We start from the raw sequence: 1,144,447 nt of genomic DNA, 5'->3' as shown, positions 1-1,144,447 counted from the left end.
TGATTTCTTCCCGGGTTCTCAGACTTGTGTGAGGGATGCATTGTCTTGCAGGAACAAAATTTCTGCTGGATGCTTGTGAGGCCGAACTAGTCGGAAACGCTTCTTGAGGGTTTCCAGGGTCCTGATGTACGCTTCTGAATTGATGGTCGCACCTCTTGGCATCACATCCACAAGAATGACCCCATCACTGTCCCAAAAGACAGTCATCATGACTTTTCCGGCGGAGGGAGTTGTCTTAAATTTCTTCTTTCTCGGTGATTGAGGATGATGCCACACCATTGACTGCCTTTTTGTCTCCGGCTCAAAGTGGTGTATCCAGGTTTCGTCACCTGTAATGATCCCTCAGAATCAAAACGTTCCAACAATTCGGAAGAAATTATTTTCCTTTGAATCCTGTGGTCTGCTGTGAGACTTCGTCGAACCCATCTTGCACACACCTTCGAATATCCGAGAGCCCGGATAATTGCAATCACACTTCCATTGCTGACTGAAAGCTGTTGGGCCAATTGTCGAGTTGTGATGCGCCGATCCTCACGAATAATGGCATCCGCGCGGTTCAACACGTCTGGAGTGGTGGCTGTGGGAGGACGTCCAGAGCGCGGCAGATCACGGAGCACGGTTTCTTCACTTCCTGAAGCTTTAACTCTCTTAGCCCAGCGACCAACGGTGCTCCTATCGACTGCACAGCTTCCATACACAGCACACAAACGTTTATGAATGTTCACCACAGTTTGTTATTCCGCAACAAAGAAATCAATTACAGATCGTTGTTTCTAACGAGAGTCGTTCACAGACGCCATTTTAATAGTTCACTACAGCTCCGTCATCTATTTCACGCTAATTTCTCCCAAACCGTAAATACCCGGCTGACCATACTCATGTTAAAATGAGGTCATGGATGGGTCAAGGACGTAGCAACACCACTACAAGAATGCACAAACTGTTTGAGAATAAGAGTCCTCAAACGCTTTCAAGGTCATTCGTATTACAATTTTTCACGCATATACATAGAGAACTGTACGTATCTGAGCGTCATTTACAGACATTTAGAGGTCATGGATATGTCAAGGTCTTGTATAGGTCGCAATATATATATTCAGGGCCCACATTGTGTTGTGATAGATTGTTAGGTTGGGTTGGGTTGTGTTACGTTAGGTTAGGTTCAGTTGGGTTGGGTTAGGTTAGGTTGGGTTAGTTTAGGCTAGGTTAGGTTAGTTTAGGCTAGGTTAGGTTTGGTTAGGTTAGGTTATGTTAGGCAGTGTCGTGTTACTTTGTGTTACGGTGATTTAAGTTGTTGGATTGTTTTAGATTAGTTTAGTTTAGGTCATGTCTGATCAGTGTGTTCCATTAGATTAGGTTATGTGTCAGAGAGAGGACTTTGAATTTCTCAAGGTCATATGTTTCACGCTTATTTACCGCCAAACGGTGAATACCTGGATAACCATACTCATATCAGAATGAGGTCAGGTAAAGGAAAAGGTCATATGTTAGTCACAACATTATGGGCCCCCTAGTTTCCCAGATATTGATAATTGAAATTCTCAAGGTCATATCTTTTAACACTTTTTTCTGCCAAACGGTGAATACCTGTTTGACCATACTCGGGAAAAAGTGAACCCACGTATAGGTCAAGTTCATATGAAAGTCACGATAAAATCGACCCACTAATTTCCCAGATGCGGGTCTTTAAAATTCTCAAGGTCATATATTATGCTTTTATCTGCCGAACAACAAATAGCTAATTATTCATAATCATGTCAAATGTGGCCATATATAGGTCAAAGTCATATGTTAGTCACGACGAGATCGGCCTAATTGTCTGCCAAACGACAAATAGCTGATTATCCATACTCATGTCAAAATGGTGCCATTATAGGTCAAGGTCATATGGTAGTAAAGAAATCGGCCGAATAGTTTGCGAGATTTTATTTATTTAGTGTTCCGTCTGACGACAGGTCCATACGAACAGGATCCTTCCATCCTTTTCTCGGACTGGGACCTGTTCATATACGTTTTTGGCAGATGATCCAGAAGTGGTTTGCCATTGCCTTCTTCTTTGTGTGAATGGAGTAATTGTTGGGATGCCACGGAGAAACCGGGGAAGCCCCCGGAGGAAAACTCCGTGTTGCCTAGACCACGGCCTTGCCCAACACAAGTTATAAATTCTGGCACCGCCGGGAATCGAATCCGAGACCCCAGGATTACAAGGCCAGCGTTCTAACCTCTAGACCTTTATATATATATATTATATATATATATATCCAGGGCTCACATTGTGTTGTGATAGATTGTTAGGTTGGGTTAGGTTAGGTTAAGTTTGGTTAGGTTGGGTTAGGTTAGGTTAGGTTAGGTTAGGTTGGTTTAGGTTAGGTTTGGTTAGGTTAGGTTAGGTTAGGATATTTTAGGTTGGTTTAGGTTAGGTTTATTTAGGTTATTTTAGGTATGTTGGGTTAGGTTTGGTTGGGTTAGGTTAGTTTAGGTTAGGTTATTTAGGGTTATGTTACTTTATGTTAGGTTTTTTGGTTAAGTTGGATTAGTTTAGATTAATTTGGGCAAGGTCAGATCATTGTGTTGGATTTGATTAGGTTATGTGCCAGAGAGAGGTGAGGTCAGGTAAAGGAAAATGTGTTATGGTAGTCTCAGCAAGATCGGCCGACTAGTGTCCCAGATATTGGTATTTGAAATTCTCAAGGTCACATTTTTTCAGGCTTATATCTGCAAAACTCTGAATACCTGGTTTACCATACTCAGCAAGATCGGCCGACTAGTGTGCCAGATATTGGTCTTTGAAATTCTCAAGGTCATTTGTTTTTCACACTTATTTCTGCGAAACGGTGAATATCTGGTTGACCATACCCGTGTCAAAATCAAGCCACGTATAGGTCAAGTTTATATGGAAGTCACAACCAGATCGGCAGAATAGTTTGCCAGATACGGGTCTTTAAAATTTTCAAGGTCATATCTCTTCTCGTTTATTTCTGCTAAACCGTAAATTCTTTGTTGAACATACTCGTGGCAGTATGAGGTCACGTAGACGTCAAGTTCTTACGGAATTGACGACAAAATCGGTCTACTAGTTTCCAAGATATGGGTCTTTGAAATTATCAAGGTCATATCTTTTCACGCTTATTTCTGCAAAACGGTGAATACCTGGTTGACCATACTCGTGTCAAAATCAAGCCACGTATAGGTCAAGTTTATGTGGAAGTCAGAACGAGTTCGGCAGAATAGTTTGCCAGATTTCACCCGTATTTCGGCCATACCGTACATCCCTGCTTCACCGTACTAATGTCAAAATGAGGTGACGTAAAGATCAAGGTCATATGGAAGTCACGATAAGATCGGTCCAGTAATTTTGCAGATACAGGTCTGTAAGTTTCTCAACGTCATATCTTATCACTCTTATGTCTGCCAAACCGTAAATACCTGGTTGACCATACTCATGTCACTAGGAGGCCATGTATAGGTGAAGGTCATATGGAAGTCACGACAAAATAGGCCCGCTAGTTACCCAAATATTGGTCTTTGAAAGGCCATTCGTAGTACTATTTTCTCACGCATATACGTACTTTTACATGCTTGAAAATTGATGTTTCCCGCGTTATTGTACTGTGTTTCAAATGATTCCAATAGATGACGGAGCTGTAGTGAACTGTTAAAATGGCGTAAAACCGTACAAGTTGATGGAGACTATGTAGAATAATAGTATGTGTAGAGGAAACATTAATTTATATTGTCACTAGATTTCAGCCATCTTGAATAAATATATTCTGAAGAAAAAAATGTGGGACATTATTTAATGAGCGACCCTCGTAGCTACACCAACTGATCTGTACTTCTTCGTTACTTCTCGCAGGGGCTAATGTGGAAGAGTGAGGGAGATAATAAAATATCGTATCTCTCGTGCATAAATTAAAATTCGTGGGAGATACTTATATGTTTCTGTGGTGACAAAGGGAAAATTCAGGAACAGCTAATTTAGTATACAGGGTATAATTTTCCTGCCATAATGACTGGTTATTTAACAACCATTTATCAACTGCTATGGCTATAAAGCGTCGTTTCATCTGTAGTACTGAGCACCTGTCGGCAGTGAACACGGGAGTTCTTGGAACAAACCTCGTTCTGCAGAGCTTTATCATAAGTTAGTATGACCTGGCCGCTCCTGTGAGTTGTGGTCAGAAATGTGAGGGTTGTAAGTGGATTATATTCTCTGTTTTACGGTCCCCACACAACTATACTTCGGGTCGGTAACGTAACTAGCTTATTTGTCGATCCAAAGTGTCATTGGTTTGACGTTGGAACTACATTTACACCTGTTTCAAAATGATTCCCATTATGAATCAGCCATCTGTCCGACATAGCAAGTGCACAGACACGAAATTCAATGTGAAGTAGACAGCGTGACCATATTCAGCCCAGCAAGACTCCCTAAATTTATGCAACCCTAGGGTTTATCGTCCTCATAAAAAAAGCTGTCATTGGATCCCGTTTCCCTGACTCAGTTTAATATTATCTTCGCATCTATGGCTAGACAGACGAACTGGTCCTTTGCTTAAGGTTTTATAACCCAACTCTTATGTACATCACTTTCTTCTGGTGTTCGTGTTATACGTCCCCTTCACTCTCATCTTTCTTTGGACTCTTCTGAACACCATAATGAACCTTTGGGTTCCATAAAAGCCGTCGAATTTCTTGTGTAGCTGAACGTACTATAAACTTTTCAAGAAGGAATCTGCTCAATGAAGTTAGTTAAACTCATCCCTGTGTCAGTATGTGCACGCGAGAGAAATGAGATATTTAACGACGTTGTACTAAGTACAGACAACCATGTGACGTTGGATAAAATGTGAAGACTGGCTCAGTTCTGGCTCTTGAGAACACAGTCATGAACATTCAGGTCCCATAAAAAGTGGGATTACCTTCACAGGCTGATTGATAATGACTGTTCCTTACTTTCGAGTTTTACGATTAAAATTTTTAGTAAATAATTAGTCATTTGTATGTAAAGTCGACACACATCTGTAGAAGTAGCCGAAGTAATACAATCGAGGCCTATTTAAAGCTTCAATAATGTTATCATGATTATGAAAATCATACTTTATCTTATGTTTTCATTGACTAGGTTTCACAAACTTTCAATTAATTATTGTGTTCTAATTGGAAGAAAATCCCGTATCTTACAATTATATTTTCCTAAACTGTTCCCGTAGACTAGCTGCGTTAACACGTAGCTACAAAAGTATTCCAAATGGTAGTAACCATGATTTCTTCAGCGTAACGACCTTCACCTTGGTAAGATTTAAAGTTCTCATGAAGATGGCTGTCTTCTGGCTTGTAGCGCCGCGTAGTCTTGTACAAGTTTACCGACGTTTCAGAGGTACTTGCTGCCTTTGTCATCATCAGCCCCTAATTAAATAATCTAATACTATAATTTTCGAATACCAAAGATCAGAACGAAAAAATGAACTGCATAGTAATTTTCTCAAGTTTGTGTTTATTGTAAGCAGCTAAATTGACCACAGAACGGAAAATAAAAGCAAGCAGAAGCTGAACGTATCTGCTGTTGAACAGAGCGTACAGTTCTGTATCACGTGAGAGTCACACACTCCTCTTAATCAAATACTCCCTCTGTCTTCTGCTTCTTCTTCATGAAAGAGGCAAAAAGGCGTGGTTGTCATAATTCATCACATTCATTAATTACACACTGTCTGGGTTTTTTGTCCCGGTCGCCGAATGGTACGCTGGGGAATAATGGCAGTAAAACGTAGCTGCGGGTGTTGGGTTGTGATTGAAGAAAGCTCGCAATAAAAGAGTTTGGCTCATTCACTTGTCTTTAACTAACTGTCAAACGATACCTTCAATATCCTGTCTCCACTAGTGACCTCGACCATATCCATTGCTCGTTCATTTTACACTGGCCACAACTAAGAAGCAGGACAGTACGCAATTATTAAGCGAAAAAACATCTAAATCGCGATCACAAAACACCGGAGTTGAATTCCGGTAAATCTTATCTTGATTAAGGTTTACGGTCAGAAAGCATTTAGGTTAACTAGAGGAATGTCTGTGAGTTCGTGTCTGTTGGTCTATCTAAATGTCCTCCCATCTGCCGCGCCATGAAAGTTTATTAAACTTCGTCTGCAAAACTACAAGTAAATGTAGTGTTAGTTTCAGCTATGTCGACCAATCTGGACTGATGCTTTACCTGAACTTCTTGTCTTCATCTCAGTGTCTCGCCAAACAGCAAAATATTTCAGACGAATATTACACAACTTAGTGAACTACCTATATGTCTTGTAAAGCAAGCAGACTACGTGCTGTGTACAGTTTGAGCAATTCAACAAATATAATCTTATTATGATTAAAACTCATGCTCATAAGCGGGGCTTTTTGATTCCAATCCAAATTCCAGCCACCTACGGAACTAAAAATCCCTTAGGACAATAAGACATAAGAATCTAATCAGAAAACAAGATTTATGCCAGGGAATCGGGCAGAAAATCTATGCAGTAACATGCAGTTATTATTAATTCTTAGATCATGCGAAATTAAAATCTGAAAGCTTGTTTTCAAATACTTTTAAAACAATAGCTATCGCTTCTCCATATTAATGGATTCACTTCTGCTAGCCGTCCTATGCTGCACAATATTTGTCGCTTATCATGTAATTCCACGTCTGTAAAACATAGAGAAAAGATTAACGCCTGACACATCACTCTATCAGTTACTCAAGACTTCTTAAGTAAACCTCAGTATTTTGAACTAAAATCTACTAAAAATCTGCAGTCCACTGAACACGACTAAATTCCTAAAAATATATGTTTTAGAAATCACGTTCTGGCAAATTGCAGACGGAAAGAACAGCGCCCAGCATGTCACTTCAATGAAAAATATTGTTCTGTTTGTCTTTACGCTGCAGAGTGATTATCTCTCTGTAACAGGAGCCTGGATCTTCAACGTTTCTCTTTTGTGCGTTTTATCTTCTCTTCTACATTAATATTTACATTCTTCCTTGGCACGGTTCTTGTATCACTTTTCATCCTATTCTTTTCATGCTCTTCTAAGTTCACAATTTTTATTTACTGGTTTTATTTTTGTACAATGTACGTAAATATGTAATGGGAAAGTTGTCCGTCCGTCCGTCCTCATGATTTATCTTCCTAACAAACTATAAAACAGACATCATCCAAGGAGTCCTGAAAAGTTCCTATACGTTACGTGGCTTCTGAAACAGGAAAGATAAAAACTCCTTATTTCAAATAGCTAAAGGACTGACGAAAATCTACAAATTCTTATCAAATGGAGCTAAAAACAAAAGCCTGCAAAACACATAATCACCTTTGTTGGCACTTCGTTGTTCTCCACCCCAGAAAATGGACAAAAAATCTTTCGATCGTGTGTGAAAGAAAATGTCAGTCAAGGTCCCGAGTCGGATGCGAGCCACGAGCGACAGGATGTCTACAAGGAATTGTCTTCTCCCCGGTTAAAAAGAAAAGAAATCCGTGTGATAGAAGTTCTGATTCAAAAACCTATAAAAGGGTTCGTTCGAGTGCAAACCAGAAGTACGAACCGCCATATCCTGTAGTTTATGTGTCCGTAGCAGATTTACTCCGAGCCCATAAACGAAGCATTCAGCCTTACTGAGATAACAAACTTTCAGTAGTCTAAAAACATTTTTATTATCGTTGTTCAATATGTATCACTAGTTTTATAGAGCAGTCTTTTCAAGCACAATGAAATGATCCAAAATATTGATTTTCCTGGTGAAAAGTTTTCAGGAGCAGAAACAAGCAAATCCCCTCGTTGACCCAGTCGGAGCAGCACCAGCAAAGTTTTATCACTGGCAAGAAAACTGTTTCCGGTTGAGAAAACCATCCACTTAATGGTGGATAAACACCAGCACATGGCTTAGTCGCCAGTCCCCCTTCCTCGCACCATCCTGACCCTCGAAGCGTCAACCGTCTTCCGGAACACGAATCTTCTGAATAAGGACGCTGTGTGTTAGGTTAGGTATGTTTGTAAGAACATGACACCTGAGTCTGACGCAGTGCGGACCTCCTATCGGAACCCCTCACAATAACAGATAAGGTACAGAAGCATTAACACCAGAAAGCACTTCGTAGCAAAGTGCAACTCAGAAGTAACGCGAATCAAACTGTCGATTTGATTAACTGTAAGGCACTGACAAACATTGAAGGTCTATGACAACGAACAGCTTAGAACATTTACACAGTTTCTTCATAAATAAATGCCATTACAGTACATTTATGACAATTACGTTTATTTACTTTATTATTTATTTGCGTCAGTCAGTGCAGCATTGCTTTCTTCGCTGGTGCAAAGCCATTTCATATGTCTGCTCTCATTGGTTATACTTCTGGGGAAGAATGTGCAAGTCAATTACATACGAAATTACATTGAACCCCTGGTATTAGGCGGACACAACCTCTGTACAGACACCTCAAAAATAAAATATAATAAATAAAATCATCGAACCATTAAGTACCTATTTGGCACAATGCCTTTAGGAAATAAAGAAAGAAAGAAGACTTATTACAGCACAAGTAATTTCTGTACTTGTTTAAATAGCAACCTTCCTTAACGAATTTATGCTAAAGATTACTATTCTGTCTCCAGACTGTTCGCCTGCAACCATTAGAAGTCCTGGAATAACAGATCAGCCGAGAGACTTCCATCGAAGCAAGCAGTGTCGATAGGCAGTATCGATCGATCTCTATGGATTACAGCCTTAAAGCGTTTCTTACAGTATTTTTTTTATTTAAACAGGAACCTACGATCAAACTACAAATTTGATCTATTCAATTAGCAGGGCTAAACCTTCACTACAGAACTTGTAATCCAGAAACATCTACTCCAATAGTTAAAGCTTCAATAAATGTCTTCTTTTCACGTGTGGCTATTCAAAGCGAACAAAGTGAAAGGATTGTAGAGGATTTTCATCTTTATCTCTTGAACTCTAACTTGGATACAAAGGTTCATTCTGCATGAAAGACTAACAATTGTAGCACTTCATTAAATACGAGCAGTAGGGATTACAGGTGTCTTAAACAACAGATAGCTGTTGAAGTACATGCAGAGAAAGACAACCCCGTGTTTTGTTAATGAGTAACTTGAGTAGGCCACACCTTTTTGTTTACTTCCACAAGTACTTACAAGTACAACACAGTTTATTTCATCTCTTAGTCTCACTCTGTTTGAAAACTGTCCACTTTTCCTCCGCTGATTTTATACTATTTGTTTTCTGGAGAAAACGTTTTACGTGGTTTCGCGATTATGATGGCCGACTTCTGGGTTATTAACGCCGTACAGTCTGGCAGAAATTTACCGACGTTTCAGAGTTGCTTGTTGCCTCCATCATTAGGGCAATGAGTACTCGCAAGCACCCCAGAAAATTCGGTAAATTTCTACCAGACTAGACGGCGTTAGCAGCCCGGACGACAGGCGTCTAACACACGCTGCCGTGGGAACCTAAAATCCTAATTTTAGGTGGCACATCTCGTCGGTATCTGGGATACTTAAAGCTCGAATACAAGCACAGAGACCGACAGTCAAAACTGGCATTGATGGGCTGTGGTTTTACTCGGTGCCTCCAGTTACATGAAGGTATGATACTTTGAAATAGCACTTGATTCCTTCGGGCAAGTCCAATCACACAGTATCGGCACAAAAAAGCATCGTAAAACAGTTTAGCAACCGTCCAAGCAAGCAAGCAACCAACCAACAAACCTCTAAATCCAAAATTCCTCGTAATACAGAAAGAAATGTTCTTTAGAAACAAACTGTAAAAAGTAAGGAAACATACAGTTAAATATCACTGACAATATGTTCAAAATGAACTTCCAGTCACGGAACAATGATATTTGACCCAAAGGAAATACGCGTCTTTGAAAACTGAAAGTTGGTGTTAGTGTTGTAAGTTTTAAACCAGTAACGCGAGCCGTAGAGGTTACTTATCGATTCAGACCGCGTCTGCAAGCGAGTCGGTGCATTAAAAGTGTGTATATTGAATAAGCCCTTACTTCCAATCAGTATCCGAACCGCGCTCAATAAAGAAACGTTGCCTGAAGCTGTTTTAATGTCAAATTGAGCAAGTTCGCCAGCATTCTCTCCTTTTTTAACTTTCATGTCTCTCACTGACATTGCAAGTCCCGTAGGTATACCTATGAATTTTATGAGGCTTCAAGTAAATTTGAAATTCCTAGTCCTTGTTTACGGTGCTTTTACAGGACAGAGAAAAAATATTTTAAAGCCTAGTGCTAAGTATTGCATTTTTTATTTGTGTCTTTTACGATTCTTACTGTAAACAGCTATAATTTCCTTAAACAGCGTTAACAAATTGATCATTGCAATGGTGAAGTGCGAGGGTTTCTTTGCTGTTCGGACTGAATTATTAAACACTGTTTAGGCGAGCTTCTGGTTTAAAGGGTTAACACGTAACAATACAATTTTCGCTTTGGTTAGAACGCTTTCAGAACAAGGCTTTTGCTTGCGGGCAAACTTGACATACTGCAAACTGGTTGTGGTGGTTAGCAATACTGCTTCACTTTCTTGAGGTCTTGGCTTCGAATCTCAACTAGTAAACCAATTATTATTAATGAGCTATGAGTCTGTCAGTGTGGGCTCGTGGTAGAATATTTACTGCTTAAGAGACAGGCTACGCAGACAAATCAAGAGATCTGTGTACGCCACGTTTGGTCAACGAGGCTTGTTGTGGAGCTACATAAGCATCCAACGCATTGGATTAAATCCAATCAGTTCCATGATCTAAACAGCAGGAGGGAACCATGTTCGACGAACTAATTACTTCATCTCCACAAATAACTGCATTCCTCAGTGCTCCGAAAATGTTTCACATGCCTGGTACTTCGAGGTTGAAATCTAAGAGTCCATGTTCGTATGTGATGTCGGTCAGAGCAAGTTTTCAGGTTCTACAACGTGTGACCAGTTTTCATACTAACACTTCCATGAATTTAAAATTATTTTAAATGTATTACTGTATGACAACATTTCAGCTTGCGATGTTTACAACTGGTAAAAGAAAATTAAATAAAACAAATTACTATAAAGAGAAAATCGTAATCTACAATTAAATTTATTTGCAAAAAGGAATGATGTAATACTCTGAGGCACAAATTTAAGAGTTCCTGAAAATAAGTGGCAAATTACCGATGCGCCTTATAAAGTTAAAAAGTTTGCTGCCCGTAACATGTCCACTAGGTGTATCAAATGAACTGGAGTCATACGGTTAGTAACGTGGATAATCAGACCGGCTTTCTAGTCTAAAAGTTTCAGTGGGCTTCCTCAGACCTTCCCCTAAAATGCCGGGATATCATATTAACTATACTCGATCACTGTTACTCCTAAACAGCCTACCTTTAGAGACCGAAATATCTATAATATATTAAAGCAAATTAGTATTTCTCACCTTGTAACACGCACATCGCAATTTGCCTGCGACTGACATTTTATTTGTTACAGATTCAGGTTAACAGAACTGTCTGTCAGAAGTCACATTTTACACCGCTCTGCTTCGTATTATGTAAAACAATGTACTAAGTAGTCTACAAAATAAAATAGCCTAAGAGCCGAAAATTGCAATATTTTGTTTTGAAAATAAACAATAAACTCCCACTGAAGAACTACAAGCAGAGAAATTTAACGATTTGAAGCCGATGCTCGTTTTAATATTTAAACATTTAGTCCTTACGTCAAGGAAAAGAATTTATAACCATTACAAGGACCAACAGATTAAAGCTGTCTGCTCTGAGACTCATATTCAACCGAAAAATATATTTCGTGAGCAAAACGCAAAAATAATGATTATTGAGCCAAGTGGTACATAGGGTTCTAATACACTGATAGAGATAAAACGTCGGTTATCAGTCTCTCTCTAACATGTTATACGAAAAGCGTGGGGAATTTCTTCAATCCGACAGAGAGCTAGTTCCCCCATACGTGACGCCATGCGTCGTGACCGCGTAAGGGCTAGAACAGGCAACGACAGCTTCCCACCGATTCATCATTTGTAATCGTCCTACTAAATCTCGTTCAACATTATGAAACCTCAGATGGTGTAACATCGTCGTGAAGAACCGAATAAATAAAAAGCAGCAACCACAAAGTGTGGATGACAATTGTGGAGTGGGAAAATCGAATACCCGATTACTTATGTTATCTGGTAGAATGTGGTGTTGAGAAGATACGGCTCTAGAAAGAGGCAACTATGGCCTACTAGATGGTATGGTCTGACGACAATAATAAATACTTCAGGCAGAAGGCCTTGCCGATAATCGTAATTTGTACCAACAACAAACACGTTTGATACGTTTCCGCTCCATGTAAGTACATTCATATTTACTAACCAATATTCTTACTGTATAAGACTTGAGGCTTTCTTCCAGCGACTAAATGCAATCAAATCTTCTTGGGCTACAAGCCGCGTCAAAATGGAATCGTAGTCCAACGTTTCAGAGTGTCTCTGGAACTTAGGACTACGACTCCATTTTGAAGAGATTTTATTGCAATATTCTTATTTGTTCATTCACTAATGCTATATGTAATACCGAGGTTAATCAGTGACAAATGTACTAAGACCATGACAGGCTCCTACTGGCCTGCTGTGAACAGGACAAGATATAATAGTAACTGGCACTGCCTTATTTAATGTGATTTCGCAAATTCCTTGAAGGGACTGAATAAAAGTACGGGAAGCTAGTGCCCCGCCCCAGATTCGAAGGTGTACGTAAGTCCAGAACACATGTCACACATGTTACGATGTCTGTATGCTGCTCATTTGAAGTGTAATTTCCACGAAAATGGCTGTCGGTGGTTTGTACAGCATGGAAAATATTTTATTTCCAAAATTAATATTTTATAATGTTACAATAATGTGTTGTTTGATGGAGAGTCATTTCATTATTTCACGGTAATTGTAAATTATTAAACATGTGGAAACTGTAGCCTTGGGCATGTTGACCCACAGAGTTAAATTGTGCGCTAAACACGCTCTCCACTACCCCAACAAAAGGTACCCAAATAATACTAAACGCAGGGCTTCAGCGTAATCCTTTACTCTGAAGGACTTAAAATACAAACCTAAATTACAAGTGTTTGAAATGCAGGAAGGAAATATCTGGCTCCACGAAAGATGAAAAGGGAAATTTAAGATAATATCATAACGAGAACTTTGTGTACGAAGACTGATACTAAGTCAGGCTGAGTGATAAGAAATACTTGAACAATTTAGGTTGGAAAGCCCCTCAAAAACCGTCTTTTTGGATACCAAGACTGAAAAGAGATAATCATAATACAAGCAAGACAAAGGTAGAATTCTCACAGCGGTGAATATGATAAAGATGGTTGTCTTCCGGGTCATCGCCCTGATGATGGTTGCAGCAAAAACCTCTGAAACATTGAAAAATGTCTACCAGATTACGCTGCACTACAACTCAAAAGGCAGCCATAAAAGATTTTAAAGGCTGGGAGGTAGGTTGAATCAGACAAGATCTTGTTTCAGGCGGGCCTCTTTGAACCTTCGCGTTCCACTACCATAGATTTATTTAGTAAGCCAGTCCGTCATTCTGTCAGTCACGTTACACATAAAATTTGTACTTCCCATACCGATACGTTTAGTCTATTCAAATCGAACAAGAAGCCAGAACTACGAGCAAACTGATATTCCGACAGAAACCAGTGTTCCGAAATTAACGCACATAGTCTACTGGAAACACAGACATGTGGTCTCTTTGCAGCAGTACGAACCGAAGTCTACAACAGTAGCTCTGCCTGTATGCATGAATGAATATGCGAGTGTGTATGTGCACACAGGTACGTAGTCCTGTATCAGCATTGCCCTCCTTTTACGCACAGCCATATAACCGGATATGTGGAATGTAGGTCCTGCTATACGTATCCAGAGACTAACGATAGGCAGAACACAGAAAATTAGCATACAACTGAGCCATATAACAGTAAACTAAAGGAAAATTGGGGAGAGTACATGAGAAATATCAGGTGGGCTCTTTCATAATTCGGGATGATAATAAGAGGTTACATTAATGAAGACAATCGAGAAACAGAGGACTGGAAGGTAGTGGTTGAGATAAAAAAACAAAATACAGACAATTAATTTTAAGGCGGAGTTTTAAGTTAATCTATAATTTAAATAAATTAATAATAAGCTATAGGTTAGAGTTAAGTTAAGCAACATGTACGAAACGATATAAGGCAGAAGGTAAGTGGAAAGATCAGGGGGTCATTCTCCAGACTCTGAAATCTTTGACAGACTGAATGAATATATTACATCATACCATGTAACCAGAGATGAAATGTGGTTCTTGGTTTATGAAAATTTATTACTACGCCAGTTACACCACGTCAAATGGGAGAACTGTTATGAATGATGATGTGGAAGAAAACGTGCGTGGCCTATTTTATATTAAGTTGCCAATGTTTGCCTGGAGGGTCAGAAAGTTTTAAGTCGGGATAGCCGGCCAGGCCCCCAGGCATTTCGAATACGAAGCAATAATTCTAGCGACTAAACTGCGCTATGCCCAGGCCAAAGGCAGAATCACCGTGAATGGTATAAGTTGGCCAAGAAAGAGCCAAGTGGGGATCGTAAGATTCAGGGCTATGACACAGGCCTACTGTCTGTATAAAGACTAAAAATGACCTGAAAACCAACTTCCGAAACGTCGTCTACATTAAAAATGCCTCAGACAATGAGCAATGTTAAATATTAAGTTCGTACAACGAAAACCATTGTTGCAAACCTTTATGGCATTTCGTTACAAAACATCGCGCGAAAGAAGATGGAATAGTACTGCGCATGCGTACTGTGGTATGACAGACAGACATGTTTCTAGCTATAGTGCGCCCAGCAAATATACTTTCACAAAATCCGAAAGATTTTTCCTCGCGTTAAAAAACTTCGTCCGACTTTGGTTCTCGTATTGAGTCAATTGAAGCTTTACGCTGTATTTGTCTGAGCACAAGCATAACGTAATTCTTTGATTTATTCATAAGTCTCCCTCGGATTGTTCATTTGAGGTTTCCGAATCAAAAATATACTTGAATTTCTCGTTCAACCCAAGTCTCCCGCCCCATTTCACCAATGAAAGGCAGTAAGCCTACATAGCAGGAATATAAGAACAATCACTTAAAATTATCATTGTCAGGACTTTTTCCATCGTCTGTTATTTAAAATCACGACGTTTCGGAGGCTGGTTCTGTCTCCGTCTTCAGGTGAGAGGTACCTACTCTGTTGGGTCCCTTAGATAGAGCTAGTCTCTGTCACTGGACAATATAAGTCGTGCAATTATTTCAACTTATCCACCCAAGTACGAGTTCTGTGAGTAGATTATAATACTTAAATGTTAAAATAAAAATTATAAAACTGCTCATACAGCTCTGTAAGCGACCAGTTCTGAAACCGCAAAAAAGTGACATAAAATCCCTGTCACCTGAAGACGGAGACAGAACCAGCCTCCGAAACGTCGTGAATTTAAAGAACAGGCGATGGAAAAAGTCCTGACAATGAATAGTTTTAAGTGTAAACTACCGTCGTCGAAACCCTTTAGAATTGAATAAGAACAATCAATAGACACGAATCTATTAACTGCAACGGGAATTGAATAAAGTTTTTAAAGCTACAGCATAGCTTCAACAGAGATTTCCCGTGGCTGCTGTGAATATCGCGTGGCTATCATCTCAGCTTTGATTAATTACCCCCCAAGTGACCAGCTCTGCATGAGTACTACGCGTCAGTTGGCATGAATTGCACAAGAGAAATTCGGTAATTTGCGTCTACATCTCTGCAACGGGATTCGCAGCTGTGAACGCAGGGAATGCTTGTCCGGGGGTCGGGGAGCGTTTACAGACGACGGCTTGAGAAGAATGACACCGACGGCTCAACAAAACTGACAAATTTTACGGACGGCAGTAACATTCTACATTTAAATAACTGCTAAGTTGAAAGTCATCGTCACTAAACAAATTTATTGATGTTGAAATATTCAGTCAGATCACTGTAATCCATATACACGAACCCTACATTTTAATATCATAGACTGACAATGTTGTTTTTCTGGGTTGTGATGCTGTGTAGACTCGTAAGCACCTACGAGGGCTTTAGTCATAAAAATGGAGACAGTATGTTTCTCAAAATCGCTGGTATCTACCTACGAGACTACAACCTAGAACAACATTGTAATTTTAAAAGCCGTAAAAACCTTACATCTTACATATTATACACTAACCACAGTAAATATCAAAAAGGAGATTACTGTACTGGAATAAAGCTATTCAGTAAACTTCGTCCCACTATAAAACGCCCCTCTATACGATTGTCCAAGTTCATGAATCAAATTATCAGATATAATATTTTGGAAATAAAATTTCACGTAGTACTGAATGACTGAGTGTTGTAATGTAACCGTTCAATGTATTCTAGTGTCGGTCTTTGCTAAAGTCCGAATTAAACTAGAATCTAATTAATAAATAGCTATGGGCTATGAACACAGAACACAGAATTTGAATCTGTGTTTTGGTATCAAATATTTGCCTTAGTATGAGCGAGTTAAACTGGTCGCTGTTTGCCAGAACTCTGGACTTCATTCAAAGTAATGGAGTGTGTAAAGTCAGATAACTAAATCGTCACATTACTTCCATTGACGTCATGAGATTTCTTGGTTCATATTTTAAATAAATTTATTTTCGAAGAATGTTACTTTCTGAAATGTTGCGTCATGCAGTGTGGTACGAGTTTACCGACGTTTAAGAATGCTTTAACGCCCTTTATAATGCCCGTAACGATGTTTGCGTGCAGGTTATTAGCACATATACCTACTGCTTTCACGTTTGAAAGAAAGAATTAACAGGTCCTCAGGGCGACATGAATGAAGATGGGTGTCTTCTAGGGCGATGCCTGCTAGATAATGAAAGACGTTTCAGAATCGCTTACTGTACCAGATTACACGCAACAATCCAGGAGACAGCCATCTTCATACTCGCCTTCGTGAGAATCTCAAATCTAATTAATTTATTTATAATGCATTCGAATATACATGAATTAGCGTATCCCATACATGCACATACAATTTAGATAACTTATGATAAATAAAAACTTAAGAAAATGTTAACTGAGTTGCTGAAGTAGGCATTTGTTTCGATATTTAAACTTACGGACATCCATCTAAAGTCGAAGTAATTCCTGGACGCTTTCATTTGCACTTATCATGCGAATGCACACTAAAACACTAAATGAGTCCCTCTTTAAAGAACCTGCCTTCCATCATAACAGGAAGTAAGATATGGAGTATATATTATATTCTTTGTATTTTACGAGTATAGGCTAGTGTAATTTGCAACAAATTTGGAATAATATTCAATTTTGTTTCAACATCCTAAGCTTTCAAAATTCCCTTGTTCTTTTTAAATTCCTGTCGATTGAATTCAATAAAGGCAGGCACAAATTTTAATCGAAATATCCATAAATCTATACGCAGGGAAATACAGACATTCAAAACTTTATTTAATAATAAGTGGTGGGTTTTGGCATTAATTTATCGCTCATCTTTTGTTCCTGAAATACCTACTGATGGTGTATGGACTGTAATATTTACGTAGCTCGACAAGAGCCGGGCGGAGTGAAAACAAAAATGGTTTACAGAGTTTCTTTCTGAAGGGGATGGGACATAAAAAATAGCTGCTATCTTCAATATTGCCCTAGTTTCGAGGAATTAAGTTATTCAATTGGTTTGACTACTTGTCAGGAAACATTACAATCATGACTTTACACACACGCGCGCCAGGCAAAGCCTCTGAATAGAAATATCAACTAAGCTAATAATAAATGACTGATGAATTACATATAAGTATAACAGAGCTAAAAAGCTAAAACAAAATATATTGCCAACTTTTGAAGAAGAAAAAATGAAACCAGCTGGATTTAACACGTTCACTGGATGCGAAGTATCAGACTTACGAAACCATTAAGTCATAAACCACATTTATTAAGAAACCACGGAAGGGCGTTTAGAGACTAAAATCTAAATGGGTCAATTATAGACCTAACTACTTTACTACTACAACTACTACTTATTATTAATAACTACCCAATTAAAAGTTCATAACAATTTATTAGTAAATTTCGAAAAATGCGTTTGCCTCCGTTTAAGTTAAAGTAAGCTGTAGCGAATTAACTTAACTTTGTAGTAGTACCCGAATTCTTGCTGAAAACGCTGAACGTCAAATTCAGACTGTCAATGCTCCTTGGATGTGAATAAACAAACATTTTTTCTCGCGAATAACTTTAAATTCCGATACGTATCAATTTATGTTAAATCGATAATCACAGAAATAATTAAATTCCCAGGTGTTCTGTAGCACCAGCTACATGACGAATTAATATAAAAATTATTCACATGGAACATAACACATCAACGTGACGTAAAACTGGAGTATGGAGACAACTTTCTGCAATAATGACAGCATCCTTAATTATCGTGTTTTGAGTTCTCGGTGCAGCAGGCAGGTGATTACGACTGAACCCACTGAAAAGTCAACTCCGCTATATGGATCCTTCATATTCGTTTCCTCATTAATACAAGATATGGTATGCACACATATACGTTTACTGTGTCAAAATTTCGCTTCCGTTATGTTGTTAAATATCAACGAATTTGTTTTTAACCTTTATTTCCTCTAAGGTATTACAAACAGTGATGAAGCTAAAACGTTGAGTAGCCTTCTAAATGTCAAGTTTCAATTCAATTTGTAATTCTTATTAGATGGTAAACATGTTTCCTTCCTAGAAACATGCCTATGAATTTAAACAGGTATTTGCGTCTGTTACCAGAAAAGAGACTGCCGAAAGGTCATGACTGTATAAGAATTATAATTTATTTGCCGAATATTTTCGGTTATTTTTGTGTCATCTATTTCATCAATGTTGTATTTTTATGTGAAAAACAGAAAGGGCTGCAATTATTATTTAGATAATTATCACCACCATCTCCATAATTAAGGTGAGAAAGTGGGAAAGTGTCTTCTGGGTTGTGCGCCGCAAAGTCTGGCAGAAGTTTGCCGACGTTTCAGACGTGCAAACAACCATCTTCATGCTCGCCTTCTCCAAACCTGAAACTTCACTGGTAAGTTTATTATTATTAGTGTTCTGTCTGACGACAGGTCCAGATGAATAGGATCCTTCCATCCTTTTCTCGGACTGGGACCTGTTCATATACGTTCTTGGCAGATGATCCAGAAGTGGTTTCCCATTGCCTTCTTCTGTGTGTGAATGGAGTAATTGTTGGGATGCCACGGAGAAACCGGGGAAGCCCCCCGGAGGAAAACTCCGTGACGCCTAGACCACGGCCTTGCCCAACATAAGTTATAAATCTGAGCACCACCGGGAATTGAACCCGGGACCCCAGGATTTCAAGGCTAGTGTTCTGACCGCTAGACCACTTGGCCTACTCCACTGTAGAGGACCTTTCAGCTTCTATTATTATTATGGTATTTTGTAGTATTTAATTTTGTAAGTTTTTCTATTTTTTATTGTTTAATGTTTTTATTTAGTATTATTGAATTGAATTATATTACTTAGGTATCGTATTTAGCCCATTTACTTGTGAAATATTATTCGATAAATGAATTGAATTATTATTATTATTAATATGGCACATTTACATATTTAGTTTCATTTATTTGTTTGTTTTTGTATTTGTAATGTTTTACTTTTATTATTATTGAAATAAATTTAATTATTTATTATATTTTATCCTGTACTCTGGTTTAGTGCTTGGCTGTTATTGGCCTTATTTGGCTGTTGTCAAGCACTTAAATAAATTAAATGAATTGAATTATATAATTTCATGAACAGATACAGCAGCTGAGTACATTTTAATCAGTACGATTAATAATGAAGTTTCTGTTCATCATATTTTAAGGCGCGTACTAGTAGATTAATTAAACAAAGTTTGCCACCATCATGAAGTTTGTTACAGAGACAGAGATCCGTACGTATAGCGGGAAAATGAACTGTTATTGAACGCTCTTTCCCGGTCACTAACGGTTTTACTGCTCACTGGAGTAGGATTTTGAATTGGTTTTCTCTCTACTGTACACAAAACACATTCCTGATTAGTCTCTCGCAACAATGGACCACGCCAACAGCTGCCATTGCTACGCTTTAGCTACAGCAGTCGTACTAACAGTTCTTACTGCAAGAGTAACATAAGAAGATTCGAGAAGAAGTAATCTCGTCCCAATCGGGTATCTCCAGGCCAGAAATTGGTCGCTACTGCAATTAGAAACATAGATTTAAATTCGGGATATGCGAAATGCGAAGCATCACAATGCATGTTATGCTGAGAGAAAGGTCACCCAGAGCATTCGTCCATTTGCATAAATTCAATGGTGTAGCAATAAATAACTGGAGCTGGGGTGACAATTTGTGGTTTTTATGCATATGAATAACGCCATTCTGAATCGATTTAGGGCAGGGTAATACGATGACGTGATAGAGATTTTAGCTTTGCGGGATGGTATTTAATTCAGGGGTTCAGCGGCCCAAATACGAATCGTTCACACCGTCAGCAGCATGTAACAGTTTGATGTTTGCAAAATTTATAAGCTCTCACCACTAACATGAAACATTTTATTGTCCGAAAGGATGTTTCCTAATCAAAATAACTCAATTTAATTTCATTATTAGAGTTTTGCTATCATCAAGTCCCTGTGACAGGCAAACACTAATAAATATGTTCATCAAATACAAACACGTGAAAACCCAACTAAACTAAGCTGATCGTGATGATTATGTTTATAGTTATAATGGTGATAGTGGTGGTAGTGAAGATTATGATGATAAAAGTTGGTTATCCTCAGTAAAATATACGACATTGTTAATAGAAAATTACTAAAAACAACAACAAAAATCGAAGAGCTTAAATGGATTGGGTGTATAACAATAATAATTCTGTGTAGGCTATCATGCACGAAAATTTTTCCAGCACACAAATTCAACAAGAGACAAAATAACTCTTAAAAAACTGTAGAAAATCTACACCAATTGTTTATAATGTGGAAGACTATTTGTATGAATACAACAGAACATTGACTCCATCATTATATTCCTCTCTGAAATGTGTACATTACAATGTGGAACGTTCGTAAAAAAAAATTCACTTCTACTAACAGGAGCGAAGTGTATATTCATTCGCTTAGGCCCTTATTACTCTCATGTAGCACACATACACCACTAAACCACACACTGTGGTTATCTAATCAGATTTAAAGACATATTAACGTATTCATTCATGACGTTCTGGACCCTACAAAAATTAACCCATTTCTCGATTTACGAATACGTGCCTAGCGACGGAAGATCCTGCCATCTGCCGGTGAACTCTGCAGTTACTTTGCGCCGACAACGCAGAACCAAATTGAAATCGCCATTGGTACCTTGATACAATTTCCTTAGACCCACCTTGAAAACCTGAAATCTCACGTTAGGTGCTTGAAGTATAACATAGAGTTATGAAGCATTTTATTAAAAAGACGATCTGAAGAACTAAATGTGAGTAGTTTGTCACTAAACTGTTTGGGGATGTTAAGATTGATTCGTTTTAGAATACTCGTTATCATCTGCTTCATATATTTGTTTATGTTCACAATACTGAATTTGGTATGTGTGGTGTTTTGTTTATAATAACTTCATTGTAAAGTTACAGGCAAACTCTTAACTTCCTAAATTATGATTGACTTCTTTGTATAAAAATGTACTGTACGTAACTGCATATAATTGTGTTTAATATGACAGCCTTCCATGTAGGGTACTCTGTTATCATCATCATCATCATCATCAGACTAATAATAATAAGAACAAAAACAATAACGATAAATTATTCCTCCTGGTACGAAATTATGACAATGTCTTGCGGAACAAAAACATTAGCAGTTGCAAATTTATTTGATTTTACTACGGGCTAAAGAACTGGAATTCGATTCCCGACTAGGGTAGACATTTTTCTCGTTACCACCTCCTCCAGGCCGACTCTGAGACCACCCGGCTTCCTGTCTAATCGGTACTGAAATCTATCTCTGGTGGTAAAAAGATCACAACGTGAAACTAATCACTCACTTCCATCTAGTGCCGAGTTAATAACACGTAGAGCTATACTTCCACTTCCCCATACTTTTCATGGAACAGTACTTAATTAAACGCCAAAGAAGACAGCTATTTTACGTAACCTGAGTTTCAATAAGGACCTAAAATGAAAATTAGTTGGCAACGACATTCGTATTTCATCTAAAATGATTTTACGTAAACTGAATTGTCCACACGCACACACAAGGGATGAGTTAAAAGCTCGTAAATCGCTTTTATAGCTTGTTCTTCCCTCAAACTTGTTGAATCACAAAGAGACTTTATGTTCTCTAGCGTGTAGCATTTAACAAATGGTTGTAATATTCTGGCACAATGGACTTCCTAGCTTCTGGACAGAAGCCATTTTCTAAGCAGCACATGTCAACACGACACAGGATCTGCCTGATTCCTTCACGCTACTGCCTTTCTCTTTCCAGATGCCTCGGCTTCGCTCTGTTCTGTGAGACACCAGAGACCTCACCTGCACATTAGGCTACCATATAGGGTAAGGTCCTTAGTACCCTACGTAGGATTCGAATACGACCAGCGTTCTGTTCAGCTGAAGACAGCGCGGTCACCGGGTTCGGGCATATCCGATTACAAATCCAATTTTCAAAATTTTAAAAAAAAAAATTAAAATTCCGATACAGAATCACGAAATGGTATAAAATTTGTTTCATTTGATTATGTTAAAGCGAGACTTTGGAGCGAATAATATATAGTAAAAAATAATAAATAATATTGTAGAAGCTGAATGCTGACAAAAAAACACTATGTCCAGAACAGTTTTCCGTTACTTGTAATATACGAGGCACGTCCACAAAGTAAGTTTCCCTGGGGCCGTTTACAGAAACAAAACACAATTTCATGGAAATATTTATTGCAACAGATACAGCAAGTGTCCAGCTATTTTTCAACATATTCGCCACCGGAATGGAGACATTGGTCATACCGTGGGACCAACTTTTGAATACCTGTGTCGTAGAAGTCTGCCGCCTGGGATTGGAACCACTGTGTGACAACCATCTCCGCCTCTCTGTCATTCTCAAAACGCTGACGCTGACCGGACAGGAATTTCTTGGGGTGTAGGAAAAGATGGAAATCACTGGGAGCGAGGTCCGGGCTGTAGGGTGAATGATTAAACACCTCCCAGCTGAACTCCTGCAGGAGACTTGCTGTCCGTCGAGCCGTGTGCGGCCTAGCGTTATCACTGACCGCACTTCACAGTCGGCGGGAGCTGGAATAAGAACCTCCATCTTCAACAGCTGCAACGATGTTACTGTGAGAACGCGGGAAGTACCGTTAGTGCATGCGCCATGCTACGTCATTGCTCTATCACGTACGCACAGTCGCTTCGCGCAATATAAGGTTTGCTAGCTGTGGGACGAGTGGGAAACTTACTTTGTGGACGCGCCTAGTATATTAGGTCGTTAGTGCCACATATTTCACACTGTTTATTGCACATCTTGAGATGAGTCCTCTAACCTTGGTCTTCGATCTACTGTTTTACAGCGCTGTAATTCCGATCAACATAACCTATCGTAATACAACACCACCACAACAGGATGCCTTGGGTTTTGTGTTTTGTGGAGAAGAGTGCTATCAAGGCGCACGTAATGTATCGCGGTTGGTAGTTGACTACTTGTTCTTCTCAACTAAATTTTACTTTTACATTTTAGGCAGTAACTTCAGAAGCGATACGTTTGTATTCATGGTTTACAGGTGGGGTCTAAAACCTGATGCTCGCGATGCGTATGTGGCCCGTCATACACGTAATTTGAGAATCAGCCAGTGCGTGAAGTAGAAATTTTTTACTACTCTCGCGGAACACATGCATTATCTGAGCGTAAGAACAAACACTCTGAAAAAATAAAACAATTAAAAATGTATATGTAGGCCTAAAACAATAAAATCGTGCCATGGCGAAAAGGTACTGTTCCGGTTTGAAACCGTGTGTCACAGAAGAATTTATTGCAAGATACGCCATTTTCAAGCAAATATAAATACTATGATTTGCGCTTCATGCAGAGTGAAGTTTATATCAAACTGGAAAAAAACACAGACTTAAATTCTTTCAGGGGTTTCAATACACAGCCCAAAACAAAATTCTGTTAAAATCCGTAGAGTAGCAAAATTTCAGAAAGAAACATTCGGATAGACAAACAGACGTGGGGGCAAATACAACTACTGCTTCTCCATTATGAATGAGTTCATTTTATACATTTCATGCAAAGAACTCATAAAACTAAAAACTGGGTTTCCTGAAACGCGCTGTGTAAGCGAGTGTGACTTTCATAACTTTTTACGGCGTCAATAAATTGTCCAGTTCCACTGTTTTTTACTTTCCAGATGCGAAAGCAGTCTGTCCCTGAGACTTCACACTATTCACCGTAGTCACACATGTTAAATTCATATGGTGACATGTGATAGACACTAAAATCTACTAAGTCACTACCTATGAGTACATGATGTCAAAGACGAATTCTTTATTGAAGCCAGGCTTAACCCGAAGATCTGTGACGCTGTGCTGCATAATCTGTTTACCTGCGTTCCAAAGTTGCTTACTACTTCCATTATCAGGGTATGAGAACCTGAAATATTACCAGGTTTGAATTTCTTTAGAAATAATGCCGATTACAGATAACACAATGTATTCATATTAAGACCATTCAAGAATTCGTTTGCCGGATATCAGGAAATTTAGGGCCGTCTTTCAGAGTCAGTCTCTGGATGTCCATAGTGATTACTGGATTACGTTTTGTTACTAAATAGTGTACAAAATGATTAATAAATATTGGCGTTTTGGGCCTTTTCTTATGAACAAGGCTGTATATTCAGCGCATTTAAATAGATATAGTAAATCTTACAGCTAACACGACTTTACATGACTTTGTGTTAATTACACATGTGACAAATAAAGAGTTATCGTTATTTCAAATAAATAGATGCCATATTTTTATATGTTGAGATTATGAATGGAATGACAATCGGTGCTGATGTCATCACGAAAAAAAAATTCTATTAAATCATTTTCTAACGCGTGTACTCATTGAACTAACTCCTATTTCTTAGTTTGTTCAGCATGTTCGCACGTTTTATTGAGACGACGAATCCTACATGTAGTTTTAGTTCACTTAATGGCACTGTACCAAATGCACAAGTTGTTTACTTCTGATTAAAAAATGTAAACATATCCGTGAATATGGAATTTGGAAATGTATGTGAGGAACCCAGTGTATTATACACTTGCATTTTGTAGTAATATTCGATTTCATAATTCATACTAAACTAGGTGTCTCCCGAAAATAGCGCGGAACTTTTAATCACTACAAATTGAAGTACGATGGGGACACACGACGATTATATCTCTAGGAGGGAAACCGGTAAAGCCTTGCCACTTATTATTAATCCACTTGAAATAAGTGCTAAGATTAGCTTCCCTTGACAAAACAATTTTCTTGCATGAATTAGTTGTTTTAGAAAAATAAAGTGATCGATATCTCAAAACTTAACCTTTCCATTTCCGCGAAAACAATGTGTAGATGGTAAGTCGAAAACCACAGTACTTTTCAGAAGTTACAATTTTATAGCATAGCATGAATTAATTACGTTCACTTAAATGGATTTAGCGCTTTACAGAAGCAATTTGACTTACTCTCTCGAGTAACGCATCATCACAATTCTTGACATACCAAGAATACTTCTATTGATGTTTAGGAGCATACCGTATGTAACAATTCCAAAATTATGGATGTCATAAGGTCTATACTGGAAAGGAAGAAGACGAAGATGGATGCAGTGTCGTAAAGTGTTTTACCCGCCATTGTATCTCCCTTTCTTCCCGTTCGTAAACGAAATTTGTAATACAATATTTCACCACGAAATGCATCAGCGTCTGAATTTCATTGTTCCTTAACTCAGTGGAACACTCATTCCTTCTGCAGAAGCTAACATTCGTTCAACTAGTCAATGAATGCACAATCTTTAATGATATCCGAAGTTTAGTTCCCGCTTAAATATGGCCGTCTTCTTTCATGTTCGCTGTGGAATCTCTTCTGAAACTTTGGTCAGTATTAGCGGAGTACAAGGTGCTACATCCTATAAGACAGAAAACTTCATATTCATTGCCGTGAGAACCTAAAATCTCACATTAATTACCGTGTTTAAAAGAGCTGGCTACTGGGAACTATAGTCGGCCCAGTAGTTTTTGGCCGGTGGAGAAGCTGGCGGACGGGCCTACTCTGTGTACCTGAGGTTGCACGGTCAGTGTATTTCTTTTGTTTGGGCGTTCAGTCCGATAAGCTCCTCCGTGCAGTCAGCATTATACTAAGGCACAAGTGACTCGCTCCTAGCCTTCCCCTTGAAAATTCCACCGGCCAAAAACTACTGCGCCGACTATACCCGGGTCTCTGAATTGGCTATATAGATTTATATTTATCATATAAGTTACACACAAAATTCCTACATTTGATCTCTTCATGCAAAGTATATCTATTGCTACAGCGTGTTTTAAAAGAACTATTTTATTAAACATTAAGAATTCTGTATCGGTTACGAGTAAGAGCACACAGTAAGTAACACAAACACAGTTTTCAGGACTGAATATGTTGCAAGGTTAAGTGCCGTGAAGATACGCGTACAAATTAATTGCAACAGAAAAACAGTTACAAAGCATCAGTAAAATCGCAGCGTAGCGGAAGGTACTTCAGCCGCTGAACCGCCTCGCTAGCAAAGGGACAGATTTCATCTTACAGAAAAGCCAGAGCGATTTTACAAGGGAGGTTTTCGATTACGTTAGAGAGGTATGTCCTGTAATAGTGTTGAAGAGTTGCATACTGACGTATACAGCTGATCACCGTTAACACGACTGAACCTTATGTGAGTGCATTTTTCTACTATCTTTGATATTCGGCAGGGACGATACAACTGTTAGGTCCGTTCGCAACTAAACTTGAAAAACTCAGCCTCTGTAGCCGTAACCTGTCCATCTATCCGCATGTAACTCGAGAAAATCTGAACGGATTTTCATTACATTTGATACTAACGAGTTTTACTAAATTCTGTCGACACATTTCAATTTTGTGTAAAACAGGACAACAATGACTGGTTATTTATATGACGAACTACGTGCGTTTCTGCGCAAAACATGACTGGGTGGGGAATCCCTAAACTACCTTGTGCCAGTCGGTACGAACCACAGCCGCGAGAATCTCTGCACTGGGTTACAAGTTGAGTTAACTTTTACGTTTTTGTAACAAGGGTTGTGCTTTACGGACAAATCTGACATACTTTATCTATTTCCAGTTCTTCACTCTAGTTTATGGCCGTCGTAAACATGAACATCAGTTCACAACCGAGACACATTACACCGAAGCGAATAAAAGTGAAAACCAAAGGCGGTGTCTTTGTAAGCTGGCGGCAAAGGACGTAGTCATAAGATAACAAATAGGGGCATTAAGCTGGTCTTATTTCTTCCTGATAACAAAAGCCTATAGGAACAACGATGTTTTGAGAAGTTTCCAGGGTCAAGTTTTGATCATGGTTAGAACAACAATACCACTACCTGCAATAAAGAGATTCCCTTTTCTTGTAATATTCTTGATAACATACTTTTTTAAACACATAAAGTTTTCAAAATTAAATTAAATAATCCCTAAATTATCCGAGGCCAATTAACTGGGGTATACCTCTCAAATTTGTTATTGGCACAGCACTTAGAAGAGGGATGATGATCAGTGTTCAACATCTTGTCCAGGGAGCAAAGCAGAGTATCTGAAACTATTTATGAAGAGGGATACAGAGCCATCTCCAAGTGACGTTACGTTTTATGAAATAATTTACGTCTTCATTTATATTCTGTGATATTCCAAAGCCAGTCGTTTACTCTGATATCATAGAATCTTGGTCAGTGCGTGGGTTCTGATCCCTAACTCACGCGTGGGCAAACGTGGGTTCGTTTCCCCCCCCCCCCCCCCCGGCCCGCCCTTTGCAATTTTACTCTGCAGGTGCTCTGTTTAAAGCTTTAAATATCTCAGGCATGCAAATCATGTTTGAGTAGGAAACATTAATAGCGATAATTAACCGAATTCGCCACATTTGGACATTAAGTTCGGTATTAAATTCAGAAAATGTTTCGGCTATTTATATTTCTTTTATAGCAGATTTGTGAGTTTTCCTGAATTATTGAACGCACTTGAGTTACAATAAAATTCCAAGCATATAAATAACGCAAAATGTCTCATACACATATATTAATTTTGTTAAATTCTTCGATCTGCGCCTTTTTAACATGGTGTGACATTTATTTAACTAGGCAAAGGTACCGTTTCTTTCTTTCTGGACAATTTGTTCTAAGAGCCCGCCCCCAAAACATTAAGTGCCCCATGTTACTTTTATCGTACTTCAGCCGTGTAACAGACGGACGTGCTGCATGAATGCTCACTTTCTGCAAAGCAGACAGGCGCTAAACAACACAGATGAAATCGTAAAATTAAAGTTTATGCGACTTCCTACATTTCCTGTTGACAGAAGCGAACGTTCACGACATATATTGCTGTCACTAGCGTAATGTTTACATCCTTCGCTGACTTAATGGTCATTTTCTCCGTAATAAAGCTGCAATCAAGACTCAACTTTTACGATCTTTTGGGGATAGTAATAAACCAAACAAATGATTCTACACTCATACGGCTTTCATCCCTTCCGTAAATAAATAAATAATATATATACGTAGAAAGTGGAGATATCTTTACCATATTTTTAAACGCGTTGCTTGTTATTTTGCACATTTCTGGGCCTTCATGTGCATTTATTACTTATAAATTAATTGAAAAACTAATCGCAATGTAAAAAAAAAAAAAAAAATTGTACCGTTAAATATTCGCCATATCGATAAATGTTTAAAACAAAAACATTACATCTTAAATGGATCACGTAAAGTACAAATTACATTTTTTGTTACTGATTTAAATTTTGTATTTCAGTTTCTGATAGACTGAATATCAAAACGATACTAAAGTAGAACTCCTCTTCATTTAAAAGTGGTATTTTTTTCAGAAGCGAATCACACATGAATGAAATTTCTGCATAAAATGAGGTCGAAACGATTCCTTTTGATTCATTCGAAAACTTCACTTTATACTCTGCCATATTTTCGTTGTTCTTGGCAAATAGGACATATTTGATTCCACCCTCCGCCTTTGAACCTGCCCCAGTACACAGTCATTCTCGCATCTGAATCAAAATGAATAATAGTGTATGTAGATTCGTTAAACAGCCTGTGAGAAATCATTATATTTCCGAAAAAATATATATAGTACAATGACTAACACAATGAATTTACATGAAATGTAGCAGCTTACAAACGTAAATTGTAGCACATTAAATCTGCAAATATCTTCCCGATATTTGAGCATTTAACGGCAGAGATGAATGCCGTGGTCTTCTAAGCTGTGACTTCACCATGAAGATGGAAGCAATATGTTTCTCCGAAACGGTAATAATCAATAACAAGACCACACGTCGTTACAGGAATTAAATACCCCACTCACCCTGCTTTTGTGATCTATAACCCTATAATACTGATGGGTGTAACTGAAGTCGGACGCATGGGGTCGGGTAATGGAGTTTTAAATTGAATTCTATAAACCTATTGAAACGCCAAAAACACTACACCAACAAGAGTTGAAAGGTGGCAGTAAGACTTCTCTATCAGACAATTTGAGGCTGATGATACGTGAATCTGACATAAACTAATTTTCCTACGTGGATGAAGATTAATAGTATTAGAAGTTTTTTTATGGAAGCTGCTTCGTTTTCAATCAAACGGGGCTGCTGTCTGCTCCAAAGCGTAATGAGTCAACTGGAGAATGAAACCTGTTACAGTAATTGCATCAAGATGGGCGGGACATTAGCAATACATGAAAATTAAAGGGCACAGAACTTTTACGGAGGGTCGCGCTCTTGCTTTGTTATCACGAGATCTCTACTTCGAAGCTCGGCTCTGAGACCGGCTATCATGATATTTGTCTGGTTTTCACCAGTTCGTCCGAATATATTATGAGATGGATCCTTAAAATAGGCCATTATCGACTTCTTCGACATTCTTTCCATTTCATCGCTCACAAATCAGCGTACCACTATTCGACGCCATATGGCAAATACAAAAACTTACAAGCGTCGTCTATAAATAAACGAAGAAGTGGATAGAGGACGTTGGTTCGTATACTGTTACAGTAGCTATCATGGATGGGAGGATTACACTGAAATAAAAATTGGGCTGATCAGCTACATCAAGATTAATGTGATGAAATTCAAGGCCCCATGGCAAAGAGTATCGAAAATTCATATGTGAACACTTACAATCGAGAGAAAACGGATGGTGCAGATATAACGGCAATGATCATACAAGTGAAGAATTGCTACTCAATGTGGTCCTCTTTCGGAGTTAAACATCAGACTTTTCTTAAAACAACTTGAACGTTTAAATAACTGTGACTTAACAGCACCTATCACTTCGAAACTTAAATAAATTAAGATACGAACATATTTTCCTGTATTAAGTGAGCGAATTTTTTTAGAACATAAGGACTGTCGATCTTAGGAGAGACGGACGTGAGAACATAAACTGGGCTTAAGTGGCTCAATTTTTTGTGAGCACGGTAACAAATCTTTCGGTTCCACAAACGCATGGAATTTTTGCCAGTCAAGAAATTCCCCGTCTTCTAGAAGCCAAAGGTTCATTACCGTGTTCACAAGAGCCCGCAATGTCATCATACTCAGAACGATTAAACGACATGAAGGTTTATAACGAGTGGGAGTCACAAACAGAACCACAGAGATGGCGTCAATACAATTCTTCCGGACACAACACTCGATCAAAACCAGCGAAAGGCTTCTATGAAGACCAAAGTTATTCGACTGTAACACACAACATGCATTCTGTTAAACCAGACGATGGCAATCCAATCGTATCGGCCAGATCACGCGGTGTATCATCCACTCCTTCAACCGAACAAAATGTTCTGGACGTCAAACACAGTAATTTCGCGCCTACGTTTCTCAAAACGTGTAATCGACATGACAGATTGCCAGGGAAACTCGGCTTGTCTCTGCTCTACCCGCTACTCCTTCGCCCACTTGTCAGTTGGTTTTCATATACAGTGACATCCAGTGTCATGTAGTGGAAAAGACAGCAAGGTATATCGGCACGGTAATATGACCTGATGTTCCCTGACACACTGTCTTCGAGAAAATGGCAGATAAAATAAAACACAGTAGCAAATATTCTCAAGAATTAAGGAGACACGTGAAATCACTGTACTGCTACTACTATTACTATTCTACTGCTATTGTTATCATCACGTACTTAGTTCAGATTTGTTTCCCTACTTCTTTATTATTTTGTATTATTTATTTTATTTTCTTGTGCTGACTCTGTAATTGGCTCCTGTTGCTGTTGAGTTAGTGCGTTAAAATAAACAACAATTAGATGTAAACTGAATTATTATTATTATTATTATTATTAATAATATATTAATTAGTGTTCCCTAGGCGGATTATTTGTTTTTATTTATATTTCTTCATTTTTTGCTCTGTGTTAATATTGTTTCTATTTTGGGTTTGCCTGTACTTGGCAGTTACATTTAATACTGCACATGTATAAGTTTAGTTAATCTGTTTGTGTACTATTTTTCATTATTATTTCACTATTATTGTATGTATTATCAGTGTTTGCCTGTTATTGGCTTCTTGCTGTTGGCAAACACGTAAATAAATTAATTGAATTGAATTGAATATTATTATTCAATATATTCATCGTTTTACGGGGTATTAGCTTCTATGTACCTGAGACAGACCTTGCCCCTGAGGTACTCAGTACAACAGCTATTTCCGAAATACATTTTGTTTTTAATATGTTACATGTATTATAAAGTTTTATTATTATTATTATTATTATTACCATTCTGTTTTTCCCCTCCTCTATTGTGCTGTATCTGCAATTGGCCTCCTGGCTGTTGATACCGCACACTAATAATAAAGAATTCAATTGATTTATACGTACTCTAAAATAACATCCAACACAAAACATAATGCCTCAAAGTTGGATGTGAGGTTCTCACGGTGGTGAGTCTGAAGGAGGCTGTCTTCTGGATTATTGCGCCGTGTAGACTTGTAGAAGTTTACCGACGTTTCAGAGGTCCTTGTTACCTCTATCATCAGGGTGATGACTCATCATCCTGATTATATACCTAAACTCTCCTTTCTCATTGTACGACTTAATAGTTTTGCCAACGTTCCGAACACGAATTTCCGTCACATTTTACTTTATTACATCAAACATTGCATTAATTTGTTGTTCTATGCATATATTTTCTTTCTTGTACTGGCTATTAACACAGCTCCCAAAAACATTACCTGTCTGCGTGGGTACAATCTATTTACATGTTTTAATTACCAGCACATGGAGGAAAGAGGAGTTAGCAATACTCCCTCCATGCATGCGGGGACACAGCATCTACCAAAAGGGTTAGTTATTATGTGTGGAAAGCACGTTTCTACATTATCACATTCCTCGAACCCAGAAACATGAACAAAACATCTTCAATAAAAGGATTGTCGTAGAACTGTTACTTTCGTCTTTGTCCATAGCCTAAATTATGAAATTAACCCTTCGGAATCTGGATTCTGCGTTCGTCTTCAGAAAACGATCTCTGGTTGAGCTAGACTCAAATCTGGTCTGAGGCTATCTCAACAACTTTACTTTCAGACGCTGAGTTCGTAAAAATAAATATAAAATAAAACATACAGACGTAAACTAAAAGTTCCAGTCATATTATTAATTCTTAGATATCTCTGGAACAATTCAGACTCATATTTTTATAGTCATCTGAAGTTTAAGAGAAGCGATTTAAGTACAACTGCTCAATAAATTAGTGTAGTAACTTACTTATCACTTTTCAGTAATAAGATCTGAACTGTCGAAACGGGGTACAACAAAACACAACAAGGCCTGACTGATTCCAAGAAAACACAAAACATTTATTTTCGTAAAGATAATCACGTTGGAAAGGTAACAAAATTTTCATACTATTCTGCACTTTCAAGGTAATTAATAACGCAGCTACCTGAAATGTTGAACAAAGCCGTATTAACTGCAGAGACTGTCTGATATCGGCTGAGATAATAACTATGAATGTTGGGAAAACCGGAGATAACTGAGCAGAAATCAGTGGCATCCTCTTTAAAAATACCGCCTGGGAATTCACCTACAACTCAAGGCAGGCACAAAAATCACTCAGTTCTGTCAACCATTCACACGGCCGGGATTCTAACCAGTTCCTGCCTGTTATTCTCGATGCGTCTCATCGCTTGAAATGTATTAAAAGTTGATCGAAGTTCAGATATGCCATTCTGACCGTAAATTAACGGGTTAAATGTTCAATGTACATAAACGCTAATCAGTACACTAAACATACGCAGTGAGTGGCTTTCTAGAAATAGACTTCGAATGTTCAGAACCAGAACACTGACAGAATCGTCAGTTCCCTTCAAAACAAATTTTCACTACATATTTCCTTAGAACCAATTTTAATATTATCCTCCCGTTTTCTCCTAAGTCTTAAAGGAGCCACTGTCCAAGACGTTTACTCACCGACATGAGATATTTCTTGTCTCCTCCACATGAACTGTTTCTCCAGCCCATCGTAACAGCGTAAAATAAAGTATAGCTGCCTTTCGAGTATGTGTTGCAAAAAATCGTTCATAAATAAATCGATTCTTCTCGACCTTCTTTGCTTTAAGTAAGAGTTCAATGCAAATGCTCACAAGAAGCCAAGAAGTACTTACCTCCTCCTAATTAAAACAGGAAACGCGTGTTTAAGATTTAGTTTGATCTCTGTGTCATAATTCAAAAAATTACATTCTGCATATGTACGTACAAATCGTTAAAGCTTCTAGAGAAATGGAATAAAACAATTTTCAGCTAAAAATTGCAAAGTTTTGTTATTAAAATTTCAGTGACAGAAGTAAAGAAATTATTTGTTCAGAGAACGACAGGCGGACAAATGCGCGCATTAAAAAACAGCCTTGTCCGTGTCGGAGAGTAAGAACCGGAAACATAATGTGAGAGCAAACAAACACACGTCGGACATACAGAACATTCATTCAGCAGAGTTCCGTAAAGCAGATATAGGTCAGATTCGCACAACACTGTACTCTATGTCCAAAATACTTAAAATCATACTTACACTCAAGGCCTGAAACTGTAATCGGATAACAGCACATTAACTGGACATTAAAACATGCATCGGCAGTCAGCACCTGCGAGAAGACTCGAAATCCTAATAAAGCATTCGTCTTTATTACGCCGTCTCCTTTACAGGAGGTTTAATAAATCATAACGGTGTATTTTAAGTACTTAATTCCATTAATTAAGCATGTTTCCACGTGACAAAACTCAGTATAATATTCACGTTACAGAACTACTGTGTAAACTCAGGGTCAGGGATAGGACTCCTGAGATACATTCCAATATCCCTCAAAAGGACATGACTATTCCACAGACAACGAAAATATCTTCAGATTTCCAAACCATACTTTCATCAGCAACAAGAATATGAACTGCTGGATAAGAAATGATAAAATAACTTTGATTAAGCAACGTTTTCTTAATCGTACTGCCTAGGGGTTTAACACTGACAAACCTACAACACACAAGAAGCTATCCCACATACCCCATAGGGAGTAAAAGCTGTGACCGAGTATGTGACAGCCCACTCTGAGTTCGATTCTCGAGCAGGCGGACCTGAGATAGACTTAGACTGGACTTTTGGCGATTACTCCAGTTTATATGCAAGGAAAGGGGCCTAAGTTAGTCTTGTTTCGGTAGCGCCTTCCTTAATCGGAATTTATAATCAAATTGTATTGAATTTTCCCGAGTTGACGGTTAGGATCGCTAGTTCGGGCCACATCTGGGGGGGAGATTTGTTTGTTCCACCGGGCGACTGCCTGGCGCCGGCTACGTGACCAGTAGAATGGGTGATTTTATGATCGGTGGCTCGACTTGGTGGGATAAGTAAGCTCTTCCAGATGTGTTTTAGCCGTTAGAAGACTTAGGATAAATCACGTCACTAACCACCAATGGGTTTAAAATGAGCTATCGGCGGCAAATTTGTAAGGTTAGGGTGATGAACAACTCAACCAATGAGAACACTCTTCAGATTCAAAAGTGTTGCTGAACGCGGTGTGCGTCCAGCAAGGGGCTTCCAAAAATCACATACACAGCAGTATCGACCGCGGGTAGTCCTGCACTCGGCGAGGAGAGAAGGAAAGAATAAAAGTGAACTAATACAGAATTATCGGACTACATCCCCTCGAATCCCGCCGCCTCGCACCTTGCCCCTGGAACCCTTCATAGCCACCACGTATATTCCCTGAAGGCGAGAGTCCATGTCTTGAGCTACCAAAACGAAACCCAACAGAAAACACCTTGTAACCAGCCGGGCGACCTGATGGAAAGTTTGGAGTGAAAGGACGGTTACAAGTATTTACTTCAGATCAGAATTAACGAGGATGTCACACATGTACAGCACTGCAAATACTCCGTGGGGTTTGGCCCGAAATTATGTAAAACACGAGCGACAATGCACCATAAACGATTTTCTATTATAGAATCTATGGTTACCATAAATTTTGAAGTCGGCTGAGTTCGACGCTTCCCGCGAGCAAAAATATCTCTGAGCGATCCGCCATCAGTCGACGCTCACATTTTTACTAACGTAATTCGCTGTAGCTTGTTATGGAAGCAAAATTTCGTACTTGATATGTGATTAGGTTTAGATGAAGGGCAGGTGGGTCAGATAGTGGACAGATGGAGATGGGAAACCCTCTCCATGGACTCCAGACTTAACGTGGTGGGAGGGCTGGCGTGTCTCTTTGATCCACAGGGAACTGCTGGATCATAGAGACTAGAGTAGCGGTAGTCCACGCGAAACTATTCACGTGCATTTCCAGCGTTAATTCTGAAAAAATTGATTTAATACGCACTGGATACCTGATCAGATATAATCTGTTGATTTTTAATAAGCCTACAGTCGCGTTTTCATTCTTTAGTTTATTTGAAATTTGTTACGACTTACGGGCCTCGCCTTGGCATCTAAATTAAATTGAGAAGTTCCTAGATATTCACTATCGAATTAAGTGGACCGTTATTAGACGCTTCGAAAATCTATTTAGGAAGCTATACAAATCCGAAAACAGTTTAAAAATAAACTTTCATTATTAAGGCGTAAGACCCAGAGAAATGTAAACCACATTTCTGAAAATGCATAAAATATTTACATATTTTATGTTTTCAAATCCTATAGTAGTTTTCTGGCCGCTGTTTTGTAAGCCTTGTCTAAAGTTTACCGTTGTGAAATTTTCTTTTCCTTGAAGTTTGTTTTAAGTGACTACGTACCAAGTCAACTTTTCTTGTACTTCGTCTTCCAAACGACCTTTTACCACGCACTGAGCCTTGTACTTTCTTCCTAAACTTCTGTCATTAAATATCTGATCGTCTTTAAACCGGAGCCGTGATTGGTCTCAAATTAAACGCGGTTTTAATTTTTAACACAAGTTCAAACGTATGATTCAGTTAACAATAACAATAACAAAAATTATAATTTAGTTTACGCAATCTAGAAACGTATTGGTTGTTCGAGAGTTCAACTCGCCTCTCGGCCATGCCTTATGTGCCCCTACCGTGTAGAAAGCGGACCTTCCTAAGATTTGATGACAGTCATGGTCATTAGTATCATAAACTCCATTAGTTCAGCTTAAACCCTTAAATGCTTTCGCGGTGTTTTACCAACGAGAAATTTAAATACGGGCCGTGTGTAAGTCCGTGCCTAAAACATTGTTTTTAAATACTCATTACATTTACTGGCTTCTAGCACGTTCTCTTTACTTATCCAACACTGCCATTTTTGAGAGACTTCCGTGCAACGGTCATTACTAGAAGCAATGTACTAAGCGTAGAATAAAATGCTTAACTTAAAAAGCTTTCCTGTGCACAAAAGTTCCTTCTCTGTCTAAGCCACCTGAGAATCTAACGAGGGATTATCATAACGAGCCTAAAACATCACTGAGACTTTGACAAAATAGTGTAAACCATGGCAAATTGTAGCAATGGTTTGTAATTTCAGAGCTAGTCATTTCAAGAAGAGATTTCTTGTATAAAAATGGTTGTATCCTGGGTTATAGCGACATGTAGTCTGGTAGAACGTTTCAGAGCTACCTGATGATGGAGGTAGTAAGTACCTCCGAAATGGTGGTGAAATTCCACCAGACTACACGTCGCTACAGCCCAAAAGACAGCCATCTTCGTTTCCACCACCGTGAGAACCTCAAATCCTACTGAGATTTTGCGTACTTTCAAGAAAAGACATAAACTGACTACCTCATTTTCCCTACGTTTTTCAAGGGTACGACTCATGCATCATCTGTCCCATAATAGTCCTGTCAATATAATGGAAATAAAAACCATTCACTAAAAGTGGCACAAAAACACTACATTCCATAACGTATGTGAGACTCCAGTGCGTGCTACATAGCCCATTCATCACGTCGTCTTTTATAATTCCGGAAGTATTAACATGACAATAGAAACCCGCATGAACGTGTTTTATTGGCAGACTGTTGTTAGATAATGCCAGATGGGGGGGGGGGGAGCAGCCTGAGGAAATGCGCGAAGATTCCCTCATGTCCTCTGTCGAGAAAGTCCGAAAACAGAGTAGACGTGCCAATAGTTCAGACTGACAAAATACTGCAACTGACAAACAGAGTTATAGGCTATCAAGTGCCAATTAAGATTTGTACACACGTACAAATCCTAATGACAAATTCTGCGAGCTAGGATTTTGAATTCATACAAAGCTTCCAGTTCAGTATATGAAAACATTCAACAGAACTATAATCATTATGATAATTATAATAATAATAATAACTCCTGTGTACAGCGTCCGGAAGTGGCCTTGTCCAATTCCCCATTTAGCAATCATAATTTCATTAAAAACTGAGTAAACGAGAAAATGGTAACTGATTTCGACGATGATTTGGACTCGGGATAACGCTAAACCCAGTCTCCAAACTTTATTCAGTTTCGCTCGTCGGGTTTTATAGTTGTACGTCTGTCTCTTTTACCAGCTTCTGAGGGCAGAGCTTTGGCGCATGGTCGACCGACGCCTTCACTAACCTCAGCATCGCTCGCGCACTCGACAGTCGGGCGTCGGATGTGGTATCTGTGTGAAGTGCTCGTGCTTGGTGGCAGGTAAGTGGCTATAACGTTACATCGTGGCTTGGAAAGAAACACGTAAACATTTTTAGTTTCATGGTGATTGCCTGCTTGACCTCGTGATTGTGGTACACATGTGGCTTAGGTCTAGCCGACACGAAACCACAGAATAAAACAAAGAAACTAAAAACGTTAAATCAGAAATACTACGACAGATATAGACTAAATTAATTCAACTCTGGAATTTAAAAAATGGCGAAAATTTAGACTACTGCGTAATTATTTTAATTTTTTTAGCTGCATCACATATTCTTTCTTAATGAAATCACGAAAAATATTTCCTGCAGTCCTGAACGTTTAATTTCAAGATTGCAATGCATTTAATAGGGCCTACACTTATTTCCAAGTACATTCTTTACCATTTATACACCCTACTGGTCTTGTTGTTTTAGTGGATAAACGCACTGTACAGAGATATATCTTTCCTTTATTTCATTTTTATAATTACTAGGACATAAAACAAGTGGCGAAACGTGTTGGATGGAGGAAGATATCGTGACAGAAAAAGGAAGAGTGCTTTTGTCTCTAGCGATTTATGCCACCGATTTCCCGTTAACATCACACAGGAAACCTATTCCGAAAACTAGAAATATACTGCACGTCTGTACATAATTTTAAATAGATAATTTTATCGCATATACTTTTTAAATTTACTTTTCTGAAAAATGATATTGAAGATAGATTCCACTCCAACTTTAAGAACGGCTCACATATTCCACAAGTTTAAAATATTAGACGTCGTAAATTGTCGATAAAAATATTTTCTGCAGTACCACAGCAACACAACGTATTTTGGTTTCTAGACTAAATAGGTTTTCCTTGAAAATGTAGCATGTACAGAAAAAGTACACCAATTATTCGCAGCGCCTCCAAAACTGAAGCATTAAATTTATGATTATTAATTATGGGATGCTTTATAGAATATTTTAGGCTAGAAACAAAATAATCTTTTACGAAATTGGTTCAGTATTAAGAGTGTTTCAACTATTCTTACAGGTCCTTTCTCTACTTTCTAAACGAGTCTAAAACAAACATAATCGAGTAAAATAAATTACTAGAATGCGTTATTTATAACTTATCCCCTTGGAATTTTCCATCCTTCCACGTTTTTGAGCCAACAACATTTCGGAATTTTTTTCTATTTCTTTCATCGGGTAAAATATTCTGCTCTGTTTGGCTCCTTCATAGAGCTAGCCCCCAATCCCAGTTTCATTCTAAGAAATTTTTAGTTTTTGGTTTGAATAATGTTTCATAAATTACAGGTTGTTGAATGGTACTGACATGACTGTACCATGGAAATAGATTTACTGGGAAATACCTTGGCTTCAGCCAATAACTAGTCTAATGGAATGCCACGTCGTATGACAAAGGCAGGGTAGCGTACAGCGGCATACAACTCGTACTGAGTTTCGTGAAGATCGTTCAATAAACAGATAACGAGCACTAGGAAACAAAGTAAGGCATGCAGTACTTTACGAAGAACATGTCACACAGAATTTTTAATGCAGTAAAATGATTTTTACGGTTGCCTGGATATGAGCATATCGAATTTTGGTGGGGAAAATCTTAAAATTAAGACTCCTACTGAGTCGCAGCATCGAATCCCGTTTAGGACATGGACGTATAAGTAATCATTGCCACAGTCCAAGTTCTGACTTGCGATGGCCTGAACGCAAATGAAATATTGAGGACAGATTACACCCTGGTCTTATCAACCCACGAAGTTCGGATAGATACCGGAAGTGTATAGTATTTCTATTTTTCCCCCTGTTTAGAGCAGACATCAAAAACATATTTAATTTTGCTTACGCCATCTCTTATACCAGCGCTGACTGTTAGTGGGACCACATAATTTTATGGTTGATCCCTCCAAATACAGGAAGGAATAGATAATGGACACCCAGCAATTTTTTGTTCTCTCAGGGAGATTTGCGAAGATACGCATTACGAAATTTCGCTCATACGAACTTTTGAAATGAAGGGCATGTCCTCTGCTTGGCTCGCCATCCGAAATATTCCAAACAAGGTCGAACACGTACTTTTGAAAGCGCAAACAAAGAACACAACGTCATCAGTAAAACTAAATGAAGTACAAGTGTCAGTTCGTGAATTTTATTTTTAAAATATATTTAATAATCTGTTTCCGTCGCTTGTATACTTTGTTTCAGGCAATAAAATGGTTGATTTCAAATTTTCTTTAGAAATTTTTTGATCCTTCGGGATCGTAACCTCCAATTATAACATTGCGCTTATGAGAATTACTTTACGAACTTTCTTAAGGAACGTAACCTTTCATAACAGCGGGGACTGGCTGTATAATAGAAAAACAACAGAAATTTACATTAATAAAGTTTATTGATCTGTTATTTTATATTATTGTCCTCTGAGCCATACGTAATAATACAGATCATGAGGATGTTTCAAAACGAATTCCTTGGGAGAATATTTGACTTACCAGAGCGGAAGTAACAGGAGACCGGAAAAAGTACGTAACAAGTCCATTATCTGCACGGTTCATCAGATATTATTAGGGCGATAAAATCAAACAGGATGAGATGAGCGGTGTATGAAGTACGTTTGGGGGCGATAGGAAATGTGTAAAAAAGTGCAAGTAAGAAAGATTGAAATGAATAGGCCACTTCTGAGTTCTAGGCAGAGATGAGAGAATATTAATAAAATCAATCAAGAACGTGTACGAAGGTGTGAACTGTTCTCAGTTGTCTCAGGATAGGAAACGGTGGAAATCTGCAAAACACAATAACTAGTCTTAGGATCTGAGGCGGGTATTTTCTTGGCCAACCGAACAACTAGCAAGTCCTCGGAAAGATTCGTGAAGTTCGCCAAAGGTTATGAACACCGTATGCAGCAAATTTATTTACTTATCCAATGTACAGACGACGAAAACTTGTGAAGGGCTGGCAATATAACTAATGTGTTTGTATACGTGCCATTGAAATATCAACGGGTACACACCATAGCAGGTTAGTTATGCCTTGGTTTGTGTTGATGCTTTATGCCAATTATTTTCTCGTGTCTCTTCGCTTCAAACCGACTGTGCTGATGGCACTAACAATTGATTTTCTGCCACAATATGACAGAACTTTAGCACACTTTAGAGTATATTTTCTATGTAAACTTTAATAAAACGCCAGCAAAATATTATGTCAATTAAGAAACATCCGAGTAGGCTTATGAATTGCCTTTATTTTCTTCCCTGGACTTACAATCGTACTTTTTCGACGCACTTAAAAATTGTTACAGAAAGATGTTACTGAATTCTTACACTACGTTGTGTTCTCACCATACGAAGTAAAATTTGAGGACTAAAATTAAGCCCGACTTAGCTTAGTTTTTGTTCTGTAAAGTAAGCTGGATGCATAGTATATCCATAATCCAATACATATGTAAGCTCCTTAATGACTGTATAAAAATTTTCTTGGATATTATCCATCGTCTAGTAAATATAAAACGTAAAACGACGTTTCGGAGATGGGACTCTATCTCCGTCTTCAGGTTCCTACACAGTTGGGCCCACTAGATAGAGCTAATCCCTATCTCCGGACAAAGTAAAAAAGTGAAAGTCCCGGAATAAAAAGGCATCACCACACCATCCATCCGTGGGATGTAAAAGAATAGTTAGTAGAAATCAAAATTCATTAAACACGATAAAGCCAAAAAAACAAAAAACTCACAAAAGTTGGGAATAAATACACATGAATATCAGCTCGAAACTCGATGCCCAACTTGGATTTCTTCAGAGATGACAGGTATCCAAATAGGAGATAAATCCAAACTAGGCTTCAAGAAGTTTTAGATTTGATATCCATAATGACTGTCTATCAATTTACCGAGTTTAAAGAAATCTGGTACAAATGTATACCACTACAAGCAAACCTACCTCTGCACGTCCTAATTTCCTGTTATAACCAGTAACAACAGCAGTGCGATGTTCTGAGGTGCTGAAATCATGTACACAGTTCAATAAGGCCAATGAAATTGTGTTTCGTCAGATATTCGAGATAAAAACTGTTTTTGTTTTGCATGGCGAAAACGCGAAATACACAGGCCTACGTTTTTTTTCATTTCAGAATACATTATTACGACTGTAACTTAGCGTGCATTAGACTGTAGCATATCAAATAACTGTGCAACGCACTTTCTTTGTGTAGTGAAATTCGCAAACGGGCTTTGGAAAGAACATAAAGGTTCTATGTGACAACTTTCAGGCACAAGAAATCTATCTACGGAAATTATAAACACTTATATCAATGACCTACAAGTGAATGAATTCCGCGGAAAAGAGTCCTCTTTAAGAAGCTGGCAGTTGCTCTTGTATTCAATAAATTCCCCGACATTCACAGAAACCGAAAGCATTCCTTTATTACAGTATCTAGATTAACCAACCATTGGTCTATATTCTGGGCTAGATGAATCTCAACTTATTTACTTAAGATTCATGTAAATTTCATTACCCATCTACTTTTATGTCGCCCTAGTGGTTACTTCCTTCCAGGGTTCCGAACAAAATTATGTATACATTTATCATACTTATGTATGCCACATGCATCGCCAATCTCATACTCCTTCACTCTGATCTAAAAGTATCCTGATTCTTATCTCGTCTGCTGCTTTACGTAGAAGTGCCACACTTGCTACTGACCTCGTAACCATTCCTTAAAATATTTTACAAGAACTGGATCTGATGCAAGATTTTGAAAGAAAAAATTTAAAATAATATGTAACTGAAGTAATTTGATCATAGTTGAATAAATTCGTATTTGAATTAGCAGTTTTTTTTAACGGTGCCCGGAGGTATTTCTTGGCCCTAGAATGCAACGGGAAGACTATTAGTGTCCAAAGGCCCATCCTGACTTAAAACATCAATCTCAATGTAATTTTCATTCATGATCGTCCGAGTCTTATACTTGAAAATGTGTTAATAATTAATACTTTCTTCGTGGTTCTAAATAACGAATAACAAAAAAGTTTCATAAAAGCTGTTTCCAAATATTACAATGATCTTTCGCTTACTAATAGCTCTCATTCTTTTTAAACAAATTTAACAGATTTGCATTACTTACAGAATTTAAAAGTAATTACGAAACGAGTATTTAAAATAAAATGCAATCTTCAGTTTAGGAAGAGTGTCTACAGAAGCCAAGGAACATCGCTTTCATCCACAATTTTTAAGATACTGGAGAGGGAACACAGATGTAGCGATAATTACTGCGACAGGAACCACTTTCTCTTACCCTATGACGCAATTGGATTGGAAAGAAGCAGCGCCGACGTGATTAAATTACTATTTTGTGGGCAAGATAATAAAATCATAGATAACAATGTTCTACAGCATTAGCATTATGACTTGATTCAACAAACTGTTCTAACCTTATCTCATGCACGACAGAATATTGAATAGCTTTGTCAACAGCGCCACGATTTTAACAAAGTAGATAATGACTCTCCTGGTTCACTGCTCCCGGGAAACTGCTTATCTATCAACATAGGTGAATATGACCAACTATAGCGGACCCCAGTAAACAGTACTTACATACAATGAGGTGGCAAACTGGTGTTGTATGTCTCTATTTACATTAAAATCATGAATGGAGTTAGTGCATTTGGCTTTAGTTGCTGAGGTAGATCAGAGAGATCCAGACATTATTCCTTCTGCAAAAGTACAAAACTCTGACGCAGAAATATCCTGAAACATCAAAATGTAATAGAAAAATATCACTCAGATTTATAATCAGGCGTTTTTCGGTTCTGGCGTGTCAAAGCATCAGAAGATAGGATTTGAGGTTTTCACGGCGGTGAGTGTGAAGATATTCTCTTCACCACGGAATTGAATCTTAAGTACACATGAATTTACTCGGCCACAAAGGCCTATTAAAAATATGTTTGCTGTTATTTTACTTTATACGCGTGATTCTGATATGTTTCAGTTAATAATGTTTTATGTATCCATAATTCCTCCGTACGAACAGACAGCCTATGTTTACGTCCATTTGCACTAATATCACTCTCGCGGTATCTGATAAGCCGGTAAACAGCATTTTTAGTGAGTACAATACGAAGACATTTCTCGATGACGTACTTTAAACAGTAACATAACAACATCCAGAAAAACAAAAAATGTTGACAAGAAACACTTTAAAGATTACTGTTCCGTGGGATGTAGCACCGTGTAGTCTGGTAGATACTGGCCGACGTTTCAGAGAAATGTATTGCCTCTATCAGCTGGATCATCATCTTGAAACTTGGAGCAGTAAGTTCCTTTAACACATCGGTCAATATCTACCAGACTTAACGATATTTAAACTATTCATCTTTACGCCAACGAAAACATTGTATAACCATTACAAGGATAAACCGGTTAATTCTGTTTAAGAAAATAGCCGCTGTTTACTCTAAAAATCATATGAAACCTATTTAATATACACTGTGTGTAAAACACAGATTTACTTATCGTTAAACTTGGTGACACTTACAGTTACCACTAGGCTTTGGAAGTTTAAATAACTAGAAAACTGTGTACTTGTTTTCAATGAATGAAAATGTATTTCGTGGTTTACTTTCAAATGTTTATTGCCAAATAAAGGAAACCCACTACATTCCAGCACAAACTGTAATCATAACATCAGATACCTACAATTCTTCCTAAATATGTAGGTCAGGTTCACATACTGAAATGCCACGCTACAATTACTGTAATCAAGTCGACCGTAATTCGCGTGGCAATCATTATGCTATTTACTACTGTAATTGGAGTGGTCTTAATATGCTGCATTATTTTTAATATTATAAAACACGAATCTTATGTAAATAATATTCCGTTCCTAACTTCAATGCAACACAAATATCTGTTGAATACTCTGTGGGCTAAATGTTGAGTTACTTAACTAAAAAATATTAGATACGCCGTCACCAGAGTGTTGTTATGTAGTCTTACACACAAAATAATACTTTTATTAGCTTAACGAGTAATATTTTTATGATTTTTTTTATAAAAAGTGATTACCTATGAACAACATGTTTCGGCCTAACAGACATCATCAGGCTTATTTACGACAGGCCAGTTGAAACGGAAAGCTACTGTATCCAATAACCTAAAAGATCGCTCATTACTTCACGACACTAGTGGGAATTAAAAATAAGGATCGTTAAGAAGCGAAATGCGTATCTGCCCCGTTTTCCAAAACTCCTAACGTATGTTCTCCCCTTACCGCAAGAGACCAAACAGGGCTATGTATTGACATTTACTATTTTAACAGGGCTACATACGCCTAGTCATTTTTCATTTTCGCGAGATTCAGGTTTTCACGGCGGCAAATATGACGAAGCTGTCGTCTGGATTTTCGCGCCGTGTATAATAGCCGTCACCGAACTCCAAGCTTCAAGGCCACGGAAGGACTTCACCCCCTTATCACGTGGCTCTAATCCACCATTACAAAGTCGATAGTTTTGCTATGGTGCAAGTTCTAAACTGTCTTCACTCCGACGTTCGTATTACAAATTTGCCAAATATTGCTGTGACCTTGAAGTATGCAATCCGGTGACTGCTACTACAGTCTAAAACGGATTCTACCCGACTAAACGGCACAACAACCTAGAAGACAGCCATCTTCATCTCTCATACGAATGCCAATAGATTAGTGATCATTTAGCGTTGTTAATTAAGCTAAATACCATTCTGTTGTTTAGTTCTGAATTATTTCGGTCCCGGGATTGTAATATAGGCTTGAATCACATCTTGAATTCCATTCTGTAATCGCGCGTGGTTCTTCTGCAAGCGATAACTGGATCTTATTTGATTCCTCCGTTATTAAGGTACTGCTAAAAGAGTAGGCGTACTGTACGTTAAATGGTTGCTCAGAAATCCCTAAGTAGATATCTCGAATCAAATTCACAGACGATGCGATTAGTTTCGTATTTCATTACACACTAAAGCAAACTTATTTATTAAAGCATGAAATGTAATTGTATTTTAAATCTAGAGCACTGCCTTTCTTTTGGCTAACTGGACACCGGAAAGACGAACATCTGTATAAACCTTACTGCAAAATAATTATCTTGGCTGTCAATTATGAAAATCTTGGTCTATTTTCTATTAAATCTCATACAGTTGACCAATTCAAACGATAAAGACCAACATCGCCAGCTCCTCAAAGCTCGTGTACAGTTTCTTAATTCACTTTACAAAACAAGATACGGCCTCAAAAAGAAAAACTTATTTTCATAGAATAGTTGTCTGTTCAACATGTGTATTTAAATGTCTTGATTCGTTATTCAAGCCAACTGTAAACGTTAATCATTCTGAGCATTTTATTGTTTCAATTCAACAACGCGTTGTAATGCGGACTTGACGGCTGACTCTGAATCAATTATTTCCCTGATCTGTAGTCGTTATTATCAAAGGGTTTTCACATAGATCATGTTTGGTCACATCTATAGCCAAATTTCAATAAACTGTTAAACATTATTAACAACAGCAAACACGCATAACCAGTATTACTGGAATTCCCTCATAAACCTAAGCATTTTGCATCTCCAAATGGACATTTCATCCGTTACATTTAATATTTCACGCAAACGGACAATTATGTAAGCTCACTGTGCTCGCAAATCTAGGTGTGGTGTCCTTTGTTCTCAGACACCAGCCCGTTAGTCATCCCTAGTTTATAGAAGAAACTTGTCCATTAAAAGGCACTTGGTCCATTAAAGCAACAGTCTAAATGCCAGTCCATTACTTCAAACTCGGTAGAACACAGGTTCCTACGTTAGCCCGCACAGTCTGAAGTCACTAGTTCAAACCGTGTTATACAGTGCGTTCACTGATAAAGTTGGACGCAACTGTCATTCTTAAAAGTTTATTTTTTCCGATATGAGTCAAGCGTTGCTCCATAAAAAACAATAAAATTAACTAACTGTTTTTCAGAAAATTCCAGTCGGGAACCTGGAGGACAGTTGCGCTCAACTTCATCAGTGAATAGAATTTAGTCTAAAATAGGCTCCTTTTACCAGTATATCCCGTCGTAAAATAGACTACAGAACAAAATGAAAAATATAACAAATCTGATTTTAACTCATTCAAACCTTTCTTTGATATTTACTTTCGTTGCGATCTTCAGCTGAAACAAATTACCCATTTCGTACAATGGCTACTGTAATTACATAACATTATATCAATAAATTAAAAATGGTCCTTAAAACTGTTCAATCTAAATTAAAACTAATGCAGGTCGATAATTCTTTGTATTCAATTAAAAAAATCGATTTATCGATTCTAGAGTCGTTTCTTGAATAAACGGAGTAATTTTAACAGGCATTCCATATCTGCTTAGTCGCGTAGGGATACAAATAAGTCAAGCGGCATTTGAGCACTGTGTGTACATTGGTTCTCTTTAAATAAAAGTGAAATCGATACTGTTTTCACTTCCGGGATCACAAACGGAATCGTATCAAATGAAACTGACACGGTGTAATAAACAAAAGAGATGCAATCTGTAACAGAAGAAATGTCCTTACAGAAAAATAGAATTAAGCGACGTTATACATCGCTAGAGAACTGGGTTTTGTTTCGCAACACGATGAAGGAAATGGGACAAATTAAATGAAACCCGGCTTTCTGTATCCCGGAAATCCTAACAACAGAAGCACGAGCTATCGTTTACTATTACAGGATTTAGAAGCGAGCGTTTTGAAGAGGCACTCTCTTGGTGGCGCGAATTGTAAACAATGTAAATTCGTGAAAGTTGCCTTCGTGTACCTCTTGCTTTGTGTTTGTGTAAAACAGGAACGTAGACTGCAGGTGTTGAGAGCAAGGAGCCGAGGGGAAAGTTTGGAAATAAGAAGGTGGCAAAGACTGTCGAAAAGTGCACGATAAAGAGCTCCAAAATTTTTAATTCTCACCAGATATTACTAATATGACTAAATCAAGGATAATGAGATGAGTGGGACATGTGGAGCGCATGGTGGGATGATAAACGTGTACAAAATTACTCGAGAGATCCAGGCGTAGAAAGGCGTATAATATTAAAATGGATCGTTTCATCTGACTCGGAACAGATGCCAGTGGTGGACTCTAGTGAGCAGGATATTGAACTTTCGTGTTCAATAAAAGGAGAAGATTTCTTGGCTAGCTGAGCGACCATCAGCTTGTAAAGAACGATTCTACTCCATCACGTTCGTTAGTTTCGTTTCGTCCCAAACGTCCCTGAAATCGACCATAGCGGTATCGATTCTTACTTACTCTTGCTTTTCAAAATACTTTTCCCTCCAAAATGTCTGTGATCCGAGGCTTTCACGGCGCTTAAAATGTGAGTTCTGGTTTATGATGTCCTGTAAACTTGCAAGTGGTTACAAACACTTCGGATAAACATATCGACTCAATCTTCAGAGTAGAACATAGAGGCGATTTGTTCCTCTGAAACACTGGTAACGGCCTATTAGACTAACAGACATCATCACTCAAAGGACTCGTATCCATACGCACGATCTCGATTTTTCAACCTCAGAATTAATTATGAGGTAGTGAATATTCTACTTTAGTGACGGATCTGGCCATCGCTTGGCAAAACAGAGGCACGTGTAGACACATTCATGCTCCAAAGTTTTAAAACAGTGATCGTCACAGGGGTCAGCGTAACAATAAAAGCAATAATGAGGCAATGCCTTCATAAGGTTTTGGTGGACATAGTTCTTAAAAATCTCTCACTTGAAGATGGAGAAGCAGACTGGAGGATACTTGAGGATGAATATAATAAAAGCAGGCAGTGAGGATTGACCGTGTCGAATAGTAGATCTCGAACAAACGGTGTTGTACCTTCGAGTTCCAGTAGCGGAGAGTCAGTCAGAATACTCGCTTAAGTTCATGACACCCAAGGGAGGCAAGAACCAGGTCTATGTTATGCAGTGACATGTACAGGCTCGTCACACGGTACCATAAATCTGGATGAACCTCCTCTTTGCAAAATGTTCAAGTTCTGCTATTCCCCTGTCATCTAAGCTCGGTGTTCTGCATAAACCGTGATGAATTGTAACTGCATCAGGAATATGGCTGATTGCTCTCCAATTCATAAAGCAAACTATATAATTAATCATGTCCTGTGGCCCACTGCTTTATGTATCACACGAACTGCAAACAATTTATTTGCATCATCCCATGAGCCTACAAAGGTTATAGGCGTATTGTTACGAGTACACTTACAATTTCAACAGGGATGATTTGGGCAGATCTATGCGGAAGACAAGATAATTATTGAAAAACGAAAGAACGTGGACAGAACCTAGCGTCATGACTGTATGGCTATTCGCCTGCAATATTTATGAAGATACTGAGAAAAATCACGAAATATGTCACATCAGGATAACCGGTCTCCGGGTTATGATATCAATCCAGAACACGACCCAGCAGTGCTAATGACGCGACTCGACGTTAGGCTTACAGAGAAATTACGGCATTTTTCAGGTAGTTTTCTTGACACGGCACCTGAGATTGTTAGAGCACTGAAATGAATAATGATAGAATGGGCTGTACATGTAGCATATACATGGTAAACCATTGCATATAAAATTCGGTAAGGAAAATGTCTACCTGCGAGACGGAATAAAAAAATTTGAGTACAATATTAAGATGGATCTTACGGCTATATAATACACTGTGTACACCACAGGTGGATTGAACTGGCTCACGATCTTGTCCAATTGCGGGATTTAATAATGGTCATATTGAAATTTCGATTTTTTTCGTTTGTTGGTTGCTTGGTTGGTTTGTTAGAGACAACATACATCATACAGGTATACCTAAAAAAACGAAGTCTGCAAGAACTATAAATTATAGTATTAAGTGGAGATTGGCATTAACAGGTTTAAAATTTCCAACTATTTCGCCATTTGGTTAAATGGTTAGTTCGTTTCGTGATACTCAACTACTTAACAGTAACTGTATTAATGTCTTGTTTGCGTGTTGAAAGATGTAAGATGGCGTGTACTGATTAGTTTATTTTGCAGGAAATGCAGCTTCAATTTGTTACTTTGTAATATATTATAATTCAATAACTTTGTCCCTCCATTTTTCCTTCAAATTTTAATTTAAAAGATATGACATTAGGAATTTTAAAGACAAGTATCCAGGAAATTAGTGGGCCGATTTTGTCGTGTCTTCCATATGACCTTGACCTATACGAGACCTGATTTTGACATGAGTATGGTCAACCAGGTATAAACGGTTTCGCAGAAATAATGTTAAATACCCTTATCTGGGAAACTAGTAGGCCGATTTTTTCGTGACTTCCGTATGACGTTGACCTATACGTGACCTCATTTTGACATGAGTATGGTCAATCAGGTATTTACGGTTTGGAAGAAATAAGCGTGAAAATATATGACCTTGAGAATTTTAAAGATCTGTATCTGGCAAATTTATGGGGCGATTTTGTCCTGAATTTGCCATGACGTTGGCCTAACGGTGACATCAACGTGACAGGAGAATAAGCACTCTGATAACTACGGTTAAGAAGATGTGAGGATGACAAAAAATGAACAAAATATAATTTCGAAATTTCAGCGGCACGAGTATCACGCAACCTAACCTAACCCAACACATGCTGATCTGACCTGCCCTAAACTAACCTAACCTAACTTAACCCTCTACATATCAAGGGACGTTTATACAGCTTAGTGTACATAAATTAATTAGTTTAAAATGATAAACGAGTTGAATATTCGTATGTGGTTCACTTAAAGACGTCAGTAACTAAGGTCATATAGCGTCACATTATGGTATAAATAACGAATTATTAATTGAATTGGGCAGTATAAGGAAGAAAGTGGTCGTGACCTGATTTAACACTCCGTCCTGACATGTATATTAAGAAGTTGATAAAATTAATACAAAGCGGGAGTGGTAACCACTCGTCCACCGCGGACGTTCGGTATCAAGTTAAATAGAAAATTAAATAAATAAATGTACTATTCAAATGTGTTGTCAACTAAACATACTTTTAATAAATCACTTAATAACAGGTTTGTTGGTAAATTAACAATGCTATATTAATAGTTCTCAAACAGCTTTTAATGGTGTACCTCTATTTATTATTTCAATTGTGTGTGAAGAAAGAATTTCTTTTTTAATTTACGCTTTTACGGCGGTCAAAATGCGAATTGTGGAGTTATGGGTGAAACTCAGTTTAGTTCTGTAGGTGGTTGCCAACATTTCGGGAGCATTAAGTCTCCATCGATCATTAAACAAGTTGATACGTGCCTCTAAAACGCTTTTAAACCGAATGAGTCTTCAGGTTCTTGAGGCGCTGTATGAATATTGCTGTCTTCAGGGTTGTTGCGCCGTGCAGTGTGCTACCTCCGAAATCTTGGCAAACTTCCACGTGACTGCAAGATGCCAAAACCCAGAAAATTTCAATCCATAAACAATAGTAATCATGAATATTCAGACATGTGCACCTGGGAAGTCCTAAAGATTTAGCCTGAGGAAACTATTTTTCTGTCCCAAATCCCTACAAAGCATTGTTTCTTGCAAGTTTAGTAGAACCTGCATCCTCGAGACTCTCTGGCCCACACCGCACATCATCAGGGGCTCAGCTGATAAAATAAGAACGCCATTGGCCATGTGCGCCATTATGCTTTCTTCCAAAAAAATGTTTGTTTCCTTCCTCCTCTCATACATTAGCTTGTTGAAAGAGAGATGATCAGTAAAATGGAAAGTTGTGACGTTCTGTTAGCAACCTGCTAATGTTCTTACATGTTGATGATTGCTGTCCTTTCAGAAAAGGAATTTCCGTTTACAACACCTCGTGTGATTTATAAAGATCTGCTCAATTTAATGTGTTCAAACAAACAACGTCGTAAAGCACACGAACTATAAAGGATGAACCACTTATATTTCCTGGCCTTTGTGTATTCGCAGTGCGCTGAAAGTAGTACAATATCCCACATTTGTGTCTTAATTTTTCAATTTTCGCCAGTCCATGAGTACGTACTGACCATTGTGGCATTTCCCTTCCCATCATGCAATAAAATTTTCATAACGTGATGCTTACAATCTACACTAATTCGTTTGACACCCCCTCCCCAACCAACACGCCCACATTAAATAAAATAGAACAAAAAGCTCATACTGCCGTTTAGAGAAAATGTATCACTTCCTTCATAAAATATTTAAAAGTATTTAATTATGTTTCACTGAGCAATTTGCAGTTATAGAACGTAATTTTTTCCACTGCGGAGATTAGCTATATGACGTCGAATACGGTGCGAGGACGACTGTAGACACTGAATTAGAAATTAAGCTGGAGAAATTAGTCATTCTTTTCAAGTTACTGTGTTGGCTTTGGTGACGGCCACAGTTTTATAACAAACAAATAATGCCCTTGTAACCTTTCTTTCGCAGTACTAAGCCTTCATTTTATTTCTTTTTCATCAAGACAAATTTCTACTCTAAACTCCCGTAAAGTCTATTATCTATAACACGAAATTTCAAGAACTTTTAATTCACACTAAAATAATAAATGTCAAATTTATTTTATCTGAGATACTGTGACATATGTGGCATTTGCCGTTAAAAAAAATGCACCACCTATTACGGACTGAAATGAAGTAAAATTAATTTCTTCTATTATTTCAACAACTTAACCAATTTCAACGCCATCAGTGTTGCAAAATGTTCGACAAAACTATGAAATTGATAATTAGTTATTGAACGAGTGGTCCCAGTTTAAAAACAGTGCAAATCTGTATCATAATTTGGAGTGCACAGCCATACCAGATGTGTTCTATATGACTCTGAATCCCTCATTAATTTTATTATCATCGTAGCAGATACAACAAACTAATATCGCCAGAAAAAATACATGGCACTCACAAATTAATTCAGTTTTTAGGAAGCCAACCCCCTGCTCAAACATTGCACAGCATAGGGGCAAAAAGTATATGTCTACTCGCAAGTCATTAAATATAAAATAAATCTAAAACATGTTCAACAAAACCTTTTCGATATCTAGAGTGCATTTTACATTACATACCAATGGGTTATTAGACTATGATCTTCAAGTTTGACAAAGTTCGATTTAAACTCTATAAGTTATGTATTACTGTAAACCAATAAGTTAAAAAATAATACTTTAAAACTCTTACTGTAGGTTCGCAATACGTAAGTCATCAAATTACCATAAAGTAAAAAATTCACACACATATATGATCTTCCTATTATGTTTTCATTTCATATCTACGTGATAATAAGTCACTGAAAGTGAATCCCTACGTTTTACACAGCCGATTACAGAATTTCCCGTGACGCGGCCAAGACCAAAACGTTTTGTATAAAACAGAATTTGGCGTATTTCGGGAATATAAAGATTAGTGCTTCGCATTATATCATGTACGCAGATCACTTGACCTTATCGTCTGATACGTGAAACAATTAACATGCCCTGAAGGTGGCGCCAAAACGTTCATCCGAAACGTTGCTGATCAACTACAATATTAAATGGCGTTAGCCCTAAATACCAAATTCTAAACAAATTCCTCCATCTTTTCCACAGTACATTCAAGTTATATTTTTCTCCTGCAGTGGGACAACTTGTTTAACAAACAAACAAAAAGACTGAGGAACCAACAAGCAAACAAAGCAACTTATGGCACAGCGTCTTCTTCATGGGTTGATAGTTATTGCTATTCCAGAATTTCCCTGCTTTTGTTGAATCTAAAAGTTCAGAATGTTTTCATTAACGTAAACCATTAGACACTACATCTCAGCCAGTATAAGCCGATTCATACTTTACACTCTATTTTTCAAACATGCATGTTAATATTATCCTCATATTTACGCCAAAGTTCCCCAAGTAATCTCTCCATTTTATCACCAAAATTATGTATGCTACACGTCTTGCCCATCTTTATTTAATCACGTAACAATATCAGGCGAATATTCAGCGTTACGTAATTTCCCCCGAAAGTTTGTAATTTAATATTTTTTTCATTTAATTCCTTCGTGAAATTCAAGTGAGATAAATGACTGAAGATTGTGCACAACAGTTGAACATTAAAGCCGAAAGTTAACTGTATGTACCTGCTGGATTAATAACCAGTAACGATGTATTTTGTGTTTCTGGGTTTTGTATGATTCTCATTGCAAATAGGGATTATTCCTTAAACGGCAATAACCATATGATTTTTGTGACGGTGAAGTGGTTTCTTTGCGGTACGTTCTGAATTCTGAACCATTGATTACGCGATCTTCGGCTTCAAAAGGTCAAAGAATTCAGAGACATGTCATCGACCAATGTGAACCAAAATTAAATTTACCGGACAATTACAACATCCACTGAGCATTTCAGAAGATTAAACTTCCTGCTGGATGGACACAACTTCTATTTAAACGCTGTCTTCGTCACGACTACGCGAACACAACACTTAGCTGAGCACTGAGGGCGTCGAGTTCAGTGCTCGTAAATTTAATTACTTAGAAATCTATAACAGATGCACGGCAATTATAACTCACTTCAGGAAATTGAGCAGCGACAGTTCCACCTCCTGAGAATGGCACCACCGGTAACAGATGACAAAGTCCCGTGGGAGAAGCGTGTCAGGTATTCCAAAACACTTAAAACAATTAGAAGCGTTTGTAAGTAACTAACAGTCTAAAGATGACATGTCTTCTGGGATGTTTGTTGACGTTTCTGAGGTGCTGCGATGATTATCTCCCTGATGATGGAGGCAGCAAACAAGCCTCAAACGCCGGTACGCTTCTACCAGACTGCACGCGCAATACCTCATAATACAGCCATCTTCACTTTCGCCGCCGTTAGAACCTGAACTAGTCGTCTAATTCCACAGCCTCCTTGTAAATTATAGACTTCTATCTAACGGAGCACTTGCACTCTTAAGTGACTAAGGAAAGCTATGAAAATTGGCGACATCTGAATAAGAGTCTATTACGTTAATCATAAATGGAATAATAATGGTGTTTATACACCTTTCCACTATATTCCAAATATGTCATACAATTCAATTTGTTTTCTTCCATGAAGAAACTAGTCGATTTCTTTGTTGGTTTATTTGACGACTTGAGTGTTCACACCCCTTTAACTTGTTATTGACATAACAACCATTACAATTTCGTTCCATTCAATAATTCTTCATTCCAATAGACTTTTACCACTACATGTTATTTCAAGAATAAAGAGCTTAAGTGCTAATGTACCGACAAACTACTGAGCGGTGTAACGTAAGAAAACGTCCTCTCGTTTAATTAAAGATTCTAAAAGTATTGTATGCACTTTAATATTCTTTGAAATTTAAAAAAGTATACAACCTATTAAAACATATATAAATGGTATCTTAATTTCAAATTATAACAGTCCACTATTTATAAGAGTCACTGAAGCAATGATAGTTAATTTTTAAAAGCTTATTGAAGCGAATAAAACTGAATGACTCCTTAAAATAAAAATGCAAGTGTTAGTACCTAGAGGAATAACAGCTAAATGAAAGGGTAACCTCGTTTCTTAGCTTGTGTATAGCGCTAATTTATACTCGTTTTAATGCGTATCAGTGGAAGTAATCTCCAAATTTAGCAGAGTACTAAGATGAAACCCCCCATGCTCGAAACAGAATGTACTAAAATGTCTTTAACAATGTAGAGAATTCAGTTTCTAGATATACACAAATTACGCAAAGAAATACAATATAAACAAATTCGAGAAATCATTATTTTTTTTTAATTTCATCTAGAAAATTTATCCTCCTATCTACTCCCCACAAAATTAAAATTTCATACATCTAGCATTTCTTTAGTTGTAAAATTCGGCTTCTTGTTCCGACATAAATCAAAACACGTACAGTATGTGAAAACAAAATACCAAGAAGAATATTAAGGAGAAATAAACTGTGTGTAAAACGAAAATAAAATACGTGTTGGGGAACACAGCTGTTATAAACACACACAAGCGTGATTAAGAGCAGTAATATGGTAAACATAAAATAGTCCAATTTTCACTGAAGTATGTGTCAGTGTAGTAAAAACGGGCTGGTCACTACATTTGTAAACACTGTATTTCTTCGATTTTAAGACGCCATCAAATTTAAGATGCAAGCTTGATAAAGAATAGGTTTCCAGGAAAAAGAGGCTGTCGGCTGTAATTAGTAATATGATTTCAGAAAAATATATATATTATGTCGATATTTAAGCATAAAACCTATTTGCATTAATACCTTCGGAATCTTTTCTGTTACTACCTTTGCATTTAGTGCCCCGTTACTAGTGTTATGGACATTAAGATTTTCCTTGCGCTTTAGTCATGCAATACAAATTTTCTACAACGGCCCTTAGACACCGTCAAATGCAAGACGCACCCCGATTTTATAAATTTTAAAATTCTCAAAAATAGAGTTTTAAAATCGAGGAAATGCGGTAAGTAACCTGACCTGACATATGGATGATTGTAGAAGGAAAATTCAGATAAGTAATTCATATTCAAACAAACACTCTTGTTAACATTGTTGTAACATTGTTAATAATAAATATGTATTGAAATAAAATTTACATTACCACCTGGCATTAACTATCAGGGCAGACCAATGAAAAGTATTTAACTTCGATGTTATGGACGATTCGATTCCTTGGCATCGGGAGACGATATGAAGGTGTTTGTACTCCAGGTTAGGGAATATATTTACGTCATGTTGGCTGAACCGCTGTTTCTCATTCTGAAAATTTTACTTCCACCGTAATAAAAGTAAGTACAACCATTTGTTTCGTTGATACACGACCGCTCTGTAAAGCTCTACGGCCAACAACAAACCTGCTTCCGACAAATTGTCTTTGCTTGAGAATGCGAAACACTTTACGTTCTGATATGTATGAGATCTTGGTACAATGTTTATGGGACCCCATATTAAATAAAATAACAGAGCACAATAATGAAGCAGTTAGAACTTGAAACGAATATCTATGAACAACTGCACCATATAAATAACATTTCATTAAATTCTAACATCCACAAATATACGTAAAAAACGTATGAACGATATTCAGAATCTTGTATTAAACGAAATTATTTTAACGTATTTCTCCCCACATTCTACCTAAAAAATAATGAACCACAGACGCACTGGTTTCATGTTGCTTGCGGCGTGTGCTGTATAACTGAAATGGTATCTCAAATACACGTTTCATGCATCCCACCCCAACGCGACCTACAGGCCTATACAAGCATATAAATATATTACATGCATAATTTAATACAAAGGTAACACTACTGTAATTACTGGACTTCTGGGATAATATTTCAACCAGAAATTAATTAAAACCACATTTTCTTACTTATAAATCAATTATAGTATTCTGATGAAATGGATATGGTTCCCTTAATCTCATATTTTCGTACAACTTAATTTTGTCGGGAAGTATAGATTTCAAGTTGTTACATATATTTCAGGTCCGGGTTTTAAACCCATAGACCCGTAGTCATTAAGACACAGAATTTCCATCTGTGCAGACGAAAATGCGAGGAACCAGTTGAAATCGGCCGCTGGCAGTGTCAGACGCTTGTGGAGAAACGTTGGTGCAGAGCGTCAGAGAACCAAAACTTTCCAGGAGCCATTACACAAAGAAAATGTGTCACGTGACGCCGATTCCAATAATTTAACTACTGCGCACTTCCTTGTTACCCTAATGTCGCATTTATAATTTATGTCTTTCAAAGAAGAGTCACCTTTTTCCTGCTAATTTATATGGATGCAATGTAACTGATTCTGAGGTTAGAAACAAAGTTTATTGTTGTTTCTGATAGAAGATTCTAAATAGAAACCCACATAATCATTCCTCTCGTTTGTATGTGTGAAGAAAGGAAATGTAAAACACGTACTGTTAGTTAATTTAAAGGAAGATCTTCTAAGCCAACAAGTTGTATTGTATATTTGTGTTGTTTCTTTTTACTTTAATACATGTAGAAAACCAGTCACAAATTAAAACAGCTGCAATTAGTAAGTAGAATTTACCAACTCAAACAAGCAATAAATTTTTCTGACAACGCAAAATTGTGACATCAAGACACTCTGCATTACATTTCATACAGCAGGTAGAACCAAATTATTGAATCGTACTTTAAGTAAATAATTTTTTGCGAAATACAATTATTTGAGTATATTATTACCTGTTGCATTTGAAATTTAAAACATGGCGTGATGATGAGGCAATTAATCTATGTGTTGAACGTTTACTGCAGGTGATTAAAACGTGTTTATTATTTCCACAACCCATGCATATGTTACTGGTTGAAATTGTAACATTAATCTATAAATGCGAAATCAATGTTTTTGAAGATTTGCATAGTAAGGAAACTAAATTTCTAATATTACGAAAGTGCTATTGTTTACGTATCATTGCATGTGTTTAGTTAAAATGTGACAGTAAGTGATATTTTCGCTATGCAATTTATTTTCAGGTTGGTCTTATAAAGAAGAACCCATTCCTTGAACAAAGGTAGGGTGATTCCAAAGTTATGATGGCTGACCTGTCTCCCTGGAAGGTGACGAACATCAATAATACTGAGTATGACACGCCAGAGTCCTCGACTGACAACTCTTCTTTCTTTAAGTGGAAAAGTTTATCTTCTATTAATGACGAATATGCAACAAATATAATATTTATGGAACATCCCGAAGACATGTTGAAGCCATGGATCATTAATCCCCTCTTTTTTAACATAATTATCACTCACTCTATCACATTTATTTTTGGTCTGGTTGGCAATATTGTAGTCGTGATGGTTATGCTGGGGGACAGAAAGTCCCGCAGTGCTACCAACTTGTTCCTCGTGAGTCTAGCTGTGTCCGACCTTCTGCTGCTTCTGGTGTATGCACCGCTCGAGACGTTGCAGTATTTCGTGATGCAGTGGGATGAGAGTGCAGCTGTGTGCAAGATGGCGATGTACGCGTTACTGCTGTCTGCTATTGTGTCTGTCCTCAACCTCGCCGCGGTCACGTTCGAGAGGTGAGTCTACGTCCCTAAAAGACTTTACCGCGCTTTGCTGACTGTAGAACCCCCGACAAGAAGGCGTGGCATCAGGATTTCAAATGTGTAGTGAGGAAAAGGCTGATATAAATCATTCCTGTTATTCAGCAGAGCGAATTGCACTGTACGGAAGAAAAACACACAACGCTCGAAACACGTGCTTCTGCGTATTCGCACATCCACGGTTTACTTCTGTATTATGAGGAGCATCAGTATGCTATCCGCGACCAAATTTCAAAGCGTTGAACCTTCTTCAGGCTAATCAGATAATTCTGGCGCCAGTTTGACATCAAATGGCGATTGTTACGTTTCCCGTTGTTATATGCGTTTTCGTCATACGCGGAGATTCGCAGGAACACAACCCATCGTGCATCACGAGAGCCAGTTGTACACAAACTGACGTGCCGTAACTCTTCACTGCCAAATCTGAATAAACCAATTTTTGTGGTTTAATTTCGTTTATCGCGCTGGTGCCACGACATATTTCCCAGACTGTACAGTCTAATAAAAATGTGGCATAGCAACACCTGAACAGATTTCACGACAACTTGTATCTAAATAATTCCTTGTCGTTCATATTTAACTTTACATTTCACCCGAAAATTTAACCTCCTGTGAAAACTGTTAAATAACCCAAGAATTAATTAATTCTCCAGGTTTAACAGTCAAAATATTCTCTTGCGTTTAAGAGAAACGTGGAAGTGATTTCTGTGAAACAAAGCAGTCTTAAGGCAAAATTGGAAAAATCGTAAGTTCCAACTGGAAGTAGGACCCTTCTTTTGTTTTCCAAAAACGTTATTTTCACTCACAATACAGATAACTTGCAACACATTTTCCTTATATTTTGTTACACGTGTTATAAAAAATAAATTTTAAGATCTCAGTACGTTCCATATTTCGTGTCGTCCATAGACCCGTCTTAAAAATCAATTACTAAACTAATTCCATGGATAAAAGTCTGTTCTGAGAATATAATGGTTGATTAAGACATTTCCCGCCTTTCATGGAACCGAATAAGTTCCTACCGTGCTCATTAGAGACCCTATAATATTAGCCGACTGGTAACAAACATTATAATGACAAAGTAATATAATTAAAATAATTCTAAATAAAACAATTAATCCTACATTAATTCCCAATCTTGTAAAACAATCTGAACATTTCACGCCTTAAGGAGACACGTTTAAAAGGAAATCGATGCTTAATTTTGGGCGAAATGTAGGCCTACATGATGGCAAGTAATCACTTTCCAGATACGGCCGCCTTTACTTCATTCAAATGAACTCCAAGACCTGTTAAGTAGCAGGCTAAATGGACCCCAGAGCTCTTATGCTAATGAATAAAGTTAATCCCACCCCCACCCCTTTGGAAGTTCAGCCCTGTCGCTAAGTCTGTACCAGTGTATTAAATGATATCCATGGTACAGGCTCTGTACACTTCATGAACTGTGAATTACATTTGTCTGCTAGTTCATTTTTCAGAGCGTAGAGACTTCCACGTCTATGAAAATGTCACGGTAACAAAAATACGACAACTTATTAATATTCCAAGACCTTGACCTTTTCTTGAGATAAGTTTTAAGAACGGTTAACTTTTAAAATTTAAATTTGTATACTCGTGCAATAATACCATTAAATGCATAGCAAGTTCCTGAAACATTACCGGTTTCAAGTGGTTACCAACTTTTCCGGGGAACATGTCACCTCCATCTTCTGAGCCGCTGCCTACCACATCATTTCCAGTTAACTGTTTACTAATCATCATTAAAATATAACTTTACTGAGGACTCATTATGTTCGATCTGAAGCTAAAAATACCGAAATCAGAGATCACATGTCATAACACGTTTAACATCGATTCATTATTCGACTGAGGAAAACATTCACACCCTACACCGTATGTTATACGCAATAGACACCGCTGTTTTTAAATATTCAATGACGATGGATCACGTAAAGTACACTTGTTGCAAAATATCAATACAATTCTCCTACAGCGAATCTAAGCAGAAATATAATTCTCACCTTTGCTATGTTCCGTTTCCCCGAAATTAAGTAACAAACTAACGTGCTGTGATATGTGTTAAAACGCTTCCACTGTATGACACGCCAGAAAAACAAATTTCTTTCAATATCCCATCACTGGGCTCACCTAATTGTGAAGTACCCTTCATTCATCACGCAATTCACATTTAAACTACATATCCACCCAAGTGATAGTGACTTAATCCGAATAAATAGCTATGTACCTAGGTACAAAGTTAGGCAGTTATTTAAACTTACAAATAATAAAAATACCTGACTAATCAACAGAATATGAGCCCGATATTTTTATGGTGATGAAGATAAAGAATCCCAAGTTCCCCTCGGAAGAACCCCAGCTGAAAGGTTAATTAAAGTTACTTATTAATTAAGTACTAAAACCTGACTTTTTAAATAAAAGAACACACCCCGATAACTAAACTTACCAAGGACCTAAGTGGGTTTTGAAATTTTCACGGCGATGTAAGTATAAATAGTGGTCTTCTGGGTTGTTCGACCCTACAGATGGAGACAGTATATTCATACGAGGCGCTAGTATATAATCAACGTCTACACGGGACAATAACCGGGAAATCTAAAGAAGATAAAATATTCAGGAAGTTCTAGTCAACCTTTGTCCTAAACCCCTACAAAACATTGAGGATCGGTTTCATCGCATACGTAGATGGTCACTCAACATTTATTCAGACGAAACGCTGGCATCATCCGACGCATCTACACGGCGTCAAAACCCAGAACAATAACATCACAAAGTGCAGAAGAACTTCCTCTTCAGATTACAACATTGGCTTCAACCTTCCTATGACAGTCAAATGCAGTCTGTAATGAACTTCAAGTAAAATCTGATGGAGAATGGAAAACGACTGTCAAGCTGAAAATGAACATTACAAAGATCACTGAAGGAGACGAGAAGAATGACTCGTGCCACAATAATAGAGCTTCTACGATCTCTAGATTCGGACATTCATTTTCGGTATTCATAATTGTGAAGTTGGTACAGGATTTTTATCTGTCTCGAATGAAACACTGAGAAATAGATTAAGTTGGACGTTGCATTATGAAGAAACGCACACTTCGAAATACTGTATTAAATAATTTAATTTTGTTTTCAGGCAACTTCCCTGAGTAAAACAAAGCTGGATTACATTTACGCTGTGGTATCATTGGTCCAGACAAATCAGTCTTGAATCCACTGACCGTGCCTTCTTAATACCTGGTCACACACATCGCTGTGATCGGAATTTTTGTCACAAAAGATAGGAAACTTTTACAGTTTGATGAATGGTGTAATGTTATTAAAAATTAGCAATACGGGGAAGCAATCCATGGTGACACAAACCGATCAAGAAGAAGACACACTTTAAGTCACAGATTGTTTCATAGATAAAACTGAGCAGTCTGTGATGATGACAGTCCCCTAGACTTCTCCAGAGACGTCTCATTCTAGTTCATTATTGAAAAGATATATACAAAATATTTGCAAAGCACTCAGTTCATGACAAATATGTCCCTGTTACTACATATAAAGAAACATGGAAGGTCAGTACGTATTGACAGGTTGAAGCAAAAATATTCTGGACGTTTCCTACTCTATCGAAGGGAGATTATAAATGGATAGACGATTAAAGATGTTCAAGATCTTGTTTTATTCCTCCAAATTATCATGATATAAATTTGAATTTGCAGTTTAAGTGAAGATGACTGTGATAATGTCTTTAAGGACAATAATTAGTTTTCATTGTGTAATAAATCAATTTAATGTTATTTATTTTTATAATTCCTACAATGTTTAATGACCCTCCCTGACAATATTTATGAAACATTTACTTCCCTTCTGAAATAAAAATGATAAAAAGTACGTTTTTCACAGAATGTATCAATAATCAGTTATGTTTGTAACTATTAAAATTCGGGATATATTGCTGTTCACGAACGCGGGTGGCGTCGAATTTTCCAGTCGATTATCAGTTTCATATGCCGAATTACAGAGGTTTACGAATATATATGACTTATCTATATTTTTAAACCAACTGACCTTAACATAAATCACACATAAACAAACCAACAAACACACTTGAATATAAAATCTGAATCTAAACAAAGCCGAAGCCGCTACACGTTAACTGCAATAAGATACAAATAGTACCAAATGGTTTATTTTGCCTGTCATGTGCGTAACTGTCTCTCATTCAAATGGGGAATGTTTTAATAAGAGCTCAAGCGTTCCAAAAGTGTTCTCCACGCCACATAACGGGCGGTGACGTAAGCAAGTTCTTTTGTCGATTGATAACCACGGCTCAAAACAACTGTGGATTTAGACCACTCTTACTCAATAATGACATAGCAACAGTGGTATCCAAGGTCACTGTTGCAGTAATGTGATCTGAGGCAGTTTCTCAGAGTCTTTAATGACCTACGTATTTTCTCACAATGACAATGCCTTCGGTTCTAATCGTTGCTCACCAATGTGCTTCAACGACGACTTCTACTCCCATTGTCGCTACCACGTGTTTCAACAGTAACCACATGGCATGCGGGTTGCTTAATACTTAGGAAGAAGGCGACACACACAGACATATGGACGGATCCATAGGTACGCAAGAGAGTGATAAACACCTAAAAGTAACATGTAATTTCTGATCTCTTTCCTATTTTTTGCGTTCACAGATTTCGACCTCTAGTTCTGACAAATTGAATCCCTTGCCCATTTAGTAAGATCCATCTGACGGGCGACTGAGCCATCGCAAGACGTTTGCCAGAACAGTCGAGTTGCGGACATACAACCATGCAACGGACTGGATTCCAACCCACCATTTCTGTGATGTAGCAGTCACAAGACTTACCCACACACCTTACATTTAAGCCTCGTGCCTGTTTGTTTCAATATGAAGAACTGTTCGTATCAAGAAAATGTTTTCATAAAGTTGCCGTGCTGTCTAATCACACTATATACCTGCCGTATTACACTGCTTATGTTTACATGATCTAAAATAATAAGCAGGCCCCTCGACATAACAGTACTTCATACTTCTCACTGAATTCCAGAACTCTCCATTACATATCATTCCAGTCCCTTACCTTTAGCCAGTCTCCTTCGGCTGCAGTATCCGTTCCACACTGAATGTCGTCTGTTGTCAAGGCTTTACAAATTTAACTACTATAACACATGTCAAATTATATTATTCCACACTTTAGCACACTACTATCACGTCACTTTAATTAGAAAACGTATTATTAAACGAAATCTCAAACTTCGTTTCGTTACACGTCTCGCCCACACGGACCGAACTTCGTTTCTTTCCGATCTGTCATTCGTCACAATTCGGAGATCACTTCGGAAAGTTATGCTTGTTGCAGGGCCCACTTCATTTTCATAGAGAATGTTGCTCGCAGAGCGAGAGAGTTCATAATAAGGCCGTTGTTTTCTATACAATTACGTCCAAAATGAAACTGGGTTTAGTCTAGACATACAATCCTTGAAAATTTAGACACCAGAGGGAAATTACAATCGTTTTCTATAATCTTGTGTGTTTTTCTGAGACGGAGAGACGTTGTAGTTCCTTCACCCTTCTTTCATTCATTTCTTGTCTCTTATTGGCCTACTCCCTCAGTCTTCCCTCCCTATACAAATGCCTCCACTGCCCAGCATCGCCACTTCAGCCCTGAAGATGAAAATAATTTGTGTCTGCGAAACGTTGACATATATATATATATATATATATATATATATATATACACACGAGTCTACTCGGCGCTAAGACCCATAAATAAAACAGTAATTAATATTATTTGTTATTATTATTATAGGAGTAACTGGAGCTGTCTCCAAGTCATTAAAAAATATTTGGGCGAACACGACATTAGGGTACTTCTGAAAACTGTCATTCTAGGATCATCATACATCATTCGAAAGACCCTGATGTAAAATATATTGTCATCCCTAACAACAAAATTACATAATACATGTAACACGTATTAAAAACAAAATGTATTTCGGAAATTGCTGCTACACAGTGTACCTCAGGGGCAAGGTTTGTCTCTGGTACATAGAAATAAATACCCTGTAAAATAGTGAATAAATTAAACAATAATACTGCCCAACAACGAATCCTTTAGTAATGGTCGAAAAATCGAATACTTCTACAGGATTACAGCGCACAGATAATCACGAATGTAGATTAACACTGTATGAGGTATTAGAACCAGCGATCTTTTTGTTCAAGACAGCACAAAGCTGTCATTTTCATGTTATGTCTCAATAACTGATTGAATATTTGTGGGTACTGTTAATCGGCTAATGTTTTATTTTTCCGACAGGCCTTGTATTAGTAAAGAGGGCCTATACTGATTGAAGCTTCAACACAAAAATCTTCAAAAAGAATACGGAAATGACGTCACGAAATAAGAATACCCATAAAATTGTTAGTCTAGCACTGTGCACTGACAGTCTTTTGCGAATAATGAAGGGTGTAAAACGTTTATGACTAACAGCCACCAAGTTCACCGTTTCTCGTATCGCTGTTTTTTCCATTAGCATTTGTTTACTTTTTATGACGCGCGTCTCAATTGTGCTCATATTCTTAACAGGTTATGTAGATGAGAGGGTAGTGTGTCTGCACTGTATTAAGGTTAATTAAATTTACCTTCGCACGAGGGACCACTTGATATCTGAGAACAACAGCTTGTTCTTCTGGAAATATCGATAATCTGAATATTTTGTAGAGATGCCTGGCTTGTTAACAAATGAAACGTCGATACATTTGGTAGTTTCTATGTTCACGTGTAAATGTTTTACAATGTTCATTAAATATAAACTGCCTGATAATGCGATAAATACTCCACTCTGATCTTGTTTTTCTGATAACTTTTAACGAATCTACTAATTTGCATTAAATTCAGCAGAAAGTTAATATGCCATCTAGACGCATTTATTTGCCTGTATATGATCATAATAATTATTCCAGGTGTTTCTATGAGAAATGGGTTAACAGCCCTTTCTAAAAGTCGTCGACCTATTAAAATTTTTATTCACATTAGCCACTGTGGACGGTAAATTTGAATGGGTAATATACATTTCAGGCAAATTTCTGAGTAATTATCAGCTGCAAAAGAGGAATTTCAAACGAAAACTTCAAAAGTATTCATTCAGACATATTTTATTAAGTCGCTAAATTTTTTTTTCCACATAACGATCGTCAAATAATAAATTGGACTTCATGGTTATAGTACATCCAAATATATGTTACTATTAGGGTACAAGAATATGTGTATTTTATACTTCAATAACAGAGTTCCCGCTGTTTTACTACAGGCAAATTCAATAACAACATTTATCAATTTCTCTTTCCCGATAGATTGTCATAGGCGTGATCATTTGATATCTATCGTCGATTATCACAGAAAATGATTATTATCCCTGTTCCCAAGAACATGCCTTTACAGTGATTTATAGAAATTATTTATTCGTCAGGATTTTACCTATTCCCTCCGCACGAATGTTTTTCTTTGTTTGTCATCAATCTTTCGACTGATTTGATGCGGTCCTCCATTTTCGCCTATCTTGCGCCAATCTCTTCATTTCCACATATTTTTTGCAGCCCACATCCTCTAAAATCTGAGTAGCATATTCCAATTGTTGTCTCCCCTTACAATTCTTCCCTTCCATTACTAAATTAACCAATCCTGGGTGCCTCAGAATGTGTCCCACCGTCCTATCTCTTCTTCTGGTAAGATTTTTCCTCTCCAGGTTACAACTATCACATCTAATTCTTACTTGCAGAAACAATTTTGTGTGTGTGTGCTCTTCCAGTACCACTGCCATAACAAACATAAGTTGTTAAAATCAGTGTTTCTAACTTAGCGATGATTTTTACAGGTTCATTGTGATCGTGTTCCCGATTAAGTCTCGGTCACTGTGCACGATCAGCAACTGCAGACGTGCGATCTTGCTGGTGTGGTGTTTGTCTCTATTACTCACGTCACCTGTCATCCTGACAAAGGTAAGTCTAGTGAGCTGTCTACGGAGCGCGCACAAAACAAACACGGAGCCTACTCTAGAGTAAGCCGATGGTTGCAACGATTTTCAAAATTCTGAACACAAACACATAATACATAGACAATTATTAAATTCTTTGTATGTGTGACTAAGATAAAACATTTCGGTACTTACAATAATAAATCAGACATGCATTCGCACAGAAATTAAAATTAAATTAATTCGGGGAATGCTTGCTACCATAAAGTTCGAAATCTTTTGTCTGCTGTCCAAAAACATAAATATAAAATAAACAAAATTATATTTTCTCTCACATTAAGGGGATGATATTATTCTGATCCAGAAGAGGGCAGAAAGTGTAATCCGAAAAAGCTGACTAATTCGATGTAGTGGAGTCCTTCCAGTAGCTAAAATTCACTCTCCTAGCCAAGAAAATTGCCTCCTTTTATGTAATCCTTAGATTCGTTGAAGATTCTGTTCACTATAGCCCGCTACTGGGCCCTGTTATGATCCGTCTTAATCTTATTTTCCCATTTATGCCTTAGTCTTCAAAGTGAGCATCTCCTACATTTCTCGAGCTCTTACGAGCATTTCCATATACTTATCATTTCTTACAACCGCGCAACATGTCTCTGACTTAATTATCGTTAACAGTTTCGACTGAATAGTTCATAATAGTGAATTTATTTTCCATACTTATTTCCCTTTTTAGCGTTAAATGTTATCAGCACTTTTCCTCAAACAACTTCCATGTACTTTCTTTTATTCCAGTGAGAGACTAAATTTTACAGTGCATGTAATACCAGTATACAAAAGAATAGTTTTTGTGCTTCAGTCTATAGGCAGGACACGTGAACTTAAAGGCTTCCAAGAGCAGCGAGCATTTCCCAAACAGAATCTGTTCTTAATTGTATCATGAACATCATTTTGATTTGTTACCAAGTGACACAAATTTAAAATGTTATTAATGTTCAGATCAAAAGCAAAAGAATGTTATTTAGGCTATTGTCATCTTAATATAAATTTAAAATGCCTCGCTTTAGTAAAACAAGAACTGAACAAAAATTTTGTTTGGGAAAACACATTATACAGGACCTATTTAAGAGACAGAGCTATTAATGAGGAGTTATATTAAAATTTAACCTCGGAAAACACGATATGAAGATAAAAGTAAAAATTGTAGAACCAGCTTAGGAAAAAAAACCGGAGTTCTAAGGCGGTTATGAACTGTCGAGATGTTACAGCATAGAAGTTATGTAAGAAGTCTGTAATTAAGTATAGGCCATGTACCAAGGACTTAGTGACATTAAACGGCATGGCGGTTTACCAAGCCTTCAAGTGCTTCTTTTCTCTTTATGTTAAATTTCTCGAGTTAATTTAGACACTGAAGTCCGTCCTATGTTCCTTTATAATATCGTCTGCATAAAGCGGTATAATTAATTAACTTTCTCATTATTAGTTCTACACGAAGTCAGCCATTTTAAATCGTTCTTTCCTTTGTGTCAAAGAAATGAGAAGATAATGAAAATGTAAAATGTAAAATGTGTAGTAAAAATACTACAAACATCATTAAAGTCTAAATCAGGGATAAGATGTATTTAAGGAGCCAAGCAACGAATTTCTAAAATTGTATGAAAGTATCGCACAGACTACAAGTCTTTATGCAAGAGTTTTGAAAGAGCTGGCATGAAAAATGTATGAATAATTTATTAGAAAGAGGCTTGTCCTGGCTACAATTACGAAGCTCAAGAAGATGGCAGACATATATCTGCGAAACATACGCACGCACTCCATCAAATAAGAAGCAGGAATTTGAGTACGTATACCGAATAAACTTCACGCAGAGAAATATTAAGGTAAAGCCAAAATAGTCTCTGATACTTAATTACACACTACGTCAGGCAGATGGGCACTGGAGGTGTATATCCACGCATTTTTACCGTCTTAAATGCATGGAGGTGAGTGATTAGCTTTACGCCCCAGCCGCTTTAACCCCAGTACCAACTGAATAAGAGGCGGTCTGGACGCTGTGGCGTAGTGGAAAACGAACCCCGGTCTTCCAGCCCACAGCCTAGTCACTACATTGACTGAGCTATACTGAATTATTGAATGTTAGAGCAGGCTGTGCATTTCGTTGCTACTGTGCTTTCAAATGAGTGATCAGAAAGAAAGTAGTTCGGATAATGTTATAAATATTAATTATGTAAATATTTGTGTAATTTACGTATTAATTGCTCAATGAATATTTTATAAAAAAACAAAATATAAATAATTCAATTACTTTTTTATTTATTCATACACCCAATATTTGTTTGCTTTTTATTTTAACGTCAACAGTTATTGAAAATGCCACTTGATCAATTGCTAAATTTTATTTGAAAATTCTGAGTCTTTGAACATTCTAACAAATACGGAATGAAGGCCACAGCAATACAAAGTCCAGGTCAAATGTGAGCTTTTTATCCAATGGGAAGAAGTACGATAACTGAGGAGGATAATAAACTGTAAACTTCAGGAATAATATTCCCGTAAGTGATTGTCGTCGCTAATAAATATTTTTATGAAGTTTTCATAAATACAATTCAAGACAGTGCTACATACCCGACAGTAGTAAAGTTATCATTTATCAAGAGAGTACCTATGTTCTCGGAAACGTTCAGAAAATACCCTTCCGTAGGGCGAAACGTATTAAACATCAGGTGAAGACTCATCGTAAGCGTTAATTTCTTTCTTGTAAAACAAACTGAAATTTTATAAATAAAATCACGATTTGCGGCATACGCGGAAGAAATAAACAATGGACTTGGTAAAACCACGAAAGCTACAGACAGAAAAACGAGTTACAAGCTAAAGGAACTCATTCCTTGTGAAATTTCGTACTAGATAATAAATGTGACTGGGTAGTCCCTCTGTGATCGTGTTGAAAGCTTCAAATCGTATGTAAGTGTAATGTTAGCTGTGTGTAAATTATTCTTTGAAGTGACATTTATCAATAAACTGTTATAATTTATTTTCTCTGTATATTGCTAAGGGGTTGTTAATTTTGCTTTCAGCAAAATGTTTGATTTAGTGAATATTCATTGGAATGAACATGTTCTATATGTTGCAGATTAATAGCTAATTTCTCGATCCAAAAAGAATTACTTTTTATATTACAGTAGACAGTCCTGTTCCCAACTCATCTGAATATCTGTCATCTACACTTTGTAATCACGAATGTATCTGCGACTCCATTTTCAGAATCTTCCCAATCACTTCTTCCTTATGTTCACATTTATTTATACTGACAGGCGTGTTGCATACACGTGGTGTATTTATTAGACAAATAATAAAGTTCTCACCAGCGAAAGTTTATTAAAATATTTCTTACAAGTAAAAATACTAATACAGTAAACTCCCGATTATTTGGGTTGGTTGAGAAATATATTTTCCCAGATAATCGAAACCCTGGATAATCCGCAAAAAATTAAAGAAAACATGTAAATGTAACAAATACGTAAATTTAACACAGACATACACTACTTAAGCTTTTAAAACTTCACTAATAAGAAATGATTTTATATCAAATTTCACATAGAACATACCAAAAATTTTTAGAAAGGATTCCAACGCATAGTAATAATGTTCTCTTGTCGTAAACTTCAGATTTTAGCAACAAATGCTTTGTGTTAATACATTCAATAATATGTCATTGTTGTATTTATTCCTTTATTTTTAAAGGCACTATCTTTTACGACAGATTTTCTAAATTAATTTTAATTTCAGCCTAAACCAGATATACCCCGGTAATCCGCCCCCGGGTAATCGGGAATCTACTGTATTCTTAAATCTAAGAATATAAAAATTCAATTAAGCTTGAAACGGAATTGCTAAAGTCGTTTAATACATTTTACTAAAAGTTTATTAAATATATGCGACTTTATACTGAATGAAATTATTTTTGTGTTCGAATACAAAATATCTTTCTTGTACTAAAAGCGTGAAAATATTTCTCACCTTTAAACATATATTTATGAGAAATTGCAGCGAGCAAACTTAGAAGCCTTTACGACGTAAGCGAGTGCTGTAAGCGAGACAAACAGTACGTGAGCGGCAAGGGAATTGTCGCATGTTGCTCTAAAATTTTTATATCTTACATGTGCATAAACATGACGGAGTCGAAATCTTTTCAGGAAATGTCATCATAAATGTTCACTCCGAGGGCGACACATTTGATTCCGGGAGGTAAAGTTGGTATAAATCTCAGAGAAGTTGTTATATTTCTACACTTTATTTATCCTTCAAACTTTCTTTAACCTTTCGAGAAACAGACATAGCATCTGGTGTTCATATCAAGGGTTAAAATCAGTTACCATGGTGTATTTTATTAAAATGGTAGAGATTCCCTCGCTCTAGAATACTAAGCAAGTGATTTCCAAACTGTGCGTTACACTGACAGCAGGCATCTCATCCTTACAGAATACTTCCTTCTCGAAGTTATAAAACTTGTCGCAAACTTCTTCCAAGAAAAACACAGTATTTTAAATATTACAGTTTAGACAACGAAGCATACGGTTGAGTGACAAGGCTTGTAATAATATGACAGTCAGCTCGAATGTCGACTGATCCTGGCTGATTTTTGTGAGTGTACTCATTATGTCAAAGCGAATGCTTAGGTACTACCTTAAAGTACGCTGAGACGGCTTTCTACGTTCTAGAACACGTACTTAATATTTTGAGAATAAATAAAGGGCATAAGATGAAGATAGCTGTCTTCTGGGTTGTTGCCCTGATGATGGAGGCTGCACGGATCTCTGAAACGTCGGTATATTTTACCAGATTACACGGCGCAATAACCGAGAAGACAGCCATCTTCGAACTCACCGCCGTGAGAACAGCAAAACTCTCAAGGGACAAGATAAATGATTTAAACACAGATAAATACTTAACGATATAGTATTAATTGAGGACAATTTGAAATATTACAAATTAATTAAAAACTGTCGTTTCCAGGCCCTCGAGAATCAAACTTGTGGACTTCAACGTTCTACGACAAAACAATCTGAAATGACACATACGGTAGAGCAATTATGGTTCAGTGTATAACTCACTACGTGACAAAGAATCTCCTTTGATCTGTTCCTAGTTGCTCAGGAGGTCACATACCAGTTTAATTTATTTACCATATTCACTCCCATTACTATAAATTCAAGTGTTACTATTTTCCCATGCACTCGTAGTCTCTTCTATCTTCAATTGAGATTTCTAACAAAATTTTGGTAAAAGATTGTTGTTTCCCTCAATCAAGCTACAAGTCCGGCCCATCTGTTCTTACATGGCTTAATCGTATCAATAACAGGACACATAATGTAAAGCCCCTCATCATTAATTTTCTCACTTCGCAATAAGTTACGCTCTTGTCTTGGACGAAACACCCTCTACTCTAACTCTGGATTGTGTATAGGTTGCTTTATGCCATTTTTGCTAACTTTAGGTGACACAGATTCTTGGCCGTCTTAATGCGTTTTTGCTTTGCACCAGACAGCAAGTGAGTTCACTCAGCCAGTAGAGGCGCTGCCTTCCAGACTCTTGGTGACCGAAGTGTGACGGAGCAGAGTGTTTATTTTAATCGTATCAGCCGCGTTAGATCAGCTAACACTTTTAAAAAAATGTAGTCATCTGTCTCACTTTCGTGGTTTAGTGGTACTCCATACATTGGCAAAGAACAGAAGCGATCAGATAAAATCCATCGTTAGCCACCTCCATTCACCCAGGCTTTGTTATGCTCGCCGCAAACGTAAGCCTCAACTAGCTGTCTAACAACGCCTAGCAAAAAGGAGTTATCCTTTCGCCTTTATTTTGCATAAGACAAAGTTTTATTATTGTATTTAACGAGAAGTTCTAGGATGAAGCATAGGTTAGAACAGGTTTCTTATTTACTTCATTGTACGCATTATTTCTGCATTAACAAAGGCTGGAATTTTGTCGGCTATGTTAAGTTAAACTGGTTTTAAAAGTTTAATTCTTTGCTGCTTCATAATAATCATTTTATCAATACAAGAACAATCTTTTACAATCTGTTTATTATGTAATTAATATCAGGTTTTAAAATATAATAGACTATAACACGCGACATATCTTGGCAACATCTGTGTCACATCAGAAATTGGCTACATCAACGATTAAGGCCACCGAAGATTTGCAGAGACTTTTTTTGGTAGATTTTTATACTGACTCCGTGATTTTCTATCATTTCACGTTAATGTGGTAAGAATTGTATTCGTACTATGTTTACGAACTGCATCTACCGCTGTAGACTTTTGCCCTCCAAATGAAAATTCATTCCCTGTATGTGTCAATGCAATTAAAGATATAGAGTTTCACTCGTCGGAAGGCAGAATCGAAACCAGGACGAACAAAAACACAGCACGGATTATGTTAGGTTAAGGAAAATAAAACTGTTTTGTGTTAATGTAGGTTATGTTGCCTCATGTAAAGTTACTAAATATTATAATATCAGTTTCTCTGAGATACATAATGTTTCTCAGATTTCGTTATGTGTGTTGGTATTTGCCTCAGTTAAACAAATTTATTTAGAGAATTTCTCATGTGTTCAGAATTATTGCTATTTCAAGAAGAGACAGACAGCACTGTACCTCAATCAAAGCCAATAAAATGTACGTAGTTAATAATTTGTCATTGCAAAATTATTATACTTTTCCGCTAAGGTATAGTCTCCATTGGAGAGTTTAACCGAAATCCGATAATACGAGTAGATTCGGGAACTAAAAAAAGATACGCTTGCTTAAAAACTTGTTTGGTTCACATAAGCGACTGTCAAAATTAAAGAAAGCTCTGATGTGAGCGGAAAGTTCAAAGATTATACAATATTTCGGTTGGATAAAGTTCTTTAAATATTTAATGGACAAAAGAACACGTGAGATGGCATGAAAATCCTCCTCGAACAATGGGTTGTATTGTAAAAATTTAATCGAATTTTCGACTGTTCAGTTCACTATGTTCTTGTGCCCACAGGAGACATTTACCATAGTGTACAGCAACAATGTGACCAACGTGACCCTGCACTACTGCAACGAGACGCAGCAGAGCGGGAAATTCGCGATTTACCAGTTCTTGGTGTTGTTCTTTGTCCCCGGAACGCTGATGGTCGTGTGCTACACGTACGTGATCCGGGAACTTTGGCGCAGTACCAGAAGCATGCAGGTGCTCACAAACAGCGTGAGGTAAGGCATCTGGCGATGTATGGCGATTAGGTTAATAATTTATCTGTGCAAATTACAAAGTAATAAAACCACTGGGTAACTGATCAATGGCTAGAAATCGAACTAGGCAGATCTCGATTGTGATTCCTGCGAGTTACTGGTCGTTAAAGTTGGGATGAATTTTTAGGGTGAATTTCATAGTCTACTTTTCCACAAAGACTAAGACGAAACGTATCAAAGCATTTCACGGTCTTTCTTTGGCTAGAGTAAGTGTCTGTATTGCAGAATTCGAAAATCCGCCATTTCTGAATCGTTGAAACTAGATTTGGAATTATGTGCTGCCTAATACTCGAAGTGGTGATACCAGCCAAAACGAGAACACCTATCTTGAGATCTAGGCATTTTATTTCTTTCAGTAAAATATTGTGGTATATATTGATTTCTTGTGTATCATAACACAGTCGTAAAATGTCGAAGAGTTGGTAAACAGACTTTGACTCTTGACTCCTCGCTCAATGTGGCGTCGTATTTTCGTATTTCTAAGATATGAAATGTTTTATTACTTCACGGATGACGTCTTTCTTTGGAAATGGCTCCTATAAGTTCAGAAATATCGGTCATCTATTAAATCATATTTTCGATCCATTATCGTAACGGGGACATGCTGTGGTTTCAAGGTTTTCCAATGTTTTGGCTAACAAAGCAGTTTCCATTTTCAGGAAGAGTCTTGAATATGAAAACTGCAATGTCTGCCGAAGCGTTGCAATTCCATCAACACAAGACGCAGCTAATCACTTAAAGACCCTAGTAAACATGAGGGATACCTACGCACATAGTGCCTTGCATACTTACTCTTGCTGTAATATTTCTTCAGCATGAAGTCCAAGCTGCACAACGGTTCTGCTGAAGGGACTTCAGGACAGTTTCATATCAGCAATGGAGCTACAACTTGCAGGACTGCTCTTATGAACAGGGTGGGAAGGAAGCACAGGGGAGACGACGCAAGGAAAGCACGGAAACAGGTTTGTCCTTGACTTTACGCAAAAAGTATGAAAACATCAGGCAAGTTTTAATTTTGCTGCCAGATGAGTCATCATAATATCTTTCTGGTCTGTGAATGCAAATGGTCTTATAAACGATTCGATACAGTCTTCGAGTTATATCTAGGCTGGCCACTTCCTGTACATTGAAGAGTTGTCGAAAGTGGCTCCCAGGAGAAACTATTAAATTGTGGTAAATTGTTTGTCCACTTTTCAGGAACTTATATTTTTGTCAAATGGAGGTCTGACAAAAACTTCAGAACATAGTTAACACGCACAGCTACCACTTCTCTTCACTCTTGCTGTCACTAACCTATGCTATTTCCGTTTGTTTGTTGCAGGTGATCAAAATGCTCATCCTAGTGGTAGTCCTATTCTTAGTGTGCTGGGGCCTACCCATCATCATGGAAGTCATCATCAAGTTCAATCTGCATTCATTTACTCCCACAATGTACACACTTCGTGTAACTTTCAATCTTCTGCCTTTTATTCACGCTTGCATGAATCCTTTTATCTATTCATTTATGTCCAAAAATTTCCGTCGTTCTTTGCAACGTCAATTAGAAAAGTTGGGTTGCAGGAAAAGGAGGCGAAGTGGCAGTGACGTCATGACTGGCCACGGGTCCTACTCACGAGCCAGTAGAATACAGCGCGGTACTACCACAGTGCAGGGTTTAAGACACAAACCTGGGCGTGCCTCGACTTCTTCCAGTACTACCAATTGTCTCACCGACCTAACTAAACCCACAGACACTGAACAAGCTTTGCTAACACTGCATTCCGCAACTTCGGCTGTGTGAGTGCAGATAAACGCTTTTAAATCCCCAGAGTCTTTTGTACTAAAACTGTCTAAGAATATAAGCATTTGTAGAGACATACTTTCATTTTATAGGTATTAACCCGTAGCATAACAAACATTGAGAGGCGGGACGCGTCTACGTTCTGAAACTGTATTATCGTCGAAAAATATCGAACATAAAAACATCGCTAGGATCGGGCTGTGGCACAAAAAATGTAGTTGCAGGCTTACATAATTCTGAGGATTCTGTGACAAAACGGCCTAGTAGTATTACCCATTAATATCTCCCACAGGAAATATTGAAAGTAGTTTCATACTCAAAACTATTAGTGTTTTTAAATTCAGTGGGCGAGAAGAAAGACGAAACGGCGGCTGAAGTTGTTCACTTCAATTACCTACATGTGGCAATGACGCACATTCATTTTATGCTCTCAACCACGGCAGCTCACTCTGACCTCTCACCAGATACCTATATTCATAACATTGTAGAAACCATGCTAACTACTGGTCACCTGTTCACTTGTACCACTGGTTTGCATGAAATGACTTAGTGTAGGGTCTTCCTTGAGAACTTTGTCATTACTGTCACTCAAATTTCGTGTGATGAAGCCCAACATTTTTCAGGTAGCAGAACGGCCGTAGTCTTTATAATAGCCCGCTTCATATTAGTGCTGAAGAGGTTGCCGAAGCAACACGGCGCTGTCCTCTTTTCGTCAGAGGCTTGCGTTGAGTAAATTGTTCTTATGTTTAATTAAAACATTCTTAAGTGTTTGACTGCGAAGTAACTATTACTCGTGGATAAAATAAGAGATTATTAAACAAATAGGATGTCTTTCCCTTCTTTAACTTGATTCATGTCGCTAGATTTAAAGAGACTTTACTTTTATATCCAGCAGAATATTCTCGTAATTTATCATTTACTTCCATAATCTGCTTACATGATAACTTCAAATCTTAATAAAGGGGTGCTTAAGACCTGGGTAACTCGACCATTGTTGCCGGGTTTTCTTTATACAAATGATCATTCGATCAATCGATAGTCTCCATATTATTTACAAAACACCTCACTTTGTAACTGCAGTTTATATTCGACAAGAGTATCAATATTTTAATGTATCTTATCTTTGTGGATTGAATAAAGCTTTCTCATTATAGAAAAATGTGTTTCTATGGAAGAAAAAATTAAGACATGTGTTTTAATTAAATTTTCTTGCCAAAAACATGTAAAAATTTGCGTTGCTGTTACTTCATTTTTCAGCTTTTTATGGCATTACAGAAGCATCTTGGACTCTATCAACCGTTCTAATTTTAAATAAAAACGATGTTTCGGAGACTAATTTGTCTCCGTACTGAGGTAAAAGCCAATCTATTGAGCCCAATCGACACAGCTACTAGTCCCTTGCTTGGTCATATTCCAATCTCTGAAACGTCGTTTTTAATGAACATAAAGCAGGATTTGAGGTTTTCACTGCTGTGAGTACGAAGATGGCTGTCTTCTGGGTTGCAGCGTCGTGTAGTCTGGTAGAAGTTTACCAGTGTTTCAGAGGTCGCTGCTGCCTCCATCATCAAGGCGGAGAAACTAATCGCCCTGATGACGATTAATGCAGTCCTAGTTTTATTGTAATAATAAACATCGTCGCAAATCTTCAGATTTAATTTTCTTAAATTCTTTATTGGTTTATTTAACTAAATAAGTACGTAAGAAGTAGTGTAAACAGTCCACTGAAGCTCAAAGGGGTACGATTAATTTCGTATATTAATCCCACTCTCTTTCTTCGTCTTTTCCGTAGCTTTGTTCTTTTCTTGTCCCTCTCACATTTCATTCGTTTTCCTCAGTCCTTCTAAATCTTACTTAATACCACATCAAAGGTGAGGCAGAAATTCAACAAAACAAAATTCAAACTCAAGGAAATGGAACCAGAAATCCAAATGCATGTCCATACACTTTTAATGATACAACAAAACACACTTTATGTATAAATGATTAACATGGCTTTGAAAATCTTGACTTCCAAGTACGTGTAAACAAAAATTTGACACATTACTAAGTACAATTGATTTTTGTAGTTTTGCATGCTACAAAAAAGGAAGGACAGATATACAAAAAAACTACATTTTAATGTAGAATATTTGCACGTGACTGTACAGCTAGTAAATAGACTACAAACGTGTTTCAATTCACACAGGACTCAATTCGTAGGTGGCAGAGACTAGAGGACAATGCTTTGCAGTTTTTTTAATGATGTAAATACTACAATAACAGCAAACTCCCTACAATTTTTGCAAAAATATGAGATTTCGTCACCTTCCACATCAAATACGTTAATTTATTTCCCAAAACCTGATTAACACAGTTAAATACACAGGCAAGAAAAGGAAATGCACTTACTAGAGCAAGGACTCACAGAAGGCAACACAAGACACCTTGACAACTTCTCACATTCAGTTATGCTTTTTTATTCACTAAGTGAACACACACAGTCATCTAAGCAGATATTAAGTCAGCTTTGTGTGTGTAGAAAATACCAATCCTTAAAGAATCCTTTACATTAAATCTCCACTCCTGTAAGACAGGAAGTGAATTTCAATATAGCGGAAAATGGCAGCACAACTTCGCTAAATTTCTAATCGCTTCTCTCAACACACCTTGAAGACAACAAACAGCATAGCAATCAATTCATTATTAAAAAAAAACTCGTCCATACTACATTCAGTTTCACTAATAAACCAGTGCTATTGCTTACAATAACTAAAAATATAACATTTTATTTTTAACACAAATTTTGTGTTACATTTCCCCACCAACTCCTACATAACATTCTACGTCTATACGAATTTCCTTAATCATGCACCACAGGATAAGAAATACACAAAAACACTTTAAGTATTTGATCCCATTTAGTATGTCTTTAATTTTCTATTAAAATACTTCTATAGCGTCCTTTCTATATTAAGTGGAACACTTATTCTAAAAATGGTTATATTACTTACAAAGCAGTAAATCACGACATAACTGCAAATCTTGCAGCATATAAAAAAATTAAAATTCCTAAATTTTATTACATTTAAACTCACACTTTGAATGTGGGAGATCAACTTACGCCTACCGCCAACAGATGCAGAACACTTCCCTAAGCACAATTCTAAAGGAAAATTTGATTCCAAGAAACACAAACCGGGCCTTGCGACGGGCCGATCCCTTGTCCAAGGAGTCCCTCCGAATGTCCATAGATGAAGCCAACTAAAAAGTTGGGGACCCGTAAAGGGTACCGGAAAATGTACAAACATTGTTAAACCGGAAGGAGGAGGAGGGGGAGGAGGAGGAGGAGGAGGGGGAGGGGGAGGAGGGGGAGGAGAAGCAACAACACAAACCGATGGGATGTGAATATAAGCTTCAGCTAAAATCATTTGAACTTCTGAATATAGTTTAAGTTCAGTAAATGCCACATTATGTAAAAACTGCAACAAATATCATGCGTTATAATTATAATACACATATCAGGTAATAAGAGAGATTCTACAGATGAATGAGAAAATGTGCATAATTTTGTAACTTAAAATCTTACAGCACGATAATGAAACCCAGGAAAGACACCGAGGAACCATAAATTGTGCAGAATTACTCAAAATAATATTTGAGTTAAAATAAAGAAAGTAAATAAATTACGGAACTAATGAGACAAAAGGTGAAGAGAGAATTATTATACAACATAATTATTTTAGAAGTTGTCTGACACTCAAGATTATCATGTTATTTACATCGATTTAAATTTTTATAAATATTTTTAAGATTTATCGATCTGAGAAAATGTCTAAGGTGATCCTGTAGAAATCGATGAGAGAAAGATTTTATACACTTCTTGAAACGCAAAGAGACATCCTTTTAAATTCCAAACAATGTCTTAAGTACACTTTCTCTGGTTGAGCATAAAAAAAGTTTACAGTTCAAAATGATATTTAGAGAAATGTTAAGAGATGTTGGGTTTTCAAACATTCTTTACTGGCACCCTGGCAATAACAGTAACATTTCAGTGACTACTTCTTTCGAGTTAAAAATGTGTTTACCTATCCAGTGCGAGTGACATTTGAAATACAATACTGAATACCATTCAAGCTCGTTAATGCTGCAAAGAGAGTTTCCACACACAATTATGAGAGTTTAATGTATTTCTTGTTCTAATACCTGTGCCAAATAAACATGCAGCAACATAGCAGAGAACCCAAAATTACCACTTGGTTGATATATATATATATATATATATATATATATATATATACAGTGTGTCCACAAAGTCCTTTCGGGGTTTTGAAAAATTGTGGCACGCAAACAAATTGAGCTAGCCACATGCGGTTTGCGGCAGATTACAGTGAAACTCTGGAACATGGTGCTCCACCTCATTGGGGTCTGCAGGTACGCGCTGTGCCTAGACAGGACATTCCAGGAAGATGGATCGGCAAAACAGGTCCAATGCCTTGGCCTCCACGTTCACCAGACATAACACCACTGGATTTTTTCCTGTAGGGTTATGTCAAGAGCGATGTGTTCCAAACACCTGTTAATGGACTTGATGACCCGTATTAGGAATGAGATCTCGGCTATTCCAGCGGACATGCTCCACAGAACATGGCAAGAGCTCGAATATCGTCTGGACGTTCTCCGTGCTACCAAGGGAGCCCACATCGAGGTCTACTGAGGTCAGTAAAAAACTTCCAGAGTTTCACTGTAATCTGCCGCAAACCGCATGTGGCTAGCTCAATTTGTTTGCGCGCCACAATTTTTCAAAACCCCGAAGGGACTTTGTGGACACACTGTATATCTGGAGGCAAAATTTGACGGCACAAGGGTCTTAGTCACTCTCGCAAGCACAATGTTCTGCTACATATTAATCATTAGAATTTTATAAGTCTATGAACATCTAAAATACCAAGTACCAGGATTTGAATAATACTGTAACCAAACATAAAAAATTGACAAAATGGTCAATTGACATAAATTTATATGCATTATGATCATTCCCTCAGGTACTGCCTAGTCTTCCTTAAGAATGAAAAGTTTTGCAGACTTTCTATAGCTTAACCTTCCACTTCATTCACGTTGCATGTTGCAAGTCACAATTCTGAAATGTCTATTCATTCAACCCATTCATTTCATGATTAAAAAAACTACAGTAAAACCTCTCTAACTTGGACACTTGCGGTTCCACGATAATGTGTCCAACTTACAGAGGTGTCCAAGATAGAGGGAAATGGAAAAATTATCCTTTCAAATTGTGGTGTAATGACAATGTGGTAATTGTATATTATTATGGAGCCCTTCCCAAAAAGGAAATTATTGATAAGAAAAATCAAAAAGTTAAATTATTTTTTTACAAATTTTGTTTTGAGTAAATTAAACTTGCATGGATAAGCTCAAAGGGAAGGACACCAATACTTTACGTTTACCGACAATGTAATCTATTTACTTACATAATCTAACCACTGTAGGCTTGCTTGAATGAAGAATTAATGACAATAATAATAATGTTTTGAAACCCACTCTCATGGTTGCACATTACATCCAAGACTCAATGAAATTTTAAATGTTCAGAATGTATTTTTTTAAGCTCAACATAAGATGTCACTTATTTGTTATGAAAAACCCGTTACAAGACACTGCTTTTTTGCTTTTATCTTGGAATTTGCCATCCTCTTACTAATTTTTGCCGTAATTAATTGGAATAAATTTTCAACCATTCCTTGTTAGTTATGAGCGAAGGCATACCGTTCCAATTTATGTTAACACTGTTTAATTCAGTTTCAAGCATTGTACTGACAAAGTTAAAACTCCAGTGAGGGGTTTAACAAAGGAATAACTATACACTTCCACTGCATTCCGATGATGTGTTCAATGTCTCACACCCTCAACCATAAGCTAATCCTAAGGTAGAAGGCATTCATCAGTCAGAAATTCAAAAGAACAAAATACTAACTGTAAACGTTTCCCATAAAGGCATTGAAGCTAAGTGCATGCTTGCACCTGTCCAACTTAAAACAAAAGGGGTGACCAAGTTCCAGGATAAAGGGGTGTCCAAGATATAGAGTGTTGTGGACATGTAAAATTATGGGATATTCGCCGGTTCCAATTAAAAGTGTCCAATATAGAGGGGTGTCCAGGATATAGGGGTGTCCAACCAGAGGGGTTTTACTGTATACACCAATACTCTCATAAATATGTTACTACCTGTCTAGCATTTACCGATTTTTAAACTGAGATCTATCATCAGATATTCTGATGCATAAGAAATGTATCACAATAAGGCAAAATAATCGGATGAAATTACATGTTAAAACTGTATTTGACTGAACCACACATGCTTGAACAATCCGCAATAGAGAAACAAATCTGATACAGAGCGAATAACAGAGTTTATTTTGCAGTTCCTAACTCTGCACTGCAGATAATTTTCCTGGGTGCTGCGGAAGCCGTGTCCACACCCATCACAAAAAATGTTTAAAAAACTGCTTATTTTTTAGGATCTTTTATGAAGTTTCATTCAATTCATTGATAAATCTATAATTTGGACTTCTATCTACTCTTTGGTATAGGTTATGTTCAGATAGTTAAAAGTTATATATGTGAGAGTCGTCAAGCAGGGGCTGTAACATCCCTCCATGCTATATCTCATTTCCTACATTTCCGTAACATTTTCAAACTACAGAAAAGCATAACTGCTCTTGTCAGCATAGTCTATGCTCAAAGCATTAGAAGAGAGATCATTCTAGACAACTAGACCATTTCTTCCAACAATATGAAAGACGTATGTAAGATTTGAGGTTTTCACAGCAGCGAGTATGAAGATATCTAAAATATATAATAAAATTCAGGTCAATACACAAACTTTATTTAGATGTTAAAATTTAAAATTTAAATGTTAAAATTTAAAATTCAAATTTGCGCCATTCATCACTATAACGATATTACAATAGAGCGCTTTCATTCACTTCACTACATGTTTCGATGCAAAGCATCATCTTCAGGTGTTGTCTTTTAAAACTATTTTATATTATAATGCATGTCTTTCAATATATTCGTCCGTTTTGTTCATTATTGTAGCATGTGTTCCGTTGATCCTCCCGTTTTACGCATCTTATGTTTGTTTTGATTATTCATAAGTCGTGTTGTGAATAATCAAAACAAACAAAAGATGCGTAAAACGGGAGGATCAACGGAACACATGCTACAATAATGAACAAAACGGACGAATATATTGAAAGACATGCATTATAATATAAAATAGTTTTAAAAGACAACACCTGAAGATGATGCTTTGCATCGAAACATGTAGTGAAGTGAATGAAAGCGCTCTATTGTAACATCGTTATAGTGATGAATGGCGCAAATTTGAATTTTAAATTTTAACATTTAAATTTTAAATTTTAACATCTAAATAAAGTTTGTGTATTGACCTGAATTTTATTATATATTTTAATCATAAAACACAAACATGACGCATGTAAACCTTAAAATGAAGATATCTGTCTTCTGGGTCGTTGCGCTGTGTAATCTGGTCGATGTTAACCAACGTTTCAGCGGTTGTACTGCCTCCGTCATCAGGGTGATGAACTACACAGCACAACAACCCAGAAGACAGAAATCTTCAATATGAAAGACCCTTCTGTCCTCATCTTTAAGGAAGTGACAAAAGGTGAGATTACATACGATGCCTGAAGATGAACGCAAAAGGTTCCGGTGAAACATCAAAAGCTTCTTCCAATACCATATGGTAAAATCATCAAATCTTTCAAGTCCATACTCGTTGTCCTTGGGTACTACAGAAAACTACCACACAAAACTGACATTTGAAAGTGGTAAAGCTAATTCAAAGGGAAACCTATTACTATACTGGAAGCATTTAATTTGTCTGTTTTTGCTGTGCCACTTCCCTTACGCCAAATACATTTTACGATCTATAATTTACATAAAAGAATTCCAAAAGACAATGCTGGAATGTTATTAAGATTATACCAACCAACAGCAAACTTACAATCATCATCATAAAATGAGCACACGTACTTATTATACACGGGAAATACACGAAGAACTGGGAAGTTTCTGCTCCAGAAGACAAGAAGAGAAGTCACTGCCACTCAGCATTCTCCCCAATACAGTAATTTGTTACCTTAATTATTCACATTACATAGAAATGAACATAATTGTAAAGTTAAACCCAAAACCTGGCATCTCATAATGGCCTTTAGCACATGGGAATTGAAGAGTTAATTCAGAAGAAGAAACTATCAAGGAAACATAACAAAAAATATCATGAAGATTTCTGTCTTCTGGGTTGTTGCACTGTGTAGTCTGGTCGATGTTTACCAACGTTTCAGAGGTCATACTGCCTCCGTCATCAGGGCAATTCATAGCGGAGGTAGTATGACCTCTGAAACGTTGGTAAACATCGACCAGTCTACACAGCGCAGCAACCCAGAGGACAGAAATCTTCATACTCACCGCTGTGAAAACCTCAAATCTTACAAAAAATATCATGTTCACTATAATATACAAGACGCTACACCGTATAAGATTTGAGATTTCCACAGCAACGACGATAATGACAATGTTCTTCTACGATCTGACACTGTGCGGACTGGTCGGTAGATGCCATTGTTTTGGAGAAACACACTGTCTCCATCTTCCAGGCTGAAGTGTTGATGCTGGGGTTCATAGGAATCACAGGGATTACAGGGGGTGGCAGGAAGAGAAGTCTGAAGGAATCGGTGAATCAGGATGAAAAGAGGTAGTGACTGAGCTGGGCCAATGACAAGACTCCACACAGGCATCAGAGAAGTGGAAGCAGATGGAGGGTAGAAAAGAGGAAGGCAGACTAGAAGAACATCAGCATTACCCAACAAATGTAATCCTTAGAATTTATTACATCAAGTGCAAACATGTGGGTTACTCTAAAATAATCAACAATACACAAGGAAAATGCCACGTGTAACAAGACTTCTGCTACCGAGTGACTCTTTCACTATTTTTACAAATATCTGACAAATTAATATAAGACAATAATGCTTAAACAGTAATTCCCAGTACCTATGAACAAATATTCTCTCTCAAGACACTAAGACAAATTACTGTTGTCTTAATAACCCACTTCATATCTCAGTTACTCCAACACTTCAAACACAAGAAATTTCTTCATGAAGTGAAACTTCAATCATAATGAAATAAAGCATTACAATATGACAGAACATTGACAAGTGAAGCATCACAGCCTAACAAATGACAGTTTTCAGAATAATGAATCAAACACAAATGCTGACATTTAACATCCCATTTGTACCTTGCAGAACTATGATTCTTGGGCTGGAAGCAAGAACAGCGATCGAAATTGGTTACATACAAACCTCAAGGCTTTATAATGATGTATAATGCTTTGGTAAACTTACCCATCAGTCAAGAGACATTGTGGCCCAGATTCTCTCTAAATAAATGATCACTCATTGCCTGAATCAGATTTTTTTTTATATCCTGTACACACCATTCAGCATGGTGCACATTGGTGGTTAGCAGGATTCACAACCCATCAGTACGTGGGTTCGATCGGGACCGCGACATTTAACGCTCCTGCTGTGACCCCCTTTTTACGAAATGATGATGAAAGTAGAGTAATTGTTGGGATGCCACGGAGAAAGCGGGGAAACCCCGGAGGAAAACTCTGTGATGCCTGGACCACGGCCTTGCCCAACACAAGTTGTAAATCTGAGTACCGCCGGGAATCGAACCCGGGGCCCCAGTATTACAAGCCCAGCGTTCTAACTGCTAGACCACCGTGGCGGTGCCTGAATCAGATAAGATATATTCATGAATCTTTTTTTAACATACAGGATGAATCATAAGTTGCTTTACCAAGCTTGCAATCACCATGTATGTATTCAATATTTAACATAAACATAAAAAAATCAAGAAAACATATCCATGGTTAGCACATTTTACACTAAGCATTCAATCAATGTCTGAAAACTGTCTCAGTAAAGCTCCATATGATCCCCCGTGTACATGAAAAGCGCCGAGTCAACCTGGAAACGTTCACGCAGCAAAAGAAAGGCACAGACAACGTGCATTAGAGAGTGGAATGTTTACCCTCTTAGAATTCAAAGTCTACAGTCGTAATGCAAATATCATAGTCTAAAAGTGTTCTGTTTACATCTCAAATTCACTCTCTCTCAGGCAGATTCTCCACACTAGCACATACCTCCTCTTCTTCTTCATCATCCTCACTGAAAAGCTTCTTTGACAGTTTCTTCACGCTCTTGCGACCAGGTAGACTATTAGATTCACTCCTGCGACCTTTGAGTTTAATTCTGACCTTCATCGAGTCATTGTCAGAGTGTACTTCATCATCTACAGCAGGCTGGCCTGAGTGACAGAAACAATAAAACACAAATCTACAATCCGACATATTTTCCTGAAAATGAGAATAGCGTACATTGTGAAACTTAAAAATGTGAGATCTGTGGTGAAGATGTTGACTGTGGTCTTCTAGGTTGTAAGTGGCTATCAATGTTTCAGAAGAATGTTGTAATGAAAAAAAGAAGCGAAATTAAATTCAATATAGAATTTAAATTATTTCAATTAAAATAATTATTACCAACTGCAAACATTAAAACTCAGGAAGATTTCTGTCTTCTGGGTTGTTGCGCTGTATAGTCTGGTTGATGTATACCAATGTTTCAGAGGTCATACTGCCTCCGTCATCAGGGCGCAACAACCCAGAGGACAGAAATCTTCATACTCACCGCTGTGAAAACCTCAAATCTTACATTAAAACTCAGGTTCAGACTTCAAAAACTAGGGTCAAGTCATGTTCATTTCTTTGTTCTCACCAGTACATTCACGAGATCATAAAATCCATAACCATTAAAAAATAATTTTAATTGAAAATTACAAACAGTTAATTTCTATATTAAACCACATGAAAAACAATACTGTTTATCCAAATATCATATATGCTTTTCCCAAAAAATGTCAATATAAGTGACATGGACAAACACAGGTGTTGGAAATTAAAGAAACAAAGCAGCTGCAATCATTTACTGCCTATGAGTAACTGAAGGTGCAGAACAAACAGTCAAACCTGCCATGGCCAAAAAGTCTGCTGAAGTGAATGAAAACTGATCCAAGACTGAAGAAAAAGATAATAAAATTTATAGAAGTGTAAGAGGCATCTTCCATTATAACTACAAGGTCCATGCTAGGGTTCAATCTGTAAGAAATCTTTGTTTCTCCCATATACCATTCAGATGAATATTTGCTGCAAGGAAACCTCTTGCTTATTTAACATAATTCTATTCCTTCAACTGGGCAAAACTGTGATCTTCCATCATTCTAAGTACACACATGGTCACTTGTCAAAGAAAACAAAAACAATCATAAATACAACAAGTTAATTTCTTTGTTACAGACTTCATATATCATCTTTTTAAGATGCCTTAAAAATCTTAAAACCTTAACAAACCACTGTTTTGAATGATGGAGTGTCCTTCGTCTTCAGGTAAAAAAAGGGTACCACAAGATCAGGAACAGTTCAGTCTATTAAATCAAACAATACATGTAACCTTCCCTTTCTTTACTTCAAGATGAGGACACACTCACCCCTTGAACTACAGTAATTATTTTAGGTTTTAAGATCCTTCTAAGGATTTAAAGAAAAGAAAAGATAAATGAATAACGTCAAAAATAAAGAAAGAAGTACCACAATACCATCACCAAAGATATTCAAAGAACTACAACTGTCATCTCTAATGCTTTCAGGCTCACTTTTACCATTAAAAAGGAGGGGATACATTCTTCCAAAATAAAAACACCTAAACCATCATAACCTAGAAGACCACAACTGACAAACCTAAAAATGGTTGAAGATCTAACAAAAAATGCCAGATAGCGAAACTGCACTGCACCTGTTACTTAACAGTGAATAAAATTTAGGCTTGGAAATCTATCACAACTAAACGTTCATTATACATTTTCAGCAATTTTTATCACATAGAATAAGTTTTAAAGGTCTGCTGAAATACACTGTAATAGAATTTCAATGTAAAAATTGCTACTTACGTATTGTTACTGATCGACGGCTGTTTTCTGCCTCTACACTCATTAAACAGTCATCTGAAATAGGAAAAGACCAATCAATCATCCACTTGAAATTATACATTCACACAAAAACAGTGCCATACAATGCATTAATAACAATTTTATATAAAAAAACATTCAGTTGTCTTCAGTGGAAAGTCGTGACATCATGAATTAGGATCTAGAACAGCATAAATCTGAAAGAGAATGTATATTTATTAACTACCCAGAACTGTTAAGTTTGTACATGACCTCATGTACCCTCATAACGAATAAAATGTTTCTGTATATTTTGTATTCTGACGTTCTACATGAACTGTCTGTATACAAAGACAAGACATTTCCAGTATACAGAAAAGCTAGCCAAATATGAATAATGAATGTTGAAAGTACAGCACAACAGTGACTGGACAGCATGCAAAGTGTGAAACATAAAAATTCTTTTAAAAACTATCAGATTTTGTGTGTGCTATGATTGTATAAAAATACTGTTTCAAATGATGAGTAACCAAACATTCTTGCAATGATTACAATAACCTCAAATATTCTATATAAAACTCCACCCTATTTAAAAAACTAAAGAAAAAATTCATACATATATTTATTCTTCAAGTCTATACACAAACTATATTAATATTGATGTTAAAAATTAAAATTGATATAAATATTTTGCGCTATTCATCGTTTCCTCGATGTTACAATTTGCGCTATATATTACAACATGTTTCAATGTCTCAGCATCATCTTCAGGTTTTATTTTTAAAACTATTCAATATTTTTTAATGCACGCTTTTCAGTATTTGTAGATTGTAGGTTGTAGTTGTGGATGTTCCTTTTTTCTTCTGATTCTTTTGCATATTATGTGGCGTATTATATTATTTGTTCATTATTTCTGTGAAATTATCAACAATATAATTAACATTATTAATATTAATTATATGTAAATGAGTTTGGATATTGTTATAAAAATTCACTATAAACATAGAAGCACAATAACATACCAGGAGTTTGATGTGTCGTGTGTCCTCGGCTGGTCAGGTCTGATCAGGTGAATGTCAGTTCATAGACTGGTTTGGTGTACTGATATAATAATTATGAACAAAAACCAAAACACAAAATACATAATAAAAATAAAAACAAAAACGAAAATATTCAAAACAAATGGGCCACCTTCACGTATGTAGGTAAAGAAACTAAATACATATCTAAAATATTCAAAAATAATAATATAAAAGTTGCATACAGAACAAAAAATACAATAAAAAACATCTTAAAACAAAAACAACAATTAGACACAAAAAACCAATACGAACAACCCGGCATATATAGATTAAAATGCATAGATTGCCCTTTAACCTACATAGGCCAAACAGGACGTACCTTTAAACAAAGACACAAAGAACACATAACAGCCATCAAACATAATAAGGATTACTCAGCTTATGCAAAACATATATTAAACACGGGGCACACATATGGGGGAATCGAACAAACATTGGACATTATAAAAATCGTGCAAAATAGACGACATAGAGAAACTATAGAAAAATACTATATACAACGTACACACAAACAAAATATTGCGCTAAACGACAACAACCCATATTTAAATAATCCTATATTTAACACAATCCAGGTTATTGACCCAACCCCCTAACACCATTTCTACCTATATATACGACCCACATCAGTACACCAAACCAGTCTATGAACTGACATTCACCTGATCAGACCTGACCAACCGAGGATACACGACACATAAAACTCCTGGTATGTTATTGTGCTTCTATGTTTATAGTGAATTTTTATAACAATATCCAAACTCATTTACATATAATTAATATTAATAATGTTAATTATATTGTTGATAATTTCACAGAAATAATGAACAAATAATATAATACGCCACATAATATGCAAAAGAATCAGAAGAAAAAAGGAACATCCACAACTACAACCTACAATCTACAAATACTGAAAAGCGTGCATTAAAAAATATTGAATAGTTTTAAAAATAAAACCTGAAGATGATGCTGAGACATTGAAACATGTTGTAATATATAGCGCAAATTGTAACATCGAGGAAACGATGAATAGCGCAAAATATTTATATCAATTTTAATTTTTAACATCAATATTAATATAGTTTGTGTATAGACTTGAAGAATAAATATATGTATGAATTGAAAACACAAACATGACGCATCTAAACTATAAAGAAAAAATAACAAGGTAAACACAAGCAAATAAAAAATTAATAAATAACTAATTTTGTCATGTCCCAACCAGGATTTTCTTCCCCCTCCTCTTCCTCTTCTTCTTCATCCTCTTCTTCAGCTGGTTCTGAATCCTGTTCCAGTCGAACTCGGGCATTTGCAAACACTGTCTCCAATACTATTGAGTCTTCATGAATCAGCGATGCTTCTTCATTATACTTCTGTGCATTGCGACACATCTGAATGAAGTCACGTTCCAGATCGAAAAATGAGCTATACTAAAACACAGAAACACACGTTGTAAGCTGGCAGTAGTTACACTTAATACCATAATGGTACTGGCCACACTGGATATATAAGAACTAGAAGGAACATGTTACTTTTTTAATTACCTACTACAGTCTGACTACGGTGAATTTGTTTGCAAAAAATAAGCAAAACACTTCATATGCAACATACTGCACAAAAACATGTTACAAATAATTTTGTTACCTTAAAAACTTCACTCTAATTGCTGGTATGATTATCCAGAAAAATTCTAGATAGCATAACATTCAAACTTCAAAATATGACATAAAAACAAAAATGACAGTCTGAAAATTCAACACAAATCTGTTAAAAAAAGTTATATAACTTGATGTACCAGGTCTGACAGAAGCCAACATATGTATTAAGTCACTGAATTCTAAATTAGGTCCATACAAGGTGTAGCTTGCAGGCAATAAAAATGCAGAGTTGCATTCCAATGCTGCCATACACAAATTATCACTGTGACCAAAAACAATTTAATTTCATTCAAGAACCTTGTGAATGTTCATTCCTTTCATTAGGGTAAGGAAATGGATTGAACAGAACTGTATTAAACTAGTGTTTTCTAAGTGCAAGCCAAGCCATGCCCCCCCCCCCCCCCCCCAAAGAGCCATGAAGTTTTTGTAATACATATAAACTGCTAAGAAAAAAACATATCAGTTACATAAATATAACAACAGAAAAAGTTCTTCATACACATCAATGAAATGTATTAGTACTTACTTTTTTGAAACCTGCGAATCACATTTAAATTACTTTTATAGCTTGGGTGGACCTTGAAACATTTCTTCGAATCAACTGAACTACAGACTAAGATAGTTCTGGAACCAGTGTACCAAATAATGCCCATGCAAGTTTTGATCTGCAAAACTTACCTTATTTTCTTCCAGCCTTTGCTGTATTTTTTTAATATCAATGGGCCTCTTTATAATGTTATAATAGCCTGGGAGCTCCTGCTTGGAAGGTAGCTTCATAAAGGGTCCACTCAGTGTTCGACCATCACTGAAACACGTACATGACCACTTAATTTCAAGCGCTCCTCAGTAGCTTATCCTGACTTGTGAGTAATGGGTAATTGGTACCATAATTTTACATCACAAACTTCTGCTAAAAAGCCTATGAACACTATACCAATCCTAACAGCAAGAAATCAGAACTTACCGATCAGTGTACTTAATCACAATGTTCACGAGTTTCCGCATTTGTTTTTTTATTTTGCTATTCAACATAGATCCCTTTTCAAGGGGAGGCCTCCCACGTCGTTTCTTGACATGGGACTGCTCTACTACCATCACAACAGGTGGTCCTACCACTGTTGCACTGCTCCCACTTCCAGGATCATCCTCATCTTTCCGCTTCCGCTTGCGGAACTTCTTTCTTGCAGGTTTTCTTTCTTCTTCATCCTCCTCCTCAATTCCTTCATCAATGGCCTGAAACATGAAGTGTAATAATTATCGTGCATATGATCTAATACTGTATGTTCCAAAATTATCTTTCCTATTTAACCCTTTGTCAAATTATACCTGGAACATTAGCTTGTATGGGGTATGAATGAGAGGTATGTAATCTCCAATATTTTGTAGTACAATTCAAGGAGATTCATTCGCACACATGAAATGTAATATATGTATAGTCTTCACTTTTCTCATTCCAATAATGTGGAGTGGAGTTTTTTAAGTAACATCTGATGACATACTCTTCAAGAAAAACATCAACAAGGCTACATCCTGAAAATGTATAGCCGTTGAACTGAGTTATTATTCCGTAACTTTGTAATTGTCTAACAGCATCCTCAAGAACGAGGATTTATGAGAGAAGGGAGAGGAAGAATACATGGCATAATTTATTACTGTGTCTTGGCATTCATCTGAACAAACTGTGGAAAACCACAATAAACCTCAGTCACAACACAATGAACAAGGTAATTAAATTAATGAGTCACATGAATCAATAATGTGCTAACCTGTCCAGTGTTTCAGATAATGCACATTTATCAGCACAGCCTCTATATTTGATCAAACTGAATACAGAATAATGTGCAGAAAGCCTACAATGCTGTATGTGTGGGAATCTTCCAACATGATACAGAAACTCTTTGAAATGTGCTACAAGACGCTGTAAACTGCATTTTTTTTATGATTATTACCTACAGTTTAAGTTTTGAAATAGGAAAATGCATTTTGGATCATGCTATATGGTAAAGGTAAAGTTATTTAAGAAAGATAACTCTGATGATTACACACAAACACTAGAGAGAATTGTAGGGAAATAGAAAAAAACAAATCCTGACATAGTACACATCACTAATCTCATATCAGTTGCCTGTGTCCACATTAGGAGAGGACCAAATGCAATATCATTTATAAAAGACATTATTACCAGGTCTTACTTGATGCATGAAGAACAGAAATCTTTATTTTCCATTACCCTGCAATTCATTCCACTATATCCACTAACACTGTCACCACTAACATCAAAACAAAACCTTTGCAGCTGATACATCATAATAAATGTACTTTTAATATTATATGCTCTTTACTCATATTGCAACAGATGCAAACAAAACCACAGAACCTCAGTACACTCAGCCCTCCTGTAACATGAATTCACTATTATGCAACTTTTCCTTACAAAATTTGTTAATGTGGATCAAACAAATAAAATGGGAGTAAGATCTGTTGATTCTTAGTGTATGTAGCAACCCTTTTACCATCAACCCCACATGTGCCCTTTGCACAGGCTTCATATCAGCCAAGCCAAGCTCAGAAGATTAATATTCAGTAGTGTGAACATCTGCATTTCTGCTTCTGATTCCCAGAAGAACGTTTTTTGTCAACTGCATGCATTAGGATAACCTCGCCAAACACCTGAAATGTATGTGCTAGTGAAATGAGGCAGTGAAAGGGTTTATGACACTTCTATGTTGCAACAGATGAAACACTGTGATGGTAAAGTACAGCAAGAAGGGAGAGATACAGCTATCATGCATCCATTTAACTGGAAGCACAAAAAAAAACCTTAAGCAGTTTCCAAACCAAAGATCAATACAAAATGTGTTATGACAGAGCTAACATACCGAGTGAAATAAAATAATTCAGCAGTTTTATTCTACTGCCTTACTAGACACAACCAGTTCCTCAAAACTGAATTTTACATTACTTGGCATTTCTTCAGAATGCATGTGCCATGTTACAGATGGGCCAATGTATATGAGCATGCCATCAAAGCATAACATAAACTGAAGGACAAAAAATGACAAAAGCAATCACCACATTCCGCACCACTACTTTATAGCGAACAACACTCACAACTACAGAATTAATATGGAAAAAAATCTGAGATGACACAAATTAATAAAAAATATTGGTCCTACTTTTCACAAGATTATACAAGGACAAAACCTGGTGTTATCTTCTGTCAATGTCTCTGTGGGCCCTTGCTCTGGTAAGTGCTCCTTCTTTTCTCACCTATCCAATACAGTATATAAATTAAGACCATTAATATGAAGCATGCTCACATGATCATATTGAAACAAAGCAATGAAAATATGTTTCATGACACATGACACAGACTTCTGAAAGGGTTAGAAAAATTAAAATTACTATGAAGTATTTAATATATGGACCCTAAACACTGTTGTTGTTTTTTTCAATAAATAATGACTATGCCTTAATTTACCTTCAGCCATTCCTTCTCTGTCAGACTGTCAGTGTAATCCACTTCCTTACGTTGGCGAGATCCTCGCCCATAGTAGCGTTCTTCTTCTTCCTCTGCTGTCCACTTATCTCCTTCTTCATCCTCTTTCACAAGCCATGTTGGCAACTCCTGTTCTTCCATTAGACGAGGTCTGCGGTCTGAGCCAAGTTTAGAGTCCTCACGACGACGTTCTAGATCCATCTTCTGAAACAACTCAAATTCGGTCTCGCACCGAGCAATCATCTGGTTCACTGTCTCATCATCAGGCACTTCATTCTCTTCCTGCAATATAAGTGGTGTTATAAGGTAAATGAATTTCAATTCCAAACTAAACTATGTAAAACACACTTTCATTAGCAATTCCTAACCACAAAGCAATAAAAAATGCCCTGAATTTAGTCAATAAATAGTAAGAGGCCCCAATACAAAATTCAATCAGAATCTAACCAACACTTGCACTGACAAATGTGGCAAAGAATCGCATTTAATTAATTAAGCTGTCCTGCTACCACCATGTAGGCACTTGAGGGGAGAGTGGTAAGCATCAGCTTTACCCCCAGGGAAAGGACCCACTGGACAGGAAGCTAGGTAGGCTCCACAGCCAGTCTGGATGCAGAATGCATTTTACCAGAATTCAATTAGACCTCAAGTGCAATACAACCCAAAAATTAGAAGTCTAAAACTGACAAGAAAAAAACCTTACCTCATTCAACCAACAAGCATAATTCTTAAGTTTTGCATTGCCAATGTATTTTTTAAGACCTGCATAGTTAATGCTGCATTCTAATAACTTACAATATGTTTCAGATTAGAACAATGGAGAATATTTTATAAATTATACAAGAAACATTAATTTTGAGTTTCTTTCATTTCATTTATCAGAATTTTAATTGCCTCATCATCTGCCTCATCCTGGTGAAGAATCGTTTTGAGGAACTGCTGGCGCTCTGAGCCTGTTGACTTCTGATCAAACATGCCAGCCTGAATCACTTTCTCATCCATGTTGAGTTTGTAACGTGCAGCTGCTAGAATACGTTCCTCCACAGAATTTACTGTCATGAGTCGGAGGACCCGCACTTCATTCTTCTGACCAATACGGTGCGCTCGATCCTGGGCTTGCAAATCCTAAGAAATGTATGTTACAAACCATAATTACAACTCTGTGTTTTGTAGTTATGCTTTGCACCTTATAGATTTTAATGCAATAAGATCTTTGGAGGGAAACTTGAAACATAAGTTTTACTCAATGAAATGCTCATAATCAGAAATTTCTTTGTGTGACACATGGTTTAGATTTGTTCTTTACATGTCACAATTAGCATATAAGTCTCTCACTATTGCAATATCAACAGAAAACACTCTGTACAACACACAAAACTATGTGTAAAAATAATGTAGCAAAAACTATGTTCTTTGGCAAAACAGTCATGCTTAAGTGGCAGTCTGATAAATTTCCATCTAGATCTGAATGTGTTAAAAGAAAACATGTTAGAAGTATGATAATTCATAAAAAATATATAAATAACATGTAATATTTTAGAAGTTACTGAATGCACCCCCTCCCAAAACACAACAATTTTATAATTATTTCATATGAGATTATGATCAGCGATATGATACCTGGATATGAACTGAGAACTTATAACTGAGTTAAATTTTGAATGTCACTACATCCTGTACAGAGTACTGTCAAGAAAGATCACATTTTGGGCATCATATGCCTCATTTTGGAAAACAATTGTAGTTAATTACATTGTCAAATGTAGGTACCGAAAGTTCATATATGAATGTAAGTCTTTCATAAAGCTTATCTTCTTATGTGCATGCTTTGATCCAATTGCTAATTTCCCAAAACCTTTCTCACGTTATGTTAAAACAAGATACAAAACACAAAGTTTGTTCAAACACCATACAGGACAGGAACAGAGAAATCCCCATGTTAACAAGTTTGTGACAACACAATCTCAAATCTCTGATACAGCTTAAAAATGAGAAAATATAATGGAAAAGAAAATTAATTCAATTAACATGTAATAATGAGGGACATGACCAAAGCTACAGTACTTTCAAATGCACAGTATAATTGAGCTTGTTATTTCAAGGTTCCACTGTGTTATATTAAAGGTTGGGGTTATATATAGCAGTTAATGAGATGCTGTATAATTACAAATAAATTGTGAGGGGTGCCAGAGGAAGTGGTAGTGGTTATTTCAAGGTACAGTAAAATCTGAATTAACCATCCAATGTCTGCGCTGTTTGTACCGACACCTTAAGTAAATATGCCTGAACTAAAGCATGTGGTTTACTTAGAATCTGAGAAACCTGAGGGACAGTAAATATAATAGTGACTTATATATAGTGCACAGTATTTAAGTAATTTTTAAGTGAAACTGAATTTTTATGTAATGTGGTAAAACACCTGAACAGTATTTTAAGCTAATGGTTCTGTTATGTACATACTCTACTGCCCTTCTGTCTTTCAAAACATAAAAACAATATTTTCAGGGACTTAATGAGTAATTTCATTTTCCTTCACTTTTGTTTTCCTCTTGTAACAAGTAGAACTGTAAATTGAAACTAAACTGTTGGAAAGCCAAAATATACCATTTCCCATTCATCTGAGACAACAAAGCTTCTACTGCACTATCCTTTAATTTCCCTTAGGGAATTAAATAAATGTATGAAAAATACGTTAGGCCACATACTTTCCAAATGCACGTCTGGAATGTGACTGTTGCACCAACCCACTTAGTGCAGTTCTGCAACAATTACCTGGTGTGGATTCCAATCAGAGTCAAAGATGATGACAGTGTCAGCAGATTGCAAGTTCAGACCCAGTCCTCCAGCTCGAGTGCTCAACAAAAACACAAAGTAATCAGAACCAGGACTGTTAAACTTGCGCAGAAGTTCACCCCTGTCTTCTGCCTTCGTGGTGCCATCCAAACGCAAATAGATAAACCCACGCCAGCCAAGGTAGTCCTCCATAATGGTCATCAGCTGCGTCATTTGACAGAAAAGCAGTACACGATGACTGGTTGCCTTCAACTTTGGCAAAATGCGATCAAGCAACTCAAATTTTCCTGATGCTCGGTACAGATCTGGCCTGGGAAAGAATGACATATCAGTAATAAACGATTAAATGCTGATTCTTATATGTTCCCACCCATTACACTGGATGCAAAATACATCTGATCCTGGACTATATCACAGTAAGAGGGGAAGGGAAGATGGAAAGGGCAAGGGGCAGCAAGACAATGTATGCACTATTGCTTGATGGTCTTCCCCTCCCTTCATGTACCTCATTTGGCTGGCCACCAACATGTGTACACATAACAGTCCAAGAAGATCAAACATATCTTGCTACATGCATAATGAAATTAGCTACACAATGTACCTGCAATATTCATACACCAAAACCTTGTGAAGTGTAGGAGTTCTCTCCCTCTTTTCTTTTCTCCCCCTTCAGTACTATGAACACCCAAACAGCAACAAAGGTACAACTTACCAAACTGATTATATAATTATAACAGTACAAATTCAATGCAAGTAAAGAAAAAAGAGAAAATACCACATGAATATAACAAATGTAGGGGTAGAAGAACATTTATGTGCTTCAATATTATTTTGTTAAGACTAATACAACATTACTTTCAGAAATACTTACCCTATTACAACACTTCCATGAATGCCAACATGGTCACAATATGCCTTCTCAATGTGCTGAAACATGAATGGATGGTTGCAAAGTTTACGAAGCTGCATGATGGTATTCATAAGGGCTTTGGCCCCACCCTTCCCTTGCTTTCCTTTCTCAGATCCATCAGTTAGAAGGACGCCCTTACTCTGCATGTGGCTGCAAACAATCATTTAACACTACCTTGATTATTAAAGCCACGGGGGATAATATTTTTTTGGAAATGGTAAGATGCAGAAAATGTATGTACAATTTTCCACAATTTTACATGGAGTGTCCACAATGAAATTGTCATTGATGGCCTTCTGGGTTGTAATGTTGTGTGATCTTGTAGATGCTCATCATCATTTCAGAGGAATGTATCATCTCCATCTTCAGGATGATGGTAACCATCTACAAGACCACATGGTCCCATAATCCTGAAGACCACAACCAGTACCTTCATGACTGTGGCATTATGCCCATATACAGGAATAACATTTTAACACCACCAATTAAAAATGGTAACCTATTATAAAACATTTCCCACCTGTAAAGCACTCTCTGCAGCCCTGACATGTCACACTTGATGATGTACTCTACTTTGTCTGGTAACTGCGACTCGACCTCCTTCTTCAAACGACGAAGTAGGAATGGGCGCAAAACTTTATGCAAACGACGGATAATCAATATTGTTTCTTCTTCATTCAGTTCAACCTGTCATAAAAACTGTAGTTAAATTCTGCTACATAATGAACAGATATTTAAAGTAATTTGAGATTACATATATCTGAAATAAGAACAGCATATTTTCAGAATTACATACAGGCAAAGATTAAATAATGGAGTCAAATTTTCTACAAACAGCTTCATAAAGAATGAAGTGTCAACATCTACAAATATCACCATAAACACAATGTCTGGACAGACTTCTTGGTGCACCCTACAAAATCTGTTTTGCATATCATGTTATCCTCAGTAAGCAGATCAGAATTTAATCTTGCACATAATTGAAAGCACACACTATTTTCTAAGGGCCTGCTATAATGATACAGTGCGATGATTTAGAGAATGCATTGCCATTCATTATTTAGACTTATAGATGCTCTCAATGTATACAGCAACTTGCCTTCTCTCCTGTTGTAGCAAAAGGAGCATTGAACCACTGCTCAAAGGTACTGACTGACTTGAAGATTGAGGGAAGCAGAAAGTTCAGAAGTGCCCAGAGCTCAGGCAACTTGTTCTGTAGAGGGGTGCCGGTAAGCAACAAACGATGTGGAGCCAGATAGTGTGTGTTCAGAACTTGCGTCAATTTGCAATGATGGTTCTTCATGCGGTGTCCCTCATCAATAATCATGAACTTCCAACGCAACTATAATCAAGAACATACTTCCAAATACCTCAATAATCATACCAGAATATTCACTTCTTGTTTAACTCTGTGCAAAATGCAGTGATGGAGAAACAATATTAAAAATTTTACTTGGAGAAATAGATGCTTCTACCAAACATATGTTGCAAACCAACAAATACTTCATTTACCCAGTGACAATTTGAGCAGTAGCTATAATCAATGTAACTGAATTGATTAATTCATAACAAATGTAAATTCACAATTGCTGGTATCATGAAGGTAAGTTTGATCTTGCTGCCTTCTTCAATATTTACTCAGGTACCATTACATAACATTTAGACTGAGGATAAAACTAATTATTAAACTTAATAGGCTGTTAGATCCCACTGATTCTTTTCAATGCAGACAATTAAAATAATTAAACACCTAACTCTGTAACATTTGTGTTTTGGATTAAAGAAAACTCAACAATCAAGCAATATTTTCATTGAAATTCCAGTTTAACTTAACTACAATAATATTTATCCTTTCAAGCAGGTAAAAAGAGAACGCACCATTAAAATCAACAGAACACAAAAACATTATTACTGGTCTCATGTAAGTCACACCTAATCCCTGAGACTGTCACTCTTTACTCTAAAAATATAATTAAAAATCAGAATAAAACCATATAGGCAAAAGAACAAACATTACAGTTTTGTTATAATAAATGGTAATTTAACTAATAGGACCTACTAACAACAAAGCCTACCACTGGACACAATCCTGAGCGAGTTTTTTGTCTCGCCATCCAAGCCATATGTCAAGTCCATCATAACCTCCATGAACTGTGTAATTAATGAAGTTCCCTGTTATGTAACATCCTAAACTGCCCACACACTCTATCGCTCTTCAGTCCCAGATTTCCCCGAGTACTACGTTTTCAGATATTTGTAAAACTAAGAGATCTTACAATTTCATAACGATACCAAATAACCAGCAAATTAGGTGTTCACATCTTTTGGTGTGCTGGAAAGCAGATGTGATGAAAACAGGGTCTGAACTAAATAACAACAATTTACTATATTTTCCTAATTTCAGCAAGGCCTCATCCTTCAAAATCATGATGCAAAAGCAAGCCATGACTCGTAAACGTCACTAGAAAACCTACCTTGGCGAGCACAGCTTTGTCCTTGATGATGTACTCATATGTTGTGAGCAGCACATTGAACTTGGTGGCACGCATCTGGCTTTGTATTGTACGGCGCATGGCTGGAGAGCCCTTGTATGCCACGACAATCACAGATGGGGCCCACTTCTCAAACTCCAGCACCCAATTGGATAGTGTGCTGCATGTAAACAACCATAATAACGTATGCGACCTTAAATAACGTACTACACATGCATACTGTTATAAAGTTAGAAAATAAATTAATATTTTCCCTCACCCACATCTGCATTTTTCTTTTGTGCCTACAATTTGCAGTAACAGCATGTATTAACTTTTTCTCAAAATATTTCAAGATTCAATGTCTGTATGATTTATGTTTGGTGATACAATTTTTTCTTTTTGGAATTTATTACAACACTAAACAACAAATTTTAATGTATTTTCATTTTCTTCCTCTTTTTTCTTTTCCCCTTCATTTCTGAATGATATTAGATACTTTCAGATATCAAATCAAATATAGGAAAAAGTATCTTGATTCAAACATCAGTTTTTCACTCATCAACTTTGACAGTTTTCAGACATTTGCTGTGTACAACTGCTGAAACTTACTGGTTTCAACTTACAGAAAGTTTATTCTTCTAAATACTGAAACATATAGCAAATTCTTCAAGTACTTACGACAAAGGCACAATGATGAGATAGGGTCCATTGACTCTCTTCTTTTCCATCAGGTATGTGATAAGTCCAATGGTTTGAATAGTTTTCCCCAAACCCATTTCATCTGCCAGGATCCCATTCAGATTGTTGTTATACAGAGATACCAACCACTCCAGACCCTAAACAAAAGTAAATAACTTAGATTATTAACTGTTTCTGCCACTGTTAACACTGGATGTTACAATGTCATACTTCACAAATGAACTCCTATGGCCCACACAGTAAACTGTGTGCAAGTGATGAAAAAGAATAAATAAATCAAAATATTATACTGTAATTAAAAATAAATGAATCAGCTCTATTACACTGGAAACCAATGTACGCTATCGCCCTCTCTCAAGAATTTCATTATGTTCACCCTCAACACTCAAGTAGGACCAAATTCCTTAATGAGCATTTTAAAAAGGTGCTTTTCATTCAACATAAAAGAAAATGGCACATTCATACATTTAAAAGTCTATCTGAATTACTAAGAAAAATGAAGTACTGTTGTTATAAATTCTATCACAAACCTTATTTTTAAACCACATGAATTGGATCAAGCCTGTTATTGTACTGACAACTGTAGTCTTCTGGATTGTGATACCATGCAGACTTGTAGGTGTCTGCCAACATTTGTGGAGAAATGTATCACCTTCATCTTCAGTCCACCCTGAAGATGGAGGAGATGAGGTCCTTCTAAATTTCTACACCTACAAGACCAAATGGCATCACAGCCCATCAAGTGACCATCTAAAATTTTACCTCTGTGAGAACCTCAAATATCCTCAAATGTATTATGACAAAAATTACAATATAAACATAAATTTTGAAAAGATACAAGAATGACCAAAATTCATGTATTGGTTTCATGATGCTAAGCCTGTAACATAATGAATATCAAACACACAGATACATTTTATTTATTCTTCATCAATATAAACTTTGAATTCAGGATAGCTATACATATCTCAGCACCGACTGCTGCATGAATATAATCTTAAAAGAAAAGGTTTAAATTTATTTAACAGCAACTGTTCCCTCATTATAAAATACTTTTCACAATCTTGTACTTGTGTTGACTTCTATGACTTCTACTGTCACATCATTTTCATTGCTTTTAATATTTTTTTGCTCTTTCTACTTTCTTTTGCCTTTCCCTTTTCAAAATATTCTTTTTTATTTGTTTTGACATATGGCTTTTTACTCTTAACTTTTAAACTTCTCTAACAACTATAATTTTATATATATGTAGGAAAACAGGCAGTGACGCCTCACAAACTGTAAAAGACTATGCAAAATTTAAAATTCTGTTAATTCAACATCTGTTCAAGAGTTCATTCTATCCATCCTTTCACTGCAGCAAAATTAAATGGTTGTAGCATACAACCCATTGGCCAATCTGTACAGTGAATATTTCTCAATCTTAAATCCCTAAATCTTTTAATCCAAATGAAAAAATACTTCAAATTTAATGTGAACCACCAAGCTCCACGTACCCGTATCTGGTATTCTTTCAACTTGCCATTCACCATTACTGATGCCTGCTCTGTCACCTTTTCTGTAATTGTATGAGCAATGCTGAAAAAAAAAAATTATGCACAGTATAGATAGTATAAACTCATTAATTTAACATTACTAAACTGAAAGTAAGAGATACAGATCATATATTGTAGATACAAAACATTTCAACTGACATGAAATCAGTCACCATTAAATCCTGCTTGTAACGAAATCTGTTTCTCACAGAGGTTTCAAAATAGAACCAAAATGTCCAAGGTCCAATGAAACCCTTACCTCAACAGCCAGGCTCATGTCACCTAGAACTCATACCCAATCAAAATATCTTGAACACAAATTGCATATATGCAGTAAAAATTACACAACTGCAACCCACTTAATTCAAAGCATATCACGTTTTCCTTACATTTTGAATTAATAAAGCTGTACTGTACATAAAATCTGTCAACAAGCAGAAACACAGTCTCACAAAACAATTAACATTTACTCTTTTAATATTTTTGAGATTTTTCAAGACTGCAATAATACACAACACTAGATTGAAATGTTGACACAAGCAGAAGATTAACTCTTAGGGGTATATATTAACCAGTAGGGCTATAATCACAGAATCTCACCACTTCAATATTTAAACTACTCTTTACCTAACATATCACGCATCAAGCGACAGAGCTTTCAAGTACAAATGGTGCAATAGTTTGTCACCTGGTAAAGATAAAAGTGCAAAACACTGTCTTCATATTTAACATACGCCTGTAAACACTTCCAACAATTTGTTAACATATTTTACAAATAAAAATTTGAAGTAAAATATCTGTTACAACCTCATGATCCTTCCTCCATCTTTGAGTATCCCAACTCCCGACATTTTAATGTCACAAAGGTCGGTAATATACTTGGTGTCATATGTCACAAACACACTGAATTTAAATGTTCCTTAACCCTTGTGCCAAGCCATCATTTTACCACTGCTTTCCTAAAATAATGTAATTTTAAGGCAGACACTGGAACTCATTACGAGGATTAGGTTATAATGTATGTTATAAATATTAAATCGCTAAAATTAAATATTCAGTATTATATTTATAAAGCACGCTGCTTAAAATTTATAAGTGTTAGCAAAAGTGTAAAAATAATGCTCAAAACACAAAGCTTTCCAAAGCACAGCAACCATTTGACATTGCATACAACTCCAAGTTCTTCATACTACAAGGTAGCACTCTGGTGAGCAACAAGAATGCCTTTATAGCTCAGGAAATGGAGAATATTGTTCTTTAATGTCAACTAAAACAGAATTCTGCTATATGTGGTAACACAAACTTTCAACTACAGTGAAACCTCGATGCATCGTTTTCGGCGGGAGTGGGAAATAAAAACGATGAATACGGGAAAACGATAGGTGTGGGAAAGCATTAAAATTTTTAAAACAAACAATGTTTCTCTTTCAAAGTTACTTATTTTTACCAAAAAAGTCTTTAATGGACAACTGGTTTGTCGAAACTTTACGTTTTAGGCCAAACAGAGCCCTTTCCACGTTCAAAATGTTTTCCTCGTCATGTTCACTAATATTATGCGCATAAAAGAACGACTTCACTTTTGCCAATGCTTCGGCAAAACTCAGCACAGCTTCGGGCTCGCATTCGTCGTCTTCCTCTTCCTCACCACTCCCGCCCCCTTCGCAAACAATAACAGGAAGAATGGAAATACTATTACTGCCGAACTCAACGAAACGTAGCTGTACCACTGAACCACTGGAAACGAGATGAACCAGAAGAATGAAAAGTGTTGCCCGCCTTTCCTTTATACTTATAATAAAAGCATTTGTGATGAAATTCACACTGCACATGCCATCTGGCATCGCTGGAACGAAATATGAGTGCACCCTAATTAAACTCATAAAATTTCTGACAATGAGCACCGCCATTCACTCCAACTATCACCCCTGCACCGCTGACCCCTCATTCCAAAAGAATCTGTGCTGGTTGGGCGACATAACACGTTACCGCTACTGTGTATTCCAAAAACATTGTGCGTCTTTCGGTATTAATTTATCTCAAAACCCAGCATTTTAATTTCTCAGAAACGATCATTGCGGGAAAATTGTGGGCCGGGACTAAGATTTTTGAACGATCGATGCGATAAAACGATAGTTCGAGGAACGATAGAAGCGGGAAAATGTAACATTATTTTATATGGGATGTATCTGGGACCGAACAAAACGGACGATGCATCCGGGAAAACGATAGTTCCGGGAACGATGGATAGAGGTTTCACTGTACATTCAAATGCCATAGCAATAGGATTAAAGAAGATGACTGCCTTCTAGGATGCTGTGCCATGTAGATGCATAGAAATGTATTAACAATTCAGAGGTTCTTACTGTCTCCATCATCAGAGTGATGATGCAGGCAGTGACCAACTCTGAAACGTCAGACAATTTCTATGAGACTCGTGGCACAGCATCCTAGAAGGCAGTCAGTCATCTTCATACAATCTGCTATGGAAACCTGATATCACACATTTTACCGAAGTTATCCTTCTGTATGTTTACATACCTATAATATGTCTGTTCCTCTGTAAAGTTCTTGTACTCATCATCCTCCACTTTGGCCTTCTGTATCACAACCTTTGCTTTCTCTTCTTCAGACAACTTGGAATTCAATGAATTACCATCCCTACTCTTCTTCACAACTACATGCAACAGACATTTTGTCTTACATTAGTATTAAATAACAATAAATACATTTACACTTATTCAGAATAATTACCAGAGTATCATAAACCAGCACATAAAGAATCCTCAGGCTGACAAGTCTGACAACGTACAAAAACACATATCTACAAATGACACATTATATATAAAAATGTGCAAACATAAAACATTAAATCCATGGCTCTTTGTCAACCTTATTTATGTAGCCAATATTTACTGAAATACAATCAAAAGAGGTATTTACAAATTCATGCTTGATTGTAGTCCATGTAAAAATTTGAACCAATCCTAGTATAGAGGATTTGAGTTTCTCACTGTTAAGTACGAAGATGGCTATCTTCAGGGTTGTAGTGCCATGTAGTCTGGTAGAAGTTTACCAACATTTCAAACATCCTTCTACCTCCACCATCAGGGTAATGAGTACACTCATCACCCTGATGAGTGCAACCCAGAAGAGATCTATCTTAAATTCTGAATAATATATTATTACCAAGAGACGATTAATACAACTACTTATTCATTACATTATACCCTACCAGTACACACATAGAAGTGTAGAAAATGGGGCACATTCTCCAACCTGTTTCCACAAACAAAAAGAACAGAGTAGCCAGATAATTTAAAAAATAGTGAGTAAAAAAGAAAATTAATACATTCACACCTCTGTCCTCGTCTTCGTAATCATCACTATCATCATCCGATACATCGTCATCTTCATCCTCATCATCATCTTCACGTGGGGCAGCCTCCCATCCAGGGTGCATGTCAAGCCACATCTGGAACTGACTTGCCAGAGGAGCCTCATCTCCACAGAGAATTTTCCCTAATACAGAAAAACCAGCAATTCATACTTCAAGCTGTGTTGAACCATGTTTACTTGTACATCTAGACTGGTACTCAATGGTGATCCCCCAAACCATCCATTTTTCTTTTAACTTGACTCAAAATTTTGAACAGTTCGCACATCACTAGAATTGATACAATAATAGATTCCTCCCACCGCATTTCCTTCTTATTCCATACAGAGCAAATCTTACTCGATCGTGACTAATGATAAAAATGTCAGTATACTTGAATCTAAGCATGTTCTCATGTTCCGTAATATTGGAATCTTGCAGTAAATAGAGGAGACTGTTTAAGATGTGAGGTTTTCACAGCAGTGAGTATGAAGATTCTGGGTTGTTGCGCTGTGTAGTCTGGTCGATGTTAACCAACGTTTCAAAGGTCATACCAGACTACACAGTGCAACAACCCAGAAGACAGAAATCTTCAGAGGAGACTGTTCTTTGGTGTAGAGTAAGGTTGAATTTCACAGTACACAGAAATGCACAGACATCGCAGCTAAACACCAGGTCAATAGGGTTAAACGTAAAAATTTATTATGTGGCAATACAACAATTTATTACTGATATTTTAATAGCATCAGCACCAGAAGATGACAACATTTTAGTTGAAACTTGAGTAATAATTTTATTTGCATGTACTGACAGATGTGACACAAAAATAATGCAAATCTAAACAACAGTTAACATATTATTACAACATGAAGATTTTTGGCAACTTGCAGTACTGCCACTTGCCACTTAGCTTTCAAGTATATTACTAACCAAGTATACCCTTACTAAAACATCATATGTAATCAACTGATTTCACATTAACTATAAGCCAGCAGCAGAAGCAGAGCATAGGATTTTGAAGTCATGAGTTTCTACTGTTCATAACTGGGATCTTTCAATTTTTTAATGAATCAATCAATTAAATACAAGCACCTACATGGAAGATTACACACAGCAACCACAGCTCATCATGAGATACTATGGTCAAGTAAATGTCTGACCTGAACTCATCAAATGAGATGACATGCAAGGATAAAATTCATTTATGGAAACAAAGAAAACAATAAAATATTGTAATTGCGTCATATTGTGATCCGTATATTAAAATGTATATTAGAAAATTACAGTCACTCACAATTATAATAATAAAATAATATTAAAAGGTTTAAAATATCATTTTAATACACTACTAGTTTCGGCTGTATTCAGCCATCGACGGGTGTATGCATTATAAACCTATCACCATTTTACTGATTTTTAACGTTATTCATATTTTCACTGTCTTCATTCTTGATGGTATTCATGTTCTTTACCGTTTCTTGTTTTGTTGCACTATCATTAGTCCTTACAAGGTTTATATTTTGTATTTTGTGTTGGCATCATTTTGTGACTGTGAATTAAAAGTTTTAATTCCATTAATGACAATTGAAAATAGAGAATATTGAATATAGAAAACAAAATAATTGGTAAAAATAAATAGTAATATAATAAAAAACCAAACATAAAAATAAACATGTAAACTCACCCAAGAAGCAATATCCCACTCGTAGTATGTGAACGGAGAATACTGGACTGTACAGGATTGGAGCTGGTAACTGACTGTGGGGCTAGTGGGTGAAAGGTGGTTTGTCCGGGTCGGGGTCAAGGTACTGAAGTGTTTTGAAGATAGGGTTATTAAGTTCAATACCATTGTCATTGAGGCATAAGTTTTGTTTATAATTTTGATATATGTAATATTTTTCTATTGTTTCCCTATGTCTTTTGTTTTTTACTATTTTCATTATGTCCATTGTTTCATTGATTGTATTATATGCATGTCCTGTATTTAGAATGTGTTTAGAGTATGCGGAACTATCTTTATTGTGTCTTATTGCTGCTATATGTTCTTTGTATCTTTGTGTGAAGGTGCGACCTGTTTGACCTATGTATATTAGAGGGCAATCTTTACATTTCAATTTATATATACCTGGTAGTTGATATTGGTTGTTTATGTTTGTAATTGGTTTTTGTTTGAGGATGTTTTTTATTGTGTTTTTAGTTTTGTATGCTGTTTTTATTTTATTTTCTTTAAATAATTTAGTTATGAATTTGGTTTCTTTACCTATGTATGTAAAAGTGACCCATTTGTTTTGTATGTTTTCGTTTTCGTTGGGTTTTGTTGTATTATTAGGTTTTTTATTTAGTTTATAGCTACAGTAGGGCTCCGCTTTACGGCGCTCCGCTTTACGGCGATTCGCTAATACGGCGCTCAACAGCTGAGTCAGAGAAGTGCGTCCGGCGCCATTTTCTCGTCGCTGATTCAGTCTGTTTACAGCTTTTGTGCGCTCCGCGTCTCTCTGTATTTCTGGCAATTTTTTTAGTTATTACAAACTGTATATTTATATAATATTTTTGTGTTACTACAGTGTAATTACAATGGCGTCAAAGGGTAGTAGCGATAAAAAGAGGAGTCGTAAGCCTCTTACTTTAAATGCCACGTTAGAGATGATTAAACTTCGTGAACAAGGCATGTCTATGGCTTCCAAACCATCACCAAAATGAATAAGATTCGTTGAAGAGTCAGATGATGAAGATGCGCCATCTCCTTCATCCTTCCTACTATAAGCATATCAATTTTCAAATTTATATTCACCAATCACTATAAGCTGAGGACAATGTGTGTATTACTGATATTCATTTAACTTTCATATCATTTTCTTAGGCCTAGCGCTATTGTGCACTTACTATATGATAGTGTAACATCTTATTAGGCTTTGATATGCATTTGCAAGTGAAATAAGGCAAAGATCCGCTTTTCGGCGATTTTCGCTTTACGGCGGGGGTCTGGTCCCTAACCCGCCGTATAAGCGGTGCCCTACTGTATTATATCCGTTTTCTTTAAGAATTTGTTGAATAATGTTTAATTCTATTTGTTTGTTTTTTATAGATATTGGGTATATATTTTTTCTGTTTAGTAGGTAACTTATAGCCATTTGTTTGTGTTGTGCCTCATCCTGTCACCCCATCGAACACAATCCTGTACAGTCCAGTATTCTCCGTTCACATACTACGAGTGGGATGTTGCTTCTTGGGTGAGTTTACATGTTTATTTTTATGTTTGGTTTTTTATTATATTACTATTTATTTTTACCAATTATTTTGTTTTCTATATTCAATATTCTCTATTTTCAATTGTCATTAATGGAATTAAAACTTTTAATTCACAGTCACAAAATGATGCCAACACAAAATACAAAATATAAACCTTGTAAGGACTAATGATAGTGCAACAAAACAAGAAACGGTAAAGAACATGAATACCATCAAGAATGAAGACAGTGAAAATATGAATAACGTTAAAAATCAGTAAAATGGTGATAGGTTTATAATGCATACACCCGTCGATGGCTGAATACAGCCGAAACTAGTAGTGTATTAAAATGATATTTTAAACCTTTTAATATTATTTTATTATTATAATTGTGAGTGACTGTAATTTTCTAATATACATTTTAATAAAGAAAACAATGAAAATAACTGCTTGAACAGTACTAGGTAGCAGAGACACTACTACAATTATAAAAATAATTACATATTAGTCATACTGCATGACAAGGGATGAGTAACTGCGATGAATTAGAAAGGACTATGATGGTACTGGCCTTTCTCACAGATACTAATCCAGCATTCACTCAGAGAGTCTGATGAAAAACAGTTTTCAAACTGCAACACTAATTTATATTCAGAATTTGTCTTTCACTTCTGTTTAGCACTTCTGCAAAAGAATTCTTCCACTGGATAAATTTAATTGATTTTATCTACTAAATATGTGCCCAGATCTGTTGTAAAATACAAATCAGGACATCACGGCATTCAATCTATCTTTACTACGTTTCAGTTACTTTTAGAAACGGGCTGAAAGCAGTTTGGAGCACATAATCGCAGCTGAGTACACACTTTCACTTACCACTGGCTGTTTCCATTACTGTGACTCGCACATCAGACATCTGTGAACTTTCATCATTCAGCCCATCTATCATCTCACCATCTTCTGATCTCTTCTTTTTCTTCTTCTACAGCATAGATAAAAGTTAAAACAATGTAAGAGCTTAAAAATACATTAATATTTATAGCACATATATGAAATAAATATTATATTAATATAAATACAAACTGCAAAAAATGGAGCTGCTAAAACAAGTCATGTCCTTAAAACTAACCCTGAGGGAGTCACATGACTATTAAAAGAATTATAGCTTGGATCTTGTTTAGAAAACAATTCCCACTAGCCAAAATAAGAGACTTGAAGTTGAGACAATGCATATGCATGGCTCAGGGTAAAATAATCTGTGCTACTTTTAAGTGTAGCAAATGCAAAGTCACTTTACATGTGGACATGCATTTTGTGGATTACCACACAAAGCCAATGCTGTACAATATAAACAATACTTAAATTAAATCATACAAGCACAAATGTAACCTGCCTTCCTCTCCTTTTGCTCACGCTGTTTACGACGTTGCTCAACTTTGTGCTGCTTCACCATTTCTGTGAGATTGCCTATATATTCATCCGTCTGTGATAACAAAAATGCAAGCCGTTTGTCTTTCTTCTGATCAATCAGCTTCCTGTTTAACAAAAGATAATAACCATGTATGAGTTATATTAATCATACTTTGCACATTCATGTGTGTTCAACCTTTGTAAAACTTACTTAAAAAATGTCATTGCTATCAAGATCTTAAAGTTAATATTGCGATCATGACAACACAATCACACCTATATCACGTTATACATGTTACTGTCAACAGCCAATTTAATTAAATGGTAAATACCTTAATGCAATCTGGTAAACAAGTTCAGAACTGTAATAGCATTAAAATGGTGGAATTTTAACTGGGAATACTTCAGGGAAAATATGTCTATTTAAAAGTTACTACATGTCCATGTTAATGTATGGAGCAAAAAATTTGGACTTGAACCAAGGCAGATATTAGTAAATTAGTGACAGCATAAATGAGAAATAAGAAAAAACAAAAGAAGACAGAATAATAAATTAAAATATTAAAGAGAACAATTAAACATACAAAATAAAATAAATAACAGAATAAGATAGCATAGATATGATTTCAGAATTAATGAGGAGAGAATTCCAAAGGTTATAGACATGGATGTAAAAGAAAAATGCCCAAGAGGGAGATATATCAAGATGGGAAAAGTTACAAAGGATATAATTTCAGCTTTCAGTATGTGATTATTTTCAAGTTAGCTATTACAGTGAAACCTCAATGCATCGTTTTTTGCGGGGGTGGGAAATAAAAACGATGAATACGGCAAAACGATAGTTGTGGGAAAGCATTAAAAATTAAAAAAAAAACCCTGAATGTTTCTCTTTCAAATTTACTTCTTTTCACCAAAAAAGTCTTTGATGGACAACTGGTTTGTCGAAACTTTACGTTTTAGGCCAAACAGAGCCCTTTCCACGTTCAAAATGTTTTCCTCGTCACGTTCACTAATATTATGCGCATAAAAGAATGACTTCACTTTTGCCAATGTAGCATGTGCTTCGGCAAAACTCTGGCACAGCTTCGGGCTCGCATTCGTCGTCTTCCTCTTCCTCACCGCTCCCAACCCCTTTGCGAACAATAACAGGAAGAATGGAAATACTATTACTGCCGAACTCAACGAAACGTAGCTGTAGAAGGCACTGAACCATTGGAAACGAGATGAACTAGAAGAATGAAAAGTGTCGCCCACCTTTCCTTTGTACTTATAATAAAAGCATTTGTGAATGCACATGCCATCTGGCATCGTTGGAACGAAATATGAGTGCACCCTAATTAAACTCATAAAATTTCTGACAATGAGCACCGCCATTCACTCCCAACTATCACCCCTGCACCACAGACCCCTCATTCCAAAAGAATCTGTGCTGGTTGGGCTACATAACAGGTTACCACTACTGTGTATTCCAAAAACATTGTGCGTCTTTCGGTATTAATTTATTTCAAAATTCAGCATTTTAAATTCTAAAAATATCGCATAAATTTCGTTATAATTTCTCAGAAACGATCATTGCGGGAAAATTGTGGGCCAGGACTAAGATTTTTGAACGACTGATGCGATAAAACGATAGTTCGAGGAACAATAGAAGCGGGAAAATGTAACATTATTTTATATGGGATGTATACGGGAACGAACAAAACGGACGATGCATCCGGGAAAACGATAGTTCGGGGAACGATGGATAGAGGTTTCACTGTATTTATTTAATCTGTTCAGATAAATTTGCGGTGCGCAATGCAGTTATTTTATTTGAATTTGCATATTTGATAAGGGATGGGAATAAGAAAAAATAAAAACAATTTCCTATGAAGAGAACCTCAACACATCACAAGCAGTGACAAACATGGGGCTGATGTTTCCTTGGTAAAACAACTTCGACTGCTTGCATACCTTCATGGCATTTGACAGAAGACACTGCATAACACTGCATATTTTCTGTTTCTGCCGTAAAAATGTTCACATACTGCTTAGTTATTTATAAGCAATATTTGATGAGAATTATGGGTTAAAGTTAAGATAAATATGAGGCTTATAATTTCTGCATTTTCTGCAACTGGAACCATTTTCCATCTATCCCAGGAAATTGTAAATGAAGGGTTACATCATATGTGGACTGCATATGAATGAAAATTAACCATATTAACCAATAAATAAATAACACCATACCTGTAACCTTCCTCATCCTCTGCCATGAGTCTCCTCATCCTCTCCTTCTCAATCCTTTCCTGTTCTTTCTTTTGTTCACGCTCTGCATTAGCATGATGGTTTAACACTGCACGATTTAGTCTCAAGATCTTGGCAATGTTGTTTCTGTGGTACTCTTTCAAGTCCTTTCCATGCTGCAGAACAGCATTCAAGTATTCCTGGCAACAATGGATCAAATACATTACTACTAGAATCGTTTTCTACGTTCACCATTAAAAATAGGGTGTTTGTTTTGACTATTTTGGTGCCAGTGTCAATATATCCCATGAGCAAAGATCATAATGCAACATTTCAATCTGCAATAAAAATGCACACACCACAATTATTTAATTTGATGAGTGCAACTTTATAAAAGATGATACGAAATGTGCACTAGTTCAAGTCTCGGGGGAGAAGAAATTTTTTCATGAACTTTCGACCTGTGTATGTGACCGGTGCCAACCCAGCATCGTGAGGAAATTGGGGAGCTACAATAAGTAGCGTAATCCGGTCATGAAAGCTAGCAATGGCTGGGGGTTCGTCGTGCTGACCACACGTCACCCTATATCTGGTTGGATGATCGTTCACCTCTTCTTAGGCATGTGAACGTGAGGCCAGCAGTCAAGCTAGTCGACTTTGGCTCTCTGGAGCTGTTATGCCACGGATTTAATTTTTATAACAATAATAATGTCCAAATTACTGAAAATGTATCCAGTCAACAATGTGACCAATGCAATATTCTCACTATTAATCTTGGAACCAAAAGTATTCAAGTCACAAACTAAGATGTTTCATTGTTATTTTTTGTATGGAGTGGTGCTGTTTAACTCAGTAAGTACAAGAACTTGCATAATGCTACACAATATCAATAAGAAACTGAAGATGAAATGAATACAAAGTTTCACTACATAATACACTTCTCTCCCAAAATCCAACCTCAGCATCTATGCCATGGAAGGAGGTAGCACCAAACCGAGGACTATTTGACTGGATAATGGGCAAAAATACAGCAAAAGGAGAGAAGACCCAACATAAACCCTGAAAATGACAATAAATAGGGGTTTGTGAGGTTGTAATAAGCCCAGCAAATTTACAGCAGAGATAAAAAATCTATTTTTTATATATATATATATATATATATATATATATATATATATATATACACACACACACACACACACATAAAAAACAAATACACAAACCAGAATTAAATGGATAATATGAAATTCATGCTTGCCAAAGAGAAACTATAAAATCACTAGGTATGGTTGGAATGGGTTGTTTTGTATGGGTGCGAAACATGGTCTCTCACTCTGAGGGAGGAACATAGATTGCATGTGTTTGAGAATAAGGTGTTGAGGAGGATTCAGCTTACTTGATGTTTCTGCCGGCGCTTCCTTTCTGCCTCCAGTTTCTGCTGCTTCTCTAACTTCTCAGTAGCCCGAGCTTCACGGAGACCTTGGCGTTTTGTTCGTTTGTAAGTTTTAATGTGACAAGAAGTTTCTAACATCGTGTCCTTTCTTGTGCATGCCACAACCTAAATACAATAAAAGACAATGATTGCAAAATATTTTATATCTAATAAGCAACTTTTGGTGGGCTCAGTGTGTTACCTGAAATACTGAGTTCATTACATGGTCTAAAAATTCATTCCAACTTGTGTTTTGTCCACAGGGGCAATTCTCCAACACACTGCCATTTTAGTAAAGTTACTGCACACACTCATTTGTCCATAAGGAGAAAATACCTACAGGCATGCATGCATGAACACACACACACACTTTTATGATTCATAACTATCCCACTAGATAGAAGTTAATTAATTCATCAGTAGCCTTATCACCATCTGTTCACAGAACAAGCTATTGGCTAGCACACAGATTACTTACCTGAGATGACAATGATTATTAGAAACAGTGTCCTCCAGTATTCAAGAATATTATTTCAGATCAGTGCAACAAATTGTGTGACATGTTGGGAAGATAACATTCCATGTCTTGAATATCATTCTGTTTGTAAGTGTAAATCTTCCATAATGCATGATTTTTTTTTCATATCCAGTACACACCATTCAGCATGGTGTGCATTGGTGGTTAGCAGGATTCACGACCCATCAGTACATGGGTTCGATCGGGACCGCAACATTTAACGCTCCTGCTGTGACCCCCTTTTTGCGAAATGATGATGAAAGTAGAGTAATTGTTGTGATGCCACGGAGAAACCCTGGAGGAAAACTCTGATGCCTGGACCACGGCCTTGCCCAACACAAGTTGTAAATCTGAAGCACCGCCGGGAATCGAACCCGGGACCCCAGTATTACAAGCCCAGCGTTCTAACAGCTAGACCACTATGGCAGTTAATGCATGAATTATTTCTGTAGACTTTCCTCTCTCTCTCCCCCCCCCCCCCCCCAAAGTTTACCCACAGAAAAAAACCACATTCAATCAGATCCAGGAAGCACAGCAGTCAAAATCCTCTGTTCGTTTATACATTCAATAAAATCAGCATATCCTGTCACTGAATCTTCTGTGACATCTACTGGTATACTATCTTACTATAAAAATTTGTGATTAGTCGTTGTCTTCAACCAATTTGTCGTCAAAAAATGACGTCATCAACAATGCCAACAGATATTTGTTTACTCGGCATTGTTGTGGAACACAACAATGTCGAGTAAACAAATATAACGCTTCACAACAAAGAAATAAAAAAATATCAAGCCAGTCGCACTATCACTGCTCCAGAAGGAACACTTCGCATTCTTGAATATTGACTGACAGTTGGCCTAAAACATCAGAAAAGTGAAAGAAGACGTTATCAAGTATTTGAAGTACAAACTCCAACAACTTCTGAACAGCGACGTAAAGAACTACAACATCAGACATATTTAAGAAATAAAGAAAAGCGAAAAAAGACTTACATTGATAAACGAGACCATATTAACGACACACGTAGAAAAACAGACGAAGATTTGCAAGGGTGGGATTGGACGTAGAAAGTTGTCTGACCAAAAACAGTTTGCCTCTGAACAGCGACGTAAAAACTCAAACATCAGACATATTTAACAAATTTAACAAATAAAGAAAAGCGAAGGAAGACTTACATTGATAAACGTAGAAAAACGTATTCAATAAGAACAGAAGAGCAGAAGAAAACAAAAGAAGACTTGCAAGGGTGGGATTGGGCGTAGAAAGTTGACTGACCAAGAACAGTTGACCTCTGAATAACGACGTAAAGAATTAAAACATCAGACCTACTTAACGAGTAAAGAAAAGCGAAGGGAGATTTACATTGATAAACGCAGAAAAACTTATTCAACAAGAACAGAAGAAAACAAAAGAAGACTTGCAAGGGTGGGATTGGGCGTAGAAAGTTGACTGACCAAGAACAGTTGACCTCTGAATAACGACGTAAAGAATTAAAACATCAGACCTACTTAACGAGTAAAAAAAAGCGAAGGGAGATTTACATTGATAAACGCAGAACAACTTATTCAACAAGAACAGAAGAACAGAAGAAAACAAAAGAAGACTTGCAAGGGTGGGGTTGGACGTAAAAAGTTATCTGACCAAAAACAGTTGGCCTCTGAACATCGATGTAAAGAACTAAGATATCAGATCTATTTAACAAATAAGGATAAGCGAAAGAAGACTTACATTGTTAAACGAGACCATATTAACAACACACGTAGAAAAACAGACGAAGATTTGCAAGGGTGGGATTGAACGTAGAAAGTTGACTGACCAAGAAGAGTTGGCCTCTGAATAGGGACGCAAAAACTTAAACATCAGACCTATTTAACAAATAAAGAAAGACGAAGGGAGAGTTACATTGATAAATATAGAAAAACGTATACAACAAGAACAGAAGAGAAAAGGATAAAACAGACGAAGATTAGCAATGGTGTTGCTGGACGTAGAAAGTTGACTGATCAAGAACAGATGGCCTCTGAACAGCGACGTAAAGAACTAAAACATCAGAACTATTCAACAAAAAACAGAAGAGGAAATAAAAAAGAAGACTTACAAGGGTGGGGTTGGACGTAGAAAGTTGACTAACCAAGAACTGTTGGCCTCTAATCAGCGACGTAAAGAAGTAAAATATCAGATTACAGGAAGCGCTCCGAAAGGATGAGTAGTCGTTGTCGTCAAAAAATGACGTCATCAACAATATAACCTTATATTTGTTTATACACGGGGGTTAGTTTAGCGTCTTACTCAAGATTTTAAAACGCAAAAAACTCACTTCGGGGGGTTGGTCAAGTGTTTAAACCCCCCATTCGGGGTGGTTAGTTTAGTTTCTTACTCAGGGGTTAAAACACTTGAATGAGACACTAAACTAACTCCCCTTCGGGACTAACCAAGGTTGGTTGCGTTTTACAGACTTGACACCCCCCCCCCCCCTAGGAGCTCCGAAAGGAGCGCCCTGCTCTAGTTTTACTCAAAATTCTCAACAAAGTATGTGCATTGTTAACACTCACTATGGCTGGATACTGCAAATGGCAAAGAATGCTCACAGCTACTTTGTCATAAGAACAAACATACAATGATTCAGACATAAATTGTGTACTAATCATTGCACCAGCATGTTTACACTGACATAACAAATGCCAACTTATTCCCTAAATATTCATTTAATTATCTAGATGCACAATAAGAACTTTAGAGATCAAAATCCAAATGTTCCAGAAATCACAGAATTTCTTACAACTGTGTGCAAGATGCTTGGATGATGGACACCATTTTCAGCAGCTAATTAACATCACATAATTAAAATGGCCTTAAAACAATTTTCAAGCATTTTACAATAAGATTGTAAAGCAGTGTGTTATCTTAACCAAGAGAAGCTGCCACTAGCCAGTGTCCTGCACTGCAAACAGATGATAATAAGGCTGCAAAACAAAGGATTGAAACTATCTGTACTTTCGATTTTTACGTCCAGACGTAGTTAATTCTTCATTCAAAGCCACTTTTGCATGCACAAAAACTGTCTTATTTTCTTTAATTGCATGTTATTTCATATCCTGAAACACTTGCCTCTGTTCGCAATTGTCGCTGGAAGTTTAACAACCTCAGAGCACGCAGCTCAATTTGTGCTTTAATTTTCAAATCTTCAGCCATGACAGTTGGTAAATTATTCAGTTCTTCAATTCGGTGTGCAATTCTTGCAGCCAACCTACAAACAGAAACATTTTTATTACAATTGCAAAGCAAAAGTTTAACACACAAAACCCTGAATTCAACCTTTCAGTACCAGTCTCCAAAAACATTAAAATGAAGTTTGTCCCGCTACGTGCCATACAGGCGCTTGGGGTGAGTGGAGGTATAGCTCCTCTCTTTCTTGACCTCAGCATTAGATGGGGGTGAGTGGTCAGCATCACGCCCCGGACGGCTATACCCCCGGGAAAGGACCCCGGTACCCATTGGACAGGAGGTCTGGACGCAGAGGCTAGAGGAAAAATCCTCTGCCCCCGTCGGGGGATCGAACCCACAAAAATCAGCCAAAACACTGTTTTGCAGCTATTAAGACAACACAATCCTGGGACTGCTACAAAATTGTTACATATCAACCACACCATGCCAGACTAACAGACCTGTTCTGACTCCACTATTTTTCAAAATCAGATTACAATTGGTTTAAATGGGTTGCCTATCATAAGAAAACAATAAAATACCGAAATCTCTGTTACAGCGCCATGTATGAAGTACCTGTATTTTCTGCTACTGCTAGCATAATTTGCCGACTTCACCAGGAAGAGGAAGTTGCATATAACAAATCCAAGATGCAAATAAGAAGCACCAATCTGTGTGATAATGACACACACTTTCTTTAAATGACTGATTCAACTGTTTCTGACATTATAGGAGCTAATAAGCTAGAACCCACCTGTTTTCCCTCTCCTGAAGTATGATCAGGGGATCAAGCCCTGCAGGTTTGGCTATGGGGGTCACCCGGTTCTGTTTCTGTTGTGGTGGCGGTTGTGCAGCAGACTGGGCACTTGCTGCTGGTCCTGAGGAAGGGAGAGAACGAGGGCACTGCGTTGCAGATGTTGGCTGTACTACCGGAGTCCCAGTACCTGCACCGGTGCCAGGGGATGTGCTTGTGGTTGGAGATGTGCCCACTGTCTGTTGGCCTGGTGATGGAGCAGGCTGACCTGGAAGTGGAGACTGGCTCGGTGGCTGACCTCCTACTGGGCCAGGAGCTCTCATTGGCTGCTGCATCACTCCACCTACTGCACCTGCTCACACACAACTTACATGATTTCTCCCTCACCTATTTCTATATATAAATATATATTTTACCCATGTTTACACATAATGGCAATGTGTCAAATGGAAGCTTGTGTGGAATATCAGACTGTTATGAACTGGAAGAAATATGACTGCTGGAACAAGTTGAGTCTATGATACTGATTATGATTACTAGATAATCACAGGATGGTTTATTATGGCATGCACTACAATGGAGAAAACAATATCACTAACATACCAACAAGACAACTTCAGGTTAGCCTCCAATTATTCTATTCCAAACTCTTTCCTATTTCACCAGCATGTGTAATGAAAATGTTTTTTTCACACATCTTCCTATTTGCAACCAACTTACCTGGATCTAATTGTTGTGGCATCCGCTGAAGGGGGGCAGGATCTATCCGTTTCCCTTGTACAGCCAGAGCCATCTGACTCGTCAGTGGCTGGTTACGTGCTAGCAGTCGGTATGCCATAATCTGCACTCGCAACTGCTGCAGTTGAAGAGAACTGAAGATGTACTTTGGAGTTCCATCAAGAAAACCACCTGGTCCCTGCAAGCAAGTCTGCAACTGAGCACTATGAATATTTTTCAGTCATATTGTTACCATTTTTTTTTCAATTAGTTCCTGTAACTCCTAAGTGGAGCATAGGGTCTCCTTTCGGAGGTTTCATGATCTTAAAAGCGTGCATTTAAGAGTAGTGAGTGACCAGCCCATTGACTCTGCACAATTTCTACTCACTCCTGATTAACTGCCAGAGCCATCTAGCAGTGAAGCAGTAAATCAGGAGAGACTTGGGTGAGAAAGGGCCACTGAATTTTGCTTACCAAACATCTCGTATCATGCTCGCAAGGTTCTTTTACATGCCGTAAATCTATGACATGGGACCGCCGGCTTTACTTCCCCTCCGAAGGAAGTTGTGCTGCGGATTTTTTATCACCCTTAAAAAATCCATCGACCTCGGCCAGGATTGAACCCGCGAACCTTGGGTCCAGTGGCGAGCACGCTAACCACTAGTCCACCCATTGTTACCAATATTGAGCAATTAAACATAGAGCATAAACTGGTGTAAGACATGTTGGTATTCCAGCAAACTTTGTTATACAAAAATTCAGTTATTCCACATTATTTTTAAAAATAAACTGCGGTTCTGTCTTATGGGTTTCTAAAATTGCCATGATTTTATTTTTCACTATGCTTGCAAACTACTAGATCAAAAACAAATTTTCAATGAGCTTGATGTCTACATAAATTCTTCGTTTTCAGTCAAAATCCCAACCTCGACAAGCTTTGTGAGTCACCTGCAAGAACGCAGCAATCATGACTGTTTTTTTCCTTTTGATGATACATCTATAAAGTTCTATAACACAACTTTGGTCCCAATCAAGCATACAATGGAAATATGTTAATACACAGGCAACATAACATATAAACATTCCACTTGGTAGGAGATACCACATGTGCTCCATATACCTGCATTACTCGTGAAGGATCTGCTTGGCCTGGGGAACCGTAAGAAACCTGCCGAGCACGAAGGGCCAAGAGCTGTGAATATCGGGGATCACTCTGCATACCCTTTTCTTCCATAGCTCCAATCGCCCTCTGCAGAGCTTGGTATGTATCTTGTGATGAGGACTGAGGAACCATCTACAAAAACAGGAATACAGAAAAATAAACTGTCATGAACAAGTCAAAGCATAGTAACAAATTAAAATGAAAAATTTGACACATATCATAAATATTTTATTACTGAAACAGCAGAAATCAAAGACGCTTCTTTCAGGATAAAACTACAAAATGTAACACTTCAATTCCTAACAGGAAAACATAAATATGAGAGAGAAAAACAAGAAAGGTAGCATGTTACATTACATATACGTACAATATTGACCCTATAACAGAAGTACTACATAATACTAGCCAAGTACATGATACAGCTAACAAAGTACTGACAAAAAACACAACAAACATGTAATCAGGTTAAAAATTAAAATTTTAAAATCACTACTTATATGGGTCAACTGTTACAGTCTAATACAGTACCACCTTTATGACAAATAACAGTCTCTGCCAGGAATTAGAGAAATGCTCAAAGGGGGGTGATACACCCAACAAAATAAAAAAAAACAGACACTGGTACTTTCCTAAACACATGTTTGGTCATCCTTTGAATTGTATGGCCTTTCACACAGTATAACTTTAAAATGTTTGGCCTATATTAACACCAACAACTTTTATTCACAATCGTTATAATTTATAAGACATGTTTCAGTCCTACTAGACCATCATCAAAGCCTCATGTACAATTTCTCTACATGCCGCACATACAAAATTTCATAAGTCCACCACTGGATTATGCATGTTTTATTATTTATGTTGCACATTATTATACTCAGTGCTCATTCCATTTGTGGATGACTGGTTTGTACTTCCTATAGCATTTAATATATTCTAACACAAAACTGTCTCAATTCATTGAAACTACTCCAATGGTTTCCTGAGGTGTATAGATATTACAAGGGGTATTTGAGTTACTAATCTGCAAATACTCTTCAAACATATGTCAAATCAAAAGAGCTAATTTGTCATTTGTTTCTTAATAATCTGTACTGAATTAATAAATACTACAGATGTAAATAAAAATCAATTGTTACATCACTTCTGCATACTGTAAATGGTTTCAACAAACTGGATCTTATTTTATAAACAAACCCTAAAAGCTTTATAGATACATCAAATTATGTACCAATAAGTGATGACATACAGTTTCTCTTTCCACTTAATATACATGGCCAACCTTTTGCCCTTCGACTCTCAATGTCTGTGGCCTCTGCACTGGTCCTCTCATTTACACAACATACAATATAAACATTATAATTATAATTAATTAATCTTATTACCTCCATATTGAAATTAAAAATTTTCACCTTCATTATAAAAGAACTAAACAATTTAATTTTTAATTTTACAGAAGACATATAATTTGTTTTTACTGGCTTCTGTATAGTCAATATAGGTAAAATTTGTATAAGGAAAAGGAGATCAGTGAACATTACTTTTAAGCCATAAAAGGTTGAGACAAAGTTTTACTGCTTACCTGCCCTGACATTTGTGGACTGGGCAGCATTCCACTAGGGCAAAGAGATTGCTGTTGGTAGCCCATGTGGCCATGTGTGTTCAAATGCTGATGTGAGGGAGATGCCACTTGTCGGCCAGGACTGGGTGGAGGTCCTGGAGACATCACCTGCTGTGGAGGGCCCATCGGGGATAGGACCTGCTGCTGTCCTTGAGTTGGAGGAGGTGGCGTCTGGGGAGGCGGCATGGGGGAGGGAGTCTGTGGGGGAGGTGGGCCCATCGGTGAGGCCACTGGTTGTGGCTGAGCAGCACCAGAGCCGTGACAATCCATTGATTGTGTCACATAAAATGAACCTGCAAGGATAATAACCTTTAAAGCTCATAAAATGTATTTGTTCGAAGATTTCCGTCTTCTGGGTTGTTGCGCCGTGTAGTCTGATCGATGCGATGAATCGCCCTGATGACGGAGGCAGTATGACCTCTGAAACGTTGGTTAGCATCGACCAGACTACACGGCGCAACAACCCAGAAGACGGAAATCTTCATAATCACTGCTGTGAAAACCTCAAATCTTACATGTATTTGTTCCATTCCAACCCATGCAATTGTAATTACACATTAGTTACAGACAAAATAACTTGTCAAATTGTACATTAAATATTAAAATCACAATTAAAAAGATTTTAAACACATTATCAAGAATGTTTATTTCATTTTCTTTCTGTTACATTTAAATAAATATAACACAATGGCTAGAGATCCAAATAATTTCACTCCTTCAACTGAACATACCAACAATAAAACTTACATGCGTCCTGTATAACATTTCACTCAACACTTCAAAAATCATTCTGCTCATATGTAATGACTTTAAAATGAAGTTCCAACTTTCACAAAACAAATTAGAATCAACTGGTTCAAAAAGGAAAGAAATTCTCATAACAGGGTGCAGGTGCTACTATTCAATCCAATATGGAAATTATTTTATAAATACTGGTTCCTTATGTATGTAATACAAAATTTCCCACCTGACATGACATCACACATCAATTGTATTTCATTTAATGAATGAATTAATGAATAATAATAAAACATGGGCAAGTTTGTCTAATTTCAAAAATTTTAAATTAAAATTTGTCATTACATAAGAGTTCTCTTTACACGTAATTTTAAGTTCAGCGTATATGGTTTCATAGCACAACAGCACTTCTCTGTATAAAATTAGCCCTTTTGTATTTGTGGAATAATTTTACTAATAATCATTATACAACTTCAAAACCAACAATACTATCATACCAAACACTGAATAATATAAATTAAGAACAAACATTAATAATATGTTACGTAAAATCATAACACGTTTAAAGGCATTTTGTGGAAGCCATTAGTAAACATGGAGAGTAAGTGAAACATGGCACAAAACCCGTTGCTACAACATAACCAATGCCCAACAGAAACTAAGCCGTGTATATCAGTATACGGTAAGCATAATGTACAAGCCTAATAAACGAGAAAATATTTTATTCGCCACAATGTATCACGATAAGATAACACGTATACCTCAGTTATTTCATACCAAAGGCCAGATATTAGCTGCAAATGAAGTTCTTACACCTCTTCTTCTTCTTCAATTCCACATACCTGTTAATTTCAATTATGAAGATTCAGTCAATCACCAAAATGTACATTAAACTAATTTTTAACATGACAACATTAAAATTATACATAAACCTAAAGCATTAACATGTTAACAGAATAGGTTACGCAACCATCAAACGCAGGAGCAAATACAGACATACCAACTGACAGATTCCAAAAATATAAAGGCCGAATGCCTTGTGAAATATCCTATCAGGTTATCGTAAAGATGGAACTTTCGTGGAAAGTCTTAGATTGTAAAAGCGAAAGGTTATTTTATCAGAGTGAAATGGTTTTATTCAGATCATCTGAAGTGTAAATGAAATGTAGTCTTGTCACGTCATCTGAGGGGAACAAAATAAATCGTTTTCATGGCCGTGAAAACCTCAAATCTCATCTTAAGAATATATGTTAGTACCTATCCCTTTCGATTACGATAAACATCATTTCTAAGGTCTACGATTACTGTGTTCGAAGAAATTTTGTCGTATGGCGTAAGAATTTTCGCTATTTACGCCAGCATTCTCTTCCTCCATTTCATACCGTATCACATATGACGGAATATATGAACGAATCCTATTTAAAAAATGACAGTGGAACCACGGTTCCGGAGAATCTGACGTAAATACGTCTTTGTATTTAAATTATATTTTGGCAATAAATAAAATGAAAGGAAGTTTATATATTAGCTTTATTCTAAACATTCCCTTTATACATGCTTTACAATGGAGTAAATAGTTTGATTAAGACATTGCTTAATTACCTATCCCTCATACGTTCAGCATTACTTTTTGGTATTTTGGGGGGAACTTCAGGTTCATTATTTAATATTTCTATTTTTTTACGTTTTCTGTACTCTCATATATTCTGCATTACAGACTTTTAGCTCAATGTCTTCCATCTTGTATCTCTACATAGTATGACGGAACACACAAACACAGCAGTAGCGTGAAGTGCGATGCGCCTTTATTTGTATAAATAAATGTTTGTAGAACCTAAACCATTTGTGATATGTAAAATCTGAAAACAGATATGGAAAGCTGAAGAGGTAATACGTATTTCGTACGCAATATGTCCAGATCCATCTCTTACGGTTTTCGAGAGGCGGGCGCTTAACGCGAAGAACAATAATAATAAATAGGAATCCCTCACCTCAGACTTTGTTCAATTATAAGAGACCACGATGTCCACCCACAATGACCAATTTAATCAAAACTAAAATGGAGAGAGTGGAGGGCAGTATCACGGATTTTTTAATAATTATTATATATGATAAGTAATTGATATTCTAAAACGTTTTTAACAGCACAATATTATCTACTCTACCACGCACTTCTTCTACAAGCGATTCACAGCTCTCTTTTCCCCAATAACGAAACGGCAGTAATGAAACACAACAATGCCGAATAAACAGACGACATAACAATTAGTTTCTTAGGTAAAGGAGTTTATTTATTTAGTGTTCTGTCTGACGACAGGTCCATATGAACAGGATCCTTCCAACCTTTTCTCGGACTGGGACCTGTTCATATACGTTCTTGGCAGATGATCCAGAAGTGGTTTGCCATTGCCTTCTTCTGTGTGTGAATGGAGTAATTGTTGGGATGCCACGGAGGAAAACTCCGTGTTGCCTAGACCACGACCTTGCCCAACACAAGTTATAAATTCGGGCACCGCCGGGAATCAAACCCGAGACCCCAGGATTACAAGGACAGCGTTCTAACCGCTAGACCACCGTGGCTTGAAGTAAAGGAGTAAAGCATTGTTATGCACGCAGGAGTTCATATAAAAGCTGACCATTGTCGGTCCATATTTACACAGTTGGTATGGATCTTACACACTTTCCTAACGTTGTTTTGTCGAATGGCCCTTCCGTATAGACGTCAAAAATGACAAAACAAGTCTACATTATCCTATATTTACAATAACCGTTTCTTAATGTAACGTTTTCATTGTCGTATAACCTGGCAGTCCCATAATATAATAAAATGTACTGCAGTTACCATATTAATTAATATACCCCAAAAGTACTGAGCATATTATTACTTTCCAGAAATTTATTAATTTCATTGTTCAACTGAAAGGTTTAAAAGTATGCCAGAATAACTACACTGAATGTTTTAAATAAAAATAACCACTTGGGAACAGGCTTTTACTTCGGTTTTGCCAAAGATAAAACTTCAGGAATGTGAAGAATACTAGTCTCCATCATGGTTCAAAGTCCATATTAAGATGCAAGTTCCTTTTGCCAACCATTCTAATTACACCATCAATGAAGGTACATGATGCACTGTATGGATACTGCAACCTCAGAAATGGATTCTACATTCTTGCCTAGGTCAGTAGAGGCCAGGAAGGTCATCAGAGACCAAATCTGGAGACATCAGGTACAAGCCAGTGCAGTAATACATGTCAGTATTATAAAGTAAACACATAACTTTCATCACTTCACTAAATGTTTGTATCAAATCATGTCCATACACATTTTATTAGAAACTCTTAGTACCTCTGAATAGCTATTTTATACCAGGGGCCATTTTGTAAAAATGTAAATATACATGCATAATTCTTCAGTACAAATTCTACAGATTTCTTTAAATTAAATCTATATTTAATCTCCAAAATCAAAAGATATTTTACAATTTTCAGTTTCATTATGTGAATGATGTTTGAGCCTTCCACAATTTTTACCTCATCCACATATTTAATAATCCATCTAAGCTTTTTCCAACCTAAAAAGACATAAAGCATTAAAAGATTATCCCGAATATGATCAAAATATTCACATTTTTACCGAGCAGAAAACTGCACAAAAACATCAGATATTTAAATAACTTACCAAATGAGGTCATGCAAAAATTTAATCACAATAAACACTGAAACCATTTCTATTTCTTTATATTTGTTGTACTTGTAATTTTTATAATTCAACTAGTCAAGAAACGTTTATGTCTTAGAGGCATGTACAAAAGAATCTCAAGCCTGACAGAATAGAACTGGTTTTCAAAAAGTTCACTTCCTTATGTATACCCTAATAGCAAACTACCAAACTCTTCAATATACAAGCCTTATGTAGGCAGTCTTTCTCCTTTATATGATGCATCAAAATTATACCATGTTTGGATTAATCAACACTGAGCTCAAATATTTCTAAGGCATTAAGAATGGAAAAGGAACTGATAGATAAAACTTGCAACAAACACATAACCACACAATGAATAAGGAATTGGTGGTGAACATTAATCACATTCTGATTTTTCTGCAGCAAAGATAAGCCATAGCATTCCATAATAGAGTTTGGCTACTGGAGTGTACTTCTGAAAGGATCTCATTATAATGCAGCATAATAATATGGATTGATGTAGAAGAATGCTATGTATGTAGTTTAAAATTTATCAGATCCATTATATATAGAATATGACAAAGCACAACATAACCTAAAATATTTTTAATCAGGGTCTTTTCTCTGGCAATACATAGTGGTGACACCTCAAAACAAAAATAAGACAATTAGAAATCCATTACTAAAAATAAGGGATCAGCAAAGATTAATTCAGTTATGATAACTTCTTAAACGTTAGGTTTAATGAACACTGGATCAACATGGCTATGCAAAGTTGGAAGAAGTCTCATGTCTGGTGTCTTTGTCCCCTCCTGTCAAATTTTGAAGGGTCCATTTTACTATCATCCTCCCATATACATTTATGTCTCTCCCCTTCAGGTCTTCCAAATAAAATTTTTGTATACATTTTTCATTTCCCATGCTAAATGAAATATCCACCTTCTCATCCCAAATTTAATCATGCAATTTTCAAACTCACATAACAGATAAATTAGTTGTTTTTGCAGTAAATTCTCAATTTAACGAATTTTGGATTTAACAAACACTACCTGGCATTGCAAATTTTTTAATGTGAATGTGCATTTAATTACCTTTGCACTATACTGTTCTAATGAATGCTGTGTGTCACTGTAGGTGTACAGTCCATATTACAAATAGAGTTCCTAATGAAAATGATGGTCTATGGATGCATTACTCTTTGCTGAAATTCTGATTACCTCTAGACATCTCTATCTGTTGCTATGGACCAGAAATTAAATGTTGGTTACTTTTGATACGAACCTGCATGCACTAACAAAACCCAGCACCATAAAACAAGGAAGAAAATGCTTCTTCACGTTCTGCAATTTTAAATTCTGCCACGTCTTGACCAGATAATTCAGTAGTATGCTAAAGTCACGTGGCTAAAGAGGGCAGGACTTTTGACTATGACTGTTCCAACAGCTGCATGTACTGACAACAAATTTAAAAAGTGGCTAAACAGGATTTACTTCAATTCATTATGTCCTTCAGAATGTGGTATTCTGGGTTATGACACCATGTAATAATGTAGGTGGTTACCAGTGTTGTGGAGGAACCTGCTACGTACACCTTCAAAGTAGTGAGTAAAGCTGGGTTGTGGGAGGGTTATATAGGAAAGATGGAATGATTAGGCTGTGGGGAACAAATGAGACTGGCTAGTCAGAACTTGGGATGGGGACAAAGAGATATAGCTATAACTGAAAGGAACCTACTTTGGTCGCATTAAAATGTCTAATAAAAAGAGGATAATTTGAAAGCTTATGTAACCACACTGTAAAAATTGAACACTAAATATGTCATGATATCATTTCTTCACCTATTCTATTCATACAGCTTGGTCCAAATAAAATGGAAAATACCACCACAAAACACATAAAAAGTATCATAGTCACACATGTTCCTCTCATAAATATATCCAAATTCATTGCAAATCTAAACAAACTCATCCATCAGTTCCATCACCATTCCATACAAACCCAACTGGTGATTCAACTACTAATTTCCAGTTGTTAGGACACAACATAATAGATTGATAAGGATTTCTAACATATCCACCTTCTGAGAGAGCAAAAGTAAAGAAAATAAAGTTAATAGGATCAATGATGTTCAGATAACCACAGACAGATAAAAATAAAAAACTTATCACAATTTGATTGAATGTACAAATTCTTGTCTCACTATATAGCAATCTAATTTCTATTCAGATCAGTTTCTTGCCTTCACATTGACAGCACACCATTTCCTGTAAAGGTAAATGATTATATTGTAAATCAGAAGTTTGTAGGGAATTAATCGTGACCAACTGTAAGGCACTATTCCATTTGTTTTGGATATCGAATGCAGAGTAAATATTTCCCCAAAACCTGACAGCAATCAGCAGGTTGGCCAAACAGCTTCCGTCAAATTATGTGGTACTTATTATAGAATATACTGGATGAGGAACCAGAATGTATTCAGTTGATATCTTTTTGAATTACTTTATTGGTGAAGTTACCAATAACAGGGTACTCCTCCCTTCAGATATGAGTACCTCTAAGAATGATGACATTACACAGCATTTACATTTATCTTCATAACACACAGCAAGAAGTTCAATTTAAATGGACACCCTGTTAACCCCATCATGATTATGAACATAAGTTTTGCCACATGGAACAACACACTCTTATGGATGCAACAGTTCTGTAAAGGTACAGTGCACTGAAATATCTTCTTTACTTTCAGTCAATTGATTTCAGAAATGCTGTGATTCAAATATAACTAACTAGATGCCTTACCGAACCCGAAGGTTCATCACCGAATTAACCAAAGGCCTCCACCGGACCCTGTCCTGGGCCAACAAAATCCAGTATCCTTCCACTCCTATCTCCCATAGATCCCGCTTGATATTATCCTCCCATCTACATCTAGGTCTCCCCAGTGGTCTCTTCCCCTCTGGCTTCCCAACCAATACCCGGTGCACACCTCTTGTCCCATCCATGCGCGCTACATACCCCGCCCATCTCATTCTTCTTGACTTAATCACCCTGACAATGGGGGAGGAGTACAGATTTTTAAGCTCATCATTATGCAGTTTTCTCCATGCCCCATCATCTTCTCTCCTAGGCCCAAATATCCTCCTAAACACTCTATTCTCAAAAACCTGCAATCTGTGTTCCTCCCTCTGAGTGAGAGACCATGTTTTGCACCCATACAAAACAGGCAAAATTATTGTTTTGTATACTTTAATTTTCAGGTTCTTAGAATTCAGACGGGAAGACAAAATATTCTGAACCGAGAAGTAGCAAGCATTTCCAGAATTTTGTCTTCTCCTAACTCCTCATGAATATAATTTTAAACTGTTATTGCTGTTATCAAATATTTGAACTCTGTGACACTTTCAAAGGATTTATTAGCCACCCTAAGATAATTCTGCCAGCCTGTCTGCTGACGAAGAGACACTAACATGTACTTAGTTTTTTCTGAATTTACTTCTAGCCCCACCTGTCTACTAGCTTCTAGTAAAACTTCTGTGTTCCTCTTTATTGTATTTATATCATCCTCCAATAATGATTTAAATATATGAAAGGAAAATACTTAATTTATAGAATTAAGAAGGAATGTCAACACAAGCTGCCAGACCAAGCTTGTACACTGCTAGCTTATTGAATTTTTCATTTTCAACAAATCAGAAATTTCTGCTTCACGTCTGCACTTCAATATTAAAATATAAATAAAAATATATAAATGAAGTTTCAATTTGACAAAACTTTACACCTCACTAACTTGTGCCCAATGCCAACTACAGGTTCCATACTAACCTTTTCTTAAATTCAACAGGATCACAGTGCAAACCAAAACAGAAAAAGGGAAACTGCATGACAAAAACATTAAACAGTACTAATAACCAAAAGCATTGGAATTAGGCAGTGTTTTGATACTTCATTATGTTCAAACTGTAATGACACAACACACTTACATAATCACAGGCAATTATGAGATGAACAGGCAACCCTACCACATTACTAATCCCAATTAATCCAATGGCTGCTCAGTGGTTTGGAAATGTCCTGAACTTCAGGAACGAAAGTAACAGTACATCCACAAGGCCCAAACTCTAAAAATTATACAAACAAACTGTTTACAATAAAATACAATATATTCAAAAATATTCATAAATAAATCATGCAAAGTGACACAAATTCTGATGTTAAATATGACCATTTGCAGCCAAAGGATTAAATTGAGATAAAGTGTTACAACAAAACAATGAGTTTAACTTATAAATGAAATAAATACAATTATTTTTACACAAAACAGCTGCTACCAGCATGTGATGTACCAGGGTTTTTTTTTTGTTTCTATGATCAATTCTGGGGGGAGGGGGGGGGGGGGGGGGAAATGAACTGAGCAAACTGAGAGTCTCATTTATAAAACAGACACTAGATACTTAAAAAATACTCACTCAATTCAGTATCATCAGTGAGAGTTTTAAATGGACAGCATCAGACAAGTGTAAAAGAATCATATATTCAATAAACAAGATTACTCAATTCTTCATACCTCAAAAACAGCACTAGAATAAATCAATAATTCAACTTAATCACATGTATGTTGAGAGCACAGAAATGTGTGCGATTTCAGAAAAATCTGTAACAGTACTAAATTAAATATTTACAAAGAAATATTTACAGAAACATCAGCAATTCCAGGAAAAAAGAATATCATGGTATTAATTTTTACCATTAGGCATCAATCAATTGCTTTTGTTCAGAATCTTCCACATTTGTCATGTTCTTGCTTGCTGGAAAAATATCTGAAACAAATTACAGTAAAAATGTACAGTTTGTAACAATAATAAATTTATTAATGTCACATGTTTATAGTGCATACTGTTAATATATCCTATTTTTTCATATAACATAACTATGTGCTGCAATATCATTCTTAAATTACAGTAGCTGAGCTGGTCAAGAATCTTCCGCCCTGTTATGGAACCCAACGTTTCAATATCATGCATAAAAGTCTGGCAGCAGACCCTATTCTCAACCAGTTGAATCGAATCTCCACCTTCACATCCTACTTCTGTAAGATCCATTTTAATCCAGGTCAATCTCGCTACACACACTTCCACTATCTGTGCTTTTGCATATCTGTGGTTTTATTTCAGTATCATGAGGAGCTTCAATATCCTATCCACAGCCACAGCGGAAGTTGCTGCACAAGCCCAATGAGATGCACATGCAGTTTCACTGACTTGCCCTACCATTTTGACTCTGATGACTACAAATTAATGCCTTTCATTACATATCAGAAAATTCACAGGTATGTTATGTTTCCCATTCTACATGTTTTTTTATATGCATGGCAATTCACAGGAATGCAACCCTGCATATAACAAGAGTCACTTATATAATCCTCAAAGCATGATGTTCCCATACAATCTCTTATACTGAAGATTTTTGAAAAAAATGTGTGCATCTCACTTTCCCCATGTGATCTACATACCTCACCCAACTCATCCTTGACTTAATAACCCAGCAGTATTTGGTGAAGAGTACAAATTATGAAGTTCTTAATTATGTAATTTTCTTTGCCATAACTCCAATATTCTCCTCAGCACTTCATTCTCAAACAGTTTCAGTCCATAAAATGTAATAAAAGAGCAAATTTAAATGGACAATGAGCATCACAGAATATACTAGGTACTAAGAAGCATGTGGAGATGTCACAAACTTATTATTTTTCACAAAGGGATTTCCAACTGTACTGGATACAGGAAATATTCTAAAGAAACGTATGTTTTTCTGACTTGGCTTAGTTAGGACAAAAATATTCTTTTTTCTAATGGTCACTTTGTATCCATGAATTTAGCAAGACTTCAGTCACTGTGTATCAGTTCATAAAGATAAGAGTTTAATTTTATAATTCTGTGATGCTAATTGCTAACTGTCACTGTAGAGTGATGGGTACTGCACATTTTCTTGGAATAACAAAGGAAAACAGCTATTTTTCCTAATTCATTACAACAGTCCATTTCTATTTAAAAGTAATAGGAAGTACCACAAAGTGTGTGCACTGCATGTCAGTACTACCCTCAGCAGCAATTATTCAGCTGTAACATGGCTAACAAGGCCTTATCCTTTCAGAAATGAATACACAACAATAAGCTGAGGATAAATTTAACAGGACAATTATCGGTTTTATTTTGTGACCAGAAGGAAAGAAATTAATTCTGAATCAGATCAAGCCAGGTGGACTAAGGATAACTGGGTACTGGTACTGGGAACGACCCGTTCTTCAAGTGCCTGAGCACTGCGGGTCCCAACTTTTCATTGGCTTGATCTATAGGCATTTGGTAGGAGTCCTTGGACGAGGGATCGGCCCGTCGCAAGGCCTCTACCTATACACAGGACAGCACAACACAGAAAAACGCAGACAAACATCCATGGCTTGAGTGGGATTTTAACCCACGGTCCCAGCAACCAAGCAGCAGAAGGCCCACGCCCCAGACCGCGCGGCCACTGCGGACCCCTAAGAAGGATAATGCACAATTGATACTTAACTAATTAACTCAAAATATCAATTTCTTCCACTTACTTTGACATAATTTTTGAAGACTTTGTTTTCAGCTTTGAGGGCCTGGCAATACTCATCTATAAGCTGCGGAGAGATCTGAAGAGTTGGGAGGTATTCTGTATGGAGGTAGCTGACAAACTCATCCCCCTGGAAGAAAGTAAATGAAATTCCACATGAATTATTCATGTTTCACAATACAATTTTGATGAAACTTGATCACTTTAGTCTGATAAAACAAAACTGAAAAGTCTAAAATTTTCAGAAATTTACAGAAACATATACATATTATCTTTCCGAATAACAGCAAAGTGTTATAATTTATTATGGAGCAAATATAAAGGAAATCAGTAGGATTATTGGTTTTCACAGCAGGGTTAAAGATGTCTGTCTTCTGGGTAGTTGTGCCATGTAGTCTGGTAGAAGTTTACCAACATTTTAGAGGTCCTTGTTGCCTCCATCATCAGGGTCACTCATCACCCTGTTGATGGAGGCAGCAAGGACCTCTGAAACGTTGGTAAACTTCTACCAGACTACACGGTGCAACAACCCAGAAGACAGCCATCTTCATAAAGGAAATCAAACAGCATTAATTCTCAAAGTAAGCAGCCATATCTCATAACCATATAACACATATGACAATATTAGATATCCTTACATAAAGTAGTGTATGGAATAAACAACAACATGCAATAATATATTATTCACATAATTTCATTACATACCTCATTTATATTTATTTTGTTCCCTGAGATTTACATCTGAAACATTTTAAACTATTTTTTGACACACAGTTGCCACAGCCAGATCAATGGTTACATACCTGGGCTACTACTGGGGCATAATTGATTATAAACCAAGGTCTGCACCTACACTTGCATACAGCAGTAATGAAAAGAGTCCACTTAACCTTCAATTATAATTTCTCCATAGATTCCTGCTTGTAAGACATATTTCATAAATCTACTGCCCTTCAAATCTCAGACATAATACACCTAGAAGATGAATAAGGATTTCTGTGATAAACATGAACAGATGTGGCAAACTATGGAGATGATGTGGTAGGTATTCAATATGCATAGGGGGTCAGTAAAGAAGCCAAAAGGGATGATCTGTAGATGACAAATGAGAATTGCAGAAGCTGAGATTAAAGGGAGGAACACATGACATCCCCCTTTGCATCCCAGCATCAGGGCATGACTGACTTACCTTTATGGGATAAGAATCAATATAAATTAAACAACCGAAACATAGTAACAAGGCATAACATAAATGCCACCGATCAGAGCACAGAAGACAGATGCAGTAAACATAACATTGAAGTATGTACCAAATCCAGAATACCCCTATTTTATTTACTCCCCTGCATTTTTAATTATTACTTCTATGATAAACAGTTGACAGATTTATTTATAAAATGAACAGCAAATTTCAACTTACACGTCTCTGCAGGATGGCCTTCAAACACATGGCACTCTCTGCCAATGCCAGTAATGTCTGAGCATCAGAGAGATCAAATGTGGACTTAAGGGGTGCCATAAAGCATGCAGGAACTATGTTCTTGTATATGAACTGTGTGAAGTCATCAGGCTGCTCCTTACCACCCCATAAGTCCACCAATTTTCGCAGGATTGAGAAGCACGTTTTCTGAGCCTGAAATAAAAAAAACACAAAAAATTAAAAAGCTGTTCCACACAAGGTTTTAAGTTTTTGCATGACTTACCAATGCTATCACCTTCAGAAGTTATGTAACGTTCAATGAGATGAGCAAACATATATAGTAACCCTTAAAAAACAGGGGTTAAAGCAATCATGGTCCATGTAAATACAATAACCCAGCATTTGCCTTAAAGAACTGAGGAAACCAATTAGATATCTGTCAGAAGAACTGGTGCCATGACATAGTTGAGACTCGACAGCTCCAAAACACAAACTGGCCATTCTCAGAATACCTGCCACAATCATTTCTAATTCAATCAGCAATAATGAAGATGCCTTCAAAGATGTAAAGTTTCCAAAATAACTGACCTCATCAACGCAAATATTTTCTATAGACAGATACAAAGACTGAAATTTTGTATTCTAGGCATTAAGTTTGGGACTGATTTTAAATAGTTCTTTGGGTTGTGTGTAACTGCATTCTGTGAAATTGTCAACAAAGTGAATGAACTTTAGTTTAAATTAATGTCTGTCTCATGTCATTATATGTCCATGTCCAAAAATGGGAGTCACCTTTTAAAAAATATGACTTCCAAGAGTGTTTCTACAAAATTCCCATGTCCTAACGCCACTTTTTGTTACATACCATGCCATTATATTTGACACTATTATTCCAGAGACAATCCAAATACAACTATTACATTACATTATTTTATATATTTAATTCTTTACATGTTTCAGCCTTACCAGGGCCATCGTCAGGAAAAATATGTGCATTGCTACGAGAAGTATGTAGTAATATAAAAATCAAAAGGATAGTAAGCCAAAATCACATAGTAAAAGTAGGAAACATCCATTTAACAAGATTTAAAATACATTAAAAATATATAAGACTAGTATTTTTATATCAATTGCAGTAAAAATCTCAAGGTATTTTTTTGTGCAACAGAGCTAAAAATCAACACAATAATTTCCCTCAAAATGTTAGTCCCCATTATATTTATGTTTGTGTACAATTATGCAATAATCCTATGTGTTCACATTCAGTTCATGCATGAGAAGATATGAGTTGATATATAATGCATGGAGTACCATTAAGATCTGGGAAGAAAAGCCATGACCTATGCCAAGGTAATTATCCTGTTATTTGCCTGGACAAGCTGAGAAAAATTATGAAAAATCTAAGACAAGGCAGTTTGAACTCTGACTGAGGCTCACACCAGATACTTACAAACATATCTGCCATATTAGCATGCATAAGCCAACTTACCACTGGATCTGGGAAATCTACAGCTCCACGAATGATACTCATCATCACCTGCTCAAGGAACCGGCTGTCCTGAGCATTCAGAACCTCTGAAACATTGTTTGTGACAACAGCAGCAATGAACTGGAAGTAGTTGCGTTGGAGTAACTGCTTCTCCCGTTTCCCTTGCTCATCATTTTCTTCAATAGGCAATGATTGTGCAGAGAAGATTGCATTCACAATTGGCATGAAAACTTGCTGCAGGAATGGAATCACTTCCTTCTGAAACACCCAGGACAACTGTTCTTTTCAGTTGTGGTGTACCCTGGTCAACCTAATTCACTGAAGCTATCATAATTTAATTGAACTGTGAGAAGAAATTAAATATAAATTTCCAATTTCAGAAGACAGTATTGAAAGTACTAGTTTTATGACAGCCATGTAAGCCTGTAATCAATAAAATGTCTGCGGACCACTACTATATGTGACTGAGCCAGCACCTGAGATGCCTCTAACTATAAACTCCACTAGTTCTTCATTTAATTAAAACAGACCAGTCAATAAAAAACTTCTGTATTAATTTCTATTTTGTGAGATAAAAGGAACCCAACGGTACAACTGCTTTCACTGAATATACTCCCACATAATGTTTCTTTGCAAACAAATTATAATCTGAAGATACCTGTCTTATAGGAAATCTAACTTCAAATTAAAAGCTTCCTGTAAAGCCACTTCATTCAAGAGATTTTATGGAGAAAGACAAATGGACACACACATACTGTACAGGGTGAATCTGTTCATTCAATGTCAAATAAGAGCATATGGCATGGTGATCAGTGGGATATCAGGTAAGGAAGTATATACTATCCAAACTATACACATTTCCCAGCTGCAATACTTTGTAGCTTGCTGTCTGAAGCAATTTTTTAATTTACAAAGTATATGCAATTGTTTTCCTTCTATACACAAACCAGTGATGTAGGCAAAACACACTGTTTGCCCCTGGCTATAGCACAATGCCTGTTTCATATACAGTATTCATTACCCTGTTGAACTGTTTTAATTGTTAGAAACCTGCCTAACAAATTAAAAAATATGTATGAAGACAAAAATCTACATAAAACAATAATTAAAAAAAATTATCAGTAACAGAATGCAAATAAAGTTTGCAACACTACTAAAAGCAGAATAAGACAACTCAAAATCTAACTTACTTTAAATTTTGCAATTATCTGTACAATCAACGGCACATATTCCTGAATGCTCCGTATGTCATTGCCCTTTAGAAGACCTTCTGATGCCCGTGGAACATAAGGAAGAAGTTCTTCTTCCAGGCACACTACCATCCTATGAAGGAATTGCCGCACTCCACTCTGAAGTACTTGTGACTGTGTTGGAATCTGATAAAAGAAATAGATAAACTTCACTTTTCTTGTATGAATAAACATGAAATTCTATTAAATCCACTCACTACATCTATCTATTTCTCTTTCATAACCAGTACCTATCTCCTGCAAAGCCTTTCTAAACACCATGGTCCTGAATAATTGAAATATAGTCTGGAAGTCTGACAACTCCGTTGCTTACAGATAAAAATGTTTAATGCAAAACTGTCACTACATTGCACACACTAGCATATTTGCTGTTCATATATATAGTGGTATGAGCCGGCATAGCTCAGTTAGTAAAGTGACTGGTTATGGACTGGACGTCCGGGGATCAATCCCTGACAGACAGAGGATTCTTCCTCTAGCCTCTGCATCGAGACTAGTTCTGGGGCCCACCTACCCACCCTCCTATTCAATGGGTACCGGGGTCATTTCCAGGGTAAAGCGCAGCTGGGGCACAATGTTCTACCAATATCAAAGCCTGCAATCATGCAAGTGAATAACATTGGTGGCAACTAATAAATCAGAAGGTACAAAAAAGGTACAACGGTCTTGTGGACAGTAATAGTATGCAGACTTGTAGGCATATACCAAAATTTTGGAGGACATACTGTATCGCCACCTTCCAAGCTAAAGATTGGAGGGGGGGGCACATTCCTCCAAAATGTTGGTATCAACTGATAAGTCCACAAGACCATCATCATTTCCACTACTGTGAGAACTTCATACCTATTGCAAGAGGCACATGGTTTAAAGAATATAACAACATCACAAAGTGTGTTACCTGCAAGCAGTTAAGGAAAACCTTTGTGGCCTCAACAAATACAGGCACACAACAACAAGACTTCATCGTCTGATGGTTTGTAAATGCTTTGCTGGCACGGCTAGTGACAGCCATAGCATGGCACAGGGTCTGAGCAAATAGCTGCTGCTTCCGTTCATCTGTCTCCACTAGCAACTGAGTCACCAATGTCTTGAACTTCTCCATCACAGGAATCAGCATGTTTGACATAAGCATCCCTTTTTGCTGAAAACACAATCATGTATTTATTTTAAAAATTACCTGAAATACATCTACAGAACCCTGAAGATGGTTCTCAAAGTGTTGGTGTTTTCTCCATTAACCACCTCACACAGCTAGTAGCCTGAGAAGAATTCATTATACCTAAAATATATCTAGCGATGAGAAATAAATTTTAAAATCAGCCAATATTATTATTTATAAAACTCAGCATTAGGGCATAAGAATTAAAAGCACTAAAATCAGATAATATTTTGCCTTAGTCACTAGTTTCTAATGCTGCATTCCTCCATTAACAGGCTTTTTTAAGCATAGTAAAACCATCTTAAATTGTGTACAAATAAGTAAGTCAATGTAATTGTATCCACTGTTGTTACTATCTGACACATTTTATAAACTTGCTTAATGATCAATTTTATCATAGTATTTATATACATAATCATGAGTGGTACCTGGTAAACTGAAATAAGCATCTGTTTTAAATGTTTCAAAAAGATTTACAAGTGACACTTTACTGACACTTTTAGTGAGTGATAATAAAGTTAACCATTTACATGTTAGGTGAACTACAAAATATTATGTGGTGTTAAGTAGTTTATGTAATATCATTAGCATAATGAAGCACTACTACAGTACATAGAAAATTAAATTTCCCTGAATGTAAAACAACTCCCTCTCAAAATTTTAGATTTTTGAAAAAAACAAAAACATTTATATCAATATTAAAATTTACCAGATTCACACCATTTAATATTCTGAAATTGAATAAGTATAATGGTGTTCATGCATGAGTGAGAATATCTTTGTTTTAACAACATTAACACATTTTATTAACAAAAAGTTAGACCATAAAACTGTTTATGTGGAAGTGGCACACTTCTAATGTTCTTTAAATTTCCTCCAGCATGACACTTATTTCAGTAACGCTACGTTCCTGTGTAATAGTACAATTGTTGGTTTCTTCCACATAGTTCATAACAATTAACATAAGTTCAAGTTGTAACTGCACTGTATCCCTTTCAATGATTGCGACACTACAGAACCTTTAGTTACTGAAAATGCTTAGTTAAGTAAACCATAAATACTGATCTTGAAATGAGACACAATGTTTGAAAGCATAAAAATTCAGAGTTTAAAAGTGAAAAAAAGTAAAGTACCAAGTACCTGAGCATCAAAAGCCCCAGACACTATCATCACTGCTGCAGCCTCATACAAATACAGTTGGTCATCTTCACTAATAAGGCGTGATCCATTTTCGGGGGGATTAAGAATCAACAGGAATTGCAGGGGTCCTAAAACTTCCTTTATATATGGTTGTATCAGTGTCCTGGAAACAATTTGATATTAATAAATCAAATTGGCAGAAAACATCTAGAGGGACAATTATTGTTCCTGTTTCAGATCATATACACTTTACACAATACTTATTAGTAATATAAGCAACATTTTGTTTTTAACCATTCAGCCAATACAAGCTGGAGTCACTATTATCGGCCTAAACAAATTCATAAACATTACAACCGTATCTGTCCAGTACAAATTCATCTTAGAAGTCACTGCGATTTAATACAAGTTTAATGAAATCTTAACGGGCAACTGGCTGTGAGTATAAAATCAGTTCCCAATATTTCAGAGATTGTCTCTGCCTCCATCATCGTGGACTGATGACACAGCTGTACATTGTATTTATACATACTATGAAAGCTACGAAAACTTTAAATCTTATATGATTATATTTTTAGTAACTGGAAGAGGAAAGAACAGAGATTATAGTTTTATTTAAGTCTGGTCTGAGGTCCTGAGAAATGAGAAATTAACAAGTTTAACAATTGAATAAGCAAGGTTTAGTAGTAATGTCAGTACCTCAGTTCTGGACTTTATACATGCTGATGACAAAATTGTAAAATCAACAGTTTCTTGGTCTGCATTGTTCACTACCGAAATGTTTATTATACCACCAAAACACCATTCACCTTACATTTATAACTTACACATTCAGTTATAATCCCATGGATGGTGGCTTCACACAACTGGCACCTTGTCACAGTCCAGTAACCAAATGTCCAAACCCATTGGTCCTTGTGTACTGAGGATTACTGCCACAAATACTTTGACCACATTAAATAAAGACTTCAAAAATAAGGAACAAGGTGTGATGCTGTCTGTTGCAACATTTAAGATTTCTACATACTTAAGCTGAGTGGTATTCTGATGGTATAAATTAAACAATTTAAAATTGTAAAAGCTGTGGACAACATTCAGAAGTTCCTTTCAAAAACATACGACATCCTGACGTAGACCTCTATTGACTTGTATTTTCACAAATATTAGAGAAGAGTAACAATATGTTGCAGATGTAACCTTGTACATACATTTTAATTACATGCAACTGGCAATGCAATAAAAACTACATTCCTGTACTTTACTCACAGAAACAGTATTTATTGCCAGTATGTTATAATGTTAATTAAAATAGTTTCATATACCATAACCAGCAGGAACCGTCTTATACACAAATTTATTAATTCAAAATTATTTAATTTGAAGTTCATGTTTTTCAGCCTTTTTCTAAGAACCAAAAGATTAAAATACACAAAATAAAAATTTTGCCTGTTGTTTTGTATGGGTGCAAAACATGGTATTTCACTCTGAGGGAGGAACACAGATTGCATGTGTTTGAGAATAAGGTGTTGAGGAGGATATTTGGGCCTAGGAGGAAAAATGATGAGGTGTGGAGAAAATTGCATAATGATGAGCTTAAAAATTTGTACTCCTCCGCCAATATTGTCAGGGTGATAAGTCCAGAAGAATGAGATGGGCGGGGAATGTGGCGCGCATGGATGGGGGCAAGAGGTGTGCATCAGGTAATGGTCGGAAAGCCTGAAGGGAAGACTAAATGTAAATGGGAGGATATCAGGTGGGATGTATGGGAGATAGGAGTTGAAGACTGGATTTTGTTGGCTCAGGACAGGGTCTGGTGGAGGAGGATTTGGCCAATTTGGTGATGAACCTTCGGGTTCTGTAAGTCATCTAGTTAGTTATTTTTCAGCCCTGACCACTTCAAATTCATTTGGGATTTTCTGCAGTTTCAAAATTTCTCAATTTATTGTCCAATTTTCTCCTTCAATATGCCAATTTGACCTGGTCTATCCCCACACAGACAAATCTTTGGCTTTACCCAAATATTTTCCCTTCTAAAAGGAAATGAATTTATTGTAAAGACAAATAATAACAATAATATAAAACAACCAAAGCAGGGGAGTGAAGGGAAAATTAAATTTAGACTGGCAAAGAAAAAAATTCCACCAACAGGCATTATTATAACTAACACTCTGTATCATTTAGTGTGCCCTAAAGGGATTCAGAAACACACTATGGAAACAGCAGCTCTACTACCTATTACTTGTAGCTTCCCCTGTCAGAAAAAAAAACACTTGTGCAGTACTCATTAAGTAACACCAAGCAAAAAAGTTTCATAAACACCAAAACACTAAACCAAAGATAAATTTTAAAACAATCTTGATTTCAAATACTTGCCTCAGGCACTTGACAAAACGTGAAAATAAATAAGAACAGCGGCTGCGGACAAGAGGACTACTGTTCCTCACACCACGTTGGTCAAGGAAGGATGTTAACACATATGGAATGTGTTCTGGTTCCGTGTTAAAGAACTTCTCATATCGCACAACAGTCTCAACATACTGCAGTGTAACAGCTGGGTGTGGGTGGTAGCTCACATCACAAGTAACCAATGTATGCATCATTGTCTGCATGGCTGATACTTTAGTCTGAAATGTTACAGATTTAATTTCAAAGGAAACCCCAACAAAAGATGGTCCATGTATGTATACTATCTTATTATCTCAAGGATATGATTAACTAAGTTTTAGTACACCAGGAACACCAGAATCACTTAGCTTGGTCAACATTTTAGAGGTATATATAAATCTGATTAAATATTGAATGCAGCTACAGAGTGAACAAAAAGTCATGAAACCCATTAGAGCAATTATAATGGTTCAAAGAATCCAAAACAAAAATACATGAAGCATTAGTGACTGCACATAATATCCCTGACCTCTGGATTTTTCATAGTTTGCACCAGTTGTGTGTAGACAGCCTAACAGAAATGCTGTCTTTTTCACACGTGCAATATGTGACTACTATTGAACAATGCCTAATTTCACATTCTTTATTAGTCTGTTAGATTGAATTTCTTAATTCACCATGCAAGATAAATTAAAAATATTTTATTTTATTAAAAGAATGTTTCTGTGGCAGAGAAGTGTAAATAAGCATTACAAACGCTTTTCAGTGTTGGATGAAGAATCTGTGGCAAACATCTATAAACGTATGTTACGATCTCCAGGCAAATATCTGAGAAACTTACTCAACAAAGTGGGTCATCATATGGACATGAACATAAGACAACAAATATTCTGAAGTTTCATCCTTCTCATACACACATTATGCATAAATTCAAGGAACATGACCAAGGCAAAAGATTTAGAACAATAATTACAATTAAAAAAAACTAAAATTGTCATAATCATAATTGTATATACTTAAAAAACAGTATCATCTTTGGGTTGTGCAACTTTTCTATCACCTTAAACAAAGGCATGTGGAAAATAAATGATCAGCCAGTCAGCATTAATTTCATACCTACAGCCAGAGCTAAAAGTCAACATACTATTAGGAAAGCACAAAATATAAAGTATACTGTATTGTACACGAGGTGCAATCGAAAAGTTTCAAGACTGTGTCAATAGAGGGTAAACCGAATGTAGTACGAGCTTCTGCCGCTAGGGGGTGCGGCCTACATTCATAGTGAATCAGTGTGCCAGCCAGCATCATCGAATTAGCATTTGTTTCTTAGTTACGGGCGTTTTGGTAGTGCATTACACCGACCCTCCTGCGATTTCGGAATGGCGTGTGCATCAAATTTTGCCAAAGACTCGCCAAAACGGCTACGGAAGCCTATGAAATGCTAAAGCAAGCATTTGGGGAGGCCTCAATGGGTCATGCACAAACTTTTGTGTGGCATTCACGTTTTAAAAATGGCCGAACCTCTGTCGATGATGACGAGCGTTCTGGACGACCATCTTCGAGCACAACGCCCGAAAATGTTACGAAGATTCGGCAGGCCATTCACGAAGATCGACGTTGTACCATCAACAACTTGTGCGACATTGTTGGGATAGGCTATGGGACCTGTCAGCTGATTCTAAAGGAAGAACTCCACATGCGACGCATCCTGTCTGAGGACCAGAAGCAGAATCGACTTCTCGTTTCTCAGGAGCTCAAAGATCCTGCAAGAACCGACCCCAACTTCCTTTCTAAGCTCCGTGTGACTTCTTCCTCTTCCCAAAGATGAAAATTCAGCTAAAGGGAAGGAGATTTGAGACGATAGAAGAGATTCAGGCAGAATCGCAGATGGTGCTTGACAGGCTGACAAAGAAAGATTTCCAGGGATGCTTCCAGGCTTGGCAGCGGCGCTGGGATCGTTGTGTTCACTCCCAGGGGAACTACTTCGAGGGTGATGGATGAATTTAATACCTGAGATAAGTGTACGGGTTTTTATACGCGCAGTCTGGAAACCTTTCGATCGCACCTCGTATCTCTACACAGCAATCCTTGATAAGCTAACTGTCACTGGGCTAATCAAGAAGTTCATTGCCTTCTATGGCATGTATTAAACGACAACAAAAAACTGGCGGGAGTCTTCGAATAATATTTTACGTGAGTTTATGACACATTCACATTTACATATAAAATCCAGCTGCAAAGAAAATTGGACTGTACATAATATACACCATTCTTGGATCCATTACCTCATTCTTTCTATAACTAGAAAAACATAAAATTCCTACAATCAAATTCTGTTTCACACACAGAACAAATCAGCATCAAGATTGCTAACAATCTGGTTGTATTAATTTATTATAAAACTGTCATAATTTAAGGCACAAATGGCCTTTAAATTAACATACATGATCACCAGTGAAATGGTTGCCACCAGATGCTGGAATAGCTTCACCCATCAGATACAGTAAATAAATTGCAATCTCGACATCTTCAAAGGAGGTAGTTCTCCATTCACACAGTGTGTTGGTTGTGAACTTTGTCACATATTCAATCACCAACTCTTTATTAACCCCTGCCAAGTTGTCAAATAACACTTTTAACTGCTTTCTGAAAACAAAAAGCAGATCAATAAGATTCAGCAAGAATTTCCAATTTTCAATCACCATCATTCATTTCACTAGTGCACCAAACTACATAGTACAGGAAATTATGATAGCACAACTAGAAATGTATAAAATATATTAAATCTTAGCACTGTGTGACCAATCTTGTTTTACACTTCACCATACTAGAAAAATCCACCTAGTGAAAGAGAATTACAAATTGTGCACGACAGAGAAAATTTCAAGATAGAGAAACATATTAGTTGCACAGTTGGACAGAAAGATAAAGCTCTGTTAATGGTGAAAATAAAGAATGCATAATTATAATTACAAATTATTGTAACTTGCATCATGATACTAACATTTTTTATGTAATTTCTGGGAATTATGTGTTGTAAAAAGTTTGTACATTGTTTAATAATTTACTTACATCACTTGCTGAACATTCTAATTCAGGGTTAAGGTAAGTACTAAGCTTAGGACTTTTGCTTCTCCTCCAGGTTACACTTTTACAGAGTTTTCACCATTTTTTATCAATCCCCAGAAAAGTGAAATACCTGGTTCCAGTGTAGAATGTTCAGAAAATTATTATTTAAGTACCACATTAATATAAGCTTTAGAGTGGTCAGGGACATCCTGTATGGTATTCTTGCCAGCATTTTTCTACTGTGACATTGACAGGTGCCTATTATGAGATGCATACTCTCTCATAATTGTATATGTTAACCCAAGGGTAAGAGTGCCTACAATGGTAGTATAGACATCATTTGGGGGGGGGGGGGGGGGAAACTGAAAGTTTTTTTGATGTTATTCTTATTTTTATTCTGTTATTGTCAGGCAAAACGTTTTCACACATGATAAGTAACGTACAGTATTCACTTCAAAAATAACCTGTTATCTTCAGTAATTATTTGAATTTTATTCAACATGACACTGTCTATGATATTTAGAGTTGATACTGATAATGATAGATGATTCACCAAAGAAATATGAGTCCTCAATTGTGTGTTAATGTCCCATAGTACACTAAGTCCTCCTTCTAAGGAAATGGTGTTTCTTTTGTGCTTCCTTATCAAAGAAGCATCAGCATCAGCTAACAAATTAAATAATACTAGCCAGTAAATCAAACATGAATGAACAAAACTATGTGCATAAAACAAAACAAACCAATTACTACCAAATAAAAAAGTATTTAGCTGTCATAAATTTGATTGCATATAGAAGTCTGTACATATGCAATATAATCAAATCATGCGAACTGATAGCATATGTGTATTCAATTATTTATTATTTAAGTGCTGTATCAACAGCCTGATGGCAAATTACAGATACAGCACAGAGATAAACTCACAAACACAATAAAAACATAAAAGGTAAAACAAGCAATATATAAAATACATTGATATGGAAGTAAATACACAAGAAAATTGCTACTAAATATATTAGGATATTTGTAAAAATAACTTGAATCAATTAAGTAAATTATACTATTATAGAATGTGAAGAAGTGTGACAATTTTTGTCTCGAATATGTCCAAATCCCTGCAGATGACATTAGCAGCTGATGCGCATCTAGCAGAAGGACTGTTTTTGATCAAAGGGCTAAAACTGAACATAAAAAAATCTCTCAGATTCCGAGCAGGAATGCGGAGACCGACAGCTTCCAGAAGGGAAGGACAACATTTAAAACTGCGATAAACCTGTGCAAGGAACAGTGCATCACTACAATGCCTTCTCTTATGCAGGGTCTGGAGTTTTAAAAACTCTAATGCATCAGCATAGCTGTAATGCACTTGGGGGAGGAAACGATAATAGCAAAGGGCTGCAAACTTCTGCTGGATACGTTCCAATTTGTTGGCATCAGTAGTCGTAATAGAATTCCAAACGACCGAGGCGTACTCAAGCTTGGATCTAACTAAGGTTACATATAACATATACAGGCAATCGAGAGAAGAGAACGAAAAGGTTAATGTGCGAACAAGACCCAGCAACTTAATACAATGTGAAAATATGTGGTCAACATGGTTATGAAATCGGAGCTTAGAGTCGATAAATATTCCCAGGTCTTTATGGTGTCGGTACGTGTTATGGAGGACTGAAAAAGTTTGTAATCAAAGATCTAAGTAGTGGTTTTCCTGGAGAAGGAAATTACTGTAGTTTTACTAATATTGAGTTTCATGAAGTTAGCAGTGCACCAACCTTGTACAGAGTCAATGTCAGTTTGAAGTACATTGCAGTCGGAAGATTTAATGGCACGAAAAATTTTGATATCATCAGCGAATAGAAGGCATTTAGAATGATTTAATTACTTGACATATGTCATCAATAAACAAATTGAAAAGTAGAGAACCCAAAACATATCCCTGTGGAACACCAAAAAGGACCACAAAAGGAAACAAAAAAAATTCCAGAAACGCGAACCTGGGATTGTCTATTGGTTAAGAAACTATAAAACCAATTTACATAACCATCAAAAATAATAATAATAATCCATAGCATAACAGCTCCAGAGAGCCAAAGCCGACTGCTGGCCTCATGTTCACATGCCTAAGCAGAGGTGAACGATCATCCAACCAGATATAGGGTGACATGTGGTCAGCACGACGAACCCCCAGCCATTGCTAGTTTTCATGACTGGATTACGCTACCCATTGTAGCTCCCCAATTTCCTCACGATGCTGGGTTGGCACCGGTCCCATACTCTGGTTGAAAATCTCATGAGAAATTTCTTTCCCCGTGACTCGAACCAGCGCGCATCCGTATCACTGGATGATGCCTCAGACCGAGCAGCTAATAACTTCCAAATATTTATGATGGTATAAATTCTTGATGTCTCATACTAAATACATCAGTGACAGTTAAAAATGAAGCATGGGGAAAATAAATGTTAAGTTTATCTGGATCCAAAACATGATTTGTCTTCAGAGTGCATACAGAAATCACCCTGCCAGTAACAAAAACAGCAGCATAACAGGACAAGGTGTTCAGAGGGTAAGTGAATAGACAGAGTTTTATGGTACAGAAAAATCATGTCAATTTTTATGCACTAGTTCATAAAATTAACCTGCCCCAGGTAAAAACATAATTTTCAAGCATTGCAATTATCAGTCTACTTCAACTTCTCCATCAAAAATCAAAATGTGCCTCAGAATGATACAGCTAACATCTTCACCTGAATTCCTGGAATGTGGCCTCATCTTCCCCCTCTTGCTCAAAGCGATATGATTCATCATACTTCATTTTGTACACAATTGTAAGTAGAAGAGTATGCGCATAACCGAGCTGTTCCTCTGTTTGCATCACCTTTGCCTTCAGCATCTGTTAACAGACATTACAACTTATTTTACTTGAAGAGACCTCACATAACAGTAACAATTCAGATTATGAATTGGCAGTTAAAGTCTATCAACCCCCCCCCCCCCCAAAAAAAAAAACAGATCTAACTGGTATACATTTACATGTGACTTACATTCCTAAATAATAAACTATACACTAAAACTGTAGAGAAAACATGAAATAAAATGCACATGATATGTTGGGATTTAGGTTTAAGAACCACAAATATGTGCAAGACAATAAGCAGTTTTTATTACACCAGAGGAAAAGTCTGAGGATTATAATTAATTAATGGCAATAACATTTAATGACTGAGTTTTAAAGAAAGTGCTTTTTAGTTAAAGGAAGTATCTATACCCAGTGCTTAAAGTATTTTTATTTAAAGTAACAAAACTAAAAAGTGCTATGAAAACTGACTCAGAAGGTGATGGTAACAGAAGTGAGAAGTTGTGGTAGAATAAGAAAGTAATGTTCTAACCTTAAAATTCATGCAGCATTGTACTATACAAAAGTGCATCCATATCACATATATAAGGAAGGGGTCACAATTACAGTAAAACCTTTATTTAACATTCAACTAGTTATCCCTCATTTAATATTCCAAGTTTATAACCCTAAAATTAAATGTCACCCATTTAAGATTTTCAACATCATACATAAACACACTGAACATACATAGGGTTGATGTACTCAAAAATATGAGTTAAACCAAACCAATACAAGATGCATACTTCAAAATGTACACAAAAAAAAGAAGGCAATGTGAGGGTAAGAAAGCTCTCAATTTATTTCTTAGAATGGATTTATAGAATGTAAGGAGATTAGTAATCAATATTTTTACAATTCATCAGTTCCCAACAAAGACAGACAGTAAATTTTTAAGACCAAGAAAGATATTGTAATAACATTAACAGGACAAGGAACAGTTCAAATGTCTGAAAGTGAGTTTCACCTGATAAATTTTGTATTTAAAAATAAAAGAACTTGAAATCAAGGCAAGGACTATTCAAGAAATTTTTTATGAAATAACTTCCACACAAATAGCAACAATGGTGACAAAATTATAAATAATGTTGGCTGCAGATACATCAGGCAGTACTAGAGAATGTATCAGTTTTGGGCATAAGAGTTAAATTTACACTGACAAATTACTCATTTTTAAGTCGAAAATGGTTACATATTCGTTTTGTAAAAATGTGCTCAACAGCAACATCTGTAAGACTTATAATACATCATAAGCTTTCATAAAATTATTATTTTTAGTTCTGAGAGCTAAGTCTGTTGCAATGAAACGGTGTGTACATTCACCCTCCTTATTTTAGAATTAAATTTCAAGAAAAGGGAGGAAATCAATCAAACAAACTGTAAATTATGGTACTTAAATGTTGAATTACATGGTATAGAATCTTCTTTCAGGAATTGATAAGTCTTTCTTCAAAAGCTGATGGTAAATCTGTCAGTACAGAAATTCCCTCTTGCAAGTTCATCAATGTCATCACAAGAAGTGCAATTTTAGGTTCTCACAACAGCAAGTATGAAGATGACTGTTTGATGATGGAGGCAGTAAGCACCTCTAAAATGTCAGTCAATTTCTACAAGACTGCATGGCACAACATCCCAGAAGGCAGTCACCTTCATCCTCACAAAAACCCATTAACAGACTTGACAAGCTCAATCATTAAAATAACTGGACAGGAAAAGTATACATACCCTACCTCATAATCGACAGGTGCTAGACACAGTAATCAGATTGCTACCTCTATCTACAAACAATGTTTAGATACATCTTTTGGATTCTATACAAACAGGAATTAACCTCAATTTTGACTTGACTCATTTGCTTATGTACAATAATCAATTAGTTAAAAGAAATAAGTAAGTAGTAAACTCATCATAACTAATTATGACAAGTAGAAATAATTACTGAAGAGACACTAGCCCTTTTTTCACAAAAGTATTGACATCATTTGTATACAGCAACGAAACAATTTTTAAATTAAAAAATAAAGGAATGTCAAGATTAATGTCACAGAGAAATAACAGCAAATTTCAAATAATACTCACATGGATATACTCTTTAGCAAACTCCAGAACTTCTGCAGACACATCATCATAATCATTGCTGAGGAACTGAATCATAATTGGGACTTTACGCTCGACTGCATTCTGCAGCAATGCAACCTGCTCTACAGATCCTGATTTTGATAGTCTAAAAAAAGAACAGCAGGTCTCAAAAGGTATACTTGGATGATAGCCTACACAAATATTAAAGACTACATTTTGACACAATTTAATGTGAGTAAAACTTCCAAACCTTAAGAACATTCTCTCAGGTCTGTTTCTTAATTCCATGGCAGTCTTTCTCGAGAACCTAATAGTCCCTCAGCTGCCTTTCATAAAATCCACTAACCCTCCCTGTCTAACTCTCAAGCTGAAGGACCACTCCTTTTCAAGTGTACACAACTCTTCACATTGTCTAAATAAATACAGATGTTAATTTCAAAACCTGAAAATTGCCAGTTTAAAAAATCAATATATAACTAATCAAATAATTGTGGATTGGCATACACTGTTTTTTAAATGATCAATTCTTAAAAGGATATTAGCCTTCAGTCTTCCTACACATATTCAGTCAATGTTAAAAACCCTGTTTTAATTCATAACACTCACTTGTTATGTGCATCAATTAGATTGAGTCCTATCCCATTCACCAAATGTGATAGCTTGCATGAAAAATCAGTCTCATCATCCTGAAAATAACAAAACAAACTTAACTCTACAGTTACACAACTATACTCTGTAGCCAACACAGAAATGGCCATCATGCCTTACTAAAGTAAAAAGGAGTGATGAAAATGAGAACCGTAGTACAGTGCCCAGCACTAGTTTGTTACTGCATTCAGTCATACCACTCAGTTACACAATAGAAGCAGGAGTTGGTTCAGAAGTTCTGAAACATGTCCCTGTTAAAAATGCAAGTTATAATGCATAATCAAATTACAAGTACACAGTAAAGAAATATATAAGCAAAACAAAATATAAACCCTAAGACCAGTAAAGGGACCAAAACAAAAATCAAACCGGGCCTGAACAGAAATCTCTTTTAAAACTATGAGTTCAGGTCTTCTTATGTATAAAGTGTCCTGGTGCTTAGGGTATAGAAACTTCATATTTATATGCTCCACAGTTACTGAATAAAAAAATTGCTAACTAACTAAAACAACAAAGAAAATAAAAATGTCTTACATCACAGAAACTGCCACAATAGTAAAATGTTATAAAGCAGTTTTAAGTTCATGTGCAGGAAACAAAATCTGTTATGAGTTCATGTACACCAAATAACATTGACTTGAATTTACATACATCTAATCTAATTAAATTTCACCTCAAGAGGTTTCAGAATGCCAGAACTCTGCAGGACGGGAACCAAAGTTTCAATCAATTGCAGCTTGTCCAGTGGCTCCATTCCCTTGCTGATAATGTCATGCAAGCAATCAGCAGCAGATTCCCGTGACTCAACCACACACAGTAAGGAGAGAAGCAGCTCAATGAAACGAGCATTGGCCACCAGTCCTATATCAATCCATGATACATATGCTCCAATAATTTCTAAACACTGATTTACAAGTTCCGGGTTGCTCGTTTCATAAGTTTTCTGAAAATACAAATCAGCAGCTAAAATATAAATAAACTCATTGTTCCAACTACAAAAACAAGATCAATTAGTAGAACAGAGGCACCTGGAATAATCTAATGTTGATATCTAGGTACAAAACACTATCATACAAAGTCAACAAACCCACATCACTGATTCCAATGTAATTTACAAAGAAAATAGATCAACACAATATTTAAAACCTGCCAAGTATATCAGATACTAATGCATCAGTGACATACATTAGGAAAGTTCATCTGCCTGTTTCAAGACATGTGGACATAATATGGTCCGAAGCTAAATGATGTTTTCTGAATTCTAATTTAATTTATCATTTACACATTAAAGTAAATAAACACTCAATATCTCAGCTCTTAACTCGAATTATCCATTATTTATTATTCATCAAATAATTTTAACACTAGCATATCCAGTAAGAATGAACACTTTCTGCACATCAACATGACATAAAGCAAGACATCAAATACTCCGTGTTTATTTCATAAGAACATGGCAAAAGATCAAGATTAATAGAAACATAAATAAAAATTGAACAGAAGCACAAAGTCTGCAATAGCTCTTTCACAACCAAAACAATGTAAACAAAGGCAATCAAGCTCCACACAATCATAAAAGGATCAATGAATAGCTGAAGCCAACTGAATCCACTTAGGAGCACTCTAAATGGCTAAAACTGATGACTGCATGACTTCATACAAAAATTTTTATGCAGGAAGAATTCATTATAATAGTCAATGGGAGAAAGTTTATTAAGTGAAAATTTGTTATCTGATTACTTTGTTATGTGGGAGTAAACTGTAATGCTTAACAGTATATTTGTATTGCCACAGACGTTGACAGATAGCAGGGTGGTATCTAATTAGTATATTCCTTAGATATTACAATTGTAAATGTTCCAAGCATTTGTGGGCATAATATGAAGGTGGTGGTATAAAGGGGCTGTACTGGGCTCTGACTACACTTCATGGTAACCCAATAGGACATGTAACATCTGCCACAATTATGCCCATTACAAACTTCTGTAACATGAAGAAAAAGGGAAGAAGGGGATTATAAAATGTAACATGTTACTTAGGATGCCATTCCTCCAAACAGGATTTGACAACTGTCATTCACAAATCAAAAGTTCAATAACTATGGTAAAAATCAAAAATCTGAGATTAATGATACCAAGTTAAAATACTCACAAGAATGTGGTACCATGATTCAACCAATTTTTCTACACAGCTTCCTCTCATAGCATTTTTTATTGCAGCATTTCTCTCTATCTCTTGATGTGTATGAGTAATATCTTGGTCAGCCACCTCAAAGACAAAATACTTATTAATTTCTTATCATATATGGACATATTTAAAAATGGATACTGTTACGATGGATATTCCAGTTGCAACCACAATAAAGGTAAAATGATCACTGGTGTTAAACTAAGCACCATGCCATGCAGATTTATGGGGGGAGTAGAAATAAGTACCATACTTTAATTTGAAGTTCAACTTCAATGGGCCCACTACCAATGTTAAATGTCCTCCATTCAAGATTTCACTCTACATTATGTTTAAATACAATTTCCTGCTCCCTCCAAAGAAATGTCAAATAGTGGTTTCACTGTACATAAATTTATGTTCATCCTTGTCCTTAAAGTGTTGAATAAATATTTAAAAAATATTGCAATGCACATTTGGATAAAGATAAAATGTGTGTGTTAGTTTACTCTAAATTTTTCTTTGACTCATAAATACACAGATCTTAAAAGAAATGATAAAAACAATTTTTCACAACGATAAACTCAGTTTTAACATATAATTTAATTACCAAATCTATACAGCGTTTCTAAATTATGCATCATAAACAGAAGGTGAGCTTCAGTGTCAGCATGAGTAAAAAATATCCAATACACACAGGTCCAGAAATTCTTCTGTAAAATGTTACAGAAGATAAAAGTTCAAGAACACATTATGTTGCTAGGCTGGTTCAGTCAGGATGTTGCACAAAGATGTTAAATGTGTGGGCAGGAATCACTGAAAATCATCCCACTTGTCCATGTATCTTACCAGTAAAACTTACTAGTCCCTGATACCTGCAATTCTGCTACAGACATTTACCTTAGTTGTTGAAGGATGTTTTGTTGTGCTTAAGACAATGGATGTAGTTTTCATACAGAACATATAAGTCCAGCTGCATATAAGTGGATAGGCAGGCATTATCATGGATGCTGACCTGGTTGTGGGCCCAAGGTTCCACCACCATGGTCACCAGACCTTAATTGGACGGACATTTACTCATGGAGTTTCATGAAAACGTGGTTTATTCCAACACCACTGACACCAGACAGCAAATCTGGCAATGCATACAAGATACAGCAAACAAAATTTGTTCGATATCAGGGGTGACTGAACATAAACCTTGTTCTGACAAGCTGATGTGTGTTCCACGGAGGGAATTCTGAGCACTTGTAGTCTTATGTGTAACAAGTAAATACTCCCTCAGTCAAGCATTTGCATTTTAGAGATGATGAAGCAATATACCCTTGAAATCTTATTTTCTGCAAACTTCTACAGGAGCATTTCCAGACCTGTGTTCACTGAACCTTTTTGACTCATATCCATGACCTGAAGCTCCCCTATCATTTATGACACACAGTTCAGAAACACTGTACAAATAAATGCAAGCATTCTATAAAATAACAAAGATGCAGCAATATATACATACCTCACTGTCTATAGCTTTGAGCACTCTTACATATATATCTACAGCTTGGGGTCCAAAGCTCAAAGTTTTAATGAGGTCACCAAAGAAGTCAGTCCAATGTAATGGATAATCACGGACAAACACAAGGGCAAAAACCTGGGCTGCTTTGTTACGCAGAAATATTGCTTCCTGTCTCCCAAGCTGTGTGCACTGCAAGTAAGAATAGATCTCATCAGTTGTAGAAATAGTTACATTAAACTTTTTCTTTCTATCCACTTATGATTCTACCATTTATATTTTTATGTGATAGCAATTCAACCGTGTTTAGTATAATTCAAGTCTGAATGAGGTTTGTATGCAGACACTTTAGACAAAGATGTAAATCAAGATCTATGAGGTAAAATGATTTAAAATGTCCTCCTCAACCATATAGCAAGACTCCACAGAGTACAAGAGATGTTAATTCTTAATGACTAATTAACAGCACAGAAATTTTCCTTGAAAAGTTGAGTTATACCTGTAGTTGAATCCAGCGGCTAAGAAATTCACGCACACGTTGCTGGTCGGCCAGGTTCTCATTGTTATAATGGTTCCTAATGTAATGCTCAACCACTTGAAAGCAGAAGAATCTGAGTTGGTTATCCTGAGTCATCCCCCTGGTTAATGTGCTCATACAAAACTGCCATCCAGTCTCAGAATTCTTCAGCTGCTCCAAGTAAGCAAGAGCCTGCAATCAACACTTAACTGTACCTTCTTCGGCTGTTCAGCTCTGCTTCTAACGTTCTGTGTATAAAATCTCTAAAAATCCTCTCCTACTTTAATGTCAATTTTCCTTCACATCCCAAGAGTTGTAAATCAAAGTGGACTTATAGGAAGACACCAATGTTTTGGAGAAACATGGAATGGAATTGGCTTAATGGCTGTGAAAATTCAGTGCAAATAGTGACAGTATTGTGGAAATGGGGACTTATGATTCAATTCCATCAATGGCATTTTCTTAAAATTGTAAAATTTCAAATACTGTTACTAGGAGACATAAAAGTTATCACTGCAGTCAGCTTCTTGAGGGAACTGCTCAATCCTCCTTCATGGACATAACAATTCTGGCACATAGAAGAGACCACTGTGCATTATAAAAAGTGGTATTATGTTATCTGTAATTTTTATCTAAATCAGTCTGGTAGTTCATTTAATACAGAAATGTATGTTAGTTGTTGACAGTCTGTTTACACAAGTAAAAATTGTATCCCTTGAAACTCCTTAGACAGAAATATATGTTTATTAAAGTATTCAAGTTAAATCATCATTAACAACTGGTAAATAGTAGCCAAATTAATACTGTCACCAAATATTTGACGAAAGCTATAGCAAAGACAGATACTACAGACAATTTGCAAGACATTCTTGTTCCCATAATAACTGAGCAGGAGAGTCATTTGATGTAACTTACATGCTGTTGTGAAACTACATCTGTTTTTGGCTCCAAGTTTTGTAAAACTTCTTCTTCCATCACATGGGGCCCAAACACTGGAATGGATCAAAAATGAGTTAATAGTTTATCTTACACCACCCACCAGTAGACATCTAGCTGTACTACTAAAACTGAAACAAATATTTTTTGTTACATTTAAGGACTATAGTTCATGACACAGTTTACATAAATGTGTACTGCAAGGTTTCCTTTTACAGAACTAAAGATATTACACAATATGATGCAATACAGCAATAAAAACCATATGGCTTAAAACACCACATTAAAGAATATATATTTATGCATGAAATGGATAACTGGAATAGAATTCTATCACCTGATGTTTCAGGCAAGTTCACTTGTTGCAAATTATTCACTCTGATTCATGCAAAGTTGCCCAGTTAGAGACCTCTGATCAGCTAATATGAGGAGCAGATGCCACATGCCACTCACACAAATTATCCATGATTTAAACAATGTATTCCAGCAAGAGGACAGTGAGTTTCTGAATGTGCAGGAGCAAAACCCATTTTGCTAGCGAAGTGGTTTGCGTTTTGCTTGTTTGTCCCACAGTATTTAATTATTTTTTTCCCAAGACAGGCACGTGTGTTATAATAAATTATTTATGAGTTAAATTTTCTTATTCTTAAAACAGAGTTTTAGGAATGCTGCAGTTCAAGTAACAAGTATACCATCAGCATGCCATGAAGCAAATTATTATGGAAGTTTTCTTCTACACACCAATATTTCCACCTTCAGCAACATATAATAGACACATCAGAATTATACAACTCTACTAAAGTCACTCCATGCGTAATCTTGTTTAAGGACTCCATAAATTAAACACAACTATAAAGAAAATCTGAAAACAGGAATGGACAATCACATTCACATTTCTACTGACAGACGTAATTACATCCATCCAATGCATCAGATAGCTAAGAAACCATCTAAATTAAAACGACGGATACCACAAAAATGACATCCAACAGCATGTTTTTAAATTTTTGTCAAAATATATGCTGAAAGTGCTATTACACGACTCATGTTGCATATCTATTTCATCAGAAAATTGCAAATACACAGAAAAGCATAACACTATGCAGAACTGTGTTGTGTTACTTCTTCCATAATAGGGCAGAATTAAGCAAATGTCACATTACTTTTTACTTTGCTAGATCCAAACTCTTGAGCCCATAATCCACGTTGTCTACGCCAACAAAACAACCGCCATCTTGGGAACGAAACATCTGTGCCAAACGCACAGACGTGAATTAAAAGAACAGATGTACCTCGAACGATATCGAAACCTTTGTTTTCGAACGCAAGTATAGTAGAATCAGCGATATAATATGTATGAAATCACAGAAAATCAAGAAAATATTTGTGGGGAAATACTATTGATAGAAAGCAGAACCAAAAAGTTACAGTGGAACCACGGTTCCGGAGAATTTGGCGTAAATACGTCTATACGGAAAGGAAGTTTATATATTGGCTTTATTCTAAATATTTCTTTTATACATTCTTTACAATTGAGATAATTTTGATTAAGACATTGCTTATTTAACTTGAATTAGTTACGCTTGATGGATTCTTTACCTCGGATTGACACACATGTGAAGTGTTCGGAAGTGTATTTATGGATAAATTTAATCACATTCAGCTAAATGGGCAGTTATTTCAGAACAGATGGTACATAGGAGGTATAAAAAGTTGACAGTGGAACCACGGTTCCGGAGAATCTGACGTAAATACGTCTGTGTAATGAAATGTAATAAATCTTATGTAAGATAAGTACTTGTGATATTCTAAAACGTTTTTACCAGCACAAAATTATCTAGTCTATGACACACTTCTTCTACAAGCGATTCACAGCTTAGCTCTTTCCGCAATAACGAAAGCGGATTGTTGACGGCAGTAATGTAACACAATGCCGAGTAAACAGATGACACAACAATTAGTTTCTTAGGTAACATAACAATCCACACAGGAGTTCATATAAAAGCTGACCATTGTTATCGGTCCATATTTACATTGTTGATATGGATCATACACAACTTCGTTACGCTTTTTTGCCGAATGACCCTTCCGTATAGACGTATTTACGTCAAAAATACTTCTGTAAGGTTAGGGATGTCTCAGTTGAGCAAGAAGGTACAGGGTTATGTTGGATTAATGTTTGGTTCAAAATACCACTGTTTATTATTTATATATTTTTTTGAAACAAAGTTGAAACTAGGAAAATTATTGAGACTCATTGTACAGCCCAGCAGTGTGCAGTAATTGTTGAAATGTTATTTCACAAACAATAGCTCAATTTCATTGATGCCAAGAAAATTATGCAGACATTTTTACACCTGAACAGCTACAGCTAATCTTGACACAGGAGTTACTTATTTTTCTGTAAAAGATTGAAGATGATACAAACATCTCAGCCAAGAGATCGTGAAAAGCGCATAGTATACTCCTGTGCTTCACGACATAATTAATTATGCACCACCCTACACATAGTGTGGTTTAGCAGTAAAAACTGCTAACTGTAATGTACTATGAAATGTTTCCCCTGAAGGAAAGTCTCATCAAGGAATCTGCATAAAAATGTGTTCTTTAACTTTTATTAGGCTAGCCTGGTTGTCCACAGACAAGACTTAACTTTTCTACCTCTAAGTACACACTACTGCCAAACATTCAACAACCTGTTCAGTTTATATGCACATACTTCTGTTAATATTTTTTTGTAAACTGTTCTCATAAAATGGATAAATTATTGATGTTGAAGTAAAATGTCTTAATACTTCAGCAGAACTGTTGGTAAAGTCAAGTAATCACATAAAAGAAGTTCCTCTGTATTTGTGACATTTAAATTTTAATAAATATGATATTCTGCACTTCCTTTATAAAAGTTGTAATTTTATTTTTGTACAAATACAGAATTATTTCACATACAAATAATATGCACTAGTAATTTCTTGCAAGTGGATGCTCTGCAAAGTATCCATAGCTCTTGAATACCTGTTTTGCCACTTTCTTGTAATTGTAGTCATTGTTTATTACTGGACCATCATCAATGTCAAGAATGTTCCTCTTTACTCGAATATAAGCATCATGGCAAAATGTATGTGCCAAAGTTATCTGAAAGCAGAAAAATTTGTTCTAGAAAATTTATAACTGCATAATTTTCCATATTTAACCGAGAACAATATGACCTTAAATCAAAGATGAGACTACAGACTTCAAAACAAAGGAAAAATTAGTGTGCTTATAAATTACAAACATTTTGTACACTGCATCCAAATGCAATACAAGTATAATATTCAATTCTGTCTATTCTATGTGACTTGCATTGTAAAATTCTATTAATTCTATAGATATTTTCTAATTTCTTATTTGGAGTACATCCACTATGTAAATTCTTATCCATTGTATAACAATGGCCTAGGACTATTAGTGCAACAATGACCTCAGATCACTGAGAAGCAACGACCTAATGACACTGTTGCTTAACAATGACTTACAAGACATTATTGCAATAATGAATGTGATGTGGCATGAAGAATGTCTTTGGAATGTCAGGGTACTGAAAAGAGTACACCTTTCCAAACTTATTCAAGGATGATCCTGCACTAAGAAATTACTTACATATATCTGTACAAACTTACCAAGGCTACAAAGCATTGACTCATCAATTAAATGTCCTGAGGTGCATAAAATTTTATGTAGTGGTAGTGAAGTCAAGAGTTCAACCAATACACATCTCATGAGGAATTAATAAAGAGAATACTTTCTCAAGCTTTGTATATAAAATGTTCAAGCTCCAGATAAAACATCTCTATGTTCATGCATGACTGACTGTAAGCGAGCAGCAAAGAGGAAAAAGTGCTGCGCGCGCGCACACACACATATAAAAGCAGCAGCAGCAGCTATTCTATTAACTCCACACTTCTAGCAATGGGTCACAACGAAATATAACGTTAACAGTATCAACAATAACGATGGGTGAGACATACCAAGGAAGACATAATAGAGCAAGGGTTCTCAGCTTTTGCCATACTGTATTTGATAAACCAGCATCAAACATAAGGCCTTTCAGTCTGTGTTTCTTTAAATGACTGCCACACCATCAGACCACTAAATCACTATCTAACCATGCTAAATCCAGCATGACCTGGAACTACGGAGGGCAACTTACAAGACATTTGGTAACTACAGCACTTACTTATTTACTCTATCTCAGATTTAGCATGTTACTTACCTCTTCAGCTGAATTCTGTAATCCAATGCAATATGACCGTGATGCACGCCCTAATACAGCAGTCATAGCATAAATGTCAATAGCAACATCTGCAAGTCTCTTGAGCATCATCTGTTGGTCAATGACGGCTTTACCATGATGTAACAAGACAGTTTCTACCCCATACTGCAGACGCAAGACACAGTACTCCAGTAATTTTGCTGATCCCTGAAAAAAAATAAGGTTTCAGTTTTCATATGTTAAACACGAGATCCTGGTTATTAACCAACACAATATTTGCCTGTCTATTGGAAAGAAAGCAGTCAGTACCTGTAACGAAGGGTGCAGGTATCCATCCAAGCCCAGATTCAATGTCGGTGAATCATTAACTTGCCGTCTTTTCTGCCAAATTGTGTAAAAGAAAAAATTAGGATTCATAAGAGGATTCCTCATCTTCTTTGTTACTTCTTTCAATTCTATTCCAGCATACTGAATTCCTGCAAATCAAATGTTCATATATTTTCACTAAACAATTTTGAAACTGTTTATACACAATTCAGCATGAAATATTTCAGAACATATCATGTGCAGTCATCTTTCAATATACTCTTATATCATGGTTTCTGTCATTCTCTAACCAGGCAAGAGCCAGGTTAATTCACTATGATGTCCAGTTTTCCCCATTTTACATTAAACAACAGCTACAGATGATGCAGTGTTATTGAATAAACAATATATAATTAATAGAAAACAATTTGTGTACCCATCAATGCGATGAAAATTCTTAAAATCTCATTTGTTCCTTCAAAAATCATAGTAACGCGGGAGTCTCTGAGGATGCGTTCATATGGGTAGTCCTTCATGTACCCCATTCCTCCAAGAATCTGCAGACATTCACTGACACCATACCAGCAGCCTTCAGAACTGAACACCTGAAATTATAACTAATTCTGTCACTCAAGTACTGTACATGTATCACAGTGGGAGAGAAAAAAGGCACTATAATCATTAAATGTTAGACACTCGAATCTCATAATTTTAATTTTGGTCCATACTGGAAAATATGCACAACTTATTTCTAACAAACCTCCAGTTGTGGACTTAAAACATTCATGTCTTAGTGATATTTTTTCCTTAAATTTCATACTGTTATTTCTCATCAAACCAGCTGTTCAAAGAAGAACCTATACAAGTGGGTTGCCAGCTTGGTTTCTCAAGATCCTACGGAAAATTGAATATCATATGGCCTACAATTTCATTTTTATAATTAATTAAAATGTTTGTGGGTTATTCAGTCTTATGCACTGCATAAATGTAACATTTCACATTTATTATACTTTAGTGATGACCATAAATTTTTAATACTGTTACACTGAACATTTAAGTATGCCAAGGGAAGTCATATTATATCACTTAAAGATAAATTTTCATAATATCAAATTATTATGCAGTAATGAAATGTTCATAGTAGGATATGAAAAAGAAATTAAAACATTTGTATTGATTTATTAGGGTGAAGAAAGTTCAGCATTTATTCATCTTGCTTAAATTTATAAAAAATTAAAGTAAGTCCTGACAGAAGATATTTATCATTCAGTTATACTTATTATTTTCTGTTGATTATCAACTTCATAATTACATTAAATCATATGTTTTACCTTCACTATAGCAGCCTCAACAGCACAATCTGGATTTTCATAGGTGTCTAACATCCCAGCAGTTAGGTAAGCCATGCTCTCCATTGCATAAGTCAGACATGTGATTTTTGCAAATTTCTCTTGAATCAATTCAAACTCTGCCAACGGTTTACCAAACTGCTGCCTGTTGATGGCATGCTCAGCAGTCCAACCTATGAGCTTCTTCAGAACACCTGATTCATAAGGAAAATCACAATTACCATAATGAAGACATTTCGTGGCAACTAAACTTGGCAATCAGCCATGTCAATGTGACCAACGTTTCAGGAACCATCTCCATCCCCACCATCAGGGTTCTGATATTCTGATCAGAACTCTGATGATGGGGATGGAGATGGTTTCCTGAAATGTTGGTCACATTGTGTAACCAATTGACATGGCTGACTGCCTACAAAGATTTTATAGATATTCATTATTTCTCAAGTTTATTTACTGTTTCTTTGTAAACCTGAACAGCAAAAAATATGTCCTGCTGAAACTGAACATTTTAAAACATTATTTTTATTTCCACATTTTGTTTATCTTGATTTTATTATTCCAATTTTCCTGTTTTAGCACAGGCTTCATAATTCCTTCTTCCTGTTAATGACTGTCCTCTGAAACTAAAGTTGCCCTCTGCCTTAGCACAATGACATAATGGTATTTAGGTGTGGAAGTAAAACTCCAAGCACTCCAAACCTTACTTATTTCTACTTCATCATGTTACAAGGAGTAATTTGTTGGGGGAAATTCGACAAATAACAACAAAGTGCTTGTAGAGACTATTAGCAGAGTGATCAGCTTCATACTCTTGTTAAGTTTATCTCCAGTGCCAGATTGGGGAATGGGGTTTCGGACTGGTGTGGATGTACAGAAATGTTCCTGCCTGCACTGAAAATTGAACCCCAGAATCCCAAACTATAGTCAATGAGGTAACTGAGTTATCCTGGCTCATTAATGTCCTCTCTTAGTTACAATAGTATAAAGTTAATTCAATCACAGTTGCTGATGTATATTTTTTATTGTCTTTGTTTTGCTCTACACTGCTATTACTTTTACTTCTATTTTAAATTACCATAAGTCCCATCCACAGTAAATAATAAAACAAATGTCATCTGATAAATAATAAAACAAATGTCATCTGATGAGCGTGCTATTGATATATTCAACTTCTCTCAACACACAGCCAGCATGTACTGCACTCAGTCCCTCCTCCTAAAATTCCTAAAATGCATAATTCTGCAAACCATGGATTAGGACCAGGACTTGCTCTGACTCAGAATTATACAAAGCATCTTTTTGCAGATGTTAGCATCTTTCTTTCCTCATGGTAAATAATTGGTCTCCAAATTTTCATACTTTTCACAGGGCAGCATAATTATTCCTATTTATTCTTAATGCAATTGTGTAATTTTATTCTGTACTGAATTTGTTATTTTTAATTTTGATTTACATTTGTTAACCATATCACAGAGTGAATATCAACTGCCATGCTAATAAGATGAAAAGAAAATTATTAGCATACCTGCTGAACCAGAGCCCATGCCGAAGCGTCCACTATTTAGAATGTTCATTGCTACTTTGAAACCATCACCAACTTCACCTAAGATATTTTCAGCTGGAACTGGAGTATTTTCAAAATTCACCTCAAAAAATAAATTACAAATATTAGCAAATAAAATGGGACTTTCATGTTCCTGTTGTAAATTCATTGCAAAATCCACAGCTCACACAGAATGTACTCTTCAAAATACACACCTAGCCCTTATATTCATGGAAAACCATTGCCATTTTGAACTGGTATTAACAATCTGCTCTCTACTAGATAAATCTGAAAATACTGAAAATTTAAAACTGTGACAGATTGTGGTTACTTATTGCCATGATGATGGAGGCAGCAAGGACCTTGAAAATTACACGGAACTACAACCCAGAAGATAGCCATCTATGTACTTATCAACATGAGAATCTCAAACTCTACTTTGGTTATGGTTGTTACTCCAAATTATTGAAACAAAAAATCAGACACAATGAAACCCCTATTTAACCTTTTAGGTCTGTACAGAAAATATAAGGGCTGTTTAATAAACACTGAGAATGATTTTTTGTAAAATGTTTGAAGTCTTAAGGGAACTCATTTATGGTGGTTGGTAGCACCAACAAGTATAAGTCAGCATGTGGAGTTACATATCACTGCATGTTTAGTTGTGCTTGTCCTGTGACCTTGATTACAAGCTACAGCTATTTCACCCCCAAAGCCACACATCCATTATGATTGATGTTAAAGCATAACAACATGCTACATTGCAGAACAGTTCTCAAAACCCTCATGGACCATATCAGAAGAAAACAACTGGAGCTTGTTGAACACTGGATGCTTCATCATTACAATGCCAGATCACGTGATGCAAATAATGTCATTCAATTTTTGACAAGGGCATTCTGTATACCCCCACTCTCCCTACAGCCCATATCTAGTGCCTTGTGATTTATTTGTCCCCTACACTAACATGGTAGCTTCGAAGACAGTGCTTCCAGACTGCAGATGTTGCAGTCTAAGCTGTGAAGGTGATTTTAAAGATGATGTCCAAAAATGGCTTCAGCCATGTCTCTGATGAGTTGCAAAAATTCTGAGAAAAATATCGATTTCAGGGGAGCCTATTTTGAAAAATAATGCACTTGTAATAATTCAGAATACAGGAGGTATGTTTTAAAAAAATCATTCTCAGTCTTTATTGAACAACCCTCATCTATATCCCAGTAAGGAATGTATGTTCCTGGCCAAATGGGAAAATGCTGAGGTAAGTCTAAAGAGTTCTGATGATGGTGTGTTTTTAACAAATAACCAAGATAATAGACAAAGTCCAAAACAATGGTGAAGCTTATCAGAATATGTTATTTTACAAAATTAAAATTTATAAAAACACGAAGTTTGATAATTAGCACAATGAAAACACAAAATTACTTTGAAACAGCACAACATGCATACAAAGACTGAGCGGAGTGAAGGACCATGCTACGTAACAGTTGCCAGTGGCATAAAATCATTGTAAACATGTATGCCTGACCTTAACATGCCATTTTGTATATGGTAAATATTTCTTTATCTGAAAACATTATGTCAAGCACACTATTGTTTATGGCATTAAAATAAGAAGGCCTTTCATGCATGGCTTGCTGGTTGAGGCTTTGTACTGACTGACTGTTATTCTCCCTGCTCCCTTTCCTTCACCTACTCTCATGTGCCTGAGTCCAAACTCACAGATTCATGCTAGCTACTTCTACCATTCAGCTGAAGATCTTGAATGCAAAATTGGCTACATACAAGTTCAATGCAAAAAAGTCCATTCAACACTAAACCAAGGCTGTTAAAGTTCGAAATAAAATGTGGGTAAAACCTCCCATCTGAGAAATACTGAATAATAAAAAAACATTACATATGGTGGTTGAGATTTAACCAATGCCAAATTTAATGTAAATCTGTTCAGTAGTCTCAGACATAAAGCATACAGGCACATGGATAGACATAATGACATGAACATACTTCATGCACTCTGGCGAAGAAAACTAAAAAGTATATGCATATATTCTATAAACAGACTTATGGTTAGAAATCTAAACCTTACCTCACAAGTGTTTGATCCTCTGATTCCTAATTTATCTTCTGCTTTTCCACTGGTTACACCACCAAAATTCCTCTCAACTAAAAAAGCTGTCACAACATCCTGCTTTTCTCCTATATGGCCAGTTATCTGTAAAAAAAAGTATAATAAATAAGTTCCTAGTACTGGATTACCTTAATGTCAATCAAAGAAGAATATAACCCCAAGCAAGCTCATGTAATTCACATCAACACAAGCAAGATTCATGTTAATATTACTCTTCACTGATCAACTCTTTCCATTTTTACAGAGTTTCTTATACAGCACTGCTTGCTTGCAAAAGCTTAAGAACATTTTTTGTTGCTGAATGTTTTAACTAGCAATGTGTTCTGTGAGGACAATCAAGATATGGTTTTTTATGTTTTGCAATATACTTATTTTCAATTCAAATACCATCAACCTGTAAAGCCAGGAATTTAAATTTCCTGTCAACAGAGCTAAACATATTAACAAATTACAAAACACAAATCTGCAACATAATCATAATGTAATGCTAGAATAAGAAAGTAATAAAGCATTAAAATTTCAAAATTTATAAGTACAACATAAGAAATAGAAACTAGGCTCATAATAAAATCAGAACATATACTAAAGGAGTTTTAATCGCCCTGATGACGGAGGCAGTATGACCTCTGAAATGTTGGTGGAAATTTACCAGACTACACGACGCAATAACCCAGAAGACAGCAATCTTCAGACTCACTGCTGTGAAAATCTCAAATCTTACAAGTTTTATTTCTGTCCGTACAACAAAAGAAATATTTCATTATAACTTTAAAGCTGCTCAGGCTGCTCATGTATTGTCACATGTAATTACTAAACAAGTCACAAATAAGTACACAATACCAATTATCTAATTCTGAACATCACACAACATTCAGTAATTATACTTCACTTTTATAACTCTCAGGCAAAAAGGTCCACCCAAACCTGAAGTAAAAGCTACTGAAATATGAACAGCTTTTCATTTGTTGCTAAAACACTTTCATTTGTTTCACATACCTCTGTTTTTGCAAAAACTGTAAACAAGTTCGCAATGCCACCATTACTGATCCAAATTTTGCTTCCATTCAATATCCATGTATTTTTGTCATCAGACAGTTGTGCTCGTGTTTGGATGGAAGCAGCATCAGATCCACTTCCAGCTTCTGTGAGACAAAATGCTGCAATCCACTCCCCTGTTGCTAGACGAGGAAGATAGCGACGTTTCTGTTCCTCATTACCAGCAATGAGAATTCCCTGAAATTAAAATAACTGCTTATCAAAAAAAGTGGCTTCCTGCTGGTCAACAGACAGGTTATAATGGGGAGTACAAGAGTGCTTTCAGCTATGGTAAACATGCTGGCAAACATATAGCAGTGTATGAAAATTAATTTGAAGGTGCTTTAGAGCAAAACATAGGCCAAAGATCTGCCAGGTTTATAATATGGTGACAACTTCCTTATGCTTCTTTTACTCACATAACATTGTTTTTTAGTCACACTATTTACTGACAGATATCTTGTATTTTTATTGGTAAAGTTAAAAACAGGCCGAAGCTGAAGGTTAATTTTACAAGGAGTATGGTTGCAGATGACATGTGGTGTGGACTAAAGTGCAGTCACCATACTGAAATGATGTATAACTATCTGGATCCTCCTGTCATTAAATGGCACATTACCAGCACTGAACACTGAAAATATGAAGCAGTAAAATCGAACCTTGAGTCCTATGGCTTGGTGTGCTGCTAGTGTTACTGCAATTGATCCATCTATTGAAGTGACCTCACCTAACCGGGCATACTCGGTGGCATTCAAACCTAAACCACCATATTCCTCTGGAATTTGCTGACCAAATAAACCAAAAGACTTCAACTGATCTAATGTTTCTTGAGGGATATGACCAGTTGCATCAATCTTTTTGGAGTCAACTATAACAGGAAACCAAGAAGTATAATTCATTATTAAAATTCAAAGCAAAATTACACATTTCCTTTGTGTTAAGCATGAAATTTATATTATGTTACTAATTATCTGTTGAAAAATGCTGTGTGGAGTTTCCTAACTTTCTGGTGCCCTACTGCATCATCTACAATACTCACTTTCCACATACTCCACATAACCTGAAGAATATGTTTTGAACCAATCTGGCCATCACTAGGTTCAATTCCCTGCTCCTATGTCATTACATTAAAGACCTCCTCCCTGATGGTCAGAAATAATAACTAGATATTAAAACATTTATAATTATAAATGTACAATGTCATAGAAACAGGAAATTTAACCTGATGATGGTCATATTGGTTTGAAGCACTGAAACACGTTGTCCAAGTGAACGGACAATGAACAATGTATGTATTTGTGTGGGTGAAAAGTATTGGAAGAAAAACCAAGAATTCAACATAACATACAGGAATGCCACACTACAGACAAACTTGAGAAGAAAACTACTTTCCCCAAGAACAATATACTAAATTTAATTTATTCTTGACTTCTCCATGGATGCAATTTAAATGTTAGTCATCATCATCTAGCAGTTAATGAGTAATGCCAGTTTACCCATCATTCAAAAATCCTTTTAAAAGTAATCCCCAATTTCAAAATCCACAAACTTTTGTTCTAGTGTCTTTCTGGCTTTTGGATGGTTTGAACAGTGCTGATACAGTACACCGCTCTTAGAAAGTATAAAATTTGTTGATGTTGTTTACTGCAATGTCAATAGATGTATTATCTACCTTCACACAATGGTTTTTTTCCTGTATTCTGAAAATGATACATGAAATATATACTTGGTTGCATATTACATTATCATATAACACTGCTTTCACCACATACACACTCTGCTTACAATTACCACTATAGCATTTCTACAGAACTATAGGCTGAAGCTCTCATAGTATTTTTATGTCACTTTATCATATCAAGTCATTCACCATTACAGAATAAATCCTCTTTCCTATCAGAAATTTTTGTGTTATTCGGTTACATTTAAGTAAGTCTTCATCTGTGAATATCTAAATTTAAATAAGTACATACTACAAATAATTTATGCCATTAACACCTGAAAAGTACATTCTGTAAAACTGGATAAATTTAATATGAAAAGAAAGAAGTGTTTAAAGAGTGGTGGGACACAAACACTTGCATCTTGCCACGAGATTTCAATACCACAGATACTCAGCAGTTCATGTCAAAACATGACAAGAATTCAAACATGCCAGTTGCAAACAGTAATAACATATAACCTATACATAACATAACCTTGTCAAAATATAAATCAATGCATCTCCTTTCTGCGCTCCAATTTTCAAAACTTCATTAGATCATGGCTTGTGAATGATATGTAAAATTCCATACATATCCCAAAATTTGTACTGAGATACGCGTAGTTGGGTTGGGCTTGATACGCATAAAGGTGTTCTCAGTTGCTGCTGTTACTACTAGCAGCAATATAACAATATGAGGGTGTCATTAAATATAGTACAAAAACAATCACCATCAGAAAAAAATCTCTCAATGGGTGCAACCATTTCATTAAGTGTTTGTAATCGTTCCTTATCAAGAACCTCGGGATAAGTAAGAATATCACTGTCGAACTTCCCAAGGAAAATGTTCTTTGCAAATGGAAATTTCTGTTGTTTCTTCTTGACTGACGGCGATACAGCATTTTTGCTCTCCGCTGCAACTGTCTCTTGGGACACAGAGTGACTGTAATTTTGTTCTGCTAAGAATGACAAATGCGGCCTTGTAGTTCTTCTAAACATCAAATTGGCTGCAGCAGGCATAAATATTACCTTCGTAGAAGCCATTTAATCACAAGAAGCTCACGTCTACCCACAAAACTTCCACCCACCTCTTTGAACTACTCTACCAACTGATTTTACTAGTTATTCACATAGCCACTGGAATCAGGATTGCCAATAGCCCAATTTAATAATATCAACCCTGAACCCCTCCAGCGCACATGGCACGACATGTGGATGTAGCTGACAGGAAGGACGTTTGGAAAGTTCATGTTCAGCAGGTAAGCCGAGGCTGTCCCTGAAAAGGCAGTCAAGTAGGCGCAACGAGATGACCAATACCCTGGCTGAGGTTTTCCGTGTTTTTCCTCAGTTAAAAGGCAAATACCACGGTATAATTCAAGAGGCAAACGGCCGGCTTCCCCCAGTCACCGAGGCCTGCAGCTGAAGTGATTCCCCCCCAAAGTCGCAGGTGTCTTCAGCTGAAGCGACCTCACCCGCTCTGGGTTCTAACCCCAGAGAACCAACCAAATTCCTTTGCACAAAGGACAAGTTGACTGACGTGATAACCTCTCATCAGCAGCAACAGACCCTAGTTTGAATAGTCGAGGCTCCCGCCACAACACCCCCGTTATCGTATGCAAATTCCCGTTTCAGTTATAAGGCTCTGTTTACCATTTCCAGTAATGCGTTTCCTACGCAGGAATGGTGTTACCTAGCAAGGGACGATGTCTTACGCTAGCGCGGGACTCCGCTCTTAGCTTTTTCGTTGGTTTTTGGAATGTTCGGCGGGCAAGGTAGGATGGAATGGTTTTCACCAGGTAGAACGGGTATTTGAGAACGGTTTGTTTATAAAGGAGGCCTTTGACCACATCCAGGAAAATTTCTGTTGAACCTTTCGAGGCGGGCTAGCTGCAGCATCATGCTCTCTGGGTCAAAAACCAAACTGCTCATCACCCAGCAGCCCTCGCATGTTTACCTCCTGTAGGACCATAGTTAGTAGGATTTTCTCAAAGAGTTTGCCGACTGTGTCAAGAAGACTGATGGGTCTGTAGGAAGAGGGTAGCACGGGTCCTTCCCCAATTTTAGTATGGACACCACACAAGCATGTTTCCATGCCAGTGGGAAGTACTGCTTGCGGAGGACTGCGTTACACACTTTCATGAGAAAGGTTATCACATGCTCAGAGGAGACGCACAATCCAACACAACTGCTTGATTTGGTTATTTGCACCAGAACACTAATTAGCCTATAAGAAATACAACTGTGGTCAATAATCCTCTGTAATTGTCCTTCATATGGGTTTGAAACATGCTGACCTTTTCCATGTGTAACCTGATAGCAACATAATAGATGTAGCTACCAAAGCACGTATAATAAACATTTCCTGTCCATGGTGAAAGACAATTTTAATTCTTGAAATTAAAAAATGTACAGTGAGCTGGGCTGCACTCCATTAGTTAGAATAAAATCAGTGAGAGAGCACACACAAAATGAACTGGCAGGCTGGGTGTGATCCATGAGCTAGAGATGCCTGGTCTAATGTGAATGAGTAATACAACTATATCGTCTAGTCATAAATTTATCTCAGTATGAAAAATTCAAAATCAGGCTGCTAACACATTTTCAACTGAAGATGGCTCTCTTCTGGAATGTTGCACCACATAGTCTGGTAAATACTGGCTGATGTACAGAGCAGTATACTGCCTCCATCATCAAGGCAGTCAACATCCCAGAAGACAGCCTAGAAATCCTGAAAGAATAATCAGTTTCCTCCTGGACAGATTGCACATGATCATCAGCTGTAATAACACTAACTAACTAGATGGCTTACCAAACCCTAAGGTTCATCACCGAAATAACCAAAGCCCTCCACCGGACCCTGTCCTGGGCCAACAAAATCCAGTCTCCTTCAACTCCTATCTCCCATAGATTCCACCTGATATTATTCTCCCATCTACATCTAGGTCTCCCCAGTGGTCTCTTCCCCTCTGGCTTCCTAACCAATACCCGGTGCACACCTTGTCCCTTCCATGCACGCTACATACCCCACCCATCTCATTCTTCTTGACTTAATCACCTTGACAATACTGGGGGAGGAGTACAGATTTTTAAGCTCATCATTATGCAGTTTTCTCCAGACCCCATCGTCTTCTCTCCTAGGCCCAAATATCCTCCTCAACACCCTATTCTCAAACACCTGCAATCTGTGTTCCTCCCTCAGAGTGAGAGACCGTGTTTCGCACCCATACAAAACAACACTGTAATAACACTGCTGAACCTAAATCATACACATGCAGGAGAAACCTGAAGCTGTACAGGGCATGCAGTGGTATCCATTGCCACCTACAAATGCATCATAGTTCTTACAGTAACTTTGGTCCAGTTACCTACATGGAAAAAATATCAAGAGCACCATACAACCTCGAATAATATTCACCATGTACAGGCAACTCTCAGTTTACGAACGAGTTCCATTCCAAGACGTTCATTATACGTTTTTGTTCGTTATGTGTATCTTGCATTCCTGAGCTTTTACGATATGTATCGTATACGTTAGCAGCCATTTTAAAGCATTAAAACCCTGTACTAAACATCGAATGGTCTATACAGTATGTTTTATTATAATGTATGTATGCATTATGATTTATCGTATATGATACGTAATGTAAAATAAAATAAGCAAATAATAATAATAAAACAATATATCGTACTTGTTAATTTTAATTAGAAATATAAAGTTACAAAACAGAAATAAAAAAATGAGTACTAACATAATATATGTTCCTTTGAAAGGGTTACAAAGTTCAAATAATTGGGAACAACAATAACAAATCAAAATGACACTCATGAGGAAGTTAGGAGATTAAATTCTGGAAATGCATGCTACTTCTCAGTTCAAAATACTTTGTCTTCCAGTCTGATTTCTAAGAACCTGAAAATTAAAGTATACAAAACAATAATCTTGCCTGTTGTTTTGTATGGGTGCGAAACATGGTCTCTCACTCAGATTGCAGGTGTTTGAGAATATGGTATTGAGGAGGATATTTGGGCCTAAGAGGGAAGACGATAGGGCGTGGAGAAAACTGCATAATGATGAGCTTAAAAATCTGTACTCCTCACCCAGTATTGTCAGGGTGATTAAGTCAAGAAGAATGAGATGGGCGGGGCATTTAGCAAGCATGGATGGGACAAGGTGTGCACCGGGTACTGGTTGGGAAACCTGAGGGGAAGAGACCGCTAGGGAGACCTATACGTAGATGGGAGGATAATCTCAGGCAGGATCTATGGGAGATAGGAGTCGAGGGAGACTGGATTTTGTTGGCCCAGGACAGGGTCCGGTGGAGGGCTTCGGTTAATTCGGTGATGAATGAAATGCGACGTTCGTTATAGTGAATGTTCGTAAACTGAACATTCTTTAACTGAGAGCTGCCTGTACTGTAATACTGCTTATATTGTAGAGTGCAGAGGGAAAATAAATGCTGAGAACCAAATACTAGAAATTACATTAAAATAGTCTACTGTTTGGCCTGAAGCCCTTGTCAGTCCCTTTTCCTCTTCTATTTGCAACACAAACCTGTTATAATTTTTATAACACAGATTTGGTAATTTAAATACATTCACAACAAAACAAAGTAAAATGGTGTATTATACAGATGAGTTTATGAATTCTCTTTATTGTTTCTGAAAATGTTACACATGACCTTTAAAGTTGTTTGGTACTATGTTCAACTCTTAATTCCAACAACCGCAAAGAAACAAGGACAACACACCTAACGCAAAGCAATGTTTTAACTGCCAAAACAAAAGTGACTACACAGATATAGTCAGCAGAGTGCCTTAGCTCAAGGCTAATTGGAAACATATGTATACATAAAAAACGAAAAAAAATTAAATGAGCATGAAGAACAATGGAAGTACAACTTCACTAATGAAGAATCTAAAAATTCCACTTCAGTTTTTCAAAAAAATCCACAACTAAGGCAAGACCACATTTTCAAGGGGAAAGAGAACAGCTATAAGTATTTCCTTTGTCAATTCTCCTATAATGTGTAACAAGTCAACAAAATTATCCTGACATGGGATCATTTTTAATTACACTGTAATAATTAGATAAGTACACATACAAAATGTCTACTTTTTTGCTTAGTGTTTTTAGTGATAAAGTAATTCAACATAAATAATGCACTGTTAATAATCACAACTACTATAACAAATTAATATTTTAGCACACTAAAATGATTGTACAATACAGTGTAACTTCTGAGATACAAATTTATAATTAATATCATTTATATTTAAAGTAAATTCAGTGTGACTGTATGGAAGGAGTTGAACATGGAGTGTCTCTTGCACACAGTAAGGACAAGAATAAGTCAGCTACACAAAGACCATCATAATGAACAGCACCTCCAAAGTGTCCTTTGTCAAAATCAAGAACTATTATTACTCATCCCAGCAGCCTAATTCTGTTCCACATAAACTCTTTGTTACCCCTCTAAAAAAGTTCCACCTTGATGAAATATTCTTAAAACTTTGCATACCGTGTAGTGTATTACAATATAAATAAGCACACAAACAACTATTAACACTATAAAGAAGACACTATTGCCATATGAGTTTCAACCTTAAAGGGTCATCATCAGTGGCATCAGGGAAATCAATTCATTTAATTAAATGGCTCAAACTTGATTTAGAAATTTTTTAATTAAATGAATTGATTTCCCTGATGCCACTGATGATGACCTTTTAAGGTTGAAACTCGTATGGCAATAGTGTCTTCTTTATAGTGTTAATAGTTGTTTGTGTGCTTATTTATATTGATGAAATATGCTCGCACACACAAACACTCACACAGTTTTACACTGGAGATGCTTTTACATATCACTGGACACAATTACAACCATCAATTTCACTTCTTTGCCAACTCATTTGACAACCAGTCCAAACCTTCATACAAACCGTGCCCCTGGATGGCACATGTAGCCTGAATGTACCACTGCAATGAGAATAAAACAATATCAGTGATATTATGATTGAAGCACAAACCTTTAGCAACATAACAAAAATTACAGACTTTGCATGTGTCCATAATTTTGGCAGACATAAGCATATATGGATAATAATAAAATAAAATCTTAAAAGAACAGTTTATGATGAAAATGACTAGTCTTAACAAACTCGTGCTATTAATATCTATGGTCCACTGCAACAGGGACTTCATCATTTGCTCAAAACTACCATGGAAGTCATTAATAACTGCTTGATCTCCAACAAGCCTTTTGCAGTATGCTGCAACCTCTAAAAGCAGCAAAGCTGTTTTATGAGAAATATCACTTACATGACGATTACGTAGTTGGTTCAACCCCAGTTTATCTGTAAGCTCAGCAGCACTCATCGCATTTGGCAAGTCCTGTTTGTTTGCAAATAACAACAGAACTGCATCACGGAGTTCATCTTCTTGAAGCTGTGAACCACAAAATTTACATTCAAATTAAATTTACATCCACAATTAGAGACTGATTATACAGTTTCTGCAAGTGCAATGTTATAATTTGGGGTTGAGTTCCTGAATTAAAGAAAAATTATAAAGAATTAAAAAATCAATATTTTATTGCCTAAAACAAAACATAAAGCAATAAAAACTGATTACTAAACATTATATAAAAATTATTTTTTGTCTGGTAACACTAACACTACTACTAGAACTTTCCCTCTTATCAACAATTATTACTGGGTATAAACCATAAAATTGTTTAAAAACAGCAAAATCTTTCATAAAGCAGAGCATAAGGCAAACTGACACATGCTCTTCACCCGTTTTCAATGACTAACTGAAAGATGTTTCATCCTTTGTTAGCATTTTCATTAGCATGTATTCAATTTTGATTAGTACATTTCAGATGTGTGAGTTCATGTTTAAATGATGAGCCATGTGGGTATATGCTTCATTACAAAACTTTCTATGAGCAAAATTTTGTAATTCAAGGACAACTGAATTACAAGTCTTCAGTGGTAACGGATACAGTGAACTCATGTTATTCATTATTAATCACATGAATATCTATCTTTGAAAAAGCAAGAAAAATAGATATTAATTGCCTAATTTGTAGTGAAAGAATTTCAGTATTCAAGGCTTTAAATTGAAACACCATTTCAGTTCAAATTATTAAGGGGTCTGTGTCAATTTATATGTGCATGAAAAAGCAAGGGAAGTTAAGGAAATTACAACTGGAAGGAGGACAAATCTTACTCCAAAGTGTACTTCAGTTACAGAATAAACTAAAGGAAGCAGTGACTGGAGCAAGCTTTTCATGATATATAACACTACAAAGCACAATAAACCACTTTCAAACAGTGAATTTGTGAAACAATGCATGCTGGATGTAGTTGATGCAATCAGAATAAACAGAGTAGCATGTTGAAAACATTAAGTTGATCCAGGAGAACTGTACATCATATTAAATGATTGAAGGACTTGCAGACAAAACTCAGATATTCAAAACATCACTTAATATCACTGGATGACATTACTGATGTATCACAGCTTAATTACCCCTTAAAAGGGCTTAATAATCAATAAATCAGGAGTTGGGGTAGCTTAGTCAGTACAGTGACTATGGACTAAATGACCGGGGTTCAATTCCCAGCAGAAGCAGAGGATTTTTCTTCTAGCCTCTGTGTCCAGACCATTTCTAGGGCCCACCCAACCTCCTATCCAATGGGCGCTGAGGGTAAAGCACAGCTGAGGCATGACACTGACCACTCACTCCCACCTAGTGCCGAGGTTAAGAATGAGTAGGACCTATACCTACTTCCCCCCCCCCCCCAGTCTACATGGTATGTAGTGAGAGTTTTGTCTTTTACCTTTTTCAATAATTAATAAGTCTGCATTTGTGAGTATTGTATGATTCTCAGCATAAACAGTGATTATTTTTTTAAACAGCATTAACCAAGTGATTTTAGTAATACAAAGGTAGTGTTTTCTGTTGAGGTATGGGTGGAAGTTTTAAATAGCACCTAGACAAGCTTCAAGTTAAAAGAGGTAACTGAAATTTATACAAAGTGCAAATGACAAGTTTGTTGGCATCACTAAATTACTTTCCATGGCTCTTGCAGGACTAGAGTAATATTCCTTGTTATAAGGGAAATCATTTACTTCCTGACCAATAAATCTGGTTTTATGTCATGTGTTATCACTTACTGTGACATATCAGCATTCTGATGAGATAATGAGAAGGATGAAGTATGTAAGATAAAAGTCGCTTAGAAAATTAGCAGTGAAATACTTTCATGAAGAACGTTAAGAATCTAGTATTGATTGACAGGTGTGGCATGCTACTGGAATGACTTACATAAGAAAGACAGTTTTTAAATGCTTTCATAATTGGTCTTAGAAATGCTATAATGTTAAAAGGCTTGGTGTGAAAAAGAGAAATAAAGAATTAAAGAAAAGCTATTACTTCTTTGAAAGTTCTGTATGCTAAGAAGCGCAAAAGTAAAGTTGGTGATACAAGGTTTCAATGGATAAAAATTATTACATTATTCTGCACTAACATTTATTGGAATTAACCCACTACCTTGAGTTTTAGGTGTTCTGTGGCTATACATAAAATGAAGATCATTATATGGCCACATAATGCCTGTCCACCCACTTCATTTGAAAGTTCACATTTTTCATCCATTCATCTTTACCCCTTCAAAAATTCACCTAATCATGCATCTATCACTTGCCAGTCATTTGAGAAACTTGATAATGAATTATAAAGAAACTTGGGCAGATTTTAAGCTTGTGACTTTGCACCTGATTGCTCTACTGCCATGAAAGGAAATTGCAAGCCAATATCAATATATAATAAACATGCAGAATACAAGGTAGTTAATTTCTTTACACATTTGTAATTAAAACCTTTACCATGTTCTGAAGCTCCTTCTCTGCCTCAGCAATCCTTTCCCTGTCATTAGAGTCTACTACAAAAATCAGTCCCTGAGTATTCTGAAAGTAGTGCCTCCAGAGGGGCCTGATCTTGCCTTGCCCACCAACATCCCATACAGTGAAGCATATGTTTTTGTACTCCACAGTCTCAACATTGAAACCTGCCAACACAACAAAATAAATTACAAATCAGCATGAATAAAGCACAAATCAGACACCAGAGTCAGCCTTATTAATCTGCAACTAAATAACAAAAATAGCTGACCTGATTATAAGTGACAAAAGATTTTCAAAGTAGTGTAGAAAGATGGCACAGACTTAAAATATCAATCTTACATGTGCAATAACAAGAAAAGAAGCACAGCAACACTATGCCATTCACTGACTAATCTCAGTCAATTCCAGACACCTTTTACTTTTTATGCTCGAAAAAGCTTGTTTTTGTAAGCAGAAATCCTTCAACATTGCCAAAAATTAAGTGTTCTAGCAATTTATCTTTCTTATAATATGGCTTCACTTGCAATGGCAATGGAAATGTTAACAAATGTGAACACGTAAGCACTGAAAACTACTTCAAACTGGCTGGCAAGACAACTGACTAAAAATTAGCTCAACATCAACACCAAATATCTTCTACTCAGCAGTGGGATGATTCAGTATTGCATAAATTTTAAATGAAAATATTTAAATCTTCCATTATCTTATCACATATATGATGGTGCAAGCAATAATGTAAGAGTAACAAGAACTATCCAATGCAACTAAACAAAATTACAAATTATGGCATCTATGACAAAATTACAACTGCATGAACTCCAAAATAAAATTTTTCTCATTATTTCAGTTATACTTACCGATAGTTGGAATGGTGGTAACTATTTCTCCTAGCTTCAACTTGTATAATATTGTTGTTTTCCCTGCTGCATCCAGTCCAACTAAGTGGAAAATGAAGAACTTGATATACTTAACATGATACCGAATTTTATTTGTGCTACTCAAAATACCTACACAGAATTAGGTCTGCTTGCTGAATAATTCCTGTTATGTATCACAACACTTTTGCTTCAGGTATAATACATGTTTTATACAACATGTAAACTATTATTTAAATAAAGTGGTAACATTTCGCAGTTGTTAAAACAGTCAGTGATGCGCAAACTGACACACTTCCTATATCTTTCGAAGTATATCAATAGGTTAGCAAAGAAAATGTTGAAAATGACATCCACATTACAAAACATAACTAGAAACTTGACTTTTGTTTGTCAATTTACTCTTCTCTTCACTATATTTACTACGCACTGCAACCATAAGGACAAATTGCCATGTACTAATTACTCATACTGCATGAATAAAACAATATAACCATATTATCCATGATTTATAGGGAGGCATGATAAACAAAGATTAACTAATCATGAAAAGTAAAGTCAGTTTCTGACACAACGCAAACAATTCATGTAAATTTGTATGACATGAAGCTTTCACAGCGACCAAGTATAATGAATTATTCTCTGGCTACAAGCTGTGTCAGGTGATTTAATGAAGAAAACACCAACGTTTCGAGAACCATCTTCGTATAATTTTTGTACCCCGAGGTCGATGGCGAAGATGGTTCTCGAAATGTTGGTGTTTTCTCCATTAAACCACCTGACACAACTGGTAGCCCAATAATTCATTATAACTCATGTAAATTGTTTTATACTTGTATATTTTCTTATATGTTAGGGTTTGTGTACAGACAGAGGCATTAATGGTTGAGTATGAGGTACACTTTTTATTTTTTTTAAAAAATTATAACAATTATAACTGCTTAACTGTTATGATGCAACTGAAAACTGAATGTCTTTATTCCCATAAAACAATATTCACTAATTTTATTTGTGGCTTAAAGTTTAACTACTGTGGCAACAAAACTGGCATACATTAGTAAAACTGATATTTCCTTTAACATGAAATAGCAAACTGGCTTTCTAACTCACTCCTTAACCTCAACTGCTAATGGAATCATACAGAACACAAAACATTTTTATAATACTTCGAAATTACTTTCTACCAGTATTATAACGAAAGTATAATAATTTTGGCAGTAATAACACATGTTCTTTCGCCAATTCTACTGAAATCATTACACTCACCCATCAAAATTCTCATTTGCTTCTTCCCAAAAAGCCGTGTCAAAACACTAGAAATTGTCAAACCCATGACTGTGATGGAAATGTTACTACACCACTTATAAGCTCTGGTATATATATATATTCATACACAATAAAGGTACACAATCGGAAGCAATACTCCCTCTCACACGTGCAATTCAATAAATATCACGCATCTGCCACGTCAATTTCACTTACACGTTCACCCATTGAGCTACGTCACTAGCAGAGACGGGAATGCTATTGCCACCAAGATCTAAAACATAACTGCCAACAAATCCTAATGGTGGTGTAATGAACTTTGATATCCTGCAATAATTTAATTAAATCACTAAAGAGTGCCGATGAAAGGAAGGTAGCTGAATGTAATGTCAAAATTATCTAGTCTACGACGCACTTCTACAAGCGATTCACAGCTCAGCTCTTTCCGCAATAACTAAAGCGGATTGTTGACGGCAGTAATGTAACGACAATGCCGAGTAAACACGACGTTCCCTAGGTAACCATTGTTGTCGATTTGTTGATACGGATGTTACACACTTTCGTTCCACGTTTTCCTCTCACTTTTTTGCCGAATGACCCTTCCGTATAGACGTATTTACGTCAAAAACATTAATGACATGACAAAAAGTCGTGGACACGTCGTATATTACACCTTTCCCTAACAATATGAAATAAATATAAAACAACAAGAAGTTTAAAGATGAAGATTTTTGTGTTCTGGGTTGTGTGTGCCGTGTAGTATGTTGACCAATGTTTCAGAGATGCTTATTGCCTCCATTATCAGTGTAATGATTGAGGCAGTAAGCACCTCTGAAACGTTGGTTAGTTTCCAGCATATAAATTTCCTACAACCACAGGCCCTGCCAACATAATTATATATTAATCACAGCATTATAAATTTCTTTAATTACAGTTATAGAGCAGATAAAATTGCATAAACTTTCACTTTCCTGCAAGAAGAAAATGGGCTACTAAAAACCTGATACTACAATTAAGATATTATCTGGGAAATTACCAACAGACAAAATACATGCTTTATTATGCTGTATATTTAAAAGCAGTGGTAGCATTAATTTGTAATGCTGTTACTAAAATTCATGTTTTCTAAACCATCAAATGGAAGGTCAGGGCTGGAAAGTACTAGCTCTGAGATTACATGCCACTATGTATGGCTTTTGAGCTAACTCAGATGCAAAACTCTGGAAAAATAGTCTTAGCATTTGTAACATACAAATAACAAAAACTGAAAACTTACACAATGAATGTTGGTAGCAGGTTTATCTGACAGGAGAGTCAACTGCTAAACCTAGTTGTGTATATAAGAAACACATTGTAATATGCCTTCTCCATGTTTTTAGCTATTCTTGATATTAAAAAACAATTTTTTTTAATTTGTTACTGGAATAAGACTGACAAAAGTACCACCAGAGTATGCAAAAGAATAGATTAAAATACAGATGTGCTAAGGAAAGTTGCATATGAGACCACAGAAAGCAAGAGACCCCTGCACCATGATCAGTTAACTGTGCTTAATCATTTAACATTCATAAAAGCTTCAACCAATCTTGCTTCAGATCAAAATCAGGGTCTTTTAGTTTATATACATGTTTAATTGCACTTTTTCAGTAACTCAGTTACATGTATCTGTGGTCACTTGAACTCCAAACATGAACAAACTAAATGGTGTCTGACAAAGTCTCATAAGGATTTTGTAATTGCTTAATATACAGAGAGTAACTTTAAGGTCTGTCACAAATGTAACTGCGAGCTCTACCAAAACAATAGAAAAAGGTTTCTTCCCAAGTTACAATTTTCCTTCCTCAAATTTCTGACGTGGCATCATATTTTTTCTTTGCTTCCTCTCAATGCTGGCAGTATAAATTTAATAAAAATTCCTCAAAATGTCCTACATGAGTTTTCACAAAACACCAAGTACCTCCTGTCATTTACTGCCAAACTTCATAGGGTAACGCAGACTGTGCGACAAAAATCTTCATCTTACTGCCAAAGAGTTGGTATATTGTGCATTGTAGTCATACAGCAGACTACAGTATCTGAGTGTCCTCAAAGATAAAACATTAACGAAGCATAATGCCAGGCAGATATATGATGGACAATCCACTTTCTTTTCCAGTGGGTAGTGCAGCTTTCTCCTTGGGGGTCAAGCAGCCAGGGAATGAAGTTAATCACTCACCTGAATCTAGTGCTGAGTGTAAGAATGTTATACACTTGCTTCTATTCTTTAAGTATGATGAAGCTTCATTCTTCCCTCTGTGGTAAATTTTTTCAGCTGTAAGACAATGGTTTAGGAAGAAAGTTGTGAGAATTCCTATTTACAACCGACATTTAATGAAATATTTCATATTAATTTTATTTAAGCCCGTAACAGGCCAAAAGGCCTATATTGGAAAAGAATTTTATTTTATACAAAATTAAATTACATAGTAGAATACATTTCTACAACATGAAGTACACAGTGTTTAAAGAGCCATAACCTCAGATAGATTCAACACTTATACCCTTTCATAAAACAGGAATGTGCAACAACTTACACTGGTGAGGAATCTATGAAATAATCATCTCATGACATTAATAATTTTAGGTCATGCAGTGTAGTAGTTTCGACCTACTTCAGAGGACAAAGACTCCTATGACCAATTATCTGTCTACTACAATTCACTGCAATAAACCTAGTGTTGGATTTGGTGGGAGTAGTGTCAACAATGTAATGACTACAGTCCACAGATCAGGAGAAAATCCCTGCTAGGAATTCGATATACGCACATGCGCAAGATTTCGCGGTGAGTGAAGACCGATCCTAAAAGCATTTGTTCCACAACCACTGAATGAACAACAGACGGCAGGGTTTCATGTGTTCTAATGGGTACAGCTTTAAGATTACCTCACAGCATTGATTTAATCTAGAATATTATCGCAACACCCGCAGAACACATTAGAGGTGCACTCACTACACGCTACTCTTAACTGCTTGATGTTTTCAGTCTGTGTGTAGTAGCATAACTCTCTGGCATGTCACACTTCCCACCAATAGCAGCCCTCTAGTCCAGCTAATAAGTAACATTCCCCCTGCACTGCACCAGAAACGACTTCCCTCAGCATGGTTTTTCTTGTGATCTGTGGACAGTACACTCTGCTGGTTTTCAAGTTATACAAGAAAAATTACTTGCATAACCTGGTACAGAAACACTGCACTCTGAGAACAATGATCTATTGCAGTGATTTTCTTACTGGCAATTGTTAGATAAATAAAATATATAGAAAACCTAAAATAGATAAATGATATACAGACACACCTACTACCAAATTATCATCTTGAAATAACTGGTTCCAACAATTTATGGCTTATCTTTTATTGATTTGTGTTTGAGTCAGAATTTTTATCATCCTCAGATGATGCCACATGGCAACCACCTGCATAATCAGAAGTACCCAAAGCCACACCCAAGAGTCTACTGGAATGCAAACCAAAATTACTCACTTTTAAGCAATTAACATGTATCATCCCTGAGAATAAAGACCAAATAGTAGACACTAGTTGCAAAAAACCACAATCAAGAATTACTTTTGTATTTATTGCCTCTGGGCAAACCCATGCCAGATATCAACAACTACTTTAAAATGACTGTCTTCCATGTTGTTGCACCATGTAATATGTTAAAACTTTAGAGGTGCTTGCTGTCTCTACCATCAGGGCAATGAGTTCCACATTGCAACAACCCAGAAGACAGTCATCTTCATACTCGCTGTCATGAGAAACTGAAATCTCACCCCACCATCAGAAAATAAGTGGAAGTCACAACCTGTAAATAGTAACAGACCACAACATAGCAATGCTACAATCTTCTTTCTTCGTGTCTGCTGCACATATTTCTGACAAACACAGAAATTATGTTCAAGTCATTCAGGAGGAATTTCTCTCAATTAAACTCCTGTCATGTTCGGGTTTAAATAGCAGAAGTTTTGCATATTTTTTCAGTAATTTCTTCCAATAACACAACACATCTTTCATTTTGAGATGACTGACTACCATTTCATGACCTCTTTCAGCAATTTCTCGTGCTATATCATCATTATCAGATACAAACTCCAGCAGTTTTCTGCAAGAAATTGGTATGCATGAAATGAAATCATTACTCAACAATGTAATATTTATCCAGTTTTTCTTTCATTTAAGATTTTATACCTTAGCTGCAAGACTATAGTATAAAATATTATGTAAAAAACAATTAACCCTTTGGCTGCATATTACTTTTCCTGTTTTCCTAAAATGCTGTGTATGTAGGCCCATGTAAATAGAATTTACAAAAATTACCAACACACCAATCAAATACTCAATATTATATTTACAAAGCTCAATTTTACAATTCTGTAATTGCTTAGAATTGAGAAACGTTTCCAGAAGTGTCATATTCATGTTCAAAACATGAAACATAGCAACAATGTGACATTTAAGTATGACTTCAAATTCTTCACAATAGATGGCAGCATTATGTAGAACAACAAAATTGTGTTGTTATTCCTAGGGGAGTAAAATCAATTCCTGCATCAAATAGGGATCATTCTTTGATGTGGACAAAAGTCAAATTTCTTGGTACCACTACACAGTAATGTACAGACATTTGACTACAATCAGATGTTGCAGAAATAGGGTTAAATATTAAGAAAAATTTTACACAAACGCATCCTTAAACTAAACAAAATTTAAATACGCAAACTCTGGAAATGGAGACAACTTCAGGCCTCATTTCACAAGGTTTAGTCTATTTCTATAGGGTAAATGTTAATATAATTATAAAAGGTTCTAATGATGGTGCATTATGTTCAATATTGCTGGTTTTCTGGATGTCACCCAAGACACTACATTTCAGGAGTTGGCTCTGCTCTCATCTTGTCTTATTCTGCTGGATATGATAGAAGGAGATAATCTGAGTCCCTGGATTGGCATTAAACAATAGGCGAAGTCCAGAAAACCAGCAATATTGAACATAAATAAAAACATGCTGGGCAGGCCCTATTAGCTTCCAGTTACCAGATGAAGGCATCAGCCCATACAATGCCTCTATTTTATGCAGTGGACAGAGACTCAGGAAATTTACAGTGAAGTGCATGTACGGTGGAAGAATTTAAATGTTCTAATCTACTAGAACACTGTCATATTCTGGGTTGTAACACAATGCAATGTTGTACATAGATTTCCATATTTCAGAGAGACAAGCTGCCACTTCTTCATTATTAAAGTGAGCAAGGCTACAGTGTTGATGGGTTACATAAGTAAATATAAAAGGATTGGAAAATGACACAGGAGAGATGGAACCCACTTCATGCCAGCAGAAACAATGAACAAAAATTATCCTCTTCAGGGCCCCTACAGAGGATGACTGAATCAAGAGCCATTTTTCTCTTTCCTTTCATTTCTTAAATTCTCAATTTTGGGTTCCATCGCAGTCAGGTAAATTAAATAATACAGCTTACCTAATGTCTTCTTTACTAGCACTGCTTTTGACCGGAATGTAATGAACCCACGGGTGTAAGGAAGGGTAGAAGAACTCAAACCATTCATCACCGACATGAAACACCAGTGAGCGACACAAGAAAAGATGCTTCAGACGAAAACTAGCAGCAACACCACGGAAATTGAACAGATAACGATATTTGCAATGGTCTTCTAGTGGTACTTCATCAGCTGGGACTGCATACAAAGTGTCCTGAAACAAACACTCTTATATTTTAAAATAAATCACTATATGAATGTAATAAACAACGTACTGAACCCATATCCTTGTCTGTTTATGCCATTCACTAATAAATTTGAATTACTAATGAATTATCAGTTTACATGCGAACTTGATTCTGCTTTAAAACATATTCTATAGTGAAGCACTGAAACATTTTAGAAATTAATTAAAATACCTAAGGAGGCAGCTAATTTATTTTCAATTAAATAAATTAGAAAAGGAAAGCATACAAAATCTCAAATAAAAATTATTTACAGTTAGAAATCACTCACTGCATCAGACTTCCATGCCTGGTTTTTTGTGTATTTTGCATCCACTAATTCTGGCCGATCTCTAGACAGCAGAACAAGAGAATCTCTCTCACTACTTGTTCGAGAACCACGGAAGAAAGCCACTGGTCTTTTATGTTCCCAAGGCCACCTGTCTGCTGAAGCTTTCATTGAGATACGATGTTGGTCCCAACGCCCCAAACCTTGTGGATATAACTTGATAGCAGGTCCTCCTTCCCAGAATCCCCATGCTGGGTACATGATGTCATAATAGTCACTTGTCTATAATGATAAACACTTCATACTCAGGGCTTCCCCACCCAAGTAGAAATCATTATACATATGGTTCAGAACATGGTTATTATTTTCAAAACAACAACATTAAATAAAATACACACATCACAAAATTAGTATTACTGGATTTCTGGACTTTGTCCATTATTTGGTATTCTACATTTAAATAAATAAATCAAAGTTTCTGAAACTGGATGTTTCATTCCTCAGGTGAAAATGGCATATATATGAGCAAATGTGGAATGACCTGAATTAAAGCCTCATTTCTGAGAATCAGTAACTACTAACAATTGAATCAGATATTATTTTAAGCAGTGCTTAAAAGTAATGTGAACTTTAGATTATAATTACCTTGCTGAATGAAAACACAGGCTTTGGTGGACCAAAATGCTTACTGATTTGCGGCCAGTCACGTGTGTTAATAACAAATTCCATGTCTGGGAGTTTTGGAAGCAATTTAATAATAAAGTGCTCAATTCCTGCACAGCGTGCTGGAAACATACAGTCTGCATCACGATACAGATGATGATTTATGGTTTGGTATCGGGTACCTCTGTCAAAAAGCACACATGTAGCATGATGACATTAATAAAGATAAGTACAATTTCTGAATTCTTTGAGACAAAATGTTTGTGTTCTGATCTGAAGCAAAATTCAAGCCTGAACAAGATTCCTCCACTATTACACTACACTAAACTGATATGACATGATCCAGTTCAAGTTACATAATAAACTTCAGAACAGCTAAACAATTTTATGAACATGCACATCTATTACTGAAATTTGTTTACAGTTACTGGACCTAACTTAAACTATTATAATCAACACACTCACCTTTATCTGTCACAGAACTGGGGCTTTACTTACAGTTATTAGCCCTAATACAGACCACTTTAACATAGTATACTGTAAAGATAGACCTGAACTGGAAAAACACAAAACTATTGCAAAATGATGAACAGTACATAAAACTGCCTGGGGATATTAAACTACATCATTTAACATGTATATATTTCTAATATGCATTCACAGTACTGCAGTTCAAACATTTATAAAGCAATGAGACCATTTCTTGATATATGCTTACTTGTCCTTTACAGAATTAATCATATCTTTGGTGATTCCAGACTTGAAAGGTAACAAGTCTTTTTCAATTACTGATAAATGGCAGCTGCAGTTCTCTTGTGAACAGGGCTTGTAAGCAGAAACTGCATCCTGAATTAGTTTCAAGTATTCATTTGCTTCTGGAATCAAAAATGTCCAAGTGAACAAAGACTTCTTTAATAAATTGAAATCTATTGCTATACTCTATTAAAAAATATACAATGGAATAATGCTAATGAAAGGTACGGAAGTACAAATAGAAACCAACATAGATTATTTAACAATTTACAACGCAAACAGAGGAAACTTGACAGTGCCCACTTTATTCTACTAACAAGGCATTCACCTACTGCAGAAAGAAAAATTTCAACAACAATAATAATAGATCAACACATTTTAAGTAGCTTCAAGAAGAAGCACTAATTCCTCACCTGACATAACTTATATTACGCATGATACTTCTCAACTACAAGTTTCATTAGACACGAAAAATTCTCTCCTGGAAGACGACATGGAGATGATACTACAATTCAGTTCATTGCCACCGTAAAATCACTAAGAGTCAGCCACATCCCAGAGAATATATTTGAACACAGACAAATTTCTGCTGCATGCATCAAAGAACTCGCTGAGATATGACTCTCTTTCCTGTACTTTAAGATGCAAAACTGGTGCTGATTCTGGACTTCACATAAACAGGTATAAGCCTAGCCATGACAGGAACCCAACTGTGTAAAGTGCTTTACCTTTCGAATACTTCGATGTGTATTCGTCGTGCGGGCTTCTGCACTTTACGCCACTTCTTGTGGTGCAGATATTGTCAAACTCTGCAGTTACAAAAATGAAAATAAATATACAACGCATTTCACCCTAGTTCAAAATTTCCTCCTAATCATGCTTGTAAAGTAGCGCTTTCCTTTGAAGACCGGTGACGGCTTACCAACTTCTTTCAACTACAAGTAATCCATATAAACATAATTCCCTAACCTTCAATGACGTCTACTATACACAACAGATCTGTAGCAATAGATTAATTCAAACTCAGTAGCCTATCAGGTTCGCCAACATCATAGATAACCTACCCAGGCCAACACGAACAAAAACACTGCAGTAACGTAAACATACTCCGTAAAATCACGTGGCACTATTCTGAATGTGCATACTGGGTTTCCTAACTGCAGTTTAAACTACTAAATATTATTTTTATAACTACAGTCCAAGGCATTGTTAAAGAAAATATTGAATAAATTAAAATAAGTGTTTGTGATCTCTTGTCACAAACTGTTTTTTCCCTAGCAACACCTGCCTTAATCCATCCATCACCATCATTGATAAATAATACATATCGTCTATGATGATTGCTTCAAGGGGGGAGAGGTAAGGTGGGTTTTTGTATAATTTGTCACATGTGATCCCACCATATTGCTTTTTAAAACGTAATTAGCTTGCAATTAAATAATTTTAACCATAAAATATATTTAAAAAATATTGTGTTAAAATTTCTGTACAGTTCCAGCTTACAGTTATGGTGAATTCCTCTACATATATCCTAATACCTTTTAGTATGTAAGATTTGAAGTTTTCATGACGGCTGCTTCCATCAGAGCGATGATAACCCTGATTATGGGGGCAGCAAGGACCTCTGAAATGTTTGTAAACTTCTACCAGACTACATGGTGCAACAACCCAAAAGACAGCCATCTATCTTTTAGTATGTTTCTAAGATTTGCATCAAACCTCATCATTCTTAAATAATAAAATTAGTGAACGTATAACATTCATGATGGTGAACTATTACTGATAAAACCAACTGCCAATCATTACAATTGCATGAAAAAAACCCTGAATTATTTCAATTAACATTTAAGGGATTCCTTTTGACACACACACCTTCCATTCTGTCGATGAATTTATAAATCTCACATTAACAGCTGACTGGTAATGAGGTACAGAATTTCAAACTTATTGTAGAATGACTATAGAATTTATATTACAAAAAATTAAGTGAAACACATATGTCTGTGCAAATGAAGTGTATTAATTTTTTTAACTGGACTTATATTATGAAAACTTTATTTACTTATAAGCACTGCATAATCTTTATTTTTGAGACATTATCTGGCAAAAATTTGTGTTAAAAATCTATGCATGGGATTCATTTATTCATTTTGATCCACTCTTTAAGAGAGCAAGCCAAAGGTACCATCACTGTGTTTTCCCTGCTAATGTGCTACTATTCGGATAACCTGAGTAACCAGATAGCCATTTTCTGTAATCTAATATGGGTCCACCATATTTACTGTTCTAATACCTACGCCCACTTATCAATTATCCTAGTTTAATATAAACCAACATCCATCCATAATTCTAAATACATGCATATGTTTTCTACTGTGTTTATTTAACAGGTTATCTTTCATGCCATGTAAGAGTCCAGGAGACAGAAATACTAAAGAGTTTACAAGACACCCACAGAGAAACACACTTATAAGCCAAGTCTGAGCAACAAATAAATAGTTATATTCACATTATTATCAATATTTACTGCCACAAAGCTATTTTACTGGTTATATGTCACATCAGATTATTGTTTGCTTTAATTTAAACATTATGTTACAAATCACTGTTGTGAAGTTTATAACACAAAAGTGGAGGTCTTTTGTATTACCTGTTTCATGAAGCTATTTGGCAAAACCCTCATCTTGTCCACTTCATGCAGATACTGATTTACACTACCAGTAATGCACAACACAGAACATAAGCTGTACAGTTTCTAACAGATTATCAAAATGTTATTTTGCATCACACATTGTAATGTGAAGAAATGTGTAGCATGGCAGATGTTAACAACTATTTATTTGTATATACAACACAATTTCAAGTAAGTTCTGTTTCAAAATGGATGGCATAACTATAGTAATACTCCCAGTGCTGTTTCATTTCCTCACATAAGCACAACATTTTCAAAACTGCTCTAAGTCAGGAATTTACTCACAATATTGTGAAGTACGTTTATAATTATGCACATGAATTGTGTATGCCCTCCAAAAAGTTGGGTACATATTAGTTTTACTCTTATCAATTTCTTTCATTTTTTATTAACAAAACTTAGTGGTCTTCCACAACACAAATACGTGATACTTGAAATGTGAGATGCCTGTACTCTTGGAAAACCACTGTTTATACTGTCATGTGAATTGTTAGTCATTACAATCATTAACGCAATAAATGATTGTCATACAAATGTATCAACATTGTTCAAAGCCTGGACATGTAATGAAATTGTTAATTTATGACACAATGGCTCTTACTTTTAAAGCAGATGAATCTTGTAACAGGTAATGTGTGAATATACAAAAATATCCTGTGCTTGAAATAAGAGGAAATGAGAAATGGAAGATGAAAAATATCCTGTAGCTCAGTCAGGAGTCGCTATCTAATGATGATAAATGTGGGTTTGAGTTCCACCTTGATAAATTTTCATCATGTCAAATTCTCTGAAAAAAGACAGGTTCAAGAACAGGATCTTTCCTCATAATTTAAAATAAGTACATTAATATAATTACAGATCCATTTTAAGAGAGATGCAATCAAGCCACAATCATGCTGTCTACTAACAGAGATTTACATCTTTCTCGAGTACCATATTCAACAATTGCAGTGGAGCAGATGCTGTCTTGCTACTTTTCAGGAGGGAGCAAAACCATACTACTACATTTTGCATGACTTTAATGCATCCCTATAAATCTGTAACTGTTTATGACTATACCTATCTTGCAAACTTTTTTTTTCTTTTCACACTATTACAATTTTCTTTCAGTTTACATAATTTCTACCTCTTTCTTGCATTTTGAGCCCACCAATACCACAGTGAACTAAAGTAAGTCAAGGTATTTTCATTGTAATTTCAGATTAATATAACTGATACCTAAGGCCCACCATTCGACATGATTCTGAACTTGTTCCATTCAGCTCTCTTTATCACAACCCATTTCACAGTGTCCATGTTGGTTTTCTGGGTCATGAGGCTATGTTTTGGGGAACATACTATCTCTATCTTCAATGAAGATGGATGCAGTATGTTCCTCCAAAACACTGGTACTACTCTACAAGTCTACAGTGTCACAAACTAGAAACCCACAATGGACATCTTCACAACTATGAAAATCTCATATGTCATCATTTCCCAAAGATGTTTTAATATTAACCTCTCATCTTCTTCTTTTCCAAATGTTTTCTCCATTAAATTCCTGTTTGAATTCCTTCTGCTCACTCATCATAGCTCCATAATTCCTCTTTATATAATGTTTATGCAGCTTTTAGTTGAAAGAAGAAAGCACAAAATATTTCTGTAGTATATCTACATATATAAGCTGTACTTTTCTCCTATTTAAAACATGACTGTGTCCTGAGATTTCATTTCATTTTTTAGATTGATTTACTTTCATATCTAAACAGTCATTACTACACAAGACTTATTCTTAATATACTATTTACCAAAGAACAGATTAAACTTCAGATTAGTATCAAATAGGTACGTTGTGATTATTATATACCCATGAGCTGCAGTTCAGCCAGACTCAACCATTTTTGATGGAACCATACTTGCCAGTTATTATTTCTGTTAATTATTCCACCTGTCTTGATGATGGGTCTTCCAGGTTATGACGATGTATGGATCTGAAGATTGATACCAATATTTTGAAGGAACATACAGCCTCCATCTGAGAAGTATTATAGAGTGAACAGTTTACTTAGGGTTAGAAGAATCAGGACCAGGTTAAGAGATTAGCCAAATGAATGTGACAAGACCTCCTCATGATGCTCACTTAATTTCTGGTCCCCTAAAAGGGCCACTTTTCTCCTCTCATCCCTTGGAAGTTGGCCAATCCCTCTGACCTGGTCCTTAGCCTAACCCTCTCTATACATTAGCTCTGAAAGTGGAGTAGTATATTCCTACAAAACTTTGTTCTTCATCTACAAGCCCATAAGTATCACAACCCAGAAGACCACTAGTAATATATTCATCACCATGAGAACCTAAAATATTCCAGTTAATGTCCCCAAGTCTAATGGCATATACACAATAATTTAAATATAATACAAAAACCATATTCTACATGTCCATAGCTTAAGTGTAAGGGTTATTAAACAGATAGAGGGAAATGTTCCAACTTTTAAGAATTAAATTTACATTTCAAGACAATGCATTTGGAAGTAAGAAACCTGACTGTAGAACCTCTTAGCCTTGTATGTTATAAAAATTTCATGTTATGGAGTGTTGAATGCTTTGTTGATCTAATCATAATGCTTCATATATTTTAATGTTCATTTCTGCTACAAGGATACCATTGTGTTTGGAAGTATAACTTCAAAATAAATTTTACATTACTGTGCTGAATGATATGGTATTTATGATATAAATTAAATTCTGCATACAACTTCAAAATATGAATATAAGAAAACAGTGACAGAAGTAATTTGTTTTCAATATGAAGCTGAGGGTTTTAGGTTAATTTTGTTCTGAATTACATCCAGCACAATAATGATGAAATCACTTGTTTCTAAACTGAAATGTACATACAGTTCTCTGTTGTTGTCCTTTCACCAAAAGACTAGAAGGGATACATTAAAAAAAATAGACACAAAATATCTCAGCAAAGGCCAAAACAAGAGTAGATGTTGACATATTCATCCATATAGCCATTCTACCTTTCAGAACCCTTGTTATTGTTAAATGTTCTGACTCGTTCTTTCACCAGTTTCATGTTTTATTTTAGTACATTTTGCTGAAGTTTATAATACAACTTAATGATCTGGAGGCTGTTGAATTTTTCTCGTAAGAAATCATACTATAAGGCTGTGCATCACTGTATCAGAATAACACACAATTCAACTGGAAGGCATACATGGGTAGATCCATTTGCATTAATAAAGAGCATGATCTTACCTTGTACATAATTTTATAATCCTGAATAATGTAAAAGAAAGGTATGAAAGTGTTGTGACCAACTATGCACATCACATGTGATATTTTTTCATTGGAGACATTTAATAAAAAGTGACAGAATAAAGATTTACACATTCTTATGACAACTTTTTTAATAATTTCCTAAGTCTTTCAATTTAGTATTGCAGTTTTTAAGACCACAAGTTATTTGTTGCTATAGACATCAGTCTCATGGTTCCAGAAATTAAGTTTTTATTTCATGTAACAATTGAGCAATGAAGTTCCAACATTTCTATCAAGAAATCAGCAAATGTAAAGTAGTCTAGATAAAATACCTCAGAATGTCTGTAACAAATTACTTCATGCAGGCTGTAACATAAACTAAACTAAAGGTATTAACATAAAATTTTCAATCATGGTCAAATGAATATGCAATTAGAGTTTAATTCCCCAGCTGTAAAGGGCCAAGTCAATAAGAAAACTGAAAACATTAAGAAAGTAAAATCCAAGTTTGTACTCAGACATCTGTATGTTGGTGCATATTTTAGTTTGCCTGCCCAATAAACTAGTACAACTAATTCTGGACCAACAATGAAAACATTTAACCTAGAAATGTCAATGTGACCCACTGCAATTACCTGTATATTCTGTTCACAATCCTAATGTGTGGAGACATACATACAAATGAAATGACATGACTGGCCTGCCCATGTTCACTGTCTTCCCAGCAGCTACACAGAACTCAAAACTTTAAAATGATATGTTAACAAGATGACTTGGTGCATTTGTCACACTTCATTGTCCATCCAATATAATTAATTAAGGACTTAAAGTCTTACATGTCACCTATTAGATACAGGCATTTGACAGCATTGTTTTTAAGGGATCAAGTTTCAACATCTGCCTGCTATCTGTTAAATATTTAGTACATGAAGAAATACTGTTTGGGACTCAACTTTGTGACTACAGAAGCTGTGGAAATGTGGAAGAATTGTGCCTGGCTTCCATTCCTTACAGAGCCGCAAAGCCGAGTCCCAAACAGTTTTTTAATCAAAAACATTTATGGAACATCATAATCTATGGAGTTATTTTATTTTCTGATATGGATCTTGACCTAGGAGTTTTAACTAAGTCCACCCACAGAACTACACAGTGTCACAACCCAGAAGAATGCAATCAAGAATAATGTCAATGATACAGTCTTTTTAACAGATCTTCAGCTGGCCACTTCAACATTATGGTATTCATTTTGAAAGGCATAATTTCCAATTATAAAACCACCAAATGGGGCTCTTGTGAGCATGATTAGTTAAGCAGCTATTAGTTTCTCAAGGACTCTGCTTCATGGAGTTAGTCCATTAATAACCTCAAATTTGAAAGTCTCAAGTAAACTTTAATAAACAAGCAATTTACTTATCACCATGCAAATGCACACGATATGCAACTTCAAAGTCGCAAGTACATTTTAATAAATAAGCAAGTTATTGATCACCATGCAAGTGCATACACGATATGCAACTTACACTAGTCACCTGTCTGTCATAATGTAGAAGTGTAATAATTTTTTGTGTACACAGATGTTAGGTGTAATAAGCAATTTATCAGACACTTTAAAATTACTGGTTTGAAATTTGAAACCTATGAGGTACGGTTCTTTTGTGAACAACAGGCAATGGACACTTGACATATTTATAGCTGAAACAGAATAAAACATTGAGTACATTCTTATCCTTTGCACCTATTTTAACAGGCCATATTCTCTGTTAATATTTCCATACTGACCTGGAATGGGATTACCTGCTAGAAGCAATAATGGTGGTAATGATTAATAAAAATTACTAGCATAAAAACGTACAATAATCAAAATAATTTTTTAATCATTTGGTAGAAGGCCTGTTTCTGCCCTGTGCACAAAGATAATTTTATTGCAAAGATTAAAAAACATAATTTTCCACTTTTGTTGCTCCAATCACATGGACCTAATAAAATGTAGGGTTTCTGGTCACAACTGTGGTAAAATTGTCTCAGATCTGATAAATCAGTAGGCTAATATTCAACATTATCTCTAACTAGTGGAAGAAGCCTGTTTAAATTCAATACGGAATGATTTTTCATGACTTCAGACCTCACTTTTTGTTCAATGAAAAAACTGTTTCTGTTAAGAACTTAAATTTGGAGAAGAGTAATGTTACCCAAGGTACTTATCTTATGATATTTTCATGTGAGACGAACATATTTTCTTGGAGATGTATAACTCAAATAAAAAAATAAATCATTTTCTACTGCTGCCTACAATACTAACTACCAGTATATGAACATAGTTCACCTAAAGTGTAATTAATGTTTACAAAACTCCACTATTTCATTTGAATGTCACATACTGACATACTTATATATTTCATATTTCACTTATAAATGAAGCATTTAGTATAAAGTGTGTAATAACAAAAAATATAAAAATACATTTTATCATTTCACTTAGCAAAGACCCCCCAAACATTTTGGTGACAAAATAATGTGAAATTAATAATTTTTAGCACATATGGAATCATTTTTAAAAGAAATTTAATAAGTTACAAACAGTTTTCAAATCTTTCCCTCAAATTTATATGAATGGAGGTAGTACATACATTTTTCACCAAACTCTTCTTCAATTCTGTAACTTTCAATTAAAAACACAAATCTGTTATTCAGTTTGAACCAATTTGTAAAGAAATTAAGAGACCTCAAATGAAACTTAAATAGCAATTAGTGGTAAATAATTTTATACCAGCCTTATTATGTACACAATAAGACAGGGTGACAAACATGATGCTCATATATAAATATCAGTGTTTACAGAACTGCAGCAGAAATATAATCTGAAATTAACATGCTAGTCTCTGTTATTATATGCAAATGAAATAATTACAAGATAACTCAGATGAAGTCTAAAGGTTTCTGACAATGGTGTTATAATCTGTAAAAAAGGTTTTTTGGACTTTGACTATCATGCAAATTACAAACAGAAATAAAAATACAACACTTTGGAAGCTGGATATTCTTGTCTTCAGGCAAAAAGGAAAGGACAGAAACCCTCGCTGTTGGGCCCCCTTGATGAAGCAGCCTCAGATCTGGATCCAGCTTTTTAAACATCCTATTTTTATTTCTATTTGCACTTTAGGTGATGGATGAAATCGAAAAATACATTTTTACAAAGATAACTAAAATTAAGTATAAAAGAAAATCTCATATCAATGCCTTCCAGTGTGTTGCACATTATTTTCACAACCAAATATCTTTAACAATTACAGAAACAAGTCAGATACAAGTAAGAAATCATGACAATGGTTCCAGATACAAACTAAATTTACTGTCCTGCAGAAGTGAAAAACTGGCACACATCAAGACCAATTCATAACAAATACACTGAAACTTCAACCACATTCATGTATACAATGCTGCATCATGCATAAAATCCACATCTATCTTGACTTCTCACCCAAAACATGGAGTTTACAAAAATATAATTTTTGGTACATACATATAAAGAAAACAAGAAACCTGAAAGCGCAATTCATCTCTTACTGTCCATCCTGAAACAGGACTGACTGACAAACAGGAATTCATGTCTTGGTATAAGAGCCAGATTAGGGCATATAGACTGCTGTTCATAAATGAGAGGAAATAAAATAATATTATGTATCAATATTCATGTATTAAGCAGATTTCCTAAAAACCCAGTACTGTTTTAAAGGATTCTGGCTGTGGTCACATGATGCACATGATTCTGATTCAAGCATAAAGTGTACATGTATGTTTTTTCTCTGTGGACTAGCATTAATTACTTGGTCTAACTAAAGTGAACAGTAAGACAGACATAAATTAACTTCTTAAGGCTTCCACACTGTCAGAAAAAGCAACTGTAGATAGAAGGCAAGTTTTACAATTTAAGAGAATTGTAAAATATCAAAGTCAACACTGTGCAGAGGAAAACCAAACAATGGTGGCCATGCCTGCACAGAAATATGCCTAAAAGAGGGAGGAATGATATTGTCCTTGTATGTGTTCTTTTACTGTCTGTTCTGAAAACAATGTCACATAAGATTCTGTGGGATAGCACTTACTGGTATACTCAGGAAGAGTAAAATTATTTGTGAGTTACTGCAAAATACTGTAATCTGTAAGCATACACTTGTAAACATATCAAGAGCTGGAAGGGTTATGATAAAGGCAAATGCTTTTGGATTGCAGACGTCACCAAACAACTGACCTGACAGAATGGCATAATACTCTAGACCAGGGGTCCTCACCCTTTTTCACTGGTGTACCACAAATTCTAACACACTAAATGTACCACTAACCAAATGAGTTCAGGGAAAACTTATTTATGTTAATAGTATCTTTTGATTTTCTTACTTAGTTCGCATACCACAGGTTGAGAAATGCTGCTCTAGACTATCACAATTCTCCAGACACTCCTATGGCAGTACTATTCAGACGAGGTCATTTTCAAGTACCAAAATGTGTTTCTGCACCATGGGGTCTTGATTTCCCTCTACACCTTTGCAAAGTAAATGAGGAGGGAGTGCAGATATGTTGTCATTGCCAATCATATTTCTAGCATCAAGCTGACATTATGCTGTTGCAAGTGATCAGCTCTGCTGAAACATAGGCAGCATAATGAAAATCATCCTTCCATCCCCATCTGCACACGCTTAGAAATAAATATAAAGTGACCTTGTAAAGAGTCGTTTCTCTTTAAACATTGCCATTGAATTATACATAACTAAAGTAAGATTAAGATCAAAAATGTAAGAAATATTGACAAGGATATTCATATTTGTACCCCCCATATCCAATGGCAGAAGCCACAGAAAATGTAAAAACAGGAACAGTATAATTTTCTGAATGGAGAGACCTGATAACAGACCATGCAGAATAATACTACATGCCAGAGTCAGCCTATACTCTGGATTGCATTTCTCATGGCTACATGATACACTGCCACTAAAGAGAACATAAACTATAATCACATGTGTAGAATAATTATTAAATGCTTCACTCATATTCCAATAAGATTATTTCCAATACGATTTCCAAAATAAAGATTGCAATTATATTTTATAACACAAATTTAAACATCTTAATCACATAGAGAAATTGATTCACTTAATCTTAGATGTACAAAACTGATGATAAAGTTATATACGGAAATGTACTAACTGAACAAAAGCAGCAAAGGGAACACATCTAGATATTGGAGATGATGTTTTTTACATTTACTCCATTAGTCCTTATTCTTGATGTACTAGTGGAAAAAGGAACTTCCAAATGAAGGACTGGTATGCATATCATCACAGCATTAAGAAAGTTGACACATCAAAAATAAACCCTCTCAATGCTTAATTTGGTTCTTTAATACACAAAGTATAAAAATTAAACCACCAAAATTAGCATCTGATGTCCCTAGTAGTGGAGAATAAACATCAACAATTAAAAAAAACAGTATGCAAAAGAAATCTATATTTCATATAAATAGTACTCATGTGTAACATTGTAAAATTAAACAGAAAATAAATTCATGATTTATGTATACTCCAATATTCAAAAATGCCAACCACCTTCAATCAGCTCAATATGTGCCAATTCCACAAAACATAGTGAACGTTATTTCCACCCTTTGGTCAAATTCTAACTTGTAAGGGAGGAGGAAGCAGTTAGGAGAAGTAACAAAACTCTCATGATTGAGGTAACAATGGTGGCCCAAGCAGCCTACTGACATATGTGGCTCCTCGTACCAAAATATGAACACTTTGCGGGTTTAGTTGGTTTTTGAGAGTCCTATTGCTCTACTATGGAGGAAGATGAAGACATAATATCACTTGCATAAGACATTCTATTTTTCATAGTATAATATCACAGCTGGCTCGAGGTTCAATCACAAACTGTTTTTCTTGTGTGTTTGTCTGGGTATTGAAAGCTCTTCTAGTTTACAATTCCACCACCAGTGTAAGTGGTAACACCACAAGCAACAGGTCAAAAGCACCTCAAATGGACTAAATACTTGACATACAGATTAAAAAAAATCACCTTACACACAAAACAAGCAAACCACTATACACACAACCTAATGGAACCACATACATATACATATATATTGAAATGCAGTTTTAGTATATTGATCAGTCTCTTTAAATTTAACTATGTATGAACCAAAAATAGGTGGGAATACAGAATATGGGGTTCTCTCTCCTAACAGTGCAAATTAAAACATATATACAGTTCTTACAAAAAATTAAGATAAAAAACTTAGTACTATATAATTCCAAATAAATACTGCATTCTGAAAAGAAAAGGTGTTCACAATTCATTTTCATAATATGTACATATACTGACTCAAGTTTATTACATAAAAGTACTATGCCAGAAACATCCATTTCTATCAGTTCCAGAACAATAAATTTATATGCCAATATCAGACTGGAAAGATGAAGTTACATATTGAAGTACATGACAACCATGATCAAGAAGGCTACAGCAATGTAACAATCTCTACTGGACAACACACTGACTTGGTTTTCCTGAGATTGGACTTGCAATAAAACTCAAAATCAAGACTCAGAGGAAGCATGATCTTTATCCTGATGGAGAACTACACTGCGTCCTGATGTTGCAGCAGTAGCCGCTGCCAGATTCACCCCTCCGCTCCCACTCACCAGCTTCAATGGGATTGACTGATTGCCTCCACCATTCTTTGACTGCAACTGGATTTGGCTAATTACCTGAAGAAAGTTCCAAGTTATCCAGAATGGACATACATCCATACTTAATACAGAACAAAACATCACACTGTATCTTCAAACTTGAACTTACCTGAGGACTTAATACAGGAATTTGTTGGAAAGTGACAGGTCCAGTTGTCAGATATGTAATTTGAGGTGTAGCCAGCTGAACTGTACTGGGATTCGCAGCTATCCGAACATTCTGAATATTCGAAGAGACTGCTGAAAGAGTAAACAGTCATCCATATCCATGCTGAATATTCAGAAAGCTCCTAATACTGTTTCTTACTTAGTTTATTTAACTATTTTAAGGTAATGTCCTACAATTAGCTTGACAGAAGAAAACTGATAGAAACCACATAGAATATGTCAAGACAGCTGGTCTGTAGGTCAAGAACTGAACCTGAAATCATAAATAATACTCAGCTGTGATTGCTTCTTCTACTGTTAGAGCAGTTGGATTTGTAGCTTGGGTGACAGAAATAAGATGTACATACAGAATTTGTTGGATGAAAGTTCATAAAATTGCCAACTTCTTTTTGACATCCCGCTCCACACCTAAACAGGCACTTGAGGGGAGTGGAGGTATTACTCCTACTCACTTGACCTCGGCACTAGATAGGGGCGAGTGGTCAGCACCACACCCCTGCCACGCTTTACTCCTGGGAAAGACACTGGTACCCATTAGACACGAGGCTGGGTGGGCCCAAGAAACAGTCTGGATGCAGAGGCTACAGGAAAAATCCTCTGCCCCATCGGGGATCAAACTCCAGTTATCCAGCCCATAGCTAGTCACTATACTGACTGAGCTATCCCAGCTCATATAAAATAGCCACCTACAAGACCAAAATAAAGGAAAAGTACAATACTAAAATTATTCTTAAAAAATATATACTATACAAACAGATTATTTTGCTAGACAAATGAGGGATGAATGGAGAGGAGGGTTGGATGGATGAAAGTTTCCATAAGTCTGATAGCAAGCATTTGCTCCACTCCAGTTGTTAAACCACTTGTTCATAGTGATGCGTGCAATGACACGACAGCAATGGTTAACACCAGCACAAGTCAGTTTAACAAAGTAATTCACAGTAAGAAAGGAGAGGGAGATCATTAATAATAATGGTATACTCTACTGATGTTTTATTAATGGCCAGTAGAATGCCTGCTGTATGACCTTGACAAGGCTGGACAGCCCAAGTGGCTGGTTTAAAGTCAGATTTTCAGTATTTCGATTAATATTCTTCATTGCTCTCTTCGTGTGAATCTAACTTTCATTTTCATGCAACATTATTAACTTACAGAATGAAAGAATGTAGCCAATATATATTATTCCCAGTCATTAATTAAAATGTAATGTTAAAAACCAAAAACATGTTAGGTGCGTACTCTTACCTGCCTCACCCATAGAATTTGTGAAGACAGAATGTTCTCCATTCTCACACTTTTATCTCTCCTAAACACAAACATTTTTGTTTGTTGTAAGATTTGAGGTTTTCACAGTGGTGAGTATGAAGATTTCTGTATTCTGGGTTGTTGCGCTGTGTAGTCTGGTCGATGTTTACCAACGTTTCTGAGGTCATACTGCCTCCGTCATCAGGGCGATGAATTGCAACAACCCAGTAGACAGAAATCATTTTTGTTTGTTCTCAAACACCGTTGCTTACTATCCTTCTTTAAAAGAGGTGACAAAAGAATCAGTCTTAACAGGAGAACTTTCATTGTATATCATGTTCTTATAGCATAAACAGACATTTATAATTTGAAATATGTCATGACTTCACAAATTGTTACCAATCAAAACTTTAACAGGAGCTGAGGTATAGTGACAGACTACAGACATGGCAATCAGGGTTCAATCCTTGACAGGGGCAGAGGATTTTTCCTCTAGCTTCTGCATCCAGACTGGCTCTAGGGTTCACCCAGCCTCTTATCCAATGGGTACTGGGGTCCTTTCCCAGGAGTTAGGCGCAGCCAGGGTGTGACACTGACCACTCACCCCTATCTAGTGCCAAAGTTAAGAATAGGCAGGAGCTATACGTCCTCTCCTCCCCAAGCGCGTACATGGCGTATAGTGGGACTTTACTTTTACTTTATGAACAATTTAATTAATCTTAAAGTACTTCTGTACTGATGCATTTCTAATACTTCAACAGTAACACATAAATGTGAAAAGCTGAGTAGTGTAAAGCACTTCATGTTTCAAATGTATATCCATACCATCTTCCAAGATTACATCCCTAGCTTATAGGACACATTTATCACAGGATACTTACCTTTTGCATTTGTTGCATTTGTTGTGCCATCTGAAATTTGGTTTACATTACTAGACGATATTCCTTTAGGGAGATCTGCCCGTAAGGAATCTGAGGTAACACCACCACGTGAACTTAAAATATTTTTAGATTCACTTGCATCACTCTGATTTGGTGTTGCACCACCTGCCAGCCCATTGGCAATGGCTACAGTCACAAGTGGCAAAGAATTTCCCCTGCCTCCCAAACGGCTGTTCTTCCTTGCTAATAAGCTGCTAATGATCTCTGCAGGATTCACATTTTGGGTGTGTTTCCGTTTCGCTCGTTTGGAGTTCATATTCCCACATGATTTTGACGACTCTGCATGCCTCTTGAGACTTCCACTCAAAATGTTTGGAACATGGAACTGTCCATTTTTAATGGTATCGCTGTTACATGTCACATTGTGATTTAAGGCAGCTTTGACTGTCACATGTTGTGGATTTGGCAACACTGTTTTAAGAGCACTAGGGACTGTAATATTGGCTGATGAACTGCGCTGAGATGGGGTGGGGAGAATTGGTACTTTGTGATTTTTATTGGATAACCCAACACCAGGAAGTATTATATTTCCACTTGGGCTGAGAAAGCTGCCCTTGGCATAAATGTTTGTAAGAACTGTTTTAATGGTTCCTGCTGCATGGTTTGTGCCTGTATTTCCATAGAAATCATTATTAAGTGGTGACCGCATTGGACCATGTGTGAGGGCTTCCCGCAGACCTTCACGAACCACTTCCAGTCTCCGTGTATTACACACCAAAGTTCCAACTTTACGTCCAGAAAATGAACACACCTGCAACAAAAGAAAATCTTGTATGATATGCCTACACAAATCAATCGTTCAGATATTATTCCAAAATCTCTACCTGATGTGGAACATGATTTTGGGTGCTGGCACCATATAGAAGGTGGGATGTATGTCATAAACAGTGTCAGCACTCAAAAGCAGTATCCATATCACAAATGAACCACTGCCAAAGATTAAAATTAGTTAAACTTCTATCCGTAAGACCTGTTTCAATATTAACCTCCTACCTATGCCTCTAGTCTCCCAATTGGTCTTTCTATAAGGCTTTCCAACCATAATGTTGGAATTTGTTTCCCTATGCACACTATACATCTAGCCCATCTCTTTCTTGTAATATTTCAAGTTCTCACAGCAATAAAGATGTTAGTGTTGGCCTTCTGGGTAGAAACACCATGTGGGCATCTCTCTTGACTTCTCACCCTAATAATACTAGATTACAGATTATGTAGCTCCTTGGTAAGAATAAAATTGTTCTATTTTCCATTATATAATACCCATACATTCCCATTAGAATTTCTTTTCAGTGCCTGTTTTACCCTTTACGGCAAAATTAGTTTTCAATAAGAAGTAAAATCCAACAAATTAAAACTCATGTGTGAACTATTAGAATGTAATGGTATGGTAATGTTGTCCCTGGTGTTTAATTAAGCATCACCTCATGAAGATATATGGGGTAGTGGTGGTATAGCTCCCCACTTTATTAACTTTGTCACTAGATGGAGAAAAACATATTCATGAATGTCTACATTTTTTGCAGTATGGGCTCCTATAGCAATAACTCAAGAACTGCACATTTTTTTAGATTCAAGGGAAAATTTTAACGGTTCTTAACCATGCACCACTATTTACACATAATTCAGCCGGCTGTATGTCACAGTACACTGTAAACCCTATGGTTACTGTCAGTCCATTAGTTTGGGGATTTAAATCCTCTGTATCTGTACAACAAAGATTAATGAAGAGTATAACATAAAACTGTCCACGTGGAAGAAAACAAAGTGTAATAAATTGTAAAGATAGAGATGAAGCTAGTTTCAAATCTGTATTAAGCCTACAATTTCATAATTATAAGTTAGATTTTTATTGTAATATGGCTACTTAATAAAAATAAGGAATTAATGTATGGCATTTAAGTAATATCTCCTATTTTAATTAATGCTTGTTTTTAATAATTGACTTCTGTCTTTGAGGTGTGCTTGTCATATTCTATCACTGTTAATTTATAACTATTTATGTGTTCTTTGCCCTCATGTTATAATGTAACATGTCACAACAGACACACCTGACACCATTCTGCACCATATATTGCACTTAAACATACTAAAACATGGTATACAAAGGGTATTTAAATTAAATGGTATGATAGCATCAGGATACAGTGAATATAAATGGCATGGTTAAGGGATAAAAAAATTATCTTTTGAAAAAAGGAATTAATTAAAGATCTTAACACTTCATTGGGATAGTAGTGTTGATCGATTTGAAAATCATACATACAACATTCTTTTAATTCATATCATAGATACTGTAATGATGGTGATGGCAATGGTTGGAGATTCTTGTAGTTATATTTTTACACTGAGAATTGATACTACTTCAAACCTGCGGCCACTTAAACACAAACTTTAGAGTTGTACGTTTTAACAGAAAAAATTACATAGCCATAAACTACGTACATTGAATGTTGTAGTCAAGTGGTTCTGATTTGCTATGAGGAGTTCCCAGGTTTGATTCTCAGCCCAGCAGCTGACCATCCTGAGACTTTCATGGTTTTCCTCAATCCCTCCAGGCAAATGTTGAGATAGTAATGCTTACAACACAACCAGTTCCTTCTGTATCTTTACCACTTCATCACTGACAACAATCCTCCCATTTGATGCTACATAACCTAAGCACCTGAGATAAAGTGTCATTAAATAAACCAAGACACAAAGTATCTAGACCACCCATGGGAAACTACAGGTCATTATTGTTCATCTTCATGTAAACTGGGCATAAAAAATTACATCAAAGTTAAGAGAAGCTTTATATCTTACCACTAAACAACTAATGTCCAAAACATTGGCAATAGCAAAGAACAAGCATCTTCACCTACAAACACTTAATTTTACTTCAGTCGTCACATTAATACTGAACTCACAACTAGAGATGTTCTCAGCACCTTCTATAAGGTTATTACATGCAAACTTACAAGTCATAAAAATCAAGAACAGGCTTTACTGAGGCTCCTTGGCTATATTTCTCATTGTACTTGTACTGTCTGTTTTGCTTGCAGTTGACACTAGTCATTTAGAATTCATCAAATAGAGGAATTCCATTTTCAAATATGTGTATGGTGAATAATGCTTTGTTACACTTCTCTTAGCCACTGTCCATAACTCCAGCACAACACCCGCTTCCTCATTCTAATTTATAATGCATGGTTATACTTTCAGATTTTGAACTTGGGTGTCATATTTCTGTGTGTTCAGTTTCTATTAACAAATTCACTGTGGAATCACAAACGTCAGTTTAATTCTGTGAGCAAAGTGGGCATATCTGAACAGACTAACAAAAGCATTTTGGCTGGGAGGAAAAATGCTTCTATTCAATTTATATATACTTCACTTTCTAAAAGTTGAAGCTTCTGTCAGAATCAGACAATATCTGTTGCATAAATGCAACATATTTTAACATCACAAGGCAGTGGTGGATGTGAATGGGTTAATGAAAGTTAACCTTGAAAATTAATTAATATAATAATCCATATTTGATTCCTTTGGAGTAGATACTAAAATTAAAACAAGAGTTGGAGACAAGAAGGGGCACTTTGTCTAGTAAGGCAAATGCAATTAACTTGAATGCTCTGTCCTGCAGATAAGGACAACAAAAGAGAATAATTTATATCAAACAAACAAATGTAAATATACCATTTTATGTACAGACTCAAATGTGTATTATTACATGAATAAGGCAGTGACAATAACTGGATGTGACTGTAATATGTATAACTAACTCCATGGAGCAGCGCCCTTGATAAACTAACAGTATGCTCAGCTATTTAATAAATTTCCCAATTTTTATAAAACCTGAAGGCTAATTACTGCGTTAAAAAGCCCCGCTCTGGTTTGTCTTGAGCAAAAAAGAAACAAAGCAATTTTCAAAGCAGTTGGTGATATTAAATAACATTTAAATTTAATATATTTTATATACAAAGCAAATATGAAAATTACAGAAAGCCTCCATCTTGTAAAATTAAGAGAAAACAAACTGACTGTTAAAGAGGAATTAAATTAATTAGTTGCATTATATTCTGTAAGCACCAATAATTTTCTTCTTTCAGACAGCTTTATGATGTAGAGGCTTTTGCCTGGCCATAAATATTTTGGAGTTTTATATGGCCCACTGTACACAAATGAAAACAATCTTGCCAGTATAAGTAGGGCACTGTTACTCACCGCTAATGGGCGTGGATGATTCTTCAACCAAGTTACATCCTCAAAGAGTGCAGGGAAATCACACATCTGAACAGCAGATGTGAGAGTGTGCATTGATGGAAATATGTGTGTAGGAGGTGGAAGAAAAGAAGTTGCTGGTACAGGAGTAGGCGTGGATACTGCTTGTGGGGCAGAAGCTGGGGAAATAGAAGGAGTTGAAGAAGATGCTGGTAACTGAGAGGAAGGTATGGTAACTACAGTCAGATCTTTTGATGGGGAGGTAAGAGGGGCACAGTTACTATCCATGTCTGTGTTTAGAGACGTCACAGAGGTTGGAATCATGCTTGGAGATCGAGGGGACATTGGGATATTGTGTGAGATGGAACCTGTAACAGGCAATAACAGTGAAGGAAGGGATGGTATGCCAGATAGGGTAGAAACAGTGACTGTTGTTATAGGGGAAGGAGCCCGCACAGTTGTTGTGGTAGCCGTTACTAGTGGCTGTCCCATGGGTGGGCCAGGAGAATTTCCCAGTCCTGGAGAATCTCTCGCCACTGACACTGTGCTCAACAGTGGTGCTTTCAAAGCTGGGGCTGGTACCACATGACTCTCAAATGTGTCAATGGTGAGATCTGGAAGGGAAGGCAGAGGTGTGATTGCAAGAGAGCTAAGAAATGGGGTTGCAGACACAGTTGGACTTGGAACAGAAGTTACAAGTGGAGCAGAATTTGGTGTCAAGATTGAAGTAGGAGTAGACAGAGATGCAGGAAGAGGAGAAGCAGGGACGTCTAACGGCAAGCTTCCACCAACTCGCCCATGTGGAGATGGTGACAAGGCCTGGTTTGTATCCATTTCCTGAGGAGGTGACTGAAACAATGAAATAGGAGCAATTAAGTATCCAAAACTTGGGAAAATGTAGCAATAAATAGTTTATTAAACATATCAGCATGGCACAATGTGAAATATGTATGTCATAAATTCTGACAAATTTAAAATTAAATACTGTAAAATATTATTTGCCAATATATGAATATCAACCACACAGCTTCCTACGTGTATAGTTACATCAACAATGATATTACAAGTTCCTGAGATATGTTTAATAGTTCCATGTGACAACACAAATATCAAACACTTAAGCGCTTAAAGTATAAAACATGGTTATCCTTCTTGTTCATCTACATAATAAATGTGCCACCATAAGCAGCATTTTACTGCCCATTTTAGAACACTGTCTTCAAGTAAATTAAGAATTATTAATTTTACTTTTAACACATAAAAAACTGTATGATAATGACAATCCTATCTGTAGCTATTACACTCAGCAACTGTCTGAAGGAGTCACGAAATTTCAAGATACATGGAGAAAATCCATATATTCTTGGCCATTTTTAAGTTATCTCATAGAAATGCTGGGTTAGTACCTAAAACCAGAATATAAGAACAAAGAAAGAGAAAATGCAGACTTGGTTCGCATCCTGAACACAATAAATTAATAAAAGCTCAAAGGTTCAGTTTACTCAGAGTCTGGAAAGAATTGCACATGTAAATGAAATATTTAATTTGACAAAAATTATTACAGACTTTGTTATAGTAACTATCAGTGAAAAAATTCAAGTAACTTTGAGTAAGTTGTTTAACTGTTCCTATTAAACATTAAAACTATATAATGCAACAAAATATGCTGGAGCAATTAGCCACATCACTATAGTGTAATATTACATTTCAGAGACCAATCGTGCCTCTCTCATCAGGGATAAAGTGGAGTGGAGTGATCATCAAATACAGATAAGCAATCGAGCCTTTGACTCTGTACCCACTTTCCTCATTATGTGGCTACTGGTCATCAATCCACATTTATCCCTGCCTGGCAGAAAAATTCTTTGAAGTGGAGTTTTACTCTACTATGACATGGCTGATCTTCCACCAGGATCTTGCTGCAAATATTACTGTCCTATTGCCTCAATTTGAGTACAACATGGACTTTCTGTTTACAAATTTAAATCAAAATCTTTGACCAGTGTCAAAGTTATACTCCAATGTAGCAGGTACAAATTCTTGGATATCTTCATATTTTAGTTCAATCTGTAACTCTTACAAGAAATTAACACCAGAGTGTGTGTGTAATAATAAAAAAAACTAACTAACTAACTAACTAACATAATCTTTATGGTCCAACCACTAAATAAAACATATGAAATACTGAAAAACACAATTATTCATTCAATAAGTGATGCCACTATATGATTAGATCAAGTTCACATAAAAAGGAAAAATAATTTTAACTGCAAAGTATGAAACAGACACAAAAGATTAACTGATTAACTATGCTACCATTTAAAGATATACAAAATAAAATGCATACAATAAAAAATTAAACAACACTACCATATTCAATTGCATTACTTCCCTCTAAATTTGTCCCAACATAATTTGTACATTACCATAGCTTAATTTTAGAGAAATGAAAACCATGTGTCCAAGACCTCATGTAAGGAAAGCAGCAATCTATTTTGCTCTCATAACCACAAGAACTAAAGGTTGTTAAGAAGGAAGAAAAATTATAAACTACCAGCTAACTGTGGCGGTAAAAATAATACCTGCTACATAGCAGAATTTAAACAAACTATTAATTTGTTTTCAGAAAAATATAACTGGAGAAGCAGCATCATGCTGGTTTGAAAGAAACTCCTGTTATTTTTAGAAATTTACTCAATATAGAAGATTAAGGCACTACAGCCCTATAAAATATAATATTTATCCCCCCCCCCCAAAAGCATGGCACTGTAATCCAATCAAGCAATAACAACACAACAAGGAATCTTCTTGTACTGGACTATTTCATTAGCAAAAGTGTTCATGATGCAGATGTTTCTATACTTTGTGAATATGAATATGTTCATTCATACTTCCTCCTCCTTACATAGATGGAAAATCAAGACAAAATATAGTACTAGCACACTAAATTTTCTAAGACATTTTAATTAATTAGATAATATTAATGTAAATTTGAATTCACCCTAAGTTTAAAATCAAATGTGTATCACAGTCAACCAAATTGCATTAGTTTTTGTCTTGTAAAGCTATTAAGTTGTTTTATGTGGCACATGCTTATGTGGCTATAGTTGTTAAACAGATCATGTCCATACAAGCACTTTCAAACAAAGGACAAGACAAATTAGACTGAATAAATCCCAAGCTTTCCAATGGAGACACTGATTCCATTACACCAATTTGATGTTACAAAACACAGTATTTAGCTAATGCAAAAAAAATTTTAAAATCTGTGTAAACTGTAAAATATTACATCATAAATTAAAGTATTCTTTGGTAATAAGTCTCACTAGTAAGCACACAAAAGTGTTTTAATGCTTCAAATAATTCTGATCAAAAGCACTATATATGGTTACATATTTAAGAAAACAAATTATGGAGCATCAACTTTTTAAGGTACAATTATTTCATTTAATTGAAAACAGTCTTAGAATCGCAACATATCACAGCAATCAGCTTTATAAACTTATAATGTTTCATTGATCAGGTAAATTCATTCCAATAAAAGCTGAATTATACATATTCCAAAAGATCAGATGAAATATAAAATATAACTAGATGACTGTCTTCTGGGGTGCTGTGCTATGTAGTCTGGTAGAAGTATACTAACATTTCAAAGGCGCTAGGACAACGAGTTCTACCAGATTACATGCTGCAACATCCCAGAAAACAATCATCTTTGCATCTGCTGCCATGTGAGCCTGAAATCTCACAGAATATAACTGTACTGAAACACATCCAATAACATACTACAATGTATTCAAAAAGCTCAGACTAGATGCAAAATATAATACTAGAATTTGATAAACTTCATAATATAAAAGTATCTAGAAAATTACAAATATCACTGAATAGGAATACATCCAATAAAGTTAAATATCAAAGTATAATACTGAAATACTTCACACATTCAGAATATGAATTCATGTGTGATGTGATGTGTGTGTGTGACTAAAATAAACCTGTACTTCTCAACTAATTAACAACAAAACAGGAAGAAAAAATAATATAAAAATCTTCTTCACCTCACACAATTAGTTTTGTTTCAAGATCGACAAAAGAATTTTATGTTTTCTATAGATCTTTACCTGACTCAAGACCCCTGGAACTGTAGACACTGTCTTGACAAGTTTTATTGCTGCATCCTTTGCTGCCCGATGGTCTGCCAGAAGTTTATCAAAGTGTTTGCTGCGTCCTGACACTGCTCTTCTCATGGACAAGGGGTGTGATTTACAAGTTAAGGATCGTGTACAGGGCTTGCTGTTCTCCCCATTCCATACTCCACAGTGTTTATCTGGATCATATTCTCTCTCCTTTATAGGCAGACATTTCCGTTCTAATTTTGGGCGTTTCTTAGGACTGGGAGTTGAGAAAGAAGAAGAGGACATGTCCATTGCTAAACATGGAAGAGAAGGTGTTGAGGCACTAGTGGGGGTCATCAGCAATGTGCTTGATTTTGTGGTGGAAGGAGATGCATTTGACATATGAGTTGGTGAACTCAGTGGTGTAAGAGCAACTACGGGCTGCAAAAGAGCCAAGGGTGCTGATGACGATGAGCCTGAAACTTGGTTAGCTGGGCGTGTAGGAGGAACATTACTAACAGAAGATGAATGCTGTGGTACATCCATGGGTGGAAGAGTACCTTTCTCTGCATCTGACAATGTAGTCTGTTCTTCTAAACTAGTTGTTAGACGTTCTAATTTCGAACATGGTACAGTCAATGGTCTCTTTACTCTTAACTTTACACTACCTACATTGAGCCGGTTGCTAGCACCTCCTTTACTTGTTCCACTTTTACCATTACTAACTTTCTCGGAGGGTTCAGGAGGGGGTAAGGCATCTGTTGCATCCGCTTTGTGCCACAGTTCTGGAACATGACAATTTATTGTTGTTATTATTGTTGTTATCAGTATTACTAACACCACCACTATCAAGTCACAGTCAACAGAATGCAGGAACAATTTTGTTAGAAACCTTAACACAAGGCATAAGGCAGACAAAGAAAACTAAAAATCTAATAACATGTACCAGATTTTCAGTGGTAATGCAAAAACAAGTATGTATGATGTACATATGTAGTGTACATATATGTATGAGCACATATGTGTGGGGGGAGGGGGAAATAGCTCCAGAATGTTCCAGAATAGAAATATATACAATCATTCAGCAGTTACACACTTGTAGAATTGTTCAAAACATTTCTGAAGGCAAAAATTTACTATCTACTAAAAATTAAGCCCCTTATGTCAGACCCAACAGAAAAGGTATTTTCACCTGAAGGCAGGAGCACAGCCCTCTACATAAATGTAATGGCTTTACTTCTAGAATACTGAATGATGGATCAAGTGCAGAGGAACAGTAATACTGACTGGTTCTTCATGTTACATGTCTTAAACAGAATTTTTAAATTAAACTATTGATACTCACCCATATGATTAATCAGGCCCTGAGGTTTCACACAAGCCTCACATATTTCACAGACAACAGCATAAAAGGTATCTGTCTCAGGGCATAAACCAAACAACCCCATATCTGTAAAAAAATAATCAAGTATGGACATTGATAAATAGCATTCTTCAATTGTAAAATGTAAGTCTAATAAAATGCAGAATGGCTGGTTCTTGGGGTAACTGATAATATTATAATTTAATATCAATGATAGCGACAGAAGATTTGTCTGCTGCATTCCCTATTCAGAATGGTCTGGAATGAGGAAACAGTTTATAACCCTTATTTTAAACCCTGCTTTAAAATATGCCATTAGTAAGGTCCAATAAAACCAAGAGATTTGGGAACTGAATGAGATACATCACCTTCTGGTTTATGCTGATGTCAGTTTATTGAGCACAAATGCAAATGCCATAAAGAAAAACAGAATCTCTACCAGATGCTAACAAAGGTTGGTCTAGAAGTAAACTCAGAGAAAACTAAGCACATTTATGACTAATCATCAGATGACAGAAAAAAATGTGGCATGTCATTCAATATGGTCATGATATTCTATTTTCTGTGAGTGTGGTTGTGAAACATTCTACCTTCATAATTATTAAAATTACGTTAGAACATGCATTACTATTTAAAATTGCATATTTGGAATCAAACAAAAAGGAGAAGACAGTGATCTTCATACTCACCACTGTGAGACCTCAAATCCTACTAAAAAAGGAGCAGCATTGGTAAATGAACTTATAACATGATAATATATTTCTCAGAGCAGTTATTTTATTCAAAGTTTCAGTTTATTAAGTATATACTTGATGTTGCAGTTATAAAAGGAACTACAAAATGTAATTTTAAAAACGTTATATGCATAGTTTTTGTATATGTTATCTTGGGTAAATGGGGTTGATTATAGCGGAGTTTCTTTTTTAGTAACAGGTGAAGTCTGAAAATGTTAAAATAAAATTGATGTGTGACAGGAGAGATATATTTAAAATACTAGAGCAGGGCGCTCCTTTCGGAGCTCCTAGGGGGGGTTGGTCAAGTTTGTAAAACGCAACCAACCTTGGTTAGTCCCGAAGAGGTGTTAGTTTAGTGTCTCATTCAAGTGTTTTAACCACAGAGTAAGAAACTAAATTAACCACAACAAATGGGGTGTTTAAACACTTGACCAACCTCCCGAAGTGGTTTGGTTGTGTTTTAAAATCTTACGTAAGACAATAAACTAACCCCCGTGTATAAACAAATATAAGGTGATATTGTTGATGACGTCATTTTTTGACGACAACGATGGCTAATCTTTTCGGAGCGCTTCCTGTAAACTGATATTTTACTTCTTTACGTCGCTGATCAGAGGCCAACAGTTCTTGGTTAGTCAACTTTCTACGTCCAACCCCACCCTTGCAAGTCTTCTTCTTTTTTCTCTTCTGTTTTTTGTTGAATAGTTCTGATGTTTTATTTTATTAAATCGCTGTTCAGAGGCCATCTGTTCTTGATCAGTCAACTTTCTACGTCCAGCAACACCTTTGCTAATCTTCGTCTGTTTTTTCTTTTCTTTTTTTCCCTTCTGTTCATGTTGTATACGTTTTTCTATGTTTATCAATGTAACTCTCCCTTCGCTTTTCTTTATTTGTTAAATCGGTCTGATGGATTAGTTCTTTACGTCGCTTTTCAGATGCCAACAGTTCTTGGTTAGTCAACTTTCTACGTCCAACCCCACCCTTGCAAGTCTTCTTTTTTTTCTCTTCTGTTTTTTGTTGAATAGTTCTGATATTTTACTTCTTTACGTCGCTGATCAGAGGCCAACAGTTCTTGGTTAGTCAACTTTCTACGTCCAACCCAACCCTTGCAAGTCTTCTTTTTTTTCTCCTCTGTTTTTTGTTGAATAGTTCTGATGTTTTAGTTCTTTACGTCGCTTTTCAGAGGCTAACTGTTCTTGGTTAGTCAACTTTCTACGTCCAGCAACACCATTGCTAATCTTCGTCTGTTTTTTTCTTTTTTTTCCCTTCTGTTCATGTTGTATACGTTTTCTATGTTTATCAATGTAACTCTCTCTTCGGTTTTCTTTATTTGTTAAATATATCTGATGGATTAGTTCTTTACGTCGCTTTTCAGATGCCAACAGTTCTTGGTTAGTCAACTTTCTACGTCCAACCCCACCCTTGCAAGTCTTCTTTTTTTTCTCTTCTGTTTTTTGTTGAATAGTTCTGATGTTTTAGTTCTTTACGTCGCTGTTCAGAGGCCAACTGTTCTTGGTTAGTCAACTATCTACGTCCAATCCAACCCTTGCAAATCTTCGTCTGTTTCTCTACATGCGTTGTTAATATGGACTCGTTTATCAATGTAAGTCTTCTTTCGCTTTTCTTTATTTCTTAAATATGTCTGATGTTTTAGTTCTTCACGTCGCTGTTCAGAGGCCAAGTGTTCTTGGTTAGTCAACTATCTACGGGCAACCCAACCCTTGCAATTCTTCGTTTGCTTTTTTCCCTTCTGTTCTTGTTGAATTAGTTTTTCTAGGTTTATCAATGTAAGTCTTCCTTCGCTTTTTTTATTTGTTAGATAGTTCATATTTTTAAGATTATACGTCGCTATTCAGAGGCCAATAGTTCTTGGTTAGTCAACTTTCTACGTCCAACGCCACTCTTGCAAATCTCCGTTTTCTTTTTCCCCTTCTGTTCTTACCGAATACGTTTTTCTACGTGTGTCGTTAATATGGTCTCGTCTATCATTGTAAGTCTTACATCGCTTTGCTTCATTTGTTAAATAGTTCTGATGTTTTAGTTATTTACGTCGCTATTCAGAGGCCAATTCTTCTTGGTCAGTCAAATTTCTACGTCCAACCCCACCCTTGCAAATCTTCGTTTGTTTTCTTCTGCTCTTCTGTTCTTGTTGAATAATTTTTAATGCGTTTATGAATGTAAGACTTCTTTCTCTTTTCTTCATTTGTTAGTTCAGATTCTTAAGATTTTTTATTGCTATTGAGAGGCCAATTGTTTTGGTTAGTGAACTATCTACGCCCAAACCCACCCTTGCAAGTTTTCGTTTGTTTTCTTCTGCTCTTCTTTTCTTGTTGAATAAGTTTTTCTATCTTTATTAATGTTAGTCTCCCTTCGCTTTTCTTTATTTGTTAAATAGGTCTGATGTTTAAGTTTTTACATCGCTGTTCAGAGACCAACTCTTCTTGGTCAGTCAACTTTCTACGTCCAACCCCACCTTTGCAAATCTTCGTCTGTTTCTTTCCCTTCTGTTCTTATTGAATAAGTTGTTCTATGTTTATCAATATAAGTCTTCCTTCGCTTCTCTTTATTTCTTAAATAGGTCTGATATTGTAGTTTTTACGTCGTAGTACAGAGGACAACTTTTCTAGGTCAGTCAATTTTCTACATTATTCAATATAAGTCTTCTTTCGCTTTCCTTTATTTCTTAAATAGGTCTCATGTTGTAGTTTTTTACGTCGCTGTTCAGAGGCCAACGGTTCTTGTTCAGTCAACCTTTTACGTCCAGCCCCACCCTTGCAAATCTTCGTCTCAAAATCGATCATAAAGTCAGTTTTTATAATAGTTTTCATCATCGTAATATATCGAATGAGTATCACTTTACCTTGTTGGAGTTGGTACTTCAAATACTTGATAACTTCTTCTTTCACTTTCCTGATGTTTTAGGCCAACTGTCAGTCAATTTTGAAGAATGCGACGTGCTGTTTCTGGAGCAGTGATAATGCAACTGACTTGATATTCTTTGATTTCCTTGTTGTGAAGCGTTATTTGTTTACTCGGCATTGTTGTGTCGACTTCAACAATGCCAACATATTTGTTTACACGGCATTGTTGTGGAACACAACAATGCCGAGTAAACAAATAACTGTTGGCATTGTTGATGACGTCATTTTTTGATGACAAATTGGTTGAAGACAACGACTAATCACAAATTTTTATAGTAATAGTATAAGATACTTGCACATACTCACACAACAGCATGCTATAATACAATATGAGAATTTGTTCCATTAAACATTATAAGTTGCAGTCCAAGGTATGGGAAAGAGTAAGTAATGACAGACAAGAGCATATATCAGAACGCATTTCTTGCATCTTCCATTGTAAGATTTATGTGCTGGAACACAGATAAATGCAGCAGGCTTGCCAAACTGCAGTATAACATATCAAGGGTCAGGGTTTGTTTCTTGCTTTATTTAATGCACATTAACAAAAGAACTGTTATGCTGAATTGGGAATGATGCATAGGGAATGGATCATTCCAAATTTTAAGATAATATCTTGAAATAAACAAACTTGTAAATCAACAAGTAGAAATAAAATCACCAAATTCAAATAATAACACCTATACTAACTGGGGTGGTCCTCTGCTATCTCTCATATACATCAATGATCTGCTCCCAACCATTAACTCTCAGCCTAAACCTATACTCTTTGTTGATGATATTAATATTATTCTTTCACATCCAGAAATTGCACAAGTGATGTCTTTGTTAGTTTGAACAAATTAATTAAAGTCAATAAACTCACATCAAATTTTGACAAAAACAAATTTCATTAAATTCTGAAATAAGACAATTAAAGAATTTGGAACAATTAAATTTCTTGGCCTACAAATTCATAACGACCAAAACATATTCAACACATTATCCCTAAACCAAGCTCAGCATGCTTTGCTATGAGCACTAGCAAATTACTCACAAAAACTGAAACTTTAGAATTAGTCTACTCGGCTCACTTCCATTCAGTCATGTCATACGAAATAACTTTCTGGGAAAATTCAATGGGCACTAAAAGGAGAGCCTCTTGTAAGGAATTATTTAAGAAGTATAATATTCTTCCACTAGCCAGTGAATTCTTGCTATCATTTATGGTGAACAACACCTACTGTCAAAAGTCTAAATTATGATATAGAAAAATTTGGACCCACACTAAAATAGTATCTCCTATCTCATTCCTTCTACTCTATAGAAGAATTTACCTTCACCAAGAATTCTCAACTATTACAAATACATCTAAGTAACAATGGCAGGACTTTCTTGTGTAATTACTTTTGCTGTATTATTGTGGCAAAGTGTAAATAACTGTCACAACCAAGTATTTATATTTGTATAAGAAAGAAGTACTGTAATTGTACTATGAGCCGGGATAGCTCAGTCAGTATAGTGTCTAGCTACGGGCTGGACGACCGGGGTTCGATCCCCGACGAGGGCAGAGGATTTTTCCTCTAGCCTCTGCGTCCAGACCGGCTCTGGGGCCCACCCAGCCTCCTCTACAATGGGCACCGGGGTCCTTTCCCGGGGGTAAAGCCGGCCGGGGCGTGATGCTGACCACTCACCCCCATCTAGTGCCGAGGTCAAGGAAGAGAGGAGCTATACCTCCTCTCACCCCAAACGCCTACATGGCATATAGTGGGACTAACTTTACTTTTTTACTGTAATTGTACTATGACAGGTTCTAAATCCTTGGCTTTGGCCTATAATGGACCTATGAAATGTAAATAAATTATATTCTATTCTATTTCCATAGTATGCACAAATTTCCCAAGTGCTTTCATTTCATGATTTGCAGTGATATTTATTTATTTAATCAGTTTAATCACATTGCACAAACAAAACAGTGTCATAACAACATTTAGATCCAAACATAACTTTTTTATTTATTGAATAAATTCACTGTTCTTTCCATGGGAATTATGTATATCAACCACTGACATTTTTTAAACTATGCAACTGTTTAACCTCAAAACATCAATCTAGGTATGGGCAGAATTACGATTTAAACTTAAACAACTACGCAATTTACCTTCCTTAGGAAGTCTCATAACATCTGGCACAGGCTTGTCGGGATCATCTTCATCGCCTAAAAAATAATTGCAGGTTTCAGTTTCAAAGCAGCATAACTTTCAATCAGGCACTGCTACGGGTGCATGACCTCTTCCATAATCATAATGTATTAAGTAACATACTGGAACCTAATTTTGGTGGAATTATGAATAACATATTAGGACTTCATTACTTACTAAGAGGGCTGTCCCGACCCAAATAATCAGTCCAATTAGACCACGGCTGACCCCGGAATCTTGTTAGGCTGTCACTCGTTGCAGCCATTACACTTTTTAGTTCGCCGACTCTGACGTCAGGGGCATACAATTTCAGCTGATCGGCTTACTTCTTTTGGCTTATTTTAAAACAAACGTCAACAGAATAGTAATTCTTACAGAATCAATAACAAGATAAACGTTTGCAAAGATTGTTCCGTCTTCAGTCTATGAATTTATGTAACAAAAATCTCCTGTGAAAGGAAATGTGAGCAAATTCGTTAGAAACACTTCTAAGCATAACTTCTCATTGCATGTATGACACACATTACCCTGGACAACCTGCATTGTTGTACGTACAGATTATAACAACATAGGTTGCACCACGACTATGTAGAGTCAAGTGAATAACTTGTAATGGTCAGATGGAATCGATAAGTACAATGAAAATAGATTTTACCAACATAAAAATGTATTTCTTATTTATGGAATTGTTCTCAATTTTTAGATTTTTAAAAAAAATTATAATTTTCCGACAAGAAGAAAAATTTAAAATACTGATTGTCACCATGTGGGGTTTATTTACTGTAGAAAATAATCGTGGATTTCTGTTGTCTACATGAGGAATAATATAAATTTTGGAATTGTTTTGAGCCATGTGCAGATAGATTATAAATATTACTTAACTATATTTAGTTGCTATTAAAATGATTTCATCTCCGTCTGCAAGTAAATAGTAAATGTATAAAGTTCTAACCACGCCCAAATCACAATCAAATTATGTTTTTACATCGCTTTGACAACAAGATTGCGCCGATCGCAGAATAACGAGTAACTGGCTGACGTAAGATTAGGTATTATACGATTAAGTAATTTTCAAAAATAATTCTTGATCGGGTAGCTCAGTCAATGACCAGTATAATAGCGTGGTACGTACTACTCTGTGGTCACTTTACTGACCACGGATACTAAAGATGAGTAACCGTGCTGCAAACTGGGTCAGTGGGATTTGATTCAGTTCTCTTTGCCGGCTCTGGACCCCACCCATTTTCCTATTACTGGGAGTCCTTTCGCCGATACCATGCACCATGAGTATAGTGGCATGGCAAATTTGTAACTGTTTTAAGACACTATCGTTTGCAGAAATAGTTTAGCTTTGAAGTAAAGAAAATGATTATAAATGGGGAAAAGTAATCGCATCTAATTTGAAGGTAGTCTGAGAATTTACTTGAAATATGTGAAAACCACATGAGAAACCTCGGCAATTTACGGTACTGTTGCCAAATAATAGTACTTAGTTGCACATCTGTATAAAGTAATCTTATGATATACGGATATAAAAATGTTATACCACCCCAGATGTAGATATGGCAGTCACACTGCTGCTTTTGAGACATATCCATACTACATTTCCGAACCTGTGGGGGAGGGAGAGGTAGTTACAGTTGTCTAAAAATGTGCCCTTTCTGCAATTTAAAAAGTTTACAGTGGAACCACGGTTCCGGAAAATCTGACGTAAATACGTCTATGTAATGTAATAACTCTTATATAAGATAAGTACTTGTGATATTGTAAAACGTTTTTACCAGCACAAAATTATGTAGTCTACGATACACTTCTTCTACAAGCGATTCACAGCTCAGCTCTTTACACAATAACGAAATGGATTGTTGACGGCAGTAATGTAACACACAATGCCGAGTAAACATGACGTTTCCTAGGTAACATAACAATGCACGCAAGCTGACCATTGTTGTTGGTCCATATTTACACATTGTTGATATCTTACACGTTTTCCTTTCACTTGTTTGCCGAATGACCCTTCCGTATAGACGTATTTACGTCAATAACATTGTAAATAGAACTAATGACGTCCTTCCTGCGATTAAAGATTAACTGTATAAAATGTAGAAATATCTATTGTTAAAGAACTGGATAAAAATTTATCGGACACCAACACTTGAGATTATGTAAGATTAAAAGTGATAATTCGGTGGATTTCAACGGGATTCTCACCAAATTTTCTCTTTCAATGGCAGATTTACAATATTAGCAGAATGTTTATCAAAATTAGGATTGTGAAATTTAAGGTTCTGACAGGAAGCATGAAGATGATAGCCTTCTGGGACATTTGCACTGTATATATTTTGTAGAAGTTGACTGCCACTTCATTGCCGCGATGATGGAAGCAGTAAGCACATCTTAAATGTTGGTAAATTTCTACCAGATTATATAACACAACCCAAAGGATCGCCATCTTCAGACTAAATACTGTTACTTACGTAATGTTTGTGTATAATAAATTATAAAGCTTACAGTAATATACATATTTTTAAAACAGGTGCACAAATGGTGCAATGCTTGTGTAAATTGTAGGCTTGATAACTATGCCAGTTATTTAAAAAAACACAATTCAAATAGTAATTACAAATAAAAATGTAAAACTGTATTGACAACATAAAAATATTAAAATAATAACACAAAACGGTGCAAATGCCACAGTAACTGAACTGGCTTTCAGGAATGGATAAATGTTGAAGAGAATGATACCACAGCAACTTTAACTTATGCTGGAAGCAGTATGAAAGATGATGTTCCAAGTGAAACATGGAAACTGTGTTCTCATCAAATACACACAGGATCATTTAACAAGTATACACTGAAAGTAACCTAAATTTGAGGACCAGCATATCCATGACTGCTCTCTTGTATCAGATGTATGTCAAAAACATGTTTCCCAGGATAAAGATAGCTAAACCATGAGAAACCCCTCAATATATTTTCCAGGGTCTAGGAATGAATGGAATCTTGACTCACATGCTGATGGACAATAAGTTAATACTGATTTCAACTTAATACATGTATGTAACAACACCTAATTTTTGGTTTCTTTCAAATGTGTGTTAACACAGCCTATAGTATGTCCTTAGGATTCAGTCCACACAGTTTGATATATATCTCTAATACATAATTATGTACAAAAGAAAAGTAAGACTTCATGTTATCATGGCTGCAAGTAAGAAAATGGCAGCCTTCTGGGATATTGCACCATGCAGGCTTGTAGAAATTGACCAGTGTTTCAGAGATGCATACTGCCTCCATCATCAGGGTGACATCTGAAATGGCAGTCAACTACAAGGCACAATATCCAGATCTCTTTATGGAAATTTTAGGGGGTTACTGACTAACCATATATTGCACAAATGTCCTGATACAGCACTTCACACCTGATACTAAATTCACAAAGTATCAAACAACAGTTATGAGGATAACATTGTAGGATAAAGCTAAAAGGTACTACTTCTGTTTTATAGTCCGTTTTACTTTAAACACATCCATGTTTCCCCTTCAAATGCTTACAGTCTACTTCAATTTGAACTTTCAAATTTGCACGTGTCAGGTTGGGGACTACTGAATGTTTCAGTTATTCCTGGAGACATTTGGTAAGTTTATATGAAGCATTGTTTATAATCTGCACTATAAGCTGGTGAAATTTAATCAGAATTATTAACAGTAATGTTCATAAACACCAACATTTTATGTTTTGTCCTTGTAAAGAACAGTTAATTTTTAAGTTCTTTGGTTCATTTTAATAGAGCATATGGTAGGAACATTAACACAAATTCTAACTGAGAAGAAAATCTACTGGAGTGCTATGGCACTGGAGGAGTGCTGAACACTAGAAATATACTTTTCAAAATCAGGAATAGTCAAACCACATTGTGGTCTTACTTAATAAGGTAAACATTACAAATTAACTGTAACATCTCTTACAATATAAATATCAATGGAAAATGATATTACACATGGAAGAAAATTTGCCACTTTCAATAATTTCAAAATACTGCAAAATAATTGACTTTTCAAATATGACATGTCACAATTATGTGAGACACAAACAGCAATGAACTTCACAATGGCTATTAACTGCAATCTGCATTTTTCCAAATTCCATGTTACATCCACAAACTGATATCACAAAAAAACATGAGTGACTTCAACATATATACATAAATACATGTATACACACACACATAAACATGTGTGCGCAGTGGCCAAATTTGAGATCCCAAGTGGAAAACACCATTGGTGTGTGTGTCAGCACAAACGTCCATCAACCTAAAACTAAGAAAAATCAACTGTGTAAACTTCTTAGATCAGTGCTTCCCAAACCTGGGTAAATTACCCAAAAAGGGGTAAAAGTGGTTTTTCTTTGGGTAACGACACACCTCGGAATACACATTAAAATTTACTGTAAAACTGTAGAAGTAGTACTCTGAAGAAAGGGATCAGTCATTGTGCACCGATACTCTAAAACAGTCTAACAAGTATTTATTTGCTATTTAATAAATATGCCATACGCTTGTTATTAGATTCAATAATTATTGCCGCGCTCGCATGCACGTGGAGAATTGAAAAAATACGTCTACATGTAAACCCCCCCCCTAAACTAAAGTCAGTGAGTCTATTTGTCTAGTCTAAACTTTAGGTGCAGTGTGTTGCTAGCTATGGCGGTGTGAGGTATGTATCGCGCTGGCTGTGTTTATAAATCGTACCATACACAACTGGAAAAGGTAATCTTCATTATATTATTTTTAGTTTATTTAAAATAATATCATTTACTTACATTGGGTAAAAAGGGCTTTCTGATAAGCGGTTTTGGGTAATGAAGGAAAAGGTTTGGGAAGCAGTGTCTTAGATGAACATGTACATACTTGTGCGTAACATCTAACTCAAATAATGAAGTTTTCTCTGGTCAAAGAGGAATAGACATCTGATGTTTGAGAAGTGCTCTCTGTCTTCGAAACAGTAAAATTCCATTCCACTATATGGACTTCTGAAAACTAATCCTGATTCATATCAGGGAGAAATGTTATCACCTTTCCCTTGTGATGGAGCTTCTAGAAAGCTGCACCAAGACACAGCTCATAAATTCAAGGAAACTTAATCAAAAAGCTCCTGATATTATAATCAAACTTAACATGAAATATCACTTTCAGTGATCTAAAGCAAAATTTACAACAGCCATTACCATAAAACCAATGAAGAAAAACATTATTTTCAAGAGGCAACACTTTCCTCCAGATAATTCTTCTGGAATAATTTCCATAAAAGTAACATGAATAAATATTCCAGCAGCAATTCCCTGAAGAACTGCAGAAACACAGGCTCCTAGCAAGCCTGGAGCTGTTCTAATCAGGAGTCCCAGTAATATTCCCACTGGTATACTGCTGGTCACAATCAAGATGTACTTCAAACTACCCAGCAGACCCAGGTTCAGTTTGGCTATATTAGCTCCTAATGCAAGAGCAACTAACATTTCATGAAGCAACACAGCTAAAAAGAGGTGGAACACCTTGACTTGATTTGTTTGAAGTCCTAGTGTCACACCTTCAAACAGAGAATGAATGCTCAGAGCCAGTAATAATATTAAATGACGAAGACCTGTTGCTTTGCTGGCAGCAAATGATATATCACAATGGGAATGGCGAATCATATCTATAGGTTGCATGATTTGTGTTTTGCTTGGCCCACAGTGAAAGTTATGGGGTGACAGTGAAGGTTTTGATACTGATATTTCATTATCTTCACACAGGTCTTGGTCTTGGCCATCCAATTCCAGAAGTCGCACATATGATTCATCATCACCCATTTGTCTTGAATCTCCACTGATTCCGGCATGAGATATGCAAACTGCATCTTCACTTGGAACAGTCTGTTTTTCTATCTTATAATGAGTGTTGATAATCAAATGCTCTACAGTAAATATAAAAAAGAATCCAATTATAATAACAAATTCTGACAGTGGGAATGATGTTGTAATTTTTGCATTATTCAGCACTTCTGTGAACTTTTCGTGAACATACGGAAAGAGTCCTAGGAAACACATTCCCAGAAAAACACCACCTGCTATGCAATTGCCAAAAGAGATCCATGTGCTCATTCGTTCATTTATGTGAACATTATTTTTCTTCCACACTAAAAGAACTGGTATAATACTACAGAATGTCATTGCTATGAAGAGGACAACAAGGCAAATAACTTGAAGAAATATTACTTCCATCTTGTTACCTTCAAACTGTTGCCTTCGATATGAATAACCTATAACGAGAAAAGGAAGCGAATGTATATACATACAAACGACTTTAACCATAATAGATCTCTGCATGGTTACAGACATTCAAAACTGTTACTTACTCAACACCACAGGTAAAAGTACGATTTACGATAAGATATAGTTATCCTTTCAATATCCGACAGTCGGTACCAGATATCATGTTCTACCATAACCTATATCCCTCAGATAGCAATAGTCATAATGGTTCTCACCCACGTACTCATCTTTGGAATGTGATTTAATTTCGTCTCTTATAAAAAATTACCTTTAAACAGTACTTCACAACATACATTCCTGTACAATTTAAAGTATTTTGCGTAAGAAAAATAACTACGACGACATACAGAAAATAACATACAAGAATTATCTAAACACCAATGTTGGCAACCCCTATGTACCATCGACAACCTCACGTTAACTTGACCCTTCATACCATAATGGACCGTAACATTTAAGATCAACAAGAAGCATTACATTTGTAAAATTTTAAGAATCGTGACATTAAATTTCGTCAACCGCATGCAGTACTGGATCATGATTTTCATGATGAATATTCAATATTCATTTATTAAAATTAAGCACAATATACCAGTATATATATATATATATATATATATATATATATATAATATAAAATTTGTCGTCAAAAAATGACGTCATCAACAATGTCACCTTATATTTATTTACATGGCATTGTTGGGGAACACAACAATGCCGAGTAAACAAATATCACGCTTCACAACAACGGAGTCAACAACTACGAAGCCAGTCACATTATCACTACTCCAGAAACAGCACATCGCATTATTGAATATTGACTGAAAGTTGGCCTAAAACATCAGAAAAGTGAAAGAAGACGTTATCAAGTATTTGAATTACCAACTCCAACAAGGTAAACTGATACTAATTCGATATATTACGATTACGAAAACTATTATGAGAACTGACTTTAAGATCGATTTTAAGACGAAGATTTGCAAGGGTGGGGTTGGACGTAAAAAGTTGACTGAACAGAAACTGTTGGCGTTTTAAACACTTGACCAACCAAGTGTTTTAACCCCCATTCGGGAGGGTAGTTTAGTTTCTTCCTCAAGGGTTAAAACACTTGAATGAGACACTAAACTAACCGCCCCGAAGAGGAGGTTAGTTTAGTGTCTTACTAAAAATTTTAAAATGCAATCCCCGGGGGTTGGTCAAGTGATTTAACCCCCCATTCGGGTGGGATAGTTTAGTTTCTTACTCAAGGGTTAAAACACTTGAATGAGACACTAAACTAAACTAATGTCAAAAAATGACGTCATTAACAATATCACCTTATATTTGTTTATACAATGCCGAGTAAACAAATAACGCTTAGTACCAAGCCAGTCGCATTATCACTGCTCTACAAGCAGCACATCGTCTCCGAACAGCGACATTAGACTGTTTAAGGAATGGAGAAAACTGAAAGAAGACGTTACCAACACCAACAAGGTAATCTGACACTAATAATAATATTCATCCAAGTCATACTGCTCTTCAAGGGTTAAAACACTTGAATAAGACACTAAATTAATTAGTTTAGTGTCTTACTCAAGATTTTAAAACGCAACCAACCCCCCGAAGAGGGAGTTAGTCAAGTGTTTTAACCCCCCAATTCGGGGGTGAGGGTTAGTTTAGTTTCTTACTCAAGGGTTAAAACACTTGAATGAGACATAAACTAACCCTTCCGAAGAGGGGTTATTTTAGTGTCTTACTCAAGAATTTAAAACGCAACCAACCCCCCCGGAGGGGGGTTCGTCAAGTATTTTAACCACCATTCGGGGAGTTAGTTTAGTTTTTTACTCAGGGGTTAAAACACTTGAATGAGACACTAAACTAACCCCCCGAAGGGGAGTTAGTTTAGCGTGTTACTTAAGATTTCAAAACGCAACCAACCCCCTAGAAGGGGGGGTTGGTCAATTGTTTTAACCCTCAATTCGGGGCGGTTAGTTTAGTTTCTTGCACAAGGTTGGTTGCGTTTTACAAACTTGACCAACCCCCCCCTAGGAGCTCCGAAAGAGCGCCCTGCTCTAGTTATTATAATAAATTTGTGATTTGTCGTCATCGTCGTCAAAAAATGACGTCATTAAACAATGACACGTTATATTTGTTTACTCGGCATTGTTGTACCAACTCAAGATTTTAAAACGCAACCAACCCCCCTTCTGGGTGGTTGGTTGCGTTTTAAAATCTTGATCAACCCCCCAAGGGGTAGGTTGGCCAAGTGTTTTAAACCCCCATTTGGGGTTGGGGGTTGGTTTAGTTTCTTATACGAGATTTTAAAACACAACCAATCCCACCGAAGGGGGTAGGTCAAGTGTTTTAACCCCCCATTCGGGGGGGGGGGGGGGGTTGGTTTAGTCTCTTACACAAGATTTTAAAATGCAACCCAACTCCCCTGAAGGTTGGTCAAGTGTTTTAACCCCCCATTCGGGGGGGGGGGGGGTTGGTTTAGTCTCTTACACAAGATTTTAAATTGGAACCAACTCCCCCGAAGGAGGGGTTGGTTGCGTTTTAAAAACTTGACCAAACCCCCCCCCCCCCCCCCCCCAACGGGTGGTTGGTCAAGTGTTTTAACCCCCCATTCTGGAGGTTGGTTTAGTTTCTTACCCAACATTTTAAAATGCAACCAAACCCCCGAGGAGCTCCAAAAGGAGCGCTCTGCTCTAGTATTATAATAATCAGCAGGAATAATGACTACAGCATAATCCATAGACTAATAAAAACAATCATCGCTTAATGCCAAGCTACACATATCGAGTTTAGTGACTGTCTTTGTGACCTCACACAACTAAATATGTGAACTAAGCATCGTTTCTCAGCTTACGGTACGCATACCACTGGTGGTACGCGAGCCAATGTTGAGTGGTACGCAAACTAAGTAAGAAAATCAAAAGATAATATTGATATAAGTTTTCCCTGAACACATTTGGTTAGTGATACGCCAGCGAAAAAGAGAACCCCTGAACTATAGGAAATAAGATTGGTTGAATTCTTGCATGCATGTAATGTATTATATATCTAAACCAACATTTTAAAATGTGGCGATAGTTAGAATTTTTGACACTATGCCTGACAAATTTAATGTTGTATCCAACGAGAAAATGAAATATCTTCAACATATTAAAATGTTAAACAAATTTCGGACTCCACATGGTGAATGGCCATCAGTGCTAATCTGTAGGCTATCATAATTATATTAATAACAGCACACTTGTAACGTTCTGTTGAAATAAACAGGTGAAAAACTGTGATGTATACTGCACACATTACATGTACTGAGTAATTTGATATACTGAAAGTTGAGGTCCTTTGTTTAAGATGTATGTTCTCACAAGAATCAATTTCTGGTGAACAAATGGATCAGTAGAGAACAAAGAAAGCATTTAAAGGAGTATGGTCAGGGGAATGAGGTGAGATCTGTCCTTGCCAATCCATTTCTCTCAAACTTGCTATTTTAAGAAGCTTATTTGTTCCTTGTGTAAATGTGAAGGCACTCTTTAACTTCTTGAAACAGCTCATTGGAACCCTTTCTAAATAGACGTAAGGATTCCTACATATCTAGGTTCGCTGGACTGTCCCTTGCATGTTCAATAACCATATTAATTATCAGATATGTTAAAAAATAATATAGTACTTTATAAAGGTACATTAAAATAGGCTACTTTGTTGTGAATTCAAATAAAATGTTTGAGCGACCTCTGGTAAGTAATATAGTAAATAAGTGGGATGACTTGTAATACTTACTGGGAAAAGGGAAATGTGATTACAATGAAAATATTCACAGAGTACAATTTTATTTTTGACTATTTATATTTTAGTATTTCCCTTGAAAATAAAAAAGGTTAAAAAGTATTTTATGAAGACAGACAACAGAATTATTTTGTAATACTTTCTAGACTAAGCAAATAAAATTCTATACATAACATTCCTTATAAGTTAATGTAAAATATACAACATTCCTGTCTTTACAAACACTGTACCACTTATTTTGATTATTGGTACTAATCTAGCAGTTTAACAATTATTATTATTATTATTATTATAGTCTCTGAAAGACATACACTCTGCCACACATATTTATTTAAAAAAATATCATTTTTGAGAAACTAAGCAAATCTATTGTTATTTGGTTCATTTCAGAACAGTAGCATCACTCATAGCTGCAATCCACCTGTAACAAAAAAGTATTTATGAAACAGATACCCTTATTCCTTCTCATATACTAGACATTTACAAATCTGGTGAATCATGGAACATTTGGTGACTGAAAAAAGAGGGTAAAAAGGTTTGTTCTTTAATATTTGTCCCGATTAAGCAGTGACCCAATTAACCGGTATCTACTGTATATCCGTAATACACTGCGGCTAAATGTGAACAGAATTCAAACTGTTCTCAAAAGGTGACAGAAGGTTAGCAATAATTTAGAAATGTAGAAGGCAAATACGTCCCGCGCCGTAGCCACGCTGTCTGAGGCATCATGCATTGGACCGGCGATACGGAATGCGCACTGGTTCGAGTCTCGGGGGAGAAGAAATTTTCTCGTGAGCTTTCGACCGGTGCCAACCCGGCATCGTGAGGAAATTGGGGAGCTACAATGAGTAGCGTAATCTGGTCAGGAAAGTTAGCAATGGCTGGGGGTTCATCATGCTGACCACACATCACCCTATATCTGGTTGGATGATCGTTCACCTCTGCTTAGGCATGTGAACGTGAGGCCAGCAGTCAAGCTAATCGTCGGCTTTGGCTCTCTGGAGCTGTTACGCCACAGATTTAATTTTTTTTATAAGGCAAATACAATCCACACAGTAAGACTGTAAAGTATGAATCAAATCTACATGACTGCAAGCAAAGGAGAACCACATGGGCAAAATTTACTACACACTAGATCACTGCAACAAATGAGGTTAATATAGGACTTGATATACCTCACGGACTGTGACTAACATTTACCTGTTGGCCAAGTGTTCACTGTCTGCGTGGAAAATTAGCGGATGCTGTCCAGGATGTGCCAGCTGGAATACTAACTTAGCATCAATGCCTTCATACAGTTGAAAGTGCCTCTGAAACACAGTATACACATATTAGTTTGTCCAATAATTTTGTGCACTACAAATATATAATATACATGGTAAATACAAGAACCGATAAAGATTTTGGAAAAGGGGGGGGGGAGGCAATATATGAATATACTTGAAATATATATAAAAAAAACAGTAAAACAGAGGGACATAGTTTAAATGACACATATGCCAATTGTATAAATCACATCTTTGAAACTGTATGGATGGAGTATATGGATTGGTAAAGTTTTGAAAATAGGAAACAATTTTACTGATCATGCTTCATGGATAATACTGAATATACATAGAGAAAGTCTATTTATATATAACTTCACAATTAATGTTTCAAAAGTTCAATTTAAAATATAGTAAATATGCCCTCTCATACCCGTCTTTGATATCTGAAATCAAAATATCAAATGATGTAACTCCATAAGTATATAATGCAGATACCTGAATATTCAAACTGAAGCATGAATATGCTTTAATATGGCTTTGAATTTTGAAGTTATTTTTATCCTTACATAAGCATGTGCAAATCTGTGCTTTCCAATGAGCCAGGTAGCTCAGTCAGTATAATGACTGACTATGGTCTGGACAATTGGGTTTGATCCCCAACAGGGGCAGAGGATTTTCTTCTAGCCCCTGCATCCAGACTGGCTCTAGGACCCACCCAGCCTTCTGCCCAATGGTTACTGGGGGTTCTTTATCCAGGGGTAAAGCACAGCCAAAGTGAGATGCTGACCAATAACCATCTAGTGCTGAGGTTCAGAATGAGTAGGAGCCTGTGTGCCTACATGGTGCAAAACAGGATAGCTTTACCTGTTCTTTAAGCGTGTGCTTTCCATTACTGTTATTTAGAGTCACACACAACAATTAACCACGTGTTAAAGAATGTAAATAACACTATATTTAATTTACTTTTTATTAGTATGATCAGCTTATTTAATGATACTTTATCGACTGAAGTTATTTAGCAATGAATGGAAGGATGATTTTTAATAGTGAATTGGGAAGTGTTTGGGGCTCATTTTAAGATAATAGCCCAACATTAACTGGAAAGACTGAGGAATGCTAAGTAAAATCTCAGCCAGCCATATCCTTGGCCTTAAGGCTGAGGACTTTCCTAAATGTGAAGGACTCTACAATGATAACTATGATTTGAATATACCAATTTTTACTGATACATTTCTTTTGCCTGCTCAATACAGAATGAAATACTCACAGGAATTAATCTTAGTCTTTAACTCATATAGATGTATAAATTGAGACAAGGACAAATATGAATAATTTTTAGTAAGGGCAAATACTCATAAATTGGTTAAAAATTTGTTCAAGCAGAACATATATATCTTGATAATACCAGTGAGGTGTTTTCTTTCAAGCTTTATACACACAAACAGCTATTATACCTCTTTCATTGGTTCCACTGCATAACCTAAAACAGGAATGCTTTCCAAAGCTACCACATCCTCCGAAGCCTTATAGACATACAGAACTTGTTCCTTCAGAACAAACCATAAACGTTTCCATGAACGGCGGGATCGTCGCTGTAGCCATCCACTCATCTGCGAACCAGTATCATTAGCAGTCACCTGGAAGCAAAACAATCAAGCAGAACTTGTTGACTACCTAACTATCTGGAAACTTAATAATACTTTGTTTTATCATGCACTACTTCTGCTCTACTGAACTACGAGGGTCGCTCATTAAGTAATGCCCCACATTTTTTTCCTCAGAATATATTTATTCAAGATGGCTGAAATTTAGTGACAATATAAACCAATGTTTCCCTTACACATACTATTTTTCCACATAGTCCCCATCAACTTGTACGGCTTTACGCCATCGTGGAACAAGTGCGTGCATGCCTTGCCGGTACCAGCTCTTGTCCTGTGCACGTAGCCATGTCCTCACTGCTTGAATCACGCTCTCGTCATCTTCAAATCTTGTTCCGCGGATAGCATCTTTGAGTGGCCCAAAGAGATGAAAGTCGGAGGGTGGATGGGGCAGCACCGTCCAACCCAATTTGGTGATTTCTTCCCGGGTTCTCGGACTTGTGTGAGGGCGTGCATTGTCGTGCAGGAGCAAAATTTCTGCTGGATGCTTGTGAGGCCGAGCTCGTCGGAAACGCTTCTTGAGGGTTTCAGGGTCCCGATGTACGCGTCTCGCACCTCTTGGCATTACATCCACAAGAATGAACCCATCACTGTCCCAAAAGACAGTCATCATGACTTTTCCGGCGGAGGGAGTTGTCTTGAATTTCTTCTTTCTCGGTGATTGAGGGTGATGCCACTCCATTGACTGCCTTTTTGTCTCCGGCTCAAAGTGGTGTATCCAGGTTTCGTCACCTGTAATGATCCCTCAGCATCAAAACGCTTCCAACAATTCAGAAGAAATTGTTTTCCTTTGAATCCTGTGGTCTGCTGTGAGACTTCGTGGAACCCATCTTGCGCACACCTTCGAATATGCAAGAGCCCGGATAATTGCAATTACACTTCCATTGCTGACTGAAAGCTGTTGGGCCAATTGTCGAGTTGTGACCCGCCGATCCTCACGAATAATGGCATCCGCGCGGTTCAACATGTCTGGAGTGGTGGCTGTGGCAGGACGCCCAGAGCGCGGCAGATCATGGAGCTCGGTTTCTTCACTTCCTGAAGCTTTAACTCTCTTAGCCCAGCGACCAACGGTGCTCCTATCGACTGCACAGCTTCCATACACAGCACACAAACATTTATGAATGTTCACCACAGTTTCTTTTTCAGCAAAAAAGAATTCAATTACAGCTTGTTGCTTGTAACGAGAGTCGTTCACAGACGCCATTTTAACAGTTCACTACAGCTCCGCCATTGGTTGGAATCATTTGAAACTCCGTACACGAACGCGAGAAACATCAAATCTCAAGCATGTAAAAGTACACTTTTCTATCTTCATTATTGGCTGAGAAAAAAAATGTGGGGCATTATTTAATGAGCGACCCTCGTACTTCCTATTTTTTCTCATATAAAGAATTCATAATGAAATCCTGTACTTTGACTAAGGCAGGTCATACACAAACAAGATGCATAAAACTGGTTTCATGGAACAAGTTTCAGCCAAACAATTTCTTGTTGAACAACACACAGGAGAAATCTGAGGTTCTCACAGTGCTGAAGATGATATTTTTTTCTGGGTTGTGACAACATGTAGACACCAACCTTAAAGAGAAACATACTTTCTACATCTCCAGGGCTGAAGATGGAACCAGTTTCATGTTACATCAGTTGTGCAAAATTGTTTCATTTAAGTAAGTGACTACCAATTTCAGAGAATACCACTTTCAACCAAACCACAGTTTTCAGTTTTATGAAAGTGATTACTCTGTCGATGAATTTCTAATGTTTACAAGTAAGTCGTAATTTATCTATTGTATATAATGGGTGGATTTATTTGTAAATTATCTCTACTTCATGTGAACCCTTTGTTTGTATTTTTGTGACATTTATATGACTTGTATTTGTATAACATGTATTGTATTATTATGACTTATTCTACATCCTATTGTCATCTGACTAACTTATGGATCCATGGAATGTAATAAAGATGTATGTATGTATGTATGTACGGAACCAGTTTCCTATGTGTATGACCAACCTAAGACCTGAAAACTATTTTTGAAAAATATTTAATAGAGGTTTAAATACTATTTGAAGAAATACCATACTACATTAGTTCCTCAGTAAACTCAGTGAAGATTACCTCTTTGAGTCGTTGTGGAATATACTTTTTTATTTTCCTTCCACTAGCTGGCCCAAGTTTCTTGAAATTATCTATGATTCTGACTGCATTTCCCAGCTCACGTTTCATTGCTTGATTCACTTCGGATGTTGGGTCCGTAGCCTCTGGCAGGGAGAAAAAAATGCACATTCAAAAAGGTAATACACGAAACCAAAAACAGCAATTTTGATTTATGTATAAGAGTAATATATTGGATGGAATACGAATAACCCATTTGACAACTGTGAGGCTTCATGCAGGAAAGAGGTCTGGCTTACATTTAGTCTGTGGTTGGACTCAATACATTTGTTTACTAAGTGAACACAAGACGAATAGTTATCTGTACAATAGAATATATTGTAACGGTCCAAATTACATCTTCTGCTGAGGTAATTTAATCATACTATTTAATTTCTTATTACTTTATTAATCTGAATTTGTTTTAGTTTCCTTTTCAACATTTTAACTTTTCTGTGGTGTTTGGAGTGTAATACTGGGATGGATACTTCCATTTCATGGCATCTACCCAAGTGTTTATTTAAGACAGAGACGTGCAAGGACCTTCGGTTCCCAGAAGTCTTGGTTTTTACACTAATTGTCATGAATTGGGTGTAGTCCCATGTGTCACACTTTGACATTTATGGCTTCAATATGTCGAAAGTCAGTTTGGGCTTTATGGTTCATTGTCATTCAGCAGACGAATGTTACTGGGCAATGCATTGTAAGGTGTGAGTGAGGAAATTTGAAAGAGCCAATTAGACACAAGAGCTGTATGCAAGTGACTACATCACTGGTTTTGAATGTTTCAAACCAGGAACATGACGCTTCCAGCAGCGTGTTAGTTTGGCATTCTACAAAAAACTTTGAACATTGTCGCATGTAGACATTCAAGTCTAATACAATTCTGAAATCATCTTCTTGTGGCTAGAGCCAGTTAATATCTGTATTATTCTTAACAAAATAAAGGAGTGTAAAATATTCAGCAAAAGTGGCAGCCTCCAGTTGTTGGCAGTTACATGCCGCGAACACCCCGGAGAGAGTTGAGTGTCTACCGAGGAGCCAAGCTCCTATCACTGAGCGGCTATACTATTCATAGACTTCAAGGAATCATATGAATAAGATAAAAGAGAAGTATTGTACAATATTCTCATTGAGTTTGGTATACCCATAAAACTAGTTAGGCTTATTAAAATTTGATTAGAAAAATTATAGTAAAGTCCATATAGGTAAACATTTGTATGACGTTTCCTAATCAAAATGGTCTAAAACAAGGAGATACTTTATCACCATTGCTTAACAACTTTGCTTTAGAATATGCAATTAGGAAGGTTCAAGAAAACAACGTGGGACTGAAACTGGTCTATGCTGATTACATAAATCTAATAGGGGATAACATAAATATCATAAAGAAAAACATACAAACTCTAATTGATGTTAGTAAGGAGGTAGATCTATTAGTGAACAGAGAGAAAACTAAGTATATGTTGATGTCTCATCACCAGAAAGTAGGGAAAAATCATAACATAAAGACAGCTAATGGATCCTTTGAAACTATGTCAAAGTTCAGATATTTGGAAGCGAACAGTAACAAATCAAATTCTGATTCATGGAGAAATTAAGAGCAGATTAAATTCGGGTAATGCTTACTACCACTCAGTTCAGAGCCTTGTCTTCTTGTCTGCCGTCAAGAAACATAAAGATTAAAATATTAAAAAATTATAATTTTATCAATAGTTTTGTATGGATGTGAAACTTGGTCTCTGACACTAAGGAAGGAATGTAGACTGAGGGCGTTTGAGAAAAGTGTGCTGAGGAAAATATTTTGACCTAAGAGGGAAGAATAAATAGGAGGCTGGAGAAAGTTGCATAATGAGGAGCTTCATAAGTTGTACTTCTTGCCAAATATAATTAGACTCATCAAGTCAAAGAAAATAAGATAGGAAGGCCATGCAGCATGCATGGGAGAGAAGAGGAATGCATACGGGGTTTTGGTGGGCAAACCAGAAGGAAAGATACCACTAGGAGGACCTAGATGTGGGTGGGATGATAATATTAAAATGGATCTAAGAGAAATAGTATGGGGTGGAATGGACTGAATTCATCTAGCTCAGGATAGGGACCAGTGGCAGGCTCTTGCGAACATGGTAATGAACCTTCAGGTTCCATAAAATGTTGGGTATTTCTTGAGTGGCTGAGTGACTGTTGACTTCTCAGGATGGACTTGGCTCAATGGAGTAAGTTATTGGGTTACTCATGTTAGAATAATTTGGTAAATCATGGAAAAGCTGGTTTATATTATAGGATCTATGGAGAATGGGAGGTTTGATTGTATTAGGATTAGCAAGTGAAGGTTTGCAATATTCAACTTACTGTTTAAATGTGTTTGACTGACATACAATAAAACCCATCTTATGCAATACTCTATAAGATGAAACCTTCATAACAAAGAAAATCCTGGGGTCTACTGAGCTACTTCTATAAATTACTACTTCTCATGCATAAAAATTCAAATTTGGATTCCTGTATTTTGTTATATGGATGTTTGCAGACCTTTAAGAAGAGTATTATGGCATTCTTCACAGACACGAGCTGACTGGAATCTCATGTACTGGAGGGGCGCTCTGAAGTCGGAGCAGTCACCACACACAACCTGAAAGAACACAAGACAAGTCTCTGTACATTTATAAAAGAAGTGGAAAAAGGATATCTCTAAGAGTTTTACATAGCCTTTGCACCACACTTTAAAACTATATAAAGACTTAATGAATAATATTCTTATACTATGTCTGTCTGTCTGTCTTTCATATTAAGATGGGGAACAATAGCAAACAAAAGAAATTTTATACTGTGGTAGGCTGGTAAATGTTACTATATCATTTTTCAGTTTTACAAAATTAAATTAATTCCAAGTTTTACAACAGTTTACATTTAATAAATAGAACCCTAGTTACACTGGTGCCTTTTTTTGGCACAATGCGACAGAACAATAATTCTGATCACAGGATTACAATAAAGTTCTTGTACTGAATTTTAAAATTGTGTAACTATCTTTTTAAACTCGACTTATAATAGAATGGATATGAAGAAACATTCACACAGTATCTAGCTGAACAGCACTACAAAGAATCTGGAAGTAAGATAAATGCAATGATAACAATATAAGTAATACAGATCCAGCTATAATTTCAATTACAATTATGTACTGACTACTACAAGTGCGTATATTTTGCAATAGCACGTGAAGTATTTGTTTAAATATGGCAAAAAGCAATTCGAAGGACTGTGGATATGCATTAACCTTTGTCATATGGGAATAGCAGTTTCAAATCTCTATATCACATTGATACCAGCATACTTAACTTCAGGTTTTCAGGCAACAGATTATTACTGTGACATACAGCCAGCTGGACCAAGCATAAGCTGTGATGCACAGCTGATAAAGGTTTGTAAACAAACTGGTGACAGCAACAAAGAAAACAGGTTTGTTATGTGCATTAGTAAGCAGCAAGAGAGAGGAAAGAGTACATGATATAAGTACTGCTAGTTGAAGGTATCTTGAGCATTATGTGAATTACAATGGTCACAGTTTAGGTTAAACTATAGGTCAAACAAACTATATTATATTAAATAGTAAAGTAAAGCATCCCACTAACGCCATGTAGGTGCATTGGGGGGAGTGGAGGTATAGCTCCTACTCTTTCTTGACCTCGGCACTAGATGGGGGTGAGTGGTCAGCAGCACGCCCCGACTGCGCTTTACCCCCAGGAAAGGATCTCAGTACCCATTGGACAGGAGGCTGGGTGGGCCCCAGAGCCAGTTTGGATGCAGAAGCTAGAGGAAAAATCCTCTGCCCCGTCGGGGATCGAACCCCGGTCGCCCAGCCCATAGCTAGTCACTATACTGACTGAGCTATCCCGGCTCTTTATATTATATTAAATAAAATACAGTATTTGCAACTGTACAACTAGAAACATATTATACATATCTACTCAATTTAATTGCAATGAAATGAATTTTCTTTATTATAGTAACACTTTGGCATATTTAAGTATAATTACTTCAACAAAGCAGCATGTAAATGCTGATGAATGATTCTCATTTCAAACAACCATCTGTTTGTTGCAACATTTACTGACATAGGTCTTCCCTGAGTAAACAATGATTCCAATGAATAAGATATGTTAAGAACCCTGTAAAAAGGAGCCTAATGCAGATTTGTACAGCAAATCCAAAAAAGAATTGTGTGAAATAAAATTAATTCTGTTAAATGAAAGGCTATGAATTAAAAGTGAAGATAAATTCTATGAACATATGTAATAGGCAACATTACAGTACTTTCAGAGATCCAAAGTTCTTGGCCTTCCTCTACCACTAAGTGCATGTGATGTATCCTATGCTAAATGTAAATTTATTTTCACAAGTGAATATGCACTCTCTTCCAAGTGACTGCATCAGATATAATTCTAAAGAAGTAAATACTTTAATAGAATAATAGGAAAGAGGTTAAACCTTTCCACAAGCCCGACAATGATGTCGCCGAAAGGTGACAGTGAACTCAGCAGTACAACACTGGCACATGGTGACACGGCTGTCTTGAATCCACACAGGAGCCTGGAAGTAAAGTAATGTAACATTTATTATTTCAACTTCCTGCCCAAGGTGTGAAAAATTATAAACTGAAAAATTACATTAGGTAAGAGGATAACCATACCTGCCAGATTTAATTCACAGACAGACATTTAACAAGTGAGACATCTTTAAAATAATTTAGCATAAGAAGAATGTTCACTACAAGCATGAGGGCAAAAATTAATCAAATATTATACATGTACTCAAGCTGCTGAGTAAATGGAGCTGTATACTGCACAGGAGATCAGGGTAAGTACATATCTTAAAAGTAGTTCGTCTACATTTCTGCATCATCAAAATGCATTTCTGATTTCAGCTCACTGTTTTGTATGTATTATAATTTTCCTTATTAATCAATCAATTTCTCTATTATGTTGCTGAATCATTATTTTTATCTTCTCATATTCATAATATAAAATAAATAAGTCCTTATTTACTGGCTGAATGAATTTGTGCAATCATATTTGGTTCATTTAAGGACAATGTGGCAACTACAGAGCATATACAGCACTTAAAGTGGAATGAATGAAAGTTTATGGTTAGTTCAAATGTTGGAAGATTCAAGCACAACTTATTTTAAGTGTGATCTTCGCATCTACTAGAACATCATAAATACTTAACTCTTGTCCAAGTCTGAATGGCTCTGACGAGTCTTCATTCTTTGGGGATGAAGTAATTTTAATGTTTTGGAACGATAACTGACGTGAAGTGTAGTCTGTGATAGCTTTGTGGAGAGCATCTACCCACTCCTGGCGTTCATTCAAGGAACTGAAAAAAAAATCTATAAGCAAAGTATAATTGCAAGATAATGGATGAAATTAATGTTTGAGAAACTGCATCATTAATTATTTTAAAGTTGGTCCAACTGTACTGGTCAATCATTACTGTCAACAAATCAAACCTGATTGAAAATGAGTTTTAAGAAATGTGCCTTTCTCTTTACAATGTTAGGGACAGTTGTTGATGTATACAGCATAGAAAATAAAATGTTCTATAAAGTTTTTTCATTGTGAAATCCTGATGCAGATAACAACAACATTTTATAATGGTTCTGAGACAGCCCTAAATAATGAGAGTATGACTAGTGGCACTAGTTACATTTATGTGGACACTGGAAAAAAACCATTAAGCAACAATATTCTTTATTAGATGGAGCACAGTTTTTGGGTAATTTCTTTTTTACCTATTGAAAATTAAAAAGAGGTCTGCCAAGAGGTGGAATCATGTAAATAGTCAAGGTTTGTTTAGTGACACTATCAACTGGAAGTTTATGGAGCATATATCATGAAACAGAAAGGATTGGTGTGAGAAGCAGTTGTGGCCTAAATCAATGTAATATCCAGATATTCAACTGGAATGCAAAGGAAAACCAAAGAAAACTTCAGTTAGGATGGCCAATACTGCTGCTAAGATTTGAATCATGTAAATCAAAAGTCATGTGTTTTATTGTTATTTGAATGCACTTGGAATTTAGCTGCTTCAGTTATTAAGTAAGTTCTGTAAATTTCAGTGTTGTAATTTATTTTTCCTCACATAAGTATGACAAAAAATACAGAAAGACATGTCAGTCTACTGTGAGCCAAGCTCCTTATTCAACTGGAATTAGGGGTTCTTTCTCTTTTGATAAGAGCAGCGAGAACATGAAACTACATAATTTACGATGTCAAGAATGTGTGAAGCATTATTTCCATGACCACTGTATGCTGCATTTAGTCACTGTCATGGAAGACAATTTCAGAAACTTCTTCCTGGACAGCAAAGACTGGGCTCCATGTGATCTGATATATTTGTGTAAGTGGGTGTGCAGTGGCTAATTTGGGCCACTCAAACACAAATACCTTATGATTAAGATAGTCTGTAAAACATCACATTTTTACTCTGTATCAAAGTTGCTGCTAACCCAAGAATACTTCATTGCATTTAGTTACCTGAAAACTTAACATTTTGTTACTAGAGAGAGATTTATGAAATTATTAGTTTAAGTAAAAGTAAAGTAAAGTAAAGTCATCCTGCTACACACCATGTAAGTCGTTTGGGAGGAGTGGATGTACAGCTCCTACTCATTCTTATCCTAGGCAATTAATGGGGGTGAGTTGGCAGCATCATGACCCAGCTATGCTTTACCCCCCACTCATTGGATAGGAGGCTGGGTGGGCCCCAGAGCCGGTCTGGACACAGAGGCTAGAGGAAAAATCCTCTGCCCGTCAGAGATCAAACCCCAGTCGTCCAGCCTGTAGCTAGTCACTATACTTATTGAGCTATCCAGGCTCCATTATTTTAAATAAGCATTTGTAAATTAGTGACAGTAGCAGACTCCATTTGAATCAGGTCAGCATTCTGAACCATCTTGTCTTAGAATGGGATGTGTGAAAATGCAAACTTGTTGCTTTGTTCTTTGGTAAGCTGCAGGATTAAAGAAACTTATTGACAGTTCCAGCTGATGACAAAAAATTATTCTTATTTTCTTATTATTCTTCAAATAAATTTCATGGGGTTCCCAATTTTAAATTAGAAATCCCAATGTAGTTGAATCTCAGTTGCCCCAAAGTATTAGATTAACAATTCTCAGTCCTCCAACCGAGAGTCTTTTAATAAAGTTATAAATCATTCTGAGCAAGGGTGCATTTAAAAAGATAAAAAATAAATTATGTAGCAACTTTTATGAATATTTCGTTGACAATTTTTGTTAATTTATTCAAAACTAAAGGCTCACATACACAGCCTGAAATTTTAAGGTGTTAGCAACCATGTAACCTATCAATAAAATAAAAAAAACTAGGAGAGTTGTCTAATAAAATACTTCATGCTTTACTGCTTTGATTCCTGCAGTAAACCTATGACTAGATAATACTGGAGAATTCACTACTTTATCAACTGGTGTCAAGCTCCAGTACATGGTGAAAGTGGTTAGTGTTACTTAAATACTTAGTAGTGAATGTATGAAGGTAAATTTATTATGTTACTGTTATTCTGAGTCATTCCTAAAATAATTTACAACATATGTGTAGAAACTATAACATGAAACCATAATATACCTTCCAGTCCTGTGCTTATAATTTCTTAGCTACAAAACTATAATTTTAACATACCGTGCAGAAAGTGTGAAGCTCCGTTTGACACTGATGATGCTGAATTCATTATGGTAGTCTTCTGCTTGTGGAATGCTAACTTTCATGCTGTTCAGTGGTAACTCATAGTTCATTTTGAGCCCAGAAGACTGCACTGATCCATAATAAGATGTGTACAGAAGGCAGTCATTTAGCTACACAAGACAAGGATACTATGACATTGGTGATGTACTTCTGTACTCCAATTTTAATCAAGTTAAAGTTTAGAATTAAAGTCCCAGCCAAGGATCAAGATTGTGAATTAAAGCCTCTGCTAAGGATTAAGACGGATAATGTGATCAAAACCACTTCTTATATACAGATTTTGATATGACTTTTAGATTACATTTCTAAAAAAATATATTTTACAAAAAGCCTCCTTCCTGTAACATTTCTGGTTTTCATGGTTGCAAGTATGAAGACAGCCATCTCTGGGTTGTTGTTGCACCATGTAGCCAGGTAGACTAGAAGACTACTCAATGCAACAACCCAGAAGACAGTCATCTCCAGCCTTCTTATTTTCCTCTTCTTATAGGACTAATGCTAACAATGTTATAGGTAATTAATTTTGCAGCTAGGTTAAGGGCTGGAGGAATCAAGATATTACTCAAGAAACTGGTGCATGATTTCCCAATTGCATTAATATGCATAACAGTAAATAGGTAAATATTGGGACTAGGTGGCCTGTTATGGGTTTTATGAAACAAACTTTCCATCCTTTTGGAAGCCTTTCTAAGCACTGGATACAATTAAAAGAGATAAGTTATTACCAACTATAAATATAAATAGGGGAAAAGAAAGATGATACGCATGATATTTACAGATGACAAACATACTAACAGTAGGATCTGGGGTTCTCACAGCAGTGATTATAAAGATAGCTGTCTTCTGGGTTGTAGTGCAATGTAGTGTGGTAGAGTTCCTTGATGATTGCCCTGATGATGGAGGGAGCAAGGACATCTGAACCGGTGGTAAACTTCTACCAGACTACACAGCATTAAAACGCAGAACACAGTCATCTTCATATTACCAATAACTAAATGTACACCTACCAGTATGAAGTAGCGTGGTTGTACTCCTTTCCTTGACAGCTTGAAAAGTTCTCCATCCTTCAAGAACACACGCCCTGGTTTGATTATCTCATAATTACCCAACTGTGACTGCAGTTGAAGAAGTTTACTAAGGTGATCCTTGAGAATAAAATCAAGCCCATTACCATGTGTTAACCACTATCATAAAGCCACAGTAAATGGCATACATTATTAATATGAAAGAATGAGAAAGTGTTTTTGTTTATAAACGCTATGTGCACTCAATATATCAATGTCATCTAAGCCTGTCCAACTAACTTAAATATAAAACAGACTAGTTCTACATCCTATACCTGCTGGATTCTAAACAGAATATCCTATTGGTGTACTTCTTTGTCATTCAAAATACTCCTGAAATGCAGTGGTACCACTTTAGAATACTAAATGGTAAATCCAGTTCAGAGAAACAGCAATATAGTTAGAACCTTTACAGTTATATGGCACTAGGACTGTTTTCTTTGCCACCTCCACCACTGCAGTTTACCTAGCTCTTTCATTTCAAAACTTTTTCTTCATTGATAACCTATACTTTTCATTAGCACTGTCTGAATTGTGAGATACATCTGCTTCTACCTGGGAAGTGACTCTCCTTTATATTAACTGCATCAGTGTAACTCATCTGACATTATCTAAAGCATTATCCAATGAGTACAGGAAGTGGTAATGGCCTATTCAAAGATACTGATATCCCAGCCATGTAAATCTCAGTTCAGACTTTCAGTTTTCAGCTGAGATTTGAAATGAGCACCTCCAGAATACAGAATGTTACTCCTGAGCTAACTGGATGGCTGAAAAGCTTGGAAGACTGGATTAGATGTGTGGTTGGGGTACCTATTATTATTACAATCATCATATTAACTGATTGGGGCAGTCAAGGCCTGTAATAGTCTTTAGAACCTGTGATGATAATGATGATATTAACTGACAGAAGATATTTAACACCCCATCTCAGCACTAAATTATTTACTAACTGCAAAGACCATACCTACAAGAAGCTAAACTGCATCATGCATTGGTCAGCATGAAGATCTAAATAATTAGATGATAGGAACAAAATCTTGTAACCATTAAAAATGTGTAGTGAACAGATACACAGAAACATAAAATATGATAGTACTGTACAAAATGATTAATTAAAAAGTAAGAAAAGGCCATAAAATTGCAGGTTTAGTACCAATCCAGGGTGACATTCATAACAACATAAATTTCTTTTTGTTTAAATTATTTAACAATACTTGTTAACTTCACAGGTTACAAAGTGAATGGAAGAATAACTGAATGATAAATCAGGAAGGATGTAGAAGGAAGTGGCAAAGAAAACCAAAAAAATATCCAAGATTCAAACCTGGTACTTCCAAAATACGAAGTAGAGTGCTATCTTATACACTGCAATGTTTGGTATATGCATTTAAAGTTAGTAAAATCAAAAATAAAGCTGTTCCACTTTCCACCATGTAGGCACTTGGGGGGAGAGGGTATAGCTCCTACTCATTCTTGATCTTGGCACTAGATAGGGGTGAGTGGTCATCATCACGACCTAGCTGCATTTTATCCCCAAGAAAGGACCCTGGTACCCATTGGATAGGAGGCTGGGTGGGCCACAGAACCAGTCTCAACACACAGGGTAGAGGAAAAATCCTCTGCCCCCCATTGGGGATCAAACCCGTCATCCAGTGTGTAGTTAGTCGTTACACTGACTGAGCTATGCCGGCTCCTTATTTAAGGTTAGATAACACATAAAATGAATTACATAAATTCCATTACCTTGTAACTCTGATTATAAATGAAATAACTTACCCCTTGTTTTATGCTTCTGTTTGCATGATCAGCCACATCACAAACTATTTTCAAAGCTGTCTGAGTGTCATCCAAGTCAGGAGAGGATGGAGATAAATGGCGGAGATAGTCCTCCAGCAAGAGGCGATACTGAGGAATTCGTTGCACAGGCTTCAGCATATAGTGCTTTAGAGATAGTTTCTGACAACGAGGTGATGCCTCAAACTCTTTCACGACTTTTGCAAATTTTGGATACTTCTGACAACATTCTTCCAGGTAAATACATTGTGATTCAAAGTTCTGAATGTATGATGTATAAAGTTTCAAGAAAGGTCCCTTCCTAACAATCACATCTGCTATCTTTTTAATACAGTCCCAGTTATCTATTCTGTGTTTCAAATCACGAAGCAGATCTTCATTGAAACTCTGAAGTTGGGGCAAACTATTGAGAATCTTATCTAATTCTGCACCAGGGATAACAGGATACTTTTGTTCAGCTCCAACTGCATGTACTGCTTGCCTGAAATCCACATTTAAAAGCTTCAACACATCAATGAAGACTCTCTCTGAAGTCATCAGTTCCTCAGCAATATAAAATGCTTTCTTCTCGTGATGTGTTTCTACTGACTGAGTCTGATTTGCATCTCTATCCTCTAGATTTATTTCTGCTTCATTTTCTGACTCTGAATGTTGGTATATTTCAAAACTATCTTCTGACACAGGTGCATCACTTCTTTGATCGATATCTAATGCACTCAAAGTGCTCAACCCACTTGGAGGTCTGCTGCCATCAGGAACAGTAGAGTTAAATCCATTAATTTCAATCTCTTGTACCTCTGCTGCTGGGATTTCAGTCACTTTTAAGACTGGAATCTGTTCTCTTTCTTGATCCTCTTCTCTTAGTTTTTGATCACAGTTTTCTCGATTATCACAGTAAAACTGACTGTTTGAATCCTTTTTTGTTTTTTTCTTCTGATTTCCCTTTCCAAGAGAACCCAACAATGTAGATAATTTACTCCGCACAGGATTGGGTCCATCTTCAAAATCGCTACCTGTCCAATCAACTTCCTCATATGAACTCTGCCTTGCTGTAGTATCTGAACTGTCTAAGTCTCCCAGTACTCCACTAGAAAGATCTCCTTCATCACACCACCAAGAACATGACTTTGACTTGTGCTTATGTGTACTGGGGATGCAATGTGTAGTTTTCTCAGGTGAAGGTGAGTCATCTTTGCAATTACTCCATGACTGCCTCCGTCGGAGAAACTTACCTGACTCTTTCATTTCCAGTTTTCTCCTCACTGGTAATGAAGATGCTGATAACCTATAGTCACTATTAGCACTGTCTACATTCTGGGACACATCTGCTTCTACCTGGGAAGTAACTTCTATTTCCTTCACAATGACTAGATCAGTGCAACTCACCTCAACATTATTGACACTACTATGCAAAGATATGTCAATATTATTCTTCACACTTTCTGCAGATTCACTGTCTATGACAACTGCTGTTACACTTTCAGAAAAATCTGCAATTCCTGGATGTATTATGGGAGAACTGTTTCCTTCAATGGCAAGATGCTCAGCACCATCAACAATGCTGACATTATGGGAAATCTTAGATGACTGCTCTTCTACCTTTCCTGGTATTGACTCTTTTTGAGGCTCTACTGAAAAGCATTCCAGACTCGAACCACTCTGCTTTTCTTCTGCATGTGCAAGCAACAGACTTGATGTTAAAGATTCCTCAGCATGAGACATAACTTCCATTACCACAACTGGTGAAATTCTGCCATTTGTGCCTGAAGTCCTATTATCTACTAAAAATGAACTAATGCTATCATTATTATCTTCTGTGGCACAATCCAAGTCAGTACTATTTAAAATGTTATCTTGTGAGATTACACAACCATTGTTTAGGTCCACTAAATTCAGTGTTTCAAACTTAACAACCTCATCAACATCTTCTCTACAGACACTTACTTCATTCACAACTTCAATCTTCTTTGATTCTTTCATGTTTTCAGTGTTGTCACAAACCACAATTTCTTGAAAACATTCTCCTCCTTCTGTATGTTCGTCCAACACCAATCCTTCTACTTTACTGACTAAAGTGTCATTCTTTGGTCCAGGTAGGACTAACTTTCCTTGAATCACAGCCATCTGTTCTTGTACCCCTTCCTCATTACCATCTATGTCATACTCAGAACATTCTTTTGGTTCTTCAGCTGCCTGTCTGCGGTTTTTCTTCAAACTGTAATTTACTTCTGCATAGACAGGAATACTATGAGAATGTCCGCATTGTTTCTTCTTCTGACGTGGAGGTGGAATAGGTGCATTCTTGGCTCTTAAACTAGGTAACTCCTCTTCGTTTGCTACATAAGACACAAAGTCTGTAATCTTGCCCCTTTCCAAACTAGCACACTTAGTTTGACCTTCAATAAATCTAAAAGCATCACTTCTACCCAGGCTTGCACTCTTCCTTTTCATGTTTTGCCAATGCAATTGCAATGCTTCAAAATCAGCTCCAGATGCTAGCACAGGACTTGCTGCATTACAATTCCATTGTTTCTTCTTCAGTGGTAATTCAGGTTTATGTTCAAAAACTGTGAAAGGTTCTCCTTTAAAGGGCTGGTGCTTGGGTGATCGTGGAGGTCTGACAGGGCTCTCACTTTTTACAGAATCACAGAAATTTTCAAATTCTTCTAATTTTGCAACTGGAGCCTTAATGTGAACAGGCAGTCTTTTGATAGCAGACTCTCCATCATAATTTCCAACTGTGGATGTGAGAAATGTTATCTCATTCTCAGAGCCAACAGTCAATTCCTTGCCATTTCTTGCTGTTGGCAGGACTAGGCTGAGACGTTTGGAAATGAACGGTCTCGTATTTGCAGGGCCAAGCCTTAGAAAACTGTTAAGAAGTTTTGGCGATGTCTGAGGTTTTGGTAAAAGTGGAGGTTTGGGTGAATGTTTGTCACTGTTACACTTTATCACATCAGCACCATAAGTCTTTTCTCTAACTGCTGCATCACTTGTGTTATCAGTCTTTGTTTTGAGCTTTGAAATTTTCTTCTCAACAACAGTTTCTTTACAGGCATTCACAATTTCATCATAAATATGATTATTCTTGGCCTTTCCTTCCCTCTGCAAATTGCTGACATATCTGGAAAATGTAGAAAATTATTATCTGTATCAACTGACCTGAAAACTTTTGCAGATACAACACCTGAAAATTATTTTACATATTTTAGTATAGTATTACTAAAATAACGGTTTTTATGAATTTCCAACACATTAAGAGACAAGCTAATTTGTATGTGTTTGTAAACAATATTTTTATAATACTGCACTAAACTATGGAATTTGATTTTCCAATATATGTAAGATTCTAAAATGCAGTATTATTTAATATTATACACAATAACTTCAAAACCAACAGTCCAGATGCACATACACTTTTTATAGTCCAGCAATTATCAAATTATAAATATTTTCAGTTGCTCAGTATGAGGACTGGTAACAAGTCCTTGTGAACATAGTACTGAGCATTTGGGTTCAATAAAAGTTGAGAAATTTATTACCTCAACGACTATTAGCTTCATAAGGAAGACCCTACTCCACTAAATTAGTCAAATATTTCATTTACATCACACAAGAATGGGATTTTCCTAACTTACACTGAGATTACATCCAAGCATGAGATTTCTGTTGTTTATAAATTAACAGAACATCACACACTCTCATGAAGTCAGTTCAAATAATTTAATAATTACCTGTTCTACTGACATCAGCATATGAGTCAGTAAGGTCATGTGCAGTGAAACATGTACCACATATCTGATAATATTGTGTACGAACATCAGACAAGTGAGCATAGCATGCATTGTACTGAATGATGGTTTTCCACATAACAAAACCTTCCCCTTCCTTAATTTAAGTTGGCCTATATGATGCATCTTGCAAAAATAACAGCTACTTGTTCTATGACCTTTGTACACTGACATCTCGATGATAAGAGCTGACAATAATACCAGAGATACCACGTAATCTTTTATCCCTCCCTCTGATAACAATCAGGTAGTCAGACAACTTGATGTGGTACTGAACCTACGTAATAAATACAAAGTAACAGTATTAGACTGGAGGAACTCATGGTAGTGAAGATGTCAATTGTGTCTTCTGGTTTGTAATGCTGTGTAGTCTTCATCACACTAATTTATCTATGATAAAATAAAATATAGTGCTGACATTATGCTGGTATGTAATACTTACACTTATACCACTCCTCTAGGCAAGGCAAGTCCTGAAGGGGGTAACAAGAATCCCACAAAGCAACAATGTCAATATAACAATGAAAACTGTATATACTGTAAATAAACTACTTGGTGCTCTAACTAGAGATGTAAACAGTAAATTGATTACAATACAATGTCCAACATGATGAATAGTACTGGTGACAAACCATATTTGAATCAATGTACTTTCTTGTGTTTCTGCTAAATGGCAATTACATCATGGAGAAGGGTTACTGTAGGGAGGATCAAATTAGATCCCCATTTGAAAGATGCAAATTTATGTATCACAAAAAAAACGAGTAACAACTGAATTTTTAAATCTACTATTATTTTGTTTAGTTTTTGAAGTTACATAGCTATCAAAGTTTTCATAATGTAAATAAAGTACCTATACTGGACTATACAGTCTGCTAACATTTCTTTTCCCAGAGGCTAGAACTCTTTTCCTTGGATAGATAGAAAATTATGTTTTTAAGAAAAAAATAGATCCAAATTCACCAGAATTATTTTATCTAGCCTCACATTTATATCCTAAATTTAAGGTTTCCTATCATTCTAAAAATGTTCACATTCACACCTCAAGTTACAAACCAATCCATCCAGCAGAACTGCCAAGACAGCTTGATAAATTGTACTCCAAACATTGTTCTCAACTGACCAATTCTAAAAGATGTTTTACCTACTGAATGATATCTAAAGCACATCTAGTCACTTCAAGTTTTGATTATGATGTTTGTATAAACTTCTTAGATGTCTTAACATTTTATCTTATTATATCATAAGCATGGTAGTCTAACAATTTATTTTGTTATATTATTAGACTTGTCAGGGGGGATGCATGGATTAAACTGACCTTCCCAAATAAATCCTGAATGACAGTACTTAACACCTCGTCATACATGTTCATGTTATAAAATAAAGATAAGACACAGACTGCATTATTTAAATGTAGATCTGGTTTATTAAATCACACTATTAATATGAATATTCATTATAAATCTAGTAAGTTAAATGCACAATAAATGGACCAACTCATTAAAATGGCAAATTCTCACATGATCACCTGCAGTAACTAATGTGTTACATATAAGACAAGGAGTTCTGGCCAGAACTCATACTCCTTACTTTCCTATGGCACAGACTTGCGTTCTTAATGTCACATTTAGGTAATGCAAGTTTATAATCCAACAATAAATTAAATGTTAGCTCAAGGGCTGGGCTGACGTGTGAATGGCAACAAAATCAAATATAACTCAAATCAGAAATTGGTATCACTTCCAGTTGTAAATATGTTACACAGCACTGTTGCTGATGTTTTATTTTTCTTTACAGAATGATCTTATTATTTAGGGACATATAATATCTACATTAAATTAGTTGAATATAACACAAGCTTTCACATGATCAACATGTCTGTAACTGTAGACTTATGAATAATATTTCATACGCAAATTGTAAGAATGCTTACAATCTATCGTCATACAACATTTAATTCTCTTAGTTCCGCTGGTTCGCTAATTGTTGCTATCAAACCTACATCTACATCAAAATGTTCATATTGCCACATATTCTTATTTCACTTGCTTACAAAGAACACAAAAAAGTAAAAATTGGTCAATCAGTTAACAAGTAGAAATCACAGACAATAGGGTCATTCACAGGCCTACTTTATTTTCTTTTGGAAAGGAAAGTAGGTAAATAAGCCAAGCCTCTTGTAATTTCTTAACTGAGCTCAAGGAAGAGTTGAGAAATCAGCTTCCTGTCTGAGGGTGAAATGATCCAAGTTATTCTGGACATGTATAAAAAATGCTAAGACTGTGGTTGAGCGGACAACACTCACACTTCATATCTGAAAGTTTCAGTTTCTAATCTTGGCCCTGCAACTGATTATTTTGAAACAGGCTCTTATTGGTTTTCTAAATTCCTCCAGACAAACACTAGGATATAGATGGCTGTCTTCTACAGCTGTTGTGCCATCTAGTCTGGTGGAAGTTCACTGATCGGCGCAACAACCCAGAAACCAGCCATCTCCATACTCTCCATCATCAGAACTTGAAATCTCAAAATTCTGGGACAGTACGTTAAAAGAGATCATGACCACTTCCATCCACACCCCATCTAGCTCATTATTTCATAATCAACGAAAATTCAATATTATGTAACCTATGTACAGTGTAAGACTGTAATCTTGAGACTTGCAGGGTGAGGAAGTGGGGTGAAGGAGGAAGGAGGAAATATAGCGTCAACCTTTAACGCTTCGGACTTCATACAGTCCTTGCAAGTCTCAAGATTACAGTCACGTACTATAGTTTAAAAAGTAAAGTAAAGTTTGTCTGGCTACATGCAATACAGGCACTTGGGTTGAGTGGAGGTATAGCTCCTCTCTTTTTTGACCTCGGCACTAGATGGGGGTGAGTGGTTGGCATCACGCCCCGGGCAGCTTTACCCCCGGGAAAGGACCCTGGTACCCACTGTAGAGGAGGCTGGGTGGGCCCCAGAGCCGGTCTGGACGCAGAGGCTAGAGGAAAAATCCTCTGCCCCCGTCGGGGATCGAACCCTGGTCGTCCAGCCCGTAGCTAGTCACTATACTGACTGAGCTATCCCGGCTCATAGTTTAAAAAGTATCCTTATATAAAGAATGATTAAATCAATCTCTGTCACCCCCTTCTCCTAACCCCAGATGTCTGAAAGTGAGTTTGAAAAAAAAAATGTACACAAATAAGCATGACCTAGGCAGGATTCAACTCTAGCTTTGCACTAAGTCTAAGGCCATGTGCTCCTTAAATCATGCAACCAATGGAGTCAGTTCTGAATATCATATTCCATATATATGTGAATAGATGCATCTTGAGTTTCTAAATATGTTAGAAGACCAGAAAATAACCTGAAAAGGATTCAGTGCTTGTAAGTAACCAAATGAATGAACAAACACAATACCCACTGTTCCTACCGTTTCAAGTCTGCTATATTAATTAGTACTTACGTATTCAAGTAAGTTATAAAAATGCAACTAACCTTTCTTTGGAAGGATCACCATGGCCTTCTTCTAAATTTGGGCCTGCCAAATGGTGTAATGAAGGTTTTGGAGGTGTAGGTGGCTTCCTTTTTCCTAAAACATTGTATAAAAATATGATTCTGGCAACAACAACAACAACTGCTGTTATTCACAAATAAAACATACTATACAAATGTTTTCAGGTTACCTGGAATAGCTGCCATTACTGCCATAAGCCATGGGCAACCACTTTAACTGGTATCTGCAAACAAGAACACATTAATTACAGCAATCTACTACAATGCAAAATTTCTTCTTCCAGTTGTCTCAGTTCATGTCTCTCCCATCTCTAAGTGTATTTTCTTTGCCTTACATTTTAATAAGCATAAATGGACAATTAAAGTGAAATTACATACTTGAATGTATGGAGACAATAAAGATGTTCCATGTTAGCTAAATGGTTTCAGTTCAATTCAGATGTTTTGCGAAATGTGTTGATGTTAACAAAAATTATTCAAGAAGAATTGCCATTTTCCACCTGCCATGAATTTCCATCCTGACAATGTAAAATTTAAAGCATGTGAAATTTAGTACTATATCCAAAGATTCTTTATAATATATCTGACAGCTCTATAATTGGTAGAACTGTGTAATCTCCCACCTTTTAGATTGTTTTATTACATATTATGTGATGATTTTAATATATTACATTTTTAATTTATAGGGGAGAAAAATCGTAATAAAAATTAAAGGTATGTTTGTTTTATTAATCATGGCATAAAAAACTCGTTAAAACTTTCTGTGGGAACATTCATAAAGTTTTCATAATAAATAAATAATTTCATTAATTCAGTACAATCTGTCGTAAGTACATGTGATATTCTAAAACGGTTTTAACAGCACAATATTATCTATTCTACGACGCACTTCTACACGCGATTCACACCTCAGCTCTTTCCGCAATAACGAAAGCGGATTGTTGACGGCAGTAATGAAACACAACAATGCCGAATAAACATGACATGACAATTAGTTTCTTAGGTAAAGGAGTAAAGCATTGTTATGCACGCAGTAAGTAAAGTAAAGTTTGTCCCACTATACGCCATGTAGGCGTTTGGGGTGAGTGGAGGTATAGCTCCTCTCTTTTTTAACCTCGGCACTAGATGGTGGTGAGTGGTCAGCATCACGCCCCGGCCGGCTTTACCCCCGGGAAGGGACCCCGGTACCCATTGTAGAGGAGGCTGGGTGGGCCCCAGAGCCGGTCTGGACGCAGAGGCTAGAGGAAAAATCCTCTACCCCCGTCAGGGATCGAACCCCGACCGTCTAGCCCGTAGCTAGTCACTATACTGACTGAGCTATCCCGGCCATATAAAAGCTGGCCACTGTCGGTCCATATTTACACTTTGTTGGTATGTATCTTACACATTTTCCTAATGCAGTTTTGCCGAAGGACCCTTCCGTATAGACGTATTTACGTCAAAATAACCCGGTAAAATACGGTAGGCTACGTACGTTCGTCACTTAAAAAGGTAATAGGAAGGCACAATACTGATGCCAACAAAGCGAGATAATTTTTTCAAAACCCCTCCCTTTACAGATTTCTATACGCTAAAGTGTTGCACAAGGCCGCCAATGCTTTACCTTGCGCAGTTCACATCACGATCCGAAAATAAGTGAAACTGTTGTGTGTGTTGCAAAAGCGTGGGACGTCGAAGTATGAATAAACGTACGCCGGCGACTTGAGAAAAAAATCAGCAAACCTGAAACAATGCCTCATTAAATACGAGTCGCCGATAAATACGGGGTACATGAGTGCAATAGCACATAATAAAGTTGTTTAAAGGAAGGTTTACTGTACCTCTGGAATTTCTCAGTCCACTTTCACAACGATACAACTACCCTGCGTGCAGGTGTGCGGACATGAGAGAGAGAGAGAGAGAGAGAGAGAGCAATGTAATGTATCAAGTTTTACGGTATTCATTACGAACCAGAACTTATTTCCACGAAATATGGTTCAATCTTTACAAATTTTAAATTTAAAAGTCGGCAAAATGTCGATATTAACGAAACTGAATTTAGGATTTGACAACCATTATCTTTAAAAATACACATGTAGTACAAATATGACATAAAATGTACGTTCTTTCTAATTTATTACTCACAGCCGTCCCATCATTTAGCACTAATGACTTGTAACTAAAAGTGGCGTTAAATAAGCAAATATATAAATAATACAAGGACTACACTGTTGTCTGATTGGGGAAAAGGTTGCATTTGGACGACAAATTTTAGTAATTCAATGATTAAGCAGGGATATAATCAAAATTCGTCCATCCGTAGCAGCATCAATACATGCTTACAGAACAGCAGACGTACGGGGGGACGGAATCGAGAAAAATGAGCGCTCACACCTTGTTCATAAACCAGGGGTCCGCAGGTTATGCCTACGGGGTCTGTGAGTTGAGTAGATTTTGCTCTGTTCTTGATGCTTTATTGCTCCAAGTATTAAGGTTTTTTTCATTACAATTTTTACTTCCACGCTTAAGTAAAATATGGCGTACGTAACTACACCTTTTATATATATTTGTCGTACTGAATAATATTTCGAGATAAGTGGGAATCGCAGAAAAAGAAATCAAACAGCACAATGAAAGATTAATCACGCCAAAACAGTGGAAAATATTTCACTTATTACTGGCTTCGACTAAGGCAATTACTGACATGCGTGGACCAACTTGCAATAGTAACTTCGTAAAAAAATTTATAAACTGTCCTCTTTTATAACCCTGCTGCCCAGGAGTCGATAAGAACGGGCTAATGTGGCGCCAGGTTGAAACAATTGCGGCCAGCTTTACAACGTGACCCTCCGGAATACGAAGGAATACATGTGTTATGTTCTGTTTTCAAGATGTGTAATGCAAAATAATACTCCCCTAGCAACAAAATATCTATATGAAACTGATTTCCATGGTATATCATGCTGGAACATTTTCTTAAAACATTTCAGATATTCTATTTATCCCTTCATCTTATTCATCTTTCTTCTTAGTATACTTTACCTAACCCATTCTTGTGTTCATACCTGCAGGTTAAAATTCTGTTTTGGCATTCTGTCAATAACTACGAAAGACAAAAATGTTCTGGGAACAAAAATGTTTCTTACATGTCACTTACAAGGTCTTTGTGTTACTGACTTCCTGCTTTCATCAAGATGAATTGCAAACCTTCTTTCCTGTTCTTATTGTTTTTATAACCATGATTTTTGCCAGTTACGAAACATATTCTGGAGAGATGAGCCTCTCTTCAGTATAGACTGGACTCACATGACATGGGTCACAGTAGTTCAGCCTTCACCTTGAGAGACTCTCAGGACAAAGCAGAATTTCAATGCCATGAGACCAAACTTCATTATGTAACATTTTGCAACTTACTGATACCAAAATGCAACAGCAGATGAGAATTTTTTGGTGTTTCTATTTATTTAATAACACTCTGTTAAATGCTTGCATTATGCAATATCAAATAAGAAAATGCAAGATAGTTATGAACAGTGATTTTGGAAGAATGTGTATGCAGTGTCTGTGATTGTACTATCATGACATTATCTCTGGATATGGAAAAAGATAACCTACAAAAGATCTCAACAAAACAGGCAACCTCCCGGCCATGACTGAAACTGAGTAGTACACAGCAATGATCATTCAAATTTAATACTTCTATAATGATAAAATCAAAGCAGCTGGGATGATTAATATGTTTATTTTATGAATATGTATTAACAGTAGAGATTTTTTAGCATAAAATGAGAAACAGTATGATGAAAGCTGAGTCAGAAAGGAATGTGGCATGGTGTGGTTGCAGCCAATTTTGAGAAACTAAAGTGACAGGCATAGCATAAATGACAGTGATCATGTTTTGGATGCTTCTGTCCAATTATATGCTCATGCCGTCATGAATCCATTGGCTTAGAGAGTTGATTTATACATAATTCACTTACTTCAAGTGTGAATCAGTTTAAATTTGTATATACATCTCTCTCTCTCTTCCTGCACCACAAACCTCTGTTTGCACAGGTCACTTTATCCCAACATATACTTTGAATAATAAACAAACAAAAAAACATCAAGTCCTAGTCAAGATAGGTGAAATCCAGCTGGAATAGCAACCAAACAACTCCTGAATATTAATAACATGTTTTATTGCTGAAGTAACTAAGTGAGGGGCTGAGATAACTTGCTTATGTAGAATTCAGGTTCTCATGAAGATACCTGTCTCCTGCAATGTTGCACCATGTATTCTGGCAAATAGTGACCAACATTTACAAGGTGCTTACTGCCTCCATCATTAGGATGATTGTCCTAGCAGGACAGTTCATTCAGAAAAAAAACTTAACAAAACCTGACAATAAATGTCATTAAAGATAAACTGTATATAAGCTGATTGGCAAAAAAAATCACACCACATATTAACAGCATATGTTGGAAATAATTTTCCACTGTTTGTGAAGATTTGTATCAGACAGTAAATGAAATTTATGAGTTACTCCATTGTGAGTGTTGCCCTCGGAGGACTAGTGGTTAGCGTGCTTGCCACTGGACCCAAGGTTTGCGCTTTCAATCCCAGCCGAAGTCAGTGGATTTTTAAGGGTGATAAAAATCAGTAGCACAACTTCCTTCGGAGGGGAAGTAAAGCTGGTGGTCCTATATCGTAGATTTACGGCATGTAAAAGAATCTTACAAGAATGATAAGAGATGTTTCATAATCAAAATTCAGTGGCCATTTCTAACCCAAGTCTCCTGATTAACTGCTAGATGGCTCTAGCAGCCAAATCAGAATTGAGAAGAAACTATGCAATCAGTGGGCTGGTCACTTACTACTCATAAATGCACACTTCAACCAAGAAAACGCTCAACAGGGTCATAGAGCCAAGAAACAACAACAACAACAACAACTCCATTGTGAGTAAACTGGTGAATAAAATTCTAGACCAGTTTTTTTCTTGACCCATAGAAAAATTGATGCTTTATTCTTTGGGTATTTATATTAAACCCCAACAAAGCATCATCAGCATCAACAACTACCTGATTCAGGCCACTCATTTCCAGTCCTTCATGACTTTCTTGAACTTTCCTGATAAGATATTCTACAGCATAATTAAATACAAGCTGTTGATGCCAACCACTTCTTCAGCACACATTACCAAAACATGTACCATTATGGAGGATTAGTACAATGAACACTGAGCATTAAGCAGAACAGCACTAATAAAGATTAATCTTTTCTTGAATAACACTACTGACATTCATTAAAATTACTACTTCAGAAATGATTTTCTGCAAATAAGCAACAAAACATACCAACAAAAAGCACAACAGAAACACCACATTTTAACTGATAACCTTTTGATTCTATATTGTCTGACAGTTTATTCTTAAATTATATTTTTATGACAACAATTGCATCTAATAATATAGACTTGAACAAGGCACCCATTAATGGAATCATAAAAAGGATACCTAATAAATATAAATTTTACTAGTTATAATTTCATATTAATATGGTGAATGGTCTGAAGATTATGCTTTCATGTCAAAACATGCAAATGAATTGATTGTATACATCTATTATATGTTGTGTGGTCAGATCAATAACATTTATAATTAACAGCATGCTAGTACTCAAAATGCACCATGTCTTAAATGTGAAATATACTTCAGATAATGGTCAATATTCACCATAATATTAGCAGGAAAAATGAATGAAACCAGTCCTTTAGAGAATCTGTAGACACATATCCAAACTTGAAGAGAAATAGTGAAAATACAGAATACAGATTTCTCCCATGCCACATTGCAGGATAGTTTTTCAATCCCAGTGCTCCTCCTAGGTTTCACTTTGCTAGGTTTTGTCAGGCCACATATTCTACACTTACAGAGAATATGCTGAGCCACCACATGTGAAAAGAATAGAACAAAAAGACACATCATAGAAGTAAGAATCTCTAAACTAAAGCATACTACAGCACCTCAATGCAACAATCCAATCTTCCTTCACTCTCACAACCTTCTTTACAGTCTGTATATGATAAAGTAAAGGACTACATTCACAAGGACCAGAAGCCAAAGATGCATACAAACTGTGCCAAACCCAAAAGTTTTATGAAGATACTGAAAATGTATAATTATTAGTGGGGCTATCAAAACCTGACTGCATGAAAATTGAGGTTAGGTTATCATACAAAATTCAAAATCTGCAGTGAAGAATTTAGCAAAGATCCTAAATTGTTGACAAGTCTCAAAATATCTGGTGTCAACAGCAGATGTACATTTGTGTATACAGTAGTTTGCCAAATTTTGTGCTGAAAAATTTTGATACCTGTCACATCTTATAAAAAACAAGGCCATTTTCTCCGTGGAATGGTATGGTTGAAAAGCTTTCTTAATAACAAAATGTTCTCTATGGAGTGATATGGCAGAATGAATAACTTTTTCATTTACAGTTTGTCATTTCGGTGTGTGATGTACAAGAACAACAACAGGCAGTTATCACTTGTGCCCCAGTATATAAAATTAGATGTTAACATCCCCATCACTGTCAACCAAAGTTAAACATGCATTGAACATGTTAACATTTCATTTAAGAACATGTCAAAAGCACATACGACTCATGCTCATTCCTTCTCGAATACACCTTATCTGATTGAAAATGTCATCAAGTTACCCACATACATCATACGTTTACCTTATAACACATATTTGTCCCAAATAAGAGCCATCTTTCCAACACCATTTACAAATCTATAAGAACGACGTACGCACATTACAACATAAGTGTAGGCATACCAACTGATTCCATTAGATCACTGATAGGGATAATACATTGTGTAATGATTTCCATCCTTAACCAGCCGCGAATCATTACTCTCACCCAACGACCCACCATACGCACTGCGTTGCAGACGACACAGTGGCCTTCAGCACGTTTGCCATCTACTTACAACTCAAATAACCATTCACTCTACGGAACAGTTCAGTCGGTATTGCAGCTTGAGTTCGTGCAATTATGAAATAAATCAGCAGAGTACGGAAGAGGAATTGCAGATACAATGTTGGCCCGGAGGATTGCAATACAGAGGGTAAAGTGATAGGTTTAAAAAAATGATTCCGAGGATTAGCTGTCACTGGCTTAGGGTAGTGTCAAATTACAGGTATAATTTTATTCTATTAATAAATGTATTTACATTCTTTTCGGGACTAAACAATGTAGGGAGGAAATTAATCTAAAATTTTTAAAAAAGAACAGGAAAATAAAGTAAAAAGTACTAACTTCCTAGGGGTTGTGACTGATTGCACGCTTAGTTGGGAAGTACATTTTGAAAAAATGTGTAGTAGAATAAGCCATAACCAATTTATAATAAATAGACTCTCTAAAATACTTAATCTAAATGAAAGAAGAATGTTGTATAATGGTTTGATTTGTCCCTTTTTGTCTTACGAAATCGTCGTATGGGGACAGTGTGCCAAAGTACTCACTCGACGAAGATTTACTCTTCAATAAAGGGTAGTAAGGTACACAGCAGGATTAAAACCAATGGAATCGTGAAGAGACAGTTTTTGGCATTTACAGATATTAACAGTATACTCGTTATACATTCAAGAAACCATTTTATATGCATAAGTGTCTGAACTGTAAACAAACAAGAATATACATATAACACAAAAAATAATAAGACTATCATAAATATGTACACAAGTTAGAATTTTATGAGAGTAAACCGTAAGTAGCAGGTTATCTTCTATAACAAACTGCCTACCATAATAAAACAAATAAAAAATGAGTTTTAAGAAGGAATTGAAGGACTTTCTTATTAAGGGGTTATTATTATTCACTAGAAGACTATCTTAATGAAGAATTTTCAAATATTGTCTACTGATAATCTAATGTATATCTCCAATGGGATTATATCTTCATCATTATTGTATTTTGATAATGTATAATTTAGATTGACATATCCTGTATCAGTGTATTTTTGATCTACAGCAAAAATAAAATATTGTATTGTACAAACAATTTATTTTAGATAAATATTCAACACTGCAAGGTATGAAAGGATTTAAGAGAATTGTGCTTGTTAGGCAAGGATTAAGTAACCATTACACTTCCATTTGGCATTAAAAGTTAAATTAATATAACATTAATTTCAGTGTTTAAGCCAGCATTGAAAGATTCTTTCTTTCTTTTTCTTTTTTGTCACTGCTTGCACACTAGAATTTATTTCAATTGAAACTTATGATGCATAGTAAATAGTTGCTACAACTATCAAGTCATATTTGTATGAAGTGTTGGTATTAATATTAAGATGTTTCCCACATCCTTGGCTTGTACTATGAAGGATCTATGGAATATAAACATTGTTCCATACTGTTTAATAGTGAAAACAATGGACTGCCATGTAGGTAGCGACTGTCTTCGGTCCGTTTGTGATCATTGCCTGTTTTATCATTGTTTCTATGAGGTACAATCATCTGTATTTATCTACATTTTATCCTAAACTTCTCTGCCTCTGAATTTTTTTTTCATTTTGCCAATGTTAAGCAAATAGGCTCTTACTCCATCGAAACAAATTCCAAGATACAACATTCAATCAGGCTATGACCGTTTTGTTCCATTCCCTTTGTAATTTATTATCAATTATATCACTTGACACTATATAGCCTGAGTAATTGACTGTTGTTAAATAAACCATAAAAAAGAACTACATAATAAAAAGTGACCTTAGAAGAGAGTTTTTTGATTAGTGAAGATGGAACAGGGCAACAAATTGTGAGATCTTAAATTCTCAAAACAGCTAAATGAAATTAACTGTCTTCAGAGATGTAGCTCCTTGTAGTCAGCGATAAACCGACTGAGATTTTAGAGGTGCTTACTGACTTGATAATCCGGATGACAAAGAAACAAATACCCTAACACCACAAATAAAAAAGCAACCACAGACTGACCTTGGCTGTTAGATGATGAAGATGTGAGAGTGAGATCATTGTTTTGATCCCTACATGTTCCCAGGTCTTCTCAAGAATGTGTGAATCTCACTGTTTAAGGTTTGGATGGGTATGTTGAATAATTATTTAGTTGAAGATTCTAGAGGCCAGTTTAACTCTCAGAACTTTTCTGGAAATGAACTGTGTTCCATCTCTTCAGTTCTACAATATCTTATGTACAGTAATGGCTACATATTCCAAACATTTAAAAACAAGTAAAATCTAGTGTTATGTTACTGAACAAAACAATCAAATAACAAAATATAATTTTTGTTCCAACTATATGTCTTAAGAGTCAAGAAATGAATGATCCTGGAACATACTCTTATGTACTGCACACATGCATGGGGTGACATTTATTCAGAATCTTAGAGCAGAAAAATATTGTGATGACGACGACGACTACTACTTAGGTTCTATGTCAAACATGATTTACTTAACAAACAATTTACGGTAGTCTACACACATGAAAATTGGACAAAACAGTTGCTAAGACTCTAACTCTTCAAGTACGCTACACAAACTCAGTTCTGTCCCCGAATACTATCTCTTGAGCTGTTCCGGCCCCCAAACTTGGCAATCTTCACAACACAGCCCTCGGCTTGCCGCACCACACTGGACTGCTAGATGGCTCGTAACCTGCTCCAGTCCACAAACTCAGTGCTCTTAATACACAGCCTTCGGCTCTCAGCACCACACTGGACTGCTCAACGGCTCCTCAGCCATTCTAGTTCACAAACTCAGCGCTCTTCACACAGCCTTTGGCTCTCAGCACCACACTGGACTGCTCGATGGCTTCTCGCTCTCACTAGCTCGCTAGTTCCCTCACTGTTCACTTTACTGTTCCACACTGGGCCATGTTGGATACACGCAGGACCACCAGCACTCGGGGAAGAGACTTTTATGTGCGGCAGCCCGTTCTTCGAACTTTCCAGGCTAAGGATCTCCCATGTTCTGTTTCCTGAACCTTCCTCTTGGCGAGGGAACTCTACATCCTGCAACACTCCGTGATATCCACACACATATCCCACATCCACTAGTCAAGGAGAGGAGTAGTGCGGCCCCACCTCTCCAGTGCGAGCCGTCTGCCCATTTGGCACCACATTAAAATATCCTATATCTGACAAGATTAGGGATGCTCTCAACTGTATCTCCAATGATGTCTCTGTAGATAACTCTGACAAAGGAAAGACGAAAGATATATTACAAACATCACAGGAATATGGACACTATGTAATATATATTACATGATCAGTGATGATGAGATCACTCTACTTAGTGAATTCACACATCACAAATGACGATCCTCGCCATGAAATATGCTTTGATGTGTCTTCAGATGACCTCGCTGAATGAATGATTTATTACATAAGATGAATATCAACACTGTATTCTTTGCACCTGTTGATGTTTCTTAAAGTCTCCCTTTCTGCTGAATGAGTTACTCCAACCATCACAGGAATATGGCCAATCGCCACTATGTATGCGTTGATGTCTCTTCAGATGACCCCTCTAACTGAAAGATTTACTACAAACATCATAGGAATATGGACGCTGTCCACTGTTTATGCCCTGATGTTTCTTCACGTCCCCCTTGCACTGAATGATTATTACATGCATCATAGGCATATGGACATTCACCATTATGCACACACTGATTCACCTTAAGATGACTACTCAGAATGAATGATTTATTACACACATCACAGCAATATCAGCGCTTACCACCATTATGCACTGATGTATCTTGAGGTCCTCCTTACTAATGAATGATTTATTACACACATTGCAGTCATATGGATGCTTACCACTATGTATGGACAGATGTGTCTGCACATGACCCTTCCGACAGAATGATTAATTACATACATCACAGGCATATGTATGCTTTTCATTGTGTTTATGTTCATGTTTCTTTAGAAAACACCTCTGCCTGAATGATTTATTGCACACAGGACAGAAATATGGACGCTCTATACTATATATGTCTAGATGTTCTATCAGAACACTCTTTTGACCAAATGATTTATTACACACATCACAGGTATATGGACGTTCACCATTATGCACACGCTGATGCACAATCAGATGACAACTCAGAATGAATGATTTATTACACACATCACAGCAATATCAGCGCTGACCACTATGTATGCGTTGATGTATCTTGAAACCTTCCTTTCTAACGAACGATTTATTACATATGGATGCTCACCACGATGTACGCGTTGATGTCTCTTTCAATGACTTCTCTGACTGAATGATTTGTTACATACATCACAGGAATATGGGCGCTCACCAGTATGTATGAGTTGATGTTTCTTGAGGGCATCGCTACTAATGAATGATTTATTACATACATTACAGGAATATCGGCGCTCACCACTATGTATACGTTGATGTTTCTTGAGGATATCGCTACTAATAAGTGATTTATAACACACATCACAAGTATATGGATGCTCTCCACTATGTATGCGTAGATGTCTCTTCAGATTACTCCTCTGATTGAATGATTTGTTACATGCATTACAGGAATATGGGCGCTCACCACTATGTATGCATTGATGTAGCTTGAGGTCTTCCTTCTTAATGAATGATTTATTACACATATCACAGTCATTTGGGCATTCACCACTATGTATGCATTGATGTGTCTTCAGATGACTCCTCTGAATGAATGGTTTATTACACATATCACAGCAATATCGGTGCTCACCACTATGTAGGCGCTGATGTATCTTGAGGCTGTCCTTTCTACTACATGATTTATCGCACACATCACAGTCATATGGATGCTCTCCTGTATGTATGCTTTGATAGTTCTTTACAGTATTCTGACTGAGTGCTTTATTGTAGTTATCAAAGGAATATGAATGATCCTCACCATGCATAAGTTGATGTTCATTCAATGGACTCTGTTAAAGAAAAGGAAAATATATTATGAAAACAAAATGGAAGGAATGAAATAAGTTGAAACTAAGGCGTAAAATGTCAATAAGTATTACATAAAACCAGTCCCATTACACGGCCATAATTTATTGAAAGGTCTGCTATATATAATCCAAAAATCATTTGCCCTCCTCGAAAACAGGTTTAAAACAGCTCATTCAGTATGGGATGTGACGACAGTCTGCAGAATTTTAACCCAAACCTGAGTCTCAAAATTCAAATTATACTGAAACCTTGAATGTTAGTCACTCAGGTCATTTTGTTCTTATCCTGTAGTAGGTCTGCATCTGAACTTGTTGGTGAACATATTTTCTTACTCATTGTGATAGCAAGATGTTATAAATGTGCTACTTGATTCTCGTGGCTCACGGATAATACACAAAAATCAGCTGAAAACAAAGTTTACCTTGGGTTCAGTCTTTACTGTGGAAAATGCTGATGGTACGTAAAACTCGTCAGGTATCATGCCAGTGGAATCTTCTTCACCAAGAACATCCACATCATCTTCTGTTTTGATTATATCAACATTCTGCAGGAGAATTATCAATTAAACATACTGATTTCAGATAATACATTTCACATATTCTTAAGATACGCAGCAAAGAGACTGTATGTATAATAGAGGATTCCATGCTGCAATTTTTTAAATTAAGTTATATGCAAGGCTTCAAAAATATAATAGGGAATGCTCTCAAACTAACATGAAGTCCTTTCAGGTGAAATTCTTCTCACTATTATTTCTCATATTAAAAATTCTGAAACATGAGAAATTTTGGAAATATTGTGCACTGCAAGAAACCTCACTAACCTTGTGTTGCTGGAGCAAAAAATTGAAAAGCTCTTACTGCAGTAAAGGCACAGGACATAGCCTGTTAAGAAAGTACTCCACATATACAGCTCTTTGAGAGTTACATTTCTTAAGTAAGCTTTATGGTTGGTCAATTAAACATTTTATATAAGAAAGTAATTTGTTTCAACTGGACACAGTTTAAAGTAATTTTGTCCTGTTCTGAATAATTAAGTAATGTAACAAACTCTACTTAATAATTACAATATGGAATTTCTCAATGTTCCTATGAGTTACTTTCGCCTATTGTAATGGAAAACTTATTAAGCTATGATTCTGTAAACATCATCAGTGACACATGCATGAGATTAAACTTATAAGGGCTTACTCAATCTCACTGAAATATATTACTTGAAATTCACAATATGAATACACTACACCCTTCTAATGTACAAATACTCCTGTAGACTTAAAGAGACAGAAATTAAAAAATAACATACTTACTTTGCATGTAAAGATCATATAAGTTTTTTAATTTTTTTCTTGCTGTAATAACATCATTATTGATCCAAGGAACATTTAAAGCATGTACAATGTTTCTTCTAACTTTTGTACAGGCTATATTAAAATAATAGTTAAAATACTATAAAAGAATCCCATTTTTTCTCTACATCATTATCCCAGAACATTTCAGTCCAAGTTTCATTTTGTATTAAAGAGCAAAGGCCTGATATATTGGCTTCTGATACATTCCTGCCCTCTCTATATCTTCTAATTTGTTGTGGTTAGTCATATTAATAGTTATACATTGAGCATAGTGATCTGAAAGTAGGCTGTTTAATACATCAGTGGAATTGCAGTGTGAAGGCATGTTAGTAATGATAATTGTTGCCATACTTTCAGTTACTGGAGTGGGTATATTTATTGTCATAGTCAGATTAAAAGCATTTATAATATTAGTAACTGTTTGTGGTCACACCAATCTTCTTGGGTATTTATATTAAAATCACCTACTGTTATAATATAACAATCTTTCTGTACTAATTGCTCAAGAATACCTGTTAACTGTATAAAAAAATCATGTAATACACCACTTGGTGATCGATATAATGCAATAATTATTTTTTTTCCTTTCACCTACTTGTTCTATACCAGCAACATCAAAAGTTTTTTCTAAACCTTTTTCTGAAATCCATTTCACAGTTTTATATTGTAATATATTCTTAGAGCTATAAATAGCTATCACATCCCCTTTATGTTCTCTTCTAGAGAAGTGTGAAACTACAGTATAACCTAATGTACATTGCATTATTTCATCATTTTTAAGAACATGTTCAGAAATGGCCAAGATATCTTTTGTGGTAGTTTGGAGGAATGCTGTAAATAGCTCAGTTTTATTTCTGAGATATTGTGCATTTTGATGTATTATTTTAAATTGTTGCCTGGATTGCATTCTTTTTATTTTGTAATGACTGGAGCCATTGTGGTCCAGTCTTTTTTATTAGTTTCCCTGACTTAAAAACCTAAGGCTATCTCATCAGAATTGATTTCTCTATTATTACCTATTATTTTACTTATTTCTTGAGTGACATACTCTTTACCTACCTATTTAAATGCTGTCCATGCCTTGTAAGATATGCTCTACGTATATTGCTGGAGTCCAGCACTTTTACCTACCTTGTTAATGTCCATATTTCCATTCCTTATTGACTACTGATTCGTTTATTTCATCATGCCTAATTGGTATATAAATTACAACATGCATGCATGATTTTATATATTTTTGATTAGCACACTTCTGGCAACAACAGCTTTGCATTTGGCATATTAAAGACATCTATGTGCTTTATGTTTATAACTTCTCCATATGTTCTCATCACCCTGATGATGGAGGCAACACGGACCTCGGAAATGTTGGTAAACTTCTGCCAGATTATGGGGTGCTACAACCCATAACAATGCCTTCTCCATATGTTCAAAACGTAAGACAGTGATGCAAGTACGAATTTACTTGCAAGGAGAATTATATTAAACTTCTTAAATAGTTATTAAAATTACTTTCTTTCGAATCTTAATTTATCTTTGCCACAGAAAATACTAACACTCTATGCTGTCTGTTGAATTTTCATGTGAGCGCAGCGTCGAAAGACGAAAACTTACAGACAAAAAATTCCCCAGAGGATAATTATATATGACGTACCGGTGACCACAGCATGGTGCCGTCCCCCGTAGCCACATCCCTTAGTCCAACGCTTGTTACCGGTTATCTGGTGGCCCTCCTGGATATTATCACTCTTTCTTGTATTGTGGTAATATTGTTTACAAGTGTATGACTGTAACCTTGCTACATGCCAAGACTGAAGAAGCAAAGATAGCGCCGGCCTTTAACGATTCGGACTTCCTGCATTCCTTGCAAGTCTACGATTACAGTCGTGCACTATACCCAAGGTTACTGTTGTTTGTTACAATCGCGTTCCCGCCAAGCGAAACGCGTGCAGTGTGGCTGTCCCCATAACTAGCGCTGTGTTGGATTGTAAATTATGATGGGGGGGGGGGAATCCTCCACCACCACCAACAACCCACCTTGCTCTTCTTTCATCCACATCATCTTGTATAAAGGTAGAATAGTATTAGAAATAGAATAGAAACATTATCTATGACTTGTCTTGTTTTACATGAATGTGTCTTTGACTATCAACCTTAAGGCAATGTCTACGTAAGCGATAACAAGCGAGCTATGCCAGCTGCATAAGGAGGATGGGGTGTCATATGACATAAGGGAATAGCTTGTTATGTCCTTCGTGAGAGACCGCAATATTAGTACACGGCCTTCCTGCGCATGCACCTTCCGTGTACTGCACGGTCAGAGCTTTCTTGCGCATGCGCCTTATTGGCCAGCGCAGCGACTCGCGCGAAAATATCGAAATATTTGATATCGGACTTTGGCCGCTTCCCTCTCCTGACCGCTTCGCTGGAACCTAGGACAGCACCACACAAACAGCCAGTTTGATATTTCCGCTTCACCCACGCAACTCGCACCGCTCGCATTTAATCGCTCACGGGAGGGTGGGGCAAATTGCATAATGTAGAACTTTATATTATTATATTTTATTTGGATATTATTCATTGTCTATCACCTTATTTTATTCAGTCATCAAATGTTACTGTGTTGAACATTTTCAGGGTCATGTATCACAGATAGGGGGGAATAGAAATGCACAGAATATTGTAGTTATAAAATTTGAAAGGAAGAGATAATTAGCAAAACTAGTCCTGAAAATTCATTACACTATACTCACAGAGGTGTCCTTTAAGTTGTATTGGGATGGGTGTTGTGAAAGCGAGTGCTGTGTGTTGGCACATTAGTTGTGGCTGCATAATGGGACTGGTTTTATGTAATACTGATTGACATTTTACGCCTTAGTTTCAACTTATTTCATTCCTTCCATTTTGTTTTTATAATATATTTTCCTTTTCTTGCTCCAGCAACACAAGGTTAGTGAGGTTTCTTGCAGTGCACAATATTTCCAAAATTTCTCATGTTTCAGAATTTTTAATATGAGAAATAATAGTGAGATAGAATTTCACCTGAAAGGACTTCATGTTAGTTTGAGAGCATTCCCTATTATATTTTTGAAGCCTTGCATATAACTTAATTTAAAAAATTGCAGCATGGAATCCTCTATTATACATACAGTCTCTTTGCTGCGTATCTTAAGAGTATGTGAAATGTATTATCTGAAATCATTATGTTTAATTGATAATTCTCCTGCAGAATGTTGATATAATCAAAACAGAAGATGATGTGGATGTTCTTGGTGAAGAAGATTCCACTGGCATGATACCTGATGAGTTTTACGTACCATCAGCATTTTCCACAGTAAAGACTGAACCCAAGGTAAACTTTGTTTTCAGCTGATTTTTGTGTATTGTCCGTGAGCCACGAGAATCAAGTAGCACATTTATAAAATCTTGCTATCACAATGAGTAATAAAATATGTTCACCAACAAGTTCAGATGCAGACCTACTACAGGATAAGAACAAAATGACCTGAGTGACTAACATTCAAGGTTTCAGTATAATTTGAATTTTGAGACTCAGGTTTGGGTTAAAATTCTGCAGACTGTCGTCACATCCCATACTGAATGAGCTGTTTTAAACCTGTTTTCGAGGAGGGCAAATGATTTTTGGATTATATATAGCAGACCTTTCAATAAATTATGGCCGTGTAATGGGACTGGTTTTATGTAATACTTATTGACATTTTACGCCTTAGTTTCAACTTATTTCATTCCTTCCATTTTGTTTTCATAATATATTTTCCTTTTCTTTAACAGAGTCCATTGAATGAACATCAACTTATGCATGGTGAGGATCATTCATATTCCTTTGATAACTACAATAAAGCACTCAGTCAGAATAATGTAAAGAACTATAAAAGCATACATACAGGAGAGCGCCCATATGACTGTGATGTGTGCAATAAATCATGTAGTAGAAAAGACAACCTCAAGGTACATCAGCGCCTACATAGCGGTGAGCACCGATATTGCTGTGATATGTGTAGTAAACCATTCATTCAGAGGAGTCATCTGAAGACACATCAATGCATACATAGTGGTGAATGCCCAAATGACTGTGATATGTGTAATAAATCATTCATTAAAAAGGAAGACCTCAAGCTACATCAATGCATACATAGTGGTGAGCGTCCGAATGACCGTATATTCTGGTTATCAATTCATCATGAACTTTTATTCTTTAATGGTTTTTTCCAAGTACCCAAACATTTCCTTGTGATATAATTTAGATACTTAATATGCGTGATGACGGTTTTGCAGAACTGCATCAGTTTACAGGAAGTAATACCAGATTCGTATAATGAAACATGTCCAATTTCTCCTCATGATGGAAGTCAGCTCATCAAAGTAAAAGATGAAGGCGAGACAGATATAAAAGAGGAAGAGGACCCTGTGCAAACAACGTTTCCAACAATAAAGGCTGAATGTGAGGTGAGTATAGTGTAATGAATTTTCAGGACTAGTTTTGCTAATTATCTCTTCTTTTCAAATTTTATAACTACAATATTCTGTGCATTTCTATTCTCCCCTATCTGTGATGCATGACCGTGTAATGTTCAACACAGTAACATTTGATGAACTGAATAAACGAAGGTGCTAGACAATGAATAATATCCAAATAAAATATTATAATAATATAAAGTTCTACATTATGCAATTTGCCCCACCCTCCCGTTACCATCTGACATGTGCCAGTGTTTTCCTCTGGAGTTTGTTCTCAAACACTCTGAAACCATGACATTTGAGGTTTTCACAGTAGTGAAAATGTCATCAAGAACGTTTTTAATCACCTGTACTACTACAGAGCATCATAACCTAAAAAAAACAAGTCAACAATATAATTCTAATTTCTTCCCTTAGGGTGAGAGTCAAAGACACATTCATATAAAACAAGACCGTTATGGTTTTACACACATAACAGTAAGATTAAACATATTTAACTACGTTGTAGAAACCTAAAACTTAACACAAAAGTTTACACGTTATTATATACCAGCTCAATCATATGACAAATTACGAATGATGCAAACAAAACACATATTTGCAAATATATATAAAAACTCCATCACAAATGGCAACATTCAAACGGTAAAGTTACACCAAATCATGGTCATAACACAAGACAAACAGAATTTATTTATAAGATTTGAGATTTTCACAGCAGTGAGTATGAAGATTTCTGTCTTCTTGGTTGTTTCAGAGGTCATACTGCCTCCGTCATCAGGGCGATGTTTCAGAGATACTTGCTGCCTCTATCATCATCGTCCTGATGATGGAGGCAATATGATCTCTGAAACGTTGGTTAACATCAACCAGTCTACACAGCGCAACAAACCAGAAGACAGAAATCTTCATAAATTATAGTTATGACAGTCATTCAGTCAACTACAGTTTTACAGCAAAAATACACATGGAAGCATGGCCTCTAATGCTTACATATATATATATATATATATATATATATATATATATTTATGATAGCTGAGAATTTTTGGTAAATTATTCAATGGAGTAAGAGTGAGATAGGAAAATCTTTTAGTGCTTGCTTGCTTAACTTTCTTTATATTGCAATCCGGACTTTATATAATGTGAGGAAGATTTCTGCATAGATTAATTACAGTACAGTAAACTTCTTGCTGATATTTACTGAGATTAGTGTTTGGTACATGAAGGTTATAATTCCATCTTGTACTTACATTGAATGGCATAAAGATGCTTGTCTATCAAACTTGTACTTGAAATTAAAACTATAATACTTTTAGAAACAGTAGAATTAACTTATTGAGTTTCGAACAACACACAGAAAACCAAATTAATTTATTCACATTATCCTGATCCTCCCACTGTAATTCACGCATATATTGTACAATTGTAGATTTGTAGCAATCGCGTCGATTAGAAATGACAGCCTTCGTCTATAATACACAGTATAGGAGTCACAGATATATTTCTAATTCTATTCTACCTTCATACAAGCTGATCTGGATGAAAGATGAGCAAGGTTTCCTTTTCTTTTTTGTATTATTTTCAATCCAGCACAGCGCTAGATAAGAGTACCGCCAAACTGGACGCCTTTCGCTTGGCAAGAACGCGATTGTAACAAACAAAGAAACCAAGTGTCTAGTACGCGACTGTAATCTTAGACTTGCAAGGAATGTAGGAAGTCCCAAGCATTAAAGGCTGACGCTATCTTTCCTCCTTCAAACTACTTCCGCAAACCAAGATTGAAAAGAATAGTCTTACACTTGTAAACAATTCAAGTTCAAAAAAGACTGATAATACCGAGGAGGGCCGCCAGATAACCGACGTGGTCACGGTCAAGTCACATACAATTATAATCTAGGGAATTAATCTCCGTAAGGTTTTCGCGACTGGGATAAATTATATGCTTTCGTTTTCGTTAACAGGTATTCTTGAGCAATTAGTACAGAAAGATTGTTATATTATAATAGTAGGTGACTTGAACATAAATACTCAAGAAAATGGGCGTGACCACAGTTACTAATGTTATAAATGCTTTTAATCTGACTATAACAATTAATATACCCACTCCAGTAACTTAAATTATGGCAACAATTATAGACCAAAACATTATTAACATGCCTGATGTAATAAACAAGTCTAATTTCAGATCACTGTGCTGAATGAATAACTTCATCAGGACTTGATGACATCTGCCCCTATTTATTAAAGAAATGTGTACCCTACATGATAAGACCACTATTAGAATTGATAAATGCAGCAATTAGAGAAGGCATCTTCCCATCTACATTAAAAAAATCAGTTGTGAAACCAATTTGCAAAAAGGGACGAAAGAAGATTCAAACAATTGTTGTCCAATTAATCTTGTTCCAGCTCTTTCAAGGGTTCTGGAAAAGGTAATAGCTAATTTCTTTCTTAGGTAAACACAATATACTTAATAAATCTGTGCAATTGCTGCAATCATTGAAAATCTGAATAAAATAAAGTGCAATTGTGTATTATTAGATTTATCAAAAGCATTTGATTGTATTGAGCGTAACATTCTCATCGATAAATTATACCAATATGGAGTTTGTAGCATACCACATAAGCTAATCTAATCCTATCTCACAAACAGAACAGAATAAGTAAAAGTCCCACATGCAGCAAACAATCAAATGAAAGAATACTTGTGAAGTAGCCTTACAGTTAGATATGGAGTTCCTCAAGGTTCTGTCCTTGGTTCATTACTTTTAATTTTATATGTAAATGATATTCCACATCCAACACAAGGCAGAATAATAATGTATGCTGATGACACATCAAAATTGAACATAGGTCAAGATATAAATGGACTCCAAACATTAACCTTAGACAATATAGGCTTAGCAGAGCAGTATTTTGAAATACATAATTTATCTATAAACCCAACTAAAACAAATCGCATTCTTTTCCTGACAAAACAATGTAGGCAGGAAAATAATCTAAAATTTTTAATAAAGAACAGGGAAATAGTTAAAGTAAAAAGTAATAACTTCCTGGGGGTTGTGACTGATTGCACCCCGAGTTGGGAAGTACATATTGAAAGAATATGTAGAAGAATTAGTCGTAACCTATTTATAATTAATAGACTCTCTAAAATACTTAATCTAAATGAAAGAAGAATGTTGTATCATGGTTTGATTTATCCCTCGTCTTACGGAATCGTCGTATGGGGACAGAGTGCCAAAGTACTCACTCAACGAATTTTTACTCTTCAAAAAAGGGCAGTAAGGCACACAGCAGGTTTAAAACCAACGGAATCGTACAAGGGATAGTTTTTGGCATTTAAAGATATTAACAGTATACTTGTTATATATTCAAGAAACCATTTTATATGCAAAAGAAAATAGTGTCTGCACTGTAAACAAACAAGAATAAACATATAACACAAGAAATAATAATGACTATCATAAATACGAGGTGCGATCGGAAAGTTTCAAGACTGCGCGTATAAAAATCCGTACACCTATCTCAGGTATTAAATTCATCCATCACCCTCAAAGTAGTTCCCCTGGGAGTGAACACAACGATCCCAGCGCCGCTGCCAAGCCTGGAAGCATCCCTGGAAATCTTTCTTTCTCAGCCTGTCAAGCACCATCTGCGATTCTGCCTGAATCTCTTCTATCGTCTCAAATCTCCTTCCCTTTAGCTGAATTTTCATCTTTGGGAAGAGGAAGGAGTCACACGGAGCTAAGGAGGGTGCGGGATGACGGCCATGGTGTTTGAGGCCAAAAACTGCCGAACTTTGAGGGCGGTGTGCGCTGGCGCGTTGTCATGATGCAGCAGCCAGTTGTGGTTGCGCCACTTTGACGGCCGCTTCCGTCCTTTAGAATCAGCTGACAGGTCCCATAGCCTATCCCAACAATGTCGCACAAGTCGTTGATGGTACGACGTCGATCTTCGTGAATGGCCTGCCGAATCTTCGTAACATTTTCGGGCGTTGTGCTCGAAGATGGTCGTCCAGAACGCTCGTCATCATCGACAGAGGTTCGGCCATTTTTAAAACGTGAATGCCACACAAAAGTTTGTGCACGACCCATTGCGGACTCCCCAAATGCTTGCTTTAGCATTTCATAGGTTTCCGTAGCCGTTTTGGCTTGTCTTTGGCAAGAGATTCAGGCAGAATCGCAGATGGTGCTTGACAGGCTGACAAAGAAAGATTTCCAGGGATGCTTCCAGGCTTGGCAGCGGCGCTGGGATCGTTGTGTTCACTCCCAGGGGAACTATTTCGAGGGTGATGGATGAATTTAATACCTGAGATAAGTGTACGGGTTTTTATACGCGCAGTCTGGAAACCTTCCTATCGCACCTCGTATGTACACAAGTTAGAACTTTATGAGAGTAAATCGTAAGTAGCAGGTTGTGTCTTCTATAACAAACTGCCTACCATAATAAAACAAATAAAATATATCAATAAGTTTAAGAAGGAATTGAAGGGCTTTCTTATTAAGGGGTTTTATTATTCACTAGAAGACTATCTTAATGAAGAATTTTCAAATATTGTCTACTGATAATCTAATGTATATCTCCAATGGGAAAATATCTTAATCATTATTGTATTTTGATAATGTATAATTTAGATTGAATATTATTATTATTATTACATTTAAAGCAGTAAGATATTTGGGAGAAACCGTTTGCTGGCAGTGAAGTAAATTTATGCTTGCTGCAAACTTTGAGTAATACCTTCATACAGAACCAATTCTGTACCTTTACATCCCACTTTTTTTCCACCAGAGCCAAAACTGATGACAATTAGAGATAGTAACCCAAGAACAAAAATGAAGTGTCCATACTTTGTAACAAAGTATTTATCTACAATAGTGTTTTGCAGCCCACTGAGGTGCCACCACAAGGTTTCAGGTGTATCACAAGTTTTTATAAGAAATTACATATTTGTAAATTAGAGTTAGAAATTGGCAGCAACTTATCTGCAGCCATCAGAATTTGTGATACACTCACTGTGAAACCAATAGTTTTACTCAACATGTATTATGTTTCCATATGCCTGCACACTTACAGGTCAAGGACTTACATGCAGACACATATTTATGACTGTATAGATATGCACCACCTTTTCGTGAAGCAAAATTTTATGGTGTACCATGAGTGTAAAATTGTTACAGAAGAACTAAGGAAAAGTTACATAAAAAATTATCTGGACGAACTGGCACTAAAATTCAGTTCAAGAATCCTCCAAATATGCTAAATTGATCTAGTTTGTATATTGAAACAGTAAATTTACCCATCTTGCATTCCCAAACTAAATAAGCTATCCAGAAATATTAGTTTTATAGAACAGGCAAAAGCACATAATTGTTAAAATGGTAATATGAAAGGAATATTATTCTGTCCCAATACTATACAAAATATGGGTTCATAAGTAACATTATTGGGGGGGGGGGGGGGGGGGATCAAACAATTTTGACGTAAGACAGAATTTTGTTGATCCACAAAGATATACTATAATCTGCACTCTACAGAAAGATGGGTTTCATACAAAAGGGTTGCATACAATCATTTATATTTTATTTTAAATATTATTCAACATGTCAGACACAATCCAATTTTTGCTAACCTAATAATAATATATATTTAAATAAAATAATACTCTTGCACATTGTCTGGTGTACTTTATCTCCTAGATATGATGATAAATCATATTGTAAGCATAAATAAATGTTATCTTAACAATGAAATATAGTTTATGACTAGAAATAATTACATTCCAAACACGTATTAAGACACAAGACGGACGGAACTGTTGTGCATCAATATGGAGTCCAATTTTCATATCAATATATTGTTGCATGTAAGTTTTGTTAGCTGTGATGCCACCTAAGACCCCTGTCGGGTTACCTGTGAGTTTACTCATGCATTCATCAATGGAGTGAGACAGAAATAAAGCAGAGCCTCTTCACGGGCAGTGATATGTTGTTAAATCAGGCTCTACAATGGGATCTTAACCTACAGGCAGTAAAGGTGGCTGCTGGACCACCAGCAAGGCTGCAAGAAATAATTAGAGCCACCATGGGAATATGATCGGCACCAACCAAGTGGTGCAGAGACAGACGACTGGACACATCAGAAGAGACCTAGCAAGGAGGTCATCCACATTAAAGACTGGAGAAAAGATTGTGTAACAGCCTTGAGGAATGCATTCTATTTGCTGGCTGGAATATAGAGAAATAGATCTTGGGGCCAAAGAACACTGTATTCCCTTCCAGGCTCTGATGGACCTGTTTCTTCCAAAAGGCAAAGTTCAACAACACAGGAGCCAACAGAAGAGACACCAAAACCTTCAACTAAATGACACACAAATAGACATCCACAACTGTATCTTCAATGTATTAAAATAAACATACAACCCAGCATCATCCCCACTCACAGTCACAACCTACTAAACCCCCCCCCCCAAATCTATACTCCTTTTCCAGGTTATAAAAACTACTATCCAATCCAACAAAAACACATACAGTCCCAGCCACATAACAGCCTAAAAATAGACTACAAGATTTTAGTGAGTACAAAACAGCTAACATGGACTACAATGTGCAAGGAAAAAGAAAAATGGCTTTTTAAAAACGTCTAAATGTTCTTGTTCCAAATTTCAGGTATGTGATATAATTCATGATCTATTGCTGATCAATTCTCTGACTTGCTGTGTAAGCCATTCCACTCCCTCTTGTAAACCTTCTCCAGTTAGGGCATTGCTAGCACAGATGTGCCATGATTTATCTAGAATTTGATCTAAGCCCAGGCCTGCAGCAATTTTCACACTGGACAAAGCATCACGTACATCCATTTTGTTTGCAAAAAACAGGATTGGAAATCTTCGTCCATAGATGTCTGGATGCTGCAGCAGAAGATTGAGTTCTTCACGGACAACAACAAGACGCAGACGGTCACTGCTGTCTATCACAAATATTATACCATGGCAATCCTTGTAGTAATGTTCCCAGAGGTCTCGATACCGCCCCTGCCCAGACATGTCAAAAGCAGTGAATCCAACATTCTGATCTGCAATAGGGACACAGTTGTTTGGATAGAGAAGTGAATTATTCCTCTTTATGTATCAGCATTTATGTAATTCATATATTTTGAAAACAAATCAAAATCACATTCAACAATAAATTCTTCTTCCCTTGCACTACAGCCCTTGGTGGGCTCTGGCATCCCGAACAATATGTCCCCATCTCTTCCTATCTTGAGCTACCTTCTTCCAGTTGCACACTTTCATCTTTCTCATATCTTCCTCTATCGCATCAATCCACCTTCCCCTTGGTCTTCCTTTAGGTCTTGTTCCCCACAATTTCTGGTATAACACCAAATGTGGCAGTCTATCCTCTCCCATTCTGACCACATGTCCCGCCCATCTTAACCATTGTGATTTAATATATCTTACAACGTGCTCATGATGGATCAATTCTTCTAACTCCGCATTATATCTAATTCTATACGATCCATCATTATTCTTTATGGGGCCAAAGATTTTTCGCAGAATTTTTCTTTCAAAGCACATTAACTTGCTTTCTACTTGAGATGTGAGTTTCCAAGATTCTGCCCCATAAGTTATTACTGATTCAACAATAAATTAAGATCAGTTTATATCTTAGGAATGATTGAATGTAAAGATTAAAATCTACACAACTATAATTTTACATGTCCTTTGTATGAATGGGCAATTTGGTTCCTCAAAATACAGGAAAAATATAAAAATATGGTGTTTGAAGAGGATACTGAAGTATCTGAATTTAAGACAGACAAATTAATGTAAAGCTGGAGAAAATTACATGATGAATATGTAGCTACCTACTTACCTATCTGTGAGCCAGAACAACAACACTGAAATTTTCACTGCCATGAGAACCTCCAATCTCACATAATGAACAGTTCAATGATCTGCATTTTTCAGCCACAGAACTTGAACGGAACATTATACTCAGCCAGTTCAATCTAGTCCACCACTTCAAAAACTGTTTTGCTAAGAGTAATTTTAATATTATCATTCAATTATAGGTCTCCTAAGCAATCTCTTCCCCTCAGGTCTTCTGACAAACCTGTAGGCATTTGCATTTCCCACCTCACAATGTAAGCTACATGGCCTGCCCATCACATTATCCTTCCTTTAATAATAACTGGTGAAGAGTACAGAAATGATGAAGCTTCTCATTAATTAGTTTTCTGTTTCCTTTTAGCTCTTTTGAACAAATAAGCACCTTGTTCTGAAAAAAATGTATGATATTCCATTACAGTGAGGGACCAAATTTCACACCCATACTAAACAAGTAAAATTATAGTTCTGCACATATTTAGATTTTTATAAAAAACGCAGGACAATTCCCAAGTGAGTAACAGCACATACTTTGCAAAATTACTGTACACTAAATTGTGTGATGAATATAATTTGTTTGCACTTTTAAACAATTTAGTAACTATCCGTATATAGTAAACCCCTGTCCAATGCTGATTTACTAATATATGCATAAATAAATGTGTACAATTATTTGCTGTATGCAGAAAATTTGGATACACAGGTAGCCCTCGATTTACGCCGGGGATGCATTCCTGGACGAACCGGCGTAAATCAAAACTCTTTTATAATGTAAATCAATGGGAAGCCAACAACATGCGTTCCCAGCACCAAACATTGACGAGTAATATAATGACATTACATTTAAAGTTCTGAAATAACGTAAATAAAATAAAGGGAATTTTAAAAAAATATATTTTATACACTTACAATCGGCTATTGCATTAAGTTTGGTGAAGTTGCATCTGGTTTGGCCATATGGTAATACTACTTATCTGGGCATTAATACAAGACTTCATGTGGCAAATTTCACGAATCTCCATTTAACCCATTAAGTACATCCAACATACATTTACCAAACACGCTCTTCTCAAGGAACCTAAACTCTGCAATGGACAAGGATTTACTGTATTATGGTTTTGTCTTCTATTCTATTCTGTTTCTATGCCAACCTGCTTACTACTAGCACCGAACAGATTCTATACTCACTTTTAAATTTTTCTACATTGAAACCCACTGTAGGTACAATTTCTGTTAATTTCTCCTCTTCATTTTTGAAATGATTTATAACTGTAGATTTCCCACTGTTGTTTAAACCAACTACTAAGATATTCACTTCTTTCTTCTTAAATCCCAGAAGGTTCACCAACTTGTCCCAGAATCCCATAGGTAATTGGCAGATGTAGTTCTGCAACAAACACAAATTTCAGACCATGCAAATATGTAAGCATTATCATTACAAAAAATACTGTAAGCAGAATGGCACCAAAACCATACATCAACTTGCTACTGTCTTAGCAGGCCCAAAACCATACTAGGAAAATTATATCTTTACAAAAATGTGCCAAAGAATGCCATTTGTTTCTTGTTTTAGCAGAAATTACAAAACTTTACCACTTTAGCATTCTGTATCAATGTTGGATTCTTCTACTGCTCATCTTGTGGCACACAAGGAGTGATCATATTGTTACAAGGCCATGCATGCACACAATGATTAAACATTTTCAATGACCCCAGGAACAAACAAACATAACCATAAAATAACTTTCGGCATGAATGGGTTTTTACTTTAATGCCCCAAAACAACAGACATGTGCATATTTATTTACCGCAATAAGAAGTATGAAAATATGTGTAAACAATAGCTTTTAGACTAAACGCCAGTAACGAACTAAATCGATTGAACCCATATATAACCTTCGTAATTTGCATTATATTGCCTTGCACACATTACACAGGTAACTCTTTGCAACGCAGATCACAGATAATACAAATATAACACATATCACGGATAAATAGACACCGAACACATGGGCTGTGAACATATTAAAATATAAACGGAAAAATGCACCGATACAAATTCGACGATGGCGGTGGGTTCCACATTCATATACCCACAACTTAAAATTAGTTTAGTTTCATTATAGCCGAAGCAAATACTTTAATTGGCAATTCCAACATTTCGAACTGGCTAAATCGATGATTAAAGCACACAATTTGAAGCCATAACTAAAGAAACTATAATTTTGGTCCAAACCTGTAAGTTATGTTAATATACCAGGACTCAAGGCAGTTGTATTACTTATACTTTGAAAGATCTGGGCTTAGACAGAGCCAGTAGACTTTGCTTCATAAAGGTGACAAAATATGTAGTTCACTAACAACTGCATAATGATTTTGAGTATTTAACCCTTGACAGGCTGAGAAAGAAAGATTTCCAGGGATGCTTCCAGGCTTGGCAGCGGCGCTGGGATCGTTGTGTTCACTCCCAGGGGAACTGCTTTGAGGGTGATGGATGAATTTAATACCTGAGATAGGTGTACGGGTTTTTATACGCGCAGTCTTGAAACTTTCCGATCGCACCTCGTATTGTAGCCCTCAGCGGATTGAAGGTGCAAGAGGCACCAACGTGAACAAAGGGATCTTCACTGATTTTTTACATACCGAGATTTCTGCACTTTTGTGACTACAAAAGTCAGCCAGATAAGCTGGACTGCTATGATAGACTTTCAAAAATAAGATCCCTCTCTGATATGCCCAATGACACCTATGCTAAATTTTACTATCAATCTGAATATTTAGCTGTAGATGAAGTCATTACACTGTTCAAAGGGACGGTTATTTCTAAGAAACATGCTTAATTACAGAAATAAAATATAATACATTTTATTGATGTTGTTTCTCATAGTAAAACATTTTCCTCTAATTTTAGTGGTCTGGAGGCATTAGTCATACTGGAGCATTCACTACTGTCAAATACATCTCAAACTTGGTGGGAGACACTTGTTTTGTCTTTAATATGCATGTCATTTATTGTAAAAATCCTCACCATCCATTCCTGCCTTCCTTGAAACCTTGGATTTAATTTTCTTTTGCTAATTCTAAGGCTAGCACATTTTAGTTTTTACCACACACCTGAACTACTGCTTCTCATAAATATGCAAAGATTTTCTTCTTTTACAGGAAAAAGGATATTTCACTTTCCAGTGAACAAAAAGCCCTCCAACTAACAATGTTTTGCAGCACAAACTCTATCTTCTTTCAAAAGTCTCTTATACAACTTTGCTAACATCATCATACTTTTTCCAGCATCAGGTTTCTCACCAACTGCGAAAGATTGTAAATGCATGCCTTGAGTACATATGTTGACGCTGATCTTTGGAAAGTAATGCCATGCAGACTTATAGATACATACTGCCTCCATCTACAAGGCTGAAGTGAAGATGGAGACAGTATGTTCCTCCAAAACCTTGATATCTACCTATAAGCCTACATAGTGATACTACCCACAAGACCGACCAATGTCAAATCTCATTTAGTACATGTTTAACAGAACACATGCACAATAATTAAGGATTAACATCCATTCGTATTCTGTGGCTGTGCATAGTTTGATGTGTGGGTATGCAAAAGGAAGAGGAAGTTGTGGAAGTTAAGATGGTACTACTTTTACAAGCAGTTTAGACAAGAATAAAAATGATTTGGCAAGGCATGACTATAAATCAACATGATAATCTTGGTCCACTGTATCTTAACCGTTTGTTGATCACTTCAACTCTTCATGTTAATGTAAAAAATTCAGAACTGTGTTAACTTTGAATGGAACTAATAAATGCCATAATCAACTGTTGTCCTGATTTATTTTTCAACAAAACTAGATAGTTCATTTTCCAGCCACTGTAACAAAATTATTTTAAAACCCTTAAGTATATTTTTGGTAACATAAATACTAGGTTACAACAGAAACTTATTTATGTTGTAAGTAGGACTACAACTTGGGAAGGCTCATCATGGGGAAGTATTACTGTTATTTCTCTTTTATTTCATAGTGACTTACAACTAATCTTGGCATTGATGTTACCTCCCTGAATACAAGGATGCCAAACTTTTGAAATTCTTTCCAGTTAATGGACATATACTGTTATGTCTTACACAAGCAACATGTGTCAGAACATTGTTGGGATATCGAGCAAAACTCCCATCTGAGAATGGCTTCTTGCACACACAACAGTAGCTGTAAAAAAACAAGTCATTACTTAGTATCTTGAAAATCCTGACCAACAATTAAGCATACCTGCAATATCATTTTATACACAGCAACACATATCCATAAAAGGCCGGAGAACTGTAGTGTAAATCAACAAGTATAACATAAATCCTACAATCTACTGGTGCCCAGTGGAATTACTAAGAATACTACTTGTAATGAGGCTGCAGTAATCAAGAAGTCCTAAAGATGGAGACAATGTGGTTCCCCATAACTATGACATCTACTGACAAGTATACTGGAGCCAAAACTGAGAAGAATATCATCTTTACTGCTGTAAAAACCTCAAATCTCACAAGAAGTTTCAATTTCACATACAGCTAAATCATCTTCACAGTTTTCAGCACCACCAGTACTGGACAGCTCCAGTGGTATAATTGCAACTTTTGCATTATATGAAATTTGTGCATAAATATTTTATGTTTTTAAAATTCTTGTGCTTTTATTACATTCTGTTCTACACTTCCGCAACAGATCAGTTGATATTAGACACAAATACGCCTTACTGAAAATTACCTTATTTTATATTCAGAAAATATAATTTACTATCACCATTTGATGAACTCTGAATGAAAACTACAATGTAAAATCCACATAACTATAAGACACAAATGATATGGAGTATAAAAGAAACCAAGGCACTTAGGACATGTGGTTTTATTACCTACCAAATAAAATATACCATACTGAATTTATAATATAAAAAGTTATATAACAGTGAAAAATCACAAGACAGTCACTATTATACAACACTGTAACTAATACTAGAACAATAAATTGCCCTTCATAACTAATTTTTATAGTAGGGACTTAATCTAATAACAGAAATTAGCCCTTTTATGGCAACTAGATGAAGAGTACTCATTTAAGTACTAATAAAAACACTCAAACAAAACAAAAACATGTTCCATTCATTATAAAGATGGGTGCAACTTACTTGGTTTCATGCAGAGAGATGGACCGACGTTGTAGATCATACAGTGCAAATCTGTTTTGTAAATTTTCCCCTCGTGCAAGTGCACTTTCTACCTTGGTAATTCGATACTGAAATCAGTGATCAGAGGTAATTTGTGAATTAGCTTATTAAGCTTATCATTACAAAAATCATAACAATGATAATAATTATTTTATTAGTGACCTTTTTGCTAAAATTTCTTAGAAATGAGAAAGAAAAGTTGAAGGGACATGTAAGAAGACTAAGATCGATTTTTAACACAGAACTAAGCATAAAAAATCAAATGTAAGCAACTGGATCATTGACAATACCACTACTAAGATACAGCTTCAGAATTATTTACCAGCATTTTCCTACATGGCAAACCATTAAGAATACTAACTAACCTTATGAAGAGACGTGCGAAGAGCTCCACGGAGAAATACCTCCACCACAGAAACTGACCAGTTTGATGGGATAATTTCCAGTACCTTAGCTGCATCAAAATCTCCTGAATGAGCATTCAGTAACTCAAGAGCTGGCAGCAAGTATTCCTCTTTCTTACCAGGTCTGAAAATAAAGAAATGTCAATTAAGCCCTCCTATCTAATTGTTGTGTCCTCACTATGACCTATCTTTCTGGCTCCTAGAAAGCCAAATAATTTATAGATTTCCAATTCTGAGAACTCTCTACAAACAAAATATCTCTGTCACTCAACTGTTACAGGTATATATTTAGTCTGATAAATCACTGACAAGTATTTCATATGCTTGCTTCCATTAACTTTTATGAGTGGTTTTGGATATTGACTGATGAGATGCTTAAAGTGGCTTTAATAATCTTTGACAATATGAGCTTACTCCAATTTTGGATCCAGGTATACAGCAAGCAGTGTGTGGAAGAGGTTGTGCTTGTATTTGAGTCCTTTGCCTTCAGTATTATTGACACAGTACATTTCTGCTCCTCTGAAGTCCTTCAGATTGTGCACCAGTATGTCCAGAGCTTTCACATGATCTTCTATCTGTCAAAATGAAATTAAGTGCAGACAAAAATCTGATAAGCTTTAGCAGGCTGTTCATTTTCAAGGCTAGAGCAGTCTCATAAACAATTATCACCCTTCCATATTTCAAAGGAGCCTTGACAAATTGGTTGTGAAAAAATTTGTCTAGGGATACACAGCCAGGGCTCAAGACCAGAGAGATGCGCTGAAATATATCTCTTTAGCACTTTGTTCACAAAGCCTCTGTGACGTAACAAGCCACGTACAACATTGGCAAATGTTTTGTCAAAGCAATGAAAGGGTTAATCTGAAACGGAGGAATACTAATTTGGAATATCATGTGTTAAATTTACCTTTCCATATAGAATGGCTGCTTCTTCGTGTAGATCAGCATCATTCATCTTGCCAAGCAGCAGCTGAACACGATACAGACTAGATACCTGCAGCAAGTGACGGAGTTTTGTCCTCACCTCCATTACTGCCTCTTCATTGCCTTCTTTTCGCTTCTTTAAAATATCTTCTAGATATAGCACTGCTAGATGTGTATGAAACTTCTCTGCCTGGAACACAAATTATGTTTTCTAAACAAACTATAATTTTAAACAGAAGATTACTTTCAGCGTCAATATTATGAAACACATACCTGTATTTTTTGTTTCATTACTAGATGTTCAAGGTATTTTACAACCGCCTTCGGATACTGGTGGAGATAGTCTACAACCATATCAGGCTTCACTGTATCTAAATTCACATCCTGTGTTGATCGTAGTGTAAATATTCCCACACCAACTTCTTGATCATGGCTTAAGACAAAATCTGCATACCTCCACATCAACTCAGGCTCCTTCAAACTGAAGGAAAAATTTAGTATGAAGCTAGATCTCTAATTTCAGCTCTGCAAATACAGAGTATCTTAAAATTACATTTCTAAGAATACTGTGACTATGAACAAAACTGTGAAGATTCCCTTGGGCATCAATTTCAAGCACAAGCCTAACATTTCAGATAACTTCTTTGCTTTACATGTTAATGAGATTGATTCAAAAAACTTGAAATTAATAGGAGGAAAAAGTGTAGATGAAAGTTATATAAGGTGGCTCAAGGTTGGAACAAATGTTAGAGCACTAGAGCACAATTCAAACAAATTGCTTGAAGCTGATCTTGGCAAGCAAAGTCAAGGACTTTTAGACACAATTCAGGCAACCATAACTGTTTCTCAAAATCACAACAGATGATGTTTATTTCGATAGGCCTATAATTTAGCAATGCTGTTACTTAATATTGAATGAGATGAGGTCATATATGCTAAAGGATATAGGAAAAGGGATGAAGCAGCCATGGCCTATTTAAAAGTACTGTCTTTGCATCAAGTAATTGATCCTTGACCAACAATTCAACTAGGAACCTCCCAAATACATGGCAGAATGAAAAGGGGAAAATTATAAAACTTCTTATTTTGATAAGGTCATAAAAATATTAAATTCCCCAAGGTACTAAACAGATTTGGTCACTAAGGCAACATATCAGTAAAATGACCGTCTCTCTAATATATGTAAAAAGGTTTTACTTCATGCATTAGTGAAAAGTCTGTTCATACATACTTTGCTAAACATTCAACAAAGAACTCTAGGCCATGAAAGCTATCATCTTTGTACTCCCCAGAGATGATCCTGGCCCAAACCTTGAGGGCTTCATCATGGTCATTTGCATGTCGGTGCAGCAATGCCAGAGCATGATAGCATTTTCTCTTCTCCAGCCAATCACAGCAGTCCTTTACATCACAGGCAATTTCACCAGCTACAATAAATGCTTCTAGTTCTGGAGCATATGTCTCAGCATATAACTTCAATAATGCTGTGTCCACTTCCTGAAACAAGTAGGAAAAATGCTGTAGGTGTAAATGTTAGCACAATTCCTTGAGGCCTACAAGCTGAAGTGTTTAATGGTGCACTGAGTGAAAATAGGTTTGAAAAACAGGAGCTTTTACGGTAATTTTTTCTTACATTACAGAAAACTTTATTTTTCACATAACTTATCACATTACAAGTAAAGTAAAACTGTTGTGATATATGCCATGCTGGAGCTTGGGGAAAAGGAGGTATAGCTCCTACTCATTTTTAACCTAGGCACTAGACAGGGGTGAGTGGTCAGCGTCATGTCACGGCTGCACTTTACATCCAGGAAGAGGCTGGGTGGGCCCCAAAGCTGGTCTGGACGCAGAGGCTAGAGGAGAAATTCTCTGCCCCCATCGGGGATTTAACCTTGGTCATCCAGTCACTATACTGACTGAGCTACCTGGCTAATTCACTAATCACATTTCAATACATAAATATAAATTAGTAAGCTTCTAGCAAAGTGCCTTCTGTAAATTTTCTTTGTAACTAAAACAGCTTGTGTAAAAGCTGTCCCACTATACGCCATGTAGGCGCTTGGGGGGACAGAGGGTATAGCTCCTACTCATCTCATACTTGACCTTGGCACTAGATGGGGGTGAGAGGTCAGCATCACATCCTAGCAGCGCTTTACCCCTGGGAAAAAACCCCGGTACACACTAGATAGGAAGCTGGGTAAAACAGCTTGTGTGTAGGTTTAAAAAGATTCTGTTTCTCTAAATGAGACTTGAGACTGTTACAGTGGTAAGTGTGAAGATAGCTGTCCTATTTTAAAGTCAATAAACTGCCAATGGCCATACCAAAGAATGTTGGAATGATGCAGTTTCACGATGGTCCTCTAAAAAATGACGCAGGAACTGCTTCACTTCACTAAGCTTCTCTTCATTGCCATTAAATAGCTGGTTGACATCAGCAATGCCATGAAGAGGTGGAACAGTCCTAACAAATGTTGAAGATGGTGGCATAAGTCCTGGGAATACGGAGATTACTTCCCTGGGATCAACATCACCACTGCCAAACAGTTCCCTAGCTTTATCAAATTCACCATTTGAAAAATAGATGAAAGCTGCCTGCTGTTGGATTTTATGGAAGATTTTCTGGAACTGTTCCTTTGTCATACCCATTCGATTTGCATTCTGTGCTAATTCCAAAGCTTCTTCCACTCTGGCATCTGTAAGCAACGCCTAAAAATAAATTAGTATTATTACATAACAGATGCAGTACTACTAGCCATTTTGACTATAAGATACTATATAGTACTATAAAAACCCAACAGCATTAATAATTAAGTGGCTTAATTCTCTGTAACATGAATGTTCTACTCATTTCATGGAATTACTATCTGTTACAAAACTAACAGAACAATAAGAATCAAAAATCTGTCTACTAATGGAAGACAATTTCAATTAGCAATAAAAGAATTCCTTTTGATGAATTTATAAATCTGACATTAATTACTAACTGTTAATGGTTAACAGAATTTCATACTCATTGTAAAATAGCCATATTTCAAAATTATTGTGAAATAACTATACAGTAGGGCCCCGCTTTTCAGTGATCCGCTAATACGGCGCTTTTCAATTGCGTGCATATGCCCCACGTGCTCAACAGCTGAGTCAGAGAAGTGCGTCCCACCAACCCCTGCAAGAGCTTCCGAACCATCACCGAAACGAATAAGATTCATTGAAGAGTCAGATGATGAAGATCTGCCATCTCCTTCATCCTTCCTACTATAAACATATTAATTTTCAAATTTATATTCACCAATCACTATAAGCTGAAGACGAAAATATTTTAAGGTAAGCAATGTGTGTACTACTGATATTCATTTTACTTTCATATTGTTTTCTTAGGCCAAGCACTATTGTGCACTTACTATATGATAGTGTAAACATCTTATTAGGCTTTGATATGCATTTGCAATTGAAAAAAGGCAAAGATCCGCTTTTTGGCGATTTTCGCTTTTCTGCGAGGGTCTGGTCCCTAACCTGACGTATATGCGGTGCCCTACTGTACAGAATTTTTAATTACGTGCAACATAAATGTAAGTGTAAATTAAATGTATCAGACTTTTGTAATTGTATTTATAATAAGTATATGCCAAATACTAGTTTACTGTGCTTCTTTTGTATTGTGTGTTGCTTCTGTTTTTGCAATATTGTTTTTTCCTTCTATTTTTATTTTTTGTTTCTGTATAACTTGCTCAACATCCTGATCTAGGATCCATGAATGCATGAAGGTAAGCTAATAAAATCAACATATATTTAGTAAGGTGATTGAAACATAGGTTACACAAACAGCCTTATATAACACAGTCAAGATTTTATGTAAATTGCAGATGTGTCTACTGAAGAAAGATATTTAACTACTTGTCTTATGATCACTTGATATGGCAAGCTTAGAATAGGCATCCTGCATTATTCACTGGTTTTGCATGCAAGTAGAACATGGCATCATGTAGTGAAAAAAATTATTTTATAAAGTTTGGATTCAGGATTTGCAAGGAAAAGGCTGTGGCCAACCTCCCTGAAATGACAGATGAAAACCTACACTGATGCTTCCTTATCCAACATTTCCCCCCAAAATATGCTGACCATTATCTTACCTCAACTTGTTTCTCCCATGGCACTGGTGTCAGATTATACACAGCTGTTCCAGAAGTCACATAAATACGACCATCGAAGTTGCCAATGCTCCTCCCACCAACGAATGGTAGAGCCTGCTTCTGCTGCTGGTCCAAGATGCTATTAGCACAAGAACAATGCCCACCACAATGAAGGTAACACAGCAGGATAAAGTACTAGCATTAGTGAAGCCAAGGCTACAGAAATAAACTTAGAATATACAAGCACAAAAAAACTTATGACATAAATTCTAAAATTATTTAATATTTTGTAATGCTGTTACATTATTTTTCTTGGCAGAGTTCTCAACTGCAAAATTGTGAAATTTTATTGTAGGATTCAAATCTCTTGCTGTTTGGTGAAAGCCAGTAGTTACCATGGTGCTGCCAGCATTTGTGAATTATAAGCAGCAATCTAACAGAATATTTGGACAGAGACATATGTTAATGTCCATATCATAATGGACAATCTTAATGACCATGTAAAACACACATTAATCTAACACTTTTTTAGCACTTGAAGTAAGTTTTAGTACCCTTAGTACAGGCAAAACTGAGCCCTGATATGAAATTTTAGTTTGGAGAGAAAGTGCTACTTAAGTTTCCAATTCTTTCCTTCTGAAGTGTTGCACTCACAATTCTTAAAATGGCATCTGAAGTAGAAAAAAAGCTAAATGCATGCTGTAGTTTCATTAGCATAGGTCAGCACTTATAGTACAAAGGAAATTTCATATGGTGTTTAGAAGGGAACTGCAGACAAGATGTTGATATACGAGGTATAAATTGTTTCATCATTTATAAAGAAACGCTAACTGGCAGATGACCAGTCACTGAAGCTTAGGTTGATACAATTTGTGAGGCTTTCATTCACAGTCCACAAAAATCAACCAGGCATATAGTGCCTGACTAGAACATGCCACAAAAACAGTGCACCATAAGGGCGGCCGCACACTAACTGCGTCAAGACAAGCATCAAGACATGAGCCAAAAGACGCATTCTTGCTTCATTCGTGATTCAGACTCGAGTCCGCACACGTGTCTGCGTCTTATCACATCTTCTCTAGTTGATGACATGACGTCATCCAGTGAGGAAGATATTTTAATGTACATGTGGCTGAAAGTACGTAAAGGAAGGAAAAGGAAGTGGATTCATGTGAGTTGTGTGCTCAACATGGTGTGTACGTTTTAGCATGCGAATTATTAAATGATCCGGTGAAATTCCAGTCTTATTATCGAATGTCCCCAGAATCCATTTCTGTTCTTACTTTTTGAAACCAAATGTAGCTCTTCATTGGCAGAACAAGTACACTTTAACATAAATCTTTTCGTTTAATGTGTGAGTGAGAGCAGACTTGTAAGAAACGAGATTAAGCTCAATGTGTATAATAGTTAATTCAGTCATTAGCTCATTAAAATAAAATTAATCAGTGCACTTACCATCTATGTTTACTTCTTTTGAAACTGCATGCCAAGCTTTATCAACCTCCTCCTTGTTTGAGTGGCCAGGGGTCGAATAACGTATATTACCGGGAATTTCTCAACCATCTGCACTATCTTAATATTTGTTTACTCTTCACTCATGTCAATAACATACACTGGTGCTGTTACTTGAGTACTGATGTCTCAGTCCTGACGCACAGAAAAGGAACATGCCGAGTCTCGCTGCACGTGTCTGCAGCATGAAGCTGACGTCAGCATCATGACTCAGACCGGTGTGCGGCGGTTTTCATAATCTCATTCGTTTCAACTGTGCTCCTTTCTTTGCGTCATGCCGCAGACATCGTGTCTTGACTGTTACATGTCTTGACGCATGCCGGTGTGCGGCCTACCTTACTGTCCAAGTTTGCCATATATTTTGTTCTTTCTTCAAGACAGTGCCCTCACTGAACTTCTGTAAATTGCAGGTCACAAAAACTTAATCAAAAAAGTTGCTGATATGTGTTTAGTTTTCAATCCTGTGCCTTTTACTTCATGAGCTTTTTTCAGTAAAATAGTATACAGGTCATGTGCACATCCTGTACTGTGCATAGTAATATTTTGTTAACATATGAAACCAATCTGTACATATTTCTAGTTGTGCAAACAGCAACCACATTTCCTCTATAGCATGTAACATTGGTGACAGTTTGGAACAATGGCTAACAAAACAGATAACAAGATTAGAAAATAGGTTTGTAACATCTTAATCTGCTACACAATTTTTGCAAATTTTTTAAGATACAGCAGTTTCATGAGAAGCTGAATGGTTTAAATCTGTGTAAACTTGCCCAAAAATACTTCAAGCCACAGGGAGACCTCATCAACTTCACACAGCTTATTTAAATTTAAATCTCCCTCTAAATTCATCACCATCATTTTCATGGATTAGACCCTTCGGTCACTTTTGGCTTCAATGCAAACTGTTGTTTTGTTTTTGATTTTTTGAGTAATTTATGTCTTCTATGGAGAGGTTACAAGCCTCTCACAAAACCCTCTTCCATGAGGACCAGGTTTTTATTTAGGGTATCCTTCCCTTAGACTGGTTGTCTTACAGGACTCAAGGATCTAATCTATTGTATTACGATCCCTTCACATTTATGACCCATGAACAAAAGGTGTCAAAGCAATTTTAATCCCTGGTAACTGAGTCCCCTGTTGGTCCATGGGTCATTATTCTATATTTGAATCAACCCTCCACTATATAAGGTGGGCCCCTCCATTGATAATCAGGAGAATGCACTGTATGGGGATTAGTGGGACTCCACATATGCCATCTCCTCCTCTTGTCATCCTCTATCTCCTTTAATAAGTACCTGTACACAATGATGACATCATCACTAAGGCCCAGAATGTAGGGATGTGAGTATGTAAGAGCACGCAGAGGATAGGACCACTGAATGGGTGGTCTGCTGGACATACCCTCTGAATTCACAAACATTCCCAGACCTCCAGGTGCACTCAACAGAAATTCTTCCTGGAAAGGAAATGCTACGTATTTTCAATCTGGTCGTTACTATAAGTAGGATATTAAAATTTGCAATCTGACTGCAAACAAACCTTAGTAATCCTGCGGATGAGTGGGAGGAAATTTTCACGGCCATAAGTAAAGAGTTGTTGTGTGAAGTTAGTGTCAAAGTTGTACACACTATAATGTGTCAGTAAAGCAGCACAGATGTGAGAGCCGTCAACTGCAACACCACATGCTGGTTCGGGCAATCCAATATTTTTGACTGGAATCAGCTTCTCGACAGTAACATCATACACCCGAAGCTGTCTCTGCCGAGCAACACAAATCTGTAAGTGGCAGTGGAAACAAAAGAAAATTGTATAAATACTTATGCCCAAGGAAGAATATGCAAATAAAGCAGCATAGAAAAACAAGAACTTGATACTTCAATACAAAATTATATCAGACACCTTTTCATATTTGATAAGGAAAGTGATGTGATCAGTGGCGGCTCGTGAGTCTGAGCAGTGGTAGTGCTGCGCAAGGGGGAAAACTCAGAATAGTTTTTCAACACATAACAATATAAATAAATGAAAAGTAAATTTACATCAGGAGAAAACCCATACGTGCTCGACAATGTTTTAACTATTTGTAAGTTCGGGACAAGGGCGGCCATGATTGTTTACATAACTTCTTTCACTCAAAGACAATTTAGAAAAAGTAATTTGCTGTAAATATGATACCCTTCCTTTGCTCATTATCATTATCAGAACAAAAAACAGTCAGCACACAGAATTATTGAACACTCATTAACAACAACCACGAAACAGTTTGTGATACAGAAACCAGCCTAAAACATGTAGTAACGGGCAAGCATGTTTACTATAAGCTGGCTACGGAGACTTCAGTATTTGTACATGTATTAAAAAATGCTACTGCCATAGCTCAAACTTGCATGTCTTACATCAACAACATTAGTCTCTAACCCTATAACTTTTATACCAGTAAATATGGATGGCCAACTGAAGTATATATAGTTTTCACCTCTGGTTTGTCATGGGACCGGGTCAAAAAAATTTCATTAACATTAAAACATGTTTTTCTTTAAATTAAGCAGATCTGACATAAGTAACTAATTAACAAAAGGTACAGAAAAGCCACATATAGATAAATACAAAGGAATTATGAATGATCTCAATTATGATGTCAGCTGTATGCTAACATTAGTTTCAGTTTTTGATTTAGAAAATTTTAAGTCCTTGATTTTTGTTACACAGAGTGTACAAGAGTTAACATGAACAAAGTAGTATTTTTCATACATCTATTACAATACATCATTGTATGACCCTGTATTAAGTGGCACTACTGTTGTTCTTAACTCTTAAGTTAATGCATCTGATATGAAGGTGTTACCAACTGTAAGAAATTAATAAGTTTACAGCATCCATCAATGGCAAAACACCCATGACATATAAATCTCATCAAAATCCATTAAACCTAGGTTTTTGAATTGTTTCATGCAAACAGATGGACAGACATGATCAGCCCTATATGCAATAATTTCATGTACATCATGCAAAGGACACCTAGCAATCATAAAGGACTACACACACTCCAAAGTGATGACAACTTTTATCCACATGAGGGAGATTGGTGACTTTATCGTCAATCATGTAAGCACAAGGCATTACCATGATAACTGTCATAATAACATATGCATAAAACAAACAAAATAAACATAAACAACTACTGTTATTACTGTTATTGCTGATCTTGTTATATCAGTAACATGATTTTACTCATCCTTAGCCTTTTGGAGTTTAGAGAAAGCGTTTAGATATCAAATGCTAAGTAACATATTTTTTGCCCAAAAGATGCTATAAAACTCATGACTCCACAGAAGTGCCCCTGTTCCTCCAATACAATGATACTGATGTGATTCTGGGGAAGGGGGGGGGGGGAGGGAAAAAAAACACTATAGGCCTTCAATTTTCATTCATACCTGAATGCAAAACGGATTATTGGTGTTTGGATTTTCATTTACGCAAAATGTACTAATTTCACGAAGCTTGGGCCCTCCCCCAATTATTTCCAAATCATGCATACTAAGGAGCAGTAGACATGAATCACACAGAAGTAGTAATCGATTTAAAGCTGAGGCAGCTTTGATGCATTTAACTGGTTTTCTCTGAAAAACAAATTCAGACAGTTAAGTAAATATAAACAGCCAGTGACTTCACAAGATTTTATGACTAATTAAAACTGGGAGGGGGAAAAAGTAACTCAGCGTTAATTATTTTATTATAAACCTCAAAGAAGAATGTATTTATACACACAAAAAATGTCAGCACATAATTTTAATTACTGTGATATAATCTTTAGTTATGAGCACCTACATTTCTTGCTGAAAGGTTAAATTAACATCAATAAACACACGCATTTCAAGTATAAGAAATATTAAACTCCTAAAATTCTACTGAAAAACATCATAAACACCACTTACAATATGCACAGCACAGCAAGTAGATTGTATATACATACCAAATCCAGAAACTTATGTACTATATCTCTGCTTCTGTAAACCACTTTCCCATTTCCATCACGCTTCTCTTCCAACGTGTACAACAGAAGAAAACTGCAAAAATGTCAATATTATTGTCATACTTTCTGCATCCTAAAAACCATTTCCACACCCAATGCTTTCTTTTTCAATCATGCTTATAATCAAAATTTTGTACATGTTTCCCATCTCCATCATGCATGCTATTGGCCAACCCATCTGATCCTCCTTGATTTGGTCATTTTCATTTTACAAATTATAAAGCTCTTCCTCATACAATTTCCTGTCACTTCATCCCTCTTAGATCCAAATGTTCTCCTTAGCAACATAAAGGAAAGAAAGGGAAAATACTTTTACCAGCATGGAGAAAGAAGAGACATGATTTATCAGGCCTTGACAAATTTGGAAAAACAGGGAACATTCTCCAAATGTTAGACTCCATAATGGGTAGTAATATTCTATTTAAAATATCTAGACTAACTAGATCTACTGTATTTATTCAATTTTAAGATGCCAGTGATTGCAAGACACCCCTAATTTAGAAATAGGTTTTCAGGGAATTTATATCAATTTTTTGATGCCAACAAATGCAAGATGCAGCACGATATCAGAAAATTTAAAATTATTCTATCTTAAATCAAGAAAATATGGTATTTATGATACTGTAACCACTTATATTAACTATGTTATAATGGTTTATGTTGGTATTAGTAACTTCATATGAAATAAAAATTCAATTTTAGGGAAAAGGGATATTAGGCAGGTTTGAAGTTAATATTATGCCTACTTGTGAAATGACACCTGATTTGGAACCCAGTATGCATGACTGACATAGTGTAATGTTGATCCCAAACAGGGATCCTGCACAACTGTAGATGCAATTACTTGTCCAATTCTGCTCCACAACATGTGTATCTCCACTTCTTTTCCAGCTATCATGAGAAACAGTTGCAGAAAAGGAAGTTGAACTGTTCAGCAGAGATGTACAACAAACAGTGTCCATGACATGTAGACCTTATTGCATTTACTGAATAGCAGCATGAAAATAGCCAATGCAATGTATTTAAACATGGAAATACTGAGGCTCCTGCCCTGCTTTATTCACTCACCCAATGATAACTTTGGTTAGTGGTTAAGGTAAACATACTATTTTTTTTTGCAGAGTTCTACAGATATGAGGAGAAAAATGACATAAATCTTGTTCTAAATTACAGATACTTATGCTACAAATGAAGATATAATAACATTACTGTTCAAAAACTTTCCATACCTATCACTTGTCCCAACATATAGGTCTTTGCCACAGCATTCTATACATTCAATCTGGAAGGTAACACAACAGATATCAGAAGTCTACCAGTACTGACCATTTAAAGTACCCTGAATACAAATGATGTGCTTACTTTGTGTTGAATCCTGTCATCCCTGCAACTCACTTGCCAATAGGCATCAAAATATTTGGAAGAAACATAACACAAGCCAACTTCTATCACAGAAAGAATAATTTCAAGGAATGAACAGTTATTCAAGACACCAACGTTATACTTATCACACAAAATATTAATTCATGCCCATCATTGTCACATACTTTATCATTCATCTAATCCTCACACAAAGTAAACACAACACTTTCCCAATACATAATATATTGTAATTATTAGAACGGTAATGTTACTCAGTAGCCGAATAAGAACTGTTATTGCTGAGGGGGTTATAGAACATGGAACTTTGCTGCTATTCAAATACAACCAGTCCTTTTACTGAAGTATGGCTTCATCACATACAAGTCTACTTCCCAGACTTATTATCCAGCATGTGCACAGCAATTAATATGCACATGACAAAATTATTATGTGGGGTGGAAAATAGCAAAGACTTCAAATACACCGTCGACACGTGATTAAATCAAAACAATCTTACTTCAATCGTTACAATTTCTAACCTAGTTTCAGTAAATTCACAATACTCTAACCCATTACAGTTACCTTGGTTTGTGCTTTTTCCCCCGTTAACTGAAGTGTTTCTATAACTGGAACAAGTTCGAAGGCCTTAACACTCATTGTGAATGATATCTATCCAATAATTATTGCAACTGCAATATAACCTACAGTGTAACCGTGGCGAGTCCACGGCTACGTTCTCATATGTTTCTCACATTAGATACGCGATATTAAATGTTAACACGAATAAATGTCAATGGGAAATAATTTGATGTCATCTTTAGAATGTAACGAGTAAAATCGAAAGCAAACAAATCACACTATATAAACTACTCGAATCTTCAGCATCGATTGCATGCACGAAATACCAACATACAGATCGGAAACTCTTAGAAGTAGACAACAAACGTGGCCTATGACGGCACGTATATATTATACTGCCTTCTATCAGCAAATTGTAAAACTACTGTAAGAACGCTCTGGCGACCAGTCGGTAACACCGATAACTATTTCCACCCCTCTCTTAGTCAAACTTACACATAATACCAAATCCATCAACTGAAGATGGCGGCAGCATGGACCTCTAAAACGTTGGTAAACTTCTACCAGACTACACGGCGCTACAACCAGAAGTCAGCCATCTTCGCTGCTATGAAAACCTCAAATCCTACCCAAACTAATTTTTTTTTCTTCATCTCTATGGTCAGCTTTGACCATCGTGATCCCATCGGGGTTTTCTTGCAAAAGTACCACGGTGGTTTCGCCTTGCCTTCCGTGGCCAGTCTTTATCCATCAGACTGGAAGAGAAAGGACACGGACAAACATCCATGCCTTGAGTGGGACTCGAACCCATGGTTCCAGTGGCCAGGTGCAGGAGGTCCATGCCTCAGACTGCGTGGCCACTGCTGCCGGCACCCAAACTTCTACCTGACTATAACCCAGAAGACAGCCATCTTTGTAATTGTAGCTCACTAATATTTTGATCATTCCTGTAACCATCCAGAGACAAATAATCCAGTTCCTTGAATGCAGTGCTCAAATTGCATTCATTGGTGGGTACTACCGAAATGCAATCAAAATGCTTATATTGTCAGAAGTGAAAAATATAAAGTGTGTGAAATACAAAACAGGATTCTTGTTAAAATTTATGGATGCAGTGACTGAAGTGGGAAGAACTAACTTGATAGTGTTTAAAGATGTAGCAAATGAAGTGAAACCACATTTGGGCTAATGAATTATAAAAAACTTTAAAGTGGTTTACGACTTTAAAAGTAATAACTAACAACTCAAACACCACAATGTAAATACAATTCTAATTGTTTGCACTGAATACTTCAAATGCTGCATCTAACCTGCTCACTGCTCCGAGCTGAAATCTGAGCACACATTTCCCTATGACTATGAACACTTTCTAGGTACTTACATCCAACTGGAATATATTCTAGTTAACTGAATGCTAACTCAAATGAATATAAACCCAGATTAAGAATCCTGGAGTGAATTACCGTTACCTGAACCATGACATGGCCAGAATTTTTTGAATCTAAAAATTGGATGGTTGAGAATTTGACACACATTTTGTAATCCTTGACAAATTTTCTTGATTCCCAGTGTAAAAAGGGATTATTTCCTTGAAAAGCATTAAGCAGCTAATCTCTGTAATAGAGATATGTTTTCTTTGTGATAGGGATTGAACTCTTTAAGTATTAATTAGGCATGCTTTAGCTTCAAATGGATAATCTTCTCCCTCTCCTTTTTATTACCATTTTCTTCACTCTTTATCTCCCCATAATTTAGAGTCAGTTAAAATTTAACATCACCCTTCAGGGAATTCCAGTGTATCCATAATAAAAAGGTGCAAAAATGAACAAATTTGAAAATCGGAGACTTAAAGTTAAGGATCATACAAATGAAGATAAAATCAAATAAATCACTTATTACACAACAACTTACCAATGTGCTTAACAACCAGTAAATTATCACAGCTCTACAGTTCATGTGAAATATATATTTCCCTTTAAAAATTGTTCAGGTCTAACATCTTTTAATAATTTTAACAGTAAACTGTGAGTAATTTAAAAATAATTTTATTCTGTAAAAACAGATTTATTTCACAAACTTTGTAATTGCATCTGAATTATGTAAAGTAAAGTAAAGTTTGTCCCGCTACGTGCCATACAGGCACTTGGGGTGAATGGAGGTATAGCTTCTCTCTTTCTTGACCTCGGCACTAGATGGGGGTGAGTGGTCAGCATCACGCCCCGGCCGGCTTTACCCCCGGGAAAGGACCCCGGTACCCATTGTAGAGGAGGCTGGGTGGGCCCCAGAGCCGGTCTGGATGCAGATGCTAGAGGAAAAATCCTCTGCCTCCGTCGGGGATCGAACCCCGGTCGTCCAGCCCGTAGCTAGTCACTATACTGACTTCTGAATTATGTACAATGTGTAATAAAAATTATCCATTAAGTTATACATTTGAATTTACATATATCAAATCAACAAGATGTCTTGGTCCCATGACAATAATTTTAACAAATCTACTGTACATAAAATATTATCTCAATGAAACTAACTTAGAATAACCTTTTGGGAAATAGGAAGAAGGGTTGAAAGTCTTTGTCCTTGGCTGACTCCTTGTTTGTGTCACTTCAGAAGATCCAGCCTGCAAGCTCTCTGCACTAGGATTTTGGCAAGGTGCACTTGTACTTAGGACACCAGGATCAGATAAGGTAGCTGCTGCCGCAAAGTTTCTAGGAGCTCCTGTTTTCTCAGTCCTGCAATAAGAGTTTGCATTTTCAGTACATAAAATGAGAAAGGAAAAATCACAAAAATATTTCACCATAACTTTCACATTTCAGAATGTAAGGCAGTTTGTTAATGTACTTCTACCCATTTTTGACACTATATCAAAAAATGCATATAAAATAACATAGGACACATTTTATACACACGTGCATATGCAAGAACACACAGTATGTCTACCCCAGTCTTTCACTTATGATACCATTATTGTCACCATTATATAAGAAACTCTCCAGGTCTTGTTTTTATTAGATACAGACAGTATTGGTATTTTATTTTCATTAAATTTTGTTCACTACCCCTAAAAATTAGTAAGTGAAAAATATAATTACAGGGTCTGAGAAATGAATGTGACAAACGGTAAGAATTTTGTTTAATTTCACTGAAATTTGTTGAGAAATGTTCAATTCTTTTATTAAAGAGAATAAGTTAAATTAAGAATTATATCAAAATATTTTTTTCACTTCAATGGCTCTTGATGTAGACAGTAGTTTACCTTCAAGGAAGTATAATTCATGATGAAGCATATTTATTTTTAGTAAAATAACTCCAACTGGATAGATATACTGTAAAATACAGTAAGAACTTACTGGGGACATATTGCTATTCCAGGAGTTCTAGATCGTGGTACTTCAGGTTCCATCAATGGTCTAAACTGTAAGGAAAAAAGCAATATTAATGCGTATGCACACACACAGACATTAGGGTGCAGTTTGGTGCTTTTTAATTTTCTGTAAAAATTTCTGGCCGCAGCATGGTTAGAAAAATTAGTTGAGTGAAGTGCACTAAAAGGGTGTATGTTTCTATCTTGAATGTTTCACAAATTAAAATGGACTGAACTGCACATCTTATTTTTAAAATGAAATTTTGGAACAAAAAGTGACTTGTATGTGCATATATACAGTAATTTTAGTTATATGAATGAAAACAATTAAAATGAAGATTGCTATCTTCAGACTCACTGCTGTGAAAACCTCAAATCCAACAATTAAAATGTTTTCAAAAATAAATTTTTCTTTATTTTCATTACAGCAAATCCATTTTGAAGGCAAATTTCCAAATTTTGCCGAGTTCACTGCAATGGCACACCAGCTTCCAAGCTTTTCTTCATTGCATACAGAGGTCTTAACCACACATATACTAATTCTGACTTCTCAGAACATGATATCCAAAATAATTGAAGGGTTTAAAAATTTGTACAATTTGTTTCAACAGTCTGATTTCCTATCAACATGGTAATTAAAATCAAGAATGTACCTCAAATGTCCTATGCGAACCCAAAGTCAAACCCATATGAGGTGTTGAAGTTGTCATGCCAGCACCTTTTGGAGGAAGCCTTGAAGTTGACTGCACTTGAGAAGCAGTTTGCAGCTCACTGACACGCCTATTCAGCCAATTAATTACTACAACAGACACACACACAAAGAAAAATGGAGAAATTATATCATCATTAGTGAGTATGGGTCTGCAGCAATAAATAAGAAAGAAAGTAAGCATGTGCAAATAACTCATCTAATCCTTACTTTCAGCCATCCCTGAAATTATTTGTGATAAAACACTTTGTAATATTTAACAGTGTAAATGTTTTACTAAAGGAAAAGCATGATTTCTTCCTCTCTCCCATTTGTTATGAATGTTGAAATTTCTATGACATACTTTATATTAATGTATCTTGAATCATCAACTTACTGGGTACCAGTAAAACAGCAGATGCTACCTACATCCAAATGGTATTGTAGTCACCAACAGGTTTCAACTTAGATTTCATCGGAAAATGTTCCATTGTCTTTAACTTCACATCCAGCATCAAAAGAACCAGCAATTTTGAGAGACAAGCCTAACCTAAATATATTTAATCCCTTCAAACCTGCAATATAACTGTTTGATGATGTTTAAATTGAGAATCATATGAAACCAATAAATACAAAATGAAATTTGGTTGTTGAAGCAGGTGGGACATATAGTTACCATTTGGCTTTAAAGGATTAATGTGTCTTCTTTCTTGTAAGCAATATTTTATTCATTTGGTGCCTAATTCCCTTTCTTTTCTCTCTCCCCCCTTGTATTCTTACAAGCCAATCATAAAAGTCTTATAAATTTAACTAATGCTACAGCCAAAACATAAGCTGTCTTGAAATGAAATGTGATAAGCAAGAAAGTAGTTAACAGTACATGAGTGATGTGTTAATAACAGTTTGAACTACTTAGACAAGTTTATTTACACTGCAAAACTTGTCTGTATTCTGTATAAAGACATAAATATTTTTGTGAAACAGCAGTTATAATCATCCTGAAAATATGAGACTTTCAGAATTTTAAGGGTGGCAACACAAACCTGGTGGAGCAGGATGCGATGTCACAGTATGGACGTGGATGTCTACTGAATGCTAATATGAAACCATTGCTGGGTTCAACTTACAATTTGTATTATTGCTCAGAATTGCTTCCTTCTCCGCAACCTTAGCAGTTTCAACCTTGAGCGACTCTGACAGTTGCTGCTCTACAGATTCCAAGTGTTCAATCTTTCTTCGTTGGTCTTCTACCAGTGCAAGAAGAGCAATTCTTTCTTTCTCTTTTGAAGATAACACACCTTCTTGCTCCAATATAATTTTGGTTCTAAGCCTGATCTGCATAGACCACAAACACATATTACTAGCATGAATCATAATTTTCTGTTAACCAGGTTTCATCAGCACCTGGTTCAATAATTTTAATTAAACTTCTTAACATATTTGAAACTTAATGTACCACTATATTTAAAACTTATGCAAACAATTAATAATGTACAGCAGTAAAGAAATCGTAACATCTTTCATAATATGTGCGGCACAAGATGATTTAGAGGAGCAGTCAGGGTGGGGAGATGAATTGTGTACAGAATAACCATACACTATCAAGTCCTTGGAGCATGGAAGTTGAACAACTGTGGGGGGAGGGAGAGAGAAAACATAATCTGCAGTACTGTGCTGTTTTTACTACACAGGCATTACAAACAGTTCTTCAAATTGGCCTGTGGGCTAACACCTGTCCGTCCTCCACTACACTGCAAATTATTAAAGCATTCCAAACTTAATGCACCTATGTGGTAAAATTTTTTGTCAGGATTTTATTCTAGGGATCTTATTTTGGAAATGGTTTTGTTAGGTTATATGAATTTTCTTGGTCTTCTGTTGTTTCTTTTATAGGTTTAACTGTTTGTTACCACATCAATTACTGACAGAGTTAATGAACAGAAGAAATAGTGCACCAGAGACATAATATATATAACATAAAAATGTTTTGAATATGATCACTATGTTTTCCATCAAAAAAACAGTATTTCATAAAAGTTACTATTTTAAAATTTGATACTGAGTTTCATGCAAAATATGGGTATTACTAGACCACTAATCAAAAAAACAAACTTACACAACAATTTTTACTGCAGACACCCAATACTACATTTAATCAAAATTTAGACCGCAGTTTTGGAAATTACAGTATGATGGGTAGAAATTACCTCCTCACTATACAATCACGTTACACACTTCATGCAAGGAAAGAAGGGGGGAATCCTAAAGGTTGGGATAGCCCTTTGAAGTTCATTATGACAACAGATAGCCACATAAAAATTGTTGAATATATATATGAAAATGTAATTGAATATGTTGAAGTCTCCCAATCACAGTTGCAAACTGCATATGCACCCTTCATTATTGCAAACCAATGGATGCAAATTCATTCACATAATTTTGACCTGATGGCAATAAAATCTAAACCACAATAAAAAAAATTCAATTGATATCTTAACCATTCATGACAAAGACCTGAAAATATGGTATAGATCTTCAGCAATCACGTTTGGATTCACTTACATACTTCTAAAATTACAACAGAATTTTATAGAATGTTTGTCTTCTAATCTCAATCAATACATACTTTTGATTTCAACATGGCAGTATCCTTTTGGAGTGTTTTAATTATCTCATTTCCTTTCAAAAATTCTTCTGAAAGCTTCTGCAAAGAGGTCTGCCTTCTCACAAGAACAGCATCTTTTTCAGCCAGGTTCTCTTCCAGAAAAGACTACAACATAAAGAAAAATACCTTACATTAAAAAAGTCCATAATTGTTTTTGTTCTACTTTTGTACTTCTCAACTTTATATGAAATAATAAGGACCTTCCAATATCCCAATATAGATAATGAAGAAAAACACTGTCATTTAAAAGACCTGCATTAATTTTCAAAACATTTATAACTGTTGTAGGATTTCAGGTTTTCGTGGTGGTGAGTCTTAAGATGGCTGTCTGCTGGGTTGTTGTGCCATGTTGTCTGGTAGAAGTTTACCAACGTTTCAGAGGTCCTTGCTGCCTCCATCATCAGGGCAATCATCTTACACTGGCATGCCATTTTTTGCAGCAAGGAAGTTTCCAAAAGGAGGGCACAATCCAAGATATAATACAGTGAAACCTCTATCCATCGTTCCCGGAACTATCGTTTTCCCGGATGCATCGTCCGTTTTGTTCGGTCCCGAATACATCCCATATAAAATAATGTTACATTTTCCCGCTTCCATCGTTCCTCGAACTATCGTTTTATCGCATCGATCGTTCAAAAATCTTAGTTCCGGCCCACAATTTTCCCGCAATGATCGTTTCTGAGAATTTAAAATGCTGGGTTTTGAGATAAATTAATACCGAAAGACGCACAATGTTTTTGGAATACACAGTAGCGGTAACCTGTTATGTCGCCCAACCAGCACAGATCCTTTTGGAATGAGGGATCAGTGGTGCAGGGGTGATAGTTGGAGTGAATGGCGGTGCTCATTGTCAGAAATTTTACGATTATAATTAGGGTGCACTCATATTTCGTTCCAGCGATGTCAGATGGCATGTGCACTGTGAATTTCTTCACAAATGCTTTTATTACAAGTACAAAGGAAAGGCTGGCGGCACTTTTCATTCTTCTGGTTCATCTCGTTTCCAGTGGTTCAGTGTCTTCTACGGCTACGTTTCGTTGTGTTCGGCAGTAACAGTACTTCCATTCTTCCTGTTATTGTTCCAGTCTATACTTTTGTTGTTGTTCCCGTAAATATTTTGTTATTCCTCTTACTCCTGTTAATTATTTTGTTATTATTCCTGTACCATGTCTCGCCCAGTAAAGCAAGTCAGAACTCTTCAAGAAAGATTAAAAATCATAGAAGAAGTGGAGAAGAATCCATTTGAAAAAAGAATCGACATTGCTAAACGCCTTGGATTAGCACCATCTACTTTAAATTCAATGATTGCAAAGAAGAAAGAAATCCGAAAACAAACTGACAAGTGCGGTAATTCATGCAAAAAAAGGAAAACCGGAAGAAAATCAACTTTCAGTGAGCTAGAAAGTGTCCTCTTCACTTGGTACCAGCAATCGCGGGCCTCAGGAATTCCTGTAGATGGCAACATCTTGCGGGAAAAAGCCAAGACGATAGCCGCAAGACTGAATATTGAAAATTTTGCAGCGTCGAATGGCTGGATTAGTAGGTTTAAAGAACGACATGGTATGGTCTACAAGAAGTTAGCCGGCGAAAGTGCTGCTGTGGATGTGGAAATAACGGAGCTGTGGCTCGAGAGACTGCCAGCACTGCTGGAGGGATATGAGCCGCGGGACATTTATAATGCGGATGAGACCGGACTTTTCTACAACGCCCTCCCGGATAGGACGCTGGCATTGAAAGGTGAATCTTGCCACGGGGGAAAACGTGCAAAACACAGTTCTTCTGTGTGTTAACAGTGACGGTAGTGACAAACGGGTTCCGATTGTAGTTGGAAACATGAAAAAAACTTCCGGTGAAATATCACGCCAACAAAAAGGCTTGGATGACAACAGACATCTTTACGGCGTTTTAAAGTTCTCTGGATGCCTCCATGGGCGCACAAGGCAGAAAGATTTTGCTGTTTGTTGATAATTGTGCCGCTCATCCGAAGGACACGACATTTCTACGAAATGTGAAAGTCGTGCAGTATCCAGCAAATTGCACGAGCGTCTTGCAACCGCTTGATTTGGGCATCATCAAGTCTTTCAAGCAGTTGTATAGAAAGCGCCTTGTGCAAACAGCTGTATGTGCAATGGATGCTGGGAAGGATGTCAACATGAAAATTGACGTGCTACAAGCAATTCATTTCACAGTGGCAGCTTGGCGGCATGTCTCCCAACCAACTGTTCTGAATTGTTTTCGCAAAGGTGGCTACGGGTGTGAACTTCGCGCAGAAGCAGACTCTAACGTCAGTGTGGATGAGCATGATGGCTTTCACGAAGACTGGAATCGATTTGGTGACTACGCGGCAGTAGACAGCGAGCTTGCTACATGCGGAGTCGACACGATTGATGAGTTGTGTGAAGATCGCGAAGGGGGTGGGAGCGGTGAGGAAGAGGAAGACGACGAATGCGAGCCCGAAGCTGTGCCGAGTTTTGCCGAAGCACACGCTGCATTGGCAAAAGTGAAGTCGTTCTTTTATGCGCATAATATTAGTGAACGTGACGAGGAAAACATTTTGAACGTGGAAAGTACTCTGTTTGGTCTAAAACGTAAAGTTTCGACAAACCAGTTGTCCATTAAAGACTTTTTTGGTAAAAAGAAGTAACTTTGAAAGAGAAACATTGTTTTTTTAAAATTTTTAATGCTTTCCCGCATCTATCGTTTTTATTTCCCACCCCCGCCGAAAACGATGCATCGAGGTTTCACTGTACTTATCAATTAAGTGTTAACAGGAACAGAAACAATCGAATAAAAATTTTCTTGGATATTATCCATCGTCTAGTAAATATAAAACGTAAAACGACGTTTCGGAGATGGGACTCTATCTCCGTCTTCAGGTTCCTACACAGTTGGGCCCACTAGATAGAGCTAATCCCTATCTCCGGACCTTCTCTGAACTCACACTGAGATTCCGATAAACAGAATCAAAAACCAGAACCAATTCAACAATTTTTCCTGGACTGCACCTCCAATGTAGGAAACACTCAAGTTTCATTTAACTTGCAATTAAACATTTTCAGAAATTTTGATTAAAAATTAAACCTTCCATTACAGAAATATATTCATGGAACTCTTGGGAACACCAAAAGAATTCCAGTGATGCTGCAAACAGTTTGGGATATTCCATGAAATTTTGAAGTGTGCTAATACACAAAACAGAAGTAACTTGTTTTAAGTTATCCATCCAGTATGTTTTACACACAAACCTTCTGCTCATGAGCCACTTGAAGTAACTCACGCTGTTGTCTGAGAAGCACATCTTTATCTTTGAGTTCCTGCAAATATAAGAGTGCATTAAGAGAGTCACATGGACACATACATTCGACATAACTTCCATTAATAAGGCACTTTAATTCTGTCACCACATGTTAAGTTTCTGGAAAAATTAATCATTAAATATTATATTCAACTGAATATATAATACAGTAGAACTTATGATATAAAATTTTGGATTTTCCAATGTGCTTTCATTAGTACATTATTTAAAAATGTTATACAAAATGCAGAGAATGACATGGAAGGGAAACTGCAAAAGGTGAAAGAGAAATACATGTAGATAGCAGTCATAACATATTTGTAGATAATAGCCCAGAATTTGTCCAAGGCTGAGGAAGACCACAATAAGTCCTCAGTCAGTACAGCCAATCTCCAGGCCAAGATTCAATGCAGGTACCTCTGAATGCAAATGAGATAATTACTGCCAACCTAACCTGCTCAATTTAAACTTTTGTTGTATTGCACTTTAAATATAGGCCACAATCTATGTAAACAGAAACGCACCAACTTCCTACAAATCTAGAGGCCACCTCCAAAAGCTAGAAGCCAGAATAAGAAACAAAATACTTCAGGTGAGAAAGTTGCTGTATGTTACTGCAGACAAAAATAGAAAACACTTACATTTTCCTTATCTTCAGTGTTCAAACAGTTGATCAACATTACAACATACAACTTCTTTCTGCGCAGCAAACATCAAAAGTATGCATCTGACAAGTTCTTTTCTCTCATTTGGTGCATTAAAAATATAAAGTTTTGGTATGTTGTAAGTATATATATTTTAAAAGCTACCTCTAAATGTTCAATACTATTTACTACAAAATCTCTTGCTGTAATGGTCAATGACTTTTATTCAGAATGATGGTCCACAGCTCTTGAAAGGATGGATGTACCCAGAAATGGTCCATTCATACTAGTTAAGTTCAAGCCATAAAAAGTGCCTGCTCCTAGTTGATCTAAATTTGGTTTAATTAAACTAATTCTGCTAAACTCTCTCTCACAAGAGGCTGTAGAAACACACAACACTGATATAATGGACAGTAATCTTCCCCAAACAGAAAACCTGTCACTATTAAGTGGTACATCATTCAAAACAACACTTATCTTCCTTCTTTCTTTCCTTTACCAAGAACCTTGAATTCGTAACAGTCATTGAAAACAATAAATTTTAACAGTCTCAAAATAAATGCTTACGAATGAGTGATGCATCGTAAAATACTGGGACAATGCTGATATTCTGCCTTCAGCATAGTATCTACTATCAACATTTTCACCTGATAACCCACTTAATGGTACCTGCACCTTGTGGTGGGGCTTGAGTACCTCAGTGACCCCAAGAGCCATGCTAACGGAAGCATAGCTACTGGTAGAGCCTCCCTAGCCAGATTGTTCGAGGGGGAGAGGTCAGACTAAGACAGGTACCCTGGTATTCCAGGTTGGGGGTTGGTCGCAAGGCTAACAACCTTGCACTGTAAAAAGGAAGATGTTTCGAAACCTCAATCAAAGCCTCAGACAGACGGACCTAACAGAGGGCCGAGTGGAAGAGGAGAATTGAGGAGGCCATGGGCCGAATACAGACCGGAGAGCCATAGAAGAAGAAGAAGAAGAAATGCTATAGAACTGAATAAACATGCAATCTAATTCTACATTCAATCAATGAGGAAACTGCATAATAAAGTTCTTTGGGGCTTATACTCTTCGCATTATTTTTAGGGTAGTTAGATCAAAGAAGCTACAAAGGAATGGATACGTAGTTTAAATAAAGAACATAAGAGAAATAGATGCAGAATACTGGTAGGCCAAGACAGAGATAACAAGATAAAATTAAGGCAGATCTAAAGGATGCACATCTTGGTAATTTACTGGCTGTGAATCAGGTAAAATGGCAGGCTTTCATATAGTGGTTCTAACATCAGAGTTGGTTTAGATAATAGCTCTCAGTGAAAAACATTATTCCTACCTGCTCCAACACTGCATATCTTGTTTTCAAGTTGTTTAAACTTGTCTCTTTCTCATGGTAATTAGTATCCAACTTTGCACTCTGATTACGCAACATTGTTGCCTCCCGTTGCAATGCAACATTTTCTTTATACAGAGTATCCAGTTTGGTATCTTGTTCGCTGCAACAGAAGAAACCATTGTTATTTACAGCATAATTTCTTTAGTTTACATTTTAAAGCTTATTTATGCAACAACTGTAATGATTAATACATCAAATTAAATCTAAAGAGGAGCAGACTTAAAATCTGTTGAAAATATAAGCAAATTAAGGTAATTATGAAATGTAACTAGAATGGGAGAAACAAAGAATGCATACAAAACTTGGCTGCTAACCTGTTTGAAAGCAGTCACTTGAAACACAAATGTGGAAGTGGAAGGAAATTATTAATTAAAATGGACCCTAAGAAAGCAGAGGTTTCAATTATATAGACTAAAATGACTCAAGATCAGATCATAGTGGTAGGCTTTTGTTTTAGGAGTACTCACCCTCTGAATACCCATCAAGTTGTTACAGAACTCACATTAATTTGGGAATGAAAATGTTGGCCGGGTTACTCACCGCAGTTTTGAATCTGACTCACAGCTCTGTTCAAACAAAGCTTTGTTCTCAGTCTGCAGTCCGGCAAGTAGAGACTCAAAGCTTCGCTTATTTTCTGCCAGCATCTCCTGAAACTGCACCTTTTCAGCATCAAAAGACTTCCTTAGGTCCTGCTGTGCCTGAGAAATAGTAAACACAAGCTTCACACTTTGAGCCCAGTAAAACACCACATCAGATACAAAGTATCAAGAAGTAACTGAGATTGGGATGATTGTTTTTACTAACTGTAGTTTTTTGTGTGAATTAAGATTAAAATGTGAAAGGGGAGAGATTGCTTGAGTTCCACTACTTCATAATGTTCTGCATACCACTTTTTACATGTTTATGTATTTATTATTTTTCTTGATTGCTAGTCAGAAGCTAATTAAAAAATGGCTGTCTTCTGGGTTGTAGCACTGTGAAATGTGGTAAAAGTTTACCAATGTTTCAGATGTCCTTGCTGCCTCCATCAACAGATCACCCTAATGATGGATAATAGTTAAAGAAAAGTGCTACCACACATGCATTCAGACACAAAATATGCTAAGAAACATGCATAATTTGAAGCAGGAAACCATTTCATAAGTTGATAAAGACATTATCGCACATTTTTATAACAAATTAAATTACAATTTATGATCTATAAACACATAAATATACATTCAAATTCAGACATTCTGAATTGCAGAATGTATTTTTAGTAGCAACTACAGAATACTCAGAACTGAGCAACTTAGTAATTGCATTTTTCTTTCTTGGAAAAAGGTATACAACAGCCAGTGTTTTAGAATTAATTATAAAACAAATCACAATGATAAAATCAGTTGTTACCAAAAATTACACATTTTGATCAGAATAAGAAATAAAAAACCACAGAACTTTTGAGTTCTTCAACAGTCCTGTTTTCAAAGTAAATTTGACAATAACAACAACAATCTAGTTCAACACATTTTTTACAATTGATAAATTCCCTCTTCTGATGGAGAATTATTCCCTCAGGGACCCACATCAGTGGGTAAGGGGAATGGAACCCCTGTGGTACCCAAGCTAACCAGTGCCTGGGGGTATAGCTGGGCCACCACACCTCTGGGGGCTGTAAATACGGAGGCCTGGTCCTCCAAGTTGGGCTGATAACCTGACCATGTAAAAAGCAACTTGTTACAAAATCTGATGAAGCAAATTCTGGATGGACTCATTCATGACGGACTGGCAAATGATCTAAGGACATGAAGCTCTAGGAGAGAGGAATTGGAGGAGATTGTCTGTGAATGAGGAAGAATGGAAGAAGCTTTTGAAGAAGGCCATACAGGGCTGCACAGCCAATGATGATGATGATGGATAATTATGGTAAGTACAAAAATAACAATTAGAACCTTTAAGAGCCTCTCCCGTTCACTGTTTATTTCTTCTCTTGTTTGCTGGTGAATATTTTTAGTTTCATCATGCCAACGATCTTTTAGTTCTTCTAGCTCCCGATCTTTCAGCTCAAGTTTCTTTGCAAGATCCTCGGCTCGCGTTTCTGCCTGAGAAACTTTAGACTCTGCATGACTCAGTGTATCCTGTATATGGAATATGGTATTAAAATTAAGAAGCATTGTCATGAAAAAGCAGGACAATATTATATTAGAGCACTGATTACATTTGTAACAGTTTTAGCACTACTACAGCCTTCAATAATATTATAACACATTATAATATTTGTAATAACCTAACAACAGTACTGAACAGAAACAAAATACATGAACAGTATACTAGTTTGCACTACTCCTAAAAATAAAACAAAAAAGTAAAGTACCTTCACTGACTTTAATTGAACAGCCAAGTGCTTCTTAATCTCAGCATCATTCCCTATACTGAAGAGAAGAGACAGGTGGCATAACTGTTTGAACTGGTTTGTTTCAATGATCTTCATCAGAGTTTGCCGAGACCCAAATGCGTCTCCAGTTGCCTCCTCAATAATAATATGGTAGCTGGAACAATCATACTTTAATCAGACTTGCAGGTTACTTCATGGAACTACAAGTTCTATAATTTCTTTAATGCATTATATCTACTAATAGCGACACAAAAATTATTTCTTGATTTACTGTATTAAAAGCGTTATATTTTCTCTAAGGTGTCAGGAACAGTTTCAAGTGCTTACATAATTAAGAGCATGTGGTAACAACCTATTTACACGTATTTCTGCAACATTTCTCTGTTCAATTTGACTTTATTTTTCAGTGTTCTATATAAATGAAGCATCCCGTTGCTGTTAAAATTTGTTCAGTCTGTTCGTTGCCATGCTCCACACTGGATTCAGCAATAATTATGTTATTGCTAAGGATGGCAAATAGCTGAAATATGTAAGGTTAAAAATACAAATATTTAAAATATTTGTATGATTTTGCACAGAATTAAATGTATCTGGTGGTGCAAATTTTAACCTCAAAAAACCTAATCTCATACATTGTTGAAAAAAACAATTTCAAGATTATATGAAGTAAAACATTTATGCTTCTGTGCCCTTTTATATTCTGCATACATTAATTTACTTCTGACAAGTTGTTCTCTCATGTTGATGAAAAACAATTATATTACCATTTTGCCAACCTTTGTTACACAGTTCAATGGACTTAAGACACCACTTATCAAACAAAATTGCCATCTGTAAAAAGTAAGGAAGTACTCACTTGCCTCCAACACTGTTACATAGGTGGAGTAACTTTATCAGCTGTTGAGGAAACTTATCATATTCAATAAGAAGTCCCTGTTGCTCCTTGATCGACTGGAAATCAACTTCATTGATGACAAGTGTGTACAACATAAAGGGGTCATTGTCGTCCGTAATTTGTATAGACAGGCTCTACAGACACAAGAACAAATGCAAAAAATAAAGAAACATAAAACAAAAATAAATTATAGAACTTGAACAAAATGTGTTATAGAAAAATGAAAAATACTGACAATATTTATTGCCAGTGTCGCCCTCGGTGGACTAGTGGTTAGCGTGCTTGCCACTGAACCCAAGGTTTGTGGGATTGAACCCGGCCAAGGTCAATGGATTTTTAAGGGTGATAAAAATCTGTAGCACAACTTTGTTCAGAGGGGAAGTAAAGCCAGCAGTCCAATGTCGTAGATTTAAGGTATGTAAAAGAACCTTATGAGCATGAACAAGAAGTTTCGTAAGCAAAATTCAGCGACCATTTCTCACCCATGTCTCTCCTGATTCTGTACTACATGGCTCTAACAGACAAATAAGGATTGAGTAGAAATTGTGCAGAGGCAGTGGGCTTGTCACTCACTACTCACAGATGCACACTTCAAGGACAAAGAAACCTCCTACATGGGAAAAGGCCAAGGCCCAAAATTGGGCTGTAGTGCCATTGGATAGATGGATTTAATGCCAATGAAAATAAAGACAGAGTATAATGCTAATGCTATACTAATAATCACTCATTATTTTCTGCTTTTGAAGTAATGTTTTGATCATGACATAACAATTCCTTCACATCAGAAATGACCAAATAATTACAAAGCTTAGTTAAGTGAAAATATTTTAGTGATAAGAATGGTCACAAACAAATTAATACCTACAATACTTTTGGTCCAAAAGAGTACACCAACAGACATTTAAAAGTTACATGAGCATCAAGTCAAAGTACATTTCACACAACATTTCTGAATACAATTAAAATCTATCATAATGCCAACAATGATGAAATGAGCCAGAATAAGTTATGACTTTAATATTGGTAAAACTTGCCTGTCATCACTTTTCCTAACAAGCACTGCACAACTTTCAATTCATTAGTTACATGGCCTAACACAAATAATTATAATTTCTAATTCTAAATTACTTAACACAACAAGTTATCAAATAGTAAAGGCACACCTGTCAATATTACAAAACAGAGGAATAGAGTTTTAAGCAAATCTGAATGCCATTCACTTTTTACATTCCCATTTATTTTGTATTTATAGATCGTGCTTTGATAATCATGAAAAAATAAGTTTTAAATTACAATTAATTATTTATGATTGACAGAATGTGACACACTTCTGGCAACAGTTGGCCACCACTTTACATTGTGTCACCCATACTTTTTGCTTCAATTAGATAATGATAATATATATCAACAAAGCATATAAAGCTATTTGTTCTACTCATACAAACCTTCTCAGAAACAGGGCTAACAACAGTCACAAAACAAACCACCAGTTTTAACAATTTATTACAATCTTCCTTCCCTTTGCTTTTCATAAATATCCGTTGTAATTCTGAATAAATTATTTCTGAAGTAGTGAGACAATTCACTGGATCTTCATTTCCACGAAAGCTCTGCATTATAACATACATGCAACCAAATTAACTTTGAAAACAGAACCTAGAATAAAAAATGGCAACCATAAAATAAATCTGACATAAAATTTCAATAGACATAATAGTTGAAACAGACTTAACAAAGCCTCCACATCCAATAGATAAATAAACAATACCTGAAATAGACAACATCAATATTTCTTAGCTAAATACAACTCCTGTATCACAAGTATGCAAAAATTAATGTTTACAACAGTATGCAAACACAACATTGAATGTTGGTACATTTAAGTATATTCCAAAGGGCTAAAATGACTGCATTTGTCCCAAAACGTTTCATATCGATTGAACACAGACATATTTCAAAGTGTAACAACATTATTCCTAGCATAAACAAAACGCTTGGGGAACAAAAAATCAACAAAACCTTGCAAATGAGGCAAGATTGCTTTATCATTCAAGTCTGCTTTTACAGCAGAGTGACTGGTTAAATTCTGTAATCTGAATTCCTCTGCATTTGGGCTGGTAACCACAAATAAAACTAAATACATTTACAGGTTAGGGAGCTTAGGTTCGAATAATTATTGTGCGAGTCGGGTCCTCGCAACTGCAAATATATATATAATTTAGAAATGGTTGTATATGGTCTTCATATCGCACATGTTTTCTCTAACCAACCAAGTTTCATTCTTGATTTATACATCACAAACAGGCGAGCTAAAAATCGGAGCATTATATCTTAATCAAACAATTTCTTAACATTAAAAAAATAATCTCAATACTAAATGTCACGTCACCGAACGTAAGACCCTCTAACCAACTGCAATCAATATCACTAGCATATGAAAATAATACATAACATTATTAACATGCTTAAAGTCAACATACAGAAAACATATTAACACATGTATGTAACACATAAGCGCGTGGGACAACAGACATTCGCACAGACTATACCGCAGAAATACCAACATGTCGTTGTAACCACAGCTGAAACAAATTTTTAGCATTGAAATAAGAAACATCTATACAAATTAAAGTGATCTAATTGGATACAAAGATGGTTCATGATCACGTTTTTTAAGTAAAAAATTTCGGGACAGATGTGTTTAAACTACAACAGTTATGGTTTATTGTATTATCACCTCTGAACATATTTATTTTTGAATATATAAATTTATTGGAGTGTACACAAGGCCGGAACGTGCTGACATCTAATGGCTGGAATGAATAACACTAAATGAGTGACACTATGGGTAGGGGAATAGTTCGACTGCTGGCTCGCTCTGGGCGAAACTGGCGGAAACATTTCCGGAACAGACCGATACTACAGATTTTTAGTTACAATACCTAGGGTCGGAAAGTGCTGGCATCTAATGTCCAAGTTGAGTAACACTTATTGAATCAATAGGCAATTTTAAAAACGGGAACAGTTCTGTTGCTGGCTCGCTCTTTGAGCCGGTTCTGTGAGGGTCGTTATTATGATATATATCTCTTAATTATTGTTCTACTTTCCTTGATAAGTACTTGCTGTAACTATCAAATTCTGATATGATGTTATGTGAAGCAATGACAGAATACTGTAAGATAATATAAAATAATGAATAAGATGCATCCGGATCACAGTACACGAGTAGGACAAAATTCAAATCAGGCTTTAGGACACAGCAGAAAAATTATAACATAACATGGTCCAAAAACCACAGTTTTGAGGTTGTGGTTAGTGATAGTTATGTAATGTAATTAGTGTATATTACATTTGAAAGAAACTGAAGAAACAATAATCGATGTATTGTACAACTGAAAGCACCCTAGGCCCATCAACTATCACGGAAAATTAACTCAAGACATTTAATTATCAAAAGCTTTGAAGATACTGTAGAAAACAAACAAATGCGGAAATTATAGCAGTTCAGCAGCATGGTAGAAAAGTTATAAGTAATATAGAATGACCCGTTTAGATTGTTGTAATGTCTTGAGATGTGCACATGAGTTTGTTGTCGTGTGCTGACAAAGTGAGTTCAGTGGAGAAACAAGGAACTAATACATCATTTCGTTAGTATAATAGTCTGAACTGAAGATGAGATTATGTAAGCCTATATCATTTTCAAATTCTGAACGGAAAATAAGGATTCCCATAATTCCTTTATGGGAAGCCACAGACAGGACAACAAACGCTTCGTCCAGAAATGTAGGAACAGTTTATGAAGACTGTGAAAAGGACCGGAAAGGTTTAATCAGTACCGGAATACACACGTTCTTTGCAAATTCTTAATTTTTAATAAAATATACCAGTTAAACAACTTTAAGTTCAATTTGTACAAATCATTCTTTCTTTAAGTAAAGAGGAAGTGGACAGGACACTTTTGCATGAGGTTGCGAGTTCGAATTCTGGTCAAGTCAAAAAGTTTTATTCACGCAGCCGCCATGTTGTTCAGTTACGTTATACACAGAATTACTTTTCCAAAAATCTTTTACATACATCATTTTATGGCCGTATTTCAAGTGACGCTAGTGCCGATCCCACCTTGCAATTCTGTTCGTCCGCCATGTTGGTATTAATGATTAGGAACTTGAAAAGTACGATTTTAGGTTAGACATCAGTGACACAACGTCTGTATTAAATTTAATCGAAATTCGTCCAGTGGTTCTTTGGTTGAATCAAGCCTATCGACAGACAAACATCACTAGCCCTCTACGCTTCTATTTATTTTATGCACATCGTTGAAAAAATGCGTGTAAAAAATTGGGGAAATAATTTTAATTTCAATAAAATACTACATCTTTGCCTTGGAGAAGAAATATATGACCGATTATGTGTGAGTAATTAATTTATCTGTCCAACTTCTTTGTTTTTAAGAAAAGGTCGGGGCATATATTTATAGAAACGCCAATATTATTACACAGCGAGTCTGAAATTGAATTGCCTGTGGCAATTATATGTAATTTTCGGTTTAGTGGAAAATATTGTGAGCTCACTGCAGTTAGCAAAAACCAGTAAAGGAAAAGGACTAAATAAAAAGTTGTCAGTGGAACCACGGTTCCGGAGAATTTGACATAAATACGTCTATACAGAAAGGAAGTTTATATATTGGCTTTATTCTAAATATTTCCTTTATACATGCTTTACAATTGAGATAAGTTTGATTAAGACTTTGCTTATTTAACTTGAATTAGTTACGCTTAAGATGGGTCTGTGGTAGCTGAATGTGTTGTAATGAAATGTAATGTAAGGTAATGTAATGTTTTATAGGTAACAACAATGCCGAGTAAACAGATGACTTTCCTAGGTAACAAAAATGCTTGAATGCTTAACTTGAATTAGTTACGCTTAAGATGGGTCTGTGGTAGATGAATGTAATGTAAAGTAATGTAATGTAACGAAATGTTTCCTAGGTAACAACAATGCCGAGCAAACACGACGTTTCCTAGGTAACATAACAATGCAGTTACACTTTTTCGTTACACTTTTTCGTTTTACTTTTTCGTTTCCCTTTTTCGTCACACTTTTGTGCCGAATGACCCTTCCTTATAGACGTATTTACGTCACAAATTACAATGCAAAATAGTTTTATTTGAATGTTATGAATATTTTAGTGGGGGGGGGGGGGGGGAGTGAAAGACTGTCATCGTACAGAAACGACATCAAATGCTGTTGCAGAATTTTGCGAAGAGGCTGCAGACAAGCGGAAGGAGTGAAAGTTTCTGGGGCATGTGGTTTGGACAATTGACAAAACCACTGCTTAACACGTGTGGCTGACAATTGTCGTAACTCAACAGTTTTATTTTCAGTGCTTGTTTCCCTTGACGATTATAGCTTCCACACGTGGTAGTCTATTTTTTCTAGTCGGTAATAAATGTAAACGTACAGGACTTAGAAAGGAATTTTTAAACCAAAAGGCGTGAAGACTATGATCAACTGCAGAAGCTTTTGCGGTTAAGATTACCTTTGAAATTAAAATTTTAGGTTTCCGGGCGTGACCGTCCCGCTCCACTCGAGTTATTGATTGTACAGTCGCTGGAAAATGAGAATGAATTAATAAGACAGCGAAGGCAGGTCAGATGTTAAAATAAGAAGCATGTAGGTTGACATTGCATGAAGAGTCAGAAGTTAGAAGGCCTACTGCAAGAACTTTCTGTGAAGGAACGAACAGAAATTCCCTCTTCAGCAGAGGGAGAAAGATTTTAAGAGTTAGCTAGCCAAGTGTAAAATTAAAGAGAACTTTCGAAATCAGTCGTTCGGAACATAGCTTATGTTCTTTAAATCTAAACGTCTTCTGGTAATCCACTGTAATTACAGACGTAGAAAGGATCCTTATTTTAGTGACGTTAAAATTATTTGGGACACAGATCTGATCAAATAATTTACAACAGGCCTACTGCATGTATGTGGGATAGAAATTGTATATCTTGAAGTAAATTATTAAGACACCGAAAAAGTTAAAAAAATTGTGATTTATTATTGTTTTTATAATTTAGCTTTCATGGCTTATACCGAACTTAGAAACTGAGTTGATAACACCCCTCCTTCGTATTTGGGGGGTCCTAGGTTTATATCTCGGCCCGGAGACCGGCTATCCTGAGGTTTCGAGTGGCTTTTCACAGGCCTTTCAGACAAGTGTCAGAATATTTAACCTTAACTAAAATAACGACTACAAATTGTTACTTAATAATTCTATCAATCAATGCAATATGGTCTGATAAAATGGCAACTATCTACTCCTATCATAATAGCAAGTGCTTGTCATACTTTACTGTACTAAGGCGCCATTTGTGCGTTGAGGGAAAATTGAAATTAAATTTTTCTGGTGACGATTCTGATAGCAAGAAAATTATGGTAGGTCATGATGGGGTCAGGCAGTCGGGTTTAATTTGGTACTTTTTCGCCTTGAAGACATTTGACATTTAATTAATTTGTTAATACATTAGATAGATTTTGTACTTTTAATATATGCAAGGATAGTATTGCAATAAATTGTATTACAATTCAGCACAAAGTTGATTTATTCCCGTCAACATTGACGGGTTATACTCCAGACTAGTAAATAAAATATAATCACGGATTGGGCCATTTGGACTCTTACAGTTGTGAATTGATTCCCAAGTTATAAATCGTTAGACGAGACTCCCTCAATGGGAGATCAGCCCATCACAAGACCTGTACTTGCATTGGAGAGCACAGTACAGATGAAAGGACAATCATCTATGCCTAGAGCGAGGCAAACATCTATGGTCTTAGAGTTCAAGTGGTCCAGTATATTATCATTTTTTATTTTAATTTTTGTAATTCTAATTTGTTTAACTGGTTCGTTTCTCTATATGTATATACTTGTCGTTTGATGTTTTGTCAGTTAGTGATGGCAAATTTCAATCACCACAGCTTAATCAGTGGTGATGAATCAACAGTCACAGGTATTTGTATGCGTTGTCATGACTACGTAAAGTTTTATAGAACTATTATTGTTCTGGTGGGTTTTTACGTTCCATTCCTCACACCCGCTTTAATTACCCACACTTAATTTCTTGTTAGTATTGTGTCTGAAGTTGTTTTGTAGATTTTCTTAATTTATTATTACATTTATGAGAATTCCTTAGGACAACCAAATTTCCACACCTTATGTAGTAGGGGGAACCACGTAGATGCGTTTTTTGTTAACATTTACGGTGAAAGAACGTTCTATCATTTTTTACTCGAAACTGTTGTTTTTCGCATTTCTATTTGGAACTGTGGAACATTTTTTATTTGCTTCCTGTTAGTTCTTCACGTAAAAATTGTCCCTCTGCTAGATGTGCATCAGCCGAAAATTCTGCTAGCAAAGATACCGATATATTTAACAAAAACAGAGTGTCCTAAAATGTTGTATAAACACAAGGTTAATATTACGTTTTCTATTTTAAAATAGCACTTCTTGTGATTTGTGTGTGCATTTGTTCATTAGCTTGCCTTTGCTTAGTATAATTCTTTAATCTTTATTATAAGTTGCTGCATTTAGTAGTTTTCTTCTTTCTGATTTATCCGTAATTGCAATTTTCCTACTGATGCAGCAGATTAAAATAAAGAATTTAAATATTATTTCTCGAGATTCCTAAATTCTAAAACTGACAATTAAAGACTAATTAATTTCAGTCTCAGATTTAAAGTTTCCACAGTGGTGAAGATGTCGAATGTGGTCTTCTGTGAGACCATGTGGTCTTGTAGGTGGTCACTTGCGTTTTGATGGAAGTGACTTCAGTTCACGCTGAACATGACGGTGAAACGTTGGTAACCACCTACAAAACCACACGGCGTCACAACCCAAAAGACCACATAATTAATTTGAATACTTCATAACCATTTACCACTAAAATAAGAAAAAGCTCGGCTTCCATATACCAAAGACTAATTGTAACCCGAATCAAAGGCATTAATTTATCAGCTGATATGTGTATTGTAGGACTGGATTTTTCATTTTAGTGTGATGATAATCTTGGTTGTAGAATTAAAGTCGATTTTACACCTAGATATATTTTTATGGCGGGTGAAAACAATTGTAACACAACACATCAGCGCAACATTTTCTGCTTTAAAATATTTGTTATTTAGATACCACATGGCATATTTTAATAAGAAAATGTGACAGAAACATGGACTTAGTGTTCAGTGTTTGGTGTCCCAAGTGTCTGAATACTTTAAATGTAACGTCTCTAGAAAGAACAGTTTAAGTCACTGATTCTGGGATTGTTAAAGAACTCTTTGTTTGTTGTAGAGACTTTTACAAGAGATGGAATGCTTTACTATATTTTGAAGCGACAGTAGTATTCATAAAAATTAAAGAATAAGCTTAAGTATAAAATGCAGTAACTTAAACTTTTATTATTCAAATTAAATTTTGCTACATTTTTCGGCTAACTCTCACCAAGACATGTTAATATGGATGATGTAATTTGTGAGGACAGCGTATTCCACTTAAGTGTTATAAAACGAAATGCTGGCAGCAGACAATTTCTGAAGAAACAGTCGTGGTTTTTTAAAAGTGTTGCATTATTCTTATATTTGACTGAGAGACCGAGATAATCACAAACAGTAGGTTATCAGAGATTTGATCGGAACTTCTGAAATATAAATCATGTTTTACGGTACAGCTAAGCACAAATTGTCGCTGATTATGAATCAGATGGTAGTGGAAGATGATGGTTAATAAATCCGAGTGGATAATAAATGAAAGAGTAATTACGTTTGTTTATTGTTATGGGATCAATTCGTTATCCTGTTAATTGAACCATCAACAAAATTTCGTTTGGATTATACACGTTATCGCTTAGCAAATCAATTCGTTTACTTTACAGAGTCGTTAACTCCACTGGTTCACTTAACACCAATCCTGCCGTTTTATGATTTCAACTTTTTTCTTCATTCCAGAGGACTAACGTGATTGCGATTGCGAAATGTATTTTGTCTGTTTTATCGGCTGAATGCGCAATAAATATGGCCGAGTCCACTAACAGAAGACAAAATTGGTGTCTGTGCGACAAGCAGAAGTTGCGAAAGAGTTTTTGCAAGTTTTTGGGTCCAGTGTGCATCCTTTATCTTCCCATTTGTTTTCGTCATATAGAGCAGTGGTTTTTAACCTGGGATACGCGTACCCCCGGGGGGTACGCGAAGACATCTTAGGAGGTATGTGAAAATTAAAAAAAAATATTTTATGATAAGCACTGAATAATCAGGGCCAGATTTAATACATTATTTTGGATGTAATTTATTTAATTTATTTTAGATGTGGATTATATACTATGTATAACTTGAATTATACACCAACAACTTTGGGGGTACAAAGTTGAAGAGAAATTATATCTGGGGGTACGCGAATAGAAAATGTTGAATACCACTGATATAGAATAACACAGTTTTCCGTACACATCCCCACTACTGCAGCCATATGGCTCCCATACCAGGAACAGGAGCTAAAGCTGGCCTGTACGGTTAAGTTCAAAGCCACATCAGATTAAGCAGTCGTCATATTTAAATATTCTACGGTATCCATTATATAATTACTATCATGTTGTGAACTGCACCATATCAAACAAGACATCATATTCATTTCTTGGGTTGGCATCCCTATGTCAAAATGTTCCTGTCACATAATACTAAAAAGAATTATAATTCCTGTTTTCTTTTGGACGTTGGGCAGTGTGATCGATATAAAATCAAAACTAGACCAAATTGAAATGTCGGGTTAGATTCTGTGTACATCATACAATGATATTCGGAGTCTTTTTATTTCACTTCATTGCTGAAAAAACCTTTGTAAGTGCTACAGCAGTTGAATCCTCCACCGCCTAGATGATCAATGGTTATAAAACTCACTCTTTACAGGTTTGGAAGGTCGGGACTCGATTCGCGAAAGAGGCAACATTTTTCTCTTTAGTACTAAGCCCAGAACGGTACTGAGGCTCATCCAGTATCCTGTGAACATTTATTAGTTTTTTTATCCCGAGGTTAAATCAGGGAGAAGCTGAAACAGACCGCTCATCTGCGTTTAGACATAAGTGTAAATTTATTTCTACTTCGAAACCCCGCCTCCCCCACGCAAGACCACTCACGCGTACTCTCAAAGCTATCAAGACTCTTGTTTAAACAAAATTCTTATCCGTTACTCTGCTTCTCTGAATCTTGAAAAGAGACCAGCCCTTGCTTATCAACGGGCGACCTAAGCATGACTTCGAAAGGGATGTGACAGCGGTGCTGTGCGTCAGTAGGAACATACAGGTTTAAGTTAGGCCAAATTTGTTATGTTAAAGATAACACATCGAATGGACATAAAGACAGAGCCAGAAATTACAGAGGAGATAATATTAAAACGAATCACAAGGCTCAGAATTGATTACAATGACGATTCATAATTTCGAACACTTTGTGTTTGTATGGTCTATGATTTAAATATCGTACTGGAAGAGAGCTGTCCTAACTGAGGTTTTTTCTGGCTTTGATCGGAAAGTCGAGCCAGACGCTGGTATAAGTGAAACGCATCGCAGCTGCATCGTTTCACTGATCTTGGTAGCCTACAGTCATTCTGTCTTGTCCCCCTTCGACGCCACGTAACATATCGATTTGCACGGCACAGCGTTCCTAAAAAAACCATGAAACGTACAAGATTTTAATACCAGTAACTCGAGAACGGCAATAAATGTCTTACAGTTATGACGTATTTGTCATAAAGAACGATTACTTCTCGAAAGTTTCAAAACGAAGTAAATCATTACATTTAATATACCCTCCATTAAAGGGATCAATGTATATAGTACAGTTAAATAACTCATACAAAAAATACATAAAAAACTTTTCCATTGCGGACTTCGCCAGCCAGATTCTTATGACGTAATGTTTATACGCCTCCATAAAAGTTTTCCACTAACAGTAAGAAAGCACAGAGACAAGCAAAGGGTGGGAATAGCCTAGGAACCAGTCGGAAGTTTTAATTGTTTTCTCTTATTTCAAGCATAAACCAGGGATACTTAATTACTAATTTCTTTGCAACTTTCTTCCTAGTCGACTTTGTAAATCGAACCAACTAATTCGTTTCGATTCGGTGTTACATTTTCCCACCACAGATGGCCACTACACATCGTTCTTTACCTCCTCTCCTCCCTTCCACTCTCTGGCCAAAAGTAGTGATGGCTGCAAAGTGCGGTAAAGTTACACGTGCGTGTTTGTGATGTTCACCTAAAAGTGCGTAGTCTGAGTGCGTTTAGACTGTTGAAGAATGGTATGAAACGAATACATTGTGCAAGTGTTTGCTAGAAGTTATTATGATGGATATTAATGACGATACGTAGAAGTTTTTTTAAGAGAATTGTAGCGCCTAACACTAGCATTGTCGGCGGTCTGGAACTAGGTGAGTATCTGATGCAATGCTAGCATTATCATATAGCAAACTACATTATATAATTGTGATATGAAACTGGCTTATTTTAATTAATCGTAGAAAATTCACAGCGATTGCGGTCAAGGTAGGATAATCGATTTATTTGCATCAACGTGATTTTCCAAGCAGGATTTGAGTTTCTCACGGCGATGAGTACGAAGATGGCTGTCTTCTAGGTTATAGTGCCGTGCAGTCTGGCAGACGTTTACCAACGTTTCAGATGTCCTTGATGCCTCCATTGTCGGGGCATCGTTGTTAAACTTCTACCAGACTACACAGCGCTACAACTCAGAAGACATCCATCTTCAAGGTGATTTTCCCTCCTTTGGCATATTGGTTCCCTGACAATGGATTTTGGATGAAAAATAAACAGTAATATAAGTGCATAATCTACCAACTTCACTGATGGTTTATTTAAACTTTCATTCAAATTAACAAGGACGTGATTATATTAAAGCATGATGTAACATCTAGTATAAGAAAGGCATTTACTATGCAGGAATCAAGTTATTCCATCTAGTATTAGATGTTCAAGTCGTGATGTAAAATTATTTAAAGAAAATCTTTATCTCACTCCAACACTTTAGAAGAACTGGCTTCATTTTAAATTTATTGTAAATATTTATGTAAACAGGTATAGCAACTGTATATTTATATTTGCATTGGTGTTGTATTATGTAAAGTATTTTATTCGTAGTATAACATCCTTGGCTTATACAATGAAAGATCTCTGGAATGTAAATAAGGTCTGTTCTGTTCTGTGAAGCGAGACACAATAGAAGGACGGAGAATTCAAGCTTTGCCCCTTTGCTCAATGAAATGTTATTTCAAATACTGCCCTTGTTGGACTCATACAGACGTTTTTGATAGCTCTGGTTATTTCCGTAATGACTCAGAAAAAATCTGTGATGCACCCAGTAATTGAAACTGAAACACAAAATATTCTTAAAGAAAACGAGAGGAAGTACTTTGTTGTCAGCGATGTTAAGACCGATATGCCAGCTGAATCCAAGATTAGCAAGGAAAGAGAAGCAAGAGAACACACTGGTGTCCCTCAAAGAGGAAATAGTTCTCAAGCAAATGGAAGAGAAACAGAATAAAACCATAACCAAAGGACAAGGAATACAATACATTAGAACTTCGCTTAAGTTATTTCTGCTAAGGAGATGAAGTATCAATGCAGTTGGAGGAGGATGTGCTTTGAAAACACCGACTACAGTGACAGAACATTTCTATTAACGTTGCCTGCAAATGCACAAATTCAGCCGATAGCAGACTCCATTGGAGACGACAAAGAAAACTCAAGGATGAAGCACTAATGAAAGAGAAGTGCTGTAGGAGGTACTACTGTCTGCTAGCAACTTCATGCATGGAATCCGAATAATGTGGTTTTTAATATGGGCCTTCTTAGCGTTAGACAATTTGTGGCGTGCCTCATCTTTGTCAGCCATTACTCGATATTTTGCTGACATGAAAAATGAATACTTTTTTAGGCATTAAAATTTCACATTCTATTGAAGACTGGATTCCATCTCGATAATCTGAAGAGAATAAGTTTCCTATTTACGAAAGAAAAGTAACTTTTTCTGTTCCAGGTAGCTCAAATGCTGCAAAAAAATTATTTAAGTGCTTAATTTTAATTTGGGGGCATGCATTTAATCTTATTGCGAGACAATGTGCTGTTGTGCGTGTTTTAAAACAAATGTTTTTCCCGAGGCGTTACACGAAAGGCATCTTCCATCAAAAGGCGCTGGAACAACAACACATTACTTTAATTAAAAGAGATATGACAAATGACTTCCATTGCCGGCAAATGAGAAAAGTGTCTCTTCTTTTGCCCTCTGACGCATATACCAGGTGCACTACGTATTTAACACCAGTGCTACACAGGACAGCGGCCTGTCGCACACCGTGGCGAGGTGTGTGGTACATAACAACACTAAAATTCCCTCACGTTTTAAGATACGATGTGTTTGGTGGAAATTGTGAGTGCAGACATTGAGAAAAGGAACAAATGCTATTGGCTAGTTGCGTCTACGGAATAAGTTCTGGCAAAGAATATAATTAAAATTAATTTAAAAAAACATTTATTAATTGGTATTTTTAATTTAAAATGAAAGTTATTGAAGCAGAAACATAGGTGAAATACTGAATAAAAAAAAATTGTTACGAACAATCATCTTCTCATATACGCTGTGCTTATAAATGAATTCTAAACTTAGCCAAGCATTACTGTAAGTTTCCTCCGATGGAAGCAGGGAAGTGGCTGAAGTTTTTACTGTTTTACAGGCATTGAGAAAAAAATATATTGTGTGAAATTATTCTTTTAAACTTTGTCTATCGTACAGATGTTATAAAATTGTAACGTTTCGGAAGTTGTTTCTACTTCCGTCATCAGGAAAGAAGGAGAGTAAAACGTATCTGTTAGGTCCTTTATTGAGATAGTAGAAAATCTGGTTTGAGGACGGAAGTAGAAATAATTTACGAAACGTCGTAAGTTTATAATATCCAGACAATGGACAAAGTACGAAATAACATTTTATTTATCTCACCATCGTCTGAAACCAGCAAACTATGAAGAAAATTAATGGCCAGTAATGGTGTATAACGAATGTATTCTGTGTAGAGAAAACGAAAAAAAGTTTGTAAAATTCAATTTCAGTGATTTAAAATAACATGTCTCTTACATTAAACTCATTACAATTAAACAAAATTGTCTTGTTAAAAGAAAGACAATTTTTAGAAATTTGTTTATTTAGATTTTGTCGTCATTTTACAGCATCCAATAAAGATACAAATGGTTTTACAAGAATGTGCCTTATCGATACCCTGTGAGTTGTAACATTATAGCCTTGTAGTTACCAGTACTTACCTTTATCTTACCATAAAACACAGATCACAGTGCGCGCCTTGTTATTAAATATTAACTAATTAGTTAAGAGATTATAGCACGCGAACTTATAACACCTGAAACCATGCTATGTCTTAGGACTACCCTTCAGGCGACTGCTGTGAAATACAGTGACATAAACGGAAGAAATTAACTAATTAACCGAAGTAATTACTGTACAACTGGAAAAACAAAGTACTAACAAAGCGTACAAGAAACTCTTGTACCCACCGGCTTCGTAATTCGAAAAATGTAATTACATCTCGCGTTTTCAGGAAGTCAGCTTGTACTGTACTCGCAGTGGTGATTCATTAGGTCATTATAAATGTACCCTTGCCACAGAGCCGGCTGTTGTTTAGTGATGGTGTACCAACTGAAAAGGTTTTTGATATTATAATTAAATGAAGGCTGATTATGAAATTCGAGGTGGAAATGATGGCGCAATATACGTATTGTTATTTCGTTTATTATTTTAAACTACTGTCCAATAATCTGCCTAGAAATGTAAATAAAGCCAGGAATGACCCAGTAAGAATAATTTATGTGGAAAACCTCGAAACACTATACTAGTACAAATACCTTAACATGTATTCGAGCACATATATTCAGAATACGAAGTATGGGGCTAATTACTTTATCACGATGTTGAATTCTGTTAAATTATTATCGTGGGAGTCTAAATTGGAGGTGCATTTGGTTCGATATATAGCACAGATAAGGAAACAAATGTACTCACTCGTAGTTTTATTGCAAAATGTCTTGGAAAATGGTAACGTGGGTAACCCCGAAGGATTTGAGAAGCATTATATTGAAATAGATTGCTCATGGCGATAAAATGTATTTAACTGGTTCAGTATGTGGTTCAGTGGCTGTTTTGTGTTAGGAACGTTCAATCTCCGGCATTTAATTCCAGATAATCGATAAGCTAACTTAATTAAAATCAGTGTCGATGTAATAGGAACGGAAATTTGTACTTCCTCATAAATTAAGACCAGTTAAATAGTTATCAACATTAGTAGCGGACACAGTCGTTTCATCACAGCTGTTCATGATCCTGGGTAATTTACAGCCATCTTTCACCACTGAAACCTACTGCTTCCCTTCCAACCTTCTTAATATTATCCTCCCATTTTCTTACAGGTCTTCCAGATTGATGTTTTTTAAGGGTTCCTCAGCAAGATTCTGCACGTATATCTTTTGTCTCCATAACCTAATTGCATGTCCAGCTCATTATAGTCTCCTACATTTCGTTGTCATGACAACGTTGGCAGACAAACAAATCATGGAGTTTCTACATTGTTCACAAACTTCATCACTATTATTTGGTTCAAAATATTTTACTATGCACTTCGTTTTCATAAACTTATTCTGTGAAATTGCACTCAACTCTTTCTGTGACTCCGTACGTACAAAGAGTTCCTCATCGTTACACAAATCCGGCGAGAAAACACTCCGAAGGTTATGACATTTAAAAATAATCCTTTCCCAGTAAATTGTCAGACTGTCTGAGCAACACATCAGAATAACAAATGTTCGTGGTCTAAGAACACAGAGCGAATGGGTAAGAGGATTACCTGATATAAAAAGTCTCACCACTTTACAGTCCACTAAACTGCATACATATTATTAAGTATCCGATTACTTAACAGTGGTGTGTTAGCTGAAGAAACTGGGCAGTGGGTTACAGTAGATATAGAGTTTCCAACGCGTATTTGTATTTGGCTTCGAAACCTGTTAACGTGATGTTTTCATTAGTTCATCAAGGAAATAGACGATGACTGCATGTTTTCATGTTTACCCCATTTAAGTATCACGAGGTTTGAATTACCTACTGTTTGGAGTACACTGACACCCCAGAGGCGTTTTCTACGCCAAATCACGTAGATTATAGTCGCACTGATGCTATCCAATGCTATTGTAGCCCAACAGCTTGGCCAAGAATTACCTTAAGTCATTCTTGTACTGATATAACTAGGATTATTTAAGCACGGGGGTGTCCCTGTCTGATGGCAACGGACACGTGGCCTGAGGTTCAAAGCACCGGGATCAAATATCGCTGAGGGTCGGGGTCCAAAGAAACATCCTGGGGTAGGGACGGCACAACACGTAGTCACTAATCAAATACCATTCTGTCGAACGGTTTTAGCTCCATTGTCACATGTCCCTAGTATCGACTACAGCGGAGGGCAGATCGTGTTCTACTGTTCTTCCCTCTGCCCTCCCGGCTAAGATAAATAAATTGGACAATATTATATTGCTATAAATCAAGAACCTTTATTTCTACATGGACTGATATATATTCTGAACTTAAAAAGACGTTTCCTTTACATTATTACGAACCCGATATGTATTGGAATACTGATTTATTGCACGTTAGTCTTGATAAAACTTAACTATATCGGAATCGTTTGGAACAATATCGATTATAAGCTCGAGAGTCGAGCCACGGCATTGAAAACACACAGAAACGCTCATATGCACACGTGGATCAGGAATTAATAGACATTTGTTGATCCAATAGTATGGGCTGTCAGACAATTGCTTTTATGGTAACAGCGTTGCAATGTACAGCGGAATAATTCAGGGCGTCCAGGTACAAATTAGTGCGTGGTTAGTACACTGTTGAGTTTTAAATCAAGTCTCTATAACCTTATTATTAGCCCTACGTGGTACATTGTTATTAATTGAAGAAATGGACATTTGTAAATCTCCTGTAAAATTTATGTCAGAAACATTTCTACCATTTAAACCGAAATTCTGAAATTGCATGCAGCTTCAGAAGTTTCACTCATAATCAAATTGATACCTTTCTCGGAGATTTTAGGCGCGTTCTCAGCTAATAGTTACCTATTCTGTTCTGTTTGTCACTCTCTCCATATGACCGCATTTAACAGCTCGAGAACCGCTGAACGGATTTGCGCAAAATTTAACATTGGGGAGTCTTTCTAACGGCTGTCGGTACATCCCAACTTTGTTTAAATCCAGCAAAACGACAATTACTTTGCATGAATACATATGTATCTGTGAGCGGAAGTGACTGGATAGGGAATATAAACCCGGCGAATTACCGCCTGGGGAATTATTAGCTGAGAAATGCGCCGACCATCAACAAATATCAAAGGTAAAATTCTGGCGAACTCGCTATAATTGCTGTGTTATATGTACATTTCGTAACCTTGTGTCTATAATAAACATGGTAAAAATAAATGCCATTTTTATTTTTGGTTCTAGGGACTTGTAAAATTTTACTCACTAAAAAGACAATTATTTATTCTGTAGAAAAACACAATACATGATTGCTGCATGATTCCTGAAAATTTTTGTTCTTGGAATGCAAAAATGAATTACCGTATATCCTTGATTTTAAGACGCCATCGATTGTAGGACGCAACCTTGCTTTAGTAACCTTGTTTTCATGAAAAAAGTCGCTGTATCGATTCTTGGACGCCATTAAATACAAGACGCATCACGATTTCAGAAATTTTTAGATGCCGAAGAGTTCGGAAATAGTTATCTTTATCTGTATCTGCTGTTAATTTAGTAATGCAACATTTTTGTGAAGCGACAGTTTTATTTATCCATATGAGTATACGCATTTAATATACATTATAAACTCCCCTCGCTCCCTCCCACTCCTCATTTTATTTACGTATTATTCTGTTAGTCGACACTACATTATCTCGGTAGAAATCAAATAATTCACATGTGTAAAGAAGGAAAGAATAATTATGACAGGTTGTAGGCTACTAAGCCGACACTAAAACAGAGTAATGAGGGTTTTAACTTCAGCAATTTGCATTTAGACGAAACGATCTTAATTTACTAAATGACACTTTATGCTATCGTTTCGATGTCCTCGTCCATTTGGTTTTTAATTACAAACTCTAACTGCAAAATCACACCAACTACGTGATTAAAACTTGTAATGTCATGTGGCTGGAAGGGGGGGGGGTGTTATGGTAGAGTAAACAGTTCGTGTATTGATTTGTTATTTGTGCGCAGGTACTTAACGAGACTTTGCTGATTTTCGTTGTCTTCTGCTTGTTTAAATGAAAGGACAAATTAGCCCAACGCACATATGAAGCCAACGTCTGTTTCTGTGTGAAGGAATTTGCTGAAGTTAGTTATTGAAGTGACTGAAGATAAAAGCGGGGAGACAGAGACCGCGGTACTTCTAGCCCCTGAAATGGTACGCAGTGGCAGCTGGGCAAAAAAATTTGTACTTTTCCCCAGTGATATACGAGGGTAGATCCGCGTTCTAGAATGCACCAGAGAGATTTATTTTCGTGTTCTGCATGCAACACGCGTGGCTTAGACACGGGGGACACAATTGGCTGACGAAGGAAATTATTCTTACTTCGTTGCACTACTGCTTCGTATTCAGGTCTTCGGCCCCGAGACCGGCTGTCCTGACTGAGGTTTTTTTGTGGTTTTCTCAGTTCCTTTGGGCAAATGGGGCAATACATTAAAGTAGGCCATGAGTGCTTCCTTCTACATCCTTCCCAATTCATTGTTTATTAATCGTCTTATAATTTGACGCTGTATGTTCTAAGCTAGAGCAAAAGCCAAACAAGCTTGCCGGTGGCTTAGAATGCGCAGGAAGATAATTTGATTATCACACTCAGCGGTCGTAGTGAGAGATTGAATACTGTCTTCGTGCCCCCATTACACGAACCTGATTTTGCCAAATATGGATAAAGTTCTGCGCATTTTTCTCCGTCAGGCTTGTTTGACGACTACTCTACTTGCATGTAAACAACAGATAAACAAAGAAATTTTGTCTCTGTCGATAATTGTTGTCGTACCACCTTGAGGTACTTATTTTTCCTACTTAAACCACTGTAATATCTCACCTGACGCTTGATAACCATCGTAGACTGTCCACAGCCATTAACATAAACTGTTAATTGTTCACATTTTATACACAGTGCATACTTATTTTGCAGTTGCTTTTAGAAGTGTCTCCCAATAATTTTTTCGTGCAATGGTAATTCTTTCCGTCGATCAATCGCGTGGACTGGACGCATTAATCAGGTCGCAATTTAATCCCATTGAAAGGATACTTCATTGGTCCTGGTTTTCCCAGCCACATCAAATATTAGTTGTGATTCTGTAAATATTTGTGTTAATGTTTGATGCATTCCCTAACACTGAACAGGACATTTCCCATTACCTGATTTATTTTTGATACTTACACAGTTTCGGTAGTTGGCTCTATATCCGTCTTCAGATAGATGTCTATTATTACACTGACATTTATTATATTGTTATCATAATAATTTAAAGATTACAGGTGATGGTTGAGATCTTTAAAATGAAAAAGGAATGATTAAATCTAACAGTATAATGATATTCACTTACTTAAAGACGTATCCAGCTCTCGAAACGTCATGCTCATTAAATGCAGTTCAGGACAAAATAACAGTAGTATTGTACTGTTCTGTAATTCTGTGTCTTAAAACTATCACCATAATAATAAATTCTACATTCTTACCTGGTCATTAATCATTATACTATTCGATGCTTTGTAGTCAGAGGTATTGTTTTTTTTTGTTTTTTTTAGTGTTCTGTCTGACGACAGGTCCATATGAAGAGGATCCTTCCATCCTTTTCTCGGACTGGGACCTGTTCATATACGTTCTTGGCAGATGATCCAGAAGTGGTTTGCCATTGTCTTCTTCTGTGTGTGAGTGGAGTAATTGTCGGGATGCCACGGAGAAACAGGGGAAGCCCCCGGAGGAAAACTCCGTGTTACCTAGACCAAGGCCTTGCCCAACACAAGTTTTAAATTCGGGCACCGCCGGGAATCGAACACGAGTTCACTAAATAAAGCACAAATAATATTAAGTAACGGTGGCTAACTAATTTCAGGAATTCATAATCATGTAATGCCATTACTACTGTTGTTGAATTATAAACTATTTAATGTCAGCTATATTATGATCTTGTGGAATTTTGGTTTATTAGGTCTACATATTTGATATAGCTAAAACATTAAACATTGGCACACGGACAGATAGAGATAAACAGGTAAATAATAGAAAAGTATGCTGGTTTTTATTCATATTAAAGTCTCTACATTTACTATAGTTTACTATAGTATATTACAGAAAGCACATTTCAAATATTGTATAATAAAGTTTTGTATAGGTCTGTCATCCAGAACATGCTCCTGAAATCTTCAAACCACTAGCGCAGAAGACACATTTCTATTGACCTCCGATGTTGCACCACATAGTATGTTTGCTGTATGCCTCCATTATCCATGATAATAGAGGCAGTGTGTGTTCCTCTGAAACACTGACATCAGCCAAAATACTGCATTGAACAACAACCCAGAAGATTATCAATAATCAATATTCACATTATTGTGAAAACCTCAAATAATACACATACATTTCTGTGTTTGTTTTCAAAGAATTTCAGTCTGTTTTAAGACTTGGAATACACTTTGAGCATTTTGGTCCATTGGTACCTCTGAATCCACTCTGCCCGTTATTTACTTCTTAATTTGGAGACAAAGAATAACATAATCCCCTTGTACAAGTGCACATTTAAGCATGTCTGAAAATTAGTACTCGAAATTATAAACAAGAGATTAGCGGGTTTGAATTATTTTAATTGGAATTAGAAGCATTCCAGATAGTGTTGGTTTTGAAACTAGTTAAATATATGAATCCATTCGTTACAAAATTAGTATTATATTTTAACTTACATATAGTATTCACTGTCAAGGACCGAAGTACTTCGACGAAGTCCCAAACAGTCCGTCAAACTCCCCATCCGTCATTTGACAAGAACTTAAATCACCTCGACAAACAAAATAATTGCAGCCATCGTCAGAATTCTAATCTGTAATTCAATTTAACACTGGACAAGCTCCCACACTGAGACATGCTATTGGCTGCTATATGTAGGTCAGTAGACGTACAGAGTTTCCAGACTGTCACACTTCTGAATTTATAAAAAGGAGAATGCAAAGCGCTAGTTAAACGTAGCGTTAAAACACATAGGTATAGTTCTGTATCCTCTGCAAGCTGAAATGTAATCCTTTGCAAACTCGTGTGTCCGAGCGGATGGAGAGTAACCAGTAAAATAGACATACTGGCAACTCACTTCTGCTTATGTCAGTGCTTGGACTTCGGTAGAAATTTCCACCACATAGAAGCAAGAATTGTGTTACACCTAACCAAACGTCTGTTAGAACAACTCCATGGAGCAATTCCTTCTTGAGAAGCTAATATATTTCCCTGTCTTTTACTGAACCCTAATGTTTATCACCCTTTTCACAAGAATCCACCTGAGATTCCTACTTTGGGTCAGGTGAATCTAGTCCACAGCCTCAAACCTAACACCCATTTTAATATTATCCTGCCATCTAAGTCTAGGTCTTGTGAGTGTTTTTCTTTAGACTGTCCAGCCAAAGTACTGCGCTGTTGTTCGCATCCCCATGCACTATACATTCCAAGCTTATCTAATCCTTATTGATTTGATATCCTAATAATATCTGATCTAATGGACAAGTTATGGACCTCCACCCTGCTCTTACTTCGTCCCTCGTAGGTTTGTATTTTCTCCTAAGCACATTACGTAGTCTACGTCTCTGTTAACGGAGACGTAGGATTTTTCAATAACTTGTATGTCTGCTTATGTGTTGTGTACCCTACTGATCAGTTATTGACTACTCGCAGTTTCTCTCCAAAGGTTGCCAAATGAAAACGATTTATAGAGGCTGGTCTGATATCACGGGTTGTGGCGTGGTGCAATACTTTAGCTGTGTACTGAATACGTAAGAAACGAGTTTGCTGTAAATAAAATGGACATGCATGAATTGTCTAGTGGAGCTTGCAGTGAGAAAGGTTAATGGGATGCATTTCTGGTCTCCATTGGTGTGAAACAAGGGAACGCTTTATCACCAATGCTTTCTACTCCTGTTATAGAATATGCCATAAATAAGTATGAAAAGAATCAGGAAATATTATGAATAAATCAGACGCTTCTTTATGCTAATGCTATTAATCTATTTTTGGGCCTTTTATGAGGTCGCATTCAAAGAAGTTTCCCTATCAAAATTATGTATGGGTTCATTGCTACCTTCTCTACTCTAAAATGTCAAGCATCCCTAACTTCGTGATTTCTCCACTCTACCAGTTGCCTACTGAATAAATAGGTTCTGCGCTTTGAAAGTCTTAATATTCTAAACTGCCCACTTACTTTTTCCACATTATGTACATATGTTTCCCCGAGAACTGTCTTCTTCAGAAATATGCAATTTATATTCTTTGCTCGAAGGAAGAGACCACGTATCACTCCCATACAAAGCAGCTGGTAGCATTATACCATGGACGTAAATTTCGGTATTCTTTTCAGCCATGTTGCCTATGCGGTTTGGACGTTGCAGTTTTTTTATATTCTGCATACTCTGAAGCTGTATTATTTACGAGTACATAGAACTTCAAGTATAGAAGTCTAAGTGCAATTACCGACTTATCCCATTCTCATACTAATTACAGGACCAATTTTTGTGTGCCAAATGGTATTTAGAATTTATTATACGTGGTAGAGTAAAGTTAACTACTCACTTTAGAGTTTCTTTTGTTTCTGAAGGTATTGTAATTCTACGTCTTTATCTCTGTGAATATCTCTGAGCAGCTGTAAGTTGAAATGTATAATGCAATGAAACGAAACGCTTCCAGGGTCTAAGGTCAGCACATGAGAAAAGTTACTATAAGTTAATCCAGTGAATGATGTACTGGTAGCAGTCGTGCAAAGAAACAATACAGTGGGGTTTTATATGCCATGTTACTTGATTGCTGCAGGAGTATTGTTTGTTTCGGTAAATGAAATTCCAATCACTATCTACTAGTATCAGTTGACCGTAACGTTCTCCGCATTTATTGTACGTACTGAACATAAAGTTATCTGAACGGTGGCAACTTGCGTTTAAAGTAACTTACCTTTTAAAGTAACTTACCTAATGAATGCATACGTTTCTACGCACGAGATTTCAAGTCCTCATGCGGGTGACAACATCGATGGTTTTCTTCTGGATTGAATAACCCTGTAAATGGAAGCAGAATTTCCTCCGAAACGTTAGTATCTACCTACAAGTTTATTACGACATTGCATCCGAGAAAGACAATGTTGACAACTTTTAAGGCATGTTATTAATATTATATGTTGCTGCTGTTACATTAATATGACATGTAAATTGTCTTTGATACTGCGGTTTTAGGCCGATTGTGCGTTTTGTAAAAAGTAGGTTGTTTCCTGATTAGCTCACTTCTATAAGCGCCGAGTATGAATGAATAAGGCACGAAACTGCCGTGTCCTTCCCGAATTTGCCCGAATGGCAAAAACGTTTACTATTTACTTCACTGTAACCAATGCCCTTATCCGTATTCGAATCGGAACCTTTCGAATTAAGAGCAATAGTGCTATTATTATTATCCCATCTATTTATCACTATATGGGGTATGTACTTCCAGGTACCCGAGAAAGTCCTTGTCCCTAAGGTACATAGGGCAGCAGCTATTTCCGGGACACATATTGTTTTTAGCAAGTGCTACATGTAGTATATAATTTTATTTTATGACAGCGTCTTTCGAATGATGTATGAAGTTCCCAAAATGGCGGTCTTCTGCAGTTCCCTGATGTCGTGTTCGCCCGCTATTATTAATATTATTATTATTATTATTATTATTATTATTATTATTATTATTATTATTATTATTGTGCTAGTCGGTTTCTGTGTCAAGACATCGGCAAGGAAAAGGAATTAAAAGTGTGGTTATATTTTCTTTAAGGTTGGGTATGTATAGATGCAGGGACTTGAAATGTCAATTCCAAACTGGGGGACATTAGCTAAAATAAGAAATATATTGCCCGATTGACAATCATTAATGCATTTTAGAAACGCCAGGAATTATTATTGCCGTGCACTTTATTCCAGTTAAATATTAATGAAGTCTGGGTGTTTAAAATATTGATTATTGGAGCAGAGAGGAAGACTCCAGATTTTGCTTCCACCTACCAGAATAACTTAATCCCCGACCGAGCTTCTTACCTGGGACACGTCTGAACACACGTCGCGCGCGACTCCCATTATATTTCTTCCCAGATTAATTTTCCAGGTCCACAGTAGAAGCACACAGTAGTTTAAGCACGTAACATTTGTATCATAGAATTCGCTGCCACTCAGTAACATTCTTCCGGCATTTGTTTGAAAAACAACAGAACGTTTCCTTGTAATTATTTTCTGTCAACCCTTTATCAACATGCGTTTAATTTCTTTTGTTTTTCATATCTGTTTATTATATTTATATATTTTTTTATAATTTTCTTTTAGATTTTATTAATTCAGTTTGTCTCACTTTTCTTTTATTTTGTACATTTCTTTTCCTCCTTTGCTAAGTCTAAAGGCAATAGCGTAGAGATGTAAGGAAACATGGAGGTAAAGCGCCACGTATTCTGAACCTCGGTCGTAGATGGAACCGAGTGAACAATTCGATCTCCAATAGTGAGATAAGTGTGACATACGCCATTATCAGTTGGATAGGAGTTCGTATGATTAACAGAGCTGGAGAAAGTGAATTGCCATTCGCTCCACCGAGGTACTGCTAGGGTGTTAGACGCTGGCTGTCACCTTGGAGATGTGGTTGAGTGCCAACCGCACTGGAGCAGTTTTTTTGTAAAAGTACTTCAGTTTGAGGAACCGCTTCTCTGGCACTCGACTAGACCCATAGTAAATATATTGAGCGTGTGCATGAACTCCATATGATTAGTGTACGGCCATTGCTATAACTCCTCCCTTGTACGTGGGGGTTCTGAATTCGAGAATCGTTCGTTTATCCACTCTGAGGTTTTTCGTTTTTATATCGGTTCGTCTACGTATTTTTTGGAATAATATCTTATATATACCCCGGATATCTATTTCCACGCCTTTTTCAACTCTTTGTTTGACACTATAAAAATTGTAAAATTGGTGAAGTTACCGCGTACCTGGACCTCAGTAGACAACAGACACTTGAAGCATAGAAATGATCAGCTTGTTAAGGCACGATTTTAACGTTTGATTTATTTAACGACTCTGTAACTAGCTCAAATTATATAGCATCGAATGATAGACCGGTTGATAAACATATAATAAGGGGCACAATAAGAGGAAGCGGTCGTGGTCTACTGTAACGTATGGTCTGATAGTTTTCTGAAGGGACTGAGAAAATTACGAAAAACTTAAGTCAGGATAGCCGGTCTTCTGATCGAGATTTTAACTTCAGATCTCCTGAAACAAAGCAGGGATATTAACCACTCACCTGCGAAGTTCTGGTTTTGTAAAGAAGTGTAAAACATATATTTCAGGGTAAACAGGATTTCCTTTGAACGGCAACCATCACCTTTATATGAGAATGGTATTAACTCTCGAGTAAATCGTTGCTGTAAGTGCCTGAATAGCCATTTATTCGAATCGAATCAATATTTTACGCACATTTTCATGTGTCTAAATATTTATTGAAGGAACCTCAGGCCTATGTATATTACGCCGTAATTAATATACGTCTCTAATATATGCTTTCCATTATCAGATATGATACATGCGTCTGTGCAAGCGAGCATCTGTGAAACGAGTTGAGAGTAATGTATGTTAAACGGATTTACATCCTTTTAATTTAACTGGATGTTCTGTCTGCATTGTTTCATCTTCGAAATAGTTTGCAGTTTAGTTTATCTGAAATTCGTATTAACTCGAATTATAATGGGACTTCGATGCCCTGTCATAGTTTAGGCACAGGGTATAGTTTATTTGGCGGGAGACGGGGCGGCAGAGCACTTATCTATGGTAGTCCGTTGTCTTCGGCTCATATGAACTCGTATTAGTAACACATTTCAAACCCTTACACCACGTACGAGGTTTATACAGAAGAAACAGTGGTAGTGGGTTTCTCTGTTCTGAATCCCTTTTCCCCGCGCCCGGTAAGAGTTAACATTCAGTTACAGCCAGCCAATCACAGTAACTGCAGTCCGCGTCTCTACGAATATCGTACCTTATTATGTATAGAATCGCATTTGGGATGTGTAAATTACAGATGAATCTTGAAAGCCAAGCATTCAACAAAGTCTATAGGCGAAGTATGAAGGAAAAGCTTTTGATAAATTTTAACTTATACGATCAAACGTCGTGGTTGAGTAGTTAACACCCCTCCTTCGTATTCGGGAGGTCTCGGCTTCAAATATCGGCCTGGTGACCGGCTATCCTGACAGGGATTTTTAGTCGGGTTAATCAGTCCCTCCAGACAAATGCCGGGGTAGTACCACATACTTCCCAATCCATTACTCCCTATCATATCATTCGACGCTATATAGTCTCAGCTACTGAAAAAGCGTTGTTAAATAAATCATAAGTAAATAAGGAAACAAGACCACCTATTTTGAAAATCTGGAACATTGAAAATAAAATGTAATTAAACTATCTGTTTATATTTTTAAACAGAGGTGTGTAAAGCGGTTTGTTACCTGTAATTTGTATCTGAAATCTACGATCAGAGCAATCGTGTTTATCTATATATCCGTTTCAGTTTTAATTTAGTACCAGTTAGCCCACTGTTGCTTGTAGGTCTTCATATCATACCTAGGAGTTGTGTGTAATTCTTAGGTATTCTACGAAACGACATGAACCATGAAGGAAACTATCTTTATATTGCTTTTTGTGCGTTATTGCTCATGTTATAAAGAGTTTAATTGTTAAGTACATATTAATCACTGATTATAACAGAATCTTCATTTATAGAACGTGCAAATTTATAAATGTAAAGGAAAACACGTGACATCCGTTTTACTACCATAAAAGCTCTTGTAATTTTACCACAACTATTTCTTATCACACGACAGACTCGAATTCTGTTTGAATTGATGTACAGTAAGACTATTTTTAAAACAAAAACTTTTCTTCCTCTGATATTACGACGAAATTTACAATTCTTGAAAAGTTAAAGTGAATCTTTGAGTAGCAACATGCCTCATACGTTTTTGTACCCCTGATATCCTCCTTACTCGGGAGATTTGTTTTACACTTCGAGCTTTTGTTTTAAAATGCTGTGACGGGTTCCGAGACGTTAGACACCATCCTCTGTCATCTACACGACTGCAGGTAATATATGACTATCACCCCCTAAGCCTCTGTCAACACCAGGAACTGGTACTGAAAACTGTGTTCCAAGTTCTGCTCCTGTAGACTGTTGATAAATTAAATTTCCATTATCCTTGACCGACCGTCGCAGCCAAGCGGATGGCACTCCTGTATTGTATTTCGGAGGTCCCGGGGTCAAATGTCTGCCTAGAGACCAGCTATCTTGACTGAGGGTTTTAATGATGTATCTTAGTCCCTTACTGGGACAGTACCTTAAATAAGATCACGATTGTCTCCTTTCATATCCTTTCATTTCGTTATTAGTTATCCATTCTGTCATTGGATGTTTTATAAAGATGGCTTTTCTACCTCTGCTTGTTGTGATAGTTTACCGATACCTTGGAAAATTTATACTCGCCGCCATGAGAACCTAAAAACTCACCGGTTGTTGTATAGCCTGAGCCACTGATAGCATCGTAAAATGAATCATAAAATCCACTTTCATTGCTTGTTGCACAAGATTTACTTGCGTCCTTTACCGTTGCTACCCTGTTCTGTCTTCATTTGCTCAAATGAAAACCATTTCACAACTTGCACTGAACGCATTTCGTCGTGTTCGGAACTTATTTCGTGTATGGCATAAATTTACTATTTGCTGTATGTTGCATTAGTACGTCTTACGTTCATTCATGTTTATTTATTTCACATAGGTTTTGATAAGGGTTCAGTAAGTTTAAACCTTTGGAGAATTTTGGTGATTATGAAGATATCAATGAGGCCTGGGGAAATGGAGGAAATCTCATACCTTCAGTCAGACAAAGTCTTGGTTATTATCAGTTAAAGCAGCAGTAATTATGGTTTGAGGTAAAATTTTCGTAACTGTTAAGCGATAGGAAACAGGCCTAATTACAGTGATTTTAGAATCGAAGAAAAATGAATGGAGACAATATGAAAAATATAAGATTTAGCATTAGTTGACATTTCAGAAACAGTGAAGGGAGATGGATACCTTAACCAAAATCCGTGGGCATAAAAGGAAAAGAGAGACTTGTGTAGGACATACATGAATTCAAGAAGAGCTGTCATCCTAGTATTAACTTGATAAAAATAGATGAAAATAGTAGTTTTATTCAGGATAGCTACTGTCCGAATCTGGTACCTGCATAATGCGAATCAGGCGTCGTATCGCTGTGCAAACTATCCCGGCTTAGCTGTCCCCATACACTGTGACAGTATTTCGAAACCTGGTCTCGATATGGTCGGTCACGATTTGGACATTACGGAACACCTGGATTTGGTTGCACTTTTATGTTACTCTGTCAAGAGTTTGGTAACCCCTTGGATACTGTGGGCACGACGCAGGCAACTACAAGCATCATTAAACACGTAGAGGGTACCCAGCAGAGCGTGCGTGGATTGTAGTAATTAACCTCACATCATATGCAGCCACATCTTTATCTGGAAACCAGGGGTGTCCAGTTATATGCACGTTTGTAAAATTCTTACATTATTAGGCCCCCTTGTCGAACAGACGATTCTGGTTGTCTAAATACCTTAAAGTTTCATAATCAGTAGGGAAATTTAAAATTTTTAAGTCCCATTTTCAGTCTGTGATTTCGAAGTGTCTGAAGACACGGGATCAAAAACAGCCGAACAATTTCACTTAACAACCAAAATTCCATCCATGATTGTGCAGTCATAATATAGATCTAGGCATAACCAGAAATTAGCATAAAGTAAATCAACAAAAAATATGTTATTTAATAAAAATATATATTTGATTCAAGGATGTCTCAGTGGTTCATATACGTGAGTTGTTTCAAAATGACGAAATGGAAAATCGCGAAAGGGTGGTTACACAAAAGTCCCAATTTCCAATCTCAGCCAAGCTATTCTGAGTAAAGGTAATCTTTGATTTCCTTATTCCCTGAAATAGTGCCTTAAACAGGCCTTGGCTGCTTTCTTCCACATACTTAGAAGTCGTCACTTCCAAGTTTTTCTAAACAAACGTGCTAGAATAGTATACCTTTCAAACAGTAGGTATATAAAATGTAATTTGAATTAATCTGTCTCTCTATGTGCCGCGGGTGTTCAGTGATATACAGACTGAGGAAAAACTGGGTATCTGAGTTTATCTAGACTTTTTAAGAGTGCTTTACCGTTGAGTATCGCTGAAGTGTGAGATGGGATTTCTCTGTCTGTTCAGAACACACAACAGGAAGTTTTCGATGGACTGTTTGCAACGAAACTGTCAAATTGCCATTAATTTTGCGACTGAGGTAGTGCTTTGAATATGATGTGGTTGGCTACTGCTCCTGGACATACCATTAGCAACCTAAAGCATATCCCGTAAAAAAGAAAAGTTTAAAATATTGTCGGAATATAATATTGGAGAATTATAAACATAGTAAAGTTGCCAAGTATTTGATTCTTCGTGGGCAGCGAAGATTTGTTTATTCTGAGTGATTCCGATAAAAATAAGATCAGACATTGTAGGCAAAGGATTACATTCTGTTTATTATGAGTAATTCTCTGTTAAAAAGAAGAAAAACATTACAAATGGTAGAATCTGTTCTGTTTCTCGAGTAATTTACTGTGAGTAACAAGAGCGGGTATCCTAGAGATTAGATTGTATTCTGTTTATTCTGAATAATTCGCCATAGAAGAAAGGTAAAATATTGCAGATAGTATTTTGTATTAAATTTTTCCTGAGCAATTCGCCGTAAAAATCAGACAGTGTAGGTAGCGATTTGTGTTCGAAAACTACAAATATTATGTATGCACTCAGCTGCAGAATAACAGTTTTTTGCTCTAAAACCAATAAAGCAGTATTCTGAAGTTAATAATTCCTGAGATTTTCACTAAAATATAAGAAGCCGAGAATGTAATTTTATATCGCAAATTAGTTTAAAGTCAAATGCTTATCGAACAGACCGGAAAAAACGATAAAGCATCTCTTGTGTTCAGAAGATTCCTGTTTCGAGTCTCGGCTAAAGACTGATTATCCTAACAGGTACTTTTGGTTTTCTTCAGTGAGTCCAAGAAAATACTGGGAAAACATTTGAAGTCATGTTAAGGTCCTCTCTCTCTGTCAAGTTCTTCCCCGTTTACAGACATTCCACAAAAGTCGGTTTTTGTCAAAGCGACGTATAGGAACCGAACAATCGACCTACATGAGAGAGGCCCATCTTCACAGCTATGTCTTCACAACAGGCGTGTTAAGAGGAAAGTAAGAAACACTTAACGATCAAGCTCAAATAGAGGACTGCGTTACAAAGAACGATACTTCTAATGTTTGCCTACATTTCTTTTCTGAAGGCAAAAGAATTAAGCTATGAAATAAAAACAATGTCTTTGTGTGGCCTGCCTTCAACTTTTGTGTCAATTTAACAGTTTCCATTGAAATCGTATAAAAATTATGTCATAGGTGACCAACCCAACTACAATCGGTAACAACTGCCCGGTAGGCACACAAACTTTAGAGGCGGGAGAGAATTAATATAAGGTTTTGAATTGATATATGTTAATAGATTTTAGAAAATTATCGGATTTTTGCTACCGTAATAGCAGTATGTAAAAGAAAGGAACGTCGCGTTTATGAAACGTTTCAGTTTTGAAGGCGGAAGGTTTCAGATGCTGAAAAATGAAGTAATCATGTGAGTTATTGTATGAAGATCACATATACAGCTCGTAGAGATTCTGTATGTGCTGTGAGTATTTTATAGGCGAATAGATTTTTTTACGAACTTGGTAACTACGTGAACATTTTAAGTTATATCGTATTAATTTAACTTAGACAGAACCAGCAAGAATACGAAATACGTACTGTTTTGAAAAGAATACAATACGTACTTACAATAAACTGTAATATATTTACAATTATAAGCAACAAACTATCTGTGGTAGAATTCGATCTTAAGAAATTTGCGCGCGAGCCCTTGTCTCTAAACATTTGCTACATTTCAGTTAATTGTTGAATAATAAATTTACATTACTAACAACTTTCAGAACAACATTAAAATAACAAGGTCTAGCAAAATAGAAGACTGTGGTATAGGAAAGTAGGGTTTACGACACACAACTTGAATCCTTTGTATATCAGTTTATATATCGATATCGAGCTATCGAAGCCTGGACAACCCCTGGTCCTGCCTACACGACCTCACGCTCCAACAAACACTTTCAGCCTCACGATCGACCGGAGCTCTGCGGACAGAAACGCACAGAAATATTCACAATCCCATTACACCCTTAAACAAGCATTTAAATTCATTGCGCTGCAGTGCAAGTAATCGGCAAACCGCCATGCTACCGGTACCAGTCACTGCTCTCTGTTCTATCTGGTTGATACAGCATACTGAAACGTCTTGTCTTCAGAGCATACAAAACGTACTTGGTTTGTCTCAGAGTTCCAATGCAGATGGTCTTTTACTGTTTCCAAGTACGTGCTACGACTATTTCTTTCATAAATTTTCCGAAACCACCATTAATATTTACCCTTTTTTCTCGACTCTTTACGCTCTATAATCTAAGCAGTTAAAAAACCATTCTGGTAAATCAAGAAACCAAAAACAAGAGGAATATTATTATCAAGCTTAATGAGCTGTTCCTACCTGTACCTTAACACTCACTATCATGATAAGCATCCACAATTAAGCTGTAATTGTAACAATTCTTTAATTGATTTCGTTGTTTTTTTCTGTTTTGTTCATTACATTTCACACAAGTCAAGTCATTAAGTAACTTTACTTGCGAATTTGTATACACCTTTGCATCTAGAATGATTATATTAGTCGCACTTTGGAAGAAAGTGCAAGGTTTCTGGCGCGTTGTAATTTTCGAGGAAGCGCTTACCAGAAATCATTGCTGTGCAGTTCTCGTTCTAAGGAGAGGGGCTCGATTGTGGTTCTGCATTTCATCTTTCTAGTGTGCGTTCTTGAGTCAGTAGAAAGCTTTAATTTAAAGCCTTTACAATTTAACATCTGACACCACAAACAAATTGCATACATTTCTACACTTTGCCTGTTCTATCCGACACATAACTCTGATTCTTCTATTATCGTCTCTCGTCCTTCCCCGGAGGTTACAACAGCCCGCCGCCTTCTTCGTTATAATCTTTGTTAGAAAATCCTCTTTTCCGGACTTTACTTTTTTAACATGTTCTCCATCCATTTTCCTCAGGTTTATATTCCTTTATGTCATTAATTATTCCTACATTTCCAGTGCAGTAGACAGAAAATAGCAAACCAAAGAAGAAAAACCAGAGGATCAGATCTAGCCCGCTGACGATATAGAGATGAAATAAAACCAAGGAAACTCTCAAATACCTCAATTAACAGAGAGGGAAAGAGAGCGTAGCGTATGAAATTGAGAATATTTTCAGTGCGCAAAGGTCTTCATTACTTCTTAATTGAGGCTGAAGTTTCTTGTACTTATGCATTCAGCAGCTGGAAGGAAAGGGAGAAAATTAAAACAATTATGTGATGTTTGATACCGAATAAAGAAACTCGGTCATGACAGCGAAGGGATTTAAATTTAACTTATAATAGGAAGTGTCAAATAGCAGACCCTTGTTCTCCGTTGAAACAAGAATAACTGAATCGGTCATTTGCAGAACCATATGAGTCCACTCTTTGAAGGGATGTGTGTGTGTGTATATATATTACTCACGACTTATATTTTGTAAGTGAGTTTATACCTGACAAATTTATCGTAACCAAAATTGATAATTAATGTGTTGTTTAAAATATACATATATTATTTATAATTAACAACATACGATGGAACTCCCCGTGATCGTGGACATAAAATCTCAATATAATGAAGATCATGATCTTACGGGTTCTAAAACTAACTAGTCTTGTTGTTTACCAGCGTTTCGGTGTAATAGGTTACCTTCAGCTTCAGGGTAGAAATTAAATGCAAAATAGGAAAGAACACATTTTAAGAGTCTGTACAACCAAAATATTCTATTCCAGCAGTACTCAGAGTTTTCTGGAGAAAAATTTCTATCCCTCGTTCTGTTGAATATTAAGTGAGAAGATTTAGATTAAAATCAAAAAAGGAAGGTGTAATTCTAATACTGGTTTTGACGGAGCGCATTTATCAGCGGTGGCGTGCATGCATTCCATTAGGAAAGTGTCCCATTATCCTGTTTGAACTGCAGATATGCACACTATTCCGACAGATATTTGTGTAGACCTTTCATATTAATGCTAGCACGGTAACTATCTTAAGGCTGGTTACACACGGAACGATCATTGTGGGCCGACCACAATGTACGTTGTAGCTCGGCCAATTCACTGCTACTTGTTCCTCCACATCTTCGAACGATCCAAGACTAATAGAAGGCTTCCACATGGAAAGTGACCAATAGTGCCTGCAGCGGTTTCTTTGCCTCGAAATTTCTTATTGAGTAGGATTTGAGGTTCTCACGGCGGCCAGTATGAAGACGGCTGTCTTCTGAGTTGGTGATGGAGGCAGGAGACACCTCTGAAAAGTTGGTCAACTTCTGCTTTATTATACGGCTCCATAACCTAAAAGACAGCCATCTTAGAGATTTCTTATCGTTTCTCTTTGAGACAGGAAATGAATTTTTAAATATTCGTATACGATCTTTGTGTTTTAAAGTGTTAACTACACTATTCACACAGAAAATAGTTCTGCACATTGGTTTGTTACACTCTGAACATCCTTAATAATACGCCACAAGGAACGTAACTTTTGTCATATTTCCAAACATCTGCTGTTGTATTCGCAAGTCGTGGACAACAGTTTAAATAGTTTTTCCATTAATAATAATTGTTCCCAGCTAGGACGAAAATCTTCGCAGTTGCTTAAAAAACCTACGATCTGAGATCTATGGACCCAATAGGTCAACTGAATGCAGTGAATTTTGAAAAAAAGACCTGAGGGTAATCGATGCAGTTACTGGAGCCAGTGTTTTTATCATGGAGTGTAGAGTGTGAGCAAACACTAGAAGGGCGTAGCCAATATTCCAGGGGAACGGAAAACTCTGTATATATGCATAAATGTATAGTTATTTATTCACAAAAGGATACTGTACTCAAATATTTGCTTTTATTTATTTTTACCTTTCCTTGCCAAATATAAAGGAATCTACTTTCAGTAACAAATATTTGTTCTGATTTCCATTATACACCTGGTACAATAAAACCTGTCAGTATAGTGACTGGCTATGGACTGGACGACCGGGGTTCGATCCCCGACAGGGGCAGAGGCTTTTTCTTCTAGCCTCTGCGTCCAGACCCAGCTTCCTATCCAATGGGTACCGGGGTCCTTTCCCGGGGGTAAAGCGCGGCCGGGGCGTGATGCTGACCACTCACCCCCATCTAGTGACGAGGTTAAGAATGCGTAGGAGCTATACCTCTCTCCCCCCAAGCACCCACATGGTGTATAGTGGTACAGCTTTGCTTTTTTACTTAACGTTTTGCAATAAAATCTTCCTGGAATGGAAATCAACGCCCCACAATTAATTTCAAGAATAAGCAGCATTTAAGCCCTTGTGGTTTCTTGAGAAAAAGGTACATGAGGACTCTCATTACACGAGCTCTGGCTGTGATCGTTTTCGCATATCCGAGGTTTTATTTCAGTAATAAGAGGAGCATCAATATCCTATCCTCGGCAAAATTTTAAAGCCTGCGTCGAACCTTCTCGAGCTTAGCAGGAACCGTGATATAGATGAGGAGGTTAGCACCAGAGAATTATGATGCCATTAGAACATAAAAATTGAGATTTTTATACTTTAGAGAAGTCTGCAACACACACGAGCGTTAATTTACTTATCATCGCGAAGAATACATTAGCGGGGTTTTTTCTTCAAATGAACAGTACTGAAAGAATTATAGCTGAACCTTGTAATAACGAAGAGGGGGGGGGGGGAGAAAGTAAGTTAAGCTGCCAACATAAAATTAATACGTTACTGAACGCCCGTGATCAATATTGGGATATATTTGGCACAATCCAAATGATAATAGAGCGGGCAGAACGTGCTGAAATTTAAGAAAGGTGCAACGGTATAAAACGTCGTAATCTGTTTGCAGATATCTGGGATAAGAGACCGTTAACATTTTATTTCTATATGAACTTTGAGTGGGTTAGGGAAGCGTACACAGGTTGCTCTACAAGAAATGTGAGTTAGCATGGCCTAAGGCTGGCGCATTTAAAATGGGAGGGATTATAAAATGAGAAGAAAAAGATGTTTTACATATTGCATTAAAAGTCTGAAGATGAAGTAGAGGGGACAATTATTTTTAGAAGACAGTGGTTTATTGTTAATGAAGAGGCAGTTTAGAATGATAAATTACACTAACGCTGTAGTATTAAGGAATATAGGAAAGTATTTGTATAAAGCAGTATGTAAACGGAAAGAAACTTAGTAATACATAAATGGGAGCAGGGAAGAGCAAAAGTGCTAGTTATAAGAATTAAATCTGTTCAGCAAGAGAGTAACTCCACTGAAGATTGTATTAGGCCGTGGTCCACAAAACCCGCTGTTTGACGGAATTAGTCTTCTGCTTACAGAACTCAACTGAACTCTGAATGAATGTTACTTGAAGAAATTATTGACAGTAGTGCGTATCACCAAACGTCGCTGTCGAATGATTCTTGTTTCGTATTCTGGAGGGCCCGGTTTAAATCTCGACCCGGAGACCGACTATCCTATTTGAGCTTTTATGTCGTATTCTGCAGTCCCATCAGTGTCTTAAATTAGGCAGCCACCACCACTTCATTCCAAGGGCTTTCCAATTCATCATTGACTAATCGTCTTATCATTCGACTCTGCACAATCTGGGATGTTAACAGCGTTGTTAAATAAATAAACAAAGACATGTTTTAACCACAATTAATGTATAAAGTAAATGGCCCATACTGTTGTGGTTGCTTGCAAAATTCATACTATCCATCGTGAGAACCTGAAGTATCACAAGTCACTTGTTAGATACCGCTTCAACTAGTATATGAACGTTCTGAAAACCATTCAGTAATTTAGAACACTGTTGTTGACAGGCCATATGTACGTTATGAGTAATATGTACTGTTCGGGACTGTAATCCTGAGACTTGAGGGGCGAGGAAGTGGGGTGAAGGAGGAAGGAGGAAAGATAGCGTCTGCTGTGCAGTAGCTTTTAAAGCTTCGGACTTCCTGCATTCCTTGCAAGTCTCAAGATTACAGTCGCGAACTGTAAGAACAACTTTGTTGCTGTTCAGCTCAAGTGAAAGCTGATGTTACGCTGAAATGGTAGTAGGATCTAGGCTCTGTGCCACATGTTCCCCAATATAACTGCCTAGAGTCTAGGCCCTAGACACATCTAAATCTGTGGTTAGTACATATACGATTCTGTGATATGCGGTGATGTACAGAGCTGTCTTGGTTAAACCAAAACGTAAAGACACGTATCACGAATGATGATCTGTCGCGTAGCTGAGACACACTGTTCGCTCTGCGTCTTATAATGAACAACACTTAAGAACAGTTCAGAAATGTTTTGCCTCGATGCTGTTGATTACATTTCTTCTTAGCGTGAATCGAGATGAAATCTCTCACGCGGTTGTTTGCTTTGCTCAGATGATGTTGATATTTGCCACGATCTGTGTGACCCGCGATCGTAGGAACTCTTCGTTCGAATGCTGTTAGTTGCAGTCCGTCTTACTGGAACTCAAACTCACTGTCCGACACGTTTCACTATTGATTGTAACCCGTTTCACGCTAGTGTGAACCAGGCTCACAGCGCGAAGTGGGAATGTTTCGCTCGAATGCTATCGATTGCTAGGAGGTACATGCGGCTCGTCTGAAGACCGATGCCATAGCACATGGATAGTAGAGTTCGCGAGTAATTGACTGATGCGCACGCATCCACCCCTTCTCCTGTATGCAACCCTTTTTGGCCGGGGCTAGAACTCTCCCTCAGTGTCTTGGCAGCCGGACGAAAGCTCGTGTCCTCCGTCGATCGCAAACGAAACTAGATACACAATCCACTGTTTCGATAAAAATGTTGTTTACATTTTTATTAGAATTTTAAGTTATGCACGCCGTAGAATGTTGTGTGGTAGATCCTAAAACTATGTTGGCTTTTGACATTTTAGTATATTTGGTGTGTCGGTGTTAGTAGGCGGTAATTTTCGGGTGCTTAAATTGGAGCGCCTTCTTCAAGGGGCTATTTTCACATCTCGTCGGGATGTGTATGGTAGTGGTAGGATTATCGTAAAGGTTGGTATTGTAGATCTATACTTTATTTTCCGTAGTTTCGGTTTGTGAGTGCTGTTTTGCGTGTATTGTGTAAAGTACACGCCTTGCCCGTTCATTTCTTGTTATTTTTACTTAAAATGTGTACCACCACTACAGAGTTTAATCTATTATGGTATACTCAAGACATATTTCTGTGTTCAGTAATAATTTACTTCATAATTTCCTTTCTTACTTTTTAGACTTCACTGATTAGGCACTTTTAAAACACTCCAGCATCAGTTTACGAATATAGCGGAATTTGCATTTATTTATAATATTTAATAACCTTCCAATTATATAGTCCGCTATATAAACGTGATTGATCGGAGATCTTGATTTGTGCCAAATAAAATTAAATGTTTTAAATTGTTGGAAGCTGCTAATAGAAAACTTTATTTAAACATTTTGCTTGTTGTTTCTAATCACAAACCTCGGACTGTAACATATATCTTCATGATGCACCAGAAAGGTTTAACTTTCTGCATAAATGTATCTATTTTCATAGAATTTTAAGCGTTTGATGCTTGTCTCTGGAACATCTCACACGATATGTCTACTGGATACACACAGGATTATTTACAACGAAAACTCTTACAAGTTGTAAGAAATATTTTGACAGTCGTATAATAACGCAATATGAAAAGTATACGTAAGTTTTTTTATGGGTCGTTAATAAGGGATGGAGCTACCATTACTTGAGACGCGCCAAACGAGTTAAGTATTGTCCAGTGTTGAATGTCACGAAACCGAGATACGTTTTCTCAAAATTGGGCTGGATACAAGGAATAGTTGTTCAGGTTAAGAAATACGTTGCAATATTTGACTTCGTGATGTCAGACCTTGTAAGCCTTAGATAAATTTTTCTCTGTGCTTGCTCTGTGTCTGTAGCTGTAAGTGGCGTGTGGAATGTAGTCGATATTGGTTCTTTACTAGTCACACCGACTGGAGACTACAATTACGTTATAATCAACCAGTAATCGATTTGGCGTTTTTATTGCAGGGTGCAACCCACTGAATGGAAATGAGACTTGCTACTCTGATCAACTTTATTACGTTGTAAGCTAGTGCGTTTTTGAATTTGTTGTTAACAGCTGAGGTTCTGGTCTCTGAATGTGTTTGAAACTGTTAAATCGACACATTGAATGACAGTGAAAGACACATCTTATGCTTCGACATATGTTTTAATGCTATTTAATTTTACGCTTGACGTAAAGAGTTTAAAATATGTCATTGATTGGATGGGCTAGATGACAGGGTTTTGATTCCCGGGAGGGCAGGATTCTCTTCGCCACCACGTCCAGACCGGCTCTGAGTCCAATCAGCTTCTTATCCAATGTGTATCGGGGTTCTTTCCCTGCGGAAAAGGGAGGTCACTCACCTCCTACGGCCGAGGTTAAGAATGCACCCCATATTTCTCATCGTGGTGCTTAGTTAAGCACCAAGCACGACTTTACATTTTATTGATTGAAGGGCATTAGCAACTTTAGAGAATAGCTGATATGGGACTTTTCATAAACAAATACTTTACCGGTTAAGTTAGACCAACTACACTACAGTCATAAACGGCATTAATGTTAATAAGAGGATATTTTCGGTTTATCTATATGCATTATAAGGTAACCATGACGTTTTCAGGGGAATTTCGAAACACGTTGATGGCAGATGATAATGTTGACATATTTGCTTTGCTGACCTCTCAATGATAAATTGAATAACGAAATGCGTATTATGGTTACACACATTCTAGTCATCTATCGATATGTTGTGGCTCGAACATGGTGGAGATGGACTCCAGGACATCAAGAATGGTCGCAATTTTTTTGAATATTCAATCGCGGACAGCCGACAGGTAGAGGTACGAAATGTTGCACAGGATATCAGAATTGGACTGGTTCTTTTCAATAAATGAAATACGTTTTCATTTCAATAATTTATATTTTGTTGCATTATAGAATATGACAATATGTTTCAGTTATCGTCTTCTGGTTTGTATGTAGTTACTAGCGTTTCGGTAGAAAGTATGGCCTTCATTGTCACTACTCTGAAGATGGAGGAGTTACGGTGTCACACCACCGAAATCTACAGTCTACATCTTCATCGCTGCGATAAAGATAAACATTTATGTAGTAGGTGAATTCCATTATGTTTCAGCAACCAGTATGTATTTAAATGCCAACTGTAATGTTAACAAGAGCATGCCTACTATGAACGCTCGTCAGTGCAGATTATAATTGGAGTGTACAGTCAGATTTTAACCAAGTAGCTCCATGAACATTTTATTACTGTACTCTAGCATTAGACAATACGCTTTGCCTAAGCTATTAGTTTGGGGACAGAAGACAAACAAATACACATAAACCAAATACATCGTCAACACAGGAAATGAGACAGCGAACTAAAAGGATTATCGTTGGGAAATAACGTTTATAGAATAGGCAGTATGTGATTATTTTCTACTCCGCCCTGATCGTCTTGTCTTTTATTTCTAACGATCCTCAGACGCACGGATTCACCCCGACCACAGTACGTTTGACCGATGTACGAACGGGGGCAAACGACTTAATATTCTGTTCGACGTTTCTGCAGCATCTTCGGACGACATTAATGCCTATCCATTTGATAGTGACACTCTCTAGAAACACTTTTAGGGCTAATAATTAATTATACCGGATGTCGCAAGAAAGTTAAATTTTATTAAATTGGGCAACAATCGTAAAACTGAATTGCTTATCGGATTTGAATGGAATTTACATGAGTAGCACAGAACGAAACTAAGTTTGTGTAACGAATCAGCTGGACTAGATAAATCCTTTTGAACTCAAACTTTGTCATGTTTAATTTTAGAGTTTTTAAAATAGTATTTTTTGCGTTAATCTGTATATGTTTGCGTTTAAATTTATAAAGATACAATGAAAACACAATGCCACTACTGAGTGTTTCATTATGTTTCGATTGTGTTTGAAAGAGACGTGTTGTTATACAGATAACATTTATTTTATTCTGAAAAAATCAAGAGAGAGTTTGCTTTGAACATTTTAATTTAACCGGCCGTGACTTACTCTCAAAATCACACACATTAGTCACTAAGAAATTGCCGATATAAACTGAAAGAAATATTGAGATCATAGTTCATCAAGTTTGATGCTACCTTTCAATTGCGACCCTTCAAAAATAATTTATCGTGCCCTACAATATTAATATTGCAGTTGAGTTACAGGTCATTAAAGCAATAAGAAAATTATGTTAAGCATGAATATGGGAACTAAGTTTCTACTCCCCTGTGCCCTGATGGAATTTGAAATTTAAAATACCTTATTTCGCTGACCAAAAAGACACAAGTCGACAGCCACACGGGGATCAAACGCGGGTCTTGTAATGAATACGACACAGTGCATAAACATTCGATAAGAAGTAGGAACAATATTTCAGGAAAACAAAATTATAATATCAAACCAGGTCTCAGATTATAAAGCTACAGAGCAGCCATTTTAGAATTCATTACTTTTTTTTTATAATGTGCTAGAGATAAAGGTGTCGTAGTGTATATGTGTGAATAGCATCTTCAAAGATAGAAATATATACTAGTAATCTTGTCTTAAATTTTTCACGCTTTGTTTAAAAGGTAAGTTATAACATAGAGCATGAGGAGAGGAAACTATTTCTATTTGTATCTGCTTTCTTTAATACATGGGCTGTATGAACCACGATGCAGCAGAAAATGAGTTTTTTGACTTATAAAGTAACCGTTCTACTGTTTCTATAATATTGCAATTCGTGTACAGTACGCGACTGTAATCTTGAGACTTGCAAGAAATGCAGGAAGTCCGAAGCGTTAAAGGCAGACACTATCTTTTCTCCTTCCTCCTTCACCCCACTTCCTCACCCCGCAAGTCTCAAGATTACAGTTGCGAACTATACTTGCTACCAGGCCTTATGGAGACAGTGTTTATGGTCAGATGTTTGGCTGGTGGGTCTGAGGAAAACTGCCGGTAAATTTGTCCATACATCCAACTACATGTGCATTTAATCTTGTTCACAGTTTGTAAATACGTATAGAAAGGATTATATTAAGTTGAATTCCATGTTATATTAATTCAGTACATCGTAAGCAAACGAGAACAGTAGTTACCTTTTTCAGTAATTAAGACCAATCTTAGGACTATTGTGCAGCAAATCAGTCACCTCACATTATAATTTGTCTTACGCTCGTTCTGGAGGCATTGTTATCGTGAGTGAGAAGCTTTTATTCCAGCCAATCGATAGACGGTACTCTAAAATACCCCACTACTCGTGCACCTTACATTCCGTTTGATCGGTGATTACCCCACCACAGTCCTGACATTTCGGAGATATTTAAACTTGACAAACTCTACAGCGACTTTAAGCAACATGACCTCAAAGTAACGGGATTCAGAACTCTGTCGGATATAGCCTATTATGATTTAATAGCTCTGATAAGTCTTATCTAGAGAGGAAGACACAGGAATTTAAATATTCTTGAGATTATCGGTCGTCTTGCATTATATTCACAAGTTATCAAGAGAAGCATCCTACATCACAGAGCGACTAAACATCCATAAATCCTCTATAATAATTTTCTGTCATGTAGTATCAATATACGATTTACAGTTGTAACTCGGTTGCTTATTCAAGGAATGCGAAGAGCAAACAGCATGATTAGTATTCGCGAGTGTCATAGTATTAAACACAAAACACCAGACCCCTGTAAATTTAATATTATTTTTCTGAGAGATTTCATCTGTGTCAGATTTAATGGTTATACTAGTACTACCAACATAAGTGTGAACTCTCATAGAAATTCAACGAAAATGATTAAAATGATTATTTCTTTTTCTAATTCATCACCCCCTTTCTTCCATTATTTCCTTCGTACGTTTATCTCCTTACTTTTCCCACTCTTTTAATTTTCACACCCTGTCTTTATTCTTTTCCCCTTTCTGCCTTTTATTATTTACTTCTATATTTTCATATGCTTTCCTCATTTATCCTGTATTTATTTCCACAATTTTCCACATCGTAGTAATAATTATTACACATTCTAGTGTAGTAAGTACCTTCATCAAACCTGTCTCTGATTTATTACATAAATAAACGATGATAACGATGTTATTAATAACTTGAAGGAGCAACTACTACACAGTTCACAGAACAGAGCACTTATCTACGCTTTGACTTTGTATTTATCAGAATTACGAGCGGCCATTACCTGGAACCTTCAGAACCTGTAAAATTTGTTATTCTCCGTAAGAAGTGTAATGTCTCAGTACCTCTCCATATCTCTCTTCGGCTTGAAAGCGTCCAAACAAACACAAACTGGTGTATATATAAGATGATTACTGATGTGGAATTAGGAGTGGAAGTTAAGTCATGGTAATGGTTGCGACATTTATCTTACACGAATTTTCCATTGATAGGTGTTTAGATGGCTGTTTGGTAAAAGCAGATCTATCTTCAGAAGACGAGGATGACTTCAAGAAATGAGTCGTACACTTACTGCCCGCAGAAACCGTAGAAAGCAAAAAAATTATAGAACATTAAATTAAAAATTTAATTATCTTACATATGTTTCGTCTCCAATTCTGTATAGTATAGGAGAAAGAGAATTTCAGTGTGTGTTTTAATCCTAGTGAAAAAAATCAATGAATGATTCAAAGGTTCTTAACTTTTAAATTGGTTTTAGTCTCTTCTTTTCAATTATGGCTTCTTTGAAAAGCTGTAGCGTACTTCATGTTGCTGTCATTTTCGTAGCGTTATTCGCTATAAAGAAATTACTGCGAATTTACATAATCGTTATTGTTCTGAAGAAAATCAAATATTACTCAATCAAAATATAAATTCGGTTTTACTCTTTTGTGCTTACGCAGAGGACTTAACGAGGGATGCAGACAGAATCCTATTATTTACAGCTAATGTATTAAAAAACTGGATGCAGAAACGCCGGAAGTCGATTGAGAAATAAACAACTTCGTATGTATATGAGTTCATTAAATAATAATTGATAGGATTACACAGACATGAGCTCATTAAGTAATAATAAAATCGACGATTGAGACATCACTCTCTTTGTTCATAAGCCAAGGTCGATTACTAAAACATTTGTAAAGTACAAGAAAAATTCGGATTCAGTCGTTGAATGTTTACATTTTTAATTTTATGCCGTATATTCAACTTGAATCTCTGTTTGATTTGTGGCTGGTAATAAACTGATGTGTTCAGCTTTGGGAGCTGATGGTAGGGATTAGCTCGGGAACAGGCGAGCTCAGTGTGGGTGTAATGTTTGTGTGAGTTTACCTGCTGGCCCCGTTACAAATTCCATAATCTTCATTGTCTTGGTTTGGGGATTTTATTCAGGACTTCCAGTTTCATAGCAAGAATCAAGTTCTTTGACGTCAGATATTTTTTTTTTTAGTAGTTTTGCCAGTAATGTCTTAAATTCTTTTCCCATAGCTATGAGCCATAATTCTTCGTTTGTCAGTTATAACGCTCCTGATTCTTTGTTTAAAGGTTTTGAAGGTAGTTGAGTCATTATGCCATTATGTTATGGGCAGTGCCTATCAGAACTTTAATTCGTCCCGGTTCTATGATAACCATGAACACATTTGTTGGTTACTTTACAACGCTCTGAAAGTACTTGTTGGCAGAAATGATAAAGAAAATGATTGGCCGTGGAATTGACTGCAGTAAAAATCGGAACACGACGACGAAACCTGTTTTTGACAATAGCAAATTAAATTTAGATGTTCTTGAATTTATAACGTTCCGTGTTCACTGATGTATGCCGTTTAAGTACTTTTTGCACAGCAAATGCAGTGACGAAATTAGTTTGAATAATAAAATTATGTAATTATATTTGTAAGATTGCTAGATCAAAAGTTGTGTAAGAAAGGCATGATTAAAATCTTAATTTAAGATATTAGGGCCATAAAATCAAAGGAGATGAGATGGATGGGGCACGTTGTACATGGGGTGAAAGGTGGGAAATGCTACCAGGAAGCGCTGAAAGGAAATAGAGAACTTGTAAGAACGAGACATAGATGGACGTATGTTATAAAAATGAAACTTGCATATGTAGCGTTTGAATATGAGAACTGAATTTATCTGGCTCAGGATATGGTCCATATTCTTACTCTTGTGAACACGGTAATGAACATTTGGGCTATACAATTAACGTGGAATTTATTGACTGAATGAGCGACTGTTATCTTCTCAAGAAATACTTTGCTCCAAGGAAATAGTTTATTCACTTCCGAAAGAAGAGCTATCATCCTGCTTCGTACATAGGTTTTTACGATCTCGGTATTTGACGTAGTATAAATAAGGCTCTGCAAAATTCTGATGTGTGGGACTATAATCCTATACTCTGCCGAGGGACCACTGAAATGTTCATATTCCATTGTCAGTGTTATTGTTCTGGGTTACGCTGTGTGGTGTCTACCTACGAGTCCACATGTCATCAGAACCCAGAAGAACATCGTCATATTCACCGCAGTGAGAACCTCAAATATCACATCCATATTTTATTGTGTTGCAGGTAAATGCTACGATTCTTAAATTAGGTCACTACCACTTCCTCACACGTGCCACCCAACCTAGGCTACTGTGCACAACACTCCTCGCGTAGCATCTATGCATGGGTTCTACCCACCACTCATTTTCGCCATGTTTTTGGCGCTCCATATTCATCATCTTCTTTATCCAACGTCGTCATTTGTTATAGAAGGGAAAACTTTTATAGTGAGACTGTTACCTCAGCGGTTTTCGGGTGCAGCATCACGTGAACATGACCTTTGCTTTATTATCGTAACACTTACTGCCGAGGTAGCCACATTTTCCTCAACTTATATGACACAGTGATTGGTAGATAAGCATATATCACTCCACTGCCTCTCCAGTTTCATAGTGCAAGAAAATACTGGGATTTTATTTACTTTGCCCGTCTTATCCGAAAATGTCCGGAAATGAGCCGCTGTCTTCCGTCAACTAGTATAATCAATCCGTTCAATTTCACTCGATAGAAGTGAGCTTTATTGTTCGTAATCGTCATATGTATCCAACGTCATATCAGTCTATCAGAAAGACGGTGTAAATAATTGTAACATATTTATGGATGTAATGGTCTCGGATGTTTAGATCTTATGACACTGCTTGTTTAATCATGTCTTGATAAACGTTAGAAGAATTCGGTGCTATGAATGGGATAAATAAATGAAGAATGTTACTAGATAATGCTTAAGTACAAATTCTTTAAGGGGTGCGGTTCATGTCTTCTGCTCTAACTCATTCCGTTCCATATTCATTGTTTGATTCCTTGGTTTATTTAACGGTTTAACAAATAAAAATACTTCATATCCTCGAAGAAAAGCGCAAAACCCCCAATCAGAGCCCATAACGTGGCTGGAATTCAAACCACGAATCTCCGGTTTAAGATGCAGGAGCAACCACGAAACTATGACGTACAGTCTCAAGTATCCTTACGCTCCAAATAATTTGTAGGGTACACTAAAGAAAGCATGAGATCGATATTTATTTATGGTTTATTTAACAACCCCGCCAGTAACTCTGATTACATAAAGTGGAATGAAAAATTAATGAACTGAAGAGGAAACGATCGTGACCTAATATAATGTGCTATACTATTCCGGTATTTTACTCGAGAAACTGAGGAAAATCATGAAAACTCTCAGTCAGGAAAGCCGGTCTTCGGGTTAGGGTCTTCCTCAATATGGAGCAGGGTTACAGACCACTCGGTCGTGACGCCTTGCTGTATAGATAAACAAGTAGGTTGAAAGAAAGAGGGATAAATTAGTGTATAGGCAGATTAATGGACTGATGGATTTGTTACTGCATTTTTAGCTCTTGAATTTTCTATCAAAATGAAATACAGAGATGAGATGATAATTACGTACATCCGTAACACTCTACGACAAGACGTTTATGGCTATGGTAGGCCTGGCGTATGTGACCAAGTTTGGAGATTGCCTGGTTTTTAAACTACGTTAAATAATCAACTTTCTTGAGCTAAATTTCTGCTTCCGTACAGTTTGTTTATTACGCAGGCCCCCTTCGGGTTGCACGTAAGATAACAGCTTATAGTTTCTGTTTCTGTGAGAGCATCATGGGAAAAGATTTCATGTTTTACGATAATAACATGACCTCCCATTCATAATTTGTGGGCCGTATCTACTTGGGAGGTTCCTAAAAACCTATTACCTCCCGAAAGGAAGACTGTTGCCTGATTTAAAGGACTCCAGAGTCTCTCTCTAATGTTCAGCTGAGTTCTTGCAGTTCTCACACTTATTGAGGATGTTCAACAACCGTGCAGGGAAGGTGAATATATTGAAGATCGTTCAAGTAAAATTTCTGCCGATTGTGTGCCTATTTTGCTGAAGGCTACTCAGTCCTACTTCTGAACCACTTCTAAAAAGGCCACCCAACCTAAATAAGTACCTTATGTCACAATATATAGCTGTGCCATGTCTATACCGCTCGGGCCACTGCGTAATAATTTGAATATATAACATTTACAAATTAATTTTTGTCGGAAAAGAACGGATAAGGACAAAACCACTCCTTTGGGTAGAATGAAGTCTGCATCTTTGTGATTCTACTAAATAGCTCATTTGGAAGAATTTTGCTTGTAGAGCAATTTAGGAAAGCGACAAAGGCTCTTTAAGTTGTTGTTTTTATTATCGCTTTTAGTACTTTTATAGCTTGAAACTCCTGTGTGAAATCAGTACGTGCTAAATCCACACTTTATATGACTTAAGCATAAACAGGACACACATTTTCGTATCTGTAATTTCGCATGTTCTGTGTCAAATAGCAGTAAAATAAAAAAAAAATCTTTGGAGATTCTAAGAAATGAGAGTGCTTGTGTCTGTAGTATGATGTTTGTACTGAAAGCATTCCAACTTATAGGTTAGTTGTAGTACAGCGTAATTTTCTGACACTTTTAGAAACAGTTTAATTTAACAAATTAAGTTCTGGTTGATAAAGAAACATGGTTGTACTGTGTTGCCCTCGTCTTACTCAGCCTGTAACCGCGTAGCATTGGATCTCATCACGTATTCCTCGCGTAGAATGTCAATTCAGTTTGCTTTTTTCAAGTGCCCGAGGAAGATGCCGGCAGGATAGAACAAAGCAGTCAATAGCCTCTTTATATTACGCAGACGGTCTTGTAGTTAACACCAGACCTCTCATTAAGTGGTCTGTCTTTCAAGAGTTGCTCAGTATTTTTTGTCATAAGTACTTTACAAAGCCCTGTTTTGCGGAATTATGCTCCTGTCATTATATCAGTGTTACATCATTAATTATCACTATCGTCGGAAGACACTTCACAACGACAATAGCTGGAACATCACTACTAATAATCTACCGCAAGTGGTCACTGTGACAATACGTATGCGTCTGTCTACGTTATGATGGTACCAGGTTCAAATTCCAGGTCGAATCAGCCTACCCTGATTTAAGTTTTCCATGATTTTCCTCACGTTTCGCATTCGAATTACAGGAGACTACCATGTGTTATTCAACACTGCATAACCTCAGTAATTAATATAACTTAATTAACGGAACACCGAACAAACTATAACTCTGTCTTTTTTGTAAGGTTTGAAATGGGAGGCAGAGCGGTAAACAAATTGTTTGGGAATGTTGGGATAGTAACGCCCTTTGTAATTTAAAGTACGTAATTATCGTATGATCTTGTCTGAGTTCCACATGTTTTATAGCCAACACAGTCTTGAAATACTAAATATTTATTGCATATAATAACAAGCTATTATAATTCCGAAAATAATCTTGTTTGCAATATCCTGTAATCGCCGGTTATTATTGATAATAACCGGATTATTCACGTCTCTAGTAACAAATAGGGCCTAATCGTGCCATCGATCAAGTGGTTAGTAGCCGGCTTCTCACCGCGGACGCCCATGTTCTCGCCCAGGGCACTTCATATTGGATTTGTAGTGGGCTGGAATAGGTTTCGCTCAGAGTTTCCGTGTCCCCTGTCAGCATCGTTTTATTACACCTCCACACTTACTCACGGGTCACCTACGGGATGGAAAATGAAATAATTACCAGCCGTAGCTCCATAAACACAGCTTCCCCTTTTCGCAACAGTAACAATATGTGGGGCCTACGCTCCTTACGTAAGGTCAAGTAAGGGTGATGAAATGTTTCTTTTCATCATAGCTACCAAAATCAGCTCCCACGTTTATATCTGGCCTGAATTGTCATTGCAGGAATTATACTAATGCCAATGAATTAAGTAATATACGAAATCGTTCCTATATAAATTTGAAATTGCTAGAGCGGATAAATAGATTTGCACCAAAAGTGACATGAATGTTCCTTAAGACAAAGAAGAAAACATAAAATGTCAAAACCACGGAAAAAGTGTCCTAAGTTTGACGGCAGATCGTGTAGCACGAAAATTAGAAATGGTAGAAGATTGGGGCCAAAACAAAAGTTGTTTGTTTCGAAGAGAAGATTTCAGCAACTCCTAAAGTCGGTCATGTGCTTGTGTATCGGTGTAGGTGATTTATTTAACTTCGAAACTAAGAACGATAGAAGAATGACACTAATACCAAAGAGTTTGTTTCGACGATGATATAATAGGACCAAAGACCACAATTCCGAATAACTGCTCTGAGTTAGAGACACGCCGATGATGTTTCGTGTAGCTTGAAAACTAAGAACAACAAAAGAACAGCGCCGAGAATAGAGAGTTCGTTTCGCCGGGATTATTACTGGAAGAAAGTTATCAACACTGAAAATCAGTTTTAAGTTCTAGCCTCAGTGAAGGAAGCTTCTTTAGTTCGTCATCTAAACTTGATAGAAGTTGAGAACCCGACATCGAGCATTGTAAGTTATTTAACAGCCATCATACGTTTCTTTCGCAGACGAACCTAACGTAATTTAAAATAATTCAAGGTAACATAGCCTAAAGTAATAGAAATTGAGCGGAAGTAAACTTGTGAAAACGGTACTAAGCCGAACTAAAGTGACCGAACTGTAAACAACCTTTCCGAACCTAATCCACTTTCCTGGTTTCGAGTCTCGGTGAGGACAGTTTCTGTGGTTCGGCAACTGTGCGCGATTAAAGAAGGGATCCTAGATGAAACTTGTTTGTTTTGATGGGGAAATTTCAGAAGCAAGGGTTTCAAACCCGAAAACTATTCTGGGTTCGAATTCCGGTAAAGATGTTGAGTTTAAGAAAAAATTTTCTTATTATATTTAACAATATTTGTCGAATGATCTGGCTTATTATACGGTTTAGAGCTACAAAGATTAATATGAAACGTAACACTGAGGGAACTCTGCTGGTTACCTCATTAAAATTATACAATATGGAGAACAAAATCGTAAATATAAAATTAGAAATAGGTAGGAGAGATTATAATTATAGTTGTAAGAATTAATATGTATTGTAGGACAACAGCGCCATTAGTTATAGTTTTCGAGCTGTGGACCGCAAAATCTCGGGGTTAGGCAGATGTTGTCTTCTGTATAGAGATCTCAACTAAATTAATGATTGACTGATTGATACCATTGTATAACTCCTCAGTTACGAGAATAGTTATTACGGTGATAAGAATTGATGAGATTCACTACGCTAAGTTACACTGTAACTACAACTTCAGTGTATAAGGAAGTGTTTGCGATGTATTTAAAGAATTAACCTAGAATTTTCGGAGATTGTTGCGCCTGATTTAGTATAATACTGTTTTTCTTATTCAATTCAATTTAACAGCCAAATTTCGTCTTCATCTGTCTTGAAGGAGACTGAACGAAATTAATCTTTAGAAGAAATAAGTTTGATTATACTGACATGGTTTGTGCCTTTTCGGTTCGCTCAGAGTTAACTGTTCATTACACACTTATTGAAGCTATGGGAGTAAATAATTTTAAAACATTTACTGAAAGCTGTTCACTTCTTGCTTTTGCTTGACTTCAATACATGCTCAGCATTCTTGACTACAAAAGTACTGAAAAGTGGAAAAGTTCATGACACTTGCTGAGTAGCTTTTATTTTTCGTGCTGTTAAGTTAGTGTGGGTTGACTAGAGATTTAGGCTACTTGAGAATTTCTTGATGAATAGTGACAATAACGAAGTCGAATGAACGGTTACTAAGGTTGTGTAACGTTAATGCAGTTGATGAAAGACCGAGGGCTATTATCTACCGAGCTCAAGGTAGCTAGAATCACTGCTCGAATAAAGTCCGAGAGCGAAATGCCTCGATGTGTGATGTTAATGAAAGCATTTAATAGACAAATTAAGATGTCTGACAGTCGAGTTGAAAGTTTTGACTAAAGACAATGGCATTCAGTGAAGCGTTAGGTTTTAACGATCTACAGTTGCATAGCAGAAGGAAAGCGATTTGAGAATCAACTGAGGGTAGTCATACGAGATTGTTTCCTAAGTAATTGCTAGAAGAAATGAATTTCACATGCGGAGAAATCTCATGACTGCCTACTACTGATAGTGGCCAAACGTTTCGTTCAAAGAGGTTTGCGCGAGCAAATATCGAGGTACAGTGACCCTTTCTGCCAAGTTCCGCGCATACGTCTCTTGCTATATAGTATCGGCCAGTGGCAGCCGACCTCCGGTAGATAGTCTAGAGAAACGTCACACCGAGTGCTATGATTAAATGTACTAAAATGATTTAATGCTCACGAGAGATGTGTTGGCTTTGGTTATGGTGAATAAGCTGCAGTGTTGTTGGACAACACGTAAGGTATTGGTTATCCCTGTGTTTAGTAGTGTCAAACAAGTAAACATATATTTTTGTATAAATCATTTGTGAAGCGTAGTTTCGCAAAAATGTGTCAGATTGTCAACATAAAATTTAAAGGGCCACAACTTTAAGCACATAAACTTAAATTATAAAGTCAGATCTACTTGGTAAACTGGACAGGAAACCCGTTAAAATGTCATATTAATACTGAAGAGAAATTGGACGAGATTGATATTGGGCCAGAAGAGGACGAGTGGCAGTGTGCAGACTGACACACCAAACATGTAACAGTAACAAAACTTTAGAAACTAACGGCAGGGTGGTAATATATGCAATACAGTTATTGCCACGTTGCTACAGTTGGTGATAAATCGCGAAATACTTGAAAATTCGTCACTGAACAATTCTTTGTTTCAGATAACTTTCCGCTTTGTACACAACTTTTTCCTGGTCGACTAATAACTATTATCATAATTATGATATGGCCACATAAAACTTCATACTTTGATAAAATGTACACACTGCAATAAGAAAATATTAGAAGGTGGCTGTCTTCTGGGATACTGCGTCGTGTAGTCATTCATCGCCTTGATGATGGAAGCGGTAAACACATCCGAGACGTCTGTCAGTACCTACCACACTAGACGACGCGACATTCTAGGAGACTGTTAAATACTATAGAGTAGGTTTTTTGTTTGAATATGTGCATTCCATTCTCAGAAATTTTAAACTTCGAATTTTGTTGTTTAATGCTGATTGAGTTATCTATAGCCTACATAAACTTAGCTCGATGATAATACTCGAAATGATTGGTATAAATTACATTAATAATATTACGTATCCATAAAACAGGCACACGTTATTGCGAAAGAGACCTGTAGCATCTTCGCCCGTTCGTTAGGGATGGTCTCGGATCCCAGGCGTTTGTATACCTTTCTTAGGAGCGGCAAGATGAAGGTAAAGTCCCTGGTTCATAACTAAGATTTTGGGGAAGTGTAGTTAGAGCTCCTTGCATTCTTTACTTGGCAGAAGATGTAGGGTAGATAATTTTACATCCTGACCACGTCACATCCGAGGAAGGAACCCCGATACACACTGGATAGGAGGCCGTGTGGACGTCTTCCTAATTTTTATTTAACGATTGTGGCAGTAGCCCAAGACTCTACAGCGCAAAATTTCATTATGATTAATGAATTGGAAAAATATGAAAAACCTGCCTTGACGTAATTTAAGGTCTTATCTCACAATCTGCATGGAGGGGCTGAGGAAAAACTGATAAAATCTTCAGAAATACCTGTCTCTGTTCTGAGATTTGAACTGGGGACCTCCCGAATATAAAAAAATAATAACTAATTAGCCACGTCATTCGGCCAGTCTGTGTAAGGAAATGATTTAGTGACAAACGTGTTGGTTTTCTGTGTCATCTAATGATGTCACGCAAAATTACATTGCGTTTTAAAGTACTAATGCTATTGAGGATTTAATCGCTTTATTGCCTGTAATATTTACCTGTGCCGTAGCGTGGCCTCAGAGCCATGATGTACTCTTACCTCATAATTCTCTATACATCGCTCAGTAGGTTTAGGAAGAGCATGCTTCTGTTCCTTGTAATTTGCGTGCATCCACAGATTTTGATTAACTTGGAAAGTACAGAACTCTGAGTACATTCCCCTGTACTTCTAGAAGTTACAAAACTGTTGAATTGCTGGAGTATATCCTCCAGAACACTTCGCTGAAGGCAACGTAATTTAGATTTTTTGTAATGGCGTAAATGTCAAACTGTCGTTGTGTTATTCATAATCATAATTTTATTTATCCAGAGAGACGGTCGGACACTTCTGTGTTGCCAGGTGTTGTGCCACCGCGAACTGTCGTTGTTGATGTTTCCAGAGGTTTTGTACTGTAACAATGTTTACGTAACTTGACAACACTTTAATGAGTTACATTGAACCAGATGTTGGTGGTTATTCTGTCATATTCACGCACCAAACATACATATACCATGCTGCCACACCTTTCAATTTCATTGCTTACACTAATTGTTGTGTAATAGGTAATATATATTTATTTTATTAAACGTACATTAATTTTTGTTTTATATGTTATTTTCTTTGTGTGTGTGCTTTTAATAGTCCGTAACAGTATTTGCTCATTATAAATCTCGCTGTTGAATTGAATTATTGTTCGTACTCTGTTATTTTATCTGTATTCAAAGGAGACAGTTAAATACTGACCTAGCAAAGGAAATCAGATGTTACCTCCTGTGTAATTATCATCGAAATTTTATTATTGTATGCTTCGTTGTCTCTGATTGCTCTTTAATATTAGAGATGCACAGATGATGTGAATGATTTGCCACAGTCGTCTAATTTCATGTTATTTGTTTCTCGATGTTTAAACACACACATACAAACATACGTGCATAATACATGTGTGTGCTTTCATACTAACCGAAACCCCTCTCCAGTAATTAATGTTTACTTTTAATGATTACCGCATGATATTGACTACCGAACGTCACAGCCGAGTGGTTGACACTACTACTGCATATTCGGGAGATCTCGAATTCAGATATCTGCCCGGGGACCGGCTGACCTGATTTTGGGTTTCGTGGCTTTACTCATTCCCTCCAGACATGCTGGGATAGTATCTCAAATTAGGTCACAATTTTAATCCCAGTTTATATCATTCGACTATATGTAATATGAGCTATTGACAGTGTCGTTAAATAAACCTTAAATAAATATATTTAACCGAAGCTCAGCATGAGTATTGAAGTGTAATAGAAAATCTTATTTTGTAATTGTTACGGCATAGTGTGCATTGAATAATGGCAGTGTAAACTGTTACTTTTAATTGATGATTCGGAGAACAAAAATTGGATTTAGGCCTGCCAAAGCAGAAAAAAGAAAGATAGGAATGCGTCAGTTCGAGAAGAGTGATGCTATTCTTTGCCGCATATCTGTAGCCAAAAACATGATCTATGATTTGAGTCCCATCTTCTGTTCTCCGCAGACAACTGACTATTGTAGCAGGCTGGTGAACACTGGAGCTGCGAGTTTTTAAAATTCTAAATTCTAAAAGTGTTAATGGCCCTTTTTATAGTTATAAAATTCAATATTGTAGGTTATAGTTGATGCTTTATGTAATGACAAATCAAAAGATTTATTTCTTCTGCAAGAATATCATGATTCATTCGTAGATGATTCTTGTTTAGTAACTTTACATTGTTAGAGAAATTACCTTGGAGCACACTGTTAAAATGACTTTATTTTTACAACAAATACCTTAGACAAGAATGATGACTTTATAATTGTTGCATTTATTATTCACTTGGTTGCCTTGTTGACGTCATCACCCATGTTGTGGCGTAAAGAGAATTTTAGTTTACGTCAAAGAGTACATCTTTCTGATTTTGTTGTTATACAAACTTTGTGTCTCTCAGATCTGTGATGCGAGAAGTTTGTGTATATGGTTTATTTAAGGATACTGTCAGTTACCTAAAACAATGTAGCTACGAATGATTGGATTATAATGAATTGGAAAGTATGTTGAAAGAAGCGTCCACTGCCCGTGATAAGGCACTGTCTCAGGATATGCCTGGAGGGACTGGGAAAAACCAGGAACAACCGCAGTCAACATAGCAAGTCTTTGGACCGAGGTTTGAATCCGAGACCTCCCGAATACAAAGCAGGAGTGCTCATATTGTGGCTCTGTTGAAACATTGCTATTTTCAGGACCGAAATTCATTTTATTTTGTTTGTCATGAGATGCTAAGGTACAAGGAACCAATCCAGAAACTGCTGCATTTCTTTGTGATATTTACCGTTCGTAACTGTTTCTGGAGTTCAGTGTAACTGTTCTTTGATAAATCCAGAATAGTGGTTTGATTTTTTTTTGCACGCAGCAAAGTTTGTTAGAAGTGGCCTGCTTTGAGTATCTCTCGTTACTTAATCAAACATAGAACGAACTGAAAAGGCCACTTAAGAGACACGATGTCAATAATTTTTACCTCTCCTTCCAAACTGCATCGTAATTTTTTATCCTACTTTCATTAAAAGAAAGCTTTTCTTTTTAATTGCAGTTTGTTTACTTCTCCGTAAAAATTAACTTAAATATTGTCAGAGAAACTCATTGTATGCTTGTTAGAGTTTGTTTAAAATGCACCATTTGCATAGAAAATGCTGTGTAGCAGATTAGCACAAATGAATCTTGGCGTTCATAACGCGAATTCTCCTTTCTCTAATCGAATTAAACACCCACAAAACTCACTTACTTTTAGCTCACAGTCGTAATTAATGAATCATTATGTCTATACCTTGAGTCGAGTGGCCTAATTTATGTGAAATGCAAAAGTTTATAAACAGTTAAACTAACTGGAATAATTGCAATATATTTTACTAAAGTCGAGGAATGCGTAAAATTTACTTTGCCACGACGTATCTTGAACAATCACAATTACAAAAGTATGTTACTGCTACAAAGATTCTAGTGTAGTGAAAATCTGCAGAGAGAAAAAAAAACACACGCATGGTGTCACATGAACTGGATCATGCCTATACATAAGGTATTGTTGATGCTTCCTTTGTGCGTTTAGTTAAGTTCTGTCTTGTTTTGTGTATAAGATCAGAAAAACTTCTTCCTTTATCTATTTTTCTTTTTTGTTAATGTTATGCTTGGTTTGATATGTGCCTTTACTTTTATTCTTAAATAGAGCGCTGTATGTTCGATTTCCAAGGCAATTTGTTTCGAATGAATTTTTCTCGATTTTCTATTTAGGTGATCATAATGGAACTGCTTGGCTGTGTTATTCTGTAAGACCTAGTGATGAGCTTAATGTGGTGTCTTGTTGCTGAATACATCTTCGTCAAATGTCGGTTTCTGTTTGGTCTTTATTGTCGTTGTCATTTTATTTGTAACATTATCCTTAAGACTATCATATATACTGCTGTTTTGCATAAAATGGAGGTTAATGGTTAGGTCTGTTATTTACAGGAGTGAAAATTGGTCAACGTGTTCAGTTTGTAGTTATTTATTTTTAATATTTTTGTTATCCTTTTTTATATTTTAAAATCGGGATTGTATTGCGCAGCTTTCTTAGTTTATTATTTAATCTGCTTTTACTGGTAGCTAAAGACACATCATAATAACCCCCATAATCGCAACTGCACCGCAGGACACCGTCACTGTCATGTCCGTGCATGGAAATTCGTGTAATAACAAATCTGCTGAGATGACATTTTTATTTTATTTCGTCGGTTTTGTATGCAAGGTTAATTGCGGTGAAGTTTCAAGTAAAATTTTTGACATTTATTTTAGTGCTAAATACATTTAGCTAGAAGCAAAGCTAACAGTAATATGGCTTGCGGTTCGAGCGCCAACCTCGACTAGTTGACTAACAACGCTTAGTTGTTTGGAGCTGGCTGAGTATGAAATTTTGTCTATTCGGTTCTGCTGTGTTCCAATGTGTGAAGTACCACAGGACCAGGAAAGAAAACAGAAGACTAATTTTTCACTTTCTAAAGCGTTAGCTATACTAACACGGCTGACATGGTTAGCATGAATGCACCTTCCCTGTGTGCTTTGGGATTTAACTCCAGTCTTCGTTTTGTAAAGCATAGTGTAATAGCTAGGAGGAAAGATAAATGCTTATTATCCTACCTCTCGTTCCGCCATCTAAATTGTTTAGATTTGAATAATGTTTGAAATGGGCTGTCTAAACTTAAAATTTTCGTGACTTAAGAAAAATACAGAAAATCCTACTGTCTTGAACACCTGCCGGGATTCAAGCTGTAATTGTAGATTAGTGTAAGAAGTGTCAATGTTTGGGGTTGTAACGGTGTGTGGACTGGTAGGAAGACACCAACGTTTCGCAAACCATACTGTCTCCATCTTCATGGGTATAGATGAAGACGGTAGGCTATGTTTCTCTGAAAGTATATCTATCTGCCTGTTCACATGGCGTTAAAACTAGAGAAACATCAACACATTTACTTCCGTGATAAAAGCCTATCTCAAATTATATAAGAAGTGTTTATCCCATGAGCTTAAGTACTCTACAAGGAAAGTCTTCAAATAATTTACCATTTTATTTTCATGACTACATTTTCTTCATGACGTTATAACGATAATTAAGCGGATCGTTTCTGTTGTCCAGTCGTCTTATAACTTGTCGAAAAAGACACGCAGATTTCACTTCAGAAGAAAATGATCCGTTCACACTTCTAACAAATTAAACTGAAAATGAGTGGAGAAAATGATTTCGATTTTGATTGGTGTTGAATTAGAAGTACGCTTTTTATAATATCAAAGCTTTATGCAGTAACTGTTGTTGTATTTTCTGATGCAAATGCAATGACAAAGCTACCCTGAAATGGCCCGAGTGTTTTGAGCTCATTTTAGGCTCTGCGGATCGCCCATTCGCATAACACTCGTGAATGGATAAAATAAATTGTATACAATTTGATATTTGGCAGTTTTATAGACATTTAGCGATATTTTCCAATATTGCTAAAATTGGAGAACAGTATCGGGTTATTTTAATGAAGATGTGTACAGGCGTTTTGGAGCGAATGTCCAGCGTAACTCTGGAGTGAAAAAATATTTCGAAAGTTTTTCTATACTGTTACAGTTTTCAAGGTAATTAAACAGAAGTGACTTAGTGATGGTTTGTGGCTAGAGTGATGCCAAACTGATTTTGATCAAATTATATGTGTGTGTATATATATATATATATATATATATATATATATATATATATATACTGGAGGGGCTTGCATGTCCGTCGCTCCTGTTTTACGCTATTTATGGAGGAGCGTATCAAAGTTGGCATTCACGAATTTAAAATGTAGATTAATAACAGAGTAAACGCGCCGGAATCTTTATGCTAGTTGTTTGAAAATGTAATTCTCATGTGTTCAGTGCACGTTTGTTGATTTTAGTCATTAAATGCCCTGTTTTTGTTGTAATCATTATATATGAAATGTTCTATGATTCATAATTTATAATAGAACTAAACGATACGTTTAAATGTAAAAGATAATTGTAACATTACGCATAGGTTAACTGACTAACAAGATGACTTACGGAAGCCGAAGGTTCATCACCGAATTAACCAAAGCCCACCACCTGACCCTGTCCTGGGCCAACAAAATCAAGTCTCCTTCAACTCCTATCTCCCATAGATCCCGCTTGATATTATCCTCCCATCTACGTCTAGGTCTCCCCAGCGGTCTCTTCCCTTGAGGTTTCCCAACCAATACCCGGTACAAACCTCTTGTCCCATCCATGCGCGATACATGCCCCGCCCATCTCATTCTTCTCGACTTAATCACCCTGACAATACTGGGGGAGGAGTACACATTTTGAAGCTCATCATTATGCAGTTTTCTCCAGACCCCATCGTCTTCTCTCCTAGGCCCAAATATCCTCCTCAACACCCTATTCTCAAACACCTGCAATGTATGTTCCTCCCTCAGAGTGAGAGACCGTGTTTCGCACCCATGCAAAAGAATGGGCAGAATTACTGTTTTGTATATTTTAATCTTCAGGTTCATAGAAATCAGACGGGAAGACAAAATATTTTGAACTGAGAAGTAGCAAGCATTTCCAGAATTTTGTCTTCTCCTAACTTTCTCATGAATATCATTTTAATTTGTTGTATAGGTTATTTTTGCAAAACCTGTTCTAGTCTATTACTTTATTTTAGTTCTAAAATCAATTAAATTTATTAGTATCATTCTCATAACAACGTGCAGTTACTATTAAAGTTATTGAATACTGACGCTGTTTTAGATATTTGCATTAATTATTGCAAGTTTAACCAGTTTAAAACTGATACTGAGGAATAAAACATATTTTATATGAAGGATATTGAAACGTTTCAATTTGTTGTGTGGCAGATAGGTCTTAAAGGTCTTAATTAGTAGTTTGATGTATCTAATTGTTTTCTGCTAAAACAAATGTTGATTTTGTCTTATTACAGTGAGCTGCGGTGAGACGGCTGTGCACGCCGACAGCAGAGACAAAGGAAGAGGAGAAATGTAAAACATAAATGATAAAAAGGACTTCCGTTCCTCACGTTCCTGGCTTCCTTTGAATGTCGCCTGTTAAGTTGATTGTGTTATGTAATGACTTGAAGATGCATTGCTCTGAGACCGATAACTACCGTTGAGCAACTGGGAATATTACGGAATTGAATGTCGTTAAAGCAAACAGTTTATAAATCTCTGCCATTGCCTTTGGGGAATCCCTCTGAGTATTCTAAAAACAGATGCGGATAAATGAGGTCATGATGTGTGATAAATTACTGCAACAATGATTTTACGACACCACAGTGAATTAAGTGAAACTGATTCTGTATTTCTCGAAGTGAAGAACAAATCCTGATCGCAGAATTTTCTAGTGGGTCACGAGGTGAAGGAAATGCTAGACGTCTTGTGAAATGCAGACGATATTTATGATGGCGGACTGTACAACAGAGATAAATTGTCTTCTTTTATTGCGAGTGAGTAACAGAAAAACTTTAAACACCTGTGATTGATGAAGTGACTGGTGAAGGAGTATGGCAATACTTCGCGGATGTTGGTCAGACAATATTACAAGGAAGACCAGTGCATCCTGGTGTTATTATCACGAACTGAAGAGTTAGTAATACACGAAGTGAAGATAAAAATACGTCTCTTATTTCCATGTCTCACGCTGAGATTGGTGTATCGAATAGTTGTTTTCCGTGTTCTTCGTCATTGTTTTCTTCTTGAATTGTAAAGTGGCTCAGATTATTAGACGTTAACACAGGAAATGAAGTGGCGAATGGTTAGTGCCATTAGCAACAACACGCACAAAGCCCTGTAGCTCATGACGAACCAATTGCAACAATACAATATCAGCTATGGCGTCAAACGTTTTCATCAAACAAATTTTCCACAATAACTCACCATTAATATTCCTTATTATAAGTTATACAGAAGTGAAATTCTATGGTAGGTGATAAGTGTTCAAGGCTACGTGAGATTACTTTCAAAACTGTAAACAGAGGCATACTTAAATGAATTTTCAGAAATATTGTTATATAAAAGGAAAGCTTCACAGAATGTTTACATGGATAAACGTTTATTGAGTGTATTATCAAAAGTCGTAAGACATTAAGTAGAAAGTGTTCGAACGTAAATGAGAAAATATTTCACAAAATTCATCGCATTTTATTTCCAACTGAAAACAGACTCTTGCGCAAATTATAAAGTATTTACTTTTCTTAACATGTCATAGAATTTAATTTAAGATTAGAACAAATAACATTAGACTGAGATTAAGTACGTACACGATTCACCCTGATAAAGATATTACAGCATGTTGTGTAAAGAAATAAGTTCGAAAGTTGTTTAGACTTTCAATCGTAGTGACTAATTGAATATAAAGCTATCTTAAACACAGACGATAGTGAAGTAATCTACCATAGTTTCAAGACAGTGAAGTTTTTTACACAGAACTAGCCCCATAATGACCGCTTTGAGAAAGATCGTCTGCATCGTGGCGCTGCTGTGCCTCACGCTGTCGGAAGTGACGTGTCAGAAGCCGAACTTACCTGGCAACAAGCGCCGAGACGTCTACATAGCTGGTTTCTTCCCGTACGGCCATCATGTTCCTGAATCACGAGTGGGACGCGGGGTAATGCCGTCTGTGATGCTGGCTGTCGACCACATCAACGAAAATCCAACGGTTCTTCGCAACTACATGCTACATATGTACTGGAACGACACCCAGGTATGTTGCCAGCAATTTATGCTCCTATGGTATATGCCATGTCCTTCTAAAACCCTTTCATGAGCGTTTACGCATATCTGTTCAATGTGTCAGGTCGAATAAGCGGGCTACTAAGTTAATGTACGATGTTGGTCTTCTGCACTGTGGCATAGAGTGGGCTTGTGGGTGGATACCAAGTTTTAGTAGGAATATGTCTGAATCTTCAGCCCTGTAATCTGTGTTTCCCCCCAAAAGTTGGTATCTACCTATAAGTCTACAAGGCTTTACAACCCAGAAGACCAACATCGACATTTTCACCGCTTTGGGAACATCATATCTCACAATTAATGTCTGCTTTAGTGAAATGTCACAGAAGGAACGTATTTAGGAACTGAAAATGGATAGTACTTTACATAATAAAAATTATTAGAAAAATATTTTCTGAGGAAGATGTTTAAGATATTCGTACGACACTCTAGGTAACGGAAATAACTCGAAGAATTTATGACTTTTTTATATTGTTACACAGTACATTTGCGAATGAAGGCTTTATTCTTGTTAAGTAGTAAAAGACCGATAAAGCCGGAAAGGGTCGGTGGTTGTAATAAACATGTACGCCCTATTGTAAAAATATAATATAATGGCCGTTCTGTACGCTGTCTAACAATGAAATAATCCTCCTTATAAAAAACTTAGTTTCTTTTTTAAGAACAGTCGCATTGACTCAATAATTTGTTCTGTGTAGATTTTGAGAACTTCGTTCTCTCAGAATTAAATATACTTATAGAATTTAATTGCAGTCAGAAACAACATGTTTCAGTTCACCGCTGTGCAACCTCCTTTTTTCGTAATATTATATGCAGATATCTGATCAGAAATTAGTCACTTGAGGCTAGATAGGGACTGCAAGTGTTGTTGTTGTTGAGTTACGTAAGCCTCAGTGTTGCACAGAGGCCGGAACTTATTCGTGACTTTTGGACTGGGGAATTGCCTTGAATAACAATAACGTTTCTCGGGAGCTCCTGTTCAGCCGTGAAAATCACAATGCTCGTAGTGGCTGCAAGAACTTGAGTATCTATAAATCCTCGCAGCCCCAGAACTTACTAACATGATATTATCAAAAATGCTAATGTGTACTAACTTTATGTTGTGCCGAGGTCGTTTGTTCTACGGCTTGGTCTCAATCTGTTTCAGAATCTCAGTACAGCCAACGAATCTCATCTTTTTAATGCATGTGACCGCATTATATTTAGGAAAAATTCTTCATTAACCAAATATCGTCCGTTTTGAACACGTGCCAACGTTATGGGTACCCAAAACGCACTACTTTTAGCGTTGGATAATTTTAGTAAACAGTGCTACAAACTTCATCAACAAAAATATTGAGCTAAAAATAAGGCAGTGTTGCGACAGTCATTTAATAGTTGTTACAAATTTCTGTTCTGAAGTTTCCCAGCAGGTAGCCGATGTCTGAGCTGAATCTCTTTAAATCTGAAACTGATCGTACAGTCTCGAATAACGCACGGAACTATGCCTTCTTTTCTTCAGAGACCAGTGTAAATTTCTACAAGTACGTAAAATCACGCCGTTTGAAGCTTTGAAACTCGGGTAGTTAGGCTCTGGTTGTTGAGATTATAAATCAAAGCGGTTATCGGAAAAGGTCAAGTGTGAATACATCAATTCTTCACGTCGACAGGCGCTGTTAAAGTACAATGAAAAACTGAAGTGCTTCGACAAGAGATACAAGGGCAGATAAACACAATTTCCCGTTTGTTGCGGACTGGGTGTGTTCCTAAGCGGACATTCGCAAGAAGACATTTGTGGTCAACAAAATGAACACTTCTTGTAAGAAATAACATCGGATGTCTTGGCGTGTTTGATCTGAAAGCGCAATATAAAACTATTTATTGAAGTTGCTTTATGTGGGTTCGGTACCAGATCTCTTATATACACGTAAGGACCTAGATTGAGAGTCTTTGAGAACAAGATTCCGAGGATATTATTTTGGCTTATGAAGATGTGAGGAGGAGAATGGAGCAGTACATTTTGGTTCTCTGGGGGGCTGTAACGTCATGTGGACTTGTTCGTAGATACCATCGTTTCGGAATAACATTTTTGATCCATCTTCAGGACCGAAAGCAGAATGTTTTCCGAAATGCTGATATCTACAAGTCCAAACGACGTTACAACCTGAAAGACTAATACTGATATTTTCACCGCTGTAATAACCTCGTCTCATATGGAGGCTGGAGGAGGGGATTGCCATATTTCGTTACTGAGGCCACGATCGTCCCAGGCCGGGAGGTGGTACGGCTTGGGGAGGGTAAAGCGGTGAAAAGTTAAAAGAAAACCAAATGAAACTACTTCGAATAACCGAAGTATATTATTTAATGAAAAATATTTAAATATAAAATAAACAGAATCAAAACACCTTTCAGGGCTCAAACTCCGGCTGGGTATCCGACTCCAGAGACCCAACTAAACCCCCACAAACCCTGACTTGCCTTCCGACTTTCTCCTCGAGTCGTTCTCTCTCCGGCGGACACACACAGACTGTCCTTCTGCCCTGCTGTCTCATCAGGGTCTCGAAGCCGCCGACTCCAAAGAACTTAGAGAGGGGAGATAAGCCACTTCGAGCCATGAGGCATGGCTCATCCTCCCCCCCTAAAACTGCTCCCTGGGCCGGGGTTGACGTAGTAAACGTGCCGGTAGCTTGGATCGCCGGTGACTTCAGGTCTGCCCCAAAGCAGCTCCCACTCTTCATGCGCGATCCCATCACAACTCCACGGGACTTTTCTGGCTGTTGAGTTTCCTCTCTGGCCCGGTCCAGCCCTAGTTAACCAACCTGAGCACCCCGGGCTCCCCCCGGGTGTCCATATTGATACCGAGCTTTAGCGCGGGCGTACAGTCAAAGTGGCATACAGCAAACCAGATCTCCAAACTACAAGTCATTACCGGCACGTCGGAGCCCTAGCCCTGGCTTTCAGCTTCGTAGTGGGCAGTTTCCTTATGACAGCAGGGCGCCGAAAGTGCATGTACACAGAAACGCCGAGAGTCACGACCGAGAATACCCCAAAAAGAAATTACAAATCAATGTGCTTGTGGTACAACACCCAACCGGAACGCAAGCCTCAATTGGTGTTACAATGGAACATACAGAATGGTATTCTGCATAAACAAGAAACAAGAATGTAACTTCACAAATATTATTAGCAAAATCACATCAAGGAGAATTAGATGGGAGAAATACACAGGTCCACAGAACATTCATTGGAAAAATGGATTGAAAGAGATGTATTGTCAGACCACGGCTTGGATGGGGGGGCTACATTAAGACGAATCATAAATAAATAGAATATGTGGGTGTGGACTGGATTCAGTTGCCTGAGGATAGGCGCCTGTGGAGGGCTCATATACCATAATGGAACTTCCGTAAAAAGTCCGGTAACTTTTTGAGCAGCTGGGCGATCGTCAGCTTTCAAGAAGGACTCTTCCACGAAATTAATAATAATTTTTATTATTAAAATAACAAGAAATAAGGGCATCAACTAATAGGTAATTAGATAATGTAATATTATTAATGAAAAGCGTAAGAGTTCAAATGAACATGAAAAAATTAGGAGGAAATTTTTGTTTGGGTAATAGTGATATTGTAGTTAACAATCTAGGAGTGTCATTTCTGTTTTACTCGATATGAAAACCTACAACATAAAAGGAAACTTAAAATTGTGGGGAAATTATTAAATTTTTTTGCATTGTTTCATAGTTTTTAGTTTTCATTCAGAAATGTGGTTCCAGCGAAGAAGGATCGTATTTGTTTAGGCAGTTTATGTCCTCACTGGAAAATCGACGCCGAGCGTAGCTACCAAACCTTACGATGTGGATAATGCGCAGTGGATACTCTTAAATTACCTAAATCCGTAACATAACCTAACCAGTATTAACGTTAATATAATTTCCTAAATTAATCCAACGTAACTTAACCTAAAACAACCTAACAAAACCAAACGAAACCAAACTTAACTTAACCCAAATCTAACCTAACCGCTCCCAGTCCTTCTAAACTTATGTTGTGGTGTGCCGTGTTAAGTTATGGTATCCATTCCTGACAATTCTAAGTGTACAAAGGCACTTTACGAAGCAAAGCTGATGTGGAACTGAGGTCTAGTTGTGTAGATTAGAGAAGTATTTGAATGAACTTTCTTTTCTGAGCACTTCCGTGCTGTAATAATTTTCTGACTGCATACAGTGACAGGAGTACTAATTCATTCATAGAGAAGAAACAAGTAATGTTTTTACCAAATATATTTTAAACGAATTGCTGCAGGTAATACTGTAACGAAAAGTGTTCTTGGGTCCTGCGATTCTACTTTTCTGGGATATTCAACGATATGATAATCTTTCGGTCAAGAAAGATAAGTAGGAAAAATGTTTCTAGAATCTTTTTTTAATAGTTTACTGGCACTCTTCTGTTATTAATAATTCAGTCCGTACCGCAAAGAAAGCACAACACTTCTCCATGCACACAGTCCTAGTGAGAAAACATAAGGTGAGGGACCACTTGAAAGATGTAGGAGAGGAAAGAGTGATAATATTAAAATATATGCAAAGGAAAGCGGATTTGAGAATGTTGTTTATATGTGGGACATAGGTTGAGCTGAAGACTTGTTAACACGGGAATGAATGTGATGGTTCCATAAAAAACGGGGGATACCTACGTTTGTTGAGCGACTATTAATTTCTTGATAAGTTTTTTCATGGAGTTAATTACATATAATTACTGAACATAGGTTTAATTGATTAAGATGTAGTTACTGCCTCACTTTGATAGACTATGGAAAATTAGGGTCAGATGGGTAAAGTGTTTCAAATTCGTGTCTCACTTCACAAACATTTGTTATATCTGTGATTTAACTTTATGTCGACAACACAAACGTTTTCATACCCGTGATTAAATTTTATGTCTACATGTATTTTAGTGCTATAAATCACGAAATACGATATGTTAGAGTAATTTATTATTCAGCCTAAAATTTAATTTACATGTTATGATTATATTTGTTTCTCAGCGAAGGACTGCGCTCTCTTGAAGCGTCATGATAACAATAAGGCTACCTCTGTTTAAATTAGTAATGCTCAGCTCATCTTGGTAACCGTTTAACCCCAATTACGGTAATTTAATTGCCAGTCTTGTGTTATGTCTGGTGCTTAGAAAGTGTTGGGACTGCAGGCGCCCTCGAATCTCACCATTTATGTCTCTGCCGAGTTGTTTCACCTGGGAAGCATGCTACACATTCATTTTTTAATTTAAACATGATTACTTCACACGGAGGTCGTGCTGGAAGTTTTGCTTTATGTTGCATGAGTTTATGAATTTAAAATGTTAAATGCGTTGTGTATTAGTGACACAGGGCACAGGAAAGTATTTGGACCTAATAGAGATGAAGATAATGGAAGTTAATACATAACAAAATAATGTAATTCTTCATTTGAATAAAAATTTTCTTGGATATTATTTTTTATTTATTTGACTGCAAATGGGTTTTTACCCGGTGGCAGTGGTCCTACAATAAGACACAACAAAACATAAGACAACAAAAACAATAAGAAACAACAGAACAATGAGACAGAACAAAACAATAAGACACAAAAATCATAAGACAACAAAAACAATAAGAAACAAGAGAACAATGAAACAGAACAAAACAATAACACAAAAAACATAAGACAACACAAACAATAACAATAAGAAACAACAGAACAATGAGACACAACAAAACAGTAAGACAAAAAGACATAAGACACAACAAAACAATAAGACAACAAAACAATGAGACACAAAAAACATAAGGCACAACAAGAACAATAAGACACAACAAAGCAATGAGACACAACAATACAGTAAGACAAAAAGACATGACACAACAAAAACAATGAGACACAAAAAGCATAAGGCACAACAAGAACAATAAGACACAACAAAACAACACACCACACTCAAAATAAAACAGCTCATAATATTACAAAACCGTATAACCTAAAGTACATAACTTAAAAATTAATACCAACTAGACATAAGTCAGTAACAGTAATGAATCACACGTTTCATCAGGACCTTCTCTTCACTTCACTACACTTATGAAACCTTCCCATCCTCACCCCAATTTACCCCCCTTCACTGCACCCACCCATCTATTCCCTTTACTTCACCTCATTTATCACTTTCCTAACCTTCTTCCTAAACGTACTTGGTTTACAGGAGAGAGTCCCTAAAACCTCAGCAGGTAGCTGGTTCCAGAGTTGGATGGTCCTATTTACAAAGGAATATTTTCCGATATCTGTTCTTTGTTTTCTGCTCCTAACTTTCCGAATATGATCGACTCTGCTCAGGTAGTATGGCCTTTGCAATCTGACACCTATAGCTTTCCATGCCCGATCTCCCGTGTACGCCTTGAAGAGAGCACATATTCGTGCTATCTTTCTACGCTGTGCCAGGGTTTCCCAGTTCGAATCGCTCCTGTGATATGCAAATTTACATGCTTTCCTTTGCACCCGTTCTAACGCATTTATCTGCCCCTCCCTGTAAGGATCCCAGCACGCCGCCCCATATTCCAGAATCGGACGCACTAGTGATGTGTAGGCTAGACTTTTAGTGTTACTATTCCCCTTTTTGAGAACACGCATTGTAAAATGAAGTGCCTTCCAGGCTTTTTTCACCGTATAATTTACTTGATCAGCCCAGCTTAAATCGCTGCTTAAGATAATTCCCAAGTATTTACAACTGCTCACTTCCGGAATTATTTGGTCCCGTAACGAATAGTTTAGTGGTTCCTTCACCCGACTTCTCGTGAAACTAACTGCCTTACTTTTACTTGGGTTAATTTTCATATCATTTTCAACCGCCCACTCCCCCAGACTGTTTAGATCCATCTGCATCTTTTCTATATCTTTACTATTTATAATTTTCCTATATATTATACAGTCATCTGCAAAAAGTCTAATAGTCGATTCAATGTTCCTCCAAATATCATTTACGTACGCGAGGAATAGAAGTGGACCCAATACACTCCCTTGCGGTACTCCTGATGTTACTCTGACTTCCTCTGATAATTGCCCTCCTACTCTAACTCTCTGCGTTCGGCCTAAAAGAAATTCTCTTATCCATACGACTATCCTCGAGTCCACGCCCGATGCCGCGATTTTCATAAGCAGCCGATCGTGAGGAACTAAATCGAAGGCCTTCGAAAAATCTATTATAATCGCGTCTAACCTTCCTCCGTTATCCAGTGTGTCTGCAATGTCCTGACAAACCGTGATTACTTGACTTTCACATGAATATCCCGGCCTGAACCCATGTTGACCCTCGAATAACCAATTCTTTTCCTCCCAGTTTTTCCTCAGGTACGATGCTATAACGTGTTCCATTTGTTTGCAGACCACCGATGTTAAACTGACCGGTCTGTAATTTGTGACCAATGATCGATCACCTCCTTTGTAAATAGGAACCACTATGGCTTTTTTCCAGTCCCTTGGTATAGTGGCATTATTAATTGTTACGTCCAATAATCGCGCCAGGTATGGAATCATGGCTTCCCCACCCAGTTTTAGAATTTCCCCAGAAATGCTGTCAGGCCCTACTGATTTGCTTTTTCCCATCCCTGCTAGCCTTTTTCTAATGATTTTAGTACTAATGGCGAAGGGTTCGCCTGAGTTAGCGCATTGTATCTGCGGGATGCTACGCTCGCAGCTAAATACCGAAGAATAATAGAAATTAAGGGAGTTGGCCTTTTCTATCGAGTCAGTAATGAGCCGTCCATTACCATCCTTGATCGCCGGAATATTTTCCCTGTTTCCTTTACGTCGTTTTACATACTTGTAGAAATCGGTCCAGCATTTACCTTCATTTCTTAATATTGTCCGTAAAAATGTTTCCTGCGCATTTTGTTTAGCTAATAGCAACTGCTTTGATAGACGTTTCAGTTCCTCTTGGTGCTGTTGTCCTAATTTTCTGCTGTTATATGCTTTTCTCACCCTTGACTTTAACCGTTTCACCTCCTTATTGTAGTATTCAGGGTCCGAATTTTTTCTCAGTATTTTATGTGGCACAAAACGTTGGATACTCTGGAATATTATATTCTTGAAATTATCCCATATCTCTTCCACGCTACTACCATTTCCAGCCCACAATTTAAACTTTTCCCGAAGAAAGGTTTGTAAACCTAAAACATTTGTTTTGCTGTACACCGGGACACTTCTTTCTACCTGAGGTTCACAGCTATTTTCTTCCCATTCCACTTCTAATAATACCCCACAGTGGTCACTGATCCCCTGTACTATGCTGCAAGAGGTGAAGGAACTTTCAGGCCGGACCAGGTAAACATCCAGCAATGCATCCCCTCGGGTTGGCCTCTCTACTACCTGCGTGTACCCATTTTCCCATACCAGTCTATTTATAAATGCCTGATTTCCACTTGTACATTGCACGTTTCCATCCCAATCTGCATACGGCAAATTTAAATCACCTCCAATGATGCTACGCTTCGTAGAATTTCCTAAATAATTGGTTCGGGCTGCCAATCTTTCCATAAGTCGCATGTCCTCGTTCGGAGCCCTGTAGATGCCTATAATATCCCATGTGAATTTAGGGTCCCTACCTTTCGCTTCAACTGCTAACATCTCAAAATCCTCGTCCACCCATAGTTCCGCGCAAGCTATGTAATTTTTTACACAAATGAACACTCCGCCACCTCGTGCATTTCTATCTCTCCTGAAGGTTGTGTAATCGTCCCTAAATACTTCGGCATCACTAATTTCCTCTCTAAGCCATGATTCCGTGCCTATTACAACATCGGGATTGTATGTATCAACTAAATTCCAAAAATCCAAAGACTTATTTAGGATACTCCTGCAATTTACCTGCAGCAAAACCAGCGAATTTCTCTCCAACTGCTCTACTCCTCTCTTGGCTACCCCATCATCACTTATCCCGCCTTCTGTATCGTCCCTAGCTTGAATTGCCCTCGCTTCCTTCCTCCCGTTTTTCTCCCAGACCAGCGTCGGATTTTCCTTGATGATCTTCCGCGTTATGTTAGATGCCCCCTCACTTGTAGTATTCAGCAACCATCACTCGTTCAACTTCTGACCTCCGCCGTCGAATCCACAAACTCTATGATATAGTTTGCCCAGTCTTTTCGCTCCTCCTCGGTTGATGTGTAATCTGTCCCTGCTGAAGTCCCTATCATCAATCCAACTGTTCGGGTCTACAAAAGTAACTCCAGTGGTCCTTGCTACCCAGTCGTATCTGTCGTTTAGTGCTCCGATACGACGCCATGAAACGTCTCTACGCCTAAGCACACCACTCAGGACTAATTTTGATATGGGAAATTTAGTTCTTGCCTTCTGCACAAGAGCGTACACATCGCCCATCACATAGTCTAGATTTGCTGTTCTTCTTAAATCATTCGTACCTACGTGAATTATGACCGTGTCTGGGTTTCCAAAATTCCTGTTTTCCATAACTCTTTGTAGCTGTTCAGTTCTGATACCTGGAAAGCACTCCACCTTGATATTTCCATGATCAGTACCCACGTCTCGTATTATAGAGTCACCCAACACTAGGCACTCTGCACCACCCTGAAGTTTCTGCGCCGTATCCCGCCCGCTAACTTCACATCCCGCTGCCGCCCCTCGCAACTGCTCTTCCAGTCTCTTATTCTGCCGTTTTAGATCTTCAATTTGATGTAGAGCGTTTTCCAGTTTCTCCTCTAGTTGACGAAGCCTGTCCCATCTACACCGATCACAGCACCACCTCCCGCTCTCCACCATATGAGCTTTTACGTTTCCACAACTGTTGTGAAACCACCGTCCACACGTGTCGCATTGTGTTCCAGATTTTAGGTTTCTGTCGCACACATTACACAAGACTTGCAAAATGTTCTCAGAACCAGGTCCAGGATTCTGCTCCACACCGCTGATTATCAAGAGTACAGCTAAAGCCGCTGCACACAGAATCGTGTTCCCTAAGCAGCTTCCATGTCCAAATCTGTCTCCTCCTCGTACAGAACGCCATGAAGTCCTACCTGCCCAGGTACCCACGCGGGCTCGGTAGTCTTCCAGGTAGCAACCCATTATTCACAGCTCCTTCCCAAACACGTCTGCTCACAACAACAACCCAACTAAGACTCCCCCCAACTAAGACTCCATCGTCTAGTAAATAAAATATAAAACTAGACGATGGATAATATCCAAGAAAATTTTTATTCAAATGACTCATTACCATCGTCAAGAACTTTTAGATTTGAAATATAATTCGTGATTTACAGCTCACGTAAATTTTTTCCTTCTCTCCCCGCGGCGCTGCAGTTTATGGATAACATTGTTTTTTATATTTGACATTATTTCTTGGGGGGGGGGGGGCTGTTTCAAGGTCTCTGCCTGCACAGGACAGCACAATGCAGTTAAGACGAAGCCAAAGTTCCATGCCATGAGCAGAAAAATATTGGCCTTCTAATATATGAAAGTATAGCTAAAGAAGACTTTCGGTATCTGACGAAAGACGATTAAGAAAGAAGTGGATATTAATAAGGTTATATGTTGACAACTTCCTGTACAGAATAAAATCCGTTTGTTTAGATACTGTTTTCTTAGGGTATAATCAGTGGTATGGATAATCTCAAGCTTTATTTACAATTGTAACGAGCCGTATTAGCACATTCAGTAAAGTGGAAAGTCGGGAATAAATGTCCCTTCACCACAAAGTGTAGAACAATTTTGGAGTTCAAGACTACATCTAAACCCAAAGGCGCTGGAGTTTTGAGTTGATCACCCCACATCATAAACTTTCAAGGTTAAAAAGTGTATCTTTACCGCCGCTTCTCCAGAACTCGGTAACAATATTTATGTGTCTGTCAACACAACTTATTTGCCATTTTTAACGTAGTCGCATGTTTCGACTATACAGTCGTCAGGCCTTTGTTCAGAGACACGGTGCTCACTACCTTTTCCAAAATATTCTCAGACTGGTGGATTCATTGTTTAATGTCCTCACTATTATATGTCGTTCTACATAACTTCCTTTTACTTATTACTTACATGAAAATATTGAAAGTGTAATGCCTCCGTCATGTGATAATTTCCAGTTAAATTAATATATTAAAATAAATTTAACACATAATTGACAACGAGTTAAGTTCCTTGTGTTTTCTTCTGCTCCAATATCAGTACAATCACTTCTCTTTTTCTGTGAATATCCTGTTTAAAGAAAACATATTACATTCTCGCTCAACTTGTCCATACGTGTCCTATATTCTTATTTTGTTTGGTATATTTAATGTGTATGTGTTATTTCTTATGTATTGTTTAGAGGTCTAACTTGTCCCTAAAGTGATACAAATGTAGAATTTGCCTCGGCAACTGTGCTCGCTATGAACTCGACTGTAAATCTTGGATTGCTCATCGTCTTGGTTGTTTGTTAAACGCACACAATGTCATAGTCTCTGAAACGTGTATTTTAACAAAGAATGTAGACGATGGGCAATATCCAAAGTAACCGCCGAGGTTATTGAAACACATGATTGTCAGAATCTTTTAGACTTAACTGTTTACTAAATAGATCCTATTCCTCCATTTGCATCCTACATATTATGTGTGCCTCTTATCTGGGCGCATGTGCTATTCGACTGGAACAGATGTTACGTGCTGGACGCTTTAGTTGCTAGGTTTAAGCACAGGAACACAAACGTTTCTGTTTAGTTTTAATGTAACATTTAACTTGTGGACTGATCAACTCCAGTGATAACCTATCGTCGGATTTGAAACAAAATATATTGCTGTTTAGGATTATGAACGGTGTGGGAGGAGGCCATCTTTTGTGTTTAAAATGTAGTTGAAAAATTCACCTGACGATTAAAGCAAACGCTAGTTCCGACAGCGTGTCTTGTGCAAAAGTTCAGTCCTGGTACGAAACGAATATTAAGCAAGAGTTTTATATACAATACTGAAAAATTCGGGTTTAATATAACAGTAGAACAACAACGCTTTAATAGCACAATGAGATACATAGGTATTGTGTTTTAGTATGAATTGAAACAAAGACTTTGATACAAATTGCCTGGTACCATTTTAATAAATGTAAAACATTTGTCACAGTTCGTAACTTAACCCATTAAGTATGCCATATCAATGAATAATTGATTTTCTGTGTAGTGTAACTTCTCTAATGAGTTCGTTAAAGCGAGACAACAGGTTAACATATAGGATCCCATTTTTAGGCTCGTTTGACATTGTTGACCCTCGTGTACATGGGCCATGTTTAATTAAATTTATTACGAAAACATATAATTTTGAGTTTAAATGTTGTTAATAAGCTCTGAAGATAATATTAGGGTAGTAGGAGAGATTATCTGACAAGGCGGTGGGAATGGTTCTGCAGGGAATAATTTCATAGGTCGTACTGTTTATATAATGTGATAAAATGGAGGTTTTGACGCACGACTCATGTAGAACACACAAAGGGCAACATATATGTACAAACTTTTGGCTAGGAGAAACTGATCAAAAGGGGATAATTGGAAGACAAGAGTAGCAAAGAGGATGCGAATTAAATTTAAATCTCGTTTGGGATAGAATTCAGTGGCGAGGTTATGTGATGAAGATGAAACATAGTGCTTTATGATAACGGAGGCGTATTTAGTAGTTTTATATTTTTTGACTGCCCACATTATACTTAAGATTCATAACAATATATTGTTGCCACTTAAATGCTTGAGGCATAAATATAATATTTAAATCAGCACACAAATGTGGATTTTTCCGGGTGTTCGCAACACAAAGGAATGATGGGCGCAGCCTCAAGTAAAGTTCTTCTATAGTGTTGCTGCACTTTATTTCGTTTAGCAATAATATGATTTATTTTCGTTCCAAACGGTGTGATGTAAGATGGCGTATGACATAACCTTGACGGAGAAAAAGAGAATCAGAATAACTGATGTAAATTCGTACTTTATGTTCCGTGTAACGAATATATTTGGTCGTCTCGGTTGTTGGTATATTTATTGGTCTTCACGTGAACATGTCAATTGTCAAAAGCAATGCTTGATTCACTGTTTGTGATAAAAGTAGTCTACAGTGCGATGACAGTGTTATAAGATAAACGGATATCAGTTCAGATTTTAACTGTTACTGGAATATGAAAACTGATTTTGGACGTAAATTATGAATCTGGCTCAACGCTTTTGTTGTGCTTTGCTACAGCCATTTTAAATGCATGTGTAATTCAGATTATGGTTGTCTGGGCTGATTACCATCTTAGTCTTGTGGGTGTATACGAACGTTTCGAAGGAACGTGTTGCCTCAGTCTGTAGGGTTAAAGTGAAATTGTAATCTTTTTGGTCTTTGGCATGTGAAATCTTGTAGGTTTATACGAGATAATTGGAGGAACATACTCAATGTTCGGGGTTAAAGTGACTTCGAATTTGGTATTCCGAGTTGTGCCGTATTGAAGATGGAGGCAGCATGTTCCTCCGAAAAGCTGGTATCTTCTTATAAGTCCACAGTCTTACAATCTAGAAGATCAAAATAAGATATTTATTGCCATGAGAATCTTAAATTTCGTAGTATACTTTTGTCATATTAAATTGCGAAATTTATTGAACATGGAGCAACTAAATATAAAGAAACAATGTTGAAGAGGGCAATGGTAATTGACGTAACAAGTGAATACTTGTTTGTTAAAGTATCTTGTTTCCACAGCATGCATTTATATCAAAAGGAGTATCCGGGTAACAAATAACTGATATCACTTGCAGTGCCACTTGAACGTTAACAATTTCAATAGTATATGGGTTTGGAGAAATTCAGGAGTTGAAATGCATCTTGCGTAATATGATCACTAGACGTGACTTGTTGGAAAATACAACTATCATTTCTCAAATTTGAAGTTAGATTGTATAAAATAGAATTGTCATCATCTAGTGTTGCTTTATAAGAATGTTTATGCTTTCTGAATGTATTTACTAGTACGGTACATAAACATTTTTAAACAGAATTCGAAACCACTCGGGCGGGTCAGGTCTTAATAAGATATTAAAATTAACAATAAGTAAATATGACGTCAGAATGTGTACTAAATTTATCTGGCTTATGATACGGACAAGCGGCTGTCTGTTGTGAACACAGTAATGAGTCTGAGGAGGCCAATTTCTTGATTAGCTGAGCAATTAATATCCTACTTTCTCAAGAAGGACTATGCGTCATGGAATTAGTTAAATGCGTTTGACCAAGCGTGCTATGCTGCTAGGGTGAGGATTATTGGGTCTGCGGACTCACCCCTTTATTAACCAGTATTACAAGAGGTGGCTTAGAAGTGGAAGGTTAACTTCCACAAGTTCTGCTGAACGATATAATGAAATATTGCTTCATCTATATTGGTTTTGTAGCTTGGGACTTGCTTCAACTTAATTATGGCTTACAGAATCACGGAAAGCTCTATCTGTCCTGGTAATAGAGTTAAAATGTTTCTGTCAAATTCGCTTGCGTCTTGCAATAGTGAATAATGATTGCCGTAACTATGGCAATGTGTTTGTGGGGTTTGAGGTTTGAGGTTCTCACGACGGTGAGTAAGAAAAGGGTTTTTTTTCTGCGTTTAGCGCCGTGTAGTCTGGTAGACATTTACCGACGTTCCAGAGACCCATTTTGAAGGATCGCCCTGATGATGGCGCTTCAACCCAGGAGATATCTGTCTGAATATGCTTGTATGTTTTCATTGCTGCGCACTTACACAGGCCTACTCATATCATAGAAACATACACAAACATACCCATACACACGTAGTAGTATACGGAAACATTTGCATACGTACTAATTTACTAATTTCTTCTGCGTGTGCTATTTGTACGAGGCTCGTCCACAAAGTAAATTTCCCTGGGGCCGTTTACAGAAACAAAACACAATTTCATGGAAATATTTATTGCAACAGATACAGCAAATGTCCAGCTATTTTTCAACATATTCGGCACCGGAATTGAGACATTTGTCATACCGTGGGAACAACTTTTGAATACCTGTGTCGTAGAAGTCTGCCGCCTGGGATTGGAACCACTGTGTGACAACCATCTCCGCCTCTCTGTCATTCTCAAAACGCTGACGCTGACCGGACAGGAATTTCTTGAGGTGTAGGAAAAGATGGAAATCACTGGGAGCGAGGTCCGGGCTGTAGGGTGAATGATTAAACACCTCCTAGCTGAACTCCTGCAGGAGACTTGCTGTCCGTCGAGCCGTGTGCGGCCTAGCGTTATCACTGACCGCACTTCACAGTCGGCGGGAGCTGGAATAAGAACCTCCATCTTCAACAGCTGCAACGATGCTACTGTGAGAACGCGGGAAGTACCGTTAGTGCATGCGCCATGCTACGTCATTGCTCTATCACGTACGCACAGTCGCTTCACGCAAAATAAGGTTTGCTAGCTGTGGGACGAGTGGGAAACTTACTTTGTGGACGCGCCTCGTATCATTGTATTTTGGTAATATAACTGGGATAATGTTACATTTTAATGTGAAGAGAAAATAACTCGCGCAGTGAATCGTTTGCTATTCGATCTGGGATGTACTTTAAAGATTAATATACAGCGATTTTCTCTAATACTCAACAGAAAGAAACAAAACTTTTATATTGTCCATCAGTGTTCGAATTTCTTTAAAGGTTGACAAGTTTACAATTTTCTCTACCTTATTGACTATTTATTTTACAGTTTGTAGTGCCATTTCCTTTTATACTACGATTACTCTTTACCATGTTTCATTACAGTGCGTATCTACGGTTTAGTTTTCACTTTATTTCTTAGCTGGATCATGTAGCTCATCTTTTGTTGACTATGGCTTATTACACATGAATCTAGAAATCCAGAGATCTGTTTTTAATTTTCAGGAATGTAATCTGTGTAAAGGAAACATATTTTTTTTACAGTTTATGTTAATATACAGAGTGATTCAAAAGGTTAGGGCCAAACTGAAGGAGCGTATAGAGGGACTCAGAGAGAATAACTTTCGAATAGGAATCCATGCCCTCCGAAGTTATCCTGAGTCAGTCGAGGTCATTGAAGGTAGGGAAGTCTGATAACATTCGAGAGATTTTCTCTCTGAGTCCCTCTATACGCTCCTTCAGTTTGGCCCTAACCTTTTGGATCAAAATGTAGATTAATATTAGCCGGAAGTTATAAGAAGTAGCATTATCTCTTCGTCCGCTCTCCAAACATAAATTTTGTACCAAATACGATATTTAATATAAATGTATTCCTGCTATATTTATATAAATTCTAACATTAGCCACAAATGGTCATTAGTATAAAGGCAACAATGCCTAAGGAAAAATTCAGAAAGCCTGGGCAAGAGAAAGGCAAATATTCGAACCCAGCTCTGGCGCCAAGAACATGAAATAATACATTAATTTCCATGAGTAGATAGAGGTTCTTAATTTTGGTACATTATTTAAGCTGAATGTTTTAGTTGGTTGATTGGTTCTTCATGTATTTGAAGGCTCGGTGTTAAGCGGTTGTTAATGCAGTGTCGAAAGAGAAGTGTGCACGGTATTTGTGTGAAATGAAGTGGCCACGGCCCATGTTAGGCTGTTGCTCCAGGCATTTTCCTAGAATGATTGAGGAAACCAAGAGAATCTCAAGGATATCCGGTCTGTCAGCCGAGATTCAAACCGGGTAAACACGAGTCTGAATGACGCTCAGTCGAATGTTTTAGACATATTTACAGGAGAAGTGAAACAGACTGTAGTTGGGGATGAAAAATATAAAAGAAATCTGCTTGTACTGTTGTTATATGCAAATAATTTGAATGAAACTTATGAAAGATTTCTCTTAATGTGACCGTCACAGCTCCCCTATCGGCTGTGTCGTAGGCTCCTAATAAGTGGGATTTTACATTATGTAGTTATGTTGTGCATAATTTATGAAGCGTAGCAATGTACTGCTGTGCAGCTTGTTGATTTTTACGTCACACAAGAATTTATTGCGCTAGTGCGTGACATCAGGTCAGATCACATTTTCGCGACGGCTGCGTTTTCACTTTTATACGATGAAGGTAAAGGCCTGAGTTACATGTCGGACAGACAGTATACAAATTTGTTACTGGACCTGTAGAACTGCTCAAAACTACTGGATTGTTCACTTACAGCACTGTATTACGTGCTGAGGTTATGTAGCATCGAATTAAGTATGGATGAATAATTTTGAGTTATAACTAACAAACTACATGGCTTACGGAACCCGAAGGTTCATCACCGAACTAACCAAAGCCCTCCACCGGACCCTGTCCTGGGCCACCAATATCCAGTGTCCTTCAAATCCTATCTCCCATAGATCCCGTCTGAGATTATTCTCCCATCTACGTCTAGATCTCCCCAGTGTTCTCTTCCCCTCAGACTTCCCGACCAATACCCGGTGTACACCTCTTGATCCATAGATTTCATTTTTCTTAACTTAATCACCCTGGTAATATTGCGGGAGAAGTACAAATTTTTAAGCTCATCATTATGCAGTTTTCTCCATGTCCCATCGTCTTCTCTCCTAGACCCAAATATCCTCCTCAACACCCTATTCTCAAACATCTGCAATCTGTGTTCCTCCCTCTGAGTGAGAGACCGTGTTTCGCACCCATACAAAAGAACAGGCAGAATTATTATTTTGTAGTTATGAATCGTACCAACTTTGATTTACTATTATCCACTTTGTCCGGACCGGCTCTGCGCTACATTCAGCAAATATATAAAATATAGTTGGCGACTGTAATCTTGAGACTTGCGGGGTGAGAAAGTGGAGTGAAGGAGGAAGGAGGAGAGATAGCGTCTTCCTTTAACGCTTCGGACTTCCTGCATTCCTTGCAAGGCTCAAGATTACAGTCGCGTACTGTACAGCCACTGCTGATGACTTCATGGAGTCGAAACACTTTTGGCAAGGCAAAGTAAACAAATTGCCAATTAAAAAAATATTTTGTGAATAATTGAAACTTTATCTTACTCAGTCATTCAAGAAACGTCTTGAACCTTAAAGAACCTTAAAAGAATTGCCTTGTAGTACGCAACTTGCTTTATAAAGACGAAATAATTGTTTCATGGATCATAAAAAGTTTAACAAAGCTCTGACGTCAAGTTGCACAAGTTTATTGCAAAATGAAATATAAATACGCAACGGCCGAGGCGTCCATTTTTACGCAGTTGCAACTTTTGTGTTGGCAACCCTGCTTGTCTACCGATTATTGACTTGGGAAGTTCCACTAAGATGGAAATTCGATCAGCTGGAGGGATGACGTCAGGGTTACCGCCCCTTCCACATTTTCATTTCGTGCATTCTGTGCCGTAAAGTTATCAGACTTAATATTCTGACATGTGTAAGAATAACCCACAGAACAGCATGATTCATATTCCTATACACGGCATATATTTTTCGTTGAGTATTCAGGAGTTTTAATGCTTGCAGCTTTGTGTACATTTGTATGTACATTGCATAAATTTTATATTTGAGTGTGTAGTTTAGGTCTAAAATGGAAAATTAAAATACTGTCAAGATTTAAATGCACCATAGTTTTAGCAGAATGGATATATTTTTGCTTAAAATATACCTTGATTAAAGAATTAAAACGTCAGGAAATTCATTTTTTGGCTACTGTGAAAAATAAATAATTTATGTGTGTTTAAAATTTTAATGTCTAGTAATCAGTCATCATGGTTTTCCCGGGTTAATTGTGGCTTGTCCGGTGGAATTATTTTTTATTTATTTTTCGGGCGTTTAACGCCTGTATTTTGTTCCCATTTAAAATTATGATTTCTGTCGTCGTTTCTACGTGTTCTGACAGTTTGTATTATGTAAAATCTTGACTCTTGTACTAATAATCAGCGGAATTTGCCTAATGTATTCGGTTCTAATGTGATCTTCCAGTAATTATTCTACCGCTGATGTAAGGAAACCCATTTCTGTACACTCGATTAGCTCCTGTAACTTTCTGTCAGGATCCATGCTACGGGGCGTACATGAATATTGGCACTTACTCTATTTTAGCTTTGTTTAGACTAAATACATTAAATTATTTAGCCGTCCTTAGAAACAGCACAAGACTTACCTTTCCGCCTTCTAATCTCATTCGGACCAAAAAGGCACGTTTACGTTTCTGATACGAGAAGTTGCAAGCGCCATACAGTCGCCAAAATATCACAAAGACGTCTGAATGTCGCCTTTAAAATTTTTATAAAGATCAATTGTAAGTTACAGCAAAAAGATGGCTTTCTTTTGGATTGTAGCGGCGTGTAGTCTGGTAGACGTTTACCAACGTTTCAGAGGTCCTCGTTGCCTCCGTAATCAGGGCGATGATTACTCATTGCTATATGGCGCTAAAATACAGAAGATAGTCATCTTCGGACTCACTACCGTGAAAACATCAAAACCTACAAAGATAAAGTAGTAAAACAAGTTTTATTTAAATAGAATATGTTCGATCTCAAGAAAGATATTAGAAAGTGGATTATGGGACAAGTGCAGGAAATATTTTGTCAAATCCGCAAAGGAAGGATTAATAAGAAGGCTTCCGTCTTCTGTGATTTTGCGCCATGTAGTCTGGTAGAAACTGATCGGCGTTTCAGAGGTGTTTACTGTCTCCGTCTTCAGGGCCTCTCCCTATTTGTCCTGTAGATCAATCGGCGGTCTAAGAGTTGTGCCTAGGAAGTCTGAGAGTTTAGTAAATTATTGTATTTTATTCTTATGCTGTATTGATGCAAGTTATGAAGTATTTTCCGTTATATTTTTACTTCCATACTGGGGCAAAACACCACTACTAAAAACTATACCTTCTATGTATATTACATCATAATCCTTGTCGCTGTTGTGTTGCTCAATGGAATATGAAAAAGGTCGGTGAAATATCTGAAGAAAACATTAAGCTTAGCGCTGAAATGTAACACATTGTTTTGTTTATGGATTTAGATTTGCAGGGGAAGAACTTCAGAACAGCATTGAAATACGAGTATTCAGCTACAACAGCGTGATTAATTTGTTTATAAATTTGCAGTTTGTCTAACGGCTATCAGTTAGTATGACCAGACTACAGTATAGCGTCTAATGGTATTAATAAATAGCGAATGAAGGAAGAGGTCGTGGCCTAATTTAAGGCACTGCCCCGGGATTGATGGAAACCAGGATTTAAAACCTGGGCGTACCAAGTACGAAACGGGAATGACAGCTACTCAGCTTTAATATTATATAACAGCCTGGTCGGTTGTGCAATTTTGTCAGATTTTTCCCCCTACAAGACTAGATTAATGTGACCTAATTTTTGGTATCCGCAGGGAAATGACATTTACAAATTATCCTTACACAAAAATAACATTTTTCTTTTCCCTGCCGCTTCCTCTGTATTTATTTTTTGTTTATTTTAGGGAAGTATTCGGAGCGTATACTAACATATAGTGAAAACACTGATCAATTTCCCGACACATAATGAATTATCGTTTCACAGCTTTATTTACTTTACATAAGCTTAACTTGTGCTATACTGTCATAAAACAATATAAAATACAAAAAGAAAGTACTTGAGGTTCTCACGGCGGCGAGTATAAATATGGCTATCATCTTCTGGGTTGTAACGACATGCTACACGGTGCTACAGTATAGAAGATCGCCTTCAGACAAAGAAATGTTGTTCACGAGTTTATTGGTGGTTCGTCTTAATTCAAGGGAGCGTACTTATGATTAATATTTTATACTCTTAACAGTTATTAACATTTCAAATCAGTAAAAGTACAGAAAATAAAGGTATAGTAAGTTTTATTCTTCTTCTTCTTCTTCTATGGCTCTCCGGTCCGTATTCGGTCCATGGCCTCCTCAATTCTCCTCCTCCATCCAGTCCTCTGTTAGGTCCATTCTGTCCGAGGCTTTGATTGAGGTTTCGAAACATCTACTTTTTACGGTGCAAAGTAGTTAGCTTTGCGACCAACCCCCAACCTGGAGGACCAGGGTACCTGTCTGACCTCTGCCCCTAGGGAGGCCCTACCAGTAGCTATGCTACCAGCAGCATAGCTCTTGGGGTCACTGAGCTACTCAAGCCCCACCCCCACGACAAGGTGCAGGTACCATTAAGTGGGGATTCAGAATCTTTACGTGGAGACAATTATGACAACGGACATTTTATAAAACCACGGTTGGAACAGGTGTTCGCCTGAATGGTTCTTATTGTTAGTATGAAGGTACAAGACAGCTTATTACGCAAGAAATAGGCAAAGAGTTGCGTGTAATAAAGGTCCACGTCTTCCTGTAAGCGCCGAGTGAATTGGCCTCAGCGATAACGGTTCTGCTGTGTCGTGACTTAAGTCCATCCAGGATAATGACTGGTTGATTATTTGAATATGCCGAGACTGCTTCGTTCCAAATCCCTCTCAGTTCGAATAATTCATAATCCTCCTACCACATCTCTTTCGATGACGCATAACAGCTGACGTATATTCTTAAAATAAACGAGCGAGAAAAGACGGAAGATTGAAGACAGAGATGATGCTACTATTCGGTCGCTTTCGTTCATGAAGTCTGCATTTTCGTTGATAAGAGCAAAATAACTGTGGTAGGAGCTTGGACCTGAATGTGAGAAAGACCAATTCGTTAAGATGTACTTTTCAAGTTGCATGCAACAGAGCCATTAAACTTCAGAGAATCTACAAGTGAGGACAGAATTGTCAGATTTAATTGACTGAGTGTTTTTAGTATTTCACCCTGAATGAATGCAAATTACAGAATTAAAAAAAAGGTTACAGGCAGAAAAATGTGGACCAAACTAATCGAAAAGAATGAGTGGTCCTTTGGTTTGTTACGACGTTTTGGAGGAAAATATGGCCTCCATCTTCTACAACATTTTATTTCCCGAATCTGATGCGGAGAGTTCGCTTGCGAGGCTTATGCTTAGGTGGGAGGACATTATTAAAGTGAATCTTATGCATAAGGTATGAACGTGACTTATCTGAAGATGACTGTGTCCTGGGATATTGCTCTGTACAGTCTAGTAGAAGTAGCAAGTACCTCTGAAACGTCAGTAAACTTCTACCAGACTGCAAGGCGCTACATCTTAGAAGAAAAGTCATTTTCATATTTGACGCCTTGAGAACCTTGATTGATGAAGCTGAAGATGAGGTTCAGTGCTGCGGTCTGTGAATAGGGTTCCATAAAACTCAACGTTGTTGTCCAGCTGAGCGAAGCACAGCTTCTCTGATAAACGTTGCATAGCGGAATTAGTTTAATACATAAATGAAATAAAATCATTCAATATATGTATATATACACACACACGTACATACATACACAGAATATACTAGCTGTTAGTAAAAATACTTAGTTTACGTAACTGGAGATTTCTATAGAATATTCTGTTTTAAGGTATGTAATTACAAACTAGAAACAGTTGATTTCATTGTGCTTACAGTCTGATTGAGAAATACAAATTTTGTTCCGAACGCTGTTGGATTGATCTTATCTATAATTTGGCCATAGATTTGAGCGTTAGTGTGCGATAAAAAACTTCTGAAACAAAGAATTAGTTTTGTCTATAACATGGCCACCACCACAGCAAATGCAATGTGGCTCTATGTAACACATCTGAATTGTTTTGCCATTGTTCTTGTTGTGTTTGTGAAAATCATTACTCATCACAAAATTACGTCCATCAATTCTTTTAGTTTCTTTTTCCTTTGATATTTATCGAAGTCAGTTGCTATTTTCAGAGGTTATAATAAAATCACAGATCACAAGTCAATATTTCATTGTTATTTCACTAATAGACTCTATGGTAATTGCTATCAGAACCGGCAGTCAGAGAGTGTTGACATTTTACCGTCAGTTTTGTGTTTCTATAGCTCCACACGAGATACGTACGGTTTAGATTTAATCACAAGGAAGCCACGCAGTAAGCCCTTTCCATTCACAGCTCTGTCAAATGGGTCGACAAGTTCGGATTTATTAAGTTTTACAATTTCCTTTCAGCTGTTCTCGTTTAATAATTCACGACTAAGAGTTTTTTTTACTTGGCAACCACAACAGACTATTCTCTATACGAAATTCTAAGATATAGGCATTGTTTTCCTCTACGGCTTGAAGTAGCAAGAAGTATATTCAGGAGGAAAGTTTTGAATGAGGCGTTCTGATAGTCACTCATTTTAATAGCATATTTGTGGAATGAAGAGCTGAATTTAAAATCTTATTGCAGGCTATTTTGTTCTCAATATTAACTCTCCTCGTTGCTGTTAGGTACATAGTTCTTTGACTTGAATAAATAATTTGATCTAAATCGTATTAACACCAGGAACACATCTGTGATGCCAGCCTGCAGTTCTGCACAGTGAGCCGGCATCAACTTTATGACATTTTTCGGGTTGCTCGTCGTGTATGAATGTAATTCTGCTGTGTCAAAACAAAGTATCCAGTTTTTTTACATTTTTAAAACAAGTTCATTCCGAGCTCTCCAGAATGATTTTTTTACGCACAACGAGTGGCATAATCTTAGCTTTAATGACACTGAAAACTTTTCCAAAATTGTCAGTACCTTTTCCGACGCATACTCTAAAAATTTCAAGAATCGAAGTAATTAATTTAAAATATTTTTCCTTGTGCAAACGGGTTTTGGTTGGGTCTGAAACTCATCCAGATTGTTTAAAATTTTACATGAAGACATAAAATTACATGAATAGAACAAGAAAATATACAGAGTGCAGTTAGCTCTAAGCTGCAAAGTTGTATTCCCTTCATTTTAGCTCAGCATTAACCAATTCATTTTCGTAATAGAGTCGCGTTCGGCTTGCTTTGAGGCAAGAACTGAAATTTAAGTATATTTTCGAGGACCTTGGGCTTAAAAGTATTAAAAGAAATGTAATTTAAAAAATGTTGAATTATTATTAATGTTTCCGATAGTTTTCTGTAACACACGTATTTTTCCTTAAGTGTCATAAATTATATAGGCCTAGGTGTGGAGATGTAAGACTTACTTAAGCTAGTATAATTGCATGGCTTAAGATTTGACAGGAGTAGAGTCGGGGAGACAGGAACAGGAAAGGAGTAGCAACCACGTCAGATGCCCTATCAAGGTTACAATAATAACCCAGGCATCAGCAGAAAGCTTTTAATGTAGGTCGCTGTCCGAATCTTTGGGAAGATATTCCGCCTTTGAGGGAATCGTGTGCTATTTTACGAACAGCTGTTAAAGTCTTTGTCCTAGAGTGATGGATAATCAGTTATTCATATGATTTTTAAAACACGCCAAAATTTTATCACCTTAAAATGTGAGGATGTTGCAACAGAACGTAACTTATTTAAAAACAAATGCACGAAGTAGTCAGAAAATGAATATCGGAATCTTGTCTTATTTGTTTATGGTTTCTTAAGAATTGAGCCCATATCGTAAAGAAAACATAACATTTCAACTTTAAAAAATTAACTGGTTAATATTTTTAAGGAAGTAGTACGTGCTTTTAGCTAAAATCATATAAAACTCATAAATACAAAATGCCAAAATGCAATTTTAATGATTGTTAAAGCAGTTAGTATATATGGTTACCATAAGCTTTAAAGGATTAATAACAGTGACAATAGGTCAGAATATATAACTTAAATAAATTATGATTAAGGAATAAAGAATAGGTAAGGATGTGGAAGTAATTTGTCGTAGCTTAATTTAAAGCACTGTTCTGATATTTTCATGGAGGAACTAAGTAAAACCGCTGAAAACCCGACCATGTTAGCTTACATGTGGGCCGAGATTTAAACCCGGTACCTCCCCGCAGGATTGCTCATTACAATACTGCGACGTTCGATATCAGCATCTTGCTGATAAGAGGTAAAATTTTATTAGTCAAGAATGCAGCAATATTAAGTTGTAGCTGATGATATAATCTTTTGAGATGTGAAATGGTCCAAGTAATTAAAAAAGCGACGTATACCACTTTAGCTCTGAGATGCTTATGTGTAGATAAAAGTAATGGGCAGATAATTCCGTAATTGCAACGCGGTTATTATAGGATTTGATGCTCAAGAGACCTGAGCAGAGATACAGAGAGTAGATGGCAGTTGACGCCCGATTCTCATTAGGAAATTCAACATTAAAGATGTTTCGTGTACGCACCGACAAACGTATCAGGCTGTAGGCCTCGGTAGACAAACACAATGAGAATGCTAGCCAACAGTCTCTCTTTCCTTTGTGTTTACTGTGTTGTGAAGCATAGTTTAAACTTAAAATAATCAAAGCTGTGGCGATATCTTGTCATGCCACGTTTTTCGGGTTCGCTAAATTATACATTGAGACTGTTGTATATCACAGAATTACACAAAATGAACGTCAGTCATCTGTCGTTTCACGTTTTAAAATTTTCCAAGCTGGATGGACATGATTCACAAAAGTGTAAACTTAATTTTATTGGATTTGAGATTTCCGCGGTGTAGTCTGGTAGAAGTTTGCAATGTTTCAGAGGTGCTTGCTGCCTCTATCATGAGGGCAAAGGTGGAGGCAGTAAGGACGTCTGAAACGTTGCGAACTTCTACCTGACTGCATGGCACAACAACCCACAAGACATAGTATGGTTGATGATTAACTCTGTGAGGTTGTTTGATAGTCTGGTTGTCGTTCAACTGGTTAAAAAGTTCTCTCTGTTCTTATGAAAACCAAACGTTTGTTACAGCCTTACAAAAGCTTGGCGTACGACGACGTTTAGAGTCGGCCAAATTTGCTTCAGTCTTTCACAACCCATTTCTCTTGTATCGAGTTTAATAAGCCTGTTTTCCTAACTTCATTGCCTAAAGATCAGGTATCTCAACTCATCTTACATCTTCAAGTTTTTTAACCAAAATTCTGTACGAATTTTCTCGATGCGTTCTGCATCAACCAGCCGTATTTAAGTATTCTATAGATATTAGGCGAAGATGCATCTTACGGAGGTAACTGTTTGTGTAATGTTCTTCCTTCTGTACTTATTTACATCTCTCTGCTCTTAAGTACTACCTCCTATTTTTCTCCACACCTGACATTTTCAGTCTTTTTTGCTTTTTTTATAAAAAGTTACAAAGCTTCACAACCACGTGAATCGACAAATACCTGTAGAACACATTAATCTTTAAGATTTTATACAGGTTAACAGAAGGGTAAAATTAAGTTGTAATATGTTTCTTTGAACCTTTTATTGAAATTCCAAGACCGCCTTATAAGTTTCAACACATGTATATTTCGATTTAAGCATCTACATTTTGCGCGTTCTAGTAGACGTAATTTCCATTCCTTTGAATAAACCGTCTTTACGCATAGAGTCCTCTTACGTTCGTGAATTGTGTAGTAGTTTTTGTCAACTTCCAGAAAGGAAACGCATTATCTACTACGAGGCGTATACAGTAACAACCAGTGCATTCTTTGTGCTGTTTGTTGCCCTAGGACGGACATACTGCAAGAATTTTGCAGCTGACGTTTTAAGAATGTATTTCAGCGTTCAGAAGTCTTTATCATCGGAGATTACAGCGGAGTATATGCGTGTACAGTATGTTGTAGCCCATATATTAAAAACAGAATTGATGTGCCGTGTATTTTTCTGATTGAAACATACATTCGGCATGTGTAGGTCTGTATGCTGGCCAGATTCAATCAGGCAGTGTATCTGTGAAAATATTCATTCATAAGTAGAGAGCATGGTTGTCCAACAGCTGGACGGGTAACAGAAGACATGCTAGGAACGAAGTGTAGGAGTATATGAGGAACATTTGCACATAAGCAGACTCTTTACTTAACAAGTTCGTTCTTTCGGAAACACTAATCTTACTAACAACGTTATGTAACATATCATATTTATAACTGCAAGTAATAGGGATAAAATATGTAAGATTTGAGGTTTTCACAGCGGTGAGTATGAAGATTTCTGTCTTCTGGGTTGTTGCGCTGTGTAGTCTGGTAGATGTTAACCAACGTTTCATCGCCCTGATGACGGAGGCAGTATGACCTCTGAAACGTTGGTAAACAGACTACACAGCGCAACAACCCAGAAGACAGAAATCTTCAGGGATAAAATACTCTACTTTAGTAGGATTTAGCCCTATGGCTACGCACGAATAAAACACCAGAACATATCAGTTATTGTGTTTTATTTACTCTTGAAAGTGGAAGATTGAGTTGTAGGAAAGTGGGCTTTAAGAGTTTTGCTCGTAACTTTAATTTTGATTTAGACGATGGACAATTTCCAAGAGAGACATTTGAAGCGACTCTTAATTATGTTTGTTACTTACTGCTTCAAAGCCAGAAAGGAGGCTAAATGATACGCTCTTCTGTTGGCCACATACAATAGCAAATTGCTACTATAAAGGAAACATAATTACAGCCCTGAGGATGTAAACAGCGTATTTATCCGAAATTATGATATCTGTTTACAAAATCACAAGACATTACGACACAAGACAACATCGACATACATAACAAATCTTCAGAGAAAGTAAATATAATGTATAGAGTAAATGAGAAATGCCAGCCAAATAAATCTTCTAACATTTTAAGTTCCTGGTGATCCGTGTTACTAACGAAGGTTGAGTTCTACCTACTGGTATAAATAATAAATTATTCTGTTTCGCGAGACCGGTCTGAATAAATTAGGAAAAAACTCCCTATTTAAAGTTACTATTGATGTTTAAGCTGTACCTATTGCACTGTTTTAAATATAGTTTAATAATTTATATTTCACAATACGCACTTACGTTTGTACAACAAAAAGTTAGCGTATTCTGATGTTATTTTACATATACATTAAATCATTGTTACGCATTTAGAAACTTTTTTATATTGAAGTTGTAACAGTAGGAGAATAATGTAGACGAACTTTTATAACGCTGCTCGACTGTTTTTCATTAAATAGCCGTTTTAAAATTGTCATCATTCATACTGTTTTAGATGTTGAATTACCTCACCCGAAGCTCCGTTTTTGTTTTAGTAAAGGATCTTTATGTTGGCGTTTGGATCAAAATTTTAATTATTTTGTTTATATATTTATTCTTAAAACTATATATTTGTAATACAGTTGAAATTCCCCACCTTTGTTTGTTATCCAGATACAATTGAAAAATAATTTTCTTGTGTGCAAAACCAAAGCAATAACCCTATTATCTTAGACATATCTTTCGGAATGTGTTTTGGTTGAATCTATGTTGAAATAAAACATTAATATTTCACATTTATAAACTTAAATACTTCATGAAATTGATTTATAACCGTGAAATCAGTCGATATACGAGTAACTCCATCACAGAAATTACTCTGATGTATTTGTCTGTATACAAATGAATATCTGGACATTTGTTTTGAATAAACTCCGTTTCTGAATTAATCTGTCAGATTACATTAACATTAAAATCTGTTGGTTACCGGTGATAATGAAGTATGAATATTCAAATTTTAGGAAAGTAATACGGCAGTTTACAGCAACAATTTGATTATCTTCCTTTCGCATTGCCAGTGCTCGTTGACATGACAAAATCCTTGTCAATTCTATACGCTTATTATGAGAAGGTGAATTGAGCGTCAGATGGTCAGTAATGAAAGTGTTCTGTATGGGGCGCTGCCTTCTTGTGTTGAAATAATAAGATACTTCTATTTTTTAACGATGAAATAGTGAACGGATGCCTTATGACGTAATACTTATGAATAAGAATATTCAAAGTAAAACAAATAAAGATAAGAAATAATATATAAATACATATATAATTCATAATATAACAATATATTTTATACTATAATATGTAATATAAATATATTATATATTTTGTTAATATAATAAATAATGTTTAAGAGAATATAATATTTAAGTGCATTTCATTTAATTGCAACCAAGAACAATTCAGTGTTAATAGACTATAATAAACAAAATAAACGTGAAGTAAGAAGCCAACATATTAGTGAAGTATTGGTTCTGCGTAACATTTATTGTAATACAGTCTGTAGAAATGTACGTATTTATAATAACCACTTCTTGTTAGATTACCAGTCGGTGGTTACTGCATTTAGTTCAACCTTCTGTGCGGACCAACCTAGTTTATGTGTAAAAGATGCACTATTTTAATAGTAAAGTTAAGTTTGTAACAATAAAATATACATAAATTTTTGTTACCGTACATGCGAAATGAGGATGCAATATTTTCTTTCCTCAAGAACAGAAAGCTAGGAGAAGAGAATTCGATACGTACAAGAGGGCTGATATATAAAGTAAAATGTAAAGTGCGTTTAAAATATTCCATTTTCAAAGTTAGATTTGAGATTTATTCTACTAACAAGTACAGAAATTAGTGTGTGCAGAAGGTACTCCATCGACAGGGCCTAAACCCTGAAACAAGGTTGGAGTCAAACTTGGTTTCCTGTAGAGTCATTATTTTGTATGGGATGTACTGCAGCCTACATTTATGAAAAAAATATGCAACGTATGATGCGCCAGCGCCAGTTTGATACTTGAGTTTAGGTCAATAAATTTTGTTACAAACTGAGAAATTATGTTTCCACATATCACAATTGAGATTTGTCCGAATGCTGTGAATTGTTTCTAACACTACCGGGATGTATAGTACTTTCCAGACACCGAACGTGGCTTCATGATTACTATTTCTGACTGTTGCTGAGGACGTTGTTAGGAAATTTCTTCGGTATATATTTATTTAAGCAAGGTTGCTCTTACAGGTTCTTGTTTTTCCTTGAAGCTGCTTTTTATGTTGTGCATGTAGCTGTTACTCTTTCTGTAGCCGGGTGGCTATTCTGTGCTTTGTAGTATGTGTTTGACTGGGGGTGCAGTGTACTGCCCGGTGAGAGTCGGATTTCTGTACACACTTCTCTTAATGATGTTGGTACTGTCTACTAGTACGTCAAGGATGGGGAGTGTTTGTGTTGTCTGTCTTTTCATGGTAACTGGATTGTGGGTTTCAATCCTTTTAGGTGGTCCTGAAATATGTTCAGATTAGAATAATATACTCCTTCGTCTGCTTTCAATGTCTCTTCGTATCACATTTCCTAACATAGGATTTCAACACCATTACGGTCTGGATGAGTCTGGTAGATGTAGATGTGAATTTCATCATATTATGGCTACATTTTGAATAACTCCCAAATCTCTGTTAACCAGGGCTGTGGAGTCAGTACTAAAATCTCCGACTCCGACTCCTCCATAAAAGCTCAATATATATTAATAAGGGAAAACCTATTAAATGGTAAATGACACCATAAGAGATTTCATCACCACCACGTGAATCATTAGCCTACTTTTCAGAATAATAACCTGTATTTAAATATACGTCTAATGGTTTTTGCAGACAGTTTGTATTCTTAAGGTACCGGAGCCAAAGTTACAAAGCATTATTCCCACGCCATGTGGCACAACGCGTCGTTGAATCTCCCTAAGCGTGAGGCCGCTGAAGGCTCACACGGTATAGAAATTGTTCTTAAGATTTTATATCGAGGTCGGAGTCGGTAAAAATGTACCGACTCCACATAAAATTGCTTCCGATTCCAACTCCACGACTCCGACTCCACAGCCCTGCTATTAAATGCGTTAATTGTTGTAAATTATCTATTTATTTAATCTTATTATTTAACACCAGTATCTAACAAAGTGAACGTGAAAGGATGATTGCACTTATTTTTTCTAACTACTTTGCAAATTTCCAATTTTGAAGGGAAAGGTGTAAGAGGAAAACAAATCAATAAGTATTTATAGCACCAGTATTTATCTGTAATCTACAACTACTCTTTTAAATTTTCTGATAAGATTTGACATGAAGAAATGCACATTGTCGGGTGTGTGGACAGGGCTGTCTCCTATGGAGTAAATAAACATTAGGTACAAAATGAATTTGTCAGTTCCTGTCAGACCGGCCATGTTTATAGAGCATTTGGTGTTTTCTAACCGGGGACACTATGAAATTAATCTTTGCAAATACTCAATGAATTATGCTGCAATAAAATTAGCAGTAAAACAGCTTGAGCGTTAAGGATTACTTGTCATTTTATGGCATACTGCTTGCTTCAGAAGAGTTCCTCTGTTCATTCAATTTGCTGTTGTATCATCTAAGTTTTATGGCTTCAGCAGTGGATATGAAGGATTGCGGCTGACTAATAGGCGAAATTCCTAGCAACTTATTTTGTTTAGTGTTAGAAAGAAAATAAAGACATTGACGCTAATAGATATGGGACTAAAGGTAAGTAAGCTGTGGATAGCGAGACAGCAGTGTTACGTGGGTGCACTTAGTATAAAAGAATACAATTATCATCATCATCGTGTGTTCATTGGCCTCGGTTTTAAATGGAATCGACTGGCTGTCATCGCATTCTTCCGATTTTACCGTCCGGTTACAGGATAGATAAGTCAGTGGATTTGGTGGATTTTGTAATCATTGTTCACACTGTGAAAATATTCCGTCTTTCTTAACCTGAAAGCAAAAGCACTCTCGTTTCTGCTAACTGAGTTCCATAGGAATAAGCTTGACCCGTAGTTTCTCTCTAGTTCCTATTTGTGCACACTGAAACAAGTCTGTCCGCAGCCTTAATGCATCTTTGAGCACAAGGCAGACTTTTTAACAGGGCAGCGATTTGTTCCCCTTTACTTTTCTTATTCGGCTAAAGTTTCGGTATGTACAGACTTTGTAACTGTCTTCGCCGAGTTCTTTTCGTCACAGCGAAGCGTTAGCGGTCTCAGAAATCCAGTATTGTCGAACTTAGCTGCCTCGTACCAAAACTCTTCTGGAATCTCTATCCCTCCCTCTGTCCCCCCCCCCCTCTCTCTCTCTCTCTCTCTCTCTCACACACACACACACACACAAAAAAAAAATCAGTAAAAGAAAATAACAATATTCTTATTTAGTAGACATATTTAGGTTTGTAAGATTTGAGGTTTTCACAGCAGTGAGTATGAAGATCTCTGTCTTCTGGGTTGTTGCGCCGTGTAGTCTGGTCGATGTTAACCAACGTTTCAGAGGTCATACTGCCTCCGTCATCAGGGCGAATATTCATCGCCCTGATGACGGAGGCAGTATGCCCTCAGAAACGTTGGTCAACATCGACCATACTACACAGCGCAACAACCCAGAAGACAGAATTCTTTATATTTAGATTTATTTGTGAGTCGAGTTAGCATAGTCAGTGTGTTGTCTGATTACGTGCTCGACAACCGAACGTCTATTCCTGGTAGAGACAAATGGGTTTTCTTCTAACCTCTGAGTCTAGGCCGGCTCTGCGGCATACCCAGCCACCTGTCTGATGAGTACTGAAGGTCCTTACCCCGGCGTAAAGCGCGGCCGAGGCTTGAAGTTGACCATTCATCCTTTCTAGTGCCGAGATAAAGAATGAGCAGGAACTATACCTCATCTCCTACCAAGCGCCTTCATGGGGTTTGATGAAACTGTGATACTTTTAATTATTCTTATTTATTAATCACACATTGGCGTGAAAATTAAATATTTTCGGTTTTTCACAATGCTTAGCACAGGGTCTTATATACACAGCAGCGCAGGTGTTTCGGTTTCGGGAGAGAGTTAATCGGAAAGTTGTTGCAGAATCCAGTATATCACCAGCTTTAAGAGTTGTCCGAAATCTGTCAAGTAGCGTCTGTCAATTTGATCTGATATGTATGAATCAATTTATAACTGGACACAACAACACACACATATCGCTCGGTAATTACGGACTATTGTTAGGCTAAATATTGAAATGTGATATGTGGGGGAGAAAGCGCTTGGTATCATATAAAACATTGCTGATGTTCACACGACCGATTTATATATTCATGAATCATATTCCAGTAGTAAATTATGCCATTACAAAATAAACATGTTTCACTGTAGGCCTAATCAGTCTTTAATTATGTATCACTAAAGCGGTTACACAAAGAATTTTGAGGGACTGCTTTTTAATGTAAGGTAGATCATTTTACTGATGTCATATAACTAAAAGCATTAATTGTTATCTGCAAAAGAAGCAAAAAACAGTCGACAGTCCACCGTTCGATTTATGGTAAAAGAAGTTAATATGGTATAGGTAAAGTAAATTTGTCCATAGCGCCAGACAGAGTTGGGGAGTGAAGGTATAGCTCCACGCATTCTTAAAATCTGGGTTAGATGGAGGTGAGAAGGTTAGCATGGCGTCCGCTTTAGCACTGTGGAAAGAGTCCTCGCACCTACTGGATAGGAGCCGGTCTACGTTGTGGCGAAGATAATTTTAACTCAAGGGAGTCGAAAAACTGTTCCCCTGCTAGTAGCGAATAACTGCCTGATATTGATATTCCGGATTCAGCAAAAAATGAAAAACCAGTAAATTATGATTCCACGGTTTACTTCAAAATGATGAAAAAAATAATTTATCAATAAGCATTGCTGAAATTTGGATTTAATTGACGAGCCTACCTGGTTCGAACCGTCAGTAGAATTGTTATTGAAGAACTAGTGTGGTATGACTCGCAAAAGTTAACAGGAAATAAATTTGTTTTGTGTTGAAGAGTAATACAATCTGTTTCAGCATTGTCTTACCAAATCGCGTTGAAAGCACAATATTTATATTTTTTGTAGTAAATTAAATATAGAAAATTTTTCACGGTGACTGAAAACAGATTTCTGCCAAATGCACCAACACAAAACCGACTCCGTATCTGACTTCAGTCTCTCGCCAAACGCAGATTCCTTCAGACCTCACCACAGGCGTTACAGTTTCTTATTACCAGATTCGCTTTTGTCAGAACTTATTGAAATTATTTCCGCATCGCACAAATGGCGCACTCCTACAATCAAGCATGACGGACATTGGCTATTATATCAGCAGCAGCAGCTGTGGCTCTACAGTCATTGACGACCTTGGCCCTCTCACACATTCGAGGTTACTTGATCTGTTTAGACTTTTGGTAGGACACCTTGAACGAGTGATCAGCCCGTCGCAAGAAGTAAGATAGATGAATGTAAAACCTACATAGGTTCACAAACTAGAATTTCTTTATCTCCTTGTTCTCGTCTATAAACATGGCTTGGGTGAATTCCTGCTTAATTAAGCACTCTCTTTTCCTGACGACGTATGATTTATAGCTCGACGTATTCGTAACCTCGACACAGATCGAAGTGAGTGGTCAGCCTCAAGTACCGACCGCTTTACATCCGATAATGAACTGTCTTTACCCAGTGGTTAGGACACTAGGTGGACCTGATTCGGTCTGAAAGCAGTGGTGAAGAGAAGCACTCTACCGGGAATCAAACCGCGGTTATGCAGCCCCAAACTCAGTCGCTATAACGACTTGTCCTTGGAGTTAGTCCATAGCCTATAAACTTATTTATATTAGAACTCATGTTGGACGATTATAGTATTACATTCGTAGGTTATTTAACAATATCATCTAGAGTGTTTACTTAACCTAGAAAGGGTAGTTTAATGATTGTATACAGTGATCTGAGGTCGAGAATTCGTTAAACTGTTTCAGGTTGTTTGTTTGTTTGTTGTATAATGGAGATGCATGGAGAGCCTCTGCAGCCATAGGCGACCGAGATTGAAAGTGGTTAAGTTCAAACAGAAGTCAGCCATGTTACTTTTAAACTAACCTGCCTGTATTTCCAGTGAAAGCAGTCAGTTTTGTTCGTCATTTCGACATATTACTTTGAGCGTGATGCAGAGAAAAATATGACAAATTCTGCGGGCACTGGATCTAAACATGCATTTGACAAGCAGTTCTTCATTAAAAACTCCTGAAGAGATTTTTCTCTTGCGACATATATAAAATTGCTGTTTTCTTTTCAACTGTAATGCATTTTTCAGGATTTGAATTCTGCTGTGTGCCGTCTAATGTTTGTGTAAGGTGATTTAGCAACCACCTTCATACTTTAAAGTAGCTGTCCGGGGGATTTTAGAAGGTCTTGTGCGGGAGCTTATTTTCTTTCAGTGTCATGTGGTGCTACTGGGTATGTACTTTATGCATAGTTTGAGACGCATACAAGCAGCTCGACTTCCACTTTTCTTTTTCCTTTTCTTGCTTCCCCAAATTTATTCAGTACATTTCTTTATGTGTGTCCTAAGTAGGATATTTTATAATACTGATGCAAGAATTTAGTTAGACATATCATGTGAATACTAAGTGAAATTTTGTTGCTGATATCACCACGTACTTGATGTTATAAACAATTTGAAACTCTCAAATACTATTACAAGACGCATTAATAAAATTTAAGGAGGTGTTTCTGTCAGTTGAGAATAAATTCATATTAGAACCAAGATGAAAGAAAGAAATTATATATAAAAACCGTAGTTGCATAGTGAAAGCTACACAGGGAAAATAAGTCTTAGAAATTTAATTTAGTCAGAAAGAGGCAAAATGCCAGAAAAGTAAACAACGAGTCTTGGGGATAGCTCAGAGCCAAAATTCCTGTTGCACAGATTTCTAGTCTTACAGATATTCTTGTATTTATGCATTAATTAGCATAGAAAGGAAAAACTCCACTTTTGTCACTTACTCATCAGAAGATGACTGTCTTCTGGGTTATTGCGCCATCTAGTCTGGTAGATGTCCATCAACGTTTCAGAGGTCCATGCTACCTCCATCATCAGGAAGACTCATCACCGTGAAAACCTCAAATCCTACTTACTTATCAGACTATGCAGCTTTATTTACTTCATTAAAATCCAAGATGATCATGCCAACTGCTGTGTTGAGATGACATGAAATGGGTCTTCTCGTGTGCAGTGGTATGACTTTATCACCCGCCGTCTCTGGGGCTACTCTCTATCCTGTGACCTCCCTCCTTCCTTGTTGTACGTTCTCCATGTTGTTGGTTTAAGGAAGAGTACATAGTTCTCTAATGCCTGTATATTTCGGCTGGTCTCATAGCAGGTTTTGTGAGCTACGAACCATACCAGAGCTCGGTACTTTTGTGGATCGTAACACTTGAATTCCAGACGAAGTAGCAACTCTTTCTTGAAGATGGATGAGTGCATTCAGCACATCGTGGCTACTGCAGTGGCAAATTACTTTTATCGTATATGGTCTGGCGTTCGTTGGTATTGTGCCATGGACTGCCCGGTACTATTTGTAATGCACTGTAGCCAGTAGAAAGTGTGCTGCTAGCTGGTAGATTTTTCAATGTTTGTTGCCATATTGCCTGTGGATATTTTTGTTATTGTCATCTTTGCCTCATATGACCCTTTGTAAGGCCTGGTAAACCATGTTGTGGGTTAGTCTTTTGTTTCGGTCTCCTAGTGGTGTCAGATAACTCCATTCTTTTAAAAGGATTAACATGTATTGAGTTTTGGGTGGTGTAGCTAAAAAAATTGAGGGATTTTTAAATGTGTGATTTGGCAACATTGTTATCCTATGATCCAAATTTTTGCCATATGCGGTACCTCTGTATGGACAGAGGAGATGAAGAAAGGTGTCTTGCTAGTAGAGAGAATGTATATTTCCGAATTTATTAACTTGTCTCATTAAACTTGAAAAGAGAACGCTCAACTGGTGTATGTGTCTGCTAGTAGAGAGCACAGACATATTTTCGAAATTATCAACTTTGCCTACTACACTCTTAAAATAAAGCTCCTGTGGTAAATGTCGTTGAAATATACTACTAATAGTGAAATAAAAGTCTGTGATTACAAAGTAGGGATAGGAGAAATTCGGTAGATATTAGCGAAAAAAAGTAGCCGATCAAGAGGAGAACAACGTGAAATTAAAAGAAAGTAAAATTATATATGGATAGTAACAACAGAAATTAGACGAGGAGTTGATAGACAAGTTTCCAGAAAATTATCAGAGCGAGTCCAATGCAGGATCAAGTAATCTGTTAGAATTTGTCTTCTTCTTGTTCAGCTATTATGGATTAGGCAGTGTGTCCTGTTACAATTCAGAAACCACTCCGAAAATTTTAATCCCTCTGCACATTTGTCAGTACCTCTTGGACGGGTATTAGTCCGATCAGACCAAATTGTTTCAGACGTATTATTTTGAGACTTGACGTAAATGGAAAATGTAAAGAGAGTGGCGAAATTATAGAATATCTTACGTCAGGATTTTCCGAAGTATGAATACAATAAAATATGACGAGTCTTCTAAACCCTCCACCATTTCCTATACCGAGAATATGAAATTCTACAATAAAAAACCGGTATTTACTGAATCAGACTGAGAATTCAGAAATAATATCATAAACTTCGCGTAGAATCAATTAGTTCAGAGGTATAGCGAGATCCTGTCGGATGAACAGGATACAATAATAAACATACCAAGAAGGAAAACATCCTTGTTTATTTATATTACCATAAGTAGGAAACGAAACTGAAAAGGAGCTAAAACATTATAATCTACAGACTGTCACAACAATTCAACGAGTGTGTAGTACGAAATGTTAACAGCATTTTCTGTTATTAAGAACAAAATCTTCATAATAATCTGGATTAGACACTGGGACGGCATTTCGCTATGCATTAGAGAAGACTATCTTAATTGCCACAGGGCACACTTTAAGAAAAATACTGCAGCTTCAAACCATAAAGACGGTAATTATTTATGATTCAAGTGAAAGGCAGGGGATAAAATAGATGGAACTTATGTAATAATGATTTCGATCTCGCTGGTGTCTTATACGATAGGTGATCATACTACTACTGCTGCTGATGCTACTGCTACTACTACCATTACTACATCACAGGTTGCTACACGGATTAAACCTTTTCGCTGTAAGTTATGAAGCATTTTCCTCGTCTTCCGAGTCTCCGGGCTGCTGCTGGTGTCGTCATTTTGTCATTCCTTTCACCAGGGGACTTCTCTTATCCTGACGGCGCTTGCCTTTGTCTCGTCTACAGCGTCACCATTCTGGAAATGAAAATTGTCTTGCTTTCTGGCAGGAGTGATTCATAGGACGCACACCTTTTCATTGTAGTCAAGTGCAGACGCGCCTTAATAAAATATACAGCACGTCAGCTTGCTTCTAAACAACAAAGACAAGTAAAACTACTTGCATTAATTGGTGTTTTCGTTATATGCCAGCCTTTATGTTGGTATCCGATTGTCTGTATGTAAATTTGGCTTGCATTCACCATCCTTCTTTTAGGTTTCGAAATTATTAAATTTTTCCGACATTCTAACGCAACGCTCATCCCGTGAACTCTGAACAGTGAGTGATTTATGTATTTAACGTATCGATTGACGTTTCTGCAAATTTCTCCCGAAAACCAACATTTCGAGGACGTAGGTTAGATAGAGCATACTAGCGCTTGGCTTGCCACAGAATCGATTCTGTGAGGCCCATAGTGTTGTCTAAGAACCCGTTACTTGCTGTGTCCGTAAAGAACAGGCATAGGGCACCGATGAACTATAAATAATACTAATAATATTAAAATGTCAGTCCCTTTTGGGTTACGAGAATAATGGACAGGGTTTCTGTAACTGCGTTTTTCTCCGCACTTATTCGTTTATGCTGGGAGTTTGTTCTGGTCTCTAAAGGCCTATTTTATACACGACTCAATGAAATTCTGCTGTTTTGTTTTGCTGGAAGTCAGGAAACGATGGTTATGACTGGATTTACTGTTCCATGCATCAGAGTACGAGTTTAGATCACTTTTATGTTTTATGAAATATTATAGTACAGTGTAGTCTGGTAGATACCGACTACGTTTCAGAGGCGCCTACTGCCTCCATCACGAAGATGACGAATCATCATTCTACATCCCAGAAGACAGTCATCTTCATAGTTGTCATCGTGAGAACCTAAGATCTCAACAATTAACTGACAAATACTTAACCTTATTCTCTTATACACATATTTTCCTTTAGGGTAAACTTTGTGTATGTAAATTAATTTTGTACAGCTGAATGTCTGGATGAGCTGTGGATCATTTTTGATTATTATAGCACAGTCAGCACGAGCATATTTAAACATTTAAGTGTTATTTTCGAAGTGAAAAATTTACAAAAATTTGGCTTCTTGCGTTTCACATATTTGTATGTATCTATACACATTTGTGTTTAATGTAGCAAATGGGCCTAATATCAAATATGCTAAAATACAGAAGCTTCTAACTCGCGTTGTAACGTCTAATTACGGCTATTACTTTGTCTTGCCAATGTTGTGTCAATGTGTTTCTGAGTACCAAACCCTGCTATTATGGTAACGTAAAGAAATCTACTCCATTGAATTAGGTATTTCTGCGTGTGTCATAAGTCAGCAAGGACGTTATTTTTATCTGCAACCACATTTTGAAATTCCTTTGTATTCTGTTGCATGTAGAAGAGCGTGCATACAAGACTATTGTGTTGTAGAGGCTGACCGAAAAACCACGCAACCCATTCATAAAACGTGTTATATTTGTAAAAAAAATATTATATTGAAATCAGAAAACAGTGTTATATTAAGTGTTGGTAATGTCAATCGCGTTCAGTTGTTAATTCTTTTCCTTATGTTTGATGCAATCCGATGATCCTTTGTCATGGGAACTGTCGTCACCTGACGAGATATTGTCGATTTGTTCAACGCATGATAATAGGGAAACAGCGCGAGAAGGTTACAACATGACGTGACCTTCATGGGCTATTGTATAGTTACTGCGATATTGTGTGTTAATTAATTCAGTCAAATTTTGTTAAATTGTAACAACGAATAAATACTTTAATACTGGTGAAATTTCAACCTCCCTACTTTCTGTTTAGATATTCTAGTTTCATGTATGTGTTAGATTGCTTTAAAGTCCAAGCTGTTTCACTAACGATTAACAGTGCTAGTACTAGTGTTTGTCTTATTTATTTGTAACCCATCATTAGATGAAAGGGCATCACTCGATGAAGACATGAATGGGGAATGGAGGTCATGCTCCATACATTTTAAACCTCGGTATTAGATGGAGGAGAGTGATAAGATTCATGTTTTTGAGCGATTTTCCCTGGAAACGAGATTCTTTTATACCAAATGGGTGTGAGTCTCGGTGTTTCCAGAAGTGTCTGGTCGTGATGGCGAAGGTGTCTGCCACTGCCGGGAATCAATACTCGGCCATCAAGCTTGTAGAGAGTAACTATACTGACAGCTAGGAGAAACTCCACGCTACTATTTCCTGGCTCAGGTTGCTGAATATAACCTTCAAGTTGTTAGAGTGCAAAGTGTTCCAGCTAACACTCTTTACTCGATTGCTTCTCCTAATTACAGAGGGTTTAAGATCGCCCTTAGTAAAATAAATTAATTTGAAATTCTTAAGGCGTTACGAATTTTATTTCTTTATTGCAGGAATGTATTAAGGAAAATATAAATTTTTGGCTATCGGGAATGAACGCGTCGAATTTAAAATATTTTTCAACGTTTCGACAAAAATTTCAGTTGTCATCTTCAGGGCGAATTCTTACTTTAATAATTTTTAACATTCAAGCTGCTTATTCCCGAAGGTCGAAGTTGTACGTTCAACTCGAGCCGCGAAAAACGAACGACAAGTCTTGGGAAAATTTATAAATTATTTTTCTTTATTATTCCAAGTTTGTCTCAGATATTAAAATGCATCTTCAGGCTACGTTGTGGGAGGATCCGAACTGCTTTATAGTGGCTTAGGATAGGGATCGATGGCACGTTCTTGTCAGCATTATATTGAAATTTGATGTTCTAAAAATGGCTGGGAATTTCTAGACTAGCTGAGCGACTGTAAACTTTATGAAAATAGTCTCTGTTCCACAGAGTTAGTTATTATTTGAGGTTTTAATCCGTGGCGTAACAGCTCCAGTGAGCCAAAGCTGACTAAATGGCTGCTGGCCTCACGATCACATGCCTAAGCAGAGGTGAACGATCATCCAACCAGATATAGGGTGACGTGTGGTCAGCACGACGAACCTCCAGCCATTGCTAGCTTTCCTGACAGGATTACGCTACTCATTGTAGCTCCCCAATTTCCTCACGATGCTGGGTTAGCACCGGTCCCATACACCGGTCGAAAGCTCATGAGAAATATCTTTCCCCGAGACTCGAACCAGCGATTTGAGGTTTTAGAGAATTGAAATTATTAGTCTCTCTTCACAATGCAGTATTTTCATTACATAGTACATTCCTAGTATCGTTACGGGTAGGAAACTATTATATTTGACAAAGTATAATCGAGCAGAGCTTGAATCTGAGAGGGATCCCATTCAGATCTCGGCTTATTTCACTGACGTGCATATTCTTCTTGGTCTTTACAAACAAATGCAAGGTTACGCCATAAAGTAGGCCACTACCGATTTGTTCCCTGTCCTTTCTAATTCACCATAAAAATCAACATTTCGCATAATTTTGCGATAGATAACTATTTTCATTGGTATTTTGGCGATAAATACTTTCCAGAAAACCAAATTATTGTTATAACTAAATCATAGATTGCCAAAGGAAGAGAATTGAGCTGTCTCACGGTCATTGTGAACTTCTAGCATCTCTGTCTGAGATATTTTCCTACCTGAAAGGCAGTTTTAGATGAAGTTTCACGAAGCTCTTTGCTTAACAAATTAGATATACTCCACCTGATCTGTTTCACTGTGGTTGGTTGTGTACTTGCTTCTTATTTCACTCTCCTAAATGTTGTCATGCTCGTTGCATGTTGACAGGGGCTTGGTGTTTCTGGGACCTGGCTATGGTCATTAATTAAACACCCCTCCCTACCATAGACGGCCTCTAACTTGGGTTATTAGCAAGCGGTTGATCTTGTCGAACAATTGGGATTTACCTCGGCTCCAGGTGACTTGTGACATATTATTGCCCTCTGCGTGTATTACGAGTTACTATAGCTAATAAATCCTCAATGTCTTCCTATCGCTTTCGCCAATTAGTCTGATAGTTCTACTATTATCGACAGTTAAATTCGGTCGATGGGTGCTCATATTTCAGATTAGCTTAGGATTAAATTTCGGTATTATTGGTATCACTGAATCGGTAATAATGTCGACTTCATGTTTGATCTTGTCTTTTCTTTTTCATAGAGAGATTCTGTGTAGCGAATTAAATAAATAAGGAGAGTCCCTTCCACGTCTACAAACAAGTTTTATGGATGTCAATGTCGAGCTTCTAGGTTGTAACACCGCGTAGACGTTAAAGAATATCTGGTTCTAAGTAAGAACTGGCACGAGAAGAAGAAATGAGGACAGGACTGTTGGTAACACAGGCAGGTAACTTGACTATAAACTTACCAGACCTCTCGTAATTTTAATCAAGTACACTTGTGTCACTTCGACACTATAGTATACAAACTATACAAAAAAAAAGTACTAAGTTCTGAGACTAACGCGTAGACAGAAAATAGTGGCGAAATTAATAATACGACAGTGTGACACTATGTAACAGCATACGTATGGTAGCCTTAAACGCTAACGAGTGATTCACATTTCTGAAAGAAATCGGTTAAAACTTAAATAACCGTGCTCTTAAAGTTAAAGTAGAAAGAAGTTGTGTGATGTGTGAGAATGGAGATACAACATTTTGAAGTATGAAATAAAATGTGATACTAGAGTAGTGCAACTTCATATGATAATGACGACTCATTTTAGAAAATTATATCACGGCAAAACCATTCAAATTAGTATCTTAACCTAAGACTAAAATAAATTAATGTTTAAGTTCTAAGTGTAAAGGAATGCTTTTTAACCGAATAAAAAGTATAATTAAAAATATACTGATGATGAAATTATGAAGGATGAAACTCATCGTGTCTGTTTAACACAATAATTAGTGTAATGAAAGTGATTATATGAAATGGCTCGATACATTCGTAGCCACACAACATAACGGTATGAAGGGTTATAAATAATATATTATTAGATTGAAAGTAATAGCGTTAGAATGAAAGATATGTTTGCAAGATGGGTGTGTCTGAAATTGGTAGGAACCAGAACATTTGAAGGAAACAGTAAGTTTTACCCGCCTTAGTAGGAGGAGCCATTAACTTGTACAATTAGCGACAGGATATATGGACGTATGCGCACAGTGAAATTAACATCTACTCTGTAATGGACGACAGTATAGCCGTAGAACAAAAGTTATGATATCGTTTAGGAAAGGAATTAGTGATAGGGAAAACGTTGAAACATTTCTTTCAAAGATGAGAAATATTGTTACTTTATGTTAATCACACTCTATGAAACATATTTATTTTTTTCCAGACTTGCAAAACGAACACTTTGAGAGGGAAATATTCAAAATTGTTAAACGTCCTGAATAAAAATAGTGACATATTTTATAGATGGGATAATGTACGAGTATTTAAATCCTTCCTATCAAATCTCTCTTATTTACCGTTTATTTATCGACGCTGTCAATAGTTTACACAATTGGGAAGTTAAGGAATGAAGCAGCTGTGGTCTGATTTGGTATATTTTACTGTCCACTGGAGGTACTGAGAAATTCACGAAAAAGTAGTTAGAGGAATCTGCCTGTAGGTCCAGCGTTTGAATCCTGGAATTCCGGAGCACGAAGCAGGAGTGGGGACCACTCGACCACGACAATCATTCAGTCAGTCAGTCAGTCAGTCAGTCAGCCAGTCAGACCACTCTTGTATGGATAATTATTAACGCGTAGAAGTCTGTTGGAATACAAACGCTGATTTCCTGCCACCTGTCTGTGTTGATGTTTATTCCGCTTCACAAATGAACACAACGATGCGTACCCAATGACATCAATGCCATTTCCCCGTGAAACAAACTCTGCCGGCTTTCTGGTAAATTACCGAGATGCGTTCGAAATGATTTTTCCTAATTCTGTCACACACACGTGAGTCTGTAAAAGCTGTTTTCGCTTTTAGCTTTTTATTACACATCAAGTTTGGTCTCATACTCCAAAGAATATGGTACTAGGCCTATGACTAAGCTAGAAGAAACTATAGAAAATATAATAGCGTTCTGTTACTCATGTCAACACTTCATTTTCTACCGAAACTATCAAGCTATTGCATTTTTTATGAAATTCGTTACAAGTAATAAGTAATTTAGCAACATCCACTAAATCTGAATTGTGGAATACAAGGACAATTGTTAAAATACAACCTTATTTGCTGCTAGTTTTTAAATATGGGCTGAAAAATTAAACTACTACATTTACATAAGTACTTCATTTGTGAGTGTAATCGTATTTGCATTTCTTAATAAATAATATTTTAGACAGGAAGCAAATGCATATCATTCTGCAACCGCATTCTAACCTGGATCAGATGGAAGGTCAGAAACGTAGAGTGAAGTAAGAGTTGAATGGCGGGCAGTTAAGGTCTTGTTAGATGTAAGAGAACGTGTGTATATCTTTGACGTTAAATCAGACACAGTCATATTCGTACACGTGCTAGACTTATTATAAAATTATTATGTTAATTGTTACTATTGTCTAGGGCGCATTTCATACTTTGACTTCAGGTTATTGACTATATCTCCGGCTTCAGCCAGAAGGTTGTAAGTATTGGTATAACAAATAAACCACTGTTCGCGGACATTTAGAGAACTAAAAGTGGTAAAATTAGGAGCAGTGTACTTTAGAGATACTTTTAGGTCTGTGGTCACTGGCGCAGAGGCAAAACATAACAAAAATTATATACTAATTTTAACATCGACGTCATAAAAAACAAAATGATCTGCTTCGAAAGGTTTTTACCAGATATCAATGTATAATTTAAAATGAAATTATAGCTGTCTGAAGCAAACATACTTCAAAAGAAATTGATATACAGAAGACATTTTTAGAGGATTTAGAACATAATACTCGCCTACAAATTATGTTGCAGTTCTTGAAGCAGCCCCGGTAGTGTGGAGTTGGGAAAATGGTTTTTCCTGTCACATTTAATCATGAAAGTGTTAACTGTGGCACTTCTGGATGGTGGTTTTGTGCACTGAGAGTAGGTGGCAAGGTTTGAGTCATTGTGGTTAACTGTGTGTGCGCATTATTAAATGTTTGCTGCAGACTACAAGGGTGTGCATAATGTATGAAATGGAATTTGTTAATATCATGATGACCGCGTTGCTTTGTGAACTGTAACAACTTAAGTAGTCTCTAGGGGAAGGGGGGAACTGTGACGAGAGAAATTCTTCCTTACCAAGTGACAACGGGAAGAATAGTCACTTTCTAAATAACAGATGTTTGTCACGCAGTACTGCCAAATGTTTAGCTTAAAGGATGGATTACGAACGGTCTGGACGGAAGAAACTGCGTAGACTAAAAAAATGTGGTTTTGCTTCGGAAATAATCAATGGAATGGTAGTGGTTTCATCTGACTTCAGTTTCTGCAGTATCTTAGATACGAAAAGCTGGTTTAAACCCTGGTTAAAATATGTATGGGTGCCTGTCTTGTTATATGAATGCTTATAGCAGCAGATAATATGATTTACCATCGGAGGAAATCTGCCGTTTGTGTTAATAGTGATTTAGGAAGCTTTTACAGAATTTTAAATTGGATTTAAAATCGTCTGTGCAGTGCCTTCTCTAATGAATAATAATAAGAAAATAAGTTATTAATCCTGGAGCTGAATAAAGAATATAATGTCGTTTGTCAGAGACTTTCTATTGGAATTAAATTTTACAACCGAATGAGAGTTACTTTTATAGAACTTTACAGAGTGACGCAAAATGTGTTGTTATGACTGTACGCATTATTTATTATGTGATGGTGGGTTAGCAGAGCGACATACTGTTTACCCTACCCAAAGTAATTAGTGTTGTTTTATTTCGTCCAGAAAAAAAATGTTAATAACCTTGAGTAGGCGACGATCGCGTTCTCTTACATTACTCGTAATCAACTGACAATGTGTAATCTGTTTATAAAATCTAAGCACTTCATACCGCATCGCCAAATAACCCGATAACCAACCGCATAAGCCATACTCTCGTGCCGTACAATGTGGCGTACGTGCGTGATAGATAATACACTCTAGACTCCTAGTCTGGCTCTGGGTCATAAAATCTGCAGTTCATTAAATATGCAGGACGCTTTCAATATTAAATTATATAGTTACGAAATTCTGTACATCATCCATTCTGCTGTAGAAAAAATGTGTTGGCATCTAAACCCTACTATACAGGCCAGCTTCTTCGCCTGTCTACTAACAGTGTAAACAAGATCTTTTAGGTAGTAGCGCGCCACGCACAATTTCAAAATGCTTCCGTCTTTGCAGAGCGAATTGTTGTCTGTGTATACAGTGTAGAAGTGTGTGTATAACTAGGAGTAACCCATAGGAAAACCTAGAACAGGAACCTATTCGCTACTTTCCCCTCTTCTCGGTTTCTGCATTAATTTTCCCAGGTATTCTATAAAAATCCACCTCTCTCTCTCCCAGTTCTTTCCATTTCTTCCCTGAAGATGGAGGTACCAGATTTCTTGTAAATGCTGGTAGCTTATTCCAGTGGCACACGGTTTGAATACATACTGCGTTTAATCGCGGAGACAACATAAAATATTATAATCCGATGAAATTTCTTTATATTTGTACAACAACGAACCAACCAACCATCCAGGAAGCTAGGGGCAAGACATCGTTCTTTACCAAATTATACAATTCTTGCGTATAAAACGCATTGCTGTAAAAAGTAAACAGTGACTTAAAACTGAAACAGGGGTGACTTACGCTAACAGGAATTTTGTCGCGGCGGAAAGCCTTGATTATTCAAATTAGGGGCTATTTCTGCAACTTGGCCTTTGTGTCGAAATAAGCGACTACTGGAACGTGACGAATCTGATTGGCGGAGCGGAAGAGCGGGCTGCTATCCAATTGGTAATGAGCACTGGTGAGGAGAAGAGATAATGAGGCCCACTGCCTGACCTATTATATACGACTTCCAAAAATGCCCAACCAATACATATCCATTTTGAAGATGGCAGTTGCTATGTTTGCCGCTTTTAACTTTCGACACGGCTTGTTCTTGACAGCCGAAGTTGTACTTTATGCTTGTTTTTTTTAAAAATATTATCGGAACCCGATTTACCGAGTGAATGTGAGTTAATTTTTATCCAAAAGCACAAAATTTTTATTCGCATACGTAACAATATATACTGCCCCGTAGTGGGTTCATCGAAAGTCGATACGAATTGTGCATTTATTCCTCAGACGGAAGCTAATAATTTAGGAATGGCATTTGAGCATGCCAGAATTTGTTGGCTGCCTCATACCCATTACGTACACACGAATTAAATGGGAACGTACATAGACGATGATTAAAATTTCTTTGTCATTGTATTTTTTAAATCTGGATTATTATGTCCTCATCCTAACTGAAGGGTTAGAAGTATTTCCTTAAAAAACAACATTGACCTTTCTCCTCTTTGCCTGTACTTAACATCAGTTAGCGAAACTTTGTTAGGCATTTTTTAAAAATTATGTTTTTTAGCCGCATGTCTTAGTTTAATACTTTCAGACTGATTTTTTGATGGACAGCGTTAGGTTCCTTACCAATTATGGGAAAACAAAAGACAAGAGTAATTTATTGTTTTATATGAATTTAGAATTGGGCATAATACATTATATTTACTTGGTACCTTCTGTCCTTAGACAGAGATATCTGTCGAAGGGGGTTACGATTGTTTGTTAAAATTCCGGCGTTTTTCGCCGTTGATAAATATATTACCATTATACCACTTATTGCAAGGATTTTCTGTTATCAGGCCGTCTACACAATGTACGGATATTCTAGAATCTATTTTTATCTTAGCCTGATATCCCAGCAGCTTGATGATTTCACTACAGACTTGTTAATTTTGTTCATTCGCCATAAGCTCCAGTTGAATAACACTTTTTACGTTATTTACGTGTGTTTTCAGAAGTTTGTCAATTATGCCATTATTTTCTGAGCAACCATAAACATTCTCATTACACTTTTTTGTTCTTAACTAATGCTGATATTAAGTAAAATAAGATACACTGTTTGAAGTTTTTAAATTTTTAATAAAGACATGGGTGATGTCATTGTGATATGTATTTATGAATTTTGTCTTGTTTTACAACTGATGTCTGGTATGCTTGAAATACATTGCTCCTCTGGGTGAGTTCATTTCTGATGTGCTTCTTACGCCGTATAAAACATTTACGTAGGACACAACGGCTTAAGTTCAGGTATTGGGTTCTATTTATCACGACAATTGCGCCGCACGTAATGTCTGTGTTCGGGCGATAATTCACTGCAGGTGGAATATCCATTGATTTACTTTTATATTTTATCAGCCTATTGCACATGAAATGGTGGATAGTTAATCTCCTGGTCCATGGATATTAACTTTTGTTTGGGTAAGTCATGGACATCTGACATGAGCGAAAGTTTACATATTGATTTTTATTCCCCTGATCCTTAACGCCCCGCTCCACTCATACACACCATTTCCTCCCGTTTGTTGGTACCTATTTTCAGAAGGCATTTACACCAAGGCTAAGTCTGCAAACGTGAGCCTGTTACCACAACACTACACTAAATCGTGTCTGCGCTGCTGTAATTTTCTGGAGCTTTTGGTCTGTTCGTCATGTGTTCCATTATCTTGATGATTTGGCAAATGTCAGTATTTATTTTTCAATCTATTTCGTTGAATTTTATGTTTCCAAATGTTCGTATTTTACGTATCTTCATTAGATTACCTTACAATTGTTTATGTTGGTATTAATCTCTATGACTTGTTTTGGTTTTATTGTTTCTGCTGAATTGTCTGTATTGTTAGTTCAATTTTTGTTTGATTTTCTACCGCTGACATGAAGGTGTACCCAGATGTAGACAACAATTTGAAAAATGTAATTCTTTTCGAAACATAATTTTATTTATTTATCTTGCTTGAACATATGCATGTTTGCATTTGTTTGTGCCATTAATCTCTAGTGTCTGAATGGTTCTTTCATTAGCTACTCGAATTGACGTATAATTGCTTGTCGAAACTTAAGTGCTATTTTCACCAGTGGTTGGAAGGTGGTTGATTGGCACATTTGCCCTGAATTTCGATACGTGCTCTTACACGTTTATCCGTATGAGTCCACCAGCATCTGCAGCCTCAGTCGGTAGTTAACTTAGTATTCATTTGTTTAGGGGGCGGGATGTCATAGGTGGACATATCCTATATATGTTATTCAAATATTACGTTACAGTGCTTGTAGTTGACACATCCATCACACAAAATGCTTTCTTACTTCTTAATTTTGTAGGGGCTGTCAGTTTACATACAACGAAAGAACTTTCCTACTCAACCGAACCAGGGAATAAGCCAATTAAGGGCGGAGTCCAGCTCAAGCACAAGACGTCGTTCCTTGTTAGGTTACACCATTCCAGCGTACGAAACGCATTGCTGGAAACAGTAAACAGTGCTTTAAATCTAAAACTGGGGTGTGCTTACGCTACGGAGAATTCTACTGCGACCTTTTGTCTGCATTTGTGTTGTTTTGCTTAATATTATTTCTTAATATCGCGGAGTTCTTCTACGCCCACTGTCAGAGCTTACCTCCTCCCTTAAACCTCCAATTGCATCTCGGTGGCTATCCAGTCGTTTGTCTCCTCCAGTGAAAACACATTTGGCCTTGTACCAGATGACCCCCATTCAGGATGATAACCTTGAAGATATTTAACTGACTTGTTAATGCACATCGGTTCCTCTCACACATTCACAATTTATATGACTCCATTTTGTTGTAAGTACGTAAGTTTGTTTAAATGCAGTGATTGTATTTTCTGTGTAATTGCATCGGATAATTCGTGCGACCTTCCGTTTTGCGTCATTTATGAAAGCTAATCGTAATTAGCACTCAGAATTGGAGATACGCTCTCGGTTGCGCACGGGACGACTTAGGTGATGCTAACAGTGGAAAGTACGACGTGTTGATACTTAACAGGCGCATGTAACGTAATGTTGATGAAAAGCTTTTAAGAACTTGCCTACGTTTCATCCTTCTTCAAGGAAGTTTGAGAAATAGCAGAAAGTTACACTTTCTCTGTTCCTTCTCCGCGTTTATCTTCGGCGTAAATGGACATAATTAACAGTATTTTTTGCCAAAAGATTGGCATTATATAATTTTTATTAATCACTTGTTATGCCTTCAAACTTACGCAGATTACGTATGAAGTAACGTGATTTGTCCTACTTTTATAACCACTGTAAGAAGAATTTCAAGCCCAGTATCCTACCTACAGAAATGAAAGTTCGAACGTGCTTAACAAAAGCTAGTTTACATCTAACCATACCAACTCCAAAACCTGTCGGACAGTGAGAGTAGACGGACGGACATAAAAAAATACAAATTAGTTTCGAATTTCTTTAAACCTACATGGAAACAGCGCAGAAATGAATTCTAGGCCTTGTGTCCCAACTTGCTGCCCAGAACACACGGAGGATCTGCCTTTTGTGTGTAAGAATACTTCGGTGGAAGTAGCTATGTCGTGAGGTGATCCATCACGCAGCCGACAGCTCATGCCACACCATTCAAACCCTGCAGCTGTAAGCTTAGGGTCCTCACAGGCCTACATCAAAACTTGTAGCCATTTTACGTATCAGCCGGAACTTTCATTGCTTCTAATTGGAATGTTAAACTTTGTCTATGTTAGTACGAAATATGTGGCGTAATGATCTTAGTCTGACGTCATCAGTAAGGCTGTGGACAACTTTGAATAGATGGAGCAATTAAGAAATTTGTTGGTGGAAAAGCTGATTTCAGAAATAAGACGTACCTAATTTGGATGTCCTCACAAGCCTGAGGAGCGCTTTTTAAAATCGCCCTCTCTTTCCGTCTGTACATATAAAACATCCTCGAAACTGACAAAGGAATTTTTGTGAAATTTGATATTTAAGAGTTTTACGAAAAAATAGTCCAGCCATGCCAATCTTAAATGAGACTAGGTTATCTTAACGACTGTTTTGCATGAGAGCAAAAATATTTTGTTGAGTTTATCTGCGGAACACGCCTGTCAAATTGACATGCTTGCTTTTACTATAATGTTTACTTAGTTAATCTTAGCTTATTTGAAGACGCGTAGTGTGATCTGGAGAGGCCTGGAAGGGCAAAGAAGACGAAAGTAGTCAGTAAAATCGATGTCTCGTCCACGATTTGAACCAGTCACTTTTTAGCCGGTTAATCTTACTGTTTTCTATAATTTAAAGTTTGCATGCTTGGAATTTGTTTTAATTTATTTTGTTTGCCAACTACTGATGGCGTGCAGCATCAAATGAGAAGTTGAAAATTAATTACGGAGAATAAATTGTTACTATGTAGGATAAACCGACCATAACATATTGAGATATAATGCTTTATCTTTCGCCTGGAGCGTATTAAATCATCGCAACTTTAGCGAGCTTAGTCTATTTTTGGTCAGACTTTGACGTAGCCTGGCTTCCAGATGAGTCAGAAGAAAGGAAGAAAGAAAGAATGAAGAAAAGAGAGGGAAATGGGTTGGGATATAGATACATGGAGTGGCTTGAAGCGGGAAGCGAAACGTTAAATAAAAAACAATAAAATAAGATTTGGAGGGACGTAAGACAATAGAACTATGTTATCTGTGGAATAAAAAAATCGAGAAATATGTTTTAAAATGCATTTAAAATTGAATTAGGGCTTAAGGAATCCTGCCAAGTAATGTTTCTAACATCAGAGAGCTGACCCAGTCCCTCGGAAATGCTGACTGTTGATTCTCTTATTGTGAATTAAATCACAGTTCCTGGTGCATCAGTGAGTATTGAAACGTAACATCGAAATGACGAGATGCAGTGATCTGGAAGACAAGGCTTGATCTTGCATGAGATTGAAACTATGTAATTAAGTTCTCGACTTAGGCCTACATTGCGCTGTTTGGCGATGAATGAATTGAATTTGGGACTAGATTCAGCGTGGAACAGAGTAAATATTTCTGTGAGGCTTCACTATGGCAGTTTTAATGATACGTTACAAGCATTACAAAATAAAGACAATGGAATAGTATTACATTTAAAAAGTAGTATAATATTACACAAGTAATATGTGAAATGTTAAAGGCGAATATGAATATCTGTTAATTAGATAATAGCACGCTATAAATATCATAAAATTATTAAATCTCATGGTAACTTGAGTTAATGGCAGTAATTATATTCGGTTATTGATTTGTCCAGAAATATGAGTAGAACCTGAAGTTTGTATATTTATATTTTAGGAAATAATTTGCAGCTAGAGTAATGTATGTTTGTGGATACAATGCATGCATCCATAAACATGTCTCTGAAATTCGAACGGCTGCTCCAAACGGAACATATTTGTGCGGGTATCTTGTCGTCTCTTGAAATGTTACCAATTTCCTTTCGATATTTCACTGTATTTTGTCATATAAGGTATATTCACGTTTTTAAACTTTTGCAACAAATTTGCTGTTTATAGTTGCCTGTAATTACATTCTTAATTTAGATGCTAATATACTTTTTTGCTTTGCTACCATAGAAATTATAACAAGTGTACACAGAGCGGATCAAAGTGTAGCTACAAAGTTCAATGCTTTATTTCACCTGATTGATGAGGCATTGAAATCTCATTCAAATAATTTTCAAATCAGTATCTGATGCAATTTATATTACGATGTGTTCAGTGTGTTTGTCCTTAACTTCGACGATGTTTCTCAATCTCATCCAAAAGTTTTGTTCCTGTTCTGCGAAATTTCTTGACTACGTTTGAAATTATGTGCCTGTCCAATTCAACTTTATCTGGAACGCTTTTCTGACTCTTCCGGGATTTCGGGTGATCGAACGTACTCTTCCATGATGAATATCCGCTGCACAATACTATAGGCTGCCGTTTTTGTTATGTACAAATCGAACGAAAAAGAACATTATAAAAGAAAAGACTTGTGTTGTACAGTGTGTCAAGAAAGTTTAATCAGATTACAGCCACTCGTTGCGGAGAAACTTGAGTATAAGCATGGTAGATACATTTATGGGATACTCTGTGTTTAATAACAAAGATGGAGAACAACCATTTTTAACAAGGAATTTTTGGGACGGCAGGGCACGTGTAACACCCGTGGGGGGGGGATGTTGAATGCTTTCAAAATGTCGGTTGGACAGCTTAAATGGAAGACATCACTAGGAAGACTTCGGCGTTCATGTGAGTTAAGAATAAAACGGAGCTTGTGGAAGTAGTGTGCGAGGGTTTGGGCTGAATTAATCTGGCTCAGGACAGAGATTGGTGGCGGGGTCTTCTGGACAGAATAATAAGCCTTTGGGTTATGTAAAAGATGGGAAATTTTTTGATTAGTTGAGCGACTATCAGCTTTTTAAGAAGGACTATGCTCTATAGAGTTAGTATAAAGAGAAAGAAAATTCGACAAGATGTGTTTTATCGTTTATGTAGATAATGCGGCGTCGGAAGAGGTCTGTAATTTATTCTCTTGTAATGGATATTTTCGAAAGTTTTCGTGGTGTTTTTAATATCCTCAAGGATCGCGAGGATGGATCTGTTCCTCACGATTCGTGTTGCAGTCTCCGTACTTCACCGTTTGGAGTTATCACCCACTTCAACTTATTTTAATGCCCTTTCTGTTAATTCCGGTCTTGACGTGTATACGTGTTACAGTTTTGAAAATGTAACTGAGTAATCATTTGGATCAGTAAAAAATTTGAACAAAACATATCCTTACATGTGTTAAACTTTTGTTTCCTATCCGTAGTCAATATCGACAAGTCGTCTAAACATTTATTATTTTTAAGTCTTCATTGAATTAATCTTTCATAATTTAGTTCGATGCTGTAATTTTGTGATCCAATAAGTAATACTGTCAGTTAAACCTTCTAGTTTCAGAGGATGCACTTAACATTAATTCAATAAAATGCAAATAACTATAAAGAAGGTATTGATTATAGAGAATAGTTACAAAGTATTCGAGCAACTTGTTTGATTTTCCCTCTCTCCTTCATTTATATCCAAAGTAATCCAAATTCATGCTTTTAGACCTGCACGTTCTCCCATTCACCAAGGCATGAATTATTATCTACCCTAAAGATAAGATTTTATGTCCCCTGATTTACGTGAAGCCAAGTTCACCGACTATACCCACCCTTCCTAGAACTGTGGTCAAAAGCAATGGGAGATTACGTTAACACATTTGTAGAAAGATCTCCGCTTATTTTCTGTTGCTACGAAATCCGAAAATTCATCATCATCAATATAAAGGTGTTAATTATAACACGTTCTGCACCACTGTGATAAATTTTACGTTTTCCTCGATATAATACGTCCTTCTATGTATGTTTCTTCCTCGTACCTACGAGGATACCTACCTCATACCTACCTCGTAATACCCTACCATTCAATTTTATAACCAACAGTTGATTTGCGATTCTCGTTTTTGCAATCCTATTAAGTATCTGCCCCATACGCTTGGCGTAATCGCTACATACACTCAGTTGAAGAACGTAAATCATGAAGATCGTTTACAAAAGAGAAACCAAAGATTAATTCCATTTCCCTAACGTGGTTCAGACAGTTTTTAGGAATACGTCTGCCGCAATATTTTCTTCAGTCACTTCCTTTTGGATAGTGGCAAGCATTATCTTTACGTAAAGATTCCCACAGTGTAGATAACGTTTCGTTTGGCTCTACGTTCACTGAAGTGTAACATCCAAATGTTATTACAAACCGTTATCTGAATTCCCTTGAGGGAAGAATAAAGATTAAAAGTATCTGAAAGCAAAGTGAAGGAGACCGACCACCGGCCAAAGAAGATATTGAGGAATCAGTTTGACACATCCTGGGATCTGAACGGACCAAAAGCCCCAATGATGATGATGGAAGAAATTGATGAGGAGAATGTTTATGCCTGAGAGAGGAGTAACAGGTACCTGAAGATAATTTAAAGGAGCTTTGTGATTTGTACTTTGCACTAAATATTATTTTGACCATGAGATAGGGGAAAATAAGACGGTGGGACATGTGACACACTTGAGACAAATGAGAATGCGAATTTTGTTTTAATAAAAAGACCTGAAGGAAACAGACTGCTCTGTAGAACTAGGTATGGGTAGGAGGAAAATATTAAATTGATCTGTTGGTGCAAGGGAGTGGAATGGATACGTTTTGTCTAAGCGATGGATATTACGAACACGGTAATGACCCTTCGGATTCCACAAAAGGCGGAAAATTTCTTGTTTAATGAACGACTACTAGCTTATCAGTAACAGCTATACTCAGCGGTATAAGTCATAATGAGGGAAATGCTATTAGTAGTTGTATTACAGTGTTGGTAGACATTTGTGCTTTGTAAAAAAACATTTGTGTTTATTATGTAGTTTACGAATGTTCCTTACGCAGATAAAGTCTTGAGGAATGTGCACTACTGCCTTGATTACCAGGGCGATAAGTAAGCCTCACAGTTGATAGATAACGCTTGGCCTAAATGACTTTGTGATTAGTGGCTGGTCTATTGTTTAAGACTTCGCTCACAGTAAACGTTAGCCTTTTCGATAAATGGTGTAAGATGAAAATGCGTAATATCATATACTTCAGAATTCAATGTTGTGAGTGCGATGCGTATTAACTATACTGAAGAGGGCTGTACTGGTACAAGCAGACAATGTGTAAATTTGCTTCGTGTGGCTAGGAAGTGAGACATTCGAGGGCGACGATTGCCGATTAGATCTACCCGCAGAGGTTTAATTCCTGACGGAGCCCAGAAGCCAGTGTCTGAAGAGAGACAGATACTCTGCCTCCTTTGACTGAGTTAGGCTGCACACGTGTCTATTTCTCACTGAAGTAAGACGCTTTATAACATTCGCGGTTGACGAAATGTCTTCATATACAATTAACGTATTCACATATATTAGGATCTCAGATATGAAGTAATGTATTAAGGACAAAAGTGAACATTTCGCCTCTTGTGGAAAAGAAACAAGTAAAGTAAAATACAGTAAAGCAGTCCCGCTGCACGTCATGTAGGTCGTTTGTTGGGAGAGGAGATATAACTTCTCATTCTTGACTTCAGCACTAGATGGAGGTGAGTAGTTAGCATCAAACAAGTTCTTAATGTAATTGAGAAAGGATAAAAAATGAATAATTTAAAAATACGAGGGCCGCATTTTAGGATAAAGGAAACGTGAAGAACTGAAAGAAAAGTTAGGGAATATCATATTAAGAAGAATTTTGACTGTGAGGGAGTACAACATTTTTGAATTTTCAAGGGATCTTTGTGAATCCTTCGCATTTATTTCTGCCAAATTATGATAATGTGACAGATTATTTTATTAAGGAAAGTGATTAGAGGTTTAATCTCACAGCAGAGATGGTATTTGTTGTAAGAGGGTAGTTTGTTCTTGAAATAGCTCAGATACCGCCAGTGTTGAACATTCTACTTCTCTGGAGAGTACGACAGGCCTTACTCCCATCAGCCAACACATCTTCAGTTAGTCCAGACTTAGTGGATCACTAATTTTCTTAATATCTTGTAATTTACACTTCAATTTATTTCAATTAAGGTAGTGTGTCAGCCAATTTACGACCGTGCCATACAATTTAGAACTCCTTTTTAAAAGAAACCAGTTAGTACAATGCGATGCACATTCGTAAAAACTTAAATGTAAAGAAAAAATTGTGGCAAAGTAAATTATAGATTTAACTTTTACTTATTCATAGTAAATCGAAAGAAATTGTAAATGCGTACACTGTAAGCGCCCTTTTATCCTTTGATGTGCTTTATGGGATTTTATAACTTACAGATACTTATTCGGATGTATATTTTATATGAGAATCGTTTGATTACAGACAGATTTTCTCTCTTTCATCTTCATTTCCTTTCCTTTGGACGTTTGTGACTTGTATATTGTGCAGTACGTGCTTAGACTTAAATTTTGCTTTTAGTGTGTGAGACAGATGATCACATTACTATTTCTGAGAGCTATTTTTGCCTTGGGATAAGCTCTGTCGTACTTTCGAGTTTTTGTAAGGGGAGAGAGATTGGTAAAGCCTGGGGTAAAATCGACTTTGCAGAATATAAACAGGTCTGTAACAGTGGATCGAAAACTATTTTCGTGATGGGAGTACTAATGGGTGGATATTGAGACAGGTGCATTTACTACGACTATATTTATAGGAGATATTGTCTGGGTTCTGAAGAGAACATCTCTCAGTTCTGCGAGCGGGGATGTCGATTAAATTTGGGCAAGCCCGTGTAGGAGATAGGATTTAGAACGTTTTAGAAAATAAATTATTCAACGCAGAAAACTTTATATTGTTATTGGAATTTGTTCATATTAATGAAGCGGCTTTGAAGGTCAAGTCGCAATTGAGTATATAAAGTTATTGAACAGTATAATAAACCGAGACTATTCGATTAAATTTAGCAAAGTCCGTGCAGAAGCAATGACGCAAATTTTCGAAAATAAAAAATATTCGACGAAACTACGACACCTCTTATTATACGCATTTAAAAGCTACGATTCTGCGTCTAAGCACACAAATGGCAGGAGAAAATAGTATTATAACATTTATATGTGTAGAAATCTGTGAGCGTGTTTTAACAGAGTCTTAGGTTTAAAAAACTATAAAATTTTATCGAGTTTATTAATTGTTTTTTTTACCACGTCCATTAAAATTCATATCTGTAACCATACCAATCTATCGAATCTCTGAGTTGGAACCAATGATAAAAATTTAGCATAAGCATTTACGGTTTCGAAGTTGAAAAGTTCTTAACATGATCTTGTTATGTAATGTAGACTCCCATCTCATTTTCCCACTATAATAGCTGGCTACAAAGTAAAAGTAATTTCCTATTTACTTAAGGTTAAAAATATTAACATAATAACAGTACAAAAAGTATCATAATATTTTTGAAACAAAAAAGTAGAAGGCATATATAGTGCTATTTTTTGATAATATAAAAATTTATAGCGACCATGAAAATTGCTTTGTTTTCAGTCCTGTAGAAAAGAAATTTCTTCTGTATTTTGGAGTGGTTTTCTTTGAAGAATAAGAATGAGATAGGAGGAGGCTATGTATGTGGATGGAACTGACTCCAAATGGTATTCATTGGTGCTTCTATTATTAATAATCATATGGATTCTGCAGACACTGTGTTCGTTCGTTTGTTAGATTTGTGGGTGGAGATGTTACAACACTGCGTGCCATTTCTCCGGGTCGGGAAGGCAGTTGCGGCGGATTGTGTTTCGTACTAGTCCGTCCAACTCCTTTCCGTCTCAGAGGGACGTCACTTCCGGCGCATTACAATTCATTTTCAACCACTAATGGCCACATCATTATTCCATGTCACTTTCACTCTGTTCGATCTGACGCTGGGGTCTGCTACAGGGGGCTTGGGTGCGATAGAGCGCGAGCCCCCTCCCCCCTTAATTTTTGGCTAATTACCCGACACCTTTGTTATCGACACAGGACATATTAAATTTTACAGGCGATATACCAGTATCAAAATATCTGTTCGTCATATATCGTTATCCGTCCGTCGCTACTTCCAAATGCTAAATGCTAAGGGAACCTGAATGTTTGCTCTCAATGTTACACTGAGCAAACTGTAGCTTATTGTAAGTCATATATGTGAGTCAATCAATACAGTGCTTCAGAAAGTTACCTGCTGGCGCGAGCCGCTTGTTAACAAACTGTTAGAAAACCCCTGACCTGAAGGAACTACAATTTTCCGTAGGAATTTTTATAATTTCCATCGACGACGATGATTTGTCAGTTCAATAGGGTGTACTTGGGACCCACCCAGTCTTCTGTCCAAATTATACAGATATCGTGCTCGCCATATATCGTATGTGGCAGATGTGGGTACCCAATAGCTCGGGCATTCTGCGACTTCTTCCTTTGGGGATACCTTAAGGAAACTGGAATGCTTGAAACTCAAATGGGTAGTTCAGGGGTAGGAACCTGTGGCCTTCTAGGTCCTTAAGTGCGGCCTTTTGACTGAATCCAAATTTTACAGAACAAATCCTTTTATTTTTATTAATACATGCAGCAACCAAATATTCAAATTTTTTCCAACAAAAAGCAGACACAACAAAGTCATTAAAAGATCAGTTAACTTTAAAATTAACAAATAGTTTTAATTTTTTGAAATTATGAAGTACATAGTAGTTAGATTTTTACAAAATAATATACATTTTTAAGTATATCTAATTGAAGATTCTTGAATGCGGCCTTATTTGATTACAGCTAAATTAATGTGGACTTCCAACATGAAAAGGTTCCCCACCCCTGGGGTAGTCTGACGGTGTTGCATTAGTGATATTCCTGGTATAAACACATTGCCTTCTTTTGCATATTGCGTTAAAATTGTGTTTTTTTTTTAAGTTCTTTAATGGTTAACTTCAATTTTTGTTCCAACGCTCAACTTTCAGGGCAATCCCCTACCCAAAACAAAAATTTTGGTATCATAAGTGTTGTTTTAACATCTTTATTTCAATTTTCTTCAGTCATCTACAGCAAGTAACTTTCATTATAAAAAAGCGATCTTTATATGAACTCGAATCCAGGTCACTTTTCTCGTGGTTGTGGAATTTATTTCTGTATTGTCTTTGCCGAAACAAGCACGCTGGTCTTATGCATGTTCCTCTATCGTCATTAGTTTCAATAGTAAAGATAAACCACCGGGATTCGACAGGACAGTTTTCGTGTTTGTAATCTTCGTTCCTGAAATCTCATTGCCGAAACTAAGATTTCTGGTCCTAGCGTTCTTCTATTGTGCTTGGCTTCTGAGGTACAAAAGACCTTCTCACTGGCACTGAAATCTAGGAAATCTCTTCGGAGTTTTGACCTTTCTAAAATCTGTTCCTGGTTTCAAGGCATACGCATGCCAAGTCTGGGGCAACTTATCGTATTTTTCTCAAACTGTAAGCGAACATAGCTGAGTACATTCACACATACGTATCCACAACTTAAATTTTATATGAAAGAATACCGTCTTATACGCCATAGTAGAATAACAGAATAAAATTGTGTATCAAATCGCAGTGTTATTTGAAGAGAACGGCAAATGAAGCAGTCAATTTTAGTGGGCTATTTTATGACAAGTATCCATTCATTTGAGTAGAATGTCCGAGAAAAATAAAATAAGTGAAGGCTGTCGGTCCGTGGATGGGCATCGAACCGAATACGTCTTAAACATAAGGCAAGTATCGAGACTAAGCGAGACTGCGATCAATAAAACATCTGTTCCACACGGATGAGCAATGTTGGGCTCTTACATAGTCGTCAGGGGCGCATTCCGTGGTTATCGGCTGCATGTAGTGAGCCGTATCGCGAACACGTTAGAAGTGATATTAAGGTATTTCCGGTTCTTTAGTGTTTCGTGTGTGAAACGTGAGGGACCACATCCTCCCTCTGGATGAAATACTTTCAGGAGTTTGTTCTGTATGAGACTTGAAGCTTTCACGGTAGTGAAGATTTCGATGCTGGTCTTCTAGACGGTAACGTCGTGCTGGTAGATTCGAACATACTGCCGGCCCAGATGACCAACATCGACACTTCAGCCCATAAGATGGATGAAGTAATATGTTTGTCCAAGTGTTGGTATTTCCCAATAAGTTCACAGGTTATTACAACCCAGAAGACCAACAACCAACAAGTTTGTTATGTCTACATAGATGGATGTTTTGTTATCTGACATTTCAAACCGAATGATACAGTCTCATCAGACTGTTTTTATGCCTTAAAGAAAAGATTAGGCTCATGAGGTCATCATAATCATCTTGTTGTCTGTGTGAATGCGTCCCCCTTTCAAATTTTGAAATAGTTTACCAATTTTAATTGAATTTTGTATGAGTGATATGGCATACTGCGCCTCGGCGTTCAGTGCAAGTAGGCTTATGAATTTGTAATGTTTATAGCCTAGATAGTAAACATCCATACAAAGGGTGCATGGAAGGTGGTTTGTAAGTTAACACAGAGACGTTGATGGTGCGAAATTCAATAGGTTATTTCCAACAAATTTATTAAAGAGAGAATCGATAGGTCTACGTAAATATTGTGGGAGTCCCAGAAATATAATAGTGTAACGCGAATAATAGTAATAACATTCCGTAATACATTTACAATAGCAAGTGAGATTCTATCGCGTGTCCATCAGTGTAGGAGTGAATGAAATGAAGCCGTGGGCTACGTTTTATTCCGTTGCTTATAAACTTACATTACTTAAACATAACATTAGCAACACAAAAGGACTTTAAATTTGTACAATAGAAAAGCAAACTTTTTGGGTTCTACAAGGTACTCGTTTTTATTAACCGAAATAGAATGACACTTCCACCGACCAATCTAACCACTTGGAATATTTGTTTTTCGCATAAGAGACCTATTTTTTCCAAACATTTGAAGAAGACAAAGTGGTCTAGGTGACCCGGTAGGCAAGAGATGTGCGCATGCGTTACCCGTTCCCGAGTGGAAGCATTGGTCTTCGTGCAAATCTAAACTGTAAAATACTCTCTGGATACAGGAAAAATTAATTTCAAATGGAGCAGAACTACGTAAGTATACACGACCAGACAAACCAAAAGTAGGTTCACAATTTTTTTGCTTTTGCAGAAGCAATCTCGATTGTACAGCGAGACAGAATAGAGGCTTAGGTTTTCAGTACAGCTCTACTAACGTCTGCTAAAGCTTTAGAACAATTTATATTGGTAATTAGTCAGATAATGATAACATTTCGAAATGGTGTTAACTTCATGAGTTACAAAATATTTAAGACTGAGTGACTCACAAGCTGGCCCATATTACGTGACATTGGGTCGCTCACTTAATTTTAACCCCACGAAAGTGATCAGAAGAGGTAGAATAACGTAAATACCTTGCTAATCTAAATTAGCTTCCTAAACACTCCTCAGCGTCTATACGTCTTATACTTACACCCTCATTTTAATCTCACTCCTCCCCCACTATCACCCCTCCCTTCCCGAGGATTAATGACTCAGTATGAAGCCTCCGCACTTAAGTCGCTGCGGTAAGTCTGACAAACCCGGTAGAAACAACAGTATTTCGGTTAATAGTTGCATGCCCCTTCTCCAGATATAAACAGACTTTACCCTAGAAAGCTGCCAGGTATCCTTTTGTTATTAGCCTGTTCTGTTTAAATTACTGCGATCGTTTGTCATTGATGATGCACGTAATGATGAATGAACGCTTCAGACAGTTACGGAAGAATCACGATAAAACAAGCTAAAACGCAGATACAGGTGGATGAAGATCTCGCTGTAAGTCCATCTGCAATGCGGTGAGGGATGAGTAAGCTGAATAAAGTCACAAATAAATTTAGTGAGGCCTTTGAAATACTAAATCATCTGTAAGAAACAGGGGGGTCTCCAAAGGTGAGATTCACTCAATTTTCACGATGAAATATTCCCCTAGTAAGAGTGAGGTCTCTTAGTTTCCTTCGTGTACGTAATGATACTTTCTCAAAGTCATAGAACGTTTCACTTAACACTGCCCTAAGTACAACACTCTTACCAGTGTTAGGGAGACAATCTATTCTCTCCCTTGTCAGACTGTGAAGCCTTTTCTCGGTGTCTCCATACGCATTCTCGGTTGATGCTATAAAATGCAGAACTCATGATTCCACCTGATTTTTCGTTATTCTATGTCTCGTTAAACATTATGGCCTACGTTATACAGGCTGCAAGTCAGCGCCATTCACTTACTGTGTTAAGAAGTCGAAATCAGAAGCAGGTCCACCTCCCTGTGATAACATTCTCTCAATCTCCCTTGTTAGGTCATTGATTGAGCTAGTTGTGCAAAAGCTTTGCAGGTGCGAACATGGTGTACGTTTTTTCCCCAGCAGAGAGTGTTTTCATTCTAGAACATTACTTTGCATATAAATAGTTTGCTGCTGTTGGTGAAGCAATGGAAAAAAGAATTCTGGACATAGAAAGTGTTTGTGTGTCTTTAATAAGATGGTGGAGATCTGCTGTAAACCTGTAAGTTTCTCATAGCAAACAGAAATTTTTTTCGATTGTCTTGTTATACTGGTGTCACCAAATCTTACATACGTTGTTGTAGATGAGGTTGAGTTTTAAATGGAACATTTTGTAGAAGCTATGGCACTGAGAAAGCATGTTTAATCACATGAAGAAAACTAAGAACATTTGCTCCTACTAGGGCTAATTAGAACCTCTAAGTGGAGTGTTCGGAGACTCCTTTCGTGTGATGACCCATAAACATAATTAGTACGAGTATGCTCCTGGATTTTCTCATGCAGCGAGTTTCGGAATAGCATGTTTTCCCGACGACCGCTTTGTCATAATCTTTACTTTCGTCATCAGATAGAACTAGACGTTTTACACTCCACAGGTCGTAACTTATTAGCACACGTGGTTTCATCTGCGTGTGATGAAAGCCCAAGACGGATCATTAATAACATCAATTCGATTGAATACTGGCAATTGAAACGTAAACCCCCTCAGTGAGTTGACTGAATCGAGAGTTTCAGAGGCCGTATCTATCGAAGTTGTTTCCTTAACCCATATTTATCCTGTAATCGCCTCATGTCACTCGGGAATATAATAGCCAGAGGTGAGGCTACGTCATGGACATCTCTAGCGAAATTAATTCAACTATCTTCGCATTATAATACAAGACAAACAGGCATTTTACAAATAGTTCCTTACGTCAATTTCGTTTTCTTTTTCCTTTCCCTGTTCCACCTTCTTTGTAACTTGTCAAGCACAGCGGAATGCAATACGACAGTAGACAGCAATGCCTCTGGTGCGCGGCAGACGAAGCTACTTGAAATTCAAGAACGATCACAGAAGTGCTACTCTTCTCGCCGAAAAGCCTATTCACAAGCAAAAAGATGACACTGATTGTGCGGGCAATACCGGATTAGAGCGTGCCTTTAATGCCATATTCCTTGCATTTCACCCTGACACATGGACAAAGTAAACAGACTGGATCACGTGTTTCGTAAAATACGGAAAGCCATTTTCCTGCGTAGTGGTTTGGAGGACTGAAATAAAGTTATCGGCTCGGAATGTTGGTATCTTGAAAAATGCATGATTTTCTCAGTCACTGTGGCAAATGATTGACCAGTAGTTTAAACAATGTCACTATTGCTTTTTTTAGCATCCTTCCGAATTTATCATTCACAGCCACCTATTAAATAAATTTCCCACCTTATATTGAAGCCGAAGGTTTATTACCGTGTTGATAATAGCCCGCCGACGATCTGTACTCTGAGCCAGACGAATCCAATCTACATGCTCTCGACCTATATTTCAATAAGATCTGTTTCAATATTATCCTCCCATGTACGAGTGGGTCGTTAGGGTTCATTATTCCATTTGGGCTTTTCATTAAAGATTTTGTACACGTATCTTACCCCTCATGTGGTCTATGTCCCCGCCCATATCATATTGTTTGATTTTGACATCCTAGTAATATCTGGTGAAGGGTACAAATTATGGGCTCCACATTACGTAATTTTCTCCAGTCTCGTGTCACCTCAGATTTTCTCTTCAGTATCGTGTTTTCAAACAGGACCACACTCTGTTGTTCCTGTAACGTGAGAAATTAAAGTTCCACCTGCATATAAAACAGCAAATATAATTTTAATTTTTTATGTTTAAATCTTCACATTTTTAGACAGAAGAGGTAAAGACGGAAGATTCTTAGCTGCACTTAACTTAATTTAATTTCCTGCTAATTTAATCGGGATGCAGTTTTGATTTCTTAAAATTTACTGTGAAACAAAATGTTAATTCATCTTTATTGTCTACCTGTGGCTCATAAAAAGTGTTTGTAATTCGATACTACTAATACGGTTTTATATCGATTCATGACTTATATAAATATACTGTATATTATATACTTAGTTCCCAGATCTTAATACAGATTTTAATAATGAACAAATTAGGTCTAACAAATTGAAGGAAGTAGCTTAATTGATGTTCTAGTATATGATAAAGCTTAACAATTATGCACAGAATTTTAGCCATGAAGTATCACATCTAAGCTCGAGGGTCGTTATTGGTTCAGTTTTCACATCCCCTCACTAAATATCTTAGGCAAGATGAAGTGCGGCACGTGTTAATGCCTTTAGCGTACGAGGTCCGAGGACTGAGTGTTCTGTGTTCTTAGTGGCTTCCCTCAGACCACCCACGAAATTGCTGGGATAATATCTCGATTAATTTTACGACCACTTCCTACCAAATGCCTCCCAATTTCCTATCAAGGGCCTAATCTTACCTAAGTCATGGAGTAGAATCCTTCTTGACAAAATAAAGGAAACTCAGCCACTCGAGAATTCCCCCACTTTTTATGAAACCTGGATGTTAATTGCCTTGAAGATGGCTGTCTTCTGGTACGTTTCACCGTGTAGTCTGCTAGAAGTCTGCGAACACTTCAGAGGTGATTACTGCGTCCATAATGAAGGTGGTTGCTTTGACGCAACATCCCAGAAGACAGTCATTTTCATACTTGCCGCCGTGAGAAAGTGAAATCTCGTATGTCAATTACCTTGTCCACAAGAGTTCGCCACTGAACCCTATGTTGAGCCAGGTAAATTAAAATACATTCTGCTTCTTCCAGGTAGGTTTACGGACCAATATTTTGTATAAATATATATATCTCCACACTTGGTATATTTCCCTTGGTTTGTTCGTCCTAATAATATCATAAGGAAGAAGAATAAAAGCTATGGAGCTCAGTTCTCTTCACCCTCCGGTTACCTCCTCGAAGGTATTACTCTCTCCTTCGCACTCTGTTTCCCAGCAATCATTACATAACGCGTTATAACTGTTTTGCTTAGACGTAAATGGACGGAGTAGATTGATGGTCGTAGTGCGTAATGAATAGAACCGGGTATTGGAATATCTGTCGTGTTGCGACGTATTTAGGACACTGTCCTCGAAATTCGCCAGAGAAGCTGAAATGAAGCTTAAACTCCTCTGAATAGCCACTCCGGCTAAATAATACATTCATTTCAGTGAACTTTTATGTGATGAAATACCCTGATGCAATAACAGACTAAGTCAGGATGAAACATTTTTTGTTCAGCGTGGTGAAGCCATAATGAGCACTGAAAATTACAAAATATTGCTGATCGCTTTATATTAAAATTTAATGCAAGTTATTTTCAGTAAAATAACATTTTTACAATTTTGTTTGGTTTGGTTGCAGCATATAAGAACGTATTTATTTATTTATAGTTTATTTAACGACGATTTCTTAGTAGCTCAGATAATATAACGTCGAACAAGTGAATGATAGTGAATAATGAATTGGAAACAATCTGGAAGGAACCCATAGTGGCCTGATTTAGTTAAGTATCCACGTATTTGGCTGGAAGGGTCTGAGGAGAACCACAAGAACCCCCCAGTCTTCGGACCGAGATTAGAACCCGTGACCACCCGAATATGAAGCAGGAGTGTTAACCACTCGACCACGAAGTTCGGTCATGTTAAACTGCGTGATGGTAAATTATAAGAAGTGCTTGTATGTATGAAAAAACTTATTGGAAAAGTAATTATAAGCACTGTTTACGTATAGAATGTCGTGAAACAGCAACCCATAATCTAGCCTTAACAAAGAATAATATATCAACTTATAGGGCTTCAGGTTTTCACTGCGGTGAAGAAGGCTGTCTTTTGGGTTGTTGCCTAAACTGTCGGGAAACTGCTATCAGACTACAAGGCGCAACAACTCAGAAGACAGCCATCTTCATTAAAATTGTAAAAGTAAAGTAAAGTTTGTCCCACTATACGCCATGTAGGCGTTTGGGGTGAGTGGAGGTATAGCTCCTCTCTTTCTTGACCTCGGCACTAGATGGGGGTGAGTGGTCAGCCCCGGCCGGCTTTACCCCCGGGAAAGGACCCCGGTATCCATTGTAGAGGAGGCTGGGTGGGCCCCAGAGGCTAGAGGAAAAATCCTCTGCCCCCGTCGGGGATCGAACCCCGGTCGTCCAGCCCGTAGCTGGCCACTACACTGACTGAGTTATCCCGGCTCATTAATTAAAATTGTAGTTGGCTTTAATTCTGTGGTTCCAGATAAAAAAGTGTGTTATGCAATATTAAGAGGAAAAAATAATTATAAATTTGATCTCATTCTCGTTGATTTCATTACCCTATTCATATTTTATAAAAAGAATACAAACTATAAAGCTCATTTTTTTTGTTATTTAACTATCTTAGTAGTTGCATTCAATTGCAAGCTTCGAATCACCTGAACATCGCATGCTACTGCACCGTAATATTTAGCTGCATATGTGTTGTACAACTTCGGCTTTCAGGGACGAGCAGCGTTGAACGTTAAAAATTATTCAACGTTTCGGCAAACGTTGCAGCTTCCATCTTCAGGCTGAATCTGTGATTTACAAATTTTCACGTGGTTCATCACTTAAGGCCGAAGTGTACACTGGGCCGCAGCTGCGAAAATACAAGGACAAGATCCGATTAGGCCTATATTAGTTTTAAACGTTTCGGAACCAATTTGTAACATCCCCTTTCTATTAAATACTTCACCTGCACAGATAGGGGAGGAAATTGTGATTATTCTGAAAGCTCTTAGTCTGTAGTAACTGCTGGTATGTCTATCCATTAACCGAAAGTTGTCAGGAATTACGATGTATCCATATCGACACACATTAATTTATTCGGGCATGTAACACGTAAATGGGAGAACTGAGACAAAAAGCACATCGCTGTACGAGACAAATGAACAAGCTGTGTTCAATTATAGTTATCTCGAATTCAAAGCAACTTGATGCAAGTAGCAATTAAGCGCTGGAAGGCTTTTAACAGCGCTGAAGATTGTCGCATTTGATTTGCACAGTTAAACTTATGGGTATCTTGAGGGAATGGAAACTTTCTGATCTGGGATACTCAGAACTGTAACAATAAACGTGTGTTGAAATTCGGGAACGAATCCTGTCTTAAGATGATGACTGTCTCCTGGGATGTTGCGCCCCGTGTAGTCTGGTAAAAATTCTTTAGAGCGTCTATAAGACTATGTGGCACAGTAACTCAGAAGACGGTCATAGTCATAATCGCCCTTGTCAAAACCTAAAATCTCACGGCAATAATATCCTCCTTTCTTTCTAAAGAACCATGTCTTGGCATTCTGTGTTTGAATCGATTTGCTATTTACTATAATGATTGGACATAATGATTGATATGTTTGATTGTTTTTATAATAGTAGAAATAGATTAGCGGAAAAACGATCGGAGGAGCGTAATTCCGCTTACTTGAATTTGTTTCGAGCAGTGAAAACTCTCCATGGCAACGGGCCGCGACAAACTCAACTAAACCCAAGTTCACTAGTTATGCGTTAACGGAAAAGCGTCTACACTGTGATTCTGTCATATTATTGTCAAGACATGATAATACAGTGACATCTGTAATTAAGAAACAGAGTGTCTGATGTTTGTCTGCATATTACTACTAGTTAGGGACTTGATTCTGACCAAAGTATGATTTGAAGAGAGTTCTTGATCTAGCCCACGACCTAAATTTATAATTCTAAAGCAGTTTAAAAAGACAAATGTGAAAGGCAAGTAATAAATTACTTATCTAAGTTAAAACTTTTAAGTAAAACGTAGATAGTGATTCTTACTAAATCGCATGGGAACTAAAGCAAGTAGATGAAGAAAGGATAACACTTTTAACAATTGTTAAAAGCCAAATATATTTTTTAAGAACAAAGTTTGTTTAAACTGTACAGTTAGCAACAAGTTTCTTACCAACTTACAATACAGCAAGGATGAAATTAATCGTAGTATAAGGAAGGAAACACATGACCTCAGATTTACAATCCTACAATTGGAACTCTAAATTTCGGACGAACACATGCCATAAAGAATTTGCAACTGGAAAAGTGAAACCGACACGACTTTGAAGGGAAAACACTCGCGAGGTTCTGCCCATACTGTACTATAAGCGATCTCTGCAATTATTACAGCGCCATGGTGTTCTCGAGGGAGGGTTAAATGAAAGTGAAAGTAGGGACAAATGATGACATGAAATCTGGCGATTATGACCATCGGTGTCGTGATGATCAAAATTATTGCGAATATCACAGAGTGGATAAATATTTAGCTGGTGTTAAAGAGGATTGTAGTTTTCAGTTGTGACGCCATGTCGCCTTGTAGATGGTTTCAAATAAACATGTTGATTCCATAATAGTCTACGGAAAAGATAGAGGCTATAAGTTTCTCCCAAACGTCGGTAGGTGCCTATAAGACTGCACGGTGGCATAACCCACAACAGAACACTTTCAGATTTTGAGAATTTACAAGTTGATAAAATTATCCTTATGTGCATTCTTCAGATGCTATTTAATTATGATCTAACTGATGTAACGGTTATGCAGTGTAGAATGAGGTGATATATAATTGGAAAAAAAAATATTTTCCTTTTAAGTTATTTTGGGGGTATAGAGTTCTTGTGCAGTTTGTTTTGTCAGCTGATAATCTTGTGTGAAAATTGAACAGAGAAAAATAGTTTAAAAGTAAGCAACAAAGTCTTGAATGTTCACAACATTTAGTTCGGAAAGGCTGATATACCAGCTTAATGACAGAAGTAACTCATCGATGTTGGTCTTCTGCTTTGTAAAATCGTGTGTTCTTTAAGGTTGATGTCAACCCTTTGGAGAAGTATCGTCCATATCTTCAACCTTGGAGACAGAGGAAATACGTTGTATAAAGTTCCAGAGATACATACTGCTTCCACAGAGCTGAAATTTATACCAGTTGAAGAAAGTGACCATGGTCGACTTGCGAGTCCTATGGCCATGACTTTTGTAAAATATTCTGGCGTGTATAAACACAAGAAAAGAACAAGAACCTGCATATTTTCACTATTTTAGGCCTTCATATATCACTCGTTTAACATGCAAGCCACCAACTAAGTATTTTTAACTCCGTGTTTTAAACACGATTATAGTAGAGATGCATAATTACGGCAAGTCACTCAGTGAAAGTGGTCACACTCTACCATGACTGTCAACCTTGCTATTAATGCAACACCCTTTTATAGAGAATGTCGGTTTCTAAATTTTTATTTGCGTGGTATCACCGAAAGTCAGAAAGGTTAGTGTAGTGAACAGCATAACAAAAACAGACAAATAACTTACAGTTTTGTTAATGAACACCGTTTTAATATTTTATATTCATTACATATGTATAATATATATATATATCTTCCCGTCTGATTTCTAAGAACCTGAAAATTAAAGTATACAAAACAATAATTTTGCCTGTTGTTTGGTATGGGTGCGAAACATGGTCCCTCACTCAGAGGGAGGAACACAGATTGCAGGTGTTTGAGAATAGGGTGTTGAGGAGGATATTTGGGCCTAAGAGAAAAGATGATGGGGCGTGGAGAAAACTGCATAATGATGAGCTTAAAAATCTGTACTCCTCCCCCAATATTGTGAGGGTGATTAAATAAAGAAGAATGAGATGGGCGGGGCATGTAGCGCGCATGTATGGGACAAGAGGTGTGCACCGGTGAGGGGAAGAGACCGCTGGGGAGACCTAGACATAGATGGGAGGATAATGTCAGGCGGGATCTATGGGAGATAGGATTTGAAGGAGACTGGATTTTGTTGGCCCAGGACAGAGTCGGTGGAGGGCTTTAATTAATTTGGTGATAAACCTTCGGTTTCGGCAATTCATCTAGTTATATATATATATATATATATATATATATATATATATATAATTAGTGTGCGGAAGTACTTTCTGCGACATTTTTCGTTTATAATTATTTTGCTTGAAATTTACAATTCCACCGAGGAAGAAAAATGCAAATCACTCATATTTTGTCTCATGAGAAGCCTGTGAATAATGTCCAACTCCCAAATAATTTCAGAAATTTAGATTCCTTTGATTGTACCCTCACCCAGCGGCTAAGATTAAGATGTCAAGGAGGAAGGTACTGTAAACGTTTGATGGAATGTCAAACACTTGGCGGATTTCTATATAACAAAGATAATAATTATCTTTATTATTATACGAAGATATGCACATTAGAATTTACATAATTCTGTTTCTATCTTGCGTAAAGTTCACTGAAGAGTTTAGCTGTTAATCTATAAGATTTGAGGATTTCACGGTGGTGAATCTGAAGACAGGTTTCTTCTGGGTTTCATCATCCTTACTGCTTCCATCATTAGGGCGATGATGGAGGCAGCAATAACCTCTGAAACGTCGGTAAACGTCTGCCAGACTACTCGGCGCAACAACCCAGAAGACAGACAAATTCTTTTAATCTTTTCGTCTACTCATATACGATGTAGGCTAATTGTCTCAGCACCGATAGCAGTTTTGCAAGTTTGAGGACACTTCCTCTCCTCTTGTGGGCTTCTTTGTAACAAATACAGGAATTTGCTAGCATTTGCCAGTCGTCATCACATCTCATCGGATTATAACAACGTATGCAGTAGATAGTACATAATTAAATTAGCCATGAACTAAGCATATGTTACATTTGCTTGTTCTCCAAATTAATTTCCGATCTTCGCTTGAGTTTAGGGTGCGGCGTGCTGATATAGATATCATGTTAACTGCTACGCCACACAAACTTTGAAGTACGACCCTTGGGGATCGCGTGGAGCAGCTGTTATGTAAATGTATATTCCAAATTCCCCAACTTACACAGAAATAAAAGTGAAAATTACAATTGTACGTGATACAAAGTCTCGGGTAAATAAGAAAGAAGGGCATGGACAAATTACAGCCGACTAAAATAAAATTTAAGGTTGATAAAGGTTGAATAAGAATTTACTGAAACAGATGGCCCAGACACGAGATCATAAATAAATACATATATGAATTCCATGGAAGTAATAATAATTTACAGGGATAAATATTATTTATACATAAGCCAGGAATTTATGATGACAATAATAATAAAGAACTGTGAAGATATTTGATTCGGAAAGGAAGAAGGATTCAGAAACAAGTAGAGATTAGTTTGGATTCGAAACAAGAATGCAGTTTATATTAAAAAATTAATATAAATCCCAACTCTGCTTTCACTACGTGTAAGCTGAGATTTTATTTTCTTGTACAGAAGTTAAATCATTTTAATTTTAGAATTTAATTTCAAGCCACTTCTCATTGCTATAACGACTTCAACTAGCCCGCCCTACCCTCGTATTTCATGTTTTTGACATAACAGAGATATGAAAAGTTGACTTGGTAAGTTTATTTTAAATCCGGGTGCGCCTGTCCCCTTTAACGATGTCTCATGAAACAAAATATATTTTTCTGTACAAAATCCATAAAAGCTCTTGTAAATAAATGCCCAATTTAGTTAATATTCAAAATTAAATCTGCTACAACATGTTTCTTACATATTAGGTGCTTGTTGGTTAGTATGCCACTATATAAATTATGAATAACAGCAGAAAATACTGAGTTCCAGTACAGTCAACCCTGCAATAGTTCTTATTCTATATTACATGAGGCCCTTGTTGATTTGCCTTTCCTTAACCCATCTATTTATTTCTGTTATCGTATTTGTGAGTGTGTTTGTCCCTGATGTAGTTTATGTTTATTCTCTCTAATTATAGTTTTACATTTTTTACAAAACCCTGAATGAACGTTGTTCTCTTTTAGGGCAGCCGACTTTGGTTCTTACTTACTAGTAATATTTAAAAGCTTCTAGCTAGGCAATTAAAATCAGTAGTAGCCTGTTTCAGTGTGGGATCATGAAACGTTGTTTGGTAATATAACACTGAAAAAGTCCTAACCTGGTTAAGGCAATTTAAGTAAAAATAAAGTTACCACCATAAATTCGTATTTATTCTTCAATTTGGCTTTTATAATTAATGAATAACTGAGAATACGATTGTGTAATTTAGTTTTAAATTGTGAAGCAGATCTTTTAAACTTGTGTATGATCTCTCATGTTTTGTCCATTACAACCATGACAACTGCCAAGGAAGATTTTAATTCTAATATAGAAGACGTTTAGGTAGCTGTGGTCTCCATGTATATCTTCTGTTGTCTTGCGAACATTGTGTGACCAACATAGTGATGGGATCATGGTTTCGAATCCTTCATAAGTAGCGTACCTTTTTCATTGCTATCATCTTCCTGTTCATATTCATATATATCCCTCATTTGGTGGTTTGTCACAGCCATTCTCCTTCGCACGTACAGCTCTTACGTCTTATGAATCCTGTGAAGTAATTCATAGGAAGGAGGAAACCAGAAAATTACGCGAATAAGCGCACTGTATAATTGGTTAGAGTCCCCTAGAATATTGAAAGACTTAAAGGAAAGCACGTGTCATAAACCCTTCACAGAAACACTCGTCCTTTATGGCAAAACACTATTTTTAAGACTTGTCTGATCGTAAATTTATTTACTCTCCCACCTACATTTACACTCCCATTGCAATGTCGTTAATAGCGTGGAAGTGTTAAATGCTCTGGACGTAGATCCTGTGTCAGTAGTTCAGAATCTGCCCTCGTTAAGGCCTTAGGTCAGAGTCTACCCCCGCGGCACAATAAAGTTACATTCCTCCAACGTCAGTTTTGTTGAATGCGTCCAAAGGCTGGTAATCCAAATACACGAAGTTGTAAATGTGGAGAAAATTATAAGGACATCGTCACTTCAGAGACATAATGGTCTGGAAATCAGGTTGAGTAGAAATATAAACATTATTAAATTCTAATATTGCTTTGTTCTCGGTTGTAGCAACGTGTAATATCGTATCTGTCATCAGGGCGATTGTCCTGATGTTGGATGATTTAGTTTCTTAAATATTAGTAGTGTTTGTTCTTTCCATTATTTTGGGTCCCATTTTTCATCAGTTTTACAGAGACAAATATTGACCTAGAAAATTATTTAACTTGACAGTATGCAATATATTTTCTCCATTTTATTTACTGAGGGCTTATTTTTCAGTAATTTTGTTACACCGAGTATCGGGACAGAAATTTATACTTTTCTACGTCCTGCAGTATACGTTCTGTGTGAGTAAGGATATCTTAGCCACACAAAACTATGATATTAACTAGTTTCTCATAAAGTAGATATTGTGCTCGAAAGATTTTAATTTTAAAGCACCCGGGATCAGACCCATTCATATTGGAAAACTTTTGTCTTTATGACACGGTATTCCATTTTAAATTACTTTTTGTGTTTTTGTGAGTATGATTTGTAAAATTAATTTGGAACGATGTCAAAAATTGTTATCGTACACACGCGCAGGGATAAATGCTATATTTGCAGATGGTTTACGCATAACGAATGTTCTCGAAATTTGAAGCGCGTGTAATGAATATACTTGGTATTTAATTCGTGTCTTTATTATCATGTGTATACCCAAGAAGAAGAAGAAGAAGAAGAAGAAGACCTATTGTAAATCGTAATCCTTGGGAATTTTCAGAGGGCTTAAAAGTATAGGCTCTAAACTGGATTACTCAATTTTTTAACCTTGTCCATCGTGTGATATTCTAAAAACACACAACGTTTCGAAGATCTTACCTTTCTTCGTCCTCAGTTGTAAGGAAAAGGGCGCCTATTGTATGTCGGGTCCATTAGAAAGAGCTAACTTCAATCACTAGACGATGGACAGAATCCAAAACCTCAGTAATCCACATTGTAACACACCATGGACAGAACCCTTTAGAATCGACACTGAAAACTGCTTTGTCGAAAATTTCTTATCATGCTTCACGAATGTGAGTAAAATCGATCATCTTAGTAGGCGACTTGTGCCAGTCTTGAACGAAGGGGCGATCGTTTGCTGTTGTCAGTAATGAGGGGCGGGGTGATCGGAACCTCTGAACTCAAGCTCCCTAGGAGGGCAGGCTTCGTGTACCCTAGCACATCACTCTTGAGTACATGATGAGTCTGGTTAAAGGATCTTGGGGTTAACATCAGGAGCCGATTTTAATGACTGGTTAAAATGAAAGATTATCGTTTATGTTACTCCAAGAGGCTGAGATGTGTTCTGCTCACAAAGTACACAACTAATCTGATTTAGTTTTAGTTTGTCCCGCTGCGTGCCATACAGGCGCTTGGGGTGAGTGGAGGTATAGCTCCTCTCTTCCTTGACCTCGGCACTAGATGGGGGTGAGTGGTCAGCATCACGCCCCGGCCGGCTTTACCCCCGGGAAAGGACCCCGGTACCCATTGTAGAGGAGGCTGGGTGGGCCCCAGAGCCGGTCTGGACGCAGAGGCTAGAGGAAAAATCCTCTGCCCCCGTCGGGGATCGAACCCCGGTCGTCCAGCCCGTAGCTAGCTATCCCAGCTCATATAACTAATCTGATACATTAGAAAAATTAAACTTTAAGTTATCACGTGAAGAATTTATTTTCGAATGAAAATAAAAAAATAGGCTGATACCTGAAACCAAAAGGCATAAAAATAACGTATTAATTATTATTTATAAAAAGGGGAGCTTTTTTAAAGAAAATAAATGTTGTATTGACTGTCAGTCAATCTCTCGAAATATGTTATGGACTAATGGTCTACTTAAGTTGTTTTAAGCGAATTGTGTAAATCCTACATTTTCTGTGTACGGGAATTTTTTTTTTATTTGTAGTGTTCTGTCTGACGACAGGTCCATATATTATGAACAGGATCCTTCCAACCTCTTCAGGTTGTCAGGGACCTGCTCATACATATATACATTCTTGGCAAAGATGATCAGAAGTGGTTTGCCATTGCCTTCTTCTGTGTGTGAGTGGAGTAATTGTTGGGATGCCACGGAGAAACCGGGGAAGCCCCCGGAGGAAAACTCCGTGATGCCTAGACCACGGCCTTGCCCAACACAAGTTATAAATTTGAGCACCACCGGGAATTGAACCCGAGACCCCAGGCTTACAAGGCTAGTGTTCGAAACGTTGCTGTTGCTGGTTTAAACATTATATAGCCTATAGGCTTGTTGAACTTACAAGACAATATCTGCTATACTAATCGAGTTAATAAGCATATGATGCCCAGCTTCTTGCACCATTTGATCGTCCGACACGATTGATCCTTTGCGGAAACTGACCGGTTTTCTTATTTTGGCATGAACTTAGGCTGTAGAAAATGAGGAATTCAATGTTCGTACCCCAACCGTTAACCTGTGAAAAAATGCTGAAATATACACGACTCGTATTTATTATCCTGACTGAAGGCAACATTGAAAAATAAACACGAAAATGATGTGAAAAAATTTCGCTATCTGTTATGTTAATCATTGGTTTACTAAAAGTTAGATTTAAACGATGTTAGTATTAGAGCTGAGAATTAAATGTTAGGGAGAAAATGTCTTCATTGTGAGTAATACAGTTTTGTATACAATTAATTACACTTGATTAAAGTTATCGTGTTCTTGCTTAAAGCATCACTATGGAGCATCGTATAACACACCCAGTATGTGAATTATATTCTTTCAAACAGTAATCCAGTGAAAAAGAACGCAACGAACTGCGTGATACAGGAGAAAATTGAACCCCACTTACAGTGAGAATTCGTGACGTTAATTGAAAGAATTCAAAGAACCTTCCACTTGTAACAGTGAGTCTAATACGTTACTGCTGAATCCAGTAGAAGCAATAAAAGTGGATTCTGTTGATGCCATTGGGTCTAGCAATTCTGTCAGTAGCAGGGAACATGGATATATCATTATATTAGTTTTTATTACAAAAAATAAAGTTTTGTAGGAAATGCGATTGGCTGAGGGTAAAAAAAGAATAAATTTGTGTGCAGCATATGAATTGATGGACACAAAAAGTACTTAAGGATGTATAGTCTGCAAGGCCTGAACAAACTTTCGCATGAAGTAATAGCGGAAATCAACCAAAAGGGTCAACTGAAATAAGAACACTGAGACAGATTCGGTAACAAAGCCTCAGCTGAGTCAAGGGAAGAGCAAAATGAAACTGTGCGTTAAGGTGCGGTCTCGTATCAGTGAAGGAAGTGATAAATTGTTTCAAAGGGCGTGCAGAACCGCAAAGAAAAAAAATCAGTGAAGTTAATCTTCAGAAACTAATCAAAACGGACATGGGTTGCATTGCCCTACTTCATTTTACGAGTGTCCTTAAAATACAGTCTTTCATATATGACTCCTGAGAATGAATTTGTTAAGCGGTAAAACTTATACAGATTCAAGACTGGCTGTATTTGTCGTAGCCTTTACTACAGTAGTTCTTAAGTTATCTGTGTGTGCGAGTTATCACCATAAGAGAATATAAAAGAAAGACCTAAAATATCTGGACTTACAGGCAATTAAACATTCAGATATAACTCCAGATAATGGAAAACTGCCTTGGGCAGTCTGAAATCTACAGATATTTCTTAAAAAATTGTAAGAAAATAACTGTAGCTAATAATCTGTAACATTATCGTAGTTGTGTTGATCGGGGAAAGAGGAGTTGAGAAAATACTTATAGCCATATGATTTGAAGCTTTCGCGGTAACGTAACTGAATAAAATCTCCTCGAAAGATCAACCACGTCAAATACCTCTAGACACATTTCCTAATATTTGATCTCATATTGTGGCAACAGAAGTCTATAAGTTTCTGTTGAAGACAGCCTGAAATAAGTTTGCTAGAATCGGTCGATTAAATTAATTTAATTCTTTCCTTTATGTAGAATAACCTGTATCTCTGCGCAATGAAAGACAGCTAAAGAATTCTGCTAATACGATAGAAAGAAGTCTATTCAAATCTCACCAAGAACATCGTCTTTGGTGAGATTTCAAGTTCTCACTGTGGAAAGAATTCACATGGTTGTCTTCTGGGTTACTGCGCCGTTTAGTCTGGTAGGAGCTTACTGATATTATGGAGATGCTTTGTGCCTCCATCATCAGGGTGATGATAACCCAGGAGGCAGCAAGCACCTCTGAATCGTAAGTAATTTTATACCAGCCGACATGGCGCAGTGTCCCAGAAGACAGGCATCTTCGATGATTCACATCTGAAACGTTTTCAGTAAATCTTTTTAGATTAAATTTACACAGATTTAAACGAAAGAACCGTGTGTGATGACTCGATGAATAATGATTTGTCATTAATGAGTGATGCTCTCTAACACGAGGAATGGGTCTGAAAAACTGTGTTTCGAAGACATAGTACTCCACAAAAGTAACAAAGTATCGTATCGTCCCATCGATCGTGGGTACTTTTATATAAGTCCACGAAAATCAATTGAGAAAAGATTGATGAGAGAAGCTGACCTTTGCTTATCGAACTGCGTCGGAGTCGTGTACTGTGAAATTTTGCCTGACAGTGTTCTTCAATCTGACCTTACATGCGAAGAATGTGATGTAAGGCATTTGTGTAGCAGACATCGTGTACATGAAGAAACGTCGTGTAGGGTGTTTCGAGAATGTATTACAAATAAAAGTCTTCCATCAGCCTTGAAGCCTCTACAAGGATGTATTGGCTTTGTCCCAGTTTTATCCAAGGCATGTGGAAGCGGATTTTCACAAAAGAATTTGATAGCTACACCGAACAACCTTTTAACAGATACTGTATCAGACTTCCTGTTAGAATGGTCGGGGGAATCTGATCCTACGAACCACGATGTCGCAACTCTCACCAAAAGACAAGTACTTGGTTACGTGTGTGGAATTTAATGTAATTATGACACAAAGTGATCATCTGGTGTGACGTAACCGAGTGTGGTTACGACACGGAGAGTACCGATCAATGCCGCCAACTACAGAATATCAATTTTAGTGCGAATAACTATCTGCTCGGGACCTGTTGGACAGGCAGTTACAGGACATTTTGGACACTACCTCGGGGCTATACCACATCCCCCAACTTAAATATACGGCTTGATTTCTGCGTATAAATTAAGTATGTAGGTATTTTGATAAATAGAATCTACATATTAAATCTAAATTTACCATGCTCTTACCTCATAGTATAGTTAATTGTATTTAAAAGATAGTAGGATTCATTATTTCCATTTCCGGTACGTTCAAACATAAATAACAAAAATCTGTCATTCATCTATCTGTATGTGTCCAATTGTTCTCTCTACGTTCATCTTTATGTAAGGAGTTGCATGGTGGTTATTCTTTAACTGTTTTAAATGCAGAGATTCAGAATTATAAAAGAAAGTTGGGCTTACTGGAGGGACTTGGTCTGAGATAGCCAGGTAACTAACGCCATCGTGGAATATAATTCTGGTAAAAAGGAACCACTTAGTTTGCTATATTTTAAATGTAGCACAGTAAACAACTTTGATACCACCAGAGGTCTGGTAGCATTTAAAGGAAATTTGGCGTTGCGGTTTGAAGTTTAGAAGCTTAGTTACAAAGTATTATATATAGCATGACGTTGACGAAACTACGAGAAACAGATCTTAAATTTATAGTAAGAAGAGACATGCAAACTACGATCTGTGCTGAGAGAGGCATATAAGACAATTGGACTGCTGGGGTTTTAAGCCGCCACCGAGAATTGTCAACAAGAAATGCTGGAGCCATATCTCAAGGGTAAGAACGTGATGCTCCAGTTGTTTATTGTCTGTTAGTCGATTCTGCATTTATCTCTAGTGATAGGTCTGCATTGTTTGTGTTAATTGTAAGTAAGAGCAGGGAACTGTGCGTTGATTATACAGGTTGGTGTGTTGATTTACAATGTCTGCATAAACACACCATTGTGCATTTGTGTTATATCTCGTGCTGCCTGTTCTTACACTATGTAGTTTCTTCACCCACAAATAAATATATGGTCTCTCCAACCTTCTTGTCAGTTCGAATTCTCTTGTATTTTGTGTAAAATCGTTTTCTTGGAATTTATCCATTGTCTACGTGTTAGATAAGCCCACAACGTTATACAGTGTATGATTTGAGGTTTTCACAGCGGTGAGTATGAAGATTTCTGTCTTCTGGGCTGTTACGCCGTGTAGTCTGGTCGATGTTTACCAACGTTTCAGAGGCCATACTGCCTCCGTCATCAGCAATCGCCCTGATGACGGTGGCAGTATGGCCTCTGAAACGTTGGTAAACGTCTACCAGACTACATAGGGCAACTACCCAGAAGACAGAAATCTTCAACGTTATTACAAGTTGGTTCCGCTTCCATCACCAGATGAAAGGAGAATCTGTTTAGGTATGAGACTGTCTCAACCTTAGAGATCAACAGATTAGGCAATTACCCTCCTTTGAACTGAAATAGAACCTACTTTCGAAACGATGTGATCTTCAAATATCAATCTGATGATGAATGATATCCGAGAAAATATTTTTACACAGTGTATTGGACCATGGTCAGAAACCTTCAAACTTCAAATTTGCTCGCATAGTTTGTCCAGTTGCTGAATTACCTCGTGTCCCGTTTCTCTTGAAACTTAACAGCTATCCTGCATTTTACTTTCCATTTGTTACAGTTAATGTCGTTCGTGTTGTTACGTCACCAGTACAGTATTCTTGTTTGTTTACTTTGAGAAGTATTCAGCACAAGTCTAATTTTACGGAGTTAATTAAATATTCATCCTAAAACAGGAAACAACTGTGTGTTAAAATTTATAAATAATATATTACACCCATCCGTCCTTCGAACAAATGTGATTTGCTTCAGGTTCACTTCCTGCAAACAGTTCCCTATTTTCACATAGAGGCGCTGTTTTACGTGTTTTTCATCGTAATTCACTGGGACCGGATTTAACGTATTTTTTTTGTGTTTTGAAAAATAATGTAATTCGATTAATATATAGAGTTCTATTGTTTAGTGTTTTGTGTCTATCTAATTGCTATTTTAAACATTGGAGCTGTATTCAGTGCTTTGTGGGTTGTCGATCCACAGGTTTCATCGACGGTATTTCGACTATGTATGAGAGAATGATGATGTGGGCCTACGTATAAGGACTGTGAGGGTATGAGGGACAAATTCCATTTAACCTGGTTTAACATTTGTCATGGTAATCGATTAATTCGGGAACGCCACAGAAATCTCATATTCGTTAGCCGGTATCTTGCCACTATTCAAACAACGCTCGTTTTGCATATACCTCTGATATACTGTTGCTGCGCTAACCTGCTCGTTATAGTGTATTTTAGAACATCATATTTACACTCATGTTTTAGTTGAAAACTCCAACAAAGTTACGTAAAATACCTTGGCCACTTCAGCGGCAGAGTGTATTTACATTTGTTGCATTCAGTATGTTGCTTCATTATTCTAGTGAAATGCATTTAATTACGTTGTACCCAAAAGCGCTTGAATACCCTAGAAGTGCCGTATCGTTAAAGAGCTGTTTTAGTGGTTTCCCAGCACGTCTCTGTCACCCAGTCAACGTTCGCACGCTATTGCCAGCCTTGGTTGCCTCTGAGTTCGCTTTTATCGCGTTTTCCATCAGCACTCTCTATAAATGTCTAGACACTCAAATCCTTTATTCAGCTTTACAATTATCTCTCACTGACTTGGCATCTTCATGGTAGTCCTATTTACAAAACGTTCTACAAATTGTATGTAGGTTATCACCAACTCGTAATACTTAAGTTTGTTTCTGTTGTAGGATATTTCAGCCCAGGGATCGTGCGGTCAGTCTATGACAAGGGGCTTCCACCAGCAAACTACTCGTACATTTCGAAGCATTAGTAATGACTCATACGTATGACGTAAGACATTCAGAATCATCTTTGGCACAGGTTCCCTTTATAATTGGCATACAAAGGGCTCGGATAAACATCGATTTGCGCGGGTTACTCTGAGATACCTTGCAGCCGAAGCCTGTTTCAGCCCCATATTAAACTTAGCTCTGTATATTTGACACTCCAGAGACATCTGTCTAATGCTTATATTATTAACTAACCGAAATTTCGACCTTAGGGAAGTGAAACGTTAATTCTAAGCAGTCATTGGTTGGAAGCTGTACTACAATAAATTATTTCATCAATCATTCTTATTTTAAGTAGCAATTTCCTATTTACGTTGACTTAAGTTCTGTATAATAATCATTCAGTATCTTACTACTACGGAAGAACATCAAACGTAGAAATTTAAAATTAGGCCTCTTTCTATATTTGCCATCATAGTGGGCTTATTTAAGGTAAACGTATGTTATTTTTGTAATAAATTGATTGAATGGACGCGTGTATTTTTTTAAAAAAATATTTATTATTATTTTTTATTCTAAATTTCTGCAATGGAACTTTCTGTGTAATGGGATAATGATTTTTTTACCGTTATGGTTGTGTGAAGCATTTACCTTTGTATTTAATTTAGTTGATTTTGTTCAATTTTATATTACGTGTCTTGAGTCATGCAAAGTATTGTGTTGTCCGACTCCGAACAAATAAACAAACAATCTGTTGGCACCGCCCCGTCGGAGCTTTAATCGCGAGATAATACGTCCGCGTCTAAAATAGGCAGTTTCCTTAAATGTTGAACGGAAGCCCTCGAAATGTGAGAATTTGGACGAATGAAGTGGCTTGTAATGTTTTCATCTTATGATGACCAGTTGAGGTCTCATTGGTGTGCCTTGGATATGAACAGTGATCTGATTTCTACCAGTTACCCACGAATTATCGATATATATGTGCGCAGATCTTCCAACTCCGGTCCATAAATCTCTTCAGAGCTAAATTGCTGAGGCTGTGAAGTCGGTCACGAGATCAAGATGGATGGCCTTCGTCAAGAGAGAACAAAATATATATTGGTGAGGTGGACATCGTATTTTCTGAACTCAACGGACATACAGTGACTATCGGAGTATTAAAGTCACAGTTTATTCACGGACTGTTTGGTCGAAATCTGCGTGTCTATGTCGTTCATATAAGTTGACCGATATGTTTGAAATGTAATTTCGAAAAAATCAGGAATTTCTAGCCGGTTTCTGTCCCATGATTTTACCGTGTCTCAGCTTAAAATTCGTCCGGCTGAACATTGGCTGACATCGTTTGTTGTCCAGCTTGTAAGGGCTTGTAGACCATCGCATGCAGCTGACTGTACTAGATGAATATATGTTCTATCTTAAATTTAACTCGATAACCACTTTGTCATTAATAAGTAGGCTAGAAAGGTGGAGCTTGATATTGGATTTTTTTATTGGTCTTCAGTTAAACTCTTTCAACGTCGAAATATTGAACACTGTACTCAAACTATTATAGTACTGCTTCTGAGATTTCTGCAGAAACTGATAATACTTATGTCTGCTGTGGAGGTCACTGAAAATTGCGTCCAAACAGGCGGACGGAGATACATTTTTACAGTGTTCTTAGCTGTGTTTCTTATACAAATGTTAACATTAAAGCTCGTTATTGATAGTCCATCTGTCATGCTCTACTAAGTCGTTAAATGAAGCCACAGTATTTTAGTTGGTTTTTGTACTAACCTACCTTAGCATATACAGGATGATTAAAAAGGTTAGGGTCAAACTGAAGGAGCGTATAGAGGGACTCAGAGTGAACAATTTTCGAATAGGAATCCATGTCCCCCGAAGTTATCCTGAGTTAGTCGAGGTCATTGAAGGTAGGGAGTCTGATAACATACCGCTAAAATAATCGTACTTTGCTATTCTCTTACTAGCTTAATTTTGTTTTTATTAATGTACAAGGATTACATTAGCAGTCTTACAAACCAAAGTACGATTATTTCAGCGGTATGTTATCAGACTTCCCTACCTTCAATGACCTCGACTGACTCAGGATAACTTCGGGGGACATGGATTCCTATTCGAAAATTGTTCACTCTGAGTCCCTCTATACGCTCCTACAGTTTGACTCTAACCTTTTGAATCACCCTGTATAGTTATTCAGATAAAGAAGCGTTGTGAGTGAAGTAGGAATACTCCCTTTGAAGCCATTTCTACTTTGAACGGCTGCAGTATTCGAAATCGGTACAAAATAGGTAGGCTGCATGTTTCAGTGTGCGCCAGTTTTAGTGGCCAGCAGTGAAATGATATGTTTTGCCGATAATTTATGTTAGCTTATGTATGAGGAACGCTTTAAATGCATACGTTGTAGACAGAAAGTTAGAAGGTCTTTGTGTGGGAAATATTGATTACATTATAACGGCTCTATGCTCTGTTTTACATATTGATTTTCGCTTTCTAGTACGTTGGTACCGGGAAACTCTACTAGCGAATTATTCACACGTATTGATGTGTGTTTGAGGTAGGTTAGTAAATGAAACAGTCACGAATCCCTTGAAAATAGATGTACGATAAAATTAACATTGAAATCAGATTTGAAAAATTTGTTTATTTTGTATTCAGTTTTTCATTTACTTACTTGCTTGGTAGTAAAAGGGAAGAGACTTCGCTTCGCAATTAGAAATCCTCAGTTTTATTCTAGCCAATACTTCGTTTCTTCTCTGACTTTTCTTAGCGTCTTATGAGGACACATACTAACTATAGAATGATAATTGAAGCCAGTATTTAGATCTCGGGGAGATAAAATAACAGAGAATTGGAGATAATTACAAAATCATATGTTCCACAAGCTTTAAACTTCACCCAGTAGCTAAAATACATACTCATAAATGGAATTATAATATTAAAATGAATCGTGGAGAAATAGATTAGGCTATGGTATTATTATCACAGATTTTCTTGTTCTTACTAGGGAGAAGACATAACTGTACTACAAAAGGATTTAAAATGCAAATTAGTGTCTTTACCTAGTGAAAAATGAGCCTGCCGGCCAGGTCTGTCATATTCCAAGGAGCAATGGGCATGGAGTATTGATGGAAAAGAAAGTAAAACTGCCCCGCTATGCGCCATGTAGGCGCTTGGAGCGGTGAAGAGTATAGCTCCTATCAATTCTTCACCTTGGTGCTAGATCGGGGTTGGTGTTCAGTGGTAAACATCACTCCCCGGCCGCGTTTTACCCCAGGAAATGAACCGGGTACCCATTGGACAGGAGGCTGCGTGGGCCCCAGAGCCTGTCTGGATGCAGAGGGTAGAGGAAAGAATCCACTGCTCCTATCGGGGATTGAACCCCAGTAGTCCAGCCCGTAAGCGTCATTATACTGACTGAGCCACCTTGGCTCCTGACAGTTACCGTGGGAAGAGAAAAATATTCGGAAAGAAAGTTGCGCCATTGTTACTTTGTACACGACAGATCCCACTTGGAGTGCTTTAAGTTAAGGCCGCGCCGCGTCCGCTCGTACGCCTGGGGAATGGCTCGGTCTCAAGAAAGTGTCTTTGAATAATGTAAGAAACAAATAACATGGAATTTACGTCATCTTGATTTAACGAACTGTTCTGAGGACTACATGCGCTTAGGTGATGTGACTTGTTCTTGGAGACGAAGCTACCATAGACATAAAACCACCAAAACCTTGTCTTGTATCTCCATAGTTGCAGTCCGCTAGAGTTAGTACATGTGACTTACAGCCTGAGATACTGCGTTACTAGCAGAACAAAAAACGTAGTGCTAATTCTGATTTGTTCTAAACTTTCAAGGCAGGATTTTTGACACTAGAATTACAAAGAATGATAAGAAACAAAATTAATAATGATACTACGAACAGTGGAACAGCGAATGGATACAAAGACATGTGAGAATTGTCTTTTTACTAGGACAAAATGTTCTCCAATCAGGAGTAGGAAATTTAGGAAATTCATCACTTGTCTATTGGGCTGCTTACGTCACAGATATATTGACCTAACATTTCGAACTAAACAGATGGTATCAATTCCATGGCTGTGCATTCATATATTGGAAGGACAACAAACGAGGGATGTTTCGCATTCAGCTTCCAAAAATGTATTTCCCTGACAGGTTGGTACTCGCCTATTATTGGGCATTAAAAAGTCCCTTCGTGCGTCATATAAAGCTTCGTGCCTCACAACATTTTGTATCCAAGATTTGTTTCAGGCGTTCTTTGCATTTAATGCAGAAATCGAACGTTAAGATTGTCATGTCCATTCATCAGTCTGCATGTTTTCTATCCCACAACAACTGAAAAGATTACATTTTGTGTGGACTTTCTGCACTAAACGTGTGGCCGAATTTGTCTTCTCTGGATTTTTTGTACGAGCTCATATAGTACACTTGTATTTATTACGAGAATACTCATCATACAAAAGCGAGAGTGTAACTTAAAAATATTTGATCACGAAGTGTCTTAAATTTAATTTGAACCATAATTTGGTGTTGTGTAGCCAATATGTAACTACATATGATGAAAGTTATCTGTAGCCTACAGTAGGGACTCTTATCAATCTCATGACCTACTGTCGGACCCAACAGAACGGATATATTCACCTGAGGACGGAAGTAGAGCCAGCTCCCGAAACGTAGAGTGGTCTCGTTTAAGAACAATGAACGTTAGATCACGCCCAGAGAAATTGCAATACTGAAAGTAACGCAACATTGTTAGAGCGCTCTGAAGTTATAAAGCATCTGTTTCTCACATACTCCCAGTCGACTTTATTCCCTGACGCCATAGAGTAGAGGTATCGAAAAGCCTCTGATGATGTCCTCGACTGGTTGAATCCAATCCATACACTGGAACGCTGTGCCTTAAGATAGTTTTATCAATATCCTTCGATGTAAGCACAGGTTGCTCAAGCGGATTAAGTTTTGTCAACTGAAACGTCGTATACTGTTTTCATTTCCTCCATGCGTGTTACATGTCTAGCTCCAGCTAGTTCCTCTGTCTTGGCTTCACGTATTTCCATCATTTCGATCTCCAACACTGTTAATCAGTGTTATTCCTTAGGTTGTGTCACCAATATTCATAGTCGTTTAAATAACAAATCAACCTTTCACTCGTTATTTAGTAGTGTTTTCGTTTTTAGAGTTGAAGGTAGAAGATTTTGTAGCGACTAGTAGTAACCGATTTTACTCTGATCATAAGGTCTTCGTTAATGTAATTTTCATTTCGACATCTTTTAAAGATTTGTTGTAGTTGAAGACGTTAAATAGTGCCTCAGATGAGGGTGGGCTGTTGTTTAAAACTGTATTAGCTTCTAAACGATAACTGCGCTTCGTGGAGTTATTAAATGTGGCAAATACTCGGGAGTGTATCATATTAGAACCCTAATTTTCAGCATGGATAAAATATAATCCGGCCAATAGATTCCTCTCTATGATATGTCAAAAAACAAATTTAAATCAGGACAAAACACAGTAGCTAGCCCTATAATCAATTATTCGTTGCTCTGTTGTTTGTTAGATAGTATGGACAATATTTGAGAGTAAGAAATGTTTCATGGAGGACGAATTGGGGGCCGTATATTTATTTATTCAAGCGGCCTTGAAGCAGAGAGAAATTATTGCTTCTGTTTGTGCCATTCTGAATTAAAACAGTGATCAATATCTTTCATCCGCTTTCTGCTTAGACGTGTTTGCCGCTATAGTTCGAGCAACACTCCGCTGTACTCAGCTACCCCTTGTATAAATTAACAGTTATGAAATCCATATGCTTCAGTGTAAAAACCAAATCACATTCGTGACTTTGAGTGAGTCATACTTAGGGCGTTTCTTTCATGCATAAGGGTTGATAGAAGAAGGTTACAAAAACTGGCTTTTGTGGAGATTAAAATGTTGAAGGAATTTCAGAACAATATAAAAGAAATAACATTGTAAGGTGATATCAAATTGAATGTGGCGTGTCGACGAGTTTCTTAGTTCGTATTTGATATGGTACTGTAAACACATTAAATCAAATTTAACCGGACAGTAAGATTTGAGTCAATTGAATAAAAATTTTCTTGGATATTATCCATCGTCTAGTAAATATAAAACGTAAAACGACGTTTCGGAGATGGGACTCTATCTCCGTCCTACACAGTTGGGCCCACTAGATAGAGCTCTATCTAGTGGACCTAACTGTGTAGGAACCTGAAGACCGAGATAGAGTCCCATCTCCGAAACGTCGTTTTACGTTTTATATTTACTAGACGATGGATAATATACAAGAAAATTTTTATTCAATTGACTCTTTACCATCGTCAAGAAGCTTTAGATTTAGTAAGATTTGAGGTTTTCACAGCGGTGAGTATGAAGATTTCTGTCTTCTGGGTTGTTGCGCTGTGTAGTCTGGTAGATGTTTACCAACGTTTCAGAGGTCATACTGCCTCCGTCATCAGGGCGATGAGTATGATGATTTCTGTCTTCTGGGTTGTTGCGCTGTGTAGTCTGGTAGATGTTTACCAACGTTTCAGAGGTCATACTGCCTCCGTCATCAGGGCGAGGTTTTCACAGCGGTGAGTATGAAGATTTCTGTCTTCTGCGTTGTTGCGCCGTGTAGTCTGGTAGATGTTTACCAACGTTTCAGAGGTCGTCGGCAAGAAAAAGTATAGTTTCGTGCAAAAAGTACTGATTTTCAAGAAATATAATAAAGGAAAAAAAGAAAAGAAACAAAGTTCTTGAGGAAACGGGTTTGGAAGTGATTGAACACCTTCACCTCCTCCCTGTAATTCACACAGTTGTAAGTAGTCTCTTAGGTTCGGCCCGCAGAAGATTCGATGGACATTAGAAAAGTTTGAACACGATGCCCCGGTGATTTTATGCCGACGGCTTTGGGAACTACGAACAGTTGAATGTACGAGGATCGTGTGGCAAATGAGAAATTTCATGTAACTGGAGAGTGTTTATGTACATAAATTGAAACGAAACGTGCTCGATTTGCATAACGAAATAAACTCCTGGAATTTATTATACCCTCCTCGTATGTATTGAAACTATACTCTTCATTGATCCTTTATAATTACATTGTATTCTACATTGTCGGTGCTCTTGCCTTTCCAGGGCATTAAATTTAGTCTGTTCTTATTAACGGGCGTAAGAGACATGCCATCTCCAATTTGCCATATTCAATTTGTTTCTCTTTAATGGCCGAGCCTGGTTAAAACAGACTTCTCTTAAATTTACGTGACGCCATCTTCAGGTTAGAAATAAAAATATAGGATTTGAGGTTTTCACGTCAGTGTGTCTGATGATAGCTATTTTCTGGTTTGTTGCGCCGTGTAGTCTGGTAGAAATTTACCAAATATTTCAGAGGTCGTTGCTGCCTCCATCATCAGGGAGACAGACAGCCATCTTCAGAAATAAAACACCTAAAATACGGTGATATCTCAGTGGACTGTCTAACGAACCTCGGTATTAAATGTGTACAATGTAACAGAAGAGCCCGGTATTTACCGAGTATGTCGCTAGGGTGGGATGGTCGGATTCATACTCAGGGTCGGATCAGACGCCAGGTATTGAATTTTAGGGTTCTGCCGCTCATGTGTTAGTAGTTTCAAGAAACGTGTAATTTTCTTCAAACCTCATACTTATGCTTTCATTTCACTTCTTAGTGACAAGTGTCAAGTTCCCACCCGTATTAGCTGTCGAGAGTCCACGTTTCTGGGATAGTCAATTTTTCCCCATAATTTGTAGTTTCAACGAATATAACAACACTGTTTCAGCGACCTCTTTTAAAATTATCTGTTACATGTACCAATTGAAAGGGTTATTTTTTTATCCACGTCTCCATTTCACAAGGCCTTCTGCAATCTTATGTTTTTTTCAAGACAACACACATTTCACAGTGGTCTAGGTCCAAGGTTCCTAAGACAATTTTCTCGGTTTCCTTCGCTCTCACGTTATTTTCATAGCCACACGTAAACATCTGTTTAACTTGTGCTAGCAAAACCTCCTCATTTGCTTGTGTCCTTTCCATGTCTCCCCTCACTGTTTCTCCGTTTCCATGGTTTCCTTCGCTCTTATCCTGTTTCCGCGCCTCACGTATAGGCCTGTATCTGTTTCACGCTAGCTGTTTAATTTCCCACAGCGAGCGTGTTAGTTAACCTACCTGGCAGGGTGTGGTGATTCTAATGGAAACCACAGCCACCTGATGCTGGGCGGCAATTGTCATCATCACTTCGTCCATATTACGTGCTCCGAGTAAGGAAAATCTTGATTAATTCGTTGGGTTTGCCGACGCAGTTACTGCTGCAAACCTAACGACGTGGTGATGAATTATGATGTATTTGACGCATCATGAGCTCATGGCACTAATTCATCAGTTTTCTTGAAGTCTAGTTCTCTTATACGGGTATTTGACAAGGATATATAAATAACTTCCACGGTAATGTAGCGTCAGAATGTATATTATAAGAAGCTGAATTCTGAGGCGTGTTGGGCGAAGTTATTGTGGCCTATTTTATGGCATTTTCCATGTATTTTTTTCGGATCATGGTGGAATTCCTGTCAAACCCAAAGTCAGGAAACAGTAACTATAAAACATAAATGACTTTGTGATAATGTATGTTTAATTGTCAAAATGTATCAGTGAATTGAACAAGAATAACATTTATTCACACAGTTTATTTCTGATAAGGGATAATAACGCAACATTTTTCTTTCTCCCGATCAATTATACAAAATTTTAAACTAATTTTACCTTATAAGAACTCGTCGAAATTTATGTAGATTATTCCTTATAACTGGCGGTAACAAATGGAAGTATTCTAAACAAATATCAGTTACACCAAATATTACGTTGTTCGAAAGAAGCTGCGTTAAAGTGATCTAAACAGATAAAACACGTGTACAAATCAAATGAATTTCTGAAATCTCTATGAACTACCTTTTAGCAACAATGAATTTTTCGCGGTACCCACACCCAATCTAGCGAAAACGCCACTAGTTACACTTCTTTCCGATGCCATCTAACCGGCGTTGATCGCAATAGAGCGTCTTATAGCGACATAAATCGACGTTTTGTGTATTAATGGTTACTACGTTCAATACTGGAACTTAGCCAACCCAGTCTAAAATCAGCAAAATTTAACACTGCGTGACCCAACATAACCCAACGTTAAATTATGTTAATTTATTCTAACAACCGTGAAACATCTTTGCTCAGCTACGAGTACCGTAAATTACCTTACGTTTTCTAAGTTATTTCAGTTCTCTGGAATTTCAGTCACCTATCTCAAGACAATCTACATTTCATCGAGTTACTGAATCTTTCGCCAAGTTATCCTACTTATTTAAAGTAATTTCAGCTTACCTCAGAAAAATGAGACTTATTACATAATCTAATGAATCCGAACATAACGTATCCCAAATTGACCTGAAGTAACAACCCAACGTCACCTCGCAGACACAACCTACCTAGACCAGCTGTGTCTCATTCCGTCCAAATTAATATAACTCAGCCATTAACGTTACCTTAAAACGTACATTAACTTAACTTAACTTAACTTACTGTAGGGTATCCAAGTTACTTGAGGTTTTCTCAAGTTTCCTGATGCTACTCAGTTACCTTGAGTTTTTTAGAGGAAAATCCTAACAATTTTCTCATATTTTTCAGTTGAACTCGCCTTGTCTCCATCTGTTCTAACTTACATCCAAAAAAATCGGGAGCACCGAGGGATGGCAGAACACTATTTCCTGTACCTTAACCGCAAATATAAAAGCCTAATACAAATACTGATATCCGAACTCACCAATATCAGCCTAACCCTAACACAGTTTAACTTAACCTAACAAAGTCGTTATTAATACGACGCAACCAGCAAAACCTCAGATACTCGAACCTGAGCTGTAGTATTTAAACCAAAACGATATTCATTACAAGCTACTTTATCCTAGTCGTTCTGTATTATCTTTTATTGTATGTCTGCTTTAGTATCCAGCAGGACAACTAAAATTAATTTCGTTTAAGTCACTACATACATCAGTTACTTTCAGTCACATTAAGTTATCTGAACTTCCGTCAACTTGTCCATAGTTAAGGCGACATACCTCAACGTACCTGAAGCTACTTCAGACATTAAAACTTTTCTTGAGTTATTTTGTTCTCTCAGTTACTTCAACGACGTCTTTAGACTTCTGTTAGCGCGCATTTTGTGTGTAAAGGAACACTATAAACTCAGAACTCTAAAAACGGAACTGATTTCAATTACGTAAAGTTTACATTTTGGAAGCGTTCAAAATTCGTTTAAACGAAAATAACAAAACTCATATAAGTTCCAGATTTAATATAAGTCTTTGAGACTGGTTTAGAAAGGAACCTATTACATGTATTTCTGTGCACTGTACACTTCTGACTAACCTCTCCTCCGCCATTCTGCAGTAAGGAAGAGACTTTATTGTTAGGGTAAGTTGAGCTGCCAGATTTTACTTCTATCGAACCTTATGAAGGTTGTGCAAAATGATTACGCTCGCAGGGCGAGATTTCAGGTTTTCACGGAGACAAGTAATGCACATGCCTGTCTTCTGAAATGCTATTCCATGTAGTTTGGTAGACACTCACCGACGTTTCAGACGAAGCTCTTATCTTCATTATTATGCTCAGTTTCTTTTTCAACTGTGAACAATTTTTTATGTTAATTACTGTTTTCCACATGAAATCACTTAGTCACGCCCATTTTAACGACAGTGCAACTGTAAGGAAATGGGTTGGCAGAAGACAGGGCTTTTTTAATTATCTGAGGGGTAAGCAATTTGCTGTAAAGGCAGCAATAGAAGTGGAATTTCCACATATTTTTCAGTGTTTTAGGATTCTCGTCTTCTCTGTTGGTGTGTTAATCTCGTCAGCATGCTTCCTCAGGTTTGCCGATGGAAGAGACGGAATCCAGATGTAGAGGGTAGCTACGAGTGTAATAAATAAGCGGACAGAAAACGAAACCTGGTCCTCCAGCTTCGGTTTTCGGCGGAAGGCTAAAAGCCTATAACCGTAAGACAAGTAGCGTATTACGAAGTGTTACACAGGACCTCACAATTTGAAGGCTTCTTTTGCACAGCCTAAGCAAAAGGGAAAGGACAAGATATTTGGAAGTTGAAACATGAAGCTTCTGAGGCCTGTTTCTTTGTTAATCGGTAGCAAAGGAATTAACGAAGCATTAATTTAGATTTTGTGGAAACGTATTGGTCAGATGTAAAGTGATAAATAAGCAGACAATTGCATAATTTTTGACGGAAAGTGAGAATGGTAATCATATTTTTTGCTCTGACGTTTTGTACTTAGCGAAATCAAACCTGCAGTTAAAATAGATTTTTTTATAGACAAACACAAAGTGATCGTTGGTGTGATGTATTCCGAATATGCATGCCCCAATAGAGGTTAAAAGCGATGATACAAAGCATAAGCTTTTATGAGGAAGTGGAGTGTGTATTCAGTCAATTCGGTTCGTAAAACATGAAGGGTTTGATATGATAATTCAGTAATGATGTCGGGAGTTGGTATTTCAAATATCTGAACGAGAAAACTGTCGAATTTTGTAGAAGCAATATGAGCAGAAATATTATAGTAGTTCCAAAACATATAATTTAAGAAAGTGTACTAGGCTAGAACTAAATTGATGAAAGATAAAAATGATTATCTGAAGGCATATTTCAACAACAATTTTAATTGGTATAAAATTTATTTCGGTTAGCTGTAAAATGTAGATCTGTGTGGGGCTGACGAAATTAATGTCTGAAAATGATTCACCTGGGTCATTAGTACCTGAGGTAGCTGTTGTACGTTGTTAGATTATAAAAATATATAAATTTGCATTAAATACACTTTTGCGTGTTGATAAATACAAGTACAGTTATTAAAAGATAAGAACTTTCGATTTTATATTACAAAACCTCCGGTATTGGAAGTACACGACGTTCCATTTAAAACTTTATTAGACAACAAAGACTTAATCAAAAACTGATTCACGCCCGAGTAATGGACTCTCCCATCCTCCCCCATGACACTCGAATCAAGGTCACCTTGTTGCTAGTTCGCTGCTCACGCAAGTTACCGAAAGCCTGTGCAGGTGCGAACATGGTGTTTTCACGATTAGAACGTGTGTCCATTCTCAAATTACAATTTCCTTTGAAATCTTCTGATGCTGTTCAAGAGGAATTTGGCTGTTGCTTATCCTGACGAGGAAGTACCGAGTGAGACACAGGTACATCGGCTGGTAACAGAATTTGAAGCACAGGAAGTGTGTCTATGACAAGTGTTCATCGAGCGACAGAACAGCTCACTTCAACGGCCGTATTGATTTCAAGCAGTGCATCAGCTGCAATGACTGCAGACGGCTGAAAGACTTCAATACTGCGAATAGTGTTTACGTGAAGGTGTTTGTATTATAAAAATTTGCAGATTGTACGTTTGTTGACAAGCTCTGACATGTTTTGTAGGTACGCCGATGTTTTAAAAGAAACGTAGATATTGTTCGTTGTTCCAGAACGTATCATAATGAAATTGTAGGCCTATGTTCGTTTTGTGAATTTACGATAGGTGTGAAAAGTAATTATTTCAGTATGGATCCTACTCACAGAGTACGTACATGACTAGGAATTTTAGGTATGCAGTTGCTGCCTTACTCCCACCAACAGAGCATAAATAGAATCACCCTCACTGAGAGTGCATTCCTGTAGGACAAATATCTTATTGGCTGAGTATGTGCCATCCCTTCTCTGGTTGTGTGTTCATTTGTACAGGGACTAAAAAGACATGATGGATGTTTGTAAAATACAGGCATTGCATTAAGGGCGTATTCTATGCACAGAAATAATGAGAGAATTCTGTGCAAGAATGAGTCCTTAGACGCTTCGTCTTTGAGTTATGGGTCAATTTATTTTGGAAGGAAAATTATTATAAAATAAAATTGAAAACTGTCCAAAGGTAGTTGTTCATTTACAAACAGCAATTCGGTTATCTGTTTTACAACAAGAGTTACAAAATATGTTGAAATATTGTCCTTGTGTTGCGTGTGCCATTAGGTAATATTGCACGCACTCAGAAATTAACTTTGCACCCGTATTCTGCCCTCTGTTGTAGTCCCGACCCATTGCAAACTTCTGTAGCATGCACTACACTTTTAAGATGGTCCCACGAATTCAATTTCAGCAGGTAATCTTGCGGGTCATATATCGAAAACAAAGCTCCCGAGGGTCATGTTCACGTCAATATTTTAAGTCGCTTTCTGCACAGAACTCGCCCAAAATGTAGTGCCCCATATTTAAGAAATAACTTCAGAGACCTTGAATTTCCTGAGAGATCAGAATATATATCTTACTAAGCACGTGCAGTCAACAGTACAGCTCTTTTGTGACCATGACCAGATAGAGATACGAGCCGGTATTGATTAATTTTCCTGTATTAGTACAGCAGAGAACTGAAATATGCCTGCTTTCCGAATATTTTAAAGTAGTTCTGTGATCGTGAATCTCTAAGAAGATTAGGGTACAAGACCTAGCACACCGGTTCAGTTTGAATTCAGTCAATGTTTGGTATGCGGAACCACCTCCAAAGCGCAATCCAACTCTTCTGGTGGACTATGCACTAGTCTAGTTACACCGCACGATCGATGCAGATGGCAGTGACATCACCAAACACACAAGTTCCGCGCCGCTTTGTCTGTCTGGACGGGCTCTTACGCAACGGGATCCACGGATCCGTGCAAGACAGGCGTAAGGCGGCGGTCAATAGACTTGCTTCTTGGTACTGAAACGGTCCCATAAATTCACACCCTGTTCCATCCCTTTGTGATTTAAAAGGATGTTCCCTGCAATAAGACGTTAGTTATATTCTGAAAATTGGGGATGTTGTTAGAATTACACTATACTGTTCAAAGATGGATGTAAGTGTACTGTAGGTTTTTTTAGAAAACAAAAATGAATTTTAGGTTGTTTTATATTGTTTAAAATTTCAAGACTTTTTGTTTTTGCAAAACAGAGAGTTTTGAGTGTATACAGGAAAATTAAACCCAATACATATATTGAAGATATATTTCTTCGGATAAGTGAAACGTCGGGTACGATTATATTTTTAATAATATATTTAACGGTACTTTATCAGTCATACAATTTATGCAAGAGAATGGATGATATGTCGGAATGTATAATAGGACACTGGATGGTAAATGTTGTTTTAGAAGTGATGTTGCTATTAGGCAGCTTTTAAAAATGATTATAATTCGGTAAATAAACCAAGACAACAGGATAGGAAAGGAATAATGAAGAATGGAAAGAATGAGATGGAGGAATGGAATGGTTAAAGAAAATTAAAATTGTGTGTGAGAGATAAAGAATGCAAAGAAATCATTGAATTTCAACGAACTTTTTTCCACTACTAATTATGCATGTTAAGATAAAAGTTTGAGGAATCGGTGGTTGCCTATTTAAATGTGTTTTTTTAATTCGGGATAGCAAATGATCTGACAGGGATTCCAGCGATGAATTTGTGCGATATCCGTTGTTGTCATTATCATTATCATCATCCTTGTTGTAGAGATCATGAGCTGCTATGCTGAAACCCAACACATCTCCGTTAGTGAATGCATAATCAAAATATAAGTTTGTGATTGATATAATAAATACACTTATGTACATTGACACTTGATTTGGTTTAAAGCACTGTATATATGCCACTGTTACAGCAGGCAACTGAAGTGTCCTACTCCTCATTCATTTCTGTTCCTGTAAAATTTAGCAGCTTTATATTTAGAAAATACTTCAGAAACTACATTCGTGCATGACGGGGTAGACCTAAAGGAATCCATTTTGACGTAATTAAATATTTAAGACCTTACATTTCTGGAAAACTGGTTCAGTAACTCTCCTTACGAATAAATTCCATTAAGTTGGCGTTCTATAAAAACAGTTCAACAGAGTTTGAAGTGTGAATACAGTTAATTCAGATACGGAGGCGTACAGCATTTATTATGAAGTTTAAATAAGTCTACAACTTTTTTGGCTTTTCTGTGGTTTCCGTGAGATAAAGCAGTACATTGTATGGGTAATTAAAATGTTATAAAATAATTACACATTTCACGCGAGCTGCAGTATGCTTAGGTAATTTGAAATTAAAGAAATTGCTGTTAAAGAAAATACACTTTCTGTTTACATGTTATTAAGAAAATTATGAGATTTAACTCTTTCACTGAAATATCGAAGTGGAATGTGTTGCAGTTAGTGTTATTAACTCATAATGGTTAGAAAATACTGCTTAAAGTGCACCAAAGTATCGAGATGTTACTATTAGTCATCGTAACAATTGTACTTGAATTATTGCAGCATTTGCTTCCTGTCAGCATAGAAGCAAATTCTTTACCCTGAGGTAGGTATGTATTTGACATTCATAGTGTTTCTGTATGGCTATCTTATGGGATGTTACCCCGCGTAGTCTTGTAGAAATTAACAACCATTTCAGAGGTACTTACTGCCTTTATCGTGGCCCTGATTATATACTTCTGAAACGTTGATCAATTTCCACGAGACTACATGGCACATTGTTACAAGAATGCCCTTGGAGCATATTTTTGTAACAGTGACCTTCCTTTCCATTGTCCCAACAATGCCATCGGAAAACATTGTTATAACAATGGCCTTGGATGCTATACGTAGCTTTGATAATACTGTTGTATCTATTATTCCATTGGTTGCTCTGCCAACGTCATTGACTCTGACATGTCAAAAAGAATAACTTTGGAGTTTTAATATACACAAATCTTCTTGTGAAGAGAGTTGATTGCTTTCAGAAATTTCCCTCTGAAATATTTTAGATAATCGAAATCTCCATTTTGTGTCGTCGGAATGTACGTCTAGAGGCTGCAGCTCATTTATGTGCAAATTGTGAATAAACTTGCCTCTGTTTTGGCCCACGGTGCTTGCCACCAGTGTCTCTGAAATAACTTTTGGAACCGAGCTACGATATAAATTAACATTATACAGTAACATACCAACGTCTTTGAAATTCTTTGAACATTCCACGAAAGTTTAACAATATTAAGCCTATCGGGACGTTTATATGGCCTACTAATGTTGCTGCATTTAATTACTAACATCCCGAACCAGTTTCTACGATAATTTAGTGTTATGAGTCTTATGATGTAACGAAAGACGTATAATATAGTCGAATTAATATTAAGATAGAATACAAAGAAAGTTTAAATTCAGATAAATTAATGAGTATTAAATAAAGTTTTCTATAATAGTCTTCTGGGTTAAAACGCTGTGTGAACTTGTAGGTAGATAACCCCCGAAGATAGAGGCTGATATCTACTAGGTCGAAACGGCGCTGCAACCCAGAAGGCCAACACTGGCGTCTTCACTGCTGTGAGAACATAAAATTTTAAAAAAAATTCTTTCCGATCTGCAGCTGCGTTGTGTAATTAGAGCTGAGCGGGTCTTAATGTTAAATTAAACTGTAGCGCGTTTGCGGAGTTTGCTGCAATATTCTATTTACAGCCATTGTGATTCTAACAATCTGGGCAGGAAGAAACTCGAAAATATTACAGATCATTAGTTTTGTTAGTCATGTCATCTCCAATTTATTTCAGTTTTAAAGAGGCATACAAAGTGCTCATCTTATTACCTTTCTCTTCGAGTGCCTTTTAAACACAGTTTTACTTGAGCTGCTCACTTCCTGAATTATGCATTACTGACTGATTTGGCGAGCTTTCGCGACTTTTTTCTCTTTCCCTAGCTGGTTCAATTTTCTTATCGGCTGAATACATTTAACCCCTTTGGCAACCATCTCAACTCACTTTGTGAAAATCACAAGCTAAAAACTGTTTATATCCCAGGAGGAGACGTGCATGGTAGTGTCAGAAGAGACAAATAACTAGGAGCTTATTTTCAGTCACTGAAAAATTGCGTTTACCCCGTCACACGCACTTTTGTGTTTAGTTTAGAGATTGCTTAGTAAGATGTTACAGTTGTGTACGTCACTAGTGCGTAGAGCAGACAGTTAAGCACTGAAGAGATGTAAATTACAATTAAGTCTGTGCGACATTGAAATATTATATTTCTAGATCTTTATTTCGGTCGTGTGAGATGGCGCCGTGTTGTGTTTGGCTGGTTTTCAGATGTTTCGGAGAATGCGCCTGTCTCCATCTGCAAAGTGAAGTGAAACAGCTAGTGACTCCGATTCCTATGATTTCAGGCCGCTAAACAGGAGGAAATTTCAAGCGGAAATGGATGGTTACCTTGGCAGGTCGAAACTGGTACCATTACAGAAACAATTTTTGTCATTCTTCTGAAGAATGGCAGTCAGACAGCGAAAAGTGTTTGTCACGGCCATTATATTCGGACTGAGTAATGTCAGGTGGTTTAAGCTGTGTTATCTCTGCTGCTACAGATTATTCAGTTTTGTCTTTAAGGGCGGGCTTGGCTGGTAACTTCCATCCCTTGTGTAGTTGTAATGGAGATTCGTCTCCATGCCCTTATAAATATTCTGATCGTGTAAAGCGAATTTGTTGTGTTCTCAAAATGTATATACTGATCCTTGTTCATAGCATGTTACGGCACAACACGGGCTAGGCGATTCAGATGATTCAGACAAATTTGTCTGTGCTGTGACTTCCGCCTGTTCAACATAGATAAAGTACCTCCTCCTTGAGGAGTTAATAGTCGATTACGTAGTCAAGAAATTTCCGCCTTATATGAAACTTGAAGTTTCATTACTGTGTTTGCAAGAGTCAGCCACCGGTCTGTTTACTAAGCCAAATTAATTCAGTCCATATCCTCTCACTGCATTTCGATGCAGATGCATTGGGGATAGATCTTTTACGCCTGTAGAGTTTTGAGATCGATGGTATTGAAGTCTGGTCCGAGATTGCTGCGTGTCTTGAGAAGAAGGAGATTCCACAAGAATTTAATTTTGTTTAGTGCCAGAAATCTTCCGACGACGTTACATAGGTTTTGAATGAGAAGCAATATATATATGTTTTGATTTATCCTTTTGAGCTATGAAAGCGGACACATGATACTGGCTTCTAAAGAATTTCTGATTTAGATATACGTCACGCTACTACTACCGATAAACGGCGTAAGTTATGTGAGTTGAAATATTCTACTTAGCTTTACTTTTTCAATAAATTAAAAATAATATACTATTCTATAACTAGCGGTATTCTCATAAAATTAGTGATGAAGTAATTAATGTACAACATTTTATTTATTTGCTTTTTTATTTATGGAATTTTATTCTGAGTGTGTTTTTTACATGTTATGTCGATTGGAAATTTCTTCATAAGGCCCTCACGTGCAGTACAATAAATTGTCAGTATAGCTGAATATGAAGTTTGTTTTTATATCACACAAAGGCACAGTGTTTTATTTTATGAATAAACATGTCTATATCAGGTGGTTAAAGCGGTGAATATACTTGTTGACTATTGTGTGTTCTTTGTAAAGAAACTCAAGCAAGGCTCCTGTCCTAGGAAACCGGATTGCTTTTTTCACGGCGCATGAATCAGAAACGGTTGACGACTGAGGGGGTTGTCAGGGGGTTACAAGGATACATTTCTCTAATGTCGGCAATTTAAAAACTAATTTTATATTTGAAATTCAGTTTGTAGCTCAGCGCAAGAAACAGATAATTGACAAAAATGAAGAAACGAGACAGCCTGTTCAAAACTCTAGCGCTGACTCTATTTTAATTAAGAAATTTATCATTGCAGTCGTGAGCACATACTATATTCTGTCAGTAGATGACGGAACATTCTCTTTGCTTTTGCGCACGTTCTAAGATTTTGTGATAGAATCCAGAATCTGGTCACTTTTAATCAAATGACAGACGTCAAAACTGACGGTGAAGCACTGGTTCAAGAAACCTGAATTATTTATCAGCTGAAGACTTCTGTGAATGTATAATCGTGCTCAGATTTACATTCACAGTCATGAGGGTTAAATATAAGGAATTTGTGTCAGTGGTGAAGTACAGCATGAATTAGTGCCCCACGTGTAACACCAACAGAAGAGAAAGTTCTGTTTCAGGAGGATGCGAGTTTCAGAATAGCGTCATATAATTCAGGCCGCTACTCTGTTGCCTGTGTATATACACGAATGCAAGCAAGTGTTACTGAAACGACCACGGAAGTTTACAAATATGTTTTATCTTCTCTCGGATTTAGTTGAAATACGAAGAGCCTCAGCAAAACTTAATGACTAATGATTCTGCAGATGAATGACAGAGAGTCCCAGCAAAACGTGATGACCAGAAATTCTGCAGATGAAGGATGGAGAGTCCCAGCAAAAACTGAAAACTGTGGATGCCGAAGGAAGTGTGTGTCACAAGAGTACCATAAATATTACGATCAACTGCTATTTGCTGCTATATCTTAGAAGGTAACTAAGATTTAAAAAAGTATCAACAGTTAAAACATCAAACAGAATCAAGAAAATTGTTCATATTTTAGTGGTTTATGTTCTGTAGGCCTGTTTATAAATAATGCTTCTCCTTAAGGTAGAATGATAAAATATTTGTTCGACTATGTCGAGGACATTCCTCGAGAAGCTAATAGTAAATTAATTTCTGTATTTACAGGATACCGAAGCTGGTCAATATTTTGAAAAAGACGAATCCAGTCTTTAAACTCACAATTATTTCTTTAAGATAATTCTTTCATTTACTCTTATTTTCATTGTTTATTCAATACTTCTCTCTGTTTCTCTGCACCTCATTGCTTCTCATGTTTCTTATTTTTTGCTATCGTTTTTCTTTAGCATGAAATACCGTAATCAACGGTGGGAATACAGATCAACGTTCGCTTCCTTCAGCTTCCTCCTTTCAACATCTGTAAAAGCAGCACTGTCGTGTGTATCTTTCATGTGTGTTATTTCTCAGTATTTAGTGAAGACTAAGCGTTATTATTGACAAGTTTCTGGAAGTTCTGCTCAAAGTTGTTTAATATATGTTATTTAGTGCTGCATAGAAGGCCGATCCTTTGTTCAATTTGTCATGTGTTCCATGAAAATTCAGACATAAAAACACTACTTTTTTTAGAAAAGCTTATTCAAGGCGTTATCAGTCGGTATTTCGTGCACTCGGGAGGAGGAGGAATAAATATATCCTTGCAATATGTATACTTACAAGATAGCACCGTACAGGCAGAAGTTATGGAGAATGGTCGCGTGATAGGTTGTCAGCGTTTAAGCAACGATCAAAGCCGTCATCCAATATTGGTTCCTCTGAAGACTCCGATCAATACAATTTTTATTTTCGTAAGGTAGGATATCATGTATTGTTATAGTTAACCTTTGTTTAAGGTCTGCGAATGTAACATTTTGAAAATGGCTGTCTTCTGCTGCGTTGTAGCGCCGTGTAGTCTGGTAGAAGTTTTAAAATGTTAAGAGAACCCTGCTGCCTCTTGGAGGCACCAAGGATCTCTGAAACAGCTATCTTCGTAATCACCGCCTTCAGAACCATAAATCCTACTAACTGATTTTGAGTTTGTTGTAGAAGTAGATATTTCTCCAGTGAAAATTTTTACGAAATTCGTGATTTTTCGGGTCGATGAAAATGCGGCTTCTGGTCTTCTCGTTCATAACGCCATACAGTGTACAACATGGATACTAAAGATTCGAAAGAACACCCCAACTTCCAGATTTAGGAATCCTGTCTTGAAGATGGTGGTTTGTTGAAACTTAAGCTTGCCGCGAGCTTAAACCTAAACTAGCTGACTAACGAAGTCTATTAAATAAAAATTTTGTTGGATATTATCCATCGTCTAGTAAAATATAAAACGTAAAACGACGTTTCGGAGATGGGGCTCTATCTCCGTCTTCAGGTTCCTACTCAGTTGGGCCCACTAGATAGAGCTAATCCCTATCTCCGGACCTAGCTCATTCTAGTGGGCCCAACTGAGCATTAACCTGAAGACGGAGATAGAGCCCCATCTCCGAAACGTCGTTTTAAGTTTTATATTTTACTAGACGATGGATAATATCCAACAAAATTTTTATTCAAAAGACTCTTCACCATCGTCAAGAAGTTTTAGATTTGATAACGAAGTCTAGCTGGATTGAAGTGGCTAACGACACATTTTTTAGCTCATCGGATTTGCTGTGTTCTGGTGCATGGATTATCACTAAATTATGGAAGTAAGACAAACTTTTTATTTTTCATTTTTCAAAGCGTTAGCCGGACTGACACGGTTAACATAAATGACTCCCCGTGTAACTAACTAACTAGATGGCTTACCGAACCCGAAGGTTCATCACCGAATTAACCAAAGCCCTTCACCGGACCCTGTCCTGGGCCAACAAAATCCAGTCTCCTTCGACTCCTATCTCCGATAGATCCCGCTTGAGATTATCCTCCCATCTACGTCTAGGTCTCCCCAGCGGTCTCTTCCCCTTAGGTTTCCCAACCAGTACTTGGTGCACACCTCTTGTCCCATCCATGCACGCTACATGCCCCGCTCATCTCATTCTTCTCGGCCCCCCGTATATTTCATATAAATAAAGTAACCGTTGATATTAAGGAATACCAAGAGAATAAATGTGTTATGTTTACCTGATTCCGAGATCTAAATTACCAAGAATGGTTTTCCACCACAGACTTCGAGGTTAGCTGGATTTACGAAGACCAGGGATAAGATGTTTGAAAAGTTTGTGTAACATCGGAGCGGGTCCAATGGAGACGAATCTTGTAAGGAAGTAAGAAAGAAGTTGAAATGCGTGTATCATTAATTAAGAGCCACATAGCCCTGTATGTTTCTGTACTAAATGCCTCAGAACAACTAAAGATATAGCCTATGAACCATTATACATTTGCTAATGTGGGTATAGTTGAGTTTAATGAATACCAGATAATTGCTATTCAAAATAAGACGTAAATTTCAGAATAAGGTAAGTTAGATATAACATTAGTCGAGAATATGGACGTGTAGAATTATAGATAAAAAAATAAGTAGGAAGAGTGTGCCTGTGATAAATATATATATAAAAGACAACACAACATAATAAATGTTATTTTCATTGTTATCATAAATATGCAGAGGTTAGAATACGTAATTTTTCCTCTATCTTTTTCGCTTTTTTCTCATGACCATAAGTTGCATATGTGGAAATAACGAGAAATGTACCGCGGTGTAAGAACGGACGTGGCCATGGCCTGCTACAGATCCTGCTTCCAAATTCGTCTGTCAAAATAGAAACCTAACCACGGAAACACTTAGTATAGATGGCACAGCAGCCAAAATTCCATCCTCGTACTCTGGAATACATGTCAGATGCATGACGTTTCTCATAATGTATTTGGTTGTACTGCCTATGCACTATTCCGAATAGGATGACGTAACCAATGTTGTTTCTAACTTTATTCTGTGTGCTGTGGATTTTAATTTATAAATTGTGTTATGCCCAGTAGCTAGTTAAAGACATTGAAGGAAACTTGTATTGGAGTAAGCAGAAGTAAATGTTTATGTGATGCTTTTCAATATTCAGAATGGTCAGAAAGTGTGTTTCAACATCGCCATTTAGGACAAGACATAAATATCGACTATGTCGTCATTGCTTTGTCCATTTTCTGTCCATACAAAAACACTTTCAATCATCTAGCTCGATACACTTCGGTGACGTCAGGGTAGTTCAACCATTAAACGCGTTCCAGTGTAGGTCGGTATGCCGTTCTGTATTAATATCTTGACATAGGATATTTGTAAGGAAATGTACAAGAAGAAAAATTATGGTGTAGTATCAGATTGTATGTCATTTATAACGAGCTGATTACCCAGGTAATAAATAGTTCTGCGTAATTAAACGTACTTAGATGAAAGAAATACGATATAGTATCTGCTAATACATTTTATATCCTTATATGCCTTTTTAACTTGAGTTATGCGTAATGCATGAGCTATTAGAATTAGGCAAACCTTATGAAATATGATTTTATTATACAGAATAAAATCTGAAATGACGGAATTCGTCATCTTTCCAACCATTGCAACCTCCGATGACGTCATTTATTTTCCATTTTTAACTTAATGCGGCATCAGACATAACCATTTTAACTCGTATTTGAATACAAGTCACATCTAAATATTTATAAGAGGTGATGGTACACACATTTACTTCTGTATTCGAGATACTCTTCGATCAGTTTCTTGTAAGAGATGGGTGTTTATGTATCGTGTTATCTCTTCTGTATGTGATTTACAGTATCTTAGAATTCTTGCAATTAAACTTTTATTAGAGTCGGTCCTTTAACGTTGCCTAATATATTATCCTCGCCGATAATACTTTTATCTTGCTGGGTATCGACTTTATTTCGGACGACTACGTCGATATAATACTCGTTCATAACCGGGTCATTTGATGTTTCTGGATTTGTTCTCAGATAAACGGTTTCATTAACTTGTCCTGAGCAGCCCTTTCTCCGTAATCGTTCTATCATAGAAGTTCTCTGATCCACCCCATGTTTATGAAATGAATTGCTTCACTTGGTTACTTTGCAGCGAAAACTGATTACAAATCTCCTTAATGTTAAATTTAGAACGGTTTCCGTAGTCAGTTTACCTTTAATTTCAGTAGATTCTGTAGGAATTTCAAACGCCTAACATTTGTGCCGTATCTTTCGCGAAAGTTGTTCCATTTTATCACATGTTCTAGTATTTGCCGCGATCCGCATAAAGAATAAACACTTGGTTTTTCGTCATGATAGAACTTGATGTCACAGAAAGGAGACTGGCGTCATCGAAAAGGCATTGTGCCATGCGAATTACTTCGCGTTTTATCCTGACTAACATGAAGAGATCGATTTCGGCGCTTCTTGAAGTGCCATTTTATGAGAACACTCTTAGTGAACTATGAGGTTTGCGAGTAATGTTTGCAAATATGGATTATAACTCGTATTCAAAAAATTGATATTGTTGATATCTTAAGTTTTATATATGTTCAATATGCGATTGTGGTGAGTACTACATAATTTAATCATTTCATAATATTGCCATAATACAAATATTTGTTAATATTTTTTGTTGTACGTTTACCAATGATCTACAATTTTAAATTTTTCTCTAGTTAGCTGTTGGTATTGGCAGTATATTTTCTGTATGCAATAGTTGCTTCTTGCCGGTCACAGGGACTTCGTTGTCTAAGGCGTGGGCCTGGTTCGCTCAGACACGGGTTCGTATCCTGCTCAAGGTATGTTCGTCCGCGTGTTTCTGTGTTGCGCTGTCCTGTAGAGACAGAGGCTTTATGATAAGTTGATAACTCGTACAAAGAGTCCTCACAAAAGTCTAATAGCTTGAAAAACCTCCCGTGTATGAAGCGGCCATGGACCTTCAAGGACTATTCAGCCAGAGTGAGTGAGTCGTCTTTTTTTATATTTATTTGGGAAATGAAATGTGAAATAATTTGAAAAAAGAAAATTATACGCGGACATTTAAATCGTTGAGCCAGACCTGTGCTCCAACGTCGATCGATTTGTTGGCTATTTATAGACGCTGTATGGATTGCTGAGTTTATACAGCGTCGAGTGAGTGCGGTGATGTTGAGTTGTGGACGGCGAAGAATGTGGATGCCTGGAGTTGTGATGGTCTGTTCCAAGGTGAGAAATCAGGTAACTGACACCGCAGGCCAGGTTTGAGAACCGCATCCATTATAGGAATTTTAAAGCTTTTATTTAAACTTTCAGACTGGTATGACTTCGTCCGCCACACTCTATCTGGCAGTATTGCCAGATATTTTCATACCTGAGTGTTGCAAAGACTCTTAAAGAAGGATGAACATAATGCTAGTGCATAATTTAATATTTTAATTTATTGGTAATGGAATGAAAGTCAGATCTAGTTACTTTTTTCTTAATAGACTAAAGATTTGTTTAAACTTGTTTTAATTTTTACAAGATGATGGTTTAAAAGCCATTACTACAAAACTATTGCAGATGTTTGTATGCATCTTGAACGAACAGATTTTCTGAGACAAAATACTGTTGGATATCAAATTCTGAATTTCTGTATTTTTAAATGATGGAGATATTTACATACATATAAAAACGTAGCCTGCCACTTCCTTAGAGTTGCCTAATTTCAGTAATTAAGATGTAGGGATTTAATGACATTATAAATGGAAACTTATGGAAAACATTTACTTCGTGGATATCTACTTGAAAAATAGAAGTTACGGAATTAATTATAGTGTTATCACACTTATTTAAATTTTGTTTTCATATGAAATGACCAAGCATTTTTTCCGATTTAAATACTAACAAATAAAACGTGGATCGCGTAACGTTCTCACTCGTGACCATCACAGGTACGTATTCCTCGCGAATACGGAGGTATGTCTGATTTCTCGAATAAAACAATAAAAAATAGTACTATAGCCTGTGCACCAGTATTTGCTTTTACGAAGTTTAATATCGCCTCAGTGTTCTGCGTGATCCAAAAAAATGTAATGGTGTTAATCATCATACATAAAGGAACATAGTTTAAAAAACACATAATTGATTGTTTTGCCTAAATAGCTGAATTGGGAAAGATAATTCCCAAGCGTTTTGGTAATTTCCATTTATAGCCATGGTGATGGAAGCAGCAAATACCTCTGAAACATTGGCAAATGTCTGCCAGAATACACTTCGCTGCAAAACAGAAGACATCTATCTTTGTACTCACCGCCGTGAGAATCTCAAGTACTTAGCACAGGCCTAACGTAAACACTAAGCGACTTAGTTGAGTGCAATATAATTGTACCATTACTGATAGCATATAGATGACCATTCCATAATAGCTTGAAAGGACGAAATATTATAAAATTTATACGTCGTTCGTTATGCCCAGTGAAGAAATTCCCTAGCCACATTTAAATGAGACCACACTTTTGTTTGTATCACGCTTGGTCGCATTGAGTAAGTCTGCTTTCGAAGCACAAAATGAAAACAGCATTTCGCTGTGTTACAGAGTTGTGCAGCGTAGTGAAAGTTCACTCTACTCGTGACGTTGGTCTAAAACCTTAGGCAAGCAGAAGCACGTGTGTAGGACACAAATTCCAGCACTCAGAGTGTTTGGATATGACCTTGAGCCTTCCATCAGGTGTGTCAGTTAACGTGTAAAGCCTCTAACGAAAACTGCAGAACAGTGCTTAAAGATTCTATCTTACACAGTCTGTCAGAAATAGTAGGTCGTGCTGTATTACTAATTTATATTATACATAATGAATATCTTTTGAAGTTGCACCACAACAATATTTTTATTTGCTAGGCTGCAGTATTGCTGTTGTCGATTGTATAAATTTGAAAGCTGCTGAAATAATGACCTCCAATGTCATGACATTCATATCGATTTTGATGGAAACAGGAAGCATTTGTGAAGATCTTTTGATTGGACATAAACACAAACAGAAATTATGGTGTAACAAGTTTTAATCTAAGTAACAAAGAAAAGTAACCGAATGTAAGCAGTTATTGTATCCCCAAGGACAGAATGGCTTTGACGTGAGGAAGAGTTCGTTCAGTTTTAAAATTGGATTTGTGCTATTTATCCCGCATAACAGTGAGATTGTAAATGTATCGTAATTTTTCATAAATTCCCCAGTTGCTGTTACACATAAAATTAGTGTGTATGTTTGTTAATATTACCGACAGTGTGAACTGATAGAGGACTCTGCTGAGTATTTTGCCAAGTAATCAGCAACTACGTAATTTATCGATACATCTGTTTGTATTTGCGGTGTGTCATCACAGCCATGTATATTGATGTCCAGTTTTCATTTTCACCCACAATTCTCTTCTTTTGGTTTACCCTCTCCCCGTACCATATTACATTTGCGTGCATAAAGGTTTTAAGTCATTGCATGTGTCAGATGTGGTGCCCATACAACGATCATACACTTGTAAATGTTCTAGAGACTGTAAGCGACAAAACTATAATTTGTCTGAGGTTTCTGTAGAAATATTTTGTATTTCAAACATCGTCATCTACTGATTCAAGACGTCGCCGTGTCGAAGTTATGACAAGTCCTGAATACTGCTACGATGGGACATGTTCATTTGAGTTCACTTTGTTCCAACCTTTGGTCCCTCGGTCGTTGTCACTATCATCACCCGCATCTGGTAATACGAAGAGTAATTAGTTACTTCAGCGTCGTAAACCACCAAGTATGTTTACCTCGCTGCTGGATGTCACTGTGTGGGCTTTTTCTTCTTCTCAATACTTCTTGCCTCTGGGGTGTTGCGTAATGCAATCCATTATAAGTTACTGATGTTTCAGAGATGTTTGCAGCCGTCGTAATCAGGGTACAGCAACCCAGACGACAGCCATGTTCATGATAACTTGAAATCTCACTTATCTACTTTTGTTGCGACTTGTCCCTTGGTGATTCCCGTTTCGTGCTCCCAGTTGACCTGCCCACTTCCTTGTGTATTATTAATGCCGGCAAGACCGGCCCAGTTTCCAGGCCACGTTAAAATTCGACGGCGAAGGAACATATGTTACGTCACTCTATTATTGACATGCCTGCAGTATTCTGCGCGTTCTTGGCAGATGCATCTGGCACACAGCTCTATATGAAAGGCCACAGAATTTTGACTGGTTGTCATGACTGCAGTTTTCGTGGTTTTACCCAGTTCCTCCAGGCATATGTCGGGAAAATAATCTAAAATTAGGCCACGACCGATTCCTTCCACATCATTTCCAATTCATTATTTACTATCTTCTTCTCATTCGATGCTGTGTAGTTTGAGATACTGAAAAATCGTCCTTAAATAAAATATAAATAAATATTTTATAACAATTTTTCAACTTCCTGTGAGACCACCGAGCATGTTAATTTGACGTTCATTATATAATCCCACATCTCCGGAAATTGATTTCGTGCCGGCCAATGTGGTGATATATGGACAGCCGTTTGATTTTAACATATTTATGACGATAACTGGAAATTTGTTCATGGATATTAGTGTGTAATGTTGGGGAAAAATATCAGCTTCGAAAGGGAAACAGTTTTGTTGATTCTTGAAGATTTCTGTCTTCTGGGTTGTTGCGCTGTGTAGTCTGGTCGATGTTAACCAACGTTTCAGAGGTCAAACTACCTCCGTCATGAGGGCGATGAATATTCAGAAGACAGAAATCTTCATACTCACCGCTCTGAAAACCTCAAATCTTACATTGTTGGTTCTTGTTTGTCGCTGGGAGAGAACAGGTGAACGGTGCATTAAAACACGTTTTTGTTGCATCCATGTTTTCCCTTATTTCAACTCCTGAGCCATGAAATTTATTCCCGCGAATAATCTTGTGACAATAGATTACTAAATACCACTGAGGAATTATATTTTCTAGCGACTTCGTCGAACGAGGATTGACAGTGTACTGGAATTTCTAATTGAACTTTTGTCAGAACCCAAATAAAAAAAATGCTGTAAATTCAATCAACCAATCTCTGTTTCATACATTTATTTTAACTCGGAATTCAATTTTAGAGACCATTCGGAAGTCAATTTAATATTAAACATACAAAAAGCGTTTTCATTATGTAGGAGACAGAGCAAAAATTAACTAGCAGTTTAAGTAAAGTAGAATAAAAGTTATTGAGTCCTATTGTAAAAATAAAATAACGTACTGTACAGGGAAGAACTCCATGTAGACTGTCGGATGCTTCGTAATGAACGTCTTTGTATCTCGGCGTCTTGTGTAGTGCTATCTGTCACAACTGCCCTTGTGGATCTGATCCCTTCCTAGAATTATTGATATATTTTGATTAATAGAATGTAGACTAATAAAAATATAGCTAGATGAAAAAAAATTCGTCATGCTTTTAATTCATCGCGGATGTAACGAATGTTTTAAGAAAAGCTTACAACTTACAGCAGTAAAGTAAAAGTAAAAGTAAAATTTGTCCCACTATACGCCATGTAGGCCTTTGGGGTGAGTGGAGGTATAGCTCCTCTCTTCCTTGACCTCGGCACTAGATGGGGGTGAGTGGTCAGCATCACGCCCCGGCCGGCTTTACCCCCGGGAAAGGACCCCGGTACCCATTGTAGAGGAGGCTGGGTGGGCCCCAGAGGCTAGAGGAAAAATCCTCTGCCCCCGTCGGGGATCGAACCCCTTTCGTCCAGCCCGTAGCTAGTCATTATACTGACTGAGCTGTCCCAGCCCATACAACTTACAGCAGTTTATTATTATTAGTGTTCTGTCTGACGACAGGTCCATATGAACGGGATCCTTCATCCTTTTCTCGGACTGGGACCTGTTCATATACGTTCTTGGCAGATGATCCAGAAGTGGTTTGCCATTTCCTTCTTCTGTGTGTGAATGGAGTAATTGTTGGGATGCCACGGAGAAACCAGGGAGCCCCCGGAGGAAAACTCCGTGATACCTAGACCACGGTCTTGCCCAACACAAGTTATAAATCTGAGCACCACCAGGAATTGAACCCGGGACCCCAGGATTACAAGGCTAGTGTTCTGACCACTAGACCACCGTGGCGATCTTACAGCAGTACAGAAATAAAATAATAAACGAAAGAATAAAATCTATTCAACTCACGGACCCGTTACGCAAAACATTCGGAACCTCAATTTACAATCAGTGATGCCGCGCACACTTTTTCGCATTTTACTACACAGTCTTACATTTCAGAAATTTTAGTGGCAAGGCGTATAACATTAAACTATTTAATTTTGTTCTATATAGTCAATTTGTTACAACTCTCAGATTAACTGGTAGCGATCGTGGTTTATTTGGGATTTAATCCCAAAAATTCCTTAATGCGTTATGTGTGGAGATTGTATTAGCCTGCTGAATATTTAACCGCTAGTAACGGTAGGGCCACTTAAAATATAAACGGAATGTACACGAGAAAAATTAACTATATATAGGACCCTAAACATGGACAACAGAATCTTACCTTTGTTATGATGTCTTCTCTACTGCGTCGACGTTTTATATCCTACCGGACGATGTTTCACGGTTCCTTTAACCGTCTTTCACACTTCGTTGTGTCCTGCCTGAAAAAAGTTGTTTCTGCTTTCGCGGTTGAGGACTGGCTGTTCTTCGTAAAGGGCTTATGGTTATACATAACACACTTTCAGCTCTTCCAGATTTAATAGCAGCATTTTATTCACACGAGCTTCAAATAACAGCATGGCCGTTTATATAGCCCTTGGAGGGATTGTATGAAGTGACTTTCTTTAGGAGTCGAGCATTGTTCAGCCAATGATGATTAGCACCCGGTTACAGCAACCTAAGTTTCATCACAATCACAACAAATTCTTGATAGTATACCTTGCACTAAGCCTCTTTAAAGCAGTTATTATTAAATTTCAAAGAGATGCATTTTTAATATTATCTTCAGTAGTGAACTTTGGTTTCCCAATTAGCTTTGATTATGGAGGTGCGTTATCGGGGTACTTCTGAAACGTCGGTCAGTGTCTACCAGACTACACGCCATAGTCCTCTTCATATTCGCCACCATTTAACCTAAAATCTTAAATTTTATATATTTATAGCTACATATTAGGCCTGTGACAAGCTCCTTTTTAACTCTCAGACCGCATTAGACACCGAGTGAAAATTATGAAGCTTCTGGTTACAAGGCTTAGTGCTATGTGTTTTACAAGTAGTTAATCTCTCTTACATCCAGCACAAATATTCCCACGAAATATTTATTCAAATTTGCATTACCCTGTCAGTGACTGGCTACAGACTATGAGCGGGCGCATAGGGAATTAATTTGTTGTGTGCCACTACGACCAGGAAAGCTCTCCGGTTCATAAAGCTTGTACAAAAAGGTCAGCTGTGACTTCTTCCTCGGATGCAAGCGGCCGGAGAGTGATGCTGATGACTCTGACGTAGTGCCGATTTGTGCATTATTTGTTCGTTGAGAGAAACTTACTGTTGAAAATTCATCTTAATTCAACAGCGCAACGGACCCAAAGTCTTATTCACCCTGTTTTGTACTTGTTTTAATAAAGAAAAGACAACGAAAGAATTCCCTTATTAATACTCTGATGGAAGGAAAATAGTACATAACGACAAGGCGAAAGATTAAATCTCGCTAACCCATATTTTTTATTCATCTACAGACAGTAATCTAGATTTATAGTTTTCTCCACTTGTACAAACATTTCATTATTTCAGATTTAATATTGCATTTGCGGTAATCAGAAGTTTTGTAGTCTGAATAGTAATTAACTTAATTATTGGTGATAGTGGTTTCTATTTAGAGAAAAGTAAAGCCGTCTCGTTACACGCCATGATGTCGATTCGGGTGAACAGTATAGCTCCTACGCATTTTTTACTATGGCACTGAAAGGGGTCAGCGCCACGCCTCGGCCACGCTTTACCCTAGTTTAAAGGACCCCGCTACCTATTGGACAGGAGACTGGGTGGGATTTAGACCAAGAAGATAAAGAAAAATCCTTTGAATTCTTTGTCGCTACCGGGAATAGAACACTAGTCGTTTAGTCCATACTCAGATACTAAGGCACAGAAGTGATTGTTTTACCATGGTTCTTCTATTTAGAAAACAGACTGTAAATGGGAATAGGCAGCCTACAGTTCTTTCAGCGAGAGCAAACATTTTACCGAACGAAAACCCCGGGAATGATATGTTATAAAGCCATTAAATTCTGTATAAGTGTGTGGTATTTATTTCCAGGATCTGTAAAATGTTATTTAATTCCAATATTTCAGTGTTTCGAAGGATGCTGTTGCAAGATATCGTCTTAAGACTGAGGTTAGGAAATGTGCACATACCATTTCAGCTTTGGCTCGTTAACCAGGATTTGATCTTAGCGAATGGCGCCGGTGGTGTTAAAGTTTTCCGGGTGGCTTGGAAATAAGGCAACCATACGTGGCAACCACAGTAACGAACTAACCAAAGTAACCTTGGCAACTAACGTAGCCTTAAGACTTTCAAGGCTCTCCTGGATTTCAGTGCTAAGAAACACATGGAAAACTTCATATAAAGACTATATTATTATTTTAAGATTTTCAGGACACTTGGAATGTCTCGACTAATTTTAGTGCAAGTCACCAAAATTAAATTGTGAAAATCCGTTTGGCCTTTTCTCGAGCTGTTACACGTAGACTCATGGTCAGACTGAAATGACGAAACAGATAAGCGTATTTTTTTTATAATGTAGATGCAGAAGTGCCTCAAGGATATAAATTATATCGAAACACTGGGTGTCTTCAACCAGGTTACCAAAATACTAGACTGCCTGTTTCAATAGATTTTGTACAACAATTTCAGCGAGGAAGGAAATTAAGTGGACTGGTGAGAGAACTTTAACGCAATCTGAAATTATTTTCATGAGACTCACTGTAGACTACATTTTCTTGCCATGCAAAAGAAGGTAGAGTGGTAAAATAAGTTTCATCAGTAACGAATTCTACACACCGCTAAGGAAAGAAATGAAAGCGAGTTTTGGTGGAAATAGCCCACAAAACGTACCTGATTTTGCTGCTAGTTTTCGTGTGACAACACACGAAGATCGCATGAATCAGTGATGATGATAATGATAATAATCTGAATCGTGCTTTTAATTGTAACTTTCTGTACTACATTTGTAGATCTAGTGACCTACCCACATGCATGCTTGCTGCTACTCACGTTGTATGATACGCTATGACTCATGAAGAAGTGATGAATAGTATCATACTCTGTTATTAAACACAATGCATTGAATACGGTTTCCACAATTTACACTAGTTATGACTAGAAAGTATCTAAAAATAGGAACCTGTGGTTTGGGATTTGCCTCCTAGATGATAAGCCTTGATATTGGCAGTCGAACAAATATAAGTTCGAAGATTTCCGTCTTCTGGGTTGTTGCACTGTGTAGTTTGGTCGATGTTTACCAACGTTTCAGAGGTCATACTGCCTCCGTCATCAGGAATCGCCCTGAAGACGGAGGCAGTATGATCTTTGTAACGTTGGTTAGCATCGACCAAACTACACAGTGCAACAACCCAGATGACGGAAATCTTCATACTCACCGCTGTGAAAACCTCAAATCCTAAATATACGTTCCGCTGCGCTCCCAGGGTTCTAAAATTGCATTACAATGTTCCATGCTACTGTTAAATTCAGAATGTTTACGCAAGATCGTGAACAAAGCTAAATTAGAGCGGCTTTATATTACACTTAATGACAGTACACATTTTACGTAGCTTTGATGTAACATTGTCAGTCTTTCAAGTAGTGTTTATGTTTCATGTTAAAGTGTTAATTTGAGGTTATCGTACACATAAAATTGAAATTGTTTGTAGCACTTACGTAAAGAGTTGACTGTCTTCTGGGATGTTGCGTTCTGAAGTTTGGTAGATGTTTACCGACGTTCCAGAGGCGTTTGCTTTCTTCATCATTACCCTGATGTTGGAAGTAGAATGAAACTCTGAAACGTCGATAAGCTGCTACCAGGAGCCAATAATCTTTATCTAGGATGTAATTCAGAGGTTTTACCTTTGTGATAATCTGTTCTGTTTTAAAATGAAAATGTTACATTTTTGCTTCATATGCTTCTTTCTGCACTAGTATTGATCGAAATATCACAATATACAATTAGTAAATTCCTGATACCAGAAATAATTTTACTAAATTAAACTGATGTATCCTCTTTTTTAACCTGACAGCAAATATAATGAGAGTTTATTCTCCTGAAAAGATCAAAGGGTAAAGAAGGAAAGAGAAACGTAATGTAATTTTTCACATGCAGATTTGTTTATATGAATTATAAAGGGAAATATTTAAATGTGCGATGTGTAATGGTTGTATTAAAGTCATAATAATTAATACTGAGCTCTTGATTGTGACTTCGGAATTGTGGAGGAGATATGGGAGTTTTAGATCCTTGCATTCTTAACCTTGGTACTAAATGGAAGTCAGTAATTAGCTTTACGTTCCGGCCGCCTTACTCCCAAGACAGGAACCCTGGCACCTACCGCATTTGAGTCCGAGTGGGCCATACTTTCGGTCTGCACGTATTGGCGATTAGAAAAATTCTGCTCTTCCGGGAATCGAAACACAATCTTCCGGCCTGATCACTATACAAACTGAGCTATACTGTCTCCTAGTCCTAAAATATTTACAGTTATATTTTCGTATGTTTGCTTTTACTAAAAATGTGAACTGTAACAAATCGTAATAGTAAAAAGTAAAATTTGTCCCACTATACGCCATGTAGGCCTTTGGGGTGAGTGGAGGTATAGCTCCTCTCTTCCTTGACCTCGGCACTAGATGGGGGTGAGTGGTCAGCATCACGTCCCGGCCGGCTTTACCCCCGGGAAAGGACCCCGGTACCCACTGTAGAGGAGGCTGGGTGGGCCCCAGAGGCTAGAGGAAAAATCCTCTGCCCCCGTCGGGGATCGAACCCCGGTCGTCCAGCCCGTAGCTAGTCACTATACTGACTGAGCTATCCCGGCTCAATTGTAATAGTACAGTGTTAAACATGAATTACATGTGTCGAGCTTTTTGTGCGAATATCCTCATGTAACTGAGGTTTCTTTCTTAAGCTGAAACCAAATGCTTTTTACACCAAGTCCAAAAGATTTATGGTGTAACATGTGAAATAGTCACACTGGTATTTTTTCCCCGCATTTTTATAAGTTTTTTTGTTGTTGTAAGTTTTGTGTGCGGCCCATTATGAAGTTTGAGACACAGCTTTGTTTTGCTAGTAGCGGATTTGTCCAGCAGAGGCGCGGCAACCACTCGGACAAGGATCGATAGCGCCTGCCTGGGAGGAGTGTTTAACGACGCATCCCCAGGATCTGGATATCTGGTTCCGGACATAACCCACAGCTTCATCCTACGTCTTATAAATATTTCACATTTGACTTAACAGTCATCACAGCTTGGAACTTGAATCCATATATAACCGGCCATCATGAGTTTTTAAATGGAAATAATGAAAGATAGATTGAGCTAAAATAATCAGTATTATTTTATTGTGTGTAAATTAAATTTTACGCCGCTATTTAGAAAACAAAATTGCGTTTAGGCTTTTAAAATTTTCTTAACGCATGGATCTACCTAAGTATACTTTTTCTTACGTTGAATCTAGAACATATAAATTCTTTAAATATGGCTAAAACTTCAACGAATCTTTTAAACTTATTATATATATATGTATATTTATAGTTTGTATACTAAGAAGTTTTATATTTATTTACTGGTATATGTAGAGAGACCCGAAAAAACAGCTCATCACAATTCAAGCGAAAATATATAACTAGATATCGCACATAAAGAGATACTGAAATTGTCACAGGGGGAAACCCTTAATAGAGTTGTCTCTTGAGACTGACGTCTGTAAAACAAGTCCTTAATGTATCCTGTACAATGCCAGGTGAAAACCATGCATTTCCATGAATAAAAAATATCGATGAGGCATGTTTAAATTTTTGATGGTTTTCATGCGTGGATAATGAAAGTCCTATTTATTTTTGTGATCTCGGGTTCTGATGGCGGTGAGTTTGAAGATTTTAATGTCATATAAGATGTTGTGCCATGTAGTCTCGTAGATATTTACTAATATTTCAGAAGTGAATATTGCTTCCGTCATCAGGACGATTATCGCCTCCGAAATGTGTGACATTTTCTAAGATACTACACGGCGCAACATCCCAGAAGACCGTTATATTCTTTCCATATTTGTTTGGTGATTTAAAGTTACTTTTAAAGTTAACTGTTCTTTTAATCGGCACAGTATTGTTTATACTGGGTCAAAAATGCATATCTGAGAGTGGTAAAGGCAATTACTCCGCCAGGACTGAGAATTGTTTCGAAGAGGAATCATTGCACCATTTCTTTAATCGAGTATTGCTGTTATTTGATACCTGCAAGTATCGAAAGGAAAACCGACTAAAAATGAACTCAAATACGGAGCGCCACTTATAGCGCGATCGCATTGGTATAACAGTGTGACAGTTTTTCTGAATGTTCATTTACCTGGAAGATGTTTTGGGAATGGAGGAAATCCCGAGAACCCACCCGATCCTCTGAGCTAACATCACCGAGCTTTTACTTGTGGAATGCTCTAAAGGACATTATATATGCCAGGAAGCCAGCAACACTTGAGCAGTTCAGGCATGTGATTGCATTTATTTGTAATGCTCTTTCGCCAGTAACATGCCTACAAGTGTGCCAATCTGTTGCTAGACAATGCCAACAAAGCATTCACACTGATGACAAACATTTTAACATTTACTTTCAGCTTTAAGATAAGTCTCGCAACAATGGACTAACGTCTGTATCTTTTAATGCTGAAGGAATAAGTGACTGGCATATGTAGACCTATACATGTTTAGTGATACGCTGAGTGTTTAACTGTTACTGTTATTAAGCTACATGTATGTGGAAAAAGTTGTTTATTTATTTATAACGTATTTTAGGATGAAAGGATCCTGTTCATATGGACCTGTCGTCAGACAGAACACAAAAAGAAAACCGTATTTTATTACCTGCATTCATATTACATTCGGTTAGGTCTGGTGATGGTAACTCGTTAACTAACACCATTAGCAGGTTTTAATTGGTCTAAACAGCCTACATATGCTTGTGGCACTTTGTTTACCGAGTGGTTTTATTATTTGCTTTCTGATTTGGCGACGACAGCTCACGACACCTGCGCTTATTGCATTTGACGAGGGCAAATGTTATAATTGACCTACACGATGCATGTCTTGAATGACACAAAAATAATAGCTTCTTCCTGACATATTTTACTTATTTATAGAGAGAGAAAGAGAGATGGAGTAATATCGTGCTATTTTCTTCCAGTTAAAAATATATACACGTTATATTATTGGGAATTATAAACTGGTATACATGACAAAATTGTCTATATGCTAATACAAGTTACGAGCATATCACATTATAGCTTTAAAAGAAAAGTGGTAGAATACAGTGATAGGTGAGGATCATAAGTTATTTCTAGAACTTCTCGTTATATTAGGCTGGGCTAGAAGAAAATGGACAATGTCGAAGAATCGTATGCTGACAGCAGGGTATAATACTGTAGAATATATTGTTAAGTTCAACTGACATGGCTGTAATTTGTCATATTCAAAATTATGTAAGTGCATTTATAAGAGAGCATTTGAATACTTTGTTGATGATTGCTTTATCATTTTCGACAATACCTTTGTATCCTGTCTTTCTGATAAACTTTGGCTATTTGTTCGGAAGAACAAATTCAGTTCAATGTGAAGCGATCAATGTTCTTATCTTCCTGTCATGCAGTCCACTGTCACTGACAGGCGAAACACTGGTTTAATTATAATCACTGTACTATAGCCCATCGCGTTTGATTTTGTGTGTTTCTGCCTCAATTTTCCTACAATCAGATCGCTAGTGGCTTCTCCGGCCACACACCCACACATACAAAACACCCGCCTAAAGTATTAACTTAGCTAAAAGGAATGGCTGTGTACCGAGGCTAAAATAATAATTATCTTATATTTTCTGTCAGCATTAATAAGCAATGTTGGTTGTCATAATTAGGGTTTTATGTGATAATATTATAATCGTTGTCTTTTCAGTGGTGTTAAAGTAGGCCTGATATGTGCAATTAATAAACCTCGATATAAGATCATGATATTGTGGGACATGAAATCTAATTACATCCTGTAATAGGCAAAGATAAGTAATAATATTATTTTTCAGAACAATAATTAATTTTAATTTTTATAAGTTGCTTTTTGGAAAGAAACAAAAGGCTTTTCAGTCGTCCATTGCCTTGTATGTGCATGTAATTATATAAAACGCAGAAAAAACACATGTTTAATTGCTAGCGCTTCGTAGCTTTCGTAATTAAACAAAGATGAATAGTATTTCAATAAATATGTCCTGTAAATATTATTTTAGATTTTTCCCTTATTATTAAAGGGTAATTTTCGAATACAGTTAAATTATACAAACACTTGCAAGTATTTCACATGTACAGACATACGTAATGTTACACAATAACGCGAGACACATGGAGCTTAAGGACAATTCTTAAATAATACAGTGTCATCAAGACTCCCTTTCCTGTTGGTGTACTATGGTGTACAATGTCCTCAACCCGCACGGTAGGCGGTTTCGAAGTCAGGCTCATTTTACACAGACCTACGCTAATGAACTTTTGTCACTCAATTACTTTTTTGTTGGCTTGAACACAACTAACATCGAAATCTATATTAGTAATGCAAGAAATTACTTAAATTCTCTCTGATACACAACAGCTCAATCCCTCTCCCCACTGGTTTTCACGGATATAAATGTATCCAGCATTCTGTGTTTCAAAAAACTCCGCGTTTTTGTTTACTTAGTGATTCACAGTAGTAACTGCTTTCACATTGGCTGCTTACTCCCCATTTCTTAAGTAGTAGCACATATTACTGGTTTTGAAAATATAGTTGGATCCAGTAGTGACTGAGAAAATCGATCCCAAATAGCTCTCTTTTAGGCATGTCAAAGCTTTGCTGTATCTGAAATTAAAAAAAGGAGTCTCACATTCGTCTTAATTACTCAAAGATGTTAAGACTCGCTTTCTGACATTTCGGCTATTTGTTCCAAACGCTGTTTACGTAAGTTAATAAGAATTTTAGTTTGGTTATCATTGGTGGGGCGGTCGTACAAAGTGAAATCTTGTCGTTTTTGGAATTTATTATGAAGTCCTAAAAACTTGCATATTTGAGCATTTTTATTTAAAGGATGCAGCTTTTTAAATGATATGTAGACATATATTCATTTAGACAATGGTAACAATGTATGATTTGAGGTTTTCACAGTGGTGAGTATGAAGATTTCTGTCTTCTGGGTTGTTGCGCTGTGTAGTCTGGTCGATGTTTACCAACGTTTCAGAGGTCATACTGCCTCCGTCATCAGGGCGATGAGTATGAAGATTTCTGTCTTCTGGGTTGTTGCGCTGTGTAGTAAACATCTACCAGACTACACAGCGCAACAACCCAGAAGACAGAAATCTTTAATGGTAATAATGTCTCTTTGCGGCGTTTTCGTTGCATGGACTACGCGGTTGCTAAGCGACTCAAAACTTTGTTCATTACGTAACTGATGAGCTCGCTGCTTCTTTTACCTTATGGTCAGGACTGTGGGACTGAGCCTGTGTGTTAACTGTGTTAGGTATTTGCGGTATCGTGAAAGAGAGAGTTAAGTCACTAAACACCTATTTGCAGGAGAAGAAACCATTTTAGACGTCTGTCGTCTGAGCAATATTTTTTTTGCTATGATGTAGAACGGAAAGCACTGTGTTCATTGATATAAACAGGTCTTTCCCTTATTATAATTTTATAATGCACATATATAATGTTTATGAATTTCTGACGTAACCCTCATTTCCTTAACCCCACTGCTATGTCTTTCCGGTGGAATTTATGCGGTGGATTTAACTGGGAATGCGGTATTTATAACAGTTAGATTGTTTTGAGCGAGCTATGTGCGTTTGTTTTCATGTCACGTGTGATTTCCATAACAACGAGGTGGGGTTTTCGCATCTGCGTCAAGTTTACACAGCCGTTTCTGTTGCCACTTCGATTCTCTGCATACGATCTGTTCGAGCCTCGGCTGGAACTATTCTGGTCTTGATTTTCCTGAATGTTGTGGCTTTGTGGGCGTGGCAGCCGACTGTCATGTTGCTTCAGTGTATTCCAAACGGTGTAGAATAGCATAGTAATTTGGAACGTCATTAGCGAAATGTGAGCTTGTGTTGCTGCCAGGATATTTGCCGCTTTAAGTTGCGTAGATCGTAATTATAACGTCGAACGTTAGCGTTGTTATTAACGAGCTTAGAAAGGTGTAATTTGTACCGAAGCACACAATTTTATACAAGAGTTCTATGCACCTATGCATTCTAAATACGCCTAGCTTTTCATAATAGCTCTTGAAAGACGTTGTCGTCTTTGTGAGAATTCAGGTCCTCATAGCGATTTGCTTTGATGAAGGAGGCAGTAATCACATGTGTAATATTTGCCAGTATATACCACACTACACCTCGCAAATATGTCAGAAGGCGGAATCTTCAAGTTACCTGCTTGTTCACACACGCACACACACACACACACACACACACATATATATATATATATATATTAATTATAGAATTATATATCTTGTTATCACCAAAAGAACATGAACACAAGTTTTAAACGTTAATTCTTGTATTTCTGCCCAAGAATATAATTTTTTATCAGAAACTGATTGTTGAGAAGATAGCAGCATAGTATAGTCTCCAATAGTGTTTTTATCTTTTTGTTTATATATTATAGGCTGTTTAACACATGCAGTATATGTCCGTGCCAAGGGGATAGTCGAAATTTTTTTATCGCCAAATTAGCTCACAGGGTAGGCCATGTGGAATATATGATAGTCAGAGTGACAATGGAACAGATTTTTCTGTGAGAACTTCGATTTTTCATTGTCAGTTTCATTTCACCGTCTCTCCATATTCACTCACGTGTCATCTGAGGGGATGGACAGCATCCCATTTCTCATAGATGTAATCTTACCTCATCGCAACAACAAGATTTGATGTGTATGTCGAGACTTTTTTCAATCAATTTATTTTATAGAATAGTACTCATAAATATATTTAATTTATTTTAATTATACAAACATCTTAGGCCTAAAATTAAAATTTACTCTGTTGTGTTGCTAATGTATTTTCGTAATGAGAATGACGAAATGGTATTTAGCTCATAGGCTAGCGTACTGGCGTTTGTGTAGACAGTCGTACGATCGAATCCCGGGCATAGAAGGCCAATATTGATATTACACACAATAGTAAATGAGAAAATGACGTCCAGTAACAAAAAGTTCAGACAAAATTTTATCCAAATTCGTCTAGCGTTCTCGATTTGATATATGGGGACGTAAGGACATACTTGTGATCAGCCGGAAATTAGTTTATGTTATGCACATAATGACAATAAGGTGAAATGACGAATTACTGGAAAGGTTTATGTAGAGGGGAGTTGTTTTTCCCCAATTTAAGTTAGCCTAATATTCCATATTCCAGACTTTGCCTGGATGGACGTGGCAAAACGACAAAGACGCCTATCAGGATAACCGGTCTCCTCTCCGGGATTTGAATTCACTACCTACCGAACACGAAGCAGGTGTTTAACTTCTCGGCCGCGACACTCGGTATCAGGTTCCGGTGTATTCATGATTGCGGGGCTAGACATTTAGCATTCAACAATTTATAGGTCGGTTCTAACTATGTATCTAACCGTGTACGTCACTCACAGCTTCTATTCGTGGGTTTCATCAAGTTCTCAAAATAAAGAATAAAGATTTTCTCAAAGAGCATTAAAATATTTATATTTGTACCGGTGATGATATGTATTTTCTAGACTGTACAGACTAAATTATAGTGCATGAGCAACGAAACTGCTCTCGCCATAATAAATATAGTGGATCTAATTATTTCCGGTGTCCGCAGTGGCCGCGCAGTCTGAGGCGTGGGCCTTGTGCAGCTTGGTCACTGGGACCGTGGGTTCGAATCCCACTCAAGCCATGGATGTTTGTCCGCGTTTTTCTGTGTTGTACCCTCCTGTGTACAGGTAGAGGCCTTGCGACGGGCCGATCCCTCGTCCAAGGAGTCCTACCGAATGTCTGGATCAAGCCAACGAAAAGTTGGGAGCCGTAGTGCTCAGGCACTTGAAGAACGGGCCGTTCTCAGTATCCCAGTAACCCAGTGATTATTTCCTGTCTCTTTCGTTACAGAACTTTTCGAAGTTAGCTTCGCCATGTCCATATCCAGGCGTGTAACAGAAGTCTGACAACGCTTTACCCGGCTGTGACGCCGTTTAGAATCAGAGAAACATATTATGTTCGTCTTCAGCTCTGAAGATGGAGATAGCGTGTATCTGCCTGAGAGTCTAAACGGCCTTACAACCCAGAACAACATTGCCAGGCTTTGTTTTTGTTTTGTCATTTAAACGGTTAATATCAGGCAAAGAAAATATCCCGCGTCGGACAAACTGCTGTTATATACGTATGTTAACTAGAACGTGTTCTTCGGATTTTATCATTTGAAAACAATCTGAATTTTCTTCCAGTTATGTAGATGTTTCGAATGCAGTGATAAATCAGAAAGGGGTAAGGAGGTCGGAGTCACTAACTATTGGAAGATATAAGCCAACGTTATTTGGATGGTAGTTGTAAGATAGGAGGTTACGAGGCCGTCCCTTAAAAGGTACACACAAGTGGCATTCCGCTTACTAAGACACTAAGAATGTGAATTGAATTATGGCGCTCATGACAGTGTTCGGCGATTCTGTACATCGCTGGCTAATGACTACTGGGCGACTGTAATTGTGACCCAAAATTATTTAGGTCTATCCTTCGTCGGACAGAACTTTCCACTACAACCTTTAATGGACTTGTAATTCTACTCTCTTCTGTTTCTACCTGGGTCCCTGCCTGGGTATTGCTAACCGAAAACTTTAACTCGTAAGAATCTTTCTCTTGTAACCTGGTTAACTCTGTTATACCTCTTTCTTGTTAAATAAAGTGCATGTAGTGTATTCTGTCTCTCTGAAACGGTGTTGATTTCTGCTCTAACCTCTATGTAGGTTACAATGCAGAGGCACACAAAACGTTAGACCATTTGTTTCTCTACTTCAGTCCTGGTTTATCTACAGAATCCAACTTTAAATTCGTCTTCTTTGACCACTTGGGCCTCTACAGATACAGTAGCCATTACAGTTTCATGCTTAAAGGTCACAGAAAAATCGTACAACATTGTGACACAAACAGCAGAGTAGAGGCGAGTGAAGACATCTCAGAACTTGCAGCGTAGCAACGCTACCAGCGCTGTACTGTAAGAGGAGGAGGGAATGAAGTCCTAACGTGTCCTTTAAGCATGCAGTCTGGTGACGGCTGCTATAGCTCTGACTTCATCTTATTTTTTCGTTTGTAAATTACGTCTTAAAAAAAATTCTGCATTTCTTGTAAAGTCACGTGATGCTTGTCATATAGTACTGCTCTCACTAAGGCTTTCAGAAATGTTGTCATGGTTGCATCGCCTCTAACTGCGTTTTTTGAGAGGTCATATCATCTCACTTTTCTCTTCTCAGGTTTTACTCTACATTTACAATTAGTGCTGCTTTGAATGGTTCCGAACATTTTCCATGAACACTGAAACCTCCTTTCCCTCTAGCTCTATGTGATAATTGGGTGGATACGCCATACGTACATTCTCTGAACGAGATGACACCTCGGGCTGTTATAAATTACCTGTGACTGGAAGCCAACAAACAGCTCTTTCAGGCTGACTCATTAGTCAGGTTATACGAATTCAAAATAATTCTCTTGGCTAAAGTCAGACGTTGAGTTCGAGAGAGACAAAATATGTTCTTGTGTCTAGCTGTCTACACCGCAGGTCGTGGTGGCGGGAACTCGTCAGCTCCTACCCGATTTCCCGCGCATGTACGGAACAGTCCCTTTCATTTTAATCGGCCTTTAGTAGATACCGAGTTTGGTTTGGCGGATGTGATCGAGTCGTACATGAGAATATGCGTTGGCTTGGTACGTAGGAACGGATTAGGACGTATCTTCAGTTTAATTTTGTATACCGAAACGTAAAATATCAGTGACAACAACGAATGTTCGAACAGGAAGAAGGCTGTTAGATTGGAGATAAAGTGAGGCCAGTAACTTGCGCACATTTCACGCATACAATGATTCCTCAATGGAAGGTGATAATTCTTTTTACGGACAATGCCCATTATCTAAGAGTGTAATTAGACTAATTATTATTGTTGTTTGATTCGATATTTCACAGTTTAACACAAATTTATCATAGTCAACAGTTTGGATACAAATTTATCGAAAATGCTCTTATAATTGGACATGATAGTGAATTAATATTATTTTACTGGCCTAGCTATGACCCGTCCAAATTGACGGTAATATAACATTTTTGCGTTGAACTGCATTGGAAGTACGACGTCTATAACATTTTTTGCAAAGTAAATTAAATATGAAAATATTTTTATGGAAGGTGAATTCAGATTTCTACCAAAAGCAGCAACACAAAACAGTCACCAACGTCGAAACTTAATTCTAATTTTTTCTGCATCTCTTGTACGGCGCACTCGTTCAGCCAATCGTGACGGACATGGCTTTTGTGTTACCAGTAGATTTTTCATTGAATCGGCTACCTTTTAATAACGGAACAAACACAAAATAAAGTACAGTTTTATGTTATAAAAACACACAATTTTCTCCAATAATGTATGCCGTCAATACGCTATTTTTGATGCATATATTAACTTTACTCAATTTAGTTACCTTATGATATCTCTATGTTCTCTTCCAAAAAAATTTGAAATCAGGGAGATGGAAAACAAAACTTGTTCATCTCGTATGATAGCTAAATCCCAACTAGGCCTAATCTTGAGGAACGCTATGCATATCTCAAGCTCCTATGGGTTTTGGCTACCGAGTTCAAACAGCCGAACGTTTTACAATTGGCCGTCTGAATGGTATAGACGTTGTTCTGTTATTTCAGGTGTATAATTTCGATCGGTGTAGGCTAATTACCATAATTTGCGGTGTCAAAGTTGTTCGTGGGAGTCGTGAGTAATTTGCCGACAACTCCCGGTGGCTTCCCTCAGCGTTAGAGTTTTTATAACAAAGGATCCTGACTTTCTTAGATGTTGATCTGGGCTGTAACTCCGTGGGGACTTGTACGTAGATACCAACGTTTCGGAGAAGAATAATGTATCCATCTCCAGGAGATTAAAATATTATGCTTCTTCGTTTGTATCTGCCTACAAGTTTACAAATTACAACTTAGGAAGACCAACATCTTCATCTTCATCTTCACCGCTTTGAGAACTTCAAATCTAATATATTTCGGGATCTTCTTTGCAGCAGAAAGAGCTTCTAGCCAAGCTATTCCTAATTTCTGTCAGGAGTACCTCACAGTTACAAACTGAATTACTGACTACGTCTCCGCAAGTACCAGTGGTTTGTGTCCACATATAAAGTCGAAATATTGAATATGGTACCTAAAATTAGGAATAAAACATAAGCGATTATATAAGAGTTATTACATGAATTATAATTGTACTAGCCTAGAGGTATAAGTTTTTGGCTCTGATTGGACTACATTTTGGCAGAAAACCGCTTAAGTGAATGATTACTCAAAGACTGTTGGAAAGGAACCTTGGAAGAAACTACTTTAGTAAAGGAAGTCATGTCTGTCCAAGCTGAACTACGGTTTAATATAGGCCTATATGCTTGTCGATCCCGCAGTCAAAGGGCTGGAGCTACGCATTAAGTCACTTTAATTAGAAATGTGGAGAATTACTTGTGAAGCCATTAGTAAGACATGCGAAATGAGGCCGTGTTCCTTTGAGACGACATAAGACTGTTTTATTTGTGTACGATGTCAAGTTTCTGTGTAGCTCTGTAAGGAAGGCAGTTCTGCGTTTATAATTTGTTGACTTCGACCTTAATTTTGGTTTACGAAACACAAGCTTCGTTAACTCTCGATATGTTTTAGTAGCAGAAAAATGAAATAACGTGTAAGCAATTTAAAATTTGAAGATTTCAGACTTCTGGGTTGTTGCGTTGTGTAGTCTGGTAGAATAATGAATTCATCGCCCTGATGACGGAGGCAGTATGACCTCTGAAACGTTGGTAAACATCTACCAGACTACACAGCTCAACAACCCAGAAGACAGAAATCTTCATACTCATCGCCCTGATGACGGAGGCAGTATGACCTCTGAAACGTTGGTTGACATCGACCAGACTACACGGCGCAACAACCCAGAAGAAAGAAATCTTCATACTCACCGCCCTGATGATGGAGGCAGTATGACCTCAGAAACGTTGGTAAACATCGACCAGACTACACAGCTCAACAACCCAGAAGACAGAAATCTTCATACTCACCGCTGTGAAAATCTAAAATCTTAAAAGTTAGAATTTGTATGTTTGTTATAGCTTGAGGTGTTAGATATAAATTCTAAGACAAAATCCATATCATATTGCGAGAAATAAGTAGGGCTATATTTCTCATACCGAACAGATAACCCTACAGCCGTGTATTACCATTCAACATGATTTGTTTCAATCCGTATTTGCATTTGGAGAAAGTCGAGCCATAAATTATTTGTGGGTGTGAAATATATTTGAAGGTCTTGTTATTTACTCCTCCATATGCATTTGATGAATGATTGAATCGCTATTTTTATCTTGGGAAACCCCTGTTTGCCATAATTAACTATTTCCATAGAGCAGATATCATGACAAGCTAGTAGAAACTCAGACAGTCAAGAAATCTCCAGCCTTTATGCCATAAGTTCATTACCGAGTTCAGAACGGTCCCTATCCTAGGAGATTTGTATCAAATCCGCACACTCCAACTATATTTCATTCAGATCTATTTTTAGTATTATCCGCCCATCTACTCCTTGGTCTTCTGAACGGACTCTTCCCTTTGGGCTTTCCGACAAAAATTCTATACGCATTTTTCATCTCCCCTATGCGCCCCTAGAAGCTTTATGTCGGGATTATTTGTGTGCGTTGTAACAACATAATGTAGAAGTTTAACTGGTGGCGAAGTTAGATACTACATTGTTTGCTTAGTGGAATGAGTAATCAGTCCTTGGAAACTGATAAAATAATGATATTTTAAGGTGTTAATAAGGAGGTAATATTTACAGAGTAATTGTTAGGTGGTTTGTTATGAAATATTTGTTGATCACAGCTGAAAAAATTCACAAAATCTCATTCATTATCGACGGTAGCAGTGGAGATTCGAATCACTTGCCTTCGACATACAAAGCTATCGAGTAATGTATTACTTTCTTTTTCGTACAACAGAATACATGTCCCGAACGGAGACAAAGAAACCTCACAGTAAGATGGCCTTCAGATTCGATAAAAGAATCTTCAAAGTAAGCCATAGGCGTTAATTTGGCTTTTTTTTTGCTCGATGAGAAAACAGATTGTGTCTCATATATTATCTGTATTGCTGTTTCTTCTAGGGAGTGAACGCATCTGTAAGTCTACATTTTTGCAATCTTGTTTAATGAAACATTCAAAAAGAATCAGGCTCGCAATTTTATTTCACAAAGAATGTCGCTGATGTCTTACAGAACACAACTTAAACCACTGTTGACTTGCAGCTTGTCTTTGATGGAGGAAGAGTTGCTGTCTGGGTGTTAAAGTAGATTTGTATTTGTCAACGACAACATTTTTATCTGTTGTCGTGTTTGTTTCCTATTAACTCTTTGGTTACTGGTGTCCTGGGATAAACAGCAGAGACGCCAGACTTTGGTGTCTATACTCCTTACGTAAGTTACTGAAGCCCCCTTATCTGAAGTCCATTGTAGTAGGAGGATTTATCATACGCTGGGATTTGTCCTTAAAAATAAATATGTGACGCCATTCTTTTTTTTTCTTCTGTTGCAGGTAAGCCTTCTCATGTGACTGAAACACGGCAGGGTGCAACGAAGCGGGTGAGATAGGGAAGGTCTATAAACGTCAAAAGTACGGTAGTCGGGACGAATCTGTACGTTCCACGTCCTTCAGAAGTGAATGGCAAGGGACTAAGGGAGATTGGGAGCGGTAAGCGTATAATGCCCGTACTTCTAACTTTGTTTACCAATAGCAGTCCTTTATAGTTCGCTATCTCAGTTCATGTGTTGGTAATATCTTTGGATTTGAATATGCGTTTATTTTCCTTCTACTCTGAAACTGATGAAGTAGTGGAAACGTACAATTTGGTTTAAGGTCTTTGTACTAGGTCTTACGAGATTTCGTGCAAATTCCTAATTTATTTTCCAGACTTGTAAACCGATTTGAAGAGTCTGAATAAGGAGTAGCTGACTGCACAATAGAGATTATTATTATTGTTATTATTGAATAGAATAAAATTTAATTATTATTGTCTTCAAATTTTGGTGTATAATAATTGACACAAACCAAAGGTCAGATTTGTGACAAATTTTTGGAACTGCTCTTTTGTAGAGAGGATCAGCCTATACTTCTTTTAGTAAGGCGTTAGACAAAATCGATTCAATATTCATGAATCTGTGAAGTCCTTAAATTTCGTGTAACTTGTAAAACGACGCAGCTGCACGAAACACGCCTCTAACATCCATTGTTATGTTAATTAGAGAAGCCGAATGTGTTTTCAGCTGAACACACCACATGTTCAGATAACAAGTAATTTTATAGCAAATTCTGTGCAGATGATTAATTTAACACGTTCAACGCACTTAATTTGTTACTCAAAGAGTGAAGGCTAAAGACCATTTTAAATACAACAAAATTTGTTTGATTACTAAAGTCCATTTGTATCAATTAACGTAATTCAATGAGTTATACACATATCAGAATAGTGTTTTGGGCACCCTTATTTAATTAGATAATACATCTGGAAGCTAATTTATTGACTGGAATTGAACCGAAACAAATGGCCATGTTTATGTGAATGCACAATCGTTTAGTCATGTGTGAAAATATTATAGGTTGCTTCTGTGTCATTGATGTAGGCTTACTACACGCGTGAATTATAAATCAGGACGAATAAGTAATTACTGAAAAATGTACCGGAATGTAACTCATTATTATTCACTATATGTGCTACATATACTTTTGGATTTTTGGGAAACTGTCATTAAAACTTTAAATCATTGGTACTTTAATACAAGAAAATGACAGTAATGACCATAAGCGGAAGGAAAAGTTCTTTATTTTTGTTTTGAAACTACTTTGTGTTCTGCAAAGTCTGAAGTTCCTTTGTCTGCGTTGCCTTAACGGCCCTTATGGGAGATACGGCCAAACTTCAGAGAAAAACTTTCTCAAACTCCAGTGTCAAAAATCTTTCCAAGTTCTCTCTCATTTTATACTTTGTTTTTAATGCGGACTGACAGGATATATTTAGCAAGCTATTAACATCGTACGTTGTTTTATGTGTTTGTGCCTGTTTAGTTCCACGTGACGCAACATTTCTCAGATGTGCTGTTTTTTATTTTGTCCTGAACGTGTTAATGCTCACAAGACATTTTAACAGCCACAAGGTTCGGTTTAAAACATTACTTGTACCAGATATGTAGGTATTTTCAAAAATATTTACAGTTAAAGGTAACATTGCGTCACAAACTACCCTATCATTTTAGATAAGAATATGCCTGCACAGTATTTTCTGAGGACTTTTTTACGGTTTATCTCAAGGGCCACTTTAAGTAATCGTAAGGACCCAAATGAATGCTTCCCTATATATCTTTAGTCCTGTAAAAATTCTGTGGTTTTATGGAAAAGCAGGTTAAGTAGCGATTTATCAATGCTAAGGATACGAATAAACAGCTCGAGACGTCTATGCAGTAAAGCATTAACTCAGTGTATCAATATATCACTGAATTGAAATTATTTTGAAATATGGATGAGTGTGACGACGGTACGTTACAGCGTGTAAAATTGTTCTTTTGGACCGTGTGTACACTATCTAAGTTGTAAAACTCTAAAACTGCGACGTTTCGGATGCAGGATTCTGCTTCTGTCTTCAGGTTACCTGTCTTTTGGGCCCCCTGGTTGAGTTAACCTCAGACCACCATTTTCAAAAAGCTAACGAATATCGAGTAATTTTTTGTAATGATCATGATGATAGTAGTAATAATGTGCTTCGAAATTATTTCCCAAAAAATACACATTTAAATTACTATTCAACCAGCTTAAGAATATATGGAATTGAGCCATTGTAGCCTATGTACCGCTTTCTGGAATACGTAAAATAGTCTTACGTCACTTTTGTTCAGGGCCATTGTCTCGAATACAGAAGTAATGAATCTGTATTTGACTTCATTATGAATTTGGTGTGCTGTAAGACAAGACAGAAAAATGGGCACAGACACCATGATTAAACGAAACAACTCATCTGAGGGCACATCTGCTGTTTGATATTATTCTATAAATCCTTTTTCAGTTGCTGAATAGGCACCCGCTTGCGAATAAACCTTGACTGTAGCTACGAGTAGGAGTGGAGATATTGTACAGACAAGTAGGGCAAGGAACCACTGGATAATGACAACTTTGGAGGAATCTGTTTCAAAGAAAAGAACTTGAAAATACGGAATTTTCTTTTGAAATCGACAGTTCGTCAATATGTTTTATTTTAAGCAGGGAATAGAAAAATGAAACAAAGTTAATGAACTAAAATACATAACCTGGTTCTTGCTGCCTCTGTCATCAGGGCGATAAGTGAGCCCTGATGATAGAGGCGGTAAGGATATCTGAAACGTTAAGTTTTAATTCGATTGTTTTATCTCCATTTGCAGATAAGAGGCCGAACTTACATGACCACAAATGCGATCACACCTGAATGGTTCTCGCAACTTATAAAATCAGTAAAAGGAAATGATAAAACAAGATATCGGTTTCAGACTTCTGATCAGAGGGTCCCCAAAATACAGATGATCTACTCCAGTCGGTATTATTATACATTGAAGGTGTATAATTAGCAAATACCATTTAACAGAAAGAAATATTAAAAAGAAAGATAAATATCGTGTTATACAGGACCAAAATTACGCCTGATTGCCGGCCTTAAAGTTTCATTGAATAATCGTATAATTTCTAACGAGAGAGGACTATGATCTAGAGCGTCGGGTGGGAAAGACGTTAGTTGGGAGTGGGAGTGGCTTATCTGAAAACAGCGTCAGGGCGTTTGCCTTGAAAGACCTAGGAAAATCGCGAAGAACTTAAATTATTATGTCTGGTAGTTTGGCCGAGATTCGATAAATATTTCCATGGCGACGTCACCGCTATACTCACTTGTTCGGTCTTACGTCTTGGAAAACGCTGTTATAAAATTTATGTCGGAAATAGAACGTTTTTTCGTGTCGTTATCTGCAACGGGCTAAAGACTATTTCTGCAGTTTATTTTACACCGTATGAATTGTGCATGTCTGTTCTTAGTATTTGCCATGTTTTTTTTTGGTATGTGCAGAATGTTAGAACAATATTTAAAATGAAGGAGCTTTGATCACGCAGTTCATCGAATTCCATGACCTTCAAATGGAGATATAATTGAAACTGGACAGTTACTAAAAAGCACAATTAAATTCTGTTAATCGTATCTGTCCACTTTGTAAATAAGATTGCAAAGACGCACTTTTTTGCCGTACACTGAAATTACAAAGGTTTTCTTCTCGCGTCATTAGTGGTGAAGTCAACAGGTCAGCAGGATTTGCAGGAAGTGTTAGGCTGTCGGAAGTGAGTGGGCTGTAGGCTGTTCTGCTTAGCGAGTGGAAGTGTTACAGTAATAATATTACCGACTTAAACATAATCTTTACTTTCGAATTATAATTTCTCATATTTTGATTTCACTTAGCGACAGAAGCTCACACGCCCACGTCATAATACATATTACGTAGCTATAATTTTTGTGACCAACTATTTACAAATATTTTTTACATGATTCAATTCGTATGGTATTTTTATGTATTTATAATATATCCATACATTTTTTTAGCCCCGCTCGTCCAACTATACGTCACCCACCCCTAAAATATATTTATTATAATTTACGGACCGATTTTCACACCATTCGGCATGTTACGTATACGTTAATTACAATACAGATAATTCTATTTTGTTTAATTTTATTAATTTTAAGATAATGTTTTGGAATTCTGCCTTTATCTTTAGAGTCCCTTGACAGTTGCTGATTAAGCTTGATACGCAAATATTGTCATGTCTATGTTTCATTCAGTTTATTTCAATGTTTACTTTAATGGCCTGCTTGAAAATTTACTTTTTCAGTTTAGTCGTATGACTGAATTTTTGGAACTTTCAATTATACCACTCACGCTATGCGATTAATACTGTATATTTTAATTTTTTAACTTTTATTCGTTTTAGAGGTCGCATTGGAAAGGATTAAATACACCTTTTGGGGCGTAGCGTGCTGTGAGATTTAAATATTTTTTTTATAATGAAAGTCGTACGCATCCCTAGAACATACATGTTACGATATGTGTAAAAAAGAAATTTCGAGCTGATTAGAGGAAATTAATAGTACAATAATAATAATAGCAGCAACGCATTGCCCAAACTTCTCTGTTTAAACCATAATTTTCACCATCTGTAGAAGACTTGTAGTTTGGAATAACTGAAATCAGACGCTTGTGTTTAGGTTCAGGGATAAGTCATAAGCTTAACGTAGTTGCCATTTACTTCGGTTTCCCCACCGCAGAACATGGAAGTGCTTTCAGCGTGAAAGAGCTGTATGTACACAGATATCAGGCAGGCGCCATACGTAAACAAAGAACATATTTTTTACATTTCCCCTTCCCTCAAAATGTGTATTTTATAATTTGTTATTTTTTGTTCAACTTCGGTCAAATACAATAGAGAAGGTTGAAGTTTGTCACTTTTAAAATAAAACAGTAGAATATCATTCGACACTGAGACATAATTTTGATGTCTATTGTTTCCAGTGCATGCGTTAGACAAGGAATAGCCAAAAGAAATCCTGATATGTCACTTTTATGTTACTGTTTTAGTCTGGTCGTCGAATCGAATTGGGAAACTGAACTAAACTCTATCTCAGATAGAGTGGAATGTTTTTGTCAAAACTTTTGTTTTTCTACACTTTCAGTCTGAGTTTTCTGTTAGAAACTTTGGATAAACTTTCTATTACAATTTTCTAGAAGAGTAATCTACGTTGCTTCCTGACACGAGTGGTCAAAACTTTGTTTTGAGAAAATATCAAAAGTTTCTCTTTTTGTGGGACTTTGTTCTGCTTTTCTCTGTGTTCGCAAAATGCTCGTAGCAGCGGATGGGTAGACACTGAGGCCTGTCGATTGTGTTCTTCTGTGTTGTGACGTCGTGTAGTCTTGTATGTTGCATTCTGCGTCGGTAACAGGATACAAGGCTACGAGGGGTCACAGTCCAAAAGAACACAATCGACATCATTGCAGTGAGAATATAAAATATCAAACTAAGTCCTGTCACTGTCAGAATGCTGACGTTAACATTTTTACATGTGTATTTAAACCAAGTCAATTACGTGGTTCAAGACTGTTTTGAGCTATATCGCCTTTTCCTGAATATAATAAATAAATGAGGATTACATTTGCTTTAAGGTTATCATGGCGACGAGTATGAAGATGATTGTATTCTGTGACGTTGCGCAGTATAGCAGCCTTATAGAAATTGACATACTGACTATATCATCAGGGAGATAATCATCGCCCTCACGATGGATGCAATAAGCATGAGGTTTAACATCACTAACACTAATGTCGCCGCACTGGACTTGATCCTGAATCATTTAAGCCTAATTCGCAACACCTAAGCGCATATGTTTGCATATCACCTTCCTGTTTCATTCATCGCCTTCGTAGGTTCCCACAAGATAACTCAAACAGTTTCCTCTAACATTATTTTTCTTATCGCATGAGAGCTAAGTGTCTCCCCCTTTCGGAACAGCCGATATCCAGTTCGTTTGGTCTTATGTAACATTTTTCATTATCCACATTATTTACTCGCATTCGCATTTTATTTCCAAATAATTATGTTTCATGCATTCGTTTAATAAAGTTTTACAAGTATCTTACAAAGCAATAATATTAGTGCAGTTCAGAGGCTGAAATGTTTTGGTGCTTGACTGGAATTGCAACTCGAAAGCTGTATATAGTAAGCATAGCTTTAAATCAGTGTCAATTGATTCCCTTGGATTGTGAGTGCATGCTTTTCAGATATAAAACACCACACGTTCAGAAGTGTAATTCAGCTTATGTCATCCGGTTGAGAGATACGTGACCCGTTCTGTGGATATGTGGAAGGGTTGATAGCTGTTGTGGGCAGATAATTTGTAGTACTTGCCAGAAAGGCTCAAGAGAACATTTAGTTTGCAGAAGCATTTACAAGATCAATACAATACTATGTGCCATTAGCCGATTTCACCTCCCCTCACTGTGAGCATTGGACTCGGATTAGAATATTGACAGTCCATATGCCAGTAACATACAGTTCCTATTACTATGTGTATAGTGAACTACAAATTTTTGAGGAAATTTGACAGTAAAACTGATATTAATATAGATTTTTGACTCTCTGTCTCGTGAAACTGGGGCTAGATTGTGTGAATTTAAGTGAAGGACTCGTCGTTCATGCAGTGCGTCCTTGAGTTCCGAAGGTAGTAGCTTAAAGTTTTTTTTTTAAAAGTTCCTCAGAAATTTACTGAAATTCTGTGACAATCTTTGTTTCGAAATATGTACTCTGTACATTTCTGCGACAAACAGTTCGGAACGATATGGCTCTACATTGAAATCGAACCCAAGCCACTGATCGATAAACAACGTCTCTGCAGGCCTGTAAAACCCTTTGAAGACTTAAAGAAATGCACAATAACTTTTCAACAGATTTGTCTCATGCAGACAGCAGGGACTCCTTGAGCCTCTGTTGTGGTTTCCATTCCTTCACCCAATCGCTCGTGTCGTTAATGGCAAAGGCCCAAATAAGTTGTTATCTATGGTTCGGTTTTTTTAAAAGAAAAACTACACCAGCTTTTCGCCAACTGATGAGCATTTTCCAAATCTCCACATATTTTAGCGCTTAATGAGGAATATTTTTAATAATTTATAATTTAATTTTGAGCCGGTATACTATATCTCTGCTGTTGTGTAGAACTGCCATTGTAAGCTGCAAGTCTGTTTATGCCATTAACTAATACTAACTGCATACACAGACATGCAAAATGGTATTGAACGTATTTGGATGGGATGATCAAAGCCTTACGGCAATTGGGCTGACAGGACTTCGTATCTCACTGTAATTGAAACAGTTTACTTAGAGATTAATTTTATCAACACGAATTGAGGAAACGCGCTGTGCGAATATCCTTCTCCTGAGACCACTGATAATCCTCTTTCCCTACTTTAGACGGCAATACCACGGATTGTTTGAGCTTCTTACAGAATGGCTTATCATTCTTATGGCTTTCTTCCCTTGAAGCAGAGTTGCGGTTCTAATATTTCAGGGACTTGGGTTTTTATTATCCAAGATTTTATAGTTTGGAACTGCTCAGAAAGAGTGTGGAAGACGATGTGAACCAATTCAATTCAACTAGATCGCTCTCACAATGGATATGTATGAGAATAAAGTGTTGTATAAAAGAGTGTGAAGGTGCCTTGCTCCTCAAACTTTGAAAATACAATTTTATTGTTTGTTTATTCCTTCGTGTCGTTTCTTAGTCTTATATATGTCTCAACGTTTTTGTAATCTATTATTTATTTACTTACTGTAGGTTTAATTACTTCCACGTCGTAGGATAGGCCTTTCTTTATGCATCTTTCGTTACTCTGACTGAGTTGGTAGATCTCATGCAAAATGGCCGAGCTGTGCAGTATTGGCAACAATTTCGGTCTAAAAGAAAACTATTAGCATACGCCGCTGGAGTGCTTCATTTGAGATTGAGTAACTTCTAAGTGTTAGTACCCCTTGTACGATTAGGCATGTTACAGAGATAACAGTTAAGTACCAGAGACTTAAATCTTTCACGGAAAATAACTGATACGAAATCCTCTAGGGTAATCAGCCGTGTCAATGCTGAGTTGAATGTGGTCAGTGACCCTGATGATAGAGACAGAGTAAGTTTCTTAAATGCGAGTGTTAAACTCAGTATTGGCACAGCTGGACGCCCGAGAGGATTTTGTAGTCGCTGATAAGTCATTAGAAAATACTACAAAGTTCGTAGTGGAAGTGACATTAACAAATTAAAATTACGTATTTTAAGAAATTAAGAGCAAGTTGTATGCTTGCTTCTCAGAACCCCTTATTTTTGTGTATTCTGTCTAGAAATGTGTGCAAGATAAAACTTGATTTTATCTGGTATTTGTTATTGCTGTGAAGCTTCTGTTACCGCGTTAAGGCAAGGACATTGAGAGGAGAATATTTGGGACCAAGAGAGAAGAATTAAAATGAAAATGAAAAGATTCAGTAGAAAGGGGTTTCATGATTTGTAATTGCTATTCACCAAATATTCTGGGTGATGGCAGCAAAGAGGATGAAATTCATGGAACATGTATCACGTATGAGAAATATTAGTAATTCATATAAAAATCTACTTGAAATGACGCAGGGAGCACTCTAGAGCCTAGACGTTCATGGCAAAATATTATTGAAATGGATTTTAATTAAATAAGCAGGAATTGTTTGGAGTGGATTCATGTAACTAGAGATATGATCCTGTGTCGGGGTTTTGTCAACATTGCAATGAACTTCTTGTTTCTATAAAACTAGCGGCTTTTTGCGGTTAGGTAAACGACTATTAATGTTTAAAGAAGGATTCTACTCCATGAAGATAGCACGACTAATACATGTGCTTACAGTATGTCACCGTATATACAGAATGATTGAAAAGCTACGAAACCCATATTAAAATATTTATTGGTAGTTTCAATCCAGTAGAGTTGGACTGGATTAGTAAACATGCAGTTAATGTCATTTTGCAACCTGCTTGCGCCAGTCCGTGAATTGTCATTCATCAGTCGAAGTGCAAGGATGTATTTTTCAAAAGTGCAACGAGTGTTCATTGTCGAACGCTGCTTGGTGTCTCGTTCTTACTTAACTTGTCAAATTAATATAGGGTGACAGATCTCCTGTGCCAAACAGATCGACAGTTTACGTCACCACAGAAGTCTCGGCCGGGTTGCACAAACATGATAGAAGAGAAAATGTTTGCATTGGTGAACCCGATGGAAATTTTAGAATAATATTCCCTCTTTTTTTCTGGATCTACTATAATTTATTTTTTAACAGATGACATGTGTCAGAAATGTGTTGCGCTACGTTTCGGTCAGCCTGTTTTTGAAGTCATTTGACGTAGCGCGCTATATCACATTTCCTCGCGGTTTGAGTTAAGTAATCTTTGTTGTACTCATGGACCGTGTTATAACTGGTATTGTGCGTTATGGAAGATGATGAATCAGAATTCTCACCAGCCGTCCACCTACCACGTGATTTGGCTAACTCTATTGAAAAGTCAGGCTCAGTTAGCAGAGTCTGCTAATTGCTTACAAATGTTATTTGCATCCATCACATTTCTACTTCTTTTTTCTTTCCGTGCCAGATTATGAAGGCATGAGAAGCGAATATCGAATATCTTTCATAATCGTGTAATTTTAATTATGCATAATCGAAGATGATCTTGACTATGAGCGAACGTTTCGTGAGTTTGAAGGCGTTATCAAATCCAGCCTTCTACACGTAACACAGAAGTTGACACCCTATTGTTTCTAAAATTATCAGCTTTATGAATCTTGTCATATCTTTAAGTCTTAATACTTCAGATGAAGGTCATGTGGAAGTTTGACATTTTATTATGGATAATGTGTCTTGTAATGTTATTCATATAGAAACCTGATAATCTAATTAAAGTACTGCCTCGTTATGTGAAGTAGGCGTGTCTGAAACCTGGTAGTCCACTAATGTAACATCCGAGAATGAGAGTGAATCACTGCCAGCACTCCATTAATAAACCTTACAGTTAGTACAAGATTTCTTCGTTTTATCTGACGTAAAAGCACTTGCTTTGTTGCTTTCCCTTATTGGGTGTTGTTGAACGTACTGGAAGCCTTTATAGTTCATTACCATATTAAAGAGAAACTTTTGTTAGGAAAAAGTTAATATAATTTGTCGTTATAATAAAGTGGTTTAATGGAAACATGTTTGTTCTCTGAAGTTAATAAAATAAAAATTGAAATAAACTTCACTTTCTGTACAGCTCACAAAAATTTAAGTCATCACCAGAAATTCCGTACACAGACGTAAGTACTTATTAGCCGAACTTAGAAAACAGAATATATGAAGGCAAGATTTTAAGTTCTGAATTGTGGAGGGTAAAAGATGACTGTCTTCTGCGCCGTCTGGTCTGGCAGAAGTTTACCGACGTTTTAGAGCTGCTTACTGCCTGATTGTCCAGTGTTAGAATTTCTTGTTGAAAATAAGATAACCACTCTACAGATTAAATGCTAATCGGTCGGTAATGATGTGTGATTTGCAGATTGAGGAATATTGTTAGTCTTTTCAATAAAATCGTGCTTTTAAGAACTACATTAAATTTTTCCGACAATGTAGTTATATTTGTACTATTTTATGCTCATCCGCGTATAGACAGCGAAATAACTGGGTTCCAGGAACACCGTCCATTTTCTAGTTTTTGTTTATTTACGGTTGATTTATCGCGTCCAGTGTTACTATGCTTAATAAATAACGAATTTAGAACGATTTAGAAAAAATAGTCGAGCCTAACTTTATAAACTACCAAAATATTTGTCAGAAGAGACTGAGGAAAACCACAAAAGATCTCAGTCAGTATAGCCGGTTTCCAGGTCGAGTTTGAAACCTTGGACCTCCCGAATACGAAGCAGGAGTTCTAACCCCTCGGCCTCGACTTTTGGCCTCTTTTTATCGCATCAGTGTCATAAAGTCGCTTTTGTAATGTCATACTAATAGAATTCTGGGCGTGAATAAGGACAGGGATTTGTGACCAAATCCAATTTTATATGTTTCAAAGTTTGTCGGAGAAACCGGACAAACTGAGAATGTATATAAATCTTTCCAACATTTCTTCAAATTTTCGTCCCTTTAGAAAGATTATTTCTTCTCTTCATCCCCTGGATAGAGGATATAACCCCAGTCCTGCTTGTGTGTCAATACAAGCAAGTACAGATTGTGCCTTACACAGTGATGACAGCATAAAGGAGTTGATGCTCAAATAGCATCTCTATACAAAACTACGTGACACAGCACAAATTGTGTCACAAATATGACGTGGCAAATAACACAGTAACGTAAATGGTCCTTATTACACAGTGTTAAGAACATAATATGACACAACGTAATGTGGTTACAAATACAAATTGTTATTGTTATTTTAACAGTTAACTTAAAGATCGGTACATTAAATAAACTCATAAACTAATGCACAGGAACGCAGACTTGAGACACAGGAAGAAGAGGAAAACACTCAGAAAATTTTCGGTATTTCGTCACACATCGTAATCTATAAAAGAATCATGACGCATACGGAGATAATTATAACTGTTAACAACTGCATAAAAACAAATTTAATCAAACGGCATATCTACTCCGAAATATAGATGACAATTTGTGACTTGTATATTTCAATATAAGCGTACGTATTAAGAGAAACGTGAGATGGCAATAAACTTAATTTTCAAATGTGTATACTAATGTACATTTTTAATAGCACCTCAACCACTCGCATAATAGGCCTACTGTATACCCGTAAAATATTAGAGCAAGATTAATTATTTATGTTTACATCTCTCACTGTTGAGGGAATTCCGTCAATTTAAAATTAAATATTTATTTCCTTACGTCTCTAGAAATTATCGGATTTATAAAATTACTGCTTAAAATTGGAATGAAGTGGCTGTTTTGTTACATCTACAGAACTGTCGAATTATATTTTATGCATCCAAGCATAGAAGATAGACTTTTATAAACTACAACACATTAACCGCAGCACGCTTTTCATTTTTTGTAGGAATCCTACTAAATACCCTTAAAATGCCACTAGTTTTTGAAAACGGAATGCTTGGAAACAGCAAAATAGGAAGAGAAATCACCATTGTGTCCCTGGACTTGTCTTCGTCTTATCTACTTGGCCCATTTCTTTCCTTCCCTCATTCCAGACAAATCTGATTTTTGATGCTTTGTCTTGTTCTCTTCCTTACATTATAAGCACGTCCATATCCCTCTTAAGTGTCCTTTATTCTCCTTCGCCGATTTCTTCATTCTGTTTATTCTTTTCCAATAGCCAGTCATCTGTCTTTTCTCGCTCATCTCACTCATCCAATCTCCTCCCGCCTTAAATTTAATTTTTTTTTGTCAGTACTAATGGAAGTCTCCCGAATCTCCTGTCAATTCCTCTCGACTTCTGATTTTCTCCTGCCTTGTTTTTGTATAGTCTGAGCATATGGCATTAAACACCTGATAACCTCATTTTTTCTCATCTGAGTCTTTCCTGTGTTTTAAAACTCTGTACCGAAATTGTTTTAGTCTAGCCTTATTTATTCCTGACCACATATATTCTGTCTGCACAATAAGGAAGTGTTGGTTGGCTGGTTGTTGATTATTTGGCCTTATGGGATAATATTTATGGCTTTATAATCACTCGTCCATGCCTACTTTTTGCACGTACCTATATATACAAAGTAGCAAAACAGATGTTTATGTGTTAACGATATACGCAGACATAATTACGCAAAGAAAAGTAATGATTTTAATTGTTGCTGATTTATTAAACATTTAAATTAAAAATTAATTAAAATTTTCTGGTCGCACATTTATACTTCTTTGCTTCCTTTTTGTTCTTTCTTCCAAAAGTCATTCTTTTGTTTTATTTAAGGAACAGTAATGATGTGAATTTGACTCAGAGGTTCTCCACTTACATTTCTGAGCAAATTGTTCCGTTTTCGTGAAGATGACTGCCTTATAGATTGTAGCGCTGCGTAGCCTGTTAGACGTTTACCAACGTTTCAAATGTCCCTTCTGCGTCCATCACTACAAGATTTCTTATATTTTTGTGTGATATGCCAATCTTTGTTCTTATGGACACGATAACGAACGCTTGGGTTCCATAAAATGTAGGTAATTTCTTGACTAGCTGAACGTACTATTAGGACTCCTGCTCTATGGAGTTAGTACTCATTATTCTATATTCCCCCAGTTAGAGTAGCCTCAAGTACTGCGAGGTTTAATATGTCCCTTACATAAAGAAAAAAGCATCGTATAAACAGTATGTTATAATACATTTGTTGTTTTTAATGAGTAACTCACTCGCGTAGTTCATGGAAGGTAATATTAACTTAATTTAATTCCGGTGAAGTAAGAGCTTGATAATATAACTCAAATATATTTACATTTTGTAATATACACTGTAGTTGTCAGTTGCTTCGGCATTATCACCGCGTGTAAAAATAAATGCGCATAAGGAAAATATTTAACAAAAATAGCATTTTCTAAGCAATGACAGCACGTTGAATTAATCACTGTTACTCCCCTTCAGATAAACGTTATGATTATCCTGTTTTCGTGTTGTATAACCTAAGGACTTGATAAAGAATAGTTAAATAAACCAAGAATGGTACCTATTGAACTATTCGCGTCAGTCTAACCGGGTAAACAGACCTAAATATTTTTTTCATTGTTTGAAATGTGGCCATTGTGAAGCCGGATGACACTATCTTCAAATACCCTGGAACGAAGAAAGAAGTGTTAAGCCGAAACGTCACAAGCAGATTAGGCGGCATTCGACTCTGAAAAATTATCTCCATTTCTTTAGCAAACAGGACTTACGAAGCAGGAGCAGCGTTTTTGTCTTTCATTCTGTCACGCTGCACTCTTTGCATGGACACGGCATCCCCTGGTACAAATTAAGACGAATGTTTTGGAAGCCGACAGGTGGCCTTACTCTGAATACTGTTAACATTTGCCAAGGAGTGTGAAGGCTTCCGATCCAATAACACGGAAGCAGCTGGTCATAGTTCGTGGTCAATTTGCATATAATGTCTAACATCTCGTAGTTTTGTAACAATTTAACCTAAATCATTTTCTACTAGTATGTTGATGTACACGACGTTGTGAAATAAGCTTCATGCCAATTTTCCTACAAAATCCGACTTGATATTCCCTCTTTACGAAAAATTAGCAAAAGTTAATGCCTGCCTGTTTATCAGCGTGCACATTTATTCTTCGAATGAAAAGAGTTCCGAAGATGTGCCTTGTCATGTCTGCCAGTGGCAGCGTCCAGACCACGGTACCTGCCTAAATGAATCCCTCACTGTCGTAGGTCTACACTACTACATTTGCAAGCAATTTGTTTTGTTTTAATTACCACTTAATTATTTTTTAGAGGGTTTCGGTTCTGGGGCCGGCTGTCCTAAATGAGGATGTGAAATACTTATGTCTGTCCAAGGAATAATGTCAACCACCTTAAAGTTTATTGGTCCCGTTTCTTGTTCCTTATTCATACCACCTCCTCAGTTGTCTCTGTGATTTGTTACATTAACAGCCACTGTTGTAATCTCCTACATGCTATGTATTCTACAATATAACCTATTATATACGTGCAATAAATATATATATTTGTAATCTCATTTGTGGTTTTACTATATTTATGCACTTTTATTGAATCGATTCTGTCATCTAGATAATCAGCGCCCACGAGCTTTTCGAATAGGGAGAATATAAATATATATTCTCAATATATTACTTGATATAATCATCTACACATCAGACTTATCAGTGATACATACGTATTTTTTCCCTAATTGGCCACACGTTTCGGCAGCAGAGTATCATCATCTGGACAAACCTCTTAGGTAACTACTGTAATGCACAACTGTAATTTGATAAAAACATCCCAATGAGAATATTTTCTTTTGAAGTTGTACAGCCTGAATGCTGTATTAGAAGATGTATATATTCCCTTTCACGTTCAGTTTACATATGAGTGTCAGTAATACAGCGGCTTAGAAATTTATAGGGCCCGACGAGGGCGTGTTAATTCCCATGTTGGTAGCTGTTGCAACACTCATTCCATCAGTAGTGATAATTGTGTCAACTCATATAAATTACAGTTTCATCCATTATACGTATGGCGTATTGAACTTCGCTACGAGAATTACGACACGCATAAATAGATTAAACGTAAAGATAAAATGTGCACCGTACGTACTCGCTCTTCTTGCAGTTTACATTTAAAGGCATGAGAATCTTAAAAAATATATGAAAAATTTGTAGAGGTAAATATTTGAAGAGGAGGATATTTTTAATTTCTCTCTGGGAGAACATATTACCGCTCTAAGGTGTAGCTTCAGGTTGTTTACCGATGTCATGATCTGTGCAGAATGCCGTCTTCTATCGTGTGGGAGATAAGTAGGGTACACAAAGATTGGGAACGTGTGCTAAGCTTGACTTCTCGTCACGGGTGTAACATTAACAGTCTTATTTTTTAAGACTAGATGCACTGAAAGTATGTTAAAACGTGATTGAGTATAAGTGAAAAATATTATCTTATTCCACCTCACTGTATTTTTTCTAACTATCATTCTGGATCATCTTCTGTGTTGACTTTTGTGGTTTTTAAATACGGTGTCGTGCTTGAAATGATGGTTTATGTTTTTTCAAGCTTTTGTTATATCTGTTTAGCAGGTTTAATTGAGAGTCTTCAGAAGATAGACATCTATGTACTTTAACTGCTGATTGATTTCTACAGACTCCATGACATTGGTCTGTAGCCTCCTTACAGTTTCTTTATTTTGGAATTTTAAGCTTTTCGCTTCTCTTTGTAACTTCGCGTTTGAATGTCTTAAAATGGCATTTAAAATCTTTGATCCCTCGGCCATTCATAGACGCAATATCACACGTTTCTTATACGTCAGCTGCGTCTTTAGTCAACTGGGTTTTCCAAGGAGGCGAAGATGTGAATTGTAATTTTTTGGGTTGTGACGCCGTGTGGTCTTGTCGGTGGTTACCAACACTTCGGAGCAACGTATAGCCTTCATTTATGAAATTGGCGGCAAGCTTTTAACTTTGCAGCAATGTTTTTAGTTTCTGTATATGTTGTCTCTCAAAACGGTAACCGAATCTTAAATTAAAGAAGAGATTTCTGTGGTACAAATTCTTAATTAGTTTTAAAGGAACGCTACTTTAATATGGAATTAATCGAAACTCGCGGCCGAATGGTTAGCACACTAGCTTGATATTCGGGGAGGTCCCGGGATCGAATCTCGGCCCGGTGACCCCCTATCCTGACAGAGGGTTTCGTGGTTCTTCTCAGTCCCTTCACGCTTATCCCAGGATAGTTCCTTAAAGTAAGCCTCGATCACTTCCTTACGTATCCTTTCATATTCAGTATTTGTTAATTGTCCTATCACTTGACTCTACAATCAGAACTATTCACGGCGTCATTAAATAAACCCCAAATAAATAACACGTAAATAGTCGTGGGAAATACGCTATTGCACAAATAGTATTTTTATTTTCGTGATAGATCTTTTCCTGAACTATTTACTGCGCCTTGCATTCGAAGAATGTACAAATTCGCGTCAGTCAAAATCTGCGGTTCCGTTTTATCGAGCAGCTTTCAAAACTCAACAACAGTTTTGCTTTTTCTGCTTCAAAAACTTTGTGGACGCTACACATTATATATATAAACCTTACTTACTAGTAGTCTGTTGTTACGGATATCGCAGTTGGTATAGGGACTTCGTTGTAATTAGGCACGGCTAAAGTTCTGAGTGAATCTCATATCTACAGTCACTTTTCATATGAAGGTCTAAAAATCCCTTCTCGTATCAATATCGCCGTCAGAAGACTTGGACTTAGCTTCTAATACGCTTTCCCTAGAGGCCATTTCCAAGAACGTCTTTTCCACGGTGTAGCAGTGCAGAGGTAGAAACACAGGCGTATGGATCCAGTGCATAGAGGACACTGGTAACATAATTTAACGGCATGGAATTAAACTAATCCAACTTCAGGATTTGGGGCTGTAACTTTTTAAACTGCCTGGTCTGCTTTTTCAGTCCATTATTTAAACATCTTCCAGACTGGGTTGAGCTACAATTTATCTGGACCACTGCGTCATATAAATGTTACGCCTACCAGTAAACTTTGTAAATATTTACGCAAGGGATCAGCATAACAAGGATCTACGAATTGTAAGGCTGTTTGTTATTTGTATTTATATTTTACACTTCAAAAGATGAAGCCTTACTTAGGTTTGAGATTGAGTCTCTTTTCCTGATGTTCCCCAAATAGTCGGCAGATTTTCAACTATTCAAGGAATTCTGTTGTTACATAACCATGAGGAGAAGCAGGCGAGACACAGAAACATTTTATTGGACTCTATGCAGAGTCAGTGAACTGTATATAATTTATATTTTCCAACTCGGTCGTTGTAATTCTCTCTTCCACAAGGTTTTGCAGCAAAAATTGTGTACGCATTTCACGTTTACGTAATCCGTTGTGTATATCCCGTTGATTACTATGACATTTAATTTATTCTTTTCTATGACGGAGAGACAAGTTTCAATAGCATATGAAACAGCAGGTAGAAGTGTGCTTTTATAAGTCACTAACTTGTTCTTTCTAAAGAAAGTTGTAGTAGAAAACGGATTCGGTAAAGGGAGACAAAATTTTACCCATTTTAATTGCACAGTGCAACACAAACTCCATTTCATATCACATGTTCTTCACGCAATTTATAACGTTCATTTGTTGTGACTCTAGTGGTCTTTAGATAAAGGAGCGCGAAGGCCTCGCATATCTGTGCCCATTACATTATTTCCGGTGGACGTTTTTCGAATCTCCCCTCATAATAGTAATATATCGGATACCTTTCATCAACAACGCAGCTGCCATGATATTACTTATTCATACCGGATTATTCAGCTCATTGTGATTATTGTCTGCTTGTGCCACAAAATAATCCAGAATATTAAACATACCTACATCATGTACATCATAGGTCTGTAGGGACAAATTGTATTTTAATTATGCATGTGCCATTTCTATTGCTGCAGTTTATAGGGCGTTTAAAAATTTGTGATTTCTACTTCAGAGCTACAGAGGAGGCCATGTGGAGTAAGAAATTTAAACAAATATTTTCTGTAAAGATGGCTGTGTTCTGAGTTGTTGCGGCGTGTAGTTTGACAGAAATTTACCGACGTTTCGGGAGTCCTTCCTGCCTTTATCATCAACGAATACTACCATCTTAGTAATCATCGCCGTTAGCACTTCAAATACTACTAAATATTTCCTGATTCCTCATCGATTCTGAGTGGCAGTATAGCGGAATGTAATACAGTGAAATATACTCAGTTTTTCAAAAATATTTTCTGTTGATGCACCAGTGAAGATGACATTACGACCTATTGTTTTATTTATTTTATATCTGTGCCTTATTTAACGGCAGTATCAAGAGTTCAGACTATATAGTGTCGAATAATAAAATAATTAATTGACAATTAGTTGGAGATGTGGAAGGAAATGGTAGTGGCATAATGCAAAGTATTTTATGGAGGGACTGAGAACAACCACGAACATCCTCAGACAGGATGTGCGGTCCCCGGGCCTAGATTTGAACCAGATATCTCCAGAAAAGGAAGCAGAAGTGATAAGGACTCAAGGACTCGGCAGTGATGTTCAGTTACTACGTTTTATAGTGTTTGTCCCTGGGAATTTAGTAATGGTAGGGAAGACAGTGGTGTTATCTCGACGGAGCTAGGAGTAGGTTTGTTATTCTGCTTGGGCATTTGTCACAGTGTAGCCACCCCGTTCCCCGACCTCACTGCCAAAGGTTTATTCTCCTGGAGCTGTGAGGAGGAAACAGTGCGCCTATATGGAAACCGCAGTAAACTCATTGATCGCATCCAGGAAGCAGGAATTGAGGTTTCCACGGCAATGAATCTGGAGATGGCTGCTAATGGAGGCAGCAAGGGCCTCTGAAACGCCGGTAAAGTATTACCAGAATGCACGGCGCAGCAACCCAGAAGACAGCCATCTTTAGATACGTCCAAATTTAATCTGTTGTCTGGTTCTGAATGATTGTCTTAAGCGACAGTGTGTAGTGCATCAGATGCGTTCCATAAAAGACACTCTGAAGTTTTTGGGACAGATTTTGTGTGTGTAGTTCTTATTTTAATTACCGATAACATAGAATGTAGTACTTCTAATCTTGTTTCTTGTGAAACAAAAGACATTTGAAACCCGAAACGTTCACGTTTTAGGAAACCATAAATCACAGTAATGTTTCTTTCCCGATAACAACTGACTAAAATGGGTTAGTCGGGTATAGTCACTACGCCATTACGTACAAAAGAGGCAATGCTTTGACATCAAAGACCCAACTGGGGACCGTTTATTCTGACTAAAGTTTTTGTGTCAAAATATTTATTTAGGGCGAATAAGAAATAATATTTACTGACGTTCATTAATTTATTTTGGCCTAATGAATTTAACGGGCGTAAATGTAAATACCTTTAATTTGAATTACATGTGTGCGACATATTATTTTAAAATATTTTGGTAATATTATGCAGGAGTGCAAATGTGAACCTGAAAATTATTGTTAAACAGTGAAAGCAAGTTGTTCGAAGACACCAACAATTAACGTCAGTGGTGCAATGATACATTGATGCAGTAAGTGCTGGAAATTTTTGTTTAAACACTACAAAATTAAACAAAGTTGGAAATATTATTTCAGCCTAAATTCAGTATTTTTAATTTTCTTTTAGTGAAATGAATTTTCAGCACGCACGTGCAGTTCAGTGGAAGGTTGTTCATCGCTGATCTGATTTGTTTTATTTTTTGAATGCTGTGAGTTCGATGGACATTATCATTTGCCCAAGGTTTATTTGAAATACTCGACGTTTCAGTAATTGCTCTACTCTTGTCTTCGGGTGATTGGTTGACGTCACAGTGACAGTTGTTTATTGATTTTGTTATATTGAACTACACTAGTCAGTTGACCATTTGACCTGAAGTGGGATGAGGTAACTTAGTACGGCGGCTGTAGCTGCTCTGATTAGGTAAGTCGACAAATGTCATGCTCCTGCCTCTTACGATGTTGTGTGCCTCCATCTGTTAAGTATTTTCGAATAGCCAATAAATGTGCTGTGTGAGCTAATCTGGATCCCCAAGCACAAATAATGGAGGAGATGAGATTTGTGAGTGAACGTGAGAACAGATGTGTTTATTTTCTGCCCCTCTTTCTGCTGCCTTTCGATCACCACACGAACTTTATTTACACACCACTTTGTACGAGGCAACGTGACGAGAAAGAAGTCAGTCGTAATGACGAGAAGTAATACTTTAAGTGTCCGTTTTTTTAATAATTGTTATCTTTATCGTTAAAAATGTTGTTATTTTTAGGTGTTAAGAATTTCTTATTTTCTTGATAAGCAAATGTTAAATGTGAGGTTAGAAAAAAAATGAAAATGGCTTTCTTTGGGAATGTTGCATTGTGTTTTAGTAGATATTGACCAATGCTTCAACAAGCTTTCTGCCTCCATGATCATCATATTTCACGGGGCAACAGACCAGAAGACCGCTAGCTGTCTTCACACTTTTCGCCATGAGAACCTCAAATCTCGCTTTTCGGTCTCGATTTTTTTTAAATTAGACGAAGGCTATTTTTTCTTATTTTGTTTTAAAGATTGGCTATATTATTTCAAGTCTTTATTTAAATATAGGCCTACTTGGAATTCCACAATAGACCATGTGGTATTCTGACTACAGCTACTTACCAGAGAACAGTCTTGATTGACTATTGAAACGGATCAATTTACACTTACTGAATTATTTTAATATCGAAATATTCAAATACATACGAAACTCAAAGTTGCTCTAAAGCAGTTAACCTGTAATGTTTACTTAGTTCGTACGTGTGTTTTTGAATATCAACATTTTAGATACAGTTTTATACATTTCTATGTTGTTCTTTTCAATTTTTAAATAACTTTTTCTGTTAACGTGAACACGGAAAGCTCTAGAGACGTTTAACAGGTTTTATCAGCCTATAAATTCCTCAGACAGTGGCTGCATTGCGGATGAATAAAGTTCCTGCTTTTATAAAGTGAGTCGAAGCGACAGTGGTTCAATATTGTGACGCTTTGTTGATACTGATATTGTATGAAACACTTAGCGTTTCTATATTAGTGGGGTGTGGAGCTGCAATATCATTAATATACAATATACAAGTTAGAATTTTAGTTTCTACACACTTTTAGACAAGTGTTATATTTTTTTCATGTGCCTGCGTACATATAGAGAAAGTGCTTGTATGTAGATGCATATTTATCGTGCAAAGGAATGGAGTTTTACGCTCCGCAATCCTTCATGGGCTCCTACGCAGATAAATACGTAATTTCTCTCAAAACGTCACAAGCACTTAATATAAATGACTGTACAGCGTCTGAACTCAAGCATATTTCTAAAGTTAAGGCAGGTGGTACATATAGTTATCATTTAGTTTTAAAGGCGGAATTTCTTATGATTTTAACCAGATTTTGCATCCATCACTGCGGATTCTAGTATTTTGGTCTGTTCCAAAATTTTAATGTCCGGTACATGTCTTTTCGTCTGAATAAGTAAGTTATACCTTGATTTTAAAATGTGGCTGCTGTAACACATCTTCCAGAGTATATCACATTCTTCTTATATTAGTATTATGTTGGACACTGCACATTATCTGGCGTATAAATTACACGATATTTTGATAGCTGGCTCCGATATCTTCTTTGGATGACTACAGAGTGTTTATTTAGGATTAATAATGCCACTTCGGATTGAAGTTGTGATCCTTGGAATGATAATTTTATTACACTAACCACTAGACTAACTCCGAGACGCGTTTTGTGAAAGTGTGGAGTCGGGCGGTTGTTTTTGTGTTAGTGAAATTTACAGGAATCTGTTTTCTGTCGCCTAGGAAAAAAATTTTACATTTTATTTGCTTCATAAATAAATGGTGTCAATTTTTGTACTTTGCATGTCGTCTGCCTCAAAACACGTTTTTACTGTTAGAAACAAAAAAATCACTTCCAGTTAACTTTTACGTTAGAAATGTTATAAAATGTAGTGGAACATTAAGCTATCTTAAAATGCGGAAAATTTCTGGCTAACTGTCATCTTCTCAAGAATAATCCCACAGCCTCTGCCAGACCCGATCAAAGGCGCCACTATAGACTCGTTTGCATTTATTGCTGATTGAGTAGCCATCGTAAGAAACTAATTTCAAATTCATTGCACGAACTTCGCATTCGTTGAGTCAAGTGTGACGAACATTAGTTTCTGTATTAGGAGCAGGTAGGTAGTAGATTCTTTAATACATGGCTGCTTCACCGAAATGAGCTCTTTTGTAGAAGTTTTACAACGCCACTTGTGCACAATTTTCATCTCCGTAGTGCTTGAAACGTGCCACGCGCCTCATCGCCCTTGATCGAATGAGAATAATAATGTTTAGTCAGCCGACAGAAAATCTCCAAAATTGGAGTGAATTTGTAAAAAGTGCTTGGCTGTGATGACTGTGTTACTGATTCCGGTGTAACTATGCAACTACATTACCAGCCACTGCGGGCAAGTGATGAAAAAAGGGATTCAATCTGACGTAACGGGCGATTTGGAATTGACCCAGCGCCCTCAGCACCTCGCACTCCGACTTGTGGTGAGAACGCCCTTCGGATGAACAGCAGGGTCAGCTTATCACGACGACTGGGGCTTTCCGTATTTTCGCTTAACCTGTCGAACTGAAAGCAGAGGTAGAATCTTAACACAATCAAGCCGGAAGGGAAGTCTTTACACTTCGGAATATTTTTACAGGATTATAGAATGAGAACTTCAATTCCAGGAAAGAGTATTAGGCAGAGGAATATAAGTCGAACAGTTACTAGCCCACTTTTAAAACTTTAAATATATTGGAAGCGACATTACGACACCTTTAATGACGCTTCTAACTTTCGTCGCTGCATGATTTTTGTAGTTATTCAGGGACACTGAAGAACACAAAGAATTATTATCAAATTTCCCAACAGAGTGTTGTCCAATACAGCATGAAATAACGTCATTTTCACTCATTTGTGGTGTTGTATCAATTGTACATGTTATTTATGCTGAGTAAGGGTACGGGAGAGACATGTACTGTGAACTGTAAAGGATTGGGGAGGAAGTGTTAGAGACTATTTCGAGACACTACCCCGGGTACTCGTCTTGAATAACTAATCCAGTAGTAAGTTCTTATGAATACGACAATGAACCTTTTGGTATCTTAAAGGACGAAGGTTCATTGCTATTTTCACAATAGCCCGACATTGGGCGCAAAACTGAATTAGACGAATGCTGTCCATATTCTCACACAGACTTTTTAAGAATCTTTTTAATATTACCCTCCTTTCTAGACCTGTCCTCGCATGTTATATTCACCCTTCAGAGGCTTAGGACACAATTTTTTCCATTTGATATTTCCTACGTAGCTACTCGTTACTGTTCTATCGGTTACTTAAGACACTTTGTGTTGTAAAAATATGTTTTCATAAATTGTAATTAAAGTTTCGTAAGAGATAAATATTACGCCGAAATTTGATCAAGTTGGTAATATTATTGCATCCTGTACGGCAGGATGTAGACAGAGGAACAAATTGATTCTTTTTAATAAACGAGGAATGTTGGCATTATAAGTTCTTGTTACAAACTACAAATTGTTAGAAAATTGTTATCAATAAGTGTTTGAACAGTTCCAATTTTAATTGGCTTTAATGTGATTTTATTACGTGACTCAAACTGAAGACAGATGTTTTCTAATTTTATGAAACACTGAAGTATACATCAGAGGAAAGGCGTGTTTTTAACAGCAATCAACTTTATTAAATTAAAACTGGTCTGTAGTTCTTCTAGAGTTTTCTCACTGCTCATTCTACGTAGTCTAAATTCCTCCAGGTCACTGCAGCCCTTGAAGTTTCCGTCTTATTTTGTCTTCATTGTCTTCTTATCATCCGGACTTAACATGCAAAGAAATATGGACTGTCAACTATTTTAACATGTTCCGACTGGCTTCAAAGAGTATTTCAGTTACAGACTTATCTTGTGTTAGACTTATACAGTCTCATAAGGATAAAGTAGTTTTAAGAACTACAATTATGAATTACGTATGAAATCACAAAATTCTCGGCCCTTATAGACATTTTGGCTTTGTAGCCTTTCGATTATTTTCTCTCTATACTCAGGCATAACCTTTAGCTAATTAACGCAGAGGTAATATAGAATTCGCATAGTCTTATTTGATTATATAATAAATTACTTTTCTGGTGGCGGGCAGTGACTTTTCTGATCAATCGAAGAAAGAGAATTTCGTGATTTCTGAATAAGTTTGAGTCTGTGAAGCGCTCTATCATAGGTTTAGTTACTTTAATATCTTATAAGGACTGTTTGCACTGAGTGTAGCCAGGTCCAGGTATATAGGATGTGTTATTTAAAATGTAGGATTAGTTATTAAAATATTAGAAATTCGTTATTTATAGTCGTACCTGGTACATAAATAAAATGTATATTGGGAATCATGCCTGATTGTTCGTAAAAATAAAGTAGTGTCTCCACCTGTACAATGGGATTGTCATGACTAGATTTGTGACCCTATATTTTATAAATGAGTAGGAAAACTAATTCGCAAAAAACGCTGTAGGAAATTATATGTACTCCAAAGAATTAATATTGAATATAGAAATTATTTAGCATAATTTAATCAGAAATTAATTTAATCAGAAAATCAGCATATCTTGTTTCGCACGCCAGTTCACTTTAAAGGCAAGCATATTGACTAATAATTTACTTTTTATAGTTTTGCAGAATTACTCCTAGGATGACTAACGTTGTGTACTAGGTAATGCGTATGGAGTTTTCTTGGTGGTATTTAACAATTAATCATGGAGTATTAAAGGTGTACAAATGATTGCAATGCCATAATAATTATTGAGTTATATAATGTACAACATTTTAAACATGAGCGTCACACATATAAAATTCAATAAATTCCACTTTTTGGCTTAAAGAGACGCATGTTGGGGACTTTATGTTATTTCTAGATATGATTAAAAGTTGTTAGTTTACGAGGTGAGAGAACATGTATATGTTTACATATTATTCATGCGATATTATAAATCATTTTTCAGCTTTACGGCCAATAAAAATGTCAGTCTTATATGTATATATGTATGTACGGTTTTGTGTGTATCACTGTGTAGTTTTGAAACATTGAAGTAAAAGATGCATTAGATTCCCACTGTATAGTAATCATCCAATGGCAGACGCAAGTAACCGGTTAATGTGTACAGAAGTTAGACGGCAAACCGTCTGTCGACCTCTTTCTGCTACGGCTGCTTTGACTGGAGTATTTCACAGCATTCGAGAAACGAAAGCCATCATCTGGAAGATTTAAGTGCTAAAGTTGTAGTTATTGTTTTGATTTATATTCAGTTTGTGTCAAATTAAAGTCGGTATTTCACCACAAACACCGCAAGTGTTTCTGCAGCACATAAAAATGACGACATTGGTTTTCTGGGTTGTAACGCCCTGTGGATATGTAGGTTAATACTAAAGATCGGCATTGGTATCTAAGCGCCGTAAAAGTTCGGATGTTACTACTGAAAATGTATAATACCTTCTCTTACTTACATAGGTCTATCCTTGCTTGTATGAAGTGCTTCCTTTGTGAATTTTGGAGTAGGTCGTATTGTTTATAATATAACGGTTTTCTTCTTGAGACATGATTGTTTTCAGAATTATTCTATAGAATTTAGAAAAAAAAGTCCCATAATATGTGATCTAACCTCTGTTTCCCAAGTTACAGTACAACAAATTGAAAGGCAATAATAGAAAAATGTACTCCTTAGAGTACACTTACATTCCAAATGTTTCTTCACAGCACATCCCGTAGGTCGTTGTTGCATTGATGCGATCCAAGGCCACTTCACTGTTGCGTCTTAGGTACTTCTTGCGCGAATGCCATCTTTGGTCATGTGAGTTGAGTAACCCAGCAGAAACAATGACCTTGGATATACACGTTGGATATCCTGAAGGAATTCTGATATCCCCCCCCCCCCCCAATGCAGATTGAGAATCTCCGTAGGAACAGTGATCCTCGGACTTGTGTGTTGAGTACCCCCGCTAGAAACGGTAACTTCCACTCTGTTATGTAGGTCGGGTACAACTGCGAATAACGTGACATACTGACAGATGGACAGACATGGACGGGTCCGTAAGGTTTTCTTCGCTCACGCTACAGCGTAAAGAACGCCAGTAATCGGTTTGGGCATTTTCCTCTTCGTTCTTCAAATCAGCTACAAAAAGGATGACAAGTCCCTTTATGACTATAAATTTGACACAATATGGAGGTATTCTTTGTTAGTTTGAATAAAAATAAATGTGCAGTTAACCTATCTGAAACATGCATCACTTTCCCGAAACTAGTTTGTTCGTGTAATCATAATTTATGACGTACCATTTAGATAAAACAACTAAAACAGACAGTGGCTGATAACAGACGAAGTTTCTATTAGATACCATATGAGTCCATTAAAAAAACTAAATTTTCGACTTATAGAATGAGAGGATACGGTTATTGTAACAATATTCGTGAGTAATTCTTGCAGTAGTTTTACCTCGGAAGCATTTTAAAACAAGCCTGTGCATTATTGGATTAAAACTGAACATCATTGCTTTTCAGAATGTGACTCGTTTATACAATGACGTCAATGTATAGCGGCCATTCTAGCACAGGGACACCAATCTAATTCAATCTCAGGGACATCTTGGGAAATATTGAAATTGCCTTCCTGACAGACAGGAAACCCCATGACGCTTGTGTGGTTGGTCCAGTGACTGCTCCCTCAGTCGTGACTAAATCAGTTATTTACCTTGCCTGCAGCTCCCAATGCACTGTGACATCCACTACGGCTTTGTTGTTGCATGGCTACATCTGCTGGGGATGCATGTTACTTGTTACATGGAATCAGTATATCTAATACAATATTGTTTGCAGTAGATGTGTTGCCATAAAGTGACACTTCATTATAAAACATCTAATTAGAATACAGATAAACAGTTGCTGATACAACACGAGAAACGACCATCTGTTAACACGCTTGGCTAGTCTCGTGTCGGAATGGTAGTCGATTTTAACCATGGCTCCGTAAAGAGGTCACTATGTTTAGGCTCTGGCCGTCTCTACACAAGAGAAGTAGCTCCAGTATCTAGTGAATAGTAAAGTTAGAATGCCACTGGTTTGGATTTCGTAGTAGACCCTGCTAGTACCTTAAAAGAGAGCCTGTAATATAATTTTCTGGCGACTTGTCGTGCTGAGAGTGACAGACTGCCTGGTTCCGTAAAAGCAACTATTTTCTTTGCATTTCCTAATTACAAACCAACTTCTTAATGAATACTGGTACCTTGTACCACCAAGATGTTCTTTCGAGCAAGTGTTCCAACTTTGGATAAATAATTTGATTCAAGACAAGAAACCATAAAGACATGAATCACGACGCGAATAGAAGATGGCTGTCATCTGAGTTGTAGCAGCGTGTTGTCTAGTAGAAGTTTACAAACATTTAATAAGTACTTTCTGAGTCCGCCATGAGAGTGATAATCGTCTGATGATGGAGGAAGGTAGTACCTCTGAAACGCTGGAAAAATGTTATCGCAATTCAGGGCGCTACAACCCAGAAGACAGCCATCTTCATACTCGTCGTCGGAGAATCTGAAATCCCACCATGAGACAAATGTGCATTTTAGTGCCGTAGAATCTATAAACAGCGAACGCAGAATTGAATAATTTTCACGTCCGCAGCAGAAAGATATACGCTTGTTGCATTTCCAAAAATTTTGACTCCGACTAAAGTCTGAAGGCACCGTAACAACTATGCAGATAACATAAAAAGCCATCAGTTAATAATTGATTTTCACCGACCAATAAGCTTTAAGGTCCATTATGCGATAGTTTATGCTCATATTATGAACATAAATTTTGTACAAACATCGACAAAAATCAGTTCTGTTGCAAAATAAATCTGTTGTAACGAATGTTACGTGTTTTTATTCGAGAGATCAGGATATTTAAAAATATATTCTGTACGTCACAGATCCATACATAAGTATCTCTCTACTCTGAACTTTTTTCACCGACTAACCGGTTGTTTTATATGTTCTAGGAGGCACGCGTTTCTCTACTGCTTCTGCACATATATTACCGTCTAATTATACTACAGCAATACTATATGCTAAACCGTGTATTTAGAGTGGCTGTGAAGTAGGGATTTGTCATTGATCAGTGAAAGTGTGTACAAGCAGGAAAAATAGGAAAGTAAATTATGAACATATCAACGGCCCTGTGCTAAATCCGTAACATATTTCTTGGAAGTGAGAGAGATTGTTTTACGTAAAGTTATATCATTTGTGACTGTTGTATATAAATGCCACTTTCTGATCTCTTGTATCTCAGTAAGTATAATTGTGATTATTGTTGTTAGAACAAATTTGGGCTCTTGAGACCCGTTAGAAGTAATGTAAAATGGGGTCATAGGGTGGGAGGGATAGCAGGTGCGAAATCACGTAATATATGTCTATATCCATGCTATGAACAATTTTTTCCAGCGGCTCTTTTCCTTAGATCGCTTTCTTAGTCAGTATGTTGGCAACGTCTTTGGTTTATTTATTTATTTATTTAGTGTTCTGTCTGACGACAGGTCCATATGAACAGGATCCTTCCATCCTTTTCTCGGACTGGGACCTGTTCATATACGTTCTTGGCAGATGATCCAGAAGTGGTTTGCCATTGCCTTCTTCTGTGTGTGAATGGAGTAATTGTTGGGATGCCACGGAGGAAAACTCCGTGTTGCCTAGACCACGGCCTTGCCCAACACAAGTTATAAATTCAAGTTATAAATTCGGGCACCACCGGGAATCGAACCCGGGACCCCAGGATTACAAGGCCAGCGTTCTAACCGCTAGACCACCGTGGCGGCCATCTTTGGTTTATACAGTATATAAATTTGTTTTACTTCCAACTACAAGATAGAGACGTAGGCAAAACATACAGATTCGCCCCGACTACTGCACAGCCATTAATTATACGTAATGCACGCGCGCCACGAGTGGTCTGCTGGGAAGAAACAGGAAAAGGGGTCATCTTATTGCACATGCGCACTCCTGCAACTTCATTTCCAAAGTCGTACTCCAGCAGTCTCCATTATGTAATGTATTTCTAAAACGATTAGATATGAAAAGGTGGACGCATGTTATGAGAAAGTGCGTAACATAGCTATTCATACCCACCTCACTAAAAGTGGACATTACGTGGCGTGCTATCAGCACTTTTTTGGACACAGTTTTTATCTTATTAACGACCATTAGCCGAAACAAGTCAGAAACAACAGGGGAGAAGAAATGATAAATTATGTAATCATCAGAGTAAAGGAGGGAAAGTGGAGAAAAATCTTTAAATTTCCCGTGGAACTGATAGGTCAGGGAATTACTTTGGTATATTTGTGGCAACGGGTAAAAAAAGATGACGGTTAAGTCTAAACAAGAACATGGACAATTCTTTATGCACTCTGGGAAATTATGGACGGCGAAAAGCTAAACGGACTGAAAATTCAGATGGCATTGATTTATGTGTTCTAAAACAAATATTTTTGGATTTCTGTATAAATTTGAAATGTGTTCCAATCTGTATTAACCCCTGCCGATTATAAAAGAGAAGTTGAAGTTTTGTTGGGATGACGAGCCGCTAGGAATACCACTCTATAAAATATGATATTGGTGGTGAAAATGCAAGAGTGTGGGAACCATACGAACAGAGACTCAAGCATGTTGCGGTTACGGACACATTGTGTTCTTTAATGAATGTCCAGCTTAAAATTTGTTGTTTATATATGGGACGTGTATTGACAACATTCCATTCAACAACATCTGCAGGGTGGTGAGACAAGTGGAGTGCTGGTAGGTGGAAGCGTGTGGAATAGTTCAATAATTGTGCATGTCGGTTCCAGGATGAATTAGTCACGGAGTGCTCTGATTGTGCACAAGGCGTGGCCAACTTGTGTACGCCGACCAATACGGCCGAATGCATGGACAAAATCCTGAGAGTATTTGTTAAAAGTCACTAACTGGTACACCTGAAAACTGAATGGTCAGGTTATGCATTCTACAAACTCCCCAAAATATGCAATAAACTCCGAAATATTCAATGACTTCGCAGACGGGGTTCAGACGCGATGGTCACATGAAGTAACACCAACTTTACAACTCAATGGAATACACAAAACTAGCTTTTTATTGTAATGAGAAGGTCGTGAATAAACACACGTAGTCCTTAAACTAACCCCATAAAATTTTGACCCAGATGTAGTCCAAATTGTCTGTGATAAGGTGAAAAAGTTAATTACAGAGAGAAGTGTAAGACAAGATTTTTTTCAAACAATTTTAGTGAAACAACAGACTTGAATGTGTTTAGTGACTAAGGAGAATCGGGAAGACTATTGACAAGGCGTCAAGAAAATGAAATTACATTACAACAAAGGGACAGATTGATTTTGATGTGATGATCCATACGAAAATGGTTCTTTCGAGGACGAGCATACGTAATTAAGATTAGAGATGTGATTGTCATCTGTCATGCTCATTGCATGATTAGCTCAGCGAATGGCGTAAGTAGGTGTTTTGTAGACGTTTAAATTGAAATTGATATACCTGTTTGAATGTGCTGAGGTCCTCGGGGCGGTGAAGATGTTTGTCTTCTGGATAGCAACACCGTGTGGTCTTGTAGGTAGTATACATATGAACGGTTCGGAGAACATACAGTATCCATATTTAGCCTTGAAAATGGAGACAGTTCAATCGAAACGCTATAATGTATTTGCAAGGTTTTATTTCTCTTTGAGTTCCTACCCACAAGACGAACACCAACTGTGCGATAAAATATTCTAGTTTATATGAATCAACAAAATATAAACATTTACAGTTGCTTAATTCAGTACGATGCATGTTACTCTGACAATATTATTTCAGTTTTAGTATATACATCATTAGCAAAATTAAATTTGTAAATTACTGTGCGACAATGCAGCGATAACTTTAACGCTCTAGATATTTAAAAGAATGTTTTTTGAAGATGGCTTTTTCCTGAGATGTTGCACCACGTAGCCTGATAGACGCTGATCCACGTTTCAGAGGACATTGTACATTATCACCTTGATGATGGAGGTGATTAGTTTCTCTGAAACATGGGTCCTTATCTACCAGATTATACAATGCTACATCCAAAAAGACAGGTATAATTCACCTTGCCATGAGAACATGAAATCTTGCAAGATCTTTTTTCTTTCTTTCCATCAGTAATAAAGTTGCTTACTGAAGCTCTCTTTAATAAGCTGCAGGAGAAATTTACAGAAAAATTTCGTCCAAAAATTTTGATTCTTGGAGTCGAGACGTAAATCTTTGGAATGAACATAACCGCCGTTATTACATCATCATAAATAACATTTCGTTTCACTGAATGTGATTCTGTTAGGTTTCGAAAGGTGCATGACTTTGGGAATGTTACGTAGTAAGGTCGTGTGGTTGGCGTGTATTGTTACCATTAGCTACCGCACGCCATGTCTCGTGTCGGATGGTTCTCTCACACCCACCATTGCCACCCGCCAGTTGAAGCAGGCTGCATTAGGAACCAGCTGACGTCACAAGACTCTGAACCTTGTCATTATTCCAGAAGTGTTTTGTTTTGTATTGTCGCACCTGCCTCGAAACTCAAATAGAGAAACCAGCCGCAATTAGTGGAAAAGTGTCACATATGTAAGTGATTACGTCTCACTATATTTTCAATGTTGTTACTAATATTTCCCTGCAGACAAATTTCAATAAAATATACAATGGGATCCTCATAATGCAACGAAAGTGTATGGACGCTAGCGATGAGCTGCATAGAAATCGTTTAAGCGGTTCCGAATGCATGTTAAAATTACAGTAAAATTACGATATGAGGCCAAATTAATTTTATTACTAAGCCATGGAATTAAAATGTAATTTGTTTTTTAAAGCCTTTAAAAAGCTTTCTTATTTTTCATAAGCACACGGTTAAAGTTTATTACATCAACAGAAATGTTCATTGCACAAAGATAAAGTAATGCCACAACACAATTCAAGAAATAATTAAATTATGTTTTAACTTTATAAATCTCCTAACAGGCGAAGATTGGAGGACGTGACGTCATACCTAGCCACTGCCATGTAATATTACTTCCACAGTATAGGATATTTCAAGCTTCAAATGAGAACAAATATAGCCAGCCAGATAGGATTTAAATTCTGTGACGTATTCCGGAAGCTGACTCTCAAAGCCACACACTACCAAGTTCAACTTTACTGTAGTTGGCTCCATTTCCTCTGCATATTATGTGTAAAATATTTAAAATATTTAGACCCCACGTAAGCACTTTATTTCATACATTTTCTAAACTTCTGTCGTCTGACCAAAATAGTGTTGCTATAAGTTCACTAAAAATTTTATTTGAATATCAGTCATTCAGTCAGTATGCCTGTCTGCAAATGAGAAGATAAATGAATGACGAAAAGGCAAGATAAAATCTAAATCTAAAGGGAATACAGAAAGTGTATAACTTTTAAAGTAAGATACGATTAGAATATGTTAATTTTTATATTTGTGCCAAGTAAAGCCGTTAGTCATTTTCAAAAATAGACTGGAAAATGGGACATGAAATCAGTCAATATTCATTTATTTTGGGACCTTCAGGTATCTCGGACCATTTTTGAGTGTGACCTGGTTTCTAGTCCACACTCATAAACGCAGTTGTAATTTCTCAACAGACCGAGAATGCTTTTGGCGTTTAGATATGGACAATTTACAGACTACGAAGAATTTAGCTTAAAATATAAATATTATACTGAACGTTATCTAAGGCATACTTTGTAAATCTAAGCCTAAACTACGTTTCGGATGTCGACTCTTTTCTTGTCTTCTGGTGACTAAATATACTGGCAGACTTTTATTTAGTGTAAAACCTTTAAGTCAGTCTATGTAATGATGATTTGTAACCTATAAAATTAATTTATCTTCTGATTTTCCTCGACTTCCTAATGTATTATTTTGAAGCGAAAATAAAAAGAAATTATAGCTAAGCACCTCATTTCTTCAGATAATTTTTTGTAATAGAAGCAGACTGATGCTTACCTGTACGGTCTTTGATATAATTTTAGTTTAAACATGTTTTAATAAGCGCATGCTTTATTAGATTTTGTGCCTTGAAGCCTGTGAACAGTATACTGTCGCATTACGTTCCCACGTTATCTCAGTACTTGACGAATGCAAATAGCTGAACAGCATTTGATTAATAACGCCAGAATCCTCACACTACCTTTATATTTGTATAAGCTAATCTTCAGAGGGGATTCAGGCTGAAGATTTTTTATGGAGTTGGTAACAGTAATACTTATCGATGTTACAGCCAACTTTATTGCCCCTTTACATATAAACCTCTTTTCTACAGTCATAAGCTTTTCTTACAGCAGAGTGCATAAAGTTATGGATCCCATAAGACAGTGCTTTACTTCCTGTTTGGATTAATTATACTAAAATTTGATGAATACCGGAATATTTTTACCTTTTCAAGCTATCGACAGAAGTTACAGGAGCAAGGGATTTGTAGTCAGTTAACAAATGGCTGAGTTGTATTCATTTCATTGTAATATAGCTTTAACCCCATGTATCGAACAGAAGTATGCTTTTCACGTATTAAATTATTGTGGGAATCTCAGATTTTTCCAGGGTCGTAAAGAGAACTGTGTTATTTGGCAAAATACGGGAAGTGTAAAGAGGGAAATGTTTTGTTTTTCAAATTTTTAAGTTTCGGAATTCCTTTCCCTAGGACGAGCACTTCGGGCGACACACTCTTTACATTATCAGTAGTAAAATTTACGACGATGTTGCCACATTGGCTAGTTGTGGTTCCCCTTGTTTCTTTCACGTCGTGTTTCCTGCTACACCTGTATCTCAGTCACTAACCCCCCCGCCCTCAGTCTCCCGTGTCAACGTGGCAACATCGCCATAAATTTTGATATTGATAATGTAAAGATTATGGCCGTAAAGGCTCCTCGTAGGCTAATAGTTCCAAAAATTTTGATCGCAAACTAATGGCATGAAGCAACTTTCCCTCTTTACATTTCTCAGTATTTTGTCTAGTATCAGAATTCTCCTAAGAAACGGCATTTGAGGGACACGCTGTATATTTACATAACCGGCTCCGAACAGTTAACAACCTCCCACCGAGACCTTGTACTCATTCATGCGGCATTATTAATGCATACGGAAAGGATTATGAGAACTAAAAATAACAATGAAATCATAATCTTGTTGAACTTATCTATCCGAACAACATTTCTCTTGTTATTTAAAGTTTAAAGTTCATGGCATTATCTCTGAAGATACAAGCGTGTAGTTACAACCGATTTGTGTCTTTCAACCACTTTCTTTGTCGTACTCCTAAGCTTGCATTTTAAACACGCACCATAATTTGAGTTTTAAATTTGTATCAGTACCTTACTCCCGAGCGTTTAAGTGATGGTTAGGTTACCAAAAAGAAGAAAGATCACTTTAGTTAAAGAAATTTTTAAAATTGAGCCACAAATTGATTCTTCAAACTTGTTCTATGACGTGTGGGATTTTGTGGCAAACGAATAGCGTCTCAACGAAACTTAACGCTGGCACGAGAAACACTTGTTCGACGAGCGAATACAATGTGAAATGTATGACTCTTGCCAATGGTGAAACTGGAGTCAGGAGCGAATATGGGGCCGAACTCCATTCAAAATACTATCCTGTAATTTATTCGGCGAAACGAACTTAATCACCAAAGCTCTCGATCAGAGAGTTCGATATTCACACTAAAGAAAGAGGGCAGTATTACCGTTGAAAGGTCAAGCGTTTGGTGTTATTTCCTCTCGTTAGATCATTTACAGACACATTTACAAAATTGAAAATTAAAGGTTTTGTTTATTTGTTGGGGTTCCAACAATCTTCTGTTAATTGCACGCATTGAGAATCTTTGAAGGGGAATTTGTAGAATCGTTGTGAATGGCAACTCAAGAGAAAAAGTATCGAGAATTCCGTCATCTATTTATTGTCCTCGAGTGAGTGAAGAAAAGGGGACAACCTACGGCGGTAGAATGTACGATGCAGCGACATAAAGTTACGCATTGTAAATAAGGCCAATCCCGATTTATACCGCTGTATCGCACCGTAGCTCTCCGGAGTACCGCGCTGGTTTCAGAACGTTCGCCTGAAACGACCTTTATTCTGCCGACTTTCGAACCTGAATATACTTCTTTATCAAGCGGTAATACTACTCCATCTCTATTAATGTTATTAACAAAACATAAAATTGACTTCCTCATTAAATTAAACTCATAACTCCTAATATTACATACCAAATGAAAATAACAATACATATAAATTTAAAAATACATTTTATAAATATAAACTAAACAATAAATAAATTAATAATGACTATGGTATGCAACAATACGTTGATTGGAAGAAACCCGAAGATATGTCGGGAAACTATTGTTTTAACTTGCATACACCTGAAATTATATATATTTTAAGAGCAGGGAAACAAAACAGTTATCATTAGACACCTACCAATATGAGCTGAAAAACTGAAACTTAACTCACAGAGAGAAATTGTGATTTGATGTTGAAAACAGTATCGTCAATATGAAGGTCGAAACAGCGGCATCGTGTAGCAGAATTTTCTTCACGCCATTATCAGAAATCGTTATAGTTTATTTAGTAAAGAGATAATTACAATAAAGCTGATGACGTTTGGTTCCAGGCTGGAGCTATGGTAATTTCGTATTTATTATTAAGCAAAGAACGACTGTGTGTAAACATGTGTTTTTGTGAGTTACCTCCATTTTAAAAACGACGATAATGTCAAGATAAACATTTTCTTTCATTTTTCTCTCAAGTTTAGAATTCGTTGATACTTACCACCACGTATGAATACATCTTAATTATGTATTTGAGAAGAATGTAATTTTATTTTATTCTGTTATTTATTGATGTCATGAGTGGTATATTTAATAAACAAAATCATTAATATGTAGTTAGTATCCACAATTCGTTCTTAATCGTAACCACAAAATGGAAGCACGGCTTAAACAGGCAGACGGATGCTCTAGCGGTAAAATGAAAGAACGTGACGAGATTTACATGTAGTTAAACTTCGTACAATATAATCAAGTTAATTGCAAAGTCAGAAGAATAATTACAGTCCCGCAATTGAAAGTCATTAACAGAAATGGTGAAGACGTTCTTAAGAGTATCTAAAGCGATTTGAAATAGATTCTTTCTCTTTATTACTACTTTGCTAAAGACTCTTATGGCCTCTTAGCATAGGTCTGTCTTGCATCTTCTTTCACAGTCGACCAGATACTGAACCGGAGTTGAGTAATGAGATAATGAAGTTGGGAGGAAGGCATGCCTAATGATAATGATTACCACTTTGTTTATTAAAACTGTAAATCATTGTTTTCCTCTTTTATTGCGGGTGTTGAACAGGTGTTATTCCACAGGTTTTAATGAAGAAAAATAACTGTGACATAAATCGTTATAAATATGTGGTTCCGTTGGTAATTTTATACTAAATTATTAAAGAATCTCTAATATGATTAAACCATAACACTACAGCCACTTGCTTTGTATTTATAAAGATTCGTAACTTGCTGTGAACGTAAGTATTAATTAAGATTAATTAACGTTGTTAAGGAAGTAGATTATTTGTCATTAACAAAAAGTTAACTACTGTACTACCTTAATTGAATTCCCATAATTTTATCTTGTTACCTAAAAGACATTTCAACATGAATTTTCCACTAGTTTTTGTTTCTGTTAATCTTTCCACCTTATTTTCTTTATTGAAATTTGTGATTCAGTAATGTCGTAATAATAAGTGTGGAAGTATTAATATTTTTTATTGCTTGATTTCTCCGATCCGTTCGTCTCTGTTCGTGTAAAATATTTATTAAACGGCTGTCTGCTAGGAACCTGTCAGGTTATCAGCCTTTTTCTACTACTAAACTCAGAAAAAATATCTGCCTGAACATCTATCACTTAAAAGACAGTATTTCTCGGGAAATTTTTCCATCTCTCGCAAAACCAGTTTAGATGAAGCGTGTGTTTTTGTTAAAAGTGTAATGAGAAATAGCGTTTGGTGATACAACCATTTAAACTGGTGAACGTCTGTTATCTTCAACCTATGGCTAACTAACAGTCTGCATGATATCTGTATGCAGTTAATTAATTAGTCTAAGCCAGGGGTCGGCAAACATTTTTTCTAAAGGGCCAAATAGTAAATATTTTAGGCTCTGCTGGCCAAGAGACAAACTCGAGGATATTTATATAGATAAGCCTACTTATGTAACAAGAAAAAACCCAGTTTTAACAAATTTATTGAACAAAGTGTAACGTAATAATATTAAGTAGACTACAATTGTTTGAAATACAGCTCTACTAATGAGAAGAATGGAATTGCCTGTTATGAGATAACATTTCACCAAACTGAGATTTAAATTCAGTACTCCCTATCATCACAATTGATTGTAAATGTTCATCCGTTAATGCTGACCTGTATTGAGATTTTACATATTTCATCTTTGAAAAAGTCTTTTCACACAGGTAGGTGCTGCCAAATACAGATATCAATCCCCGAGCATATGATCTTAATTGACCGTATCCATCGCTTGGAAGACATTTATAGAATTCTGTTAGATTCTTCTCTTGAAGTTTACTTTTTAGCATGTTATCACACTGCAGATTAATCACTTCCAATTGAAGGTTAGGTGGAAGCTTCTCAATTGTACAGTCAAATGGATTTTGAAATATGGAAATGTCTTCTGAACTTGCATCAAGATCCGAAACACGCTGCTGGACCCGTAGTTTGAGTTCAAAAAATATATCCGCTGCAAATTTGTGTGGGAATGGAGATTTCACTTCTTCTTTTAATGTCTGACAGCATGGGAAATACACAAAGCAGTTTGAAATTTCTAAGAATTTAAATATGTAAAATCCGTTCTTAGCTCGCGGGCCGTACAAAAAGAGGCGGCGTGCCGGATTTGGCCGGCGGGCCGTAGTTTGCCGACCCCTGGTCTAAGCGGTAAGGGACAGACAATTTACGCTAAATTTGAAGGAGACTAAAATACTTGCAAATCTGATCCCCAACGTAATGAATCACTCACTTGGTACGCAATATACAAGAAAATAATATATTTTTTTTTTTTTTTTAGTTATTTGTCCTCTCCCCATTTTCGCTTATAAGGAACCGAAGCCGAAAATTTTGCGGTTTCAGGTTCAGGGGAAGCAAACTAGAAGGGAGAAAAACATTTGTTCTCATTGGTCGAAGTCCGGGTTACATACGTTAGCTCAGCCTATCAGTTTATAATGTTAGAGTTGGTGTGATATCTCATTTTTAGTATTAATATACAGCTTATAGATTGGGCTGTGGGAACAGATAAGAAGAATATTAGAGCAGAGAACAATTTACCATATTTAATTAAGTATTTCGTACATGCAGTAGTATTATGTGGACCTATGCTGCTTTTCCGAACCGTTGAACTTAGCATTTTTGATAGCAATAGAGGCCTGCATTAGAGCCTACATGCACATTGAGGTTCGTATTTCTAGCTTCTATTCTCGTGTTCTTCTTATGTTTTTCGCGTCGTCTTTATGTGTTTGAATACAAATTCACTCAAGTCTTTAGGTCCGCGGTGTTAGTTTAGGTTTGACGATGTAGTTTCTGTTTTCATGCTCTGATTACTTTTCTTTACTCATAATTTCCTGTAGCTTTTCACTCCTCTCTCTCTCTCTCTCTCTCACAGCATCGTACCAGCAAATTGTGGTCTGTTTCTTGCTCCTTCATATTCTGTTCTACATTTTCTTCGCTATTATTTTGCCCCTTGAACACAACAGCCCAAGAAAGAAGGCCCCTTTGAGACTGTTTCTCGTCTCCTATAATAACTCAATTTCCGGCAGCGGTGTATTTGATGCTGGTTCACTAAGTTCCCTTCCATTTTGCGCCTGTGTTCATTAATATTCTGCATCCAAAGCGTCTGCCTCAGGCAGGACACACACGTCATTTAGGTACGGATTAGCAAACTTTGATCACTAAGGCCATGATTAGAGAACTGGCTTCCATTAGAAAAGTAAATTAATGAGAGTTTAGTAGCAGTCTGGTAATCAGGTCTGTTACGTTAACAAAGGAATAGTTTCCTTTGACTGAGTGTTAGTTGTCTTGAAACAAGCGTTTGTTTAATTTGGTTGATAATCCTATATTTAACGTCGCTTGAAAGCTAATTAAATTGGTATCCTAATGCACGGACCTAAACATGAACGCCTTTATTCCATTATACTTATTTTATATGTCGCTTTAGAAAAATGCTAAGATAACAACTGTTTCGCATGTTTTTAAATATATCCTGCTATACTCTTTAATACTTTTCAATTGTGCTTTCAATGAACTGAAAGCAGTGTTTATAAAGTCACTCAAATTTACCTGTCACGACTTTATTTATTTATTTATCTCACGTTTATTCTTATATTTTAGCATTTCTTGATTTTCACGTTCCCAGTGTTACTTTGCAAAAATCATATTAATTCTATACCTTATATTAAAAGTTAATTTTCGAATTACTTTTAAGACTTTGCTAGAAACTGTGCTGCACAAAATGTGGAACTCGTGAGGCCCTAGCGTTAGGAAACAATCTCTCGAGATCTGCCAACGTACCTTCGAGCGTTTCCTTCTCGAACTGCCAGGAAATTCAGTTGGTATTATGCTCGTCTGATTTACCGACCTCAGTTAGTTGTGTAGTGCGGTACGAGGTTCATTTGTCTTGTGCTCGTGAAAAGGTGAGAAGAAAGTGCAAGAGGGACTTAAAGGAACATGTTTATCATATCACTAAATTACATGTAAAATATGATAAATCATTAATATATAATAATAGTAATAAGGTGATTAAATTAAGTAAATTAAATCACGTTTTACAAGTTAAGTTTCTTTTATGTTTTTTTAAAAAAATAATTAACTGAACGCATCAAGTTCAGTTATAATAGAGTTTTTCATGCATCTTTCTTTGTTGCACTGATGAGGTCAAAACACAGTTTGGTACGAAATAGGGGTTTATTCAACAACAAAGAACCACATTTTTTATTGGTGTGATTAATATCAAGTTACTTCTTGAAGTCTGCCTTTTTCCATTTCATTTCCGTCGTTAACCGTAAAAGGTGGAAAGAATATCTTGATTTTATGATGATAAATGACGTACAGAAACATTTCATTTTGTAAAAGGGTCTATATAAATTAACTCCTTTATTATTATGCACCTAAACACACGATAAAATAACCATAATTAAATAATTCGTATTTTAAAACTCCGAGCTATTGAAATATAGTGATGACTGAATCTGAATTTGTTCAGGCATTTGTAATTTGATAAGAGTGTCTCAGACCGAAAACACATGAGCTGTTAGCAGGAGCGAAGCTTTGGTGTTAATCGTATAGCCATGATGAACCGGCTAACACTTTGAGAAAAGTATTCTGTCTTAATTTCGCGGTTCAGTGTACCCGATACGCTCGCGGTGAGCACAGACCTCAATTAGCTGGATAATGACGCCTGGAGCTCGCTGACGATGCGTATTATCCGATCGTTTCTCCTGTGTTCCATCGTCTGGAGTACGACTGAACCATAAAAGTAAGACAGAAGACTTTTCATTTCTGGTTTCTGAAACTGGTAGTCGGAGTAGGACGGCTAGCATGGTTAACAAGAACCCTTCGCTACTGATTGTTAACATATGTTGGTTGGTTCCTGGTTCGACCGAAAATATGATGTTTTGTATGTTTTTCCTTCCTTCCATTGTAAGTACGGAACTGAAAAAAAAGTATTTTCTTATTTGGAAATGACGAAACTGAGAGCAGAATTGGATGCTGTACTAATAAACTTGATCATAATTAAGTTATCGAAGCTTATTTGACTGTTTGTTATTATTACATTCTTGTACCAATTTTTTTACTAAAGTTATTAATTACCTTGTGTTTTTATTGTTATATGATTAGTAGTATGTATTTCGCAGATATTTAGAGTCATTATAATCGTAAGGTTGAACAAATACCTACTTGGGCTTTCGGGTGATAGCTGCGTCGAACTTTCTGTTTTAGCCAAAGTTCCGGCAAACATTGTAGTTTCCACTATCGAGATGGATATGAGGTAGGACCATTTCTGAAGGTCATATATTGGGCAGGCAGTGAGTGGTGAGACAGATTTGATGGTGCTGGTTGGTGAAACAAAGGTGCCGGAAACCGAAGTTACACATTGAACTCCAGCCGTGTAAACCTAATGGCAAGAAATGTAACAAACACTTTTACATTTTAATACTAGAAAGGTAAATTTGAAATTGTTAATGTTATAGATGCTATGTTGAGTAATTTTAACACGGGTCATGATCTCCTGGTATATCACCTAGTATTTCTTATGCTGATGGAAGATACTTTTTATCATCTTCAGGATCAAGGCTTTCTTTCATTGGTTCTTCCGTTTTATTTGTAATGTTTACGTATGAGTTTCCTTCTTCCTTTGTTGATTATTGGTAAGATCTACATAAACGCGTTTATTTAATCTACCCAAGTGATGAAACCACTTAATTTGATATTAACCTATTACCTAGATGTTATAGATGATGTGTAGTTTATGTTTGATTGTTAGGCTACTGATAAGTGGTCATTGCAACAGTTCTTACGAATCTAGATTCAGCTTTTCTGCCTCTCTCTTGTGTTGTTTAGTACTTTGTGGGAATAGTTAACAATTTACAAATTGTAAGGGAGTCTGATTTTGTTCTATCGCATTCTCTTAATTGTTTTGCAAAATATGTTTAATGCGACTTAGTTTAATTAAGATAATTAAAGGTAAACTCTAGGACTTTGTCAGAAAATGTGACCTTCCGTGCGGGGTTGTCTGTTTTCTCACAAGATGACAGCATCATCATCAGTCTTAGTCTGCCAGACACTAGTAATGGGCTAAGAGAAAATTACTTAAGTACTTTAAAAGAAATTGAGGGCGGACAAATGGGATCATACCGCGATGTTAAATAATGATAAAATACTCGAGTTTTCTAGAACACTAAAGGCAGGAAGATAGAATCTTAGGAGTATAATCCGTAAAGATTCATAATTGGAAGATACTGTCCACCTTCCTCATCCCTGTTCTTTCTCGTATCGATACTGTACGACCCTCTCTTAACTTGACTTGCAGGAAGATAACACCTGAGTATCGAATAGTATTCATTATGTACAAGCGGTATATTCTAATACATTTTAAATATGAAATAAATGTTTAATTTAGAAAATATATTATTGTTCCTTATTGTTATTAATATTGTTTAATGTTTGATATGTATTTATTAGTGTTCTGTCTTAGGATCTTGGCTCTTGGCAAACACTCTGTTAAAGGAATGAATTGAATTATCGACGGTTTTTGAGCATATTTAACAACGCTTTACTAAATGAACTGATTTCATGGTTTGAAATAGCGATTCGTGACTGTTTGATTGTGAACAAAGTGTAAATAACCGCCAGTGCTTGTTTTAAGGGACGGTCCCTACATTTACCGTGAGCGACGAAGCAGAACCTGCCAGGATGACCAGTTGCCGGGACCTCCAGAATACAAAACAGGAGTGCTAACAATTCGACAGCGACGTCAGAAATACAGTAAATTGGCCTATCGATTAATCGGGGCATCCGTTTATTTGGGACAAATCTTAAAGAACAAAACCTTTTTAACTCTTTACGTGGAAGTTCGCATAATTGGGACAGCCGCTTAATTGGGCCGAAGAGTTCTAGTACTGATGTGTCCCAATTAACCGGAATTAACTGTATATTATTGTTACAATTAACAGTAGTCGTAGTAGTATTTCTTCTGACACCGAATGGAAGTATGTAACTGTAGACCTGAGAAGTTTACCGACGTTTCAGGGGTCCTTGCTGCCTCCATCATCAGGATTATTATTGTTATTATTATTATTATGCCATAGCTGTTGAGGGTGGTACCGGGACCAGAGATTGATGTTTGATGGTTATGAAATGGGTGTAGTTCCACTGTTAAATTCACCGAGGAAAACAGTAACTTCTATTAAGAGCTAGCCGTCCGTCTACACCTGCTTCCCGCATCTGAAGAAACTGTAATAACTTAACGTGTAATATGAACATCAGCCACATCATTTCAACTACCTACATTGAAAAATCCGGCTTGAAAATAAGTACCGGCATACTAAGAATCACAGCTCTTTTCAAAGTTTCGTGTACTTTCATCCTACGTATTTCCTTCAGAAATAATTATTTGCCTCAAATTGTGGGAGTAAGACGAGTAAGTTAAAAGTATGTTGTTTTATTTGTATGCTTCTCTTTTTCATGCATCGTTGAGAGTGTAGGAAGGTAGATTTTGTATATATTCCTGCAAGTGCTTCAGAAGCTGAAGTTAGAGTAGTGAAGCAGGGATAGAATTTACTATGCCATGGAGACTTTTTTGTAATATGGTTTCCTATTCTTCAAAGACTCGTGATTTATATCGGTTTGTATTTGAAAGTACTGAGCTTATTACTTATAAGCATTATAGTCCAGAAATAACGTTCTGATTACAAAACCCATAATAGTTGCATCAGACTGCTCCTACACAGAATCGTATTTGTCCACAACGCATTTCCATGGCAACAGAATAGACTAGCCGAAATAGTGTCTTCTGAATGTTGTTGTGTTAGCTAATTTTCAAGGACCCTTGCATTTTCCAATAATCGCTCTTCCTTGGTGCCGAACGAATAAGGACCTGTGACCAAATCGGTTTCCACAATTCATGAGTGTTTTGGATGATACGTTAATATTATATTTCTTGCGTATTGATTCTAAAATTGCAATTTTTATATCATTTTTGAATATTATAAGGAAGACATTTATGAATACTAATTATCGTGGGATAAAATTGCATGATGAACGACTGCATCAATAATGGTGAACCTTTTCGCCATCTGGCGCAAAATTTACATAAACATTTATTTACCAGAAGGAACTGGGGCCAATCGCTCGCGCACGTAATGAGATATCTGCTGCTATGCATATTAGATATTTATCGAACTCTGACGTCTTTCTCGGATGAAACAATTCTGAAGTTCAGAATAGTAATTGTGAAATTAAGGTAGTCGCTTGTTGAGAGACAACGAGATCCTGTTGTTATTTTAAGAATAGTTTAGTAAAGACTAAAAAGGACGTTTACTTAACATTTTCAGGTGAGAAAAAGTGATATTTACAGAACATGTAGCACGATTTGTTGGAATAAATTTGAACAAATGCTTTGGTTGAAGTACTTGGGGAAGAAATTACTAGTATCTCGAAATTAAGTGGTAGAGACTAAATAGATTTGTAAGATTTAAATTTAACTGAATTGGCGCAGAGTACATTCCCATAGCTGGCTCTTATGCTGATGACGATGAACCTTATGGTTTCACAAAACGAAATAACATTATGGAAGTTTGCTGGAGTAAAGAGGTAATTTTTTTTATCTTTATTGACAATATGTTCTAACAATTTTTTTAATAATTCAGTTCAATTCATTTATTAGTGTGCATGACAACAGCCAAACAAGGCCAATTACAGCCAGACATAAAACAGCAGTCAATAACTATGGTACAATACATAGATGACATAAAAGATAGAATATTAATAATAAGTGAAAGCAAATAAACAATAAGTAAACATTGGGAAGCAAACCAGAAGAACCCAGGAGTACAATAAGAAACATAATGAGACACGATGAAATTAATTTAAAACGAAAAGGTGAAACAAGAAGAGAGAAATAATGAGGTACAATAAAATACAATTAAAAACAAAAATGAGATAAGAGAAAAGAGAACAATTATTATTGTTTAAGAAGTTGACTAACATCGGTAAGCAAAATACAATCTTTGTTAAAGATGTTGATGCTCCCACCACATATAATAAAATTTTATGAAGTAACTAGGTAATGAACTTCGTTGTGGTTCGTCCTGGCTCGGATGAAGACCAATTTTAATATAATTCTTCTGTTATGTCTTGATGATTCAACTGGCCATTTTACATAACATTTTTGCGCGTGCACCTTCCTCCATTTAAGCTGTTGTGACCTACGCCACTAGCCTATGTAGCAAATGAGAACACATCGCATGCTTCCATATCACGCACTCTAGTGTTTTATCTGCAAACGCTGCCCATGGTGGTATGCGTAATTAAAATGTATTTCTCACGATTTAGGAACAAAGTTTCAATGTAAGAATAGGCGAAAACGTTAATAAAAATCGTGAAAATATAATTGCATCAACAGAAATTCCTACAAAGGAATTTTTAAAACTCTCAGTTAAGGGAAAGTAAAATAAATGGTAGCCATATTGAAACTCAGTTGTGCTCTGTAAATGGCGTTTTGGTTGTTTTTGTAACTGGGAGCACCAGTTTAGTAAAGTCAGCACTTCGGAGAAATCTAAGTTTAGTTTGTAAACATCGAAACTGTAACAGAAACGCTGGTTCAGTTGTTTCAAAACAGTTGTCCTGCTTGTTAGATGCCACGCGTTGATCACCATTGCGTTAATATTTCGTGTTAATGATGTGGTACTATGTGACAGCAGGCTGACTAAATTCCATATTGTTAGGTTGATTAAGCCAGGATGCTGACACAATTAAGAAACGTAGTATAGGTCGTGCATACCAGAAATGCACACAAAAACTGTCTCGGAAAACTCGCAATAAGATGCCTGTTTCGATACCTATGAGTATATGTTATCGGAGATACCCGAAATTCGTCTCAAATAGTTTGTCCTAGGCAAAATTAGAAACTCCTTTTGTTGTTAAACATTTTGTTGGATTAGAATCCGTTAGGTACTTTATTTTCGCATATAAAAATCTAGTTTAGACGGAAGATTCCTGTATTCTGTGTTGTTGTGCCCTGAATCGCCCTGATGACGGAGGCAGTATTACCCCTGAAATGTTGGTAAACATCGACCAGACTACACGGCGCAACAACCCAGAAGACAGAAATCTTCATACTCACCGCTGTGAAAACCTCAAATCATACATAGTTTAGACGGATTTGTTAGCACATATTAGATGTGTCTGGGAGAAAATGATTTATAAGGGTGTATTGGACTGAAATGACTCAAAATAAGAAGTGATAGAAGCGTAGGAAACTAGTCTGTTTAACTTCATAGGCTTTGTATTCTATTGCCTCTTTTATTTGTTGATAAAGACACAAACCAGAATTCGAAACATTGTGATTTAATGGTTTTATGAATTACACGATTGACAAAGTTCAGAAGAATAACTTTACATTTTATAACGCATCATGGTCAGAAACCCTCAAACTTCAATTGTGTCCTTCTTACAACAAATGCTGAAATCCTGCACTATTATGAGATGGTGGAAACAATATCCACTTATGCCCACGGCTGCAACGAAACGTGTCAGATGTGACACAAAACTTTCTGTGGTTTAATCACTTTAAGTTACAAGAAAGCCGGCCACGTGTAAGGGAATTGCTAGTAACGTTGGAAATTTATAGACGAGCAAAAACACAAAAAGAAAGAACTAAGTTGCTACGTTTAAAAGTTCTAAGTTATGTTCCCCTTGTACTTTCTTGAAAAGAGTAATTATTATGAATGAAAATCTGACTTATTTACATCTTTGATATTCTAAGTTAACACCAACTCTAGACATTGAACTTCCTTTCACACGTGCCATGTATATGAAAGCAAATGTTACGGATAAACTTATTTTATCAAGTATTATTCTGGCACTGTTTCCATGGCATTATTATGCCATGTTAGCTTTACATTTAAGAAAAATGAACATATCAGATGTTAAAAATCTGTTATCAATACATCTACAGAATCAGTTTTGGGAATGTTTGTTATTATTTGGTTTGAAACTTTATTGTATTCTATAAAAATTCTGTAGTTAACCGTAGGAAACATCAGTGGAAATGGTACTTGATTTCGCCTTCAGGAGCAATTATAAACTACAAATGTTCTACAATATAGTGGCAGGAAAATACCTGGACCCGAGTTGGATGAAGATTACCTCTGAATGAGTAATAGATATTCTGTGTGATGAATTATGTAGTCACTCATACAGATCGTGTGATATTATGACGACAGTAAAATGGAGAAGAGTTAGGAACGTTGGACTGGCGGCTAGCAGATGAAACTACATCCTTTGCTTGTCCAGTGGTTCCATTATCGATGCTGAACCTTCCGTTCCTCCACACAGACTTAGGCTCTATAACCGCTAGTTTAAAACTTTAATACAAAACAGTTTACTTAACTTAAATTTAAATTGTTAAACCCAATTTTTTCAAGATTTTCGACGTTTGAATGAACAAGATTGCTTCCATCTTCACGATAGAAATTATTAAGAAGGTTGGGTGAGAGAGGAAACGATAGGAAGGAATATAAGTTTTGAAGAATGACAGGTTATAAACACCTGGAATCTTACATTATCATTATTGATTTCGAAATATGTCAAGAAAATTCTTCTTGTCCTGATTTATACAGGAAAAACCACATAAATAATTTGAATAAAATATTTGAGATCCAATTGCTTTACAATTGTTGATGTAATTCGGGGAATGGGGCGGTGAATTCTGGTCGAACTTAAAACTCAAGACATCGTGCGAGAGGCTTTATGGTGGAGAGTATTGTCTTGAAGCGCAGTGGAAGTTTGCCGTTGTGCCGTCAGTCTTGTGACTGAACGTTTTGGAAAATAACTTGAATCAAGTAGTACACAATGCAGATCGAACAATATAATCGCAAGTTTCTTTTCGATGAGTTCATATCTTTCTCAAGAAGATGAATCCAACAAGAAATTGTTTTGCTTCTCTGTAAGATTCGGTGTTGTGATATCTACGTTATAATCTTGAAGATCTTAGCAACAATTGACGCCAACAAAGAAAATGGTTTTGTACTACTGTGTTTGGAGGTGTAGCAGAACGTTCTAAAATACAGACAAATCGAAATTGTGAATTAATTTTATATGTAAATGATAACGTTGCATACTTTTCAACGCAATTGTTTCAAAACAAAATGCTTTCCACATTGTTCTTAACATGAGGTTCATTTCTTTATCTTCCTATTACATCTACATATTACTGTATCTTTCGTGTAATAAGAGAGATTGATTAGAACTGATCGTAGTTCTTAATGTGGTTGATTAAATTGTATGTGCGTGGCCAGAAATATTTTTTGTCTCGTTTGGGTAGATAAATACTTAAAGACCTGAATGATCATTCATATTTAGCACCTTACATACGTATACAGTAAATTGACAAATAGGAAGTTTATAAATAAATGAAGAGTATATTTATGCTGTGTAAATGCCAGGGTTGTACTTGGCAGTTATTTATTAATTAATAATTAGTTAATTACAAACGCTGTATGAACAGCAGAGTTATATTGCATCAGATGGGTGGTAGAATGTTTATATAGGATTAATAAAACAATGCAGGCAACTTGTATGCTAAAGACATTTTGTTAGAATTCCAATCGATCGACGAGCGTAGATGAACAGGAAATTTCATCAAGATAGGCAAAACACGTCTAATATTCGAAATGAGTACATTCCATATATAATCACACGATTTATGATTTGCTTACATGCTCAGCTTAAAACACTTCTTCCTACTTTACATTCAACAAGTCTTCGGTTTGAATCTCGACAGAATGTAAAAAGTAAAAGTAAAGTTTGTCCCACTATACGCCATGTAGGCGTTTGGGGGGAGTGGAGGTATAGCTCCTCTCTTCCTTGACCTCGGCACTAGATGGGGGTGAGTGGTCGGCATCACGCCCCGGCCGGCTTTACACCCGGGAAAGGACCCCGGTACCCATTGTAGAGGAGGCTGGGTGGGCCCCAAAGCCGGTCTGGACGCAGAGGCTAGAGGAAAAATCCTCTGCCCCCGTCGGGGATCGAACCCCGGCCGTCCAGCCCGTAGCTAGTCACTATACTGACTGAGCTATCCCGGCTCATTCTCGACAGAATGTACAAAATGAAATTTAACACAGGATTAGAGAAGGTCACGAAAACATTCATTCAAGCCAGCTCCAACTCATAATTAATGCTCATGAATTTATTTCTTACAGGAAGATGCATATATTCGCAGGTAATACTGCATCATTAAAGTAATTAGGATTCTCCCCATATCTTTAGCTCCACGTTTGAACAACTAATGCAACAATACAAGAATTGTTTACAATTAATGAATAATTGTTATTTATACACACTTTTCAACTAGTTTCCCCATATAAATACCACGAAATCCGGTTTTGAATTACGTTACATAACGTGGAATAGTTTTATTTCATAAAAAATCAATAAATTTTAGTAGGAAGTTAGTGACATTAGACGTGGTGTGATGCTTCTAGATTTTGCACACTTTACTTCTCATGATATACCTCGTATACATACAGGCCTGTTTCTCGATTTTTCTCTCTTTCAGCCAAATTCACAATTCTCGGGTTTGCTGAAACTGGTATTATTCCATTTAACAATACAGATTGGAATGATGATGCTGTAATTATCTTTGCGTTATCTGTGTTTTACATTCCATAACCACAGATGGGCAGTTGCTGTCTTGTAATTTGTCCTGTTTGCTTAACTACCGTGTGAATGAAACTTGAATATAAGTTAAGCTATGCACGTGACATAACTTTAGAACGCTGTTTTAAATTACCTCCCTATTTTTAAAATGTGTTTAGTTGTTGCTAAATGTACGGTAAAACTGTAAATAATGATTGCATTAACAGTAATATTAAAGACACTAAGTTCATCTCGAGATATTGAGAAAAGTATTGGAATCTAAAAGAAATTTACTATGCTAAAAATGAAAGAAATATAATGGACTGAGTTGCTTATTACATTCAACCACCGGAAGACATTTTATGGTAGCATTTTCCGTCCTCATCGACAAAGATGTGTTCTCCAGAATAACCACTTCTTTTTAGACCTTCCCGTTACTAACAGGTTTATAATAACGAAGTTCACCCTGCCCACCTGTGGCCTGCTTATGAGAACTTTGGATAGCTCTAATAACCAGAGCCCATTGCAATATGGCCCCAGAATTGCCTCGTCTTCAGTAATGTAAAACTACAGTTCCCACCTGATGTCCGTTAAATGTCTGTTCGCACACCAAGAGCCACAGTCACCTTCAAGATCTGGCGTCTTTTCCGAACGTCTTTATGACTAAGATTTAGTATCTCTGGACAAACATTAGTTTGTTTGAGGAATGATCTTGACAGAAATTTTGAGTCGGACTGTATATTGCATAATAATAATAATAATAATTAAATTAGTATAAAAGACGCAAATAAAAGTGCAAAGAAGATTAATATAAAAATTATCAATTTTTTTATAGTATTTGAATACTCAGACTTTAATATGGATTACTCAAATGACAAAATAAATGAGTTAAAATAATATAAATACCCTGTTTCCAATAATCAAAGATGGTTACAAGCGGGCCTGTTTTGCAAGATGGTGAGATGACTGCTTGAGCTGGCATCGTCCCATGCCTCCTAGCTAACCTGCTTGATACCAGCATAAATAGCTCAAACTGATCTGCTTCAGGACTTTACGTTGATCGATAAAAGTTGGACGCTGATCTGATAGTTTACCGACCATAAATAAAATGAAATCTTTAGGCTATCGAAATTTCAGTCTGGCATAAAATGTTTGCCTGTCTACCCAATCCCTTCATTGATAAACAAACCAAAATCAAATCCGTGAAGTTTTGTCTCTCAAATCACCAAAATAAATCTTATCAATAACAATCGCCCTGATGATGGAGGCAGTATGACCTCTGAAACGTTGGTAAACATCTACCAGACTACACAGCGCAACAACCCAGAAGACAGAAATCTTCATAGCCCTGATGATGGAGGCAGTATGACCTCTGAAACGTTGGTTAACATCGACCAGACTACACAGCGCAACAACCCAGAAGACAGAAATTTTCATACTAAGAATCGCCCTGATGACGGAGGCAGTATGACCTCTGAAACGTTGGTAAACATCGACCAGACTACACAGCACAACAACCCAGAAGACAGAAATCTTCAGATAATGTATTGTTGGTACATTCACAGCAGGCTCGGGAATAGTTAACGTTGGAAGACAGTCTATATTCCGCACATTTACTGAACACATTATTGATTATTATATATTAGTAGAAATGAATATAATTCACTTACTTCCTACTGTCACTGTCACTGTCACGATATTAGTCTGCCTGGCACATTACGTTATACAGTCCCTAAAATCAAGCAGATCTAAACCATCAGATTGCGTGTCGAAATGGATGTTTTATTATTTTACCTCAGGAGTTTATATTTCGTTTGTTTGATTTCCTTGGAGTGAAAACTTGTATTCTACATTGGAACTTAGGTAGGGAAATTTCCCCCCATCAGAACGCACAGACTGTACACAAACACACACTAATTCATTTCGAAACCATCTATAATTTAGTAGGTAATAAGCACATGGGATATTGTTAATTGTGCAGTCAATAAATGGTCGATTGGACATACAGTCACTGGGCGCTGGGAATTAATGCAAAGGTCAGTGTGGCCCAAACCTTTACAATTGACTTCTTGATTACAGAATTGACAAAATTATAACACAAAGAGCAAAGCTTTATTCACATTGTGAGCTTCTGGACGATACCGCCTTGCAGTATTTTGTATGTATCCAAACGTTTGATAAGAACATGCTGAATCCCTGAACATAGAGGCACAACGTTGCTGTATTGACTAAGTACATGACCGAAGAATTCAGATCCGATCTCTGAACTTATACAACAGTGACAGCCACAAATCTTAATATTAATGAGTGTGGTTCCGAAGGCTTCATATTATGTTTGTTACGACGTGGATACAAATATTGATTTGTTCTGTTTTTATGGTAATCACGTAACCTCATCATTCTATTACGTTATTTTTAGAATGGCTCACAGTACGCGCTGCGTTTATTATTAACATAATTTGCTCCGTATAATTATCCAGTTTGTTTAAATTACAATGAAGAAATAGGACTGAAGATTTTAATTGCGTAAAAAGGGAAATGAACCGGGGGAAGAATTTATACAAACACTCGAAAAATTAATATGCAAGGAAGAATAATTTATAAAGGGATGAAAATGAGACAAAGGAAAAACGAAGGAAAGATAAATATTAATAAGCATAGAGAATAAATGGAAGAACGGAGAAGAAATAAAATATAGTAGTTTATGAGATATACAAGAAAGTGAAGTCGTCCGTGAGACCCGCATGTACGTGAATTCGTGTCGATCATTACCGGCATTTTCTGTGACGTCGCGTAAGATAAATATAATCTTTTTTTATCTGTGGTTCTTGTTTCATGCCTCATTTGTGGTTCACATTGTTTTTACTTAACATTTTGTTTTTAGGTTGTTATTGTGACTATTAATTTCTTTGTTTGCTGTGTGTTATTGGCTTCTGTCCTGTGGTAAGCGCGCAGATAAATTAATTACATTATTATAAACTTTTATCATCATCTACTTTCTTCTCTGTCATAAACTTCTGGGGTGTACGTTCCAGTACGCAATCGATCCGGTTGTAAATAGAGGAAATGCCATTTCATTAAAATATAAATAAGCACACAAACAACTATTAACACTATAAAGAAGACACTATTGCCATACGCGTTTCAACATCAAGAAGTCATCATCAGTGGCATCTGGGAAATTAATTCATTTAATCAAAAGGTTTAGACAAGAAATAGTGAATAGGGTATTTGACGAAAAGTATTAAAAGCGACACTGCACTAAATGTTGTTGTCACTTGTAATACTTTTCGTCAAATACCCTATTCACTATTTCTTGTCTAAACCTTTTGATTAAATGAATTAATTTGCCAGATGCCACTGATGATGACTTCTTGAGGTTGAAACGCGTATGGCAATAGTGTCTTCTTCATAGTGTTAATAGTTGTTTGTGTGCTTATTTATATTCTAATACACTACACGGTATGCAAAGTTTTAAGACCATTTCATTAACCTAAGAATCTGAAAAGGAAACTAGATATTTAGATTTTAATTTACCCTGTAAAATCTTTTACTGTTTACTGTGTTCTCCAAACACTGTTTTCACTTTTTTATATCTTGTTCTACTTCAAAATCGATTCGTTCGCAACACGAAGTCATGTCATTAGCGTGCAAGTGGTAATAATTAGAAATGAAAGAGACGAGTCTAAAAGCAGAAAGAACGTGTCCAGCAAAGCGCAACTGTACTGCTGAATTTTAATAATCCTGTATCTCATTACGTAGTTTAAAACGTAATTTCCTTGTAAACACAGGAAGTACTGCGTTTTAGAGCTTTTTCCAAATTTATACTTCATAAAATATGAAATTCAATTTCCTTGAAAACGAAAGATGTTCTCACAACTTCTGTATGTTGTGCCCACGCTACTTAAATTAAAGTGAAGAAGTAATTTGTTAAATTACTACACAACTAATTACTAGACGTCTGACAGGTCTGAGAACGACGTAAACTAATAGGAGGCATTTTGTTTTCTAAATAAGGGCTGAAATCATTTAAAAATGCATTCATACTCTGATGTTTACCGTTTCAATCTCTTCACAAGATGAATATTGTATTATTTATTTATTTGCCCCAAACATAAATAATATCTCCAATTACATGAGGCAATCGGAGTGTAATATAAAACGTACGTACATATCCACCTAATCTCAGTACTGGTAGCTACTGAATTATAAAAACAATAGAATACAGTGGATTTTTTCGTTTACGATTTTGAGGTGTTTTGGGGGACGAATAATTTGTAATTCTGAACGATTATACACACATGAGAAAATAAGGTGGAAAGATAGTCAATCTGATCAGCTCTGTGTACGTAAGGATTTCCATTGTTTATTTCTAAATATGGTTGTTGGGTTAAATGTCGAAACTCTGGATTTCTATCTTATAAACCACCTCATCATTTCATTCGATTCTCTTACTAACGTAGTCTGGTTTAACAGAATAAATAATACGCGTTTCGATTCCAAGAGAACTGCCGGTGTTACAATATGCCCTATTCTATCTTTTGATTTGTAAAGAGTTTACTTTACAAAATTATTTATTTAACCTATATTTCTAAAATTTATATAAAGTATCATGACCGTAACTAACTTTAGGTTGTCTCTGCTTTTACAGTTTTGACTTGTTTTGTAATAGCGCTGTCTGAAGTGGGCCACGTTCATGAACATTTATGTATTTTAAGGATTTTGGTGATTTCAACACAAAACGTTTGAAACGAATATGTAAAGTAATCTCTTGTTAAACCAGCAAAGAGAACAGGGAATGCTAAGAAACTGCTGATGATTCTTTTAAAATCGAAGTGCTTATATTGGCATAGTTAACAATGATAGTAGGTAAACGTTGTTAGACATTGAAGCGTACGATTTATTGTATAACTACACTAACGAAGGGTAGTAAGATGTAACCGAATGTCACAGTGTACTGCTTAACATTTCTACTTGGTGTTGGGAAGGACATGGTTTCAATCTACAAGAGACGACCGATTATCCAGAGTGAGGATTTTCATAATGTTTATGATTTTCATCAGTTTCTCGAGGCAAAATCTCAAGAGTTTCTTGTTGCGGACTTCGGTTCGTTTCTACAGCAACTTTTTAAAATTCATAGTTGTTTTTACTGTGTAATATAAAACCTTGCAGTTAAGACAATGTTTTTTACAAAACTCGTAAACAAGCAAATAAAATCTTTATTGTTTTGCAGTCGGTTTCTGTGTTTCGTTTAACAAAAAAACTCTGAAACAAAAAGAGATAACTTTAAATAAATTATTTAAATACATTAGAGAATGTTTGTGTGAACAGCAGTTAGCAGTTTTAGGTGACAAGTTGCCTACTGTGTGGTTAACAAATTAAGTTCATATTACTTTGTATTGGGCGCGGAGGTCGGATTGGGATATAAGAACTGCATTAAGAATTTTGGTAAGGAAATCTCATACTAAGTGACCACGTATAAATTAGAGAAGGATAGTGGTAGTATAACATTAGGTTAAAGAGTTGTGAGGATGAAGGATGAGTGGAACGAACCCAGGATCCTGTCCATTTAGCACTGCTGACTCTCTGAGTTTTATTACAGAGATAAGTTAATTATATTTACTTATCTTGTTAGTTGTAATATTCCCTTTCATAAGATTTTAATGTTTCAACAGTTTAAATGCCAAGTTTGAATTATCATTGTAAAGAGTGTCTACAGTCCGCGACTGTAATCTTGTGACTTGCGGGGTGTGGAAGTGGGGTGAAGGAGGAAGGAGGAGAGATATAATAATAATAATAATAATTTATTTACATTCCATGGATCCATAATACAGTCTGATGACAATAGGATGTGGGAAAAGTCATAATAATAAAAATAATAATAATACAATACCTTTTATAAAGTACAATTCATACTATTATATAAATTTCACATAATACAAAACAAAGTATTCACCTAAAGAAATGATGAGCTACAAATAGATCTACCCATTACACATAAGAAAAATTTATCACTTTTTTGTAAACATCATAAATTCATTGACAGAGTAAAAGGAGTGTGTAATTAAGTATCTTTTTAATGCTACCTTAAATTGCTTCTTCTTATTTACAAGACTTGTGAGATTGGATGATAGACTGTTGAAAATTTTGATTCCTGTACAATATGCACTCTTCTGAAAACATGAGAGGTTGGCAATTGGTCTATGAAGCTGATTTTTATTCCTTGTGTAGAGTCTGCCTTTAACGCTACGGACTTCCTGCATTCCTTGCAAGTCTCAATATTACAGTCGTGGACTGTATAATTCGAGACAGGTTCAACATATTAAACCCTCAGACTGGGACAGACTGTCTTGAACGACCTTCTAGTATTGCTTATATCCTCCATAAAACTACTTTCAGCAAAAAATGTTCTCATCATTTAAGCTAAGCTAAGCAGTTGATACAGTTTCGTTAGAAACAGGAGAAATATACTTATAGGCTTCATTTTATGAAACAAATTCAAGCAAATATTGTAGGCAGTTACCGTCCGCGTATTGATTAAACCAGTAAAACTTTACAGGGTGCACATAGTCTTAATGTTTCGGAACATACTGTGGTGATGTTTCGGATGCTCGGCGTGACGTTCTATGCAGGCCATGACCGACCAGTGACCTCTACCGGACCTTTGACCTTTTTGGAGGGGGCAGCTCGTTCTCGTGGGAGCGGCTGTGTTACAGCTCCATATTTGGATTGCGCTGCAATTAAATTAAGTGACATGAAGAAGAAGCCTAATTTTCGGAACTTTATGACTTAGATCTTTTTCCCACTTTGGGAAAGTATAACTATTTTCGTACATTTGCAATATGTTGTCATCAAATTATTTTAAAATAAAGATGGATGTCTTCTGAGTTGCTGAGCCGTGTGGTGTGGTAGAAGTTTACCGACTATCTACCTGATGACGTAGGCAGCAAATACCTGTGAAATGTCGATAAACTTATGTCAGACTACACGTTGCAGTAACGCAGAAGACAGCCATATTCGTACTTTCGTCCTTGTGAATCTAAAATATTATCCTTATATCGAGTTTTTCGTTTTAAACTCTGATCTGCTCACTTTCATGCATCTGAGACAATTACATCCAGCTATCACATTCATTTTCAGTTTAGCCAAAACTAATAGACACAGTAACAAATCTAGGAAATTACCTTAATTTAAGGCTGTACTCCATATTAGGTTTGTCCATTACAGTACTTTCATTAAATACTATTCTTGTCAAAATACGTGTGTTTAGAGACGGTATTTTTATATATGGAGACCGACAGACACATGAACATGCCGAAGCTATTGGGACTTTTACGCATTATAACAAAAATGAGAATGAATTTCGCCGCATGTAACTGTCGGAAAAATTTAATACGCTTTTGAAGGGTCTCCTTTTATTCCGAACATGTGATTCTGTTAAACATGCAGGAGTGAACGAACTTGAACAAAAGCAGATGGATGAACACAATTTCCAGTCCTTATAACATAAAATATATGACCCGTATGTGACCCAGACCCGTTTAAGAGTGGGAAAACTAATTTCTTTCCAGACTCCAACGTTTGTTTCTAAGTTGTTGGGTACCAGCAATAGGAGGAAAATTGACGCTTCAGCCAGCATTCATGTGCTCGTCTCAACGCACGTGTTTCTCATTTATTTTCTAGACTTCACTTTGTTTTTCCCCAAGTCTTAAATGTTGTAGCAGGTGTACGATAATGATACAAATTAATTCTTCGGGAACAGTATTTAAGACAGGGACGTTGTTGAAGAATTTAATTAATCAAGCATGTAGAGCACTTAACTACCTACCATGAAAATTAGGCACTGTTAAATGCAATAAATTAATTTTTAATTAAGGTTAAGTATAAAAATTCAAAACTTTTACTGTCCCTTTAAAAAGCTGGTTTTCAATTGCCTGAAAAATTTCCTATGAGCATGAGATAAATCTTTACTTGCTCATTCATTGTTAATTGTAGGCCTTTACGTTGACTGTACTAATGCTAGAGACTACGTTCTGTGTATTCGCAGTGTTTTAAATTCTCTGTTTACGATATAGAATAACGCTGTAGCGCAGTTTGTTTCCCAGAAACCTTTTTCACTTTCCATTCACGTCATGTTTCAGTTATGTTTGGAAGGCGTTTGGTATTTACGTTCGCTGGAGGTTAGCTGCCTACATATTCCACGTACCACAACGTTTCAATTCGTTATTATACCACATTACACGTTTTACCTGCTTTGTCTGTTTTAAAGCGTCAGTTTATATTATACCAGAAATCATTTTTGATATGGCTGTTTTAATAGATCAGCTGATTTTCGTAAAACTCGATGCGACTATTATGTGGTGTGCGATGTCACCCAAAGACTATTTGTGACTATCGTAGAGAAATTTTAAACACGGGGAAGAAAACTATCTATCACCTAATTAATAATCCAACAAAGTGTCTAGCCAACCAAACAGTTAAATAGTTTGTTTAACTGAAGATTTTAAACGGCGTATAAGTAGTAAATAACTTACTTGTACGAAGTCTTCCTTGAGTATTAAGTGTGGTCTGTCGTGCAGTATTTCGGACAGTCGTAAAATTCTCTGCACTATACGCTCAGGTATGTCAGCGTTAGCGCCATTTTACAATGGCACGTCACTGCAATTGAATGATCTAATGTATTATTGTTAATATTTTTCTTTTATATTCTTTGTTTAGTTATTTTATTTTTAATTATTTTTGCTTACTTCATGGATAGATTGCAGCACTTCCAAGAAGTGAATAGCGACACCCGGTCTCCGAAATCATCTCTTCCGTAAGACTTTATAATGAAAATATTATTTACGTTTTTATTTTACTATGTAAGAACTACCTTTAAGGTCCTCAAAACCTTGTAGTGTAATCGCCTTAAATACTGTCTAAACCTCGACGATTCTCCTTATACAGTATTAATTTTTTTGGTCACTTAGCGGGCTTCAGGTCCATGCATTCCGCAAAAAGTCTAGCAGGAAACTACAACAAATAATTAAAAGCGTTACATCTTACTTTGTACTTAATGAGCATTCAGGGCCCTCCATTTTGTATTGTAGGTCAATTTCTTATCATTTCTCCCTAGATTCGTAATCATCGTCTCTCACGCCCCGGTTAAATCACGGTGGACGTTGATCACTTACTTCCTTCCAGAAGAAATTCTGCTTCCACTCTATTAGACATTAGACGTTTCCCTTTTTGTGAGGTTAATTTCAGCTTTAATCAATTCTTTGTAGGTTCCTTTCACTAAACATCTCTCTGTTTCCTGACGACAGTTTCATTAGTTTGCTTTTTACCGTCTGCTATATACTCACACATCCCCTAGGATATATATACATATATATTGTTCTTTTTTGATTCAGCTCCAGTTAGATTCCAGAAGTGGTATTTATTATATCACCATCCTTTTCAAATAATACAAACTGTGGCTTATATTACCTAACCGTTTGCAAAATTCTTACTTTATTAATGGTTTATTTAAGAACACTGCAGTACCTCAGAGTATACAGTGTCAAATGACGGTATTATTAAGGAATTATGAGTTGACCTGGATACTGGAGGAATAAATAGTAGCCTAATTTAATACACTATTTCGGAGTTTAGTGGAGTGACTAAGGAAAACCATCTCAGTCTGGATATTCGGTCTCCGGGCATGTACTTGAAGCCCGGACCTCCCGAATACGAAGGAGTTTGTGACGTTCGGTGTTGTTAAACTTAGGCAATCATAGTTTTGTCTGTTGCCATAAAGTATATATCGGGTTGTATCACGAATGTGTTGTCACCGTCTGTCTCGAAAGTAAGTTTTAATAAAAGGCTTCTAGTGTGATAATTCAATGGCAGCCGAAGAGAAAATTCACCATCCTCCACCTTTATATGAAGAGGTCTTGCAAGACGTGAAACATTGTTTGAAGTTTATATTCATATGTCATTTAGTACAGTTGTATGCGATTATTTTTAATATATCGTGTAAAATATAAACACTGCTGAAAAAACTGTGGTTTCTTTTAAAAAGTGAAAATGGAAATATCCTGGGTATTGACCTAATCGGTAACGTACTGACTGACGTTTTCGCTTGCATATCAGAGCCTCCAGGACTCATACACATTTAAATAAAACAATGTTTACATTACGAGAAAATTTCAGGATATTACTCGTTTATGGATATCCTATTATGTTGTTCACCACGTAGTTTTTTCAAGAAAATCGCTTAATTACAAACACTTAGCAGCAGTTTAAAAAGTCACATAGCTACACGAGTCAAGCGATGCCCCTTCAACATTATGTGGGTATTTCAAAAATAACTTTAACTTACTACAATGAATGCAAAAATGTTGGTAAACTACATGTGTATCGAGAAAAGCACTTGTCAGTTGTTCTAGGGGGAAAGTACATCAAGCTTAAAATAAATAATGTGTTTTACTTGCATGTTTCTTTTTTGTTTTCTCGAAAGAGTGTTTTGTGAATTCATGTGGTTTTGGAAATTGCCGGTTCAATTACAAAGAATCCGTATATGAAAATTTCACATAAGTATTTAATTTCACTTACTTTTGCTTGATGAAGAAAAATTTCTCCTCAGAGTCACGTTTACACCGACTTAAAGAAATTTACTTTCCTGTCCAATTTATTCTGAGACAGTGAAAGAGTGTAAATAGCCCACGCGTGTTATCTAGAGCAGAAATTGAGAATTATTGGTGCTTCATAGTCTTATATCGGCTGACATAGGCTGATTCTCAGCTACAGGGTTAACTGTACTTCTTTTGTCTTAAGTTTTCGGGCAAGTACCTTTGCAGAAATTTTAGTTTAGTTTCTGGATAAAGTAACTTACATCAAATAAAGCTGATTATCGGAGGGTGGACAGAATATCGGAATGCGGACAACGTAACTTATGAACGGGACATGACCTCTCTTACAGATAATTACATTAAACAGCCAATATATTGATTTTCGCTTTGGGCATTGCCTTTATTACTACATCGGATTGCAAGAAGTATATCTACCATCCCATTCTCGTAATCTTCCTTACTGTTACATAGTAGTATAATTTAATGCAAGACTGGAATACAGTGCAAGTTTTCGATGCAATTTACATAGATTAGTGCCAATTGGCGTAACTGAAATCAGTTTTGAGAAAAGTAGCCTTAGAGAAAGTGGTTTTAAAGATGTGAAATAGACTGAACTGATTGTGCGAGTGGTCCAGTGGACTGCGTTTATAACGAAGGTAAGGAACTTTCTGTTTCCACTTAAACAGGCAAATTCTCGATAAACTGAATAAGAAATAAGCGCTCAGGGAAGAATTTTGTGAAACTAGTATCGATATGCCGTCAATTTTACAAAATTTTCAAAGTAAGGCAACCATTTTGTGTGCTGATGACGGGCGTTCTGGCAGTTTACACCGCCTAAAAACTTTGTGAAATGCTACCCCCTTTGACTAAGCGGCCAGATAATCTATTGAAAGTTGAGTAGCCGACAGAGTTGTGGTTTTGGTCTGGAGCTTCTGCTCGTCTTATGAGTTTTAGTGCTTGCGAATTTTACTGGCTTTGAAACAGATGCATTATTAAATTTCACGAAGATACAGTCCTTGCCAGTGAAAATGACAAGTTCTGCCTTCCTTAAAATTCATCTGCTGCATTTCTGTTCTGTTCTGTTGCAATTTACAAAAGGCTTGTGCGTTATACAAATATTTTCTAATTTTGAATATTATTAAAGTTAAACAACCTTTAGTTTGTAGCTAATTAACGACGCATTGTCAAATAAGATAGTATTCTGCTTATGCATTCAATAATGTTTCTCTTCATTAGTTTCTGGCAAACATTATTGTGTTGTACTTCAGCTTTGTGTTCAGTCTTGAGTTTTATTCCGAGTGGAGTTGTTTTTGTGGTTTTAAATTCGTACTATTTCATATAAGAACTGGTTCCATTAAATGTATGAAATAGCAAGCAGTCTGAATAGACACCTTTCTAGTTGAAATCGGTTTATTATTTACACACACTTATCTCAGTTATAACTTTCTCAACTGTGATATACGTATGTACAAGTTTTGACGTCGTTAATACCAAACGTCTACTCTAATCGCTCCTCCAACTCTTTTATTTGATTCAGCTACAAGATACGTCCTGCTCGATGACACACTGGGTAGTAGGCAGAGCTGAAACTAATCTCAGGGCATGCATGGGCTCTATAAGGATGTTACATGGTAAACGGGCATTTAGTCGGGAAACGAGAATATTTCCGAGGGTCGAAATCTAGAAAAATTATGATTTAAAGTCAATCAATTTACACTGTTAAAATGATTAATTCGGTGACGACTTCATTTACTCAACAGTATCTATCACTTCACCAACAGATTTTCTTATACTTCAACATAATTCTAAACCGGGTCTCATTTAACCTTTTAAGCTTTGAGATACAATAATATAATATATATTAAATAATATATTTTTCCTCACTGATATTACAAAACACATGGGCTTACTGCTCTGATGGACAGTGATTTCCGCGGCGGTGAATATGAAGTTTTTTTCCGGGTTTTGACAACAACACTTCAGTGAAACAGCCCTGAAGATGGAGACGACATATCTCTACGAAACGCCGGAATTCACACACACACACACACACACACAATGCTATAAGGCGTAGAAAATCATGAGCAAGTTCATTCATTAAGTTTAGTTCTCTATGAGGAAGATTGTGTCCATCTAACACTTAATGAAGAGTGATTGATTACGGAAGTGTCCCAGAGAGCCGAAGGTTCGTCAGCTACAGTTGGTGACATAGAAAAGTACTTCCCTTACATACACTTTTCTGATGATGAGCCAGAGCAGGGAATGTGGCATCTCCCACACAGAATGATTCAGAAATCGCCGTCCTCATAGATCTTCCACATTCTAGCGAATTGCAAAAGAAGTTCCTCACTTACAAGCTAGAATTTTAACATAAGCGTGTATAAATTACTTATTATATAAGTGCCGTATTTTGAAAAGAATTTACTATAAAACGTCCCAGTTTTACTCTCCTCATTCTAGTTTCATCCAAGTGGCATGTACAGTCCTTTCTCCGCTAGTTGCATTTAATTATATTGTTCATTGCTCTGGTCGATATCCGTCACAATTTCCAACCCATTATTCTTAATGTATGTCTTGTTATCCCTATTAAAGATACGCGCCTGTGTCTTTTCAGTTATCTTAATTTATTGCTCGTAACGATACCAAGGTGTGCTGCAAAGTTCATAAACAAGTCACTTTGCACCTTTAAGAAGGTTTCATTCTCATGGTGAACCTTCACGGCACAACTGGTTGAAGGAATGTTGTGATGAAGATGATACAGTAACACATACAAGTTACTTGTGCTAGCTAAGGCGTGTATACGCGAAGGGACTACTGAATTACTTCCCACATGTCCTTGCAGATGCACAAGGACTTTTGAATCACCCTAAGTTGTATAATACACTTCATTATGTACGAAGGACAATTTACATGTCATGTAATTTCGTATGAAAGTAATTAAAAATTATTTTACTCTCTGAGAATAAGAGATCACATTTTGCAACCATATAAAATAGCAACACGTTGTTACACAACTTAAACGTGAGTTTTATTTTAAAGTAATATTTATTTCCGGAAGTGTGTCCTGCTTAATTTCTGATTTTGTTCAGTATATAATGTCACTTTCTGCCAGAACCAACCAGTGGCCAGGCTGGTTTATTGTAATGATAAATGCAGATATTTCTATCTTGATCGAAATTGGAACCCCCGAACACAATGGTCATTCTGCCAAGAAGAAAATAATTTTTTTGTCATTTTTAGTTTAATTATTTGTATGAACTCTTGATCTTGAAATGTTATTATTTGTTGAGATGTGATCCTTGCGCGCTTGAAACTGCTACGGTGTTCTTTCGACCAACATTACAACTTGGTGATCTAATTTTCATTAAGTCTTAGAAGAACTTTTAGGAATCAAATTAAAGCAGTATATAAACCACGTTTGTTTGTAAACGGTCAGAGGGACTAAACGTAAGGAAACAGTCAGACCCTTGAATTGTATAGATCCAGGTCTCAATTCTCCTACGGCGAAACAGAGTTTGGGATTGTTTCTGACCGTAATGTACGGAATTAAGTCCAACCAGACCGTCGTCCGCGGTCTCAGAAATTTTCTCGTATTTTTGTTTTTTTTCCTTCTAGAGAACAAGTTTCTCGGACACAGCTGAACATATTTAATCAATTTAAGTTGCCTCAGGTAATTTTATTCCGAGGGGAGTCTCAACTACTGGGTGCGGCTCAACTGAGCTCAACAGAACGACATGGAAGTCTAAGAACTCTTCCTTTGTATTCCCCCCGATCTGGACTCTATCGGCTCCGAGACCAACAGTCCCGACTGAGGTTTTTGTCGTTTTCCTCAGTCCCTCCAGGAATGCCATGAAATTACCTTACGTTAGATTATAACAACTTCCTTTCACCATTTACCCTGTGTAATCTTTGCAACTGGAAACGTCGTTAAGTAATCCAAATAGCGACATGTTTCCACCTCCTGTATCGTAGTTACCAAAGTGCGTACATTAATCTATAAATTTTTAAAACCTGTGGGCAGGTTGGATATTTAACACAACTTCTCCATACATATAACATGTAAACAGTCGCATAGTTTACAATTCTGTTAACATTTAGGCTTTAAAATATAGAACATATTTTTTTCTATTATTTTTAAAACGTATCTTACCAAAATTCAAATGCTAAGAGACCCCAATAATAAACTGCTTTATTATTAACCCATTGTCCTATGTAGGCTGTCAGTGCTTTTAACACATTCGCATAGAGGCTTCTATTGTTATTGTAATACAAAGAAATGTGAACAGATGGCGTGATGTGATTATTTATTCTGTCAGAAGTAAAAAAGGGACTTTCCGTTGAGAATAAACACTGTTAATTGCACTTGATACTTACTGTTTTATGTCAGAAAGAATAATAACTTTTGTAGTAAGAGACATTATAGTGACTAGGCTACAGGCTAGACAACCGAACTTCGTTTCCTGGCAGCGACGGGATATTTTCATCTTTTGTACTTTGTCTATGACACTCCCAACCTCTCATCCAAGGAATGCCGGGGTAAAGCCGCCAAGGGATGAATCTGACCACTTGCCTCCATCTAGTGACGATGTCAGGAGAGTTTGGAATTATATTCCACACCCCCGTACGTGTTCACGGAGTCCTTAATAAAGTCGCAGCCATGTGATTAGCACTCCTACTACATATTCGGGAGGTCCTGGATTTAAAACTTTGGCTCGTAGACCAGCTAACCTGACTAGTTTCTCGTATTTCCCCTCAATCCCTCCAAGTAAATGCTAGAATGTTACCTTACATTAGGGCAAAAGCCCTTCCTTCCACATTATATCGATTCATTATTTATTATTTGTCCTGTCGTTCGATGACATATAGTTTAAGCTACTGACGTCGATAAATAGAACAAATTAATATAAATCAACTGAAATCCCGATCGTCTGAATGATAACATCAGAACCCGTGGATAAGTTGATTAACAATTATCATGACAGAGCTTAGCCGTATAAACTGTTGCTTCAACACAGCAGATTGTGACTGTTCTTTGACGGAATCATAATTTTTCGTAGATATTTTGTTGGCTAAAGAATGACACGTTTTTCAACGGGTTGCAGATTAAATGAAAAGAACCCGATCTGTGTCCCAGAAGAGTTTAATTTCCGTCCTCCGACCATTTCAAATTAAAGTAGAACTTTAGGAAATTCCTGACGCACAGTATATTGAGTAGCCTCTAGTTGCTAGTATTTGAAGTAGGTCATGAAATTCTGAGATCGGGAATTATGTAGGCTTACGTACTGTTTTATAACCAGAAGTAATCCAGACTCTAGAGGAGACCATGCGGTAAAACATGTAAAAAGAAGTTCTTGTGTTGTTTAAATGATCTGAACGTGTCTTCTGATTTTCAGCTGGAAACTCTGCATACTTTCCGGGATGTTAAAGTTAAGGTGACTGTATGTGCACACAGGTTTCTAAGCATGTAAATACCAATGCAAAAGGCTTCCCACCTTAAATTTAGTTCACCGTAATTTTTTAAAATGAAAACACAATATATTTTATAATATTTCTTTAAATTGCCTCAAATTTTTCACGAATATTTATTCCTACAGATACTATGGGATAAACCAAAATAACTTAATTGTAATAATAATTTTAAAATTAAGCAAGTCTGATTTCAAATATCCAAGAAAAATATAAAAAATTATCATTATAAGAAAATATGTAAAATTGAAAGAAATGATACAGTCATATTCACAGTGCTAATGTTAACTTTAAGATAAATAACAAATTTTTAATTGGCTTTATAATACGAGTGATTTTGTTTTTCACGTGGCGCCGCGCGGTCTGAGGCACCGGTGACACGGAATGAGCACTGGTTCGAGTCTCGGGGAAAGAGATTTCTCATGAGCTTTTGACCAGTGTATGGGACCGGTGCCAACCCGGCATCGTGAGGAAATTGGGGAGCTACAATGAGTAGCGTAATCCGGTCAGGAAAGCTAGCAATGGCTGGGGGTTCGTCGTGCTGACCACACGTCATCCTATATCTGGTTGGATGATCGTTCACCTCTGCTTAGGCATGTGATCGTGAGGCCAGCAGCCATTTAGTCGGCTTTGGCTCTTAGGGGCTGTTACGTCACGGATTATTATATGAGTTTATGTTTAGCAAATGCGATTATGTTTTTAAATTTATTAATTGAAGCTATATTTAAATGGACTAAAATCCTGATGAAAGCGAAAAGCAAGACCATTTCAGCTACACAGCGCAACAACCCAGAAGACAGAAATTTTCGTGTCTAAACTTTTTACAAACTTTTAGGAAACAAATTCCGTCTGTTTACATTTATTTTGAGATAGTTGAACGTAAATGCCCGGTGGAGGCTATAAGTAATGCTGTTTTGGAGAATGGTGGTTCAACAACTGCTGTTGGAGTAGACGGAAAATGTGGAAGAAGAGAGGTCAGACCTCCCCTACAATGTAGTTATGGCTGTAAATACTGTAAATGTAGTATGCATTACAATATACTAGTCCTGCTTCGCAAGCAGGCCTGCGTGGCATATTATCAGGAACTGGCGTGGTGGGAATGGAAGCAGTCGGAATATTTCAACGATATAACGACGCAGTGGGGTGAGGTATGCGCAGTATCTCGTTGATAGCACACCCGTTGAAAAACTTCAATGTGTTGACCACGTACAGAAGCAGATGTGAACAGGATTGTGAAAATGGTCAGAGTACAAATGAGAAGATTCTGGGTGGGTAAAGTAGATTAAACCCTCCAGAAACAGGCCGTCTGGAAAATTAAGAACGTGCCTACGGAAGTAAATTAAATGATCTGGAGGAAATGAAGCAAAAGTTTTGATATCTGTTGAAGGTCCACTGGTTCGTACATACGAGCTCGTAGCTTCGTAGCGCTCTGATAAACGGACATTTCATTAAATTCATTCGAAACACAAAGATATCTGGTTCAAGCACAATATTGATAGAAACTGCGTGTTCTTTATGTGAAAGTTGTAATAAATATGAACACATTATTCAAAAATCTTGCACAACAAAAGTGCAGTTAACATTCTTACTTGGAAGCACTGAAAATCTTCCAGTAGCATTATGTGGCTAAGATAAACTGCAGCTGTGAATGTATCATATAACACTTTTAAAATAGGAAGTTACTGTGAAATTCTATCATTTAGTAATGGAATTAATTGATGGATAAATGTGCTGAGGTGTCTTAAATAGCCGTATTTAGAGATATATCAACGCCGGATATAAAGAAGTGATAAATCAATGGATATAATGACCACAGAAGCTATGCTGAAAGAAATAAACAAGAATAAAACCAGAAAAGAAGAAGAAGAAACTCACATATGGATCTAGGATATTTTGAACTGTATGTTTAATAATACACAACTCTGAACTTTAATACCGATTTTCACCTCTCAGTTTCTTATGGAGGTACATACGAGCACTTTTGTAAAACGTGCATGCAGAAAATTTGTTTATACGTATGACTTGAGGTTTTCACTGAGGTGAGTATAAAAATTTCTGTCTTCAGTTTGTTTATAGCTTATTTAACGACGATTTTTCAATAGCTCGAACTAAATAGCGTCAAATAAGAGGATGGTAGGGAATTGGAAAGGATGTGGAAGGAAGAGATCGACCTCTTTAACGTTATATTCTGTCATTTGTCAGGCGGGACTGAGAAAATTTCTCTGGGTCGAGAATTGAATACAGGACTTCACAAATAAGAAAGCAGGAATGTTAACCACTCGACCACAACGTTCGGTTCTTCAGACATGTGGCTGAAATGTTCATATATGTTGACATGACATCTAAAGGAAAACTTGCTATATTGAATTTCTTTGGCTATGTATCAGAAAATGTATATTTTATGCAAATAGTTGAAGGAAAAGTTAAGTTAAAAACAGTTGCAGTAAATGAAAATAAAATTCTTTTACTATATGGGCCATAGTATGATGAAGGTTTGTTACGAAATTGTTACGTTTATTTGACATGCTCCATAAGTTCGTTTTCTTAACGGGATGGAGATGTTGAATGCATTCTCCCTTGTGACCCGTTGTAGAATGTCTCTCAAAGCGGAAGAAGCAACATACTACGTTGTTAGAAACGTGCATATTCCTTTGTTGCACTCAGGGCTGAACGTTGTTTCCGTATCTTCGACATTTGTACTCCTACGTACGCTGACACGATAAGCTTTGATGTCTGGATAATGAACTGGCAATAGCCAGCGCCTGAGTAGCATGTGTTTACTTGTTCTGAATTAGGTGGAGACGGTCCATACTGTCCTTATCAACCTCTGGACATGCATAGCGGAAACAAAGGTGAACCAACTTCCACTTCGCTTATTTCTCTATCAGCCTTCTCACACTAGAATTTCAGAGCAATGATCTTCGTTCAGATAAAACAAAATGTTTAAATTATGGACACAATATATGGAGTGACTAAAATTCTGTGTGTCCATGAGAAATTCACGTTTTGTCAGTCTTTTATGAAGGTACAAGTGAAAGATATGACGATTTTAAAAGATGGACTTGGTTGAACAGTCGTAGTCTCTTTTAAGCTAAAAAATTATAAATTATAAATTTACACATTGAGGAATTTTTACACTTTGTGCTATCCACCTAATATCTAATGAAATTCGGTGGGTATTATCGATTAAATAGAACGGATGAGATCGAAAACAACAAATCCATATTAAGTTTTGATTGAAAACGTACAAGGAAATGACAGAGTATAATGTTAACATATATTAATATATAATTCCGGATTCCATAATTAAGAAAATTGTTGACGAACTCAGAAAATATTAACTTCTCAACGAATACCGGTAACATCGATTTGTTTGGATTTCTGGTAAGTGATTAATATCAAAATATGGAGGAATACTTTTGTAATCAAACTATTACAAAACACTGTATACGACCTACAACAAACAAAATAGTTCCTATCTGGGGTATCTAATAGGACGACTACGTTAAGTAACAGAAACACACGGACCTGTACTATGCATTATATAGCGCGAGTTAACTGGAGAACGTTAGAAAACCACGGACGTTCTCAGGGTAATGGACATCGAGCCAGGTTTCGCACCAAATCAAATGATAGTCCCGCTAATGGTAATACTGACAAGTGAAACGAATTGACTGCAGTGTCAAAAGTGCAACCCCAAATATCGCAAAGTTGAGTATGGTAATGCTGCGTTGGTCAGTGGCAAGCACGCACGCACAAACACACACAAGAGCGAGGACAAATACACTCTCATACTTCACAGTGTTGATATAATGGTTATTTAATTTAATTATTTATTTAAACGTGCTAAATCAACAGCTTCAGGAGGTGGTTACAGAGTCAATACAAGAAGATAAAATAAACACATAAAGTAAAAGTAAACCAAACTAATTACTCTTACATACAACAACAATAATTAAAGAATTCAGTTCATTTAAACTCAATTCAATTCCGTATTTTAACGTAGTAACAGGAACTAATTACAGTCAGCACAAAGAACATAAAATAAATAAAATGAATAGAAAACAATAATAATAATAAACTCCATGAAACAGTGACCTTGGGAAGCTGATTGTAACTAAGTTAGTCAGCGAATTTCTTGTTTTTATGGAACCAGAAGTTTCATTATCGTGTTCACGAGAGCCCACATCATCATCATCATCATCATCATTATGTTACCTTAGTTAATCGGAGGTCGAGTACGCCTCGGTCGTTTGGAATTCTATTACGACTGCTGATGCCAGCAAGCTGAAAAGTATCGTAAGAGAGGTATTGCAGTGATGCACTGCTTCTTATGCAAGTTTACTGTGGATTGAAATATTGCCCTTCCCTTCATGTACCATTCTGTCACCAAATTCCCGCTCTGTACTTGAGAGACTTTCGTATGTTCAGTTGCAGCCCCTCAATTAAACAATTTCCTGCTAGATGCGTATTTCTACTCTTAATTTCATTACGGACCTCATTTCTGTTTGTTATTGTCGTTCTCACTTACTTTAATTTTGGAACATTTTTAAATGATGTGTTACTTATAATTATGTACCGTCTTTGTTGCTGAAATTGTTCCCGTATTGCGCCCATGTATTTATTTTTGCCTATATTTACTTCTCAGCCTATTTCCTTGCTAGCCTGTAGGGGAGTTTCTGCAGTATTGGTTCTGGTACCGACACCATCCGACAGCAAATTGATATCAACTGCATAGACAAGTATCTGGTGCAGACCATTCAATTCGATCCCTTCCTGATTACCTGAAAACCTCCTGATGGCATGTTCTAGAGAAAAACTATGAATCATTGGGGATAAAACATCCACAATTTTAGGCAATTGTGCCCTGAGAACGGATCCTGCAGAAGGTTACCAGTACGAACTCTATTAGATATTCCATTCATACACATTTTAATTATTTCATGGATGCTGAAGAGGTTAATGGTTTATAAATTTGTGGATGATTACTTAGCGGTTTATTTCTTCTGTAATTTAATGCCAAATACTTGTCTCTAAAGCTTAGAGTGCGGTAGTGATTAAGTATTGATTGACTGGGGTTAAAAAATTTGAATTTGAAACTCGTGTGTAGAACTTCATCATTCATGTTACATAACCGGTAAGTTAATTGTTCGCCATACTATTGCAGTCGAGGTTTGGGGTTAATTCAGTTCGCTGATAAGAATAGAATGTGTTTAGAAATATTACATTTTGTATTGTAGACAGACCTAACATTTTCGAGTGCAGAAATTGGCCAAATTGTAATTATTTGTGTGCATATTAAAATCCATATTCATCATATTTGGAGGAAAATATCACAAAGAATATAAGTAAATGCTTTTACATTGTGAGTATTTGTTAATTTTAACACGGGAATGAGAATGTCAAATTTTGAGGCAATCGATCTCAAAATTGTCTCAAATGAATGTAAGCAAATCATGGAGGTTTCGAATCAAAAATCCAGTAAGAATCTGATCATAAGTATTTACTTTCAAATTACCTAAGAGATATTATTTTTATTAATTTAAATACAGTGGATTCCGGTTAATTGGGACACATCGGAACTGGAACACTTCGGCGCAATTAATTGGCTGTCCCAATTATGCGAAGTTCCACGTAAAGAGTTAAAAAGATTTGTTCTTTAAGATTTGTCCCAAATAAACGTCTGCCCCGATTAACCGATGGCCCAATTAACCGGAATCTACTGTAATTAAACATTTCAGAACCATGTTCTTTATGTTGTCCTTCAGAGACAGTCTGAGCTAGAAAACAGATGTGATTTGGAATGGCCGACGTATCCCATGTCCTTTTAACGTCGCTGCGAATTCTGATTCGAAGACATTTTATTTGACGCAGCTTCATTGTATAAAATGTAAACAACGACTGTGAGATGCGGTGACACTAGTGTAGCATGGAGCCCACTTTGGCCGAAATATTCCAGATTAAGTACACTACTTGCACAAACGCTATGAAACGAAATGGAGCGAGGAATTCAAAGCGCGTGCCGTGAAAACGTGGAGACTTGCGTGCTCTTGAAACATTCTGTTGCAGGCGAATGTTTAAACTATGACTTCTTTAGAGAAATCTATTATGTTCTGTGAACGCATAACATTCTTTGCACTATTTCTTTCGGGTTTAAATTACATTAATTCTGGTGTATTAAAATGATTCCACAGTTGCCTCGCAACTTTTCAAATTCCGGAATACTTTATTATGCTTTATTTGTAAAATGTGTATGAAATGAACGCACATGCGACAGATCGTGTCTGCGTTTTTGAAATTTTAAATCACTGAACGGATTTTAATTAAATTTGGTGGATTAAAATACATTGTCAATTGTCTGGTCAAGAATTAGGAATCTGGAGAAAACTGAGTTTGATTTTATTTTGTATTTGTTTTTCTCTTGTTTCAGGTAAGAGCATGCACCCTGCTGCTTAGTCATTCAGGTGAGCTTAGTTCACTGTTGATCTCATCTACATAAAACACGTTCAATGGTTTGAGGACATGTAACCCACGCAGACGATTTTAAATATCATGTTATGAGAGTAATATTTTAAGATGAAAGTTCCCGCGGACAGAACCCGGAAATTGAGTTATTTCAGGTCATTAGTCTGCCAAGCGTTGCGTTTTCAATTCAAACACGAATTTCAGACGTAGTCGAGTGATATTTTCAAATACATTCTAAGCACTAAAAATACTTTATGATAGATTAAATCTGAATATTTATGATATTGAAGCAGAAAAATTTACATTTGTATAACCTAAAAATAAAATGTTGTTAAAATATATTTCCGTAGCAACATTTAAAGTGCCATATATTTACTTTGAAGGTTTAATGTAGTTTATTTATATCATGCTACTGTTAACATATAGTGCCTTATATCCCGGTATATCTTTAGAATGCAATATTGTCCGTGTAACTTATTCTGCCTTCTACTGATATTTTAAGGTTATTATTTATAACACTTCATAATTTCGTTTATAAGGTATTGCAAAAATGTATACACAAATTAAAGGACTTTTACTAAAATATACTCAGAACTTAACGGCTTGATAAATGAAACACGTGAATGCTGATTTCAGAATATGGGCACAATATTGATAACTGATGAAAATATTGCACAAGTGAATTAACTTTGACATATTTGTTTATTACAACTTTTCCGAAACTGTTATCTCTAGTTGTCGGTCTTGTTTCGCTTAAAATTATTCACTGATTTATAAACAATTCGTTTCAAACAAACAGCTTACAATTATCCGTGTTATAAAATTTCTTATGATCAGCAAGAGACTAGAAGGAAATTTTGTATTCTTTAATCTCAATTAGCATATTTTTTGTCTTGTCACTATAAAGTAATATACACGCTCCATAAAGTGCATTACCAACTGCTTTTATAAACGCACGTCATATACCATAGCCTCTTCTCCCGGTCGATATTTGCCTCTGAAGCGTCAGGTTTATATTTGTCACTCAACACACAATGTGTAACGAAAATTGTGCCTCTGTTTATAGTGTAAGGCTGGAAAACAGAATTTTATTCTACTATGAGCTTATAGGATTGGTCGTAATGTGACTAGAAAATACACTGGAACTATTTTCATCAGCGCAGGAATAATGGCGAAAATGCTCCATTTGTATGACGCATAATACCTTCTACAGTCGATCGATTAGGGTGGAGTCTTTAAATATTCCGTAACTGCCTACTCCATGCCAACATACGTGACAAATACGGCCATTAAGTGCGGTTCACCATGATGCAAGGTGAACTGACAGCAACGACACGTGATAAAAATCTGTGCATGAAGCCGCTTTCTGTGAATAGAGGCTGCATTTCTTTTAATCCTCTTGACTCTCGGAGCGTGGCAGTAGATTTCGCTCACAGATTTTGAAGAGGTGAGTATCATTAGGGTATAGTCGGAATTACTTGGCTTTAAAAGATTTTCTTGAGAGGCTGGAAGCTACTCTTCGAAATGACAGATTTGGGTTTTAAACTTCGTAAAACTTTTGTGCTCATAACAGAGGAATTTTGTTATACCATCTCTCTCTCTCTCTCTCTCTCTCTCTCTCTCTCGAACATCTCTCTTTATTGTAAAGTTTCTTTTCTAATATGGGTTTAAATTGTCACGCATATTTTGATATAATTAATGACTTTGGCTGTATACAACGGCGTAGAAGTGTTCTTTCGTAAAAGCGCTGACATTGCAGTGGTTACAGTAATATGGATTTTTCTTCCACGGCGCGGTACTGTTCAGTTTCGCGGATTAAGTCATATGAAGAACACGGGGCGGAGTTCACATAAATATTAAAATCAAATGAGCCCTGAATTCACTTAGAATTTTGACTTTTAAGGGATGAATTCTGTTTGTTAATCGTTAAGTTCACAACCCGTCCACAAAACAATTTCTATTACAGTTTAGTGTTTAGAATTTGCTACATATTTTGACTTCAATAGGTCATCTTCATGTGGTTCTCTTTAAGTGCTCCAAATTAATGGATATGGCTGCTAAGCTGGAAAGCTGTAGTTGAACTCAACTCATTGTGGTTTGCAGATACTGAAACACGTATTTTATGCATATCAATGGTATGTTATGTATTAGATTACATAGATTTAATATCAGCCAAATACATATTATTTATAGCTAATGACGTTACTCTGTGATTCCTGAGGATATCGTTTATGAAAAGAAAGCAAGAAGTGAGGTGACCGCGAACTTCTACCTGGCACTTAACGGAGGAATAGGCTCTAATGAACTTATTAGGTGTGTTATAAATTTTCATTCAACTTTTCGTCGGTTATTTACCTTTGAGGAGGAAATTTTTAGTCTTCACGCATGGCAGTAAAGGAAAACAAACTTGTGTTACCAAATAATAACATCCGGATAAATATTACATCACATATTGCAGAATTTCTTCCACTTCTCATAAACTAGAAAGAGGTTAATATAAGGTAATCACAATTTTAAAGCAGAGGTTTTTGGAAGGATGTGTTAATGGTAGTTTCTGGGCTGAAATTAATGTGAACCGATGAGAGAAAAATATTTGGTATGTTTTCTGAGATCTAATAATTTGCCACGATTTATCAAAGATTGGTGTGTGTTATATAACTCATGTTCTTACGTAATTACAAATTTAAAATCAGGGGGCCATGTTTTATATAAAAGTGCTAATTCTACAGATTTAATTTTTTTTTAACAAAAGTCAGTTCTTCGGATTGTTTTAGAAGAACGGCTATTTCTATAAATCAGAATTCAAATAACGGTAATTCATTAAGATATTTACATCTGTATTATAATTGTAGAATTATATTGTGTCAAATTCACGGGTTTATTTTAAAATGTGCAGGCGTGATTTATCCGACTGAATACCACTTCAGCAGTGCGTGTTCATCTAGACCATTGTCTTGGTGTAAGTGGAGGCCGATATTTTGAACATTCCCCCTTTAACATGGAATCATATTCAGTTCAGGGGCACCCCAAACCCTCGTTTCGTGCCGATACGTGCCTAACAGATTCCACCGCTAGAGCGGCGCTGAGAGCGAAACGCAAGCGGGGGCACGGCGTCGAACAATGGCGTAGAGTATAACGCACGTCGCATTGCTACAGTTTATCTGTACACTGAATGCAGAGTGGAGGACTAGGTTGAAAATAAAAGTTGATCGTCAAACGAATGTATTAGATTATGAGTTCTGTGGAAAAGTGGCACATGCACTAATTTATTATGTTATCAGTTTCCATGGAAAACAGTAATTTTTATTGTGCATAATTGTTATTTTACTTTTGTTGAAAATAATTTTGAAGTAACCAGAAATGTAACGAATCTCTAAGTATAATGCCTTAATGTTATGGCATGCTCTTGACTATAGATTTGTCTTACAGGCCAGAATTTTATAATATCGGTAGTTAACTAACACAAAATTAATTTACTGACATTGCGTTGGTATATTAGGGATGCGATGTATCGTACTTCTGAAGTTATAAAGATTTCCATATGTTACAATTGCATTCCTGTATTAATTTACAAAATTATAGGGATCCCTTATTTGTAATATGCATTTTTGAGACCGGTCATTGTACTGTTACATTTATTATTTGGGCAGTGGTCGCAACTTTCTTACAGAAAACGAGATTGTGCTGTGAAACTGTGATAAATTCGCAACACTCGAAGGCGTCTGCATGTAATTTTGTCTCGGGCTTGTACCATATAAAAGGAGTAGGGGATGAGCCTTTTTCACCATGCCATCAGAAACACACGATTTCCAAAGGCAGTGAAGTGGGTCATGATCCTAAAAGGGTTAATGAAAACCAGTTCTAATACTGAGAATCAATATATTACTAGGTCTAGGCCGTTCGCCAGGTGGCAATCATATAAAAAATGAGGTCGAGGTTTTGAAACCAGTTTGAGAGATTTCAAGTTCTCAAGGTGACGGGTATGGAAATGACTCTCTTTTAGGATGTTGCAACGTGTAGTCTGGTGGAAGTTTACCGACGTTTCAGAGGTGTTTATTGCCTCCATAAGGGTCTCATCGCTATGATGTCGGAGGAAGTAAGCATCTTTGAATCTCAGTGAACTTATAGGACACTACACGTCTTAAAATCTTAATAACGTTTATCTAAAACTGGATTGTTCCATACGAAATTTGTGGACAGATTATGTTGTAATGTTCTTCCTTAAGGTTTTTGTTGTAATATACCACACTTAAATAATTAAACTGTTTATCTTTATGTCAAATAGTTTAATAAACATTCGCTTGCCGATGGAAAATAACTGCGTATTTTAGATTATCATAGCGGTGAAAATATCTGTATTGGTCTTCTGGGTTGTAAAGACATGTGAACACGTATAGAGATACATATAATTTTTACATATTTAGGTCTTACAGGGCTGGAGACATTCATTTATCCGTAATTTTGGTATCTACCTGCATGTTCACATGAAGTCGTATCCTACAATAACAACGCCGATACCTAAATATTAGATTAATCTTTTATCCACATCTTTAATAAACGTATTAAAAATATCCCTGCGCTTTATACCGGTTAGATGAGAAATGAACGTATATTGTAAGAAATTATCATCAAAATGTTCTTAATTATAAAATTTAGGCTTTAAAAACAAACAAATGTGACATCGCACATCCTGCTGTTATCAACCACCATGGCGCCACGTAGTGTAAGTCTTAGTCGTTTCGTTTGACACTGTTTATGACACACTAGAGACGAAACGGTGTAGAGCATAATCGCTGTATTCATTGTAGCCTACCTTTTGTGATTCCTTCGTAACAAGCAGACAGAAATGCCAGAAGGAAACGGGGAAAGAAATGTTTTATGCCAATGATATTTGTATTGTCATCATCAGTATGCGTCAGTACCTTTAAAAAGCAGCTCGAAATTTGTAACCAACTGTTTCAAATTTTTTTCCTTACTTTCTCATTCTCGATTAAATATGTTTTCTTCGGTTCCGAAATAGATATTTACAAGTATATCACCCATCAGTTTATTATTTGCGACTCATTTTCTATAACACGACCTGAGTTGTATAAGGTGTTATATATTGTGAGCCCTGAGTCACATTTGTTTTAAGTATTTTTATTATATCTTTTCATTTTAACATGGACCGGAAAAAAGTAACTCTGATATTATTTATATAGTCTATATATGGTGTGTAAATTTCATACATTTTCTCACAAGAATCATTTTACATGAGTAAGCTGTAGATAAAGTTACATAACAAGGATCTTTGCGATGGTTCCTCAGCTGTTAAGCGAACGAGACTGTAATTTGGGAACTATACACGCGTACGTAATTTGGTTCGGTAAATCTGTTAGTAGGCTTCTTTAGGAAAATGGATTAAAAATTTGGTATTCAAATTAATTACGGATTTAGCAAAAGTATAACATAGACCTTATGGATAATAACATTTAAATGTGAGGGGCTTGGGCTGCTATAATCTGATTCACGTGGCTCAGAACCGAACCCAGTTGCGCCCCAGCTTTGTTAAATCTATTGATCCTTCAGGTTCTGTTACCAGGTGGATAGTCTGCTAAATAACTTATTGAGACGAACCCATGGGAATATATACATTCCCCGCAAAGTAAAATCTTTGGTAACCGATTGTTATATTACAACTAGTTTTAAATTTCCTGAAATCAAAAGTTACTTTAACAAACCCGAAACAAAGCCATGTGCAAGTTTGTGTGTGTGACTTCGTTAAAATCGCAAATTTACTAGGATGTAAAGGGAGTTTGCAATATTTTTAAATCTTTGAAGTCCGAATAATATTTAAACATTCCGTTCCTACCACAAAGAAAACAAATTTATGTATTATTAAGATCAGTTGGTTTATGGTATTTGAGAAAAGAAACACCGTTTACTTTGAATTATATGAAGCCAATAAATGCATCCGTGAACAGAGTTACAGATTTTTAATACAGATGATATATATTCTTACCAGTGGGGTTTATAGTGTTATGCTGTTTACATGTATATATTAGATATACGTATATATATATATATATATATATATATATATATATATATTATAAAGATATCTCAGTGCACAGTTATTAATATAGTTAACAACAGAGCAGTTAATGACAATAAACTACCCTGCGCGGTTTAAGTTAGTGCTGTGCGGTATTGCCAGTAGAGGTAGACTTAAATATGGATCGGTCGCCTGAAATTAAAACGAATTTGTTCCTTCAGAATTACTTACTAATTGTATTATTCCCGAGTGACTTATGTATAGTAGCTCAGATATGACAGCAACACGATATTCAAGATGGTTGAATAACTTTTAAATTTGGAATCCTAAAATCGTTTCTGAAATAGCCGCAGTTATACCACCCGTCTTTTTAAGAAAAACGGACTCAGACACGTGCATTATACACGAATCATGTCCCGTTAGCGGCTCTTCTCAATGTTTTAAGTCGCCCGACTAAGGCTTCGAATTTTTTAAATGTGCTGCAAAAAATGTTCCAGTTTTAATAAATTGTATGATAAATATATGTCAATTATCTACTTGTGTGCCTCTGATCCATATTTTAATTAATAAAGTGGAAAAAGTGTTTCAGTGAAATTCAGTCTAGTGTGTGCTTGTCGGAAAGTACAAAAACAGAAGTTAAGTCTTAAGCTCGGAATCCATAAGATTAGGTGGACATGATTTTACCCACCCATATGACGGCCCCCGGAACAGTCATTATTTTAAGCGGTCTTTAGTGCCTACTCTATTCTTCATATATCTTATCGTTTGCCTACAAACACGAATGTAATAACTGCTTCATTCTTCTTTCAGTTTTCATACGTGTGGATATTTGGTTACATTCAGTTAATTAATTACCCCGTCCCAAACCTTGTTATCCGAATTGCCACAGGAAACTGTGAAGGATACACTGTGACAGATGACATTATTTATTTATTTTAAATGTGAATGCAGTTTGCTTTCTTTGATTTGAAGTTTATGGTCAATATTTTCTAAGTTTATAACATTTTTAATTGGCAAGATTAACCAATTTTTTGTATCCCTCATTTATTCTTATTATAAAAAAATCTTTTTGTAGCCTTAGATTGCGTTGTTCACGGTCAGGCAGACACTTTTTTTTTAATTTCACCCTACAACTTGATTCAGCATCACTACTAGAGTTTTATCACAGCGAGAGTATCGGTATAACAGTACGATAGGCCAAGAACACATATTGTCGATTATTGTCCTCTGTTCTTCGTATTCTATGTCACAATTTCCATAGGTCATTTAGTATCGTTAAATAACAATTTTACATGTGATAAATATGACTTAGGTGTAACATATATGAGGTTTGATGCTGTTAAGCAAAAACAAATTTTATATCAATTTATTCCTGTTACGAATGATGGTAGTTGGCTTCGTTTACATTTATGAAGGAAATTAACATTTTATACATTTTTAATATTGCTATAACTTTTCAGTTACATTATAAAGTAATTTATACAGTTCTGAAATGCATTTCTAAATCCTCACTGAAGAAAAGCTTAATTAACTCTTACATTTCGGATATAAAATAAATTGCAGCATTTGCTTTAATTAGTACTTTTTACAGGTCTCCATTACTGGAAAAGTTTCCTTTACTCTAGAGTGTTTCTCAGTGGATGACGATTGAATATTGCCCATAACACATTGTTGCTCGCAAATGCTGTAAAACATCTAATTTTACGTAAGCAACAGACTGAAAAAGAATGTTAGAGATTACTGTATACCTTTTGTTCTGTGCATAACGAAGCGTTAAATTTATCTCCTTTTATTAAGGAAGAATCTGGAATGTAATCATTATGATAAATAACGATTATGGAGGTCACTGTACTTAGAACAAAAGTTGTTCATTTTTCTTAATATTGGTTTAACAAGTCATGTGGATATTATAGTTGACGTTCGGTTTGTTTCTGTAGTTAATGATCCATAATAGTTTTATACTCCGTTCAGAATTTATGGTTATGACAGTGAATTATAATTAATAGGGTACAATTGTATGATAAATTCGTATCTTTCTACACAATCCAAGATTCAAATACATAGCTTTACAAATGTATTTTCGGATATGAGATATGTTTATGTGATTATTTTTTCTTCTGTGACATTATTCAGCTGCCTATATTGAATGCGATATTGTACTAAGATAGGGCTACTAATTGAAAGGCCTTGGGTTCAGACCCGTTCTTGATACATGGTTTTTGCGATTAAAAGAGCGTATTAAGTACTCGTACAAAATGTTTCTGTTTACGTGCGATGTAAATTATTGTAGGTCGTAACACCCTAAATAACGTTTTATATATATATATATATATATATATATATATATATATATATATATATATATATCTGTATGTGTGTATGATAAAAATGTTAACCGAACCTTTACAGTTGACACAATAGGGCTTGGCAGTAGTACATGGGAAAACGAAAGAAATGTGTTCCGGGCTGAATGGATAACAAAAATTACTTTTTTCTTTCCCGAAGATGGAGGCAGCAGTTTTATAGGTTATTTTAACACAACACTGAAAATAGATTCCAAAATCGTTTTATTCTGTCCATATCCTCACGAATAGATGAAATCTTAAATTTGTTATTGTGAGCATTTTGTGGCTACAAACGCTGTAATAATATTTCATGGTGCAAAATTGGAACTTGTATAAATTTATTTAAAAGGTTTCTGTCCTTCAGCATCATGAATTCATTTCAATATGCCAGGCCAAAGAAGAAAAAGTTATCCTGTCTTACGCTCATTTCGAGTGGTACTTATTAGTACACAGGAATAAAGCAGAACCGATCAGATAATATGCATCATCGTTAGCCACCTCTTGCCAGATAATCGTTAGCTTCGTTAGACTTTCGACGAGCGTAAGCCTTAACCAGCTGGCTAACGACGCATGGCTGGTAGGAGCTGTCTGACAGTGAATTTTATCCGATCGGTTCTGTTGTGTTTATGGAGTGCCACTCAACCACAAAATTAAGACAGATTTTTTTTTCGTTTTTCAAACTGTAAACCAGGCTAACACGCTTAAAGCGAACGCTTCGCTCGTCAGAAGCCATCATATATAATTCTTCTTTCTAATCTAAAAAAATTAGCACGTCTAAGTCTATCTCCCCACTCAATCAGCATATACTGATCATGAAGACGAGACATCTGACTTACGAAAGCCGCGCTCCTTTAATATGACCTACTATCAAGTTTCACTCACATCCTTTCGATATATAATTTCTGTCCATAGTTTATCGCACACTGTGCCTAATTATTAACTGCAGTCTGCTGTCCAGTCGTTACAAAATAAATGAATGAAAATAGCAGACACCATTATAAGAATCTAAATATGCCAGCCTTCATCTAACAAATGTTTAAAATAAAGGTGTGTGTGTATACATATATATATATATATATATACACACACACACACACATATACATACTACCGCTACGGTGGTCTAGCGGTTAGAACGCTGGCCTTGTAATCCTGGGGTCTCGGGTTCGATTCCCGGCGGTGCTCGAATTTATAACTTGTGTTGGGCAAGGCCGTGGTCTAGGCAACACGGAGTTTTCCTCCGGGGACTTCCCCGGTTTCTCCGTGGCATCCCAACAATTACTCCATTCACACACAGAAGAAGGCAATGGCAAACCACTTCTGGATCATCTGCCAAGAACGTATATGAACAGGTCCCAGTCCGAGAAAAGGATGGAAGGATCCTGTTCATATGGACCTGTCGTCAGACAGAACACTAAATAAATAAAATAAATATATATATATATATGTTATCGAATCTTCTGTCCAAAATTCATTGAAGATAATCGACGGGAACTAGAAGCTGACCACGTAACCCCATCTAGTGCTGAAATTAATAATGAGTGAAAATATACTTCTTTCCCCTCACGTAGTATTTTATTAAGCACAAGAAACCTATACACACGTAGTTTCTAGTTACGTTATAGTATATTGTAATATTATATTAATATCGTTATGTGTAATATAACCCACAACGCCTACGCTATAATAAATTATGTTCTCATTTATTATATAACATTTAATATTGCGATATATTATTATGCAACGGTGTAGTAAAATTCAATTAAACGCAATATTAATAGTCATATATAATTGCTTTCTTTGAATGTACTACATCAGATATTATAAATCGTAATGTATTCAATTCAATTCAATTCAATTCAATTAATTTATTTACGTGTTTGCCAACAGCAAGAAGCCAATAACAGGCAAACACTGATAATATATACAATAATAGTGAAATAATAATGGATAATATTACACAAACGGATTAACTAAACTTATACATGTACAGTATTAAATATAATTGCCAAGTACAGGCAAACCCAAAACAGAAACAATATTAACACAGAGCAAAAAATGAAGGAATATAAATAAAAACAAATAATCCACCTAGGGAACACTAATATAATTGTAAAACTTTAAAAAATATAAAAAGACAGATAACGAAGCTAGATCATTTCCCTTGTTGAGAACGTTCGCTCAAGGGAGACAATGTTTATGCTAAATACGTCCAAAGATTTACATACGTCATTTGCAGCGATGACGCACCTGGCTGAAGGACTATGTCTTAGCGCACTGCTCACGCTAAAAACAGAAAATTCTCTTATTTGCCTCGCCGGCACACGTAAACCAACAGCGTCCATAATGGAATGGCAATTTATGTTGCCCTTAAATACATTAATAAGAAATAACGCATCTTTTATATTGTAATCTAAATAATTAAGTGTTTAGTAGCCGAGTCCGAAACTTTCACATTGCTAATATTAGATCTGGTCAGTGGAGCTGCGAGTCTAAAACATTTGATCACCCTTCCATTCTCAGTACTCCTATCTCTGCGATTGACAGTTCACAGTTTTGCCCCAACTTGTAAAGTTGTTCCAGTGAGAGACGAACTGTTATAAAAAAACAGGGGTTTGTGTGAGTTGGAGTGATTGGTCTTAAACCGGGTACATAACTTTATTGAGCGAGAATTACTTCTCCTACAACATGTTCCTATCGCACCTCATCGTAGGTCGTCATCAGGTGTACCTGTAAGTTATAAATACGAAGTTGGAACGACCTGTTACGTAGATGTTCGTTCAGATTTATGCATATTAACTGGCGTTACGGTTGCATTGTGCGAATTTTAAATAAGGCGACATGTGGTTTGTCAGGGCATAGATATTTGAGGCATTTTAGACTGGTGTAGACAGTTAAAATTGTAAATGATAAAATATAAATCACATTTTAAAAATAACTAGTCCTCTTGTAACTTTATTGTTGCAGTATTATTTTTGTTACAACTACAACTACAAGGAGTGAGAAAATTAAATTTGTTATAATTCATATTTTAAATCTAGTCCTGGGTTAAATATCGGTCAAAATGTAATTGGAAAGCGTTTAAGACTGGCTGGTTACTCATTGCACATTATTATTACTATTAATATATGCAGCATTTTTCATAATATATCCGTGTTTATGGCTCTGTGTGAAACGGAAGGCCTTATTATATGTATTTTGTATTATAATTTCGATTGAGACATGTTGTGGTATTGGTCTTTGTACACACTGATGAAATATAACACTTTCATTGTAAATACGTATGTTCAGTTTAAATTTAATATATTTGGGGTTCTTGTGATATGTATGTTGTTTAATTATAAGGCATCTCTGGGACACTCGGTATACATTTGCCACATTCTGTAATTGAGTTGCCTGAGTTTTACATCTCTGTGATCTTTTTTGTTTCACATCTGACATTTAAACGTTTGTTAATTGACGGAAATGCCAGTAGAGGGAGACTAAGTGAATACCTTTTTTGTTGCAGTTCACTGTTAGCCTGGTTCTCTGTTGTTACTTACTATATCTGCATGAAGTACAAGAACTGGAATTGGAATTTACTGTCATGATACGAGGGCTTGTTTCGTAATTGGATTTTTTGTTCCATTGCAGTACCTTCTGCCTTGTGTGTTCTTCTGGTACGAATTGCCGTATTTTATTATTAATATTGTTAAGTATCGATAAAATATGTAGCCGTCACACTGACATTGATTTGTTCTACAAACCTTTTATAAAATATCCTCACAGAAAAAAACAATGTAATTTAAACTTCTATTGATGTTTGTGTTTAACTTTTTAGTGGAACGAACAGGCCCTATGTGTGCCTACTGTGAGAGCGAAAAGGAGCTAATGAAAGCTATCACTTTACAGATACTACGCTAACTACAAATGTTAGAAATAATCAAGACACCGTTAAATTCGGCATCAAAATATTCGATGTGGGCCTAAGAGTATTTATTATGCAGGGGAAAAGACAGTGTCTCTATGAATGGACTAATATTTCCATTTTATCATCATCCTAACACTACAAAGGCATTCTAGGCGATGCCTACAGACTTCGTAGTCTCAGAAGTTAAGAAATACTTGAACGTATCTATAAGCTTTCTTCTGCATGTAGAGTCTAGACAGCACATTATATTTCGGGAGAAGATTAAGGATTCAGATAAGGAATAATTTCATATCAGGGAAGTAAAATGTCATTCAGTATATTCACCTTCTTCAGCATTTACTGATTAGGTTTTCTGGTGTCTTCAGATTCAAAATGGGTCTCATACGAGAGTGTGAAAGATTGGATCAGTCTCTATAGTCTGAGCGGTGTGAGAGATGAAAATTGGAAATCGGCTCTGTCTTATTCCTCTCAAAGTAAGAGGTTTATAGTGCATCACGTTAAAATTTAATTCGTAATATAGAGCAATGTTATAATATTATTTTGTCTTTGGTGATTTTAGATATACCAAATACAAGTTTGTCTCGTAGTATGTGCATATTCTATAACAAAGAAAGAAACACAGGCACACAGATATAATTAAATATACATGACCGTTTATTTAGAAAAGTAGTCTGAAAATGTTTGTGTCACTTTTTAATCAACAAAATAATTTTCACACAAAATGTATAGGCATATTCTCTCCAACACTACCAAATTTCATATTCTGATTCAACAATATATCAGATATGTGATACGCACGATCACAGTGTTATAATTTTCCGCGTGATAAAGTTTTATATTGGCAGATGCTACATTTCTATAATGTATGTGACGTTGGGCATATTGGAAGATTTCAGGATGATTAGGCCTATTAGACGTGGGCTGATTAGCCTATTTCAAATATTGTAATTGTTGATTTTGTTTTGTATCCAGAATGATATTAAATGGAACATATATTACTATGAACAAATTACACTGGTTAATTTCAGTATAATGAAAACCAGTCACCTGAAGCATCAGAGTACAGCCAATTCCCGCAAAATCACGTATGTCAAATATGCCTCAGGAAACGGAGTGTTCAAAATGTGGTATAACAAATAAACCTTTGTCACAAACCTGGAATCAGGTCAGCAATGTTCAGCCAGTATCCTGACCGAAATATTTTATCAGGAACCAAATCTTTAAATCTGACCGCCATATTTTGAAAGCTGCGTAAGGATGGCGTCACCTGTCAGCAACATTTTCACATACACAAAGCCAAAAGAAAGATGAGATTTATGAATTTGAAAAAACGATTTGAATTCAGCTCTCTTGATACCCGTACATGGTTGATTATCATACTAAGTAAATTTGAGCCATTAGTGGCAGAACCTAACCTTATCGAAGTTTAAACTGCTATTGAGAAGTTGAAAAAGTGTAAATCCCGTGTTACAGATCAGATTTTGGCCGAACTGGTCAAAGAAGCCTGTGACTCAGTTAAAAGAGAAGCTGTTTACGATATTTTTCTTGAATTTGGTGTACTTAAGAATATAGTGAGGCTAATTAAAACGTGTTTAAGTGAAACGTCTAGCAAAATTCGTGTACGTAAACATTTGTCCGATACATTTCTTATTCAGAATGGCCTGAAACAGGGAGATGGTCTATCGCCGCTGCTTTCAATTTTGCCCTAGAACATGCCATCAGGAATGTTCAATAAAATCAGGGCGGTTAGGAATTGAATGGGACGTATCAGCTTTTGGTCTCCGCTGATGGTATTCATCTGTAGGGCGATAATATAAATACCATAAAAGCGAACACAGAAACATTCCTAAGGGCTAGTAGGGATGTTGGTCTAGAAATAAATGCACAGAAGACGAAGTATATGATCATGTCTCGGCATCAGAATTCATGACAGAACCAGAATGAAAGGATAGCTAATGAATCGTTCAGAAATGTGAAAAAATTCAAGTACTTGGGGACGGCACTGACAAGTGAGAAAGACATTCATGACGAATTGAATGACAGACTAAATTCAGAAAAAAACTTTCTATCATTCAGTCCAAAATCTTTTGTCCACACGTCTCTTATAAAAAAAATAAAGAGTAAAATATACAGAAGTGTAACTTTGCCAGTTGTGCTGTATGGGTGCGAAACTTGGCCTCTCACTTTGAGGCAGGAACATAGATTGAGGGTCATGGAGAAAATTGCATAATGATGAGCTTCACGGCCTGTAATTCCCTCCGCAGCACATGATTCAAAGTCATCAGCATCCATTTCATGTGTTTACAACGCCTTCTTCCTTAATAATATCTTAATGTTATTCTCCCATCTCATTCTTGTATTCCAAGTGGATTTCTTCCGAACGGTTTCTGTTCTCATTCTTTTTTACCCGTTTAAGGTTCACTTACGTCCATTTGAAACGCATTTAATTTCACTGTTTCGTTCAAAATCATGTTTGTATGGCTTAGTGTCATTAATATGGTATGATGGATCGCCATTGAATTTTATGCTATTAAATTAACCCAACTTCCGTAATCATATTTTTCTTTGCATTGCAAATGCAGGCTCACAAATCATACCGTCTATTAATTAAAATAGTCATCAGTTTCGGCACACATTCTGCGTGGGTCGCGGAGACAGTGTGGAGATTAATAGCCACAATGAACGTCCGTACTACCGAAAAATTAACCCGTGGATGCGCCATATCTCCTTGCTTCACTCAGACTCTGCGCGCATATCCAATTGTATCCAGCTGAGTTTGAGATAACCTGACTGCTGTGGCATGCAGAAAACACGATGTGTCTGTTATGATGCTCTTGCAACGCGGGGTGCTTCTTCAAAGCGCAGAAATTAACACGTTATCACAAAGGGACCTACAGAGATAGTTTAGCGCTTTGCACATCTTTGTGAGAGAACTGGATCCATAGATGCATTATACTGACGAACATTGTTCCAGTTGCTGAGAGTAATGCTGAGAATGTATCTCAGTCTGTCATCACCTTTACCGACTTGAAGTGATGATGGGTGACTAATTTGCACTCAAACTGACGACTGCAGTTCGTTCCTCAGCATTGACTTTACGACCGAACCCTACATCGTTCACGCCAGAATGGTTCTGTAGTTCATTTGCTCGTCCTATCGTATCCTAGGCTTCCGCCGATAGTAAGCCTCAACTAGATGCCTAACGACGTCTGGGTGGCTGGCTGGGGCCGGCTAACGATGTGTTTTATCTGATCGTCTCTGCTTTATTCCAGTGTATGAAGTACCAATGTATCACAAATGTAAGGCAGAATACTTTCCAGTTTTCGTTTTTGAAAGTGTTGCCGGGGCTAGCGTCGTTTACGTGAATGCTACGCCCGTGTTTTCAGGTGAAAAGATTTTGTACTTGTAATCATCGTGGTCTTTATTTTTATGATTACAATCATCACCAACGTCTTTCTCCAACAGGCAGATCGTGTCGGAGTTATCAGTATACGCAATACGCAAATTACAGAATCTCATTTCTCAGCACTTTTACCATAAAGACAATAGTTTCTTCCAGATTAACACTGCATTGTTCCTTAAGCAACTTGATAATAAACGTTCGAGTGAGTTATTGCTTATAATTAATCTATTTTCTCTTCCTTACATCACAGAGCTGCCAGCTGGTTTCATAAAGTTTCTTTCCCGTGTGACCTCGTGGATCAGTTCTGACCTCCGCTAGGATATGTAGGTGTACGTACCACGTTTAAATGTCATTCCACTCGAGGCAATACGTTCTTCGAAAATTGAAAATAAATATACAAGTTTCAGCACAAAAATACGTCATTTTAACCTCAACTGTTAGTGGCATGTTGTAATAAACATGGGGCATCGTACGTATGTAATAATTACAACAATGCGTAACTAACGGACAAGCGTGTTTATTGCGCCGCGAGGTGATGAATGCAAATTAATCTAAATTATCATATTTCCCAATTTCATAATTTATTTTCTAACAGTTTCTTGTAAAACAGGACAAACTAATCATAAAATTTAATTTTATGCAGTTAACAAGAAAGGAATGAATGTCGTCCAAGTTATGTGAAACAATTCTTCGGAATCAAGAATAATAATTTTATTATTCTATTGACAAGTGATATTAATATTTGCGTGAAACAGCGTTTCTTTTTAAACGTGAGCTACAGATAAAAAATTCTGTTTCCAAGTACGCATAAAGGAAAGCAGCAGACGCAGTTGATGGATCTCAGCATTTCCACGCTATCACTTCATATTTTGTGGTAGGGGGACGGGCACAGAAATGTGAAGCCTAATCCTTGCGACAGAATATCAACCATTTCAAATACTTTTCTACGAGTATAGCATGATAACGTCACCTCAGATTGCCTGGAACGTCTCAACGTTCAGATGACAGAACTGCATATTTATTCTGCTTGGAAACGCAAATTATGTACATTAACAGGGACTGCCCATTAAGTTCCACGGAAACTTGACAAAAATTTCTTCTAGTTTGCTGTTAGTATGTGAAGACTAAAGTAAGGTTTTTACGAAATTGAAACTTAAATTATTGTCCTTCATTTTGAACTTCTTTCAACATCCCGTATAGTGATTAAAATATATTAGAATAATGTAGTTAACGAATTTATGGGATAAAATTTTGTAATATAAATCTTCAGAATAGTGATGATTGTAAGAATCCTAAGCTCTCTCACGTGATATTATTTTAGAAACTAATTAAATAATTTCAGGCCTGGCGTCTGACACTGTTACATTAGCCGTATGTATACTTCCCTTGGAATCAAGGAGAAGTGTGAACATGCAAGGTTTTCAGGCCTGCAGCACTCAAATTGACTCAGCTTATAGACGTTACATAAAGGTTGATCGTTGTTGACTGTGCTTCCCCGCATACTTAACCCATCATTTCTAATGAAAGCTTACAAGAAAGCACAATACTCTTAACCCAGTCTAGCAGACCACATGCATGTTAATTTGTCACAGTGTTGCCTACATTTAATTTCGCGTTGATTTATTTATGTGATGAAGAATTTAAAATCGTTATCCAAACAGACTGAAAATAATATTTGACATGGATACACACGTGTGTGTACTTTAATAGAATTATGGTGTTTGGATTTTATTGGTTTAAAAATAATTACAGAAATATATTAAATACTACTCGGTTTACTCCATTTTTGACAAGCCGGTAGACATCACAGCGTAGTGGATAACATTTTGAAAGTCCCGATCAAAATCCAGATTACCTTTCTTCGTTTTTATGGATACACTGTGCACCTCGGTAGATCGTTTCTGATAATAAAATGAGAAATACTTACTTAATATAAGTTTTAGAAACCTGAAGGCAGGTGCCTCTCGACTGCCTTAACATAGCTGGGAGCATAATTTTAAAATGGGGTCTAAAGTGTTCGGTGTGGTATTCTGACTCATGATAGAGGCCAGTGGCATGGATCTTATAGTACTGTATTGAAACTTCGAATTTCTTATCGGGGAATTTCCTGACCGGGAGAGTTATTATTAGTTTCTCCAGAGAATTTACATTCTGCAGTTGGTTAGTTATCTTAAAATAGGTTAGGATCGCCTTCTCCTACACTTTTTCTTATTATTTACTCATTATATTTCTCATTCTGTTCTACAGAACCTCACAAAAGCAAAAAGAACCCGTGTTGTTAAATTGCATAGCCTATCTTGCTGAGGATAAATACCATTGAATAATGTAATAAACCTTCAGATCCTATAAAATTCAAGATATCTTGATTAGCTGAGCGAACATCAGTTTCTTAAAATGACTGCTTTATTGATTTAGTTTATAAAAAAGACGATTGTCTCATTTATATATACCGGGCTGTAATATTGTATATTTAATAAATAAATGCAACTGTTGTGTTTATAGATTTAAATTAATTTCTCTGCGTTCAATAAAGAATAAAATTTGGATAAGGACAGATGGTCCTCCGCCCATGATTTGAATTGAGTAGAGTCTCATTTAAATGAAATGTATAGCGATGTTGTGCTTTCAATTTGTTATTTATCGTTATATAAATAAGATATGCAATTGACATAGTTCCTAAATAAATTATGTTTCGTTTGCTCTATTCAGTTACAACGTTCAAATTGCTCGGCACACAGAGCTATATTAAATAACTTCAAATTATGAATCACGTTCTGTCTAAGACTATCAAGTGTCTACTTTTCTTTGAAGCAGAACGTTAGCAGCTGTACGCAGTTCACTTGTTTTAAAATTTCATTTTAGTTGTTCCTTGTATTTTCTCTTGCGGCAAGAATTAAGTAAATTATCGCGGATTTATTAGTATTTTTTAAATCGAAGAGGCATTGGTTGTTCAAGCGCATAGAATGCTGTTAACTTTAAGACCTCTATTATGTTTCGCAGTGGACCACAGCCAACACCAAGCCCGTAACGTTTATTGAATTCCAATTTTCTGGGCTTCTGTTCCATCTATCCATCCCCAGTAGTTACTTTGGGTTCATAGCAAAACATATCCCGAAGCTGAGCTATATATTTTACTAGCAAGGCCATGCCACCTACAGGCACTGCAAAAAGACCGCTCGAAACAGAAGCCGTTTTGTGCAAAGGTCTGTCGTGAAAAACAGTGTAGCTTCCATTTAGAACACTCCTCTCAGGACTTTGAGAAATGATCTTATTGTAGTACAGGGTTATGCTAAAAACAATGGCTGGCTGGAAAGATTCAATCATCTCCGTCAAAAGAAGCCTACATATTTCTCTCTCACCTCTCCCCTCATTCTTTCACACAAACGTACCGCAACGCAATGCACGGATCGAAGAAGAAAGAAAAATGCAATTCCGCAACGAAGCCGCTGGTCGAATAAGCAGGAAAACAACGACTTCAACGCAACAAAACATGAACCAGCTGTTTTGGCCAGTGTCCTCGAGAAGTTAATAAATCGTTCACTCAGCTAATCAAAAATTTCTCCTGCTTTTACGGAACCACAAGGTTTATCATCGTGCTTATAAGAGCCTCCACTAGTCCTTATACTGAGGCAGATGAATCCAATCATAACCCCCAGATCCATTTTTCTTAATATTAAAGTTAATATTATCCTCAAATCTGCGTCTAGTTCTTCCCAGTGGTCTCTTCCTTTCAGGATTTCCAACCACACTTTTTCGTGTATTTGTCATCTCCCCATGCGCTACATACTTCTCCCATCTAATCATCCTTGATTTAATAATCTTCATTATATCTGGTTAACGGTATGAATTATGAAGCTTCTCATGCAGTTCATTGCTTTTAGATCAAAATATCCCAAGCACCCTGTTGTCAAACACCCTCAATCAGGATTCCTCCCTTAACGTGAGAGACCAAGTTTCACCCCCCACACAACAGCAGTTAAATTTATAGTTTTGTGTGTTTTAATCTTTACTTTTTTAGTTTAGTCTTCTCCAGATTTCCTCTTGAATGCAATTTCATTTGTTAACTTGGCAAATTTTTAAAATTTGCCGCATATATAAAAAACGTATTAGCTACTTTTGTATGATTTTGCCCTGTAGTCTAGCTACGAGACATTTCCATGTATTTGGTTTCCTCCGTGATTGTTCTTAGACCACTTTCCATATTAGAACCTATCCTACCACGTTCCATTAACGTGCCAAGATATTACATTTGCACCCGTACACGTTCAGAGGGCAGGCAGTAGCAGGGTTATGATTATTCGCTTTGTGCTCCGACATGGCAGCCACTTTTTGTGTACTTGAGCACCTACTGAGAATTGTCCTAACATAAATGCAAATTTGTTTGCTCTGAATGTCTTTATATTAAATTTGTAGTCACTTTGATTTCAATTGCAACATCTTTAAGAAGATTTAATAAAGAATAACGCGAGGAAACAGCAAGAATACAGTAAAACAAACAAAGGATGAAACAAAAAAGAGAGAGAAGTGCAGAAAGTGGAAATGAACACAACATGACGAGGTGCTGAAAGGGAGGATGAATAGAGAATTTCTTATGATGAAGTTGTAGTTGCCGGAAATAAGATTGCTGCAACGGATTTGTGGATGATTAGATGGATACCCAGAGAAAGTAAATAATCAGCTAGGAACAAAGAATTTAATTCCTTATACGACCATACTTTTCGACACCAATGGATAACTATTGGTCTACTTTTTTGTAGTGGACAGATGCTATGCCTAATTGAGCGCCGGTAACGACTTTGCGATTTAACTTTCCACACTCCAACCTTCTTTGTATGGAATCTTTTTTCCTTTCAGCTGTTCCCACTCAGATTCAGTGCATAGAATCGCTGTAGAACATCGTGATAGGGTCCTAGGTAGTGATTGATGTATTCAAGACCTCTGACGGCACAATACAACGCAGAAGAACAATTCCCTGAGGTGGATTCGAACCCAAAAGTCGAACGCTTGTGTATCGTAACGCCTTAGACAGCGCTGTCTCCGGGACGAGTACAAAAATATTTGGTACAGATGTCGCTCGCAGCTGCCATGAAGTTTAACTAGTAAAGCAAGAAGCCGGGCAATAACTTGGGTCGAGATTTAGAATTCGACATGCTACGTGACTCTTGTCCTTTGGTTCTGAGGCTGGAGTTCGTGGTATGAACGTTCTCCAATGTTTCGACAAAGAGCTGATGTGAATTGTGATTTTCGGGAAGCCCTTCCATGCCTGGTTTATGTAAGGCTTCTTCAGTCTCCCCCCCCCCCCCCGCAGCATACATTAATCCTGAATATTGTAACTGCGGAATTTACCGAAACGTTGGAAAATCGTCAACATTGGAACATTGACGTTAACACATAACGTGGCTGTGTTTTGTGCTGTTCACCACCGCTTATCATCGTAGTGTGTTTCATTTCAACCAAATGTGGGAGTTTCGCCACGGACTAGCTCTCATGCAGATTAAAAAAATAGAAAGTTACGCGCAAAGTTTTTTAACGTTGAATAACGTTTATAAAATCACGGTACACTCGACGGAAACTAAGAAGTAAGGTAACGCTGGTGTGTAACTTCTTCAAACGCCAATAACTCGAGACTTATGTAAGATAGAGAATATAAACCTATATGCAAATTAAAGAGTAAATAAAGGGCTTTTTCTACATCATGTTTACTTTATTCTATAATCCATATTTCACACTTTGTTGAAATAATTACCCAAAACATGTAATAACTATACCCCCGTTCCTTAACTTCAACCGCTTGCCACGTCTAAAGCGTAAGAGTTAGATCGGACATATTGCGAGTGAAATACGTAAATAAACACGAGATTCTCAAATTTGCAAACAGATTTCAGATAACTCTTACGGTTTAGGAGTTTTGGCCATTTATTTGGTAACAAGGAACGGTTCTAGAGTGAGTGTGTTGGGTACATGACGGAACACACAGATAAGCTGTCGGCGGATGACGTCACGTATAGGTAAGATATAAAGGTATACATTAACGTGTAATTAAAATTTTATTTCAGTACAAATTTACTTCCACAGTTAAACGTTATTCAACGTTAATTAGGGAAACGTGGTTCCACTGTCAATTCTTTTTACAGTCAGGCATAAAAGAGGTGTATCCCCTTGTTCATATATATATATATCCTAGGATATTGTGAAATGTATGGTTGAAACGTACTTGATAGAACGTAATATATTTATTGTCTAGCGCTATAATAATATTAAACCTTTTACAACGAGGAATTAAAAGAAATTAGCAATTAAACGGCCATGTCAGTCTGTCCATCCATCTGTCTCTTAGCATGTAAAAACCCTAGAACCGCTGAACGGATTTTCACGAGATCTGCTATTCATACATTTCTGCTGTAACGTGTCTTTGGTAGGTCCTAGGTTTAAATTTTGGCCTGAAGACCGGCTATCCTCACTGAGAAGTTTTGTTATTTTCCTCAGTCCCTCCAGGAAAATGCAGGGATAAGACGTTAGTTTTCTACCACGACCTCTTCCTTACATATCCTTTCTATTCATTACTTTCTGTCATCCTCACACGACACTATACAGCCTGAGACACTGAAAGTGTCGTTAAATAAGTTTTGAAAGCGTATAATGTGTCGTTCTTTTATAATTTTGGTTGAAGTCGGACAATAGTAACTAACACCTCCCGTGATTTAACTTGTGTGCCCGCTCGCAGGTCGAGCAGAAATGGCTAAATATCTGTGGGGACAAAAACTGTTTCGAACATAAGTTACAGAAAGAAATAACACGTGAATGTTATGTCCAATACACCTTTTCCTTAAGTCTTGATGGTTTTTTAAATAATTTTACCAGAGGGGATTTTATTGCTTCAGATTTATAAGTAATCAACTGTTGGACCAACCTGGACCAAATGTTACATTTTAGATCATTGATGTTCATCCCGTCTGATTTTGCACCATTCTTATAGAACATCATAAATATAGAATTCACTAATTGAATATCCAATGACAATAAATAATAGATCGAAAGTGCCAGAAATGTCATGATCTACTAACGTGCTTGATTTTTTTTTATTTTAGTGTTAAGGAGTTCTAACCTGTTCCAGTTCAGAATTAATAAGAAACGTTCACATATTACAAAAGGGCTCCTTAGACGGGGATTAGCCGTCTCTAAGGCCGCTGTAGTACAACAGAGAAAATCAACGGAAAATAAGTAAATCCTGAGACAGCTACTTCCCTAATGGTGTAGTAACCCACGATCAATTTGTTCAGTTGGTCCACAACCGTACGCTACTGAATGTAAGCCACTGTGACGAAGCCTTTTAAAATGCGAATTTAAATTGATGGGTCTGAAGAGAATTAAAGGGTTCTATTTGCTTTCAAATCGCCTAAAAGGCTTATGTATTCCTACACAAACCTCAGCTGTGTGACAGACTTTAGATACATCGGATTTTCTACGCCGTCTTGTTCCTTTGTGAAAAAGGCTCACGATTGTAACCTCGGCATCAATTTTATAGACGTTGCTTCACGACAATGTACCACGTGGTTGTAGATGCTTTGTTGTAACGGATGCAAGATCCCCCCTTCGCCGTTTATTTATTCGCGAGTACTTTATGGGAAGGAATGGTGGCGAAAGAAACTTTCCTTAAAAAACATTATGCTTCTTCATTACGCACAGCAGAGCACCGATATGGCGGGAAAGACACACGCCCGACCTCCGCTGTCCTCCTCATCTTTGCTGCTTTAGCATATTCACCGCGTTGACCCAATGACACTGTAGTGTGTCTTAATGAGCGCAACACAGATCTGTGTCACGTGGCAAAGTAAGAATGCGCAGACAGACATACAGACGCATTTGTAGGCTGTTTCAACACACCATACTGCAACAGCACAGTCTTTCGCTTCTTCGAGCTGTGTAGAGGGGGCAAACAACCCAGAAGACAGTCATCTTAGACAGTATTGCAGTGTTCTAAAATACTTCAAAAAGTTGTCAGCGGAACCACGGTTCCGGAGAATTTGACGTAAATACTACGTCTATACGGAAAGGAAGTTTATATTTAGGGTTTATTCTAAATATTTCCTTTATACCCGCTTTACAATTGAGTAAAGTTTGATTAAGACATTGCTTATTTAACTTGAATTACTTACGCTTAAGATGGGTCTGTGGTAGCTGAATGTAATGTAAGGTAATGTAATTTAAGGTAAGGTAATTTAATTTAATATAATGTAATGTAAGGTAAGGTAATGTAATGTAATGTAATGTAAGGTAATGTAATGAAATCGTATTCTAAAGAATGTTTAAGTTATTTGGTATCATAGAACACTAATATTTATCTCACCAAATAGCTCCATTTGAATTAATTTAGAGAGAATTCGATGTATCTGTCTATATGAACGGACAGTGTAGAATCCCAGACGGTCATAATCGAAACATGTCCTTAGAACCTAAACTCTCATAAATAATTGTGTTTTGTATTAGCTTCTATTATTCGTGTTGTATGTCCTGTCGACACTTCGATTTATATACTCGACGCAAAAACCTTATAATGCTTGGTGAGGAGAATGCATACTATTTTTTTTATCACACAGTCTTATCTTTTCAGATTTTAGCTATTATAATGGCCGTACGATTTAAGAACTGTTTGTTGTGGGTCAAAGGCTTCTGCAAGAAATCTTCTTCCTTAATGTTCTTGGAACGCATAAAGGCTCAAGACTAACTGACTAGCTTTGTACGAGGTCTTCCTCATCAACTTTGCGTCTTGTCTTACAACAGTAAACTACAAGCTGCATTACTTTAACATCTTCAACAAATAACAGTACGTAAATTCCATCTGCGATTTGCAGCTTCTATTCTAACAAATTTCTTCCTTTAACAATTGACAAACAAACACGCTGCACTTGGACGAATATAAAGTATTTATATAGTTTTCAGAAGTTTATTCTTAATTTGAACTGGTCAAAGGGCGTAATCCTTCAAAAGTGAATATACAAAAATATTGTGTTCACACATTTCTACAGAAAACAATTGGTAAACTTGAATATTTTAGTCCCTTTTTGTGGAGTAGAGGTGATGTATTTCTTGTAATGGTCTAAGTTTTCAGAATACAATTCCTACAACAGCATAGGTAGGACACTCGTAACTGTGCGGTTATATGGACATACATAATTCATTTACAGAGAAAGGGGCATGCTTTTTCCTTGCAACTTGCTCGTTAAGAAGCGGACGATTGCAATACCGTGGTGAAGTCTGAAGTCAAGTAGTGGGTTCAGTCGTACCCGCGTCACGCAGGCTCCTTGCTGATTCAACAACACTCGTGGGGAATGGCATGCAGTTTCTGCTTCTAAAATATTCCATGGCGATAGAGCTTTGAAAATTATGTACAAGTTTCATCATTATTTTGAAGTCAGTAATCCTGCCAATTCTAGAAACTATAAAAGAATTAGTTTCGCAAAAGCAGGGCCATTTTATAAGAATAAAGTGGACTGTGTTCGAAGTAATTTATTTAGTTTTAAATAACATTTTGGGCATTATTCATTATCTGTTGTTTTTATAACACGACGTTTCGGGCACTGGATCTGTCTCCGTCATCAGGTAAAATAAGAGGTACAAGGGTTTCCTGCTCTGTCTCCATCACTGGACCAGTGATAGAGATTAATTGTCAAAACTTTTAGCCAAAGCCGTTACCATACACCATAGTCAGCAGCTATCTTTTAGAGTAGTTTATTTATTTATTTTCTTGCTTATCGTTGTGACGCTTTTAAAAAAATTGAAATGTCCCGGACCTAAAGGATATGGCACCCGAGGTATCGTTGAATAAAGCCCCATACACAGAGAATGTTTACTTGCCTTCTTAATATTTATGCTTCTTTGTCCTTGTTTAAGAAATATATAATTATGTTTAGTTGTATTTTTCACCTCAAATTGCTTCGTTCTATCTTATAGACTTATGTAACTACTATTATACAATGGAACCTCTATAAACCGCGTCTCTTTATACCGCTGTTGTAATCATGTCCATCAACACGATTATATATGTTTTACGTCAATTACGTCAATCTCTCATATAACGTGGTTAGCTTATAACGCGGGTATTGAAGCTGTCCCCCGAAAACCGCGTTATATCGAGGTACCACTGTATTTAATAATATAATTTGAAATTTATTGGTTGGTAGGTAGCTCGTTGTATATGTTTTTAATTAGATTTTTTAATATTCTTACTGCGATTTGTTCACGTAAAAGTATTTCATGCTTTCTGTATTTCATGTATGATTATATGACAAAACGGTGAAAGTTTGAACTGGGCTGAACTCAGTGAGCGAAGACAAAGCTGGAAAAATCGAAGCAACAAAATGGTACCAACTTTTTATGAAAACGTAAATAGCCTAGGTGTAGAGAAAGTACGTACTCGTAAATGTGAACTGAATAGTGTTTACATTGCATCGGTGCTTGCATAATGTGAAGCCGTATTGAAATATATGTATGTGGGTATGTGTATGTGTAAGGTCAATGTAGTAATGAAAGCAAAACGTAATTCTCATCATCCCAGGTCGAATATTATTTACAAATTATCAGATTCGTATTGAAACGGTACTATGTGTCAGAACTTGATAAATTAATTCTGATGAAGTGAAATTTGTAATCTGTCCTTTTCTGTCAGTATGCAGGATAATTCTCAAATCTTCGGTATAGGAAACTTAAAAAAAATGGATGTATCAGTAGCCTTGCTACCAACTCAAGAAAAATTATTCAAGCAAATAAAATAGCATATGAAATATGAAAAATTTCTAGACATACTTTAACGACATAGGATCAGTTAAATCAAAATGTAAAAAGAAAATAATGAAAATCTATTTTAACATTAGAAATAAATACATGAAGCTTGTATTGGTCCTTTAATCACACTGCCATTTTCGCACGTAACTTCCGGGACTTACAGGTGTCTGTGTTCTGTTTCCTTCCCTTGAATGGTACCGCGGTGGATTTCCTTAAAGAACTGGTTGTGTGAGCCGCTCGGAATCCATCGTTGAAAGTATTTGGTCGTACGACTAACGTAGAAAGAAAATATTTTTTTCCGAGAATCTCGTGCATGCTGCATGTAGTCGTTCGATTAACTGGCGTGCAACGTAACTGGCCCCATTTAAAACATTACGTCGTTTCGCTACGACGAGCACTCACAACAACGTACGACCACTTAATCGTCAGACTACGCAATGTAACCGCGCTTTGAACACGAAATAGTTAATATATGAGCGCCAAATAGACGACAGCAGTATAAACGAAAAGATTGTTGCCCTCGTGTTTAAGCTCCATTGCGTGAGGGCGTACGAGGTGCGATCGGAAAGTTTCAAGACTGCGCGTATAAAAACCCGTACACTTATCTCAGGTATTAAATTCATCCATCACCCTCGAAGTAGTTCCCCTGGGAGTGAACACAACGATCCCAGCGCCGCTGCCAAGCCTGGAAGCATCCCTGGAAATCTTTCTTTGTCAGCCTGTCAAGCACCATCTGCGATTCTGCCTGAATCTCTTGCCAAAGACTCGCCAAAACGGTTACGGAAACCTATGAAATGCTAAAGCAAGCATTTGGGGAGTCCGCAATGGGTCGTGCACAAACTTTTGTGTGGCATTCACGTTTTAAAAATGGCCGAACCTCTGTCGATGATGACGAGCGTTCTGGACGACCATCTTCGAGCACAACGCCCGAAAATGTTACGAAGATTCGGCAGGCCATTCACGAAGATCGACGTCGTACCATCAACGACTTGTGCGACATTGTTGGGATAGGCTATGGGACCTGTCAGCTGATTCTAAAGGAAGAACTCCACATGCGACGCATCCTGTCTGAGGACCAGAAGCAGAATCGACTTCTCGTTTGTCAGGAGCTCAAAGATCTTGCAAGAACCGACCCCAACTTCCTTTCTAAGCTCCGTGTGACTTCTTCCTCTTCCCAAAGATGAAAATTTAGCTAAAGGGAAGGAGATTTGAGACGATAGAAGAGATTCAGGCAGAATCGCAGATGGTGCTTGACAGGCTGACAAAGAAAGATTTCCAGGGATGCTTCCAGGCTTGGCAGCGGCGCTGGGATCGTTGTGTTCACTCCCAGGGGAACTACTTCGAGGGTGATAGATAAATTTAATACCTGAGATAAGTGTACGGGTTTTTATACGCGCAGTCTTGAAACCTTCCGATCGCACCTCGTATATGGAGTTGAGATACACAATTTTACATATTTTATAATCTAGTATGAAATTGGCTTGGGTTGGTGGCGTCACGCTTGGACCGATTTTACCCCTGATGAAAGATTTTGCGGTATGCATTGGATAAGAGGCTTTTTAGTCTGGACATTTGGCTAAAGGGGAAACAAATCCTGTGATTAGTTGAGCCCAGGCGGGCAGATATTTACTGATAAATATTACTAATCATATTGACACTAAAATCTTGTGATAATTTTGTTACAATTTTTTGGTTCCATTGCTCTATTACGTTTTTATTTCTTAACACACTTATTGACACTTTTTAAAATACGTGTTGGAGATCCTGTTTTTTCAAGCGTTGGATTTCTTAACTGTGGTAAACAGAGAGCTGCAAAATTTACACTTTGAATTATATGTATGCGCTAATGTTTGTCTTGCACACCCTCGCTGTGATGTATGGGCAACGCGAGTGTCCTTTGGGACTATCTTTTATTTCTCCAAGACAGTGGTGGGAGTTCGGGATTCTGAATGCGAAGTAGTGTGGGACATGGCGAAGAAGGTAGTGTCGTGGTTAAGGAATGGCACTTCTAACTGCAGAAGAGGCTTAGGTTAGCTTCTACTTGCCATGAATCATTAAATTCCCTGACTATGTGTGACGTATTCAGTAAAGCTGCTTTATGGCCTTTTCTACGCAGCCATGCGAAGGATTCAGACTACAGATGGTGCTACATGTTCTGCTTATATCAAGATGTTCACTGCATTGTCAGTGTCGGTAATACACGTTCTTAATAATCTCTTCTTACCAACACGAGGTTCTCGGGGCGGCGAGTATAAATATGCCTGCCTTCTGGGTTATTGCGCCGTGTAGTCTGATAGTAGTTCATCGACGTTTCAGAGGTGCTTCGTGCCTCCATCATCGTCCTCATTATAGACACAGCAATCACCTCTGAAATGTCGGTAAACTTCTACCTACCATGTAAGATTTGAGGTTTTCACAGCGGTGAGTATGAAGATTTCTGTCTTCTGGGTTGTTGTGCTGTGAAGTCTGGTCGTTGTTAACCAACGTTTCAGAGGTCATACTGCCTCCGTCATCAGGCAGTATGACCTCTGAAACGTTGGTTAACATCGACCAGACTACACGGCGCAACAACCCAGAAGACAGAAATCTACCTACCACATGGCGCAACAACCCAGAGGCTGCCATCTTCAAGACGGAGACAGACACACATGTGATGTTTTCTCTTTCTTTCCTTCTCTCACTGTACCTTATAAGAAATTTTTATAGAAAGTCCGTAATCAGCAGACATAATCGGTTAATTAGATCTTGCTCTGTAAATTTAATTGTCGGCATTATCTTTGAGGAAATGTGTTTTATCTTCAGCGTTGCGTTCAGAACAGCTCTGGAGTCAACACAGTTGCATTATATGCATTGTGTAATAAGATGGTCTGGCACAAGCACGGTCGTAGCATGAAGTTGAACACTAATCCCCATCTTTTTTAAAAAATGCAAAGAAGCTCTACAAAAGTAGTGTTTTGTTTACTCTGCAGTACCCGTTTAATTGATCTTGTGGTTTGAAGATGCATTCGGTCGTTCTGTTGACATTTTTAAAGTTATTGACTCCCCAAAATATTCTTCTTATCATTTTCATTAATATTAAAATTGCTACTGTTGCTGATAGTCGTTTGATTTTGTATAGAATGACTGGATTATGCTTCTTTCACCAGAAATTCTAAAGATTTCAAAGAAAATTTCAATCCTTACGCCATAACAGACTTTTATGACTTAATTGGTAGTGATTATGAATGCGTATTACCTAGAGTGAATATTGTAGCGCTGTTTTCTAGGTGACGGAATCCGATTAATGTTTTAAAAACAAAGTTAATTTCCGTTCACTTTAGATTTTGTTAGGATAATTCTGCTCTGCTTGTATTGTTCGATATCAGCTCAGGCCCAGTCAGTCATTGGATGGGTTTATGCTGTTTTCAAGAATATCGACATTTCAAAAAAAATATCTTTTTCGCTTGGTGATTTTACATATTACCTACATTCAACGTTTTATCAACTTTCTTTTATATAATTTTTATGTTTTACGTTGCCTTTTTGAACCATGTTCTCTGCAGACCTTATTTTACTGTATTGCGTCCTTTTCACAATCATTTGTCTTTAATCGTTGCTTATAATTGTCATTATTTTCTGTTGCTAAGCAAATTAATAAATGAATTCAGTTGTTAGTGAGCCTGTTATTATCGTCATGATAATTATAAATATAATCGTCCTATAAATGGCACATTAAATTTAAGTACAGCTAATCCTCATTAGAACCCCGCTTTCTTACCACTTCAGATGTGGCTGTTACAGCCGAGGCGGCTGTAAATTCAAACATTTTTCCTCCTCAGAATAACTCCGACGTAGCATCGGCTAGTGGGTTTATCCCATGAGAAGAAGGAATAATTGGTAATATTTTGCTGGCTTGTACCGGGTTATTGTTCTTTGTGAACACACTTAACACTGCCCTTCTCCCCATGCCAGAGATAATGGTAGTTCACAGTACGTGCCAGTGTGTGTGTGGTACTTAACTTCCTTATTGTGACCAGCCCGGCTATTGTTTTCAAAGTATTACCTACCTAATGCATGTCTGCGTGCTGTACGATGAGTCCACTGCACTGCTAAACAGAAAATGAGAGGGATGGATCTGTAACAGTTCTACCAGAATTCTTATTACTTTATGAAGCTTATTATGGGAAATTTTTATGTTTTTAAATCACTGCCCCCCCCCCCCCCCCCCCCCCAGTAGCAGTTAAGTTTACTGCAAGTGCCTGGATATGGTATGTCACCATTTACAGCAGCGGCTCCAACTTACAGCCCAGCCAAAACCCCTCCTCGAGTCACTAAGGGTAGGTTTATTACCTGATCAGGTTTAATATGTTAACGCAGGGTTATTAGAGTGCAGTATCTGCACAGTTGAATAATCCATGGAGTTGTCCCTATAGCCGGTGGAAATAAAATGACATGGTACTTTGTCGGACTTGATAATAATGTTTAACGGTATATTTTTGCATCACCACATATGTTCGTGGATGGCGATTTCCTTTAAAATTACGTTAGAAATTTTTGTTTAAATGCTTTTGTGGACACGATGCGTTGGTGGCTGTGTATAGAGAGGCGCTGTATCGTTATTTGGCTGTATAAAGCCCGTTTTTTTTCTTATCCAGTCAAAAGAGATTTTATTTTCTCTTATTTAAATTTCTGTTCACATCTTATTCTATTGTTTATATGTTGTTATGTCGTGCAGATTAGATATACTGATATTTGACTTCTTGTTGTCATCATTCACTTTCATCCGCTTAGTCAGCGCTATATAAACCTATGGTGAAGAGCTTATGTATAGCTCCACGCATTCTTAACCTCTGCACTGGGTAGATGCGGATGATTAACTTCACGTCAAGGCTACTTTCCCCCGTTTCCATTACATAGGAGGCTAGATGGTCCCCAGAGTCAGTCTGGACTTGCGAAGAAAATATTGTCTTTCTGGGAAGTAATCCCCGGCGGTCCAAAAAGTACGCTGTCAAAAAATTGACTGGCTAGTATGGCTTCAAAAGAAGGTAACAGAATATCTTGACCAGATAAATATTTACCGCTAAAAGCCGCAGTAGCAGCGCTTTCAGAGGGTTTTACTCCGGTATGCCGAGAACGCTATTGAGGATGCAGTTGGGTCATGTCTCTTGACACTAAGGAGGTGTGACACAAAGCAGGCACAGAATGCTTCACGATTTGGGACGCAAAAATATAAACCTCGGTGACATATTTTGTATCACATGAAAGCAACGATAGTATTTCAGAACAGCTGTAATATTTCGAGCATGTTCTATTCAGCGTATTTTGCGTTTTGTTTGTGGACGCTTTGAACCTGGCGGGATTCGATGCGTGATACATCTAGACAAGTGGGTTAGCTTCCCGGTGCGTAATGCATGTAAAGCAGATATTATCTCTGTGCTTAGAGACACAAAGCAGTGAAGACGTATGTAAAGTATGGAGGGTATGGAGGTAGAGTTGCTGACAAGATATGTCTTGACGCTACCTAAATGCGAGACGTCATCTTCATAACCTGGCTACTTATTCCAGCAGCAGTTGTCGCCCGATGTCTTGCTACCTCACACCCAGGCCGCACTGGATTAGGCACGGACAGGTAGAGATTCGGAACGGCTTGGTGGGGCTGCAGCCGTTTCAAAAACATCGACTGTTCTGGATGGACCGTCCTAATCAAATCTCGATCCTTCTACAAACAACTGTGTTGCACCTTCTCCGATTCACGCCAATCTTCATTACTACCGCCTAACGTCAGATCTTGGTAACATTCGTGACAACGGAAGAGCTGATTTTATTTTTAAGTTACGTTAATGCACGCCCAGAAACTTCCCCTCTTTACAGCTAAACTGTTTGCATGTGCACACAGTTTAGCAGCATTATTTACTTATTATCTGAAGATAAATAATGGATGAAAGTTGCAAACAGACCTTGTAAGAAGTGAAGATTATGAATCCCACCCTTCGCCACTAATCTTAAAATTAAAAAGTGAATGCATGTATCTATTAGCGTAAATATAACCAGTTACCAGAAGACGAGAACAGAGCTAACTTTCGAAACGTCGTACATATAAGAAAATAAACACTGCCCAACATAATATTTGTATATTTTCAATTTCTCTCTTAAAGTCTTGAGCCCAGTTTATTAATACGCCGGCTTGAATGCGAAGCGACTTCAGTGCTAATCAGTTTTGCAAATCAGGAGAATATTAATCACTTCCGATTGCAGCTTCACGTGAAACTTTCAAGCGGATGTGTAAAAGAAAAGCGTGATAAGTACTGCGAATCAGTACAGAATTGAAGTGTTCTACGTCGAAAGACAGAGGGAACGATTTAATTCCTATCGACAAGCCATTGAAACAAATCTAGAATTGTGATATCACGTATAATAACAGCGTTTATACTGAGAAGATAAATCTGGACCGTGCATTTAAATACTCCAAAAAGTACCGAAAGTTGCATTTCTGCTTCGTATTTGGGACCTCCCGGGTTCAAATCTCGACCCGAGGTCTGTCTTGACTGAGATCTTTTTGGTTTTACTTAGTTCCTCCAGGTAAATGTCGGTACAATACCTTAAAGCAGGCCGCGATCGTTTCCTTCCAAATTCTTTCCAATTTATTATTCATTAACCATTCGACGTTGTATAGTCTGAGCTACAGCAGTGCCGTTAAATAATAAACACAAAACTTCGTTTTGAACACCTACAAGACAGCGGTTTAGTAGACTGCAGGAGTCGATAGAACCTTCGCTCTTTTTCTACCGTATTCTGGTGACGAGAGAGACAGAAACGAAAAGAGCTTCGGATGCTATTTTCATTTGAATGGGCGTCCATCTTTTACCAACTGTCTTCCTCTGTGACGACAAACTCAATACTTGCTAGTGTCACTACTGTTTTCCAAGAGATCGTATCGGACATTGGACGCATGATACTACCTCATGGAACCGTATAATAGAACTGTCTTCACGGATTTAAAACAGAGGGCACTGCTATATAACGTGTTGCTGTACTGATGTTTATTTCTTTCGCACGAGCTCTCCACATGACACAGCGCATTTCTCATTGTATCACAGTTCCTGATCCTCAGGGTGATCTGAAGATAAGATGGATTCTGAATCACCACGTTAGGAACGCGTACCACGCCAATTAGATTTATGTAAGAAATTACTTTATGAACGTCACAATTCCTTTTTATTTTTGCTTTAGAATAAGCCGTTAGGAAGACGGAAGAAAACGACTGAGCTAAATTGAACTGATCGGGGCGTCAGCCTGTAGTCTATTTAGATTATGATAATTTATGTCAAAAATAAACACACAAAAGTCGATGTTAGACTTCCGGGTATTAACGCCGAGTACAATTGTAGGAAGATAACGTTTCAGAGTAACGTATTGCTTTCATCTTCAAGGCATTATTTTAATACTGTTTGTTAAACCCGGACTATAAACGGACAGTTAAGAAAAGGATCTAAGTTGTATAGATGCCATATAAAATTTGATATAATAGTAAGGCAGTGTTTTAAGATTACCGTTTAAAATGTTGAACGGAAAATTGTATATGTAGTCTGAACGCGTGATTGGTAAACTGATGGGCACGAATATGAACCTGTTCAGTTAACAGATAATCCTTGAAGGAGTATTCGTTTTTCTCTCCTGATTCTTCCGCCAAACTAAAAGGTAAAATTGAGAATATTGAAAATTATATTTATTTTAAAATAATCAAATTGGCGAGACCGTTCGTACAGTACCCAAATGTTCGCGGATTGACTTTTCTAGTCCAGTCAGTCAAGTTCTTGTAAGAAACCTAGCTGAATTGATTTCTTGTCCGAGGCCTAACCGCTAAGGTAGGAGTTAACTTTAGTTACTTCATGATTCTGAGACCACAACTGAAATACATACAATTCATGACATGAAAATTACTTACACTCGAATTCAAAAATAATCTAATAAATCTATCGGTCTTTAACAGTGTTAAGCCCTTCAGTTCTTGAAGTAGTATTAACTTTGTTATTGCTGAAAACAAAAAGTTATTTCATTTATTGTTTTTTCCAAGTTCATCGTCGTGTATTCCCACCACTAAAGTTACCATTTGTTGTCAAAAGTAGCCTATTTCCTCCCAGGCTCTTGTATAGTTATATCACCATCTACATATAATAGCTACTTCATAAAATGTAGTCTGAATTCACCACTTAGTCCACTTTCTGTTCGTCGCATAGTGTTTCAGATGCCTTACTTTTATCTTCTTTGTTTTGTAGGTCTTTTAACTCTCTGACGTTATTCCAACCCTCCGTTTCCTTCCGTGAATGTTCATAAAATACAATCTTCTGGTTTGTCTTTTTGCTCCTGTTTACAATAGAGCCAACAGCCATAGCATTGCTATCGCGTCTGTATTTCTGGTCTCTGCCGTCCGTTTGTCCTAGCGGAATTCCATCAATGTTCTTTCACTTACTCGTTTCCTCCTGAGCATTCCAGACTTGCAGAGAATAAATCAGATTCCTGTTTCACAACGCTACCTGGATGTAACGTAAATCAAGCCAGTTGTGTGACTGATGTTCCTAGTAGAAACAGTTGACGTGCTATATAGGTCGTCTTTCTGCGATTCTATAGCAGATTGGGTGAGATTTTAGGTTCTTACGGCTGGGAATATTAATATGGCTCTTTTATGGGTTTTTGCGCCGTCTGGTGTAAATTTACCGACGTTTTAAAGATGCTTAAGCCAATCTCCTTGGTAATAGAAGGATAAACCATCTCCGAAACATCTGTAAACTTGTACCAGACTACACGGCGCAACAACTCAGTATACAGCAGTAAATTATTTTTTAAAAGCAATCTTATTGTTATATACTCGTTAACATCGATTGCGTGTGTACGGGGGGGGGGGGTCTGTTTGTCTATGTAACATTCCATCGACTCTCTTTACGAATCAAACGGGGCAACTCCGACTGGCATGGGCCCGTGCTATGTTAGTGGTGTGGTTCTAACATCTATAATTAGTTTGATTTTATATGTTCGTAGTTCCTGGCGGAAAAGTTTAAAACAGCCTTGTTTTTACATGCAAATGCAAAGAAATTGTAGAGCAGGAAGGTATGAGAAGAAATATCTGCTGTAAATTATAGTGTTTAGGTATTAAAAATCGCTAATAAACCCAGAAAAAATTAAACAACTGATTACGCATTGTAACATGAGATTCTGCTAATGTGGATCACGTTTTTGCGTGTGTATACCGTGTAGATGCTGTCTCAATTTCTGACGTTTTGCATATTCTTGTTGTCTCGATTTTCATGGCGACGTGACTTCCCAGCGTGTATTGACCTGAATAAATGGCTGTTCTAGATTTTATTTAACAGTTCAGTACAAATTCTGGCAAGCTCTGTCGAAGTGCAGACGCAGACCCATGTCTGAAGACCTTCGTTCAGAATAAAGCTTTGTGCCAAGGTCTACAGTTCGATAGTGCCTTTCTGAAACAATCTCCGAGAAATGTGGAACTATTTCGAGAATGTTTGATAACCTAAGAATGTCGTATAGCCGAAATTGGTGTTGGTAATTATACGGCAGTTTCTTTCCTGGATTCGGCACTTTTTGAGCTTAGATTGCAGACCTCGCAAAGCGTCTGGAGAACAGTGATCGATTGGAAAGGGTATTAATGAATGAATGACTCTCATGGTGGGGCAGTGACCGGTTAAAAGAATGGGCGACAGAAAGACTGCAAGCTTCTCAGAGACGAGTTTGAGTCCTCAACTTAGGAAAGGAAATGACTTCCGGTTCACTGTCCTTCCAGCCAGTCATCAGAGTAATCAATAATTAACAACTACTAAAGCTGTAGGCTAGTTTAATGCGGAGCAGTGACACAGCGATTTATGTCGAAAGCAAATGAACACTGATTTTCGTCTCCCTTCATGGTTTGTGCATTTATCGGTAAATTAATTGTGCTTCCGGTTGCAAATAAGTTTAGGTTGAAGTAAAAGCTGTCATCAGAGTAACAGTGTAATTATTAGCACTCCTTGCTCTAGAAACTTTTTGTTCGTTTCAACGTTATAGTTAATATGTAAATGTTACGTTGTTCGATGACAAAAGATTTGTAAAATGCCCTGTACATAATAAAAAGTAATTTTCTTTCCAAAAGTAACAACTTTCGCAAACAAATTACGGGTTTTAAAGAACAACTGTTCAGAATCATTTTGCGCTTTCCGAGCTTCAGAACTTTTTATGTGAAGTTTCTTCTCATAATCAACTTACTTTTACTCACTCTTTCAGAGTTTGAATAAACTGTAGTAGATAGCAGAAAATAAATGGTCTTAAACATCGGGAGTTGCACGTGTATTCTCAGTGTAAGACACGCAGCTTGCTCAAAAACTGTTTTATTGTCATACATTTCAAAGCGCTTTCAGCCATAATTTTATTAATAGGACTTGGTATCTCACAACGTTCTTGGCTTTGTGCCCATCGTAATCGCCTTGCATGTTTTTCATAGTTGAGCGAATTAGCAGCGACTTTCAGCGAGATAGTGATTTATGGACCAATCACTGAAAACCCATTTTATTAAAAGTGGATGGATAGAAGATCTACTTCTTGACTTCTCCTTTCAGTCGATGTAAGCTTAATCGTAAATTAATTAGGAATGTGCAGGTTACGTAAATTAACAACGTTTACTGGACAAAATGGCGTCACTACAACAGTTAAGAGGATGCCCAAGAGAATTTGGTTCCGTATGACAACAGCTAAATTACTAGCTGAATGTTTTAGAGTAATAGACGGAGTTCATACGGAAGCAATACACTTATTTTAAGAAATTGCACTGTGTGTTACAATTTTTATGTTTGTCTACCATGTTCAATAAATATTAATTCGGAGTGTAGACTTCATTTTATGGAAACCCGGTATTTTTCTTTCATTCCAGGTAGCTATTTGTTTAAAATATGTTAATGCACATTTTTATTTTATTAGGTCTTCATTTAAAAAAAATATAGTGCAATTTCGTTTTATCTTTTATTCTTTTGTTTAGAAAATAATAAAGTATTCGCCATCTAGAGAACAATAGAGGTATGCTTGCTCACCGCTAGGGGCGACATAATCGAGGAAAGTAATAAGTGCTGTATATTATAGCTGTCACCGTCGTGAGAATGTATAAAACAGTGATATCGTAAAATGAGAATATATTTCGTTTCTGTTAGCATAAATTACCAAATGAAGGATGATGGAACACTGATTTATCTGATCCTTCGGAAATTCTAAGCAAATCATAAGTATTGTTTTAAAATCATGCCATAAATACGAATGATTTTCCTGGTGTGTTGTCCTAATGACACCGAAAGAACATTATCTTGAGTAGGAAATATGCTTAGTTTACATTTAAAGGCCTTGGTATAATTCCGCACTTTGATATAAGTCTTATTTTTTATATAATATTGCTCTGGTCACTGACAATCAAATGATACAATTTTCAGTCACGTTGAATATTTCCAGTATGACCCAAACAAGCGCGTTCCGTTACATTCTGATATAAAACAATACTAAGCAGATTTAAGACTGAAGTTTATCGGGTAGAGTTTCTGAATTTCCGTCAAGAGACCTATTAGCCTGAACAAGGTTTCCGTAGCTCTTCTCCGCCGATCGGACAGGTTGGAAAAATTGGCTCGAGATAATAAATGACCACTTGTTCATCCACTCTCATTCTCAATCTCTTCCGCATTACATAACCGCTGCAGCTCACACATCATCATAAATCAGTAACAATCAATAATATTTTGATGGAACGTAAGTGAAATAAAGTGAATACCTCTTGAGCTATTTATTATTATTCAAACCGTCATACATTATGACAGAAATTGTAGAGACATATCAGAGCCTGTTTGAAGAAATGAGCACATAGTTTCACGTGTAATTATCCATCTGTAGCTTCCAGACGTACATAACGCAAAGTTGACCAGCTTTTAATCTCCCCCTGGACATGTTTCAAGCGCATTTAATCTGTATTGTGTTAAATGATGATTCCATAAAACCTGTATTCTCTCTCCTCTGGAATGAATCTAATCCTTTATAGATCTGTTAAATGCCACTTTCTAGTTTTCTATCTCTCTGAAGAAGTTTGGAGGACTCTTGAGCGAAAGACTTTGAAACATAAGTCACACTTATTTACGCTGAATTTGATTTCCAAGAGAGACTTTCAAGCTCTCTTGTTAGTACGGTCCGGAACGACTGACACTTGTACCAGTAACCTTGTCATTTTAGTCCCCAGGCTTTCTTCGAAAACTCGAATATTTTAAATTGAATTACAATTGAAAATAATAAACCCCGTTCTAAAGAGAGAACTTCTTGAACGTATTTATTGCTTCTACAGCCGATCGTTTGATATTTCACGTTCTTCAAGACTGTTAACCTCTTAACTGGCACGATATAATGCTGATTCATCTAACGGTGATCTTTATAGGAAAGGCTATTTTGACAAGGGGTCAAGAATGAAGCTGTATCAACTAATGTAAAAGACTCTGACATCAGTAAATAATGCTAATATCTTTCTGACCACTCTACTAAATCTTTCGAGTCCTTAATTTAGTTTCTTGGTAGTTATTCAGCTGATAAATTAATTACCTTTTAGTTATGGAACACGAAGACCCATCACGTCATAATAGAATAACATTTTAATCCTATTCCATTTCCTAAACTTCTTTCTTTGAGTATTAAACATGGTTTTTAGGGCTGTAATGCCGTATGATATTGTAAATGTTTAGTAACGTTTCGCAAGTACCTGTTGCCTCCGTCTCCAGTGTAACAGCTTCAGCGCTGTAATAACCTCAGACCTCAGAAACTCTTTTTTAAAATCCATTTTAACATGTCTTCTTTCATCTTCGCTTGGCCTCCCGAGCGGTCTTTTCTCATTAGGTTATCCCGACTGAAGGTTAAACACATGAGTATTTTTCCTTATGCGTGGTACATCTCTTAGCCACTTTGCCCTTACTGATGTGTTTGTAGTGAGAACATTATACAGGCCTAAGTAAATTTGTATCTTCCGTTGCATAGTTCCGTTTGGTTCACTTTATTGAAGTGAATGGCAAGGAGTACAGGCGAGCGGTAGGAAAGTTGAATGCAGTTGAGTTTTATTTGGACTAGAGTAGTAATGAACACGAGTCCAGTTGGTAAATCTGTCAGCCGACGACGAAAGCAGATTGCTATGCATTCAGCATTTGCTAATGAACTTTGATAATTGAACGCGCTGCAATTTAAACATGGCGTAATTTTAACGTATCTAATGCGTTTCAAAATTTTTTTCTTTTTTCACATCACATAGAAACGTCTCATCGAATTGTCCTACCAAGTGCTGGAGCGTAATGGAAATAAGTATAGAAGTGTTGAGAACGTACTCTGAATTCTTTTCTGACGAATATTTTTATTTTAGTAAACAGAACATTTTATTTTGGTATAACAATTGAGCGAGGGGTTATTCTTTTGTGAAAACATTCTCAGTGCAGCGTAAGTACAGAATCATTTTCTGGTGGGATTCTGGGGGAATAGTAGGTTGTGTCCACTTCTGTCATTATGAGGTTATACAAGAAATTGTAATAAATAGCCCAAGCTCATTGAATATATTTATTTTATTGAACATTAAGTTGAAAAATGTTCTACTCATTATTCAGGGCATGATTTTATTCATTCGGTAATCTCTAAGGCTTTGAACTGTTTTGCAGTGGCAGTAATTGGGATGACGCTGTTGGTTGTATATCTATCAGCGCCAACAAAGCGTTAGTCAGCTGTCGACAGGTTACGATCGATGCGCCCCTACTGGTGCATTGTCTAGACAGCGTGAAGTTCCGTCAGTTCCATTTGTCTTCAAAATAATTAGACTAAACTGCCGATATCACTCTTCTCGTAATCCATCCGAGGGGCTTTTTAGAAAGCAGCCCCTATGGAATATCATTCTTGCAATAATTTTGGATACTTTGAAACGTGTGACAATATTTTATACTGACATTAGGGTGATGAAATCTTTGTTACAAACAGCGATTCGGGAGTTGGCTCTGACCCCATCTTCAGATGCTGGACATTATCTATTGTCAGAGGTTTAATCGATATACACGACGTTTCGGCAGTTGACTGTGCTCATTTCTTGGTTGACGACTCTGTTTACCCACGTTTCGGGAATGGTATCTTTGACTTAGAACAACGCGATTAAAAGAAAAACTTAGATATATAAATATAATGCTGAACCTTACCCACTGTCTGAAGTATATTTGATTTTCACTACTATTCGGTTTTTTCCTCTGTCCTGGACCTTAGGTAGTTGTTTCCACTTTCCTTTCTTCTTTTCTGACACTTAAAAATGAGAGAAATGACTCCCGAAACATCGTATAGTCCCTATGTAAATTATATTTTAGATAATGGAGAGTGTATAGCATCCAATTGGCAGCCTATAGTGATTTAACCATTATTAAAACATTAAACAGTTATTTAAATTGTGCGTCCTTATAATTGTGGCATGTGTAATCTCTATATATATTCATTAATATATATTGCAATAAGCCTGTATGTAAATATACAACCTCAAGTGTATTTAATAAAAAAAATCTTAATTAACTTTAATATTGCAGTTAAATTCCGCTCTGTCTTTACATAACCGTTATCTTTACACATTCGTTTCGATTCATCTGCCTTAATTTCGATACAAACGATACATAACATTAGCAAATGACGCAGCGTCTTAAGTTACCATTTTAATAAAACAATAATTACGATGTCGATGGTGTTCTACTGAGTTGCGATTGCCTGAGAACTTGTGCGTGAGTACCAGCGTTTTGAAGGAATATATTAAGACATCTTCGGGGTTGAAGACGGAAGCAGTATGTTCCTCCAAATTGTCTGTACGGTAGCTGCTTACAAGTGCACACGTCTCCACAACTCATAAGAACACCATCGATATTTTCACAACCGTGAGAACCTCAAATCTCGTACAGTCGTTGAGAAGGCCCTGCTTAAGAGTAGTTGCTTGGCTTCGCTCAGTCTGATTGACTGAAGGCAGTGTCATTCAATCCATTGTGTGCGTGCTCTTAAGATCGCTTGGAGCGGTGGAAAAAGCCCATTGATTCCCCCTGAGAGGCAGACGGGAATCTCAGAGGTTTACGGGATCAGAACAAAAGCGAACACTGAGGTACAGCTTTGCGTGACAGGATATTGACACAGTAAGACAACTGACTTGGGTGCAGTGGATAGATTCGTACTTAATTACCTTGAGCAGATTTATATAAAGACTTGCATTTGTTGTTCTTCGGGTTAGAACAGAATTACTAATGAGATTTGTGTTACACGAACTATGGCATGCTTACAGCTATAATGTTCTGTTTCTCATTACAATAAGCAACGAAGATAGTAGTGTTAAATAATACGAAGATTACTATTACTGACTCGTATAATATTCTTAGGAGAGAGAATTAAGCAGACTAATTGCTTCATATCAGTGGTTCTGAACATTTTATGATTTACGGACCAATGAAACTGCAGTGTAGTTCTTGAGGACCAATCTCTTCTGTCTCACACTGTGCTACTGATCTATAATTTTTATTTTTAATTATTTTTTGTGTATTTTGAAGCACCGACAGCCTTGCATGCCCCGTGTTTCACGTCTTTTACACTAGTGTGAAATGTCAATTTTTATTAAGCTACATGTTTCGACTGTAAACAGTAATCATTAGAGCTATGAATTTATAATGTACGTAAGATACTGTACACGAGGATGCTGCACTACAGGATTAATAAAAATCTATAAATCTAAATACAAGCAGTACCAGTCAACTTGTTCCTGGTGTTACGGTATAGTAAAATCTTTAAACAGAATTAAATTTGCATAGCCGTTCTGATCACGACATTAAAAATTATAAGAAGAAAAAAGTTACGCTGGACAGCATCTGAAATAATTTATGTTTTCAAACACATCGACTTTCCTGGGATCTCAAATTTTCTGAGTAATGCAGTAACGACATTCAACTTTTGTTTCTCGTTCCTAACTTTTTCATCTGTCACGCTACTGAACGAAATGAATTAGGGAGAGAATAAAACGCAGTACAATATAATTCATTCGCTAAAAAAAATGAAAAGCCACAATGTCGCTTACATACGATAGAAACGTTTTATATCTATGTTGTGTGTATATGTATATACAATGTGTGATCACAAATTGACGTATCTCAACTTTTAAAGTCTATGAAGTTGGTAATAATGAAGAGACCTAAAATATTGAGAGTTTGGAAGATGGAAAAACAATTGTTTTTATGTTATTTTAGGATTCTCGAGTGTCGACAAATGCCCAATTCACATACCGTACAAGCTAGTGCAAATGATTATGGTATGTGGTAGTGACGTTTTGTATGGCGTGGCCATTCAAGTCAGAATTCTGCGATATGTCTGTAGAAAAACGTCAAGTTAGAGCCAGAATACCTGATTGCTACACACATGTACCATTCAAGTTTTCTGTGCCTCTCTATTAAATTTTCGTGTGTATTTTTTCCCTTATGCTTGTAGAATAATATTGCTTACTGTTCTAACTCTGTTTGTGGTTATATACGGTGGGCTGTATTTGCATTTAGTTTAAAAAATAGAACATAAAAGCCAAAAAATATAAAAAATAAAAATAAAGGAACGCAGACGTAGTCCAGAAAAAACAAAACGAACCGAAAACAAACAGAAAAGCATCAGTGTTTCTATGGCTTACGCAAGAAACTGCGAATGGGCATAGATAATACTCGTTCATTGTGAGTACAGCATTTTGCTACAGAATGGAAGGCCTTTGAGCGAAATTTCTTCTATTCTGACAGAAGAATGAGCGAAAAATAACAACTTAAAATATAGTTAATAAAATTGTTTGTGTCAGACATTAACTAAAATTTATAAATTTATAATGACAGTTCTGAATTAATGTATTTCAGGACAGTTGAAGGTTCACTGTTTAATTTCGGAGAAAGACTACATCAGAAAGCAAAAGTACATATAACATAAGTCCCTTCTCCCACAGGAATTCGCATAGTCCGTCTTGAGTTACTTACATTTGCGGTCCTGTTAATGAAGAAATTTTACTATCTCGTAAAAGAGCTGACATCTAATTTTGTAAATATAATGTAACTTCATTAATTTCGACTTTGATATTTACGAAGCGAGCTTGCAGGTAACAAAGTCTCTGACACCTGGGGCAGGGGAAATTCAGAAACGTCGAAAATAGCTGCAGGACAAGAGCGGTTTTTGCCTCTCTCCGAAGGAAGAAAACAGAACGTGATTATTGCAGTTCGTTCTACCGTGAAACACTTTTTAGTTGCTTTACATTCCTAACGTCGCTCAGAACTGGAGGATGACATTACTAGCCACAGGCTATTAAGTAAATTTCCGAGTTGTTGGAATGTCTACTTCGTATTCGGGAGGTCCCGGTTTCAAATCTCGAGCCCAATAACTGCTGTTCTCACTGAGACTTATTACTATTTTAGTTTGTCCTTCCAGGAAAATGTCGGGATAGTGTATTAAATTAGGCCACGGCTGCCTCTTTCCATGCATTTTATTTTTTTAAATTTATTAACGTAATCATTCCGTATGCTTCTATAAAGTATGAGCTGCTGACAGCTTCATTAAATCAACCATAAAACAAGTATTTGGTTAATAAATATTTTCGAACCATTGGACGCTTCTATCTTGAGCGCTGTATGTAGCTGTGAATTTACTGTAATCGGTGTGATTTACTTGCTTAGTTACAAGATTGATCGTATAATTTTTTTTATTTCTATCAGTAAATCTTCTCTAAATGTTACAACATTAAAGTAATGTATGATACGAGTGTAAATGTACATTCCAATTGAAGTAGAAACTGCATATTTTTAAGTCTGTTATTTGCATCCTCATTTGCCTTGATGTTAATTTATAGCCGTTATAAATAATTGGCAGGACTGATCAACACTTCACAACTCACCGAACAATTCCATATAATATTGTCATAAATAAATATATATTCGTGAAGAAGACAACTAATGTTCTCTAGTGTGTAGTGACAAGCACATAAGAATGAAAAATGTTAAAATGTAGTGACAACTTTATTTACTGGGATGTGATTAATTGTTTTGTACGATTAGCTATTTGTAAAGATACGTGACATTTATTTGGTATCGTAGTATGAGAATGCCCGGGTATCTATCTTGCATCGTGATTATCTGTTTATATAAAATTTTAATGAAAGCCAACAGAACTTAATTGAAGTATGTGTATAGATTTCCTTAAGCATATTGTATTAATTTGATGAATATTATGTTACAAATATATAAAAATTTTGTCCAACACCTTTTATTTGAGGTTAACTCCATACGGATATTTGCACGAAATTGTTGGGAATTATCAATGTGGATACTGACGTACAGATATTGAAGATTCGTCAGATACATAACAGAACGTGGCAGTATAATGGTACAGTACACCAACTACTTACAGATTACAAGATGGCTTACAGTTTTGCTTAGGAGAGAAGTGTTATGTAACATCTCATTAAATACGGTGAAACTAGTGGGACTAATTAAAGTATGTTTAAATGAGACCTATGGTTAGTTCCGAATAGGTAAACATTTTATATATTTCCTTTTCAAAAATATCAAAATTAAAGAAATTTTTTGTCACACTTTCTTTTCAACTTTCCCAATAAAACAGAGAGAAGCTGGAACTGAATGAGAGACATAAACTTTCGGCCTACGATGGTAATTGATGTTAATTTACTGGGAGGAACATACGTATCATAAAAAGCATAGAACGTCTATCAAATCCTAGTTATGAATTCTGTCTCGAAATAATTCAGAAGAAACAAGTGCATGTACAAACATTGTTTAACTTTATTCATACCATCAGGTGTCATAAAAGTCAGATTTGCTTATCTGTGGTCATGTCTCCTGTCCACATATCAGGACAAATTCATAATACAGTGCGTTCAATGATAAAATTACTTTCAACTTTATCAGTGAACGTGTTGTGTAAAGGTAGATGTAAAATCCTTCAAAATAATATTCGGGAACGATAGTACATTTAAGAAGAAATTAAAGTGTATGTTAAATCTATGGAAAACCACCCACCATGCAGTTCAGGATCTTTTGTTTTCCGGCTGCAGTGTAGGAATTTGTGTATTATTATATACAAATATATAATTATACATGTTTATACTGGCATAAAACTTGGTTTCTTTACGCTAAGAGAAGAAAACTGATTGACGGTTTTTGAGATCAGTTCGTTCATTTACCCAATTAAAAAGACGTACTGGTGTGTAGAGCTGTACGTGTTCTTATTGTCCCAACTACTTTCAAAGGTCCTTTTACACCGTGTCTGTGCGCAACACAGCCTTCATGTGTCGTTCTGTATTTCGCAGTCTCGGCGCCAGAGCTGTTGTTTGAGGTTTACCGTTGTGACGCCAGGGTGAAAACTCGTTTGCGTACGTGCAAAAGAATTTGACAGTCGAAATAAGACCAAAACGCGCTGTTATATTGCGTGGTTTTTATCAAGAGAGGCGGAATGGATTTTTAGTTGAACTAAGAAAAGGGGGAGGCAATCAGTCAAAAGCAGAATAAAATAATAGAAATGGAAGGAACACAAGCAGTCTCGCGGATTACATTAATGCCAATATAAAATATAAGTGTAGAGAAATACGTCTTTTAACAATTACTCCTCCAGTCAATAGTTGTGTCACGATAGTTAAACCTTTAATTATAGCCCTCTGATAACAAAATATATTATTGCCTGATGTAATAGTTAACAACTCTGTATTTTGTATTTATATAACAGAATAAAGGTTAAGTGAGGTTTGAAATTTTCTGACGACGGTGCATTATAACACATACGTTTAATTTAATATATTACAGCACCGTATAAAATTACACAATGATTTATCAGTTAACAACATTAAACAGTGATGGAAATGTAGATTTTGCAAGGTAGACATACTGCCATAATGTATTTATGACAATAACTGAAGCTCCATAATTTTAGAAGCCTAAGTGCCAGACGCGTGTACTGCAAGGTGGTGGCAAGGTTGCGCTGTTCCATTATTTGAACTCTTGATTGTAATATCGGTTACCAATAAAAGGAAGTTTATACAAATTTTCATAAAAATCGGCCAGTCGTTTTAAAACCAAAAAATCTGGAAAAAAATACACACAAACACACACACGTACAATGACGTCAATATGTGAGAAGGCTCACTTCTTGCTTAAAATTTGAATGAAAAATTTAACGTGAAGCACAGAAAGATATTTACATTTTGAAGTCAAAGTGTTAAGACTTACTATAATTTTAGGATTTTATAAGAACTGTTCCTACTTCGAAACTATTCGTGAGCGAGCCAGTGTCAGCCGCCATAAGTCGGTGACTCCTATGGTCTCAGTATAATGTATATAGACGCGTCTTAGAAAAATGTAAACGGAGACAACAATTTTGATGATTATGATGGCTCGTTGTAGCAATTACGCGAAAATTGTGTGGTACGTTATTAAGTCATCAGATTCCGTGTGAAACATTTTTATTGTATCGGGTTGATACGCTATGGTAAGTGTAAAATCATTATTCTAAATGTTCTTAAGCTGACAAAGTTATCAGCGGCTCGGTGTGTGCGGAGAATAAAACGATGATTCCTTCAGAGCAGCGAGACCACGTCAGCATGGTTTTAGAAGGACTTTCCGGGAATCTGGACTCCTACGTAATGTTAACATCACTGTATCTAAGAGTAGAGTGACGCTGTAGCATCATTGATGGAGACGTGGGAGACATTGAGTTGGGACAACGGTTGAAGTTTCGTGATCTGCGTCACGGCAGATTTATTTGGTGTAAGCTCTAATGAAAGTCCTACAGCAGCTTTTGGTGGACAATCACAAAATCCGATGGACCGCTCAAGGATTGTATGCAGGGCTATGTGGCACGGTTTTGTATTTCATCATAAAAACGGACTTTGCAGTAAATAGAAAGCAGTGAATATCGAAATATCTAAAAACATATTCTTTTTTTTAGCCGTGTTTCATTTCGCGCCTCGTCTCGTAACCTACCATAATCACATTCATCTTCATGCGTACAGCCTCACACACGCGACATATTTTCATTCTGCCCTATTACAAGTTAATGGTGCTTCTAGATCTATTTCGATTCGTAAAAGTTGTCTGTTTCAGTGATTGTATCAGGGCCTCCTAAATAGTAATACGCATGGTTGAATACGTTACGCACCAGTGCGAGTTACTATGCTTGTTCAGAGGGGAGCTGCACTAAATTACTACGTCACGTCCGTTTCAGTTCTGCATTAAGCATTGGCGCTGCAGTATCATTTCCATCGCTTCGGAAGGATCTAGTGACTGGGATGGGGGAGATGGAATGGATGAAATGGAAAATGGTAGGCACAGTTGTTAAACTCCAACGAGCAGAAAAGAGACGAAGTGATATAGTTGTAGGCCACACGACTTATGATAGCGAGCATAGGTGATTTTATTCGAAAGTCGAACGCGTGTAGGATTTGTTCAAAACTCTGTGGTGAATTTCAATTGTAGGCCTACTTAAAGTGACGCTATTGATTCAGAACAAATGACATGAATTTCTGGCATTTTTACACCTTTCATATGGCAGTATCTGGTCACTATTCATAAAAATTAGTTCATCTCCGGTCAGTTCTGCATTCTGTTCGTTTAACACGTGCATTCCTTTGTTTCAAAACCAATAACACATTTGATAATAACTCATTATGTTATTCACGATCCGCCTGAAGGTTCATTACTTTCGACACAAAATTCAAAATTACCCAGTTCTAAACCTGAAGTGCGGCAATGCAGCGAACTACCTGCATGGAGCAGAATCATTTTCGAGAGCTTAAATGTTGCTTTTAGCTAGTCAAGAAACTTCCCATCATTTATGGAAAGTATTATTACATATTTGCAAGAGCCCGTCACCAGTCCTTGTTGGGATCCAAATTAATCCAATTCACACCTCCAACCATATTTATGAAGTATTAAATTTAATATTATACTACCATCTACGTCTAGGTCTTCCGAACGCTCTGTTTCCTTCAGGATTTAGATGCGAAATTGTGTTAGCATTTTTTATTGCCTCCATGCGTGAGTCCAGAGAAAACGGTCTACAAGCTTATGCTCATGTTTATTTCCTACGGCGTAGAACAAAATTACAATATGAAAATAATTAATGTGCCGTTCTAAAAAAGAGAATAACAAACGAAGTACGTTCTGAATTGCACTTGTAGAAAGTGGTTGCTGTTACTTTATAAATTGTGTATAAAACATGTTAGTCAAACTTTATAGCCTGAGCCATGGCACGGTCCTAGTGTCTTAGTGGCATTTATTATGTTACCTATTTTTTGGAGGTTCTCCCGTTTAATATTTGTTCTTTGTGTAACCTTTTTATATCTTAACATAAAACTATAAATTCTAATTTTATGCTTGCTCAGAAATAATTATCCTTTTCATCAACATAATCAATATTTTTAATGATCGGTGTAATTTTCTGTATGCTAACAAAAAAATTTAACAAATAGAAGAATATTAAAGTTTTGATATTTAGACGTAGAAAATTATTACTTCGTCATGCGGCCTACAAATTATCTAAGGAATGAAATTCTTTATTCATTTCTCAGTTGTGAAATGAAGGAGATAAATTGCTGGTGATTTCTGCTTCCAGTTATTAATGCGTCTTTGGACAGACGCAGCGCCGATGTCACTCGTCCTGTCAAAGATTTTACCCGAGGAGCGGCACAGCTATAGGAAAAAATAAAAAAAATTAATCGAATAATGTAAAGTAGAAGTTATGCATAAAAGTTAGCAATTAACAATTATTATTATTAATTCATCATTTTTGCTCTGTCCACAAACAAACGAAAACAATTAAAGTTATTGCTAAAAGTTCTAATGAAACCTATTGTATGCCCTTCTCTTTTGTTCCATTTGTATTACAATAGCATTCTTTTTAGTCTCAGTGGCACACGTGATAATAATCCTGAAACAGCAACATCAAACTAACACACAAGCGAGAGGCGTGATTCAAAAAAACAACCCCTGGTCGCATTCGCAGCGCCAACTGTGAAACTCAGCATTGTACTAAGCGTAATTATTTCTCATAAAAACACGTGAACAGCGTAATACACGACAGCGTCGAACTTCACTAAAGAGCTCAAAATGAAGCTATTCTGAATAGCAATAATAAGTAATCCTTCATGCCGAGGATTAATCGAACAGACAGTGCAGGGGCCATTGTATAGGATTTACAGTTTCAAAACTCCCATAAATTTTAAGCAGAAATTCCACAATGTTTACACAGTTTTTGGCATAAATTAAACTAAATTATTTTATTAAAGCGTTCTCTATTTTAACTATACATACGTAGTGCAAAGCATGTTTAATAAATGTACAGCTATGAATATTATGTGAACTGAAATTTAAAATGGTTTAACTCTTATTTTTTACCTTTTAGAGTATGTATATGAATTAATTAATTATCCACGTATTTTGTATTTGCTAGTACATGTTCTAGACAACTTTCCTGGCTGTAACGATTTAATGCCTGGAATCAATATGACATCATAATTAATGCATTTCTCTGATACAGCATACGGTAAGAGCTTGTAATGGGAACGTAATGAAACAGGATGATGAATGTGACGTTATATCATCATAGCACACAGTTAAGAAGTCAGAGCATAAACATCGGCATCCACAAACCGGATGGCTTGACAGAGTGGCAACGCATTCAGCGCGGTTTCAATTAAGGTGTCGGACTATAAGTACCGGACATTTCTCTCTTCAGTGTAATTCAGTTCTTGATTCACAATCATAACACCAGATACAGGTCTGCACGTACGAGGCATCACACATGCACACAAACACCCAGCAGCTGATAAAGATGTGCAAAGTAACAAATTACGCAGCATCTAAATTGGTATGTTTCTTGTATTTTATGCTTCTGAAAGGTTTCTTATGTTGATGTTGTTCTTCTGAGTTTTAACGTCTTGTAGACGCGTTGGATGATGGCAACGTTTCGGAGAAACATATTGTTTTCATCTTCAGGGTTGAAGTGGTGATGCTGGAAATTGGAGGGATTTATTTCTATAGGCTTAAAAGAAGGGAAGGATGTGGGAATGGCCTTTGGAGACAGAATCTACCGGCGAGTCTGTATCCAGAACGTCGAATAATATCATAAAATAATCCTCACTGCCATGAAAACCTCAAATCTTACAAGGTTTGTTGTGGTTTTTATCAGCGTTTCATGTAAATTCTGGGAAAGTGCTTTTGAATCCCGCTCATGGTTCTTCATACCGTATCGTACCACCATTTGATCCCATTCTTAATTACATGACGTTGTCAGTTGAAATTCGTCGTTTAATAACAGAAGAAACAAACGGATTATTGCGTGAGGTTCTTGTATGTTAAATGTACAATATTCTGTGAATTTATATGAAATTTTGTAATATGGTTTCAGTATTAAACAGGCTATTAATTGTACATACATTATGCACAAAAGGAGTTTAAAATTTGTTACTGGCTGTATGTTGGATGACCGGTGTTCTAGTACCATTGGAAACTTCTCTTCGCCGCCATGTCCAGAATGGCTCAGCCTGTCTCGTAGTGATTGCACATCCGAGTGTCTCCCAAAGGAACGCTGATAGGACGTACCATGTGCTGATTGCTAATTGGAGTCTTTGTGGAGTCAAACCCTGAAAGCACGACACAGAGATATTTGTGACAAGACATGGAATTTTGTAGAAACGTGCAGATATGTTTATAAATATGAAGTGAATGTTCCAGAATTTATAACAGCATCGAAGTCTGTTTGTGATCACGAGTTTTAAAAAGGTACAGTTATTAAGTGGTTACAAATACGCTTCCGAAAAATATTTATACGACTTGTTACACATCTGTTATGATTTTAGCCACTGCTGAGGTTATTAATGCGTTGAAAATGGCCTTAGCATGTTCTGGACAACTTTACTTGTACTTATGTGCTTTATACAAAACTGTGGAATCTGAGCATGGTAATAGACCGAATTAACAGACTATGCTCAAATTCACACTTTGTGGCTACATTTGTTATAAAGTTCTACTTAAAATGCACAGACATCCTGGAAGAATTCGGGATATTAGAAAAGTCTTAATCCCTTATTTACTGCGAAGGTGTGGCCGTAAGATGTTCTTAATTTATATTAATTCTTGCATAACGCATGTGAAATGAATACGCAAAAGAAATTACATGTTTGTTAGCCCATCTGTATGTTTTATTTTCGAAGCTACTTAAAGGATTTCGATTAAATTTGTTATCCGGTTTTTTAACTAAAAGATTTGGTGGAAATTTCACATTTGTGCAGTTTTAACATAATCTAGGCGTGTGTGTGTATGTGTATATATGTATACCGAAATGTTTCTTCATAAAATTACTCGTATAAAATATTGAAAGTTAATTAAAACATCTCTGTATGTGACGCGCGCTTAAAGAAATACAAACGAAAGTAAATTATTACTATGCACGATAGAAGTTTGTAACAATAAATTTATATTTGAAATAAATAAATTTCAAAATCAATAAGATGTGTAAAACCGCAGAAAATTGGTTTGCAAAATACATGTTCTCGAGCTGAAGTAATTGTTTCCACTCTTCTTTCACCTTCTGCCTTGTAGGATTTTAGGTTCTCACGGCGGTGAGTATGAAAATGACTGTCTTCTTGGTTGTAGCGCCTTGTAGTCCGGTAGAAGTTTACCAACATCCTGATGATGGAGGCAGCAAGGACCTCTGAAAAGTTGGTGAACTTCTACCAGACTGCACGGCGCAACACTCTGAAGACAGCCTCTTTATTTTCTCTTTTTGGAACACGTAAATGTGCAGGAACAATTACCGGAACCCAAATTATTTTTATTTTTGCAACAGAACACTGACGACACTAAAATAGCATCGTAATCATTAATCTGAGTGCTACGGTGTACGGAGAGTTGCTCCTTCCTCTTCACCGAAGAGTTTGCCTTGAGGTCTCTTTGATCGCCAGTAAGTAAATAGCGAATATAGTCCACTTGACTTCATTCCTCCGTTACTCCTGAAACCAGCGAGATATTGGCGCAACAAGCGGATTTTCGTCTCAGCTGAAAGAGGCTTCCTGCGAAGTTAGGAAGATTGTTGCCTTTTCGTCTTCTTTTCCTTTTTATTTCTTGGCTTGTTTGGACTTGTGTGTTCATGTCTCCGTGCGGTCCTGTGCTCTAGAGAAACAATCAGAGAAGTTAATTCGGCGTGTCGATTAGATCATCGGAGAAAGGCGAGATGTGGGAGACAGAGACGACCGAGGGAAGACGTCGGGGTATCGGGCGTAGAAATCCGATCGAGAAGAGACATTTCGGTTCTTAGAAATTGTTGTTTGTCTCTTTCTGTGTACTTGCCTGTTGTGTCGACGTGTTGCATCTTACAATTCACACAACTGACTTATAACCAATTTAACAAGTTCGTATAGAATTCTGAGATCAAGTACGTCGGTGTTCACCCCGTTCTGTATGGGAATTGCAAGACAAGCCGATAACTTAAGTTCTGTAGAGTTCGGTTAAAACTTACTAAGATGTCCGAACGTGAGTTATAATCGTTAATGGATAAAGTTTATCCTGCGTGAGAGATATCTGCAGCTATTAATTGACTCTTCGCTACAGTCAGACCGCAAAAGTGGAAACAGTTTCCTTTATGAAAAATTTCTAAAATTTAAAATGTTAAGCAAAATGAGGGCGATTGAAAATCAGGCAACCAATTCCTGATATTTTCTCTATTTTTCAAAAGATAAATTACACTAAAATCAGAAAACAAAAACAATGTAAGGTGTGGAAATGTCCACCGTGTTCTCTGACGCAAACTTTCACTCTTTTCTTCGTGTTTGATACAACGGAACGTTTTCTGTCCTGCGCGAATTTTGTGTCACGTAAACGGTTCGCCAGAAGAAATATTGTGGATCTATCCGGCACAGGTAATCGGGTAATGTATCCTTGGACTCGTTCTTAAAAGTTAAGTAAGAAGGAGACACCAGGTAGTGTTCGACAAGGAGCACTCTATGTTCCTGTGAAAAAAACATCCTAGCACTTCGACTGCTGGCAACTGACGGACTGGGGCGAGAAGATTACAAAATGACGTGACCTGCGTGGAAACTTGTGTAGTCACTCTGATATTGTGTTTCTTAATCCAATCGAATTGTAACCACCAATCAGTATTTTTATTTGGGCTGTGTGGCCGCGCGGTCTGAGGCGTGGGCCTTGTGCCGCTTGGTCACTGGGACCGTGGGTTCGAATCCCACTTAAGCCATGGACATTTGTCCGCGTTTTTCTGTGTTGTAGGCCTTGCGACGGGCCGATCCCTCGTCCAAGGAGTCCTGTCGAATGTCTATAGATCAAGCCAACAAAAAGTTGGGACCCGCAGTGCTCAGGCACTTGAAGAACGGGTCGTTCCCAGTATCCCAGGATCATGTTGCCGTTTACATGACAAAAAATACCGACTGTTTTTTATTAATTAGGCTATATTTTCACATGCCGGACATGAAAATTATCTGAGATATATTGATATACACAACGTTGCGGAAGCTGGTTTACTCCTGTCTTCAGGTTACTAATTGTCATTATACTGACGGTTTTTTATTAATGGCGAAGGTCGTTATTGAACCCAAGGTATTTTGAGTACACTACTACTGCATTACGTAATGTCAGTGCCCTTTAAACCGTTCATATATTCAAAGAATAATGTTGAATAATTAAAATTTTTCGTAATTTCGGGAGAATTACAGATGTGTGTAGAAATCTAGCAGTTATCCCTAGTCTTTGTTAAAGAAGATTACAAACATGGTTACTTGCGTAGTTATATATCACCTTTGAGTAATTCTAAGAAAGGAAATGAGCTAATAGTGGCTAGCACTTACGTGTAGTATTCGGACCTGAAGGCTAGTATCCTGAATGAGAACTTAGTAGTTCCTCTAAGACCATAGAAAAATTAGTGGAATAGTGTACTTGGATTCCTTCACATATATCTTAGTTAATTATCATGTTACTTCGTTTGGGCATTATTCGTCGTCTGTTATTTAGACATTTAAAAGGTGCATCAATATAAAGATAAAAAACCAAAGATGATCTAAAACTTGCTACATTTCAGGGCCTGTTTCTATATCCGTCTTAAAGCAGAAAGATGCTTTCTCCGAGGGCGGGCTGTTAGCTATTCTTCGTCAGTGGACCCTATTAGTTTTATCTGATGGGTCCCACAGAGAAGGTAACCTTTTACGTAAAGAATGAGACAGAGCGATGCTCCGAATCGTAGGAATTTCTTGAATTTTTTCTACTTTTGTTAACATAATTAAATTTTTAAATACAGTGCAATAGATAACCTAGACACAGTATCATATAAAAAATTTAATTCGCTGTTATTAATAGGACTTCAGAATGATGTCGTAGATCATCACTCATCATTCTACTGCTCGAAAAGAGATCGTTAAAAACAGAGTTAAATAATGCAAACCCATGCATGCATTGTGTTACCCTAATGTTCAAAACTTGATCCATCGTGTTATCCTAATATTCTGATGATGTGGTAGTTCAGATACAAAGAATAAAGTACGATTGAGGTTTTCACAGCGGTGAGTATGAAGATTTTTGTCTTCTGGGTTGTTGCGCTGTGTAGTCTGGACGATGTTTACCAACGTTTCAGAGGTCATACTGCCTCCGTCATCAGGGCGATGAGAATGAAGATTTCTGTCTTCTGGGTTGTTGCACTGTGTAGTCTGGTCGATGTTTGCCAACGTTTCTGAGGTCTACTGCCTCCGTCATCAGGGCAATTCTAAATGTATGAAGATTTCTGTCTTCTGGGTTGTTGCGCTGTGTAGTCTGGTCGATGTTTACCAACGTTTCAGAGGTCATACTGCCTCCGTCATCAGGGCGATGAGTATGAAGATTTCTGTCTTCTGGGTTGTTGCGCTGTGTAGTCTGGTAACTATCTACTGGACTACACAGCGCAACAACCCAGAAGACAGAAATCTTCACAAAGAACAAAATTCCGTAGGACCAGCGTAATAATACTCGGAGAGAAAGGAAAGGTCATGCACGTGTATAACATTGATTTTATTTCGCCACATCAGTCAATTCGCTCCTATGTGTCAGGTACAACACCATCAACAACTAGCTTCATATATTCTGGAGCGACGACGCATAAACATCAGTACCACAAAATTAAAAATACTCCCCTGTCTGTCAGCAGTATATTTGATTTGTCTGCAAACATTTTACGGCGAATGAGCCGAGGGTAAAACTGTAAGCGGCAGGCTGTAAAATACCATAAGAGAAATCCGTTGTGGACTATTTGGAATTATTTCCGAGAAACTGTCATTAAAACGCTAGCGGAAACTATAAAAATAAAGCAAGTGAGAGGGTAGATGTATCGGCCGAGATTTAAACTTGGTACTTATCGAATACAAGTCAGTTACCTTAGTGCTGATCTAACCTTTGTGGTAAGCACTGTTAATGTGAAACGTCTGTGCCTAATGTTAACAGACTGTTTATACAGATTTCCCATAATATACCACAACACTTACGAGAATGATGCCAAATATTCCCTTCTTGGATTACGTATGACAACTGCTAACATTTGGCTGAGAAATTATAGTATGTGTTATGCAAATTCTCAGTTAATGGTGGTAGATACTCTATAACCTTCTGTTTTACAGTAATATACAGGAATGTGCTTGGTGTTGTTGAGAAAAACCAGTTAACGTAGTCGACGTCTGTGTAAATTCGATTCATGTATCTATCAGATACACACTATATGTGTGAATGCTTGGTGTGTTTTCACGTATTCATAACGTTTCCTTGAAGTCAATCTGACTGCATGCCATTCCATTCAAAAAGTCTAACTTCATTTATATATTTATGCAGATCTGACCTGTGGTCCATGTTAATAATCTAAAGACTGTCCACAAATTCTGGAAAATTATACCGCAGTAATTCCGAGGGTTTGTGATCTACCCTAAAGGAAAATTTTATTAGTGGTTTAGAAGACTCATTCCTCAGTAGTTAATACAGTTATTTATCGTCTACGTTTGTAATAGAGACCTAAATATAAATTATTTTATGGTCTAAAATATCACTGGCATTTGCTAATATAACTTTACAGCAACCTGACAAAGGCATCTGTTCTGTCGTAACATACGACTCTCACAGTGGTTTTACTGGCTTGGACACTAATTTGTCCACGGGGGACAATTCTAATGATACCTGATAAAGAATTTGTTTGTTAATTTTCAGTAAGAATAGTCGTTTGTGACGTTTCAAAACATGGGAACCTGGGAAGTAGCTTTGGCCAACTTTCACAATGTAACTAATATTTTAACCACAATTAAAAATAAAATCAATGGTTTATTGCCCTCGATCTTGAAGCATTAATATGTCTTAACTTACTGAGATTTTTCTCTGTCTGCCTTAAGTTTAATGCAGTTTAAATTCTCGGCAGGTGTCCAGCAAATGGATCTCTCGGGTCTTATATCCTGGAACAATGTACGAATCTGTGAAATTTTTTCGGAGTAACTTGGATCCCATGTAACCCAGAGATTAGCCAAGTTGATGATTTTGTTGTTTTTAGGTTGTCATGCTGAAGATGGAAACAATGTTTTTCTCGAAACATAGGTATCTACATACGTCTCTGCCTACATGTCGTCACAACCCAGAGGACCAACATCGTCATTTTTACCACTGTGCCAAACTCACATCTCACGTGGGTAAGAGTCTTTAGTTGAATTTAAAAGTAAATTTTTGCGTCTGACCAGTCACTGTCCTCTGTTGCAGTGCAACGCCGCGGTGGGTGTGAAGGCTTTCTTCGACATGATGCATATCGCTCCACACAAGGTGATGTTATTTGGGGCCGCCTGTACCCAAGTGACAGACCCCATCGCCAAAGCATCCAAACGGTGGCACCTCACTCAGGTAAGAAATATTACACCTCACATTTTGAGGCTCATTGACGTCATGTTCATTCCCCATATCTCAAAGACCATTCTGAGAATGTGTTACTATTGAATCCTATTTTGTTTTCGGCGTTTTCAAGAAATATCCATTTCATTAAACCTGAAAATTGACACATCGACGGCTACAGAATGTAGGTATTAAATGATGTCACCAACATAATTGCATGGAAAGTTATTTTCAGAATTTTTCATTTATTAAAAAGACGTATAAAGTTCATAAATAAGAAATGTGGTTGTCGTATGGAACCATAAAGGTCATGGTATTGAACTGAACAATAAATAGATATAAATTTAAATAAATAAATTATATTATTATACTTTATTAACGTGAATAATTTATTTCAATAGTATATTTGCATAAAGAGTAGAATTTTTATAGAATGTCCTCCAAAGTTCCATCTCTTGTTTGCATAATCGCAAGAGTAAAATTGTGAAGTCACAGCTACTTTGTAGGTTCATCTGAAACAGTTAAAACAAAGACACCTTAATTATTTGAAAACTTCGTGTAATATAAGAATCTCAAAATGGCTGGGTTCTGCTTTATCAAAATAATCATACTGACCTAAGCCGACAAATATCATCTATCACTCAAATGGCCGCAATAAACCCTTACATTACTTAAAGCTTGCTTTATATGCTATGCGATAAAAATATTTTGTAACAAATTCCATATAGCAGAGTAGTTTTAAAAACTGATAGCCAGTTAATCGGTCAGAAAATCTCCGCCCTTGTGATCCTCATTGTTCATAAAGATGACTGTCTTCTGGAATGTTGCACCGGGCAATCATCGTTGTGATGACGGTGGCAGCATGCACCTCTTAAACGTTGTCAGTCTTCATACTTCCAGCCTTGAGAACCTAAAATATCTCAAAAACTCTGCCACTGTGCCTTATCTTAAAGCAGCTGAATCGTATCTGCTAAAATATTGTCATTCCACCCAGTCCTACGTGCTCTATATAGTCTCTTCCCGTCAGAATTTCCGACAAAAAATTTATATGCATTTTTTCAATTACATAATCATATTGCATCCCTAGATATCTTCGTCCTTGATTTTGTAACCAAAGTAACATTTAATTAGAAGTACAAATTATGGAAGTTGCTTCTCTTCTTTTTAGCGTTATGTCGTCAAGCGTAAATGTGTCCTGGAAATTAGATGCTTTTGTACATAGTAAATTTAAGTCCTGTAACTTGAAATTATATTTAACACTGCAATATTGTTGCAGGATGAACTTATATCAAGCTTTTTATATACGTACCTCTGCATATAAATCTACGGACTGCCTGATGGTCTGTTTCATTGCTGGTAGCAGCTCTTGCTCTCCCCGGTATCCACATGTTTTTGTATAATTGTGCACGAATATGAATGTGTGCAGTATATTTTACAATAGCTTGAAGATATTATTAGGAAATTAATAAAATTTGTTCTCATAAAATTGCTAAATTTTTTGTGATACGTGTAAAGCTGGACCGAATGTTAATATTTAGAGATATTAATAGAACGTTGTATTGTAGAATCTGCAAATATTACGATGAAATGAACATCGTTGCAATAGGAAAGATATTTATTACGGATGATTTAGGCTAATACGTCAGCTTGTCTTTAATAATGAGCAGAAACTCAACCTCGAGAAGTTGGATTAAAGACGACGACAAATCTTCAGGACAAGTAGTGAGACAGGGAACTTTAAAACTTATCGTGATTCCTCTTCTTTGGCCGCGTTCGTTCTTACAGCCGTTCCAGTAGAAGGTTTATTATTGAGGCGCTTCCCACCTGTCGTCGCTTATCTGAGTAATGAACTACGACGACCAGGAAATTCAATGAAAATGAAACTGTGTTGGGTGTGAGTGGCGACATTGAGACAGTTCAGTAATAGACGGCGTACGGTGTTCGCGATGAAGCTGCGAGATAGAAAGAGTAGAAATGTCGTTTTAAAATCTGATGAAATGAAATGTGGCATCAACCATTACAACAGTCACTTTTCCTCTCCGATTTCTCTTTACAGGTCTGCAAACTGTGTTAAATTCTCGCCAACGCTCAGGAAATTACATTTTACCATCTTCATCACCCGTGTCTCCATTTCTTATTAGTCCTGCCAAAGAAGCCAAATCGTTAGAACTCGGAAGGAAATTCTTCCATTGTAATTAAAACCTTACGAAAAGCCCTCTCTGATTACGCCTCCAAACTCCTTATCGTCCTTAAGGTAACGTAACAAGGACTGTCCATTTTGGCTGGTTCATATTAAGATTTCTGTACGCTTCTAATGTGATATACCCATACGGCAAATCTATTCAGATGAATATTGTCCACCAAACTCTATTACAACTTTAATACTTTATTTACTTTAAATAGTCAACGTAACTTGCAAGATAAGCATTTAAAATTTAGCTACCCCATTGTAATTTTTTATGTTTAAATTTTCGTATGCTTTGGGATATATAATTGAGTTTCGGTCAAATCATAACATTTTTTGTAAGATTTGAGGTTTTCACAGCGGTGATTATGAAGATTTCTGATGACGGAGGCAGTATGACCTCTGAAACGTTGGTAAACATCGACCATACTACACTGCGCAGCAACCCAGAAGACAGAAATCTTCATACTAAGAATCGCCCTGATGACGGAGGCAGTATGACCTCTGAAACGTTGGTAAACATCGACCAGACTACACAGCGCAACAACCCAGAAGACAGAAATCTTCATACTCATCGCCCTGATGACGGAGGCAGTATGACCTCTGAAACGTTGGTTAACATCGACCAGACTACACAGCGCAACAACCCAGAAGACAGAAATCTTCATATTCATCGCCCTGATGACGGAGGCTGTATGACCTCTGAAACGTTGGTAAACATCGACCAGACTACACAGCTCAACAACCCAGAAGACAGAAATCTTCATACTCATCGCCCTGATGACGGAGGCAGTATGACCTCTGAAACGTTGGTTAACATCGACCAGACTACACAGCGCAACAACCCAGAAGACAGAAATCTTCATATTCATCGCCCTGATGACGGAGGCTGTATGACCTCTGAAACGTTGGTTAACATCGACCAGACTACACAGCGCAACAACCCAGAAGACAGAAATCTTCATAACATTTTTCTTTTATGCTGCTGTGTCATGTTATTTTACATTGTACACAAAATTTGTGTAACACTCCTTTATTTCTGAAAATTGGAAACCATGCATCACTTTTTGGTCCTGCTGCAAGTGACACTGGTGTCGATCCTATCTCAGAAGTATGTTCGTCCACCATGTTGATAACACCGATTGTAAGAAAATTCTATTAAGATTTTAGGTTAAAACCTAATGTCATAACGTCCATACCAAACTGTATTCATATCTGTCTTTCGATTTTCAAGTTTAATCATGCGAACAGACAGACAGACTGACTGACGGACCAACGAACATGCAGACATCATAATTCCTTTGTGCGTTCGTTCTTACACATCGTGCAAATAACGCTTAATAAAGATCTATTTCCCCAGATGTGCCTCAGTATACGGACAACCATAGTTCACTCTTGTTTCCACCACTTTGTATCTTGAACATCATCTCGCCATCACCCTAGTAGATCACACTTGTCCACACATTTCCATTTGTCCCCGTCAAACAGATTGTTACTTGGTTCCTTGTTGCCTGCATTCTGCCGTCTAGCGTCAGCCGACCTTCCTGGAATACGAATGGTAATGGGTTCTTGACCACTAGCCACTTCCACTCAATTGAATCTCAAGTAAACACACAAGTGGCTGTGCTTAAGGTTCAAATCGACATTTGAGAGCAGAGACATCAGTGCACTTTCTTCGACTATTACGTTAAGAATATTTCAAGTTTCGTATAACTTCTACCCTACAGTTGACAAGAATGTACTGGATGTGTAAAATTAAGACTTTGATCTGTCTTAAATTTTAGCGCTTAAAACACAAATCGAAGCATAAATACTTGCATGATAAACGAATCTATACCTTTTATAACAAGTAACTTTAAGATGCAGGAAATTTATTGAACACATGATAGTTTGAAATTAAACTGTATTTCGCCGTCTGTATTTAATTTCATGTGCTGTTCGTACTGATTACAAGCTAATTGTATTAATTAAAATATGTTGTACCTATGTATACAGAAAAATATAACCTACGTTTATTACATTCGTTTGATGTCACAGATTAGACTGAGTTTTATGAGAAATGGTAAGAGATTTTGACAGGGTAAAGGGTGATTGGTCGAGGTTTGCCTCAAGGTTTAGCCTGTGTCTGCAGTGGCTAGCAGAAATTACAAGAAACTTTGCGAGGGTAGCGAGTCTTATGAAAAATGTCGCTGTAAACCTTTCGAATACGAAACACGAATCTTTCGTTAGAAACTTTCCATTGTCTATGGTATGTTCGATATAGAATTATTCGTCGTTTCGGGCGGTGACTGCTTCCTTCAGATGTCTGGTTGCCATTATACTGTCATTACTTTTTCACTTTTCATGTTTCCACATTCTAGCGGGAGCGAAGAACACTTTATGGGTCCGTCTGTATCTGTCTGTCGCATTTTTCGCAACAGTGGTCCCATTGTTGCGCACCAATGACCTACGATCACATTTATGCAAGAAAGACGTAAGACGTAGCAATGATCTCGGATTTTATTTGTGCCACATCGATCTAAGTGAGGCGCCGTAAAGAACGTCTTAGGAAGGCCGGTGTACTCCAAACAGTACACACTTCACTCTTGTTGATTTTATCTGAGTTTATTGGGGTCGAACTCGTGACAGTTTTAATGATACGTTAATACTGAAATAGCTATAGAATTTTAGTATCAAAAAGGGTCTCAGTAACGATACCAATCTTCGCCACTAGAACTAAATATGTAATTAGAATTCTGACAGAAAATGACCACCAGCACAACTATCGAAACGTCGCGTATATGAAATATATCTATACGTTAGACAGTGGACAGCGTCCAGCATAATATTTAACAATTTTTTATTGATTCTGAAGGGTTCTATCGATCGTGTACTACATTTAAAATTACTGTGTTTCTGGACTGATATTCAAAAGCACGACGTTTCGGAAACATTGATTGAAGTTAGCTCTTTTTAACAAAACAAACTGAGTAGCTGCCGCTTCTCCCTAGTAATTCTGTAATATCACGCTATATCACCTATGTCAGAGGTTCCCAAAGTGTGGGGATCGCCCCCCTGGGGGGGAGTGGTTTTCTGTTGTTGTTTATATGAAAAACTGTTTTTAACGAAATGTGGAGAAATATTTTTAACATCATTTGCTTGGTTGAGGCAGTTTAGTTGTCTTACAGTGATGTATACTCATAGCTAAATTTTATGTCAAATATGTTTCCTTGCACTTGTTCTGGAAGGGGGCGAGAAATTTATGAAATGTTTCAAGGGGGGCACAAGGTATAAAAGTTTGGGAACCTCTGAGCTATGTAAGTGACAAAGATTTGTTAAATCAAATAGTGAATAGGAAATGGAAATTGTTCTATTCGTTTTCCTTGTAACGGTTCGCATCATATTTTATACTGTAATTCCTATATTTTTTTCGAAATATAGGGTACATTTCGGGACCCTGTTGTACACCTTTAGCCTATGGAGGATGAATGGAAACCCTATAGAGGGAAATATATTTTGAGTCGAATCCTTGAAATTGTGTGTGTTCTTAAAGGCGGGCCGTGATGTAATCTATTCGAGTGTGGTGCAGAATGAAAGTTCGCACAGGGACATAAAGTCAACTGCTGGCACTTAACAAAGGCTGCTGTAAAGACGTAATCCCACAGACATAATATTCAGAGTGGTTATATAGAGTGGGGAGGCTTTGCTTTTAATAACATTTCCTTTTCCATTTTGCCTGCTTTTCTCCCTCTAAAACCTGCAAGATTGTATTACTGAAAAGGTAAAATAAGGATTTATTAAAGAACGCTTACATAGAAGGCTTCCTGCTCACAAACTTATGGATTTACGTCTTTTGATCCCTTGCATATACTTGAATACAAGTTTTTGCGAAAATAGACTTCTTGTGCAGCAGCGAACAATTTAGACAGCGAGTTTCCCGCCATTATGATGCCTCCTACGTGACCAGATATTTACGCGCCAAAATGAAGTCCGGTTTCATGCAAGAGATACTAACACTCAATTCTGTGGAGACTTTTACTTTGACTGACTCGTTCCCAGCTCTTTTGATGTTATGAGGTCTCGAATTAAATGTAGGTATAACGATTGAGAATTATGACTTGATACAGGTATGGGAGAAATCACAAGCAGCATGGGACTGAGGAAGACCACGATACGGGAGGTGAGGATTCAGCCCCACCTCGGATTAAAGATGTTGAATTATGGTGGGTTTCATTTTATTTTTCCAAGCGAAAGTTTATGGCTTCATGGTAAAATGTTAGTTACTTACTTATTAATCAGATCTGACTATTCAAAGTGTTGTCTTTGTTTTTATCAGACCATGCCGTACTTTATAATAGAGATGGTTCTAGCTGGTTTCATATTTATTATTCATAAATCTAGAAGATGTAGCGCCGTGTAATCTTGGCAGAAGTCTACCGACGTTTCAGAGGTCCTTGCAGCCTCAATCATCGGGGCGATGAGACCTTATGATGGGGCAGCAATGTCGTCTGGGCTGTAGTGCCTTGTAGTGTGGTTAAAATTGACCAACGTTTCTGAGGTCCTTTCTACCCCATCAACAGGACTCATCACCCTGATGAAGACTTTTGAAACAGCTTATAGCTCTCACCTGTCTGTCTTACTTAAAGGAATGGTCACAGAGGAATGAAAACGAATTTAACCTTTAGTGGCATGTGTAAAGTGGATAAAATATTAATTGTTTGTATAAAGTTATTAAGATTAACAATTAGATTGAATTGATAGATTGTCTAGTCTGCCTATGGACAGGAGCTCGAGTAATTATAATACCTGAGTCCTCCGAATTCGAGAAAACGAAGAGTCTGATGAGCCGAAAATGTACAGGAAAGGCAGTGGGAATTATAAAGCAACTGAGAAACCCCGAATACAGAGAAAGTCGACAGTAAGGAACGTAAAGTGACTGCTAGAAACTGATATGGGTATAAAATGGACACAAGCAAGCAATCTAACCTACATCTGTCAGTGCATAGAGAAATGGACTTTATGAACTGCAATCACGTGACAGATGAGACTTGTTCCTGCCAGTATCTGACTACCTGGATAGCTGTACGGAGCTGACACTGAGAAACGTAAATCCTACGATGGCTGTCTTCTGAAGTTGTTGCGCCGGGTAGTCTGGTACACGGCGCAACAACCCAGAAGACTGACATCTTCGGACTTACCGCCGTGTAAACCTTAAATCCTACAAACGTAAAGATACTGTCTAGGGAGCTAAAAATCCTACATATCGAAGTAAAGTCGATAAAATTAAAGTTGAAAAAGTCAATGAGCGAAAAAAGTGAGGAACTCATCACTCTGATGACCACAAGCTTAAGATTTCTTGTTACTTTGAGATTATGATTTCTACGTGGTAGAATTGCGCTCGTATATATCTGATGTCCCTCGAGCTTCTCTGCGGCCAGTACTAGTTTCACCAAGAATTCTTGCGTTAATTAAGACGCCATTCACTGTGAGACTTAATTTTCAACTGACTGGGCTCAGCCTCCCTCAGGAGAGCCAAGCCTTAATTAATTCTGAAGTCCTACTTTCTTATACTATAATAATAATTAACATGCATCCGTACAAGAGCGTTCTATATACTCTTTGCTACCCATTATTTTTAGTACAATCCATACTTTAAAAAACGCGTTATATCGCAATGATACATTTTGCTGTATCTAAGGTTTAATACTAAGTAGTTTGTTTATTCTTGAAATTTCTTCATATTCGGCATACCGGTACGTGCAACATGCCAGAATGACAACAAAGGAAAAAGTGGTTGATATATATATATATATATATATATATATATATATATATATAGAACCGAACTGTAAGTAAAATATTTCCCGTTATTTCCAGGAGATGAATCAAGCTTAACGCCATGTTGGATGCACAGTTTTTACAGAACTCAAATATTCATTACCCTGTTCATAACATCCTGTCACTTAATCTTGTTCACATCTAGTTGAAGGTCCCCCAAGTAGCCTCTTATCTTCAGCTCTTGTACCCAAAATTGCTTATTCATTTCTCATTTTCCCCACGCGTTTCGCGTACCCATTCACCCAGTCTTGTATCGACCGTGTTAAAAACAACGCTAGCTAGCTCACACAAGATACCGTAGTGGAAGTGGTGCATCAGACACAAAGGCACAATACGATAAAAAGACATGACAGAATGAACGCTGTAGAAGTTACTTTTGACAGAACATGAGACTTGATTGGAATCCATGAATGGATATTTACGAAAGACAACTAGACGGAAGAGACACAGCATGGATCCAAATGGATGGAACACAATTTCATATCAAGACAAAAGCAAAATGACATCTGTCGGCGCTAGGGAGGAGCAAAGCTTGAAAGCTTGGGAAAGAAACTGCATGACAGTAGAATATATATATATATATATATATATATATATATATATACATACACATATATATATTGCAAAATGCGTGTTTATTTGTATCTGTTTGTGGAGGGGGGGAAAGAGGAGCATAAATGTTCTGAATAAATTAAGATAAACAAACAAAGCACCGGAAATAAAATTTTGTTTATGGGTCATGAAATTCTTTAAAGGCATTAACAGAAGATTGTTTAGAATGTTTCAATTTGTAATATGATTTTTCCATTTAGATGAACTGAAAAGATATCATACACATATATATACATCGTTAAAGAAGCAATGAAGTTACTAAAGAATAATAAGTTGAGTAGGCTAGGTGAAATATCACCAGAATTTGTTAATCTATGTGAAATATTAAAAAAGTTCCAACATTCGTCAATCGTTCAACGACATTTTATGAGAAGTGCATATATAGGCATTAAACAGCGACACCTTTTTAGACAATCGCAAAATAACACTGAGGATTTGCGATCGCGTTTTATCATTGGAGACGAACTGAAACATGTTCGGGAAACCAAATAACCAATTATAAATTATCGCACAATATGAAACAAAGCTCGTCATCTGATTGAGTTCCCTGGAAAATATAAAGTAACAACTAGAATTTGTGCTTCATTATTCAGTGACATAAACTGGTAAAATTTTATCCAAATCCGTCCAGCGGTTCTCAAGTTGAATCTTGCGAACAGACAGTCATGGCGTTCATAGGATATCGTGCAAAGGACGCATAACAAGGCTTGATTCAAGTGTTCAGTATTTGGTCGTCAAATGACATCATGCTAAGATAAAATGTCATTAGCCAATTACTTTCTAAATGTGCGATCGATTAGAATTATCGTCGACACCCTAATACTCAAACCCTTATAATATCCCATTCAACGATATCTTAAGTGAATTGTTGCTATTGAACCAGACCCTAAATTTATTGCATACGTAGGCACTTTCATTGTACTAAAAGTCACAGAGAACATCACATCATGGTGGAAATTTGGAAAGGCTATAACATCGCAGCTGGAACTAATGTGATGTTTAGTGAGCCTAATTAGCCTACAGTAGCCAACTTCCAACAATGATAAGGCTCCTGTATGCATCAACATTGTATTTTTTTTAGTGTTCTGTCTGACGACAGGTCCATATGAACAGGATCCTTCCATCCTTTTCTCGGACTGGGACCTGTTCATATACGTTCTTGGCAGATGATCCAGAAGTGGTTTGCCATTGCCTTCTTCTGTGTGTGAATGGAGTAATTGTTGGGATGCAACGGAGAAACCGGGGAAGCCCCGGAGGAAAACTCCGTGTTGCCTAGACCACGGCCTTGCCCATCACAAGTTATAAATGATAAAAGGTCAAGGCAAACAAATTATGATCTTCGGAAGCAACTGGGTTGTTAATGAACTTATCAAATTTAGAAAATCACCAGTTGTGTACATACACAGTGGATTCCGGTTAATTGGGACACATCGGGACTCGAACACTTTGGCTCAATTATGCGAAGTTTGACGTAAACCTTTGTTCTTTAAGATTTGTCCCAAATATTATAAAAGGATGCCCCGATTAATCGATGGCCTAATTAACCGGAATTTGCTGAATTTAAAATTCGTCCAAGCGTCTCCGTGGCTTGTATCGGGACCGCTTTACTTCACTTATTATTTTATTCATCTTTCTTTCATACATTCTAATACTTGTTTGAACAATTTTTTAAAGGATAAATGATGTAAAAATTTAATTCATTTTATAAATTTTAATATAGAAGGGAAACTGGCCGTGTTTGTTATCTGTTTTAAGCTGTTACCACAAAGCTCATTGCGCATTACATTAGCATTTCAGCCTTAGAGGATAAGCAGCCTAGCGGAACAGATTCAGCACACAACGCCTCATTGTTGAAACGTCGTAGAGCCAGTACTGAAGCGGCAAATCCCGTAATCGTGTAGTTTGCGCTTTAACATAATCCATAAAACCAAATCGGAACAAGGTCGCTCTACGTGAGACGCACCATACTATTGTAATGGAATATAAATCCTATAAGCGCTACGCGAAAACGGGTTAATGTGAAATTATTTTTATTAGCAGTACAATAAACATCAATTTGTTTACTTGCACGTAGTTCCAACTCATCTAAAAGGAGAATCTTATCGTGGCAGTCGAAGGAAAAACTGTATCATGTCCTTTTCATCACTGACCTGCTTTCAAAGAGATGAGGAGATTCCTTAAATCAGAATTAATACACTAGTCAATTTATAAATTTCCTGAAACATAAGTTACTCTTAGTCACTTAATTTTATACAAAACCCAAAATTTAATTAATATAAAACCAAGTGTAAGATTTTAAAGTGTTATAATGAACAAATTTTATTTTATTTCAGTTCGGAAAAAACAAGTAATATCTGTTGATACGAATTTACCTGCTGAATGAGTTTATTAAATATTCTATTTGGTTAAAAGGTTTTAATTTTTATCAAATTAATTAGTTATTCACAATTTTAAACACATTTTTAAAAACCTGAATTCCATTAACGTAATATAATTATCTGTTAACTGATATTATCCGCATCAGGTAGAATGGTTTTTCATCCCACCACTCGGATATCACAGCCTCTTTTGTGAAAACAGGTTTCTTTTTATAAAGATGAATAAAGAGTCTTTATTTTTGAGAACACTCTCTCTCGCTTGTATTTTAAAGTTTCAGTCTCAGTCCACAGTTTTCGCTGTTGGTGGAATTCGACACGAACATGGTATACAGGTATATTTCAGGGCCGTTGTCACTTTTCTGATTTGTTCAGTAACTTCTCTTGAACTATTTATAAGTAGGTATAAGAAGGAGATCGCTTATCAAAGTTTAAAATACGCCAAAATAAAATGGCAAATGTTACAGTACAATTTTTAACTATCTCAAGATAGACATTAAATTTTTAGTATGCAAGTGTAATGTAATCGAAATGTTTTCTGCCATTACTTGACGTATTAAAATATTTTGTGGACTTTATTCGTAAGTATACATATTTTATTTTATTTTTTGTACTGTGAAGTTTATATAACCTTTTTTTAGTTGAAATTTGCCCTCGAACGTTCAAACATAAATTGTGTGAGGAAGGAAATTAATATTTAGAACGGTCAAAGAAAACATTGAAAGGTTAGGAAAACAACTTTGGAAATTCCTCTCACACAGCGAACAGCTTCAGCGCCGAGAACACTTAGATTCCTCCATACTTCTACGATCTCAGGTGTGTATTTCGATTTGTCATCCTATAGCCTACGTCAAATTATACTGTGTCCATGCCCTGCTCCTATCTTTATATCTGTTTGTTTATAATTTAGAATTACAACCTGTGAAGACCATGTAGGCCTTGGAAAAACAGCTTTTCCTTAATAATCAGACTTATTAGCAATGGAACATCATTAGCTTGGTGAGATTTGAGATTCTCACGCCGGATAATATGAAGATGTCTGTCTTATGGGATGTTACGCTGTTTAGTCTCGTAGAAATTGATGGACATTTTATAGGTGCGTTCTCCCCTTCTTTCATTGGCTCCCTTGGTGCGTCTGAAAGCACTCCAATCTCGCTCCACCAACTGGTCCGGTCCATCCAAGTCTCTGCCTTGTGCTACCAGCTCGTATATCTTAACCTACTTTGTAGCGCGGTACTTTTTATTTCTTTGATAATGGTGGCATTAAGTGCCTTCGAAGCGTCGGTAAATTTATACCAGACTAGACAGCGCAGCATCCAAAAAGCAGTCATGTTCAGCACCAACTTGAATGCAAAAGTCAATAATCATGTGACAGTTTCAAAACATTTCAGTGTGTCTCAAAAATAAATGTTGTACGCCCTTGTTACATTTGTCTCATTCCATATTAAATCTGTATTATGCTGTGATTTATGCAGCCTTGAGCCTTCTCTGGGGAGATTTTAATATAGACGAGAGGGCGGGCATGCTTTTGCTACTTTAGTTTTACTCTTGTACGTGTGGCGGCTCTGCATGTCAGACCTGTGTCTCCCATAACAGCATTAGTATCGACTGGTGTGTGTGACATACACGTACGTGCAGGCTAGCTTCCTTTTCATTAATGAATTACAGTAAGTAAACCACGAACGCTGTAACGTCACTTCCGTATAACCATTTCCGATTTAGAAAGTCGAATCGGATAAACGTTTACAACAGAACCATACTCTCAGATGTTTAAACACCATTTTGCCTTTTCAGAAAGAGCTACAGTACGTACTATTCTGTTCCGTTACTCTAACCTTCTACGCTGCTGATAACTTTAATGTATTGTGGTTGATAGATTGACGTGTAATAAATCCTGCCTTATGTAAGATGCTATTTACGGGTTAGCACTGTCTGTATAAAGGAACAACTATTGTTATCTATATTAACAAATCTAGATCGGTTCTGGGACAATTGCAGCCTCTTGTCCAATTGGTTAGGCGGTTGCAACTTGAAGCCTGTCGTTTAATACCATTTACTGTAATCCGTGGTATTTAAACTTTTTAAATTCTAGTGATAACTATATATATACCACCTGCTTTAATGTTAAAAAACAGCATTTTTACAGAGTTTATTTATGTACTTTAAGCGATTCTAAGATTAAACAGCTATTATTTTCTTTAATAATATTAACCAATTGATCTTTGTAAGAGAAAAGTATTGTGGGTTTTTTTGAGGCAGAAACTGAATTTTTAAATATTATTTAGACGAGTTTTAGCTTCAAAGGTTTGACAAAGTCTTAATGTTACCTGTAAAGTTGGAATTATAAACCGTATATTCTACATTCTTGAAGCTAAAACCTAAAATTTTACACAATTCTTCATGACATCAGTGCAGTCAAGATGAATCTTGTTGTAGGCGGGGGTTGCTTTCCTTGAATTAGCCGCGTATACCGAAAACACTTAAAACATGTAACATGCCCGTGGATTTTCTGAGTGATATACCATGAGAGGCCATAATTTGTCAGAGGAATCAAAATGGTAGGTAGAGACGGAAATTGCACGCACAACTCAGTGGTCCTGCGCGGCAGCTTCTGCCGTGGCCGCGGATTGGATATTGATGTTCTTCATGATACTGACATGAAGCTACAGATACACGAAAACGCGGAGAGCGAAAGATCATTCTTTCATGTGTTTTCGTGGTTTATGTGGGTACATTTCAAGAGATTTCTGCACCGCAATTGTATTAAAATGTCTAGTTTCTCTCATCCCGGTATCTGATCCGTCATGGTCTCCAACTGCCCGAACCATGCTAGTAGAAACGTGTAAATCATGGAGACCCTGTCAACTCCGTTGAGTGTGGATCCTCTTGTTATCATCTCCAACATTTTCAAGCAGCACATGACAACAAAACGGATTTTAAGACGCACAATAAATCGGAACACTATTGGAAATAAGAACAAGAGTTGTACAGGAATTTTAATTGTAAGCGTGTAAAGGCCTAATTGGAAGAATCAACAATAAAGTCATTTAAAATAAAAGAATTGCATTAGAAAGTAAAACAATTACGGATGATCAAGTAGAAATGTAATTTATAAATAAATATTTAAAAAACGTAATTATACCAATATAATTAATGCGTGTCTGCAGGGTAAGAGGAATTATTGAAAAATAATTTACCATAATATTTTACGTGGGCTGTAATTTGACGCAACTGCATGTTAAATAAGTGTTTATGTTTTTGCTCGAAGTAAAATTGCATGTAACTATTTTTATTTTTGAACTTAAACATTAAAATAGTTCAGGTATCATGTATGCTATTATGTAGATATGAAAGTGCATATTGAAGGCTAATTTTCGCTACACTATACGCAGAGGGAGAAGTAGTAGTAGTAGTAGTAGTAGTAGTAGTAGTAGCAGTAGCAGCAGCAGCAGCAGCAGCAGCAATGCCTTAGTAGGCGAAACACGTGTTAAACTTGTAAACAAAAATAAGTCGATGATTGGTTTTGATCCGAATGCGTTGTAGTAGATAATAAAACTAGTTCATGTTACTGAACCATGAAACATCCTTGGGTCTATATTCTGTTCATCTAAAGTATTCTAAAAATTATTATGGTTACACAGTAATATTAATAAAATAAAACGACTAATTAATCACTCCCGTCTGTTGCTGCTATTCCAGAACGCTTAGTAACGTGCCTCCACTCCCCAATATACCTTCAAGTCGTAGAGCAGATACAACTCATCCGTAGCCTTATATAGAATGTTCACATAACTAAAGTATCCTCGAAGCTCTTTGGAGACAGAAACACAAAATAAAAAAATATCTTGAAGAAGACTTAATTTCAGAATCCCAGTCTTCTTACCTTACAGAAGCAACAACTTGAGGATATGTTAGTATATTCCAGCCAACGCGGCACGCCAGACATCCTCGCTTCTTTCCTGAAACGGTAAAACGCGTACCAGTTTACTGAATACATAGTAGAAAGTATATTTTTTCTCTCTCCATTCGCACTATGAGCCTGCAGTTAATGAACATGGCTGCTGGACCCTGACTAGTTTAAAAATGATTCACAGCTGGGACAGAGAGAATGCTTCGTTAGATAATTAACGACGTCGTTAGATTATTGATAGCCCAGGCTTGTACATAAAATGAACTACTGAAATATTTCTTTCAAATATTACAAACAGCAGCATCACCAAAATTTGAGGAAAATGTATAAAATAATTTGAGATTTTAGATTCTTATTGCGGGGAGTATGAAGATGGCTGACTTCTAGGTTGTTACGCCGTGTATTCTGACAGACGTTTACCGACGCCCTGATGATGGAAGCAGCAAGCACCTCTAAAACGTCGGTAGATTTCCACCAGATTACACGACGAAATAACCCAGAAGATGGTCATCTTCTTTAAGCTATTATTTGTTTGTTCTGTCTGTGGAGTTGATATAAACACGGACACGGCCTAGAGCGTGACAAGCGAGAGTTTTCGTTTATTCACAGTGAGACAACGGTTGGAACAAAGGTGATTGTGAAATTCGGAACGCTACGTGTCACGATCAAGCGTGAGTAAGTGAACAAGTCCTTTCCAGGTACACCGAACATTCCTGCGTTATGTAAAAGATAATTAAGTAGGATATAAGGCGACTTTTTAGAAAGAGAATCAGAATGTTGTATGAAATAATATTCTCCATTGTCGTTTGACTTACATGTGTAGGTGAAAGCAAATCAGATGTCAGAAGATGGCATATCTTCTGGTATCTTTCACCGTCGGTCGTTATCTACCAGACCACACGGCGCAACATCTCAGAAGACAGCCATCTTAACACTCGCCGTCATGAGACTTTGAAATCTCACCAGGTGTCAGAACGTTTTCCCGGGACTTCTTACTGTTGTTTTCAGGACGCTGCTGTTTCATATTTCCATAGCACACTTCATAAACAGGCCCTTTTGCTTATGACTTGAGCCAAAACTGTAAACAATCTTTGAGGTAGAGGCTATATTGTGAAACAAAGGTTCGCTAATATCCTGGAGGTTAGTAATTCCATTGTGCGTCAAGTGATGTGGGGAGTGAACGCCACGTCGTATATGCGGAGTTCTCTTGGGAGCTATAAAGGAAGCCTTGCCAATGTTGACTGTTAACGTTGGCTTCTACACGTCCCTATAGCACTAAGGTAATCTCGGTGACTTCACAGAGTTTTACTCTTTTTCAGATCACTCTTTTATTTTTGCTGTTAGTTCAACGAGCCATACAACACTACGTTCTGTTTGCTCCCCAGATTTAAAGTACAAAAATCCATTAAAAGAATGTCGTGCTTTATAATTTATTTGTACTTATAGCGATTAGATTTTAATGAAGTACCTCGAATATATTGAGATATTTAACTGTTCGTAACAGGAGAAAGCATTCCGCATTAGTTTTAGGAAAAATGAGTTGACATTAAGCTCATATTACTAAAAATTCAGATATTTCTTCTTGTGTATAGTGAATTATTAATATCTTTCAGGTAGTCAAATTACCTTCATTTTAAGGAACCAGACGATTTAATCATTTTTACTGTAGACTGCTTCTGGGCCCTATGCTAGCCACACACATCAGTCCACACCCTGCCACCCTACTTCTTGAAGATGTATTTTAATATTATGACCCCATCTAAGCCTAGAACTTTCAATTAATCTCTTAGCTTTAGTTATTCGAGACCAAACTTATTCACTAATGTCTCGTCGCCCTCCGTTCGTGCTACATGCCTCACCCATTCATTAAATTTTCATTTGATCATTCTAATGTTTACAAACTAGTAACTATTAAGAATCTCGTTATGCAGCGTTTCTAATTGGCTCTGCACAGAATTAACCTCGACAGACTGTTGTATTTATCGAGCAGTTTCGGAGTCAGAATGTTCTTGTGATGGCAAGACACGTTGCTTTCCACAAACTTACGTACATAGAGGCAAAGAATATATGATATTTCATCATAGAGGCATTGAAGTTATACTCTACTCAGTAGTGGCGGGACACTATTTGGTGTTGTATAACATAAGCCACGGTTCTAATCGCACGAATCTTTATTTCAGTTGCAGAACTAACATAGGAGTGACGTAAGACAAAAGATATTTTATTTTTCGTTTTTCAACGTGTTAAACATGTTAACTCGTGGTTCCCCCTCTGTTACCTGCTGTTCCGTTATGCAACAATTTTTATAAAATTAATGTTCACATTTAATTCAGTTGTTCTCATAAGTATTGGGATATCTTAATTAAATAATCTGTATGCAGACACTAAATGTTAATACGGTTATCCCTATGTATAAGCAACAGCTATAGACCGCGTAGCTAAAACTTCACGGTTCGAGATATCGGCACTATATGAATGTGAATGGTAAGCTTCATGCTTTGGACATTTTACCTCGGGAATAAAATCCCCCGTCATATTTTGTATATACTTTCAATTGGGCTGGATATAGTGGCAAAGGAAAATATTCCTACTATACATGGAAATGAATTCCGGTCGTCTAGCTGGTACAATATTTGACGTCGCCTAGCAGTGGTTATACGAAACTCGGTCACAAATTATTATTGTTTTAGACATTCTTCTGCTGATTATTTCTCCGAAAATTCTTTACGCGCTTAACAGTTTTAAAATGTCAATTAATACTAACTAACCTGTTGAAATTAGACGGGATTGATTTTTTTTTCGTATTCCCATTTCTTCCCATAATTTATCCTTTTCCTAACTGTGTTGCCGGCCGCAGTGGCCACGCAGTCTGAGGCATGGACCTCATGCGCCTGGCCGCTGGGACCGTGGGTTCGAGTCTCACTCAAGGCATGGATGTTTGTCTGCGTCCTTTCCTGTTGGATAAAGACTGGTCTCGGAAGGCAAGGCGAAACCACAGTGGTATCTTCGCCAAGTCAAACCCTGTAATGGGGGGCCAACCAATCCTAGGATTTATAACAAAAAGAACTGTGTTCCCTACATTTTCCTTCGTTCCTTCCCCCATCTCTGTTATTTAACGTTTTCGTCATTCTTTTTATAAGTAAAGAAAGATAGCCATTTTCTGACATCTGATTTCCTCTCATCTATACCTTCTACCGGACTACACGACGCAACAACTCAGAAGACAGCAAATTTCAGACTCGCCGCCGTAAAAACCTCAAATCCTACTTTCTATAAGTACTTCTAAAAGCTGCCTTAAACAGAAAATTCCGTCATCTAGAGTCATTACTAAGAACTTCAGATATCAGGGAGCTCATAACATATCATATCGTATTCTGTTATCTGGCCAATGTTAGAAGTATTAACAAATCATAGAAAACAGCTAAATAGCTGAAAATGTGTTAGGTAAGTTTCCCTGAATATTCAACATATACTTGAAAATTAAAAAAGTTATTTTCTGGAACCAGAGTGGAAGTTATATCTTTCATTACTAATTAATATCTCTTTAGTATATTTTCCAACTATCGTGTCTCTTTTTTATTCTTCATCTATAACAATAAGTTGTTCCAATGATAATTTTATGAAATATGTTTTTTCTTTGTGCTTGGCCTGACATGTAAAGTTCAAAGAGAAAGTTTCTCGTCTGAGTCATTGTCTCTAGCATAACTTAGGGCTCATCATGTCAGCTCCAGCGCCTTGTCAGAATATAGAGTAATATAAACTTCTGTACGCCATGTTTCAGCTGTCCTACGCAGACACGCACCCGATGTTTACAAAGCAACACTTCCCCAACTTCTTTCGCGTGGTGCCGAGTGAAAACGCATTCAACGCTCCACGCCTCAAGCTGCTACAGGAGTTCAATTGGACACGCATCGGCACCATCTACCAGAATGAACCCCGCTACTCTCTGGTGAGTTGTCGTAGCTTGGTTGTGTGTAATATCAGTCTTCAGTAAGCCATGCTTGTACTTTCCTTTAGAAACTGGCTTGATATACTCGATAAAATAAAGCCAATTACTTGATGTAATTACGATTATAATACACAGAATATCCGATGATAATTTGATAATTTTCATAATAACCATCTTTCTTTCTTTATTGGTGGGTTGGTTACTAAGTTATCATAATCGGTTTTATAGAGCGATGTGTGTCCACCTCTGTGTGTTAATCATATAATTTATATAACTACTCGTATTAATCTGCTGCGGAATTGCGTTAATAATAAATCAATTAACGGGAATATACAGAATGATCATAAATGATCTGGTAGAGTTTAAATATTTATTCAACAGAAACTAAAAGGCATACAGAAAGAATGCGTTTACTATTGGAAAGAGAACGTAAAACTTCTTAGTGCCTGCTGGAGAAATGGCGTGACTCAAAGTAATGCTAATTGATGATGTGGTAGTAAAATGGCTGCTTTACCCGAGAAAACGAATTTATGGTGCTTCCTCTGATATCTCTGAAGATCAGTAATCACTGAGTTTGTCGAATAGAATTAACACAGACCTCCATTCGTACATGGAAGATATCCCAAAAATATATATTTGTATTCAGACGCTGTGAAAACTTGTCTCCACACAGTGTTATAAGAAATTATATGAAGATTTTACAACGTCTACTCTATTTTCGATGATTTCTTTTCTCATTTATTTGTACGTAAATGTTTCTAAGACCGAGAAAATTCTGAGACACTTTTTCTCAATATATATTACTTCCTATATATAGCGAATGCGTCACGCAATAATTACACATATTTCGGAAAGTCAAGTTATTAATAGCATTATTTATTGCAGTTACCACAGACATATTTAAAATAAGTCAGCTCTATACTTCATTTACTTAATGCAACTTAACAGATAGTAACACTCAATGGCATGTTTTTGGTTTCCTTTTAACTGAGACTAAACTAAGCAATTAAATCGTTTTTAATTTTTGAGTGGCTGTAAAGGTGATGTTGCTTTTGTGCCTTAGGACAGGTACAGATACAGGTGAAGGGAACAGAAAGCCCCGTGTATTTTAGTTGGAGATTTGTGTTCAGCTGCATGCATCGGTGGCTTTATTCCCAAGACATCCTGATACCAGTTATATAGAAAACTGATATGACTGGTAGTAAGTATAGATATTATTAACTCGTAGAAAATCCCTGCATCTCTGTAGGGATTCGAATCTCTGCCGTCTAACTCTAAACCAGTCCATTTACTGACATGCGCAACTCCATCTTTAGAGGGAGAGAGAGGCGAACGTTATTACATTTTAGAATTTAATAGGTGTCTAAAATATTTAACCGGCTTTACTGCGCAACTTTAGAACAGGATTAGGATAGAATAATGAACATTCTGTAGTAAGCTTGCATTCGATTCTGTTGAGTAGGTTTGGTCCAGTCTACAGAGGATAATCTTAGAGCTTCTGTGGTTTTGAAGGAAGAAAGCTGCATCTTGCAAGGGTAAAATCCATTCTACCTCACTCAGAGATTCGGCCTCGAAGCGAACGTGAGACCGATCTTGTGTTTTATTCTCCGTCACAATCAGTTTGGTACTTAGTTCAACAAGGGCATATAGCTCATTCCTTTTTTCTACAATCGTGCCATATCATATGTCCCGTTTCAGTCGGTTGCTTAATGACCGTTTTATTTAGCTTCGGTTAATACTACAGAATAATTATGTGAAGTAAAATCACATGTGGGGGAGAAGCGGTCTTGGGATATATCAATATGCCATCCCGACACGGTGGTCTAGCGGATAGAACGCTGGCCTTGTAATCCTGGGGTCTCGGGTTCGATTAACGGCGGTGCCCTAATTTATAACTTGTGTTTGGCAAGGCCGTGGTCTAGGCAACACGGAGTTTTCCTCCGTGGCATCCCAACAATTACTCCATTCACACACAGAAGAAGGCAATGGCAAACCACTTCTGGATCATCTGCCAAGAACGTATATGAACAGGTCCCAGTCCGAGAAAAGGATGGAAGGATCCTGTTCATTTGGACCTGTCGTCAGACAGAACACTAAATAAATAATTAGTCAATTTTACAACATTTTCTCATCGTTACTTGTAACCCTGACCTTCACCATAGTTGATACCTTGATATTTGCGGTGTCTGCTGTCTTCATAACATAGTGGAGGGTAAATTTTCACCTGATTAATGATACCGCCTGAAATTTATACTTGTAGGCATTATGAACGTGACAGAAAAGTTGCCGACATGATAAGGCACTAGATACAAGCCATTGCATGGAGGATTTATGTACGTAAGTGAGAAGTACTGATGAATCCTCTATTGGGTTTCCTGAGTGTAAAATTTTTCGTTGGATTTGTATGAAGTCAGCACAGCCAAATTGGCTGATAGTGTGTTTTAAAATTCTCAAGGAGATTAGTATGAAGATGACAGTCTTATGGGATGCTGCACCGTGTAGTTTACTGGCGCCTTAGAGTACTTCCTGCCTCCATTATCGCCCTGATGATCCTGAAATGTCAGTAAACGTCTACCAGACCGCATGGCAAAACATGTCAAAAGACAGTTATTAATAACTGCCGGCTGCTTAAAGGAAAACTCTTAATAAACTTTTAAAACAACGCAATCTGAATGTCTGAAAATGTAAAGATATTGATAATTTAAAATTTCAAAAACTCAAACTTAAAAAAAACTTAAATTTAAAAAGTCTACAATTCGAAAGTTTCAAGAATACAGAAATATGTAATGTTCGAATGTTTTGAATATTTAAATTCTTAAAAAATTCAATATTTCACAAAAGACATGGCTGTTTACTGACATGGTTTTGTCGTCACAGTCTCGTTTGTGAGAGACGGTCTTTCACTTTGAGGGCGAAACAGAAAGCACGAAGAGGCCTTACGAGACTTTTGTTATCTCGCGCAAAGCACATGATCCATGGAGATCCCAGTATTTCATGCGAGTACCTATCAATTTTATTTCACCATTTGCTTTTTTGACACCATCTTGAATTTATTTAAGTTGTGTCTAAGGTATGATAAATTCTACAAGATGTAGTATGTGTGATAACAGAGAACATTAGATGTTTCAGGGCCGAAGGGACCAGAAGCTCATGATGCGTTATTGCAGGTATAGTACATCTTTCTTGAAGACAGCTAAAGTATGGATCGGTTGTCTAATTGAAGCCGTACTTGAGGTGTGTCAATGAGCGTATTAGTGTCTGTTTAGGAACTTTCCTGTAACCCAAAGGACTTAACCATGTCATTAACCCTTGTGTATTATCTTCCGAATTATCTCTTCCCCAAGTGCCTGTGATGTGGTCTGTATTCATACTGCTTCGTGCCAAGGAAATTACTATCGTATTTATTCAACCGTTAATATACGTGCATTAGGTTATTGAACATTCCAAGTAGGGTGATTTGGTTTATTGTTGTACAACCTTATTCTTAGAGTCTGGGATAAGAGATGCATATATGAGGTTAAATACGTTGCTGTAGTCTGCATATTATAATTAATTCTGATTCTTTGCTGATAAAATAGGCCAAATCTCTTTAATCCTATTATGTTCCATTCTTCTCATTGGCTGAGAGCTTATATTAGGCCTTCAACTATAATTCTCATAGTTTAGTAATCTCATGAATTACAGTAGAGTAATCATTTTACAGTTGTGTGAAGTGTATACTAATTAATTTAAGCTAATGGTAATTGTATCTGCTTTCGTTTGCCCCAGGTAAGCTTATAATAGTGTTATTAGACGTCTGATTGTAATTATTGTCTTTGGTGTCTCTAATTATTTTAGTGCTATAACCATATCGTGTATTGTATGTTATTTACTGACATTGCATCTACAAGGGACATTTAATTTAAACTTATGTAAGTCCGATTATGAGATTTAACGTAAAGGGCGCAAATCGTCCTGCTGTAACTACGAAACAATAATTGGTCTAGAAATACGGAAGAAACCCACGATTGCACCAGAGTTAGTTCGGTGTTCTGCCAAAAGCAACAGCGAGAAGTGTAAGCTTGCCTTTTCAATAGTTCTTTTGTTTATTTTGTGAGAATATAACCTATTAGATAGCTACCTGACGTTATACAACTATGCTAATTAATATTACTAACAAGAGTCGTTACATTTCGCTTCAGATGTATAAATTGCAACCTGTTCAGAAATCTAACTCTATACTTCATTCCAAAATTCAGCGTCATATGAGCTGCAGTATTGTCACATTGCTTATTTATCGTAATATGTAGAATCAACAAAAAATACTGCTTATATCATGCACTTAGCTGTACATATTAATGACGCATGGATAGGTGATGAACAATTGACTTGTTTTAATTGTACGCTGTCAGCACCAGAAACAACTATGATGCTTAATTCTTTAAATATATTCATTTTTGTGTAGTAAAGCGGGACTATAAGCCAGTAGTTAATACAGAATATAGTTTTATTTTGTATATAATTTCGGTTGCTGTAAATTTTCATGACCTTGAATGTATCACAATATTTCTATGACTGCGTTTATTAGTTGAGGCTTATGTTCGCACCGACCTAACAACGCGTGGCTGATTGACTGACTAACTTACTGACTGACTGACTGACTGACTGACTGACTGACTGACTGATTGAATGACTGACTGACTGACTGACTGACTGATTGACTGACTGACTGACTCGTGCTTACCAACGATGCATTTTATCTGATCATTTCTGTTGCGTTTCAGTGTATGGAGCACCACTGAACCACAAAAGTTAGGTAGAAGACTTTTCATTTTATTTTCGTTTTCCAAAGTGTTAGCTGCCTTAACACGACTGACACAGTTAACATGAACGCTCCGTCCTTGTTAGGATGACATTAGATACAGTGCATAGAGACTCCTTATATCATACGATATAGTCGCTAGTGTTTCAGTTATTTACATATTTGATATATCCGTAAGAGGGCAGATGGACATTACTGAAAGTGTGCACGTAGGTAAATAAACCTTGCTAAGGAGAGCATCCATGTTGATGGCGCAAATAATTGCGTGGTTTCCGTGCCTAAACTTGTGTCAGTTCTCTGTAATAAACCATAACATTTCGCAGTTAGCAATGAAGTCAGAATGTTGACGCTGTATTTCATTTTAGTAAATGGCTTGCACTAGCGTCTGAGGCGGGCAGTGGGAATGTGGGAATGTGGGAAACGAAGGCCATAATATAGTCGATTACATTACGACGACATCGATACCAGCAAGAACATAAAATGAGCGAGGGACAGTAGCTCTGCCATTACTTCGACGTGAAATATGGAACACCACTGAAAGCTCTCATGCAGATAACAGGAAGACAGACAGCATTGGTTAAGGTCTCCACTATCAATTTTAGAAGGTGATAAGCGTCTCTCATTCATTAGTTTAAATACAGGCAAGAAGGCGTAAGAGAGACAACAGTTAGTGGGCTATCTTTTAGCTAAAATTATCCAAAATCCTTTTTCTAAAGACCGTCACAAATTACCGTAGGATAAAAGTACCTGTACAGAACTGTGAAAACTACAAAGATAGCGTAAAGATATTAATGTGTTAATTGTGAAAATTTGAAGCTACCAGGGGTCGGAGCGTTTATGTTGACCGTGTTAGAGTGTATTATTCGTGTTAACTTGGCGAACACCTTGAAGAAAAGGTAAATAAATTTTGTTGTCTTAACTGTCGTTGTTAGGTGGTACTGCATACACAGCGGAAGCTATCAGACAAAATGCATCGAAAGCCAACTCTAGCCAGCTGGGTGTTGTTAACGTTGATATTCTTGCCACATGTTTAAGCCCCCACCAACTGGCTAACAAAGCCTGGCTAACTGACAAATAATGTACAAAATTTGAACACGTGGGAATAAAAAAGTAACACGTCACAAAAACCAAAGTTTTGGCAAATCGGAAGAAAACTGTTAAAATGTTTTAGGGAGTTAAAACCTCTAGTGAAACTTTATCTTTGAAGTCCCAGTTAACATGATTTTATTTAAATTTCGTTGCCATGGTCTCTACATCTTTTAATAATCGAAATCATTTTTGTGTTTGACTTATGCCCTTTTTACGATTTTTGTAAACGTAAATCAGAAAGATGATTATTTAAAAACATGCTATGTTATTTATTAGAATTACTATGAATAAGTGTCTTCATTTTAGACATTTCCGTTTTTAGCCTAGTATCTTGTTCCTCCTACTTGGTTGTCTCCAAAACGTCTTGGAGATCGTGATCAAAATATTATTGACCTGTTCAATATCTCCCATGTTTCTCGCTCTTATTGGGCACGTGCCATAACGAATGCTTTTTTGTTTGGTAGGTCGGATATTTTATTTGGACAGAAGGAAGCCTGAAGCTTCTTGTGATGAAGCCATCAGTGAAATCTGCAGTGATGGCTTCTCTTGGTCTTAGCAAAATGTATTCACGCATGTAGTCCATCTACTGTGAAATGGGAAATTTAACTTTCTGGACCCTACGAAGGATTTTACCGCACGACTCTGCTGACACGCTATTCCTTTCCTAAAATTTTGGACACACTCCTTTATTCACTGCGTTGAATCTGTCGTTTTACTTGGTTACTGAATGCGTCCCTTTTCTGCTTTATTGCTGCACCATTTTTAAATTATCTTGTGTTATATAGACCCAATTTATTTTATATAGATATATCTTCAATAAGTCCAAAGTTCGTATCACAGGATCATCTGGCAGCGAAGTATTGAAAGACTTTGTTGAATCTGCCGTTAGCAGCTAACATTGTAAGGAATGACAGAAATATGGTTTCTTTTTTTGCCCAAGAGAGCTGTCGGAAAACTAGAAAAATATTTACTTCTTTGGTAGTTTCTGATACGTTGTTAGAGAGTAATCAAATACTGAACATATTTCGTTAGGTCCTCTGTTAGCTTGAATTTAATGACATAGATAAAATTGGGATTTATTAATTTTAGGTTCTTTATTTCAAAAATGTAAACAGAGCCGACAAAAATGACATGTCTTACATAGGAATAAGTGGGAGCGGTAGATTTTGCTGTTTATAGTAAAGTCTATTAGTTCAAGACTCTATCGCCATACAGCGGGTTTTTACGAAAACATATACTTCAAGTGACACGTAAACTTCTCTTAGAATTTGAAGAAAAATAATAGTCAGGATTCTAAAAGCCTGACAGATTCTGTTTAAAGAATAATATTCCATGAAATACACCATTTTGGAAAAATTACAACATGCGTTTTTATTCCTGCGCATTAAATTGAAAAGGAAACTCCAATATTCATGTGCAGTAACTATAAAATTCTACTAACAATATGCATATGTTATAGGAGTAGACTATAGTTATACAATAATCATACAAATTAATTACCTTTAAATATAAATGTCTTGTGTTAGGAAATATCCATTTATGAAAAAATATACTATCACTTCGCATAATCTTGTTTCAGCATGAACCAATATTATTAGAAGACCAAACCATAGATGTAAGGATAATATTCCTATTAATTTTAACGAATTTTGAATATGTGACCTAGATATAGCTTCGTTAGAACAGGCAAGGTAGGTGGACTTTAGTGGTGACGGAAAGGAACATGTGGATTTAGTAACAGCATTCAGCGAGTGCTGAACAAGCAGTTGGAAGCCGTGAAATCAGACACGTTTAGCTGTTCCTGAAATGGGAGGAATAATGAAAGTGTCGGTTGTGAAATGAAACGATTCCTTTCTCCTTCGGATTTTACAATACTCTCAAACGATCCCTGTTTTGTCGTTTGCATGTGGGCTGAAAGGGAAATTCCTGTAGTAAAACAACAAACCCTTTGCGAAAGACAAGCAGCAGTGCTCTGAACACCTGTCAACACCAAGTAATAGATTGCACTGGAATCAGCGTTGAATTACTTTGTCTAATTGGCAAACGGCTTTCCACTTCGAGTATGAAAGCTAATTAATAAAACAGTGCTCTGTAAATTGTTTTTATAAAGGAAAATAATTTTCGCATTCAGCGTGGAATTATTTCCCGCAGTTGCCGAATCTCCTTGCTACGTGACATCAGTGGTTATAAACGTTTTATTTCTCTTTTGACTCAAGTCTGTGGTGTAATATTCCGTTTTAGTTATTACATAATACTGGTGTTAGAGGGGATTTTTTAATTTCTGTATTTGGCTTACGTGCTAAGACTTTTGTAACAAGATTTCTGCTGTGTTTAAAGAAAAGGTAACTGCCAACTGTTTGTTGCTTTGAAACAAATAATTTTTATTCCGTAGCTCATCTACCTACGTCATAATTTTTTTCTTTTTCACCCTTTCTGCCTCTCTTTTCCTTTACTTTATTTCTTCTTACTGCCTTCATACTCACGCAGAATAGTGAAGGTTACGTCACTTTTAGATTACCATTCCTGATGCCTTGTAAGACAATATTTTCGACCTTTCTCTAAGATTTTGATTAAATGACATATTAACTAAAGCGTAGATAAAATGTACAGTTTTTCATCCTAGTCTGTAATCCCGGTGTGAAACTGAGAAATGTGACAAAGAAAAGTTTAAAACTTTGGTAAACACGGCATAAAGAATATAAAATAATAGATTCTACTCAACTCGCGGGCCCTTTAGGCACAACTTGCAGACCTGTTAATAAACACTGGTTTAGAACTTGCGCGCACGAGTGGTTCGGACAGGGGCGGGTTTTTTTTACCGCATTAATGGAACGTACTGTTTGAATAGGAAGCGAGCGCACGAGCGGTTGTTTTTACCTCTGCGGTTTTTCAAACGCAATATGCTTCATTTTCGATGCGGTGCGGTGGCAGTGGAACTCGAAAAACCCTACCTGCGTGCGCGCACGAGCGGCGAAACAACAGTCCGGCAACCAGTGTTTGTCCGACGTTGGTGGCTATCGTACGCTACATGGATCTTGACAACAAAGTTTCTGGTAGTGAGAGACTTACGAGGAGAAAAGGACGGCGCTGTACAGTCAGACCATACCGGAGTACAGTGACAAAAACTGTACAGAGCAACTTTCAATCTTTCTTCTGTGCTACACAGTCTTCCTCATTACAGTATTTGGGTAGGTAATAGTTGGTCCAATCATGAACAACTCGTCGAAACTGCTGCTACTCATTCTAAAGTATCCGAAGAATTTCTTTGGCTATATACGCAGATTCTCATATAATTTGTGAAACTGGCCTTTCAGCAATCTTTGATCTACAAGTGGATGTCCCTAAAATTTCTTTCTACGCTTTGGCCTTGCTCCTAACAGCAAAGCGCACACAGCGACCGTCTGAACAAAATCCATGCCTCGACTTATCATCCTAGATCACACACCAACTGCCTAAACAAAATCCAGCTCCCAACTGAGAAGTTAAACGCAAACATTTGCGTTTGTTTCACCGTCCGTGCGCAAAGCCAACAGGAATATGCGGCTGCGGTTGTTTTACCGCTGAGGCGAAAATATAACTCGTGTGCGCTAGCCCGTAAGATATCTGTAATGGAGTGCTGTGATGCTGCGGGAATTTATTCGACTAGACTGTATATGCTCGGAACGGACTGTTTAAGGCACTCTTATATTTTTCTCCGGAAGGAGTCCACTCGACTTCACAGGCCAGAAATAAAACATCGACATTCCTCAACCCATCAAGTTTGCGTAGGCGAGATCAGAACCAACGGTCGTGTGAGCCGAAGCATTTAACAGTCTTGTCAGTGCGAATTTCTCCTGAGTTCCTTCTGTTCTTCACTTCAACACGGGATAAGAAAATAAAATCGAAAGAACGCCTGCAATTGTTTCTTTCGAGCACATGCAGTACACAGCTGTCGGAGAAGTTGCCGCCGTACCACGGCGCTACATTACAGGACCTCAAGAATGGAAACTAAAAAATAACATGAACTGTGTTGTTTGTATTAGGATAAAATAAAGCTAGAAATACATAAGAAAGTAGGCAGGGAAGCGACATGAATAATGGAATATAAATTATCTTGTTTTATGTAACTAATAGTCGACAGCAAGCTATCTCCATCTTTGACCTTGAAGATGAAGACGGTATTTCTCCGAAACTTTAGTTTCTGCTATGAGTCTCATCGCCCTGATAATGGAGGTAGCATGGACCTCTGTAACGTCGGCAAACTTCTACCAGACGTCACGGCTCAACAACCCAGAAGACAGCCGTCTTCATTGTTATTTAATATAGATATCCAAACATTAAACTAAAATTCACGCTAATATTATTTTTATTATGTTCTGATTTTAAAGTTAACCATAAAAATTACAAATATAGGGCCTAGCTTTGCCTTTATTTATGAACCGCGGTATTCCAAGCAAGTTACGGGGTGAAACAGGATTGTAGAGGCTGCTTAGCTCCTGAAATGGTTTCAATTATGTGTATGTGTGTCATGTCGTATCAAATTTCATGACGGTCTGTTTCGTACCGTACCACGTCGCTCAGCTATGAAATGCAGCTCTATTATTTAATAATATTAGACACATTAATCACGAAGCCTTGCTACTTCGGTAAGATGTGAAATCTAATCGTAGCAGAAAATTACATTTCTGCTTGGAGTAATCTGTATTTTCTTTGCTGTTTTTCCTTTATCCTTCTTTTAAAACTGTGCGTGGTATATACCAGTATTATTAATCTGCCCTATTCGCTTGCCCATTGCATACAACGGTTCTAGTACTCTTCTGGGAAACATCACTGACATGCGCGTCACAAACCTAACCCAACCTTGCTTAAACCAATTTAATGATAATATACCTCCTTAGTAACAAAATATTCCGCATGTTCGTCTACACATGTGTGTCACTATCCTCCCATAATCTAATCTAACTAACTAACTAACTAACTATATGGCTTACCGGACGCGAAGTTTCATCACCGAATTAACCAAAGCCCTCTTAGGCTTAGTTAATCTGTTCGTAACAATGCTTTATTACGGTGAAAGGTTGTTAACCTTACGCCCAACCTCCAAGCTGGAGGACCACCCCTCGACCGCTGTCCACGACTACTTATTCAATATAATCGCAGCTAACCTCCATACCTGGAGGCCGTTCCTCTATCCGCAATCTGAGAACGCGCCATGCGGTAGTGCGAGGGACCCCGTCATATATGGAACCTAACCTAATTTAACCAAAATTAAACCGACTTACTATTTTCCTTGAAGGACCTTGGCCCCTTTACACATGAGAGGTTTCTTAACCCATTTAGATAATTAATAAACCCCTTGGACGAGGCGTCGGACCATATCAGAGCCTGGGCCGACACAGGATAGCACAACACAAGACAAGGAAAAACATTCGTGCTTCGAGCTAGATTCGAACCCACTGTCAGTAGGCAAGCGGTCAAGACCCACGGCGCAGTTGTTGCGATCGACTGTGAGTTCTGTTGTTTCGTAAAATAAGGAGTAGGCGTATTAGTTAGAAAATCAACTTATTAGTTTTCCAGTATCGAGTAGTTCTGTAAGCTAAATTTTTGTATTCTGATGTGTAATTCTCTCCTAAGTGTGATAGAGTATGAACTACCTGTTCTGAACTCTCTTTCTTCGTATTTTCTTCTGGCCTGTGTGTGTTGAACAAGGCAAACTCCTGTTTAGCTAACACAAAACGGAAAACTTCATGGATATAGTAACCTTATAACGGTGTCCAGTGTCTCAATCCATCCATCAAAGTGGAGTTTGTTTTGGCAAGGAATGTTTTCCTATTCGTGTCCGTAGAGAAATATATTGAAAACCTAAATTTGTTTTCAAACTCTCGTTGGTAGAAACAGCTCCAGAGACGTAAACATAACAAAATTTTACTGGTGGTGATAGCTCAGTCAGTTTTGCGGCTTACTACGTTCTATTCTGCACGGGTTTGGTTTCCGTGAACATTTACCCTCCTTGTCCCCACGCCCAGAACAGTCCCTGAGGCTTCCTACCCAGTGAGTCCTTGGCGCTAATTCACTGGCGGTAACGCGGCCGGAGCGTGAAACTGATCATTCACATCCTTCCTAGTGTAGGAGTGAAAAATTCGTGGAGCCACACCTCATTTTCCCTGTACGTCTTAATCTTTTCATGCTTAATTAAGCACGAATACAACCTTTGACTCAGGGCAGTATTCAGGGGCCCAACAGATGACCTTTCTGTTCTATTGTCTTCTCTTAACCTGAAGATTGAAGCAGAATCCAGCTTCTGAAACAGTGTAAGTTCAGTACCTTATGATTCAGACTAGGAATAAAGTCAAAAAAACAAATTTTACATTTTATAACTCACGACCTTCAGAAAACTTCAGACTTCGTGAGAATATCTTGGTCGCTTCAGAACTGTCAGATAATGAACGAAGAATTTATGCCACGGAGTTAGAATTAAAATATAATAATTTCCGACCGAGGTACAAGAGCTGGTAAATTTTGCGCGGTACAGATGTCCAGCAGTTGATGATAACATGAAAAGAGTGCCTTCTGTGTCCTCATTACCGCCTGCAACAGAAGACGAGAAAGAAGGTCAGTGTTTCTCAGGAGTGACTTGCGAACTTGTGACAAAGGGGCGTGCGCACTAACGAAGAGATTCATCATAAGCTCTCAATAGCTTCTGCAGGAAACCTTGCCCCAAGAAGCTGTGTATAATTAAAAATAGAGTAATCACCTCAAGTTTGTGCCGAAGGCGCTCCTTTATGCACCATTAATCACAATAGCAGCCGGTAACCGAGTTGAAAGGCTTGTTTATAGGCGTATGTCGCCTCTCAACAAGTCAAACGCTTTAATTAATTCGAAGGTGGGGGGGGGGGGGGAGTGAATGGATGTAAATCCTAAAGCGCCTGAACCAAATCATTTATCGGAAAGTTCTCACAAATTTATTTTACTGTTTTAACTTATTTATACAAATATTACTTTACAATGTAGACTTACATTTAAATCTGAATTGACAGTTTTGCTAAATTACAAATAGCCTGTTATAACTATAAAATTTCCGGTACTCGCTGTTGCAGTCCTGGGACTTGAGGTCATTATTGGCTGCGATCACATTAGCACATCAGTGACCTTGGGTACCATTGGTGCCTTTGATACCATTATTCCATTTGTTATTACTTCCGGGTAAAAGTGATGTAAGTTCACGGTTCTTTTGAGTAATGGTTATTAAAAAATCAACTCGACTTATTTAATATTCACTTTAATGATATTCTCCCATCTCTGTCTGTGCCTACTAGGTGGTTTATTTACCTCAGGATTTTAGATAAAGAATAAACTATCTGTACGAAATTAATAATTAATCACATGTCTCCGTGTATAAGTGGCGTGAGAAGCATTTTTGGAAATTTTGGTTGAAAAGTCTGAAGGAAAGAGACAGTTCCGAAGATGGAGGGTAATGCTCAGATGTGTTATAGGGAAAATATTTGTGTATTCCAAGTAACACATCTTTCCAGTCTTGCTGGTTAGACTTCAGTTGTCGAATAATTCGATTAATTGATCGAATAATCTATTCTTACTCTAATTAGCGACTGTGAATCAATGCGCATTTGAAGAAGACATTATGTGTTATAGTTTATGAGAGATAAGCACACGTAAGGACTGTTTTATTAAAAGTCGAAAGTGTTTTGAAGGACTGGGGAACACTACAAAAACCCGTAATCCAGTGCATAGGATTTTCAAAAGATAAATCTGGAGTAGAAAGCATAATTGTAGCCAATCAAGGGAAATTAGTTCACGATGATTTATCCTATTCCCCTCAGACACAGGGCGACACACATAGTTTTGAAAGTTTCACCGAAATATTTTAGACTTTTCGGAAGTCCATAATTTATTCTTGGGATAATTCAGGACTTCTCGCACTTTTAGTGAAGGTATCATCGCTGATTGTAAGGTAATTTATAAGCGTTAAATCAAGCTTACATACTATCTACCGAAAAAGAGATCAGAATGGTAAGTTCTGGAAGGCTTTGAATGAACCTATAAAAAATAATTGTTAATAAAGTTATGGGGAAGTTAACTAAAACATGGAAAGGCAAATAAAACGGTTCTAATTTCTTTCATATGCTGAACAAAACAAATAACACTAGTTTCCGTAGCGGCGTTTTCAGACTTTGTAAAATGCACTTGTGTCACTCTGATATTGAGCCTGTTGATTGCATTAAAGCAGTTTGCTTCTTGATTTGCTTGAAGCAGGTGGTGTATTTTAATGGAGCGACTCATGAATAAACATTAGCTGTTCTATTGGATTCAGTCTTCCAGGTAATATGATACATTATGCTGGATGACATGTTCATTCATTTAATCACAGCCTTATTTGGAAGACTAGTATAACACTTTGAAAGTTTACTGTGCAAATTGTCGTTAATGAAGGTCTTTCTTCAATGTGTCTGATGCCGTTTCATTATCCTGCCGTGTTCTCAGGAGTTACAATATCGAATCTCGTTTAGGCTGTAGTTCGTTAGAAACTAAATAAATATACGCTATAAATAATGAAGTGTATCGCACTTACATTTAAAGGGTTGTCTTCGTTCCAAATTTACATTTATTTCGTTACTCCTACAACATTTTCAGATTTTCGGGCGTGGTCGGGTTACTCAGTGACAGGGGCAGAACTTTCGTGTCAATCTGTTAGCTGTATCAGCTCGGCTAACACTTTGAACTGGGTATACTGGAGTACAGCAGAACCGATCAGATAAAATGCATCGGTATCCAGATCCAGTCAGTCAGGCGTTGTCAGTCAGCTAATCAAGGGTTACGCTGTCGGTGAGCGTAACAACATTGACGACGCCTGGCTGGCTGGATCTGGTCAGTGACTCATTTTGTCTGTACGGAGTACCACTGAACCACGCATGTAAGGCAGAAGACTTTATATTTTTCGTTTTTCAAATTGTTACCCGCGCTAATACTTCAACATACATAGTTTGTTGCTAGCAGTGCATTTGTACGGCACAAGTCTTAGGTAAGCTTCAAAACGTTCAGTTGTAGAGTTCTAGTGTATTGAAGATGGCTGTCTTCTGGGTTGTAGCGCAGTATAGTTTCGTAGAACTTTACCGACGTTTCAGAGGTCCTTGCTTCCTCCATCAACAGGGTCTGAATATGTAGGCAGAAAGGACCTCTGAAATGTTTGGTAAACTTCTACCAGACTACACGGCTCAACAACCCAGAAGACAGCTATCTTCAGACTCACCGCCGTAAAAAATCACAAATCCTTCTAGTATACGTATTTATGCTAATAATTTTAAGGCAACTAATTGTATACCATTCCTCGACTATTTCGGCCAATTACTTCTTACAAAGCAGCAGATCACCTTCTTACTTGAAACAGTGGGATAAGTTATGAAGTTTTGTATATGTTATGTTACGTTGTTAATTCAGAAATTCTGGGGGTTAGGAGGAATGGAAAATCATGTATTGAGAAAATCTGTTATAAAGCCTTCGTCAATGATTCCTTCTACAACGGTCTTCCAGTATGCACCATTAACAGACTAACTAACTAGATGGCTTACCGAACCCGAAGGTTCATCACAGAATTAACCACAGCCCTCCACCTGGCCCTGTCCTGGGCCAACAAAATCCAGTCTCCTTCAACTCCTATCTCCCATAGATCCCGCCTGACATTATTCTTCCATCTACGTCTAGGTCTCCCCAGCGGTCTCTTTCCCTCAGGCTTCGCAACCAATACCCGGTGCACACCTTGTCCCATCCATGCGCGCTACATGCCCAGCCCATCTCATTCTTCTCGACTTAATCACCCTGACAATATTGGGGAGAAGTATAAATTTTTAAGTTCGTCATTATGTAGTTTTCTCCACGCCCCATCGTCTTCCCTCCCAGGCCCAAATATTCTCCTCAACACCCTATTCTCAAACACCTGCAATCTGTGTTCCTCGTACGTACCATTTCCCTATCAAAATTTTACACAACGCGTTTGTTTGTTCACATCAAAGTTTTTCTGCTGAATGGCCTAAAATAAATTAGCAGATTTATTCCAGTTTGTTAGGTTGTAAAACAAAGCTCGCATAACACTGTTATAACCTAAAATTATATTTCCTGTTATATACCTCGTCGCGCAAGGTCTCCATAAATTCTGATTTGGTTAGAGGGGAAAAAGAGGTAATATAAATTTTGTAATTTCAATATACTGCTACTGTGATGGTGTGGAAATATAATATATTTTTTGTTCAAATTTTAACAACGCTATAAAGTTGTATAGTTCTTGTCCCTTTAATAAAGTGCGAAAAATTAAGAAAACCTCGTTACGTAAAAATACAGAGTATAAACAGAGTTATTAATCCTTAACTTTTACTGGCTGAGTTAAAATGACTGAATTGTGTTTTGTATTAAAAAATACTCGTTCATGGATTGCATCTTTATGCTATTAATTGCCACTGCCAGTTCCACTCAGTAGAAGTTCACCAGTAAGGATAATTCTCATATGACCGCTCAACAACTCCAAAGATGCGACTAAACATTTAACACCCCTGTTTCGTATTTAGGATATTCGCCTTTTTTACCGATCCAGAGCCTGGATAAGTTTCTCGTAGCTTTCTCAGTATTTCCAGAAAAATTCTGATAGAGAAATTTAAAATTGTCCCCAATTGCTTCCTTCAGTATCCGTACCAAATAGGAATGCATCATAGAATATAATTTAAAATTATCCATAAATTACGAACTTTATAATCTTGCGTACCCGACGTTTCGACTCTGATCAGCCTTTGTTCCGATATTCCTGTTCGACTAAACAAAATTTTCTTCTTCTCCTCCAATTTGTTGTCGGTGTCTGGTTCTAAAGTGTTCGAGGTCCGTTGCACGCATGTTTTGGTAGGTCGTGTTTCTTGTCCACGTCATGCGTTGGCTTTACGCAGTGCATTAGCAGGTGTTCAAGCTCGTGCCATGTCGACAGTATTCTGCAGTATTTCTTGTAACTCATCTGGGTGCAATGCAGGGACATCTGCTGCAGTGCAGCTCCAATCCCATGTCCCTTCCTTTCTTCTCCTGGGAATCAACTGGAGTTTCTATCAAGCTGTCGTCGTATTCGATCGACACCAGCGATTGCACAGCCTTCTTTAACCGTGGCGACGACCAATCTAGTGTTAATAATAATTCATTTCCTTATTTTAACGTATTAAATCAACATTTACAGTAACCAATTATCGAGTCATCACACGAAGATAAAAGAAATACAAAAACAGAATAATTTTTAAAAATGAAAACAAAATTAAATACATATATTCAATCAAAACACTTTTTCGTGTCGAAAAAAGGTCGTCAAAGGAGATAATGTTTTGCTAAGAATGTCAAAAATCTACATGTAATTTGTAGCAGTGATGCAGCTAGATGAAGCACTGTGTCACTCCGAAAGTAGAAAATTCTCCAATTTGTCTGGTAGGCATCAGTTTCCCGTGATGGAATGGCAAATTGGTAATAAAAAATAAAGCAATGAGATGTCGTCTGGAGTAAAGCGTTTTGTAATTTAAGTAATAATAATAATAATAATTAGGGACTAGATCTGTCTCGGGTACATGGGAGTACATACCCCATAAAGTGGTGAATACATGGGATATAATTCAATTCATTTATTAATATAATAATTATTAATAATAATAATAATAATAATAATAATAAACCTGACATAATAATCAGAAACAAAAACGGAACTTGCCTCTTAATTGACATAGCAATACCGACTGACAAGAATGTGATTAAGAAGGAAGCAGAGAAGATCTTGAAATACAAGGACCTTCTCATAGAAATACAGAGAATGTAGAAGGTTCAAGAAAAAATAATTCCAATAATTATAGGAGCAACTGGAACTGTCTCCAAGTCTCTTAGAAAATATTTGGCCAACATTCCGGGCGAACACATCAGGGAACTACAGAAAACTGCTATTTTAGGATCTCCTTACATCATTCGAAAGACGCTGTCCTAAAATATGTAGTCATCTGTAACAATAAAATTATATAATACATGTGGCATTTGCTAAAAACAATATGTATTCCGGAAATAGCTGCTGCCCTATGTACCTTAGGGACAAGGTCTGTCTCGGGTACATGGAAGTACATACCCCATAAAGTGGTGAAGAGATGGGATGATAATAATAACTGTCTTCAAATCACTGTCGGTAATTTGATTAAAGGTAATATTAAACACAACACGATATACATTTCAGAACTGTTATGGCCTCTCCTAATTTATCCTGTCTGTGATCTATACACTTCCTCGTTGTCTCAGATACATTAAACCTTGAAGCACAGATTGGGACACGACCATGATACTGCAGGCAATTCAGTTTCTGATAATGGCCCAGTCGTTAAGGTTCGGAAGACATGACGTGAGTAATCAGGTTCATCAGCCTTGTGGTGGGAAGAATTTAAAAATGAACCAGTGGGAACTCTTCACACATTAAAGTGGTGTAGACTGTGAGCCAGATGAGAGTTTGGTTTCAGAAGGCTCAGGATGAAGAATGAGGGTGGAGACTGAACGAGATATGGGAACTCTCGTTACCAGGTTACATAAAACATCACTTCTCTTGTTAAAGTTTAGTGAGTTTCAGGTATACTTAAAAAAAATATATAAAACAAATGCCTTGTGACCTTAACGTACTGTGACAACAACAAAAGCAGCGTAAGAGAGTTTCTCAGATTCGGTTTTCCAGCGAAACCATTTCGGTCAAAAACATTACTGTAACCCGAAATCAAAACCTGATATATGACAACAGGGTTGTTTTATAAAAATTCCCTTAATTTTCGCCATATTCCCTATTGCTGTGTAACTGCAAGTTCTTCTTCCATTACGAAAACCGTCTATTGGGCTGTATGCCGAGCCAGTTCAATCCGTACATGGCGTTTATTTTCTCTTTGTGTATAAATCAAAGTTGACGACGGAAGATTGGTCCAAAGCCTTCTTATCGCCGCATTTCTGTATCAGAATTTGCCTGTCTTATTAACGACGTCAACAGTTGCGCTGTTACGCTTAATTACATTTCAGCGCTGTATTCATTCAAAGTTATTTTATGGGAGGAGAGCGATACCATCTTTAGTGTCCTCAGAGAATTGAGCGAAAACAGCTTCATCGACATAAAACAAGGATTATATTTTTCTTCCCTACTTTCTCCCTTTGTCTTTTATCTTTATTTGTTTTTGTCTATCTGCACTTCAACCAATCCTCCGTTACACTGTGCTTGTTTATAGGTCAAATTCCCTATTTGCCTCTCTACATACCTACTTACCTCTCTGTCTGTGTTATATTTCTTCCTGTATATCTTTATTTTCTTTATTTATATCGTCTTATTATTTAGGCGTGATTCGTAAATATTTGTGCGTTACTGCTGTTGAATTATCGTTTTCTAATTCGTAAATTTGGAATGAAATGCAGTTCTCCGCTGAATTTGTCATTGGAAAAGTCAGTGAGACAGTGCAATTGTACAAGTTAACCCATTTGTGCTAAGACGGGCAAATAATACATTTTAACTGGTTCTTATATTTCAATCAAGACGCACGGTATTATCATTAATTATTAATCGTCCTATTATTCATTGTCTTAACCTGAGATACTGAGAACGTTGTTAAATGAGCAATAAATAAAAAATAAATCTGAATACCGCATCAAAATTATGCTAGTTTATTCCAATGCAGTCGTAAAAATAGTTTCAAACAGTGAATCTGTAATAAACGTTAGTACGTCGTAATGACAGTGGAGTTAGAGTAGTAAATTTTGTCACACCGGAAGACAGATAATTACATTGATCAAGGATTAACACATAAAAGATGACATTCAGATTAAATTATGTCAGATATTTCAATGGTTCTGGTTATGATATTAGAAGTTATCCTATCTGTAAGTTGCAAGTTTATCGGAATTTATTTTCAACTTTCTTTTAGCTTGAGCCATTAGCAAGGTCAAAAGAAAGCCATGAGGGATTGTAATTGAAAGAGATACGGCAGCTTCTGGTCTAGTACGATATTAAATGATTGGATGAAACCATGAAGAAAACCAGAAACTCTATCTGACGCTACCGTGGCAATCAGTCGTAAAGGCAGAGAACATTCTGTATAAGCCATGTCTTTTTGCCAGAAAGCAAGACAAAAAATACAACGTAAATATAGCTAATAGGCCGATAGGTTCCGAAAATGTAGTTCAGTTAAAGTTTTTTAAGACATAATGTATCAAAATTGAGTTCGGGAACAGTTAATAATTTAAATTTAGGGAATGCTTGCTTGCTTCCTTTCTTGCCTTTTTCATCATGTCTCCCAACTAAAGAACATAAAGATTAGATATAAAACTATAAGTTTGCCGTTGTTTTGTGTAATAAATTTAAGAAAATATCGGGTTTTGCAACCTTGTTATTTACCTGGGAATTGAACTGATAGTTTTATTATTGAATGCATAAATACGAATTGCTCTTTTACTAACAGTTCACAGTTCCGTTTCCACTTTTGCAGCTGAAATAAACATCGATCTTCAAGCTCCTTACAGAATTTAGGTTCCAAACATAACGAGAAACGCATACATATTACCATTACGGTTTTAAATGTTTTGGTAAGAGACCATATGAGAAACAGAGGTTAGATGGGCGATAATATTGTTATTGACGATGGCCGTCAACTGGAATGTTGCTCATATAGTCTGGTAGAAGTTTACAGACGTTTCAGGGGCACTTGCTTCCATCATCAGGACGATTGCCCTCATAATAGAGAATAAGTCAGACAAAGTCAGCTGACACACGTTATTGTATCTAGCATGGTGTCGAAATTGCAGTCCAAAATCAGTCAGCTGGTATTAGACATTGTAACTATTGACAGCGATAATCACAGATCTGTAGATTTTAAGAGAGAAACAAATTTTTGTAACCACGATTTTCATAGAGACACCATTTTCTATAATACTCAATTGCTGAATAAATAGTGCTGTACACAAATGATTTGGTATAATGTGTCTGGCATCTGCATGTCATCATACATTTGTTAATTTACATAATCTTATCCAGAAATTCCAAAACATTCTTTGTCTAATTAAGAACTATAATTTTTTCAGCGCATGAATTTACCTGCGGCGTATCTAAATTTATTTTATTTTTGGCTTACACATTACAGGTCTACGGAAAAATAAAACCATGATAATTAAAAATAACAGTGACATTCTCGATTCCAATAGTAATAACCAAATTCTTAAGCTTTAAATATAAGAGTGTTTCTCTTTCATTTTGCCAGAACTGTAATGTCAGGTTGTCTATGTTTCAGGCACACAATCACCTCGTGGCTGATCTCGATACGATGGGATTCACTGTTCAAGAAACGCAAAGTTTTGCCAATGAAGTGGCATCTGCCATGACGAAGCTGAAAGAGAAGGACGTCAGAATAATTCTTGGAAACTTCAACGAGTCGTGGGCCCGCAGGGTGTTCTGCGAGGCATACAGGTAGGCCTGTCGTCCCATTGACAGACATCGTCTTTATTATTACCATTATTAAAAGTATTATTATTGTTGTTGTTGTTGTTGCTACTACTACTACTGCTATTGTCATATTAGTCCTCTCACTCCTATTGAAAAATGTGTGAACACGTTTTAACTTTGTTGACCGTTCAGTCTACACGGAGCAGGTTAGGTTAGTCCTAAATTTTCGACATGTACCTGTTTTGAATCTACGTAAGATACCTTTTCAGACAGTTATTTTATATTGCTGCCACAGTTTCAACGTTAATCCCGAGTCAGCATCATGACACATATTTCACGACATTTGCTGTTCAACACTGTTTACTGCTTTTTCCTGTTTCCTCTAAGAACTTATGTGACGTCGTCAAGTATCCGAAGTATCAAGAGTGTAATTACATACGTAATGTATTATCATTCATCTGGCTACATTTGATGGCAAAACTGTGTATGAGACTGAAGTTTAGACCAGGTGTATAATTCTTTTAAATGCGGAAGTTAGGAAAATTTAATAAAGAAAATTTGATGATGAAGTATTTGTATTCGAAATTTCTAAAATAACATAGTATCATATGATTTCATACTCCTAATTATAATTGTTTTATATATAAATTTTAAAATAAAATTTAAAGATTTCCTGGAAAGTAAGGTAAGATGATCTGATACTTTCCTCAGTGAAAATTATGAACTGCTTTGGTATCATACGTACAAATCTCGTGATCATCTAACTCTCTCCATGGACGAAAGTCTCAGTCAGATGATTAGTAGTCCTGTCTAATCCTGTAAATCCCAGTCCGATACTTTCGTAATTTTCCTTGGCCCCTTCATATAAATTTCGCTATTTGCGTTAAATTAGGCCAAGACGGCTTTTTTCATGTCCTATACATTTTATTAATCATCTTACCAATCAACGATGTATAGTCTGAGCTACCTACAACGTCTTTAAATAATCCACAAATATAATAACTCAGTTTGCTACAAACATGGGCTACATTTTGTATAACAGTGTCTATTCACTAGAACGTGGCTTGATAATATCTGGCTGAGTGGTTCCTCTTTCATGTCCAAAGATTTTGAGTTTAGATGCAATTTGGAGTTTTCCGCTTAGTAGCGTCAGTTATCGCCTGCGAATGTAGGAAAGCTTACCTCGCCCCCTTCCCCTTTTTCTGTCATTGTGGAATAATATGATCTTGCCTTTAAAAATTAACATTCTTTGCATTCTTCGTGTTTTAAGTTTATGGCCGTGGCAGAACTGTAAAACAGGACGTTTATTTATGTTAATCAGTGAATGTGCACTGTTTATTTTATTTTACTGTATTTTGTATAATTTAATATCATGTTTGTTCCAAATGTGCTAATCTCAAGTTTTGACGTCGTCACTTCAGCGATCGGGTTGGCCCGTGGTCTCTGAGATCTGTGCTGTCAGGGCCTCGTCTGCTGAAATTGCTTGTACGTGCTTAAACGATAATCTATCTGATTTGGGAAAGTGTAAGAAACACGAGAAAAAGTTGTCTTAACTCTGTCCGAGGGCTTATTCTCTTTCCGCCTCGCAGTTCGAACAGAAGGAAATTGGCTTCTTCTACGACGGAGTGTCTTAACATCAGTGATGAAATAGATTGGAGCCAATGAGAATTCAGGAGATTGGGCCTGGCCTAAAAACCTCCGTCAGCAAGAAATGTTCTCGTCTTTAATCCCTTCCAAATGCCAAAAGAACCCCGATTCTTCAAAAATGAAAGCGGAAATCGGATGTGTTCTCGAAAGAGACAATAACATTTTCGTTATTATTCATTCTGGATCAACAGTAAAGAAATTACATTCAAGCGGAGAAGCACAGAATTCTTATGTATGAATGTACTTAAATACACTAAATAGTTAACAGCATTGACGTGTTATTAAGCTTCAATTCTGATGCAAACTGGTTCTACGTTTAACGACACTTTTTCAGCTATATAGATTATATATTGTCGAATGAGTAAATAGTATTTATGAATGATGAATTATTAATAATATGGATGCAAGCGGTCATGTCCAGTTTTTAAGTTATTATTTCGATATTGAGTAAAGCCGTGAAAATTTTCAGTGAGGATAACCGGCTTGGGCCATAAATCTATCTTGGTACCTTCAAAATAGGAAGCACTTGACGGTGACGTCAGATATTTTTGACGTAATGACGCCTCAAACGTTTAACTTGTAGCAGCTGACAAGTTTGCCACGTGACTAAAAGCCCCGTTGTTCCATAGCGCAGGGATGTTTGGGCGCAAGTATCAGTGGCTCATCATGGGAACGTACACCGAAGAATGGTGGCTACAAGAGGCGGGAGTAGTTCCATGTTCCGCCGCTGAGCTTATGTTGGCGTTGGAAGGCTGCATCCTAACGGACCTACTGCCCCTGTCTACCAATGGCGAGATAACCGTTTCCGGAATTGTAAGTAACCCACATTCTTTATCCGTTCATTGTTAATTCATATTTTGCATTATTCATTTATACAAACGTCCCTGTCTCTTGCCTTCGCCTAACTTTGATCCATTAGGCCCGCACCCTTCTATGGCAAGTTTGTTATCTCAGAAAACACCTTAACCTATTCTGGCCAATATCTTCTTTTCCTTCCATAGTTTTTTCTTTCAGTTTTTCTCAAATTTATCTCACAGGTTTTGTCGATCGTGTTGTTTCTCTGTACTGACGCTTCGAAACAAATGCATACAGAATAACATCGCTTAGCCATGCGTTCCATTCATATTAAAATATCTGTTTGAAAACACGAAGATACAACAAGCTACTTAGACCTCTCTTGCATAGAGGACGTGTAATATTAAAACGTAATCTGTATCTTCAAGCATTTCATTTGCTTTTGCATTATCTGAAACGTTGTAGTGGCAACTACGTTTCAAGAAGTTGTTTAATTATTGTTAATTTATGAAAATGACGAGTTATCAGATCTACTTAACTGCTCTCGTACACACAGAAGTTCATCTGAGCATGGCGTCTGGCCTCTGACATTTGTGTAGTCAGAGTGAAGTTAAATGCTTTATAAAACATCAAACGAATGTTTGAAATGTTTAAAAAAAATAAAGAGATTTCTTCTTTTGTATCTGTAAAGAAACCGTTGCTTTCGGAAAAGCTAATTTTGAACAGATGGTCCTTATGTCTGTGTAACAATTTTTACAAAGATGAAACGTCTCCTTTCTGTATGGGTTATCGGTATATAAAATTCGTCATGAATAGTGAACTTTTCCTGCGTTTTCCGCTCTTGTCCGGTCTGCCTTCCAACATTTTACGGGCACATTTGTCGCTCCAGGGAAGTTTACAGGACAAAAAAAAAATGAAACAAACGAAATACATGGACTTCTGTCGTCCCTTTGAAGCAGGAAAATCATTTGCGTGGCAAATAAACATTTCTTCCTCAAAGAAATCACAGCGCTCCATTGCAAAGATCGGTTAGTTCATGCTGTTTACGTAAATAATAGCTGTTTGTTCTGAGTCACAGACCGTGGGTAAAGGATAGTTCCTGTAACTCCTAAGTTAATGAACGTTAAAGCAGGATGTTGATAAAGTTATCATTTGGCTTTGAAGAGTAAACCGAAAATAATCGTGTAGCTTGGTGTCAGATCTGCCATGTATGGAAAAATAAATAGAAGGAGCGCCCCCGCAACGAGATCTCTGCGTTTAAACGGAATTTTACTGAATTTCTTAAAAGTATTCTTATCAGGAAAAACGTTTAATAAGTTCTGTATTAATTATATCGCTTAATTAGGCACAAGTGTCTGGAGATCCAGGTTTGATCCGAAGGCAATTCATGTGGTACTTCTGTGGATGTAACGACACATCGATGACGCAGAATAGAGAGTAATGTTTAACAATGTTTTTTGGATGATGAATTAAAAAAGAAGTAATTTTAGCGTATTTTACTTTATTATTCAGCAACACGCCAAAAGGCTAAAGTAAAAGGACGAAAAACTTTTCATGATATTCGGACACCGAATCAAGACATGGACAGAAAATATTCTCATCTGGAATATAAATAAAAAACTGAGCAAATTTGTTATGTGACAAGGAATGATATTTATGACTCTGCAAATATTTGACCAGCCTCAGCTGAAAACTTTGTCATATACAGTGCGTTCACCGATAAAACGGAACGCAACTGTCACTTTCCAGCGGGAACTGCGTAACTCACCGCCAAGCGCTACAAGATTTTCCCGATAAGAGTCAAGTATCGCTCCTGAAGATCAATAAAATCAACTTATCTGTTCTGCACATGATACTGAAATGATGTATCTGTGACAGTTTTGTTACGGTTTATCAGTGAACGCAGTGTATTACAAACTACGGCATGCTCATTGAAATCTGCGTTTCAAATTGTCAATGAAGTATAGCGCGTTCAGATTTCTTCTCACAAATGGTGACCTAGCCTTGCATTAACTACCCAGCACCAAATAACTTGTGATCGGAAGAGGAGTGTATGAGAACGACAGCTACATGCGAGATATGGTTTTAGTGACGAAGAGCGGTGGACAGGCTGACTATCCTCGAATCGATGGTCCCGTTGCGAATCTCAAGACTCAACAAAGATTTTCATCTAAATCGGTAAATAGCGGTGCATGGAAAGAAAGGGAGTCCACTACCAAACTCGGTTCTCCAATGGTGCCTCAGCCTTCTTGAGGCTATGTAAGAAACTTGAGCTATCCACGTGGCGAGCCGAGTCGTGACAGCTTCCTCTCCTGCTCACACCGGGAATCAATACTCCGCACGGTGTCGACAGTTTTATTTACGTCTTCTCATTCCTGTCAGCCAAGTACCTGTCATGTTTAACGTGGCCACAAATGTTTGATAATCAGAATCCTACAGCAAGGGCATAAAGAAGTTTTCAACACTTCGATTTATCATCATATAACCATACAAAAGGATATTGTTTCATCTGTGGCGTCAGGTACCTACAAGAAGGCTGTATTAGAGTAAGTAGTTAAAAGTATACGTCAGCTATATTTGCATTACGGACTTAGTATCTAGGTCTATATTATTGTGACCCCATAGTCTTCCAAAATAACCGACCAAACGAATGCTGTTGGTCTAGATATTTGGTTAAATAATTATGCCGTATGTATCTCCTAAACATTGGTATCTACCACAAGTCCATATGACGTTACAATCCAGGAAAATAGCATATATAACTTCGACGCCGTGAGAACCTTAAATCTGATATGTTTGTAATGAAATTATGAGTTTAATATCACTAATTAGATCCCACAATTCTTGGTTGACAAGACTCCCACGATTGTAGGACGGTTCTTTTCTCGCCTTTACTAGATATAAAAGTGAAATTTTGCATTTAATACATAATTAGTTGTGTAATCGTTTTAGATCTTATAACTTCATTAACTAAGTTCTGCAAGTTACAAGTAAGAAAATGTAAAACCTACAGAAGCGAATGTTTTCTGGGATGTTGCGCCGTGTAGTCTAGTAGAAACTGCCGAAGTTTCGTAGATCCTCATCGCCCTGACGACGATGTCAGTAGAACCTCTAAAACATCGGTCAGTGTCTTCCGGACTACACCATGTAATATATCACAAGAGTCATATTTATACTTGCAGCCGTGGGAACCTGAAATCTCTCCTAAAATTCACTCTTCTTCTCAAAACCACCTCCAACACCGTTTCCTTGTCTTCATAGCTTCAGGAGAACTATCGACTTGTAAGCATAAAAAATGACACAAGTAGGAGGAAATTCAGACCAGTTAGCGAAACTCGAAGACGTGCTCAACAATTTATGCTCAGCATTGTATAAAATTTCTAGTCAGTGTAAGAAACGTCATTTTTAAAATGTCGTCTTATTTCTTTAGCACTTTACAAAGTGTTTACGTGTTTAGTCACTTAGAGACTGCCTGATATCACACTTTGCGTTTAACATAGGTCGTTTGATTTTCTTGTACTGATTGATAGGCTTGCTATGAAGTGATGAGACCTGCCACGTAATATGCCGCGTGCATGTGACATCTAGTGACAGGCATATGAATTTTAGCATTCAATTATTTTTCTTGTCATTCAGTATGATAATGGAGCAGGCAGATGTACATCAGAATAGCGCTGTGCTGTGAAGTTTCACACAGCAGAGGGAGTTTCCAGTTTTGAAATTTATTGATAGCTTTCTGACGTAACCAAAAAAAATAGTTTAGAATTATACAGTGTGTTTAATTCTTAATTAAGCCTGTTATCTTATTAAATATGTATTTGTTATTAATAAATATTTTTAGTTGTTTCACAGACGTGTTCTTGTACGACATTCCGTATCAGTGTCGCATTACGCTATATCAATACAAAAGTTCACAATTTTCCGTACTTACAGCGTTATACTATATACAGCAAGAAATTCTACCTTTTTTAAATTTTTATTGAGAGTGTTTGAATGTCTTCCACGTTTTTTGGAAAGGTGAAATGTCCGTTAGACCAAATTCTCAACGCCCTCCTTACAGCCAGAAACAACTCCAATCGATTTCCATCACCTTGGGTCGCTGAGTAGTCGATTGGAGGACTGAGTTTTAAGACGAAGAGTAGATTAAGTAGCACGTGCGTCATTTCTTCCAGAGGCTTCGAAAATGTGTTTAGTATGACGTACTAATATTATACTAGTATTTTTGTATACGGGATTTCCACGGAATCATCCATAATTACCATGTAATTTTCATATTGGACCGTTTTCGAAACTTTTGTAAACTGGCGTTACATTTTTGACAAAGAGGCTCTGCACTAATGTTTGTTGAGAAATGTTCGTAAAATTGTGATGTTATGGATGCTTATTACTTGAATATATAAGTTTTAAACTTCGAAACTCGCTACTAGTACAGACGCCGTAAAATAAGCCAATAAATATATGGCAGTTTATATGTAAGATGACGCCATCTTTGCCTATCTTTTAACCAAGTTATGCTAAATAAAGTACTACAAAATGTGAACGTATCCACGCTTTTCAGGTAGCAATTTTAATCCATTTTTCATCCCTATTTCGTCTGCGATAATAGTAGCTTGATAATGCTATGTTGTAAAAAACAGAATCTACCCTTATTTTTTCGCCACATCCGATTTCATCCCTTAATGCAATTCTTTTGTGTCTTGAAAATGATAAGAACAAACACAAAACAATAGGTTTTCCAGTTCCTTGGAACTTTCTTTTGTTGGCAAAGTCCAATTTATCTAATGCATCGCTTGGGCGAAGTAGTTGCCCCAACTGAATTATACTTTTTTGTAGAATTATGCTAGAATTATTCCGATACGCCGACGTAAATATGAAAGCGTGTTCCATCTGAAAAGACATGTCGGCTTGGAGGCATTCAAATGCAAAGAACAGAGAAAGTAAAAGACTATTCGTTAGCATACATTATTTTAAACAAGCCATTTGTAAATTACTATCACACAGAGAATCTGCAACCACGACCGCATGAAATAATGAGTAACTATTGCTTCAAGTTTCGGAATCTGTTATATTATTTAACACATGTTCCACCGCTGTGTCTCGTCTCTCTTCTGCCACGACGTGCTTCCGAGAAAGGATGAAGCCGTCAAATGTGACGGACCAGACTCAGAAGTCTCGAATTCATGCCTAGGCATGTGCCTGATAAAATTCTGGTCCTGAGCCATATCGTCTCTTCTGATTTTCAATATATTTAACGTAGTAATTACTGAAATTTGCCCCTTCTGTCTCAAACTATTAATAAAACAAATTATGAAATATACGCATAGCGTAAAAATTATAGCAAGTTGGCAAGTTGACTGTGACTATACAGGATGCTTTAAGTAGACAAGCAGAAAAGAGACGTTTAGACACGTTTTATTAACGTGTCTAAACCGTATTAATTGCTCCATAAACGAAAATGCGACCTTTCTTGAATAAACTTGTCTAAGACTGTCTTATCTTGGCGGTTTACTGGCTTACCGGTGAGCTCCTAACATGAAGAATCACGGTTCATAACCTTCAAAACAATAAAATATACGTGTGGTCCTTTCGTATTAATTTTAAATATCCATGAATTTCCCTGTGATTAAGATGTATTTCATTCATTACCAGCAGCTATCTTAACGATGATTCTGGGTAGGTACATACCAGCGTTTCCATGGAACGTACCGCCTCTATCTTCAGGACTGAAGTTCTAGCTTATCTTGTTTCTGCCACTATGGGTTTTTATTTTTATAATAGCTTTTATTTGTGTGTTCTAACTTCTACTGTCGCAATTCTAGTTTTGTTTACAAGCAGTGTTATAGTGTTAATGTGAACATACGCTTTCTGCAGCAAACGCGTGTTTCGTTGGACTTCTCATCTTTGTTTTAACCATCGTTATGTACATTTAAGCCTACATTTTATCTATCGGGGCGCACAGTCTACTACATTTCATTAGATAATCGATGTTAGACTCATTCGTTAATGAAACGCCTATGTCTTCCCCACATTTGAAGTTTGCTTACACTGTCTGTCAGTACGCTTTTAATCAATACCTCCTGTAAAATCAACAATATTTGTACGCAATTTAGAGAGGAAGCCTTGTGGATATTTGCGTGATGAAACGCTAAAGGCGTATGGATCTCTTTCACCCCCTCCACGGCCTTACAAGGTTCCCCTCTTTGACCTAACATAGAGCATCTGAACAATAATAGAATTGGTACAATGGTAGAGCACGAAGAACCAACTATGTAAAGACGGAGGATGGGTGAAAACTACGAAAGATAGTGTCGGACTGGACTGTTCCATTCTGCGGTGTACACTGTTGATATAAACGCGAGCCTGGGCAGTCTGACAGATCTTCATGCTAATAGTTGCCTCATTCTGCAGCTCAAAATAAATGTCATGTTGCCAGCTCTGACGATGGAGACATTATGTTTCTAAGAAACGTTGGGGTCTACCAATGAGTTCACACAGTCCACAAACCCACAACAACAACAACAAAGTCATCTTGACCTCAATGAGAATCTTATATCTTACATCGATATATTGCTCACGTTATGAGAAATGACATGGAGCTTGAAACTTAAACATATTCTTTGGCACCAAGTCAGGAAAATTCTTGGTCTTTCGGTATACTGCTTTCCTTCTAAACAGTAGATTAATTCTGACTCATTATACACCTTTGCCTAACTTCATTTTATTTTAGTATTGTTAAAACCACATAACCGCGAAAACTACTGAAACATTTTCAGCATAAATTATGTCTGAAATACCTGTCGTAGATTCCGAAGTAATTGTTTCTGGAAGATAGGTCGCTGTTGTCTAAAAGCAAAAATGTAACTTTTCAAAATCTGTGAAGTAATAATAGTCTGTTCACTTCATTGCATTAATGCCGGTCGTGTATTTTCCTTTTAAAGTCTAGGAAACTCGAGAGTTGTAAGTGAAAGTTTGGAGCAACAAATATATGAACTTCGGTTATCCGTTGAGCCGTACATTTCATCAGCTTCTGTGGGCCAAGGTGATATTATCAGACCTTACTACTGGACGACGTTAATTGTCTGTGCAGAACTAACAAGATGTTTATCAAATCTAAAACTTCCTAACGATGGTGAAGAGTCAATTGAATAAAAAATTTCTTGGATATTATCCATCGTCTAGTAAATATAAAACGTAAAACGACGTTTCGGAGATGGGACTAGCTCTATCTAGTGGGCCCAACTGTGTAGGAACCTGAAGACGGAGATAGAGTCCCATCTCCGAAACGTCGTTTTACGTTTTATATTTACTAGACGATGGATAATATCCAAGAAAATTTTTATTCAATTAACAAGATGTTGCTGACTCGTATGGTCGTTGTCTCCGTAATTTACCGAACTAAAAAAATAAGCATCCTGTCCGTTTATTTTCTTGCACATGAACATGTTACTCTCAGGGGCAGAGCGTCCATGTTAATCGTGTTGATCGTGTTAGTCCGACTGACAATATTAAAAGCCGAAGATGGAAGGTCTTCTGCCACACTTTCGTGGTTCAGTGGTACTCCATACACACTGGAGCATAGCAGACTCGATCAGATAAAACTCACCTTCATCCGGCTACAGCGAATTAGCCGTTGTTAGCCAACTGAGGCTTAAGCTCGCCGCGAGTGTAGCTAGATAATAACACCAACATCGCCAACAACAAATCAGTAGTTTTAAAATTGCTAAAACTCCGGGTTTACTTATAACGGTCACAAAAATATAAAGAGGCATGCTGAAATAACTGCGTTGCTAACATCAACAGCAGTTAAATCAAAGCGTCTTTAATTAATACAACAGCCCTGAAACGTACTTTAATCACACAATTCTGTCTAATGTTAAGCGTCCTTAAGGAATTTGCCTTCCACAAAATATGGTGTTACATGTGTTAAATTATTTTTTTAATTTAATGTAAAGTAGAACCGAAATGATTAATGCTGAGGTTAAGAGCCTGTGCGCTATATCTTAAAATGTGGCAAATTATCCATCACAATCCACACATTCATAAGAAAAGTTTAAGAGCGCAGTCAGACAAAGTGTGTAAGTCGTTTTTGCTTTGCCATTATGTAAACAATTTTCCAAATCACTTGGATCGCAGCGAAAGGAACTCACAAGACAGATATGGTTCATCCAACTGTGATATTTCTTCTTCACTAGTGTAATATTTTTAGACATCCTTTTTTGCTCGGTGGGATTCTAATATAAAGTTGGCGTTTAGAAGAAAATCTTTCAACCTCCCATCCCTCATGCCCCCATGTCTTTGTGTTCATGTTGCACAGCTTGTTAGGAACAAAGGAGGTCATGGGAAAGAGAAAAATTGCTACAGTAATTATGTGCATATACTATGCAAAGACGACTTCGGTTTTATGTTAATCCTGCCTGTTTGCATAGACTAGTATTCGCTAATTAATAAACTAAAGAATATACAGTGAACAAGGCTGCCAACGTAACACAGTTTGAAACAGAAAATTCGACACTAATTTTCCAGTTAACTCGAATTTCAGAATATAAAGTTGAAAGGTTTAGAATCTTGTTATTTGAAGATCTCCTTGGGTTTTAACTAACTTTAATGGGGGTAATATGAAGACGTTGAACCATGGTAACGAGTGATCACCATGGAGTTTTACGTCATTCGACGCCCGTCCGCATTATAAGCAGCTGGTAGAAATTATACGTGTAACAGGTATCGATATAGTCTATTCAATAAACGAAGATCTGTAAATGTGTAAGACAATATTTCCAGAATGCACGTCCATTTTACTTGTAGGCTTTATAAACTCTTAAATAATATGGGTTTATTATGTAAATTCTCAACAGTGAAAGGTGTACAGAGGTATGTAACATATATATCATTGGAATATATTTTTCGATTCGTTTCATGTTTCACGAAAAAAATAAAACACTTTTTTCATCTTTAATTAAAGTATCTAGCAGATTATCAAAGGTGATATGTTATCACTAAATTTATTGGGGATGTCCCATACAACATTTTATCAGAACCAGAAAAGCGAAAGTTGAGATTTGCTGTATCGAGATAGTTTTAAATTTCCCATAAACTATTTCATCTTCCGTCAATGTTTAAAAAGAACAATTGGTTATAATTATAAGCTACATTAAGAACAGAATTTATTGATAACAGTCCCATAATTCGTACATCATTAAACTAGTTTCTAGACGCAGCAAGTACAAGATTTGTCATACGCCATTCGTGAGACTTCGGTTTACATGGAGCCACATTCCGTGATAGCTTTAGTATTTACGTGTTAATTTTCTTAATAGATGTGTCGTAACATTATAAAGAGAATTTACAAATTTTCAGTTGCAAACCTTGGTTCCAGTAAAACATTCGATACATTTATCAAGGGTAATAAAAGTCAAAAATAGATTTAAATTAAATCTGAATACCTTACAAAGATGTACAAACAAGATGGATTTCGTGTAATTAAGAACAGATAGAAGATCTTCAGTTTTAATATTAGGAATCAGTTATATTTGCCATGTATTCAGACGACTGCCTGATATCTGCAGGCAGAAGAATTTATCATATTTTCAGAACTAATATGCAAATATTACGACAAATTGTCATGTGTTTGCCAATGAAATATGTAACGATATTTTCTATAAGGTCTGCTTTACCATCTACAACTTCGTAGCTGCGTGTAAAAATTGTTTTAAATATTCGTACTCATAAAACTGGTACAGTAATTAAAATGATGTCATAGTAATTAATAATTATTTTCGTTCAAATTTGGATGACATAGCATCTCTCATCAGGGTCCTTTCATCGGCATTTAAACTGCGCTTGAAGCTTAAAGAGTGCATAATAAATCACCAACTTCGTTTCAATTCAGGCCATTTTTCAAGTTTTCATCACTTTCACAAATTCTTCCTTCAGTATATTTGTCCTTCTCTCAGTGCAAGGAAGTTACGAGACAAAAGAGAGAAAACTAATGGAAAGACGGGTGAATGAATGGATAGATGGGTCGATAGTGGGCCGATAGATGGGTGGACGGACAGACAGACCAATTAATACACTGACATAAAATTATAAAATCCTCGTAAAATGTTACTGGTTCTAGTTACTATCTACTGAAGGGTTCATCGTAAAAAAAGTAGTAATTTTAAGTAGATCTTTTAATTATGGTGAATAAATTGCAACATGCTGAAAACTTTGTGTGGTTAAGTTCTCGTAACCCCAACGTCACAGACGAGCGATTTGAATGCGTGTGTTGTGACCGTTTTTCTGCTGTAAAGAATTCTTACTAAAGTTTCCTATTCTACCCCTTCATGGTGCTCTGAATACACGTAAATATAACACATGTACCTATTTTCTCGCAATGTACAACCATGTTACGAAACAAAGAATTGTCACACCTGAGCTTGCATTCTAGCAGATCTCGTTCAAAAACTCTCATTCTAATATACATACGCTTCGTATCCCCTGGGACTCTCATCTGCTCTCTTTCAAACCGCATTTATCTCCCTTCCCCATTTCTCTTCTGTTTCGCTTGTACAATTTCCATTGATGTTCTTGGAGGGCGTTGGATGTGTCCTTAAGGAGAGCTTGGATCACTCCGCTCCTCAAGTCCATTCGTAAAACCGCAGTAACGCGACTTTCAGTTAAGATGTTAGGATGTACCGAAGCTGTTCTGGTGAAAAGTTTCCAAGAGACTGAATCTGAAGTATCCAATTAGACTAGAGCCATTTACGTTTGAAGTTATATCAGGCCTCGGAACATGAGACGCATTTTTCAGGAGAATGCAGTTAGTGAATCGGTTGCTATAATCTAATAGATACCCAGTATTTAATTACATGGCAATCCGCTCAGAAGGAAAACATGTTTGTTTGGGTAATAATTATAATTCATTTATTAAAGTGTTTGCCAACAGCGAGGAGCCAATAGCAGGCAAATGCTGATAATACATATATACAAAAAACAAACAAACTAAACTAAATATCTAAATGAATGTGTATAACAGACCAATCAAACATTTCCCGTATTGAGTATAATAGCCAATTATAGTCAAGCACAGAAATAACATATACGATATAGTTAAATTACAACAATTAATCTAGACCCTTTCCTGTACAGAGAAAGTGTCTTCAGGGGAGACACTGACTTCGCTGAACATGTCCAAAAATTTGCATACGTCATTTGCAGCACTGGCGCGCCTAGCAGAAGGACTATGCCTTAGTGCACTGCTCAGACTAAAAGCAGAAAAAAATCTCTTATTTACCAACAGTGTCAATGATTGAATGTCAAATTGGCGTCTACGTCTCCTGCTTACTAAAAATTTTAGATTATGTCACAAATTTGTTTATAAAGTTTGAACAGAAAGTATTAACTTCATTTTATTTCATCTTCTTCTGGAACAACTTCTGTTTACGCATAATTCTCCTGCATTTCACCTTCTCCATTCTCCTTATGTACGTGTCAGTTTTGTATATTTGCATTGATCTAACGTCATTCGTTGGTCTAATCACTTTAATGTTGTGGCAATGACTTTAAACAGTTCATGACAGCTTTATTCAAAAATGTTGCCTACTTTACTACATTTGCCTGGAGAGACTAAGAAAAACTGCGAAACGCCTCAGCTTATCTCCGGGCCGAGGTTTGAATCCGGAACCACCCGAATAATCGTTAAGTTTCGCCGGAAAATCTGAAGCAGAACTAAAAATTAAAAGACATTTTTATTGAAAAATGTAACAAAGCAGCACACAGAAATTAAAATTATTGCTTTTCGTTGCTTAATCTTGAAAGCTGCGAAGCGTTAACACGTAAAATTCTGATTCGCTGCTTTGTACCTACAAGCAGGCCACGGCTAAGTGAAGTATCTTTTGTTTCAGTACGCAGTTTCCAGAAAGCGGTATATAAAAAATTAAGTAACTTTGTATAACAAAAAATAATATAATTCCTTATCCTTACTTAATTAATTAATATAGTACGATTTCATCTACTGCAATCACAAATATCTTATGTCGAGGTTTTATTTAATAACTGTGCTGCGATGTAGTACGTACACAGACCTCCCTTAACAGCATTACCAAGGCAACGGTTATAATATTATCCCATAAGGGCCAAAATGATTACCATGTCACGTTAACAGTTATAACATCACGCATTCATAAATGTTATCACACGTGACCAAATATCCGTTTACAATAGCAAATTATCACGACTAATCAACTAGCCAATACTTTTTCTATATAGGTGGATAATTGTATTCAAATGTCACTCGAGACTACAATACGTAATCTCACCGCTTGACAGAATTACGATGTCCCGAACGTTGGAGTACAGTGCTTGGCCCAAAGGGAACTTCCCGCTTCGCTTTCTGCTTTCTTCCCTGGCACATGCCGATTAGTTTCTTAAATAGAACATAAACCCTTCGTCCTTCAACTTTCATAACTCTGCCGTTTCTCATCCATCGCCGTACGAGGTTCTTGTTAACAAAGATAACATGAAGTATCTTCACAAATAGTTAATCAAAGCATAAAACCTGCACATGATATTTCTTTCCTTCGGCATGTTCGTCAGAATTATACTATGTACGTGTATATTTGTGTGATTTCGTTCTGTACACCAGCGACGTTTTCTTTATATGAAGAATTTTCTTTCATTCGAAATGGAGTGGGTAAAAGGGACCCAATATTAAACAAAAGGACTTGGTAGTACTGGTGAATGCTTCTTGAAATCTGCACAGACGTAGAAAGCTCTTTCTGTTTGCATTAAAATCTTACGTCGCTTCCTACTCTGTCTGCTTATTCGCTCATTAATATAACAGTAACACGTCTAATGGCCTTTGTTTTCTCCTCAGTTTCTTCCAATTTATTTAAGAATATCTTAAAAGTTGGTTATGTTTACTACTCGTTCTGTTCTTTTCTTTTTTCTCCAGATTATTTCTGTCTCTTAAGAAAAAATCAAGCTTCCGTTACCGTCATCTGTCTGTGTGTTTGGATGTCCCTATTTAATTTTTCAATCGTTCGTCCAAATTTCACGAAACTCTGTGCCACCGTCATGACATTGGAGGCCATCCTAAACTTAATTTCGAACAATCATTAATAACAGTTTGGCAAATAAGCGAAACTGAGGTGATGAATTGTAATAAATCTTCCGAAGGGTCTTAAACACTCCCAAAATTGTGTATGAAGTTTTGTAAGTGAACAGTAGCAGTTATGGCGAATGTGTCAAATTTTTGAGGTTATAATTTAAAAATTTATCGTGGACAGACTTTGTACCAAAGTAAGAGGCCTTTCCCAGATGTCAAATAGCGGTCCTGGATCTTCTTGTATCATAAAGATAGCTGTTAACCTGGTTCGTTTGTAGCCTGTGTTTAGAGTGGAAGGTAGCTATTTGAACCATGGACTTGGGAATAATATTTTGTATTAAAGTAAATTTCCTGTTCACTTTAATTCCGTATCTCTAAACTTCGATATTTTAATTTTCTTTAATGCAGATTTCCTCGTATTATCCATACAATATAAAACATACCGAAAAATAAAATTTAAACATTCTGGTGCAATGTACTGCGTTTATGTTTTATAATTCGAAGTAAAATTGTCTAGTTACACAGAGTTTTAAAATTGGTAGCTGCTTTTGAATTACCCGGTGTGTGAGGGAGGTTGTTACGGGAGTGAAGCTAAGCCGCTGTATACCTCGAAATCCCCTAACGTTAATTCTTTGTAATGTTCCTAGGGAATTTTACTTTCCTCTCATTGAGACGCCAGAGGTGTGCGTGTAATCGGCGCTACAAGACGCAACATTTTTACAGTTTCATATACTTCGTATTTATCTATTGTGAACAAATCTTTTCCGGCGTTGTTAAAGTAATATTTTATAATAAAATTGACGATAATAATAATAATAATAATAATAATAATAATAATAATAATTTAATCTTCATCTTTAGAAGGGCCTGTGCTGAAATAAATGAGAAATTTAAAATATTATTAAAGTATTCATATTTGTCACGTGTAGTCCTAAATACAGAGAAGGCCATAACTTATTCTGTAATAACCAATAGAATTCCAAATTAAATTAATTAGATAAAATAATAAAGTGCAGTTTTATTTTTATGTAATAAATGTCAGTTTATTTCATGCATATTAAGACAATAACATCGCTGTTATTCCAGAATAAATTACGGACACTGCTATACCAATTAAATGTCTTGAGAGAGCGTCTGTCTGTAACTGATTCTACACACATTGCATTAACAGAGCGTGCTGCAGACAACTGTTCGTTGAATGGATAAAAACTTGGATGAAAATATTGTTTCTGCGAGTGTTTGTACTGGGAACAAAATCCGATGTCATTGTTATATTTCTTCCGTTACATGGCAGAACAGGATGAGGGACATTGTTTGCTATATGAACGTGTTTTCAGAGTATAAGTTGTAGCGCTGAAAAGAATAATAGGCCTATCTGTTCCTTTCGAAAGATTTCAATATCTGTTGCATAACACATCTCAGCTGAGAGCTATGTAACAGTCACGTGGTAAACTGCGTTACGTTCAGCTAACAATTAAAGAGTCATTTGAATAAAAATGTCCTTGGATAGTAAAATATAAAATATAAAACGTAAAACGATGTTTCGGAGATGGGACTCTATCTCCGTCTTCAGGTTCCTACACAGTTGGGCCCACTAGATAGAGCTAATCCCTATCTCCGGACCGGACGACTAGACTAGACGATGGATAATATCCAAGGAAATTTTTATTCAAATGACTCTTCACCATCGTCAAGAAGTTTTAGATTTGATATAACAATTAAAGAAATGAGTAGGCCACTATAGAACCACTTGGATTAATCCATTTTCAAGCAAATATATTGACTTACACATGCGATAAATAGAATTCAACAACTTCTGACTACCAAACGTGGATTTTAAGTATTAACCGTTTACTTTCCATTTGTATACAGTTTTGCCAACCGCTTTTTTTTACACACGAAAATGTTGATACCTCCATAACATTTGCTGCAGTCAAAACTGTAGTGACATCATACTCCTTTAAAGCCAAGTGGTAGTTGTATTTACTTCCTGCTTTAAATCTCAGCACCTCTACAGTCTCTAAAATGCGTATATAGATTTCATATGATTCTCAGAATAAACAGCGATCATTTCCCAAAACAGTATTAACCAGCTGATCTTTGTAATGGAGATGTATTACGTTTTCTTTGAGGCTGAAATTGGATCATTAAATAATATTATACCAGCTTCAGTTTAAAAACAAGATTTTTAGACTGGCATTGCTGTACATCTTACTTACACATACACATTTTAAACTGCATAGGCGATAAGTAAGTTAATTCATTTTGAATAAAGTAATAAGATAAAAAATGTACGTTTTACAAATTTTATACTTGTCATTTTCATGAACAGCGCAAACGATTTAGTAAAAAAACATATTTCATCTATTTTCTCGACAAAAAGTAAAATATTTTTGTTATTTTATGACTGCAGAATTTATAACGCCTAGCACGAAATTAGGATAATGTGAAAGGTGAAAAGGGAATGAGTGAAACGGCCTTGAAAAAGTCTTTGCTTTTGACTTTGGGGTAATTCTGTGTTAGCTGTAGAGGTCATATACCACGAAATTAGAAATTGTAGGTCGATGTTGAATATTGAGTCTCCAAGTCGATTATGTACGCAGTTGGCTGGAGGGTTTGAGAAAAACCACAGTACGTCAGCTTCGTTAGTCTGATGAGCAGATCGGGAACTTACCACAAGAAACACGTGGTCGGCGGAGTAATCAGCTTGTAATTGAACTGTGACGTAAATGACAAGGTTAACCAGACGCAACTAAGTCTATCGACTGCCATATAAAATAGATCGCTATAAAGTTGTCACAATAAACTAAAACAGTATCAGCGAGTATCATTTATGTTAGCCATGTTAGCCCGTCTAACACTTTCAGAAATGAAAAATAAAAAGTCTTCATTTTGTTGTCCATTAATACGCCATACACGAGAACATAGCAGAAATTATCAGATAAAATTAATTGTTAATCACCTCCATCCAGCCCGTTTTAGCCACCACGGTCAGGCTTACATTCCCCTTCCCCGTAGGCGCATTTACAACGATATAGAGTTGGCTTGTGGGAAGAAGGGACTGCATTCATTACCTTTCAATCTAAGATATTAGCCAAACGTCGACTGCTAACACACTAATTGCTTGTATGACGTAGAAAATTGTATCACATTTCTAGTGCTTTTAATTGCATAACCTTTGTTGTACGCCGTGTTATGTGTTGTAACTTGTGATTTCGCATCATGAAACATGATGTATGATGTATAGTATACTCGATTTACAGAATGTTCATGACTCCGCCCCCTCTCCATCACCCCTCGGGATTTGGCTAACGCTTTTGAAAAAAGTCATGCTCCGCTGCTGGACGCTATGACACGTGACCTTTCAAGTCTGCAACTATCGCCGTCACAATACACTGACGCAGCAGAAAAAGCTATGACACGCATCCATTCCTCCCTGCTCCGACGTTTAAGTCCGAAGAGAGAATCGCTGACTACAGCCATCTGAGAATTATTGCCAGAACTACAACAAAAGCAGACGGAAAAACAGTTGAATGGGACAGAACTGCTGTTGACCGGAAATGGATAAAAGTGAATCCACTGTTTGCTCTGTCTTGTCTCCTCAATAACTACGTCAGCCGTGTCAAGTGGTTATCGGGATACGTTCTCTATTTCGTTCATCGCAGCGCTCCGATGAGCGAAATTATGGTGTCACAATCCACTTATATAGACTTTTTCGGTACATTTGTTTTATACCCAAGGACGGCGTTTCAAAGAGATGAGTAAGGTGCATTGATATTGATAATAAATGATTTGGTGTTAGATATTACGATTCTTTGTTCAATTGCGTGTGGCGACAGGTCTCTTGGTGGAATTTGGTTATGCCAGTAAAGTATTTTCAGGTTGGCAGCGTCATAGTTCAGGCGTTGGCCGTTGGCTACACACCACAGACAGCCAGAATTCACGCCCAGGACAATTAACTGGGATTTGTGGTGAACAGATTAGCACTGGGGCAGGATTTTCTCCGAGTGTTTGCGTTTCCCATCAACGCTCCATGCCCATCATTGTCAATGACAGTTTTAGATTTCAGACGAATATCGACTTATGTTCATACCACTGAGAATATTTATCGAACTTTTTAAACTGCTGAAACGTCCCGTCGTGTTAAACAAGCAGCTTACAAGTTGCGCTGTGTATTTAGGCTTGCAGTTTCGACATTTTTTGTATGCCGCGGCGAGTTTGTCGTATTTTACATTGCTGGGGTGTCGTATTATGAGCTGCGTGAGGAATTTTGACAAATATATTAACTGTTACAGAGGCATGTTATAAGTTTTGTACTACTTTTCAATTCCGTGGTAAGTACAGAGTGAAGTTATATGCATCTATAAGATCTTGCGATTATAATATTTCACAGCTGACTGAGGAAGGTAATGGTCATCGATAAATACGTAGACAGTGGACGGAGTCACTGACGTGACACACAAAAGTCACGTACGCCACGTGTGTGCACAGGGACAGTTTAATCACTCTGTAAAGTGAGGAGTTTGAAAATGCTTTGTAGATTACAGACGTATTGCATTGTAACCTGGAGGCTTATGACAGATTTATAGAATATGTCTTAACTGCTGTGGTACAGCGATATTTAGATTATAGGTGATTGTTTTAACTTTTTTTAAGGTTGCCGAGGGTTTTGAAACTTCTGATTAATTAAAACACTTTTATACTTATATCTTACGAAGTACGTCTTCATATTTTAAACTTTTCGGCAATCCAACAGAACTGCACACATTGATGAGGAGTTTGATTTATTTCTTGCAGACTGCCGAAGAGTACCGGCTGGAGTACGACTCTCGTCGAGGCTCGGAATATTCTCGTTTCCATGGATACACTTACGACGGCGTCTGGGCTGTGGCACTGGCCATTCAACATGTGGCTCATCGCATACGTCATTTTCGGAAGAATCAGACCGTTGTGGACTTCCAGTATCGTGATCCCCTGTGGGAAGAATTGTTCCTGGAAGCGCTTCGCAACACCAGTTTCGAAGGAGTTACGGTAAGGACAAAATTATATTTATTTTATACTTCCTCCGAATGACAAGGATAAGGCTATTTCGACTTCCTTCTTCTCTGAATATTTTGTTAGGCCTACGTCAAATTGCCATTATGAAACACCTCTGCAGTTATTCACTGTCGTTTTTCATATTCCTACCAACTACATTAGCTGCTGCTTGTACTCCTAACACTTATTTTGAATATATTCTTGAATGCAAATGAGACATTATATAAGTAGTGTATAAAATTTTATTTTCTACGAATGCTGTAAGCGCTGTTATGATACATCCCAATATGCAGGACTGCCAACAAGAGAACTGGCTTATTAACGTGCTAAGGTCAAAACAGAATTAATATATATATATATATATATATATATATATATATATATATACCGTGGTACTTTCGCAAGAGAACTCCGAAAGGGGTCACGACGGTCAGGCTTGACCATAGACGATTAAAAAGAATATATGGATTGCTTTAAGATTGTATGCTCAAGATATAATCCAGTGAGCATCTGCACTACCTGTCCAGCCCACCTTATTAATTTCCCTGTTGTTTTTATCTTAACAATTTAAATCACGTTTCACTTAAATCGCCTGTTCTGTTTTGGAACAGCAGTATTTTTATAGCCCTCTCTTTCCGGATATGTTACGACCTTGTATTCTTACCCAACGTACAGTTTACGATAAAGTCGGGATTACATGTGCTTTACGCCACGCCCTAACTTATGTTAGTTTATGGCCACTCAAGAAGCAATGTGTTTGGCTGTAACTGCCGTTTCACACCACGTGCTGATCAATACATACTTGTTACGCTACCCTTGTGCCTAATCAATGCCTGGACATAGTAGTGAGTCTTCGGTTATTAGACGTGTTCATTGAAACAAACGGTCGATTTCAGGATATTCCAGTTTTATTAATTTGAAAAGAGTTTCCATAGCTGTGTGAACAATTTACAACGCAGGTCGAACCACGACTGTCTGCTCCTACATTGGCAGTCACCTTACTGACTTCCAGTTGTACCAACTGATTTAAAGACAGTAGTAATAGTAAAGGGATGGACATCATAATTTGACAGGAATGACTATACTCATTAAGTGTTCAGAAGCTCATTCCAGGCATGCGATGTTTGTTTCTGTGTTACGTATTTCGGATCTTAATTTAACTTTGCGTGGTAGAATGTCTGCAGATCTTTGTCACAATTTTTGCATAACAGGAAATAAGAAGTGGAACGCGGACTTAGGTGCCGGGAACGAGATTCAAATTCGGAAGACAATGAGTGCCCCAGACCACAGAACGACTGAGATCGGCGATTTGTATGCGTTTTGGTTATTTTATTTTTCTCCCAAAAATAATGTTCGCTGGGTAGTTTCTTGTATAAGCAAACTACTCTTTCTAAATTTTAAATTAGTGTTTTATGTGGTGTTCTTTCACTGAAAACATATCTCTAAAGCTGTAATTTCAACGTGTTTATGTTACGTGTTGACAAAAGAGTAAATAAAGGAAATGAAGTGTCAGATGTGGGGACAGGTAGGGTAAATATTGATGATATTGCATTGTGTCGCCATTGTCTGATTAGACACACTCCTTGAATCTTAGTCCTGTGGGATAGGACCTGATGCTCAATGTAATATCCTGTCTCCCCCCCCCCCCCCAACCCTTAACTACTGTCTAATCTCAACGGGGTCAGGAAGCAAAGCTTCCATTCCCCTTCTCACCCCTCCATTGGATAAAGGGACTTACACACGTCAACCCCCTCCCCACATCCCAATCTGTAGATGTACTCCACTCACGGTCCGTCAGGTTTGGATTCATAACAGTGGAGCGGCCATTAGACTTTGGTTGTGTTGTTAATACTCAAGAAGCTCAGATTCTGTGTGACGGTGACAGCTGGAAAAGTGAGACAATTGTTTCTCAACGTAAAAGGTTCAAGATACACCAATATTTTACGACAGTGTGGTTTTCGCATTGTCAAAATACCTAGGCTGATGTAACAGGCTTGCACTACCACGAACATATGTCAACATTTTTCAGTTTTCTCTTTAGCTCGGCCTGCAGCCAGATTTAATTACAAAAAACTTCTTGTGTTGTTATTACCATGGCATCATACCATGCATACATTATCAGTTGCAAATAGAAGAGACACAATATAATACAGGCTTGAGGGGAGGAGTAACTGTATGATATTCCAAGCTAACATGTTGGCCAACCTGGACTGCTAACACGCAGCCAACATGAGTGCTGCTTTTGACTTAGTGCGCTGTGAGACATTTCTCGTTATTTTAATTTCGTGGGACCATATCTTTTGTTGTACGCATGTGCTGTGTTGGGACTTGTGCATCATGGAAAATGGAGTATGATGTTACATATACAAGAAACTCTCGGTTTACGAACGTTCGATTTATAAACATTCGCGGTAACGAATGTCACAATTCATTCAAAATTTCTTAAAGTCGCCAGTAGATAGAGTTCCTTATAAAACGAAATGCCAAACGTATAGTTAACATAATTGTAATATTTAAGTAAATAAACTTTTAAAAAATGTATTTATTACAATAATTATCAAAAAATTATTATATGATAATTATACTGAACTGTTCTTGGTTAATAAAACTAATCTAGCCAGTAAAAAAACTTTGGTTTACATGCCTCGCCGCGTAGAATTTTTTCTCGTGGGAAAGAAATCGGTGATTCCCCCTGTTATAATATAAAAGGATCATCACTTGCTTTGCCAAGGTTATCTTAGACGGTCAAGTGTAGTTCTGCATTTGGTGACTTAAAAATATATTTTTAAAAATTTAAGCGATCATGGATCCAAAGCGAAATAGCAATGCTGGTGCTGATAGTGGTAGCTCGTCATTATGGTGTTAACCAATCGAATATCGTAACGTATACGATACTTATCGTAAAAGCTCAAGAATGCAAGAGACACATAACGAACAACGTCTTGTAACAGAACTCGTTCGTAAACCGAGAGTTGACATCATTTTCACGATCCCTCCGCAGTCTTGGGATTCGGCTAACACTTTTGAAAAAGTCACGCAAGTCATCTTTGTTATTCACTTAATAAATTCTGGAAGACATAATACGAACTTAACAGGTATCCACTAATTCATCAATATAAATATGTGAATCCAGTTGCCAATGGTTTTATTGAGTCAGTAAGTAAAATAGTTTTTATTTTTTTATTGAACACATCTTAACAAATCGCGAACTGTGACACAAAGTTTAGAACTTCACATTGAGTAGTTCATGGGTTTAAATCTCAGCCCATAGACCAGCCTCCCTGGAAGAAAGTATTTCATAGTTTTCCTTAGTCCCCAGGCAAATATAAATTTAGTACCTTGAATTATACCATGATCTCCTTCCATGTCGTATCCAGTTTGTTGTTCATTACTTAACCTATCATTTGATATTCGGTGTATAGTGAGCTACTGAGAACACTGCTAAATATAACACAGAATTAATAAATACATTTTCATAAATTCCGTTTCTAGAATTAAAATGTTTTCTTACACAAGTTCAGTGATTGAATACAGTGGATTTCTATAATTTATCATTATAATTTTTATTTTATATATAACATGTATATTTTTTTGCAGGGGCCAGTGCGTTTTTATGACAATGAGAGAAAAGCCAGCATCCTCCTTAAACAATTTCAGAGTAAGTGTGTTTATATCTGTTCAATGTAAGTACATTTTTCTCCACCAGGTGTGGACGTTTGGTGTGCCATCTCTGAATCATTCCATGCACTATATTTATTAAATATTTAAAACATTATTAACTCAGTGATACAGAATCTGCTTGAGGAGTTGATATTTATTCAGCTGCTTAAAATCCATGATTTTATGCAACCCAGATAATCATCACTGTGTTCGCAATAGTCCATAACCCTGAGAATATTTGTAAATAATTCTAACCTATGTGTTTTGTATTTTAGCAGTTGTTATCCAAACTTCCGAGCTGTTAGACCATTCTTTGTCTGCTTTCTGCAATTGCCTATTTGACATGTCTTCAACTACCCCCATATTTTCGTAGTATCAGCTCCATCTCCAATCTTAGTTTGAGCCACGTCTTACTGATGAGACGTCCACACAGAGTTAATGCTATAATACCCAGACCAAGGACGGATGTAGTGACAGGAGGCTGGAGAACATTTCGTAACAAAAAGCTCCAAAATGTTTACTCTTAATCAAACATTTTAGGATGATTCGTCAAAGGAGCGTGAGATAGAACTGGCCATGTGTCACTCACCAGGGAAATAATAAATGCTTACAGAATTGTTTTTGAAGAGCCTGAAGATAAGACAGCACTCAGAAAAACTAGGCACGGATGGAATGATAATATTAAAATGTATTTGAAGTGTTTCTAAAGTGTAATTTAGATTCTTCTGGCTCAGGATAGGGACTAGTGCTAGGCTGTTGTGAATGTGGTAATAAACCTGAGTTCCATAAAAAGCAGGGAATTTCTTGACTAGCTGAGCATACTTTTAGCTTCTCAAAAAGGACTCTGCTTCATCAAGTTGGTTGGTTGATTGGATGATCACTTGGTCAATCCATTAGTTATGATATCCGAACAAGAATAGTATAATGCAATTGGTTAATTCTGTATTTTTGAAGAAGTTTTATATTATTACATTTTTTGCCTTCACACACCAACACGTCTTAGTTTATGTTCCTTATAAATCTTTGGTATTCCAAGCACACATTACTTCTCATAAATTGATGATTGTTTAGAAATCAGATTAATAAATTATGCCAGTGTTGGTCTTCTGGGTTGAAAAGCCATGTGGACTCACAGGTAGATACCAGCATTTATTAGGAACATATCTCTTCACCTTCAGCTCTGAAGATGCAGTCAATATGTTCCTCAAATCTCATGGATGAAAAACGCAGTTGAAGACTTGGCACGGATAGGGAATGTCTGTTTATAGTGTTCTGTAGATATGTTACAGGAGCTTTTTTTCAAACAAACGCATCTATTTTTCGCATAAAGACACTCAAAATTTTGAACATACTTTCTACTCCTATCTACAGTTCATCACCATACCAAATTTCACAATAGATGGTATCATAATTTTAGAATTATAAAATTAACTAAATCTTTTATACTCTGTCAGATGGTTCCGAGGTAAAGATCGGAGAATTTGATGGTGTAACAGAGCAGCTGGATCTAACAAGAGGTCACATCATTAAATGGCATGGTCGTTCCCCTCCCAAGGATCGCACACTCCAGATATTTGAGCATTCACATGTCAACATCACGATATATTCTCTGCTCGCTGCCACAGCCTCTGTAGGTATAGTCATGGCCATCTCCTTCCTAGCCATCAACATCACATACCGCAATCAACGGTGAGTATGTATTAATTTCTTAGAATGTGACAGAGTTAGCCTTAGTTGTTTGTAGGATTCTGACACTGATAAAATAAGGGACTCCTCCTTAATCCTTTTCCTGTTTTGGTTGGGAACATTCTATATATAAATTTGCTCTTTTGAACCTTTTCCTTAATTTGAATTATAAAATTATAAAACTACATTTCAGAAGCTGGTTTCTGCTTCTGTCTTCAGGTACAAAAGTGCTAGGGGGACAGGAAGCTTATCTGTTCAGCCTGTTGGTTGAGATAGCCTCAGACCCAGTAGACAACACTGGTATAGTGTCCTATAGAGAAGGAACACAAGTACAAAACCAGCAACACTACAGAACTAAGGCTGAAACTGAACAGAGTTGCACATACCGTGGTGAACGTTTATCATTAAGTTGTTTGCCACCGTCGCCAATGCCTAGAAGTTAAATGTGGTAACTTTAAAACATCTGCAATAGTTTGCCATGTGCCAAATGCTACTCCTTCTGCACACACCAAATATTGACCCTTTCTCTGTTATGCGACGGGTATTTATTCTTTGTTAAAATGTGTATACACTATTTGAAACATCCTGTGTTTGAATGAAATCACATTTCAATATATTTCTATCTTATTTCTTTAAAAGTTTTGAGAGTAGAGTTTGCTTTAGGGGAGAGAAGCTTTCCTTTTATACAATATCTTAACTTCCAGTCACAAAGCTTGTTTGATTCTTAAATAATATTTTATATGTGAACATCTGAGTATCTTCTGACTGCTCATTAAACTTTTTCAAAGAGACCTTACTTTCCTTTCAGATCCAATGGACTCATTTTTCTCAATCTCTAATATTTATAATTCTGAAAGACTGAAATAATTTCTGGATGGTGTCTAGTACTATCAGTTTGGAAATAAATCATTTCTAAAAACTTATATGATGTCTTTATGAAATAAATTAACTTCTGAAGTTATGTTACATATCTGTACGCAGCCATCTCTTCCATTCCTAACTATCAATACATTTCATTATTACATTAGTCATCATGAACTCTTTCAGAATCCCAACACCACATTACTATATAATTTGTCACCTTGAGGTTTGTCTGTTGTATTTTTTCCAAGATAAACTTTAACTGTACATCTAACTCATTTCTTAATTCTCTATCTGCTTGTAACTTAAGTGAAGTAAATATCTTTATGCATTCTTTATATTTCTTCAGCAGTTATACAGAGAGATAATTCTGTGAATATTCAGTCTGTAGTGTTATGTCTGTTATCAAAGAAACATGTTTTGCAGAGCGCTTACTTTTGGTGTGCAATCTTATATTTCAGAAAATTAGCTTCATGAAAACTGTACATCCATCATACATCAGCTTTAGATCCCAAATTGAATGAAGTTAATCCTGCTCATAACCAAAATTTCCCCACAACATTTAATACTGTAGAGAGTGGTTAAAAATTAGGGTATTGGAGTGATTTCAAAGCACATGCCTTTCATACTAAATTTCATAAAAGTTTGTTGTTTGTCTGTAAGAGTGAGTACAAACTTACTGAAACATTACAGTTTATAGAATAAGCCATCTGTAGTTTTTGTTGTTTGTTGCAGATATATCAAGATGTCCAGTCCATACCTGAACAATCTAATCATCATTGGATGCATGCTGACATACAGCAGCGTCATCTTCCTAGGCCTGGATTCAACGCTCACCAGTGTAGAGGCATTTCCCTATATCTGCACAGCTCGTGCTTGGCTTCTCATGGCTGGCTTCTCCTTAGCATTTGGTTCAATGTTTTCCAAGACATGGCGTGTTCATTCCATTTTCACAAATGTGAAGCTCAACAAAAAGGTCAGTCATTATTCAGACGTAAGGAATTTTCAGTTCAGATTAATTCACATAATTCTAGTAACCTTTAGTTATGTGTTTAGGTATGAGAATTTCTAATGTTATTTTGCAATAATGTTGGTTAGTAAATTTATAATTCTTTGAAGGAAAGAAATAGTAATAAGAAAGTGAAAATATTCTGACATCACCATCAGAATAGAAGTTACTGACCAAAAAAATATTAAATTTGATCCATTATTTTCCACTGAGTGCTTGGCTGCTTCTTCTTCTTCTATGCCTCTCGAGTCCGTATTCGGTCCATGGCCTCCTCAATTCTCCTTTTCCATTCGGTCCTATTGTTAGGTCCATTCTGTCCACGGCTTTGATTGACGTTTCGAAACATCTGTGAAATTATCATAATTTATATTGCCACCACCTACTAAAGATTGAGACATGAACCCTTTGTGGTTCATAGTCAATACCACATGAAATTAGGGCATTGATACTATCTCATAATGGAATATAAAATGTTTAAAGTTGAGCAGTTCCAATGATTTATTTCCTTTCATTCTTCCAGGTCATTAAAGACTACCAACTATTCATGGTGGTTGGAGTATTATTGGTTATTGACCTTATTATAATGACTACATGGCAAGTTACTGACCCATTCTATCGAGAAACAAAACAAATGGAACCATATGTAAGTTGTACACTTTTCAGAAGAAAATATCTATAATGGTATCAAACTTTAGAATACATAGAACTTTTGTTATATTATCTGTACACCTTCATCACAAGAATAACTGCATTAATGAAGATGGTTTATCAGTGTCTTATCTACTGCAGTTGCTTTTCTTTGCAGTTGCATTGTTAGAAAGTAAAAATATAACGTGGAAAATTATAAATTTCAAGTTTAAAAAATGAATGATCAGTTCAGATAGCCACTGTCAATATACTGATAAGTTCTTATCAGTTTTGACTGACAATTCTGGAGTTATGCCAAATACTTCCATATCATTCTAAATAGACACCAAAAAAGTAACTGTACATACCAGAATAAAATATTTATGCTTCACACATAATATTCCAGGTTTCAGAATGTTGTAACGTGTGGAAATGTGCTACCAACCGGATGCTTTCTTTGTCTAGAATATTTTTCCCTTTGTTTTCTTAGATGTACACCACTTCCTAAAATGTTCCAAATAAAAGGTATAAAACTTAATTATGTATATTTGAATATAATGTAGGCTTCTATGATTTTGTACTATGAAGCATTTTCAATTGAAGCAATTTTAATTTGAGTTTTACATAAAATACTAGTTGTAGTAGATTAGTACAGAACAAATTACAAGATCTAATGGGATCTGTTTGCAATAAATGTTTTGTGCTACTTCGAATGTTACAAAAAGTATATAGAAGTTTTAACGTAAGATTGAATTACAACATTCCTAAAGAAAAATTTGTTTATTTATGGTGCCCATATCAGACTTGACCTTCATCTAGGCAGGGATTAAAATAATCTGCTCCAGATAAAAGATCTGTACCCTTTTTTTAGTACTAGCAGCTAAGTTACTAGAAAATCTTTGCATTGAGCAGATTTTTGCAATGTGTATAATTATTGTTTTAGACTTTTTCATAGGTTAAATGTTTTCCACTTTAAATCCACTATGTTTTTTACATTTCAAAAGTTGGTTTAAGTTCTGTCTTCATGTGACTGATGGGAAAAAAAGATTCTACACTGCTGGGCTCCCTGGTAAACCTTGTCAGCAGCAACATTTAAGAAACACGTACAAAACCTTTTGCTTACACCGTGGGAGATATCTCAGGCATTTGCCTCTTTGACACTCAAAACTGTCTGCATCAGTTATAAAATATAAAATGTTATGTACAGTTATTTCCTCGCATCTGTCACCTGAAAATGGAAGTAAATACAACTTCCAAAACAGTATGGTTTTAATTGAAAAAACTCGTGGAGTCAAAAAAAAAAAATTATATGCGAGTACATTGTGTCACATCATCATTATAAACTTTAAAACTTTGCTTATATGACATGAAAGAAAATATTTATATTTTGATAAATGCTGTCTATAGAGTCTACATGTTTAAATTTTGTATGTTACAGCCACATCCTTCAAGTGAAGACATACTTATCGTCCCAGAGAATGAGTACTGTCAGAGTGAACGAATGACTATTTTTGTTGGTTCTATATATGCTTACAAGGGACTGCTCATGGTTTGTTTCAGTTTATATAATATTCTTCGTTCACTACATATTAACTGTAAAAAGAAGTTTGAAGTAGTGAAATCTTTTTCTACATGGCACTTTGAATTAATTAGTCTGAGATGCAGTGGAACTTGAAAGTCCAGATTATCTGTAGTTCAGATTTATTGTATACAACAGCAAGGAAGTTAGCAAAGTATAAATCAGATTTTGTGGGATTGTAGGAGGTCAGATGGGACAAGGGTGGCACTGAAACAGCAGATGATTGTACATTTTTCTATAAAAATAGACATAATAATCACCACTTGGTGATAAGCTTTCTCTTACATGAGGGAAACATATCAGCAGCTAAGGGGGTATATTTTTTTTACTTATATGATACTTAGGAGTTATTAATGTGATATCATTGTTCTAGATGTACATGAACCAAGCGAGAATAAAAATTGTAATATAAAGGAAAGATTTTATGAGGAAATAGAGTATATATTAATCAGTTCCTTAAGCACTAAATGAATGGCTTGCTAAGTTGTTAGAAGTGAAACCAAGTCAGGTTAAGTGTCATAGTAGAAAGACAGCATTGGCATTTGATGTAAACTAAAATTTAAATCCATAGAATTCAGTTATTGGATTGTACTTAAATGTTATGTATGTCAAAATCAGATGTTAAAACAGTAAGTGTAGCATTCAGTCACTGAAATATTACAATTAGTATGTGTAGTTTTCTGTATATTTCAGTCAATCAAGTGCAGTGTGACTGAGAATATCTTAAGAAATAACTGCTTATAAGTTTTGTGTTCATTTCCAGATATTTGGTGCTTTCCTGGCATGGGAGACACGCCATGTCAGTATTCCAGCTCTTAACGACTCCAAGTATGTTGGCATGAGCGTGTACAACGTAGTTATCATGTGCATTATGGGGGCTGCAATTAGCTTTGTGCTTTCAGACAAGCAAGATGCATCATTTATAATCATCTCTGTCTTCATAATATTCTGCACAACTGGCACACTTTGCCTTGTGTTTGTGCCAAAGGTGTGTTACATTATACCAGTCAAAGAATTATCATCTCAGAATACTTTAACTGCTTTCAAAGGATCTAGAAAGATGGATAAGCAGTAGCATGTATGAATCCTGGCTGAGAAGTAACCACCCTGACCAATGTTTATGTTTATTCTCTTCAGTCTCTGTGGTCAGATGCTGAGTTAGTACCTCAAGTTAAAATGCATCTTCCTTCCATCATCCCTTCTGATTTACAGTTTAATCATCTTTCATCTTGTTATAAAATTTTCTCAGTCAGTCTGCCATGACGGTGTTCAGTCATTTCAGCATTTGACTTAACATTGATGCAGCCGATCACCTGAGAAAATTTTATGGCATTTGTGCACTGTGAAAGTTTTAAGTCTTACATCCCTTCATCTTATTTAACATACAGTTATTTTATAGGTTGGTTACACTGTCATTTGAGCACCTGTTAATGAAAAAAAGACAAAACTATAATTGTATTTGTTGGTTTTAAATTTGTAAAATTTTGTCTCTTACTGTGGGTAGTTACACAGATTGATGATGATAATAATAATAATAATTTATTTACATTCCATGCATCCATAAGACTGTCAGATGACAATAGGATGTAGAAAAAGTCATAATAATAAAAATAATAATAATACAACACATATTATAAAGTACTATTCATACTATTATATAAATTTCACATAATACAAAAAAAGTATTCACCTAAAGAAATGATAAGCTACAAATAGATCTACCCATTACACACAATAAAAATTTATCACTTATTTGTAAACAACATAAATTCATTGACAGATAAGAGCTTTGTGAAAGAGTAATAGAGTCAAAATAACATGCTGTGAGAACCCAAAGTCCCATGAGGATCTGTAGTTTGTATCCTTAATCAAATATTGTTCAGATGATTACTCAGAAAGGTTCAAATTTATACAGTTTTTAGCAGGAAACAATCAATGCACAGAAAACATTTGTTTAAAGGCCTCATGTAGAGAGACCCATTGAAAGGTTTCATTTTAGATAAAAAAGAACTTCTGTGTTCACTTGTTCAATACCTAGCATAACACAAAATTAGTTAAACAAATAAAATTGAATCATCATCCACACTATATGATCTGATTCATGGTATGTAAAAAATGCATACACAGTGTGGTGTTTGTACAAAAAATATTGAGTTACCAAAAATAGCCGCCCTGATGTTTCATTGATCCAGATTTATTGTACAAAGTTACATGCTTCATGGGCACCTAAGCTCTTTTCTTACACATCAGACTTTTTCACTAGAATGTTTATTAGTTACTAAAATTTTATTTGGTTTGGAAAACAATTTTGCTTTCATTGAAACTGCCAGGCTTGTGGTAATATTGGTGCTGCATGTACTCAGTTCTCAGTATATTGAAATAGATAAATTTCACTAAATTTCTGTTTCTACAAAGCTAATTTCTCTTTTAGTTTTATACTGAAATTTAACCTACAATAAAACAAGCTTCAGACTTTGCACAAGTTCTCAACTGGAAGTTGTGTGTAATGTGAATGAAACAAATTTGTTACAGTTCAGAATTCCCCACATGTAAAGCCATATACTTCTGTGTCAAAGTTCCCTAGGTTTAACCTCAAGATGCTTAAACAAAGGTCAGAAGCTTGTCAAGATCCCAGATATTTTAAGAATCTGATATTATTCTCACCATAATATTATATTGTAAAATATCGGAAAATCTTAAATATATGGGCCTATATGTTTTTCTAGTGGTATGAAAGTATTGAATCAAACTGAAAATTAAAATAACATCTCTATCATTTGAACGAGCAGAGTTGGTTTTGCCTGAAGACAGACACAGAATTCAGTATTCAAAACATTGTGTTTTTAGTTAAATTATTGCAATGGATACTGTCCAAGAAGTTTGCCATTGTAATAGTACACCATCATCAAAAACCTTTCCAATCAAACTGAAAATTGTTTCAGCTCATAGAACTGAAGAGGAATCCACAGGGAGCCATTGATAAGCGCATTCGTGCAACACTTCACCCCATGTCAAAGGCCAGGCGAGACTCTCTTGCATCTGAATTGGAGGAAAAGTTAAAAGATGCAAAAGCTTTCAACCAGAAGTATCGGAAACAGCTGCTAGAGAGAGAATCGGAGCTGCAGGCTAGTGACTTACCAATCTGTAGTGGGAACTAACTCTTCTTCACCAGTCTTATTAATGATTCTGCATGTAATGTATTAATTATTAGCCCAGCACATTGACACAGTAGTGATGTGTATGACCTATAATTAGGAGGTAACAAATTTGTATCCCAGCAGAGTTGTATGAGTAGCTATTCTGACTGAGGTTTTCTCTATTTAGCTTAGTCTTTCAAATAAAATACCAAGGTAGAACCTAAACCAGAGCATGGTTACTTCTTCCCACATACCTAATTCTTCTTACCATATTCATCTGTAACCAGAGTGTCATAAAGTAACCAAATATCTGATAAATAAACAACAATTTAAACTTATTGAGGCAAGTTGCTGTACTGACAGCCTGTCTGATAATTCAGGTTTGTTTATAGATTTCTCTATGTAATGAACCTTCTTGTTTTCATAAAAGGCAGAGAATTTCTGAACTTGCTGAGTAACTATTACCTTCCCTCAAAAGACTCTGCTCGATCAGGTTGGTTACATAGAAGGATTTATAGAATCACCCTACCAACTCTCATATAATACACTAAAATATGTTTTCAGGTGATACAACATTACATAACATAAGGCACCATCTTAATTGCTGAACTATATATGTTTAACATTTTTTTATTTTCAGATTCTTGTGCGAAGGCTAGGTGATGAGGGTAGGGACATACTGGAATCAGATAATGGCATGGATCGACTGACAGTGCCACGCCATGATGCCTTGCTCAAGAGGGAAGGTAAACAGTTTTACATCGTTGCCAGCTGTTCTTCAATGTTAGGTAAACCTGCTGCTAACTGTTTGAGTGATACCTAGATTTAGATACCCTTTGGACTTGCATATACTTGTGGATTTATGTCGTGCTGTTAATGAAGATACGTAGGGCAGTCAAAAAGTTCCAGGAATTGTGGTATAGCACTGTAATGGTAGGACATATGGCAACACTTACCTAATCACCTTCAATGTAGGACCCTTGCGCATGCACACACTTGCTCCATCGATTCTGCCATTGTCGGAAGCACCGGCAGAAGGCTTCATTTGGAATCTTCCGGAGTTTGGCAGTCGCATTCGACAGCTCGCTGGTCATGCAGCAATTCCTCGCCGAGAAAAGCATTCCCGTCATCACCCAACCACCGTAATCTCCGGATCTCGCTCCGACTGATTTCTGGCTGTTCCCTACTCTGAAAATGGGCCTCAAGGGGACGCGTTTCGCAACCATGGAGGACATCAAATCGAATGCGACGGCCAAACTCTGGAAGATTCCAAACAAAGCCTTCTGCCGGTGCTTCCAACAATGGCAGGATTGATGGAGCGAGTGTGTGTGTGCACAAGGGTCCTACTTTGAAGGTGATTAGGTAAGCGTTGCCATATGTCCTACCATTACAGTGCTATACCACATTTCTGGGAACTTTTTGACTGAAGATCTTGAACATATTCATGCTATCTAAAGCACCAACACTTACTTTACTTATCATATTCACCTGTTACACAGCTTAGAGATAACTCCATTTATCATGATGTGTCATAACTACTCCTACACCCCAAATATTTTATCATTAGCATGGCAGAATTTTGGTGCAATTAACTAACAATTTTGTTCTGCATATATGTGTAGTCTAAAGAGTTAAAAACTATCACTGCTGTTAACATGCAAAATGAACCCGTCATCTGTTCTACTGATTAAACAGTTCATCAGTGGCATACAGCATCTTGTTTATGCTACTGACAAAACATTTTTATCTAAGACTTGCATCTGTTTAACATAAAACAGTGGGAGAGGTCTTAGCACAATGTTGTTCACATGATAGATAAACCTAAAATTGGAAGAATTCCTGTAATCCTTTCTGAAATTTTAATATCTGTCACTGTGGTGTCACTCAAACTTCAGCTTCTGATGTTCTTTCCTGAAACTCTTCAATTTTTTTCTTACTTTCTTTATCAGAACCCAAGATGACACTGAATATAATAAATCATCTTTAGTTTAGTGATTACTGTCTGGTTGTAAGCTCAAATTTTATTTTATCAGTATTCATCTCTGTGGAAGAAACTTGCTGTCAATGATGGAGAAACAGTATTGAAATAACTGATCACACTAGTCCTTATTTTATGTCATTATATGCATATTACGTACCCCTCAAATGTTGTACATGAGAACCATTATATTAAACTATAAACCAAAATGTTGATGTTCTTTATGCAATTTATAAATTAAGAAATGATAACTTGAAAGTTAATATGGAGAAACAATGGAAGCTATTAGTTTATAATAACAGTTTTTCATAAGTGATAGATTTTCATTTGAACTTCACACAAATTACGGATTATATTAGATTGATATAAACCAAATTAAATACAGCTTTAAGTGCAGAATCCCAATACTAAATTTTATTAAAATATGCTATTGCTAATCACCACTGGGCTCCACACTTCTGACGACTGACTATGTTTATGGAATTTCATTTCTGTGTAAGGGGTTCTTCCTAAGAATACTTGTTACACCCATAAGAAATTCAGTGGTGCGTGTGAACAGAATTTAAATACTAATGCTTAATATACAGCACAGATTCAGCATTGCAGTTGAATTATTAGCATGCCTGCTTCATATTTGGAAGTCCTGGGTTCAAATCTCAGCCAAGAGACTGGCTATCCTGACCAAGGTTCTTTTGTGATTTTCATCTCTTCAGGCAAGTCTGAAGTTAATATTTGCAATTAGACCATGAGTTCTTTTTTCCATTTTGTTTCCATTTTATTAGTCATTAAGCATCATTTCTTTCAACACTTTATAGTTTGAGCATCATTAATTAAACCACAAGTAAAATGAAGATACGCAGCACACAAAGAATTACAGTACATACAGCGTTTAAAACTGTTTTACATTTTCTTCAAAATTTTATATCCCAAAACAAGGTTGACTCAATAGATAATTTATGCTACAAATTATAGGAACAGAGATCTGATGTTGAAGAAAATTAGCAAGTTCTAAACAGAATATAGAGAACATAATTTCATGAAATATATAAATTATGCAATGAAACAAGTGCATCTTTTTAGGATCAGGAACCACATTTCTGAGTATATTAATCTCATCAAACAAATTTCTATAAGAAATACTGCATATAAAAGCATCTAGATTTGTTATAGCATGTTCAAACTAAAATATCAATGTTTTCATGCAAACAAAATTTCTATATAACCTAATTATACTCATAACTCAATTAATTAATGACTCTCTCCACATAACTGTTTGGCCGTATATACTTTTGTTGAAACACCTTGCAAGTAAAAAGATTATTGCTTAAATGTTACATTGATATGAAGTTTTTTTATTTTTAATGTTACAAATCTGATGTCTTTCAGAAAAGACTGCAGGCTACGTATGACACAAATATTGCAGGTTACATGAACAGTAAATCCCAGTTATAGAAAGCATGATTGAGGAGGGTATACAATCTACTCCAGAGGTTAAATGTAAACACATTTGAGTTTAGATTTAAACTGCATATAGAAGCACAAATTGATAGAAAGTTGCTTAACATCCAGAGTTATGTGAAAAATCACCTGTAGTTTGTAGGAGTGGATTTGTGCATGATTGTTATTGTGGTCTAGATACGGAGGTTGGTTTCATTTTTTATAATATAATTTATTTATATTGTGTGCCAGTTCATGATTACATTCTTATCATTTCCAAGAGAGCAAAGTGTAATTTTAAAAATCCTGTAGATGTATTTGACTTCATGTATGTATATCACTTCAGTATACCACTGTCACACATTTTTGTGCAAACAGTGTCATGTTGGATTCAGGTAAATGCAGTGTTATTGTTAAGTTTGCTGTTATCTCCAACCTCTCGCTTCTGTGGGCTACTAGCATGGGACTGAGTCCCGGTTTGTTGTTGCTAATTCTCAGCTCCTTCTGGTACAGAGACAACCGAGATCAGCTCGCTATGTTCCCTTAACTCATCGCAGGATGGTGAATATGTGAACCTGACAGTTGAAACGCCCTCCCAGCAGAGGTGAGCTGCCAATTACACCTGAATCTCTAAGAGTTTTCTCACAGAGTACTTCAGTGAGATGATTTATCCATGTTTTAAACCTTTCCATTCTTTTGATAATGTGTTTACAGTAATATCATAGAATCTCTTATACAATTAAAAATAAAAATAATTTTTGCAAATCATCTTTATGAAATATTTTGAGATAAAAAGGTATCCTTGAATGCTGGTAAAATACGAAAAACTTACATAGACTCTAGGTAATAAAATATTTAAATACTGAATGTTGAAGTAATGAAATTGTCAGTTTCACAAAATATTTTAATTCCTCTTCCAGCTCTGTAGTTGTAAATAGATTTGAGTTATGATTTCGAAAATCTGTTAACATAAGTCTCAATGTAATGAATACAAACAGATTTTTTATGATTGCTCCAACAAAATTTATGTATGCAACATCATGGAGTTACAAGAAATTATCATTATCTAGCAGTTAAGGAGTTAGACCATTCATTGGCTATGACTATACTAAAATTTATACATCTTGCTCACATGGCAACCCGAAGATCTAATAATGGTTCTTTAATCATTTATTTGTTTCTGGTGAGACATCTTGCATAAAATTTCTGCCTTTGAGTTCTATGGTTTGGATAAGAAATTTCTTGAAGGTGTGATGAAAAAAATATTATATCTAACAGAGTTCTGTTGAAATATGTGGTCAAGCTCTCAAAATTTTGTATCAAAATCAATATAAAGAACATGGAGTTTTAGGCTTGTTTTATTGCTTGTATAGGCATTGTGAAACCAAGCAGTAGTATGTAAAATGTAAAAGAGTGGGAATTTTGAATGTTCAGGTTGTATGATAATTCTGAAATGCTGCCAGATGTAAAAGTTATATTTCCTAAGCAGTAAAGATATCATGAGACTTTTAATGGTAGCACTAACAAAAAAAATTGGATTATCAGTGTGCATGTCCTGTAACCAAACAAAATTCAACAGTACTCTCTTTACATATTTCACAAAGGAATATAAATCTTGTTAACCTGAGATTTGATGCTATGTCATTGTATCAGGCTCTTTCTCCATGATGTAAACATTTTCAAATCCTTTCTTCCCATGTTCTTTTCTCTTGATCCATTAACATTGTATTTACCAACCATAAGCATTGACATTGCTTTTCTCCTTTTGAAAGAACAGTAATTTTTCTTGATTTCTTTTACATTTGAAATAAAATAAATTCAAACAGAAGACAGTAATAATTGCATATGGAATGACTTTTCTACCAAGAGTATTTACTGGACACTGCTAAGTAGATTTTATAAAGTAGTCATATCTGTACGGCTGAGACCATTTTGCACTAAATTTTGAAACCTTGAAACAGTTTCACTAAACAATTCATGATGCCTTTGTAAGCTTCTGTAAGTCATACTACTGAAGAATTCAATTTAATGTACCAGGCCTTCTTGTGCATGAAAGCTGGCTTCATCTTCCCATAATTTGTTAATCTTTCTGCGGTCAGTTGTCATCAAGAAGGAAGAAATAACTAATACCCAGTTAAATGGACTGTGACATTTGCAGTAATCTAAAAAAAATTCAGAACTTATATGGACATTTTTTATGTATATTGAAAGACACCAACATGACAGTTGTACACATTCGTATATCAATTTTATTAACTAATTATCTGATCATAATTTCAGTTTATGAGATTGCTTGGCTGGCCATTCATAAATGCAAAATGAAATAGAATAAATCTGAAGTAATAAACTGACTTCTTCAAGTAGAATCTTTCTTGAGAAGCTTGTAGTTACTCAGTTGATTAGTTTCGTCATTAAGGAACCCAAATATTTAGTATCATATGCACAAGACCCCATCACTGGACCCCACTGTAAGCCAGTTGAATCCAGTTTATAACCTCACATCATATTTAATATCATTATTGTTCTCCATGACACACCTGGATCTCCCAAGTCACCTGTTCCCTTCTAGTTTTTCAGCTAGAAGTTTGTATGTATTTCTTATCCCCACAAATGTGCTTAAGTCCTGTTTATTTATCCTCCTTGATTTGACCACCCTTATACCATTTGGTGAAAAGCATAAATTTTTAAGCTCCTTGCCAGCTATATGCAACTGCTTATTCAATATATTTGCAGCTAAATTCCATATCTGGAGGCCATCTTCTCCAACTGCAACCTGAGACTCACCATTCCATGGTGACAAGGAACCCCATTCAACATGGCAGTGTTTGAAATGGAACAATTTTTTTTGTATTGGCGATGTCTCTAGATTGTGCAGTACTTTGCCAGAAAAATTACCAAACATAATGTAACCTTTCTAGCATGCAGAAATGACTGTAGGTCTTTGTGTAAAGTGCTTATTACTGTTTTCAAATTTTAACTACAAATTGAATTTGTTGACAAATTTTATAAACCTCCCAAATTTATTTCATGAAAATCATCTCAGCAGTTTTTTGAGTTGTTACATGCAGACAGATAAGACATGGAATATGAAATAGGTACATTCTTTTAAACTTTGTTGTAAATATGCATAAAAAGTTGCTTAACAATGCATTTAGCCACGACATATTGAATCTGTCAGCAATTTGAACCTGTTTCAGTGTTATGCTATTCTGTTATGCCAAATTTCAGGAAAAAGACCTCATTTTCGACAAAGCCACCATCAGTTGCTGTGGTGGGAATAAGGGAACCTCCACAGCCAGGTGGATTAACAGTTACTCCTGCAGCATCTTGCCTTCGCAAGAAGTCATCATCCTCCCTCGAGAACCAGGAGAACACTGCCACTAACCGCATCCCATCTGTGGTAAAACAAGTTTTGTTGAGATGTTTTTATGTTACCATCACTGGTTTATCAAATTTCCTATCAAATCTAGTCACAACATAATTTGTGTATAATCTTTGCCAAAGTAGTTTAAATAATTAGCAGTGATATATTTCAGTTACCAAAGAATTTACATACGCAGAGTCAAGTGTGCAGTTTGAAAGAACAAATTAATTTTTTGTGTAACTTTGTGACTGTTTACAAGTTGCCAGGAGATTACTTGAAACCTTTCCATCTTTAAGATATCATTAATGTTATTACTACTTATAATGTCTTCACTCTTTTTTGTGTTATATTAAAATGTTTTAAAGTTGTAAAGTAAAAAACTGTACTATACGTAAAGAGCACATTTTCTAAAATAAAAAGTTGAAGACTGTGAGGTTTTCATATTTTAGTATGTTTGTATACTTACATTCGCATAATTATATGTGTGTGAAGAGTGAGTTGGAATAAGGACTAATTATTTCAAAGAAGAATGGATTTTTAGATTTTAGCCACATTGTTTGTGGTTATAAATGTAACTGAAAATAATATGTCCATAATACTTTCTCATGTAAAATGTAAGAAATTAACTCAAATATCTCTTTTTAAACAGTTTGTATGTTACAAACTATTTTAATTTCAAATTTCCCCCTGTAACGTTATTGCTTATTGTATTTGATTCAAAAGCACTTTTGACTTTGTATTATACTTATGAATATTTTCACTTTGACTTTAAAATTTCCATTAAATGTGATACTTGTACCCTGTGATTCTATTGTAGTATGACAATTCTTGCCATGTTAATAGTTGCATACATTTCTTCCCAGATGAGGACGTCACTTCTAAGCCGTGAAGGGACACCAGAGGACTCAGAACCTCTCATAGAGAACTCAGCAGCTACAAAGTTGACATTGTCAGGCGGGGAAAGTAACGTACACTTCGTTCCTGAGGGTCCAGAGGATGAGGAGAGCAGCCATATTAGAGAAGAGAAGTCCTTAATTCATCATCATGATCTTGTGGAAGACAGGCCACGATTACCAACACCTCCACCATCTCTCACAAAGGTTGTTAGTTTTGGTGATGTGACCAATACTCCACTTTCTTCATCTTATCCTCCTCTTGAGGAGGAAACAATTCTTCCACCTCCTAAGCAATTTCATCCACAGCATCGCCATACTTCTTCAATATCTATTGCACCACAGGCTTACCATAAGATCAGCTACACACCACAACAGTTCCAACATCCTCCTTCAGCTCTTAGACGCCGTTCTAGTGTTAAAAGTGCTTCAGGTGGGAACAGTTCATCAGCTAACCTTCAAGTCTTGGATTCAGGACCTGAGCAGAGGAGACGGACTAGTGTACCAGTGATGCCATCTGGCAGTGGGCATGGAAACCTCCAACAAATTGCTTCATACCCAGCTGATTCAATGGCAGTAAGAAATCTTAATAATAGTTACCCCGCTAAGAGGTTCTGTGCAGCTCACAGCGAGTCAACATCATCAGACATTGGGAGGAGGGAGAAAGTTAAGATACAGAGACAAGGGACTGGTGATATGTCTGTATCAAGTGACATTTTGAATGTTGGGACAAGTGTTTCCACTGTGATGGGAAGTGGTATTGCTGACAGTGGGGGGAAAGGGTCAATGCCCACATATTTGCTCAATGGAGGGGGCACTGATCTCCTGGCATCAGGGGGCAATGCCTCATCTCCCAATGTTACTGCAGTGGTAAAGACTACTGTTTGTGATCAGGGTAAGTAATATTCTTTAGTAGCTTATTTCAGATTTTTCATTATGTAGGCTCTAAGGGTGGCCATACACGCTACTTTTTACTGGAAGGCTTACATCTGGGAAGGCAAACTGGAGCATGTGTGTTGAATATTGCTGGAAGGTTTAGCCAGAAATCAAGCCTCTGACAAATCTGCAGTCGCTTGATTTTTTACCTGGAGTTTTACAGGATGTTTACAAGTTGTAATATGTGTAGGCAGAGACGAAGGTAGAGGCATGACTCATCTCAATCAGTCAGCACAATACTATACAGCCCTGTTTGTTTTGTCAGTTTTGGCAGGATGGCTGACATGAGATCCAGGCCAAATTCACTGAGTCGTACAGGTCTCTGCTTTGTTTGTACAACATAAAAAGCAAGCAGTATTCCCTCAAACACTTGAGAAACTCTGCATGTTTGAATACTGTTGAAAAAATGCAAGAAGTGGATCGTACTGCAACAAAGGATACTGTAGTAAAGGAGATCAACAATATGCTCAATTCTTACAGAAAAGAGTTAAAGAAAGTGGCACAGTGTAAAAGATACAGCGCGAGCAGCGAAGTATATGATCCACCTCTATGGTATTTCCATGTGTTGGATTTTCTCTAAGACCAGGTAGTTATGCCAGTCCATCAGCTCTAACCAAATTTCATTCAACAAATTTATGTGAAAATGTTTTGGTCAATATAACCCAACTTCTGACCCACTTAAAATGTATTACCTTTCTTTTGTTTTTTGAGCGTTAAAGTAACAGCAAGACCGATTACAATCACATCATCTTCACTAAAGACGTTGTAGCATCAACTGAAGATTGAAAGACAGCACAAAACTGCCACAAAGTCTGTATATGTGCGGGTTGCCAGAGGTTTGAAGCTTACCTTCAGACTTTAGTCTTGGAAGGCAGGCCTTCCGGTGAGTCATAGCGTGTATGGCGACACTAAGAAAATGCAGAGAATGCAGCACTTCTCTAGTCTGAAGACACATGTTGGAATATCATGTGATATTTTATAGATATGCTCTCATGGCATGAAGAATTCTGCAGAGGAGTCCTGGACTAAACATTTGAAAGGGTATTCAATTAAAAATTATTTAACTCATCTTCTGTTAACGGGATGTTTGCCTCACAGCCATTATTTCAGGCCATTAGTAGTTGTGCATATAATATATTATAAAAGTCAAATGTGGCAAGTGTAAAGATGTTGTAATATGATATTCTAGCACAAAGTGGCAATATCTGTTGCTTCAGCTACTTTGTTAAAAAGGCAGACATGAATATCCCTGCTGGGTCTGAGAAACCTAAGCAGTGCATTTGTACTGTTACTTGTACAAGGATAACCTAACGCATAACCAAGATTTCATAGGCAGTAATTAGAATGTACTAGATAATTGTGCTTCAGCACAATAAAATGGTATTCCATGGGTCTGTGAGAGACTGTGGCAATATTTGCTGGTGAAGAGTATTTATTCACATATTTTAATAACTTTCTGAGTTTCTTCATGTGCAGGATATGAAGAAAATAACTTTAAATAAAGTCATAGTCTGCCATTCAGCGAATTGGTTCTAGGCTTGATTTTATACACAACTCACTTTTTCACTCTGTGACTGGAATCTGTCATGTGTGAAAGATCAGACCTGAAGGTCAATTATGCTCGTAAGGTTCTTTTACATGCCGTAAATCTACGACATGGGACCACCAGCTTTACTTCCCCTCTGAAGGAAGTTGTGCTACGGATTTTTATCACCCTTAAAAATCCATCTACCTCGGCCAGATTTGAACTGTGAACCTTGGGTCCAGTTGTGAGCACACTATTCACTAGTCCACCGAGGGCAACACTAATAAGTAATATGTTCTTTAAATCTTCATAATGCTTTTGGTTGCATTGTTGTGTCTTAATCAGTTATAGAAATATGATTATATGTAATAAAAAACATGGGGAAAAAATAGACATTCGATTTCATCCAGGTAATTGTGCATGGGACATTTAAACTTAGCAAGCTGCTGAGACAAATAATGCAGTGCTTGGTATGTCTTTAAAGGGTTGACATTGTATGTATTCTTTACACAGAATTCATGAAATCAGTGGATTATGGGGATATCAATTCTGTCAGTTGATATCAGCAAAATACTATGTTGAGGTCTGTATAAGAATTTGGTGGGAAAACTAGGTCTTGCACACTGTTTATAACTACAGTAAATAAACACAAAAGCCAGTGAGATATGTAAAATTGTGATGAACACATTCCACTCCTGTTTTACATTTATGAAGTTTACATTGATGAAAACTGGGTAGTCTGGCCATGCCTTAATGTGCTCTCCTGGATCAGTTATGTAATCATCATAAGTAGGATTTGGGGTTTTTATAGTGGTGAGTATGAAGATGGCTGTCTTCTGGGTTGCTGACACATTGCCCTGATGACTGAGGCAGTAAGGATTTCTGAAATTTTGGTACTACTACATGACACTACAGCCCAGAAGACAACCATCTAAGTAATCATCAGTTCATAGACTTCAAGCATAATGCTGTAATTTTTATATGTATAATCCAAGTTACTTTCAGGACTAATAAAAATTTCACCTCTCAGTAATCATAATCAGATTGTGATGGGTGTCAACAAATTCCATCATCATATTCACATCTACATATAAGAGACAGGAACATAGGTCTGTAGATTAAGAAACTAAATCTTATAAGTACTAAAAGCACTCATGAGGGATGAGGCCTTATAGGTTTTAATACCACTTACACTACTAGCAGATATGTATGTCATGCCATCAATATATCACATAACCAATTTCAAATGATCTATCACTATGCAAAATATGACGGCCTTGCATTGAATGTTCTAGCAAGTGTGCCTGTCTCAAGTTCACAGCTGCCATGATTCGGAGAATGTATAACATGCAGACAGAACCAAGCTATACATGATATTTCTTGTATGAAGCATTTTGGCAAAGATGTTAAGTGTATTGTTTTCCTTGTAACAAAATTTGTAATGTGACTTTCTTCAGAAAACTCTTATTATTTCCAGTTAGTGTTGAATGCATCCAATAACTTATTAGCAGTCTATTAATTTTTATGTCAGACAATTATCCCTGACGTTTCTCCATCAGGGCCTGACATGATGATAATCCAGCGCTCAGTGTCAGAGAAGAGCCGGGAGCGTACTGCGCTGTTTCATTATCACCATCATCACCGGCAACCATATCAGCACTCAACACCGCCACCACCACCAGCAACCTCATACCAACCTGACAGCAGGAAACTTTCCCATCACATCCCACAGCTCAAACAGCAGAAAACACTGCTCCATTCACATGTTCAGAGCACACCAAATGTCGCCTCATCACAGCGCACCAGTATGGCCACACACCATCACCATCAAGCATCTGCCACCAATGTGCCAGCAATGTGCTCTGCTGTGTCAGAAGGGGAACTATTAGATCTTGCAATTCTACCCATATTCCAAAAACTACTCAGTGAACGCCATAAGAGTCGCACAGGATATGGGGCATCCATTGCATCATGCCCTAACATCTCCATAAAGTGTGACATTGTTGAGTATTTGTAGAGGGGGGTAGACTTTTCCCACTTTAAAATGGAAATAAGTATGTGCAGTTAAGTTGACCATATGCAGTGGAAGGTCAGGAATGATTTTGGTGGATAGTATTAATGTAGAAACCAAAGAGGAATTAATATTCATTGTATAGCAGGTTTATTCTTAATGTTTAATTTTTGTTACATGTCTGACTGAGTGGATGTGACTTTAATATGTCTCAGGAACCAGATTATTCTGTGACCATTGTTACTCAACAAGCCACCTTCCCTCCAATAGTTTCATGCACATATGCACGGTTATGTAAGTCAGTTCTAATGAATCACAGCTATTTCTTGTATTTCTTGTGGTGCATGTTATGCGATAAGGAGATAAAGAAATCCTTAAAAATTTATTTCAGTCCTCCAAGTTTTCTTTTTAAGTCTTAGAAATGACTGAAAAAGGATGTAACATTAATTTAATTTACTCTAGATTCTGTTCAGTAGTTTAGGATGTTTACATTCATTACAGGAAATGTTGGCAGTGCAGAATAATATGAGTAATGTAATATATAATGGTTGGTTGGTCATGTCACTCTCTTGGCACCTCCTATTTAAAAAAATAATTTTAGGATACAATTAGAAAAATGCTTTAACCCACTGTAAGCATATAAATTGTTTTCCTAAATATACTGAACATCAAATCCATAACTATCTGCATCAAAAGAGTTACACTATTACTTTTGCAATATAATTATGACCCTCAACCTTTCTTTATTGCTTTAGTAAAGAACTGTTACTTATCTTCTTCTTCTTCTATGGCTCTCCAGTCCGTATTTGGTCCATGGCCTCCTCAATTCTCCTCTTCCATTCGGTTCTCTGTTAGGTCAGTCTGCCCGAGGCTTTGATTGAGGTTTCGAAACATCTTCCTTTTTTACGGTACAAGGTTGTTAGCCTTGTGACCAATCCCCTACCTGGAGGACCAGGGTACCTGTCTTAGTCTGACCTCTCCCCCTCGACCAATCTGGCTAGGGAGGCCCTACCAGTAGCTATGCTTCCGTTAGCATAGCTCTTGGGATCACTGAGGTACTCAAGCCCCACCATCACGACAAGGTGCAGGTACCGTTAAGTGAGGACTGTTACTTATACATTTTAAATGTAAGTAATACACCATTAACTGTATGTAAAGCAGATACATGAAATAAATTTATTATTATAAGAAGACAGTATTACAGTAAACAAATTAAATCCAATATACATTGGCAAATAAGCAGTCGATTATTTTATGAATATTCAATTAAGAGAGAAGAAAAAATGCAAATTGTTATCATTCAGAATTCATCCTTTTCAATTTCCACATGTATATTTTAGACACAGGCCTTTCAATTGAAACATCTTGTTGAATGATTTGTGTCCTTGTTCTCTGGATATAGTTTGCATTTTTCTCGGGAAGGACTTGACTTAGAAGATGTAGCAGATTGTGTTTTTGCCTTATCTGAAAAAAGACTTTTCAAAAAACTGAGATCTTTTCTTGTTGCCATTTACAGCTTGATGTTTATTCACAAGCATGGTGTTGATGGCAGACATATTTATGAAGCTGGAGAATGCAGCTAGATGTCAGCTTTTAGATGCAGCACATGCTTGTGTAGTTGTCACATATGATTGTTAAAACATTCATACACTTAAAAACTTTCCATTTACCTACTTGTTATACTTTATTCACATGAAGCATGTGTCATGTTGAATTTCTGTGTTTTGCTTATGATCTGTTTGAGTTGTGATGTTGATTTGAATGTAGCATTATTTACTGTTGTAGATATTTCAGTTCATGAAAGCCTTTGTGATTGTTACCAAAAGTCTATGAGTTCTGTAAACAGCAGCAAGTTTTTAAATTTGTTTTGTACCACTTGTATGATCATCAAAGCACAAACATCTCTACAGAAAAGTAGTCTCTCCTACAGTTATGAAAGTCAACACTAATGAATCTCAATATTTCAGTCACTGTTCTGTCTTCTTCACACCCATCCTTGGAATTTAGATGTGCAGACCTTAGCACACCAGATGTGACAAAGAGTCAAAAAAACATGCCTTTTATCATCTTATATACCTCTTGCATTTCCCTGCCTTTTAAAAATATTGCATTGCCCTTTCAACGTAAACACTGATATATGTTAAAGATGTATCTGAAAATGTTGCATCATAAAACAAAGAATTCCTCAGTGGTTGTCACAACATACATAGCATGATGCTGCACATCAGATGGATGATTTAATAAAATGTATATTTTTCTTAACGTTAATCTTTGGAACATTCTTTTTCCACTTAATTTTCTTGTATCTGCTTATGGAGAGTTTACTTCCTTGCTCTTAATCAGAACGCTTTATTATCTGTCAGTGTTGTGTTTACTTCTGAACCTAATTCAGTTTCATTTTGAGTTACTCCAATTTCCTCTTGTATTTCCTCCATGTTTTCAAGTCAGCATTTGTTGAGGTCCTTGAAGTGCATCCTACAAATAATGTATAAACTTGGAGCATTTGATATTTGATATGCTGAGAGAAAATATAAATGAATAGAGTTGCTGACAAACAAGTGGTTTGGAAAAAAAGAATTCAATAATTGTGTTAGAAATTTATATAATTATGGAAAAATTCACCTGATACAAAAAGTAACGTAATTGCTCATCTAGGGTCAGAACATAGAAGAATTCAGCTACAACACACACATATCATCAGGGACATTTAAATGCAATTTGATATGTTATAGAATATAGGTAGCAGAAAGCTACATTACTTGTTGTATCCCCACTTTTTCACTGTTCAGCTACAAACATCGTCTGAGTTTACTTTTACCTCAGGCAGGCCAAAAAGACTTAAGTCTCAGCACATTAGGCATGACTCACTATGACTCTGTATTCATCTTTTAGGGTTCAGATGAAACAAAGCTTCTTCAAAATTCTGTTAATATGCTGCATGCCTATCCCCTGATTGGACTAGAGATGCCAATAATACACACCCAAATTTCTTGTTTATGTGAATCTTACAGTATAAACTACTTGTTTTTGGAGATCTTTGCATCTCAATACTTTTTAACTCGCCATCAACAACATTAGTACTATCATGTGATGTGGAAACACCACTAGGACCATGAGGGATTTGAGGTTATCACAGCAGTGAATATGTTACTGTTAGTCTTTTGGCCATGTGGACTTCCATGTAGATACCATTGTTTCAGAGAAACAGTCTCCATCTTCAGGGCTGAGAGAATTTGTTTCACCAAAATGTTGGTAACACTTACAAGTTTGCATGGCATTGTAACACACAAAAAAACGTTGACACCATTAGCAGCATTCAGTGGAAGGTCTTTTGTATGGTGACAAATCTTTGAAAAATATTCTGGTCTTAACACGTTTATGTGTGTGTGTGTGTGTGGGGGGGGGGGGGGAAGATAATGACATGAGAACATCACAGAATATTTTGATATGCTGAATGTAATGGATGAAACAGAACAGCTAAACATGTGCAGTTTATATTACATGTTGAAAAAACATTTATTAGTGGTATGGTAATCTTTGGAAACCTAAAATGGCAAGAGATTTTAATATGTTTTTCTGTTTTGTTTTTTCTTATAGATCTGTATATTTATAATATTCTTCAAGCCACTCAAACCCTTGCCAATACATCTAACAATTTCCCTTACAATAAAAGGTATTTAGAAAAGTCTGTAGTGAGTATTAATCCGTAACTGAATACTTAGAATGCATAGTAGGTCTTCTGTTGAAGGTTTAACATACAGTAAAACAGCATTATTTGAGTGCCTATGCACAAAAGTATATCTGTCTGAGTAAAGAAATATGTTATTTTTGCTGTAGAAGAATAAATCATACAAAAAATTTCAGTGAACATATTTAAATGCTGTTTAATCATGAAGACTTCTGGGATATTAAATTTGGCTAAACACAAAATTTGAAGATACTTCAATACAAACTACTACCTTATAATTATCAAGTTTTCAACTTTATCTGACAGTATGATGAAAAGTAATAGCTTCAATCCCACCCCAAATTCTGCTACAGAGTTTTCTATGCACATATTAGCATCTTCACATTTCCCAATTCTTTTACTTTGTAATTGTGGAGAATACCATAGCTTTAAGTCCACATTTACATATGCATCCCATGCAACATCACCCTTTCTCACCACAAGCTTGTCACAGGAAGTAACAGATTGTAGCTCAGGAGTTCTACCATTTCAGCAATGGATTCCTTCTAATTACTAGGTGGATATCACGATAGTTCATTGAAATAAGCTATGGCCACTTCCTTTGCAGTCCTTTACAGTTCACTGTATACAATCAGTATCTCTTTCATTGCTGAATAACTTCTATAGTTTATACAGATATTATTAAATACTGTATAGACCAACTGACCTCATTTATTTACATATTTATGAACATAAAAAACTATTTCCAAAGGAAATTTGTAGGAGAATGTCGTTCTGTACATTGAAAAATAAGTAGTTGCTATTTGATATTTTTCTCCTGTTTTTAATTTATTTTCTCATGTAAGAGATTACTTCATTCCTAGCTGCAACAGTTTTTTACCCTTTACAAAAATGTGCCTCTAGTTCATGGTGTAGTTAGTTCAGTGGGACATGAGCTGTGACCTTGATTTGTTCGCCACAGAAGAGAGTACTACAGAACTCAAGGTCATAGCTTATGTTCTACCAATCTGGCAGTTACAGCCTAATAGCTGTTCTGATAGAAAGCAACCACAATATGCGATGTGACAAAAGTCTCTGACAAGCCATGGTGTTTAAAGGCTGATAACTGAGAGGTTTTTGGCCCCATTGTAAATTGTGAGCATGTTATAAGATTTCTCTGCATACTATTTTTTTTTAATTTCTTCATTTTCTATTGACAGGTCAAACGTTAATTTGGAATGAAAAAATTGTTATATAAATGATAGAATATCACAACAAAACTTAATGTTTAACACTCTTAGAGGTACACTATGTTACTTTATAATGCTGGTTGGACATAGAATAGTATGGTTCCTGACATATTGTAAATTTCACATTAATTTAAGTTTTATTGCCAATAACTCCTCTAGACATTCTGCAATTAATTAGAAGTGATATTTTTGTGTGGCTTAACCACCAAACACAAAGACTTCTGTACTCAGTCATTACAAAATTAATATTTACTGTATTTAGAATAATGATTGTTCTAAGATGGTGGTTGTGGATTACATTATGCCCAGATATTTATGCTGTTGAAAAAACAGGTACACTCCTATCATGGTCTCTCTGTCATTACATGAAAAATCTTGCTACTGTTTTCTTGTGATTTATTTCCTATATTCATGCTAAATTCGTCTAAAAGCTGGACATTTTAAAATGACTATCATAATTTTTGGTTGTTACGATCCTATTCTTAGCCTCATACCTAATTTCTGTAATTGTGTCAGATGTTCAATTCAATTTTTCATAGACTGGTCATGTCCACTGTGAGCTGTGTTTGTTGAATGTGGCCAAGTGCATCCAGTGAAGCACATTACGACGCTAACATACACCTAGAGATAATTAATTGTAGTTTAGAGAAAGTTATATATACTGCTACTGCAGTACGTTTGTAATAATGTCACATGATTTTCAGTTCTTTTACAAAGAGCTGTTTAAAAGTCGACTTTGCATACTGATTTTATTTTCTAGATTTTATGTTCCTGCCTTGTGTTTGGAGGTATAAAATTGTATTAAAAACCATTCAAAGTGGTACCAAAGCTGTACATTAAAGCACCAGCTGTAGATGAGACTGCAGGCACTTACATCACCAAAATTGAAATAGCACTTGTCAGTCTTATACAAAAGAAAGTGTGGAATTTTTGCATTTCTTATGCCTTTAGGAGTATAAGGTGTACTGGTGCAGTGTTGGAGTACAAATTGGTCCTAGTGTTTTGAAGGTGAAATAACCTCAAATAATGTGATGGTATTGTGATACTGAAGAATGAGCAACATGGTGATGGTTGCTGTCTCCAGTACATTATGATGGAACATGGTGCATGAGGAAAGAATGGGAAAATGTTCTTCTATATTAATGAACAATGAGTAGTGTTCCATCCAAATTTCGTCATTAATTTGTACACTTTACCTGAGATAGTTATTTACTAATAACTCATTTCAAAATGTATAATTCATATTAATGCATTTTCATGCCTGCCAACCTTTGAAAAATTATGTGGTGTAAGTTATTTTCATGGACAAAATCTTTGGTCGCATCATCAGAAGAGATAACGAATCTTTGCTGTTTTCTTATCATAAAACCCTAGTTTATTTTCTCATGTGTAACTGAATGGTCAATGAACATAACCATTGAAGCACTATTTGAAATTAGAGCCTACAGTATTTTGAAATGAAGTTCCTCTAACTTCAGTGAATAAGACCATCTAATTATATTATTTCCTAGCAAATATTGTACAGTTTATCTGTAAACCTTCTTCTGTTGAAGTCACAAATATATATATGTACTATATGGAGATTTTATTTTAACCGCAGGCAGTTACCTATTTCAGTGATGTATTTTTGTCATATGGTGGTACTTTTTTCTAATTGCAAGTTTCAGTTATGTCTTAAAGTTACAAATCGATAGTATTTTAAGTTACCAACACTACACCATATACAGAACTGCCATTTTAGAGTGAGAAAATTACCATATTCAAATCAGAAAATATTTTTAATCACACAGAATTGAATAAACAAAATTTCTTCATAAGAATACTTCCAGTTTATAACTTGAATAAAATAATTTGCTGTAGTACTGAACTAAAAAGACTGGTGATATTTGTTTTATTGATTTCAGACATAAATGGAAAACTTTTCTACTCGATTAAAATATAAAAAGTGACTTAAAATATAAGTGTTCCATAATTGAAATCCAAGTTTGTAAATTGTAAAGTAACTTGTATTATTTATTTGTATAGTATTCACATTTTAAATAGTGTACTAACACATCAAAACCAGTTCTTCACATTGCCCTCTTGAAACTATGTAGAAGGGTTCTGTTGTATGTCTGACTGTTCTCTTACACAATTTTATTCATGTATAAATACAAGCCAACATTTCTTTCTGTAACCTAAAAATCAAACTTATGCTTCATATTACATGGTATGTCATCTGTTTAATAAAAGTCACTTTTCAAGAGAGTAAATAATATTCTCATAACTTCTACAGATTATTTAAAATGATAAAATCTGATTTTCAATAATGTAATTATAAACTCTGAACAATATAATTATAATGCTAAAGAAACATGATGAAAGTATTTTAAAATTACAAATTTATAGCACTATCTGATAAATATAAATATATATTACTGTAAATTTTAAAAGTTTGACAGGCATGAATTGGAAAATTAAGTACCAGTGTAATGTCAGCAACTGGTTGCAATGTGTTCATATTGTTAGAAACATGTAACGTCTATGTTTGTTACTTCCTGCACTGCTGAAAAATATGTTTTGACTTTTTAACTTCCCACTAGTGCTGTAATGTCTTTTTATACATGTAATTAACCCACCCCAAGTCTGTTCCAGTGTTTGGTGATAAACACTGGCTGGCTTTATCTAAGTGACTTTACAGAAACAATATTTGTTTTGAATGTAACCTTTTAATGTGAATTGTGACACATTTTTATCATGTAGGTGGTTATCAACATTTGCATAACCTGCATCCTCTATCTTCATGATTGAAGTGAGTAGACCTTAGATGTAGGTGGATTAACAGGAATAGCAGAGGGACTAGACTGATGGAAACAAGAAAAATTGTAATTTTGAGCCAGGAACAGATAACAGCAAAGAGAGCCTTGTCCAGACCAATAGGAAACAGGGCACATTAAAGTATTTTTCAGGGCTAGTGAACAGGAAAGGATTAGTCAAGTGGATATTCAGTCTTCCATGACCTGCTCAGGGAGAAACCATCTTTCCTGTTTAAATTGTTGGTATGGAGCTTCGATCTATATATCTTCCCTGAAGATCCAGTTAATGGTCAGAATAACTGTGTACAATGTAGATGGATATTGTGATCTAGGGTGATGTTATCCAGGCATAACTGATTCTTCTGTGTGATATAAATAGGTATGTTGATAGTGCTCTGTGGTCTAAATCTCAGTGGAATATGCAGTTTTTCCAGTGTAAGGCCTATAAAAAAACCACACTGACAAAGGTTGCTGTATATGCATGTGTTGGTTGTGTTTTATAGCTGGCTCATCCTTGGGCTGTAAGAAGCTGAAGACTTTCTTGGGAGGAAATTCCATAGTCTTGAGTAATATTTGGATAGAATTCTGTGAATGCTGTTGGAGGTGTATCTAACCAAAGGGATAAATGTTTCTTCTTCTATGGCTCTGCAGTCTGTATTCAGTCCGCGGCCTCCTCAATTCTCCTCTTCCATTCGATCCTCTGTTAGGTCCGTCTGTCTGAGGCTTTGATCGAGGTTTCGAAACATCTTCTTTTTATGGTGAAGGTTGTTAGCCTTGCGACCAACCCCCAACCTGGAAGACCAGGGTACCTGTCTTAGTCTGATCTCTCTCCCTCGACCAATCTGGCTAGGGAGGCCCTACCAGTAGCTGTGCTACCGCCAGCATAGCTGAGGATAAATGCTACTGAAGTATAATACTGTCACCTTTAGAGTCCTTGCTAACTATAAGCTAGTCTTTCAGTTTTTACATAAATGCAGCCCTAGTTTAAGTAGCAGTAGTAAAAGGTTAACTTTTTCAGATGGAGTACGAGCTAAAATAATCTGAGTTTCTTTAGCCATTCTGTTTTAAAATTCTGTGCAGAAAACCAATACTATATAAAAACTATTCAGGTTACAGTTAATAGTACAGTATGTTTATTTGCCGGGTGATGGTGGTACAATTTAACTTTTACATGCAGGCTAATATGGTTAGAATTCCTGTATTCGTTATGAACCAAAGAGCCATTTGATCTTTTGCATATTTAAATTTTGAAGAATGGGAGCTGGCCATCTACCTCACTCTCCATGGAGAATTGGATGTTGTGTTGCATGCTGTTGAGGTTAACGAAGTCATTTAGTTTCTTCTGGTCCATGTTACCAGATTATGGAAGTGTCATAAATATACTGGAACCAACAGAGGAGCCTGTAGGGCAACCTCATTAATCTTTCCACAAACGTCTCCATGTTTTATGGGTCAAGCCATTAAAAATAAATATTACTTAATGCTCTCTTATATTTTTCTCTCCAACTTATAATTTACAGCTTGCATTTCTCTGACACATTGTTTTGATCTCTGTGTGTGATATTGGAGTTCTGTCTATATATTGACTTTATATGATTTGAGATTTTCATAATGCTGTTCCTACATTATTTCCTCTTTTTGACTGATTCTGTGCTGTTGAAGTAGTGTCATTAAATAACAGGACAATCAGTCTCTTGACTGAGACTGAAGCCAGGTACCATCCTCACAAAAATCCAAATGACTGCTGAGTTAACGTGCTTGATATGCTTATGAGGATTGTGGCAAATAAATGATTGAGTAGGACTGGAGTAGCCTCGAGGGTTGATTCTTGGTTCTGGAGACACATACAATCTCCAGAACATTGGGTGTTAATCTTCACACTCTTACATGGCTGATCATCTGATAAGACTTCATTGTATTCAGGTGCCATGAAAGCTTAAGTTATACAGCTGCTTCTCCATTTAAGAATTTATTAGTATTATAGAGACCTTAAACATGTTAGCATGGTAGTGATTTTTAAATTGTTGGAAGTTTCAAGTCTAAATTCTCAGTCACCTTGCAATATCGACCTGTATCCAGCCACCAGAATATCTCTTGTAAACACTGTTTTTGTGCAGTAATTTCAGTAATAATTATGCAATGGTTTAGTATAGCCAGGATATTTAATTAAGTAGAAATTTCAATTAATCTTAATGAACTATCTGCATGAAAGTAACAAACTTACTCTCTTTTGAGTAAAATAATTTTGGTGCTATGGATTAATAGGGATTCCACTTAATTTGGAAGGCTTTGAATGCATTTTATGCACTTCCCCAATTGAATATTGTTGGACTAAATAACCATACGCATACTTTACAGAAATTAATGAGATAAATGTTTTATAACACACGTATTGGACATGTGTATGTTCTTTCTTTAGAAAGTGGCTCTCAGAATTTCAACTGTACAAATCCTTTTATGCCAGTAATATGAAAAACAGAAAGAGTAAACACGGCATCTGTGTAAATTATTTGTAACAATATAAACTAACTTAAACCAGTTGGTGACAAGGAAACATTACCTCTTTTTAAGTAAAAATATTTTCAAGTGGATATGTTAGCAGTTAATTATGTCTTGTGTATCGTGAACTCATTTACTCTGATTTGGAGGAATACTCCATAAGAGATTGTTGTCTCCCGATTGCAACCTGCGTCCTTGTGTTCATCATACTGCATCACCTATCAATCCCAAAATGAACGTGTTCCAGTACACCACAGTTCTGATTTCATGGACTTTCCCTGATTAAAAATGGTACCAAACGCATAAATTCTTTGCAAACTACATTATTGACTGAAACTGAATTCAACCATGGCCCATAATTCTTTTGTCTCTTGATACGAATTTCATTTACTTACTAAATATAATATAGGTAGGTGAAATTTCAGGTTCTAATGGCAACAAGTGTGAAGATGGTAGCTTTTGAAATGTGCCGTGTAGTAGATTCTGGCCAAAATTTTAGAGGAGCTTAATGCCTCCATCTTCAGGAAATGGGTAAGCAAAACATGATCAATGTGTACAAGACAACATGAAACAACATTCCAGAAGACAGCCATCCTCAAAATTCAGACATTATCTAACATCTTTTACATATTTTAGAGTTTGTTAGTTTTTCACATACTATTATAATATTTGATTCCCTCTAATAGGAATAATTTATTACGCTGCTCTGTATAAAGCAATTGTGATACATTCTGAAATGTGGAGTGGGCCATGGTTTGAAGTGTACAGACAGAAGTTTAAAAATAGTTTTTCTCGTGTTTCTCACCGTCACTGCAGTGAATTGTGTCATGTTGTGTGTCGAATTTTTTATGTTACAAGTGAGCAAGAAAAATTTGTAAATTCTTTAAAATCTTGTTGTTATAAGAGAGAAACTGAGTGATAATCACTTGGAATGTTTTGTTGGTTGGAGGGTTTTGGTTATTTCTATTGATCTTCTAACTAAAGAGTTTAATTTGTCAGTTGTTACTAATGATCATAATAATAATAATTAATATTAATGGAATTGCACTTGGTGTTAAATTCTAAAATGAATGAGGAATGGCAGAGTATTATATTTTTTACATTTTATATGTAAAGAATATAAAATTCTGACAAATGAAGAGCCAATTACTAACTGCTAGTACAGTTTGGTAAATGGTGAATAGAATTATTGGTTGGTACATTCAGTACAAATTTGAAAAATAAAATTTTACGGGAGTGACCATAAAGGAAGCCAACAGAATATGCACAGGAATTTGGAATCTCTGCAGAATTTTGTTGGTATCAGAAGTTTTGGTAACAGAGTAGGAGAGCTTCTAAAAGTAATATATATATATATGTAATTACTCTGTAATGTTGCAAGAGAAACTAAAATTAGAATATTTTATTTAGATCGATGCAATATTTCATTGTAATATCCATTTCTCAAAGACACTGCCAGAATGTATCTACTCTCATTTTCAATTTCTTTAATCACTGTGACTCTTTTGAATAATAAAAGTATATGTTATTACAGTTTACCAATACAGTTCTATTATTTTTAAGTGGTCCTTAATTCTTGCACCATGTTCTTACGTTAAATAATTTAGACTTGGTCATTATTCAAATTGACATTCTGTCGAAGAAATACAGTTGTTTAAACTTTATCAATAATTTGTTTATAACGAATCATTTTCCTTGTGGCTGGCGTCTTATTGTCACGTGATATGTTGTCTTATGAAATCAGAATTGAAAATATACTAGAAATTATAACTTGTGTTTAAAAAGTCTGCATAGAGACTTGGCCTAGTGAAAGTCTGGTATAAAATAAGATTAGACTGTGAGTAGTTCCCCCTTCCCACATTTAATTAGATCAATGGCTATGAAATCTCAGTGTGTAAAAGTACTTAAAAATCTATGTAACCCTAATAAAAATGTATTGTTATAAATCTTTGATGCTTTTTAAGAAGAGCTTAAGTCAACACTAATTACATTTGATTCAAGTCCTTCTTAGTAGACACCAAAGAAATTTCGGTAGAAGAATGCATTTACTTTTTTTACCAAGAGTGTCACATGTAGAATGTTCGTCATATTGCTAATGACGTATTCATGTATTAAACAATCAGAACTGACACGAGCATTCATGCAAATCCTGTTCTTTACATTGGAACAATATTATTATTACAGATATGTGTTTTATATCATCTTTATCAGAACCAGAATCTGGTATAGTATCTATATAAAGTGTTTAAAACATAGACCACTTTTCTGTGTCACTTCTGTTGGCAACCATGAAGAATGCTCTTTGTTGCATTGATTCTTTGGAAGCTAAAGAGGAACTGTGATGTCAGTTATTGAAAATTTAATAAAATCAAATGAATTTTCAGGAAAGGAACTCTTGGCTCTACATCAGTGGTATTCAACCTTTTTTTGTTCGCTTACCACCAGATATAATTTCTCTTCAACTTTGTACCCCCAAAGTTGTTGGTGTATAATTCAAGTTATACATAGTATATAATCTACGTCTAAAATAAATTAAATAAATTACATTACTGATTATTCAGTGTTTATCATAAAATAATTTTTTTTTTAAATTTCACGGACGCCCTAAGATGTCTTCGCGTACCCCCGGGGGCACGCGTACCCCAGGTTGAATACCACTGATCTACATCATCAGCATCATCCTTTATTATTATTTGTATTAAGTACATTGTAGTGTATAATCAAGCAGTCAACTTTCAAACAGCTCTGTTTTCTTTGAAAGTAAGAGTCCTCCACCCATTCTCCTAACATTTGTCTTCAAGGATTGAGGATTTACATTTGCTCTCATAAAAATCAGACACCAAACAAGCTTAGAGTTGGTACAGCACCGTTTACAGAGTAATTAACTTGCAACATACAGTAAAGTATTTTAGAACAATGTCAGACCATGTTCTGAAAACCACCCCTTGTCAGCTGTTTGCGACTGTGTATTCAGTATTTGTATACTCATGGCTACTTGTGCTTCTGAAGGTGGTCTTTACCACATGCAACCCAGGGACGTGACATCCTGTTGTGACCTTTCCCTGATCATCTGGTCACGTGTTTGGCATGACATGCAACTTCTGATCTTGCTGTATTTATTTAATCATTTCCACGATAAGGAAAATATAAGATTTCCTCTCATAGATCAAACATGTTGGTAAGGTCATAGATTTACATCTGGGAGGAACTGTTAAAAGTTTCGAATGTCGGCCAAGGAAGATAGGATTTGCACCGAGGCGACTAGCAACGAATGATAAATAACTGATTTTGTTGTCGCTAGTAGAATTAGCAGACATTGCAATGCGGACATTTCTTTACCGGTTCGACAGCGATATCACTTTTAAAATTATCGCTCAGTGATACACGATACGACACACAAACAGATGTAGGAGGGCCCATAATGCATTCTTCGCCTGGGCTAATAATTTGTCCCAGTGTCAAACAGCAAGCAAGACCCAAGGGAATTCTCGTTTGGTTCACAGTGTCACCTTTCTGCTCATCATGTTGTGTGAAAAGAACATGTTGAGACCGTGTTTTTGCACAGAAGAGACACCTAGCTGATTATCTGTCAACGTCGGGATAACTCGCGAAGAACCTCAGTGAATACCGAATGGCTAAACAGATCCTAATAAATCATACGCGAGAAATAACTAGTTGTGAATACAACAGAAAGACTAATGACCTTGTTAAACATAAATGCTGCACAAACCTTGTGTATAGAAGTTTCAAAAATATTGCTATCTGTTTCACTTTCCTCTGCTACTGAACGTTAAGTATTTTCTCGTAGAAGGCTGTATTCAGGGATGTTGCACTGTTCACTCTAGTAGAAGTCTATCGACGTTTTAGATGAGCTTGCTGCCGCCATCATCAGGGTGATGAGTATAACTTGCTAAATATTAAGTGTAGCCACGTCTTGGTCACAAATAAACAATTATTTCTTGGATCGCCATGTTAGTTCAGTTGAGTTAGTAAATTTGTTATGGCTTCATTGCTATTCCTAGCAGAAGCGATGGCCACGTCCGGAACAGCTTTGACTTAAAAGAAAATGCGACAATAGAATCAGGTACAGAGAAGTCCAGCACTTCAATCCTTCATTGGAATTGTCGGACAATTTACACGTGTAATTTGCAGTAAAGTCAATTTAAATATGTAAAAACAATCTTTACTGCCTTCTATGGAAACAAAAAATGGCAATATAACGAAGCATACATGCGATCTAATAACGAACCCGAGGTCATATTCCGTGACAGAGAGGTTATGTTTAGTAAGCGACGTTTCTGAAGGCTTGTCAGCTGACAGAGGCGTAGTGCGAAAGGAAGCAAATTAAGTATTAAAATACACAGAAAGACTTGCTGAGGCAAAGCGCCACTTGGAATGTGAAGTTACAGTGCCGATAATTGTTGTACAGATGGAAGTTTTATCACGAAAATTTCAAAAGTTTGTAGTAGACACCTGCTTGGAACTGCAAAAGATGGTTATTCAGCGAAAAAGCGCATATCTGTAGAAAGATTTTAACTTAGCATTTCATTAATTTCAAATTCATCTTCCAGAAGCTGCTATTAAATAAGCTTCAGGGACAAAGCTGGGTCCTCTATCAGTGATTGACCTCCGGCAGAAACAGGACTTTTTTTTCCCAGATCATGAACAACTGCAGGTCTGAACCACTCCTATTGAATGGGGTATAGCAAATGGAGTGTGAAGTTGACGTTAAAATGCGTGCAGCTGTACCTACGTTCCATCTACACGTCGTTATGGTTCCGTTCATAGACAAAGATAATACTTATGATGAGGGTGAAGGCTACAAGTAGCGGCGTAGAACAGGATACCTCACCTGTAACATAACTAACGTATGTTACAATCAGATCTTCAATTATAGTTCTGCTGGGACATCCATCTCTATGATCATTATTCTTCCTGAGTTTCCTCCTTCGTTTCTAAGAACTACGGCGAAGTATTTAAACTTCTTCTTCGAACATCATTTCGAGTTAATTATACATTAGCTCATATAATTTTACTTCGCGTTAATCTCTGCAGTTGACAGACCTTCGCTAAATGACCTCCTCCTCCTACTTCTTTATTTTCTCCACGTACTAGAATAATAATGGGGCCTAATTCTAAAAGAATGTACACTTGTTATGTACTTTTATTTTTCCCAAACTTAAAGAAATTTAACGTTTTATTGGCAACATCGCCTTCTATTTATTATTCAGTTTTCGCGAATTTTTAAGTTTGCACAGAAATAAGGTAGTTTATAAGAACGGTCGTCGTGGCCTTGTGATTATAGCTCTCATGTTTCGCAATAGGGAGGTCCCGCGTTCAAATCCCACGACTAAAAAAAATATTATTCCCGAATCAGAAGTTTGGCAATACAGTAACTCAGGAGTAATTACACAAGTGAAATGCATCGTGTTCCGACATGGAGGTACTCTCATCTTATTATACGCTCTCCACTGAGTGTGCAAAATGGTTTGATGTTGTTCATGTTTGGGTAAGGAATCTACTATAAAAATTCGTGATTTGTCGTCTATCAAAAAATGACGTCATCAAACAATGTTACGTTATATTTGTTTGCTCGACATTGTTGTACCAACACAACAATGCCGAGTAAACAAATCACTTGAGTAAGACACTAAACTAACACCCCCGAAGGGGGGTTAGTTTGATGTCTTACTCAAGATTTTAAAACGCAACCCCCCCCCCCCCCGAAGGGGGGTTGGTCAAGTGTTTTAACCCCTAATTGGGGGGTTGGTTGCGTTTTAAAAACTTGACCAACCCCCTGAGGAGCTCCGAAAGGAGCGCTCTGCTCTAGTTTTGTTTAAAATAGAGACTGGAATGCACACAAATAAAATGTATTGTTCAGCATCATACGCATGATTTATCTAAAAGAATACATATTTTGGACAACTGAAGAAAGACACTGTGAAAAAAGGAAAGCGTTTAGGCACAGTAAACACAATTAGGTTTTGCAGAAATTACGCGTGGTGTGCGCATGTCTCTGTTCTGTGTAGTGGCAACCACGAAACGAAATACAGTTATACTTTATCTTATCGGTTGGTGTGGCGAATGTAAAAAGCTGAAGCAGGAGACAAATTATGCTCTTTTGTAGCATGAACTGTGAACATTGCTTCTGTGCATTAAAACAATTTAACTATCTCCAAATGTACAGGTGTATCTATGAATATAACTTGGCAACACTGCATTTGCGTCACAGAGATGGTCATGCGCAGAGGTGTATTAGACGAACAGCTGATTGACAAAGAGTGTGTATTGCTTTTAGTTCTAAATTACATAAGTCTTGACTGTGGAGTTGCTATATATATACTACGTTTCAAGGAAGTGACCTAACAGTGATCCTAAACTGTGCAAGTGGAATACTGGATTCACTACCAGGATCAGCAAATGATGGCAGACGACCCTAAAAACCAAAGGTAAGGAAGGTGGGTGTCGGAAGAATGATGGTGGGAGGTTGACGGTCTCATTTAAAAAGGCCATTATCTTTAATATTTTTTTAATTACTACGTGATTGGATTCTGTAGGCATTCTGAATATCGAGATCAAACGAATTTTGTGCCGGGACCATAATTTAAAAATGAGAATACACGTTTACATTTTGTGCCCTGAAATCGAATTAATGTAACGTATAATTATTAAGTGCGAAAACCAGATGTGGTATTAATAGTATTACTTCTCAGCTGTACACATCTTGTCATTTTACTGACTTAAAAGTCATGGCACATTTGTAGACGTGTTACAATACAGTGTATAAGTTGTAGGCCTATAGAACACATTTGTTGCTCGCTCCATGTTGGATAAAATTGGTCTGTTCTTAAAAATGCTGCAGATATTGAGGATATATTTTTGTTACAAATTTTTAGAATTCTTTTTTGAATTACAGAGCTGCATCCAGCCCAATCAATTGTGTGGGCATATTTCAAGTGGAGATTAAAAACATCGCATGTTGCCGAAGTGACGTATAATTCGCGTGCATGCAATTCGTAACGAATTTATGGTTATCGACATTTCAAGCGGCATTAGGGGCCATCCGTATGAAATACATCGCTTTTTAACCCTGTAAGACCACATTTTCTTTTGTAAATTTAGCCAAAGGCTAGAACTGTGTCGTTTAAAGATTTGTTAATGACAATTAAATAGGCTAATTTATGACTATACCACAGTTAATAACTTCCTCTGAAGTATTTCCAATAAAGGTTCCCACTTTCATGCGTGTTTGGGCTAGAAGGACGATGCGTGTGTGAAAAAGGTACATTTACTGAATTTGCCTGGCGGAACCTATCAAATGAATGGAGACCACATTGTTGCCTCCATCATCAGGACGTCTATAAAGTTCTACCAGACTGTACGGCGCAATAACCCAGAAGACAGCCATTTTCAATGTTAAAATACGCGAACCTAAGCTTGAGCGGAAGTTGATAGAAATAATGAAACACCTATCTGAGCACGCTTTTATAACCAGTAACAATGCTCTTTTCTGGCTGCTTGCAGTGATGTCATTATGTCTGGGTTTTTCAGGTTAGGGACAGGTGTGGAACTATGAAATTGCACGACATTTCTTGAAGGTTAACAACATAATACAGGTACATTCTACTCAGAAATCTCTGACGGGTAGAACTCGTGCTTTTCGGCTTACTAGACGATGGACAAAGACCACCGACCCATTAATACTTATTGAACTAAATACAGATTCAAAAAAATCCGTGATTCGTAGATTCGTAGCGGGGTGTATTGAACACCGCTTACGTGCCTTTAAAGCCCGAAACAGGAAAACTGTTTGGAGTTTCGAAACTTTTACTCAGAAACGTATGTAGTCATAGAGACAAATAAATTCAGTAACCTTATTCCGACCATGAAAGCAGAATTGCGCAATTCAGCAGATGGTCATTTGTTTCCTTCGCGTTATATCTGCGTGTTTTATTCCTGCACCACACGAACAGCGACGTTGGAAATTATTTATAAAGTTCACTTTTGTCGCCCGAAATAAATTGAAATAAAAAAGAATGTGAGTGTGTGGACTGAGTTTTTCTGTCCGTGGTCTTCTTTCGGGGTTGTGACACCGCGTGGGCTTGCGGGTATATAGGCTTGTCATCGTTTCGGAGAAACATACTGTTCCCATCTTCAGGGCTGAAGACGGGGCTCTGAAGATGAAGGCAATATGTCTCTCCGAAACGCTGATGTCTACCTACTAGCGCGTCACAACCCACAAGAACATCGACGTATTCACCGCTGTGAGAACGTCGAATCTGGACCGAGGGTGGGGGCTGATGGTTCTCTTGTAGACATGTTAATGATGTGAGCATTGTCTCAGATCACTTAATCCCCGTAGATTTGTGAGGAGCGGAATTGTGTTCCTAGGCTTTTAGAACGAATTCCGTCGTGGGTTAACGTTTTACGTGTTCTTACGTTTCAGGACATTTGCCAAAAACACATTTCGGTCAACAGAGCTGAGATTTTAGGTTGAGAATATTTAATAATGTTGCACTTGTTATGAATCTTGTGCCTTTGGTGCTGGGTAAGAAGGGCCTAAGTCAGACACAGTTTATGTTGACTTAAGCCCGCCTTGCCGAGCTAGATATCGTTTCTATCTGAGTCCGCGCTTTTGTGTCTTTCACGGTGGAATTGTTCCGACTAGCTGATTCCTAGGGCAGCCACTGGGACCTTTGCTGTTTATCTATCTGCCTTTCAGTTCAGCAGCAGGGAATGGCAGATTAACAGCAAGGCGAGTAGCCTCGACGCTGCTTATTGTATTATATTGTTTTGCAAAGAATTGCAAATATTTTTCGGGGAAATTATTTGTTCTTCATATCTACGTGTTGTTCACGAACTAGCGTGAGCGAGGAACACCTCGGAAATAGGCATCCCGCATGTTGCTCAATAATTGAAACGGTGATCTCATTGTTGTTTGCTTTCTTTTCCACTTTAATTTGGTTCTGGGTCTTTGTTCTAAAAGAAACATTCTGCTTCCACATCGACACGAGGCAACTGCTGGTATAATCGAAGCCTCTAGTACAAAAAGGCGATTTGTATTTTTCTCAGGAGGGATAAAGTTGTTGCAGAAATTTGAAGTCAGTGTTAATTGAGTGTGCCATCTGCTTTAATAGTCAGTAACTTCGATTTTCGTCTGTAGATTGTGTCTGCGGGCTTCGTATGATTCTAAAAATAAACAGCGATTTTATCCCTAAACAGCATTAGTCAGCTGGTCATTGTAATTGAGAAATGTTGTGTTTTCTTTCCGGTGCGGACTGGATTTTGTATATATTATTTAAATTATTTATATTCAGTATTACATGCAGGATTATTTCTACCTGTTTGGTATCGTTACCGGAACATGCATATGGATTTATCCGTCTCTCACACCATAGCATCGGGGTATTCTTCTTGCTGTTTTAATAAACATTATTTGGCCGTATTGGACCACAGTCTTCGGTTCTTCTACTTAGCTGACGTAAAGTTTAGTATATCAAATCTAAAAGTTCGTGACGATGGAGAGTTATTCAAGTAACGTTTAGTGTTTCGGAACATCGAAGAGTCTAATGCGGCCTCAAATTATGTTAATGTTTCGCCTGTGATACTGAATCTTTGTCAGAATGACTTTATCAATGCATTTAATTTTTGTGGATCTTCTTGTAATGTGAATCATGACAAATCACATCAGGTATGGGTTATTGGAGGAAGTCTGTTAAATGCGTAAGATTATTTTAAACTATAGCACGTTGCTTTTGTTATGTTCACTGACTATGGCTGTGAAAATGATTGCTGATTCACGTTGTGTTTTTCTTAAGTGATGAAAATAACCTGAGATTGAAGTTCAAAGAAATAACAGTGACTACGCTGTCGAAAAATAGTTTTTAAATCAGGGGCAATATTTTCATTTCTACGCTCCGCGTTCGATATTCATGTTTTTGTCGAGGGTAGTAGAAACAAATGTGGGCAGTAAGCGAAACTATGTTTATTTCAACTTACATGGTTGTATTTCATCATATAACTGAATTCGTTATCTTAAAAATGTTTTGATTTCAGTTCCTCATTAACTTTATAAAACATCAGTTATTAATATACAGTAATTTTCATATCCTTTTGTTAAATTTCCCATGATTTGAACAATGGAACGGTTTACGTTTGCGCAATAACGCGATTGTTAACGTTATGTAAGCTTGCATATAATGAATTATTGTTTAATGAAAATATTGTTTCGCTCTTGATTTCTTGTACCTTTAGGTAATGTAGTGTTTGTCCTTCTCGCATTGGCCATTTCCCAATTCATTTAACGGGATGAATAAAAACTTAGCAAGGTTTCATACCCCTGGTTTAAAAGGTTATTTTCGTATAGAACTTAACCTAATTCTTTCACAGGTCTACTTTTTGTATAGGGAAAACTTGCTTCTTGGTAGTAAGCCCAGTGTTGGAGAGGATCCAGTTCTCTTCCTCATAACAGCTGGAGGAATGTACCGAAACAACCAGAAACCTCTCGTTCAATCCAGGGGTCTTGAAAATTTGTCAGAATTCTTACAGCGGAGTAACCTCACTTCGCTGAGGAAGAATTATTATTCACAAGGCAATTTTTAATGTCTGGGGATCGTATTTTCTCAGCTTTAACAGGAAATCGTTATGGATAAGATACGGCCGTTCATATCCGTCGCTTAATAGGATTTGTGATCCAATTGCGTGGGATTGTGGCGTTATGTATTTAAATTTTACATTTGTATCACCTGTATTGACATTAGGCTACTTATGGGACGTTATTTCTGGATACAAGTTCATCATCTCCAGATTTCCTTTAGATAGAGTCATTATTTTTTTGAAATTAATTAGATTACTCGATGGAAATTCTTAGGTATTTCTCGTTTGCGCTACCGTTACAAAACACGTTTTAGACCTTCTATTCTTCTGTGCTATCTAAGAGTAGTTAAGTACTTAATCAGCCGGATTAGCATACAAAGAAAATCCAGTTATTTAGGTGTTTATGGAATGTTTACTTTCTTATTGTTCTTGTAATTGTTTAGTAGACGTAAGTAAATACTTACGTAAATGAAGTTCATTGGATTTATATGTTGATTTAATAATTGTCCATGCATTTCAGTTAGCGTATTTTCGGGGTTAAAGTATGAAGTGATATAAGGAGAGAAGTCCGAGAGCAAATCTGTTTGCACTTGAAAAGTAGTCGTTAGAAACGAAAAAGAGGAAACAGAGAGTTTTGGTAGCCTACTACGTTAGTGGTGTTGAACTTCCGGGTTTTAATACTAGAGAGTTAGTTTGTTGTAACAGCTTATTGCAGAGCTTAAGAGCAACTGCAGTCTTGGTATGTATTAACAATTTCATATTTACAGCATTAATTTTTGTGGCACGTTGATGAGACAAATATTTATGCAAATTAGCACAGTTATGTGAATCTATGTAAAAATATCGGGTTTGTTGATTTGTCTCTTTAATTATGTCTTGAAACTCTTATCAATGAATGGATTGGTTGATTTACGAATGAATGAAATGCTTCTGATATGATTGTCCTATTGATGGAGTACTTGAACTGCTCGTTGCGTATCTGCCCCAATTATCTTCTCTCGCTTATCGAATTGTAGACTTTGTATTTTGCAATACCGTGCGTTTCGCTCCCTTTCTAGACCAGGGGTTCTCAACATTTTTCGCTGGCGTACCACTGATTCTAATTTAACACATTAAATGTACCACTAACCAAATGCGTTCAGGGAAAACTTATTTATGTTAATATTATCTTTTGATTTTCTTACTTAGTTCGCTTACCACTCAACATTGGCTCGCGTACCATAGGTTGAGAAACGCTGTTCTAGGCGTGTCCCTCTTATTTTTTTTTTAACAATGCTGGACCAGTAGGATTTGATGTTTTCACGGCGGTGAGTCCGAAGACAGCCGTCTTCGAGCGGTGGACCAAATTGAATTATTAAACATTGATTCTAAGATGTGGAGGTCATTGTGAATAATCGAGATGAAGGGATCCTGACGTCCTGTGGCATTTGCATGGGAGGGGGGGGACTGAAAACCCAAAGAGAACCTACATCGGACAAACAGTGTAGCTCGACATACTACATCCGGTTCGAATCCCGTTGGGGACCGGATGTCTTGATTCATGCTTTGATTTTCCTCATGCCCTCTAGACAGTTTGTGGTATCGTACTTCAAGTAGTCCACGGTTGGTACTTGACACATTCTTCGTATAGGCCTACAGTTATCTTATCTTCTTCTTCTTCTTCTTCTTTATTACGTCGACTCCTTTACAGGAGGTTGGCGACATTATGAACAGGATCCTTCCATTCTTTTCTCGGACTGGGACCTGTTCATATATGTTTTTTAGGCAGGCGATACAGAAGTGGTTTGCCATTGCCTTCTTCTGTGTGTGAATGGAGTAATTGTTGGGATGCCACGCAGAAACCGGGGAAGCCCCGGAGGAAAACTCCGTGTTGCCTAGACCAGTGGTATTCAACCTTTTTTTTTGTTCGCGTACCCCGAGATATAATTTCTCTTCAACTTTGTACCCCCAAAATTGTTGGTGTATAATTCAAGTTATACATAGTATATAATCTACATCTAAAATAAATTAAATAAGTTACATTACTGATTATTCAGTGTTTATCATAAAATAATATATATATTTTTTAAATTTCACGTACCCCCGGGGGTACGCGTACCCCAGGTTGAACACAACTGGCCTAGACCACGGCCTTGCCCAACACAAGTTATAAATTCGGGACCCCAGGATTACAAGGCCAGCGTTCTAACCGCTAGACCACTGTGGCGGTCCTTATATTTTTATCGGATGATAATTTCTGCTGTTGATACAGAGTCGTTAAATAAATTATGAACTAACCGGGATCGCCAGTGCCTTATCAGAATAGAAAACGGAATTTGACTGAATGTTGATCAGGCTTTGTTACGCTTTGAAAACTTTAATTATGCTGAGTTGCTAAACGGAAACTGAATGAAGCTAACGACACTTAATAGGTAGTTACCTTGCTGACATCTTCAGGGTCATGTTTCATATTTATTGCATGATAATGCATGAAATGCTTCATGACGACAGCATAAGCTTTTCTGCTACAGCTAATATTTATTTAAGTAATTTTACATAATGTGCAGATTGACATGGTATTTTCTTGTTGAAACATTTAATATCCAAGTAGGATTTGAGGTTCTCACGGCGTTGAGTCCGAAGATGACTGACTTCTGGGTTGTAGCGACGTGTAGTCTGACATTTCAGAGGTTCTTGCTGCCTCCATCATCAGGGCGATGATTTTTCACGCTCTTCGAAATTGATCAGAGACGAAGAACTTTGTCTGGCAGGTTCCTACTTCTTTGCGAGATCAAAAGTAACAGTCACAAAATCGCGGAACCCAGGCCATCTCAGAACTCGCAGCGTAGCAAAACTAGCTACTCCGTATTCTTGACTTTGAGCCATGGCCTTGAAGCATGCAGTTTGTTGACGCAGGAAGACCTCCTGTCTCCACTTAATACCACACTGAGTGTCTAGTTTGAGGTTCTCGTGGTCGCTTTTAGGCCTTCCGGTATTCAAGAGGTATCTCCAGTGGAAATGAGTGATGTGAACTAAAAAATTAAGACTGTATGAAGTTGGCTAGTCTTTTATGCTGTTATTAAATAGGTCCATCAAGTATGACGCACCCTCAGGTTGCGGAATATTACTCACGTCCTGGGACTTGCATTAATATTTATTTATTTAAGTTCTGAATTTGATAGATCTTATTTTACTTGTTTTGGAAAAAAGGTTTTTAAGAAGGTGAAATTGTTTCTGTACCTAAACTCCACGCCAGGAGGAGATGATGTTTTTTGTGCGGCCCACGTAATTTTTGTTTTTTTAAACTGACTGCGTAAAATTAAAAATGCTATCGCTTAAATTACGTATATAATTTTAAGTCAACAATTAATAATAATAACAAATCAACAAGTTTTTTAAAGAAAATTAATGATAACGTCAACCTGCGTGCAGTTGTAGTTAAGTTACAAGCTTTCAGAATAAATTGTCATGAACTTTTAACAAGTTCTTTGTTTTTACCGATGAGCTCTAATACGATCCATCTATTCCACAGTGACAAGAGCTTTACCTCGAACTGATACTAAATTTCCCGAATAGGTAAGTCTCAATCCGCGGCTCATCTTTGTGGTTTGTGAGACTGGTAGATTTTTGGTAATGTTAGGTCATCCTTTGTAGGATTTGAGGTTTTCACGGCGGTGAGTCTGAAGATTACTGTCTTCTGGGTTGTTGCGCCGTGTAGTCTAGTAGTGGTATACCGACGTTTCAGAGGTCCTTGCTGCCTCCATCATCAGGATGATACTTCCGAAACGTCGGTATACTTCTACCAGACTACACGTCGCTACAACCCAGAAGACAGCAATAATCTAGATGAGTGGTATTCAACCTGGAGTACGCGAAGACGTCTTAGGGGGTACGTGAAATTTAAAATATATATATATATTATTTTATGATAATCACTGAATAATCAGTAATGTAATTTATTTAATTTATTTTAGATGTAGATTATATACTATGTATAACTTGAATTATACACCAACAACCTTGGGGATACAAAGTTGAAGAGAAATTATATCTGGGGGTACGCGAATAAAAAGGGTTGAATACCACTGTTCTAGATCACTCTGTATGGTGAAAATAGATAACTGTATGTCATAAAACGTGCTTGTGGTCAATATTTGGATGTGCGTATCGATGTGAGCAACTGCACAGCTTGATGAAGAACGTCTTGCTAGTGGACATTTGAAGGGATGCGGGCGAATCGCAGCATCTGAAAAAAAAACTGATATTGGATGATTAATGAAGTGAAATCAATACAGTACTTTTATTTTCCGTCGTTACACAAGCTTATTGTTAAAATCATATAAAATTTCACATAAAATTGTTACATTTTAAAATTGACGACATGTTTCGATATACAATTCTATCATCGTCAGGTCTATCAAAATTAAAATTAAAATCTGGTGTATCTGTTGCTCTGCTTATATTGCTTATGTTTTATCCGTTTTTATTACATCTCCAGGCTTCTTTCATTTAATTTTGGAGACGCGTCTGGGTGCCTATATCTGCAAAATCAATTTTAATTTTCATATCGTGATTCTGGCTACCGACATAGGAAATGGAATAATATTACTCTAATTTTATATTATTTTAAGGAATTACTCAAATATATCGTAATACAAGCATAAGAAATACAATCACAAAATATAAAGTATTATAACATACCGGGTTGTGTGTGAGGTGCGTGTCCGTTGTTATTGAATGGCAGACAGCAACTGAGTTGTAGGTATCGTGTGTGGCTATATATATTGGGTGAAAGTTGTTTAGGGGGTTGGGTCAATGGACTGTAGAATGTTAAATATCGGATTGTTCGTGTAAATGTTGCTGTCGTTTAGTGCAAGGTTTTGTTTATGTGTTCTTTGTATATGATATTTCTCTATGGTGTCTCTATGTCGTTTGTTTTGTATTATTTTTATAATGTCCATTGTATGTTCTATTTTGTTGTATGAATGTCCTGTGTTTAATATATGCTTTGCATATGCTGAATGGTCTTTATTATGTTTTATTGCTGTAATATGCTCTTTATATCTTTGATTAAAGGTGCGTCCAGTTTGGCCTATATAGGTTAACGGGCAATCATTGCATTTTAACCTATATATGCCTGGTTTTTCGTATTGATTTGTTGTGTCTATTTGTGGTTTTTGTTTCAAGATGTTTTTTATAGTGTTTTTTGTTCTAAATGCTATTTTTATGTTATTTGTTTTAAATGTTTTTGTTATATATTTGGTTTCTTTTCCTATATATGTGAATGTGGCCCATTTGTTTTGTTTATTTTCGTTTCCGTCTTCATTTATGTTGTTTATATTGTTTATTTTATTTTTGGGTTTTAATTCATAATTAAAACCCAAAAATAAAATAAACAATATAAACAACATATTTTTGGGTTTTAATTCATAATTAAAACCCAAAAATAAAATAAACAATATAAACAACATAAATGAAGACGGAAACGAAAATAAACAAAACAAATGGGCCACATTCACATATATAGGAAAAGAAACCAAATATATAACAAAAACATTTAAAACAAATAACATAAAAATAGCATTTAGAACAAAAAACACTATAAAAAACATCTTGAAACAAAAACCACAAATAGACACAACAAATCAATACGAAAAACCAGGCATATATAGGTTAAAATGCAATGATTGCCCGTTAACCTATATAGGCCAAACTGGACGCACCTTTAATCAAAGATATAAAGAGCATATTACAGCAATAAAACATAATAAAGACCATTCAGCATATGCAAAGCATATATTAAACACAGGACATTCATACAACAAAATAGAACATACAATGGACATTATAAAAATAATACAAAACAAACGACATAGAGACACCATAGAGAAATATCATATACAAAGAACACATAAACAAAACCTTGCACTAAACGACAGCAACATTTACACGAACAATCCGATATTTAACATTCTACAGTCCATTGACCCAACCCCCTAAACAACTTTCACCCAATATATATAGCCACACACGATACCTACAACTCAGTTGCTGTCTGCCATTCAATAACAACGGACACGCACCTCACACACAACCCGGTATGTTATAATACTTTATATTTTGTGATTGTATTTCTTATGCTTGTATTACGATATATTTGAGTAATTCCTTAAAATAATATAAAATTAGAGTAATATTATTCCATTTCCTATGTCGGTAGCCAGAATCACGATATGAAAATTAAAATTGATTTTGCAGATATAGGCACCCAGACGCGTCTCCAAAATTAAATGAAAGAAGCCTGGAGATGTAATAAAAACGGATAAAACATAAGCAATATAAGCAGAGCAACAGATACACCAGATTTTAATTTTAATTTTGATAGACCTGACGATGATAGAATTGTATATCGAAACATGTCGTCAATTTTAAAATGTAACAATTTTATGTGAAATTTTATATGATTTTAACAATAAGCTTGTGTAACGACGGAAAATAAAAGTACTGTATTGAGGAACACAAGCATGATGCAATTAAGATATAAGAAGTGAAATCAGTGTCAAACATCTCACTAATTACTGATTTTGTTAAAGGAAATTTCTGTGGTTTGTGTCAACGTGTTTGCGGTCATAAGTTCGTGACACTTTTAATGCATTTCCACGAAGTTTAAATAAACGTCCCTGTGCGGCCCGCGAGTCGATAAGAAATGGTAAATATACCCTCAGGCATCGTAAGGTTGAGAACCTCTTACATAATTTAAAGTGCGGTTGCTGAACTGCATATGAAACAAAGGCACACGCATAGCAACTAGTTACCACGTCAGAGATAAGCCAAATCCAGTTACCTTCTTAAAAACTCTCAGTTCATGCAATTTATGATGGTCCTGTTGTGTTTAAGTGTCTTGGTGTGATGCCATTTAAACCCTTTGAAACAGTACCTCATTCAAATAATTCAGTTCGTACCACCAAGAATACACAACACTTCACCATTGAAACGATAATCTGGCCGATGTTGTTTAAGGAAGTGACTCATGTGGTTTTACTGCTTCGGTGTCTAATTTGAGTCGCTGTGGTTTTCGGTGGTTTCTTTATGATCAGAACCTAAACCGAAACCTAGTAGTAAAGGAACATACATCAAGGACCCTTGTCGTTTTGCTGTGAAAAAGACGATCCGACTCGTGTTGTTTTACCAGGAAACACTGCAGATAAGGCTACCCGCTCACACGCAGTAAAGGCTTTGGGCCGATGTGATTCGTGTGGTTGTTGCTACTGTAGCGATAGCTAAATTCTCTTTAAAAGTGGACTCTTGTGGTTTTAAGACGGCCGATTCAAATTTTTTCTGACATCATTTTCCGTATTTATCTTGGCATTTTTATTGAACCGTCTTGCGCGTTCTGAATTTACCACATATTTTTACAGTAATCTATGATGACTTACTTTGTTATTCTTTGCAGTTTAATGATGGATAAATCTACACGTTTTATCTTAAGGTAGCCAATTATTCCGCACTTGGCATTTCCTGCTTTTCTTGTGTACTCTCCAGTCTATTGGCAACTGCTGAAAATGTCTGTGGCTAATCCAAGGTCTGGAAAAGGTTGACATTACAATACTCATTGTTCGTGGACTTCACTACTTACTCGTTGTGATTTTATTTCTTATCCTGCTGTATTTAATTGTGGACAATCGTATTATTCTGTCCTTAAAACCTGTGTAGTCATGGTGACTGTTCACCAAACGGCATTATCATCGCATCATATATGTTGTCCTGTTGTGATCTCCCACCCCGAAAGTGCTAATATCTGTTAAGAAATGTTTTATGTCATGTCTGATTAATTATGGGCCGGAATTGCCCAGGGCGCTAGTTCTTGAAAATAGAATGTTTTCACTTCTAGGATATTAACAAGTGTTTCAGATGAAGAGGTTCCGTTCTGTGGAACGAAACGTGAGCGTGGTAGTGAATGGCGAACTGTGAAATAGCATGTGCTAAAGGCTGCGATAGACTCTGCAGGTTATCTCGAGAGTCTTCGTGTGATTTCGTTTTCTGGATAATCTCAAGCGAGAAAATAATTAAGAAAAACCTTGTATGATTTGAGGTTTTCACAGAGGTCAGTCTGAAGATTTCTGTCTTCTGGGTTGTTGCGCTGTGTAGTCTGGTAGATGTTTACCAACGTTTCAGAGGTCATACTGCCTCCGTCATCAGGGCGATTCTTAGTATGAAGATTTCTGTCTTCTGGGTTGTTGCGCTGTGTAGTCTGGTAGATGTTAACCAACGTTTTAGAGGTCATACTGCCTCCGTCATCAGGGCGATTCTTAATATGAAGATTTCTGTCTTCTGGGTTGTTGCGCTGTGTAGTCTGGTCGATGTTAACCAACGTTTCAGAGGTCATACTGCCTCCGTCATCAGGGCGATTCTTAATATGAAGATTTCTGTCTTCTGGGTTGTTGCGCTGTGTAGTCTGGTAGATGTTTACCAACGTTTCAGAGGTCATACTGCCGCCGTCATCAGGGCTATGAAAGACAGAAACCTTCAAGAAAAACCTTCCTTAAATGATAATAAACTCACAGAAAATACATTTGCAAATACCTTTTACACAGGATTGTCTCTTTTATTATGTTGTGCCAAGTAAGATATTACTTTGCGTAAAATAAGACGTGTCAGAGTAATTATGATTGTTGAATTTCGGTGAATTAGGAAGGATACGATCATGACCTACACTCGATATTATCCCAGCATTTGTATGGAGCGACTGTGAAAAGCATTTAGTCGATTAAGCAGTTTTTATATAGGAGGTGTAGCCACTACACCTCGGTGTTAACTGATAAATTAAGGATGAACCTGGTGTACAAATATTCCTGATAGAAGTTCATTAACACCCATATATCTGTGTTCAAAATCCCGGAATTTTTAAAATAAGTTCTTGCCACACAGAATAATCAGTCATAAGAACCCGTAGCGGTTAAATTGTTTGGGTGCCAGTTTATATTAACGCAGGTAGTTAAGACATAAAAATTGGGTTTTCATATTTATCTTTAGATGTTTAGTTTATATGGATCTTGATAAATAACGTTTGTAGCGTTTGCTTAGAGCCAGTCGTGGACATAAGATCTTGGTTTTCCGTGTATCTAATGCACTTTCTGTACACCCAATGTCTTTGGCCCTTTATTGTTGTTATAACGATAATAAAGCAGCTAGTACGTCGTCTATTTGCTAAAATATAATTTATTATCATATGCATTAATTTTCCTACTGTTTTGTGTAACTGAGCATTATAGTCTCCATGCGAAGGTTAATTGAACTAGATCATACGCACTTTGTGACTTACATAATTGAAGGATTTTTAATCAAGGTTTGTTTGGTTTAAAGAAGTAATTCATCTGGAAGAAATAAGACACTTGTTGGCTTACGACATGTCTGTGAATAATGCAGTCGATTGGAGTACCGATATGAGAAAGGCACATGAAAACTGGGTTTAACTGGTACAGGACAAGGATCACTGATTGTGAGTGAGTGATGACCAGGCCTCACATTCATCTGGGAAGTGTCCCGTCTTGTTTACTTTTAAGGACTCGCACTAACTAATCTTAAAATCGCAACTCAGAAGTTGTGCAATCCTGAAGTATTCGATTTGTCGAATTTGAGGAGCACGTGCCTATAGTACCGTAGTAGGCCACTTGTGACCAGTTTTATTATGATGAATTCACAAAGAATTACCCATCGTTATGAAAACATGAACAGTGGCTTGCAGTTGAGTTATGGTTTTATATCATTTAAATTTATACTTGTAATGATACAAACATGCGAACTATGATTTTGGAGCGAAGCAACACATCCATTTCGCAAAATGTGTAAAATGTCCATGATCAGGTTTTAAAATATGCACCTTTAGTTGAGACTATTTATACAAAATGTAAGCTAACGAAAGTTTGACAGAACAGGGCTGGCTTATGGGTCGTAGTGCCGTGTTGTCTGGTAAAAGTTTATCAGGATTTTAGGGCGATTCGTCCTGATGATGGAGGCAGTAAGGACCTCTGAGACTGCGGTAAACTTCTACCAGACTACACGGTGTTATAACCCAGGAGACAGCCATTTTCGGGCTCATACTAAAAATTTTGATAGCTCAGAATCTATATATTCAGTTTGATTTTACAATTAAATAGCTGATTAATGATATGAATGGTATGAACGAATGGTTAAATGGGGTGGGCGAACAAGTAATCCTAGCACGGCGACCACCCACTGTCCATCCCTTCCTGTGTTCAGCCTTCTAGCAGTCTTGTGCCTCCGTTGTGGTGCCTCATGACAGCCACGGCTTCATCATATACGATGATGATCCCAGGATGGACCGATGTAACTGGGCAGTCAGGTTGTTATATTTGTAGCGACTACACAGTCGTGATCTTCAGTTTGCTCGAAGGAAGTCTTAAAACTCATGAATATTGTCTTACTTATTCACGAAAAGAAGGGAAGTTTGTTAAATGTAATACATCACTTTGGGATTTTTCTTTGCTGTTATTTACACTATTTCCTTGCGTTGAGTTGTTTATACAAGCAGAAGAATGTGCTTGTGCGTACATTTGACGTAACTCTTAAATTTAGAGACAGTTACGTTTCTCTAACACACAACCTTTTTACCTTGTGTAAAAAGTTTGAATTTCAAGTGACTTGAATATTTTCCGTTTAATATTGGATTCTATTGAACATAAGGTAGATTATGTGCTGTAGCCTCCGTGTAGGCTTACTTTTATTTACTTTTTAAATACCACGTCATTTGCCTTACTTAATTATTTGTCATTATTTCTGATAGTATGTTGTCTGGGATCAGACGTATTTTCCGGCAAAGGCAAATTTTGGTTTATCCCAAGTTCCGTCATAGACACGTTTTGTGCCTAAGAAACAATGCAAATTCTCTATCTGATATCTTGATGAGAATACCTAGGAGTAGGTGATTGGATGATATTAAAGTGGATCTCAGGGAAATGTGGTTGGATTGTGTAGATTGGATTTATTTGGCTCAGGATAGGGATCGCTTGAAGGCTCTTATGAACGCGGTAATGAACCTTAGTATTAAGATGACTGTCTTCTGGGTTGTTGTTCCCAGAACACAGCCATCTTCAGACTCACCGCCGTGAAAACCTCAAATCCTATAAACCTTGCATATTCCATAAAAGCGAGAAGTGTCTTTACTAGCTGAGCGCTCTGTTAGCTTCTCAAGGTGACCTCTGTTCCGTGGAATTAATTTCTCGTGTTACACGATGATACTTTTTTATATTTATATATATGCATTTTTGTAATATGTAGATTGTGATGTTGCGAAGAAAGTAAAAAAAGTGCTTCAGTTAACAAAACTTTTACCAATTCAGGACCGGTTTTACATTCATCCTTTGTTTATAAACATAGATTGTAGACAAACTGATACGATCTCATTTGTATCCACTGTAAACACATGTTTTTATACCTTTACGTATTACTTATTTAGGAGTGCATTTAATTAGCGATGTTGTCATATGTACGCTGCACTGTTTGGAACGTAGAATTGTATCCATTTGCTTGTGGTGAGGTTTCGTTTTGTTGTTTCTGCTTTCACATGTAGCACAATAACAATTTCTGGTCAGTTGTTGTTACGTTTTTTTGGTATAATATTCGCTATTTTTCTAAATAGCTTACTAAGTCTGTAGCACGCTACTTGAAACATTATTATTATTATTATTATTATTATTATTGAATTACGTAAATCAGATACAGTAGTAATTGTCTTAACCCTTTGTAGCACGAAGTTCATCTAAATAATATCTGAAAATTCAGTTCCTATCTCAAATGAAACAGAAATACGTCTTCCCACACCAGCTAAAATTAATTTAAATTAAATTTATGCATAACGCTTAGAAGCGCACTATGAATTCAATCCTCAGGTCAACCAGAAATCGCTGTCTGATATGGATTAAATTTAACAAGACAAGTAATTACAATAAAACTATAAAAATAATAGCACCTTATATGCATGTTAATGCCTATATTTTATCTCCCCCCCGGTCTTGGTACCTTATTAATTCAAACCCTGAAATGAGGGACGATCATACAACTTTCCAAGTTTTGTGTCTAACAGTTTTGAACCTACACACGGTTTACATTTTATGAGCATAGAAATTTGTTTATGTGTAATTATAAAATCCTTCTCGAAGGTATCACCACCTTGTCGAAGGCAATCTGCCGGGTGAGGAGGCTTGCGTGCTCAAATGACCCTTAGGGCTATGCCGGCCTGAGCTTCGGCTCATGGTAGGGTCACCCAAGCCGGACAGGTCTAAGGAGATGCGCTAGACTAAGAGTGATACCCTGGTCCTCCAGGTTGGGGGTTGGGTGTAGGGCTAACAACCTTTCACCTTTAAAAAAAAATATGTGTTACGAAAAAATCAACCAAGCCTCGGATCAGGACGGACTCTTTGGCACGACCACGGCAATTGAAAAAGGACATGAGATTTGGTACCTGGAACATTAGGAGCCTCTATAGGGCTGGGGCACTGAAATCAGTGTGTAGGGAATTAGGGAATTATAAGTTAGACTTAGTGGCAGTGCAGGAAGTGCGATGGGAGGGGGAGGGCACGATCCCAGTGGACAATTTTACATTTTTCTATGGAAAGGGGAATGACAATCATCAGCTAGGGACGGGTTTTTTTGTTCATAGCAGAATTAGGGCAGCAGTTAAGAGAGTAGAATTTGTTAGTGACAGGTTGTCTTACGTAATTTTGGAAGGACGTTGGTGCGACATCATTGTCCTTAATGTTCATGCCCCAACTGAAGACAAAAGCGATGATATCAAGGATAGCTTTTATGAAGAATTGGAATCAGTATTTGATACATTTGGCAAGTATCACATGAAAATTCTGCTAGGAGATTTCAATGCAAAAATTGGGAGGGAGGATGTCTTCAAACCCACAATAGGCAGCGAGAGTCTCCATGCACTTAGTAATGATAATGGCGTCAGAGCAGTGACCTTCGCTACGTCAAAAGATTTAATTGTAAAAAGTACAAAATTTCCACACCGTGATGTTCATAAATACACTTGGACTTCCCCAGATGGCAGAACACACAATCAAATAGATCATGTTTTAGTAGATAAGAGAAGGCAGACAAATGTAATTGATGTGAGATCATTCAGAGGAGCAGATTGCGACACTGATCATTATCTGGTGGTAGCAAAAGTGAGGGAGCGGCTTTCAGTAAGTAGACGAACTAAACAAAATTTTGACACAGAAAGATTTGATTTGAAAAAATTAAGTGAGGGAGAGGCAAAGGAACAATATCAAGTTGAAATTTCGAATAGGTTTCAAATTTTAGAGACAAATGAGGATAATGAAAGTGTGGACATCAACAGGGAGTGGGAAAATGTCAGAAACTGCATCAAAATTTCAGCAAAAGAGAAACTAGGATACTACAGGAGAAAGCAAAATAAACCGTGGTTTGATGAAGAATGTTCAAAATTAATAGATCGAAGGAAGCAAACAAAATTTCAATGGTTGCAGAACCCAAACAAAACAAATGCGGATAATCTATGTAACGTGAGACGTGAGGCTAGTAGAACCTTTAGGACTAAGAAAAGGGAATACCTGAAGGGCAAAATTGCTGAACTTGAGACAAATAATAAGGAAAAAAACATCAGAGACCTGTACAGAGGCATTAATAACTTTAAGAAAGGATATCAACCCCAGACTAATTTGGTAAAGGATGATAGTGGCAATTTGCTTGCAGATCCAATAAAAATTGTGAATAGGTGGAAAAATTTCTTTAGCGAGCTCTTAAATGTTCATAATACTGGTGATATTAGACAGATTAAAATGCATACAGCTGAACTGTTGGTGCCAGAACCTAGCTTAGATGAAGTGGAACTAGCCATTGGGAAGTTGAAAAGTTATAAATCTCCAGGAATTGATCAGATTCCGGCCGAATTAATTAAAGCAGGTGGCAAAGGGTTGCATATGAGGATCCATAAGCTTATTCAGTTAATTTGGGATAAGGAAGAGATGCCACATCAATGGAAGGAATCCATAATTATTCCTATTTATAAGAAGGGGGACAAGACTGAGTGTGGTAATTACCGAGGAATATCGCTGCTATCAACCTCATACAAAATTCTATCCAACATTCTTTTGGCAAGATTAACCCCATATGCGAATGAAACTATTGGGGATCATCAGTGTGGGTTCAGACGAAACAGATCAACGATTGATCAGATCTTTTGCATTCGTCAGATACTAGAGAAAAAATGGGAGTTCGGTGGGACTGTACATCAGTTATTTATAGATTTCAAAAAAGCCTATGACTCTGTGAAGAGAGAAGTGCTATATAATATTCTTATTGAATTTGGTATACCAAAGAAGCTAGTGGGTCTAATAAAAATGTGCTTAAATGAAACCTGCAGCAAAATTCGAGTAGGTAAATATGTATCTGAGACATTCCTCATCAAGAACGGTCTAAAACAAGGAGATGCTTTGTCTCCCTTGCTCTTTAACTTTGCGCTAGAATACGCCATCAGGAAGGTCCAAGGTAGGCAGGAGGGTTTGCAATTGAACGGGACACATCAGCTATTGGCATATGCTGATGATGTTAATTTATTGGGGGACGATATAAATACAATAAAGAGGAACGCAGAAGTTTTACTAGAGGCTGGTAGACAAGTGGGGCTGGAAGTAAATTCAGAAAAAACTAAGTACATGTTAGTATCTCGTCATCAGAAGACAGGCGGGCAAAATTATCTTAGGGTAGCTAATAAATCCTTTGAAAGGGTTACAAAGTTCAAATATTTGGGAACAACAATAACAAATCAAAATGATACTTGTGAGGAAGTTAGGAGGAGACTAAATTCCGGAAATGCTTGCTACTTCTCAGTCCAAAATATTTTGTCTTCCCGTCTGATTTCTAAGAACCTGAAAATTAAAGTATACAAAACAATAATCTTGCCTGTTGTTTTGTATGGGTGCGAAACATGGTCTCTCACTCAGAGGGAGGAACACAGATTGCAGGTGTTTGAGAATCGGGTGTTGAGGAGGATATTTGGGCCTAAGAGGGAAGACGATGGGGCGTGGAGAAAACTGCACAATGACGAGCTTAAAAATCTGTACTGCTCCCCCAGTATTGTGAGGGTGATTAAGTCGAGAAGAGTGAGATGGGCGGGACATGTAGCGCGCATGGATGGGACAAGAGGTGTGCACCGGGTACTGGTTGGGAAACCTGAAGGGAAGAGACCGCTGGGGAGACCTAGACGTAGATGGGAGGATAATCTCAGGCGGGATCTATCCGAGATAGGAGTTGAAGGAAACTGGATTTTGTTGGCCCAGGACAGGGTCCGGTGGAGGGCTTTGGTTAATTCGGTGATGAACCTTCGGGTTCGGTAAGCCATCTAGTTAGTTAGTTAGTAATTATAAAACAGTAGTCAATTTATATTCGTTTCCAATAATTTTAAGTAAATACAGAATACACTGTTTCAAAAAATATAAAATAACAGTTTCTGTACGTGTTGGACGCTCATTTGTCATGGAAATGTCACAATTGTAAAATTTACAGCCTTTCATGTTATCATTAAACAACGCGTGGAACAATAACAATAAAATAAATAATCCACCGGCTTCACTTTACAGCACTTACTAGGTCAATAGTTTTTCCTATTATAAGCGGACACACAATAGCAAGACAATAGAACACTTTCTAAAATTAATTTTATTACCTGAAAATGGCACAACAGTCGAAACCGACACAGTAAATATTTCCAGACAAATACAGTGAATCAAAACTATTATATTATTTGCTTTCTCTATTGTTAAGTCATTAACTTTATTTGCTCCAATGTCAACGTGTTTATTTGGTGATGGGAGTGGACCGAAATTTTCTGATCATGTGAAAGAGTTAATGTTACTCAACATGGGGTTTAATGGCAGCGAACTTTGCCTTGATACGTAATCATCGAACAGTTATATAATGTTTCAGGAGAGGCTTTATGCTACGAATTAACGTAGCATAAGTAACATCTGCTGTGTTTTCTTCAGCCTTTCCAGCCAAATTTCGGAGTACCTCAAGAGGCCACGACCGATTAATCAGGGCACTTCTTTTTTGAAGGCAGAGTCATTTCTCCGCTCAGACGTACTCTAATTTTTCCTGTTTGTAGGTGCCGATAATTGTGATACGTTTAGAAAATTGTATTTAAATTCTGTTAAGCGTTGATTACATAAACAGCAATTCGTAGGAATTTCACCAAGTGGAAAATGTTGATAATTATTCATAAATGAAATGATGATACATAACTTGAATGTCTGCCGTTGTGAACAAGTCAGAATTAATATAACAAATAATACACTGTGTTACATACGTCTGTTATGTAGGAGCGTGTCTGAGCTCAAACCAATGTGCAATATCAATACCATGAAAAGTTTGTTTTAGTGAAGAAAGTTTGTTTCACTCGTGTTATCAAACACTAAATATGCCATACCAGAGGGGCTGATGAGGATTTATGTCGAAATGTCGTAACTCGGAAAGTGAGTAAGCAGATTTGCGTTATTAACATATATTCGACCTCTCGACATTTCTGCACAACTGTTTTGTCACCCCGTATAAAGCCTTGTAAAATATGTTGTTGTCGGCTTCTTGCCATTATTTTCGAGAGCGAATAAAGTTAACATACCAAAAACTTGAGACATTTATATAATACCGGCCACTTGCTACAAGTCTAAGGGCGTGGCAGAATTGCATGATGCATTTTTGTGTATTCCTTGCCAGCGTATCCTTGACTGAGTTGAGTAAATGTTCAAAAGTTAACTCATCCGTTCGCAAGTAGTTCTTCATTCAGTTCGATTTCTTACTGAAGGCTATTTATGTTTTTATTGACAACTATTAACGCTTCCGTATTCATTATTTTATGAAACAAGTAAAAACGCACATTCAAAGGTCGTGTCAGTGAAGGATTTTAACAATTGAAATCGCATGATCCTTTTAACTAAATAAGATGTAGGAAGTAAGAAGCAATTCAGTATAGTTTTCGTAGCTCCACTGTTTTATTTGCAGTTGCTACGTGAAACGACAAATCTAATGAGTAATCATATCTTTATTCCTGCATAAAACTGCTCATATACGATATTTATATTATTCATAACTTAAAAATAAAAGGTTTCAATAATGCGTCTTCTTGGTTTATTAAACAGACGCTTAGGGCCGTTTCACACTGAACGACCAAAACCATCAACGACCAAACAAGGAGACCAGCAGGGCGACCAGCGCAGACAGAGGCCTCAGCCTCAGTAAAAAAAATACTTTAGAAGCAGTCAAGCAGTATGGACGTCGAGGAGATCACTATAATGTCAAACAATTCCACAACCTCTTCCCACTGACTTTTTTTCAACTCCCTTTTTGCATAATCGTGACTCTACAGCCGAAATAATTCTTTCAGTATCAAAACGCATGATATACTGATCACTTGAGTGACATGAACAAGACGGGAGAAAACAAGAAACAATGGATATGTCACCTCTCTGAGCTCTGGTCGCTGACTGAGTCGCCCGCAATGTGAACACGTGATTGCCATCTATGTATCTCGTGGCCGTTGGTCTCCTGTGCGTCGCTCACTTCTTGTTGGTCGCGGTCGCCCACGTGTGTAAGCTCGTACTTAGCTTTTCTACCTGGTGGTCGTTCAGCGACTGGTCGCCGGTGACCGGTCGACAGTGTGAAACGGGCCTTAGGTTATACGGCACATGTTTGTAATGCGGGAACAATTTTTGTGCATTTCCTAAATCACTTGTCAGTCTATGGCCGTACCCAAAATGCTTTTAAGTGGTTACCACAGCGTAGACATGTTTGTGTTCGACATACAGACCTATCGGGTTTGAATATTTCCGGGCACAAAGGTTTATTGCATGTTTCCCGAGGTCTTTCAAGCGAATGCAGCGTTATTGCTTTTAAATAGGCTACGATCGCTTCCTTTCGCATCCTTAAATGTTTTCTATAATTCTTTGCGACGTTAATTAATTTCAGCAAGTGATAACAACGGTATGGAATTATGAGCATTGTCCTGTAGAGATTTGTCGCCGTGAAAACCTCAAATCTCTCATGAAATTAGAGTAGGCTATTCCTTACGTGAGTTTTTATTACAAACCAGTGTTGAACTTGTGAGGTGGGAGGTGAGGAGGTGACATCAGTCGTGAAATAGGCGTAATAGCTACTGTGTACCCACAAACCCACAATCTTCTCTGCATCAGATTTTAAAGACTCGATTTCTGAACGTGGTACAGTACAACCCCGCTATAACGCGGGTCGCGGGGGACAGGGGTAAACCCGCGTTATTACGAGAGTGCATCGGGAAAATCGGTACAAGTACGGTACGTACAGTATTGATAGATTATCGCCATTTAAGAGTATAAATACTTATTTGACTATGTTACGATTGGTTTTTACGGAAAAAGTAATAAATAATTAATTTGGTTTGAATTTTAATATACCGTACTAAAATATATTATACTACTGTACTGTATTTTTTATTTACAAACAAACACTATGTACACGCTATTTTTCTCAGGTCACTTGCTTTACACTGCACTCTTATACAATACAATAATACATATTTTGTATGATAATTATACACTTTGAATACTTTTTACGCTACTAAAATTATACACTAACACTAAAAGAAAATACTAAAAACGTTTTGAACAAATCTTACACATTTTGTTTCTTAAAATAGTCTGATATCGTTTTCTGTTTAAAATTTTGAGATTTTTTATTGCATAAGTTTTGATACTTTGCAATTGCAATAAATTGATAGGATCATTGATAATTGATGCACTTAATTCTTTTTCTTTTGCTGCACTATGAGGGACATGAGGTACCCGCGTTATATCCGGAACCGCGGTGTAGCGAACCGCGTTATAGAAGGGTTGTACTGTATTTGTAAAATTTAAAATATTCTGTATCACTAAATAATATGTAGCAAGCGTCTCCAAGTAACTGCGGAACAATAAACAGTCTTGTAATTTAGGCTAAGAATACGGAAGCTCCGATAATTATATTTACGCCCATTGACAACTATTTACCGAAATTAAGGCAGAACTATGCTATATGTAGGCCTTTCTGACGATGGGCGTCTGGGTTTTGGCGTCGTGTAGAGTCGTTGGTAAATATGAAAGAGTTGATCAGCGAAACTCATATGGGAAAACATAAGAAATTGCCAGCCACATGCATTTTTGATATATAAGAACTGTATTTGAATTTTTAGTTGTACTCTGGCTATCCTGAGGATATTTTTGGCATTTCTCAGTTCATTCAAGATGCTGGAATTGTTCTTCAAAATGCGTCATCATCATTTCGCTTTATATGCCTCACATTCTTTATTGACAATGATCTACGCTTCTCGTTGGATGTTATATAGTCCGCGTAGTTCAAAACATGACATTTTAACCTACCAATAAATCAGTCAGTTAATGTAATTTCTTTGTTTACAGGAAACCTCATGAATATGACCTTCTCAATAATGTCCACATGAATTCGGCCTACTTCACAGAACATCCATGTAAACAGACAGAATTTAACAAACTCTATCAATACAGCAAACCACAGAAACAAGGTACTTACGCTTAATTTATTTATTAGTAAAAAGTCGAGGGCAGTTCTTTTTGATCATCCCATGTGATTTCTGTCATAGGACGAGCTCACCTTGGATCCTAACAACCTGATAGGACAGATTGATAGATCTGTTCATTGTAAGTAACGGAGATAAACTGTGTGTGGGTTTTTTCGGTTGCAGATAATAAAGGTTATGTACACTGTATTGAACTTGAGAATCTTGCTGTGACTGTCATGAACCAGAAACGAAAAATTAATTGTGTTTGAGCTCTTTTTGGAAGTGGGAAAGATGATGATGTCCATCTTGGATTCGGTGCCACGTAGACTTGTTGATAGATGCCATTGTTTCGGAGTAACATACTGTCCCCATCTTCAGGGCTGAGGATGGACACAGTATGTTTCTCTGAAATGTTGGCTAGTAATGATGGTGCAAAGCCGGCGTAGCTCAGTCAGTATAGTGACTGGCTACGGACTGGGCGACCGGGGTTCGATCCCCGACGGGGGCAGAGGTTTTTCCTCTAGCTTCTGCGTCCAGACCCAGCCTCCTCTACAATGGGTACCGGGGTCCTTTCCCGGGGCGTGATGCTGACCACTCACCCCCCATCTAGTGCCGAGGTCAAGAATGAGTAGGAGCTATACCTCTCTCCCCCCAAGCGCCTACATGGCGTATAGTGGGACAGCTTTACTTTACTTTTTACTGATGGTGCAAAAACACTTACGCTAACAACAATTGTGACATTTTTCATTTTGTTTGATACTGCTTGTTTGTGCTTGCTGATACACAGAAATGAATGTTCTCTGCAGAGTACATTGATAAAAAATTTGCACGAAAGTAAAGAAATAGGGACACGTGGTCTACGTAATATTGTTTACGGCTGCACTTATCGGTTAACTACAGTTACAATTTATGCTTAACATATCTGGATTGGATGTTAACACTTATGCATACCAAATAAGAACACCTTCTGAACCTTTGAATCACTCAGAGGCATACGCAGACAGTTTGAAAACTACTTTTGGACTCATGGATGCCTAAAGTATGCCTCTGTATTAAAATCTTTTTTTTCAAAATCACAATATGTAATGTCAGAAACAAAAATTATTTCAAGATTTCCGGTATTATGCTGGTTGCTCTGTAATCTGTCATCAATTACTTGAAACAATAAGTTGATAAAATGACGTTAACAATTCTTATGTAAATGTTGTACTTGTGTCTGAGAATTAAAGGCAAGAAAATTGTGACAAACTTTTTCCTTATGCCCACGGTGTACGTACGTCGTTTTCGATATTTGTTAACAATATTCACTGAGGTTTTCTCTGCCTTCTTTAAATAACTGAAGGTTCATTATTGGATGTCATATCTGATAATTAAAATATATGCACACATTTTAGAATTCAGTGTTTGGGTTTTCTAAAGTTAAAGTGGTGGAAATAAAATGTCTCAGAAAATCAATAGGGAAAACGCGCAGGGATAGAATAAGGAACACCAACATTAGAGAAGAGGTAGGAATTAAATCACTTAAAACGAAATTGGAAGAAAAACAACTGAAATGGTTTGGACATGTTCGAATGGCAGATGAAAGAAAGACGAAACAGTTTTTGTAAGCTAGAGTTGAGGGTACCAGAACAGGAGGAAGATCTAGAAAGATCTACTTGCATACTATTAGAGAAATAGGACAGGCAAAGGGGAAAAGTTTAACACAGATGAAATTCTTAGCAAGGGATAGGAAGGAATGGAGGAGGAGGACCGAGCAATCAACCCCGACGCTATAAAGGCAAAAAGGGAGATGAGAAATATGATCTTAAATTTCTGGTAAAATTAGGTTATCTTAAATGGTGCCAGTCAGTATGGTGACTAGGCTACAGGCTCGCTATTAGGGGTTCAATTCCTGGCAGAGGCAAGAGATTTTTCTCTTAGCTAATGCTTCCAGACTAGCTGTAGGACTCACCCAGTCTCCTACCCAGTGGAGTGATTTACCTGGGGATAAATCAGCCAATACAAGAAGCTGACCACTCACATACAGTGGAGCTATAACTCCACTCTGCGCATGCCTTCATAATCTGGAGCTTAATTAAGCACCAGTGACAACTTTGGATTTTTATATTTTATATAAATCTGAAATATTTGTATTATTTATGATAATAATTTATTTCTGACAGTAAACCTGAAATACATGTGACATCTTTCTGAGAACTGAAAATCACTCCAGCACACGTCACAGCTTTTATGAGAGTTCGGTAATTTGTCTATCTGAACGTGATATGAACCTCCAACTTTTATTATGTTTTTCAGTGCATTCACCTTTCAATGCAATACACTTCTTCCACTTCAGTTGTAAAGACTATTTTGTCAGAATAGAAGTCAGCTTCTTGTGGCTCAAATGAAGCAGAAAAGGCATGGCAGATGGAGGAATTTTTGTGTAGTAGAACTATATGTGGAAAAATTTACTTGGTGTGTTTGATGGCGCTGTGCATGGCCATCATACTGACTGCTTGGGATATACCAGTGGTTGTAAATTTGTGTGGCTGGCTGAAATCCATCACCAGCGGATCCTCACAGTCCTTCATGGTTTCCCATTTGGTTTTCAGGCACCGTTAGTGAACAGATTTTTTCACCCATCACTGACCTCTTACACAAAAATGCCCACGTCCTGTTTAGAATGTTCCAAATTATGATTGTAACTTTCATCTTGATTTCCCTTATGATCTGGAGTTAGCATCCTGGGCACCCAACAAGAACTTATTATAAATATGAGTAATTTTTTGTGAATAATGTGAAAAACTGTACCTACAGAAACCCCCCGTTTGTGAGCTGAACTGAAGACTTTGATGCAACTGTCTTCCATTACCATGGCCTCCTCTTTGTCACAAATTTCTTGGCCAGAATCTTCAGCAGAGTACCTAGACCCGGGATCATCTTCGATTGACCCCCTTCTCCATTTGAACTGCTTGCTTCAGAGTTTTATTTTGTAGTAAGTATGCAAAGATGCTGGACATTTGATCGCAAATCTTTTTAGAAGTGTAACCAATTTTCATTTTTAAGTTTTGCAAAATTCATGGCTGTGAATAACATGTTATCGCTCTAAACTTATTTGAACTACTGACGTGGAAGCGTGTGCACGTATTGAGGAGACATGTCACTATATGTTACGGTATATACATCCAGTTGTTAATTTTTACATAAGATTAATTAATGCTTACTTTTGCAACACAGGTAATGTATCAGGATGCCGTTTCAGATGTACATATTAATTTTGTCTTGTTAACATATTATTGGTAATGATACTCTGTGAATAATGAATGCAGAGTAATCGAAAGCTATATTAGATTCAAACATAGGAAACAGATCCCAAAAATTTTTATTTAATTTTTTTTGTATTATTGCATAATAATTATTGAAATATAAGTATTTAAAGTACAAATTTTTAAATGCTGGCAAAGTGTCAAGATAAATACTTGAATCACAATAGTAGGTTTGATTGGCATTAATTGGGGAGAGGTAAGCTACCATCACCCCATTTTTCTAGAGAACTGTCTTCCCATCAGGCCCAGTACTTTCATATTTTCACATTATGTAAAAAATTTCTTTTATTCTTTCTTTCTTCTTTTATTCCACTTATCACACCATTATGGATACCATATTTCAGCACAGCGGTGTAATGCACTGTTTTTTCTTCATGACCTGAACTAACGCAGTTTATCAATAATGGATGGAAGAAAAGATATTGTCCTGAATTAACCCAGGTTAATGTATTTTCTTTTTTTGCAAAAATCATCAACCTGAGATATTTTGGGGTAATTAGGGAATCAGTTAAAGATGCAAAGTTTGGGGATGTGGACTGGGTTCATTTGGCTGAGAATAGGATCTGTTGGCTGGCACATGTGAATATGGTAACAAATCCTCGAGTTGTGTAAAATGTGGTACATTTCGTGACTGACTTCTCAAGGAAATGCTGTGTGGCATTAATTTATTAATTTACTTAGTCAATTGGTTAGTTTTAGTGCAGGGTATTATGAGCACAAGAAACCAACAATTATTTTTTAATGTATAGGTTTAACAAACCATTCTTCAGTATTTATCAGCTTAAAATGTTTCCCTACAAGGAATGATGATGCTAATATTGTTATTGGTTGTCTCTGTACTATTCTACTATCTTACTGAGAGTCCACTAATTCCTATAAGTCTGTGATATAGATCTCAAGTGGACAGAGAGATCAGTATAAAACAGCACATTGAAAGTAGGTGTTTTTAAATTGAGATTAAATTATTTATTATGTCTACTCAATCCATCAATCTCTGAGATATACTCACTTTTGGGACAAGCAATCAGATTCAGTATTTTTGTTAGCAGTGGAACACTAATTCTGTATTTTTCTTAATTGTGTTGTTCATAAGTGGGATTACATAAGTCATCCTTCTTTCTCGATGATGTTCAAACTGAGCTGTAGTGAGGTTGTTTTTTTTTTGTATGTGAAGAGCACGTTTGTTATATGTTTTAATTTACTCTTTAGTTTGACATCAAATAACGTGAAAATTTGATACAGTGAACTGAATAACCAACCAACAATGCAATTGACAGCTTGACGTCTTAAGTTTGTTGAATGTAAGAAACTTGTTTTTGTCTTAAACTTCATGCTTTATGCAACCTACACTGAACGAATTAAATATAAAAATGTATATGTGTGTTTGTTAAATTTACAAGCTGGTTTATTTCCCCTGTTCACAGCTCTGAGAAAACGCATCGTCAAACCAGGACGGTGTCAGCCAGGAAAGACAATAGTATCTCTTTTTCCTGTTTTTCTTTGGTTGCCAAAATATGACTGGAAGGGAAACATTGTCAGTGATATAGTGTCAGGTTTTACGGTGGCCATCATGCATATACCACAAGGTAAGAGTGCTTCTTAAAATTTCAATTTTGTATCATAGAAACTGAAACAAGAAGTTCTGTGAAAAAATTACATGCCAAGTTACTTCAAACACTGTATACAGAGTGTTATCAAAATGTGCCTCGATTAAATGTTTTCTTTATGAATGCACTTAGTCAGACACATTAAACTCTTGCTAGAATCTGAGATTTATGAGCTCTCATGGGCTATGGAAAATGGGCCCATTAATGCATTAGTGGCCCAGTTCTAGAGAGATGTAGTCTCACCCCATTGTCAAAGTAATAACAATAAAGCCCAGACATCCAGTAATACTAATATTCTGAAGTAATGTAATTGAATTAAGATTTTATAAAAATTTTGCATTTATTTCTTATGTGCATAATACCAGTGTAGTACAAGGGCAAAATGTTACCGATGAACAGGGTGTGTATACTCCTTTGTTTCTTTTGAAGGCTTTTATTGGAGTCGAATAGAACACATCAGTGTCTGGTATATGCTGATAATGTTAATTTGTTATACAAAAACAGATGCTCTAAAGAATGGAAATTCTGCTAGATTCTAGGAAGGAGATTTGTCTAGAAATAAAACACAGAACAAACTAGATTTAACTGAATCAGGATTGTATTCAGTGTCAGGCTTTGTTAAATATTTGGGTTTTTTTATTTGAGTTATTTAACTTTTTGTAGGAAATTTAAATCAGCAGTCAAATTTTACACTTGAAATGTAATTTTACATTATATGAGTGTTATTCATAATTTATAATTTGTACTTTAGACATACATGTTAGTGTATGTATGTCTTTCTTCTTTATAGGAATGGCATATGCACTGCTTGGAGGGGTGCCTCCAATTATTGGTATGTACATGGCATTCTTTCCTGTCCTCCTGTATGTACTCATGGGAACATCACGCCATGTCTCAATGGGTTAGTATTGCTGTGTAATGTTTGTTGTATTCAGTTATTAACCATAAGAATTCAGAATTATACTTGAAGTAGTCTTATATGATTCTTTCATGAACTGACATGACCTATATTTTGAAATGTAGGAAACAAGTGACAGTAGAATATAAACCAAAATGTAGACTGTCAGAAAATGCAATAATATTTGACAGCGTTGAACATGTCTTGACTTTTGGTTTCATGAATGTCTGTAACGTAACTGATTATCAAGATATTAATTTTATTGCTGCAATGGGTGTCATAATATAGATGTACAACTGAGTTTGTAAAGAGGCTGTACCTATGTGTACAGTGAAACCTCGATGCATCGTTTTCGGCGGGGGTGGGAAATAAAAACGATGAATGCGGGAATGGTTGAAATGAGACCTAGCTTCTCAGACTTTGGGCTCTTCAGGGCATTGCTCCATCATGTTCTGCTGTTTTCTGGTAGTATCAGAAATTAAGTGGGAGAATGTCTCTGATGAATGAACACAGGAGTGACTGAGAAAGCATTGCTCTTGTGAAAACCATGGCTACAATGTCTTTTAATTAACATAAGGAGATGTTACAGTAACATTAGACAATAATTAACTAGGTTTTACCTGCCATCATATACAAACAGCTCCGCGTGTTGATGGGTGCCTCACAACTGACAGAAGTTTGGAAACAGAAACTATTGGAATGATGCTGTGGGATGCTTTGAAAATGGTGGTTCTTATCCATTTTCCTTCATTTTCATGGGCAATGAGATTCAGGCATACCTGTTCGAACCTCAAATAAAATGATACACATCAATGTATCTTCAGCAGTGACTCTAACACCATGAAAATTGAAGGGTCAAAAACTGTCAGAAAGGAGATGGGAACTTTTCTTTCCCTTATTGATAAGTGTTATGTTCAAGATTTCTGTCTTCTGGGTTGTTGTGCTGTGTAGTCTACAGACTACACAGCGCAACAACCCAGAAGACGGAAATCTTCATACTCACCGCTGTGAAAACCTCAAATCTTACAAGTGTTATGTTGTTTCCATTACACTTTAAACTCAGTATGCTCTAACTTAACAGTAGTACATGACTTACGAGAGTCAAGAAAGGTGACCCAGAACATTCCAATGCAACTATCATACAGTTCAGACCTAGCATTATATGACTTGTTCTTGTTTCCAACAATGAAGGATTCCCTTCAATATCATCAGTTTCTAAGCTCTGAAAAGACCAGAGATGCATACAAACTGATCTTGCAGCAGTTACATAAACTGAGTGGCACCTTTGGTTCTAGAGTTGCTTTGTAAGAAAAGAACACTGCTTATGATATGAATACTGAAAAATTATATAATTGTTGAAACAAAGATATTATTGTTATATAACCCATTTTTGATATTTTTTTATTTTCCTGTGTAATGAAGCATTTACTGTAACACAAAAACTTTAATCCTTTGTCATAATATTTAAATCTGCAGTTTCTTCTAGTAGCACTTAAATGATCTAAATGCATTTTAAATGCTAAAGCCATACTACATTAATTATGTCAATGGACTGTTTAGCTGTATTACTGCATTTAATGTGTTCATAATGTTTACTGAATACTGTGTTTAACCACTGGTTTCTTCTTCTCGCCTAATTTTGTTACTCTAATTGTAACTTATATTGGTGTAGGTACATTTGCAGTAGTGTGCATGATGGCCAGCAAATCTGTGCTCACGTACTCAGTCAATGAGCCTCCTGCTCCGGCAGTACAGTTCATGAACTTCACTGAGCTGAACAATACAGATCCAGCGGTAGTGCCTGCCAATATTAACTCAACAGGCTATACTCCAGTTCAAGTTGCAACAGCAGTGTGTTTTGTTGTTGGTGTGTGGCAGGTTAGTAGTTAATTCCAAAGGAGTAATTTATCCAAAGTATTCAAAAGAACAGTAATATAATAAATGCAGTATTTATTGTATGTATTGGTTCATTATGTAATCACAAATGAATACATTGGAACCCAAAGTAAATTTTTCAGGTTATGTATGTTGCTTCACCATTTTTGTCCAAAAGGGTAGAATTTTCAGTCATACTGAAATGTTGGTATTTTGGAGAGACTTCACCTAAATTTATTATGATCAGTACTTGAGTTTTGTGAGATGCATCTACCATTTGTGATATAAACTGAAGGGCAAGTGCTGCACTCTGCACCAAAATGGAAATATATATTGACAGACATACACCAAAGGGAAAGTTACATTGGAATTTTCTGACCACATATCTCATTGTCTCATACGAGAATGAATGAAAATGGTATCTGCATACTTGTGTCACTATTGCTAGAATAAACATGAACCTGACCAATTGAACATTAGTCTGCAGACATTGTTGCACTATGTAGTGTTACATAATTTTACTGACATTTCAGAAGGCTTGCTGCCTCTGTCATCAGGGTGATGAGTTAGCAGTGAGTACCTCTGAAACATCAGTAAACTTCTACCAGACTATGTGGCACAATAACTCAGCAAACAGTCATTTTCATACTTGCTGCTGTAAGAATCTGAAATCTCACACAGCTAAATTCTGACTTCACACATCTATAATTAAGTTGTACCATATACATTATACAAGGTATTCTATATACCTAAAGTATGACCCTTTGAAATGTGACCTTCCATATGGCATGTGTAGGTTATACTCGGGGTGTGCAGACTAGGTGTGCTGAGTGTGCTTCTATCTGACACACTGGTCTCTGGCTTCACAACGGGAGCAGCAGTGCATGTACTTACGTCACAAGTGAAGAACTTGTTGGGTGTAAAGGTGCCACAACACAGGGGCCCTCTCAAGGTTATATATGTGAGTACTGATTCCAAAATGTAGTTTAATTTAATTTTGTATGCAACAAATCTTATTTTTGTCAAGAATCTTATCATTTTTGTTTGTAATTGTATCATATCAAATATAATTTTATTGCCAATTTTTTATGGCTGTGAAACCTAATTTCTAACTTCGTGGAAGAACATAAATGTTAGTTCTGGAAAAAGTAAAGAAAGGAAAATTCCCTTCCGATTATTGCATAGTCTGTCAGGGTTGACATATTAATCTTGGTGATTCAGTTGTTAGATTCTTCATATGCATGTAAATAAATATATATTTTTATCTTGTTGTGAATTATAATCATTAGAATTCTTGAATAGAGAGGTTAATAGAATTAATCTTTAATATAAAATATGTGCTGGTGGTTTATGTGTGATCCACTTTTTAAAATGAACTTAATTAACTCTACAGATCAGAGTCCTTGAGAAGCACCAGTACTCTTGCCTAGTTAAGAAATTCGTTGAATTTTATTGAACCGAAAGGTTTATTACCATGTTTATAAGAGCCTGCCACCATTCCCTATCCTGAACCTGATGATTCCAGTTCACGTCCAACTCTATATCCATAAGATACATTTTAATATCATTATCCCATCTGTGTCTATGTCAGGTGTGTGTTTATTTTGGTGAAATATACCTGACAGTTTAGTCTCCCTACATCCATTACCTACCATAACTGGATTTTAGTCCAGATGTTACACATTATTCTCCTTGTAGGTTTTATCTTGTGGTTGACCATTTAATGTGCAGTGCATACAAGGCTTTTTCATATTTGTTGCATGTTTCAAGAGAACTGAGAACTTGTGGATTTTTGGTTACGTGATTTGAAAGGTGTGTACAGGATGTATTGCCTATTTTAAAATGCTTATAAATCATATTATTTTATATCTAATTGAATTAAGACTGTCAGTAATAGAGAACTGAATGTCGTTTTATGTCACCGACTTCTAATCTCCATATATACTTCCACATTTCAACACACATTATGAATAAAATTAAAAAAACATTTCTAAAATCACTTCAGTTCAAGAATTGTGTTGAAAATGCAGGAGGATGTTTGGAGATTTGAAGTCAGTTGCATAAAGCTTAATGGAAAATCTATCATTGGCAATTTGTTTCAACCATTTGCATTAAAAATGAAATGATGTACAAGTGTTTTAAAACAGGCTTTCACTTAATAAAACAGTGTGTTTATATTCAGATTATATGTATATTTGTTTCTTTTGTATGCACAGTTGATGATACAAACACACAGACTGCAAAAGAGACACACATGCTTTGTTTGACCCCATAAATTAAATAAGACTAAAGCCAGATAATGCAAAAGGGTCAAAAGAAGAGTTATTGTTAATGTTCCATCTCTGACCTAATACTAATGATGATGATTACAAACTGAATACTGATAAATGGAAGAATCATGGGTTGTCAAGGTCATTGTTACACAGCTGTCACTAACTTTATTATAGTATGAACTATTTCTGTTTTTGTTTTAGACATACATTGACATATTCAAGAATATTGGCCAATCAAATCCAGTGGCAATTGGCATCTCAGCAGTATCCATAGGTGTTCTGAGCTTATACAATGAAGTAATCAAAGTGAGTGAAGTAGTAGTCCGTAATATAATATACAGGACTTCCAAATGTGTTATTTATCGATTTCCTTTTCTTCTGTTTTATTACAAGTAATCATATAATTCTGTATGTTTTTGTGTACAACTAGTCTATTATGGTCAATAGCTTTTAAAATGGGACAAATGTACAAGTTTTAGTGAAAAATGTCACAACTTCTTTCTCATGTTTTCATTCCCAATATTTGCAGAATTTTACAGTGTCACCCAGTCTAGAATAGTCTTTTGGTTTAGGGTTGTTGCTTATATTAGTGTTACACATGCAAAGTCAGATTTTCTGTTATAATTTTTTACTTCAGGGTGCAGTGCAGTTAAAGTTCATTTATAAGAAGCTATTGGAAGCAGTTTATAGTTTATCTGCTTGGGTGAAAGAGTCACAGTTTAGTCAGTGCTAATGTATTCCTTTTTCAGTTATAAGAGTTCTGGATGCCAAATGTCATAGTTTGTCCATAGTTATCCTGTATAGTCTCACAACACATGATCAGTCCATTATGCTCATAAGACTGTAAACTACAAACAGATGTGAAGGTCTGGTTTATGTTTGTTAATGTATTTTTAAAATACATCTTGCATGATTTTGTATGTAATATGTAGCCAGTATTGTACAATCAAGAACATTGTCCTTGCAATATTGTAGATCGTGACTGTTATTTTGTGTTTAAAACAATAGTTCTTCACTGACAAGGTAATTTCCATTCCTGTGAGAGTAATTGTTTATACTGTAGTTTTGTGTGCATTCATGTTTATGGAGTTAAGTTGTAGTGCCCTAAATTTAACATAGGTTTTTTATTGTGCACCCAACTTAATTTCAACATCAGATCTCATACAAATTATATTCTAGTCTCATATTAGATTTTACAAACTGATTGTCTGACCTGTGAAATAACTGACAGAATGAAAAGCATATATTTGCTTGCTCTGGAATCAGCCAAGTGCCATGGACACATGTGAAACCTCATGTATCACATTTAAAAACAAGGCAGATTAACTCAGCACTAACATTTGTGAGTGGATTTCAGAATCATGGCTGTACACCAGCTAAACTCACTTCTAATTTTTTCATTGTTTTTCAAGAAAATGCCAGGAAAGTATTGAAACAGCCATTGCTACTTCATCATCTCCATCATTATTATCATCATCATCAGTCCATACTATTCCATACTGTCTTAAATGCTGCATCATCCAGTCAGGTTTCTTTCTTTGTTGTTTTAAAATTGAAGTTTCACAAACCATCCTATCATTGCCTTTCAGTTTTGACCTTGCACTAATAATCCTTCAACTCAATACTGTATCACTCGTATTTTGGTATGAATAAATTAATAAATTTTCAGACATGGGTACCACAGAGATTTGTATTTGATTGGCTTTGTACATTTTTCAGCCTCAAATTGGCAAGAAGTTGCCTGTTCCACTCCCTGTTGAACTCATGGCAGTGATTGCTGGAACATTAGTGTCCATGTACTGCAACCTCAGTGCCAATTATAAGATTACTGTTGTAGGGGAAGTACCAACAGGGTAAGTATCCTGCTTAGTTATGTTGAGACTAAGTATAGTGCCTGCTGTTCACAGATGAGGGAAGTTGAAATTTGATAAAGAGAAGGCTGACAGAGACGACATTTTGTTAGAATTACTGAAGCGAGGCTTGTAGTATTATTGAGAGAAGGGCCAACAACTACAGTTCTGGCAATCAACATTCCATTTTAGGTATGACTGATGTGAATATTTGAATTGGAACCCTATAAATTTAATTCTTTTTAAGTGTATGGAAAGCATCTTGAGTATGAAAAAGTTTCTCAAGATTTAGGTACCATACATTGAAGTTTTAAAAGTGGCTTTCGGAATGGAATAATTATGCACTTTAGTCCCTGAATGGCTTAGCACATTTTATTCATATTTGATATCTGTTATTTGTATTTACATCCTACATAATTACATTATTAATATAAACTTTACACCTAAAATATTAACTTTCTTTACATGAAGCTTGAATTGTGAAATGGCACTTTGCACTGAAATGATTACATGAATTTGAAGATTTCTGTCTTCTGGGTTGTTGCGCTGTGTAGTCTGGTCAATGTTAACCAACGTTTCAGAGGTCATACTGTCTCTGTCATCAGGGCAATTCATATGACCTCTGAAACGTTGGTTAACATCAACCAGACTACACGGCACAACAACCCAAAAGACAGAAATCTTCATACTCACCGCTGTGAAAACCTCAAATCTTACATTACATGAATTTGGTAACATTTTATTAACTTAGTGAGAGTGTTTTGTCCAGTAATAATGTAAAGGTCATATGTGACAGAATGTATCCTACTGTATGGCACTTGTAAGTTCTCTCTTTACATAAAAAGAATGTTAGAAATTAAGGCCTCATACCACACAATCTGAACTAATGAGGCCTGGCCATGTTGTTTTGATGGATATAGAGTTTAATGTTTTTATAATAATTTTATGTAACCAAAAATCTGTCATTGTACTGTAGCCGAGAAGGGTAAAATGCAATTTATATTGTGAATGTTTTAATGTTACTGAGTGGTCTTTAATTTTATGGTCAAGGTATTATCTTAAACATGGCCATTGTGTCTTGAGATCAACTGCCCATTTGCCAAGGAAACATTTATTTTCTTACATTTTGTATATTCATTGTCCACAGGTCACAAGTTTTGTCACTCCTAATTTAGGTTATATTGTAGTTGTAAGATATACTGCTCTTCATTTGTGTCTTTGAAATTTAATATTTTTTCCAGACTTCCAGAACCAGTTGCACCACCATTTGCCTTGATACCAAATTTATTGGTAGATGGCTTAGTCATAGCAATTGTCGCCTTTTCTGTAAATATGTCTATGGCTTCCATATTTGCTCGAAAGCTGAATTACAGTGTTGATGCCAACCAAGAACTTCTTGCATCAGTAAGTTAATGTACTAACTTTTAGACAAAATTCAGCTCAAGTATTTGTAGTATCAGGCCTGTTCCATTGGCACAGGTGGCATAGGCCTACATATAAATATACTTAAAAATCAAAATGGTTATAATAAAATAAAGAGTTTAGATTACATACAACAATTTACTACCTATTATACTTTGCAATATTGGAATTTAACATTTTATTTGCTTGAACATTAGAGCCCATTCTTAAAAAATTGAGTTATTTTCTTTTGCTCACTTTTACTAACTTTTCAATTATATTAAACATTTATAGGGAATGTAACTTTGCCTTCTCTCTGTGGCTTGCAGTTCCTTGAAATAACTGACCAGATTTTATGAAACATGGTGCAATGGTATAGCCTTATTGCATTCATGTAAGTTTTGGGGTGTACAAATTTGAAATATTGTTAGGTCTTCAATTATTTTGCACTTTTTTTAAAAACCAATTTCTGTTGAAAACAGAAAATAAGAGTTTAGTGACTAAAATATTTTTAATTGATAAAGACAAGTGATAATCATTTGTGAAGTTTTTAATAGTGGAGTTTGTGAGAAGGATTTTCTTGTGTACTGAAGGCTCCAAAATTGTGTGAACTTGAAACTATGAGTCTAAGATTACAAAGAAGAGGAGGCCAGTAATTTTGAGGTTGGGTCTCACCATATGTGTTTTTTTCTTATTTCCTGATCAGTGTTACATAGTAACATATCTTGCAGGGGGCTTCCAATATTCTTGGGTCATTCTTTTCGTGCCTTCCATTTTCTGCATCATTATCAAGAAGTTTGATCCAGCAGACAGTGGGTGGAAAAACACAACTTGCCAGTGTGGTGTCCTGTCTTCTGTTGCTGCTTGTCTTACTGCTTATTGGACCATTCTTTGAGCCTCTTCCAAATGTAAGTTACGTGGACAGAAGCATACAGTTCTTACCTAAGTATCTGTCTTTATCTTCTGATCTGCACAATTCAGATTGACCATAAATAATTACATAATTTAACAAATACTCAGATTAGTGCGGTTATGATTTCAGTGCTCATAATCCTTTATTGTCATGGACTTAGGTCCATGAATGAATAGATTAAATATGGTTGGCTAAAGAGTGTTGGGAAATCCATTGATAATCATGACCTGGTAAAACATTATGAGCTTGGCATTGTATGTTGTAACATTGTCAAGAATATAATTTATCATTTAATCCTTTTACTACCAAGGCTACATAAGTGCTTACTAAAATTCCCAAGGAAGTAGAATTGTATATAGTATATTTAAAAATAATGCTATGAATATTTTGAATACAGATATGAAAAGAATAATGAAAATAAAGATTTATCTGATAGTTAGTCAACTGACTTGGTTTCAGATATCCACAGATTTGTACTGTCATATGTAAAATTTTGACTAATTATGTTTGAAGCCAGTGATGATGAATTGGCAGATTAAGTGCATCATCATATATGTGTAACTAAACAAGTGCATTTTTAATATTCAACATTGATAGTAGTTATAGTAGCGATTACCAAACTGCGTGGTTCAAATTCTTCAAGACCACAGAAATACTTACCCTTCTCTCATTACTGCATGGCTCCAAGTCACCAGTACGGTGCTGCTCGCGTTACTATGCTGAGTTATGAGGTGCCGTTACTCCTTGGCTTCACTGTGTTGCAACATTTTACAATTTTGCCGTGACCTAGAAGCTTGCAGTTTGGTGATGGCTACTAGTATTTTTGTTAAAGTTGTGACGTCTGTATGTTAATCTACATTAAAAGCTCGTTATCTTGGTTTGTAGAGATGTAAGTGGTTTGAATTATATTTGTGCTGGTGTTACAGTCTGTGTTGGCATCAATAGTGGTGGTGGCATTGAAAGGAATGTTTATGCAGCTGAAAGATTTGCCAATGGCCTGGAGACAGTCCCCATTTGATGGCATGATTTGGCTCACCACTTTCCTAGCTGTGGTCCTGCTTGATATTGATTATGGACTGGGACTGGGTGTAGCACTTTCACTGATCTGTGTGCTAATCATGGGGCAGAGACCTAAAGTTTGTCGGCTTGGTCAAGTGCCAAATACTCAGATCTACCTTGACATAAATCGCTACCAAGCTGTAAGTAATAGGGTTTACAAATGTTCTGATAGGGGTAAATAAAATGAATGGAGAACTATTAACATAAATTCATAGGTACTTGTGCCTATAACCTGTACTAATTTTTTATGCAACTGTTGTACTTGGAGCTTTAGTGATCACTCATTCCATGTCGCTAACACCATTATCATTCACATTTACATTGAATATATTTTATGTTTCATAAGTCATTAATGTTAGAGCCACGGTGGTCTAGCTGTTAGAACACTGGCCTTGTAATCCTGGGGTCTCGGGTTCGATTCCCGGCGGTGCCCGAATTTATAACTTGTGTTGGGCAAGGCCGTGGTCTAGGCAACACGGAGTTTTCCTCCGTGGCATCCCAACAATTACTCCATTCACACACACAGAAGAAGGCAATGGCAAACCACTTCTGGATCATCTGCCAAGAACGTATATGAACAGGTCCCAGTCCGAGAAAAGGATGGAAGGATCCTGTTCATATGGACCTGTCGTCAGACAGAACACTAAATAATAATAATAAAGTCATTAATAAATGCTTGATTATTGTCAGCAACATGTGATGTTCAAGTTAATGTGCTGTCTTTGAACACCTATTCTTGAAATTTCCTTTAACACTGTTGGCTCTATTGTATTTCAATGCTTTATTATAAAATACATATTTCTTCATGTTAAGTGAGTCCCTTGCCACCACAGCATGGTATGGTCTCAGGTTAAAAAGTTACTGAATTATCTTGTATAGAAATGGTTAAATTCCATGAAGTCACAGTTCATTAGTAAAGATTGTCTAGTATAATTTATAAATATTCAGTATCAATCATGTTTGAGTTACATTTCCTTGTCTAGTCATTAATATAATCCATCATGATCCTTGAGTTTCAATATCATGTGCTCATTATCTGTAACATAACCAAAACCATTACAAGTGTTCGTGAGATTTCTTGTTTTCAAGATGGCTATCTTGTGGGTTGGTCTGTCATAGCTGGCCAAAGTTCTGCCTTGTCCAACTGGTTTCTGTATGTCAAACCAATTTCTTGTGTGTGATTTACTCATTGTTCTGATGGAGTCAACAAACACCACTGAAACATAGGTAATGTTCTGTCAGGCTACACAAACCAACAACCCAGAAGACAGCCATCTTCAGTACAAGAGTTTAGTTGTGGGGTATATGAAGTAGTTTCTGCCTGAAGCATGCGTATGGAAAGACGCAGTCATGCTTATTAAGCTGTAATAATAGCCTTGCCAGGAGGTACTAATGAAACCCATTAAAAGTGCGTTGGAAGAGTCGGTATCCCAACCAAGATTTGAATCAGCCACCCCTGTATATGCTGCAGGAGAACTGACCATTCCACTGTGATTTTCAAAATACACTTTCATGTCTACACCATGGAAAATAATATACTTTTCAAACGAAAAATATAGTTTTAACTCTAGATGACTTTACATTTTTGTGGTTCAGTATATTACACACTTAAATTCCCAGAGTTAGTATTCAGGTATTAAAATGAAAACATTGTGATTCTTAATGAATATATTCTTTACAGGCCTCAGAAATCCCAGGAATTCGCATAATTCAAGTGGCTGGAGGTTTGCATTTTGCAAACAAAGACCATGTTCGGAGGAAAGTGAATAGAGTGATTGGAGATATGTCAGAGAAAGCAACTGTGGTAAGTTGGAAACACTGATAAGTGAAATGTTCTATCTTCCCATCCACAGCTTTGTGCATCATCCTGTCTAGGATGTAGAAGAATAGCTTTTCTCAGTGTGTTTGCAACAAAAAGTTGCAGAAATGCATAATTTCTGGTTTCTGTTTTGAGCCAGATGAATGCAATCCTTCAACCCCATTTCCTTAAGATCCATTTAACAACAATGCATGTATTAAATTTGTAATGTTTGTCTGTTCTCATGTAAGAACTAGAGAATCACTGAATTAATTTTCATGAAAATTAAGTTTGGAGAGCTTTGCTAAAATTTATCTTTGCTTTCCAGTTTTGTTTAGAATTCAACAACAGTAATGGACACTTTATAGGAAGGCTTACATGCATTTCCCCACACATATCAAGCATAACTTGCTGAGTATTTATCAGAGCAAAGAAATTTTTTGATTGAAAGCTGCAAAAAAAAAAATTTTTAACCCACAAGATAGTTAAAGTTAACCCTCAGGAATTAAAAATCTAGGGGCAAAATCAGAATGTGCCAGAACTGTTACTCTGTGTGTACATTTCCTATCCTGTTGTGTGTTGTTTTATCAGCACATGATGTGGATCTTGGTAAGAAATGAATCCCTGAGGTCTGCACTACCCACTTTACTTTGGGACGCTTCAGTAACCTGATCTCAGTTTTGCTGTAAACGTTTCTGATTTATGTGACTATGGAAACTACATTGTTGTTAAAACTGATAATTTCTTTTATTACTTAATTTTACTGCAGTGATATATTGCCAAAGTAAGCAACTACCTCTTCTTTCTCTAGACTCCTTGCCCAGGTCCTTTATAGTCACCAATCAAGAGAGTGAGAATTTACAATCAGATTTATGTATGTGAATGGGTTAACTCTGATAACTTTTATAAATTATTGTACCTAGTAACTCAAAATTTAATATTGCAGGACTCCATAGTGAAGAAATCTAAAGCATATGAGAAAGAAGAAATTACAAGGAAGACAAATGCAGATACTGCAGCTCTGATGCTGGAAAATAATCAGGTGTGTCTGTCATATTCTTCTTATTTTAAATCTTAAAAAGAAGCTTGTACAAGCATCACGAAAATATATCATCAAACAGAAAAGAATTGCTTAGCTTAATCTCTATATTATAAAGATTTTTTGAGCTGATGTTAGTTACAATCAAACATTCATGTGATATTTGCAACAATGTGGTGGTGTTATTTGAAAATGTATTTTATGTGAATGTTGTCATATTCTTGGTGAATTTTGAGTACTTCATACTTTAAAGAATGATTGTTAATCCATACATTAAAGGAACAAAATCTTTCTACATTCTAACACATTTCTGACAGTTTCTAAGCTTTCAGAACATTATTGCAAAATGCAATGGAGACTGAAAAGTTCCTGATTGTTTAATTTCATTGCATTTTATGTTATTTTATTACTTTCTACATTGGTATTATTTTTTGCTCTGCAGATATTCTGTGTAATACTGGATATGATGTCTGTGTGTTTTGTTGATCCATCTGCTGTCAAAACACTTGTTGCAATGTATAAAGACTTCAAGAGCAGAGGACTCATCTTCTGCCTAGCAGATTGTTCAGGTAAGACTGCTTTGGCTCCATTGTTTTTTCTTTCTTTCTTGGTTTATTTAACAATACAGAATGCCCCAAAAAGATGTATATACAGCAGAAACTTTGGTGGCCGCTTGTCAGTCACTTTCTCTACGCTGTCTACTGTGCCACTGGTGGTCATTTTCAGCACCTACACTAGATTGAGTAATTCACTTAAGTGCCAATGCTGACATATGTAATTGTTTAATTTATTAAAATGTATTTATTTCATTAATTGAATGTGTTTATACATCATTTTGGGATAGTATGTATATTTTTTCAGTAGATTATATAGTGTTGAATAATAGGATGATTATGAATAATGAGTTGGTAATAATATGAAAATTGTGATGATTTATTTAAAGGCACTACAGTATGTTAGCACTGCCCTCGATGCATTGAAAAAAAACTTCAAAAAGCAATAGTCAGGATATTCAGCCTTCCATCTCCTTTGATATATATGGCCACTGAAAAGAAATCCCTAGTTTTAATGATTAATATTTCGTTTAATTTGAAATGTGTGTATAGTCATCATGTCTTGCCATACCTCTCCTAATTTATTCCTCGTCATTCAAAGACTTTCCTCTTCACAACCGTATCCAGAATAGCTGTTGCCCTCCGTACACTTTGACCTCTCTAGTGGGTACTAATATTGAGACCATAAGAGACCACTGTAATTACATCCTTGGTAACTTTTTTATTTCAGCGACTGTTCATGAAAGAATGCTGCATTGTGACTTCTTTGAGGACTTCCCTGATTCACAGTTGTTTCCTTCAGTTCATGATGCAGTACTATTTGCACAGCAGTCACCAAAATCCTGAGAGTAATGTACTTCTTCATTGTTACTTAGTGAACTGAAAATTTGGAAAGTGAATTATTTCCACATCCTTATGTAGAGCTGTGAAAACAGTGGGTACTTAAAAATGTGTACCATTATATGCCATATCACATTTGTGATACTATTTTTAATATCTGAAAAGAATTTAGAAATTAAAGTTCTGCCTACATCGTAAACATTTTATTTGCATTAGAACTAAACTCTTCTTGGGAATTTTTCTATAATGGCATGAATACTTATGGTTGGATATTGTGTGCTTTGTCACAGTTTTATTCCATGCTAGACAGATTTATTCGTCACAAGATTAAAAGTAGTTTTAAAAGGAACAAAGAGTGCCTTTGCATGTTATTTTTTGTTATTGTAATGTATGGCCCTTTACTAAGAATGTGAAATGCAGCATGCTTTCAGAATCTTCTCTTGAATATAATACAAGCTATAGTTTACCCGGTGATTAGAAATTAATAGAAAAATTGCAAAAGTAAATTAATTACTTTAAAATCATTCTTGCTGTGAAGTGTTCGTATACTGTTTTCTTCATTTTTAACATGTTAATGTACATATTATCATTGTTATTTTGTTTATGTTTTGATAGCCCTGAAGATTTATAATGATTATATTGTATTCTTTCCAGTCTTTTTGTTAAGGTAAATTGAAACTGTGATATGAATGTTCTGAATCACCTTTGAATAGTCTGCAATGTGTCAGTACTGCAGACCTTGTCTTGGATGGAAGGCAGTTTATTTATTTTGAGTGTTATACTTTATGATCTCTGCTGCAATTTAAAAGTTTTTTCTTAAATACTTGTAATGTAAAGGGAATTATGTTTCTGAAGTAATGAATTGCTTATAATGTAGACAGACACTTTCTTTTCTGCAATATTGTATTTAAAAACGCTGGTATTATTTGTATTTGAAATGATACAGATGGATTAGATATTATGACAAGAACTTCAAAAGGTTTTTACATACTTTATTTATCTGTTGAACATGACACAATAACTGTAAATAGAATGTAACCACTTACAAGTATGATTGAACGTACTTAACGGGAGGTCTGTTTTATGTTTTGGCAAGGACTGAGTCCTTGTTTCCTTCAGAATTTTAGTACTCCTGAATAATTAAAACCTTTTGAAGTTGTGTACAGAGTTTTATGTATGTATTAATATGCTTGTGAAGTAAAGTAGTACCTGGGTAGACATGAAGCAGAATGGCAGAAACAATAGTAACGTGAGCATTTCAGTCATGTATGGAATACTTCACTGAGACTTCAGAAAACTGATACTTCATACTGACTCGTACAAACAGCTATGTAGAAAATTCTTACCACTTTCAACGCAGAGGTATGTAAAGCAAACAGGGCTTTATTCATTTGATGGATCATATTACAGGTTGCATTTTTAATTTTCCTGATACATTTTTTCATTCATAAATCCTTGTATTCTGGTAGGTAGTAGTATGCAACAGTGATATTTTCTCATGTTGTCTGTTCCTAGTTGGCTATTTCATCCTCGTTGTCGATTCACTGATAAGCCTGTGGTGGCGTTTGTTGAAGTCTTGTAAGACATCATTAGTATTTTTCAATCTTGATAACTTTTCAGTTATATTTGTAAATGCTTAACACTGCACTGCACCATTCTCTGATTGATTGCAGCCCTATACTCTGGTGATCACATTTTTCTGAATAACACACTGGACTAATTTCAGGATAGGGCAACAGAGAATTAACCACAATGTAAGATTTGAGGTTTTCACAGCGGTGAGTATGAATATTTCTGTCTTCTGGGTTGTTGAGCTGTGTAGTCTGGTCGATGTTAACCAACGTTTCAGAGGTCATACTGCCTCCATCATCAGGGCGATGAATATGAAGATTTCTGTCTTCTGGGTTGTTGCGCTGTGTAGTCTGGTCGATGTTAACCAACGTTTCAGAGGTCATACTGCCTCCGTCATCAGGGCGATGAATATTAAGTTAAGTTGGTGGCTAGGATGGCCAAGCTGAGATATGCAGATTACTGGTATGCATAACAAATATAGGAAATGTATATGTGAAATTTATTTTGGTTTATACACAAAACTGGTTCCCAATATTAGTAAAACATATGTGATATGGGCCATGCGAGTAGTGGTGGCACCTAAATGCACGATATGTAAGACGAGAGAGGGGAGTTCAGTAGTAGTGGGGGTCACACAGCCCAGCTGTGGTGATGCACCAATCTGAACACAGCTATAGCTACAAACAAACTGAAACTGACACCCCTCTAGCGCGTGCTTCTGATGTGTCCATCTCATATGACCAAAATCAGTCCTTTGCACAAGTGCCGGCACTTCTTGCGCGACCTATACAAATTTTGGCCTTGTTTTTAGACTCATTATGTTTCTGATTGTCTTCTCTTAAATTAACTTTATTGAAATTCAAACATCTTATGACCTGTTATCCTTGTGTTTCAGTTTACAGATATCCAATTTATATCACTGTCAAAGTGCTGAAATATTTAGCATCCACACATGAACTAATTTTGTGAATGTTTAAAAATTGTCACCTAATCCAGCTATGAAGGATTATTTGAAGGTTTTCTGATGTCAGTCTAGCTATGAAAATCAAATATTTATCCTATGTTCTCATCAGATAAATGTTTTAAGTAACTTTCGAAGCAGCCACTGTCTTTGTGATATGGAAAATTATTGAACCAGTATTAAAGTTAACATGTAAGATGTCAGTTAAGTAGGCCCTTTTCTAACAAGCAATGGAACTTCGGAAACTTGTAACTCTAAACTCCCCAGAAGTTTGATATGCATCTCTTCACAGGATCATCTCCTCCCCCCCCCCCCTCCCATTATTTATTGGCTCGTGCCATTACAGCCACCAGTCACCTTCCCATTTTATGCTTATTAAAAATTCAGTTGCCAGAATCTGAACAAGGGTTTGTACTGTTATAGCAGTTTCCTTTCTTCATTCAGTGTAACTCCATATACCCACTGTGGTTTTACTGCAGAATCAGAAAAATGCATGAGTTTAGTTAAAATCACTATTTGGTCTTATTAGATCATGTTGTTTATGTCACATGATTATTGTTTCTGCTATTTCTCAATGAGATTATATATATATATATATACAATGTGTCTAGATTTTTATATATTGATGGTGCTAGATATACTTTAAGCAGGAATTTGCAGTATTAGTCTCCTTACATAAGTTTTTATGTAAAGTATTTAGTTTCTGTATTACTGGGTTGATACAGACCAGCGGTCCTCGCTCACAGTGGCGAAAGTTATGGCCATACAATGTGGCTTTTCACTTTTACTATACTACTTAAACCAGATACTTTAAAATCATACTGTAAAGTTCATTTGATAAAATTCTTCAGTATTAACCCTTTGTTGTTGATGAAAAGAAATACATCAGTTAATTGCGTGTTTGACTATTTACCCAGTTGTTAGAACGTGAATTCTTCTGCAGTTTCCATGACTTTTATATTAAACTTTATTATTACAACTTTAGTCAGTTTTGGCTGCAGAATTTCTAAAATAAGTGGCTCTGTTTTGTGATTCATAGCAGGGATTTAAAAAACAGCATTGATATATGTTTACACTGAAAGTATCTGATTGGAAAAATAAATTGGCTGATTTCACAAAGGTGTGAGGCCAGTTACCATAACAGTCAGTGCCTAACGAGGTCAGAACCAGAATCAGACTTCTACAGACTGTAAGCTAAGCCCATATAAAAATTAAACATGTAGAAAGAATTATTAATGTACATTAAAGATATTTAGTTAAATAATTTTATGTTAAGAGTTTTTCAAGATGGAGAACAAATTAAGAAAAGGAAAAACTTGTACCAGGTGTATTTTCCTTCTGTTGAAAAGTGTTTGTTATATGTCATATTTCAGGGTGGTTTAACTGGTGGAAAGGGTTGAATTTCCACATGGAGTGAGGGTAACTAACCCTTCCAGCCTGTTTTATTAGGCTCCTGTGCCAAGAAAGCTATGAAATTAATTTTGGATAATTTATGGATATGTCTCCTAATAGAAACACTGTTTGCCATGTAGGTGGTGCTTTCTAAGAAAGCATTAAAATGGAAGGGATTTAAGTAACATAGATATTCTGAGTGTACTTCTCACTGTAAGGTGGTGTGAGTATCCATTCCTAGAATTTAAACAAAACAAGGATTGTGGATATGAAGTCAAAGGAAGTAACCAGCTAAACTATGGAGTTATTATGCCAATTTTGTCCAGTTACTGGTGTCCTCTTTTTTACACTACACAGGTTGAGTTCAATGTAGGTGTACATAATACTTTTTGCAGTAAAGATTCAAAACAATTTTGATTTTATCCTAATTTATTTTCATCATTAATATCATTCAGGGATTTCTGGGGTTCTCAAATAAATTATAATAATTTGAAAATAACTCTCAGTATTTTGTGTCCCCTCAAATAGCAGGGCCATAGCCTGTATCTTTATACATAAATGCAGCACTACATGCAGCTGAGAATCAATCATACAGTTTGAAGTGTGGAACATTGCAATGATTTTATTTATATCAGGAATGGACAGAGGTTTAAGGCTAGTAGAGTATTTATAATAATTGTTAAAATTTTTGTGTGGTGAATTTATATTGGCGAAGCTTGGGAACTATTGATAGTTCCCTAAGTATTTAGTTTAACAAGTTTTAGGAAGTAATGCATAATTTTTCTTTGTGAAAGAGTTGTTCCTAAAGTTCCAGGAGAAATACACATCATTGGCATCACTAGGTTTTATCATCATGTTTAAATAAACATTTGACACAGATGATCATAGAGAGGTAGCCATAATGTTTGTTGCTAAAGCACCGGTAACACGATATTTGTTTGATGGTATGTTCAAGTATGAATCATATTAGTTACTATCAGAAAGAATTTGTTTTGTGCCCACATATTACATGAAAAAGAGTATAACTCTTAAGAAGTACTATTACTACTAATTAAAGTTTAATGTAAATATGTAAGGTACTTAACTGTATTGAGATGCTGAAATAATGGCCTTAGATTGTGACTTTCAGTGAGAAACAGTTCTATTGTTGACACATAAAAAGCGCTTTCATTTGTTTAGTTTTTCCTTATTGGCAGACTGACATATAACCCTCCACCAATAATGCAAATACAGCTCCCAGTAATCACAGACTTATTTTAAAGAATATGAATGTCTCTGTCTTTGGCCATAAATTTGTAAACATTTTTATCTCAACACTTCTGAACTGTTTGATCTACAGCTTTCAGATGTATCTCTTGAGGCACAACTCTTTGGCCATAATGGTGAACATGTTTAAGAGACAAAATGGCTAGATGTTCACCATTCAGCTTGTAACATTAAATTGTTACACTTGTATTTTACTTAACCTTTAAAGGCGTGGCACTGGTATCCCTAGTTGGGCCATCGTAGACAATAAGATATGGTGTGTATTGCATCACGTAGCATGGCTTTGTGATTGTTGTATTGGATTCCAATCCATGAAAAAATGTTAGTGTGCTCTAAAATGATGACTGTACAGCCATCATACATTTTCCTGTCAAGAGGGCCCCTTTCCTTTCTTTTATAAATATTTTTTAACATTTCTAAGAAGTAATACCTTTTTATTTTTGGCTGTACTGTGTCAATTCCAAATAAACTTTGAGCATGAGGCTGTAAAGTGTTTCAATAAATTGTTATGAAAGGACACAATTGATTTACTGATTTCATGCTGATAAATAATCTTGAAAAATGTTGATATATTTTTTATTTATTTGTAGTTTTATTATAACATTATTTGTACAGTGCATTTCCAAAGACACATTTGTGTACTTCATTTAGGGATTCTATGTGATTTTATACTTTTGTTCGTCATTTTCTTGTTCAATTTTGGGTTTTATTGAAGCATCGAGTTCTAGAATGTTTCATGTCATTTATTGGTCTGTTTTTATGTGCCAGCTCTTATTTGGTAATCAAATCTTTACTGCCATCTGTATCACATCCTGCAAGGAACTAGAAACCTGTCAATGCAGGGTATCAAGTAAAGAAATTAAATTTTCAATGCACCTATTCTCTGTAGCAGTGGTATTCAACCTTTTTCGTTTGCGTACCCCCAGATATAATTTCTCTTCAACTTTGTACCCCCAAGGTTGTTGGTGTATAATTCAAGTTATGCATAGTATATAATCTACATCTAAAATAAATCAAATAAATTACATTACTGATTATTCAGTGTTCATCATAAATTTTTTTTTAAAGTTCACGTGCCCCCTAAGATGTCTTCGCGTACCCCAGGTTGAATACCACTGGTCTAAAGGGATTATTCAAAACCTGTTTGTTCTTATTATGCTGATAATGCAAGGTAAGGTGAAAAGAGTATGTACCTAAATTCACAATATTTCGTGGTGTACTACCATGGGTGACCTCTACAGCAGGAAAGTTGGTTATTGTGACACTGTCATAATAGAAGGAATGCCCCAAAATTTTAGTTCTAGGGACCTGAAAAGAAACAAAGGGATATTGTAAGAAAAGATAATATCAATATCACAGCTGGGAAGACAGGAAAGGCAAGGCAGGTACAGCTGTAGTCAAGGATAACTTCTGCTGAAAATAATTCTTCAAAGCCCCAGGTAGTGCAAACTGCAACATAAATGAGCTATGTTGATACAATTGACAGGTAGGGCAAGAGTTCAGGCATAAGTCACATAACTTCAAGTGAACAAAAAGCTTTTATTTAGTCGACATAAATTATTTTATAATACGGAAACTGTATGAAGTGAAATCCCCCCCACTTGTAATTTAGAAAACAAACTGTTTTTTCCAATTTATTTGCAGAACTTTCTTATGAAAATGAAAAATTAGTAATGTGCTAATAACTATAATCTTGTGGCCACACATTAACAACTTTTATTTTGAAGAGTTATTTTAACGGCAAAAGTTGGTGCAACTGTTCCCTCTGTGTACTGTACATGGTATGCAATGAGATTGTCATTTGTTACCACATTATATTTTGGGGGCGGAGACGGGTAACAGTCGCCATCTGTTGTGATTTCATGCCAATACGGTACGATTGTGTCGGAGTGGCATCGATAATTGTCAGTTCGAGTGTTTGTCGACTGTAACCTTGAGATTTGTGGGTTGAAGGAGGAAGGAGGAAAGGTAGCGTCCTTTAACGTTTCGGACTTCCTGCATTTCTTGCAAGTCTCATGATTACAGTCGCGAGCAGTGTCATTCGTTGTGTTTTTTTTCCGGCAGAGCTAAAATTAGTGCTATACTTCCAAAATGTAGTTGATGTTTTGTGTTGCTTTGTGATTGTGCGCTCGGACTTTGTTATCAAATGCGGCCTCTGTGAACGGTGTAGAAAAAACAACTTTACCGAACATCTTTTGAAGTGTGTATTGTCTAGCCGTACGTTTGCCATTGAATTTTGTGCAATGCGTTCTACCTTAGCACCAGGAGCTGTAGATTCTGCACAAGACGCTCGGTAAGTCCGTTCAACTAAAATGTCACATGCTTTAATTTGTTTGAAACGATTTGCTTGTTGAGATTGAGAATTTGAGTGCTGAAAGGGTTTGGGTGTCAAACATTGGACAGCACTGCAATAACAAGGCCTGTGTGGACTTAACAAAACGATAAATGATCTGTATTCAGTCGCCGTGTAGGGTCGAAATTTCGATTAATATAGCCGGCAAGGTCCGAGGCGATACGATAAAGTGTCCGAAAACCTCCAACTCCCACATCTCCATCTACTATTTTCTCTTCTGATTGTCGCCTTTCTCATTTCAAGTTAAATGCCGGTATAGCAAAGTAATAATGTCAACACAAAATAGTCTTCCAAGTGTGGATTTCAAACTAATATTTTTATGCATGCCAACCGAAAGCGATTAGCAGGAGAGAATTTTGACCTACGTAGAACACTTGAAACTTGTATTGAATGTCCTTATGTTTTCGTTTCTTATTGCACGTAATTAGTTATTTAATCATGTCAGACAGTCACGGGTTTTAATAGTACATTTTAGTGTAATCAAATGCAATTTACAAGATAATAATTGCCAAATAATCTAGTGCAGGAGTTCTTTTCTTTTTTCGCTGGCGTACCAGTAATTAAATGTAGCACTAACCAAATGCGTTCAGGGAAAACTTATTTATGTTAATATTATCTTTCGATTTTCTTACTTAGTTCGCGTACCATGTTAAGAAACGCTGATCTAGTGGGAATAAAAGTGAGAAAATATGCTTTATACTAGAATAGAAATTGGATAAGCGGTGCATTTCCTTAACCTAACCTAAAAATTTATTGTGAATGGTGAATTGTTTTCATCTGGGGGCAGGTAAACCAAAGAAATTTCATTCAAGCTTTATCTTCGTGCGTCGTCTTAGTCATAACCCACGTCATTAACAACCCAACTCTAATCTGACTCGTGCTACATGCTCAACCCATCAGTATTTTGGACCTGGTACCATCTACAGCCAAACGCTTTTATCACGAGAAATAAATTACTACAACTAGACTGAGTGTGAAAGGAGCATTTTTAGCCTAAAATTTGACATAAGAGATACACATCTACAACACGTCAACTCCCTTCAAAAACAAACTGCAATTCAGATCGGAGTACTCCTGTTCGCTTTGTTTCGTCTGTGCAGGAATTTCTGGCAGCAACCACATGACTTTTCTTGTCCATATTCCATACTCAGCAGAAGATAGGACCGCGTGTGGCTTTGTTTTTCAAAACTGAAATTAGTACTGAAAGGGAAGGAACATGACGACGTTTTACAAATATAAAAAAATATCACAGGTTACACTTCCGAAATTCAAAACACAGGATTGCCATAAGTACTTCCAACAATGGCAGAGTCGCTTGACAGGATTTATCAGGTTACAAGAGATCTATTCTGAAGAGGACAGCATGAATTGGCGGCCAAATGTAATAATGACGATATCAGTTCGGATGTTTATCATATACTGTTGATTGTACATCTGGCTATAATGTAATCTGGTTTTTCATCACGTATTACGCAGCGACCAAGCGGCACAAGGCCCGCGCCTCATACCGCGCGGCCACTGCATACGGCTGTTGTTTTTTATGGGGTGTCATCTAGGAAGTTAGCATTTTCCTCACTTATTAATTGCAGATAAATTATGACCCTTGCACCTTGCAGTCTGTGAAGTGTAAATGTCTGTTGGTGAATCAGAGTAGTTCAGACTGCTACAGCTCATCCGACATTAGTTTAGCTTTGTTAATTAATTCCATGTATTTAATCATATCTATCTATAAGGACATGTGTTTTTATATTAGTTTATTAACAGTTTTGTATTTCACAGATCTCAAAATATTTATTGTATTAACAATACTTAAGATTTTAGCACTACTTGTTTGGAACGGAAGTGGAAGTAGCCTTTACGTTACGTGAGCAGAAAAACGTATTTGGGATTTACTTAACCTTCGATCTCGATTATAAATTACCCTGAGGCCAAAAGGAATTAATTTTAAACCAGCCTTGGTTGGAATCTCGATAGCGAAGGTGCCAAAGGCACGCAGGTGATTGATTGACTGAAACATCTTATAAACTTAGCATTTTCTTTTACCTCTGTAACTTCATTATTACTGGGTGTTAATAAATAGTGGCGACTTCCTCAAAACTTCAATCCGAGTTATCATTGGCTGATGCGAACCAGGCCGAGATAAGAGTCCACCCACCCAGGACCCACTATCATACACCCTGAGATATCCACATCGCCTTCGGTAAGAGAGGCACCCGAACACCCACCCTGAGACGACAGCTCCACGGGGTTACGATCAGCGGACGGTTACAAGACGTGGAGATGTCGATCGCGGTATTTTGGTTTCAACCCTGAAGAATCACGCGACACATTGCTCCGAAATGTTGGTAACCATGTAGGAATACATTGAGATGTAATACAGATGACACAATCTTCTTCTGTACGCAAGTTGTAATTTGAAGTTTGGGCTAATTTTGCTAATTATGTACAGCCACAGACAAAAACATAATATTGCTCTGTTGTCTTCATCGTCTCCAGTTCCAGTAAGCTGTTCTTTCACATTACGTTCACGTTACATTCAAGTCAGAAGCTGTCTGGTATTTTAACGAGATTACTCGTTGGTGGTTTATACTGCCAGTATAATTTTTAATCATCCGTGTACGACAGTTACTGGTCTTCATGTTAATTTTGCGAATAGTTTTGTATGCGTTTTCACCATTTGAAATGTACTGATGATCTAATAAACATAGCACCACGCCTATGTGGTTGAAATATGACGCTTTGTATTTATATATTTTCTGTTAATAGTTTTGCAATGCTTCTTTGTAGGCCTGAAAATGAGGGTTTTTCTACGCTTTTCCATAGTATGCTGAAAATATGCGATGTGATTATTTTGTACTTTATACAGATGATTCTTAGTTATTATTATTATTATTATTATTATTATTATTATTATTATTATTTAGTGTTCTGTCTGACGACAGGTCCATATGAACAGGATCCTCCCATCCTTTTCTCGGACTGGGACCTGTTCATATACGTTCTTGGCAGATGATCCAGAAGTGGTTTGCCATTGCCTTCTTCTGTGTGTGAATGGAGTAATTGTTGTGATGCCATGGAGAAACCGGGGAAGCCCCCGGAGGAAAACTCGTGTTGCCTAGACCACGGCCTTGCCCAACACAAGTTATAAATTCGGGCACCGCAGGGAATCGAACCCGAGACCCCAGGATTACAAATAATAAATGAGAAACGTGTCATATTCCCCAAATCAAGTCTAACGTTACTGTAAGGACAGGGTTATAACTGTTTGTTAATGTGAACGGGTAGCATTAGGAAATCAAATGAGACGAGTAACGTTGTCTGTAGGAGACAATTTGGTCGTTATATTTCAATATGACACCGAATTCTGCCTGTTAGTTTGAACTCTTACTCCAAGAATTCTTGGCACGCTTAAAAAATCCAGGCATTTGTCGTTTGTCGCAACCTCACAAATAGAACCTCATGTTACACTGTGCCTTTTAGATGGCCACACAAATTTAAATCGGCATCGGAGATCGGGCAGTCGCGGAGGCCACGAAACTATGGTGTTTAATTCTGCCCATCGGTCTGGGAAATGAGAGTCGAAAAACATTGAAGATGGAGGCAGTATATTTCTCGAAAACGTTTGTGTCTATCTGTAAGTCCTCACAGCGTTAATGACTGGAAAGACTTAATAATATCTTCACCGCCGCGAGAACCTCGAATCTCATGCAGTAAGTAACAACGCAACCCTTTGGAGCACGAATCCCATCTAAATAATGTTTAAAATTCAATTTCTACCCGAAATAAAACACTGTCTCCATCACAAAGATGAACTGGTAAATGCTGTTTATGGAAGTTATAGCTGATTATTCCGAGTACCATACGAAAACCATAAATGCACTCCGTGGGAAAGATACGTAGTTGCTTAATGTAAATGCAAGCGACAGGCTTACATAGCGTTCAAGAGGTACGAAGGAAAATAATGTTCTACCGTACAAAAAAGGTTAATATATGCCTACCTGTGCTCAGTGCACGTCATGCAGATGGAAGTGTTGTCTCGTAGGATGGCTCCTGTACGGTTAGTTACCTGCTATGAAAAGGATTAATGGCTGGCGTAGTTTACGTCACGTACAGGACGTTTATGGAGTGCAGCTAGAAAAGGGTTTCGGTAAAGGCAAGAACAGGGCTAAAAATTAGTCTGCGTGAAATATTACTCGAAGCAAACGATTAAAAATCTCGTCATTAGGAAAGGCGTAAGCAGACTACATTAAACGAAGATTCTGATCTTTTTTTACAAACTGTAAATTCAAAAGATGTAATGTATTTTCCATTGTTTCTGGACTAAACTGAACATGTTCATCTTTATAAGTTCAAATGTGTTTTATGGGTTATATTAGGCGTAAATTTCGGGTTCCGGATATTTTCGTTCTAACGTGCTGTCCCAGAATTTACATGAAGGTAATGAGTAAAACCACGAGAGACCCAGGGTCTTCGGATTCCAGGCCCACATTGTAATCCAGGACCTCCCGGGTTAAGAAGGCCCTCCCCCGTGACGTCACTTCTCTCTCCCATCTAGTCTAGTGTTTAGATAATACTGTGACCATAATTGCAGCGTTTCCGTTCGACACACGCTCCTTTGTCTCAGATGTTAATTTGCAACGTAAATCGATTTACTAAGCAAGTTAATCGATTTTGATAACAGCGTGAATATACAACATCACTAATACATAATCTTGGCATTAGAAACTGTTATAAGCCAATGTGATCAAAATCACATGCTCAAGTCTTATTCTATACATCAATTTGTATACTATCTTTTCAGTTTCTCTGTCTTCCAATAGATTTTGTCTCCAAAATTCAGTCTCCATTTTTGCTTTCCATTGTCCGAGCTACATTTTCAGCTGGTCCTTCATTTGACTGCTGTAGCAATACTAGGTGGGCTGTGAAAATTGCCAAGTTTCTCGGCGTTCTTCTGGCTTGTGACGCATTGTGGACCTGTAGGTACATATAAAAGTTACGGAGAAACATATTGTCCCGATCTTCAGGACTGATGTCTCGTAATGCGACATCATACAGTGCCCATGCCCTCATTTCGCAGGTAAGAGACGAGATGATATTTTGAAATGAATGGTTGCAAACACACCCTGTATTTAACGTACTTTTAATTTATTTTTGAAATGAACTTGATCCTTGGTCGATTTATTCCGAAATTACAAAAATAAATTTAATTTGATGGATGCTTGGACTAATCTATGCAAGAAGAATTTTGTGTGTACTCTGGAGTCGAATGGGCTTTCCACCTGCTTCCTGTTTCCATAAGTAATTAAACAGTTCGTAGCTCTAAATTAAAAGAAGACAATTTTTTTGCCTCATATCGAAAAGCGTTTAAAATGTAAGATGTAGACTGTAAAGAGGCCACGCGTTCTCTTTTATACGTAACGACGAGCCTTTTGAGAAACTTAGTAAAGTTTGACATGATCTGCATGCAAAATAAGTAAATCGATAAGGACCAAAATTAATTCATCTCAGCGATATTTGATGTTGAACTCCCTATGAATTTGCATCGAAATATGTTATGTGGTTTGGGAGATGAAATGTGTGCGGCACTTCTAGACCTACAGTGCGCATGTGTTGCTTACATCTACATTTTAATAGACCGTATTACAATGAAATTAAAATAAAGGAATTAACCTATTCGTCACTGTTCTTTTTTCGCGTCTTATTTTAATGTTATTCTATTTAATTAAGCCTAAACTATTAACATTGTGTTATTTGAGAACGCTGTAGTTTCTGTTCATTTTAAAGCAGTTTTAGTAAAATGGTATATTTCGTTGTCTCACTTATAGTCATTGTTCGTTCTTGGTTATTTAACGTTGATTTTAAGATAAATTGTTTGTAGAACGTTTGTAAGAAACATTCTGCAGGCGATTACACGAAGGAAAGCTAACTGGCTGGGACATATTATGAGAAGGAATGGATTACTGAGTGATATCACCGAAGGCCAGGTTGAAGGAAAGAGAGGACTAGGAAGAAGATTGATACAGCTAACCGACGACCTTAAACAAGGAAAGAAGATGACGTTCCAGGAATTAAAGCGAGAAGCCGAGAATAGGGACAACTGGAGAGCTCTGTTTGGGCAGAGCAATGGACCTGTCGTAAGACAGAACACTTAATAATAATAATAATAATAATAATAATAATAATAATTGCCAGCGTAACGCTGAAGCACTACTCAGCCGGATGCAAAAGGCCGTGCTTCTTGGGTCGCTCCGACTACTACGGGCGCACGACCCCAACTCACTGTAGCCGCCCATCTCGTGGTTCGAGCCGTGACTACAGTTTCATCTGGGCTGCAAGCATCGGAGTTATGACGGCAACACGCCTGAAGTTTTTGGCTGCTTGTGGACCAATTAAACAATTCATAATAATAATAATAATAATAATAACAACGTTTGTGGATTGATGATTCGAGATGTTAGGTAGGATGTGTGTAGAATGAAGCGATTGTGGTATATTTTGATACAATATTGGGAACTCAAATAAAAACTATTGCTTTCATATCACGAAGAAATTCATAATTGAAGCGTATGTAGTTAAAATACAGGAACGTTTAGAAGACGGTGGTGTATTACAAAATAAAAGTTTTAAAAATTTCCGGTCATAATTTATAACGTACGAAATCACGGTACTGGGAAACAAAACTTAAATTCTTTCAGTAAACAATTCGCAATGGCGAATCTTTCTTGAAAATGCTGCTGTTATTTCTCTTAAGGTAATAGAATTGACCTGTCTTGTCTATGATAGACAGCGGGAAAGGAAAAATAAACTCGTGTAAAGTTTAAATCGGACTTTGGGGACTATTCGGTAAACTCTGCCCTGGTAAATAACGAATGACAATGAAATGAGATCTGAGCTTCTCTCGACAGTGTATCAACTGTGGTATTCTGGGTTGTGATGCCGAGGTGGTTACCAACGTTTCGTACAAACGCGAAGTCTCCATCTTTGTGACAGAAGTGAAGATGTTCTGACCTGAAACTTCGCACCGTCGCTTGGCCATGTCAAGCAGCAGGAGATTAAACTTCAGTCGAGGATCTTGAGAATCCATATTCCCTCATTTTTATCCTCAATATGAGGGCAATTATTTCCTCCAAAACGTTAGTAACCAATTCCTCCCTGAAGAAGGATGCGGTACGTTACTTCGGAACGTTGGTTATAGTCCACAAGACTACACTAAGTTAAAAGTCGGAAGACCACAATTGGCAATGCAAATTAATGTTTCTGGAAACTGTATCCTCAAAGAAAGAACAATTAAAATTTCGTGAGACTTCAGTACGTTATCGCGTCAGCGAATATGAAGATGGCTGTCTTCTGGGTTGTTGGGCCGTGTAGTATGGTAGAAGTATACCGACGTTTCAGAGGTGCCTAATCATGTCTATTCTCATCTATTCGAGCTACGTGTACACATCCTTCGCCCTACCTCTACCACGGCGTGTAGTGGACGACATTAGTTGTACACCGATCCGTCACCGATCCTTTCACTACGGGCTCATGATATGTGGTGAGCCCAGGGCAACTTAACATCAATGCGTTTCTAACCATTACACGCCATACCAAGGTGTCAGTCCCAGGTAACTTTCATTGTCCTGGGTGGGGGTTTTATCCGCTCAGGGGAAAATTTTTGAAACAGCTAACTGCAATCAGCGCAAATCCTTTCGCAAACATTCTCTGTACTGGCAACTTATTTTTATAACTTCGCTCACCGTGGCCGGACGTTTGTGGTAAGTTGCTATCGTTAACAACGGGCAAAATTTCTCGATTACAAATTGAGCCCAAGGTAGTTTTGTTTCTGTTACACTCATTAGTCTACCCTTGACGTGATTTTTCAGGTGAATTGTGTTTTTTAGCTAGGTTAATTTTTAGAGGGATGTTTAACTTTGGTTAGAGTATCTAATACGCAATTCTTTACGTAGTATATTCATGATAGTGGATTACAATTCTTCGGTCTACGTAGGTCTCTGTAAGGTTTGTATCAATGCATTGCACTGCTGTGAGCCATTCTGCTGAGATTAAAGGTCGGCAGAATAAACATAAACAATGTTGACGAATTTATGCTTGTAATGGAGACGCAGGACTTTCAAAGGAACAACGCATAACGCAAATGCGTAATTGAATTCACAAGCGAGTAATGACTTAAAGTAGGCCGTAACATGTTTTTACGTATTCACTTATGTCTGCACATCCGCACATCTTATTCAACGTTAGTGTTACCAAGCACTGCAATTGAATAATAGGCTCGTATCGTAAAAGTGTGCACAGTAGGTCGTGTCATACAACGCCAGGATCACCGCCAATCGGAAGCTGTACAGACGCGAGGACTGGAGCCGGCTTCTATAGGGTGTAACAAAAACTGCTCTCTTCCTTGGAGTCTCCACACACGGATTTTTTAAGCTATAACTTTTTAAACTGCGTAACAGAAGCCTATATTTTTCCAAAGTGGCTTTTTGATGACGCTTTATCAAACGTAAATATTATGTAATGTCGACAGGCAGGATGAATGTTGAAGAATAATTGGTAGGGGTGTGGAAGTAAACGCTGTTGTCCACGTTTGAGGGACTGAGTAACAGTACGAAAGCACTGCTTAAGGACAGTCGGAGTTCGTTACGCAATCATATGCAACGTTTATTCTTGCATTTTCGGTAAACTAATAATATCCTTTGAAAAGACAGAAGTGACTGAGAAAGTTTAGTGAGGAATACGTTAATAAATTAGATTTCGAATGCGGTTGTACGAACATATATTTTGGTGAATAACAAACTCGCTGGACATTATCCATCGTCTTGTTTTTTGTTAAAAAATACGACATCTGTCTCAGTTATCAGGACGGAGACTGAGACAGTTTCCGGACAGATCAACACAAATCAAGACGATTGATAATGTCCAAAGAAATTAGTTGTTTTTACAATACACTAACGTAACAAACCTTCAAATTTAGATGTTTTGGTATGTTGTTAGTGTTTTCGGGTAGATTCCAGGATAATCTGTCTACTCGTAATAGCCAGTGCCCATCATTATTTACTGCACGAGTGTGCCATTTGTGTTTTGTCGAAAAAAAAATGAAATAGGTTTTGACGGTGGCTACTTTGGTAGCAAGAAATGCAAACGTTTTTATTAGCTCAGACAATGTAGCGTCAAATGGGAGGATGATTAGTGAATGGGGAATTGCATGGAAATGGAAATGGCGTGATTTTAAATAATGTCACGATATTTAATTTTGGGGAAACTGAAGAATTTCGCGAAACCTCTGTCAGGATAGCCAATCTCCGGACCGAGATTTAAACTTGAAATCTTCCGAATACGTAGCAGGATTGCCAACCTCTAGCAAGACGTATAATGTGACGGGCTCTTGTGAACACGGTATTGAAACTTAGGGTTCCATGTAGGTTGAGGAATTTGTTGATTAGGTGAGCGTCTATCAGCTTCTCAAGAAGTACTTTGACTTTTCCGCTATTGTCTCAGAACCGTATTCCTCGCTTGACACAGAGGAATGCATGTGCAGTCAAATATTCCTGATACGTAACTCAGTAGTTCACCATTTTTATTCGATATTACACAACCCCAGTAACTAGTATAACGTCATGAAATAGCCGAGTATCCACCACCTTTAATCTTGTCACGTGTATTAAAAAGAAGAATGAAAAGCAAACGGGAATTATGTACTCGGAAGAGGCGTGTTAGTATTTCATGCATCCTGTGGAAGTTGTAGGGCGGTGGAGGGAATAGAGGTTGAGCTACACCTACGAGAGAAAGAAAGTTGACAGCCGACAGTCCGAGGCTAATCGAGTTTGGAGTTGAGCGACCGAGGCTACATCATGTGGTGACGTTTCAGGCGGTCTTCAAAGCGGTCACAAAAATACGTACATCTAACTGACACTGCGAAACCTGGGTTCTTGTAACTAGGTGTGAAAACAGGTTACCTTCATTCGCTAACGACGTCAAACTTTGATCTGTCAGTATTATTAACAGGAAAGCTTATGGTAAGCGGAGTATAAGACGTAATGAAGAGTTATATTCAGTTTAAATGACACAAATATTGTCCATTTATTTGCATAAATGAATTCTGTGCTAATCGTGTTAGCAATTCTGCTTCAGATCCTCAATTTTAATCTGTCAGGGACCGCCGATTAACGTTTTGCGTGGCTTCTCTCATTTCATTCAGATCAATTATGGGATGAAACGAATATGTTGTCTAACATCTCCAATGTAATATCTCACTATTAATAATCATCATATTATTTCAAATTCTACACTGTACACAAACGTTCTAAATCGGGAGGTTCTGCCATAGACTGGTACTCTCACCTGTTAAATTTCGTTATATCTTGTGTTAGAAAACATTCCTTGTCACATTTCAGATATTTGAGACACTTTTCGTTGTATGAGATAGTGTCGCACCAGTAAAAATAATTGTTTCTGTTACTTTAGTAGTTAAGTATTTAGCGTTTCCTGTTTCATATTAGACTTTAAAAATGTTGTTTTGAAATTAATACTAACATACTTTCTTCATAACTTTTGTTCCATTTATTTTATCTTAAACTGCTGTGTTTAGTGAATATTTTTCTAGGTAAGTTACTTACATTTTGATATTCAATAAATATTAAGTAAACATTGAATGTAGCGCTATTATAACCGCCTCTTTACGAAGCGAAACATTCCGAAATAAGACAATTTTCTTATTCTTCAGGTATCATTAATATGGGTCCACTGACATCTTAAGATTCAGAATCAAATTTGAGACTGTGCAACTTCTAGACGTCTACCGGCAAGGCAGAACAAAGCGGACGTTCAGACTTGGTCACGGCTCTGTCGTGATCGAATCCTCTGCCAGAGAAATAGGAGACTTCATATTCTTATTTCTCTGTAATGAGTGAAAGGGCAGAACACGAGAAGGAACTTTAATTAAAAACAGAGTAACTGATCCGTTAAATATGATTTTTATGTAACCTATACAAAAATCTCAAGAAGACAACCACTTTCATTGCACTTCGCTTCTGAAGTAATGTTTTCACCATATCGATATTAAAGTAAACAAAATGGACACTTTATGGTTGAATTTAGAAAAGAGATTATAAAAATGTAACTGGTTTGACAGTTTTAATATTGAACTTTTAATTGATTTGTATTTCATTTAGCCTCTATACCTACTGAAGTTATTTGCAGCTGGCAGTGTTTTATCGGTATAAAAACTAATTCAGCTCACGCCATAGAGAAATTTAGTGAGAAAGTTATTTTAGTACATTTATACAGTGGTTGATGCTCAACGGTGATTGAATATTGTGGTATATTAATTAGCAAACTTTGTGTAGAGAACACGTCAACAATTCTACTGATTAATGTTTTGCAACAATTGCATGTGAATTCTGAGACGGAACTTTTAGACTGGTCAATGTCGTTTGCTCGCCCACTAAATCTGGTTCACCATTAGTAGCATTTAATTCACATTTACATAATACGTGCATTTATTAAATAACCAGTCCACAAACATGTTTGAAATTTAAGGTTTTCACTTCGGTGAATATGTCGGTTTTAGTCTTCTGGGTCGTGACATCGTGTAATCTTGTTGGTGGTTGCCAGTGTTTTGGAGTAACGTGTCGCTTCCACCTTTTACTTAGTAATTTCAACCATACAGATGGAGGCGATGCGTTCCTGAATTCTGAAAGTATTGTTTTATTTATGAAAGTTAATTTCTGGGAGTGAATAACAACAGAATCTAAATCTCAACCCTTGTATATTAAAAGCGTTCTTAAAGTTCTTTAATATTTATATTGGCGTCGTTTTCTGTAATGTATAAATTACACCCCGTTCTGTTTCCTCTGTAGCTTCTCTAGATGAATAACAAATATTGACTCTTAGTAATTAGCGCCCTAGATTCTTTATATTGAATCAAGAGGCCTTTAAATAAATCCTTTTCTCTTGGGGAAACGAAACTTAATTTGTTAAAGACGTTACTTGATAATGAGGACAAAGCCGAATAGCAGTATTCCAGAACATTGCGTCGTACACAAGTATACAAAATACTCTTCGTTTGCTTTTGAGTCAGTAGCAGGAATGTTGTAAGGAAACTGAGTCCAGGGCCAAATGCGAATTTATTATTAAAACGTGATTATACTTCAAGCTGCTGAGTTTATATACGGAATGAGTAAATCGTCCATTGTGCAGATCCAAGAACATGACCTCGCTTATCACAGTGGTCACGCCGTCGAGTGAGAAGCTGGGGAAATATTTCGAATCCTGCTTGGGTCACTCATTTATATCCGGTTTCCTGTGCTGTTGTGTCCCATGTTTCTTTAAAATTTGATTTTGGGACACGAATACAAAGTACACGTGCTTATGAAATACCGTACTATGGAGTACATTTGGTCTGAAGGGATATCAGCTTTCAAGTGACTGAGTGCAAGGTAGGATGTCTTGTAAAGTAAAAAAAGTAAAACTTCCCTGCTATACGCCATGTGGGCGCTTTGGGGGAGAGGAGGTATAGCTCCTACTCATTCTTCACCTCGGCACTAGATGGGGTGAGTGGTCAGCATCACGCCCCGGCCGTGATTTACCCCCGGGAAAGAACGTCGGTACCCATTAGATCTTTTAGATGGGAGGCTTCGTGGGCCCCAGAGCCGGTCTGGACGCAGAGGCTAGAGGAAAATTCTCTGCCCCTGTCAGAGATCGAACCTCGAGCTCATAGTCAGTTACTGTACTGACTGAGTTACTCGGCTCTTTATGTCTTGTGGCGTGTTGAAAAAGTAGTATTGTTGCAGTAATTACATATAAGTGTAATTTAAATTGGCCTGGGTAAGCAGAACTGAAAGCAAATAACTGAATGTTTTAAAACTGTTTATGTAAAACTGCTGCTTGGAAAGTCGAGGTGCAACTTGAAAGATAATACGGAAGGAAGTAGCTATTTGAGGGCAACCTTAATTAAGTAGAAAGTGATAGCATTGTTTTTGGTCCATTAGAGCTTTTGACGGGCTTATACGAATGTAGGATTTGCAAAAATAGTTGACAAGCGAATTACGTTTAGTAGGATTTCAGGTTCTCATGGCGACGAGTCTTATGGGATATAGCATCGTGTATTCTGACTGAAGTTTACCAACGTTTCGGACACCTCTGAAATGTCGGTAAAATTCTGCCAGATTTCACGACGCTACAACTAAAAACACAGCCATCTACGAATCACATTTTGATTCGTACCGGTTAACTATAACCATTATATTGCGTTGAGCTAAAAAATGTATTTTATTTTTTATTAAAAATTCTCTATACAAATTTATTAAATTCAGTAGGACCTCATTAAGCTCTACAGCTCTTCTGATTTCAAAGATACGATTTGCATGTATTAAATGTATTGTAGCAGACACTATTTCAGTTTATAATATGTATCTGGGAGTTCTGTGTGAACGTCTGGTAAATGCCTACTTTGACTTATCGAGAGAGATAATATTCTATTAGCTCCTTATTTTCCTCTCCGATTTGAGGTTTGGATTTTAACTACCTGTTGAAAAATTTGTCAAGTCATCCTGTGATTAATTAAAGAGTTTAATTTTAATTATATTTTGTGTTTATCTTCTAATTAAGGTTTCCTTGATTCATTTTGACTCTAAACAGCTTTTAGAGACAGAAAATAAATGAAGAACCATCATTAAAACATATACGATTTCCTAGCTACAAATTAGCGGTGTAGACCTTACTGTATTTTATGAATTAAAAATTAATTTATTACTTCAAATTATAGTAAATATTCACACAACTGTTTTCTTCTTCATAATATTTTGTAAGTAATTTATTCTTATCACTTATTTGTTAAATTTTGCAGAATAAAACTTATAGAGGTAACCACCGACGAAGTTTCTTGAACATCTAATTTCTTTCGTTACATAAAATGTTTTTATATAATAGATAACTGAGAAGACGAGGCTACGTAACACCCTTAAATGTGAGTCTTACCATTTCAAGTAAAACTGTAGCCGAATGGGACAATATCAAGTTATTTAAGCCCTGTGTCCTTACGGACAGGAAACTGGAAGTATATCCGATTTCCCACGAGAGATTCAGAGATGTCTCTGACCGTAATAGAAAGTAAGGAAGCTCAGTATGTGGCCTTGTCCTTTCCAGGCACACGCTGTGGAATATGAAAACTTACCAGAAAGTTGTCTCGAATTCAGTGCCAAATATAATAATTAAATTTTATTTGTATAATTTAAGATATTTTATTACAGGTCCTTCAGACTGTGTTTGTAGTTTCATTGTTTGTTTTGCATGTTTCGATGTAAGGTGTTGCCTTAGACACTTTTTATTGAAAGTTTCATTAGCATTTCAATGTAACAATTTGCATTTCTAGACCGTGTGCCGATACACGCTCATATTTTGACTGAAAGGCATTAGAGTGTTATCAGAGCGTCAGATTTCTAACTTACGAATTATGCTCACTGCAATGTAATACAACACAACACATTAAACCAACAACAGGACATAATGACAACAGAATATACGAGTACTTGAAATCTAACTGCTCATAACGCCATTTACATTTTCATAACACATATTCAATTCAATTAATTTATTTAAGTGTTTGCCAACAGCAAGAAGCCAATAACAGGCAAACACTGATAATACATACAATAATAATGAATAATAATGAAAAATATTACACAAACAGATTAACTAAACTTATACATGTACAGTATTAAATATAACAGCCAAATACAGGCAAGCCCAAAATAGAAACAATATTATACACAAAGACACTCATGAGGAAGTTAGGAGGAGATTAAATTCTGGAAATGTTTGCTACTTCTTAGTTCAAAATATTTTGTCTTCCCGTCTGATTTCTAAGAACCTGAAAATTAAAGTATACAAAACAATAATCTTGCCTGTTATTTTGTATGGGTGCGAAACATGGTCTCTCACTCAGAGGGAGGAACACAGATTGCAGATGTTTGAGAATAGGGTGTTGAGGAGGATATTTGGGCGTAGGACAGAAGATGATGGGGTTTGGAGAAAAATGCATAATGATGAGCTTAAAAATCTGTACTCCTCCCCCAATATTACCAGGGTGATTAAGTTAAGAAGAATGAAATCTATTTGTCAAGAGGTGTGCACCGGGTATTGGTTGGGAACCCTGAGGGGAAGAGACAGCTGGGGAGACCTAGACGTAGATGGGAGGATAATCTCAGGCGGGATCTATGGGAGATAGGAGTTGAAGGAAACTGGATTTTGTTTTCACAGGACAGGGTCAGGTGGAGGGCTTTGGTTAATTCGGTGATGAACCTTCGTGTTCGGTAAGCCAGCTAGTTAGTTAGTTATTATACACAAAGAAAAATAAATGAAGAAAAATAAATAAAAACGAATAATCCACCTAGGGAACACTAATATGTAAATGTAAAACGTTAAAGAAATAAAAAAAACATAACCAAGCTAGATCATCTATCAAGACAACCTATCTAGATCATTTCCCTTATTGAGAACGTGCCCTCAAGGAAGACAATGTTTATGCGAAATACGTCCAAAGATTTACATACGTCATTTGCAGCGATGACTCACCTGGCTGAAGGACTATGTCTTAGCGCACTGCTCACGCTAAAAACAGAAAATTCTCTTATTTGCCTCGCCGGCACACGTAAACCAACAGCGTCCATAATGGAATGGCAATTTATTTTGCCCTTAAAGACATTAACAAGAAATAACGAATCGAACAAACAGATGGCTGAACATCATTTAGGTAGGTAACTAAATTGGTTACCGTAGATTTTGATTTACAGAAACCATGCTGACTGGGGTGTAATTTGAATTTGAAATAAAAGGAAAGGCGATCATGAACAATACTTTCAAAATTTTTGGAGAGGTTATTAAGTATCGAAATAGGCCTGTAGTTAGACACTAAGGCGCTGTTGTCTTTCTTAAAAATCGGCACAACAGCCGCTCGCTTCCATAACAAAGGAAAATTCCCACTAAGTAAACTAAGGTTGAAAATATGGCGTAAAAGAGGAGTTAATATCTCAGTACAACCTTTTATAATGAAAGTCGGGATTTCATCGGGTCCGACGCATTTCGTCGAACGGAGACGACTAATTGCCCGCGTAACATCATCAACAGAGACACGTGGAATATTCAAAACATAAGAATAGGTGAAATCAGAACTAGTCGTAACATTAACGCAAGAAGAGGAGTTAAAAACAGAACGAAAGCGGTCTGCAAAGACCTCTGCGATTGACTGCGGTTCCGTGATAAAACTCTCTCCAACTTTAATTTGTGTGATCGACTGGTCTTTCTTTTTAAATTTAGAAATATATTTCCAAAAGTGCTTTGGTTGGGTTTTCAAATTTTATTCAATTGTTTTTAACCAAACCAATCAATCTGATTTAATAGTCATTTAACAAGTTTACGATAATATGAAAAAACGCTATAATGATAATCAGACTTATATTTTTTAAATTTCTTAAGAGATGCATTCTTCTTTCTAATGTAATAGACAAGAGTTTTGAAAAACCAATGAGGCTACGTAGAATTTTTGGGTTTAACGAAGGGAAGGTTGATAGTCTTCGACACAGTAGCCGTGAGATTATTAACTGCAGCATCAACAGAGTTTTCATTAAGAATACAAGACCAGTCCGAGTTTTCTAGGGTATGGTAAAGTAATAAATATTCTCCTTTACTGTAATTACACATAACTTTTAACCTTAATTTTAATGTAATTATATCTTATACATTTATCCAAACACAACTTACAAGCAGTATTACAGAAATGTTACATACTTTTATAAGGTTTTAGACATACATTTTGTATTCATGTATTACTAAAAATAGTATAGTTGACTAAACACCCGATGCCTGATGACGATTTTCTATGCGAAACATGTCGCTAGTAAAATAATAAACATATACATGTAATGAAGAGCTGAACCTTGTAATATTGATTTGTTTTGTGTCGGTCAATGATAATATTATTATTTAAGAATCTGCTTGTTGACACATTCGAACGCAGAACTCCTTTACAGAGTAAACCGAATAGTGTCTCTGCGTCGGTTTTAATGACGCTGAAGCGATATATTAATTGCGTCTTAACCCAGCAGCGCCATGTTCACTTACAGGGGCGTCGTGTTGTAAATTAACGCGTCTTATATGGACAGAAAAGTGTGTTCACCTTCAAGTTCGGGCGTCTTTATTCCCTGGAAATGATTCCACTGAATCCTTAGATAGAAGATCTGGTGGATCCTTGAGTCATTATGTACGTAGTCATGTGAAAAAAATTCCAAAATTTATAATATTAACAACAATACCATTACATTGGTTACAAATACAGAAGTGTTTAATTTCTGGAAATCTCTCAAGGTCATCGTTATTATTCTCGATTATGTTTGTGTAACGTAGTTGCCTGGAATATAATTAAACGCTTTCTCCTATAGACCTGCGATTCTAATACCTGATGTATTGGTCTGTGAGGTTATTCTGCGGTCTGCTAATTCTGAAGGCGATTAAGGCGCTAGGAAGACTACCAGTGCTACGTGCTTCGTTCATTTTCTCGAGTCGCTCGTTTTCTGCCCTTCTCATCCCACTCCATTGGGACATTTCCAATTAGTGGACTGTGGGTAATTGTAGCCACTAGACTGAGCGGCTCCCTTCCCATCTCACTGCTTGTGGGGGGCTGGGGGTGGGTGGGTGTGACGCTCAATTTTGCGCTTCCAGCCTCAAACCGAAACAATGATTGAGGAAAACCTGAGAGTAAAAGCAAATTCGAAACAGAACCTGATAAAACGATATTAAAGGTGAAAAGGCATAGTTTTACCTGTAGTTTAAATAGTTCCAATATTTGTGTCTGCATCAGAAAGGGAAAAGCATAAATGACTACAAATATTGCTGTCTTATGATTTGTTGCTCCGCGTAGGCTGCCATAAGTTTATCGACGCTTCCTGCCTCCGTGATCAGGGTGATCATTGTCATGATGATGGAGGTAGCAATCAACTCTGAACGTTTGATGAACGTCTGGCAGTCTGCGCGGAGCAAGAAACCAGAAGACTTCATGCCCACCGCCGTAAGAACTTCAACTGTCATAAGAATTTACTAGTATAATGCAACCATGAACAATTAGACTCACAGACTTTGTGAAGTACTCACACCCTGGTGAATGTGTCAGTGAATGTTATGGTAACAGTTCGATTAAGAGCTGTAATTCTCTCGAACTAAAATAGCGAGTAACTTTTGTACTTCTTTTACTTCATTCTAAATATTTAGGAGTGCAGTTGGTTCGGAATCCGAATTTTGGAATTGCAAAATGGATAATGAATCTAAGAATATGCGTTCTTGGGTGGCCATTTTCATCTTTTCTAACTACACAGAATGGTCCATTTAATTTTAAATGCCTCGTATGTACTTGTGAAAAGAAATGTTTTTTGTAATTAAGTTAATTTAAAAAATACATTACAGTAATGCAAATAGACGATTCTTTATGTGCAGTGAAGTTACTCCGAAGATAAAACGAGGAAATTTCTAAATGGAGCTTGTATTATGCAAAAATACGTTGAAAAATGTTACACCTTTTTATTTTTATTCGAAACTTCCTACCCGCTTATCACACTTGCTTAATCTTTGTCATTTTTATCACTACATGTTTAGATTACCTATAGACTATCATTGGCCCTACTGTTTCATTCTGATTCTCGTTAACTGCACTGAAAGATCTGCGGAATGAAACTCCTTCGGAATCTCAGAAACTACCTTATTAGCCATTTCCGATTTTGTGTCGTTACTTTATTCATCCAGAATTTCCCTGAGAATTCCATGTCGCACTTTTTTACATTTTGTTCCTCGAATGTGTCTGTTGGCTTGCAGTTTCAGGAGAAAGAATATAAGCCGATTTAAAGGTCTTCGTTTTTACTGTGAGCATTAAGTTAATATGTCAAGAGCTCCTTGTGTTTTTATAGGAAACATTAATTTATTAATAATTAACTGATCCTACCCATAAGCCTACGACTTAGACCTAACGGTGAAGATCCAATTAAATATTTATGAACCTTGATTTATCAGTGCATTAACGTAACTGTAATCCTGCATAACAAGCTCTTATTAAAAAAAGCATCTCTTAGTTTACAAGAGATTTAAAATACTTTTTCTGAGAAATTATGTGTTGGTACCTCTCGACCTGATAGTTTTGTGTTGTGGCTAGGATTCTTTAGAGTGTTACGTGTGTAAAAGAGCATACACTATCACTTATTGTGCGGGAGATGCAACATTCTTTTACCAGTGTATAACATAAAATAATTCCTCCTTCCAAAACTCTCACCATACTTTGACACTACCCGCGACACACAGGTTGAGAACAGTATAACAGGTTTTTCGATGGTGTTGATCTTCTCAGTTGTAACGTCCTGTGGATATGTAGGTAGCGTTTCGGATGAACATACTGTCTTCTTCTTCGGGACGTAAGAGACAGCATGTTTCTGGCTTGAAATTAAGAGTAACGTTTTTGGATGTTTACGTCTTAGCGTAGTAACTAGTTTCATCGTAAATAGAGATATTTGTCTTTAGTATTTTACAGTTTGTAGATATTACCGATTTGCATTGTGTTGTGGAACGAATTTCAAAACAAAGCATAGAAACTTATTGTGACTTAGCGAATAGGCAGAAATCTGTAAAATGTAGCATGTAATTGTTATGGGAGAAAAAATCTCTGCGTGATGTAGGACTAAATTATTTATTTGCTGAAGAAATTAAAATACTTGCCATTCGTGACTTTAAAATAAAGTTTTAGTGTATTTTTACTGCAGACCTGCTGCATTTATAATTGAACAGTTGGTTTTCATTTCAGTGTATACAACTGACGATTCTGTTCTGTTCTGAATTATCTTTCATTGAATGTAACACTTCCCTGCGAAGCGGAAGGAAGAAGCCTGTCATGCTGTCTCTCCTGAATTGCAAGCCACGTTTCTGGCAGAATATATAAACTATCTTCCAAAATTTCGATGAGCATTTATTCTAACTTTTCATAATGGAATAATGTGAAAACATGAAATGTAAGAAAATTATATTGTGATAATTCAAGACGTCATTGCATTAGTTACTGTAGAGAACCTATTCGTATTCAAGAACCACCGCTGCACAATTAAGCTGCTCTTTCGTGTTTGAATACCAACAACCTTGTTGGAAATTCATCTGAACATCTTGGTTAATTGAATGAAAGTTTCTGCTGGACGTTGAACGATTTAGTATTACAAGCAGAATCCATGTGACGGTGAAATCCTCTCTCTTCTGCTGATACAGGACCAGGGGCAAGGGGGAGACTGTGTGTGTAAAGGTTTGATCTAAATATTTTGCATGTCCTCATCTTTAGATACGAAACAAATCTATAATTCTGTATTGCCTGAGGATGACTATATATGACCGAAACATGTTACAACAAAAACCTGCCTACGTTAACAGTAGTCTAATAAATAGGTTTTTATTTGTAGTGTTTTAACGGAAGTGAACAAGATTCTTATTCTGAACTAAATTATGTTACATATTTGTTAATCTTAAAAAATAACGAGGTTGAAATAAATTTATATTTTCAGCAATTTGCTTGTTTATGTGCATTTTTTATTTTAATTTACTGTTGGTAAAGGTTCCATGTTTCCAGTAGTAAGTCAACTTGTTCTTTTGAAGCGAACATCACTTATTTCTTATTCCTCGGGACATTCTTGATTTTACTCAGTCCCACCAGGCAAATGCTGGGATAGTATCTTAAAAATTAAGCTACGATCATTTCCTTCCGTATTCATTTAAATTAATTTTCCATTAATCACCCTATAATTCAACACTATGTAATCTGACCTACTAACAGCGTCTTTGAATAAATCATACTAATTAATAAAATAAAATAAATAACACGAGGACAGACAAATTCAGACAAAGAGCCAGACGAGTATCTAGACAAAGGATGCAACGACTACTCACAGTGACTTCAGCCAAGAAGTTACAAAAGAAGTAGAAAGAGATGGACGAAGCGGGAAAGAAGTTTCCTCAATTTACTTCGTTGGATTGTTTCATTGGCTACGGAGGAAGACCCATCCTACGAGCTTTGTCAATATACAGAGCAGGTCTACAGTCCCATGGTAGCCCACTGCTTCCACCGAAGTAATTTCGTATGTTCGTACAATTGGTTAATTGATTATTCGGTAATTTTACGACCTTCTGTTAACTTCTGTGTTGCGTGACCTGGAATAATTAACGGAAGAATGATTGTGAATTATGAAATGGGCAGAATTTGAGAGGAAGTGGCCGTAGCCCGTTAGTAAACTGCTTGAAATGTACCTAAAAGAACGAAAGAAACACGTGCATGCTTATTGCGAGTATTCCATTTCGTCGTCAGGATTGTCAGTGATATAGCGCTAATTTCTTATAGAACGGGGTAAGTCGATTGTCTGATTAATGTGACTGAAGTAGAAATAAAACCAGTGCTTATTTGCATCTGTCATAATGTCTGGCGATTTGATATTTCTTGAGTCGTTACACAGTGTCACAGAACACGCTAAAGTCAACGACTGGTTTTGTACGTATGAATTATCATTCGCATGACCGAACCAAATAATTTATTAAGATAGATAATGATTTTGTTCGTATGTTTGGATGATCATAAGTCGGGTTGTCGTTATTCCAATACTTTATGTACTTATTATGAATTTAATTAATGTCTAATTAAGTTTCTTTAATGATTAAGCCTGTTGAGCGTCTGTTCAGATGAAATTTGTTAAAGGTGACCGTCGTTTGGGATGTTGCGCCGTGTAGATATTGACAAATGTTTCTAATGAGATTACTGCCTCCATCATCAGGACAACGTTACGCTTTTACATGATAACAGTGTACATTTGCGCGAGAGATAGTGGGAAGATAAAGAGCAAATTGTGCACTGAGACATCTTAATTAAGAACTGTGTTCATTTTGAGAGTTAAATTGTAGCATGTAACTATGTGTTTTGTAACTGAAATCAGCAATACTGTTACAATAACACATATATTAAAATATGAAAATGTAACTGAATGTATTTTCTTCTCATCTGGCCTCAGAAAAATTAATTAACAAGCGAATTAACGTATTTTTTTTAAAAAAAATTTGTGCTGCCTCTGATATTCTTAAGGAAGTCAGGCCTAAATTGACAAGGTTAGCTGGGTGATATAATGCTTTCACGGCGATTAAGTATAATGAATTCTTCTCGGACCACCAGCCGTGACAAGTGGATGAATGGAGAAAACACCGACGTTTCGAGAACTTTCTTCATCCTCGTCCTTAGGGTACTGAAGTTATCCTCAGTACATAAAACACTGCTTTTAAAGAACATAGTATTTAATTTGGAGGATAGTTCTAAAATTGATCTAAGTGAAACAAGTTGTGATGTCTGCTTTATGCGGTAAAGTGCTGAGATTTATTGCGAAATGTGTTGACCGATAGTTAACTTCAAAGTGCCCATTATTATGGCTGTGTGCATACAGGCCTAATAATGCCGCTTGGCTAGTCATTTTGATGACGTTTTGTACCAGAGTACTCGTTAAAATTTATCAGTAGGGTGCAGATACTCCATATTCCATAGCACAGACTCCCAATTTATTTACAGGCCTAAGCACATTTTGTAGATATATTTAAATATATGTATACACTATATTTAATATATTTAATTGAATGTTATAGCCTTTGTCAATAAGGCTAATGCATTAATATAGAGCCGTATTTCCTCGATTTTAGGTCCAGATTGATTGTAAGACGCACTCTTGATTTTCTTACTCATTCACTCACTCTGTGGCGCACGAGATTGTTGAAAAGTCGATTGTATACTCAACTTATCAAAGTATACCCACATTCCTTACGAAACCCGAAGGTTCGTCACCGTGTTCACAAAATCCCGCCCCTAAACTCTATCCTGAGCCAGCTGCATCCAGTTAGCTCCATCGATTCCTATCTCCCTAAGGCCCATCTTAACACTGTCCTCCCACCAACGCCCAGGTCTTCCAAGCGGTATCCTCCCTTCAGACCTCCCAAACAATTCCTTGTAAACACCCCTACCCCATGCGTGCTATGTGTCCTGCCCACCTCATGCTTCTCGATTTAATCACTCTTAACATCAGGTGAGGAGTCCAGGCCGTGAAGCCTATCATTATGTAATTTTCTCCATGATTCATCCTCTTTCCTATTAAGTCCAAATATCCTCCTCAACACTCTGTTCTCAGAGACCCTCAATCTATGTTCCTGCCTCAAAGTGAGAGACCAAGTTTCACACCCATACAGCACAACTGGCAAAGTTACACTTCTGTATATTCTACTTATTATTTTTTTTATAAGAGACGGGTGGACAAAAGGTTTTTGACTGAATGATAGAAACTGTTTCCTGAATTTAGTCTGTCATTCAATTCGTCATGAATGTCTTTCTCACTTGTCAGTGTCGTCCCCAAGTACTTGAATTTTTTCACATTTTTGAACGATTCGTTAGCTATCTTTTTATTCTGGTTCTGTCCTGAATTCTGATGCCGAGACATGATCATATACTTCGTCTTCTGTGCATTTATTTCTAGACCAACATCCCTACTAGCCCTTAGGAATGTTTCTGTGTTCGCTTTTATGGTATTTATATTATCGCCCTACAGATGAATACCATCAGCGGAGACCAAAAGCTGATACGTCCCATTCAATTCCTAACCGCCCTGATTTTATTGAACATTCCTGATGGCATGTTCTAGGGCAAAATTCTAAAGCAGCGTCGATAGACCATCTCCCTGTTTCAGGCCATTCTGAATAAGAAATGTATCGGACAAATGTTTACGTACACGAATTTTGCTAGAGGTTTCACTTAAACACGTTTTAATTAGCCTCACTAGATTCTTAAGTACACCAAATTCAAGAAAAATATTGTAAACAGCTTCTCTTTTAATTGAGTCACAGGCTTTGTTGAAGCCTACAAATAGTTGTACTGTCCCATTGTACTCCCACTTTTTGTCTAGGATCTGGCGAATGTAGAAAATTTGATCAGTTGTACATCTCGTATTATGACGTAACCCATATTGATTATCACTAATAATTTTATTGGGATATGGAGTCAGTATCGCCAGAAGAATGATAGATAAAATTTTGCTTGAATTTAGCTTTGGTTTTGCACTCCAGATTTAGTAATAGATTTTCATAAAAAAAAGATGTTTTATCGATTCATAGACGTCATCAGATGTAAGATGCGCCCCGAATTAAGAAAACTTAAAATGTGAAAAAGTGCTTTTTAAATCGAGGAAATACGTTAATAAAATGTTTTGTGAACTTATTTATATGACTTAAACTCTTCTCTTTAAGACAATTGCTACCAAATACAGAAGTGGGTTATATGACTGTAGGTAAGTAGGTGATGGTGAAACTTATATGTATGAAAGCCGCCCTTATGCTAATAATGGTCATCCGAGTTCATACTAAATAAACTCTAATTCGTATAGTGGAAGAATATGAAAATCTCATCTATAATTTGCAGTAGAGAGACACCCAGAAACTTCTCTGAATATCTTTGGCGATGGATATTTGTTCTTTCGACTTATCTTTCGTCCATTTTTAAGTCTTAAAATCATAAAAACTTAAAAGTCACCAAAAACGATGGAGATATCTATTTTGTTGAATCTGATAGACTGAACTGTTTCCGATCTGTATTCACATATCAGTCTTTCAAAACAAAATGATTTTAAGGTCTGAAAATGTTTTCCAAAAAATACAGTAGTAACTAGAAGAAGACGTATACCACTTTCCCATTAAATTAGTTCTTATGCTCTTATCCCCTTTTGTCACGTAACGACAGACTGACGATATTAGTATGTAGGAAGTGACGACAAGCTTAAAGCGGCGATCTGTAACAGGAGCGTGTAGAGAACAAAAAAGAACATGGGAGCATCAGCACGAGCAAACAGCTGATCCTTTTGGACAGGGCCGTAGCATCTTTATTATTGACACATAGGCAAACTTTTGTATTATTATATCACGCGTTTGTAGCTCAGCCTGTATTATAGTTGCTATCATTGTAAAATCAGGGATTCATTACGATCGGAACACTATGAATACATTATAAATCTGAGAGAAAAGTCTCTTGGATGATAGAAAAACAAATTGGCTGATATTTTTTTTAGAAAACAAATAGGTTCACGGACTTACACATTTATATAGCCTTTTAACAAAACATTTAATATGATATGAATACGTTCAATCAATGTCAGATAACGGGTGACGCAATGCCGTCAGAGTGGAAGGCCAAGATATGGATGAATAGAGGGAAGTCGATACGTGATGAAAGCGAGAGGAATGGAAGGACAGTGGATGGAAAGAGGAGAATTTTGATTGGGAATTTGAAGATATCAATGACGTTAGAAAACAGATGCATTCATTTACAGAAACAGGCTGCGAAGATGTTACTATATTCTTCCTCAACATGAATGTTATAACTGTGGTCCATTAGCGTTATTTGATACTTGACAGATTTGTCACAAAGTCAAAGCGTTTGGGTAATGGCAAAGTGTAACTGACAATTCTAGTACCCGTGGTTCATAATCCCTAACGACTTCAGTAATGTGTTTTTCTTGGCGTGAAGAAACTCTTGCCTCTACGTACCGCAAGAAGATTGCCGCAGGAGATAAGTCAAGGATGGAGGGTCCAGTGCACTTTTCACCTGATGGTATCGATAAGGGCGAGGTGCTACATATTGTTGATGATACAGTTCATCAAATTCAGTAGTGTTGAAGACCTAACTGGAGAAATGTTTCCAAAATTTACTGTTATAATTTCGCAATGACGCCACCTTTATACCAGGTTAATACAGTGGCCATATAAGAATAACACTGTCCCAAAGAAACATATTCATGGACACAGACAGTGTGATGCAATAAATAAATGGGTTTCTTTACATCAGACATGGACACGCTTTAGGTAGGACTCCGGACGAATCTGGTTTTTTCATGATGGCCGCTGGCTGTGATATTACGTACGTATCAAGTAAGTTACCAGTAGTTTAAAGAATTAAGTACATAATTGAGGTTAGTGTAATTATAACTAAAAATATTCATCTATCAGTATTAGAACATAAAGCAACTTTGATACTTCGCATATCAAATAGAAACAGATGTGAATTAAATAATGTGTTAAAATTATTAAACTTTAGTCGGGACGGTAAGCAACTGACGGTAAGCCGGGAGATGTCCACGTCAAATTTACATAATTGAGTAGCGCTTCAAAGAACTGAAAGTGGATACAAATAACAGATCGTCTTCAATCGAACCATGTACCAAACGTGGGTCGCGTGGTTTAAATTCCCTTACCTCGTAGTGCTGACTTATTTTGCTCTCGACAGAAACACTTCGCCTTCTTCTCCACCTTAAAACTCTGTGTATTTAATAGTCTGCTTTGATCTCTTAACTTCGGCAGTCAACTGTTTAAGTATGAAATTATAATCCAATATGTTTGAGACTCTCTACTTCCATCTTTAGAGTTGATGCGATATATCAACTCTGAAGGCGGAGGCAGACAGTCTGCAGAACGTTGGATTGTAACTTCACTGCAACACAGCTGATCGCAGAAGAATACTTCATTGCGTTCAGTCGTTGTCAAGATTTCAAATATTAATTAATAACATCTGGATCTCGCTCTAATCCAGCAGCATCCGTATGTCTCCTGCTTAATTTCCTGTGCTGTAGACAAGATGCTATCTAGCCAGCAGAGTAAAGACGGAAGCTTGCCATTTAAATCGTCTTCGGTCGGAACGTATAGGTAGATTCTGTCTGAGTTATCAAGTTGGGTGGATAGCTTCATTGTGAATTCATAACAATAAAAACACTGATTTGACAGTTCGCGTCTCTGTGCATGGTGGAAATAGACCTCGTTTTCTTCCAGAATCCTTGTGCTCCAAATTGCTTTTTGCCTTCATACAGGATTGCTGAAGGACCAGAATTCAGTTCAGTTTCAGTTTGTATATTTTTTCTGATATTTCAGTAAGAAAACTGAAGGAAATGATTTAGCGGACCAGGAAATGATACGCATTTTTTATATCTCAGTGCATAAACCTGTTTCGATATCTTGTAGTATAATTAAATATTATTCGATATGGACTGTTGGAAGAGAATCTATTACATACAAATATTACAATACTCTCTTCGTGACATATAGATCTGGACAACAAAGGGTAATTAAAAGCAAGTATCAGACGTAACGTAACAAATTGAAGCACCTTTTTGTGTTACCCGTGCATACAAAGCGCCTCTAATGTGCAGCTACCGCTACAAAGTATCCTTGGCGATTGAAAAATGTGAGTGCAACAGTTTCTAAATATTTTTCTTGATGTTCCGAGAAACTTTAATCTTGGCTATCAGATTAAATAATATTTTAAATTACTTTTATAGACAGTTGTAATGATTCGTAGACTACAACTTTTAACTGTACATAGAAACATCTCTACTTATTCCTCATTATTTCCTGAAATGGTGCTACAGAGGATGTAAACGGGGTTTCAGGAATTGCAATCCTCAGGATTCGAAGTGCTGGTTACTCATCAGCGAATCCTTGATTGAGTACTGTTGGATTCATTATGTGCCATTACGGAACTGGAACGAAAGGACCAAGTAACATCGTAAAAATTATTTTCAAGAGAAATTAAAAAAATAAATATTGATATAACCATGAACGTTTGCTTGTCTTTCTAGGCTCACCTGTAGCTTACGTTATCATGTTTGATTCGGCGCAGTTTTTTTCAGAAACATACACAAGTACGATATAAAGTAAACAATTTTACTGAGAAACAATTTTATAATCTATAACTGGAATCCAGTAATGTGTGTCAAATAACCGATGAGAAGCGTATTGAAGATAATCTCGAGGCATTCCTGTGAAAATACAAACACAAATTGTTTACTCAGTCACAAAATTTGCATTAATCGACGCAGAGTATCAACCAGAACAAGAATGCATTCCACTTCACAGATCACGATGAGGCACGTGACTACCGGATTGCCGAATATCCTGATCGAAGAACTGTGATAGTTTCCTCACTTACCTATGCAAACGCCGCCTTGAAATGATCCACGACCTTTTACTACCTATTTATTTTAGTTTGTAGTTCATAATCATCATATCACCTCGTGAGATTTGAGGTTTTTACAGTGATGTTACGTATATTATGATCATTTTCTGTTGATACGCGTTTGAAGAAAGTAGTTCGCTGAACTTGTTGGGCCACAGGCCCATTTGTCTGTAATTTCCTGAATACCTTGCAGGTACACGAATACACTGAAGCAATCGCATACACTGACAGTAAATATTCAGCCGGAAATTACATAGCCTTTACTCGAACAGGGAACACGCTAAGACTCTAGTTTGCCTTTTCATGGCATCACGTTAGAGTTTTAAATATAATAGAATTAAGTCACGAAGCCAGCGGACCTGTTCATGGGAACGGATCAATATGAGCGGTTTGCAATAAGACACAGTCGTGCTCTTTACTTAGGACAGGGACTGTGCTGAATTGGTATTGTAAATTCAGAGACAGATAATGAAGGCGAATGCAGTTTTGAGTTAATTACAATGATTCTTTGAATGTGTTTTGTCCAGTTCAAATACTGTTGTCGACAAACTACTTTAAAAAAGCAAATTAAGTTCTCTCTATTGTTCAAGAGTTCGTGCTGAGCGAAGCAAAGTGACAAAGAAATCGACGAATTAAAGGAAAAATGGATGTAAAGGTGAATTCGTTATACGCGCTTTTGCTGTCCACTGTTTTATTTGAATGCCGCGAGGGGCATTAATATCATATCCGCAGCAACTGTAGGAGATTCCGCGCCGACCCTCTGAATTGCGTGCGCAGTTTTACTAACTCGCCCAACCATTTCGACTCTTGGTCCTTCCCTGCTGCGTCACTCAGAAAATATGTGGGCATGTTATACGGTACCCGTTTTACGCGGTTTTGTATATGCGATGATTAGCTTGGTTATTTGTTTTAATTTGATTATTGCTTCTATTTTCTTTCCTTGTATTGTTTAATTATTTTTAGTGTTTTACATTTATATTAGTGTTTACATTGGTAGTTTATTTGTTTTTGTATTTAATTTGTATTTTTGTTATACTTTTGTATTAGTGTTTGCCTGTCATACGCTCTTTGCTGTTGGCAAACACTCTAATAAAGGAATTGAATTGAACTGAATTAGCAGAAACTGAAACCCCGTGTATAATGGAGTCAACTGTATTGAGGCCTTCCTATCCGCCTTGTGGAAAATTCGTCGCTTTCTTGATTCGTTATCTAACACCTGACTCTACGATATATTTTTCGAGTAAACGTATTTATAAAATGAAGGTTTCTTAATAATGTATTATTTTTGTTAATGCCATATCTTGACAGGTATCTGATAAATATTTGTCTCGTTTTAGCAAATTAGCCAGTCTGGCAGCCATGGCTTACAATGCAAAATAGGCAGTCGTATTTAAAATGAAAATTTGAAGGGGAAAAAGTGGCGTAGAAAACTTCTTTATTAAAAGGTTGCAGCAGTCAGAATGACATAGATTAGGGAATTCAATCAATGCAGAAACGCATCATCTTTATACTCGTCGTAGGAACCTGAAATCTCACTAACAAAAGAAAAGTTGAGTAGGCAGCTGACATTACTGTAAATTCTAGGAACGATAATGCAAGAAACAAGAACAAAACTTTGCCTTAAAACAATAACACACAAATACACCATACGAAGTGTGGAAAATAGCCGAGTCTGATGTATGTTGATTATGTTAGCTCAGAAAATCCTCATCTTTTAATGCCTAACGACGGTCTAACACGAAGAGAGGGAGGAGACAAGTCAGCTATCCAAATAGGCCTAGTGTTGATACAGAGTACTTCGGAAAGGTTTTGCGTACAGAGATGGTGTTCTAATCCATGCTAATCTTTGTCGAGATGCCACAGATGCAATTAGCCTGTTTGGCCTAGCGTAATATAGAACTTCATAGAGTTTTAGTCCAGCAAGCCTTTGGAATGCATGAAAAGTAAGGATCATAGACTAGGACGTGGAAAATGGAACGAAGAGAGAGAGAGTGCCGGTGGCTATGGCGCTCCTGCTGTGAACGTCCGACGTAATCATAGCTTGGAGAAGGGCTGCGAGTTCAGTCACTTCTTCTATCACAAAAGCAATGTGGAAATACGTTATTGGATTCCACAATGAATGATCTTAAATTGCAGCCAGAATGAAAGATATTCATAAATTTAATAACTTCGGTTTCTATCTCTTTGTCGTGATTGATGAATACTGCTATTAATATTTTATTTCGTAGGTGCAAAATATTGATATCAAGGAGATGAGAAATATTGTCTGCACAAGATTAAACCAGCGGTTTTCAGACTGTACGTAGTTGCTCTCCTCCCACTGAAAAAGTCAAACCGACCTCATTCCAGTGTCCTCTGGCATAATAATACTAATAGGGTGGAACCTCGATATACCGCGCCTCGTTATACCGCGGCTGTGATCATGTCCCTCAGTACGATTACATATGTTTTACGTCGTACAAATTTCTATGAAATATTTTGCTTACGTTATAAGACTGTATTGCAACACTCCTTGCTGTAATGTGTTAAATAATTCAGAGTGATTGTGCCAGTAGCATTGGTGAAACACAAGTTTGAAATTAACCTTAAGTTTAATGTATTTTAGTTACCGGATTAATATATATAATATCATGGATTCCAAAATTAGATAAATGTCAATTTCACATATAACGCGGGTAGCTTATAACGCAGGTACTGCAGCTGTCCCTCGAAACCTACGTTATATTGAGGTTTCACTGTAATAATAATAACAACAATAGAAGGATATTTAGAAATAGTCCTTATAGTATATTTCACATCGTAATGTTGTCGAGCAAATTTATTTACAAAACGAAGATACAAACTCCTGAGAGGAAGACGATTGCTGTCTTCTGGGTTATTGTGCCGTGTAGTCTGGTAGATTTCCACCTCTCCGGTTACTGTCCGGTCGCTATAAACCTGGTTCATTCCGCTCGATTGGCATATTCATCGCCCTGATGACGGAGGCAGTATGACCTCTGAAACGTTGGTAAACATCTACCAGACTACACAGCGCAACAACCCTGAAGACAGAAATCTTTAGACTCACCGCTGTGTAAACCTCAAATCCTACATCCTGAGAGAGAGAGCTTCCTCAATCAGAAATACTCATTTCGATCACAGAAATAATCAATGATAAGCCAAAAATTATAAATATTCAAATGAGATTTCTGTTTTTTATGGCGGCGATTATAAATATAACTGACTTCTGAGGTATTGCGCTGTGTAGTCTGGTAAAAGTTGATCTATGTTTAGGACGTGCGTACTGCCTTTATCACCAGGGCAATCGGCGTTACGCTCCTCTGAAATAGGTCAATGTCCTCACTTAAGGAAAATCTGCATAGCATGCGATATTTTAGGGCAAGAAACAGATGTTTGGAACGTGAAATAAGTGTCCCGGTCCACTTGAGGCAGGTCTTTCCTTATTTTGATCATCTGTAAACTGTTCACGTACTACCTCAGTCCTGAAGACGGACACAGTATGTTTTTCCGATACATTGGTATTCAGCTACGAGTCTGCATAGTGTCACAACCCAGAAGAACACTATTGTTAACCTGGACCAGTTTGTTCTGTTCCACATCCTTAGACTGTTTTATTTTTTATTTTAATATTATCCCACATTTTATGTCTTCCAGTTCGTCTCCTATTTTCTGGCTTTCCGACTAAAAAATTATCCCGTTCATATCATCTGCATTGGTTTTATTGCCCTAATAATAAAAAACCTTGTGAAAAGGGTACGGTACAAATTAAGAAGTTTCGCATTACACAGTTTTCTCCAATCTCCTGTCAAGTCTCCTTAGCGTCTTATTTCCAGTCATCCTCAGTCTATGGTCTGCAGTCTCGAAATTTAATCCATCGAGTTGCTGTTCAGATAAGTGGCTCCGTGGCTGGTAGTTTACAGAGGAGCTATCTCACTGTGTAGAGACAGGAATGCTCTGGAGGGACGTATGAGCCACCTGTAGAACGTTAGAACGTAGCTTGTTTTTGTGTCCGAAGCTCGTTGCTTTTTGTTGATAAGGTGCCGTCAACACTCAGCTGAGTTCATTCATGTGTAGAGCTCTAAAGGGTTGGGAACGGCTTCCACAGACTGCTTACAAAGTCTCTCACCAAACAGTAAATAAAGCTGATAGACAGTTGTGATGTCAGTATTCAGAATAGAAAAGAATCCTGGAATTTTATGCTACTATTCAATTTAAGTTCGTTCACTTTTTCTTATAACTTTAAATTATAAAATTATATATTACGCGTTAACTATGTCCGATATTTATGTTGGTGCAATATTTTCTATAAATCTGCAAGAATTGTTACAACACAGACTGCACGGTGCTACAACACAGAAGACAACCATATTCGCAGTTTTCTTTTGTTTTCCAGACTGCTGGCTATTAAGCAGTACGCATTCGGTCATTTCGACACAGGTTTCCCCTCTGCCTTTAAGCAAATATTGATGTGGTTCTCAAGTTAAAAGTTGCTAATGCATGATTCTTAGCAGCCCTCCCGATGTAAACTCAACAGAATTACTCCGTTGCTGTGGAAGCCATGAAATCATTTATGCTTCCAAATTATTTGTCTTCGTACATTAATAAAAACATAAAAACTGCACTGCCCCTCTCTCTGGCTACTACTTACAATTACGTCTTTCATATTAATCTTACCAGAAAGACGAGCGGACAAAGCTTGGGAACCTTCTGAGTGATGCTTTTCCTTCTCCTGAGACAAAGTGTCTAAAATATTTCTCCCCCCAAAATTCTCTCACGGTTTATGCTGTTCTATTGTAACTCCCTTACTTCTTAGTGCTTCAAAATGTAAACTTATTTTAATTTATTATATTATTTTCATTGAATGTGCTTTACATAAAGACTTAATATTTTGTTTAAATTTATATAGTGAATGGTTTATCAATGTTCTGAACAATATCATAATAAAGAGATGATTAATACTGATGTATAATTCACAGGTTCACAGCAACAGTGATATATTATGCGTTAGAATGTGGTGTATGCTACAAACATGGTTGAGGAAACAAAACATTTGCCTATTGTAATGCTTACCAGTGCTGTGAGTTTTTTTTCAACATATTACAGCCATAAAATAATACAAATACTGTCCTTAATATGATTATCGTAATTCAACGAACTCATCTACCATGTGTAATTAAAATTCAATTTTTGTTTATATTTACTTACAACCGCAATAATGATAATGATGTCAACTGGTCCGACCACTACGTGAATGTAATGTTTGAGTTGGTTGCTATATTTGCATTTAAAATCAGATTTATTGAGGCAGTTTCCTATATTTGCCTGTACACTGTTCATACAAAGTGAAGCAACTGTATGAATAAATAGATATTCTGTGAAACACAGAGGGAGGGCTAATTTACATTGTTAACAAGGTGACTTGCTGTTCGTTGTCACAACCTCTGCCTGAACCAGCCACCCTGGAAATACTGTGCGTGGTATAGATATGTGTTCAAAGATCAATTGTATCGCCTACTACACAGGTTCCTAACATTTCATTTTGTCTTATCATCTGAAGTTCAAAGTACCTCCCATACATATACGTATCTCTAATCCATAAATTAAATTTTTACAGGTAAGATTTTGGGAATGAAGGTAACCTAATGAAAACAGATAGTAAAACGTATGCAGTCTATCGGAGCAGAATCCGCCCTGAGAAGGAAATTTTTCGAGTTTTATGAACTCTGAGGTTTCATTACGGTGTTCACAATAGACCACCCGCCAATGTGCCCGAAAAACCGTGTGAACTTTTCCACATTTTCATAGGACTTATATTGAATATTTACAGTACAATTTTATCTTGCTTTCTGGTGACGAAACACAAACAAACCAACAAACGGCATGCGTACTTCTCATTCAGAACAACCTCCGTACTAGTTTTCAAAGGAGTTTCTTTGTTGCATTTATGCTCTCGCTACATACATTAACATAATCAGCGCAGATCAGAAGCTGGTCTGTAATTTCCACTATCTTCCAAATTTCATGTACACAAGCGCAGTAAGTTTAATGTCAGTGACTATAAAGCATTTCAGAATTTCCGACCTTTCTGAATGGGAATTGTATCAGCCAACATTTACTAATACATTTTAATTAGCTTAATTAGTTATAAGTAGGTATGTACCAAATTCGATGATAATGACACACATCTCCAAAGGAAGTTTGCGAACTGGTAGTCAGTCCACCTAAGTATGTCATATTACGATACTCTTCTTAATTCGTCTTTAGTGAACATTTATGTTGTGGGAGGTCCCGGAAACTAGATGCAAACTATATGTACAACAAAGAAAATTATTCTAACACTGGGGTCTGAAAGAGCTTTACTGTTTTGTTAATCTTTTGATATTACATTTGAAAACTCTTACCTAGAAACTTAGAAGCTTGCTTTTTAAGTTGGAATAAACACATAAGACAGATAATTCTAATAGTAAATTCTCAAGCTAAAATCGTTGTTCACGTCTATTAAAATCAAACCTGCTCTGTTTTTCTCGAGCGGAACTCTCTGTTGTTATAACTTAGAATATTTACAACCTACGATTGAATCTAAAGTCGAAAGATTTCTTTCTAAGCAGCATAATCCCCTCCGCTAAACACATTACTTTCTTGATAATAAGCTGCATAAATTCTTTTTTAAATCTAAACACAATTTTTAGGAATTATAAAGTCATTTCTGTGGGATGATTTCAAATACCCATATTTATATTAATTGCTTAAAATGCTATTCTTTAGTCAATAATAATTTACTATCACAGAAATGTCATTATTAGAATAATTATCTTCCTTTATTGGTTTCAAATTCTAGAAATTTGTTTTGTTGTACATTTTCGTATTGAGGGACAGAAAAGTTTCGATTGCATTGTGATCCCTTGGGACCAGAATTTCATTTAATTTCAGGACTGTATTTTTATTAGTAGTCTGCTCTATTTCTGCCCTTCATAAAACTCAAAATTGTAAAAGAGGTCAACCCGACAGATTGGACGAAACACATAATGGAATACCTAATTTTTTCAAATTTGATGGAGAATAAACAGAGAACTACGAGTGGGAGGAGTGAATGTGTCCTCCCCTCTCGCCTTGTTGTCTGCCTAGTTTTCAGTCTGGTCGGAAGGTTCACGTGGGATTTTAATTGACTATATGCAAAGTACCTAATTGTACTGTAAGCTCAGAAATATTACTCTAGTTATGTAATAGTCGGTTAAGACATTACGACACCTTACCCTGTGATTTAAGGGGAAAATCACTACATTTGAAAGACTGTACGGCGTGTCTTCTGGACTGTTGTACCGTGCAGTCTGGTAGACGTTTACCGACGTTTCAAAGGTACTCGCTACGTCGCTACAACCCAGAAGACAACTATTTTTGTACTCGCCTCCATGAAACCCTGAGATTTTACGACATTTTGCTTGAGAAAATGTAACTGAAAATTGTGCAATCATGATTTCTAAAAGCTGAATTGATAGTTTCCGGAAACTATTGTCCAAAACAACTTTTTAGAAATTTATGAACTTAGTTCCAAATTTAGGCAGGCTCATACGTTCCTAACGGGAAGATGATTGAAGCTTTGAACTAAATGAACAGACAAGCGATTCGTTGTATGTTCAGCGCCAGAACGCTAGGTTCTGAGTCCGGCAATAGCTGTGGCCTATCAATCTTCGTATATCTGCAACGGAAACTACCTGCCCTTTTATGCTGTAGTATTTACTTCATAATTGAGCTATATATTGTTGAGAGTAATAAATGCACTTCCTTGTAAATGATTCGTAGGCCTTTATCGTAAATAAAGCCATCCCAGTGGAAGGTCTGTACGTGACAGGGCACGTGTTTCGGGGGTCCATTGTACGTGTATATAATAATCAGATAATAATATACGTATTTGTTAGTGTATATATTATATTAGCTCAGTCCCCAGGTCTTCTGGTATTTTGAGAGTGACGTTGATCGGCCCTGGGAGTGGTCTGGACGGGCTGGAAGGAGATGATAGACATCGTTCTTGCAGTTGACATCTGAAGTGTGAGGGGGCATATTATTTGTTGCATGAATATGTGCACTGGCCAGATCCGAATGTTTTATCGATTTTATTCCTTTTTGGAGCTTTCAGAACGAACAGTCATAAAAAAGCATCCATTAGCTTCGCCCTTCTCTGTTTGTTTTGTCGGTCCACATGCAGCCCTAATGGTCCAAGAACCGCTGGAATGTGCTTCGTGATATTTTATGTTGGGGATTTCTGTTAGCTTTTGTTTTACTACAATTGTCAGCACGTTCTAATTTTGGTTGAAATCGGACAACAGTGACAGACACTTCAGATGCAGGTTTAGTCTACATGCTTTTCTGCAGGTGTCTCAAGCGTAATCCAATAAGCTTTTGTCGGAACGAAAAAAATGCCGCGAACTAAACTTTTAGAATACAATAAAAATATTTTTGTTTGGTAAGCTTTTTCTGCAGGTCTTGCTGTTTCCCAGACGGTTAAACAAAAGTGGGTTTATGTTGTCACTGATGGCAATTTAGATTTTGTGTTATACGTTATTTGTAAGAGACGATCAGATGCTAGTAAGCACGAATTGAAAATCTAGAAGTAGCAACAGAGTGGACACGTTAGAATCGTTTCGTTATGCTACATTTTGAAACACGGGGTCCGAGTGGCCGCGAGGTCTGAGGCGTGGGCCTTGTGCCGAAATTAGATTAATTCATACTGAGTCACATCAGTGACCCATTTATTTACCCCGTCCTCTTATTAATTTTTGGGGTCCGCAGTGGACGCGCGGTCTGAGGCGTGGGCCTTGTGCCGCTTGGTCTCTGGGACCGTGGGTTCGAATCCCACTCAAGCCATGGATAATTGTCCGCGGTTTTCTGTGTTGTGCTGTCCTGTGTACAGGTAGAGGCCTTGCGACGGGCCGACCCCTCGTCCAAAGAGTCCTACCGAATGTCTATAGATCAAGCCAACGAAAAGTTGGGACCCGCAGTGCTCAGGCACTTGAAGAACGGGCCGTTCCCAGTATCCAGTACATTTTGAAACGGTGTTAGAGAGAATTATGTCTTTTTTGCATTTACTTTTTAGTAACATTCCGAAATTACATAGAAAAAGCTTATTATAGTATACGACCTACATTTAACGCTGACACATAGGCCTACAGATCAGTATTTCCGTAAAACAGAGTTTTCTTGAGAACCAAATAATGAAAAACTCCTTGTCTTTTGTGTAATCAGAAGCATCATTATCACGTTATATAAGTTTGTCACTTGCTCCTGTCTTGAACCAGTTGAATCCAAACCGCATCCTCTTACTCTATTTATTTCAGGTCAACTTTAATCTCATACTTATTTCTATTCGGTATCTCGTATGATTTCTTCCCTTCAAGTTCTTATAATAAAATTTTGTGTGCATTTATAAGTGTTTCCAATACGATCCGCATTGTATACGCGTGCGAGAACTTTGTACAGAAGCATTTAAAATTATAGCGATTGTCAGGAAAGTTTGCATTGTGGTATAAAAATGTCTAGAAGCATTCGACGAATAAATAGTACCTTGATCATAGTGTATTATCATGTCGTGAGTATGTCTCTATTTCCGATTCAAAATAAGATGTTGCTTGTAGCAACGTTTCTGTTTGTGTAATGAAACTTTTTATAACTTGTCACATATTTCTAACAAAAATCTGTAGCTTCACGATTGTTTGGAGTGTTTGTTAGTCAACGTGTCTCACGTGTGTATCTTCTCATTTTGCACGAAGGGACAAGCGTGTTTAGCGAAGTGAGGGGGATTCTTTATATAGCTTGATAAAATCTCATTACGACAAAGTAAATATAAATTAATTAAAATAAGTGACAGTGGGAAATAATAGTAATGCAAAAGTTTGTGGCATAATTGAATGCAAATATCTCGACAGTAATAGTTCATTTGACAATAGATGTCACTCAGGAGGAAGTCAATAGGCTGCGTATCGTCATGAAACCCATCCGCCGTCTTTCTCTCTTTCCCCTTTCCACATATTCCGTTTGGTGTGACATGAATTATCTGTTTTGGCTGATTCTGTTCTGCCATTCTTCCTGTAAGTTCATACTACCGCAGTACCGCCTGTGAAATTGATCTGTACAGACTTTTCGAGACGGAAAGACGAGGTACTAGCGAATTCATAACACAAGATTTTAGTGTGATTTTGGTAGGGAGAACTTTATTCTGAGGATGATATAATTAACTTGCATGTGAATGCTGATTTGAGAATAGCTGTTTTTTTGTTGGACATTACACATATTTCACCGCGTGGATGCACCAGAGTGGAGAAAGTAAGAAATTTTATTACGAGGATTTTTAAGTCTACAAGTGGGTTGTTACCGTTTTTAACTATAGCCACGTTTAATCATGATTCAAACGCTGGAATCCGGCGAACTTCAGATAGAAATGAAACATATTTTGAACCTGGGCATCTGAGTAATGTTGGACAGCTTAATCGGAAGCATATAGCGGACACTAGCATAGAAAACATTCAAATGTGAAGGCGTAACCCCGATCAACTTTTCACTGAAGCTGGATTTAGATTTACAGGATATGCTCAATGTCCTCAAGCGCGAAGTACGTTTATATTCTAAAGTATTATTGAACAACTGTCTCAAACTGTCCTTCATGAGATACGAGTTTTTCTTGGCGGTGAAGATGTTGATCGTGTTCTGCTTTGTGATCCGGGTGGTCTTATAGGAAGTCATCAAATTATAGGAATAATCCAGAGGATCATGATCAACACATTTATGTTGTGGAGTTATTTTCATAATGAATATGGGCATTATAATTTTTTTAAGAAACTGCAATAGCGTAAAATTTTACTCCATTCGAATAACGTTTTATTACGACTCATGGATGACATTGCAGCAATGTTTTTCTGAATTTTTGGATCGTGGACCAGACGAGACAAAGACATGGCTTTGCTAAGGTTATGATTTTCACTCACTTTATAGACCTACATAATTGTAGCTTGTGTAGAACATTTGTACAGATTGCGTAAAATATAATACCGAAACAAAACGCTAGGTCATACGTCATACCAAACCCACAGAAATGTTGGTGGACTGTTGCAGCAGTAAGTCAGTAGGTCTTCTTCACGGTTTTAATTGGTATCATTTAAGCCGTTTCCGGAAAGTTTGGACGCAGATGATGAGGCACAAATGATGTAGAAAGAGCTATTATCCTGATTGAGGATTTTGTGATTTCCTTAAATCGCTCCAGCAAACAGTGCTGCTTGCATTGAAGCCCACAGACACTTCTAATCTTATCCTGTCTAATTCAGAAATTACCATCATATTTTTATTTATCCGAGACTCTGTAACTCGTTCAGTTCACAGTCTGTCATTTGAGAAAGCAATAACCCAAGTATTAACAGAATATGATTCATCGCTCTGGTGATGGAGGCGGTAAGCACCTCCGAAACATCTGTTAACTACTACAATACTACACGGCACTACAATCCAGAAGACAGACATCTGCATACTTTCCGCCGTGAGAATCTCAAATCTCACAACTATAATTTATTGAGTGTTTTTTACGGGTTTGTTCAGTTTGTTTATCTACTTAGAAATAGCCTGTCAGTGATAAGTTGTTTAGTTGGTTATTGAGTCAGGCAGGCAGTAATAAATTTACGACAAAAGTTTGGTTGAGTAGTTCTAGCTAATCTTAAGAACCGTTCCCGTAATTAGGTTCACAGTTGTCCTGCGTGTTGCATATCACCGCACCCCTGTCAGTCCACTTACCCAACTTGAAACATTTCAAATGTGTATTCCAGCATCACGTGCCAGCGGCTGAATGTTACTTCCACGAGTAATGTAAATTTGTAAATTCGCAGTGCTGCATGTCTGTTGTTAGTGTAAAACAATACATTGTCACAGGGAGTAATAATAGAACAAACTTTAATCTAACAAGCAAGTGTCACGTTAATTAAGATTAATTAATAAATCCCCATTATAAAACAGTCCTGAGAGATCTCGTAGCTCCAGTCTGGGGAGGAGCGGAATGTTCATTTTCACGAGTCTAAAGAAAGGACTCTTTAATTTAATTGTGGGCGTGCCATGATATTATAAAAGTCTTGACATTGGCTACATTGTTAAACCGCCGTTGACAGATTATTGTACCTGGGTGAACGTGCAAACTGAAAAAAAATCTATGAAGTTTCTTTGCATTTAAACTTTGTGTCCAGAGCTATGAAAAACTACAACAATTTTCAATGCAAACACATTTTTCATTCGATGTAATGTAATGACAAGTCTGTTGGATACACGTTATAAGTGTCAACTTAATTATTTGATATAAATTCTTCGCTTGCAGACTTAAGGGTTTAGAAGCACACCGCATTTTTAACATTCTTAATGAACTATACATCTGCCGTCTATACTCTTTCTACTTCATATATAAACAGCAATAATAATGACAGAAATGTGTATATCTTTCTAAAATGTACTGAGAATATTTCGTTGTGACAGACCATAATGTTGGTGCATTTATCTTATTTATTTTGCAATGCTTAACCATTTATGACGTAATTAAGCCTATAAGGGAATATGATGTAACCATTGGTAATGAGATGGGAAGTAATAGTCGTGGTATTATACCGAAATTACCCTGAAAGGCCATGAAAATCCTCAGCTGGGGCCACAGATGCGGAATCGGGATACGAAGTCAGTAAATTGGAAAGTGACGAAAGTTATTTGTGCGGACGCTTTTGTAAAATGTTTGTGTTATATATTCTGTGCTTTATCCGCCTCATCATACTTGGCATTAAACTAAATTTAGCCTAAACTGACACACAGTAATATAAAATAACTTAACCTAACCCATAATTATGCCACAGACCGTAATCCAAAACAACACAATTCATCCTGAAATACATTTTTTCTTCTTTATACAGTTGAACTTTACTCACTGTATACCTCATCATATTTAAAATACCTGTAGTTACCTAAGTTACTTCAGCTTGTCTCACTTAACGCCAGTTTCTTTAAGATAGAAAATACCTTAAGTAATCTCGTGTTACTTACCTTAATATACTTACCTCGACGAACTCGAACGTAACCAAAAATGTGCCATACCTTTTGCAACTAAACATAACCGGAATTATAAAATTATCCTAACATGAAAGAAGATAACTCAACCCAGTACATCTTTACGTGTATTAACCCAACATTGCCTAACATTATTCAGAACGTTGAGTCCAGACACACATATTTCGTGAAATTTCGTGGATGAAGGTAAAGTAATCTCGGTACCATGCGGTAGACATGTATATGTTTTAATAATTTATAATGGAAGTTGTTTATAACCCATTATGTGCTTACGTCTTCACTAATTACAACGTAAAGGTTAAGATTTCACTACGTCCGGCCATACTTTTATTCGAAGTTTTTTGTGCTGGTCTCGCGCGTAATACAAAGCGATATACGCAGAAATGTAAAACAAAATAAATACAGTAATATATTAAGCGAAACATAAGATGGAAATAGGACACATATTTTTGTTAATTTCAAGATATTTCTTTACTTAGGAACCCTCTTTATTATTAAACTGTGTACGACACTTGGAACCATTTCATTGCAGGTGGTGTTTTATTGAGGGCTTGAAGTTAGAACGAAGCAAATACCAACGTCCATAGCACATTGTGTGGTTTCATGGTAGACTAATTTCTACCACGTTTCGTTTCTACATTCGGAACGTTGTGGGGATCCCCGGGGAATGAGCTGAAACAACTCGGGAAAGAAATTGCCTTTCGGTTTCTGTGCACTCAAGACATTAAATTTCAATCGGATTCAGTGCACTTAGTACCTAACGACTATAACTTTTTTCAGAACATTATCAATTAATTACTTGTGTTGTGAAAAGCAGTATATTGCATAACATAGGCAGTTTCACCGTCATGTTTAAAATCGCATTTCTTAAAAAGAATGCTCAGATTTACCAGTAAGAGTGAACGCGATACGTCTATCTGAAACACTGCAGAAGTGTAACTGTAATGAAAGCTAAGTCCTCCTCACCCCTCGTTTCTGTTCGAAGAAACCCCCCCCCCCCCCCCACTTTTGGCACGCGCTTATAATAATGAAAGAGAAGGCTAATCTTCAGAGCGTGTTGTTTAACGTGTTCATCAAGAAGTAATCCTTCATAATGACTAGGAAGATGAATCCAATAGAGAAAATCCCACAGCCTTGTCTGTAGTCATGTACGATACTTGGAATGGGATGGAAACAGTTTGCCAAGTTATAGTAGTTGTTCACAAACTGTGAGCCACTCTTCGTACTTTGAACAATAAAGTATCCGGAAAAGTCTGTGCCAATTTATTGTTTCTCGTTTGCATGTTATCTGAACCGCTGATCTCAACACGGGATAACGATATCAATGTAATGATCACGAAGTCTGAAGCGTCGCATTATTTAGGTCTAAATTTCTCAAACTTCGTATAAGTTATGTGAGTTTTAAAGTTTTCACGGCGGTGAGAATTATGTTCAACTTCTGAGTTTTGGCTCGCTGAAGACTCGTTGTTAGATGTCAGCGTTTCGGGGAAGTATGCCGTCTCCATCTTTAGAGTCGACGTAGCAATATTGTTAAGTGGAAGATGCCGAAATTCAGAAGAACAGCATAATCATCTCACTTTAGTTAAAAATATCTTTATTTTATAGATGACTGTGGCTCGAATTATAAAATAAGTTATTTGTTAAAGAATTTGATTTTTTTGGCGATTTTAGTGTAATATATTTTTTATTTCTTACCTTAAAATAAGAGTTTCAATATAAGTAATTTAAGTCTTTAACAAAATCGGGTTTTTCCATAATTACATCAAGAACTCTTTGTTGCAATGGCCCACGAATGATTAAACAGTATTTTTGAAAACTGTGGGATTCGGGGCTGAATAAAGTAGTTTAATAATTCCAAAACAGCATTGCGATTAGAATATATTAAGCCGCGTGAGCTCAGTTGTGTGGTTTAACAGAGAAGATAAATAATCCACGACATACAATAGTTTGTTAAGCGGCCTTTTTTTGCTTTCACACACATAAAAATGTTGGAGCGAAATTTAAATATTAATTTGTTTAACTGAAGTACTTCAGTTCCCATACAACAAGCAATAAACAAATTAGTAAAAGTGTATCGATTAACCCTTTAATTCTTAGTGGTTGTAATAGAAAACACAACAATCAGAATTTAAAGAAATACAGGTAGATTAATTAAGAATGTAAGAACAATGCATGCGGGTCCATTTAAAAAACAGTTTCAAAAATAATATAAAATTTGTATACAGAACTAGTCCTAAGTGCGTTTCCTTACCGAAATAACAACCGCAGGGGCCAAGATCTTTAGACTTATGTGCGAAATATGTAGCTGTTATATAAATAATACAAAACGATTTATGTAGGTTGAAGCCATTGCTAGTTATTGAATAAAATACATAACGAGAATGCTTCAGTATAGATCTTTTATTATGCGTAAATTAATGATAATTATTTTCAATGCACTTTAAAAGTCTTTTTTGGGAAGATTAGTTGCAGTTTTATTTGATTACAACGTTTTCAATATGTATTATTTTCGTCACTCTCCAATTAAGCCGTAGAAGGCCGTGAAGAAATTATATTTGAGTTTCAAGACCCAAGCTATTTAAATCAAAACAATATTTGATAAATAGTTCATGAGATATTTATCTTACTTTAAAAATTAGTATGTTGAATGTAATTGTAATTTTCTCGTTCATGTCATCATTCTGAAGTTTAAAAATATTAGAATGCTCTCATTTCAATGCCGTCGGCGTTCCAATTTTGTGATGCCAAACCGTCACCTCCCTCGAAATCAGATCGGTGTCGACATAACTTTGGTCAAAAGCCACAAACAGCGGAGCAGTTGGCGCCAGGCCCACTCGCCTTTCCACAACAGAAAACGACATATTTTATGAACTGCGTGGTCGAGGTTTTAATATGATGCATTGTAATTCTTCTTTGGGTTTGCTTCCATGGATAAGGAAACAAAACAAATGAAGTGGTTTTGTTCATATTTTCGCATTCTGAATGTATCCAGTTAAAAATTCGGCTTGCCACAGGCTACATTTACTCGGGTTTCTCGTGGTGTTCCTCAGTCCTCCCAGGCAACCATTGATTCAATACTGTAAAATATAACCTGGATAACATACCTCGCACCTTCTCCTGGTCCCCATTCAAAATCATTGCACCATAGACTTTACAAAATTAAAAAAGAAAATGATTTCGTGTGTAATGAATAGCCACCAAATAAATTCATCTACAACTATCCAGATGCAGAATAAGTGTGCTAAAGAATTAGATAATACTGGGATACTGGATACTGGAAACGACCCGTTCTTCAAGTTCCTGAGCACTGCGGGTCCCAACTTTTCGTTGGCTTGATCTATAGACATTCGGTAGGACTCCTTGGACGAGGGATCGGCCCGTCGCAAGGAATCTACCTGTACACAGGAGAGCACAACACAGAAAAACGCGGACAAACATCCATGGCTTGAGTGGGAATCGAACCCACGGTCCCAGAAACCAAGCGGCACAAGGCCCACGCTTCAGACCGCGCGGCCACTGCGGACCCCGAATTAGGTAATATCAATCTTAAATAATATTGTTATACTTCATTTGTTTGTTTTATTTAAAACCATCTCCACTCCTGAGATTCTGCAGTGAGCCAGCCACCCGTTTAGGTAAAACAGTAAAGGCTATGCCGAGGTAGAAAGCAATTTCTATAATTACCGATAAATTTGTTTGTCCGGGAGACATACATTTATAGAATTGACTTCACAACATAACATTCAAACTGTATTATACCTTTTGCTGAGTGTCGAATAAAACATATGAAATAAATGCAAGGTAAGTTTCACGCTTCACTGACGTGCCAGAGAAGTTGCCTATTCGGAACGGCGCGTTCATATTATTGCGTCTTTCGGTAGCGCTAATAAAAGATTTAATATTGACTATATAGGTAAACAAACCATTTTTATCAAATTAATTAATTTGACGACTCTGTATATATATATATATATATAAGTCGACAGAAATTCCAACTGAGATTACTTGCAACGCCATAGTTACGAGCATGGAAATTTAAAATTTTAAAGCGGAACGTTAAGGGAGTGAATGTTAGACTGTCGCAGAGATAAGGAAAAATCTCAATATTTAGGACAATATTTCATGATTTACTATGTACCAACAAGCAGAGGACACATCTGGAAAGAGAGAGAATGTAGGACATTGGACTGTTTTTGTTTATCATAAACTTATAGTCAAAATGGTAAAGTAAAAATATAAAATTATAATAAGATTCCTTTACTTCTACCATCGGCTTTTCCTTCTTTATACTAACAGGTTTCAATTATTTATTGTTTGAGAACAGGCACCAGAAAGATTTTTTGGATTGTGTAGCCAGAAAAAAGAACTGATAATGACGATGATGATAGTAAGTACATTTAGTATCCATATTTCCGTTCTGGATGTTTTACGTGTTGTTCTTTTGTATTTATATCACTCATGCTTCTAACGAAAGTGCAGTCTTTGAAATATGAGGGAAGTGTGTTAAGGAGCCGGCAGAGCCCAGATAAGGGTTTTTATTGCTTGACAAATGGAAGATTCATCTTTAAGCGCCTTCGAGCTACAACGTAGCTCCTATCTATCCATGTCACATGGTAAATGCTTCGCATTGAACGAAGCCGCGTGTCTTAACTCTGAGGCTACAGGCCAACTCCACTGCTTTACACGCGTAGTACTTGGGGCACTTTCAAATACCCATAATAGTCATTCACAGCTGAACGTTAGTTATACACGCAAGCGAGCGAATCGTGTTTCGGACGCGGGAATTAACCTGAGGAGCCTTTATGATATTCAGTTAAGGATCTGACAAATGAAAAAATTGAGCGGCAGTAATTTTGTTGTCACTGAGATACATGCGTGTTCAAGTACGGAGATGGATAAAAAGGTATTGTAATGTTCTTCACGATATTTTATTTGATTGCTGGTTTATTTGTATTTATTTATTCCTTGTTTGTTTGACAACGCTTTTATTTATTTACTTTACGTGGCGTTGAACAATATAATGAATTGGAAACTATGCGGAAGGAAGCTGTCGTGGACAAATTTAAGGCAATTTCCCGGAACTTTCGTGGAGATAGTTTGGGAAATCACAAAAGAAAAAGCCCCAGTCCGAATGGATAGTTTGCGGGCCGAGATTTGAATCTGGAATCTCCCGAATAAGAGGCAGGAATGCTAACCACTCGTTCGATGCTTGGAAATTGAACTTAAATTTGTATTTAGTATAATTAATATAACAACTACTTCAAGATGATTTTATTATAGGATGTTGCAATGTATAGTCTCGTAGAAATTGACTATCGCCCCGATGATGAAGGCAGTAAGCACCTCTAAAACGTTGATTAATTTCTACGGAACTGTACGGCGCAACACCCCAGAAGAATATCTTCTTATTCGCCGTTGTGATGACGCCTTGGGATTAATGTCATTTTTGTCTTCTTGACATTCTGATCGTAAACAAATTGATTTTAAAATCGTAATTAATGATTAATAAAGTGATTGGAGATTTCTATGGACTGAGACTCTGGAGAGCATAAATGACGCAAAAGTATATTTTGAATTTTATCGCGGTGCTTGCTAGGAATGTTCGTTTAGTGTAGCAATACTTTAACAGAACTCGAATGATCAAACCACTTTCTTTGGTCCTGCATTAAATGCAGACTAAAGCAGGAGAAGACCTGTTTATAATACAATTTTATTTGTGAAGTATATAGATAAATTCTTATTGAAGAGGTTAGATGTTTACATTTTTTTGTTAATTTATTAAAATATGTTGTTTATACTAATCAGTGCGCTTTGTTCATAAATTGCTTCAAAAGAAGGAATTTTATCCACGGAATTAGTTTGAAACAAGCTAGCTTAATTTTATTGCAGTTTCAATGGTAGAAACCATTAGTTTAGACACTGCGTATTCCATGTGAATACTTGAGTAACCGTCACCAAATTGTATGCTTTAAGCTCACGGTAAATTCTTACGGCATTGCAACACTAACAGAGGATTCTCGACGAGTGAAGACAGTTCAGAACTTGCAGAAAAGCTAGCGACGCTGGGGGATTGAAGTCATTCCGTGGACTTGAAGCATGCAGTTTGGTGAAGGGTACAATGAGAACCTATACAGTGATTTCATAACATTTAGCGAAGGCTTAGTGTACTACGTAAAAATATCTGAGATGACAAGCTTACCAGGAAATAGGATAAAACACATTTCTTTGTTCCCTGGAAGCTTCTGATCTACTCGATGGTGGTAACGCCGGTTCGAACACAGGACATGGCGGAGTGGACTGGGGGTTTGTGGGGTGGGGGGGGGGCAGAACGGCCAGGCAGTTGAGCTCCTGTAGGGATGGGTTGAATAGCTGAATCCCGGATGCTGTGCGGATTTCAGACTGAAGGGTACAATGTAATCCCGTGTGGCTTTGTATATAATGCATGTTTCCGTAATTCTAGTCGACTCTCGGACACAAACTTCTGCACCTCATTGTGAAGCTACGTCTGTGCTGAAGCACAGAAATGACAATCCAGTCGGTCGAGTTGGAGTGACAGGCAGTCCGATGTGCCCAGTCAGAGAAATGCGGTCCAGCTCGGCATTACGACGTATCAGAATTCTTCAGAATACATTTCGGGTTGAACGCGTGGTACACAAGGAAATAAGCTATTTGCGAACCGTATTACTTAACTAATAAAGAAAGTTAACAACAAAGTTTAAAGTTCTGAATTTTGTAATATACACAACATACACGCTCGCGCGCGCACACACACACACACACACACACACACACACACATATAGATAGATTAGTAACAGTGTACAATATTAAAAGTTTGTAATTTCCAATTACAATTTTTAGCATAAGAAAATAGTAGTTGGTGAAACATTATACAAAGAGATCAATTTTTTACATTGGAAGTATTGCAGTTAATTAAAATATATAAGATGGCCTGATGTAAGCAATGAATACACGCTGCCTAAAAAGTGCTCGTAAGTGTTGCAGACGGATTTATTGTCAAATTGTTGGAAACAGAGTGCATCATTGGAGGCATCAGTGTTATTACGCGAGATGTCGACGGTAGTCTTCTAGGTTGTGACGCCAAGTGGACTTGTGGGTGGGTAGCGGCATTTAGAAAGAACACACCTTCTCCATCTTCAGTGATTTGAGTGTGACTGGGTAGCAAGAGTACCAGAGGCAAACGAATGTAAATAGTCCGCAAACAGATGAAGAGAAAATAGCTTCATCCTGACTGGATGGAAGCAATGAAATACTCGTAATTGTCCCAGAATTTCAATTTGTGAACGCTGAAACGTGCAACACAAACATTAGAAACAATGGAACAAGCAATTTAATATTTCATACTAATGCGTACTGCGTATAAGTCAAATGGCGACCTGTAATATTTGGTGAAAATGTATTGCGGGACGCAGACTTCAAAGGGAATAGAATATAATGCTCTGTCGAGAGCAATTGTTAGAGCGATAGTCATGTCAGAAACTTCAGCGTGGACTAACGGTTTGAAATAGCATGTTGCAGCACAATTCCATTATCAAAACCTCCTGCAAAAAGCTTAATTAATAACACCCTCTTCTTCTGTCTGCACTTCATATTCGCAATTTCACTATATTTGTCGAGATCGTGTTATATCTCTGGTGGTTAGTGCCGGCTTCAAACCGCGGAGGCCCGTAATTGTCCTGGTCAGCCCATTTTGGATATGTGGTGGACAAAGTGGCACCGGGACAGGTTTCTCTCCGAGTCCTTTGGTTTCCCCCTGTCAGTATCATTCCGCCGCTGCCTCATATTCGCTCGTATGTCATCTTTGGGATGGGCGAAGTGCCCGTTAGAGGCCCATTTTCGCTAAGACAAAGTCTCACGCCATCGCAACAAAAATAATAACCATCCTGGACCAGTTTATTAAACTTTGTGATGTTCACTTTCTCATATGAATGACTTATGCGACTTTATACCTTAACGTGTTTCTTCACGTAAGAAACACATTTAATCTTTTTTTACACGTATTTCCTTGGGATCTGGTTTCAAGTTCTGTCTGAACTTCTATGTGCCAGAGTTCAAATTATGAAATATTTGATATTTTAAATATAAGACTGTCGAATGTTAATTTAATTCTGATTTACATTAATTTAACTTGTATAGCCAGTTTTCCCTTTGTATAAAGGCGTCCAGAGATCAAGTCTTCTTCTTGATCCTTATAATTTAGGTCTTCTGGTCTGTTCCATTTCAGAATTAACTTCTGAATTAATTAGGCATTTAATATGATTTGTTTGAAAGGGTGTGGCCCGTCGCAATAACTTCATCTGATCGAGACTGCATAACACAGAAAAACTCCGAAAAGCATCCATACCTCGAATGGCATCGAACCCACGATTACAGTAATCGATCTGTAAAAGACCACGCATGACTTCATTGTAAAAGTTCATATGAGCGAAATTTCGTAACGCGAATATTCGTCAGCCGATGACTGATGAATTAATACGACTGGAGCTAACAGGACAGATGATGGCGAACAACTGGTAATACCCGTGACGATTTTGCGACCGACTGAGAATTGTGTTGGTATTGATAATTACAGGTTTGGTGTATATTAGCCTGTGGAGCCACTTTATAATTGCCAGCTTCAAAACAACCACACAAGTCAACAATTTGATTTTATATAATTGTGTAGCAGCAGATATCTGATTTAAGTCCAGCAGGTGGTACCAAATAAACATGGGTGGCTGCCACCGGTCGATACGTTTTGTGTTGTAAATTTGAAACAAGGCAGCGAAAGGGCTCGCCATCCCTGAACCATGGAAATGGGTGTGAGATTGCATATGAGGTTCGCAACTTTAAGGACCACGCGGAATAATCAAAGAGGGTAGACATCGTGTTTGGAAAATGACTTTTCTTAGTGGGTCACTGAAGCCAAATTCCTCTGCGAATGGGAAATAGTTTTTGAACACTTTGATATATACTCAGAAAACATTATTTAGTTTAAATTTATGTTTCTTGTTTAGAGACTAACGTGAACTTCATTTTTGCTGCTTCTATTTCCCATTAGAAGTATGGAATTAATTGACCTCTTCGCATGACATTGTGTATGAACGCCGTTACATTAGACAGCACACAGAACTTGAAGCATTTTATTCCCTTTCTGTTACGGCATTAATTTGGCTGTCAATCAGACTTCTGAAATGGGAGTAGTATTGACGCTATTTAGCGTAGAGTAATTAAATTTAATATTGTGAAAAATGTTTGGAAATTACGAAGCTTTTGTCATAGTTAGTTTGTGCAAATATTTCAGATAAGCGAAGTGTGTTTTTAGAATTAGGTTTTTATAATTTTGGGGTGATGACAAATTTTACACATACATAGAAACAACATAGAAACACACATATATAGGTGTATATTTTGTTTAGGCCTATTTAAGACATTTTATTTTTTGTATTTATAAATACGGTAACGGAAGAACTGCAGATGTTAGGGCTGTATCTCAAAATATGTGAAGTATTTCTAGCCCATTCTAGGGAAGAAAGCATATAAATGTGTGATTACGTGATATAAAAATTAATCTATAATTCAAGTAGGCACCAATAATTATTATTATTATTTCTTGGTCAAACACCTACCTGTTGCTTTTTCATCCATTTATAATTCTAAAATACCTTCCTTGACTTCCCATATTTAATTACAGAGACAGTTTGCACAGTGATACACAAACTTTATATCTCAGACCAGGGGAAGATAGAGCATTGAATGTGTTTGCGGCTGCATGCTGAGGAGAAAATCTTCAAGGAAAAGGGAGGAAATATCAAGAGGATGAAGAGAACTGAGCAGTGAGGAAATTACTAATTTATACTTTTTTCCAAATACTATTAGGATGATGAAATGGGGGAGTATGAGATAATAGACATGTAGCAAACGTGGAAGAGAAAATAAGTCAATTCAGAAATTTAGTCCTTTAACCTGAAGAGAAGATACCACTTTGAAGACATAGGAGTAGATGGGAGAATTATATTAAAATCGATTACAAAGAAATAGGATAGGAAATTGTGGACTGTATTCAACTGGCTTTTAATAGGGACAGTAGCCATATTTCATGAACAAGACAGTAGACATTTTTTTTCTTTAAAGGCTGATAGACTTTTAGTTTCTCCGTGGAGTTGTATCGGCTTAATATAAAAGAAAACTATGTTTTGTTTTAACTCTGGCAATACATACGAACGGCATCTGACGAAGAATTTATTACTTATTTGGCGGGTCTGTACCAGAAACAAGCAGTGTTATGTGCCAGGGTCACGAGGAGTTTGGAATCATGGAAGGAAAGTTCGTATTTTGTAATTAGCGTCATCCAACGATCTAAAGGATCTGAGGAGAACCCATAAAACTGCTAAACGTGTAGCGTAACTATTATGTTATATACCTTTATATTGTTACTCATAAGTTTTAAAATGATGAAATATTATTTAGTTTTAGTAATAAATTAGTAAAAGGACAGTTGTGTTTTGATCTTGTCCAATTCCTATTCCAGTCTGCCAAATGCGATGTGTTACTCTTAAATTTATGTTTCCTTTTGGTCTCATTCTTACATTAGTAAATCTTACACATTTATTGTACAGCCGTTGAAGACACAGCACTTTCTCCACTTCAGTTGTCAGTAACAGCTTCCCATTTCGGCAAAACCTAGAGAATTAAGAGATGATATACTTTCAGACCTGTTCCAAGTGTTTTTCCAAAACAAGCTTCTTTGGCAGTGATCAGTGATTTCTTTCTTGGCTGGTTTAATTTGTTTCTAAATGCTTTGGATAGACTTCGAATCACATATATGGAAATTGTTTTAATACCAGCCCTTGCATTGTTTATTGCCTACTGTGATTCATGTATAATTATGTGTCAGTAACGTAGACTGTTTTAGACATTCATACTTTAGGGAAAGCCAGAGTACTAAGTTATAAACCCGCCTTAATGCTAGTTTCCACCACAAATCCCACATTGTGTCCTAGGTTTAATCCCAGATTTTCGCTGTGAAGAGTCGACATCTAACTACTTGATTCATGGCATAGTCATGATACTGGATAACTACGCTGAAAGCTTCCATAATCTTATTATTTTCGTTTGCATTGCTCCATTAGAGCTTTTACTTTGTACAGGAGCGTATATTTCTCACTTTTACTTCCTTACATTTACAGTAAATGTAAAAAAAATTGTTCAACTTTGGCTTTCGGGAATGAGCCACGTGGAATGCCGAAAATATCCAACGTTTCGACAAACATTGCAGTTGCCATCTCCAGGGTTAATGTGTAATGGTGAACACTTTTGACAAATGCACATGTGGCAATTAGTACGAGAAGATTTGGTTTTGATGTTCCTGGTTGGCGGATTGCTGTTACTATCCAATAGAACAGGGGTTCTCAACCTTTTTCGCTGACGTACCACTAATTCTAATTTAACACATTACATGTACCACTAACCAAATGAGTTCAGGGAAAACTGTTATTTATGTTAATATTAACTTTTGTTTTCTTACTTTGTTCGCGTGCCACTCAAAATTGGCTCTCATACCACCAGTGGTACGCGTACCATAGGTTGAGAAACGCTGAAATAGAAGATGAGCACATGGCTAAGGAAAAGATAAGATCAATAAATTTAGATTTATCCTGAAGATGGACACTGCATTGTGTGTCGGAAAGTTGAATAATTTTCAAAGGTGTACTCTACTGATCCGCAAAAGCCAAAGTTGTACTGAACTCGAGCCGCGAATACCCTTTCCCATGGGTGTTCTCAGTACTTTGTCCGCTCCCCCCAGGACGTTTTCAGAGTTCAAAAAACGTTCTTCTGCTTAAGGCGCGTGTTAGGATCATTCTAAAGGGCATAAGTAAATTAGAAAGTTTTCGATAAATTTAAGAAATTGTAATCTTTACTTATCTGTCTGTACAAAGGGTTTTCCTTTAAAATGTTTCCAGAGATATTTCTTTTCCTTCCTTGTAATATGCTGTCTGGAGTCGTTCCTTTATTCATGTATAAGAACAATATTAACTTCTCTGTCCGCCCTCCGCCTTAAAAATTCGTTGCATAGATGAGCTATGGTAAGTTTTACGTAAAATCAAATCCAACGACCAACAAATCAAGAGAATTTACATGTGAGGTGGCAATAGGACGAAATATTTTATGCAGCAACGTTGGCAGTCTTGTGCTGAAGCATGTATTTGCTTTGCTATCGCAATTTTCCGTGTCAATAAACGCGACGCGTGACAGCGGCCTGTGCGCAGGAAGTTGAAGGTGGGACCTTCCACGACTTCGACGAGCAGGTCTGTCGAAATGTAAAATTCCTTGTACATGTGTGACGATATTTGTTGGTTTTGTTTAAGCATTGCATTTGGATGGTTTGCAAATTGGAAGCAGATGTCTGTTATGTAAATGAGTTACATGTACCGTTACAAAGTTACATTTTACAGGGAAAATAATAACAAAACTTGATGTCGGCGGAAAATTGGTTGTTTTCCTTATCTCCGTTATATTAAAATGAAGTTCAAAAGAGATCCCCCGCAGGGATTTATTTCGGTTTCAACAGAAAAGACTCCTCATCGGGATAATAAAGTAACTTGGTGTCTTCATTATGAATCAGAGTAGGAAAAATACACAGCTGCGTGGAAATATGTACAATCCAACATTATCTAAAAATCTAATGTTTAAATGTCTGTGAGCGTGGTAATTTGCTGTTTCTTTTGAATTCCTGTCACCCATTACTTGTGAAATATTCCTATCTTCCTACCTATGGAAATAAAAATAATCTCATATTATAGTAAGACTGTTTGTTACAGACCGTGGCGATTTGTTTTAGTAGGAAATCACTACTTTCTATGACAAGAATGAGATGCGAGCCTCAATATTTGCAGTGAATTTATTTTGTAAACGGGCCAAATACATCTTCGGTAATTTTAATTAGATTAAAATCACAATATTGATTGAACGTTCATTATTCTGTTGTTCAAATCATGTCACGTAAACGATATTAAAATTAAGGAATGACTTGAAATCAAAACTGTTTGAAAGCTAGCAAACAGCTTCTTTACAACAAATTCACTTGTACCGAGGAATACAGATATTAATCGTTTTAAAGTGAACACCATTTATACTTTAAGTTTTTCTTACTGACAACCACATTATCAATTTTCTGGCACCCAGAAACGTCAGAAGTATGATTACTGCATCAAATAGCCTATATGAATGGTTGCACATTGTGACAAAAACGTTGGAAATACTAGACATTTCTAGTTTTTTAGAAAATTAAAAAAATGTTTTACTGCTTCTGCAGATAGTGTAAAGTATCATTAATTACAAAACACGACGGTGTAAAATGAGAACTGGGTTGTTGAAACCCCCGGATGAGGACAAGAAACAAACAATAAATGACGAAAATTGCGCGGCACCAATAATAATAATTTGTGTCAGTTTATTCTAGTGTAAATAGTAGTGTACAGAACAATTTAAAGCAATATAACATATGTCTACACATGTAGCTGCTTTAGTGTGAACAAATGGGAATCTCTTTTAAGAGGATAGAATTCAGTCCTGGTGTGTCTTTTCACCATTATTTTTCTTAGCCCTCGTATGAAGTCTAATGAACATAAGAATGTGCGAATATATAATTTTCCAGTGTCAGCCAGGAGGCTTTAAGAATGTCATTGAGTAGAACCTCGTGCCTTTAAACGGGATGCTCTGATATTTCTATGGTCACAGAATTTTGATGATACCATTATGTTATGTAAAGTTATCATAATGTGCCTAAGTCTGAGTCAACGCGAAGCCTTAAAATCTGTTATAGCCTGTATGAATGGGAAGTAGAACTTCAGTAAATTGCAATGGTAACTTAGAGATCCTTCTAAGAGTTTTAGACTTACGCGGGGTGAATAATGATGCTGGTAGCCCTTGCAGAAATCGTCGTTGTGTTGACGTTCAGAATTCTCATACAAACGTCAGGAAGACGATCAGTGAACACGCCAACTTCCAACCTTTCGTGTATCTTCTCCAGTTCCTCGAGGCAAGGCGATTATCACCGCATAATTTAAGCATCTGATGGAGCATCATTAAATAATTGAAGAAAAACATATTGAGAAGAGTTTTAGTATCGTATTCCATCCTATTTCTTCTTCCTGAACCCGTCAGATCGTAGAGTGACATTAAAATGAGTTGAGGATCCCAAACAAGAAATCATATCGCGTTATGTGCAGGAACCACAAGCTAAGTTACCGAATTCTCTGTTCTTTTATGTTAGATTACAACAAATATCAATTTAAACCCTTAAAGCCCAGTTGTGGTATCCCACCTTCCTTAGCAATAATTATTCTGCAGTTAATATTTATGAATTTTGTATGATTCTCACTTTTAACAGTCGTGATTTCGTGAAACAGCATTAAAAAGTTTTCCTTTGTAATAAAGAAGTGTTAAATGTTAAGTATTGAATTATTAAGTATTGTTTAGACTAGCTTCTGCTTCAAATGGTTACGATCAGATTATTGGCTTGAATAGCGCCGAAGGGAAGTGAGTGTTTACACACCAAGATTCAATGTTGTTTTCTCAGACAAACGGACGACTTCATCCTCATACATGCTTCCTGATTTATTATTCATAATCGTATTATACCTCCTTTTAACGTAACATCATCACAGAATTAGAAGGGACGCTGTTAACTAACCAAAACACCAATAAACGATGACCAACTGCCCGCTGTTTGATAACCTTGCTATGAGTAACATATCCTGCATATCATTGTAAGTGGTTCGTAAGCTTACTAATCACAATATAAAACAGTGTAAATTAATTACGTGCTCAATTATAAGGAAGAAGAAGCAATCGGCTTGACAGAGCGTAAAAGAATATAGCTCACCTGTCAAACTAAATTACGTGAAACATCGCTTTTGTTCTCTCGCACGGAGATAAAGTTGCAATGAAGTATTCAGGACCATTAGTCCATGAAGGGATAATATCGTCTCTTCGAAGTGGGTTAAAGGGTAGTTAATTAGAAACTTAATACGTCCCATCGCTTCCGTTTAGAATTCCTGCCCATCAATAAATTTTATGGAAACGTTGTATCTCCCTGGCTAGTGTTCATTGCAGCATCTCTGGGGGACTATTTTTTTTTAAATGCGCCCTGTAACCTCGTACAGATATCTGAATGGCATGACTCGAATAGACAAATCAAATCAGTGGTTTGGAAGAAACTATAGATATTCTCTCTAATAAGCACAGTAGCTCAACGCTTTCCTCACAAATTACTCTCCTGCCACTGAGGATTATACCTGAAACTACACAACTTGTCATTGGCCCAGTCGAAGAGTGGAACCGATTTGACACAACACGCATGTTGGGGGGCGACAGAGTATGATTTATATGATCCCTGTGAATGCTTTGCGAATATGTGTCTCAGCTGTCAAATAGCGTTGTTTGTCTCAATTGCCACAAACGTGGCGTTATTTAGAATACTGACACAATTTTGTCTCTCTCACGATTCAGCACTCCCAGCCTGCGTTAAATTAAAATAAATTGTCATTGTATACGTAATAATAAATAAATAAATAAATAAATACTGATATCTAGATAAGAGAAGTTCTCATAAATGTGAAACTATTTCTGTGCAAATGAATATCCGTTCATTATCGATTATAACATTAAAAGGATATCATTGATTAGGTTTTTTTACGAAACTAGTTTCTTAGAACCTAGTGAATTGAGGTTGGCACGACCCAGAATGGTTCTGGTGCTAAAGAAAACATTCCCAGTTTTCCATAATAGAGTCAGGAATTTCTTCTTTCAAGTGAATGCGAGGCACAGAAAGACTGTCATGACAAATTGGCTCTGATTTGAAAGTGGAAATGTCCTGATTCGAATTCACACGTTATGATAAACAAACCAAACAATGAGTAACAATAATACTTTGTACTTTTGAGTTAGTATATTTTAAGTTTATTCCATAAATTAAATAAACTCATTTTAGTTTAGCAGTCTAAGACACTTTACTCATGCATTCGGGCATTTTGGTTCATATATCTAATACGCCTATAAAATTTATGTGTTTCTCCAGTTAAAATCTTAGTGTCCCCAATGCATCAAGAGGGACTTGTAATTATAACTGGCCTTTCATTACCATGGGCTTATAACCTAATCTTAATCTATTAGTTTCCCTGTGTGACTACATGTATTCGCACATGTACTGAACGACATATCTTTAATTTTCGAAGAACACGATTTTGAATTTAAACTTCAGTCTTAAAATAGGCCACTCAGAGAAAGGGGCACATTTTCACACTAAACGTGCTTGAAAGTTTATCATAGAAAACTATAATAGGCATAATCTTTTGTGCCACTAAGCTACCTTGCTTTAATTAAACTAATGTTGAAATGGTATCAGTGTATTAATAATAATATACATTTAGGCCTGCATGATTTAGTTACGTAATTTAAAATTTTGCATTAATATTAGTGTGTTATGAATCACGAAAACTGCAGCCATTATTGTTCTCAGGACAGTTATGTTAAAACCCTTTCCTTAGTAGCAGAAGGTGGTTTTGTTATTGTGTGAACCAAGTCCTTCCAAGTAAGTTGAATTAACTTTACATGGCGAACCGCAACTCTAATTACGAAAGTTCACAGACTTCATTATTACATGGAAGGTCTTAATCAACTAGAGACATAGTAATTACAGTCATGGACAATTTTTGTACAAGTTTTTATGCTGTAAAAATGTTGGATTATGCCTCCATTACGGTTTAAGAGAAAATAAGATATTTATTAGAACTTCCCAGTGGCGGACTCTTTTTAATGTTCCCTTCTTCTTGTATTTGTAGATTAGAAAATTTGATATGTATTTCCTTCTCAAGAGAATAATCGTTACTTCTTGTCGGCACATTTATTAACTTTGGTAATTTCAAGAAATATAAAAACTCTTGCGTTCCCGAGTCCATTCGTGGGAACCCCATAGGGAATTTTAGAATCGCTGCGTGTTACGGCTAGAGAACCCAGGATAGTTAAGAAATTATAATGACTAGGCTGAGATCTAGACGACTGAGGTTCGTTTCCAGGCAGGAGCTGTGATTTTTATCTTCCCCGCTTCCTACAAAGTTGGTTCTGGAGAATACTCAATAATCTCTGCCAGGGTGGTCTACCTCCTTTATTCATTTGGGTCGGAAATGGATTTTCTGTTGGATCCAAAGGCCAACAAACACCTCCAGGCACTAGTTTTTAAAACTACTAAACATGTTTAATTTTCTTTTACAATTTTTATTTAGAAATGATAGTATCTCTTTATATACCCAAATATATATATTATTAATATGTGCACAAATTACTATGGAGTTACATATTGTTTTAAAATTTCTCTTGCAGCAGCAACTTTTATGTGACACAATTTTTGCCTAAAAAACTTTCATGTTTCTGTAGAGTTTTTAAAGTTGGTAGCATATGTAGCAGCAGACGAGATACGAATCATGACTTTTTTTAAAATCCATCGGAACAAAGAAAGTAAATGATCTGTAAGAAATTAACAAATAATTTCGCGGGTCTGATTTTAGGTAGGCTCGGGCCAGATATGACCCTCGGGTAGCCAGTTTTACCGCGCTTGTATATCCAATGGGTATCGGGGGTTATTTCTTCAAGAGTAAGGAGGCCGGGGCGTGAAGAACTGACGTCACACTGCCAAGCTAGTGCGGAAATCAAGAATGCTGCACACGGCTTTTGTTATGGTGCTTAATTAACCATACAGACAACGTTATCTTCCACAGCTGAAAACAAACGATTTGAGCAATGAAATATACATAAAACGATTCCGCTCTGCGAAAAAGTTTTCTCGACGCCTTTACAATTTCCTCAGGCACATACCAGTTAGTATTCAACTAGCTGCATCGATCAGAGGCTAATGTAAACTTTTCTAACTAGAACGAATAGTAGTTAATTTAGACGCAAGAACTGGAAGCAAGCCAGGACCACTTACTTTTATAACGTTCCCACCTCATTTATCTGTCCATTCCAAGCCATAAGCATGTGCAGTCCACGAAGCGTCATCAGATAAAGTAAGAAACAATCTACTGTCTGTCTGAGCTGAGACTTGACTCGACCTTGAAGCCGTTACGTCATGCTAAACAATGTCCTATAAACACTATTATTATTTAGTGTTCTGTCTGACGACAGGTCCATATGAACAGGATCCTCCCATCCTTTTCTCGGACTGGGACCTGTTCATATACGTTCTTGGCAGATGATCCAGAAGTGGTTTGCCATTGCCTTCTTCTGTGTGTGAATGGAGTAATTGTTGGGATGCCACGGAGAAACCGGGGAAGCCCCCGGAGGAAAACTCCGTGTTGCCTAGACCACTGCCCCTTTATAAAACGTTTCCACTCTCTGAACAGTCTTCATAATGTCTGATACTGTGGGTAGGTTACATGACTGATATACTAAATTTTATATAAACTAAAATAAAAATACAAAAGAATGAGAGAAAACAATAGAAAGCTGTAAAATTAATGGAGAACTAAGAGCCAGCCGATGTTTCTATACCGCTTATTAGAACGGCTGTGTATCTGGTCAGATGGGGTACTTCTGTTTGAATGTCGAGTGAATTCTCCGCTCAGAAAGACAGTAGAAAATCTATACGAAGTTGACATTCGGCTGGAATGTTACGCCACGTAGTCACACAAAAAATTACCGACGTTTCAGAGGTGTTTAATTGCCACCACCTTCAAGACAAGTAGCCCTCAGGTTGGAGTCTAAGCGCCTCTGAAACATCGGCCATTTTCTGCGAAAATATACAGCAAAATGTTTCAGAAGTTTCGTATCCATACTCAGCTGTGAGAACCTGAAATATCTCTAGACGTCCATGTTTCTTTTTTCCGTTCTGTCCAAGCACATGATTGGTCAGAACATTAAATCAAGGCAGACGTATTGTTCACATCTTTTTAACTCATTATTCGTTAACAATCCTATCATTTAAATCTATATAGTCTGAGCTACCGATAGCGTCGCTAAAGAAATAATAACTCAGTAAATAAACAAGTACATTTTACCCTCTGTAAAATGGTTGCTTTTAAACCCATAATTCCTCTATTAATCAAAATAACGCACCTGATTCTCATAATTATAATAATTCTGTTCTGTCGCACAATTTTGGAAGAGGTGCTATTGTCAGTTTGATTTTATTTCCTTCAAATTTCTCTATGAAACTGGGTATTGTTTCCATTGTTTTAGGCGGCCGAGAGGATAGCACTCATAATTCGAATTCAAGAGTCTTGGGTTCAAATGTTGCCTCAAAGACCGAAGACCGGTTGTTTAGACACCGAATTTTGTAACTTTCATTAGTCTCTCCAGGTAAATGTCGGGATAATATGTTAAATAATGCTGCGACCTCTTCCTCCCACGTCACTTGCATTTCATTATTCATTGATCATCCTCTCATTCGACGCTAATAATCTGAACCATTTAAAACGGTGGTTAAATAAACCAGTAATCAAACAATGCACTGCCGGCGAACAGCTAATTTTGTCTGCGAAGCTGACTGCCCAGTCTCATTGTTCCGATGCTGTACCTAAGTACCAATTTGTTCTCATGGTGGAGCGACAGGATGTGGGTGTTTCAGATGGCTTTCCGCCCCTCACTCTCTTATCTCACGGTACCAGCAGGGAGGTCGTCAGGCTTGAGCGGACCTGAAAGATCATCGAAAGAAAGGAAATATATTTATTTTACGTTTAAGGAACCGGAACTAATTTGTTATTTTCCAAGGAAAGCTGTTAGGAGGTTGGGTCGAAATATAAACTTTGGTTACATTTTTAAACTCGGTCTTCCCTGCGTTTTTGAACTATTTCATGAGTTTTAACTTACACTTAAAATTATTCATTGTCAGGACTTTTTCCATCGTCTGTTCTTAGATTCGAAGGGACCCAACAGATTAGGTACCTCTGACCTGAAGACGGAGACAGAACCAGCCTCCGAAACGTTGTGGTTTTAAAGAACATACGATGGAAAAAGCCCTGACAATGAAAATTTTTAAGTGTACACTACCGTTGTCAAAACCCTTTAGAATTGAGTTTCAACTTAACTTGTTACTCTGATATACTCCTACTTTGTTGTGTCGTTACACCCAGTGTGAACGCAGCTCAGGAATATAAAGTCTACCAAGACCACTGAACTGGGAAAACGGGAGAATACAATTGCATTCTGAGCAGAAGAGCTAAGTTTAGAGGCCGATAATAATGCAAGCGCATTTTTTTAGTCAAATGTGGCGAAATTAAAACAATGAAGTTCTGTGACGGCTATAAGAGTGCCTTAAAATAAGTCACAATGCTTAATTTAAAATCCTTGCTTACTCACTGTTCATTTCCATATTCTAAGTTCAGTCGACGCTATAAGATGATTCTATCAGAAGATATGGGTGTTTTATATTTAAATATTCATTTACTGCGACAAAATTGAACATTTAAAAAGACCTATAACTTAATAATAACAGAGTAGATGTTTTGTATTTTGTATTTATTATATCGATGTCAGCTCCGATTGTATAACTGTTTTAAGGACGAACAGATTTAGAGACGTGAACGTTGAGTAATTTAGTTATGGCTCATTCACCAGAATCTGGCATTTTCGTATTTTTTCCCATTTACGCCTGTCTCTTACGCAGTACTTTCCTTAACAAATTTTTATCACAATTTTTATATCTTTAATGTCTCCCCCGTATATCCTATATTAGTTTTGTCACACTGTCAAAAACTGATACGGATTAGGAAGTGTGTCTTCAGTATATAGCATATTTTTCCAAGTTTAACGCATTAAAAGTAATTGTATTGTATTGTAACTTCTTGCCGTTACCAAATTTTATCCTTTTTCTTAATAAGTCTCTACAAAACGTGTTTGAAGCACATCTAACAGATCTACCTTGATATTACTGAATAAGATGTAGTCAGAAGTGTGTGTGGCATTGTAGGCGAATATATTGTGCACGTAACTCGTTTATCGCTGCATAGCAGTGTTGTTGCACTATCGTGTCACAATGGAAATTAATTGGCTTGTTTGGCGAGGGGCGTGTCGTGGGATGCATCTAATTATTCCGACATGAATGACAGAGGTTTGCAACCCGAGAGCGGTCAACTCGGGGGACTGATAGCTAAGTGCTATGTGTTGTATCTAAATTTAACTTAGCATACTCATTAGGAATATGGACACAAAACAGATTGAGTTCTTTCTTATGGGCATAGGTTTAATATGAGCGGCTTGATATTGCAGTTAAAATCGCATTGGAAATATGGATCTGCGTCCAGCATGATGAGGTATTTAAATGATTTAGCAGTGAACGATTTGTTTCGCAGACATGAGCTACAGAATAGTCTTAAGGTGGCGACTGACTTGTAACATTTGCCTGTAATGTAACGTGTTACAAATCGAGCATTACACAAGTGAAGACAGCGAATGGAGCCGCTCGATGCGAGCCGCTCACGCTCGCGGGCGCTCCATCGTGTTGTCGGTTTTTTCGCGAATCCCTTTGAGTGTTACATTACAAGTCAGTCAGTCAGTCGAGCGGCGTCGTAACGAGCATTCACGAGTTCTTTAAATAACAACACAACCTCCATGTCCGACATATTGAATGAAATGAATGGAGCACACACGAGCATAGTCGAGCCGAGCGTTCAAAACGAGCATTCGATGCGCCTCACCAGTTGTGGTGTAATGTAACATGCTCGCCGCGAATGTTACATTACGAGTAAATGTTACAAGTCAGTCGCCACCTTTACATACCTTTACGAATGGTTCTTCACGCCATTTCAAGCTCATCTTGGAAAGGCAACGACCTCTATCTTCAGGGTTGAAGTCAGGAAATGAATGTGAGGCTTTTAAATAGTGTTATGTGAATTTTTGTCAATACTTCAGGATCTTATTCCTAAAATTATTCCTAGTCAGAAATGTCGTATGAACGTGGGTCCAATTCAAAAAAATTACGGAGCAACAAGATATTTAGAATGTAAGATGATCTGAACCCAACGTAGAACATCAGGGTAATTCAAGCGTCTTAAACGACACAAAACACAATTACTTATGCACTTCCAACGTGGCAAAGCACTCATCATTTTAGTCTAAACGTGACGCATTTACTGAATATTCAGTTCCCTGACCATTGGATTGGTCGTGGTGGCCCGCAAAATTGGCCACTCCCCCAAATGCCCAAGAAAAACATGATGCATGAACGCGCACAGAAATCTTAGGAGAGACTAAGCCTGTACCGAGCCTCGAACCATGTACCTCCTGAATACAAGCAACGAGCGTTACAGCTGTATCGGTACAAGAAAAGAGCATCCAAAATGCATTGTGTCGCGTTCTTGCACTCTGACATTTTATGCGCGAATCTGAAAGCCATGTTTAAACTCGTAGTCTGACATATCTGCGGATCCAATTGGTAGCCAGAAATGAAAGGGACGTCACAAGAGAGAATCCGGTGGATAGTCGGCTGAACAGACTGCTGTAAAATCTTGTTCGGTCTGGCACTGAAGTGTCATTTCATGACGTAGTAAAATCGGAATTTGAGAAAGAAAAGGAATTGAATGGAAAAACTGTTGAGTCGACAGTAATTTGTACCTGTACAAGCTGGAGACACTGCATTGAAATGTGGAGCTGGGGCTTAATGGGGGAATCTGTCCCACGCAGAGAATAGAAAGCGACTGTTTGCCTAAGTGGTAGAGGAAATTTGTGATCGACTCACGATCTGCCAGGAAGTTGCAGTTTTGTTTGATTAGCATAATGCCGGATATTTTAGGTTGTCATCTCCTGTAACTACACCCAAAGTCTCGAAGTAGTGTTTAGTATTCCTGTTCTGAATTCCAGAAGAACATGGCTCGAATCTCGGCTGAAGCAGTGATGTTAGCCTTTGTGTTTCGTAACCAATAAATTCCCGTTTCTGTTCCCTGCCCACTGGTTCGCTTTTCTGTCTGGATAGGCATTTTAAAGGTGCCAAGAATGCTTAATTCCACATCCTTACGATTCCATTTTATGAAAAACAATTTTGAAATTGTTTATTTTAATAGGTCAACGAAAAATTTGGCCTACATTCAAATATAATTTTATTGCAAAAAGTAAAAAAACTTGGCGGCCTTGCGAGAGTTTCCTTCAGTGTGTAGTGTGATACAATAATTAGGCGTGTTAAATTTGAAACGAGAAAGACCATAACGTCTACAAAATATGTTGTATACGAAATACTGCTTGTAATTCGACAATGAAAAATATGGTGATGCGCGAACCTTTGAGGCAAAATCAGATAAATTTTAACGTAGGCAAAATCTGTATTTAGGTAAGAAGTTATCAAACTTTGAATAAAACAATAAAAATGTTTATAGGAATAATAAATACGACCCGATAAGCCCAGCTATCTCACCCATACGCCAAATTACACCTTTGTTTGTTGATCTGTTAATTTGAGATAACAAAATATAGCTTTAAAACATAAGGGTTTTAGGATTAAAATGTGCACGAGAGAAAAAAAAGTTTTATCAGTTCTATGCAGTAATGCTTGTATGAAATTATTATTTTATTAAAATTAGCAGCTTTTGTGTATTTACATTAGAGTTATTGTAATTTGTAACATAAAGCTATTGTCGTGGGGACAATTTGTTTCAGCACCCAAATTTCTCATACTTTTCCCTTCCTCTTTGTCTAGCCTATTTCAAAGGATTAATAAGCACTACTCTAACCGCGTTTTGCCTTTCGTGCGCCGACATGACGTCTTTTTCGTGGGTTTTAAATTTCATACAGACCCGATGTCAGCTGCGGAATGAGCTTAACTCGTGATTCCAATGCAGAAGGTTATTAGTTTGTTCTCATATCTACGCCTTCTTCTTCTCATAATTCATGATTGAGCGCTGCTTAGTGTGCTCAGACGCGGTAAGTCTGTGTTCTCGGGAACCGCTTAGTTGGCATTTGGTTTTAATGCGGGTTTATTATGTGCCTTCGAGATCAAGAAGAACTGGGACATTGTGGAGTGGTAACAGACCGATAATTCAGGACAGATGTCTTCCCAGTACACGTGGAAATACGATACATCTTGTAGTTCCGAAGGTTGAAGTTATGGTTGTATCGTGATATAGTAAAGGGGGTAAAGTATAGTTTGAATCGTCAGTACATTATTTTGCATTCACATTTACTAATTGCATATTTTTATCATCTTATTGCTGTTTCAGAATAATCCGTAAAAAGTACAAACTTGCGAAGCTCAGAAAGGGTTCGATCGCTGCTGTCAAAATTAAGGTAAAGTCCTTACTCTCATATTTGGATTGTTAGAGATGTAAATGAAAAGATATAATCAGTTTTAATACAGAGCTTATTCTTCATAGTCTCCTTTCGCTGTATTCAGTCATTTAAATGTAAGTTACGACCAGACGTAAGGTGCTTGAAACCAGCTCTAGAACCTCGCTGTCCCAAAAGAAACTTGTTGATTTTACCGGCTTTGTTTCCCGCTTCAGCAAATCGAAATGAAGTAAGAGCTTTCTCCGGTTCTTAAGCTGTTTTCCAGTTCTTTTCGATAGAAGAATCCTGTCCCTGTTCTCATGAATAGTTTATTCTTGACAAGGGATTATCTGTCTTTCTCTGATGCATCTCTTCTGTAGTAGGATGTTGCAATAAACGTTTATGTACTCTTTAATCTTATTTGAGATGACCTTCTGATGATGCTCTTACATTTTAATGCTACCTTCAAACGGAGTAAAAAATTAACACATAATTAGGATGTCTTTCTTGCCTGCCGGTTTGTGTGTCCGTATCTCAGCGTGTGTCATTTTGCAAACTACTATCGGATGTCTATAAAATTTGGTTCATTTATTTTACAATGAACATCTTTATTGGATTTAATTTTCATTCGTGCAAATGAATAGAAGTATCTGTTTTATATAAAGCGCAAATGTATGTTTCCTGTCCCTCAAAAACTACTTTTACAAGAGATAAAAACAAGAAATTATATATTTATTCCACTGAGATTATTTTAAACGTTTGAATATTTGGTGTGTGCTTAAAGACAAACGGAAAAATTAAGCACCTGTGCGTTATAAAATTTGTTCTGTTGTTTTAGAATTGCGTGTTTTGATGTGCGATACAGATTGCTTCTACAAGAAACTATTTTTTGATCAGTATAACACTGAATGTATATATAAAAATGAATCTGCAGTCACCTGAACAAAAATCAGTTCGTTTATAACAGCAAGGGCGAGACATCTTTTACCTATACTTTAGTGTAAATAACTTTATGTGAAGTGATTCTTAAATTTATGGGCTGAATTTGTAGCCTATTGAATAACCTTATCTATCACGAACACACAAATCACGTTAGCCTGTATTTAATTATATGGTGTTTATATTTTGTATCCAGAAAATTCTATCAGGAGTGCCCAAAAATGCAGAACGTTTTGAATTTAGTGGCTTAAATCAGATACCTTTTGTGCTCATGCCATTAATTTATAGGGTGAGGTCATTGATATAGTTGGGGTATGAAGTAATTAGTTTACAGGCTACCAAAGAAATTGTCATAGCTATAAACATAGGTAAAACTCGCAAGTCTCAGAATCTAAATCTAGGCCTACAACATTGTCATATAATAAATTATTTAAAAATCTATCCACACGGAAGTAGGGATAGAAACAAGTGTGGTTTAAGCAGTATGAAACAGTAATGTGTCAAAGCATTTATGTTAGGTCGTAGGATGGAGTCTCTTATGGCGAATAACACAGATTACAAGTGAGTGGAAGTAAAATTCTCAGGAAAATGTTTGGACGTTGTTACTAGGTAACTTAGTGTAGAGCCTATTGCATAATGACGCACTTCGTTATTTATATAGGCCACATAGTAGACTGTTATGATTATGATAATGGAATCACGGGTATTACGGTGCATATAAAATTGGATAGTCAAGAAGTACATAGAGAATGTTGATGGAGAAAAACGTTCAAAGGCGGACTCTTAGAAGGCCGAGAGGACTGAATAGTAAGTTATTCAGTGACGCTGTATCAAATGCAGTCGTTGAGATTTCACGTACTCACGGCAGCGACTATGAAGATGACCATCTTTAGCGATGTTGCGCCATGTACTTGGATAGAAGTTTACCGACGTGTCAGAAGTTCTTACTGCTTCTATCATCAGGGCGATGGCTCATCGCAGTAATCTTATATGAAACGTAGGTAAAATGCTATGACATTCTACACAGCGCAGCAGTCCATGAGACTTATCTTCATCATTATTAAACACCTAATAATGTGACAGGATGATCGCGTTCAGTGACCTTCAAACAGACGACGAGGAACAATTCGTGGTCTGCTTCAAAGTGTCTTTTTTTGCTGGAATTTGAAGGGATTGAGTAGAACATGACAGGATAGTTCGTGTCTCGGCCGAGATTTGAAGTTGGAACCTCCGACTACAAGCGCTACCACCTGAATTAATTTGCTTGGTTCCGAGATGAAATGAGTTCGAAAACAATTTTTCTCCTATTTGCAACTTTTATACTTTCTCATAGTCTATTACTTATGGTTACAAATGTATAATTTTACCGGAAATGTTGACCAAACGAGATATTTTAACGTGAAAGCCTATAAACGGAATATTAAGCATCTTATTACGTTTATACATGTGATTGTCTTGTAATCTATATTTAATTGTTGCCAATGTGTGGGATTTCATATTATAAAATAAAGAAACAGGCGTTTGGCCAGATGCTACATGCATAGTCGATACGTTACGCTTCACTAATTTTACTGTGAACTCGTCATGTCATTATGACGCCGTCGTTGGAATTTTAGATTCTTGTGCTCTTCCGTTAAAAGGAATCGCGTTATCCCGTTCGCTTTTTATTGGTTTTCACCCTTCCCCAACCCCTTTCGTCGCTAAGCGCTGCCGTCTAAAATGACCTGCAGCTCATACGAGTCTGTTATTTCCCGTGCCATCCTCCATTAGCTGAATGCCATGCCAGAAATGGAGCGACATAATTGTGAATCATATTTCGGTACTACCTAGGCTCCCTCACTGTTAATTCACCCACCTGACCTTCGGTGTTCGAAGAATTTTATATCATGAAGAACTCTTCATTATTTCTAAAGTGTTTTGACGTCGTGTTAGAATCTGGGTTATAGAGTTTTTGGACTTTGTCCATCGTCTGGTATACTAAAGACACACCACATTTCGAAGACCGGTATCTTTTGGTCCTCAGGTGTAAGGAATTCATCGCCCTGATGACGGAGGCAGTATGACCTCTGAAACGTTGGTTAACATCGACCAGACTACACAGCGCAACAACCCAGATGACAGAAATCTTCATATTCATCACCCTGATGACGGAGGCAGTATGACCTATGAAACGTTGGTTAGCATCGACCAGACTACACAGCGCAACAACCCAGATGACAGAAATCTTCATACTCACCGCTGTGAAAACCTAAAATCTTACAAAGGGACACCTATTCAGTTTGGTCCGTTAGAAAGATCTAACCTCAACCTCTGGATTGAAGTTTCCTCTTTTCATCGTTTCGTATTGTCACACCAATTTTCCATCAACCTAGAAGGATAAGCGTGGGATTTTGAGAAATAACTAAATATAAATTAAAAGTATTGGAGGAAGAAGAAAAGTTGTATTAACGATATAAAATAAGGAAAATGAACATTAAATTATAAGGGAGAAAACAAAATTACATCCTGGGCTGCAGGTTGGTAAGCGACAAATCAGACGTAATTCACAGCATTATAAAACTAAATCAATGCCGTTTTGCTTTGAAGATTTCAGTGTGCCAAACTGGCAACGCTCGTAACCTAGACATTTTCACTTAACGGATATGTTACTTGGTCCAGTTACATATTCAAGGTAGTCTGGATTCTGGAATTGAAAGTCTCAAACCGTGCCATAAAAATTAGAAATAACTTATATAAGATTATTAATATGACTGGTTTTGTGCCAGTAGTCTAACTGATACATATCTTGATACGGCTGCAAGGAATGTAGTAAATAAAATACATCTACAGATGAAAGGATGGGGCGATTTGAAATGTAGTTTCCATTCTCCATGTTAAGGTTTCTGACAGCAAAGAAATGAAGCGAAAGCTGAGGCATCGGAATTCAGTTATTAGGCACTTAATTAATTTTTATTAATTCATTTACTGTGTTGAGTTCTCTGCACAGAAAAACTGTTAGTCTAACATTGGGTTTTGCAGACTTCAGCATAGTATGACGCGTGACACTCACCACTCGCCCCTATCTAGTGCCGAGGTTAAGAATGAGTAGGAGCTGTACTCTCTCTCCCCCCAAGCGCTTACATGGCGTGTAGCGGGACAGCTTTACCTTTACCTTAACTGTTATGAGGCATAATTATCCCTAACGCACTCTCCTCTTCGAGAAGAAAGTTTATTCTTGCAAATGTAAACGTACCGTTCCCCATTATTTTATTAATTTTGTTTTTTATGTACATCTATCTTTCGTGTTGTCAGGCATAGAGAATGGAAAGTATTTCTACTGTCAGTGTGAATTTAATTGTTTTATTATCAATTACATGATAATGCATTATCTATTTAGGGACGAGTGAATTATGTGGATGCTTTAAAGAGGAATTTGTAGTGGCAAAAATAGTGTGTTATTTAGACAATTGTAAGAATTCTTTTGCCAGCCATTTTTCGCATTAGAGTGTTGTCAAAATGGCCTTCTAACACACCGCGACATTATGCTTCGTCTTATGTTCTAATGCTAGGGGTTTCCAAGCTTTCAAGACCTGAGAAAACATCTGCGTTTGCTTACCGACTCGCTGGCCGCCAGGTTACAAATGAAACTTCATGACAATTTATTAAAAACTCTACACATATCGCAAACAGGTTTACGTAGTACTCAATAACCGTCTTGGTAAATTTGTTACTTTATTATATGTATTAATTTATTATTATAAAATTAAGTTTTTAAAAAGACAGTGACTAAATGTTTCATTGTACGAAGTGATTCAATTGTACAGAATTGTACGCGAGTCGCATAAAACATATCTATGGCTTACCTACGGACCGCGGGCTTAGAACTCTAGACTCAAATTCTGATATTTGATAATGGAAGCCCTTAGTAAACCCTACAAACAATATTCTATTTATTAACACTAAAGCATAAATATTTATAGCGTAATTATTGGTTTATTTACAATGCACCTTCATTCTTTTTACTGCACGTGTCCTATATACAAATTAATTTCTGTATGTGTGTGTGGTGTTCTGTTACAGCGCGAGAATGTATTTTTTTTATTTTCACCAAACTTGGCTTATTTATTCACTGAGACGAGGAACAGATTTCATAAAGGTCAGAACTCTGTAAAAAGTGCCTGAGTTTGAATCCCTGTGAGGGTAATTTCTATAGCTCGGAGATAAACGCGATTGAAAAGCAGCGTCAAGACGAAAGTCGTTTATTTTGGCGAGCAGACTACAGAAATAAAGGCCAAAATCCCGAAAAACTGTCTTGGGTTCAAGTAACAGTGAACATGTTTTCTGTAGGTAGGAAACCAAGTACTGTAGAAGACCGGCTACAATATTAAATTATTTGTTTCGGCTAGGATATTACAGGAATAAACACCACAACCTAAGAAACTGCCCTGAATTCCAGTCCCGATCAAGATGGTTGCTGCAGCTTCAAAACTAAGTACAGTTTTTGTTCTGCAGAGAAGATTACAGTAACAAAGACCAAAACCCGGAAAATCTGTCTTGGGCATGAGTCCGGATAAGATTATTTCTTTAGCTCGGAAACTAGACATCACGGAAGAACACGGCCAAGACAAAGGTTGATTGTTACAGTAGAGATATTATAGGAAAAAAGGTCTCCACTTTGATAAAAAGTCTTATAATCGTCGTCGGTGATGGTTCTTCTTTGTAGCTGAGAAACTAAGATCGATAGAGGCTTGAAACGCGACGCCCAGCGTCGCAAAATAGTCAGGTGGCAGCATTTATCTTTCACGGAAAATCGTAACGCAATTTGGACTAATTCTGAACTAACAGAACCTAACGCAAGGTGTGTCTTCTGGACAGTAGAACCGCGTAATCCGGCGAAAGTTTACTCTCCGCCCTCAAAATGGAGGCATATACATGCAGGTTCATAAAACTGTAAACTGAATATAAAGGAAAAAGAAAGCTTCAGGTGAAGAAGGGGCCGGTTCCACTTCTATACAAGGACTTGCTGCCATTTCACAAATTTTACTCGATTTTTCTCGCTTACTACAAGGACAGTAAATAAAGAAGGAAGAAGTACATTTTTCCTCTTTTATCACTAATTTTTAACACTCGGTACAACGTCGCACGTTTGACTTTTAAATTATTAATCGACGCCTTTTCAGGATCGTTGGTTATTATGCGTCGATACAGGCTGATAAAGTTGAACACAGCTGTCACTTCCCGACTTCCGGCTGGAACTGCGTGGTTCACCGCTAAGTTTCCCCAATACCAGTCAAGCTTCGCTATTTAAAACAATAAAACCAACTTACTGTTTCACAGCAGTTCCTTCCGGGAGCCGGGAAATGACAGTCGCGTCGTGAATGCACTGTATATGGGCTTAAAACATGTTTTTGTTGTTACGGAAAACACTTAGAGTGGCCATTGTTGAGTTTAAATTTCGTTTTAGTCAACATACGCCCCGATACAAGAGCGACGTGTTTATTTGTGTTGGGAATGTTTTGACGTGCGTCTTTCCTTAGAAGAAATCAATCAGGACTGTGGAGACAGGGCGGTGTGACCAGTCGTCTTCCACTTGTACACCGCGTGCGGTTGGCAATCTCTGATGACATCCTCCAAACATCTCCCTCGCTCAGTGCTATTCTCAGAGCGCCATTGCACTGGACTTGAAGTGGAAAGAAAAAAGAACCCATCCCACAGGCTCTGTATTGAGTTCCATTGTGGAAGCAGCGATTTCTCATGCTGGCCGCAGGTTTCTGATTGATTGGAGCAAAAGTTGTTTGCGTTTCCGATAGTGACTTTGAAGTGTCTTCCCTCGTTACTGGCACAGTCAGAAAGTTCTTGAGGTTGTTTCTAACTTGGTGTCTCAAAATGTTTTACAGATCAGAGTTCCTTATGCTGTTCTCCAATAATGGTCTTTTCACGATCCGTCTGTTTAATCAGATAACGGATTTGAATGTTACAGACCTGTTGACTGAATTTTGTTAAATTTAGCGTGAATGAAGTCTAAAACGGGGGGCGGGGGGTACCACATTCTAATTTATTAGTCCGAAGTTTTACTTCCTTATTGTTCAGAATTATCATTGTTGCTATAAGATTTTGTAATATGTTATTTTAACAAATCACGTGTATGTGGCGACGCTTCTGATGGTAATTCTTCATTGTGCCTCATATGTGATTAAAGTTACTGTGTTTCACATTAAGGTTATTAAAATGAAGACCATTTTCTTTAAATCCAAGGTATTTAAAAGTATTAATTTGCTAATCATAATTTTCTTTGTAACAATACCGATTTTTATTGGAGGGTTTATTTAGTTGGTTCTCATGTAATGCATTTTTGACTTTTGTTTCCGTACAAAAGAATAATTAAAAATCAAAGTCGGTATCTGATACGGTTTAGCTAAAATATTTGAATTTTTTCTCCCATTGCTGGACTGAGTACCATTGCCTTTATTGCCAGACACTTAATCATTAGTTAAGTATGTCCATACCTTACAGTGACTTTGAGTAGTGTTGTGGGGTGTCAGCTTACACGTCTTGTAGTTAATGCGAAGTAACTTATTGATGCTGTGCTTCTTTATTACGCCGTCTCCTTTACAGGAGGTTGGCGACATTATGAACAGGATCCTTCCATCCTTTTCTCGGACTGGGACCTGTTCATATATGTTTTTAGGCAGGTGATCCAGAAGTGGTTTGCCATTGCCTTCTTCTGTGTGTGAATTGAGTAATTGTTGGGATACCACGGAGAAACCGGGGAAGCCCCGGAGGAAAACTCCGTGTTGCCTAGACCAAAGCCTTGCCCAACACAATTTATAAATTCGGGCACCGCCGGAAATCGAACCCGGGACCCCGATGCTGTGCTTGAACAACTGAAATTACGTACCTTCGAAAAAAACTTGAACAGCGGTAGAAGCCTATTTTATATCATCTTGGTCTGTTTAATTACGCTTTGTGATCTGCATTGGTTATATAGTACGGAAGAAGAAATTACACTAGTCCTCAACGTATTAAATAAATTACAGTTTTATTTGATCTAGGCGTATGTTGAAGATGACTGACTGTCTTAGGCTCACCGCCGTGAAAACATCAAATCATATATAGGCGTACTTCATTTCGGCTGTTGGTATGGTTTTAATTTATATATTTTGTTCCATGCTTTGAGCTTTTCACGACGATGGACACGTTGCCTTGACAATTGAAGCGGTAAGATAATCCGAAACGTTGGTAAACACTTACAAAACTACACGGAGTTATAACCCGGAAAACCACTGTCGACATATTTGCTCGGTTAGCCCGTGACTGTGTTAATTGCAGAGGATATTACGCGCCGCGTGAATGAGAGGACGAGTCGAGGGTGCTTATTATGGAAGGAGAAAGCTTGGTCTGCTTGGAGCATTGGAGTGGCAGAGAAAAACGACGAAATACTGTCAGGATAGTCGGTCCAAACCAGAGATAAGAATCTGGTAAGTAACGAAGATACGTGGATCTTACGTCAGGAAGATTTGGAATACGCATGATAAAAATAAGTGAAGACTTTTATGCCAGTCCAAGTTCATAGATCGATTCCCGAACGGGCTGAACCTTGAGATGAGAGGTAAACCAGGCTTTGACATGTTAATCTGGTTTATGTAAAAGAAGTAGGCGTGATTAAATGGTATTTGGTACGCCTTACTTCATCCAAATTTGATTGAATTTATTAATTTTAGCCTTGTTAAACGTATTAAATTGGAAGAAAGTTGCTTGAACGTCTCTCTTCTCGACTTTCCGTCTAGAGGGAACGTGAAACAAACAAAGATTGCGCAATCGTTTAAGTTGTTACGCAACGTACACTTAAGACTTTCCAGATGTGGAGTAATGATTGCATTACAACCATCGCCTCACTGCGACTGACCAATGAATTTGAATATGGCTTATAGGCGCGTTCCCGCCGTTAAGGGGTGATTTTGGGTTAACGAATCAGATCGCCGTATTTAATTCGAATTTAAGAACAGTTACGAGTTGCGTGTGTATTTAAAGAGCGATTGTGTTATTGCGAAGCTCTCTAAAATTTTGATCTTCAGGTCGTGCAGACCGTTCTACACGTACTTCAGATTTTTTATACAAACAGCCGAATCATCGCACTGCCTTGCATTAACTGTAACTGGTTATACTTCAAAGTGTCTCAAGAGGCAATAAAGTGAACGTCTTTCAGCTCACCAGTGGAGTCTTTAGTTGTCCAAGGCAAGGATTTTGCGTCCTCCGCAAAACATCAACCCCACCACTGCCTTCCCCGTACATTCCCTGGGAATCAGAAGCCCATACTCACCGACAAAACCCACACCCGTTATTTTAATTTCATTAAATCCCTTTCACTCATCATAAGTACTAAAAGTTGTAACCGTACGAGCGCCAGGCACGTCACTGGGTTTGACCCGTGGCTTCAACAAATAAACAGCGAGTCGAGTGTTTGGAAGGACAGTTAAACTTTCAAAGCCTCAGTCGGGGTTTGATGTAAGACCGTTTGAATGCGAGTCGACCGAACGAAGAACGTCTAACTGGCCGCCGAATGGTCGTCTAGTTACACAGGAGCTGAATAAAAAGCTGACGTAACCTAACCTAACCTTCTTCACTCAGCAGCAGTGTTAATGTGTCTTTAGTCAGAGAACAAGATCTCAGACATAAATCATGTACCGATCTCGGCAAAATCAGAACAATATGTGTGAAACAAGAGAAAGAGAGAGTGGGAGGTGCCGAGGAGTCTGCGCCATAGTTCGCAGCATGGTCACGAGATGGCAGTCGGAGCATGGGGTCCGCGATTTGACTCCGGAATATGGCTCTTTCCGCGCAGGAGCCAAGCAGCCCGACGGGTTGCCTATGTGAGAGGAACAGTTGGAGGGAGGGCGGGTGGACCAACTGATAGTACACAGCGTACCGGTACGGATCTCATGCAGTGCGGGGATAGCTGAAACAAGGAGCGGTACAGAAGTGTGTTTGTCTCACTAGTAAGCCTCCATTTGGCTTGTCCGCAGACTCTCCTTGTCTCCTGCCCGCGTATCGCCTGTCAGATATCTGACGGCACCAACGACTCATAGACCTGGAGTCGAAGGTAAATTCTCGTCGGATTAAAAGGCCAAGAGCGCCTAACAAAAAAGCAATGGAACAGGCCGAACAGCGTCTTCAAGAGATCTTGGGGCGAGCCGAGAAATTGGGTATTCCTCCGAAGGGTCTAGTTGGTCTTGGCGCAGTCAAGAAGTTGCTGGACAGGCGACATAAGTCGACACAACACGCGGTGGTCCCCGTCCTCGCCGGAATCCTCAGCGTCACGATTGCCCTTGTATATTATTTGGGACTGCACACGCATTACGGATTTTCTCGTGCTTGGCTCAAGTGGCACCATCAGGATCTCTACGATCAAATGGTGAGTACGTTTTGCTCTTTGACGTTCTGGTCTTTTAATGTTTTGTGTGTGAACTCATCTGTCGTGCAGGAAGCACGTTGCTGTGGATGTTGCATCGAATGCATGTGAGAACTCAATGTTTGGATCTATAGAATGCCATTTCTCTTTAAAGTTGGCATAATTTTCACATTTTGTCAAGTGACGAGCAAAATGATTAATTTTATCGCCACTGAAATCGGGGTTCAGCAAGTGTAACAAAGGCTGTCTGTCGTATCATAAGCATAAGTAACTAGTGCTTAGTGTATAGAATCGTTTAATCACTTTTTTATTAAACCCCCATTAAGTCACCATTTCGTTATTTAATATGCTAATAGTGGGACATGTGATATTTAAACTAAGCGCTAAGAAATTAACCCCTTTACATTATAAAATCATTCAGAAGGTTTTAAAATTATATCCTAACCTATTATATATTTGTTTAAATGGTTTTATCGTGTAAACAGTGATGTATTGGTGAATGTATGTAGTTGTATTCGTATCTTATTTTTCTCCATATCAGATTACTTAGAGTATTATATCTTACACACCCTCTCTCGACTTACTCAGACACGCGTGATTTTATGTGAATAAGCATCGCTTTTCTGTCAGCAGCAGATACAGCCATACAAATAGCCTGGAAACTAATTTCCTTCATGCAAGAAAATTTTCACGTATAAAATATGTTCTAAAATAACTACATAAATTCATTTAATGAGACGTATGACATCAGATATAGCAGTGATTTATGAAGATGTAAATTTGGTAAGAAAGTGATAGTACTAGCAGTATTAATTATCTGGGTCGTCCACCTACTGACTTCAGGCAAAGTTGTTTCAAAGTGACAGCGAAGCGCACGTGCTAGATTAACACTTTTTCATGTTCGTACAAAGTAACCTTTTCGTAAAACAGAATGAAACGTTTCTGTTCTACACACTGTTCCGAAATTTGCAGATTTTGCGTGCTAATCTGTACAAATCTGTACATTTATACATCCCTGAAAATAGTCACAAATACAGCACTCAGTCTCAGGGAAGGGGGTATTCTGAAAAACCAGTCAGGTCGGTCGATTAATGTTAGCCGGTAGCGGTTATGCTTAATGTTCGTGGTTTTAGTAATACACAATACAGTCTGATGTTCATTCTAATACGCTTGACGTATGCTAAATATGTGTTTGATTAATGTCAGTCGTGCATAAAATAGGACATTTATTTCTACAGTAAAGAGTGTGATTTTCATCCAACGATACTGCTAAAGTCTAATCTCGGTTACATATTTTCTGTTTTTATTCTGTCCCTCTTCTGGGTTTCTTCCCTCATGCTGTCTTTAGAAGCAACTAGTTAAGCCTTCTTAGCTATTTCTTGTATGTTCTCCGATCTTCATGTCTCAAGAATAAACTTTTCTTAAGCATCAAGCCGTAATAATTAGAACGTATTATTAAATGGGCTACATAGTATTTTGAAATATTCAGCATTTACACAGTGAATGAACACTAAAATCCTCTCGGGTGACCAGACATTTAAATGACGACTTAGAAACATGTTTCGAAGATTTACTCAGCCTCCATCATCAAGGTCAGTTGATCCTGAGAATATTTTATGGTACGCAGTATTTTGTAACAATTTTGTTATAATCTGGACCTGATAGCTATTATTCTCACCTATTATCTTATTTATTTATAGTTTATTTAAAGAAATTTTCCGTAGCTCAGGTCATATAGCTTCGAATGAGGGATGATTAATAAGTAATTAATTGGAAGGGGTGTGGAAGGAATCAGTCGTGGCCTAATGAAGTTACTATACCAGCATTTGCTTGAACAGACTGAGGAAACAACACACGAAACACCTTCCAGGATAGCCGGTTTCTTGACCGAGATTTAAAAATGAAACCTTCCGAATACAAAGCTCGAGCACTAACCACTAGACCACAACGTTTGGTACACATATCATAACCTCTGCAGTTGAGAGAGCGTTGTGAATAATGCACGAATCAATCTGTGCGAATGTAGGGAATGAGTCGGCGGTAGCTTGACGGTAAATAGGATGTGGGTCATAGGGTTCGTGCGCCCTAGCACTTGCTATTCAGAAGTTCCAGACACCAGAGAGCGTAGAGAATGAGGTATTGGCAAACCAGATCACAAAGGAATGAGAATTTTTGCGTTTAGAAAAAAAAAACAATTTATCAGCCGTTAGCATGCAGCTGTCTAAATAAGGAAAACGCAGTATCAGATAAGTACAGAAATGGAGGATCCTGAGGTAAGAGATTCTCACTTCAACTCTGAAGAGGCTATATGATCCTTCGAAAAGTAAGTAACGGCCTACAAGTCTACACGGGGCTGCAAATAGAAGACCTCAATCGGCAAAGACAGTCGATTAATATATTGATTTGTATTAAATATTCAGAAGTTCGGGAAAACAGTTAAGAAAAAAAATTATAGGTTTACAGTCAGCTGTCAGCAAGAAAATAATAATGAATTTATTTTGTCTTTAAGATTAGAGCGTAATCTGGGAGAAAAATATATAATAGATCTCGTAAGTAAAGTCCCTCTGGACGAAAATCGACGCAATTCTGTTGCTGGAAGGTTAAATTAAAAATCTAGTATTTGCTGGTAATAACGGTAGTTAATAAAGGTTGATTAAATTTTGTATTTGCTAACCCCAAAATTCTGTACTCGTTATCGCTAAAAGTCGATTTGGTTCCAAAAACCGATTTTGCAACAATTTAAAATAATTTCTCCGACATATACACATATCGGCGCTATCCCAACACGATGTCTCACTTTTAGATATTAAAGGTGTATGTTTTTTCTCACAAACAAAAAACATTCCACTTATTTTAAAATTGAGCTTCTAAGGTTCTCACAGCATTTAGCCTGAAGAGTCAGTAAGAGCTTCTGAAACGTCGATAAAATTTACCGGACTACAAGGCGCAACATTCCAGAAGACAGCCTATCTTTGGTTTGTATACAATTAGGATTATTGCATCCAGACGGGATGTGAACTACAGGATGCAGAAGATTGCAGTTTTAATGCATTAAAACCCGTGCGCATTGATCCAGAAGTCCAAAGAAACGAAACTAGAGCTCCATCGCTGTGCCAGTCAATTCAGTGAAAAGAATTTAATTTTTTTTTAATATATAATGTTGGGTGTTTACATTTTATCCTGTATATATTCCATTTGTTTTGACGGATTGCTGTTTTGGCACGCATTAGAATATTACGCCTTTAAATTTATCTCTTTCTTTGTGTCGTCTGACACTTGCTAATGTTTATTGCATTTACGGACGCTCTTGGTCGTAATCGATTCATATTTAAGGGTTTCATAAAGCTTTATACAGTAATCGATAAGTAAAGTGGCGTCTAAATATGACGTTATTTCAACTAAGACTCTGGCTTTACCACAAACTCTTTATTTTTATTTGAACTATCCAGTCAGGAAAGAACAACGGATGACATTAAGAGAAAATAGTAGCCTACGATTGCCGTCCATATCATAACTCAGACGACTAGAGAGAGAGTACTGCTTTTATATGTGATGCATGGGTTAAGTCTGTGGGCATCGACTGCGAATTTGTTGTGCACAGCATAGCTACCTCAAAACTAAGCTCTCTTCACATTAATCTCAGTCATTATAAGCATTAGATCCTGCAGGTCTAAATCACGTCATAACAACCGACCTTGCTATCTCTGCGGAACAGAGTCTGCTGTATTTAGACGCTAATAGTCGTTTAACCGGTAAAGAAATTCACCGTCCTTTATGGAACCAAAATGTCATTACCACTTTTGAAACAGCCTGCCACTGGACTCTGCCCTAAACCAGGTGAACCAGATAAACCTCACACCCTATCTCTTTGTGGAGTTAATTAGTTGGTGGCTTGTAAGCTGTTCACATGGGGATAGATTTTGGTGCAATTCAACCCTTATATGGTGAGTTTTCCACTGAGTAGATTACACTCGCACACTAGGTCTTACAGCGTAGTCAAAATAATGAGTAAGTCTGATTTGTAGGGTAGTTTCCCACAGTAGATATTTTTAGTTAAAGTTCCCCTAGCTAGAATAATTTCGAATTTCACAGGGTAAATCTAGGAATGTGCTGAAAGTTATCTAGCTAAAGGTTATGTAAAAGATTGCTAGTGTTGTTCTGCTCTACACTATTTGGCAATGTAAACGTACGCAGGATACTCTAGCAGCCGTCTCTAGCTCTGTTTAATTAAACAGAGTTCTCTGCTCTAGCTAGGTTTAGCTTGTCATTTGTATGTCTCATTTAGTTGTGATTTTTGTTTATTTGTATCATAAACGTAAGTCTTTCATTACTAACAAAAATAAAACGTCAAACGTTTGTAGAAAGTAGCAAGTGGGTTAAAGAAAAAGCTTTTTTGTTAATGGAGAACATTTCCAAGAACTATGACATTTTCAATTATAATTATAGCTTTCCGTAAGTTTCTTCTGCTTTATGAAGTCTGACCATGGTGCATTACACTCTGTAATAGATGTGTGGTTTGACTTTGTCCGCGTCGTCGTTATTTCAGTAAAATTACCACTTTTCGGAAGCTGGTTCGTCATTCTTGCTATGGGTACTTCTGCGTTGAAGCTGTCCAGGTCTGACGCTGCCTCAACCAGGGTGCCCAAGAACTAGGGCTTTCGTCCTTTTCTCTTTACCCGAAGATGAAATAAAATCCAGCTTTCAGAAAGATGTTATTTGATTGAAATATAAAAGATGGGGAACGTCCAAAAAACCACCCTTGTTTGTCTCTTCTTGCAGTTCACTTTCTATTTCACATTTGTCGGCACTTTTCTACTCGGTGATGCATCATACCTTTTTCTAGAGTAATCTAGTAAGAGTCACTCTTCAGTAATTTAGAAAGAGTCAGTCTAGTTATTCCTAGAGTGCAGTTTTGTGCTTCAGAGTGCAATAATACCCAAAAAAGTAACAAAATCTTGCTAGAGTAAGCAGGCACTAGCAAGATTTGCTCTACATTTAACCCTAGCACTTACATACATTGCAAAAACGTTGCACATGCCTTCCCCTTCGTATACAGATTTCACTGAGGTGGCTTTAGGAAAACAAATATTGTCTGTAGGAATTTAAATTTACCACACTTGTCCTACACACTGCGCAATAAGAACGTTATTCCTCTGCTTATGAAGTACATTTTTTTTATTTGTATTGGGAAGTGGATGTACAATTCCACGCATCCGCAGCGTGGATACCAGGCTAAAGAAAAATTATTATGGCCTTCGTGAAAGACCACTTGATGTCCATTGGATACGTTACTGGGTCGGCCCCACAGCTGATCTCGACATAGTGACTAAGAGGCAAATAGCTGAATCTGCCAGAAATCGAATTTGTGGAAAACTAAAAAAGCTTTACTTTCGAAAACAGACGGCAATTAAAGAAATCACAGAAGGTGAGTTTCGACGTATGTCACAGAATTTGTTACGTCTGCGTGAAATTTGCTTGAATGTTCGAGGACACTAATTACAGTAGCTACTGTAATATCAGATAGGAAAAGTGACTTTGCTGAAAACTGTTTCAGAAATTGAACAGAACTTTCAATTAGATTGCGCAAAACGTTAATTCACGGACTATTTATTGAGTATACTATTTATGTTTTTATTATTTATTTTATATGAAATTTTCTGCGTGATCTGTATTTCCTAAATGGCAAAATTATTATTGTTTGATATTACTTATTTTTACACATATCATGTGCTTTCTTCATGCTAGATAACTATCTTCCCGGACAACGCAGCGTCACGCTTTCTTATGAACGGAAGGCAATCATATCGGAAGCCGTCGGTTGTACTTCCGTCATACTTTTGTGATTCCCTGAATGTTCTGTACCAGCATGGGGTGAAATATGGTGAGAGATTCGCTCTGGGTACTTTTTTGCACCAAGAGACTTATCTGAAAAGGATGAAATATTTTTGAAGTAATAACTATAATCGCGTATCCATTAATGTAACGTCAGTGGTGGTGAAACTGAGGATTACTCTTACATATTCCATTTTCAAAACAAGAAGAAGAAGAAGAAGATAAGCTTCCTTTGTTGATGACTACATGAGCATATTTCATGACGGACATAAATTCTGGAAACTTTCGTCATTAAAATTTATATTTCGGGGTGCGAGGAAGTTTTTGTCCTCACACCAACACGTCTACAGTTGAGTGAAGAATGTTTAAAGAATACCGATCTAAAAGTTATGAAATATGTTCTTACCATGGTTGCATATAGAACCATTTTTGCACGCCGTGGCTACGAGTTTTGCTGTGTAGTAATCAGTCAGTGAGTCAAAATTGCATTACTATTCCCCAGAAACAATGGATCGATAGTTCAATATAGCCCATGAATCAGTTTCATCTCTTTCTTGGAATACGTTAAGCGCTGTCAGAAGAATAGTCTCTGAAGGAGAAAGGAAAGAAAATATGTGAAAGAGACTAGAAGAAATCGAGTTCCGTCCTCTACTTTAACGTATCTAGTGCCTAAGGTTTCCCTAAACTCGCGGGAATAAAGATAATAACATAATTAAGTCAGCTGGTCCAGACAGAAATTGGAGTCCATGTATCCGTAGAATGGAAGCAACTTTAATCCCGCTGAGCTAACTTTCTCGGTATAAATACACTTTATATTGAATTATCTGGCATACGTCGCATGTTATTCAATAGATACCAGGGGATAAGCCGGTCAGAGCGTGAAATTGAAGTCTTATCTTCACCCAGTACCAGTGTCTAGAATGTGTGGATGTTTATCACTAATCCCCTGTGTCCACTTTTGTATTCTCTTGTTTTTTTTTTCCTCCCGCTTTGATGTGTATTTAATGTTGGATTGTACTACAGGATGATCGAAAAGTCACGCAACCCTTTCTTGACACGTGTTCTATTTGCCACAAATGTTGTATTAAGTGCTGTAGATGTCTATCGCGTTCACTTTTTCTGGCATGTTTGACGCAACAACTCTGTGAAGAATTCTCATCATGGAAACGGTTTACCAGATGAGACACTACCGAAATTTTCGGCGCAGGAGATTCAGGAAATGTAACCCTGAACTCATTCTGGCAAGTTAAGTAGGAACGAGATGCCAGGTAGTGTTCGACAACGAACACTCGCCGAACTTGTGAAAAATGTATCTTTGCACTTGGACTGTTTGAAGACAACTGACGGACTGGTGCGGTGAGGTCTTGATGTGACCTGCGTGGGCTCTTGTATAGTCATAACGATATTGTGTGTTTATTAATTTAGTCGAATTTTATTGAATTTGAAGCATAAATAAATATTTTAATAAGGGTTGCATGACTTTTCATCACTCGATATATGCATTGGTATTCTAAAACAGGATTTTTAATCTCTGTTTTATGACATTTTGATGATGCTCTCGCAGATGAAAAGCGTTGCGGTGTTCAAGACTGGATCATGATCTCTTGAAAAGGGTGAGTTTGAATAGAGTGTATAAAATGACGAGAGCCTCACACATTCTCGACCTTATAACTAGGTACTGTTATTTTTTAACTCCTTCCAGAAATTCTCAATCCTATTTTTTCGACAGATGCAATATGTAACTTATTTAAGCCCTTAGACGACCAGGATATCATGATTAATATAACAGTACATGTTTCAGTATAGTTTCAGAATGGTTTCTGTTATCTCATACTTTGTTGACCTGCGGAAAAATCCCCTCCTTACTGTCACTAATCAGATAAAAGGAAGTCTTTAATCAGTGGCCTCTTTTGTCATGAACAAAATACATTTACCTGCATTGCTGTCATCCTGTAAAAGTCTGTGAAAAGCTTAATAATTCTTTATTCCAGTCATACGCCTACTTGCCTACCTCTGTCTAGTGCGTAAATCACAAATTAATCAACTATCAACAGGTGTTCATAGAGCGTGTCCAAACAATGAAGACTGGAGTTCCCCACATCGTTAGCTTTTAAACTGAGTGAAACAATTAACTAATGATCTGATTTGCTTGTTTTTATTTGACATGAATAATCGTTGAAACAGACATTCAAGAAGACAGCCATCTTCAGACTCAGCCTTTTTCGCGTTGCAGGGAATAATTGCTTTCTGAACCCCATTATTTTGTCGTATAGGAACTTAGTGAACGGATAATGTACAAATTAAGTACTCAGAATACGGTCAACAATTTTGCCTTTTGTGTTTTTGAAAGTAAGTGTGAAGAAATGTACAAAACGTATGTCCAGAATTTATTATTCTCTTTAATTTCAACCTGACTCTAATTTGTATTCGTTATTTCTGTTCCCGTGTACTTTTAACATTTATTGGGAATGCGTCCCATGAACACACACATTTTATTAATATAACGTGTTTGTTTTGTATTAGGAATGATTGATTTATCATATTATCATATTACTTGTATTATAAGTTGAATGCAGAATATTTGGTAATTAGTTGATCCGTTATGATGGAGTCCTCACAGTTGACCACAAAGAATTCCATTTGTTATCAGCTGTAGAAAATAATGGATAACATTATTTTGTAAAGTTGATAAAGTAATATTTCTCGGAAATTACTTCAGTTAGATTTGTCTCTTGTTTTATAACCAGGGACAGTAACGACTCCTTTCATTGCTGCTGTAATTATTCCTTACTCCAAATGAATGCCATAAGCTTATTTATCTCTGAATGTGTTCTACCGCAGGCTTGGATTAGTTCAGGTGAAATTAAATCGATATCTAGGGATTTGTAACGATTCAATTTCGCAATGGAAATTTCAGCTTCATTTAAGCTTTGTTGGGGGACTAACGTTTGGACATATGTTTTAGGCTCTCTGTATTCATGAGCCACATTAATGCTTCGAGGCTCACTAAAATATTTTTCAATCTGTTCAAAACGCTTTGGAATTCTGCAGGCTTATCCCTTCATAAGCCAATTTATGCCTCGGTACATTTATACGACTTTTTAGTTTTTATCTGATTGAATTGGGGCGTTTTCTTTCTCGAAATATGTCGGACTTCACATTTTAGGTTGAAATATTCTCCCGAATTTAATTTGTTACGAATGTGCGTGCATTAGGCTCTATATTCTGGCGTTATTGCTGTTTTATTGTTTTCTGTAACAACTGTACGGATCACTGTCATCTTCGCAAAGCCATTTCATGAGATTGGACAGGTAGGGGAGAGTGCCTCGAGAAGACTGACTAATATGAAAGAAAATTACAAATTTGTTGACATGTTATTTTAAATTTTTAAAGTATACAAAACAATAATCTTGCCTGTTGTTTTCTAAGGGTGCGAAACATGGTCTCTCACTCTGAGGGAGGAACACAGATTGCAGGTGTTTGAGAATAGGGTGTTGAGGAGGATATTTGGGCCTAGGAGAGAAGACGACGGGGCATGGAGAAAACTGCATAATGATGAGCTTAAAAATCTGTACTCCTCCCCCAATATTGTCAGGGTGATTAAGTCGAGAAGAATGAGATTGGCGGGGTATGTAGCGCGCATGGATGGGACAAGGTGTGCACCGGGTATTGGTCAGGAAGCCTGAGGGGAAGAGACCGCTGGGGAGACCTAGACCTAGATGGGAGGATAATCTCAGGCGGGATCTATGGGAGATAGGATTTGAAGGAGACTGGTTTTGTTGGCCCAGGACAGGGTCCGGTGGAGGGCTTAGGTTAATTCGGTGATGAACCTTCGGGTTCAGTAAGCCATCTAGTTAGTTAGTTAGTTATTTTAAATTTTCTGGTTTTATTTAGAATCACATTCTTACCAATTTAGCGTACTCACCAAGACAATTATCTTCTGCGAAGTTGCGCCGTAGCCTGGCAGTCAGAAACGTCGGTTAATATCTGCTAGTCTACACGGTTTTTCACACTCGCCGCCGTGAGAACCTCAGATTACACTTTATTATATGTACATCTGCATTTCTGTCTGAGACGAAAAGTAGGAGAATTAGAACTTGAGGGCATACAATACGTTAGAAAAAGAGACAGCATTGATGATTGATTGCCTGGGCTAGAATGGACTGCGTGCAGAAAGAACTTTTGCTTACCAGCGAGTGCTTGAGCTATAATGTCTGACCAGCAGCAATAATTCTTTGCATTCCGATAATATTTTGTCCTTGTGTCTAAGTGATCCAGCGAACGAAAAGACCTGATGTTTTGCACTTATCAGAGTGACAATTTTTAACATGAGTGATCACCTGGGTTGTGACGTAATCTTGCACGCATCTCCACCGCCAAGATAACCTGAAAACTGAGGTATCTTGACCCATTATATGGGTAGCCCGTTACATTATCGAACTTGTCATCTGATACCTCAGGAGGCCGGCTAAATTCACTGATTTTATGCTTATTCCTTACATGCAAACGCTAAGATAGCACATTAAAAATTGGTTAGGACCACTTCCTTCAACTTCTCTCGTAATTTAATATCTAAATCAAATTCATGTTCGACGCTTCGAGATATATGCAATTTAGTAACGTCGTTAACTAAATTACGAGTTGTGAAATACAAAAAAGACCGAATAACCAAACATTTTGCATAACCTCACAATCAGTTTTAAACTAACTAGTATACATGATATCTGACGAGGTATAATTATAAAAAGTCGTTGTGGGCTAATTGAACCTTTCGTCGTTACACGAAAGTTGCCTCGCTTACATTTTAACATAGTGCTAGCAGCTAACTTATTTTTCTTTCATGATGTTTACTTTCGACCTACAAAACAATGCGAGGTCAGGGGTTGGATCAGGGGAGAAGAGCAGAAATTTCGCGTGGCTTCTGGCGAGCCTCGGGTGAAATTCGATGTCGAGGCGGAGAGCCAGATGAGACAACATCGTAGAACATCGTTTAGGACGGCTAATGGCTTACGTAATAAATAGTGCATATAGGGAGATTGGCTAAAAAACATAGAACTGTGGAAAATTCGTTTGATCTTAATGGAAAGTACAATGTAGATTTTACAATGGTGTGTTTTTCAGAGTCCACGTGTTGTAGATGCATTTGCGTGGGAACCTCAATTCGAATATTCAACTGTAAAAAAATTATTGCGGGATTCTTCAAGAATAAAATACATCTTACTCCGGATATCTGGCAACAAACCTCGGACGTGACTCGGCTACCATGATAGTGGTTTTTTCCGATTTTATTAGTATATCAGTCGAATCCCAGCATTTATGCTTTATAATAACCTTTTCAAATATGGCATCGCTCTTCAGTTTCAGTTTATCCTATGCGCAGTTGTTTCTTTGAGCGGTAAATAGCTGCAGTTGCAATAGCGTCGTTACATCCAAATGAGAGTATGAATCAATATCAAACAGCGAGTCTGCAAAAGATGTAATTAGTTCTCGAGTCAGACTCGGATACAAATGTTGTAATGTTTGATATTAAGTACATAAGTCTATAATTAAATTTCTCGTTATATTATGCATTTAAAAGTGTCCAGTTTATATAATTTTTGCGTGGGTTCCATATAGAGCAACTGTTCATTTATGGGGTATACAGTATAATTATGACCTACCACGTTTGTGTATCAACGGCTATTTCGCATGGTTTAATTGCCTCAGCCATTTCAGACGTCGGGCAAAAAGAGAACTCTTGTGTCGTGGTAGGTTACTACATCGGCGATTCTGCTGCAGAGTTGAATAATTAGTTTATTTCATCAACAATAATGTTAAAAGCCTCGTTTTTATTCATTGCTTTTTGCGATATTAGGCCTATTTGATATCTGAGCAGAATGAGTGCTGAAAATTATTTGATGAAGGGAATCAGGGTGAATTTCAGTTGTTATATAATTGAAGCAAAGGAAATGGATGAAACACAGAATAAGTCACAATTAGGTCCCGATTTAAATGAATTTAAAAAAAGCAAAGCTTTCCCACTAACGCCATGTAGGTTACTTGGGGGGAGAGAGGTATAGCTCCTACTCATTCTTGACCTCGGCACCAGATGGGGGTGAGTGGTCAGCATCACGCCCCGGCCGTGCTTTGCCCTAGGGAAAGGACCCCGGCACCCATTGGACAGGAGGCTGGGTGGGCCTCAGAGCCGGCCTGGACGCAGAGGCTAGAAGGAAAAATCCTTTGTCCCCGTCGGGAACAAACACAAGTCGTCCAGTGCGTGGTCAGTACCTATACTGAATGAGCTACCCCGGCTTCTACTAATGACCGTAAAAATAAAAGTATGTAAAACTATAATTTTATCTCTTTATTTTTTTGTGATTATGAAACGTGGTCTTTTAAATTTTGAAAAGAACAGAAAATCGAAGACGTGTGAGGACGGTGTGCAGAGGAGTTGGATGAAGTGGCAACAAGCCGGACATTATTTTATATAAGGTCTAGAAGTAGTGATAATCTGGATTCCAGTTTTTATAAAATAATTTCCAGAACCAATATTATTTCCCAGAATAATCAAAAATTTTGATGCATCTAGCAGATAAGATCATTTCTGCGTAGATCATCGGATGTCGGTGATTGACCTCTAGCACTTCTCTTTCCCGACTCTGCCAGAGTGTCTTTCGTTGAACTCCACGAAATCGCGTGCTGTCTATGAAACTCCCTCCTCTCCTTGGATTGTGTTTGACGAGAAGAAGACTTTTTTTTGCAGTTTCCTGCTTTACAGGCTGTGAAGTAACATTAGCAGCTGAGACGTCATGTATTTCTTCGCACAGAAATAAATATCCAATGCTGAATTGTGGAGATCCAAGACATTTATCTTTTGACTTTGACAGCAGATAAAACACTGTAGTGGTTTTTCCTGATATAGTTTCCGTGTTTCTTCTCTGCGATATTCTGCACCAGGGTGGTCCAACGTTTTATTCTTTCGGGCCAAAAATAGGTTTTCAATTGGACCCAAGAGCCAAGAAACCCCTTCCGACACTATTTTTGGAAACTATTGGCTAATTTAAGATGGTTGTCTTGTGGGGTATTGCGCCGTGTAGTCTGGTAGAAGTTTACCGACGTTTCATAGGTTCTTGTTGCCACCAGCATCAGGAAAATGAGTGTCTTTGCCCTGATGATTGAAGCATTAAGGACCTCTGAAACGTCGGTAAACTTCTACTAGACTACACGGTGCAACAACCCAGAAGACAGCAGTCTTCAGACTCACCGCCGTGAAAAACTAAAATCCTACTTAGTAGCTAATTTTTGTTGTCTTTAATAATTCTTATTAAAATGACAAATTACCGTAGTACATACTCAAATACATATTTTATTCAGATGTGCACAGATATTAGTGTTAAGTAATATTTATATATATCCTAATGCGACAGGTTGCGTCTCATACAAATTTTACCTGAAAAACACGCATTTTACACTAGGGTTTTAAATTTAATAAGCATATGCGGCACTTGTGCGTAAAGTAGCAGACGAGGTACGAATTACGTTTTTTTTTCAAATCCTTCCGAGCAAAGAAAATACATGAGTTTAGTAAATAGTAACAAATCAACAAATAATTTCATGTGGTCGGGGGCCAGATGTAACCCGTGGGCCCGCATTTGGATACGCTGTCCTGCAGGATGCGAAAATTATTCAATCTGTAATGGATAGAAAATTAAGTGCTCGTTACAAAGTGTTCACTTAACAGTTCATATTTCGAGAGAAATAGCTTTGTTGAAACGAAAGTATCTTTTTATTATAAGATTTGAGGTTTTCACAGCGGTGAGTATGAAGATTTCTGTCCTCTGGGTTGTTGCGCCGTGTAGTATGATCGATGTTTACCAACATGTTTATCGCCCTGATGACGGAGGCAGTATGACCTCTGAAACGTTGGTAAACAGACTATACAGCGCAACAACCCAGAAGACAGAAATCTTTATCTTTTTATTAATTACAAAGATCATCCTGTTGACTACTCATAAACACCAACTACTTCATTATGCATTCAATTTAGGTAATGTTTGTGATCAATTTTCATATACGTAAAGTACATGTTTTACTTATAGAAGAACGTATTTGAATAAAATCTTCTCGGGCAACAAGTCGCGTCAAAATGAAGAAGTAGTCCAACGTTTCGGGGACAGTGTCCGCCTCCATCATCAGTTACGATGTCCGTTCCTAATGATGGAGACAGAGAGTGTATCTGAAACGTTGGACTGCAGCGTTAGCTAGTGGCTCAAGTTACGTGTGAGGAATATGTTTTTGGCAGCCATTGACACACATAACTTATAAGGAAATGTCAACCACTTCTATCGATATAAAGAAATACTCTCTCTGAATGCAAGACACACTGCAGGCAGAAGGACGAAAGGAGTAGTCTTCACGTCATGGCTGATGGTGATGTGGATAAGCGCTAATGTGACGTAGTTGTGATGAAAAAGAACAGTAAGAATCGAAATGTGTTCCTGTGCCACCTTCGTACTTTCCCTAGACAGACTGATGAATGCCATTTCAAAAGAGATAAAGACACCTGCAGAGATTCGAACTAGGTGGAAGTGCTCCATCACTCAGATAATATCTGTGTTACCCTTTTGGTTTGTATTCCATTCAAAAAGTCTGTGTGGAGTTCAGGAATGACTAGCGAGAGAATGGTCTGGTTCGGTAAATAGACTACAAAAGAATGAGCTTGCGTGTAGATGTGACATATTTTAAGGATCTATTTCAGTATTAACCTGAATGATTAAGGGAAGTCACAGAAAAGACTGTTTAGACTATTCCCTGCACATGTACACTTAAATATTAGCTTATATAAGTCGGGATTTCCAGCAGAATACAGTTATTGGTGTTTGTTTCATGTTTCTATTGCCTTGTTTCTTGTCCTTTGTATTTAATTCTGTTGTGGTGACTGTAATTAGCTCGTTTAAATTTTGAGTCAGCATGTTAAAATATAGAATTTAACTGTTATTTTGAGCTTGACAAAACTATACTATTGGATAAGCTCAATAATTTTGGACTATCTTGAATTTTCGTTGAATGGTTTCAGAGTTACTTACCAACTAGTTTTGCTTTCATTCGTATCTTGGGAAAGTTTTTCTTTCTATTTTGTGTTATCTACAGTATCTGGAGTGGCTTTCGCTCGTCGCGAGCGTAAGCCTTAACTAGCTGGCTAACAACGCCTGGCTGGCTGGTTCTGGGGCTTGCTAGCGATGGCATTTTATCTGATCGGTTCTCCTGTGTCCAATGTACGGAGAATCACTGAACAACGAAAGCAAGACAGAAGACGTTTTCTTTTCTTTCTCAAAGTGTTAGACTCGGTTAACACTTGTTTTATTCTTTTAGTGATAGTAAGAGTGAAAAGTTCCTAAAATTGAGTTGCAATATGCTTGACGTTTCATAAAAGATGTTTGAAATAGCTAATAGCATTTGAAATAAGGTGCAAACAGTTCATTTTGAAAATCTGTGTACTTTCATGCGGATTACATCTTTCCAATCGTATTAATTCACTATCAAGGAACGAATATCTACTATTACGATGTACACCACATCCCGCACAAATACTCCTATTGGGATTTGCTACCTTCCACTGAAACAACACTCTCTCATGAGTAAAGATAATCTGCTCATTTGCATACAACGATTTTAATGAGACTTTGAAACTGATCACAGATTTAAGTTGATAAAATTAGAGCAAAAAGTATAATACAATTGTAAACGGTTCGCTAGTAGAGGTGTTTATTTTTATCAGTGTTTATTTCATATGTTCTAATTTAACTGGATGTGTACTTAATTTATCTTGATAATTTTCAACAAGGAGTTACAATAAAATATTTGTGTATTAGACGCACAGATCATCATGTTTGCAGTTCTGCCATGCGTCTGGGTATAAAAATTACTTCACAATACGAAATACTTTTTGATGTTATCTTATGGTATATTCTCCGTCGAAACACGTCCTACACGTTTTGTGTCTGCAGAATGCGTAATGTTATTCACCTTTAAGATCCTTTGTCACTTACTAGCCTGCATGGACTCTCCTATTTGCAATCTTAACTTGTGAACTACAGAACTGAAATGTATTTGCTCTATCATTTATCCGGGCGCTGTTATATGGAGTTACAAATCTAATATTTAAACAAAAACTTGTCTAAGAGCGTCACATTATGTTACAGCATTAGATTAATGAGCTAGCAGTTACGCTTATAGTCATATAAGTTCACTATATTTCGAGATATGGTAATTTCAGTACCATTAGTGGCCACTAAAAAGATTCTTCAGCCGCAGATTATTACTGAAGGTGGTTATGAATGTGGAGTAGAAAGGTTTTGGAAGGAAGCGGTCTGATATGTTTAAAGCTACAATTACGAAATTTGGATAAGACACACAGAGATGCAGAAAGTATTGGTTAAGATTGCCGATCGTCTGTCTGAAAGTGAAACTGAATTTGCTAGATTCAAGGCAAGGGCAGGACAACTGATCGAAAGCTCTCACGTCGCATAGGGATAAACGTTAAATCATGCAGTCATACGATTTAGTTGACTCTGGTCATCAAGTTTTAATTTCATATTTTAAAACTAAAAGTACAATTACAAGCTGCCGGTCCTACGCGTCCATAATTCTGGATACCGACTTTACCGAGGCATTTAACTAAAAATACTAAAATCACTCCTTCACATATTATTTCGAATAAATAAGTATAATTTTAATTTTTGCCATCGCCAAAACATACTAAACAGACGGTTCTCCTCATATTCACATTTTCAGTAATTCAATCTGTTTAGTTCTTAATGTCAATTGTGTATACAGATTCAAGAAGCGCTCTCTACACAAGGCATATTCACATTGTAAATGTTGCGATGTACTTCACATTTTGTACAACCATCGCGTGAATCCGTAGTTGGTTAGCATGTCATAAAGTGTACACATGCTTATGCAACAGGTCTTTCACATTTAAGATTTTTCGCCTGAGGATGACAGGTTGGGTCGAAACGTAGCGTAGTTATTAAAATAAATGTTTTGCATGCGGCTATTTCATATGTTTATATTAGTTTAATTACAAACCAGGAAGAAATATCTAAAGTTAACAAGATACAATGTTATTTTTACATGTTTAGATTATCTATACGTCCAACAACTGCATGAAGACCAGGAAATTTGTAGAACTAGCCTAAACTGTTTTGCATCCTTCGGAAGCCTCCTGCTATCACTTGAAAATTGTGTTCATAACACCGCAATTATTTACGTAGGGAAACGTAACACATAGGGCAATTTAACTAAGCCGCACATTAAGGCTGGTTATACACAGAGTTACATAAAATTCCAAACTATGGTTTCATAAAATTGATTTAGATTGGAGGTCATACACAGTAAAAAAATAATTGCGCGACTCTTGTATCGTGTGATTGTGTGTTGTTTTAAATTTTAGGTTATACACAAAGTCCCGTGAAACAGCAATTGCACAATTGTTTTTTCGTGTAACTTTGTGTATTACCACGAAAATGAAACAACGGAATCTTTTGAAGAAATCGTAGATCCCACTTTTGTGAAATCGATGTTATGGAATTGATTTCCTCTATGTATAACCCGCCAAACAGTAGAGAGCGCTTTATATATCATTGCTATACGATTTACAAAACTGTCAGTTTCTCTCGAGACACAACACATACACTGCTTTTTTCCTTTACAGTAGTGCGAACTCATTCCACTGAAGTTTATTTTATAACTATACAATACGTTTATTGTTTCTTGGATTATTTGAGGACGTACAGACAGTTAATGAGGTTATGTTGTGAAAAAAAAAAATATACCTGTCCTCAAATTCTTCGTCGTTAAGACGCATAAGACTGGAGACAAAGCTCCACGAGTTCTTAACCTTGGATGACGATGAGTAGTCTGATTAGCGCTCTAGGCTGTCTCCTCTGGGATTCGATGTTTTGAAGTACGTGTGATTGGCGGAGCTGATATGGCGAATAGAAAACTGTGCTCCTATCGGGAATCGAATCCCAGTCAATTTTGCTTGATTTATTGAATGACATTTGAGCAATTTAATGCACGGTAAATTAAAGCACATTTGAGAAGTTGAGGTCGTGATCTACTCGAAGGCATTTACGTAAATATGACTCAAGGGAAAAAATAAAAGTTATGACTTTTTAGTTTATTCGGAATTGACTTTGATTTGCAAAATCCATTATAATAGAGCGTATTTATTTGTTTATAATCTTTAAACATATTCCGTGATTTACTTGCGAAACTTAAATATTTTAGACACTGCCTATCATTTAACGCTGTATAATTCCCACTAATGTGATGAGCACGAACCAAAGCTGTAAATTAATTCAAACAGCGTTTCGTTTATAGATCAGGGCGTGGACAGCGTATGATAAGTGCCGTCTATTTGCACAGCTTTTATTGCTATTTAGTAAATCAGGAAGGATCTTTCTCTTCTTGTTTTACGCGTGTTCTCTTAGTGATAAACTCAATGCAAACCTATAGTTAAATATCCCGCTGCAGGGAACACTTTACCACTAATGGGCGAGAGTTTTTTTTGTCCAAAACACTATTTCACTTCTCTTTTGTCAAAGAGTTTACATAAGGAGCCTTACTTTTTGGATCAACATTGAATTTGGATAGTTAATTCGAATCTGGTATTCCTTTTGAGCAAATATAATGTAATTTTAAATTCAGTTTCAGGTTATTCGACGTAAACACATTTCACATTCCCTGTATTGAGTATGTGCATATTTTATTTGTAGGCCCTCCAACGTTGGTAAGTTTAAGGGGAGGCGACACTCCTGAATTATCCTATATTCCAGCTTTTCTTCCTTTGGAAGAAAGTGGTTAAATTGATTGGCTTTCTTATAGAAGCTCATATTGGGAGCCGGGATGTCACAGTTGGGTTCAACTTTGTCAGTGAACGCATCGTAGATAAAAGGTCTGTGCAGTTTAAGGATGTAAAGTCTGTGGGACATACGATAACCAGCAGTAATTCCAGGTTAGTTCAGTCCCATATCTTAGCAGTCGATGAGAATTACACGATCCCTGTGAAGTTACTTTGGCTGGGCACGTGAATAATCATTTGTCATACTAAATAATTTTAGATTTCAGCATCGAAGAATATTGAAAGTCATTTTGATGATGATATGATTGTATGAGACTAAACATATTTACAACATGAGCATTTCACGTTTTATAACTTTGACCCAGTGCTACTGATGTATTATTGTTATGTTAAGCTTTGAGGGATCTCGGAAGCGCGTGGTACATAATCATACATTATATATTGTAATTACTTTGCAAGGTTAAATATACATTATCACAAAAATGAAGTGTAAATCTTGATGTTAAAGTACATTTTCAGTAGCCTTTGATGCGAAAATGGTTTCGAGAACATTATGACAGAAGGGCGTATCAACAAAATTATTTATAGGAGACTAAAGTCTTTCGCGTATTTGGTTTAACAAATGTGCGTTATTAGTGTTCATACGCCAAAATTTGTCTGTATCTCTGTGTAGAGCAACATCAGCATTACTCCCTTCTGGCATAACATATACCCCACTGTCCTATGTTTTTAGACCTAATATCTACGATTTTTCAAATATGTTGATTCGCTTTGTCTGCACTATTTTTCGAGTACCAATAACTGTTACAAGACTTGGGTAATATATGTCCTTTTGGAATAACAAGAATAAGAACAGGGTGCCACTTCTATGTCGTTTATACAAGAACAATGCATGTTCTACAGCGTCACGACCGCAGTTGCTGTCTTTTTGGTGTCCCTGTTTATAACCATAAAGTTATTCTTTAAATTCAGTTCTGACAGACCGTAGTATAATTTACATTTGTGATCAGACCAGAGTCGACCTGGACATGGTAGCAAAGAAAACTATCCATACCGTGGATGCAACCTCGGTAATCTATTTACTTCATTGACCGGCCTGTCTCTATGAATAAGACAGTCATGTCTTATTTAAAAAAAAGCTCTTTGTCAGAGCCGCTTTCCCTACAGTTGAAAATTTGGCCGTTGGTGGGCTCTTTAAAAGGAGGAGGAAGACGCTGATAGTTACAAATTGCTGGTCGTTGATGACAGTAAACCTTTCGTAGATCGTTCTTGTATTCAGTAGCGGTTGGACATGTGTCCTGCCACGCTTGGTTCGAGTCCCGTTCATGAATGCTGAATGAGATTCTAACAGTTTTTCTTTTCAAACGCACGTCTAGCTAGAACATCCAGTCCAGAGCTTGAAGTTCAGTCCTTCCTTCCCTTTCTGTTCATTCAACTCAGCAGCTTTTTTTCTGTATTTTTTCCTTTTGCGAATTGGCTATTTGCGGTCGAGCTTCCAACAATACGTCGTAATGACTTTTCTTTGAAAACTTTCCCTTGATGCATCTTCGCGAACTTCGCTCCGTTTCTCATCGTGTAACCCACTCACGCTTCGTCACGGTTATCTCAATCCGCGTCTGTTTCATGTGTTGACAAAATATCGCAAAGTTTATCATAACCTATGGTACTTTTACCTTTTCTTTTCTTTTTCTCTCACCCATACCTTGGAGAAAAGATTATAATAGTAATGCAATGAGGTATAATGTAAAACACGCGAAGAGAGAGGAAAGAATACTACATAATTTATTAAAATGGGTCATGGCCAATATTCGTGAGACAGTGCCCTTATTTTCAATCCTCTTCGGGTCCAACATTTGTGCCTGAGTCACTTCTCAACCAATTCAAGTAAATGTGATTGATGTTCGATGTTCAGTAAACTAATTAAAGTCTTTAAAATATATTAAATTACTTTGATGAAGAAAATCCAGGATAGTGCAGTATTTAAGATGTTCTGAATAGAAAACACGTCACAATACAGAAAACACTACGAATGCAACAACAACAACAACAACAAAACGGAACACTTGAAATACTACACCGCCTTAGATTTTGTCTGCTATTTGTCAGTCATTTTATATATGTCAGAGGGTTTAATTGTTTTGTTAAGCATTAAATATAATTTGTAAATTATATGAATTGTCTATGCAGTAGCTTCGATACAAAAATATGCCTGGAGATGGTTAGTTGCTAATCGAAACATGTAGTTTAGAGAAAAATGTTGGCAACAGTGTTTCTCGAGAATACGGAAGTGTACCTATAAGCCTCTGGGTAGGGTGTGTTTCACACTTACATACAAGGACAAATTGGGAAATTGGAAGCTGTTAAGTGAAAGGCTCTGGTATGTAACAAGTAAACTTAAAAAAAACATTGTTCTTTAAATAGACAATTAACTCTGCACTCATATCTGTCAGACGTAAGAGGATAAAACAATTATATGCCTCCTTATCACTTTCAACTGGAAACAAAGCATCCTTGTAACACAGAGGTTTAGTGTTTTCCACTTTGAGAGACGTAAATCTTGAGAGTGCATGTGGGCTTAAGCCTGTAGGAGAGGATACGACGCCATGACAGCTTTTGTTATAGTTCGGGGCAAGTTTGCTGTGCATCAACTCGTGTGGCTTTCGTGAGATTTGAAATTCTCGTGGTGGCGAACATGAAGTTGGCTGTCTTCTGGTCCTCTGAGTTTTTACGCCATGTGTTATGGTAGATGTTAACCGATGTTTCAGAGGCGTTTGTTGCCACCACCATCAGGGCGATCGCCCTATACTTTGAAAAGTCTGTAAAATTATACCAGAATACACAGCGCAACAACCCAAGAGACTTCCATGTTTGTATTTTCATTAATTATAATGAATAAATTGAAAGAAATCAATTTTTTTTTTCAACACCTTTGTTTACTTGTACCACTTTAGCTCTGATAGTTCGTTAGCGTAACGTTTTGTGTTATTATTGTCATCGTGATAATTGTCGTCTTTATATACAATATTAAGCCGGCCTAATAATTTGTTTAACGCCGACTAATAATTTCGGTGATAATTGTTACCATTACATTTGCACATGTGGCAGTCTGTCTGCGATAATTGCTTATAATCCATATGCAGATTTAAAATGTCAGTGCTCAGTGAAATCCTCGAAGTTTCTCGATACATAATGATCACTGTGACCTTGCAGAATGAATTCAGCTCAGGCCATTCTTTAGGACGGGGAATTTGTTGTTGTGGTTCTTTAATACATTATTTTAATTTGTGTTAACATTTAGATGCTTGGTTTGTTGGCCTTGATGCTGGCTGAATAAGTACCAGATGCAGTGGATTTAACTTATTGGGACATTTATATTCCACCAGAGTTTAATGGAACTTGTATGAATATTTACTCTTTCAATTATTGAAATTTTATAAACAAGGGAGGCTCACCATATCGATAACTTTAAAAGCATCAAGAGAGCGGTCTTTTTCATAATCATGTGAACGACAGTATGGATTTAAATTATTAAAATTTTATATTATCATAATTACAGAGTTCATAAAATTGACTCTGTTCCTTCGTACATTGCTTTTCAGTTCATGAATAATGATGATTAATATTATTCGGGCTTATGCAAGGAAGTGTAAGGCTTTATTGACCACGGGAAGATAAGTAAATAAATATGGACTGTATTTTTAGAAGTTGTTTGAAGGATTTACCAGTGCAAAATTTCGACTCTCTGCGCTTTTGAATTCAATCTGTCGAATACAAGTAAAAAATGGTTTTAAACGTTCTATGGACCATCGAGGTTCAAATTCAGGAAAGCATCCTTTTCTTCACATTTTCGTCTAGAAGTTATGCAGAATATAGCAAACCCCCTTTCCGATGTAAACCGAAGCACTTACCCCACATATAAAACACGAAAAGCATGCCTGTTATAATACCTAAAGAAATCGAATTTGTGGAGCCTTACCTCCAAACGCTCTCAAGTTATGATGTGATCTTTGCCACTCTATTTGAGGTTGAGTCATTGCTTCAGACAACATAGATACAAGGGCAAAGAGGGCCATAATTTTGCGTTGATACCCTTTGTTTATTCAGCAAGGAATATCAACCGTGGTGTCGAGAATTTGCCTGACCGTTGACCTGGGTTTTATATTCAGAGATTTATTGCTTGGCTTACGTTAGTCGTAAAACTTAATTTGCATTTCAAGCTGGATTGTGGCTAGAACTGGTCTTAATTCTGCTGAAATGTGTTGAGGCGCTGCATAACGCAGATTAGAGGTTCCAGATTTTGTGGACACTGCAGCCGCTGTTTGCAGATTCATGTTTGTGCTCTTTCTTAATAGATAAAATATCAGAAGGACTCAGCGGTGAAGTTCCAGTACTGCACGGTATTTTTTTTAAATAATGTTCTGCGTCTTCTAGAACTATACACATTTGTAAATATGAACGGAATAATCATCACTATAAACTTTATTGTACTAAGCCTTCCTTAAGCTGGGCGTTATCAAGTCGATCATGAAATTCCTCGATTTTAAGGAACTTGGTCATGTTTACAAACACACCAATTGACTATATACTGAACCAGATGAGTCTTGATATCTCAATATCATATTTTTCTATATTAATATTATAATTTAATTCCATTTTCCAGAATCTTCCTAGGTTTATTACCCTCTGATCTTTTCCAATCAACATTTGTAATGTTGAAATTTCACCCGTATATAAGGAGGTTCAAAACAATTATATAATTGTTTTGAGCCTCCTGTTAAGTCCAAACATTAGACTGAGCACTTTGATCACAAACTCTGTCACTCGATGTTTCTCCATCAGTGAAACATCCATATAAAACGACGAATAAAATTATTTAATTTTTAGGTCCTTATGTAGGAACAAGAATATGGCACAAATTGACTGTAATAAACATTTTTCGGTTTATTGTACTGGGCTGTAACCACTGAAATGCCAACGGCAAAAAATATGGACGTATGTACTGTACGCACGATTTTTCATTAGTGTATTGAACCAACAAATAAAGACCCTTTTTATCCCGTGCGTCGTAATCACAGTTTCACCTCAAAATTCACCGCTGTAATGCGTTCCAGAAATTCACCACTGATAACAATAAGCGGCAGGTTTAATCTCTTACCGATTCAGGCGGCTCAAGCGATAATCATTCTGACTTTTATTCAGAAGGTAACCGACTAAGGCGACGCTGGGCTCTGATTATGCACAATGAGGCTTATCACATTTTACGGCACGTCCGCCATTACTGATCTGGGATTATCTCTTCAGAGAAAAAGTTTCTCATCAATTTCTTTCTGTGTATGATTTGAGGTTTTCACAACGGTGAGTATGAAGATTTCTGTCTTCTGGGTTGTTGTGCTGTGTAGTCTGGTCGATGTTAACCAACGTTTCAGAGGTCATACTGCCTCCATCATCAGGGCGATGAGTATGAAGATTTCTGTTTTCTGGGTTGTTGTGCTGTGTAGTCTGGTCGATGTTAACCAACGTTTCAGAGGTCATACTGCCTCGGTCATCAGGGCGATGAATGTGCCAATTTATTTTTGTTTGAATTGCATACCGGTCTTGTCATATTCTGTAATAATGAACTTTTTACATGTTAAAGGATCAATAAATATCCGAAGAATCTATAAATATGGCGCCACGATAAGGCTTTATAATTGACATCTAAGGAATTGTACCGCGATTACAGGTTAATTACGAGTAGTGAATGAAATTACTAATATTTTAGTACCGCTGAGTTGCGTAATATAGAAGTAAGTCTACGTGTTACCATTCTACCTATCCACAAAATTTGCAATGTACCGAAATGCAGAGTTAGGATCATAAGTAATATTACTTGTGTTTCAAAGTGACGCGCAATAGATGTATATAGAAAAAAAATATTGTTATTATTATAGTCGGAAATACAAGTGAGAAAGTAATAAAAGCCAAATTTCGTAAACCTCTGTCCCCGGGGTAAGGCCCACTGAGTACTGGTTTGCTTGACGCTGAAAAAGGAACTCCACCGACTTTACCGGGAATAGAACCCCAAATGCCAAGATCGTAGAATTTTATTTAACTTGCCTGATATCAGGCAAAAACACGTCGTGGGCACCAGGACGCCACAGCGCAAAGAATTTTCAAGATAGAACCTAGAATTCTCTGCGTCTTTTAATGTTGATCTTGTATCTATGCACAGCGTTACTGGCGTGTAACATTTTAAAATTTACGCTGTGTAATGGTGGCAGCTTCAGAGTTGGAGAATAAAACTACGTCACTGAAGATGACTATTTTCTGGGTTCTTGTGCGTTGGAATGCAGACTAGCTCCTAATTTTTGGAGGTGGTCATTTAATTTGTACTAAATCAGTGAAGGACTAATCAAAACACGTTAATTAAAGTTCCTTCATTTCTTAAAAGTGGTCTCATACAAGGCTGACTTTATGTTCGCACTCACAAGATAGGACATTGCTAAGAGACTAAATTTACTCAGCGTTAAAAAGATAGTGATGAGTAAGCCAGTAATTGAAATCTTGGACGGTGAATAATGAAAGGGATGATCTACTTTGGATCAGTAGCACAATAGGAGTCCACAAGGCCCACCTGGTCATCGAACTCTAATCCGTGATGAAGAAACGTTGCAGTGAAGTTGATAAATCGCGTGCATGACTTGTATTGTCGTTGGTCCAGTAGTAATAAATAATACCGTGGGACTGAAGTCAGTGGGTCGTAACTTCCATCTTCACCACAAAGGTGGTCTAAGTAACTTTGCAATAAGAAGTGTTAAAGCGGTTTAGTTCGTGTTGTTTTACGTTTTCACGAATGAGACACTTTGATCTATTATAATTCAAAAATAAGTGTTTGAAACTTCGATTTCTTTAGAAAACTCTGCACAGTATAGGTCACCATAATTTGCACTCTCTTTTATCAAATATTATTAGTCGTATTATTGAGGCGGAGATGGGCAAGGCATGTAACGCGCATCTATACCTAGGTCTTCCGGGGGAAGAGCACTCTTAAGGAAATTGGGTTTGGGAATGCGGGTTGGATTAACCTTTCACAGGATAGGGATTAGTGGCGGGCTGTTGTGAACACGGTAATGAATCTTCAGATTCCATGAAAGGTGAAAATGTTCTTGATTAGTTGAACTTACTTTTATTACCTTTGTAAGAAGGACTCTGTTCCATACAGTTAGTGAGTTAAAGCAATTAGAAATGTGATAAGACTCCTTGGAAAAACCTTAATTTTCACTGAAAAGCAAAACATACAAAAACACGGATATATATATCTATGTCCCAAGTTGGATATGAACCCGCGTTCAGTGTTGGATTGGCCCACTACCATCTGTACCCGCGTGATGACTGTTATCCACGTGTTAAAACCGTTCTGGTTTACAAGGCGCAGAATATCACGTGATCTTGAAGCTGACAGCTCAGCTCTGTCTTTGGTGTTTAGTCATGGTATCCACTTTACGTTTTCACTGATATTTATTGAAATCTTGTTAATGCGTATAATGACATTGCTTATTAGGTCATGCTCTGTAATTTGATTCGCTGTGAGCGATCGCAGATCTATTTGAAAGGAAGCATTAATAACCCGTTATGACTGTACTTTCGGATTTGCTTGATAAGATAGCACACTTTACTCTATATGTGCATAACTTACTTTTAAGATCAATCAAAATTTCTTTTTGTATGGGTTAAGTGGTTTATATTTTAAGCCGTGATTAACAGAGTATAAACCACAAAATTAAAAAAGAAAAAAAATTATTTCACCAGATACATTCCAAAGCAGAGTGTACCCTTTGCGTTTTCGCTAGCGCGTGTTCGGTTGTGTTCTGAAAATTTCGCGTGATTTCGTTATATTAATTTTCGTAAAGCGAGAATTTATTGTGTATACAGCGTGTCCCAAAAAAGATGTATACATGCGGTAATTACATACATTAGCATTGTGCATAAATATTTTTGCTACATCTTATGTATAATTTACAATAAGGAAGCACAGACAAATGAGGTATGCGACTCTGCCAAGAAAGGATTTGGAAATGTGTAATAGGCTTACTATGAAGTAAGACTGGAGAGAGTTTGTAAACGGGAACCGCGCTGAAAGCATGAAAGAAGAGAAACGTGTAGTAAAAATTTCCAGTCGGGTCAAATAGCAGTTTTGTTTTATATCTTAATGGTCACGAAAATCCAGAGATGGGTCAACTTTGAACCAATTAATCATTCAAACAATCTCGGCAACCGTACGTCGATAACCCATACTGCACATTTTAAATTTCATTACAGGATTACATGATTACTGCAATGCCAACTGAGTAGACAAAACTCACAATTATATTACGTCACTTTCACCACCTTGCCTCATTAGAGGTCAGGGAACCAGTCTCCATGCCGCGGCCTTAGGGGAAATTGCATCTGATCGCTCATCACTGAGAATACACAGCACCGCCATATGTCACATTTTCTTCCCGCCTGAAAGTTTCGTTGGTGCGAATGCACTAAACTGAAAGCGATAAATTCAATTTTTTAATTACATAAATGTGCTCTGATTTGACCGCTGTTAGTAATCCTTTGGTTCTGATGCTTTACCACTCATATAGACTATGCAGTATAAAAATAACTCATTGTTTATTTGGTATATTTTAGGACTGTGGCATTCTAAAATATTTGTGAAAAGAGAGAAGAGAATACAGTGTATGAAACTTCTTGATACAAATACGGTGACCTAGGATTCAAGAACTAGGTTCACAGTCGTATAAGGATCCGCATGGAACCTCATATTAACCCTTTAAAGACAAACCGAATCGAAATAATAATTAAATATTAGTCCATACCTTAAATAAATTACAGCACTTTTCCATTATAAAGATAAACTTATTAATATTGTTCAGGGAAATAATTGCTGTTTACGATCAGAATCCTATGAAACTCACAAATAAAAATTTCAGAGTTTTAATTGTTAAAGCAAGTGGTACATATAACTAACTAGATGGCTTACCGAACCCGAAAATTCATCACCGAATTAACCAAAGCCCTCCACCGGACCCTGTCCTGGGCCAACAAAATCCAGTCTCCTTCAACTCCTATCTCCCATAGATCCCGCCTGACATTATCCACCCATCTACGTCTAGGTCTCCCCAGCGGTCTCTTCCCCTTAGGCTTCCCAACCAATACCCGGTGCACACCTCTTGCCCCATCCAACATATAGTTACTGCTAGTCTTTAAAGGGTTAAGCATCCTACGGAGCTGATTGAGCGTTGTAACGAAGTCTCTGTTTTTGCAAAATAATTTTTACTTATTTATTGTTTGTAATGGCGTTCTTTTCGCTGCCGAGGTTATGCGTAGCGTCAAATGCTATAAGAGCATGATTAAACTTGGAAACGTTAACAGTTCTAGAAGGAAGAGAGGTCGTGCTCTACTTCGTGACATTATCCCAATATTTTCATGCAAGTACTGATGCAAATCGCTATAAATTTAAGATCAGCCATTAACACTGACAATATTCGAATTATGTGCCTCCATAGTGCGATTCTAAACTAATGGTTGAAGTACGTTCAATGTAAGAATCGTTTATTGGCGTCACAGAATGCCGAACGCCTTGTAACGCTACAGTATTTCATGAAAGTCTACTCTATTAGACTTCTAAGTACCATCTTATGAGTCCCATAGACTACGTGCTACACAATGCATCATGTACTACGGCTACGTATAGAAATGAGGGGAGCGTGGGGACGGAGAAATGTCTGTCGTGTTTCCATAAAACCACGATATTAAAACGAAAGAAACAGCTTTCAGTAACCTTCAAAATATCTGAAGCCTGTACAAATATTTATGCTTCCTCATAGCTAGGCTCACACGTGCAAGTAAAGAAAAAATCTATATAAGTCTTCCGGGTTTATTCGTCTGTGATCGGGCTTGGCCTTTAGATTGTCGTCTACATAGGAAAGAGTAGAGAATCGCTTCTAAGTTTCCGTGTCCCATGTCATCATGGCATGGCCTGTCATCGGGCTGCAGTTGTAGCAGACGGTCTCTGGGGACAGAGTCTGTTGAATAAGCAGTTTTGTTGAACGCAGGAGTTAACAACCTCTTAGCATGAACGACTAGACAGAATGAGAACAAATGTATTTCCCATTGTCTAGCTCAGTATGAGGTCCAGTGGTTGGCTTTTGTCAGCTCTTGGGTTCCACAGAAGGAAATAATCTTGTCTTCAGCTCTGAAGACTGAGACATTATGTTTCTCCGAAACATTTCCATTTACCTTCGAGTCCATACAACGTCAAAACTAAAAAGGACAACATAGACATCTTCACTACCATAAAAAGTTTAAATTTCATACGGGAAATGTCTTTACCGCCTGAGAAACTAAACTTTTAAATAAAGAACCTTTACCATGTGTTAGTTGATTACTCTTACTAATAATGCAGAATTTTGAGGATAGGCATTTGGATTGTGAACATTTCTTTGTGAATTGTATGTAAGAAAGCGGTCACAACATCTTTATGTTGAGGTTCTCCATAGGTCTGAATATTAAAAATGAAGTGAAGCTGTCCCACTACCTGCCATGTAGGCGCTTGGGGGGAGAGTTATATAGTTCCTATTCATACATAACATCGGTACTAGATAGGGTGATTGGTCAGCGTCACTCCCTGGCCGGTCTTTTCCCATCGGGAAAGGACCGTGGTTCCCATTCGACAGGAGGCTGGTTGGACGGTGAGGCTAGAGGAAAAATTTTCTGCGCCGGTCGGATTAGAACCCCAGTTGTCCAGTCCGTAGTCAGTCACTGTACTGACTGAGCTACCCCACCTCGCATGGGCCTGAATGTACTGATTAAAACTACAAAATCCTGTCAAGTTACATTTCGCCGGCAAGTATTCGAACAAGTGGTCTCCAGAATGGAATTCGGCCACTTTACCGCTGTTCTAGTTCACTCGATTGAACATAACAAAATCACGAAAAATGATATGAATTCGAAAAAGCCATTATATTGTTTCATTGTTACATCATACCATGTTACATTGTAACATGAATTTCGTTGACAAACGTACATTAAAGAAAAGCTTACATAAGAAAGCAATATGCCTGTAAATTAGACATTAAGTTTGTAGGTCATTCAACGCCGATGTTTCAGCTCTGTTAGTTATGTGTAATGAAATGTGGCAACAGTCGAGGATAGTAAGTAAAGATTTAACAGGAAACATTTGTTTCGTTAATCTGAAGAATTAAGGGAAAACACGGAAGACTTTGTCATCACAGCTGGTAACCAGCGGACATTCTGACTGAACAAATGAGTTGCATTACATCTATGCCAACACTGAAAGCAGAATTTGCGGAGCTGAACACCGTCTCACCCTATAAGCCAGTATTGCACTCACTGAAGTTATCGTGCTCAGCGTGACGAAGATGAGGGGGCGAGGAGGGGAAGGGACTGTTTATTCTTTTATTTACATGCTGAAAAGAGACTGGAAGAAAGTGAAACTAGGGAAGAAGTTTGACGGGACGACCTGCTTAATTCGATGACTTGTGGAAACGCTTTTAGTGTCTTCAATTCTTACTTTCATGATATCACTCCAGTTTAACGTTGCAGTACGCGTTTCACTACGTTTCTAGAATTCTTTACAGAAAGCAAAGGGGGGAAAACGCTGACCTTGTTTCATTACAGTTTTAACACTCATAAATACGGAACACAGGGGCAGAGCGGACGATCACAGCATCCCTGAACATTTGAGTTCCCGAGGTCGAATCATTTCTGGAAATTTATGCTTTCCGCACAGAAATACATAGAAATACCATCAACTTGTACACGCCATATCCTATTTACATACAACGCTTAACAAATATCTCATATTTCGACGATAAATTCTGAATTATGAGGTTCTGAATCGAGATGCATAAAGCTATTCAACATACACGGCTAATCTTTCGAAAATATTATACAGTTCCAATTTGTATCCTTAATTTGTGTGGTTCATTGGATTGATTCCTCTGGATCATTGCAAGTACCGAATAGAGTATTTCTGTGTTTACCATTGGCCGGTTGACCGCCTACCCTACAATGGTAAACGTTGCTGTTGGTAAACCCCTTTCAGAAACCTCCTGACCCTTTAAATTTCGTTACTAGATCACTTCCGCATGGAATTCGACAAAATATATCCTCTTCAGTTGATATAATCTCATTAAATACCCCATTAACGCACTACGCTTTAGTATCAGGTGAATCTCGTATCAATCGACGTGTAAACTTGAAGAAAATTATAAAAAATTATGGTATTGTACTAACAGGAAAAATACAATCGTTGGAGTTGTTGCAGAATTAAATAACCTACCAACCGACTACGTTATAGTATCAGGTGAATTTATCATATTATTGAACAAAATATACAGGTTAAGTCAAAAGTAGCTGCAGAACTTTGGAGAAAGAAACTTGCGGTTACGCTCTACAGATATCTGCTGATATCAGCACATTTTGGCTGCGGTTACAGTTCTCCAAAATTGTGCAGCTACTTTTGACTTATCCTGTATTTTCGTCTGTTGGTACGGGTTCTTTAAATAATATTATTATATTCAACTGTGTTTTAGTATCAGTTCATCTACCTAATATAAATCCTGAAGTTGAAAGAGTAAAATTTTTAATAACATACTAACAAAATATATTTTAGTATTAAGCGGCTTTTACAAACAATTCAGCAAAATATAATCTTCGCAGGTAATACAATTTCATTAAATGGTTTACTAACCAATTACATTTTATTATCGGGTGATAACTCGACAATATATAACCTCCGTAATTAGTACGTATTTTTAAATAACTTAATCAAGTATATTATATCAAATCTAAAACTTCTTGACGATGGTGAAGAGTCAATTGAATAAAAAATTTCTTGGATATTATCCATCGTCTAGTAAATATAAAACGTAAAACAACGTTTCGGAGATGGGACTCTATCTCCGGTCCGGAGATAGGGATTAGCTCTATCTAGTGGGCCCAACTGTGTAGGAACCTGAAGACGGAGATAGAGTCCCATCTCCGAAACGTCGTTTTACGTTTTATATTTACTAGACGATGGATAATATCCAAGAAAATTTTTATTCAAGTACATTATAGTATCAGCCTAATTATTACCATTCGACAAAACATATCCTCTACAGATGATACAGATTCTGTAAGTAACCCTGTGACCTATTGTAATAAGGTATGAATTGACTTTGTTCTACCGTCCGACACAGTACAACCCCTTCACCTGCTAAACCATCTTTAAATTTTCTAACAAAACGTATTTTACTTCACAGTACTTTCTACTTATGTTCCAATATTAGAAATCGTAATTTGAATAAAGGCTCCTGTAGGTTACGAAGTTTAGTGTCATCACTGTGCTGCCCGACTTGCGTAATCCGGTGGCCACGGGCTAAGCAACAGGACCACTCTCTATGTTTAAGCATCAAATATTAGTACACCTGTTCTCAGTCATATGCCCTTTATTTCTTTCATGTAGAAACATTTGCGAACAGCTGTTGGAATATACTTGGTGGTGCGTGCATAGGGAGTGACGTCCATTCAGGTCCCATGTCTTCTGCTGATAAAACCATGCATAAAATATCCCCCACTATCAATGCGTCCATCCCGCATTGCATGCACAGATGCGTTTTCCATGTCGAACGAAATGGCGGAGGAGCACGTGAATTATTCCCGGTAGGCGAATCGGATGGTCGCTCTGCTTCTTTTTGTGACATACACCAATTAATAGTTAGTTTACTGTATAGTTATATTTCATGGAAATGAAAAATGGAATGAGTTCTGTAACCAGAAGCACCTGAAATGATGTCTCCATCATCACAAAGGATAAAACATTGCGTAGTTTAAAACCTTCTGTAAAAATTGTAGATATGTAGGATTTGAGGTTTCACGGCGATGAGCGCGGAGATGACTGTCTTCTGGGTTGCAGCGTCGTGTACTCTGGTAGAAGTTTATCAAGGTTTCAGAGGTCCTTGCTGCCTCCATCATCAGGACACTCATCGTCCTGATGATAAAGGCAGCAAGGAGAGAGGTTTTCCAAGTCTCTTACCTTCAGGTTTTCCGACAGTATTTAGTGTGTCATCTCTGCCATACGTAATTTTCCCCAGCCCAACTTTCTTCCTTGGTTTGATGCCTGGTATTTTGAGTAGAGTACAAGTGAGGAAGGTCTACAAATGAAGATGGACACAGCACGTTTCTCCGAAACGTTCGGATGTACCGGCCAATCTATACGACGGTAGAACTTAAAACAACATAAAAAGCATACGATCAGTCATAGAACAATGAAAAATGATGGTTCTAGCAGTAATCTAAGAAAATGGAGATCCTATTCAACATTGGTTCCTATGAAAATGTAATTAAATTGTTATAAATAGAATACTTATTGTTATCATTGAAAAAAGTTTTGTGACGAATCAGAAGAACTGAATAAATATTTTCACGCAACTACCTAGGTATTAGCACATAATTAAATTTACTTTTATTCAAAACCGTATTTTTCTTTGGGCCTGCCGGTATACGAACCTAAACACGTTGACGTGGCTTTCACATTGTTCTTTGATTTACCCCTCTATACGTTTAATCCTGTATCGAGATAACAAACAGAGTAGAGTAAGAATTCTTGCCATTTCCTGCCATGTTCAAAGTCCAGCACGACAGAAAATTAAATAGAAAGATTTTGTTACATCACATTACATGAGACAGAGACTAAACTGAAGTGTGCAAATTGACAATTAATGCATTGTACGTACAAGAATGTCAAATTACACTTTCCTCTGTTTTGTGCAGTCTGATTGCGAAAATGAAGCTGTAAAACGTCAAGCAGATTGAGTGCGCTCTCCAGTTGAGCCACTTCAAATACGCAGCGAGATGCAATCTTAATAGAAAGCAGTGAAACCAGAACGTGCGAATGCTGTATTTCTATTAGGAATGAAGCAAAACGTTAGCTGGTGAGTGTAACTGTGAATGCTTCTCCTCACGTCATACATACAGAAATATTCAACGAAATTTAAAACCCTGCATAATTATAAATTCCGAATTCTTTGAGAACACGTTTCAACGATTAAATACCTAGGAAAAATAATGTGAAATAAAATTACGCTAACGACAAAATTAAAAAAAAATACGTTTTGCTAATACAGAAGAGTTAAGTTGCAACTGGAACATAAGCAAATCTCTTCATTGACACTGGATCTGACCAGAGATTTTTATTCCTACATTTGTTTTCTGTTTCCACTTTATTCTACTTCTCTGCAACCAATAACCTGATTTTCCTTCGCTTTTCCTTTATTCTTGTTCTCCTTTTGTGCTTGCTGTTTTACCATTATTCGGCACTTTCCCTCCTATTTCCCGTTTCTTCTTTGTATTGTCGCTATATTTGCTTTTTTTGACCGTATATCGTTATTCTGTTTTCGATTTTCCGCACTCTTCTCTTCTTTTTAAATTCCTCTTTAATCTCTTGCTGTTCCTATTTATTTTCTCTTTTCGTCCTCTTCCATTTTGTTTTCTAATTTTTCTTCTGATGTCCTTTCTTTCCGTCTTCCTCATATACATTTTCTTCATATCCTTATTTCCTCTTTCCTTGAATTTTCCGCCGTTTCATGTTTCTTTTTACATTATTTTCCCTTTACTTTCCCATATTTTGCTGCTTTCTCAAGTCTCCATCATCCTCCCGGACGGAACAACACTAATTCTTAAGTATAATAAAATTTGTTATATCAACACACTTATTATGACATGAAAAAATGAGAAGCTCAGATAAATTACGTCATATGTTGCTTCCTGTGTGGTGTGGGTAAATGGCGAAACAGTTTTCCGCCGCTGGAATCGAACTGGAGATCTTGCTATTTAGTTACATGTTGCCATGACGTCAATAACGTCCGTTTGCTATGCGAAAGGGGAAGATGGATTAGCTGGTAAACAGAGATTGGGCGTGACCGACCACTTCAATCCCAAAATTGTTTGAAAGTCACAAAGCAATGTCCTCTCGGCGCTGGCAAGCTCTGTATTAATTCCGACCGACCGACCGACGGCATTGACCCATTTCACAATGTGATTTTGATCAATTCTGCCTCCGTAGCTTCGTTGAGACATGATTAGCTTAAATCTGTCTTTGAACGCACTAATTACATTGCTCTGTGTTACCCATATAGGCTACAAACCTTCCAAACCAGTGTGGCTTGTTCATGTATTACTTAACGACGCTGTGTCAGTTACAGAGACTAGTTTGTGTCGATTGAAATATGAAGGTCGTGTGTACAATTGGTCAATTTTGTTGAGACTGGTTCTGTTCGCCATGACAAATCTCCAGGTCGCCCGCGTGTTTCTAGTGCTGTTGTGGAACACGTTCGTAACAGCCCAAAGGTGAATGTGTTTTGTGCCCTTAGCAAAGTTAAAGTGTACGGCCCGTTCTTTTTCCATGAGAGAACCATCAATGGTATCGTGTATCTGGATATGCTCGAAAATTTTCTCATACCACAGTTAGACGAAGATAACCAAAAAGGACGCATTCACTTCCAGGAAGACGGCGCACCACCTCACTACCTCACAGAAGTCCGGGATTTCCTCAATAACCATTTCCCAGGTCGGTGGATTGGTCGAACAGGGTCGATAGCATGGCCACCTCGTTCACCAGATTTGACACCTCTCGATTTTTTCTTATGGGGTTTCATTAAAGATCGTGTGTATGTTCCACACTTACCTGCCAATCTCACTGAGCTCAAAGCTCGAATCACCTCCGCAGTTGTAGAAGCGACACCGGATATGCTGTATCGTGTTTGGCAAGAAATTGATTTCAGGTGGGATGTCTGCAGTATCACCAATGGCAATCACATCGAACAAAAATGACTGTTTGAGGTAAAACTTTATTTATTTTGCTACAAAATGACACCTCAATCGATTCTGTAAGCCTTCTGAATAAATTTCTATACAATTTCAAAGTTGTAAAGTCCTTTTTGAATCATCCTGTATAAATAAACTGCTAATTATATCCATAAAGTATCTAATCACCCATCTCTATTACAGCCTAAAAGAATATACCTTAGGTTTCAGAAATACAGTGTGTCATTAACTTGGAAACCCAGTCGTTTGGTTTACTTTCCAAATCAATGAATAAAATGATATCTAAATCAGTTATTTTATACGTCCTTCTGTGTGATTTTGAAACGCGTTCTCTCACTCCGACCAAATAATATAATTTGCAAGAACTTAAAAGAATGCACATTATAGACATTTATTTGACAGCATAAATGGCGAACGAAGGACAGATGATTCTTAATACAATTAAGTTAATGATCAGCTAAATATGAAATTGAGGCGACAAAGAATCAACACAAACACAATTCTAGATGAGGAAGCCACGTGAAAATACTTGAAGTGAGGCAGTTGGAAATTGTTTGTACAGCCCATAATCTGTGAACATTTTTATAAATATTTTATTTGCTTCGCGTCCAAACTAGAAATCTTCAGGAACCTTGGGATTTCTTCATTCTCGGTGTCACGTGTATGAAAGTTGTCCTAGAGGAGAATTTTTATGTGGCAGAACTTGTAAGATTACTTCTAGTTCACATAAAAAATGTGACACACTTCAACCTACGTTAGTGTCGACATTTAAAAAAAAAACTTGTAGCTAGCCCGATTAGCAAAGTCAGGCAAGAATTTTCAGTGTTAGCGAATAGAAATCTCCATTTTATGTTTTGGAATGGAAATTACAAATAATAGGAATCGGTAACTTTCAGGATCAGAAGCTTTTTCGATAGTTAAAAGGTCTTTACTTCCTTTCATCTCTTTGTAAATTGCGCTGAAGTTCGGTCTGGTAGCGTCCGTCGTCAGATTACCAACTAACAAGATTACTTCTTAAAATACGAGCTTGTACCATGCAGTCTGTTTTAATGGATGCGTGTTATTGTGTCTTTTAATCTGAACGAAGACTCTTCCAGTAACGTTATTGCACGTAATTAGTGTATGAATATTGTTTATTGTTATTTAATACTAAATGCAAACAAGCAATAATTTGCTCGGTTCTTGATATAGTGCTTTGCTGTCCTGGTGGCTGCTACATTAGAGGCGAATAAATCATTGCCAAGAGCAGATAGAAATGTATATTAACATTTGGTGTACTCGTGCACATAAAACTTAAAATGTAAAATGTCTACTGTGGTTTATAATATAAAATCCATTTCTCTGTTTTTGCAAAACCAGTTCTTTTGTCTTTCTTGTTTTTGGTTCTTGTTTGCTTATTTATTTTTTAAAATATTTTCAGTCTCATGTTCCGTTCACTTATCTGTAGTCTATTCTTGGTAGCGCTAATCAATTCCGAATGTACTAGGCAGTTCTGAGATGTAAATTGTATTTTCAGTAAACAAAATCCGAAATCTCGAATAACTGAAATTGTTGATGTGCCTAAAAACCCATGACTCATTTAACAAACAGGGTTCTCATAGTATAGACACAAAAATGCTTTCAGCATTATATGTACGCTATTCAAGTGTAATTCATATCCAGAAGTGTGGCATATGGGGACAGTAGATCAGAATAGTGTGTATACCTACTTTATGTTATTTTTGTTTCGTACTCGCTCCTACGTCTATAAAACTAATTTTGGTTTCCGTTTTATGCAAAATATGGAATCGGTTTGATTGATATGGTCCAAAACGAAATTCTCCTAACGTTTGACATAAAATTTCCAGCGCCAAATACTGCTCAAGATTATTGAAGAGACTTGAAGCTGAAACATGTGCTCAGGCAGGAATAGCGTTAACTTCTGAACTTGGTGCATTGAAAGTTAATTACAAGGAAATAAACCATGAGGATTTGAACTAACTGAGTGTGCGTTCTAATGATAGAATTTGTTAGGTTGAGATTAATTCCAAAGACACTTAACACTAGCAGATTTTTGCATTTACTGAAATCCAACAGCTAACGATTCTTCGTCCCATTATCATTTGCGAGGGCTCTAGGTTTGTTTTATTCATAGCCCCAAAGTTAATGTAACGAAGCATCAGTAGCAGGTTTTATTTTTTATTTTCTTTTTGTGAAATTGCAGTTGTTTGCTGAGCGAATACTCGCAACAGTTTCTGTTCTTTCTGCCGAGTGCTGACAAATAAGATGCCACTTGTTGCTATGAGGGAATGCAGTTCACAGTGTTATAACGACATCCATGTTCCTAGTCATGGGGATAAGAGATCAATAAGGTGTTTGTCTTTGTGTTGAAGTTTTTGAGTTAGTTTCTTAAGCCTGGAATGCCATAAATTAAATTAAGGGTTATAAACCCGCGGTCCTCGAATGGGTTCTGTGAGGCACGCGTGGCAATATTGTATGCTACGTTGTATTATTAAAAGTAGTGACACTATATCATAAAACACGCTTTGTTAAAATTATTAGTATTAGACAATAATTATCATTGTGTGCATGGGTAGGTTGCAGCTTAATGAAGATTGTCAAATCAAGATTTTGTACGCGTTGTGCTGATGGGCGCTTAGAGAAGTCATACGAATCACAAGAGAAGTGTATGCTGTTACTGAAGGGTAGTTAAAAGCGAAAACTGTCTAATAGACACGAATTAATGACTGATTTTATGAAAGAAATCTATTTGTTAGACCTAATTTGTTAATCGGTGACGCTAAATAATGAAGGTTAAAGTCCACTACCTTAAATTTCCGAATATTAGGATACCGGGAATTTTTGTGATAACAGGCGCACTCTCTGAAATTAATGTAGACTGACTCCATTTAGAAAATATCTTATTGAGAAGCTAATACTATGTTCAGCATGTAGAGAAATTGTCCCAAAGGTTCATTACAGAGGTCAAAAGGGTCCACCACTGACCCCTATGCTAAGACGAATTCAGTTCACAGTATCACTCTCTGTTCTTTACAAACCATTTTAACATTATACTTCCTTTTACATCTTGGTCTTCCAAGCGGTCGGTCTCCTTCATATTTGAGACTAAAACATATCTATCATCTGTGCCACGCGTTCTGTGTGTTACGCCCACGTACTGTGTGTAATAGCAATAGACATGTAGTCCTATAAACAGAAGTATAATTGAAGCATCGATGTTTGTTTCTTAAAATGTTTTAGGTCGTCTCTTGTTCTTACGCCTTTCTTTAGCTGTGGTTTTGTTCTACGCACTTTGAGAGTTATATTCGTTCACAGTGTTAGAGTAACATCTGAAGCAACCGGTCGTATTTTATAGAGCGCTTAAGAAGTGTGTTGCCGTGTGACGTCAAGAATGTCCAGATGGCATCCATGCAGAATTGTTTATGAGCAATTAATGAAGTCGTAGATTTTGAAAACATGTCGTTTAATAGTGTCGTTATGTGCAACCATTTAGCTAACTAAATGATTAAATTCGTGCAGCTAAGTTCCTCATGAGAAGCTAGTAGTCTCTTAGCTAATCAATTGCCCACCCTTCGTTCATTACAGTGTTCATAAGAATAGGCAGTTGGTGCTTATCCTGACTTCTCAAGAATCAATATCAAACAGTTCTCTAGTCCTCCTTTATTATTTAAAAAAAACTGAATCCGACAACTCAGTCTCTGAAGACTATTTCCTATATTCAGAAATCAAATAACGCAGGTCAGAGTTCAGGTTGTCACGACGAGTGTGAAGATCACTGTCTTCTGGGATGTTGCACCGTGTAGTCTGGTAGATATTGACCGACGTTTCAGAGAAGCTTTTGCCTTCATCAGTGGAGTGATGGTGTTGATTTCGTTCCACACTGCTGTCCCAGTAGCTATTAGCAAATTCAACCATAACACCCATTTTCTACAGTGTGATTCCAGTGTATTTCAAGGTGGGAATGAACCCATAAACGTCACCCCCCCCCCCCCCCCCGTAAGTACGGTTGAATGGCACTTTGTTTTAAATGGGATTCGTCTGTGGCTCTCTTCTCATCCCTACGGGTACTGTAGTGCAAGCTGAAGGGCGAACAGGATGACAATGATGGATTGCACGAGACTTCTTCTTTTCTCATTGTTTCTCCATTTCTTAGTCTTGAGCACTTTCTGTCCTGAAGGAAAGGCAATTTCCTCGCTGAAGATGCAACTGTCTTCACATTCCATGAGGCCATTTAGGTCACTTTCATTTCTGTGACTTATTAGCGTTTGAAATGTGACTAATTTTAAAATCTGGTATTCAGTTAGGTGCACGTAATTTGCATTTACATAAAAGTCGACAAATATTTGTGAAGATTTCTGTCTTCTGGGTTTTTGCGCTGTGTAGTCTGGTAGATGTTAACCAACGTTTCAGAGGTCATACTGCCTCCGTCATCAGGGCGATCGTATAATACTTGCATTAACATCCAAACAAATGAGTGCTAGTTAGTTTTCGATCGAAGTAACATCCGATTTTCCTTTGGTTTTCACGAAGTGAAATTTGAAAAATTAAAACATTTGAGGCAGTTGTTTGAGTTTAATAATATAAACCAGCATTGTTTTTCTAATAAAAATTTTGAACGAAGAATCTAAAGATTTAACTTTACACGTAAAGCTCTAGATAACCCTTTAAGACCCAGTGGTAAATATATGTACCACCTGTTTCACATAGTTAATAACTCTGCGTTTTGTATTTATGGGTTTCGGATTGTTCTCAGTGTAAACAGGGATTATTTCCTTAAACAGCGTCAACAAGTTGTCATTTGTAATGGTGAAGTGTTGTGTTTTCTTCGCGGTACGGACTGATTTATTAAATAATATTTAGACGAGCTTCGGCTTCAAAGGGTTAATAGAGTCATAACTTGACTGCTAAAGATAGATGCTTCGATTATTGATCCATGCGCTGTGTAGCTAAAGTGCAAGATCACACTGTTGATTTTAAACACTACATTGATCACAATCTAGTTAAGTTGCTAGTCTTACAATACGAGCGATATCATACATCTTTCTCTGCGCGAGAAAGCGTCTCTCTACTTCCGTCAAATTTCAATGCCTGTACAGCAGTTCAGATCATAACGATTCAAGTAACATTTAGCTCAGTGTCCTTTGTTTCTTGTGTGGCGTTGTACTTGCTATCTCAACACACGACGTGTGTCTGTGTGAGGAAAGCAACGTAAGGTTTAGTCTGAGTTCGTTCTGATTGGATGTAGCCTATCGCAGAAGTGGCTTTGGTTTCGTACTGCGCTGTGCTTTAATCTAATATAACCTTCAATCCTTTCAAGGTGTGCTTCTACCGCAAAATCCACACTAAAATCCTCTCTTCCTCACTCTGTTCTACTCACCCTTTTAATGGTACGACTCATCTAAAAAACCACAAGGAATTAATGGCATACCACCACAAACTAAGTTTCTGTTAAGGTTTCTCAACAAGTGTACGGTCTTAGAAAAGTAGTAAGTATCTTATGTGGAAGGCGAGTGGTACTATTTCCTCTGAACTCCGGAAGACGTGGCTGTAGTGTTTAATTCAAGAGTGTAATACGTTCAAAGCAACACTCCAGCAAAACAGGATGTATAACTCAAACATCAGCGATAGTTTTACAGCTGCATATTTCAAGCTTAGATCAGACCCCACCTCTTTAAGAAATGTATGATTTTATGAACATACATACATTTTTTCTTAATATGTTCTGTCTATTCACCAATGATCCATCCATCTACCTATTTGTACAAGTAGATTGATCCTGAGATTTTAGATTTTCACGACTACGAGCATGGAGCTAGGATTTTACCGAAATTTTATAGGTCCTTGATACCTCTGTGATCAGAGTGATCATCTCTGACACGTAAGTAAACTTCTACCAGACTACTCGAAGCAACAACCCAGAAATCTGCCATCTTTAACTAATCCTATTGCAGTAGAATACGAATATAACACCATTAACATAAAAGTTTAGAGTTACGTCGCATAATAAGTTAAATCCAGTTAACGTTCTTAATACTTTAAAGTGCATTGGTAATACATGTGTACTGCTTAGTTAACATTAATTAGCTCTGCATTTTGCCGACACAGTGTATTATGTGATTCTTAGGATTCGCGGAATTAACAGCGGTTATATAAGTCTGCTTAGCAGTGTTAAATATTTTATCTTTATAATGGAGACTTTTGTATTTTCTTCGAGATAGGAACTGAAATTTAAGTAGTATTTAGGTGAACTTTGTGCTGCTTTAACACATATAATATCATCCAGCCATGTTCTGATAGGTGTTTCATATAACTACATTTTAGAAGACCTCGTCAATTTGTTATTGACGGAACATGCACATGCACGGATATGGTGAAATATTAAGAAAAGTAGTATCCTGTAATAAGTAAAAGTGAAAGGAATTCTTGATTTTAAAGGTAAGATAGTGCACACACATATGAGAAAATGTGTTGTCAATTGTTACATTATGCAATTCTTAACTAAAACGTATTTAATATGAAAAGGCATGAAAATTAATCAAACTGAGAAGTGTACAATTTAATTAATCATAATCCTATTTAATCTCCTATTGTACCAAAGTTTTTAAAAATTCGACGTATTTCTTGTTGTTATGATGATAATCATTGTGTAATTTTGAGATAATATATGACATCACTTTGATAGAAGAACCTACTTAACCCGGTCTAATTTACAAAATTATATGCCCATTTTTTATCTTGCAACACGGAGGTTTTTAAACTTTATACATTTTCCTTGTAATTTTGAAGATATGCTGTATTTATGTTTTCTACATGACTTTACTGAGATTGAAGAACATGTTTATGGATCTAACACTTTCTGTCAAATACGTTCCAGGAAGGGGTGCTGTGGTTTACTTTCCACATTTTGGAGTGTGAAGTGTGCTTTATTCTAAATTACACACAGACCACAGACTGCTCATGCCCGCTTTGTCTCGCAGCCATACCCTCGTCTTGCTGGGATTCGTATCTTATCCTCCGATCACAGATTCCTCCTCCTCTTCTTGCAGAGTCGCGGGCGTTTGGGCTGGGTGAGGTTCGGTCTGGAGATTGGGGTAAATATACAAACGTCAGGACTCTAGATAGAATGTTAGATTATGGCCCACTGCAATGCACAGGCGAGGAACGGGATGGGTTAATTAAGACGATATCTGCAGCTTGCCTGGAGTTTAATATCATCTTGTCTGTGTAAGGCGCCTGGAATGAGAAACCATACCTCTTCATAAGTAATTTCCTGTACAACGATGTTTGTTTGAGTCTCTCTCGGAGCAACAGCGCTGAGGGAATCGTCCGGTGTTACAGCTGTTTTGCTTTGTTAATGAGGGGAAAACGTTTAGCCCCGTGTTCGATAGCTCTTATGACCTCGAACCTTTTTCCGGCCACGAAAAAAAAAACAACCAACAACTAAGAGAGAAAGGCAGATAAAAACAAATGAACGAAAAAAGAAAACTAGTTAAAATAAATAATGGCACAATAAAAGAACTAAAACAAACAGAGAAAGAAAGAACGTGGTAAAATGGAACCGAACTGCGATCTGCAAATAGTATTGAACGACAGAAAAATAACGTTGCGGAATTATAGTCTATTCAGGATGTGTATGGATCATGCGTGAACAATCAATGATCAGGGAGGCTTCCGTTAGACGGGAGCCAGGGAGGCAGGCTATCTCTGAGCGCAGTTCACACCATGTTTCTGCAACAGAATAATAATTAAGCGGTATATTAGAAGCATTGAAATTGTCTGCGCTTATGTGGTGGGCCTACAGTTTTGTCCTCAGTTAAGTTTATCAAAATCCTTGTTGAGGCCAGTAAATTACAGAATATTCCATATTATAATTTTAACATTCATTAATAAGAAAATCAAAACTCTCCGTCTTTGATATAAAGTTCTCACCACTTACCACTTAACGTCTTTTCTTTCATTCTGTCGTTATCAGAAGGACGAATGGGCATTGTCTGGGAACCTTCTAACAGTAAAATGCTCTCCCACTTCTACTCCAAAATTTTCTCTTTGGTTCTACTCTTCTGCTGTCCTTCCAAACTCTCTTTCGTTTTTCGTCATTAAGGGGTTGAAGGGAATGTGTACAATGAAACGTATAGCCTAAAGGAAGTGAAGTAGCTCCTGGAAGAATGAATAAGGCGGGTGACACTCGAAAAGCGGACAGCTATGTCGATATCGTTCTTCTGGCTCATAGCGTCATGTGGACTCTCAGGTCGATACCAGCATTTCAGATAATCACACTGCTTCCATCTTCAGGGCATGAGCATGGGCACTGTCATACAACCTAGGGCATATTCACATTTTCGCCGCCGCGTGAACCTGAGCTGTGGGTAAATTGTTTTCGACATGTATCAGAAGATACCGAACAGCGTTTTTGTGATATCGATACATCGATTAAAGTTTAGAAAACATGGACCCAGTCATTGTCGGTGTTAGAAGATCATTAGTCGTTGGAAAGTAAACTTCTTTAAAGACGTAAGATTAACTAGTAATGACTTGCTTGCTTATGCACGATGCTCTTCGTTTTCTGCCCATAATGATGGCCAGTTGTTGTTTTCGAAGTGATAAATGCTACCTGGAACTCGCGTGGGGCATCTTGTGATTGTGAACCATGGATATGACTGCCTGACACTGTTTTTCATCTGCGTTCAGGCCTGTTTCCATTCCACACACATCTTGAATACACTATAGGAGACTTACTTCCATCGGCAAACTCGTGGCAATTCGATAGTCAAGACGTGTGCTTCGAGATATATATCTTTCGCTCCTTACACGGGTTTTTACGCTAAAAGACGATAAACCAACGTCTTGTTTTAGACCATTCTGAATAGGAAATGCTTCAGACAAATATTAACCTATACGTACTTTACTGTGCGATTCATTTGAACATATTTTAATTAACTTACAGCTCATCTACTTCCCCGTTGTACTTTAATTTTTTCTCCAGCCTTTGACGAATATAGAAAACAGGATTGTATAAATCACATTATATTTTCATTGGTGATAACAGTAAAGTATATGCTCTTGGCTGTCAGTACGTAATGATTTGAATGTTCTTACACTGTTTCTGATTCCTAACACTATAAATATGAGCAGATAACATTATTAATATAGGGTCAACAGAGCCGTCCGGAGTTCAGCAAAATTCATATACAACGTAGGGAAATTAAATGTTGGGCCTACTATTAATGTAATTTCCTTACAACTTTTTTGAAGTAACCATTCTTTCATTTGTCTTAAAAGTATCTTGCGGATAATGTATATCGTTAAATGAGCTCTAATTGTGCTTCCAACTAATATATCCCGATGTCTTGTGTTCGTACAGAATGTGTACAGAAAATACGTAATACAATTTAGTACGATATTCTGCATTATGCAAAAACAATGCATTTGGTACAGAGTGCTTGTTGTGTTTTCATATAGTTAAATCGAGGTTCCAAGCATTTTGTGTTAACCACAAGACTACGAGGCTTTTATTTTTCTCTCGATTACTAGGTTGTTTGAATAACCTTGACATTTAAGACATGTTTGATGGAAGAACTTTAATATTCTAGGAGATTTAAAAAGTAATTTTCATCTTGTACCAAAATGAACTCTTCGTGTTCAGTTGTTCATTTTCTTGGAGCTGGAGTCCAAAATATTGCATTTAATTCAAGTAAGATGGAGGATTCCTTGGGTGGGAGGCAAAACCACTGACTACATCACAGGGTACAAATGAACAGTGCTAAAGAGTGGGCAATCGTTCATGCCCTGAATGAAATTCGAGCCGGAAAACCGACCGGTCGTGCTCCCAGAGGTCGTGTGCGGCTTTGACCCGCGGCCATTCGATTGATTATTTCACTAATGAGTGTAATTTTATCCCGGTAATTAAAGGTAAGCTACAGTTTAAATTGAGAAACTCATAGGCGTTCGAGGGTTTTTGTAGTGATGGGATTACTAATGCTGATAAAATTGTTTTAAAGTTGACATAATCTCTACGGATCATCTATATAATGTTTTATATCTTTATATTCCTGTTTTTCTTCAGTCATAGTAAAGTGCGTGACGTCACTATTAGATACAGTTTGAGGTGTTATTCATTACGTACTGTCAGCACGTTTCGTTTAATTATGCACTTTGACAAAGTAATAATTTCACCAAAATCAGTTTGTCCACTCTCTATTTTACAAATGCTGATCTGCAGGACGGAGAAAGTATCGAGTTAATTGGGCAAGTAGTTCAATGCCAGGTTGTTGAAACGGCAAGTTATCTGAATGAGTAGCACAGATTGTACAGGTTCACGAACAGACAAAAAATAACTAGATTATGCAATTAATGCAAACTGGAACATGTTATAAAACTATTGATTGATTAGACCTGATGGGTTTATATAGTGTCTGGTGGCTTTGTCGGTACTTAATAAAATTATTCGTGAGATAATTCCCAGTCAGAATTATTATATGGTCATGGGTTTGATTCTCCTCGATTTTGGAAATGCAAGAGTCGTGTGTACTTCATCATTTAAATTCAAATAATTGATGTCCTCTATTCTGTTTACTTTGTGCTTATACACAATGTTTTTTCGTGAAAATCTAGGGAAATGACTTTCGAAGACCATAGTGGGAAATTCTGCGGCCCACCACGACTAATCCATCGATCAGGGAACAGATTATTCAGGTACTCCGTCACGTGTCGACTGAAATACGGTCTCATCACGCTCCAAATAAATCTGCAATTGTATTTTTGTATTTCAAGTTGCATATGTTCTACTTAGACTTCATACCATCTTTCAAATACCACCTGATCCGTAATCTTTGACAATCGCACCTGTGTTTATATGACATTTGTAACTTCGAATTACCTCAGGAATTATAACCTGAAATGTTGATACACAGTCACCGGACAATCCGTATACCGGCTTCCAAATCTGTCCAAAGAAGTTCCCTTGAAGACAACAGCAGCTGAAACGTCAAAATACCTTCAACATTCTACGCGGCTTTTTCCAAAAGCCCAAGCCCAAATTATAAATTATTTAGTAGGATTTGAGATTCTCATGGCGATGAGTACGAAGATGGTTGTCTTCTGGCTTGTAGGGCCGTGCAGTCTGGTAGAATTTTACCAACGTTTCAGAGGTCCTTGCTGCCTATAACACTGATGACGGAGGCAGCAGGGACTACACGCCGAAACAACCCAGAAGATAGCTATATTTTTCATAAATTCCTCTCTTGTGCGGTTGAAATTGACCTTAATTTTAAAAACTTTAAATTAATACGTAATCGAAATGGTCACAACTGTCGTTGCAGAAGTGCGCCATATTAAATTTGATAACCAAGGTAATTAATTTCCACAGGCATAGATTCTATTATTGCTGCAACAACAATTTTAGTAGACCTCTTAGTCTACCAGATGGATCTGCAAGTCTCTGATTTCTCTCTCCCCGTGAGAGTTTCCAAACATATTGTTTGTGTATTTGTTTCCTAGATTTGTTAGAAGGACACGGTATCCTGCATAGAGGCCTCAACTCAGTGAATGATTCAATGATTGATTGAGATCGATCATGTGCGTCCCGCCCATTTTCATATCTTCTTGTCCCGGAAATATTAAATTAAATAATAACCATCCCCACCAGCTACGTACTTTTCCCATTTCTTACACTTCCCTTTAGCCAAAATACTAATCTCGGCACGTTTTTTCTGTTCTTCCCGCCCAGAATTTAACGTAGTTTTGTATAAATACAAAAGAATAGATATTTTAAACAGGGAAGTGTGGACAAGAAAGTACAAACATTTTGAAATGAATAATATTAATATCGTAAATTTATTATGTTATCAGCGTAATAATACTTGTCAGTATTGTTTCTAAGCAGACTGCTTGCATTAATTGATATTTATTTTATTATGATCTGGTCCAAATATATTAGGATGATCAAATACAGGAGGATGTGTTGAGCAGAGTATGCAGTGAAAAATTATTACAAAGTTTCGGTTGGGCAGCTTAAACGGAGGAGACAGCTCGGAAGATGGAAAGATAATATTAAAGTGAATCCTAAGAATACTGGGTTTGGGAGTACGAATTGGGTTCTTCTGTCACAGGATAGGAATGGGTGGCGGTATTTTGTGAGCGCGATAATGAACCTTTGGGTTCCATAACATATGGGAAATTATTTACTATGTGAGCGAAGATTATTATCTTTTCAAGTAGGAGTTTGTTCTGTGGAGTAAGTTAATCGGGATTTGGTCACGATACATTTGCATAAACTCGCACTTTTTCAGCAGTAAACTTGTATCTAAAGACTTGTCACAACTGGTTTACAAGACCTTCCGCCTGGTTATGTAGAGCATGTAGAATGTATTCTACTTTTAGCACGTTAACTCAACTGAAAAGGACTAGCTGAATATCTAATACTGAAGTGTCGAAGTGGCAATGTTGCAATAAATACCAGAGACATAGTTCATAATAATCCTGCTTCAGAGCTGACTTGCAAGCCCGGCTTGTTAGTTTTTCATTAGGTGCAGGAGTGTTTCACGAGACATGTGTTGGTCACCTGGTGGCGCTTACGTGGCCGAGTCCAGCGTCACGGTTAGTTATCATAACCTAATTTTACACGCCATTATTTCTGACTTATTTAACGAAGCCGTCAGTAGCTTAGTTTGTGTAATGTATGTCGGACAATCGTTTTCAAGCTTGTAGGAGTTTGCTGTCTTCTGGTTTATTGCCCCGTGTAGTCTGGTAGATTTCCACCAACGTTTCAGAGGTCCATGCTGCCTCCGTCATCAGTGCGATGAATGTCATCATTCATCGTCCTGATGGTTTCTAGAATTTATCCATTATCAAAACATTCCGAACGGAATTTTGAATCAGGGAAATACTCTTAAATGCGTGGTTTTTAATTGCAATCGGGTATTATCGCTTCTTTTGTTAGCTTCCTTTATAGATAGTAAAAATATCCGAAATACCATTAAATGAACACGTGAAGGAGATATAAATGGCCTAGAGACCTTTAACAGCAGGCCTAAATAACTTGTTAGGTGCCCTCCCTACAAATAAGACGCGGCGTATTGTCATCACAATTTCCGGAGACGTCACGGACGACAAATTTGCTCTGTAGGAATGATTATATGTGGTGTAAATGTCAGCCGTACACAATCAGCAGCGGCTAAATGGTTCTGAGAAACGCATTCTGGAAACCGGAAGCCTCAGCGTGAGCCGGCTTGTTTCGGAATGCCGATTAATACAGTTCTGAGAGAACGCAATTTGTTTTGACTCTAGTCTAGACTCTAGTATAACGCTGGAGGGTGGAATGCTGTTTTGGGCGCCCAGTTTCTCTGTCTGTAATCCCAGTAATTTGTGGGTGTTCTTCACGATCTAAGCATGAGGAACGCTCTTTAATACTGTCCATGTCTGTCTGTAGGTCGCTTTTTTTCTACGAGATAAGCATTCCGTATGACCACGGGCCCATTTCTCTCGTATGGTTATTGATATTCCTCTTGTTATTATCAACATTGTTATAATTTATTTCCTGTTGTTATTATTCTTATTACTTTTATTGTTGTTTTTATTGTTAACGTAACAGTAATGGAAAGCTGTACTCTTTGGAGGACACTGATGTTCCAAAAGTGTTATTTACGTCACGTAGGTCGTTCTTGCAATAATGAGATCAGAGGTCTTTTGAAACTAAAGTCATTATTGCACTAATGCAATACCGTGTCATTGTTGCGTCTTAGATAATTCTTGCATTAATGCAATTCCAGGTCATTGGTGCACAACAATGGGTTCTAGCAATAGAGTCTCCTGTCCCGTTGTTGTGGAAAACACGACAGACATGGATGGGACCACAAAATGTTATTCGCTCATGCTAGGGCATGAAACCTAACAAACAACAAAAGTAGCTTTTAAATGAAATGAAAGCGAATAACACAAAGCTTGTTAACGGTGGGAAATTACAGACTTAAAAACCGAAAGTGCGCAGACCTAGGACATTCCAGCAGGTCCATCACAAAAGGCAGAGATTCAGAACCACTTCCTCATAGCCTACCTATTGGGGTCGTGTTCGGCCAGGCCACATGTTTCTTGAAATTGAAGGATAGGCCGATGACACGTGACTTTGTGTGTAGCCAATTGGTTTGTCGTGCTATGCTAATCGTCCCCCCCCCCCCCTCAATCACTTTCATATAGGACGAATGGACAAAGGACGAACACGTGATGATAATTTAACCAATGAACACTCATCTCTTCTAAAGTGTCATAATTTCTTAAGGATTGTGCCCTGAACAGTTTTCAAGTTGGGCTTCCTTTTTTCTAACATTATTAATGGCGACCGGAAGGATCACATGGTTCAGTACTGGTCTCCATGTTAATTCTGCCTAGAGACGAGGTTGCTCAGAAAAAGACTGACTGCGACCTGAGCGACAAGGGTTCGATCAACGGCAGGGATGTTCCTCAGGCACTTGCGTCCATACCAGCTCTGGGCACCGGGTACCACCCACTCTTCTATCCAGTGAGTGCCGGGTTTATTCCCCTTGGGGTAAAGCACGGCCGGATCTGACCCCTTATCACCTGCCAAGGAGGTCACGAATGAGTAGTAGCTCTTCTTTCCTCCGAGAACACCGTACTCTCCATGTGCCTCGACAAAGTGTTGGGCCTACCTGTGCTCTTGCTGGCCAATCCACCAAATCATGTCGTAACATTAGAGACATGGCGTCCTTTCACGGTAAGCTCTTACGCGATTTTACCATTTAGTCCTTACAAATTAAGGGCAATAATTCGAAAGAAATTGTAAAGTTTGGTGTCGCAGAAGTTTTCGTGGTTTTAGTCAGTATTTCTAAGCGAATTACGTGGTAGTAATAACTTTAAATATTTCGCGACGATTTCTGTCAGTGTCTTCCAGAATTCATTACATAATTCTGTCGTCACTGCATCTGAATCATAGTCTACTCACGCTATATCTGCAGCGGCTTCAAATAAGTATGCCCACGAAGTCCACAAAGTAAATGTGAAATTTGCGTGTGATTTCCTGGCTGTGTCTTAACGCTTCATTTCTTTTTTTCTTTTTCTTTCTTTCTTCCTTTGAATCTCCTTTATTTTTCAACTTCTCTTCCTTTAAGTATACCTAATTATTTAATATTCATTTATTCTATCCTCTTACACCGTTCATTATTTTGGAAAGGTTTCTCACACAAAGGACTTCATCAGATCTTATCAGAACTTCAGTAGCCTACGAGAATATACAAGTCTTGTGGTTTGAGTTGAATTATAAAAAACTTAGTATATGTTTGATATCAACTTTCTGCAGAAATGTGTGCTAACTGGTGTTATTAAAACAGAAGCATAATAACTAAGGAAGCTATTTTCCGGAACTGTAATTTTTCTTTTTTACATGAACATTGGCAGATTTTAATAAGAAAATAGACTAAACTGTAATAAAGTATTGCAGTACCTACTGTAATTCGTGTGAATCCGTTAAAATTATATCATGTTCCTGTACTTGGTGAAATTACGTTATCGAACTGAAGGACGTGTATGGAAAGAAGTTCTAGAAGGACAGGAAAACATTTAGACTGAGTAACTGGAGTATGGAATTTTCTCTCGTTCTACAAAGTGATTCTCCAAATTTTGGGTAGAACGGGGGAATAATCCATATTTCAAATGTCACTTTGTGTTGCTGTCTGCTCTGTACTCTAGCTATTTTTCTTTCATCTCCTCTTTTCTTGAACTGTCTTCCTTCACTCTTTGCTTCTCTCTCCCACACAGCTTTGATGTAGAAGAAAGATCTCAGGGGAGGGATAATGGGGAGACGCTAGTAGAGCTTTGAAGTATGAGACAGATGAGAGTTAAGTGGACACGAAGGATGTTACAAAGCTGTGCTACCGGAAATAGTTACAAATGATACAGTAGGCCTATGTACATACAGTTTATTTTGCTTTTGGACGTAACATATATCTTGTTCCCATTACCCTCAGGTCATTGTAAACAAAAGAGCAATGATAAACTTACGTTTTGTACACTGAACTTGTTTGCTTTTCAGCAGTGATACTTTTAAGCGTCCTTAACATGAAGTGAAAAAAGAATAACGCCTTGTAGATTCGCTGTGCCTGTCCGTCTGTGTACCTAGCGATGAATTTCAGTTTACAAAACAGTTTACGAATACAATCAGATCTTATTTTTGGTACTTACAAAACTGAACTGATAAAAAATTATTCTACGCTTTGTCAGAAAATTAGGAGTGATGGCTTACTTAAATTAAGTCTGTTACCTGTTCTGATTTGTCACGTTCTTTGGCATTTTTGTATCAACGAAGATGTACGTTCTATTTCAATGGTAATAATTCCTACTGCGATACAGTACGTCTATTACCGAGTCATTCTCACGATAGCCTACGGAATTGTTACCTTGATAAAGAGGCAAGGCAGCGGTAGCCTGTAACATTTATGGCTTAGTAATAGAACGTCTTTAGGCGAGTGAGTTTGATCAATACTGTAGGCTGGTGGTTGTCAGCGTTTTGTAAAGAAAGCTATCGCCTCCATCTTCTAGGTAGAAATTGCTTCTTCAAAATAACACTGCGTCATAGGTGTATATTACGTCCTTGTGCTGGCATATTTTATAAATGATATTGGCCTAAACCGTATATAAATTGTATGGTGAACGCCGACATAAAGGTGGGTAATGTTTTTACCAGCTGAGCGACTGGTAGTTTCTCAAGAACTTCTTTGTTCCTTTCGTTGAATGATTAAAGTCGGATCAGGCTAGCGTACATTGTAAAGTTGTCATTTAACGATAAATTTTGAATGACATTCAAACAAATCGAACTTTTTGCTGAGACTGCTTTCATTATTTTGGAATTCGACTCGATTCTCGACAGCTGGATTAATATCGTAACAGATAATTGGAAATTTCTCCAGTCAGATACCAGGATAGAAGGTCTGCCTTTATAGTCCTGCAGACCTAAATTATACCATGACCGCTTCCTGCTACATTTGTCCTGATTCAGTCATTATTCACAGTCATGCTGCTGTACCTCATTCGACGGTATTTAACGTTTACAACAGCTAAGGTTGCCTGCCAGCTTAACAAGGGCTTTGTTGTGGCACGCTTTAGGTTGGTAGTAGAACAGAGCGTGCCTATTTACTGGAGCAACGCGCGATTAATAAGGTCTTTACCTCGGCGTCGATAAGGCAAGGCAGCAACGAGATGTGGTTGTATAATTCCGGCAATCTAAGTTCACTGGTTATGTTCATTACAAACTAACGAGATGAAAGTGAACTTAGTCGGTTCGTAATATTCCCTACAGTCACCTATTTTGCGGAAACTTGATACTTGGTTCCTCATTAATTAAGTAGAGCTAATATATGTGTTTGCCGACAAAGCTAGGGCGTTTACCTTAAATAAGTTAAATTATTTGGAGACTGTATATACTGAATTCTTTATTAAAATATTCTGATTCCGAAAACATCTAATGTAGACTTTCTCATACGTATTCATAAATCAGCTTCCCCGGTCTCGTGCACGAAAGGCATAAGTGCATGGGCGTATTCTAGTTTTCAAATTCCAAAATTCTAATCTCATATTGTAAGTAAAACAAATCGATCTTCCGGTATGCGTGATAGTGGCGATGGGGTGTAATCTGGTCACGCTCCGGTCGCGTTTTACCCTCGGTGAAAATACCCCTGGTTCCTGCTGGATAGGTGACACTGTGGGACCCAGAGCCGGTCTGAACGCAGAGGCTGTAAGAATAATCATTTTTCCCTGTCGAAATCAGACCTCGATTATCTAGCTCGTATTCAGATACTACACTGACTGAGCTAACACGTCTCCATAATCTCACTGCACAACAAGATGTAATCGAAATTGCCCTAAACGTTTTTGAATTGTTTTCGCGAGAAAGCAGTAGGACTCACATGATAAAGCTATTTAAAATATAACATATGCCTGAAAACGAGAGAAATCTTTGCTGATTGTGAGGTCTTTTCCTTTGTTTTCAATTGCACGGAAACTGCTCTACAACTATGCGAATTTGTTACTAGCAGTCTAAGGCCATAATGTGCACGTTGAAAGTTAATTAGGGCTAACAAGTTTGGATTTAACAAGAGAGTCGGCTGGTTATCAAGGCGCGCTTTGAGTACATTTTAAAAACTGAGAGTATTCAAATCCTTAAATTGTTTTCACGTAGTTTATTTAACGACGTCGTCATTAGATCAGACTACGTCTGTTGTCAAAAATGTCGATATTCCAGTTCAAATTGCAATCGTTATGGCTTGTACACCTGTCAGACAGTAGGAAACTGTAAGCTTCTGTCCGAAATTACTCGGAGAAGCACAATATTAATTTCTACATTATCAGTAATCGTTACTATCTACAGAAGGCAGTATTTGAAGGAAATCAGGCTTCGTAAGCTTTTCCCAGTACTTCTTGCTTCTAAATTTTATGATCTTGGGTTCTGTAAGCGGCTTGGATCAGCGTTCTTGGTTAGAAGGAGAAAAGTTGGATAAAAGCCCCTCTTCTGTAGCCAACCGCTCTTTGTGAGCCCGCTACCAGAACTGCTCGGTAGCCGATGGGCCGAACGGTAATCACGGACAGTGAAATTAGATTGAAAGAAAACAAAGTGAAGTTGTATGTTGATCCCCACGGACCAAGCAGCCGTCTCCGTTCTTGCTGTTTTACTCTGTTCCTCCGTTACGAACCCCTCGTGTTGACCATGCCCCCTCCACCCCTCAATTCCATGAGCAAATAACGAAGCGGAGAATTTTCTAGGACGGCTATATATTTTTCTTTTGCATCCACATATGGTGAAACTGACTGTGTGACTATATATACTAAGAATGTCTAGCACAGCGGTAGTGCATCTAACTTGTGTCGGATCTTGTTCGATTCCAAATTTGGTCAAACTGAGATTGTTCAGATGGCTGCCGAACAGTAGCATCAGATGGGCCGTAATTGGCTAATCCTTCAATATAATTTGTACCGACGTCACTTAACATCAGCAATTGAGACAGAACGGCTTAATTTTGTCCTATATATCAAAGTGTAAGGTTTTTACATAGACCTAATCCTGTTACAACATTAATCTCGGAAAGCATAGGTTTGTGTGTTACTCATTAGTCCATAGACGGGGTCCATTTGTACCAACTCCAAAATATGTAAATACAAATGAAGATGCAAAAGAAATACAAAAATGATACGTAATGTAGAAATCATGAATGACCTTCACCAGATCTGAGGCTAGCTTAACCAGGTGCCCGACAAATAGTCTTTCTGAAGATTTCCGTCTTCTGGGTTGTTGCGCTGTGTAGTCTGGTCGATGTTAACCATGAATATTCATCGCCCTGATGACGGAGGCAGTATGACCTCTGAAACGTTGGTTAACATCGACCAGACTACACAGCGCAACAACCCAGAAGACGGAAATCTTCATACTCACCGCTGTGAGAACCTCAAGTCTTACAAATAGTCTTTCTGTCTTTTCCCAATTCTTTACCTGCAGACGAAAGCAGAATCCTTCTTCCGAAACGTCGTAGTTTTATTATATCACAATGTGTACCATGGACGAAGTCCAAAAGAACAATTTTACGTATTCTAATAAAGAATCTATGAGGACAGCCAGCAGCCCATTCGAGAATCAAACACGATACCTTCCAAATAACCAGTCTAGGGTCTGAAAGCTACACTAGCTTGCTCTGCATAGCGGCTGGTATTAACAAGATCCCTAGAGAAATGGGGTGTGAAGCCGCGGATGGGATTTAAATGGATCAGAGTGGGACCATAAGGCTGGCTTATGTGGACCTTCAAATACTACACAGGCTAAGCCAAGCAAGCTTTTTGCTAACCATCCGAGCTGGTCAGCTGCTGAAGGAAGACGTTCCATATTGGACATAATTATATAGCCTATATGTACCATGCTTCATGTTTAAACAGTAGAAAACCTAAATATCATTTTACTTACTGTTTTCAAAATTGTTCTCACACAAAATCTTTATTTTCGAGTTACTTAGTCCCGTTAATTAATCTTCAATCCATTTGCTACAGAGTGTTTCACCATTTTAATAAAGCGTCTAGGGCGTTTCTAAACCATTCAGTTTTATCTAAAGCAATATTTGAACTGCTTGAAATCTGACTTGATTCGCCTTTACGAGCCCGTGTTTAGGAACTGGGATAATTTTACGTTTATCTTTTGCCTCTAAAATATTCTGTTGCTACAGTATAAAAGTTTCCCAAATCCATAAGACAAGCAGTGGACTAATTGGATGGAGGATCAGAACATTGGAGGGCATCTGTCTTCGAAGGAAATAGCAGGAGAACGGACACAAAGATCCACTCCCGAAAGAGACAGAAACACTCAACTTCAGTATCGGAGCGATCCTTTCAGTTTACATTTTTAATAACAGGATAATGTGAATGACTTTTTTGTATCAATAGTGTCAGTTTAAATTTAGCACCGTTTTCCGTCGCAACTAATTATAATAAAGAATTCACGAAGTGCTTCAAACCCTTATTTCTTTTACATTTTACTATAATTAATGTCGCGATCTTTTATTTCGTGACGAGAGTGTTTGAGACTGCACAGCATGAGAGAGATTGAGCTTCAGGCAGTATTATCGCGGGCGAAATAGGTCCAAACAACTAAACTCGGCCAGTGAACCAAAATAGGCAATAACCTCTTTCTCCTCAACATATAATGATTTATTTTTTTTCATTTTCGGAACGAACTTTGTCTGCATATGACGCTTAGGAAACATTTATGCCGTAAAATTATGTAGGTAATTAATGTCTCCTACACAGTAAATCCCCACTTTGGTGCTGTGAAAACGTTAATAGCGTAATATTGGTTGATTGAAAATACGAACTGGACTTTCACGAATACTCTTTATCAATTTCGGGGTCCCTGTGTAAGGCGTATTACGAAATGATGGGTCAGACTAAGCAAGGTCGGGAAAAGTTAGGCGTCCACTTCGCTATCCAATTTTTATCTCCTGCTGAGTTTTAGCAAACTCCCTTATGGAGGAAAGCGAAGGTTAAGCCCGTGTCTATGGACGCCTATAAGACCATCCTCAAGCATGTCGCGATATGACGAGTTATACGAATTGGAGACGCCGATGTCCTTCTGCATCTGCGGTCAGACATCAAACCGTAAGAAACTTCAGTCTCTTAACTGCGGAATCCCAGTTACCTGCGGTGTATCCACCCCACTGTATAAGCGTACAAAGCGAGTTAGCTCCGTGCCATACATTCCAGAACGCCATCAAATTATGGCCCTGTAACTGTAGACTTTCGAGTCTCCTCAATGAAAGAGTAAGTTTGACAAGATCTTCTTAGATTCCACATCCGTCCAATTGAATGAAGGAATGATACGAACAAATGAGTCACGACTGTCTTGCTTCAGATCAATTTTGCTCCAAATTAATAATGAGGAGCTTCCTTGAAAATGTTGTATTTGTTTACAAGATATTATTTGTTATTAAGTCTACAGAACTGAAAAGTTCATTATGCCTCGAGTTGGATTCGACCCACATTCCGAATGTTCAAGTGGCCATGACCCACGCGACCTTTGTAATGAGAAATATTCTAAACTATAAAAGATAAATTACATTAATGATCAAAACATAATACAAAATAAGTAGGTCTAATTTTGAGTCTATATAAATAACAAAATACAGATCTAATTGAGGCCTAATCTCGCGGCGAGCGCCTCGCTGGCTGCAGCTGGCTGACTATGCATTTTATATGATCGGTTTGATAAAGTATCACGTGCCGTTAGATGAGATTAAGTTGGCTTCTTATTAAAATTTAGGTTCTTATTCATTTTTATATAAAGTGCATAAAAATGTAGGAGGGGTAAATCCGTTTCTGTCTGTGTCTCACCTTGAGGAGCCTTCATAAGCTACGAATGGAGGAATTATTTTGAAGGCCAGGTTTGGTACACTGTACACAAATTTCGTCTCCGAAACTACTGAAAGCATTCCGATTAAATTTGATATTGCAGTCTGCATTAAAATTTGTTTGTAGAATAAGTTTATAATGTTCGTAATTTATCACCCAACGTGACACAACTTTAAACGAAGTTTAAATCGAATGTTTATAAATTGTTATACTAATATAAATAGATATCAATAAGTCCTATAACTTGAATATGAAATAGGTCTATTTCTTATGAGGTTTGGGGTTCTCACCGCTGGGAGAATAATGATATCATTTTGGGTTGCAATTTCGTGTAGGTATCCAAAGCTTCGGACAAATATGCTGTCTCCATCTTCAGGGCTAAACAGGGGTGATATTTAAGAAATATTTACTTTCATATTTTGTAGATATTTACGAAATAAACGAAGACTTCTTTATGACTATGTCGATGTTGGTCTTCTGGGTTTTAACGCCTTGTGAACTTGTAGGAAGATACCAACATTTCGGATAAACATACCATCACCATCTGTGGCCCTGAAAATGTAAAAAATATGTTTCTCCGAAACGATGGTATCAAACTACAAATCCACATGGCTTAGACCAAAACTGACATTCTCGCTGCTATGAAAACTTTAGATCTCGTGTTGTGCGACTCTGTTTACATTTGTAGCGTAATTAACGTTGTGTTCGTACAGGAATACTAATTGTTAGCCAGGCTACTGTAATACGGAATTCGTTGTCATAAATCGGCCACTGCAGTTTCTTCATTGTTGTTTTCATACGTCAGTATATAATCACTCTAAAATTATTCATTCTTAACTGGTGCACAATAGTCAAATAATGTAATGAATTAATAAATGACTATTAAAAAACAGCATTTTGTACAACACTGCGCTGGTTACCTCGGTGATACCTTATTTTTTTAGACTCCCCTCAGCTGGAAATGTAATCCTCAATGCAATATGGACTGGCCCATGCTTTCATTTTGCAGCCTGTCCTGTGGGAATAGGAATACATGTGGGCCTCTATCTGTTCAACACAGATAACTGAATCGATAGTAAACGCTTTATAAATCCTTCTGCCTTACGTTATCAGTTGTCGTTAACCTAGAATATTTTTCTGGATTGTTATTACTTTCATGAAATGTCCATATATTTTCGTGTGAATTCGTACTTTACAATAATGTATCGCTTATATCGCCTGCAACATTTTGAGTTCTTTCTCCTTATCTTTCCTGTTCATCGCTATTGTTGTATACTTTTCCAACAAATAACAGGCCTGGGTAACAGTAAAACCATTACAAAATCGAAGTTGTGTGGCTACTAACTACAGAGAGGAGAGGACAGTTGTCCATTCGCTCAAAATAAAATGCTCCATATATTTAACTGAGAAGAGTGTTCTTTAGAAGCTGATAGTCGTTCAGCTATTTAATAAATTCCCCGTCTTTTATGTGTTTACAAGATTCCGCTACTGGATAATGAAATTCATCTACGTCTAGGTCTTCCAAGAGTTTTTCTTCTTTTAGGTTTTCTACAAAACTGTTAGTTAAATATTTTTTATACCTGCTACTGATTTCTTCCAACTCATCCTACGTGATTTGATCACCGTACTTGGCGAATAATTCAGATTTCAAATATCCAAATTATGCAGTACCCTCCAGCCCTCATCACATTGCTTCTTTCTGCAAATATTTTTATCTGCGCCCTGTTCTAAAGCACCTGCAATCTGTTTCATTGTGTTAATGTAATTGTAGAGTTTCGCACCGACATAAAACTGCAAGTAAAATAATGGCTTTGCACATTTTGAAACAAAATTAGTGATACTAACGCTTAATTCACCCAGCGAAACTGGGTTAAAACAACACAGATAAAATGTTCAATTGAATAAAAATTTTCTTGGATATTATCCATCGTCTAGTAAATATAAAACGTAAAACGATGTTTCGGAGATGGAACTCTATCTCCGTCTTCAGGTTCCTACACAGTTGGGCCCACTAGATAGAGCTAATCCCTATCTCCGGACCGGACGACTAGACTAGACGATGGATAATATCCAAGGAAATTTTTATTCAAATGACTCTTCACCATCGTCAAGAAGTTTTAGATTTGAGATAAAATGTTGTAGGCTTATTTTAAGCATATTGCTGAGAAGACTCGAGAATATGACAGGATACAAAGTTTCATGGAGAACAATAATTCAGGTGTAGAAAACAATGTTACACGTACGTGACTCAATAGGACAGTTATTCTCTGGGAGTAAAATTGTGTTATTATTATTCCGTATGACAGTGCCATCGATGCAAAATATAATTCTGTGAAATACAGAGTAAAAGATGAGGCAGCTTGTATAATGCACGCATTTGCGTGGAAATCATTGGCATATGTCTAATACTGATTCAAAACGAACCCATTAGAGGGTACAGTAACGTTGAAATACAGCTTTTTGTATATGAAAACCTGAGCAGTATTACACTTAACAATTGGAAGAATATACGATGCCCTCAGCAACACAAAACCACTTCTAGAAAAATATACTTGATTTGGTTGCTTCTTTTCTTGCTGACATCCGTTGTCGATAACAAGCCTGGCTGACAAGCAACATTCACCGTGAAATCATTACGTGTAATAAAATCACCAGGAGAATCGGTAAATACGTGGAGCATAAAAATAATTGAGGGACTCGTGGAAACAGCCTATGGTTCGCATCGTTCCAATTAGTTTATGTGCCATAGGAAGTAGGTCTATACTAGCCCAGCTACAGGCCACTTTAAAAATATCAAACATGTATTCCAATGCGCGTTACGTGTAAAGAAATAAGCTAATTATTGACAGTTGTGGTCGGAATTTCTGATGAAATTGATACATCAGCTTTTATTTTATTTATTATTTAGTGTTCTGTCTGACGACAGGTCCATATGAACAGGATCCTTCCATCCTTTTCTCGGACTGGGACCTGTTCATATACGTTCTTGGCAGAAGTGGTTTGCCATTGCCTTCTTCTGTGTGTGAATGGAGTAATTGTTGGGATGCCACGGAGAAACCGGGGAAGCCCCCGGAGGAAAACTCCATGTTGCCTAGACCACGGCCTTGTCCAACACAAGTTATAAATTCGGGCACCGCCGGGAATCGAACCCGAGACCCCAGGATTACAAGGCCAGCGTTCTAACCGCTAGACCACCGTGGCTCACATCAGCTTTATGTGAGATTAATAAAACCAAAAAGAGACTGCCCTCAACATGTCTTTCAACGTTTTATGCAGCGAATATCCCATTGCTTGCAGTTTCTTAAACGTTTTCCCGAACTTTGGTAGTGGGCAGGTTAGTGTACTGGCAACAAATTATACTTTTATTGTGGAGGTATCAGGTTCAAAATCCGATTGAGTTATTGTTTACTTTGTATATGATTCGTGGTTTTTCTCATTGTATCAAGGCGAATGGCAGAAGAATTCTGTGAGAATGGCCGACTAGATTGTTATAAAACGTTTATCTCTTCAAAATATTTGATGCTGTGTATTTTCTGTTGTTCAAAAAGCTATAAGAATATCCAAGTTTTATCCAGAGAGGAACTGAAGGTAGGCATATAAGCAAATTTTTTCCAGCATTCACTTAACCGGATCATAATTTTGTTTTTTTTACCTTAATTTCTTATCTGAAGATGCAATTGATGCTGTATTAATTGTTGATGGCGAGTCAGAATAGATAGATTAGGAGCTTAGTAGCCTGTGTTATCACACTGCCTACCATTCGTCTTGTAGGGGCTGTGTATTTGTCGTGATGACATCTCTGTTTACATTGGGACGGCAATAAAGATTCTCGCACTGTATTGCCTCTTCAGGTTTCATCTTTCTGTGGAATGTTATGAATGACTTCGTAGACGAAGTTCTCGATGCTGCAGGCCTGACTATGGGGACCACGACATGTCCCATTAAGAGTGTTCAATACTGTTCAGTATTAAGGATTCATATACTTAGAAACTAGCAAGCTTATATTACATGCACAACATAATACATCAAACGCTAAAGAATATGGTATTTTGTGCTGAAACGCTGTACTGACTTATAGGCAGATACCATATTTTCGGAGAAACGTACCTATTTCATTTTCAGCCCTCAAGTCAAACAGTATGTTCCTCTAAAGCATTAATATATACCAGAATGTCTATATGGCCTTTAAACCCAGAAGGCCAACAGAGACATCTTCGCCGTCGTGAGAACCTCATATTTCATACACTTAAGAACATACGAGCTTCGATGGTATACAAATTTTTAGGCGAGCAAATAATATCCTGGATGCATCTGAAGGAGGCGTTCACATGTTATGTTTTATAAGTTTCACAAGTTAGACACCCTGAACAACTTTCTGACTATCGACCCGTCTGAAGAAGAAGGCCTGAACGAGCTTGGAGTACAAGATGCTTCAGTCGTGGGGCCAAAGCAAGTTATTTTAACAGCCGAACTTTCTGACCAGAAGAATAAAGGATGTTTTAGAATACCAGTTATAGACCATCTGTCCTAATATTGGAAAGTGTGGTGGTAATACTTGGACATGGGAGCGAGTCTAAAGAGGTCCATTTACACACGAACTTATCTATGGGTATGATGTGTCTTGATTTGTCCGACGGTCTGAGTCCGGCTTGCGGTTCGTCTGTAATTTCCAGAAAGCCACGACACGGACATTACATAACCGACTGTGTGTGGTAATGATCTAAACATGCTTGCCAACCCCTTATTTTGGAAGGATTTTCTTCTATTCGTGGTCAACATTAGAATAACAGATCATTAAAATACCATTTAAATTAAATCAAAGAATTGCGGAAATGTTCTGATCAGTATTGGAACTTGGAATAATGAATGGTATCCTATGTCATTATCTGCCTTGACAATGCAAAATTAATTACGATATTGTTGGAGCCCATTATACTCTGTGTGTGTGTAGTCATGAACATGCTCGTAGGACAAACCCAGGGACAGCCCGTGGCAATGTTCCTGTGTAAATGAATCCCTTAAGGAGTGTCATCGGGTACCTAAACTCGTTCTGAGGGCTATTGGCTCCAAGTGCGTCATAGGTAGGATACAAGACAGGAATTGTAATCAGAGTCTCGAGAAACTCATTTGTCCTGCCGAAGTTATTCGCCTCCTGAAGTGGCTGTGGATATTAGGGCTGTTCCTTCCAATAGGGTCACCTGAATGACATAAAATTTGTGAGTGGGGGGGGGGATGAGTCAGGCAACATCCTTTACAGGTCAATAGAGTTGCTCCAAACTTATTCATGTATAGGATAGGCGTTTGTGACAGCTGTCCTCTACAAATATGTCGTATCTATAGGAAATTTGATTATTCGATTCAATTAATCGCGTAAGTTGAAAAGAATATCGCTTTACGTAGTGACTGTGAAATGCGTACAAGATTGTGGTTTGATGGACGAATTGAAGGAGACCGATCGGGGAGTAATCGATAGGATAATATTAAAACGGAACAGGGCAGAACGCTGAGAGGATGTGGACCAATTGCGGGCTTTTGTGAGAGCGGTAATGAACCATCTGGCTTCAAAACTGAAGGAGAATTTAACTGTCTGGGTAACTCAGCTTCTCAAGGAAAAGTTTGTTTCGTGGCGTTAATAGTTTTTATAGTGACTGCGACTAAACTTTGGAATTAATGTTTTTTTTCTGTTTCAAGATGGAAATCTTTGAATTGTGCCTGTTATATTTAAATATGTGATGTACTTGCTTGCATGATTTTTCGTGCTTAATCCGTTCAGAACTGAACTTTCTTTCTGAATGTCTCCCATAACACAGGGCTGCAGGCATGGCTATGTCGAAACGGTCTTCAAAGAGCAGAAGCGCTGAACGCATTGTGAGGGGAGGAACCTTAACAAAGAAGATCTTCGAATCTCCCTTCTCCTGGGAAATACCCATATTTTCCTATGCCCCACGGGCTCTTGAAAGTTGATTTCAAGAGCTTGCACTACACCATTGGAGCAGAAGGAAATAGCCTGCAAAAATAAAGTAACTCTTTTACAAGTTTCAGTGACCTTAAGGTGAAGATATGGACAGATGTCGGTATTGCTATTCTGTACAGAAGTTTATCGAAAATGACCACGTGTTATGAAGCTGTTCGGCTTGGAACAATCTAAAGTCCTTTCTTCGTGTTATTGCATTATATATACTTGTAGTTTTGTTTTGTAACATGTATTTTCCTTTAAATTCATGTTCGTGGAATGTATCGATCTCTGTATTCCATTGAAACTATTTTAACTCTTTAAAACACCATAGTACCATGGCTTATGTAGGATACTTACTATCTGTTATAAATTTAAAAAACTTTACGCTTTTCCCACAGATGATCGCCCTGATGACGGAGGCAGTATGACCTCTGAAACGTTGGTAAACATCTACCATACTACACGGCACAACAACCCAGAAGACAGAAATGTTCCTAATGGGCTTGTCTTATATATATTTTCTGAGGCAGGAACTGTTTAATTGAGAGTAGGATAAATTATGATGTAATAGACCCACTTAAAAACTGCCCTCTTCCAAAGTCTGAAGCATCCGATGGACCCGGAGTAGTATAACTGAATTATTTGGATTTGCATTTCAAAACTGTGTGTCGTGATTCTAATGACGCGTATGCTGTACACCAGTAAAAATGACCGGGGGAGGGTTTCTGTTAATAATTTGGTATAACGTTCTTCCCTGTTATATTTAACCTATTCACTTATTTACGTTATTTACCCATGGCTTATTTAACCACGCTGTCAGCTGCTTGGGCTATGTAGCGTCGATTGATGATTAATAAACAATGAAATGGAACGGGTACTGAGTGGAGAAGTCATGGCCTAATTTATGGTACTGTTCGGCAGTTGTCTGGGGGGAATCAATGAAAATCACGAAAAACCCGTCAGGTTGACAGGAATTTGGAACGATGTTCTCTCGAATACGAAGTAGCAGTTCAGCCCATCCAGCCGGGAAGATTATTGTTACGGTATTAGCAAAATAAAATAAGGGGCGGTGTAGCTATTAATACTATTTATGAAGATTTCTGTCTTCTGGGTTGTTGCACTGTGTAGTCTGGTCGATGTTAACCAACGTTTCAGAGGTCATACTGCCTCCGTCATCAGGGCAATAGAAGATTCTGTCTTCTGGGTTGTTGCGCTGTGTAGTCTGGTCGATGTTTACCAACGTTTCAGAGGTCATACTGCCTCCGTCATCAGGGCGAGGTTTTCACAGCCATGAGAATGATGATTTCTGTCTTCTGGGTTGTTGCGCTGTGTAGTCTGGTCGATGTTAACCAACGTTTCAGAGGTCATACTGCCTCCGTCATCAGGGCGATTCATCTGAAACGTTGGTTAACATCGACCTTACTACACGGCGCAACAACGCAGAAGACGGAAGTCTTCATATTCACCGCTGTGAAGGCCTCAAATCATACAAATGCTATTTATTTTTTCAGAGTCCGTTTAAAGTCATCACCATCAGGACCATAGCACAAAGCGGCTTTAATTTTTTAGTCTGTATTCTCTGTAATGTTGCAAAATTCTAATAATTAATTTTTTAATAACTTCGGTTTAGTTTTTTTTTTATTCGAAAAAGTGGGCATTGATTTTGGGATTCGAGAGTAGGAATAAGCGGTGGGGAACATGGACACCTACACCATTCTAGTACCTGGCCATAAAGAGAAAGGTCGAGGCTCTTAGAGTGCACATGTAGAACACAAGCGCTTATCGTACGATGCCGAAATTAATGTTCATGTCAGTATTTAGCCACTTAAAGCCCAGTGATAACTATATTACCATCTGCTTCAACAGTCTTTAACTCAGCGTTGTGTCTTTGTAGGATTTGAGGTTACGAGAGCGATGAGTCTGAAGATAGCTGTCTTCTGGGTTGTAGCGCCGTGTATTCCAATAAACGTTTGCCAACATTTCAGTGGTCCTAGCTGCCTTCATTATCAGACCTCGGTCATCGCCCTGATGGTGGCATCAAGGACCTCTAAAACATTGATAAACTTCTACCAGACTATACGGCGCTAAAAACTAGGAAACCCACCGCCTTGAGAACCTCAAAACCTAAATCAGTACTAACTAACTAGCTGGATTAAGGAACCAGAAGGTTCATCATAAATAAATATTACTGTTTTTAATTAATGTAGCTGGATTTCTGGACTCTGTACAGTTGACAATCATTGGAGTTACCAGTTCCAGGATAATAGGCTTGTTTCTTCAATTTTTCCAGCCAAATTAAAAGACATTATCTACCTTAAATCTTGCCATGACAAATGTTTTCATGTTCTTTCGAATTCATTATTCACTAAACAAACAACATCCGACTGTTTGTGTCTGAGCTACTGGAAGCATCATTAATTAAACTTAAATTAGCAGTCTTGAATAAAATAAGCAACATATATCTTGTAGAACTAGAAATCTGTGTTTTTGGAAGCCAGCATTCTTTAGAAGTTCAATTTGCTGTGTTTGCCCGAGGCTCAGATATGAGATATTGAGGGTATCGAAGTTCGTGGTTGCAATTTCAATATGTCGTGCTGTTTTTAGAGGAAAGTTGTGGCCGCCCTCAGGGCAGATATGTCTCCCCCATTTGGGAATTCGCAGTCCAGCAGGAGTTGCTACCTTGTTAGACACAGTTCTGGAGACAGGAGAAAGTGGGGCGCAGTATAAGCCCAGTGGGGGTTAAAATGCCCAAGACTCGATCTGCAAATTTTATTGGTGACGAAGACTTGCAACTTCTTTATAAAGTTTGGGGACGCGTTTTGAATTGAGTTAGAATCGACTTGACTCTTCTTTCGTAAATCCAAAAGTCAAGCTTCCCCGTAATTTTATCTTCTTTTTTCACCCATAAACTCACCGTGTACCTGTTTTATTTGTTTTCCAGACATTTTTGCTGTTTTCTTGACCATAATAAAATTAACTACAAAAACATGCCCGGCGTTATTCAGCCAAGCTTCGTTTAATTTATCCTGAGACGAAGTAAAGAAATTCCCTATTCTAGGAGAGAAATCTAATATTTAGATATGGAAAAGAAAGAAAAGTAAAAAATAAAATTGAACGAAAACCCTTTCAAGAAAAAACTTATTCCCGAATACATTATATGATATGTTTTCCTCGTAAGTTAATAGCGCAAAACTTTTATTTCTTAGAGCTTTACATGATTCCCTTTCATCTGTTGCTTTGTTGTCACATATTTTTCTAGGCAGGCTGTAGGCAAGTCTTGTTATGTTTTTTTTCTACTTTTCGCAGTAGCTTTAAAGTAGACGTTTTACTTTATCAAGTATGAAGTATTCATGCGAAATCTTCGTACAAGTACGGGTGAAGCAAAGCACATTCCTTGAGAGCAGAAGACCGTAAGTAATTTTCTTTGTAGTTATTTTAATGTAGTCAGGGACTCACTCTACTGGAAGATGTTGCAGTCGGTCATTGAAGCGGTGTCAACTTTATAGTGCTTTGATGTAAGCAGTTGAAGCTGTTATTATTTGTAAAAGCTTATATTTTATTCTCACGGCCATCTTGTTGACAGTGATTTATATGAACTCGGTAGTATTTTATTTTATGGCTCCGAAAAGAATGTAATTCTTAACTAACTATAATTATTCGACGGTTTCAGTGTTGTAAATGCCATTTATCCTTAAAAATATGCAAACGTTTTGTATTTGACGAATTATTTCATCACTTACCGTGTGCGTTTCTTTCGTTGCGATATCAGTATCAGAGTACTACCTTCGTAATACATTTGTACGCCATATGTATTTATTTTATTTTGTGATTTATGTAACGACGCTGACATCTCTGGTTGTATAGCGTAGAATGATGGGATATTAATGAATCGGGAAGTAGCCTGTAAGCAAGAAAGCAGTCGTGTCCTAATTACAGGTATTATCCCAGCATTTGCCTGGAGCGATTGAGGGAAGCTGCTATAAACCTCAGTCAGGATAGCCGATCTTGGGGCGACATTTGAGCCCGAAACCTTCTGAATAAGAGGGAGGAGTAAGGTTAGGTTCGGTTCCCGATTTGTAGTATAACGGACAAGGTATGAGCCTGTTTAAAGATATGATAATTGTAAATAGTTTTTAAAATAAGATATTTAGATATGAAAATGATGTCTGGATTATTTTTGACTGGAAGTTCGACAGTTAGGCTTTATAAATGTATAAGTGAATGGAACTGAAAAAAAATTCATCGATGAATTGAGAATAAATTAACTGGATAAGTGCGTTGTGAATATTTCTGCAAGTATATTAAGCATTAGGATACTGTGTTTCGTATAAGAATAGTATATTAGACAATCTCCATCGTCTGAGGTACTGTTCGCGTGTGTAATCTTGAGACTTGCAGGGTGAGGAAGTGGGGTGAAGGAGGAAGGAGGAAAGATAGCGTCTGCCTTTAACGCTTCGGACTTCCTGCATTCCTTGCAGGTCTCAAGATTACAGTCGCGAACAGTACACGTCACACACCTGATGTTTTGTCAGTTGGTTCTACTTCGTTTTCAAGTGACTGCATGTCATTATACTTACAGATTTTATATTACTCTTTTATTAGGCGTTCTTCGAGCTCTAGCATGGGCGAGGAATACCTTCTGGCCACGTACATGTCTCTCTGTCTATCGTCCTTTGCCTTGGAACTAGGCAACCATAATTATCCGAGGTCGTTATTGGACCACAATGTTGCAACAGTGTGAACTGGAGCAATTGTTGCTTCTCATCGTTGCAACAACGACCCCGGATCGCATTATTGAATTAATGTCTTTGAATACCGTTGTTGCATTTGATGTTCCCACGCCAAAGCCCAGGACGTGGCGTGGCGTGGAGAGCACCTATGCTGAAATTTCTGTGCACTCCAAAGTGTAGGCTTACGTATTTCCAGTATTATAGTACTTAGCTGCAGCAGTTGGGTTCGAACACCGGGCCTCAGCCAGTAGACACTGCTCCTGTAATATATGAACCATTGTCACAGTCAGTTTCTGACTGATGTTCTTTTGAGTCGCGGCGACTGAGCGAGCTATTAATTTTTAAAAGCAAACCATCGCATGTGTACTCAAAGTCATGTATGTTTCCCCACTTTAGTGCTTCTATTTTTATTGCAAACACATATCGAGCATTGCACAACAAAGGGAAAAGACAGAGGCTGTGTGGTTTGCTGTAAAAAAAGACAGCTGTTTGTTCTGCGTGTTTTATTTTAGTTAAAATTATAATGAACCTTCTAGTTAGCAAATATTACTTCTAAATTATAATGAATATGACTATTGTTACTAAACAGCAGATACTGGTGTACTGATATCGAAAAAGGAATACGTCATCGTTTCGGTATCGTTGTGAGATCGGTCGTTGCTCGAACAGATTGTCGTTAACCTAGTAAGAGGAAGTTATTTTTATTAAAATTCAACCTGCGATTCACATTTTTTAAGTACAGTACATGATTGGTGATCCTGAGTGCTGTAGCGTAGTGCCTGAGGATAGCATCTAATGGGTTATAGCCGTACGCCATTAAAACTCCTGTTGGTGTTAGGGAAGTCTGGCAACTTCTGCGACTTGAACCTCTAGGTTAAAGTTGTAGCGATTCATTCCATGTCTTCTTGAACTGGGATGCTTAATTTTAAATACTTTTTTAAGTCTTGAGTCAGAGCAGATAATTATCATAATTTAGACTTTAGTTCAATTCATTGTAATTTATGAAGTTTTTTCCCTGGCCTACCCTTTCCTTACCGGAAGACCAATAAATGCTGACATTTTGCGGCTTCATTTACTCACATAAACTCAAATGTTAAACTTTTATGCTTTGTGTATGGACATGAAACTTAATTTCTTATACGTACTCTAAGAATAGAGTAGAAGAGAAGAGAATGTAAGAAAAGAGAAGAGAAATAGAAACGAATTGACATTGAAGTTGTTTGAAATCAAAGTGCAGACACTCACATTAAGAGAGTAATATAGAAAATTACTTAACAAAGTTCATCACAGTTTATACTCCACATATAGTAAGAGTAACAGGGAGCTTTGTTGGATATGTAGCACACATTACATGCCTATGAAATTTATATAAAAATAAATTTGGAGTATTTAATGGAATGAGACCACTTGAGATAGCTTTTCCTATAAGTGTAATGACGTAAGATATTATATTCACTGCCTGCATAATATAGCCTAAAATGAAATGTAGTTGTAACTCATAGTTGTGATTAGCAAAGAGAAAGAGTTGAGGTTGATTCAAGGTTCCAAGTTCACTGTAGATGCTAGTCTAGAGTCTGAATTAGGATTCAAGGTTCCATATTCACCATAAATTTATTTCTAGATTCTTAAGGTAAAAATTGTAGGTCTATTATATTAACTGTATATATTTTAAGGGAAGACGATCGGCCAGAATGAGAATATTGTCCTGAAAGTACTGTATACATTTTTGGTCGTCTTCAAATGAGTGTTATTTTATGATCAACCTTTGCCAGTCATGATGGGAATGGGCAGTTGTTTTCACAAACACTACTGTGATTGGTTATCCATAATCTGTGTATGTAAGAAGAAATTCTGGTTGGTTGAGCATTAGTTGTTGTTAAGTGATTTTGGGCCGTTTATAATAATATTTATTAATGTGTATATTAACACCGTTGCCATGGTACGGTAATCGTTTGCTGTTAAGGGACTTTGGGCTTTATGGGATAATATTATAACCGTTGCCATGGCAGTGCTGTTAACAGGAGGGCTACTATGTACCACAACCCAGCACAGTTATAAATACATTTGAGATTTCAGTAAATAGAATTATATCATATCCCTTGATTAAGAAGTTGTGATATACTTTGTGGAAACGGTTCAATGAAACAAATTATTTTTCACTCGTACGTGTTTATTATATATATTTGCATCTATGCAACGTAGAAAAACAGATTTGTACATGTTAACACTTTTCATGTTTTGTAACTGAGCAAAGGTAATTTATTATTTAAATTTTTATTAGCTGCTTTATTACATTTTTCAATAAAACGCGTATTTAATTACGGCTTCATATTTTTCTGTTAATCTTGACTGACACGTTTATGTATTATTCCTAATAAACAGCTCTGAACATACGAGGTGCGATCGGAAAGTTTCTAGACTGCGCCTATAAAAACCCGTACACTTATCTCAGGTATTAAATTCATCCATCACCCTCGAAGTAGTTCCCCTGGGAGTGAACACAGCGATCCCAGCGCCGCTGCCAAGCCTGGAAGCATCCCTGGAAATCTTTCTTTGTCAGCCTGTCAAGCACCATCTGCGATTCTGCCTGAATCTCTTCTATCGTCTCAAATCTCCTTCCCTTTAGCTGAATTTTCATCTTTGGGAAGAGGAAGAAGTCACACGGAGCTAAATCCGGCGAATAAGGAGGGTGCGGGATGACGGCCATGGTGTTTGAGGCCAAAAACTGCCGAACTTTGAGGGCGGTGTGCGCTGGCGCGTTGTCATGATGCAGCAGCCAGTTGTGGTTGCGCCACTTTGACGGTCGCTTCCGTCCTTTAGAATCAGCTGACAGGTCCCATAGCCTATCCCAACAATGTCACACAAGTCGTTGATGGTTCGACGTCGATCTTCGTGAATGGCCTGCCGAATCTTCGTAACATTTTCGGGCGTTGTGCTCGAAGATGGTCGTCCAGAACGCTCGTCATCATCGACAGAGGTTCGGCCATTTTTAAAACGTGAATGCCACACAAAAGTTTGTGCACGACCCATTTCGGACTCCCCAAATGCTTGCTTTAGCATTTCATAGGTTTCCATAGCCGTTTTGGCGATTCTTTGGCAAAATTTGATTTGTTCATGAAAATCCGCCATTCCGAAATCGCAGGAGGGTCGGTGTAATGCACTACCAAAACGGCCGTAACTAAGAAACAAATACTAATTCGATGATGCCGGCTGGCACACTGATTCAATATGAATGTAGGCTGCACTCCCTAGCGGCAGAAGCTCGTACTACATCCGGTTCGCCCTCTATTGACACAGTCTAGAAACTTTCCGATCGCACCTCGTATGTAGGGTACTGGATTTGTATTAAGCGGGAAGGATGTAGAGGCCTAATACGTGATTCGGTCTATTTCTCATGAGGTTATCAATGGAGCGGTTTAATTTTTCAAATTGTCGTCTCTGTACCAGCTGCAGTGGTAAAGCAGAGAAGAATAAGGTGTGGGGAGTTTGATTACTGAATTAAAGGGGGTGGAAGTTGTGGCAGTTGTAAGCAATTTCACGGTACTACCCTTTGCCTTCGGGGAATAAAGTCGACTAAAATTCAATCCGCTTAAACTGAAAAGTACAGCTGAGATGCAGAAGTGAACCTGCAGAGTGCTTGCCTGAAGGCACTGAGAGGAAAACAAAAATTAAGTCAGTAACGGGAGAGGTGTAATTGCACGCACCTCACTTTGAAACATAGGTGATAAGGACAAAATCTAACAGAAGAAATTTTGTTCTTGAAAGCTCAAAAGCATGCAGAGAGTAACATTCCCCACCTATGGGAGGTAATTGCACGCAGGAAAGTTGTGATTAAAACCGACTACAAATTGCAGAAATAAACAACATAAGATCTGGACATCTCACTGGACGTCATATAACTTTTACTGTTGAAATGTCTCGTTTAGTAACTGTATAATAAGTATGGGACTTGAGACTTTCGCGGCGATTACAATCAATAAAATCTTCTCGGGCAATCAGCCGCGTTAAATGGTTACCGTAGTAAACCGACGTTTCGGGAACAAACTCTGTCCCCATCTTCAGGGTTCTGATGTAACTGGATCCTCGGAAGTCGCCTGTGTAACTGCCTGCTCGAGACCAGGCGACTTCCGAGGATCCAGTTACATCAGAACCCTGTAGATGGTGATACAGTGTTTATTCCCGAAACGCGGTTTACCACGGTAACCACTTAACGCGGCTGATTGCCCGAGAATATTTTATTGTATAATAAGTCTTTAAAGATATTATACGTATTACACACAACTTCCAATAGCTCGTATCTGTCCTACACTATACCTACATAAACCCGGCTTCATTCAATCCAGACATTTTGCAATGTTAATTCTACGTTTCCACGGACCTGTCTTATTGTATGCGAAATAGAAGGAAGGGTAGCCCTAGTATTTTTAAAACATAGAGGATGAGATAATGTTCCACGCATTGTTAATCTCGCTGTCACATCAAAATATGTTGACGAGTTCTTGGACTTACGAGACTTGAAGTTTTTACGTCAACGGGTATAGTCTGTTAGAAGTTCATCGACATTTCAAAGGAACTTACTGGCTCTGTAATCGGATTGATAATGGAGACAGTAAGCATCTACCAGACTTCACGGTGTTACATCCCAGAAGATAGCTGTTTACTCTTTTTAGCTTCATTTAACGCATTCAGTAAGCCATTTTTATTCTGAATACAACACTGCATCTACAAAGTAAATCCTTACCAACCAGATTCATGTGACTATAATGCTCTATACTTACATTTGGAAGACACCTGGTTTGAATCTCGGCTAAGTTACTGACTGTCAGCTTACAACCGGCTCGCATCGAAACATTCCCTAACTAATGATTACTGGACGTCATATAACTCCTGGTGTTGAAATTGTCATTCAGTAACCATATAATCAGTCATGGAATACTTTATACGCGTACTTTCATCTATACAACACACTTGTAAAATTACAACTTAATAAATAAGTTCTAACATTTAGTGACATTTCTTTGTGCGCAATTTCAACCAGCAGTGTATTGATTTCCAATACCTTATAGTTGTAAGGCACAATCTAACCCTGAACTTACAGGCCACCGTCATGTTAGTGTCTTTAACGACAAATAAGTTCTCTTCATAAAAGTAGCTGTCTTCTGGGTTGTAGGAACGTGCAGTTTGGTAGATGCTGACCGATGTTTCAGAGCAGTTTATTACCTCCATAATGATGAAATGTCGGTCAATATCTACCAGATTACTTTGTGCTATATCAAGAAGACAGCCATTTTCGTACTCATCGTCTTGAGAATCTCAGAACTGCTGTTAGGGCCCTACCAGTTAGACTGTGACTGAAATTTTGCAGTAGGTATGATGTTATATAAAAATTATTTCGAGGGAAGTAGCATGTTTTTGCAAGTTTCGTTAGCACGGAGATCGCTAGGCTGTTAATTAAAATGTACTTGAAATAGGCCACGATCCCTTCCCACCACGTCGTTGCAGTTTATAGTTTGTGATCAGTACTTTACATCAATAAATTCTAAATAACTTAATATGATAAGGATCTAGAGGAATATTACATGTCTTGTTCCTACAATTGATTTTATGAATTTTCTTATAGAGTATATAATTTAATTATCATCCAAATGTAACGAGAAATTCTTGTCATTTGTTTAGCTTATTGTTCTTAAATGAATGACTTCTTTGTATGCGGGTGTTGCGTTCCTGCGAATCGCCGCGTATAAAAAAGAATTTTAAAAGTGGATAGTCATAATAATCGCCAATTTGATGTTAAACTGGAGCCACAAATCTCTGATGCCAATTTTTTTATCCGGATCATATTCTCTGAAAATTTAAAGAAGGGTCTAGTCAGACATAGGCATTAAAATTTTGTCCCTGCTAGGATGAATATTTCCAAAACGTACGAATCAAAACAGAAAACATCTCCTCGGAGTTTGTGCAGTAATATACACAGAGTATACACAAAAGAATGGTATTTTTGGACATGTTGGAAAGCTGGCTGTTACCCCAACTGAATACCAATTATGACGATTAAATTCTACAACTGGACGGATCTCCCCCCCATTTTCACAGGAATGTACGAGTGCTTCTCAATCGTGTTTTTCCACAGCCCTGGATCGGACGAGTTTGATTACCGTGTGGATGTGTGTCGTATGACCCAGGGTGCACACATTGAAGGATCGTAATTAACGCATGAGAAACTTGAACAATTGCCGCCGCTGACGGTGTATGTTGTGCCCGTGTAAGGTGAGAAATAATTTTTTTATTAACTTTTGAAACCGCACCATTCTTTTGTGTACACTCTGTATAAATACTATCCTCGTTGATTCTGACATTGCTTCGTTGTCTGTGGGCAGGCCACCGGTGTTAAATTCTCGGGCAATACATTTAAATTGGTAATGTCTTAAAATGAAAAAAATGATTGTTTTATGTTTGTCACACGCTTGTGGTTTTATTTGGGTTACACAGATATCGGATTCCGAGATTTTAAGGTCTTACCACGAAATATTTCTGGGAGGGATAAGTTACCGAAAAGAACAAGTCGGTGGAATTTGTTTCTGGGGCCCGACTGTGTCACCAGCGTGAGATAAGCGCAACTGAAAGTACATTTTTCTTTACGAAAATAGAATGACGGAGAAGGTCCACAATGTTCTATAACGTTTGTTCACTGTTTTGTAATCGTCCAGGCCAGCTGACTGAATTTATCTAGCTCAAAGGAAACGGTGGAGAAGTATTTTGTATTGGAAGCTGCAGAACGAAGCAGTTACTTAATTAAACAAAAATTCTCTCGGGCATTCAGCCGCATCAAAGTTGATCCAAGATCTCTTCTGTCCCCACGATCAGCGTCGACCTTGATGATGTAAACAACAGATTTCCAAAACGTGTGTTTGTAACTGTTAAAGCACAGTGGTTATTATATTTGTCACAGGCGTTAACATTTAGTAACTTTTTATTTTTACTTGAGTTTGCTTTGACGTAGAGACTGGGATTTTAAATTGGGAACTATTTAAATTAATTTTGCGCTTCAGACGTTTAACTGAACTTTGGCACGGTTAATCACCCGAAAAGATCTTTGTGCATTAATTCGCCATGGAAGCTTCAAGTCCGTATTAGTTATTTAATTAAACAGTTCTGTCATTCTTTATGTGTTGCCTAATTATCTGGGTTGTAGTAATTGTTTTCTTTTGCATGGGCTGCAATACGGACTGAGGAAATAAATTCGAAGTTTATATGCAATCTGTTTGAAAAGAGCATGTTGGTATATGGAGACAGTGAAGAGAGAATAAAAGTGAAATGTTTCTGGATATTTTTTTGTGATATGTGTGCTGCTGAATGAACCATCTAATTGTACGATGCAGTGAACCATTTTTTATTCAGCCGCATTCAAACGTCGGTTGCTGTTATCGTACTAGATAAAACAAACCTATATCTTCTTGATAATTATTTTCAGTTTTTATTTTCGTTAGGATTTGAGAATCCTGCGTTTTGCGAGACTACACAATTCCCCGAAATAGGCCCATGCGTGATACCGAATACAATATTCGTTTAGGTAACGATGTTGCAATTTGTCTGGAGGCTTGAGTGAACAAATCAACGGTCTTCTAGAAATAATAAAGGCCTTGACAGTAATGAAGCCAATTCCTCTTTGAAACTGAAGACTGCAGTCAGCTGGCCCATCTGACAGATGTTGGGTCTCAGCGTGTTACAGTCGCAGGGATGTAACGATTGGGACACAACAACATATTTACTATAAATTAAGTTTATTAATAGTTAACCACTTGTTTCAGAGGGATGTGAAACTTACCAGCAACTCACTCTAGCGAAGAACAAAGCTACGAGGAGAAAATTATATATTTGCGAGAACGTTAATACAAACATGGAGAAAACCACATAATCAGAAACTTCATATTTTGTGAAATTCGCTTAATATTGTCAGCATTTAAAGAATGAGAGGATGGAGACTTGGTGTTTGCGTCTGTAAACAGAATGGAAAAAGGGACAGGCCTACAGAACGGTAAAGGAAGATTCTACTGTCTAGCAACTACTGTGTAGCAACAAATTAGTATTTAAATAGGACAAAGGGGTTTGAAGATGGTGGTGACTGGTTCGAAGTCGCGGAGTTTTGGGACAGCTGGCTTGAATCTTCAGGTCCTAGTATATGGAATTTCTGCTATCGATTGAATAGATAACATGTTAACCGTGTTAAGCTCGGTTATCCTACCTAACACTGATAACATGAAGTTTTGCCCGTCTGGAACATAGGCAAGTTTGAAGAACGCTTGTAAGGTTTAGTGTGGCATTGAGCACTGTAAAATTTAGATTAGCTGGAAGGATTGTTCGAATTAGGCCTATAAATGTTGGACCCCTATTTGGTCTTAATTATTCTGTCAAAGTTTAGAGGTTTACAATAATAATCGACATATTACTTTCATATATTTGCATCATGTTACGGAAAGTGAAATATCTTGTCTCACTCAAGAGAGCATTTTCGTTAATTCGTCACAGTTTCTTGCTGTTTGCAATTTAAATTTTAGATTTAAAATAATAAAAACTTTTAGCCTTTTTTACATTACAAACATATAGACCGTATGTATCCAGCTCCTTTTCTTGCATCTTGTAGAAGCCTCGCCCTTAACTATTACCTTAATGTTATCGTTTAATTTGGCTTTCGATTTTTGTAAATTAACGAGTTCATATATTCATGGTTGCGAATTAAAACGTTAACATGATGATTAAATAAAAATAATGTTTAGACTTATAGTCGCTTACTGTTCCCATTATTCTAATTAACTTAATTAAGGCATTAATTTTAATAAGCACATTTTCATGTGAATAAATTTCAGTACATAATGTTCCACAATTTGATATCAGTCATAGAGTAAGCACATTCGTGCTTCTGCAGAACGCGGACCTGAAGTCGGGTCTGAATATTGTTGATGTGTAATGAGTTTCAGAAATGGGAAACCAGGAACTGACGATATAGACCTCAGGCCATTGTGAAGATATCCTTAGAACTGTAGATACATTGGCTTAACACTTAAAACATTACGTCACAATGTGTATGACGTCATAAAAGAGAAGTAATGCGCCAGACGAAACTTCACTCTGACGGAATTAATTTAGTGTTGTGGGTTGACGCCATTGTCTTGACCGCAAGGGCTGGAGAACTCTGTGTGTACATTAAAGCTTGTCTGTCCACCACGTTCGTCATCCCCCACTCCTTCTCTTCCAGACTCATTATCTTGTGTTACAGCAAACTTTCAAGCCCTCGCCGGCGAAAAAGGAAATGGTCTGCATTGGGCTGGAACGTAAGGCTCCAGCACAAAGGATGAAAGGCGATTCAGAAGCGGGAACTTGAGACGTGAAGTGTTCGATTGCCTTTCCCATTCGGACGTGGTCTTATTTTGTGTCTCTTGCTTCGTTAGAGTCTGTTTTTTCTTCAATGACGTATAAATGTTGGAGCTTATTGTACCTTAAGAATGTGCAAGCGGTAGACTGGATATTTCTTCATTAGTGACGAGTGTAGTACCTACGCACACTTTTGTTTCAGGAATCTGGTGGGGTTTATGTTTTAAGTTTCATTCTATGCAGAATTTTGGCGCTTAAGATGATATTATCGTTATGTTTATTCTAGCCAATAGACATTTCTACTACACTTGTCACTATGCAGGTTTAACCAGTTGGGTTTGTTATCATGAACGTTTAAAACAGGGATTCTGTTACGTCCAAAGAGCTGCTTTAGTCGGCAAAGAAAATTAATTAGACTACTTTAAAATGCCTCATCATCTAAACTGTACGTCTAATACTTGGGAATTTCTGACTCACTCCAAATTAAATAAAATATTTTTGTATTTTCGAATTTTGCTTAGGATTAAAGCGTAGCATAATACGAAACTCGGCTGTTGAGTACGTTCGTATCTTAATTTGATAAATCTCTTGAACCTAGGAACATTAATTAGGGCATTCCTTTGTTCATAGTTTGGAATATATATTAAACTGTGACTCGGAATTATACCACTGAACTTTCCTTGATAAATAATATTAGCTTACCTCGAACCCAGTTTTCTTCTTGAGTAGAAGCCCGTGTTTGATAATTACCTAATGTTGTCATGAGTAACAATATTTCCGTTACAATGAAATAATTATGTCACAAAGTGCACGAAAATAGATATTAAGTTTACTAGTATCTTTATATAAGCTCTCGATTTAAGGTAAAAGGTCAGCCATTTATTTTCAATGGCATTATTTTCAAATATTGAAACTGTTACACACCCAGGCGTGAAATTATTTTTGTTTTTATCTAAGCCACCGTTTGCCTATTACTACCTGATACACACAGGTCTATGACAATATAACTAGAAACTAAGCTCTCAAATTTGCTCTGTAGTTCAAGAATTATCATGAATTGGATTTGTGATACTTCCAAATTTCACAAGACGTGCGTCTACATTTTAATGTTCCAGAAATATCCAATTGATGATTACAATAAAAATATAATATTTTCTTCAAATTAATTTAAGTAAATAAATATAAAAACAACTGTATACAGGTATACACGGACGTAATTCAGCGAGTATGTGTTCACGCTGGAAAATGTTCACACCTATTGTCAATATTTAATGGTTATAATAGTCAGAGTTCCCATCTATCTTATTCCTTTGCCCTAAATATAAATGTTAGGGTCGTATACATTACATACTGGGCGTACTCACATGTCAGTTTGTCTTCGACACAGTTAGAAACTTTTCATATAATAAATAAAGTTTGAAAATTAGCATAATTTAAATAAATCAAGTTCATGTTCTCATGGGTTTATTGAACAATCAAAAACTGAACAATGTTTCTCATTTTTCCTCCACATTTCCATTAAGTAAGCTAATACATGGTTAACGCTCTGCTCTTGCGTGTAACCAGAAGGTAGGCTACTCATGAATTACAATTTTTGTACGAATATTACAGGCTTCTGGGATACTGCACTGTGTAGTCTAGTAGAAGTTGGCCGACGTTTCAGAGTAACTTACTGCCTTAGTCGTCGCTCATCGCCTTGATGACGGAGACAGTTAATATGTCTTAAACGTCGATTAACATCTTCGAGACTACACAGCGCAATATCGATTTTTGTAATCTGTTAAATCAAATGTTGGGATGCTGCATTTAAATATTATAAGATCTCCTCTTTACAAACCCTTAACTAGCATTATTCATGATTATTTTCTGATGTGCGTATACATGAACACTGTAATTGAAGCAATGTCTTCAAGTATTCTAAAGAAGTAAACTTGTTCAAAATTTTTCTCATCGAGTTCTTAAATTTGATTATCTTTTAAATTTCTGAGATTAAATTGTTTCATATTAAACTTTTATTTTGTCCAATGATTCACTAAAATCTCTGCAAACACAAGACAGTTTTTCAGTACCATAGTCACATCTTCTCAAAGATCTGTTGTCCGTTTTACTCGAATTCTATATTCCATTTCTTACAAATTTTTCAGACCCTTCGTGTCTGCCCATCCGATGAAGCCTCTCCGATATAAATATTTTACCCACATCAGGTTAAAAATTAAGACGAGACGATAATGCTCACTTCTGCATCCGTTAGTTCATTAAAAAATTTGCATTACAAGAGCGAAAATATATGTAAGCCTAGTTTATATTAAACAAATAACCGTGGGCTATATACACATACTATGTGTAACTAAAAATGCCTATGCATTTTTTGCAGCACTGTCTATGCGAAGAATGGAATTCTCGAAATACAATTTAATGGATTCTAATAAATTCTCTAATTTAATTGTTCCCGAAAATTCTAGGAATTTATATAATTCAGAAAAAATATATGCTTACGTATTACATACGGGATTAATTGTTCGAATTATGTAGTGAATTTTGAGAAACTTTTATTTCTCTATAATCAAGCTTGTTGCACAAAATGATGCAACAAAGGCAATAATGCTTCCGTGTTCTGAAATGAAGAGACAACGAGGCATAGCTTTGAAGGCGTGCAATGAACTTCCCGTTTATTCGCCAACTGCTGCTGGAACTGTGCCTGCTTTGAAATTTATGTAGTGTCCAATTAAGCTTAGTCCACATTACAATAGTTATGAATGTCGAATAAATATATGCTGATCCCAGTGGATGTGCGGTCTATTGAGAGTAAGCTTATAATTTTACAACGCTCCTGCATTGGATACGCTGCTTCGAATGCGCTCTGAGTACATGCATAATTTCTTAAAGTTTTTTTTTTATTTTCCCCCTCCCCCCACCTGTATTTGTTCGGTGAAACGAAGTAAAATCTGAAAGCAGTTAGGAAATTTTACAGGCAAGTACTAGAACCCAGGATCTCACTGGAAGAAATCATAACGTTACTTAGATCTTAGGATCTCAGCATCGACATGGCTTAAATGTACAGTCTTATCAGAAATATAACTGCACTGTGAAAGCTTCCGTATTTTTCTGTAAAATAACTCACGTCACAAAAGTACGAGAGTTATGTGAGTTTCTGTAATTTGTGACTACTCTCACGTTAGGTTAGGTTTGTTCAGTAAAAATATACTTGTTAAAATATTTTGACTAATAATATTAAAAAGGATGTTTGGTTCTGCATTATTTAGTCCCCGACAGGGTCAGAGGATTTTTCCTCTCGCCCTCTGTGTCTAGGCCGGCTCTGGGGCCACCCAGCCTCTTGTCCAGTGGGTACCGGGGTCCTTTCCCGGGGGTAAAGTGCGGCCGGGGCGTGATGCTGACCACTCACCCCATCTAGTGCCGAGGTCAAGAATGAGTAGGAGCTATACCTCTCTCCTCCCAAGTACAGTAAAACCTCTCTAACTTGGACACTTGCGGTTCCACGATAATGTGTCCAACTTACAGAGGTGTCCAGGATAGAGGGAAAGGGGAAAATCATCCATTCAAATTGTGGTGTAATGACAATGTGGTAATTGTAGAGTATTATGGAGCCCTTCCCAAAAAGGAAATTACTGATAAGAAAAATCAAAAGAGTAAATTAAATTTTTACAAATTTTGTTTTCACTAAATTAAACTTGCATGGATAAGCTCAAAGGGAAGGGCACCAATACTTTACGTTTACCGACAATGTAATTTATTTACTTACATAATCTAACTACTGTAATTTCTGTTAACACTGTTTAACTCAGTTGCAAGCACAGTACATTACAACCCCTCTATAATGCGGTTCGCTATACCACGGTTCCAGATATAACGCGGGTACCTCATGTATCCCATAGTGCAGCAAAAAAAAAAAAAAAAAATCATCAATTATCCTTCACACAGAACTCAAAATTATATTAAAATGCAAGCCAAATTAATTATTTATTACTTTTTCCATAAAAATCAATCGTAGCATAGTGAAATAAGTATGTATACTCTTAAATGGCGATAGTCTATCAATACTGTACATACCGTACAGTACGTCCTGTACTTGTACCGATTTTTCTGATGCACTCCCGTAATAACGCGGTTTCTCTATCACGCGAGTTTACCCTTGTCCCCCGCGACCCGCGTTATAGTGGGTTGTACTGTACTGACAAAGTTAAAACTGTACCAGCATTACGTACTGTAGTCCAGTGAAAGGTTCAATAAAAGAATAACTATACATTTTCACTGCTTTCCAATGATGTGTTCAATGTCTCACACCCTCAACCATAAGCTAATCCTCAGGTAGAAGGCATTCATCAGTAAGAAATTCAAAATAACAAAATACTAACTGTAAATGTTTCCCATAAAAGCATTGAAGCCAAGTGCATGAACCTGTCCAACTTACAACAAAAGGGGTGAACAAGTTCCAGGATAAAGGGGTGTCCAAGATATAGGGTGTTGTGGACATATAAAATTATAGGATATTCGCCGGTTCCAATTAAAAGTGTCCAATATAGAGGGGTGTCCAACTAGAGGGGTTTTACTGTAACTACATGGTGTATAGTGGTACAGCTTTACCTTTTTTTACTTTATTGCTTAGTAAGCTGATTCGTAGAGAGAGAATAATCTCACTTGCCGCTGCGGAGAGTTAAAGGGACAACCCAGAACCAGAAAAGAGAATGAGTGTGAGAAAGAGAGAGAGCTGAAACCTTGAAATATAAATAAAAAAACATTCCTAAATGGCAAAAGGTGAATGTATCTTGTAGATTTCCTTGAAAGGTGCAAAGACACTCCGTTTTTCTCTCTCAGTAGGGGGTTGTAAGGAAAAGCTTACTGAAAGGTCTGCAGAGAGGAAATTGCTTGGCAGTGAGTGCGTATAGCCAACTTCGAAATCCTTGGGCCTATAGAATCTGTTCTAATGCACGACACAACTATCACTGTTGTAGCCGTTTTGTGGGAAGTCCGCAGATAAAACGAGGTCACTGCCATTGGAGCGAATGGGTCTGCAGGGTACAGTACAGGGGCACGGTTCCTACAGACCTCTTTAGGAAAGAGTGTAAAACCTGTGAAGAGTTGGAAGTATTGCATCGCCACAGTCAATCTGAAGAAAAAACAGCGTTCCATTTTATGATTGCCGTATAGCTTACGCAGTTCCTAGTTTGGAAATTGAGTTTTTTTTATGGATCATATTAGTTTTCTTAGTACTCCACGCAAATATTTCATATCTTTACTGCTTTCTAGGTGAGATTTCAGGTTCTGACGGCGGTGGGTACAAAGACGTTATGTCTTATGGGATGTTGCGCCGTGTAATCACCAGAGCGATTGCTCTGATGATGTAAGCAGTCAAGTCTCTTTGAAACGTCCGTAAACTTCTACCAGATAACACCGCGCACCATCCTAAAAGACAGTCTTCTTCATAGCGTTTCCTAATTCCTGATTATTTATTGTAACGTAATAAGGAAAAGTGCACATCAAAGAAAGTCATAATTTAAACTTCTTACCTAGTATTTCTAGTATTTTAAGAAATTAAGGATATTTAGATGGGCAGTGATTGCAGTGCTTGTTAATAGGTGTAAGCTTAAATTACCTCTAAATGTATATCCAGGCAACGCGGTCTCCGGCTTGTGTTCGTGGGCCCCTCCGCAATGTGGACGGCTTCACGAGCCCCAAGCAGCGCGATCAACCGGAATTAGACGTGGGGTCTAGGGGCTTACCACTGCAGCTTTGACGGCATTTTAGTTTGCATTTGGTGCTGGTTTTGATTGAAAGAGTGCGACTACGGTCTTGATTTGCTGTCCTGTATTTGTGTTCGCTTCGTAGCGTTACAGCTAATGTCACCTTCACAGGAATAGCTTTTTTAATGTTTTGTCTGTTCTCATTACTTCGGAACCAACTAAATTAATAGACTTGTCATCAGTGACTGAAGGAGACATTCTGCAGTAATTCTTGAAATATGAGTTGTGTGATCTTAAGACACTTAAAAGATCAGTTCCACTACATTAATTTCTACTTTTGAAAATTGATACCATCCAGCAGTGACTGATTTTTTCATCGTCTTCTTTGTGGCCAACAAATCGAGCATTCGCGAATATAAGATCTTCGTCATTCATTTTGTAACAGGAGCAGAGCGAACGCAATTAACCGGAGTGTGTGAAGCCACAGACAGCTACAACCACCCTGAGCGTCTGCAAGCCAGAGTCAGAGAACGTGTTGTTGGCAAGACCTAAGTCGTTAGGTGAAAAACATAACATTAGTCTTACATTAGACCGCAGGTTGTGAATATTCTTAATAGGAATAAAGTGTTTGAGCTACATAATATGTTCTAAAATTTGCTCTTAAAGAAAAGACGAGTGTGAATTAGTTTAGACACACTATACAGTGGTCTGAGGATCGCTATAATTATCTTATTTTTATTTTTTATTCTTAGTTTCGTTATAAAATGCGTGTACTAGCATCATTGCCTTTGTGAATGGACAGGGCCTTCATTATTCTTAACCGCTCTCTATTATTTATTACTGGTTTCTTGTGCGGTCTGGAATTCGTTAGCTGCAGATGAAATTCTGCCCTTGTACCTCAGCACTGCGCTAGAGCGTATTACTTGGAATGCAATTAAAGCATAGTTGAATAGATTCCAACACATCCGTGTTCAGCGAGATTAAATAATAAGACGTCGTCTTGTTGATGCTTTAAATATTTCGAAAATACAGTGGAACAACGTGTACCGCATAATATCAATATAGGCCCGTGTTTTGTATTGCATTTAAAGCACTGTGATCAGAGAACACTGAAATGTTTGTTGCCGGTGACGTGTTCCATGATTCAAAGTCTATCTGCAAAAACAAGTAGATAGGTTTGTGAGACTTCTATGATGATGTATAGGTACGTCTTGAAATGAGGAACTCATTCCAAGTATTAATGATGCCTAATTTGAGATCACACATGACTCTTTGCGTGAAAGAACAATTTTGATAAAAATGTAGATATCTGAAAATTAATCTCTGTTTGATAATAAGCACTCGTTCTTAAAGATTCTACTGCCTCAGAAAATGCATTTTTCAGTTTAAAATCAGAAGCAGTAAAATGCGGGTTCCAGCGCAAAGGAAAAAACAGACCATGAAGCCCACTTCAATCTACAAGTAAAGTTAAAAAATGCAGGGTCCCAGTACGCAAATATTTGTAAAACTGAGCTAAAAATTATAACAGACTCAGAGAACAATGCCGTGGGATAAGTTTGATTCAAAGTTTTGTAGTTGTTCAACAGTTTTTGTGTAAGACGTAGAAGGACATTTGAAGTGTTAAATTGTGTTGGATATGTAGCAATGAATCTTCTAAAGAACATAAGAAATTTATTAAATTTCCAAATGTTGTTCCTGTTTTTATTTATAATTTTTACGGTCATGATACTCACTTATTCGTAAAATAATTCAAATATAATGATAAAAGAATTGATTTAATTTCAAATAATGAAGAAATATTTATTAGTTTTACAAAATATGAAAGTAGTATAATATAAAAATACGATTTTCAGACTCTTTCACTCTTTCAAATTGTCGGCATCCAGTTTCCATAAATTACACTGGTCCATAAAAGTGGTCTGCAACCTCCCCCCCCCCCAATTGGGTATGATGGTCCTTTTTTTTTCTTGTCAATAAATGTGAGCTGGAACTCGTGTTTTAAATCTACTATTAGCTATAACAGACAGATCACTACAACTACAAAATTTAAACATTTATGGTGATGTATACATGGCTACGTCGAAGTTAATACTAGACAATGTAATTTCTTAAAACGTTGTAAACATGGTGACAATGCAAAACTACTAATTTATATCCGAAAACATCTGTCAGAAAGGTTTTGATAATATGAATCTAAACTAACTTTGAGCATTAATTCTGACATGCTCATTGCAGGTCTGGACGTAAACATTTTGCATCACATCACGATGCAGAAATAGGAAGAGTAATGGGAAAGGGAAAATAATATTGCCAATATGAGGAAAATACTTTTATCTGGTAATGGGTTTAGAGTGGGAATAATAAGTTTTTTCGCCTTTGTGTTTTTGTTTGGTTTGTCAACCGTAATGTTAGAATATGATATTTTATTAATGGATTCCAAGTACATGTTTCTTCATCTAATGTTTTCCATAGTGCATTTGTTGTACTTGTAACAAAAATGTGAGCCTATCATATTCTAATAATTATTCCAAATTAAATTTTTGTCAAATAATTTTCATATTTCAAACTGTGTAACGGGTAATGAAGTTGTTATAATTATTTTGAATAAGATAAACATTAGAAAAATATACATATTATAAAATGTTTGGTATCGTCCTGCTATCCCAAGAGCCCCAAGACCCTACATTTACTCCTTGCTTTGTGGAAAGCAAAGCGGTGGTTCTACCCTCTTTGTCCTAACCTAACCCCCACCCTAAACTAACTTCAAGCCACTGCACATTATTGTTTACTCTGTTATCTTTTAACACAGACACCGCAGCTATGATTTCACAACTCGTGTCTCAAATAACCCCATTGCAGAAGACTTGTAAGAAGGTGATACAACTCATAATTTGTTTCCTAATTAGCTAAGAGGGTAAGACCGCTCCAATTAATGGTTCTCTGATGGTTTGTGATCATTTTTGGTTTATTGAACGAACATCGTGTTGGATATTTTCCATTTTCCGGGGTGTATTTGAGAAATACCCTCCGAATGGTTTTATGTTTGATCCCGACTGTTTCCACAACAACAACAATAATAATAAAGTTAATATCACGACATTCACCTGAATATGGGAGTTAGAATAACTCCCGAAACGTCGCGTATATTAAATATACCTCAGAAATAAACAATGTCCAACATAATTTTTCTAAATATACGCTCCGATTACTTGCGCCTGAAGCTAATATGTTGTGAAGTGAGTGTTTAATGATGACAATAATATTTTGTTCTTTTTATCAAAATACAACTTCCTTTTATGACAATTTTAACTGAGAGCTGACAGAACTATTGGAACGAGTCAGGGAAGGAGAGAGGGTGTTTCAGAAAGATAAGTTAATCTCTGACCGCCTTCCAGTTAACGGAACATTGTAATTATAATTTGAGATTTCCTTGGCGGTGTGTCCGAGTAGGGCTGTCTTCTGGGTTTTAACGCCGTGTAGTCTGGTAGAAGTCATCATCACCCTGATAATAGAGGCGGCAAGGACCTCTGAGTACATATTTTTCCCTCATTGAAACATTTTGATTTTCTACTGCATACCCAGATTTTCAACCATTTTACCACATAGCCTTGTACATAATTTTGTCATTCTTTCTGATAGGATATGAGCATGTAGGATATCTTCTGTTTTCCTTTTTATGTTCAGCCTATGTTTATTTTGCCTAATAAATTAATATTATTGGCAAAAGCCGGACGCTGTTGTGTATTATTAAGTTTGAATCACTCCAGATTTTGACTTAGGTTAAAATTAACTTTGAAAGGTAATGGCGATACTGAAACGTAATTAATTTTGTTAGCCAACATTAAGCTCAATTATGAACAAGTTGCTTGTTCCCTAATCATTTATCATACTTTGTTTGTGTTCATCATTGAGCTGAATAACAACAGTTATTTCCATATCATATCATTCTCCTTATTTTATCATGAACCTTATTTCTGGTCGTTGTTGTTGCTTCTAGATACATTTTTGAAGTTTTGGGCTGTGCCAAATGACTTCAAGTGAGATTCCAAGTAGTGAGTAAAATGCCACTGGAGCAAGTTTTTTCTAACAGCTTCTTAGTTTTCTCTGACAATGGTCATTCCACTATTGCTCCAGTCATCTGTCACAACCCCATGAGTTGTATTGTATATCCTTGGAGAAGCAGCAAATAATCATTTCCTCGGTCGTGTGTTAAGGGTTTCATGGCACTTAGCTGGTCTTGCGGTAAAGGTAGTTTATTGCGGTATTCACTTCATGAAACTGCAGGAAATCACTGAACTGCAATCACAGAATGACAGGTGAAAAAAGAGGACAGAGACATATCTTTGGTGTTCGGAAAGAAGGGCTTAAATCAAAGGTAATTTGCACTGACGTAAACCCTTCTCACCGACCACCGAAGTTGTATGAATAGCACATAAATTTCTTTTTAACACAGTCCCACATGTGCTGTACGGGTCTCGAACTGTAATGACAGACTTTTTAAAATGCCTCCCAACGACACAACTACCTCGGAACTTAATCTATTCTCAACGTGAATGACGTCACTCAGTCGCCTTCTAACGCGTTAACGTGTGATATTAGAAACAGCAGTGACCGGAAACTCATAGCTAACGTGCCCTCAAAAGAGCGAGTGTATCAAGTGTAGACAGGAAGACGAGAAAACATCGCCCTGAACCGCTTCGAAGGCAGGAAGAAAATTGCATTTCTTGAGTCGCTGTTGTTGTTAAACCACTTTAAAATACCACAGACACAAACTAACCCATGGAGCAGAGTCAGTTTAGTGAAGATACTGTCGGGTATGGAACCCAAAGTTTCACAAGGGCCGTGCACCGGATCCCATCGGATCTTTTTTAACGGCCTTGTTATATTCCGTACAAACTTCGGGGTATGTAACTGGATTAGTTCCATCCTTTTCCTATCTTAATATGTATGGAATTATAATTTCTCCCTCGCGTGCTGCATGATCAACCAATCACAATTTTTATAATCTGATCAGCCTAGTAATACTTGGTAAATAATACAAACAATGAAGGTCCTTTTTTGCAGTTTTCCATAGCCTCCTCTTTAATTCTTACTTAGTTCCATATAAGAATCCGTAGCGTGTCATATTTTCTTAAAAAGCGCCAAAGCATCATGTGAAGTCAGTCCATGTGTAGCCGATGAAGTCAAAATATGCAGTTTCTAAAAAGAGGGACCCGTCAGATGGCTTCACTTTTCCAACGATACACATGAGCCTTACCTCTATATATATTTTCTGTGTGTCAGAATCGATAAATTAGCCGCCATAAATTTTACTTACGATTTGCATAGTATATTACTCACAACTTACATCGTCCGCATATATAGGTGAGATTTTAGGTTTTCACGGCTGTTTTCTGGGATGTTGCGCAATGTAGTCTGGTAGAAATTTACGGACATTTCAGAGGTCCTGCCCCCGTCTTCATAGCGATGAGTAGCCCTGATAATGATGAACCTCTATCAGACTGTACGGCACAACATCCCACAGGACAGTTTTTTTCATATGCATATTTGTTATTTGAAGAACAATTTTGAATCTTAATAAGTTATTTGACAGAGCAAAACATGCTATAGATTCAGTCACAGAACTGAGTTTCAGGTAAAAAATATGCGAGGAAAACATATAGGTCTACATCAAGATATAGGCATCAAGTGGATAGTGTAACAAATAATAAATGAGGTCACCATGTGTTAAGGAATGAATAAAAGTTATTAATAAAGACGTTCTATGAATTATAGTTTACATATGGACATTAAATATCACAGTACTACTAAAAAGGCTACATTGAGACATTGACAGGATCTTACCCTTTATTTAGATGCATTTTATTCATATTTTAAGTGGTTATTTGTTTTTAAATCATAAATAACATACAGCTCTGCCAAGAATTAAAAATAATTATCTGCCGTCGATCCTATTTATTAAAATATCAGTTTCTTAAATTCATAGTGTACTTATTTTGAACAAATCTTCATATTCTTTACTTTTTCGCTGTAGCCGAAATATTAGACAAACTTCTTAACAGTTTATGTTAAAGTATCTTTTTGTATGTTATTTTCACTTTTACTCGAAATCACCATATTATACAGATGCATCTACAGTATTGGCAGGTCTGCTAATTTAAAGGTACAACCATTTTTACGTACCTCGAGGAAATACAATTTAAAACTAAATTTCCATATTTTCCCGGTAAAATATTATTTCGAATGTGACGTAAAGACACGTCCATCTCAGAAACCTCTGTCAATGTAAGATAAGACAGGAAAACAGATTGACATAGAAATACAGCCATTTTTCTTGCGGTATTCAAACCCTTGGCTACAACATGTATGCGGAGTAACAGACTTGAACCTAGTTGTCATTGAGTAAAATTGAAGTTTGTTGTTTAAAAGTGAATCTATCCATAGAAAGACACTCTTTATGGCCACTGAAAACATTTAGGCACATTTACACTGCCACGCCATTTTATAGCATGGCAAATTACATTTTAACGCATCATAGTTACGTTATAGCAACACCCACTGCTGCTTCTAATCCAAATCCCACAGTCAGACATCTGCACATCCTTGCCAGTGGTTATGTTCTTATTATTTTTATTCTTTAAAAAAGATCCCCTGATCTCTATTTCATCTTACCGGATTTTGTAACGTGGCCGATTCGTTATCCCCTTCCCAAAATACTGGGCAGCACAGGTCGCCTCAGAAGCAGACGCCCCTCCAAGTCCACAAGTAGAAAAATAGACTGCGGTAAACAGAAATCAAGCCACTGGCGTTCGTTAAAACATTCAGTTCGAACATACCACGTGTTAGATCGGTATAACACGTAGCCGGCAACCGGAGCAATAATCCGGTCTTCCGTAAGACTATAACGCCGCGTTCTTCACGCGCTCACTCAGTTCTCTTCTGATTTACGCTTCTGACTGAACTCGCTTCGGAGCCACTTCCGTCTTCCCGCCATTTATCGTCCGTCTGGGGAGCAGGGGAGGGGATGGACTAAGTACGTCTTAATTAAACCACGAAACTTAAATGAGTTTCGTTTTGTAAATTCCACTTCCATTACAAATAATTTAGTTGTAATTACTTTTCTAAGGTTATCACTCAATGGAAATAGTTGCTTTTGTGCAGAAGTCAGACAGTAGTCCTTTTTCCATGGGTGATTCAATCATTCTTATGTCTTATTTCTTCGATCTCGTAGGTTTAGCAATTACGTCACTGTTCACATTTTCCGGATGCATATACATCAGATATCATATCATCTTTTGCCTTTTTAGTATTCGTTGTAGAAAAATAAAACTTTTCACAAGAAGTCGAGTCCACTAACAGAATGAAAGCGACGTTTATGTCAGTGAAGCAGACTCCAGCTTTGACGATCATCACTGAATCCCGCTGATGACGAGCTCTGGGTCTGTCGCATGGAAGACTACATTGAGAGTCAGTTGTTGGTTTTCTTTTAATTAGGCATCGCACTGACAGATGCTTAGATTTCTTAAGCTCACCAGTTTAGAATTATTAATCTTTACATGACAATAAAGAAAAACGCGCACCGTGAAAACACACGTCTCAACGGATGCACACAAATTTTAGCCTAAGTCTCACGAATTTCGAAAATAATATTGCATTAAAACTATTATTATTAGCGTGTTTATTAATGAAATAAAATATTTAATAATGTATTCATTGATCGAGACATGAATTCTTAAATCGCTTCGACCAAATAATAGGGGTTCAATTACAGTAATGGACCGACGGATTACAAATTAGTTTATATTAAGAAATATTGCAGTTTTACGAGCGTCTTTTTTCCTTGTCTGTTGGATCGGCGACTATTCATGTCCTTAGGCCGCTGTTTTGAATGCAGATCCACCATATTCAACTCGCTTTAACGCACGTCTCTGTGTGTGTCTTTTCAGTGCACAATTTCCATGCCCGACCAGCTCCTGAAAGCGTTTCGACCGCCGGAAGACTGTTCTATGTGCCAAGAAATAAAGCAAGTGGAAAAGGTGGCCAATATATCACCAAACCAGTTCGAGGATGTGTAAGTATCATTCATGTGTGTTATTTTACTTTATAGCACGGAATATCTTGGGGCCTTATTAGTTCCATTTACCAGATATTAATCTTGCCGTAGACATTTTTGTAATACTGTCAGTGACGGAGCATTTGTTGTGTTAACCCGGCTAACATTTTGGAAAACGGAAAATAAACAGCCTTGTATACTACTTTCGTACTCCATACACTGGAACACAGCAGAACCGATCACATGAACTGCATTAATAACCAGAAAAGTGTGATTATGTTTGCTTTGTTAACTCTTGCTGTGAGCTTAAGTCTCAAGTAGTTGACTAATATCGTGTGGATGGGTGGCTGGTGGTACCTAACGATGCATTTTATTTGATCGGTTCTGCTGTGTTCTAGTGCACAAGTAACGTTGAACCACGAAAGTAAGACAGCCTACTTTTTTTTTTCAGCGTTAGCTGGGTTAACACGGTTAACATCAATGCTCGTCCGTACTAGTGTAATTGTAGCTGAAGTTTGAATGGGTAATCATGGAATGACAGACAGTGACAGTAAGTTTCACAAATGCGCCCAACCGAGTCAGTTTTCATTCTACAAATTCTCTCATTCCTCTTTCTCCCCCCTCAGCGCTATGCTTTAGCTTTCGTCACCATTAATATTAGAGTCAACGCTAATTTCCATCACCAGCTACACTTATTCCCTGCACTATCGATAATACATTTTAAAGAAATTCCATTTCCATTTACTTTTCTCGTTAAAATGATTACTAGTTTCTATCAGTGTACGATGACTGGCAAGAGACTGGTCTTTTAATATTACGGACCACAGCCCCATAAAGGACAAACGTCAGTCAGATGGCTGTAACAGCAGAAGAAAAGTAAAATGCACCTGTTATATTAAACTCATTTGCTTTCCATACGAATAGTGCAGTTCTGTTTACAAACCACGTGGCATATCCCATTTTGGGTCGCGTAAGGGGCACGAACAGACCCATGAACCCTGCTCAGCATGGAAGTGGCCGAGAGGCATGGTAATTCAAGGGAGAAGACACGAGAGCTGAAATGAAAGGGAAAGGAAAATACGGATTTAATCTGCAAGACAAAGACACCCAAAATAGGAGGAATAGACAATACAGAAACCAAGAGAAGTATAAAAGGAGTTAGTAATAGAATGAGAAAGAAATACTCTCTGTGGTATCAGAGATGGACTGGCTTGGAATTTCTTTGACTTGCTGACCCATTACGCTTTTACGAGTTGAGATCTGACGAGGATAATAATTCCTTGCAACCTGTTACAACTTCAGTTTGAGATCTGTACATATCCATTAACATCATTCCACTATTTGAACATTTTTTAGATGTATTTTAACGGCATGCACGTAAAAAGATTAGGTTCTTAATATGTGAAAGTTAATTTAAATAAAAATTTGTAAATGTTAAATTTATGAAGGAATATCAAAGTATTACATTACAAAATAAATGTAGAAACGCTGCTGCAGTTTGGGGTGTACAGTTTTCGAACGTTTACAACATTCGTTAAATATTCTTTGTACTAAAAAAAATTTTCAAATAGAAGTTAAAGATCGTATAATAGCCGACATTTCTTGTACGAATATCTAATTTTGAGAGTTATGATAAATATTGACATGAGCATTGCGTAAATTGGACCGATAATAACACATTTTTTGAATCACAACTTTTACAAGATTCACTAAAAATATTTTCGTGCAGACGTCCGAAGTGTATTAGGCCCCACTATTCACTTTAAGAAAATAATTCAATCAAGTAGTTTTATTAAGGCGACTCAAGTTGACGAGATACGTTAACTCTTTAAAATCTAGTGGTAAAAATATGTGCCGCCATCTTTAACAATCAGGAACTTTTCATTTTATTTATGGACTGTAATGTAGGTTTCTTTTTATTCAGAGACTAAACAGCGATGATTTGCCTAAGCAGCATTGACTAACTGATGTTTGCAATGGTGTTAAGCGGTGTTTTCTTTGCTGTAAGAGACACACGGTTAAATATTATTTAAACTTCGTTTTCTACAGGTTAACTACATATAAGCCTAACATAACAAAACTAACCTTACTTCAAAATATGTATTTAAGTTCGTATGTAATTTAGTTTATCCCTCAGCGACTGTTCCTACACAATGATAACTCGAGTACATTCTCGTAAGGATATTGCCAAGGCTCAAACATTTACAGGCATAAGAGCTTAGATAAATCATAACAACACATATTTAATCAATTATAGAATCTACGTGAACAGTGTCTGTATTGAGGACACATATCGCTACACTGTTCTCATTTTTTCATGTAAATGACTAATTTCCTTTAATAAATAATTTTGTAAATTGTTAGGATTCTTAATAAGCATAATTATTATTAGGAGAGTGATATTTGTTATCTCCACGAAACATTTTTTTGGAGACATCAGTGTGTTGTTTTAAAAGTTTTAGGATGCAAAAAATTGTTGTCGTGGTCTGTTTCAGGGTACAATAACCCCGTTCAGTTAGAGATACGGATGAAAAGTCCAAAAATATCAACCAGAATGCAGTGTCAGTCGTAGACATACTTCGAGCATAAAAGATTTAGAAATAATTAACTTTCATTTAAATTTAGGCTAAACCCAAATATTTACTTGCTTTTGGGATAACTTTCTCCAAAATCCTTTAATTTGACGTGTTAAATTCTTACCCGGCTAACATTTTATTTCGCTCAATAATATACCACTTTAATATTATGTTCATCTAGGCCCATTTTTTTCAGTATCTAGAGATATGTTTTACTATAGCCGATAACAGCTTACACGTCATAACGATACTCAGTAATGGACTGAGTATTATACTTTTGTATTGTAAATCGCCTCTAAAGACTTGCACACAGGAAATACAGTCGATAGGGCCTAAGAGTTGGCGAACCAGGAAATTGCCTCACTGCCAATATTGTCATCCAAAGCGAGAATACGAAAGTGCGACAATGGAACAGGCGAGATAAAATAAGTGCAAGATGAATTGTGAGGAGATATATTGTAAAACGGAATATGAGATAGGGAAGAAGCCTTATAGAATGTTAGGAGACAGAAATATATACAAGAGTTGGAGAGAGGGAAAAAAGAAAAAAGAAATGGGATTGGAGCAGGTTGAACCCACAGACACCATTCCAGTTCCTACGTAGAACTTGGAAGCAAGCCGGAATTGTGATGCTCATTTAGTATGCCAGTCCACATGCTGGAACTTACTCTGCGTGTGACCTATCTAGGTCTCGCATCTTTAACCCCAAACGTTTTTATTTTACACCTTTTTAACGCTTCCCACCTCTAGAACCCAAAAACGTTAATGTTCTTCAATATATACGACAGTTTACCCTAGATTTAAGGGAGTGTAATTTTAATATGAGATTCTTCTCATGTTTAAAATAAATCACTGTGTATTAAAGTGACTCGAAACTGCAAATGAATAATGAATATTCTCAAAGACAGACACGTATGGTCTCAGTACGTGGTTTCGTGGAAATATTTCAGTTACATGAAGCTGGTCGAGAGTAACATTTTACAGGAAGGGTACACAACCAAAGTCAGTGTTTTACATTTATGTTTTGTGCATATTCTGCAGAAATATTTATAAATATGTACGTTCGACATTTGGATATTTCTCGATATGAAAAGTAATTTCGTGTACAACATACATTTTATATATGGGAATGAGTAGCTCTAATAATTTTAGTCTAAAACATTTAGTTTTTAAATAATTAAAAAAACAAATTTAATATATGATAAGGGATCTAAGAATATTCAGTGACCTTTGACTTAGGTCCAAGGATTTTACATGATATAATTCTAGTAGACATAATACACTGATGCATACGAAAAATTTCTTCCTGTTGTGAATTCGGTAATGGACCTTCGGGTTCCGAAAACAGAAAAGCATGGCATTTTTTTAATTAGATAAGCGACTACTTTCTCCTTACCCTGTCATCTATAGGCTTAAGTGCACTAAAGACACTTATCATTGTGGATGCAATAAACAAGACTGACAGGCCTACTTCCTAATTAATAACCACTCGTCTTCTGTTACTGAACATTTCTTTCAGTGACAAAAGAATTGTATATGAAGATCTAAGATTGATTAATTTCTATTAGGAAACAAATTAGAACTTAGTTGTAAGTACGAACCTTCGACAACACTGTAATTCTTAGTTAAGAATCTGTTCCCGGAAGTTAGAAACCGAAACTCGTCTGAGTAATAGTTCTGAGTTTAGTCCGTACGTCAAAGAAACACAACATGTCACCATTACAAAAATTAAATGCTTTCTGACCATCTTTAAGCGCTGTTTAAGGAAAATAAATTATTTTTGGTCTGAGACTCACACACCACATAAAACTACAAAATGTTTCGTTTTGATTGTTAATGCAGGCTGGACAAGTGATTACCATTGGGCTTTAAAGACTTAAGAAAGTATCCCGAATTTTAGCCAAATCTACAGAGTGGGTGGGAAGTAAGTAGGCATTAAATAATCGCTATGCATTGGAAATATGGAAGTTATAACCATTTATCAATGCCTACTTACTTCCCACACACTCTGTACATGGACGTATACATGTAACAGTAGAAATAACAAATATTACTAATTTTAGTTTTTCGGACAATTCGTTCGTCATTATGCTTCGTCAAACAACCGCTCCGTAATGACGAATAGAAAAGTAAAAAAAAATTGAAATACGTAATTCAACAACGTCGTCAATAACATTTAGAGATGAGCACACATATATTCGTTTCCTGTTCTTTCTGTCCCCAGCACTGCGGATTTCGACACTTGCGCTAACCATTATTCATGGTTTTTCGCTTGCTACTACCATGTCAATACATGCCCACTCAACTCTCGCCATCTATAACGGATTTGTCTTTGCTGAAAGTCACTGAACCGAGGCGCGTATCATCAAAGTGCCTTTCTACAGTAATCTGTACAATAAAACGTATTTAAATAGCTGCTAGTGATCCTAGTCTGATCGCTAATGTGCTTTCGCATTTGTGATTCACCTGAAGGGTTAACGAGAGAGTAACTGGGGTTAATATTACCTACTCACACCATCCCATCTAAATTCCGTCATAAAAGCAGACCAACGTCACCATTGAACTTATCATCAGTCAGACAATATTATATTATATTATATTATAACTTGCGATACTCGTTATATTTTGGAGAGACAGAATTTCAAATTGTACTATTAGTCGGCCTACACAAAGTTTTAATATGGCGTGTGAAAGAATTCGGGGCACTTGCATTCATGTCCCATCATCGTCGGCTGTCCCTGAGTTCTGTCTGAACACTCTGTCCCTTGTAAGACGTAAAGTCATATGTACATCAGAAAATTTTCTTTCAGGGATTAGCCCAGTAAAAGTGTGTAATTGAAGAATAATTTTTAAATGGATTCCCCCATCTTTATTTTATTCGGGCTTTACAAATTTCTGTCTTTCGCGGAAACATAAGGCCAAGGTAAAATCCAACTTTACCGGAAAAGAGATTGCTCCTTGCGAGAAACATTTACGAATCAGCGGTATTCTGTTACTAAATTCGTTCTGAGATATGAGGTTTGTGAGATCAGTATCGAGACACTGAAGAGAAGATAAGGTAGAATAAATATATTTTAAGCAAACGTTAAGTACGTGGAATTGAGAAAAAAAGTTTGTGTTACGGAAACTTTACTAAAATAGTTGATGAAAGAATTTCAGAACGGTTCTAGCACTATATACCAAGAAGAAATGGTGAATCTGGTAGACATAGGAAGGTGATTTAGGTATCCATTCAAAAATTATGTTTGCTGGTGGCGGAAGCGGTCTTGTTGGCTGATCCACGACGTGGAAGGTCTTTATTTTGGAGTCAAAATTAAAGTACCACTGCGGGAACTGTAACGTATTGTAAATACAACACTTCGCCATTACGAAGAGCAGCCTGTCAGCGCTGTTTAAGGAAGTATTTGCTGCTTTTACTGAGAACCATACGAAATACAAAAAGTGCAAACTTAAAGATTGGTAAGCAGGCGGGATAGATACTTACCACTACGCTTTAAAGTGTTAACAGTTTGTTGTATGAAACCCTTTTGCCTGTTTATACATCGAAGCCGCTTCTGTTGGTTTTCTTCATAGAAAGTTAGTAGTAAGAGCACTTAATTTAAACGATGAGTTGATTGTGCATGAAATAATATAGACTCAGCGCACTAGTATCATCCATAACGGTAACGACTGATCTCCATCCAGTTTATTACTTCAAAGCTTTCGTAACCAGTGAAATATCGGTAGGGATGAGAGTAAAGTGAGTTAATTTTATCGTATTATGCACAGCAAAGGCAGTTTCTTTGTTACTATGTAACACTGTAATAGACAGTCATGTCTACGATGTAACTTGGGTTTGAAAGGCTGGCGCCTGCAAAATCTACAGGAGCGTTTGTGGAAAATATTTCACCTTTCAGATTATTTCAACGAATAATGGAGTCTGAAAGAAACCACGACTTTTCGGAAACAGGGCCAGTTTCCGAAACGTCGTGGTTTATTTATTTTAAACAAGGACGATGGGAAAAGCCCAGATAATGATTAATTTTAAGTGTAGGGTTCGAAATGACCGACTGAAATGTCCATGCGTTATGTCAGTGCAAACCGGCTTGATATAATTTAAGTTTTATAGTGAGTATTTATCTTTGTTATCAGGGTGTAATTATTTTTATTTAGTGTTCTGTCTGACGACAGGTCCATATGAACAGGATCCTTCCATCCTTTTCTCGGACTGGGACGTGTTCATATACGTTCTTGGTAAATGATCCAGAAGTGGTTTGCCATTGCCTTCTGTGTGTGAATGGAGTAATTGTTGGCATGCCACGGAGAAACCGGGGAAGCCCCCGGAGGAAAACTCCGTGTTGCCTAGACCACGGCCTTGCTCAAAACAAGTTATAAATTAAAACTAAAAGTACCGGAGAGAGATGTCACACTCTTCCGTGTTGAAAGAAATGGTAAAAAAAATCGTGATACGAGGACGTTATTGCTGCTACCAAAAAAGATAGATTTACGCTTCTAAATACATAATTGAGCGATGGACAGTTGAAGAAATTCATGTGGGCTACTTATAGACACTGATGAATCCGCCTCAGACAGATAGATATGAAATTAAGTGAACTGTTTCTTCATATGACAATCGTTATAAGTTCATAGAAAGGCGTACTTTGTATTTAACCTATAAAACTAAAACGTATAAATAATATTCATTTCGCACTTCTTACCGCTGCGAAGATCATCTGATTATCTGGTTTATGCTGTTCAAGATACACTGAGATTCACGCGAAACAAAAAATGAAGCTATTGATCGTTGAAGCAAGTGGGACTTATGTTTGCCATTGGACTGAAAAGGCTTAATACTGGAGAGGGGGGGGGGGGGTGGATAAAATCCTCCTCTCTTGCCTTTAATCACCGTCTGTAAAAGAAGTAGCAGGACAACCCCGGACGCCTCGAGGGCTCGTAGGTAGACACGCCTACAAACTTTGCAGTGATGGAGACAACGTGTTTCCAGAAACTTTGGTATCTACCTGCGAGTCCTCACTGCGTCACAACCAACAGATCAATATCAGTGTGTGTCTGCAGGTATCGACCGATAACACAAAAGTTCCCGAAATCAGTGAAATAAAAAGAGCGATTCAAAAGGCAACAATACAGATACCAAGCAGCAGAGTCAGATTTGCGAAACTATTAGTCTCTCGTCTGTTAAAAACATTCCGGCTTTTATTTGAAGTGAACGTTTACTACCATGTTCAAAAGTACCCCACAAGTACGCTATATGAATCCGTTCCTCACTCACACTCCTATTTCTTTAAGATATTTTTTAATATTATCACCCCATCCCCGTCTATGTTTTCAAAGTAATCTCTTCCCTTCAGGATTTCTGATTAGATTCTTTTATAAGTATCTATTAGCTTTCTTGCGTGCTACATGCCCCGCCCGTCTCGCCCTCTTTTGTTCGATCCCCCAAATTATAATGAAAAGCAGAGATTATGAAATTTCTTAACATGCAGTTCTTCTTATGCCTCTCCCTGAGGTTCAAATGGTCTTCTCATGAGCCTGTTATTAGACACCCTCAATATATATTATTCGCTTAGCGTCAGAAGCAAGTTTTACACTCTTATTTGTGTCAAAGGGGAGGAAAAAATAATTCGAATTAATTGGCAATACATTTTTGTAAGAGTTGAGGTTTTCACATCGGTGAGTATGAAGATTCCTGTCTTCTGGGTTGTTGCGCTGTGTAGTATGGTCGATGTTTACCAACGTTTTGTTGAATTTAAGGTAATTTCTAAATTTCTTATTTTCATAAAAAATGCTTATGTTTGTGACGTATTCGATAGATTTTTTAGCTATCTGCAGTAATATGTCTTGCGTTATTGTGATGAAATATGATAAAATATACCTATTTAGAGATTACCCCTGCATCTAGTATCGGACCGGTCAATTTTCTAACATCTGATAAATCTTCTGTTTTCTCCGTTATGGTATTTATGAACAGTATTAAAGGCGTTTAATGCAAATATTATAGACTATAGACTGTCCTTTGCCTGTACTAAAATTCAAGAATGGTACGTACCTTCAGTGACCCTAGGACAGCCTCCACCAAAATCCTTCCAATTTTATTTTCGTGATTATCACCCTTTCCCTGCGCTCATTCTGTACTATATAGTCTGGTTAGTTGAAACAACATCGTTAAATAACTTAATAATCATTTAATTAATCACTTTTCTGATAAAAGTAGTTAGTTATGATGTCTGTCGGCTACATAAAAATATGCATATTACCCAATAAAAGAACAAACCCCACGCAAATCCTTTTGTTCGAAACCTCCATGGTTGATACATCATAGTTCTGTGCTGAAGTGTTTGGTCGGATTAATTTACAGTTCTTTCCATTCATAGTTTGAAATATGATTTTTACGCAGATTTTGTTTAGTAAAATACGTGTTGTGTACATAGAAATGTTATCGGTTTTGAACTGGTGCACGCAATAGATATGGCTAATTAACACGTCTTCTCTGTACAGCAGAGGTTCGGAATCAGTTACCCTCTTCTGCAGTTCAAATGAAAGCATGACTCCATTTCCAAAGCCAATATTGACAATGGATACTTCCACATCTTGGCAGAATGGAGCAGACTGTCAGCCAGCGAGCCCTGAATGAACGCGCTTTGGTCGTGATTCTATATCCCAAACAGTAACTTTGGAACAGTGATGTAAAGTTTTACTAAATGTAGGCACGTGTAACGCACATTTTTACTCAGATCGAAGAAGAAATGAGATGACGGATGGATTTTCGAAAAACGTGTTATAGCTAAATTGTTGTACAGCTTCCGGCTTATGAGCAAAATACATTTTAAACTTCAGGGTATTCATGGTCATGTGTTTGCTTAGGATGATACACCTGTAAGAAAACGCTTAGACATAAGGAACTACGTAACAGTGGCATTAACAAAACTGCTTAACGAGAATTTTACAGTTCTTTGTTGATATTCACCAAGATTTCTGTGGTAAATTCAATTAAGAATAATGCTGACTGTGAAAGCGACTTCCAGTTATCGAACTATGATTAGGATATTGAATCAAGAAGCAATTTATCTCCTCATCGCAAAGAATTTGCAACGAGAAAGTTTGCAGGAAGCTAAACTACGTTTTATGCGCGCGTGTATGTAGAAATCAATTAATATATACAACTCGCGGTGATATATTGGATTGATTGCGTATCCTCATCAAATGGAACAAATTGTAGTCACAAATTATAATTAAGTGGAGTAGAAAAGAATCTGTAAATCAAAATTCTCTCGTCCTTTAGCTTTACACCACATTGGAAGTCATAGTTTGAAAATTTTCAAAAATTTGAATTTTTTTTAAAAAAGTCATCGCGAGAATCTAAAACCTCACCAACAGACCTGTTGAATTGTAGGGATATCACTGTTAACGATATTGAAGAGTATACTCTTTGGAGTACACTGACGCACCGAATGTGTTCTTCACGCCACATCACTAAGTTCATTTTTTCACTTATGTGATCTGGGATTAATGTTGCGTTTTGGGCCATTCCTGTAATAATACGATCAGAGGTCACTTTTAGGCAATAATGTGTTCTAACAATGACCTTTCTTTCCGTTTTACACAATAGTGGTAACCAAGGGTTTCGTGTTCCAACAATGTATCCCCCCTCATGCAAATTGCCTACCCCCGTACGCGAAACGAGACAGACACAAATAGACGAATCCGAAACGTATTTTTCGCTCAGGAAAACAGAAGAACACGTAACAATAATTTGGCGTGATTCCACCAGATGAATGCGGGTATCGATATAATAAGTATCGAAATTATTCGCTGTTGGAGCGGCACTTTTTAATTTTGAATTTGAAGTGTTAGATCTCTTTAGTATTCTTATGTTTGATCAGTAAATTAGACGTTGTGAAGTTCCAGCGATTCATCACTTGCCGCCAAAATAACAAATATGTGTGAGGAATTTGCCAGCCGTTCGCGTTCCACTTTTTAATCAAAAGATTACCTTCATAAATTTGCCCCAACACAAAACTGTTTCCACCTCATAAGTTTACACAACCCGTATTTTATTATTCCCTCAGAGTTAATTGGGGAGTTTCCAATGGCGCGGTGTCGGAGTCAAGCAAAATTCAATTACGTTGATCGCCGTGTATAATATTAATTGGTGTTCCGTGTAGAAACAGACTAACTCCACTGAGCAGAATCTTCTCGGAGAAGGTACATCTAGTCAAGAAATTCTCCAACTTCTAAGCAGCCCGAAGAATCATTGTAGTGTCCACAAGCCCCCTGGACCAGATAAATCCAATTCATTACGTTAATAATTATATATCTAAAGTCCATTTATATGTGGCCCAGTCATTTACAGATAGAATCCCAGAGAAGCCACTTTCCTTCCGGTGTTACTGTCAAACACATTCATGCATCTCATCAGTCCCAAGTGCGCTCTATCCCCTATCCATCTTATCCTATTAATATAATCGCGCTTAATAGGCCCAATTTGTTAGGCAGTTGGTCTAGCAATAAACGCAGTGAAATCTAAATGTTATGAAGATTTCTGTCTTCTGGGTTGTTGCGCTGTGTAGTCTGGTAGATGTTTACCAACGTTTCAGAGGTCATACTGCCTCCGTCATCAGAGTATGAAGATTTCTGTCTTCTGGGTTGTTGCGCTGTGTAGTCTGGTAGATGTTTACCAACGTTTCAGAGGTCATACTGCCTCCGTCGTCAGGGCGATGAATATTCATCGCCCTGATGAAACGTTGGTTAACATCGACCAGACTACACAGCGCAACAACCCAGAAAACAGAAATCATCATACTCACCGCTGTGAAAACCTCAAATCTTACAACTAAATGTATGTTCGTGTCTCGTCACCAGACCACAGGAATACCCTTCTGCCAATTTATTACAAAGAAAATAAATGATCGAAAAATGTCCTTGTAGTATGAATGCGTTAAACTATCCTATGGAATTCTGAAATGTGCTCATTTCCAGACGACTACAAAGTTGAGTTTCTCAAGTTATTCCGCAGAGGGCGCACATGGGGCTAGAGTTTCCCTAAAACTATTAATATTCATCACATTAACTGCTGGTATTATGTACTGTCGTACTCCTCCTCGTCTGAGACGTGATGTATACTACAGCCTGGCTTGCGCCTCAGTCGTTGTTATATTTGGAGCCAAGGACTCCGAACTGTTCCAACCGGGTGTGTTAAAAGACACTTCAGAAAACAAGATGACCGTCATAATTTAGCGAGTCCGAAGTTAGATGTCTTTCGGTTGTTGCGCCTTGGTCTGGTAGAAGCTTTCCGACGATTTAGATGTCCTTGCTGCCTCCATCAGCAGGTAGATGAGCCGTCGCTCTGATGATGGACCAGACAACACGACACTACACCTCAGAAGACAGCTATCTTATAAAAACACTTTTCTCATTCTACTATCCTTCTTTAAAGACATTTTACTATCAAATTAGGAGCCTCAGTATGTGAACTGTAGAAACTAGTTTTCTGTGGGTAGAATAGAGCTAGCTCAGAGGGTGAAATTTGTTTTGTGCAGCGGGTTATAAGGGCTTCTGTTCCTTGCTTCTTAGAACGCGGCTGTTTCAAGTCTTCAGCCTCGCAGTAAAGTTCTTGTAAATCATAACTACATACAGCTGCAATACAGTTATTTTAAAGGAACTAACGTTGTGATTTACTGTATAAGTTCTCCGCAGTACAACGAAAATAATCACCATACAATATCCTTCATGCCTGCCAAAGCGGTTGTCGTAAAATAAAGTAAATTGCAGGGATTTATTTCTAACCATGTTTTTAATTTATACCGAAGACAAATATTCTGCATTTTCCTCAGAGATCTACTACAAATCTTCAGAGGTCAGAGTTTAATGGCACCACTATTTCCAGAACCCATAAAATTCTCACGTCCATTACCTAACTGTTGGGGTTTTGGAATGTGAAGCGACTACAAATGGCATGGCTTTCTCGAAAGAAAATACGGCAATAGTTCATATGCTACTAATTGTGGAACAGAGTCACATTGGGCATGTACCATAAACTTATTTCATTACGAAGGCGTCATAACGCAACAGAGATTGTGTTTCTGATTGCGTGAATCAAGCACGGCCCCACAACTTGCAGTCACATTCCTCGTAACCAACACACCGAATTCCACGTGTAAATAGGAATGCCAATACGTATAAAGTTCCGAATCGATATCGGACACGTTAATATAGATATCGAATTATTTTTACGGTTTAAATCTTTTTAAATTGCCAAGCACCAAATTGTATTTAGTATCTGACACTGTATATTGAATTCATTTGTACTTTATATTATTGTGCGTCAGTATGAATTGCAATGCAAATTGTAATTTTAATTGAAACTTTTGAAATAGTTGAAATACAATAATTCAGCTTAAAAATATTGCATATTTCTTTTATTTTAATTACATAACTGACATGATTATTTATCTAGGCTACAAGGTGTTTCTGCAAGGTCCGTATAAACCTTGGGGATGAATTATACACAGCAAAACAACACAGAAAGTTCGTATGAAAGTCGGTCCGAAAAACATCTCCTTTTTAAGGTACAACCTGGCAAAATTTTCAGTGTGCTAACCATTTAAAATTATATTCCCAACTCCTTAGTCGCTCTTGTGGGGCAGCAAAACCTGTGCACATCTGGGTTTAATTTTGCATAAGCAGTGAACCTGTGTCTATCTTGTGTGCACAGCGGTACTGTGTTGGTCTAGTGGAGATGTGTCAGTAATGCACTGACACTGGTAGTGGCGTAGAATTATATCTGAAGGACAAATAAGATGCACACAAGCCTTGTCCTTTTACAGCAGTGCCCTAACTACCGATGTTGGGAATGTAATTTGAAATAGTTGCAACACGGAACACTTTTAAGGAATGTAGCTTTTGCCAATCCATGTTTAAATATATTTATGTATTATTTTGATGTTTATAACACACCCCAAATTTTATAGAGACTTTTCAGATACACTCTATATTCCTTTGTATAATAACTACGTAAAAAAATATCTACAGATTAATTGACACTCTTACAATTTTTCGGTAAAGCAGAATATAATAACATTATGCTACCAGCTAATAAAGTAATAAACTAATGCTCTGACTCCATAACCGCATCGAACACTGTTTCTATTATCATAAAGTATCGACTTCTGGATATCAACTGGACTCTTTAAAAACATATCAATTATCTTGGAAAATTTTTATTTTCATAACTGGGCCTACAGTACCCTAAGTGCTTGATACAAGTTTCGTTGGACAGAAAGAGTTGCTTACACTTTTAACTAGAACCAAGTGCAGCGGCTATATACTGTCAAATCCACTGCAGTACCGTATGCATTTCATTGTAGCATTTGATCAATCTATCATAATGTCGAAGCGTTATAAGTGGTTTCATTCACTGCAGCTGCTGCTGATCTCGTGTGAGGGTAGGAGTGACAGAACATTCCACACAGGCAACCCCTAGTTTGAACGTTAAAGGCCACCCACCTTCGAGGGGGGGGGTGGTTTGTAAATTCCTTGTGGCAACTAGAATTAATTAACACGTGTTCTGGTATTCTGGACCGTTCGTAACATCAGGCAGCGGATTGAGTCCACGACCATAATTTATATGGAGGGATGCTACGAATAATTTGGATAAGCTATTGCTGACGTGGGTTATTCTTTAGTTTGGGCATTTGGTTGTAGTCTAACGGTTCACCATCGCAAAGAAAGGTAGCGTGTTATGAAATATTACATAACATCTGTACTTTATTATTTTTTCCCGGAATGACCTAGGCAGAGAGATGCCGGGAGTTATAAGCGAAAACCGAGAGCAGTAACAGGTTAAAATCTGAAAGAAGAATTCGGGGTTGGTTAACTTGAATCAGAATGAAGACATCAGTATCGATTAGTAGGATTATTAGAGAGGGCAGGCTTATGAAAATTTCAGACAAAGACCTATAAGTGTTAGTGCTGTAAGTTGTGGTTTGACAGAATGTTTAAAATGGCTAAATGAAACAAGATAAATTGTAGTGACTACAGAATCCAGTCTAAATGAATGGGCATCAAATGAACAGTGTTCGATTTGAAACTCTAAGAACACGCACAAACAAAAACAAAGAATCGTCTTAATGGCAGGCAGTGACAGTTAATTTCGATCAATTCAAGTCCTTTAATCTGACAAATATATCTTAGAGCTTCTCCACCCTTAAGAGTTAATAATGGACCAGTAGGGCTATAATTATTTCAGCTCTAACCACATCTTCTCAGACAGCTCCATTTCCAAGTATATCTGATATTATGTTCTTGAATAAACTTCTACCAGACTACACGACGCAAGAACCGAGAAGAAAGTCGTTTTCATAAGCCTGCTTGGCATTACTTCACAATGCGTGACGTGACTAAAACTTTGGGTCACATGAACACGAGCAATCAGCCAGCTGAGCACCTGTTAGCTTCTCAAGAAGATATCTGCTGTGGTACTTGACTGAAGGATCCTGTTTGTTCGTAGGTACGCGTACACAGGACGCCCTGTCGTCGTGACTGATGCCATGGAGAACTGGACAGCTCAGAACGTGTTCAGCTTCCAGTTCTTCAAGGGAGTATATGAACAGCGTCTGGAGCACTGGAGCCTCCAGCTGGGGTGTCAGTTCTTCCCTTACGAGACGGAGTTCACACAGTTGCGAGAGGTTTTCAACATGAGTGAAGACCGGGCGCTTATGCGGGATGGGACGAAACCCTGGTACATCGGCTGGTGAGTTTCAGTCTCTTACAAAGAAACGTAAGCGATGTCTTGTACAGCAGAATTCTACACTACGTAACGGCTTTGTCTGTAATTATTTATTTTGGTTAGATCTAGTCCCGTAAGTATTGTTGTTCCCATAACTTTCCTCGGATGACACATGCAACTTAATGGCGCTAGGTTATTCCTCAGAGTTGGTAAGTATACAACTTATCAAAGGACTTTCTACTTCTTTCTAAACGTTCAGCTTCATTAATTTGTTTATAAAAGCCCACTGTTCGGACATGTCCTGAGTCAGATCAACCAAGTCTTCATATTTACACCCAAAATTAATAACAAAAATTTTACGCCTATTTCTGCAGTGGTGTCACCTGTTAAAATTTTATGAATACAACTGTGAGTGAATTTTTCACCACTTCGTGCATACCTAATGACCGGCCAATCGCATATAAATGTGTTTATTTACATTTACAATAGGTTGTAGAGATAAATTATGAATGCATGATTTGAGGTTTTCACAGCGGTGTGTATGAAGATTTCTGTCTTCTGGATTGTTGCGCTGTGTAGTAGCGATCGCCCTGATGACGGAGGCAGTATGACCTCTGAAACGTTGGTAAACATCTACCAGACTACACGGCGCAACAACCCGGAAGACAGAAATCTTCATAAATTATGAAGATTTTCATTACATCATATGGGCATACTATATCATCTTATTACCTGCTCTGATATTCTGTATAAAATACTTTCTTCGGTCTAAATCTCTACCATCTTAAAGAGGCAAAATTTTACGCCTGTGTTAAACATACAAGATTATATTTCTGCATATTTCAACTTTAAGATTTTTAAATACGTCAGAATAAACTAAACTGAGTAATAAGAAGCATTCTTAGAATATTTTCTTTTAACTTCATGATTTCAATTTGTTTCTGTTGCTCCAAAGTACTTAAACTTTTGATACGATTTCAAAGGATTTATTAGCTGCTTTTCTACGTATATTATACCTTTTTCTGCGTTTTTGTAATGATGCAGAAATAAAACCTGTATATACATTCCTTTGCTTTCTTTTGAAATCCAACCTACTTTCTAGGTTTTATCAAGATTTTTGTTTTTCTTTATGACATTTCTTTCCGCTTAATTAACATCAACAGCAAGGACCAATGACTGATTTGCTCTACTCAATGCAAATCCTCCCTTTTTAAAGCAATATTTAAAAACTATGGCTGTTATGTGTATTCATCTTTTGGATCATTATGAATAGGACATTCACCTGACAACTGTTTACGTAGACTTTCCGTTGAAATATATTTTAATTGGACTAAATACTTTTCTTGTTATTAAAAATTAAATTTAATGTAGAACAGTAATTCAGCCTTAATAATATTTTGAGGTTTATATATAAATAGGTGTTGTACTGCTTTTATAACAGCTAGGCTTTAGCTGATATATATTTGCAGTAGGCGCTCATACTCAATAATTTTTTCTGCTTACGGAGTTACAATTGTAAAATCAAAAAGTTATATACGCCCACAATTATTATATTTGGTTTTATTTGCCCTTTGTACAGTGTGTCCCGTTTCATCGAGGTGTGTCTTGTCTGTAGTAATGTAACAGAGGTGATAGCCTACAAATATGAAGCAACTAACTAACAATTATCAAACAAACAACAGTTTAACGTAAAGAGGTAGAGTATATTACGAATGTCACAAATGGTCTCATACTCCACTGGCTTATTTAGGATAGAATAAACAGCGTAATTAGGATATGAGGTTTGAAATTTATAAAGTTAGGAGTCTCTAGAATGTACAGTCATTGAAATCAAGGGCAAACAATTATTAAAATATACAGAAGTAGGGGCGGTAACACATGACAAGAATTGGATTTCACCAACGGATGATTGTAGACTAAACGTTTCTTCAGTATCTTATTTTATACATAAATAATTTGTTTGGAGACTTCCATTAAACAGTAGTGAAAGTGAACAAATTGAAATTGAGAATTCTTAACAAGTGTTTAAGTTGAAATTGATAGTGATAATTTGGGCTGGAGCAGTGATCTTTGCGAGAAACTCCAGTTGTCAAGAGTGGACCTGAAACATTTCCGCACTGTGGCCTGGCCTGAAGAAATATACGTGGACGCCTCCCAGTGGAATTACACAGAATGAAATTGATCACGTTTCAGCAGATTAAAGACGGCACTCAAGTATAATTGACGTCCGATCTTCCGAAGAACTGACTATGGACTGCCCACTGTCTGGCGGTTACAGGCGAAAGAGAGGAGCTTTCAGTAAATGACGGAGCAGAGTAACAATTTAAAGACTGGTTGAATCGCAAGAACGCGAACGATATGACAGCTACGTAACTCTATCTGGTGGAGTGTGGAGTGCATATGGGGGTTTGAGAATTTGGTAAACGTAGATGTAAATATAGGTATCACTACGTTCAAGATATTTTTACAGAGAAATTAAGAGCGTATAAAACAAGAGTATAACGGAATAAGTTATGAAGACTATTGTTTTCTTCGTGTTTGGTCGCTGTGAGAACTTGAAGTCTCAACGAATATGCTGTGGTTGGACGTAAAGTACTCTATGGGTGTTGCCTGTGTTACAGAAAATGGGCACTGCTTACAAAATTAGAACCAAAAGAAGAGAATTTAGTCGAAAACGGATGGGTAAAACGTATAAATTTAATCGCTTGTAAAGTGTATAAGGCCTAATTGAAATAACGTTTATGTACTCGTAACAAACGATAAGAAAAGTATTAAAGGATGGTAAAGAGCATACGTTAATATTAACATAAAAAGGACTACAGAACTATAATGAATTTAGTGAAAGTACATTGTGGAAATCTACTGGCATATTCCAGCTTTATTTTGAATAGGCGAGGAGGAGTACTTTAAAAACCTGTATAAATTTTATATTTAATAACACCTGTATCTGTGAAATCATTTGTGACATCATCATGAATAACATGAAAGTACGGACTCGCTTTTCTGATTTTAGGTGCGATTAATTTTACTGAATGAATTTTCTGAATTTAGTATCGACCACTAATAGTTTCACTTTACAACTTTCAGTATCACTTGAGCAGTCATTATTGCTTCTGCATTAGTGGCTATTAATTATTCCCGAATTAGTTCAGCGACCCTTATAACACTAGATTTGGAAAACCATGAGTCACTGTTAAAATTTGCTGCCATAATAGTAACCTTTCTCATACGTCTGTGGTTATTCGTGACTTGACAGGCACTGACGTTCCCACTTGTAAAACTCGTTAAGTTCTAGAACAGTGTTGAGTCTCTCACGTCCATCATGGAAGTTTGTCTACTATCTGCAATTGATTCATTTTTTACCTCAGTCACGAGCTGCATAAGCACCCTATACAGGAATGGGTGCAGATTGTGCGCAATCAAGTATAATTGTACCTTAGGATCTGTGCCTAAAAACTCTGCCTCCATTAGATGCTTAAATCTAGGCGGTACAGCAAACGAATCATTCGTCGGAATATAGGCAATTATTCTGATTCAGAATGGTTCTTCAGACTTGTTCATGAAAACAACAGCTGTTAAAAATTGTAGTAACAAGGTACTCACTTTATTAATAACACTGAATGAATTGTAACGACCTTGAAAATGGGAGTTACCGTAGTGATGTGCTGTTCGCCTGTGTTTCGTGCGCATGTTATCGCTATGGATAATACCGTAATCCATTGCTTTATTAGAAAAATACTGTATGGAAAAAATTAAAATAGATTGTCGTTGTATGAAAATAGATTTTCATTGTATTATAACATAAAATCGGAGCATTTAATTCCCGCTGCATTAGGAAAGTAGGCTTTGATTTCTGCCTGGAGCTCTCGTGAAGGCTTCCTTAAATCCTTCACGGTCCTCTCACAGGATTATTTTGAGTGGGAATGTAACCACTGTTTCCAGAATAGGAATTATGGGTAGGAAGTGTGGTGATCGCTACATCAGCGCCTCGTACGTCCATCGGCATTCTTAGAAAACTAAGCTTCCTGAATGATTTAGGTTATGTAGAGCTATCGGGGCTCGTTTCGTTAACATAAACTTACTTATGATTGATAAATTAGTGTAATGCATCAGTGGGTTAAGTAGTTGCAATGAATCGCGTTCTTTCCTTACAATATGTGTTTTGCGTGGTACACAGAGAACTTAAGAGTCGCAACTTATCTCCGTAAGCCTTTAGTGATTGTCCTCCATTCACGTCTTAAACTGGCCCCATTATCCTTTCGTTCGTTTCATTCTGCCCGTAAATGTTCTCTGTTTCTATGTTGACTGCTGAAGCAAAACGATAAGGCTGTAGCATTTTATGATACGTACGTCAACTTTCATTAAGACGGATGAAGACTGCGAAAATATCAGCCACATACTTGCATCGATTACAAATAAAAGTATTGCGAAAAACTGAAATGTTTCTTTCGATAGGTTTATAGCAAGTTTATACAAGATCTACCCCGTAATGACGTACCTTTCTGTGAGTTTGACATTAATAAATATGTGGTCTTTATGATTCGTAAGACACTCATTTTTAATCTCACAATAAACGTTCCTGTGAAGAGACGTAATTACAGCACTATGAAAGTGATTTAAAATTGTTTGTCCTACTTAATCCATTCTGCAGTTCATCTTCACGGCAAAGCGTTGTTCACACAGGTTTAGTACGAAGACGAGATACTGGCTTCGGTTAATACATCGATTTATTATTTTTACTTTAGGTATTAAACTACTCGTTTACACAACACAAATTACTGAACAATGGTTAACTAAGACCGGTAACTCGTTCTTGCACTAAACCCTTGTAACAAGCTTTAACAACTAGAAGTCCATTGGATTAATAAAGAATGTCGAAATTTGGTGAGGGAATGGAGTCTTTTGACGTCTGTGTTAAAGAAGGCCTAATTCCCATCATCTTGCCTTTGTTTATATTCTGACGCCTCATACTAAACTCATTGCACATAGTGCATAGCAATCCTTCCAATGGTGGAAGTTATGGTTCGATGCCAGCCCAGGAAATCGGCTATTCTAACTGAATTTTTCTATCGACATTATTATTTTAGGAGGTTGTGTGGCCCTTGTATTGATACTGTGTATATAACTGGCGATCTGTAGATAATTCATTCGTAAATTTGGCGTTGAAATTTCAGAGTGTACAGACTTAAACACCTGACTGTCGCAGGTATCAGATTAATGACAGATTCTGCTAACACCACTTTGAATAAAGATAGAAATATATATATATATATATATATGTTGTTTTGAGAATAAAACAACTTTTTGAGCAGAAGAATGCCGACAATTTGCTGCGATACTGTTGTTTTGCGGTAGGCGTATTTTCATGCATGAAATTGTGATATTATTTGATTGAATTAAGTATAATATTGAACAAAATATACCTTTTATTAATATGCTACATTTAGAGATCGTTACATTTACATGAAAATTGGTGAGTTTTAAGAGACGCAAATTTGTTCCCGGAGCAGTCTAGTTTCTATCCCATACTAAAATTTGTTAAATTAATATTATTATTAATATTTCTAATTGCTTATTTTATAATGCTTATTTTTGTTTCCTTTGAAATAATCTTGCGATGGGTCGGTCATAATTTCACTCAAATATGCTAATTTCCAGAATGTAAGAATACTTTGATTCTAAAATTATGCTTAATAGATTTCATGTAATGTGCCTTGCACTTATTTGCATGTGCGGTAGTTTTAAAAAACACATTCGCTTGCAATTTGTTATAAGAATATTCACCTACTTCTCAGTCCAGAGACGACTCTGCTGTACTATTCCATTTGCTTCTAATCTGCACCAACACATCGTTCACGTTTAATTTCTGTAATTCTCCTATACTGATAGTCTCATTTCCATTTGTGCGGGAGTTGCTGCCTCGCGTAAGCAACTATTTAATAAGATGAAGTTCAGTTCCCCGCGGAAGCGTTGTGGTAAGTCTGTAATAATGACGCGCCGATCGGCACCTGCGTCCCGCTACGCTTTGTAGCTGGCTGACCAACAAATCTATGACACAACTGCAGACTGTTAAAGGGATTAATTACTCTGCCTCAATTTCAGGAGAATTCAACATAAGACAGGCATTGTTCATTTACTCTATTCATTTCTATAATATTGTGCATCAGTGTCCGAATTCCGGCCATTTATTTGAATGATAATGACGGGTCATTAATTAACGTACATTAAACAAACCGCGATAAGCCTCATGATATGAATCTGGAGGTATCTAGTTCGAATCCCAATCAGGATAGTAACTAGTATGACTAAACATTATTTTTCCTCTTGAATTGAATTGAATTGAATTTTTCACAGTCCGTGAAATTGACTACCAGGTTAGAATATTTAAGTCGGATTTTGAAGCTTCGTTGCAAAGTTCTTCAAACTAAACTTAAAACTAGCACAGCGCTAACTAACGGCTGTTGCGGCTTATATTTTGTATGATTTTCCTCCGCCTCTCCAAGTAAATATAGAAATGTGACCTTGAAATATGGCACGACGTCTTCTTGCCAAATATTTTTAAGTTTAACGTACGTGATCATATTCTGTTAATTTTACCGAGTTCAAATCTCGGTCCGGAGACCGGCTAACCTTACTGAGGTTTTTCGTGGTTTTCCTCAGCCCCTCCATGAGAATGCCGGGATCCTGACTTGAATTAGGCTACGACCGCTTCCTTACACATTCTTTTCAGTTCATTATTTACTAACATCATCTCATTAGACGCCGTATAGTCTGAGTTCCTGAGAGAGAGTCGTTAAATAAAGTATAAATGAATAGTAGGAATTGAGATTTTCACGGCGGTGAGTTTGAAGATGGCTGTTTTTTTTTGTTGAGTTTTTGCGTCGTGCAGTCTGGTAGAAGTTTACGTTTTCAGAGGTCCTCGCTTCCACCATTATCAGGACGATGAGAACTCATCGTTTATTCAATATATTCTCAGCTACCCTCAATATGTGGTAGCCGTCCACAACCCTAGGACGCGCCATCCTTGAAGACAAGAGTCCCGCTTATCATCTACAGGTTCCCTGGCACAGTGGAATTTTCCTGCGAAAGAAAACGTACAAAAATTAAGATGGCTGTCTTATCGGTTGTTGCGCCGTGTAGTCTGGTAGAAGTTTACCGAAGTTTCATGAATAAAATGACTACAAATAATCTCTGCAGTTGGTGCAAGAATACACAACTATAATTTTACCTGTTGTATGCTACGGCTCGATACTTCGTTCGTCAGGTTAAGAGAAGAACAAGGGTTGAAGGTGTTAAATAACAGATCGGGTTAGGTTAGGATAATATTTTGACCTGAGAGGGTTGAAGTGAATATGAGTAGTTTCTTTCTGTACGTAATGAGCGTTTCCTTTTGGGACAGAGTTTATTTCTGATATTGTTTTACGACAACTGCGATTGGAGCCAAGTGGAGGCATTTTGAGTGCCTCTAAGCCAGCCTTGGGGTTGTGTGCGAATCCAGCTTTTATTAGACTGGATAAACAGCTGAAGTTAGCTCCTGAAATGGCAAGCTACGCTACATACTGGAACTTCGTAGCACGGAGATGTAATGTGGCGCGCGGTTACGAGAAGCGGTACTGAATAAAATCTCGGAGATAAGGGAGGCTTCGCTTTCTTTCTGGTTTTTGTCAGGTGGTATAAATACTTTAATGGACCTGTATGTTGATATATTTCAGCTCAGCTCCCACTCTGTTTCTCTCCCCATTTCCTGGCGACATGCTTGTTATTAAATCGATTATGAATAAATTTAAAGTGTGGAAATGAGAATATTTCAGAAAAGCGTCGAAGAGATGTCTGAATTATGTGAGGATATTATAAAATGTTTAGGGGTTTTCTTAGACTAGAAAGGTTTAATCGAACTTAAGAGACTCATATATTGTGAATTATTCAAAAGTCGAATACTATGAACAATCACCTTCTTGGCTCTTGATGAATTTCCGCCGTATTTTCTTGCTAACACGTGAGCAGCAAATTGAAATACCGGGCTCACATTTTAATTAATAGTCTGCATTTTAGAATTTATCCAGATTTCTTAGCCAACCGACAAAATACAGCCTTAATATAGATTACTTTGGAGTATTTATACGATACTTAAGATAACTTATAAAATCATGAAAATAGATTCTGTTGGGCAACCCCTTAAGAAGAAAATTTTATCTTAATATTTATGATGAAGAATACGATAATCATGACCTGGGGTTTTTATAATAAAATAGACGCTGCATGACACTAGCGGTAGAAATGCATAATTAAGTAATTTAGGATTAGTCACTGTTGTTAATGAATGTAAATATTACTGTTTTGAACCTGAATGAGCAAACGCCAACCACAAGAACTGAAGAATGAAATTTGTTTTGCTGCATTAATTGGAAAGGCATTTGTCGAAATGTAGTAAAATTTATATCGTTTATTGAGTGATGAGACGGTGGTAGTGCTTACGATATATTTTGATAAATATGCCACAGACATGCAATTACATTTTGAAAAGTAATATTTTCTGTGTGTGTGAAATTTAGTGCTGTGATAGCCGAGGTTCTAACGACAGTGAACGTGGGTGTTCTGGGTTGTGACGTCATGTGAACTCGTAGGTAGACACCAATATATCGGAGAAACATACTTTTTATATCTCCAGACGGTGAAGATAAAGACAATATGCTTTTTCCTAAACTTTGGCATCTACCTACGAGTCCACATGGCGTCGCTATCCAGAAATAAACAATATCGTTATTGCAGTGTTGTCACTGGAAAAGTCTGCAATTTTATCGACATTCGAAGAAAAGTTGTAGATATCTAATGTTACTGTATGCATGAACAGCTCTTTATCCCATGTTTTACTGCCTACTACTTTTACCATATCCTGTCTTCCGTGTGATGGTCGCGATCTTGTGGTATCCGTATTGATTCGTGTAGAACTGCGTTCTCAGAAACTTAGTATCCTTTTACATGTCAACTTACATAGGCTCAGAGCTTCCCCACTGAATTTATGCACACTATGTCTATGTCATATGCTTACTATAAAATACATAAATTGGAAAAGTTATTTTCAATTGTGTGCAATGGAATAGAGAGGAGAACATAAAATATTCTTATGCCAATTCATATCTAAATCTGTTTATATCCTACATGTTTGTGATTATTCCAGTAATCCATGACAAACTCAGACGGACGGACAGACGCCAGTGCTGCTTCATCTAGTCTCGTGTTTAATCTCGGGACAGGGCATGTGGGATTTGCGGTGGCCAAACTGACATAGGCACGGCGTGTTCCGAATGTTTTGGTATTCTCCTGCTGGTAGAATATTTCGCCAATGTTACATATTCAGTTATCGTTCCTGAGAGTGCGACGGGGCCAAGTAGCCAACGTGTCATAACCTCGGTTCTCGGCTAGGGATTTGCTTTCTACTCTTCTGTTTCTGGACTCTGAATAAAGTAACTTTTTCTATAACGCTCTATTTTCAAAACACGAATTGGCTGTAACGTGATCGATTTGTCAGAGAAAACTGTTTTCAGAACGCGGGTGCTTGTCTGATATAACGCGATTAAAATAAAGCAAATAAAGAAATTCAGAGATGTAAACCGTAAACACAGAAAGGAAAAGGGCTTCAGTTGCTCTGACTTGGTTACGAAGAGACCAATAGTGAATTCTTTTGACTACCAGCTACACTCTAAGAGAATGTCGTTGTTGGTTAACATTTTAATTTGGTGTGGTGCGTATTAATAGAACATAGAATGAGTTCTGGTGTGATTTTCATAAAAAAAATTGCGCTTGATGGTGTGACATCGTCCGAAATCTCCCCCCTAACCCCTTAATTTTAGTTGAACCAACGGTTTTTACAACGCGATTCTTCCATAACGCGGTGTTCTCAATGAACGAAAATGTTGCCTTACAGGAGAAATGGTTGTATAAAAATGTAGTGTCTTTTCAGTTACATTTAGGGAAATTTCGAGTGGGATCATGTAGTATTTTTAGGTTCCCTCTTCGGAAATCTACGGACAGTTCTTACACTGGGACAAGGTTCCTTGAGTTTAATAAGTCCAATATATTAAATATTTAAAATCATGGCTATACTAGACACTCAAGGATGAGACCCCTTTAACCTGTAGCATTATTTGCTTTATAGGATATGTAATTTAATCTAATCCCAGCATTCTAACATTTTATGTAGTAAAAATTAAAATCAGTGTTTTTGAAATGTCTCTGTGCCAAATTAATTCATATCTATGGCTAATAATATCAATAGATAATTTATTTGTTGACGATAATCTGCTTCAGCTATTAACACCTTTTAAAATAAATAGGCGCTCGGAGTTTACACAAAACGTCTTGACACGTTGAAGACTTCAGTTATTCCTTTTATAACCAAAGCGTCTCTTATACTGTCTACAGAGAACTCTCATGATTGACAGTAATGTAGTTATATTCATTTTGGCTGGTCATATTATTTATACTTATCATTAAAATAGGAACGTTTCATTTGACAGCAATCGAGGTATTTAGAACAAAAATGGCGTATGTTCAGCAAATATGTAAGGGCTATTTTACCATTTGATTTAGTAATCCACGCCGAATAAAGTTGTACAACGAAACGATTATCCACTTTTTAATACAGTTTTAAACGAAAATTTGTGCAATGTACACCTTCTCGGCTCCCATAGATTAAGAAACTTAGGTTATTTTTACACGAACATCTTCAGTTTGAGATTACATATAATTACTGAAACTACTGGATAGATTTTATTTCTATCTGTCCGTTTAATTAGCATTCCCTCTTTACATTTACACCTGTAGTGCTGTTCTAGGTCTAAAACTCCATCTAAGAAGTGGTCCCTACACGAGAGACGTTTGTCAGTTCAGGATGTTATGAGTTGATTAATTTCCCGAGTTTCGTAGTTGATGAGGCTGTCTAAAGGTTGTCTTCTGTTGGTCAAGAAATGCGTGTAACCTGTACACAAGACAAAGTTTGAGGTAGTTAGTTAGAGAGTTAATTAGTCAATTAGTACTACAGTTTCAGATCATTGCAACTACAAAACAAACACGAAAATCTTGAGTCTGTCCAAGTAGAACACCTTGTGAAGTTCTCTGGCTTCGGGCGAGTAGGGAGGAGGGAATAATTTGCAATGGCGCACAATTCCCACTTACATCCCGCTCTTCAGCGAACTGATGTTAATATCACTCCGACAACTCTGCGTGAGATTAATCAAAGAACAAGTAAGTAGCTTAATTGTACAGCCAGTCGGTTCGGACTGAGGAGGGGGACAGTGGGGAAATGTTGCAGCTCAACTTTAATTTGAAACGAGACACTTTAAGCTGACAGAGATTGTTTAAATACGAACATATTTAAATTGCTGTACATCGGACAAGCTTACGCTAAACACAAGATATTTTTCATTTCGACTAACTTAGTCTCTTTCTTTCTTGCTTATTACGTGTGTGTGCGTGCGTGTGCATAGAGGTTTCAGTATATAATTAGTAGACAATTGCTGACAGCATGAATAAATCAGTTATTTTGTGTTTAAGGGTCTTTCTTTAGCAGTTCGCATTCTGTCTATCAAATGTTTGAAAGGCATGCCGTTTGAATAATCAATTTAAGTATTACTAACTGAGACCTATTCATAGCCCCCTAAATGTGCAGTTCACACAATGGTATTAAAGGGGGCTACTGTTTGTTTTATGAAACCTTTTAAGGGCAGTGCCTGTCACTTCCTACCTTTAAAATTAATGAGATAAAATTCAGCTGCAGCCAACCCAAACATGCAGTTTAATTGTGGGGATTGAACTTGTCTCTTCAGGTCTGAAGACTGAGATAATTTGTTCTTCCGAGATGTTTGTATGTGCCTACCAGTCCGCATGGGGTCACAGCCCACTAGAAAAATATCGATATTTATTTTAATTCCTTAACAGGTCCTTCATGGTGTCATTCCAATCGTGCTCTGTAGAGATTTCCACCTACTCAATTCCCATAAGTGAAATTGCAGTGGTCCGTACCACCGAATAATACAGCCGAGATGTGTGTTCGATCCTTTTCGACGATGTTCGACTAGATTGTGGGGATTTCAGTGCCACTTTAATTAAAGGAAACACGTACGCACGTTCTTTCTTGAAGAGCTTTGTAAGTAAACATCGATATTTCGCATTAATTGATCTGTTTCTTAAATGACATCGATCTTGAAGAGTATCTCAGAGTATGAATTTTACTCTAACCGGTACTGCGATAAACTTAACGAGACGTTTCACGAGAGAACCATGTACGCCGCAACAGATTTCGGGCTGGTTTGGAAGAAAATTAATTTTGTTGAACACAGGTGTCTGCCACTGGGCCTTACTCTGAATCTGCAAGTAAAATAAATTAATGTAGAGGTCGGTGCTGTTACTACATTTTTAAGAACTTGATAAGTGTCTTCTGCTTGCTGCAAGAACCTCTAAAACGCCGGTAATCTTCTACCAGACTAAACTGCGAGGCAACCCAGAAGACAGCAATCTTCATACGCGCCGCAGTGAGAAAATGAAATCTCACTTCTTAAGAACTCCTTTAGAAAATGGACCATGTAAAATCTATTCCAATAATTAGCTGGGCTATTACTTCGTACCAATCACTTGTTCATAGTAGCCAAGTAATCTACTTGGGAAGTCGGCTAGCTGAGTCGTTATAGTGACTAGGGTGTGAGTTGGACGACCGTGGTTTGAGCCCAGGCAGGGCATGCCGTTTTCCTCTTTGCCTCAACTTCCCTGTTATACGTCCAGCCTCCTTTCCGTTTGGTATCGACATTAATTTCTCGGTGATAAGTCATCCGGTGCGTAAAGCTAATCACTTCCTAACTTAAAAATTTAACTGGGTTGAGAATGTGTGGAACTGTACATACACTCTTCCATACAACTGCATGGCACGGTACTTAGTTAAGCACCAGGTACTTTACTATAACGTAGTATTTGTCTTGATACGTCATAACTAAGCCTGCACGATTTTTCTGTAAATACAGGAGCTACATTCAAAAACTAGGAGTCATATTATATATCACAAATTCGAATAATATTCTTGACATATTTGTTATGATATCAAATACTCGTTTTCAGTCATCACCAAAAGTTGTATATAATGATGTGGAAAGATGCTTATCCATCATAGTAATATACAAAGAATTCTAGGCTCTGTTGTGAAAATGTTAGGTTCAGTGGCGACCTTCGCCCGGGACCTGTTCAGGTCTGTTGATGAATGTCGATATTGTTAATTAAGGACGGAGGGGCGAAAGGGGACTTGTAATTCTGCAGGGTGGTGATCGTAATTATTCTGAGGTTTTGCTTTGGACTTCCTATGGATGAGCGAGTAGAAATGACGGCATAATTATACTATGGAACTGAGTTTCTTGCAAGTATGAAACAAGTACAGTGATATCGTCGGGGTCTTTGGTATTAGTGTTTATTTTACAACAAATTTTCAACTGTGGTTCTAAGGTCGTAGGTGTGTCAGATCTTTACACAACGGAAACTCGCAATGAATGGGATAGGACGGGCTTAAATTTGGGGGCAGAACACTGGTCGGTGTTTTTTTTAACAGAGCTGCCACAACTGTAGATGTTCAGACCTCTTGCAGCTATTAACTCAATTGAGTCTGGGTGTAGTGGCACTAGACAAAGCGGACCGTTAGTGGTTGCGGATGCCAGACTCCAAAGCACTTTACAGTATGAGAGTCTAGACGTGCTAGCCACTTTCAGATGAGGAGTTAAGCATCACATAAATTTGCGTAATCGTCACACATAAATTATCTAGCATTTCAGAATGCAAATGAGGGAAAGAGTGGGGAGACGCAGATGAGTTTGAGAACAGAAGGGGACATCAGAATGCTGATGAGCTGCCAGTTATAAATAACATCAAGTGAGAGGGAGAATTTCACAAGCTGCAGACAAATTGCTTGCTTATTTGTACCCTTATTGCTACCCTTTCAACCCCTTCAACTTCTTTCATTTAATTGTGGGTTTAAAAAAGGCCTAAAATACTCTCCATAAGATTACTCTTAATGAGTTTTAGCTTTTCTTCCTGTAAGTTTTACGACTTCTTACCGTCTATATATTGCAAAGAAACAGATGAAATTTCCAGTGTTGGAATCTTATTAAAGGATCTCTGACTACCATATTACCTCTTACCATTTTGTAACAAAACTAGCATACGCCATTACAGCCAGTTGTAGTGTATGTAATGTGACTTCATGTAAAAACCCACGTGTTCTCACCATATTTAAAATGCTAAGAATATATTACATTTAACACAGCCATATTATGTGAATATAATACACAGATATGTAATTGCTGGCACTCGTTCCTTTACTACCAGGAACATTTGAAAACTATGTGAAGAACAACTTGGAATAATTTAGAAATGATTCGCCTGGTACAAAGAGTTTGTTCATGAATTTCTTTATGGAAGTCCTCCAGGTCTGTTTTCTCCTTAAATATCACCTCGAATGTAAGTTGTCTTGTATGTTTTACTTCCAATCTGGACTGGACTGTGGAAGTGTACACTGATAAAGGATCGTTTCACATAAACGATAGAAAAGCAGGCCCTTGAATCTGAATGTCTCACTATTTCTTACTGTGAGTAAACCACTGTATATTCATGTAGACACGTAAAAGGACAGCAAATTTTCACAGCACAGAAATAAACGTCCTGTCCCTCACGAATGAACAAAATGGAGAAAAACGTTACTTAAATATATCGCGTTGTAAATATATTTACACTTTTCGGTACAATGTTTAGGTCCGGCACATATTTTGTCACCGTCAAAAGGGGCTGCCTCTTGTGTTCAGAATGATCTAAGCATCAATGTTAATCGGAGGTGCTCCTTGACATATAAATATATATTGATCCTGATGTAAATCAAGGGCTTTTTACCAGATATTCTTATCTCCCTCAAGAGAGGGATAAGAAATACAATGACAATTTTGGTTAGAAAGGGACAGACATTTTCAGAAGATCTAGGTGTAAATTGAAAGATAATATTGTAATGTGGCCTTAGTTTAATTCTTAAATTGTTATCAGAGAGGTTAATGACAATTGCTAATATATGGTTCCTTTCAATATAAATGTCGGAAGATATAACTCTGTTTTGAACTTTGTAGGAACGAGACACCAACCTCTGACCATATTTAAAAGTCAGTCCTACTAAGAGCTGGTACCCCCATCCCTCCTGGAGAGCTGTCAATGAGTACTCGTCTTTGCATACAGGCTCACGTCTGCAGTTTTAACAGATGTTATACGTATATTTTCATTGCGTGTGTCTTAAAAATTTCAGTGTATCACCAGCTTCTTTTACTCATACGACGTCCTTTATCCATTAAAGACGCTTTTCTTTTCGTGGACCATTATCAGTGCCCATATATGAATGAAATTAAGTTACAAAATCGTGTCAACAAACAAAGCTAGTTATAGGTTTATGAATTTTCAAATCAACATTACGTTCTGGGAAGGTATAACATGTATGTAAACACATTCAGTAATGAATATAATAATCTCAAATGGGTTTTAACTGGTTTTATGATTGTTACTTTATTATTAAATGTGTGTGCGCTTATCAGTGGTGGAGCGCGGCTTTTCAAAATGTTTAACCAAATCCCGTGGCGGAGAGAGGTAGTGGAGGCCGTGAATATGTTGGCAATTGGCTATATTCGTCGCACAAGACATTAATGAGAATTTGAGCTAAGAAACTGAATAAAGTTAGGAATAAAAGAGAAAGGATATATAAACTAAGAAAAGTGGTTAGCGACTGATTAGCTTACCTTTTTATGCGTTTTTTTGCGCACACACATATAGGGCTGGTCATATCTGTCTGTCTGCATGATTTAACTCGAGAACCGCTGAACGCATTTGGATTAAATTTGGCATAGACTTTAAGTCATTGGTGACTATCCTAAAATCGTACGTTACAATTTCCTACAATCGGTGATATCAACATGGAGAGGGAACAAATTTGTGAGGTGGGATCTCCGCTAGCACAACTTGCAGTAGAGCCATACAACGATGTATGGTAAAAGATCTTCAGAAAAATGAAGCTTTGTAAAATAAATTCTGTGTTTAGTACAAAATTACGCGACAACTGCATAAAAGACGAAACTAGCTTTATGAGAATTCGATCCTGCGACCGCATATATATGAAATTAGTACGCTGCCACAGAAGTTACGTCTTATGACGTAGCGGTATTGATTTATGTTACTTAAAGAATTAATTCAAATCACATAATTTTTGAATTTGGAAGCTAAATTCCTTATCTTTCGTTAATAAACTGTAACACGTTTTAAGGCAAGGGTCTTTATAATCTTACTCCTGACCCCTTCATTAGTAAGGAAATGCCTCGTAACGAGCACACTGCTGCTTATTTAACACACACACTCTGGAGTGCGCCTCGTTGATGAGTAACCTAACCTAACGCTTATTCCATGACGACAATTTCCCACTTGACATGGTGTTTTCTTCTCTGCCATAGCCATTATTCCATGAGTGGGCCCATGCTTATCTGTCAGCGCCACGAGGTGTGTGTTAGGTCAGATTAGCGAGCGAAGTTGTTACGTACTTTTATGTCATAGTTCAATGGCTCCAAAACTAAAATTAGACGAGGATCTTTATGCACGACAAGGTTCTTATATCCATCGTGATTGAAAATATTTGTTCAACAGTTTCTTAACATCGTCACTTTTTGAAAATGCCTGATATCACATTCTTTGACTTTATTATTAAATTGTACCCAAGCTGTTGCACATCTTCGATGCAAATAATAGTTGTTATGTACAACAGATATTTAAATTTGAATGAAAGATGTGAATTTTATTGGTTTTAATTAAAGTAAACCCGACGATGACTGTTTTCTGTCGAAACACATAGTTCAACATCAACGAACACTTGTAAATAAGTGTAAGATATGTGGAAAAGTAACAGTGATAACACACCAAAATGTCACACTACAAAATATTGAATGATCGAGACATTAAGCTGTGTGAAATGCAAATGCATAATTGATAATTTTTATTTTACGCTATAATGTGCATAAACATGTTTACATTTCTTGAGAAAAATGTAACTGTTTAATTCTCCCTGCAAGAAATTAATGCCTGTGTATAGCCGTGATTAGATGTGAGACATCAAACAACATTTATTTCGATTGTATGACGTTTCAATTGCGAAGGAATTTTCTCATAAAGAATCGCCAACGAGCGGGGGAAAATGTGAGCCAATATGCAAGTTATTTTGTCAGCTTTTGCTGTAACAAATCTTTTGATGGATCTTCTTCTTTGAAGAAAGGCGAAAAACTTTAAAAGTGACTGAAATATTACCTTCGAAACATTCCCGAAGAAGAGGCATTCGTTTTTGGCGGAACCTAGGGAATGTTACCCCAAATACAATGTTATCGGGCAGTGATCAACATTCTTTATCGTCAAGGTTCTGTCTGAGACATGTCACAGTTATCTGTGTATAAAGAATGGTTTTGCCAGAACAGTAACAAGATCGGGGAGCATATTCCTTACCGGAATACACAAAATATCTTCATGCGATCTTTGCAACGTTCCTTCTTCGTTAGTCCCTACTTTAGCCACCAGATCGCCTTAGTGTCTACCTCACGTTTACCCTCATCCGTAATTTTGATATCATCACTCGTAGGATATTTAAAAGTACGATTTTGGGGTCCTGCAGAAGCGTACGACCTCCAGATCAAATTTTATGCAAATCCGCCCAGTGGTTCTGGAATTGATAGCACCGGACGGACAAACACGGCATTACAATATCGCAATACACTTCATGCAAAGAACGCATCGTAACGTTCTGCAAACGAGACATGGCCGCAGCGCGCAAATGCCATGTGAGAATTGCATTTGGAGAAGTGGAACAAGTAAGTACCGTGATGATAGATCGAAATGCTGTTTTTGAAGTGTTGATTGCACTCAACAATAATGTTGTTTGCTGTAGATATTAGTTGTAGTTAACTCACCCTTCTACAAAACTGTAGTAAAATATGGCTTGTTTGGTTACCGTCTTACCGACACCAAAAAACTTATATCAATTTATTATTTAATTTTTACTCTGCACTTTCCATTGTTTTATTATCTTCCGTCTTCCTATTTTTCTATTTATCTATTTTACTGTTTATTTAAATTTCCCATCCGTACCAAGAAAACAGAAAGCAACACCGACCTTTGTTATCGGACTTGAGTTTGTGAAATATTGTGCTATTAATTTGTAGCGTTATGTTGCTATGCATGAGTATTAAAATTATTTTATTAATATATTGAATTGAATATAAACAATACGCAAAGCATTATTTCGTAATTATTACTACCATACTTATAAATGCTGTATAATTTCTCTATAAATATCAATTTAATATTGCCTAGGGTGATTTTCACCCATTAATTTGATTGTTTATTGCGCAGTTCTGCCTGTGTGTGTTCCCGTAAGTCATTAATAATGAACAGATAGTCTACAGGACTTCACAATTCAGAGTTTGGAGCTATTTTATACAATACGGGCCTGGAAAATATGAATTTAGGTTAGCCAGAGGCTGGCTATCTTATGTTAATATTTTCATTAAATTCAGCGAGTTTGAAATTCCTACCAGGAAACACGTGTGACTCTTAATGGGTTGGGGGAAGATATGGGGACTTGAGATCGATTCAAATTGGCCCCCGCCTACCGGCTACCCTGACAATTAAAGTGTATGGATAAAACTCAGGGTTGTGAAAAAACGGATTACAAAGGTTTAACAGAACCCTGTATTTCTGGCGGATTTATACTTGTTGATGTAACGATAATACGACTCACTGCGGTGTTATGTTGTCAGTTTATGTATGTTGCTTGTCAGAAACAAAATATCGGAATTATTTAATTATCACTAGGTTATTGAACATGTATCGAATGTAGCCGGTGTTTACATTTAAGTGAAGCAGTGAAGTTTGAAGATGGCTTTAGGATCCGATGGACCCGATTTCTGAGCTGAGTTTATTCGTTAGTTGTCTATCATTTTCCTCATTGAATTAATATGTATAGACGCTCAAAATCTGGAGATATATGTCATAATTCCATTAAATACTCTTTTTGTTATCAAATACGTAATGATTTTAACAAAATGTTTTAGTATTGCGTTTGATCAGACCAAAATATTCTGCATCTACATTGGATGAAATATAATTGAAGATTTTGGTTTCAATATCTTTTTTGCCATATATTTTTTACAGATTATCGTCTGTGTGTCTTTTCTCGGCGCATAAATACTGTAATACATGGAGACAATTTGATGTACTGGGCACAAAATCAAATAGAGTCTGGAAACTAGGCCAATAGGAATTTAGGACAAGCTACTCATGAACGAAATTTCGCACCAAAACATCTTTAGTTCTGAATACCTCTGACAGCGAATTCTTCAAATGACCCCCAGCAGTGAACTGCAGCTTCTGGCCTAGCTGCAGAGGGGGAGTGACCCAACCTCTCACCTCGTTACTGAGGACGTTTGCTTTCCATCCTCCAGTCGAGCAGTTTAGCTGAAGCGTTACGTTTCTTGCCTGTGTTTGGGACGACCGTGGTCGGCTGTCCTGACTGAGACATTTCGTTGATTTGTAGTCTCTCCAGCAGAATGCTATTACAGTAGCCGCTTTAAAACGGGCAAAAGTCCCTTCCTTTTATTTATCGTCTATTTTAATCGGGCTGTTTTATTTTATATCCATTCATTTATATAATTCAGTTCTTTGTACGTAGACTGTGTCTGACTAACACCGAAGTCTAATTTAACTGTCTCTAATGGCGCTACACAGGTAGACAGATATTGCATATTATTGTAACTAGAAACCTAGCTTTCCCTTCCCTACATCCACTTAAATCTTACTAAATTTGCTCTTTCACTTATACCTCAGCCTCTTATAAGTATTCTCCAATATTCCTTAATTATACACACTTAGTACATTCCATTATTGTCTTATAAGCTACTTCATTATTTATAATAAACCAGTTATTACTAAAGAAGTTTTCATCTTCCTATTTTTAATTTCATTCCATATAAACACCATTTGCTTTTCTTTGTGAGTACTAATGCTTACCGAGTAAAAAAAATTAAGTTTGTGCTTGGAAGAGACCAGCGGAAGAATATGACAAATTTTCTTAAAAACTAACATTAAACTATTAGTGTCATACCGCGATGAAGAATATTTATAAATGTTGCACTATAATCCGGGAGTTCCTTATGCATAGTTATTAAATTAGTGTTGAAAAATGCATGAGGACGTTTTTGATAATGGAATGAAGGCTTGGTATAGCAGTAAATTTTCTGTCACAATTCGTTTCTCAAAGTATTTACTATATTCATATTGCCGTCAAATCATTTTGGTTTACGCCTGTGCGTGTAAATGTTAACAAATGCTCTTAGACTTACAAAAGTGTTACTAACATCTGCAAGTGCTTACATGTGGCATTAGGTTATTATTTCGCTTTAAAGTCGCGATCGTCCTGGTGATGGAGGCAGGAAGGACCTCTGAGACGTCGGTAAACTTCTACCAGACTACACGGCGTAACAACCCAGAAGGCAGCCATCTTCAGTATAGTTTAAAATAACTCAAATGTTCTATGTTCTCAAACTACAAGAAACCTCTTTAATGGAACAAACAGAAATAATAATCAAAGTAACTTCTGCCATAATTTCCATTGTTTCGAAACCACATTTAAATGATTAACAAAACTAAACTTAATGTCATGTTTACCCTTATTTTGCTTTAGTTTATACATACGAAAAACCCGGCGAAGAGAGGAGTTCTTCTGTCGTTTGCAAATAACTCTTGTTATTACTTGTGACTTACGAAATGAAGAGCCCTTTGATCTCACCCAGTCTCTTTCCTCGGAACAGACAATCCTGAACCTGTTTCTTCTCGTTAGAAGATCGCGCTCAGTGCTTCCTGCGAGGTGCTGCTCCACTGCCTTCTATTTATCTTCCATCTCTCCCACCCCTGTTACTCTTTTTGATCCTAGCACGCGTATATCCCAGTGCGATCCTCTTGACGCCCGGCTAAAAGAGAATTTATGTCTCAAATTTAACCCTGTCGGCTACAATACATGCACAACTTTATTTTGTATCTGTGATTAGGATGTATTTGCTCCACGCACAGATTCTGTAAGGCGTGTGCTCATGAGATACAGTTTTGGGGTTTCGAAGAAATGAGTGTCTGTCTGTCTGTCCGTATGCCAGCGGGTTCCATAAACAGTCATGCTTACCAATGCGGTGATAAAAAATCGGTTGTCATAAAATTCGACACTAGCAGCATACTGTTACAAGTCACGAAAGTTTGACACTCTAGAAGTCGATGTCATCATCATTGCCATGTTGACATTATGACAGCTGAGCTGACATGTGAGGGGAAACATCATTTTCGTAAAATATGTAACGTTTAAAGATTTCTGTCTTCTGGTTTGCTGCGCCGTGTAGTCTGATAGAAGTTTACCAACAATTCAGATATCCCTGCTGCCTCCATCATCAGAGCGATGAGTGAGTACTTTATATCCTAAATTTTTATCTATCTTTAAAATTCACGTTACCTTAACAAAGGTGTGTACATGTTAAACGTGAAAACACTTACATTAATAACTCCATGTGTTAGTTACAGAGCATAATATAAAATACAACAGTGATACAGACTTGTTAATCTATGGTGGCCACGTTCAGGGGGATTGTGGTAACTGGTAACTGATAATTGTCGTCGACGCAGGTCGGATTTCTAGATTTTAACAAGGTCTCACTAGGAAGCATAAACACATAAGTTCCTATTATATTGCTTTTACAAATTACAGGTACAATTAATACATTTGGAATAAAATAATTCAGTTACTATCAAAAGTCTTATGGACCAGCGATAAATACTCCGCGTATTAGTAGCGTGTGTCATAGTGATAAAGTATAAATTTTCCATCGTAATTGTAACTACTATTTCACTGCATCTCTTCTTCCTAATTACATTGTAGCTCCTTGATTCCAGTTAATTTGCCTTTGTTCTTGCCATGGGTCATCATACAGTAACTGATCTGTACTTTGACGCTTTCCAGGAGTAACTGTGACGACCGCGTCGCTAGAATATTCAGGCAACATTACGACCGACCGTACTTCCTGCCGCAAACGGCTGAAAACAAGAAGGTTGACTGGATCTTTATGGGCAGCCCCGGATACGGGGCCCACATGCATGTAAGTGGAATGGACTTCTCTTTTTACTCTTGGCACAGTGGGTCGGATTACGCCGATTCTGTGAAGGCTATATCCATATTTCTTAATTTGTATACACACCGAGATAGAGGTCTCCTCTTCGAGTCTAGACCAAAAGATCTGCTATTCTGAGAGCGGAGATTTTTCTTTTGGTTTCGCCTAATTAAATGCCAAACTTAATTAATATTCTTTTTCCTTCTTTAAAACAGGTCACGGTTTCTTCCTTCTGCATATTTTTCAAGTTCTTTTTTTAATCTTACCATGATGCATTTAATGCTAAGAACTATATACCCTCTCTACTCCTTTTAAAATATGTAGTTGAAAAGCATTGTTAAAAACCAACCTTTAACAACGGCTATCTTCTGGGTTATAGCGCCGTGTAATTTAGTAGAAAATTCCTGTTTCAGAGATCCTTACTGCTTCCGTCATTAGGACGATGACCCTGAAATTCTGGTAGACTTCTACCAGACTGCTAGGCGCTACATCCCAAAAGACAGCTATCTTCGTACTCAACGCCGTGAGAATCTCATATCCAACAAAAATATTAATCCACATATCCTCACTAAACATTGCCGTATTGTGACTGAGCATTCCTCCTTTGTATCTGGGAGATCTCTGATTCATATCTCGTTCCTGAGGCCGCATGTGCCCACTGGCGTTTTGTTTCTTCAACAAACAATGATGCATTATCATTCAGAAATGTAACAATTTCTAAGTAGTAACAAGCGTAATAGTTAGGCCTGCGATATGTATGACTAAATTAAGAAGACAGCCATCTTCTTAGGCACCACCGTGAAAACCTCAAATTCTACTAAACTAGGAACAGAATAGACTCATGCATGTTGCCATAGAGTTCCGAGTTCTTTTATCGTTTCGTCTGCTTTTCAATAGCGTGAAACTAAGGCTTAAACTGGCTTTGGTTCAGTTCCTGCCTCAAAGAAAACAGACGCGTCTCCATTACAACGATAAAATCTTGTACGCTGTTTATAGAAATAATGGTTGTTTATTCTGAGAATCATACAAAATCCATTTCAGGCAAAACGCAGAGTTGCTGAATGTTAAAAGCGAATGGTATTACCACTGCTGTTTAAAAGATAAACACGGAACGGCGGAAATTTCTTTGTTTCTTAATTGTGCAGCAGTCTTTCACAAACAAGCACTCAGGACAGAACGTCGGACGCTATTTCCAAGCAGATCCATAACGCAGAAGTTCCCTCCAGGCCTGTATATGTACTGAAACGGACTTATCCCTTAGATTCTGCCACCTACAGGCGTGCTAATCAATCACACCTGTGGCACGCACTCATAACAGCATTGACATGGCTTCAATAGAAGATGGCGTATTTTTTAACGGTTCCATGACCTTTACCCACCTCTACTAGTACCCCTTCTCGCTTAACCCGTACTTTCCTTTGATGGTGTCTACCCCCGTGAGCAGAATAATAAATTGATTCAGTGGCTGTATCAAAATGCAAAAGAAAACTGAGCATGAAGGGAAAATTGGTGTTTTGGTACGTAGGTAATTTCCGCGAACACCTGTCTTCCACACTTTTTGTCGCCTTTGTATGTAAACCAAGCTGATATAATGGACTTTGGATGATAATGCCAACCCAAATCCCAAACTGTGAGGCGAAATATTACGCGCGTGATATAAAAGAGTTCTGTAATCTCAGTATTCACTACAGTAAAGTTTAACCACGTGTTTTATTTACAAATTGATGAACCGGTTCTGTGAAGAGGCACTGCGAGATTCTTGGATCCAACAGCACAAGTTTTTCATGATTTTACTTTATATTTCTAGAATACCGGTATCATAAAACTGGGTGCCATTAGACATTCTTCTCTTCCTGTACCGAATTCTGTTACGTACAAACAAGAAAGACCGGTCTCTGTTATTCATGGCCCATTACGTTTAACTCCACACGATAAGAGCCCTGCAAGAGGACCTATAAGTAGCGCAAAGGTTCAAGATTTACCCGCCTTTTATAAAAACAGAATATTCATTATCATATCTGCAACAGCGTCTTACTTGAACCTACCTTGAGCCAGATGAATCCAATTCGCATTCTTACACCTTATTTCCATAAGATGAATTTTGATATTAGCTTCACATCTGCGATTTAAGTCATCCAAATGCTCTTTTCTTATCATCAGCCAATGTTATATCGGTAGTGACAATAGGTTGCTTGATCTGTAATCCTTAAAAGTGCGCGTAATTTGTTCCTTTAGTGAGTTTCTGCTCGTGTGTTGCTGTAAAGAAAGCTCCTGAATCATCCGTAGACTTACTGGAACTTTATCAAAAGGAATAAGATTTTATCGCTATAAAATGTTCTTCATTTGCTTGTGTTCATTCTATTGACGCTGTGAATGATATACCTACACTTGCTAATATGAAGAGTTTACTCACATACGTACACGCAGCAAGTTATGTAACTGTTAAACGCAGAGGTCACCTAGTGATATGCGTACAATTTCAAGAAAGTATGTGAAATATAATTTTTGTTTCATATTTGGGAGTTGTTGGTTCGTCTCAGACAGCATTTCGGTTCTCCAGACTGAGATAGTTTTCGTCAGACACTCCAGATGAATGCTGTGACACTACCGTTTCCTTCCACACCCTTTTCGATTTATTATGCCTATTTATTAATCAACCTATCATTCGATGCTCTACAGTCAGAGTTTCTTACAACATTGTTAATTAAACCATAAATAAATTGACGTAGCGAGATGCCATATTTTTAAGGTCATCTTTTATGTAATTAGTGGTAATTAAATATCAAATCCATGCCCGCTTTATAATGTCATTCAATTCTTGTTTAAATCGGATTATTTTCTCTCACATCTCATGAGATATATCTGGCCTCGGTTTGGAGCGAATAGGTCAAACACGCGTCCCGCGATTGATCCTTGTTATACACTTTTGCATCGGAAAATACCACTTCCTTTTGTATTCCCAACGAAACTTTGGACCTGGACTTTTAACAGACAAGCAGAAAATTTCCATTTTCCCAAAATATTGAAAATGTAATTTGAATTATTCAAAAGTTCAAAACACAAGTTGTAGGCCGTAGAGTTCCACTCCCACGTACTTTAATGATAGGATTAAGTGGCTCATTCTTCATTCCAAATTTTAATAAATGCGTAATTCGATACAAAGCAATTATAAAAGTTATAGATTTATGTAGGATTAATATGTAATTACACTTTTAACATCGTATTCTATCACGCTCCTGTTTCAAAACTGGTCAGAAAACTTACACAACTCTTACTTGCGTAATTTACGCCGACGCCACGAATGTCTGCTGTCTTAACAATGTAAATACGAGCTGCAAGAAAGGGGAAGTGTGTTACTCAGACGCCACTCATCTGTTCCGATTCAGAATTTTAGCTGAAACAATGGATTGGTAGTGCTGTTTAGACTGTCTGTGGCCTGACTGTACAGGCCAGTAAAAGACAGGAGCGGAAATAGGCCATGAATTTCTCGACACGAGAAAGTTTTTGTATTGATTATATGTATATTTAGTTTTGTTTTGTTTTCATATGTTTTTGTTTAATGTGTGTATTTATTAGTATTTGCCCGTCGTAGGAGTTTTGCTCTTGATAAACACTATAACAAATGACTTGAACTGAATTATTTTCTACTAGTCGTGCATGTTTATTTACATAGAATGGTTCGTAGGGATACATAATTTAGAAATACGTTGTTTACATTAATAATGGTATAATATGAAAGATTATTGATGATCTAGAGTACGAAAATTCGGTAACTACCACCTTGCTTCTTGGATTCCTTGACCGAAATGAAGTGAATAATTATATATACATCGTAGAGGTCTTCTGAGAAGTGACGCCTTGTGACCATGTCTGTATAGATCACATTCTAAACATTTTAAAGAGACACGGACGCATTTCTGCAGAATAAGTTACAAAATGGCGTGATATGTTACATAGATTTTCAGATCAAGTGTAGGCCTGATTGTCCTCCCACATAAAAATGTTTCTGACTAAATTTTGCCTAAAATGAATACTGTGTATTGTCTCACATTCCTGAGATGCGAAGAGGGGATTATTTGCTTCTCCCAGTCCTCTAGATAAAATAAACACGATCCCTGTCACAATTTCTTTTAGTTCTTACACTTCACTGCAGTTTAGTAAACGTGTTTCTGTTCTTGCAAATATCGTAGTAATAACTTTTTTTATTGTGTTTAAAATTAAATGTTTCGACAACAAATTAAAAGGTCTTATTAAGAGGTCACTGTATTTTTATCCATATTTTTCTTGTGAAAACGAAAATATACATTTTACTAAGATTGCTTGTGCTTACTATCTCCATTAATAGAGTAATCAGCCTGATGATGGAGACAGTAATCACCTCCGAAACGTCGGTTAACTTATACGAGACTACACGGCGCAACATCCCATAAAACAGTCATCTTCATACTCGTCGCCCGTGAGACCCTGAGATCTTATTCCTCAATTCCAAGCCACAGTGCAATGCAGACATCGGCTCATTAACTGCGGTACGACTAAATGTGTAAAATTTTTCGGTGCGTGTCCTCAGAGACAAGGGAGGAGACGTGTAGGGAGAAAAGCGATCTGCCAGCAAACATGATTACCTTCTCGTAATAGACATACGTGTCTGGGCACTTCTGTACTTCGTGCCAACACCACAAAAAGGGTGAGCTTGGAAACGGCATCGTAAAATCTGTTAGATAACTTCCTTTTTTATCTCTTCCTTCTCCATGCCTTTTTCCCTCTCACGTACCTTTTTACTCTCGGCTTCTAACGCTAGATAAAGCGCTTCTTTATGGCACTGCGATTATAGATGAAGGTCTTACTGGAAAAGCGAATTAAAGAAGTTTATAGTCCAAGTATGTGGGACATTCTTTTAAAAATATCTGTACGGGAACAAGAAAAATGAATAGTTTGAATAATGCTCTTAAAATGATATTAAAGAAAATATTTCGAATGACGAAACACCCAACTTCGGACGAGTGATTCATTCACGTTCGTTTCTCATTTGGAAGTTATGGGACTGCATTGCTACGTCGCTTATAAATTAGGATGAGAAATGCGAACTTACTCGGCCTGGTTCATGTTAACCAGAGCGTGTTTTAATGTACCTGTCTGTTCTTGCGCTGGTTTGGTCACTACTTTGAGGGTGAGAGATAACTAATTCGTCGACTTTGAGGCATTATCTTCATTTAAGTATAAAAGACACGCATTTTGCCGATATTGAGGCATGAATTTCATGTAAATATAGAAGATAACTAATTTAGCGACTTTCAGACATGTACTTCATGTCAGTAGAGTTCACCTACCTACTTGTTTCCTCCTTTATCTTTGTCATTCATCGATTACAACAACATGGTGATCGTGCGAAATGTAGGTGAAAACAGCGCTAGTATCAATTACTGTATGTTTCTGAACTTCTTCATGGCAACAAATATTTTGTTCGTATGCAGTTTTTATGCAGATAGAGCGTTTGGTAAATAGAAAGCAACATCATACCTTTCGAGAGAAAGGGGTTTTTTTGATGACGAAAAACTGACTTGAGATGGATTCTAGTCTCTACCGTTCCCCCATTGATTAACAAAAGTGTAATGAAAGTTTCTCCATTTGACGGCACTACCTATGTGTGTGCGTGCGTGGGAACGTGAAGTTGATAATAAATTTGCAATTTCAGTTACCAAAAACTCGTATTTCTCTCATTGTATGTATAATTTATAATGGGCCGGGATATCTCAGTCAGTATAGTGACTAGCTACGGGCTGGACGACCGGGGTTTCTATCCCCGACGGGGGCAGAGGATTTTTCCTCTAGCCTCTGCGTCCAGACCGGCTCTGGGGCCCACCCAGCCTCCTCTACAATGGGTACCGGAATCCTTTCCCGGGGGTAAAGCCGGCCGGGGCGTGATGCTGACCACTCACCCCCATCTAGCGCCGAGGTCAAGGAAGAGAGGAGCCATACCTCCACTCACCCCAAACGCCTACATGGCGTATAGTGGGACAAACTTTACTTTTTATGTATAATTTAGAAGATCGTGGAATTTATTTAAATTTATTTTTAAACAATAAACAAGAAATTGACTTTCCTACTCTTAAAATGAATGCAGTTTTCTTAAACAGTATTGTAGTACAATTTGGTTGAATTTCATTTCATACATGATCATACATGTAACAGCGAGGAACTTCTTATTTTAAAAAAAGAAAAGTGTAATTTTGATCAAGTAGCCCAACAATTTCACACAAATTATATTTTTGCACAGTTTTTACATCGATTTTAGATTTATTTTACATAACTCCATAAAAGTACTTGAACGATCTCATTCTGAAGCTTTTTTGTCTTGTTTCTTATTGTAGATTAAATCAAAGGCGTATTTCAGAGGGAACTAAGTGTTTTATCATTATATAACACGGACCGAAATTGACAAAGGTTTCAATTTCATCCTTCAGTAAACCCAGACCCTATCTTGTTCATGGAATAAAATTCAATTCCATCGTCTTGATGGATAGGAACTATAGTTGGCCAAAATGCCAAAGAGACATGTCCTCTACAAACTGCGACCTGCAGGCCTCAGTTATTTTCTGTATTCTCTTTTAGTCCTATTAAACCTTGAGTCGTGAAAATTACTTGCATTTGCAAATTGCTTTTGGAATTACGTTTCATTCTGTACGAAATATGAAAAACTAAAAATACCTCTCAAGGCGCCATGCCCTTGTGTCTCTCGGTACGTTTTAATTCCAAAACCACTTTATAGATGAAATGAAATATGGTATGGGTAGTCTGCACTCCGACTGCTTGTTAAGAAAATTTAGTTTTGATTGAGATTGGTGAGTAGATTCTCATAAACTAGTGATGTTTATTGTTTGAAATATGCGGCACATCGTGTGACATGGCATAATATAATTTTGACATATAAATTTACGTATAATGTTTGACATAATTTGTATATATTATATTTTTAATCATGAACGTATTAGGTAAATGGATTTTTTTTAGTCACATGTTTATTCAGTCAGGGATTAGTGGCAGTCTCTTGAGATAAAGTTAATGAAACTTCTATAAAATAGAAGAATTTCGTACTGTTTTAGTGATGATTAGCTTGTTAAGAATAGGTCATAGTTACTTTATAACCAGAAATGTATAGTCCTATTATTAATAAACTTTCATTTAAATGCCTTGTTTAATAGAAATTATCCCTTCTCATAGAACTAATAGTTTCCAAGAAGTAATTTTAAGTACGCATTTCCCATGGAACTCAATATAATGTGTGCATTAAACACGTAAGAGCTAATAAAAATATTTATTTGTAATACTTCGCCTAAATAGCAGTCATTATATAGAATGCGTAAGTACAGTAGGAAATGTCTGAATTTTACGCCCGTTTTCGGGTACAATAAATGTCAAACCTAGTTCACAATGAGCCGACAATAGCAGCAAAGTTATTCCGAAATTCTGATTGTCACGAACAACAGTTTGTCAGAAGATTTCCGTCTTCTGGGTTGTTGCGCTGTGTAGTCTGGTCGATGTTAACCAACGTTTCAGAGGTCATACTATACAGCGCAACAACCCAGAAGACGGAAATCTTCATACTCACCGCTGTGAAAACCTCAAATCTTACAACAGTGTGTCAGTTGCCACGGTCTTAATAAGCTGACATCCTTTAAAATTATTATGGCACGCGCACGTAATATATTTTCTAACTTCCTGACCGAAATTATTCTTCTGTAACGAAAAGATACAACAGCTCGGGGTTCTGTCCCTTGTGGCTGGCGACCAACTAAAGGACAGAATTTTGTATCGCCGTCAGCCTGACGCGCGTTTAAGTTCACTCAATGGACACCGTGAACGAAGTACGAAAAGCCTGTTCCCGGGTCAAGATTTCGTACCGAATGTCTGACAGATTCAATATTCAATAAAGGGGAATTGCCATACGGTTGACTGGGACGGATATCCGAGGATTGACACACAAAAAGAAAAGAATAAGGGAACTATAATTTAACACTTTCGCTTTCGATATTCAAAGTAATTTTGGGGGGTTATGTTGATACTCGGAAATTTTCTCGTCAGGTTCACTTCCAGACCGGATTTGAACTTAGTTGTTTACGTGTATGAAGAGGTCGTAGCACCAATATGTGAATAAGTGCAGGGAAAAATAAAATAGTCAAAAGGAGTGGAGAAAAGCTACGTATTATACGAACAGAGGTAGAAGAGATATCGCTCGTACGTTGTTTCCTAAAATTGTTTGGCTATTTTGGATTGATTCTCGCAACCTACTCACATTGCATTGCAATAGGTATAATGTTTTATATTAAAATTATGACGTGTGTCAACATCCACACATGTCTAAGTGCGAGTAAATTATTCAGTCCAGGTGAGGACAGCTTATTTACCGCATTATATTGAAGCCAGTTGCAGTAGTGAAAGGACGTGTTTTCATCACCAAAATCAGTAACTTCATTCCGAGTTAGACAGCTAATGAACTGGATCAATAAACTGTCATTATTGTTTACATCAAAAACAGTTTGCATTTCGACGTAGGTCTACTTACTTTCACACATGCATGCGAATAACCTTCACACATCACTGGTTTTTAATCAGTGTGCCGCTAGCTTTTTTCAAGTGCTCCAGGAAGTTTTGGATAGAATAATAAATATATAAATTTAAATATGCAAATTGAGAAATCAGAGAATTGTTAATATCGCGTTATTATAAGTAAATGAGTATTCTTAATTTATTAGTTAAACTTCATCTTTCTGTTTAACAGTAATATTATATTTTTTACAATAAATGAAATTACTTAAAAATAAGTTTACTCTTATCTCTATTCTGAGTATAGTGTGCTATAAAACTGAGTATCTCAAGTGTGCCGAGAACCTCTGACGTTCATATACATAAAATCGCATCTACTTCGTATTCTGACCCCAATATTCTTTAGATGTATTGAAGTAATTACATGTATCTTTCTTAGTAACACATATCCTTACTAAACTCTTAATTAATACTGTTATTTTATTAAATCCTATACACGGATCATGTCCCGCGCCGTAGCCGCGCGGTCTGGGACATCATGCTTCGGACCGGTGATACGGTGAATGGTTCGAGTCTCGGGGAAAGAAATGTTCTCATGAGCTTTCGACCAGTGTATGGGACCGGTGCCAACCCAGCATCGTGAGGAAATTGGGGAGCTACAATGAGTAGCGTAATCCTGTCAGGAAAGCTAGCAATGGCTGGAGGTTCGTCGTGCTGACCACACGTCATCCTATATCGTGTTGGATGATCGTTCACCTCTGCTTAGGCATGTGAACGTGAGGCCAGCAGCCATTTAGTCGGCTTTGGCTCACTGGAGCTGTTACGCCACGGATTATTATTATTATACACGCGTCATTAATAACCTTTGTAAATAATTTAAATTGTAACAGGGAACTATTAATGTGTTTAGTAACAGAAAACTCAGTTCGATTCTGAGGGTTTTTGGCGATGGTGTAATACAATCTGGTCTGCTGGATTCTTCGACATTGCCTATTGTCTAATTTTATAAAATACTCAACGTTTCGAGGACTGGATGTCCCCGTCTTTAAGTGTAATAAAGGAAGAATCTACCCTGTGGGTTCCGTTTGAATGAGCTAATTCTAATTACTGGACAAGCTAGGTCACAACAACTACATGTGTTTAAGTACCTGAGATCAGGTTTTGTGAACGGCAGATAATAATGATATTAAAAATAAAAATTATAAGAAGGCATATGAAAGTCAAGACTAAGACAAATATGAATGCAGAATTAAAAAAAAACAGCAAACCATTTCCGAAAACCACCCAATACAGGAAGCCCCGTGCAGGAGAAATACGAAATACTACGTCCTCTCCACTACACCTCAAGAAGAGCACGGAACTAATTCTTGAAATGTTGTATTTTATAATGTCAGACCTTGGACAAGGTTCACAAACCCATCAGTCCACGTAAAATTCAGTGCACTGCAATAAACTTATATTGGGTTATTCTTGTGATGCTTATCATTAAATTTACATTTTAAAAATGAAATAGATAGTACGCATCTTTATTATTTACTATCTTGGCTAAAAATGGTGGCAAGACTTGTAAATATCAACTACATCGCTTTATGCAGCTCGCTTCATAATGTTGTACCCCGGCTGCTACCAAACAGACAGGATGGAATGTAACGAGGAAAGCTGAAGAATTTATATTGCAAGCAAACAAGCTAAATTAATACTGACAGCCTCATTGGCCGTGCTGTCTTAATTTGTCTGAACAAAAGGATTAAGCTCAGGGTAATACATTCTTTCGCCCTTTATTTGTCATGTTCCGTAGAGGACTCGCCCCTCATGCAGACAGTACTTTTTTCTTTATGGAATCTTTATGAAATCTTTGTGGTTACAGGAAAATTTGAATCTGGTTTAGGTTCAAAAAGGAGACATTAACATAGTAAACTTTTAATAAAATCTTCTCGGGCAATCAGCCGCGTTAACTGGTTACCGTAGTAAACCGACGTTTCGGGAACAAACTCTGTCCCCAGGCGACTTCCGAGGATCCAGTCACATCAGAACCCTGAAGATGGGGACAGAGTTTGTTCCCGAAACGTCGGTTTACTACGGTAACCAGTTAACGCGGCTGATTTCCCGAGAATATTTTATTGATTGTACTCGCCGCGAAAGTCTCAAATCCTATAGAACACTTTGTCTATAAATTAGTGGACGAATTAAAGGATGTGTAATTATTTATTTATAACACGTACGAAAAACTTAAGTACTAAAAAAGCTTTAACGTATTTTACATGTGGCCACAGAAGTTCATGAGTTTTTCGTAAAATTTATTTTGCGTTTTGAAAAATACATTTAATTAATGCGCGCTAATTCTCTCTCTCTCTGGTTGGTTGTTCCACTAACTGTTATTTCAGTCGTATTTATCTCTCTGAAACTGCGATCTGATCCTCCAGCAATACAACGTGTAAATATTAATTACAGGGGATACTAGTGCAGTGTATCAGACACATATCGATATGTAGGCCTAACTGCGAAATACAGATTATATGCGTTAGTAAGCTCGTATACCTGCCTCTCTTTTAACTACGTAAAAAACTGCCGATGTTACATGCATAAACTTGTAAGTGGATTTTCAAATAAGAGTAAAGAACTTGTGCCTTTCAATAAATTGCATTTAAGAACTAAATAACTAATATTTATAATTTTATAATTTCATATTCTGTTTATTAAACCCCAGAATCTCGAGCTTTGTCACAAAATAATATTTTAAACGGCTTTGCCTACGCATTAGTAATTTAAGAGTTTTGAAAACAACTTACATTTTACTAAAGGTCAGAATAGCCAATTACAATTTGTAAAATATTGTAAATGCGTCATATTGTGATTCATAAGTATTAAAATATATTAAAAATTTGCCGTCAATCACAATTATAAATTGTTAAAAGATTAAAACATCATTTAACGTTTCCCATCGAGTACTCGATTACATAGGAACTTACACGACTAGTTTCGGCTATAATTTAGCCATCAACGGGTGTTACGTAGTATAAACCTATCACTAATTATACTACGTAACACCCGTTGATGGCTAAATTATAGCCGAAACTAGTCGTGTAAGTTCCTATGTAATCGAGTACTCGATGGGAAAAGTTAAATGATGTTTTAATCTTTTAACAATATTATAATTGTGATTGACGGCAAATTTTTAATATATTTTAATACAATTTGTAGTTTCGATCGGTTTGAATGAAGTTTCTCAGGATTTGGTTCAATCTCGAATTTCGGCGGTGACAGTGTTGAACCATCTGATTTTGTTACCAGATGAATGACGTGGGCAGCTAGCTGTGTATCTGTGCTCCAATATAATCTACGATCCGCAGACATGTTCTGCTATTAAATTGTGTAGAATCAGGCAGATACATTTTTATTTTGTGATATTGTAAAAAATAATATGCAAATTATATTGTAGACATACAAAATTTGATACGAGGTAGGAATCTACAACATCTGCAAAAAATAATAACGTATATTAGAAAATTAAAAGAAAATGGAAGTGAAGACGCTAAAATATTAGGTCTAATGTGTATAATACTTAGGAGTTACAAAGTAGTTTAAATCCAGAGTTAAGTAAAGACAGTGACCAAGTGGACAAAAAGAGATAAGAAGCTTGCTTAAAGGTAAAATTTAGGATAGAAATGTAAAATACAGACACCTAATCGAAGGTTGGAGTTTTACGTTAATGTTAAATTTAAATAAATTGATAATAGGATAAATTCTAGGGATATTGAATAAGTACCTGTTTAGTGAAATAAAAGAAATTATGGATTATGTACGAAAGGATATAATACAGAAGTTGGGGAAAATAATAATAAAGTTATTCAAATTCCTCCGTTACTTGAATATGACACAATAAATAAACATATATAGTTATATCACAGCATGTCTATCGTATTATATCGTGTAGGATAGGAACAGTTAAGTAAATGTAATCTTATTAAAGTACGATGGCCCAAAGTCTGTCTAAACACGGCATAGCCTCACAGAAGTCGTGGATGGTACGTAACCAAATTACTGCTTAGCTTCTGATATAGAAATGCATCATTCCCGAAACAGCTGTTTGTCCAAATATTTAGACAATACTGCACTTGCCTGTAGGCAAGCAAAGGGATCATCTTAGCAGGGTAAAACTGCAATCTCTATAAAACAAATAAATTTTAACCATTATATAATAAATTTGTCACTTTGACTCAGATATATGGAAAATTATGCAGCTAAATTACAGGTGAACCAGAGCAATTTTAATATTTATATCTTTATTAACCGCAAATGGCATGTGGTCAGAGCAGGGTTCGATCCGAAGGCCTAGAAGTGGCCACAATATTTTAACATAATGGTACGCAGAATTCTGATTTACTCGACCACACTTCAAACCAGAGATATGATGTCATGGAGCTTTTAAGTGGAAACCAAAATACTCGTAATAAATACTTTGGCGTAATTTTACACCACAAAACAACTGCATCCATTATATATACTTGAATTCTTTACGAGTTTCAAATCGATATGGCCTTGTAATCCTGGGGTCTCGGGTTCGATTCCCGGCGGTGCCCGAATTTATAACTTGTGTTGGGCAAGGCCGTGGTCTAGGCAACACGGAGTTTTCCTCCGTGGCATCCCAACAATTACTCCATTCACACACAGAAGAAGGCAATGGCAAAACACTTCTGGATCATCTGCCAAGAACGTAAATGAACAGGTCCCAGTCGGAGAAAAGGATGGAAGGATCCTGTTCATATGGACCTGTCGTCAGACAGAACACTAAATAAAAATAAAATAATATATATATATATATATATATATAAAACAAACAAGCGCGCACTCACGCACCACGCACACACACACCTGTACTTATTGTTTTTAGACCAAGAAGATTTAACTTTGTTCTTACCTTAACCATTTAGTTATAATTATTCTTGGTATCGACATAAACGCTCCGGCATAATTTTATTTACTTTGCACGTGGAACAGGATAGATAGAAATAATGAATGGGTTAGTGTGTGGATTATATACGGAATAATTAATGAATAAATAAATATATTGGTATGAGTAGACACTTGGTGTTTAATGAAAAATTCCATACAAAGCCACTATAATCTTTAATACACAAATATTTACCGTTTAACATCTTAAACATTACAGATGGTTCTCGGTTCTTATAAATCTTTATACCTATAATTGAAATAAGAGAGAAAATGTGTACTCCAACCCAGTCTCTGCTACTTTGCATAACACATTGGCCCTTAATTTAATTTAATTCGAATACACATGGGACTGCAGATTACTGTTGCAAACACAAACTAACTGTGACCACAAAACAAAAACATATTACTTAGTCAGATTTCAGGTCCTCACGGCTGAGAGTATGAAGATGGCTATCTTCTGGGCTGTTGCGCCGCGTCGTCTGGTAGAGGTTTACCGACGTTTCAGGGGTTCTTCTTGTCTCCGTCATCAGGGCCATAGCTGTAACGTCGTAACAACCCAGAAGACAGCCATTGTTTTTACTCGCGCGCTTTGGGAACCTGAAATATCATTTAGTTTTTTCTTGATTTTAAAACACCGCTCCAGCAAAATACTGTAACCACAAACTGAACTGAACACTTAAGTGTGTTCAACAAAAACTGCTGCATTGTATTAGTCACGTGATGGAACATACATCACCTCACAAGTGTAATCAGTTCTTGTACAAAACCATTAGGCATGCTATTTAATTGTCTAACCACGCCTGTTTCACAACTTCGTTCATGAGAACAGGGTGAACAATGTGAAGAGGAGGTTAAATTTAATGTACTGCAAGACCGTACTTTAAGAAAATATTTTAATATTATGCTCCGAGAAAATATGAATGTGAGTTGTAAATTAGAAAAGAAATTGGATCAATCGTGGCCAATGCTGTGTGATCTAATGGTAACACTCCTAATGTGTTATATGAATATTATAAAAGTAATCAGAACTTTCGACACCTTTTGTATGGCTATTCTTATATTTTAAATGAACATCAAAAAATTTTACTCGTCCTATTCCAATTCCGTACAAACGCTGAAAGGCTTTAACTGACGAATTTTGTTAATGAATATCGTTCACAAATTCCTCGCGGTTACTGAAGTTCCAGTGAAACTTGAAATACAAAAAAAGTAAATAAAAAGCGAATCCAATTGTACGAGGCTTGACAAGCGTCCGTATTCTAACAGAAACGAGGCGACTAGCCGAAGCATGCCAACCGGCGTTCTGTCAACTCCACTCTAATAAGAGTTGGTATGAGGTTTGAAGTTAGTAGGCTTAACTCTTCTCATCACTAGATTAATTATCCCCTAACTGACACCGCTCCTGTACTCACGTGTGTTCCCCCCTCACTTCTGCCACATGCACCCTCGCCCTCAACCCCAAAACACCATTACAGGGGTCTTATTTGAAAGCGTGCTGTGGTGTGGCCAGAACCGGACACCAGCATTCGTATTTGGGTCCATTGCTATTCCATCCCTATGCTACCTCCCCATCTCTCCATTCCGTGCTTGACGTATTGTAGAATTCATTCAGATCGACAGATTTTTAATTAGTCCATGCCATTGGAGTCTCTACTCTTTCATTACATACCCAAACCACTATTTGTAACTTAACGCACGCGGGGGTTTTCCTGTGAACCTAAAGCGAGAGTCTCGTAGAGCATATCACAACCATTCAGCTAAAAATTTACGTTAATATTCGGGTAAAAACTTCGTTTGAATCGATCATCGATGTAGTAGATGTGTTTCGGTTCCAGAAACCAAGGAGGGGACAGCGATTTCTATGAATTACATGTTTATTAAGCTTCAAAATAATTTGTTTGGCGCAATAACATTGGGCCTGCTTTTCAAACAGCGATTTCTCTTTGGAACGCGGTAAATAGCTGGGCGCTATTTGATAATCTCGTACTAACGCTCAGTGCAGCCCATCTTGGAACAGAACCGACCTATGGTCACGTGTTAGCTGGGCCGTCGTCACGTGTTTTGGTTGTGACTATTTTATTGGCTGTTATGTTCTGTCGTGTCGCTGAAATTTAACATCATAAACCGTTTCATTGGAGAGGAGGACAATTTATCTTATCAATAAGCACTCTAACCAGATTATTTCATTTCTGTTTAGTGCTGAATTTGATTTCATAAAAATTCTTTGGATACCTTTTACATAATCAGTGTTAAAAAAAGAATATTTTATAGTGAAGAATTTGACAGTTTATTTGCGCATTATTCTGAACAGATCTTGCTTACATCTTGTCTCTGCTCGAATTCAATGCAAAATTTAAGAATCATCTAACGTTTCTGTGAACACGGCGTTTCAATACACGGAAATTGTGAAACACATTTATAAGAAATATATAAGAAACCAAAACTTGTGTTCCTAGTATAGTTTATTTATGTAGGTATCGATCGTAAAACACTAATATATTCTATTTCTGAGTTTGGAAAGCGTTAAGATTATTTTTGACAGATTCCGCTATACAAATTGTTATAATTAGTTTACATCGTGGCTCATGTCATGTGGGAGTTCATAGGACCAGAAAGGGTCAAGGATTCCATTGGTACTTTAGAAAGTTAAATGGGTTTATATTAGTTGAGGAAACACTGCTTAACACTATTCCTGTAGCGGACAGTGTCCGGGAGCTTTGGAACGAATTAATGCACTTTCCCTCCAGAATACAAACAAACTATAGCTAACCTATTCTTCATTTTTGTCGGCTGTTCCACATGACTTCTTCAAGAATTCTCTCTTCAACATTACACTCAACCTTACTTTCACAAGCATCGGTGGTTCAGTGGTAGAATGCTCGCCTGCCACGCGGGCGGCCCGGGTTCGATTCCCGGCCGATGCAAGTAATTTTGCACGATGTTATAAAAATAGTGCTGATTTATCTTTATGGTCCCTTCATAACTAAATTAGGGATTTGTCTCTAAATATTTATCCAGATTCAAATATATATATAATTCTTTTCGTATTTTGTGGTTCCATTGATTTAGGTGTTTAATTAACTCTTGTGAGTGGACTTTTTTTACCTGGTTTGTTTCCTTGGTTTCTATTTTCTCACCTAAAATTATGTACACATTTCTCTTTTCTCAATTATTGTTATTTTCTGCGCAGATCATAAAATATCAAAGAGAGCTGTGCGTTTGACAAAACTTCCGTATCGATATTCATTCAAAGATACATAAGTATTAAACCTCATCTTCTTATCTTGATCGCCATTTTACTGTCTGTCGACAGAGTACAAATTATAAGGCTCCTCATTTAACAGATTTCTCCAGCCTTCTTAGCTCAAAATATTCTCATTATTACCTTCTTTACAAATGCCATAAATCTGTGTCCTTCCCGCACGATAACACACACAGAAGAGGTTCAATTATAGTTTTGAATGTTTTAATTGATGTTTTTCAAAGATTCTGAAAGAGGTGAATTTATTTCAGGAGTTTATAATATTTAAACCACGTCTGGTGACGAATTTCATAACTTGCGCCTGTTAATTAGAGTTTACGCTTCGAAACATCAAGTAAACTTCATTTCATGGTGTAAATAAACAGGTGAATTCGTTTTGAGTGTAGCAGGGGCCTAACGCACGTTTGAAACTGTTAGATTTGATCTGTTGTGCACTTAATACTAAATTTATTAAATATGAATCAAAATTGTCATGTTTACCACTTGGTGTCTTTAATTAAATAGCCTCTTTGTTACTCCACATACTACATCAACCTATATAATGGAACAAATCCCCTACTTGATTTTATTGTGACTGAAATGAAGTTTTTTCAGTTATTTGGTAAACGTAATTATTTTATATACTAGCATGCGTCGTAGCTTGATAATATTTTTTAAATCCTACTCATAGCCATGTGTTTAGTTGATTACCATGGTGCGAAATGTTTTATATATGCACCAGTGCTTTTGTCGGCTGTGCTGTGTGCAGTTGTGCAGCCGAGTGGTTATGTGAATTCATTCTCTGCTGTTTTAACCCCGAAATTCCACCAAAGTTTCGATGTAATTATAAGATCATTAAAAATTAATAATATTCAACATTACCTGTTTTGCTGAAATTCAGATTGCTTTATCTTAAAATGTATTAACATTATTCTGTCTCTACTGAAGGTTATTATAATATTAGCCATTCAAATCCCACTGCTAACTATGTCCCACATGATTCAACAATCAGGAACATTTTGTTTTGTATTTATGTGTTTCGTATGATTCTCACAATAAACTCTTATCATTTCCTTAAACAGCGTTAAAGATTCGATTTTGATATACCATTAAGTAGAATGCATAGTGTATATACAGATATATAATTTATTCCAGTTATGTCACTAGTTCTGAGTGTGGAACGTTATAGGTTATAGTAATTGCAGATAAATGAAGAAGGAAGTCAATACGCATATGCTATTAAAATTTGGACTGTTAATCGTTTCATCGGAAGTTATTATTAATAAATTCCTGGAATTTGCTCATCCGTCGTGTCATCATTTGTAAACGTACAAACTGGACCTGTTCTTTAGGTAACCAGCTAAAACGTCGTTTCCTTTTCAGAATACCAGACGATAAAAAAGTATAACTACAGTTAGCTTAATTAAAATATACCATCGTCAGAAGTCTCTGGGATTGACTTTTGTAGTCAAGTTTCCTCCTAAACACGCCTGTTTGTTGCTGTGTGTTTTATGTCTTTCATCATCGCGTAGAGACTTGACAATTAACCTCTGGACGTGGTATTGTTTCTCATAGCGTATAACAAAGGAAAATGAAATAGTCGAAATTAAAATTTCCCCATCCTCCTCCACCCTGTTTTACTCTAGTTTGTTTAAACTTTATAAACAGAGAGCATAAGAGCGTAGTTATATCACGATATTTAGTGGCAAAATTACCACCAGACCTTGTTGGATACTGTAAACAAGTAGTTAAAATGTGGCCAAAAATATTTGGATCTACAAATTTAGCATTTACGATATGTGTGCCATAAGAAAACACGAGATATTTCTGAATCGGGGCTATAGCCAGTTCTTCCATGACGTAATACGCACACGTGTTTATCGCGAGGGTGAAATAGGTTTAAAATGCCGTTATTGACGTTTGTCTCGTTATATATAAGACATATCGCTTAGAAGCACTGATCCTACTAGTCTGAATGTATAGTCGGCGCAGTAGTTTTTGGCCGGTGGAATTTTCAAGGGGAAGGCTAAGAGCGAGTCACTGACTGCACCTAGGAGCTTATCGGACTGAACGCCCAAACAAAAGAAATGCGCTGACCGTGCCACCTCAGGTACATAGAGTAGGCCCGTCCGCCAGCTTCTCCACCGGCCAAAAACTACTGTGCGGACTATAACTGGGGTTTGAAAATATCCATAAAAGTTAAGTCTGTGCTAATTTTATTTTGAATATAAATAGTCTTTGTCAAGAAATGTGTAAGATTTTGGGGCAGAAAGTACACCTCTGAAACGTTAGTAAACTTCTACGGCGCGACATCCCAGAACACAGTCATCTTTATATCGCTAATTGTTATAATTTATTCGCGATTCACTGTTATTTGTGTCGTGATCATTTACAACACTACAGGCCTTTCGGATGTTGCAGGTGGATAATGTGCAGCATCCATCCTGGCAGGCCCAGCTCAGGGGTCGCAAGAAATGGACCTTGCAGCCGCCACCCGAGTGCTACTACCAGTGCAACCATGTGGAGGTTATCGTCGAGCCCGGAGAGATCAGTGAGTTTTATAGGACGCAATGTCTTTTTAAACATTAAGTTTAGTACGAAATTGGAAGTTAGTGCTACAGACGAGGACGTTGAAAATTTAGCAAATATTTTGATGCTAGTTCGTAAACGTGTATGCCCCCTTGGCTTTGAAAAAAAAAATCCGAAGGTAAGTCTATAGAGTTTCTTCAAAGTATTCCAGAAAAGAAACAGATAATCTTTACCCAGATATAATGCTTGATACTGAATTGAATTGTGGTTGTATGTGGTGTAATCCATAGTATCCATGAAGATGAAGGAACGAACTTAAGTAAAACAAATAATTATAACCCACACATCAAATACACATATAACGATTGCATTTCACACATTTTCCTATAGAGGACTCTGGGGTATACATAGTTAGGCTGTCTGGAAGAACAGAAAAGAATGCAGAGGTTAACGATGTAGTTATAAGGAATTGATAAAACCATAAAAACACGAACATTTTTACTTTTATTTATTGGTTACTGTACTGTAGACCTTAGTTCTAAAGTCATAGTTTATTGGATATCGGGTAGTTCTGCTGCTACGTTTGTGAAGTGCCGGGTTCAAATACCGTTCTGTCTGTCTCGACTGAAGTTCTTCGTTTTTCTGAGACTCCCCAGGTAAATGCCGGAATATTACTTAAAAATTTTACCAGAAACACTTCCTTCCATTTCATTATTAATGAATCATTCAGTCATTGACGCCATATAATCTGAGATATTTAAATCGCCATTAAATAAATCAAGAAAATTAAATAGTGGGGCAGAACTCGTATGCGCTCATCGCCTGATCGAAATGGTAACGCGTAACGCAAGGTCAGTGGTTGCCTAGTATAACTGTAGCAGCCGCTTTGGACTTAGCAACACTTCCCTCGCTTTATTCGCTTACAGAAGTGGACCTTTCTCCATGAGTGTTTGAGATCTACTAACCTGTTATAGTCAGCTGGGAATCCATTCAAGTACTGTGGCGCTGTTCCTACTGCTTGCGGCGAATATCTCAATCTCCTATGAGAACTGCAGTTTTGAACAGTGGAACGCTGACTAATGGTACCGCAGTGACATAAAACCCAGTAACTATGGAACGTTCAGTGGTGTATCTTCCTAATTTCAAAACAAGTCCTGAGGGAAAATATTGCATATGTGTTATCATCGAATCAAAATCATTGACAATGAGAAGGAAATACATTTACCAAAAGTATGAAGTGGATTCGTTTTTTAGGCAGTAAGCTCCTCTGAAACCATAATCAATATCTATTATCCATTGATCGGAGTTCTTAACGTTGACGCTAATGACATTTCTTGACATAACGTTACTTAATTAACCGTTGGAGTAGGAGATTCGCCACTGAAACATTCCCTGATTTAAGAAAGTATCTCTCTTTAAAAATTACTACGTTTTGGATAAATTCTAATAATATCCTGAATGAACACTTTTTCTTCAAAGAGATTGTTTTATGTTTTCTGTATAGCGAGTTCTTTCTGTATACATGTTTCATAAAGGAATGTTCTCATTTAGTGACACTGTCAGTACTAGGCGAAGAATTTCGAATTTTGAATTTCTTTCCATTCCAAGACAATTCTACTTTGGTAAAGCTGAAGGGGTTCTTGAGACTTATCATATCAGCGTGATATATGAATGTGAAGTGAACTGCCAGTTTTACCCTCTGACCGCCTTAACACTTGGAGACTGAATAGAACTGGAATGCGTGACACTTCTAAGTGTTGCGCCTGCCACGTGTGAAACCCCTGGATTTCGAGACTGTCACTTCTCTGACTGAGCTATCCTGACTCATGTTCCATTTCGTTGTGCCTTGTATCTCTCTCACTGCTGCCACACGTATTGAAAATGTCCTGGCTTCTTCGTGGAGTTGCATTCACGTAATACGTTATTTGAAATAAGGTCAGGGTCGAGTCGGAGGTGAATATTACGTTCCTGCCGTTGATTGGCCTGTCACAAAACGGAAAACATCCAGCACTGTGTGGAGCAGGTACATAAGATGGGATGATCTCCTAATGAACGTTTTGTATGCATTGCATGAGCATGACCTACTTTGTTCCGCACTCTTCTCCGACTGCAATCCGAGATGAAAGAGCGTGTGTCACAGAAAGATAAACTCTCCGCAGATATTAGACTAAAATGACAGATTCTCTTGGAGGTAGAGTTTCTACATGTGGTGGTTAAGAACGTGTTGGAATTTACAACGAAATCCTTTCAGTTACAAAATCTAAAAAGTGTAAACCGATCTGATGGAAGGTTCAAACATAAATGTAATTCTGTTGCGAGCATAAGCGTCATATGGTCGTTGTTTGTCATATTTAAGCATCGTTTATTAATATTTAATTCGGTCATCGTAATTATTAACTTACGAAGATGTAGAATTTCCTCTTAAACGAAGCTCGTCTATTGAAAATCGTTGATGGGACTCCTTCCAAATCCCTGCTAATTTGGGTAGCATTATTTCCCGTTCTTCTGTTTTCCTTGAGGTGAGCCTAATTCTGTGACCAAGCAGCTGATCGATATTTTTGTGATGTCTGCATTATTTGAGGTTAAATGCTTCATTTGTAAGTTATTTAACAGTGATGTATGTAAGGTCACTTGTGAACGATGGGTCATAAATTGGCCATGGTCTATTTTGAAGTACCATTTCAGAATTCGTCTTGAAGAACTGAAAAAATAAATCAAAATAAGGCAGACCGTGGTTCGAACAGACGCTTTCCAAATAGAAGTCGGATAAATTACGGCACAGCTGACAAAAGAACTAGCAAGACGCGGGGAAAGTGGAAAATCAAGCTTCAAGGAGAGTAAACTGTTGGAGAGAGAAAGTGGTTGGAGGAAGAAGAACCAAGGATGGAGAAGAAAGGATGGCGATAATCATGAAGATGGCAATGACGAGGAAGAAGGAAATTTGAAGAAGTGGTCGAGGATGTAGGAAAAGAAAAATGAAACAAGAGAGATACCTAAACGAAGCGATAGAATGGGGAAGGAATATTAAGAGAGGACAACATGAACATAGTAGAATGATTAGGAATTAAATTCTAAGACAAGATGTTAGACGGTGGCGGGACGATATATAAAAGAATAAGGCAACAGACAAAAGTGTAACCGGACTGGAATAAGAAGGACGAAGTGGAAAAGATGGGGAAGATAGAAATACTAGAAGGATGAAGTCGTCCAGTGGATCTAGTGTCAGGAGGCCGGGATTCAAAGGAAAATAACTTGAAGGAAATGATGAAAGTATTAGTAGAAGAAGAGGTGGAAGGGATTAAGAGAAAAGAGAACCGACTTTGGCCCATATGAAAAGGAGGAGATGAGCGGCGACGATGTAAAATGGAAACGAACGGCTGTTATGAGTACATTGAGCAGAAGTAATATAAAGAGGGCTAACACTGAAATGTGGGCCTAACTAAAAAAGTTATTAGGAACTTGATGTGTAAATTTTCCCCAAATTAAGTTCTGGTATGCTAGCTCGTTGTTAAATATTATTATTTGAGAAGTAGTTTTGTTTCTTCTCAGCTACGTTTGTTTCTTTTACAAATTAATGATCAGCTGCACTGGTTGTCTCTTCAATATTAATCAGCAACTATGTTGTTTCTTCCTTAAATATCCAAGCTCTGTTCTTTGTTCCCTTTGGTGTATTAACGACGAGCTGTGTTTTCTCCCTTAAATATTTAGGAACAGATGCGTGGTTTCACCCTTCGTATTTATAGAGTGCGTGGGCTATTAATACCCCATGCTCAGTAGAACAATTCATGGTCTGGAGCCCAAACAGAAGAAAACTTCACCTATTCATTTATTCATGCACATCAACTCTGCACATCCTTCACATAAAAATACAGTGATTTATAGCGATATGATGTGAATTGCATTTTAACTACGTCTACTTTTACACGTACAGGGATGATAATAATTCTTTGGATTAATGTTCACGGAGCAACCATATTTATTGCTGGGTATAAATATATTTTTAATCACCTTGATTAGAACTGCCAGAGAGGTTCAAAGTTAAACGTTCCCAGAACTTCCTTCACACAAGACTTTGAATAGAATTGAGATATTGGCATTTGTAACATTGGCATTCTTGTAAGACTTGAGGTTCTCACAGCGGTGAGTATGAAGATTTTCGTCTTCTGGGTTGTTGCGCTGTGTAGTCTGGTAGATGTTAACCAACGTTTCAGAGGTCATACTGCCTCCGTCATCAGGGCGATGAGTCTGTCTTCTGGGTTGTTGCGCTGTGTAGTCTGGTCGATGTTTACCAACGTTTCAGAGGTCATACTGCCTCCGTCATCAGGGATGAAACGTTGGTAAACATCGACCAGACTACATAGCGCAACAACCCAGAAGACTAAAATCTTCATTGACATTCTTCGCCACTATTTGGACATAAAGGGTCTACAACGTTCTTTAGTATTAATAACTAAAATTACTTAGTTTTAGCGTTTAACTCACACGTCTGCCACAACAAACAACAGCTGATTACTAACTTGATGTTTAACGACAAATGGCAAAGCTGATTATTGATGTTTATCAAAGAAACAACTCCTGTTCATATTTAAAGAAAACGTGACAGAATTATCATTAATAACTTAATTAAGAAGGAAGTCCACGGCCCATAATTAGCATTTTAACGAATAATGACAGAGCTCATACGATTAAGAGTGAAAAGGCATTCGTGGTTGTTAATATTTGAGGAATAAATAAAGTGTTTAATCACTAATAATTAAGTGAGAAACATCGCGGGTGGTAATTAGTGTTCAAAATGAAACGATGTGACTAATCTCTGTTTGCAGGGGAAAAACAAAGCAGTTTAGTTACATTTATGTTGGCAACGACGAAGTTGGTCATGTTATGCTGAAGGAAAACATTTGATACAGCATATTCAAATTTGAAATATCCGTTGTGCAGGCGTCACCCTGTGTATCGGCTTGCAATTAGTCTCGCTTATATCCTTCTTCGCCAGCTGTTTCCCATCCTACGAATCTGCCAGAGAGCGTAATGTGAGGTTGGGTTTTGCAAAGGGTGGAGTCGGACGGTAGGGGTGATACGGGGCTATAATGGGTCTCGGGGGGTTGTTAACTACAAGTACACAGCTTCAGCATGAGGTCGGGTCTATTTGTACGTTGTACCGGCACACAGCAGGAATTGTACTAAATCTCTTCGCCCTGTCTTTCGAGTAAAGTTATTGAATTTATAATTTTAAGGGAAATATTACTTTTAATACTCATGTTTCTTGATTAGTACTGGTCTCTTATGTTTAAATGATAATTATAAAATAAAATACTATTTTTTATATGAGTTCGTTTGCAAAAACCAGTTACTGTAAGACAACACACTCTTTAACGCCTGATTTATTCGATGTTCTGTCTCTTCGATATATGCACTGTTATTTTACTTTTAATGAGAGCTAAATATTTTTATGTATTGCTATTTTCTCAACGTACCATAAAGATATTTTTTGAAACGCATTCATCAGTATATAAAGCCTCTTGAATAGCTCCATTGTAAAGAAGATTCGAGTCTCGATATTTGTTTACTGCGGGGAAATTTGAAAACCTCGGCATTTTCAGCGGAAGGAGGAATCTGAAACGATGTTTGAATTTTGTAGAAACTTGGTGCCCATGGGACTACCACGTACGATCCTATCGGTCCGATCCCTGTGACTCACGTAGCACGCGTACTTATTTGATTTCCACAGACAGGCTGAGTAAACATGGGTCGCTACACTTCACGCACGGGCATATATCGGGTGTCCCATGAGCGTCAATATTTCACATTTCTTGAAAGCTGGTAAAATATACAAAAAAAAAGATTGGAAATATTTACTGTGAAGATATTCCTACAAGGCAATTTGCACGCTGCAATTAAATACAAAATAAGTTTTGGGCTTGCTTTGGACGTATGAAAAAATCATACGACAAGCCCATAACGCTGTCTTCTTCGTAAACTACAAGCATGTAAAAGGCTTATAAACGACTGTACAAGCTGTAATCTAAAACTCGGAAATCATATTCAGGTTTATTTGTAGTAATTTTAATTATATAATAATTACTAATATTGTAAAGAACTAATATTCCACCCTCTGTTGATAACGTAACTGCGTGGGGCAGTTATTTACTTAAAACTGCACTCCTAATTCGTATTTGAAATAGATGATAACTAAAATGAGTAATAAACTAGTCTTTGCTTAATTTTATACGTGAAAGTAAACAAGTCTTTGGACTCCAAGTAAGAAGAAAATGAGAAAAGTTAGACTTCTTACCACCATTCGACAAGGAACACAGGTTGTTTTGATTCTGGAATTAGACTTCTTGTCCGGTCACGAAGCATGTAGGCCCGTCATTGAGGAAAATCGAATACTTTGGATAATTTTATCTTGTCCTACAAATACTTGCATGATGAGATGATACTCATGAGACATGTGGATCGCCTCTAAGCCACGGCAGTAAATGAAGTTTTGGAAAAAAAACAGGAAATAATAGAGCGAAGTAACTAAATTTATACAGGATGATTCAAAAGTCTCTATGCGCTGTAACAATATTGATATATTTCTCTTGGTGAAATTAAGGTTACAACACGGCACCACTGGCTAAAAAGACGCCGGTGTTAGACACACACATGTAACAGGACATATGTGTGCACAGAAACTTTTAAATCACTTACCTCATACAACAATTGCTGTTCTTGCAGCTGCAAGGGAACAACTGGATCACTCTGTATAATGTGTGTTACATAGAACGCACTGACATCTGTATGTGTATTTTTACACTATTTGTCTGCAGTTCGTAGTCCTTGTCAACAGATAGCACAAGTTCTAGCCGAACACATTTAGGTTTGCAATTTGGAATGCTTGTATTTTTCACTTAAGGGTTTTCAATTGTTTCATATAGCTCGTAACTGACAAAACTGGCAGGAAATGGTTTGCAGAAATATATGCGCCTTTCTGAACAGCAAACAATCTTAGTTATGACCGTTAACTTTTTAATTTTTTTATAAATTCATCGTGTCTCTAACAATTCTTAGGCTACATCAACAATTTTAGCCGTGTACTTAATTCAAGAAGTCAACCACTTGAATAAAAATACAGTACTCTTTGACAATAAAACGAAACCTAAAAAACAGAAAAACCATGGAATAAACTATATGACTTCAACTATTATCTACAATTGAAACTTGAGATAAATGTTTTCAACATGGCGTGGCCGCGATTGTTACGAGCCGCTCGTAAAGGTCGCTGACTTGCCAAGTAATTTGCCCACATCTATATTTGAATATTCATGTAGGCTCTCTAGTAATGTGGCCCCTGTTTTGGTCAAAGGTTTGTAAATTAATTGCATCTTGTCTGTTGTGTTTCTATAACATTTAAAATGTCTTCTTCTTACATTTTCGATTCAAATCATTTAGAACAATTTTTTAAACACCAGTTCTTAACAGTTGTTCATAAACTGCATCTAAGTCGTTATTAAAAGATCGATTAGCAGAACGCCTGCTTCATATTCCAGATACCATATATTCTGACTCGACCTTATTTGCCACGGCATTTAACTCCAGGAAAGTAACTTAAATTAGTAGGCCTGTTTCTCAACGTAATTTCAAGTCAGTAAGTAATAGCATTCTCTCTTTGTTCTACGGAACGTAACCAGCCAACACAGGGCCATTAAACTAACCAAGAAACATAATCTATGATTATTAACAAGCGTAACTTGTTTGTTATAGTCCTTTATTTTCTTGGGTTAGGCTTTGCATCTAAATTTATTTCGCTATTGTTCTTGCTTCTCAGGTTCGCGTTCACTCCTTAAAAATATTTTTAGCTCCCAGATTCCTTCTTGTTCTTCTTCTTCACCGCCCTCCGCTTTCAGTTTGATCCCTCTGTCCGTGATTCCCATTCTCTGTATGCTACAATTTATTCTTTTCACGTCCTGTTTCGCACTCAGCACCCTATCTGTGTAACAACTCTGTCCTTCCTGGAAGGCTTTGTGCGCTGTATTGTTGACATAAGCTTCAATAACAGCAGCTCCTGAGCGTAGATCCTCTCGACGCCTTTCTCTCTCTCCTTCCGCGTGTACTGCCGATACAAAGAATATTCCGATCCGCGGTGTAAAATGCTGAGGTTTCCTTATTACCAATTTACTGAATTTCTTAGTAAATACATTTATCTTATTCTCGCCTCCATTTATAATTTTTTGATTTCGTGATCGTTAGCATTATGAATGTGGCTGGCTTCTGGGTTATATCAGACTACACGGCGCTACAAACCACAAAGGTGTAACTTTATTCTCGCTGCCGTGAGAACCTCAAATCCAACTTAGTTAGCATCAATCCTCTTAAAAGTAGTAAAATAACTGGGTAGAAATAACAGTAACAATAAATTCTGAAAAAAACATATTTTATTCTTCAATTTATAACACTGAAACTTATTAAATAATAATACTACATGTGATTTTCTATTAATACAGAAAATAATCCATCGCTGTAATATGAGATAAAGATTACACTTGTTAAATTCGTAAGCCTCGCGTGTAAGTGTGATATATTGCACTCACTGATGAAGTTAAACGCAACTGTCACATCTCGGCTCCCGGCTGGAGTTACGTGACTCACCGCCAAGCGCTACAAGGTTTTATCGATACAAGACAATTATCGCTTCATAAAATAATGAAATGAACTTACCTGTGTCTCATAGCAGTTGCTGTCGGTAGTTGGGAAGTGATATTTGCGTTCAGCTTATCAGTGAACGCACTGCATAACGTTTTGCTAGCTAACACTGGAATCAATATACTGATGACTGAATAACACTTTGTTTTTTTTTATTTTGTGGTATTAGGGGAGACCTGCGTCTGATGCATAATGCTAGCAGTGTCACAGAAAGACCACTTACTGAATATATGTTTTGTAGATCGAGAATTTATGCTGTTACAGTGAAAGAATAAATCATTTCTGTTGACAACAAAATGCTGAACAACGCAATTAACTGTTTAAATTAGTTAAGGTGGAACTGACGTGTTGAGACTAGTAATTAACACAAATCAAGCAGATGTAATTGTTTCTCATGTCACATATCATGATAACTAATGCACTTCATAAAAATTAATAAATTCGTAAATTTATGACCGTGTACTCGTTGTGCTAATTGAACAGACACTAAATTATAAATCAAAGTAATAGCATATTTCATTTCTCAGAAGAGTTTAGCTTTTATATTTTGTATAAAAACACTTTCGTGTGATTATTCCGTGACATCGTGTGCTTCAGAAAGTCATGTCTGATAACCACACTCCATGAAGATGCGAATCTTTTGCTTTGTTATAAATTGGCACAAATATAGTATTCGAGGACGAGGTTATTGCGCTTACGACTTGGAAGTAGTCATTTTAGCAAGGCGGTAACAAAATATGGCACTGGGTTACTCCATATGTACGCGACAAGGAAGGTAAAATACTATACAAAATGTAATTATCAGACGGAGCTCGGACCGGAAAAATGTTGATGTTTTACGCGAATAACACCAGAAACAGCTGATCATTTGCTGGAATTTGCATGGGTTTGAATCACGATAAAAGTATTAATTATACAGTAGGAAAAGCCTTGTCTTTTACAGCGCTATTCATGAAACATAATTCTAGCTATTCTCTAGCATGCATTCTATGAAAGTCTATACTAAAAAGTTAAATTTAACAACACATTGATTTTGGTAAAAATCGGAGAACAAAAACGGTAATTTTTTTGTGAAGCAGAACAGTAGTGTCTGCGCGCCAAAGTTACAAACTCTGTATCTCCAGACTAGATCTGTTTCTGTGGTCGCTGGTTAATGAATAAATGTTAAATTCTAACGAACGCATCATAACTGTTACGTTGAGCATGCATTTCCTGAATTATGTAATGTATTTATTGATAGATTGTTTATAATTGAGTAATTTTGCTTTCTAAACAAATACATTTTCAAAAATATTTTTTAAATGTTTACGATCTTGATAAATGGAACTACGTATTTATCTTTTCATTATTAATGGGCTGTATTTTCTACACGACAGTCAGCTCTGGTCTGACAAGAGCCTGAAATACAGAATGAGATGTCCTTCGCCCAGTTGATATTGAAAGTGAGAATTAAACAGAGAAATGGGAAGAAGTTTCTGAATGTTTTAAATGTATGTGAACTTTCCCTAATTGCATATTCTGATTAATCATTTATTAAGCTTCTTCTGGTGAAATTCTTAAAAGATAGACGTGAAGTCGCCACAAAAAGAATGTAAAAGATGGAAATTTGGGTAGGTGACCAGATTTTGGAAGACTCAGATAGAAAGACGGACAGATGCATAGGGTAATCTATGCTTACGATAAAACGTAAAGAACATCTGAAAGGCAAGGGAAAAAAGAACGCGTTTGGCAAGTGAATCAGAAACTGATATCGACAGGGGTTGCAAGAACTTTACGGGTAAAGCTTGTCTCTGGGAAAGAAGTCTGCAGAGAAAAATTAGTTCTAGGGTTCAGACAACTGAGAGAGTTGACTGAGTATGTTGATATGACTTATTCAAAGAGTTCACGGATCGGTTCTCGACTGAGGTGTAGCTTAGTCTAGTGGTTCTGAACTACAGTTCTCTAAACACTTTAATGAAATGTGTCACCAGAACTGAAACGCATAACGACGGATTCTTTGTGTTAGCGTATTGTGTTACGCATATTCCTGACTATTTGAAACGCTTGTAGTTGGTCACCTGGTAAGAAATTCCTCGCCTCTTATTCTACTCGAGAATTAAATATCCTGCGCGCAAGAATTGCTACTGGAAAATATCCTGAGCCAAATGAATTAAATTAATATTCTCACACTCTATTTTTTGAGATCTTTAAAGTACAGAGGTAACTTTATATACCACATGTTTGTCGCATTATTAGGGTGATCGCCCGCCTCTGAAACGTCAGTCAGCTGCTGCCAGAGCACACGTCGAAAGTTTCCAGAAGACAGTAATCGTGGAACTGGTTTAGAATGTTACTTCCCTTGAATTTTATTCTAAAATTCTTCATATACAAAAATTGTAAGATGAAAGCCGTACGTCGTAATGAAATCTGCATTTTATATTAGCCTTTATGTCATGTGCATGTACTTTGCTTTCGACCTTTTGAGAAAATGTATAAAATACTATTAGAATTTAATTTTTTGCCTATGTTTAAATGTACCTATTCAAAACAAAATTGAACTCTCTGTACAGAATTTAATTCAGGCTCCAATAGGCCTGTCAGTTGTAATAGAAATGTTTCCAGTAGTTTCGAAGTTGAAACATACAGACGGACGGACTGATAAGATCTCCCGTTGTTCATTAATATGCGATACTTTGTTCAGGTCAATAGGTATGGTTCATCCTTGAACAGAGAACTACGCCGAGGTTGTAAGGTGTGTAGAGGAAGTTAATCTCCGAGCCTTCTTGAATTCAACGCTAATGACAGTAAAGATCAGCTGTAATTTGAGCCACTTTATACCCTGATATGCTTTGAATAGATGGGCGGGTCTCAGAGCCGGTCTGGTCATAATGGCGATGATTTATGTCCCTGATGCTGCCCCCAATCGAACCCCGGTCTTCCAACTCGAATGCAGTCACATAAATGGGACATTTCCTCGAGAAGATTATTCTTTTTACACTTGGGTTAGAAATTATTTGGGTGGATGGCTTTATGTCCTTTCTTGATTTAAAATGAAGATACTTTTCCTTTTAAAACATCCGACAACATTGTGCATTATGTATTTAAATTGGGTTTTGGTTGGAAAAGAAAATCCATACAGATTTCCTTGTCATACTTTATGGAATATTCGTCGTACATAAACAAACTTAGTTCTGTCTTATATTTCGTAACGGCTTTAGTACATTCAATAAAGAAAGCGGCTGGCTTTGAAAGATAGGCCGTGTTAGACACAAAAGTCAGAGTTTACAAATGGCGACTGAAGCAACTTTCAGATTTCTACGTTCACACAATTAAGAATGGAGATGTTATTGTTATGCATAACGTTCGTGACTTGACGACTGATATTCCGATTTCACTACATTATAAGCAAATTTTACGAGGGTCGCTCATTAAGTAATGCCCCACATTTTTTTTCTCAGCCAATAATGAAGATAGAAAAGTGTACTTTTACATGCTTGAGATTTGATGTTTCCCGCGTTCGTGTACGGAGTTTCAAATGATTCAAACCGATAGCGGAGCTGTAGTGAACTGTTAAAATGGCGTCTGTGAACGACTCTCGTTACAAGCAACGAGCTGTAATTGAATTCTTTTTTGCTGAAAAAGAAACTGTGGTGAACATTCATAAACGTTTGTGTGCTGTGTATGGAAGCTGTGCAGTCGATAGGAGCACCGTTGGTCGCTGGGCTAAGAGAGTTAAAGCTTCAGGAAGTGAAGAAACCGAGCTCCGTGATCTGCCGCGCTCTGGGCGTCCTGCCACAGCCACCACTCCAGACATGTTGAACCGCGCGGATGCCATTATTCGTGAGGATCGGCGCATCACAACTCGACAATTGGCCCAACAGCTTTCAGTCAGCAATGGAAGTGTGATTGCAATTATCCAGGCTCTCGCATATTCGAAGGTGTGCGCAAGATGGGTTCCACGAAGTCTCACAGCAGACCACAGGATTCAAAGGAAAACGATTTCTTCTGAATTGTTGGAGCGTTTTGATGCTGAGGGAGAGATCTTTCAGTCCCGGATCATTACAGGTGAAGAAACCTGGATACACCACTTTGAGCCGGAGACAAAAAGGCAGTCGATGGAGTGGCATCATCCTCTATCACCGAGAAAGAAGAAATTCAAGACAACTCCCTCCGCCGGAAAAGTCATGATGACTGTCTTTTGGGACAGTGATGGGGTCATTCTTGTGGATGTGATGCCAAGAGGTGTGACCATCAATTCAGACGCGTACATTATGACCCTGGAAACCCTCAAGAAGCGTTTCCGACGAGTTCGGCCTCACAAGCATCCAGCAGAAATTTTGCTCCTGCATGACAATGCACGCCCTTACACAAGTCCGAGAACCCGGGAAGAAATCACCAAATTTGGTTGAACGGTGCTGCCCCATCCACCCTCCGACTCCATCTCTTTGGGCCACTTAAAGGTGCTATCCGCGGAACAAGGTTTGAAGATGACGAGAGCGTTATTCAAGCAGTGAGGACATGGCTACGTGCACAGGACAAGAGCTGGTACCGGCAAGGCATGCATGCACTTGTTCTACGCTGGCGTAAAACCGTACAAGTTGATGGGGACTATGTGGAAAAATAGTATGTGTAAAGGAAACATTAATTTATATTGTCACTAAATTTGAGCCATCTTGAATAAATATGTTCTGAGGAAAAAAATGTGGGGCATTACTTAATGAGCGACCCTCGTATGTAATAAAATTTATATACGCGTGATAAATGTTCAACATAAATTCGAATACACTGAACATTCGCCCTATGAACGACATTGTGCACACATTAGCTAAAGATTCGGTTAAAGGCCTATAGGCCTAATCACAAACATTGTCAATCACAACATTTACAAATCTAATTTATGAGTCGTAAAAATAATTATATTATAATCGAAACATGATTTTTAACTTGTTTCATTTTACTCAGTAAAATTGCACAGTTAATAGCATACAGATTATGCATTAAAAGACAAATTAAGTAATCCAGGTTAATAAATGGAGCAGTTAGCTTTCAGGATACCTTTTAAGTAGAATTTTCGAGGATTTTTTTTGGGGGGAAGGGGAACTGGTTAAGCCGCTCACGCGCGTGTGTGTGAAACATTTCTCATGTCAAGATGAGAAGAGAAGTTGATATTTATAGCCGCTTTTGTCTTACGTCTGAGTCGATTTATGAAGTAAGCTATAAAGGTTTGAACGTCACACTATAGTTTTATATATATATATATATATATAAACGGTAATTTTTCTACGCGAGTTCATGGACGTATCTATAATAATTCGTCCTACTATAGAGAAATTTATTTTAATAATGTTTAAATGTCGTAACGTTGTGATATATTAGTTATTATTATTGCCGATTCTTCAAAAGATCTGCTTTTCCATAGGGTACAATAACATATTTTTGTGATTTTTATCAATGACGTTCAGGATGTAGGGTCATAGAAACAAACGGAAATCGTAAAGTTGGTTGCAGAGGTGATATTATTCAGTGATAGTCTCTCGTGTTGCTGTTGAACCATCATTGGTATAATTTGTTGGCCATGTATTCCCGCACGTAAAAATATTCTACTGGTGTACTGTTCAGTTGGGCCCCCCCCTTTCCCCCCCCCCCCCCCGTTTATTGAAATTCTCAGACTGTCTGCCCTTGAGGGGTTCAATTATGGGGGTATCTTCTGTCGACAGCCAGGCAAAATTAGTTACCAAGTTCTTCACTGCGATTCGGATGACGTAAAATCCCCGGATAAACAAGACATCCATATTACTTAGCATGTTACACTCGTACATGTCATCGAAGAGTCTCTGATTCTATTTCCTCGTAGCGAAGCAGATAAATGTAATTGAATCATTATGGTTTTGCTAATATGGGTTTAAAATTTCAGTCTGGACTGTTGAGTAGATTCCAATATCAATTGGATTCTTAGTAGACTGTAAATAAATCACAATTTAACGAATTTAGGTACGAAGCCCATCTAAGTAATTTTAAAAATGTCAGTGTCTTGCTCAAAGAAGGCACAACGCATTTCGTGAGATTTTAGGTTCGCACGGCAGCGAGTATGAAGATGGTTGTCTTTTATAGATGCATACTGGCTCCATCATGCTGGCGAGGAATAAGGCTCTTATAATGGAAGCAATAAGTACACACGAAATTCCGCTAAACTTCTACGAGACCAAACGGCACAACATCTCAGACAACAGATGTCATTACACTGATTCAAATCTTTGGGGATTGAAAAATATAACATATTCAACAACAAAAATTAGTTGTCGATTAAATGTAATCGATTTTTAATTGATTCCGATATTCATAATTCGTTGTAATTTAATCATGTGTGAATTTTAAAATTATTGCTAATAACCACGATTAAATGCAGTAAATTTATTTTTATTATAGCACGAAGTAAAGTTAAAATGGGGAGTGTAGAATTATTTAAACAGCTAATAATTTTTTATTCTGTAAAAATTGTACACCATCAAGTTTTATAGTGAAATATTAAAATCGTTGTTGTTTAATAAGGCAACATTTGAGGCCAATCCAAACTTATCTGTAATTAACATGCGAAACCTCATTTTCTTTGCGCAATTAACTGTATATTAAGATATAGTAGCATAGTTAGGATTAAACTGAACGAGACCCTCAGCTCCATCCTTCATTAACTAAGAGGCTAATGAGTTCTAGCGCGTCACACAAAGTGGTACAAACTGCAGACAGCACTTGAGATTCTGCGTATCCAAAGGTCTTGTTGCTGCTGCATGTTATCTTTTATATAAGTAATGCTTTGTATATTACACTTTGTTAGTCGGTTAGTGGTGTTAAAGTCATTCAACTGCGTCATTAACTACCTAACTTTGACGTAACCACATTTTGGTTGCACCAATTTCTTAAAAACCGAAAGGACGGCGACACAGTCAAGACTCATTTCTAAATATGGCGTTGACATTAAAATACTAGCCAGATTAAATATGAAATCTTGTTAATATCAGTAACAGATTGATTAGGTAGCAATTTTTATTGATTCTGAAGCGTTAACCATGAAGGACCCGGAGAAAATAAGACATGAATATCGCAGTTTTTGACTTTATAAGGGCGTATTACAAATGTTCTGCATGTTATGCCCATACTAGGCATATCGACATTTAGACGTTAGAATTTTTATGAAATTTGTTATTCGGAAATATTGCTAATATGGGTGTCAAACTTAGTCTATCCCATTAAAGGAAGAGAGATAAATCCACAGGAGGCTGGGTAAATGTGTAAAATAGGGAGATTTATAATTTTCACTAGATAATGTTAAGAATATCAAATTAAGAAAGAGCTGAGTAAAACATTAACAATCTTGATTATGAAGCTGAATATAAGTGACCACTCGAAAGATAAAAACGTAGATGGAAGGATAATATTAATACGAACCCAATGGAAGTTGTAAGAGGGCGTGGATTGTATTAAAAATGGTTCAGGATGGGAACTGTTTGACGAATTTTTGGTAATATGGTAAAGAATTGTTCGGTTCTATAAAGGACGGGACATTTCTTAACTAACTAAGCTACTACCATCTTTCGAAAAGGATTATGATTCTCGAAATAAGTGACAAATTACCATGTAAAATGTAATTTCAACTTTAACAACCACTCTGAAAGAATAACTTCATTTATAAGAAGATTATGTTTTATCAAAATAATGTTAGGTGTTGAGGCAAACTGTAGCCTATTCATTGCAGTGAACACTATAATACAGACAGACAAACAGACCATAATTTGGTTCTCACCACGCAATGAAAACATATATAGACAATGGATGATGGGGACAGAGATGGTCCCTGAAACGTCGGTTTTATCGTTTAACCATCTGACGCGGCCTATCACCCGAGAAAAAATGTTATTGAGTAAGGTTGCCGCGAAAGCTTCGAATAAAATGGAGGTTAAGCTCCACGGATTCTTACCCTCGGCAGAAGATGGAAGCCAGTGATCAGCTTCATTGCGTGACCCCTTCATCCCGGAAGACGCATCTCCCGCCTATAATTCAGGCCGTAGCCACTCGCTTCCTCCACATATTTAAACGATGGGTTTACAGGTTGCGCTAAGAATCACACTTTCCCAATAATGTGTTACTATATATGAAGCTGTTAAAAATTTGTTAATTAATTTTAATACAACATGCTATAAGCTGCAGCCTACCTAAGCACAGGTTTAGAGAAATCGATCTATGATTCGCTATGTGTAAAAAGTGTTAGTGGAACCACGGTTCCGGAGAATTTGACGTAAATACGTCTATACGGAAAGGAAGTTTATATATTGGCTTTATTCTAAATATTTCCTTTATACATGCTTTACAATTGAGTAAAGTCTGATTAAGACATTGCTTATTTAACTTGAATTACGAGGCTCGTCCACAAAGTAAGTTTCCCTGGGGCCGTTTGCAGAAACAAAACACAATTTCATGGAAATATTTATTGCAACAGATACAGCAAGTGTCCAGCTATTTTTCAACATATTCGCCACCGGAATTGAGACATTTGTCATACCGTGGGACCAGCTTTTGAATACCTGTGTCTTAGAAGTCTGCCGCCTGGGATTGGAACCACTGTGTGACAACCATCTCCGCCTCTCTGTCATTCTCAAAACGCTGACGCTGACCGGACAGGAATTTCTTGAGGTGTAGGAAAAGATGGAAATCACTGGGAGCGAGGTCCGGGCTGTAGGGTGAATTATTAAACACCTCCCAGCTGAACTCCTGCAGGAGACTTGCTGTCCGTCGAGCCGTGTGCGGCCTAGCGTTATCACTGACCGCACTTCACAGTCGGCGGGAGCTGGAATAAGAAACTCCATCTTCAACAGCTGCAACGATGCTACTGTGAAAACGCGGGAAGTGCCGTTAGTGCATGCGCCATGCTACGTCATTGCTCTATCACGTACGCACAGTCGCTTCGCGAAATATAAGGTTTGCTAGCTGTGGGACGAGTGGTAAACTTACTTTGTGGACGCGCCTCGTACTTACGCTTAATATGGGTCTGTGGTAGCTGAATGTAATGTAATGTAATGAAACGTAATGTAATGTAAGGTAAGGTAATGTAATGTAATGAAATGTTTTATAGGTAACAACAATGCCGAGTAAACAGATGACGTTTGCTTGGTAGCAATAATGCCGAGTAAACAATTGACGTTTCCAAGGTAATATAACAATGCAGTTACACTTTTTCGTTCCACTTTTTTGTTTCACTTTTTCGTTACACTTTTTGCCGAATGACACTGACCCTAAAATATAGACGTATTTACGTCAAAAAAATATTACAAAACAGTCACTACCACCTTATAAAAAACTTTTTTAAATAACATATATTCAGCATATTCTATATTTTTAGTTCGAATTGCATTTATAAAACCTGTCAATGAAAAACTATGTTTAGAATTGTTTGTATTGAAAGTTAAAATCGTTACAAAAAAGGGTAAACATAAATTAAATTAGCAAAACTATAGAAGAACTACATAAGTAAGAATGGATAATTTCTCATCAGCGTTGTACATTATTTAGTAATATTAATAACTTCTGTAGCAACATAAAGTGCAATCATTTTTGTTTTCTTATCCCCCCCCCCCCCCAAAAAAAACAATACTTACTCGGATATATTTCAAAGTTATACTTCATTTTGCTCATTAAAATGAAATTACATTGTACTTGAAATTGCATACCTAGGAACTGTGTTAACGTACTAAACGCGTGGCTGAAGTGTACGTGATATATACGTGTCGGTGTGAACATGTAATTAAAAAATGGTAAATGATTTGTAAATTTATTCAATAAAACGTGGCGTTGGCCATTTATTAGATGTAACCCCCCTTACTAGGTCCTCTATACACAATTACCTATGCTTGCTTTCGCATTGCGATCACCTTGCTAATGTGAAAATATTTGTGCAACGATGGAACATCCTTGAAACACTGATCTGCCCTCACATCAGCGTCACCTCGGCCGGCCCAAGCCAGTAATAGTACAAGCATCGGCTATTTTAACACGATGTACAACAGCCGCTAAAACTTGATAGAAACGCTTCACGACTTAAAAGTCTGTGCGTCTCCCCCTCCACACAGCTGACCTGTTCCGCGATGAAAGCCTTATATTGGAGCGAGGGGCGCTGAAGTCTATTAACAGACCGACATCCCTACAGGAAAGAAAGGTGCAGCGGGAACAGCTGACAGCCAAGGATGCGCGCTTCTGCCGTCTGGATGCTATTTTAAAGTTGGTAGTAAGACGCTGAATGTGTCAAGAGGACCGTATCCCCTCCTCCCCTCCGCACATAACATCCATACGACTCGTGTTTGGGTGATTGCAGGGGAAGGTTAGGTGTTAAGTGTGTTAACCCGGATAATACTTTTAAAATCGATTAATAAAAATTCTCATATTGCTTTTCCGATCAGTTGCACTCCATATACCGGAAATAAAATTAATCGTTTGCCAGGCCCAAGTAGCCGGGAATTGTTAGCCAGATAGTCGAGGCTTACGAACAATTTTTCTGATACGTTCCGTTGTGTTTCTGTGTATAGAGCGTCGTTAAACAACGGAAGTAGGACAGAAGGCGTTTTATTTCGCTTTTCAATTACTTTCATTGTTAGCCTGGCTAACACGGATAACATAGTAACATGAACGCTTCGAACTTGGGTAGATGGGAAGTAGGATTTGATATTATGGGCAGTACAGCAGGGAAGGAGTGGATTTTGGCACTGTTTGTCCTTCCCTCCCTCCCTCTCAAACAGGATCCTACAACATCCACATCCACTCACCCATCCCATCTCAGTTCCCCCCCTCTCTCTCTCTCTCTGACCACATTTTCTGACGTCTGTCAATTGGTCGTGTAGTCCATTTAATAATTAATCATTCATTTATTTACCAAGTTCTCAATGTGAGCACTTAACAAAAATGATGAAAACCATGTTACAAGAAAACAATGTATGGCTAACAAACAATGAGTTGGATGATATATGATGAGTGGATAGGTAAGAAACATAAATAACCAACTCTCTTACATATTTACACCTTGCAATTTGCATTTATTCTCATGACGTACTGTCGCCCGTGTCTTAATTTATGTTGGTTGTCAGGCGTACATCTTGTACAGAATTTAATATCCTGTCATTCATTTTCAGTCAATTTACTTGACATATGAATTACATTTGGCAACAGGGTTATAGACAATACAATCAATCACCACGCGCAAGGGAATGAGTGACCGCTACATACACTGTTTCCTATCTCCGCAGAATGTTGGTCTTATGACGATTCTTTCACTCCTCATGTTGATGTTGAACTTATCCTTGTTGTCGATGTAGTGCGAATAGGCGCCGAAGCGAGAGAGTTCTTGGCTTAGAAGCACTTGCGGTGGACAATGCCAGGGCCGGATTCATCGTACTCCTGCTTGGAAATCCACATCTGCTGGAAGGTGGACAGAGAGGCCAGGATGGATCCACCGATCCATACGGAGTATTTCCTCTCAGGGGGAGCGATGATCTTGATCTTGATGGTTGATGGGGCAAGGGCAGTGATTTCCTTTTGCATCCTGTCAGCAATACCGGGGTACATTGTGGTGCCACCGGACAGGACAGTGTTGGCGTACAGATCCTTACGGATGTCCACGTCGCACTTCATGATGGAGTTGTAGACGGTCTCATGGATACCGCAAGATTCCATACCCAGGAAGGAAGGCTGGAACAGAGCCTCGGGGCAGCGGAAACGCTCGTTGCCAATGGTGATGACCTGCCCATCAGGCAACTCGTAAGACTTCTCCAGAGAGGTGGAAGCGGCAGCGGTTGCCATTTCCTGCTCGAAGTCCAGGGCGACATAGCACAGCTTCTCCTTGATGTCACGGACGATTTCCCGCTCAGCGGTGGTTGTGAAGCTGTAGCCACGCTCGGTCAGGATCTTCATCAGGTAGTCGGTCAAGTCACGACCAGCCAAGTCCAGACGCAGGATGGCATGGGGCAAAGCGTAACCTTCATAGATGGGAACGGTGTGGGAGACGCCATCGCCTGAGTCCAGCACGATACCAGTGGTACGACCGGAAGCGTACAGGGACAGTACGGCCTGAATTGCGACGTACATGGCGGGGGTGTTGAAGGTCTCAAACATGATCTGAGTCATCTTCTCTCTGTTGGCCTTTGGGTTGAGGGGCGCCTCGGTGAGCAGGATGGGGTGTTCCTCGGGGGCTACTCGCAGCTCATTGTAGAATGTGTGATGCCAAATCTTCTCCATGTCGTCCCAGTTGGTGATGATTCCATGTTCAATGGGGTATTTCAGTGTGAGGATACCTCTCTTGGACTGGGCCTCATCACCTACATAGCTGTCCTTCTGACCCATACCCACCATGACGCCCTGGTGGCGAGGTCGGCCCACGATAGATGGGAACACGGCGCGTGGAGCGTCGTCGCCGGCGAAACCGGCCTTGCACATGCCGGAGCCATTGTCCACAACCAGTGCAGCTACGTCGTCGTCACACATGTTGGTTAGCCTTCTCTGTCGAACAGCACTTAGCTCCGGCAGGCGTACGTTCTGCCCAGTTTCTTAGCAGCAACTGAAGCCTCACTCCGTGTGCTCGCTATCTATATCCTCGGCCGTGGCCCGCTGCTCTAAGGGAAGCCAAAAATATCGCCCGCCTTACAAGGGAATCCCCGTCGCACTTCGGGACGCTTTCGTCTCTCGCGGTCCACGCACTGCCGTGTGCGCAGGAGCCACCGTTAACCATATAGGGATGTTGCTGTCAGCGGAAACACGAAAAAAACATCAGAAGCTAAGCTTTGGCAAGGATTCCCGCTTTATCTCCACCGCGTTGCCTCCTGCTGACTTTAGGGACGTCGTCTTAACAATATGGGTTTTCAGTGTGCTTAGTCAATTGTTGGATGGTTGAGTTTGTTGCCGTTCGTAGAGGCGCCCATCAGTGTAGCGTTTCTTTTCGATTTTTCGTCATTTTTTGGTGAAGTAGTCGAAATTGATTCCCAGAGTACATTTCGCAACTCGGAAAATTCGTGTTCTGCACAATCGTCGTTAGAGTAAAACTTTATTTCTAATCCGCTTGTGAAAAATACTCGCAAATATAACTTTCATATTCTGTTTGGGATTTCCGTAATGTGTGGATTCTCTCGGTTCTTGAACTTCACGCTTGGCTGTCTTACAAGGCATTTCATCTGCCCCGTAGAAATAAATTGATTTTCCTGTTCATGTACTAAAGTAATACTTGTGAAAAGTAACGTAAGTTTTAATTCGGAACTATGGGGCACACCATATTAATTGCAGACCGTCATTAATGCTTGTATAATGGCCTACAGTAACTAGTCATTTCATTGCAGAAGTGTTAAAAATTTTCGTGAGATTTACTCCATTTTGTATAATTTTTTTAAAAAAGTCTCCTCTAACCACACACAAAGCCAGTAATCTTATTTCGTGAACGAATTGAATTAACCGCGTTCAACAAGCGTTAAGTAGTTTAATGTTTAAATGCAGCATTACTACGCTTGCAGTAAATTGCATTCCATTAATTAACTTAAATGCGTCACTGTATTATATTACCTGTAAATATTTTCGAAACTTCTGTGTTTTTGTTTGAAATTCCACCTTTCCACAACACAAAACTTGCTCGTATTTGTTACACAGAATATTTCACGTATTCATCAATATCTACTCTCCGATTCTATATTACATTCAAAAACACTAATTTTATTTAAATTAAGTTTCTGCTTAGGAATATTGTCATTTCACTGTCCATGTGTTCCTTCCTTTATTTAGATACTATTTTTAAAATGTTTTGCTCAGGTAACCCCTTTAATCTGACTTTATTATACTTGCTTTCGAAAATAATGTATTAAAACAGTAACAGAATGCCAGCAATGTTACTGCGGGTAAGTTTAACAAATGCTTACAATTCTTATCAGCATTTATAATAGGCCTGATCATTCGAAATGCGTTATTGAATGTCATAGAAAAACATTTTTATCCCTAAATCCAACATCTTCACCGGGACTCGAACATATGAGATTTGTCGGTGCTGGAATCTTTGTTCGACGAAACAACTTTTTTGTACTTAGCGCCGTTTCCTTTCGTTCTTGGTTTCCGAGCTGTAGAAACCTCCCTCACCTGTACTGGAATCCAGGGCACGTTTTCTAAGTTCTTACATTTCTGAAATCACTTATTTTTTTCAAGAAATAAGCTTACCGAATTTGGGATAAATTTATTTATTTGTTTGTTCTCGAGCTATAGGTGTACATAAACACATACCCACAATTTTAGTGTTATAGGCTGTGTAACATTATGCCAACACATTCAATATTTCTCTTATCTACTGGAAGTATTTACAATGTAAGTCTACATGACATTTTTCTCTTTGTATTTTGAGCATATTTTCTGTTCAGAATTGTTATATATTTGACTCTGCGTATTAATTTATATATTATTTTTAACTATGGGAGTTCAGTCCTAAACCTTCTCAAAGTCACAGAAAAAATTTCTTTACGTAGGTCTATTGCAAATAATATGTCAGAGTTTCTGTAGTTTTAATTACATAGTTAAAATCTTTAAAAGTATATTTGTTGATAGCGTTAGCGTTAAAAAAGAGTAAAATTATACGTTTATGGCTTTTAAAAATCTAAACTGTTTTATGTTCTTTGTTTTTAAAGTAAAGTAAATTTGTTATTTCGTGTTTAGTGCGTATTGGTTTTTGGTTAATGATCAAAAACACAACTAAGTTCTGTACTCTGCTTTCCATATCTTTTGATTTTAATACAAAAATTATATAAATTACAAGCAGGTTATTCCTAACACAAGTTAAGAATTCATACTAATTTTAAGAAGAAGATATTATGAATATGCAGACGTATTCGTATTAAAATCGTCTATAAATACCAATTTCCTTAGCAAACCTAATATTCTGAACCAAAACATTTCGACAATAACTGTGCAAGTTATCTTAGCATGTTTCGCCTTTTACTTTGACCTGTAGTCTTCATATAACAGAAAGATGTTAAATCTGACTTTCGAAATGAGATAAACGTTTGCGATTATATAAAAAATCCATTACTCTGTCGTTTCTTGTCAGCCCGTACATGATAAAGAATATTTAATGTCTCCATCCTGCTCTCTTCTACTTAATTGCATTCCCTTTTGGGTTGCTCGATTTGAATTGAATTTTATTGCATTAACTCGCATGAATGGGGTTTCAAATTGGGTGTGAGTCCTCGGGAGGCTCGAGAAAATACGCTTCGTTTCGTTTCAAGTTTCACTTCTTTCTCATATTCTAAAGAAAAGAGAAAGTGGTTCAATGCGTTTGACAACTTGGATTCCATTGACGTTGGTTGAAAGACTGTAGAAATAAATTATTTTCTTGAATAACTAAATGGACGTTTGTTAGACCACTAAGTATTTTATAAAAGCACAACCAGAGAAATCTACCTCGATGGTTGCTGTCAATGTAAATACGCGGTGGATTAATGTGACAGCACAGCGACCATCAAGAGATCAGTGTCTGCCGACGCAAATTTAATGCATTTATAAAAATTTGCTATGCGTTGTCGAAATTTGGACCAATTACTGCACAGTATAAAACGAATACATATCTGGGAAAATGCATGAACTAATGCAAACACGATTCAGGTAAATTTGTCAGGAATATGTTGGTACTACACGAATAAAAATACGGAAATTTTCTCTCGTTACCCTCAGATGTTTCGCTTCAGAAGTTATTTTCTTTAAAAATTATTTTATGTACATTATTATTATTATTCTATGGTTCAAATCGGAGAACCAGTTGACATGGGCGTATGCTTAACGCTTCCTGTTTTATATTTGGGAGGTCCTGGATTCTAAACTCAGCCCAGAGATCATCTATCCTCAATGAAGTTATTTCTGGTTTTATTTAGTAACACTAATTACCACTCGTGCCTTTAAAATATGCCACGACATTTTCTTTTACACTTTCCGATAGAAGTTCGTTCACGAATTATTTATTATCGACGTTACACAAAAATTCCAATTAGTATGGAACCGATAAATAAACTAAGACATAAAGACATATGCTCATACACATTGAAGAGGAGAATAATTACAGTAGCTAACCCGTATGTCTGAACACACAGTTTTTATCTTCGGTATATTACATAATTTTACAGTTTCGTTGCTCACTTTAATCGAATTGTCGAATTTTATTACGAATGGAAAAAATTAAGGTTATCTCAATTATATTTGTGTTTTATTGAGTGTATAATATAGTCGTTATTTTTCCATTGAGGCCATGAAATAAATTAATGATTTTCAAATTATTAGAATCGAAATCTGCGTCCTATTCAAGTGAATCTTAATGAAATACGAATTAAACATATCTGTTTCAGTTGATATCCATACAATTGAATAAATACCATGAGTTTCATGTAAAGTAATATTGTTTTCAGAATTTATAGATTGATGTGTGTCTTTTAAAAGATGATTTGATGTCCATTTGAAATCGTGCGTTATGCATGCCCGTGCAGTTAAGAGCGTTTTCTAAATTTGTTATTCTTAAACGTTTTTACACACAAGATAAACTACATTCGTCATCCCACTCATTTCTATTCTGGGTTCAGATTCGACGGGAAGATTCTTTACCAGCTTCCAACAAATGATTTCGAATAAAGCTCTAGAGTACGTGAATAAATTTCTTTTGTATCGTTTTCAGTTTACATTGAACACAAAGAGAAAGATGTCTGGAAATACTTCATTAAAATGAGATTTTTCAGGTTTTGAGGAACTAAAATTTCAGAACTGATAACATTTGCCGCAGTTTGCAATAGTCGTGATGGTGCTAGCAATAACAATATTAATTCCTGGGAAAACTAGAATTAAAAGAATACGACTGTTTTCTGTTGAATGAAATACAAACAAATTTTGTTTAATGATTCTTACATAAATATAAACTTATTAAATAGCAAACAATGTTTTGAGTTTAGAATGGAATACAGAAAGCTTCTAATGTTTTAATGCATTTCCGACCATAACTAAATAACACCAAAACCAGTTTTATTTCTGTAGCAACAAAAGGTAGCCTGTTTGTCTGTCACGTGTAATTAAGTTTCACTGCTCTGGTGGACTTGTAGGTAGATGTGAAGCAGAACTTCTCTGGCAATGAAGACAAATGTCAGCTTACTAGAAGCAAATGCATGCATTCAGAAATGTAACTCAGACAGATTCAGGGTCATAACCGTTTGAGAACGGGGTGCAGAGGAGAAAATTTGGTTTAAAGAGGGGCCGAGTTGAGTGGGGAACATGTTCGTAATTAGGAGCTTCGTAATTTGTGTCTCATATTACCCTATTATTATGCCATTTATTCACCGTTTTACATGGTATATATTTCTGTTTACATTTCCCCTGTGGTACATAGTGCAGCAGCTATTTTTATTATTATTATTATTGTTAGTGCTTGGCTGTTATTGGTCTTTTTGGCTGTTGTCAAGCACTTTAATAAATGAATTGAATTGAATTGAATTATTATTATTATAGTAAAACTAAATAGGATTTTTGGGATGGGCATGTAGCAGGGAAGATTACGATGGGAATTGCGTACAATGTGATCGGAAAATTACTTGAAAGATCTAGGCGAAAATGGGGACACATGTGACGTTAAACTGGGTCATAAGGAAAGATGGTGGGGAGGTGAGTACTGCATTAATTTGGTTCAGGATATTGGCTAGTGGCGGACTCTCGTGAACACTGTGAGAACACTTAGGATTCTATAAATGGTGGGGAATTTACAGATTAGTTGGGCTGATGTTCGCATTTTAACTCTGCTACATGAAGTTAGTTACTAATAGTTTAAAACTTTTCTCGATGCTTCTGACATAACCTGATATCAACTTGTAAATTCCGTTGATTAAAGGATCGAAATACGGAGAAAAACAACGAAATACGGCACATGCGCATATAACACAGCTACGACACAGGGATGCGATTAAAAAATATATAAGACGAGGCTCACAGCATATTGTACTCATATTGCAATCATTTTACAATACAAGTTTAGTGTATAATTCACTATGTCTATGGATGTAATAATGTATAACAAGTCAGGTGCGAGAAGATAAACTGAAGAATGTATTACTTTGGCTTTAGTGTGTGAGCCACGTCGAGTGTTAATCAACGTTCCGATTGCCAATGCATAATACGGTGAGTTCTGAAAACCTTAAACAGCCAGACAGTACTGCCTGGCATCTGCAATGTTTGCCGAAGCAATGGTTAAAAGCCCATATAAGTGTGGCTTATCCCCAAAAGCCAAAGTTACACTGAACTTCAGGCTCGAATACCTAAGGATGAGAATAGACCGATGAATTAGATACATGTCACAGAATAGTGTGAAATCAAATAACTGTATAGAATTGTAAATTTTCGAATTTTTTTTGCTTTGTGGCGACGGAAGACATAATCTTTTATTTTTATTATTAAAATTATAACGTGAAGCCAGGCCTCCACCTTTCCAATCTTGTTGCTTTAAAGTGTCGACAGAACACGTTTTGAGATTTCAGGTTTTCACGGCGGCGAGTATAGAGATGGCTGTCTTCTGGGATGTTGGGCCGTGATGGAGGCTGCAGGAATCTCTGAAACGTCGGTAAACTTCTACCAGACTACACAGCGCAACATCACAGAGGACAGTCGTCTTCATGTTCTCTTTTATGGTATCTACATTATTTCGCTTACATTTTTGCTTTCCTTTGCATCAGCGTAGTTATTTCCTATGTCCATTATTCACATCCGAAAGAAACATAAAAGTAAAAGAGAATAGTTGATAAGAACGTCTTTTTCTTCAACGTGGGATAAAAGCAGTACACAAAGAGACTGGGGGACATGGATTTCTATAGCTCTGCCATATGCTGCTGCAAAAATGAAATTTTAAGGCGATCCTTTCTTAAGTGAAGCCATCTGTATTCACGTGAAAGGATTTCTGCCATTTCTCCTAACTTGAAAAAGCGATATTGTAATATTTGTTCCTTTGAATACGCCGTATACATCGTCTACTTACCTTAAAGACACGGTGTGATAGTCATATCAGGCTCATGTGGCTTGGACATTCTTCTAGATGGAAATAACCCACGTCTAAATTCAAAACAGGGCCACACATTTACTTGCTACTGAAAGAGATATTTAGCTGAAATAATCTACAAACCCACCAGAATTATCAAACATGAATATTCGCCGTAACAGAAACGAAGGCTTGCTGCTGGGACCCTGTTCTAAACCAGTTACAAATAATTCTCTTCAACAAAAATTAGTTTCTAAATGGCCGTTTCATGAATCTTCAGTTCAGTCTTAGGAGCTCCGATTAACATTCTTATTGGGTATTTATTTATTTTCTGTTACGCTCATACATTCTACATCTTTATGGACTAGCAAAAAATATTTTGCCCTTTGTCCTGTCGGTGCATATCTTTGAAAATACACTAATTCTATAGGATTTGAGACTTTCGCGGCGAGTACAATCAATAAAGTCTTCTCGGGCAATCAGCCGCGTTAACTGGTTACCGTAGTAAACCGATGTTTCCGTTTATTTTATTATTATTTATTTGACTGCAAATGGGTTTTTACCCGGTGGCAGTGGTCCTACAATAAGACACAACAAAACATAAGACAACAAAAACAATAAGAAACAACAGAACAATGAGACAGAACAAAACAATAAGACACAAAAATCATAAGACAACAAAAACAATAAGAAACAAGAGAACAATGAAACAGAACAAAACAATAACACAAAAAACATAAGACAACACAAACAATAACAATAAGAAACAACAGAACAATGAGACACAACAAAACAGTAAGACAAAAAGACATAAGACACAACAAAACAATAAGACAACAAAACAATGAGACACAAAAAACATAAGGCACAACAAGAACAATAAGACACAACAAAGCAATGAGACACAACAATACAGTAAGACAAAAAGACATGACACAACAAAAACAATGAGACACAAAAAGCATAAGGCACAACAAGAACAATAAGACACAACAAAACAACACACCACACTCAAAATAAAACAGCTCATAATATTACAAAACCGTATAACCTAAAGTACATAACTTAAAAATTAATACCAACTAGACATAAGTCAGTAACAGTAATGAATCACACGTTTCATCAGGACCTTCTCTTCACTTCACTACACTTATGAAACCTTCCCATCCTCACCCCAATTTACCCCCCTTCACTGCACCCACCCATCTATTCCCTTTACTTCACCTCATTTATCACTTTCCTAACCTTCTTCCTAAACGTACTTGGTTTACAGGAGAGAGTCCCTAAAACCTCAGCAGGTAGCTGGTTCCAGAGTTGGATGGTCCTATTTACAAAGGAATATTTTCCGATATCTGTTCTTTGTTTTCTGCTCCTAACTTTCCGAATATGATCGACTCTGCTCAGGTAGTATGGCCTTTGCAATCTGACACCTATAGCTTTCCATGCCCGATCTCCCGTGTACGCCTTGAAGAGAGCACATATTCGTGCTATCTTTCTACGCTGTGCCAGGGTTTCCCAGTTCGAATCGCTCCTGTGATATGCAAATTTACATGCTTTCCTTTGCACCCGTTCTAACGCATTTATCTGCCCCTCCCTGTAAGGATCCCAGCACGCCGCCCCATATTCCAGAATCGGACGCACTAGTGATGTGTAGGCTAGACTTTTAGTGTTACTATTCCCCTTTTTGAGAACACGCATTGTAAAATGAAGTGCCTTCCAGGCTTTTTTCACCGTATAATTTACTTGATCAGCCCAGCTTAAATCGCTGCTTAAGATAATTCCCAAGTATTTACAACTGCTCACTTCCGGAATTATTTGGTCCCGTAACGAATAGTTTAGTGGTTCCTTCACCCGACTTCTCGTGAAACTAACTGCCTTACTTTTACTTGGGTTAATTTTCATATCATTTTCAACCGCCCACTCCCCCAGACTGTTTAGATCCATCTGCATCTTTTCTATATCTTTACTATTTATAATTTTCCTATATATTATACAGTCATCTGCAAAAAGTCTAATAGTCGATTCAATGTTCCTCCAAATATCATTTACGTACGCGAGGAATAGAAGTGGACCCAATACACTCCCTTGCGGTACTCCTGATGTTACTCTGACTTCCTCTGATAATTGCCCTCCTACTCTAACTCTCTGCGTTCGGCCTAAAAGAAATTCTCTTATCCATACGACTATCCTCGAGTCCACGCCCGATGCCGCGATTTTCATAAGCAGCCGATCGTGAGGAACTAAATCGAAGGCCTTCGAAAAATCTATTATAATCGCGTCTAACCTTCCTCCGTTATCCAGTGTGTCTGCAATGTCCTGACAAACCGTGATTACTTGACTTTCACATGAATATCCCGGCCTGAACCCATGTTGACCCTCGAATAACCAATTCTTTTCCTCCCAGTTTTTCCTCAGGTACGATGCTATAACGTGTTCCATTTGTTTGCAGACCACCGATGTTAAACTGACCGGTCTGTAATTTGTGACCAATGATCGATCACCTCCTTTGTAAATAGGAACCACTATGGCTTTTTTCCAGTCCCTTGGTATAGTGGCATTATTAATTGTTACGTCCAATAATCGCGCCAGGTATGGAATCATGGCTTCCCCACCCAGTTTTAGAATTTCCCCAGAAATGCTGTCAGGCCCTACTGATTTGCTTTTTCCCATCCCTGCTAGCCTTTTTCTAATGATTTTAGTACTAATGGCGAAGGGTTTACTACGGTAACCAGTTAACGCGGCTGATTGCCCGAGAAGATTTTATTGGTTTACATTAATTCTGTTTAACAGTACGTTTGAATTTTGATCTTATCGAAGAAAGGTACATTTTTACAACCATACAAACATAGAGACGTCAAATTTTATATTAGTTAATGTTTGATTCTGTGGAAACTAAAGCAGCAGATAAAGGTTACAGTGCTGGATAATTATGCTAATGCTAATAATAATAAGAATAGCTATAATAATTTAGCTAATTAATTAAATGCTTGGCAACTGCAAGGAAGCTAATTGCGATCAAAATGTGAAATAAGACAGGGTGAAGAAAAATATGGAGCGTAGCGTAAAATATAATAAGAACAGTTAACAACAGGAAAATGTTTAAATGTAGTAGATAAACCTAAAGAGTATGAGCAAATGAAAGGTCATACATTAATTTATTAGTTACTTAAAGAGAAAGATATGACAATGAGCTAAATAAAATATTTTGTCTATGTGTCAATAATCCTGGAAATTACGTCAGCATCAGACACTGGCGATGTGTTAGATGTGGTAAGGACGTGTTGGATCCCCACACGTGGGCAGAAACTAAAATTACCGCCAGTTGTAGGTTGTTCCTTGTCAGCAAAGAGAAATGCCTCTTCCTAGTGGGACGAAAGTGCAGTTGTGGACTGGTTGAATGCATTTGGGTATACTTCGCGAATGTGTTTCGTTGTATGTAAAACAGCGTTATAGTTTCAGTAACTCTTCAGCTTGTATATTCACTCCTGTAAATTAGAAAATATTTCCATTGTTATAACCTAGTTGAACATTTCTATCATATTTCTACGACTTTTTATGGAGGGTTATTAATCTTTTCCAGATATTGACTCCAATGCCATATTCTTTAATTAAATTTTTAAACCAACAAGATATTCTACATTCTTACCACAAAAATTATAGCTTATTTGTGTAAATGACATGTCTACCTTAGTGACTGTTAGCTTATGAAGTATTCTGCTTATATAATCATTTAGTTAGAGTTATAAAATAAATATTATCGCGGTCACGAAGTTATCCATATAAGGACTTGCGTGTTCCGGCCTCAATTAATGTTATTTGTTAATTGTTTCTCTTGTCAAAAATAATGTATTAATATCCAGTCGCTCGTTCAAAATTTTATGGTTATAACTATTATATATAATAATTAAATATAAATTTAATTGTTAGGCAATTGATGATAATATTTTGACGAAAGGCAAACGAAGTGACAAGAGGCTCGTTATACTGTATTATGAAGAGATTTGTATTTTGTGTTCTTCACAAAATAGCATTAGGACGATCAGATAAAGGTTGTTTAGATAGATGAGTGAGGTATGTAGAGCGCGTGGGAGGGATGAAAAGTGCATACACAGTTTTAGTCGGAAGACCTGAAGGGAAATGGAAATTTGGGAGACCTAAACGTAGATGAGTGGATGGTATTAAATGAAACAATAGGATGCAGGGATGTGGACTGGATTTGGCTGTCACATGTGCTTGAAGGTCGTAAAAAGTAGTAACCACATAGAAGGCTGGCATATTCTTAGGAAGGACTCTGTTCCGTGAAGGTAGAGTAATTTCAGAGAACTTGAAACAATTTTTTCAAGTTATTTCTCTGTTACTACCAACAGAAACTTGATTTAGGAAACAAGCCGAAGGATACTTCAGTCTGACTTATATTCTAGTGAACCTGTCTCAAATTTCGACCATTATTTTAAAATTATCCTTAATTTCGCCTCGTTAGTACAAGGCAGGAAATGTATACATATCTTAAAATTTCTAGCGACTTTGTACTGCTTAGAACCCCTATATAAATTTTCTTCTCGCGACCGATAACTTCTCTTTAATTATCTTGAAAAACATAAAATGTTCTTCTATGTATTTTTTCGAAATATTTTTTAGCCCGTTAAATATTTAGCGAGTTACTTTACTACTACTACTAATATTAATAATAATCACAACAACAATAACAACAACGCTAATATTTCGGCTTAGGTTAGATTTTGTTCCGTAATAACTCACGAAACGAATCACTGCAAATTCTTCTTTGCAGGACAACTTTAATTATCCGCGTTAAAATAGGATTAGGCCAGTCTTCCATTTTTCTCTTTAAGTGGTTGGCTGAAATTGTCGTCATAATTTATCATGCTGATTAGGCAGTGAAATTCAAAACACATTCAGCCCCCGTCAAAAAAATCTGAATAGAAGTTCCATTAGACGCTTTTATGTGTGTGATTTAATCGTTTAAAATCCAAAAACCCAGTGATATCTGCATTCACTAACTGCTTTATCAAAATGTGCTACATTCCTTAGCAACCAGTAATTCTGCATTTTTCCAACGGAATGTATTTATGGGTATCGCATAATTCTCACTGTAAACATCGATTATTTCCTTAATCAACATTAGCCAATTGATCTTCGTATTGAAAACGCGTTTCCTTTGAGGTGAGAAATTAATTTTTAAGTATTGTTAAATGAAATCAAATATATTCCATACATCCTAGAAACTTGATTAATTTATGTTATGTTAGTGTTCGGCAAAAGGAACTACTCTGATATTAATGTTACTGTAGCGCATCTGTTACAAATACCAAGCGAAGCTTCGAGTCATATCTGACAGACGGAACACACAGCATTGGATTTCACACACAAGTGATGTGTGACAGCTCCTGATGTTTGTCGTCAGTTAACAACGCTGTCAGTAGTTGAGACTATACAGCCTATAATGATGGGACGGTTAAAGAATAATTAATCGGAATAGATGTGAAAGAATTCGGTCGTGGTAAATTTAAGATATTACTGACGTTTGTGTGGAGGGACCAAGAAAACCATCAGAAGTAATCGTCGATTTCTGGACCGAGATGTGAATCTGAGACTTTCCGATTACAAAACATGAGCGCACAATAATTTAATGTATTTCGTGCCCTACTTTTTGTTTATTTTATATTTCTTCAGGCCTGTTTATGGCTAGTTATTTTGAACGTTTAACATATTTCTATGGCAACTTTGCAGAAATTACGGTTGTGACTTCGGTTGTATGTGTCAGTAAAAGACGTATTTGGTCTAGAAGTTCGAAAAAGAATTTAATTTGCTCTCCTATTAAAAATTTAAAATGACTTTCTGGTTGAAGAAAAAGTTGAAAGAACGAGATATGATATGTAGTCTGTTCCCTATTAATCTCCCCACGTGAGTCTAGCAATTCCCTTGACTGTTTTAGAAGGTGCAACATTTAACACTTTCGTGATATTTCCAGACACATCAAATGTGTAGCTATCCAACTCCAAACACTGGAACTTTTAATATCCTCGATGTGGAAGCGTGGCGTTTAAAATAGTCCCAACACAATTAGGAGCTATATTGAGACAAGTCTGTCTTCCCCAGTTTTCTCTCACTGTTGAGTTTTCCTATTAAGGCAAGCGTCAAGGAAACCATCGGGGGATGGTCTCAACTATTTCCTTTAAAAGTCCAGGTAGGGAAAGCGTTTTCTCTGCCTCTCATCCGAGAGGTCTAGTTTAGACTACGGCCATCTCCCTTCGTCAGGATTACTTCGAACAGCGTTTTGTGTTTGTTTCTCTCCTAGTCGATTTTTCTAACAGGCTTCCATAACCCAAGCTTTGTTTCCGTAAAGCAACTGGAGAAAATAAACGGGCGTCGTGAGAGGTCAGTGATAACACTCGATAATCAGATGCGATACAATATCGATGAAAACATTATAACACAATTTTCAAATATTCATATATAAGCTATTTTATTTTATGGTTTTTTTCTACATTCTGCTTAATGTTTAACCTGTAATTGGCAGTTAGACCTACATTTTTCCAAGACCAAAAACGTCACATTCCACATGGCCATTATCTGTGTGTTTATATATATATATATGATAAAATAATTGTGGGTACATGTCATTTAATTATGAAGATTACCGTATTCTGGTTTGATGCACCATGTAGTCTGATAAAAGTTTACCGACGTTCCTGAGGTTCTTAATGCCTATATTATCACGACGATGAGTAAGCTGTGCAGTTTAAAGAAATTTTGAACGAAAACATTAAATAAAAACTAAATTCAGGAAGTATTTAGGAGTGGATTAAATTCAGGAAATGCTTATTAATTTTCAGTTGAGAATAGGCCTATTACGGTCCTTACGAGCAGAATATGCACCGAGTTGAATAACAGCGTTCTGTAGAGAATATTTGTACGTATCAGAGTCTAAATAACAGAAGGCTGGACAAAATTACGTCGCAAGGAGCTTCAGAATTTATGCTGTTTAACAAGTGTTGCTTGTGTGAACTGATCAAAAGTGATCAAGCTGGGAATGAGTTTTAGTGAGCACGTGGTGGATGAGAAATGCGTACATCATCTTAGTTGACAAACCTTGGGGGTTATAGGTCTAGATGAAAGTATAATATTAAAATGTAACTTAAATAAATAATGATGGTATAAAACGGATTAAATTTGTTTAGTATACAGTGCAGTGGCGGGTTCTTAATCTTTGTTATAGAAGGGAATTTTTTATGACCTAAAGCTCTGACATCCTTTCCTGAATTGGTGTACTCCATGAAGTTCTTCATATTTATATCTAGACTTTTCTTTTATAGGACGTTTGAAGTATTTGTGTTCTTCATCTTCTTGTATCTATGCATGTACTATTAACAAGTTGGCAGTACTGCAGTCAACTGAAAACAAACACAGAACGCACGTGTAACATGATGTTACTTAATTGAGATCTGCTTGTATCGTGAATCTGTACCTCATGATTATTTGTGGTCATACCCCCTGTCTGTTATGAATTGTTTCTCCTGCAGATCACATTCCTTTCAAGGTACAAAGCACTGGAATTTCGCCAGACGTGAAGCCCCTTGTTCTACTCAGAATTTAATATAGTGGATTTTTATTACAAAAGAATGGATAAAGGCTGTGACCTGAAACACTTTCAGTAAACAGCAGAGTTAATATTGAAAGACTGTATCTTGCAGAGCTGTTAAACGAAAGTCATCCCAATTTTAGGAAAAAATATTTTTTCAAAATGTGAGAAAGGTTGTTACTGATCCTTACACTTAATGTTTCGTTGTGCACATTTTTAAAATTACTGAGTGATGCTCTTTCTTGAAAGCAACGACGTTGCAATTTTTTAAATGTGTTCATTAGATATTACCATAGCCTCAAAATGATTTAATTTCAACCGAACGTCTACATGATTCCAACATTGTAAGTTACAAGTTAACAGATGATAATTTAAAAATAATATCAAAATTAACAATTCTGCAGTGTCGCAGACATGTCAAAATTAGCATAGTCATTAAAATAGCATAGCGGGGCAGATTTTAAGAATAAGAAGACATGATAAAGTTCAGTAATAATTTTAGGTTTTGAAGAATTAAATTTACTTGTCGAAAACTAACAATGAATGAATTTAGTTTAAATTTGGGTGATCAAGTACATTCTGAAATGGCATGCAGTATGACCACAATTGAAACAAATACTACTTCGTTTCGTTACACGTGGAAGTCACACGTGTCAAGAACGGGAATCTTCTTTAAGTTTTTCAGTCTGCTTATGACGTAAATGTTCTGCATGTTTATAACAATCCACGAAACACAAATTACAATGCATGCACCTTTAAAAGCCCAGTGGTACCTATACTACTACTTTCTCTAACAATCTATGACTACATTTTGCTGACCGAGTGTTTTTTGTGACTTTCGTACGATCCTCAGTGTAAACATCGATTATTTCCGTAAACATCATTGGTTAGATGATTTCCGTCTTCTGGGTTGTTGCGCTGTGTAGTCTGGTCGATGTTAACCAACGTTTCAGAGGTCATACTGCCTCCGTCATCATCGACCAGACTACACAGCGCAACAACCCAGAAGACAGAAATCTTCATACTCATCGCCCTGATGACGGAGGCAGTATGACCTCTGAAACGTTGGTTAACATCTACCAAACTACACAGCGCAACAACCCAGAAGACAGAAATCTTCATACTCACCGCTGAGAGAACCTAAAGTCTTACATCATTGGTTAATTTATCACTTTAAATCAGACGTATTTTATTTTCAGTATGGATTATTTTTCTCAAAAATATAAGACGTTCCTTGTGTCTTTAATTGGTTTACGTAAATTAAAATTCATAATTTAATTTCGCCTACTTTTCAGTCATATTCATTATTGGTCGCACATCCCCTTCTTTAGTAAACTTCGGTGTTGAACCTGGATTGAGTGATCGGGTACAGAATATTTTTGTGAATCTATCTGCCTTCTGGGTGCCCTGAAACTGGATGCAGTGCGTTTCTCCAAATCGTTGGTATCTGCCTTCAAGTTCGCATCGTTACTACTTACAAGAACAACACCAGGAAAGCAATATGTTTATATTCTCCTAGCAGGGCAGCCAAAGAGAGTGGAGACCCGCTAGGGATGTGCTGAACTGGTTTACGTTGCTGGATCTCTCAGTATTAGAGGTCTGGATCTTCACATCACTCACAGAAACCCACAGCTCTCCAGTTCCCGTCACAACGTAATCTTCACTGTCAATCATGTTGACTACTGGAAGTCCGACCAGTTCATATCTTCAGTTCTGTACAAATGCGACTTCTGCGATATGAATTAAAAGGGAAACAGACCGTCATGTCTTTCGGTTATATGGTCACCTCTGATAATCCTGTTCGTTTTGAATTATAAGACACTGAAGTCAAATGTCTGTAGGTACTTGACGTAAACATTTTAACCCATTAATACAAGCTATGAAAGTTGTCTGAAACACAATATTTACTGCCTTGAATTCAAATAGTTACATACTATTATTTTTTCAAATAAAGCGCCATTATTACTTAAAATATAACAAGAATATAATTACTTTTGTCAGGATATGCCATGCAACGTCTGCGAAGTCGCATGATACAAAGAATAAGCAGGGCGCGGTACCGCGAGAAGACCACGTAGAAAGATAAATTAGTTTTCAATATAAAATTAATGGAATAAGAGAATGGCTGGACATTGGGAGCACAAAGACTGTTTATCCTCTTCAAATATCCACGCATTGCTTTATTCGTTTCATTATTACAAAATTTTAAGATACGTTTTTAGCCTATTATTTAGTTTAGTTTCTCCAAATAACGCAGTTTACAGGATGCTACGGCGCAATGGTTCGTATTCTGGGCGTTCCTTTTTCGAAAAAATTCTTTTAAATCCCTGCAGTTTTATCGACGAAGTTCCTATTGGGGGGCGCTTCCCACACCGATATTTTGTGTGCCGAATCCAATCTGCAAGTAGGACAAATCGGACATTGATTTACATTGAGATTCTATTTTGTTATCCCACACCTTGGTCGAAAGCCCAGTATCTATGACCATTATAAACATGTGGAGTAGGGTGTACGTCATTCAGAAAGGCCTTACGCAAATCTCTCCAAGACTGTTCTTTACCTCATTCAAAATTACTCTGAAGCGTTATCAAGGCAGTTCCTCTCACAGGAAACTAATCAAATTACTTAATTTATTATGGCTAATAAGCTACAATTGTAATGAGTTATTAATGATTAAACAATTTTTATATCGGTGTTAAAATTCTTCGTTAATATTGGATATAAGTTTCTCTTAATTTCTATCTTGTTTTGAGCAGAAAGTATCGTATAGACCAGTGGTATTCAACCTGGAGTACGCGTACCCCCGGGGGTACGCGAAGATATCTTAGGGGGTAGTGAAATTTAAATATATATATATTATTCTATGATAAACACTCAATAATCAGTAATGTAATTTATTTAATTTATTTTAGATGTAGATTATATACGATGTATAACTTGAATTATACATCAACAACTTTGGGGGTACAAAGTTAAAGAGAAATTATATCTGGGTGTACGCGAACAAAAAAGGTTGAATACCACTGGTATAGACTATTGAACAGAAACCGGGATTTTCATAGCCTTTGTGACACTAGGTGCATTCTGATATTGCGTTATTAAATGTGTAATCTCAAATCCCTTAGAGCTTTGGCATGATGTACCTAATTCCGATATATACTGCAACATCACCGTAAAGGGAAACTTCGCAACACATAGCCTGCTATATATCCCCTTGTTTAGTTGTAACATTCAGTGAAAATGAAAACAGTTGAAAGCTGAAATGAATTCATAATTCGGAAGCTAGATATCAGGTGCAGCAGAAAAGAAAGTGTGTGGTTTTGTCATTATATAACCCAGTCCTGGAATTTATTATACTCAGTTGGCATTTTTTTACCAGAACATCGAAGGGTATTTTTTTCAAAGTAATAAATTATTCAGAAATAAAGACTACGTAGAATTTCCACTAAAATCTAACTAGCTTTAACTGATGGACAACTTACAAAAAAGTTACAAACTATTTTCAGTATTTTTGCTGATAAGGCACAGCTGTTATGATACAAGTGTGCATGGAATTTAATATTCTTTGTGCAGTCTGCACAGAATTTCGGTTGGCAAATAAGGTTCTTTAGTTTGAAAGCGGTAGAATACTAACAAAGACTCTGCTGGTGTTAAGTGGGAAGATTTTCCACCTGTGTTCAGAGACGGTACTCCACGGCTTGTGATCTTATCCTGCAATTTATTTTAGAATCTAAAGGGGAATTAGGCTTATCAATTTTAAATTTTAAAGCATAATTATGAGGAACCCTAAATTATACCCCGTAAATTCTTTTTGGGTTCAAAACTTTTAACCTGTTACCTTGTTTTAAAGCCTGGATAAGTAACTAAACGTTTAACACAGAACATGATGAAATGTTCATCATCCGATAACTTGCTACGGCAAGAACCATGATTCAAAACAAGTTCCTTGGCCTTCTGCTTACTCCGGTTAAACATGGCCATAGAATTTCTTTAAATCCGATCGCCTTCGATCCCATGTCTTTCTTCTGGACTGCGATCTGTAGACTGTCTCCACAGTTCTGTTTTCTTTCCCCTTTCGCTTGAACGTTTACCCTTTGAGGTAAGATTTTCCTCTCCTTGATATAAGCAAACGTTACATAGCATCAGCATGCTTGAAATCACTCGTTATGGGGTGCAGTTTACACAGCCCTTTGAAAGACGACAACAAAGAAAGGTTGAGATTCTATAGACGTCACAAGAATACAAACCCTGCAACAAGACTTTCTCGGTCAAATTCGTGAATTATTGTAATTATTTACTCTGTATCACTTATAATTTAGTAGTGATGATCTCTGAGAAAAATAAATTATGAAGATTGTAAGAAACGTGTAATTAATTACAGCATGTAGGATTTGAGTTTTTTACGGCGGTGAGTCTGAAGATTGCTGTCTTCTGGGTTGTTGCGCCGTGTAGTCTGATAGACGTTTACCGACGTTTCAGAGGTCCGTCCATGCTGCCTCCATCATCAGGGCTCGCTCTGATGGAGGCAACAAGGACATCAGACTACACGGCGCAACAACCCAGAAGACAGCCACCTTTAATTACAGCATCGAGAAAATCAGCGTAAAACCTATGTCACTTAAGGGTTATGAAGGTGATTAAAACGACAGTTAGTGACGAAGAGACGCACACAAACGCCCATCACTTCCAGCTCGCTTCTCCAGCGTTTTCTTTGCCTGAAATTATTCCAGACTTTCAACGCACGAGCAGTGTAAATGACAGGCTATACATTTTCTTTCGCATTTCGTGCTTTTGAAAATGCATTGTTATGTGGAGTTATGTTTAACGATATGTTCCCTTAGAGATCTAAAGCACAATATACGCCTGTATTTCGACCCTTTGGGAGACCGGAAGGTTTTTTTGTGTGTGATACGGGAGCAGTACCTAATCATACTTAATTTGCGTATGTTGAATTTTTCACTGCCAGAAGTTGGATATGGATTTTCGAAGGCAATAAAACCAAACCACTTGGGTTTTTGCTAATTAGACTAACTACAGTAATGATGAAGTATGGGTTTATACAGCTCAGTCTCCTGTGTGCAAGCATATGTGGCATTTCCTTTACATTTTCACTGGCGTCTAAGTAATTTTAAAGCTTAGCCATTCAGTAATAGTAAATACAGTGTTTTTTTTATTTGTAACTCTCTAACGACGGAAATAGTACAAAACAGTCCCCACGAACTCTCCATTTATATTAAGTTGGGATGAAAAATCTGTCATTTACCTCCGATCAATTTTTACATTTGTTTATTTCGGTCTAAGCAGAACTTTAACTCTGGTCTCACGGGTTCAAGTACCACCCGGAGTGTGGATGATGGAATCCGTGTTCTGTGATTCTGTCTGTGGGTAAAGGCTTAACAGTGGTTTGATTCTTCATCCACTGAATGCCACCCCTTGTCTCAATAAGGATTTAGAAGTCTCCGATACTCATGTCGGTGAAAATTTGGATGTTTGCCTCCTAGGTTATAACATCCTGCGAACTTATTGATAGATGTCATCGTAACTTATTCCTAATTCTAAATTGGAACAGTCCAGAAAGCCTAGTTTGAAAAATGCGAAGACAGATAAGAAGAAATAAAGAGGGATATTAGTTATTATTGCGTTCCAGTAATATATTCGTGAAGCTTCATTGAACTATGTTGTTGTTCAATCCATTGAGGAAAAATGTGAGAGACCTCAGTCATTCAGAATAACGATCGCCAGAATTGAATGCAGACACCTTCCTGAAGCCTCAATTATATCAAGCGAATTCACTAGCAGTAAGAAAAATGGCTTAATGCAATTTGCAATGCGCTACCTATTGAAAGTAACATTTTTTCCCCCAACTTTTATCGCTACTCGCCAGAGAATTTAGTATGAAGTAATAAATTCTCTGTGAGCAATTAGCACTTTGGCTCCCAAGCGATTTTTGCCGGGCATAAATTTCGTACTGAGCCCTACCGCTGACCCCTACCCTACACTGGCAAAACAATTCTGACCTCTTACTCTGTGAACCGAGTGACACTCCGGGTGTGCTCGGAAACGTCCTCCATCTTTCCTGTCCTAATTGTGATATTAGAAATAATATTATTTTACTCCAAGAAGAATGAAAATCAGATAAATCTCACTTCTGAAATCTGTTATCATGGGACCCACCGTTGACCCTTATGGGCGCCAACTTTTTAAAACTGAGAGTAAAATATTGAGGCAACTGTCTTCGGGGATGTTGCATCTTGTAGTCTCGTGGAAATGGAACGACGTTTCAGAGGTAATGTAATTATCCTAATGATGAATGCAACGTCGGTCAATTTATACTAGACTACATGGCGCAACATCCCAGAAATCTGCCGCTATAAAAACCTGAAATCTCACACAGGAGACTAAAATATTTCGGTATTTTTCAGTGCATCAGAGATGGAAAATGGAATGTAAATGATGTTACACAATTTTAAGTACTTTTATAAATTATTTTGTATTGCGGAATATGACAAAAGGGAGTCTGAATACAAATTTCAAAGCATCCAACTTATTTCACTTTTAACTTTTGCAAGTCTTAAAAGTTCTTCTGAAGTATAAAACGCCCTCTCGAAGTAATACGTTTGACGTTTGTGAAAATAAAATTTCACCAGATCCGTGAGAAAATTATCAGGCTGGTAAACTAGCGCTATGTAATTAAACAAGCAAAATCACTCGCTACATGCCATCTCCGGGGCGAGTAGCAATTAAAATCCCAATTTATTTGAGGCTTAAGGCACGTGAAACGCTCCACGGCGAAGCAACGTTTATTTTTGGAGCTAGGTCATGATTGGAGCTTTGCCATATATTGTTTAAAACAATTATAATAATTCACGATATTCGTTCAGTTTATTAGTGTAGCTGGAAGTTTTCAGTCTCAAAATGTTTTTTTATCTCTCCTGATCTAAAACAAACAAACAAACCTAACACAGACAACGCTTCACCTAATCCCCGGGCCCATGTGTTCTTTGTATTTATTTATGACTTGTTTAACGACGTTGTGAGCAATTCTGATTAGTCGAATGTTAGGAGGATCGGTAAATTATGAATTATAAGGGATGTGGAAGGAAGCGGTCGTGGCCTAATTGAAGGTAGTATATAGGAATTTTCCTGGAGAGACTTGGAACAACCATGAAAAACCTCAGGCAGTGCAGCAAGTCTCCGAACAAATATTTGAAGCCGAGACCTTCGGAATACGAAACTCGAGTGCTAACCACTTAACCGCTGCGTTTGGTCAATGTGTTGTAATAGGCTTTTGCTGAAGCTTATAGGCCTATTTGATTTAAGATGGCATAAGATTATGTAATGTCTCGGAAGTCGTCAGGCGATTGGTTGCCATTGTACTTGTATTTTGAGATTGCAGGTAAAATTGTAATGCACCTGACTTTCTTTAAGGAACTTGCCGACTTGACTGTCGACAGCTTCGTCCTTCATTCATTCCACCTCACCGAACATAAACATCGCCTTATTTTACTCCATGGTACACAACTTCTACAGTTGATTCAGTATTGTTTAACGAATTGTTCAGTTGTCTATAATAATCTTATATTTTTAATACTGTAATCGTGTATACACAAATTTTCGGCACGGAGAGAGCTGAACAAAAACCTAAAATACACCATAGTAACGTTTTTGTATGATTTGAGGTTTCCACGGCGGTGAGTCTGAAGATGACTGTCTTCTGGGTTGTTGCGCCGTCTACCAGACCACACGGGGCAACTACCCAGAAGACAGCCATCTTCATAGTAACGCTTATGTTCGTTGTTTCTGTTCCAGTCCTTTGGCAGTTTGCCTTAATCATTTACACACTTCAATTAACCTACAGCAGCCGATTTCTAGCTTGTGAACTTCATATCTAGCGCCCTCTAGAATCCCTAGATTGAGGGTAGACTATATCAGCAACTTCATGGATTGTACGTGTAATCAAATATTACAACTGTTACAACCAAACATACGACGTCGCACATGACGTGAATCTAATCTGCCTTTTCAAGTACTCTCCACCAGGACACAGAGCACGTTCCTCGTAATTATTCTGGTTGATGACTAGATTGCTGCCATGTTATTACCGACGGTACCACGCGGATTTAACGTACGACTACAGGATTACTACGGCAGATGAGTGTTTGATTCATCGGTCTTGCCACGTAGGCCGGTACACAACTTTTGTTCGTCGATAGTAATCTACTATCTAATTCAGGAGTTCTCAGCCCACTGGCCACAGACCGCATGCGACCCTCAGATGTTTTGTGAGGCCCGTGAACATTTTTAATGATATTATGCCTCAGTGATGAAGAAAAATGGTTATCTGATATTTGAAAGAAACAGTTTGTAGGCGTCAGTATTAGGCAGAAACTAAAGATATGAGCAATTTTTCAGCTTAATAAAGAACGTCGTATGAAGAATTGGGACGCGTCTCGCAGATGAACACTTGTAGGGATGCATCCCAACAAGAGAAATTAAACCTGACACTGGGAGATTACTCAAGCAAAAGCAGTACGTGTCACTAATGACTGATTTTGTTAAAAATAAATTATTAAGTAATGTGGCTCAGTTTGTAAAAGTAAGCATAATTAATTCAATTGAATTCAGTTTTTTATTATTATTATTGTGCTGCATCAACAGCCAGAAGGCCAATTGCAGATACAGCACAAGAGATGAAATCAAGAACACAGTAACAAATAGAAAAGTAACAACAAAGAGAAAATTATATGAGTGTATAGGACATTTATATATAAAGACAACTTGTTAAGTGCAATTTTTATCAATTTATCATGGCGCTGCATTAAATTGCCCAAAAGTCAGTTACAAATAGGGTAAATGTAGCTCCAAGTTTATAAAGTGTTGATAATGACTGACCAGTTTATCCTGAAACAGATTTGAGTGACTCGTGGTCTTGGTAAATTTGGAAGTCTTGAATTTAAATAACTGAGGAAGATCACGAAATATTTAACCAAGGATATTTACTTACCTCACCAAGACCAGAAGAAGGAACCCCTCCCCCTAGTGCAAGTGTCCCGCTGCTGAAAGATTTCTTTTTCTTTTTTTGGTCTTATAAAATTTCTAATTTTGGTTATGGAGCTAGTGGGCTAAAAAGGGTTTGATGAATTGTAAATCTTCAGATCTTTAGATCACAGTTAAACATCGTTCACGAGTTCTCATGCAATGTCATAATTAACTAGGTTAATAACTTGTTACTAACTATTATTAGAGTGATCTAATCAAGGAGGCGGGACATGTAGCGCGCATGAAGGAGATAAGAATTTCGTACAAAATGTTGCATGGAACTCCTGCAGAGAAGAGGCAGCTTCGGAGACGTAGGCGTATGTGAATAATTATAATAAAAAATAATCTTACGGAACTAGGTTTTCGGGTTGTGGATTGAATTAATCTGGTTCAGGATTTTGACCGATGACTGACTGTTGTAATCATGACTGCGTGCCTTAATGAATTTCTTACATTGTAAAAGTGGAGAAAATATTTTCCATTTAGATTCGATGATGTTTAGAACGAATACGAATATTATACTGTTAAAACGTCTTGAAGTTTCAGGGTCAAAATTCTTCATCAGTTTTTGTTCGTCCATACCAAAATGTGTTATCCAGTCTCAAAGCTTCCATATGTTTCAACCGTTAAATATACTGATCAGAAGCTACTGCTTTAAAAAGAGGGGTGTATTCTGATTGGCTGTAGGGCGTAACCAATAAAACGCTGTGTATGTGAGTGTGTGAGTGTAGGATACGTTCCAACACCACAGAACCTGAAGAAAGTCTCAGAACGCTTCCTGCTTCCAAATATAGACGGACGGTATGCGAGCGAAAACATCTTCACCAGAAGCGAATTGTGTCGGCCCGATGTATGAGATTCTCTCTCATCTAGTCACCGTCACCCACATACATTTTAAAGTGGTGATTGGTGTTTGGTGTTTGGCAGAGGTGTCCATAATCTTTAAGGTTGTGTAGGGTACAGTCAAGGAATAGATAGGTGAAATTTGTTTGGAAGCAATACTTTTATTTTCCGTCGTTTACACAAGCTTATTGTTAAAATCATATAAAATTTCACATAAAATTGTTACATTTTAAAATTGACGACATGTTTCGATATACAATCTTATCATCGTCAGGTGTATCAAAATTAAAATTAAAATCTGGTGTATCTGTTGCTCTGCTTATATTGTTTTTGTTTTTACTCGTTTTTACTACATCTCCAGGCTTCTTCGATTTTATTTTTGGAGACGCGCCTGGGTGCCTATATCTGCAAAATCAATTTTAATTTTCATATCGTGATAAGGCTACCGAAATAGGAAATGGAATAATATTACTCTAATTTATAATATTTTAAGGAATTATTCAAATATATCGTATTACAAGCAAAATGAATGCAATCACAAAATATAAAGTATTATAACATACCGGGTTGTGTATGAGGTGCGTGTCCGTTGTTATTGAATGGCAGACAGTAACTGAGTTGTGAGTATCGTGTATGGCTATATATATAGGTTGAAATGCAATGATTGCCCGTTAACCTATATAGGCCAAACTGGACGCACCTTTAATCAAAGATATAAAGAACATATTACAGCAATAAAACATAATAAAGACCATTCAGCATATGCAAAGCATATATTAAACACAGGACATTCATACAACAAAATAGAACATACATTGGACATTATAAAAATAATACAAAATAAACGACATAGAGACACCATAGAGAAATATCATATACAAAGAACACATAAACAGAACCTTGCATTAAACGACAGCAACATTTACACGAACAATCCGATATTTAACATTCTACAGTCCATTGACCCAACCCCCTAAACAACTTTCACCCAGTATATATAGCCATACACGATACTCACAACTCAGTTACTGTCTGCCATTCAATAACAACGGACACGCACCTCATACACAACCCGGTATGTTATAATACTTTATATTTTGTGATTGCATTCATTTTGCTTGTAATACGATATATTTGAATAATTCCTTAAAATATTATAAATTAGAGTAATATTATTCCATTTCCTATTTCGGTAGCCTTATCACGATATGAAAATTAAAATTGATTTTGCAGATATAGGCACCCAGGCGCGTCTCCAAAAATAAAATCGAAGAAGCCTGGAGATGTAGTAAAAACGAGTAAAAACAAAAACAATATAAGCAGAGCAACAGATACACCAGATTTTAATTTTAATTTTGATAGACCTGACGATGATAAGATTGTATATCGAAACATGTCGTCAATTTTAAAATGTAACAATTTTATGTGAAATTTTATATGATTTTAACAATAAGCTTGTGTAAACGACGGAAAATAAAAGTATTGTATTGAAACACAAGCATGATGCAATTAAGATATAAGTTGTTTGGAAGCTTTCTAGTCGAATTCTTCAAAACTGCCTATCCTCGAAATATGACGGTCTTCTGGAATGTTGTGCCGTATAGTCTGGTAGAAATTTACCGACGTTTCAGAGGTGCTTACTTTCTCCATCTTCAGGGCAACTATACAAAGCAGTATCCCACAAGACAGTAACGTTCATACTCGTTGTAGTAAGTATCTGAAATCTTATCTACCATAACCTCAAACGCCTATGTGTGTTTTGTCGTTAGGGGAATTTCAATAAGTCCATTTTGTAAGTGTAAAATAAATTATGCTAACTAATCTTTACCAAACTTCGTGATTCTCCTCAATATTGAAGTATGAGATTTCCAGAATACTAAAAAATAATTGGTTCATAATCTTTAGGCTACTCAGATAATTAAATTCCGTATTTAAATAATATTACGTGCCTTTATTTCGTTCCCTCATTCACTTCGTATTCTTATTTTATTCCTTTCACTTGTCCATCCTACCGTCATTTATATCCCTGTCTCTTTCTATCCATTATCTCTTTCGCATTTTATCTTCATTCTCCACCCTTTTTGGTGCTTTGCATCCTTTCCATTCTCTGTAAATAGTTAAAGATATGATACAAACACGCGTCTCTGAATATAATATAGTCGGCCACTATAAAATATAAATTTAACAATTTATAGGTAAAGTATATCCTTACAAGACTATGACAAATATTAGTAATTTCAAAGTTTATCTCATCGTCCGCCACAAGCTAGCACGCCAACAGACAAACATTAAACTATCTTTCATGTAACTGAGACATCTAATTATTCAGTAAGTAACTTACTTATGAAATCCAGAAATGTAAATTTCAAACATCTGTAGGGCTGTGTTCAAGGCCGTAACAAATTAATTCCAGGGTGACGTTTCGAAACCATCAGGGACCGATTCTTCGGAAAATTATTCTGAATGATTTCAAGTTAATGAAAAAAGCAAATCTCTAAGAAATGGAACTGTTTTCCTCCAGTTGTTTCGAGGTTTATATTTCCGAATCATGTGTAGAGAGGAAACGAGAAACCAGCGTCTGCAGAACCTATCTGTTAGCCGTGTGTCCTCTTTTTGAACAGTGTTCCGCAAACCTTTTCACCGACTTCACACCCTAATTTACCAAAGACAGATGACGGCACACCACAAAATTTCACCTCATGAAAACCGACCATTAATGCATATGTATCTACATATAAATCATTTCCCTATATGAACATTATTACAAAACATTACACATTTTGAATAAAACTATAGATGATGAATATGTGTGTACAAAAAATTCTAATTACGAAAAATAAGATATTGCCTTTTCTTATTAAAACGTCCGAATATACAATTTTTTATAAAATTTCACGGCGCATCTGAAAACGTGTGGAGATAAGCCGGTTTACAAAGTTATTTGAATAAAAATTTTCTTGGATATTATCCATCGTCTAGTAAATAAAATATAAAACATAAAAAAAGTAAGTCCGGAGATAGGGATTAGCTCTATCTAGTGGGCCCAACTGAGTAGGAACCTGAAGACGGAGATAGAACCCCATCTCCGAAACGTCGTTTTACGTTTTATATTTTATTTACTAGACGATGGATAATATCCAAGAAAATTTTTATTCAAATGACTCCTCACCATCATCAAGAACTTTTGGATTCGGTTTAGAAAGTTTGAGAAAGTTCACTTTGGGTGACTAAGGTTCTTACGACTGTGTACATGATTATGTTGTCATTTTGGGTTGCGATGGAGTATATATTCGAAAGAAAATACCAACAATTATGACGAACATACCGCCTACATCATCCGGGCTGAAGTTGCGGTGCTGAAAGGTTCATAGGAAGGGCAATTGACGTGAGACAAGTGTATCAATCCTTAACGATGTCAGACTTTGCTTATGTAACACCAGTAACATTTATACCATTATTCATACAAAAAAATTAGACAAAATTATCAACAAGTTTTTAATATTAGTAATCTGTTATCAGATAATATTATTCAGGATGTGGAAACTACAATAAATGACATTTTGACTCGAAAATCCTCAATGTAACCAGTGTTTTCTCAAACAAATTAATGGTTTGGCGATGGGCGCTTATACACACGTCTTCATAAACTAAATATTTGTCGAGTGTTTCGAACACAATAAAATTTATAACATTCTTCCGCAACATCACATTTTGGTTCCTTTGGATATGGAGATTGCTTAAAAATGTGTACTCCTCCCCCAGTATTGTCAGGGTGATTAAGTCGAGAGGAATGAGATTGGCGGGGCATGTAGCGCGCATGGATGGGGCAAGAGGTGTGCACCAGGTATTGGTTGGGAAGCCTGAGGGAAAGAGACCGCTGGGGAGATCTAGACGTAGATGGGAGGATAATCTCAGGCGGGATCTATGGGAGATAGGAGTTGAAGGAGACTGGATTTTGTTGACCCAGGTCAGGGTCCGGTGGAGAGCTTTGGTTAATTCGGTGATGAACCTTCGGGTTCTGTAAGCCATCAAGTTAGTTAATTTATGTAATCATCAAATCACAGATATAGACCACACATTGAAAAAAATTAATTCTATGCAAATATAGGCTCCCATATTTTAAGTCTGAACATTTAAATTTAATCAGAAGTTTATGAACGATTAGTAGTCTTCAACTAACAAGATATTACCACCAATGCACTCTGGTGCTATATAAAAGGCACATAGACGCATGTAAAACCTGGATCCATGGCGTAGGTTAAAAAAATGTAATCCAATTTTTGTCATCAAACCGTCTGATATTTAAAATACGCACTTGATGGTGGCCTACAAAGGACGTGGCACGTAGCTCACATACAATATAATGAAAGCCTGTTTAGGCGGAAGTTCTATGTATGTCTACCGCTTATCTATGTTTATCCCTGAAGTCCTGAGACCAACTTTCACACCCATAAAGAAGAACAGATAAGGTTCGTTTCTGTTTACTCTGAATTATTTAGATAGAAAACAGGGCATTAAAGATTATAATCTACCACAATTTTTTGACGTAGGTAGCCACTATGTGTGAAAATTCAATAAGCTGTGATAGGTACGTGGTTTATGAAAATCAGCACCAAAATAAATTGAATTGACTTGACTTTCATAATTTTCTTACGATATGCATGAATAAATATGCCTAGATCAATCTTGAATAAATGTGAGACTACAGCGTCCATATGCCCAATTTTATATCACGATGCTCTAAAACATTTCTTGGTTTATTTAACGAGATGAGTGGGCAATAGACATTCACCTAGATCTTCAACTGAATTGCCATTAACTGAACAGTGGGGCACAAATTTTGCTTTTGTTTATTTATTCATTAATTTAAATACGCGTGATGCTAACAGCTTTTATTGATAGATTAAAACACGGAAGGAATTTCTATCAACTCTCTGTTGAGCAGATCGAGTCCTGCTTTAGTATGAAAATAGTAATTTTAGGGAAGTGTATTCAAGAGCATAATTCATCCTGCTCCATACTTACCGCCTTAATAGCCTCGATTGCGAGGCCGGGGCGAAGGCGCGCATGAGCAGACGGTAGCGACGATCACAAGTAGCAGATGTTTAGTTGTTCGTTCACTCACTCGTGGTGGGGTGATACTGAAATAAACTCAGCCCATTTCCCCACCATGTATGGAGGTCTATGGAGTTGAATGGGTTATGTATAGTTCGACCTAAACATCGTGAAGAAGACGGCTGTGCTCCTACGCAAATGGCCAACTAACGCAATTGCGGATTATGTCAGTGATTGAGGTCAGTTAGCAGAACTGAAAAATACAGAGTTTTTGTCTAAGAACCAAGGAAAAAAATCACTTGGAAGACCAAGGCATAGATGAGAGGACGAATCTGAAGAAATTTGGAGGGGGGGTCAACTGCGTTTAGGTGGTTCAGTACAGGGGCCAGTCGTGGTAGCGGGCTCTTGTGAACACGGTAATGAACCTTTGGATTCCGTAAAGAATAGGAACTTTCTTGACTAGTTACGTTTTAAAGGACATTTCTCTGTGGAGTTAGTTATGTCAGACTGTCTACCACAACTTAATTGCAACACCATTTTGTGTTACGGCAATAAAATAATTTTCGGCTCTTAAACGTTCCGCAGAGACTGGCTAAGGTTTTTGTATTTTGCTACATTTTGTTTATAAGCATTTTATTATTTATAAAATACTCTGAAATTCTCTTTTATATCATGCTTCGGCGAAAAATAATTTTTTTTAATCGGAGTCTGTTGTCTAGTGCACAGACTTGTGCAGAACAAAGCAGTGCTTAAGTGACAGAAAAATTCTTATGAGATCTTCGGCTCCAGCTTCTTTTCATTTAATCGGCATTTTTTTGTCCAGCCATGTAATAATTAGCTTCACACGTACGTATGAACTACACCACTAAAAGCCGAAAGTTGTGGTTCCTGTGACTTCTAGACTCAGTGTTGCATAAAAGTAGCGGCTTTGAAAATGTAAGATTTGAGGTTTTCACAGCGGTGAGTATGAAGATTTTGGTCTTCTGGGATGTTGCGCTGTGTAGTCTGGTCGATGCTTACCAACGTTTCTCAGGGCATACTTCCTCCGTCATCAGGGCGATGAGTATGAAGATTTTGGTCTTCTGGGTTGTTGCGCTGTGTAGTCTGGTCGATGTTTACCAACGTTTCAGATATCATACTGCCTCTGAATTCATCGCCCTGATGACGGAGGCAGTATGACCTCTGAAACGTTGGTAACATCGACCAGACTACACAGCGCAACAACCCAGACGACAGAAATCTTCATCGCCCTGATGACGGAGGCAGTATGACCTCTGAAACGTTGGTAACATCGACCAGACTACACAGCGCAACAACCCAGAAGACAGAAATCATCATTCTCATCGCTATGAAAACCTCGCCCTGATGACGGAGGCAGTATGACCTCAGAAACGTTAGTTAACATCTACCATACTACACGGCGCAACAACCCAGAAGACAGAAATCTTCATACTCATCGCTCTGATGACGGAAGCAGTATGACCTCTGAAACGTTGGTTAACATCGACCAGACTACATAGCGCAACAACCCAGAATACAGAAATCTTCGGTCTTGGAAATGTTTATTATAGATCTACTTCTATTTATTTTTTGTTATTGCGACATTAAGTTAAATAAAAGTCAGCAAATGCTTGACGTAAGTCTGTTTTGCAGATCACAGTCTAGTGAATGAATAATCGACACACCAAAATAGATTATACGCTATCCAGAACGGATTTTAGTATAGGCTGCACTATAATTGCCAGATTTCTTCAGTACCCGTTCGTAATTTCATATATAACACTTGCGGACGGATGGAGAAACCAATATAAAGATGGCTGTCTTCTGGAATGTGGCCCTGCATACTTTCATAGAAATTGGCTGACGTTTCGGAGACACTTGCTTACTCCATCACTAGGGCCGTGCGAAAAAACGAGTGAAGACATAGGATCAAGACAGACAAGACCAAAGCTTGGCCGGACCAATTAATGAAGGGGGGAAGGGATGGTGGAGGTAAGGGCAAGAAGACCAAATGAACCAATGGGAGAGCCGGAGAATCACGGCATGACCTGTGGGGGGCAGGAAGTGGAGGCGGTAAGTACCTCTGAAACGTCGGTCAATTTCTAACATTCCAGAAGGCATTCATCTTCATGTTCGCCGTCGTGAGAATTTGAAATCTCACAAAACAACATTACCTGGCTATTGTGGGTTAATTTTATGCATTTTCTGCAAGAAATGCATAAAAGATGGATGGAAGTAGATTTAATCGAGTTGGGTTTTCATAACCTCCACTGAGGAACAAAGCCAGGGAATAGAAAATGCAAAAGAGAAGCAGATTATTTGTGGTAGAGGTGTAACGCCATCTGTTAACAAGGGGCTCATGCCAGTAAGTTATATTTTCTGTATACAGTTGAGATATGTCGATATATAGACATACGCGTATGGATATTTTGTTTGATAGCGGCGTTTCTCCTGTATCGTTTGATATTTTTTGAGCCGACAACAAAGGGCTCTGATGATTAGCCAAGAATTAACAAAGGGCTAGCATTCCTGATTTGAAGTTTGTTTATTTTTTAAATGTATTGGGATGTAGTTGCACTACAAACAGAATTTAAATTCGACGCCAGCATATATTCTGCGTCTAGTAGGAATACGCCTGTTGCTATTCGAGTCCCATTAGAAGCGTTGGGACTTTTCTCCATCATTTTCAGGTAAGCTCTTGCGCCGAACCAGCTGGTAGTAAAGCGATTGAAATGTGAAACTGACCATTCAACTCCATCTACCGATGAGTTTCGGAACACGTGATAGTTGTCTTCGGTGTCTCTTCATTGTTATAGTTAATATTTATTATTAAAGTAAAGCTACCCCGCTACACGCCATGGGGGAACTTGTGGGGAAATGTTGAAATGCTCCTATTCGTTCTTTACCTCGGTATTAGATGGGGTGAGTGGTCAGCATCACGCCTCGACCGCGCTTTCCCCCCGGGAGAGGACTCTGGTAACAGGTCCGTGGCAGTGTTTGCTCCAGAATATATATCTTGTAATATGCGTATTTTTAAATGTATTTTTAACGAGCATCGCGGTCAAATGATAAGCACTCCTGCTTCGTTTTCCGGTGCAAATCTCGATCCAAATACCAAATATCCTGACCGAAGTTTTTAATAGCTTGAAGATTTCTGTCTTCTGGGTTGTTGCGCCGTGTAGTCTGGTCGATGCTAACCAAAGTTTCAGAGGTCATACTGCCTCCGTCATCAGAGCGATGAATAATATTGACGGAGGCAGTATGACCTCCGAAACGCTGGTAAACATCTACCAGACTACACAGCGCAACAACCCAGAAGACAGGAATCTTCATACTCACCGCTGTGAAAACCTCAAATCTTACATTTTAATGGCTTTCCTTAATCCCTCCAGGAGAATGCCGGGATAGTAGGCATAACTTAATTTAAATCACTGCAACATCATTCCATATCCTTCACTAATACATAAACAAATAAGAAACTGATTTTTCTCAAAAAGTGAAAATAATTTGTCGAAAGTGCGAGATATTTTAAATTTTGAAACCATTTTAATTTGGAAGTTTGATGGGAGATTTAAACTATCTACAAATACTGTTGAAACTTTTTTGTCAATTCATCGTGTTTCTCAGATATATGTTTTAACTTTATAAATAGTTTGCATATATAAAATTCTGCTTACCCGCTACTATGGAATAGTTCTTACAGGATCTATCAAAAAAGATATAAAGACCAAAGACAGCATAGCTAGTCACTATACTGACTGAGCTATCCCGGCTCATTCTGCTTTGGTGTACTTCCTGTGAAAGATTTTGCTGTATTTTTCATAGCATATTTAATAATCTAATATATTTCCTTTGCATGCATATTTGTTTTCAGGCAATAAAATCGTCAATTTGTGATATTTTTTTAGTAATTTTTATGTTTTGGGAGTGTAACCTCCAATTATAACTCTATGCTTAAAGAAATAATGACACAGATAGCAAGGACCTCTGAAACGTTGGTAAACTTCTACCAGACTACGTGGCACAACAACCCAGAAGACATAAATCTTCAGACTCATCGCTGTGAAAACTTCAAATCTTACAAATCAATTGTGTTATGACTGCTCTGGCTTGAGTTTTGCATCACCAAAACTGAATATGATTAATGAATTGAATTTGTTTGCAGTTGTGTTGGACACAAACCGATGGTATCACCAGACGCTTATCGTTTCAAACGAGATGAGCATCACCATTGGAGCCGAGTATGACTAACAGGGCCCCGGAACTAAAGAAATCAACATATATGAAGATCTTTGTGTATGAAAGAGTGATCCAGACACATTGAGACAGAATAAGAGAAAGAAAACTTGGTAAATTCACGATGTAAGAAGATATCATTGTAACGTTGCTATGAAAGTTTGATATGTTATCTTATAAATGTCATATTATGTTGTAACTGTTTTCTTAATTTATTTCATATCTAAATTAAATGGGGAAACAATTAAATGTGTGTATGGATGACAATTTATTCTTTCAAACAGTAAAACAGTTTTCTTATTTTTAGTTTTTGAAATGTAATTACGAAAAATGTGTCTTTATAGTTGTTCGCAAATAGTTGATTTAACTTGTACATTATTAAAATGTAACAGTGATGGGAGTCCTGTAAAATTTCTGTGGAAGAAATAAGTGAATTGATTACTTTAATCATATTGCTGATATTTTATATGATGTTTTGTGCACTGGTAAAATTCTTAATAAACATAAAACTTTATAAATTTCTGTTGATAGCCCTTCACTTGGTTTTGTAAGTTTCAACTGGAATTTAAAATTTCACTGTTGTTAGCTGTTCGTAACATGTTTTCTTAAAAATTACTTTGTAATGAGTTTCATAGCTAGAGTGTGCTGAATTTAGATTACAGGCCTGCTTTGTAACTTTTTAACTGTGAAAATATGCTCATACAATGAAAACTGCCCCTCCCACTTAGGATTACAATTATGTATGGCCTTAATGCATACTATAAAATAATATATATTATTGCGCTGAAGGAGCCAGTAATTTTGCACATTCATATTGCACATTTTTAATAAGAAATCCATATTGTTTCACTTAGACAGGACTAGGGGTATGCGGACTGATTCAATTTGTTTCACTCAAATTGTTTATTTAAATCAATAAAAAATCTTGGAGCTGTTTTTTTTTCATATAAACATAATTGAAAAGAAAATTCATTATAAAACAAAATGTATAAAATGCGTAATATCAACATGAATCTATAAAAATTATGGCAACGCGTTTATGGCTCCGAGAACAAGGACTGCCACAATTTATGGAATTATCTTCTGTCTCATATTAAACTCAGCAAGTCATTTGATTCCCAAGTCTATTACAATTGAATGTGAAATGACTACATTCAAATTTCTAATATCTAATATAATTTTTCCTATTTTAAGTATATAAAATTTGTAAAATTTAACCATGAACATATGGAATTCCTCCTCTTTCCTTGCATATGCACTTCCAATTAAACAGTTGTTATCAGTGCGACATCACATTTTGATCATTTTATATACTTTCTAGAACTTTTTTGCTCTAAGTGATACTTTACTACGGTTATAAATGTAAGAACATTCTTTTTTTTCTTTGATATAGAAGGTAACATATACATTTGCTACTATCACTACAATATAATGGCATCTGTTGTTAAATATTACAGTGGTACTTGCTGCCTCCATCATCAGGGCAGCAAGGACCTCTGAAATATCAGTAAACTGCTACCAGACTACATGGCACTACAACCCAGAAGACAGACATCTACATGTCAGAAGTTGTTAAAATTTCAAAGTTTCTGATGATGATGTTGCATAAAATAAGAAAAATGGTTATTTTGGAATTTATCCAGTGCCTAAATTATAAAATTGTAAAATTACATCATTTTGGAATCTGGATTCTGCTTTGATCAAGAGAAAAATGGTGAAGAGGGCAGAAAGCCTATCTGTTTAGCCTCCTTGTCGAATTAACCTGAGACCTGTCCTCTTCCCACTTTTATAACTGCTGGCATAACCAGAATCAAGCTTTTGAAACTTGATAATTTGGACAAAGTTCAAAAGAACAGTTTTATACATAATCTGTCCAGCTTGCCTTGACGAACATACAAATATGTGTGGATGCTTACTCATTAAGGGATTAACTTCCCTGTTGTTTTCAATGTTATCAAGAAAATTCTAATTGTCGAAGTATATTAGTAAATTATGTAGAAGTGGAGGGTTAACAATAATTGTTCCTCAAAGACAAGCAAAAAATAATTTTGTCTATTGTTAAAGTTCACTGTGCTAACTTCTGCACTTGTCACTCATATTACCTTTACTTGTTAATATGTAAGTAACTTTTTTCCAAGTATGGTGATGACTACTATTCTTATTAGTAAACTGCAACAAAAAGAAACCACTGTAACAACTCAGTTTACGTATTCAAACAAGCTGTCTACTACTAACATGGCAACATTTTTATATTTAAATTAAATCCGTGGTGTAACAGCCCCCTAAGAGCCAAAGCCGACTAGCTGGCTGCTGGCCTCACGTTCACATGCCTAAGCAGAGGTGAACGATCATCCAACACGATATAGGGTGACGTGTGGTCAGCACGACGAACCCCCAGCCATTGCTAGCTTTCCTGGCCGGATTACGCTACTCATTGTAGCTCCCCAATTTCTTCACGATGCCAGGTTGGCACCGGCCCCATACACCGGTCAAAAATCTCATGAGAAATTTCTTTCCCCGAGACTCGAACCATTCACCGTATCACCGGTCCGAAGCATAATGTCCCAGACCGCGTGGCTACTGCGCGGGACTACATTTTTATGTTGGTGCAGAAATTTATGGACTTAACTGCTGAGACAATTTGTGCTTTACAGAACAAAATTTAGGTTTATAAACATTTTTGTGAAAATGAGTTTATGAGTCCTTTGATAAATCATGTTTATGACTATGGAGGCAAATGTGACATACATAAATTAAATAAGTAAAGTAAAGCGTCCTGCTACATGCCCATGCAGACACTTGGGGGGAGCGGAGGTATACCTCCTACTCTTTCTTGACTTTAGCACCAGATGGGGGTAAGTGGTCAGCATCATGCCCTAGCCGCGCTTTACCTCTGGGAAAGGACCCTGGTATCCATTGGACAGGAGGCTGGGTGGGCCCCAGAGCTGGTATGGACGCAGAGGTTAGAGGAAAAATTCTCTGCCCCCATCGGGGATCGAACTCCGGCCATCCAGCCCATAGCTAGTCACTATATTGACTGAGCTATCCCATCACACAATTTAAATATTAATGCCTATTTAAATTTGGTGGTTATTTTATCATGGAGAACTAGGAATGCTTGTGGATCTATTGAGAAAAGTAAAAAATACATAAAAGACTGTTAATTATGTTAAGACAAATAGGGAAGTAATCATGGTTTGAGACCAAATTGGGAGTGAGGCAAGGAATTGTGCTATCACCAATATTGTTTAATGTTATAATGAATAAAATCTGTAATAAAATTAGAGAAAAATGGAAGAAGAAACAGGTTTAAAAGCTTTTATGCATGTAGATAATATTATGGTATGGGGTAAAGATGTGAGGGAACTTGAGTCAGGGGATAGTAGTTATGTTAAAACTCTTGAGAAATGGATGAAAAAGCTCATTACTAAAAAATGTGTTGAAGAGGACAAAGATGTAGATTGATTTGACTAAGTGTGGTGAAGAAATATGCAAGATAAAAAAATTTAGGAATTGGGAACGGCTCAGAATATTGTCATTTAGCTAAAGCTTCTTTGTGGAATAGATATAGGCAGAAGATATAAAATTATAATACTTGGGCATTTAGCTCAAAAACATACTATTATATGGGACAGAGACTTAAACATGTACTAAGAGACAGGAGTTGAGATGAAATTCCTGAGGGTAATAGTGGGAGAAACCAGGAAAGATAGAGTTAGAAACACAAATATTGTGGGAGAGGTCAAGATGGAGGAAGTACAGAACCAAACTGAGAGAAGTAGATCCAGATGGTTTGGTCATGTTAAAAGATTTAGGAAGACCCAGAGAGAGAAAATGTGCACAATGGATAGAACAATTTATAAGAGATGTTGAGATAAAAAAATAACACTGGAGGAGGGTAGATGAGTGTAAGAATGGGCAGATAGAGGCAGTCGGAGACTCCTGCGTAAAAGCCAGCCCACAAGTATGGAAACTACATGAGGAAGAAGAAGATCACTTTGTCAGAAACAAATTACAAGAATCTTCAGTGCGTAGGTATCCTTTGGTTAATTCTGCTCTATTTCTGGCTAATTTAAAGTAACACTAATTTTTTACATAAAACACAATTCTACTTAGGGCTCATCAAGTTTCATTGCAACATTTATGAATATTGCATAACTTGAAAGAGAAGATTGCAGTTTAACAGCTGATTGTTCATTATATTTGTTTTAGGGAAACTTTCAATATCATGTCTTCTGAAACATGTATGTACTCACAGTTTGTTATATGTTTCTTAATTTTACAGATAACTTCACCATTCAACATATTAATTTAATTTTCATTCAATTGTATGTTCTTTAGGTGATTTTGTATGTACTATTAACATGGAGTAAAATTTTCTTTTTTGTAATAATATGCTTATTTCTGGCTTTTTTAAAATTTTGTCCTAGTAATGAACCTGACTTTTGGGCACAGCATATGACCAAACAGCTACTCCGTGACTAAATTATTTGTCTATTTAAAGTAATTTTAGCCTCTTCCATAATTATGCAGTGTGCCACAGTGGGTTAAGATCATTATTTTATGTTTACAAAACTTTTGACTACATAACTTCTGATTTATAGTAAAGTATCCACTTGTACTATAATAGCTATGTTTGTCACACGTGACTGTATCAGTGCACCATTGGTATGTTGTGGGAAAGATGAAAATGGCAATGACTGTAGCAACTCAAGTAGCAAAAAATATAAATAAGGTTATGGTGGCACCTATGGTAGGGTCTGACAGTGTGTGCATTTGACAAGAGTCTAGAGCCTATTGCTGATCCCATAATATGCCCATGTATTTAGTTTTGTCTACATTTACTTCTAGGCCTATTTTCTTGCTAGCCTGTAGGAGAGTTTCTGCATCCTTAGTTATGGTACCTACCCCATCAACTAAGCAAATAGACATTATCAGCATATTATGTTATGTTATATTATATTTTCTTAATTTGGGTCTTTCTGGCAACATTTAGTGCTAGTAGACCATTAAATTTATGTTTTAATTTTACCATATTAAACACAATAGTGTTCATTATAATGTACTGTTCTTCTTTTAATTATGTGTATGAAAAAATTAATTGAAATGATAACAATCTGTTTAGTTGTAGATAAATATTGAGGGTGAATGTGTAGTGGGGGCCAAATTGGACAGTCTACACAGGGCAGTCAGTGTGTGGCAAGGTATATTTGCTGGTACTGACTGCTGTAGCGGAGGAACAGGCCACTGTCCAATAGGAGATGAGCATGTGAGCAAATGGTTGAGAAAAGGGGGTGACAGAACATTTTTTTATGAACATGTGGTAATGAAAGAGGTTCTGGTGACGATGTTACATGGAAATGGTTTCCAGCAATTATGTGAAGGAGTATAAGTGTTTCGTGGACCAGCCTTTTCAAGGACTTATTAAAGGGAAAGAGGTGAAAGGATTCATGAGGACCCATGAGAAGTGTAAAGCCTTATGGAGGCCTGGTGTGAGTAAGAGAAAATGAGGAGAAGTTTGCATGTGTGCCAAGGAAGGTTAATTGGTGTAGAAAATAATAGGTTAAACTATACTTTTTTATGGTTTAATATTCTCAACAGATAGACTGTGTGTGCAAAGTTCCTGAAACAAATAATAAATAATACATTCAAGGTAGAAGTGAATGGATGGCATTGAGTTATCAAACTGAAAATAATAGGCTGCATTAAAACAATGGGACACTTCTTACACAGACTTCAATTACCATCAACTAAACAAAGATTTTAGGTGGCAGCTGGGAAGACAACAGATTCTGAACTGCTTTTTTGTAAGTATTCTGCATTTAATTTATTAGTGAACAAGATTTTGATTTGTTGCAATTGTTTTCAAATTTTTAACTTTGCCACAATTTCAAAGGACTGATTAGCTAACATTATGCATTGATTTTGTCCTGTAGCCTGGTGACAAGGAATAAAATTGTATACTTATTTTTTCTCTGCATTTACTTCTAGGCCCACTTCCTTACTAGCATCTATTAGAGTTTCTTTGTTTTCCTTTACGATATTAATGTTTTCCTCAATTAAGATTATTGGCATAGATCAGAAGCTGATGTGTCCAATTCAGTTACAATCTTTCTCTCTCTCTTTTTTTTTGGACCTTCCTGATAGCGTATTCCAAATCAACGTTTAAAAGTAGTGGTGATATAGTATCTCCCTGTTTTAAACCATTCTGAACAGGAAACTCATGACACAAATTACTTTCTTAATTAGTTTAAAATATGTACTTAGCTACATAAAAGTATAGATTTCAAGAATAATCCCCTCAAGATAATTTGATATTATTTTACAATAGATAAATTATAATAAACATGTAACTATAACCAGCCAACAATGTCAGTATAAATGTGGATGTTGTTAATGTATTTTGATTAAATGTATCCTATTCAAGTGGAGATTTGCAAACGTTTATTCCGTAGTTATCTTGAAAGGCATCTATGTTCTTATATATTTGCCACACTGGCTTGGTGTCAATGCATTTCAATCTGTTTGAATATATGGCCCAATGTCATAGTTGAGTTTTCTATGTCACATCTTACCAAATGCTTGATACCGTCTTCTTTACTGTTTTATAGTCCCTGATAGCTTCTCTAGTTTATGTTACTGGAATTTCATACATTTCACAGCTAAGATTAATAATGAATTCAAATTATACTAACTCGCTAATTCTGGCAGCTGCTGACAGATAATTATTAGATAGTAGTTGACCTTATTATCGGCTGATCTTCGACGATCATCAAGTATGTAATACCTATCGATGGAGGGCAGTACAGTACGCACGATTGTCGTGAAAGGAAGCATCTGTGAAAGCAAGCGACGAACGGGAGGGAACGTCCTTGTCACAGATACTTGAGTCATAAAGACGCGTGTTTGTAAGGGTTATAGTGTAGTTGTGTGTTGTATTAAATATTTGAAATGTGTGGTCAGTGTCGCTACTGATTTTTACGAAATATTAACTGTGAAAAGTGTTGCAACTTGTTTATTTCAGTATCATAGTCCGTATATGGATTATTTACTGAAATACCCATGGTCATAAAATGAGTGAGGATAATCAAGAAAACAGAGGTAAGATGGCGGCTTTGTTTGTTTCATAGGTCGTAACTGTACAGTACGAGTCTTCATTAAATCCTATAATGCAAACGATGCCTACATTATGTATTGTCGAATACGTGCTGTATAAGATATGCCTGTTTTCTTAATTTGTCTTTTCGCGCTGCTCCTTCTTTGCGTACGTACATAATACACAATGTTATGCTTCATCAGAATGATGCACCTGAAGCTTTCTACCGCCATCCTACATAACGCGAATAAATTTAATTCACTTCAGTAGACTACTTTTTATTCTTTATGACTTCTGTGTTTTGAAAGGTTTCTGACACTTCATTGGAATCTTCTGTACCCTAATCATTACATCTCAGACATGTCCTTCAGCTGCTATTTAAATTGGTGTAATTACTATTATTAATTGTGAGCTGTGACAGTTAAGTAGCTGGTTGGGTTAGGATTTATGTGGACTAGAAGTCAAGAACAATATTTTTTTTTTTTACAAAAGGGGTTTGATAGCTTAAATCATCTTAGGTCTACTTCTGTATGGAAATAGGATCATTGCACTGAAATGAATGGAAATTGGAACTCCATTGCACCATTTCTTATAATAATTTTAAAAATTTATCTTATGCCCATTTTAGATTTTATTAATTTAAATGTACAAATTATGGACAAGCATATCACTTTTATCAACTTCATACAAAATTTTATGCAACATTCTTATCTCAAGGTGAAGTTCATATGTAGACGAAATTATTGGGGATAATCAGTGTGGGTTTCAACATAATAAGTCAACTGCTGATCATATTTGTTGTGTTCATCAGATACTGGAGAAAAAATAGGAGTATGATGAGACAGTACATTAACTATTCGTAGACTTCAAGAAAGCCTATGATTCAGTTTGGAGGGAAGTATTTGACAATATTGTTATTGTGTTTGGTATACCCATGAAACATGTTAGGCATATTAAAATGTGTTATAATTAAACCTATAGTGAAATCTGTGTAGGTAAACATTTGTATGGCATTTCCTGTTCAAAATGGTCTAAAACAAGGAATTCTTTATTGTCATTGCTTTTGAATATGCCATTAGGAAGGTCCAAGAAAGCCACATTGGACTGAAATTGAATGGGAGTCATCAGTGTCTGGTCTGTGCCAATGATGTAAATCTGTTGGGGGGGGGGATAACAAAAATACCGTAAAGAAAAACACAGAAGCTCTAATTGATGCTAGTAAGGAGGTTGGTCTACAATAAACACAGAGACAACTAAGTCTTATCACCAGAATGCAGGGCATAATTGTAACTTAAAGGTAGCTAATAGATCCTTTAGAAATGTTGCAAAGTTCAGATATTTGGGAGTGACAGTAACATATCAAAATTTGGGTCATGAGAAGATTAAATTTGAGTAATGCTTACTACCATTCAGTTCAGAACCTTTTGTCTTATCATCTACCATCTAAAAACAAAGATTAAAATGTAGAAAAGTATAATTTTTTATGTAGTTTTATGTGGGTGTGCAACTTATCCCTTACACTAAGGGAGGAACGTAGACAGAGGGTGTTTGAGAACAGAGTACTGAGGAGAATATTTGGACCTGAGGGATGAAATACTAGAAGGCTGGAGAAAGTTGCATAATGAGGAGCTTCATAAGTGGTATTTGTTTCCAAATATGATTAGACTGACCAAGTCAAGGAGTATGAGATGGGCAGTGCATGTAGTTGCCTGCATGAGGGAGAAGATGAGTGCCTACATAGTTTTGGTTGGGAAATCAGAAGGAAAGAGACCACTAGGAAGATCTAAACATGGTGGTAGGATAATGTTAAAATGGATCTTAGAGAAATGGGATGGGGTGGTATGAACTGGATTCATCTTGCTCAGGATAGGACCAGTGGTAGTCTGATATGAACATGGTAATGAACCTTTGGGTTCCATAAAATGTTGGGAACTTCTTGAGTGGCTGAGTGGCTGTTGGCTTTTCAGGAAAGACTCAGCTCCATGGAATAAGTAAGGAAGTAAGTAAAGTAATTGTGGACAAGCATGTATACCAAGTTAATGGGTGGAGCTGCACCTCCATGTCTGTGTGTGTGTGATTTTTAGTTAAGTAACAGGGACAACTTTACTTTTGCTTTTGGATTGTGGACCCAGTTTACTATTTGAGGATGTACCTTGCAGTCAGGGCATTTGGAACAAACATTGTTGAAAATCTATATGTTGTGTCAGATGAACCTCTCTACCATTATATTTCTGTCTTATTCAGTATGTGGTGCAGGTAAGTGCCCAGTTAAGGTAAGAAGGCACAGTTTATTGAGGTTCCACTGTATTTTGAGGGGTATTAGGAAATTTTGTGGTGTTTCAAAATTTTTATGTATTTGTTCCACTATTTCTAGTAGAACTCTGGATGGGAAACACATCTAAAGTATTGCATTTGCTGTCTAACAATCTATTCAGATAGATGGACTTCTTCAGTCCCTTTTAAACATTTTTCAGGAATGGAGAGAGAAACAGTTGATATTTATGCATTCATCCTTTTGTTTTCACTTATTAATCTTTGTTGACTATTTTTTTGGTTATAGTCTGTAGAACTAATGAAAGTAAATGGTATTAGCAGTTGAGATGTATCAGGAAAATAGTACAGGCTCAATTATTTTTGTCCATTTTAACAGTTCATAGAATAAGAACTTTGTTTTTTAAGTAAATTCTTTTTTATGCCAAAATGTTGGCAGGTTTTTAGAAGGAGAAATTGCTTATGTATTATGACACATATGGTTAACAGATTATATGAAACTCAAATTGCAGTTTGTAACATTGAAGATAACTCCATCATATCTTTCTTAAGTTAATGCATTGCTATTCAGTATAGAGTTCTGAGAATTTGGTATGAACTTAGAAGGATTTAGGTTTTTACGGCTGTGAGTCTGAAGATGGCTGTCTTCTGGGTTGTAGTGCCGTGTAGTCAGGTAGAAGTTTACCAACGTTTCAGAGGTCCTTGCAGCCTCCATCAACAGGGTGATAGTGACCCTTGGTATGAACTGTTTTATATATAAACTCATGTTGAGTTCCATTGTCACATGTATATGAAAATAGTTCATGGCATTTGCAAGCCATGAAGAAGCTCAGGATAATATACTGGAATGTGAAGAGAGACTTTTTAATTGAAAGATAGTTATATTGGGGATTGATACACATTTATTAGTCAGTGTATATACTTTTGTTGCAGGGGAACAAGAAGTAAATATCTTGGCGGAAATCCTAGATAATTCAGCTGATGTTTTTGAGGATTTAGCTAAAGAAATTGGTTCAGAGGATATTATTGGTAAGTATACTGATTGCTGTTTCATATATTTTTAAACTTTTATTGCACGGGGTGTGTGTTTGCTGTGGAAAATACCTTGCCACTTCTACCACTGTGATGGCATGCTAAGGGAAGCAACAAATCTGGCTGCTGTCACCAATTGTAATGACTTGGCACTTAGTGTCAAAGTTTGAATCCCAGTGCTGTGATCACTTTAAGTGATGTATTGTGAGTTTGGGGCTCAAACCTCAGTAGCTGATATGCCATCACCTTGCTCAAAGTCCACCTGTGTACTGTTGTAACCTAGGTGCAGTTCTTACAAGGAAAAATTATCCTTTCAGTCCAGTATTTCACAGAATTGGTCTGGAATGGCAGTTAGAAAGGGTTGCTCGAGCGTGGTCATATTGCTTGATCATCCTTTCCCCTGGTAGGAATGGCTGTGAGATTCAAGTACAGTACTTGGTTTGATTATTTACAACCATATTATACATAACTACAAGATACATGTTAATATGAAATGTTCCATGCCTGGCCTGATATTTGTTGCTCTTCCTTTAATGCCTATAATTGTAATGGCTGTCCCACGCCATAGTCGCGCAGTCTGAGGCGTCATGCTTTGGACCGGTGACACGGAATGTGCATTGGTTTGAGTCTCGGGGAAAGAAATTTCTCATGAGATTTACAACCTGTGTATGGGACCGGTGCCAACCTAGCATTGTGAGGAAATTGGGGAGCTATAATGGGTAGCGTAATTTGGTCATGAAAACTAGCAATGGCTGGGGGATTCGTCGTGCTGACCGCACATCACCCTATATCTGGTTGGATGATTGTTCACCTCTGCTTAGGCAGGTGAACGTGAGGCCAGCAGTCAGCTAGTCGGGTTTGGCTCACATAGGGCTGTTATGCTACAGATTATTATTATTATTATTATTATTGTAATGGCTGCCTGTCTTGTCCTACCCTTGATACTTAATCCAGACATTAGATTCAGCTGGCCGAGGATTACAAATATACCACCTGTGGGAACACAGCGGCAAGTAGAGTTTTTTAGAACCAGTAGCAGCCTTGGGTTTGACTCCATCATTTTCTTGAATTGTCTTTCACTCTACAAAAAAATATCACTAATGAGTACCCTGATAGTGTTGTGTAAGTAATCAATTTTCAGCACAATGGAAACATTTTGTGCAACAAATTCATTTTTTATGAAAGCATTAAATAATTTGATAGAGAACTTGGATGACCTTGGCACCAGACTGAAAGCTAGCACCCAGAATTGTTATGCTGCTTGACTCTAGGGTTGTGTATGCAACAAAACTGCTGAAGCTGTATCCTTTCATAACTGTCAAATAAAAACTTGTGCATCCATAAAGATTCTGGTATGGTCCATTATTTTGCCATGTGTTCTTCTGGTTTTATATCAGTGTTTTGACAGACCTCCATAAGTTGAATCGTATTAAAATTTGAACTCGGAAAACAGTTTCTACATTATACATATGTATTGTAGGACATTTGGGGGCCATACATTGTGTATAATTTGAGAACTGAGTCATTTCATGGAAATGATTGAAGGGAGCTGCATGTGTTGTGCAGGCTGTGAGTTTGACATGCCTAGACTAGATCAAAAATTGAAAATCTGCTATTGGAGAGCAGAAAATCCTAGTGCGGTTGGTTAAGTTCCTCCTGGAAGGTTGGAGTTTGGTGTACATTCAGTGCGTACTTAATGGAATCTGTGTTTTTGATGACACAGCAGATTCATAGTGTTATGTTAGGTTCATTTTAGTACCCTTCCTTGAGGAAAAAAATTATTGCTGTTCTCTGCATAAAAATGTCACAGAACACTCAAAATAATTCCATGGTGCAATTAGCTAAAGCATTGGAGCATTGTGAGTGTCATAAATGGCAAATCACCATGATATTTGCACATGGTGGGGCATTAAAATATAAAATGCATGTGAACAATTCTGTTTCATTACAAGACCTGAAGGACACCATTCAAAGAGAAATTTCTGCTACTTCTAGGCAACAGCTTTGTTATATGCCGAGAAATATTTTTTGTAGGTACACGGCCTATTTAGAAGTATATGGTTGGCATTTCTAGTTTCTTCTGTATAATGATGTAAGTTGAGTAACGCAGGAATAGCAGACTTCCTTTCCTCAGTGATCAATCATCTGCGTTGTAGGAAGTTGTTTGTTGGCATTGCAGCATTCAGTTCCATGATTAAATAGATATCCTATCTATTGGGTACTGGGATCCTTTCCCAGGGGTAAAGCATGGCTGGGGCATGATGCCAACCACTCACCCCCATCTGGTGCCGAGGTCAAGAAAGAGTAGGAGGTATACCGCTCCTCCCCCCAAGTGCCTGCATGGTATATAGTGGGACAGCTTTACTTTTACTTTTTATTATATTTGATTACATATGTTTGTTTATAGGCATCAAGAAAGAGTCCTCTGCTGCAGCAGACAGCAAGCTAGCAGGTTTGACCAAAAGAAAGGTGAAGAGTGGAAAGGTTGCCAAGAAATCAAGTCTAAAAGGGGTTGGTTACTGCTTTTATATCTTATTGTGGTCTCATTGAATTAAATAAATCTTTCTGATTTTTATCATTGAATACATTACAACCATTTTATAAAAAGGGAATTTAAGTTTGTGTGTGCGTGCAAGTGCACACATGCGTGTGAATGTGTGTATTACAAATTCTGAGTATGGAAGATAAAATATTGTTTTTTCATGGAAATATACAATTTCTTTAAAAAAAATTGTGGCACTCCTGAAACCTTGTGGCAGCACACCAGTTGCAGAACATTGCCTTGTTCTGATGCAGCAAACATTAAGTGCCTCGTAAGAACCACAAAACTTCCCTGTTGGTTTGCAGTATTCATGGCTTAGCAAATAAGCTACTTTGATTTTATCTCGTGACATTTCACTACAATCAGTGCATATTATTTGAAATGGCACATGTGCAGGATCTGTCACTTAATTTTTTCTTTTCTCATTTTCAAAACATGGGAATAGTGTTGTTATTGACAGAGAAAATATACAATTGTAATTAATGTCTTCTAGTATGGAACTGTTTAACTGATTTTGTTTGCATATTGTTTATTTTTCTGATTTTCATAGAGTAATTCTAAGAAAATCAAGAGCTCACTGCGGGAGGTGGCTGGAGCTCGGGTAAAGTCTAGATTAAAGGAAATAAAAAGAGCTCGTGGTGGTCCTTCAGATAAAAATAGTGACGAAGTTAACAGCAAATCTGTTGAAGAGGTAAATATTGTACATTTACAGTACCTGTGTTGTTTGTTGTAGTGGGAGCAACGTTAATTGCTTTTGTTTACATTTTTGATACCAGGTTTCTTCTACATGAATAACTATTAACTTTGCAAAGTTATTCTATGATGAAAGTGTGTTAAAAGTGTCTGAAACGCTAACACTTTTCCACTCTACTATACACATACATATAGTATGTTCTTTTATCTTTTAAATGTTAAACACATACTGCCATCTGTTGTTCAGTTACTGTGTACAAGTTGAAAGAAAACTTTTTATTTTTGCTTTGTAGTATGAAGTATTAGTGTAGCATCCCGGTGTGTTATGTTTTTCTTGATTTTTCTGTATGTCAAGTGAACAGAGTGTGTGAAAAGTGACATACAGTAAAACTAAGAATTGTAGTAAGAAAGTTTACATGTGTTAACACGTGTTAATTTGTTCATGACATTGCTGATTGTTTCATTTCAGAAACTGGTAGCTGGCGCAGAACGAAAGTCCAGACCTGAATTGCAGTCTAATGAATCCAGTACAAAACGGGAAGTGAAAGGTTGTACCTGCTTAGTTTACACATTCAGGGTTTTGGGGTTAAAATCAGTCAGGTTTTGTAAGACGGAAGATAAGCAGTTTTAAGTAATTTATTTTGGTGTGAGTGGAAATTTGCAATTCTAGTTCTGTTAGAATTATATTAATTTATTGCTGTGTTTTTATCTTTATTGCAAAAAAAAGGGTATCCCAATGTGGTGTTTACAGTGTCAAAATTGTGTCTCTCCGTGATGTATATTTAAAGAATTTTATTAATAGTTTCCAATGACAACATTAAAAGACTGAAATTCACAATATGTTTTGGATCATCTACATGAAAATGTTATCAAAAAAATTAACTGAGCACGTAGTAAATGTTTTGTTATTCAATGTGGGCATGATCAATTTTTGTTTATAAACTATTTGACTTACATGTGTGTTTATATGTTGTTTTCTGTCACTGATGTTACTCGTGCGATATCTTTTGTCACTGAAGAAGTAATGTGTAGTGTAATATTTCACACACAGTCTTGTGTACCACATATGCTCCTCCCTTTTTCAGTTTATAGCAGTAGTGTTAATTTGTATTTGTGTTTGATTTCATGATTGAAATCCATTTCTTGGAATATGTATTTGTATGAAACTACATTATCTACTTATATGATGGTATTATTAAGAGATTTATTATTTGAAAGAAAGTAACCTTGTATATCTAAAATACTTCTTGGATTATCAGAGATTCATTTGTAATTGAATTACCCACTTTCAGATTTTTCTTTCTTTCTTTTACAATGATGTGAGACTGTGTTGAACTACGGCTCTGACAGGCCCATTACCCATCCTCCAGATAATACATAAATGAACTTGGGAGTTCTGATAGTATGAGACAGGAAAATTGAAGAACTCAGAAAAATCTGTCCCAATACCAGTTTGGCACTCAAAAATCTGAAAATGTACATACATGAGTAAATTGATTTATTCTCAACATTTTAGTGTTTATTTGGAGCGCGTAGCTTAAAAGTGCAGTGAATTTACTTTTTATCATGATGTATAAGTTATAATTTTTGTGTGATAGTTGAAGACCAGAAATCTGGGCTCGACATAGAGAAACACAGTGATTTGGAAAACTCACGTAAGGGGCCAGACACAGTTCCTGATTCTTGTCAAAAGGGTTACACCAGCCAGGAGTTGCAAAAGACAGGTACGTATATTATGACTATAATAATACTATGTATCTTGTGACCATATTAATTGTTGCTAATTTATGGATATGTCTATATATTTTTGTATGCAGTATATGGAACTTTTCAGTTTTATTTTTCCAGTTCTCTGTGTTGCTGCGAAGTTCTCATTTAATTTACAGAGAAGCTATGTTCTGTTTATCTGAGGAATATATGTTCAGCAAAATTATTCTGTTTATTGTTTTCAGCACACTTTATAGAGCAGCTTTATAGGTGATCATGTACATGGTCTAATCTAAACACTGGGATTACAGGTTCATGTCTGTCAAGGATCCCAGTGGATCATCCGCACATTCTGTTGTCATGGCTGTAAAGCAAATCAAAAAAAAATATTGAAAAGTTTCTTAAAACTGTTCCCAGTTTGTGTCCTGTTATGTATTGAGTGATTATAATGGGTTGTATACAATATTTGTTTATTTGCTGTAATACAGTGAAACCTCGATGCATCGTTTTCGGCGGGGGTGGGAAATAAAAACGATGAATGCGGGAAAACGATAGATGCGGGAAAGCATTAAATTTTTTAAAAAAAAACAATGTTTCTCTTTCAAAGTTACTTCTTTTTACCAAAAAAGTCTTTAATGGACAACTGGTTTGTCGAAACTTTACGTTTTAGACCAAACAGAGCACTTTCCACGTTCAAGATGTTTTCTTCGTCACGTTCACTAATATTAAGCGCATAAAAGAACGACTTCACTTTCGCCAATGCAGCGTGTGCTTCGGCAAAACTCGGCAAAGCTTCGGGCTCGCATTCGTCGTCTTCCTCTTCCTCACCACTCCAACCCCCTTTGCGGATAATAACAGGAAGAATGGAAATACTATTACTGCCGAACTCAACGAAACACAACTGTAGAAGACCCTGAACCGCTGGAAACGAGATGAACCAGAAGAATGAGAAGTGCCGCCAGCCTTTCCTTTGTACTTGTAATAAAAGCATTTGTGAAGAAATTCACACTGCACATGCCATCTGGCATCGCTGGAACGAAATATGAGTGCACCCTAATTAAAATCGTAAAATTTCTGACAATGAGCACCGCCATTCACTCCAACTATCACCCCTGCACCGCTGACCCTCATTCCAAAAGAATGTGCTGGTTGGGCGACATAACAGGTTACCGCTACTGTGTATTCCAAAAACATTATGCGTCTTTCGGTATTAATTTATCTCTAAACCCAGCATTTTAAATTCTCAGAAACGATCATTGCGGGAAAATTGTGGGCCGGGACTAAGATTTTTGAACGATCGATGCGATAAAACGATAGTTCGAGGAACGATAGAAGCGGGAAAATGTAACATTATTTTATATGGGATGTATTCGGGACCGAACAAAACGGACGATGCATCCGGGAAAACGATAGTTCCGGGAACGATGGATAGAGGTTTCACTGTATTTGGATGTGAAAATTGTTTTTCCCATCTGGTAGATGGTAAGAAACCTTTCAGATACGAGGATTGCAAGTAGATTTTGTTTGCATATATCTGAGAATTCTGTGGCTTTCCTCGTGCAGAGAACGTGGCAACACCAGTTGTGGCAACGGTAACTCCAGGGGTGTCCGTGAATAAGGAAGCATCAGGGAGTGAAGACGTAGACGGAGGTGACAACGTTCACCTTCGATTGATGGAAGAAAATATTATGGGCGATGAGCTCAAAGATGCAGAAGAAGTTAATGAATATGACACTCGCAGTGAAGTGAGTTCATCATCTTCTGATAGTTCAAGTATGAGCAGAATGAGTTCATCTAGTTCTGAGTCTGATCATGAACCAGGTGAGTTGAATTACCATCACTGCATTTTATATGCAAAGTGTTTTCTGATGCTGGTTTTAACTCTACCCATGAAGAGTCACATATGAAATAAATCCTTTTTTTTAATGAGTATCTCCATTGTTAATATATAATATGTTTTGTAGAAATGCCATAAATAACATTCGTGTTGAAAATTGGCAGGATAGATTCCTTTTATTTATCTTGTCAGACACCACAATTAATTCATACCAGGACATTTTCTCATCCATAGCGTCGAAAGTTTTTGTGGCAACGTTGCAGTGTATAATAAAACTGATATATTGTGGTACCTAATCTAACCTATCTTATACGTACTTGAACCTTGTACCTAGTAGGATAGCTTAGGAACTGAATAGAAATGATAGACATTTATAGACTGCACCAACTTTGAACGTTGGCTTTCACTGCAGTTTTGTTTTGAATTGTTCAATGATTTGAAGTGGTGCAAGTTGCTAGAAGCAAAGCAAAGTATAGTGGACTAGCAAGACGTTCTTAGTAAAATTGCTCCAGGAGCTCGGTCCATGGCCTCCTCAATTCTCCTCTTCCATTCGGTCCTCTGTTAGGTCCGTCTGTCCGAGGCTTTGATTGAGGTTTCGAAACCTTCCTTTTTACGGTGTAAGGTTGTTGGCCTTGCGATCAACCCCTAACCGGAGAGCCATAGAAGAAGAAGCTCCAAGAACTGCATTGTGGCACAAGCATATTGGGGATAGGCTTTGTCATGGAGAAGCTGGGCTGCCTTACTCTTCTGCAACACTACTTGAACTGCACCTTATTGGGACTCGGTCAAACACTTCTGCAACAGTACTTGAAATGGGACTCTGTCTAACACTTGCTTGAAGCAAGTACAGTGAAACCTCTATCCATCGTTCCCCGAACTATCATTTTCCCGGATGCATTGTCCGTTTTGTTCGGTCCCTGATACATCCCATATAAAATAATGTTACTTTTCCCTCTTCTATCGTTCCTTGAACTATCGTTTTATTGCATCAATCGTTCAAAAATCTTAGTCCTGGCCCACAATTTTCCTGCAATGATCGTTTCTGAGAAATTATAACAAAATTTACGCGATGTTTTTAGAATTTAAAATGCTGGGTTTTGAGATAAATTAATACCGAAAGACGCACAATGTTTTTGGAATACACAGTAGCGGTAACCTGTTATGTCACCCAACCAGCACAGATTCTTTTGGAATGAGGGGTGGTAGTTGGAGTGAATGGCAGTGCTCATTGTCAGAAATTTTATGAGTTTAATTTAATTAGGGTTCACTCATATTTCATTCCAGTGATGCCAGATGGCATGTGCAGTGTGAATTTCTTCACAAATGCTTTTATTATAAGTACAAAGGAAAGGCTTTTCATTCATCTGGTTCATCTCCTTTCCAGTGGTTCAGTGTCTTCTACAGCTACATTTCGTCCGAGTTCGCCAGTAATAGTATTTCCATTCTTCCAGTCTATATTTTTGTTGTTGTTCCCGTAAATATTTTGTTACTCCTGTTAATTATTTTGTTATTATTCCTGTACCATGTCTCTCCCAGTAAAGCAAGTCAGAACTCTTCAAGAAAGATTAAAAATAATGTAAGAAGTGGAGAAGAATCCATTTGAAAAAAAGAATTGCTAAATGCCTTGGATTAGCACCATCTACTTTAAATTCAATAGTTGCAAAGAAGAAAGACGTGATTAAATTTGGTGATTACGTGGCAGTAGACAGCGAGCTTGCCACATGCGGAGTCGGCACCATTGATGAGTTGTGTGAAGATCGCGAAGGGGTGGGAGCGGTGAGGAAGAGGAAGACGACGAATGCGAGCCCGAAGCTGTGCTGAGTTTTGCCGAAGCACATGCTGCATTGGCAAAAGTGAAGTCGTTCTTTTATTCGCATAATATTAGTGAACGTGACGAGGAAAACATTTTGAACGTGGAAAGGGCTCTGTTTGGCCTTAAACGTAAAGTTTTGACAAATCAGTTGTCCATTTTTTTTTGGTAAAAAGAAGTAACTTTGAAAGAGAAACATTCAGTTTTTTTAAATTTTTAATGCTTTCCCGCAACTATTGTTTTCCCATGTTCATCGTTTTTATTTCCCAGCCCCGCCAAAAACGATGCTTCGAGGTTTCACTGTAGTTGGCAGTCTGTCACAGTATAGCTCATGGAATATTTCTGCTGTGTATATGCCCATACAGCCAGGGGCTGTGCTTAGCTGTAGTGACTTAAACCTCTTTGGACCACTGTAGGAGCACCTTAGATCAGGGGTTGTCAACCTTTTTATACCTACCGCCCACTTTTGTATCTTTGTTGATGGTAAAATTTCCTTACCCCACATACTGCCCACCACCATGAAAGAGGTACAGCTCGAAGACTGAGTGATGGCCGGTGGTAAGCCCCGCCCTCGTTATGAGCACTAAACTCGTGCCTTTAGCTACGGAGCTCATTCATTGCTCCCTCGTCTACGAGTATACTTCAAGAATTGCAAAAGTATATTTTAAAAAGTCAGACTCGCAAAGTTGTTAGCATTGTATTCGATATATGGAGGAAGAACAAAATTTGTAACAACGGACAAAAACCCCCACCGCCCACCATGAAAGCTTGAATCGCCCACTAGTGGGTGGTAGGGACCAGGTTGATGACCCCTGCCTTAGATGAAAACACTTCAGATGTGATGAGAAGATGAATTGGTTACTGCAAACCCTGAGTCTTGATTCTTCTTTTTGGAAGTTCTCCAGGGCTAAATTGCTGTGACATTTATCAATTGCTCTGACAATTATGTTCAGAAATAAGATGTTTGTTATTACTTGTCCTGTTAGAAATGTGTCATAATAAAGAACGAAATACACCATCAGATGTTTTGTATTAAACACTTCTTGTGTTATGCTATAGAAGGGTGACCATAATTAAGACATTCTTAATTTTGTCACTTTTGGTCATTGTAGCTGGAGTCTCTGTTTATGACTGGGCATAACTGTGTAATTTGATGCACTTTCAGAAACAAATTCATCTCAGAAGGACAGGGGATCAGTCAAATGCAGGCGAGAAGTCTCTCGCGAAAGGAGAAGTCCTGTCCATAGTAAGTAGAATGGTTTTTGTATGTATTTCATTAAGTAGGATACAGATTAATTCAATTGCTTTGCTCTTTCGGTCTTTTTCTATCCTGCAGTAGTTTTGGGGCTGTTGCACATAAAGATGAATTGAATCGTATTGTATCTTATACAACATTAAGGGCGGTGGTGGTATCTGATATATGAGTTGATGAAATTCTCTTCTGCAGACAATTTGTTATGTGTAATTAAAAAAGTAGATATTACACCCACCCACTGCTTTAGGATACTGACATGGTGGGAAATTTTTTTGAATACAGTGTTGTAATTAAAGAAGATTTACCTTTCAGCACTTCAGGGGATCATTATAAGGAAGTCCATTATTCAAGCTTTCATTTTGTTAGCCACCATAAATGTGTAGTTGTTAGATACTACACCATTATTACACTTTTTTAAGATCTGAGAATGTCTTCAAAGTTTGAGGACCTTAGGCATCCTTTATTCTTAAGTTGACTTTGCAGTTGTGCTGCTTTAGAAAAAAATTACCTTTTATTTCATATTATTTTAGAAAAATGCACTTTTCATTGCCAAATTCCTGCAATTTCATCATAAATATTCTATACAGTGAAACCTCTATCAATCGTTCCCGGAACTATCGTTTTCCCGGATGCATCGTCTGTTTTGTTCGGTCCCGAATACATCCCATATAAAATAATGTTACATTTTCCCGCTTCTATCGTTCCTCGAACTATCGTTTTATCGCATCAATCGTTCAAAAATCTTAGTCCCGGCCCACAATTTTCCCGCAATGATCGTTTCTGAGAATTTAAAATGCTGGGTTTAGAGATAAATTAATACCGAAAGACGCATAATGTTTTTGGAATATACAGTAGCGGTAACCTGTTATGTCGCCCAACCAGCACATTCTTTTGGAATGAGGGTCAGCGGTGCAGGGGTGATAGTTGGAGTGAATGGCAGTGCTCATTGTCAGAAATTTTACGATTTTAATTAGGGTGCACTCATATTTCGTTCCAGCGATGCCAGATGGCATGTGCAGTGTGAATTTCTTCACAAATGCTTTTATTATAAGTACAAAGGAAAGGCTTTTCATTCTTCTGGTTCATCTTGTTTCCAGCGGTTCAGGGTCTTCTACAGCTACGTTTCGTTGAGTTCGGCAGTAATAGTATTTCCATTCTTCCTGTTATTGTCCGCAAAGGGAGTTGGAGTGGTGAGGAAGAGGAAGACGACGAATGCGAGCCCGAAGCTTTGCCGAGTTTTGCCGAAGCACACGCTGCATTGGCGAAAGTGAAGTCGTTCTTTTATGCGCTTAATATTAGTGAACGTGACGAGGAAAACATTTTGAACGTGGAAAGTGTCTGTTTGGTCTAAAACGTAAAGTTTCGACAAACCAGTTGTCCATTAAAGACTTTTTTGGTAAAAAGAAGTAACTTTGAAAGAGAAACATTGTTTTTTTTTTTAAATTTTTAATGCTTTCCCGCATCTATCGTTTTCCCGCATTCATCGTTTTTATTTCCCACCCCTGCCGAAAACGAGGCATCGAGGTTTCACTGTAATAGGATTCCCTGACTCCTGCAGTTATAGGTTTTGTACTCTGATCTCTTCACGCAATACTTATAGGAATTGATTTTAGCAAGATCTTATAAAATACTTATAGCAGATTCCCAGTTTAAAACTTCATGAAAGGTAGGCACTATAATTGTGCTAGACACAGCATGTTGCTCAAAAATAGGTGAAGCAGAAATATCTTTGTATGGCCCAAGACTATCCTGTCCTCTTTCCTCAACGTGGTTAGTAGCATTCCTGCTATATGTTTTGGAGTTTGCCAGTTCATTTCTTGTTAAGGGGCTGGTGGTTTTTGTGGGTCTCAGTCTGTTTTAGCAGACGCTGTAGTTCTACCTTTGAATGAGCTATGATTGTTTCTTTCCAAGTCTTCACAGTTTGTCATTTCAGTCATTTGATGCTATGTGTACTCTACAGTTGATAAAATATTGCTGCATCAACCAAGAATTAAGAAATGCATGGTTATTAATTAGAATTGGTGTACCATTAACATGTTTGTATTTTGCCTACTCTGAAACTAAAATTTTTTCATTGTGTTGCATTAACAAAACATGATGCTAATGATGACATTAATAGACACAGATGAGGTATTATGTTTTAAGGTTGCGGTGGGTAGGTGGTGGACACAGTGTCTGAACCCCATATTAAATCTAAATGAAGTAACTTATTGAAGGTTGCAACATTCTTGTTCTAGTTGACAAAGGCAGTCATGTACTGGCTTAACACACTATAGTAATTGATTTTGATTGTTATAGGTCACAGTTCCAAGAGATCCAAGACTGGGAGAAAGGTTAAATCTTATGGTAATGTACACACTACCTTAATTTCAGTCTGTCATAGATTAAAAAAATTATTTATGTATAATTTGTCCACAGAATCATTTGGACACATCCAGTGTTATTTATAGAAATTGCTATTTTCTTGAGTATTTTCAGAATTAATTTGTCTTTTACGTATTGTGTACAAGCTGTCTGAAATTAATATGATGGTTTAATCAAAGTAAAGCAGTCCTGCTACACGCCATGTAGGGAGTGGTTGTATAGCTTGTACTCATTCCTGACCTTGCCACTAGATGGGGTGAGTGGTCAGCATCATGCCTTGGCTGTGCTTTACCACTAGGAAAGGACCTGGATACTCACTGGATAGGAGGCTGGGTACGCCCCAGAGCCGGTCTGGACACAGAGGCTAGAGAAAAAAATTTCTGTCCCTGTCGGGGATCGAACCCCAGTCATCCAGCCCATAGCTAGTTACTATACTTACTGAGTTATCCTGGCTCATAATCATTATTTGTTCAGATTATATTAAAGAAAATCTCTATATTCAAATGAGAATGAAGAAAGTAACATATTTGGCAGTTCAACATAAATAAATTTATGTTGGTGATTAATGGTAAGTGTAAGGAGGAAAAAAGGCAAGACCATGTGATGACGGGTTCCATAAATGGCTTGATATGTTAATTTTGCAGAGTTAAAATTTTTTTTTCCCATTGAAAGTAGAGGTCATTTCCAGTTTGTGCATTTATGTGATAGGAAATTTCTGTTGTCTGCGTATAACATCGATTTTGTCTCGTAGGAACATTTCTGCAATTGTTTAAGCATTAAAGCAAGGAAAAGGTATTCATAGAGTGTATTATGAATTACATGTAAATACAGATGAAGGTATTCAAGTAAATGAATGCTGTTTTCAACAGTAACATGATAGAATTTCACCTGCAGATTAGCTGCTGTTGTGAATTAACAAAACATGACAATAAATTGCTTTATTCTTAAGTGGAAGATGCACACCATTCTTATTGATACAGAGAAAAGATAATACAGGTACACATTTGTACACAAGTTAACTTCTTCCCATAAAAATTCTGTTCACACAAAAATGAATATTTTCGAAGCAGTATTAATACTATTACTGATGAAAGCTCTTTTGTTTTGCTACTTAGTGACTAAAAAATTTGCCACTTACTAAATTATTGCAAGTAAAGTCTCAAGTTCTGGAAAACAGTAGTTAATAAACTGAAGCAGCACCATTTAAATCTTTTTTTTGTCTAATTTTATGTTATTTTCTTTCCAGATTACATAACAAAGCTTAATTATTTGTTTCGTGATGCACGCTTTTTTGTAATCAAAAGCAATAATGCTGAGAATGTAACATTGTCTAAAGCGAAAGGAGTGTGGTCTACTCCTCCGCAGAATGAGGCAAAGTTAAACCAGGCATTTAGGGAATCGCGCAATGTGCTGTTGATTTTCTCTGTGAAAGAGAGTGGAAAATTTGCAGGTGAGGTACATTGTTTTGCATACATAAATATGACACATCATATTGATAGTGTGGTGGTTTTATATTTATTTATGTGTATTAGGAGTGGCACGCCTGGATTGCGAATCTCGACGAGATGTGCCACCCATCTCTTGGGTTCTACCACCTGGTCTTTCTGCCAAAGCACTGGGAGGTGTCTTTAAAGTTGACTGGGTTTGCAGGTGAGTTCAAAATGGCTGCTGTTCAAGTTCTGAACTAGTACTGGTATGTATACAGGTCATGAAGATAAACGTACCATACACTGTCGGTCTCAGCACTTTATGCATAAATTTGTAATTGTAGTATGAGAAAAATGTCTGCCCCTATTTCCTTTGTATATATCATGGTGTTTAAAATGAGTAATTTGTGTTGTTAAAGGATGCACATTGTTGGTGTAGTGCAGTGGTCCCCAACCTTTTTGTGCCTACGGGCACATTTGGGAGTTTGAGATCGTGGCGGGCACCAACCAATTAACAAAGCCAAATTTTCTTTTCTCTGGACAAATAAGATATGGACACCAAATAATACGCAAAACAACACAACGTTTAATGATACAAGAAACCACGCGATCAAAAATTCGTAGTTTTATAAGTACAATTATTATTACTCAAGTGGGAAGTTAGTGTGATGTTTGGCTCTGCATTTCATTGGCCAGTTTTTCAAATTTGGTAGTGTAGGATGTTGCTGTTCGCAAACAATCGTCAAGATGGGCGTCAGTAAGTCGAGATCTGCGCTTTGATTTTATAATGTTCATTGTTGAACGGCCTTCATTATTCAGTATAACCTCTTTCCGTAACAACGCGGGGACCCAAAAAAAGCCTTGGCGGGCGCCACGTTGCGGACCACTGGTGTAGTGCAAGTATAAGTTGATCACCAGATGTGATTTAGTGAAGGGGGTGTTTCCAGTTTCTTTGGTAAACAACCTTAAAAGTCTTTTGTGTGTTAGCATAGTGGTACATGAGAAATTGGTGTTCTAGAGACATGACATTTACAATGTGGGTCAGACATGTAGGGTATGAGAGTAGTTGTATTCTGATTCTTCCATTTGACATTCTCCAAAATCAAAACTTCGTAGATGTAGGGAATACCAAGCCCTTCATAATTCAGAATTCCTGCTAGCCATTGTTGTTACTGTCATAGTGGCATTTCGAATAGTAAACCACCTTGATGAATACTTATTTACTAAGGGAGCAGAAGCTAAGATTGTCAGTTTGCATATTCTAGTATGTAAACATGAGATAATCTTGAGCCTTACCAGATTGAATGTACCACCCTAGAATGGTTTTGAACTATCGTCATAAAATTATAGAAAACGTACATGGTGTCTGTTAACATTTCTGTGTATTTAAGGAGATATTCAGAAAATACGTAGTAAAATGTGTCATCATTGGCCTCTTCATTAATGTAAGGGGTGAAGTTATGAAATTGATAATTTATTTGTATTACCACTGTATTGTATTGCTGAATGGTAGAGAATTGTGCCAACATATTTTCCTGCTTATGGTATACTAAATTAGTTCAAGAATAAATATTTTGGAGTACCCATTAGAAATGATACACTGGAAGGTGTTCCAAACTCATTGTTCTCATATTTTACTTTTTCTTGTAATAAGGCAAAAGGTGTATTCAAGATAATCAAGGCAAATGGCATTAAATTCTGCATAAAGAGATAATATCCTCGTGAAATATATTCTACTTGCATGCAATCTGCAGTGAACTTACTCTTTGTTGTTTCTTGTTAACAACATATAGTGCATAAAACAATATGGTGAAACAGAAGTATAAGCTAAGAATGTGTCTGAATCATGAATTTCTAATTATAACATTGTTAAAAATAAGTAGAATACATCTGAAAAGAAATCAAGACTCACATGAGGTCTTGCAGTCACAATAAGGCAAGAATGACCTTGGCACGTTTCTGTGTAATGTTTTAATATGTTAAATATTTTATGCTGCATTGTTGCAAAGTTCTAGTTAATAATTTCAGGAAAGAATTACCATTTAACAAGACTCAGCACCTGTACAATCCATGGAATGAAGGAAAACCTGTTAAAATTGGCAGAGATGGCCAGGTAAGTGAATAAAACAATGCCGTTTATATAAATTACATCATGTATGGAAAGAAATTGAAAGTTTGAGAGTTATTAAATTGTACTATGCAGGAAATAGAGCCACGAGTAGCAGAGGAGCTGTGTCGTCTGTTCCCAGTGGATGAAGGGATAGATATGACTCCTATCCTGCGTAAGTCAAAGGAAGCTGCAAGAATTGTGAGACCCCGCTTATCCCGTTCAGTACGATGTCGAGAGGTTCTTCCGTCACTGCCACACATTCGACCATTGCCTAGATCATTTGGTACACCAGGACGTGCTGGTCACAACAACAACAACCACATATCTGGGAGGTACACAGGACTCTGTAGTAGTTGTTTGGGACTGATGAATCGTTTCATTGAATCAGTCACATATTGGACAATCACATTTGTGCTTCAAGTGGCCAAGGCTTCGTTAACGGGAGTGATACAGTTGTGTTCAGTATCAATCAAAACCTTCATGCAGAATGTTGCATGCGAGCCAGTCCTGCCTCGCCTGCCAATAGTTATTATATGACGTTCGTACGTATTTATATAGGTTCAGCGTCCAAGAAAACATGAAGATTGCAAGTGTCCGATAGAAGTCCTTCCTCCTTCCTCTTGGACGTGTCCTGCCCGAAGGAGACCTGTCCCTTTTTCTTACTGGAACTTTACAATATCAAGGTGCACCGTTTTCAGAGAGCAGGTTTATTAGCGTAATTTTGTCCCACAGTTTGTGCATCACTGGGGTGTGCGGGTATGCGTGGGCAGTGAAATTTCAAGTGTGTGGTTTTTGGTTGGTTATTTCCCCACTTAAATAGAACTGTTGTTGACTAGATTCGTTGTAGAATGAATGTTCCTACGTAATGGACTTGAAGGGGCTCATTTTGTCATTACTAAAGAAATATACAAAAAAGAGGACATAGTCTAGCATTTTCCTTGGCCCTCACTCGAGATGAAGTTCTTGAAGTGTTGTGTCTGCCTGCCTGTATGTGTCCACAGTGCAGTGCAGTGAACCATCTAGTGCTTTGGATATTGGAAGAGTGAGTTCGCTTTGTGTTTTACTGGAACTGGTTTGTTAACGTGGCCACATTTCAACTGGTAGGTTATTCAGCGTTACTTTCTTTTAAGGGTAGCTTATCATTGCAGTTAGCAAAACAAGAAAGAATTTATTAAAAAAAGCTTTTTTCCCTTATATGTTTAATTTCAATTCAGATTGTGTGACATGTCATATATATTTGCTTTTGCAAGTGAATGTGACATTCTGTAGAACCAAATCATGCAGTGAATACTGTAGAATTGTTCACCAGTAGAATGTACTAAGAAATTGATTTCAGTAGAGTATGAACAATGTTGCACAAGAACATCCAAAACAATTGTTGTTGTACTATAAGGAAATTGTTTAAAATTTACAATTTTATTTGGGTAGGAAAATCAAGTTCCGATTGGTGTTCTTGTTCATAGCCTACATTGTTCGGTGTGCTTACTTTTATATGCTGATTAGCGTCCTCACTGATCAGATTGGATTAGGCTGTAAAGAACATAAAAGGATTGGGTAAGTATTGGCAAATGCATGAAACGTTTGAGATGCAAAAAAGCTGACCATTTGAAGTGTGGAAAGAAATTTTAAAGTAACATTGACATTTCATAATTTAACACACCAAACCTAAAATTTTGTATCTTAAAATTCTTTATTTATTAAAGTTATTGGGGCTCTTAATGGTTAATTCAGTCCAAATTGTGGAAAAATAACAACTTAGATTGCGATTTTACAGCATTTTTTATTCTTGAAGTCTATTGGAGATTCTGTTGGTGGGTAAACTAATCAGTACCATTACCTAGAGTGAAATGAAAGTATATTAGTTTGTGTATGTGTCAGCATGTGTTCCCTGATCATGTCATTCTTGTGTAATGGTCCTGGTGTTTCTTGTAGTACTTGTTTACTTTGCCCTTTTACTATTGCAGCATTTTGGTATGACGTGCTTTACAGAGCAGTGTAATTCAGCCCATTGATGATAGTATTGCTTTTTTGAAGTTTGTTTGAGGTGTTATAAGATGGCATATAACATATGGATACGGGAGGGCTATCTTGTTCTGAATTTAGTATTTATTATGCTGCTGCTGCGGCTTTTGAATTTTAACTCAAATATTTTTGATTTTCTTAATGACTTACGCAATAAAATATTCATCGAGAAAAGTAAAATGAAACTACTTGCTCTGTCTGTTGCTATAATTGTTTCACTTTTCTTTTGCATTGGAAACTACATTCTAATAAAGTGATTCTGGAACTGTATTCTGCATTGCCATGGAGTTTATGATGGATTCCTATAGGTGCCATGAGTAAATGATAATTTGTCTTTAATGTATATTACCTAACATCTGTTTTTTAATTCCTTACAGAGACAGTATTTCCAGTGTGTGAACGTTTTCAGTATCAGTAAGGTTGTTTGACATTACTTCTGACTCCACATTAATTCAGTAATTCAGAGAACTGATCTGTTTAATTTCTGGAGCAGTCTTGGTTGAGAATACTAAGACTAGAAATGTGTCACAATATACCTGTATGAAATTCAGTATTTAGTATACATAGTCACAAAGTAATTCCAGAATATTTTATGTTGCACCTGTTATAAGAATACCAGTTATTAGCATTAATCCCAGAATTTGTGATGAGAACACAATATTCTAGTCAGTTTAGAAATTTCTTTTCTTTTTTACTTTAGCTTTTATGCATGGTGAAAAAAGAATACTTTTGTGTTTCTTGTTTTGGGTTTCATCAAAACATGTAGAGACTCATAGGGTTTTTCATACAAGAAGGCATTGGGATCTGCTCTTCATGCATTAAGTAGGTCACTAACATATAGCTTCTAGTACTTTATACAGGCATACCTCGCTTTATTGCGCTTTGCAGATATTGCGTTTTTTACAGATTGAAGGTTTGTGGTAACCCTGTGTCGAGCAAGTCTATCGGCGCCATTTTTCCAACAGCATGTGCCACTTCGTATCTGTGTCACAATTTGGTAATTCTCGCAATGTTCTCGCATTGTTTTTTTAGACAATGCTATTACACACTTAATAGACTACAGTATAGTGTAAACATAACTTTTATATGCACTGGGAAACCAAAACATTTGTGTTACTCACTTTATTGTGATATTCGCTTTATTGTGGTGGTCTGGAACCGAACCCGCGATATCTCCGAGGTATGCCTGTATTAATTTTTTGTTCATCATCCTGTTACATATGCAGCTTTTACGTTTCTTCTTTTGGTATTCTTATTTTACATTCCTTTTACATGTTTTCAAATACACTAGTTAATTCTGAATAGATTTGCTGACTGACTGAATCTTAATTTTTTTGAAAAGTCTCATTTCTTTATGATCTAATGATGTGTAACCATTAATTATCATAAATATTATTTCTGTTTTAAATTGCATCTGATTTTCTAATCACCCAGGCTTTATTTCCATATGCTATTTCAGGTCTTGCAAAAGTTTTGTAAATTTTAAGTGTATGTTTTTGTCAGTTTGAATATCTGTTTTCTTGCTCCATTCACTTGTATAAATGTTTGTGTTTTTGGTAATGTTCTTACCTTCGTATGATATGAGGGAGTTCAGATACTGTTAGTTGAAGACATTGACTTGTTCCAGTATTTTGTTACTGATGAAAATTTCACTCTTAATAGTCTTTGCCTAAGAAGACTGATTTTTATTAATTCAACTGAAAGTGATTTGTCAAAAATTCTGACATCTGTAAATTATTTACTGTGCACTGAAATTAATTTTCAGTTCTTGCTTTAATTTTCTGCAAATAGCAAAATGTGTAGTTTGAAGTATTTGTTGACATTCATTTCTCTGCCACCCCCCCTCTTCCCATTGTCTAATAATAATAATTTGTAAACAAATTAGATGAAAGACCGTGACTGTGTGTCACACCTCTGTTGATAGGCCTTCAAGTTCCAGTCAGATAAATCAGATTCTTTTTGCTGACATGTTATTGTCATATGGGGAGTATGTACGTTTATTAAACTACTTGGCAACTAAATAGGTATTTTTTAATGTTACATTTGTTTATAGAATCTTCTCAAGCAACAAACTATGTCAGTTGTCAAAGGCCCCTGATGGGCAGAGGATATTTCCTCTAGCTTCTGCGTCCAGACCTGCTCTGGGGCCCACCCAGCCTCCTATCCAATGGGCACTGGGGTCCTTTCCCAGGGGTAAAGTTCAATATTTGGGAACAATAACAAATTAAAATTATACTCATGAGGAAGTTAGGAGGAGACTAAATTCCGGAAATGCCTGCTACTTCTCAGTTCAAAATATTTTGTCTTCCCGGCTGATGGTATGGGCGCGAAACATGTTCTCTGAGAGGTGTTTGAGAATAGTGTGTTGAAGAGGATATTTGGGCCCAGGAGAGAAGACGATGGGGTATGGAGAAAACTGCATAATGATGAGCTTAAAAATGTATATTCCTTTCGCAATATTGTCAGGGTGATTAAGTCGAGAAGAATGAGATGGGTGGGGCATGGATTACTTTACATACAAAAATAAGAAATATCGAACGCTAAGGTTATTTTTCTTAAAACATGTTAAATCTAAACACAAGAATTTCCTGTTGTTAGCATAAAATGTAGGTCGTACATGCTGTGCCTTAAATTGTATGGGAACTAATGCCACTACAAAAATAGGTAACAGATTTCTTGAAGAATATGTATTTTCCAGTACACTTTGAACAGTGAATGACATACAGAAGAAGTATACTTCACGCACTGCTCATGGTTGACAAATTTTAAATTGGATTGAAACATTTTGCATAGATACCCGAGTATTGCTGACTGACCCAATGTTCAGTATCCTCCCATGTGTTTGTGATCTCATCAGGTCTTTTTCAGTTTAATTCTGTTATCTTTAATCAAACCTCAGTAAAACTGATTCATATTTTGCTTGTAGCATTTTGATAATTCTAGGCTTTCATTCATCACATAGAAATGTAAAAGAAATTCTGAAATTATAATATGGTGTATAATTTACATATTGTATATGCTTTTGTTGGTTGTGCCACATTTCTTTGCTCATACCAAAATTATCTTCATATTATATAAAGTGTGTGGAGTGTGTTTTTAAACAGCACAGTTATTGGTACGGTAGAGTTGAAAATACCAAATCTGGAAGTTCAGGAACCAAAATATCATTTAGTGTTTTGTGGGATTAACAGTTGTAAACTTTACTGTTTTTTGTACCTACAATTTAGTGGTGGGGAAGTAATGCAAAATATACACCAAACCTCTACAAGTTTGACCAGTGGTAATGTAGTCATTAAAGAAGGTGTGAATAATCTGTATATTGTTGGTAATGTGTTGTAAGATTAAATTTATTTATATGATGTAGAACCTTGTTCATCAAAGCTCTGGTTTTCTGATTTGTCCAGTTACACTGACTGCTCTGTGTGTATGTGAGTTTTGCTTTGTTGAGAGGGGAATCTTTAAGAAGTTTGATTTCTTGTATAAAACAAGGCAAGGTTACCACTGAGTACTTAATTTATGTAAATGTAAGACTTTTACATTGGAGCTTTATTTTATTTCAAATATTAACAACCCCAGCATGTTTTGTTTGTTTTATTGTGTTGACTATGAGTTGTATATTATCGTTTGCTCAAAATTTGTGTATTTTATATCTGTAGCATTTCTTTCTTTTCTGTATCAGTAATGTGAATTCTGCTTGCTCAGGATGATGGTCTTGTTCAGAAAGTTTATTACTTTAGAGAAAGTTACTAATAGGCAGCATATATAATCTTTGGTTCCACAAGTAGATGCAGTTGTTCCTTTCATTTTGAATGTAGAAGTCTTCGGGCTGTTGTGGTGATTTATAGCTAATGTTGTTTCTGTTCTTAAGTGACCAGGCATACCTTCCTGGTTTCTGCACCCACTTTCCCTGTGTTGGCCAGTGTTCATTTTACATTGTATTTCAAGACAATTTGGGTGACTGGTGGAATGCATTAGTTTTCTACATTTGTTAGTCTGAGGACAGTGTACTCTACCATTCTATTCTATTAGGTCCCTAAGCAAGGCAAGTATGAAACTTGTTCTATAATTTGCAGATGTGTCTGCTTGTCTTACAATGTCTTCTGTCTAACAGGGTGGGGTTAACTGCTTTGAGTACTAGCACAGTTGAAGGGTAGTTTGAGAATTCATTCATAGAATTTAAAATGAAAGGAAAGAGGGAAATAGCTAAACTATTATGTGGAAGGGGGGTGGGGGGTTGAGTCACTGTTGTGCTTTCTTTTATGATACTTCTTTCAACATACATTCAACTTTTGTTACTAAAGATTCAGACCACTGTTGATTCTAATTTCATTTTAGTGACTTGGAATTTATGTCACCCTCAATGTGTACTATGGGCATTAGACAAATTTCTAAATATTTGGAGGCCCCTGAAATGACTGAGGCTCTTATGTTCTGTCACTGAGCTTATATTGAAATCCACTGTAGTGTCCCAGGTTCAGTTTGAACCAACAACAGGAATCTTAAAATTAGAAAATATTACAAATATAAATATTTAATCACCTGAGGGTGGGACTAAAGTTCTGAAATTTTTTTTAATTGTATCTCAAACAGTTGATAATGTCCAACATGTACATTCCACACCATGTCTTACAAGTTTCTGTCATGTGATTTAAAATTGATGCCATCTATTTCTGTAATATAATACCTATTTGTCCTTTGTACTATCATGTTAAAGATAGTGCTGATGCTGACTTTTGTTTCATTCATAAGTAAAAAATCCAGATATATACAATCCCAAATTAAATTTACCTGATAAAAAAATAAAGAAAAACTGTAAGAAGATAAGTGTTCTGAAAATAAATAAATATGAGTGCACAAGTCTCCTAGTTGAAGCAAAAGACCATATGTAGTTCTTTTACAAGCAGGTCGTGTTTTTATTGTGTTTTTGTTTGAAGTGTTTTCTGCATGTTCAAATGCTTTGAAAATAATTACCAAATGAAAGTCAGTCTAATGGTATAACTACATGCTTCTTAAAAACACTTAAATAAAATATATCGTGCTTCCAGTAGTGAATTCTAAAATTTGTGGTTGCGGATGATTTGCTATGGGGTCACTGTGTCGGGCATTGTGTATTGTGTGAGGTATACTTTATATGAATGATGTTTTCTCTACTCCTTTCCTCAAGTGATTGATTATTATACTTACAGATTTTTATGAGTCTTTTTTTGCTTCAGTGGCCTAGTGGCTAACATACTAGCCTAGTTCCTCAAGTGGTTGGTTATTGTGCTTAAAATGTTTTTTTTATTCCCAGTGGTCAAGTGGTTAACATATTGGTCTAGTTCAACAAAATATGATTTGAAACTTTTGTGGTGACTAAATTCAGCAATATCTTCTCGGGCATTCAGCCGTGCCAGAAGTCTACACAGACAATCAACCACTTATGGTGGGTGTAAAAAAAGTGGCATTTCAAGAGCCATCTAGGTCGTAATCATCAGGGATCTGTTATGCCTGCAGAGCCCAGGATGTCCCAGACCAGGACATCCTGCAGACATGTTGGATGAGGACTGAAACGGCTCTGAAAACGTCAATTTTTTACAACCACTTGATGTGGCTGTATGCTCATGAAGGCTGCAATGAATTTAGTTGCCACTAAAGCTGCAGATGATACAAGTCTAGTATTAAGTGGTTCTGGATTAAATCCAGATTGCTGTTACGAAGAATAATTCAAGAATAAAAAGTGAACAAATCTGTCTGTGTGATGACAACCATCCATCTGGAAACAGGAGTAGAGCCATTTAATGAAACACCATTATATCAAACATTCCACAGACAATGCATAATGTCCAATGTAGTGTTCCTGTAATGTTTACATTACTGTTGAGACAACTCTTTTTTATTTGTCATTGTACAGTTGATAACAGGGTAGACATTTCTAGCATGTTCTGTTGTATATGATATAATTTTAATGTAAGTATGATTATTCAATGGACTCATTATTTTTTTAAAATTATATATATCTGTACTTTGATAAGGGTCACTAGTGTGCTTCCTGTATACTGTTTGAACTGATGATGATACCTTTGAGTAGCATAGCTGCATAGCATGATTCTCTACATAATCTTCTTCTTCTATGGCTCTCCGGTCTTTATTCAGTCCATGGCCTCCTCGATTCTCCTCTTCCATTCGGTCCTGTGTTAGGTCCATCTATCCGAGGCTTTAATTGAGGTTTCGAAACATCTTCCTTTTTACGGTGCAAGGTTGTTAGCCTTGCGACCAACCCCCAACCTGGAGGACCAGGGTACCTGTCTTAGTCTGACCTCTCCCCCTCGACCAATCTGGCTAGGGAGGCCCTACCAGTAGCTATGCTACCGCCAGCATAGCTCTTGGGATCACTGAGGTACTCAAGCCCCACCACCACGACAAAGTGCATAAGTGGGGTCTCTACATGTGATAGTGATGAATCTAGATCAGGCACTGAACTTTGGGGAAATCAGGAAGATGCCCTTGCAGTATGTATGTCTCAGGAGTAGAATTCTTAAGAGGTTGTCACTGCTATTCATGATTTTCCCTGCCATTTGTGGATACTAAAGGTTTGTTGTTTTCAAGTCTGTGAATAACTGATGTACTGTCACCTTGTACTCTTGTCTTTCACCTTGGTATCTGATAATCCAGAATATTTGATCAGTAATTAACTATTGCATCAGAATCCACACTGATGGTCATCAATACTTTTTCACGTACAGAAACTTGAAAGTTGAATGTTGGACAGTGTTTTTAACCTTCAGAGTTGTACTGCTAGACAGTTCAATTATAATTTTGGACTTCTGGGTTATGAAACCATGTAGTCTTGTAGGTGGTTCCCATTATGTTGGTGGGGGGGACATATTGCCTCCATCTTTGTTGTAGAAGAGGAGGCTGTATGTTCCTCTGTAGTCTTGTCATAATTTCTCTAGACCATAATCATTCTTATTGCCATGAAAAACTGAAATCTCATTAATTTATTTTGTTGTGCATTGTGCATTTGAAAGTGAGGTATTCTATTAATTTGGCGCTAAGGTTGTGCAAAGCGTGTTTTCGTTAGTGCCTGGCATACAGACAAACCAATTGTTTCCCCAATTGCAGATTCCATCCGAATTGACCACAGATAAGTACTTAGATGTCTTTAGGCAGAATTTATAATTAATTTCCTTGTTACTGTAAGCTCCCATATGTAATTGTGGATTTAAGTTTTCTGTTGAAATAACAGCCGTGTGATAACTCTATATTAAGACAAACGTGTGTGCATCTCTAGATGCTTAGCTGTGTTTGCATGTAGAGTAATAAACTTAAATATGTGTTTGTGTCTTTAAACAAAACTTTTAACTTTAAATTAACAACTTGCAAATGTGACAATTTAAATGAAAGGACAAAGATAGATAGTTAGAACTGAAAGGGTATTACATTTTTTATCGGTTAATTTTTTCCTAGTAAATTTGAGCTTTCAACCAAGGCTGTTCTCATGCATTGAAATGTATTTAGTTATTTGTTACAGAATGCATTATATATTGGGTAACATTTTAAGCTTTCATGGCAAATAAACTCACTACTTTGGTATTGAAGCCCGAAGGTTTGCATTGACAATCCATTTTCGGAGACCTGCTCTTTTCCTGTTCGTGGAGGCAGAGCAGGTCTCTAATAGTTTTCGGTTCAGCTTTGGTGCTGCTAACTGAAAATTTTAGTGCATTGTATCTGTATTCATGTTTATATCCACTGAGCTTTTCTTACCTCTGTATGTCCTGTTCTGTCAACCTTTTTATATATATATATATTTTTTTTCATTTACTCTCCATCACCACCCACTGTCATATTTCCTCTCTTCTGCAGCTATCTGTCTCTATGTTTCACTTCCCTTATCTTTCCTAAAATACAGCCTCTCAACTTCTTCACATTTTTGGTGAATTGTTCAGCTGTAGAAGTAAGGATTTATTTCTGATCAACACCGATTTTTAGCCATTCCCAGGAAAGAAACCATTTAGTTAATACATTTCATTTATGATTTGAATAATCCAAGTTTTACTTAATCACTGCAACTATCATAGTTCTTGAGTACTGTGCAGTAGCCACCATTGAGGCTTGTTTTTACATTGACATGTATGTTTCCTTTGTCATTTCTGACAAATTTGAAAGTTCTGTGACTGCTTCCTCTCTCATCTCCTTCATTTTATCATGCCTAATCATACTTTCACTTTATTTGGTATGAAGTACCTTCAGCAGCTGATATAACATAAATCTATTACATTTGTCTGAGGAATTCTCAAAACATAGAAATCCAACCACCAAGCGAGAGGACCATCTCTTGTCAGCTGTCTACAACTTTTGATCAACATACTTTGGAGAAATCTTTTAATTTGTTGTTTTTATTATTACTACTTCTACTACATTTATAATATTTTCTCAGTTTCCATTCATTGCAAATCAGCAATTGTAGTTTAACTTAATTTTTAACCCAATTCTGTAGTTTGTTTAACTTTCTAAGTAACATATTTCAAACCACTCATTTTCAGCCTTGCAGATCCATTTGGTATCTTGTGGGCTACCAATGTGCACACTGAAGGGAGATCTTAACTGGGTTAAGAATTGAATATTGCAGTTCCAAAACTTGCTGAGACCATTTTAATATTTTTCCATTTCAAGTGCAGTTGTTAATTTACAGGATTCTGCTTTAAAATTTATTTTCCAAAAACTGTACAATGGACTGAGCAAGTTTTGGTACTACACTTATTAGTTGTATTATACTTTCTTAAATACTGGAATTTATTGTACTTCCCGGTCACCACACAATGGGTTTAGAACATCGTAGTGACATCAGGGGAATTTTATTGCAGGCTAGTACAATAAGGTTCATGAGGCATATTAGACCTTTGTCCCATATCTTGCGCATGCCTTGGAGTTCGTTGCACTACTTTATCATACTTAGCGAATTGTTTCTTCAGTGTCTTGGTGAAGGGGGGACTATGAATTATTGTTAATTACAACTCCAAATTAAGTATGTCAAGAAATGAGTTTGTATACAAGAAGGTTAACTGAAGTGCAGAGCCTCGTGTAAATTGGAACCCAAGTACTAGCATACATCTCTGTTCTGCATCGAGACTAACTCATTTCCTAGTAGTTTGCTTGCTGTTGCAGCATGCTGTCATGGTGGGTTTTAAGTAGGGCAGCCTGTAGTAATGCATGTAGTGTTTACTTACTAGGTAGATGGTTCCAGCTTTGGCTGAGATAATTTATTATGTTCTTCAGTTTCTTGTAACTGCTACGTAATTCCTTTTTCTCTTATTCTTTCCTCCTGACTACATAATCCTCTTATCCTATTCTGTGCTAAGTAACCAAGTTGTAGAATTTGCATAATCTTCACTTTATATGACATTGGTGTGAAAAGGCCTATCTTCAGTTGCAGTGTAGTTTTATTTAGTTTTGGTACAAGAGAAAAATGTAGGAAATAGTGTCTTGTTGCTCTGGTGCCTCATATGTTATGAAAACAGTAATAAAGTTTCTCTTGAGATTCATATCCACTGTTTTCATCACAAGTTTCTATTGTTCTTTGAGTTATTTTTGCCCATGTTTTCCCCAACCATTGTACTGAAAGATTAATAGATTTTTGTGCACTGTATTCCTCCCACATTGTTTACAATGAAGTTTATTTACTAAAATTCCATGAACTCACCTCAGCATGCAGGTTTAGCAATTGATTTAATTTATTGTTTGAGTACCTAACATGCCACTAACACTAAAACAGTTGTAGTTAAAATTGTCATGTCATCAACTTCTTTTCAGGCAAACACTTTCCTGTCTCATAAAATTTACAATCGAACCATCTCGAAGGAATGCTGACGCCTTAACTTGCATTAATATCTTTGTTTATAGTGTATATGAAATCTGTTTCCACCAATAAATAGTTGCATAAATCAGACAATGTTTGTGTAACTGTGTTGTTTCATTCAAGCATTCAAATATGTTTATTGTCAGATAACTGGTAGCGAGAAATGGACTTAACACTTGTGGTAGAATACTCAGTTTTTTATTTCATAAAATTTGTTAAAATAAATGCCATTTCCATTTTAATCCCTCATGATGTAAGAATTCAGTTCTCAGCAAATGTACACCAATAAAGGAAGAAAATCATGTGGGTGATACATCTACCTTGTGGGTCAGTTGTTGGGTAAGGTATATGCTGTTTTCTCAGAATACGTTTCTATAACAAATAGAATGCTGCTCATCATTTATTGGATTAACACAGTATAAATCAGTGTGCTAGATTTGGAGGGTCCTTTTTATTGTAACTTGTGGTCCTTCATTCCAACCAGTTTTCATGAAGTTTATCATTCGTCTAGACAAGTACTTCAAAATAAGTAATATTTCATGATTGTTTCATTAATCTGATGATTTCTAGATGATTTATTAACTGTTGTGATTTCAGTATATATATATTGGGCACAAAATGTTTTGTGATTATGTATGATTCTTGCATGCTCTGCGTTTTGATTGAGCAAATTAATAAAGGAGCCTCGTTGTGCAGACACGTGTATGTATTTGCCAGGCAGTTAATTAGAATGCTGTTTGTGTATAATATGTTTGTCAGACAATCAGAGCGATGATGAATGTGGCCCTACTATTATGTGTTTAAATGTTTACTAACTTTTTTTTTGATCACCTCAGCAGGGGAAGGCGACGCAGATACATGGATGATGAGTATGATCCTCGCCCGAAAAGGAGTAGAGGTATGTGGTATACGTTCAGTTAAGTTTGACACTTTTCAGCACTTGAAATAAAAGCAGGATAGGAATATAATATTTTCACCAGCAATACTTGACATTGTCTCTGAAATGGCTTTGAAATGTTTGTGTAAGTAAAGTTTTTGAAGAGTTCTGTTTTATAAATTTATAAGTATATATATCCAAATACACATTTTTAGACCATATGAAAAAAGTGCTTATGAACTTCACCATGTCTGACTATGTCTGCATGTTACAGCTTGGAAACTACTGAACAGATTTTCATGAAATTTGATATTGGGGGTTTACTAAATTTATTTCTTTTTTTCCCCCCCAAATTTGTTTAGAATCGGACAGTAATAGTGGGTGCTTTATATGAAGACATACATTTAGTTCTGTTCACAGGAGTAACTGAATAATCCCTATTTATTTGGAAATCCACAGCCAACTGTTCGATTGGGGGGGGGGGGGGAATTATTCTGGGATGTCATCATCCAGGCACCATTCATCCTGCCCTTGCAAAGGTCATTGGCCCAATACAGTTCTGGAGTCTTTTGCAGAAGTTCAGATTTTGGTGAATGTGCCAGAATTGTTACACTGTGTATACATTTTCTAACTTTTGTTTATGAAAATTGCACATTTGTGAGAATTAGATATATATGAAAGGAGCTGATAAAATGAATCTTGGGGGAACAGATGTAAAATGGGTTGTGGTGGTTTAGGATACAATCCAGTGGCTTGCTTTTTTGAATGTGATGTACCTTTGAGTTCACTAACATCCTGTACTATTAAATCTTTACTGAAGTAATGTATCACTTAAGATGTACTAGAATTTTAGTAACAGTACTTCTTATTTCTAACATTGTGCAGGAGATTGATGCTTATTGTTCAAGGAATTTATTCTTGTGTGATCTGAACATTACAGAACTTTATGATCACTCCTTAATGTTTTTTGATCTGAATAAAACATTGTCAGTTTATTAATTATGTAAGAGAAACATTTGATTTGTGATAGAAAGCTGAAATCATTTGGGTATTCATATTTTTGTCAGTATGAAGAATTGGAGAGAAAAATTAAGCTTTTATTATATGGATTTCCAATTACTCATATTTCATACTGAATATTTAGTTTTGTAAAAAAGTGAGAAAGAATAGATATTACAATTTCAGTTACATGTGTGTGCGTGTCTGTATACATGCTCAGTTATGGATTTATATATGAGTATATTCTGTATTCTCTTGGTTTTTTGAAAGAAGACGAAATTTGACGTACACCCCGAAATAAAGGTGAAATGTACACATTTACTTGCATTGCAGTGTACAGTAAGGTGTTCATTTAATGAAAAATCATTTTTCTTATGTGGAGGGGGGTGGATCATTTCATTTGGTTATGGTTACTGGAGTTCAGTGAACTTTAATGTTTTAGTTCACAATTTTAAATTTTCATCAAAAATGTAAACATGGTGTTCAGAATTATTTAACACTATATGAAGAATGGAATAATCTAATCATATAGCCTTTGGTATGGCCAGTAATCTTGTGCATTAAGGAATGTATTTGTGTGGTATAAGCACACAGATCATTGATAAATTTTGAATGGGGACTTATATTGAAAACTAAGGGTAATAGGAATGAAGTGTTATAGATCAAAACACCAATACTGGCACAAATCATGTTTTCATTAGACAAACTTCAGGAGAGATTACAGTTATAACAGTTGTACCAATAGGCTGATATTAGATCAGTTGACAAATAGTTCTGTATGAGCTCGTGGTTCGTTTCAACTTGAAATGCTATATCTACTGGCTTCTTGCAGCACTTGCAAAGAGTTCTGAAAATGTGTTAACTATTCTTTTTCTGCTGATGACATTTTTCTTATTTTAACAGTACCTCCAGACTCCCTACATTCTTTTGTGATATTACATTAAGTATTTCTTGGGAATTCTTATTAAACTTTATGGTACAAGAGTAATTATAAATTCTGTAAAAAATTAGTGTGGTTCCATTGTTTCATGGTAACTTACTCAATAAATTCAGTTATAGGGTAATTAGAAGTAGTGTTACAGGAATTGCTGTGCATTTCATTATATGATGACCTAAATTTAATTAATTATGCTTTACAGAAGTATTTATATAGCGAAAATTTATCATAATTCTCTAAGGCCTCACAAACCTCTTGAGTTAACTACAAGCTGTAGTAGAAGAATTTGAGTTTGGAAAGACGTATAACTGTGATGCTTTTCATATTTGTTGAAACGTTTTTAAATAAAAGTATTATTGTTTCTACAAGGTCCAACAATGTATATGGCAAACTTATTCAAAGAAGGGAGACGAGAAAGATCACCAGTCAGGTTTCCACTTCCCCGTGACAGCAGATCCTTCAACGGGGTTCAGAACTACACAGACTTCATGCGAGAGTTGCATTCCCGAGGAGCCCCCCCTCTAACAGCCATGCCTTACCCACCTCCTGTAAGTAAACCTGTATTTTAAAACATTCTTAATTTTGTAAAAAAATTTCACGGACTCCATGGAACAGACTCACTCTCAAGAAGCCAACTAGTCAAGAAATTTACAGTTATAACAGGAACCTGACAGTTTATTACCATACATGAGCCCACTACCAGTCCATATTTTTTAATTATTTTCCATCACGATTTCTCTGCCAAGTTTAATTTTATCATTATAGTGTCAAAACATTGCATTAATCTTAGGTAGAATATCTGTTTTTGGCATTTGAATACCAAGATAAACTATTTATTATATAAATATTACTACATTAGTGGAACTTGTTAATATAAGCCTGTTAATTAGGATAGGGTATATGAAAATGTAATTGAAACTTTAATTTATAAATTGTGTTGCTGTTAATTGTTTTTGTTGATTAATTTTAGCCCCCATTTGTGGACCCTTTACCACCACCACCTCGGTACTATGAGGGTCCACCGTTACCTGAATATCCGTCCACAATAAGGTCATCTCGTTCTGACAAACGATCTGTAAGTATTTGGTTCTTGATTTTTTTATGTGTTTCTATGCTGTGGTGTTTAAGCTTTTCGTTTTTCAGTTTGAAAACACAGAAAGGAATCAAAAGATTTTTACAGAATGTATCACAATAATATTATTTACGCATGCGCACGTTCATGCATGGATCTCTGGATTTGTTTCACTTCAGTTTCTGTAACAGTAATTTCTTCTGGGATGGGGTCATTAGCCTCAATATTTATAGCCCCCAGAGGTAGGGTGGCCCAGCTTAGGTACCTCAGGGGTGCCAATCCTCATACCCACTGCTGTGGGCCCCTGAAGGGGGAATAAGTCTTAATAATAAAATATGTATTATACATATTACATTTCACATATTATAAACAAAGAGTTCACATAATTAGTGGTATGTTACAAATACATCCACCCATTATGTATGTAGATGAATTATACTATCCATACTAGCTACTGGTAGGGCCTCCCTAGGGGGAGAGGTCAGACTAAGATAGGTACCCTGGTCCTCCAGTTTGGGGGTTGGTCCCAAGGCTAACAACCTTGCACCGTAAAAAGGAAGATGTTTCGAAACCTCAATCAAAGCCTCGGACAGACGGACCTAACAGAGGACCGAATGGAAGAGGAGAATTGAGGAGGCCATGGACCGAATACGGACCGGAGAGCCATAGAAGAAGAAGAAGAAGAAGAACTTAAATTTCATAAAGAGAAGAAACCTTTAAAGAACATTATGTATGTATGTGATAGAATTTGCACTGTAGAAAAGAAATAATCCTTCAAATCTCAACAGTAACTATATGTGCCATCTTCTTCAACAGTCAGGAACTCTTGTAAAAAGTGATTATCTCTTTAAACAGCATTAACCAGCTGGTCATTGTAATGGTAAATTGTGATGTTTTCTAGTGGTAAGAACTGAATTTAATTGTTATTTAGATTAACTTCTGCCTAAGGAAGACTTCTGCTGTGTATTTGTGACTTGGTTGAAAATTTATAAGTGCATTTTGGGTGGAAACGTTTTAACACTCCACTTGTATACAGTGGTTATTGCCAAACTATGAGCACTCTTGCTTTCTGTCTTCACAATGGTGGTTCAATCCACGAGGCCAATGCCACAATACAGAAAAGTGAACGTTTCTGATAAGGGCCGTTGATTATGGCGCAAGCTTTTTGCATTCTCTCTTGCCGTATGTTTTTAGAACTAACTTTGCACATAAAATGATTTTGTAAAATCCCAAGTGTTTGAACAAGATTTCTGGGTCCATAATGATAAAGTGAATTACATAAACTGTAACCATATATTGAAGGCCAAAATTTGTCAGTTACGAAATTTACTTTATTGATGTAAATGGTTGTAACATTCCTTAGTCGGAGCTGTAACAGTTTAGTAGAGACCGTCTAGTCATTGAGTTGAAGAAACTCAGTAATTAAAATGTCCCTTGGCTGTATTATCAGCACTACTATACAATATATGAGCCGGGATAGCTCAGTCAGTATAGTGACTAGCTACAGGCTGGACAACCAGGGTTCGATCCCCAAAGGGGGCAGAGGATTTTTCCTCTAGCCTCTGCGTCCAGACTGGCTCTGGGGCCCACCCAGCCTCCTCTACAGTGGGTACTGGGGGTCCTTTCCCGGGGGTGAAGCCGGCCGGGGCGTGATGCTGACCACTCACCCCCATCTAGAGCTATACCTCCATTCACCCCAAGTGCCTGTATGGCACGTAGTGGGACAAACTTTACTTTACTTTACTTTTACTATACAATATATTTATCTGAGGGATTTAAATATTTTTATCTCCACAAGTAAAATGGAAGATGCCACTTTTCCATTTAATACACAATTTTCTGCCTCCATGAAGATATATTTTTTGCGGCCATTTTCCAATTTCGACATTGAATGAGACCGGCAGCATCTTGTCTCGCAGCATCTTGAAGGTTTCATGATAGTTGTTCATTTTTGGGTTTCTTTTGTGGGGACTGCTGCCATATGTAGAACTACAGACAGATATTTTTTTGTTTGCAGTATGACCGTTCAGTGGAGGAGTTTCTGCGAAGAACGACAGAAAGACGTGATCGCGATAGAGACAGAGATCGTCGCTACAGAGACAGACGTTGATCTGCTCAGGGTATTGTAGAAAGCGTATTACTCAAGACTGAATTTAAGGCCAACTATATTCAATGAATCCCAGAGAGAAGACAATGTGAGATAGTAAACTATGACCATATGCTGGATTGGTACGCACAGCATGAAATAGAACTCTGTTTCCTGAATTTAATTGTGGTATGTGTAATTATCATATATCTTAGTATAATTTTCACGTGATGTCACTACAATTCAGTCAATTGAATATGAGTGTTACTAGCCTTGATTTGTCTGCAGTTGCTTGAAGAACAGATTGTATAGTTAGAAGCTTCTAGTACTTGAAAACCATAATGTAAGAATAATCATGTATAATTTTAAATGAGTACAACATACAACACATTATACAGCAACTTTTCTTCAAGAGATTTGTTGTGATTTTTTTTTCCCCCCTATAACAAAAGCAGTGCCATTATTTATTCTTGGCAGTTAAATATGCTGAAAATGGTAAAGAACTGAGGCTATGTAAGATTTGAGGTTTTCACAGTGGTGAATATGAAGATTTCTGTCTTCCGGGTTGTTGCGCTGTGTAGTCTTGTCGATTCATCGCCCTGATGACGGAGGCAGTATGACCTCTGAAAGGTTGGTTAACATCGACCAGACTACACAGCGCAACAACCCAGAAGACAGAAATCTTCAACTGAGGCTATGTTTTGTTCAACTTATATGTTTATAATTCTTCCTATTTTCTCATTTTCATATATAAATCATATTACATTTATTAGAATACATTCATTGGGGTAAGGAAAGATGTATGAAAGGTGCTGAATGCAGTACAAAGTATACATTTACTAGACGTTCTAGATGTGAACCACGGCAGAGAAGGGTGAATTTTGTTATGTGATTTTAGTAAGCATGTGCAAGAATTACTTTTCAGTTTGAGAAGAAACTGAGGCGAAGAATTCCAAAAATTCCGGTAATCGAAGCGAGAACAAGAATTCTGTCTGCTAAACACATTTTTTCACGCTGCAATGAAATATACTGCTTATCTCTTTGGATGTTCTTACTTCCCATAAAATATTTTAAAAAATATTTGCCTAGACCATGTCCTCTTTAACCACTTAATTTGAAAAATTTCAATGCCAGTTTCAAGTCACAATTTATGATTAAGTACCCGGTGGAAAACTGTATTCAATCCTTTATGCTTATGTACAGCAGAATTTTAAAATTTTGTAAATTGCGGGAAGTGCAAAATCATAAACTTAACCTTTAATTGGTAATTATTAAGCACTGTATGTACATTTTTACAGCATGTAATTTCAAGATACTAAAAATACTTAGTATCACAATGCAAGTAATTTGCTGAATGCAGGCACTACAGAGGTTTTTGCACAGGCTGACTAATGTATTTACTTAATGTGTCATTTTACTCGGTTTTTTATCTCTGAATGCCCTTAATGATTTGCATTTTCTACACTAACATGACAGTTTTTGACTACGTATTGTATTCAGAGTTGTTATTGATATTCCAAGTTGTTTCACCAAGAAAATGCACTCGTCTTCACGTGATGTTGGAATTTTGTTTTTCATTTATATTGCCATTATGCATTATCAAACATGGCAAATTTAAATTAAATAACTGCAGTGCATGTGGCTCAACTTACGGATTTTTAAATAATAATGGCTGACTTGAAAATAAAAACACATTGGAAGCTAAGACTATACAGGCAACTCTCGGTTTACAAACATTCGCTATAACGAACGTCACAATTCATACTAAATTTCTTAAAGTCACCAATAGATAGAGTTCCTTATAAAACGAAATGCCAAACGTATAGTCAACATAATTGTAAGATTTAAAGAAATAAACTTTTAAAAAATGTATTTATTACAATAATTATCAGAAAATTATTATATGATAATTATACTGAACTGTTCTTGGTTAATAAAACTAATCTTCTTCTATGGCTCTCCGGTCTTTATTCAGTCCATGGCCTTCTCAATTCTCCTCTTCCATTCGGTCCTCTGTTAGGTCCGTCTGTCTGAGGCTTTGATTGAGGTTTCGAAACATCTTCCTTTTTTACGGTGCAAGGTTGTTAGCCTTGCGACCAACCCCCAACCTGGAGGACCAGGGTACCTGTCTTAGTCTGACCTCTCCCCCTCGACCAATCTGGCTAGGGAGGCCCTACCAGTAGCTATGCTACCGCCAGCATAGCTCTTGGGGTCACTGAGATACTCAAGCCCCACCATCACGACAAGGTGCAGGTACTATTAAGTGGGGATAAAACTAATCTAGCCAGTAAAAAAACTTTGGTTTACATGCCTCGCCGCGTAGAATTTTTCTCGTGAGAAAGAAATCGGTGATTCCCCCTGTTATAATATAAAAGGATCATCACTTGCTTTGCCAAGGTTATCTTAGACGGTCAAGTGTAGTTCTGCATTTGGTGACTTAAAATTGTATTTTTGAAAATTTAAGCAATCATGGGTCCAAAGCAAAATAGCAATGCTGGTGCTGATAGTAATGGTTACATATCGTATACAATAAACCATAACGCATACATACATTGTAATAAAACATATTGTATAGACCATTCGATGTTTAGTACGCAGTTTTAATGCTTTAAAATGGCTGCTAAGGTATACGATACGTATCATAAAAGCTCATATAATGAACATCTTGGAACAGAACTCGTTCGTAAACTGAGAGTTGCCTGTATTTGCTAGATGGTGATTAATATGTCAGTGTAGCCAAAAATTGAAAGGAAAAGTTGGTTAGTTAAAATAATAACACAGAACTTAGGCAGTTCAAATGAAATTACATGTATTTTATGAGACATAAAGCAGTTGAAATGAAGAGGAAATTAATGGAACAAAAAATTGTGCTAATTGAAGGAAAGCACACGTTCCAGGAACATAAACGTGAAGTACTGGATTTTGACTGGAGTACGCATGGTTCTTAGTTGGCATTGTCATTGCTGAGAGGAGGTAATTAGAGAAGGATGCAGAACGAGGGAAACAGACTGCGTTGACAAGTTGGTTTGTGCTAGCTGAAGTTCAGGACTGAAAAATTAAATTGACATCGGATATTTTTACCTTGAAAATGTAAGATTAGCGTATATAACCGTGTAACTAATTTGAATTATGGTATGATAGCTGCACATGTATGTATCAGTATTTGTGATGTCAATACGAGTAATAATACTGAGATACTGCTGGAGAAGGTGCCAACATCTTTATTAAGTTTTCCGTAAAGATGAAGTGTACGAAAAGGTTTCCCAGATTACAGTTGTTCTTAACTGTCTTATTCTGTACTTCAAATACAAGAATGGCATTTTACTTCTTTACGTCTACTTTCATTGCGCTTACTTGAAAATATCTTATTCGCATGGAATTTGATCCCTCCTTTGAAGCTCAGACATTAAGGAAAGTTTGAATAAAATATCTCTGTATGTATGTGTGACTTTTGTTTGAAAATCATATGCACTGTATATGAATTTGTAAGAGTAAATCCTGTGGAAGTTTGAGAGGTTGTATTGAAAGTTCTATGAGACATACAGTTAGTCTGATTCTCTAGAGCAGGGTGATCAGAATTTTTTTTCCCTTGGGGCAATAAACCCCTCCTGACACTGGCTTTTTTTTTAAGACTAATGGCTATATTTAGTTATTTTTAACAGTATGCATTCAGAAATGACAAATTGCTGTATTACATGTTCTAACATTTTTTTTATAATATTAGTACCATGTTTGGTATTATTTTAAATTTGCTCTTGCAACAGCTTGTATCTGACATAATTTTTACCTAGAAAACATTATATTTTACAGTAACTTTTTAAAGTCAGTATGTTTGACACTTTTATGTAAAGCAGTGAAAGAGATACAAATCACAGGTACACTGTAAATGAAGGCGAGGATGAGATTAACTGGGTTGCGGAGGGAGCAGTACAAGTTACGCATAGCTCAAAAGGCAGTAGCACAGTCAAAACTTGTCATTTCTTGCTTTTGTAGACTGTATGGGTGCCCTTTTTTTGAAACCCCGTAGCCTAATGCTTTTAACAGTTATGTTTTTACTCCAACTGTAAGGTATGTTTATTTAATTTTCTTTTGTGAATTCAAAGGCATGAGTGACATCTACATTTGTAGGCCAGTTCTTGTTCTGTAGAGAAAACTTTAACATGTGAAGAACTGGAAGATATCATTCTGTGGAAATTGCTTTTCTGTTTGTCAAGGTGAAGAAACAAAGTTGTCTTTGTCATTTTCTTTGCATGTTTTAATGATCAGAACATTTTTCACTAATTTTTTTTAATAATTCGAACTTTTTTCATTTATTTTCGTTGTTTAAGAGATTTATGAGGCTGGTTCTCGGCTAGGACAGGTCTCTTCGAGCCCAGGTCTCGGCAAGGCCAAGACCAAGGTCGGTAGAGACCGGGTGCAGAGAATTAAAAAAAATTCGAAATATAAAAAAAATGTTGGAAATTGTTCAAAAAGCGCACAAAACCAAGAATTTTTTAAAAATCCGAACTTCAAAACAATTTGAAAATTTTAAATTTCTTTCACTTATTTTGGCTTTTATGACATGAAGTGTTTGAAATTTTTGAAACAATGCAAGGCAAGGCAAGGCAAGGCAAGGCAAGGCAAGGCAAGGCAAGGCAAGGCAAGGCAAGGCAAGGCAAGGCAAGGCAAGGCAAGGCAAGGCAAGGCAAGGCAAGGCAAGGCAAGGCAAGGCAAGGCAAGGCAAGGCAAGGCAAGGCAAGGCAAGGCAAGGCAAGGCAAGGCAAGGCAAGGCAAGGCAAGGCAAGGCAAGGCAAGGCAAGGCAAGGCAAGGCAAGGCAAGGCAAGGCAAGGCAAGGCAAGGCAAGGCAAGGCAAGGCAAGGCAAGGCAAGGCAAGGCAAGGCAAGGCAAGGCAAGGCAAGGCAAGGCAAGGCAAGGCAAGGCAAGGCAAGGCAAGGCAAGGCAAGGCAAGGCAAGGCAAGGCAAGGCAAGGCAAGGCAAGGCAAGGCAAGGCAAGGCAAGGCAAGGCAAGGCAAGGCAAGGCAAGGCAAGGCAAGGCAAGGCAAGGCAAGGCAAGGCAAGGCAAGGCAAGGCAAGGCAAGGCAAGGCAAGGCAAGGCAAGGCAAGGCAAGGCAAGGCAAGGCAAGGCAAGGCAAGGCAAGGCAAGGCAAGGCAAGGCAAGGCAAGGCAAGGCAAGGCAAGGCAAGGCAAGGCAAGGCAAGGCAAGGCAAGGCAAGGCAAGGCAAGGCAAGGCAAGGCAAGGCAAGGCAAGGCAAGGCAAGGCAAGGCAAGGCAAGGCAAGGCAAGGCAAGGCAAGGCAAGGCAAGGCAAGGCAAGGCAAGGCAAGGCAAGGCAAGGCAAGGCAAGGCAAGGCAAGGCAAGGCAAGGCAAGGCAAGGCAAGGCAAGGCAAGGCAAGGCAAGGCAAGGCAAGGCAAGGCAAGGCAAGGCAAGGCAAGGCAAGGCAAGGCAAGGCAAGGCAAGGCAAGGCAAGGCAAGGCAAGGCAAGGCAAGGCAAGGCAAGGCAAGGCAAGGCAAGGCAAGGCAAGGCAAGGCAAGGCAAGGCAAGGCAAGGCAAGGCAAGGCAAGGCAAGGCAAGGCAAGGCAAGGCAAGGCAAGGCAAGGCAAGGCAAGGCAAGGCAAGGCAAGGCAAGGCAAGGCAAGGCAAGGCAAGGCAAGGCAAGGCAAGGCAAGGCAAGGCAAGGCAAGGCAAGGCAAGGCAAGGCAAGGCAAGGCAAGGCAAGGCAAGGCAAGGCAAGGCAAGGCAAGGCAAGGCAAGGCAAGGCAAGGCAAGGCAAGGCAAGGCAAGGCAAGGCAAGGCAAGGCAAGGCAAGGCAAGGCAAGGCAAGGCAAGGCAAGGCAAGGCAAGGCAAGGCAAGGCAAGGCAAGGCAAGGCAAGGCAAGGCAAGGCAAGGCAAGGCAAGGCAAGGCAAGGCAAGGCAAGGCAAGGCAAGGCAAGGCAAGGCAAGGCAAGGCAAGGCAAGGCAAGGCAAGGCAAGGCAAGGCAAGGCAAGGCAAGGCAAGGCAAGGCAAGGCAAGGCAAGGCAAGGCAAGGCAAGGCAAGGCAAGGCAAGGCAAGGCAAGGCAAGGCAAGGCAAGGCAAGGCAAGGCAAGGCAAGGCAAGGCAAGGCAAGGCAAGGCAAGGCAAGGCAAGGCAAGGCAAGGCAAGGCAAGGCAAGGCAAGGCAAGGCAAGGCAAGGCAAGGCAAGGCAAGGCAAGGCAAGGCAAGGCAAGGCAAGGCAAGGCAAGGCAAGGCAAGGCAAGGCAAGGCAAGGCAAGGCAAGGCAAGGCAAGGCAAGGCAAGGCAAGGCAAGGCAAGGCAAGGCAAGGCAAGGCAAGGCAAGGCAAGGCAAGGCAAGGCAAGGCAAGGCAAGGCAAGGCAAGGCAAGGCAAGGCAAGGCAAGGCAAGGCAAGGCAAGGCAAGGCAAGGCAAGGCAAGGCAAGGCAAGGCAAGGCAAGGCAAGGCAAGGCAAGGCAAGGCAAGGCAAGGCAAGGCAAGGCAAGGCAAGGCAAGGCAAGGCAAGGCAAGGCAAGGCAAGGCAAGGCAAGGCAAGGCAAGGCAAGGCAAGGCAAGGCAAGGCAAGGCAAGGCAAGGCAAGGCAAGGCAAGGCAAGGCAAGGCAAGGCAAGGCAAGGCAAGGCAAGGCAAGGCAAGGCAAGGCAAGGCAAGGCAAGGCAAGGCAAGGCAAGGCAAGGCAAGGCAAGGCAAGGCAAGGCAAGGCAAGGCAAGGCAAGGCAAGGCAAGGCAAGGCAAGGCAAGGCAAGGCAAGGCAAGGCAAGGCAAGGCAAGGCAAGGCAAGGCAAGGCAAGGCAAGGCAAGGCAAGGCAAGGCAAGGCAAGGCAAGGCAAGGCAAGGCAAGGCAAGGCAAGGCAAGGCAAGGCAAGGCAAGGCAAGGCAAGGCAAGGCAAGGCAAGGCAAGGCAAGGCAAGGCAAGGCAAGGCAAGGCAAGGCAAGGCAAGGCAAGGCAAGGCAAGGCAAGGCAAGGCAAGGCAAGGCAAGGCAAGGCAAGGCAAGGCAAGGCAAGGCAAGGCAAGGCAAGGCAAGGCAAGGCAAGGCAAGGCAAGGCAAGGCAAGGCAAGGCAAGGCAAGGCAAGGCAAGGCAAGGCAAGGCAAGGCAAGGCAAGGCAAGGCAAGGCAAGGCAAGGCAAGGCAAGGCAAGGCAAGGCAAGGCAAGGCAAGGCAAGGCAAGGCAAGGCAAGGCAAGGCAAGGCAAGGCAAGGCAAGGCAAGGCAAGGCAAGGCAAGGCAAGGCAAGGCAAGGCAAGGCAAGGCAAGGCAAGGCAAGGCAAGGCAAGGCAAGGCAAGGCAAGGCAAGGCAAGGCAAGGCAAGGCAAGGCAAGGCAAGGCAAGGCAAGGCAAGGCAAGGCAAGGCAAGGCAAGGCAAGGCAAGGCAAGGCAAGGCAAGGCAAGGCAAGGCAAGGCAAGGCAAGGCAAGGCAAGGCAAGGCAAGGCAAGGCAAGGCAAGGCAAGGCAAGGCAAGGCAAGGCAAGGCAAGGCAAGGCAAGGCAAGGCAAGGCAAGGCAAGGCAAGGCAAGGCAAGGCAAGGCAAGGCAAGGCAAGGCAAGGCAAGGCAAGGCAAGGCAAGGCAAGGCAAGGCAAGGCAAGGCAAGGCAAGGCAAGGCAAGGCAAGGCAAGGCAAGGCAAGGCAAGGCAAGGCAAGGCAAGGCAAGGCAAGGCAAGGCAAGGCAAGGCAAGGCAAGGCAAGGCAAGGCAAGGCAAGGCAAGGCAAGGCAAGGCAAGGCAAGGCAAGGCAAGGCAAGGCAAGGCAAGGCAAGGCAAGGCAAGGCAAGGCAAGGCAAGGCAAGGCAAGGCAAGGCAAGGCAAGGCAAGGCAAGGCAAGGCAAGGCAAGGCAAGGCAAGGCAAGGCAAGGCAAGGCAAGGCAAGGCAAGGCAAGGCAAGGCAAGGCAAGGCAAGGCAAGGCAAGGCAAGGCAAGGCAAGGCAAGGCAAGGCAAGGCAAGGCAAGGCAAGGCAAGGCAAGGCAAGGCAAGGCAAGGCAAGGCAAGGCAAGGCAAGGCAAGGCAAGGCAAGGCAAGGCAAGGCAAGGCAAGGCAAGGCAAGGCAAGGCAAGGCAAGGCAAGGCAAGGCAAGGCAAGGCAAGGCAAGGCAAGGCAAGGCAAGGCAAGGCAAGGCAAGGCAAGGCAAGGCAAGGCAAGGCAAGGCAAGGCAAGGCAAGGCAAGGCAAGGCAAGGCAAGGCAAGGCAAGGCAAGGCAAGGCAAGGCAAGGCAAGGCAAGGCAAGGCAAGGCAAGGCAAGGCAAGGCAAGGCAAGGCAAGGCAAGGCAAGGCAAGGCAAGGCAAGGCAAGGCAAGGCAAGGCAAGGCAAGGCAAGGCAAGGCAAGGCAAGGCAAGGCAAGGCAAGGCAAGGCAAGGCAAGGCAAGGCAAGGCAAGGCAAGGCAAGGCAAGGCAAGGCAAGGCAAGGCAAGGCAAGGCAAGGCAAGGCAAGGCAAGGCAAGGCAAGGCAAGGCAAGGCAAGGCAAGGCAAGGCAAGGCAAGGCAAGGCAAGGCAAGGCAAGGCAAGGCAAGGCAAGGCAAGGCAAGGCAAGGCAAGGCAAGGCAAGGCAAGGCAAGGCAAGGCAAGGCAAGGCAAGGCAAGGCAAGGCAAGGCAAGGCAAGGCAAGGCAAGGCAAGGCAAGGCAAGGCAAGGCAAGGCAAGGCAAGGCAAGGCAAGGCAAGGCAAGGCAAGGCAAGGCAAGGCAAGGCAAGGCAAGGCAAGGCAAGGCAAGGCAAGGCAAGGCAAGGCAAGGCAAGGCAAGGCAAGGCAAGGCAAGGCAAGGCAAGGCAAGGCAAGGCAAGGCAAGGCAAGGCAAGGCAAGGCAAGGCAAGGCAAGGCAAGGCAAGGCAAGGCAAGGCAAGGCAAGGCAAGGCAAGGCAAGGCAAGGCAAGGCAAGGCAAGGCAAGGCAAGGCAAGGCAAGGCAAGGCAAGGCAAGGCAAGGCAAGGCAAGGCAAGGCAAGGCAAGGCAAGGCAAGGCAAGGCAAGGCAAGGCAAGGCAAGGCAAGGCAAGGCAAGGCAAGGCAAGGCAAGGCAAGGCAAGGCAAGGCAAGGCAAGGCAAGGCAAGGCAAGGCAAGGCAAGGCAAGGCAAGGCAAGGCAAGGCAAGGCAAGGCAAGGCAAGGCAAGGCAAGGCAAGGCAAGGCAAGGCAAGGCAAGGCAAGGCAAGGCAAGGCAAGGCAAGGCAAGGCAAGGCAAGGCAAGGCAAGGCAAGGCAAGGCAAGGCAAGGCAAGGCAAGGCAAGGCAAGGCAAGGCAAGGCAAGGCAAGGCAAGGCAAGGCAAGGCAAGGCAAGGCAAGGCAAGGCAAGGCAAGGCAAGGCAAGGCAAGGCAAGGCAAGGCAAGGCAAGGCAAGGCAAGGCAAGGCAAGGCAAGGCAAGGCAAGGCAAGGCAAGGCAAGGCAAGGCAAGGCAAGGCAAGGCAAGGCAAGGCAAGGCAAGGCAAGGCAAGGCAAGGCAAGGCAAGGCAAGGCAAGGCAAGGCAAGGCAAGGCAAGGCAAGGCAAGGCAAGGCAAGGCAAGGCAAGGCAAGGCAAGGCAAGGCAAGGCAAGGCAAGGCAAGGCAAGGCAAGGCAAGGCAAGGCAAGGCAAGGCAAGGCAAGGCAAGGCAAGGCAAGGCAAGGCAAGGCAAGGCAAGGCAAGGCAAGGCAAGGCAAGGCAAGGCAAGGCAAGGCAAGGCAAGGCAAGGCAAGGCAAGGCAAGGCAAGGCAAGGCAAGGCAAGGCAAGGCAAGGCAAGGCAAGGCAAGGCAAGGCAAGGCAAGGCAAGGCAAGGCAAGGCAAGGCAAGGCAAGGCAAGGCAAGGCAAGGCAAGGCAAGGCAAGGCAAGGCAAGGCAAGGCAAGGCAAGGCAAGGCAAGGCAAGGCAAGGCAAGGCAAGGCAAGGCAAGGCAAGGCAAGGCAAGGCAAGGCAAGGCAAGGCAAGGCAAGGCAAGGCAAGGCAAGGCAAGGCAAGGCAAGGCAAGGCAAGGCAAGGCAAGGCAAGGCAAGGCAAGGCAAGGCAAGGCAAGGCAAGGCAAGGCAAGGCAAGGCAAGGCAAGGCAAGGCAAGGCAAGGCAAGGCAAGGCAAGGCAAGGCAAGGCAAGGCAAGGCAAGGCAAGGCAAGGCAAGGCAAGGCAAGGCAAGGCAAGGCAAGGCAAGGCAAGGCAAGGCAAGGCAAGGCAAGGCAAGGCAAGGCAAGGCAAGGCAAGGCAAGGCAAGGCAAGGCAAGGCAAGGCAAGGCAAGGCAAGGCAAGGCAAGGCAAGGCAAGGCAAGGCAAGGCAAGGCAAGGCAAGGCAAGGCAAGGCAAGGCAAGGCAAGGCAAGGCAAGGCAAGGCAAGGCAAGGCAAGGCAAGGCAAGGCAAGGCAAGGCAAGGCAAGGCAAGGCAAGGCAAGGCAAGGCAAGGCAAGGCAAGGCAAGGCAAGGCAAGGCAAGGCAAGGCAAGGCAAGGCAAGGCAAGGCAAGGCAAGGCAAGGCAAGGCAAGGCAAGGCAAGGCAAGGCAAGGCAAGGCAAGGCAAGGCAAGGCAAGGCAAGGCAAGGCAAGGCAAGGCAAGGCAAGGCAAGGCAAGGCAAGGCAAGGCAAGGCAAGGCAAGGCAAGGCAAGGCAAGGCAAGGCAAGGCAAGGCAAGGCAAGGCAAGGCAAGGCAAGGCAAGGCAAGGCAAGGCAAGGCAAGGCAAGGCAAGGCAAGGCAAGGCAAGGCAAGGCAAGGCAAGGCAAGGCAAGGCAAGGCAAGGCAAGGCAAGGCAAGGCAAGGCAAGGCAAGGCAAGGCAAGGCAAGGCAAGGCAAGGCAAGGCAAGGCAAGGCAAGGCAAGGCAAGGCAAGGCAAGGCAAGGCAAGGCAAGGCAAGGCAAGGCAAGGCAAGGCAAGGCAAGGCAAGGCAAGGCAAGGCAAGGCAAGGCAAGGCAAGGCAAGGCAAGGCAAGGCAAGGCAAGGCAAGGCAAGGCAAGGCAAGGCAAGGCAAGGCAAGGCAAGGCAAGGCAAGGCAAGGCAAGGCAAGGCAAGGCAAGGCAAGGCAAGGCAAGGCAAGGCAAGGCAAGGCAAGGCAAGGCAAGGCAAGGCAAGGCAAGGCAAGGCAAGGCAAGGCAAGGCAAGGCAAGGCAAGGCAAGGCAAGGCAAGGCAAGGCAAGGCAAGGCAAGGCAAGGCAAGGCAAGGCAAGGCAAGGCAAGGCAAGGCAAGGCAAGGCAAGGCAAGGCAAGGCAAGGCAAGGCAAGGCAAGGCAAGGCAAGGCAAGGCAAGGCAAGGCAAGGCAAGGCAAGGCAAGGCAAGGCAAGGCAAGGCAAGGCAAGGCAAGGCAAGGCAAGGCAAGGCAAGGCAAGGCAAGGCAAGGCAAGGCAAGGCAAGGCAAGGCAAGGCAAGGCAAGGCAAGGCAAGGCAAGGCAAGGCAAGGCAAGGCAAGGCAAGGCAAGGCAAGGCAAGGCAAGGCAAGGCAAGGCAAGGCAAGGCAAGGCAAGGCAAGGCAAGGCAAGGCAAGGCAAGGCAAGGCAAGGCAAGGCAAGGCAAGGCAAGGCAAGGCAAGGCAAGGCAAGGCAAGGCAAGGCAAGGCAAGGCAAGGCAAGGCAAGGCAAGGCAAGGCAAGGCAAGGCAAGGCAAGGCAAGGCAAGGCAAGGCAAGGCAAGGCAAGGCAAGGCAAGGCAAGGCAAGGCAAGGCAAGGCAAGGCAAGGCAAGGCAAGGCAAGGCAAGGCAAGGCAAGGCAAGGCAAGGCAAGGCAAGGCAAGGCAAGGCAAGGCAAGGCAAGGCAAGGCAAGGCAAGGCAAGGCAAGGCAAGGCAAGGCAAGGCAAGGCAAGGCAAGGCAAGGCAAGGCAAGGCAAGGCAAGGCAAGGCAAGGCAAGGCAAGGCAAGGCAAGGCAAGGCAAGGCAAGGCAAGGCAAGGCAAGGCAAGGCAAGGCAAGGCAAGGCAAGGCAAGGCAAGGCAAGGCAAGGCAAGGCAAGGCAAGGCAAGGCAAGGCAAGGCAAGGCAAGGCAAGGCAAGGCAAGGCAAGGCAAGGCAAGGCAAGGCAAGGCAAGGCAAGGCAAGGCAAGGCAAGGCAAGGCAAGGCAAGGCAAGGCAAGGCAAGGCAAGGCAAGGCAAGGCAAGGCAAGGCAAGGCAAGGCAAGGCAAGGCAAGGCAAGGCAAGGCAAGGCAAGGCAAGGCAAGGCAAGGCAAGGCAAGGCAAGGCAAGGCAAGGCAAGGCAAGGCAAGGCAAGGCAAGGCAAGGCAAGGCAAGGCAAGGCAAGGCAAGGCAAGGCAAGGCAAGGCAAGGCAAGGCAAGGCAAGGCAAGGCAAGGCAAGGCAAGGCAAGGCAAGGCAAGGCAAGGCAAGGCAAGGCAAGGCAAGGCAAGGCAAGGCAAGGCAAGGCAAGGCAAGGCAAGGCAAGGCAAGGCAAGGCAAGGCAAGGCAAGGCAAGGCAAGGCAAGGCAAGGCAAGGCAAGGCAAGGCAAGGCAAGGCAAGGCAAGGCAAGGCAAGGCAAGGCAAGGCAAGGCAAGGCAAGGCAAGGCAAGGCAAGGCAAGGCAAGGCAAGGCAAGGCAAGGCAAGGCAAGGCAAGGCAAGGCAAGGCAAGGCAAGGCAAGGCAAGGCAAGGCAAGGCAAGGCAAGGCAAGGCAAGGCAAGGCAAGGCAAGGCAAGGCAAGGCAAGGCAAGGCAAGGCAAGGCAAGGCAAGGCAAGGCAAGGCAAGGCAAGGCAAGGCAAGGCAAGGCAAGGCAAGGCAAGGCAAGGCAAGGCAAGGCAAGGCAAGGCAAGGCAAGGCAAGGCAAGGCAAGGCAAGGCAAGGCAAGGCAAGGCAAGGCAAGGCAAGGCAAGGCAAGGCAAGGCAAGGCAAGGCAAGGCAAGGCAAGGCAAGGCAAGGCAAGGCAAGGCAAGGCAAGGCAAGGCAAGGCAAGGCAAGGCAAGGCAAGGCAAGGCAAGGCAAGGCAAGGCAAGGCAAGGCAAGGCAAGGCAAGGCAAGGCAAGGCAAGGCAAGGCAAGGCAAGGCAAGGCAAGGCAAGGCAAGGCAAGGCAAGGCAAGGCAAGGCAAGGCAAGGCAAGGCAAGGCAAGGCAAGGCAAGGCAAGGCAAGGCAAGGCAAGGCAAGGCAAGGCAAGGCAAGGCAAGGCAAGGCAAGGCAAGGCAAGGCAAGGCAAGGCAAGGCAAGGCAAGGCAAGGCAAGGCAAGGCAAGGCAAGGCAAGGCAAGGCAAGGCAAGGCAAGGCAAGGCAAGGCAAGGCAAGGCAAGGCAAGGCAAGGCAAGGCAAGGCAAGGCAAGGCAAGGCAAGGCAAGGCAAGGCAAGGCAAGGCAAGGCAAGGCAAGGCAAGGCAAGGCAAGGCAAGGCAAGGCAAGGCAAGGCAAGGCAAGGCAAGGCAAGGCAAGGCAAGGCAAGGCAAGGCAAGGCAAGGCAAGGCAAGGCAAGGCAAGGCAAGGCAAGGCAAGGCAAGGCAAGGCAAGGCAAGGCAAGGCAAGGCAAGGCAAGGCAAGGCAAGGCAAGGCAAGGCAAGGCAAGGCAAGGCAAGGCAAGGCAAGGCAAGGCAAGGCAAGGCAAGGCAAGGCAAGGCAAGGCAAGGCAAGGCAAGGCAAGGCAAGGCAAGGCAAGGCAAGGCAAGGCAAGGCAAGGCAAGGCAAGGCAAGGCAAGGCAAGGCAAGGCAAGGCAAGGCAAGGCAAGGCAAGGCAAGGCAAGGCAAGGCAAGGCAAGGCAAGGCAAGGCAAGGCAAGGCAAGGCAAGGCAAGGCAAGGCAAGGCAAGGCAAGGCAAGGCAAGGCAAGGCAAGGCAAGGCAAGGCAAGGCAAGGCAAGGCAAGGCAAGGCAAGGCAAGGCAAGGCAAGGCAAGGCAAGGCAAGGCAAGGCAAGGCAAGGCAAGGCAAGGCAAGGCAAGGCAAGGCAAGGCAAGGCAAGGCAAGGCAAGGCAAGGCAAGGCAAGGCAAGGCAAGGCAAGGCAAGGCAAGGCAAGGCAAGGCAAGGCAAGGCAAGGCAAGGCAAGGCAAGGCAAGGCAAGGCAAGGCAAGGCAAGGCAAGGCAAGGCAAGGCAAGGCAAGGCAAGGCAAGGCAAGGCAAGGCAAGGCAAGGCAAGGCAAGGCAAGGCAAGGCAAGGCAAGGCAAGGCAAGGCAAGGCAAGGCAAGGCAAGGCAAGGCAAGGCAAGGCAAGGCAAGGCAAGGCAAGGCAAGGCAAGGCAAGGCAAGGCAAGGCAAGGCAAGGCAAGGCAAGGCAAGGCAAGGCAAGGCAAGGCAAGGCAAGGCAAGGCAAGGCAAGGCAAGGCAAGGCAAGGCAAGGCAAGGCAAGGCAAGGCAAGGCAAGGCAAGGCAAGGCAAGGCAAGGCAAGGCAAGGCAAGGCAAGGCAAGGCAAGGCAAGGCAAGGCAAGGCAAGGCAAGGCAAGGCAAGGCAAGGCAAGGCAAGGCAAGGCAAGGCAAGGCAAGGCAAGGCAAGGCAAGGCAAGGCAAGGCAAGGCAAGGCAAGGCAAGGCAAGGCAAGGCAAGGCAAGGCAAGGCAAGGCAAGGCAAGGCAAGGCAAGGCAAGGCAAGGCAAGGCAAGGCAAGGCAAGGCAAGGCAAGGCAAGGCAAGGCAAGGCAAGGCAAGGCAAGGCAAGGCAAGGCAAGGCAAGGCAAGGCAAGGCAAGGCAAGGCAAGGCAAGGCAAGGCAAGGCAAGGCAAGGCAAGGCAAGGCAAGGCAAGGCAAGGCAAGGCAAGGCAAGGCAAGGCAAGGCAAGGCAAGGCAAGGCAAGGCAAGGCAAGGCAAGGCAAGGCAAGGCAAGGCAAGGCAAGGCAAGGCAAGGCAAGGCAAGGCAAGGCAAGGCAAGGCAAGGCAAGGCAAGGCAAGGCAAGGCAAGGCAAGGCAAGGCAAGGCAAGGCAAGGCAAGGCAAGGCAAGGCAAGGCAAGGCAAGGCAAGGCAAGGCAAGGCAAGGCAAGGCAAGGCAAGGCAAGGCAAGGCAAGGCAAGGCAAGGCAAGGCAAGGCAAGGCAAGGCAAGGCAAGGCAAGGCAAGGCAAGGCAAGGCAAGGCAAGGCAAGGCAAGGCAAGGCAAGGCAAGGCAAGGCAAGGCAAGGCAAGGCAAGGCAAGGCAAGGCAAGGCAAGGCAAGGCAAGGCAAGGCAAGGCAAGGCAAGGCAAGGCAAGGCAAGGCAAGGCAAGGCAAGGCAAGGCAAGGCAAGGCAAGGCAAGGCAAGGCAAGGCAAGGCAAGGCAAGGCAAGGCAAGGCAAGGCAAGGCAAGGCAAGGCAAGGCAAGGCAAGGCAAGGCAAGGCAAGGCAAGGCAAGGCAAGGCAAGGCAAGGCAAGGCAAGGCAAGGCAAGGCAAGGCAAGGCAAGGCAAGGCAAGGCAAGGCAAGGCAAGGCAAGGCAAGGCAAGGCAAGGCAAGGCAAGGCAAGGCAAGGCAAGGCAAGGCAAGGCAAGGCAAGGCAAGGCAAGGCAAGGCAAGGCAAGGCAAGGCAAGGCAAGGCAAGGCAAGGCAAGGCAAGGCAAGGCAAGGCAAGGCAAGGCAAGGCAAGGCAAGGCAAGGCAAGGCAAGGCAAGGCAAGGCAAGGCAAGGCAAGGCAAGGCAAGGCAAGGCAAGGCAAGGCAAGGCAAGGCAAGGCAAGGCAAGGCAAGGCAAGGCAAGGCAAGGCAAGGCAAGGCAAGGCAAGGCAAGGCAAGGCAAGGCAAGGCAAGGCAAGGCAAGGCAAGGCAAGGCAAGGCAAGGCAAGGCAAGGCAAGGCAAGGCAAGGCAAGGCAAGGCAAGGCAAGGCAAGGCAAGGCAAGGCAAGGCAAGGCAAGGCAAGGCAAGGCAAGGCAAGGCAAGGCAAGGCAAGGCAAGGCAAGGCAAGGCAAGGCAAGGCAAGGCAAGGCAAGGCAAGGCAAGGCAAGGCAAGGCAAGGCAAGGCAAGGCAAGGCAAGGCAAGGCAAGGCAAGGCAAGGCAAGGCAAGGCAAGGCAAGGCAAGGCAAGGCAAGGCAAGGCAAGGCAAGGCAAGGCAAGGCAAGGCAAGGCAAGGCAAGGCAAGGCAAGGCAAGGCAAGGCAAGGCAAGGCAAGGCAAGGCAAGGCAAGGCAAGGCAAGGCAAGGCAAGGCAAGGCAAGGCAAGGCAAGGCAAGGCAAGGCAAGGCAAGGCAAGGCAAGGCAAGGCAAGGCAAGGCAAGGCAAGGCAAGGCAAGGCAAGGCAAGGCAAGGCAAGGCAAGGCAAGGCAAGGCAAGGCAAGGCAAGGCAAGGCAAGGCAAGGCAAGGCAAGGCAAGGCAAGGCAAGGCAAGGCAAGGCAAGGCAAGGCAAGGCAAGGCAAGGCAAGGCAAGGCAAGGCAAGGCAAGGCAAGGCAAGGCAAGGCAAGGCAAGGCAAGGCAAGGCAAGGCAAGGCAAGGCAAGGCAAGGCAAGGCAAGGCAAGGCAAGGCAAGGCAAGGCAAGGCAAGGCAAGGCAAGGCAAGGCAAGGCAAGGCAAGGCAAGGCAAGGCAAGGCAAGGCAAGGCAAGGCAAGGCAAGGCAAGGCAAGGCAAGGCAAGGCAAGGCAAGGCAAGGCAAGGCAAGGCAAGGCAAGGCAAGGCAAGGCAAGGCAAGGCAAGGCAAGGCAAGGCAAGGCAAGGCAAGGCAAGGCAAGGCAAGGCAAGGCAAGGCAAGGCAAGGCAAGGCAAGGCAAGGCAAGGCAAGGCAAGGCAAGGCAAGGCAAGGCAAGGCAAGGCAAGGCAAGGCAAGGCAAGGCAAGGCAAGGCAAGGCAAGGCAAGGCAAGGCAAGGCAAGGCAAGGCAAGGCAAGGCAAGGCAAGGCAAGGCAAGGCAAGGCAAGGCAAGGCAAGGCAAGGCAAGGCAAGGCAAGGCAAGGCAAGGCAAGGCAAGGCAAGGCAAGGCAAGGCAAGGCAAGGCAAGGCAAGGCAAGGCAAGGCAAGGCAAGGCAAGGCAAGGCAAGGCAAGGCAAGGCAAGGCAAGGCAAGGCAAGGCAAGGCAAGGCAAGGCAAGGCAAGGCAAGGCAAGGCAAGGCAAGGCAAGGCAAGGCAAGGCAAGGCAAGGCAAGGCAAGGCAAGGCAAGGCAAGGCAAGGCAAGGCAAGGCAAGGCAAGGCAAGGCAAGGCAAGGCAAGGCAAGGCAAGGCAAGGCAAGGCAAGGCAAGGCAAGGCAAGGCAAGGCAAGGCAAGGCAAGGCAAGGCAAGGCAAGGCAAGGCAAGGCAAGGCAAGGCAAGGCAAGGCAAGGCAAGGCAAGGCAAGGCAAGGCAAGGCAAGGCAAGGCAAGGCAAGGCAAGGCAAGGCAAGGCAAGGCAAGGCAAGGCAAGGCAAGGCAAGGCAAGGCAAGGCAAGGCAAGGCAAGGCAAGGCAAGGCAAGGCAAGGCAAGGCAAGGCAAGGCAGGACCGGATAAATTTGGAGCCTGCAGTCGACAGCAAAGGCAACTGCACATCATCGACTTGCCGCCAGAGGCGCTGGCTCGCATTTTCGATAATTGCTCTTACGATTTCTTGGCTAGACGAGTGAAGCCCGTGTGCAGACGATTCTGCGAAGTCTCTACTTTAGTTCTCAATCAGGAGTTCTTGACCTTGGGTTCCAAGATTGATCGAGCTATGGTGGATTCTGTGTCTCATTCTGAAGAATGTCGAACATTGGGAGAACTGCTGGTAACGACTCATCCTTTCAGATCAGCTATGGTAAATCACTTGCCCCGTGTAGGAAAAGGTCGACCAACTGAGCAACAACTGCTGATGGATTAACACTGCATTGCGCTGCTCCTTATGAAGTGTGAGGTAAGAGAGCGTTGAAGGACCAATCTATGTAACAACTTGCAGGAATGTGACGCTCGCTTTGTCACGAACAAACCCTTCAGTGTTTTGACGAATGTGTAACATCTCTGCTTCTAAAAGAAGCGCGTAACTCCTGTTGTCTGACGCGGACTGAGACGGGGCAGATTCAGACGCGTTCCTGAAACTGCTCAAGGCCGAGGACTGCTCGTCACATCAACAACACGAAGCTGAGAGTGCACGCGGTTTACGACAGCAATGAACGCGACGTTGAGCGTTTAATCGACCAGAGTAAATTGTCAGTGACCTAGACACTGGTCGACAATCAGGTTATAGTTCTGATACTGTTACTACGGAACAGTGAAAAAACAATATTGATGTGTTTGAGAATCGGGTGTTGAGGAGGATATTTGGGCCTAGGAGAGAAGACGATAAGGCATGGAGAAAACTGCATAATGACGAACTCAAAAATCTGTACGCCTCTCCCAATATTGTCAGGGTGATTAAGTCGAGAAGAATGAGATGGGCTGGGCATGTAGCGCGCATGGATGGGACAAGATGTATGCACCGGGTATTGGTTGGGAAGAAAATCCATGAGGAAACAGGTATGCCTCCAGGCAAACAAAAGTTGCAATGGGAGGTACGTATGTGCATTACCAGTGAGATCTCCGTATTTGTTATCAGTTTATTAATGATTTTGGTCTCTAAATTTGTGTTTTTTTTACAGTGAATGTCTGCAGTAATTGGGGGTTGACGTAGCACAGATGATTACAAATAATGGAAAATCCAAGAATTTCTGCTACATTCAGCCCTGAAATCCACTTCAGTATGCTATAAACTTGTGTTCTTCTGACTGTTTTTCAAGAAGTTGACAGTTTCATCATTTTTTGGTTTTATAAGCTGCTGGTAGAATCAGAACTGCTAACAAAATGGATTAATTTATTTTAAATTTCTGCTGTTCGTATGTCAATTTTGTAATTTTGGTGGAATTTCCTTCCTTGGAATTCTGTTATTTATAGTTTCAGTTTTGTTGTTGAAACCAAATTTCCCTGCCCCCTCACTTTTTAACAGAATCTTGCAACATAAAATGTAAAGTAGTAAATAACGTGTAACCAATTTCCTTATTTTGGACTTCATCCAACATCAATTGCGAGTTTTTAAAATGCCTTAAAAGATCACTTCTTGAAGAAAGGTGCATCCTTCAAAGTATGATTTTTAAATTATTTAAAAAAACTTACAATAGACAATGGATAAGGCCATAATAGAGAGATTAGTAAACATTCATGTTAACACAGAGTCTGCTGCACTTGAATTTTACATGATTAATTCTGTACATTGACTGCAGATTGCTGGATAGATAATTTATGTAGTGCAAGACATTGATTTTACCAAGAGACGTAAAGTAAATAAATTCTGCCAGCCTCTAATATGTAGAGTTAGTAATGGCCAGGTGCACTGATGTCCGAGCAGTGTAATGTAATTTTTAGCTTGAAATTGTTATGATGACTGAATTCCATTATCCTAAATCCAGCTTTGTCCAGAGAAGAAAGTGTCTACAGTAATAATTAAGTTTTTTGTGCAATTCTATGTTGCAGGGTTTGTTTTTTAAAAGATTCCAATTCCTTGGCATATTATATCATCGTGCCTGGTACAGTCATCAATTTGCAACTGAAGGAAAGAGGTGGCAGGAAGAAATAAGCACCACAGATAATTTAATTGGTTACTATTCAGTACCTCTAATTTCAGATGCTCAAGCTTGGTAGGTTTCATTCATACAGAAATCACTGATTACCCCATTCACATAATTTGAAAAGGTAATCCAAAATTCGAGTAGTCGTGGGCACAGAAATTGGAAAGGAGTGATGGTTTCATGAAGAAGCACCATTGGGATAGCTGTGATGTGGTGGTACGCTAAAGTGTTGAAATGCAATGTGCTGAATTCTCCATCGATCGGGCGTTCTCCTCGTCGGTAGTCAAGGCGTCGGCATTGTAGCTTCTTGGCGGATGCCAAGGTGACAGTACTGGATGTCTTGCCATCAGGCTTTAACCTCTTCAGGTTTGTAAAATCTCATCTGAAGGGACGGGCAAGGTGAAGGATGCTGCTCTGAAGATCATTCCAGGAGATGGTTTTGAGTAGTACTTCCAAGAACTGTACAGCTGATGACAAAGTGTATAGTTGCCCAAGGACAGTACTTTGAGGGCAGTGTTGTGTAATCTCAAATTTGCATCATCGGTTGGTAACAATAAATCCACATCAGAATTTTCTGAACCAACTTTATTAATGGAATGCAGCATTCCCTTCACACATTGGATCCAATTTCTTAATTGTCTTAACAAAAAAATATAAGGTGAGATAAGAAGATATCTGTCGTCTGCGTTGTTGCCCTGATGACGGAGACAGTATGACCTCGGAAACGTTGGTTAACATCGACCAGACTACACAGCGCAACAACCCAGAAGACAGAAATCTTCATACTCATCGCCCTGATTATGGAGGCAGTATGACCTCTGAGACGTTGGTTAACATCGACCAGACTACACAGCGCAACAACCCAGAAGACAGAAATCTTCATACTCATCGCCCTGATTATGGAGGCAGTATGACCTCTGAGACGTTGGTTAACATCTACCAGACTACACAGCGCAACAACCCAGAAGACAGAAATCTTCATACTCATCGCCCTGATGACGGAGGCAGTATGACCTCTGAAACGTTGGTAAACATCGACCAGACTACACAGCGCAACAACCCAGAAGACAGAAATCTTCATACTAATCGCTCTGAAGATGGAGGCAGTATGACCTCTGAAACGTTGGTTAACATCTACCAGACTACACAGCGCAACAACCCAGAAGACAGAAATCTTCATACTCATCGCCCTGATGACGGAGGCAGTATGACCTCTGAAACGTTGGTAACCATCAATCAGACTACACAGCGCAACAACCCAGAAGACAGAAATCTTCACACTCATCGCCCTGATGATGGAGGCAGTATGACCTCCGAAACGTTGGTTAACATCTACCAGACTACACAGCGCAACAACCCAGAAGACAGAAATCTTCATACTCATCGCCCTGAAGATGGAGGCAGTATGACCTCTGAAACGTTGGTAAACATCGACCAGACTACACAGCGCAACAACCCTGAAGACAGAAATCTTCATACTCACCGCTGTGAAAACCTTTCTTTCTGAGGTAAACAGGGTTACAGTCTGAACGGGATCATCACTTGGTATGTGCTGTGCAGTTGCATAGAATCGAAATATTGCGTACAGTAGGAGACTTTTCCTTTTTAGTACGCATATTTCCTAGTTCTCTTCCTAAATTATAAAAAGGAAGCACGGCTATGTATGAATTCTCTTTAAAATCTTTTTTCAAGTTCATTTAAAAAGTGAATTTGTACAATAAATGTAGGTGCATGATGGCAATAAGAAGTCGTGGATAAATACATCTGGGATGATTACAGTCGGATTAAGCGTGCTGCCATGTGGACAGGCTGATTGAAGAAAACAGGTTTGCAGATGCGCCTCACTATTGCTTTCTGAAATGTTACTATGTCAGAAGCATTTCAATTTATCACGGATTTTTCTTGAAAAGTTGATGTCTATTCAGCTGTCAAATAATTCCGTACTAATGGAACCTCTACGGCCAGTACTGTCAACAGCCCAATGCTTGATCCTAACTATTATGTCCATGCTACATTCCCACACACACATTCCAGTATGAAGCCGTCATCTGTGCCTGACATAAAATAAAATTACTGCACGTGATTGAGTTTATTACCAAGTCACACTACGTTTTTTCCAGTGCCTTCTTAGTTCCTTGTCATTCTCAAATGCCTGAACATATGAAGATATTTGGATTAATCAAATTAACAATTTAGTTTTATAGGAAATGGTCTGTCCGATAACAATAGTGAATGAATAGTTAGTAACGTGTGTTCACTGAACTGTGCAGGTTATTTTTTTATTTGTAGTATTCTGTCTGACGACAGGTCCATATATTATGAACAGGATCCTTCCAACCTCTTCAGGTTGTCAGGGACCTGCTCATACATATATACATTCTTGGCAGAGATGATCAGAAGTGGTTTGCCATTGCCTTCTTCTGTGTGTGAGTGGAGTAATTGTTGGGATGCCACGGAGAAACCGGGGAAGCCCCCGGAGGAAAACTCCGTGATGCCTAGACCACGGCCTTGCCCAACATAAGTTATAAATTTGAGCACCACCGGGAATTGAACCCAGGACCCCAGGCTTACAAGGCTAGTGTTCTGACCGCTAGACCACCGTGGCGGTCACTGTGCAGGTAAGCGTGAATAATGAACTGAGCAGAACAAAATTTCAAGTGCACCTAAATCATTTCCACTGACTTCAAATCTATATTCACGTTCATGTCAAACACTCTGGAGAACATGCATAACCTAACCTATCCTATCAATTCACAGGTGTGGCAACGTTTGGGTAGGATTGGACTTGTTTGGAGAAGTCTTGGCATGTTTTGACAACAAATGGAAATAATGAATTCTTCTCAGGCTACCAGCCATATCAGGTAGATGAATGGAGAAAACACCGTTTTGAGAACCATGTTTGTCCTCATTATCAGAGAACTGAAGTATTGGTAGCCCAAGAATAATTTATCATACTCAATTGCCAGTATTTTTTCCATAATAAGCTTCCCCTCTCAGTGTCGGCTTGGTCAGAACACATCAGTACTGAATCTATAAAAAGTAGAATCTTGTATTCATTTTGCAGGATCAATCCCCTTCAGTGCACATGTACCACTGTTCCTGTCAGTGTTGGAAGCGCATCTAAAACTCAGTTTTTGGAATAATCAATGGCTGCATTGTGTTCCCTTGCTTCTTTAAATTCAGAAGCAGATACGAGTCACAGGGAGTCAATTACAGACGCCATCTCAGTCGTGGAATAGTGTTTAACAAATTATTGCTGCATGAGCTGGGCCTAGCGGGAAGGAGCGTTGTCAGATTCCTGTTTCAGCAGCTGTTCAAGAGATGACTAAAGGAATGGTTAATTCAGGCATTAGGTGGTTCTCTGGTACATTTGCAGATAAAAATCGTGTGCCTATCAGCTTGTCTGCATGTAACAACCTAAGAACTGCTGAAGAGGTTTTCATCACATCAGATGCTCGGCAGGTTTTACCAACATTTGTCTAAATGTGTGAAACTGGACAACCATTACAGGCAAATATCTAGATGCCTTCCTGCACATGAAAATGATAGGAAATCCCAGCCAGCCAAACAATCACACGAGGAAATTCTCACCCAGCAAATGTGCAGGTCAGAAAAGAGGTCGTTGGTGCCTTCCATTCACGAAGGGCAGATTACACTGAATATACCAGAATTGGTAAGAGTGAATTTCCTGTCTTGCTCACAACATATTTTCCCTTCCAAATAGCGTCGAATGAGAGGACCATTGTGAATAATGAATTGAAAAGGATGTGCAAGGAAGCGATTCTGCCCCAATTTAAGGTATTCCGAAATTTGCCTGAGGGACTCACTCCTTGTGCATGCCAGCCTTAGAAAGTGCAATGTTTTTCTTTCCTGAAAGTAAACACATTTATTTTATATAGATTATCCTATACAATATATGTGAGCAAATCTAGATCATAGACTGGAAATATTAAAACTATTCCTTGTCAAAGACCAAGGCATGGAGGGGGGGTAAATACTTAGCTACAAGCCAATGGTATCCATTTGATGGCCCTAGGGCCGGTGTGGACCAGCAGCTAAGATAGAAGACTTCCTGCGGCAACAAACTGAACGCCAATCTATTCAGCAGCACAACCACTACAATGAGAACCTGTTTTTCTATCACACGCATATTTCAACATGTAGCAGTCTGTACGCCAGTCCTTTGAGGTCGATAGAATATTATATCCCCCCCCCCCCCGGTAATAACAGTGAAAATAAAAACTGACCAGTGTTTCATACCAAATATTTAGGTGAGAAAAGGTAAACCTTGACGACAAACAACTATTGAAGTTGCAAGTCAGAGTCAATCTGGCGGTGGCAGCTTAAAAAGAAATTCCCTCGCTCTGCTAGGAATTGAGCCCAGTTGTCTCGGCTGCAACTTAGTCTCAATGCAGGAAGAGCCAACTGGCTCCATATCATGGTTAGCGCTATTCACCAAACCTGAAGGTTATAAAACAAAAGCAAAATAAAATGGGTGGGGCATAAAGATAGCACTACCCAACAAAGTCGTACTCTTAAACTCCATATTACGTGGATAAGCAGTGCTTCTGGGGACCACTGAATTGTTACAAAATGTCAATGGCAAGAATACAAATTGCCTAACTGGAAATTGAATCTGGGAGTAGTGAACATCCAGTCGATTTGTAAGTAATTACTAGCATCCACATTGAGGAACAGAGAGATAACAAGACATTATAATACCTAAATCCTATCTTTCCTAACAGTCTCTATAATACACCTAACTTTCTGATTCACTAAAAGTGTGCGAGAATATTATCTATGTCAGGCATCGCCTAATAACTGATAAAACAATTTAATCCATCATCATATTCTCTATGAAATAGTAGTCTCTTCATTCGAACAAGAATAGGTGTGTCGGTCTAGTAGTATAACTTGTTCCTTGCTGCACGCAGTCAACTTTATGCTCTGAGTGGAAAGACCTCCGAGCACCACTTGCATAAAAATTAATCTAATCAACATAATGAAGTAAGGCATCCTGGCTTCCTTCTGTCTATAGCCTTTCATAATTCAGAGCTCAAGTAGCTATATTCATTCTCTGAACCATGCAATATATGACAGCTTCCGAGGATTAAATTTGTAGGACTGCATTCATTAGGAGCTTCGACAGTAAGGATCAGAGAAAAGTGTACAAGCCCATACATAGAAACTGGTTTATTGAACAATACAAACTTATATAATCACTTACAGTTTATGGCTACTGATCGTTTCCTTCTGTAGACTGAATGTGCTGATAGACTCCCATTTCCTCAAGCAATCCGTCATCTCCCAAGTTCACCGCTTATGCCGGTTTTCAAATATCTATTGATATCCCATACACACGGCCAAATAAATGTTTTCCCGAAATTCACACAAAACAGATGTACCATGTATTTTACAACTTTAAATGTACGCCCCCTCTTTGGAGGACTAGCAATGATGAGCAACATCTTAATTGTCAGCCAACCAACAGGAAGAACCTCACCAGGCAAAAGACAAACAGAAATTGGGTTCTTCAGCACAAATTTTGGTGTTAGGATTTCTGCTGCAAGTGCAGGTCCCACATCACCTCACACAGTCTCTTCAGACAAAGGAAGAAATTGAGTAAAAGTCATGCAAAATTTCTGAACGATTCCTTAACCAAACATGACAACAGTTTGGTCTGGTGTGAGAATGCTGAGCCCAGGACATCATGTAAGCGCTGCCTGGTGTGTGGCTTTTACAGCCTTTTCTGAAATAAATGTGACTCCTTGGGGCAAAATAAATACTCATACCAACATAAAAAAAAACAAATGCCCAGCATGTGACTAACAGGAATGTGTCTTACCCCAAATGAAACTATACAATATCTGGATAGCATTTACCATACAAAATCATGATACATCTTAGTACTACAAAGTCAGACAGTCTGATTTTTGTTATCACACTCTCTTTCACACAACCAAGATACAACAGTGTGTTGTAAGTTGATACATCACAGTCTTTTCTATTTACCTCTTGTTGGCTTACGGGTTTTTTACACCACGCCAGAGGCCAATCACACTCATTCAGAATCATTCTCTTGGGTTTCAGTAGGGAAATAGTAAACCAAATATAATAATTTCAGATTTAGGTAAAGTTACAATGTTAATACATCTCCAAAATCCTAATTATGGCCAAAATTCGGCTTGCACTGACTGATAGCTCCTGGTCAACATTCTCACTTGTGAACACACTTTTCCTTTGTCATAAACAACTTTCTTTAAATGGCGTTGATTTAACTGGAAGGCTAAGTGACAAATAAAATTAGTATATACAGAGTGATCAAAAAGTCAAGCAACGTGTTCCTGATGCATGGTACAAAAATAAAAAAAAACATTGAAATCAGAAAACAAAAGCAGTTATATTATGTGTCGGAAATATCCACTGTGCTCAGCGATTCATTCTTTAAATGTCTGAAATAGCCAGTTAAGTGCAACTTTGTTATAGAAACGGTTCATCATACAATATTCTCGATTTCTCTGGCACAGGTGAATCAGAAAATGTATCATTCTGGAAAGTTAAGTTCAAGCGAGATGCCATACGGTGTTTGATAACAAACTCGTTACACTTGAGATGTGACCTCAGTGAACACAGAATTACTCTACATCATAAGGGGGGTTCACACGGAGTTGTGGACCGGGCGAGAACACGACCAAGAGCACCGGAGGTCGTGCTCACTACCGAGTGGGAACTAGTGGTCGTTGCACAGTTGGTACTATACGACCTTGAAGACAGCGGTCGTAACCACTCCGGCATGTTGGAGTGATCAGGACCGAGTCAGTCGTGTGCCATTTTCAAACACCGCGACTCTGAAGGTGAGAAGAAGCATTTGTGAAGTCAAGTGGGGACTGGAGACCGGCGTTGTTAAGCAGGTCGTGGGACTCACTCAAATAGAGCAGTGTTCTCGCCTGGTCCACGACTGTGTGAACCTCCCTTTACTCTCAACAGCTGCTCAAACCCAAAGTATAAACACATCAGGTAATAGTTTTGACATCAAAGAAACATTTAATCTTAATGTGACTTAAGGGCCTCCTTTGTTCCACACAGTTTTGTTCTGGAAGGCTGAGGCAAGAAATATGAATGGCCCGCAAAAGGCTGGTTCTGTTCCATCTTGGCTTACAGCGGTTGCTGCTTCTTCTTCTCAGGTGAGTGCTTGGCTCATCCAAGTTGACGTCTGCCGATGCCTTCACCCATCCATCTAGTCTGTACACTTATACACTCCTACATAACACAGATTGGTAACTGGTACAGTACACATTAAAACGATGGAAACTTTCATCCAGAACTTGACGGTTTAAGGCTTTCAGTTTCATTTGTAAATCCTGAAAAGACATCTGTAAACTGAAATCCACTAAAATCCACAAAACTTTCACCAAATTAATTAGTGATAATGAACTGCTGAGTGTATGAAATTCCACTTTTGAAATAAGCACTATTCATATCAGGCTGATACTGACTGTAGGTGAAGTTTGTGATAATTTTGCCCTCACTAGCTGGCAAAGTACTCATTGTGATAACAGTTGTGCACTGAGTTTGCCAAAGCAAATACATTAATTTCTAGTCAATATTCTACCAGTGTACTAGTAGACTATGTGGGATTTGAGGTTTTCATGGCGGTGAGTCTGAAGATCGCTGTCTTCTGGGTTGTTGTGCTGTGTTGTCTGGTAGATGTCCAACATTTCAGAGGTCCATGCTGCCTCCATCATCACGGCCATGAATAAGCCATGCGAGCGGAAAGCGCTAGATTTATAGGAACAGGACATTAAAAGGAATGGCCTAATCCTAACCAGTGGGGACTGGTGTCAGAATGAGGCAGGGGGTGGGAACCAACAGGAGAGAAGGAAAAAAGGTCTAGGAACAGCCCTTTTGAGGGCCTCAGGGAGTCCATCTGGTGGGACACACTGGAGTTGGGTCAAGATGCAGGGGGGAAGCAGGAGAGTGGAAGGGAACACTGGGCGGGGCCAGATTTGTCTGGAAAATGGCAGAGTAGCGGTGGGTGGGATAAGCAATGCTCTCTGGGATGCTTCCAGAGCCTTAGGAAGGAATGAATGAGGGGCTTCCATGACCGACTCAGGCGAAGTTCATCCTCCATGATGAAGTTGTTGGGATACAATTCAATTTTGATGGCCTCCATAATCATCCAATCCATGTAACCAGATTTTGTAGGCAAGATAGATTTATAAGCAGTTTTCTTAGCTTCCACAAGATTATGATCCGTTGTTTTTTGGACTATGGCATAATAAAAGCCCATACACTGCTCAAAGTATGAAGGATGCAGTATGACTGATGAAAAATGAAGGCTGGCCACCTTACAAAAGAAAGTCATATGATACACCATGTTGCACTCTAAAAGACTACAAAAAGCATCCGGACGATCCTGCAAGTATGGACCTGGAAAAGACTGAAAAACCATTTCTAATCCTTCCAAAGTATGAAGTGGAAGCATAAGGCTGTCGGACTAACCATCAATCAAGTCAGATGGGCAGCCTACAACGTTATTGAAGCTGAAGGGATAAATTATCCATTTATATATGAAAGTCAATGGCTGGTTGGTATTGGTGGTTGAAGAGTTAATAAAATCCCAAAGTCAACACTGAAGATGTGCTGCCTGTGAGTAAAACAGAGTGTGAAGTGCCTGGAAACAATCCATCTGCAGAAATATTTTCTCGAACTAGGCCCACACCAGCAGCCTCCCTCACCCACCCTCCGGTGGTTCATGTGGTGGATTGTATTTTGACAATAAGAAGAATACTGTTAAATGGATTCAGTTATAGTGATGGATCAATTTCACTTCTCACGTGTGATGGGTGCGAGGACTCAGAAGATTGAATAATTACAGCACGTCTGCAAAATTGGCGTAAACGTCAATTTTGAAATTAACTATACGACAATACGGTGTTACAGGCCAATCTCACTTATTAAACCAGGCCACGTTCCTTCACGTTTTGTATTCACTGCCAAGACTCCTCAAGAATGCAATTAAAACTTGTACAGTAGAATTTACCTAACGACAGAATTCACAGACTTACATAAACATCACTAAGTTACCTAATTTTAAATTTTAAAAAATTATCTCTTTATCTGACTCTAAAGCCAAAAGTATACTAATAAATTTGAGGAGATTGTCGATAAGTATTAGCATACAAAAGTAACCTGAACTTCGATTGAAGTTACTCCCAGCAGGGAGTCCAATGATGGCTGTCTTCTGGGTTGCAGCACTGTGTAGTCTGGTAGACGTTTTCTAATGTTTCAGAGGTCCTTGCTGCCTCCATCACCACGGTGACGAGTTGCATGGTGCTAAACTCAGAAGACAGCCATCTTCAAAGTACCCCATGTTTCCCCAGCCCTTGGTAACAGGCCATAGTGAAATGAATAGGACTTTCAACTGCAACTAACTTTTCAGAATGCCTGTACCTGAAACTGTTGCCACAGTAGTCCGTACTCTCAGACACTTCCTCAGCAACTCTTAGCAAATTTCCTTATTCCTCTGAAACAGAAAATATCCACAAATGTTGGCCGGTGACCGCTGCGCCCCCAGACCTCGAAGATCGCAAAGTTCCATGGCTACACAACTTCTTCTCAGAAACAGCGCTGCTGGGAGGCTGAAACAAGAACAAAACCTGCGGGACACGAGGCTTATGCCTCACCGCTGCATTTGCTTATGTTAGTGTGATCTAAGAAAAATTAATGTCTGTCTGTGGTAACCACAAAATAAGGAACCAGCGCAATTAACTATATCATCAAAGTATAAATCAGTCCTATGATTTCGGCGAGTTGCAACTCTCATACTTGGTACAACTCATGGTATCCATCGGCCAACTTCAGAGGCACGTCTGTGAATATCCAAACCTAATTTTGGTTCCCAATGCATGGACATTCACTGAAAAAAAGTTGTGAGCACATGGAAACCATGAAGAAAAGTAAATTTGCAATCAGTGGAGAATGTGTAGTGCCCAATCCATTTGGGTACAAGATTGCAAAGCGTACACAACTACATGTTAATGCAATAATAGTAAAAGTATGGAAGTTGTTTAAAGTGGCGGCCACTATGTTACATGGGCTACATTTCAAGTTGGATAATTCAAAATGGTGAAGATAAGAATTCAGCTACAAAACATATCGATGTAGACTACTCTTTCCCACAAATAAATGACGTGGAAAATGGGAAACCTATGTGAATTCTGTTTCCTGTAAAGGCGATTATTTCCACAGGAAGACTTTCAGGGAGGGACAGTGCGTTCATAAGAGTTACTCAGACCAAGTAATTGCTAAATAATATTTTTAAACAAGTTCAATTGAGGTGTAATTTGGCGTTCTACATAAATGTTTCAACATTGGACCTTCATGTCAGCCATATATAACACCTCCATCCATTACGTATTATCGCAAACTCAACAATATGAGTAGTCATGGTTAAGATAGGGCTAGATGCTATTAATTAGAAATAAGGTCCAAGAAATGGATACCTGTAACAATGTTCAAAAATATGTTTGTGTTAATAAAAGTAAATATTAGCAAATATAAAATACTTAGTGTTAAACCTGGGATCTGAATGAGGAGACTGTATAGGGCATAAATATTTCCCGCGTAAACTAGGCCAAGATAAAGCATTTACTGTTAATAAATGCAAAGTTATTTGTCCATAAGTACAAGGTGAAACACAACGTTACCATTGGAAATTAACCCTTTCACTGTTGTCAAGGGAATAATTGTTCCAAGTGGGAAATTCTGCTCTACATCAATCCCGTATTTTATGTAGGCAACATTGTATCCAATTTCTGTTTAAATTCGCCAATAAGGTGCCGTGTCTTGGAGGACTGCACCCATATGACATCACATACCCACTGGAGAACCAATGAGATGTCTGCATTCTATGACGCCAGAAATTCTACAGCGTCAGTTGTTTGCAAACGTTTCAAGTAGTAACTGTCTTGGACAGGAAAGCACGTAGAAAGGGCAGTTTTTGAGGACTCTGAGCCCACAGTAGTAGGTAGTACTTGGCCTGCACGACACTATACAGAGGGGATGTTGAGCCCCCGGCCACAAACACCATGAAGACGAAGCCCGAATTGAAGTTCGTCAGCAAATACGAAAATGCCTTCTTGGTTGGCGTCAACTCGAGGAAGTAAATTTGCGTGACTGTGGTTCCTGGAGGAGACCTGGTAAAGGCAGAGCGTGCCGTATGCACACTGACCAACACAACCGCCATTGCCCCAGGTCTTTGATGGCTTTATCAGCAAATTTAACCACATGTACCTTAAGAGAGACCATGTTCAGGAGTTCCTGAATGATGCGGTTATGGAAAAAGTAGAGTTAACAGAAGCTCGTGAGGGCCTTGAAGCCTTGGTTAGGGAGTGTGTGGAGGCTGGCGGGAATTCTGTTTCAGGAGAAGGTTCACAGAAGCAGTAAATGTCTGCTCCTCTTTCAATTTCGTGTAGTGAATTAATTTTAGTTAACATATTGTAAATTAGGAATGTAGAAAATTGAACGTAGTTAGAATGAAGTATAGTAGACCTTTGCATGTAGGAAAGTGTTGATTCATTTCCTGTCTAGTGTAAAGCAGCAAGGCTAGTTCACCTTACTCTCAGGGGAAATGCAGACGTAGTCATTAGGCAGTCAGCAGAAGGGAAAAGTTGACAAGGAAAGTTGATGATGAAATTAGGAAGATTCCGGCCATAATACGTGGATTGATTAACCAGGGGACGGCGGTCAGAGATGGCCACGAAGACACCCTCCGCTCCTGGTTCACGTCATCCTCGCGGTAAGCGACACGTAGTCGCTTCGGGTTGTAATGTCAGAGGTTTTAGTTAATTTTTATTTACTAAGCGCGTGGAGGCTCAAATGAAGGAAACTTTCGACTGTTCGTCCTTGAGAGACTTCACATTCACGTAGAGAACTCCAAAAGGCGTCCGGCATTTCCTTCGCGAACGAGAATGAAGAACGCAGGCATTCGAGACTCCGTATTTGCGCTTAAAACATGCGCACGGAGAGAGAAATTACTAAATAAGCCGCGTTAACTTTGTTACCGTAGTAAAGCGACGTTTCGGGAACGAATTCAATAAATTACGAGTTTTCTGTTTCAGCCTGATGTAGTGAAACAGCAGCACATGCAGATACTGAAGCAGTAGAAGCAGCTGAAGGTGTCCTCACACGAGGAGATCCAAAATACATAGACCATTCAAAAAAGGAAGTAATACAGAAAACAAAAAGTGCAGTAACATCGGCAACAACAGCGGAAACAAAAGCTTCTGAAGCCAAAGATGCAGCAACAGCAGCCAAAGATGCTGCACAAGACCAGGCAAGTCCTCACAAACGGGTTCCAGCTGCCATAGCAACAGATATGGACCAATCCCTACAGGATCTAGGAACAGCCGATGAAGCTCAACTTACAACTACAGCAGCTGTAAAATATTGGCCTGCAGCCTAATCTAGTCAAGGTATTTGAAGATCTAAGAAGGGAAGCTGATGCAGCTTCAGACGCAGCTCGTGAAGCTTCACGAGAGCAGCAACAGCGGCAGAGAGTGTTGTCGTAAGAACAAAAGCAGAGGCAACTGATGGAGTAACCGCTGCAGGAAGAACGACATTGAGTTTTCTTGAGCGCTGCAAAGAAAAGGGAAACGAGTTTCTTGACAGAATTGTGACTGCGGACGAAACAATGGACGCACACTCAATCACCGAACAAGCCCAAGAAATTCAAACAAACGTTTTCGAACAAAAAAATGATGGCAAAGGAATTCTGCTTACAGAATTCATGGAGCCAGGGACGACAATAACATCACAGGTTTATTGAGAAACGTTGATAAAGCTTAGGAGATCAGTCCAGAATAAACGACGTGGGATGCTGACGAAGGGGACGACAATGCGCGGCCCCACAGTTCAAGTGGGAGATTTTCGACCATCCCCCTTACAGCCCTGGCTTGGCGCCGAGTGACGGATAAATCATCGATCAGGATACGCAATTGCAGATCTTGATTAAAATATTTGCACTTTCTCATTGCATCAGCCATGCCTGAAGTGGAAGAAGACGTGGTTTCAGAGGGTACTCTATCTGGGGGCCATATTGGTTCCTCTCGCGAGCCAGGTGGTGTTCCTGGACTCAAACAAGAAGGGACACCCCCGCCTGGTGGTGTGTGTTGGCTATGGTCCTATTGACCATCGTTTTCCAGGTACGTGACACGCAGTCTTTGGTTTCTGTGTTCGTTGCTCGCACGCTCATTCTGGTCCTGCCTAACCCTTGAACGATCTATGAGATTATTTGCCGCGAAGATCCTGTGACCTTTGACATGGTCTCATTGCGCAGAAGTGTAAATTATTTAAAAGAAGGCGAAAGTGGAGCCAGAATGAAACCAAAATAAATCAGTGATAATAAGATAAATGGCAGAGAGTGCGGGATGTAACAAGTAGGGAAATTTGCTTTCAAGTGCCTAGGATCGGCATTAAGTGAAGGAAATTGGAGCGAATTATAATTTCGCTTAACTGATGAGACAATTTAATTAGTATGCATGTCATAAAACCTCGCTGACAGGCCCGAACATTCCGCATTCTTTGTAAACTAAATGAAGTCAGTCTTCGAATGTGGCGAGATCCCGGAGAACGAAGGAAGTCTCCGAGTCACATGTTCTTTCCTTTAATAGGGCTTTTTAAAACTGCTTGTAATAAGCAGACTCCAGTTTAAAATATTAGGACTTAGGGCTGCTATGTTAAGCCGCTAATCGATGATCGTAAATATCCACTTTCTGTTCCTTTGGTCACAGTTAATTTGTAAGTACATAGCAATACTATAAGAGCATAATTTCGATTCACTTGCATAACTTTAAATCAACATTTAATTTCAGATGTGACCGGTATCGTTTTATTGTAAGTTAAGAAATGTAAACTGACTCGCCTTTGTTTTTATTTCCCACAGCTTTCACGCTTCTACATTTATCTCTGTCGCCATGAGTGCTGCTGCTTCCGGTGGCCTTGGCCCAGGATAAACATTGAAACGGTCCGCCTTTGGGTGAAGGTTTTTATATATACAGTCGGCATTGCTGCCAACATAATTGGCACATGCCTCCACTGGATCGAGTCCACGCCCGATCCAGTGTGCCCGACTTCTTCCCCGGTAAGATCGAGTCTTGAGCCAGACACGGCTCAAGAGTGCGACGACCAAGCCACGTCTTCACCGCCGTCAGAACCTCAAATGTCACCAATAGTATTCCAAGGTAAATAGAAAAGAAGATAGAGGAAGTGATGGGAGACGACCAATTTGGATTCAGGAGAGGAAGAGGAACCAGAGATGCCATCGGAGTTCTGAGAATAATTTCAGAGAGAGTTCTCGATGTCAAGGAAGAATTATGTGCCTGCTTCATCGACTAGAAGAAGGCTTTCGATCGAGTAAAATGGAAGAAATTAATCAGGATCCTACAGAGAATTGGAATTGATTGGAGAGATAGAAGACTAATCGAAAACCTGTACATGCAGCAAAAAGTCAAAGTGAGACTGGACTCAGGAGACACCAACAGCGTTGAGGCCGTTTGCTGGGACAAGAGCTATGACCTTGACAGTTGAGGTTTTCTGCCGAGTAAGGCCAGTTGAAAAACGCTGTGTAGAAGTCGCTTCAGAGAAGACAGTCTCAGTTAAACGACCATTAACTTCTTCTGCAACAAGTAATGAGTACACGTACAAACACGTATTTGATGGCAGTTCTACACAGGAGGATGTTTTTCGAGCAGTTGCATTGCCCTTGGTAGAGGACGGCTTGCCGTTTACTTACGGTGGTAGTGGGAGTGGGAAAATACACAATGACTGGACACGCAGATCCAGGAATATTACCTCAATGCTTCGACGTCATCTTCGATAGCATAGGCCACTGCCAAGCCGAGGAATGTGTTTTTGAGCCCGATGGAAAGAATGGCTTCGACATTCAAAGTGCTACGTCAACCGCGTACTGGGACCTCGGGATGGTGACGACCGTCAAATGCGCATGGCAAAAATATTATTTGGGACATTATCACGATCCGACGCCAAAGAGTACAATAAACATATTTCAGAATTGGAGAATTTTTACATATTTTAAAAGATCAAATGACAGTAATAAAATCAACGACTTCCGTAAATTTAACCATCCAAAAGGTAAATCAAAATGAAAGAGTGTCACAAGAAACTTTGAATAAATGAACAAACTACACTGCATTGGACGAAGAAATGAGCAAATTAGGATAATCCAAAGAGGCTTTTGTTCACGCAGAGCAAGGAATTGATCTCCACAGAAAAGGTTAAGAACCTTATGAGAACACAAGAACTGCAAATGGTTCAGCCTGAACTTCAGAAAATCATTACACCTCATACCGACTCCTACAAGCAATATTAGGTTATGTTTTCAGCATCCCTCCCGTCTCTTCTACAACCCATCATCTCTACAAGATTATTCCGTTTCCTGTTAAGAAAGAAACAAGATGACCGATGCGTTCATCAGTTCAAACAAGGAATTCATTTTGGTAAAATGTCAACAAACGAATTAACAGGCAAGGAAGAAATCCATCTCCATTTATAAATAATTACCCGAAACGGGATGTGAAGCCACACCCCTCCACCCAAATGCCCAACAGTTGTGAAACAAGAGTGACCATTACATTTGAGCAATGGAGGTGAATCGAAACAAGTTACAATTCAAAACGAAGATGAACTGACACAGAAACAGAATTGCAAACGTTCTCAGCTCATGTAAGTTTGTACGCTACAACTAGTAATGCCACTAATGACTTCATGCCAATTTCGATCGCTGCTTTAATTTTGAAAAAAAAAACAATTGCAGCTGGACGTGCCATTGGTCTTCGCCTGATGATGTAAGACTGGCCAGTATCAAAGTTGAAGAAGCGGACAAGTTAATTGAGGAACAGGACAGAAAAGAAAAGAAAAGATTATTCACGCTCCGGAATGGGGATCTGTAGTTGGTGTAAGTACATTCTCAATATTATCGCGTTGTTGTAAAAAATGCAGAGACTGTACATTTTGGTTTTGGGACAGATGGACACCCAAGAATTGTTGGAAAGAAACGACCTCAATTCTCACATTTCGGAGCAACTGACGAAGTTGCAACTGAAAAGGAAATGTAACAAAACAAGCCTTTAGAACTAGGAACGAAAGCAAAATTTCCCGTTGGAAAAGCTTTCACCAAAGGGTCAAAACTTTCTAAGTCAGCAAAATTAAACGTGTAAATTTTATTGTATAATAACAAAGTGTCGCTTGGAGTTGTCACCAACTCTCATGTTTCACCACCAACGCCTAAGACGAGCATTGGGAGTAATAACTTAGGACAATCTTGCAAGTGCCACTGGGCACTACATCAATAAATTATTCCTCAATTGGACTTGAGATTTCGGAAGTTCAAAAGACACCTCGAACTCTCCTTGAGCCGGACTCAGCTCCGCTCCAAAGACTTGTTCGACGATCAACACACACAGTTGAACAAGCAACTGAAATCGCGAGGCATTTCATGGTGGCAGCGGTGGGATAGAGGAGAGCTACTTTACCGACTTCCAGGCCGAGCCTTTCCCGAGGGAACGACGCCCCGGAGGAATCCACAAGGCGCCGTGGCACCTGTTCACCAACTGTGGAAGCCAAGTCCGTGATTGGAGGCCATCATCAGCAGCCCCAGGGACATCTTTGGTGATAGCCGTTGGCAGCCTGCACCGCGAGAGGGACTTCTACCCTGAGGGGAGCTGAGAAGCCCGAATTGTGCATCTTCAATCACCCTACACCCACGATAGGTTAGTCCAACCATAATGGCAGATGAAAATGGTGATTTGGAAAATAACTACATTTCTGAGGTAATTCCTCGCACATTTGACGGCAACCCTAAACACTCGCGTGAATTTATTGAGGGAGTCGAAGCTTCGATCCAAACAAACAACGATTACTTTTAAAATTTATTGAATCTAAAATCACAGGCGATGCCAAGGATAGGTTCTTGGCTAGAACAGAACGAGAGACATCCTTGATTTAAACTTTTCAGTGAGACGTACTTCGGAGTATTATGCCGGTGGGCTGGCACTTGACTTACGAAGAGCAGTTAGGAGTAGACTGGAACGACGGGATGATGCCAGATATGTCGAAGGGGCTTAACAACTCATAGTAGAAATTTTAAAAGGAACTTTCATGGCTGGGTTGAGAGATGAACGTATAAAGTACATCGATAAGGCAAAAGGAGAAGAAGAATCATTAGCTCAGTTGGTAGAAACAGCACTTCAGGAGGACAATGGTATTCACCATCAGGAAGTGTAAAGAGGGACTTCACGGGGTCCCAGGGACCTCAAATTAAAAGGGAAATAAACCTTGCAACTGATACTCGGTGTTATCGTTGCCAAGGCCAACGGCACGTGCGAAGAACTGTAGCAATGTTCCGCAATGTGGAAAAAAGTTACCTTAACGCTGAATAATTGCACGAAACCAATAAAATCAGAACATCACGTAGCCAAGCAAATGCCTAGACACGTTGATGTGATATTAGGACAAGATTGGCTTTTGGAAAATGATTATATGTTAACAAACAATATCATAGTACCTCCGTATAGCGAGACATTAGTTCAATTTCCCACGAGGGAAAAAGGTGTTAGGTACATTGAACAACAATTATTGCAACCAGCTTTAATATGAGCCGCTAGTTCAACAGCACCGGCACTGAAGAAACCTCCGACCCAAATGAATAAAGTAGAGGACGCACAGACACGCTCATTCACGCCAAAAAGAATACAGCTGTTGCATGAAAATTTGAGATTGCAACAGATTACAGAAGGAGCTTCCGTCTTATTGTTAGGATTGGAATGTCTCTTGCGTCCATAACAACAGCCATAATTGGCTCAGTCATACACCTGATGTAGTTGCACGCCAATGCAGGTAACAACACGACAACTTGTTCCCCGGTAAGATCGAGTCTTGAGCCAGACACGGCTCAAGAGTGCGACGACCAAGCCACGTCTTCACCGCCGTCAGAACCTCAAATGTCACCAATAGTATTCCAAGGTAAATAGAAAAGAAGATAGAGGAAGTGATGGGAGACGACCAATTTGGATTCAGGAGAGGAAGAGGAACCAGAGATGCCATCGGAGTTCTGAGAATAATTTCAGAGAGAGTTCTCGATGTCAAGGAAGAATTATGTGCCTGCTTCATCGACTAGAAGAAGGCTTTCGATCGAGTAAAATGGAAGAAATTAATGAGGATCCTACAGAGAATTGGAATTGATTGGAGAGATAGAAGACTAATCGAAAACCTGTACATGCAGCAAAAAGTCAAAGTGAGACTGGACTCAGGAGACACCAACAGCGTTGAGGCCGTTTGCTGGGACAAGAGCTATGACCTTGACAGTTGAGGTTTTCTGCCGAGTAAGGCCAGTTGAAAAACGCTGTGTAGAAGTCGCTTCAGAGAAGACAGTCTCAGTTAAACGACCATTAACTTCTTCTGCAACAAGTAATGAGTACACGTACAAACACGTATTTGATGGCAGTTCTACACAGGAGGATGTTTTTCGAGCAGTTGCATTGCCCTTGGTAGAGGACGGCTTGCCGTTTACTTACGGTGGTAGTGGGAGTGGGAAAATACACAATGACTGGACACGCAGAAGATCCAGGAATATTACCTCAATGCTTCGACGTCATCTTCGATAGCATAGGCCACTGCCAAGCCGAGGAATGTGTTTTTGAGCCCGATGGAAAGAATGGCTTCGACATTCAAAGTGCTACGTCAACCGCGTACTGGGACCTCGGGATGGTGACGACCGTCAAATGCGCCGCGACCAGGAGGACGTCCAGTGTCTTATTGCGGGAAATATGGGCGCAATCCATCTAATTGTCAAACCGGACGAAGGGGGTGGGGCGTAAAATAGGGATGACGGATCGAGCCCCGCAGTCTTACACGAAAGGGGGCCGCCCGAAGACATTTCGAATGCGCCTACTAAATGCTCCTACTCGATGGTGATCCAGATTCAGGATTTTCAGCCAAGCATTGAACAACAAACAGACGCTACCAAGGTAATTTAAAACGCACGTTCAGTAATGTAGGTTGCAGGGGTGGGTCCAGGAAGACACTTGTTCAAATCTCAGACTTCGCCAAATCACAAAAATTGTCCTTGGGTTGAATTTGAGATGTTTTAACCAATCAGGCGTGACAGAGTGCTATGAAGTTCTACGACCTTGATTCTTGGAGGGTGCGTGAGTACAGTGAAGTGAGGCAGTCGGCCGAGGGCTGAAGATTGCTTTGGTTGTTGTGTTTTTCAGTTTTGGAGACAATTATATATAAGCGATTAAACTTTGGGAACAAAGGATTACAATAGGTGAGAATATGGTATTCAAATTGTTTCTTAGATACACCATATTGTCTTCTGTGTTCTGGCGAACTCTTTTTGGGCAGAGCAATGGACCTGTCGTCAGACAGAACAGTAAATAACAATAATAATAATAAGCAATATACCAAAAAGCATGCTGCTCAGTGCCCCTTGCCCAAGTGCACGGGGCGAAGGGAGGCCAAGGCCGTCCGATGTCCTCGCTGTAACGAAACTTTCGATACATCCTCTTGAAAGAAATGCCAAGAGGTTAGCTCCAGTATCCCCTGCCAGGGCCGGGCTCTATTCCTCTGTTGAAGAGACCGAGATGCTCCAACTGGAGGACAGATACATAGCAATGAAAATGGCGAAGCTGGTTGAGACCAAAACTGCGAAGCAGATCCGCGACAAACGGACGGAACCTGCCTATATCTCTAAAATGTTGGCACGAAAATAGAGCCCCTCCACAAATGGCTACCAGGAGGGAATGCCGGATATCTACTGAGCCACCGGCAGATGTCGCAGGAAACCTGGGAGAGACTAGCGACCTCTCCCGAGTGATCGAGGAAGTGGAGCGATACGCGAACCAGCGGAGGTTTCCCAACCATCCGTGGCTAGCCGGACTGGAAACAATGGAGGATCGTCTGCAATCCACTCCCACGATGATACTGAGGCCAAGGCTAAGTGGAGAGACGGGCTAATCGCATCACTC

The 1,144,447-nt window shown here is 37.2% G+C and overlaps 19 protein-coding genes, 3 long non-coding RNA genes and 2 other non-coding genes across 67 annotated transcripts; 8 read left to right on the top strand and 16 right to left on the bottom strand.

Annotated features, from left to right (window-relative positions):
- Nucleotides 1–38,371: 38,371 nt before the first annotated feature.
- LOC110830240 (galanin receptor 2a) lies at nt 38,372–77,749 on the top strand. Its single transcript, XM_022064909.2, has 6 exons — nt 38,372–38,480; nt 58,967–59,514; nt 67,453–67,576; nt 74,587–74,795; nt 75,649–75,796; nt 76,156–77,749. Exons 2-6 carry the CDS (start codon nt 59,024–59,026, stop codon nt 76,612–76,614), a joined length of 1,431 nt encoding a protein of 476 aa, XP_021920601.1. The 5' UTR covers nt 38,372–38,480; nt 58,967–59,023; the 3' UTR covers nt 76,615–77,749.
- A 794-nt stretch (nt 77,750–78,543) lies between these two features.
- LOC110830232 (brahma chromatin-remodeling complex ATPase subunit) lies at nt 78,544–124,733 on the bottom strand. 7 transcript variants are annotated; one of them, XM_087355752.1, is made up of 26 exons: nt 124,505–124,733; nt 122,967–123,298; nt 121,343–121,516; nt 120,226–120,439; nt 119,506–119,857; nt 118,656–118,794; nt 114,995–115,156; nt 113,602–113,798; nt 111,356–111,497; nt 110,839–110,944; nt 106,718–106,879; nt 105,899–106,034; nt 103,322–103,403; nt 101,805–101,962; nt 101,127–101,304; nt 99,752–99,994; nt 99,173–99,339; nt 98,614–98,802; nt 97,722–98,052; nt 95,844–96,074; nt 94,932–95,231; nt 92,415–92,683; nt 92,129–92,255; nt 91,015–91,222; nt 88,711–88,764; nt 78,544–87,015 (listed from the first exon to the last, which is right to left on the bottom strand). In XM_087355752.1, exons 2-26 carry the CDS (start codon nt 123,273–123,275, stop codon nt 86,813–86,815), a joined length of 4,833 nt encoding a protein of 1,610 aa, XP_087211878.1. In that variant the 5' UTR covers nt 123,276–123,298; nt 124,505–124,733; the 3' UTR covers nt 78,544–86,812. The 7 variants fall into 7 exon arrangements, with proteins under 7 accessions (XP_087211878.1, XP_087211879.1, XP_087211877.1 ...); XM_087355753.1 differs by having other exon boundaries at nt 124,521–124,733; XM_087355751.1 differs by having other exon boundaries at nt 124,586–124,733.
- A 1,987-nt stretch (nt 124,734–126,720) lies between these two features.
- On the bottom strand, nt 126,721–159,418 carry LOC110830231 (exportin-T). Of its 5 annotated transcripts, none has more exons than XM_087355764.1 (19): nt 157,840–157,969; nt 156,656–156,732; nt 155,723–155,932; nt 155,227–155,415; nt 153,705–153,821; nt 152,227–152,496; nt 151,512–151,591; nt 150,906–151,050; nt 148,678–148,823; nt 145,308–145,509; nt 142,852–143,102; nt 140,479–140,641; nt 139,078–139,320; nt 138,120–138,305; nt 136,930–137,205; nt 135,441–135,653; nt 134,025–134,150; nt 132,168–132,240; nt 126,721–126,956 (listed from the first exon to the last, which is right to left on the bottom strand). In XM_087355764.1, coding segments are annotated over exons 1-18 (2,922 nt in total). In that variant the 5' UTR covers nt 157,841–157,969; the 3' UTR covers nt 126,721–126,956; nt 132,168–132,213. The 5 variants fall into 5 exon arrangements, with proteins under 5 accessions (XP_087211890.1, XP_087211889.1, XP_087211891.1 ...); XM_087355763.1 differs by lacking the exon at nt 126,721–126,956 and adding an exon at nt 127,052–129,687; XM_087355765.1 differs by lacking the exons at nt 126,721–126,956; nt 157,840–157,969 and adding an exon at nt 158,500–159,418 and having other exon boundaries at nt 127,052–132,240.
- A 147-nt stretch (nt 159,419–159,565) lies between these two features.
- LOC110830236 (complex I assembly factor ACAD9, mitochondrial) lies at nt 159,566–170,122 on the bottom strand. The gene is made up of 10 exons (XM_087355767.1): nt 169,720–170,122; nt 167,946–168,154; nt 167,248–167,484; nt 166,210–166,335; nt 164,109–164,229; nt 162,566–162,777; nt 161,671–161,839; nt 161,238–161,404; nt 160,929–161,135; nt 159,566–159,808 (listed from the first exon to the last, which is right to left on the bottom strand). The coding sequence occupies exons 1-10, from the start codon at nt 170,030–170,032 to the stop codon at nt 159,635–159,637; spliced, it is 1,935 nt and encodes a 644-aa protein (XP_087211893.1). The 5' UTR covers nt 170,033–170,122; the 3' UTR covers nt 159,566–159,634.
- A 3,498-nt stretch (nt 170,123–173,620) lies between these two features.
- Arf4 (ADP-ribosylation factor 2) lies at nt 173,621–180,591 on the bottom strand. The gene is made up of 5 exons (XM_022064912.2): nt 180,038–180,591; nt 178,754–178,834; nt 177,879–178,060; nt 175,305–175,430; nt 173,621–174,962 (listed from the first exon to the last, which is right to left on the bottom strand). The coding sequence occupies exons 1-5, from the start codon at nt 180,102–180,104 to the stop codon at nt 174,876–174,878; spliced, it is 543 nt and encodes a 180-aa protein (XP_021920604.1). The 5' UTR covers nt 180,105–180,591; the 3' UTR covers nt 173,621–174,875.
- Nucleotides 180,592–182,403: 1,812 nt separating this feature from the next.
- On the bottom strand, nt 182,404–188,540 carry LOC110830225 (O-glucosyltransferase rumi homolog). Of its 2 annotated transcripts, none has more exons than XM_022064869.2 (6): nt 188,228–188,540; nt 187,465–187,621; nt 186,729–186,930; nt 186,087–186,365; nt 185,552–185,784; nt 182,404–184,176 (listed from the first exon to the last, which is right to left on the bottom strand). In XM_022064869.2, the coding sequence occupies exons 1-6, from the start codon at nt 188,343–188,345 to the stop codon at nt 183,981–183,983; spliced, it is 1,185 nt and encodes a 394-aa protein (XP_021920561.1). In that variant the 5' UTR covers nt 188,346–188,540; the 3' UTR covers nt 182,404–183,980. The 2 variants fall into 2 exon arrangements, with proteins under 2 accessions (XP_021920561.1, XP_021920562.1); XM_022064870.2 differs by lacking the exon at nt 188,228–188,540 and adding an exon at nt 187,913–188,140.
- Nucleotides 188,517–193,571, top strand: LOC147872627 (uncharacterized). Its single transcript, XR_015537062.1, has 2 exons — nt 188,517–188,858; nt 189,890–193,571. It is a non-coding gene; the product is annotated as an uncharacterized LOC147872627 (long non-coding RNA).
- Nucleotides 193,572–198,921: 5,350 nt separating this feature from the next.
- LOC110830223 (uncharacterized) lies at nt 198,922–219,925 on the bottom strand. 7 transcript variants are annotated; one of them, XM_022064860.2, is made up of 9 exons: nt 219,829–219,925; nt 218,225–218,496; nt 218,008–218,064; nt 212,195–212,299; nt 210,856–211,634; nt 206,735–207,580; nt 202,472–203,282; nt 200,287–200,417; nt 198,922–200,195 (listed from the first exon to the last, which is right to left on the bottom strand). In XM_022064860.2, exons 2-9 carry the CDS (start codon nt 218,310–218,312, stop codon nt 200,025–200,027), a joined length of 2,988 nt encoding a protein of 995 aa, XP_021920552.1. In that variant the 5' UTR covers nt 218,313–218,496; nt 219,829–219,925; the 3' UTR covers nt 198,922–200,024. The 7 variants fall into 7 exon arrangements, with proteins under 7 accessions (XP_021920552.1, XP_087211884.1, XP_021920554.1 ...); XM_087355758.1 differs by having other exon boundaries at nt 200,287–200,414; XM_022064862.2 differs by having other exon boundaries at nt 218,225–218,382.
- Nucleotides 219,926–221,087: 1,162 nt separating this feature from the next.
- LOC110830224 (zinc transporter ZIP3) lies at nt 221,088–224,885 on the bottom strand. 2 transcript variants are annotated; one of them, XM_022064867.2, is made up of 2 exons: nt 224,626–224,885; nt 221,088–224,344 (listed from the first exon to the last, which is right to left on the bottom strand). In XM_022064867.2, the coding sequence occupies exons 1-2, from the start codon at nt 224,789–224,791 to the stop codon at nt 223,239–223,241; spliced, it is 1,272 nt and encodes a 423-aa protein (XP_021920559.1). In that variant the 5' UTR covers nt 224,792–224,885; the 3' UTR covers nt 221,088–223,238. The 2 variants fall into 2 exon arrangements, with proteins under 2 accessions (XP_021920559.1, XP_021920560.1); XM_022064868.2 differs by having other exon boundaries at nt 224,441–224,884.
- A 3,276-nt stretch (nt 224,886–228,161) lies between these two features.
- LOC110830221 (uncharacterized) lies at nt 228,162–258,061 on the bottom strand. 7 transcript variants are annotated; one of them, XM_087355896.1, is made up of 14 exons: nt 257,835–258,057; nt 256,829–257,035; nt 251,302–251,355; nt 251,114–251,207; nt 243,825–246,966; nt 241,989–242,126; nt 240,919–241,091; nt 238,452–238,597; nt 237,710–237,813; nt 235,751–235,850; nt 233,183–233,325; nt 230,857–231,039; nt 229,335–229,444; nt 228,162–228,555 (listed from the first exon to the last, which is right to left on the bottom strand). In XM_087355896.1, exons 3-14 carry the CDS (start codon nt 251,324–251,326, stop codon nt 228,516–228,518), a joined length of 4,398 nt encoding a protein of 1,465 aa, XP_087212022.1. In that variant the 5' UTR covers nt 251,327–251,355; nt 256,829–257,035; nt 257,835–258,057; the 3' UTR covers nt 228,162–228,515. The 7 variants fall into 7 exon arrangements, with proteins under 7 accessions (XP_087212022.1, XP_087212021.1, XP_087212025.1 ...); XM_087355895.1 differs by lacking the exon at nt 256,829–257,035 and adding an exon at nt 252,735–252,853; XM_087355899.1 differs by lacking the exon at nt 256,829–257,035 and having other exon boundaries at nt 257,936–258,059.
- Nucleotides 258,062–258,737: 676 nt separating this feature from the next.
- LOC110830222 (uncharacterized) lies at nt 258,738–270,565 on the bottom strand. 6 transcript variants are annotated; one of them, XM_087355900.1, is made up of 4 exons: nt 270,418–270,550; nt 266,071–266,478; nt 263,490–263,612; nt 258,738–263,049 (listed from the first exon to the last, which is right to left on the bottom strand). In XM_087355900.1, exons 2-4 carry the CDS (start codon nt 266,083–266,085, stop codon nt 262,372–262,374), a joined length of 816 nt encoding a protein of 271 aa, XP_087212026.1. In that variant the 5' UTR covers nt 266,086–266,478; nt 270,418–270,550; the 3' UTR covers nt 258,738–262,371. The 6 variants fall into 6 exon arrangements, with proteins under 6 accessions (XP_087212026.1, XP_087212031.1, XP_021920549.1 ...); XM_087355905.1 differs by lacking the exon at nt 270,418–270,550 and having other exon boundaries at nt 258,738–261,308; nt 262,851–263,049; nt 266,071–268,679; XM_022064857.2 differs by lacking the exon at nt 270,418–270,550 and having other exon boundaries at nt 258,738–261,308; nt 263,019–263,049; nt 266,071–268,679.
- On the top strand, nt 267,641–268,676 carry LOC147872626 (uncharacterized). The gene is made up of 2 exons (XM_087355906.1): nt 267,641–267,768; nt 268,209–268,676. The coding sequence occupies exons 1-2, from the start codon at nt 267,709–267,711 to the stop codon at nt 268,674–268,676; spliced, it is 528 nt and encodes a 175-aa protein (XP_087212032.1). The 5' UTR covers nt 267,641–267,708.
- Nucleotides 270,566–274,467: 3,902 nt separating the features above from the next.
- Nucleotides 274,468–278,767, bottom strand: Arl6 (ADP ribosylation factor-like 6). 2 transcript variants are annotated; one of them, XM_022064901.2, is made up of 3 exons: nt 278,383–278,767; nt 277,978–278,176; nt 274,468–275,975 (listed from the first exon to the last, which is right to left on the bottom strand). In XM_022064901.2, exons 2-3 carry the CDS (start codon nt 278,153–278,155, stop codon nt 275,584–275,586), a joined length of 570 nt encoding a protein of 189 aa, XP_021920593.1. In that variant the 5' UTR covers nt 278,156–278,176; nt 278,383–278,767; the 3' UTR covers nt 274,468–275,583. The 2 variants fall into 2 exon arrangements, with proteins under 2 accessions (XP_021920593.1, XP_021920591.1); XM_022064899.2 differs by having other exon boundaries at nt 278,598–278,766.
- A 1,842-nt stretch (nt 278,768–280,609) lies between these two features.
- On the bottom strand, nt 280,610–295,296 carry LOC110830237 (transforming growth factor-beta receptor-associated protein 1). Its single transcript, XM_022064898.2, has 15 exons — nt 294,956–295,296; nt 294,241–294,293; nt 292,952–293,045; nt 292,413–292,598; nt 290,521–290,757; nt 290,277–290,437; nt 287,467–287,605; nt 285,662–286,045; nt 284,571–284,836; nt 283,613–283,820; nt 283,323–283,529; nt 282,830–282,990; nt 282,377–282,539; nt 281,973–282,079; nt 280,610–281,002 (listed from the first exon to the last, which is right to left on the bottom strand). Exons 1-15 carry the CDS (start codon nt 295,028–295,030, stop codon nt 280,846–280,848), a joined length of 2,598 nt encoding a protein of 865 aa, XP_021920590.1. The 5' UTR covers nt 295,031–295,296; the 3' UTR covers nt 280,610–280,845.
- Nucleotides 295,297–296,981: 1,685 nt separating this feature from the next.
- On the bottom strand, nt 296,982–313,021 carry LOC110830239 (spindle assembly abnormal protein 6 homolog). 5 transcript variants are annotated; one of them, XM_087355690.1, is made up of 13 exons: nt 313,005–313,021; nt 311,713–311,923; nt 310,229–310,401; nt 309,352–309,526; nt 308,930–309,115; nt 307,539–307,696; nt 306,939–307,098; nt 304,912–304,980; nt 301,628–301,771; nt 300,129–300,336; nt 298,967–299,112; nt 298,300–298,364; nt 296,982–297,681 (listed from the first exon to the last, which is right to left on the bottom strand). In XM_087355690.1, exons 2-13 carry the CDS (start codon nt 311,893–311,895, stop codon nt 297,462–297,464), a joined length of 1,887 nt encoding a protein of 628 aa, XP_087211816.1. In that variant the 5' UTR covers nt 311,896–311,923; nt 313,005–313,021; the 3' UTR covers nt 296,982–297,461. The 5 variants fall into 5 exon arrangements, with proteins under 5 accessions (XP_087211816.1, XP_087211812.1, XP_087211813.1 ...); XM_087355686.1 differs by lacking the exon at nt 313,005–313,021 and adding an exon at nt 312,748–312,874 and having other exon boundaries at nt 311,713–311,877; XM_087355687.1 differs by lacking the exon at nt 313,005–313,021 and adding an exon at nt 312,748–312,863.
- A 34,694-nt stretch (nt 313,022–347,715) lies between these two features.
- On the top strand, nt 347,716–718,988 carry GABA-B-R2 (gamma-aminobutyric acid type B receptor subunit 2). 4 transcript variants are annotated; one of them, XM_022064896.2, is made up of 19 exons: nt 347,716–348,007; nt 369,770–371,547; nt 630,002–630,139; nt 648,808–648,975; nt 670,162–670,337; nt 672,590–672,773; nt 690,637–690,870; nt 694,474–694,534; nt 695,991–696,225; nt 697,819–698,059; nt 698,613–698,735; nt 700,158–700,268; nt 701,062–701,286; nt 703,241–703,423; nt 704,076–704,181; nt 707,364–707,454; nt 710,079–710,250; nt 711,078–712,002; nt 715,128–718,988. In XM_022064896.2, the coding sequence occupies exons 2-19, from the start codon at nt 371,284–371,286 to the stop codon at nt 715,583–715,585; spliced, it is 4,095 nt and encodes a 1,364-aa protein (XP_021920588.1). In that variant the 5' UTR covers nt 347,716–348,007; nt 369,770–371,283; the 3' UTR covers nt 715,586–718,988. The 4 variants fall into 4 exon arrangements, with proteins under 4 accessions (XP_021920588.1, XP_021920587.2, XP_021920586.2 ...); XM_022064895.2 differs by having other exon boundaries at nt 707,349–707,454; XM_022064894.2 differs by having other exon boundaries at nt 704,076–704,223.
- LOC147872625 (signal recognition particle RNA) lies at nt 374,225–374,533 on the bottom strand. Its single transcript, XR_015537139.1, has one exon.
- Nucleotides 718,989–732,013: 13,025 nt separating the features above from the next.
- Nucleotides 732,014–781,049, top strand: LOC110830234 (prestin). Of its 5 annotated transcripts, none has more exons than XM_087355973.1 (16): nt 732,014–732,239; nt 732,707–732,882; nt 755,838–755,959; nt 760,686–760,847; nt 761,659–761,769; nt 763,439–763,644; nt 764,438–764,602; nt 766,116–766,220; nt 767,634–767,767; nt 769,006–769,168; nt 769,897–770,073; nt 771,005–771,277; nt 772,819–772,941; nt 773,882–773,977; nt 774,417–774,543; nt 775,259–781,049. In XM_087355973.1, exons 2-16 carry the CDS (start codon nt 732,818–732,820, stop codon nt 775,372–775,374), a joined length of 2,145 nt encoding a protein of 714 aa, XP_087212099.1. In that variant the 5' UTR covers nt 732,014–732,239; nt 732,707–732,817; the 3' UTR covers nt 775,375–781,049. The 5 variants fall into 5 exon arrangements, with proteins under 5 accessions (XP_087212099.1, XP_087212101.1, XP_087212100.1 ...); XM_087355977.1 differs by lacking the exon at nt 732,707–732,882 and adding an exon at nt 758,753–758,930 and having other exon boundaries at nt 732,219–732,239; XM_087355975.1 differs by lacking the exon at nt 732,707–732,882 and having other exon boundaries at nt 732,015–732,248.
- Nucleotides 739,154–741,735, bottom strand: LOC147872624 (uncharacterized). Its single transcript, XR_015537068.1, has 3 exons — nt 741,067–741,735; nt 740,507–740,611; nt 739,154–739,397 (listed from the first exon to the last, which is right to left on the bottom strand). It is a non-coding gene; the product is annotated as an uncharacterized LOC147872624 (long non-coding RNA).
- Nucleotides 781,050–781,067: 18 nt separating the features above from the next.
- LOC147872623 (uncharacterized) lies at nt 781,068–809,480 on the bottom strand. Its single transcript, XR_015537091.1, has 3 exons — nt 809,237–809,480; nt 781,753–781,867; nt 781,068–781,371 (listed from the first exon to the last, which is right to left on the bottom strand). It is a non-coding gene; the product is annotated as an uncharacterized LOC147872623 (long non-coding RNA).
- Nucleotides 782,478–1,061,684, top strand: LOC110830228 (uncharacterized). 2 transcript variants are annotated; one of them, XM_087355979.1, is made up of 7 exons: nt 782,478–782,852; nt 848,270–848,336; nt 949,767–949,891; nt 964,955–965,197; nt 987,267–987,402; nt 1,006,571–1,006,700; nt 1,061,096–1,061,684. In XM_087355979.1, exons 1-7 carry the CDS (start codon nt 782,575–782,577, stop codon nt 1,061,179–1,061,181), a joined length of 1,065 nt encoding a protein of 354 aa, XP_087212105.1. In that variant the 5' UTR covers nt 782,478–782,574; the 3' UTR covers nt 1,061,182–1,061,684. The 2 variants fall into 2 exon arrangements, with proteins under 2 accessions (XP_087212105.1, XP_087212106.1); XM_087355980.1 differs by lacking the exons at nt 782,478–782,852; nt 848,270–848,336 and adding an exon at nt 858,108–858,645.
- On the top strand, nt 1,003,762–1,003,832 carry TRNAG-GCC (transfer RNA glycine (anticodon GCC)). Its single transcript has one exon. It is a non-coding gene; the product is annotated as a tRNA-Gly (tRNA).
- LOC147872621 (actin, muscle) lies at nt 1,026,390–1,027,963 on the bottom strand. The gene has a single exon (XM_087356130.1). It carries the CDS (start codon nt 1,027,859–1,027,861, stop codon nt 1,026,731–1,026,733), a length of 1,131 nt encoding a protein of 376 aa, XP_087212256.1. The 5' UTR covers nt 1,027,862–1,027,963; the 3' UTR covers nt 1,026,390–1,026,730.
- A 6,345-nt stretch (nt 1,061,685–1,068,029) lies between the features above and the next one.
- On the top strand, nt 1,068,030–1,108,650 carry LOC110838454 (uncharacterized). 2 transcript variants are annotated; one of them, XM_022081656.2, is made up of 17 exons: nt 1,068,030–1,068,267; nt 1,071,467–1,071,562; nt 1,073,973–1,074,076; nt 1,074,658–1,074,798; nt 1,075,270–1,075,348; nt 1,076,399–1,076,524; nt 1,078,071–1,078,328; nt 1,081,320–1,081,400; nt 1,083,708–1,083,755; nt 1,085,020–1,085,223; nt 1,085,306–1,085,423; nt 1,087,229–1,087,313; nt 1,087,404–1,087,642; nt 1,100,004–1,100,065; nt 1,102,350–1,102,528; nt 1,102,951–1,103,055; nt 1,105,070–1,108,650. In XM_022081656.2, exons 1-17 carry the CDS (start codon nt 1,068,240–1,068,242, stop codon nt 1,105,160–1,105,162), a joined length of 2,046 nt encoding a protein of 681 aa, XP_021937348.1. In that variant the 5' UTR covers nt 1,068,030–1,068,239; the 3' UTR covers nt 1,105,163–1,108,650. The 2 variants fall into 2 exon arrangements, with proteins under 2 accessions (XP_021937348.1, XP_087212104.1); XM_087355978.1 differs by lacking the exons at nt 1,087,229–1,087,313; nt 1,087,404–1,087,642 and having other exon boundaries at nt 1,068,031–1,068,267.
- The last annotated feature ends 35,797 nt before the right edge of the window (nt 1,108,651–1,144,447 follow it).

The sequence above is a fragment of the Zootermopsis nevadensis genome, unplaced genomic scaffold, assembly GCF_977971745.1.
Source record: "Zootermopsis nevadensis isolate Lab colony 2312 unplaced genomic scaffold, Znev_1.0 Znev_ptg000025l, whole genome shotgun sequence".
In the NCBI taxonomy this organism is placed as follows: domain Eukaryota; kingdom Metazoa; phylum Arthropoda; class Insecta; order Blattodea; family Termopsidae; genus Zootermopsis; species Zootermopsis nevadensis.
Note: the sequence above shows the minus strand (reverse complement) of the source record. Positions and strands in the feature narration are given on the sequence as shown.

Bases quoted from the DNA above. Each gene is read 5' to 3' on its own strand.
- Arl6 (XM_022064901.2), bottom strand. From the start codon at position 278,155: ATGGGATTCTGGGACAAGTTGGTGAACCTTCTGGGATTTAAGAAGAAA. The intron at 275,976-277,977 runs GTGAGTATAGAA...TCCCTATTGCAG, and splicing joins CAATGTAGAAAAATTTAAAA to ATCAGAATGTTGGATTCACT.
- LOC110830224 (XM_022064867.2), bottom strand. From the start codon at position 224,791: ATGAAGGGTCAAGTTAACGTGAGGTTGTCGATGGTACATAGGGGTTGC. The intron at 224,345-224,625 runs GTAATTTTTTAT...TTCTCGTTATAG, and splicing joins TTGTGAAGTACTGTTTAAAG to GTTATTCATATCGAAGGCAA.
- LOC147872626 (XM_087355906.1), top strand. From the start codon at position 267,709: ATGATACCTGATGAGTTTTACGTACCATCAGCATTTTCCACAGTAAAG. The intron at 267,769-268,208 runs GTAAACTTTGTT...TTTCTTTAACAG, and splicing joins CAGTAAAGACTGAACCCAAG to AGTCCATTGAATGAACATCA.
- LOC110830225 (XM_022064869.2), bottom strand. From the start codon at position 188,345: ATGCGTTGTATATTTATTTTCATTTTTGTAACTGCAGAGTTTGACAAT. The intron at 186,366-186,728 runs GTAATTATAATC...TTATCATTATAG, and splicing joins CTGTGTTTTCATTCAGCAAG to ACAAGTGACTATTATGACAT. The intron at 185,785-186,086 runs GTGAGTGATTTC...TGTTTGTTTCAG, and splicing joins AGGCATGGAAGTCTGATGCA to GACACTTTGTATGCAGTCCC.
- LOC110830240 (XM_022064909.2), top strand. From the start codon at position 59,024: ATGATGGCTGACCTGTCTCCCTGGAAGGTGACGAACATCAATAATACT. The intron at 59,515-67,452 runs GTGAGTCTACGT...TGATTTTTACAG, and splicing joins GCCGCGGTCACGTTCGAGAG to GTTCATTGTGATCGTGTTCC. The intron at 75,797-76,155 runs GTTTGTCCTTGA...TGTTTGTTGCAG, and splicing joins CAAGGAAAGCACGGAAACAG to GTGATCAAAATGCTCATCCT.
- LOC110830236 (XM_087355767.1), bottom strand. From the start codon at position 170,032: ATGGCTTCTACGAAGGTAATATTTATGCCTGCTGCAGCCAATTTGATG. The intron at 167,485-167,945 runs GTTCGATTTTAC...TTTTAATTTCAG, and splicing joins ACCAAGCCATAGGACTCAAG to GGAATTCTCATTGCTGGTAA. The intron at 161,405-161,670 runs GTACACAAATTG...TTTGATTTGCAG, and splicing joins AATTTTCATCGCATTGATGG to GAATTCAGTATGCTGGAATA.
- LOC110830239 (XM_087355686.1), bottom strand. From the start codon at position 312,801: ATGTCTGTTGTCCCACGCGCTTATGTGTTACATACATGTGTTAATATG. The intron at 311,878-312,747 runs GTATGTTGACTT...GTTATAATGCAG, and splicing joins CATGTGTTAATATGTTTTCT to AGCTTTCGTGGAAATGAAGA. The intron at 307,697-308,929 runs GTTCTAATTGTT...ACTATTTCTCAG, and splicing joins AACGGGAGAGGCTCTTAAAG to GCACAGCAGGACCTAAGGAA.
- LOC110830234 (XM_087355973.1), top strand. From the start codon at position 732,818: ATGGTTATCGACATTTCAAGCGGCATTAGGGGCCATCCGTATGAAATA. The intron at 761,770-763,438 runs GTTAGTATTGCT...ATATTGGTGTAG, and splicing joins ATCACGCCATGTCTCAATGG to GTACATTTGCAGTAGTGTGC. The intron at 763,645-764,437 runs GTTAGTAGTTAA...TGGCATGTGTAG, and splicing joins TTGTTGTTGGTGTGTGGCAG to GTTATACTCGGGGTGTGCAG.
- LOC147872621 (XM_087356130.1), bottom strand. From the start codon at position 1,027,861: ATGTGTGACGACGACGTAGCTGCACTGGTTGTGGACAATGGCTCCGGC.
- Arf4 (XM_022064912.2), bottom strand. From the start codon at position 180,104: ATGGGTTTGACAATTTCTAGTGTTTTGACACGGCTTTTTGGGAAGAAG. The intron at 178,061-178,753 runs GTAAGTATAACT...TTGTGTTGGCAG, and splicing joins TACCACCATTCCAACTATCG to GTTTCAATGTTGAGACTGTG. The intron at 175,431-177,878 runs GTAAAGGTTTTA...TGTGGTTCACAG, and splicing joins AGAAGGAGCTTCAGAACATG to CTTCAAGAAGATGAACTCCG.
- LOC110830221 (XM_087355899.1), bottom strand. From the start codon at position 251,326: ATGGCAGTAATGGCAGCTATTCCAG. The intron at 242,127-243,824 runs GTAAGTTATTTC...TTTATTCTCAAG, and splicing joins ACAGAAGCATAAAACAAGGG to GATCACCTTAGTAAACTTCT. The intron at 238,598-240,918 runs GTATGTTAAAAT...TTTTTTTTTCAG, and splicing joins AGCTTCACACTTTCTGCACG to TTCCTTGAATGAACGCCAGG.
- LOC110838454 (XM_022081656.2), top strand. From the start codon at position 1,068,240: ATGAGTGAGGATAATCAAGAAAACAGAG. The intron at 1,068,268-1,071,466 runs GTAAGATGGCGG...CTTTTGTTGCAG, and splicing joins GGATAATCAAGAAAACAGAG to GGGAACAAGAAGTAAATATC. The intron at 1,078,329-1,081,319 runs GTGAGTTGAATT...ATGCACTTTCAG, and splicing joins TGAGTCTGATCATGAACCAG to AAACAAATTCATCTCAGAAG.
- LOC110830228 (XM_087355979.1), top strand. From the start codon at position 782,575: ATGATTACAGTCGCGAGCAGTGTCATTCGTTGTGTTTTTTTTCCGGCA. The intron at 965,198-987,266 runs GTGAGTTTCAGT...GACGCTTTCCAG, and splicing joins AAACCCTGGTACATCGGCTG to GAGTAACTGTGACGACCGCG. The intron at 987,403-1,006,570 runs GTAAGTGGAATG...CGGATGTTGCAG, and splicing joins GATACGGGGCCCACATGCAT to GTGGATAATGTGCAGCATCC.
- LOC110830222 (XM_087355900.1), bottom strand. The intron at 263,050-263,489 runs GTAAACTTTGTT...TTTCTTTAACAG, and splicing joins CAGTAAAGACTGAACCCAAG to AGTCCATTGAATGAACATCA.
- LOC110830237 (XM_022064898.2), bottom strand. From the start codon at position 295,030: ATGAGTGTTAAGGCCTTCGAACTTGTTCCAGTTATAGAAACACTTCAG. The intron at 286,046-287,466 runs GTAAGATAATGG...ATTTATTTTTAG, and splicing joins CATGGGAGAAACAAGTTGAG to GCGTTGCTTACAGATGCCAG. The intron at 281,003-281,972 runs GTAAGTTGCACC...GTTTTTTTACAG, and splicing joins ATCTCTCTGCATGAAACCAA to CTACTGTTGTGTGTGCAAGA.
- LOC110830232 (XM_087355752.1), bottom strand. From the start codon at position 123,275: ATGGATTGTCACGGCTCTGGTGCTGCTCAGCCACAACCAGTGGCCTCA. The intron at 103,404-105,898 runs GTATGTAAACAT...TTTTTTTTTCAG, and splicing joins GAGGAACAGACATATTATAG to CATTGCTCATACAATTACAG. The intron at 91,223-92,128 runs GTAAGTTTTGCA...TCTGTGTTTTAG, and splicing joins AAAGGCTGGAAGAAAATAAG to TATAGCTCATTTTTCGATCT.
- GABA-B-R2 (XM_022064893.2), top strand. From the start codon at position 371,284: ATGACCGCTTTGAGAAAGATCGTCTGCATCGTGGCGCTGCTGTGCCTC. The intron at 670,338-672,589 runs GTAGGCCTGTCG...GTTGTTCCATAG, and splicing joins GTGTTCTGCGAGGCATACAG to CGCAGGGATGTTTGGGCGCA. The intron at 707,455-710,078 runs GTGAGCTGCCAA...GCCAAATTTCAG, and splicing joins GAAACGCCCTCCCAGCAGAG to GAAAAAGACCTCATTTTCGA.
- LOC110830231 (XM_087355764.1), bottom strand. The intron at 153,822-155,226 runs GTATGTATATAT...TTTGTCTTTGAG, and splicing joins TCAAAGCTATAGACAGTGAG to GTGGCTGACCAAGATATTAC. The intron at 151,592-152,226 runs GTGAAATTTAAT...TGTTATTTTCAG, and splicing joins GCATTCTGAAACCTCTTGAG to GATGATGAGACTGATTTTTC.
- LOC110830223 (XM_022064860.2), bottom strand. From the start codon at position 218,312: ATGGCTGCAACGAGTGACAGCCTAACAAGATTCCGGGGTCAGCCGTGG. The intron at 212,300-218,007 runs GTAAATTGCGTA...ATTTTTTTACAG, and splicing joins TATGAGACTTCCTAAGGAAG to ATATGGGGTTGTTTGGTTTA. The intron at 207,581-210,855 runs GTAAAGATCTAT...TCATTGTTTCAG, and splicing joins TTCCAGGGGTCTTGAGTCAG to TCACCTCCTCAGGAAATGGA.